This window comes from Ambystoma mexicanum, chromosome 5p, assembly GCF_040938575.1.
Source record: "Ambystoma mexicanum isolate Mex_15411 chromosome 5p, UKY_AmexF1_1, whole genome shotgun sequence".
In the NCBI taxonomy this organism is placed as follows: Eukaryota; Metazoa; Chordata; class Amphibia; order Caudata; family Ambystomatidae; genus Ambystoma; species Ambystoma mexicanum.
Genome location: NC_090930.1, coordinates 1,310,682,363 through 1,311,835,795, shown reverse-complemented (window position 1 = coordinate 1,311,835,795; position 1,153,433 = coordinate 1,310,682,363). Strand labels below are relative to the sequence as shown.

The following is a 1,153,433-nucleotide window of genomic DNA, read 5'->3' as shown; positions in this document are numbered from 1 at the left end:
GGTTCAGGGAGATAGGACATGAAGCTACCTCACCACCTAATTAGCCTTGCATCTCTCATCACCCATGCCTTCTGCCATGAAATTGTCTTTGTACTTGGCCTTGTAGAGTATTCTCGTCTTTGGGGATGCACAGGAGTGAGGGCACTCATTATCGTGTCTGGAACTGAAAGTTCAGCTCTTTTTCTATCCCTGGCTCACATGTGTTCTTTCTTGCACCTTAACATGAGAAGGTTCATCCTCTGCATGCTTGTTCTTCTTCAGAGTAGATAGCTGACCTCGATTTCTCGGATCTTGACTTCAGGCCAGGCAGCCTCACCACGCAGCCTCACCACACAGCCCCATCTGTCCAGGGCAGGCGCCCTGCAACAACAGCCGTGCACTGCTACGTGCAGCCGGCTTCGTTCCTGCTGCAGGAGCAGCTAGGATTCCAGAAGCGATCGACGCCACGATACAAGCAAATTGCTCCGATCATCTCTGCCCACCTTCAGGAGGTATACAAGCACACAGGCACCCTGGCCTTTGCCTCTGTTGCCACTTTTGCCCTGCATCACAACTGCAGAGCCACGAGGACGCCCGACTACCTGCACTACAAAATGGCAGCCATAACACGACCATAGCGCCATTCTTGGTTGCTTAGCAACCCTCCGAGGCCGCATACATCTACATCGTGGAAAGCCGGAGGCGGAAGCCGGCCCACCACGACTAAGGCCCACCTAGCATAAGGCCCCTTCCTGTCTGCCCCTCAGTATCACTCTGTCCAGGGCAGGAGCCCTGCAACAACAGCCGCGCACTGCTACGTGCAGCCGGCTTCGTTCCTGCTGCAGGAGCAGCTAGGATTCCAGAAGCGATCGACGCCACGGTGCAAGCAAATTGCTCCGTTCATCTCTGCCCACCTTCAGGAGGTATACAAGCACACAGGCACCCTGGCCTTTGCCTCTGTTGCCACTTTTGCCCCGCATCACAGCTGCAGAGCCACGAGGACGCCCGACTACCTGCACTACAAAATGGCCACCATAACACGACCATAGCATCGTTCTTGGTTGCTTAGCAACCCTCCGAGGCCGCATACATCTACATCGTGGAAAGCCGGAGGCGGAAGCCGGCCCACCACGACTAAGGCCCACCTAGCATAAGGCCCCTTCCTGTCTGCCCCTCAGCATCACTCTGTCCAGGGCAGGAGCCCTGCAACAACAGCCGCGCACTGCTACGTGCAGCCGGCTTCGTTCCTGCTGCAGGATCAACTAGGATTCCAGAAGCGATCAACGCCACGGTGCAAGCAAATTGCTCCGTTCATCTCTGCCCACCTTCAGGAGGTATACAAGCACACAGGCACCCTGGCCTTTGCCTCTGTTGCCACTTTTGCCCCGCATCACAGCTGCAGAACCACGAGGACGCCCGACTACCTGTACTACAAAATGGCCACCATAACACGACCATAGCGTCGTTCTTGGTTGCTTAGCAACCCTCCGAGGCCGCATACATCTACATCGTGGAAAGCCGGAGGCGGAAGCCGGCCCACCACGACTAAGGCCCACCTAGCATAAGGCCCCTTCCTGTCTGCCCCTCAGCATCACTCTGTCCAGGGCAGGAGCCCTGCAACAACAGCCGCGCACTGCTACGTGCAGCCGGCTTCTTTCCTGCTGCAGGATCAGCTAGGATTCCAGAAGCGATCAACGCCACGGTGCAAGCAAATTGCTCCGTTCATCTCTGCCCACCTTCAGGAGGTATACAAGCACACAGGCACCCTGGCCTTTGCCTCTGTTGCCACTTTTGCCCGGCATCACAGCTGCAGAGCCACGAGGACGCCCGACTACCTGCACTACAAAATGGCCGCCATAACACGTCCATAGCATCGTTCTTGGTTGCTTAGCAACCCTCCGAGGCCGCATACATCTACATCGTGGAAAGCCGGAGGCGGAAGCCGGCCCACCATGACTAAGGCCCACCTAGCATAAGGCCCCTTCCTGTCTGCCCCTCAGCATCACTCTGTCCAGGGAAGGAGCCCTGCAACAACAGCCGCGCACTGCTACGTGCAGCCGGCTTCGTTCCTGCTGCAGGAGCAGCTAGGATTCCAGAAGCGATCGACGCCTCGGTGCAAGCAAATTGCTCCGTTCATCTCTGCCCACCTTCAGGAGGTATACAAGCACACAGGCACCCTGGCCTTTGCCTCTGTTGCCACTTTTGCCCCCCCGCATCACAGCTGCAGAGCCACGAGGAAGCCCGACTACCTGCACTACAAAATGGCCACCATAACACGACCATAGCGTCGTTCTTGGTTGCTTAGCAACCCTCCGAGGCCGCATACATCTACATCGTGGAAAGCCGGAGGCGGAAGCCGGCCCACCACGACTAAGGCCCCTTCCTGTCTGCCCCTGTCCGCACCGGTCCGCTACGGCGCTGGACACTGCTCCGCAGCACCTCCCTTCTACACGCTTTCTGGACTACTTCTGCACCCCTGTCCATATAACACACGGAACTTGATCGCATAGAAAGTAACGCAGTAAGACTTTTCGTTGCACTAACACAGCTGCACCCAATTTTGATAGAAGGCACCTTGTCTGACGCCTTTGTCGCCCAGACCGGTTATTGAGAACACTCACCTCTTTTCGCTCGGGAACGCACTCACCAATCCAGTAGCACCTGTTTACTAACACTACGAATCACTGCCTCGTCTAATGGCTCATATTTACGCACACCATCCTCTCTGCTCAGTATTCGCACAGCGCCTGTCGCTAACCTAATTGCTCGCTACTTGCTGTACACACCCAGTCAGACTTACTAAACCCCTGCCTTTGAGTCTTTGATTGCGTTTTGCACATGTACCAACCTTGCCAGATTAGCTAAACCTCTGCCTTTGAGTCATTGATTGCATTTTGCACATGTACCAACCTTGCCAGATTAGCTGAACCTCTGCCTTTGAGTCATTGACTGCGTTTTGCACATGTACTTACCTTGCCAGATTAGCTGAACCTCTGCCTTCGAGTCACTGATTGCACTTTTGCACATGTACTTACCTTGCCAGACTAGCTGAACCTCTGCCTTTGAGTCATTGATTGCATTTTGCATAGGTACCCACCTAGTCAGACTAGCTGAACCTCTGCCTTGAGTCTCTGCTTGCAACCGTGCACATGTACTCACCTAACAAACTGTACTCGGACTGCCATCTCCTGGTGGATCCCACCCCTGCCCAGCGCAGAACCCCTCCACATACCTTCCAGTGCTCCCCCACTCCATCGCACAGATGGTTAGGACACTTGGCTCATGATATGTGGCCACTGCCATCTGCTAGCCACCCCATTCTTGCCACCATCGCAGGGTTCATCATTGCCACATTGCTCTGCCCCACCACTCCTAGCATTGCTAAGACTAACCCCCATCACGCCACCCCATTCTCTCTCACAATGCCCTCTAGCAACCCATACCTTAATGACCCTGCCCTATGGCTCCAACACTTTGCCACCAAACCCACACCCAATCAACCGTGCATGCTCCAAGTCAGGAATCTTAGATTGGGATCCAGATTGCCACGTGCCCCTCGTGCCGCTGGTACTCAGCACACGCACAACACCCCCACTACACAGAAGTCACCACCATCCCTTAGCACCTTCTCTGCCAAAGAACTCAAGGGTGCCCTTATCAACGCTAGATCTATCACGGCCCACACGTTGGACATCTCCGACCTTATCACTACACAAAACCTCGATTTCATAGCCATTACGGAAACTTGGTTACACGCAGCCTCTGGCCCGCTCCTTGCCCTCGCCATCCCTAACGGTTACTCTATCACTAGAGCGGACCGTCAAACAACATCTAAAGGAGGTGGAGTCGCATTTATACACAGAAATAACATTACACTTAGAATCATCCCCAACACTGAGCTCAGTTCCGCAGAATCCCTCTCTGTGAAACTTACCCTATCTCCAACTAACACTGCTACCCTCCACCTTATCTACAGACCTCCAGGACCACTTGGCTCCTTCATAGATGAGATCACGGCCATTCTGACCGTCAATACCAAACCTAACTCTAAGGTATTGCTTCTAGGCGACCTTAACCTTGGCCTTCTCGACACCAAGGATCACTTGGCCTCTGAAGTAGCTACCACATTAGCTAATTTAGGCTTCCAACAATGCATCGACGAACCTACCCATATTATGGGCAGAACGCTCGATTGGATTACTGACCTTAACTGCAACACATCCATAAGCTCCAACCATGCTTGTGCCTGGTCTGACCACCACATTATCATCTTCCACTTACCAGCGACCAACCCTCACACTACTCCCACGATAGCTCCAGCCATTCCCACAAGGAACAATAAAGACATCACTAAGGATAAACTCCTCCCTCTCATCCTTCCTATCCTGAACAAATGCGTGTCCCAACATAACGACCCCACAGTCCTAGTGGATATCTTTAATCAAACACTGCTCAAAGCCATTGACAATATAGCACCGCTCAAATTACGGAAAGCCAAACAACAAGCCCATCTAAACTCTTGGTTCACCCCACAGCTAAGAATTTTACGCAAAGAAAAACGTAAGGCGGAATCACTTTGGAAGAGTCACCCATGTGACCCTAACAAAGATCGCCTCATCATTACTACCCACAGCTACAAGGAAGCGATTATACAAGCCAAAAAGGAGACCTATAACAAACGCATCGTTCAAGCGGAATCTAACACTAAGGAGTTATTTAAAATCCTTAAAGAATTGGAATCCCCATCCCCTGCGCCTGACACATGCACTAAAGACAGTAAATGGTGCAACAACATCCAAAATGCTCTCCTCAACAAAATCACTACCTTGCAATCTAAAATTAACGCCAAACAAACTACCCTACTCACCAACCCCTTCACTAAACCTTCCTTTACTCCGGCGGCCTCATTTACTCACACCCCTTTTAGCTTCACCCCACTCACCATCCCGGAGGTTGAAAACATCATTCGCAATTTAAAACCCTCTAATTGCCAAGGTGACTCCTGCCCAGCTCCCATCATCAAGGAAGCAGCACATGACCTCGCTCCTTTTATAACCGCCTTCATTAACTCCTCATTCCTAACGGGCATGGTACCCAACAACTTAAAGGACGCGTGGGTTATCCCCCTCCTAAAAAAAACGACGCTAGACCCTGAAACACCAACTAACTATAGACCAATTACTACCGTACCGTTCCTACTCAAAATACTTGACAGAGCAGCTTACCTGCAGATTCAGAACTACTTAGAAACCAACAACCTCCTTGGCTCAAGACAATTTGGCTTCAGAACTAAGCATGGGACTGAAACAGCTTTACTTGATCTCAAAACTCAAATTGAGGACCTTAAAGACAACGGTAAACTGGCCCTTCTACTATTACTGGATTTATCAGCTGCCTTTGATTTGGTCAATCACCATATACTATGTCGGCACCTGAAGTCAGTGGCCCACTTCTCTGACAATGCATCCAACTGGATCAGGTGATTCCTTGACAACAGGCACATGAGAGTTTTCTCACCTACTGCATCGGCCGATCCCACACCAGTCCCTTGTGGAGTCCCGCAGGGGTCCTGTGTTTCCCCAACTCTCTACAATGTCTTCACCAAACCTTTATTTGACGTGCTTGACTATCTGGGTGTCAGCTACACTGACTACGCTGATGACACCCAGATACTCATACCCATCACTGGTGACTACATTGCTGACTCTAAAGCCCTTAATGACATTTACCTTGTCATACAAGCATGGATGGCCCAGCATGAACTGTGCCTTAACGATGACAAGACAGAGCTTCTCATTTTAGGCACACAACAGAGACTTAACAAACTGAGTCACCTGTTCGGCTCCTTTAACATTGATGGTAATCTGATCAAAGTATCTAAAGACACCAAAACTCTGGGTATATATCTGGACGCCTCCTTAACACTCACTAGACAAACCAATGCAGTGGCCTCTGCGTCTGCATACACCTGCAAATTGATCTCAGCCTGTCGCCCTTTCCTTACTGCCCAGAACTGCATTACATTGGCCAGGACCTTGGTCATGTCCAAACTGGACTACTGCAATGCATTGTAACAGGGCACTAACCAGGGTAATCTTAACAAACTTCAAACAACCCAAAACAATACCATTAGAGCAGCCCTCAACATCCCCCGATCTGCCCACATCTCAGAAACTAGGAAGAACCTTAACTGGCTCTCAGTCGCCCAAAGGATCTCCCTAAAAGTACTGGCCCTCACATACAAATGTATTAACCACCAGGCTCCCTCATACCTAGCCTCGCGATTCACTCAATATACACCAGCACGAGCACTCAGATCTGCACAAAACCAAGGTCTTGCGATCCCTAGATTCAAGCTACACTCTGCTGGTGGTGCTAGCTTCCCTGTCCTGGCAGCCAAGCTCTGGAACACTGTACCACTCATGATCAGAACGCTACCTTCACTCAACCAATTCAAACACAAAGCCAAGCTCTGGTTAGCTACATCCTACTAACAACCACCCCTCTGTACTGGACGGGCCATCTGGGACCTTGCTTTGTTCTGATGATCGATGCTATGATTTGTAACGTCAACTGTATACTTTGTTTGCAATCTGTTGGGACTATTGTGATGATATGCCCCACCTGTAGTGTAATGCTCCATCATTTGTAATGTAATGTTCTACTAAGATATGCGCCCGGTTGCCCTTGGGCCTGGTCTGTGCTATACAAATAAAACAAATACAAATACAAATAAGCCTGCTATTCTGCTGCGTCACAGCTTTCCATTCTCCCTTCATGGTTTCTGACTTACTTATTTCATGATACCAATATTCAGTTTCTATGCAATGGAGTATTCACCAGCATTCTATTGACAACTCATAGCTAACCTATACAATGACTTGATCTACCTTGCGTTTCAGTGTCTGCACATTTATTGAACGTTTATTTTCTGCAGCACTTCGTGCATGTGTAATCTTCTCCTTTTACACGTTAGAGTTCGCTTGATGTTTTACGTCATCATTAGCCCTATAGGAGCCATACATCATTTTCAGCTAATATCTTGAGACATTGTACACACTTACTTATAATGTCATTAGATCATTTTCTTTTCCCTTTCTCATTTTCCTTCAGGGAGTTCATCCTGAAGGTTGTCATCACTTTGAAGATACATTCGATAGGGTTCTATCAACGGATATGTTCTCCCAAATACTCAAGGCAATATTGGCACGATGCTGGTGTCTGACACGGCACAGTCTCATGTCTCCAATACAGTATAGGTAGGGGGCGGGATCTTCTGCAGAGGTATACAGCTGCTCCTCTACAGTAGGAGGAATCTCCACAAATTCCCCAATGGCCTTGTTAACTCTGTTGGCAATACTTGAGTCAACCAAGGCCACCGGCAATAGAAAGGTTCTGCCCCCTCTTGTCCTCCTTTATTGTCAACCTCATGTACCAGCAATGGATCCTTAGCCCCCTTGGCCGAAAAGGCAGTAGAACGGGTGGCTACATGTGCTGATACCTGAGCATCCCCTATCAACTCTATACTCTCCACTCCACCACCCAACAATACACAATTGGCCTCTGCACCCGGTGCCACTGTCACTTCACTACCCTCACCTGCTTTCCCCGTGTACAACCCTAGGCCACCCTTTCCATGAGATCCATTATCAAACAAACAGTCAATGTCTTGAAAAGATCTTGAATTTCCAAAATGAAAACGTTGACCTTACTAATGGGTTTGAACATTTTGTCTTCTTCTGTTCATCTTCTGGGGTGGAAAGAGTCATTGCCTTCTGCTTTGACATGGCAGAAGGTGGGATTCACTAGTTTCACTAGTTTCCCTATTCAATAGGATCCAGTCGGGGGAGAGGCAATGTACAGCCCAACGTGACATGCAATGCAGCTGCAAGTCTAAACACTCGCAATTAGTTCAATTAAAGGCTCCGACTAGCCATTATGCTTAGCAAGCTCTCTGATGTATGCCTATTCAAGGCTTTCACTGCAGTGGAGAGGGCAGAGAAACCACTCCGCCTTTGCAGCCAGGATGACGGGGCACAAGCCACCACCTGGCTCAGTCGAAATAGACTTTCGTAGGTCTCCGACGGGTGCTACCAGAGAGCAAATATAGGCATGAGGCATGGTAAATAGGGGTCATATCAAACAAAGTCAAGTAATCCCAAGGGGGATAGCAAGCTGAATAAAGATTAAAATAGCTCAAAGTGGTTTGGAAGTAGTAGTCACTTTCTCTGGCTCCTAACAGCCTGCAACCCCCAACAGCTGTACGCCCTTTGCCGAACATATCCTTCAACATTCGAAGACCAAAATTCTCTGCCCGACTTAACGATTTAAATCCTTGCTCAATATCTAATTTATCATATCCATTTAAACTGAATGGGCTTCACCGGCAAGGGCTTTCCCAGGGAGTTTTAAAGAGCTGAGGGCATGCTTTGTCCTCCTTAATGCTCCTTGATGCATGTGGCTTCCAACAGCCATACGCCCTTTGCTGAACAGGCTTTGTCAGCGAGTTTTAACGTGCTGGGGGTGTGTCAATGCAGTGGCAGCTGTGACCTCCGCAGTGTGCCTTGATGTCTGTGGCTGCCAACAGCCATACACCCTTTGCCAAACATATCCTTCAACAGTAGAAGACCAAAATTGTCTGCCTGGTTTAGCCATTTAATTCCTTGCTCAATGTCTAATTTATGATATCCATTTGAAGTGGCATCATTCACACGTCTTATTTTTAAATCAACAGCAATGTTGCAATATGCATTCAGATCCCCACACAAGCTTATATCTCCTTCAATATTATTTCAGAGCCAATCATTTATAAAATGTCTGATATTTAACATGATGGAATTTATCCGCACCCCCCATGGGGGCTCACATACTGTAATGATCAGCACTTTTATTTAAGGATCAAGATTAGTACATAGAGCTGTGTAGAGCATCATTTATCTGTATAATACATTTGGGTGCCTATAGTCAATTTCATATTCATGCAAGGAGAGATGAGCTTTGGCACCCATAATCAGACCTCTCTTTGGGCAACCCAAAAGACCGTTTTGGGCACCTACTATAAACATCCATAATCATTTCATCCATCAGCCACGTTTCTTGCAACATGCAAATATATTGGGTCAAGTATGATGTCCCGCTCTACATTCGCTAAAATGCCTATTGCTGCTTGTATTCCAAGAGAGGACGTTTAACATCTCAGACTGATTGTTAGGAATGTTTCATTTGATCAGTTTGTAATGCTGACAGTAACCATTCTCATTATGTTATATGGTTACGTCAATCGGATTTGGTTTGTTTATTTTATTCATAATACACCTTTCGTTGCATGATATCATAATATTACCAAATGATTTATCATGGGAATACCCTTTTACCATAATATCCTTTTGAATGAGTAACTCGTTTTTTTTTTTTTTTTAAAAAAGGCGAGTTGTAGCTCATTATGAGCTCATTATGAGGCTGGTGTAATGAGTTGATACAAAATGGAACTTGGGACCAATTTCCGGGTTGCACATTCTCATTGGGCAAGATAACTAAATCCATAAAAGCCAAAACACGCAACTGTGGGATTGTGTGCAATACATTCAAAATAAAAGATCTATTTAAAAATTCCTTATTAGCAACCGGAATTAAGGGTCCAACAGTTAAAACCTTTGAATCATATTTGTCAGTTCTATCCTGCACCAGCAATCTGGTCTTTTCCTTTCCAAGACCGGAGTTAGGTATGAGATTTAACATTCATTGTTTTGTACGTTCTGCTTTTTTTTCAGTTTCAGTTTCCAATTCCAAAATATTGTTATAGAAGCACTCTTCATCCATTTCCACTAATGGTACTTGGATATTTACAGGATGATCAGCAACCTGGCAATCAGAAGACATAATAATTATCTCATTTGGCTCGTCCCTGTCTTTGGTCCGAGTAACCCAATCTTCCTGGGTCGACAAAGCTTTATTTCTGGTCTTTACTCTACTTTTCTTTTTCTTTTTTGACTGCTTTTTGTTTTGTAGTTCAAATATCCCTTGGTCGCTACCATTGTCATTTCTTTGCCAGATTTTGCACTGACTGAGCGAGCAGATGACTTTCGATTCTCCAGGCTTTTCTTAGGACGTTTACTGATTTTTTTTTAAATTCCTTTTCCTTTTTATCCTTCTATTATCACACTTTCTTCTTCTCCGCCTGTGGGACTGAACTTGATTGGCCATCAAAATTGCAGTATGGTTCAAGTAATTCTCTCCCTCTATTATACCAGGAGGATTTGGTTGTTTGAATAATTTATCAACACTTAGTTTTTGATCAAGTATTTCTACAATTTAGAAGTAGAGTTGTTTAATGGAGGGGCGTTTTGATCAGAATCCTCTATTACAGTGGAGTCTAACCTCCAGGGCAATCCCTATCCAAGTTTACTTCCACTCTCTCTAGATGTCTTTCTAATCGTACGCGTTGTTTGTTTTGGGTCTCGTGTATTACTGTACATCCGGCCATTAATGATTTTAAGCATATTGAGATTTGGACCGTATGTTGTACACTGAACATTGAAGATGTATCACTTATTGCACTGCATGTTTATGCAGTATTTAAAAATGTGTTAAGATTTGATGTTATTGTTAGATTAGGCTCTTAAGTGTTCAATACACTTCTCTCAATTGTCTCCTTGGCTGTAGAGTTCCTCATAGCATTAACTTACTTCCTTAGCGCTATGATGTCCAACAAGGAATTATTATCAATAAGTATCATTTTATCTTGATGAGCCACTTCAGTGGTAGCTTCCCCAATTCCAAGGACACCATTCATTTTTCTAGAAGATCCTCTGTAAATCGACTGCTGGGAGGATTTTTTTTACTGTGCAAGGTACAAGAAATGCTGTAATTTTCTTGCAAAGCACCATTGAAACACTTCTTATTGAGCTCGAGAAGGGCATATGCAAGTTTAGGGCCTCAATTAAAGTCATGGGATTGCTACTGATCAGGATGGGCTCCATGCCTCTGCCAGCACTACATAAATTGTATCTCATAATCAGGTCATGATTTTCCAACGTATTTAGCTTTCTCTCAGATTAAACAGAATCCTACTGTGGTATAGCTGCTATCTCGTGCAAAGTCTCTTTCAGAGTACATTTCTGCTGAATAACAGCGTGGTGACATAGGCAGCCAGCAGTCACCAGATGACTGAATTTATCTCACACTTGCCCATGTCCGCACTCCATGCAGCGTGAAGTCAATTAGCTGTGATGGGGGCGCAGTGCAATTCCCAGTGTCGCATGTAGCAGCAGAGGGTAGGACTCTGGGCCATGTAGAAACAGCAGTGCAGCCTCCACTGCCGACTGCACTTATATCGCACTTGCACACGCGCACGCCATGAAGTCAATTAACTCTGATGGGGGCAGAGTGCAATTCCCAGCATAGCACATAGCAACAGTGAGCAATTCACAAGGTAAGACTTTGAAGCCATTCGTAAAACAGGATATGATCCTGGTAGTAACACAAAAAAACTCAACGGTGAATGCAGCGCTTGCTTAAGTAATATTTGATAAGTTATCATTTATTAATATATAAAATAGCTGATTAAAAACGGTTACGAAGCAGGATTTCTGTGATTATTGCAGAGAAAACATAAATCTATTGGTCGTCAACTATCAATTGTGAAGCATTTTTTTGTCATGGGACAAAAAGGGAATAGGGGCTACCATCAACAGGTTTAATGGAGACAGAGTACGGCTGGTCTGCAAGTTCGATCCTCAAGAGCCAAATCCACTCCATATTTTTAGACTATCCACACAAAGTACATTTTAATTTAAACACTCTTAATGGGGGGGGGGGGGGGTATGTACAGACACATTGGCCATGCCGAATACTCGTTGTGCTTGGCTTGATTTGGCGACCCCTGGAGTACGGCCTAGTCCAGGTGCCTTTCTGACACAACGGCATGAGGGGGTTTGGTTGGGGGTAAGGTTCACAAACGTGAATACGAGTTGTAATAAACGCACATATCAAATCTGGAGAGTGGAGTCTCATTCTTAGATCTGATGACGCATTTCCCAAAAAAGGACTCTCAACACCATCTCACCCACTTCCAACCGCAAATGGAATTCATGGCTTATTGCTATGGTAGCTTTTGGATTTCTGGTGTGATGGGGAATCTACATGCGTGTGCACAGATGTGCTTGCATGCATTAGTATACGGATATCACTCTGCAATACTGGACAGAAATGAATCACACAGAAAACAACAGATTATTAGCAGCTACACAATGCAGTCTGTACAGCAATGCTATTTGCAGGGTTTGTAATTGGTTATTTTCTATTCATACATGTTCTCATTTAAAATGTTTGGCTAGACCATGGCAGGCTTGGTAAAAGAGATCAGAGTACCACCACATTTCTTGAAACCAAAGGGCTTCCATTAATATGGCGCGAGGTCTCCTTGCATATATTGAAAGGTCACAGCATCATTATGTCACAGAATTGAATGCGGATGTACTAACTAGGTCTAAAACATGAATAGATAACCGCGAATCTCACAGTAATCCTGCTTCAATTCTAAGCACACATTATGGGCCAGAGGAATTGTGGTATTGGGGGAGGGGTCACTTTTGAAGTCACTGGGCCTCATTACGACCCTGGCGGTAATCGCCCGTCATTACCGCCATGGCGTGATGAGCGTTTACGCCGTGGGACGATGGCGTAAAGAGCGCCACATCACGACCCATCGCGCACGAGCATTACGCCATGGCGGTAATGCAATTAACGCCATGGCGGAAAAGGCCCCTACCGGCATCGCTAAGCGAGCAAGGTGCCCTTCCGCCAGCGTAAGTAGCGGCCACCGTAATTTACGGCCACCGTAATTAGCGGCGGCCGTAAAAGGCCAAACCGGAAATAGCGTCATCGCGCCGGAACGGGAAGCAGCCCGTCGGCCATCTTTAAAAACACAATCCATCGCCATCCTACCAAACAACACCAGACCCAACCCTGACACCTGTCCCAACCAAACACCCACCCATCCAAGTTCCCGAAAATGCCAAAATCCGTGAAAAAGGCATGTGACCGCCAGCGCCAAGAGCGATTCAGCCGGGAGGAACTCTGCATGCTAGCGGAGACCCTGCAGGACAACGCAGGTGTTGTTTTCTCCCCTGAAATGACCAGGACAGCAATCGGGAAGAAGAAGGCCATCTGGGCCCTGGTGGCTGAGCGCGTCAGCGCGGTGGGGACCGTACCCCGCACCCCACAGCAGTGCCGGAAGCGCTGGGATGACCTGCGCATACGGGTCAGAGCCGTCATCTCAGCAAACCGCAACCTTGCCCAGGGAACCGGTGGAGGGTCGGAATCCCCCCTGAAACTCCAACCGTGGGAGGAGATCTGTGCAACCACCATCGGCATGGAATCCATCGAAGGCGTTGGAGGGATGGAAAGGGGAGCCCCGACATCAGGCGATGAAGGTAGGTGCCTCATACAAGACATGCCATAGTCACAGCAGTCCAATCATGTGTAGCACAAGGTTGCCCTAGAGTGTAAATGCAACACAAATCAATACTGCCCATAGCCACATGCGAGCACCACCCTGCATACACTGCTGGCACCCGCATACCTGCATCCACATACCACACTAAAAGGAGACAACCTGCATGGCACTGCCTGAAATCTGCCTCATCCACTGGCCAAAATAATGTCAACCATTGTCATTCCAAAGTCCGTAGACCCATCAATAACGCCCTCCCACCTTTGCTCCACCACAGGCACAGAATCACACCCAGAGGACCAGGACACCCCTGCGCCGAAGAGAGCGAAGTCCAACAACAACGTCCCTGCACCCTCAACCTCAGCTGCAGTGAGGCAGACCCCACGACAAGCAGGTCCCACTGCAGGCATACCGGAGGTCCCACCGGCAAGCACCCCTGTTGGCAGCAGGCCAGCAGCAGCTGCTCCACCTCCACCGACATTGCCTGCCACAGAAGGCAGGGGGTCAGCGGCCAGCAGCAACATCGGGGAGACAGCTGCAACAGCTGCATGTTCTGACTCGGACATGGAGCAGGAGGTCAGAAGCCCCACTGACCAACTACATTCCCCCTGTTTCTCAGATGCCAGCCCCCATGAGGGTGACACACAGGGGCACACTGAGGCAGAGGAGTGGCCTTCCACCCCATGCCCTGTCCACACTCCACAGGAGGGGAGCAGCCCCTCCATCACTCCACCTGCACTGGCCATGGGCCAGCACGGCCAGCAGTCCCTCGAGGACATCACTCAACGGCAGCATCAACTGTCCGCAATGCTGGATGAGCATGCCGCGGAATGTGTGGGGGCTAGGTTTAGCATTGAACAGGCCACGGAGACACTAAGGGCCGAAGTGGCGCAGAGCACTGCCACCCTGAGGGATGCCATGCAGGCCATGTCCAGGGACATCTGTGCCGAACTTGCGGGCTTGCGTCGTGCGGTCACTGACCTCACCCACACAGTACAGGAGCTGCATGCACAGGGGCAGCCAGGGACATCCTCCACTGCCAGTTCTGCGCAGAGCAGCCCCGTGCGACGTTCCGGACGCAACCTGCGCTCCACAGCCAGGGGTGCCCCGGGGGCCGGGAGAGGGGGCTTGTGACGGCCTGTGGACACTGTCACAGGCATCTGTTGACACCTACATGGGGTGTGTTGGGGTGTGCAGGGGGGAGGTGGGAGGTGGGAGGGGGTGTGTTGGGGTGTGCAGGGGGGAGGTGGGAGGTGGGAGGGGGTGTGTTGGGGTGTGCAGGGGGGAGGTGGGAGGTGGGAGGGGGTGTGTTGGGGTGTGCAGGGGGGAGGTGGGAGGTGGGAGGGGGTGTGACACGACAGTTCATAGTTCCAATACACTTTTTTCTTTCAAAAAAAGAAATGTGTGGACATTTTCATTGCGTATGTGTGCTTTATTGGTGTACAGTCCACAGTGTGCATGTCCCAGAGACACACAGTGCCCCATGTGCAGTCTCCATGCGATAAACACCAGCCGTGTGTGCTAGAAGCAGTGGTCGATGATACTTTGGCGCATGGCACGCCCCTCCTGTGCATCGCCTCCTCCATGTGGTGGCGCCCCATCTGCACCCTCCTCATCCTCATCGTCAGGTGGTTGCAGTTCTGCGTCAGGGGGCAGGGGCACATTCCGTCTGACGCACATATTGTGCAGCATGACACATGCCATGACGATCTTTGCCACCTTCTCATGGCCATACAGGAGTGCCCCACCAGACCTGCTGAGGCTTCGGAACCGTGCCTTCAGGAGGCCGAATGTCTGCTCTATGACCACACGAGTACGTGTATGTGCACGGTTGAAGTCCTCCTCGTGCTGGTTCTGCGGGTTCCGGACTGGTGTGAGGAGCCACCTCTTCAGGGGATAGGCTGCATCACCTGTATGTAGGCGAGAATGTATGTGTCAGTCATGTTGTCTGATCAGGAACATGATGTTCCACCATGGCTGGCATGGAACTGTTACCTTGGCTCACTTCTACATGCACTAATTGATTCACACAATGCAACCAGTATATGCTCATTGCTGCCATGGCCTGTTTTGCATGCCATCACCCTATGTATGCAGAGGGGTTGTGTGCATTGTGAGTGCCCTTCCTCTGTCTCCGTTCTCTGTGTTACTCACAGCCAGGTGGAGTATGCATCATCCCCCCACCCTTTCTGCCAGGTGGAGTATGCATCATCCCCCCACCCTTTCTGCCAGGTGGAGTATGCATCATCCCCCCCCCCTTTCTGCCAGGTGGAGTATGCACTGGTACGTCATTCCCATGCCCACTTCCATGACATTGCACTCACCGAGTAGCCAGGATCTTGGGCCTGCATGTCGCTCCATGTAGCGTGGTATTGTGGAGTTCCTCAGGACCAGTGAATCATGGGTTGATCCGGGGAATCGGGCACAACAATGTGTGATGATCTTGTTGGAGTCACAGACCATTTGCACGTTGATAGAGTGGAACTGTTTCCGGTTGCGGTACAGTACCTCCATGGCACGTGGAACCACCAATTCCACATGGGTGCAGTCGATGGCACCAATGCAACCGGGTATGTTGGCTAGTGCATGGAAACCCACTTTGGTGTTTGCAATCTCCTGGGCAGTCCGTGGTAATGAGATGTGGTCGTCTGTGTGCTTGAGGAGGGCATCGAGCACTTGGATGAGTGTTCGTGAGAATAATGGTTGTGAAATGCCATGCAGGTGCCCCACTGTGTGCTGGTAGGTGCCTGTGGCCAGGAAGTGGAGTACAGCCACTACCTTCAGTAGGGGGGGGATGGCGGTTGGACTTTCTATCATGCTGACGATGTCGTTGTGTGTCATGTCTACGATGGCGGTGATGGTGTCCCGGTCCAAACGGTACAGGGTGTGGATCTGCTCAGCAGTGAGGTTGTTTGGATTGGCTCTGATGCGTGGGATTGGGGGCTGCCTGCGTGGTGGCACTGGCTGTGCTGGTGGGGCTTGCTGGGCCTGCCTTGCCCTCCTTCTCCTCCTGCGTCTCCTCTGTGCTGCCTGTTGTTGTTGTTGCTGTTGTAGTAGCACATGCATTGCTATCAGGTCCTCCAGCCCCAACATTGCTAGTCGTATTGGCATCATTGTGGAGTGTGACTGGGTGTGGGTAGGGGTGGGGTGTGCTCTTTTTGTACTCCCCTGAGTCTGTATTGCCTTCACCTGTGCTGTTTCTGTGCACCTGTGGCAGCTGCATTCACTTGACATGGCCCTTTACGGTTGGTTCGCGATGGCGTTATTTGCACCATGGCGGTAAGGTACTTAGCGGCCTCGGTGATGGCGTTAGGTGCATGTCCGCTTGGGTCGGCATTTGCGTACCTTTCCGCCATGGCGCTAAGTACGGTGTGAACGGTTGCGTGCGCGCACCCTTAGCGCAGTTAGCGGCAGCGTTAACTACGATGCCGCTATTGGCATCGTAGTTTACGGTCACGAGTCATGATCGGACCTGGCGGAAAACGATGGCGGTAACCATTTACCGCCATCGTTTTTCACTTAGCGCCAGGGTCGTAATGAGGCCCACTGTAAATTGCACTGAGGGGACTGCAAGCGTGTGCACTTCTGTGCATCCAGCCCCCTCAATGTAATTTGGATTGTTTGGACTCTGAGGTGAAAATAATGGATGGGAAACAGTACGGTCCCGGATAAATAATGCCCCAGTCATATTTGCTGGTGTGAGGGATTTACATGGATTCCGATGCAATCCGTAGCATCTGCCTGCGTCAGAATTGCATGCCGGCGCAGATGGTGAGGGATTTGTATGACAGAGCAGATGGATGTGGTGGAATTGGATTACAGAGGAGATCCGGATTTTTTTTTCTTTCGTTCGTTTCTCTTTCATCTTGTCTAATTGCGCTACGATATGATATTGGGATAAAAAAAAACAAAAAAGCGAATTATCATACTAGGATCTTATAGAACTCTATGTACTATTGGTGATCACTTTGCTATTTCCTTGGGTCATCTAACATTCATTGAGAACATGATGCTAGAGTATTGTTGATGCTGTTATGAAAATATAGTGTTTGCTTTATTATCTAATGTGGCAAGAATGTTTTTGTGAAGTATTATAAATAAAAAAGATATTTTCTTTGGAACGATGAAAAATCAATGCATAGAAAGCATGCTTTTGAATGTACTTGTTATCAGGCTCGGACTGGGACAAGAAATAGGCCTGGTCACCCAAAAAAAAAGTGGCCCACCCCTCGTCTCAAAAGAGTGCCCACACCCCTCGCCTCACGACCCTTGACCTCTGATGACATCACCAGAAGTGATATCATTTGACCCCACCTCAAAGTGACATCCCGGGAAGCAATCAAACGCGACCTTTCACCCCTTGACAAAACAAGAAGTGGCATCAAATAGCATTGTCCCTAAGTACACAAAATAATTGTGAATCCAAGCAGACGTCCGAGGACAAATGATAATGTTATTGTATAGCACTTACGTTTAAGCTCCTTTTATAGAACAAATATGCATACAATATCACCCAACGTGTGTTGGTACTCATTTATCGACCTAAGAAGGATGAAGGTTTTTTGAAGGAAAAAAAACGCAAATTTGAAAAAAGAAATGTGTTTCTTTTTTACATTTCTTTTTTCCAAACCGGCCCAAGCATGGCCAAAAACCGGCCCCAACTCCCCAGGGACGATTTCGGCCCAGCCACGGGCCGAAAGGCCGAGGGGCCAATCCGACAGTGCTTGTTCTGCATCGTTTTTACACTACGAATGGTGCAAAATAGCCCCTGTTTTGAAAGTCCAGAGTAATGGGAATCAGCAGGGGCGTTGGCGATACATTGATTCTGGCGACGGGGGAAGCAAGGAAAAGCCTAGGGCATTGCTACTAACATAAACTCTCCAGCCTAACCCATGTTGACACAGGTCTACTTGTTGCCACTATCATGCCCCCATAATCATTAATCTTGTCATATAAATATGTATTTTTTTAAACAGCAAAATGATGCCATTTTTACAGGAGAATCTACGGAGTGCACATCGATCCATGTGAGGGGACGCAGCCGCAACATTCTGTGTGAATTCTCTGGGGCACAGAGAATGAAGGGCGGAGTATGAATGCAGCATTGTAAACATAAAATGCAGCATTGTAAACATAAATGACGGACAGGTGAATCTGCCAAGTTTTAAGATGCCCCCTCGTGTCCCTTTCTCACAGTGAAGTGAATGAATGCTAATTCTATGACAAGACAGGAGGCTCATATTATGCATTACAATCTTTACTCTGAAACCACAGCAGCAAAGAAAAATCTTTTACAAACAAAACAAGTTGTAAAGAACAGAACTAAATAGAGTTCAATGTCAATGTAAGGGAGCTCCCCAATCCATCATGGAGGACAGGTCATGCCCTGCAGGAAACCAATGAGCAGGGACACTTCCTTATATAAGTCCATTACTCTAAACCCAACTCCTCTTTCTTTGCTGCTGACATCAAAGCTAAATCACTCCTTTTCGTTGTGTCTTGCATGTTAGTCAGTAATGGGCCTCAGTAGACAGGTAATAATAATACAGGGTGCCTGGCTAGGTCCTGATATGCCCAGGAGGTTGAACGTATATTCAAACAAAAAATCAGGATGGGAGAACCACACTTTTGAGATTCTGGATAATATTAGTTTAATCTTTGAATTTTGGTGATGATCCATATAATATATCGATTGTTAGCATAATAACAGACAGACGGACAGTTGTACATTTGATATGTAGGTGTACCACTAGGTAGCACCCTCAAGAGTGTGGAGGGTGTTAGCCTTCTGATGGTGCAAGATCTCTTGGATACACAGTTAACAAGGGTTTACAACACAAGAGTGAATGCAGCCCAGGATCTCACCTCAGTTGGTCCATGGGTATTGTCATAGGAAAAAACACAACAGGTCTGTGCAAGTATGCAAGGGGTGAGGTTGTGTCATAGATCGACACTGTAGTGTTTCGGCCAAAGGGTACGAAGACTGGACATAGGTGACTGGGATGGCCTTCTTCAGGATGGAGGTGAAGGGATGAAACACTGTCCGTAGGGTATCTGAGGGATTCAATGACAGATAGTTTAGGAGGTGTGGGATCTCCAGAGTTTACTGGTGATTTACGAAACTTGTTAGTGACTGATTAGTGTCACGACAGGTGCAAGGAGTAAGCACCAGTAAACTGAAGCTTACCGTGAACCGACAAGTGGTGCAGCGGTAATAGCTTCTTCGGGTCTTCGACCATGCGAAACGTCAGGTGAAGGCGGTGGCCCAGTGGCCACTGTTGCTGAGTAGATTAGTCCAAAGAACCGTATCTGGAACCGGGGTTTACAGATGACGGTAGCGTCAATCAATGGCACCAGCAACTGAAAGGAAAAGGCAAGAGCTACTAGTGTTCTTGGGTCAGAAATGAGTGACAGGTAGGGGTGGTACATACCTGATCAGGGGTGAAGGAGCCAGAAGGCCGATTCAACAGAACCAGAACGTGTGTGATGTCCGGTTCGAGTGAAGGCTATAATAGCCTATATATGCCCAAGTTGACTAAAAGGCAGGAGCCTCCGCGAGGTTTAATGTGTAAGAGACGCATGGAGGGAGGCATATATAGTGGTCTATGGTGCCCGTGCGGTTGAACTATGTGGTCAAAGTGATCCAGAGACAATGACTGAGGGAGTGTTGGGTGAGGGTGCCTGTGGGTCCCAGCAATTATCATGGTCACTGTGCAGCAGCAATGAGAGAGCAGTGAAATGCCAAAAAATGAAAGGCACAGGGTAGAAGGCTGTGTAAAATTGTGTGAGGGACATGGAGTGTCCCGGAATAGACTATGGGCTGGCGTGTAGTTGAGAAAACAATTTGTCATTCTCAAAAAAGGCAACTTACTTGCTTACCGGAGCAGGAGCATCTAGCTGTAGCGTCGCGGCGTGTGCTACTGAAAGTGAAACTAAAAAGCTGAAAGACACAGGTAGTGCCCGCCCCCAATTCGGGCGGTCCAATCGGCTGTCAGCAAGTGGGCCAATGACATGCCCTGTCAGTCAACGTTGGCTCTGGGCGGAGGCTGCTGGGAAATGTAGTCCGGGGGTGTAGTCGAAATGGATGCTAGCGGTGTAAAGACACCACAACGCATGGTGTACTGCAAGGAGTCATGTAATGAAATTTCGGTGTAGGTCCAGTAGTAATGTGACTGACTATGTTGATGCCTAGAGTGATGGCTGTATGCCGATCCATGTAGATGACCGTGCAGTGAGTCAATGCTGCACCCGAGCAATGTTATGGAAATTCAGTACAGGTGCAAGTTCATAGTGAATGACTTTGGTAGTGACTCAAGTGACAAATTCAAGCACATAAATGTGGATTAACTTGGCATAGGTTCCACAAGCCATTCAATGTTCATAAAAACAGCATGTACATATTCTTGGTGACTGATTGGGTGACTGTATCAGTCCATTGATGAATAAGCGGAACAATTGGTGTGAATCTGTATTCTATACTACACTCCATGTGCTTATTGCATGGAGTGTGTGGACATTGGGTGACACGACATGGTCTCGGCATAATGTTGGAAAAAACTAGGCACAGTCAAAAAACACACAAAAGGGAAATTCCATTTCATCATAGTAGAATCATTGGGGATTAATAACGTTAGCGTTATCACATGAAGCAGAGCTAACGGTGTACACTTGTTCTACATAGTGCAATGCAATGAAAGAACCTCTATTCGAGAGTACTGGGTGGGATTAAAGAATCACTCAGGATCGAAAGAAGACAGTGGTGGCAATTAAGTCAAGAAATGTTTGCATTCAACTGTAATGTTGAGACCGTTTCTTACCGTATTCAGTCTATGGACCCACTTTTGTTCAAGTCGGATGAGGGCCAAATTGATGTCACCCCCTCGTTTCTGTGGGTTTAGTTGTTGAAGGACCATCCAAGTGAATTGTTCGTTGCTGTGTCCTTTTTTGTGAAAATGGTCAACTAGAGGTTTGCCTGCCACGCAATTTTTAATGAGAAAAACAAGGGCGGGGCCCTCTTTTTTGAAGGGGGCTTGACTCAAGAGGGTAGGAAGTACAGTAAGAGCAAAAGTGAGTTGAAGCTACCGTAACCAAGGGCGTGACATAGGGTCACAATTTTGCAGCGGAGCTAGACAGTTGCTAGCTTTAGAGAAAACACCTTTCGATACAGACATGTTTGAACAATACTTTTAATTTATACTAACAAAAAACAAGACATATTTACAAACTGCGCCGTGGCGCTGAAGATGTACATTTTTAAGTACATTATGGTCTGCATATTTGTGGGTTAGTAAGCAGAGTGACAGAGGTATTTCATGTATTGCTTGAAATGACAATACAATAACATTGTCGATACACAATTAGGTGTTTCTCGTTCGGATTACAGATGGCAACTGGCAGTGGTTGTATCGAGTAAAGCAGCGCTGCTGAGTGGTACCAAACGGTCTTCAGGACAGTCTGTTTGTGGTTGGGTTGAGGTTTAAAGGACGTCCATCTATGGATGACAGGGGACTGAGTTAGTGGCAGGAGGGTGGTTTCTGATAGTTGTAAAGAGAGATGCTGCAAAGTAGTGGACCTACCATGTTCAGGTAAGTAGACGCCTAGGTTCAGGTCTTGATGGTCCAGTGATAGATTTAGACTGGGAGGCTATCTGCGAAAGTCAGAGGCCTAAAGATGAATAAGAAGAATATGAGTCAGGTAAGTTGACCAAGTGCATGAACAACTAAAGTGGCTAATGGTTGTCGTGGTGGAGCCATTATAGTGGTGTTAACCAGAGCCTTAGGTGCAGAGTGTATGCTGCCCGAGATGGTGATGCTGCCCCGAGTTATAGAGTAGCGACGGCATGGCCGCGATGTTTATAATACCATGCTGTTCGAATTATTCTGTGATGGACAGATTATTCATAGTGCTGGATAACACTGGTGGAGACATATTGGAAAAGGCAGTGGGTGGTGGTGCCTCGGTGCAAAATTAGACTAGGGGCCGAATCTGAGTGCGGTCCAAGGCTGCTAGTAGAGCCTGACGGACTGACATTGCAGGAAATTGCAAAAATATTTTTGCTGTGTTAGTTAAAGTGCCTGTGGTTGCCTCCTAAAAAGTAATACAAGTTCGCTGGGCGCCCTGCTTAAGGTGCATAAGAGTCATGCAACAGGTCCCGCGAGGGACGTGGTGCGGACGGAGTTACCTGCTGGAAGGTTATTTAGAGCTGAGCCGGCGGCAGGAGCTCCTCATCGAATGGTGGAATCGAGCTGTGTCATTCATTACGGTGGTGCGCATGTGCGGAGCGCGGGCGCTACTTCAAGGAGACGCGTGGCGAGGGCGGGATGTGCATGTCAATGGGGATAGTGTTATATCTTAGGTAATGCGCAGGGCGGGGGGAGTAGTGTCTCGCCCGGGAGGGGAATTTGGCTCGGAGTAGAGTAGTCAGTTAGAAGGTTGGTTGATGACGTGGCAAAAAGGTTGACCACTGTCATTATGGCCTTTTAGAGACAAGGCATGTGCATATGATTGTCTTGTTGCAATTGGGGAGCTGACAAGTTGCAAAATCGATTATACTGATTGACAATTCAGAAAACAATAAATTGCTTTGTTGATTTAAACAGAGAGATGGTGCATTTGAAAACAATATATATATATACAAAAGCCACATTGGTCACAATTGGTTAGCCAAGGAGGCATGGCAAGAAACCCAGACTAGGGTTCCAGTGATTACAGTGGTATCTCCAAACTGTGAGCAGAGACATGCATTATTTGTTAACGCAACAGGCGTATATGGTTGTATATGGGTATTATAAGCAGTGTGATAATTCAAAAACAATTGTTCATGATATATGGTTTGACAGGAAAAAGGTCCACATTTTGTCAGAAAATATTGATGGCAAAAGGCGGGATTGCGGAAAAACCCATACAGGGGTACAGTGATCACAATGGGGCCACGCGGCTTGTATGCATGTATAAAGAGCCATGGTTGTAACATTACCAAGGACAAAGTCTAGATGGTGTGGACAAATTGTCACATGCGAGTCTATCAGTGGTTTTTGAACAAACTGAGAAGGTTCATAGATGTTTACTTATTGAAAAAAAAGGTTCCATTCTATTGAAATGTTTAGGCCTTGTCTGACAGAGTCTAAGCGGTAAATCCATTTCTGCTCGAGTTTGCGCAGGGCTAGGTCTCTGTGTCCTCCTCAGAAGGGGTTGTCCACTGTTTGTGAGATTGTCCAGAAAATGTCGTTGTGGGTATGGTTCTTGGCCTTGAAATGTGCCACCAATGGTTTGTACTCAACTTGGTTGCATACACAGGAGTGGTGTTCACAGATAAGTTGTTGTAGCTCTCTTTTTGATTTACCTACATAGATGAGGTCGCAGGGGCATTTGATCATATACATGGACCATTTCGTTCTGCAATTCGTGAAGGAGTTGAGGGTCCAGGGATTTCCTTTTAAATCAATGGTTTTGAGATTATTTGTCAGAGAGCAGACAGAGCAAGAGCCGCATTTAAAGTGTCCTTTCACTGCTGGGAGATTCCATAAAGTGGTTTGTTGGTTACTTAAGGGGACGACTTTAGTGTATGGATGAACTAGTCGATCTTTTAGGTTGCGGCTGTGTTTGAACACAAACCGAGGTTTCTCTGGTTTGAAGGAATCAGTCTGGAGTATATTCCAATGTTTTAGGATTACTTTTCTGATGGAGTTGCTTAGTGGAGTGAATGTGGTTACGCAAGTCATCTTGGTGGTCGATTGTTCTCTCCTGCTCGGTGTGAGGCAGGAGTCCCGATTGGTGTTTTTTACGTGCTTGCTGACTTGGCGGACTATGTGTCTTGGGTAGCCTCTTTCTTTTAAATGGATAGCCAGTTCTTTACTTTTTGAATCGTATTCGCATGGTGTGGAACAGTTTCTTCTTATTTGTAGAAATTGACCATATGGGAGGTTCATTTTGAGGCTTGAAGGATGAATACTTGAGTATTCAAGGAGGGTGTTTTTAGACATTGGTTTGCTGTAAAGAGTGGTGCCTAGAGAGTTGTCTTGATTTTTGTAAATTTCTAGGTCCAAAAAAGGTATATGGGTTTTACTGTGGTCGATGGTGAATTGTATGCAATGGTTGCGCGAATTGAGCTATTGTTGAAACAGGAGGATGTCTTCTTCTGTCCCTTTCCAAATCATGAAAACGTCATCTATATACCATAACCAGCATCCAATAGATTGTTTAAAAGTGTTGAGTTTGTTGTAAATTGAGTCTTTTTCAAAAGCATCCATGAATAGATTGGCTACATCCGGGGCAAAAGTAGCCCCCATACTGGTGCCGTGACACTGCTGGTAAAAGGTCTGTTTGTAGATAAAGTAGTTTTCCATGAGAGCTATTCTTGTGCATTCAAGCAGGAATGTTGTAGGTGGTTCTGTTTTTGTTCTTTCTTCTAGGTAAGTTTTAAGAACTTCTAGGCACTCAATTTGGGGAATACTTGTGTACAACGAGTCCACATCTAGGGTTACTAGTAAATCATCTTGTTCCGCTTGTAGGGTATCCAACCTCTTTAGCATGGCCGTTGTATCTTGAATGTAGGAGGGCATTTTGCAGATGAAAGGCCTTAGAAAGTAATCAATGTAGATGGATAGAGGTTTACATGGTTTTTATGGATCTTGGGGAGTAAATAAAAAGCTGGGATGATTGGGTGTTGGTTTACCAAGAATGCTTTCTCATCATCGTCTATCCATCCCTCGTCGTGTGCGTGGCTCATGAGACTTGTGATTTTGGATAGAATCCTCAGAGTTGGATTGGATGGTATCTGTTTGTAGAATCTTGTGTTGGAGAGTTGTCTAATGACTTCTGCGTCGTACAGGGTGTGCCCCCAGAGGGCTATGCCCCCACCTTTGTTGGCTGGTTTGATGAGGAAGGTATTGTTACTTTCGAGTGTCTGCAATGCTATTCGGCTATTCGTTGGACGGCTGAAAGGTTGTTTTTGACATAGATTTTTCTGTTGAAATTCTTGTGTAGTTCAGAGAGGATGCGGTTTTCAAAAGACAAGATTTCAGGGCATACCATGGATGAGAGGGGGGTGAAATTTGAAGGAGGCTTAAGGCCCGTAGATTTAGGTGGCTCCTTTACGGTGCTATCTCTGAAGAAGTATTGACATTTTTTTCATAATTCGACCTCCGTGGTGAATAGATTGGCATTTGCGCTTGGTATGAAGCTGAGGCCTTTACTCAGGACATCAACTTCATTGGAGGACAAAATGTGATCGCTGAGGTTGAAGATCAGGATCACCATGTTTGTTGTGGGGGACCCATTGTCGGGTGCGCATTGGATGTTGGCCTTGGTATCGGGGTCTGCCTCTTTGTCCCCTCCCTTGAAAACTTGACGCCTGTTGCGGGTTCCCCTGTCCACTAGTGGTTGAATCAGAGTCACTGCTGTTGGAACTATTGAAATTGAGAAGTTGACGATCCTGTTACGTAAAAATGGCTAAAAAAAGAGCAGATAACATAGATCGTACCATCTGCCTCACCACAAAAGAGAAGAAACCCATGGAAAGAACCGCCTGTGTAACAACATTCAGTCCCATTAGCAACCTAACCAAATGTGCGATCAACAAACACTGGCACCTGATCAAAAATGAAGGGACATTAGCTAAGAAACCGCTTTCGCTTTTAAGAAAAACAGAAAACTCTGAGACACCTTGGTCCATACCTTTCTCGAGCCTGAAAAGGAGACTTCTACCCTATGGGACCTACAACCCCTGGTCGGCCATTTCTGCTGCAGACATTGTGTAGCCTGTAAATTCACTAAAACCAGCAAACTTTTGACCACAATGACTTCCATTGGAACCTACAGAAACACACCAACTGTGAAAGTAAATATGTGGTCTATTCCATCGTATGCCCTTGCAATTTACTATACATTGGCAAAACGATCAGGCCTATCAAACAACGCATCAGCGAACACAGATCTTGCATTAAAAATTGTGTGGCAGACAAACCTCTAGTTGACCATTTTCACAAAAAAGGACACAGCAAAGAACAATTCACTTGGATGGTCCTTCAACAACTAAACCCACAGAAACGAGGGGGTGACATCAATTTTGCCCTCACCCTACTTGAACAAAAGTGAGTCCATAGACTGAATACAGTAAAAACGGTCTCAACATTACCATTGAATGGAAACATTTCTGGACTCAATTGCCACCACTGTCTCCTTTCGACCCTGAGTGATTCTTTAATCCCACCCAGTACTCTTGAATAGAGGTCCTTTCATTGCATTGCACTATGTAGAACAAGTGTACACCATTAGCTCTGCTTCATGTGATAATGCTAAAGTTATTAATCCCCAACGAGTCTACCATGATCAAATGGAATTGCCCTTTTGTGTGTTTTTTGACTGTGCCTAGTTTTTTTCAACATTATGCCGAGACCATGTCGTGTTACCCAATGTCCACACACTCCATGCAATAAGCACATGGAGTATAGTATAGAATACAGATTCACACCAATTGTTCCGCTTATTCATCAACGGACTGATACAGTCACCAAATCAGTCACCAGGAATATACACATGCGGTTTTTTGAACATTGAATTGCAAACTGTCACCAAGAATATGTACATGCTAATTTTGTGAACACTGAATGGCTTGTAGAACGTATGCCACGTTCATCCGCATTTATGTGCTTGAAGTTGTCACTCGAGTCACTACCCAAGTCAGTCTCTATGAACTTGCACCTGTACTGAATTTCCATAACATTGCTCGGGTGCAGCATTGAATCGCTGCAAGGTGCTCTACATGGATCGGCATACAGTCATCACTCTAGGCATCAATATAGTCAGTCACGTTACTATTGGACCTGCACCGAACTTTCATTACATGGCACCTTGCAGTACACCATGCGTTCTGGTGTCTTTACACCGCTAGGATCCATTTCGACTACACCCCCGGGCTACATTTCCCAGCAACCTCTGCCCGGAGCCAACGTTGACTGACAGGGCTTGTCCCTCTCCAACCCATTGGCCTACTTGCTGACAGCCGATTGGACCGCCCGATTTTGGGGCGGGCACTACCTGTGTCTTTCAGCTTTTTAGTTTCACTTTCAGTAGCCCATGCCGCGACGCTACAGCTAGACGCTCCTACTCCGGTAAACAAGTAACTTGCCTTTTTTTGAGAATGACAAATTGTTTTCTCAACTACACGCCGACCTATAGTCTATTCCGGGACACTCCACATCCCTCACACGATTTTACTCAGCCTTCTACCCTGTGCCTTTCATTGTTTGGCATTTCACTGCTCTCTCATTGCTGCTGCACAGTGACCATGATAATTGCTGGGACCCACAGGCACCTTCACCCAGCACTCCCTCAGTTAGTCATTGTCTCTGGATCACACAGTTCAACCGCACGGGCACCATAGACCACTATATATGCCTCCCTCCATGCATCTCCTACGCATTACACCTCGCGGAGGCTCCTGCCTTTTAGTCAACTTGGGCGCATATAGGCTATTATAGCCTTCACTCGAACCGGACATCACACACGTTCTGGTTCTGTTGAATCGACCTTCTGGCCCCTTCACCCCTGATCAGGTATGTACCACCCCTGAGCGGTCACTCATTTCTGACCCAGGACCAAGACCACTAGTAGCTCTTGCCTTTTCCTTTCAGTTGCTGGCACCATTGATTGACTCTACCGCCATCTGTAAACCCCGGTTCCAGATATGGTTCTTTGGACTAATCTCCTCAGCAACAGTGGCCACTGGGACATGACCTTCACCTGACTTTTCGCATGGTCGAAGACCCGCAGAAGCTATTACCGCCGCACTGCTTTTCGGTTCACGATAAGCTTCTGTTTACTGGAGCTTACTCCTTGCACCTTTCCTGACACTAATCGGTCACTAACAAGTTTCGTAAAATCACCAATAAACGCAGGAGATCCCACACCTTTAAACTATCTGTCATTGAATCCCACAGATACCCTACGGACAGTGTTTCAGCCCTTCACCTCCATCCTGAAGAAGGCCATCCCAGTCACCTACGTCCAGTCGTCATACCCTGTGGCCGAAACACTACAGTTTCGATCTATGACACAACCTCACCCATGCATACTTGTACACACCTGTTGTGTTTTTTCCTATGACAATACCCATGGACCAACTGAGGTCCTGGGCTGCATTCACTCTTGTGTTGTAAACCCTTGTTAACTGTGTATCCAAGAGATCTTGCACCATCAGAAGGCTAACACCCTCCGCACTCTTGAGGGTGGTACCTAGTGGTACACCTACATATCAAATGTACAACTGTCCGTCTGTCTATTATTATGCTAACAATCGATATATTATATGGATCATCGCCAAAATTCAGAGATTAATCTAATATTATCCTGAATCTCAAAAGTGTGGTTCTCCCATCCTGATTTTTTGTTTGAATATACGTGGGCCTTAGTAGTACATTAGGCCTTAAAAATGTGTAAATATAATATATTTCTTAATTTTTATTGGGTTCCTCTATCATGTGAGGAATATTTATGGTTTTGTCATTGTATCTGAAAAGGCAGTGTGCGGCCGTTACTTTTGCTAATGTGTTTTCTTTTCACAATGTAGCGCTCGCGCTGGTATGACTCTGGCTATTAAGCCTGTTTTGATTATGTTTTCTAGTGTTTATTTAGCCAGCACGCGCTGGGCTAATGGAAGCTTCTGCTTCTTTCCAGGCGCGCGCAGGGTCTTTGATGAATTACTGTCCTGGGAATTCCAGGTGCTGAAGGCTGGGCCTGCCTGCCCTGTGTGGTCTCATAGGAAGCTACTTTTTCAGACACGGTGCACACAGGCCTTTGTTGTTGTTTCAGGAAGCCTCCTTGTTTTTGGAGACACTGGGGAATACTAGGTCTGGTCTATGAGAAGCTTCTGCTTCAGTCCCGGGGCGTGGCCCCATTTCATTTCATTCGTTTTCATTTCTTTGAGCATATTTACAAAGCCAGTGTCCGTGACACAGCCATTAAGCTTTGTGACTTGTACCTGAAAGATTGGGGGTTTGAGCCAATCCTCATACATCAAAATTCGGAAAGTGTTATGAAATAAAAATTATAATTTTAAAAGAGGCGTGCAACCCTCTTTTTGTTGGTAAAGCTCTTTCAGCGAGCATATCTACAGCGTGCAGCTGTAACCTCCTTTTAAGTTGAAACGCCTCTATGTTTTTTAAACATCTATTTACAAGAAAAAATGTACAACATGCCAACAACTTGAAAATCAACAACCTGAAAATCAACCCAGGAAACACAGAAATCATGATCGTATCCAAAGACCAAGAGAACAAAACCACCATCCCATGGCCTACGGAAATGGGAAACGCACCAACACCATTGAAGGTAGTAAAAAATCTGGGAATCCTAGAAATGTTTTTTCCTATTGCACATGGCAAGAAGAATTCTACCTTTCCTCTCCTTCACGCACAAAACACTCACTATCATCGCACTAATCATGTCAAAAATCGACTATGCAAACAGCCTCTACCTCGGAATACCAGAATACCTCCTGAAGAAACTACAACAGATCCAAAAGGCAGCAGCAAGACTACTCCTCGAACTATCCAGAAGAGACAACATCACTCCAGCCCTAAAAACACTACACTGGATCCCAATAAAACATTGCATCACCTTAAAAACAATGTGCATAACGCACAGGGCAATCAGCGGACAAGGAGCAGAATTTCTACTAAAGAAAATAACAGTCTACAAACCAACGAGACCCCTCCGATCAAGCAATGAAATCCACCTGGACCTCAAACCATACCATAAGAAAAAACTTGGAGGCACCTCCTTCTACCACTTAGCCGCAAAAACCTGGAACAACATCCCAAAAGAAATAAGAAACACTGAAGATCACCTAAAATTCAGGAAATCACTAAAAACCTGGCTCTTCAACACCACAGACTAAATCTGGAAACCAAAACTGAAAAAGGATGACTAAACCGGAAAGGACACGGACATCCCCGACCCGAGAAGGTAACTCCCGCGACACCTGGACAGGTGACACCGGATAGAATGGAACACAGGTGGCACGCACAGAGACTGAGTCCACTACCCCAGACAATCCCACCAACACTTTCACCCGCCCTAGTTACCGCCAGGTACCACAGTGGTGTGGAATTGTCGAGATATTGGCAATCACCACACTACCTGAGAGGTTGACATTAGCAGGTGCATTGGCCACAAGAGTATGAAGGGAGGATAAGGGGAGCTATGAGAACACTTGTTAGAGGTGGGGGCCAGAGGAGTAAGGAACCTTGTATGCCAGTCGGACCCAGATCAGGACAGAGCCGCATCAGGGGAGACTACGCAAGCCATGCGCCTTAATTCAGGATAGAGACGCAAACTAACCAACCCTACTAACAATTTCCCTTTCTGCATACACCTCTCAAACTCCAAACCAGACACAACCAAAACCTACAGCACAACAAACCACACAAACTTCACTACATTGCAACAACAAAACAAAAACACACATAGTCTTGCACAACAGTACATGACGACTACTGGCCGCAAACAGCCCAGGCCCAGCCAACGGACCCACCGGGCTGAGGCCGCCAACAGCACATCACTGCTCTCTTGCACTTTTCCTGCTTCCTCCCACTAACTCAACCTCCCCTCCTCTTTCAGAGCCACCAGAGCACCAGGGGACCACTCCGGTGGTGATAGTGTGCGGTACAAATGTCATTTAACATTAACATAATTAACATAACATTAACATATATATATATATATATATATATATATATAGATGTATTGTTTCAGCTTTAACCTGGCGCACGTGGCCCTTAATTGTTGGGAAGTATACGGAAGGCTTCTGTTTCTGCACACAAGCGATATGGCTCAATTAGAAGGCTGCAGGTTTACAATGCAGAGGGACCTGGGTTTGCTTCCCGCCATTTCCAGTGTACACATATGGATGTGTATGTGTATATATATTTATGTATATGTATTTACATGTGTGTGTATATATATATTCAGTGAAAAAACTTTGTTAAAGGGACGTTATGGTTAAGTTGCGCTACTAAAAACCTATGAAATTCAGTGAAAAAACGTTGTAAGCTAAGCAACCATAACTCGCGCCACCACTGTGCACTGCTAAGACTAACACCCAGGACATCAAAGATGACATCACAAATGTCACTGATGATATCACATGTGTATGTACTTTTCATGAAATATGTGTACAAGGGATTCTTATTATAATGTTGCGAAACAAGTGTCAAGGATCATTGCAATAAATATCATACCCTAATTAGTGCATCGAATGATGCATTGATACACATAGCATTTTATTATGGGGTTCTATCTAGTATACTGAGCTACTCATACAGAAACATAACATTGTGTGCAGCGTACAAGATGAAGGTGTAATATTCGTAATGTTAATATGTTGAATAATGAAATATGTAATAAGTAGCTAATAATACACATGTATTATATAATTGCATTACTATAGACAAAACACAAGAACACATACCAATATGGGTATATACAGGGAAAGTGAAGTTAGCAAAAAAGCACAAGTAGTAGCAGAAACAATTCATAACTTAACTGATTATTTTCATGCAAATAAATGATTGCTCTGTTTCAAAGCTGCTATTTACCCTATGTATATGTATCACTTGATGTGATTGCGCCCTAAGGAAAGTAGTGTGAGTACAATGTATACAAATATGACCATATACAGGGAAAGTACAGCCATAAAAAAAAACAGAACTATCAGAAAGTTCTCATATTATCTTTATGCACAAAAAGGATTGCTGTCTTTCAAGCTTGTGTCTTCCCGTATGTATATGTTTCATATGATTTGACTGGACTGAAGGGAATTACTGTAAGAATCTACTTGAAGGATACGTCTACAAATAAAATAGTTTTTTTTAGTTTCTGACTGTTACTGAAGAAAACCATGTGGCCTAGATATGTCAGCAAAAGAAAAAAGAGTGAACCAGACATTTGATGTCATCAGTGATGTCATCAATGACATTTGTGATGTCATCTTTGATGTCCTGGGTGTTAGTCTTAGCAGTGCACAGTGGTGGCGCGAGTTATGGTTGCTTAGCTTACCATAACTGGCAAATTTGAAGGGTTTTTCGGTTTTACTTGGAACCATAACGTCCCTTCGACAAAGTTTTTTCACTGAATTTCATAGGTTTTTAGTAGCGCAACTTAACCATAACGTCCCTTTAACAAAGTTTTTTCACTGAATTTCATAGGTTTTTATTAGTGCAACTCAACCATAACGTCCCTGTAACACTTTCTTTTACTGAATTTTATAGGTTTTTATTAGTGCAACGTCACCATAACATCCTTTTCAATAGATGAAGACCACTAGCATCTTAGGTCCTGAAAGTGGGAACCCCGGGTGGTAAAAAAAAAAAAAGATTTTCCTTCCTACACCGGGACGCCTGCGGGAGAGGGAACAGGGCACAAACGGGGCATGAGCAGGGGGTGGGGGGGAAAAGGAAGGAAACACGGGGCATTAGCGGGGGTGGGGGGAACACAAGAGAGACACGGGGCATGAGCAGCGGTTGGGGGGAACAGGGGAGACACGGGGCATGAGCGGGGGTGGGGAGGAACACGAGGGAGACAAGGGGCATGAGCGGGGGTGGGGGCAACTGGAGACACACGGGGCATCAGCGGGGGGTGATGGGGGACACGATGGAGACACAGAGCATGAGCGGGGGGTGGGGGGAACACGAGGGAGACACAGGGCATGAGCGGGGGGTGGGGCAGCAGGAGACACATGGGGCATGAGCGGGGGGTGAGGGGGTACACAAGGGAGACACGGGGCATGAGCGTGGGGTGGGGGGAACAGGGCACATGGGGCATGAGCGGGGGTGGGGGGAACAGTGCGCACATGGGGCATGAGCGGGGATGGGGGAACAGGGCACACACACAGGGCATGAGCAGGGGGTGGGGGGAAGGAGAGAGACATGGGGCATGAGCGGGTGATGGGGGGAACATGAGGGGGACAACGGGGCATGAGCGGGAGGGGGTGGGGGTAACACGAGGCATGAGCGGGGGAACACGAGGGAGACACGGGGCATGAGCGGGGGGTGGGGGCAACAGGAGACATGGGGCAATGCAGGGTGTGGGGGGAACACGAGGGAGACACGGGGCATGAGCGGGGGAGGGGGGGAACACGAGGGAGACACGGGGCATGAGCTGGGGTGGGGGTAACATGAGAGAGACACGGGGCATGAGCAGGGGGTGGGGGGGTAACACGGGGCATGAGCGGGGGGTGCGGTGAACACGAGGGAAACACGGAGCATGAGCGGGTGGGTGGAGGTAGAGGAGGGAGACACGGGACATGACCGGAGGGTGGGGGGGCAACAGGAGACATGGGGCATGAGCGGGGGGTACACGAAGGAAACACGGGGCTTGAGCGGGGGGTGGGGGGAACAGGGGAGACACGGGGCATGAGGGGGGGTGGGGGGTAACACAAGGGAGACACGGGGCATGAGCGGGGGCTGGGGGGTAACAGGGGAGACAGCGCATGAGCGAGGGTGGGGGGTAACACAAGGGAGACACGGGGCATGAGCGGGGGTGGGGGTAACATGAGGGAGACACGGGGCATGAGCGGGGGGTGGGGGGTAACAGGGGAGACAGCGCATGAGCGGGGGTGGGGGGTAACACAAGGGAGACACGGGGCATGAGCGGGGGGTGGGGGTAACATGAGGGAGACACGGGGCATGAGCGGGGCGGGGGGTGGGGGGTAACACAAGGGAGACACGGGGCATGAGCTGGGGTGGGGGAACAGGACACACGGGGCATGAGCAGGTGGTGGGGGGAACAGGGGAGACACACAGGGCATGAGCGGGGGGTGGGGGAAGGGGAGAGACACACGGGGCATGAGTGGGGGGTGGGGGAAGGGGAAAGAGACATGGGGCATGAGCAGGGGTGTGGGGGGAACAATAGGGAATCACAGGGCATGAGCGGGGGGTGGGGGGAAGGGGAGAGGCACACAGGCCATGTGCGGGGGGTGGGGGAAGGGAAGAGACACACGGGGCATGAGCAGGGGTTGGGGGAAAGGAGGGAGACACGGGGCATGAGCGGGGGGAAGGGGAGAGAAACACGGGGCATGAGCGGGTGGGAAAGGGAGAGACACGGGGCATGAGCGGGGGTGTGGGGGGGAAGGGGAGGGACACACGAGGCATCAGCAGGGGTTGGGGAGAACAGGGGAGACACACGGGGCATGAGCGAGGGGTGGGGGAAAGGGGAGAGAGACACGGGGCATGAGCGGGGGGTGGGGGGAGGGGAGAGAGACACTGGCATGAGCGGGGGGTGGGGGGAAGGGGAGAGAGACACGGGGCATGAGCGGGGGTGGGGGGAGAGAGACACAGGGCATGAGCGGGGGGTGGGGGGAAAAGGGGAGAGACACACGGGGCATGAGCGGGGGTGGGGGGAACAGTAGGGAGACATGGGGCGTGAGCGGGGGGTGGTGGGGAGGAGAGAGACACGGGGCATGAGCGGGGGTGGAGGGAGGGGAGAGACACACGGGGCATGAGCCGGGGTGGGGGGAAGGGGTGAGATACACGGGGCATGGGCAGGTGTGGGGGGAGGGGAGAGACACACGGGGCATGAGCGGGGGGTGGGGCAAGGGGAGAGACAGATGGGGCATGAGCGGAGGGGAACGGGAAAGAGAAACGGAGCATGAGCGGGGGTGGGAGGAACACACGGAGAATCAGCGAGGGGGTGAACATGGGAGACACGGGTCATGAGCGGGGGCTGGGGGGAACAAGAGAGAGACACGAGGGCCTGTGCCTCACCGCCTTTTCGTGGCCGATGCAGCCCGCATCTACACTGTGCAGGCAGCAGATCCCGCTCCGATAAACAAAGATGGCGGGCGTCTCTGAAAATAGACGCACTGCACACTTCACGGCAGCCAATAGAAAAGCACGTCAGATGTCCGCGGACATCACGCAAGCTGCTTGTCCAATCACCGTCCATGACCTACTTTTTGGTCATTTAAAAAATAACTACTGGACGGATTTTCACCAAATTTGCAAAAGCACGCTTTCGGGACCAAGCCGCTGCTCATGGTCCACATTTGGTGAAAATCCGTTCAGCGGTTTGGGCTGTAGGCACAAGCAAAAAAATGTTCCCATTCAGTCTAGGGGAAAAAAAAAAGTTTTGGGACCCCCCCTATAACTTTGTCCCCCCGGACGAATCCTCACCAAACTTTGCAAAAAAATTCAGAGTGGGCCATATACTTTTTTTGCAAAGTCTGGTGAGGATTCGTCCAGGGGGAGCGAAGTTATAAGCTGCCCAAAAAGTGCTCTTCCAATGGAAACAGCAAGTTAACCATAACTACATGGCCACTACCGTGGCCATGTATATGTATTTATAAATATATATATATATTTAAAAACTTGCCTTTTAATTTTGTTTTTAAATTGGTATTTTCAGCTTATATTTGACACTAAATTGCCTACTAAAGAGCCTCATACACTGCCAATCTGCAGTTTTATTTATTTAAGCGCTGCGCAGGACATAGGTGATTTGCCTTCACTGTAGGTGCCATAACCTGCTCGGTTTCAGGTTCTGCCTGAGTTCTAATGCGAGGTTACCTCTTTGTGTACTAATGGTTACCACACCCTGCTGGGCTGAGCAGTTTGAGGTGCACTTGCTCGGTGTATTCCTCCCTTAAACTTGGCAGCTTTGTTTAGGTGCTGCATGTGGCAGATAAGGGTGCTGTAACCTGCTCGTTTGAAGTCTTTGCCTGTGTTCTAGTGTGAGGTGTCCCCTTGTGTACTGTGGGTTGCCACACCCTGGTAGGGGGAGCATTTTGAGGTACACTTGCTCAGTGTATTCCTTGCTTAAAGTCAGCAACTTTGTTTGTGTGCTGCATATGGCATTGGTGATTACCTTAACTATTTGTGTGCCATAACCTGCTCGATTTCAGGTTCTGCCTGAGTTCTAATGCGAGGTTACCCCCTTGTGAACTGCTGGTTATCACGCCCTGCTAGGGTGAGCAGTTTGAGGTGCACTTGCTCAGTGTATTCCTCCCTTAAAGTCGGCTGCTTTGTTTAGGTGCTGCATGTGGCAGTTGTCATTTTCTTCCCTGTAGGTGTGCTCGGTGGCAGGCTTTGCCTGTGTTCTTCTGCGAGGTGAACCTCTCGTATACTGCTGGTTCCACACCCTGCTAGGGTGAGCAGTGGAGGTGCACTTGCTCAGTGTACTCTTTGGCTAAACAATATATTTGAGCAGTGCGTGGAACACATTCGCGTTTTCAGGTTTGTCAGTAGCTGGATAGCTCAGTATGCATCAGCTTCTATAAGCGCCGGAGTTTCGGACCCCTGTGGGGGCGTAACCCATCTTCCTTGGGCATTTTTATATTTTATATTCTTTTATTTATTTATTCATTAAGTACTTTAAAGAAAAGAGTGTGTGGAGGTGGTTGTAAAGAGAACAATGTGGGGGTTTGTACCTTCCCCTCTAGCCATCACTCAGGTGTTAACCTTCATCTTTTAGTTAAATTCTGTCGCCCTTTACCTTGGTTAGTTTCAGGACAACTCAGTCTGTTCCTTAGGTTTTTCTTTCCCAATAACAATTGCTCCACTCAGTACCCGTGCTGATTAAGTTGCATAATTTTCTCTCGACATGAGGAAGAAAAAATTACATGTTATGTCCCTATTGAGGTCTGCAGGGCTTGATGCTCTCTTTAGAGGGTGGCGTGTTTCCCTTACTATTTGTCCCATTATGACATTCATTATACTATTTGGACTATTGGTGGAGACAAGGTCAGCTCGAGGGTATCTGTTTAGTTTTGTTGCAAGGCAAGTTGAGCAACGATGTTCTAATTGCATGGAATGTTTGGAAACACTTGCTGGGATGAGAGGGACGAGTTACCAAATAAGAACTTTCTGGGGCCCGCCCCATGGTTTTCCTCCCAAGGCATGGCCTGTTTTCAGCTAACCGTCTAGCAGTGTGTGACAATTTCGCCTCTGGTCGAAGAGTACAAGCAAGCTATTCTTTCACAACATTTCATTTTCGGGGCATGATAATTATCCCAAAGTACTTTCCCCCCTCATTCCCTTTCCCGCCATCCTTGGGGGAGATTGCATCATAATATTACACCTCTTAGAGTAACACCTGATGGTTTCCGTTTTGCTTTTACAGGAGTTCTGGCTCATGACCAGTGCAGACTCGCACTGAGCATTTCCCTCCCGTCAGTTTACTTTCCTTTGCGCCAATTTCCTGGTAAGTTAAGCGGAGCCCCCTTCCACGGTCAGGGGGCTGGTTAGAAGTGCAAGAGTGTATTTATTTTAAGGGTGTGAAGTGGGGCTTTAGTCTGGTAATCAGGGTAGCCTTCTTCGGGGTTGCATGGTTTTCCTTAGATAAGCGGGGGAGGTTTCTCCTCCTTTGGGAAGGCACAATATCCCTTGGTGGGATTGAGGGGTCTGGGAGTGCTACTCATCTTCCATCCAAGTTATTACGGCCCTCTATCACAATGCGTTCCAACGTCTCTACAATAACTATCTCAGAAGGTGTCTGTCCAGAGGGCTGGGATATATTTAGTTAATGACTTGGTTCTCCTAGTCACCTGCATGGCAGGTAGACCTTTTGGGTTTTCACAGGAGATTGTTTTGCAATAAGGTGCCAGCACAGGGTGCTGGGGGCTTCAAGGTTCTTCAGATTGGCTAAAATAGAGGTTAGTCCTCTTCTGGTGAGCAACTTCATTTTAACTGTTTAGTGATCAGTTCTTTGCAGTTTAGAGTATTTGCTAAGACTATGGAATTTAGTGGTCCTCCTTCGGTTAGTTTATGATCCTCTAGGGGATTTATCAACCATGGAGGAGGGACCAAGGTCCAAGCACCTGGCACATCTACAAGGGGGTTCAGATATCACTATAATGGTAGCGATTGGATGTAAGATACATCTTTTCTCCTTGCCAAGTTCGGTCTCTTAAGGGTCACGTTTTTGTAAATATCTTCCTTTTGTCATGGTAGCAGAGTCCTTCTTCAAGAGCTCGGGAGGTCTCAAGGTCTGTCTTGGTGGTTTGGCAGGTTTAACTTTTCAGGTGGGGTTGGGGCCTCTCTCTTCCATTCTGCTTCTGCCTCCAGAAGACATGCCTTTCGTAATATACACATATGTCTGGGGACAATTGTGTGTTAAGTCTATTGCTTTTCAGCTCCGCTCAGGATAGGTCGTCCTATTATAGTTTAATAAAATTATCTTTTACTCCCATTTTACCTTTTATGAAGATTTGTCTTTCCCACTTGGTTCCCCAGTGTAGTTATGTGACATGTCCTGTTTCTAATACGATATCTTCCTTTAACGCATGGGATGGAACCTACAAAGCTTTCACCCCCTAAGGGGTATTTTTCTTTATCTCCAAGATAGCTAAGTGTTTATCTTCTTTTGTTTGCTATCTAGGTTCCCAAAGATGGTATGAATTTAAGTGTTTTAAATGTTTGATTGGACAACAGAGGAGTTTATTACTCTGATGGGTTTTTTCCTAACCTATTAGTATAGGAAAACTTTGTTCAGTGTTTTCCCCCCCTCTTTTTAACCAGTTGGTTTTGGTGGCCTGTAAGGAACTCTGGAATTGGCACATCTTCCAGTTGTTTTTCTTGCAGTGGGTTTGGCTATGGCTTATAAGACAGTTATTCGGGCAGCCTAGCCTTGGGCAATTCTCTTGCGGTCAGCTGATTGATCAAATGAAAACATTTAAAACATTTTCTTCTCCTATCATTTTTATGATATTGTCACTATTGTATTGATCATGTTGTACTAATGGGATGCAACGGCTTCAAACTTGCACAATATGAGCCTCCTGTCTTGTCATAGAATGGCTAATCACACACACTAACGTGAGATGGGGGTTTAGATTCTATTAAAGACATGAAGGCGAGTATTATGATATGATATATGGCATGGCAGTTATGACACACATATACACAGGTGTTTCAAGAGAGAACACCCCCGCACAACCAAGGATGCCAAGAAGAGGTGGGATAATATCAAACAGAGGATCCGCTCGATCATCTCAGACCACCAGCAGGAGTGCCTGGCAAGTAGAGGGGGAACAGTGTTAGACACATACCTATGAGCATCGCAGGCAGCGGCAGCCACTGTGGTGGACAGCAGTGGCATCACTGAATATGGTGATGCATAGTTCAGGGCAGCCGCACATGTAGCAGCTGGTAAGTACACAATACATGATCCCACAATAAAGTATATAAAGTGCATCGAAGAGAACCCCACAGCATGCCCGTGGGCCCCACCATCCACTGAAAAGGGAGGAGGGAAGGTGCCAACTATGCACCTCACACCACCCCACATGCTATTCAGTATCAAAGTGACTGCCACTGAACCATAGATGCTGGTTAGGTATAAGAACCAAGGAATGCCAGCACGTGTGTCTGCCCCATATGTACCACAGATGCAAGCGACACTCTCACATGCAAACCAACTAGAGAGGCATGCCTGCAAAGCAGTTGGCCATGGCTATGGCAGCTGAGCATGTATGCATCACTGGCCCCCTCATCAGCAGAGTAACTTTCCACATGTTTCTTATGTGTTTCCACAGAGGACACCTGCAAGGGACCAAGATGGCCCGTCCATCACCCAATCACCTGCCTCAGCATGCTCCACAACCATACAACTGTGAAAACAGGGATGCTAATCTATCCCAGAAACCTGCTGCCACTCCTGCTGTACAATCCGCAGCAGCAAAGGGCCAGACAGCAACCAAGCCATGCCATGTCCCTACAGCCGAGCAGTCAGCACAGAGTGAACCACAGGCACCACACATACAAACCAAAGGGCCGCATTTCCCAGAAGCACCCAAGATGCCACCTTCAACACATGTAATGCCTGTAGAGGTTGGCCAGGATGGATTTGCACTCATCTCTCAATCCAAATTCTTGGCTCCAGACCTTAGGAATGACCATGAAGGGGAAGGCATAGACACTCCACTGGGCACAACTACAGGAGTAGCCACAGATGATCCCGAGGATGGGCATGGTCACATAGGATTGTGGTCACCTGATTCACATGGGCCCACAAATATTGGATGGCAAGTGCCTCAAGCAAAATTGTCTGCACTTGCTCACCCTGTACCCGACCTGCCAGCTGTGAGGAGTGAAGGCGCAGCCCGACAAGATGTAAAGGAGGCCCAAAACCAGGCAGTCATCCAGTGTCTTTGAGAGAGAACTTTTCTAATGAACATCTCCATGTCCTCCAAGAAATCAGAAACCCCATTACATGTCTTCAGAGGAAGACAGGCCAGCACATATGTTAAACTGGGCTTCTTTGATAAGTAATTAAAATAAAGTACAAAAATGTAATCCAAAGATGAGTATACACTGTGCAAGAACAACGCAGATTTATTTAACCCCCAGCAGTTGGGAGAATACTTTGAGACAGTTCTGTAACTGAACTGGGTGAAGGAGTTATACACTCTACCTACTGCTGAGATACTATTTATGCAAAAAAACATGAACTACATTTTGGGGCAGTTCAAATAAATGATTGGTGAAACATTACCAGGCCCCTATAGTGCCCCATACATTAGGGTAAATCTATTGGATAAAACATTTCCTGGAACAAAATCCTCTAACACCCCTTCCATGCCTTCATGGTACTAAAACATCCCACTCCTCAATACATCACCAAGCTGGCCAACAGAAAAATGCTTAGCTGTCACCGGCTGACACATGTCAAAACACAAATAAATAATTGCTGCAAGCTAATTGGACCCTGTGTCTGACCAATTAAATCACGAGGGAACAGTAACAAGGTCAGAGACACTGCTACGACAATGGAACACCATATGCCAGTCCGCTGATTGGTTCTCCTCCTCCTTCGCCTTATGCACTTGCCAGCCCTCCCCATCTCTTCCCTTGTATCATGCCAGCTTTAGTTAGAAAGAACTTTGCAAGACACCTTTAATTCTATTTTGCTATTATTTTCACTGCCAGGGCCTTTGGTGCCCTTGAGAGTTATCGCTTGGCTGCACCTGGGGTCTTACTGGAGATTCTTTCCCATGAGAAACCTTTCCTATGGCAACAATTGATTAGCTAATGTGGGGTTCTCTGTCTCTCGATGGTGAGCTGATCCACTGTTTCATCATGTCAGCAGAAATTCAATTTTACTGTGCTGTGGCCTTTCAAATACTTAATATTAATGGCTTCTATCAAGTCTGCCTTGGACCTGCTAAACATGACTGAACTGTGGTTCATTAATGCCCCTAACCTAACCCATTTTATACTCCTATTTTACTCCTAATACTACCTCTAGCTATTTTAATATAATATAAATGTGCATCATCCATGTGTCAAAAACAGTAATAGATATATATAGTTAATATAACCTAGTAGCAACAGTTCTGCTCCACCTATGCTAATAAAATGAAAGACAAACAAAAAGACGTATGTGCTCATATATCAAAAACTTGCAGAAGTGTGCTCTAAAGATATGCAGATGTTACTTTTGCTACACATGTGCTTTGCCACTAAGGGCCCAATTCATGCAAAAGTGTGCATTTATCCCGCAAAGGCTGTGCGCCGAGAAGGACACAGCGTGAGCCTGCCCACAAAATAAAAAAAAATGCACATTCACATATTCATGGAATTATCTGCGCAAAGTAACCGTATATGCAATTCGCAGCCAGAAACACCACCACACAAAGCAAAAACAGCCAGAACAGCTACCTTTGTGTGCTCCCTCAGGTGTGAATAAATGCACCTTTCAAACAGTGCGTGGGGTACCCCGCAAGTGGGCCTGCATCTGAGGGACCCTGCACAGGGTCCCCCGTAACTGTTACTGGCACCCTGACAACATGCATACGATTTCTCGTAACTCATGTTAAACTGAGCACGAACCCCGTAAACCGTTCCTACACCACAATACAATGTGTACGTGCACCCCTAAGTCAGATCGGATCCCCGGCCTGCATAAAAGCACCCTTAAATCCGACATGCAAACCCACCTCCAGGCTGCAATTCATATTTGCAAGTGTCTTTGCGCATCCCTGGGGTGGCGGAGAGATTGAGGGATTTGCGTAGGCATTTTCACAGGCGAGAAGTTGCATGGTCACATCCATGAATACACTTTGTCGTGCACATTTGTGGGTGTGCTATGGAATGCCTTCAGCCCGTCCCTCGTAATGCCCACTTTTCCCCTTCTTTTTCCTCATTTTCCGAGTTCCGTCCCCTAGTCAGCCCTCTGCATAGGCCGCTCTGCATGGTATCTCGCACAAGGCCCTCAACCCCTCACAGAGAGACGTGCCGAGAATGTGCAAAGTCCACACATATTACAAAAAAGTACTCTAGTGAGAGTGCCTTCAAATAAAGGGTGTTGAGATTCAAACTGCAAATGTGTGTTGGCATTATTTCACACTTTATTCATGTGTAGTGATTACAGTATTTACTTCATACTTCTTCACATTGCCTGATAATACACTATTCATGCACATTACTGTCCCCGTTTGATTGGTGGCCACTCATGCATTCACTCAGACAAATAAGACCATTAAATAGGGTCTTGTGATCTTCCTTTCCCACACATTGCATGCTGGCTGTATGGCTGGGGCTTCACCTTCATCATCATCATTGTCACTGTTTTCTGGAATGGTGCTCTTTGACATTGGAACATACGCTGTAAGTAGAGATTGTGGAGCATCCAAAAAGCTATGACATTGTGGCCAACCTTGTTGGGGGCCATGCATCAGAGCACCACGCGTACTCTGTAGACAAAAGAACAAGGCTTTCAGTAGTCTGAAGGAGCACTCTAGGATGCAGCGTGTTTGGATATGCGTTGCATTATAGTGCCTCTCTGGAGGCCTCTGGGGGTTTTGGCATGGGGTCATTAGCCATGGTAGGAGTGGATAGCCAACGTCACCTTTAAGGATGTGGGCCGAACATTACTAAATGCATGCATTTTGTTTGTATAACCAGCCACATAAAGGGATGGTCTATATCCCTAACTGGGTGTATGGAGCATGGGTGTGGGATGTGTCAGATGATGTGGTTGTACATTTGTGGTTTTGGTGGCTGCTTTAATCCCTCTATTCACACATTACTCCTTTGGAGTGAGACACAACACCCCCGTTGTGCTTACCAAGGAGCCATGTCTTGTCCTCTTTGTGTTGCCATATACGCAGGGAAGGTACTGTTCCGCAGTACCATTGAGTCATGTGTTGAACCAGGGAACCTTGTGCACCAGTGTATGATGGTCATGTCGGCATCACATGTCATTTGCACATTCAGTGTATACTGCTGCTTCCTGTTCCTGTACACTTGATCTGTCACATGGGTGTGGGGGGGGGGGGCAAAAGTGTCACATGTGTGCAATTCAAGGCTCCAGGTATGCTTGGAAATGGGCAACATAATAGAAGTGTCCCATTATTGCATTAATGCCTTCTTGGGTTGTTGGTTGTGGGAGTTTGTGCTGCTGCATGGTGTAGTAGAGCAGTCAACACCCGCGTCAGTATGCTGGAAAATACGGGCTGGGGTATGCCATGCCCACAGTGTACTAATAGCAGCCTGGAGCAAGAAAATGTAGTACAGCCACTAATTTCAGTAGAAGGGGGTTGGCAGTTTGTATGTCAATTTGGCTCTTAAGGTCATTCTGAGTGAGCTGAAGTTAATGGATTATGATTGTTCTGTCCAACCGAAAAGTCCTTAGCATTTGTATTTCTGTTAGTGTCCACTGGGTTTTCCTAAACCTGGGCATTGGGAGGGCGGGGTGGGGGGGCTCTGCCCAGGGACGTCATTTGGGGGTCGCCAGAGGTCGCAACTGCGACCTCTGAGGTCTCCCTTGCGACCTCTGTGGTCTCCCTTGCGACCTCTGTAAAAAAAAAAAAAAAAAAATATCGTATTTCTTTTTTTTTCTTCCATTTTTTGTAATGCAAGGTCCTGGAGTGGCGGGCTCTCATGTACAGGCCCTTTAAAAAAAAAAAAATAAGAAAAATAAGAACAGGAGTGCCACAAGTTTAACACTTTCAGCACTGACCCTAAATAAGAAAGAATAGGAAACCAAATAATGTGTCTTTCTGGAATTCTGTACAATAATTGCTAGACTCATTAAAGGTTTATTTCAGGCACACTTCAGGGGGTGAGTCACTGATTTAGTCTGTTCTTAAACGCCTCAACTCAGCCTTTCATCCTTCTGAGGTCGATAAATGAGTACCAAGACAGGTTGGGTGATATTGGGTGTATATTTTTTCTATATAAAGCGCTGAAGCGTAAGTGCTATATAATAACACATCATTATCATTTGGTCATGGACGTCTGCTTGCATTCACAGTAATTTGGTAATATGGGCCTATACACACTGATCTTAACGCTACATATGGCGATCCATTCTTGCATGAAATGTACATCACATTATAGTGATATCGTAACCATATTTTTCGTAGTGTACAATGCTGTGATGTCACTTCCTGTTTTGGCAACGGGTGAAAGGTCGTGTTCCATCGCTTCCCGCGATATCTCTTCGGGGTGGGGTCAAATGACATCACTTCCTGTGATGTCATCAGGGGTCAAGGGTCGTGTGATGTCACTTCCGCTACCCCTGGCATTTTGGTGAAATGACGTCCCTGGCTCTGCCTCGTCCTCTGTCCTTGTTGGCCCATTTTCTGCATTATTGCTGCATTCCTCCGCCCATCAAAAGGCAGGTACGGCTCCCCTAAGTATATTGGCTGTGCTCCACTGGGCTGCATGTTGCTGGTGGTCTTCTGAGTGGTCTGGTGTGGGCTTTTTATGTTGGGAGGGATGATTATGTGCACCTGTGATTGATTTTGCTACACATTCTCTTCATTTGCGCCAGCTTTTTCATGCCATTATTTTCTTGTGGTGTTTTAGGTGTTATTTTGGCAATTCTCTGCATCCGGTATTGTGCAGCTGCGTTAAGGCATGCTTACTGCATCCTGTGTTTTCAGAGGCTTTTTCTCTGGTATTTTCAGATGCAATAACTGACTCGTAATTTGGCGGTGCAGTAAATCATATGGCATTTGCCAACACTGCATGGCTTACCTTTACAGCCACACTCGTAATGAGGCCCCAAATATTAAAAAATACTGAATGTTGTACCATTGCCGCCAAACTCTTAAGCTCTAAAAGAAACTCCAAAGGAGTCTGAGTGATAGCACCTGGAGTTGCTTTTAGTCAATTTTAGACACAGCTGTATGATATGATTAATACATCTTTGGAGTTACAAAACAAATGAGTGTTTGGGGTGTCAAACACGCTGCCTACATGCAGTGGTGTCGCCAGGAATCCAATTTAGGTGGGTCACAGAGGGAGCCACCGACAAAACTAAGTGGGCCACAGACAAAAGTAGGGGGGGCTGCCCATAAAAGGGCAATGTGTGACGACAGAAGCACTCCTGAAGTTAATCTTTTGTGTACACCAACTACCACACCCCACTGCACCTCCCCTCCCATCAGAATGTGGGCACTAAACCATTAAGGGCCTGATTCATGGAAGTGTTTTATAATGGTGCAAATCCCATAGGTAAACGTTGCATGAATCAGGCCCTTAGTCATTAATCACCCATCATTAGCGGTTTCGTGTGCTACATTCTTATTGGAAGGACTGCTCTTGGCTGCACAGGGAACTTAGCAGCTCTTCATTGTTGCGAGGCATCAATGAGTGTGGCCCAGTGTGTGTGCTGTGCGGGCAGACACAACACTGTAGACAGAACAGAGAAAGTAGCCAAGCTGAGGTGGGGGAGGGATAGAAAGGGGGGGCAAGATTTCAGAGGAGGGGCACGCCCCCCCCAACCACCCCTACCTATATGGGCATGGGATATCAGCAGCTTGCTAGCTTTCCATTGTGTTTAGGCTTTGGGCTGATGAGGATTAGGTCCGCACTAGCGGCAGCACGTCCAAAACAAACACTGGTTCAGGGCGTAGGGCTCATGAGAAACACCAGCCAACCAAGCTCTGTGTGCCATGTTTTAAGTTGTGACATAGGTGCGGTAGTTTCGAGGGAGGCGCGGGGCAGGGGGTGGGGGAGGTTGAAGGCCTGTGTGTATTTATGGGGTATTGGTTTGGTATGAGCTGAAAGCAAACACTGGCATACATGCAGGCTGATAGTACAGTGCAGCTGAGCCCGGCAGCGTGTGGTGTTTTACTTTGTGATTTATGACACTGATGCCAGTACACTTGTTAGGGAGAATTCTCTGTTAAGGCTAATTTCCCAAACCTAGTGAGTCCCCCAGCAGCTTTGCTGGATTTTTGGGGTTTATTTTTTTTCTCCTGCTAAGAGTGAGACTCTTTTTCTCCCACTCTTAGGCATGATTTGAGGTGTTCCTGTGACTTTGTATGTGTTTTATGGGCTATGGGGTCCTTTACCCCATAGGGCTTCATGTGTTTTTGGTATGTGGGTTACACAGCACCCTCCGTGCAGTAACCCAGGGGTCTCGTAGCGACCCCCAAACATAGACTCCATACCCTGGGACTGACTACTGTCTCCAGGGTATGTAAAGTCACCATTGTCTTTACTAGTCTTAAATTGTGAACAGAACCAGTACAAACCATTAAATTGCCCCGGGGTCTGTTGTTCGAGGGGGCACTGTCCAGTCCCCCCAACCGAGTTTTGGCTTGTGGCAGTGGATACTACTTTTTCGCCCGCAAATATATTCCAATGGGATTTTCCCATTGTTCAAGGTTACCACTTTTTAATATAGCCTCGAACATACCGCCGGTTTATTAAATTAATATAAATTCACCGGTTGGTATTTTTTGCCGAAACTCGGTTCCAAAATGGCATTTGTGTTCACTTCTGTGACTCCAACCCAAGTCGAGCCCTTTGTACCCCATTTTGGCAGGCTTCTCCACAGAAGCCTCCAAAAGTGGTGCCACTCTGTCTGGGTAGCACAGGGGGTGTGGGCGGGGGTTTAGGCACCCTGGACTGAGTTGCCTCGGCAACACAAGTCGCACTCTTGTGTGATTGGCCCAGTGGTGAGCCGCCCGGCTCACCACTTGGCATATTTGAGTGACAGCTAGGACTGACGAATGGGGGTTTTCTGCATAAAAGCAGGGCTTTGGGGACTGGGACTTCAGACGTCGCCACAGGACCAAAGAATCCAAAGAGGGAGAAGCTGAGCCGACCTGCAACGACGACACCACCGGTGGAGCCCTGCTGAACCCTCTCACCACTTTTCCCGACGACAGAGGAGATCTTCAATCCGAAGAGTCTTCTTCCTTTGACTGGTGGGGATAACCAGTTTGCCCGCCTTTTCGCCTTCCCGGATCATCTCGTGGCCGCCTTGCCTGTGCCAAGCACCCCGGCAACCGGGATACCATGTTTTCTCCACTACCGCGAATAAAAGGGTAGTACCTTTTAACCGGAGAACTCCGCGGATGGTTTCTTCCCTGGCAGTGCAACGACCTCCAGCCTTCCTCCACGTCGAGATCATCTCTTCCTCTGGACGACGCCGTGACTTCCAACCACTGCCAGGAACAACTGCCCCCGCTGGAGGATCCTCTCCACTTTAAAGGTACTGTTTCCGCCTGGCCTCCGTCGCAACGGTCTGTGTGAGATGACTCTTAAAGCCTCAATTTACCACTTAGGTTGGCCCTAGGCTGGCTAATTGAACTTTTCTAAACTGAACTGAATCCTTCCTGAACTCTCTGCAAGACTCTCCAAGCCTTTTAAACTGTGTGATCTTGGGCGCATTGGTGTTACTCTCTCCAAGAGGGAGCCTGGCCTCTGAACTTTTCGCTCACAAGTAGACTTTGACTTTCCTGCTTTTCTGAGTGCTTCTGAAGGATTGTGTTGTGTGCTGTTCCTAATTTCTGCCTTTTCCCTCCCTTTTTCTTAAACTTATTGGAGTGCCATCTTTAGTTAAGCGCTCACCTCTGTCTGGAAATAAGTGGTGTTAACTAAGACTTGTCTAATAAGGAATAAGGGATGTACATATGATAATAGTGACTGCGTTTCTTTGAACTTACTTACAATAATAGTGCTAGAGTGTTTCTAAGTGTGTCTTTAAATAAATAATTATATACTTGATACCAAAGCTCTGGTCAATGTTTGCTTGTGCTACTATATTTTGGTACCTATCTTGTATACTCAATTATACTGTCTAACTCTTCTTGAGAGAAGTCTGGCTGCTCAGCCACAGCTACCAGGTAAGTCTGGGTGGTACAGACTGCTACCAATTGGGTTTACTGCCAACACCTGTAGTCTTAAGCCTTTTGCAGTGGTCCCTAAGGGAACTGCACATGTTTCTGCCTAACACTGGTGTATAGCGGTGGGGTTTGTATTGAGTATACATTTTAGTGTGCTTATGGATCCCTTAGTTCAACTAACCACAAAGCTTAGCACTAAAAAAGTTATTTTCTAAACCTGTCAACTATGGACAGTTATAGTCAAGAATCCCTTGCTACAAAAACTGCTGATTGTTTAAGAGTTCTCTGTAAGCATAAGAATCTCCTGACTAAAGGCAAGAAAATGGAGCTAATTGAAAGGTTGTTAGCAAACCAAAGTCTGGATGGTGGTTCAAAGGAACCTACCACTCCGGAAAATGTAGATAACAGCAATGATATTCATATTGATGCTAGTATTGATAACTTTGAGTCAGAAGAGGAGGGTGAAGAGGATATAGTTGTCTCCCCTGGGCCTCTACCTGCCCTGCCAGCTGTACCTACTGGACCTTTACCAGTTCCCACACTTAATCCCCAATATATGGAACTATAAAAAATGAAGCTTGAATTAGAATTCAAAAGAATTAGTGCTCAAACAGAACAACGGCACCAAGAACTCAGGCTCAGAGAAATGGAGCTCAACCATGAGCTAGAAATGAAAAAAGTGTCTGTGGAAAGTGCTTCACTCTCTGAATCCTCTAGGAGTTCCAGTCCCAAAAGACCCCGGATGCCTAAAGAGTTGGTGGGTATGTATGAACCTAAGTTGGATGTGTTAGATTGGTTGAGTTTGTTTGAGTATAATCATGGGCTCCAGAACATTACAGGAAATGATTTACTTTCCTGGTTGTTCTCTAGACTCCCCCCTGTTGCAACTGATGTGGTAATGGAGTTGGGGGAGGAGGATAAGAAGGATTATGAATGTGTGAAGCTAGCTTTGATAGCTAGATTTGGGAACACCCCTTCCCAGTACCTTAAGAGGTTTAGGACCCTCAAAAAGCATGATGGTATCCCTTGGGCTACCTGGGTGAGTGAAGGTTTGAAGAACTTAGATGGATGGATTAAGGGTTACAAAGTGAACACTTATGAGGGAATGAAGAATCTTGTGATGCTGGAGTCAATTTATGATGCCTGCTCTCCTGAGCTCAGACAGCACTTGGCTGATTCAAAGGAATTAGATTCCAGAAAACTAGCTAAGGCTGCTGACTTGTGGGTTGCCAACAGGGCTACTCACAAGGACTCTGGGGTAACTCAGAAAAAGGATGAGGGGAAACAGCCAAAAAAGGACTCCAACGAGAATTCTAATAATTCCAATCCCAAAGAGGGCCCCAAACAGAACAATAAGGGTAAACCACAAGGGAAACCAAATCAGAGTAGTGTACCCTCTGGTGGTAAACCAGAAGGAGGTCAGAGCAAGCCACCATTCCAGAAAGCATTTGGTAAATGCTATGTTTGTAGCTCGCCTGACCATGTGAAAGGAGATCCCAGATGTAAGGGTAAACCTTCAGGGGTCCAGCTTGTCTCCTTAGCCTTCGCTCCAAAGGAGGAAGTACAAATGGCAAGTGGAAACTTTCTACTACTGGCTGATGAACCCATTGGAGTCTCAGCCAGTGTTTCCTTAGTGTCTCTGGGTCTGTGGATCTATAACTCTATCCCAGATAATACTAAAGAGTATTATAAGGACAGTGTCCAGGTGAATGGTCAGGAGACTCCTGCCATTAGGGACACTGGGGCCAGCATAACTGTGGTGGATAAATCTTTTTTTCAGGCTGAGGATGTTGCTAAGGCACCCAAACCCCTCACCAAGTTAGCTGGAGGGCCTGTGCAGATGCTTCCCCAATTACCAGTTCTCATCCAGTGTAATGACATGACTGTGAAGATACCTGTCAGCATACAAAGCGAGGTACCAGGAAGGGTTCTGTTGGGTAATGACCTGAAGACTCTTGGAGTAGTGTCACATACCCCCAGACCTCCTAGTAAAAGGTTACAGGAGCTCACCAGACCTGCAAGGGAGAGAACCATGAGAGGTACTCCCAAGGAGATGATGAAGAAAGATATCACTCCTACTCCACAGGAGTTACAACTTGCTATCTCGGAACAACAAGAAGCAAAGGGGAAACCCAAGACTTCTAGGAAACAGCCAGCAACAAACACTCCAGTGCTTCCAACAAGGACTTCCCCTAGGTTGTCCAAAGTTACACCTGTAACTCCACCTCCAGCTGAGGCTGAGAGGGAGGTACAACCTGTATGGTTGAGCTAGACTCTGAAGAAGAGCTAGTGGAAGGCCACAAACTCATTGGAGATCTGGATCCTGTTGACCATCCTGAGCTGCAGTCTTTACTGGCAGAAGGTGGACCCAACAGGGCAGACTTAAGTAAGGGACAGAGAGAATGACTAACTCTGGAAGGTCTTCGCCAACAGGCAGCTTCTCAGGTTGATGGGCAAGAGCCTGGAAAGTATAGGTTACACTGGGAAGATGGCCTCTTCTACAGTGAACCAACTGAGTCTGCACCTGGAGACTACAAGTGGCTTGTAGTACCTCAAGAAAACAGACAACAGTTCTTGCAACTGGCCCATGAGATTCCTTTGGCTGGTCACTTGAGTTTCAAGAACACCAAGGAAAGGCTCTCACTCTACTTTTATTGGCCAAAGATGGGGGCTGAGGTAGATAAGTTTTGCAAGAGCTGCCATACCTGCCAGACTTCTGGTAAGGTTGGGTCCAAGAATGTGGCACCTTTAGTGCCTCTCCCAGTTGTGGGAGTCCCATTTGAGAGGGTAGGGATTGACATTGTTGGTCCCCTTGATCCCACAACCTCCTCAGGCAACAGATTTATCCCTGTTGTAGTAGACCATGCTACTAGGTACCCTGAGGCAATTCCTATGAGGACTGTTACAGCTCAGGCTGTGGCTAAGGCCCTCCTTGGTATCTTTACCAGGGTTGGGTTTCCTAAGGAAGTAATCTCTGACAGGGGGTCAAATTGTATGTCCCACTACATGAAAGCCATGTGGAAAACCTGTGGAGTTACTTACAAGTTCTCTACCGCCTACCACCTTCAGACCAACGGGTTGGTAGAAAGGTTCAACAGAACCATGAAGAACATGATAGGTGCTCTAGAAGATCCCCTTAAAAGAAAGTGGGACCTTCTATTGCCATGCCTTCTCTTTGCTTATAGAGAAGTCCCTCAGGAGGGAGTAGGTTATTCTCCCTTTGAACTTCTTTATGGCCATCCAGTCAGAGGTCCATTGGCCCTGATTAAGGAGGGGTTGGAGAATGCTCCTTCCCCCAAGCCAGTCAGAGTGACTGACTATGTGATAGGTCTCCGGAGGAGAATATCACAAATGATGGCAGAAGCTAGTGATAACCTGAAAGCTGGACAAGCTTTGGTCAAGCATTGGCATGACCAAAAGGCTAACATGGTTGAGTTCACTCAAGACCAGCTAGTTCTAGTTATGATCCCAACAAGGCAGAGGGCCTTGCAAGATAAATGGAAGGGACCCTTCAAGGTTGTGGGTAAACTTGGAGAGGTGAATTATCTGGTGGACTTGGGCAATCCCAAGGAGGCTCCCAGAGTCTTCCACACCAACAGACTAAAGGTGTATGTCTCCAGGCCTGAAGTAGGAGCCTTGCTTCTAGCTTCAACAGAAGAGGAAGAAGAGCGTGAAGCTCTCCCTGATCTCCTCAGAGGCTTACCCTTGGACGAAAAGATTGAAGGAGTAAATCTCTCTTCAAATCTGACACCTGAGCAACAAGAAGAGTGCAAAGCCATGTTAAATCAGTTTGCCTCTCTGTTTTCACTTTCACCAGGCTTGACCCCTTGGGGACAGCATGATATACTCACTGGTGACTGTATGCCAGTCAAAAGCAGAGGATATAGAATGTCAGAAAATGTAAGCCCCAAATCAAAGGGGAAGTCAAGAAGATGCTTGATCTCGGGGTAATAGAGCCCTCTACTAGTCCATGGTCTAGCCCAGTTGTGTTAGTACCAAAGACAGGATCCACAGAATTGAGATTCTGTGTGGATTATAGAGCTCTTAATGCAGTCACCAAGACTGATGCCCACACTTTGCCAAGGACAGATGAGTTGGTGGATAGACTTGGTTCAGCCAAGTTCCTCAGCACATTTGACCTTACGTCAGCCTATTGGCAAATAGCCCTGACAGACCATGCCAAGGAGAAATCTGCATTTTCTACCCCAGTTGGCTTATTCCAATTTAAGGTTATGCCTTTTGGATTGAAGAATGCACCTGCAACATTCCAAAGGATGGTAAATCAGGTTCTGGCTGGGATGGAGGACTTCTGCATGGCATACTTGGATGACATTGCAGTATTCAGCCAATCCTGGGAAGTGCATGTTAACCGCCTGGGACATGTTTTGCAGGCTCTTGGACAGGCCAATCTGACCATAAAGGTAAGCAAATGCCAGATTGGTCAGAGTAAGGTGGTCTACCTTGGGCATGAGGTAGGAGGTGGAGAAATAAGGCCTTTGCTCAGTAAGATTGAAGCTGTGCAAAATTGGACAACACCTACTACTCAAACCCAGGTGAGAGCCTTCCTAGGCCTCACTGGGTATTACAGGAATTTCATAGAGAACTATGGGACCATAGCTTCTCCACTGAATGTAATCTCCTCTCCAAAATTCCCTAAGAAGGTCAAATGGAATGAGGAATGCAATCAGGCCTTTGAAAACCTGTAGAAGGCTCTTTGCCAAGCACCAGTATTGAGAGCTCCTGACTATCACCAAACTTTAATTGTGCAGACAGATGCTTCTAATGTAGGTATAGGTGCAGTCCTTAGCCAACTGGATGAGAAAGGTAGGGAGAACCCCATTTGCTTCATCAGCAGAAAGCTGAAGGATCCTGAGACAAGGTGGGCAACTATTGAAAGAGAATGTTTTGCTATTGTGTGGGCACTGAAGAAGTTTAGGCCATACTTATGTGTGTTCTGATCTTGATGGTTGTGCCGATTATTGAATACCTCTGTCCCCAAGTACCACACAGACAGAATGAGAAAATACTGTCTGTGCAATCTTTGAGGCCACAGGTGTGGTGAGCCGTCAACTGGAACCAGGAAACGTCGGAAGAACCCCTTTGACCGCAGTAAGGCAATAGACGGTTATCAACTAATGCAATATGGACACAGCAATAAGGAACTGATTGTAGCAAGGCTTACCGAGATGAGCTGTGGGCCAGGTCGTAATGCACTAGGGGCAACCAGCTGTGACAGTGGGCCGGGTTTCAGAGAGGCTTGGGTAGTAGTTCCACACCTGGGCAAGTTGGCACAAGAGGAGTCCAAAAGAGGAGTCCAAAAACACGTAATGGGGTCAAAACCAGTTCAAAGCACAAGGTCCAAGCAAAGGGATAGTCCTTTTAAGCAATCCGTTGAGGAGGTGGAGGGTTGAATATCTTTAGAAGCAAGCAGGAAGAGTTCCAGGGCAAAGGTAACAGATGAAGCCAAGAAGAAGTAGAGTATCCAAAAAACAGTCCGTGGTCGTAGAGCCAATGAATCTTTGATGAAAACAATAACGCCAAACAGTCCTTACGGGAAGCAGCTGAGAAGCGCTGCCACCGTGGTTTCTGGCGCTTTTGACTGTTAGTTGTAGTCACATGATGCAAAAACGCGGCAGCATGGGAAAATCACGTGATGGCAGAGGATGAACGTGATTGGCAGCAGTTCACCTCACGTGATGCATGAATCGCTGTGTTCCTCGGCGGTGCTGCAAGGCATACGAGAGTTTCCACGGGAGTTGCCAGGACAATGAAGGTCGGAAAACACCTGTAAAACCAGTCATCTTTCTCCAGTGTCGAGCAGAAGGTCGTGTTCTTGTGCCCCGATGTGCAGCGAAAGATGTGCCAGGTAAATGCGGGCTGATCGTGGGTTGCCTAGTGGGTTGCCTAGTAGTGGGCACACTGGGAGATGTGACAATATGGTTCTACTTTTGTCATTCAGACTGACCACCAACCCTTGAGATGGTTGATGCAAATGAAAGGGGAAAATCCAAAACTATTGAGATGGTCAATCTGCCTGCAAGGGTTTGATTTCACCATTGAGCACAGGTCAGGGTGTCACCACCAAAATGCTGATGGTCTCTCTAGGATGTATGTCATTGACTAGAGGTATGAGATTCATCCAGGAGTGGATTAAATCCTCCTGTCCCTTAGTCTGGGGGGGCGAGTGTTGGGGAGAATTCTCTGTTAAGGCTAATTTCCCAAACCTAGTAAGTCCCCCAGCAGCGTTGCTGGATTTTTGGGGTTTGTTTTTTTTCTCCTGCTAAGAGTGAGACTCTTTTTGTCCCACTCTTAGACATGATTTGAGGTATTCCTTTGACTTTGTATGTGTTTTATGGGCTATGGGGTCCTTTACCCCATAGGGCTTCATGTGTTTTTGGTATGTGGGTTACACAGCACCCTCCGTGCAGTAACCCAGGAGTGTCGTAGCGACCCCCAAACATAGACTCCATACCCTGGGACTGACTACTGTCTCCCAGGGCATGTAAAGTCACCATTGGCTTTACTAGTCTTAAATTGTGAACAGAACCAGTACAAACCATCATATTGTGGACGTACTGGTCGGGGCAATTCGATTGCCCCGGGGTCTGTTGTTCGAGGGGGCACTGTCCAGTCCCCCCCGACCGAGTTTTGGCTGGTGGCAGTGGATACTACTTTTTATATTCGACCGCTAATAAATTCCAATGGGATTTTCCCATTGTTCGAGGCTACCACTTTTTAATATAGCCTCGAACATACCGCCGGTTTATTAAATTAATATAAATTCACCGGTTGGTATTTTTTGCCGAAACTCGGTTCCAAAATGGCGTTTGTGTTCGCTTCTGTGACTCCAACCCAAGTCGAGCCCTTTGTTCTACTTTTTGGCGGGCTTCTCCACAGAAGCCTCCAAAAGTGGTGCCACTCTGTCTGGGTACCACAGGGGATGTGGGAGGGGGTTTAGGCACCCTGGACTGAGTTGCCTCGGCAACTCAAGTTGCACTCTTGTGTGATTGGCACAGTGGTGAGCCGCCCGGCTCACCACTTAGCATGTTTGAGTGACAGCTAGGACTGATGAATGGGGGTTTTCTGACTGTGACTTCAGACGTCACCACAGGACCAAAGCATCCGAAGAGGGAGAAGCTGAGCCGACCTGCAACGACGACACCACCAGTGGAGCCCTGCTGAACCATCTCACCACTTTTCCCGACGACATAGGAGATCTTCATCCCGAAGAGTCTTCTTCCTTTGACTGGTGGGGATAACCAGTTTGCCTGCCTTTTTGCCTTCCCGGATCATCTCGTGGCCGCCTTGCCTGTGCCAAGCACCCCGGCAACCGGAATACCACGTTTTCTCCACTACCGTGAATAAAAGGGTAGTAGCTTTTAACCGGAGAACTCCGCTGCTGGTTTCTTCCCTGGCAGTGCAACGACCTTCAGCCTTCCTCCACGTTGAGATCATCTCTTCCTCTGGATGACGCCATGACTTGCAACCACTGCCAGGAACAACTGCCCCCGCTGGAGGATCCTCTCCACTTTAAAGGTACTGTTTCCGCCTGGCCTCCGTCGCAACGGTCTGTGTGGGGTGACTCTTAAAGCTTCAATTTACCACTTGGGTTTGCCCTAGGCTGGCTAACTGAACTTTTCTAAACTGAACTGATTCCTTCCTGAACTCTCTGCAAGACTCTCCAAGCCTTTTGTGATCTTGGGCGCATTGGTGTTCTACTCTCTCCAAGAGGGAGCCTGGCCTCTGAACTTTTTGCTCACAAGTAGACTTTGACGTTCCTGCCTTGCTGAGTGCTTCTGAAGGATTGTGTTGTGTGCTGTTCCTAATTTCTGCCTTTTCCCTCCCTTTTTCTTAAACTTATTGGAGTGCCATCTTTAGTTAAGTGCTCACCTCTGTCTGAAAATAAGTGGTGTTAACTAAGACTTGTCTAATAAGGAATAAGGGATGTACATATGATAATAGTGACTGCGTTTTTTTTTTAACTTACCTATAATAAATAATAGTACTAGAGTGTTTCTAAGTGTGTCTTTAAATAAATAATTATACACTTGATACCAAAGCTCTGGTCAGTGTTTCCTTGTGCTACTGTATTTTGGTACCTATCTTGTATACTCTATATACTGTCTAACTCTTCTTGAGAGAAGTCTGGCTGCTCAGCCACAGCTACCAGGTAAATCTAGGTGGTACAGACTGCTACCAATTGGGTTTACTGCCAACACCTGTAGTCTTAAGCCTTTTGCAGTGGTCCAATAGGGAACCGCACAGGTTTCTGCCTAACAACACTTCCCCGCAGAGTGTCGCACTTTTCCTCAGAACGTGTCACGCTCTAGCAAATCCCTCTTACCCCCTCGCCAGAACCTGTCATCCCTATTCCCATAACATGTTTCCAACTGTCTGCTTATCAATATATTCCTAGTATTTGCATTTCCATTTTAGAATGTGGCACCTGTCCGCCGAAAATTCGAGCTCTGGCTGCCGCCACACGGTCATCCTGAAATCCATTTCCTTCACGGATCACCAGCTCCACCCTGTAGTCCTGGCACGGAAGACAATCGGCCTTTAAAGGCAAAACACAGCAGCACTATTTTAACTCTACCATCGTCATGGTCTTTGTTATGACTGCAAAGGACGATATTTCCGGCCAGCGTGAGTCAACCGTTGAATAATTGTAGGCAAAATGACATTTCTCGAGTTAAGTGCCATAAAGTTGTTTCCTTGATTTAGCTTATGGCGCATGAAGTCATTGTACTGTGTATGAGTAAAGATTACTATTCTGATCACTGTTTAAAAAGTAATGGTACAGTGGGCATTGCATTTACCCACATAGAAAGTCCTCCAGCGTACTGCTGATCACGACAGTTCAGAGGAACACATCACAACTTATCAACTTCCATAAAAGGAGGCAGTGCAACCTAGGGTGGCCAACTTTTTGAGATCCTTTTGCTGGACACTTGCCCACAGGGCAGTGATGACGTCACAGTGTCATTCACATTTGGCCCGCCCTATTTGTAATTTAAACAATGTGTTAATGGCTCTTAGCACCTGGCTTAATTGCAATGCAAATTGCTTGTCCTTGGGAGGTGATGGTCATGTTTTACATGACCATCACTACCCCAGGAACAAAGCTTTAGCATTGGAATCAAGACAGGAACAGTGGTGGTAGCAGCTCGACCTGCAGGCTCAAAAAAGGAGCCGGGGCCGCAGAGCCGCCCAGAGAAAGAAAACTGCAGATGGCAGCGCCGTGGTGTGTAGACGGCCACTTCAGTTTGTAGAGTGGCTGTGCGGGACGCAGGTTGTCCCGACTTGCTGTCTCCCGAGAGTCACACTCCAGGGAACAAAGCAAGTCGGGACAACCTGCGTCCCGCACAGCAACTCTGCAAACTGCGGGACAGAGTCCCCAAATACGGGATGATCTAGCAAAATACGGGACAGATGGCCACCCTTGTGCAACCAGAGCAGTTTCTAGTCCATTTGGTGCCCAGGACGAAAACACTAAAATGCCCACCCCCCCTTGCCGACACACACGCCACTCCCAAACTACACTACACAGTTAAGTAACTCCTACCCAACGTCAATAAATCACTGCTATACAAATGAAACAGGTTTTATCACATTGTGATTCAAGAACTTTGCAGTAATTCCTCAGACAAAGCCGAGTACACAAACAATACATACTACTAGTCTTGATTTTTAAAGTTTTGTGTCCATTTTTAGTCTATGTTAAGGGCAGTCCCCTTGACTTTGCTGCTGTGAAAGCATATATTGCACCCCACTCTCCACAAGCCCCTGCTCCTTATTGATTTCCCCATGCCCTGACTCCTGTCCCAGCAATCTCCTTATTTTGATAACATTTAAAAATGTACTTGGTCGGACAATTTGCAACTGCAGGACATGTACCAAAACATTGACCCCAATCCCATTCCTAGAATGCAAAAAGAAATTTGATCTAGGGGAAAATGAAAGGTTCAGGTACACGCAAGTACGACACTGGATCTCCCATCCCTCAGTGAAAAGAGCGGGAACGAGAAACCTAACAGGCTTGGAACTAACAATGCAAGAAGGTGAACCAAAGAAGGGGATATCTAGAATCTACAGACTGCTCGATGGAGCACAACCAACGGACAACCTAAAATATAAAGAGAATTGGGAAAAAGACATAGGAGAACCAATAACGGAAAAAGAGTGGGACCAAATATGGACAAGAGCTCACAGATCCTCCAAATGTACAGCAATTAAAGAAGCTGCATATACAGTATGCTACAGATGGTACATGTCCCCCCACAGACTACACAAAATAAATCCAGAATATCCCCCAAACTGTTGGAGACAATGTGGAGGGAGAGGAGATCTATTCCACATGTGATGGACATGCCCCAAAGTAATTACCTACTGGAAGGAGATACTGGGACACATCAAAGACATTACTGGCAGAGACTTACCACTATCACCTAAGTTGGTCCTGCTGGGAGTAGAGGCAAAAGGAATATATGCAGCATCGGGGCATATATCCACGCTAATAACACACTTACTATCAACAGCACGAATAACATTAGCGCAAAGGTGGAAAACACTAGAAGGACCGACAACACCATGGTGGTGGATGAAACTATGGGGAGTAATGGCAATGGAGAAGGTAACTGCCATAAGAACAGAAACATATCAGAGATACCTATCTATATGGTCCCCCTTCAGAGACTTTGTTGGAGACAGGGAAGCCTACTTCTATAAACCACGAACCCTCAGAAATATGTCGATCACTTAACATCAGAACAGAGAAAGATATTAGACACTGCAGAGACGCTTATCCACTTGGCCCCCCTTCCAAGAGAAGTAGCGGGGAAAGGAATGGGGAAAGAAAGTAAGAATGAAACGATAAAACTGGGAGATACCTATTGTATAATAACAGACAACGAAATTATAATGTGGACTCATAATATCAAAAGTTATACTCTTGCACATTTATTGAAAGTTAAAATATTTTTTACCTCTTCAAAACTGTTACGAAAGTTGTAAAGGGAAAATGGGGAGGAGGGAGGAATGATAAATGACAGATGAAGAAATTGGAGACAATCTACGCAGCAACGGGTAATGTTAAACCTGAATTGAAAGTTGGCCTATGCTTTATAACAACAAGTTGTGACGATCAAATGTTGTAATTGATTATGTCTCCATTGGAAGAAAAAAATGAAAAATAAAAATGGTTAAAAAAAAATGTACTTGGTACTAACAAGAAAATGTGTTTCTCTGAGGCTTGATGGCTGCTGCTTTGTTGACTAATGTTCCATGCGCACCTGTTGTGCACTTGCACTGTTCCGGAAGATCACTTTAATTAAATGAACATTGTTTACTTGCGCATTCCACGTGGCCAGTCCCTCATTTTGATCACATCTCCATCACGGTTGTTGCCTATTTCTGTCACCTCTTCTTCTCCTCCTTCATCGCTTTATCTTCATTGCAGGCAAATGGGAGTGTGATATTGTACCTTAAGGCATCTGAGCTTACTCTTCGAGAGACCATATACTCTATAGTATTCCAGGTCTTTAAGTGGGCCTCATTGTATCTGACCTCTGCTGCGCTAGCTGGGTTGAGTATGGGTATCAACAGACCTGGTTTGAGTTGAGAGACATGCAGCATTCTAAGTGAAGGACACGCATAGATCATCACATGCAAACTCTCTCTACTGCTCCACATACCTAACAGCCACCCTCCTTCCTGTGGGAGGCATCTTATTATTACAGGTAGGGTATGGCTCTGGTATATGTAGCAGTCATGGGTTGAGCTAGGGTAATTCGCAGAACAGAGCGACATGTTCATGCTTGCTGCACAAACCACATTTATAGAGTATGTCATGCTATGTTTGCACAGTATCGCTTCATCATGCCCTCGTGGCAGTAGAAGACGGACCTGTCTGGAATCCAACACATTCACCACTTTAGGAAAACAAGCAATTTCATAAAAGCACCACCCCCCTCCCCCTTTTTTTTCATGCAGTTCAATTTTACTCCCAGGAAACATTATGTCCCCATGTCTGGAGATGGGCATTTTGAGCTGGAGCAGCACCCCAACAGCACGTGTGTCTTAATGCTCAGCCATAGGGTTCCTTGCTGACGGTGGACCCGAGCAAAAGCAGTGAATTGCAGCAGGACCCCTGAAGTGGCACCTTAAACTGTAACAGGGCCTGTAGAGGGGCACCCAGAACAGCAGTAGGATCACAGTGAAGGCTATCTGACTGGCAACAAGGCCCCAGAAGAAGCACCGGGAAGGGCAGCATTGCAAGACGGAATGCAGAAACAGCCAAAACTTCACATCCTTTTCAGAAGGTGTCCAAATTGGTATGTACGATTTGCAATTTATAGAAATGTTTTAATTAGGGTGAGTATTGTGACCAAAAAAAAGAACAGAGTTCAACATCTGTTACTCGCTTAAAAGGGTTTCCTGCTGAATCACTATCACAGACAGGTTTCCAATTTAAAATTGTGGCCTTTCTTATGTTCCCAATATGCTCCTTGCTTTTATGGTCAGGCTACTTGTCGCCACCCTCTCCTCTCCCTATCCTTTCCTCCTCAGGAGGAAAGTTTCCCAGAGTAAATGTTTCCATTTCCAACACTGTTTGCCAGGCACTGCCATAACGTTACTACCTGGACATAAGATGATAACAGCTGGAAGATGTGTACATGCGCAAATTCCTATCTAATGCCTATACCCAAGCCCAGATTTTAGTGCAAAGAACAGATGCAAGGACACACCTCCTGTATATACGTCAAGTGGCTGATGGCACAGCTTGTTAAGACTTTTTTTTATTACACCAGCAGAGCATTTACAACTAAGCCATTAACGTTCAGAAGAGTACCCCAAAATAACACTAGCAGGCCCTAAACCACACAGTTGATGGTATGGCAAATAGATTCCAGGAAGACTTATTTTGGGCAGGGAGGAGCAGGTAGTGGGTGGGAATGGTTGCAGAGATTAGCATGGCAATGGGGAGACAATGGGTGGGTGAATAACCAAACCCCACCCACATTCTGTGTATTCCTCCTCACAACCAATCGTCCTCCTAGCGCTACGTCAATGCAATAGTTTCAGCTTATAAGTAGCACTAAGTGCCACCTAACACCAAAAAAAGAAATCCGAAAGGTGGATATGGGAAACGATGGAGATCTGCAAGAGTGACTGAAATAATAAGCCCCACGTTCCCCTTCGTCCTGGAGAAATACTGCCTCCTTTGCGATCGTGACAAAGTGGGCTGCATGGAAAAAAGATTTTGAAAAGACAGAAAAGAACAGCACCCATAATATAAAACTATTTGCAGTGGTCTCTGAAGTTCGAAAAAGTGCTGATTACCATCAAATCAAATCAGTTATGTCTTTGCTGCAGTGGAATGTAAACACACATTCAAACCAACGCGCAGCCCTTCCCACCCCGCTCTTAAACTTTAATATTATTTATAAAGCATGAACTTACTTCCTATCAAAAGAACATCATGGTGCTGGAGAACTGATCAATATGGCTGATGTGGCGGATGCCAGAAACCATTACAACTGATTTTGGTGCAGCACAACACTTTAAAAAAATGTTGGCCCAGGCTGAGAGAGTCTCTCTGACTCACGTAACATCACGTGGGTTAGAAGAGGCGAGGCAGCACCTGCTGCAGCTACTCGCCCCAAGGCAATGGCACCCGACAGTGAAATGTCGCCTCCCAGGGAAATTTCACCTCCCTGGGCAAATGCGCCCCCTGGGTCAATTGCATCCCGGGCAGCCGCCTCTTCGCCAAGACGAAGAAACGGGCCGGAGGTCAACCGCAGGCTCTAACAAATAGCTCAAACCCCTCCAAACTACAGGCATCAGTTACTGTTACAGCTCCTGAATGTGTGTCTATGTGGAGACCGGTCAGGAAGGGGAAGATGCATAGCGCTCAACTGACACGATTTTAACGGGTGCCACCCACCTTGTAAACAGCAGACTCACCCAAGTCTCCCGTACTCCCATTCACTTCAATCGACTCTCACCCATCAAAAACAAAATGAGGTCTTTTCACCCACCTTGGCGACACAAAAGGTTGAGATCTATGAAAACGTATGGGCTGGCTATCAAATACATGGATGGGTTAAGCCACAAATGGCATCTGCAAAAGCACACTAATTCGAAAACACTAATGAAAACAAGCATTTGAAAAGCCAATAGTTGTGGTATTTCAATAGACACTATGGGCCCGATTCATGGAATAGTGCGCAGAGATCCTGCAAAGCCCACACGCCGAGAATGACCCTGTGCGAGCCTGTGTGTATTCATGGAATTGTCTGCACAAAGTAGCCGTATACGCAAGTTGCGGCCAGAACACCCCCGTCACGCCCCCACACAAAGCAGACAGAAACAGCTACCTTTGCATGCTCCCCGGTCGCGAATACATGCACCCTTAAAACAGTGCGTGGGGCCCCCCGCAAACAGGCCTGCATCTCAGGGACCCTGTGCGCGGTCCCCTGTAACTGTTACCGGCACCCCAGCAACATGCATATGATTTTTCGTAGCTCAGGTAAAACACTGAAAATCAGCATGTGAACCGCCATAAACCGATCCTGCACCCTGCTACACTGTGTACACGCACACCTAAGTTAGATTTTACATGCACCCCTAAATCCGACACCGAATCTTACCTCTGTGCGGTGAGTCCTATCTGCAAGAGTCTGGGCACTGCCCTCGGTTGGCAGATAGAATGAGTGCTTTGTGCAGCCTTTTCCCTGCCAAGAGGTTCGCATGGTCGGATCCATGAATTTGTATCTGTTAGGCAGAATTATATGCAGTACCCTTTGGGAACACCACACACAATTAAGACTACAAGTGACAGTACAAATTCACCTTTGGTACAAGCCTGTACTACACAGTTAAAGTGGTAGCAGTGGCTGAGCAGCCAGACTTATCTCAAGAGTAAGTGAGCAGTATCAAATAGTTACACAAAGGACATCAATTACTATGATTCAGGCAAACACTGACTCAAGGTTTTCAAGTAAACAAATATACATTTATTTCACTCTTCAGTTGTATAACATTACATTATTATAAGCTGTTTAAAAATCACACTATTAATACACCACACAACTCCCAATAAGTTCCAGACAAGTTAAGCTCACAAAATGAAGTGGGAGCAAAATGGCACTCCAGCAATTTAAAAGGGAGGGAAAGACAAAGTTAATAGAAATTGAACCACACCAACAGTTAAGTACTCAGGGCAATTGAACAAGAGGAACTAGAGTGATAGAGTCGGGTAGAAAAGGCTTAGGGCCAAAGTCAATGGGTCAAAAGTCTTTTGCTCAAGATCACACAGTTCAGGGTAGTTTGTGGTAAAGTTCGTGCCACGGATTCCGGACGAGGTTGGTTGGCAGAAAAGTTAGTTCAAAGAGAAGAGAAGGACAAGCCCTCAGTTTGGAGAAAGATTTCAAACACTTTCACCGCGGCTGAACGGAACGAACAACCGGATTTGCACAGTACTTTAAAACGGAGAGGAAGCTGTAGCTGAGGCGGACATTCCTGGTAGTTCCTGCAGGCTCACGGTTCCTGAAGCGACTGTCGGACTGACAAGAAGTAGGAAGACTGGAGGGTCCTGCACTACCCAGGGAAGAAACCAGCAACAGAGCAAAGCAACGTATAAAAGGAGCGCTCCTTAAAACCCAAGCAGGGTCCGACCTTCCTGGCTATCCGGCCCACTGTAGCTCTGTACAGCGAATTCGACCAATGGATGGGTCCTGGCTTGCAGTTTGAGTGAAATGGTTGGTCCCACCAGCTCAAGGGAAGAGGTTTCCTGGAGGATCCTCTCTGTCGTCGGATTCTGAAGATTCGGACCTGCAGCAGGGATTCACCGGGCAGTTCATTCGTTGTAGGGGTCCTCTTCCATCAGTTCCTCGTTGGTTCTTTCATTCCAGTGGCGACTCTGCCTTTCCAGTCACAGAGACCTGCTTTTTATGCAGTTTCCCCAATTCATACAGCCTGGCTGTCAATCACACAACAGGGTGGATGTCCTGGCAAGGACAGTCACCCAGCTAATCAAACAGGAGTGCAACTTGGGTTACCAAGGGAACCCATGGCAGGGGTCCTAAGACCCCTCCCTCACATCCTGCCTACCCAGACGTTCAGGCGCCTTAAGGAGGGCATCTGTGCAAAAGCCTGCGAAAAGACGATGAACAAAGGGACCAAACCTGGTTTGGCGCGCAGAGTAAGACACGAGAAAGACATTTACAAAAAGAAATGGTGAATAAACCCAGCTGGAACCGTAATAAAATATATATGGTCAAGCGGGTTCATGTTTGAGGCTAATATAATAGCCTAAAACAATACCATGGTTATTTAAGATAACAGCGGTATAAAAAATAGGGTAGTTACCACTGCCACCAGCCAAGTCTTAGTGTAAAGGGAGCAAAACAATGCTCCAAGAGACACAGACAAAAAGGGATAAGAGTTAACCCTTTCCAATACTCTATGTAAAATGGGGTGTACTGGGTCTGTGGTTTAAAGTGACTAAAATAAAGTTAATGGCAACTTTATCTTTGCTGGGGGACAGTAGTTAGCCCCAGAAAAATTGAGTCAGTGGGAAGTCTCAAAGACAACCCTGTGTCACTGTACTGAAGGTGCTGTGTAACACACATGATAAATGATGATATGGAGTAGGTGAGGCTCCATTGTCCAAGATCACACAAAAAGTAGAAATACGCACAGCAAAACCCATGTAAGAGTGGAAAAAAGCCTCACACTTTTACCAGGTGAAAAAAATAAACCCTAGGAATCCAGCAAAGCTGCTGAGGAACTCATTAGGTAAGGGAAATTAGCTATTTATGAGAATTTTCCCTAACAGTATCATTCCCTGCAATAGTGGGCGTACAATGGACTGCCTACAGGGCATCAATCGTAACGCCAACATTTTCCCTTGTTCTTTCTCATTGTACGAGTTCAGCCCCCTTCCCTGCCCTCTGCGCAAATCAGGCCCGCACTCTGCGAAGAGTCTCGCGCAAGGCACTCGGCCATTCACAGAGATGTGCCGAGTCTGCACGAAGTCCCTGCAAAGTATGAAAAAGTGCTGCGCAGTTGATTCCATGAATCGACAAACAGGATTTTGCACGCAGTTTGGTGCACAAAGTCCCTATTTACTGGGCAAATAATTCCATGAATCAGGCCCTTGTCTTGAAAAGGGGTATCTCTTCCCAGGGACCAGCCCTTATTAGCATAAATTACCCAATTCCACCCAATTACAGGTTCGCTCGTGCCAAGCAATGACCTCATGGTAGAGAAATGACACCTTCATATAAATTTAGCATTTATTAGACATATAGCATAATATAACATAACAGTAAATTTAGCAATGGAACTTGGGAAACAATAATAATAGTTAGAGAAATCACAAAACTTAGAGAAACACAGTCTTACGCCCCTTTAGATGGTATCTTCAGTGCTAGGAGACCCTGGTTGCCTCAAGCGAGTTGCTGCCAGTCTTACAACCTCTTACAACTGTGGTACTCAGACGGGGTACTCACGGCTCTTCGGATTCCAAGATCTGACGTGAAGAGCTAAGAAGCGTCCCCCCGGAGGTCCAGAGGCCAGATAATCTGTGCTCTGTGCTCCCCAGGGGGCCGCCCCCTGGGAGACCCTCTCGGGGAAGAAAACCCAGACTGTGCAGATGTAGAGGAGGATCAGATGCACAAGCTCCGTAGTGTCCGATAGAAGGATGAAGAAGATTCCAATCCAATCGGTGCAAATTGACTGAAGGTTCTTGACTGCAGTTGATCACTTAGACGGCTGTAGCCAGAAGGAAAGGAATGGGGCAGCAGAATAAAGAAACAGAGAAAGAGAGAAAGACAGAAGAATTAAAGGAGAGAGAGAAGGAAAGCCGGAGTCGTGAAGAAGAATGTTTAGGTAAGTCAAAGCGGGGATAGAGGAAAGGTAAGTGCAGAATAAAGCCGCGAGCGGCTGAAAACAGAAGCTGCAAGCGGAGGCTACCGAAGCCGAGGACAAGAAATGCCGAGGGCGGCAGGAAAGGTAAGCGGTGGAAATAGCCGTGTACGGCTGGAAAAAACAGAGGCCACAAGCGACGGCGAAAAAAGGAAACAGAAGGAAAGGATGCCAAGGGCGGCGGATAGGACAGAAAGCAGAAAACAGTGCCGAGGACGGCTAGTCGGGAGCAGGAGGAAAGGAAATTTGAGAAAACCCGAAGTAACGGTCAAAACGAAGGAAGGGTAAAAGGAGGAGGAAAGAGGGAGGACTCAGAAGGTCTGAGTGGGAGCCGGTACCAAAAGATACGAGCGAGCAAAAGCAAGGGAGCAATGCGAATAGAGTAGTAACGCAGTTACCAGTTTGTTCGCGGGGAATAAGTACGAACAATTGGTAGAAAGAGAGGACAGACAAAGTGAAAGAAAAAGACTAGACCTGTATTGTTAGTGGATAGAGATGTTATCAAGGAGCCGCCATCTTGGATTCCACTGAGTATATCGTGGTTGATGCAACTTCCAGTGTCTCCATAGGCTTCTAGGAGTTCTTCTAACAGTATGCCCTCCCCGTGGGGGGAAAGGACCGGGTTTCCAAGGATGGAATCGATGGAATTTCTGCACCAAAGCAGGTGCATGAACTGCGGATGCTGGTTCCCAAGTTCTATCAGATGGACCGTACCCCTTCCAATCAACCAGGTATTGTAGGGTACCTCTGTGATACCTGGAATCAGCTATGGCGGAAACTTCATATTCCGGTCCTTCTGGTGTATCAATAGGAGGGGGTGCTATCACTCCTTGTCTGCAGAATCTGTCAGATACATGAGTCTTTAATTGGGAGACATGTAATACATTGTGTATCCGCGACCAAGAAGGTGGTAATTGTATCTGATATGAGACCTGTCCAATAGCCTTGAGTACCTGAAAAGGACCAAAGAATTTGGGAGATAGTTTGGAGGGTATCAATCTTTTAGGTAAATAACGAGATGACAACCATACGAGATGCCCATGTTTGTACGTTGGTTCTTGGGATCTTCTTTTATCAGCTTGGACCTTGGTTCTCTGTTGAGTGTCTTTCAGGATGGTACGAGCGATGTTATGTCCAGATTGAATGTGTGCCACCCACTCCTCTACAGAAGGGGAGTTTGTTATCCGAGAGGCTGTGATGGGTACAACCACAGGATGGAACCCATAGTTACAGTAGAATGGGGACATCTTGATGGCGGAATGTTGAGAGTTGTTGTAAGCAATTTCAGCATATGGTAACAGCTCATTCCAGTTATCCTGTGTAGCGGATACAAAGCATCTGAGATATTGGTCAAATGATTGATTTAATCTTTCGGTTTGACCATTGGCTTGTGGATGGTAACCTGAGGTAAGATTCCGGTGTATGCCTAAAGCTTGGCAAAGATTCTTCCAAAAGGCGGAAATGTATTGTGGCCCTCTGTCCGAGATGATGTTCTTTGGTAGGCCATGTAAACGAAAGATAGTCTGTAGGAAGCATGATGCCATCTGTGCCGCCGTTGGAAGTTTAACCATGGGAATGAAATGTGCCATTTTAGTCAGTGAATCAATGGTCACCATATTGGTGGTGTTGCGATTGGAAGGAGGCAATTCCACAATAAAGTCAGTCGAAATCCTTTCCCAAGGTTGATTAGGAATGGGAGGTTGAACTAACTTCCCTATCGGTAGTCTTCTTGGTGTCTTTTCTTGAAGACATACAGGACATGCTGTAACGTAGTCTCTTACGTCCAAAGAAACAGATGGCCACCAGAAATGTCGATTTACTAGTTCGAGGGTTTTGGCTATTCCCCTATGTCCTGCGATCTTGTGGTCGTGACACATGTATAATACCTGTTTTCTGAGGGACTCAGTAGGCACGTAAAGCTCTGTGTTGTGGTAGTACAATCCTTTTTCTTTTTGGAGTTGGTACTTTTGGATATCCATTTCATTGATTCCATGGAGCTGTTTTCGGATGTCCTGAAAAAAGGTGGATACCAAAAAGATAAAAGTGGCTTGAGGTAATATCTTCTCTTGAATGTGGTTCTCTTCTGTTTGTAGACTCCGGGATAAGGCATCCGCCAATTGATTGTTGGTTCCAGGAATGTGAGTAATGATGAAGTCAAAGGAGGAAAAGAAGTAGGCCCAGCGGGCTTGGCGACTGTTCTGACATTCATAGTTTTGGAGTACCTTCAGATTACTATGGTCAGTTCTGATGGTGATAGGATGTCTTGCTCCTATTAAGAGATGTCTCCACTCTTGGCATGCCTTCTTAATAGCGAGTAGTTCCTTTTCAAGGACTGTGAAGTTGTGTTCCGAAGGGAGTAAGGTCTTTGACATGTATGCTATGGGGTGTTCGAAGCCCGACAAGGAGGCCTGTTTTAACACTCCCCCAATAGCTGAATGTGAGGCATCAGTTTCGAGAACAAATGGTCTTGTTTGATCTGGTAATCTCAGGATAGGTGCAGTGGAAAAGGCAGTCTTAAGTTTGTCGAAGGCTTGTTGTGTCTCGTAGTCCATATATATTTCTTGCCCTTTTGAAGAAGAGTGGTCAAGGGTTTGATGGTTTTTGAGAAGTTAGGGATATATCTGCGATAAAAGTTTGAGAATCCCAGAAATCTTTGGAGTTCTTTTACCCCTTGAGGAGCCTTCCATTGCAGTATGGCATGTACTTTTCGTGGATCCATGGAAGCCCCTTCAGCAGAGAGGATAAAACCCAAATAGGGGATACTAGTTTGATGAAACGAACATTTCTCCAATTTAGCAAACAGGTGATTGTCCTGTAAACGGTGGAGTACCTCGGACACATGGCCTACATGTTCTTGTAGAGTTTTGGAAAATATCAATATATCGTCTAAGTAGACGATTAAGGAATGGAGGAGTAGTTCAGAAAACAAATGGTCAACGAACCTCTGAAACACAGAAGGAGCGTTCGCTAATCCAAATGGCATCACACGATACTCGTAGTGGCCAAATGGTGTGCGGAACGCGGTTTTCCATTCGTCTCCGCTTCTTATCCGAATCAAATGGTACACACCACGTAAATCCAGTTTCGAAAAGACTGAAGCACCCCTGACTGCTTCGAGGATGTCTTGGATAAGAGGCAAGGGGTATCTGTCTCTGTAAGTGACCTTGTTTAAACCTCTATAGTCTATACAGGGTCGAAGTTCTTTGCCATCCTTCTTTGGTATAAAGAATAGGGAAGCCCCTGCTGGACTCTTGGATTCGGTTATCAATCCATTGCATACATTAGTTTGTAAATATTCCCTTAAGGCTTCCTTTTCTGGGTTAGAAAGAGTATACATTCTTCCAAATGGAATTTGAGCATCTGGTAACAACTCAATGGCGCAGTCATCTCGTCTGTGGGGAGGCAACTCCTTGAATTCCTCGTTGGTAAAGACTCTGTGAAATTTATGATAGCTCTCAGGCAGCAGATTTAGATTCAGTACTACAGAAGAGGAATTCTGTGGTGCCACTTGAGCTTGGGAGATATGTAGGCCAGTGTCACAGTGGGGTAAGCAGGTTGCAATGCAGTACTCAGATCCCAAAAACATAGTTCCGGCCTTCCAGTTGATATAGGGGTTATGTTTTGATAACCAAGGAATTCCTAGGATAATAGGATAATGTGCGGCCTTGATAAGGTCAAAGATCACCTCTTCTTGATGTGTGTTTATCTTCATAGTAAGGACCGAAGTATTTTCTTTGATGAACCCTGAGGACAGTGGTTCTCCGTCTACTCCTTCCACTGGTATAGCGGTGGTCTTGTATAGATGGGGTATCTTATGTTTGTATGCCCAATCAATGTCCATAAAAAGACCTGCTGCTCCACAATCCACCAGTGCTGGTACCTTTTCGATTATAGTGTCCTGGAATTGGATGGTTAACGGTAACACTACCATTTGCGGGGTATTAGTTACGAAGTTGAGGGAACGCTTCAAAATGGACCCGTTCACGGTTCCCCTTATGAACGGGTGGGTGCGTTTCCCGAGTGCCGTGGAGGAACAAGGTTACAGTCTTTAAGTACATGTTTGTCGGATCCGCAATACATGCACAACCCCAGAGTACGTCTCCTGTTCCTCTCTTCTGTTGTAAGAGGGCCTCGAGTAGTGCCTATTTGCATAGGTTCATCTTCTGTGGAACGGGATGTCTTGAGTGTATCGCTTCTAAGAGAAGATGGCATTCCTTTTGCCTTTCCTTTCCTTCTCTCCGTATTTCGTTCTTGGATGCGATAATCCATTTGAAGAACAAGAGTGATCATCTCTGCAAGATTATGTGGGCGGGGAACACGAGATAACTCGTCCTTTAATTCCTCGTTAACATTTCTTCTGAATATGGTTAAGAGGGCATCATCGGACCATGCTGTCTCGTTAGCCAAGTGCTTGAATTGTGTTATAAAAGACATTAGTTCCAAGGTTCCTTGTTTTAAATCAAGGAGTTTTTCCTGGGCTGTAACCACTAATTCTCTGTGACCAAACATGGCGTGTAGACTATTGAGAAAGCCTGCCAAAGAGTCTAAGAGTTGATTGTTAGTGGTGACTAAGGGAGTAGCCCAAGCTAGAGCACTACCAGAGAGGTTAGATATAATAAAACTAACCTTGGACCGTTCTGTAGGAAAAAATCCCGGTTCCGGCGTAAATTGTACTGTACAAGAATCTATAAATTCTTTAAGCTTCCTGGGGTTGCCTTCATATTTTCCCATAGGTAAGGGTCCTGGAGGTAATTCAGTCCTTGTAACCATTTGGCGGAGCAGGGTGTTTTCATTCCGTAATCCCTGCATTTCTGTATTCAAAGTCTGCACCGCAGTCATCAACTGCTGGATTTGTTGATCCATGCTTCTATTTTTTAAGGCGTTGCTATCTCTTACAACCTCTTACAACTGTGGTACTGAGACGGGTACTCACGGCTCTTCGGATTCCAAGATCTGACGTGAAGAGGTAAGAAGCATCCCCCCGGAGATCCAGAGGCCAGATAATCTGTGCTCTGTGCTCCCCAGGGGGCCGCCCCCTGGGAAACCCTCTCGGGGAAGAAAACCCAGACTGTGCAGATGTAGAGGAGGATCAGATGCACAAGCTCTGTAGTGTCCGATAGAAGGATGAAGAAGATTCCAATCCAATCGGTGCAAATTGAGTGAAGGTTCTTGACTGCAGTTGATCACTTAGACGGCTGTAGCCAGAAGGAAAGGAATGGGGCAGCAGAATAAAGAAACAGAGAAAGACAGAAGAATTAAAGGAGAGAGAGAAGGAAAGCCGGAGTCGTGAAGAAGAATGTTTAGGTAAGTCAAAGCGGGGATAGAGGAAAGGTAAGTGCAGAATAAAGCCGCGAGCGGCTGAAAACAGAAGCTGCAAGCGGAGGCTACCGAAGCCGAGGACAAGAAATGCCGAGGGCGGCAGGAAAGGTAAGCGGTGGAAATAGCCGTGTACGGCTGGAGAAAACAGAGGCCACAAGCGACGGCGAAAAAAGGAAACAGAAGGAAAGGATGCCAAGGGCGGCGGATAGGACAGAAAGCAGAAAACAGTGCCGAGGACGGCTAGTCGGGAGCAGGAGGAAAGGAAATTTGAGAAAACCCGAAGTAACGGTCAAAACGAAGGAAGGGAAAAAGGAGGAGGAAAGAGGGAGGACTCAGAAGGAGGTCTGAGTGGGAGCCGGTACCAAAAGATACGAGTGAGCAAAAGCAAGGGAGCAATGCGAATAGAGTAGCAAGTGAAAGAAAAAGACTAGACCTGTATTGTTAGTGGATAGTGGATAGAGATGTTATCAAGGAGCCGCCATCTTGGATTCCACTGAGTATATCGTGGTTGATGTAACTTCCAGTGTCTCCATAGGCTTCTAGGAGTTCTTCTAACAGCCAGCCCCTTCAGATAACAGCGCTGCAATGTGCCGCACAAGGCCTCATCAGGTTCCGGGCACTCGCTCTTGCTTGAAGCAAGTCTGCGGATGAATCTCCCACCTGGGTCATGTGGGCATGCATTTTTGTAATCTCGTGCTGTCAGTCAACGTGACGCACTATCCCCGCACATTTCATCATGTAGAAAACAAGTTTACTTATGGAAAAAAACCAGCTCAGTAAATTTCCACCGCGCTCCCTTCTCTGCCCCTCCCTAATTGGAGCCCATCTGTGAAAGCTCAGGAATGTTTGTTATCAGTGAGTACGCGGTAGTACCAGGCCTTCTCAGGGAAAGAGGATTTGTTTACAACACACAGCAGAGCCACGGTTGCAAAGATAGAATATTCTAGGAGAAGCTGAAATCAATTAACCCCTAGTGAGCAAGCTTTACCAGGCCTGCACTCTGCTAGCTAGTGTCTATAGCACTTCAAAGATTGGTTATCTAAGCGCTATATAGGTGCCATAATGCTCCAAACACTCAAATACAGGTCTCTATTAGCTACCAAACTGGGGCCTCTGCCCTGCCTTTCTATGCACAATGCATAATGTAACCTTCCACCCCTCCTAGGCCTGCACATTCCTTGTAGCTCACTAATGCTTAATGTGGGCGCTATCAACACATTACTTTCAGCATTTAGCACATACTTTGAATACGCTATTGGTGTTAGCTGTTAATGCAGTCATCTAAGGCCCTAATATACAAATATGGTACTTTGTATCTCACGACAGCCCTATATACATATTTGTTAGGTTTTGCCATCATATGATCTGCTACTCACACCTTTTGGAAGCTATTGGCCAAATATGTCCAAGCACTTGCATTATCGCCAATGGTTGTCTTCAAATGTCCAGGTATACAAACCATTGGCAAGAATTTCCCTGAGCTGCCTAGGTACACACATCTTTGGTGTATGTGTGTGTGTGTGTTTGTGTGTCCGCGTGGGCAGTGTCTGTGTGTGTGTGTGTCTGTGAGGGTGTGTGCTATTTGTGGACTGTGTGTGTCAGATCAGTATTATGTGTTTGTGGATGTGTGTGTGTACTCAGCCAATGTATGTTCATCCTGGGCATGGCACAGAGAGTGTCCTGGTTTACGTAGCTGATGATCTGGCCAGGCTGGTTGACAGCGGTGGAGTTGGAGCCTTGATATTTTCAGATCGTTCGGCTGCTTTCAATACTGTCGACCACTCCATCCTGTTGTCCCATCTGGCCTTGGCGGGTCTCTCTGGGCCCGTTCTGGCACAGTTTACATCTTTGCTGACTGACATGGACCAATCACTTTTTCTTTCTCCTTTTTCCTCTCCTACTAATGTGCTTTCTTGTGGTGTCCCTCAAAGCTATGCTGTGTCCCCCATGCTATTTAACATCTACATTTAGCCTCTTGTCTGTCTCATCTGCTCCTACAGCCTCTGATGCTAATCATATGCCACGACACCCAGATTCTGGTTCGTTTAGATCTCAACCATGCTGAGGTGTTGTTGTGCTTGTGTGAGTGCTTGGCGGCCATGAGGGAGTGGATGAACAGTAACTGGCTCAAGCTTAATGCGGACACGGCAGAGGTTCTGGTGGTGGGCTCTCCTCCGACTCCCGCTCTTTGGACTCCTTCTTTTTGGCCTTCTGCTTTTGGTGACTTTCCTCTGCCAGTGCCAGTGGTTAAGAATCTGGCGGTCTACCTCTCCTCTTCACTCTCAATGGCCTATTGTCTACCTCTACTCATCAATCTCGATGGCCTATAAGGTTAATGCAGGCTGCAAAAAAGGCCATTTTTATCTTAAAGTGTTGCGCAAAGTGTCGCCATTATTGCCTAGTCATTTATGACCCTTTGTAGTTGCCTCGCTAGTCTTGAGCCATACAGACTACTGCAACGCCTTGTTTTCAGTCCAGCACCTTGGCCTTATTCACTGGTTGCAGCTTTTGCAAAATCTGGCTGCCCGGGTGGCCACTAATACCCCCTATGGATCACATATTACTCCACTTCTTCGCTCCCTCCACTGGCTCCTTCTGGCCAAGAGGATTGAGTTTAAATCTCTCTGCTTGGTCCACTGGGCTTACTATCGCCAGGGGGCTGATTACCTTCAAGACAAGTTTGTTCCCTATCTTCCTGTGCAGACTCTTCCCTCAAGCAGTGCTTTCTTAGTATTGGTTCCCAAATGTTGACTTTTCCAGGGTGGCGGGCTGTGCATTCTCAATTGCCACTGGCAAGTTGTGGAATGCCCTGCCGCTTTCTCTTAGTCTACCCAGAACCATCTTGAATTCAGGCGCTCTCTGAAGACACTCCTATTTTATGTTATTGTTATGTCTCATTCCGGCTGTGTGTTTCCTAGCGCCAAGATGCCATTCGGTGAACGTGCGCTATATAAATGTAGCTAACATAACATAACATGTGTGTGGGGACAGTGTGTATGGGGACAGGGTGTGGGAGGACGTGTGGAAGGGGGCTGTGTCTTGTGTGCGTGAGGGAAGTACATATGTGTGGGCAGTGTTTGTGCAGGGAGTGCAGTTTATGTGTTGGGGCAGTGTCTTTGTGTGGGAATGTATCTGTGGGGGACAGTGTGCCTGGTGTGGGGGCAATGTCTGTGGGCATGTGTGTGTTATGTGTAGGGGGGGCAGTGTGGTTTACCCAATTTGACTGAAAAAAAATGTTTGAATGGGAGATTTGATCACAGATTTGATCAAATACGAACATTACCATCAAATCTCCCATTTGAACGGCATTATAGTGAACAAGGGGAGTGGGGCTGCGGGGTACCCACGCACCCTTGTGCACTATAATGTCAGCGGGGGTTGCAGTGCATCCCCCGCGCACAACCGCTTAACGATTTTAAAAAAATTAAAAGGAAAGGACCCAGCGGTGCCGGTTCCCGATCACAGAAGTGAAAGGGAACAGACTTTGCAGGGACACAGTGAGTTGGGGGCACACAGTGCAGTGTGCCACTGCAGGGTAAATATGGGGGACGGAGGGGAAGCAGGCTGTCCAAAATGGCCGTTGGAGGGAAAACACAAAGTTGTTTGCAAACAAATAACTTTCGGTTTCTTCTCCCTCTGTCATTTTGGATTCAAACAAACAACAGTAATCAGGGCAGGTTATGTATCTGAGGGTTGAGCACATTTTGAGTGAGCTGACAGTGTGTGGGTGTGCAGGAGGCAGTATGTGTAAGTGGGCAGTGTGTTTTTGTACAGTGTGTTGGTGGGGGTAGTGCGTGGTGTCAGTGTTAGTGTGTGTAGGCAGTGAGTTTGTGTGTAGAGTGTGTGCATGGGACTGTGTGTGGGTGTGTAGGGGCAGTTTTAGTATGCGGACAATTAATGTGTGATGCTGGCAAATGTGTGAGAGGAGAAGTCTGCAGGGGAGGAAATGTGTGGGGACAGTGTGGGGGTTGTGTATGTGGGGCTGTGTGGGGGCAGAGGTAGTGTCTGTGAGCAGTAGGTGTGCAATGGGAGTGTTTAGCAAAGTGTGTGCAGAATGTTTGTGTGGGTTTGTGTGTGAGTGTGGGGAGACAGTGTACAGGTGTGTGGACATTGTGTGGGGGGGGCAGTGTGCATGCCTGGGACTCTGTGTGGGGGCAGTGCGTGTGGGGTAGTGTACATAGGGCAGTGTGGGTGTGAGTTGTTGGACAATGTGGAAGGTAGTGTGTGAGGTCAGTATGTTTGGGGCAGTGTGTGGGGCAGAACAGTGTGTAGGGGGGAATTTGGGTTGAATGTTCAGTCTTCCTGCTATTGGACAGTGATTGCATGTGTGTTTGGTCAGTGTGTGTGTGAGGGGGTAGTTTACAGTGAGCATGTGTGAGCAATGTATGTGGAGGCAGTGTGGGACCGTCAGTGTGTGTAGGTGCCAATGCGAGTAGTGCTAGTGTGTGGGGCAATTGGCTGTGGAAGGGAGTGTTGGTGGGCAGTGTTTGGGGCAGTGCATGTTTGGGATGGGTGTGGAGGGGCTGTGTGCGAGTGTGTAGAAGCAAGATGTCCGGGTGTGTGAAAACGGTCAGTGTTTGAAGGCCCTTGTGTGTGAGTGTTGAGTGTGTATGTGACGGGCAGTATGCATGTGGGAGGCAGTGTATATGTGAGTGGGTGGTGCAATTTGTGGGCAGTGTTAGTGTGTGTGGGCAGTAGGTGTGTGTGTGGTTAGTGGGTGTGTGAGTGTTTGCATGTGGCCAGTCTGTGTGTGGAAAGCGTGTGCAGGCAGTGTGTGATGGAAGTGTGTGGTGGTCAGTGTGTGTGGTGGTCTGTGTGTGTGGTGGGGCAGTGCATGTGTGTGGGCTGTGTGCGTGTATGGGGAGTGGCAGTGTTAGTGTGTGTTGGAAGCAGTGTTAGTGTGTGTGGGCAGCAGTGTAACGTGGGGGTATTGTTAATGGGGGCATTGTGTGCCAGTGTGTGCGGGGGTGGTGTGTGTGTGTGTGAGCAGTGTGGGGGCAGCCAGTGTGGGTGGGGTAAGTGTGCGAAAAGGCACTGTGTGAGTGTGAGTGGGCCCGTGGATGTTTGCAGGCTGTTTGTGTGCGTGTGTGTGTGCGAACGCGCGCGTGTGTGAATGGGAGAGAGAGCATTGTGTGTATGTATATGATAAAAAAAAATCCAGTCAGCTCACAGGAGCTCTCCATATTTCCTTGATCTTCTACACAGTCCCCAGACGTTCTTTAAAAAAAAAATCTTTATCAGTTTAGAAAAGAACTCAGATTCATCCAGCACCACAAAACGAAGCAAATACCCCTCTTGCCCCCAAGAAAAAACAAAGGAACAACAGTTTGCCTGACAGTGCGGGCTTTCAGGGATGGCTGGTGATATACAGGGGGTTGGGGGGCTCAGAGAGGGGGCAACGTTGACCCCCTGTGGGGTCGTGCTTCATTTTCCCGTTTCCCTTAAAGTCAATCGACTGGACATCAAAGGCTTGCTGGTGAGCCTAGGAGTCGTGCAGCTGTTTTATAACATGGGTGTGGTTTGGGCAGAGAGGTGCAGGCATGGGAAGGTAAGTTAAGTAGGCCATATCATGGCCATGGGTGTTGACTGGGAAGCCAATCAAACATCTGCAGGCTGTGTTTCCCTCCTCAAATGCCATCTCCCCTATAGCTTTTATCCCCATAGCAATAGTTTCGGCTTTATAGATGGCTAGCACCACCTAGTAGCCAAAACCTAAACAATAATCAACAAGCTGGAGAAGAAAGGGTTGTGATAGACATTACAATTCCTAAAGTGAAAAATAGGAAATAAGGTCCGCATGCACTGCTAGAATTAGGAGGTTCTTGACACGAACATTGCAAGTTGTTTTTTAAAAAAATGTTTTATAACGCAGGTATGCTCGGTACAACGGCAAACCAATTGGAGAAGATGCAAGGCACATTGGAAAACAAGTGTGCTGCGAAAAGCATGGTAAATCTGGCGGCGCTAAGTGGTTGGCTAAAATGCATGCACTGATAAACATCAACAAGATAACATGTGATGATCCATGTGTGACCTCTGAATGTGACATTTCTTTACAAGACCAAACATTTGACATTTCTATGCTAGCAATAGTTTAGGAAGCTAAGCACTCGTCTAAGCCCCCCATGCGCAAACTGCTGCAGTCACTGGTTCGAATCACGGCCGGAACGCCCCTGCCCTAAATTCCTTTCAGGTCTTACGATGATGACTATTAAATTGTATAATAATAATTGGTATTATGACATCACTTAGCATTGGAAGGAATGCCGCCTGAAACACTATTTAAGCAAAAGCAGCACTAGTGCCAGATGAGAAAAACTTGCTTCAGCAAAGCTTTTTCGAAATTCTGATCCAATGGAATTAGTACAGCTACGCCTCATCCTGTGATTCAGGCCTACATCAGATTCACTGCAGCCCACTGGTGACAAGGCTGTGACATATAAACCGCGGGGCATACGCTACCTTTGCGCTTTGTCGCAGTTTATTAGGTGGTCACACTCTCCTCAGGGATTCTGCTCCCGCCCAAGCAAGGTGGCGCACAATAAAATGCTTTACAGATTCAAATTACCCGCCTCGCACCCACACCAACAAATACCCTGTGTCACCAATGGACTAGGAACCAGGCCAGTCTATAGTAAGAATATTTATTTATTTATTTATTTAAGGTTTGAGAAAGAAGACTAGCAGCCAATATCAGCCACCAATGATGTGGCAACACCCATTATCAGAACTCTAACTACTTTCGGTTATTAAAACAACACAGGTAAAATTTTGAAACATGCAGTCACAACTTACAACAGATTTAATTTCATTTTCACCAATAGAAAACATTAACAATACAATGGAAACATCTTTTGACTTCTTATTTAAAAAGATACTGGACCTCATTACGAGGCTGGTGGTAAGGGGTTAACGGCACTGCGGATCCACCTCCGCCGGGCTCAGCTCCATTTTGACACATCTTCAATCAGTTGTCTTCTGCTTGGTTCAGACTACTTTAACACAAACTTGCTTTAACACAAAGCTTTCAAATGATCTCCCTCTGCTGGGCTCCGACCAACTTTATCTACTTTGACATCAACCTTCTTTACTGTATCAACATCGAAGACTGTCGATTGTGCACAGGATTTTCAGGGCTGGTGCTCAGTCAGAGTGCCAGCCCTGTGGGAGCCTAGGGGGTGCACTGGGCACAAGGGGAGAGCCAGAAGGGGTGGCCGTCCCCCTGCCCTCCCCTCTGTCTCCGTCACTGGTTAAAACCAACCAGTAGGATAAGACATGAATATTAGTGCACAGTAATTGATCTGGTGGTGTAAAGGTACGTAAGAAACAACATTGATTATGTTGAAGGAGGCAAGATGATGACAACCAGAACACAGCTACTGGCACTAGTCAAGCAGGCACTTTCTCTACAAACCACCCACCCTACTCCTGCTCACTCTACCAAAAATCCACCCACACACCCTATCTCCACTCTCTCTACCCCCACCTACCCACCCTACCTCCAATGTCTCTACCCCCACCCACCCTATCCCCACCCCCTGTACCCCCAACTACCCATCTGATCCCCATCCACTCTACCACCAACTGCCCCCCTAGCCCCATTCTCTCTACACCAACCCACACTAACCCCCACACTCGGTGCCCACCAACCCTACCCCCACCCTCTGTTCCCACCCTACCCCCACCCTCTGTTCCCACCCACCATACCTCCCCTATCGCTACCCCATTCCTCCAACACTGCCTCCTCTCTCTCTTGCCCCACCCATCCATCCTAGCTCCACTTTCTACCTGCACCCACCATACCACCACTCTCTAGCCCCACCCACCTTACCCCCACTCTCTACCCTCACCCACCCTACCCTCACTCTCTCTTTCCCCAGCCACCTATCCTTCCCCCACTCTACCTACACCCACCAGTCCTACCCCCACTCTCGCTACCCCATCCACTCTACCCCAACACACTCTACACCCACTTTCTATACTCCAACCCACCCCATCCCCACTCTCTCTACACCTACCCTACCCCACTCAATCGCACCCAAACCAGCCACCCTACTCCCACTACCTCTACCATAACCCACCCACTCTACCTCTACTCTTTCTACCATACTGCGAGTCTATCTACACCCTCCCACTATACCCCCACTCTCTCTACCCCCACCCACCCTAACCCCACCCTCTACAACCACCAACCCAACTCTCTCGACAACCCACCCACCCTAACCCACTCTATACCTCCTCTCACCCTTCCTCTGACACTTCCACTTTATTTATTACCCTCTCACTCTCAACCTTTGTTGCTCATATTTTCTCTTGCTCATCATCAATGGCACCCTTTCTCAATCATTTCCTCCCTTGCTCTATTTGGCTTCCTTCTCATTATCTTACACACACCCACCCCTTACCATATCCTCCTTTAAAACCTTACACTCTCCTCCTTGCAATCTGGTACTTATGAATCTATAATGCAAAGAACAACATTAAACACCAAAACTATTGGATTTGCCAATTTTTTTTTTACATCAGGGCTGGTGCACAATCAGAGTGCCAGACCTGCAGGAGAATACTGGCATATAGTGGGCAAAGACATTATGAAAATGCATTGGAAAATGCTGCTGTGCATTGTTGCTGACGTGGCAATCCCTTGGATTTCTCTTCTTGATTTACTCTACAAAACTGATTGTAAACTGTGTAGCTTTTTAACTAATTTGTCACAAAAAGCATACTGTAAAATGCACCATATTAACCCATTATTTAAAACTAGTAGAAAGCCTGTGTACACAGGCTAATTTGCATAAAGGAAGGGATTTTCAGAGTGTAAATATATTATGTGGTGTATTTTAACGTGATGTATGTTAATAGAAAAAAAAACTGTAAAGGATCTTGCTCCTTTTACGTGGATGAATAGTACATGCAACCAATTGTTGTATCTGCTCCTCATTTTCTTGGATTCCACTGACAGGTTTTGGACTCAAATATATAATGTTGAGGGATGTCAGAGTAATACAATTCACGTGCAGCGTGATTCAAAGTAGACATGAGATCACAACATAAAGTTATTGAAGTTCAATAAAGTTTAAAATGTAAATTAAGAATATTATTGATACAATAATACATACCAAGCAATAGTATAATTAATAATTACATAATACATAAGTACATTGAAAAGAAAAAGTTCTTTATTTTGTTAGCGAAATAGTGCTTAAACAAATGAATTTCAGTTTATATGTTTTTTTTTGTTGAATGTGTATATTTTATTAGTGTATGCAACTTGAAGTATGCTGTTGAAGTGGTTTACCTGTCTTGGGCCTTTTCTGCAGCTAGTTGTATGTTATCATTGTTGAAATAAACATTTTGTTCGCCTGGAAGATGAACTTGAAGTCTATTTGTTGTATGCCTGAAGCAACAGCTCCCTCTAGCAGTGATATTGTTGAAATACACATTTTGCTCTCCTGGAAGATGAACTTGAAGTCTTATTGTTGTATGTGTAAGGCAACAGCTCCCTCTAGTTGTGATAACAGGCAAAGCATTCACAACGGCTTTGGGATAACATACATCTGGCCTTTTATAACATAGTATGATAATTTCTCTGGAGGAGAATCCCCTCGAATCCGCCTTGATTGGTTTGGGCTCCCTCACTGCGTTAGGTCACTATTGTGCACTTGGCTGCGGCCAGAACAAACCCTCTTCCCTCTGCAGGCTCTCCTTGTGGTGACCCTACTACATTAGCTCCAGATGCCTCTCGTGCTCAGCATTGGCGCAGCAGGGGCCCGCACAGACCCCGGAGTGCAGGGGGCCCCAACTGAGTGCATTGGATTAAAAAAAGATATCTGTTTAAAAAAGAAAAAAGAGCAAGCTCCTCGGTAGCCCCCTGCCTTCTTTGAAAATTCTGACTTCAAAGTCAGCACAGCGTTTGCTACATATTTTGTATGGCTGCTAGGCAACCAATACCTTGCCCTGTGCACGCTTCTGGAGATACACAAAGCAGAGAACATGCAGCTGAAGTTGCCTGCCCAGACCATGAGATTATTGAAGCAGCACCAAGGGAACTGAGGTAAATTAAAACAAAAAAAGTGTTTGTATTTTTTTTTATTTATATTTATATAGCGCGCAAACAGCCCAGGGGCATTGAGGCGCTGAATATATGTGTGCGTGTATGTATCACTGTGTTTTCAGTGTGTTGAAAGGTTTGTAGTGTGTGTCGGTGTGTATGTATATATGTTTGTGTGAGTGTCCATCGTATATGCGTTTGTTTATGTTTGAATGTTTTCAGTGTGTTGCAAGACTTGTATTGTGTGCATGTGTGGTTGCGCAAACAGTGGCTCCACACCATTGGCCAGATTGGGCTTTAGCCCCTCCCTCGGGACCGACATTTTGGCTTATGTTGAAATTACCTGGCTGACCTAGAGAGCTGCGGAAGGCACAGTGCCTGTGCTGTTAACAAAGGCCCGGCAATTATTTATGTAAAGCATTTAGGGGTCGATTCATGGAACAAACGTGCGCCGAAAATCCCAGCGCAAGCAGGCGCAAGGAGGCGCAACCGTGAGAAAGCACGTGCACGCGTGCGATTCAAGGAAGGCGGTGCGCTACTTTCCCACTGGGTGTGCGCCAAATCCGTGCATGGCACACGCGGGCACACACATCATCAAACGGCGTGCGCTTCGGGCACAGTGAAAGCACACATAGCGCAGCGCACACCACAAAAGTGGGCGGGACAGTGGGCATAACATGCGGAATGGGGAATAACACATGAAAAAGAAGGCGTAACTGGGGAAGTACTGCAGGGAACTACACAGAACGCCCACACGCACGCGAACAACCCGTATTCATGGATTCGAATACGGGAAACCGCGCACGGCAAAAGACGCACACAGAGGTCAACGCGTCCGCCACACAAAGGCAGGTGGAAGCGTCCCCACGCACAGCATAAAAGTGCGCACAAACAACAAACACGTATATACAGCTACAGGAGAATAGCCAGGGCACGAATTTTTTCACCACGGACAAGCCTTTTTGGGATGCCTGACGACCAGGTCTATGGCAGGTATAGGTTTCCACCCCATATCATCCTAGACCTGGAAAGGGAGTTGGAAGATGACCTGACATCCCCCACCCTCTACTCCCAAGCATTGAACACCTTGAAAAAAGGTGGTCAATGTCCTGCATTTAGCGGACTACTGCCATAGTGGGTGAGGTCTCACAGGCCACGCAGTCACGCTGCCTACACCAGGTATTGGCAATCATGACAGCGCGCCCCTCAGTCCGCAGGCACATATACATGCCCAGAACACCCGCAGAAAGGCAAGCCGTTGTCCAGGACTTTTACAGGGTGGCACACTTACCCAAAGTGCTTGGTGCCATAGATTGCACCCATGTGGCCCTACGTCCACCTAGGGCCACTGAGCATATCTACCGAAACCGCAAGCACTGGCATTCCATCAATGTACAGGTGGTATGCGATGCAAAGGGAATCATCACCTCTGTCTATGCAAACTACCCTGGCTCCACCCTTGACAGTTTCATATACAGAATGTCCGCCCTGTGCCGGGCCCTGGAAGCTGGGCAGCATGGCGACACATGGCTCCTAGGTGAGTACAAATGCCTGTGCACATGCATGCATGTCACACACACACACAAATACACAAACCTCAATAATCACAACCATTATCACCTCTCCAGGGGACAGTGCCTACCCTCTGAGCAACCACATGATGACGCCAGTCCCTAACACCACCACACCACCCCAGGTAAGATACAACGCGGCCCATATTGCAACCAGGGCCATAGTGGAACGCACATTCGGAGTGCTCAAGTCACGTTTCCGCTCCCTTGACCGCTCTGGCGGGCAGCTATTCTTTGCACCCCCAGTAGTGTGCAGGATCATTGTGGCAGCATGTGTCCTGCACAATGTTGCAACACGACAGGGCGTACCGGTGGACATGGTGGTGCACCCACATTCCCAACCACAGGCACAGGCGCTGCCCATGGGAGGGGATAGGGCACATGCTGAGGAAGCCCGGTCCCAGCTTGTGGACAGATTTGTCACCTAAACTCCCAACCCTGAGGAGTGCACACAGGCCTGGCACATACCAGGTGACAATCGATGATGACAAAGAGACAGTCAACTGTCACAACCTTACCACCCTGAGATTGTTGCCATGGAATTGCCACATTGTGTGCATCCCTAGCTACTTAAACACAAGTAATCCTGTGTGACCAAAAGGCACACATGCAAGGTGTGAATCACACAGACCTGCAAAACAGGCCATGACTATCACTGGTATGTCACTCAAACCCTCCCAAACCACAACATGGCATGGCAAGCAATAGCCATACACCAACACAGTACCAATAAGGTACAGATTGCCATATGAAAAATGTGAATGGGCATCAGACAATGATGCCTGACATGGAATCAGATGAAATGACTAACCAACAACCTCCCACCCAAAATAAGTCATACCCAAATGCATTCCAAAAGTTGTATTTGAAATATAACAATGATTTCCTGTCCACATGCACAATGTGCATTGCATAATCAACACTGCAGCTACTGTGTGCCGTGTCCACCTCCTGCAACACACTGCTCAGCGCACAGCACAGTGAACAGCCATTGTGTGTGATGCACAACCTGAGCATCACATCTAAGCGACAAACTACATAAAATAACAAAATTAGGCATGTACAGGATCCATAAATATGTCATAGAACATTTGCTGCAGGGACACAGTGGGCACCAGAAGGCAAACAGAGTGTACACGTGGACATGGAAGGGTGGTTGTACATGTAGCGGATCAGAGTGCGAGTGTGTGGGTCAGTAGGGACATGCACTCAACATATGCATGTGAAATCAAGTAACCATCACTGTCCTCTACACAACACATGTGCACATTCACCATGTGTATACCCCAGCATGTCAAACCACAACTATCCCCTCACACCTGAAAGGTAAACACAACACATGAACAGGCATTGATGAGCAGAATACATCATGTACATAGGAAAGCACAATTACAATTTCAGGGTGCCCATCACACTGCAGGGCAAGGCAACTATCAACAACAAAACACCCCCCCTCACAAATCACCACAACCCACTGAACAACTGCATCTGGGTTATTCATCCGACATCCTTGGATTCCACCTGGCCACAGGATCACCCTTCCCCTTTGTCACCATCTCCCACCTTGTGTGTAAAAAGTTGCCAGCACCCTCAGAGTCCACCTAGATTTGCAAAAGCACAAAATCCAAGATAACTCAAAGCAGGACAACACAGAAGCCAGGCAAATACCCTGCAGGCAGTAAAACAAACCAGAACAGCCTCCAGTAGATGACTTCAAGTAGCAGTATGCCACAAAGGCCAAGTACTACCACAATGATGTTAACAACCAAGGTAGCACAGTAAAACAATGTCACAACGGGATCTGAACCATGTGTGGTACATAACATAGAATGATGCAACACGAACGGATGTCTACTGTCACAGCTCCCATGTACAGGCGCAGGAGTGGCACAAAACAACCACCCCCACCGTGGTCTGGGTGCCTGCAAGGTCTAACTCACACAGGCCTCTGAGATCCTGGTGGGGAAGGAGGGTCAGGGATATGCAGTCGGCACAGGCATTGGCATACTGGATAACCAGAATGAGGTGCAGGAGAGGGGAGTAGGAGTGACACAGGAAAGTAGGGAATGCACCAAAATGTAGTACACACGTTAACACATACACAAATAGACCAAACTTGTTCACATGCACATAGCAGCAAATTACTCAAATGGAAGTCAAAGAGAAACTTATCTCTGGGGTGAGTGCTAGCCTCCTGCCTGCGCACTCTCCGGTCCGGTAACAGGAGCAGTTCAATGCTGCAAAGAGAGCCACAGTTAATAATCTGTGCGTGCCCAAAACACACAAACACACCACCCATGCCCCAAAATAACAAAATACTCTACAAACATACAATCTTGAGTGGATGCTTCATACCCATACGTAACATTACCCCTGTGATGGTTCATACACAGTCAATGCATTAAGTCAGGCACTGGTGGGTGCGTGGCAAATGGAACACCAATGTGTCACGATTCACACAACATGCAATGTTCCCTGGGTAAGCAGACAGACGCATATAGCAAGGTCTGACTTCAGAAAAAGTCCTGTACCACCATGACCAAAATAAAGTAGCCAGTGCATGTATCAAATTCTACTTGGAAATGAAATGCACTGCACCCGAGTCTGTCCCTTGCTGTCTGTCCCTGCGAGCTGCTTCATTCCATGTTTTGCAACGCTACATGGCTAATACAAGTGCCTCAATGGACCATGGTGGAACAGAAGGGTATGTGCCACTGCCCATGCAGGTGCCCCAGACAACTTTCCCATCAACTAGCCATCAGTCCATCAACACATCTGAGCTGTATTGTGCGCTTCAACACCAATATTTGTCCAAGCTCACCGTCAGTGCTGCTACTAAGCATGCATGTTCAACTGGCCAGGTGGAAGGTTTGCTGTGTTGTGACCCCTCTGTGCTGCTCACCTTGCCTGGAGTCCCTTGAAACATGTCACCATTTATTGGATGTATGATCGCAATCCCTGTGCCTCTGCTTGCGCACACATGCGCATGTCGGCACCACCAAACGTGTCCAGATTCCAGACGTCCAATGGCCCATGTCTGCTGGCAAAGGTGGTCTTGAGGCTCATCCCCCTGCAGAAAGTCCATGAAACACATGATTAATGCTTAATATTCATCTGTGTGTGTGTCTCTTCAGGCATTACATGAGTGGACCATGTCAGAGACGTACATCAGAAATCACGCCATCAGTCAGTCTTTCACAGCAACAGTGTGGAACACACTATCTACGGCATGATTTTCAACAAGCACATGTTCATTAAAGATAAGAAACATACTACACAATGCATAGCAATGAATGTACACATGAATCATTAAACACCCCATCTAGCAAAAGAAGAACAGTGGTCAATTACACCCCAATCATCCCCACTAGGGGTGTTAACACAAGTTCCACAGCAGCAGACATGCCACAGATATGACAGTCCATTGCCCTTGTGTAATCGGCTGTTACACCAAACCATCCTTGCGAGCCCATGGATAAGGGAAGCAGGAGTGGCATATGTGAGTCAAGGACCCCAAGCAGCAAACACATACACAAGACAAGCTTGAAGGGCCCAGCTGGAACAGACAGTGGATGCTTTCAAAAGCCACAAAGCACCACACCGTCACATGAAAGCACAATAGACTAGCAATTTTAAACTATATTAACTAATTACACTAACTATGAAAAACTTACTTTACCTATTTAAACTAACTATCAAACAGAAACCTAACTAACTAAACTAAAAGAAAAATCAAAAATGGCCACATACGACCCGGGGGGGGAGGCACCCAGGAGGGGGGAGGTACAGGGTGCTGCTCAACACCCACATGCGATGATGCTGAGGAAAAAAAAAACCTCCATGGGCTCAACGCATGCACAGCCCGACCTATGTGGGAGATAGATTGTCGTCCGAGTCTGGCTCTTCCTGGAAAGGAGGACGTGGCACAGGAGCATGACCACGCCTAGCCACAGCTTGCCCCTCGTCGGCAGCAGGTCTGCCGGACGGGTGAGCCTGATTCTGTGTGGCGATGACATGTAGGTCTGCATGCAGAACCTCCCGTGATACACGTGCTTCCTCTTGCAAGGTAGCACGTGTAACACAGAGTTCCTCCTGCAAGGCCTGGCTGGACAACCGCTGCACCTCCCTGCAAGCATGTAGCTCGGCCGAGATGGTACGCTCAAGCTGTGCAAACCTCTCCTCTGCCTGCTCCCTCTGGGACATCAGAAGGACACCCAGAGTGGATCTGAGGGAAGCATGCTCTTCCCTCAGGGTCTTCATGTGTGCCTCTGCGTGAGCAGCAATTGCTTGATGCAGAAATGACATTTCAGCCTGTCGTGCCCTGTCTGAGGCCGCCATGCCCAGCCTGAGCGAGCGGGCCGTGGACCATGCCGCCTGCTGCTGGAGAAGCACCTGCCTAGCAGGGGGGAGCACAGATTGGGCCACACGCTCCATGCTCTCAGCGATGTTCTCCATTGCTGCCCCCTGCCGGACAGAATTGGCAGTCATGTCTTGCTCCCACTCAGTATACTGTGGTTGCGCGCGGCGACCACGTTGCTGGGCTTGACCCTTGCGGGACCCAAGGACCCTGTGTCCTCGTTGTGTTTGCACCGCCCACGGCTGCACGACTACATGCCCCCGTCGACGTGATGTCCCAGGCACATCAGTGACTGGTGTGGAGGGTGACCCTGCGTCCCGATCCACCACAGGCGGAGGTTCCAAGACTGTCTGACCCCTCAATGCAGGTGTCGCGGAGGAGTGTCCACATCAGAATCACTCATCCCTGACATATGGACCTGATGCTCATCCAACTCGACATGGTCGTCAGAGTGTTCATCAGGGCTGGATTCATAGGCAGCCAGAGAAAAGATGGACTGTAGCACTTGGGGGTTTTCGTGGCCTACCACCCCACTACCCCCACTTGTGCTGGGTTGATGTAGTGATAACAACCTTGTGCCTGGCATGACAACACCATCCTCCGGCTCCATTGCGTCATCATCTGAAAAATAGAGAGAAAAAAGGTCACTACACATGTTAGAAGCACACAACACACACACACACCGACAACAAACACATCAGGCAGACATGTGACACACAAAATAGAACCTGGCATGCATGCTGGGTCAACTTGGAATTGCTTCTGTGATCAGACCTGTTGAAAGGTGGCAGTCTGCATTGAAGTGGGTCTATGCAGTGCAGCAAATATGTATGTTACTCACTACCTACATGTACAAGGACTTCATGGTGTGTGTCAGAAAATGTGAAGGCAGTGCAAGGTCAACTTCAGGCATCACGTGCAATGTGCATTCAATGGGTGGCATATCTACAAGCAAAGCACCCCTCCACCGAAGTGCAAAAGCAGGGATGCCTAGCATGGTATCAAAAGGCTGACCATAGACCTGTGTATTGACAGACAGTGTTGACTAGCATCAACAGCTTCATGTGAGTTAAGTGACAACACTGGAAATGATGATGGGTCAGTAAGCAGGACACATGATGAAACCTCTGGAGTCCACCCATGTGTGAAGAAGACACTACACCAGTTGGACAAAGTCATTGGCCATTAAACAGGCTGAGGCCTGTGACCCTCACAGATTGTCAGACCCTGAACATGTGTGCAATGCAGTACTGAGCCACAGTTGACATGGGAAGGCAGATGAAATGCCATGCAATTTGGGTCATCATGGACTTGTGTAACAGTGATCATCCAGTCATGGACACATATGGGCATGCGTGGAATGCACATGGAGCATGAATGGGCACTCATGTCCCTGCGGGGCATCTGACCTCTGCACAGTCCAAGTGAGACGCCCTGCATCAAGTACTAAGGATGTACCACAATGGATATGTCTGGCAGATTGGCCGCTGGCTGTTAGAATGTACACAGGAGGCATGACCAGGGAAGTAATATTGTAGCAGACCAGTGCTAAAATGGAATTGGGGTGCAGAGCAGGGGGTTGAGGGGCAAGGGAGCATGCCTACATTGGCTGCCCCCTTGCAGGCAGAGGACACATGCACGTCAGTCATGCTATGCATAGTTCCTGGGCTGAGAGGAAGCTCACCCCACGCTACATGCAGAAGTGCCAGTGAGCTGGAACATGGACCGGAGGGGCATACTGGTAACCAGCATGTGACTACGGTGCAAAAGTTGTGATGTGGACAGTCCCCGTCTGCTCCACATGTCCACCATCCAGCAGAGTAGACATGCATCATGGAAGCATTGCATTACTCACACATCATAACCATGTACACGTGACATGTAGTGGCAGTCATGCACAACACATCACACAAGTAAAACACACACGTCCTCGACAAACACGCATCAACACTCACTGGACTGGGCATCAAAGTCCAGCATCTCTCCACTCCTTCGACCGATTCAGATGGTATGAACTCGAGTGACTCATGCGGAGTGAGGTCTTCCTCCTCTGGTGCAGGCCCACCGCCAGTCACCAGAGTCAAGTTGTAATTTGAGGCATGCTTAGCCTTAGCGCTGCGTTTGAGGTCATTCCAATGCTTTTTGCACCCTTACGCCGTGCGCACCTCATGGCCGAATGCACTCACATGTTCCGTAACTTGCTTCCAGTGGGTATCACGGTGGGCAGCCGTAGTCTGACAATTAGCACCTACTAGCATGTCACGGCTGTGTTTCCGCATGTAGCCCATGAGGAAGTCCAGTTCCTGGTTGCAGAAAGGCTTCTTCCTCGATGTGCAGGAGGTTGTGGCTGTGTGTGGGGTCCCAGCCTGTGCTGCAGGTGCATCCTTCCTCCTCTTGGATTGTGGCACAGACCCTGGCTGGCTGATGCCGCCCTGATCAGTATGGCCAGTGGGACTGGTGGATTGAGCCAAGGGAGTGGCAGGTGGAGGGACTACCAAAGGGCTGACTTGTGTCAGTGGAAGCTGGGTGCCCTCTAATGGACCCTGCGCATCAACATCCGCCGTGGCAGGGTCATTGATCGCAACTGTCCTGGTTGGCAGACTCACAACCGGGGTGTTGTTGGCTGCATCTGCCCCTGCACTTGCCAACACCCGGCTGTTCGGGGCAGCAGATGACATTACTGCCCCAGGGACACGTGTCTTGGTCAGGGCAGCCCTGCGTGCCCCTACGGTTTCCCTCCGGTCCTGTTGGAAATCTTCCAAGGGCTCTTCAATTGCCAACGCAGCCTGCGCTGGCAGACCCTGAGCCTGGGTGGTGGTGTCCACAGCTGCACCTGCAGCTACCACTACCCTTGGGCACGTGGCAGTTGATGAAACGGACTGCCGGGTCACACGGGCGCCAATGCCAGATGCAGAAGCTGCATCTCCCAGAACCACAGGGGGTGGTGGCATGACTGCACCGACACATGGCACAACATTGTGCTCAAGTGGCGCACCCCTGCCTCTTCCCCCTCAGCGGCCACCCTGGACACCCTGGAGTCCCCCGACTCCCTGGTCACCCGGCCACGTCCCTGACCATGCCCGCCACGAGGAGTATGCCCAGCTGAGGCGCCCCTCACCTTTGGTGGCCTCCCAACCATGGCACAGATGGAGTAGTGCCAGTACAGATGGAGTAGTGCCAATGGGAGGTGTACACCACAATTGACCTGGGCAATTGGGGTGAAGGGGGTGGGATGCAAGATGTTAACAGCCCCCCTGCACCTGCAAGGCTGTATGTGACCCCAGTGATGTAGTGATGGGTCACGCTATGCTCAGGCACCCCAAAACTGCAGTAAAACCGTGCACGCAACCCTGCAGCCTACGTGCGTGGAATCAACCTCTCGCAGTATGTGGTGGCACCCAGTAACACGAAAAACACATACGCGTGGGACACGCAGGCTACTATGACCTCGAAAATGGGTGCGATACACAGGGGCACCCGCAGTGGGAAAAATAGCGTGGCGACTCACCGTCTGACTAGCGTGATAATGAAAAACACACGTGGCCAATACCCCCGCCAAAAGAAGAGATACGTCCTCCATCGCTGTGAAGATGTGATGGCGCGCGAAACAACACGAAGCAGCTAAACACGTCGGTATCCACGAAAGGCACATACAGTGAACTGCTGGCCCCGCTCACCTTTAACCCATGCTGAGGGAAACGCCCACGCGCATCACGTCACTTACACACGTAGGCCCTTTCCTCGGATTTCACGCATTCACACGCGGACGTGCAGTTTTTTCACGCGCGCTGACCCACTATGCCCACGTCACGAGGGAAACTCCCGCGCGCGTAACGTCAGAGAAGCGCTTATGCGCTAAGAACCTTTGGTCTGATGAAAATGCGTACGTGTGCTGACGCGCTTACGCGCTAAGGGCCTTTCCTCCAATTACACGCTGATGTGCAATTTTTTCACGTGCCAAATCACTCCGTATCAAGCTGGCCACACGAAAACACACGGAAGACCACGCTCCTGCCCAGAAGGCCGAATTACTGCTCCCCAGAGCACCGAGCACGCTCCCACCTGCAATCTGCTGCTGCCTGACTGCCTGCTGCCCACGTGCCCTGCCATTTGCTGCCTGCACGTCAGCCAGGGGTGCAGTTGCTGTGACCACCCCTGCTGGAACCGAAGACTCCCGACTGGGATTCCATCGCTCAACAGCCCAGCCCCAGGACCCAATTGCCCACCCACTCCTGCCTTTGGGGTTGCCATGTCCAGCACAACACCATCTGGCAGCACTGGCAACCCCCAGCCAGAGAGGTAGAGGGCCACCAGCTTCAGTGCCAGGGAAGTTGGTGTCCTGGTGGAGCAAGTCCTGGGGCAGTATGATGCCCTCTTTGGAAGTTTGCGCGCCGACAATGAAGGACGGACCAGGATCTGGATGGACATCGTGACTGCCATCAACGCAGAGGGGGTGGCAGTCCGCAACTTACATCATGTCAAGAAGCGCTGGGAGGACTTCAGGTCCAGGACCCTCAACAAGGCCCGGCGCCTCGCAAAGGCAGCGGATGCCAAGGGGCGCCGGGGCCAGCTGTTGGACCACCAAATGAGGGTCCTGGAATGCATATGCCCAGTGCTCTACGTCCAGATCCTTGAGAGGCAGACCCGTCTGGAGTCGAGCGGTAAGTGTACATGCAGGGTTATTGGACACTGTGCGTGTGGTGGTGTGCCAGTAGTGTGCAGGTTGCACATGTGCTTTTGAAGGGCCATGTAGGGATGTGTATGAACATGGGCGTGAGGCTGCCACATGTGTGTCCTCTCAGGTGTGAGACACATTGATGGTGTATGTGTTGGTAAGCATGCTGGACAAATGCAGGTGTGGGAGCACACATGTTTGAATTTCTGTGTATGTACATTGGCATGGTTGTGGCATGGATGGTGGTTCCTAATGCATGTATCTGCACTGTGTACATGTGCATGTATGTGTATTTGACAAGTGTGCAACTGTAATGCAACATGGATGCATGTGACACTGATACGTAGAAGGCTGAATGGCAGATCTGACATGTATGGCGATCTCATCACTGCAACAGTTGGAGGAGATGTAGGCATGCATGTAAGTGTGGTGGCGTGTGTGCATGTCTACTGCACTCCCTGTGTTTCATGTGATGTCTGGCTCACCTTTGGATGCTCATGATGTTGTATGTGTATGGATGGTGCTGGCTGTTGTGATATGGCTGTGGAATTGCTCATGTGTGTAAGTTGAAATGACATGTGTGTTGGGGATTGTGATGCCATGTCTGAAGTTTGACACATGTGCAACTGTCATGTGTGTATCAGTCCATTGTACAGTGCCCTGATGCCTGTGTCCTATCTCTCCCTGTCTGCAGCGTCAACTGATGAAGAGGGCAGAGAGGGTGCTGTGGAGCACAGCGGCAGGGATCGCACCACCAGCCGGAGACGCAAGGCCCGGCTCCCCTCCCAGGTTGTCATCTCGTCAGGGAGTGAGGCGTCCGGTGCCGCGTCCCAGGCCGCAGCTGCCGAGGGTATGTCCAAGAGGCGGAGGTCGGAGTTGGACTCCTCGGCAGCAGAATGGGCAGCTGAGACCCCACAGGGTCTGACGGAGGAAGATGGCACGGAGTCATCCAGTTTGGTGGGGAGTTTGGTGGAGGAGGAGGCCGTGCAAGGGACAGACATGGGGTCTGGAGGTGGGAATTCCACTGGTGCTAGTGGTGCAGTGCAGGGACAGGAGGCAGCACAGGCCACCGCGGAGGTGCCTGTGTGTAATCCTGTCCCCGATCCTGTGACTGCATCATCCCGCACCAGCAGGGATGCCTACGTCCAGACCCGTTTTCAGGGAGGGGATACGCTTACAACAACTGGCCTTCCTCTCCCGGCGGATGTGGCTATCCGGGGCCAGGTTGAGCCTGTCCTGGGTGGGGTGGCGTTGCGTCAACGGGCCATGCGAGGTGACCTGCAGTCTTTTCATGAGGAGACTGCACGTCATCTCGAATGGCTCGTTGACCGCGTTGACCTACTGGGACAGGTCACCAGGGCCGGATTCCTCCATTTGCTGGACCTTGTTCTGACCCCCTCCTCACCTGAACCCCTTATGCGCCAGTCGTCCTCCATGCCATCTTCCCACCCATGTATCACCTGGGTACCCTGTGGAGCTGCCTCTGACCGTGCGGCCAGGCTGGTGGAGGACACATCCCTGCCACAGTCGGGAGTCGGACGTCCAGCAGGGGTGGCCACCTCAACAACTGCACCCCAGCCGGAGGAGGATGTGCAGGCAGCAAGAGCCAGGGCACAGGCAGAGGCACAGCAGCAGCAGCAACAAGGTGGGAGCCATGATGGCTCGAGGCCTTCAACATCGGAGGGGCAGGCATCGGCCAGAGGACCCAGGACTGGAAGTGTCTTCCGTGTGGCAGCGGTTAGGCCATTCTATAGATGCAGAGCGGCAGCGGGCAGAAGAGGCACGGCTCACAATGGTCAGGGCGGAGAACTCAATGCGTAGGGCTTTGAGGTGGGCCGAGTGCCTCGAAGCAATTCGCAGGGACCTGGAGGTCCACATGTCATCGTCCCTGCAAACCCTCAGGCCATGGAAGAGGACCGCCTACGGGACATTGAGCAGAAGTTTGATGGCCCGCTGCCATTGTAAATAGTTTTTGGAGTTAGGTTTCCTTTTCCTTTTCCTTTTATTTGTGGTCAATGGACAATGCCACACACATTTGTATATAGTTTTATTTTTATGTAGTTTCTTAGGTAGATTTCATTTGCTTGGTTGGGCTCATGGACCCTTTACATAGTTGGACAATGGATTCATTTGATTTATTTTTTGGATTTTGCACATGGATTCATGGATTTTTCTTTTGGACAATGGATTGTGAATAGTTTGATCATGGATTAATTCGAATATATTTTTTTTTCATTATGGACATGGAGTAATGGTTTTCTTTTTGGGTCAATGTATTGTAAATAGTTGGACTATGGAATAATTTGATTTTTTTTTTCATTATGAACATGAAGCAATGGATTTTTTTTTTTACCTTTCCTTTGGATTTGCGTTGGTGGAGGGAGAGTTTGGACGGTTTTTCTTTCAAATTTTTTTGGATTGGTTATAATTTTCATTCACTCATCTTTTGCACGTGCTTTTCATTTCATGTTTGCTATTTTTGTATGATTTCATTTCATTTATTTATTTTTGTACATAATACATATTCATATTTTATTTCCATGTGTGGGATTCGCTCATTGGGTTGATGCATGTGAAAATGTGGGTTTACACAATCAATGCCAACCAGTGTATCTGTGTGACGGACATGTGTTGATGTACATAGTTGACTTATGGTTTGTGTCTTGAGATAGGCATGTCAGTGTGGGGTGGATTGGGAAATCATTGCGTCTCAAGAATGGGGTGGCGTGATGTGGTTTTTTGGTGTAGAAGTGGCCCATGATTGTGCTTCTTTATTTTGTGTAGGGGGGGACATGAGTGGGGGCCTGCTGGCAGGTGCCCCTCACTGCTGGGGGGTGGGGGTGCAGGGGGACATGAGTGGGGGCCTGCTGGCAGGTGCCCCTCACTGCTGGGGGGTGGGGGTGCAGGGGACATGAGTGGGGGCCTGCTGGCAGGTGCATGTCACTGCTGGGAGGTGGGGGTGCAGGGGGTCATGAGTGGGACATGAGTGGGGGCCTGCTGGCAGGTGCCTCTCACTGCTGGGGGGGTGGGGGTGCAGAGGGACATGTGTGGGGGCCTGCTGGCAGGTGCCCCTCACTGCTGGGGGGTGGGGGTGCAGGGGGACATGAGTGGGACATGAGTGGGGGCCTGCTGGCAGGTGCCTGTCACTGCTGGGGGGTGGGGGTGCAGGGGGACATGAGTGGGACATGAGTGGGGGCCTGCTGGCAGGTGCCCCTCACTGCTGGGGGGTGGGGGTGCAGGGGGACATGAGTGGGGGCCTGCTGGCAGGAGCCTGTCACTGCTGGGGGGTGGGGTGCTGGGGGACATGAGTTGGTGATCACTAGTGGAAGGTGACATGTGTGCTGGCTGGGGGGCATGCCCAGGGGTGCAGGGTAGTCCCCTGTGTTGTGGGTTGCCTGCAGGGGCCGTGGATGGGGTGGAGGGCACACCTGGGAGTACCCACACTGCCAATTCAGGTGTGGGACTCCCCGTGCACCCACTAGATACACGTACCCGCTCTGACAGCGAAATCACGTGTGAAACTTCCCACGAACCCCAGTAATACACGTACCCCACTCGCACAGGGCCAATCGCGTGTGAAACTTCCCACGAACCCCAGTAATACACGTACCCACCTCGCACAGGGCCAATCGCGTGTGAAACTTCCTGCGAACCCCAGTAATACACGTACCTCACTCGCACAGGCCCTTTCGCGTGTGAAACTTCCTGCGAACCCCAGTAATACACGTACACCACTCGCACAGGGCCAATCGCGTGTGAAACTTCCCGCGAACCCCAGTAATACATGTACCCCACTCGCACAGGGCCAATCGTGTGTGAAACTTCCTGCGAACCCCAGTAATACACGTACCGCACTCGCACAGGGCCAATCGCGTGTGAAACTTCCCATCAACCCCAGTAATACACGTACCCCACTCGCACAGGCCCTTTCCCATGTGAAACTTCCCACGAACCCCAGTAATACACGTACCCCACTCGCACAGGGCCAATCGCGTGTGAAACTTCCCGCGAACCCCAGTAATACATGTACCCCACTCGCACAGGACCAATCGCGTGTGAAACTTCCAGCGAATTTCAGTAATACACGTACCCCACTCGCACAGGCCCTTTCGCGTGTGAAACTTCCCGCGAACCCCAGTAATACACGTACCCCACTCGCACAGGGCCAATCGCGTGTGAAACTTCCCGTGAATCCCAGTAATACACGTACCCCACTCGCACAGGGCCAATTGGGTGTGAAACTTCCCGCGAATCCCAGTAATACACGTACCCCACTTGCACAGGCCCTTTCGCATGTGAAACTTCCCACGAACCCCAGTAATACATGTACCCCACTCGCACAGGGCCAATCGCGTGTGAAACTTCCAGCGAATTTCAGTAATACACGTACCCCACTCGCACAGGCCCTTTCGCATGTGAAACTTCCCGCAAACCCCAGTAATACACGTGCACCACTCGCACAGGGCCAATCGCTTGTGAAACTTCCCGCGAACCCCAGTAATACACGTACCCCACTCGCACAGGGCCAATTGCGTGTGAAACTTCCCGCGAATCCCAGTAATACACGTACCCCACTCGCACAGGGCCAATCGGGTGTGAAACTTCCCGTGAATCCCAGTAATACACGTACCCCACTTGCACAGGCCCTTTCGCGTGTGAAACTTCCCACGAACCCCAGTAATACATGTACCCCACTCGCACAGGGCCAATCGCGTGTGAAACTTCCAGCGAATTTCAGTAATACACGTGCCCCACTCGCACAGGCCCTTTCGCGTGTGAAACTTCCCGCGAACCCCAGTAATACACGTGCACCACTGGCACAGGGCCAATCGCTTGTGAAACTTCCTGCGAACCCCAGTAATACACGTACCCCACTCGCACAGGGCCAATCACGTGTGAAACTTCCCGCAAATCCCAGTAATACACGTACCCCACTCGCACAGGGCCAATCGGGTGTGAAACTTCCCGCGAATCCCAGTAATACACGTACCCCACTTGCACAGGCCCTTTCGCATGTGAAACTTCCCATGAACTCCAGTAATACACCTACCCCACTCGCACAAGGCCAATCGCGTGCGAAACTTCCTGCGAATCCCAGTAATACACGTACCCCACTCGCACAGGCCCTTTCGCGTGGAAACTGAAACTTCCCGTGAACCCCAGTAATACACTTACACCACTCGCACAGGGCCTATCGTGTGTGAAACTTCCCGAAAACCCCAGTAATACACGTACCCCACTCGCACAGGGCCGATCACGTGTGAAACTTCCCGCGCACCCCAGTAATACACGTTCCCCGCTTGCCGTGTGCTGTGTGGTGGCCATGTATACTGGTACAGGGTTAGCGCAGCCCTTTGCGCTGGATTGGGGATTTTGATGTCTTTTCCTTGTGAGAGGGGTGTTCTTGGGGGCGTAACTGGCGTTGCTGCGGGGTTGCTGTGCCACTGTGCGCCACGGCTGGTTTTGGTAGCTAAAATCCATGAATACGCTGTGTGCGAAAATCGATTTTAGCTCACGCGGCTGGCGCAGAGATTCACACGCGCACACTGTGCGCCAGCCACGTGCGCCACTTGTGCGCTAAATTCTATGAATTACCCCCTTAATTGTTTGCCACTGCATTCTGTGCATACATTTTTAGGTAATTCATATCGTGATTTGGGGGTTATACTTGCATGTCAGGGGACTGATTGGAAGGGTAGGGAAATTGTGATGGGGTGTTAGTACCTGCTTGTCAGGGAAGGGATTGGAAGGAGGTGAGGGGGCAAGAGACAGCTCATTCTCACAGCAGTTCTTAAGTGTGTGGTTTAGACTGAATGAGAGAGTTAACTGCGTGTAACATTGAAGCAGCACCAGAATAGCGTTGTTAGAATGTGTAAAGAAGTTAGATGCCCCCACAGAATAAGTTCATCCCTACCCCCACAATCTCTGAAGTTAGCCCTTGTCCTGACATTTGAAGGGTTAACACCCCCCTCCCCAAGATTGTAGCTTAGGTGCACCCCTGTGTTCAGGTAAATATGTTTTTGTGAGTGTCCACCACTGGTGAAAGCCCTAGGCAGAGTGTCACTATTGAGGGGGTTGATCTGGATTATGACCCTATGTTTTATTAAACTTCACATCCCAGGTTGACTTTAGTGCAGTTATATATTCTGCTTTTTCAGTTTAAACCAATGTTCAACGGCAACATTTTTGTTTTCTTTGCAATAAATGTTCTGTTTGAACCCTCCTCACTAGACCAATATCTCCTGTAGTTTTCAGTATGAACCACACCCACCCATCCAAAGTCTTTTCCTTACATGAAATGCTGCCCTTCTGCATAGCATCATATGCTATTCAATGCATGGGACGCAAGGGCGGGCTTCTGATAGCAACTACAAACTCATGCAAAACTCTATTGTTTGGTTCCAGTCAGAATCAACTTGTGCAGTGACCCAAGGGTAAAAAATAAATTGGTGAATTAAGCATTGGCACTCTAGTTTTTAATTGAGCCAGACAAGACCTAAAGCATCCTCTTGTTGGCATTTTGCATTAAAGATCATAGCTTCCGATCATGGGTGGCAACTTTAGATTTTCGCTATAGGGACAGACCAAATTTGGATTTTTTCACGACAGGCAAGGGACAAAGTACACATTTTACAACACTTTTAGCAACAGGAGTAGGAAAAAAGCCAAAGGGCCTCATCACAAGTGGGTGTTATCCCAGCAGTAAATCCGCTGTGATACCGGCCAACACAAATAGTGTTACCGCAACTCGGGCTGGTGCTATTAGCGCCAGATTCTGAGTTGCGGTGGGCGGTAAGTCCCCATTCATATTGTGTCCATTGGATCCAATGGGGCATTTTCAGCACTATTACCACATTGCTAATAGTGCAGCGGTAATAGCGCCGAAAATGAGCAGAAAGTGGCCAGATTTACCTGCAGCTAAAAGCTGGAGGTAAATCTCCAACTTTCCGCCCAACTCATAGTTGGGCAGAGCGGTAATGTGGTGATAATAGCGTTACCACCGTTGTTTACCACTCTGTCCAACTTGTGATGACCCCCAAAGTATTTACAGGCTGGTCTCAACATCTAACATCTCAGCAACAGTCGCCTAACCTGCTGAGCTGCCTTTGCATCATCCAACTTTAGGAATCCCTTCTTCTGCCATGTCTGCCAACAGCTTTGGCCTGCCCTCCCCACCTCCCCAACCCTACCCCCAAACAAAGCTGAAGTGACAATGAGGCTGATTTCCCACTTTGAGGTGAGCAGCACTTGTAATTTTCACAAACCCTCAGCCCAACAAGAGATGAGCCAGAAGCCTTGCCAGCCCCCAGTGACTTAGAAGAGCAGGTCACTGAATTCAGTTTTTATTTCAGATGGTTCCACACTCTACTAGGGGCAAAATGACGTTCCTGCTCCTGTTGTACTAGCAGAGTCAGGGCATGTGCACCTATGCCTCCAATCATACTATAGTGGGCCTCATTACACGGAAGGCGGTAATCCAGGGTGCTATTAGCACCCTGGACCATGCCGGTAAATTACCGGCACCGCCTTGGCGGAAAGGGGATTTACCGCCCCATTCCAAGGTTGGAGGGGCGGTAAATCCCCTTTCCGCCATTGCCCTTCCCCATTCCCATTTCTGCCCCATAGGGCTCTATGGGAATGGGGAAGGCGCTAATTACGGCACCGCAATTTTGCGGTGCCGTAATTAGCTCCGAGGTCCCTTAGCGGGTTGGTACTTAACGCCTGCAAGAAGCAGGCGTTAATTCCTCCAACCCGCAAAGGGACCTCGTAGTACGGCGGTAAGGGTTAACGGTCACCGTTGCCATTAACGGTGACCGTTAACCCTTACCGCCGTCCGTGTAATGAGGCCCAATGTCTCAGAGAGCAAGGGGCCCGCTCCGGAGAGCTGTGTGCAGCCTGCAGGCCACACAAAGGCTCTAGCCCCACTCAACAGCTCAGGGAGTTATTTTCCACTGCAGAGACCTCTGTTCTGTTTGTAGACTGTTGGGTACATGTTCTAAGCTAAGACATCTTAGCAGGTTAATGTCCCTGCTGTGAAGATCTGAATGTGACATGCAAATCACAGCTTGCAATTAAATGCTTAGAGGGAACTGGGCGCACATGGATCAGAGATTGGTACATGGCTGACAGATCACAGGTCTGCATCCATCTATGGTAGATTTGTTGAGTACATTTAAGATAGGCAGCTCTTAATATAGGGCTTGGATGGCTCTTTATGAAATATAGAAATATAAGGAGGGTATTGTTATGCTATCTTTTGGCCGCTATTAAAACAGAGGAACAATGCTTGCTACCCAACTCTTATTGTCATCTTTTTCATTCTTAAAATTGAATGCGTTTTCATACCATTGCCACTTGTTCAAAATGGGAAATGTACTTTGAAATTCATTAGAGAGGAGGAAGTCTTTTAAGGGTCACAGTAGGTGGGATTGCACCCTTTGAAAGAGAGTCCCTTACATTTTATGGAAGGGAAAATGCAGTACTTTATAACAGTGCACAGTGCAGGCTTGAAGGAGACAGGAGTGTCGAAACGTCAGTTTGCCTAGGGTGGCAAAATTCCTTGCATCGGCCAGTGAGTGTCTGAGTCAGTCCCTGAGTGACTGACCGATAGACCGTGCAAGCATATGCATGTTGTAAGAGATCTCAAGTCAAGTGTATGTGTTTGGCTGTAGAAAAAGGGGAACTGATTGTTATTGCAGCTTAATGACAGGGATTTACAGTGATCTTTTCTTGCATAGCATAATTGGCAACTTTGCTCAGTAGGACCAATGGTCACTTGTGTGTTAGGCTCTCCCATTGATCCTCTCCAAAAATGTGCATATTTGGGAACTTTGCAGTGCTACACGCATCACCTTAAAAGGACATAGTGATAACAAAGTAATAAAGAAGAATAAAACTACATTGATGGGCAAAAGAGGATTGGAATGTGAATGTGAAAGCTATATATGCTATCAAAGTTTAAATGACAAGCACTATGTGGAGAATCTTTATATGTTCACTGTGTCCAAAATGCTTAAGGATTGTTGGACTCCTGTGCACGCAATACTGGAAGTGTATGAAAACACAGAATCGCTGTGTGCACATGTTTGAACAAAGAGCCTGGGAGTGCTTCATGTGTGGACATTGACGAGAGAAGTCAGACAGAGAAGACAGACAATTGAAAAGAGTTGCTCATTTAATAAGAGTGTGTGGGTGTTTTTAAAAGGGGAGATGTGTTAACATCTTTTTTTTAAGTGTGTATGTGTGTTAGCCGTGTGGCCTAACACGTATTTTTTAATGAAGTCAGTCAAATATGGGGATAGAAGCCTGAGGGCCTGGGGCGTTAATACTGTTATTTAAATGTAGTCCTCTCTTTGAACTTTGCATCAGCAGCTTTGCTACAGAAGCCCTGCAGAGCCATAAAAAACACAGCAGTCTTTCTTCCCTTCCAAATGATCACTGAACCCCCTCTGTGCCCGCAGATTCTCCCAGCAGGACTATAAAACAGTTTGTGCAAATGACATTTTTTGTTTTCATGCCTTTCAGCAGCTCAGCACTTGCATAGTTCTACCTGTCAATGCTACATGAAAAAACGCCTTGTGCCCTGCTAAATTCATGCTGGCATTGGAACTGGCTGAGCTGATTTATTAAAGCTGCATTCGCTTATTTTGCTTCACAGGCAAAACAACTTGATAAACAGTTGCCCTTTCTGAATGCAAATGAATAGGTTGGTAATTTTTGCCCACGTCTCATTGGATTTAGAGCTCTGACGTTCTTTTGATGAGTTTGAGTAAAAAGCAGATTCGGGGCTCTATCAGGAGCTGGGCGGTACCGGAGATAAATACTGCGCAATGCAATTAGTGTTACCACAACTTGGTCCTGCGCTATTAGCGCCGGATCATAGGTTGTGCTGGCGGTGTAAGTCCAAATTTATTTCTGAGTCCATGGGACTCAATGGGCCTCATTGCGACCCTGGCTGCAGTGCCGTTAACCCATTAGCGCCTGATTACGAGGTCCCTTTGCGGGATCCGACCTTAACGGCTGGTCTACACCAGCCGTTAAAGTAGGGACCCGCAAAGGGACCTTGGTGCTAAGTACGGTACCGCAATTTGCGGTACCGTACTTAGCGCCTTCCCCATTCCCATTGAGCCCTATGGGGCAAAAATGGGAATGGGGAAGGGCCATGGAGGAAGGGGGAATTACCGCCCCGCCAACCTTGTAATGTGGTGGTAATTCCCCCTTTCTCCAGAGTCGGTAAGTTACTGGCATGGACCATGGTGCTATTAGCCTGGGTCGTAATGAGGCCCAATGGGTCGCTTTCAATGCAATTACCGCAGCAGTAATTGCAACAAGATAATTGCACCAAAAATAGGTGGAAAGTCGGCGCATTCATCTCTGAGTTTCCTCCAAACTCAGGATTGGGCAGAGCGGTAATGAGGCGGTAATAGCGTTACCATTGCATTTTTACCGATCCACCCAACTCCTGGTGACACCCCAGTGCAACCATTTTAAGTGGAAGCAGCGCTTGCGAAAGATAACTTTCAAGTCTTTACATTCTATATAGAAAGTTATCTTGTGTGTGTGTGTCCATGCAGGGAAAGCACTGTAGGAACATAGTTCAAAATCATTTTTTTCAAATTTCTGCATGAACAAATGAACCTGCAGGTGCATTTTGTGTACTATATTAATCAATAAATATGAAGGGTCTCCGTCACCCTCCAGATCTCTCCTAAGTCTTCTGTCGTAGAACTTTGCCCTTCACTTCCCATCCCCTTTTGCGTTCATGCACACTACACATACATCACTCAAAAGCCTCATTTTGTCCCTGGACTATTGTCTTGTGAACTGCCCTCATTTATTAATTTTATTTATTTATTGGTCATTTGGATGGCGCCTAGACACAAGTGTTTCCAGGCACCACAAGACAAAGGGTGCGGTCGGGGAAGGTGGGAAAATAAAACAATAAACGCTCCTACTAGGCTTTGTGGCATTCGGACCGTGCAAGTGCAGCGAACAATAAATGCAGGGGCAGGGGAAAGGGGAAAGGACAGGGTGGAAAGGTTTGGGTAAGGGGGAGGGGATAAGTGCAGTAAGGAGGGGCCCCAGGGGCTGGGCAAGTGCTGAGGGGAGCCCAAGGAGGGCGAGTGCAAGGGGAAGCCAGGGGTAGGGGACAGCTAGTGCAGGGGTGGGGTGGACCAGGATCAGGTTAGTCTGGGCAGGGGGCCTGAGGGCAAGTGCTGAAATTGGTGTGCTGGGGTGGATTGTTCGAGGAGGGCCTGGCCCCAGTAAGGCTCATAAGGGACCAGGCAATAGTCGCATCTACACGGGGAATATTAGCATGGGTGGGGGAGAGGGAAGGAGGAGAAAAGGAAAGTCTTGAGAAGTTTTCAGAGCTTAAGGAGATCCGGCTCAAGTCTGAGAGGGGCAGCGAGGCCGAGACACCTGCCGAGGAAAGAGATCTACCCCCACGCTCTGCTTGGCAAACCGTCTGAATAGAAGAGAGTTGGAGCTAGAGGACCGAAGGACTCTAGCATTGAGGTATTTAGGGAGAGAAAATTGGATGTAGCGGGGTCCTCATGCCAGAAAGCCTTGTGGATGATGCAGAGGACCTTGAATTTGATCCTTGCAGTCACCGGAAGCCAGTGGTGGGATTTTAGGGCTTGAGAGATGTGGTCCCTGGGCTTGAGGCCAAGGATAAGTTTCAAAGCCCTATTCAGGATTAGTTGAAGAGGGCAAAGGGAGAAAAGAGACAGGTTGAGGAAGAGGATGTTGCAGTAGTCCAGCCCAGAGAGAACCAGAGCTCTGGAGACATTGAGCTTCTCGGGAAAGGTGAGAAAAGGTAGAATGGCTCTGAGGAGCTGGAGCTGAAAGTTCATTTCTACCCTACCCTTTCAATCCAGATTCAAATGCGACTTTTGTCCCATCCAAATCCTTCCATCTTTATTCTTGTTTGTTTTATGACTTTCGGGAAGTCGCCCAGTGTAGCACTCATACAATGACTTAAGAACACTTGCCAGTTAGTTGCAGAGAGGCATCTGGGTAACAGATTTCCTCATTCAGGAGGGGCACACAACCTGCATTCCTTCATGTTACACTCATTCAGTGTGCAAGGTCACACTGATCACATGGTAATTAAACAAAAGTGTTATGATCTGTGCAACGTTCTAGCCGTCAGGGACTCATGACGCCACTTTTCTATGTTAATTCATTGTTGTTTCCTGCCAGGTTATGATGATGTAACCAGCGAATAAAGACAGAGGTACTTGGCACAGAGCCTAATAATGCCTGTTCATTGAATGGCGCCCTGAGATGGTAAGTCCCGGAGCGGGCCTTCTCATGCACACATAAGAATAAATACAACACTGGCAATGAGAATCATAGCGGGTCCGTGCCCGCTGATGCAGGTCCCCTGGATGCATAAGAGGTGACCGTCCTCTCTTGAGCTTCGCCACTGCATAAGCAACGCGGACCCTCAGGAACATTGCCGACCGCCTGCCAGTACTGCAGTTCACTCAGCCCCCTCATCTCACCTACATCCAGTGCACAGAACGTCTCTGCTCGCCCGGGAGTGCACTGCAGGACACAAAGATGTGTGCCTTCCCAGGCATGCCTCACAGCGGGCCGCAAGGTCTGACACCACCCCTGCAGGCCCACCAGAGTATATGGGCTGGGATCAAGTGAAGCTGTGCCCAAAGTGCCAACATCATCACATTACAGCGGCTAAACTTTGCTTCACTGAAAAGGACATCAGCACATGGTAACCTCTCCACTTTAACCATTCAGGTGTGGAAGTGGTTGTTCCCCAGTGAGGTACAAATCGGTTCTAGGTGAGTAGAAGCCCCAAAATGTCGGAGCCCTCTGCATCCACGCTAGCCACCCCTCCCTTTTCTCGTCCATTACGCCAAGTCATCATGAACCTCAGCAGGAGAGCATTCAGCTGCAAGGCATGCTGACACAAACATTCTGGGGCCCAAGTCGTCCAGATGGTTACTGGATTTGTACATATATGTAGAAGCCCTTGAGGTATGAGACCAATGAAGGCTACAAGGTCTCCTGATGCACCTGTTGGGGCCCACTGTACGTCACATGGTTTATGAGTTGCCGTCACAGACCACTTTCTCCTACACAGACGTCATTGATGCTTTTAAAGTGTACTTCGCTCCACATCAAAACATTCACAACGAGAGGCATTTTTTCCACACAATCAATCAGGACAAGTGCAAAACCTTGTATTTATTTGTCATGGGGCTGAGGGAGAGGGTGACGTATTGTGACTTCGACAATTACTCCACCGAAGAGGCTCACTGGTCCCAAGTAATAGCCGGTTGTGTGTCCCTGGAGTATCGCAAGAAGCTACTCCAGAAGAGGAGATCCTTAGAGGAAATTCTCATGGCGACAAGGGCCAACATGGCCATCAACAGAAAGGCCAAATCGATGTCCAAGGTCACAATCCTTCTGTGTCAAATACAGGCAACCGACAAAGCACACAAGAAGGACACGCTGAGATGCTTCCAAGTGCGGCTGTGATTTCCCTCATGACAGGACATGTCTGCCCATGGGCCATCACTGTTATGCTTGCGGAGAGGAAAATCACTTAAAGTCGCATCAGACGGAGCTCCACAGATCAGCGATGCACATCACCTCGGAGTCCCAAGCGCACCACAGTGCGTTGATATGAAAGGCCCAGACCGAACACGCTAGATGAACAGAAGCGAACATCATCAAGATGGCAGTTGCGCTATATTGAGGTGTCTCCCAGGTGTTCGTCAGGATCCGAGTCATGGTCAAGCTGTGACAGGAAAAGAGGATGTGTGTATGCCAATGGCATCAGTACAGTGACAGAATCTGCCCAACATTGCCCCTACATCTACAAGGCAGCACCCAAGAGTTTCTCATCAACACTGGCACCACAGTAAACATCATGAACAAAACCACCCATGCTACCCAAAAGCACGGCACCAGATTGAGGCCTGCAGATATCGACATCTATGCATATGGGGCACATAAGCCGCTTCTGTGCTTCAGAATGTTCAAGTGCATTTGTTCCTACAAGGACAAAGCAGAGAAAGTGAGAATTTATGTGATTAAAGGTGATGTCCCCGGGGGCAGCATATTGAGCTTCAAATCAGCAATCAAGATTGCCCCAGTACATATCATGTACAGCATAATGTCGGCATATACCTCATACCCGAAAGACATGGTCATTCGAATGTTCCCTTAACTGTTCCAGGGTCTGGGTAAACTAAAAGGGAAACAAATAAAACTCCATATTGAGAAGCAGGTAAAGTCGACAAGTCAGCACTATAGAGGGATCCCTCTGAACATTCAAGTACAGGTGGAACAAGAGTTGAAATCCCTCCTTGATCAGGGCATTATGGAATATGTCAACGGCCCAACGCCATGGGTTTCCCCCATTGTGCTCATGCGCAAAAGAGAATACAGCAAAAAGATTGGTTATGCATCAACATGAGAATGCCAAATCAAGCGATAGAAAGAGAGAGGCACCTCTTACCCTGCATGACCAATGTGATGAATCTGCTGCATGGAGCCAAGGTGTTTTCTAAATTAGACCTCAACAAAGGGTATCATCAGCTAGAGTTACACCCGGACAGCAGATATATCATCACATTCACAACGCACGTATAACTGTTTAGATACAAAGTTTAAGCTTTGGTGTGTCATCAGACGCTGACATTTTTCAAAACGAGATTCACCAGATCATCAAGCACCTTCCCCAGTGCTTAAATTACAGCGATCATATTTTGATTTTTGGTGCCACACAAGATGCTCATGATGACACCCTACGCAAGGTCTGCATGACTCTACAACAAGAAAATGTGACCCTAAGTGTTAACAAGTGTGAGTTTAGCAAGTCCACTTTAAAGTTATTTGGAAACTTCTTCTCAGGTGGTGGCCTACGGCCAGATCTGGCGAAAGTACAGACGTTGGTCGATACACCCACTCCATCTTCCATTTCAGTGGTGAAATCCATTTTAAAAATGGCCAGCTACTTCTCAAGGTACATCCAAGACTTTGCATCTGTCAGCATTCCGTTATGGCAAAGGGACAGGAGTTCTTGTGGTCCAGCGAGTGTGAGGCCCCGTTCCAGGTGATCGTCTTGCATCTCTTCGGCAGCATGCATGTCATACTACAACCCAGAACTGGAGACAGATGTTACGGTTGACGCAGGTCCTGTGGGTCCAGGAGCCATACTAGCATAATACAAAAGAGGATCAGGCTCTCCGAAGCACATCGTCTCCTATGCCAGCAGGAGCCTCCCCAGTGCCGAGCATGTCTACTCACAGCCAGAAAGCTTGACCATTCTGTGGCTATCATCTCTTCTTATACAGAAAACATTTCACCAAGCGACACATGAGAACGTAGGTGTGGTTTCCCAGGATGGACTCCAAAATACAGGCGGCACTGGAAGACTGCCTGGTGTGCAAGGCTGTGGCGCCACACACATTTCCTCAACCACTGCAAATTACACCCATGCCACTAAACGTGTGGGATGAGGTAGCAGTCAACCTGTTTGGTCCTTCAGCAAATGGAAAACTTGTGTTGGTGACCATGCACAAAATGTCCTTCTACCCTCAAATCCACATGGTATCGTCCACGAGTGTGCACGCCATCATCCCTGCCCTCGACAAAACATTTGCAGACTACGGTATCCCCACCATGGTAAAGACTGATAACGAGCCTCCATTCAGTGAACAGGAATTTGCCATGTTCGCCGAACATTTGGCATTCCAACACAGAAAAATCACACCAGTATAGCCCCAGGCCAATGGAACTGTAGATCGATTCATGGCCATCATTGAGCGTACCCTACAAGTCTGCACCATCACCAATGGGTCTTTCATGCAAGCCATATGTGCGCTATTAAGAGACTACCGGAATACTCCACATAGTTCCACGGGGTATGCCCCTCAGAGCTCATGTTCAACCGCAAGAGTCACACATGTTTGCCTCAGGTGCCAGGCATGGAAATGAGATGTTATGACAGGCCAGGGACACAGATAAAGTCAGCAAGCAGAAAATGAAAAGGTATGCAGACACGAGAAGAGGTGCAAGGGAACATGATATTCATGTAGGAGATACAGTGCTGGTGCAACAGAGACAGACCCAGAAACACATGCCAGCATTCCATCCCAGGCCGCTGTGAGTGACGGATGTCAAAGAGTCAGTGGTCTCAGTGGAGAATGATGTTCACACATCACCCGGAACTCATTGTTTTTTAGAAAAGGTTAGCCAGTCCTGCACCAGGATGTCAGCAGAAGAAGACTTCAGCGACAACAATCTGTCTGATAGCTGTCCTGACTTCATGGACCATGATGTGGACACTACTGACGGTAATGACAGTGAGGTAACTGTGCATCCACCTGGATGAAGTCGTCTGTGGGCAGTTTCATGTGCAGTAGCACAACACACTGTTATCGCAGTTTTATATAGTGCCGAAAATACCCGAAGATGTCAAGGCGGTGTAGAGTCGAAATAAGCATCACAATTTCTGCAGGCAACATGAAAGAGAAAAATAGCAAGAGATTGTGGGAGGGACGATGGGGGTCGGGTATTAAGTTTTGTTAAAATGAAAGGTTTTAAGATGTTTCCAACAATGCATTAAATGTGTCTCTCTTCAAATGGCGATGGGAAGGCAGTTCCAAAGCCTAGAAGCTTGGAACGCAAAGGTGCATATGCCCTGTCTTTCCTTTCGATACCTGGGAATGGTCAGCTTCCTGTTGTAAGGGAGGCATGGTATCATAAGTATGACACTGCCAATAGAAATACAAGTTTCAAAACCTTTATTCAATTTTCAATGTTTGGAAAAAGTCCTGCTTTGCCGTATAGCTATGATGGGAGTAGTCTCTACCACCAAATAATAAAGAAAACACAATCCTAGTCACTCTATGTCAAATCAAAATGGCCTATACTAACAAAACCTAATGCCTGCCCTATCTCTTATACAAAAGTGTGTAAAGGGGAATATGTATGCAAAGGAAAGTCAGTGTTATAACATAAAGGATCAAGATGGCTGAGTCAGCTCTCGTCCCCAGGTTGGACAGCCTTGAATAAGGCAGCTGCCGTAAACAGGATGACACACTCTAGCTCAGGTTCTCAAAACAAGGCAGTTCAAAATGTGGGTCGAGGCCAGGCACGGACCTCGCAATCACAGCACTTGCAGGGATTCCCTTCCACAATCTTTATTCACATTAGTTAGGGGTTCCCTTCCCCTAATTTATCAGACTTCCAGTCTACCTGAGTCAGGCTCAGACCTTTCACTGACTTTGAAAACTTTCTAATGTGTGAGACTTTTTCTATAGACCTCCGCAGGACCACTTTTACTTTCTTCAGCTCACACTCTTGTGTTATTTATCCCAGTGGCTCTTGGTCTTGGTGGTTCAGTACCATAAGCACAAATGTTCATACAAATCTTTCTCTTACAGTAATCACCTTTTGTCATGGGCCATACCCCCAAACATCAGGTACGGACCACCCTGCCCAAGGCGTTGGGTCCCATGGGGGCCTTGAAGGCCCCAAGGAATCTTGCAGGGGCTTCCTGGACTCAGTCCTGGTGCCGTTGGCGCCAGGCTCATACTGCCATCACCAACCTGGCACGTTTCAGACCCAGAGAGGCACGTGCAGACCAATATGAGGCAGGGTGAAGGGATTATTTGCCGTGGGACTATTTGCTTGGGTGTGGTTGCTGGAACTACTTTCAGAAGACTATATAAGCCACACCCTTCATACAGAACATGCTTTGCGTTATTCTGCACTCCTGCAGCGTAACGTTCACCGCCTCTGCAGCTCCAGGCCAGCCATCAGCCACGCCCGTCCGTCCAGTGGTCTCGAGCTACCTGCAAAAAAGAGTGAGAAAGAAGAGCAGAACAAGATACTTACCAGTCTCTTCATCGTGGCCGCTCGGGAGTCCACGCTTCTTCAGAACTGAAAAGGAAAGAACATCAGATTAACCTTGCAGACCACACGCTCTTCATTGCAGTTCAGCGCAGCACTAATACTTACCAGTGAATCATCGGAACGTCATCACTTGATCTTCACTTCATCTTCCGATCGCCGCTCCGGGACTGCCACATCTGTAAAACAGAAAGAAGACATCAGGTTAGCAGAGCAGTGGGAAGGCCTCATTCTGACTTATAATCCTGCACGAGGCAGCTATCACCTGTAGGCAGCAATCCTCACGGGCTCACAATTCTTCATCACGCAGCCTTTGTTCAGGAGATTCCGCACCTGCAGAATACAAAAGCAGCAGGTTAGTTGTGCAGAAAAACAGTATCGGGTGGAAAGACTTTTGCATAGCACTGGCGAAAATCTTACCTTGGGAAGCCAGCTACCAAGAACCTCGCTCCATCGTATGCACGAAGAGGGAATCTGTAAAGAAAGGTACAGAGTGAACTTTTGCAACTTGAATACTTAGCTATCCATATCTTTGGAATAAGACTTACCATAGAGTCACAGTTGTCTGGAACTTTCAATAGGATCAGTGAAGTAACTAGATCCTAGAACTACGATGCACCCTGCGAACAGTGGCAGGACGGAGAGCCCGCTATTCGTAACTCAAAGGTGAGATATAGCGGGGGGGTTGCAAGAGGACGCCACGTGAGACGGGAGCTGCCCTCATACACATGAATGGGTAACCTGTATTTACCTTTCTAGGCAAGCCTGCTTTCGTATCGGAGAGGAGTACAAGACACCACACACCACCAGATCATCCAGCTCCGTTCGGCGCCCCTGTGGAGATCAGGTGAGCATAACACCTTTTACTTCCCCTTTCACCGGGGTTAATCTTGACTATTGCATATTTCAGAGTTTGTTCACTTTGCTGCTTTATAACAAGCTAACAAGCTATCACATATTTCGTGGAGACCTTCGAATGGGATATTTCCTGTCGCTGGAACACTCTGGTACTCTGTATCAGTGGCTTCACAGTTATCAGTAATTTAAAGTTTATTACAGGTCTGCCTTCTTTCATGTCTCATCAGCACATGCGCAGCATTCAATTGTGTGATACACTGTTGCAACTTCAATCTTTCCTTAACACACGCCGGCCTTTCATGCCGTTGGTTAACTCACCGGCTGTGTGCATTTCTTTCTTGTCTTTTTGGCTTTAAATCACGAGTGAAGGGTAATACCACAGGCTTGGCCTCGCCTCCCCAACTCCGTTGTTCGCCCGGGAGGGTCGCTGGCATCCTTCCAACACAATGCAGTCTTCTTGTCTGGGATTTGGCCTTCTACGCGCATCCTTCACGTTCTTCGCAGGCAAGGAATTCCTGCAGGGATATCCTGGGTTTCTCTACCCTTTGCTCTTGTCCCTCTGTCAGTCGTTCTGCTCCAGTAGGTTTCCCCTTCGCCCCAGAGGTTCTTGATCTTCTCGTGTTCCTCCTTGCTTAGAGAGTGTCTCTATGTTCTGCCTTTTATCCGTGTGGGGTAAGCTAATGGCTATCAGATGTATGTGATTAAAGTCAAGTGCCTGACTTTGCCTGACCCAATTAGAAGGACATGCCCAAGGAGATATGTAAGGGTTAGCCACTTTACTCTCAGCCGCCCTCTCCCTCGGCCCAGTCTTTGTGTAGAAGGGGGAGGGGGGAGTTGGGACATTGGAGAATCCTATAAAATAGGATGGGGCATGGGTACGGGAAAAGGAGGAATACTGCATCTCACAATCGGCTGCCTCACCCCCACCCCCCGAAGACCCATTACCTAGGTGATCCTCCCGCACTGGTCCACCCCAGGGTCTGGATCGAAAGGCAACACCCATGCCCTGGCCACCTGAGAGAGAGAACCCATGGGACTAGTAGGTGAGACACCCTTTGGTTTCTCCCACTGTGCATGTAGGATCGTAGACAGCAGGGGGGAGGGGGAAGTATGCAAGCTGATTTTAGGTGTAAGAGGGTTAGAACCAGGATGTTGCAGACTTTTGAACACAAGGCACTTGCATTTGAATATGATCCGGTTTCAGACGGAGAGCTAGTGCAGGGAGTGTAAAGCTGGGTTCTGGCCGCAGCATTTTGTACTCTCTGAATATGTTTAATCAGATAGGGACTCCCAAGTATGTTCTATTGTTGAAGTCCAATCTGCATGTGTCAGGGATTTCATTACAGTGATCTAGTGAGGAAAGGCAAGAAGGAGAATGATATGCTTTAATTTTCTGATCATGAAAAAGCATGATTTTATTACAGATGAGACTTGTCTATTTTACGGTTAATTTGCTGTCTTCTAGGATACCCAGGTTTTTAACTTCTGACTTTGGTTCTGGACATTGCCCGCAGGAGTCTGGCCAAAAACAGGGGGACCAAGAATTAGGGTTTTCATTCACTATAAGGATTTCAGTTTTGACTGGATTAATCTGTAAGTGTTTTTGAACTATCCAATGTTTAATAGAGAGCAGGCAGTCGCTAACCCTTTAGGCCAAAAGGTCACATTCTTCATTAAAGTCCACCAGGATCTGGGTATCATCTGCATAGCTAAACATTTTCACTCCTGACTGATATAAATGTCCATTAAAGAGCAAAGGTAGAAATTACAAATGATTGCTGGCAGAGCCGAACCCTGGGGAACCCTACATACCAGTGTTGTGGTGTGGGAATAAGGTGGTCCAAGATGTACTTGTTAGTCTCTGTCAGAAATGAATCTAACAATGTTATAGAGTCTGTTGAGCGTTATTGCATGGTTAACCATATCAAATGCACCCGACAGGTCAAGTAGGATCAATGCACCTGAGCCATCCATATCAGACCGTTCACGTGAGTAATCCAGAATGGAGATAATAACTAGGTCTGTACTCTTTGAAATATTATGATGCCAGCATCTCTGACCTTCACCCATGTACATTATAACAACCTCACCTTAGTGTGACTTTGACTTAGACTTTGTCCCCATTACATGCACATGATTATCAATTGTGTGGGTGGGGGGCGGGTGTGTGTGTATCGTTGATTTTCCAACTCTTTCATGTATGCCCTGTTCTTTCTGGTAATAAATATACTGCTTCTGCCCAAATAAAGTAATGTCAAACATTATTTCACTGTCATCAGTTGGTTTATTTCCTTTATGCTTTATCACACTGTCTTATTTTATAGAACACTCAACTCATCCAACTTTGCAGTACATAAACACGCAGTTCCATTCCAGTGAAAGCGCATATGATAGATATCAAAAACCTGCACAGTGGGGGTGTGGCTAGGCACGTGATTGGTCAATATGGCTCCATAAGAGTCTTAAATATGGAGAAGACGAAGAAAGCGCAATCCCCCTTTCCTGGCAGCCGGATGCAGTGGAAAACAGCAGATGCGAGCAGCTCACACCATTTATGCAGTTGGTCCGTGCTTTCCCGATGACTGAAGGTGCCCACACAATGAAGATTGAAGCAGATGAGGGACGGCCGTTCGCCCGCAAAATGGCATCTCCTGGCCTGGTCCCAATGATGAGTAGTGAGCCGTGAGCGCAGCGCAGCTCAGATCGCTACAGGTGCCTGACCAACTGCTTGGCGTGATCTGGTTCGCCATGGCGTAGCTGGCAGACAGCTCTGTGTCGGTGGCCTCCTGCTGATGCACAAAATAACTATCAGCAAGCAGCTGTGCAGTGTGGGCTGTTGTTGCTGGCTCCTCCGCTCCAATGGAGTCAGCGGGCATCGCAGTGGCCCTGTTGTTGAGCACGTAGGCTCCCCCTGCTGAAGCTTCCAGGCCACCAACGGAGAGGTGAAGGTGGGTTGCTGACGAATGTGAAGGGGGATGCTCCAGTGTGCCGTGGCCTCCCTCTGTGTTGCACTTATAAAATCCAGCATGACTCTGGCCCCAGGGAAGGCATGGCAATCTCCCTTAACTCACCTACAATCTCCTGGGCACACGCCTGCACTTAACGGAGCTGATCGTCTCAAGGCTCATATTAAGCAGACTCTCTCACCACAAATAGGGTTCCTAATGCAGTGCTATTGACTGCAACATATGGAGCATACAGGGCTGTCATGGCCGCCTAAGTGATGCACCCACATTACCCCTACTGGCACTGGGACCGCCCTGTTTGTGGTCACTCCTTGATAACTGTGAAATACACACCCTGTGCACGATTTCTGCCAGAGTGCCATCTTCAATCCTGCATTCCACAGCAATACCATCTAGTGGACCAGCGTCAGGTCAAGAATCTTTAGTCCTTCTATCTCACAGTATTGTCCGAACATTTGTTGTCAACAGCCGCTTTATGTGGGTAGCTGCGCATATTGGCAACCTGCGCTTCCCATCAGTCTGGTGGGGGAACATCTCAACTTGTGCCTTGTGTGTGTCCTGCACTGCGGGCAGCGGCGACCATGCAGTGTAGTGGCTTTGGTGGGGACTACCTTGGGGGCACAGGAGTGGGTGCACTTCACTGTGGGGCGTTCTACAAGGTCTAGCCCCCAGGATCTTCCAATTCTCGCATCCAGGATGGCTAAAACACCAAGGCTAGGGAAGCAAGGTGATATCTCTGCAATGCTAGCCTGCTGACAGGTACAAGCGCAGCAAGATGGTGACTGCCCAGGTCAATGGGGCTGAACACCTTCCAGCGATGCTCACACAATTGTCTACTAGGGTAGATCTGCAAGACCTATTAGCGGAAATCCAAAAGGAAAGCCACAAAAATCATGTAGGAACTCTCCCACAACATTCTGGCACTGGATAAAAGGGTCTCGGAAGCTGAACAGTGGGTTTCGGGGATGGAGGGCACACTTTTCGGTTAGTCCTACGAAGTGGGCGACTGCTCTAACAGAATGGATGCCTTGGAAGATAAGCAGGAGGATGGAGAGAACCGCTCCCTCAGAAATAATATCTGGATCCGGGGCATCTCCTCAGGTGGGCGGGATGAGCAACTTCTGGACTTTGTGGCAGATCTCTTCCATTTAATTCTGAACCTGCCTGAGGATTCTGCTATCGAATTGGACAGGAATCACTGTGCCAGGACCCAACTGCCTCCACCCAGGACAGACCTCCAGACGTATTGTCCCGTGTACACTTCTTTAAACTGAAGGAACGCATAATGAATGCACCCAGACCCTTGCCAGGCTGCTTTGAAAATAAATGTTTACTGTGGAATTGGCGTTGGAGCACCACTTCTTTGGGAGGTACATTTTGAGATGCGATGGGGCAGTGTGAGGGCTCGAACATAAGGAGTGTTCTGGCTAATGTAGCAATTGATGGGGTGGGGAGGACCTGATCATGATGGGCACGTGGAATGTGCAGGGCTGAATTCCCCGATGAAAAGGAAATGTGTCTTAACTAAACTGAGGAATATGTCCTTTTCTATGGTTTTCTTGCAAGAGACTCGCTTACTCATGCAGGACGAGAAACAAATTAAATCCAGAGCGTTCACAAGACAATCTTTTTCCTCCAGGTGTGAGAAAAAGCGGGGGGGGGTGGCTATACTGATTGGTGAGCAGATACCGCTATCTAAGGTCCGGGCCTTCAGGATCCCCAGAGGTGATAAATATGTGTTAAGGGCCTGCTTTGAGAACACATGTTTACACTGGTCTCTTTCTATGTACCTAATGTTGGCCAAGATGTATTCCTGGAGAATGTTCTATCACAGGTGCTTCCCTTTGCAGAGGGACAGATTTTTAGAGGGGGTGACTTCAATTTGGTGCGCAACCCCCTGGTGGACATGACTCTGCCCCCTACCAAAATATATTTCAAACATGCCATCGCCTTTGGGTTGCTCCTTTAGGAATTGGGGCTTGTTGATACTTGGAGACGGTCTCATGGGGAGGAGAAATATTTTTCATTTCATTCACATGTTCGGGGGCTTCTGTAGACTAGATCTCATGATTGGATCCAGCGCGTTGTATCCATGTGTGCGTAGGGTGGAAATAGCCATGAATACACTATCGGACCATGCCCAGTGTCACTGACTTTGTCAATTGCAGGTAGACCTGAGAGACTTCGACACCCATGGAAACTATACACTCCAGTACTCAGAGACCTGGTCGTATCTCGAGAGCTAGGAGAGGTCATAACCAATGACTTCCATGAAAATAGTAACTCAGGTCCTCCACTGTGGATTGTTTGGGATGCCATGAAGGCAGTTGTTCGGATTGAGTTAATAAGTACGTCTGCAGCATATACCAGAGAGCGACAACTAATTAGACTAAATCTGGATGCAGAGGTAAGACAAGCATAGCAGGAGCACAAGAGGTTGGCGTCCCATAAGACGCTACGTGTGCTGAGAAAGGTATGTAAGAAGCTTGAAGAGCCTCTTGCTGATAGGATGGCCCAAGCAATTTTTAAGACCAAGCAATGCTACTATGCAAATGGGAATCGAGGCAACTGCCTCCTGGTAGCTAAATTGCAAAAACTCAAAAACTGAAATACATTCCTGGCCCTACGTGATAGGGTGTAATTCAGCAGGGTGAGGCTAATAAACTGGGGATATTTGAGGCCTACTTTGGAGTGATGTTTTGGGGGAACTTGCTCGATACTTGCGGGATGCAGACCTGCTAAGGCTATCATCTGAGGAGCGTGAGTCTTTGGAGGGCCCAATTCCGCCTGGGGGAGTAGAATGGGTGATTAAGTGATGAAGAATAAGGCCCCTGGCCCTAATGTATTCATGTCTCTTTTCTATAAAAGGTTTCGTACTCTCCTGGTTCCCCCTCTGGTGGATCTCTTTAATACATTTTTGATAACTGGTAGGGTCACCCCCTCTATGGGTATCTCAACAACTGTCCTAATCCCCAAGCCAGGGAAGGACCCTGCACTTTGCGATTCTTTTTGCCCCATCACCCTTACTAATATAGACTCAAAACTCTTTTCCAAGATCCTGGCCAGCAGGAGGATGGATATTCTCCCCAGAATTATAGATAATGATCAGACAGGTTTTATTGTGGGGCGCAGTACCCACGATAATGTGAGGCGGGTCCTGGGTCTGTTGGAGGTGAGTCTGTGTTCAAGGGGCAGAGATGGGGATAATTGCGCTGGATGCCCATAAGGCCTTTGACAGGGTGGACTGGGGGTATCTCTGTGGGGTCTTAGAGCAGTTTGGGTTTGGTCTGAGATTCCTTAAGTGGATTGTGGCCATTTATCAGAATTAGTTTACTCTGTGTTAATGGGGGTCTGTCTTCTAGTCTACCAATAACCAGGGGCACGAGACAGGGCTGCCCGCTGTCCCGGATGAGTTTTGCCTTGTGCATAGAACCACTTGCCTGCCATATCAGAAATAATGCAACCATAGAGGGGATTCCAGTGGGTGTGGTAAAGTACAAGGCCTCGCTCTATGCGGATGATATCCTGCTCACCCTGCATAAACCCTGCACTTAATTGCCTGAGGTGTTGCAGGAGTTGACTGGCTATGTCCGGGTTTCTTGGTTTAAAGTGAACTATGATAAGTTGCACGGTTTGGATGTTTCCTTGAGTCCCCAGGACAGGGTTTCGATCAGCACTTTAGCCCCAATACAATGGTCTAGGGGGGACTATCTCCAACTTAGGTGTGTGCATCCCCAGTAGTGTTTGAAATGTTTTTTAATGTATATTCCTGCCACTGTTGCAAGAGTTGTCTGAGGACCTAATCAGGTGGGTACGGCAGGAAATATCATGGTTTGGAAGGATTGCTGTGGTCTCATTCCTCAGTTACTTTACCTTTTTGCAGCGCTGCCTCTGAGGATCCCTGACTTGGATCTTTGCACACTTAAGGGAAGGATTCTCAAATTCATACGGGGCAATAAGTAGACTTGGATCTCTATTACAGAGGCCAGTGGGTGTGGGTGGCCTGGGAGTCCCTAATGTATTCCGCTATAATCTGGCTGTGCAGATTTCCTATGTGTTCACCTATCCCCATCTCTGCCCCTTGAACACAGACTCACCTCCAATCAGACCCAGGACCCGCCTCACATTATTGTGGGTACTGCGCCCCACAATAAAACCTGTCTGATCACTATCTATAATTCTGGGGAGAATATCCATCCTCCTGCTGGCCAGGATCTTGGAAAAGAGTTTTGAGTCTATATTAGTAAGGGTGATGGGGCAAAAAGAATCGCAAAGTGCATGGTCCTTCCCTGGCTTGGGGATTAGGACAGTTGTTGAGATACCCATAGAGGGGGTGACACTAATCTGCAGCCGATTTGAAAAGTTATTGAACAAGCCCACTCAGCGGTGTGTTTAAGTCAGTTTCTGTATGTGGAAAGGAGGTTTTAAGTGCAGGATGTGGGATTTTCTCTTTTGGCTACATCTAGAGAAACACTTTATTACATGGGGAGGGTGCTCCGCAGATGGGGTGCGACACCAGTGGTAGGGCCGGCCACACCTAACTGGAACAACCCAGGCTTCCAATCAGAATGCGATCACAGGAGATTTGGGGCATGGGTGGCTGGTGGATTGGTGAATCTGCAGCAGTTTTACAAAGAGAGTTTCCCAATGACATTTAATGAGTGCAAGGAAGCTTTTGTTCTACCTGAAAACGAGTGATTTCGCTACGTACAGCTGCAACACTGGGATTCTCATCCACTCACGAAATGGAGGGCCCCTAGGCCACTGAATGCACTTGAATTGGCAGTTAAGGGGGGGTTCTCCTGGGGTCGAGTGTCACAACGATATAAGCTACCGGACACTGGGGACCAGTCATGCCCCTGCCATACATGAGAGGGTGTGAGGTCGACGTGAGTGAGCCAATAGAGGGCGATGCTTAGTTGAGGACATGGGCACGGATGCTTAAGTCCTCTAGGTGTGTTACAGATAGGGAATGCGCCTACAAATTCTGCTACAGATGGTACCTCACGCAAGAGAGACAACATTGCATGTCAGACAACTATTCAGCGAATTACTGGCATGGTTGTGATGCAGTGGGTTCTCTCTTTCATGGCAGTATGCTATGAATTTGCCCATTAGCTTGAACTCTTGATGTCTATGTATGCGTAAATAGTCTATAACAGCGCTTTGATGTCGCGGGTTTAGCGCACTTTAAAAATGAAAAAATAAATAAATAACTATGGTGCGACATGTGGAATAGTGGGTCTCTTTTGGAAGGAGGTGCTATCCAAAATCAAAGGCATCACAGGTTTGTCTCTCCCAATGGATCCCCGGGTGGTAGTGCTGGGCAACACGGGTTGTGGGCTATTCCCCTTGAATGGGGCTTCCCAATGGCTGCTCTGATTGGGCACGTTCTCTTGGCAGCAAAGCTGACTGTTGCCCGAAATTGGAAAACCTTGGATGGCCCAGTGGTTCGGATTTGGTGGGTAAAAATAACTGCATTGTGTGAAGGATTATAAGGCAAATATGTGGCTGTATAAAAGCCCTTCATTGATTTCACAGAACTACCCTGCGATGGTGGATAAACCCCCGCTTATGCAACACGTCTCAATGTTGATAAAGTTTGGGTGGAGGGCGGCGAAAGGGTTGAAGGTGTTGTGCACATACTTTGAGCAATGCAATGTTGAATTGCTGAGCCATCCTTGTTACACAGAATGTATATCACTTGTAACATTCCACCATCATGTCTCTTTAAAATGTGATCACTATGTTTATGCGTTCATCATTTCCCACGGTATTTAAATAAAAGTTTTTTAAAGCAAAAAAACCTGCAAAGTTAACTGTCTCTGGGCGTAGGAAGTTAATATTTATTGGCTGGCCTACAATAACTTGTGTATTCAACCATTACATACTTGGATTCCTCCAATGCCGGCTGTGGAAGAATCAAAGTACAGCAGTATAAAATCTGTGCATATTAAAATGGTCCCCTTCAAGATGATCAATGCCTGAGGACCGGCACATGGACCCATATGCACTGTGTAAGTGGAGGGGGTTATGTGTGCTGGGGAGTTGGTGGTGGGAGGGGGGTATGTGTGCTGGGGAGTTGGTGGTGGGAGGGGGTATGTGTGCTGGGGAGTTGGTGGGGGAGGAGCTATGTGTGTTGGGGAGTTGGTGGGGCTAGGGGGTTAGTTCCACTTTAATTAAAGCCTGTACAAACATGACAGAAAGCTCAGACATTCATGATTGTTTTGTATTATTTATTTTACAAGTGCTCTTGGTGACATGTGCCCATCCATCAAATCAGAAAACATTCTCAATCAGCGCCTGTATGGCCAACCTCCCCTCCCTCGCCCCATCCCTTTGTGCATTAGCCCCGGAAATTGGCACATGGCCATCATCACTCCCATCTCCTGGGTGTTGCACGTCTGCATCAGGGGAAAGTGGCACATTCCTACGGCAGCAGATGCTGTGCAGTATGGCACAACTGAGTACAATCTTGCCAACTTTTTATGGTGCATACATCTGGTACGGTCCAGGCACCGGAACCATGCCTTCAACAAACCAAATGTCCTTTCTACATATGTGCGGGTCCTACTGTGGGCATTGTTGTATGCCAGCTCTGCCGGAGTTTGTAGATTCTGTAAAGGGGTTACCAACCAGGTGAGCTGCTGATTAAATGTGTACATGAGGCCTAGGTTGCTTCACTGGGTGTGCAAGGAATAAGCATCAATACATTATGCACTGTGTTCACGTGTGTGCAACAGGGACATGCAATGTGATTGGCTGATTGGTATACATCCATCATCTTTCAGGACATGCACCATAAACCCGTACATTCACCCTGTGTGATTGAGTGGGCTGTCCTGTGGCAGATTACATTTGCCTGCACATGGGATTACTGGACTTGCACCGGTGGATGAGGACCTATATGTATGGGATTGTGTGGGACACTCATTCTCAACAAGTACTGTAACCACTTGTCCTTTGAATATGGTGTATTCATGTTCCACGGGTTTGCTCTGCAATGTGCGCCATGTCCCTTGCAGCCCACTTTTCTCACTGAAATTGTTGGGTTGCAATACGAGGGGCTCCAGTTCATTTAAAAACACAGTAATAAGGGAATATGTTTTAACCAGTTTAAATAATTGTATTTAAGGAGCCTCGGTTAAAATCGAGTTTCAAGGTGGATGAGTTTTCAGTGGTCAATGGGTGAGGGGATGGGAAGACCTTCTGAAGGCCTGGTGATTGCATACAGAAATTCTCTCTTTAGATCCTCAGAGCTATTATGCAATGCAACACCGGGAATCCTTGCAGTAAAAACTGGCATGATGGTTGGCACATTATGTAAAGTGTGGATAGTGATCAATCTATGCTGAAACGCCTCATGTTCTTCCCTGTCTGATTTTCAGCAGTCTCGCTCTCTCTCTGACTTACTTTTGAGCATTCAAGATCAGTTCCCATCCGCCAGTATAATTTTATTGGGGGATTTGAACTCCCAATGTATCCATACTGGTGGTCCGGGGGGGGGGGGGGGAACAAACTAAAGAACCCACATTAAATCGGAAGAGTTGGTTTCGCTTCTTGACAGAGTGGAACTTATTTATGGCCAATGGGAACATTGAGGGAGACGTCCTGCCTGCAGCTACCTGGACGAGAGGTGTCTGGCATTCAACCAGAGATTATCTCTTTCTCTCATAGGACTTGTTTGAGCAATGTAAGCATTTCCATGTGGAAAAGGGTGGACCAAGTGATCATGAAATGCTTGAAGGTACTCTCTCCCGCTCTAAGGATATTTGGGAGGACTACTATTCGGATGAATTATGTTCAAATAATGGGAAGAATCAAGTTTTTAAATTTAACAGAGGGATTGATCTATGATCATAAGCACCATGTGTGATTATGACCTGGCCCTATTTTGTAACCCAAAAGGCTTTAGGCATTTCCTATGGGACCTTAACCCACCGGATAGGGTGGGCAAACAAACTATATGCAACATCACTTTGATGATAGGACTTGGGAAAAGAAAAGAGAATTGAGGAAAGTACTGCGGTTGTTAAAATCGAAGAAAGAGGATGTTAGGAAGAATTCTCTGTTTAGGCTGAATTTCCTAACCTAGTGAGTCCCCCAGCAGCTTTGCTGGATTTTTGGGGTTTATTTTTTTCTCCTGCCAAGAGTGAGACTCTTTTACCCTCACTCTTGGACATGACTTGAGAGTGTTTCTGTGACTTGCTATGTGCTTATGGGCTAGGGGGTAATTTTCCCCATAGGCCATCATTGGTTTTTTAATGTGTGTTACACAGCACCCTCAGTGCAGTAGCACAGGGGTGTCCTAGAGACCCCCAAACATAGACTCCACACCCTGGGACTGACTACTGTCTCCCTGGGTCTGTAAAGTTACCATTGACTTTACTAGTCTTAACTTAGGAACTTAACCAGTACAAACCATCTTACTGTGGAAGTACTGGTAGGGGCAATTAGATTGCCCCTGGGTCTGTTGTCGAGGGGGTACTGTCCCGTCCCCCCTCGCCGAGTTCTGGCTGGTGGCAGTGGATACCACGGAAATATTCCACCAGAATATTTCCCAATGGGATTTCCCATTGTTTTTAATGCATCACTTTTTGGTGCAATGTTAAAGATACCGCCGGGTTATTTATTTAATATAAATTCACCGGTTGGGATTTTTTGCCAGAACTCGCCGCCAAAATGGCGTCTAGGTTCACTTCAGTAACCCTGAACCCGAGTCGAGCCTTTGTTCCACTTTTGGCGGGCTTCTGCACAGAAGCCCTCCAAAGTGGTGCCATTCTGTCTGGGTACCACAGGGGGTGTGGGAGGGGGTTTAGGCACCCTGGACTGAGTTGCCTTGCCAACTCATGTCGCACTCTAGTCTGATTGGCCCAAGTGGTGAGCCACCCCACTCACCACTTGGCATGTTTGAGTGACAGCTAGGCTGTATGAATGGGGGTTTGCTGCATAAAAGCAGGGTTTTTGGGACTGGTTCTTCAGAAGTCGCCACAGGAGCTAAGAAGCCGAAGAGGGAGAAGCCGAGCCGACCTGCCAAGACGACACCACCGGTGAAGCCCTGCAGAACCGTCTCACCACTTTTCCCGACGACAGAGGAGATCTCCCGCCGGAGAGTCTTCTTCCCTTAACTGGTGGGGACAACCAGTTGCTGCCTTCTTTTCGCCGTCCCGAAGCATCTCGTGGCCGCCTTGCCTGTGCCAAGCACCCTGGCAACCGGGATACCACTTTTTACCTCAACCGCGAAAGAGGGGTAAAAATCCTTTGTGACCGGAAAACTCCACGGCTGGTCTCTTCCCTGGTAGTGCAACGATCTGCAGCTTTCCTCCACGTCGGGATCACCTCTTCCCCTGGACGACGCCGTGACTTACTCCCACTACCAGGAACAACTACCACCGCTGGAGGATCCTTTCCACTTTTTAAGGTACTGTGTTCCGCCCGGCCTCCCTTGCCACTGATTTTACGGGGTAGATTTAGCCCTCGGCTCTCGAACCTGGGTAGGTCTGGGACACCCTAACTAAACTTTTCAGAACCGTAGTAAAACCTTTTTCTCCCACCTGCAAAGACTGATGACATTGTGTGATCTTGGGCACATTTTTTGCCTGGCTCCCTCTAAAGCGGGCCCCGAACTAATTCTCCTTGTGCCACCATTGACTGTCTTTGCTAACCTTATGTGAAAAGTGTTTTACCTTACTGCTCTCTTTATTCCTGCCTTTTCCCTCCCTTTTGGTAATACTTGTTGGAGTTCATCTAACGTTAAGCGCTCACCTCTGTTTGGAAATAAGTGGGGTTAACTCAGAATTGTCCAACAAATGATTAGGGATGTACATATGAGTAATAGTAACTGTGTTTGACTTTCTTATCTTTTCTATCGTGCTAGTGTAATTTAGGAGTGTACCTTTAATAAATAAGTCTATACTTTTACACCTAGCTCTGGTCAGTGTTTGCTTGTGCTACTGTGTCTCTGTACCTATTGTGTATCCTCTGTATACTGCCTAACTCTTCTTGAGGGAAGTCTGACTGCTCAGCCACAGCTACCACAGTGAATCTGTGTGGTGCAGACTGCTACCAAGTGGGTTTACTGCCAACACCTGTAGACTTAAATCTTTTGCAGTGGTCCCAGAGGGAACTGCACAGGTTTCTGCCTAACAGAGGACAAGGAAGTGCACCTGAAAGACGTCAAATCATTGAGAACTAGGTATGGTCGAGATCGAATAAATATCTACACATGGAGCGGGATGGCAATTTGATTCTGAGGGCGGTGGGTCAGACAAATTCAAGAAACTTCTGGTCCTTGATTAATTCATCTGTGGCAGAACAGAGTAATCCACAAAGTGGTATTATACAGGATAATGTATAGCGGGACCATTTCTTAAAACTCTAGGGGGCAGTTTTGGGACGCAAGCTTATTTACTCAGAGGGAGTAACTTGGGAACTGAACATCACGAAAAGGGGAATAGAAGAGCTGATTAAAAAATCCTCAGCCTCCCGAGCTGCAGGCCCCAATGGTTTGAGCAATCATATCTTGAAATATGATGTTGGTCTCTGGTCACGCGTATTGACAGTGCTATAACTGTGCGATCTCTCTTTTAGATGCAGATGGGAAGATTTTGCGGGTTTGGTATTAAAAGAGTTCAAAATGTGGGCCGAACGGAAAGGTAATCTTATAAAAACATCAAGTGGGTTTTCAAAGGGGTCTCTCCACTTCTCTGAATGGTCTAGTAATGAGTACAGTCTGCAGCGGGTCCTTTCAAAAGGGTGGCCCAACACTGTATGGTGCTTGGATTGATTTATCCCAAGCTTTTGACACTGTTAACAGAGAGCATTTGTGGGGTAAATTGAGGATCTGGGGCTTACCTGAAACCTTGCTAGCTATAATAGTTGAGTTGCATAAGGATTCACAACTGCAGGTAACGCTTGATAAAAAAGGAAGACTGTCTAGTGTTATCAAAATGGAAAGGAGGATAAGCCAGGGATGTAGTGTGACTCCTTTTCTTTTTAACCTCTGCCTATCGGATGTGGCAAAGAGAGTAGATGGGTCTGCATTGGCTAGTCTGAAGATTGGAAGGAGAGAATTAATTGGATGGCCTACGCAGATGACATTGTGCTTCTGGACTACACTCCGATAGGTCTTCAACATTTGTTGAATGCACTACAAGAGTATGCGAGGATAAATGACCTGAAGATAATCCCTCAGCAGTCAAAAATTGGAATATTCAAGCATCCACTTAAGGCTGTTCACCCATTTGTTTGGCGTTTAGATAATCAAATTATCCCAGTTAGTAAAGAAGTAACATATTTGGGGTCAATAGTGAGATCCTTTCCAAAATAAATTCCTCTAGCAACATCCTTGGAGGGGAAAGTATTGCAATTTGTCTCCCAAATGAAAAGAATTATAAATATGTACTGTAAATTCTCCTTGTCCGCGATCATAAAATACTACACCAGTGAAGTCATACCGTCGCTGCTATTTGGTTTGGATGCAAACCCACAGTCGAGACTAATGGACTGGGACAGATTAGAGAGTAAACTGTGTAATAATAATAATAATAATAATAATAATAATAATAATAATAATATGTATTAAATCTGACAAATTGTACCCCAAAATGCTAGTCTGAGGTACGGATTTGGTCTTCAGTCTATGAGACAATTGATGGAGTAGAGGTGGATACCTTTGTATAGGCTGACCCTGGTTCTCTCAAATTCCTCATTATATGAGGTTATAGGGTGTGCATTAGAGGGGTCTTCCAATTGTTATCTGACTGACTTGAAGGCCGTAGTTGTTAAAATTCCCATGACCTGTGAACCCTCAGAAATGGATCTGATTCACAATCCTATGAAAGTAAAAGAGGCAATAAAAAGAGCTGATTGGATCAGGACAATTGCATCAATGCGGTCCCCGATTGTGGATCCGTCACTGTCAAGTGTGGATAAACCGTGAGCATGGTTAGCTACGTACCTGAGGAGATTTCCGGATCCTCATAACAGGTCGGAATTTCTGAGACTCCGCCTCAATTTGTTTCCCACACAAGAAATCTTACACATTAGGGTCAAGGATGAGTATGGGGACAAGCTTTGCCCACTATTTGATGGCACTAGTGCACAGACCCTAAAACACCCTTTGAGTGTCTGTGTTGGGACATTAGGAAAGAGAGTGATGAAATTGTTAAGATTTGTTGATAAAATCTGGTGGTTAACAACAGTCTCCTTTTGGGAGAGACTGGTGTCAGAGCATGAAGTACTCCTAACAATGGAAATAGTAAAACTGGTAAGAGCCAAATCTTATTGCTGTTTAACTATGAGTTTTCGGAAAGAGTGAAATTGTAAAAAATGTATTATAGTCCTTGTGCTTTTGATTGTGCTTACTGTCAGCAAAGGCTTGATATTCTTGCCAAATATGCGTAGGTCAGTCTTGGCAGTTGAACCCGTCGTGTAGCCGACAAGTTCTTTCTGCCAATATACCTTTCAGAGGGACTCAGAAATACCCCCTGAAGGATCTATTAACCAAAAGATGATTGGACGCCATAGGAACCACCAGCCTGCAAAGGAAGTCACAATTAATAACAGCCAAATGACAGTAATCACCCAGTATATGAAATCACAACAAGGTACTACCTGCAAGACTAGAAGGAAGTCGTAATAAGTAGAACCGCGAGACGTCTAACCTAGAAAAACACCAAGACTATTAAACACTAATTGAATTGAATTGAATTGAGATATTTATAACGCGCACCGAACAAATTAAATCGTAACTGGGCGCAGATGTGTCAATTACCATTTGTCTATGCACACGGTCCAACTAGATCACATGAGAGTTGCTTAGCACCAGCAATCATAAACATACACAAGAGAAAACCTAGCAGAACAGATGGGTCTTCACAGCCCCCGGAAGGCCGAGAGGGTTTGAATCTCGCGAATTTCTCTGGGCAGATTGTTCCACGCTCTAGGACCGTAGACTACGAATCTGCGGTCCCCTTTATTCACAGACCTAGTACCTGGTATGCAAAGCAGATTCTGGTCTGCAGAGCGCAGTTGTCAGGTAGGAGCATACCTCCTGATTTTGTCTGATAGGTATGTTGGTCCTATCTTATTCACGCCCTTGTATACCAGACAAAGGACTTTAAACTCTATTCTCTCCTTTACTGGCAACCAATGTAGGGCTTTTCTCAGAAGGGAGATTGGGGCTGATTTTTTTGCCCTAAGCGCCAGTCTACCTGCTGCATTTTGGGCCAACTGCAATCTTCACAGTTGGTAGGCTGGGATACCCGACAGTAGTGCATTGCCATAATCTAGCTTCGAGTTGACCAGAGAACCAATAACTACTGCTCTATCCTCATTCGCAATGAAAGGTAAGATGTGTCCCAATATGCGCAATGAGTGATATGCTGCCTGCACCTTCGTGCTCACCTGACCTCCACTTCCCATATTGTCCTCCCAAATGCAGCCCAAATTTTTTATTTTCTTAGAGAAGTTCAACTGTTTCCCCAATAGGCAAGGGGGATGCAATTTCTCCTTCTGTAGATGGTATTTTGAGGCAAATACGGTTACTTCAGTTTTGCTGGCATTCAGCAATAACTGATTCGCACATATCCAGCCCTGTATTTCTTGTAGGCATCGTTCCACTATCTCGTATGTTTCCTCTTGATTCTGTATCCTCAGGAACACCTGAGTGTCATCTGCATATGAGTGAAACTGTATGCCATGCTTTCTCAGGATGTCCATAAGTAATTTAACATATAAATTAAAAAGTAATGGGGAAAGGGAAGATCCCTGGGGAACTTCACAACTTTGTAGTACCGAGTCCGACAAGAAATCTCCAAGTCACACTCGTTGTTCTCTACTACAAAGAAAAGATCTGAACCATTGCAGGGCATTTACCCCCACCCCTCCTACTTCTGTCAAGCGTCTCAACATAGTCCCATGGTCCACCGTATCAAAAGCGGCAGACAAGTCCAGCATAACCAACAGGGACTTGCCCCCCTGATCTGCTATTTCTAGTAAATCATCCCACACTGTCACCAACGCTGTCTCTGTCCCAAAACCTGGGCGAAAACCAGATTGTAGTGGGTCTAGCAGATTCTCCTGGTCAACATGATTCTGCAATTGAGTGGTCACAATTTTTTCCAGGATCTTAGATGGCTATGACAATCCTGCCACTAGCCTGTAGTTCTGAAATTTTTGGGGTATAAGTTTGCTTTTTTTAACAACAATGTAACCACCGAATTTTTCAAAATTGTTGGGCCTACCCCTGATATAAGTGATTTGTTAACAAATTTCATAATAAATGGGGTGATATCTGGGGCTATACGTTTAGCTACTGATGATGGGATGGCAAAGAGCGTATCATTAGTTGGCTTCAGAGCGGAGAGCAAAGAGCAAATCTTTTCCTCCGAGACTTCCGTAAATATGAATACATTATGGCACACTCCACTATCATCGAGTACTCTATGTTCTAGACTAGTCTCCTCTAATATTTCCAGCTCCTCTTCGGGATTTGATAGATTAATACCCCTGATTTTCTCTTTTATTAACTCTATTTCTATAATCAAGGATATAACTAGACTACTGAATAAAGAGTCAACATAGAACGCTCTTACGATCTGTATGTTTCTTGCAGGTTCATGAAGAAGAGGAATCCGGTAATCCAAGGTAAGTCTGGAAGACCCTATGACACGCCAGCATGAGGACGTCTAATAGTCTACAATCCCAGTGTCTGTGTAGAAAAGAGTTCAGTGATCCACCTACCCACCGCCGGCACGAGGACGCCTAATCAGCAGCACGAAGCGTCTCTAGTTTGATGCGCCGGGAGGAAAAGGGCGTAGAAGAAGTCCGCAGTAAGAAGGGCTCCAATGTCACAATTATGGGTCACGGATCCAAGGAAAGTCGAGGAAGCGATCCGGGTCAGCAACACTGCAGGTAAGGAATAGGCAAGGGTTAGGCAGCAGCAGGTCAAAAAGTAGTCCGAGGGTCAGAACCTAGTAGACGAACAGGAATCAGAATCACAAAGCAGAGGAAGGTCGATAAGCGGTATGAGGAAACAATGGGTGGAACAAGTCTCGCTACTTGGCACTGGGTTCCGAACTTGCCCGGATACCAGACCCCTTTACGTTTCCTGACACTTACATGTAAAGTCCTAATTCTGGGTATGGATGATTTTTAGGTTAGGCTAAATTGATAATAATGGAAATCTGTGAGAGCGACACAGCTAAATTGTTTTTTTGTATCATTTGAAAATGTAATTTCTCTTTGTGAAAAGTCTTAATTTTTTACTATGACACAATAGAAAAAGCAATTGGCTGCGCCTGCTGTGCATTCGCTGTAAGCATTTCTTTTCTACTTGTCAATATGGCTCCCTCCATTGAAAACTTTGATAATTTTTTCTGAACTTGTTTTGCTTCCTCCAGCTTTCTTTCCTCGAGTTTCTTCCTGGCATTCTCTTGCATTAATCTACAATGGTGGACTATGTTTAAGTGAATCTCTGGCCATGGGTTTACTTCCATTCCCATCAATTTCTTTAGTTGCCTTTGCACTGGCTCGGGTAACACCTGACATAATATATGATAGAAAATAGCTTAAGTCTTGTCCCACTGCCCCCTCGTCTCAAGACGTCATCGTTCTTGAATCTCTTGGATATAAGCAACAGGATCTTCATCATATGTCTGGAGTATCTGGGTATTGCACTCTGAGCACTCTCTACACAACTGCTTTACAATATTAAAGGGTGTTCCATCATGAGCTGTATTCTGAGCTGTCATCCTGGGATACCCCGATCATTTCCAAATGTCGTCTGCTCTCTCCTCAGTGGTGGCAGCAAGCAAGCTTGTTATGTCACCCAGCATTAACGTCATTGATGCTGTCAGTCTCTCCAATTCATAAATCCATTTGCTCTCTCCCGATGTTAAAGTTGGCAATTTACATCCCAAATTATCCTTTTCGATTTGTGGCCAGGCTATATATTGCTGCCATCCTCCCCCCTTTTAAAGCAATGGGAATTGCATCAATTCTGCACTATAACCAAATACTGTTGCGCCGTTCTTTTTTGCAGCAGCATCTGTCATGCTAGTTTTTTTCCACCCTGGCAGAGTTCTCAATCTGCTTATATATGGGGTTGTTTCTTCAAAACTACGTGATTGCCCCTTTGGACGGTTAGGGTATGCTACAGGTTCTGGCCTTCTCCCTTCTGTTTCATCCAAGTCAGACCATGTTATCTCGTTCTCTGGTCTCAAACTTGGGGAAAGGCATAGTGTGGCACTTCCCCTTCCTCAATTCTACTTTCATGCCTGTTCTCATCCAAACACATTACCCTACAACTTTCATCACTTCCTTCGTCTTCTCTCGTTTCAACGTTTAATTTGATCAGGGGGCTCATTTTGTAAAATCCCTTCAATGCCCTCTCTAGTATACTCCCTTCTCCTCTCTGTGGGGATCCTATTATACTCCTCTTTATTCTTTTGGACTGCAGCAGTATCACTTCTGCTTCTGCACAAATTACCAATCCTTCTTTGTACTGCTGCTCCTTCCTCTTCATTTGGAGGAGAATAGTCTCTTAATATCTCCTCCACTTCCCTATCACATCTCTCACATCTCTCCAAATTCTCATCTCTTTCCTGTTCCTGCTCCTTATTTCTCTCCCTTTCCCAGAGCATGAGTTCTCTGACTATTTTGTTAGCTTCTTTCTACTGTTGTTCTTGCCTTAGCTCAATCTCTCTTTCTGCTTACTCTCTGTTCTCTCTTCCTCTCCCCTCTCCCTTTTCCTACCTCCTCCCCTTACTTTCTTCTATGCACTTACTCTATCAAAACTGTCCCTCGACCTAGTATGATAGCAACCTCGTCTGTCACTCGCCCATCCCCTTACTGTTCCCCCTCCCTCCAGCACTATCTGAAACGTTGTCAGGCCTAGTACGATAGTCGCTTGTTTTGTTCCTCCCCTCCCTGCACCCCTCTCCCTCACCTTGTGTTTTTCTCCGGCTCTACCATAAATGTCATCAGGCCTAGTACGGTAGTTGCCTGTCTTTTTCCATTTCCTGCCCACTCTCCCCCTCCCTTCCTTATCTATGTCTTAGCTCTTGCACTATCTGAAATGTCGCCAGGCCAAGTACGATAGTTAACTTCACATCCTTACTGTTCATGGCCTGTAAGAATGTCATTGTATTTTCCCTTGCTCACTCCCTTGCCTTGATGCGCTTTGAAACACTATGTGTATAGGTGCTATATAAATAAACTATCATATCATATCATACTTCCTCTTCTTTTTCTTTCTTTGCTTTTCACTTTCTTCTCTGCACTTCTTCATCCTTTCTTTCTCTTCCCTTTGCTACTTCACTCTTTCCCTTTCTTCTCTCTCTTGCTCCTTCTCTTCCTGTTGTTTTCTCATTATTTCACTCTCTCTCTTTTCTTTCTCTTTCCTCTAATTCCCTTCTCGTTTCTTCTTTCAGTTTCCTCCACTCTCTATCTGCTTAATGTTACCTCTGCCTTTCCTTCTCTTCCTCAATTAGTCTGTCACATTCCTTTTCTTCCTCATCCTACTTCTGTCTCTGTCATATCTTTTCCTCCTGTTTTTTTTCTCTTCTTCGTCTTTGTCCTGTCTTTCTTTAACATCCCTTTCTTTATCTTTAGAATCGTCCATATTCCTTGCATCCAATTTAAGTAATTTCTTCACTCCCACTCACTCATTTGGAGTGATCGCTGTTCCTTGTTGCTCTGCCTGCCTCTCTGTTCTGTATCTCTTCCTCGCTGCGCTCACTATATTCATTGCGCATGTACACTGGCTTCCATTCGTTCAATTTAGCTCCACTTATAACATCTTCACTACTGTACGTGTGGGGCGCATATATGTGATTAGTATAGGTGGCTGCTGCTTTTAGTTCTTTCAATGTGTAGAATCCCTGACCTTCATCTGGCGGATCGATGCTGTGGGGAAGAGGAGGAGGAGCAGAGAAGCTGTTTCCCCTTCATGCTGATTAAGCACCCACTCCCTCTGGGGTGGCTCGTCCACACCATACCAGAACAGTTTCTCTTCTGTAACCTTTTGCCTTTATACACAGCATGTAAATATGTCGTCATGTGTTGCAGTACTGATTTCAAGAGTGTACCTTCTCTGGGCCAAGACAGAAACATTTTGCCTGCTATGCCACCAGCCTACTCGGAGTGGTATTTACAAATCTTATCCTTATACCGCGGCAGAGACTTGCATAAAAACTTAAGGGGAGTGTCTCCTCCCATGATGGCATGTCACGCTCTTGACGGCCGATGCTTACCGTACCTCAAAAAACCCTTTAAACCCAATATCCCTTCACTCCTTCACAATCTCTTATCACTGATATTTTCCTCTATTTCTGACACTTTCTTCACCTCTTTCACAGCCTTTTGGCTGCAACACCAACTGTTTGGGCACTCACCGCAAGCGACGCCCATGCTCAAGACTCCGCCCTTTGAGTCCAATCCACAGTTCCATGTGCTCTACAATGTAAACCAATATCCCCAAAGCCTTATTTTCCTAAGTTAAAACCACTTCTCACCCTCCCACTGGTGCCAACAATTATTTCACATATGGGTACACCCTTAATATACCACAAGACAAAAACCTTACAGCTGTCTTCCTGTCCTTTCCGACATATCCTGTTATCTCTTAAACTGCCCCAATACGTTGTGTTGCCCTCTTCCTTGACCTCGTCGCAGGAAATCTCTTTACTTTTAATACCGTGTCTAGAGGTTAAGTGCGCCACCTTCAATAACCCAGATTACAGTTATCCTCTCAAAAATGAATCCTTTATCACTCTTCACCAATATCATACAAACAAACCCCTCCCACCTTCATTTGTCAATTCGATGCTCTATACTTACATCCGTGGATCGGCCGAGGCCTTCTGTATCGATCCTCCCTCAATCGGCCACTCGACTTCACCCTGCAGGGCGCCCGTGGGGACTGGGCATGATTTTCTCCAAGGGGGTGCTTGTTGACCATCTCAAGTACACGCGTGATTCGCCGTTCTCCACAGGTCACCTCCGCAGTCCTCAGGCTTGCAGAGGGGGGCATCAGAAATCTGAGGGCCTGGACTTTAACCATCCAAACTGCAACCATATGTAGGGTTGGGGCTGAAAATCCCCAGTCCTAAGTGGAACGGCCAGGCCAGAGAATCCTGTGCCCAATAACGGAAGTCAAGGTAATTGACAAAGCTCTGTTTTATTAACAATCAGCATAAAACAGGGACCGCAGTAAACAACAAATGTCTCCCCGCTCTCAAGGATTTTCATATCAAACAACAGTTTATATCCCAAATATATGTCATAATTGAACATGCATTTACAAAATCCTGCGGGAAGGTGGAATTGGCTAAGGGATTTGTCTACATATGGAATATATACTGGTCAGTGTTTTCATTGGATATAGAACTCTAGTGGCGCCACTTCAAACCACCCATAAAGTGATAAGGTAAGAAATACATAATCGTAATAATAATTAATTGGTTCCTGCAACAGTTGCAAGACAGCATTATTGGAGAGCAATGATTAGTTGGCACAGACTTCACCAGCCTTGGACATTTGGCAGGTCATCAGCACCTGAGCAATAAATAGTGATAGGGTGAGAGACAACAAGGAGACACTTCTTCCATTCAACTGAGGTACAATCCCTGATTTCCTAGGCCAGAATTCGGGGCTTCTAACTTTGTACTTGACCTTGTCCTGCATCGTTCTGAGAACTTTTGTATAGGTGCCGGTGTCTGGCGCTAATGAAAGGACACTGTTCTTGAGTTATGATTCACGTGTGAGGAGATCACGTTTTGAATTATTCTGCTCAGCTTTTATCATGATTTTAGCTCTTATTAATATGGATGCTATTACTCTCTTCGGCCTCTAGAGGCTTGGTCGAGCTAGTCTTCATGCAATTTCAAGCTTTTAATCAGCCGGCACCTGGCATTCAAAGGTTGTTTGCTCTTTTACTTAATCTAAGAGAAATATGTCTTGCACTTGAGAATTGTTATCTTCTGTTCTAATTTATAGCTAGTCGACACCCTCCCTTTTCTGCAATAACCTTGGAAGGGGGCCACTAGCCCCTGTCTGGTCTGTACAGGTCTGTGTTTCAGCTAATTCAGCAAACCGAATTTCTCTGTTGCTTCGGGGTGTCCTTGGATTCTCCATTCACTCTAACGTGACTGAGCCATCCATTTTGTCCAAAATGGCTTCTCGTTACTTCTGCACTTCTGCGTTGAGCAAGATTTATATATATTCGTATGTGTCTTCCATTTCAGCATATTATTACAATTGTTATGGCATTTATTGAGCGCGGACCTACCTTCGAATAGCAAACAAAACATTACAGATGCATAACAGAATGCTTTTCAGTGGTAACAACAGAACAGATATACAGCAGGGTGTAGGATACAGCGGGGCACAGAGGAGGGGTACAGCTGCACTGGGTGGCGGGGAGGGGAGAAGCGAGCAGTGTTTAGTGAGCCAGGTGGCATAAGGGACGACGTGATGGGCTAGGTGTTGAGGAGGAGAGACTCCTTGAAGGGTTGGGTCTTGAGTTCTGTTCTGAATTGTAAGAGCATGGGGGTGAGTCTGATGCAAACAGGGAGGAGGTTCCATAGTCTTGGGGCATGGGCAGAGAAGGCTGGTTTTCTGGTCCTTTCCTTGTTGCAGAAGTGGATTTCAGGCCTGCATGTGTCCTGGCTTCTGATGGTGCCCTCTGTACCAGAGATGCAGAGTTTCTCTGCGTGGTAGCTAAGTGACTTGAGGGAGACTGCCTAATAGATGATGCAGTAAGACTTGAAGGTGATTTGTGCATGCATTGGGAGCCAGTGTAGGTCGATGAGGGCCGAGGTGATGAGTTCATATCTGCGTAGACCCTTGATGAGGCGTGCGGCCATGTGTTGGACACTTCTGAGGGGCACAAGAGAGGATGACGGGAGGCCTTCGAGGAGTGTCTATACATTGATTATCTTATGGTTCTAGTGTCTATTGAGTGCAGGCAACCATCTTCATGTCTAAATGCGAGTTTGTCCTAGTGTTCATGTATATTCATTGTGAGTGCATATCTACGTTGTGTCTCGTGCATCTACATGTGTCAGTTTGGCAATGCGGTCACTCGCTATTGTCATCTTCAATTATAGCATGTGCATTTCTTCCAGTGTTCATCTCTTCTTCGATCGTTCGCAGATAAGTTTGGAAGGGGTGCCCTAGTGAATAGAGTCTCTTGTGCTTGCGATATTTAGGTGGGGAGAGGGCTGATGCCATGAATGATGTTCTCCTATTGTTTCTATGGTATGGAGGCAGGTGAGGGGAAGATGCGATGAATGATGTATTCATCTGCCTCTCTATGGCAGTGCAGGATTTGAGAGATTGTGTGTCAGCCTGTGCTGCATGCAGCCACTTGTACACACACCTTATCCTTCCACCCCTCCCCACCGCACCTGTGTGCATTTTCAATGGAGGCATCTTGGCTTCTGATATGTCGCAACAGGGGAAAGTAGTGTTTGATGGTTCTACAGCGCTCTGTACACTGTGGATTGAATGTATGATTGTAGCACTTTGTTGTTTGGGTAAGTTGCGAAACAGCCAGATGGGCGCTATGAAGCTGTTTTCTCATCATATTTTAAAAGGGTGCTATCAAGTATTTTTTTAAAAACAATTAGTGAAAAAAGGCCACATTTGTTGGACTTGACCATAAATCAATGCTTATCAAAGATGCCTCATGGCTGTGGAAGAGGTTAAGAGGGTAACTCGGCTTAAGTAAATGTTCATTCGACCAGCTGACATTTCCACAAAAAATGACTTTCCATTCATACATGCTTAAAGAGATTAACTCTGCTTCGTATATAACAGGAAATGATGTCATTACTGTATGCAGTTGCTTTAGGTTTATTTGGCACTATCGATAACACCTCGGAAGAAGTGACACTATGTTGCTGATGAAGTTTGCAGTGTCTTTCTTGGACTCAGAGCATTTGACTTCCGAAGGAAAGAAGAACATATATATTTGATTTCTCACATTGGTATGTCTGTGTGTTTGCTTTGCAAAGGGAGGGATTTAATTGCAGTGGGATTGCGGAATTGCACTTGTGGCTTCCCTCACTCCGCACCCAGATTTTCAGGCATGCACCACTGCCTGACATATGACTGATTCCTCTTCCCATTGGACAGTTCAGGGGCAGGCATGGCATGTGGCTGATTTTTATCAAGACCTCTCTGGGCACAGAGGGGTGTGTGATGTATGTATGTATATATGTATTTGATGGTCTCCCTGCCCCTCTCAAACTTGAGCCAGACCACCTGAAGTTCCGGAAACAGGTCAAGACCTTCCTTTTCTCCTCTGCTTTCCCTCTCTCCGTCCCCTGCTGACCACCTGTCTGTGGCGCCAACTGGTTGTTTGGCTACCCACAGAGTCTCACTGGGCACCAGTCTCCTCTATGATCAGTCTCCCCTGCACTGCTTCCAGGCCTACCACTCACTTATGGGCTGTAACTGTAACCTCTACAGTCCCCTTCCACCTTGCACTTACCCAGAGCTGTGCTGCACTGTCTGCACTTACTCAGAGCAATGTTGCCCTGATTGCACTTCTTCCTTCCATGTCCCTGACACTTCCCCAGCTCCCTTCCCCCTGCACTTGGCATTGTTGCACTTGCATGATCTGAATGACACAAGGCGTAGTAAGATTGTTTGTCTTCCTTCACTTGTGTTCAGGCGCTTTATAAATGACTTATCATATCATATCGTATGAATGGCACTCTACCACAAAGTGTGCAGAATCACGCAGTGGCAAGTAGGGATTATGTTTGTATATTGCTCTGGCGGACCAGGGTTGCATCTAACTTGCTGAAAAAGAATCATATGCAAGTCATATATGGGATGGAACTATGCGAGCCTGCATATGACACCACACCAAACATGCCGTTTAGAAAGAGACGGAAATACAGTAGTGCCATACGGGGTGCTGACAAATGCTTTCACAATGTTTCCGATGTATTGGTTACTGGCTCTGTAGGTTTGCCATTCCCTTTACATAGTGTACATTATTTCCTGAACTGTTTAAAAGATGTAGATATCATATATATTATCAGAGCCTCTCCACAGTTTCAATGATCATAGATTAGGCAAGTAACAACACTTAACTTTTAGCAGAGTGCCTGTTAGGCAGAATTATATGCAGTACCCTTTTGGAACACCACACACAATTAAGACTACAAGCAGGGGTCAAGTCCTAAAAAAAGAAGTGAGGGGACTCATTAGCATAGCTAACGGGAAGTGACCTCGCCGGATGTGACCTCGCCGGAAGTGACATCCATTGCAATGCCTGCTTGTTACGGGCTACTGAGCACATCTGGCCACAGTAGACTGCATTTCCTGTGGTGCATCCAAGCCAGAGAAAACATCAGTTGACTCAGACATGTTTTGTTTCACCCAAATCAAAAAAAGGCTTTAAGCAGAAATTGGAACAATAGCATCTATTAGAGTTCAGCAGACCAAAACAATCACGCAAGAGAAAAAAAATACCTATTGCATTATTTTTTTCTTTTGTATTTTTATTGAACTTCTATTGTGCTTAATGCCCAAGCGCTGTACAGAGTAACCAATGGTACAATTTACGTGAACAGATAAACAGAAAACCAAAGATCAACAAGGAGAAATAAAATAAAATATAAAATAAGTGATTTTGAAAGGAAAGCCAATGCAAGGAGTCGAGAGCAAAAGTGATTGAATGTCGAGGAGCAAGAGTACAAAGAACTTGAATAGAAGAATGATAAATGGAGTGAATTGGAGCAAGATGAGATGCAGCAAGACCAAAAAGAAGAGAACAGCAGTAGAAAAGATGAGAAAATGCTGAAAAAGAGATGAGAAGCTTAGCACAGGGAAAGGTAAGAAAGCAATGAGCTTTTACAGTAATACAGAATTGGTAGCGAAAGGAACGAGAAACAGTGGATATGAGTAGAGAAAGATAGTGAAGAATCAAAAATAACATCAAGATTACAAGCTGTATTATTCACTATTAAAAGAGTTACATATTTTCCTGCTGAGTGGGCATTTACAGATTTTGGGCGGGCCAGAGGTGGTATTGAGCAATCTGTAGGGCGTACCACGTCAACATTAGCGGGGTGCCCTCATCCCAAAGTAACCCCAAATTTAAAAAAAAAAAACAATACGAAAGGCATTCCGTTAGCACCCATTTCAAAAAGTGTGACTGCTTGTGGAGATGAAACGAACAAACTACTTCGTTATAAAACGGTTGGACCCCTGGATGGAGTATCTAAACGTATCCAGCGTCATTGTACAGGCTGCAGAAGATCCCCTCAGCTGCCAAGCCCAGAGACTAATTGCATAAGCTTCAACCCCCAGGTGGTCTTTTTTGCTTTTTCTTTGTTTTTTACTTATCTTATTGAAAGAGCCATACAATCTGCTAAGCAAAAGTGCTCACTGGTTAGTTATCAATGGGTTCTAACAAAAGAAAAGAAGAAATATTGAGGTCAATTAAAACAAAATCATTGAGGAAAATGGGATTCGATATTCCCCAGAAGGTGCTCACTGAAAAAAGGGGTCTCGTATCAGGTAAGGGGTGCCGAGCAAAGAGGCCCTAGGGGGCTTGGCAGGCTGACCCCGGAGATCTGGCCGCATTACTTATGTGGATGCCTTTGTGCGCATGGGAGGCGCTGTCATCTTAAACTAAACTCTTATTGGTTGGGTTGGACTGGTCAACGGATGTACCAGCGCCTAATTTGTGGTTTATTTATGGTTGGGGGGGGGGGGGGGGAGAGAGAAGAGAGAGAGAGAGAAATGAGAAATCACATTCCTCTCAAAGGAGGAGTGTAAGAAAAGCGGACGATCCATCGTCTGGGGAGAAAGGGGGAGGCAATGTACAGGCGCTGAAAAATCCATGCAATGGGAATGGTGAATTCCTGGGCGCCTTCATTATTTATGGCATACACAAGGTGCAGGTCTAGCATACTAGGATGTGTAGACGTTCATGGACCCACCAGCAGCACCTCGCATTTAGGCAGAGGCAGATTACGGTGAGCCAGGAAAGTTAACTGATGATTAGGAAAAAGCATTTCACTGACTAACCTGTCCGGTGTACCTCACCTCATGTCAGCACAGGTCCACTTTGCTGCTTTCTTTCTTGGCTCTAGGCCAACTCCCTGCATTACCAGCCACACCCTGGCTCAGTGGCACTGCCGGACAGTGGTCGCAAATCACATCATCTGCACGCCCAGCCCAGGCTGCGCCAAAATGAAAGTGGCTCCAGTGCTCCACACGGCTCTCGTGCCCACTGACTGTACCCACCCACACTCAGTAGTGTTGACAAATTCCATTGGCTGATAAACAGCCCATGAAATTAAAGTACTCTTTTGGTGATTGTGCAGATCCTGGCCTGTCTGCTTTAAGACTGTGATTGTGTGCAACCATTTCATCAGGTACAGGAATAGTGCAGTGGTGAAGATCCCAGCCTGTTAACCTGGAGACTGCGGTTCAATCCCATGACGACGGATGATTAAAAAAAAATACATGTTTTTGATTATTATGTACATCCATCCATAGCCTCTAAAATTACCTGGGGGACAGCGTCCACCCTCTGAAAATAGTGGGTGGACGCCATCCACCAGCGTGTACCCTCGACTTGAGCCCTGACTACAAGTGCCAGTACAAATTCACCTTTGCTACAAGCCTGTACTACACAGAAAAAGTGGTAGCGATGGCTGAGCAGCCAGACGTATCTCAAGAGTAAGTGAGCAGTATCAAATAGTTACACAAAGGACAGCAATTACTATGATTCAAACAAACACTGACTCAAGGTTCCTGAGTAAAAGAATATACATTTATTTACACATCAGTTGTATAACATTTCACTAAAGTTAGGCAGTTGGAAAATCACATTAATAATACACCACACCACTCCCAATAGTTTCTAGACAAGTTAAGCTCACAAAATTAAGTGGGAGCAAAATGGCACTCTAGCAATTAAAAAGAGAGGGAAAAACAAAGTTAGGCAGAAATTGAGTAGCACCAACAGGTAGGTAAGCAGGGCAATCTAGAAAGAGGGACTACAGTGATGCAACCAAATCAAATAGGCTTAGGGCCAAAGTCAATAGGACAAAAGTCTTTTGCTCAAGATCACACAGTTCAGGGTAGTTCGCGGTTAAGTCTTTGCCAAGAGTTCGGGACGAAGTTGGTCAGCAGAAAAGTTAGTTTAAAGAGAAGGACAAGCCCTTGAGTTGGCGAAAGGTTTCACACACCTTCACTGCGGCTGAACGAAACGCACAACTGGATTTGCAAAGTACCTGGTAGTTCCTGCAGGCTCACGGTTCCTGAAGCAACTGTCAGACTGACACGAAGTAGGAAGACTGGAGGGTCCTGCACTACCCAGGGAAGAAACCAGCAGCAGAACAACGCAACAAATAAAAGGTGCGCTCCTTAAAACCCAAGCAGGGTCCGACCTTCCTGGCTATTCGGCCCACTGTAGCTCTGTACAGCGAATTCAACCAGAGGAGGGAGTCCTGACTTGCAGTTTCGGTGAACTGGTAGGTCTCACCAGCTCAGGGGAAGAAGATTGCTGGAGGATCTTCTCTGTCGTCGGAGTTCGAGGATTCAGACCTGTAGCAGGGCTTCACCGGGTGGTTCACTTGTGGTAGGGGTCCTCTTCCATCAGCTCCTCATCAGTTCTTTCATTCCAGTGGCGACTCTGCCTTTCCAGCCCCAGAGAACTGCTTTTTATGCAGTTTTCCCCCATTCAGATAGCCTGGCTGTCAATCACACAGCAGGATGGTTGTCCCGCCGGGACAGTCACCACAGCCAATCAGAGTGCGACATGGGTCTCCAAGGAGACCCTGTGCAGGGAGTCCTAAACCCCTCCCTCATATCCTGCCCCCCCCAGACATGCAGGCGCCTAAGGAGGGCTTCTGCATAGAAACCCGCGAAAAGACGGCGAACAAAGGAATCAAACCTGGTTTGGCGCGCAGAGTAAAACACGAGAAAGACTTTAAAAAAAAGAAATGACGAATAAACCCAGCCGGAACCGTAATAAAACATATATGGTCTAGCGGGTTTAAGTTCGAGGCTACCAAGATAGCCTAAAACTATACCAAGGTTATTTAAGATAACCGCGGTAGGAAAAATAGGGTAGTTACCACTGCCACCAGCGAAGTCTTGATGAAAAGGGAGTGAAACAATGCTCCAAGAGAAACAGACAAAAAGGGATAAGTATTAACCCTTTCCAGTACTCCATGTAAGATGGTTTGTACTGCGTCTCTGGTTTTACCGTGGCTAATAAAGTTAATGGCAACTTGATGTGCTCTGGGAGACGGTAGTCAGTCCCAGAAAATGGAGTCTGAGTTGGGAAGTCTAAAAGACAACCCTGTGTCACTGCACTGAAGGTGCTGTGTGACACACAGTAAAAAGATGATACCTGTGGAGTGGGTGAGGCTCCACAGTCTATGAACACAAAAATGTTGAAACACACACAGCAAAACACATGTAAGAGTGGGAAAAAACGCTCACACTCTTACCAGGTGAAAAAAATAAATCCTAGAAATCCAGCAAAGCTGCTGAGGGACTCAGTAGGTAAGTGAAATTAGCCATTCTGGAGAAGTCTCCCTAACACTCGCCCCCCCCCGCTCCCCTCCAGACTAAGAGACAGGAGGATGTTATCCACTCCTGGATGTATCTCTACCTCTAGTCGGTTAAAAACATCCTAGAGAGACCATCAGCATTTTAGCGGTGACATCCTGCTCTGTGCTCAATGGTGAAATCAAACTCTTGCAGGCAGATTGACCATCTCAGAAGTTTTGGGTTTTTTCCTTTCATTTGTATTAACCATGTCAAGGGTTGGTGGTCTGTCTGAATCACAAAAGTAGATCCATACAACTATGGCCTGAACTTCTTCAGAGACCACACAATGGCAAAACACTCACGCTCGATGGTTGCCCACCTTGTTTCTGGTTCCTTCAGTTTCCTACTGATGAAGCAAAAGGGGTGCTCCTTACCTTTCTCATCCAGTTGACTAAGGACTGCACCTATAACTGTATTGGAGGTATCTGTCTGCACAATGAAGGATTGGTGATAACCAGGAGCTCTTGGGACTGGAGCTTGACAAAGGACTTTCTTCAGGTTTTCAAAGGCTTGAGTGCACTCCTCATTCCACCTAACGTTTTTAGGGAATTTTGGAAAGGAGATCACATTCAAGGGAGAAGCTATGGTCCCATAGTTATGGTCAGATGGGCCTGCTCAAGAGCCTGCAAACATATCCTAAGTGGTCAACATGTTATTTCCATGTAGGGCTGAACAGTCAAATGTCATCCAAGTATGCCATGCTGTCATGGAGCCCAGGCCTGCTGCTGCTTCTGCCCCCATGCTAGGCACTCAGGGGAACTCAGTGTAGGTACATGGGGGCCCAAAGGGTTAAGATCCAGCACAAAAGGGTCAGGAAGGCGCCTGGTAGGACAATACATACCCCTTCAGTAGATATTAGTTCTTAAGTTTCCCCCCAACATGGCGCTCCTTTGGTACAAGGCACTGTATGCAGTGCATTCTAGTCCTTGGGCGTGGTAGGCTATTTAAGCCACGCCCAAGCACTGTTCCGTGCTCTGTGTGTAGAACTGTGCACACGCTCACCTCGTCCCTAGAAGCTCTCTGATTTTGTGGCGTTACAAGGCCTTCCTCTGCTTCCTGCGATCCCGGCTTTTCTCCTCGACGATCCAAGATTCCCTGCATTTGGAAGGAAGGACATTAGAACCAACTCATCTGTACAAGCGTGCTCCTGGCTCGTGTCTCAAACTCCTGAACCTTCCAGCTTCTGCTACGAGTTCCGCGTTCATCGGAGCCCACTCTCCTGTGCGAGCGCTCTACCGGCTCGTGTCGCGAACTCCTGAAATTCTTCAGTTTCAGCTCCGGACTCCGCGCCCTGGATCCTGTATTCGATGCGACCGCAGCTCGCATCGCACTTGGCAGCGGCACCTGTAAGAAGAGAAAGAGATAGAGTTTAGGACCTTTGGCGATTCTGCATCAGCACCATAGTCAGTAAAGACACTTACCTGCTTTCTCACCTCCCCGTGAAAATATAGAGACTCTTACCTGGGGAGAGTACCAGTACAGCTTACCAGGACCCAGTGAAGTAACTGGGGATTTGGGCACCTGTACCTGCATATCAAGACCCAGTGACGTAACTGGACACAGAGACTGGCATAACCACAGCAAACCAAGATCCAGTGAGGTAACTGGACTCAGAGACTGGTGTTTATAGACTGGCATTGAGAATTCTTGAACTTAAAAGCCTTGCAATACCCGTAACTGAGTAGTTTTCAGGCTACTCTCAAGACTCAGCGCCCCTGCCTGAAGCAGGACGGAGAGCCCCCCATTTACATCTGAAAGGTACGCCAAGGGTTAAGCAAGGGGATTCATTGTATAGGAAGGGGAGGGGAGGAAGTCCCTAAAACGCTAGGGTAGTTTTCAACCCTTTGGTTTGTGTTTACTTGACAGATCCGCATCACCTGGTCGGAGTGGGAAGAGGTTTCCGGTGCCACCCCTGGAGGGATTCATCGCTCCCGCAGAGTACCAGATGAGTGTGACACATGCAGAAGTCCTCCATCCAATTCAGAACTTGATTGAGCATCCTCTTGAATGTAGCAGGTGCATTCTTTAGTCCAAAAGGCATAACCTTAAACTGGTAGAGACCTGTGGGGGTTGAGAATGCAGTTTTCTCCTTGGCATGGCCTGTCAGGGCTATTTGCCAATAGCCTGACGTCAGATCAAATGTACTGAGGTACTTGGCTGAAGCAGGTCTATCCACCAGTTCATCTGTCCATGTCAAAGGATGGGCATCAGTCTTAGTGACTGCAATTATTATAGTCCACACAGAATCTCAACTCCTTGGATCCTGCCTTTCGTACGAGAACAACTGGACTAGACCATGGACTTGTAGAGGGCTCTATAACCTCTAGATCAAGCATCCTGTTGACTTCTCCTTTGATGTGGGATCTCACATGTTCTGACATTCTGTAACCTCTGCTTTTCACAGGTAAACAGTCACCAGTCAGAATATCATGCTGGCCCCAAGGGGTCAAGCCTGGTGAAAGTGAAAACAGGGAGGAAACTGATTTAATAGAACTTTGCACTCCTCCTGTTGCTCAGAGGTCAGTTGAGAAGAGAGATTGACTCCTTATATTTTCTCATCCAAAGGTTGGCCTCTGAGGAGGTCAGGTAGAGGTTCACTCTCCTCCTCCTCTTGAGCTGAAGCAAGAAGCAAAGCTCCCACTTCTGGTCTCGAGACATATGCCTTCAAACGGTTGGTGTGAAAGACTCTGGGAGCCTCCTTAGGTCTGCCTAAGTCCACCAAATAGTTCACCTCTCCAAGTTTACCCACAACCTTGAAGGGTCCTATCCATTTGTCCTGCAAGGCCCTCAGCCTTGTTGGCACCATAACTAATACAAGCTAGTCTTGAGTAAACACAACCATGGTGGCCTTCTGGTCATGCCAATGTTTGACCAGTGCCTGACCTGCTTTCAAATTATCACTAGCTTCTGTCATCATGTGTGACATTCTCCTCCGAGACCTATCACATAGTCAGTCACTCTGACTGGCGTGGCGGAAGGAGCACTCTCCAACCCCTCCTTAATCAGGGCCAATGGACCTCTGACTGGATGGCCATAGAGAAGCTCAAAGGGACTGTAACCAACTCCCTCCTGAGGGGCTTCTCTATACGCAAAGAGAAGGCATCGCAGTAGAAGGTCCCATTTTCTTTTAAGGGGTTCCTCTAAAGCACCTATCATGCTCTTCATAGTACAATTAAACCTCTCTACCAGTCCATCTGTCTGTGGATGGTAGGCTGCAGAGAACTTGTAAGTGACACCACAGTTTTTCCACATGGCTTGCATGTAGTGGGATCTAAAATTGGATCCCCTGTCAGATATCACTTCCTTAGGAAACCCTACTCTGGTAAAAATACCAAGTAGAGCCTTAGCCACAGCCTGAGCCGTAACAGTTCTCATAGGTATAGCTTCTGGGTATCTTGTAGCATGGTCTACTACAACAAGGATACACCTGTTCCCTGATGATGTGGGAGTGTCAAGGGGACCAACAATGTCGATGCCCACCCTCTCAAAAGGAACTCCCACCACTGGGAGCGGCACCAGGGGTGCCACATTCTTGGCTCCACTCTTGCCAGAGGTTTGGCAAGTGTGACAGCTCCTACATAATTTGTCAACTTCTGAACCCATTTTAGGCCAGTAGAAGTATAAGGAGAGCCTTTCCTTGGTCTTTTTGAAAACACAAATGACCAGCCAAAGGTATCTCATGGGCCAACTCTAGGAACTGGAGTCTGTTGGCAAGGGGCACTACAATTCTTTTGCAGTCCCCATGTCAGTCCAAAAACGTAGACACCCCTCAATGATGGAGGGAATGTATTCTGTTGGCCGAAGACCAACCGCCTCATGTGTTTAGTATTAGAAATACATAGCCATAAGCTTGACTAAAGTGTGGCCATTTTGAAGTGATTGAAATCGCCATTTTGTTTTCTAACGTTTGCCTCTTGCTTTCTGTTAAAACTGCTTTGCTGAAAACTTATTCTGCTCCACTAGTATATTATTGTTCATGCATAGAGCAAGGCCGCGAGAGACTTGTTGAAACATAAAGCAGCGACCCAGACAGAAATGCCTGGTCTCCTCCCTCACAAGTCCTTGGAAGTAAGCAGCAAGGCATGTAATCAGTACACAGGTGCCAGCTAGTCTCGCTAGTACAGTAGAAATGTTAGAAACGAACATTTAATGGCTTGAATTATGCTCTCCTTTACAGCCCTCCTTTCCTGAGCCCTGTAGAGCCCTGGAGAGTGAGTTGACCCCCAGTACACAAATAGAAACTAGGAGATAGCGAGGCCTGGAATGTGTCTCTCCCCTGCACGCAGCTTGCTTGCAGAGAACAGAATCAGTGTGTTCTTATAACAAAGAATTGTGTCTGCCGGCTCATGAAATTGCAAACTGTTGCTAAATAAATGTCTGAAGGTGTCATACTCGTCACAATTGTCAATCATCGAACCCAATTCAAAGGAAATACATTATGGGCGGTATTGAATGTGTCACCACTGATCGTAAGATGCTTGCTTTGTATATATGTAACTGTTGTACGATTCTCACTCTCTTCCGTCTCCCGGGGTCTGGAAACACACGTCGCGGGGCGTGGGACCCAGTAGGCCAACTGAGACTATTTGCTTTGCAATAAACCCTAGCTTTTGGGAATACAACCTCGTGTCTGTCGTATCAGTTCGTGTGTGGTGATTGTGCCTTGTTTCCATACGCGAGGGTCCCCTAGCGGCCCCTCCACCCAGGGATAGACTCAGTCGGTTCACTGTAGAAGAGGCCATCTTCCCAGCTTAACCTGTGCTTTCCAACTTCTTGCACATCAAGTTGGTTAGCAGCCTGTTGTTGAAGACCTTCAAGAGCAGGACACTGTCTTTGTCCTCTGCTGAAGTCTGCCCTGTTGGTTCCACCTTCTGCCAGTAAAGACTGCAGCTCAGGATGGTCAACAGGGTCAAGATTTCCAACCAAAACAGTGTCTTCTTCCAGATCTGATTCTTCAGAAACTGAATCAGCCACACAAGGTTGCACCTCACACTCAGCAGGTGGAGGGATCACAGGTGTGATCTTGGACAATTGTGGGGATGTCCTTGTTGGTAGCACAGGGGTGCTGTCTGACTTTTTCTTTAAGGTCTTGGGTTTACCCTTTGCCTCTTTCTTCCTAGAAATCGCAGTGAGCAACTCCTGTGGAGTGGGAGTGATAGTTTCCTCTATCAATTCCTCTGGAGAGCCTCTTAAGGTCCTCTCCCTAGCAGGCCTAGTAAGCTCCTGTCTCCTCTTACTGGGAGGCTTTGGGGTGCTGGACACAAAGAGTTTTCAGGTCATTATCCAACATGACTCTCCCAGGCACTTCACTCTGCACACTAACAGGTATTTTGACAGTCATATTATTACACTGGATGAGAGCTGGTAACTGGGGAAGCATTTGCACAGGGCCTCCAGCTAACTTGATGAGGCGTTTGGGTGCCTTAGCAACATCCTCCACCTTGAAAAATGATTCATCCACCACGGTTTTGCTGGCTCAAGTGTCTCTGATGACAGGGGTCTCCTGTCCATTCACAAGAACACTATCTTTATAATACTCTTTAGTATTATCTGAGATGGAATTATAGACATCTAAATTATTTTGTTCCTACAAGCCCAGGGACACTAAAGAAACACTAGCTGAGACTCTCATGGGTTCATCAGCCAGTAGGTGAAAGTTTCCACTTGCCATAGGTACTTCTTCCTCTGGAGAGAAGGCTAGTGTGGACCCCTAAATGTTTACCATTACATCTGGGATCCCCTTTCACATGGTCAGTTGACCCACAAACATAACATTTCCCAAATGTCTTGATGAATGGGGGTTTGTTCTGACCTCCATCTGGTTTGGGTCCAGATGGTGCACTAGCCTGATTTGGTTTTCCCTGTGGTTTACCCTTATGTTGCTGTTTGTGGCCCTCTTTTGGATTGGAGGCATTAGAATTCTCCTTGTTATCCTTCTTTGGCTGCTTTCCCTCAACCTTCTTCTGAGTTGCCCCAGAATCCTTGTGAGTAGCCCTGTTGGCAAACCACAAGTCAACAGCCTTAGCTAATTTCTTTGTATCTATCTCCTTAGAATCAGCCAAGTGCTGTCTGAGCTCAGGAGAGCAGGCATCATAAATTGACTCCAACATAACAAGATTTCTCATACCTTCATAAGTGTTCACTCTGTATCCCTTAACCCAACCATCTAAGTTTTTCAAACATTCACATACCCAGGTAGCCCAAGGGGTACCATCAGCTAGCTTCACACACTCATAATCCATCCTATCCACCTCCCCCAACTCCATTACAACATCAGATGCAACAGTGGGTAGCCTAGAGAAGACCCAGGGAAGCAACTGATTCTCTGTAAGACCTTGAATACCATGGTTATATTCAAACATTGCCAACCAATCGAGAATACCAAGGCTTAACCTCATACATAGCCACAATTTGTTTAGGCATACAGGGTATCTTAGGACTGGAAGACCTAGAAGACTCTGGGAGAGAAGAATTTTGAAGAGCTAACCTTTTCAATTCAAGCCTCATCTTTTCTAGAGCAATGAATTCAGGACTGAGTGTAGGACCTGTAGGGGTCCCAGTGGACAAAGGTTGAGGTTGCTGAGCAGATAAGGGAGTAGTGAGACCTACATTTGGAGACATATCTACATCCTCTAACTCATCAATAATAGACACATTATCATCCTCATTATTTTTCACATTTGCTGGAGAGTCAGGCATTTCACACCCACTCCCCAGACTTTGGTTCTTCAACAACTGTTCAATCAATTCAGACTTTTTTGCCTTTGGCAGAGAGATTCCTTTCTCTACACAGATTTCTTAAATAATCCACAGTGTAACAAAGGAGGGTCTCCTGACTGCACCTTTCCATATCAGACATGATTAATATTGCTTTTTAGTGATGTTAGCCTTGTGGTTAGTTGATCCAAGGTAATAGCAGCACTACTATACTTGATCCTCATCGATGTACACCAGTGATAGGCAGAATTATATGCAGTACCCTTTGGGAGGGAACACCACACACAATTAAGACTACAAGTGACAGTACAAATTCACCTTTGGTGCAAGCCTGTACTACACAGAAAAAGTGGTGGCAATGGCTGAGCAGCCAGACTTATCTCAAGAGTAAGTGAGCAGTATCAAATAGTTACACCAAGGACAGCAATTACTATGATTCAAACAAACACTGGGGGTCATTACGAGTTAGGAGGTAGCCATGCCGCTATTTGCGGCATCACTACCCCCTTACCCGGTACTGGGTCCGGGTTCCTTAAATGAGGATTTACCGGGCCATTCAAGGAACCCGGACCCGGTACATCCCCATTCCCATTAGAGCCCCCATAGGTCGTCCAGGAGTTGCAGCAGTCCTCTTCCTTCAGCTCGTCTACAGTTCTTTTGTTCCAGTGGTCGACTCTGCTTTCCAAGTCCCAGAGACCTGCTTTTAAACAGTTTTCCTCCATTCATTCAGCCTGGCTGTTACTCACCACGCAGGGTGGCTGTCCTTACCGGACAGTCAGCCAGCCAATCACACCAGAGTGCATTCAGGTCTCCTAGGAGACTAAGCACAGGGAGTTTTGGGCACCTCCCTCAAATCCTGTCCACCCCAGACACTCTGGCACCAGAGGAGGGCTTCAGCACAGAAGCCCACCAAAGGACAGGAAGAAAGGGACCAAAGCTGGTTTGGCCCGCGGAGTTAAACACAAGAATGACTTATCCTAAAAGAAATGGCGAAAAAAATTGAACGGAGTCCGTTTTTACAGATAGGTCTGGGGCGCTATATTGAAAAACATGGCTGCCCTTGATTTTGGGCTACCATTGTTAGTGGTCGCGAAAAATCACGGTAGTTGATCTAAACCACTGCCATCAGCCATTTAAAAGAGGAAAAGGTAACATTTTACTGTTACATGAGTGTTTTGATTCGGGAAGCTAAGCAACCCCTCCAGCACTCTATTGGAAGATAGTGTGTGCTGGGTCAGTAAATTTAAAAAGACTAGTATAGCCAATTTAATTTTACATGCTCTGGGAGACGGAAGTCAGTCCCAGAGAAGGTATTTAAACCTTGGGGAGTCTGAAAGACACCCCTGTGCCACTGCACTGAAGGTGTTGTGTGACACACAGAAAAAGATGATGCCACTGGAGTTGTTTTAAAACTCCATAACCAAAGAACACAAAAGTAAAACACATTGAAAATGAAAAGTTCAAAGACCCAAAATATAGCAAATGAGCTGGAGGGCTCTAAGGTAGAGGGAATTTAGCACTTGTGTGAGAAATCTCCCTAACAGTGGGGGTGAGTTAGAGAGGGATGGGAGAACACACCATTAAAAAAAATGCTACAGAACAATGAAGAGCTGTTAAGTAAACCTGCAGCCAACAGCAGCCCCTTAAATCAGAATGTAGCCCACTAAACCGCTAATGATGGGTCATTAGTGACTTAATGGTTTAGTGCCTGCATTCTGATGGGAGGGGTGGTGCACAAAAGGGGTGTGATAGTTGGTGTGTGCAAAAGATTGTTTGTAGGAGTGCTTCTGACGTCACACATTGCCCTTTTATAGGCAGCCCCCCTCCACTTTTGTCTGGGCCCCTCTCTGTGGTTTTTCTCCCAAAACGTAGGGTTCAAATATATTTTCTTTGCCCTCTTTTGCGCGAAATCCTGGTGATCGCAAAAATAACAGTTTCCCCTTCATTGTATTGCAGTGTTTTATGCGTATGGCAATGAACTACGCTAAAAATAAACTGCTCGACAAATCTATATAAAAAAATGTGTTCCTCAGAAAGAAAGAAAAACAAAAACAGCCATGGGTCATGGTTCCAGGAAAAAGAAAGCAATTACAAAGTCAATAAATCAGGCTTTAATAAAACAGACTGGAAAGACAGCCGCCATTATGTGACAGCCTGAGGCACTGCAGGGTCAAAGAAACACAATCTCGTCAGACGAATCAATTTGCGCGGCAAAAACACTGAACATATTGTTGGTATGTCACACTGCGAATAATAAAAAAATAATGCACATATTCAAATGAAACAGATTAATAATACACCATGCTTTGCAGTATTATGCAATTCAGCCTGGATTCCTAATGTTGCAAACAAGAAGAATCTGTTACTACACGTGAGCTGTGTTAAATGCGCATGCGCAAAAACATTTAAAAGGTTGTCGAATCCCGAAAAGGACAAACGGACAAAATAAACAAGCGATCTACCGCATTCCTATATCAGATCCTAGAAAAAATCGTTAGAAAAAGAAATGTAGAAGTTAGGAGGCAAGCAGGGCATCTTAAACTGAAGCAAGCACCATGCCACATCGTGCGAGAAAATACTGAGGAATGCACCATTTCCTCGAAGTGAGCTAAAATGGGAAAATGCACAAACAGAAAATTCAAGATGCGGACATATTTTTGAAGATTACAATACTAGAAATTCTTTAAAAGGCATTACAAATTCATATTGGTGGAGATGTTAACAGAGGAAAAGGAAAAACTGATATTTTGAAAAGGTGCTAACCTCGACTATCTCCGAACCTCACACAATTCTCAGGTCGACTGTATATTAAAGTATGCCCAAAACCTTTCCAGCAACTGCACACCCTTTATTGGTTTTGCCACATAGCCAAGACGCATGCCAAGACCACAGATCACAAGTCGCATGTTTTATTTTGAGATTATGTGTAGCATGCCACCTGAAACCAAACGGGATAATTAATAATAAAAAATAATTTGGCACTTATATAGCGCTACGAACCCTCAGGTATCTGAGCGCTGCTTATTATTACCCACGGTGTGTGGTGCTCATTTATCGACCTCGGAAGGATGAAAGGCTGAGTTTGGCCCTGCCGGGATTCGAACCTGCGTTAGGAGGCTCTGCACGGATGTCAAAGCGAGCGCTCTACTCGCTGTGATCAAGGTAAAGTATCGGATGATCTTTAAAAAAACAAGAGTGTGCGGGTGGTATTCTTCCAGAACAAAACAAGGTCTAATATTGGTTCTCGTCCAAATAAAAGCAAAGGGTTGCACAGTCGTAAAAGGACCTTTCTGAGTGCTCAAAATCTAAGAGACTTCCCGCTGTTGCCTTTGGAAAGTCTCAACTGGTTGTTGAGTTTTAGAGCTCCCTCACCCTGCTTTGATGACTGACTTGGTGCTTGGCTTTCCGGGAACACACATCTCAAGCCTGTCTAGGGCAAAGTCTCTCCAGCATCCAGCCAGCAAGTAGTGCCTCTATTTAGAAAGCCAGGGAGAGAGATGGAGCTGTATTCCTCCAGGCTTGCTCTTTTCTGCACCATTCCCGATTTGTCCCCTCTCACCTCTCTGACCCTGTCCTGTCTTTCCTGACCCTATTTGCATTAGGAGTGCTAAGAATCAAGGTGCTCCTGGTTGGTAGGAAACAAAGGAGCAAATTGTTGGTATACAGTGTTTATATCGAATCCTATATATTGAATCCCCATATATCGAATCTTTTATCTTGAAAACCTTTACAGTGAATGTATTTAGGGTGGGGTAAAGGGTTACATTTTTTTGGGAAACGGTCGGGATGGGTTTATAGCGGTGGGAAACAGGTGTTTGGGGGGGGCCTCCAAAAAAATGCATTCACTATAAAGGTTTTGAAGATAAAATATTTGATATATGGGCTATGTTATATATTACCTTGATATAAAGACATTTAACCGAAATTGTTGTGCTTTATAGAAGAGGAATATCAACTTGGTGGAGAGAGCAAGGGGTACCGCCTGGAATGGGAGGAGACTCTGGTACAGGAGAGTGACAGTTTTAGGGAAGGAGACAGTAGAGGATATTATGGGGCTGAGGGGGGGGGGATATTTGACTGGAGAGGAAGGGGAACAATAAGTCTAGAGACAGGATGGGAGGAGATAACATCCAGGAGAAGGACAAGAGAGACATTGGTTGGGAGAGACAAGCAGAAGAGGCTATTTGGAAGCCAATAGAGGAACAGGAAAGGGGGGTGGAGGTTAAAACTATGGAAGCAGACATTCATTATGGCACAGAAGAGAAATATCATCTGGAAAGAGTTGGAAAGGTTGGGCCGCTAGGGAGGGGATAGGGCTAGACCATTTTAGGTGGGAGAGAGAAAATGCTATTTACCTATTTAATGGGCAAAAAAAGATTCCAGAGGACCAGGTTGGTCCAGGAGACTTCATACAGGTGGGTGGGGGAACCAGATGGCAATGCTATGCTGGGTGAGTAGGGAGGCGTGCATTGGCTCAGGCAGAAAGTAGAACACAACTAGGAAGAAGATAACCAAAATGAGAGGTGGGTGAAAGTCAAGAGTAGGGCCCACTTCTCTGCTGAACCCCAACAGGGTGAACAGAGCCAGCTGACAAGTGTTGTTTGTGTTCCCCTTCCTGGCTGAAAGAGGGCAACTCTTCTTTACCAAACCACATCCAAGCTCACCAAACCGTCTCTCAAATAGCAACTTTGGTCTACATTTGGTGAGAAGGGGCTACTACTTTGGCAGGAGAGTACCCAGAGTAAAAGGGTTTTTGGGCAGTGTCCCGGGCGGACTTCTGAAAAAGCTATCTGCCCAGGAGATGTGGATCTGGGATCTGAGGAAACCCACAGCCCAAGGAGGGGATTGAGGGCTCCAATAAATAGTTCCCTTGAAGCAAGAGGGGAATTGATGCCTTCCTAAAGGAGGAAACACTTTGAGGAACATTTCATTGGGAGTGAAACACAGTATGAATTGTTGGGACATTTGTGTTGGCACCAACCGGATTTGTTTTTAACAGGACTTTGGAACACTGAGTATCTGGCCGAAGATCCCCTTTGAAGCAATTCGGGACGGGGGAAGGGGTGGGGAACTGTTCTTTCTGACATTTGAGCACACTTTTAGCCTCTGCCTCACAGTATGTCCAGACCATCACAACAATTATACTGGCCCCTTCTTTTGTTGAATTAGCAAGCATCCTGACACCTTACGTTACTTTGAGTATTTTCTTTAATCAACCATTTAAACTTCAATTTCTGTGCCTGACTCTCAGTTCTGAGAACATGGTAATGGGCAGTCATTTAAGCGGCCAGTCACACTGAGCATTTATGTGACTTCTGTATAGGCGTGGGATAGGCAATTTGCAAGCACTGCCATAATGGCACTACCTGCTCCTAAAATGATAACATCTGGCAAATGTTGCCAGCACCTGGGCATATTATGGCAGTGCATGAAAAATGCCTATCCAATTCCTATACAAGAGCCAAAACTGTTGGCTTTGTCAATGCTTGTTTTTAAAAGGAAATCAGTATGAGAAACAGATGACGCATGGACGCATATATTGATTATAAATCAAGTGGTAAAGGCACACTAGGTTAAGACTGGCCATATGGTCAAGAATTGCCCTGGGTGCTCAAAGAGTTGGTAAAAAACCAAACATCCATAAGCTGTGTGTTTCTCTCACATCTCATCTCTCTACTATATTCATTTCCCATGCCAATAGGAATATCAGCGAATTGGCAGTATTTTAGTGCCACCTGCTAGCCAAAACTAATACATGCGGGACGAACCAAGTTGGTTCCCAATAAGTGAAATTTCAAAGTGTGAAAAGAAGGTTTGGTTTTCCAGTGTAGGTGTAAAATTACAGTTTGTGCGCAACTTGACAGCATACCTGATACTGTATGGTGACATTTTGCACTGTGGAAGAGCGCAAATCCCACGCAGATTCAAAGAAGTATAATAAACATATAATGATACTCTGAACCCAGGGATAAAAGAGATCATGATTCAGGAGCCGGTGGGTCTGGGAGGACTTCCTTGACAAAAGAAAACAAGGAAGATGAAACAAAATGTGAACACCTTGCCATTACATCATCTCCGAGCCCCCTAGTGTTTATTATTTTTCTGTAAAATCTTAGCAGACTTTGAATAAGGCACCCTGTTGATATTGGCACTAGGTAGTGTTGGTTGCCGCCACATTGAACTGCTCAGATGCACTGAAAGTGCTGACTTTGTACATTCAGCCAGTGTCAGGTTACTGGAGCAAGGCCATCAGTTCAATGCCAATGGATAGCACTGGTGTAAACTGGTTCGCACAATAAGTGGTTCGCTCATCTGCAGCAGATGCTGTCATAAGGGTGGAGACCTACCCCCATCAGCTGAAGATGATGTAACCAGAAAGACGCAAGTGCCACAATATTTTACCAAGACCTGGTTGTCATGTGATACTCTATGGGCATGGATATTAAAGAAGGACTATTCCTTGTAGGGAAAGTAACTTATTGCCCTAGATAAGGCAGGATTAGTGTTCTGGAAGTCCTGGTAAATGCCATTCGATGTTGTGGATTGATTGACTGGAGCACATTTAAGGGGCGTATCTGCAGGGCAGATTACTTTAGTGGGTTTAGTGAGTTAATGCTAGGATGCTGTCCATTGATTTGCAAGACTGACTATTGTAAACCTTTTTGCTCATCGCATTGCCTGAAATAAAGACAAATATTTTTCACGTACACAGCAACAATACCATGTGAAAGTACTGTGATGGAAATAGATCACTCTACCAATTATATATAGTTCACCTCACTGATTTACAAAACACTACAGTATATGACCAGAAGTTTTCGGGTGCACAATTGACTTCTGCAGAAGTTATCTCCAGCAGAGAGCCTTTGACTCAATAAAGATGTAGAGCCTTCTCCAAAATACAATTGCCCCAAGTTTAAGTCACATCTATTGCACTTTGCTTTCTCATTAAACTCCCCAAAGAATAATAGGGTTTCTAATTGATTTCTCTGGTATAACATTCCATCCGGTCATGGCAAGTCTGTAAGCGAGAGCAAGTCTGCAATGTAGATAATAAAATAGTACAAATGCACAGATTAAACAAATGGGACCTTTTAAGATCCTATGGTCCTCACAACCAGGTGATGTCATTCGGTTGAATCCGGCCTTTACATTGTTACTAGACTTCCATAAATCCCACTTCACGCCTCACTTAGTGTGGGAATCCAGTGCTAAGGTAATGACTTCAGATAGAAGAGGTGTACTATAGAATGCAGTTCGATCAAGTGCAAACAAGTGGTGTAACATCTTTCTAAAGAATCCATGACGATTCACCTGGTCACAAGAGACCCGAGATCATAATGAACACTGCAAGTTGAACACAGTTTTCCAACATCAAAGCATGTGTTTGAAACAATCGAAGGTGCCAAACAAACGCAAGTCTTAATTGATCAGCAAACAACACATAGCTGAATGTCCCCAGAGGTAACCAGTGCTTCCCAGTGGTGGCAGTTAGCCTCTGGAAACATTTACCACTTCCCCTGCAATCTGAACCTTCCTATCATCTGTTCATTAAAAATCTTAAAACACACCTGTTCAACTAACTAAGACTGTATGAACCTACTGTTCTGAATGCACCATGTCTGTAACTAGCACCCAAATGCCCAAGGGCTATGCACGCTCCTACAAATGAAATTATATATTAAAAAAAAGTATTTGCATGCATGTCTCCATCATCCCCTGTGAAGAAATTGGCCAAATTGTTTTCCTAAAACCCTTGACACTTAATAAGGCTATAAAGGACTTGTCCTACAAGGTAAAGTTTGTGTTCATGCAGAGTTTACATGCTACCTAACATCATGTTCTCCTGGCGCATTACCATTCAACATTTTGTAGTCTAGTGGATGACTAGAGTACGGAAATGCCAAAAACCCTCGTGAAAACTAATCCTGCACCATTTTCTCCAGGTAGTGTAACTGGAAGTTGATGAAGTACTTCAACCAAGAAAATGAAGTAAGTAAACAGAAGTGAAGACAGGAGCAAATTCAAGGCGATCAAAGGTCGCATTTCTTCAGTAATAATTCAGCCCTGCTCTGCACTAAATATGTCACTGCAAGCATGGCCTCTGCACTCTTGCCATTCCTTCCCACCAGTCTTTCTTCTCCTCTGTACTCCCAGCAGACCTCTCCTCTGAAAAAAGCATTTTCAAAGCTAACAGATTTGTCTTGTGTCTTGGTATTAAATAGGCACTTGCCAGTCACTGCGATCATATGCCCAGGTACTCACACCATGTTCTCAGAGTGGAGAGTAACATTTCATTCACAGATTGTGTCATTTTGAAGTAAAGGCAGCTATATGCGTAAAAAGCAGAGCATAAAATCTGCACTATTTGTGCACTATTTTAACTTCCCCTCCTTGCAGTTGGCTCTCAAAGGTGGCATAGTTACATGGTCCACAATTGAAGTCGAAGATATCCTGCTCTAGCGTAAAATCCTGAACTTAATTGATGCTGGGAGCGAAGGTACTCACACTCAGCAAGCTCTGCATAGGGAATGTGTTCTCTGAGGAGAATGGGCTGTCACTGGGATTGAGCAGCTTGTGAGAGTGTGGGTTTCTGTGGTGAGGGAGGTTTACTGCTGGGGTTTGGTGAATATTTCTTTGCACCATTCACTGAAGGGGCCCGACATTTACATTAGTGGTTTGGGTAGGCAGAGTCAGGTACTACAGGAAGGATGTCAGGTGTGTGCAATTCAATAAGAACGGGCCTCAGGGAGAATTTGGTGGATTTAAATATCGCTTCATTTGCAAGTACTTTGTTTGAACATGAATATGCCAATGTGTTGATCATCTGGGAGCTGTGTTAGGACATATTGTTGGCAATGGGAAAAAAACACAGTTGGGACACTCCCTTTCTAAGCATTACAGCTGGAGTGGGGGTAAGAGCAAACATGGGGGATTAGGAGGGTAGAGAGGAACCCCTCTGTTAAATGAAAGGAGCAGGGAAGCTGTCAGTGTTTTACCAGCAGCATTCTGCTGTCCTCAGTATTACCTGGAACTCTTAGGGAGCCTGTGAGCTGATACTGTGTCTGCTATCAGACTGGCCCTAACTATGGATGTTGATGGCAGCACAACATCATTTTAGTGCATTTCCTCCAGTCGTTTATTAATGCAGTGCTTTTAATTGATTCATCTTTAACACTAGCAGTATTTTGATGGGGTGGTTTTACATGTATAGTGCAAGGATAGTAGGCTAGTGGCAAAGGATTGAGGTTCAGGTGGGAGGGTAAGGTTGAGAGGCAGTCTGTAGTGCGAGCGAAGTATGTGCTAGGAGCAAAGAGTTAGGTGAAACTGATTAGGAGTGAAGGGTAAGGTGAAAAGTGGTTAAGACTAATAGGGGAGCTTGGAATAAAAGGTTAGTGGGCAAAGGTTTAGAGCCAACAGGTTATAAAAAAATCCAACTCTTGTTGGGGGTTGGCAAATGGGAAGTAATTTTCAGGTAAATTATTTAATACATTTAACGTAAAACAACTAGAGAAGAATGCACTCACTGAAAACAGTACTTTATGAAAAACCCATGACGAAGTGGGGAGGATAACCAGCAAGGATCCTCCTATCCCCAGTCACACCTCTCAAACATTTGATTTTGCTCGCTTGGTCCTTCATTGATCCAAAGACTGTGCATCCCAGATTAAACCAATTGGAATATGGTAACCTTAAAGATTGAAGAGGAAAATAACATTGCCTGCCAAAAAAAGTTCTGTGATCGGGGTGGGGTTCGGTGGAGGGGGGGGGAGGAGAGAAATACATATTTTACGGAAGTGAATACTGAGAAAAGCTAAGGTCTTGGAGCAACCCCAAATGAATGCTGAGAAACCCAAGGTGTGCAAGAGGCAATGCACGAGTGCTATGATATGATATGATATGGCATTTGTAACGCGCCTATACACAAGTGTTTCAAGGCGCGACGAGACAGGGGGGAACAAGGGGAGACAGACAACGATCCTACTAGGCCAGGTGTCATTCAGATCGCGCAAGTGCAAAGGGTAGAGGGAAAGGGAAAAGTGCAAGGGGGAAAGGGAGAGGGGAAGTGCAGTACAGGGTTAATAGCATACAGCAAACAGGATAAATAACAAGGGCCAGCTGGTGGCAAGTGCGAAGTAAGTGCAGACAAGTGCTGGGAAGGGGGGCTGTAGGGATACAGACACAGTCCCGTAGTGCAGGGGTTGCCATGGAGGCAGTGCAGGGGAGAGTGGCTGGGCCAAGGACCGAGAACGGTGAGTGGCCCAGTTGCAGATTCAGTGCAGTTTCAGTAGTATTAGCAGGGGAGAGGGGGAGAGAAAGCGGAGGCAAAGAGGAAGGTTTTGAGGTGCTTCCGGAACCGAAGATGGTTCTCCTCAAGTTTCAGGGAGGCAGGAAGGCTGTTCCAGAGGGAGGCCCCTGCAGCGGAGAGAGATCTGCCCCCAACTCGTTGTTTGGAGAAGCGGCTGACTCTGAGGGAGTTGGAGGCAGATGAGCGAAGAGCTTGAGAAGGAAGATATTTAGGAAGAGCGAGTTGAAGGTATTTTGGCCCAAGGCCCCAGACGGCCTTGTGGACAATGCAGATGGTTTTGAACTTGATCCTCGCAGTCACTGGGAGCCAGTGCAGTGATTTCAGTCCTGGAGAGATACGGTCCCTGGGCTTGAGCCAAGGACAAGTCTCGCAGTCCTGTTCTGGATGAGTTGCAAAAGGCGGAGAGTAGAGGCGGGCAGATTTAGATAGAGGCTGTTACAGTAGTCCAGCTTCGAGAGAACCAGGGCTCTAGAGACAGTGAGCTTCTGGGGGAATGAGAGGAAAGGAAGGATACCTCTGAGGAGGTGTAGCTGGTAGTGTGACTTCTTAGAGACGTCGGATATGTGAGGAGAGAAGGAGAGTGTGGAGTCGAATAGATGACCCCAAGCTGTTTTGCCTTGCAGGTAGGAGCAGGAAGAGGGCCAAGAGAGGCCGGCCAGAGAGCAGCAGGGAAGGAGGGAGTGGGTGTGCCGATGAGTAGAATCTCAGTCTTACTGGCATTAAGTCAGAGGTCGTTGGCAGCACACCATTCCTGGATAGCAGAAAGACAGTCAGAGATGAGGGAAGGAGAAGAGGAGGTCGAGGGTAGCCTGAAAATGAGCTGGGTATCATCTGCATAGCAGTGAAAGTTGGGGCAGAGAGCAGCGATGCAGTGGACGAGAAGTGCCAGATACTGGTTGAACAGCCAGGGAGAGAGGTTAAATCCCTGGGGGACACCACAGGTAGAGAAAAAGATGTCAGAGAGGAAAGACCCCAGTTGGACCTGAGATAGGCAACACTTTCTTCTGCATGAGATGTATGCGGTCACCGCGACCCATCTGTACAGGGATCCTTCACTTACAGGACAGCTCCACGGACTGAGGGTGACCTGTTTTTTCTTAAATTAACTGTCACTTGAAGCACTGCATTTATTGGTGACAATATATTTAAGGAAAAAATATATCCAGGCGTGTATAGGTCCAGGGCCGGTGCTATCACTAGGCAAGGTTAGGCGCTTGCCTATATGTTGGAAATGTTACAGTGGCAAAATGCTGCGTTAACACCGCCACACCAATTACTGACTTGCCTGTAATGATAGCATCAACCCTGCACTGTTACACTGTCTGCAGGCTGACTGCAGCAGCAGCAGACCAGGTGACGCCATGAAGGTTGGGGGGTTTGGGGTTGGGTCAGGAGTGGCATGGACGATGCACCGCTGGCACCTGCGCATTATCACACCACAAAGCAGGGCACCTGCCCCCTCGACCGATCGTCGACCCAATGGTATGAGTCAGTGAATGCAGTAGTGCACTATGCAGCCTGGCCGTGCCCCCTGAGTCTGTTAACTGGAATTGGTCTGGACCATCCGACGAGGTGGCCGCCTGTGCAATCTGTACACGCTGCAGGCCTGCAACAGCCAGGCCAGTGCCCGTAATAGGCCACCAAATCTATCCTGGTGGCGGCGGCCCCTACTGTACCTGTGAGAGCGGCCCAGGGCTGTAACAGTAACAGTAACAATAACTATAACAGTAACAGTAACAGCCACTCAGGGGCGGGCTCGAGCCTGCTGCTGCAGCTTACAGCCATATTATGAAAAAATCATGGAATCAGTTTACTGATAATTTGTTATTGTTTTAGCGCTTTCGCTGTATGTGTTGCTCACATCATTAGCATAGACTGTATAATCTTTGTGCCCTGATGCAAGTGTGTACCTGGATACGACTCTAGCCCTTGTCCCGCCAGGAGACTCGAGCCCTGCTTTCCTCTCACTTGCACACTGCATGGCCCTCGCTGCTGGCCGACCATATTCTTGCATGTAGCATGCCGACTTTCCTGTCACTGCCTGGCTGCCCCCTCTGTGCCCTGCTCCTGTGTTTTCGTCCCAGTCGCCTCCACTCTTCTGTCACTGTTCCACTCCTCTCCCGTTCTCTGCCGCCTGTGCATTTCCTTCTTTACTCACATCCTCCCTTGCCCTTAGAACTCACTGCTTTCCCCTATTTAGTCTTTCTATCCACGTGCCTTTGCTCTGTCTCTGCCTAACATCCTCCGTTCTTCTGCCATGCTCCCTGGCCCTATCTTCGTGTCCACAACACCGTGGTTGGGGTGCCATCTCCCTTTCTCTAATCTATAAGCCCTTCTGTCTCCACTCTTCATCCCTGTGTCCTTTAGTCCACCCCTTTGTCCGGCCCCTTCCTTCTGCCCCCACTCACCTGCCCCTATGCCCTAGCCACATATTACCATCACTCTATCCTGGATGGGTTAATGTGTCCCTGGCTGATCCCCTCGTGTTTTCAATTCCCCATTTTCTCTTTCTCTTGTTTCCTGTTCTTGTCCTCCTGTCCCATTCCCACTGTTTTCTTCCCACACCTCCCAGCAATGAGCCCCCCCCTTGACTCATTTCCCTCTCACCTATTAATCCGATAATAAAATGCCTGGTAAATCTAGTCTCCTCCGCAATGGTGATGCTGGGCACACCGAGTTGCCCAATCTGCCTGTGTGGGAAATGTGTGCCCATTTGAGCTTCCAGTGTCCCGTCTAACTGCTGCCCGGCTACAAGGAAGGAGAGAGGTGGCTTAGCAATAAGCAAATCTTAGGGTTACCAATGTCCACGGCAACCCACAAGATCCCGTGCAGCGGGGATGCTGAGAAGATACCCACATCTACAACCCCCCGTGTGCCACCATGCAACAAGCCTGCCATGCCCGTTTGCCCTTCTTTTCAAGCTCTGGGCTTTCAGTCAACTGATACGTTCCGGTAAATAAAGATTTGGTTAGAATTTATTTAAGAAAGAAATACAGTCTGGCACAAGCCTGACACAATGGTGATGGAGGTGGTGGGCAGAAGGGGCAGTTGTTCTGCTATCCTGGACTTCACGCATACCATGTGATGAGAGCATTTATTTCTTGTTTTGGAAAACACCACCAAACTATTGCATCTATGTGGGGAGCAATGGCGCATGAGGAGGGACACAAAGGTTGTTGGTGTTGTTTGCTTATAGACCCACCTGTTGACTACACAATGCCATGCTAATCCCTATGACCATTCCAACCCACTCCCTGCACAATACGCATCCACTCCTGGGATGTCTTTGAGCTAGCTTTACTCAAGCCTTACCATACAACTTTGCACTTGTAGTGCCTGCCAATGTTTTTTCAAATCAGTCTTCTGAGAGTTACTCACTTAATTTGAGCTGTAGATGCAATACTGATATAATAAAAATGCCTTACCAGGCCTGCCTACAGCCACTTGATTCATAAGTACTATGCTGTCCTTCACTGAAGTCCTGTTAACCCAAGCATTGGCAAAGCCATTAGTTTTGACTTGTGTATAGGCATTAGGCATTTGCCAGGTCTGCAGTTAAATGACCAGGTACTCAACATTTGCACCTGCTACCATTAATGACCAGTTACTATCAGTATGGTAGTGCCTGGAAAATACCTTCCCCATGTCTACAAAGAGGCCCAAACCATTGGCTTTGCCAGTGCTTGTTTCCTTTGTTGTGGTGGTGATGGCGCCAAATCTGGCATGGCACCTGGAGCTGCTGTTTTGAGCTTCCTCACATTCTTTTTGTTGATTTATTTTCATGCATTCTGGCCTGGAAGTCATCCCCTCCTGCAGGGCAATTCACACCTTGTGAAATTAAGGCTGTGGGTGGTGTGGTTGGTGAGAGCGGGGCAATTCAATGAGAGTGAACTGTGCCAACAGCTGTCTGCAGCCCTTTAGCCTGGGGGCATGCTTTTACATGAATCAGCTCTTTAAGAAAAAAAGAAAAATGAACAGTTCATCTTTTTTTAAATGTGGAAGGGGAGTTTGTTTCATTAAGTTTGTCTACTTCTCAAATTTTAAATCTCAGATGTGGCCTTCCTCGTTTTTGAGATGCCACTTGGTGGAGTTACACAGACGCGTTTCTAATGTTTTGAGCAACCTATTTTATAGCGTTAACATTTGAAGATATACAATATCTTCTGTAGTCATTTCTCCTCTAAAAGCAAACTGGACATGTTTTGCATAACATGTTTCCATAACCTTCTATATTGTATGTGGTGTCACGCTGTCTACCCCGGCCTCGTTCCAGCCCACTTACCTGATGCGGCGTGCCACGCCTTGGAGGTTTTACCCCCGCTTTTCGCCTGGGAGGTACGGGGCGGTCTTGGGCATCAGTTACTCCCGGCCCTTCAGGACGCGTGGTCTCGCTCGTGCGCGGCTGACCGCTTCCCGCTTTCCGCGCATGCGCGGTGTACAAAGCCCTTGGCTCTGGCGGGTCTGTGGTCCCAGCCTCGTTTTGGGCCTCCCAGCACCTGGGAAACAACACGGCTTGCGTTCCAAGCCTCCCAGGTGTGGGAAGCCCTACTTAAGGAGACTGGCGGTTCGGTCAAATCGCGTCTCAACGCGGTTTGATCCGGATCATCGTTTTTCGCTCCTTGTTCTTGCCATTGCTCTGATTCCTGCTCTGCCTTGCCTGTTCCCTATTCCTTCCCCTGGTACCTGGTCCTGTCCTTCCCAGTCCGGGTAGGGGGTCTCCCTGTTCCTTGCTCTTGGCTCCCTCCTTCTGCCTGGGGTGGTTCCCCCCTTCTCTGTTGTTCTCTGGTTCGCCTGGGTTCCTTGGTCCTCCCTGGTTCCCCTGCCTCTTGCCTACCTCCCTTGCCTGTTACTCCTTCCTGGACTCCTGCCACTGGATTCGGCTTGCATCTTCATCTTTACCCAGCTGTCTTCAGAGAACTTCAAGCCAAAGACTATCAGGCTCCCCCTGCCAGTGCTTGCACTGTCCTGACGCCACGCTAATCAGGGGTGAGCGAACCCGTGGCGTTGGGAGCTGGTTCACCTCCAGTCCAGTACCTATTTGGACAGGAGTTGGGCTGGTTCCTTGCGTCATACATTACTTCACCACAGAACTCCTGGCATTCTGGCATCATCTACAAGGCCGACTACTGGACGAACAGGTACGCTGCGCCCAAGTGACGCCATCTTTATCAGATTGAGACGCCAGGCTTCAGGCTCTTCGGAATCAGAGATGGATGAGGACACTAGTCTTCATGATGAGATGCAAGCCTTACGTACGGAGATGATTGCACTCCTCCAGGAGAATTTAACTCCACGCCAGATGGTAACCCAGAGCGCAAGTGTTGTTCCTCCACCCGAGAGCGCTATGGCAACCACCGCTCCCATAAAGTTCGATGGAGACCCCAGACATGTGGGGGAATTCTGCAACCATTGCCGGATACATTTCCTGTACCGTCCAGCTCACTTCAATAATGATAAAGCCAAGATTGGATATATTTTGGGCAATTTGTCTGGAAACGCTCTTGCTTGGGCGACTCCTCTCGTGGTTACTAACAGCCCCATTCTCTGTGATTTTGTGGCCTTTGAAAAGGCATTTCTGGAAGTATTTCAGTCTCCCAATTTGGCCTCAGCAGCTCAGAACCAGTTAAGGGATATAAAACAAGCCAATGCTGACATAATCACCTATATTGGTCATTTCCGTCAACTCACAACTGTTTCCCAATGGCCTGAAATAACACAGAAGACTCTATTTCGCCGTGGGTTAAGAGAGGAATACAAAGACGAGCTGTTACATATCCCTGAACCTGAAGATCTACAGAGACTCATTGAACAGGTGCTAAAGATCAACCAGAGACTGGCTGAGAGAAGAGGCGAAAGGCGTCGTTTTGAGAAATCGTTCCTCAGACCTCCAATCCCGCCTACTGGAACACCATTGACTTCGGACACCACTCAAGAACCTATGCAGCTAGGCGCCTTCAGGGGTCCCTTGTCCGAGGAAGAAAAGAAGCGGAGGAGGAGCCAACGCCTATGTCTGTACTGCGGAGCCGCTGGTCATTTTCTGGGTACTTGTCCCCTACGACCAATCAAGAAAGGGGGAAACTAGGTGACCTGTCGTGCTCCGGAAAGGCCCCGACAGGTCCGATTAAACCACCAGTCCTTTCCGTTCTGAATCTGTGTTTCCACCCATGCAGCCTGCAGTCCTTATGATCCTGAAGATCAGTCTCAAATGGCTGAATAAGACTGTCGAGATCCATGGGTTGTTGGATTGTGGAGCCTCTGGGAACTACATCGATGAGCGCTTTGCCATCAACAACGGCATACCGTTGCTTACCAAGGAAGAAGCAATCCCAGTGGAAGTCATTGATGGAACCCCATTGGCTTCTGGCCCCATACGATTGCATACTATGGGTATGCTGCTACGTATCAAGGGACATGAGGAAAAGATTGCGCTAGATGTCATAAGGACACCTTCATATCCAGTGGTGCTGGGGCTGCCTTGGCTTCAACGACACAACCCCACAATCAACTGGGAGACACGCACTCTTGTGTTCACTTCCTCTTCTTGCCGTCAAGACTGCTGTAACCCCAACACGTCCTCATGACATTCGTCTCGACAGCCCTAGTCCCGGGTAGAGGATCGTCTGGTTTTTGTTCCTTGTCTCTGATAACTTCTGAATATGCTGACTTGATGCCTGTATTCTCCGAACCAAGGGACATTGCACTTCCACCTCACAGGTCCTTTGACTGCTCTATAGACTTGGTTTCCGGAGCCGTGATGACACATGGTAAGGTGTATGCCCTCACCCAGTCAGAAAAACAGGTCCTCCGGGATTTTCTTGATGACTGCATCAAGAAAAGATACATCGTTCCTTCTAAGTCACCTGCGGGTTCCCCATTATTTTTTGTAAAGAAAAAGGAAGGCTCCTTACGGCGTTGTACTATCGCCAACTGAACAACATCACCCTTAAGAACAGGTACCCGTTACCATTGATTCGGAATATCATGGAGTCCTTACTTTCAGCCAAGATCTTTACTAAATTGGACCTCCGCGGAGCCTATCATCTCGTCAGAATCAGGAAGGGAGATGAATGGAAGACGGCTTTCAAAACACCATTCGGGCACTATGAATACAAGGTAATGCCCTTTGGGCTGTGTAACACCCCGGCTGTCTTCCAACGATTCATGGACTACGTTTTCAGTGATCCAATTGGCATCTCTGTTTGGGTGTACTTAGACGACATCTTGATCTACTCAAACAACCTGGAGGAACACGTCTCCCACGTTCGTGTAGTTCTTCAACGATTGTTACAGCATCATCTGTTTGCCAAGGCTGAAAAATGTTCCTTTCACCGGAATGAGATGGAATTCTTGGGATATGTGATCAATAGCACAGGAATTCACATGGATACCGATAAGGTCTGGGCTATTCAAAACTGGAAACAAACTCAGGACGTGAAATGACTTCAGCGGTTCTTGGGATTCGCAAACTTTTATCGGTGTTTCATTCCGCAGTTTTCACGTCTCACAGCTCCATTGACGCGTCTGACCAGTGTGAAGATACCCTACCTCTGGGATGCTGAGGCATCAGCGGCATTCGATGCTTTGAAGTCAGCATTCAGTACTGCACCTGTTCTTCGTCATCCCAACAACGAGATGCCTTACATCGTCGAAGCCGATGCTTCCAACTACGCTGTTGGCGCAGTCCTGTTGCAGAAACACCCTACTACTGGCGATGAGCATCCTGTGGCCTATTATTCACGCAAACTCTCTTCTAGTGAACAAAACTACTCTGTCATCGAAAGAGAGCTATTGGCAATCAAGACAGCGTTTGAAGAATGGAGACATCATTTGCTTGGTGGTCGCTTTTCTGTAGAGGTCCGCACAGACCACCGCAACCTGCAGTACTTGCGATCTCTGCAGTGTCATACCGCTCGTCAAGCTCGATGGGCCTTTTTCTTCTCTCACTACGATTTCAACATCACGTACATTCCTAGTGCCCAGAATCTAAAGGCCGATGCTTTATCCCGCTCTTTGGAAAGAGAGGTGGAGGACGTCAATCAAGCCATTCCATTGATATTCCCCAAGCACTTTCTTCTCACAATATCTCCTCATTTGCAGAAGATCCTCCAGGAGACTCAGTTAGACCCAGATCGCGCCAACCTACTGCTGTGTCCACAAATCACGGTGCGTGAGGGTTTCCTGTTCTTCTTAAACCGGTTGTACATACCCTCGAGATCTCTTCGCTTGGACATACTCCATGGGTTCCATGATTCGCAAGTAGGAGGTCATCGAGGCATCAAGGCGACCCAGGAGTTGATTGCCAGGCAGTTCTGGTGGCCGGGTTGGGCTAAGGTGATCAAACAATATGTGGAGAGTTGTCCAGTTTGCGCCCAGACCATGACGCCCAGGAGAAAACCCTTGGGATTGCTTAAACCCACTGAACTACTGCCTTATCCCTGGCATACCATAGTCGCAGACTTTATCGTCGAGCTTCCACCTTCAGACACACTTGCATCATGGTTGTGGTTGATTGTTTCACAAAGTCTGCACATTTCATTCCTTTTTCCAAGGTTCCAACTTCCTCTCAAATGGCTTTGGCATGCCTACACCATATCTACCGCTTACAATGGGTTACCGGAGAAGATCATCTCGGATTGTGGATCTCAGTTCCTCTCTTCCTTTTGGCATCAGTTGTGCAGTCACCTTGGAATTTGCAGAGCTCTGCGTTCAGGTTATCACCCGCAGACTGAAAGAACGAATCAGACTTTGGAACAGTACTTACGTTGCTGTGCTAACGCCACCCAATCCAACTGGATGAAGTATTTGGATTTGGCAGAAGTTTCCTACAACAATGCCACCCACGCTGCCACTGGTGCCAGCCCATATTTTTGCTCTACAGGACAACATCACAAGCTGTTTCCTTTTCGTCCAGTGCCACCCAGTGCCGTTCCATCGGCTGATCAGTTGATCCACGTTATCCAGAAGCAACATGACTTGGCTCGGAGTGCCCTGGCAGAGGCACAACAGCGCATGAGGGTGCAGGCTAACTGGGGTCGGACCATTAAACCTAGCTTTCAGGTGGGAGATTTTGTTTGGCTGTCGTCCAAGAACTTACCTGTACGCAATCTGCCCACTAAACTGGCACCTCGGTTTTTTGGGCCTTTTAAGATCTCCAAGTGCATCTCTGCAGTGGCTTTTTGGTTGGTGTTGCCCCAATCCTAGCGGGTACACCCTGTCTTTCATGTTTCCCTGTTGAAGCCCTTTGTGAAAGACAAGTCCAGGGGGTTCCTGAATTTGAGGCGCAGGAGATATGTGATTCCCGGATTCGTCGAGATGTGCTCCAGTTTCTGGTTGATTGGAAGAGCTACCCTGCTTGTGATCGTACTTGGGAGCCGCACAGCTTCGTGAACGCACCTCGCCTTGTCCGTGACTTTTTTCTCCGATTTCCCTGGAAGCCTGGGGCCCCGGGTCTTTCTGGGAGGGGGCATGGTGTCACGCCGTCTACCCCGGCCTCGTTCCAGCCCACTTACCTGATGTGGCGTGCCACACCTTGGAGGGTTTACCCCCACTTTCGCCTGGGAGGTACTGGGCGGTCTTGGGCATCGGTTACTCCCGGCCCTTCAGGATGTGTGGTCTTGCGCGTGTGCGGCCGACCGCTTTCCGCGCATGCGTGGTGTACAAAGCCCTCGGCTCTGGCGGGTCTGCGGTCCAAGCCTCATTTTGGGCCTCCCAGCACCTGGGAAACAACACGGCTTACGTTCCAAGCCTCCCAGGTGTGGGAGGCCCTACTTAAGGAGACCGGTGGTTCGGTCAAATTGCGTCTCAACGCGGTTTGATCCGGATCGTCATTTTTCGCTCCTTGTTCTTGCCATTGCTCTGATTCCTGCTCTGCCTTGCCTATTCCCTATTCCTTCAACTGGTTCCTGGTCCTGTCCTTCCCAGTCCAGGTAGGGGGTCTCCCTGTTCCTTGCTCTTGGCTCCCTCCTTCTGCCTGGGGTGGTTCCCCCCTTCTCTGTTGTTCTCTGGTTCGCCTGGGTTCCTTCGTCCTCCCTGGTTCCCCTGCCTCTTGCCTACCTCCCTTGCTGATTACTCCTTCCTGGACTCCTGCCACTGGATTCGGCTTGCATCTTCATCTTTACCCAGCTGTCTTCAGAGAACTTCAAGCCAAAGACTATCAGGCTCCCCCTGCCAGTGCTTGCACTGTCCTGACGCCACGCTAATTAGGGGTGAGCGAACCCGTGACGTTGGGAGCTGGTTCACCTCCAGTCTAGTACCTATTTGGACGGGAGTTGGGCTGGTTCCTTGCGTCATACATTACTTCACCACAGAACGCCTGGCATTCTGGCATCATCTACAAGGCCGACTACTGGACGAACAGGTACGCTGCGCCCAAGTGACGCCATCTTTAACATGTTGCCAGATTCACATATGAGGCTCAGATGTTTCTCAGAAAAGGCAACCAAATGTTTTGCTATGTTTGTTGGGGGAGATTTTCTGTAAGGTGGGTCTTCGAAAGACAACTTCTCCTATTTGGATGGATCTAGGGCATATTTGTGTCAAACTGTTGAAGGTGCATGCATGTAATTTGACAACAGGAAAACTGGATCTGAAAACGGGATGATCCACTTTACCAAAATGGTGTGATCCTGAGCAAATCACAGTTGGTCTGTCACTCAGTCCACTTAGTGTCTAAATTGTGAGTGCATAAACCTGAAACCTACATGAAACATATTTAGATACAATTATCACCCAACCAAAGCAGGTACTCATTAATGGTCCGCGGAAGGATGAAAGGCTGAATTAGCAATGCCGGATTCCAACATGTACTTGCAGATCGCAGCAGTGAGCGCTCAACCCACCATCTATTTTATGGCTTACTTTCCTATGTTTTAGTTGCATTTCTAGAAGGTTCTGTAAATGATTATCCAATCCTGTTCCCAAATGCCTATTCCCCAACAGCCTTCAGGATGAAACTAGGGGGGATTTCAATAGCCTTCTGAGGAAATGTGGTAAGGTAACTTTTAAAACGTATTTATAAAATTGGTAAATAGCAGCCACAAATCTTGTCTTTCTACAGTTCATCACATTGGATGGAAGAGGACTTTGCAGCACTATTTCATCGAACCAAGCACTCATGCACAAGTACATGATGTAGTAGAAGGGGGTTTGCGGCAATCAGTAACAAAATGAGGATGGTTGGTTGAGAACGGTTAGGATCTGGAGTGGAGGCGCAGGGGGGTGCCAATCTGACAGTTTGCCTATGGTGGCAAAATTCCTTGCACCAGCCCTGTGTAGGTCCCTGTGCCCTGCTTGTTGTGACCAACCGGGTGTGCCTATAAGGGACCTGCGTACAATGTGCCAGACCAAAACATCTGGTGCACTCTTGTTTTACTCCTTCCTTCGTGGGTATCAGGTTTTTTGTCCTGCCAGACTCATCAAGTCTCACTTTGACACTTATATTTGTATATAACTGTTGTATCATATACAGGAAACCCCCTGGAATCTACCACATCTGTAATTTATTCCACAGCCTGTCCCGTATCACTGTGTCAAAAGCTACACTCAGATCTACAAAAGCAGCATAGACTGGCAATGTTCTCCTATATCGAGACTATAGAATTAATTCAACAAATGTCAACACTTTGGACAACGTTCTAGTTCCTTTTACGGAACCAAATTTAATTGAAGGGAATCTCTTGGCTTCTATCACAGAATTCCGTTGGTTGCAACAACAGTACTCTTGCGAAACCTTCACAGGGATACTCAACAGGGCCAGTAATCTGTAATTGCCAGGATAATTTATTTTGCGTTTTTTATATACAGGTATTATAATTCCCTCCCTCCATGTGTCCGGGATCCTTCCAGTAGTGCTAATGACTTTCAACACCGTACACAAGGTCCTATCCCATATTAGAGGCTAAATTATAAGCAGGGCATTGCATGTTCCATCTGGCCCCACTGCCCAAGAGCAAGTGAGCTTTTGAATGATCTTTATCAATCCATCGATTGTTAAATCACAATCCCATCTCTCATATGCAGGTTGCGGGTACACTAGGATCTTATTCCTATAATCCAAGATAGTTACTATATGTCATTCCTGATCAATCCCTGCAATGCCATTAATAAATACGGTGGGGCCATTTCTATTATTAATAGTCCTCCAGAAAGCTCCATCATCCTTCTCTCAGGCGTGGCTCACTAGCTCCAGCCAGGCCCACTTCGTTTTCTCCTTGAGATACCACCGCAATTACCTTTTGTATTTCACCTTCCATTCTCTTAACTCTTTTCCCAAAGTAATATTATTCTTGTGCAGAGGCCTATTTTCATGGCTGTCAATTAAGATTTTAATGTGTCTCCTTAGCATTTGTTTTTCTTGCTGGATTTATATATCATACGGACACTTTCTTCTTTTCTCCATAACATATCGATTACCCTTTTCCCTCACTCATTCCTGTTCAAAACCCCCTTCAGTATATTCCTCTAAAAAGACTCAACATATCCTCCTCTAACTGTCCCAGATTTTCCTCACCCATACCATGGAATTTTTCTAATGCAGTTCTTACCACTTAATTTACCTGTTCCAGTTGTATTGGGTTCCATACTATCCTATTCATACCTGCATTCATATTTCCACCAACCACATCAACTTTTTTAGTTCCTACTGTTTTATATTCAAAAGGACATACAGTGGCATGTGGTCACTTTCTTCTTGCAATTCTATTGCCATATCTATTAACCAATTTTAACGCTACTCGCTTTTATGAAAAGATAGTCAATCGTAGTGCCACTTTTCTTCCCTGTCCGAGTGTGTCCATGGTGCTCGTCATCCAAGCAAGACTCATTTAGCATGTTCAATCCATGATAGTAAAACAGTCGGCCCATGCAGCTCCCCTCTTGTCGTACTCCTTCCCCGCCTTGGGTGCTGATCTTATATTAACCAAATCCAACTCACTTACCTTTCCTTTGGTTCTTCCAAATGTATCAACAGGCTTCATCAAAACCAACAGAATCTATTGCCATCAAGTTCCTGATGTTAAAATCTGTCTTTTAGTAGCGATTACCTTCACGTATAGTCCTGTGGAACGGGGAGCCTGAGTGTGTAAAGCTCCTATTTTAACAGTGCAATCAGCCACTTTATTTCTCAGGTGTGATCTGGCATTTTGCTCACGTTGCATCCAAGTTCCATCTGTTCCTAGGTTCTACCGGTTTTCTTTCAAAGCTCGGCCCCTCTAGATGAGCCACAGTGGAGCAATCCGATGTCAAAAGTGCCGTCTTGGTTTACCTGGACAGGACAGCTACCCTCAGGCGGTGTGATATCATGTTTGTAACTGTCTACGGGACGCTTCCACATACGAAGGCTTCAGCCCTGGTGATCAGTAGATGGATTCATCAGACTATCAAGATAGCTTATAGCACTTCCAACACTGTTCAGCCCCCTTCTGTGCAGGTAGATCAACAAGGGCAGTGTCAGCGTCATGGGCAGAGGTCCAGGGTGTGCGTAGCCAGGATATGTTTAGGGGGACCACAGGATCATAACCTAATGCATTCATCAGATACTGCCACCTAAATATGCAAGGTTAGTTTCCTTGTACATTAGGCACACGTGTGTTAGGTGTGGGTCTATACTGATGTGTGCCTGGATTTAGCAAATCAGGAAAGAAATGGTGATTGTGCAAATAATATACATACTGGTCTCAGTGATTTTCTTAGGCCCATTTCATCACTGGATTTTATATTCCTAGTAAGTACTGGGACGAGGAAGAGACACATGGAGCTAAAGATCCGATTACACATGGGTAATCTTGATTACTCCTAGACCTACCCTTCCTCATCACAGTACTTACAACTCACCGCTCGTTCCCTCACAAGGAGGGAATGGTCCACGATATAAAGGTTAAAAGTAACTAAGGCATGCTGGGATACTGGAGATATTGTAAAAGGGGACAGGGCATACAAAAATGGGTCCCGTCATGGAGGTTGGTGCCTTAGAAGTAAGCACTGTGATGAGGAAGAGTAGAAGTAATGAAGCATACTGGCAAGTAATCCGACCACTAATGGCTGCTGCTGGATTGTACTTCCTATGCAGTGCGCAAGCTGCTACTAGTGTATCAGAGATCTGAGGGAGTCATAGCTGTAAACTGGGAGTTACAAACACATCTCTGTAGTGTTCTATTTTAGAAGATGCAAAATGAAATGTTCTCCTTTAATAAAAAAATAAAAAAACCTTGATCTATCATTTGTAATTTTAAAGTTTTCCCATGGCTTCACAACTCATTCCACTACATAAACTTGTCAAAAAAAAAAGCAAGGCTATATAATTTCCATCCCCAAGAACACAATTGGTAAAGTGTGAGAATTGATGATGTTCCATTGTAAGACATTTTATTCTGCTGTGATGTGCTCAAGGGAATCAACATAAACAAAGGCAAGCGTGGATCTAGCATAGTAAGTGACAGCCAGGTATCACCTGCGACCCTGCGCTCTCTTCTGAGAAGCGTATGGGGGACTTTTCTATCTCATTTATTTCTAAATCGTTTGCAACGACAAAAATGATGGGGCTGCTTCGCAGGTTGTCAGTGAATTCTTGCCTCCTGGGAATTCGTCTTGACCCAAAACGTAGTGGAGCTGTCGCCTCTGCTGTGAAACCGCAAGCAGATCGGAATTGATTTTACCTTTTAAAGAAACTCATGTCTTGTGGCATTTAAGAAACAAGCATTGGTATTGCCAACAGTTTGGATCTTCGAGTAGGCTTGAAAGGCACTTGATAGGCACAGCCGTAGTAGTATTGGCCATTGGTGGTAGCAGGTGCAAAATAGTAAGAGTACCTGGGCATCTAATAGCAGTGCCTGGCAAATGCCTAATACTTACACACAAGCCAAAACGGTTGGTTTTGCCAATGCTTGTATTTAACAGGACTTCAGTGAAGGACAAGCATAGGGCCTATAAATGGAGTGGCTCAAGGCACACCTGGTTAATATTTTTGTATTACATCAGTAGCGGGTTTACAACTTCAATTAAGTCAACGCCCAGAAGACTGCTTTAAAAAACAGTGTCAGGCACTTCAAGCACTCAGTGTGATGGAAAGGCTTGATTAAAGCAAGCTGAAATAGTACCCATGAGGAGGCGTTTTGGGTGGGTGCGGGCAGGAATTAGGCAGGAATGGTCATAGGGATTTGCATGGCCATGGGCAGTCAATGGGTGGGCAAATAACCAAAGCAACACTTGCAAGCTGTGTGTCCCTCCTCATATGCCATTTCTTCCTATCTGTCGCCTAATGCATAGGTTTCTGCTTACAGGTGTCGCAAGCAACACCTAATAGTCCAAACTAAAAATGAAGACAATGGCCCTCATTACAACCCCGGCATTAAACCATGGCGCTATTAGCACCATGGTTGGTGCCGGTGTTGTAACGAGTCCGCCATGGTGGAATGGGGAAATACCGCCCCATTCCAAGGTTGGCGGGCGGTATTTCCCCATTTCACCATGGCCCTTCCCCATTCCCATTTTCGCCCCATAGGGCTCAATGGGACTGGGGAAGGCGCTAAGTACGGTACCGCAAATTGCGGTACCGTAATTAGCACCGAGGTCCCTTTGCAGCACCCTACTTTAACAGCTGGAAAAACCAGCCGTTAAGGTCAGGTCGGGTCCCGCAAAGTGACCTCGTAATCAGGCGTTAAGGGTTTAACGGCGCTGACACCTTTTACGGCGCCGTTAAACTCTTAACGCCAGTGTCGTAATGACCCCAATGACGGGTATGGATTCAATGGCCCTCATTACGACCCAGACGGTAATGGTTTAACGGCGCCGTAAAAGGCGGCGGCGCTGTTAAACCATTATCGCCTGATTACAAGGTCCCTTTGCGGGACCCGTACTTAACGGCTGGTGTAGACCAGCCGTTAAAGTGGGCGCCGCAAAGGGACCTTGGCGATAATTACGGCAACCGCTATTAGCGGTGCCGTAATTATCGCCTTCCCCATTCCCATTATGCCCTATGGGGCAAAATGGGAATGGGGATGGGCAAATGGTGAATGGGGAATTACCGCCCCTGCCAACCTTGTGATGGGGGCGGTAATTCCGCCATCCACCATGGCGGAGACCGGCATGGACCATGGTGCTAACAGCACCATGGTCCAACGCCAGGGTCGTAATGAGGGCCAATGAGCTTTTCTTTCTTGCTGCTAAGAAGATGGGGTTTGGCATTCAGAAGGGCAGCCCCGGGAAGCTCGCATCAGTCAGTGTTAACACATTACACTTGCTAATGAGTCAGAGTGCCGCCACCAGCAGGGACAGCACATCTCACAATGATTCGATTTGGAAGGAGCCTAATGAATCATTCCATGGGCTTAGTGATGGCAAGCGAACAGGGGGATTTGATTGTTAAAGATTATGCCAGCATTGTATTTTGATTCTGTTGTGTGTTCTTTCTCTTTATAATAGATTGGGAAACGGATCACGTGCAAGCAAGAAAAATACAGATGTGTAGATAATAATGTTACAAGACAGCGTGAAGCCTGCACATAATATCCTTGTTGCTGTATAGTAGTGACACCATTACTAACCATCGTTAAAAAAGCGACATAACTTCTGTAATAAATGAGTACAGTCGTGGTATCATGTCACACTGCCTGCTGCTTAAGCCAGCACAGAGCAGAATTCCAGCTGGCACCCCATCTCTTACTTTACTTTATATTATCTATTAGGTGCTACCAAAGTGGCCCGCAGGCATACGGGCGCCTATTAATTAAAGCCAACTTACTTTCAGATTCCGTTATTCGTAAATAGCTTCCCTTGAGATCTTACAGCCATTAACTAATGATATTCTACTGTTTTAGGTGGTATATTTATTGTGTGCACTGTTGGGGTTTAACCCCAAAAAGCATAAACCAATCAGCATGTTATCAATAATTTTAAACAACCAAACAAGTTTTAAATTCACTGTATTAAACTGCTTAGAATATATATTTTTGCAACAGATTACACGCTTCATATTAGTCTTTTTTCCATCCAGATTCTTATTTTATGTATCATCAACTGGAACTAGAGTAAGCAAGAGGACAGGTAAAAACGGGCATGCACGTGCGACTTTGTAATAAAATAAATAAAATACCCTCTGCCCTATGTAAAAAGGACAATGCAAATAACCTTGGAGCTCCATGCCCATATAAAGGAACACAGCCTTCAGCATCATTCCTCTATTAGGGTACGAAACTCCTCAGTTAGGTGTAATGCCCTTCTAAAGTATGATGGGGGAAACTTTATTCCTTTATAAGCTGGAACGACTCCAAAATTGCAGCCCTAAAACGAAAGTACAGAGCTGCAAAAGAGAAATGGCAAACCTCAGGCTCACCCTCTGACAAACTGGCATGCCGACTGCTTCAAAGGCAATGTAGACTCTCTATCCATGCAAAGAAAAGAGCCCACATTCAAGCACAGGTATTTGGAGCATCCAACAACACGGCTGAAGTTTTCAAAATCTGCAGGGAATTAGCCAACCCTTCCGCAGTATCCTCCTCCCCTATTCCTTCTCAGGCCCTCTGCAACGCACTCGCCACTCACTTCACCACCAAAACTCTGGATATACTGAACAGCCCTGTTACTCCCTCTCCCAACCAATCACTCACCCCCTTTCCTTCCATGGCCACTCACCCTCCTCCTCCCTCCTTCTCCTCTTTCACCCTTGTCTCTCCTGAGGAAGTCTTCAGAGTTGTCAGCTCCATGAAGGTCTGTTCCAAAGAGGTTTCCCCTTGTTCATCCAGAACCATCAAGGACAACATTGGCTCTCTTGCCCCTGCACTTGCTGATCTCTGTAACCACCCCTTTGCTACTGGTTGTTTCTCTTCCTCCCTCAAGCACTCCCTTGTGTGCCCCCTCCTTAAAAACCCCTAGCAGACCCTACCTGTCCAGCCAACTACCACCCTATTTCCATCACCGCCTTCCTGGGAAAACTGTTGGAGAAGTTGGCCCTGTCCCAACTCAACTGTCACACTGAATTTGTTGGTGGTCTCCACTACCATCAATCTGGATTCGGAGTATCCAGAGGCACGGGAACTGCTCTTATGAACACTTGTGAAGAACTGCTTGCATCCCTTGATTCCAACTGCCGAGGTGTCCTAATTCTGCTTTATTTGTCCTCTGCATTTGACATGGTCAACCACCCCATCCTCATACAATGGCTCCATGACACCCTTGGTATCTCGGAGCGGGTAGTGGACTGGTTGACCTCTTTCCTAATTGACCGCTTCTCCCAAGTTATCCTGGGCACCTTCTCCACTCCAACTTCCTTCTCCACTTGTAGTGTCGCCCAGGGCTCTATCCTCTCGCCTTGGCTCTTTAACATCTACCTTAATCAGCTGGCACTTCTCATCTCCTCCTTCTCCCCCAACTCCCAGAGTTATGCTGATGACACACAACTCTTCTTCAAACTTCCTGCTGACCATCGTGCCTTTCTGCCATCCAGGCCTGTTGCACTTCCAATGATCTCTGCCTCCAGCAAAAGGGAGATCCTACCCATCGGGTCCCCTGCTCCCCCCTTCTCCCCTTCACTCTGGCCTTCCTCCATGGGCTCTCTCCCGGCTCCATCTTCTGAAGCCAGAAACCTTGGAGTCATTTTGGATTTCTCTCTCTCATTCCTCCCTCACACCCAGGACATTGCCAAGAAGACCCACTTTCAGCTCTTCCTTCTCAAAAGAATTCTACCCTTTCTTACCTTCCCCCAGAAGCTCAATGTTACCCAAGCATTGGTTCTCTCTAAGCTTGACTATTTCAATAGCCTCCTCCTGAATCTACCCTCTTCAACTCTGCAACCCCTCCAGCTAATTCAGAATAGGGCAGCGAGACTTATCCTTGGCTCAAGCCCAGGTACTGCATCTCTCCTGCCCTAAAAAGTATTCACTGGCTCCCGGTTTCTTCACGGATTACATTCAAATCCCTCTTTATCATCCACAAGGCTGTTCGGTGCCGGGGACCACACTATCTGCAACTCCCTCTTACTAAATATTCCCCCTCTAGACCTCTGGCACCAACTCGTTGTGTGTAAAGCATTTAGCTAAACAGAGGGCAGGTGGCTGATTGCTTTCCTCAGCTTGCTCCCTTCTTTGGAACAGCTTCCCCCTCCCTCTTCGTCTTGAGCAGCACTTTCGTAAATACCAGAAGCTCCTCAAGACTTTCCTCTTTACCTCCTCCTTCCCCACCTTTCTCCTCTGCTATTCTCACAGTTGCTTGTTTGGTGTGTGTGGCCCTTGTGCATCCTTGTGGCCCTGATCTCCCACACCAAATCGCCCCAGCTTCTGTCTATCCTCAGCCCTTGCCTCGGCTAACCCTCCACCTTGGAGGCTCGCACTTACCTTCATTGCACTTACCTGTTGCTCACCCATGAGCACCCCAGCACCTATTCCATTCCCCCTGCCTTCTGCACTTGCACGTTCTGAACACTCACAAGGCATAGTAGGTTGGTCCTTCCCCTGCCTCCACTGTATTTAATGTGTTCTGTTTTCCATTGTCTCTCATCCCCTGTCCCCTCCCTGTTGCCCTGTGGGCACTTTGAAACAGTATTTACTTCCTGTATACGTGTCTAACAAGTGAACAATAAATAAATAAATTAATTAATACATTTTAGTTTTTGGCATATACAAAATGTCATTGAAATTTGATGATATGAACCATAATTTTTTGGGTGCAGACTCCTTTCACCAACCAGATCCATTATTTGCTGAAGAGGTAGCCTTGATTTTAGGCATCCTAATCTGTAACCATTAATATATATCCTTAAGTGAATTCACTTTCCTGGTGGTTTTTTGACTTTGCTATGGAGATATCAGGCCTCATTACAAGTTTGGCGGTCTGGAAATAAGGGTGCTGGTAGCAACGTACCGGCACCCTTTCCTGACTTCCAAACTAAGAGTCTGCTGGTAGGGGCACGGATCTCCCAGCAGGCCTGACCTGCTGGGAGGTTAGGTCCCTACCGGCAGGCTTTTCACTAAAGCACTGGCACCGTTACTAATGGTGCTGGTGCTTCAGTTTTCCCATTCCGATGGAGTCCTATGGGACTCCATCGGAATGGGAAATAACTGTTCGGCTGCTGCCTATGATATCCCGGTTGCACCGGGATGTCAGCTGGCGGAAACAGTGTTAAGGGGTTGGTGGCAACCCACCAGCTACCAGTGGGTGTACCGCCAACCTCGTAATGAGGCCTATTTTGTGCTTACCACTATGTGATGTTCATTTACAAGCAACTCCCCTTCCTCATCACCTTCCTTACTCAATGGGGTATCCTTCCCCTCCCACAGAACCTTACCACTTTTCTCTGCTTTCTACCGATCCTGGAGCCTCTCCTCCTGGATATTTAATGAGGTGCCAGGCTTTAGCGACTCCTGTTTTTCTTTTCTCAACATGAGCCAGAGGACACGACTGGCTGCAGTACTGTCAGGTGGGGCAAAGATTCCAGCCCCAATGGTTTTTCCCTGTAGAATTCAGGAGCAGGAGAATTTGGGAGGAGGCTCTAAAGCAGCTAGGAAAAAGCTATCATCACTGGTGCGCTTCCCACCTTATAGAGAATAGACCGTTCACTGTGCAAGCCACGCAGTTCATGGTCTGGTCTCTGTAAAGCGGGAAGCGCACCAGTGATGTTAGCGAAATTGATGTGGTGGCCGATGGAGCTACACAACAACTTTATGCACACAGCAGGGAGGCGTAAGTATGATCTCCCATTTTGTTTGCTACAGCTGTGGTAAAACCAACATATTCCATGTCTAACATGGAGAAATGCTCCTGCAAACCAGACTTGGGATGTTGCAGGTCCAGATCCAGCAATGCTTGAAGATCAAACTCCTGTAAACGAAAAAAGGGGGAAACACTGTGTCCAAAGTCGTGACTCTCCAGTACCAGGGAGCGTATTTAGGGTGGGAGAGCAGAGGAATATCAGTTTCCCCTAAAAACAACCCAGCGAAGCATCAGCTAGTCTTCCCACCATGAAGACAAGTTAAAATTACTGACAGATGATAAAAAGAAACTGAAACTAAAGGACTACACAGGACAGGGTGGAGACGGATCCTGATGCCAAAAGCTACATCATCTCAAAGGAGGCAAGACCAGATTTATTTCCGTATGTGTTGGAGATTTTGGCGTTCCCAGGCAGTTTGGAGCAAGAGGAAGAGTCAGACTTCCTAGTCAACATGACTTCATGGGGAGGGCTGTACAGATACCTGTAATTAAAACCATTGGGAAGGCCATAAATAGGTAGTGGCAGGACCCAGAAAAATGTGTGGTACCAAAATTAATTTCCAAGATGTATCCCGTCAAAGGCACTGTGCATAATCTACCAGAGCACATTCAAATTGAGCTCATCTTCTCTAACCTGACTACGAAACCAGTTTGGAGGTAGCCTTGCTGGTAAAACTGGCAGGCTGCCGCTGAACTTGCAAATTTTCCTGGCCCCTGACAATGGGGAAATATAGGGCCATTACAACCCTTGCGGACCCTGTATTTCCCCATTGGCAGGGGCCGGAAACTTTTACTGCCCATTCCCATTGAGCTATATAGGGCTCAATGGGAATGTGGAGGCCGGATGCACCGGCACCATTCAGAATGGTGCCGGTGCAACCAAAATGCTCTGTTCGCGGGTGCCAATCCGCCCGCCAGGTCCGACCTGGCAGGTGAAAAGGCACCCGTGAGCATAACTCGTAGTTTGCCGGTCCGGCAAACTTACCGGTACCGTAGTTACCGGACTGGCAAACTTGTAATGCGGCCCCATCTCGGGTGGGTGAAGATATGGTTCTGAGAAAACAACTCAGACCCGAAAGTAGGCACAACTTTGAAAAAAGTATATGCTGGATAAAATCTCTATCTATCGGCAGGAACTATCAGGTCTATGCAGCACAAGCTCTCATCAATGATCTGTAGAACAGGAACACACTTATGGAGGAAGAGAAGGATTGTAGTGACATACAGGTCAGCATTGAGATTTTGATTCCGCTTATGTCTGACATGGCCAAGGACGCAACCATCTACTGTCTTGCAGGTTTTGCTGTAACAGCAGTATGTTAAAAAATGACATATCTCTATACAGGATTGGAAAGCAGGGGTTAATCAAAGGAGATTTGGTCTTCATATGCAGTTTCAGGGCCCATTTTGGTATGGAGACATCCCAGTGGATTCTTCCCTTGATGAGGTCTCAAGTATTTCTTCTGTCTCTGGATCTCCAGGATACCTACCACCACATTCCCGATCTGACACACTCAGCGGAGATGGCTCAGGTTCTCTGTGTCAGGGGTAAATTATCAATACACCATGTTACCTTTTGGCATCAAGTCAGCAAACAGATTTATAACACACATCTAGGCTCCGGTACTGTCAGTATTCCACAAGGGAGGGATACAGATACAATGATAGCTGGATGACTGGTTGATTGCTAACCAGTCAGAGGCTCGGTCCATTAAGGACACTCAGAGGCTGTGTCTGCTATTGAGTCAATTGGGGTTCCTGGTGAACAACAGGAAGTCACAGCTTTCTCCAATACAGTAACTAGAATTCTTTGGATCCCTCTTTTACACCAATGAGGGGATTGTGCTCCTGCCCCCACACTGTGGAGAGAAATTCATGAAAGATAAGAATTGCTTCTCTCAAAAGATCAAGCTTTGGCCAGTCAATGGTTCAGGATACAGGGTCAGATGGTGACAATATTCTTCGAGGAGCCATGGGCCACATTCTATCTGATGCATCGGTCAACTCCATATTTATGCAATGGGCACCAGGCACATCAGTTTTCAAGGGGATTATCCCAGTCAGTCCTCTCCTATGGAGCCAGTCACTCCTCTTCTACAGCAGTGGTGCTTGGATCATCTGAAATTAGTCAGAGGAATTCTGTTGGACCCATCAGAATCACTCATTCTGCAGCAGATGCCAGTCCCTAGGGTTGGGGTGAAACAATGGGGTCTCACACAGCTTATAAATAGAGGAAGCCTCCAACAGAAGCAGCTCAATCTTACAAATGGAGACAACTGGCAGTAGTATGAGAAGCACTTCGACCAATCTCACTGGCTGTGCAAGGACAGACAGAACTGTTAAGGAGAGGCAACATGGTCAACATATCCTACATCAACCATCAGTGGCTATTAGGGTTTTCCCGCTCATTCAACTGACAGAAGACATTTTTGCTTGGGCAAAGCAGAACACTCTTTCTCTCCAGACAATACACAATCAAGGGGTCCAGAACGTTAGAGCTTAACCGTCGAGTAGGACGTTTTCCTCTTGCCTAGAGTTGGGTTCTCTCGCATGGAATGCTCTTTGCAGGACTATCAGAGTGTTGACACTGAATATATTTGCCGCCAGGTGGAATTCTTTAGCCCCTTTGTTCTGTTCTGGATACCCAGAGAATGGGGCACGATTACAGACATTTCTGAAGATAACATGCCCATGGCACTTCTGTATGCATTTCCGCTGGTGTTAAGAAAAATCAGACGGGGGAGGCAGAGATTAATCTAGTTGCCCCTCTCTAGCCCAGCCACATCCCTCTTCTACTGGAGCTGTGCTTCACTCCGGGAATGATCTTGTCTCTGAATCCTCATCCAGTGGTAAACAATGCACTGACAGGTTCAGTGGGTTTCCACCTCAGACTGCTGGTCTGGAGATTGAGCAGCAGGGGTAGTACAGCTGGGGCTATGCAGAAAGGCAGAAGGAGTGGTTCGGGATGCCTGGAGGGCCCCAACTAACAGGGATTATGCTCACCGCTGGTTATCCTTTCAGGTGAGGTACAAGGAGTTCATCCACTGTACTGTGAGCCCACCAAGATGTGTGATGTTTTACTACAGCATTTTCAAATGGGGCTTCCAGTGGCATCACTCATGGTCCAGTGGGTAGCACTCAAAGTGTTTTTTGTAAACCTTAGGGTGGCATGGTGGCAATAGAAGATATGGTCGCTAGTCTTTTCAAGGGTTTTCTTTTGCTCACTTCTCCTCAGAGGGAGATCATTCCAACTTGGGATCTGATGAGGGCTTTGGAAGCTTTACTGAAACCTCCATATGAGCAATGGGATCAGGCAGCTCTTGAGCCCCTGTCTCTTAAATGAGTGTTCTTGGTTGCCATTCACCTGTCAGTATATTGGAAGATATAGGGGCATTGTCCCGTAGACCTCTTTATCTGCGGGAGCTGCCAGAAGCATTAATACCAAGACTGGGACGAGGGTTTCTCCCAAAGACCTGTTCTGTTTTTACATTGAACAGGATGCCATTTTGCCACCAATGTGGGCCCAATGGGCTATGAATCTAAGAGATGGTGGTCATTATTGGATGTGAGAATGGTGGTGCTCCTTTACATTGACAGAACAAAGGAATTCACTACGTAATTGTCTCGTTTGGGGTCCAAGAAGGGCTCTCAGCTAGCAGTGTCCACTTTAAATAGAGGGTTGCCAGCAGTAATCACCAGGATCTATAGGGGGTGGAATTGCTTCCCATTAAACAGGGAGGAGCCACAAGAGGGGTGGCAGCATCATGAGCGGAGGCCTTGGGATTCCCTGACATTTGTAGATCAGCCACATGGGCGACTGCAACAACCTACATGACTCATAACAAATTGTCAATCCAGATCTCCGAGGATGTAAAAGCTGGAACAGTGCTGGAATAATGTTTACTTTACTCAAGAACATGTGTTGCATTTTCTGATGTTTGTGGGGGTCACTGGGCATGCAACCTATCATGATTTGCCTTTAGTATGTCTACATTGAATAAGATAAGGAAGGTAATGCCCAGATTACATCTGGTAATCCACATTACTGCGACTCCCCTCCCTTGTCACCTTTCTTATGTCCCATGCTTCCATCCTTGGGGTGGACAACACTCTCTAGGTTCTAGGAGAATATTCAGGAGGAGCTATAGCGCAGCAGCCATATTATAGCTCTAGGAGGAGGCGCTCCAGGAACTGTATAGAGGAGGGCAAAGTCAAAAGTCTTATGGTATTTTTCTGTGGAGGAAAATGATACCTTGTTGAGTAAGGAACGTTACGAGGGAGAGGGGTGGCAGTGGGTGTAATATGGGCACTCAACGTTGAGCAAAATAACTGGGCCATAGCCTATCTCTAGGATAAGGCAAACTTCTCCATGCTATTTCTAGATATGTTCTAACGTTATAAACTCTGACACTTGGCCATTACCTCATTTAAGTGCTCAAAAATATCAATCATACTGAAAGAAGTGAAAAACAGACCTAATGGAGGAAATGCTGCTGCAGGTTTTGGACATTTTATAATTATAAACAAACATCAGGATAAACGGCCAGCAGACCAAGCAAGTCACCTTGGTAACCCAACATGAAAATTGCAGGCTGGCCCCGCCTTTTCATGATGGACTTTCTTCCAAACTTTCCCAGCTCCTTGGGGATCTGCACTGTTGTGCGCAGTCTTTGTAATGCAGCTCCTCTCCCTGAGCTGGAAAGAATGTTGCCATAGTTCGGAGGAGGATGGCCACTGGCAACTTGTTCTTCCTGCCAATCAGCATCTCACTGGAAAAGAGGCACTACCCCTGGATGTCAGCTGTTATTTGTTCCACTCAATCGTTGTGTGACTGCACATACTCCGTTCTTGCGATAAAAAAGACAGTTATCACATCTCTATTGGTAACTCTGACCTTTTGGGCCTCCATCCAGTCGCCCCGTGGGTTGGTGGTTTAGAGGCTGGATTATGCTGAAACTGTTTGTCCATCGAGACTGGTTGACATGTTTAACTATGGCTCCGGATGGACTGCCTCCATTGTCCTATTTTAGCACCCTCTTTTTGTAATCCTGTTTCTTATTGTTTCTTATGGCCAATAAATTGCAAACTGATATTTTAAAATTTACAATTTAAAAATTTAAAATTTAAAATGTTAGTATTTATTTCCATCCAATTTTGTGTGGGAAACAAACATGTCTTTCTTTTAAAAAGATTGATTAAACAATCTTTTACCATTTGGTTCAGGGTATTCACTTTTCGTTCCGTTCTTGTTTTTACTAGTATGGTTGATGGAATTATCTCAAACCGCCAAAATAAAGCTTTATTCGATTTGATAGTTCAAGTTCACTTCCATTGTGATCACATATTAGAACATAGCAACTTCATGTTTAATTACAGGATTCTACCTAAAACTATCATGTCCTTTCCATTGGCTTGTTACAATCAAATTCTCTATGAAAAAAGAAAAAACGACACAAGAGAAGAAGAGAGTAGGAAAAAACAGAAGAAGGTTGGGATTGGATGGCAAAGTGGGCATCTTTTGATGTAAACTGAAGCATTGCTCTATCATGCACTGCTCAGGGCCCCACCTTCATATTTGCCCCTGGGCTGGTGGCTTTCGGCAGCATCTGTGTGCATGAGTGGTGTCTTACTCTATGTGCTCCATGCGTTCCTAGGTCTCCAGCCATCTGCTGGACAGGTTCCTGCCTGAGCCTTCCTCCTGAGCGTTCAAATGCCTTGGGCCTTTCCTTACACAAGGCTTCTGCTTACCAAATGACAGACGTGTCCTTCTTGATGCAGCAGGCCGCCTGGATCTACTACCCCTCCATGTATGTGCAGCCTCTTTGAGGCACCAGCCCACTCTTGCAAACTTTTTTTTACCATGGCCTTTTGAGGCACATACGCTTCTCCTTGTGTTTCCTGTTCAAAAGGCAGGAGGGTTGCATATGACGATTTGATCATTATTTTTTATTTATATAGCACTTTAGCCAGAGTGCTGCACATAGAATATTTTACATAGATTATTATCACCCAACTGGAGTTTGTACTCATGTATTGAGTTTAGAAAGATGAAAGGCTGAGTTGGCCTTGCTGGGATGCAAATCTGTGTCCTGCAGATGTCACACAGATCACAGCCTCAAACGCTCAACACACTTATCTATCATAGCAGCTTAATAGACCAGTCATATATATGTCCTAAGCTCTCAGTCAGTCACGGCTCTGCAATTTAGCTGACTTCTCTGACCTCCCGTTCTGGGAAAACGTTTTAGTTCTTAACATTAGTTTCAGTTACTTTGATCTAATACTTTGAAAGTCTCTCAGAAAGGTATTTGAGTAGCATTGAGTAGCTCCTAATCCTTTTCAGGGGCATTATATTTGGCTGAGTAGTTCGCTGCATTGGTAAACACAGTCCACTGCCTGACCTTGTTTGTCGAGAGTGGATTTCAAATGGTGCCGCCACAAGCCATGTGATGCTCGGCCTGGAGGCAGTGTAGGGAGGACTCTCAGACTTCACCCACAATACCACGAAAAGAGTCAGGGGATCCTTGCATGAAAGCATCAAGTCCCACTAGCTCTTAGCAGTTAGCAGGAAATCCTGCGTTAGTGTTGTTATCCACCGATAACACCCCATTCCCAAACTCAGCAGGAAATTACCAGAAAGGCTGGAGATAGGAGCCACTGATGTAGGTCCCAGGAAACCCCATTCTGGACACAATCAGGACCGCTTCAGAGAAAACCCTTCAGTATCGGCTCACAGACACATTAGGAGGGGAGGCGGAAGTCCAGTGGAACCACCAGTTCCTGTCCGATTGTCTCCTCACATGGATCAGGGAATCAAATACAAAATGACGCTATGAGAATTCATCAGCTCGACCCACAGAACCACACAGGAAAGGGGCAGGACTTGATCTGGAAGCATGAGCGGTTAGCCAATCGCCTTATAAACTGTAAGAACACACTCACACTTACAGTCCTTGTGCTAAGGGAGACTTCCAAGAGGGCGGCTGGGCCAATATGTGGCAATCCGAGTGAGGACCGTCCATAGGGAAGGATGAACCAACTCAAAGTGCAACATCAAAACTACAAGCCATCCCTAGGGGTAGGGTGATTGGAGTCATGGGCAGGTGACATAGTCGACCAATCACCATCCCACATACATAGAGAGATACACCTAAGTCCCTTTAGTCCAGAGCAATGCTGGACGGTGAGGTTAGGTTCATATAAAAGAAAGGCTCTTTGGCACAAAATGGTAGGAGTTTGGAGATGGAGTTCACTTGAAGACGGCTGGAGAGAAGATCAGAAACAACTGGAGACAGGGGGTTGCAGAAGAACCCGGGAGGCTGGGGAGAAAAGGACCCAGGATATTGGGGTTAGAGGAGACAGGAGGCTGGCAGGGAGACTCAGGGGACTATTGGAGAAGGACCCAGGTGGCTAAATAGAGAAAGAGGATATTGTAAAGCTGGCCCTGGCTAAAGCAGTGTCTAAGGGCTGGTGGTTACAGAAGCTGATGATGAGAGGGAAGGGGGAGTTAAGCGGATGTGGTGAGAAAAGCTTAGGAAGAGGAGGTGAGAGGAAAGGAGCCAAGAGAGCAGTGGTGAAAAAGACCTGAGACAAAAAGACATGAGATGGAGGGGGGAATAGGGAGTAAAAGGTGGTGAATAAAAGGCGGATTGAGGAACAGATGGTGAACACATAGCAGTTGGTTAATGGATGGAGAAGAACAGAGAAGAGATGAAGAGGAGAAATACTAAGATGCAGGTAAAGAAGGGGATTAAGAAGAGATCAGAGGGGGGTTTAGCCAGAGCAGAGAAAATCAGAATACCTTATACCCCGAAAGGGTGAAAACGTAATTTGGAGTGGGGTGCCCCCTAACTGTAGAAAGAGGTGTCTGGGATATGGATGAAGGAAAATTCATGCAATGAAGCATTGAGGAGGTGTGGCTGAAGAGGAATCCCGAAAGATAAAAGCCTGTGGGGAGACACAAAGTATTAGACAAAGGTTCAGTTTGGGAGGATTTAGAACCAGGACCCAGAAAGAAGGAGATGGTGAGGATCCTAGCCAGTATGCAGAAAGAGCTAAAGGTGGCCTCTGCTCATAACCCCCGCCTGGTAACAAAGCCCAATAATGTTATAGAAGCTAGCATGGCCATTGTTTAGTGGCCAGCCTAACCTATTCTGTGGTCAGCTCCTGTTGTGTGCAGCAACAGCCATCTTTTAAGTGAGTACATGTTTTCTATGGTGTCTAGTAACCAGAATAGGTATTTCATAAGGATACAGGTAGCTAATGCAGTTGGTTAGCTGAGCTTAATTGACTTTAAAACACCAATACATCTAACGAACCATTGGAATATTTGGGGAATACTGTATCTTTTTGTGTTCATATCATTGACTTGCAACAATAATATACACTTCTAAAATGAGCTGCTGCGCTTACGGATTTGGCCGGCAATGCCTAGATGAGTTACATTTTATAAAATCCTTTTTTATTCTATTTCGAAACCTGAAATTTAAGTAGTTAAGGGGGGGCCCCTTTTCCCAATGCAAAATGTTTGACAAGTGGCAACGCCCCCCATTTTTTATATCAAAAGGTTGTGATATCAAATTTTATATCAATTTGATATCTGTTTTATACAAACAGATATATAAAGTGAATGTGTGTACTTGGGTACAGATTGATATAAAGTTTGCATCAAAACGATATAAAGTGTATATCAAAATGTTTTTAATATGTGTGAGCACGTGTGCGCCGTTAGTTAGTTATTGAGGAGTTAGATGGCGAGTGCTAGGGTTTGGTGACACGGTGATGATGCAGGAGTGGGTTGGACCTTACTGACATCATCATTTTATATAGATTTGATATTATTGCCCAACAGATTTTATATAAACTTTATATTATTATATATATCAAAAATACAAAAACATTTAAAAGTTGAATATTAAAATTATATCGGATATTTTTTAATATCATACTTGTTTCGATATCAACATTTTCTGATAGCAAAAATATCATTTGTATATAATAAAAAAAGATTTGATATAAAAATTATATTGGTCATTTTTTATATCGTAATACATTTTTTAAATCAAAATGTTTTGAAATCAAAATGATACCAGATTTTTATATCCCAAATATTTTTATATCACATTTTTTTATATCAACATTTCTGGATATCAATTTCTTTTATAGCAAAATATCGGAATTTTTATATTGCAATTATTTTTTTATATCAGAATGTCTCGATATCAAAATAATACCTTATATATAAACTTTATAAAATGTTAATATAACATTTGATTGAAAGGACCGGTTTAAGACCATGATGGTGACATGGGGGTGTGTCGGACAACCTTGATAAATACCGCTCAGCGATTTGCTGGAAAATACAGTGCTTTTTGAGCTTTTCAGGGATTATTCCAGAAACAGCTATTATGAACAGCTATAGTTATGGCAAGGGGCGAACACACCCAGAAAGTCCTGTGGATTTGCTGGTGTACGATGGGATGGAGGTTGCTCAGGACCTAATGGCCGGCTATGAACCCGGAGAGATTTAGGAAAATGACGAAGCAGTTTTGGAGCAGTCATTGGCTGTCGACGCAAACCCTGAAGATGAGGACTGCGAAGCCATGGTGCTGTCGGCGGAAGCGGCAATGATGATGGAGACCATTTCTGGCCCCCGGAGCACTGATGAAAAACTGGGCCAAGTGTGCGGGGGTGGGGCGAACCAGACCAGAGCAGAGACTATTAATATTTATTGCGCTTGCTGTTCCAACCGGTTTGAAACTCCTGGGTATTTTGAAAGTAGCCTGTGTAAGGCCTGTCTTTCGCTGCTGGAGACCGACAGCCTTAAAAACAAAGCCAATATTCAATGCGTTTCTTTTTCAAAACAAATTGAAAGCCTGGCCGATATCAATCTGTGTAAGGATTGTATTGTGCTAATGAAAATCAACATGGACATGCAGGCTCCTCTTCGTGCTGATATTTGTGCCACCAAGGGGATTACGGCCATCGTAACAGGGACGTGTTTAAAACAACACTTTTACAGGTGGTGCTACAGACATAAAATTAATGATCCACAGCAGGATGCTCAGGACTGTTTGGAAAAAGCTTACACTGATAATTTGCAGCGTAAGATATGTTTTGTGTTGAGCCCAAAACGCGTTTGTGATGCTGGAAATGCATCTGAGGGACAGGGCCTCTGAATCCTTGTCCTTTTTCTGTTTTTACCGTGTGTTCTGTTATGTTTTCTGCCCCGGAGTCCATGTGGGACTCCTGGCAGTGCAGCTCTCTCTTTTGGTTTGGTGAACAGACCCCTGGGATACCCTTCTGGCACCCATGGGTAGGGGTGCAACCCTGTGCCCCTAGTGTATCTTTTGGGCACCTGTGGGTGGCCCCAGAGCAGGGTATGGGCTGGTGGCAGCTCCGTGCTGAAATTGACAGGTGCTCTGGGTGTCCTCCATTTTGGGATACCCAGGCCCTGCCATTGGGATCTGTTGATTCCTGATAGGAAACAAGATGGCCCCTGTGGCCTCTTGCTTTCTATTGCCTGTTATCTTGTTTTCCCAAAGTCCTGGGAAGCCCTGTCTCTGTCCCTTCCCCCTGACTGGCTGTTGGGTGGAAGTTCCATATATGGTGTTGTTGTGAAGGCCCAGCTAGACTGGCTGGAGCCTTCCCAGTGACTGTATGTTGTGGGTACCTCCTGTGGGTGGGACCTGGGTGAATGGAGTGTGTGACCAATAGACACTTCTTGTTGTGGTTGTCTGGTTTCTGGCATGAGAGACAAAGACTGAGACAGCCCTGCCCGAAACTGGCCTGAATGCAGTGTGTAGTGTTGAATGGCTGGGTACTTGTCCCAATCCACATTTCTTGTTGTGAGTGTCTGGAAGGGAGGAGTGTGGCCCGAATGCACTGTGTGCCTGATTGGCTGACTGACTGCATGAATGCCCTGCAGTATGATTGGCTGCTGAGTGTGTGCCAGCAGCGTGGATGAGAGTGAGGATAGTATATCTGGGGACCTCTCACCACTGGAAAGTGTTCAGTGTTCAGAAGGAACCATTGGTTCAGAAGGGACCTTTGTGCTCCTAAAGCAGCCAGGGAGCTGAGTCTCCACTCTACGAGTAACTGGAACTGCTGATCCTCGACGTCCAGCTGGAAGAAGAAGACTTGCTGTGGCATTGGCTTCGACCGATCTGAAGGCTGACGAGATCGTCGAGGGCTGACCCGAGAGAGGACCTGGTAAGGCGCCCTCTTCCCGTGCTCCGAGTGACCATCGAGCACCGCTCCATCTTCGCCGAAGCGCCCTGGAAGGCAGGCCCTCGAAAGGCTGTCGACCCGAGACGGGACCGTTGAGGAGATCGAAGTGAAGCACCCGGACATCGACGCCGTCGAAGTCCATTGCCGTCGACCAGGGTTCGCAGGTTTGTGAAACCGCTGGAGGCCCGTCGAAGTTGTGTTGCCCAGCCGTGGGAACCACTTGACGTCGTGCCGCCGACGACCGGAGCCGTCCGCTCCTTTGCCTAAGAACATTCAATCGAAGGACTCTCTCGACCGCTTCGTCGACCGCTTATCCTGCCGGGGAAAGTCGAGGACGACCAACGCGCCGAGGAGTAACCTGCCGGTGGGTTTCCCGCCACCCAACGACCTCAAAGACTTGGACGATTCGACGCCCTTGCTGGGTTTCCGTCTCTACAATCTTTGCGGTCCAGAACTATTGTCATCGAGGTGCCCCGCACACCTCCGCCTTGCAGGACGCCGACGTCTCGACGCCGACGAGCACCGCTCGGACGAAGCTGCCGCCACTTCGACATCGTTCTACCTCGTTCGTCGACGGACGTTCGACGCCCCGTGCCTCCCGCTTGAAAGGGAAGGCATTCAAGAAGGGCCGTCGATTCCCCGTCGCCGAACAGCGAGTCCCTCGACGTTTGTCGACGCCTCTTCGAGGAACTCGACTCCACCAGGTACATTGGGGGGGTAAAAACATTATAATAGAGAATAAGACTTACAGAGCAATATATGGACTGGGCTTGTGCTATATCTTTCTTTACAGGTTGCCCAGGTGGGGGGATCTCCACACAGAACTGTGCCTAGTGGTAGGGGTCAGTATTCTGCCTATTGCTCAACCATCTTATTTTCTCTCCTCTCTCTATTGCTGGTTTCACTCTATTGGTCTGTGTGATATTGTACAGTACTGTTCATGCACTTCAATGAGATCTAGGGTGGTACCACTTTAGGATTGTAAATATTTGTCATTGTAGATTTTGCCGGAGTACAAAGTGAGTTATCATGATGAATGTACATAACCTTAACTTTTGATTATATAAAGACTGTGTTCTAACCAATTCAGAGTGTGGATATTCCTTTGTGGGGGCTTGGGGATACACTGTACTTAAGAACCAGCCTGCATCACCTCCTGAGAAGCTAGGCCTTGATTGCTCGACCATTGCTACCAAATAGAGAATCTTGGCTGGGGTCTCCTGTGCCTCTCCTCCACCATATAGGGAGTGGGAGTACAGACACCCCCCACCGGTCGTTGAGATCCGTTCTCTCACACTGGTGGCAGCGGTGGGATGCTTATGGTTTTAAGAATCAGTGTATAACCGTGCCACTTACAAAGGATATTTGCCCTTTATTGAATTAAGGTTTAGTTGTGTACAAGGTAACTGCATTACAAACAATGGAGTCTATTGCGAATGGCAAATTAACTCGGATGAGCTTGGAGGCTCTCCAGAGTGCTTGTGAAGCTAGGGAGTTAGACTTTGTGGATAAGTCTAGGGCTGAGCTGATAGCTGCCCTGGTGGACTACCAGACTGATAGTGAAACTCTTGATGAGGGGGGGAATGCAACCAATGAGGACTCTGCCCCTGGGGTTTCAGCTGAATCTGTTTCTGGGAATGCCGCCATTCCTGCTGCCTCTGTTCCAAACTCCAGCAATTCCTTAGAACTTGAGTTATTAAGGATGAAATTGGCCTTTGAATACCACAAGTTGGAAATAGATGCTGAGCTTAAGAAAGAGGAATTGGCTCAACAAGTGGAGCTCAAGAATAGGGATCTTGAACTCAAAAATAAGGACCTTGAACTCAAGAGCCAGGACACTGAATGTCAGAGGATCCGGCTAGAGAAAGCTAGAGTGGAGACTTCAGCTAGATCCAGTGAGAGTGTCAGGTCCCCAGCCACCAAGTTTATGAAAGATTTGGTTGGTGTATTTGTGGAGGGTTCGGATATCCTCCAATGGATTGAAGCGTTTGAAATGGCTTGTGAGATTCATGATGTGGATAAAAGAGATTGGGCGAAGTGTTTGTTAAGCAGAGTGCCTCAAACCAGGTATGACTGTATTCTGAAGCTGAGTGTGGAAGAAAGGGGTCAGTACGAGTGTATGAAGTCTGCTTTAATTGCCAAGTTCGGCAAGACACCTACCCAATACCTTAGAAGGTTCAGGGATTTTAAGAAAAAGGAGAATATGTCTTGGGTTGACTGGGTGAGTGCTGCGCACATGAACATGATGGGATGGATCGATGGATACAAGGTTAAGACTTTTGTTGAATTGTCCCACCTCTTGTTTTTTGAGCATTTCTCTGAAGCCTGTTCACTGGAGCTGTGTCAGTATGTGGCTGACCAGAACATTTTGGACCCCTTTAAGCTGGCTAGGTTGGCTGACAAGTGGGTCTCCCACCGGGTGTCCCCTAAGGACTCCAGTGGGAAGGACAAGGATAAAGAGAAGGGGGCCTCTCAGAAAGCTGAGGAGTCCCCCAAGCAATCACAGTCGGGTAAACCAAAACCTTCCTCTCCTAAGACCCAAAAATCTAGTGGGGATAAGTCATCTGGGGGTGGGAATAAGAGTAGTGGTCCACCTGCTGCAAAGCAGGCTCCCAGTGGTTCCAGTACCGTACCCCGCACTCCTGGCGCTTGTTGGGACTGTGGGGCTCTGGATCACAAAAGGGGTGACCCCAAGTGTAAAGGTAAGGCACTTGGAGTACAGGCTGTCAGCCTGACCTACCCTTCCCCCGTGTCTGAGGTGGAGGCCACCGTCCTCCCCTCCTCTGCCGGTATCACATTTGGTGCTCCGGTGGAGATTTCCTTAGTGTCCCTTGGGGCCTGGGACCAGTACGCGGAAGTACTGGCGACTATCCCACAGAACACCCGTAGGTTTTTGAGGAGTGTCCTCTTGAATGGCCAGCCTTCTACTGGTTTGAGAGACAACGGGGCAAGCATGACAGTGGTGGACAGGACCCTGCTCAGGCCAGAGGACTATGAAGGTGCTCCTCTGCAAACCACCAGGTTAGCTGGTGGGCCTCCCAAATTATCACCTGTAGCCTTCGTCACACTCATGATTGGCGACAAGACAGCGAAGCTTCCTGTCCTGGTTCAGGACAATGTCCCTGCTAACATTTTGTTAGGGAATGATCTAGTAGAGTTGGGGTTGATCTCGGATGGTCTTCCCATGACTGCTGCTGCCGTCACTAGATCACAGGTGACACCGGGTCTGGCTGTGGGTCAGATACCCAAGCCAAAGGCGAGGCATAAGGCAAGAAGGAGGAAGACCAAGAAGGCCACCCCTGTGGAGGGAGCACCTTCTCTTCCTGCTGCACCCATTGGGATCCATGCTCCGGACGGGCTGGGTCCAATGGAAAACCCCAACTCAACTCCTTTGGGAGAAGAGGCAGAAGACTCTCCTGTGGGAGAGGTTCTTAACCCGGAGGATCATCCCGACCTTCAATGCTTGTTAGCTGAAGGGGGACCCTTCCGGGCAGACTTCTGTAAGGGACAGAGAGAGTGCCACTCTCTCAAGGGACTGAGGAAACAGGCCCTGGCCCAGGCACAAGGAGAGGTGCCTAGGAACTTCCGGATTTATTGGGAGGGTGAGCTCCTTGTTAGTGAGCCCACTAAGCCTGAACCTGGTGCCCGCAAGAGGTTGGTGGTACCCCAGGTTTACAGGCCCTTCCTACTGAAGTTGGCGCATGAGGTGCCCTTGGCTGGTCATCTTGGGACCAAGAAGACTAAGCAGAGGCTCTCTGCCCATTTCTACTGGCCACGGATGGGAGTAGAGGTGGAGTCCCACTGCAGGACCTGCCCAACTTGTCAGTTGTCTGGCAAGACTGGAGGCAGTGTCATTGCTCCACTGCAGCCGTTGCCAGTGGTTGGCACCCCATTTGAGAGGGTGGGCATCGACATCGTCGGTCCCCTTGACCCTCCCACTTCAGGTGGACATCGGTTCATCCTGGTCTTGGTAGATCATGCCACCAGGTACCCTGAGGCGATACCCCTTCGGACTGTTACTGCCAAGGTGGTTGCCCGGGCTCTCCTGGGCATTTTCACCCGTGTTGGATTCCCCAAGGAGGTTGTCTCTGACAGAGGATCCAACTTCATGTCTAGTTACATGAAAACCATGTGGAAAGAGTACGGGGTAACCTACAAGTTCTCCACCTCTTACCACCCCCTGACCAATGGTTTGGTTGAGAGATTTAATAAAACTCTCAAGGGCATGCTAGGGGCTTTGGAAGAACCCCTAAGGAGGAAATGGGATCTCCTCCTGCCATTCCTGCTGTTTGCTTACAAAGAGGTACCTCAAGAGGGTGTTGGTTTCAGCCCCTTTGAGTTACTCTTTGGACATCCCGTGAGGGGGCCCCTCGCCTTGATCAGAGTAGGCTTGGAAGCCACCCCTCCGGGTCCCGCCAAGCAAGTGGGGGACTATGTGTTAGGCCTCAGACGGAGGATGACACAGATGATGGGCCAGGCAACAGCAAATCTCAAGGCCAGCCAGGAATTGAATAAGTACTGGCATGACCTTAAAGCCTCGCAAGTGGATTGGACTCCGGGATAGGAAATCCTTGTGATGGAGCCTACCAAGCCTAGAGCTTTGGCAGACAAGTGGACTGGACCCTTCCGGATCATCTCCAAGATGGGCGAAGTCAATTATCTGGTTGACATGGGAGCCTCTGGGGTAGCCCCTCAGATATTCCATGTCAACAGGCTCAAGCCTTTCCACCGGCGAGCAGAAGTCTCATGTCTCTTGCTAGCTTCTGGGCAAGAAGAGGATGAGAGTGAGCCCCTTCCTGATTTGCTGCATAGCAACCCTCAGGATGGCTCAGTGGAGGGAGTACATCTCTCTCCAGATTTGACAACCGAGCAACAGAGGGCCTGTAGGGCTTTGCTCCAACAGTACGCCTCTCTGTTTTCACTGAAGCCAGGCCTTACCCCGTGGTGTAAGCACGAAATTGACACTGGTGACAGTGTGCCTGTCAAAAGCAGGTGCTACCGTATGTCAGATACCGTTAAGAACCACATCCAGGCTGAGGTCGCCAAGATGTTGGATCTGGGTGTTATTGAACCCTCAACCAGTCCCTGGTCCAGTCCAGTGGTCCTTGTCCCCAAGGCAAGTTCCCAGGCGGGCACCAAGGATTGGAGGTTCTGTGTGGACTACCGAGGAGTCAATGCCGTCACCAAGACTGATGCGCACCCATTGCCCAGGGCTGATGAGCTCGTGGACACCATCGGTGCTGCCAAGTTTGTGAGCACCTTTGACCTCACTTCAGGCTATTGGCAAATAGCTCTGACGGACCATGCCAAGGAAAAGACGGCCTTCTCAACACCTGAGGGACTCTACCAGTTTAGAGTCATGCCTTTTGGGTTGAAGAATGCCCCTGCCACCTTCCAGAGATTGGTCAACCATGCGCTCAGTGGGCTGGAAGCCTTTTGTGTGGCTTACTTAGACGACATTGCCGTCTACAGTTCCACCTGGGAAGAGCATTTGACACATCTGGATAAGGTGTCGCAGGCCTTAAAAAGGGCTAACCTCACTATCAAGGCCACCAAGTGCCAGATAGCTCAGGGGAAAGTTACCTATCTTGGTCATGAGGTAGGAGGGGGTCAAATCCAGCCTCTCAGCAGTAAAGTACAGGATGTACAGAACTGGGAGACTCCCACTACTCAAACCCAGGTGAGAGCCTTTTTGGGCCTCACTGGGTACTATCGCAATTTCATGGCAGACTATGGGACCATAGCTGCACCTCTGACAGCTCTAACGTCACCCAAGCAGTCTAGGAAGGTTACTTGGACCGAAGACTGTCAGAGGGCCTTTGATGGCTTGAAAGAAAGTCTGTGTAGGGCACCTGTGTTGAGTGCGCCTGACTACAGCCGACCCTTTATCGTCCAGACGGATGCCTGCGACACCGGAATTGGAGCTGTCTTGTCCCAGTTAGATGACAAAGGGAGAGAACACCCTATCATATTCATCAGTAGACAACTCAAGGGTAGAGAACTTAGGTGGGCTACTGTTGAAAAGGAGTGTTTTAGTATAGTTTGGAGCCTTAGGCGTTTTAGGCCCTACCTTACGGGGTCTACCTTCAAGGTCCAAACAGATCATAAGCCCCTGAAGTGGCTTATGCAGATGAAGGGTGAGAACCCGAAATTGCTCAGGTGGTCCATTAGCCTGCAAGGGCTAGACTTCACCATAGAGCACCGACCAGGGAAGAGTCACGATAATGCAGATGGCCTTTCCAGAAGGTATGTTGACCGTCTGGATGAGGGTGTCTATCCCGTGGGAGATTAGACACCCTCCACCTCAGTCTGGGGGGGGCGACTGTGATGCTGGAAATGCATCTGAGGGACAGGGCCTCTGAATCCTTGTCCTTTTTCTGTTTTTACCGTGTGTTCTGTTATGTTTTCTGTCCCGGAGTCCATGTGGGACTCCTGGCAGTGCAGCTCTCTCTTTTGGTTTGGTGAACAGACCCATGGGATACCCTTCTGGCACCCATGGGTAGGGGTGCAACCCTGTGCCCCTAGTGTATGTTTTGGGCACCTGTGGGTGGCCCCAGAGCAGGGTATGGGCTGGTGGCAGCTCCGTGCTGAAATTGACAGGTGCTCTGGGTGTCCTCCATTTTGGGATACCCAGGCCCTGCCATTGGGATCTGTTGATTCCTGATAGGAAACAAGATGGCCCCTGTGGCCTCTTGCTTTCTATTGCCTGTTATCTTGTTTTCCCAAAGTCCTGGGAAGCCCTGTCTCTGTCCCTTCCCCCTGACTGGCTGTTGGGTGGAAGTTCCATATATGGTGTTGTTGTGAAGGCCCAGCTAGACTGGCTGGAGCCTTCCCAGTGACTGTATGTTGTGGGTACCTCCTGTGGGTGGGACCTGGGTGAATGGAGTGTGTGACCAATATACACTTCTTGTTGTGGTTGACTGGTTTCTGGCATGAGAGACAAAGACTGAGACAGCCCTGCCCGAAACTGGCCTGAATGCAATGTGTAGTGTTGAATGGCTGGGTACTTGTCCCAATCCACATTTCTTGTTGTGAGTGTCTGGAAGGGAGGAGTGTGGCCCGAATGCACTGTGTGCCTGATTGGCTGACTGACTGCATGAATGCCCTGCAGTATGATTGGCTGCTGAGTGTGTGCCAGCAGCGTGGATGAGAGTGAGGATAGTATATCTGGGGACCTCTCACCACTGGAAAGTGTTCAGTGTTCAGAAGGAACCATTGGTTCAGAAGGGACCTTTGTGCTCCTAAAGCATCCAGGGAGCTGAGTCTCCACTCTACGAGTAACTGGAACTGCTGATCCTCGACGTCCAGCTGGAAGAAGAAGACTTGCTGTGGCATTGGCTTCGACCGATCTGAAGGCTGACGAGATCGTCGAGGGCTGACCCGAGAGAGGACCTGGTAAGGCGCCCTCTTCCCGTGCTCCGAGGGACCATCGAGCACCGCTCCATCTTCGCCGAAGCGCCCTGGAAGGCAGGCCCTCGAAAGGCTGTCGACCCGAGACGGGACCGTTGAGGAGATCGAAGTGAAGCACCGGGACATCGACGCCGTCGAAGTCCATTGCCGTCGACCAGGGTTCGCAGGTTTGTGAAACAGCTGGAGGCCCGTCGAAGTTGTGTTGCCCAGCCGTGGGAACCACTTGACGTCGTGCCGCCGACGACCGGAGCCGTCCGCTCCTTTGCCTAAGAACATTCAATCGAAGGACTCTCTCGACCGCTTCGTCGACCGCTTATCCTGCCGGGGAAAGTCGAGGACGACCAACGCGCCGAGGAGTAACCTGCCGGTGGGTTTCCCGCCACCCAACGACCTCAAAGACTTGGACGATTCGACGCCCTTGCTGGGTTTCCGTCTCTACAATCTTTGCGGTCCAGAACTATTGTCATCGAGGTGCCCTGCACACCTCCGCCTTGCAGGACGCCGACGTCTCGACGCCGATGAGCACCGCTCGGACGAAGCTGCCGCCACTTCGACATCGTTCTACCTCGTTCGTCGACGGACGTTCGACGCCCTGTGCCTCCCGCTTGAAAGGGAAGGCATTCAAGAAGGGCCGTCGATTCCCCGTCGCCGAACAGCGAGTCCCTCGACGTTTGTCGACGCCTCTTCGAGGAACTCGACTCCACCAGGTACATTGGGGGGGGTAAAAACATTATAAGAGAGAATAAGACTTACAGAGCAATATATGGACTGGGCTTGTGCTATATCTTTCTTTACAGGTTGCCCAGGTGGGGGGATCTCCACACAGAACTGTGCCTAGTGGTAGGGGTCAGTATTCTGCCTATTGCTCAACCATCTTATTTTCTCTCCTCTCTCTATTGCTGGTTTCACTCTATTGGTCTGTGTGATATTGTACAGTACTGTTCATGCACTTCAATGAGATCTAGGGTGGCACCACTTTAGGATTGTAAATATTTGTCATTGTAGATTTTGCCGGAGTACAAAGTGAGTTATCATGATGAATGTACATAACCTTAACTTTTGATTATATAAAGACTGTGTTCTAACCAATTCAGAGTGTGGATATTCCTTTGTGGGGGCTTGGGGATACACTGTACTTAAGAACCAGCCTGCATCACCTCCTGAGAAGCTAGGCCTTGATTGCTCGACCATTGCTACCGAATAGAGAATCTTGGCTGGGGTCTCCTGTGCCTCTCCTCCACCATATAGGGAGTGGGAGTACAGACACCCCCCACCGGTCGTTGAGATCCGTTCTCTCACAGCGTTATAGACTTGTTGCACCTGACACAACCGCTGACACAAATAAGGATCGGACCGGGGACTGAACGATGGTATCTGAAACATTATGGGCTATAGAATCAGCGAATAACCCGCTTTTCAAAATGAAGCAGTTTATTTGCATGTGTTCGATGGGTGCTAGATGCATACATAATTGAAAAAACTGTTCCCAATTGGGTGGGGATAAAATATATGTAAACAGAGTATAACACAAGTGCTAAACGAAGCAGCTGCATACAATGTGGTTGTGCGGTATTCACAGGTGTTATTTTAATGTGAATGTTTTAATGTGAATATATTTTGAATAAAATATTAATTTCTAAATGCAAATAAAAACAGTTGTTTATAAAAACAGACTGTGTCTTTATTGTGGAGTTGTTACGGGCAGACATGTCCGGCCTGAAGCTGTCAAAAATATATTATGATGAAGGAGGTGTCGGCAGTTATGGTGGGGTTGACAGCCTGTATTGTAAACTGCGAATTGAGGTCAAGAAGGTGTCACGGGGAGCTGTTAAGACGTGGCTTTCAGGGGAGGAGGCCTTCACGTTGCATAAACCAGCCTGGAAAAATTTTAACCGGTGAATGACCGTGATATGTGATGTCCATCAATAATGGCATGTAGATATTAGATTTCAGCCAGTTCCTTGAAGATAATGATGGTCTCCACTGTATTCTAACCATCATCGACATTCTATCAAAATACGTAGCATGGTGCACACCACTTTGTAACACACTCTGAAGTTAAAGGCCCTATTGTAGAATGTTTTATCCGCACCTTTAGAGCACGACTCTGGAGATTGTTTAGCTAAAAATACATGCAGATATGTTGAGGTGCTATCCGCATTTATAAATGTGTATAACAACACGCATCATAGATCTATTAAAACCACACCAGCGGGTGTAACGTCACAGAATTCGCTGGCTGTCTGGAAAAAACTATACGTCGAAAGACTTTTTAAAAAGACAAAACATATAACCCTGAAAAAGTGGGATCATGTGCAATTCTCAAAACACAAGGCCGTCGACACAGAGGGAGAACTACATGATGAGATCTTTATTTTAGATAGCGTGGTTCAAAGGGAGGGTGTTAATATATAAAGATAAAATGATTATTTGGGGTAGGGTATTCAGGGTGTTTTTTTATAAGGATGAGATCCAGAAAGTCAGTAAAAACCAGCAGCGCATTTATAGGATTAAAAGAAAACATAACAAGTAAAGGTCGTGGAGTGAAAAAACAATATTTAGTTAAATGGCTGGGATGGCCTAACAAAATCATGCTTCCCAGCAACGCTTCAGCTGCGTCATTTCCAGGGACCTAATATCCAACTTCACCGTGAAGCTGGCCAAACCCGTAAATCTGGAGTGGCAGTGGAAGGTGGCGCTCACTGAAGTTCAGTACATCTGATCGTGGGACACTTTAGCAACTTTTATTATAAAACGATCAAACCCTGTGAGGCTCTGGCCGGAGGGATTTCCGAAGGGGTATTAATCAAATATACCAGAACTTGTGAGAGTCATCAACAAAGCTGTATCAAACATAACCGAATATGAGGACACAATGCTACAAAATACACCCCAAGCAGGGTAACATTTTTCTACAGGGCCCAGACCCGTCTGTTAGGTTTTCAACAGGGGGAGACTGCGCAACATACTGGGGACTCTGCAACGCATTGGATGTAAAGAAACGTGGGATAATACCTGCACCAACATTAAAAGGGGTTGTCATAGCTTATTGCTCTGTAGTGATGTTGTGGCGTATCAACGTTGTGGGAGATAGCTAGGCCCCGCCAGGGTCGGACTGGGACAAGAAATAGGCCCGGACACCCAAAAAAAAGTGGCCCATCCCTCACCTCAAAAAAGTGGCCCACCCCTCGCTTCAAAAAAGTAGCCCACCCCATGCCTTAAAAAAAGTGGCCCTCAAACCATCATTTGACCGTGAATTGTGTCAATTCATGACTTTACAGAAAATCCTACTTATGGAGGGTTTGTGTGTCTGTTACATTACAACACAACTCATAAAATAACATAACGCTGCATACAGTTCTGTGACAGGGTACACAGCTCCGAGACGCAGGAGTGGCATGAACACGACCCTTCACCCCTTGATAAAACAGGAAGTGGCATCAAATAGCATTGTTCCTAAGTACACTACGAAAAATAAGTTATGATTTCACTAATGTGATATACATTTTATACAAGAATGGATCACCATATGTAGCATTAATATCTGTGTGTATAGATCCATATTGTCAAATTACTGTGAATGCAAGCAGATGTCCAAGGCCAAATGATAATATGTTATTGTATAGCACTTACGCTTAACTCTTTTTTTATAGAACAAATATACATGCAATATCACCCAACCTGTGTTGGTACTCATTTATCGACCTCAGAAGGATGGAAGGCTGAGATGGTTCGAACCTGCAATCTGCAGATCTCACACTCGTCACAGCAGCGAGTGCTCAACCCAATGAGCTATCATAACGGATATAGTAAAATGAGCAAAGGTCTTGATATTCTGAGGCACCAACAGGCAGAATTAGCCCAAGACTAATCTATACACAATTCGTTCCATTGATAAGAGAAATGGAGTGGTGGATTGAGACTTCAGGAGCAATGTCATTGTCCTGCTTAACAATGGATCTGACCAATGTCCTGTAGAAAGGGCAACCCAACCCCCAATTGCAAGCCTGTGTCACCACAGATACAGCACACAACAGGTGTAACTATACACACGGAAATGGCCCCGGTTTCCATATCGTATCTGCATCCAATAACAAAACAAACGGTAAATGTGCTTGCAAGAAATGTGAATAGCAGGTGGCATTGATAAACGTACTTATGGAATATGCCTCTTTTTTCATGTACAAAAAACAAACAAGTGGGTATTCAGTTGTGACTCGAGCATCACCACCAGCAATAAAATCCATGAAGGCTGAAATGCATGCGAATTTGCTGCACAGAGGATTTGGAGACAGATGCATACTTTACCACTGCACCCAGCTCCATGCTGAAAAGGCACGAAAGTCCCCCGATTCATAAAGTACCCCTCCGCCTGGATCAAAATAAGCGGCTGTAAGCCTATATATGAGCTGCCCTTCTGACAACAGCATTAAGCAAATAAGCACACATTATTTGTGATGCCAACTATCGCTTAAGAACAGTTATTAAATGCAATCATTTTCAACAATATCCAACAGAAAGCACTGCAGTGGAGGTAGGCCTGGCGCATTGCATATATTTTTGTGGTGTGAATGTGAATGGTCATAAAATCAGTGTAAATCAGAATATGTGGGCATAGCATAAGTACTGGTACCAACACACATTTCTGCCAATGCCCTACATTCTGACTTAGAGCACTATCAGGAGGGCCCACGTACAGCTTCTGAAATTCACTGCACTCCTGAACTGAACCTATGCTATTTCAGCACTAAAAATTACACACAATTCTCAGAACAATGACACATCAAATATGTATGTGAATAAGCGCAATACAAAACGCTGCAAATGCATCCCAATACTGCTGGCATTACGTCATGTTATTCCAATACTAGGACCTGCACAGAGCTCTGTGAATACACCTCAGCCATGATCTACAGGCTACAGCACTCCCACTAATCCAGTACTGGGACCCAGATAACACAAACATCTGTCAGTGCACCTCCATCCCGACCTTTAGCACATGTGTCATCAGGCTCTATTCCACTCACGATGTATAATACACCAGTCCACTCCACTATTGTCTTTACTTTGCATTCTGGTATTTGCAGTCGTTGATTTTAGGGTGACTACAAGTTCCAAATTGCAAAGTAAAAACATGCATGCCAACATTATCCATTACATGTGGTCATTCATAGCCTGGTCTGGTTTTAACCTTGATTCTGGGATTTGTAAGGGGGGGGGGGCCCGCCGCCCTGACTACAAGTCCACGAATGCAAAGTTAAAACCGAGCGGACTAGCATCTCCTGAAGGGAATAGATAATGTTTGCACATATGGAAACACTTGCAATAGAATTACAACTTCTGCATGGAATGGGACATATTGTCATGTATGCTTGTATACATCTATTCTAGGACAAAGACTACACACAGCACTGCCAGTGCCCCTCAATCCAAACCTGCAACAGGCCTTGCAATTCCAATTAGGAAAACAACCTCCAATTGAATGAGAAGGTAACAGGAATTGGATGTGAAAGCAGCAGAAACAAACAGGACTCGAAAATATGCTTTTTCCTCTTGTTCCCTGCTGTTAGATTTTTTTGTTTGAATGTATGTTAGCAACAGTCCCTCTCCAATGTACGGCTCCATGGTCCCGCCCCTCCCACAACAACACACGCATACACACGCGCTTAGGCCGCTACCTCCCACACTGCGCTGCTCCTTACCTGGCTGTCACGGAAGGAGGGCTGTAATGGGGATAAGACCCTCAGACCTCCTGCACTCACATACCCCCATGGTCCATGTCGGAGGTCTTCTCAGAAGCAGAGACCCTCATCTAGTACGTTCTCTAGGGGAGAGAAGTGTGAGGGGATTCATGCTGTGGAGCACAGGGAAAGGGAGGGGGGTTTACACTGAGGGACTTGGCAGTTGCGAGCAGTTCCAGGATGTGTTACTTTTTTGCCAAAAACTGGGAGCGGGCGGGCTGACCTCGGCCCGGCCCGCTCCCAGTGTTTTGTAAAAAAAGTAACACTTCCTTCACTTGCAAAGTGGCGACTGGCGCCATGGTGTCTCTCGTGCCGACTCACTGCCTGCAGGCCCTGCTCATGCAGAGCAGATCAGAGTAGGCAGGGCCTGCAGGCAGCCCTGAGCCGGCGAGTGACTGGCCCAGGCGTAGGCTGGAAACTGGCCCCTCACCCGACGCCCGCCTCCAAATAATTTCAACCCAGCCACGGGCTGATGGGCCTATCCAACCCTGTCATGCCAAATGATTATAATGATTATTTTTTTTTTTTAAACAGCCCATAATTAAAAACAAAACGGCCCCTCGGGAAAAAACTGGCCCCCAGTTCCCAAAGGTCATCGGCCAGTGGCCGATGGACCGATACGGCCAGTCCAGCCCTGGGCCCCGCTACTTAAAACCGTGGAAATTAAAGGGAACAACACCAATATTGTGAATATTCAATACAACAAACCCGACTATGTTCCCGTGTGTAAAAACCATTTTGACACCATCAACATACAGATAAGGGACGACTAAGTGCAGTTTGTATCATTTAAATATGGAAAAATCTGGCTGTGGTTGCACTTAAGACCGCTTCAGCTGAAAGATTAATAAAACAGCGTTATAATGGCCGCTGGTAAAGAACTATGGAGACTCTGGCCACTATATGGAATATTATATGAACCAGGCTGATTACGGCAATCAGCCATATTTTAGCAGAACTCCCGTCATGTATTGGGCGGGGCTCAGCGGTATGTTTAAAAGTCTTTTTAGATGCGCAATGCCCTTTCTACGTCACGGTTTTGAATTAGTTAAACTGCATGTGAAAACGCTTCCGGCAATATTGCAAAAGACGTTGTGGGAAGCGTGACAGCTGCATTTGTTGAGCGGCTCGGCCAACAGAAAAAAGCAGGTGCAGGATGGATCCAGCCTTATTCATATACCATATAGGAGCATTAAGAGGAAGAGGTTGGCGTCTCTGCTGCACGGCCCACCGAAACCCACCAGGAAAAGCAGATCAAAAGCCCCAAGCGCACAGACGAATAGGAAGAAGAAACATGCCATTTCTAAAAGACACAAGAGCAGCAATATTTTTTAAAGAACAATGGCCTTCTTACATCGATCCATGGGGGAATGTGTAAAATCTTTTTACAGTGCCCCTGACACAGACAAGCATCGACAACAGTTTCTTTATCGAGGTCTCGCCTCTGGCTTCTCTATCACCATTAGCCCCCATAGATTTTTTTGTATAGGCTCGACCGGCATGTATCTAGATTTGAAGGATACGATTCTGCATCTAACCTGTAAAATAACAAAGGTGGAAGGAACCAACACAGCAGCTACAGCACGAGTGGGTACGATCGCTTATCCGATAGCCAGTATGGTTAATCAGGTGAATGCCACTTTGGGTGATCGAATGATAACACATAGTGATAATATGTACGCCTACAGGGCCTACATAGAGAGTCTGTGAAATTATGGCCATGATGTCCTGATAAACAGCTCTCGGCTGGGCTTTTTTACCGCGATAACGCAGGGCATTTTGACAACACCGCTTTGGATGGCGATAACAAGGGATTCGTGAAAAGAGCCCATCACGCCAGGACCAGTAGAGTATTTGATTTACTGGGCCGCCTACACGCTGACCTTTTCTTTCAGGATAAACTATTGATCAACGGTGTTGATCTTCAAGTGAAACACAGACGCTTTTTGCCTCATGAGCTGGGATGCTGAACAGTATAAACTAGTCATCGTATCGGCCACTTTATTCATTAAACGTGTAAGTGCCTCTCTGACTATTAGACTGGCGCATGAAGAGGCGCTGCAGATATCTAACATTAAATATCCTGTGAAGCGAGTCACTCTTAACGTCCTCAGCATTCCTACCGGTAGCCGCAGCACCAGTCAAGACAACCTGTTTCTGGGCTCCCAAAGATAATCATCATGGGAATTGTTGAAACAACAGTGCCTCCCGGTCATATGATAAAAACCCCTTTGACTTCAAACACTGTAACATGAACTATGCTGCTCTGCACAAGGGCAGTGTTCTAATTTGTGCCAAATTATATACACCCAATGTTGGACTGCAGAACATAATCAGATAGTACATGGGGTTTGTGGCTGTCACTGGAAAGCACATGTGTGATGTAACAGTTTCATACACGTGCAATGAGTATGCACTCGTCTATACCTTGCTGGCCTTTGATCCAAGACCAGCGGGTCATCTCAACCTCATGAGGAGCGGAAACCTATGCGCTGAAATAAAGTTTGAAAGAATCCTAACTGCCACACATTCCCTGCTAGTGTGGAGCATTTTCCATAGCGTTCTTGAGGTCCATGCGTAAAGAAACACACCTTTTGATATTTAATGGATACTATACAGATTAAAGGATTTTTGCGTAAACATAGACACGCTAGAAGAAATTTTCATGGTCTGTATGCCAGCAATAAATGTCCCAAACGCCTGCCCAGAAATCGTCTGGCTAGCGTGGTGGTGAACACCGATCCTTAGGCCCGGGCTGGAACACACTGCATAGCTTTGTGGGAGGAGGGAGATGTGCTAACAGTGTTTTACAGTTTGCCGCACTTCCCACAACACCACATATATGCCAGAGTTTAAATGGACTATGTAAAAAGCATTGCAAAATATTTACGTTATATTACTGTACTGGTTCAAGACTCTAAAGCTGTGACCTGTGGTCAGCACTGTATATTCTTTATCAGCCAAATGTCAGAATGTAAATCGCTGGCAGCTGTTTTGAAAATGTATTCGAGCAATTGCATGCAAAACGACCAAATAGTGAGCAGATTTGTTAATAAGATGTTATATAATGAGCATAGATCTCGCAAAATGTTTACAGTGTAGCAAAAATGTAAATGTGGATTGTCTGCACACTGATACATGAATCAATAAAATAGTTTTAAAAATCACATGCATTGTACGTTATTATACATACTAAAAAATATGAGATAACAAACAACCAGTCATGTTTATGAATTGAAAACTTTTATTAATAAAAAGACACATTTAATACTGAAAGAAAAGAAAGGTTATAGCAGAACATAACGGAGAGGAACCATACACATTCAGCAAGGGACGCCTAGCATTATTCAAATAGCTATCTAGGCCTGCCACGGCCCTGGCGTGGTCTAGATGTTTCAGAGCAACCCGTGCCAGAGGCGGATAAAGAATCCGTAAGCCAGCTGGTATTGATATAAAAAAAGCCGATCTGATTTTAATATAAAAAATCATATATAATTTTGATACACAAAATCCGATTTGAAATAAAACATGTTTGATATTAAAAATATATTTCTGATATCACATTTTAAACATTTTTATATCATTTTCTTTATATCAAACATTTTTGATTTCAAACCAAATTTTTTGATAGCAATTTTATTTGTTGATAAATATAAATAATATAAAGTTTATACAAAACCTGTTGTACAATTATATAAAATCTATATAAAATGATGACATCAGTAAAGTCCAACCCACTCTTGCATCATCGCTGCATCACCAAACCCCAACACTCGCCGGCTAACTCCTTGCAACTCACTATGCCCTCGACCAAGTAACGGCGCACGTGCGCTCTCCCATATTAAAAACATTTTGATATACACTTTATATTGTCTTAATATAAACTTTATATCAAACGGATTAATGTACACAAACACACTTTATATATCCATTTATATAAAACGGATATCAAATCGATATACAATTTGATATTGAAACATTTTGATATAAAACTTTAATTGATATCAAGTGCCATATAAAAAAGAAATCAAACCCATATCAAAAGGGGGCAGGGATAAGGACAACCAGGGGGCGTTCCCACCCGTCAAAAATGTTACATTGGAAAAAAGGCCATCCCCCCCTTAACTACTAATATGATATCATGTTTAAAGTTTCAAAACAACAGAAAGCTGTACAATGGGCCTGATTACGAGGGAGCCGGTCTGGTAACAATGCTGGAAAGAATGCCGGTACCAGCTCCGGCATCGTTACCAGACTGGTTCACTCTGAGTCCGCAGTAACGGGCAGTGAACTACCAGCAGGCCTGACCTGCCAGGAGTTCAGGCCCTTACTGGCCGACAAATCACTGAAGCACCGGCACCGTTAAAACGTGGAGCATGAGGGCTTGTGAGCAGCTTGCAGAGGTGCAGGTGAGTCTTGTTTTTTTAGTCATACATTAAGTAATGTGTTCCTTTGAGCTACGACTAATGTGACAAGGTATCTATGATTAACAGCGATGAAGTAGGAGATTGGAAATCAGCAGTATATTTGTTATGAATAATGATGGGTTTGCAGCAAAAGCACAAACGATTCCACAGGACGAAGCTGTCCATGGTCCTGGAGGACATTTTAAATGCTAAAGAGACAAGGAAAAATCGGTTGATTGTACAATTTAACATTCATTGATCCTATTAGCTACTGATGCCAAAAAGAAAAGTGACAACAAAATACTGCATCCATGATGGCCAAAACTCCAAAAGCCAATTAAATATCTTAAAACGAAATGTTTTGAAAACCAGAAAGTGCATCAATAGTGGCTGAAATTTTAAAACCAATTACATTTCTGCAAAGTAATGGTTCTACTGTAACAAAAGATTCTGAAAGGTTGCCATCATAATGAAACGACAAAACAATGGAAAGAAGGGGGAGAGTGGAGAATAGAAAAGAAGGGATGGGGCGAAGTAAGAGAATCAGACAAAAGGAGAGAAAACAAAATTGCATAATGAATGTACTGTATTGTGTAAAAGAAAAAGGTTAGCCACACAATGTAAAGATACTCACAAAGCCAAAGAGTGGACCTACACAGATCTTTATTGAATTACAGCAGGCCCTAACAGATATTGGGGTCACCAGGCACCCAGGAGCAGTGAAGTATCCCCTGTAGTAAGTCAGAACCAGGAAATGGACAACGTATTGTATTTTGTAAGGTAATTGTTTTATTTAAGTGCCAAAACCCTACACTAACCCTAGGCTTCTGCTCCCTACTCTGAAGGAAAGAAAAGAGTTCAGAATGGTGCATGTCAAGATGTCATACCAATTAAAATATGTCTGCCGTCTAGAAACCTATGCTAGCCTAACCCCTGGCCCTAACACTAAAAAAGAAAACATGTACTGTAAACACAAAAATATACAAAGGACTTAAACCCCAAATGATATACTCGTGGCTGGGTTCTGGCCCTAGCTGTACTGTCTCTGGATTATACAAGGCTTCTCGCCCTCAGCAACGTTCCAATGTGATCACCAGCAAAGGTCTCTGGACTTTTCACCGTATTTACAGTTCAGGTTAGAATGTTCAATAACTCTCCTCAGGGCTCCCACACCATGTACAATGGAGTAGTGTGTGTCTCTAGGCCTTGTAGCCCCCTACATAGATCAAGTCGTGTACGAAAGACAAATTTCTTCAAATGTCTCTAGATAACCGAGCCTCTTCTGCTCAGTTCAGAACCCCTTGGTTCCTACCCCTCTGTGGGGTCTCGGGTGTCACACCTCCTTTTGCGGTCTGTTTGATTGTGGCCCACTCTGCACTCTGGCCCTGATGGAATCTCACCCTCCCCTGTGGTCTTGGGTTTTGCAACCCATTTGGTGTATGTGGCCTTGCAGCTCCTTTTGGGCTATTTGGGTTATCTGCCCCTGTTGCGATCTTTGCTTTGTCACCCCTTCTTAGGCTCTTGGGTTTCTCAACCCCTCTTGGGCTCTTTAATGTTTCAGCACCTCTTGGGCTATTTGGTTTCTCACCCCTCCTTGGGGTATAGCTGGGCAAGTACACCCTCCTCATGGTTTCCAAGAAGAACTGCTTATCTAGTTTGCTGCAGCAGCATTCCTCGGGGGAGGAGGTCTCCTCAGCAGATGTGGAAGTGTGGTTCCAGCTTGTCCATGGTCTTCCGTGTCACTTCGCAGGCGTCTATGTTTCCAGTCGGCCCCTGATGGAATGTCGGCATCGGTTCCAGCAGGAGCTGCTCGACTAATTTCTGCCTTGTCACGTCCTGCGGGGCTAAGCTTCTCCAGCCCCTAGCCTTCACATAGAAGGCAGAGCTCTGCTGGCTTTCTTGCTCCCCCGCACTCCACACTATCTGCATTGGACTGCTTGCTGGTAAGGCCTTGAAGGCAAACGTACCCTACTCTGCATTACTCTGCAGGGTTCCATCTCTCTCCCCTGCTCTTCTGCTCCTATTTGTCAGTCTCCCTTGACCTTTATATTCCTCAATGCAAGGAGATGTAACACTCCATTGGTCTAGCACCTCATGCAAGAATGGAAACAGGAAAGTGTCAGAAACCACACCTGCTACTTTTCTATGAATATTCACACAGTTGTCTCATGCAATCCCCATGTAGCCAATAAAGATATTAGCTTCCTGAGACAATGAAGGGTAACACATATCCTTGTTAAGTGATGGCATGTCCTCTAGGGGGTTTCTCACTTGAAAAGGAGCGTGGGAGCCCCTCTACTGAGAACGAGCATGGGTCAAATACCATGTTCTGTGGAATTTCTTCCACTCAGGAGGGTCTACAACCACGTTTTAGCTCACTGCACCCTTCACAGAGGAGAAATATCCATTTGCATATCAGTCTATGTCCCACCCACAAGGGCAGTCCAGCACCAAAATTCTAGGCAATTCTTCACTGAACAAGAGCACCATCAGCAACCCCAGACACGTGCCCTGTCCCCTTGCGGCTGTTAAGATTTGTTTAGTTTAGTTTAGTTTCTTACAAAGCGTGCCTAACCCACAGGTATTAGCAGACTCACCAGGAGAGGAGACGAATTTCCTGGATGCGTCACACCCTACTTCAAGTACTCAGGCTCAAGTGCCTCCACTGAAACACCTCCACCCACAGCGCTGTAGAATCCTCCGATTTCCAGGCACCCACACTCTGAATCAAAATGGACCAGAACAGGCACCTTGAGGATAGTCTCCTTGATGGGCTTGAACGTTGCTTTGCAATCCTCACTCCACCTGCGCTCTATTTATTCCTTGCAAAGACTCTGTATAACCCTGGTCTGGTCAGCAAAATGAGATCTACTTGTTACAAAACTCTGTATTTTGGAATGACTCAAAGTAGAAAATCCAATGCAGGGACCATTGGGCTCATTACTAAATATTGTAGCTAAAGTAAAATATATATATTTATTTATTTATTGTGCATTTGTGAGGCGTTTATACATTAAGTAAATTGTGTTTCGGAGCGCCCACAGGGCACCATGGAGGGAACATGGGGGAACATGGGAGTGAAAGGCAAATATAACAATATAGTAATGACAGAGAGAGGCAGTCCTTCTAGGACATGTGAGCGTTTAGAACATGTAAGTGCAGGATAACTGCCCTATGCAATAAATGCACAACTGACAGCCACAACTACCAGGCTTCTTCAAATGACCCATTAAACTAGCTTGCCAGACGTCCCGTTTCCTGTACATATTTGTGGTTAGTGGTGTCTTTTTGTTGCGCCCTGATGCCTGTGGTTGATTGGCCCAATACAAATGAATAAATAAATGAACAAGAGGCAAAAGGTTCCAATCAGGCCTCAACAAACAAATGCATTTATGTAGTCCATCACAAGAATGTACATATTTAAATCATTTATAGATTATCAAACCACTTATGTTGTCTATGCAACTTTGCTCATGCCAAATAATGTTTGTAGGGAGAGCTATCAGACCTTTATGGGTCAGAATCAGTGAACATTTATTATGGGCGGTGCCTCTTGGAATTTATTAATACAGTGGAGCCATTCTTTTTAGAAGATTTAGTTGGTGCAAAAAGGGTCTGACACTATCGAAGAACTAATTGGTTACCAATCATTTTTATTTCAGGAGATTTAGGGCCCAATTCATAGAATCCAGCGCAGAAGTAGCGCAAGTATTCATGGATTTTCCAAAGCATCAGTAGATGTTGGGCAATGAACACCAAGCAGCGTCAGTAACACCCCCAACATGCCCCCGTTCTCAGGAAAAAGCCAGTGAAATGCCCAAAATGGCACAAGGCCCCGCTCCATCCGTGGCCCAGCACACAGCCCCTGTATCATAATCGTGTGAAAAATCAGAGCGTACCACACTCGCATCAGCCAAATCGCATGGAAAGGACTGCGCGTACCTGGTCCACACCCCAGCATAATCGCATACCCCGGTCGCACCAGCCAAATCACATGGAAAGGGCCACGCGAACTCTGTCCGCACCCCAGTGCAATTGCGTATCCCGGTCGCACAAGCCAAATTGAGTGTAAAGGCCTGTGCGTGCCCCGTTTGCACCCCATCGTAATCGCGTACCCTGGTCGCACCAGCCAAATCTCATGGAAAGGCCCGCGCAAACCCCGTTTGCACTCCAGCGTAATCGCGTACCACACTCGCACCAGTCAAATCATGTGTAAAGGGCCGCGCGGACCCCGTTTGCACCCCAGTGCAATCGCGTACCCTGCTCGCACCAGCCAAATTGCATGGAAAGGCCCACACGTACCCCGTCTGCACCCCAGCGCAATCGTGTACCCCGCTCGCACCAGCCAAATCACGTGGAAAGGCCCACGTGAACCCCGTCCGCACCCCAGCGCAATCGCGTACACTACTCATGCCAGCCAAATCACGTGGAAAGGCCCGCAGTACCCAGTCCGCACCCCAGCACAATCACGTACCCCGCTCGCACCAGCCAACTTCCGTGGAAAGGCCTGCACGAACCCCATCTGCACCCCAGCATAATCGCGTTACCGGTCGCACCAGCCAAATCGCGTGGAAAGACCTGCGCGTACCCCGTCCGCACCCCAGTTTAATTGTGTACCCCGCTCGCACAAGCCAAATTGCATGGAAAGGCCTGCGCGAACCCCGTCTGCACCCCAGCATAATCGTGTACCCCGATCGCACCAGCCAAATTGCATGGAAAGGCCTGTGCGTACCCCATCCGCACCCTAGTGTAATTGCGTACCCCAGCAGCCATCACCCGTGAACATACCCCACAGGCAGCCCACACCACATGGCCCCCCATCACCCGTGTCCATACCCTGTAGGCAGCCCACACCACATGGAACCCCCACCATCACCCGTGACCAAACCCCGCAGGCAGCCCACACCACATGGGACCCCCACCATCACCTGTGACCATACCCCGCAGACAGCCCACACCACATGGCCCCCCATCACCCGTGACCATACCCTGCAGGCAGCCCACACCACATGGGACCCCCACCGTCACCTGTGACCATACCCCACAGGCAGCCCACACCACATGGCCCCCCCATCACCCGTGACCATACGCTGCAGGCAGGCCCTGCCTCATGTTGTCCCCCCCACCTGTGACGGCAACCTGCAGGCAGGCCCCCCCTCATGTTGTCCCCACCCACCTGTGACGGCAACCTGCAGGCAGGCCCTGCCTCATGTTGTCCCCCCCCCACTTGTGACGGCAACCTGCAGGCAGGCCCAGCCTCATGTTGTCCCCCCCACCTGTGACGGCAACCTGCATGCAGGCCCCACCTCATGTTGTCCCCCCCCACCTGTGACGGCAACCTGCAGGCAGGCCCCGTCACATGTCCGCACCACCACCCCCAACACACTGTGGACCGATAGACATAAATGCAGCATATGTGAAATGAAATGCCACCACACGCTGCACACTCATAGTGCACCTTAAGACACATCCATTGGTCATGCACACCACAACATGCCACAAGCCATTTGGAGTGAAACAAAAGTCCAAATACTTCAAAGAAAGAAAAAACAAAATGAAACTTACACCTAAACAACTATGTACAATGGCAGTGGTCTAGTCCTTTGACTCACCATTACCCCCAAGGTCTCGGCCAGGGCATCATCGAACTCTATGTCGATTTCCAATAGGCGGGCCTGTGCTCTCCCCTCGAGGGCTTGCAGGGACTCCAACATGCTCCTCACAAACTCCCTGCAAGACTCCTTCAGTAACTCGGCCCACCTCTCTGCCCGACGCAGGGTATTCTCCGCCTTGGCCATGGTGAGCCCTGCCCCCTGTGCCCGCTGCTGCTCTGCTCCGATCTGCTGGCCAAATCGCTCCAGCACAGAAGACATCCTTGTTGAAAGGTCCACGTGTGCCTGCTGCCCGATGGCCGATACCTGCCTCCCCTCCATTGGCAGCCCTTAGTCCTGTCGCCTCCTACGCCGAGCATGCTGCCACCGAATAGCCTGGTGCCTGCACCTCCGGGACAGCCTCTGGGATGATGATAACCTATTGTGCATGTGCCCTGCTGCTTGGTCCCTGCTCTTCCACCATTGCCACATGTCCTGTCACAGGGTGGATCTCTGTGGTGACCACCTCTGCTGATCCTCCTTCGACACCCGATCCTGGCAGGGATGTGGTCTATACCAGACTGGATGCCGGGGTTAGGACGGGTACACAGGGGTCCTGGTGGTATGTGGGCCGGAAGATGGCAGGGAGGATGACTGGCGCACAGAGGAGGCAGACGAGGAAGGGGTCACATAAGTGGCCAGCCCATGCACCCATTGCGATACCAGGAAATGTGCTAGCCAGTTCACGAGACGGCAGATCTCCTAGTGATGAGGTGCAAGCCCCCAATTGGAAGCCTGCACATCATCATGTATGGAGTCTGCCCGCCTCATGATACCGGCTAGCACAGGTTCCACCCTGTACCGAATGGCGACATCTACAGGCATTGGTGTTTCCGTCTGGTGGAAACATCCGCCACCAGTGGATGGGTCTGGCCTGGGGCATGCCCACAGGTGCATACTGTTGCAGTCGCAGTACCAGGGACAGGATTAGGCATAGGCCCCTCCACAGTGACCTGCACTGCCTCCGGCTCCTGACCCTGGACTGCACCAGTCACACCTACGTCATCAGCCCTGCCAGGCCGAATGGGCTGGGCTGATGTGGCCTCCACCTCCTCTCTCTCCCCCGCCAACCTGGATGCCTCCCCACTTTCTTCTGCAGTGTCTTGCCCCTGTGCGAGCTCACCTGTCCCTCCCACTGCTGAGGAGTCCTCCACCCTCTTGGACGTACCCTCAGCAACTGCAGCCGTTGACTTGACGTGGCACCAGTCTCCTCGCTCCCATCATCGCTGCAGCACACCACGGAGGAGGGCAGGAGCCCCAGCCCCTCGAGCCCAGGAGCGGCTCCGACTACACACGGATCAGCCGTGCACCGGATTGCCCTGCCACAAAGAAATCCTCAAGGGTGAGGTCTGTTCATCTATATCATATAGGTATGCACCTTGAGCACACCTACATCAGCCGCACGCCGTAATTTCCACCCGAAAACAAAGCGCACTGCATTGAGTGAACCGCCTGACCCTGGCAGATTCTTCCGCCTGACTCTGTAATGGCGGGCGCATCGCGGCACCAGAGTGAGGCTCTGACCGCGTGGCTTCGCTGCTGAGCAACCGAAGCCTCCTTTTACCGATCCTCTTCCGCCGGCAGGCGGAAACACCGGCCTCACAACTAAGGCCCATACAAAGGCCCCTCTTTGCCCCCTGTTCGCGCGCTGTAGCGCGCTACTCTGCCCGTGTTCATACTTGAAGTATGTTCTCTGTGCCAACGTCTCAACTGAAGTCCAGAGGAGCAGGAGATCCCGCCATCCACTGCAGCAGTAGCAGGCTTTAGGATCGATGGCTACGAGCCCTGCCAGATGCAAGGTAGGCCATATGCCTCCCCTAGTTGTACTCCAGATTTCGGCCGCATGCCTTTTTCTTCTCACTTCTATAGTGCATGGGCACCCACATGGGCCCTCACTAGCATACGGCATCTAGCCTGTTTATTACTGCCACATGTAGAAACAGTAATTGTACCCCAACTTGCCAGCTCGTGCCCTACAGACTCGCTCTCTGACACACTACTACTGGTCTCACACATAACACCCTAGATCTATAGCTTTAGCACGACTCGGAACCCTTGAACGCTACCCCACTACATTATGAACTCAAGTGTCCTACCCGAACCTAGGCATCCCAATTCCATCTCAGCTCATGTCTACTCTGAACCAGATGTTGCCTCACTGCACCTTGAATTGCACCTTAGGGTACTAATAGACTCCATTGATGTGCATTGTATCCTATGGTCGCTAATAGACCACACCTGACTTGTATTGTGCCCTTTGGTCGCTAATAGACCACACCTGATTTGTATTGTGCCCTATGGTCGCTAATAGACCACACCTGATTTGTATTGTGCCCTATGGTCGCTAATAGACCACAACTGATTTGTATTGTGCCCTATGGTTGCTAATAGTCCACACCTGATTTGCATTGTGCCCTATGGTTGCTAATAGACCACATTGATTTGTATTGTGCCCTATGGTCGCTAATAGACCACATTTGATTTGTATTGTGCCCTATGGTCGCTAATAGACCACACCTGATTTGTATTGTGCCCTATGGTCGCTAATAGACCACATTTGATCTGTATTGTGCCCTATGGTCGCTAAGATACCACATTGATTTGTGTTGTGCCCTATGGTCGCAACACATAGACCTAATAGACCACTCTGATTTGTGTTGTGCCCTATGGTCACTAATAGACTACATGGATGGTGTTGTCACTCGCTCGCCTTTACTGTGAAGTTTGCACATGGCAACTTTTAGCCTGAGTGTGATTTATGATTTTAAGTGAACCCCTTGTCTAACTGCATCTGTTCGCACATGCCACTTTTAGCCTGAGCGTGATTTCTAATTTAGGTGAACCCCTTCCACTGAGAACTCTCCAAGGTCTTAAGCCTCTGATACAAAACACTGCCGGCATTATACCAATTGTTGGGCCTTACCTGATATTGCCTTATACTACTTTGCACCTAACTACCATTGCTGCTGCCATAATTTGTCCTGCATCTTTAGCCCTAGTGTGAATTCGGTATCTGGGTGTACCCGTTTGCGTCTGTATATGCATTTTGCATTTTTGCCACTAACTAGCATTCCTCCCGTGTTCAGTAATTGCCTTGCCTGCCCCCTGCTCCTCTTAATCACCATAATAACATCCAACTACCATGTGCGCGACCTTACCTAACTCCAACTCATCCAACAGCTCACCGCTAATGACAACTGAGGCACCTCCAGTGCTACCGATTAGCCTCCCTTGCCCCACTATAGATAGGAATACAAGACTCAGAGCTAGATTAGCCAAAATCCACGAGCCACTCGCCCGTTCCATGCCCACCACTAAGAAATCCAGCTCCACTCTCACCAGCCCAAACAACTACAAACCTAAATTATCTCTGAACCACTATATTATATATCCAACTCATCCCAACAACCAGAGAAGTACTAAACCCTCACAGAAATCGTCGGCCTCTATGACCACTACACCCATAGTGAGACCCCAAATCAAAGGAGCTCTAATCAACGCTAGATCACTTGTAGCTCACGTAACTGAAATTGCAGACCTAATTATCAATGAAGACCTGGACCTCCTTGCTATCACAGAGACCTGACTCCACCCGGCAGCAGGCCCTATGCTTATGCTAGCAGTCCCAGATAATTACACCATCCTGAGACAAGACCGACCTAACTCTAGAGGAGGCGGTGTTGCCATCATTCATAAATGTAGCCTTCCCATAAGAGCAGCTACCTCCATCAGTGTCCCTTCTTGCGAACTACTCTCAGCCAAAGTCCCTATTACTAATACCCAAACCCTCAACATCCATGTGATCTATCGCCCTACAGGCCCATTAGGCACCTTTGATGAGGATCTTCACACTATCCTATCCACTACCATAAAAAATGCCACACAGGTGCTCACCCTTGGAGACTTCAACATGGGCTTCAACGACCCCGAAGACCAAGCTGCCATCACCACGTTGAACACCCTCACCGAATTAGGATTTACTCAAAGAAGCAAAAAACCTACCCATGACAAGGGTAGAATACTTGACTGGGTAGCTGACTACAACTGCCTAGCTAACATTACTGACATCTCACCACTAGCCTGGACTGACCACCACCTGGTATCATTCCTGCTGTCCGCCACTAGACCTCCTCCTATGCAGCCCAGTAGGGCCCCACCCACTCTTACAAGAAACAAAAAGAGCATCACGGTCGAGAGACTTATCCCCAACCTACTCCCCACACTCAACTCACTCCCTGACAACTTGGACCCTGAGAGCCTGGTTGAGGAATACAATAAAATTATGTCCCCTTCCCTGGACTTAATTGCCCCTCTCAAACTCAGGCCAAGCAAGCCCAAAACACACCTGAACAATTGGTACACACCTTTCCTCAACAATTTAAGACAACAAAAAAGAAATTGTGAAACCATCTGGAAAAGAGACCCATCAGTAGCCAATAAAACGTACCTCCTTTGACTCCCGCATCTCCCAAGCCAGTTCAAACATGAAGGAACTATTTTCTATTCTAAAAGAAGTAGAAACCCCCATAGCTCCACCAGACACCAGCATTAAAGATAAGAATTGGTGCACCGACATCCAAAATGCCTTAGCCAACAAAATCGCTACGTTACAAAATAAAATATCCTGTAAAAAAGCATCCTTGAACAACCCTGCCTTGTCCAAGCCACCCGAGAAGCAGACTACAAGTGAATATACACGATTCAACTTTACCAAAGTGACCATACTCGAAGTTGAAAAAATAATCTTGTCATTAAAGCCCTCTAACTGCCAGGGAGACCTATGTCCAGCACAGCTTATAAAAGACTCTGCCGGCGACCTCTCCCCATTTATCACAAAGCTAATCAATCCTCCTTCTCCACTGGGTCCATCCCAACCAACCTAAAACAATCCTGGGTACTACCTCTACTAAAAAAAAACTACTCTTGACCCAGCCACACCTACTAATTACAGACCCATAACAACGGTACCATTCCTCCTGAAAATCCTGGACAAAGTCGCCTATGTTCAAATACAGAAGCACTTGGAAGAACACCACTTGTTAGGAGCCAGACAATCAGGCTTCCGACCCCAAGATGGGACTGAGACAGCTCTCATCGACCTTAAAACACAGATCGATCTGCTCAAAGACAGTGACCAAGCAGCATTACTCTTCCTCCTCGACCTCTCTGCAGCATTCGACCTGGTCGACCACTCGGTCCTTTGCACTCATCTACACACGGCTGCCCACTTCTCCCCCGAGGCCATTACATGGATTAGATCTTTCCTCGACGGCAGAACCATGAGGGTTTTCTCGCCTACAGATGCTGCAGACCCCATACCCATCATTTGTGGTGTACCTCAGGGCTCCTGTGTTTCCCCTACACTGTATAACATATTTACCAAGCCCCTTTTCGATGACCTGGATCATCTCGGTATCACCTACACTAACTATGCAGATGATACCCAGATCCTCCTTCCACTTTCTGGAGATTATGGAAGGGATTTGGCCTTGGTGAATAGGGTTTACATCATCATCCAGGCATGGATGGCCACTCACGGTCTATGCCTGAATGATGATAAAACTGAACTCATCACCTTGGGCACCACTGCCAGCCTAAAGAAATTAAGCCCAGCCTACTCATCCTTCATAATTGATGGCAATACTATCAGAGTGGGACACGAAGTCAAAACATTGGGCTTATACCTGGATTCCAATTTCACCTTTAACAGACAGGTGAACTCACTAGCCTCCTCCACGGCTTACACGTGTAAATTGATCCGTACAGCCAAACCTTTACTATCCGACACCAGCTGCCTGACCCTGGCCAGAGCCCTCATACTATCCCGCTTAGACTACTGCAACGCCCTTTATCTTGGGTCCTCCAAAGCCACTACTAGCAAGTTACAAACTCTCCAGAACAATGCACTCAGAGCGGCCTTGGGCATCTCAAGAAGAGACCACATTGCAGCACATAGCCAGCAGAACAATTGGACCCCCATTATAGACAAAATTTCCCTAAAAACTGCCTCACTTACCCACAAGTCCCTCAATAACGCGGCCCCCATTTACCTGATCAACAGATTTCACAGACTGACATCCTTGAGACCGACAAGGACAGCATACAGAGACTGCCTCTCTATCCCTAACTACAAACACTCTACCATAGGAGGTAATAGCTTCCCAGTGAAAGTGGCTAAACTGTGGAACTCCCTACCACCCACTCTTAGAATGGACTTACCCTACCAAAACTTCCGTTCCAAGATGATGTCTTGGCTGAAAACAGCCATTGTCTAAACATACTGTGCCAGGTTTCCACGTCTCCCACTTGTCACTTGGACACACTGGATACACAACTGTTAACTGTATATATGTATAATATGTATATATTCCTGCTTACTTTCATTATTATTGTGTTCATGCCTTGTATATATTTTATTGTCTGTAACTAAGTTTCACAAATTCCTGTATCTGCTGCGCCCTGTTACCCTAGGGTATTTCGGCGCATTACAAATAATAAACAAACAAATAAACAAACAGAAGATGACAGTACCTGTGAGGCAGATTGGCCCTGGAGTCTACACCTCGTGGAGGCATCCCTGCTGCCATGCTCCACAGCTCATTCTCCGCCCTCTTCTCCCATTGTCGCTGTGGATAGGGAAGCATACAACAAATACATTAGGGTACCGAACACATGTGTGTTTGTCACAATGCAAATGTACATCAGTGGCACTGTGAAAGGTCACAACCATCATCACTGTCCACTACACACAGGGAAGTGCCATTCACACATATGCACAATCATGTCTGTCATTCACAACAGACATTCACATCCTTGAACAAGGCACTGCCAGCTAATCAGATTTGTTCATTCAGCTCACACGCATCATGGGAAATACACATCTCATTCACACACATCACCTGACAGTCATGAGGCAGGCCATGGAGCTATCACGTCAGAGTGCACTCAAGGTCAAATTGGCAGCATGAGGCAATCACACAATCAAAAGCTCAAGTAACATACATCACAGAGTGTTATCCAGTCACACACTCACTACTCAGACACATGTACACCATGCATGTCTATGATGTCGGCCAAAGCATCCAGGTGTCACACCTCTGGCATGCCACAGTCCAGACTCAGGGATGCAAACATGTGCACATCGTTACACGCTGACGCGCATCACGCATTTCAACACAGACACCATTGATGTCGCACACACTTGAATGGACTCACATGCAGCAGTGTCTGGGACATGCACAGACATCTGTACAATAGGCATGCCAGACATAAGGCCAAGGTGCACACTCCAGCCACACGTCAACATGCACATGCACTATGGTGGACAAGAAAACATGGACACTTACCAGTCGTCTCCAGACGGAGCACCAACTCCAAGACCTGGGCGTACAGTGCTGGGTAGAAGCGCTCCAGGACCCGCATCTCATCGGTGGTCAACCAGCCCCGGCGCCCCCTCCGGTCATCACCAGCTTTGTGGAAGGGCTGGGCCTTGTTGTGGGTCCTGGACTTGAAGTCTTCTCAGCACTTGGTGTGTGGTTGCGAGGTGCCACCCCCTCCGCGTTGACGGCACCCACGATGTCCGCCCAGATCTTCTTCCGTCCATCATTGCTGACTTGCGATGATCCAGGGAAGAGGGCATCATAATGCCCCAGGACTTGCTCCACCAGGATGCCAACTTCCCTGGGTGGGAAGCTGACAGCCCTCTGCCTATCTGCCGGGGGGTTGCCACTTGCCTCAGATGGTGCTGTGTCATACTTGGCAACCCCCGAGGCAGGTGTGGGTGGGCAAGGTGGTCCTGGGGCTGGGCTGTGGAGCAGTGGTATGGCAGTCAGGAGTCTTCAGGATCCGCAGAGGTGGTCCCAACGACAGGATCACTGGCAATGGCTGATGAGCATGCACAGAAATGCAGGGCACGTGGGCAGCAGGCACACAGAGTGGGCAGGCAGCAGCAGATGGCTCGTAGGAGGCAGCTTGGGGCAGTTGGAGGCAAGTAAATTGGCTGGTAAGCAGGAGTGTGGGTCTTCTGTGTTACTCACTTGGCCAGCTGGAAACAGAGTGACAGCACATGTGCAGAAACAGCACGTTAGTGAGGAATCAGAGGAAAGGCCCTAAGCGCATAAGTTACGTGACGCACGCTGGACGTTGGGCATTAGCATACAGTATCGGGATAAATCAGTGCATAGTAGACCATCACACGCTTGTGCTAGTGATAGCAGATGGACGTGTGGACTTCTGCAATTCTAGCGATTCTACACAATCTCTACCCTACAACAAGAGTGCGAGAGATTCTAGCGATTCAACACGATCTCTACCCTAAAGCGAGAGTGCGAGAGATTCTAGCATTTCCACGCGATCTCTACCGTACAGTGAGAGTGCGAGAGATTCTAGCGTTTCCACGCAATCTCTACCCTACAGCTGGAGTGCAAGTTTTTTCTTTTGGTGGGGGATTTGCCTCTGCGCACACACGTGATTTTTGTTTTTTAGGCTGACGGTGAGTCGCGTATGCATTTTGCAGACTGTGGGTTCCCCCGTGTCTCGCGTACCCCCATTTTCAAGGTTATACTACCTTACGTGTCCTTCGCGTATGCCATTTTCTTGTGTTACTGGGTGCCAGAGCATACGGTGTTAGGTTTTTACTTTACATGTGGATTGACGAGGGGTCGCATACACAATCTTTGTTTTTGGGGTGCTTCTGCATTACGCAGGCCATTTGTTTTCCCCCAGGGTTTACATTGAGCCTTGCAGGAGCAAACTGGTACGTTTAACATCACGTACACTACCACCCCTCACTGAAATTGCCCAGGACAATTCATATCTGCGCCTCATTGCACAATTCCATCAGTGCCATGAGTGGGAGGGCAACAAGTGGGAAGGATGGCCGAGGTGGACGTGGCCAACATGGCCAACATGGCCAGGGACATGGAGGGAGAGCTGTGCCCCCCACCCAACAGGGTCAGGGAAATGGAGCTGATGCTGACGTCCCCAGCACCCAGGGTCCCAAAGAAGCAGTGTCATTTGCTGTCCCTACCAGCCTGGCTCAGGAAGCTAGAGGGGCAGCTGTAGCACCTGCTGGCCAGGTTCAGGGTCACACAGCCAGTCCTATTGTGGTCCAGGTGTTAGGGAGAATTCTCCTTCTAGGGCTAATTTCCCTCACCTAGTGAGTCCCCCAGCAGCTTTGCTGGATTTCTGGAGTTTATTTTTTCCACCTGGTAAGAGTGTACATCCTTTTTCCACTCTTACATGTGTTTTGGCCTATGCGTTTTTACTCATTGTGTGATCTTGGGCACTGGAGCACACCACTCCAGGTGCCCCTGTTCTTGTATGGGTTACACAGTAGCTTCAGTGTAGTAACCCAGGGTTGTCTTTAACACTGCCCTCTGACTCCATTTCGCTGGGGCTGACTACTGTCCCCGAGAGAAAGGTAAAGTTGCCATTTACTTTACCTAGTCACTTTTGCCACATACCCAGTACACCCCATCTTACATGGAGTACTGGAAAGGGCTAATCTGTACCCCTTTTCTGTCTGTACCTCCCTGAGCATTGTTTCGCTCTTTTAACATTTAGACTTGGCTGGTGGCAGTGGTATCTACCCTAACTTTTCTACTGCGATTATATTAGATAAACGTGGTAATGCTTTTGGCTATTTTAGCAGCCTTACACTTAAACCTGCTGCTTGACCAAATCGTCTTTCTTATGGCTCCGGTTGGGTTTATTCGCCATTTCTTTTTGTTAAAGTCCTTCTTGTGTTTTTCTTTGCGCGGCAAACTAGGTTCGCCTTCTTTGTTCACCGTCTTTTGGCGGGCTCCTGCAGAAGCCCTCCTCTTGGCGCCTAGGTGTCTAGATAGACTGAATGTGGGGAAGGGGTGTAGTCACCCCCTGCACAGGGTATCCTAGGAAACCCAAGTCGCACTTTGCAATGATTGTCTGAGGTGGTTGTCCCGGCTGGACAACCCCCCTGCTGCGTGATTGACAGCCAGGCTGGGTAAATGGGGTTTTTGCACATGAAAGGCAGGTCTCTTGGGCTAGAAGTCCGAGTCGCCACTGGAACTAGAAGGAACCGAAGAGAAGCGGAGAGAACGACGCCTGCTGCAACTACCCCGTCCCGGTGAAGCCCTGCTGCAGTCCTGAGCTATCTACCCTTCAACGACTAAGAGGAGATCCAGTCCGGAGTCTTCTTCCCTTGAGCCTGGTGGGGATAACCAGTTCATCTTTTTCAGCCAGAGGTCTCCTTCGTGGTCGAAATCGCTGCACACTGCTGTAGTGGTCCGGATAGCCACCTGACGAGCCTCTCCTGTTTTTAAGGAGCGCATCTTTTATTTGTTGTCGCTGCTGCCGGCTTCATCCCTGTGTGGTGCAGACCCCTTTCACATGCCCTCCTTCACAACGAAGCTCCAGGAATCGTGCGTCTGCGGGAAACCAACAGGAACAACTGCCTGGGCACCAGCTGCACCATTGGAATAAGGTACTGTGTTCTGCTTGAGGAAACTGGGTGAATCCCTTTTCTTCATCTTCAAGGCTTGCCCTTGTCTTCCCTCCTTCTTATAACTTTAGCTTCCGAACATTGACAATATCAAAGTACTCTTGGCTACGCTGAATCGTGAACTGTCTAACGGCGTGATCTTCGGCAACAGGTCTCCGGTGTCACTCGAACCTGGCTCCGGCCCTTTGACTTTTGAACTCCTGTTTCCGAGTGTTTCTCGATTCTGCCTGCCTAACCAAAATATTGCCTGTGATTTTTGCCTCCAACTCCCTCTGGGTATCTCAGGTGCTAAGTGTGTTTTTGCCCCGGTAGCGTTTTATGTCACAGATACGCGTTTATTTAGTAGACCGAACTGTCAAAAAGTGATCACAACTATATCTGCGGTATCGTGTTTTGTTCATAACACCGGTTCATTCAAACACAGGGTACTTACCTTGAGACATACTGTACAAAGTGAATTTGTTAGTTGTAGTACATTTAACGTGTGGTTTTGTTTAAAGTTTAATAGAAGTGTTGTGTTTATAACCGATGGTTTAAAAATAAATGTACTTATGTTTTTCTACCTGAAACCTTGAGTCAGTGTTTGCTTGAGTCACAGTAATTGTGGTCCCTTTGTGTAATCTCTGCTACTGCTCATATACTCTTGAGATAAGCCTGGCTGCTCCACCACTGGTACCACTCTGACATAGTAGTACAGGCTTGTACCAAAGGTAAACTTGTATTGCCACCTGTAGTCTTAATTGTGTGTAGTGGTCCCTAAGGGCACTGCACAGGATTCTGCCTAACACCAGGCACAGGTCCAGAGGGACCCAGGTGCCGTAGTCCCTGTCTCAAAGCAGAAGGGACGTGTTGGGGAAGTGGCGGCCACCTGCACACAGGTACGGATACCTGCAAGGCAACCTCCTATCCAGACATCAGTGGGTGATGCCATGGCCCAGTCCACTAGTGCTCCAGCCACTACTGACCCAAGTGGTCCCAGCCACTCAGGGTCTGCACCATCTCGCAAGAAGGCAAATCGTGCAGTAGTGGGACAGGCTCCAACCCAGCGTATGGCACAGGATACCCAAACATCGAGGAAGAGGAGCTTCAGTGATGAGGAGCTTAAGATCCTCATGGACTACGTGCGGGAACACAGACGTGACATGCTAGTGCGGGCACGGAGCACACATACGCATACTCAGTGTATGGCCCACTGGCAGCACGTCATTGATCTGATCAATGCCTTGGGAAATGAGAGGCGCACAGCTTCTGAGGGATTGAAGCGTTATAATGACCTGCGACGCCGAGCCAAAGAGAAGCTGGGTAGCACCTACGCCTCTACTCTGGTGACTGGAGGAGGCCCAGCACAAGAGGACAATGAGCTCACTAAACATGAAGAACAAGTCAGTGACATGATTGATGTAGAGCAGATCGAAGGCATGGGAGATCTGCCAAATTATGAGGACATGTCCAGTGAGTGGTGATGTATGTGTGTCCATGACGTGTATCTTGCTTGGATGGATTGTTGCGATTGTCGGCAGTTCTGCCTGTATTTACATGACTGACATGGGTGGGCATGTTATGGTGGACTGACACGTGCTTGTTGTCCTGAAGAATGCATGCATAAGATGGACTGCACACCGTGACACTCATCCTCACCACACATTATCATCCCTTCCATGTCACTCTCTGTGCAGCCTCTCGTGGCACTGTTCCTGTTCCAAGCTGTGATGGCAGGTAGTCTGTGTTGATCTTCCACTCCACACTCTCCTTCTGTACTTACATCTGTGACTTCTCTGAGAGGTCACCCTACAAGATGCACCTCCTCTGAGGTATTCTGCCTTTCCTCTCATTACCCCTGCAGCTCACTGTCTACAGAGGACTGGTCTTACCTATGGTGGGCTACTGCAACAGACTCTTACTGGATTTTGGTGGTTGAACTCTCTTGCCTCTGCTACTCATCCAGACCAGGACGGTGGGAAGTGTCCTTTTGGGTTGGGGCCATGAATTGTGTCTCCTCGGACTGTGATGATGCCACTGTCTCCCAGTGGCTACAACTGTTATTTCCTGAACCCTCTGCATTGTCCACAAGTCCTTAGGTGTCCTGGGTCCAATATTACTTCAACTCCATCTTAAAAATGTGCTTAACTGTCATAGTCTGGTCATGGGGGTTGATGTCTATCTTTGGCTGGGTCCTCCCTCTGGTACAGCCTCTCTGGCTAAATGGAACTGGAGGTGTACGTTTTCCAGGTATGTAGGCACATCTGATGCTACCTCATGTGTTGTACTTACTCTCCTCCTCTCCCCTGCTGGAGTGCATGATGACTGTGATGATGCACTAGTGATCTGGCTACAATCTGATGTCCGACACGGTTCTCTGAGCCTACGTTTTCACACATGCACTGCACTACATGTGTTGTTGAGCCCTTCATCACACATCCATGGCTGCATTTATAGTTTCCTTCACTTCCATCTACACTGTGTATGTGCATGGTTTTTTGTGACATGGCAGGTTAATGTATTGCATGTGAACATTGTGGTAGCTGTGTGAGTGGGCTATGCAATTAACATGGGTTTTCATTTCCTTTTCTGTCAATGTGCAAGTGATGAGGCACTTGATGCAGAGGAGGAGGGGGAGGTGGTACAGGGTACTGATCCGCTACCAACCATCAGTGGAGGATGTGGTGTGTTAGCCCATGAAGATCCATTGGTGCTACAGTCCATCCGGGCCCTGATTCAGTGTGACTCCACCTCTGATGATTACTTTGGATTTGGTGATGAACCAGATATGGCTTCCTCAACACTGTCACAGGTGAGTGTATCAACTGTGGGTGCTGTTGTGTCCCAAACGTCTGCAGGGGGGTGAAGACCCCTCACAGGGCCAGTCAGTGTTGGTACGTCAGTCTGTGGTGGTTACGGATGCAGGGTCATGCTCCACAGAATTGGCTCCTGGTCCTGGGACAGCTGATCAAGGGATGGATGCAGTCCTGCAGCCACAGACAGGCACATCACATCAAGGACCAGGTTCCCTTGGGCCTGCCAGGCATGGGGTCCGCCAGCGCAGTGGCTGTGTGTCAGCTGGCGATACTGTGTGGGAGCAGTCCATGTATGGTGTTGTACGGCAAGAGGGGGCTTCCTATGAGATGTTGGTTCAGGGCATGGAAAGGGTGGCCAATTCCATGATGCCCCCAGAAAGACAGGTGGAGCTCCACTTGCAGGCAATGCGGTCCACATGCCGCTCACACAGGCTGCACACATGGTGGCCAGAAACAGGAGCCTACGGGCGGAACTCCGGGCTCTGCGCCAAGGGGTGGCCAGGGGGGCCACAGCCACCCTTATAGAAATGCTGGCCCCCCCATCGGCCACCCTGCGAAAAAGCAAGCAACAATTTTTTTAAAACATTTTTTTTTTCGCACTGGATTGTGCATGGACAATAACATGCACAGTTCAGTGTAGGGTAGGGTTGTAACAGCATACCGTTATAAATGTAATTCTCATGAAATAACCGTTATCTCGTTTGCAACGGTATATCGATTGAAGTTGTGCACTTGTGCAGTGCACAAACAATGCTTGCAGGGCTGTAGCAGTTGCTTCTGTTTTGCATTCTCCGCTGAGCCTGGGACTGGAGGCGGAGTTTGCCTGGGGCTGCTTAGATGTGCCCAACGCATAGAAAGTCAGAAAGAGAGAGTTACAGGTGTCAGCAGCGCAGTCCTCCATGTAGGGCTACTGCTACACACATAATAAAACCTCTAATTTAATTAAAGCGTCCAGCCAGCCTGAGCCATCACGGCCCAGTGCGGACTCCTGAGTGCAGAACATTATTACTGAAGATCTTTCTATGAGGAAGAACAGAAAGCTGAAGACAGGAGGGTGTTGTCGGCTCAGAGGATCGGGCTAATTACATGTGTAGTGTTGTCACACTGGCCATGTCTGGTGCTGTTGTGATGCAGCACAGCACAGAAAGAAAGGTATGTGTTTATTTTTGTTTTTTTTTACCCGACCAAGTTAGAAGCTAATTTATTTACATAGCTTCCCATGGGCAGCCTGCATAAGTGCCTGGGTGCCTCTCCTAACGTTTTATCCTACTGAAAAAAATGCTGGTGTTCAGTATTCTTTCAGTAGAACAAAACATGGGCTTGCCTTGCAGCAGTCCTCTCCAGTCCAGTGACTGCCTGGAGGCCTTAAGCAACTGCTATTGGAAAACGAACTGATCTGATCTTATCTCTATAGATCAGATCAATACACAGCTCTTTTTCCGATTTGCAAAATGCCGATCATATGTACCCATGCAATTGCTTGCAAGGCCGCTGGACCATCATCACGAGGGGATGGCGGTCACAGGGCTTGAGAGGAGCTCTGCTGCAAGGAAGGCAAGCCCCACGTTTCATTTAATTAAAAGCATAAAATTAAAGCAAAGTTTGTGTTAATGTCCTTAGTTGAATGTTCTTAAAACCATACATAACACGCTGGAGGTTTGTGACGAATCTCCAAACCTAAGTGAGTTTACTACACAACGTATTTTATTGTGCGTCTTAAAGCACTGAAAATAAAATAGGTAATTAATAGATAGTTTGCCTTTTGCATCTTATAGTTTAACATTCAGGATGTGGAAAATAAAGGTACTCTGATATTATTTTATCTCAACATGCTGCTATAAGGATAATAATAATAATTTGCCATTTATATAGCTAAGAACTTCCTCGGAAGGATGAAAGGCTGAGTTTGGCCCTGCCAAGCAGGCTCTGCACAGATGTCAAAGCGAGAGCTCTACTCACTGTGCCACTTCACCAGTTATAGAGGATATACATGTTGTCATGATGCTTTATTATGCAATTTGTGTATGTTGCAAGTAAACTCTAAGACAGTATTATTGTAGGCCTCAACTCCCAAAACTTTATTATTTCTTCCAAGAAAAGCATGGAAGAAGGTGGTTGTGCCTGAATTGGAGAGTGGGTTAAAATCCCTGCTTTGCTGTTTAGCATAAGCGTGTGATCCTGGGCAAATAATGCAATCTTACCCTGACTTCAACTGCAAAAACTGGAGTGCTTATCAGTGATTTTGTTTCGCCCTTACAATAGAACAGTTTTAATAAGTGTAGGGACACATGGGTGTACCCTGGTGCTCCTCTGCTAGTGCTCCAATACTGTCATGTATCATTGCATGATTGCTGCACTGGCCTACCCCCAGTCTCCAATCACTTGATTTTACAGGCAGACAGTGGGCCTCATTACGAGGTTGGCGGTAGCTACCGCCAACCTCGCTACCTGCACCGCCACCCGCGAATGGACACTTTCCGGCCCATTATGAGTTGAATGGGCTGGTAATTGCCCATTCGCAGGTGGCGGTATTACCAGGCTCCTCAATCCCATTCTGCCCCATAGGGCAGAGTGGGGATGAGGAGCATGGATGCACCGGCACTCTTTACAACGGTGCCGGTGCATCCGCAAGTTTGACTCGCGGGTGCCGCACAGCCCGCCAGGTCAAACCTGACGGGCTGTCTGGCACCCGCGAGTAAAACTCGTAATTTGGTGGTACGGTATGGACAGTGCCGGTGTAACGCTCACCTGATTCCCGCAGAGGCGCCGGTCTTGACTGGGTGAATGCCGTATCTTCAAAGGTGATGTGTAACACACGGTTGGCTCTTTGGGCTGGACCTCTGTGCACTGTATGTCTGACTCGAAGAGTAAGATGTCTGCAGATAGAAAATATGGGATTAATGAACTGGGGTTATTGGGTGCCTCTCTCCTCTTCCCTTTCTCTTCTCCTGTAGAACCCCAAAGGTTAACGCCCTCACCTTAGGTAAGTGAACGCCGAGCTCTCCATCTGCCTCGGGGCAGGGTGCCGTAACCAGTTTCTTCACTGGATAAGGGTGCTGGCCTCTTGACCTCAGAGGACTGCTGTCCGTCGTTAACTGCACGAACGGTAAGTTCTGGGCACTTCAAATGTCTTAAAAGTCTTTTGTAATGATATCTCTTGTTTTGCAGGGTTCCGGTGATGGCGGATGGCGGGCTGAAGAGAATTGAGGATCGAACCCGCGTGAGGAATAGAAGCGCCTGGAAGCACGTAAGTAAGCGCTTGTAGCCTGCTTCACGATGCGCACTAACTGTCCCTTTTATCTTGCAGGTACAAGTTCGGAGCTTTAGAGAAGCTGAAGGGTGCTGGAATACCCACTGGATTCGGCGTGGGAAGGAGTAATGGCACGTGAGTAATAAAGTTGCCCAATGTCTTTAAACGCACCTTCTTTTGTCTTTCAGATGCGGGATGCAGCGCCGAAGGCCTCCGGAGCGTGCGAAGAGCTGGTAAGCTTTTGTCTTTCAGATGCCGGAATGCAGCGCGAGGCATTGGTGACAGCCGATGGACCAGGTAAGAGATGCGCTGCCACTGAAGACCGTAGTGCTAACCTGTTCTTTCTTTGTCTTTACAGGTGCTGCTGAAGACTGGATTCCAGGATGATAAGCCTTTGTTCCCTTAGGCCCAGGATCAGAAGCTGAAGACACAATGAGCGTTCTGCTGCAGAGAATGCAGAATAACGCAAAGCAAGATTCATCCATCGGGTGTGGTTTAAATAGCCTCCTGTAGTGCTTAGATGTCTCCTTCCACAGCCTCGCCTAGGTAAGAAAAGAGTTCCTGCTTTCCAGAAGAGTTCCAGTGTTCTGAACCTAGGGAGTGGCTCCTGCCCCACCCAACAGGAAAAGTAGTCCCAAACAGAAGAGGATCAGTGGCTCAACTGGCAGGTAAGTAAGCAGCATGGTCTGCTGCAGGTAAGTCCACCCAAGCATTATGAGCCCGGCGCTTCCAGCGCTGGGACTGGGCATCTTTATGAGCCTGGTGCCACTGGCGCCAGGACAGGGTCCAAAAGGTCCCAACCTTGCCTGGCACTCGGAACCGGGGTTATGGGTCTGCTTCCAAGGGAGTTGGGCAAGTCCTGATCTTTTGGAAGCAGAGATCATGACAGCACCCCCCCTCAAGGCCCCTCCCAAACCGGGCTTCTCCGGGGGTTTTGGCTTGTTAGGAAATGTTCGATGAAATCTTTTGATTAGCCGAGGCGCGTGGACATATTCTGCAGGTTCCCAGGATCTTTCTTGGGGACCGTAGCCTTTCCAGTCAATCAGGTAAAATAGTTTAGATTTGGAGATCTTGGAATCCAGGATGCTTTTGACTTCAAACTCGAGTTCTCCGTCAACTAGAATAGGTTTTGGAGATTTAGTTAGTCGGGTTTGAGGTTGCATGGGTTTTAATAGAGAGACGTGGAAGACCGGATGTATCTTCATGTGAGGGGGCAAGTCCAACTTGACCGCTACTGGATTTACTATGGTAGTGATGGAATAGGGACCAAGGTATCTTGGGTTGAATGTGCGTGGTCCTTTTAGAGGTAGATATTTGGTGGATAACCAGACTTGATCTCCTACTTGATACTGGGGGGCTTCCTTCCGATGTTGGTCTGCTCCTTTCTTGTATTGTTCTTTAGCGCTTTGAAGGTGAGAAACGGCTTCCTTAAAGGCTTGGGTGATTGTAGGATGCAGGTGGTCTACTGCTGGTGTTCCAAGATCTTGGAGTGGATCCAACTCCGAGGTTCGAGGGTGACTACCGTATAAAAGAAAAAACGGGGTCTTCCCAGTTCCCGAGTGGACAGAATTATTGTAGCCATATTCGGCTATCCAAAGGATATCTTTCCAAGTTTTTTCAGTTTGTTGTAGCATGCAGCGCAAATACTGTTCCAGAGTTTGATTGGTCCTCTCGGTTTGTCCGTCGGTTTGAGGGTGGTGGCTGGTCGAAAGTCTCACATCAATTTGAGCCGACCGACAGCAACTTCGCCAAAAATGAGAAATAAATTGACTCCCTCGATCCGAAATTAGAACTGAAGGAAAACCATGCAGTCGGACGATGTTTTCGAGGAATTCTCGGGCCAGAGTTGCTGCTGTTGGTAAGCCTTTGAGTGGAATGAAATGCGCCATCTTGGAGAATAGGTCCACGATTACTAGGATCGTATTGTATCCGGAGCATGGAGGTAGATCGGTGATGAAGTCCATAGAAAGCGTATGCCAAGGGCGAGGTGGGATGTCAATAGGGCGTAAGAGGCCGGCTGGTTTTTCCCTTTGACTCTTGTTTTGGGCGCATACTCCACAGGACATTATAAAGTCTCTGTTATCTTTTTTCCAAGACGGCCACCAGAAGTAGCGCTTGATCTTTTCCGAGGTTTCGGCCATACCGGGATGTCCTTCCATTAAAGAATCGTGATAACAAGAGATTACCCTTTTCTGTAAATCTGTGCTGGGCAGGTATAACCGTTCTTGGAAATATAATAGGTTGTCCTTCACAGTAAAGTCCTTTCCCTGCAGATGCCAATTCTGTATGTCTGCTGGAGTTACCAGTAGCCTGGCTTTATCCTTAACTTCCTCTATGGATTGTGTGGCGATTACACCCAGAATTCTTTGTTCGGGAATGATAGGTACAGGTTTAGGATTGATCAAATGTTCTTCCACTCCCATCCGAGAAAGGGCATCAGCTTTACCGTTTTTTGTACCAGGTCGATAGGTAATTATGAAGTCAAACTCGGCAAAGAATAGTGCCCAACAGAGTTGCCTAGAGGATTGAGCTTTTGCGGTTTTCAAATATTGCAGGTTTCGGTGATCTGTAATCACAGTAACGGTGTGTCGGGCCCCCAGAAGATAATGCCGCCAAGCCTTAAAGGCGGACTTGATAGCTAGAAGTTCCTTATCAGTAATAGTGTAATTGATTTCAGGAGGCGAGAATTTGCGGGACCAAAATGCCACGGGATGCAACTGATTGGTTACTGGGTCCTTTTGTGATAGAACTGCCCCCATGGCAAGGCTCGAAGCATCAGTTTCAACAATGTAGGGGAGTTCTGGGCGAGGATGTTTTAAGATTGGTGCAGAGATAAATCTAGTCTTCAAATTCTGGAAAGCTTGTTCCGCCTCGGTAGACCATTCAAAACGTTTGTTTTTCTTTAACAAGGCGGTGATGGGCTGGACTATTCGAGAGAATTCAGGGATAAACCTGCGGTAAAAGTTAGCGAAGCCTAACATGCTTTGAACACCTTTTACGGAGGATGGCGATGGCCATTTGAGAATTGCATCGACCTTCTTTGAATCCATACGCACCCCGCTAGGTGATAATATGAATCCCAGGAATTCAACTTCAGTCACGTTGAAAACACATTTTTCCAACTTAGCGAAAAGTTTGTGTTGACGCAATCTCTTGAGGACCATTTTCACGTGTTTCCGATGTTCAGTTTCCGATGAAGAATAAACGAGGATGTCGTCAATGTAAACAACAACACACACATCTATGAGCTCTCTGAGGACATCGTTCATAAAATATTGAAAGGCGGCCGGGGCATTGCAAAGTCCGAAGGGCATGACCTGATATTCAAATAGCCCATACTTGGTGCGGAAGGCCGTCTTCCATTCATCGCCCTCTTTTACTCGTACCAAGTGATAGGCTCCTCTAAGATCCAGCTTTGTATATATGCATGCTTTTCTGACTTGGTCCAGGAGTTCAGGGATCAAAGGTAACGGATATCTATTCTTAACGGTGATCTGGTTCAGGGTGCAATAATCTATACAAGTTCTAAGGTCCCCTTCTTTTTTTGGAACGAAGAACAAAGCTGAGGAAGCAGGGGACTTGGAAGGACGAATAAACCCATTCGCTAGATATTGATCCAGGTATTGTCGGAGGTGAAGATTCTCAGGCTCGGTGAGGGCATCAATTCTACTACAAGGAGGAGTAGATCCAGGTATCAGGTCTATCTGGCAGTCATAAGAGCTATGAGGAGGTAGAGAGTTAGCCTGATCCTTCCGGAAAACATCTTGGAATTCTAGGTATTCATGAGGTAACTGGGGAGCCTCAGAGGAAATTGCTGCCAGTGCAACACCAGGTCAAGGGTGACAAGTAGAGACACATTCTGGAAACTGAACCGTTCTTGCTCGCCAATCGATCTGAGGATTGTGCTATTCTAACCAAGGAATTCCTAGAATAATCTGGAACTGAGGGGCCTTGATCACATCGAACACGATCGTCTCATGGTGTCCATCTTGACTTATTAGCGTCACTTCTTGGGTGGTATGCGTTACTGGTCCGGAGGCTATCTCCGTACCATCCACCGTAGTAATGACGTCCTTTACAGCCTTTGGACAAAGAGTCAGATTCATCCTCAAAACCATTTCATGATCCACATAATTGCCGATGGCACCGCTGTCGACGTAAGCTTAAATCGCATGTAATCGATCCGGATGTTCAGGGCTAATGAGGACCATAGGTATCACGAAATGCGAGGTCACGGAACTGGTTTAAACGCTCGGCAAGAGGACCTCTATTCTTGTCGGGCGAGGCTGTTTCCCTGCTCAGAGTTTGTGACCCTGGTAACTGCAGCTCCTACTGCCTTCTTGGCTGGTTTCACCGGACAGTCTCGAAGAAAGTGCCCCGAGTTTCCGCAATAGAGGCATAATTGCAGCTGTTTTCTCCTTTCCCGCTCCTTTCGTGTTAGTGGTCCTTTCAGGCCCCCTATTTGCATGGGTTCCCCGGAGTCTACTCCTTTGGTAGGAGTTGGTGATTTGGAAAATACTCGAGCATCAAACTTGGAACGATCGGCCTTCCTGTTCTGCGGTCTGTGGTCAATTTGAACGACTAAGTCAATATAGTCCGAACAGTCTTGCGGGGGATTCACTACTTGGGCTAACACATCTTTGAGCTCTCCACGTAAACCTCTATAAAACAGCGTAATCCTTTTGTCCTCAGGCCATCGAGTTTCCACTATCAGTCTGTTGAAAGACGCAATATAAGCCAAAAGGTCTTGATTACCCTGTCGCAATGAAAGGAGCTCATTGTCCAAGGCCTGCCCCTGTGAATGTCTTGCAAACAGTTTTTCCATACTGAGCTGAAAAGCTTGAAAATCATGGAGAACAGGATCATCTTGATTAACTAGAGGGATCGACCAGTCTGCCGCATTGCCACTAAGGGACGAAAGCACGAAAGCTACCTTAGCTTGATCAGTTGGAAAGGCTGCTGGCCGGCATAAGAAGTGCAACCGGCACTGATTAATAAATACTGCAAACCTCTTTGGGTCACCAGAAAATCGTTCGGGCGGAGCCAGAGGTACATTCCCAGGTAGGTTGATCTGCACTGGGTTCGTAGAGGATGTTGAAGGAAGATTTGCCCCTGATGCGGGTAACGGAGTTTGTCCGGCTTGTGACTGTAGCAATTGTCTAGTGAGAACGTCTGTTCGCTCCTTGGAAATAATCAGTTCCCTTCTTAGAGCATTCCTTTCCTGACGGGCTGCATGCACTTCTGCTCTTAGTTCCCCAAGTAACTGGGCTAGCTGGTCGGTATCCAAGGTTTCCATAGCGCCTGGGTGGCAGTTTTGCGGTCGGCTTTGCGTTCTGTAACGCTCACCTGATTCCCGCAGAGGCGCCGGTCTTGACTGGGTGAATGCCGTATCTTCAAAGGGGATGTGTAACACACGGTTGGCTCTTTGGGCTGGACCTCTGTGCACTGTATGTCTGACTCGAAGAGTAAGATGTCTGCAGATAGAAAATATGGGATTAATGAACTGGGGTTATTGGGTGCCTCTCTCCTCTTCCCTTTCTCTTCTCCTGTAGAACCCCAAAGGTTAACGCCCTCACCTTAAGAAAGTGAACGCCGAGCTCTCCATCTGCCTCGGGGCAGGGTGCCGTAACCAGTTTCTTCACTGGATAAGGGTGCAGGCCTCTTGACCTCAGAGGACTGCTGTCCGTCGTTAACTGCACGAACGGTAAGTTCTGGGCACTTCAAATGTCTTAAAAGTCTTTTGTAATGATATCTCTTGTTTTGCAGGGTTCCGGCGATGGCGGATGGCGGGCTGAAGAGAATTGAGGATCGAACCCGCGTGAGGAATAGAAGCGCCTGGAAGCACGTAAGTAAGCGCTTGTAGCCTGCTTCACGATGCGCACTAACTGTCCCTTTTATCATGCAGGTACAAGTTCGGAGCTTTAGAGAAGCTGAAGGGTGCTGGAATACCCACTGGATTCGGAGTGGGAAGGAGTAATGGCACGTGAGTAATGAAGTTGCCCAATGTCTTTAAACGCACCTTCTTTTGTCTTTCAGATGCGGGATGCAGCGCCGAAGGCCTCCGGAGCGTGCGAAGAGCTGGTAAGCTTTTGTCTTTCAGATGCCGGAATGCAGCGCGAGGCGTTGGTGACAGCCGATGGACCAGGTAAGAGATGCGCTGCCACTGAAGACCGTAGTGCTAACCTGTTCTTTCTTTGTCTTTACAGGTGCTGCTGAAGACTGGATTCCAGGATGATAAGCCTTTGTTCCCTTAGGCCCAGGATCAGAAGCTGAAGACACGATGAGCGTTCTGCTGCAGAGAATGCAGAATAACGCAAAGCAAGATTCATCCATCGGGTGTGGTTTAAATAGCCTCCTGTAGTGCTTAAGTGTCTCCTTCCACAGCCTCGCCTAGGTAAGAAAAGAGTTCCTGCTTTCCAGAAGAGTTCCAGTGTTCTGAACCTAGGGAGTGGCTCCTGCCCCAACCAACAGGAAAAGTAGTCCCAAACAGAAGAGGATCAGTGGCTCAACTGGCAGGTAAGTAAGCAGCATGGTCTGCTGCAGGTAAGTCCACCCAAGCATTATGAGCCCGGCGCTTCCAGCGCTGGGACTGGGCATCTTTATGAGCCTGGTGCCACTGGTGCCAGGACAGGGTCCAAAAGGTCCCAATTGGGACTGGCTGGCACTCGGAACCGGGGTTATGGGTCTGCTTCCAAGGGAGTTGGGCAAGTCCTGATCTTTTGGAAGTAGAGATCATGACAGCCGGTGACTTACTGGCACCGTCCCCATACCGTACTGCCAAAGTCGTAACGAGGACCAGTCTCACCAGCCAGTTAGTGCACCAGAGTTTCTAGTATAGCAGACTAACTTTGGTTAAACCAACATTACATTTTCTCCCCTGTTGCTCCCAACCACTGAATTTGCTTGTGCTGTCCAGAGTACTGCCTCACACTCTGCAATGTCCTGTTCAGCTATGGTGTTGAGTCTTTCATTGCACACCATCTGCCATTTTCACACTTTCTAGGAGCTTCAGAATCTGCAAGTAATAGGGTTGGTGGACGAATGCAGTAGCAGAGGGATCAGGCCAAAATTGCTCTGTTACAACATTGATGTTTGCACATCTTAAAAGATATGGCTCTGTACGGTGAAAGTTTTAGATATTTTGTCAGCTGTGGGGAGCAGTGGTTATGAGCGCTTCAGGTAGCTAAGGTAGTTGTTTGTGTGATTGACAGAAAATAGAAGCGTTTTGCTTCTTGTTTTTGCCACCAACTCACAGAGAGCCAAAGAACAAAATGCGGGATGGACCAAAGGTTCACCTGCAAGGGAGCCAAGGACCAGAGGAGAGTTCAACAGAGCAGCCAAGGACCAGAGGGCCAACTGACCAGAGAGGTTCACTTTTACCTTAGTTTTACTTCAGTCTAGTTTACATTTTTGCTGTAAGCAGAAACTATTGAACTGGAGTAAAATTAGGAAGGACAGGACTTGTGAGGAGGGACTCTTGAGGGTGTTTTATTTACCAGCCCACTGACTGCCCATGGCCATGCTAATTCCTATGACCAATCCCACACACTACCTGAAGAGTAAGAGTATTCCTAAGAAAGTCTAACTTTTGAACTGCCTGGGTTTTTTTATACGCACTCGCAGGTGGTGACTTTACCTGGGTTGTGTTCTCAGCAAAACAGAAAATAGTAAAGGAAAGGTGTGTTGCTCAAACTTACAAGTAACATTCTGAAACTAAATTGGGGATAGCAGAAGTGCTGCCATTTCAGAAACTGAAAATAAGCCTTTTGATAGACCCTCATCTTACCATCAACCTGACTTCCCTAAGATTCTTTTCTGGAGACCAATGCATAAAATGTACCACTGGGTGCATTTGCATTGTAAATGCAGTCCAATGGCAAGATACATCTAGTATTCTAGTCCTACATAAGTCAAACCCCGCTGATTGCACCATATTCGATAGACATGTTGGCAATTAAAAACTGAGTGTGGATTTGGAGGATTCTCTCGCTATAATATGATATAATATTTATTTGTATCATGCTCAAACACAAATGTTTCAAAGCGCGACGAGGCAAGGGAGAGGAATAAGGGAAGACAAAACAACGATCTTACTAGGCCCAGTGACATTGAGAACGTGCAAGTGCAGGGGGGAGGGAAGGCTGGAAAGTGCAAGGGAGAGGGGAAAAGTGGAAAGTGCTAAGCAAGGGGTACAACACAACAAAATGTAGTGCAGCCAGCAAGGTGGCAAGTGCAGGTCTTGAGCGCAGACAAGGGGTTTCTCGTAAGTGCAGGTAAGGGGACTGTAAGGCAACAGATACAGACCCAAGTGCAGGTGCTGCCAGGTGCAGTGCGGGTGAGTGGCTGGAAGAGAATGGACATGGGCCCGAAAGCAGTGGGAAAACCAGGTGCATTGTGCCAAAGTAGACAGATCTGCAGGGGAGAGGGGGAGCAAAGGTAGAAGCAAAGAGGAAGGTCTTGAGGTGCTTCCGGAACCGGAGATGGTTCTCCTCAAGTTTCAGAGTGGCAGGGAGGCTGTTCCAGAGGGAGGCCCCTGCTGAGGAAAGAGATCTGCCACCAACTCGTTGCTTGGAGAAGCAACAGACCATAAGGGAGTTGGAGGCGGAGGAGCAAAGAGCTTGAGTGGGAAGGTATTTACGGAGGGAAAGTTGAAGGTATTTTGGACCCAGTCCCCAGAAATTCAGTTATTTTTTGTTTTGGTGTGCCCCCCCAAGATTTCCTGTGGCCTCATCAGGCCACACCTATAAAAAATGTCTGGGGGCGCCACTGCTCTGCGGGCATCCCTGGATGCAGAGGGTTGTGCACACAGGAACGCACTGAGGGAAGAGTATAGGTCCCTCAGAACTACACTGGCTGCACTTGAGGTAGCCCGCAGTAGATGGTCTGAACAGCAGATGTAACAGTTGACTCATACCATCACAGAGGAACTCCATGCATCTTGTGAGGTGTTGCATGGGGATCTCAGAGCCATCATGTTGCAGATGCAAGCATATCAGTCCCGCATGGCCGATACCATGGAGGAACAGGCCAGGGCTATGCGTGGTGATCCTCCCTTAACACTACCACCTTCTAATGCTACACCAGAGGGTGGTGATAACAGCGACAACTCTCCCAATCTATCATAGCCATGCGTCCCATGAACCTATGGAGGGGTTTTGTTTTTTACTTCTCAACACCTGCACATGTGGGCATTGACGTGCACCCTGCACCTCCACCCTCCTGGGTTGGAAGACCCACCCCCCGGCCACCATGGCCTTCTTTTTTTTTCTTTTTTTGTCTATTGTGCATTTATGTGAAAGTATGTTGCTTTGTGTGGCATCCAAGGGCATCCACTGTAGGTTCCAGCTGGACCCATAGAGGCTTGTTTCGTGTTGGTGTTTGTGCCCTGGGTCCAGATACATATGCCACCCCCGCTTCTCATTTCCATGGGCTTGCAAGAGGGTAGCGTGTGACAGTAATTTACACAGACGCATTGGGATTCCTTTTTATCTGCCCTGTGTATACACCCCTAGTGTAATTCATGATTGTATGTCCAGTGCATGGTTTCCATCCCTTTTTGTGTGTACACTGGGATCCATCCTTTGATCATGTTCCATCTTCATGTATTGGATTGCCTATCTGTTTTATTGTTGTCCTTCGGTCTGTATGTGCTTCCCTGCCCACTTTAGTTATCAGGGGCACCTAAAATGATGGAAGGGTGACATATGCAAGTTACGACATGTTGAGGCACTTGTGCAATTATGATTGGTCACTGTCAGACATATTCACTATTCTGGCCTGTGTATCTGGTATGTAGTACTGGCCAATTGATGTCCCTGTGTGAAAGTTACTTGTTTATGAACTGGTTCCGTTGATTGTTGAGCACTTTGTGACAGTGGAGTTGAGTGAGGGTCTTTGATTTACACCTGTGCATGTCCTGGCAAGGTGTGGTGACCAGGTGACATGGAGTGTGGGATGGTTTAGGTGACATATCGGCATTTGGAGGTGTACTTTGCCATGGTGTTAGTGACATGCCACATCTTCCATGTGCTACTTTTGTGCACACCAGATTGAGTTGGTGTAAATTCTAAGGGATGCACACAGTGTGGCACTTCCAAGGACAGTTTCTCAGGGTGTTAAGGTTGGGACAGATGATTGTCCCTTTGTCATAATCGATTGTCACCTGGAATGTGCCAGGGCTCTGTGCACTCCGCAGGGGTTGGATTTTAGGTGAAATATTGTGCCACAAGCTGGATATGGGCAGCCTCACCACGTGCCCTTTCCCCTCCCATGCGCAGCTGCCGTGAATGTGGTTGGGGATGTGGGGGCACCACCATGTCCACCGGTACGCCACGCTGTGTTGCAACATTGTGCAGGACACAAGATGCCACAATGATCTTGCACACTACTGGTGGCGCATATAGTAGCTCACCACCAGAGTGGTCAAGGGTGTGGAAGGGTGACTTTAGCACTCAGAATGCGGGCTCCACTATGGCCCTAGTTGCAATATGGGCTGTGTTGTATCTTACCTGGGGTGGTGTGGTGGGGTTCTGTATTGGTGTCATCATGTAGGTGCTCATAGGGTAGGTACTGTCTCCTGTAGAGGTGAGATGGGTTGTCAGTGGTGTGGTTTTGTCTGTGTGAGACATGCATGCATTTACAGGGCCATTTGTACTCACCAATGAGCCATGTGTTGCCATGCGTCTGAGCTTCCAGGGCCCTTTGTAGGGTTGACATTTTGTATATGAAACCATCATGGGTGGACCCTGGATAGTTTGCATATACCGAGGTAATGATTCCCTTGGCATCACATACAACCTGTCCATTGATGGAATGCCAGTGCTTGCGATTGTGATTTATGTGCTCTGTGGCCCTAGGTGGACGTACGGCCACATGGATGCAATCGATGGCACCAAGCACCTTAGGGAAGTGCGCCACCCCGTAAAAGTCCTGGACCACGGATTGCCTTTCTGTGGGTGTTCTGGGCATGTATGTGTGCCTGCGGACTGAGGGGCGTGCAGTCATGATTGCCAACACTTGGTGTAGGCAGCGTGACTGCGTGGCCTGTGAAATGCACCCGACTATGGCAGTTCTCTGCTAAAATGACCCTGTGGCCAGAAATTGCAGTACATTGACCACCTTTTCCAAGGGACTCAGTGCTTGGGAGCACAGGGTGGGTGATGTGAGGTCATCTTCCCACTCCGTGACCAGGTCTAATATGATATGAGGTGGAAACCTATACCTGCCATAGACCTGGTCATCAGGCATCCCAAAAAGGCTGGTCCTGGGTAAAAGAAATGCATGCCCTGGCTATCCTCCTCCTCCTGCGGTGTCCCACAATCACTGCTGCGAAAAATGGTACGTTCATCGTAGCTGTATGAGTGTGTTGGCTTTTGCGTGCACTTTTTAGGCATTGTTTTTAGTGCACAGTGACGCTTATGCCTGCTTTCGCTTGGCAGACGTGTTTCCGGATTAGTGCGTCTTTTTCCGCGTGTCGGGGAGCTCTGTTCAATTCCATGAATACGTGTTGTTTACTGTGGTACTTCCCACGTAACGCCCACATTTACGCTTGTTGTTGCCCATTCCACGTGTTCCTCCCCCTTTTTAGGTGACTGCGCTAGACGGTATGCGCCTTCGCTGGGCGTCTCGCACAAGGCATTTGTGGTGTTGCAGTGACGTGTTGGACCAGCGCAGATTCGCACAAGTCTCTGGTAAGTCACGCGCGATGTGTTCCATGAATCAACAAACTGGCGCTTGCATGCGTTTTGCTCGCAAGCGCCCGTTTTTCAGCGCTATTTTATTCTATGAATCGGCCACATAATTGGCTTTTAGAGTTTCAGTCACTACAGCTGCCAAATTGTTGTCATTGTACTTTTGTGGATCTGGCTCAAAGAATTGTAAACTGTATTATACAGTGATTTTTCCTGGTCTTTTCAGCATTTAAACTTTCTTTCTTCTCACTAAGAGAATATGTGTTGCAATATTATCTTTGCCATTCCAGTTTAACTTCACCAGCCTAATATATTTGAAAAGCAGAATATTTCTTCTCTGTTGATTACTCTGAATTTGTTTATTCAGAAGCATTGTGGCATGGGGGGGTGCTGTTGCGTGAATTTGAAGATGGCGGCCGCCTGAGAAGCTCCGGCTTCTGCGACAATATCCTGTGTGAATATCCTCGGCACTGGGCCCTTTCCTGATTCCTGGAGCCACCCTAAAGATGTGCTAAGTAAGGGGGCATATTTTGGAGCCGGTATATTGTGCATCCGTGTAGCCCCGTTGCCTGCTGAAACCCTGAGCTGAGAGGCGGGAGGACGGTGTGGGGGAGGGGGAGAGCCGAGCTGTTAACAGGAGAGCATCGCTGCAGGGCCACCTGGCGGAGACCCTGTGCGGATCACTCGCGCGGGGAATGGCGGTGGTCCCCCTTCGCGCTTGGCTGACCCGACACCTAGTGTTCCCCAGAGTTCTGTGGCGGCCAGCTGTGGAGACCAGCCCAGATGTGTGCCGTAAGGTGCTGTGCCAGCGGGGGAGATTGAGATGGACCACTGCCTTGGCTGTAGCTAAGGAGCCTTAACGGTGTTACAACGCTCTGTATGCCTGTCCCGCAGCCACCCATTACCTGCATGCGGGCTCCTTCATGATCCGGTGAGGGACCGCTATTCAACTGCACGCAGGTGAGCCTGCTTCCCCTTGCTAGGTGGGGGGTCCTGCTCTCCGGGCACTATTCTCGTCCTGCTTCCCTTTGAAGATGTGAGACCTGCAGCACTATACTAACGAAGACTGGCTGCCGCCAAGTCCGCATTCATTGTTTTATTCACCCCACTCATGTGTGAAGATTGTCTTTGGGGCCATCTGGCCGCCTTTGGAACACTGCTGCACTACTAGGACATGGTGGGGTGATCACCGGCTTTCCTCACCCTGTGAGCGGTGCCTTTGCGCCGGTGAGCCTAATCACTCTCACCTGGAAGGACTTTTGACAGTACTTTGTTGCGCCTCTGACGCTAGAGAGCGACATTGCGGTGGAGGCACAGCCTGACGTGGTATAAGGGTTACTGTGGTGAAGCGCTCCCCTTTTGTGGAATTGGCCCCAGGCACAGTCACCTGGGTGTCAATTTGGACTCATTGTGCAGCACTGGAGGGCGGACAGTATCAAGCAATAACTATGCCTGCATTATTCATGGGATAACCTCTGCCTGGCCAAGACTCTCGATGTAGATCAGCATTACACTACTGGCTCTCTCCCCACTGAAGCGGGTGGCTGAGGCCTGGAAGACTGCACCCTGAAAGCATATCTGGTGTCACTAACTTTTGCTGGCTGAGTTTTGGGGCCCATATCATCCCTCCCAAGCAACCTGCTGTTTATATCAGGAGCCTCATCAGTGGTACAGCAACCTCCGCACGGCACTCTTTTGGGTAAATTCCAAGAAACAAGTAAGGATGGACCAATTTGCACGTGTGGACCTGTCCCAGCATCCACCGCCCATAAGCCAGGACCAGACGCCAGCTCAGTTTGATGTGGCAGCTTTAAATCAAACGCTGCTGGCTCTAAATACTAGTACCAACGCTCTGGGGCAAAGATTAATGCCTTATCCTCTAAGGTGGATACCTCTGCCTTTCAAATAGATAAACTCTGTGGCCGCATGGCTGAAGCGGAACGGCGGATAGGGGATGAAGAGGAGAAGGTTGCTACGTTGCAACGAGAGATGGCAGTGATGCAGCAAACGGTGAAAAAGGTGCTTGCTAAGAACGAAGATTTGGAGGGGCGCTCGAGGCGCAATAACATTTGCATACTGGGGGTTCCGGAGTCCACCTCAATTGATAACATGGAGAAGTTTGTGGAAACCTGACTGGGTGAAATACTCGATAATCCTCCTATCACGTCATTGTTTATGGTTGGTTGAGGGCGCACTGTTCGATGGCTGCTAGACCGCCTCGCGAGGCCCCTGAGCGCCCGATCATCGCCAGGATCTTCTGTTATAGAGACCGTGATGCCCTCCTTCGAGCTGCCAGGGAAAAAGGGGAACTGCGGTGGGGCTCCTCAACGATCCGACTGTTCCCTGATTTTAGCCCAAATGTCCAGGATCAACGTAAGACATTCCAGAACGTAAAAGGCATCCTTCCTGCAAAGGGAGTGAAATATGCTATGCTGTATCTGGCTAAACTCTGCATCCAGCATGGAGGATCCACTGTCTTCTTCACCTCAGCAGAGCCAGCGGAACAATTTCCAAGGAATATTCCTGATCGGGTTGGATCACCAGGGCGATCTCCTCAGCGTTCATGACCTCTCTCTGAACGGAGGCAGGTGGAGTCAGCCCTTGGTCTCCCCTTTCAATAGTTGATATCTCCCGATCCGGGGGGCTGGTTGGCCGTAAGTGCCATAATATTTGCTGTGGCCGCTTGGAGCATGTAATTCGCCCCTAGCGCCCCAGTTTCCGCAGTCACTGCAGTGTGTTGATCAGTGTTAGATGTGTTGGGGTAGTCTTTTTGGGGAGGGAACGGGTGCCGGTAGGTTCAAGTTTCTGGCGTGGGAGGGGGTGGGAGGATTGTTATCAGTTTCTAGTTTTCAATCAAGCCCTAATTGCCCTTCACGGCGCACTCAATCATGCCGTATTCAAGTGATACAGATAACCCGCTATAGTTCCAATCTGACCACACCACTCGGGTCGCTGCCATATTCAGAATGGCCAAATAATTGCAACTGCGTTACATGATAAGCCCGGGTTGACCTTCTCGGTGCTGTCTTGGAATATTTGGGGGCTGACCAACCAGAAAAAGACACGGCTGATAGCTAATTACTTATTTGGCTAGGGGTGCTCCTCTCCCGGCTCTGACAGGGTGGGGCTCCCATAGATATAACTCCTTGTACTCCTAGAGGTGTGGCCATTTATATTAATAAAACTCTGCAGTATAGGCTGCAAGAACAGATTTGGGACGAAGAGGGGAGATTCCTACTCTGGGCAGGCGAAACGTTTGTTCTCCAGCTACTAATTATAAATGTCTATTCACCCAACATGGACTCACCTGAGTTCATCCGTCAGTGCGCTAGGCATCTCTACAAATTCACTGGCTATGAGATAGTATGGGTTGGCGATTTCAACCTGGCCTTCACCCTAGATATGGATAGGTCTGTTACAACACAATCCACCCCCCCTCAGGCAGTCAAAGCGTAGGCAAATATCTCACAGGATTTTGGTTTTCACAATGTGTGGCGCAGACTGCATCCCAATGACAGGGAATATACCTTCTTCTCGAGAGTTCATAGCAGCTCGTCTAGAATTTACTACGTGATGTCAACATCCTCTATTCTTTGAGCGGCTACGGAGGCCACCATACTCCCTAGGACCCTGCCTGATCATTCCCTGGTGTTAGTTTGGTTTGTTTCGGTGGAATGCCCCCCTAGCCTGCTTTGCTGGCGGTTCAGAGCTACTGCCCTTAGAGACCCAGTGTTTCTAGCCGACATAGAAAAGGACATAGACACATATTTTCAAACTAATGTGGGCTTGGTCCCGGACCCCGATACAATTTGGGAAGCCCTTAAGGTATATATACGGGGCTGCTGTATGTCAAGGGAAGGAGGGATACTGAAGGCGCTAAGGCGGTCTATGAAAGGCTTAGAGGATATTATACGGGAGGGAGAAAGACGGTAGAGTATTCGGGATACCCCCAAACTTCGCAGAGAGCTAAAAGCACATAGGGAGGAGCTTCAGGAATTAGCGGACAGTGAAGATAGATATATGGGTGATCCAATCTTGGCGACCAGATATGGAGGGGGGATAGACTGAGTAAGACCTTAGCTTGGACCATTAGGAAGGAACGTCTCTCTACCAATATAGATGAAATTGAGGGCCGGGATGGGGATCAAATAAGGGATCCCAAAGGGATCAATGATGCATTCATGGAATTCTATGATCGCTTATATACTGCACCCCCTACCCCCGGGTGCGATGCGTTGCACAGTTATCTAGATGAGGTGGCATTGGGATGGCTAGACCCTGAACAAGGCAGTGCTCTCAACGCCCCAATCAGCGACGAGGAGGTTTGTAGTGCCATCAAATCTCTCCCTAATGGCAAAGCCCCGGGTGTAGATGGTATTACAGCTGAATTTTATAAAATTACATTTATCTGGTTATCCCTCATCTGCTGGTGGTGCGCTGGCCAAGGGCGTCCTTCCGGACTCTACAAGGTCTACGTTAATTACTGTGTTGTTGAACCCTAGGTAAAATCCCCTTCACTTATCCTCTTACAGGCCACTGTCGCTAATTAATACCATAATATTCTCGCCAAAATCCTCACGGACCGTCTACACCCACACATGTCTGGCCTGGTGTTACCAGACCAAGCTGGATTCATTCATGGGCGCTCTACTCAGAATAACTTGTGCCGACTCTTTACCCTTATGCATAATATCAACCCAGAAGTTCCAATGGCTGTGGTTGCCCTGGATGCCGAGAAGGCATTCGATTCTGTTGAATGGTCCTTCCTTTTTGAGGTGCTTCGACGATCGGACCGGGGTTTAACCTATATCAGGTGGGTCGAGCTTTTGTATGCAGCGCCAAAGGTGGCTATATATATGAATGGCTTTATGTCAGCTCATATATATCCTACACATGGCACTAGGCAGGGTTGTCCCTTCTCCCTGGTCCTATTCGCCCTTGCAATGGAACCCCTAGCCTGTCATATCCGGGAGCGGCATGCACAGCGAGTGATTCGTACATGCACGCACCTGTCTATTATATCGTTATATGCAGACGATATCCTTCTTTATGTTAAAAATCCCTGCCAAAATCTCCCACCATTAGTGCAGGAAGTGAATAGGTTTGGGGAGCTGTCTGGGCTCAGGATCAACTGGGAGAAATCAGAGGTCCTCCCCCTAACATCAGCTGTCCAGAGAACCGATATAGGCAACAAGTTCAAGTGGTCTCCGTATGGCTTTCGATACTTGGGCGTTAACGATTTCCACCATCAGTGAGCATGTGTATAAAACCAATTATGCAATGCAGCTAGATGACCTGGAACAAAAGGTAGAGGCCTGGATCCTGCTTCCGATATCCCAGGCCACCCGTATAGCACTGGCCAAATGGTAATGCTTCCCAAGTTGTTATATGTACATAATAATGTCCCAGTGTGGCCCCCCATCCGTGTTAGGAAATTGATGACATGATTAGTATGGGTGGGCAGACAGCCTAGATTAGCGTATGATACTCTGGCTCGACCGTATGAAATGGGAGACCTGGAGTACCCCGATCTTTATTTTTACTTCTTAGCTGCTCAAGCACAATATATATCAGAATGGAATGTGGCGGACACCAGGTCCAGATAGCTGGGGCAGTCTGCCATCCGGACTCTCTAATGGGTATGTTGTGGGGAGACAGAAATCCGGTCCCACAGAGTGAGATCCAACCTGTTGCAATAACATGCCGGGCATGGGCAGAGATATGTCGGATACTGCGAGCCTCTCCTTCTTTCTCCCCTGAGCTGCCAATATATAATATATCAGAATCCCGCTCACGCACGAGAGGTCCTTCAGGGATCAGTTTCAGTCCCTGGGCGTTTATACTCTGTGGGATTTAGTGCGGGACGGTCGCTTTGTAACATGGGAGGAGTTAAGTTCTGGGGGCGTGCATGATTCTGTAACTCTATAAGATTACTTCAGACTACGATGTACCTTTAGAGCCAAATGGCCCGATTTCCCACTTGCACCGGCCCTCCACACAGCGCAAAGCTCAATTATTCGCCCCACATCGAGTAGGAAGGTGGTATCTAATATTTATAAGCTGATAAGGGGGGGGAAGAATAGTACAGAATCTTGGGTATAGAATTAAGTGGGAAGATGCTCTGGGGAAGGAGTTGAGTGAGGAACAGTGGAAGTCTGTATGTATGCAAACATGATATATATCATTAAACTCTCCATACAGACTGATTCATCATAAGTATGTGCACCAAATATACTGCTCCCCCTACTCTTTAAGTACGTTCTATCCTGAGAGCCCATCTGTATGCAAAAGGTGTAATGCTGATTGTGCAGATTTTTTATCATGTTAGTTGGAGTTGCCCGAACATTCGATCCTTCTGGGACAATATTGAAGCAGCCTTGTCTGAAATGCTCACTTCAACGTGGGCTTATACCCCAAACCATGGCTCCTTGCCCTGGTCAAGGGGGGCACTTGCACCGAAAAGAGGCTCTTGAGCATGGCTTCTGTGATAGCCCAATATCTAATTGCTAGGTCTTGGGTTAAGACCAGCCCCCCCCCCCCGCAACGTTCACGAGATGGCTGGAATGCATGGCTCTTTGCGAGCAGAGGGAAACTAGGTTTGCTGTGACATTGCCAACTACTAGCCGGCCGTTTGACTATTGGTCACTGTTCAGACGGTATCAGCTGGCGCAGGGAGCGCGGACCCCGGACTCTATCCCGGACTGACTAAACTGTGGGTCAATACCCGAGTGTAATGTTGTGCATGGGTGGGAAAATCTCCATAATTGCTGTCATGAGGGAAAATGGTGAATTTTATGCAATATTGCTCACTTGAATGGATGTTATATCAAGTTTATGGATGTACATGGTGGGTCTATTGTGTAGGGTAGTGGGTTGAATTGGGTAATGTTGGGGTGGGAATGTTTGATACCCAATTGGGTATGTGTTTATTGAAAAACAATAAAGAAAGTTTAAAAAAAAATGAAGCATTGTGGCATCGTTCAGTCTGTCTTATCTTTTTACTTTTCGTGTGTTATTGTTCACTTTATTGCATATATAGGTGCACACTGTTATTATAGATTGCCTTGCCAAAGTGCTTTATAGTGTGTAACGCATTTACAATAAAAACAATTGGAACCTGTTTGCTGTGCTGCAGCAGCATTCCAGTTGACAGTAACACTAGATTAAAGTGGCAAATATATTGTACAGTACATTTGCGATTTACACATCCACAAACTTACATAGAACAAGAGGGCAACATGGAGGCTTAATTGAATGAAAACACACTTTTGGATTGAAATATGCAGTAGGGGTTTTACACAGATTGGCACAGTAGTACAAAATACAAGAATAGAACACTTGCCACAGAAGAGCCGCTTCCGGACACTGGACTGGCAGAGTTGTATGAGATGAAATGAGCATTGCCATCTCCAGAGGGACTCGTATATTTAACAAGTGGAAAGAATTTGGTAAATGTTGTGGTCTGTTTATTAGCATTGTTTGTCTAGGAGGGATCAAAGTAGGTAATATACAAGTTTAAACCGATTTTATTTAGTTTAATAATGTTATTTTATTTTGGCATTTATATAGCGCACCGAACCCTGAGGCATCTGCGCTCTTTAAGCTTAATAATGTGATTACAACAGTTACAAAGTGCATTAATGAGCAAGGCGCATGCAATGGATAGATTGACCTTGTATTTCAGGGCGGCTACATCAGAGCATGCTGTTACAAAAGGAAAATCGGTGTACATGAAATGGGAAAGCCTAAACCTCCTGTTGCAAGGCAGCTACATCAGAGTATGCTGTTACAAAAGGAAAATCAGTGTACATGAAATGGGAAAGCCTAAACCTCCTGTTGCAAGGCGACCACATCAGAACATGCTGTTACAAGTGGAAAATCAAGGTACATGACGTGGGAATACCTGACCTCATATTACAAGGCGGCTACATCAGAGCATGCGGTTACAAAAGGAAAATCAACATACATGAAATGGGAAAGCCTAGACCTCATGTTGCAAGGCGGCTACATCAGATCATGTGGTCATAGGATAAATAATGTAAGGCAAGATGTGAGAAGGAGGTGCCATGGGTGGGTGGATCGAGAGGGGATCAGGTTGGAAACAGTATGTTGGTTAGACAGTGTATTCACTAGGTGAGCCCAGTTTGAGAAGATAGGAAAAGGAACAATATGCATTCAGGGTGGCGACAACAATTTACAGCCAGTTAGGTTCAAGATGTAAAGCGATGACTAAGAAGTAGCCTAGATCCGATTTTACGTCAGTAGTTGTGAATAGGCTTAAAAAAGGAAATCGCAACAACCACTGAACGTAGGCTAGGTTTACGTTTGCAACAGTGACTCATGAAGCCCTCACTAAATATATGTATCAGGTTTTAAGCATCCACTGAAAGTAAGCATGTACACTCTGTGACAAAGTCCCCTGGCTGACCCTGGATGTGGATGTAGGGGTAGCCAAAGGTGCCATATTCCTCCACTCATCTTGTGAGATTCTATGTGATTTCCTCAAAAACAATTGGTTGAGGCAGATTTCCCAGAATATTTTTTGGGGGGCATTTCAATGCAAATGTAAGCGGGTGGAGACCCCCGTACTGGCCCTCCCAACCCATGCCTTTTTTATTACCCAAACCCACCTCAACCCCTCACTTACATTTAGGTTGAAATTCATCCAAAAATATTCAACAAATTCTACCTCGACAAATTCTGCTGCAGAAAAACCTCCCTACACCTCATGTGATGCTGGGTCCAGAGGCAGCATGGGGATGATATCCTGGCTATTTGGCCAAGCCTTGGTATGAGGCACCAGATTGTCACTGTCAAATGTCTGCACCGAAGGGTGTCCTTTTAAAGGAACAGTATAGGTTGAGAAACTCCCAAAACATACCGTTGGTCCCCTAGTCAACTCCTTCTCATACTTGACCTGCAATAATTTGGGAACAGGAGAAGGGTGAAATGTCCACCCCTAGTATACCAGGGGACTTATCGCTGCTGCACCAAGCTGTGAGCATTGATCTTGCTGGTTGCCCAAGAATCTGCTCCTTATCAGATCTGTAAAGGTAGCTGCACCAACAACATCAGAAACCCTTAGAGGAGGTCTATCATTCACTTAAGAAAAGCAAGTACAGAGACACCAGGAAGTACAAGAATGAAGACCTAGGACATTTTAACCAACACACTGTGAGTGACTTTTGTTGTGCTGAGCAGCCGGAAAAGAACCAGGAGAACGGGTGTAATTGGAGACCGAGAGCCTCACTTTTATATGAGTGTTATTGCGCTAGATCACCTGGAAGAAACAGGGCCTAGGGCTTTATGAGAGGCGACAAACCTCACTTTTGAATGCCTTTATTTGTGCTAGGTCTCCTGGAAGGAATAAAAGGTCATTGTTCGGCTTTGATTCACCCAGACATCTATCCGCAAGGACTTAGTGCGAAGGAAATCACATCTAATTGTTCAGTTGGTTTCATTAATATACTGTAATAATTATTAGTCTTTGAACTGATTTGGAATTTTGTACAAATACATTTACACAATCTTCAAAGTCGTTTTATCGTAGAAATAAGCTTTTTATTTCATGGACATAGGCATTTTTATGGTGTCCAATGCATTTTGGTCGGGTTGACTGTATTCAGGGACCAATTTCTAAAAAAATACAGATAACTAGGTTTTAAAAGAAAGTAGTATTGAATATAAATGTACAATTCAATTGTTAGATGCAGCTTGGTCAATTACCTGCCTGTGATTTTGTCTCTCCTGTACATGCTTCATTTTCTAGTCTTATCTGTGGCACTGCTGGGCTGGACCCAGGTCCCAAGCAAGGAACTTGGATGGTCTGTAGTAACCTGTAACACAAAAGTGTGTGATGGTCGCTGTCACTGGGAACATTTGGTGCTTTCTAGAGATGCATGCACTCAATGAATAACATACCTTGTACCTACAAGGTGTCCTCCCCATTTAATATTGACTTCCTGTTGTCCTATGGGACAACAAAGTCAGAATAAAGCTAATTAGTGTGTTGTGTAATAGCCCAGAAATGTAATTTTCTAAGGATGAGGTGCGAGTAGGTTTCCCTAGGGGATCTCCCTCACACACTTACCTGGCTGCTCTATCTTTTTCTCCCTCTGGACAACAGTATCCCGATCGAGTGGATCGTAGTGTTCAGAGGAAGTGTATTTATACAAAATGGCATCAACGTTAGCGTGCGCCATGGGTCAGCGACGTCATTGTACGCTGGCCGCCATTTTGTTTGATTTGATGTACTGGTGCGTGAGCATGTAAGCTAATTCAGCACGTGAGATTATCTAAGAATGATACAGGGCCATGTTGAAGGATGCTCGAATAATTAGATCCCCAGTTAGGTGTCATGGTCTTCTAGAATCTGTATGCTGTATATACATCATGATGAGACCTGGTTTTACGTTCTACAATGGAAGATGGGTTTGCATCTATAAGTTCTTGTCTAATTTCCCAACTTGATTTCAATATTGATGATATGATATACCAAATAAAACACATATGTTGATAGTGATAAAGTTATATACAAAGTGGTGTGCTCTGTATGCCTCTAGGTGTATACCTGGTGACACAATCACTGCGTGGAGGCATAATGTCTTAACATAGTGGCCTCATATGTTGGATAAAGCACAAACCTGAATAATATGCATTGTTTAGAGCTAGTTGGGATCTCCAGATGGGTACAAGAAGCTGAGGGGGTTCCCTTGGCATACTAGAGTTTACAGTACATTTCTTAGGCATAGAGGTAAATTTACAGTAGGAGTTTGTTGTTGCACTTTCATCAATTTAGGAACAAAGGTGTGCATATATTGTGAGAAACTAGAGGGTGTCTCAACCGCTAGTTCCCAGGGATCTCTCTCTCAGGTGGCCAGGGCACGGCCATCGCCTTTGGATTCAGACCCTGAGGATGGACCAGTGAGGGAGGATCACCTGGGTGAGAGTGGGGGTGAGGCAGCCTATGGTGAGACGCGGTCAGGGCGGGTGCTATCACTAGGCAAGGTTAGGTGCTTGCCTATATGTTGGAAATGTTAGAGTGGCAAAATGCTATTTTAACACCTCCACACTACTGCCTTGCCTAGTGATAGCACCGGCCCTGTTGTTAGTTACTGTCTGCAGTCAGGCTGGCTACAGCAGCAGACCAGGTGGCGCTGTGAAGGTTGGGATTTGGGGTCGGGTCAGGGCCACGATGAGTGAATGGGCGTGGTGGCAGCATTGCCACCTGCGCAATGTGCATTAGCACGCCACACACGTGCCCCCTCAACCAATTTGATCGTCTACTCGATGGTATGAATGCTGCAGTGCAGTGGGACGACGCAGGAGTCAGGACAGGTGAGGAGGACCCCTGGACCGAGGTGCCATGCCGACTACACTGCTGACCAAGTAAGTAGCGGTACCAGTGCGCAAACCCACATTAAACATGCTTACTTGCAGAGCACACATGCTGAAAAGCTGCATTGAAGGGCTATATGGTGGCTCAGGAATGGCCGCCACATCATGCCCCAAGCAGACTATTCAAATCAACAAGGCCAGAGTCAGTGCCTGCGAGATATCTCAGCAAGATTGGGGGTGGGGGACTGGGGTGTGGTTGGTGAACATGGTGGTGTGTCAGTAACAAGAACCGCCGCCGCCAGTGAGACTAGGCCCAGCACCAGGCTCAGCGCCGTCGCCAGTCCCCGGGGCTCCATGCCTGGGGGTGCGGGGGCATCAGGGGCTGAGAGCGGGACTACTGTGGGAGGCAGTGGCCAGCGTGGAGCCTATGCCCCCCCACCCCTTGCAGACTGCAGTCCTCACTCAGTGTGGCTCAGTGGCTCTGCTGCATGCTTCCCAGGAGCCAGCACTCGGGGGCCACCTAAACCACAGAACTTACATATGTGTCTCAAAGGCTCTGTCAACCTGTGGTAGCATAATATTTCCTGAGCTTTACAAAATATCATGAAGACTTTCTCAACAGCTCCAAGTCTCTTGAGTGCAGGGAGAATCTGAGGTCTCCATCGTGTGACCCATAAAACTATCACGCTGAGATACAGGTAGTCATAAACCTGCTCAAGGGGTATGTATCCCATCCAGAAAAACTACTTATTCCTACCAAGGGTCATTATTTTAGATGTATTGTTATTTATTTTGAGATTATTTCATTCACAGAATTGGTCAACAGCCGATAATTGAGAAAGTAAGGCCCCTGACCAACAGCACAGACTACCACACATAGCACCAGTTCCCTTGAGAAGCATTGAGCCTCTAGTGGTGCAAGCGGGACTGGCAGACTCGGAGTGAACAGAGACTGAATGTTAACTATCTGACTTCACTGATAGTGTCCAATTAGGACTAATCCATTCAGATAGGTGAAGAGTTTGGCATCAGTGCGGGGCACTTTTCTTAGACATTAGAATGGTGGGCTTTATCTTGCCCTTGTGCTGAGGGCAATGGCAGAAGCAGGCTGTAATGCCAGGTGGCACGGATCCCGTCATGGGGCACAGGATCCAGGGAGTACACTTTAATGGTTTGTGAAACTATATGACAAAATTAACACTAGTCTGAACCCTACAGCCGCTGTCAGTGCTGGGGCTGCAGCGGCTCGGTCACCCACTATCACTTGCGGTGCAAACGTGCTCTCCTTTCTGGAGCTGCCTCGGTTTCCTGTCTGTTTCTGTTTCTCCATCCTCGCTGCACACTGCATGTTCCTGACCACCGCCGCCGTCCAAGTCTGACCATATTCTTGTATGCAGCATGCCGACTTTCGTGTCACTGCCTGGCTGCCAGTGCCCCCTCTGTGCCCTGCTCAGTGCTCCTGTGTTGTCCTCCCAGTTGCCTCTGCTCTTCTGTCCCACTCATCTCCCGTTCTCTCTGCTGCCTTTGCAGTGCATTTCCTTCTTTACTCACACCCTCCCTTGCCCTTAGTACTCACTGCATCATTCCCCTAACATGTGCCTTTGTGGCTTTGCCTTGTGTCTGCCTAACACCCTCTGTCCTTCTGCCATGGTCCCAATCTGAACTATCACATCTGAGTGTGGAGCAATTGCGTATGAGGAGGGAAACAAAGGTTGTCGGTGTTGTTTGCTTATTTACCCACTCATTGATTACCCAAGACGATGATAAACCTTATGGCCATTCCAACCCACTTCCTGCCCAAAACGCATACACTCCTGGGATGTGTTCCCATCTGGGAATGGCTCCACGCACACCACGTGCCACACTTTGGATGCTCTCATCTCTACTGACATCCCTCTCGATCCCTCTCACTACCTCTCTCTCCTGGACTGCCAACTCTCTTCTCTCAACTAACCTGTAGCTCTCCTCCTCTCTAGCAGCGCCATACCCGTACAGCCACTCAGCTTCAAAGTCACCAGACCCATGAGAAAAATGACAGTGGCTGCCTTTGCCTCCACCTACTCACCTTCTCCCACTCCCGTGGCTGATTCCCACCCTGACACAGCCCTCGCTAACCTCAATCTCTCTATCTCCAACACTCTTGATACTTTCCCCCGTCATGAGGGTCCGTCTGAAGTTTCCCAAAAAGTCTCCCAAAAAGTGCAACTCTTGGTACGACTCCGATCTGGCTGCCCTAAAATGCAAGTGTAGGGCAGCTGAGCAGAAATGGAATTCAAGGATGGGGCTTCCCCCTCTGTCAGAAAACGACAACTGAGAAGGTCACCACTATCAATGGCACGGAGATGGATTCTGGTCCTGTAACTCAACGCACAGCAGAATTTACCCTTCTGTGCCAGGACAGACATCGGGAAGCCATTGCCTCCGACCTTATCAAGGCCCCTCATTTCCGGGTGATTCTAGGGATGCCGTGGTTGGTGGCTCACAATCCTAACATCGACTGGCGAGCCACAAAATGTGCCTTCTCCAATGAGTGTGCTCATGCGTGCTACCAAGTGGAAATGCCATTGTCTGACCCACAGACACCTGTCCAAGATAAAGAGGTGTTGGTACTAGGTGTAACAAGTACACTACCAAGCGAATACCACAATTTCCAAGACGTTTTCCAAAAAGAACAGGCTAATACGTTACCCCCTCACAGGCCACATGACTGTCAGATCGACCTTGTACCTGGTGCACAAATCCTGTGTAGCCGAATTTATGCACTCATTGAACCTGAAAATCTCCACTTGAAATCGTATCTGGACCAATACCTGGAAAACCGTTTTATCCGCCCGTCCAAATCCCCGGCAGCCTCGCCCCTATTCTTCGTACCCAAGAAGGAGGTGGACTTGAGAACGTGCATCGGCTACCGCGCACTAAACCAGGTAACAGTTAAAAACCGTTATCCTCTACCCCTTATCCCAGAACTGCTGGACCAAGTCAAGGATGCCCAAATTTACACCAAATTGGACCTCAGGGGGCATACCATTTTGTGCGTGTAAAGAAAGGAGACGAATGGTGATACTACATCAATTTCTCTACCGATTCCTCAACCTCCCTAAGTGGCCCGGCAGAGAGTTTTTTCAATCCGTATCCCGCATTGTCAACGCATTCCTTTGGCACTTTGGGGCGGTTAGTCTTAAACTTACCACGCTTACTGCTCCCATGTATGCGGGTGGGTTCAGGGCCCCCGACTTTGAGCGGTATTGGCTGGTATCTCAAGCACTGCTTGTATCTCATTGGTTCAACATGGAGAGTCCTCCTCCACATGTCCGGTTGGAGCGGAGGGCGGTGGACAACCCTGATATTCACTCCTTGGTTCTCTACCTGCCTCATCTCGGAAACGGTGCCCTGGATCCAGTTGGCACCACGCTCCTGGCAATATCCAAGATATGGGCGCTGATTAAAGTTCCTTTTCCATTTCACGGATCGCTGCCTATATGAAATTTCCTCCTGGGTGCCCCCTCTGTCCCTGCATTGGTAGCACTCGCCTGGGCAGACTCCGGTCTTGCGACCATGCGAGACATCTTTGACCAGAACAGCTTTAGGGAGTGGGCTGACCTGCCTCTAGCGGTACGCTCGGGGTCTCCTGTTAGGCTTCAGTACTCTGGGCTTCGTCGGTTCCTCAAAACCCGGCTTGCAGGCTTCCCCAGTATGCCCCCCCCCAACGACCCTGTGCATAACGAACTCATAGATCCAGGCAACCTCAGAGGGAAGATTTCCAGGTTATACGCTCTGTTGCAGTCCAGGTCCGCTCCTTCATTTGATAAACTTAAGCGCTCTTGGGCTGCGGACCTCCACGTTGACATAACAGACAGGCTCTCGGAGAGAATGTGTTCTGGTTTTCACAGGGTATCCTTCAATTCTCATTCCAGACTCATACAATTTAAGATACTACACAGGTTCCATTATACCCCACTTAGGTTACATCGTATATTTCCAGATCGTTCTCCCAGGTGCCCTCGCTGTGGTTACGATAACGCGGATTACATTCACATGCTTTGGTCTTGCCCGTCGCTTGCTCAGTTCTGGGAGGAGGTGTGCTCCACAATGTCTGGTGTCTTGGGATATACAATCGCCCCTTCTCCACTGGGATGCCTGTTTCACGATTTCCCCAGTCTTGGCCGTGATTCAAGTAAGTTGGCGGGGCTGTGTATGCTTCTGGCTGCACGCTGCATTCTGTGCTCCCACATATGTGCAATGGCTGGCTGCTGTGACCTGGGCCTCGTATACAGAGGTGGTTTGTGCTGCACAATTGCCCACTAGATCTAGGCCCCGAAATGTGTGGTCCCTGTTTAGAGCTTACATCTCATCTACCTCTGCTGATGATGGCACTGGCTTGTCGGGCCCTGCCTCCCCCACGAACGGTTCTGCTCAGCCCCTGTCCTAATGTGTACTTATCCCCTGACTGCCTGGAATGTTTATTTGTAATGTATGCACTGATATATCTATATTGCTATGGTCTATATGTATGCCTGTTCAATGTAAGTCTCTGGTTTTGCTATCGTTTGCTCTACTCTGTTCTGTCAAGCACCTTAAATAAAGTTTTTAAAAAAACAAAAGAAAGGAGACAAATGGAAGACCACCTTTCGTTCTAAGTATGGGCTGTACGAATATCAGGTGATGCCCTTTGGGCTATGCAACGCTCCCCCCACATTCCATTACTTCATGAACAATGTACTACGGGAATTGATCGACGTATGTGCCCTAGTTTACATCGATGACATCTTGGTGTACTCCTCTTCTAACCAGGACCATGTCAGGCACGTTCACTTCATCCTTGTAAAACTCTGACAGCACCAGCTATACGCCAAACTTGAAAAATGCTCCTTCCATGTCACTGAAGTCGAGTTCCTTGATTGTGTCCTCACTCCCAGAGTAGTCCGGATGGATATGCACAAAGTAGATGCCATCCTTAGCTGGCCATCACCGTCTTCAGTCAAAGGTGTCCAAAGTATGCTCGGCTTTGCAAACTTTTATCGCCGATTCATCCAGGGTTTCTCCCAGATTGTGCACACGATCACTTCTTTATTATGAAAAAACAACAAACTGTTCCAATGGACAGAAGAAGTGGAGAAGGCGTTGCAGGAACTCAAGAAAAGATTTACCTCAGCCCCAGTGCTACCACACTCCTGCCCAGATCTCCCATATGTAGTGGAAACAGATGCCTCCAGAATGGCAATGGGGGCTGTTCTTTCCCAAAGGGATCGCGACACAGGCCAGTTACATCCTGTGGCCTTTTGATCGTGAACATTTATTACACCTGAACTTAACTATGCAATAACAGACAAGGAACTCCTAGCGATCAAGGCAGCCTTTAAGGCTTGATGGCATTACCTCCTAGGCACCAGACATACCATCACAGTAATCACTCACCATCGCAACCTGCAATACCTCAAGACGGCAAAGGCTCAGTCATCCCGTCAACTCTGATGGGCTTTATTCTTCGCAGAATATGATTACATAATCACGTACCGACCTGGAGTCCAGAACGGAAAAGCCAACGCCCTATCCCGTATGGGTATTGATGAGAACGCATATTCAGCCCTAGACCCGGTTACCATTATTCCAGGTGACAAACTACTAGGACTTACAACAACGTTATCTCTGGACAAACTCCAAAAGGAAATTCGGCTCCTAATGAACGCCAAGGCTCTACAAGACTGGACCACTCAAGGTGAATATTACACAACAAAGAACCAACTCCCGTATTTCAGAGGGCGTTTATATCTACCGAATAAGGCACTACAAGAACAAGTAATTTCTGGTTATCACGACCCCCTGATAGAAGGACAATTGCCAAGACAGTAGCCAAGGTGAAAAGAAATTATTGGTGGCCGACCTGGCGAAAGGACATTACGCAGTTTATTCTGTCATGTGGCATTTGTGCACAGAATAAATCCCAGAAACAAATACCTGTGGCCCTTCTTCAACCCCTGGATATTCCACCTGCACCTTGGCACGCACTCTCTCTCGATTTCATCACAGATCTGCCTCCCTGTCAAGGGTTCAACACTATCCTAGTGGTTGTTGTTAAGATGGATTTCTGAACTCTGTCCTGGGGGGGCAGAGGTTCAGAAGGCCAGCCTAGTTTCTTGGAACAGGGTAACCTCTGGACAAGCCAGACCAATCAGGGTAGCAATCGCAGCGGTCAAGACTAGGTCTCAAGAGGGGTGAGGGTGACTGAAAGGCCGCAATGAGCACACAAAGCAAGGACACTTACAAATTACTCCAAGCAGGTGTTATATTAAAAATATAGACACATTTATTACAAGGCCTTTGTAACATTGACCGTAGCGAGAAATCACAATAAAACTCAAGTAAACCAACACATCACAATCAAATACAATATATATACAATTACCAACGAGTCTAACGAGTTAGACGCACGAAATGTGAAGACCACCTAGATGGGGAGGAAAACAGGCAGTGCGAATAATAGTTAGACGCAGTCCGCCTTCAGAGGCACCTAACTAAAAGGAAGTCCGAGCCTTACGAAGAGTGGAGCCTTGTGCTCAAAAGTACCTGCACACCCTGGTGCCAACGGGCAAAGGGGAGTCTCTTCAAGGGAATCCGGCAGATTAGTTTGATGAACAAATGAAGATGAACAGAGCTCCACGACTCAAGCGCAGCCTCCACTGTGGGCAGAAGCAGAGCGCGAGTACGGAAAGGCGTGCTGTTAGACACAGTGGGGAAAAGCTATGGGCTACTGCAGGAGGGCGACCAGATCCTAGCGATGCTACTCACCGGTCCCCGATGCAGGCAGACCCAGGCTTCTCTGCGTCAGTTTCAGTGCTGGCAGGTTCAGATACGAGCAGGGGACGTCTCGGCGTCGTGTAGATTCCGCAGCAGCAGAAGTTAGAGTTGAGGATGTCCCAAACGCAGTGAACCCGCACAGTTTGTTACCACAGCAGGGCAACGGAGCGGCCGTGTGTATTTCAGCCCAATGTACACTACTCACTTCAGACCTGGGAATGCCAAGTGTACGAATCGTGTGAGAGTGACAAGGACTCGTAATACAAGACAACCTGACGGCGGTTACAGAGCAAGACTCCTGGGTAGGATGGTCAGTCCACTGGATGGCCCAGAGACACTTCCGAAGGCTTACGTGCAGGAGATGGTGAAGATGCCGAGAATAGTTGTTCCCACTATTCCAAGGGGTCGAAGTACCGGTACAGGGCTTCTCGTTCGATCAGAGGTAGAAAGAGTTTCACAAAGAGACAGCAGTGCAGAGGAGCAGTCCTACAGCGGGTCACCAGCGATTCCTCGGTTCAGCCTCGAAGTTGCAGGATACTTGGCTCCTGTATTCCTTCGTTCGTGAGAACTCAGGAGATCGACACGGTAGTGGTGTTTCCAGCCTCCTCTTATCCACGGTTCCCTTCACGCCAAAACGGAGGGGACCCAACGGGAGATCTGCTCACAAAACACTCACACCATACGTGGACATATCACGGACCACGGTGGTCCCAGGCATTCACCCAGGATGTGTATTGGGACCAGATATTCCAGCCCACATCCTGGAGGCACACACAAGGCCTGTAGAAGCCTGCGAAAGCATCTGTGTTTCGCGGGAAAGTACATGCCCAAATAAGGAAGGCCCCGGGTCGGATCGACCAGGGGAAGGTGAAGGGGGCAAGACGGTCAGCGGACAGGACAAAGAGCCTTGTGGTCTGGCCATTTTGGAAGCCAGGCCACCATTTTGGGCTAAGCGTGAGAAATGCGCTTAAACAGCCAAAAGGAGCTCAAAACACAAAGAAACGATCGCTGCCACCAGTCCCGTCCGTGATTCACTTGCACCGTTCGTTAACAATCCAAAGAGATTGTCTAGGGCCTGTAGAAGACTAGAGACCCAAGAGAGCAGTACCTTAGCTTACAGTGCCCTCTTGTGCCATGTTGCGCGAAAGCTGAAACATGATAAAACAACTACGTAAAACAACGTTTCCCGGTACTGACTGTCTTAAGGGCATGTCAGTTTCCCCGTAAGAATGGAGCAAAAGCCCAGAGGAGTGCGGTAGAAGGCTGCACTTCTCTGGCAAAGTCTAGATCATGGTGAAAACAACAGCAACAAGCTTAGGGGTTGCCACATGGAAGGAAAATTACCCACAATTAAGAAATCTTTCCTAACAGTTGTTGACCTATACTCTAACATGGCCCATTTCTTTCCACTTAAGGGTCTACCAAACGCATCCAGTCTGGCAAAGGTGTTTTTAGAGCAAATCGTACGATTACATGGTTTCCCCTCCGTCCTGATTTCGTACTGATGGAGTCAGTTTGTGTCTAACTTCTGGAGGAAGAGTTGTGCAATTGCCCAAATTGATATTCGTCTGTCCACTAGTCATCATCCCCAAACTGATGGCCAAACGGAGCGGACGAATCAGACACTAGAGCAATACCTACGGTGTATATTACATCAAGTGGAAGAAAGCTGGAAGGAGGTGCTGTGGATAGCCGAATATGCCTACAACAACTCGCTACACACCAGTACCGGACAGAGTCCATTCTATACCGTATATGGAAGGCACCTACGTACTTCCGAATTAGATACCCCTATGGCCTTGGAAATTCCTGCGGTAAAGACTTTACATATATGACCATCACTCAAGCCTTCAAAAAGACAGCAGTTCACTTGATTCAAGCCAAAGAAAGACAGAAAGATTCTCTAAGCAACACCGAAGAAAATCGCCAGACTACCAAGTCGGAGATGAAGTCTGGTTGGTGTCTCGGAACGTGCCCATAAGAGGAACTCGAACATTTCGTCCCAGATATCCAGGGCCCTATACCATCAAGGCTATTATAAATCCTGTGGCAGTAAAACTAGCTTTACCACCAAATATGCAGATCCATCTCGTATTCCACGTGTCACTCTTAAAACCTGTTCAGCCTGGAACTCGGGTCAAAACACCACCAAATCGGGTACAGGTTAACAGAGAACCCGAATTTGAAGTCAAGGACATCCTAGATTCTAAACCCACCAGGTCCGAGTTATATTACTTAGTGGACTGAATGGGATACGGCCCTCAGGACAGGACATGGGAGCTTAGCGAGCACGTCCATGCGCCACGCCTGGTAAGACGATTTCATCGGAACCATCTGACCAAACCAGGACCGGATGGAGGAAATACCTTGAGAGGGGCCTTAGAGGGGAGTGCTGTCACGATCCATGCCCCTGACCCCCTCAGGTATAATAGCCCCCTGACAGCAGTGGGGCTAAAGCCCTTCAAACTTGCCCCAAGGGCCTTAAAACTCCATCAGAAACATACATGGAGTCAGTCCTGGCGCCTTTGGCACCAGGCTCGTTACCAGGAATAAAGCAATACCAGTTTTGGACCTTAATCCAACATGGAGGCCTATTACACAGCTCAGTTCTTTAGACCCTGGCCATGCGGTCTAGTATTTTGGGTGTGGCTGGGCATGGAACTACTTGGCCTGGAACTACTTTACCTGCGCTATTTAAACCACACCCAAACAGCAGAACGTGTTTCGCGTTATTCTGCTTCCCTGCAGTGCAATGCTCACCGTGTCCAGCTCCTGCTCATCTGCTTCTCCTGCAGCCCGATCCTGAAGCCCCTAGATCTGGATTCCATTAATAACCTGGAAGAACAAGAACAGCATTAGCAAGCAAGAACACTTACCTGTGAAGTAACCGGTCTTGAATCTATCCTGCGCTTCGCTTACCTCGCCCATCTCCAGAGTTCGTTGCAAGCTGAAAAGGTAAAGAAACAAGGACAGCATTAATAACAATTCTTACCTGGGCAAGCAGCGAGTCCTGGCAGCACCCTGCGCTTCTCTTACCTCGCCTATGTCTGGGTTTCACCGCAACCTGCAAGGGAGAAGGAACATGGTCAGCATTAACAAAGCACTTACCTGGGCAAGCAGCGCTTTGATCACTCATCACTCTGGAACATCATCGCAACCTGTACAAAGAAGGGAAGAGAACACAGGTTATCAATTAACACCAATAAACAGCGCAGCGCTCCACGCATCAATAACTCACTGTGGTCTTCGCCATCGGCGCTGCACTCCGAGATCGCAACCATCCCTGTGAAAACAAAAATAGACATTGTTTGGGAACAGCATAATGGAGCAAGACGCAGAGAAGACAGAGAAAACGGAGGGAAAGAGACAGAATAAAGACAGAAAAGACATTATAACTCACCTGGAAGACAGCAAGCAGAGTCGGAGTCACAGCTGGTCTGGACCCGACATAAAGGCACATGGACCAGTGAAGCAACTAGGTCCACGGAACGCCCGCACCAAAACGCGCCCCTGAACAGAGACGCAGGGCGGAGAGTTCAACGCACAAAAACCTAAGGTGAGCAGTAACCCCAAGGGAGGGGATTTGGACCAGAGGGAGGTGGGAGTCCACCCATCAAAGGAAACAGAATCTTAACCCTCCATTCTCCTGTTATAGGCATAACCAAGTAGAGATGGGTCAGGGGTAGCGCTTAGACCTCTATCCAGTATCGTGTGGTGCCCCCGTGGATACCAGGTGAGCGTAACAAGCCTTACCATTCAACGTTGTACTTGTAGTGCCTACAAATGTTTTTTCAAAGCAGTCTTCTGAGAGTTATTCACTTAATTTGAGCTGTACTTGCGCTACTGATTGTCTTACCAGACCAGCCCACAGCCACTAGATTTATCAGCACTATGCTGTCCTTCACTGAAGTCCTGCTAAAAAAAGCCTTGGCAAAGCCAACAGTTTTGACTTGCATATAGGTATTAGGCATTTGCCAAGCACTGCAGTTACATGCCAGGTACCCGGACCATTTGCACCTGCTACCATCAATGGGCAGTTAATACCACTACAGCAGTGCCTGGCAAATGCCTTTCCCATGTCTACAAAAAGGCCCAAACCATTAGCATTGCCAATGTTTGTTTCTTTTGTTTTGGTGGTATCTGACAAATCTGGCAGGGCACCTGGAGCTGCTATTTTGAGCTGCCCCACATTTGTTTGTTGATTTCTTTTTATGCATGCTGGCCTAGAAGTCAGCCCCTCCTGCAGGGCAATACACACCTCATGAACACAAGGCTGTGGGGGACGGGGTTGGTGAGAGGACGGTTGATTGAGAACGTTTAGGATCTAGAGTGGGGGGCGGCAATCTGACAGCCCTGGACGCTGTATTCCCTCCTTTTTTGTTTTTCTAATCCATCCTTTTTTTATGATCATTAGGGGTCCCAACCTCCCTTCTTACACAAACACTGGGCCAAGGAAGAGGGTGACTGAAAGTAACAAGTTTAAATCTCACACATCGTACTGGACATGTCCCGCTAATCGAGTCAGGCAAAGTCAGGCACTTAACTTTAAGTGCATACACCTGATACCAATTAGCTCTCCTCACATGGATAAAAGGCAGAACCTAGAAACACACTCTGAGCAAGGCAGAACACAAGTACGAGCAGAACTTCTGCAGTGAATGCAAACCTACTGGAGCAGAGAGATGGACCGAGGGACGAGAGCAGCAGGTCAAAAACCCCAAGGGTTCCCTACTGGAGGTTGTTGCCTCCAACAGGCCGCAAAAGGTTCATGGAGAAGGCCAGATCCCACATCAGAAGGCAGCATTGCTTTCCAGGGACGTCAACGACCCTCCTGGGTGAACACCAGAGTTGGGGAGGCGAGGCCAAGCCTGTGGCATTAACCTTGACTTGTGAATGGGAAAACGTAAAATCAAGAAAGAAACGCACACAGCCGGTCAGTTGGCAAGCGACCTGAGAGACCGGTTTGTGTTAAAGAGAGTTTGAAGTGGCAACATTATATCACAAGTGAAGGCTACACGTGTGTGGATGAGACGTAAAGAAAGGCACACGTGTCAATGAACTTTGAAGTAAGGACAGCTGTGGAATCAGCGCTACTGAGTAACGGAGCAGTCCAGCAAAAGGAAGTAGCTCACTCGAAAGTCTCTGTGAAACATGCATTGTTTGTAACGATTAAGTGAATGAACAGCAAAAGCAAAGTAAAGAAAACTAACTTCTAGAGAAGGGGAGAGGTAAAGTTGAACCTTGAACTTTGAGTTGAAGTGGTCCTGTGGAGGTCTGTAAAGAAAGCCACGCACATTCGAAAGTCTTCAACATCCGAAAGCAGTCTTAACCTAACTGAGGGAGGTCCGAAGCTTAATAAGCTTGGGGAAGGGTGCCCCCATGCAAGTTTTGTTGAACGTTGTTCTGAAGAGGTCTGAGTCCAACAGCGGGGGACCTATGTGAACTTTGTTGTGAAAGGGTCTGAGCCCGACAGAGGGGGACCCACGTTAACTGTGTTTTGAAGAGGTCTGAGCCCAACAGAGGGGGACCTAGATGAACCTTTTGTTAAAACACGATTTGGAAGTGAAAGAGAGACATGAAGAATGGGAAACATGAAGAATCCCCTGAAGAACCTGAATTCACTGAATTTAAGCTGAAAAGCACTTTCATCCCTCCTACTGAACACCCCATCATTGATTTATTCTCAAGAATGGTCACTGCCGACCTACATAAATTATCCTATCCATACCCCAAACATAGCATCTTGAGTCGTAGAGATCTCAGTATCATTCAAACTTTTTTTTCAGATACAATCATTAAATTCAAACCAGCAGACAAAGGTGGAAGTCGTGTTGTCCATGACACTGATGACTACAACAAAGAATGTGAGATACAATTAATGGACAGGAATATATATGCCCCAATTGACCAAGACCCTACACCAGAGATAAGAACTAATCTCAAAACACTATTAGTCAAAGCAGAATAAAGTGATTGGATTTCAGACAGAACCAGGAGTTATTTATCTGCCACCAACCCATAGACACCCATCTTCTATACATTACCCAAGATCCACAAAAACCCAAACAAACCACCCAGTCGCCCCATAGTCTTGGCTGTCGGCAGTATACTACAACCACTTTGTACATACCTTGACTTATTTATCCAACCCCTCATACAATCTACTAGTACATACATCAAAGATACTACACATTTTTTTTAATATGCTCAACACTGAAGATAGGAGAACAGGATACCCTATTAACAGCTGATGTAAAGAGCCTCTACACCTCCATACCACATGACCAAGGACAGGACGGCATTGATGGGCTACTTCTCAATGCCAACTATCTGAAAGCATCCAAAGAATTTTTTAAGCTGCTATTAGATTTCATGTTGCAAAATTCGTATCTACGGTAGAAGAAACAACATGATATCCAGGTGTTTGGCACATCCAAGGGTGCCACTATGGCACCAAGTTATGTAAAAACGTTCATGTTTAAATACAAAACTGATCATATCCTTGAACACCCCATATGGCGGAACTATGTGGAATATTGGGGAACGTACATCGATGATGTCTTCTGACTATGGTCAGGCACCAAAGAAGAATTCGTACTCTTCAGAAGTTATCTAAATAATATAGATGAAAGAATACAGTTTACCACAGTACACAGTAAAGAGACAGTAGACTTCTTAGATGGCAGTGTTATTCACAAGGAAGAGAAACTAGAAACCACCCTATTCCACAAACCAACAGACCGGAACAATATCCTTCATAGACTCAGCTTTCACCCACCAAATACAATAAAGAGCCTACTGTATAGCCAATTTCTTAAAGTAAAAAAGATTGTGCAAGATGAGACAGATTGCAAAAGGCACTTGAAAGAAATGGCTGAAAGACTTAAAGCAATAGGCTACCAAGATGTGGAGATCACAAACTCCCTAGACAAACTGGAAAACATCTCAAGAGAAACAATCCTAACTAAAAATGACACAAAGTCCCAACCTCTGCTCATATATGTTACAATGTTTTCACTACAGAACAATAAAATAAAGAAGATCATGAATAAACATTGCCACTCCCTTTCACAAAACAGAACCCTTGGAGAATTGTATGAGTCATCGTCTGTATTTGCATACACAAGGAGTAGGAATATCAAGTGTCACACTCACCTGTGTCTCTGCAGGAGCGATGGACGAGCCTCCCTTGACCCGGAGTCTTCACTTCCCCTGTTGCACCTGGAGGAATACCTGTGAAATACAAGGTGTACACTCGGACCTGAATTCACCCAATTCTACTGTGCCTTCCCTTCTCTTTACTGTGCTGTGATGTCCCCCTATGGGTTTACCTTGATCTTTAGTAGGGTGTGCACTTCATCCTGCATTTGCAGGGGCGCGATTCACTCATGTGATTGGTGCCAATGTCTGTAGGCTGAGTTCAGATGGCAAACACTGTTTTATGCCTTCACAGCAAGGCCGAGAGTTCAAGTTTCCAGTTTCTTCACTGGCTAGAAAGTCCTTCCCACAAGTGAACATTGCGCGGATAATGTTGAGTGTTCAAAATTGTCCGTATTGTCTTTGTTTGCCGGTATTTTTGTGGGTGAGTAGCGCTGTGTGTAGAAGCTAGCTGCTGGTAAGTTTGCACAGTGCCTTCAAGTCAAGCGCGCCTGGTAATGTCTCTCCCTTTCCCTTGCAGGAGAAAGTATGTGGTATTAGCACCTCGAGTCCAGGTTCTGCGCTACTGGAGACTTGGTAGTTAGGTAAGTTTGCACGAAGGCTTTTGGTAAGTATGGTCCGCGTAGAGAGAGAGAGAGCGCAGTGAAATAAGTGTCCGCATTATTGGAGCGGGTGCAATGAATAATGTCTCTTCTTTCTTACAGGAGTTTGTGCGCTTGTGCAACTAACCTGGATTCCAACGTCGCGGGAAGATTCGGCGAGTATGCGCAGCGTTACTGATGTGCGCGTGTTAACGCTGTTCTTCTTTGTTCTTACAGGTGCCGGTGTAGAAGTCCCCTCTTGACTGGATATAGCTGCGGCGTGGAGTAAGAACCAGGTAAACTGAAGCTGAATGATCCGGAGTGGGTAAGCAGAAGTAGGATGATCCGGAGCAGATAAGCAGAAGCAGGATGATCCGGAGCAGGTAAGCAGAAGCAGGATGATCCGGAGCAGGTAAGCAGAAACAGGATGATCCGGAGCAGGTAAGCAGAAACAGGATTATCCAGAGCAGGTAAGCAAATGCTGACTGATCCAGAGCACAGCAAGTATGTTGCTGATACAGCTCACAGTAAGCAACACGAAGCACTGGAAGAATCGTGGGTGTGGCTTATATAGCCAGCCACACCCAAACACTAGAGAGCTCATGAGGTATCATGCACTTCCTATTTGGCAACAGGAAGTGGTAACCAGGAAGTTACTACAAACACTAGGAATGAATGAAAGGAGGGATTTGTTATGGGTTCTTTGTGTGCCTATGCCATGCCTGCCAAGCCTCCACCCAGCTTGCCCCAACTACCTGCCTGATACCCATGACATGCTAGTCAGAAGCGACAGTGATAGACCACCATAGAAAACAAGAAATGTGGTACCTTCCCGGTCCACCAATGCACTAACTGTAGTCTAGTACATAAAGGTGAGATAGTATTCCACCCCAATACAGGGAAAAGATGCTTTTGAAAGGTCACACCACCTGTGACACTAGTAACATAATCTACAGTCTAAACTGTCAGTGTGCAAAGTGCTATGATGGGCAAACCACAAGGAAAGCCAAACTCTGTTGGAACGAACATCGGTCCAACATCTGGAAAGGATCTCCAATAACCCACCACTTCCTAGAGGCCAGATATCAAATATCTCAAATAAAATGTCAAATACTAGAAATTATTGAGAAAAGACAAGGGGGATGCAGCATCTCAAGATTACTTGACCAGAGGGAAACCTTTTGGATAGAGAAGTTGAATTCATTATACCCGAGGGGTATGAATTAAGAATGCAATTGTACCCGTTACCTGTGAAGACCAAACACAAAAAAGATCTAGACAATATCTTGTATTTGTACCTACTGCAATTGAATCAATTACCCTATATATATATATATGCACACCTTTGTTCCTAAGTCGATGAAAGTGCAACAACAAACTCCTACTGTGAATGTACTTCCATGCCTAAGAAATGTACTGTAAACTGTAATATGCTATGTGAACCCCCTCAGGTACTTGCACCCATCTGGAGATCCCAACTAGCTCTGAACAATGTATGTTAGTTAGGTTTGTGCTTTATCCAACATATGGGGCCACTATGTTAAGACACTATGCCTCTACGCAGTAATTGTGTCACCAGGTATATACCAAGAGGCATACTGACCACACCACTGTGTATATAACTTTATCACCATCAACATCTATTTTTTATTTGGTATATCATATCATCAATATTGAAAGCAAGTTGGGAAATTAGACAAGAATGTATAGGTGCAAACCCATCTTCCATTGTAGAACGTGAACCAGGCCTCATCATGATGTATACACAGCATACAGATTCTAGAAGACTATGACACCTAACTGTGGATCTAACTATTTGAGCATCCTTCAACATGGCCCTGTATCATTCTTAGACAATCTCACGTGTTGAATTAGCTTACACGCTCACGCACCAGTACATCAAAACAAACAAAATGGCAGCATTGTGCAATGAGGTCACCGACCATGACGTTATGGCGCACGCTAACGCCGGTGCCATTTTGTATAAATACACTTCCTCTGAATACAGCAATCCACCCGATCGGGATACTGTTTTACAGAGGGAGAAAACGATAGAGCAGCCACGTAAGTGTGCTAGGGGGATCCCAGTCGGTTTAGGTTGTGTCTTCAGGAGGTCGGGGAATGGATGTCATCTAATTGGCTCAAATTAAATGGTAGCAAGACAGAGGTATTGGTGGTTGGACCACCTCGCCTCTTCTTTATTGGACCAATGATTGCTGCCCGGCCTCTCTTGGCCCCCTCCCAGTCCCTGTGGCGTCCATAAAGAACTTGGGAGTTATTATTTCCTCCTCTCTTGCGATGGATGCCCAGGTAGTGGCATTTTAAACTGTGCATATTCAAGAAAGTCCTCCCTTTTGCACTGGAAGAATGTTGTGCTCCGGTTGTAGCAGCACTCATCTTGAGTGGTCTAGACTATTGCAACTCACTGAATCTCGCCCAGCCCCACTATGTGATTCATCGATTACAGTTAATGCAGAACGCTGCTGTCAGAGCTATCCGGTGGCCTCCTACTGGAGCCCACATTACCCCTCTGCTGAGGCAGCTTCACTGGCTCCCGGTGGATAAGAGGATACTGTTTAATTCCTTGTGCATGGTACATCAGGCTTTCAACAGCCTTGGGCCGGAACATATTCAAGAAAAGTTCCCCTACTATGTACCAACACAGTGTCTCCGCTCACACTATGCCTGCCTGGTCAAAGTCCCCCGTTTTAGATTGACCCGTACTGGTGGTCGTGCTTTTTCGGTGGCTGCTGCCAAGGCCTGGAATGCCACTCCCCTTGCATTGCGGATGACAGCTGACCACCTTACCTTTCGCCGTTTGCTCAAAACTTTGGTGTTTTAATTTGTTGTTGGCAGCTTTGTATTCATTCCAGTGCCAGTGTGCCTTCGGGTGTTTGTGCGCTCTATAAATTTGTCTAACATAACATAACATACTCACACATCATCCTTAGAAAATTACATTTTTGGGCTATTACACAACACACCAACTAGCTTTTTTCAGAATTTGTCGTCTCGTAGGACAACAGGAAGTCAACATTGAATGGGGAGGACATCTTTTAGCAACAAGGTATGTTATTCATTGTGTACATACATCCTTAGAAAGCACCAACTGTTCCCAGTGACAGCAACCATCACACACATTTGTGTTACAGGTTACTAGAGCCCAACAAAGGTTCTTGCTTAGGACCTGGGTCCAGCCCAACAATGCCAAAGATAAGACTGGAAAATTAAGCACGTACGGGAGAGACAAAAGAGCAGTAGTTGACCCAGCTGTATCTAACAATTGGATTGTACGTTTATATTCAATACTACTTTCTTTTAAACCCTAGTTTTCTGCATTTTTATATAAATCAGTCCCTGAAGACGTTCAACCCGACTGAAATGCATTGGACACCATAAGAATGCCTATGTCCACGGAATAAAAAGCTTCATTACTTCGAAAAAACGATTTTGAAGATTGTGGAAATGTATTTGTACACATTTCTGGAACAGTTTATAGACTAATCATTATTATAGTTTATGAATGAAACCAACTGAACAATTAGATGTGGTTTTCTTCGCACAATGTCCTTCCAGATGTCTGGGTGATTCTAACCCTGACAACGTCCTTTAGTTACTAACTTACCCCACAGTGCAAGTGGGGCTTTTCTGGCAACAGGACTACATAATATACACCACAGAACCTCTACCATAATAGAAGAACCGTACATATCACAGAACACAGCTGTGCCCACTCCTACATAACTATCTAGGTCACTTGAAATGAACCATGACCTGGGGCTTGGACAGAAATAGGGAACCCTTTTTGCCCAGAAACATTTGCTTGATCAGTCTTCTGGCGGGGGATCTGCGAACAATACTGGCCCATTGGAGAAACAACAGTTGCTGGCCCTCTTAACATTTTGTTTTGAAGTGTAATAATCCCCTAATAAAACATCACATTAACGGTACATGTTATTTCATCTGTCCTTTGATTGATCCATGTTTGCAGGGTGACAAATCAGGAAATTGCATTTTAAAGATAGTGCTTCCTGGCAATAGCTCAACTAGAAAAACCATGTAGAAAATGTAAAGGAGCTAATCAGCAATAAGGCTGGCACGCAGCACTCATGGCTGCCGCCTTCCTGGGTGATTGCCCCAACCTCTAATCTACCAGCTTAATGGTGTGCAGAGCACGGGAGAAGCTTTCACTAGACTTATTTATTGCAGGTCACATTACAACCTCTGCGCCAGGGTTGCCGCTTTCTCCCCCGCGCCCTTACCTACTTAACTATTGATACATTAATTGAATTTCTTAACCGTAACTAATTAACAGGTGCACCAACACGTAGCTACTATTGTAGATTTTGGGGGGCAAAACAGTGGAAATTAAGTGTCTGTTTCTGGTGAGAAAATAGAGCAACATATGCAAATGTTGCTCTCAAGTACATGGCAAGACACAAAACTGTTTTACTATCAAAAGCCAAAACTGTTGGTTTGACCAAATCTATTCAAGAAGGACACGACCTACGCATGTGTAGAAACGAATCACAGTCACACAGAGACAGGAAGACCATTCGCATACTTCAAAGTGACATAGTGCTCGATTAAATCAAGCACCCTAATAGGCAAATGTGACATAAGACAGTGTTACTGTTGTGAAAACTGAACTCTGTTAAATGACAAGTTGAATCATAAGTCTTTTGCACTGGCTTTTCTTGCTGAAGTCTATGATGAAACCATTAAAGGAAACTCCCCAAAAGTCCAACACAAAACAGCTCTCCTCACATAGACTTCAACTTTCTTCTTCATCCTGTTAAAATTGGTTGGAACACTTATATCGCTGTTTGATATGCGCATCCAGTTGTCCTTTATTTCAACCTGTTTTGACTTTCCTTTCTCGGTAACATTTCATATTATTGTGTCTTTAGATTCTGTTACATGTACACATTCATTTTGATCGGCAGGTGCTGCCTTCGTATTGTTATACTTGGCTGCCCTCTTCTGGTTGCTTGCCATCTTTATAGCTGCTGGCAAAAGAGTTAAGTTGTTCTGGAAACACACTAGACCTTATTCCAAGTCTGGCGGTCCGGAAATAAGAGTGCCGGTAGCAGTTTACCAGCACCATTTCCGGACCGCCAGACTATAAGTATGCCTGCAGGGGGCGTTGCTCCCAACAGGTCTGACCTGCTGGGGGCACCAGCCCCTGCAGGTATGCTTTTCACGGAAGCAATGACAACGTTAGCAATGGTGGAGGTGCTTCTGTGCTTCCTTTGGAATGGGGACTTAACACTTTCTGCCACCTGACATCCATGGCCGCCGGCACTTGTGCCAATGTGGCACCGGGATATCAGGCAGCGGAACAAGTTCGGCGGCATTACCGACGTACCCGTAATGAGGCCCACTGTCCATATAAGGCTAACAACTACTTGAGGATGTGCCAGGGTGATTCTTGTGTGTTTTTCTACCACAGGTAGAGTGACCAGATTTTCTAAACCGCAACGGCCAAAACATAAAAGGACTACCTGTCATGTCCCCACCCACATTGCTATGTCCACACCCCTCTACCCCCCCAATCCTGCCCATACAATTCCATAGTATTTTCAGCACTGCTCTTGTAGATCATGTGTGCTGTTTTGACTAGGGATGTAATTATTAACAGGCCTTTTATTATTATTATGGTATTTATTGAGCGCAGGCCTGGCTTCAAAAAGCAATGGAGTGCTTTACAGAGGTATACAACAGTACAGATGTATAACCGAGCGCTTTCAGAGGTAACAACAAAACTGATATACAGCGGGGGGGGATACCGAGGGGCTTCTGGTGGTGCACTGTCCGCTGGAGATGCTGAGTTTCTCCGCAAGGTAGCAGGGTAACTTCAGGGCAACTGCTTTAGAGATGATGCAGCAAGGCTCAAAGTTGATTTGTGCCTGGAGTGAAAGCCAGTGAAGGTTGAGAAGGGCCAGGGTGATGTGGTTGTATCTGCGTAGACACTTGATGAGGCATGCAGCCGCGTGTAGGACACTTCTCAGGGGCACAAGAGAGGATGATGGGAGGCCTTCGAGGTGTCCATTGCCCCCATCCAGGTGGGATAGGACCAGTGCTTGAACGGTGGATCTAAAGCTGTCTGGAGGAAGGAAGGGTTTGACTTTTCACAGGAGGAGAGCTGATACCAAACTGTCTGAATTTTCTTAGCTATGCGTGTCTTGAAGGAGAGGTGTGTATCGACGTGGAACCCAAGGGACTTGGCGCAGGGTATGAGCTCAGTTGTGAATGCTTCAGAGTTCATGGTTGATAGCCAGGTCTGTGTGTCTGGGTGTTAGGTGTTGTTGGTGAGGAGTAGGAATTCGGTCTTGGAGGGTTGAGCTTCAATTGTGCACTGGACATCCAAGACTGGATCAGTAAGAGGCAGGTTTTGAGCCTATGGGTGTCCTTGATGGAGTTGATCTTGAGGTATAGCTGTGTGTCGACGTATTGGTGGATGTTGTGTGTGGCTAGGAGGGCTCCCAGCGGCTCCATGTATAGACTGAAGATCACTGGGGAGAGGATGGAACTTTGTGGGACTCCACAGGTGACAGGTAGCATTGTTCAGATGGACTAGAGGAGTCCATCTGAACAAACTGCTGGCGGTTGGCGAGGTAGGGCTTGAACCAGCATAGGAAAAGGTTGCTGATCCCCCATGTGCCGACGTAGGGTGTCCGTAAGCGTCTAGTGGTCTATTGTGTCAAAAACGGCCGAGAGGTCTAGTAGAACCAGGAAGCTGGGATGGCCGTCATCAAGGATATTGAAGGCATCGTTAACCACCTGTATGGTTGCTTTCTCCGTGCTGCATCTGGGTCTGAACCCGGATTGGTAGGTTTGGAGAAAAGTGGTGTTGATGTGTTGCTGCAGTTCTGTGGCTACCTCTTTCTCGATGATCTTACCTAGTAAGGGAAGATGGTTGTTGGGGCAATAGTTACATAGGTTGTCTGGATCCAGAGTGGGTTTCTTTAATAGAGGGAGGATTTTTCCTGTTTTTAGGGTCTATGGTAAGGTGCCTTGAGTTAGGGAGCTGTTGAGGATTTCCAGGTAGAGAAGGAGAGCTTCTGCGGGGAGGGTCTTGAGGATGGATGCTGGGAGGATGTTGTCTATATACAATGTGGCTTTGAGGGGAGGTTTCTACCAGGTCCTCTGTCGAGAGTGTCGTGAATGTTGTCCACGGTGTGGAGATTTCGCAAACAGGGATGTGAGGTGGGTCTGTGGATGCAGAGCTGGTGTCTATGCACTGGCAAATCTTGATGATTTTGTCAATGAAGAAGGTGTCGATGGCAGTGGATTTGTTGATGGAGTGTGGTATGGCAGGGGCGGGTAGGGGGTTGACGCAACACTTGACCGCTTTGAAGAGGACTTTGCTTTTGTTGTTGAATTCTGCTATGGTGTTCTGCTAGAAGCAGGCTTTGGCTCTGTTGATGAGTTTTCGGCGGGTTGCTCAGAGTCCCTTGACGAGTGCCACTTGCACCAGTGGAACCACCCCCACTAGGCCCCATGTGTGGGTCTGATGCGGCCTCCTCCTCCTCCTCACCCACCACCAACCTGGATGGCTCTGCACCATCTTCCGCTGTGGACAGCCTCTATGTGGGCTCACCTGCCCCTACCGCTTCTGAGGGGCCCACTTTCAACCTCTGCCTCTTGGGCATCCCCTCGGAAGGCCCGGCCTTGGACGCGGCACCCGTCCCCTCGCTCCTGGAAGATGACATGTCCTGGGAGGGTGACCAGGTCTTGCATCTCTGTCTGGTGGAGGCACCCCCGCCGCTCTGCTCCACAGTGCCGTCTCCGCCCTCTTCCTCAGTCGCCGCTGTAGATAGGGAGAGATTAAATGCAAGCATCAGGGTACTGAACAAAAGTCTGCTAGACACAAAGCAATTGCACATGAGCGGCACTGTGAAACGTCACTTCCATTATCACCCTCCACCACACATGGGTCAGTGCAAGCAACACACATGCAGAAACATGCATGGCACATGCAACAGACATTTGCATCCATGTCGAAGGCACCATTGCAACATCCGGTGGGGGGCTGAACATCACATGCATCATAGCACATGCTGATCACATGCACACACACCATCGGACAGTCATCCATCTGGCCATGTCTACCTTCCGACACAGTGGATTCATGCATAACTAGGCGGCATCAGTGAATTCGTGATGGTCATGTGTCATGCATCCATGGCGTTTCCCAGTCACACACACCACTCAGACACACGCACATGTACACCATGCATGACCATGATGGTGACATCAGCATCCATCTCTCACACCCCAAACATGGCCAAGTCCAGACACAGGCATGCAAACATTTCTGCATCGTCACATGCTGGTGCACATCATGCATTGCGACAAAGACACCATTGACGTGGAACAGGCTTCAGTGATCTCACATGCAGCACCGTCATGACCCTGCACACAGACATACATACATGGGGCATGCTAGACATGAAGCCAAGGTGCACACTCCTGCCACACCTCAACATGCATAAGAACAAGAACACATGGACACTTACCACTTGACTGGTCGTGACAGGGCACCACCGCAAAGAATTTAGAGGTCCGCAGACTTTCAAAAATGCACAGGGCCTTGCGCATTTCATTGATACTTCTCTTTTTGAACTATGAAAGGCAGCTCTGAAAAGAGCCTTTTTTTTTGGTTTTTGTTGTTTTATATTTTTTTTGGTTTTGTAAACACGACACACAAGGAAAGGAAGGGAAAGGAGGGTAAGAAAGGGACACCAACCACTGGGATAAGAAAGGGCAGGTGGAGAGAGGAAGATGTAGGGTGGGCCTTATTCAGGTAGGTAGCAGTTCTTCTCATGCTCCTTGACAACAGTCTCGAAAGCACTTCGAAGGTTCTCCCGCCGCCAGAGTGCTGCATTGCACTGCATGCACAATACTGTGACCTTCAAAAGGTAAGGATCAACAGCATCATGTATGGCCTGCGAGGCAGCTGGAGGGATGCACTGCCCCACAGGAGTGTCTCTTGTGGTGGCAGGGGGGGGGGAAACGGAGGATGCTGCTGAGGAACTCAACCTACTACGTTTATTGCAAGGTACAACCTTACAAATAGCCCCACCGTGGAATGATTTTAGGTGTCGCTTCATTGAGGTAGTACCATAGCTGTACAAACCCGGTTTCCCACGATTCAGCACCATCTTGCTTTGATTGCAGGTCACCTTGACCTGCTCCTGCTCCCCCCTCCCACTTCCTGGTCTTCCCCTCCCTCCCCGCCTCCCTGCCCGCCCACACCCCCCCTTCCTCTCCCTCTGCCTATAACCTCCCCCCTCCTGGGCAGCCCACTGCCCGGCAGCCCCCGCGGCTAAGGGCCCCAGGCCAAGGGCGACTCCTACAGTGCGGCTCCCTGTGTGTCTGCAGGTGTCCGCAGGGGACGCCAGGTGCCAGTTCCTCCGCTCTCTGGCCGACCCCTCCTCACCTTGCACACCTCATCCGCACGATGCCTCGCCCCCTTATTCCAATTGTTTGGTAAACTAGGGTGCTTTTTCTTCCCTCGCAGGATTCTCAAACTTAGGTGGCCCTGACCTACTAAGCATTACTGTTTGCTCTGCATTGTGTTCAACTAGGGTGCTTTTTTCTCCCCTCGCAGGATTCTCAAACTTAGGTGGCCCTGACCTACTAAGCATTACTGTTTGCTCTGCATTGTGTTCAACTAGGGTGCTTTTTTCTCCCCTCGCAGGATTCTCAAACTTAGGTGGCCCTGACCTACTAAGCATTACTGTTTGCTCTGCATTGTGTTCAACTAGGGTGCTTTTTTCTCCCCTCGCAGGATTCTCAAACTTAGGTGGCCCTGACCTACTAAGCTTTACTGTTTGCTCTGCATTGTGTTCAACTAGGGTGCTTTTTTCTCCCCTCGCAGGATTCTCAAACTTAGGTGGCCCTGACCTACTAAGCATTACTGTTTGCTCTGCATTGTGGTAAACTAGTGCCCTCCACTCACTTCCTGTCTGCATACTCGTGTCGTCCGCCTCCCCTCTTACTCCATGGTGCTCTCTATCTCGCCTATCTACTCTAACTGCTTCTCCATTGACTATCCTGCTCTCCTCACTAAATCCGGTAGGAAAAAGTTTAAAAAGGACATCCTGGTCTCCAACCCAGGCCTCCCTATCGCTGACACCTACACGAGCGCCTGCTCCAAGGAAACTCTCACTGACATTCTCTTTTTCGTGCCTTCACCTGAACTATGGACCCTTCACATGGTCGCTGTGCTCTCTCCTTTCTCCACTTCTCCCATTAATGGTGGCACCCGTTGGGATGTCCTCTTGGCCCCTTTCCACTCCTCTAAAGCCATCATTAATGTCTATGCTAACGGGACCGTCTTGGTCCAAGGCCCTCAGGCCAACCTTCACCTCTTTGATAGACGCTTCCCATGCCTCATCAACTTCCTCTCCGCTCCCGCTGTCCCCCCTCCTCTGTCCTCGGCTACCTTGCCTCTCCCCTCCCTCCCTGCCCCTTCTCTTGCTCCCTCTTCAACTCCTTCTCCAACACCTCCGCAGGGCGTACCTCTGATCTGTACCCCTCCCCGGAAGTTTTTCAAGGGTGGCAACCTTCTCCACATTGCCACTCTAAATTCTCGCTCTGCCATCAAGCACTCCTCTGATATCTGTCGCCTTCTTGAGGAACTGGACCTCGACGTCCTCGGTCTCACTGAGACTTGGTTCACTGCCAGCTCTGCCACCAGCTTCGACACACTCCTACCTGATGGCTACAAGATCCTCTCCGTGCCCAGGCCTAACCGTTCAGGGGGTGGTGTTGCCCTTATCTTCCCTGAGTGGATTCCTGCCACTGTCACTCCTACGCAGACCTACTCCTCTTTTGAATGTCTTGTCTGCCGACTCTCTCTCCTAGCCATTCCCTTACCGTGGCCACTATCTATCGGCCACCTGGTCAAATTTCCTCCTTCCTCTCTGAGTGGGCTGACCTCTCCTCCTCACTCCTGTCCTCAACCACCCAACTCCTCTTTCTCGGTGACTTCAACATCCACCTCGATGCCTCCTGTCCCCCCACTGGTCTCTTTCGCGAACTCTGCAACTCTCTCTCACTCTCTATTCTCCCGTCTGGGCCTACTCACTCTGCAGGGCACACTCTTGATGCTCTGATCTCTTCTGACCTTCCCCTCTCCCTCCCTCTCTCCACTCCTCTCTCCTGGAGCGATCACTTTCTCCTATCCTCCTACCTCTCCCTCCCTAACCCACAGGCAAAGCCACCCTCTTCACTGCCTCCCACCTTCTCGGTCATCCGACCCATGAAGCGCGTGTCAGTTGAGGCTTTCGCTGCTACCTTCTCGCTCCCTTCTCCCCCCTCGGCTGACTCCCACCCTGACACAGCCCTCTCCATGCTCTATTCCTCTATATCTGATACTCTCGATATCCTTGCCCCCGTCATGAGAATCCGCCTGAAGCCCAAAGCCAAATGTAACTCCTGGTATGACTCGGATCTCACCCTAAAACGCAAGTGCAGGGTGGCAGAGAGGAAATGGCGTGCTTCATGTTCATCCTCTGACAAACTGGCCTGCCGCCTGCTCCAAAGGCAATACCGGCTCTCCGTTCTCACCAAGAAGAGAGCCCTTATCCAAGCCCGCATCTCTGAGGCATCTAACAACTCGGCCGAACTCTTTAAAATCTGCAAGGAGCTGGCCAACCCTGCTGCAGTCTCTACCTCTCCTGTCCCCTCCCAGGCCCTTTGCACTGCACTGGCCTCGCACTTCATCTCAAAAACTCAGGACATCCTGTCCTCGCTCTCCTCCTCTCACCTCCCTCCCTCTCTTCCCGGCTCTTCCTCTTGCTCTCTTGCAGCCGCCCCTCCGCCCTCCTTCTCTGCTTTTCCACCTTTTTCTGCTGATGTTGTTTCCAGACAAGTCCGATCTATGAAAGCCTCGTCTAAACAGGTTCACCCCTGTTCCTCCAAAACCATCAAGGACCACATCGACTCCCTGGCTCCTGCCCTGGCTGACTTTTGCAACCACTCATTCGCCTCTGGAGTCTTCCCATCCCCCCTCAAGCACTCCCTTGTGCACCCCCTCCTCAAGAAACCCTCTTCCGACCCCTCCTGCCCGGCCAACTATTGCCCAATCTCCATTACTCCCTTCCTGGGCAAGCTCCTGGAGAAACTGGCCATCTCCCAGCTTAACCTCCATGCTGAATATGTTGGTAACCTTCATGACCATCAATCCGGCTTCAGAGCGGCCAGAAGCACGGAAACTGCTCTCCTGAACATCCGTGAGGACCTGCTCCTGAACCTCGATTCCAACACTCCCTGTGTTCTCATTCTGCTCGATCTCTCCTCTGCCTTTGACACTGTCAACCATTCCATCCTGCTCAACCGTCTCCGTGATAACCTGGGTATCACTGGTCAGGCTCTGGCATGGCTGACCTCTTTCCTTTCCGGTCGACCCTCCCAGGTCCAAATGGGCTCCTTCCTCTCCGACATCTTTTTCTCCACCTGTGGTGTCCCCCAGGGATCCAACCTCTCTCCCTGGCTTTTCAACCAGTATCTGGCACTCCTTGCCCACCGCATCGCCGCTCTCTGCCCCACCTTCCAGTGCTATGCGGACGATACCCAGCTCATTTTCAGGCTACCCTCGGCCTCCTCCTCTTCTTCCCTCATCTCCGACTGTCTGTCTGCTATCCAGGAATGGTGTGCCGCCAATGACCTCTGCCTTAACGCCAGTAAGACTGAGATTCTACTCATCGGCACACCCACTCCCTCCTTCCCTGCAGCTCTCTGGCCGGCCTCCCTTGGCCCCCTTCCTGCCCCTACCTGCAAGGCTAAAAACCTTGGGGTCATCTTCGACTCCACACTCTCCTTCTCTCCTCATATATCTGACGTCTCTAAGAAGTCACACTACCAGCTGCACCTCCTCAGAGGTATTCTTCCCTTCCTCTCCTTCCCCCAGAAGCTCACTGTCTCCCGAGCCCTGGTTCTCTCAAGGCTGGATTACTGTAACAGCCTCTATCTTAATCTGCCTGCCTCCACTCTCCGCCCTCTGCAACTTATCCAGAACAGAACTGCGAGACTTGTCCTTGGCCTCAAGCCCAGGGACCGTATCTCTCCAGGACTGAAATCTCTTCACTGGCTCCCAGTGGCTGCGAGGATTAAGTTCAAAACCCTCTGCATTGTCCACAAGGCCTTCTGGGGCCTGGGGCCTAAATACCTTCAACTCTCTCTTCCTAAATATCTTCCTTCACGAGCCCTTCGCTCATCCGTGTCCAACTCCCTCATGGTCAGCCGCTTCTCGAAGCAACGAGCTGGGGGTAGATCTCTCTCCGCAGCAGGGGCCTCCCTCTGGAACAGCCTTCCTGCCTCCCTGAAACTTGAGGAGAACCATCTCCGGTTCCGGAAGCAGCTCAAAACCTTCCTCTTCGCTTCTGCCTTCTCTCTCCCTCTCCCCTGCTAAACCTGCTTAACTCCCCACTGAAATTCTGCACTAAACCTGCATCTTGGCCACTCTCAGCGACCTCGGTCCAGGGCCCAGCCACTCTCCACTTGCACTGCCTCCCTGGCTCCCCCTGCACTGTGGGACTGTCACTGTATCCCTACAGCCCCCTTCCTAGCACTTGCTCTGCACTTACCTCGCACTTGCCACCAGCTGGCCCTTTTATTTATTATTTATTATTTTATTACACTACTTACCGTGTACTGCACTTTCCCCCCCACCTCCCCCCCTGCACTTTCTCCTTTTCCCCTTACCTCTGCACTTGCCCGATCTGAATGACACCTGGCCTAGTAGGATCGTTTGTCTGTCTTCCCCTTGTTTCCCTCCCTCCCTGCCTCGTCGCGCCTTGAAACACTTGTGTATAGGCGTGTTACAAATACCATATCATATCATATCATATATCACATGCTTTTGGTACTCCGTCAACAGTGGTAAATAACCTCCACGGCCAAGATTCACAGTGAGAACTAGTAGTAGGGACTTTCACTACCTCATCCTCTTCATCCTCTCCTCTGTATCCTGACACCTGTTCCCCTCTGCGGGCCCTCGGGGAGGTGTTGGTGGTGGAGGGGGTGGGGGTGCTGCTGAGACAACAGTAGCACCAGCAGCAGCCATGGATGCCATCAGGACAGCTGTTTCAAAGAGCAAGAGCAATCCAATGAAACAATGAGCAGTTTCTGCCCTGGAAGCCCAAAAACAGAATAAGGAGCAGCTCTGGGATGTGACCTTTTATAGGCGTGCTGGGGCATGCTTCGCGGACACCCGCGCTGTCCTCGAACATTTCGAACACCAAGAAAGGGCTCAAAAAATTCAAAAAAGGATTGAGATTGCCAGATACACAGTGTGGGACATGTGCAAGGGTGAACTTTCCCAGGAAAATACCTTGGATTGCTGAAAAATACACTTTTTAGGTGTCCAGTGGCCTGGACAGTGTTCGTTACGCTTAGCGCGGGTGCGGTCACGTGATGACGTCGAGGACACATTGGTGAATGGCACGGCTGTCCGTAGGACACCAAATGCACGGATGCGTGCGGGTGTTCTACGGAGATAGTGTTCCAGTCCCCGAACTAATTAAAAGTGTGACACAGGTGCGGCGGTCAGTTGCGGACAGGCAGATGTTCGTAGGGGCAAGAGTGTGCTAAGCTTGCGCGTGGGTGTTCTACGGACAGTGTTCAGGTCCCCAAACAAAATAAATTTGCGTCACAACTTTGAGGACAAGCGGACGGCCTATGTGTTCTACGGACATATTCATTCTGGTTACAGACAATGCGAACAGGGGGAATGTTCTTAGGACACTTTCTTTTGCATAGCTACAAACATGCGGACGTCTTTAGTGTTCTGCCGACACCCCCATTTTGACTACAGTAATTTAAACGGGTATAGTGTCCTTAGGACACCCCCATTTTGGTTAACTACGGACAGGCGGACATCTTGTGTGTCCTAAGGACACTTCCATCTTGATTGAGGACAGTGCAAACAGGTATAGTGTCCTTAGGACAGCCCCATTTTGGTTAATTGCGGACAGGCGGACCACTTGTGTGTCCTAAGGACACCTCCATTTTGATTGGCAACAATACGAACAGGTATAGTGTCCTTAGGACACCCCCATTTTGGTTAATTGAGGACATCCTGGACAGCCGTGCTGTCCGCGGACACCCTAACTGCCTTTTTAAAAAAAGATAAGATACAGAGGAATATACTAACAACACACTTAATATTTTATTATTGTATAAAAGTATAAAAATGAAAGAGAGGGGGGACCAGAAACTGAAACAAATACAGGGGAATTAGGGTTTTGGACATGATGGATGATAGGGGAGGAAGGGATTGAAGTCTCATCATAAAGTTTTTCTTGCTGGGGAGGTTTTGGGGATAGTTAGCTGGGACATGGAGAGGGGCAACAGGTACATGTGGGACAGTGATATTTAATGTTTTCTTTTACATAGTCCTCCACAAAGTTTTTAAAAAGAATTACCTTTTTCATTAACAGATCAATTTTTAGCTCCATTCGCTGCAGAAGATTTTCTAACGTCTCCCTTGCTATATTATTTTTTAATGTCTGTATGGTCTGTTAAAAAAAATGGTTAAGTACACATAAAGTAATGATTATTAATTGGTTTATATAGAGAAGTGTATTGTCTACCATTAGTATCAATGTCTTCACTCATTTCATCCCGAGGAAAATGTTCTTCCAACCATTCCAAAGTACTGGACATTTCTGTGTAAAAAAAAATATTATTAGTTTTAGTGTACCTTTAAAGAGAAAGTTTATAAATACATACAATAAATGTAGTGTACTCATTAGTTTCTTGCTAAATGTTGCTGTTAATGCTGCGTAGGTGTCCTGTTGATTTTTACTGTTCAATTCCTGTGAGGTAATTCTGTTGGAGGCATATTTATTGTGTTTTGGTATATTCCATTATGTTGCATATACATACACAGTTTCACTTCTTATTTATTATTCAATGTAATTTATGTGCTTCTTTTTGAACATGTTTAGTGTTTTTTTTGGGATGATATAACAATGTAAGATACCCCCTGATTTTTTGGAAAGTGTTGATGTTTTCCGAGGTCCATCCGCTAACTGGCGCATGGTGCGCAGAAATCAGAACGACTAGCGCAGGTAGGGGATTCAGTATGTTCAATGTTATGTGTATATAAAGTAAGGGCACCCTAGTAAACATTTATCAAATTAACAGTATCTATATATCTATATTCAGTGAAAAAACATTGTTACAAGAACGTTATGGTTAAGTTGTGCTACTAAAAACCTATGAAATTAGTGAAAAAACGTTGTTAAAGGGACGGTATGGTTCCAAGTAAAACCGGAAACCCCTGAAATTCGCCAGTTATGATAAGCTAAGCAACCATAACTCGCACCACCACCGTGCACTGCTAAGACTAACACCCAGGGCATCAAAAATGACATCACAAATGTCATTGATGACATCATATGTCTAGCCCCTTCTTTTTTGTTCACTGCCATATCTAGGCCAGGTGGTTTTATTTACTGCCAGTCAGAAACTTAACATTCAAAAGGTATTACATTTATAGATGTTGCTATTCTCACATGTTCTTACACCACTTTCCTTAGAATTTAATTGCATCTTATGATGTACATATATAGGGGAAGAAGCAGGCCTGAAACACAGCAATCATTTTTGTGCGTGAATACAATCATGTAGATTATACACAGTTGCTAATGATACTGCCTCTTTTTTGCTCACTTTACTCTCCATATTTAAGCCCCATAGTTGTATGATTTGTAGTCTATTTATGTTTTGTGTGTATTAGTCGAAATATGTAGTAACTGATTCATTATGTTATGTTATGTTGTTCTGTTATAACATTTCTATAGCGCCAAAGCCCTAAGGCATCTAAGCGCTCCTTCACAAAGAAAAGGATCAGTGAGGATGACCGAAGATTAGATGAAAAGTGCAGTTTTCAAAGGTTTTCGAAAAGCCAACTGGTTGCTTTCTTTTTGAGCACCAGGGGTAGATTGTTCCATGCCTTTGACACAAGCACTGGGAAAGAGTGTCCGTTTCCACAAGCTCTCTTAGTCCTTGCCACCCATAGGAGTTGGGTGGAGGTAGAGCGAAGATTTTTTGTGGGCTGGTATGTAGTGATGATGTCCTTTAGGTAGCTCTGAGCTGTCCCATAGACGCACTTGTGACACAGGGTCAGCATTTTAAAGGAGATCCTGGCTGATATGGGTAGCCAGTGTAACTCCATTCTGGCAAAAGAGGTGGGTTCTTATCTTTTATTCATTATTAGCTACTTAGTACATGTTTCACAGTACAGAAAAGTCTGATACAGAAACATTTGCCGTTTTCTTATATTACTTTTAAAAATTACAAATATTGCACCTCTATGGTGTATGCTGCAGCCAATACCTACATTTCTGTATGAGTAGGTTCCTGTACTAGAAAGAACACTGCAATGGAATGTTCTTTAGAACACTACATTGCATAATGAAGTATGTAGTTTATTACGCATCTCCCGATAATCCCCAATACTTTTTTGCAAACATTACATTCACAACCCCTTGTATGAAAAGTAAATGCACATGCGATGTCCTCGGTGATGTCATCAATGACATTTGTGATGCCATCTTTGATATTCTGGGTGCTAGTCTTAGCAGTGCAAGGTGGTGGAGCGAGTTATGGTTGCTTAGCTTACCATAACTGGCAAATTTCAGGGGGTCTTCGGCTTTACTTGGAACCATAATGTCTCTTTAACAACGTTTTTTTCACTGAATTTCATAGGTTTTCAGTAGCACAACTTAACCATAACGTCCCTTTAACAACGTTTTTTTACTGAATATACATATATATATTTGTGGTTTGGCATCCCAGAAATAGCCAATATACAGCAAAGATAGCCTTATGGCTACGTTATATTGATTTGTTTGTTATTTGGGAAGGCACCAGTTAGGAATGGTGGGACTTTAAGATACTAAACATTAACAAACCCAATTTGAAATTCACTGAGAGCCACAGCAAGACTGCTATGATATTCTTGGATATTCTTGTTACTGTGGCTCAAGGTGAATTGACTGCCAGTTTGTACAGAAAGCCGACCAGTTCCAACATACCACTCCACGCGAAGAGCAACCACCCCACAGCCCTGAAGTGGAGTATCCCATATGGGGAATTCATTCGCATACGTAGAAACTGTTCGAAAATTGACACCTTTGATAGCGAATGTGCCATGATGGTGCAAAAGTTTAAACATCGGGGCTACCCCAAAAACGTACATGAGAGAGCCTTTTTGAAAGCCAGAGACATTGATCACTCTTTACTATTGGTATCTGACACCATGAAAGAAAAAAAACACAGACACGGGAGAGACACGTCTTATCTTGACCTAGGGTAATGGAGCAAAGAATATTGGTCAGGGTATGCAGAGACACTGGCACATGCTCAAATTAGATGTACATTTGAGTATAATTTTTGGAGACAGAATGAACATCACATTCCGTAGGTCTACTTCGTGTAAAGATATTCTTGTACCAAGCTTTATGAGCCTTTCTAATAATTCATTGGCATGCAGCTGGATGAACATTAAAATGCCAGGCTTTCAAAAATGCTCAAAGTGTAAAGCCTGTACTGAAGCTGCCAGTGCTAATTGTTATCTACATCCAATTTTGTGCAAGAATATGAAGATCACGTCCAGGATTACATGTTAAACTGAGTTTATGGTTTATGTGTTAAATTGCCCATTGTACAAATGGTATGTGGGTAGCACTATAGGAAAACTGAAATTGATAGTGCTCTAACACATTAGGGTGATCAAATATGTTGACCGCACATACCCGATGGCACTCCATTTTAAGACAAAACATGGAGGCAGATTAGAGGGGTTTTCGTTCTTTGGCATTCATACGGTGCCCAAATCACCTAGAGGAGGAAATTGAGAGCTTTTGTTAAGGCAATTGGAAACAAAATGCATTCTGAACCTTGAGACTAAAAAACCCAAGGGCACAACCTCGATGAGGAATTGTACATGTTTTTGGGCACTTTAAGTCATGTGCCCACATTCCTTCTGTACTGTGAGAACATGATTGTGACTCGTAAGACATTAAACAGAGTTTATCACCTTAATTATTGGGGCAATATTTTTTTGTCACAAAACTTTCTCTATATGTTTTCATGTTCTTGAATTTGTATATCTAACCATTTTATCTGATTTTGAATTTATCATTTATATATATGAATTTTGTTTTTTTGTTGCCTTTTATGGAACTGTGAGATTTTTGCTTATTTTTAGTATGATGGAAAGTTTGTCTAGGTTAGGGATCCATTTTGATTAGTTTACACAACACAGAGATTTTTGGACTTCTAACCTTTTTTCCCTACCTCTGTTTGTGTTTGCCGTGGCTTACATTACAGATGTTTAGTGTTGCATGTAGGCTGCATATATTTTCTTGAATTACATTTTTTATAATAGTCCATGTGGACATGTTGGTTGTTAACAACTAAGGGGTATTAGCACTTTAAAGGAGCAATATTTGTATGCATTATGCACTTTAACATTAATAGGTTTTTTAACTTATAGCAGCCCATGGATGCATCCTTTGTTCTGCGAGATATATTTTCGAGGGTTACACCACCTCTAATATTACATTGTGTGGTAATGATAACCTCATTACAGTTTGATTATATGGGTATCAATTAGTATCTCTCAAGGACATGAACTATACTGTTTTTCATTTGTGGTATTGCACACATAGACGGAGAGCACTATGCACTTTACTGTTGCTGCTTTTGGCAATTACTGCTTGTGGGATGTCTCAACCCACTAGTCCAAGCCCTGCAACATTACTGTGCATTGCTGGCAGCAGAAACCTCAGAAATGGCCACTGGAAAGCATGCTGCTCGCTAAAAATCACCCAAAATTGCGCAGTAGAAATCTGAAAAATAGGCCGCCATCCACTTTTGCCTATCTTAGTGAGCACAGGAGATCACCGTCAAAACCCACCATTGGGCTACCCACAAAGTAGCCTGAAATCACATGAGAAAGCAATGCTGATTGCCAAAAAGAAACACAGAGCTGTTTGGAAATCCATTTTCTTGATTGTCAGAAAAGTGCAAAAATCATGGCTCACAAACCACCTAAAAGATCCAACCTCCTTGTTGGGTGTTCCACATTATTCTACTGCAAGAATCCACATAAATACAATGTCAGCAAGAATCATGTGTTATCAGATCAAAATCCTCTTTTAAAGATACTTGATGGAAAGAAAGATGTCAAAAATGGGTGTAGTACCGTTACTCACCTCTGTCAGAAGCCGGCGATTTAAAACCTATTATGTGTAGAGTGAACATTGAACTTCAACTATGCCAAAGAAGAGAGTTCCATCAAAATGCCATATAAGAGTGCCACACATTGATTTTCATGTTGAAAAAGGACTGGAAGTAAATATGGGTTTGCTTATTTTAAATTTATAAATGTATTTTTTTCACAAGGAACTATGTTACAACTGACCAGAAGGTAACCTGATTCAGTTAAAACTTCCAGGAGGCCATCTTCCCCTGGGAAACTCATACCTTGTTCATTCCCACCAAAAGGAGAGCATTTCGCATTGGCATGTTAATCACGAGGGGGAGGCGATTTCCTGTGCTGCCTGGAGAAAGAAACTATGGATTACTTGGGCTGAATAGGAATGCTAATTTGGGTGTGACTGACAACAAACTGCTCTGGCAGGAAGGCAGGCCATGTGACCCTATGACGCAGCCCAGCTCTGGAGGCGGGCCAGACTGAAATTGTTGATTTGATATTGGATTAAACATATGTTTAGAAAAATGCTTATAGCAAAGTGTACTGAACTGACAAAAATATGAAACTTAGAGATTGTTAAAATGAACAATTCGCTCACAGTTTAAGACTAAGCTGGAATCTGTACGATGTTCTGAGACTGAACCCCGGAAATTATTCATATTGTAGCCATGGTGTTTATGTTAGGAACACGAAAAATTATAGGAATGTGCCCAGAGGGGACATGCATGCATGTATAAAAATTGGTGCAGAACTAACATTGAGAAACCCACCAAAAGTGCAAAAAAGTTGTCATTTATGACCCATAGCTCGCAGAAAGATGGGAGTTGAACAGAAATGTACCTTAGGCAATCTGTCATGTAATTATGTATTATGAACAACTTGTGTATCTTGGAAATATGTTTTTGGGGAAAATAGATTTCCTAAGAAAAAGCAAAGGGGAGGGATTTCCTTTGGGCCATAAACACAGCATCACTCTGACACCTGATGACACACTGCTCCTGTCTCAATTCAGGAGAGGGGAAATTCTCTGACCTATCAGATCCTTAGAGGGTTGGGCATAGATAATCACCCTCCCCACACACTTTGGAAATGGATAAATAGGCACAGCTTAGGACAGACAGGACACACACTTTCCACTCCTCAACTGATTTCTTGGTGAAGCACCCTGCAGGAAGATCCAGGCTCCAGACATAGATCCAGAGATCAGAATCTAGAACCAAACTCTAGAACTTTGAAGCAGAGAGGCCTAACCCAAGAAGCTGAACCCTTTTTCAGCAGGCCTCAGAATCTTTTGCAACCTGATTCTAACCCCTAAACTTCCAAGGGTCACCTCACAAAATCCAACAGCCTGGCTGTGCTGTTTTGCTGTTCTAGCTAAGAACCCCGTGCTAGAACCAAGAACCAGACCCGCAGAGCAGAGCTGTAACCCAGAACCCGTCAGATCCAGTCCAAGAGGCCGCGCAGACCAGAGTGCCTTGCTGAGAGCAGAGTCCAGGTGCCCTGACTCCTGTCCGGTGGCGATTGAAGTCCAAACCTTTGACCAGATCTTTGACGGGCCCATTCTAATCCAAAGCCATAGTTGTAAGTATTTAGTGTAGAACTGTCCATAACCAACCTCTTAGTATTAAGTAACCCAATCCAACCATTCCAACCTATCCATAACTGCATTATTGAATCTCTTTTGTCCATCCTAAATTCTTCTCTCCTCCACAGAATCCTTGGTAATTGTAGTGATAATCATCTTGGCGCTAATCTATATTTCTGGAGAAAGGCAATCATCTCGTTCAGACAGAAACCATCCGGAGGCGCCTCTGGATAGGTGGCTGCGCTGTCGTGTAGTTTGCGGCTCCATAGACTCTTTATTGTTAAGAAATCTTTGTTTCAAATCTTCAATAGCGCATCTTTCATTTTGAAATCTTGACTCTGTTTCTAAAAAAAAAAATCGACCTTCACAAAAACCTCTGTAACCTTTGAACCGTACGTCCTAGAAACGAAATTTAAATGTCATTTCGAAGCTAACATCCTCAGCTTACAAGTGAACCCAAACCGAAAAGTTGCCGCAAATTTGCAATTTGGCTCAATTTCACTTCATGTAAAAGTAGCTGTTTCTTGTTTTCAACTTCTGAATTTCGTTTTCCATCTGCTAATCATTCATAAATCATTGCTAGTGTTGACCTGACCCAATCCAAAGCAACTCTCACTAGTTCTGAATCCCATTTAGCGAATTAAAATCATTTTAGCATTTTTCCCATTCATTGCAAATCACATTCAAAAGCATTTTGACCTGTTTTTAAAAGCATTCCTGCAATTGTTGATAGTTATTCCTGATACCTGTGTGCCCTCATTCCATCTCTTCATATTGCATAGTGGGGGGAGTGAGTAGTCACAGGGGAAAGAGTGATTACACTGTCTTTTGATTGAATTCATATCAAGTTGTATTTCTGTGTTTCATTCTTTCCTATTATTGCATTTCCTTGGACCATACAAAGTAGTCTCTGCTACATTATTCTTCCTATTCCTACTCCTAATTGATTAAAGAGATTGTTGATATTGTAATATTACCCATTTCTGATCATTGTTCATATTCATAAGTGTGATATTCAGATATTATTCATATTCATAAAAGTGTAATCTATATATTGTTCAATTCTTCAAATAAATCTTTTAATTTGTAAAACAAACCTATTTCTTGGTTCAGTGAGACCGGGGGGATTCAAAGAGAGGGGTGTAATATAAGGGTACATCATCCAGAATTAAACAAACTTTGACATAAATATATATAAATAAGGGTTTCCATTAGGCATCCCATACTAGGCACTGACTTAGTTGGAGTGCTGGATTGAAATCACTTACAGATTGGGGGCTCGTCTGGGATTTCTGGATTAGAACTACCACTTATGCAGCTTAACACAGTGTACTAACTAATAGGATACATAAATCCTGTTGGGCCCCCACGCTGTGTTACACTGTAAAAGCAGCCCTCAAAAGGGAACGCTCTAAGGAAACGGTCTGTTTTGCAAAGATAAAATAGTAAACTTCTGTAAGTCAGGAAGGAAATTAATATTTCCAGATTGGCGACATTGGTAGACATCAAGATAGCTAGAGAGCACCTTTTACATACGTTATTTGTGAGAGGTGAGTGGACTGAGCAGGACCAGAATGTGTGGTTGCAGGCAATCACACCACAGATCACAGCAACAGGGTCAGATATATGGAAAGACCAGGGTCCCTTACATGTGGCCCTGAGCGAACTATATATGGCCCGGCCAAGGATGAGCACAACAAGATTGCCAAAATAGCGGCATATCTATATTTATCTATTGGAGCCATACAGGATAAATATGCTGAAGGCCAAGATCTGGCAAATAGGCAACTGATGGCATTATAAAGGGCCCAATCTGATCTGGACTCTTCTGAGCAGAGGCTGCAGAAGAGCCAGGAGTCAGACAATGAAAGTAGGCAGTATACAGTTAAGATAAAAGAGGATATGGGTATCCTGCAGCAGGAAAAGGCAGAACAGGATACGAGAATTCTGGCCTTGCAGAAGGAGTAACAAAAAGGTTTGGACTCCCTACTGCAGAGCCAGAAAAAGCTGGAGCAACAACTGGACTCCAACAGGTTATGCGCAGAGCCGGTAGTCACCCTGCAAGGCCACCTAGATAGAGAGATGGCAGAGAGCAATAAATTGATTTTGAAAGACCTGGATACCCAGGCAGAGTTTGATGAAGAGCGCCAGAAAGCTGGCGCCCTTCAAAGACAGAGGGACGACCTGGCGGCGCAGAGGCAGGCTCTTACGCAGGAAAGGGACACCTTAGGCCAGGAAGTCTGTCACTTAAAAGGGAAACTGGAAGAAAATCACCTGGCCCTCCAGGGACTGGGTGGCCTCCAAAAAGAGCATCAAAACTTGTTAGAGCACACCAGGAGGGTGGAAGATGCTCTGGCAAGGAAGGAGCAGGCCAGTATGGACAGGACTCAGAAGGTAACCCTCCTGCAACAAAGACTGGCCCAGTATTCAAAGACAACCCAGGAAGCACAGAGAGAAAATGAGGCTCTCTGTCAGCACAATGATAGGCTCCAGCAACAGTTAGCCATGCAAGAGAGACTGATAAAGACTAGTAAGGCCTTGATTGAGGAACAGAAAGCTCAGGTTCTTGCATGGCAACAGGGGGCAGGGGCTGATAGAGATGAGGTTCGCTGAGAAAGGGGAACACCTGAGCATAACCTCAGGAACACTAGTACCAGAGGCCTTCATCTCTCCCAGTCCCTGGACTCTGGCACCCACATGTCCCCTGGCGCACATGAGCCCAGGGCCACGGGGATGGCAGATTACTATCCAGTTAGAAGTATGGGGCTCATAGATCAGCACCTCCCAGGTATGGATGGGCGGGCATCTGGGTATGGACACCCAAGTACTGTGAAGTTTAGTGGGGTACTCCAGGAGAGTAGGCCCACTAAGGGCATCCTAAAGACCTCTGCCCAGTTAGGACAGTGGGGGGTACCCATCAAATCCTGGGAGCAAGGAGGAAGCAGAAGACTCCTCTGAGTGCCCCAGGACACAGGAGACTAGGTCCCCACATTCTGCCAGCCATTCCCAGGCTCGCAGATTCCGGGAGAACCTGGAAGACCAGACGGGCACCTCTGGCAGCAGAGCCTCTGAGTCAGAGGATGATTGGACCAGGGTTCCCCAAACCAAGAAGGCCAATAAAGCAAAAAGGGCCTTGCTTATGGACCCCTTAAAGCAGATCAAGGCAATAAGGAGCATCATCACGCCTTATCATAAGAACGCTTAGTAGTCTGTTTGGGAACACTTAGAGCTCTTTGAGCAAATGATGGAAACGTTCCATTTGAAAGACAGCAGTAGCTGCATTCAGTATGTGAAATGGACATTCTCCCCGGAATATTCCAGTTTCTTTGCGGGGCTGGAGGACCAAAATCATTCAAGGTGGTCCACATATAGGGCGGCCATCCTAAAGCATTTTTCTGTTCACAGAAATCCCCAAGAGGCTCGCAAGGCAGCCTACAATTTACAATGTGGGGAGGATCAGGTCCCACAAGAATTTGTGCAGGAGTTAAATCGTGCCTTTGTGCAGACTACCAGAAGGGTGCTCACGGACAGTACAGAATTTGTTAATACTTTTTTCCATGCTTTACCAAAATACATCATGACCCAGCTAGTGAGAGATTTTCATGAGAAAAGATCACTAGACTGGGTCATTGAACAGGCCACCCGGATCTATGAGGTGCAAAAGCCAATAGACAACAAGAATACTCTGAAAAGCCCCAAATCAACCAACCCCCCTGCTGCTGCTAAGGTGGCAGAGGTAAAGGTTGCCCCCATTTTGGATTTGGAGATGCGGGGCCTAAAAACTTGCCTGCACAACAGAATAATTCCAAGTCCAGAAGGACCTCGGGCCAGTCACAGACAGGGAACCAAGGAGGTAGTCCCACAAATGGGGTCCCTCACTCCCCTGACTATGTAAGTCGGCCAATACAAGGGGAACAGACCCATCCTGGGTTATGTGTGGACTCCTCCAGTCCCAGGGGGGGATCCAACCAGGCACCTAACCCAGGGAACATCCCTCCTAACTTCCCCCAGGAGGGCAGAAACTCCCCAAATCCTGGACAGAACTTTTCCCCCAGGTATCCACAAAACTTCCAACCCCAGAATAATCCAGCCTTCTTTCCCCACTTTCCTGAACCCAGACAACCTAATCCGGGAGAGGGGAGGCCAAGGGTGGAGGGGTACCCAAATCTTCCCAACTCGGGGTATTACCAGAGAAGGGATAGCTACCCTTCCCGGGATCAGCCCAGTGGAGAAAATAGAACCCTTTATCAGCCTGAGCGGGTTTCACAGCTTGAGTGCCAGGTCCAAAACATGGCACAGGATCTGGGTTGCATGCTGAGGGCTCAGCAGAACCCTCAGATGAGCATGCCGGCGTAGAATGCCCCAAACTCTGGACCTGGTGCTCCAGAACAATGAGGGGGGCAGCACCCCGACAACCCACCAGTTCCCAGGGAGGAGGCACAAGGGGAAGGGGGGTGTAAAGTCTTGGGGGAAGCTTCCTTCCCCACTTGTAAACAGCCCCAGGAAACCCAGGAACCAGAAACAAAATCTCCTGCCCCTGAAAGTCTGCCACCCAAGGAGCAGAGAGGGGGTAGGAGAACCAAAGGACCCAAACAGACCCATATAGTGGAGGAGGTACAGATCTTCCAGTTTGAAGGAGAGGGATCCTCAGAGGATCCTGGGAAAAGAATCTTCTCCTTCAGAGATGGGGGAACTCCTCCCAAGGAAAAATGGGTCACAAAGGATTCAAATCCAGACTGGGTAGATGTGGGGACTGAGCTAGCGCCGCCCATCATCCTATCCCAGAACCAACAGCATAAAAATCCCCTGGTTCAAACCCATCCTGGTGACTGCCTCCAAAAAGGGGGGGGGCCCAGAAACAGAACCAGGGGAACTCAAAACTTCTCCCATCTCTAGTTGCCACTCCCCACAGAATTCTGCCCGAATCTCTTCTCTCTCAATGTCCAAAACTAAAAAACTAGCCCACCAGTTGTCCAAAAATGTACATTATCTGTGCCCCCTTGTGGAGGAGGGACGATACTATGCCCCGGTACAAATACAGGGGCAGGTTACAATTTTGGCACTGGTGGACACTGGATCCCAAGCTACCCTTCTGTCCAAAAAGGCCTTTGATGAACTGAATTCAGGAAGAGGGGAGAATTATCAAATTCCTCTCACCTCTCTTCCTGGACAACTTCAGAACTTTGACTGGAAGGAAATTCCTGTCGAGGGGACTGCGGATTTGGACATTAAAATTGGGCGACACAAGGTGAAGCACCCGGTCATAATTGTGACTCCAGAGGGCACCCCTTGTTTACTAGGGAATGACCTCCTGAGAAGGTTGTAACCCCTAATAGACTGTGTAAACAAGGTCCTCTGGACCCAGACTAGCCGACCAATAAAATGAAAACAGAGTGTCAACCATGTTAGTTTAAATGGCACATGCCACATGGTTGAACAAAAATCTGACCAAGTAGAATTTCACTTCCAGAACAACCAAATTCTGGACGTGACAGTAATAGCAGTAGGACAACAGACTGGTGATGGGGGTCCTCTCTATTTCTGAAAATCAACCTTCCTTCCAGTTTAAGGTGGCATTCCACACTGGAAGGAAACATTCTGAAATTCTTTACCAAACCACAATCAGACATTCCCACTCCTATAGTCCAGAAAGATGAGAAATCAGCTCATAGCCTGGCTGATATTCAGCCAATTGGAGAGCAGTCGTTCATCCCTGTTCAGTTAAATGAAGGGAAGGAATCTGTCCTCACCCGAGTGCGTGTGAACAACGGTAAGAGCTTCATCATCGAAGCCATGTTCCGCCAACTCCCAAAAGATCCAGCCATTCCCACATGCAAACTGATAGACAAATGGGAAATGGATCTGGAAACACACAATTCCAAACATCTCCTGCCAAGCAGGTGTATGCTCAAAATCTCCATTGGCAACAAGAGCATAGTTCATAATTGTTGGGTGTACGAGACGTCACTGCCGCCTTTTACTTAGGCAGTGATTTTCTCAATTGCTTTGCCATTAATTTGGACCTAATAAACTTCAAAGCTTGGTCCCGATTAGCGGATAATCCCATGGGCTTTGATGATCAAGAGAAAGCATTTAGGTCAGCTCAACTGCTGCCTTATGCAGTTGAAATTCAGATTGGAGAGGAAGTCACCATCCCAGAACAGACCTGACAATTCTCCCTGGAAGTGAAAGTTAAGAGGACAGAAATTGAAAAACCCTGATGCTTATATTCATCTAAATGCTTCTCTCCAACAGCAAGGGTTGGGGCTAAACCCAACACCATTAGCCAATGTAGAACATGACACCATTCCAATAGAGGTTGATAACAGCGACTTAAAAAGTATCACTCTAGCCGCAGGGACCATTATTGGAATGGCGGTTGATGACCGACATTTTTCCATTGATTTTAGGAGATGAACTGTTAGGACCAATCCCCAAGGACTGTTGTGATTGTGACAGTGATGACAACACAACACCAGACAGGATCTTTACCCGGCATGGGGGGAACTTCCTGGTGTACACTTCCTGCCCTTATGGTAAGGAAGATGTGAATTGTGACTTCAGGAGGGATGAGGTGATTTTCCAGGTTCATGAGGGCTGCCTTTCCCACCTGAAGCCACCAGTCCAAATCAGCACTCTGACCAGGGACTTCTCCAACAAGATGGAGGAGGCTGCTGAGATAGCGAAACCAGAAGTCTTTCCAGGCTTCGGCAGATGGTTGAAGAGAGAGTCAACCTATCTGATGCCTGTGAGACTCTGGAGCAGAAGCAAAAGTTGAAACAAGTTTTCTTGGATTTTCAGGATCTCTTTGCAGTGGACTCATACGACTGTGGTCGCACTGACATCCACACAACAACAATTCCCACGGACCCTGGCATGACTCCAGTGTTTGTGAAGCAATATCGCTTGCCTCTCGCATCAATGGAGTCCCATACTGAAATAATTAAGAACCTTGAGTCCCGTGGGATAATCCGTCCAGTCCACAGCACCTTCAATAATCCGGTGCTGGGGATATTGAAGCCAAACGGCCAGTGGAGACTCTGCGCCGACCTTAGGGAGCTCAACAAACGGGTCCATACTTCCCGATGGCCTCTTCCCTACATTGACCTAGGGCTGGCCCTGATCCAGGGGTCACAGGTATTCACTGCAATAGACCTTACCAATGGATAATGGACTGTACCTGTCAGTAGGAAGGACCAATACAAGCTGTCTTTTACCTTTGGGGGCCAGCAGTACACATGGACCCGGAATCCCTTCGGATACATCAACTCTGGCAATGAGTTCAACATTTTTCTGCATAAGGCCATGCCCGCCCTGGGTGAGAGGGGTAACCTGGCCTATGTAGATGATGTTCACATCAAAAGCTCAACTGTGGAGGAACACATAGCGGAGATCCGTTATGTTCTGACACAGTTGAGGGCCGCCAGAGCAAAACTTTCCTTTCAAAAGGCGCAGTGGTGTAGAACCTGTGTAAATTTCTTGGGGCATGAGATTACTCCTCAGGGTCTCTATCCCCAGGAAAGGAAAGTGGAAGCACTCCAGAAATTGAAAGACCCCACAACTCTGCGGGAACTAAGGAGCCTCCTTGGACTGACTAATTATAGTAGGAAGTTCATTGAGGGCTATGCAGAGATCACCAGACCCCTGATTCATCTTTTGAAGGGGGGGGTCAAGTGGGAATGGGGTCTAGAACAATCTGAGGCAGTAAGACAACTCAAAAGAAGCCTCTCACAAGCGCCTTGCCTAGCTTACCCTGTCAGAAACAAGGAGTTCTTCTTGGAGACAGGGTTCTCTAATACATGCTTGTCTGCAGTATTATACCAGAAGCATGACAAGGTCAATAAAGTAATCTCCTATGCGAGTAAAACTTTATCCTCTGTGGAGGAAAAATTCAACAATTGTGAGAAGGCACTCCTGGCAACGGTGTGGGCATTGAAGAAGTACCGCCCGTTTATCCAGGGGGCACACATCATAGTGGAGACTCCACACCAGCCTCTGCAATATCTCCAAAGTGACAGAATCCGGGCCGGAAATGTGAGTAATTCCCGAATTACTTCCTGGATTCTGTCAAAGCAAGGCTTTCCTGTGGAGGTCAGATATGGCCAAAACAAGAAGAGTCCCCTCGCGCAAGGTCTGGCTGACTTTCATGATTGTGCTAGAGAAAACTGTCTCGAGGACGAGAGTCTAAAAATCAAGGACAACATGGAGGCATACTTCAATTCGCCACACAAAGTCTTTGAAGAAGACAAGTGTGAGGGAATGCCCACTGTCTATGTGGATGGATGCTCTTATCATGTTGACAACAACAGGGAAAAAGAACTTGTGGCCGGCGTAGAGAATGCATGGGTGAATGAGATCCCATAACCCTCCGTTGGGTACAAGATTGGTCCCCGAAGTAGTCAAGTGGCAGAGTTGATGGCTGTGCATCAAGCCATCCGCACTGCTATCCAACATGAACTCCACAAACTGGTCATAATCGCAGATTCAGATTATGTACGGAACAGGTTTGTGGAGCACCTGGTTAACTGGAAAACCAGAGGCATGCTATGTGCTAATAACAAACCCTTGAAACATGGGAAGTTAATCCAAAATATTGATGATCTGGTCACCTCGAATGGGATGACCATCTACTGAAAAAAGATCAAGGGTCATTCCAAAGTAGAGGGACCAGACAAAGCTGGAAATGACTTAACTGATCAGCTGGCCAAAACCGGGGCCATCCAAGGGGATGTCACAACCCTCACCCCGAAGCCCCCCTGGCCTACCCATGGGCCAGGGGGAGCCTTGACCCCAGACCCCACTAAATCCCAACCTAGGCCTTCATGGCGCCAGGCTCATCATACTTAATAATGAGTTTGTGCTTGGGAACTACTTTTTGTTACTGTCATTCAATGTGGAAGCATCCACAGAATCAGGCTTTCTGGAACTTGGCTTGCAGAAGGATGGTTTGGGTTTGGCACCTTGGAACTCTTTTACCTGGACTTCTTTCTTGAAGCTATTTAAACCATGCCCGACTGGACTGACACGCTTCGCGTTAGTTTGCAATTCTGCAATGTGACTCTCACTGCCATCTGCTTCAGCCACGAACATCGGATGAACAGCATCTGCAGAAAAAGAAAGAAGACATCATTAGAAAAGGTTGCAGCTTACCCGAATTCCATCATTAGCGGTCCTCAGCTCTTCCGACCTGCATCCTGGAACCAGTGCTCCTTCGGATCGACGGACCTGCAGAAAGGGAAAGAAAAGGCATTAGACATTTTGCACAATTAACGAACTCCGCCAAAAGGCTTACCTTGCCACTCGCACTTCATTCAGCAACATCTCTGGAATTCTACACAGCAGCGGAGCACCGCGACCTATGAAGACAAAAGATAACAGGTTAGCAAAGGCAAGGCACCTTAGCGCTGTGTTAAGCGCCTACTCGCCGCGTCTAGGCGCTCCAAAAATGCTAATACTTACCAGCGAACCCCGAATACAATCTTTGCCACGAATTGGACTTCCACGTACCTAAGGAAGAGAAAAAAGACATTTGCTAGGACAGCAAAACACCATAGCAATAAGACCTACCTGAAAGACTCATGTCAGGCCAGCATCAGTGAAGTAACTCGACCGCCATAGCCCGCAAAGCACCACGCGCCCCTGCCAAGACAGCAGGACGGAGAACCCGCCAACACCAAGAACAAGATGAGAGGAAGCCCAGAGGGACCACAGACATACCGGGTGGTGGGAGGCTGTTAATCCCAGTTACCCGGTCCTAAACATTGTTTACCTGTATTTCTGGCAGGATTCTTCCGCTGGTCACTACTGGGCATCGCAGGGAGGGGTACCTGGACACCGATTGCTGGGTGGCGCCACTGTGGAACCAGGTGAGCGTAACAGGGGATCAAATTGAGATCGAGTCCCTGTTAGGGGAAATCCAGGTCACTGCTATCACTAGGTCCCAGACAATTGCTCACAATGATCTTTCAACTGCACAATGGAGTAAGGAGACCCCAGGTGCTGATTTGATTATGGCTCAAAAAGGGGATCTTTCCCCTGACGGATACAGATTACATTGGGAAAGAGGACCTCAGAGTGTTGATGAAATTTCCAAAAAAGTTCAGAATCCAAGACGGTTTGTTGGTAAGGAGATCCCTAGCTGGTCATGACCAGTGGGTGGTCCCTACCTCATTCCGAAGCCTGATGTTAAGTCACACCCATGATGCGGCCACAGCCGGTCATAGGGGGTTTCATGCAACACTTGAAATCTTAGAAGAGGTTGCCTACTGGCCACACATGGGGCAGGACCTCGACCAATACTTGAAGTGGTGTCTTGTGTGTGCACAATTTCAGCCAACATCCCTCACACACCGTGCGCCTCTCCAAAAGAGGGGGATGACACTGCCATGGTCAGATTTGCAAGTAGATTTCATCGGCCCTGTGATTCGCTCCTCTAGGGGGAACAAGTACATGTTGACCATGACATGCTTGTTTACTAAATGGGTGGAATGTCTCCCGGCCCCAAACTGCAAGGCAGAAACAGCACCTGCCCTGATGATTAACCACATCTTTTCGCGTTTTGGTCTACCCCAAAGGATCGAGTCAGACAGAGGTAGCCATTTCACCAGCAAAGTAATGACAAAGATGTGGGAGATCCTTGGGGTCAAAAGGAAGCTACATATTGCTTACCGGCTAGCCTCTTATGGTGCAGTAGAAAGTTACAACAGAACAATTGTGAGCATATTAAAAAGGTTTGTGGCAGATTCTGGGCCAAGTTGGGATATTCAATTAGCTCTTGTCCTAATGGCCATCAGATCTACCCCTTCATCTGTAACTAAAATGTCACTGTTTGAGCTGATGACTGGACGCAGGATGGTGCTTCCACAGCATCTGCTCTATAGAACTCAAGAGCAGACATTGATCAATGCCTCCACAACTCATGAGTATGTTGAAAATCTAAGAAAACACCTTCAACATGCTTTTGCCTATGCTCAGCGAAATCTAGAAAGATCAGCCGACAGCATGAAGACCCACTATGACTTAAAGACTACCAGAAAGGAATACAATGCAGGAAACCGGGTCTACGTATACAATTTCCAAAGGAACCAGGCCAAACAACACATTTTTGCCTACTTGGAGGGGACCTTTTGAAATTGTAGAAAGAATCTCACCAGTCGCCTACAAGATCTGCGTCCCCAAAGGCAGTTTGGCAGAAGGGGAAGATAGGTGGGTCCATATTCATCAACTAAATTGCTGCCATCCTAGGCACACACTGCAGCAACTGGAGGAGTCTTCTGGAACCCCAGAGGGGGCCACTCCAGATCCATATATTCCAACTCTAAATATCCCACATATAGCCTATAAAATACAATAATGCAAATGTCTCCTAATTTATCAAATGTATGTGTCCGCCCCACTACATTAATAGTGGTGGGGAATTGTCTACAAATATGTTTTTGCTTTGTCATCCTAGGAGATAACATATAGTTGATTGAAAACCATGGAGACTTACCAAGGACGACTACCCGGAGACTGGGAGCAAAGATCTGAGGGGCCCGCAGTATCGCTCAATAATCCCATCAGAACTGGCGAGGAGAACTTATCGATCCACCCCTGATGGAGGAAAAGATGCTGAACTTTGCCATTTGCGGAATCAGAAGAGATGAGGCCGACATCCCAGTCTTGCGAGTTTCCATTGATGGACGAACAATGCCAATCGCAAGAGGGGGGCTTGTGGGATGTCTCACCCCACTAGTCCAAGCCCTGCAACATTACTGTGCATTGCTGGCAGCAGAAACCTCAGAAATGGCCACTGGAAAGCATGCCGCTCGCTAAAAATCACCCAATATTGCGCAGTAAAAATCTGAAAAATAGGCCGCCATCCACTTTTGCCTATCTTAGTGTGCACAGAAGATCACTGCCAAAACCCACCATTGGGCTACCCACAAAGTAGCCTAAAATCACTTGAAAAAGCAATGCCGATTACCAAAAAGCTGTTTGGAAATCCATTTTCTTGATTGTCAAAAATGTGCAAAAATCATGGCTCACAAACCACCTAAAAGATCCAACCTCCTTGTTGGGTGTTCCACATTGCTCTACTGCAAGAATCCACATAAATACAATGCCAGCAAGAATCATGTGTTAACAGAACAAAATCCTCTTTTAAAGATACTTGATGGAAAGAAAGCTGTCAAAAATGGTTGCAGTACCGTTACTCACCTCTGTCAGAAGCCGATGATTTAAAACCTATTATGTGTAAAGTGAACATTGAACTCAAACTATGCCAAAGAAGAGAATTCCATCAAAATGCCATATAAGAGTGCCACACATTGATTTTCATGTTGAAAAGGGACTGGAAGTAAAGATGGGTTTGCTTATTTTAAATTTATAAATGTATTTTTTTCACAAGGAATTATGTTACAATTGACCAGAAGGTAACCTGATTCAGTTAAAACTTCCAAGAGGCCTTCTTCCCCTGGGAAACTCACACCTTGTTCATTCCCACCAAAAGGAGAGCATTTCGCATTGGCATGTTAATCATGAGGGGAGGAGATTTCCTGTGCTGCCTGGAGAAAGAAACAATGGACGCCTTGAGCTGAATAGGAATGCTAATTCGTGTGTGACTGACAACAAACTGCTCTGGCAGGAAGGCAGGCCATGTGACCCTCTGACTCAGCCCAGCTCTGGAGGCGGGCCAGACTGAAATTGTTGATTTGACATTGGATTAAATGTATGTTTAGAAAAATGCTTATAGCAAAGTGTACTGAACTGACAAAAATATGAAACTTAGAGATTGTTAAAATGAAAAATTTGCTCACAGTTTAAGACTAAACTGGAATCTGTACAATGTTCTGATACTGAACCCCAGAAATTATTCATATTGTAGCCATGGTGTTTATGCTAGGAACATGAAAAATTACAGGAATGTGCCCAGAGGGGACGTGCATGCATGTATAAAAATTGGTGCAGAACTAACATTGAGAAACCCACCAAAAGCGTGAAAAAGTTGTCATTTATGAACCATAGCTCGCAGGAAGATGGGAGTTGAACAGAAATGTACCTTAGGCAATCTGTCATGTAATTATGTATTATGAACAACTTGTGTATCTTGGAAATATGTTTTTGGGGAAAATAGATTTCCTAAGAAAAAGCAAAGGGGAGGGATTTCCTTTGGGTCATAAATACAGCATCACTCTGACACCTGATGACACACTGCTCCTGTCTCAATTCAGGAGAGGGGAAATTCTCTGACCTATCAGATCCTTAGAGGGTTGGGCATAGATAATCAGCCTACCCACCCACTTTGGAAATGGATAAATAGGGACTGGTGAGGACAGACAGGACACACACTTTCCACTCCTCAAATGATTTCTTGGCGAAGCACCCTGCAGGAAGATCCAGGCTCCAGACATAGATCCAGAGACCAGACTCTAGAACCAAACTCTAGAACTTTGAAGCAGAGAGGCCTAACCCAAGAAGTTGAACCCTTTTTCAGCAGGCCTCAGAATCTTTTGCAACCTGATTCTAACCCCTAAACTTCCAAGGGGCACCCCACAAAATCTAACATCCTGGCTGTGCTGTTTTGCTGTTCTAGCTAAGAACCCCGTGCTAGAACCAAGATCCAGACCCGCAGAGCAGAGCTGTAACCCAGAACCCATCAGATCCAGTCCAAACGGCCGCACAGACCAGAGTGCCTTGCTGAGAGCAGAGTCCAGGTGCCCTGAATCCTGTCCGGTGGCGAGTGAGGTCCAAACCTTTGACCAGATCTTTGACGGGCCCATTCCATTTCAAAGCCATAGTTGTAAATATTTAGTGTAGAACTGTCCATTACCAACCTCTTAGTATTAAGTAACCCAATCCAACCATTCCAACCTATCCATAACTGCATTATTGAATCTCTTTTGTCCATCCTAAATTCTTCTCTCCTCCACAGAATCCTTGGTAATTGTAGTGAAAATCATCTTGGCGCTAATCTATATTTCTGGAGAAAGACAATCATCTCGTTCAGACAGAAACCACCCGGAGGCGCCTCTGGATAGGTGGCTGGGCTGTCATGTAGTTTACGGCTCCATAGAATCTTTATTTATTTTATTTATTTATTTATTGCATTTGTTACTCGCCCAAACCCTTAGGTACCACGGCGATGTTACAGACAGCTTAGTTAAAACATTTCTTGGAAATTGCCAGCCGGGCGCAGTGCATGTGAATACAAAATAATCATACATGAAAACTTTAAATGCAGGGCTTAAATACAGTGATATTTCCTGAAGCATGGAAGAGGCTTTTAGTCTTGGTTAAATAGCCACGTTTTCAGAGATTTCTTGAAGCCTGCGAACGTTTGCTCATTTTTGATGGGGAGGGGAAGAGTGTTCCAATATGTGGGTGCGAGATATTGGAAACTACTGCCTCCTGCCTTGGTAGTCTTGTATCGGGGGATGGCTAGGAGTAGTTGACTGTTAGATCTGAGGGTTCTCTTTGATACATTTTTGGTGATGGCGTGGTTGAGGTAGATGGGGACACATGAGTGGATGCATTTGTATGTGACACACAGGGCTTTGAATGTGACCCTGGCTTTGATGGGGAGCCAGTGATGGTTTCTTCTAATATTTGAGATATGATCTGACTTCCTTATTCCAAGGGCCGCCCGAAGGGCTTTATTCTGAATAAGCTGTAGTTTGTTTAGATTGGCTTTTGAGGTACCCAGGTAGAGTACGTTGCAGTAGTCGAGTCTGGATAAGATTAAAGCTCTTGCCAGCGTGATACAGTTAGTGGGTGTCAAGAATTGGCGACTGTGAGCAATAAGTTTAGCGGTGTAGGAAGTAGAGGAGGAAAGGGCGTTAATGTGCTTGGTCATGGTGAGGTTGGCATCAAGGTAGACACCTAGTGTTTTGACTTGTTTGAGTACTGATATGTTTGTGCCATCAATGTTGATGGATGAGTAATCAGGATGTAAGGCTTCTATTTTGGATTGGGAGCCCACAATGAGAACCTCGGTCTTCTCATCATTGAGGCAGAGGCTATTTAGTGCCATCCAATTTTGGATTATGGCATATATTTTATTGATAGTGTCGGTGTCTTGAGTGTAATCTCCCGATAAAGGGATGAGGATCTGGGTGTCATCTGCAAAGTTGGTGTAGATGACACCCATGTCGTCTAGCGCTGAGAAGAGGAGTTTAGTGTATGCATTGTATAATGTTGGTGAGAGACAGGACCCTTGGGGGACACCAATGGGTACTATGATTGGGTTGGCGGCTTCTTTACCTATGGCGACCCTGGAGGTGCGGTCAGCAAGAAAAGATTTGATCCAGGTAGTAGCTTCGGTGGAGAAGTTAAAGTCTTTCGCTAGTGTGGCACACAGTTTATTATGGTCTACTAAATGAAACGCTGCGGAGAGATCGAGTAGGAGGAGGATGCAGAGTTTTCCTGAGTCTCTGATGGTATCCATCTGGATTTTTAAGTCAAGGAGCGCCGTTTCTGTGCTATGGTTGGGGCGGAAACCTGATTGCCTCGTGCCAAGGAGGTGGTTTTGTTCGAGGTGAGTTTGGACTTGGTTGTATGCTAGTTTGTCCATTATTGGCCTGTAATTAGTGGGCACCGTAGGGTCTAGGGTAGGTTTTTTCAGGAGAGGGGTGACCCAGGCTTCTTTGATGCTAGCTGGTACTAGGTTGGCATTGAAGGAAGCGTTCACGAAGTTGGTGATAATAGGGGTGAGGGTGTGGGCACAGGATTTGACTACTGATGCGGGGACAGAATCACCTTTGCAATTGGAGGCTTTAAGTTTGGTGATGGTGTCAAACACTACGTTTTGGGATACTGGTGTGAACTGGAATGGGGAGCTGGTGAATTCCTGGTATGGTCGATTTAGATTAAGGAGGGCAGGTTTATAGGCTAGTGATTGTTTTTTAGATGTGATTTTTATTTGGAGTAGTTCAATTTTGGCTGTTAGTGCGTCTTGAATAGTGGTGCACCATTCCTTGCTGGGGATGGTTGGGTTTATGGCTGGGGTGGGGTTTTCCAATTCTTTTAAAATGGCAAATAATTCCTTGGTGTCTGAGGTGGCATTGTTGATCCTATTGTTGTACGCATTAGATTTATAAGTAATAGTAGCTGTTTTATAGGTTTTGTTTATTTCTTGGTAGGCTTTTTCTGCCTCTGCAGTAGGATGCTTTCTGTAGGTATGTTCACGCGCGCGTTTGGTTCTTCTGAGGGCGATAAGGTCCTCATTGAACCAGAAGCTAGATCGCTTGTCTGAGCGTTTTGCCTTGGTGGTGAGCGGTGCTATGGCATTAATGGTTTCAGTGAGGCAGTTGTGATATATGTCAGCTAGGAGACAGGGGTTGTCACTAGTGATCGAGGTGGAATCTAGGATTTTTGAAAGAGGAGGTGTGAGGTTTTCTGGCGTGAGTTTGCGGGCGTTTCTAGTTTCATAGGTAATCATGGTTTTAGGTTTCTTTTGTATGGGTTCGGAGGGATTGATAGTAAATACAATATTATGGTGATCGGACCAAGTGAGAGGGGAGATGGCCTCAATGGTTATGGGTGTATTAAGGGAGAGGATCCAGTCAAGGGTCCTGCCTTTGATATGTGTGGGTGCATTAACTAGTTGGCTGAAACCCATGTCCTTCAGGGCGGAATGAAGTGATTCTGCTTTGGCATCTTGGCTATCATTGAAACCTAGGTTGAGGTCACCCAGGATGATGTATTTCGAGCTAGGTTTTATTAGTGGAGCTAATAGCAACGGAATTTCAGTCTCTGGGTGGTTGTTAGGGCTAGGTGCTCTATAAATTACTATTAAATTAATAGTAGTTTTAGCATTTATGGGAAATTTTACGAGTAGTGTTTCATACCCTTCTATACTTTCGATGGGACAAGATCTAAGCTGTAATTTAGTCTTGACTATAATAGGGACACCTCCTCCTTGTGAGTGGGTCCTATCTGTTCTAAATATGGTGTAGTCGGGTGGGATTGCCAGAGTTAGTAGGGGACCTGATGCTTGATGGAGCCAGGACTCTGCGATTACTAGTATGTCGAGCTGTGATTCCATAATGAGGTCGTGCACTTCTATAGCATGTGCCCCTAAGGAGCGGGCATTGATGAGCGCTCCTTTGAAGGTGGATAGTGATTTGTTGGGGGTGTCTGGAGCTGGTTTGGAAGTAGTGTTGGGTTTCTGGCTAGGAGTATGGTTTTGATGAGGGGGAAGAGCTCTGGGCCTAGTTTGTTTGGGAGGTGTGTTTTCATATTTGACTGGGTTGGGGTGGTTGAAGGTACGAGACCTTAATCGGAAGTGTCTTGCTACACCTATCACGGGGTTAGAGAATTTTTCAGTATGGCTGTGGTGAGGTGACTCTGAAATGGGCAGTACGTGTGAGCTTGTATTCTGATAGGTCCTAGGGGTGAGACTTGCGTTATTTGGGAATGGGGGAGTAGAGGGAAGGAATGGTGTAGGACAAGGGATAGGGTGATGCCGGGGGCATGCCGGCTTGCTGAGACCGTTATTATGGGGCCGATAGTAGTGGCCCAAGCAGGGTGTGAGGCTGGGGAGAATGCAAAACGGGAACATGATGAGGGGCAACCAAATTTGCATATTGGATTAGTGTCAGGGCGAGCTGCGATCATAAGGTGCCGCGCTAGCTCCTCAAAGTGGTCTGTAGGCGACCAAGGGGCACAATACAGCAGTCTAATGGTCTGTGGGCGACCAAAGGGCACAATACAGCAGTCTAGATGGTCTGTAGGCGACCAAAGGGCACAATACAGCAGTCTAATATGGTCTGTAGACGACCAAAGCACAATACAGCAGTCTAGATGGTCTGTAGGCGACCAAAGGGCACAATACAGCAGTCTAATATGGTCTGTAGACGACCAAAGCACAATACAGCAGTCTAGATGGTCTGTAGACGACCAAAGGGCACAATACATCAATCTAGAAGGTCTGTAGACGACTAGTGTTAGAGACTGGGAGCACATTTCAATAGAATCGGTTAGGATTATAAGCATACAGTAGTGTCTCCGGTGCTGGCGTGTACTTACAGTACGTTTTCATTGTCCGGGTGGTAGTCTATCGGTTGGAGAGTGGAACAATTGTGAAGGGGGGTGGCCACGCCGCGCTTCCATGCGCATAACAGGCGCAGGAACAGGCCTTTGTGTGGCCTTAGTGCTGGCCACCGGCGGTTCCGCCTACCGGCGGATGGATGCAGGTTTAAACTGCATCAAGCAAGGATCAGCCTCGCTTTCGTGCCGCGCGGCGCCCGGCATGCGGGAGTCAGGCACCTTTAGAGACAGGGTCAGGCAGGCCCTTCGGCGATGGTGCTGCATGCACTCCGTGTGCGTGGGCAGCTTCAGGGATGGGAGGGGGGGCTCCTGCCCCCTACCCTCGGCGAGGCTTACAGGAATGGGGCACAGGCGCAGGAACAGGCCTTTGTGTGGCCTTAGTGCTGGCCACTGGCGGTTCCGCCTACCGGCGGATGGATGCAGGTTTAAACTGCATCAAGCGAGGATCAGCCTCGCTTTCGTGCCGCGCGGCGCCCGGCATGCGGGAGTCAGGCACTTTTAGAGACAGGGTCAGGCAGGCCCTTCGGCGATGGTGCTGCATGCACTCCGTGTGCGTGGGCAGCTTCAGGGATGGGAGGCGGGGCTCCTGCCCTCTACCCTCGGCGAGGCTTACAGGAATGGGGCACAGGCGCAGGAACAGGCCTTTGTGTGGCCTTAGTGCTGGCCACCGGCGGTTCCGCCTACCGGCGGATGGATGCAGGTTTAAACTGCATCAAGCGAGGATCAGCCTCGCTTTCGTGCCGCGCGGCGCCCGGCATGCGGGAGTCAGGCACCTTTAGAGACAGGGTCAGGCAGGCCCTTCGGCGATGGTGCTGCATGCACTCCGTGTGCGTGGGCAGCTTCAGGGATGGGAGGGGGGGCTCCTGCCCTCTACCCTCGGCGAGGCTTACAGGAATGGGGCACAGGCGCAGGAACAGGCCTTTGTGTGGCCTTAGTGCTGGCCACCGGCGGTTCCGCCTACCGGCGGATGGATGCAGGTTTAAACTGCATCAAGCGAGGATCAGCCTCGCTTTCGTGCCGCGCGGCGCCCGGCATGCGGGAGTCAGGCACCTTTAAAGACAGGGTCAGGCAGGCCCTTCGGCGATGGTGCTGCATGCACTCCGTGTGCGTGGGCAGCTTCAGGGATGGGAGGGGGGGCTTACAGGAATGGGGCACGGGCGCAGGAACAGGCCTTTGTGTGGCCTTAGTGCTGGCCACCGGCGGATGGATGCAGGTTTAAACTGCATCAAGCGAGGATCAGCCTCGCTTTCGTGCCGCGCGGCGCCCGGCATGCGGGAGTCAGGATCAGGCAGGCCCTTCGGCGATGGTTTCTTTAGTGTTAAGAAATCTTTGTTTCAAATCTTCAATAGCGCATCTTTCGACCTTCGCAAAAACCTCTGTAACTTTTGAACCGTACGTCCTAGAAATGAAATTTAAATTTCATTTTGAAGCTAACATCCTCAACTTACAAGTGAACCCAAAATATTCCAGTTCCTTATAGCTTTTCCATAATCCCGTTTCCCGCATGCGGAAAAATTTGCTGCAAATTTGCAATTTGGCTCAATTTCACTTCATGTAAAGTAGCTGTTTCTTGTTTTCAACTTCTGAATTTCGTTTTCCATCTGCTAATCATTCATAAATCATTGCTAGTGTTGACCTGACCCAATCCAAAGCAACTCTCACTAGTTCTGAATCCCATTTAGCGAATTAAAATCATTTTAGCATTTTTCCCATTCATTGCAAATCACATTCCTTTTGACCTGTTTTTAAAAACATTCCTGTTCTCTCTAAGCTTGCTGGGGGAATCGGGATGGAAACTGCAATTGTTGATAGTTATTCCTGATACCTGTGTTCCCTCATTTGATATCTTCATATTGCATAGTGGAGGGAGTGAGTAGTCACAGGGGAAAGAGTGATTACATTGTCTTTTGTTTGAATTCATATCAAGTTTTATTTCTGTGTTGCATTCTTTCCTATTATTGCATTTCCTTGAACCATACAAAGTATTCTCTGCTACATTATACTTCCTATTCCTACTCCTAATTGATTAAAGAGATTGTTGATATCGTAATATTACCCATTGCTGATCATTGTTCATATTCATAAGTGTGATATTCAGATATTATTCATATTCATAAAAGTGCAATCTATATATTGTTCAATTTTTCAAATAAATCTTTTAATTTGCAAAACAAACCTATTTCTTGGTTCAGTGAGACCGGGGGGATTCAAAGAGAGGGGCGTTATATAAGGGTACATCATCCAGAATTAAACGAACTTTGACATAAATATATATAAATAAGGGTTTCCATTAGGCATCCCATACTAGGCATTGACTTAGTTGGAGTGCTGGATTGAAATCACTTACATGCTGCTTTGGCATATTTGCAAATGTCTTCATATTGCTGCTCTGAGAATTTGCACTGTCCATTTCTCCTCTTTCTATCATGGGCGATACGTAAATTAGGTAGTAGACTGTGGGAGAATTTAGACTGCCGCATTCCACATGGAGGAATAGAATTGTGGCCATTACGGATTGCACTTGCACATGTTTAGTCTCCCTCTTTTTGTGAGCAAGGAAACAGAGCTGCAAAACCCTGTTTAAGCAGTTCTTTCCCTCTATAAGGTTGTTATTGCCTATTCAGACTTTATAAGCACATAAATAGAGAACATGCTTAATTAGCAGCTCAAATTACATTGTTCATGGCTAAATAATTGTATGCAATGTATTTACGTTGGAAACATTTTATTTATGAATCTAGATGGCCGATTTCCTCCATTTGGTTTGCGATAGTACATGGGGATACTTATTCTAGTTTCAAGAGGAATTATGTTTACTACATGTATTTGTACTGCGCTGTTTTATTATGTTTAAATATGGCCACTTTTCAATACTAAGAACGTGTTGTCATGGGAATGTGGTCACTCTATACACCACTATAGAGTGGCTATGGTTTGAAATAAAGTCCATCATCTGTGTTCACCCTACCTACGTGATCAAGTGGTCAGAACACCACGAAATGTGTCATTTTCTGTCCAGGTTTCTTTTTCTCTGACGCACATGCATTAATAAAGGAATTTTGTGCTGTCTGGAATCAAAGTGATGTCCCTTTATTGCTGAGTGGACATTGGTAATTCTCAGCTGTCCTCAGAAGTGCATTCCACCTGACATGCTTTCTACGAAGGCTCTTCTTTATATAAATTGAGGGAAAAAAAATCGATCAAGGCCTCTTGGCGTCCTCTGTGCCAGGTGTTAGCTGGTGGAATGTCACCTTGCACACCCCTATTTAACATGTGGAACGGACACTCCTTCAATAATAAATTCAACCGCTTGGCAATAGGTGAAGGAACTCTAGAAGGTTGGGCGATGCACGTGATATTAAAATCACCTACCAAAATAACATGATCACAGCGATGGTCTAGAGCAACTAAGTCCAATAAAACTTCCAAATCATTAATACAAGCCTTATCGGCAATACCAGCATGGTTCCAATAAGCGTTGATAATAGCAATAACCTGCCTATTCGATTGAATTTTTACCATTTGCAAAAAGCTATTAGGAGACACCCATGGTACAATGGCAGGGATTAAGGTGACAATATGTTGGTCCCACACTGGCAAAGTGGAGAGCCAAACCTCCTGTAAGGCTATACTATCATAATCCTGTAAGAGATTATTTTTAGAGCTAGTGAGATGCTTAAAGCCCCTGGTGTTCCAGGAGGCCAAAGAACATGGGAAAGATTGCTTGGATTGTTAATGTTGATTTTGTGGCATGTTTCGGGATTTAGCATGCCCAGCATTTATATTTAACTGACTGCCTTGCTGCATTGTTGACTGTGTTTTGGCAGCTGTCAGCTGCTGGAATATATTGTTTCCCCAGAGTGGGCATGTGCTGATGATCAAAGGAAGACTGATTAATCAGGAGAAAACCCAAATGATAAAGCTCAGCCCTACCCTGCCATAAGCCATTTCTTACCAGGCCCGATTTCATCCATAATTTAACGACCGAGAGTTCTTGATCATGAATACATTCTATTTGGTCGATATCATTTGATGATAGATCTTCTAAGGCCAGTATTTCTGCAAAGATATTCATAACAGATTGCCTGTTGAGGTCATACATGCGGAATGGATGCGAGCAACACTGCAAGATTAAGTGGGTTAGTTTATGGTTTGTTGGCAAAGATCTAGGGGGTTGTTTCATATCCTGGCCAGGTTGATACGATTGGGTCTGATGGCTACTATTATTGGGCATTAGAGGCTCTTTATTTATTTGATTGTCCCTAGGGGCAATCACCTCCTGCTTGTTCGTTTGTGAAAAAGAAGTGATGGAGAGATTGCACAATCTCCCCCCTCCAAAGTTAGCAGCTTATCTAATTTTGGGGCAACAGGCTCATTTTGCACCCGTTTCTTTGTCTGGACCACTAGCTGTGAATCTGTCTGGTGGGATGAAGATATGTAGTAAGACTGGCAACCTATCTTATAACCTCCCCATTGACAAGTGGAGACTGCAAGGAGCCACCTTGCTGCCCACTCAGTTGGACTAGGGTAGCCAACGGTTCATAAATCAGGGACTGGGCCCGATTTTGGTCCTGCGAAAGCTGTACTGACCTCAGAGAGGGCCTTACAGTATTTACTAGCAATTGCTACTCTCGCTAGGCAAGCCGCTGTTTTTAGGTAAGGATAAACGTTGTATAAATTGCTGCAAACCAGTAGTTTTATTTCCAGCAGATAGTTTGATGTTTTTTTGATTTTTTTGTTAGTTGGTTAACTGGGGGTGCTTTTACTTTAGTATCATATATGTTATAATTTGGTGCTGGAAATGTATCTCTAACCCCTTTTACTTTAGAAGAACTGCTTCCAACCTCATTCAGAATTGGGTCACCTTTATTGCCATCAAGATGTTCAATATTTTTAACATTAGCCTTTTTTTTTTAATCAAGGCTTGCTGAATTGACAGTTCACAGTCGTTTCATTAATTGAATTACATATAGAGGATCCAGGCAATAATCCCTTCTTCGGGGGTTGATAAGGTTAGGGTTGTTAGGGTCCGATAGTTTTTTCTGTTTTTCTATTTGTGTAAGTCTAATTTGCTGGTCAGGTGAGCAGTCAATAAGTAAAATTTCCCGAGCAATTGAATTCGCCACTGGTTGCATCCAAGCTTTAACAGGTTTTTTATTAGGCTTTAGCAATTTTTGGCAGCTATGGTAATGGGTTGAACCCATTTACTTCCCCTGTGCCATTTGAGTGAACAGCGAGTATTACATATTTAATTTATTTTCAAGAGTCCCGTACAACCTGGTTAACGAGAAGAGGGCCGCATTCATGGACTGCAAGGACATGTCCAGCCCCACTGCATTATTCACAGTAACAGCCCTGGGTATGTCTGACGGTGAGGCTGACTTGTGCCTATGTGTAGGCTGGATATAAGAAATGGATAAAGCAGAGGAATTGAAGGCCGTAGGCAAAAACATCATCAGGGATTGTGAAAGGTTGTGTTATAACCCGACGGAGGTCGGGTGCAGCAATAAAACAATATGTCAGAGCAAATGAAACAAACACAATAATACCCGGGAGCCGGTCAAGTAGCTTCTTATCTCTAATTATCGGCGCAAGAACTGGTGCCTGAGGCAGTGACCCCGCCTCTTCCTTCATACTGTGGGGCACAGCCCACAACAAAAGAACAATAGAAATGGGACTTGGCTCCCATTCAAACAGGGTCATTAACATGGATGAGGACACAACATCTCCCCCTCACTTAAGAGAGAACTTTAGTTCATTTCTTCTATCCACCTGGTTGGTCTGCGTACTGTCCATTTCGAGGGGCTTCGCCTCAGTGTCATTGTTCTAGCAACCTGGGTGTTGCTGTCGCGGTCGTCGGCATCCCGATGTTCCACTCTATATTCAGATTCTGGATCTGAGGATTCGTCTGTGACCGTGGTGGTTGTGTTTTCACGATCTGAGTTTCCTTCGAAGACTTTGAAGAACGATGAGTTTCTCGTGACAGTCCTATGAGGGCTTGCCGCCATTATCATGGACCCGCTGGTGTGGGTCACAGTCAGGGGTTCAGGTCTGAACGCAGGGGTGCCCTTGGTGTTTTGGTCCTGTCGTACCAGTACCACATCACCTACTTGAATCTGGCATGGTTTGGCTTCTCTCCTCTGGTCGAAGTAGGTTTTCATTTTCACCTTGCTCACCTTGTCACTGGCTCGTGCATCTTCAACGATGGTGGTGGGTGGACGGACATGGGGGTTGTGCGGTAGTCTTGTCCGTATGATTCGGCCAAACATTAGGGTGGACGGGCATTCACCGGTGGCGCTGTGTGGCGTGTTCCAATATTCTCTTAGCAGTGTGCAAATGGCTTGCATAAATGATCCGTTGGTGATAGAACAGACTTGTAGAGTCCTCTTGAGATTGCTCATAAATTTCTCAGCCATTCCATTGGCTTGGGGATGTAAGGGTGTTAACTTTCTGTGCTGGAATCACAGATGTTCTGCGAACATTGCAAAACCATGACCACTGAAGGGCGGCCCATTGTCTGATTTTACGTTCGTGGGGATTCCATAGTCTGCAAATGTCTTATCCAGAGCAGGGATGATAGCCTGGGTGCTGGTTGAGTGTACAAGGTGTACTTCTGGGAAACGCGACATTTCATCCACAATGACTAGCACATATTTTCCGTTCACTAGGGGTCCAAACATGTCTACGGCCACCTCATTCCATACCTGTCGGGGCATGTCAGACGGCCTTAACGGTGCAGGGAATGTTCTCGGAGCCACTGCTTGGCATGCGAGGCACTTGCTTAAGAGACTTTCCGCTTTCTCATCCATTTTCGGGAACCAAACTTTGGTCCGGAGATGTCTTTTCGTGGATACCACTCCGCGGTGCCCCGCATGTGCTATGTCTAGAACTTGGTTTTGCAAACTGGATGGGATCACCAGTCTGTTTTCTTTGAGAATCAAACCCTCTGGGCATTGAGACAGGGTGTGGTGTATAAGTTTGAATGTGCGCAATTGAGATTCCTCTTGGGAAGATAGGCCCGCCTTGTCCCGGTCTTTTATGTGCCATCGGCCTGATTGTATGCACTCCTTCACGATTTGTAGGAGTTTGTCTTCGCTGGTAGCTTCCACTAGTTGGGCTGTGGAAATGTGCTTCGGGAGAGCGTTCTCAACGAGATAGTTGACGTATTGATTTGCTTTAACGGAGTGACGCTCTTCTTGAGCGGGCAGAGGGTATCTGGACAGGAAATCCGCTGGATTATTATCTTTGCCTGGCCTGTGAATGATTGTAAATGAGGACTCCTGTAGTCGTAATCCGAGGTGGCATTTTAGCCGTGGGCTTGCCGTAGATCGTGGTGAGCGACTGGTGGTCCGTGACGACGGTGAAAGGGCGTCCATCCAGAAAGAGATGGCAATGTTCGCACGCCCACACGACTGCCAGGCTTTCTTTTTCAGGTTGAGAATAGGCACACTCGGCGGGTGACAGGCTTCGGCTTGCATAAGCCACTATGCATTTTGGTGAAGTTGGTGAAGCTCTGGGTCTGGATTGGGCCAGGATGGCTCCAAGGCCGACTCGCGTACACTGTCAGTTCAGTGTCATATGCAGGATCGTAGTAAGCCATGCACGAGGCTGATGCGATGCGACGCTTGATCTCTTGCAATGCTTCTTCGCATTCTGGGGTCCACTGGTAGTCTCGATCTTTTCCTATGAGGAGCCTTAGTGGTGTGCTCACTGATGCAAAATCTTGAATGCACCGAGTGCAGTAGCTGGCCATCCCTAGGAATGAGCGTATGGCTGATGGAGACGTGAGAGTAGGGGCGTCCACCAGCGCTTGCACCTTCTCAGGATCTAGGCGCATGCCTTTGTTCGAAAATATATGTCCAAAGAATTTCAATGTTGTTTTGCTAATTTCCCATTTTTCAGGGTTAAGAGTGAGGTGGGCGTTTTCTAGTGCCATGCAGACTCTTCTCAAAGTGTCATCGTGACTTTCTTGTGATGCGCCGAAAATGAGAATGTCGTCGCTATAATTTTGACATTGGGGAATATTCTTGATTATTTGATGAACCTCGTTCTGGGAGATTTCAGCAGCCGAAGATACTCAGAAGCTTAATCTTTTATACCTGAACAGTCCTAGGTGTGTTGAGAAAGTTGTGATATATCTTGATGAGGGATGAAGTTCAAGTTCATGGTAACCTTTGTTTAGATCAAGCTTTGAGAACACGGTCACCCCATGTAATAGATGCATCATGTCAGTCATGCACGGGGCTAGGTGTTGTTCCCTTTCAATGGCCACATTTGGGGCACGCATGTCTACACAGCTGCGTATGCTTGATTTGTGGTCTCTTTTGGGTACCGCTACTATCGGAGAGACCCACAGTGTTGAACCGGATGCTGGCTCTATAATGTCCTGTTGTAGCAATGACTATTTCATCCTCAACCTGTCGCTGTATGTTAAGCGGGATGCCGCTATAATGTTGAGCAATCGGTGGTACATGCGGGTTCATGTGTAGCTTGATTTGCCGGTCTTTTAGACGTCCCAGGCCTTTGAAGAGAGATGGGAACATCTTTCGAATCAAATCTGTTGCGCTAGAAGTATAGGCGGACATAATTTGGTACATGATGTTGATTAGCCCCATTTGTATGGCTGTGCGGAAGCTCAGTATGCTTCCACCTGGGACTTCCCCTTTGATCACGTAGATTTGTACTTTTTGGCTTTGATTTTTGTATTGGCAATTTGCAGTGAACATGCTTTTGCAGTCTAGCGGTTTGTTGGAGCCATACGGATATATCAATGTGTCAGCTTTCCGTAGCTCTTTCTTCACCTCAAGTGTTTTGTATACTATGTCGCTTATGACATTGACGGTGGCCCCCGTATCGATTAAGAATTCAAAATTTTGTCCATCGAGTTGCAGCAGCAGTGTTGGGCTATATTCAGCAACCATGTTGTTTCCCATGGCATGTACATATGCACGTTTCCTCTCTCCACTGGAAGATGACGACCTGGCCGTTCCTCTTTCTTGCGGTGATTCATCCAGGTACCTGATTCTTTGTCTTGGCTGGCGGTGCTGAGAGTGGTGTCTACTTTTGCGATGACTGGATGTGTCTCTTCTTCTTCACGCCACCGAGTGGATGGCACGTGCTCCATTGACGAGCTACGTGAGCGCCGCCTGCTGGGCGCAGACGATTGGCTTGCGTGTTTGTGCGGGCTTTCCCGCCGTGGCCTTTGGCCATCTTGTCTGCAAGACTCTCTGTGGGGCTCAGCACTCTGATAGAATATAACATTTTTGCACACCGACTGAAAATGGTGCTCACCCCCACATTTGTCGCACTGGTGACCTATTGCAGGACATGGTCCTGTGTGGGGAAACCGAAAACCGCATCTGTAGCATTTCTTTTGTTCTGATGAGTCGGCGTGAGTGCGAATGGGACATACTTGTGCTGCATTGGCCGATTTCCTGTAGACGACCAAAGGGCACAATATAGCAGTCTAAATGGTCTGTAGACGACCAAAGCACAATACAGCAGTCTAGATGGTCTGTAGACGACCAAAGGGCACAATACATCAATCTAGAAGGTCTGTAGACGACTAGTGTTAGAGACTGGGAGCACATTTCAATAGAATCGGTTAGGATTATAAGCATACAGTAGTGTCTCCGGTGCTGGCGTGTACTTACAGTACGTTTTCATTGTCCGGGTGGTAGTCTATCGGTTGGAGAGTGGAACAATTGTGAAGGGGGGTGGCCACGCCGCGCTTCCATGCGCGTAACAGGCGCAGGAACAGGCCTTTGTGTGGCCTTAGTGCTGGCCACCGGCGGTTCCGCCTACCGGCGGATGGATGCAGGTTTAAACTGCATCAAGCAAGGATCAGCCTCGCTTTCGTGCCGCGCGGCGCCCGGCATGCGGGAGTCAGGCACCTTTAGAGACAGGGTCAGGCAGGCCCTTCGGCGATGGTGCTGCATGCACTCCGTGTGCGTGGGCAGCTTCAGGGATGGGAGGGGGGGCTCCTGCCCCCTACCCTCGGCGAGGCTTACAGGAATGGGGCACAGGCGCAGGAACAGGCCTTTGTGTGGCCTTAGTGCTGGCCACTGGCGGTTCCGCCTACCGGCGGATGGATGCAGGTTTAAACTGCATCAAGCGAGGATCAGCCTCGCTTTCGTGCCGCGCGGCGCCCGGCATGCGGGAGTCAGGCACTTTTAGAGACAGGGTCAGGCAGGCCCTTCGGCGATGGTGCTGCATGCACTCCGTGTGCGTGGGCAGCTTCAGGGATGGGAGGCGGGGCTCCTGCCCTCTACCCTCGGCGAGGCTTACAGGAATGGGGCACAGGCGCAGGAACAGGCCTACTTGAATCTGGCATGGTTTGGCTTCTCTCCTCTGGTCGAAGTAGGTTTTCATTTTCACCTTGCTCACCTTGTCACTGGCTCGTGCATCTTCAACGATGGTGGTGGGTGGACGGACATGGGGGTTGTGCGGTAGTCTTGTCCGTATGATTCGGCCAAACATTAGGGTGGACGGGCATTCACCGGTGGCGCTGTGTGGCGTGTTCCAATATTCTCTTAGCAGTGTGCAAATGGCTTGCATAAATGATCCGTTGGTGATAGAACAGACTTGTAGAGTCCTCTTGAGATTGCTCATAAATTTCTCAGCCATTCCATTGGCTTGGGGATGTAAGGGTGTTAACTTTCTGTGCTGGAATCACAGATGTTCTGCGAACATTGCAAAACCATGACCACTGAAGGGCGGCCCATTGTCTGATTTTACGTTCGTGGGGATTCCATAGTCTGCAAATGTCTTATCCAGAGCAGGGATGATAGCCTGGGTGCTGGTTGAGTGTACAAGGTGTACTTCTGGGAAACGCGACATTTCATCCACAATGACTAGCACATATTTTCCGTTCACTAGGGGTCCAAACATGTCTACGGCCACCTCATTCCATACCTGTCGGGGCATGTCAGACGGCCTTAACGGTGCAGGGAATGTTCTCGGAGCCACTGCTTGGCATGCGAGGCACTTGCTTAAGAGACTTTCCGCTTTCTCATCCATTTTCGGGAACCAAACTTTGGTCCGGAGATGTCTTTTCGTGGATACCACTCCGCGGTGCCCCGCATGTGCTATGTCTAGAACTTGGTTTTGCAAACTGGATGGGATCACCAGTCTGTTTTCTTTGAGAATCAAACCCTCTGGGCATTGAGACAGGGTGTGGTGTATAAGTTTGAATGTGCGCAATTGAGATTCCTCTTGGGAAGATAGGCCCGCCTTGTCCCGGTCTTTTATGTGCCATCGGCCTGATTGTATGCACTCCTTCACGATTTGTAGGAGTTTGTCTTCGCTGGTAGCTTCCACTAGTTGGGCTGTGGAAATGTGCTTCGGGAGAGCGTTCTCAACGAGATAGTTGACGTATTGATTTGCTTTAACGGAGTGACGCTCTTCTTGAGCGGGCAGAGGGTATCTGGACAGGAAATCCGCTGGATTATTATCTTTGCCTGGCCTGTGAATGATTGTAAATGAGGACTCCTGTAGTCGTAATCCGAGGTGGCATTTTAGCCGTGGGCTTGCCGTAGATCGTGGTGAGCGACTGGTGGTCCGTGACGACGGTGAAAGGGCGTCCATCCAGAAAGAGATGGCAATGTTCGCACGCCCACACGACTGCCAGGCTTTCTTTTTCAGGTTGAGAATAGGCACACTCGGCGGGTGACAGGCTTCGGCTTGCATAAGCCACTATGCATTTTGGTGAAGTTGGTGAAGCTCTGGGTCTGGATTGGGCCAGGATGGCTCCAAGGCCGACTCGCGTACACTGTCAGTTCAGTGTCATATGCAGGATCGTAGTAAGCCATGCACGAGGCTGATGCGATGCGACGCTTGATCTCTTGCAATGCTTCTTCGCATTCTGGGGTCCACTGGTAGTCTCGATCTTTTCCTATGAGGAGCCTTAGTGGTGTGCTCACTGATGCAAAATCTTGAATGCACCGAGTGCAGTAGCTGGCCATCCCTAGGAATGAGCGTATGGCTGATGGAGACGTGAGAGTAGGGGCGTCCACCAGCGCTTGCACCTTCTCAGGATCTAGGCGCATGCCTTTGTTCGAAAATATATGTCCAAAGAATTTCAATGTTGTTTTGCTAATTTCCCATTTTTCAGGGTTAAGAGTGAGGTGGGCGTTTTCTAGTGCCATGCAGACTCTTCTCAAAGTGTCATCGTGACTTTCTTGTGATGCGCCGAAAATGAGAATGTCGTCGCTATAATTTTGACATTGGGGAATATTCTTGATTATTTGATGAACCTCGTTCTGGGAGATTTCAGCAGCCGAAGATACTCAGAAGCTTAATCTTTTATACCTGAACAGTCCTAGGTGTGTTGAGAAAGTTGTGATATATCTTGATGAGGGATGAAGTTCAAGTTCATGGTAACCTTTGTTTAGATCAAGCTTTGAGAACACGGTCACCCCATGTAATAGATGCATCATGTCAGTCATGCACGGGGCTAGGTGTTGTTCCCTTTCAATGGCCACATTTGGGGCACGCATGTCTACACAGCTGCGTATGCTTGATTTGTGGTCTCTTTTGGGTACCGCTACTATCGGAGAGACCCACAGTGTTGAACCGGATGCTGGCTCTATAATGTCCTGTTGTAGCAATGACTATTTCATCCTCAACCTGTCGCTGTATGTTAAGCGGGATGCCGCTATAATGTTGAGCAATCGGTGGTACATGCGGGTTCATGTGTAGCTTGATTTGCCGGTCTTTTAGACGTCCCAGGCCTTTGAAGAGAGATGGGAACATCTTTCGAATCAAATCTGTTGCGCTAGAAGTATAGGCGGACATAATTTGGTACATGATGTTGATTAGCCCCATTTGTATGGCTGTGCGGAAGCTCAGTATGCTTCCACCTGGGACTTCCCCTTTGATCACGTAGATTTGTACTTTTTGGCTTTGATTTTTGTATTGGCAATTTGCAGTGAACATGCTTTTGCAGTCTAGCGGTTTGTTGGAGCCATACGGATATATCAATGTGTCAGCTTTCCGTAGCTCTTTCTTCACCTCAAGTGTTTTGTATACTATGTCGCTTATGACATTGACGGTGGCCCCCGTATCGATTAAGAATTCAAAATTTTGTCCATCGAGTTGCAGCAGCAGTGTTGGGCTATATTCAGCAACCATGTTGTTTCCCATGGCATGTACATATGCACGTTTCCTCTCTCCACTGGAAGATGACGACCTGGCCGTTCCTCTTTCTTGCGGTGATTCATCCAGGTACCTGATTCTTTGTCTTGGCTGGCGGTGCTGAGAGTGGTGTCTACTTTTGCGATGACTGGATGTGTCTCTTCTTCTTCACGCCACCGAGTGGATGGCACGTGCTCCATTGACGAGCTACGTGAGCGCCGCCTGCTGGGCGCAGACGATTGGCTTGCGTGTTTGTGCGGGCTTTCCCGCCGTGGCCTTTGGCCATCTTGTCTGCAAGACTCTCTGTGGGGCTCAGCACTCTGATAGAATATAACATTTTTGCACACCGACTGAAAATGGTGCTCACCCCCACATTTGTCGCACTGGTGACCTATTGCAGGACATGGTCCTGTGTGGGGAAACCGAAAACCGCATCTGTAGCATTTCTTTTGTTCTGATGAGTCGGCGTGAGTGCGAATGGGACATACTTGTGCTGCATTGGCCGTTTGCGTGATGGTGATGTTTCCTAGCGACTCAGTTTGTAGTGTTAATGCAGCGTCAGCTCTTGCTATTTGCAGGATTTCTTCTAGTGTCCTACTTTTCTGGAGTAATTTTTTGTGAAATTCGGGGGACCACACCCGGCAATGGCTTGTGATTTGAGGGCCTCGTCTGTGGAGTATTTGTCAAAGTCACAATATTTGGCTCTTTTTCTCAATCTCATGACAAAATTATCCATGCTTTCACATTTATCTTGTATGGTCGTGTGAAATATATGTCTCTCATAGTCAACATTTCTTAAAGGTGCAAAGTAAGTATTCAAGGAGTCGATGATGCCTTGAATGAGTCAGTGCTAGAATCAGGCATTTCAAATACTATGTCACGTACCGTAGGGCCCAATGAAGGCAGCAAAATGGCTCTTAGGCGACGTTCCTCCCTCACTCCAGAGGGGTCGATGTAGATATGCAGTTCTTTTAGCCATCTGGCCCATCTGGGAGCCAGGCTGTTCGTGTCAGACATGTCGAAGTGTGGCTTGGCTTGTAATTGAAGTGACTCAGAGTTACCTTCCTCTTTGTTGCTGGCAGGCCTAGGGGTGGAGCTGGCCTGGGGGCTTTGGATGCAACTATCCGCAGCACCTTCCGACATGGTTGCAGCCACGTGTCGTTGGCTGTGTCGCGATGCTTTCTGGGGCAGGCCTCTCCCTGCAGATCAGCGCGGCCTGTGCTGTCTATGGGAAGTCGAGTCGTCATGGAGTCCATGTGGTTTTACTGGCAGCGTTCGCGGAGGAATTAGCGTTTTCTCCTTGGCGGTGAAATCCTTGAAGTTCACCATGCTATGTGGCTGCGGATGCGGCCCTCGCACCTCGCAGTGGCACGGTTTAGTGGGTTCGACTGAGCGTGACAACTCAGTTGAAGATCCTCGTCGCCATGGTTATATCCCGACGGAGGTCGGGTGCAGCAATAAAACAATATGTCAGAGCAAATGAAACAAACACAATAATACGTGGGAGCCGGTCAAGTAGCTTCTTATCTCTTTAATCATCGGCGCAAGAACTCTTCCTGCATACTGTGGGTCACAGCCCACAACAAAAGAACAACAATAGAAATGGCACTTGGCTCCCATTCAAACAGGGTCATTGACATGGATGAGGACACAACAGGTCGCATCATGGTTTCGAAAAACTACAGAATGTGGCTCCTTGTATACTTCTTTCATCTTGTGCCCTGACCTTTTGTTAATTTCATAGTCTATTATGTTACAAGCTACAGCAGTGGCACTTAATGTTCCGTGCACTTGACGGCCAGATACATCATTAGAAAGGAGATTCCCACCCCGGCCGCTGCATAGGCATTAGGCAATTTTTCAGCACCCGCTAGGTGTCAGGTGGCGCGCAAGTTAAATCAACTCGTTCGCAGCCCACTTTTGTATTCTTGGGAATCTCTGAGGGACATAATTCCTGAGGAGGAGTTTGTAAATCTCGAGGCATGGGGACTCTAGCGCCCGGTGCACAGAATTAACGTATGTCAGCCATTGGTGAAAAAGAACAAGTATTTAAGGCAGCCTTATAGCTGCGAGACAAATGAATAAAGTGCATTGAAGATTTTGGAGTAATCAGCACGGCAGCAGCAGCATAGGCTGCAATTTCATTAGAGGCCAGCATGCCAAGAGTGAGCAAAAATGGCAACAGTGAAGCGTAGCAACAAGGAGCAAATACAACGGATTAGAGACTTAGAATCACCTTCTAACGTTACTGCACCAAATATTAATAAAAAAAGAACACAAGACAATGGGGCACAACGAACAATAAGAGAAACATAACTCACACTCCCACTGCCACCACTTATAAAATACACTTCCAAAATGCGCCCACGCAAAATGTGCGCAGCACAGTGTTCAAGTAGAATTCTGAGAAAGTGGGCGGGGCTTGCAGGCTATTAAGTCTAAAACAGGACAAAAAGCAATAAAACAAGATTAATATATACTAAATTAAACTGTTATAAGAGTAAATAGGTGGCTGGAGGTATCTTGTATAGTCCTTGTTTAAAGTCCATACCAGTAAGGTATATTTCCAAGGAAAAGGACAGGAATCCATGCCAGCATGCCTCCAAAGCCGACAGCACTTATAAAATGCACTTCCAAAATGCGCACGTGCAAAATGCACACGCCCCAGTGTTTAGAATTCTGGGAAGGTGGGCGGGGCAGGTTATTAAATCAATAAGGTATATTTCCAAGGAAAAGAGCAGGAATCCACGCCAGCATGCCTCCACAGCCGACAGCACTTATAAAATGGACTTCAGAAGATATTGAAGCTTGAGTTACAGTGGAACTTTAAAATTAAACAGAAAGGAATATTGATACCAACTTGTGTGAATGCTACAAACTGCAGGAGCAAATACCCCAAAGCATAAATAACTCAACTATGGAAATTAACATGAAGGATACTTTCTTTTGAACTGTGTTGCTTAACCAAACTACATCTTGGGGAAGGGAACCCTTGAGATTTGAGTCATTTGCTGTTGTGAGTACGGAGTCTCAAGGTTCCCTGGTGTTTGAACTGTGTTGAACTTGGGGAAGGGAACCCAGAGTATTGGGTAAGACTATAACACCTTGAATTCAAGGAAGGTAAATTTGAGACTTTGTGGAACTGTTTTGCACTTGGGGAAGGGAGGTGAAAGGAAGCTGTGAGCTGTAAGAAGCAGAGAACTTTATTATGTTGGACATATCCTTTTGGTTGCTGACATCCCTATGCATTGTATAGGTTAGTTGTGAGGGCAAGTATAGGTTTTAGACACAGAAAGGTTCTTAAATTGAACTCTTTTACTCAGACTTTCCCTAGTTTCATTTATGTGGGGAAATCCCAACTTAGCATAGGGAAAGTTAGGCCTTTTTCCATCCTGACATTTAAGTTATGATATGATATGATATTTTATTAATATTGCGCTCATACACAGGTGTTTCAGAGCGCGACCAGGCAAAGGGAGGGGAACAGGGGAGAGAACAAACAACGATCTTACTAGGCCCAGTGACATTGGGAACGTGCAAGTGCATGGGGAATGGAAAAGTGGGGAAAGTGCATGGGAGGGGGAGAAATTGGAAAGTGCAGAGCATAAGAGAGGAAAAGATAAATAATAAGTAAATAAATAAATACAGTGATCCAAAACAGTGATAGTGCAGCCTGTGAGGGCCAAGTGCAAGGTTAGTCAGGTAGGGAGTATCTGATCAGTGCAGACAGAGTGTGGGGGGCTGTATGGGTACAGATACAGGCCCCAGTGCAAGGGGTGGCTAGGTGGCAGTGCAGGAGGGTGGCAGGGTGAGCAGGTACCTGGGCCCAATGGGCAGAGGGTCGCCGAGTGCAGCATTGCTGAGAGAGAAAGCAGATCAGCAGGGGAGAAGAGGGGCAAAGGCAGAGGCTAAAAGGAAGGTCTTGAGGAGCTTCCAGAACCGTATATGGTTCTCCTCAAGTTTCAAGGTGGCAGGTAGGCAGTTCCAGAGGGAGGCCCCCGCAGAAGACAAAGCTCTACCACCAGCTTGTTGCTTTGAAAAACGACTGACCCTGAGGGAGTTGGAGGTAGAGGAGCGAAGGGCTCTAGAGGGGACGTATTTACGGAGGGATAGTTGCAGGTAATTTGGAGCCAGGCCACAGAAAGCCTTGTGGACAATGCAAATGGTTTTAAATGTAATCCTTGCAACCACAGGGAGCCAATGAAGGGATTTCAGAGCTGGAGAGATACGATCCCAGGGCTTGAGGCCAAGGACAAGTCTCGCAGTCCTGTTCTGGATTAATAAAGTGTTTTACTTTAATTCTGAATCTATTGTCTGTGTCTTGCTTCATGATGCATTCACACACTATATTAGTCAGGACTATAGGGCAGAAGAATCAGCACCTGGTTGGATCTTTAAAGGGCTTGGGTGATGAGGATCACTTTGGCCTCCTCCATCGAGGGAGTAATGCGGCCTGAAGAGCGAAACAAGTTGAAATATAAAATGTGGACACATTTGCTCACCTCATCTCCACTTTCTTCCCTCACTTCCAGGTTTACGCAGAGGACACCCAATTTTTCTTAAAACTGCCCCTGTTGCTCTCCTACTTTCTCTACCATTCCTGACTGCATATTTGCTATCCAGTCCTGGTGTGACTCCAATGACCTCTGCCTCAATGCCAGCAAGACTGTGATCCTTCCTATTGGGACTCCCACTCCCATTTTCCTCCCTCCACTCCGGCCACCCTATATGGGCTCTCCCCCTTCGCCTGCTTCTGAAGCCAGAAACCATGGAGTCATCTTCAACTCCTCTCTTTCCTCCCTCACATCTTGGACCTTGCCAAGAAAGCCCATTTTCAACTCCACCTCCTCAGGTGTATCCTTCTTTTCCTTACTTTTCCCCGAGAGCCCAATATCCCTGGAGCTCTGGTACTTTCTAGGCTGGACTACTGCAACAGCCTCTTCCTTAATCTACCCTCTTCCGCCTCCAGCTTGTCCACAATAGGGCTGCAAGACTTACCCTGGGCCACAAGCGCAGGGCCTATCTGTCCAGCCCTAAAATCCATTCGCTGGCTCCCGGTTGCTGCAAGGATCAAATTCGAATCTCTCTGCTCCATCCATAAGGCTGTCTGGGACCCAGGACCAATCTACCTACAACTTGCTCTCACCAAATATCTTGCTTCCAGATCTTTACGGTCCTCCGGCTCCAGCTCCCTGCATGTCAGGTGCTTTTCTAAGCAGTGAGCTGGTGGAAGATTTCGCTCCTCGGGTGGCTCCCTGCTCTGGAACAGCCTCCCTGTTCCTCTCAGTCTTAAGCCGGTCCTCCTCAAATTCTTCCTCTTCACCTCCTCCTTCCCCCTTTCACTCCTGTGCCAATACCCCATAGTCGCTGAGATTGTGGCCTGAGACCCTGTGTGTCCTTCTGGGACCCGGCCTTCCGCCCCATCTCAGCACTTGCCTTTGGGCACCCACTGGCTTGTGTTTTCACAGGCCTGCACTTACTATCGATAGGTGATCACTTTGTACCAAGCGATCTCTGCCAGGCACTTATTGTCGCACACAACTGAATCCTTGGCACTTCCCTCTGTGAAACCCCCAGCACTTACCCCTTCCCTATCCGTTCTCTCTCTCCGTGAACTTGCACATTTGGAAAGCTCACAAGCCCTAGTAGGACCGCCCCTCTCCTGTTCACCAGTTTATTCTATTTGCCTTTGTTCCCATGTTCCCTCCCCTTTGCCCTGTGGGTGCTTTGAAACACAATTTCTTCATGTATGAGCGCTTTACTAATGCACAATAAATAGAATAAATAAAAGAATGGTCAATTTAGGGGCCAAAAGAGACCTACATTTTTTATTTAAAAAAATTGCCTGTTTATCCACCTGGACCTGGGGATTATTAGTTGGTAACTTCTTGATAACCATCCAAACTTCCTCTTCAGTTATTTCTCCCTCAAGACTGTCTCATGTAGCGGGGTTATCATCAATAACTGTACAGTTTTTAGATATTCATCCTGCAAAGTCACTGAGGGGTATCCCGATGTGTATAGGTTTTCATAGAATGTAATAAATTGCCCATTTATGGCCGTTGTGTTGACATTTTTTTACCGTTGTCAGTTAATGCAATTGACTGATCTAGTGCCCCTTTGCTCTGTAAGGGTTGCAGCCAATAACGGGTCCTCTCTGTTGGCTTTAATCTAGTAGGTATCTGGTAATATTATCCCCACACAAATGGTCGCCATACATATAGTCACTGGGAATAGGCAGTGGCTACATTATGTATGGTGACCATTTGTGAGGGGATTGGTGCTGTCCCCTGCTCGCCTTGGAGATAAAAGAAAAAAAAACATTTTAAAAAACAGGTTGCTCTGGTGTCCCCCGCAGGTTCACAGTGATAATGTTGCTGCAAACCACAGCCTTTTTGCAGCGACTTTTTTGCCACAAGACCTTTTTGCTGGGACATTATCACATTGACCCATCTAGTAATGGTGCTTGGTATGCAGTATCGCTTTCTCAGCTCGTCTGGTTCTCAACAGACCCTGTTGACCTGCTGCACCTCGATATGCCTTAGAGTTAGCTCTAGATGGATTGCCTAGCATCGCCTGTTTAAGAATGAGCAATTCCTCCTCCAAGTCTCGCTCCAGAAATCCAAGTTGTGTGTCCCTTTGGGACTTCAGTGCAATTAGTTACCCTCTGGTAACCGCTTTGAAGGCAGCCCACATCATGCCCTCCGAGGTAAGGCAGGATGGGCCATTTGCAAAATATTCCTCCATTACCCCCCTCTTTCTTTTCAGTGATCAAACGATCTTTAAGAAGTTCCGCAGGGAAGCTCCACTTCCACAACTTGCATCTCACTTTCGGGAAGAATAATCCTAGCTTTAATTGGAGCGTGATCATATAAGGACATTGATCTCAACTCCAACTCCTGCAGTCTCGCTAGCTGTGGGGCCGAGATCCATATACAATTTATTCTTGAGAATGACTAGTGAAAGCTTGAATAAAAAGTAAACCCCTTAGTGGGATTTCGTTTCCCTCCATGCATCTCTCAATTTTAGTCTTTCGATAACGCCTCAGACCTACCATGACTTCTATCCAAAGACAGCGACCAGGCCATGTTAAAATCTCCCATAAGGATTATATCCCGTCACCAAATGCTCCAGTTGAGTTAGGATTGATCTGAGAAAATCATCCTGTCGCATATTAGGGGCATATAGTGTAACCAGTGTGAGTCTGAGTGCCATGGCGTAGATTCACAAACAAAAAGTGACCTTCTCCATCCTCCTTTATCTCCCCAATTTGTAAATTCAAGCCATTCCTAAAGCTAGAAGAACCTCGCTTGTCTTGGTCGGGCCTTAGCCTTTACTATTCTTGCGTAGTGTCTAAACCGAATTTTTGACTTGTCAATTTTCCGAACGTGTGCCTCCTTCATGGCAACCATGTCTGCCCCCACCCCTCTAAGATACTGATCCACTTTCTTTCTCTTCAAAGGGGAATTAAGTCCCCTTATGTTCGACGTCAAAAGTAAGAATTATCCACTCATGCAGGACACCTTCACTGGACCCCAGTTTCCCCTTGTCTACCTTAATTCAGTCTTGCCCACTGTTAGGGGCCTTCCCTTTTTAGGTGTATTTATTGCGTGATAGTAGGGAGTTAAACATCCCAGTCCTGAACAAACCCCCCTCCTTCCCTTCCCCAAACAGTACCCCCTGATAAAACAACCTAAAACCCATAACTCGAAACAAACTTGAAATTGTATAGGTCATGGGCAATGCACCCAGAGGCGACGAGTTCCTAACACCCAGTTTTTTACTAAGAAGCCCGTTCTAACCATGAGAGCACTCCCAGGCTCTGCACAGGGATCCGAAAAGAAAGTATGCCTGACCGTTCCATTGGTCTGGCCACCACCCAGTGCTTCAAAAAGATGATTATGGACAGCAGGGGTTGTAAATCTAATACCGATACCCTCCGGAATGCTTGCAAAGATGTCGTATCAGCACAGGGGATTTCTTAGTAAGTGCTTTGTTCTAGGGCCAGCAAGAGTGGACGTAGGAAGAATCATGGCGCATATCATAAGGGGAAGGCAGAGGACTATGTTTCTGTCTTTTCTCTCTTGGCCCCAGTGCAGGTCACAACCAGACCCAGGATTTCTAGCTCACAGTCATTGTCCAAGTCGGAGAGGCATTCCCCCCCACCATTCCCGAGGGGTCTTCAATTTGTAGGAGTTCCAATCCCTTCACCCACCGCAGTGACTCGTTGCTGCGAGCCCTCACAGGTAAAAATAGGACAAAAGGAAAAGTCCAACAGTATTGATCTTCATTCTCGCAAGCTCCAAAACAACAGGCCCCATTTCTTTTCTGTAGGGGGTGCAGCGCTAAGTTCTGAAACAGGTGAACAACTTTGCCATTCACCCGGGGAGTACCTTGACGTCTAGCCGCTAATAAAATAGCCTCTTTCTGTGCGTAAAATGCCAATGCAGTCAGTACCTCTCTTGGTGAGGCATTTGCATCTTTTCTGCGTGGTCCAAGCAGTAGGATTTCTTTTTGTTGCAATTCACTTTTTTTATTGACCACCCCGAATGAAAGCTATAACCTTTGTCAATTAGGTGGGAAGGTCTGCATACATCCAATAATTGGAATTCATCCATCAAAGAGACCAAAACCTTGTGATTCCTGCCTCCCAGACCATGTCTAGACCCACTGCTCCCTTTTAGAATAGGGTTCGTTTCATTGAAATCACTTCCTAAAATGATATTCTGCCCAGTATTCTGTAAGAACTGAACTACGGACCTAAAGAAAAGATCCAACGCCCTCATTATGCCCGTAAACATTACAAATTACAATATCAGAGCCCTACAACTTCAGCTTTGTCGATAAAATGCTTCCCTCCCCATCCTCATCAGAAGAGACTACTATTAAATGGCAGATACTTTATAACTAGAATACAGACGCCACTTGAACATGTAGAAATAGATTAGTAGAAAACCTTGCCCACACATCCCCTCTGTAATTTGTTCACGTCAAATTCAATCACATCCCCTCTGTAATTTGTTCACGTCAAATTCAATCAGGTAGATTTCTTGTAAAAGAGCCACATCTGCCCTCAATTTAAGATCTAACATTCTTTTCCTTTTAGTAGGAGAGTTAATGGCATTAACATTCCAAGAAACCACCCTCAAACATTGCTTACAATGTCCCATCATACCCAGGTCATATCAATCCCAACCTGGAACAAAACTCAAGTGGTCGAGAAGAGAAAAAGAAAGAAAAACAAATGTCCAGTAGGATTAAGCCAGTGGAAACATCCCCCAACAAATCGGCGAAGAGAGCCTGGATTGTAGAGTGTAGGTTTTTGTCGATAATCTCTACAGGTGGATTGCTTACTTAAATGTTAGAACGTTGCAGTCGGCTTTCCAAATCGTCACACTAATTCTAACTTGTGGGATATCCTATTTAAGTACTCAAGTGTCCTTGCGCTGTTTGGGCATCTTCTGAGATATCTTGTAGTGCATTTATGTGTATGTCCGTCCTTTATTCTAACTGTGCCATGGCCCTGATTTTCTCTGTAGTTGGACTGCCTTAAGTCGGCTTGGAGGGATTGAAATTGTTCCTGGAACTTTGTCTTAAAGGTTTCCTGGAACTTTATAAAGCATTGCTGAAGATCCTCGTTAAATTGGACAGGGCCAGGTAGCAGAGACGAATTTCCGGGCAGTGAATGTAAGTGTGCAGAGTTGTTAATGGCTGTCACTTTTATGGCTTGCGTAAGGAAGCCGGCGGTTGAATAGTGCAACGTGCTTCCATTCAGTCAGCCGAAAATTCGGGAACAACACCAAACATAATCAAAGGCCTTTGGCGTGTTGATGCTAAAACACACAACAAGCAGCAGCCACAGCGATGGGGTTACAGCATGGCAGATACAGCACTTAAATCAAGAAGGTTCAAGAGTTTCTTTCTGAATCTAGCGTCCTGACGAAGGTGGTATAAGCAATATAAACCCACTGAAACTGGTAGACTTTAAGGATACGTGTGAACTAAAAAGCACCAGATAAAACAATTGGAAAACGACCTATGGGTGGAGTTTTTCTTTCTCCATCTACATCTCTTTTCTGTTGCCAACGATTCATTTCATTTTCTTTTATTAATTTTTCTCTTTTTCTTTCCTTCTTTCATGAACACAAGAACCCATTTTTGTGTTGAAACTAGAGAGGGAAACCTTCCTGTCATTCACCTAGATAAGTGGGGCTATACACTCAATGCCCCATTGGTGCTGCCCAAAGCCCCCATAACGACGTTGATAGGACACTTAAGGTGTCAACATTTTTTCCATAGCAAACCTACTATATTAAAGTTACCAGGGTTTTCCCAGCCTGACGACGGGAAATATTCACAGCATGTGAATCCATGAAAGATCCAATGCTGGAGAAGTTAGCATCTTTGCAGGGACAGATAGTGATTTGTTGGCATTATCCCATTCAATTAGAGTTCCTCTCTTCACAGTGTTTTCACGCTTTACACTCACCCAGATTAAGGTGCCACAGCTTACTATTGAACCGGCCTCCACCTTGGATGAGCCACCAACAGTGGAAGAGGTTTGTGGTGTGATCTCGTACTTGAAGACAGGGAATCCTCCCAATGGCGGCAGACTCCCATCAGAGTTCTAAAAGGAATTTGGAGATACCCTATCCCCTGTTATACTTAAGGTCTTTGAGGAGGCATATGGCACTGACCGATTGCCGAACAGTATGCAGGAATTCTTGATTGTCGCTGTCCTTAAGCCGGGAAAAGACCAAGATCTATGTGAATCCTATAGACCTCTCTCAATGCTCAACCAGGATGTTAAGATCCTTAGAGCATTGCTGGCAGGGCATCTCACACAAGTTACTAGATGACTAATACATGAAGACCACACTGGCTTTGTTCCCTGGAGGGACACTTCTATGAACATGCGTTGACTGCAACACATTATTGATCAGACCAACTCTCAGGATGTCTGATACGTGGGGGCGTCATTAGACACAATTAAAGCTGTTGATTCGGTTTATTGGGAGTGGATGTAGACGACATTGCAGGGATTTGGGTTTGGAGAGGGTTTTATCAGATGGGTGAAGCTATTGTATTTAGCACCTGTTGCCAGGGTTAGAACTGGAAAACAAGTATCTGTGGCCTGGGACATACAGAGGGGCACCAGGCGAGGTTGCCCACTGTCACCAATGTTATATATACTGGCGCTGGAACAACTGACTGTGTACTCGCGCAGGGAATTTCGGGAGGCATGGATTTGGGCTGTGGATATAGACACCTGATCTCACTTTATGTGGATGATGTTCTTTTATACGTGTGTGAGCCGAAACACAATTTGTCTCTGATCCAAGAGCTGCAGGATAGCTTTGCTGATCTTTTGGGCATATCGTTCAGCAAGGAGAAATCTTGTGAGTTCCCCCTGGCCGGGATGCAGAATGACGACTCCAGAGACTTAGCGGATTTGGGACTAAAATGGGAAGTACAAACTTTTAAATACCTGCATACACACATTTCACACTTGCCGGAGACCATGTATGCATGCAACTGAGTCAGGGCGGTAGACGGAGTGGAGAGATCCATGCGGTTCTGGAACACACTGCTTCAGTCATTGATTGGGCGAGTTGCACTGGTGAAAATGATTTTGCTACCAAGACTACTATACCACTTTGCTAATGCACACTGCTTTATTGCAGCTGGTTCTTTTGGAACTTGGACTCTATGATTAGAAATTTCCTATGGGGTTACAGCACACACAAAATAGGGCTGACCACTTTGCGCATGAAACATGAAGACAGCGGTATGCAGTTACTGTGGTTTGAGCTGTACTACCTGGCGGATCAGCTGCAGCATATAGGTGTATGGTTCGCTGATGACCAGACTGTGGACTCCAGGTTGCTGCTGGAGACTATTAAACCACCAGCAGTGATCACAGAGGCCCTGTGGATCACAAATCAATGCTTGGGGGAAACTGCATATTTTGAGATTGAGTAGGCAAATATGGACTAGAGTGGTGAAAATCCTTAGATTGTAAAACACATACTCTCTGCATGTGCCCTTGGCAGTGGACATGTGCGTAGACACTGATGACCTTAGAGTGGCCAGAAGGTCGGAGGATGTGGGGATTATGCACATGGGGGGATATGTACAAAGATGGTGTATTTAGGGACTTTGAGGATATGGTCAATGACGATGGGTTGCACAAGGGACAATGATTAAGGTATTCAAAGATCGCCAAAATTGCAAAAAAAGTGACCCAATTGGCCAATGGAACCTGAGCCTACCAAACCACTGGCACTATTATACGAGCTTGAAGATGGCTGGGGACCTATATCTAGGATATGTGGTTGTCTGCTGAATGCAGCATGTATTAGGGGGACTAGATTGAGACTCGCATGGGAAGCAGAATTTGGCCAGGAATGAGAGGAGAAGCATTCGGAGTGTGCACTAAATTTTTTCAGTAAGGTCTCCCGGAATGCCAGATTTAGGCTGCTACAGATTAATGTGCTCCACAGGATGTATATGACCCGAGTGGAATTGCTAAAATCGATAAAAATGCACATCCAAATTGCCCATGGTGTGCATGTCTTCCTGTCAATATCCTATATATGTTTTGGAGATGTGTGATTGTGCAGGCGTTTTGGCACAAAATCAAGGTGTCACTGGTGAGGGCAGGTGTGTGCAGATATCAGTGGTCCCCAATGCAATGCTTGTTGGCAATATATCCCCAGTCCAGATACATGTACATATGTAGTTAAGCTTATGATTTGGCCTGCACCATAGCTAAGAGGAGAATAGGGCTGGCTTGTAAGCTGGCAGGAGGACCAAGCTACCAAATATGGTGGAGGGATTTGAAGCTGTGGAGCATGGCCAAAACTTACATAGTAGAGGGCTATGAAGAGAGGCCTTAGAGAACCCAGATAAAATTGAGCCATGGAATGCACTTTTCCTGGTTATGTTTTGCCTGTCGGATGAGAAGCCTCTGTGAACACCTTTCAGGAATAAGCAGATTAGTAACAGATAGGGTTACAGAGTCCCCTTAGATAGCACCTTTAGGCTGGTACTGATGAAAAAATAAATGTTGCGAAGGATGATCACTACCCCCACTGCTGAATGAGATTTATTTTTATGTAAACAACCCTTTACCTCTTCAACAATGTCATATCGAGATAATCAATGATTGATGCCTAGTTTCTGTTGTTCACTCTGTAATTGGTGCTATGATTTGTTATGGCTTACTTTACTGTACTGATGTGCACCTACCAATAAACAGATTTAGATAAAATAAACAGATTCTTTACTTCCTACAGGCATGCAATGCAAGTTGGAGAACAGTTCCATATCATCAAGTGGCAAACATGCTGACCATGCCTCTGTATGCTAAAGTGCGGCTTTTTTATCCAGTACACTACATTTTCGACTGAGCAGGACTTGGGTGGATCGAGCAATGCCATGGTGACCAATAGGTCGTAGGGAGAGAAACCGCTTCTCTTGAAATGTACATCATCCCGTACCCCATTGATACATGACTAACACTTCACATGAAAGATACTCAAGGCTGTCCAGGTGTGCTGTTATCTGGAGAAAATTTCATTGATGTAGCAGACAAACCTGGATAGGATGACTGGTAGGACATTGGATAGAAAGGAACTATGAAACTTGCATCATTTGTGATACGGTATCTACGATCACTCTTCTCTGGTGAGGATTATCAATGGTGATGTTTTTGCAAGCAGGATTGGGGTGACTAAATGCTTGCAACCTAGAGGTGACCATAACTGACCCCTTATCATACAACATATATAGGAAACTGGAGTAAACCATTACATCATTTGACCAACTCTGAACATGAATACATCTTCAAAACCAGAAAAGATCATTAATATCAAACATTTCCACCAAACTGATAATGCGCAGACATACAAAAAACAGATTTATTCAAAGTCCAGATAAAAACTGCATTACATCACACGATCTAAGTTCATATTCATATAAACTACTCCAAGTCATAAGGATTGTCCAAACAGCAGGCTCACTTTTACAGGACCCTGGTGACAACTAGACACATGTAGAAATGCATTTATATTTCGTTCGTTTATGGTAAGGTGTAATTTTCACTACCCTTTCATGGTGGTACAAAGTAATGTCCAGGAAAATAATAATGTCTTGCTCACTATTAAAGAAAGCAAACTGCAAGTGGGTACCTTGAGAATTCAGCCAATTAACAAAATGTTCTCCTCTGTTCTTATGTCCCTTCCAAATCAAAATAATGTCTATAGAACTGTAACATTTCACAATATTGCTTTCCTTTAAAGGATTCCCAGTAAATATAATTCTTTCTTCAAAATTGACACACACATTTGTTGTCATAGGGGCAATTGTGGTGCCCATAGCTGTGCCTTGTATCTGCTGGTATAAGTACTTTGAAATTGAAAAATAAAAAAAGCGTTGAAATGAGAGATGGAAGGAAAACCATCTTGGAAAATATGGAAATGAGATAGTGTATATTAAAGATAAAGATAGTGTTATGTACTGTTTTTTGGGTCTAATAAACATGTTAATAGCATAAGTGATGGTATTTTAAATTGAATGAATTAAATTGATTAAATTGTGAATTTTTGTTATTTTATGAATATGAAATTAGATGTCTGGATATAATACTGTTTTATCTTAACTTTAAATACATAGGTGTTTTGTGTTTATGCATTATCGGTTTGATATTAATGATGTCTTCTAGTTTTAAAGATGGATTTATATTCATGGTTGGTAAAATGATGTAGGGGTTTACTCCACAGTTTCCGATCCATGTTGTCAAGATGTTAGCCGGTTGGAACTCTGGTTTTTAAACTGGCGACAAACAAATTATGGGGGTAATTTGAGACAGTCAGCGTGCAGAATATGGGCACCCTTAGTGAGACTCAAAAAGTGGCTATATGGGAGTGTTTGGGGGACATACCCTGGACAGTAAAAAAAAAAAAAAAAAATTAAAGGAAACACAAAAATCCATAATGGGTACAGACTACATACCCAGCTGCCAAAAGAAAGTACAGCAGGGAGGAGAATCGGTTTAGGGAGCAGCTGAAAGTAGCAAATGTGGACCAAGTTGAAGTATTATAGCAGGCGCTCCCAGGGTAGGGCATACAAGTCTGTGGACAAGGCAGTAAATCTTTCGGCATGGCTACAAAAAAAGCAAGGAGATGGTTTATATGCAGATACGAACCTGAACACACAAGGGGGAAACCCATATAAAAACTTAAGTAGTGGAAGTATTTGCAGAACACTGAGGAACTATCTAGACCATGGGCCGATGTGGCACAGGATAGCCTTGATAAATTTATCAGGGATATCAGTCATAGGGTTTTTGGAAACCATAAGTGCTTGTCACAGCCCACCAATCCCCTCTCCAAAATCAGTATTTTATTTAGTTATAGCAGTACAAAAACAACAATAAGGGAATTCGCTAGACATGAATCAGATACTATTCGAGCTCTGGAGGCTTTGTTCCAAGAGCTGTATTCCAACTATGCTGGAGACTTTCAAAGTGGCTAATCAGAAGGAGAGGCTACCTCCATGGATTACAAGAGTAGTTCCCCAAAAAGGGCCCATTTCCTGATCAACTGGCTTCATGTAGACCAATTTCCCCGATTAATATTGACACAAAGTGTTGGCCAATGTACTGGCAAATAAAATGAACAACCTGATCTCTAAGCTAGTCCACTCAGTCAAAAAAAGGTTTGCGCTAGGAAGGTCGACATGATTGAATCTTAAGACACTACACATTCTGTAATGGAAGTTCATGTTTAGGAGTCCGACCAAAAAGGGGATGGTAAGACTCCTATACTTGTGTCAAAGTGCATGAACAGTTATTGAGAATGTTTCAAGTGCACCGTGAATATGGTTAGGTGGGTTGCCAATTGACTCCCACCCTTTCTACTCCATGGAACACTGGCAGATTGGCTGTGATTGTGAAGCAGTTTCTCAACAAACACTAAATCGAGCATAACGTTTCAAGATATTTTTTTTAATACAAGGTATGACAGATGGTCTGTGTCTCCCAATTTTGCCTCGTCATTGGCAACACTCTTTTTACTCCCAAACTCACACTGATCTGGGAACTTCAGTTTCATGTTCCAGCAGATGCTGGGTTTCTTCATGATCAAGTGGGTCTGGTAACTTGGACTTTGAACGCTTGGCACATGATTTTTTTCTCTCAAACGAGTCTCAAAATGTGTATTTCTATTCAGAGTAAGCCATGCTTATCCTCACCATCTTCTTTGAAATAACAGGGAACTAGTACTCTACACTCACAACTGTCCATCTCTCAAGTTTATACAGGAACTTGGCACTTAAATTCCCAGAATTCAATCTTATAATACCTTAATGCAGTGTTACGTCAGCTCAATGATGTACACAACCAATTATCTGTGGGATCTTGGAATTCAGACTTCAATTCCCATAATGCTCGGATCCTCAGAGAAACAAGACGATGCAGAGCAACACAGGTTCGATCCCAGTGTCTGCGCTTAGAAACCTCTGGGTATTAAGCGTGTCATAAATAACCAATTATAAATTATAAATGCAGTGTTTCTCTGCTGAAGATGCCAGGCATTCGTATTTCCCCCCTAGACTGGCTCGGAGGTTTGAACTCGTCGGCTTCTTTCTCTACTGCAGCTCACAGACTTCTTGCATTGTTAGAATTCTACCTCCACCAGCGGAGGACTAAGTCACAGGACATTCGTCCAGTTTGAATTACCAGAGGAGGTTTGGTCACATGCTTCAATGGGTGGTAAGGCAGTCGAGCACAGTTGAGGAATTTCCCATTATTGTAGGGTTTCTGGCAGTCATGGGAGGCGGGGACTGAGAATACAGGGCATCCATTTATCTGCCCAAACTACTTTAAATGATTGATGTGTGGTTGTGATTAAACGCTGAATAAACAGAAGTCAGTGGTTTTCCCCAAAGGTAGTGTGAAGGACTTAATCACTTGTGAATAACCTGTGAATATTAAGTCAAATTATGTTTAAGACTTGGTTATCCAAACTAGGAGATGCAGGGACAGTTTTATTATAAATAATTATATGATATTTTATTTATATTGCATTCGTACACAAGTGTTTCAGCGCGCGACTAAGCAAAGGAAGGGGAACAAGGGAGAACAAGAACAAAAACAACAATCTTACTAGGCCCAGTGACATTAATAACGTGCAAGTAAAGGGAAAAGGGTAAAGTGTGTGGAAGGGGGAGAAGTGGAAAGCGCAGAACAGAGGAGAGAAAAGAATCAATAAGTGGAATAAATAAATATAGGCAATTAAAAAGTGGTAGTGCAGTCAGCAAGTGTATGATTAGTCAGATAGGTATATCTGATAAGTGCAGAAGAAAAGTGGGGATTGTATCGGTACAGATACAGATCCCAGTGCAAGGGGTGGCCCGGAGGCAGTGCAGGAGGGAGGCAGGGTGAGCAGGTACCTGGGCCCGAAGGACAGAGGGTGGCCAGGTGCACAGTGCCAAGAAAGAAATCAGATTAGCAGGGGAGAAGAGGGGCAAAGGCAGAAGAGAAGAGGCAGGTCTTGAGGTGCTTCTGGAACTGGAGATGGTTCTCCTCAAGTTTCAAGGTGGCCGGGAGGCTGTTCCAAAGGGAGGCCCCAGCCGAAGACCAAGATCTACCCCCAGCTTGTTTCTTTGAAAAACGACTGAGCCTGAGGGAATTTGAAGTAGAGGAGCGAAGGGCTCGGGAGGGGAGGTATTTTTGGAGGGATAGTTGAAGGTATTTTGCACCCAGGCCCCAGAAAGCCTTGTGGACAATGCAGAGAGTTTTAAATATAATCCTTACATCCCCTGGGAGACAATGGAGTGAGTTCAGAGCTTGAGAGATACGATCCCAGGGCTTGAGGCCAAGGACAAGTCTTGCAGTCTGGTTCTGGATTAGTTGTAGAGGGCTGAGAGTGGAGGCAGGTAGATTTAGAAAGATTCTGTTACAGTAGTCCAACCTAGAGAGAACCAGAGCTTGGGAGACAGTGAGCTTCTGAGGGCAGGAGAGGAAAGGCAGAGTACCTCTGAGGAGGTGAAGTACGATGTTTGACTTTTTAGAGATATCAGAGATGTGGGCGGAGAAGGAAAGTTTGGAGTTAAAGATGACCCCAAGGTTCTTAGCCTCACAGCTAGGGGTAGGAGGGCCAAGGGAGGCCGGCCTGAGAGTGAGGGGAAAGGATGGTGAAGGTGTACCCAATGAGGAGGATCTCAGTCTTGTTGGCATTTAGACAAAGATCATTGGCAGTACACACATTTTGAATGGCAATTAGGCAATCAGAGATGAGGGAGGGAGAGGAGGTGTCCGAGGGCAGCCTGAAAATGAGTTGAGTGTCAACAGCATAGCACAGAAAGTTCAAGCAGAAAATGGAAATGCAGTAGGCGAGAGTTGCCAGGTATTGGTTGAAAAGCCAGGGCGAGAGGTGATACACAGGTTGTCATGGAGACGGTTGAGCAGGGTGGTATGGTTGACCATGTCAAAGGCAGAGGAGAGATTGAGTAGGATGAGGACAGAGGGAATGTTAGAGTCAAGGTTAGGGAGCAGATCTTCACGGATGTTCAGGAGAGTAGTTTCCGTGCTTCTGGCAGCTCTGAAGCCAGATTGGTGCCAACAGAATCGGAATGAAGGTTAAGTTAAAAACCCCTAGAGGGGGGAAATTCTCCAAGAATGTTAAACAGTGATCCAGATGTCATCTTGACATAATGGGCAGAGCTTCCATTTGTGAGATTAGTACTTAAGGAGCAGCTAGAGGCATTTCTGAATTCCCAATACTCAATGCCTATGCGGAGTACCACACACTACAATGCTTGTTATGGAGAGAGAACGCCCCAATAACAGCATTGCCAATGCTTTACATGTCTGTTGGGGCTGAGGAGGGCCTTGGTGTCCCACATATCCTTGCAGATACTACAGGCAAAATACCTCCCAGTGGTAAACAATGGGAAACATGCCACAGTCGGAACGTGCCTTACAACTGGACTGCGAGGAGGCAGCGAGTGGTCTGCACCGGGTGTCTACTACTGGTGGCTGATTTGACTGTGCGCAGAATAAGGAGGATGAAACAAGCCAAGATGTGACAGAAAGGGAGCATTATTCAGAATACCCAGTTAGGAATGGATAACCCACTGATATGAAGCCACTAAATGACAATCAACAGGCAAAACATGACAGAGTGCTGACAGAGTTACTTACACCTGAGGCATGCTCCATGTACACGGACTCCATTCACGAGCAAGACCCCCGACCCTTAAAACCAACATTCTGCACAAACTACAATTCAAACTAGCTTCATTGGCTACAGGGCATTTTCGTCCATTACACAAAACGCCTCTTAGTAGGTACGAGATCGGAGAGGCCTGCAAGTGTTTTTGTGGCTGAAGTGTTGGGGAACAATTCCAGAGACCCAAAGGGGTTTCAATTGCCACAAAACAGACTGTCCTAAATCAAATATCTCACGTGGTGTATAACTATTGACAGAACTATAAAACTGGTATAACAGACACCTAATGTGTGCGTGTGATTCACTATGAACGTTGATAACGTTTGTTATACAATATGGAGCTGCCCACAAATTCAAAAATACTGTATGGAGGAATTTGACCATATGCCATACATGAATGCCATCTAGTAGAACAAGAGCAAAGTACTAGTTGCCAGCCAGTTTAATTACAATAACCCTTTTAGTAATCTGGAAATAGATTGAAATGTTAAAACCTTGGCAGAACTAGCTATGATAACAGCTAAGGTAGCTACTGCAAGAAGAACATGGGCTATCCCATCTAGTCCAGATCTTGGACTATAGAGAACATAGGGAGAATGCATGAAACTTGATAAACCAGAAAAAGAGTAATCATGTAGATATTTGAGAAGATATGGGCTCAATGGGTGGACTCGGGCCTGATTGGTGAAAAGTAAAATGAGCATTGGCAAAGCCAACAGTTTTTGCTTTTATATAGGCATAGGAAAGGCATTTCCAGCCACTGCCATAATGGTACCATCTGACCATAAGATGGCAACAGATGGCAAATGGTGTTAGCACCTTAGTAAATTATGAAAGTGCCTGGCAAATGGCTTTGTCAATGCTTGTTACTAACATGAATTCAAAAGAAGAAACAGATGCAGTTACATGCAAAGTAATTATAGATCAAGTGCTTGGAGGCACACTTGGATGAGACAATTTATTACACCTGCAGCTGGTTAAAAGTTACAAGTATGCCATTATCTAATAGAAGACTTCTTAGAAATAACAAAGGCTTCCCCTTCAGTTAAGCTGAACTTTATTTCAGCCATTGAAAATAGCCATACAAATATCATTCAGAACATAATGACAAACCTTCAAAAACCCTAATACACATTTACACAAAATAACAAAATACTTTGTGGCATTGAGGTGCGACTATGTGTACTTGGAGCCCAGAGTACATATTGTAAAACAGCCCTCCCATGACCAGGATTAGCTGCAGACAATAAATAAAAGATGGCTGGACGACATGATCGGAAGTTAAATTCCATGAGAGTTAAAATGTTTTCCCTCTTGAAGAGATTGCGTTTACAAAAAAATGTAAAATGCAAAGCAGATTCAGTACACTAGGAGAAAACAACAATATCCCATCCTATCCTGATCTACAGTCCATTTGTTAGTGAATTAATATGTAAACAGTCAAATCCTAGGTGGGGGATCAAGATTCGATCTCTTGTCGAAGCAGACCAGGTCAGATATTCATGACAACCATTGGTTGTCATTCACTGACCTTCTTTTCCTGCATTTCGAGCACCCTACGAAACTCATTTTTAATTAGCTTTTCAATTTTCTTTGCTTTTTATTTCTCAAAATTTCCTAGTGATATCATATTATAAAAATCAGAGCTCATATTAATGAGTTTTGCAGCCTTTTTCACATAAATTAACCTGCCATATGCTTTGACACTTGACCACATGGTTTTAATAATGTTCGAGTTAGCCCAGCTTGATCATTTCCCACAATGTTTACAAATAAAGTGACAGGAACAAAGCTAATGCGATCCTCCTGGAACTTTAATCCCTCCCACTTCCTCGATTCATGCACCTCCTCCCTCTCCCCTCTTGCTTCTCCTCCCTCTCTGCAGACGTGGCCTTATCCACTCTACCCTCTTCCCTTACCTCCAACCTTGACCAACTCTACTCTCTCACCTCCTTCCGCCCTTCCCATAAACTCGCCCAACCCTGGCTCTCTCCACATCTTTCTTCCACGGGCCGTCTCCTCTGACGCCTTGAAAGATGCTGGCGTAAACACATCTCTTCAGCCAACCAAGCCACCTATTTCTCCTACCACACCCTCTATGACAACTGCATCCTCTGCTAAACAAGCTTACTTCTCAGACTGCCTTCATACTCAATCTTCCCACCCCCGCCGAATCTTTCTATTTATTTTTAAATATTTTTATTGGCATTTAGTTAAAGCAGTTTTGCGTTACACACAGCTAGTGAGGATCATGTAGTAATGCCAGGTTTTGATAGTAACGTCAAACGAACAAAACAGATCAAGTGGTTCTCTACAACAGTCTTAGCGTTGGGGGCATGAGACCGGGCGGACATCCCGACGGCCGGGGTGCAGTTCTGGCCCCTTTTCTTGTGGCATCACCCCCAGCTATGTATTAGGTGTGGACAGTTCACTGCATGGGCGTGGGGGAGCGAATTCCATGATGTATGGTTCGTTCAGGGGGGTCTGTCATCGGATGGGTGAAACATGTCCCACACCAGGGAATTACCAATCACAACCTAAGATAAAACTGAGCGATCTGAGCATTAAGGAAATAGAGGAGATTCACTTACTCAGATCCATTGCAGAGCCTGCTAACTATGATATCAACCAAGTATTAAGAGACCTGAATGTGGAATCAGATATGCTACCGATTAGAGCTTAAACCAGTTTCCAAATTTGTACCACAATTTGCAGCGGATAATATTATAGATACCTTTTACAAGGCGGTATCACAAGAACTGAATCAGACGGATCGGAAAATATATCAGACTAGAACTAAACAGAACCTGACCAAACAAGAACAAGAAGCCCTTTGGACTCGAGACTGGCCGCTCTATTGTGATAAAAGAAGCAGACAAGGGGGGGAACATTGTCATTATGAATAGAGAAGATAACCTGGAAATGTCAAGAAAGCATTTGAGTACCCCAGATTGTTACGAAACACTGCCATCGAATCCAACGAAACAAATAGTACTCAACTTGGACAAACAAATTAAGATCTGGCACCACATGGGCCTACTTACGGACGATGAAAGGAGTTTTCCTACAATTAAAGAACCCACTATACCAATTATGTACTTTTTGCCCAAGATACACAAGAAATACAATGATATACCGGAAGGACGACCAATCCTTAGCAGAATAGACTGGGCAACAGAGAACATTTCCCAATACTTGGACAATATCCTAAGACCAAGAGCAATGAGATTGAAGGCGTATATAAAGGATACTACTGATGTCATCTTAAAGTTGAAAAGCATGAACTGGGAAAGTAACTATCAACTTGCAACCTTGGATGTATGCGCACTCTATACATCGATACAGCATACATGGGCTTTGAAAGCAATTGATCATACCTTTAAGGAGGACTCTGCATCGATGTACCTACAAATTCAAATGGTGAAAGAAATGTTAGAACTGACTTTCAAAAGCAATATCTTCAACTTTGACAACAAATATTTCAGACAAACCAAGGGCGTAGCAATGGGCACCAAATACGCCCCGGTCCTAGCCAATAGCTTTATGGGTCTGTTTGAAGATACAATCATTTATAAAGACAACGCCTACGAGAACGAACTTGTGCACTGGATGAGATACATCGACGATGTATTAATAATATGGAAAGGTACAACCTCGGATTTTGCAGACTTCAAAGACAGGACAGGATTAACCACAATGAAATGGGAATACAATTTACAGGCAACTGCAATGAGACAAGCATAGACTTTCTGGACCTCATGATATATATTGACCACAATCAGATCAGAACCCGTACATACCGGAAACCCACGGAAGTTAATTCGACTCTACATGCAGGGAGCTGCCACTATAGACCAACCATTCTTAACATACCCTCAGGTGAATTCATAAGAGCCAGGAGAAACTGTCAAACAATGGAACACTTTGAGAAAGAATGTACCTTATTAACATCACGGTTTTTGGCAAGAGGCTATACAGAACAATGTGTCAAAAAAGCATTAAAAAAAGCTCAAGACTAACCCAAGAACATCCATTAACACCAAAGATCAGAGGGACGGAGCAACCAACGATTGGCTTTACCACAAATATGGAAGAAACAAAATTGGACGGCTATGGCACACTATTAGTGTAGGTAATCTTGTAATGGATTAGTGTGTAAAGTAGGAAATTGAAAGAAATTAGAGAATGGATGTGAGGTGCAGAGGAGAGATAGGCAAACTTGACACCTAGGTTGCGTAAAGTAATAAGAAACAGAAAAGTTGCCAATTAAGGAACTCACGTCCCCTGCACACTTTCTAATATCTGGATGACCAGACCAACAATTAATTTGTATTTTAAACAGTATTTCTAATAATATCTTTTTAACGAAACGTTTAGCATGAAAACGTGATACCTGATACCTTTTGGCACATATACTGAGCTATCAGAACCACCAAACCCCTGCGCGGGTTTTCTATGAGCAGTGGCATATGACAACAAGCAACTTTATCCTCGGCTATACCTTGATATTATTCCACCTCTCTATTTCTAATCCTTTTAGTGACAGTGGACATCTGTTGAACAACTCTTCCAGTCACTGGCTACAATTTAAGTATTTCCAAGCCACCTTCTTGGTTTCCTGATTACCGTCGGTTTCACACCATGGCTAAAGATGATTTTCCACCACCCAGATAGATCGCTATCAATCGTAAGTGTAGTCCCAAGTTGATTATTGCTCGAGCCTTTCCCAATTACTGCACTTATTTACTAGTCTCTGATACCCACTTCCTTTCTACAGATATGAGTGTGTTGACATTACTAATCTAGTACTGTTTGGTCGGTTACTGGGGATCCCCTTCCTGGATCCACCATCTCTTCGCTTGAAGATATTTTTATATATTCACAAGGTTAGAATTTCCTTTTCTGTTTTTCAGTCCACTTTTGTTATAACCACCATATGACCTTACAATATTTCTTAACACATTGTCCAGTCTTTTACGAAAGCTCATGATGCTGACTCACTTTGTTTTGTAAATTGTAACATTAAGGGAACTATTGAGTTTGAAAATGTTAGCCCTTGGGTGTCGTTGCACCTCGAAATTATGATATTTAGCGCCAATGATGCTCATTTAATTAGCCTATATACTGTTTTCAAGTTGGTTGTACAAGCTGTTTTTGTAAAATTGTTATCAATTGAAAACATTATTCTAATGTAAATTTTGTACTTATCTTTCCTTAGAACTGTTTGATTTGCACCTGAAGAGTGTTGTAGCACTCGAAACGCGTTGGGCCTTCTACAATTTCAATATCAAGAATAAACATGAATTTCGCTTCTTGTGACCTACTCTGACTGAATGTTGATTTCTTCAATAATTGACTTCCCTAAGCTTTTTTCATGCTAAATGTTTCTTTAAAAAGATATTATTAGAAATACTGTTTAAAATACAAATTAATTGTTGGTCTGGTCATCCAGATATTAGAAAGTGTGCAGGGGACGTGAGTTCCTTAATTGGGAACTTTTCTTTACCACAAATATACCAGTGATCACAGGAATCTGTACAAAATTCTAGCCAAACATTGGTATCTTCTCAAACTCGATGAGAATATCACAAATAATGTGGACGATAAACCAAGGATTATATACAAAAAGGCACAAACCATAAAGAACAAACTGAGCCCATCGAACTTACCAGATCTGATTGGGGAGGAACCAACGAACTGGCTAAAAGCGTCTACAAATGGTTTTAGAAAGTGTGGTATATGCACAATGTGCGAATTTGCACACAGCAAAACGGACACATTTACTGGCACCAACAACAGAACACTGAAAATTGTACAACCTATTAATTGCAGATCTAACTATGTAGTTTATGGAACTATATGGGTTTGCAATTTGGTCTACATTGGTAGCACAATCAGAGAACTAAGGACACGGGTCAGAGAACATCTAGCCAAAATTGGCAGCCAGGATCCGAGACTACCACTGGCTTGCCATTGGCAGGAAAAATATCAGATGGCTAATAAAGCAGAACTACGATTTATTGGCCTTGAGAAGATCTCACTAGGCAAAAGAGGTGGAAATAAGGAAAAGAAACTGAGACAAGCTGAAGCGAGAATAATATGCAAACTAAACTCTACAGTTCTCGGATTGAAATGGTGTCCTTTCTTTAGAGGACCCGTTTCCATCTCACAACTAAATCTGTTTAAATGAACTAATATGAATATACTATAATTTATATGTCTGTAATTATCACTCTGGACAGAATACAGGACGTCTTTTTCAATATTGCAAATTCTCTTGAGAATTTTAATGCTCACACTGGCCCTTTTAGAAAGTGACAATTGTCAAAATATTAATATCTGACAGCGCACCCTAGGTATTTATTTGTTTCATTAGTAATCCATCAAACTATAGTACAATACAAGACTATGCTGCATGCAACGCATATAACTTTACAATCATTACATTTCTATTTTATAACATTGTTGAAATAATCCCGGAACGATGTAGCACACGACATAACACTTTTTAGTATTTTATACAACTTCATCAATAGTTATTGAGGACAAAATCGAATCTTTAACACGCTCAAGAAACAACAGTGCAAGGTTAATAACACCATCTCAAAATGGCCGCTTCAATAACATAGGAAAATAGTTGCCACTCAATTAGAAAACGGACTAGTGCTTGGATCCGTTCTCATGGCAACCTGAACACAATAATGAGGGAGAAGGCGCCATTCAACGCTCCCTCTGGATAATCGGCAGTACGCGATTAGACGTGAAAATAGTGTTCGCAGGTAAGAGACCGTCCTTCAAATGCAGCACATGCTGCCTTTATAGAAATGCCTGCCATGAATCCATGTTTAAGATTGGAAACGCTCGGAGGCTTCATTACTTTCTTGCCGTGCGCGGCTCTTACGTGCTTTGAACACCTACAGAAGCTTTAACGCTTTGTCGGCACATACTAATTTGAAAACATGTATGAGCATTTCTGTAAAGCTTATAAGGAATATAAGGGCAATAAAAGGACAATACCTTTTCTGTTACGGATTCAAAAATATTCGTATGAAAATATTAAATGCATATATTTATACTAAAAGTTACAAAACTAATGGATACTTAAAAACACCCTAATTTATGGTTACAAGTCCAAAGAAACAACGTTACCATCAAAACGATCATCCCGCAATATAATGAAACATTTGTGATGACTCTGCACACACAGCTATAGATGACAATATGTTTGATTTACATTTTTTAAAGGGATCTAACTGGAGACTTGATGAGCGACTACTATTTGCTTTAACCGATTAAGGGGCAGTAGGTGAAAATAAGGTAAAACAGTCAAATTAAATTTAATTTTGATTAACAATGTGACAATACATCTAGCAGTGACTAATGGAAATGTGTTCTGGTTTATCTCTTGACCCCTAACATCCCTCCGTATCCTCCACTCCATTTTTGTCTGGCATTTTGGTTTTTTGATGCAATAACTATTATATTTCTTGTTACAAACAACATTTTTCTCATTATATCACTGGTATCCTTTGTTAAATATGTGAATCAACATTTTTATCTTTAATTTAGCTTTTGCTGTGTTTGGAAAATACTTATATGATTTTTCGGTTATATACAAAATTTGCCCTGATTTGAAAAAGGTCCTATAGGGGACCGAAACATGTGTCATCAGAAAGGGCATACATATAATAAATCATGTTCTGAAAAATTGGGCGCAGTCTCAACCTGGGATTTCTTTTTTGCTTTAAACATTTTTCATGTGGTTTTCGCTTGGCTAAACCACTACCCAAGGGGACGCAACCAAAGGTTAAATTCAACGGAGGGAAAATAACATTCTCAATAATTACCAGAAGAAATATGTCGCCATGCTAGACCTGACCAACATAGCCAAGTTCTTGTATGTCCCACACCAGTGCTTACCATGCAACCCATTTGTCGTTGCCATCCAACCCTGATCTGTTGACCGCTTCCATCCACACCTTAGTTTCAGCCTCTGCCCATCTCTCAAATTCCCTGTGCCAGTGTTGGTATTGTGGCCCCCGACCCTCTTCCATGACATAGCGATGGTTCTCTTGGCCAGGATGCATGCGAGGTCCAGGAATCTGAGCACATGTTTATGTTTGCTGATCCTGGGGTAAGTTCCAAGCAGGCACTCCTTTGGTGACCACTCGCACCTGGCAACGCCAGCCGTTCTACAAGCTTGTTCTATTTGTGACCAAAAATCCCTCACCCGCTCACAGCCCCAGAACATGTGCATCCTGTCAGCTTCCTCCCTTCCGCACCATGGGCATCGCGAGCTAGCGTTCTTATTAAAGGTGGCTATCCTGTGTGGGGTCATGTAAGTACAGTACAACACATTTAGCTGTATCAATTTGAAACAGTGGTTTCGTGACACTGCTTTGGGGTAGCTCAGTGCCCTCTCCCAGTCCTGTTCCGTTAGTGTCATGCTCAAGTCTTCCTCCCATTGTTCTTTTAGCGCTGTGCTCTTGGGGTTGGGTGTGTCTATGAGCATGCTATATAGTCTGGAGACTGGGTGCCAGACATCGCCAAGGTTGTACATCAGAGCGAGGATTGGTTCAGCTTGCGGCTCATCTGGCCAGCCCCCCCCCCCAGCCATCTCTGGCCACCTTTCAAACCCGTTGGTACCACAGGAACTGCCCGCCGGGGACCCCTTCCCGTTCCTGTATTGAGCTGAACTCCCTGAAGGCCCCCTCGTCATACATGTCTGCCCATGTGTATATCCCATTCCCCTCCCATCTTCGCAGCACCGCCATGTCTGTGCTATCCTGGCATGTGCCTGCCGCTATTGGTATTTCTGGGGAGTAAGGGTGCGTGACTTTTAGTAAAGCTTGTGTCCTCTTCCATATTTTCCTTCCCAGTGTTACCACCATTGGAGTGTGCCCTGCCGCCCAAAGAGTTATCCAGAGTGCTTCTTTCAGCGTGGTGGGTGCCACTAACTGTTGTAGCAAGATAGTCTCCGAGGTGGGGGCATCGGACAGCCATTTAACCACGTGGCTGAGTTGAGCTGCCAAATAGTACTTTTCCAGATTTGGCAGTTTCACGCCCCCCTGGTCATATGGCAGGTGTAGTATTTTTAGTGAGAGTCTGGTGAGCAGCGCCCCACAGGAACCCCCGGATCAGCTTCTCCAGTATGCGGAAGAAGGAAGCTTTGATGTAATAATGCACATTATTAAAGAAGTATAAGAATCTCGGGAGGATGATCATCTTAGTGATAGCCACTCTGCCTAGTAGAGATAACAGTAACTTGGCCCAGAACTTCATGGAGTTCCTCATGCCAGCCGTGTTATGTTCATGTAGTTGTTCAGGTGTGTGTTTGATGGTGACCCCTAGGTATTTCAACAAGTCAGTTTCCCATCTGAGTCCAACCGCAGGCAGCGTGCTGGGGTCTCTCCCTCTCAGCCCGGCTATTGGGAATATGCAGGATTTGGATCTGCTAAAGCTGATCTCGGATACCTTGGCATAATTGTCCAGTATGTCTAGGATAACTGGGACGTTTAGGTGTGGATCCCTAACATATAAAAGCACGTCATCCATGTAGAGTGACAGTAGGTGCCCCGCTCCCCCAACCCAGATACCAGCATCTAGGTACTTTTTCCTAAGATATAGCGCTATTGATTCAAGGCCCAGGACGTACAACATTGGGTAAAGCGGACAACCCTGCCTAGTCCCCATCTTTATGTCCCAGATTGCAGACACCAACCTCCCTGTTTTGACCTTGGCCTTAGGGTTAGTGTACAGGATGCGATCCCAACGAATAAAGACCTCCCCGAATCCAAACACCCTCAGCGCCGCCAGCAACCACTCCCAGTAGATTGAATCAAACGCTTTGACAGCGTTTAAGGAGAGTATAGCGTATTCCTTTTGGGATCCCTCAGTCTGCGCCAGAATGTGTTGCAGTCTGCGCAGGTTTAAAGCAGTGCTAAGCCCGGGTATGAAGCCTGTTTGATCACTATGTACTAAGTCCCCAATTATTCTATTCAGGCGTTTGGCAAGTATTGTGGTGAGGATTTTGACGTCATAGTTTAACATCGCCAGAGGGCGGTAGGAGTCGCAGATTTCCGTTGGTTTCCCAGGCTTGGGTATCGGGACGATTAATGTTTCTCTCATAGACCCAGGTAGTACCCCATTGGTGAATGCTTCTCGATAGACCTCGAGTAGTACCGGTGTGATGACAGCGCCGTATCTTTTGTAGAACTCCGGGGGGAGTCCGTCGCTACCCGGTGTCTTGCCGGAGGCGAGGGACCCAATTGCCTCGGTAATATCTTCTCCCGTTATTTCAGCGTCTAGGGCCTCTCTATGTGTTACCTCGATTTTGGGGAGGCCTATTTCTTCCAGCATGTCTAATATGTCCGAGTGTGCCACTTGATGGTCGTGGCTGTATAGAGGGGAGTAGAAATCCCGGAATGCATCGTTTATGTCATGTTGTGTTTTATGTGGTGTACCTGTTTCGTCCTTAATTTCGGTTATTTGATGTCGTGGGTGTTCCCTTCTGCATAACCATGCTAGCAACCTGCATGGTCTATCACCTTCAGCATGCAATTTGGCAGTCTTTACTGTGTAGTCAAATTTGGAGAGCCTACCCAATGCTTCCAAGCAGTTTCCTTGCAGCAATGCTAGTCGTTCCTCCTCCCCGTGTCCCTTTGGTGTTAGCTTCCTTATGTTTTATCTCCTCTTCCGTTTTTTCCAATTCTGCCATTAAATGTTTTCCGTATGCCTCCTGCTCCCATGATGGCCTCCCCTCTAACGACTACTTTCATTGCTTCCCATACTGTTCCCCATTGTTCAACACTGCCCACGTTTATTTCCATGTACTCTTCCAGTTTGTCCCGTAACCCCTCTGCAAAGGCCTGATCCGTCAGGTGCCATAGTGGTATGGGTGGTCTGGGGCCCCTCACTTTCCACATCACCTGCAGCGGGGAGTGGTCCGAGATTGACCTGCCCAAGTATTGAGCAGAGTCTATTTGTGGCTGTTAATGTTTGGGTACAAATAAATAGTCTATTCTGGTGTGCAGGGCGTGGGGGACGGAGAAGTAAGAGTACCCTCTGTCCATTGGGTACGAGTTCTCGCCACACGTTGACCAGGTCTAAGGCTTCTATCGGCGCGTTTAGCGCACCGGTCGCCGCGTCGTTCCTGGTTACTGATGATTTAGATCTGTCCAGTTCCCAGTCCCTGACGCAGTTAAAATCCCCCCCACCCACAGGTGCAAAGGCTGTCTTGGCAGCTAGCTAGTTTGGCTCCCAGTGTGTCCAAGTGTTTTGGAATTCCATAGTTGGGGAAATAAAAGTGTATTATGCTGACTTCAGTCTGTTCAATCCAGCCCCTCACCACCAGATATCGTCCCTCCTGGTCTGCCTCCCAGCTCGATACTTTGAATGGGACCATTGGGCTTATCCAGATGAGCACTCCCCGAGCGTATTTGGAATAGGGAGCCCCGTAGCACTGCCCATCCCAGTGGTCTCTCAACACCCCCAGGGTTTGTTGTGTCAGGTGGGTCTCTTGAAGCAGAGCAATGGACACCCTCTTCCTATTGAGGAAGGACTTAATTCTATTCCTGCGCATATAGGTGCCCAAACCCCGGACGTTCCATGTTAGGATTTTAATGTTGTTGGCAATTTCGGTGTGTGTGTCCCCACTGGCCGACTCTGGGGTCATCCAGCCACTGTTCTCGTCCCAGCTGACGAGCTGGTCCACCACTCCAGTTGGCCCTTCCCCCCACCCAGTAACATTCCGCAACACACCCGCTCTTCATATTGCATGTCCCATTCTGTGTAGAGATCTAACCGCTTGCAAATTCAGAACAAACAAAAACCCAACAAACTTTTAACCACACCAGAATTAGGTAACTGCGCTCAGCAGCCCCCTTATGTCCGTGGCGCTCGAGTGCCCCCGCAACTGCCAAGCCCTCCAGGGTCAAGGCGTGCGGGCTGTGATGTGTCAGCAACCGGCTGACACTGAACGATTTGTGGGGTGTGTTCTTTCGCTCCGTCGAAGGCTCCCGCCTCGCTCCTGCCTCATAAGAAACTATGGTGACCTTCTTAGTTCTTTACTTGCGCCCGTGGGGCTTCCCTTTATAGAGGACCTTGAGCCGGGACGGGTACATCAGCATGTACTTGAGGTTCAATTTCCTAAGTTTCAGCTTGACCGGTAAGAAAGAGTTCCGGGCCCTCTGCACCGCTGGGGTATAATCTGGGTATATGGCTATGTTGCCGTGATCCCGGCGGATCACCCCTCCTTCTCTAGAGAATTTCAGAATAGTTTCCCTGTCGCGAAAGTTCAATATTTTAGCTATCATGGGCCGGGGATGTGAGCCCAGGGGTGGCCTTTTTTTGCAATGATCTATGGGCCCGTTCCACTGTGAACCCCTGCTACAGTGCCCCAGCTCCGATCTCCTGCAGTATCATGTTTTCAACGGAGTCTGTTGGGTTGGGCCCTTCCATTCCCTCTGGGACCCCAACACGTGTATATTGTTGCGTCGGGCGCGCCCTTCCGCATCTTCTGCTCAGGTTTCCAGCATTGCGTTCTTCCTTTCGAGCTCCGCCAGTCGCCTCCCCAGGTCGCTAGTGGTTTCTGCTGTCTCCTTCAGGGTCTTTTCGGCCGTTGTGACTCTTTCCGTGAGGTTTCTCATGTCTTACCTCATCAGTTGTACATCTGACTTGACCTCCTCGATCTTTGTATCAATGAAAGTTTGCAGGGCTGCGATTACTTCAAGCACCTGGTTATCCTTGCTAGCAGTGTTCTCTACAGGCTTTGCAGCCTGTGTTTCTGGGGCGGTTTGTGGTTGCCACTTTTGTCTGGCGACGTTAAAGGAGTCCATGATCGTTGGGTCCTTTTTCTGTTTCATGGAAGGAATGTCCCCAGTGGTGGTTGGTATTGCAGGGGGTACCGGTTGTTCTCTGCAGGCGTACACTTTGCTGTTTGTGCGCTGACGTGTCGCTCATGGGGAGGTTCCCGGATTGGTTCCGTCAGGTGGTTTCCCTTGTCGCAGTTTGTGTTTTGGGTTTCAAGTTTCCTACTGGCCGCGCGGCCGGCAAAGGGTGCGATGATATTGTTTAGTGCCCTGGTGCTATGTTGACGGCGCTGCGTTCTCTACTGCCGCACAGGCCGTGGGCCCCTCAATTAAGCCAGTGCAGTGCTCTGGGTCTGCCCAGCACTGCCTGTGTTGTGGCCTCCACGTCGGGTCCTGCAGATCAGCACCGCCGTTTGCCTTCTCAGGGTCGTGGCCATGCACCTGGCAGATATCGTTGTGTCGGGCGCCCCCTGGTGGATTCCGTCGCTGACGTGTGTTGGTGATCCGTCTCCAAATCTGGATGTGATGTTCCCCCCAGGGGGCAGGGGACCGCGTCGCCAGCCACAGGTACTGCGGTGGATTCAGAGTGCTCCGCGTCATTTGTGTGCCGCCAACCCTTGTTTGTGGGGGTCCCTCTGAGTGTTGAGCCGCACGCCACTCCTTGTTGTGGCATGCTTTGTTGCAGATCCCAGCTCACACAGCCCTCTGTGGTTTTTGGAGGCTGTGGCCTATTGCCCCAGGGTCCTAGCTTTGGTGCCCCTAGTCAGGCACAGGATGAGTTGCCCCCAGCATGGTATGGCAGGCACTGGCCTTCAGCACCCTGTCCAGCGCCTTGTCCCCGGCCCACCTGGCACTTCCGCAACAAGTGCATGGTCCCGGGGATGGCGCCCACACTATGGCCAGCTTCCCTCTGCGATCTGTGGGGGACTGCAGGAGGTTGTGTCCAGGTTTCTCGGGGTCCCAGCCTCCGCACTTGCTGTGTGTTCAGCTTTATGTTCAGTGTACACCCAGGTGCACCACGTACCTTTCTGTCATCCGCAGTGTTCCCCTGCTCACAGGTGTGGGGGGTGCCAATTCTCCCCCAGCCCGCACTTACCGATCTTTGACCAGGGCGGGTCGCTCCATTTTCACCTGCTGCTGGGGGGGTCGCGTTGCTGTGCCTCAGGACAGCAGACGTGTGTCATAGGCAGCCCAGGCCGCCCGTAGCTGGAGATGGTCCTCCTCCACACGCTGGTCTGCAGTTCCGCCTTGGCGCGCGTGGAGGTCCAGGTAGGCACAACAGCCGCTCTTTGTGTCCCCCGGCGTCTTCCTCAGCACCTTCTTAGTGTGCCAGAGCGCACAGTGCCGCCTCACTACCAAGCCGGTGTCGCGCCGGCCATCTTGGAACCCGGGGGTTCCCAACTTTGCCGTAGTTTTTCCACCTGCCCGCACTCCGTTTTTCTTATCCGTGCGGTCCGGGGGCTGGGGGGAAGCTTGTTGTGTCCGCTGGTGCGGGCAAAGCCGCAGGGTTAAGGCTTTTAATTGAAGAACGCAGGATCATTCCAGGATCTGGGCAGTAGCCGCGGGTGAATGCGTCCTCACAGCATGAGCTTAGGCCACGCCCCCTCCACCGAATCTTTCAAACCTTGACTCGCCTTCTCTCTCCTCCTACCCCGGACCACTCTATTGCCTCTCCTCGCCCAGCCACTGACCTCTCCATCTTCTCCTCCAAGGTACACACTTTACATCAAGACATCTCACGATCCCCCTCTTACACTCCTCTTTCTGCATCTCACTACCCCAACCTCCACCATTTCCAACTTCACTCCAATCTCTACCTCTGAGGTTTCCATTCTCCTGTCAAAAACCCACCTTACCACTGCTCCCTCTGACCCTCTTCCTACCTCTTTCATCCCCAAAATCTACCCTCATTATCCCTTACCATACCTCCCTTTTCAACATCTGTCTAACCACCGCTACCTTTCCTTCTGCCTTCAAGCACAATACCATCATCCCTATCTTGAAAAAGCCCTCAGCCAACCCTCTCCTGACTTCCAGCTTTCGCCCCATCTCTCTTACCCTTCCTATCCAAACTCCTCAAATGCCTTATCTACTCACAACTCTCAACCTACGTCTCCAACCTCTCCTCGCCCACTCAATCAGGGTTTCGCCCCAACCACTCTACTGAAACTGCTCTCACCTCTTCTTAATACCCTCCTCACTGCCCGATATTCTAAACTCGCTTCTGTCCTAATTCTCCTGGACCTCTCAGCCACCTTTGACACTGTAGATCACCCTCTACTCCTTAACTCTCTCTCCTCCTTTGGCTTCAGCGTCTCCGTCCTGAATTGGTTCTCCTCATATCTATCCAAACGCACTGTTGCAGTTTCCTGGGGCAGCTGCACCTCTCCCTCCCTCGACTACGGTGTCCCCCAAGGATCCGTGCTTGGCCCTTTTCTCTTCTCACTGTATACCTCCTATTATCTCCTCCTTTGGGGTATCTCACCACTTTTATGCCAACGACACCCAGCTTTTCCTATCCTTCTCATCTTTTACTCCCGACATACATTATAAACTCATCCTTTCACTCTGCCATAAAATTCTGGATGTCCTCGCACTTCCTCACGCTGAACACTGACAAAACCGAAGTCCTATTCTTCCCTGCCAATGCCCTCCCTCCCCCTCTCCTCCCTCTATCCTCTTTCGCCCCTCCCAAATCCCCATCTCCTTCACCCGCAACCTTGGTATCCATGTCGACTCTAACCTCTCCTTTACTCACCACATCTCTCTCACCTCCCATGCCTGTCACTTTCACCTCTATAACATGTCACAAAATCCGACCCTTCCTTCCCTTTCACACCACTAAACTCCTAATATCTTCTCTAATCTTTTCTCGACTTTTCTACTGCTCTGCTCTCCTCTTCGGCCTTCCTTCCTCACATTTAGCCCCCCTCAAATCCATCTACCATCCACTCTGTCTTCTCTCCCTTCAAAATTCTATCTCTTCTTCACTCTCCTCCCTAGGCTGGCTCTCCTTCCATTCTCATCTCAAATTCAACTTCCTCTGCCTTGTCTTCAAATCTCTCTATGGTCCTGCTCCACCCTACCTTTCCTCCCTCCTCTCATTCTACTCTCCCTCTCGCCCGCTCTGTTCTGCTGACTACTTCCTACTTACTGTTCCACCCGCTCCTTGTGCACCATCCCTTCTCTGTTCCTTCCAGCTTCTTGCTCCACTCCACTGGTACTCCCTCGCTCCTTCTATCCGCTCCATCACCTCATACTGCCCCTTCCGCTCTTCTCTAAAATCCCACCTACTCAAACCTCCTTCCTGACAGTTCTCTTTGATCTTTTGTCAGCTGTCCTACCCAACACAAGCTTATTCTGATGGTCTCGCTGTAAATTGTTCCGTATATTGTTATAAGTTATTTGATTCATGAGTTAATTCAACTTGCTCGTAATGTAATATAATGTTTCTCCTGTTTCATGTAAGGCACTTTGGCAAAAAGCGCTATATAAAATGTAATAAATACAAATACAAAAATACAAAATTAAAGACCCAGGGTCATATGTGTTGCATAGTTTGGTGCCAAGTACTATATGCAACGGCTCACGTTTTGAGTTCTTTGGGGAGTCTGACCATTAGAAACCCCCCAAATAGCTGCACCATAATGCCCTATAGCACACGCCTTGGTGTCATACATTTTTAGCAAAATACATGTGTTGGTTGAGCCTTCAGTTTTTCTTGCTAAAGCAAATAACCCCCCTATAGCTTGCTGCATTCTGATACGCTATTTGGTTAAATGGCCGGTATTCGACAAGTTCTATGTAGAATAAAATCCCAACTAAAAATTCTCAACGTACAGGATGAGTGACACACTCCTTTTAAAAATTCTTGGCTACTTACAAACCCTCTTGTTTAAAAATATTATTGCACATTTACAGCCGCTGAGCTTTAAACCCTGCTTATTCATGTATTCTGTCCAATTGTCCAAAAGTGTGTGTAGTGCATTTGGTGTCCTTGCCAATAATGAACAGTCTGCATATGTTAAAAGGGGATAAAAGTGTGCCTGACTCTAGGCACCTCAGCCTCAGTTTCACATATAATGTTAAAAATATTATTAACAAAGGTTAAAAAGTGCTGGGGCCGACGCACAACCCTGTTTGACTCCACAGCGAACTGCAAAATAAATCTGTCTGCAAGCCCCTACTGTTGTAGAGAACAGCCGCCTTATTATCTTCGTGGATTTTGATCAACCTTTTTCAAAATCGCCTATGTACCAATTAGTCAATTTTGTACCAGAGCTTTTTTCGGTCCACTGTGTCAAAGGCAGTTGCCAAATCCATAAATACTACAAAGCGGTTTTTATTTGTCAAATATGGACGTTGCCGTCACCAGTATGTTAAAACCTAAATGGACCGGATTACAGGTATTTTCTGTTTCCCCAATCAATACTATTTAAAAGTAGTTCACAAAAAGTTTTAAAAGAAAAAGCTAGAAGTGATATTAGCCGGTAGCTTCCTGGCAACGACCTGTCACCCCTTATATATATGGGCATTAGAAGAACAAGTTACTTACCTTATCTGGTAACGTTCTTTCGATGGGATGTTCCTCCGACGTATTCCACATCTATGACAGGTAATAACCACAGCTGTGCTGCTTGGGAAAAATGTTGGCAAAGGGCATCCTGCGTCGATACGTTGTTCCTCGAGGGTCGACGTCACCGGATGTTATATATAGGACGCACGGCGCCCGTAGCCTCAGTTGTAGTTTTTTTCCAGAACGTGTGGCACCAATCTCCTGCCAGTATGACTGCAGAAAACCTTACGGAAACGTAAGCTGCAATCACATAAGAAATTCTGCAGAGGGGCAGGCTGGGAGGGTGCGATGTGGAATACATCGGAGGAACATGCCATCGAAAGAACATCACCAGATAAGGTAAGTAACTTGTTCTTCAAGGGGATTGTGTCCTCCGACGTATTCCACATATACGACACACTCCCAAAGCAGTACCAATGCATGGAGGTGGGAAAAGAATTTACAAATTTAGAATTTTAGAATGCCCAATCAAATGGCTAAATAGAGGACTGCCTTACCAAAGGCCAAATCCTGCCCATGGATGGAGTCCAAGGAATAGTGACGAACAAAAGTATGGATAGAGGCCCATTTGGCTGCTTCGCAAATATTGCAAATCGGAACACCCCTCTGTAGAGCAGTGGAGGCAGCCACTCACCTAGTAGAGTGAGCCCTTAAGCCTACTGGAGGGTCCTTTCCCGCCAAACGGTAACACTCCGAGATCGTCAAAATGATCCATCTAGACAAGGTCTGTTTGGAAACAGCCTGACCAAAGCGCCTTCCAGCATAACCAGCAAAGAGCTGATCGTCCACTCTGACCAGGGACATCCGTGAGAGATAGAAACTCAAAGCTCTTCTAGGATCAAACCTATGGAGCCTCTCCTCTTCCTTACCAGCATGTGGAGGAGGATAAAACGCCAGAAGAATCACCTTCTGGCTCAAATGAAATTCCGACACAACCTTCGGGAGAAAAGAAGGCCATACCCGCAGGACAACCCTGTCCTTATGGAAAACAGTAAAGGGTGGCTTGGCGGAAAGTGCCTGCAACTCACTCACCGCAACTAAAAATACAGTTTTAAAGGACAACAGTCAAGAATGTAAGGGCTCAAACGGAGCGCACATTAGGAACTTTAAAACCAAATTCAAATCTCATCCCGGCACCTGGAAAGGCGACGGTGGAAACACATTAGTTAGCCCTTTTAGAAACTGAAAAATCAAAAGGGATCTTAAAATAAGAACATTCCTCAGACGAGCCCTTAAATATGGACAGCGCCGCCAGGTAACCCTTAATGGTACCCACTTGCAGGCCCCTGTGGGCTAAAGAAAGCAAAAAAGACAAAACCAAAGGAATGTAACATTGGAAAGGATCCACATTCTGTACCCTGCACCAGTCGCAGAACTTTCTCCAACGGCAACGGTACAGGGATTTCGTTGCGGGCCTTCTTGCCGAAAGCAACACCTCCATCACGTCTTCGGGGAGGTCCCAATCCTTATACCTCAACCTTTCAGATACCAAGCATGAAGGCTGAGAGACTTGACCTCGTCTCGGTAGGGAAGACGGCGTGGAGGGCAGATGGACATGTCTAGAAGGTCTGGGTACCACGCTCTCCTGGCCCATGCTGGAGTAATGAGGATCATCCGGGAACCAAACCTCCATAACCTCCGCAACACTTGCGGAATGACGGGGACTGGAGGAAACGCGTACAGCAGTGGGAAGGACCACTCCACTATGAACACGTCCCGCAACGCTCCTCTTGGAGGAAATTCCCGCAAGCAGAATCTTTCGCACTTCCGGTTGACACTGGTGGCAAAGAGATCCACTTGTGGGATTCGCCAAAGGGCGAAGATCTCCAACAGAACTTCCTGAGCCAACTCCCACTCGTGAGAGACCGTGCTCCGCCTGCTCAGAGCGTCCGCCGCCACGTTTTCGTCTCCAGCCAGATGAACTGCCGAGATATAAAATTTCCTGCTGTATGGCCCAGAACCAGAGCTGCATCGCCTCCCTGCACAGCGGGAGTGACCCAGCCCCCCCCTTTTTTGTTGAGGTAGTGCTATGTTGCCGTTATCCCGGCGGATCACCCCTCCTTCTCTAGAGAATTTCAGAATAGTTTCCCTGTCGCAAAAGTTCAATATTTTAGCTATCATGGGCCGGGGATGTGAGCCCAGGGGTGGCCTTTTTTGCAATGATCTATGGGCCCGTTCCACTGTGAACCCCTGCTACCGGGCCCCAGCTCCGATCTCCTGCAGTATCATGTTTTCAACGAAGTCTGTTGGGTTGGGCCCTTCCATTCCCTCTGGGACCCCCAACACGTGTATATTGTTGCGTCGGGCGCGCCCTTCCGCATCTTCTGCTCAGGCTTCCAGCATTGCGTTCTTCCTTTCGAGCTCCGCCAGTCGCCTCCCCAGGTCGCTAGTGGTTTCTGCTGTCTCCTTCAGGGTCTTTTCGGCCGTTGTGACTCTTTCCGTGAGGTTTCTCATGTCTTACCTCATCAGTTGTACATCTGACTCGATGTTTGTATCAATGAAAGTTTGCAGGGCTGCGATTACTTCAAGCACCTGGTTATCCTTGCTAGCAGTGTTCTCTACAGGCTTTGCAGCCTGTGTTTCTGGGGCGGTTTGTGGTTGCCCCTTTTGTCTGGCGACGTTAAAGGAGTCCATGATCATTGGGTCCTTTTTCTGTTTCGTGGAAGGAATGTCCCCAGTGGTGGTTGGTATTGCAGGGGGTACCGGTTCTTCTCTGCAGGCATGCACTTTGCTGTTTGTGCGCTGAAGTGTCACTCATGGGGAGGTTCCCGGATTGGTTCCGTCAGGTGGTTTCCCTTGTCGCAGTTTGTGTTTTGGGTTTCAAGTTTCCTACTGGCCGCGCGGCCGGCAAAGGGTGCGATGATATTGTTTAGTGCCCTGGTGCTATGTTGACGACGCTTCGTTCTCTACTGCCGCACAGGCCGTGGGCCCCTCAATTAAGCCAGTGCAGTGCTCTGGGTCTGCCCAGCACTGCCTGTGTTGTGGCCTCCACGTGGGGTCCTGCAGATCAGCCCCGCCGTTTGCCTTCTCAGGGTCGTGGCCATGCACCTGGCAGATATCGTTGTGTCGGGCGCCCCCTGGTGGATTCCGTCGCTGTCGTGTGTTGGTGATCCGTCTCCAAATCTGGATGTGATGTTCCCCCCAGGGGGCAGGGGACCGTGTCGCCAGCCACAGGTACTGCAGTGGATTCAGAGTGCTCCGCGTCATTTGTGTGCCGCCAACCCTTGTTTGTGGGGGTCCCTCAGAGTGTTGAGCCGCACGCCACTCCTTGTTGTGGCATGCTTTGTTGCAGATCCCAGCTCACACAGCCCTCCGTGGTTTTTGGAGGCTGTGGCCTATTGCCCCAGGGTCCTAGCTTTGGTGCCCCTAGTCAGGCACAGGATGAGTTGCCCCCAGCATGGTATGGCAGGCACTGGCCTTCAGCACCCTGTCCAGCGCCTTGTCCCCGGCCCGACTGGCACTTCCGCAACAAGTGCGTGGTCCCGGTGATGGCGCCCACACTATGGCCAGCTTCGCTCTGCAATCTGTGGGGGACTGCAGGAGGTTGTGTCCAGGTTTCTCGGGGTCCCAGCCTCCGCACTCGCTGTGTGTTCAGCTTTATGTTCAATGTACACCCAGGTGCACCACGTACCTTTCTGTCATCCGCAGTGTTCCCCTGCTCACAGGTGTGAGGGGTGCCAGTTCTCCCCCAGCCCACACTTACCGATCTTTGACCAGGGTGGGTCGCTCCATTTTCACCTGCTGCTGGCGGGGTCGCGTTGCTGTGCCTCAGGACAGCAGACGTGTGTCATAGGCAGCCCAGGCCGCCCGTAGCTGGAGATGGTCCTCCTCCACGCGCTGGTCCGCAGTTCCGCCTTGGCGCGCATGGAGGTCCAGGCAGCCACAACAGCCGGTCTTTGTGTTCCCCAGCGTCTTCCTCAGCACCTTCTTAGTGTGCCAGAGCGCACAGTGCCGCCTCCTCACTGCCAAGCCGGTGTCGCGCCGGCCATCTTGGAACCCGGGGGTTCCCAACTTTGCCGTAGTTTTTCCACCTGCCCGCACTCCGTTTTTCTTATCCGTGCGGTCCGGGGACTGCGGGGAAGCTGCTTGTGTCCGCTGGTGCGGGCAAAGCCACAGGGTTGAGGCTTTTAATTGAAGAACGCAGGATCATTCCAGGATCTGGGCAGTAGCCGCGGGTGAATACGTCCTCACAGCATGAGCTTAGGCCACGCCCCCTCCACCGAATCTTTCAAACCTTGACTCGCCTTCTCTCTCCTCCTACCCCGGACCACTCTACTGCCTCTTCTCGCCCAGCCACTGACCTCTCCATCTTCTCCTCCAAGGTACACACTTTACGTCAAGACATCTCACGATCCCCCTCTTAGAATCCCCTTTCTCCATCTCACTACCCCAACCCTCCACCATTTCCAACTTCACTCTAATCTCTACCTCTGAGGTTTCCATTCTCCTGTCAAAAACCCACCCTACCACTGCTCCCTCTGACCCTCTTCCTACCTCTTTCATCCCCAAAATCTACCCTCATTATCCCTTACCATACCTCCCTTTTCAACATCTGTCTAACCACCGCTACCTTTCCTTCTGCCTTCAAGCACGCTACCATCATCCCTATCTTGAAATAGCCCTCAGCCAACCCTCTCCTGATTTCCAGCTTTCGCCCCATCTCTCTTACCCTTCCTATCCAAACTCCTCAAATGCCTTATCTACTTATAACTCCCAACCTACGTCTCCAACCTCTCCTCCCCCACTCAATCAGGGTTTCGCCCCAACCACTCTACTGAAACTGCTCTCACCTCTATTCTCAATACCCTCCTCACTGCCCGATATTCTAAACTCGCTTCTGTCCTATTCTCCTGGACCTCTCAGCCACCTTTGACACTGTAGATCACCCTCTACTCCTTAACTCTCTCTCCTCCTTTGGCTTCAGCGTCTCCGTCCTCAATTGGTTCCCCTCATATCTATCCAAACGCACTGTTGCAGTTTCCTGGGGCAGCTGCACCTCTCCCTCCCTCGACTACGGTGTCCCCCAAGGATCCGTGCTTGGCCCTTTTCTCTTCTCACTGTATACCTCCTATTATCTCCTCCTTTGGGGTATCTCACCACTTTTATGCCAACGACACCCAGCTTTTCCTATCCTTCTCATCTTTTACTCCCGACATACATTATAAACTCATCCTTCCACTCTGCCATAAAATTCTGGATGTCCTCGCACTTCCTCACCCTGAACACTGACAAAACCGAAGTCCTATTCTTCCCTGCCAATGCCCTCCCTCCCCCCCTCTCCTCCCTCTATTCTCTTTCGCCCCTCCCAAATCCCCATCTCCTTCACCCGCAACCTTGGTATCCATGTCGACTCTAACCTCTCCTTTACTCACCACATCTCTCTCACCTCCCATGCCTGTCACTTTCACCTCTATAACATGTCACAAAATCCGACCCTTCCTTACCTTTCACACCACTAAACTCCTAATATCTTCTCTAATCTTTTTTCGACTTTTCTACTGCTTTGCTCTCCTCTTCGGCCTTCCTTCCTCACATTTAGCCCCCCTCAAATCCATCTACCATCCACTCTGTCTTCTCTCCCTTCAAAATTCTATCTCTTCTTCACTCTCCTCCCTAGGCTGGCTCTCCTTCCATTCTCATCTCAAATTCAACTTCCTCTGCCTTGTCTTCAAATCTCTCTATGGTCCTGCCCCACCCTACCTTTCCTCCCTCGTCTCATTCTACTCTCCCTCTCGCCCGCTCTGTTCTGCTGACTACTTCCTACTTACTGTTCCACCCGCTCCTTGTGCACCATCCCTTCTCTGTTCCTTCCAGCTTCTTGCTCCACTCCACTGGTACTCCCTCGCTCCTTCTATCCGCTCCATCACCTCATACTCCCCCTTCCGCTCTTCTCTAAAATCCCACCTACTCAAACCTCCTTCCTGACAGTTCTCTTTGATCTTTTGTCAGCTGTCCTACCCAACACAAGCTTATTCTGATGGTCTCGCTGTAAATTGTTCCGTATATTGTTATAAGTTATTTGATTCATGAGTTAATTCAACTTGCTCGTAATGTAATATAATGTTTCTCCTGTTTCATGTAAGGCACTTTGGCAAAAAGCGCTATATAAAATGTAATAAATACAAATACAAAAATACAAAATTAAAGACCCAGGGTTATATGTGTTGCATAGTTTGGTGCCAAGTACTATATGCAACGGCTCACGTTTTGAGTTCTTTGGGGAGTCTGACCATTAGAAACCCCCCAAATAGCTGCACCATAATGCCCTATAGCACACGCCTTGGTGTCATACATTTTTAGCAAAAGACATGTATTGGTTGAGCCTTCAGTTTTTCTTGCTAAAGCAAATAACCCCCCTATAGCTTGCTGCATTCTGATACGCTATTTGGTTAAATGGCCGGTATTCGACAAGTTCTATATAGAATTAAATCCCAAATAAAAATTCTCAACGTACAGGATAAGTGACACTCCTTTTAAAAATTCTTGGCTACTTACAAACCCTCTTGTTTAAAAATATTATTGCACATTTACAGCCGCTGAGCTTTAAACCCTGCTTATTCATGTATTCTGTCCAATTGTCCAAAAGTGTGTGTAGTGCATTTGGTGTCCTTGCCAATAATGCACAGTCTGCATATGTTAAAAGGGGATAAAAGTGTGCCTGACTCTAGGCACCTCAGCCTCAGTTTCACATATAATGTTAAAAATATTATTAACAAAGGTTAAAAAGTGCTGGGGCCGACGCACAACCCTGTTTGACTCCACAGCGAACTGCAAAATAAATCTGTCTGCAAGCCCCTACTGTTGTAGAGAACAGCCGCCTTATTATCTTCGTGAATTTTTATCAACCTTTTTCAAAATCGCCTATGTACCAATTAGTCAATTTTGTACCAGAGCTTTTTTTGGTCCATTGTGTCAAAGGCAGTTGCCAAATCCATAAATACTACAAAGTGGTTTTTATTTGTCAAATATGGACGTTGCCGCCACCAGTATGTTAAAACCTAAATGGACCGGATTACAGGTATTTTCTGTTTCCCCAATCGATACTATTTAAAAGTAGTTCACAAAAAGTTTTAAAAGAAAAAGCTAGAAGTGATATTAGCCGGTAGCTTCCTGGCAACGACCTGTCACCCCTTATATATATGGGCATTAGAAGAACAAGTTACTTACCTTATCTGGTAACGTTCTTTCGATGGGATGTTCCTCCGACGTATTACACATCTATGACAGGTAATAACCACAGCTGTGCTGCTTGGGAAAAATGTTGGCAAAGGGCATCCTGCGTCGATACGTTGTTCCTCGATGGTCGACGTCACCGGATGTTATATATAGGACGCACGGCGCCCGTAGCCTCAGTTGTAGTTTTTTTCCAGAACGTGTGGCACCAATCTCCTGCCAGTATGACTGCAGAAAACCTTACGGAAACGTAAGCTGCAATCACATAAGAAATTCTGTAGAGGGGCAGGCTGGGAGGGTGCGATGTGGAATACATCGGAGGAACATGCCATCGAAAGAACATACCAAATAAGGTAAGTAACTTGTTCTTCGAGGGGATTGTGACCTCCGACGTATTCCACATATACGACACACTCCCAAAGCAGTACCAATGCATGGATGTGGGAAAAGAATTTACAAATTTAGAATTTTAGAATGCCCAATCAAATGGCTAAATAGAGGACTGCCTTACCAAAGGCCAAATCCTGCCCATGGATGGAGTCCAAGGAATAGTGACAAACAAAAGTATGGACAGAGGCCCATTTGGCTGCTTCGCAAATATTGCAAATCGGAACACCCCTCTGTAGAGCAGTGGAGGCAGCCACTCACCTAGTAGAGTGAGCCCTTAAGCCTACTGGAGGGTCCTTTCCCGCCAAACGGTAACACTCCGAGATCGTCAAAATGATCCATCTAGACAAGGTCTGTTTGGAAACAGCCTGACCCAAGCGCCTTCCAGCATAACCAACAAAGAGCTGATCGTCCACTCTGACCAGGGACATCCGTGAGAGATAGAAACTCAAGCTCTTCTAGGATCCAACCTATGGAGCCTCTCCTCTTCCTTACCAGCATGTGGAGGAGGATAAAACGCCAGAAGAATCACCTTCTGGCTCAAATGAAATTCCGACACAACCTTCGGGAGAAAAGAAGGCCATACCCGCAGGACAACCCTGTCCTTATGGAAAACAGTAAAGGGTGGCTTGGCGGAAAGTGCCTGCAACTCACTCACTGCAACTAAAAATACAGTTTTAAAGGACAACAGTCAAGAATGTAAGGGTTCAAACGGAGCGCACATTAGGAAATTTAAAACCAAATTCAAATCTCATCCCGGCACCTGGAAAGGCGACGGTGGAAACACATTAGTTAGCCCTTTTAGAAACTGAAAAATCAAAGGGATCTTAAAATAAGAACATCCCTCAGACGAGCCCTTAAATATGGACAGCGCCGCCAGGTAACCCTTAATGGTACCCACTTGCAGGCCCCTGTGGGCTAAAGAAAGGAAAAAAGACAAAACCAAAGGAATGTAACATTGGAAAGGATCCACATTCTGTACCCTGCACCAGTCGCAGAACTTTCTCCAACGGCAACGGTACAGGGATTTCGTTGCGGGACTTCTTGCCGAAAGCAACACCTCCATCACGTCTTCGGGGAGGTCCCAATCCTTATACCTCAACCTTTCAGATACCAAGCATGAAGGCTGAGAGACTTGACCTCATCTTGGTAGGGAAGACGGCGTGGAGGGCAGATGGACATGTCTAGAAGGTCCGAGTACCACGCTCTCCTGGCCCATGCCGGAGTAATGAGGATCATCCGGGAACCAAACCTCCATAACCTCCGCAACACTTGCGGAATGACGGGGACTGGAGGAAACGCGTACAGCAGTGGGAAGGACCACTCCACTATGAACACGTCCCCCAACGCTCCTCTTGGAGGAAATTTCCGCAAGCAGAATCTTTTGCACTTCCGGTTGACACTGGTGGCAAAGAGATCCACTTGTGGGATTCGCCAAAGGGCGAAGATCTCCAACAGAACTTCCTGAGCCAACTCCCACTCGTGAGAGACCGTGCTCTGCCTGCTCAGAGCGCCCGCCGCCGCGTTTTCGTCTCCAGCCAGATGAACTGCCGAGATATAAAATTTCCTGCTGTATGGCCCAGAACCAGAGCTGCATCGCCTCCCTGCACAGCGGGAGTGACCCAGCACCCCCCTTTTTTGTTGAGGTAGTGCATGGCCACCGTATTGTCCGTCATAATCAGGACATTCTCCCCCCGCACAGATGGCAGAAAAGCCTTCAGGGCCAGCCCGACGGCCCACAGCTCTAACAGAATGATGTGGAGTCTGGACTCCAACGGAGACCAACGGCCGCTAGCTGTCAACTCGTTGGGATGAGCTCCCTAACCCGTGAGGGATGCATCCGTCACGATCGTCACCTCCGGCCAAGGTTGCCAAAATGGCGCTCCCTTCATCAGATTGCCTTCGACAGCCCACCACAGAAGATCCTGTGCGACCGAGGGCGGAATCAGAACGGGATCCGACATCCTGCCGGAGAACTGCGACCACTGCATCTTGAGAGCCCACTGTAGAGATCTCATCCACAGCCTGGCCTCTGGCACCAGGAAAATGCAGGATGCCATGAGGCTGAGCAACCTCAAGAACTCAAATCCCGGGAGACTCTGGCACGTTGAAACTTGTCCACCATCTGCAGAATGTGATGAGTCCAAACATGGGGAGGCGAACACTGCCTCAGGGATGTGTCGAGCACTGCTCCGATGTATTGGAGCCGCTGGGTAGGTGTCAAATGGGACTTCTTTAAATTGCGCGAGAAGGCCAGCTTGTGAAGGGAGTGGCAAGTGACGGACAGATGATCTAGGGCTTGCTCGTAAGAGCACGCCCAGATCAACCAATCATCCAGGTAGGGGTAGACGTGAATCCCCCCTTTCCTGAGATACGCTGCCACCACCACCATCAGCTTGAAGACCCTTGGGGCGGAGGTCAATCCGTACGGCAGGACCCAAAACTGAAAATGCGAGTCGCCAACCGCGAACCTCAGGTACTTCCTGTATGAATCGGCACATGGAAGTAAGCATCCTTGAGGTCGAGAGATACCAACCACTCCTGAAGTTGAAGGGTCTGGAGGACTTGAGAAAGTTACCATCTTGAACTTGTCCTTCCTGAGGAGCTTGTTCAGCCAACGCAAGTCCATGATGGGTCTCAATCCCCAGTCTTTTCGGGATCAAAAAAATAAGGGGAATACCATCCCTTGTTCCTCTCCACTACAGGCACCAGTTCTATGGCGCCTTTCTCCACCAGGGATAGGATTTCCTGAGCAAGGAGCGGATCCAGATGCTTCTAAGAGAGCTTCCCCGGTGGATTGTCGTGAGGCCTCTGCCTGAAGGGAAGACAGTAACCGTGGGCTATGATCTCCAGAACCCACACATCTGCAGTAATGATGCGCTATTCTCCAAGATGCTGCGCAATTCTGCCCCAACCGGCGAACCATGGGACATGGCCTCATGACTGAGTGGATGCGGCTGCGACGGTGCCTGAGGGCAAAGAGGCAACTGCCCGAGCGGCTTTGGCACCTCAAGTACCTTGCTTTCCACCTCTGGTACTCCTACGGTGGCCCCTTTGACTGGCAGCTCCTCTCGATCTACTAAAGGTAGAGTAATACCGAAAGGAACCTCCCCTCCATTGCTGTCCCATAGGACGAAAAGGCGGAGGTTGATGTACTGCAGCGCCCAAAGACTTTGCTGCAGCTTTGGAGGTCTGCAACCTCTCAAGGCTCTCGTCAGCCTTGCTGCCAAACAGATGGACACCATCAAAGGGCATGTTGAGAAGCCGGGATTGCACATCAGGAGCAAACCCCGGCTTCCGCAACCACGCAAACCTGAGTATCCATGGACACAGTCTGCCATGTCCAAACCCGACTGAACGGATTCACACATGGCATCCTTGCCATCTTGCAGGAGGGCTAGAAAACCATCCTGTTCTTCCCCTTCGGGAATATGCTCAGCCGCCAAAGATGCACAATTCCACAGAGTGTGAGTGAATCTTGCCAAGGCACAAACGGAGTTGGCTGCCTTCAAAGCCATACCCCCAGATGAAAATACCTTCTTCGCCCAACCATCAAAGCGCTTATCGTCCCTATCAGGAGGGATGGTAGGGTACGCAGCCTGCTTCGTGGGGGCCGTAGCCACCTGCACCAAACTCTCCCGAGTAAGGTGCGTTGACAAAGAGCAGGGGTCACTCTTGGCTGGGCGGTATTTTTTCCAAAGCGACTTATTCACTGCCGGGAGACTCTCCGGAGCAGTCCAAGCCGCCGCCACCCTTCTTTGCAAAGCCATATGAAATGGCAACACCGGGTCAGTGGGTGGACCTTGGTCCAGGATGGCCGTCAGATCACCCTGATCAAAAATCAACAGTGGAGCCGACCACCCCAAGTATTCAGTCACCCTTGACATGAGACGCCTATAGGAGGATTCGGCATGCGTCCCAGGCTCAGGCCTGCCAAACTCCACCTCCGGAGATGTGTCAAGACCACTGGCATCATGCAAGGACTGACAGAGTTCCTCCATTTGACTGTGCCCAGACAAAAGGTAATCAGGGACATCAGGAGGCACAACCATCTCCTCATCGGACCCTTCCTTCACCTCTGAAATATACTCCAAAGGTTGGCACAAATCCAATCTGGGAGGAGGAACAGAGTAGGGCTCAAAAACAGGCCTCACAGACTTACTGAGAGCCTTCCTCTGAGTTTCCACAGCCCTCCGGGGCACCTCCGGTAAATCCTCCACAAACGGCATCGAGGGAATCGGCGTCGACGTCTTTAGAGGCGCCTATGACTTAAACAACTGCTTCGAGGCCGGAGCCCCGAGAGCGTCCTTTGACGGCCACAGCGCCGACGACTTCTTCGAGGGTGGAGCCTCAAGAGCCCGTCGACGGACACTGCGCCGATGGCGTTGACGCCTTCCTCGAAGGCTTTACAGGCTCCGATGGTCTCAATGGCGTCGAGGACCGGGACTTGGATCTGGCACGGCTATGGCGATCTGCCTTGTCTGAGCGGGACCTCGACAGCTCCCGATGATCGCACCGACCGCCCGAGCCCAAAGGTTTGCGGGTGGTGGACCGAGCCCGTTCCTTTCCAACTTCTTTCGAAGGCGCGGACGGAACAGTGGCTTGCGATTCGAAAATCGCCATCATCTGCTGGTGGAATGCATCCCATTCGGCCGGCAATGAAGACTTGGTACGACAGGTCAACCATCTGGCGGAGTCCCCCTCCGACGAGGATGACGAAGGCGACCGGTGACGGCGCTTCCTAGAATGCCTCGAAGAGGTAGAGGAATGGCGGGAACCACTCTGAGACCGAGACCCCCTGAATTTTCACCGACACGGAGAGTCGCCCCTCGAGTCATCGGTCGAAAGCCCAGCGGACTTCGATTTATGGGACTTAGACACCCTACCTACTTTTAATTTCAAGGCCTTAGACGTCAGGGACTGGCAATCATCGCAGTCATTGGTGGCGTGGCTTTCGCCGAGGCGCCAGAGGCAGATGTCATGCAGGTCCGTGATGGACATTTTCGAACCGCAGTCCTGACATTTTTTAAAGCCCGACTTCAGGGTAGTAGAAGAAGAAGACATTGCTATCGAAGAGAAGAATCGAGCGCGCCGAGATTCCGAAGCAAACACGTTTGCAGAAAAAACTGAACTGAGGCTACAGGCGGCGTGCGTCCTATATAAAACATCCGGTGACGTCGACCCTCGACGGCGGCCCTCGATGAACACCCCCGCAATCCCCGGATAATGGGGCACACCTTGAACGGGTCAAACCACAGCATTTTTGCCACGATTTTTTGTACAGGCGACAATTTTGCTGCGATTTTATCACTGCATACCATTCATCAGACGGAATCTGGTTCAAGAATTAGGTAAAGCAGCCATTCTTGCAATATCATCCCAGCATTCCTTAGTCTGTACAGCCTTCCTTGTAGCGATCTGGGTTTAACACGGTTTCCTCTCTTCTCGTTTATGTCTGGTCTTACCAGGTTATTTGCTTTCAACAATAATAATAATAGCTCCCTTTTGGTTCTTTTGCAATCGTCGTTTAGGATTGCTTATATCATGATTTTTAGACTTTCATTTGTACGCTCAGAGCTTCTCCAATATTTTTTTAAAATCAAATCTGGATGTAATCTCCCATTGTGTGTGACCTCCATGGGTACAATAGAGCAAAGATTCCGCTAGATCCCACTCTACAACATAGTCCCATTTTTTTCTCAATTTGCAGTATATTTCTCGTTTGTCTTCTGGTATCCTAGTCGCCCTGGGTGATTACAAGACATGGCTCTGTTTGGCGACAGTGCATGCTCACTTTCCCATAATGGTGTTGTAATAACATTTACAACAACAACAAAAAAATTCCCCTAAGGAAATAGAAGTCTACAATGGACTATCACAAAAAGTTAGATTTTTCTACCGAGGCGGATGGCGCTCCACTATTAATCAACTTCATTTTTCTTCTTTGCAAGTCGGTGCAGTGTTTATGGCCTTTGACAACATGTGAGCCATCCGTGAGCACCACGGGTGGGGGGGGGGGGGGGGGGTGGGGGGGGCTAGTCCACAGGATAGATCTAACTGATCTTGCATCTCTAATTTATTGGCACCGCTTATCTTAGCGTTAAAATGATCATATATTAGAACTGCATTTGATTGCATAACAAATAATGGCCTGAATGTCTGCAATGCTCTGGTTGCAGCTCTTAAAGATTCAGCAGATGTTTAAGCCTCTCTCCAGCTCCTTCCCATGCGCACTGTACCCTCAGCCCGCTGGTATTCTTCAGATTTGAGGTCACAAACAGAAATGTCGTCGCATGGAGCGGAAATGCCACTTACTATCCAATCCCGAATCTAAGCTGGCATACAAACAAGCAAGGAATTGTTATCAATATTCCGTTAAAACAGCTAAACCCAGCATTATGCTGATCGTATCATTAATGCCTCATGCTCTTCTAAGGAGCTTTTCGGGGTAGCCAAGGAGCTCACTACTCCTGTTCAATCTCCCTCTTTGGCCACTCGCTCTCAATTGCAGTGCGATCTTATTGCTTCCTTCTTCCAAAATAAAACGTGTACTATAAGAGATAAAATACGTGCTGAGAGAATCATTTATCCTAATATTGCTATATCTCTTAACTGCCCGGTTGTCGAATGCTCTAGCACGTTCAGTTTTACTACCATTACGGAAAGCTTGGTATCAGATGTGCTTCTTAAACTTAAGTCTGCCTCACATATGTATCCTATTGCTTTCTATATTTTGCAGGACCCGTCCTTGAATTTGGTTCCACTACTTACTGAGGCGCTCCAACAATCATGTACTACCAGATTCATTGACCCCTCCCATAAGCATGCAGTGGTTTCCCCGCTGCTTAAGAAGCCCCATTTAGACCATTTAGTAGCAGAAATCTCGCTTCTTCCCACTATGACCAAATTGCTGGAATGAATTGTTACTCCTCAGCTTTCAACCTATTTTGAGGCCAACAATATCCTCCACCCTTTCCAGGCGGGTTTTTGTCCTGGGATGGGTACAGAGTCAGTTATGGTTGCACTCCATGACAACATTGCATTGGCACTATATCACGGAAAGACGAGTGTTCTGATCATACTCTATCTCTCAGCGGCCTTTGATACGGTCGACCATCTCAGACTGTTAGTGTATCAGACGCTGGTGTTTTGGGAATGCCCCTGAAATGGTTCTCCGCTTTTTTATTTGGTCGTACCCAAGTGGTGTCTCTCCCCCCTTTTACATCTCTGCTCAAGGTGGTAAACTGCAGAGTCCCTCAGGGGTCTTCACTCTCCCTCTGCTTTTCAACTTATACATGGCTGCCCTGGCCAGGCTTTTAGGCAGCGTCAGTGTGCATTTCTTCATGTATGCGGACGATACCCAAATCTTTTTTTGCCTCAACTCCCCTAAGGAAAGCCCTTCTGTACTCCTGAGAGATTGCCTCTCAGGTGTCTGCCATTGGATGTCCAAAAAAATGGCTTAAGTTGAACAGTGAAAAGGCTGAGATACTATTGATCGGCCAGACATCCAATGGGTGGACTCCTGACTATTTGCCCATCTGTTGGGACCTTGTCCCAAACCCACTACTGCAGTTAAAAGTCTTGGAATCAAGATTATGACATCAGGCTCTAGAGAGGCGCAGATCTCTTCGGTCTGCCGGAGTGGCTTTGCGAAACTCAGGCTACTGAAGAAAGTGCTTCAGTTTCTTCCCAACAAGGCAAGGAGCAAAATTGTTGCCACCACCATTATGGGCGCCATTGATTACTGGAACGGCATCTATCTGGGCCAGCCAGAGGTTCTGCTCCACCAACTTCAGATCCTCCAGAATGCGGCAGATAGGCTGGCTCTCTGCGCCCCTAGATTTGCCCACTCTCGGGACCTACTTCGGCATCTCCGTTGGCTTCCTGTCAGGACTCGGGTGAAGTTTAAGGGCCTCTGTAAGGTCCATCGCGCCATCCTCTCCATGGACGCTATGTTCCTCCAGTCGAAGCTGTCTCTTTAAAAAAAGAAAAATGTAGAACAAGATTTTATTAACCGATTCACATCATCAAGTTATCCGAACACGTTGGTACAGTCGCCTGGTATCCAGACATCATATGCAGAACTCCAGAACATACACAATCACATAGGAACACAAGGGAGCAGTTGTTAGCCCAGTACAGTTGCCTTGTATTCATACCAGAAACCCCACAGATGCAGGTGATGATGTATTCCCTCCTCCATTGAGTCCACTTCAGGTTGGAGCCGTATTCAGGGTCAACAAATAAGCCGTGGGGGGCCTCATATATCCCTGGGTTTACTCTGTGCCCCACATAGGGCTACATAGTCTGTCCATGTTACTCAGCCAGATTAAGTCCGCCAGCCATCTGGAGGCCCCAGGCGGGTTTGCATTAGTCCACCTCGTCAGGATACACTGCCTGGCCACTATCATACAGGTCACCAGCAGCCTACGATATCGCTTCAGCACCGTGGGCGCCGATCCAAACATACCACACATTAGTGTACATGGAACAGCATGACCCAGCATATCTAACATAGTTTTCATTGCCTCCTCCCAGAAGGGTCCTAACTGAACACATCCCCCACAGCATGTGCGTGAATTCTGCTGGCTCAGTGGGGCATCTAGGGCACCTGGCCGACCTGAACTTGTCAGATTTATGGACCCGAGCTGGTGTGATATATGCTCTGTCAAGTGTTTTGAGTTGTAGTAATTGCAACCTGGAGCTAAGTGCCCCTGTATGTGTAACCCCGCACAGCACCCTCCATTGTTTAGCACTATATGACTCCCCTGTGTCCTCCTCCCACCTCCGCCTGTATTTGGGGGGGCTCACGCTGCGTATCAGCCAGGATGAGCTTGTATATAGAGGATAGCACCCCACAACAACTGGAGGAGTTCCTAATGTAATGTAGGAGCAGGGTGGTGTCTGTCGTGGCAGGGAAACTCGGGTACTATTCTCTGAACACAGCTTTCATTCTAAGATACTGGAGTCTCTGCCGGAGGCCACACACCATCCTGTTGATAAATATCTCTTGTGACATAAGCACCCCATCGGGGTACAAATCCTCCAATCGTTCAACCCCCGCGCCTCCCCAGTCCCGAGCTAGGGCAACATCGCACGTCAGCTTTAGGAACTCTATGTGCCAAAGTGAAATACCCAGATCGAGGGATGCCCAAGTCTTTTCAGGGCTCTCCTCCATGCGTGCATCGTGCATGCCACCGGGTCGATCCTGCACCTGTCCGCAACTTTACCTGAGATCAATACCACCTATGGGGAATATGGTCTAACCGACCTCCGCTCTATATGTACATGGGGCACATGTGGCGCACCCGGCATCCAGTATTGGGTAAACTGGAATTGAGCCGCCAGGTTCTACGCTTAAATATCCAGCGCACATATCCCCCCCCACCCTCCTCCCAAGGCAATGTCAACCCGTCCCATCCCATACACAGGATTTTGGGTGCCAGGCCAGCTTGACCAGCTGGGTACACACCTTGCAAAAGAAGTCTACCCCCAGCCAAACCGGGATGTTTTGAAATATGTAAAGGAGCTTGGGCACCACCACCATTTTGGCAAGAGCTACCCTACACATAAGCAATAGCGGGAGCCTACACCATTTGTCTACATTCCTCATCAGGGTCTGCAAGTAATCCATATGGTTATCCCCAAGTAGTGATTGGGCCCCTCTGCTAACCTTAATTCCCAGATATGTAACGGCCGATTGCTCCCATCCAAACCCTTCGGTATTACTCGGGCGTGTGGTAGCTAGAGTGAGAGGGAATAGCGTAGACTTGGACCGATTCAGCAAGAGTCCGGAGGGCACTCCAAAGTCTGCAATTTCTTGCGTCAATAGGCCCAGGTTAATCTTTGGGTTTCTCAGGAACAGAATGGCATCGTCGGCATACAATTAAATTAGTTCTTGCACCCCCCCCCCCATGGCTATGCCCCTATGGCCGCGATACCTCATAAGCCTACATGCCAGGACTTCGATTGCTATAGCAAATAACAAGGGGGAAAGGGGACACCCTTGCCTTGTGCACCTTCCAAGTCTGAATATGTGCTTCCAATGCTGATCCTGGCCCTCGAGCTCGCGTATAGCAATTTTACGGCTCTTAGGAAATACTCTGGGACCCCCACCTGGGACAGGACTTCAAATAGATAATACCATTCAACTGAATCAAATGCCTTCTCCATGTCCAACAACGCCGCAACCGCTTCCCTGGACGGATACATTTGGGCAAGAATCGCAAAGAGCCTCCTAAGATTCAGCGCAGCCGACCGCCCTGGAATGAATGCGGATTGGTCTCCATGAATTATTTGCGTGATGTACAGGAGTAGACGGTCTGCCAATACCTTGGCGAAGATTTTTGTGTCTAAGTTTAGCAAAGATATCGGCCGATAGGACGAGCACTCCAGCTGGTCCTTGCCCAGTTTAAGGATTAAGGTGATCACCGCTTCCCTCATAGTAGGGGGGAGTTGTCCCAATGCCAAGCCCTCCTCCCATACTTCCAGCATCTGACGTGCCACCCCAGGGCCCAACTCTTTATAGAACTCTGCCGTTATGCCGTCTGATCCAGGCGCCTTGGATGATGGGAGATCCCGCACTGCCGGCAAAATGTCCTCCACCACAATGGGAGCCGCCAGTGCCTCGGACACCTCTCGAACATACTCTGTGAGAGCCACTCCCAAAACAGTGCCCCTCGACAAGTACAAGGCTTCATAGTAACCACGGTACTGATTGCGCGATTTTGCAGGGTTTCATGACTACCCCCCCCCCCCAGGTGTCCTCATAGCCGTGATTTCCCTATGCCATGCTCAAACCGCACTAGCGCCACCAGGTGTCTACCAGGTCTCCCCTCCTCCCCGTACTTGCGCACCATTGCCGGCCTTGCAAATTATCTCACCTCCTGCTCCGCAAGTTTGTGGAACCTGTCCAGTACCTCCTTCAATTTAGAAAGCACACTTTGAGTGCTCGACCTCCCCACCACCTCCTCCCAGCGCTTGATCTCAAGCTCCGTTTCAGTCGGCCTTCTTCAAATCAGCTTCAGAACCCCCAACTCTAAACAGGCATCTACCCCTTAACACCACCTTAAAATCCTCCCACAATGTTCCTCTCCCGGCCACTGAGCCCTGATTCTCTTTATAAAAAAAAAATTAAAAAAAAAAAAAAAAAGGAGTAATCAAGCTATGTATCTCACTTTTAAAGGCAATGTCAAGCAGTGCCGCCGATTTAAACCTCCAACGGGGGCGAGGGGGCGCCTCCCCCAAACACAGGGACCATAACACAGGCGCATGATCCGAGCGTGTCCTTGGGAGATGTATACAGTCCTCGGTGCAGTGCACCAAGTGCTGACATAACAGAATGTAGTCCAACCTGGACGAGGTATTAGGAGCTGATGTGTGGTGTGTGAATCCCTCCACCCCCGGATGTAGCCCCTCCATACATCCTTTAGTTCAAGCAGCTCCATAGCTCTGAGTACAGCCTCAGCAGCCCTTGATCCCCTCCTCCCCCCCTCCCGATCCATTAATCTGGGGGTCCAGTATAACATTCAAGTCACCCGCCCACAGGATATTGGTGTGCATGAACTACATACACAGCCCACTATCGTATTAAAGAATTCTGGGTCGTCAACATTCAGCCTGTATATATTAACAAGGGTTAGTGATGTGGAACCTATCGCACCAGATACCAACACATACCTCCCTCCTTGATCTCTTATTGTGCCACTCACCCGAAACCCCAGTGACTTATGAATCAGTGTCATTACACCTGCTGAGAAGGACAAATATGTTGTGTAAAACTTTGTCTCCCCAGCTCTTGGCCACTCCCTTATTCGATTTACCTTTGAGGTGGGTCTCCTGGAGCATAACTATACGTGCCCCATGCCTCTCATTATTCCAGCACCTTCGGTGGATAGTTTAACCCCCCTCACGTTCCAGCTGATTGCCTTATACGTCATTGCCGGTGGGCAGGTAAAACAGAGGAATCAGGCTGCACCCCATGACAACCCTTACCGCTAGCAAGCGCTCGTACCAACTAAGATGATGTGAACCATTTTGAATTAACACAAAAATGCCGAACCGGCACTGCATTCCCACAACTCACCCCCCCACCCCTCCCAAACCGATCCCATGGCCCCCTCCCCCCACACTGCCCACCCCCAACTGACAGTGACCCCTTCCCCTCCCAAAAAACACCCGCACAACAACATCAGCATGAGCAACAGCCCAGGGGTGCTGGATACTGCCACTCACGTGGCCCCTTGCTGTCTCATTGCCGAAGGGAGGTGAGCTACTCTTTTCCTTTCCAAGTTTGCCGCTGGGCTGACTCATTACATGTTTTGACAACTAATACTGCGGCCCACGAGCCCAAGAAGCCTTCAAGCCGTGTCAGTAACTTGCAGGCAGATGTAACCTTCCATTTTGCAGGCCTCCCAAAGTCGAGTCACTGTCCTTGTTAGTACACCCGCGCTATATCCTATTTTGGGAGAGATTCAACAAACTCATGCACAGCCTCCGGGCTCGTGAAAAAGTGTGCCCTCCCATTATGCTGCACCCGTAGCTTGGAGGGGGTATTGCATTGATTATTGCAGCTGCTTATCCCGGAGTGCCCGTTCAGCTGCAGCGAACAACATCCGGGCCTTCTGGATCGCGGGGGTGAAATCCGGATAGGAGGACACTCTACAATTATCACAGGTCAGGTCTCCGAGCTCCCGCGCCCTCCTCAGAATGGTGTCCTGGTCCCGGTAATTAAGTAGCCTGGCTATCACCGGCCTTGGGTTTTGTCCCGGCCTCAGCACCTGTTGTGTAATCCTGTGTGCCCTTTCAACCAGAAACTGGGACGACAGCGCCGCCCCCTGCAGGACCCTCCTTGACATTTTCCATGAAGAGCTCCATGTTCTGCTGCAGAATCGTTTCCGGGATCCCCAATAGCCGGATGTTATTCCTGCGAGATCTTGCTTCAAGGTCTTCATTCTTATCCTTTATTGCCTTCATCTCCCGCTGCATGTCTTGGACCGCACGGACTGTGCCATTACATGTGTCTTCAAACGCCGCTGACCCTGGTCTCTACCTCAGAGGTTCTGCTTCTCTCCTTGTCTATGCGTGCTTGCATCCTAGCCCTAGCAACCTTATAGATTAGTCCGTCAAGCTTGGAGTTAATGGCAGCGAATCCACTCCGCATTTCAGCCAGGACTACACTCAATTCAGACACGGGAGTATCGGGTCAGACACTCTCCACTGCCCCATCTAACGTCTGGGAAGCCGCCATGTCCTGAGACCGCTGGTGAGCCGGCTGGTTAATGCTGCGCTGCCTCTTGTCTTCCCTTTGTGTATAAGGAAGGCGAGTCTGTCTCTTATTGCACATTGCCTGATGGGAACTGTATGGCTGGGGAATTACTGATGCTCACTGTCCTACCCACTGTATGCCGGCACAGTCCCATCAACCTTTAAAACAGGTGAGGCTCCCTGTAGTTAATTGACTCGGTGGACTGAGCAGGTCTTTCATCCACCTCAAGCTCCCAAATTACAGCACTCCCCATACTCCTTCCAAATCAAGTCTGCATGAGGGGGCGCCTTGCAGATTTATGTCTCTACCTTGCTGGATGCCCGTGCCATGGGGGCAGGAGGAAACTGGTCTTTAATGCTGCAACTGTCCACAGACCACACGTCTCAGTTGCTGCCCCCCTGCATGCCATGCTTGTTTGTAACAGCCAGGTGACAAAGTCTGCCGTGCTCCCAGCAATCTCTTACTTATACTGTGCACCAACTTGCCACTGCGGGTCCCTCAAAGGGGACCGCCCTCCAATTCGGCCCACGGGTTCGCCCGCTCCTCTTCTCCAGTCAGTACCACCGGAGGACCGCCCAGCCACATCGGAGACACCGGGCTGGCCGACCTCGCCTCGTACCAGAGTCCTGGGGCACCGGCAGCACCACCTCCTCCTCGTCCGTCCCCCAGCCAGCGCAGGCCAACTCAGCTATGCCAACAAGTTGCCCGCGCAGCTCCTCTCAGGGGCGGGGGTCCCTGCAGGTTGTTCCGTTGCAGGATCGCGGCTGGTCTCCCCCACTATGCCAGAGCCAACAAGCTGCCCACGCAGCTCCTCTCGGGGGCGGGTGTCCCTGCAGGTTGTTCCGTTGCAGGGTCGCGGCTGGTCTCTCCCACAATGCCGGCGCCAACAAGCGGCCCACGCAGCTCCTCTTAGGGGCGGGGGACTGGGCACGCACAGGCACTCGAGCAGGACCTTCTCGAGCTGCACTCACAGCCATCCAGTCCCACTAAGCACTCCTGCTGCAGGTAAGCTCACAAGCTCCGATTCTCCCCCAGTTTCGGCCGTCCGCCGCTGCAGCCTCTCCCCAGTACCTCACTGATTTCAAGGGGCCACTGTAGGTACGATGAGAGCAGATTAGACCTCCCCTCGCTTCAGGTCTGACAGGGGCTCACAAAGAAGCAGCCATCATGGCGACGGGCTCTCTAGCACCCCCAAAGCTATCAACCTAAGAGAGTCCTTTGTTCGACCGACCAGCTTCTGTTGACTGTTCTCCACTAAGACGCTCTCGTGCGGGAGGGAGATCTTTTTCTGTGTTGGCTCCGACGTTGTGGAATGCTCTCCCTTTGCACGTTAGGAGCATTCAGGCACTACCTATTTTCCATAAGCAGCTAAAAACATGTCTGTTCTGATCCTGGCCGCCTGCTTCTCCCTCTCTGGTAGTTCACTGCCCCAGCGCCTTGATGCCTTCAGGTCTTTGCCACACTTTATAAACCTTTATACATACATACATAGCTGGGGTACTTTTCCATTTACTTTACACAGCTCTGTGTCTAAGGATTTAAGAAATGGTTCCATTGTGTTAGGTCCGAATCTAACAAAGGAGTTACATAGAAGAAGCCTATGATTATTAGTAAATACAAGTTTGACTATTAAGTATTCAGGGGTATTTGCCAAACAAACACATTAGGTAAAACAAATCCTGTGAGGCTGCCAAGCAGCGACCATCTGAAAAACTACTGCTTCTGTTCAGTATGGCCATTCCACAAATCGAGTAGCCATCTAAAATTAAAAGCACATTTGTACCAGGTTTATTGTAGGTAAATAGTATCATGATAATTTATGAAACCCAATGTTTCCTACTCCGTCGGTTTAGTACCAAGAGCAGCAATGCTCGAGGAAAGCACCTTACAGCTCATATCAGGCAATATAAGTATCCACCGTAGAATTGGCTGAAGTCTCAGGGAAAAAAGGTATAGAAGTTGCCTTTTCCGTTGGAGGATATATGCTGTGAATCAGTCTATTGCCCCTAAACTGGGTAGAGGTTCAAAACAGTTTGAGCTTCAGCAGAATTATTCCAATGCTTCCTGTGTTAGTACAAGTGGTCTTGGTGACTGTCCTTCAGAGTTAGGAGTTCAGGTTCCGTTGTGTACACTTATTTTATTGGGAAAAGAAAGATCAGTTCCAGTGGTTTTTCCATTGCAATAGTCAAGATCTTGCTGAGGTCCTGTGGGTTTTATATTTGGTAAGGCTCTGGGTCTATTTCTTAGGTGTCTTGCTCGGAGTGGGCATGGTCTGTGATGCATTGGACTCCCTAATAATACACTTTTTTGTATGTAAGGTATGTTACTTGCATTTAATTGTTGTCCTTTGTTGCTTAGCTTAGGGTTTTTAGAATTATTTTGACTAGAACTCTTCTTTGTCGAGTTTATCACCTTCTTGGGGGAGTTCAGTCTCCTAGATCTTTTTGCTCCTCTCGTTTGCTCGCAAGTCATTGTCACTGCTTTGGCTGCCTGGGCCTTTTGAGAAAGAGAGAGAGAAAGCGATTACAAAAGCAATAGGGGTAGCAGGTTTCCCATTAAATGTGCAGCGCTTGCTCAAAGAGATCATGGGGAAGAATTTGTTTTATGGGTAGGGGCAGGTACAGGAGACTGGTCATAAGGGACTAGCATGGCCATTGGCGGCCAATGGGCAGACAAATCCAAACACTACCCGCATCATCTTTGCCTCACCCTCCCACATCCCATCTCTCCGAGCTTCATTTTCCATGTCAATAGTTGCAGATTATAGGCAGTGCTTAAAGTGCTACTTAATTGCCAAAACTTTAAAACCTTGAGAAAAATTATACCTAGAGTCCTATTTTCTCATTATTGTGCTTCTTTTTAAACTTGTGATTGCAAAGCTCTCAAATTTGTCAAAGTCATCATGCTTGAGAAGACCATACAGTCCTGATTTCTTTCCTCCCTTTGGATTCTGGTACTTGTAGCATTTCCTTTCCCATTTGGAATTTACGAACAACGACAAGTCCCAGAATTCCAATAAAAAAAATCGGTATGGATGGCCTCACACATTGCCACGGGAAACTTAAGATCTCTGTGTCTCCTTCTTCCTGCCACATCAGAACATTTGAGCTTGGACTACAATGTTATCAGTGAGCTCAAACATACTTGATGAAAGCATTTTGATTTGCCTCCACCTGAAAATCAAAGGTTATGGTGGTATATTGTGATTTGGTCCTACCCACTCTCCCCAACCGTCTCCCCCAGCAGCCCTCCCCAGTCTCTAAAAAAAGGGCAAATGGAAAATAAAAGGAGTCAATTTAAATGTTTCAGGAAAGGTCACGGGAAATGCAAGGTTATAACATGTGGCCACTTAAAAAGCAGTCACAGAGAAAGTGTGTAGGCTTGGACAAACTAAGAATGGAAGGCACAGCACACAGAAAAAACATTTGCATTAAAGTATGTGGAAGTATTTACCTTTTGAAAGCTGCCACTGTGAAAATGTCCCAGTCAGCACAGTTACAACCCCAGTTACAAATAATTAGCTTTTGAAAATCGATATCATGGCTTTTCTTACCCATTGTCCATAAAACATTTGGACCAATTGCCAATGATGTTCATGAAATGAAGGTCATGCATGAATAAGACATTTTGATATTTCAATAGATAAAGCTTATTTTCTGAGACACAAATTGAAGGCTGCTTAATAAATACATGGTTACTCAATACAATGTAATAATGGTATGCAACTGGCACAGCTGGTTTAAAGCTGCTCATGAGCGATCACAAATCAGAACATGTTCTTGGTACCAAGACAACATGCCTGGAACAGCACATTTAAGGCATGGAATCTGCCATTCATAATAGTTAAATCCCATTACTTTACAGCTCCCATACGGTTTGGGTATGTCTGACCGAATTCAAACTGACTGTAAATCAATTCGGTCGGTGCCCAATTTAAACGCATATGCATTTAAAACGTTTTTTTTTTGTCCCCCACCTCCAATTTTAAGGAGGTGGGGGACACCCCGGCACTCCCAATATTGCTAAATACCAACCCTGGAGCGCGAGGGACACCCCCGCTCTCCAGGGTTGTTATGTAGCAATATATGCGACCAAATTGGCCCTAAGGCCAAATAACCCACATCATATTCGACCCAATTGGTCATTCGGTCAGTTTGCCACAGTCAGATAGGCTAATACCCTACCATACTGACCCATGTCAGGCGTGAGTAGTCTGAGAAAATCAGATAAAACGGTTGGCTTGATCAATGCTTGTTTTTAACAGGACGGCAGTGCAAGGAATAGATTTAAATCAGGGGGCTTAAGGCACACTTGATTAAGACATTTCTATAAAACCTGTAGCACATTTTACAGCTGCAATTAAGCCATTAACTCTGCAGACAGCTTAGAAATAATACTGATGGGCCAACATTGCTGCAACTGCTTGATAAAGATAGCTCAGAGATCCCAGGGGGATTTATTTGTAGTGGGTAGGTGCAGGCACTGGGTGGAGATGGCCATAGGAATTAGTGTGGCCATGGGCAGTCAATGGTTGAGTAAATAACCAAACACCTACAAGCTGTGTGTCATTCCTTACTTTCCATGTCCAACCTAGTTGTACTCCAATGCAATCATTTTGGCTTATAGATGCAGCTGTCTAATTTTACTGTGAGCTGTTTTTAGCTATCTAACCGGCTTCTCCATGTGCTCGCCCACAGAGTACTACCCGTGGGTCCTTCCCACACATACCGCGGCAATTCTTTTTATGCCCTGCTATACGAGTGAAGGGTGGATTTATGCACCTCTGCCACTTTTCTGAAGATCGTCTTGAATCCCGTTTTGCCTTAAGGCTTATGGTAAGCGCATCCCCGCAGCCATTAGGTCACATTTGTATGTACCACAAATGCTTAAATGTAGACTCCAACATCATAGTTTACTAGTATCATGTTTCACAGAAGTCTCTATTCGAGCTAGAACCACCAGACCATCCTTAGTGAGGAATGACGAATTACAATACCCAATTCAGTTTCGGCTTCACTGTTCCCTTTTCCATTTGCTCTCTACTTAGGCATACTCGATGGGCAATTAGGTTGCCCCTATCTAGCACCATCCTGAATCAATAGCCAGTTCAGGTGAACATATTGTTGATTTTTGAACATATGATCAAAAGACAAATGGACATTGACCTCATTGTCTTTTCTATTGCATGTAATAAGCCAGGCTACCAGTTGGTGCTTTGTGGATGCACCCTCAACCTTTCCTTTGCTTACAAGGTGTATGAAGTGTTTTCTGAGCACTTTTCAAGTGCCCTATGCAATTTACATTGTTTATCCATTAGTTGGATACACTTTGTTAGTACTCTTTGTTTTGTACTTTGCATTTACAGTGCCTAGCTTTTATGACAGACAGACCCTGATGAATTTCCTTGCACTTTTTTTTATGGAAAGAAACATGTTGGATGTATATTGTTGATAGCATGTGGATGAGTGAGTGAAGGTGAGAATGAATGGAGTGTTGTATGTAGTTTACATTGCGTATTTGCACAGCACATGACACTTTGACACCACAGACATTATAGAGCTGGCGATCTAAAGCCCATAAATCAAATTAAATTGCTGTCTGACACATTTTTGCACTGTTTCATTGTTGTTAAGCAGATACTCAAGTCGGATGACTACAGATTGTCATTTTATCATATCCGTACTGCTATGCCAAAGTCTACCGCAACCCTTTAACATTTGTGACCATTGTGTGGCTTTTTTTTGTACTTGAATAAAATTGTGTATTTTTTTATATATTTGAATTTGCTTCATAATTTAATGTACTAGAAGCATCTGCTCTTATGCATCACTGGTTCTGCTTTGGCAATTACTTGGTAACACTAGAGATTGTTGCCCTTCTAACCTTGTCTGTTTCTAAAGGTGATGTACCTTAATGAAGGTTGGTTAGAAGTGGAATCTCCACTCCCTCAACCTCTTTTGTTTGTTGGCAGCTGAAGCATCACCTTATAGACAAAACCCAATATAGGGAAGCAAAGGTTACCACAGCCTCAGGGAAAAAGGAGCATAAGGGTAGTTTGAGGCATAAGGGGCCCCAAAGAGTATAGTGTCTGCATCAAGTCAGTCCAGAAAATCACATCCTGTTGACATGCTTACTACCTCTAGAACAGTGGTCTGCAACCTTTAGCTCTCCAGATGTTTTGAGTATAGCTCCCATCAGCTCTAGCCAGCATTAGTCGCTGGTGAGGAATCATGTGAGCTGTAGTCCAAAACATCTGGAGAGCCGCAGAGACCTGCTATAGAACATCTTGAGCAAAACACCGACTCAAGGGGTGGTCAGCGATAATCACACAGGAATGCAACATTTTCTATTCATAAAGCTCCTTCTGTGGTGGGTTGGAATTGGCTAAAAGGTTTACTAACGCTGTACTTTTGCCCTGCAAGATGTCAATTTCTGGTTCTTTATGAAAATAAAAATCTAACAAAAAGTGAAGGTTTAACAGGATGTTCCATTGAGTTGACAAACTATTAAACAACCTTTGGACTTCTTTCGTAAGCTATATACAATGAAGTGAATTGGGCCCACAAACTCAAAATCTGTATTTAACTCTCTGTAATAGGCCAAACTCCCTCTGAGACTGACAACGTTTACTCACTATAGACCTTTATGCATATTCCTTAAAAATGATCTATGTGAACAGACCATTTTTTGAATATTTATATTGCCCTGTAGACTTGACTGTAATAAGCACTTCTTATGCATCATTCTTTGACTTACCAAAAAAATAAAACTCTCTCACCCTGAACAGTTTTTTCATATAGTCTTCTCACTCCAACCTTTTTAGTGGTATTTAGCAAACACATGATTAAATTATTTTATATCAAACCATGTCTGGACATCAAGTTTTTGTTAACTCGTGAGTGTTTTCATTTTTCTTGGCTTCACAGATAGCACCATAAGGATAAGGCTTTGAGCTTGGCCTAAAACCAATGAAGGAGGAGCCAATGGTAACCCATGGTGCCTAGAATTTAGATAGAAGTTAATAGAGAAGGGATTCAGAAAGTACAGTACGGTGTATCAAGTTTAAACCTGGCATTCCACTCTGCTGTGGGTGTCAAAGATGGGGATACACAGGCTTTTGCTGGAGTAAATGAAGCTGAGAAACCAAACATTTAAGATTCAATGTCATTAACAATCGAGTTTACCAATGGTAGCATCTCTATTTTCCTTCGACAAGTGACATTGCTTAATTAGAGAGAAGAGCTTAAATTCAATTTAGACAACCACCAAATTCAAGTGCACCTTATTACCACATACACACATTCAAATAGCTTGATTTTCATTTTTATTATAAAAAACAATGCACATTTTTAGTTCTATGACATATGAATACAGAGAAAACTAAAAATATTCACTTTTTTAGAAGTTTAAACATTTTCTATGTAGAAACACTAACATTCCCAAATTGGAATAACGTTAAATGTGAAACACATTATTTGATAATACTATATATATAAACTTTCACAGAGATCGCTAGGTTCTCTCTATGAGCCTTACTTTAATTACTGTACACTTTATTGTTGGCCATGGTTTCAGTTAATATATTGCTAAAATACAGCCAACGAGGCAATCAAGAATATCATAATTTAAATGGATTTTTGCATTAAAAAAAGGCAGTGAACATTACCACCTAACCAGGCCTTACGTTGTCTGGTAACTAAATACAGCAAGCGCACCCACACACTGATTGGTCAAAAATATCTAACGAAGCAAACCTATCAAGTCAAAACTCTAATTCAGAAGGTCTTTACGGTTTGCAAATATACTTTTTATTCCTCCATTGAGGCTGTCACTTTCTTATTTAGATTACACAAGCACAGCATCTTTTAAAATGAACAGTAAAATGTACAGCACAACCTTCTTTATAATTTGTATAAATTTACAGATGCCTATGTACAATCTCACTTGAGAATAAAAAAATAACTGTACATAAACTGGTTCACTACATACAAAACTCAACAAGAAAAATGTGTTTCTCTTGTCCACATCTCCCTCCTTATATTAATGTGCAAAAAATCCCTCTTCTTAAATAAAAAGGCACTTAAAAGGCGGGATGTCAGCTTCATTGTTTATTTTAGGTCTGCAGCGCAGAGTAAAGTGATTTCTGCTATATAGCTACTGATGGCTGGTGGGATGTCATTCGTGCTATTGGTTCTCCAATTTTGCAGCGTCGCAAGCACTCCTGTTGGATCACTTGCAGCTAAGTCACAAAGGGTATACACAGATGCCAACTGGACACCCCAAGGCATATCTGAAACATAGAAAAGATTGATGAATACACAATGTACTGAAACACTACATTTTTTGATGCAAATTCTTCTAGCTTTAAAATGCAACAATATTTATAGAAGAGATTATGAAAATACATTTTGCACAGTGACAAAAACGCCACTTCGTAACACTTTCTAATAAAACTGGGATCTCAAATATCAATGGGGGTAGGTAGATAAATTAAGGCAAAACAAGTATGGCAGAATTTATTTACCTTAGTTCCTGTTAAAAAAGGAACAAGTTACTTACCTATAACTGTTCTCCAGCTTGGGTTTGGCATGGATTCACATGCTCATGAATACTCCCTGTCAGGCCTGGAATCCTCAGTAAAAGAAAAACCAGTTTCACTTTCACTTACAAACTGTCTTTCTTCTATAAACCAATCACTGAGCTCTGGGTCATACTGCCCCCAGCCAATGACTGCCCTCTCCCTAAGCCCCTACTCTGGCAGCCATCATCAGATTTGGTAGCACAAAGTGGCAGTATGACCAAGAAGAGCAACAGAGGTGCATGAGTGAGGGTTCGCATGGGAATCCATGCCAGACCCATGCTGGAGAACAACAGTTACAGGTAAGTAACTTGTTCCTTTTCCACCATGGGGTCTAGCATGGATTCACATGCTCATGAATAAAGAATACATAGCAGTACATACATACACAACCACAGGAGGTGGCAAGGCTCAAAAGGAGCAATTACTCTTACCTTCGGAACAGGCTCACTTTCAAGCAAACAGGTTGGGCAGCACTGCTTGGCCGACCCTGGACTCTCTCTGGAATCCCTGTCCACGCAGTAGAATCTCGTGAAGGTGTGCATGGACCTGCACGTAGCAGCCCTGCAGATGTCCAGCAGGGTCACACCAGACAGGAATGCCGTTGTCGCAGTGATCGCTCTGGTGGAATGGGGGCTCTGATGGCTGGGCAGCAGTCGGTTTGCCAACCGGTGACAGCGAGTGATACAGCCGGAGAGCCACTTGGAGATGGAAGCCCTGGACAAAGTTGTGATGTCTTCCGGAAAAACTGTGTGTGCCACATAGAACTTCAGCGCTCAAGCCACATCCAGCGAGTGCAAAGTCCTTTCAGCCGGAGATGAAGGTGTCGGAAAAAACACAGGAAACACCAAAGGTTAGTTGAGATGTAATTCCGACGGGACCTTCGGCATGAAAGAGGGGTGCGCACCCCTACACCACCATTGTCTAGTGAAAAGTCAGATAAGGCTGCTTGCAGGACAGGGCTTGGATCTCGCCTACACTCCTGGCAGAGGTGATGGCCGTGGGAAAAGCTGTTTTCCACGAAAGGAACTTGAGAGGAGCTTGATGCATGAGTTCCCATGCCAGGGCAGGCGCCTTCACCGGCGGGAATGATCAATACAGTCCTTTGAGGAACTACTTCTGACTAGACGGTGTGACCAAAGAGAAGACCGTTCCGGAGAACTGTTGTAGCGGTAGATTGCCGCTAGATGCACTTTGATGAAGGTGTACGCAAGTTCCGCACTAGCCAACAATAACAAATTCGGAAGGATCTGAGAGGCCGTGGCTCTCAGAGGGTTGATCTTCTGCGACCGGCACCAAGTCGCGAACCACTTCCACTTGTGCCCATAACACTTAAGAGTCGATGATGCCCTGGTATGGACTGCCCTGCAGTCCGCCGGTAGCTCGTAACCACCAAACTCTAATGCTGCAGGAGCCAGGCCTTCAGGTTCAGCGATCCTGGGTCGTGGTGCAGGATTGCACCTCCTTCTCTGGCAAGCAGATCTGCGACCACTGGCAGCTTGACTGCAGGTGACGCCGACAGGCTGAGAAGGTCCGGGTACCAAATTTGTTTCGGCCACGATGGGGCGACGAGGATCATCCTGCACCGGCACCATAGAGGCAATAGCGGGAACACGTACAGGAACTGGCCTTCCCATTGGAAGGAAAACGTGTCCCCACAAGCTCCCCGGCTGGTGCAACCTGCTAGCGAACCTCTGGCACTTGGTGTTTGTCGCTGTCACAAACAGATCGATCTGGGGTCTGCCCCACCTCAGGAAGAGATTGTCCACTTGATCCTGCTGAAGCTCCCACTCGTGGCAAGAACGCAGCTCCCTGCTGAGAGAGTCAGTGACTGTGTTCTTGACTCCCGTCAGGTGAAAAGGAATGAGAAACATCCCCTGGGTGCCGGCCCAGTGCCACTAGTCCTGTGCCTCACTGGGGAGAATGGGGGATCTGGTGCCCTCCTGCTTCCTGATGTAGAACATCGTAGCGGTATTGTCCGTGAAGACCCTCACCACTTTGCCCTTGAAGGACGGAAGGAACAACTTGAGGGCCCAGAACACTGCTCGCAGTTACAGGACATTGATGTCGAGATCCCTCTCCTCCGGTAGCCACAGGCCTCTGATGTGGAGATATCTGGTGTGGGCTCCCCAGCCCTCCAGGGAAGCATCAGTGGTGACCGTCTCCTGGTACGGGGGGCTCTGGAAATCTGTGCACCCAGCGATGTTGGAGCGTACGCCCCAGCACCTTATCACCCGACGGAACTCCTCGTTGAAAACAATCCTGTCCGTGAAGCTTCCGGACACCTGGCATCCAGGAATTCCTGGAAGGGTCGCATCCGCGACCTGCAAAGCCTGATCAGGTAGACACAACGACATCATGCCGAGCAATGACTTGATGGCTCGCACTGTGGTGATCTTCAGTGCCAATAGCCGTTGTACCTTGTCCAAAATGGCAGTGATCCTTTCTTCTGAGGGGGTCACCAGGCAGGAGACCTTTTTGAGCCTGGCCCTCAGGAACAGAGCGTCCTGTGATGGAATCAAGCAGGACTTCGGATAATTCACTGAGAATCCCAGATCCGCCAGCAGCCTGATGGTCCTGTCCGTGTGGTCGACAGCGATTTTCCTTGACTTGGGCCAGATGAGCCAGTCGTCGAGGTACAGGTACACATGTATCCCTTGCAGACGTAGATGGGCCGCCACTGGTGCCAGGAACTTCGTAAACACCCTGGGTGCCGACTTCAGTCTGAAGGGAAGGGCATTGAATTGGTAATGCTTTCCCTGTACGACGAAGCACATGAACTGCTGATGTGAATGGGCACGTGGAAGTAGGCGTCCTCCAGATCCAGCGACGTTAGGAAGTCCCCTTCCTCTAGTTGGCCAAGCACGTGTTGCAACGTGACCATCCTGAATTTTTGGGACTTGAGGAACTTTAGTCAGAAGTCGAGAATGGTCCACAAGCCCCCGGTCGTCTTTTTTACCAAGCAGTATCTGGAGTAACTCTAGAGCCCGGGAGTCGCTTTGGAATGTGCTCCATCGCTCCTTTTCTTGGCCCGTACCTCCCGCAGGAGCTGAGGGATGTGCTGCTCCTGACGGGCCACGAGTGGTGCCCGCGGACACTTCTGCTGGAACACTTAGAGTGTGTCCGAGAGCGTCCAGCACCCATCGGTCGATGGATATCTTCCACTTGCTGATGAAGCCCGCCAGCCGGCCTCCCACCGGGGTGCATGGGTGGGGGCCCAACATCCTGGCCGATACAGTCCTGCTTTGGGGCCTGCATGCCGCCTTGGGAGCGACGACGGCAGCCACCTCTGAAAGTCTTGGAACAACCCCTGTAGGCCTCCTGGGCTGTGGAATGGTGGGTTGACGATAAGAGGACAATCAGCTGCTGAAACCCTTTGACGATCTTCCGGATTTGCCTCCCGAGGCACAAAAGGAAGGGCGGTGTTGCTGAAGCATGCCTAGGGCCCGGGCCGTCTGTCAGTCTTGATGGCTTGCAGTGAGTCATCGACAGCCTTCCCAAAGAGATTGTCCTTGTCCAACAGCATGTTCAGGACCCTCGTCTGAACTTCCTGCAGAAAGTTGGTGGCTTCCAAGTAGAAACGAAGATGGAGGCAGACCCCGTTCCCCATCTGACAGAACCCTGTGTCCAGGATGTCGAGGGCCACGGTGATCGAATAGTCTGATGCCACTTCGCCCTCCTGGAGGATCGCCAGCGCCTCAACCCGCTTGTCGTAGGGGAGGAATTCCAGCAACGGGGCATCTTGTACCAGAGCTCCCTGTCGTAGCTGGCCAGGATCGCAAGCACATTTGCTGCCTTGACCATCATTGCCACCGAGTATATCACCTTTTGGCCCATTGCGCCCAACTTCTTCCCCTCGCTGTCCGGGGGAAGAGGCCGACGATGATGAATTTGAGGACGACTTCCTTGCAGCCGCCGAGACAACCGAGTTTGGAGAGGCTGCAATCGCAGGCACTTGGGTGCGAACTCCGGCACCAGGTACTTCTCCAGCCGGTCTCTTCACCGGGGCTGAGGCGGGATTCTTCATCAGCGCCAGGCCCTCATCCCAAATGTTGTCTAGGAGAGGCACTGCCATAATGGTCTTCCTGTTTGCCTCTTGGTCTTCTGGCATCAGCTGGAAGAGCCTTGACACGCGGGTAACCATGGAGTGGAATGATCGCCCTTCATCTGGTGGAGATGCTCTCGGTGGCTGGGACATACCGCCGTCCTCGTCCATATCTGGCGTCGCCGTATCCCTAGGGCGGTGGGTATGTGAGGCAGCTGATGAAGCAGCGTGGGGTGCTGCTTCCTCTTCTTCGCCAGCAGTCGGCCGAGTGGCACCGGGGTTGGGGGCGCCGTCTGCATCCTCTTCTGTATCTCTGACACCAACATGTGGAGAGTGGACAGGATGTCCAGCAACATGTCTCTGGCTGGTGCAGAGGGAGTAGGCTTGCTGGGCCCAGCGCCTACGTCTTCATCATCGACCCCCTCGACGATTTCACTGTGTCCTCCTCAGCATTTCCGTCGTCATCGTTCCACATGTCCTCCATGACCGTGTGAACTGACTCCATGTCCTCGTCGTCCGAACGAAGAAATATGTGCGCTTTGGAGCACAGTAGAGGCCTTCACTCCCCCCTCCCCCGACCCCCCCTTTGCATCCTAAAGGGTCAGAGCCGGGCTGGCATCTTCTCTGGTGTTTTCACCACTGGCTTGGCTCAAGACTCCCACCTGGGAGGAAGGGCCACTCTGGGCGTAGCCGTGTTCCCCTGGACCGGGTTAGCCCATTTCACCTTCGAGAGGGCGGCCGCCACCATCTCGATCGACAAGGACGACTTCTCATGGACCATCTGGGCCTTCAGGGGCAGGTCGGTCACCCTACTCTGTGCCTTGGCCTTCTCCAGTATCTCCCGCAGCTTCCCGGGTTAAACGACTTCCTCTTCGAGGAGGCGGTGCAGCGATGGCTTGAGATATGATATGGCATTTATAACGCGCCTATACACAAGTGTTTCAAGGATGCAGATGGTGATATTGATCGCGCCCTGCTCGTCGCCGAACCTGCTTGCACAGCGACCCCGACGTAAAAGCAATCGCAGTGCTTGGCCTTGTTTTGGGCCCCCACGGACGGAGTGCCCTCAAAGGACTTAGAAGCCTGCTCCTCGGACAGGCCGGTCCTGGGTGAGGCATGCCCCTGCTTGCCACACGGGGTAGAGGCCTTGGCGTTGAGCCACGCTGCCAATCCGCTGTGCCGATCCTTCATGGTGCGTTTGGTGAATCCCAGGTAAATTTCGCAATCCGCCTCCTTGTGATCCGGATGGAGACAGTCACTGGGAGTGTTTGTCTTCCACAAACACATTCCTCAATCTGCAGCTGGAGCAGAGCTTGAAGAGAGAACCTCTGTCGTCGCCCTCCTCTGACATGGTCTGGCGTGCGGTGAAGGCCCAATGGCCTTCTGGAATCTTTGATGAAAACTTAACGATTCTTGCCCTTGAGGTGCGACAAAAGACTCTGACAAATGGATCCCCGCTTGCCGGTCAAAAGAACAAAAGAGTACACGGGCTCCATTTGACAAAAATGTGTCATTTTTTACTGAAAAAGTCAAAAACGCAGAAAAGCTCTCGGAGCAAAACACAAGGACTCCCAACACTTGAACGTGCAGTAAAAATCTGAAGATCTCTGCCAGAGCAGGGGCTTAGGGAGAGGGCAGTCATTGGCTGGGGGCAGTATGAACCAGAGATCAGTGATTGGTTTAAAGGAGAGAGACAGTTTGTAAGTGAAACTGTTTTTTCTTTTACCGAGGATTCCCAGCCTGACGGGGAATATTCATGAGCATGTGAATCTATGCCAGAACCGATGCTGCAGAACTAAAATGTATATGTCCGCTGAATAAAGATTTCTAGTAAGTAACATGTTACTCACCATAATGAAGCTTTACCGACATTGGATGTCCAGCCTTCGTGACTGATGGAATCGAAGCAAGTACTTCGCACTAAAATGAGGACAGAAACACACATGTGGCCCATTTGGCAGTTCGGTTGAGCACAACCAGACAACGGCTGAGAAGATTGACTTGTTTTTCTATGGCACACAAGAGAGGTGTAGGCCAAACACATGGAGCAGATGGGATGGTGGGCAGGTTGTATGATAGACGGGGGGACTCAAAATCAATAGTACATGTTGCATAACAGAAGGATGTCTCCAGCATTGGTATCTTTCATAGATACACATGCTTGAATATTCCCCTTCGTCAGACTGGGAATCCTCTATAAATAATAAACATAATAAAATAAAACTTCTTCCTTAGGAAGAAAATCTACACCCATAGAGCCCCATAAGGCCTGTTAAGTCCCTTAAGCTCCTTTGGTCCTTTTAGGCCCCAACCAATAAGGGGGCACGGCTTAGGCTCCACCCCAGTCAGCCCTATTCAGATTTTGTACCGTGAAGGCTAGTAACTGATGACTAATTGGAGAGGGAGCAGCCTCTCCCCAGTGGAGGAGGGCAGGCGCATGTGAATCTATGAACAACAACAATGCTGGAGAAATCCAGTAACAGGTAAGTAAGACTTCTCCAGCATTGGATCTTTCATAGATTCACGTGCTTGAATAGAATACCAAGCTGTAGCGTACAAAGTAAGGCTACCAGAAAATACATGCAATGGGACAGTGGGAACAAACAAGAGTAAAAGTTAAGGAACAGAAGGCTGCTCCTACCTTAAGTGAATAAGTGCTGAAGTACTGCTTATCCTACCGCTGATTCCCTTCTGCTGTCTTCTTCCAAGCAGTAATGCTGGGCAAACGTGTGGAGAGTGCTCCAGGTGGCTTCAAAGACACTCCTGCCTAGAACGTAGCTGAGGCTGCTCTCGCTCTGGTGGAGTGTGCCTTGGACATGGCTGGCAAAGGGTTATTTCTGATTTTGTGACAGTGAGTAATGCAGCTGGAGACCCAACATGCCAGACTTTGTTTTGATGTGCATTGACCCTTGGTTCGTCCTGCAAAGGCGATAGAAAAATATAGTTGAAGTCCTGAAATCTTTTGTTCTTTCAATGTAGAACTTAAGTATCCTCACCACATCTAGTGAATGTAGCGTCCGTTCCACTGCAGTTGTGTGGTTGCCAAAGAAAGTGGACAAAACAATTCTTTCTGCTAAAATATTCAGATATGACCTTTGGAATGAATTTAGGTTGAGGCTGAGGAATGACCCTGTCCCTGTGAAAATGTGTGAACGTTGGTTCGGTGGACAGTGCTTGTAGTTCCCCAATGTGCCTGGCTGAGCTAATAGCCACCAAGAAGGCTGGTTTCCACAATAAGAACTGGCACACCTGGGAATTGGTTCATAGGGCGCTCTCATTAGCGTGACTAAGACTGTGTTAAAACTGAAGGCAGGAGCAATTTTCCATTGTCTGGGAAAAGAAGGCACAAGCCCTTTAATGAAACGTTGACCGCCGGGTGTGCCACTAGAGAGAGTTGATCAGGCCTGGTGGTATAAGCAGAGATGGACCTTGATGGAAGAAATTGCCAAACTGCTCCTTGTTAGATGTAGAAGGTAAGCAAAAATGTGTTCTGCAGATGCCAAGAGGGGATCTGTGCCAGCTTCTGAACACCAGGATCTGAACAGTTTCCATTTTTTAGTATATTTCCGTCTGGTGTACGGAGCCCTGCCGGCTCTCAGTATGCCCAAGCATTCGGGATCTAGAACCATGTCGCAGAATTTTCGATGCTGAGGAGCCAGCCCTGGACGGATAAGCTCGCTGGGTTGTGGTGAAGTAGCTCGCCCCTGTGCTTTGACCACAGGTGCGGGTGAGGTTTGGGGGCAAGGTGGCTTCTCCAGTCCTAGTTGAAGGAGTGCAATGTCCCAAATCTGGCGTGCCCACATTGGTGCCATCAATATCATTGTGCAGGGTTGATCGTTCATCCTGCACAGCACCTGCGGGACTAAAGGTGTTGGAGGGAACCCGTAAAGGAATTTCCCCCTTCATTGTATGGTGAATGCGTGCCCTAGGGAGTATCTCTCCGGGTACCTGGAAGCAAACTGATTGCACTTGTTTACGTGGATTGCAAACATGTCTATGCTGTGTTTTAACCACTTGAGGTATATGTTCAGGTTGTGGTCGTTGATTTCCCATTCGTAGGATTGAAGGAATTGCCGGCTGAGTTTGTCTGCCAACACATTGTCCTTGCCGGGGAGATGTTCTGCCCTCATGTGCATCTTATGGTGCATTGCCCAGTTCCAGAGTTGTTGAGCCTCCATCGAGAGGATGTTGGACCTGGTGCTGCCCTGTTTGTGTAGTGCATTGACGTAGTGTTGTCCGTCTGCACGGTCACCATTTGTCTGAATGGCCCCAAATTCCAGCCCATTTTTGTGCAGATTTGATTCTGCTGATGACGATATCCCGCTGGTTTGTAGATTGCCCAGATTGGGCCCCCCCAGCCCAAGAGCGAAGCGTCCGTTCTCTTAGAGTAGAGTGGACATGGGTAGCTGGAAGGGTAACCCCAGTAGAACATTTGATTGTTTGGCCCACCATTTGAGGGCCTTGTGGACATTTGGACTGAGATGCACAATGTCCTCCCACGATCCGCTCTGTTGAACCCGTTGGCTGCCCAGCTCCTCCTGAAGCGGTCTCACCTTCAGTCTGCAATTTGGTACGAGGAAAATACAGGACGACATCATGCCCAGAAGGGACTTGTATTGTCTGACAGTGGAGCTTGTTCTCCCTTTAAACCATAAAATGAGATTTTGCATTGTGGCCACTCTGTCCGGAGAGGGATGAATGCTGGGAACTAGAGTGTCCAGATCTGCTCCTAGAAAGATTGCGGTCTGTGTGGGCAGCGGCGATGGTTTTTCCTCGTTGACCGAGAACCCGTGTCTTGGAATAGGGTGGTTGTTCTTCCCATTGCCTCCAACGCTGTTTCCAGGGGGCTTACTTTCACTAGTCAGTCGTCTAGGTATGGAAAAACCTGTACCCCAGAGCGCCCGAGTTGATTCGGCCACTGGGGCCAGATATTTCGTAAACACCCTTTCTTGGTGGGGACTTAAGCCCGAAACGAAACACTTTGAACTGGAAATGTTGGTCACCAACAGTGAACCGGAGGTACTGTTTTTGGGATGGATGGGTATATGGAAGTAGGCGTCCTCCAAGTCTAGGGTAGCAAGGAAATCGCCCTTCTTGAGCCATGGAAGGACACACTGAAGAGATGTCATCTTTAATTTTAGATGACAAAGAAACTTCTTGAGGGCCCGTAGATCTAGTATTGGGTGCCACTGAGCATTTTTCTTTTTGACTAGAAAAAAGTGGGAATAGAATCCCTTCACCGTTGTAGAGGTGGTACCCGCTCTATGGCAGCCTTTAGCAAAAGCTTGGCGGCTTCTACCCTTGGCTGTAGCAGTGGGCGAGGTGGTGGTTGTTAAAGCCAGTCTATGGTAGGTCCCCCTTTTATTACCTGAAGCACCCATTTGTCTGATGATATGGTGTACCAATGATAGATGTGCAGGGAGGCGCCTCCTCCCAGTGGGGTGTGATGTGGAAGGCACGCCGTGTACAAGTCAGTTCTTCTTGGTCTGGTTCCTCCCCTGGATTGAACCCCTTTTGCCAAGTTGGTTCTGGCACCTGGTGGAACCTTGTTGGTATCCACCTCTCGATTGGAATGCGGTTGAAGAGGACGCTTGACTCTTGAACGACCTGCTGTATGACCGGTACTTGGAGCTGGCACCTCGAAAGGAACGAAAAAGACGGCAGTCCTTGTCCTTTAAAGAGCTAATCGTCCTAGGGGTGTCTATGTCGGCTTTGATGCCATTCAAATGATCATCTATTTTCTAGCCAAATAGGTCTTGCCCATCAAATGGCATATCTAGGATCTGAGCTAGTACCTCTGGCCTGAAACTTGTTGCCTACTACATCCAGGCTTGGCATCTCAATACTGTGCTGTGTGCCATCTGTCTGAAACAACAGTGGGAAGTGGCCACAGAGATGTCGATGTGGTCCGAGACCTCTTCCATGTCTGTGATAATGGCTTTGGCCTCTTCTTGAAACTCCTCTCAGAGGTGTTTAGTGAGACGGGACATACAGAGCCATAATTCTCTACCCAGCCTTGCAATCATGGCCATGGCGTTACTGGCCTGCACCGTCAAGGATGCTGCCGTTGACAGCTTATGCCCCATCGCTTCTAGTCTATGTCCCTCATTATCGGGCGAAGCTGTGAGAGGAGAGGCTGGGTTTTGCAGTCTTTTTCTTGCCGCCACTGTGTTGACAGTCCGGTTTAGGATGGCCTCAGACATAATAGAGCAGAGTTCGGGGCTTTGTACGTTTTCTCCGGTCTAGCTACCAGAACCAGAGTAGAAAGAGGAGTGGCCAGGATTTTATCACCTGCGTTCCAAATAGTCTTTAGTATTGGTACCCTTGTGATCGTGCAGCGTATTTTGTCTGTGCTCATAGAGGACTGATGCTTTCTCCTCTGTGGTGACTTGTATTTTGAAGATCTCTGCTGACTTTGCCATGAAGGAGTGAAAAGATACAATATCGTCAGTGTCTGAGGTGTCCTGAGGCAGTTTATCCTCTTACGGCTTGTCTTCATGACCTCTGGGGTCGGAAAACTCCCTAAATGGATCATCAGGTTCCCCCGGAGTCGTCTACGATGTTGCCCGGACATTGAAGCTGTAGCAATTGAATGCACATTACACGCTTTGGATCTTTGAGGTGAAAACCTTGGAGGAGATGTAGAGCATCATCTTTTGTGAGACCTGGGTGATCCGCCATAGTGTGAGCATGTGCTAATTCCCTCTACCTTAGAGACCCCCAGCAACTTTGCTGGATTTTGAGGACTTTTTTTTAACCTGGAGAGAGTGAGACCCTTTTTCCCCACTCTCTCATGTATTTTAATGTGATTTTGTACACTGCGTTTCTTTTGGTTGGGGAGTCTGACAAACTCCATAGGCATCATCTTTTACATTGTGTCACACAGCACCTTCAGTGCAGTGACACAGGGAAGTCGTTCACATTTCCAAAGGTTTAAATACCTTCTCTGGGATAAACTAATGTTTCCCAGAGCAGTAAAGTGAAATTGACTTTACTTACATATGTAACTTTCTAGACCCAGCACACACTACCTTACAATAGGATGCTGAAGGGGTTACCTAGTATCCCCTTTGTCTAGCTTCTCATGTAACATATTAATGTTAGCCTTTCCTCGATGAATGGCTGGTGGCAGTGGTTTACTTTTTACTACCATTATGGGATTTTACCGCGGGCTGCGTTAGCAGCCACGGTGTCAGAATTCTCGTTCTGTTGCCCTCGTAGTGTAGAAGACAAATTCTTCCCACTAATGTACCCCTCTGAATGTGTAAATATTCATGCAGAGGTGTCAATTCATTGAAAGATTGGAAGAGTGGACCCCAGTGACAGCCCAATGGCTGTAAAGGAAGGCAAGGTACAATTAGGATTTGACTCAAGAAATGACTGGTATACAATATCAAAACTAAGCTACACTGACTTGTGCCAAAACAAGAGAAGGGCTATTGTAGGGCAGGAATTCAAGAGGGTACGGGAGCGAACAATACCAGTAAACAGCCCGTAAAACACGCAGTATGGTAAGTATGGCAGAATAGAGAAAAACAGAAGAAAAAACACACAAAAGAAAGGACCAGGTGCCTTACCGTATTGAGTTCTAATGAGTTTGCCGATTAGAGTCTTGACAGCAAAGGTGCAATGTCCCAATTCCTGATCCGACGGCACGAGGACGCCTAAAAGGCAGACACACATAGGAAGTCTCTAGTCCATGTGTCTGTGCCGTGATGCGACAATAAGCAGCGTCTAGAGTTCCCACAAATGAGTAGTCGGAGGAAGGTGTGCAACGTCAAAAAAAAGTAGCTGTTGATCCGGTATGCTGGGCTGGGATCTGTTTCCACAGGTTGCGCAGCGCGGGGGACAAATGATATCCAAGCAGCCGTCCCGTGAGGTAAACAGTTTATATACACGAGGCAAACAGTGCTAAAGCAATCCAGTAGACGGTCCTGGTTAGAATGTGGCGTGCGATCTGGGTACAGAGGTAGTGGCAAAACAATCCAGGTAACGTTCCGAGTCGAGAGGTGGCAAGCAATCAAGGTACAAAATCACAAAAATCAGAGCAGGTCCAGTAAGAATGCAGAGTCAGAGAGATCGCCGGAGCAGACAAGGACTAGACAAGAGCAAAGCCAAAACACAAGAAAAAGGGTCCTAGTCAGAGAAACAAGACGAAATACTTTACAAAATAAATTCAGAAACAGAGAGCCCAAGCAGGAGGGGCTTGATAAACGCTAGGTCACATGACCCCAACCTCTGTCTCCCTCACGGAAGAAGCATCCTACGTCGATAGAGTGCGCCGGCGTTTCCATGTTAACTTCCAGCTGCCATGAAACGGAGGGTTCATGATGTTGGATCTCACATTGGAACACATTGTTCTTTGTCGGTGTGTTTCTACATGACAGTGTCAGCCCCAGTCTGCCTTTTGTATCTGGGTAAGAGGCGTCTCCCCACCTTGAATCCTGACACATGGTAAAGCACCCATGGGTGCCATTTTTGCCAATATGGCCACATTTCTTTGTGGAAAGGTCCTTCTTGAGATGTACGCGGTGTGCCGAGTTTGGTCCCTTTGTTCGCTTTGCCTTTGGCAGGATTCACGAGTGAAGCCCGCCTCTGGCTTCAGGGTGTCTGGGGTGAGCGGGAAGTAAGCAAGGTGCCCGAAACTCCCTGTGCTTAGTCTCCTAGGAGACCCGAATGCACTCTGTAGTGATTGGCTGGCTGACTGACTGACTGACTCTCCGGCAAGGACTGCCACCCTGCTGGGTGACTGACAGCTAGGTTGGAATGAACGGGAGAGAACTGAATAAAAGGCAAGGCTTTTGGCCTGAAAGGCAGATTCGACCACTGGACGAAGGAACCAAAGAAGAACTTGAAGAGGACGCCAGCTGCAACTCCTGGACTGTTGGTTTGCCCGGTGAAGCCCTGCTGCTGTGCTGAAACTCTAAATTCATATCGACAGAGAAGCACCTGCAAGGACGACTTCTCCACTTGAGTTGGTGGGACCAATCAACTCCAAAGTAAGCCACCACGACATTCTCTCAGAGCTGGTTGAATTTCCACAGAGTTGCTTCTGGAAACCGAAACGCCAGGGAGAGGAACACCAGATTGTGTGTGGTGACCGACCCATTGCAGTGCAGGAGTCCCCATAAATCCTCCCTCTTGTCCCTGAGGCTGAGGAACAGTGAGATCTGCAGTCATATGCTGCACTTATTATTCAATACAAAGGTACTGTAAAAGTCTGAGAGAACTTACCTCTTAATGTAGAGTTGCTTGCATCTTCTACTACTCACAAGTCACATTGATTCTTCTTTTTCATCAAAGACTTCTAAAACATTGTGCAAAGACTTTTCTTACTTACCTGCAAAGACGTGCTTCAGCTCATATAGACTTTTGCCCATCGACTTTGGCTTAGTCTTTTCCACTGAAAGACTCTTATTGGGGGATCTGAAAATATTTGCCTGCTTAAGAATATTTGTGTTATCTTGTATGTTCTAATAACCTTTTTATTTGACTTACTCTTAAGTGATTCTAAATGCAACAGTGATATATTAATGTCCCCAACACCCTAGCTATTGAAGTCCCTTGAGGGTGTAGGTTGTGTTCGCGGGCCATCCCAAAAGGGTACTTACTGATTTAGAGATATTAAGAGTGTGTATTTTATTAAGTATATTTGAGTGTTACTGTTATATTGCTCCCTTCTAAAGAAGGCTTAATCTAACTGGCTGATACATTAATAATTGTTTATTCAAGAAACCTTGTGTGTAAGAGTTTATTTGAATACTTGTCACTGTGAATCTCTGTGTAACTCCCCTAGAGCTCACATTGACCCCTCTTGAGATAAGCCTTACTGCTCAATCATGCTACCAACCTGTGTAGTACAAACTTATACCAAAGGTTGGGTTCCTATTGCCAAGAGGTCAGGGTTGTTGTAGTACACTCAAAGGGTACTGCATACAATCTTGCCTAACAGAGTAGATGGGCAGAGCCTTCTTTTTTCAGACCTGGGTCGCCATATCTTGAGAATAGTGAAGATCGCTGAGGTGGCGGTGATAGATGTGGAGTACGATCTGTAGGAGACCTGCTTCCAGTGCGGTGCACCAATGATGTGCTTCACGAAGGTTTGCTTACAAGAGCCTTGCCCTTTGTCTCCTTTGCAATTTGTCCATAATTCTGCACATCGACTGCAGTAAAGTAGGGTCGAAAGGGTCTGCCACGTCTTCCATTACCGGTTGCCAGTGTGGACTAGCTGCTGTTCCTCCCCCTTTGAGAACTCATCCTGCAGTATGTTGTCAGGCAGTTCGTTCATTAGGGTGATAGCACCTTCTAACCCATCTATCTGTGGTGTATGCACGGTTGCAGCTTCCTCTGGCTGTGGATGACGTCTGGCAGTGTTGGATGAATCGACAATGTTTTGCCCTGCTCTTGGCGAGTCGTTGACATTTCCCATAGACGATGACTGGTCCTTCGATGACTAATGTTTGGATGTCGATGGGTCCTTCGCCAACAAGTGCTTCGTCAACGAGTGCTTTTCGCCAGTGGCCTTTTTTGACGGTTCTTTTGTCGACTGTTTTGGTCAACAACGTGGTTGGTTTGATGGTGGGCGAAGGTTCATCCATCGACGACGGGACAGTTTTAGTGCACAGCAAGGTTAGTTTAGTCATGGACAGCCGTTTCGCCGACGAAGGGGAACAAATTGATTAACTTTTATCTTTGTGTGGTTCTCCTTCCAGCAGACCTTCAGATCCAGGCTCAGTACACTATTTCCGACTCCTCTTTTTTACCCTTGGATGGCGGAGAGTCTGCTCTGTTCACTGAAGAAGCTCTCCTCTTTGGAGCTTGCTTCTCAAGGTGCCTGGAGGAAGATGAAGGCGCAGTCTTGCTGGATTCCTCATCAGACATTTGTCTGCTTTCCAAGTGAAGTAGTAGTCTCCTTCGCTTTAACTGAACCAGTGCTTGAAAACAATTGTATAAGTTTGTAATAAACTATATACAATTAAAAAAATTAAAAAGTAGTCTCATATGCCTGTCCTCCAGTCTTTTCTTGGAAAAGGTTTGACACATTTTACATGACTGGATATCATGTTGATAAAGACAACAGATGCAGAGTTTGTGGGATTTTCTGATGAAGATGACCTTTTTACCACACCTGGAGCAGTCCCTGAAAAGGGAGGTCTTCTCTTTGACAGCTTTTACTTGAGTCTCAGCCACGAGGTGAGAGTAGGCAGCCTAAAAACACAACATTTTTAGATGAAAAAGGGTGGAAACCTGAGCTCAAAAGGTTGAACCAGGAAGCCCCAGTGGGCAAAGCTTAAAGTATGACAAAAATGTCTAGAGTTAGCATGGAAAAAACGAATTTGCTCAGAGAGCTGAAGGATTCCCCTGTCCCGTAGACAGTGACAAATCTGAAGATGGCTGACTGGGGTGGAGCCTAAGCCCTGCTACCTCATTGGTTGGGGCCTAAAATGACCAAAGGAGGTGGAGGGACTCCACAAGTGAAGGGCTCTATGGGTTTAGCTTTTCTTCTTAAGGAAGAGGTTTTGCATGTAAATTACTGAGGATTCCAAGTCGGACGACAGGTAATATTCAAGCATGTGAATCTATGAAAGATCCAATGCTGGAGCATTCAGCATGCTCCTACGTCACTGGCCAATTCAGCTGCAGGAATCTTAGGTATAAAATCGCTGTGGGGACAGGTGGCAGTGTTATGAATTGCATCAATCGAACAATAGTTTTTAATAGGCTCCGACTTCTTATATTGTTTGAGTCTGGAAGGAAGGCTTGGCATCAAAGTAAGACAGACAAGTGATCACAGTTCAAGGGCGTTTATTAAACTGCAAGAATGGGTGAGATAAACACCTAATCTAAACCTAAATCTAAGGTGGGAGCAGGCTATGACCATCAAACAATAATACAGTCCTAGTGGAGCCTAGTCAAATATAAAGGGCCTATACTAAAGAAAAAAAGAACAAATATTGCCATCCTTACCGCTATGCTACAAAATAGTGTGGGACAATCTTCATAAGAAAAGAGTGTTAACAAAAATGATAACTCAGGATGGTATAGTGAAGTCTCCCTTACCCACAATTTTAGCACTGGACAAGGCGGGCCTCTTGAGCACAGCACAAAACTGGCCTTTTCCAGCACAATGCTATTATTCTTCTAAGTGATATCAGAATCTGCGGTAGTCAAGTCTCTTTACTCAAAGTCTATTGCCTCTGAGGGCTTGATGTGTTCAAAATAACAAAATAAAAGTTCCTTGCCGTATGTAGGTTGGGTGATGACTTTCCACACCTGGATCCTCCTCTTCCGGGCTCAGACCCTTCTCGAATGTTAGCTTCCCTCCGTCAGGTTCACTATGGCTTTTTACTCAAAAGATTCACAAACCTCAATATCCTTTAAAACAATCTTTCACTGCGGGCTTCCCTCAACTGGGTTCCCTCTTGTCAATACAGTGTTCACAGGGTTACGGTTCTCCACCCCGCCTTGCAGGCATCCCTCTGCCGGGTTCACATTTGTCTTAGCTTTTTCACTTTACTCAAGTTCAGATTTTAGCCCCCAGGCTTTCCTTTTGGTTGTGGGTCAAAGACTTTAACTCAACACTTGTACGACCACAACGTGCTTTACTACGGTCCTCTAGTAGTTCTAGTTTTAACAAAAAGAGCACCCCCTAGTATGCCCCCCCACTACAAAGTAACAGTAATGCATAATATCTCATACTATGTTCACACCCAATAATATGAGACAGAGACCTTCAGAAAGTTGGAAACATATTACACTTTGTTGGCAACATATGGTTGCTTTATTAGAGTCATCCTATCGGGCGGACCGAGCCCTGCTCAGATCTTATGACTGCCTGGCCCAACAACATCGTCCTTTCCCGGGTTGCTCTGCCAATCCCGGCTTACGAAGTCCAATGTCCAAAACCTGTGAGCCTTCTCACTTCCATTTCCGCTCTTGCGAGAACGGCCTGCCCTGGTATCCGACTGCCAGTTCAGTCACTCCCATTTAGACAATAGAGCAAACAAGGCCACTGCATCAGTTGTTGAGGAGTCCCAACCGTCACTAGTGGTATCAGTGCCTGTGCCACCCCATCCTGGCTGATGCAGCCAGTGGTTCTATCTTGCAGAAAAGACTGCAGCCTGTCTCCTTCTCTGGGACCGCCCTTGTAACTGCCATGTTTTGGGGGTGTGTTAGGGAGATTTCTCACCCAAGTGTTAAATTCCCTCTACTTTAGAGGACTCCAGCTCTTTTGCTATATTTTGGGGTTTTGAACTTTTCATTTTCAGTGTGTTTTACTTTTGTGTTCTTTTGTTATGGAGTTTTAAAACATCTCCAAAGGCATCACGTTTTCTTGTGTGTCACACAGCACCTTCAGTGCAGTGGCACAGGGATGTCTTTTAGACTTTCCAAAGTTTAAATACCTTCTCTAGGACGGACTACTGTCTCCCAGAGCAGGTAAAGTTAAATTGACTTTACTAGTCTTTTAAATTCACAGACCCAGCACACACCATATAACTATAGAGTGCTGAAGGGGTTGCCTAGCATCCCCTGAGTGTAAACACTCATGTAACAGTCAAATGTTACCCTTTCCTACTTAAATGGCTGGTGGCAGTGGTTTTAAACAAAGTACCATGATTTTTCCCTACCGCGAACACCGGTAGCTAAAAATCAGGTAAGCCATGTTTTCCAATATGGCGCCCAAGACCGATCTGTAAAAACAGACTCCGGTCGACTTTTTTCGCCGTTTCTTTTAGGAAAGGTTCTTCTAGTGTCCAACTCTGCGCACCAAACCAGGTTTGGTCCCTTTGGTCACTGGCCTTTGGCGAGCTTCAGTGCTGAAGCCCTCCTCTGGCGCCTGAGTGTCTGGGGTGGACAGGATGTGAGGGAGGCGCCCGAAACCCTCTGTGCTTAGTCTCCTAGGAGACCTGAATGCACTATGGCGTGATTGGCCGGCTGGCTGTCCGGCAAGGACAGCCACCCTTCTGTGTGTGTGTGAGTGACAGCCAGGCTGGAATTAATGCGGGAAAGCTGTTTAAAAGCAGGCTTTTGGGACTTAGAAAGCAGAGTCGACCACTGGAACGAGAGAATCGAAGACGAGCTGAAGGAAGACTGCTGCAACTCCTGGACGACCGGTGAAGCCCTGCTGCAGGTCCGAATTGCCTGAAACTCCATTGACCAAGAAGCCCTTCAATGTTAACTTCTTCCCTTGAGTTCGGTGGGAACAACCAACTTGTAAGCCGCCTGGACACCGTCCCCATCCTGGTCGAATTTTCTGCAGAGTGCTGTGGAAAACCGGATAGCCAGTGAGAAGGATACCAGTTTGTGGTCTTTAAGGCACTCCCACCTTAAACCGACGTTTTGCCAAGCTTGTGGCCTCTTTCCCTGTGCAGTGCAGGAACCTCCTGACATTGTCCTTGTCCCCACGACTAAAGCTCAGGAACAGCAGGACCAGCTCAAACTGCCAGGAACAACTGCCTCAGCTACAGCTCTTCTTCACTTTAAAAAAGGTACTGTGGAAATGCGGTCAGGAAATCTTTTCAGCCGCGGTAAAAGTTTCTGAAACTTTCCCAACTTTGAAGGCTTGTCCTTCCCTAAACCTACATCTAACTTTTCGTCTGACCAAATCCTTCTAAAATCTGTGGCAAAGACTTAACCATTTACTACCAGAACTGGGCTATCCTATACAAGACTCTGATCCATTGACTTTGGCCCAGGCCTATTGAATTGAATTAATGATAATGATTTGCTATTTATATAGCGCCTTAATCCAAAGCGATTTACAGAGCGCATATTTACATACAATATCACCCAACCGAAACTGGTACTCATTTATCGACCTCAGAAGGACGAAAGGCTGAGTTGGCCTTGCCAGGATTCGGACCTTCAGATCACGCTCAGATCACAGCAGCAAGCGCTCAACCCGCTGAGCTATCTTACCGGCTATTTTGCTGGTTGTAGTGAACTGAAAACCTTTGCCCTGCCTATGAAAGTATTTCTGCCTTGATTTCTTTTGACGTTGTCTTTTTACCCCTTTTAAAAGTAACTGAAGTACCATTTTGCTCCCACTTCAGGGGAGCTGAACTTGTTCATTAACTGATTGGTTGTGTATTTGTAGTATAGTATATGATACTGAGCTGCTCTTGCTAGTGTAATGTTTTCCAAATTACTGTAAATAAATGTATATTATTTTATCAAGAAACCTTGGGTAACTGGTTATTTGAATCACTGTGATTGCTGATCCTTTGTGTAAACCCTTGTACTGCTCACTTTACTCTTGAGATAAGTCTGGCTGCTCAGCCACTGCTACCACAATACTGTGTAGTACAGGCTTGTACCAAAGGTGAAATTGTACTGACACGTGTAGTCTTAATTGCATGTAGTGTTCCCAAAGGGTAATGCATTTGATACTGCCTAACAGGGTGGCCCCGCCATGACCCTCACTGCCCCCACTAAGTAGCAACCGTCGTCCTACTCCCTTAGGCATCATGACCCTTCCTGCCTTTTCAGTGCTCCGAACCTACCCCTCAGAAACCCCAAATTGTCCTTGTCATACTGGTGAAACACCCACCTTAGCGAGATCTAAGGGATCTTCCTTGCCTAATCTCCTATTCCTGAAGCAAACCAACGCTCCAAGCGTGTCAACCTCTCCATCCCACAGCCAGGGACCAACTGGGTGGCTCACTGATATTTCCGGGAAGTAACTCTCAAACCCTGCGTTGACCCTAGCCCCAGACTTCTTGCCCTTTGATGAGTGGCCCGCCGTACTTAAATATTCTCCCATACTTACTTCCAGGTGACCCACAGCCTTCCCCGGGAATCCATTTGCCGTAACCGCTCATCCGCACAAGCGGCTCATTGCTGGTCGCTACCAGCCATTTGCCTTTAGGCACCTCTTCACAGAACATCAGTTATCTCCAGCTGCCACCTGGACCCGCTCCGGGCACACGTGTCTGCTTGCGGTAGACCTAGAGCGTTCAGGCACCACAACTGCTTCCCTGTCTCGCCGACACTACGGACCGCCTTAGCGGGAGGACCCCTTGCAAACCGTGTGTCTCACCCCACATGTGCGAGTCCATCCTACCATTGCGGCTCTCACCAAACACTCAGATGTTGCCACACTGAAACAGTTTCTGGCCACCTTCCACCACGTCCTTTGATCCTGCGACACAAATCTCAAAATTAGTTTAGACATGCCTACCCCCACAGAATCGCAGGACGCCTGGCACCCGGGAGCAGTAAAGCGTCAGTAAATGCTGCTCCCATGTTATTTATTTCTTCTACAGCACCCTCCGGATGTACTAGCCCATGTTCACATATAATTATCCAAATCCAACCTCCACATATGACGCCAACAGCCTACTTTGTCCACCATTCATAACCTCTTGCCCTTTAAAATAGTGTGGATCTATGCATATTGTAAACTGTAATTACCTCTGTGTACCCTTTTCAACCGTACTGACGTCCCTTGGGTCCCCCATATAAAATGTGCATCAATGTCGGTGTGTTATTCATCAAAGCTAATCCGATTTCACTTACCAGCCCTCCAGTGACAGGGGAGACTCCCGGGGAACTTGGCGGTAGTGCATAGCATTCCGTACCTCCAACTTTCACATAGGACACAAACCTATCAACGTGTCCACCATTTCTTATAGTTCCCTGTTTAAATGTTGTATAGCGCAGTCCTGACGTTCTGTTTGACACCCACTGGTGTAGGGAGACCAAAGCGGCTCATGGTCGCTATTGTCATGAAGTAAACCAGGCTCATCTTCTCCCTGCAAGAGCCAACTGCTCCCATCTACCTATAATTCCGCAACCCGCCCACTCATATCTGCAGATACTTTTAGGGTGAATCCTCATTTTATGGTCCAACCCGAGCAACAGTGAGCCAGGTAGTGTGGGATATTTTGACCCACTCAGATGTGCCTCACTACATCACTTTATTGCAATGGTGAAAGTAACAGCCCAAAATGACCGCGCTGACTCCTGTGCACGCCAAGATCTTTAAAACTGCGTTTTCATCACAACTAGAAAAAGGCTGCACACCCCTGCCACACACATTTCAGGTGGGGTGAAAACAGAGTCCTTCCTCACTGCAGGAGCATGCCAGTGGGCTCTGCAACATTTTACATGGAGCAAAAGGAAGAGGCAGCATCAATGTGCTGAAAACCCAAAATGCCTCTTAAAATATCATCCTTTCAACCTTCAAAGTGCTGTTTTGGCGCTAATACTTGAATGACAGCTCCTGGCACAGTATCTTTGGAAAAGCAAACCAGGCACTGCGTTTTCATTTTTCCATGGGAAACATGGCTATTTCTTTGCAACAAGTATCAAGAATCACCTGTGCAGAGAGACTATAAACCAGTGTCTGATACATGTATCCATACTGCTAACAATTCCAGCACTCAAGGCAAGGACTAGAGCTGACTAAAGGGTGTATTTGCTGAAGAGGAAAACCGAATTTAAAAGAAACAAGTTAAATGTGCTTTTTCCTGAATGAAGGGGAAAATCGCCTATTTTAAAAGTATATTCTTGTGTAAAGGCTTGATTATTTAAAAAATGTAAAAGGATTTGCCATTGTTAGAAATACACCTATAAACTGTTTTGATTCCTAGGTTTCAGGCAAGATTTAACATGAGAAAATAAAAGCTCAACCCAGGATAAGTTGGTAAACTTTATATAAGAAAAAAAGAACCTTCGCTGCAAGTTTCTAACCGTGAGAAAGGGTGACACCTCAAACTACTGGCACAGGAAAGGCTAATTGCTGGCTTGGGGCCTTTCAAGTCACATTAGACATTCTTCTTTGCCCCAAGTCAAGACAATAACAGACTAAGACACTCACCCTTCCAGTCGGAGGGGCAGGAAGCTTCACTCACCAGGGAGAGGCCCCTCACTCTACATCAAAGGAATTGACAGTTGCTTACACTTGAAGAAAAGAAAAATAAAACTGACAAAGACAGTTGGTGTTTAAAAGGCCTATTTGCAACTGAACTTTAAAGACATTTAACTTTGCCACCAGAACGAGAAAAAATGTGAAAAGTGCATAATTCTAAATTTAATTTTATGCTCTTTCTTTGAAGACATGATTGAACCCAGTACTATATAAGGAACAATTGTGGGGAAAGTATTGATCTTGTGCACTTGACATTGTGTACACAAAGCCCAAGCGTAATTGCGCATCTATGTACAAAATTGGGAAATTTTAGGCCAAACCTTTCATGGTTAAAATTGCCAAAATGTAGCAGAAAGGCAAAACCAGGTCTCACAGATTTGGGACTTGGATTGAAATGTGACCAACAAGGTAAGTAACATGTGCATCTGATTTTCTTAGAGGTCATAACTACATAAATATGTATTTGTGGGAAAGTTAGATTTTGGTCCCAATAGCTATGGGAGGTTTCCAGACATTGTAAAGATCATTTCATAAAACATGACATCCCTTTCTGTCATCCAATCAGCGAAAAGCAAGGCAGAGATTATGCTTTTGCCCAATCCTAGCAGTAGGGGTATGAACAGTAGGCTTGCCCCTGCCATATAATTTTGTGATGTCATTTGGCATGATAAATAAGGGAACCTCACAATACACACACCGATTCCTGACTTCATGTCACGACCCACCTCTTAAAACCCCCCAGGCAGGCCCATAAACCAGGAGGGGTCCCGACTCGGGCCCCCACCAAGCTGAAGCATCCTTTGCCCCGGCCCTCTTGGGGCCAGTCCCGGCGCCTTTGGCACCAGGCTCATACATAATGAGGACTGTGCTTGGGAACTACCTTACTTGATGCCAGTCAACATGGAGGCATCCACATAGCTTGGTTCCTTGGAACCAAGCTATGCTGTATAGTGTTTTGGGTGTGGTAGCCTAGGGACTACTTTACCTGGACTACTTTTCCTGAGGCTATTTAAAGCACGCCCGATTTAGAGAACATGCTTCGCGTTACTCTGCAGTCCTGCAACATGACGCTCGTGTCCAGCAGCATCTGCGAACCAGGAAAGAACCGCACCTGAAAGACAAAGGAACATCGTTATTCGCAGCAGTTTACCTGTGATTCCACCGCTAGCTGCCCTCTGCTCCTGCAAACAACTTCCAAGGAACAGCGAGCCTCCCGAATCGTCGGACCTGCAAACAGAGGAAAAACAAGACATTAGACTTTTACAATTGCACCGGCGGCTTACCTCTCGAGTTGCCCATCGGCCAGCACCGCCTTGGAACTTCTTGCTCTGGTAAGCGCTGCAACCTACGGGAACAAAGGACAAACAGGTTAGCAAAGGCAAGGCATTTGAGCGCTGCGCATAGCGCTTACCTACCGCCTCAAGGCGCTCTCACCATAATCACCCGTCGGTGATCCCGAATTCAACAAACGTCCCAACACGAACTCCCGTGAAGCTGAGAGAGAAAAGACATTATTAGAAAAGGCAAGGCATTTTAGCACCGCGCATAAGCACCTACTTACGGCATCAAGGCGCTCGCAAACACCATCATCACCTGCCGGCGATTCCAAACTCAGCCCACGGCCCACCGCAAACGTTCGCGCATCCAAGGAGAGAGAAAAGACATTCGTACAAGAAAGGCTTACAGTATACCAGTAATAAGACCTACCTGAAAAACTTCAAGGGGAGCATCAGTGAAGTAACTAGATCGCTCACCCCCACAAGGACAAAGCGCCCCTGCCAAGAAGGCAGGACTGAGAGCACGCCAAAACAGATAAGGTGAGGAAAGGTCCGGGGAGGGGGCTGCGGGCATACCGGGTGTTGGGAGGCTCTCACCCCAGTTGCCCAGTATTGAACATTGCCCACCTGTTTTCCAGGCAGAACTCCCCCGCTGATAATACCAGGGAGCGGCTGAGAAGGGTACCAGAGTCCCTGCAAGTGAGTGGCGTCCCCGTGGATACCAGGTGAGTGTAACACTTCATCCTGATTTTCTGTGTGGCGCCCTGTTCCTGAATCCTCCATCCTTGTTCCTGATTTCATTACAAAGCCAACGCCTCAGCATTGCTGAACTCCTTTTCAGCTAGGCCTCGAATTCTAAACAAATCCCAAAACCTAAGGGAAGCATTTCTGGTCCAGCCTGGCTTGCTACTAAATGCATGCCTGCTCCACACTCGCCATCACACTGATCTCCCATCTCCAGTGCAGTAACCCGAGGTGCCAGTCCAGGACCAGAACCGCCCAGCTGACCCTATTCCGCCAGACGTGCCCTGCTCTCCTTGGTTAGACCTGATCCGTGTGATGACCAGAACCCTTGACGATCCAAAATCTTAAAAGTGGACTCTAAGTATTAATAGGAAGCATAGAAAATCATAGCATACCTTGCCTTGTTTTGTTCCATCCCAATCTCGAAGTCATCCTATCCTTACCTTAACTTGTAACATTGTCCGAATCCTAACTGCTATCCTATTATTGATTTATCTTGCTAAGCGCCATTTCTTTAGTCATTTTCATCTTGTGTAAATCTTAAGTTATCCATCCTACTTCGAGTGATCCAACTGGTTCCGCCAGGAGACGACACTGGGGATTTGGTGTTGAAGTCATGAATCAACTCCAGAGCTTAATTTGTCCCTCCTTGGTATTCTAGCCGGAATGCTCTAGTCAGAGTAAAACTATAGTAAATATTTTCCTGTCCAAACAGTTTTTCTGTTTTCACTGCCCGATTTTTCTAAAAATGCCTCTCATTCAACGTTGCATAACTCACTCAATGTAATAGCTAGAGACTTCATTTCAACTCTGGAGTATACCTAAGACCCATAGCTACATCCCAACCTAAAAACTGCACTCAGAATCTGTTTTTTCTTAAAAAACCGTTTGGTCATTTTTAGGTGAGAATCCACATTTCTGCAAAGTTTTACACGTGTATTTCATTTGTGTGCTGCATACTAGGCTGAGACCAGGGTGTATCGCCTGATTGAAATACTTAACAGTAGCTTTAAACACACACGCAGTGTATACACCCTCTTTCCACACATTACCTGTAAACTATCCCCTTCTCCCTTTCAAGGCCCATTCCTATTCCTGCAAATTTGCGTTGCACTCATTTCGCCTCAGCGTGCAAGCCCATAAATCCTTATGCTATGCCAAAGAACATCCATGTATCTTAGTTCAAAACCACCTGGGGGAACACCGCACTCCCAACTCTAAGGCGTAATAAAGCCATGTCATAATTAATAAATTAGTACCATTAAACCAAGTAGTGTAATACTGCCAATACAATCCTCTTAAGTCTTTCCTCCACACATACATACTGTGACACACCCTCCTAGCTCTTGGAAGCGGGTTGGGCCAGCCCATTCGGGCAATTGGCCGTCACATAGAATCAACAGTACCGCAAATAGGCAAACTCCAACATGGACACCCCTAATATCCGTGCAATGTAGTATACTACCCTGCCCTCAACGGTCGATATGAACTGCTATAATGGAGGCTGATCTTCCCATCGAACTGCCCCACAACACCTGAGCAAGTTTACACATGCCCCTTAGCAAAGCAAAGTTATCACTGTATTCTTTTGTTCTAGCATTCAAGTGTTGGGAGTACCTTTTTCAAAGTACAATGGTACTGCATCGGGCTTGCATAATTATCTACATTTCTTTCCCTTTTCACCCTTCTCTCCACATATGTATGTTGCCGTTTAGTTGTACGGAAAGGTTGGCTACACCACGCTACTTTCTGTAGGCCCCCCAAGCCTATTAGCAATACTGTACTCCTAATTACTGAACATAAACACGAGCACCTGCCCGTACCTCTCAAAGGAAATGCAGTTAAATACCTAAGTTGCAAAATGGTCCCCAATCTCCTGTACAATACCATAATCGTAGCTGTTTTAACCTAGTCAAAAGGACTGCTCTTATCCCGACCTCCATGCCCTTCTCCACAGAACCGTAGTCCGTGTTTTATTTAATAAACCTGCCACGCTCAACTGCACTGTTAAATGATCTGCCAACTGGAGTTAGAGCTCATCTATTGCCACAGAAGTAGTGAAGGCTGAGTCGGCCTTGCCCCACTGCCGATCACTTTCAGCCAGCCCCTGCCAGTGGTCAACCCGCTGGACGTGTTTATAGGCGCATTATAAATACCCATTATTCAACCCGGTACCCATCGTGAAAGGGGTGCATGGTATAATTGCCAGTAGGTCTGCCGTTACCATAGTAAACTGAAATGATCACAGTTAAATGCCATGTTATGCTAAACTAGCATCAGTGTATCCCAGTTTTAGACACCCCGAGAGGACACTATGCCCTTCGACTCAAAGTAATACAGCAATACCACACTAATGAGAGAATGCTGTCAAACCAAAAATGTGATACTGTGTCCTCCAAAGCAAACTTATCTTATCCTTTGTTCTTCGTGCAGCGAAACAAACTCCTTTAGGTGTTGGGGGTTCATTTGTAACCGAGATACTGTCTTAGGCTTGCATTACTTTTGGGTATGGAAGTTCTATACTTCCCATTGGGATCCTCCAGGGAAATAAGCTATCCTTCTATTGCTTTCCCCTGGCTTAGCCCGGGAATGAACCCTATCCTCACACCTCTGCAACGGGACACTTAACCACAATCCCTGACACTATGCAACCTTGTCGTGATCCAAACCCACAACCTCCGTGTGACTTAGGCAACTCACCTAGAAGCCTGCTGCGCTGAAAGGTTGGCTACAGTAGAGTACATTCATGAGCCACCAAGTCAGTTCTGTAATAGAGTATTCCTCACTGACAAAAATACATACAAGTTCCCCACCCATCCACTTAAAACGATATGTCGTTAAATGCGCAAGTTGTACCATGGTCTCAAATCAGCACTTCATTAATAACCTAATTCTGGCTCTGATTTAAAACATCCTAGCCAAAAGGAAACTACGCTTCTCATAATGCAACATTAATGCACACCGATACGTTTATAAACACACCTGCACTTATCTCTATCCGATAAGCACATATGCGGGCATTGTAACTAATGTCAACTTATTCCATTCATGTTGTGTTGTGGCATGGAACATTCCCATCAATAAGACATTTGACATACAATTCACACCAAACACAGCGCACTTAGTTCATCTCCATAAAAGGAGGGGAAGCAATGTGACACATCCTTGACATTGTGCCCTTCACTTGCATTTCGTTTAAACACTCCCATCCAACTATTCAAAAGCCAAAGTTACGCTAATGCTACATTTCACCTTTCATATCTGCTGCCACCCTTTTACTACGTTTCTGTGCGTGTGATATTACTTGCCACAGCTAAATATTACCTAAACATTCTTCAAATCTCATATTTATAATTCTAGCCACTCCTAACGCACAGAGGGCCGCGAGTGGCTCCAGCTGCTGCAGACCTTAAGAGCCCTGTCTGTAACGCGAACCTTTCATTCAAGTGCCATATTTTGCAGTCAACTGAAGTCTCGCGCTGTAAGACAACTGAAGATACGAAACGCTGCCAACTTATCATCCTGTGCCATAAAACCCTAGAGTTCATATCTGGGTTTCATGCTGCCCCAGTTGATCAGGCACAGGCTCACTGCCCAATGGTAGAGTTAATGGCAATACGCATTATGGGGAGCACGTAGACGTTACCGTAGCCCCTAGACTTCTTTCGCCGGAGTGCCACTCTGCCCCCCAGACCCTGCTCACCCACAACTCCAGCAGGGCTACATCCTCGCAATTCTTGCAAACGTGTAACACACATGCACCAATAAAAGGACCCTGCATACATCCATTCATTGAATGTGTTCAGCAATCCCACATGGCGGTACGGCGACCGCCCATGACACGCAAAACATATTGCAAAATACTGCAGCAAAAGAACATTGAAATTGCCGTCAGAAAACCACCAGGGGGCGCCGAGATGCACTGACGCATCCGCACTGGTCTCCTCCAAAGGGCGCCGTAAGAGGGACTTGAGCCCCCCCCAGACCCCCAGGAGTACAGTGCCGACCCCCCCCACGGATTGCTGTCGCAGCGGAGCCCCCGCGGACCCCAACCCCGATCTTCCGACGTGGAGAACTCGTCGAGTTCGGGCCCTTGGAGAGAGAAGGGAGAGGGAGCTCCGCCTTCCCCCGCGCCGCGGCTCCGTAGGAACTAACGGAGAGCCGCGTAGGGGTTGAGGCCTGCGGCTTCCTGGAATCCCGGAATTCCGACGGCTGCTAGGGGCCCAAAGAATAGCCCGGAGGAGTGAAACGACCGGGGCCTGTACCCTACGACATCTCCAGCCAGGAAGGTGGCCTGCGCAGTTGACTCCGTCGAGCGTGCAAATCTCATTGCCTGCACCTCGGCCTGGAGATCGCAGGGGAAGCAGAGTCTGTGGAGAGACGTGGGAACCCCCGACACAGCGAGAGCCCGGGCAAGACAGGCTGCGACCCCGGCGGCGTACGCGACCCGACAGGAAGAGCATTTTTACCGGGGCTGCGCTGGCATAGAGGGCCGAAAATACCCGAGAAGTTTCAGCCGTCCACGGATAGTAACCCTCAATCCGCAGGTCTCCATCTTCCTCGGCACAGTACTTTGCAGCTGAAAACAACAGAAAGCAAGAGGGGCCCGCAGTGGTCCCTTAGTCCTCTCCGCGTTCGGCCTTCCCCGGACTCTGCTTTTCACAGGTGGGGTGAGACGAAAGTCCGGTGAGTTCCACGTGGCATGAGAGCGCCCCAAGTCAACCCTCACGTTTTGCTTCGAGTAACCCCCCGCCTCAACGGAGAGTGTAAAGTTAAGGCCGTATACAGAGATATCCCCCCGGTGCGCGCACCCCAGTCCTGTGGGGGGGCCCCAACGGCGCAGCCCGCCTGGTCTGTGGAGCCCGGGGGGAGCCCTTGTGGAGATGATCGGGGAGAGCCTATGACCTGGAAAGAGGACCTACAGAAATTTCGGCGCCTGCCCCCAAGATCAACAACCTGCCCTGAGATGGCGGCCCCGGCACACCTGGATATGTCTGATACTAGCACAGTCACCAAAGGTATGGCTGCCCTCCTGGAGGAAATAAGAGGCTTCAGAGCAGACATAACGCTATGGCTGGATACCCTGGATAAAAAAGTGGACAATATAGACGACAGGGTCCAAGCGCTTGAAAACAACACAGCCTTGAATGACATATTCGAGACGCAATTCGACATGCGCCTATCGGAACTCGAGAGGAGAGAAGAGAAATGCTCCCTAAAGCTTGATGACTTAGAGAATAGAGAACGACGCTGTAATCTTCGCTTTTTGGGGTTCCCGGAGCGGGAAGGTGAAACGCAAATGGACATAATCAAAGCTGTAAACGCGGTGGTGGGATCACTCTTTGAGGGGGCGAACACGAATGAACCCACTATTGATGGAGCTCACAGGGCGGGAGCGGTCAACAGAGGCCCCAGGTCCATTCTCGTACGTTTCCACTACTTCGCGGAGAAGAACAAAATACTGGAACTGGCACGTAAGAAGGGCCCGGTGGACTGGGAGGGGGCCCGGATTTCGGTGTACCAGGATCTGTCCGCCTTCACCCTGGCAAGACGTCGACTCTGCTCCCCGCTGACGAAAATGCTCCAAACCAAGGGGGTCCGGTACAGGTGGGGATACCCTTTTTCACTTTCCTTTGAACTGGAAGGGTACAAATATGCCCTGGTCACTGAGGATGACATTCGTAGGGTGTCGGGCAAACTTCTCGGAGAACCAAACATGGAAGAGGAAGAGCAAGAGCGCGGAAGAGAGCCTGTTGGACCCGGGAGAATTAAAGCTTCACAGGAGAGACGTAAAGTCCGAGGCCACAGGAAGTTCAGAAGAGTGGCTCCGACATCCCCTGGTCAACCTGACACTTGAGGAACCCCAAGAAGCTTCAGGGTCTAGTTTGATTTTCATGCCATTGGGGGAAGCACTGTAATTATTTGTAATCTGAACATGACAGGGGGGACTCAAGTTGTTGTTATTGAAGAGCTCAAGAGCCCGGAGGAGGGAGACAATGGTGGCCTGGCTCAGCGACAGGATGAAGCCGCTGGTCCACCAGGCGTTCAGGAGGGAGGGGGAGGGAAAAGTTGAGGTTTGTTCAAGAGGGTTTTAGTTGGGTCAAGCCAAGTTTTCTGGTCTGTTTTGTAACTGCAGGTTTGTTATTTGACTATAGCGGGGGGCGGAAGTACTGCGGGAGCACTGGAATTAGCCGTTCCGAGAAGGGAGACATAAGCTTTTACCATCGCTATGATGGATGATTCCTTGCAATATTTGACAGTGGGTTCGTTAAATGTGCGGGGGCTCAACTCTCCCACTAAAAGGTCGTTGCTGGTGAGGGAATTTTCAAGGCTCCGGCTCCAATTCTTATTTGTACAAGAAAGACATTGGGTTAGGGACAAGGAACCAAAGCTGAGAGCTAAAGCTATTGAACAGTGTATGCAGCGTCCTTCCAGGCCAAGAAACGAGGAGTTGCCCTATTGGTCTCTCCCGGAGCACACTTCGTTCTCAAAGCCCAGAGGTCAGACCCGGAAGGACGATATATCATGGTTAAAGGGGAGGTGAGGGGTCGGCTGTTCACCCTGGTCTGTATTTATGCTCCAAATGAGGCGCAAGATGGCTTCTGGATGGGGATGAGAGAGAAAATTGTAGCATTTTCTGAGGGTACTTTACTGGTCAGAGGGGATTTTAACATGGTTCTTTGCCCTGACAGAGACAGGAGCTCGCCCAACCCATGCCCTAATCAACGCCTCCAAAAAAAACTGGCTGAGGCATTTCAAACAGTTAACGAAGATCTGGGCTTGAGCGACACACACCACACAAAACAAGATCGAGACCCCGACTTCACATTTTTCTCGAAACCCCTTGCTACTTTTTCCCGTATTGATTATATCTTGGTTGACGCCACGCTCCGGGGCGAGGTCACGGAATCAGGGGTAGAGGTGGTTCCCTGGACAGACCATGACATGGTTAAAATAAAAATGGGTGTGCCTCTGGCCCCGCCACCTGGGTCCTTATGGAGGTGTAACGACCTCCTTCTGCACGACAAAGAGGTACGGCAATCCCTCCTTACAGCTATCACAGAATACTTCTCTATCAACGACAATGGGGAGGTCGGAGTTATGGGTGTCTGGGAGGCATTCAAGACGACCATTAGAGGCATTCTCATCGAGACAGGTTCAAGAAAAAAGAGGGAGAGGAGCCAAGAGGAGAAATTATTGAGGAAAAAGATAGAGGCTATCCAACCGGGTGGGAAACTAAAAACACAAATGTTCCCCGGAAAGTGGGAGGAACTCCAAAGGTTGCGCTCAAGCCTGGCAGACCTTCAGGTGGGACAAACAGAAAAAAAGCTGTCCTTCCTGAAACAGAAGTACATGGAAAAAGGGGAAAAGACAGATAAAATATTAGCTTGGAGGCTCCGGGAGCTCAGAAATAGTAGGAGGGTTAATTCCATCCGGCCACTGGGAGGGGAGTCAACTGTAAGAGATAATAAAATAGCTGAACACTTTCGGCACTATTATGAACGCCTGTACTGCTCGGAATACGCAGGGGACGGAACCGAGATCGACAACTTTTTGGACTCCCTCCCGATTCCCGGCCTCTCACCCGAAAAGGCAGATATACTGGATCTCCCCATATCCCCAGAGGAGATAATAGATACCATATCCTCCCTGAAGAGTGGAACAGCCCCAGGCGACGATGGGTTCACAGTCAAGTTTTATAAGACCTATCGGTCAACGCTAGCCCCGTTTATGGCCAAAATGTTTAACTCAGCACTTGATCAGGGCACCCTCCCACCCTCGAAGATGTCAGCATTGATAGTAGTAATCCCCAAAGAGGGGAAGGACCCTTCCCAGTGTCAATCATATCGCCCCATTTCCCTTCTTAACGTGGATGTTAAGATCCTGGCCAAACTTCTGGCGAACAGACTGGCGAAGCTCCTCCACTCACTAATACATGGAGACCAGGTAGGGTTCATTCCGGGACGCCAGGGTTCCGATAACAAACGGAAGACCGAGGCAGGGGGTAGAGGGCTACTTGCTTGCTTTAGAGTCTGAAAAGGCCTTCGACCGAGTCGAGTGGCCTTATATGGGCAGAGTTCTCCAGAAAATGGGCCTCGGGGAGAATTTTTGTAGGTGGGTCTCGACACTATATAATAGCCCCACGGCAAGAGTCTTGGTCAATGGTGACACGTCGGAACCCCTGGCCTTATCTAGAGGAACCCGGCAAGGCTGTCCTCTTTCCCCCCTTCTATACGCTCTGGCAATGGAGCCCCTGGCCATAGCGATCAGAGCGGACCGGGAAATTACAGGGATACGTTGTGGCGATTGCGACTTTAAACTCTCCCTATTTGCCGACGATATTTTGGGGTATCTAACCAACCTCCAGGTCTCACTACCTAGATTATTCGATCTTATAAACCTCTATGGGGCCTTCTCGGGGCTTAAGATAAACGCCTCCAAGTCTAGTATTATGCCTATGGGTCCCAGAGACCAAGACATTGGGGATCGCTCGGAGTTATTGGGAGTGAGAATAGAATGAGTGTCCACTAGGTATCTAGGCACCTGCGTTCCTAGGAACCTTTCGCTACTATATCAGTGTAACTTCCCGGAGATTTTGGCCAAGATTAGCAGCGATCTCAAACGCTGGGCGCCTCTTACACTCTCTTGGTTTGGGCGTATGGTAACGGTTAAAATGAATATCCTACCTCGCTTATTGTATCTTTTTGCAGCCCTCCCTGTGGTCATTCCTGAATCCTTCTTCGAGGTTTTACATGCCCGAGTCCTCCAGTTTATATGGGACGGGAGGAGAGCAAGAGTCAAATTCTCCACCTTGACCCTTCCGAAGTCTCACGGTGGATTCGCCCTTCCCGACTTCAGACTATACTTTAAAGCAGCTCAGCTCCGGCTGATGATGGAGCACATGAGAGAGGATATGAGGACATATTGGACATACATTGAGGATATCCATACCCACCCGAAAAAAGTTAGAGATCTACTATGGGCCTCCCCTAAAACCATCCCCTCCCATTTTAGAGAGCACCCCACACTAGCAGTCTTATGGGCAGTCTGGAAACCGAATAAAGATAACAAGATGTTGTCATCCTGGCCGTCCCCTTTAACATCATTATGGTGTCACCCTATCAATCTAGACACCAGAGGCTTCCGCGACACTCAAGCTTGGTCAGACATGGGTTTGGAGAGGGTTTCCCAACTCTCCCGCGAGGAGGGCTTCATAGATTACGTACAATTGACCGAAGCACTGGGTGACAAACCACCCTCGATCTTTGAGTATTTGCATTTGAAGGGAATTCTGACTCACCCTCGGTGGGCTGACAACCTAAATCGCCCCCTCACCCCCTTTGAAGAAGTAATAGCTAAAAGTGTCTCTCGAAAGGGCTCTCTGTCCAAGTTTTATAGTACTCTGATAACGGCTAATTTGGAGGGTAGGCAACCTTTCAAACGAATATGGGAAGAAAGTCTGGGCATGATGTTGGATGACCACACATGGAGGGCAATTTTCAAAACTATATTTACCGGTACTCTGTACACCGCAGCCATGGAGCACAGCTTCAAGATTCTCCACTCCTGGCATCGCCCCCCAGCCACCCTCTCCAAAATGTTCGCAGAAGTATCCCCCTACTGTCCTAGGTTATGTCACCAAAGGGGCACATGGTTCCATATGTGGTGGGGATGTCCGGTTATTCAGGTGTACTGGTCGGAGCTTCTCAGCTGGATTAAGGATATAGAGGGGTTCAGTCCATCGCTACTCCCCTTAGAAATCCTCCTGGGTACCCCCATGCCGGAAACGGAACAGAGTGCATTCCCGAGGGTCATCGGGGCCATGCTGAGGGCGGGGAGGCTAGCATTGGCCCAAAAATGGAAAAGCGCCTTAGCACCAACCAAGGAGGAATGGCTTTGTAAACTAAGGGTGATTTTTACGTATGAAAAACTTACAGCAGTGAAAAATGACAAACTCTCGGACTTCACACAGGAATGGACCGCAGTTCTTCTCCATGACGAATGTGTTTCAATGCGACTGTAAAGATATGTCTTATTATGTATCCTCTGGGCTTATCCCAGCACCGGCCCTAGAAATGGAGATTGACCCTCATTTTGCTCTGAACCACGCTGTTCCCACGATGTCAAATTGTATAACAAATGCATACAACGATGTTCGAAAGTTCTCTCTGCAGCTTCTATAACCTGTAAAAACCTCAAAACTTGGTATGTTGCAAAGTTGGTGGGGAGGGCGGGGGGTGGGGGAATGGGATTAAAAGATAAAAACGTTGACATCCTTGTCTGTAAGCCTATTGTATGGTCGGTGGGGATTGCCGTTGCACCCTACCTTGTATGTACTATGTCAATAAAAATATAGTTAAAAAAAAAAAAGAAATTGCTGGACCGGAGCACTGAAGCCTGGGCACATTCAAACTAAACCTATTGATGGCGCGCGACAACCAACCTTTGGGGACATAACCCGATAACCAGTGCTTATGTTGACACAAAACAAAAGTAGATCTCCAATCCATTTGCGTGACCCATTTAGGACATAATCCCTTTGTAACTCATGCCAAAAGGACATTCATAGCCATTACGCCCCATTTGAATTGCATCCAAAGCGGGTATTCTGAGCCTCCAGTTATTGGCTGTATCACGTGCATCGTAATCACATAGCCCCAACACGTTCAAGCTTTTAAAAGCTCACTGCCAATTATACAGTAGGGCCGCCCGGACATGAGCATAAACGCATCTAGCATTGGCACACCTCTAAAGCCACCTTTGCCCCATGCTTGGCAATACACCCTTTCTAAAAGGTACACCACACAGTGCCGAGACCCCCTAAAAATGCCCATTGCGTGCTGCGCTCACACAAACGATCCTTGCACCTCAGAAACTGTCCTACAAACATTTTAGTGGGGGAAATGAGGCGCGGTGACCGCTAAACCAAAGGCAACGTGCAATATTACTTAAATTAACAGACGGCTAAAAACATTACCCATACACCAAATCACACCCTCAAACCCTACACTGTGTACCAATCCGAAAGGATGCACCTTACTTACTACCTCAAACTTCATCCCGCCGCAGAAAATGCCCGTGCCACAACCGCCATGCTGTGCCACTGAGTGCGTACAGAGGACCTCTTTTAGGCCTTTCTAGTTTAACACGGAGACCCCACACAGATTACGATTTTAAGATACTTGCTGAAAGGCACCACCCCACTTCGTTATAGCCACACAGTGCTCAGCCAATGTGCATCAGTCATGCACTGCAAAGTCGTGACCAAAATCACAATGAATGCAACTTTACTTAACGTGCAGGCACCTCTGCTACCCAGAGTTGCTGCTGACCGACCTGTATTTAGTTTGTATTGGCACTGGCTGGTATGTCGGGTGAAGCCCCCAAACCCCTGGCAAATCCTCATTTCCTCTACTCTTGTTTAAGCGCCCTGTGCGTGGAGAAAGCCCCTACAACTCTCCCAAGGCAAAAAAGATTAACGAGTGCTCGCGCGGGCCACCACCTGGCCCTAATGCATTACTCATTTCAAAAAGGATATAAGCGCTCCTCTGCTCGGGAAAGCCCAGCAGCCTGCAACAATAAATGTTAAGCTTGCTAACCGAGTCCATGGAAGCATGCGAGCCCTTGAGCAGAGCAACCCTCTTGCTACTTCGCAATGGCAGTCCCTCTTCACATGCCCATACGCACAGGCAGTCCTGCGAGAAAAGAAAGTGTACACACAGTTTCAAACCTAAACAAACCCCCACCACATGTGTTGCGCCGAGTTGCATTTCCCTTTTCTGTGCATCACCCTCTGCCGCTTCAGAAATGCTCTCCATCCTGTAACAAAACGGCATCCGCTGGCCCGGCTTATTCTTGAACATGTCCTGAATCTAAAAGCTTGGAAACAAATCGCCTCAACACTGCAGTACGTCCCTGTGGCACCGCCGCCTCTCCGGGAGCAACAAAGTGAAAATTAACCTTAAAACAAACCCCAGCGGTATGGTGGCTGCACCAACAAAGTGAGAATAAACATTAAACCAAATCCCTGCGGCACGGCGGGCCGCCCCGAGCCCATAAGTAAAATTCCACAATATTACACCCATGTGGCACTGCGGCCGCCCCAGGAAAATAACAAATCGAAAAAGCTTTAAACATTAAACACACGGCACGTTAACCAACCAGGGCAGACACCACAAAGAAACCAATTGCCCCTAGGCATCTCACCCGTCTACCAATACAAAAAAGTGTGACCAGACCCCAGTCCAGATCCCTAGGATCACCCAAGCTGGAACGCAACACCAGCATATTACCTTTGCCTGACGGGTACCCTCGTAACTCCAGCCCGCCCTGCAGGAACCGCTGCATTTTTACCTGCGTTGTTAAGCAAAAGCCTTTGTTAACACCTTACTTTAACACTTAACCATCGAGGAATAAGCAAAAGCGGGCACCAGTGCACCGCCGTGGGAGGGGAGGGGGGAGCGCCGGCGGCCCTTTGAGGGCAGCCTGGTGAAGGCTGACCCCATCACCCCAGCAGTCAAGCATAGTTTTACCAAAACCACTGCTCCTCAAAGTCATGCTGTAATACACCTTCTTGTAGTTATCTGCTGCTGCCTGGGTATGGAACAGGGACTTGGCGTTCTCAGCCCAGGTGATTTATGCGCCCCCGAGGGGCCAGCCATTTCCGGCCAGACCCAAGGGGGAACGCACACTCTGCCCCCCTCAGAGGAGAGGTGAGTCCACGGAGGGGGTGGCCCGTTATGTCAGCTGCCCCTCTAGCGCCCCCTGGCTTCCCTCAACTGGGTTCCCTCTTGTCAAGACAGTGTTCACAGGGTTACGGTTCTCCACCCCACCTTGCAGGCATCCCTCTGCTGGGTTCACATTTGCCTTAGCTTTTTCACTTTACTCAAGTTCGGATTTTAGCCCCCTTGCTTTCCTTTTGATTGTGCGTCAAAGACTTGAGACTGTACAAGGGGTTTTACTCGACCCTTGTATGACCACTTTGGCCTCTTACGACGGGGTCTACTATGGCCCTCTGGTACTTGCAGTTTTAACAAAAAGGGGATCCAGCAGAGTCTTTCGATTGAGTGCCTACATGGTGCCGGACCACTCTGCACCTGCTCTTTCCCTGCTGTTAACAGTTCAGTAACACACACAGTCTTTGTTCTTTAATTAATCTTATGTTGCCATTCGCAGCCTTCGCTCAACATAGTTCACTTTACCATCGGTTCTCCCTCCGACAGACCGGCTGTGATGAACCGCTTGGCGTTTCTCGTCTCTGGAGTCAAGGAGGATACCACGGTAGCGAACGTCTCTCCCGGCTTTGGTTATCAGTGTAGGAGGGCTTTGTGCAGCGCTGACATCTGCTACTCCACACGCTGGCTGTTATTCCCGGTCTTATGATTTCTTTCACAGAGGCTTCGTGGGTCGGAAAGGGCACAACACTTCTTGTCCTTTTGGTTTTAGCTGCCTTTCTGTTACTCTTGAACTGCCGTCCCGGAATAGCCGACTAGTCGTGCTGTCAGCCTTGCTTGTAGTGTGCCCTCGTGCTCCACCTTTATCCTGGTGGGGAAGGCAAAGGGTAGTCAGGTGTGTGTATAGTTATCGGCAATTGCCAGACTTTGCCGGACCCTTGTGTTGGGACATGTCAGTCCACTTTCGCTCACATAATGAGAACGTGTTTGCATCTGAAAGGGGAGTGGTGGGGGGTAAGAGTTTCTATGTACCCTGCTGGACAGGATGGGGAAAAGGTGCCATAAGAAAGAGGGTAATGCGTCTCAGCCGTCAGCGTCCCACTTCCACTCCCTGAGGAATCCCCCCCATCTATGTGATCATCCCGCATTGGTCCACCCCGAGGAACTGGATCCAATAGCGATGGCAGTGTCCTGGCAAGTGAGACACCTTCAGGTTTCTCACAAGTCCCACTGCGCAAGCAAAGCAGTTTTTCATACCTTACCTATGTAACTTCTTGCCGCCGCCGCCGCCCCTCCCAATCCCTCACTATTCCCCTCTTTCTACTACCATGTTGCCTATGCAATTTCCCCTACTATAGCCATACCTAACTTTCCAACCAACCTTTAGTAGTTATGTCATCTTTGACCTGTGGCTGCAAGTGTCAAAGGGCAATTTACTTTGCGGTGTGCACGATATTGTTGGGATGAACGTCCAACAGAGAAAATACAAACTAAGAAAGCCCATAAAACGCGAGTCTGAAACCACAGCAAAGGCCAGTCCAGACGTCAGGCATGATACTCTGGCACTCCCGCCACCCCCCTCCCCTCGATGTAAGATAGATAGCCAGCAAGACGCACACACATACATTTAGAATATGGCTCATGTAGAATGATGGCAGAGACAATTTGTGAGTGAGCACACATTAGGATTAACCACAGGCACACACAAAACATGTAGGCCCAAGAGACGAGGAGTATTTCAAGCAGCAACGAGAGCACTCATTAGAAGCATGAGGAGGTAGAAGATATAAAAACGCAACAAACGTAACTAACATCTTTTAGGCGAGAACACAGTAGGCCTCAGAATAAAAGGTAGTTTGTAGGCCATATAGGTATTAGTAGGCCTCAAAACCTCATGGATTATTCCACAAAGTAAAATGTATTCGGTTTTAACCCATACCACAGAGACGCATAGACCAGGTCAGCAGCCTCAAACAGGGTTTAAAGTTGTGCTGCGATTGGTCAGAATTATGATGTCAAGACCATTCGCAGGCATAGAATGAGAAAGCATGATTTATTCAGATGTTGCAACTATGAGTAGACCCTGTGAGGGGAAGCTGTAAATGCCGCGCAGGGATTGGTTACGAACAGGAAGGTGCAGCAAGGTCACACACACATCTAACAAATAAAACATACAATTAATGAAGCTCTGGACCATGTTCTTAGAAACTAACAAATACAAGGCCATAGTTTGGTGGGAATGAGGTGAGGTGCAGAGAAGTGCAGAAGACAAAGTGACTCAGACAGAAGACTCACATTGCCACCTTTAGGAAAATATCCACTTAGAAGTAGAAGCAAAGCACCAGAAAAAGTGAGCACCTTTACCAAGAATACACAGACACGGTTCGAAATTGAGGGCAGCTGGGAGCTATTTAGCACCTGCTTCTAGCATTGTAGACGCTGGTTAGCTTGAAACCAACAGCTACCAGGAGATACTTTTGGCTCCTAGGGCCAACTGGTGCCTTTTAAACATGTAAATGTGACATTAATTTTGAGTATTTGAGAATGTTAATAAAGACGAATTAGAACACATCTAATACAGATTTAAACACAATGGTTCATACAAAATGGACAGTAAAGTGAAGGAGCGTTTCTGGTAGCTCCTGGTTCCCCTGTGGTAGCACCTACCTACATGGTGATGCCCAACACCCAGGAGCTGGTTTTAGCTCCTGCTCATCAAATCTCAATTTCGAACTCTGCACAGTGATAGGCAAACAAGATTGTATAAAGCAAGATCTATATTAAGTGATGTAGGAACATAACACAAGTGTCTTGGCACTTATTAAAACACCTGCATTTAGGTATTCAGACCACGCACACACACCTAGTCATTAAATACACTATTTAGTTGTGCACATGGTCCTAGAGCAAGCGGCCAAGAAGCATGCTCCATGAAGTCATGTAGGCACATCATGAGAAAGGAAGTAAAGGTTCCATTTTTTCCAACGAGAAGACGCAATATTAATTGTCCATTGAACAAGGGCCAGAACGGCAAGTTAGTGCCAACCTTTTGAGTCTTATGGGAAAGGATGCGAGGTATTCTTTTATGTTGCCACACTGTTCAAACCTCACATTTCTATTGGTCACTCATGACAGAAGCGGCCCACCCTAGGCCAAGCAAATCAGCAATCAAGTTGTATATGTAACATTTTAACATGTCAACTGTCCAATCAAATTTGTGTGCCACTAGATGGTCCCACCATGAGATCATCACCCTGAGGTAGTCATCAGAATGGTCACGAGGGATATGCTAGGCCAATAGGGCTAGGCATTGTATATAATCACCTATGGAGAAACCAAGACAGCGCAAATGGATATGGATTTAAAATGCATCTTGAAACATTGTGTAAAACTTCACTTCTCATTATAAAAATTATAAAAGCAACCATTTTATGATGAAACATTAAATGATTCGTGGATTGTTCCCAGCTGCGGTTGCATGTAATAAACTTGTGTTTTTCTTGCTTCCATGCACTTTTATTGGCACATTGGATTACTTTTATAATATTTGGGTCCTACTCCACAATATAAAGAAAACATTTACATAAAATGGGTATTAGTGATACAACAGACCTCTCACTTCGTGTTTACAGAATAGAAAAGCCTTATTAGATGCCCTGCAGATGAAACTGATAAAGTGTTAAAAACAAAACAATTCAGTCTAAGGGCACGAAAAGCAACAATGTATCTACTAGATGGAATAACCCAGTCCCATCTAGACAGAATACAAGAGAACTCCAAGTCCAGATACTGGATGGTCCACCTTGTCTCCTGAAAATGTACGTGATTAGTCATCCCCAACTTTAAGGAGTGTCTAGGAAAGATTATTGGATGACAATATTTGGTTTACACGGAAACCATACAAAAAGGTTTAAGTACAGAGGCAGCACCACTGTCTTTTTAAAACCAACTGGCAAAAAAAAGTCTATACAATGCGGGCTGTCGATTTGTGTATGGATACAGCAGTAGTTTGGTTTGCGGTTTTCCTTCCTGTAAAGCACTTATCGGAGGAGGTTGTTGCCTAGCTGTTACAGGGCAGCATCACGTACACCAGATTGTTGGATATTCCTGGCACTCCATTCAAAACACTTCCTCTGGGTCCCTCCTCCACCTTCAAGCCCCATAATTGGGAAGGGGGGGGGGGGTCACATTAATGCTAAGAAAATGCAGAGTAAAATGAAGGAGGCAAGGATGGGAAGTTTAAAAACATTTTAAGATGTTATATTTCACTCCTAATCATACTTTAAGGGTAGCCACTGACCAATTTTGAGGACATTGCATTTCTTACAGGTCAATGTCCCCAAAATTAGCTTGTGCACCATTTGGACCGTTGAGAAATTGTAGAACAATGGGCATCTTAAAATAAGAGCCCTGTTCTGGTATACGTCTGAAGATGGACAACCCTGACAGATAACCTTTGGCATTAGTCACCTGCAGTCCCTGATGGGTCAGGTGCAACAGAAAAGACAGTACTGTAAGTGTGTCACAAGGGAAAGGGATCACTATATTTAGCTCTACACCAGTTGCAAATCTTGTTCCAATGGCAGCGATATGAAACTTTTGTTGCTGGCATCCTAGCTGAAAGCAACACCTTCAGAAGGTCTTCCTGGAGATCCCATTCTTTGCATCTTAACCTCTCAGAAACCAGGCGTGAAGATTCAGGGTTTTGAGTTCTGGCTGGAGAAGATGGCCTCGCCGCCCCTTGTAAAAATAGGTCTGCTCTGAGGAAGATGAACTGGAGGGAAGATTGGCATATCCAAAAGGCCGAGGTGCCACATCCTCCTGGTCCAATCCAAAGCAATTGCGATCATGGATTTCCAGAACTCCCTCAACCTCTTGATAACATGAGGAATGACTGGGACTGAGGGAACACAAATAGCAGTGAAAATTAGCAGTCCACTATGAACGCATCCCCTCGAGCTCCTCTCTGAGGAAATTGCCTGGAGCATAATAGGTCTCATTTCCTGTTGATACTGTATGTGAACAGATCCACTTGAGGGGTTTCCCAAAGTGCAAAGATCTCTAAAAGGACTTCTGAGCTAACTCCCACTCTTAGGAGATTGCTCTGTCTGCTCAGAGCGTTCGCTGTTGGGTTCTCTTCTCCGGCAAGGTGAATGGCTGATAGATCCTGTTTTGCATTGCCTAAAACTGGAGTTCATAGCCTCCCAGCACAGTGGTAGTGACCTTACGCCCTCTTCCCTGGCTGAGGTAATGCATGGCCACTGTTATGATATGGCACTTGTAAAGTTCCAATACACAAGTGTTTCAAGGCGTGATGAGGCAAGGAAGGGAACCGGAGATGGTTCTACTCAAGTTTCAGAGAGGCAGGGAGGCTGTTCCAGAGGGAGGCCCCAGCCGAAGAAAGATCTACCAGTAACCCGTTGCTTAGAGAAGTTACTGACCCTGAGGGAGTTGGAGGAGCAAAGAGCTCGAGTAGGAAGGTATTTGTGAAGAGAGAGTTGGAGGTATTGAGGACCCAGGCCCCAGTAGGCCTTGTGGACAATGCAGAGGGTCTTTAACTTAATCCCTGCAGCCACTGGGAGCCAATGCAGAGATTGCAGTGCTGGAGAGATAAGATCCCAGGGCTTGAGGCCAAGGACAAGACTCGCAGTCCTGTTCTGTATGAGTTGCAGAGGGCTGAGAGTAGAAGCAGGCAGATTTAGAAAGAAGCTGTTGCAGCAGTTTAGCCTAGAGAGAACCAGAGCTCTAGAGACAGTGAGCTACTGGGGGAAGGAGAGGAAAGGAAGAATACCTCTGAGGAGGTGCAGTTGGTATTTTGACTTCTTAGAGATGTGAGGAGAAAAGGAGAGTGTGGAGTCGAAGAAGAACTACAAGGTTCTTAGCTTCACAGGTGGGAGCAGGAAGAGGGCCAAGGGAGGCCCGCCAGAGAGTAACAGGAAAGGAGGGTGCAGGTGTGACAATAAGGAGAATCTCTCTTACTGGCATTAAGGCAGAGATTGTTGGCAGCACACCACTCCAGGATAGTAGACAGTCCGAGATAAGAGGAGAAGAGGTGGCAGAGGGGAGCTGAAAACAAGCCGAGTGTCATCCGCATAGCACTGAAAGTTGGAGCAGAGAGCGGCAATGTGGTGGTCGAGAGGTGCCAGGTATTGGGGTTAGACCCCTGGGGAACACCACTGTGTGGTCATCATTATCAGGAGATTCTTCCTATGTATGGATGGCAAAAAGGTAATCACCGTCAGTGAGATTGCCCTCAGCTCTAAAAGGTTCATGTGTAGTCTGGATTCTGATGGAGACCAATGACCACTGATTGTGAAATTGTTCAAGTGCGCGCCCCATCCCGTGAGCGCGGAATCCATTACTATTATCATCTCTGGCCAGAGTTGTCAAAAAGCTTCCCCTATCATCGCATTCTTCTTGCAGGCCCACTACATGAGATCCTGTGCAACCCTACTCGGAACCTGAAGATCTGTCATCCTGCCAGAGAATTGTGACCATTGAGAGCTGAGGGCCCAATGGAAGTACCTCATCCTTAGGCGGGCTTCTGACACCAAGAAAATGCAGGATGCCAAGAGGCCCAGCAATCTTAGAAAATCAAAGGTCGGTAGAAGTTGGGCATTTTGAAACTTTCACCATCTGCGAAATATGAGCCCTCAACACAGGAGGCGAAGTCTTCCATGAGGAAGAGTCACAGACTGCTCCAATGAATTGCAGCTTTTGGGAAGGAAGCACCTGAGACTTCCTGAAGTTGAGGCAGAAGCCCAGTTTGTGGAGAGTGTGGCAGGTGCTGTTGAGAGGTTCCCGAGCCTGCATGGGTGAACGAGCTCTGATCAACCAGATGCTAGGTAGTGAAACATGTGAATCCCTCCCCTCCTTAGATACAGTGCCACCAGTGCTATCAACCTACTGAAGACCCTGTGAGAAACCTGAAGGGGTCTCACTGACTAGTCTGCGGGGACCTGTCAGGTGGACAGGGCACGGCCATCGCTATTGGATCCAGTTCCTGGGGGTGGACCAGTGCAGGAGGATAATCTGAATGAGGAGTCCTAGGGGAGTGGAAGTGGGACACCAACTGGTGAGACACGGTATCCCCTTCCTTATAACACCTTTTCCCCATCCGACCCGATAGGATATTGAGAAACTCTACCCCCACCCCTATTCCGACGCAAACACTTTCTTACATCACGAAAGACAACGGACTAAAACCAGGGGCGTTTGCCTGACATGTCCCAACATGAAGGCCAGGTAGAGTCAGGCAAATGACAATAACTACATTCACCTGATGGACATTTTCCTTCACCACAGGGATAAAAGGTGGAGCACGAGAGCACAATGGGAGCAAGGCCAACCGCATGAGGAAGCAGTTATTTCAGGATGGCAGTTCAAACGGATGAGAAAGGCGGCGAGAGCTGAAAGGACGTCAAGGAGGTGATTGCCCTTACCCTTTTCAACCCAGACCCACGGAGCCTCTGACAAAGGAAACAAAACCGGGAATCGCAGCTGGCAAATGGTGACCGATGTCAGAGGTACGTGGAACCCTCCTGCACGGGGAGACATGGTTGCCATTGTGATACCGTCCTTGACTCCAGCGGCAAGAGAAACACCAACAAGTTCAGCACAGCCGGTGAGTTGGAAGGAACCAGACTGTTAAACCCAAGGTTGCAGTGGCATATAAGAAGATTTACGACACAGAGGTCTTTTTGTGCATATATTTGGTATCAGTGTTAGAGTGGTCCAGCGCCATACAGGCGCTCATTCGAATGACTCTGACTGATGCCCTGCTCCTGAACAAGGAGAATGTCTTAAACTGGGAAATCAAAGTGGTCCTGCAGCGGGTTATGTTAAATCCTGTGCATAGTCAAAAGACTTCGGTTCTTGTATAAACTACTAAGTACTGAGAGGCCGGTGTGAAGTGTCAAAGTGGTCATACAAGGGTCAAGTCAAACCCTCTTGTACAGTCGAAAGTCTTTGGCATGTAGTGGAGGTAAATGTGAACCCAAAGGAGGGATGCCAAGAGAATACTTAAAGTGAACTGTGTAAATGAGGCAAGTGTGAACCAGACTGAGGGATGCCTGCAAATTAGTAACCCATCTCAGAACACTGATGCTAGAACTGTGTGGAGCATGACTGGAGGCTTTAGGGAAAACCTGACTGGGGGCTTAAGAGAAGTCCGACTGGGGGCTAAGACCCGAGCATAGGTAGAAGAAAAAAAAGGGGGGGGGGGGGGGCAGCAGGACTTTGTTGAATTATGCTAAAATGGCGATGTGAACCCGACAGAGGGATGCCTGGAGAAAGCTAAGGGAAGTGAACTCCGTATTGAAGTGAACTGTATTATAGTGGCAAATGTGAAACTGACTGAGGGATGCCTGCGAATTGGGGTGCATAGTAACGTATCCCTGAACACTGTTGACAAGAGTGAACCCGGCTGAGGGATGTCCACAGTGAGAGGTTGTTTAAAAAGACATTGAGACTTGTGAATACGACAGGTGAAATTATTCTAAGTGAAAGGCCGTAGTGAACTTGACGGAGGGAGGCTAACGCAGTGAGAGGATCGGAGCCCGGTTGAGGGGGATCAAGGGGTGAAGAGTCCTCACCTCTACAGAAGAAAACAGAAAGGAACTTTTGGGTTGTTATTTGGACATACCAGGCCCTCCAAGGCAAGAGACTCTTTACAAAAGAGACTTGGCCACCCTTATATCGCTGCAAGGAACTCTAGCCTTGTGCTGAAGAAGCCCGGGAGTGTGCTGTGCTCAAGAGCCCCACCTTGTCCCGTGCTAAAAAAACATGGGTAAGGGAGAGCCCGCCATAGCATGACATGCATTACTTACCGTAAAAGCATTTCTGATTATTGTATCTTAGATTCATATGCTGTGCATATGGTCCGACATCCAGTGGTAACCGCGGATTATTGCATCTTGTCTTTTGGGGACCGAAAGGGGACGTCGGCATAGGCTTGTCTGTAACACTATCCCTATCGTGACGTGTGTTTTACCCAAAATCCCTCACGCGCCGAGGTCCCTCCGATTGTATTTTTTCTGCCATGAGGGAGCCCCAGGCTATAGTGAGTGAGTACATAAGAGAGAAGTAGTAAGTAGTCTATGTTCCTTCCAACCCGAGCGGGGAGGCAGGGAGGGCGCATGTGAATCTAAGCAGATACAATTATCAGAAATGCTATTACGGTAAGTAATGCATGTCTTCTGATGCTTGTTAATCTGCTTAGAATCACATGCTGTGCATAGATTAGCGAGCAGTACCCGGAGTTGGAGGTGGGTTGTGAGAAGGAACAGTAGAGAACAGATGTCTTGGTACGGCTTGTTCCACCTGAGAATCAGACCTAGAATGAGTGTCTAGGCAATAGTTTTTTGTAAAAGTGTGTACAGAACTCCAGGTTGCCACTTTGCAAATGGACTCTAGGGGAACATTTGCAATGAATGCTATGGATGCCCCTGTGCTTTGAGCAGAGTGTGCTCTAGGCTTGAAGGGCAGTTCTCTCTTTGCAAGAGTAACAGAGTGATGCATTTGACAATCCACCTTGAGATTGCGGATTTAGAGACAGGATCCCCTTCTCTACCAGCTGCCACTGAAACAAAGAATTGTTTAGTCTTTCTAGTAGTTTAGTTCTTTCCATGTAAAACATGACTGCCCTGCACAAGTCTAGTGTGAAGGCTTCTTTCGGCCATGTTAGTAGGTTTCTGGAAGAACGTGGGTAGTTTGATTGGCTGGTTCACAAGGAACTTTGAAATAAATTTCGGCGCAAACCTGGGATGAGTGCGCAGAACTACCTTATCTTTGTGGACTGTAACAAAGGGGTCTAAAACAGAAAGAGCCTGTAGTTCGCTAACCCTTCTGATAAGTGATAGCCACTAGGAAGGCTGTCTTATAAGTCAGATCTTTCAGACTTGCTTTATGCATAGGCTTAAAGGGAGCTCCGATGAGCCTAGTCAAAACCACATTCAGATCCCACCCAGGGGCTGGATGAGAGATGGGAGGATAAATCCTCTTAACCCCTTCCATAAAGGCTTTAATTACTGGTATCTTCCATCACAATACCTTTTGCTGTGATGTGTAGGCTGACAGCGCAGCCAGATTAACCTTTAAAGAATTGAAGACTAACCCAGTGTCCAACAGATGGGTTAGATACAACACAATGTGTGAGAGTGAGCTATCGATGGGATTGACACCCTTGGAATTGCACCAGATGACAAACCGTTTCCATTTGCGGGCATAGCAATAACGTGTATTAGGCTTTCTCGCTTCCCTGAGTATGTCCATGCATCTCTGAGGAAGTTGCAGGTGTCCAAACTCTATGATTCCAGGAGCCAGGCTGCTAACTTCAGAGTTTGTGGGCATGGGTGGAGGGTCTCCCCTCTGTCCTGAGACAACATTTTGCACGGGCAGGGCAGTTTGAATGGTGGGGAGAGGGACATCTCCATCAGGTGAGTGAACCAGGGTTGGCGGGCCCACATGGGGGCCACCAGTATCATGGTAACTGGTTCCTGGTGCATCTTGTGCACTATCTTGTTGAGAAGGGGAGTGGGGGGGGGGGGGGAGCATAGACAAATTTCCCCGACCAAGTTATCCAGAGACCGTTCCCCTTGGATCGGTTCTGGGGGTACCTGGAGGCATAGTCTTGGCATTGGGCGTTCTTCTGAGTAGCGAATATATCGATTTTGGGAAACCCCATTCTGCGAAGATGTTGGACACAATGTCTTCGTGCAGCTGCCATTCGTATTCTTCTGGAAGAGGAAAATCTCCACTGAGTACGTCTGCCAGAAGATTGAGTTCCCCTGGAAAATGTTGGGACAACAAAAACATCTTGGCCCTCATTACAACCCAGGCGTTAAGGGGTTAACGGCGCCGTAAAAGGTGGCGGCGCCGTTAAACCCTCAACGCCTGATTACGAGGTCCCTTTGCGGGTTGCAGACTTTAACGCCTGCTTTTTGCAGGCGTTAAAAACCAACCCGCAAAGGGACCTTGGTGCTAAGTACGGTGCCGCAATTTGCGGACCCGTACTTAACGCCTTCCCCATTTCCATTGAGCCCTATGGGGCAAAAATGGGAATGGGGAAGGGCCATGGCGGCATGGGGAATTACCGCCCCGCCAACCTCGGAATGGGGCGGTAATTCCCCATTCCGCCATGGCGGAGTCGGTAAGTTACCGGCATGGACCATGGTGCTATTAGCACCATGGTCCAACGCCAGGGTCGTAATGAGGGCCCTTGTGTTTGAGAGCCCATAACCAAATTTTCTGGGACAGCTTGGATAGCCCTTGAGAGTGAGTGCCCCCGTTTGTTCAGGTAATACATTGCTGTAGTGCTGTCGGTTAGGATCAGCACTGTCTTCCCTTGCAGTTGCCCCTGAAAGGCTTTCAATGCTTTGAACACCGCTAGTAGCTCCAGTAAGTTTATATGATTGGACGCTACCTGAGGGGACACACTCAGTGTGCTGTCTGCTGTAGCAGGTGAGCCACCCACCCCGTGAGAGATGTGTCTGTCGTAAGTGTGGCTTCCACTGCAGGGGTGGTGAAGGTCTTCCCCTTCAAGAGGTTTTCTCTTGACCACCACTGCAGAGAGATTTCAAGGGCTGGCGAGACAACTAACAGATCTTCGCATTGTCCACTGGCCTGACACCACTGGCTGTTGAGCCACTCTTGCATGGGACGCACGCGCAGCCACACGTGGGGAACCAAGTATATGCATGACGCCATCATCCCTAGCAACCACATGACTTTGCGTACCGTCACCTCCCGAATGGCTACATATTGAGGAACCTGAGTGAGCATGTTCTGAACCCTCTCGCTGGAAGGGAAGACAAGGCCGTCTTACGTCTGAATTAGCGCTCTCAGAAATTGTTTTACTTGGCTGGGGACTAAGCTGGATTTCTTTTCGTTGATTGAAAAACCCAGGCTGAAGAGGAGATCATCTGTTTTTTGGGTGTTCGAAAAACAAGCGTCGAACGAGTCCCCCGTGATGAGCCAGTCGTCGAGGTATGGCTAAACTGGGACTGATAGTCTGCGCAGGTGTGCTGCTGCCACTGCCAGGACTTTGGTAAACACCCTTGGTGCTGAGGCGATGCCGAAGGGGAGTACTTTGAACTGGTAGTGTTTGTCCTGAATCATGAACCTTAGGTATTTTCTGTGCGCTGGCAACATTGAAATATGAAAGTATGCATCTTTCACATCCAATGTTGCCATGAAGTCCCCCTGTTTCAGCAATGGAATCTCCTGTAGTGTTACCATGCAAAACCTCTGGGGCTTTATGAACTTGTTTGCTGGGCGCAGGTCTAGAACAGGACGCATGGTGAGATCCTTTTTGGGTACAAGGAAGTGCACTGAATAGATACTCTTGTTTACCTGAAGAATCGGGACGGCTTCTATGGCGTCCTTTCCCAGCAGAGATTCCACCTCTTGGATCAGAATCTGCAGATGGTCCTGTGAAAGGAGTCGTGATCGCGGCGGTCTGAACTGTGGAGGTCAGGCGAATTCCACACAATAACCGCGGGCGACCGTCTTTAAGACCCACTGGTCTGAAGTTATCCCCTCCCATGCCTTGAGGAAAGATGATGATCGCCCCCCAACCGGGGAGACATGGGAGGGGACCTGGACTTGGTGGCCATTTCTGACCAGAGGCTGAGGCTCCTCTGGGATTGGGGCCTCTGCCTCTACCTTTGTTGCGTTTTTGACCCATTGGGGGGGTAGTAGGTAGGGCTTCCGGATGCTTGATTCGTGTTGAAGTTACCCGTGCCGTAGTTGTTCTGACCGGCACAGGCTTGTCCTCGAAAGGACCGCCGAGAATTATTACCCCCTCTGGGAGGAGGGTTTCTGTGTAATCTGGAGCAAAGACCTTATAGTCTTGTGCTCCCTCTTGGCCGTCTCCAACGCTTCATCCACTGCTTTCCCAAAGAGGTTAGTCTCCTCAATGGATTTGTAAATGAGAGAGGCCTGGGTCTCAGGTCTGAAGCCCGACATGCGCAGCCATGAGTGTCTTTTAAGAAGAGTACCTTGTGCAAGAGACCTGCATGCTGTTTCTGCAGTGTCCAGGGTGTTCTTCACCACATACTGATTAACCAGTTTCCCCTCCGAAACAATGGCAAGAAGCTTTGTTCTGGCTGATTCAGGAACCTCCTGGAGGCCTTCTTGGAGCAAGTTCCATTGGGCATCAGCATAGCTTGCTAATAGCGTAGTATTATTAGCAACCCGAATGGTGTATGCAGCTGCTGACGTGACACGTTTGCCCAGGGCATACAACCTTTTAGACTCCTTGTCCGTTGGTGATTCTCCCGTGGCAAGGGGTACCCCTGCCCTCTTTCGAGTGGTAGTACCAGTGAGTCTGGGATGGTGTGCCCCTTGAAATACAGAGGGTCGGTAGGGGAAAGCCAAAATAGTTTTTCGACTCTCAGGTTCACCGCCTGTGTCTGAGCAGGTGTGACCAAAGATGGAGCTACCCATCTCCGGACAGAGTTAAGGAGGGGGATGGATTGACTCGCTGGAGGTTTTTCTTTAATAATATTCTCCACGAAATCCTGCTCTGGTACCGCCTCTTGAGTGGCAATTTTGAAGAATTGTGCCGCTTTTCTCATGGAGTTGAAAGCCATTTGGTCATCAACAGGGGAGGCCTGGTGAGCCAGAGTGGACGGAGGAGAATCCAGGACCAAAATATCAGAGTCCTGATCTTGTAGTGTCCAAGGGTTTTCACCTTCCTGCTGGGTCTCCTCCCAGTTGTCTGTCATGTCCTGTTGATCCTCCTCATAGCTTGAGAAAGGACGCTTCTTCTTCCTCATTATAGATATCTCTATAAGTATCCATATGGATCAAGTCTTCTTGTTGGAAAACCTGAGACTGATCTACTTGAACTTGAGGGTTAGGGTCTACCCGTGCTTTTTTCGGGGGCGGATGATCTGAAGAGGCGATGATCCGCTCCAGTCGATCCATACAACCTTTGAACTTTTCAGTAGTCCATTTAGAGGACAGCTGCACCTGAAGATTTAGCAGCCGCCTTGAAAGCTTGAAGCCTTAGTACAAAAAAAAGTGTGAACCATTGAAATGCCTGTCTAATAATCTAGACTGCACATCCAGAGCAAATCCCGACTTACGCAGCCACGCAAATCATCTTGCTACTTTGCTAGCCACCATAGAATGACCCACACAGTCAGACGCATCCGAACCAGATTGCAAAGATTGGCACGCCGCTTCCTTGCCACCCTGGATGATATTGAGAAAACCTTCTCTCATTTACCCTTCGGGGAGATTCTCAGCTGCCTGTACAACCACATCCCACAAGGTGTAGGTACATTTAGCTAAAGTATAAGAGGCATGTATGGCCTTTAGCGCATACTTCCGGCAGAGAACACACGCTTCCCTAAAGCTTCAAACTTGTGATCCCCGTCAGGTAGGATTGTAGAGCAGGCAGCTGCCTTTGATGTAGAGGTTGGTCTAGATTTTCTAAGCAGATCCATGCATAAAGAAGGTGTGGTATCTGGTTTCTGACAGTTGTCAAGAATTTTGTTTTTCAAGGCTGTGTGAAAATGCAGAACAGGATCCTTGGGAGGTGTTGGGGTGGGGGGTCTCTTGTCCAGGATGTCTGGAAGATCATTCTGCACTATGTCCCTGGCAGGATGACCCCACCCCAAGTACTCTGTAACCAAGTTCCTTACAGACCTATACACCCCACTAGGATGAGCAGTAGGGTCTGAGGGGCCAAAGTCCACTTCTGGAAAAGTTGTCAAGCCCACTAGCCTCTTTAATGCGTAGACAAATCCTCCAACCTGGAATCCTGAGATAGAAGTTCCTCAAGAACATTAGGCGTGCCAAACGAATAAAGGAAACCAGAAATCAGTATCATCCGCTTCCTCCTCCCCAAAAATAGACCCCATAGACTTGAAAAAGTATTTTTCAACAAAGGCTTAAAAAGTTGTCGATGGGACTGAGGTATAAGTCGATGGCTGCAAGGACGAAGGACCCGAAGTGGAGACCTTCGACGCTGAGGAAAAGGGAACCAGGGGCTTTGATTTTCCTCGAGACAAAGACAGGGTTGACGGCTCTCGAGAAAGTTCTACTGGCATATAGCCCAGGCCCTTAGGCGCACGGGAGGTAGCTTTTGACTCCCCCCTGTCAGACTCATGAGGCGCAATGGGGTTCAGAAGCTTCTTTGGCTTTTTTAAGGGACCAGAAGATGCGGCCTTCAAACTTCCCGCTCTGCTTTAGAGGCAGATATATGAGGAAACTATACCTTCCTCTTGTCGGGCGAGGATTCTGATGATGACCAATGATGCCTCTTCTTTGATTTCTGTTGAGAAGACGAAGCGTGTTGAGAATCGCTCCTGGACCTCGAGGGCTTAGAACGTTTTGAGCGCTTCTTAAATTTCTGAGGAGATGTATGTCCAAGTCTTCAAACTACCTTCTTTTCAACAAGTAGATGTGGGAGATAAGCCGACTGACCTAGGGTGACTTGACTTCGTCTCCTTCAAGGCCTTGCTGGTCATGGATTGACATGACCCACATCAGTCGACCTTCTACTCCACATCAAGACACCAGAGGCAAATTCTGTGCAGATCTATGATCAACATTTTCTAATCACAGTCTGCATACCTCTTAAATCCAGTCTTCAGAGTTGACATACTCCTAAAATGGAACTACGCAATTGAAAAAAATTGCTGAGCCGATTGAACTGTTTAAAGCGAGCTGTGCATGCGGAAAAACAGAACTGGGGCAACAGGCACAGTGCATGCTATTTATATCAACGTCACGTCCAAGTGCAGGGATGGAAGCCACCGAGGGACTTCAACTTGATGACATGCAAGGCACCATGTGAGGTTTAAAAGTTTCCAAAGCTGCAAGCAGTATATCGGTATATCAAGATGAGGAATCCGTGCGAGGACACAATCCATAAGAGATACTTTTCTCCATATTAATGGAAAAGAAAATGGAGATGAACTAATTACTTGCTGCTTTCTGATGAACGTTCCTCTGATTCCTCATCTATGTTAACGTCCAGCGCAACTGATTTTTGGAAACCATTCCCCCCCCATACCCTGGGAGCACACATGGCTCCGCTCGACCCTCAAAAAGCAGTGTCCCCTGACCCCAGCTCTGCCTTTACCTATAGCATTCTGTTGCCAAGGGACTGAAGAAATTATAGCTGTCTGCCAAGAGGGGCAGGTTGGGAGGGCAATGAGTAATGTGTGGGAGGAACATCCTTCAAAAACAACATTGAGTGTAAAGTAATTTGTTCTTCTAATAGATTCCTTCAGCATCAATAACTGCCTTCCCCAGATCTACTTCTATGACAGTCTAAGCAAGAGAACACCAGCTAAACCAGAAAACTCTGGAGCACTGCTCTGCCAAAAGGATCATTCTGCCACAAAAGGGAATCCAAGCGTGTGCAGAGAAGCCCACAGAGCTGTGTGGCAAATGTCTAAGACACGGACACCCCCCTATGAAGGGTAGAGGTGAAAGCCAGACCTCTTGCAGAATTTATTTTATTTATTGTTTGCTTGTTAGGTGCTTATATAGCAAGTAAAATACTGTTTCAAAGTGCCCACAGGGCGAGGGGAAGGAACAAGGGAGTGAAATACATTACAAAACACAATAATTAATAAGCGGAGGGGAAAAGTTGGAAGGAACAAACCTACTATGCCTTGTGAGTATTCAACGTGCAAGTGCAGCAAGGAAAAGGGCGGAGGGCGTGGGTGAGCACAGAAAGTGCTTGGGTTGTTGAGTGCTTCTTGGCCAGGGGCCACGTTAGGAGTAAGTGCGTACCTCCAAGGCAGAGGGTGTGCCAAGGCAAGTGCTGAGGGTAGACGAGAGCTGGGCAGATTGGGTTTGGGAGGTCAGGGACCCTGAGGATGCATAAGGGCCCTGAACACCAATCCCAGCAACTGTGTGACTAGCAGAGAAGAGAAGAAGGGGAGGAGAGGAAGGTCTTGAGGAGCTTCCGCAATTTAAGAAAGTCCTGCTCAAGGCGCAGAGGCAGGGACATGATGTTCCATAGGAGGGAGCCAGTTGAGGAAAGCGATCGACCACCTACCCCCTGTTTAGCATAGCGCTTTACACAAAGAGTTGGTGCCAGAGGAACAAAGTGGTCTAGTAGGAGAGTATTTAGTAAGATAAAGTTGAAGATAGTGTGGTTCCCGGGCCCAGGCAGCCTTGTGGAGGATGCAGAGGGATTCAAATTTCATCTGTGTAACAACCGGGAGCCAATGAAGACTTTTTAAAAGGAAGGAGAGATGCGGTCCATGGGCTTAAGGCCAAGGATAAGTCTTGCTGCACTATTCTGGATTAGCTGAAGGGGTCGCAGAGTGGAAGAAGGTAGATTCAGGAGGAGGCTATTGCAATTATCAAGCCTAGAGAGAACCAGGGCTCGGGTACAGTTCAGCCTCTGGGGGGGAGGGAGGGGGAGGGAAGAAAAGGGAGAATTCCTTTGAGAAGGAAGATCACAAAGTGCGACTTTCTGGCTATGTCCAGAGTGTGAGGGAGGAGTCGTCGAAGACGACCACAAGGTTTCTGGCTTCAGAAGGAGTAGGGGGGAGAGCCCCAAGGAGGAAGGCCAGAGTGAAGGGAAGAAGGAGGAGCAGGGGTCCCAATGGGGAGGATCTCAGTTTTACAGGTGTTGAGGAAGAGATCGTTGGAGGTGCACCAGGACTGGATGACTGATAGGCAGTCAAGGATGATGGAGGGTGCAAGAGGGTCAGCAGGAAGTTTGAAAAAGAGCTGTGTGTCATCTGCATAACACTGCAAGTTGGAAGAGAAGGAGGAGATGAGGCGTGCAAGCAGAGCAGGGTAGATGTTAAAGAGCCAAGGAAGAGGATAGAACCCCGGGGAACACCACAGGTGGAGAAGGAAGTAGGAGAGGAAAAGGTGCCCAAGATGACTTGGGAAGAGCGGTCAGCACGGAAGGATATCAGACAGTCCAGAGCCTGTTCCGAGATACCAAGAGAATCCTGGAGCCTTTGTGTGAGGATGGAATGGTTGGCTGTGTCAAAGGCAGAGGAGAGATCAAGAAGGATGAGGACAGCGGGGGAGTTGGAGTCCACAGGTGCGAGCAGTTCTTCACGGGTGTTCAGAAGAGCCACATTTTACGCTACCAGATTGTAGCATTTTGAGATGCAGAGAATAATCCACCTTGACAGGTTCTGTTGGATCACAGCCCTGCCAGCATGGGCAGCAGTATAAACCACATCTTTCCTAACTTCCCTCGTACAAGCAATGTAGTAGCTCAGAGACTGCACCAGGTCTAGTCTATGGAATCACACCTCTACCTTGGAAGGGTGAGGTGGAATTAAAAAAAAAACATTGGAAGACGAATCTGTTGAGACAGACTGAAGTCAGAGACCACCTTCGGGAGGAACCTCAACGTCACCACCTCTTTGGAGAAAACCAAATAGGGTGGCTTAACAGAGAAAGCCTAAAGCTCACTTACCCACCTCAAAATCGCTCAAACTGGAACCACAAATTAGCATGCTGGGAACTGATTACACCATCCCAACAAAATCTGCTTAACTGGAAATTGTGAAAAAAAGCCTTGCTCGGGGGTCCTTTTGAAAATTGAGATAGCAGTTTATGCACCCCTTTGCAGTCCCGATCTGCAGGCTGATCTCGGCCAAGGAAAGCAAAAATATCAAAAACAGAGGATATGGGACAAGTGACGAGGTTCAGATTCCTTTCCAGCACCAAGCAGAGAATGTACGCCATCTACAGGCATCAACAGTCTTAATGGCAAGTCTCTGAGCTGAGAACAGCACATGTAGAATGTTGTCCGACAAACTCAACTTTTTATATCTCAGCCTCTTAGCTGCCAAGCATGAAGGTTAAGGCTGTTGGGGTTCAGGTGGAGGACCTGTTCTCCGAGCATAGTCCAGAGTGATCAAAAGCAATGTGGACCCTAACAGGAGTATCTTCCTGAGAAACAGCACAATGAGAAGGATCGGTGGGAATGCACAGTGGAGGTTTGTTAGGCAGAATCCTGTGCAGTGCCCTTAGGGACCAATACACACAATTAAGACTACAGGTGGCAATACAAGTTTTACCTTTGGTACAAGCCTGTACTACTATGTTAAAGTAGTAGCGGAGCAGCCAGGCTTATCTCAACAGTATATGAGCAGTAGCAGAGATTACACAAAGGGACCACAATTACTGTGACTCCAGCAAACACTGACTCAAGATTTTGGGTAAAAAAAATATAAGTACATTTATTTTTTTAAACCAGTTGTTATAAACACGACACTACTAATTCGAAAACCACACGTAAAATACACTACAACTAACCAATTCACTTTGTACGGTATACTTCAATGTAAGTACCCTGTGTTTTAGCGGACCGGTGTTATGGAACAAAAGACGTTACCGGGAATACACTTAGGATCACTTTTTGACAGTAATGACAGTTCGGTCTTACTAAAGAAGCGCGTATCCGCGGCAAGAACTGTTACCGGGGCAGAAACACACTTAGCACCTGAGATACCCAGAGAAAGTTGGGGGCAAAAATCATAGGCAATACTTTTGTCAAGGCAGACAGAATCAGAGAACACTCTTGGGCAGAAATTCAAAAGTCAATAGGCCGGAGCCAGTGTCAAGTGGAACTGGGTTCCTGTTGTCGAGGATCACACAGTCAGATAGTTCACGATTCGGTGGAGCCAGGAGTACTTGGATATTGTCAACAGAGGAAGCAAAAGTTATAAGAAGGAGGGAAGACAAGGGCAAGCCTTGGAGAAGAAGAAAAAGGGATTCGCCCAAATTCCTTGAGCAGAACACAGTACCTTATTCAAGGAAGAGCTGGTGCCACGGCAGTTGTTCCTGGTAGTTTCCTGCAGACCCTCGGTTTCTGGAGCTTCGATCAGAAGAACGTCTGGAGGGGTCTGCACCACACAGGGCTGAAGCTGGCAGCAGCGACGGTGAATAAAAGGTGCGCTCCTTAAAAACAGGAGAGGCTCTTCAGATGGCTATCCGGACCACTACAGCAGTGTGCAGCGATTTCGACCACGAAGAGGATACTCTGGCTGTAGAAGATGAGCTGGTTATCCCCACCAAGCTCAAGGGAAGAAGACTCCAGACTGGATCTTCTCTGGTCGTCGAAGGGTAGATAGCTCAGGACTGCAGCAGGGCTTCACCGGGACGGGATAGTTGCAGCAGTCGACTTCTTCTCAACTTCTTCTTCGATTCCTTGTAGTTCCAGTGGCGACTCTGATTTCCAGACCAAGAGACCTGCCTTTTATGCGAAAATGCCCCATTCACACAGCCTGGCTGTCAATCACGCAGCAGGGGGGTTGTCCAGCCCGGACAACCACCTCAGCCAATCATGGAAAAGTGCGACCTGGGTTTCCTAGGATACCCTGTGCAGCGGGTGACTACACCCTTCCCTCACCTTCAGCCCACCTAGACACCCAGGCGCCTAGAGGAGGGCTTCTGGGCAGAAGCCTGCCAAAAGGTAGTGAACAAAGTAGACAAACTTGGTTTGCCGCGCAAAGGACTTTAACAAAAATAAATGGCGAATAAACCCAAACAGAGCCAAAAGAAAAAGCATTTGGTCAAACGGGTTTAAGTTCGAGGCTAATATAATAGCCTAAAACAATACCACGTTTATATAGTATAATCGCGGTAGAAAAGTTAAGGTAGATACCACTGCCACCAGCCAAGTCTAAATGTTAAAAGAGCGAAACAATGCTCTAGGAGGTACAGATAACCAGGGCTAACAATTAACCCTTTTCTAGTACTCCATGCAAGATGGGGTGTACTGGATCTGTGATTAATTGACCAAGTAAAGTTAATGGCAACTTTACCCTTTTCTGGGGGACAGTAGTCAGCCCCAGAAATGGAGTCGGCGGGGGAAGTCTAAAAGACAACCCTGTGTCACTGCACTGAAGGTGCTGTGTAACACACAAAAGAAGGGGGCTACTGAAGTGGTGTACTCCAGAGTCCACAATCACAAAAACAGATGAAATACACATGGCAAAACACATGTAAGAGTGGAAAGAAAGGGGTACACTCTTACCAAGTGGAAAAATAAACTCCAGAGATCCAGAAAAGCTGCTGGGGGACTCACTAGGTAAGGGAAATTAGCCATTGAATGAGAATTCTCCCTAACAAGGTTGAACGTCCAGTTGATCATCAGTGCATCCCCAGAGCTCCTTTTCGAGGAAACCTCTGGAGAGGGTCAACTTGCACTTCCTGGTCACTGGAGGCTAAAGCAGGCACAGGTTCTTGTGATTGGAGGACCTGCACCATCCGGAATATGTTCGCCACTTGAACCTTGGTCAGAAAAACTTGGGAGTCAAAATAATTCTTGTGCAATTCAGTCAAGCATTATCTCCAAATTTGAATGCATCAACATCCATCATGTGGTCTAAATTCTCCAATGTTGCTACTCCAAGTCTCTAAACATCCAAGTGCCCTACCTCCCCATCTCCCGAAGTTGGATTGATGGAAATTGAGATGCTGTGCTGGAGTCAGGTGGCATTGTCACGACACATATCTAGTGGGCATAGTGACAGGATGCTTGGTTGCCTGTCAGTGTGTGGTATACTGGGAGATTTTTTGTGGGCATCTCGGCCACATAGATATCATGTGTTGGGCATGTTCCCGTCCATGTGCAGTCTATATTATTCTAGAAATGGTAAGCATTCTGCATTGATGCATGCTTGTGATTCCAACAGTATTGCAGTTAGGCTTTCCATCTCGTATATTTCATGTGATTTGGCCAGCCATTCCCATTGTATCGGAAGGTGGTTTTCTCTTCCACTGAAGGTTAATACAGACTCTAGCCGCTAAGAGTAGGGTTCTCTGCATGTGTGGGAATAGCGAGTAGCTGCCATCTTGCTCTTCAATGCTGAACAGTACCAGTAATGGAGATAGTTCTCTGCTTGTGTTAGCTATGCTCTTGATCCAAGCTAACACTTACTGCCAATAGCTTAGTGTTGACGGGCATTCCGTCCACATAGCCAGTAAGTGCTGGTCGCGCCATTGTTTCTCCAACACAGAGGACTGACAGTAGGGTACATCTTAGAGAGCCTCTGGGGAGATAGATGCCCTCTAAAAAGAAGCAACTATAGATAGTCTGCCAAATATTTGTATCCTCTGGGAGATGCAGGTCAGCAGTCCACTGCTTTTGAGTGCTCAGGATGGCTATGTGGCCCCTGGTTAAGAGGGAATCCTAATGCTGAAATTAGACCTTTCATGTCAGTGGACGAGTTTTTAGTTTCCATGGCCTTGGCAACTTGCCATTTGGAATGCTGGAATGGCTGCCGGCTGCACACGTTTGAATTTACATGTCTGCGGGAACGCGGATTACATTTTTTGGATTTGCGGTTAACCAAATGTAAAAGGTATGAGGCTAGTCCTTTTACAGCATTTTAAACGCTTTTGTCTATACATGAGCACAACTGAGCAACTACACACATTTCCCAGCACAGGTGCTAACACTAGGTCCTGGGCTTGTCATTACAGGCTAACATGAATAAGCTGTAAGCTTTATATTTGTTACAGTGCTTGATGGAAAGCTGGTCTGAATTTTTGCATGCCAGGCAAGCGCACTAAGTAAGGTATGAGACTTGATTTTATGTTTGTGTACAAGATAAGCGAAAATCAGCGCTCCTTGTATTTTTACACATGTGCACTAAAATTAGGTTTTGGATATGTCTTTATAGGCTCATATGGAAAAGTTGTGAGCTGCATGATATATTATGATGTTGAAAAGATTGAATAGTTAAGCAGATGTTTCCATTCCCTCTGATGCAGGTACTGAGCCTAGTACTGCCCTTTGATGAATAGGGTTCCTCTGTGTACCTTTGTGTTCTGTTCAGTAGTGTGTGGAGATTATCTGTGCAGGAATGGTTTCTTGATGATTTGATTCTGCGCGTTTTCAGATTTTGGATTTAGGCATGAGCAGAACAAGAAGGAAATTAATGTTCTTGCGCCTACTCAGTAAATGAGAGGTAGGCACAATGTGCCTGTGGGATAGGTGTCACACAGGTTGGCTGCATGGGATAGACGATTGATCAGTGTTTCATATATATTCTAGATGGATTTCTTTGGGCCCTGAGGAAGTCTCACTTATTGTCTGTCTGTCGAAACTAATGGGACTGTCCCATGGGAGTTTTTTGGGATTTTTTCACTAATTTGACCTGTCAGTTCAGCCCTAGTTACACAAATAATGTGATGAATGAACACTAGTTGGCCACAGTGACTAGATGAGGGGCGCCACCCATGCAATTGCACCTTCATCATAACCATTATGTCCATTGTTTTAACAGTGCAAAAACACATTAGAGTGATGCGTTTATGCATATGCACCTTTTGAGAAACAATGCCATGTTTACAAACTATAGCACTTTGGAGCACGTGAAGCACATTTATATTGTGAATACTGTATCTGTGATGTCACTCTTCACCAGGGCTGGAACCCTGCAACATCCAGCAGCTGCCTGTCCAGGCCCGCGAAGTATGCACGCTGCAGGTTCTGCTAGACCTCACATCACCTGAGGCACAACAAGCCTACAGCTACGGCTACTGTTTCCAGACCAAGTAGCCATCTCAAATGTAAAGCCCCACCGCCCTAAAACAAAGTACCACCGAACTACGATCCTGACCCCCCTCCACATGGAGCCGTTGCTCCATGGCCGACTGGATCCCCAAGATGTCCGACGGGATCCACAAGATGGTCGCTTCCTGCACAGCTGATTTTGTGTACACTGGTTGCCTAGGAACACCTCATCCAGAATGAGCTTAACGCCACAGGGTGAGCCGGAGGCAGAAGCCGGCCCCCCTTGCCTAAGGCCCACTGAGCCAAAGGCCCCTTCCTGTCTGTGCCTGTCTTGGCCGTACGCGGCCGCCAGCCAGTTACACTACCAAGAACCTCGCTCCTTCACTATCCTTCACACCCGGCCATCTCCCTTGCCCTTCCCTCCCTACCTCCGCAGATGACTTCTCTTTGCACTCGTCTCTGCCAGACCCTCACCTGCACTCCAAAGAACGAAGAACTGTTACATAATACTGGCACTGAACGATATGGAGCGAAATGAGCATGTAAGTCGCACCACCTCCTTTTTATGTCAACACGCGCTCAAAATCTGAACTGTAAAATATGCTTTCTGCAAGTAGCCACATATATTGTTAGTCAGAGCCGTGCCTGCCGTACTCTGCTACTTATCCACTGATTCCTTAACGATGCCAACTATGTTATATTGCATAAATAACGGTCTAAATGTTGCACTCTTCACATTTTTAGATGCTGCACTGTTGTAAGCTTCTCTCCACATGCAACGTTAGTCATATAGTCTTTCTAAATGCACAGTGTATTATGCTAGACGTCTGGTCTTATGTTTAGCACTCATATGCTACTCTGCGCTATACTACTTGCCTAGCATAAGCTCTATGACAAAACCATAATCAAATAACGGTCCGTTTCTAACCATTGAACATATGGCAATATGCCTTAGTAGACGGAACCACGTTTTACATATTGTCTCTCAGATTTCTGTCCCAGCTACATATTGAGTGTGTGACTGACTGCTGACCTCACCGTAGGTGCATGCTTGCTATAGTCAGTCCACCCAGCCCTTCCATTATGGCACACAAGCTGCCTTGCCCGGACCTGATCCCACCCCTACACCCTTCCTCCCTCCCCTGTCCAAAGGCTCACCGGCCCCACTAGTAAGTACAACTACCACAGCCCCTATCACAACATCTATCGCTAGCCCGCTTAAGCCACTAGCTGGCTCGAATTCCCCCCAGCCACCCGTCCTATGCCCCTCCGGCCTTGGAACCAACAGCTAGGAACCCGCACTGGACGCATTCCTTCTGTCCCCAAAAGGCTCCTACGAAGGCAAACACACCTTTTGTCTGCACCTTCAACCACCTCTAGCTCAAAGCGTACTGGTGCAATCTACAAAGATGTAAGTGCCCACAAAATAACAAAAAGCAGAAACACTATCAAACCCACTACCAGCCAAATCCAATGTGCCCTTATCAATGCCCTCTCAATCCCAGCAAACGCCACAGAGATTCATGATTTGATCTCAGACTTGGATCTTGATGCTTTAACCATCACTGAAACCTGGCTGCACGAAGCATCCAGCCAAGCCATTTGACAATCCCTCCCACCGGGATAGACCATAGTCCAAGATTGAACTCCCAACAAGGAAGGAGGTGTTGCCCTTATTGTCAAGGAATCACTTAACGTCAGGCAAATAAAATCTGCTACTGCAGTAAACTTTGACAAAATATCCCTCTCACAATAACTCTGCACATGGTCTCCGGGACCCCTTCTTGACTTCCAAGACAAGCTCTTACACCTCTCCTAGGTGACAACTTAAACACTAGAACAATGGTCTTAGGTGACTTCAATCTTGGATTCAATGACCCAAAAGATAAAAACGGTAAAACATTTGCCAGAGCTCTCCTAGACATGGGCTTTATCCAAAAAGTTATTAACTCAACCCACACTAAAGGTTGCATATTGGACTGGATAGCTGATCAAAACTGTGGAGCGGACATCAGCTCCAACACACCATTACCTTGGACTGATCACCATCTCTTACACTTCCATTTACCACCCAGAGTCACAGTTAAACTTAGCCCACCACTGCCATCTACCATGGCCAGATCCAAATGACTACTCACCAAAGATCTCTTGCCCTACCAAGAATCCTCAGCTTTTAAAATCCCCTTTCTCTAAAAACCCTGCAGAGCTTGTTGAGCTCTACAACACCTCCATCAAAATAGCAATAGATGCTATTGCCCCACTGCAGAATAAAAAAGCTAAGACTGTCACACATGTCAACTCCTGGTTCACCCAAGAACTACTTGACACAAGAGCCATTAAACGTGCAGCACTCACCAAATGGCAGTCCTGCCCCTCGGACGACACACCACAAGAAGCATATAAAACAATTGCCAAACAATACAGAAAGGCCATCTCAGTAGCTAAAGCCTCCTCATACTACCTTAGGATTAACAATGCTAAATCACAGTCCAAAGAGTTGTTTGCTATCATACCTCCAATCTCTACACAGCAAACAGTGAAAGACAAGGCGGGGTGTAACAACATTCAACATGCCATGCTAGACAAAATAAGTACCCCCCAGAAAAAAATAAATCAAGGGCCACCTAAACGCCCTGCCTAACATCACCGATCCCGTGTCCATGCCTGCAGGCATGGAGCCAATACCAAAAGACACTCCGCAGAATAATAACCTGAAGCCCTTTGTCTTCAAAGATATAACCGAATCAGAAGTCCTTCTCATCATGAGACATATTAAGCCATCCCTCTGCAAGGGTGACATCTGCCCAGCCAGCCTGATCAAAGACTGTGTGGAGACTATAGCTCGGTTTCTCACAGCTTTAAACAACAACTCATTTGCTTCTGGAATCGTCCCGCCTTCCCTCAAGGAATCATGGGTCAGACCGCTGCTAAAAAATCCAACCCTCGATCCAGACTCCCCTAAGAACTATAGGCCAATAACCATTGTGCCTTTCTTGCTAAAATCTTTAGATAAAGTGGCATATCTGCAAATTCAAGAAGATTTGTCTTTAGGGAGGAAGAAATTTTATCAGAGCATCTTTGGGAAAGAATGATTTCAGGATGCAAAGTTTTGCTAACAGCAGCAGTGGTAAAGGTGCTGAATTTCCTTACCTAATCTCACTGGAAAGCGGTTAGCAGTTGGTTAATTTCCCAGTGTTGGATGAAAAAGAATGCAACACCTTTCTGAGACTGAGGGAAATTGGTACTAGCTCGAAAAGAAGGGATAGCATGATGCCAACAGGGGGCCGTTTTTGGAGGGAAATTAAAAACTCAGGATGGTCTTGAGTGGAAGCTGATATAACCTTTTTTTTAGTGTTTATGAATACAATGCATTGTTTATACTGAAAGTTTTTATTTGGAAAGTCGTCCTTTTTAAGTGCATACTTGTGATTGTTGAAAGATTTTGTAGAAGTTTAAATCTCTTCTTTCTTTAAACCATATACAATAAAAAAAAAAATATCTGCAAATTCAGTCCTACCTGGATTCACACAACATTCTTGGGGAAAAAGCTATCTGGCTTCCGTCCAAGTCATGGTACAGAGTCAGCCTTGCTAGACCTAAAGAATCAGCTATTGGAAACAATGGATAAAAGGCAAGTCTGAGCTATTCCTTCTCCTTTATTTGTCAGCCGCTTTCGACCTGGTCGGCCACAAGATCCTATGCAAACATCTCATGGAGACTGCTCATTTCTTCCGGAAGCTACAGCCTGGATCACGTCCATCTTGAAAGGTCGAGCCATGCAGGGCTTTTCTGATCAGGCCTCGGCCACTCCCTCCCCCACTGACTGCGGAGTCCCCCAAGGCTCATGTACCTCCCCCACCCTCTACGATCTCTTCACCCTACCTCTCTTTAATGACTTAGACGTGAAAGGCATTGCGTTTACAAACTATGCCGATGATGCGCAAATTCTCCTCCCCCTCTCCGGCTCCTACGAGCAAGACCTCAACACTCTTAAGGAGATGTATGCTTTCATCCAGGCTTGGATGGCGGCTAACTGTTTATGACTCAATGGGGACAAGACAGAAATCCTATTGGTAGGCCCCAAGGAAATTCTGAACAAACCTGACAGCCAATATAGCACCTTCAGCATTGAGAATACTGTAATCACGGTCTCTGCTGCAGTTAAAACTTTGGGTGTGTACCTTGACTCCACGCTATCAATGAAACGTCAAGTCAGCCCCATTTCATCATCATCAGCTCTCAATCAAAATCATCAATGCAGTAAAACCCTACCTCTTGCCCAATAACTGCCTTAACATAGCCAGAGCCAACATAGGTGCCAGGTTGGATTATTGCAATGTCCTGCTTCTAGTCATCTCATTCAAAAACCTAAACAAACTGCAAACACAAAACAATGCGCTCAGAGCGGCTGTAAGCATTCCTAGGAGGGAGCCCATCTCTCAGGCCAGGCGTGATGCTCATGGCTCCCAGTCAAAGAGCGCATACTGTTCAAGACCTGCACCATCACCCACAGATACCTCTCCCATTCCGCACCCCCCTGCCTGTCAGAACGAATTCACCAGTTGCCTGGAAACAGACCTTAACGCGCCCAATACTCACACCAACTATTGGTACCCGCCTTCAAAAGAGCCAAAGCTGCGGGTGTCAGCTTCTCGGTGCTAGCAACAAGAAACTGGAATGCACTATCACTCAACCTTAGAAATGAAACTTCCTTCACTGTGTTTAGAAAAGCATTGAAAACTAAGCTATTCAATTAGAATATACATCATGTAGTTCCTCTGTAACCATGGAACGTACCCACTTGTATTACTGCATTGAACCTTGTAATGTTTCTTACCCTCAGCATTCCCATGTGTAATCTCTAATCAAGGGAATCTTCTGTAACAGCGCCACAATGCCTTAGGACCGCGGAGCGCTCTATACATTCAAATAAATAAATGACTTATGTGATTTTACCTTTTGTACTATGTGAATTATGTGTTTTATATTGAATTGTCGCATTTATGTATTTGATAGTTATAAGGCTCCTAACAACAAGAGTGTTTCAAAGCGCCACAAGGCAAAAGGGAAGGGGAACAAGGGAGAAAAACAATGGAAATAACAATGAATGAACGTGCAAGTGCAGAGAAAAAGAAAAGCAGGGGATGATTTGGGGGGGGGGGTTGGAGTAGGTGCTAATAAGGTCCCCCATGGGTAGGGGGGTGAGAGTGCCAGAGGTGCCTGTTGGGGAGGCAACAGGTAAGTGCATGGGCGGAGACATCCCAAGAGAAGAGGAAGGGTACAGCCCAACAGGTAATTGCTAGGCAGACAATCCACCCGTATGTGGGCCCGGGGGTGGAGGGGGGTTTCCTGGGGGGCGGAGGTGTGCTGGTGGCGACTGGGCAGATGGCTGGGACCAGGCCGGAAGTCTCAGCAACAGTGGGGAGGGTTAGCATGGGAGGGAGAGAGGGAAGCAGAAGGATAAAAGAAAAGTCTTGAATTGCTTGCAAGACAGAGAGAGAGGGGGACTGTTCCAGTGGAGGGAGCCAGCTGAGGGAAGGGATCTGCCCCCAGCTCTCTGCTTGAAGAAACATTTGATCACCAGAGAGCTAAAGCAGGAAGATTGAAGGCATATGGAAGGAGAGTATTTAGTGAGAAAGAGCTGCATATAGCATGGCCCCAGGCCCAAGACAGCCTTGTGGATGATGCAAAGAGTCTTGAATTTGATCCTTGCATCCACTAGGAGCCAGAGAAGAGATTTTAGAGTTGGAGAGATATGGTCCCTGGGCTTGATGCCAAGGATACGTCTTGCAGTTCTATTCTGGATTAGTTGAGGGCGGCGGAAGGAGGAAAGGCTGTTGCAGTAATCCAGCCTGGAGAGGACGAGAGCTCTAGAGACATTGGGCTTCAGGGGGAAGGTGAGGAAGGGAGAATGCCTCTGAGGAGGTGAAGTTGAAAGGGGGCCTTCTTGGCAAAGTCCAAGATATGAGGAGTAAAATAAAGAGGATTGTAAGACGACCCCAAGGTTTCTGGCTTTAGTGGAAGGAGAGGGAGGAGAGCACATAGAGGGCGGCCAGAGTGCAGGAGGGAAACAGGGAACAGGTGTCCCGATGGGAAGAATCTCTGTCTTATTGGCATTAAAACAGAGATGGTTGGGGGTGCACCAAGACTGAATAGTAGAAAGTCAGTCAGGGATGATAGAGGAGTAAGAGGGGAGCTTGAAGAAGAGTTGTGGGCCATCTGCACAACAGTGAAAATGAGGAGAAAAGGCATAGATCAGGTGAGCAAGAGGTGCAAAGTAGAGTTGAAAAGCAAAGGCGAGAGGATAGAGCCCTGGGAAGCACCACATGTAGAGAGAGTGGTGGTGGGGGGGGGGGGGGGGGGGAGAAGGAACCCAGGAGCACCTGGGAAGGATGGTCAGTGAGGCAGGAGCACCACCAATCCAGTTCCCAGTCTGAGATACCAAGGGTATCATGGAGCAGTTTTGTGAGGATAGAGTGGTTCACCGTGTCAAAGTCGGGAAAGAGATCAAGGCGAATGAGAACAGCAGAAGAGGCAAGAGTCAAGATTCACAAGCAGTTTTTCACGGGTGCTCAGGAGAGCATTTTCTGTGCCTCTGGATGCTCGGAATCTAGATTGATGCTCATGTTAACGACCAACAAGCTCAGTGTGTTGGGTCAGTTGGGGGAGGACCAACTTCACCAGGAGTTTCCCAAGGAAGGATGTAGTAGAGATAGGGCGATAGTTGGCCGGACCGAGGGGGTCGGCTGAAGGCTTTATAAGGAGGGGGTGCACAAGAAAGTGCTTGAGAGAAGAGGGGAAGAGCCAGAGGCTAAGGAGTGGTTGCAGAGGTCGGCAAGAGCCTTAGTGAGAGAGGAGATGTTGTTCTTAATGGTTCTGGAAGAACAGAAGACATCTGTTTGGATGAGACCTTCGTAGAGCGGACTACTCTAGAGACTTCATCCGTTGTGATAGGTGAGAAGGAGGAGAGTGGGTGGGGGTGGAAGAGAAGCCAAGGGGGCAGGGAGAGGAGTAGAGGAGGGAGATCTTCATAGAGTGGACTACTCTAGAGACCTCATCCATTAATTGAACAATAAATATTAATGTGTTTCACCTGCATGTCAATCATGGATGGTCCCTATTAAGAATAATTACCTCTTGCATAATGTGTAAGAGTATAAATACATTTCTCTTGGAAGATGTGTGTTTACTGTAATGGATGAGTTGAGGACACGTTTGAATCCGGGTCAGAGGGCAAAGTTAGTTATGAGTCCAGCACTGATCAGTTCAAGACCCCCTTTAACTGAAGAGAAGTTAAGGGAGGAATGTTGGATCTCCGGAGAGCATTTTGTGTTTTGAGTAGGAAACAACCCTCTTCCCATATTTGGCCTGCTCTAATCAGACCTGCTTCATTGTACGGTTGGAATCTCAAAGAGTCCATGATTTTTTCCATAATGGGAGGACCATATACAACTGAGGGGAGACGGCCAAGATGTGAGCCTTCATTTCATTGGAGTGTTTCCAAAGATGCCAGAGCACTGGGTGCAAACATTTTGTTCGGTAAGCCCCTAGGTGGGACCCATAGCCATTCCCCCAAAGTGAAATGTGAAAGGATGATTATCCATGGAAACCCACTGCCTCTCTCCATTTTCCCGTACGTTGTCTACCAGGACCCAAAGCTGGGGCGCTGTATAATATTCGTAAAGATCTGGGATCTTGCAGATGTTGCCTGCCCCCTGCCTACCTCTGATGAAGTCCACCTGGTAGTTCTGAATGAGTATTGGGAGAATTAGGTTTAGTCTTTTGGCCAAGACACGACATATATTTTGTCATCAACATTTATTAACGATATGGGTCTATAGGACCTGTAGTTCAGTTTATCTCTTCCCTCCTTTGCAAGAACCAAGATCTGTGCTTGTGTGAACCAGTAAGGGTCAGCGTCTTGTATAGAAGGCCGGTGAGTATCCATCGTGCCCGGGTGCCGAACCCGCTCTTAATTTAGAAATGGCTTTGAGGATTTCTTTATCACTTATGGGAGACTGGAGGGTTTCTAATGCCACTAAGTTTAATGTGGGGAGGGTGAATCTATCGAGATAATCTCGGGATTCTCTCTCGACACCTGGGCACTTTGCTCTGTACAGTCGGGTGTAGTATTCGCCAAAGTGCTGTGCTAGGTCCTTGGGTTTATAATATATTGTTTCCCTTTCATCTCTAATTTTGTAGACCGCTGTTTGGCCCCAAAGACAGGCTTGCTAGTATAGTGTGGGCTTTGTCCCCCCTTCTCATTGTATTTTTGTTTCACATAATGTAATTGTGCAATTGCTTGACTCTTTCAGATGTCCCCTAGTTCTTTTCTTAGTTCTCAGATGTCCATTAAGCACTCCTCTGAGCCCTTCTCTGTTCACTTCAGTGCCTTCTCCTTGCTCCTAATCTTTTGTTTTCGATTGGTCGCACGTAATGTTTTCTCCCTTTTTTTACTGAGCCCTCAGAAATCAAGAGACAGCAAAGGGTGGTTTTAGCTGCTTTGTAAATTGAGCCTACAATGTTCTGTTGGAAGAGTTTTTTGATCCTTTTTTGAAGGGCCTCCCTGAAGACCAGGTCCCTGTAAAGTGTATTATCACAAACCCATCATCTATTGAGTGGTGCACGAGGTCCGATCTCCAAGGTTAATTTACACATGTCGTGGTCTGACCACCCAACAACTTGTATGTCCACGTCAATCACAGTGTATTCCTGGGCAGCGTCCAGCAGTATGTAATGAATTCTTGTGAATGTCTTGTTCCGCCGGGAATAGAAAGTGAATGCACCATGTGCATGGTTCTCCACGAGTCCATTATGAAGTGTTCAAGCATGAGGGACTTTGAAGCATCGCCATCCTGGAGGGCCTGGGAGCAGCGCCGGGTCTCGGGGACAACAAATCTTTCAAGGGATCTACAATTTGGTTCAGATCACCCCCACAGATGAGGCGGTCTGTCTTTCACACGCTATGGGTTACCAATGCTATGGTACAGAACGGAATTTGCTGCTTGTTAGGGGCGTACAATGAGCACAGCATGACTGCTGTGTGGCCTATATTGCAATTCACTGCAAATAGTCTTTCCTCCATTCCCCTTTCAACTTGCAATATTTCAAGGCCAAGAGACTTTCTAATCAGGATACAGACTCCTGCTTTTTTTTTTTTTTTTTTTTTTAAGGTCCTGAAGCCGATAGTGCCATCCCTAGTTCCCTCCCTTGCATTCCTCTCTCGCCTTAAATTTAGTCTCCTGCAGGAAGAGAATGTCCAGACCAGGGATCTCAAATTCAGGCATCAGCAATGAGCGTTTCAGAGGCGAATTTAACCTCTACACGTTCAGGGACCCAACCCTAGTGCTGTCATGGTGCATAATCAAGTATATCCCTCCACCCCGATCTATGGGACTATTACCAAATTCCGGTTAGCATACCGCTTTCCAATTTTCATTTTTGTAATGAAGGTGACACTCCGTGTTGCCCACACCATGCGATTAACTCCTTGAAACATTCAAACGTTACAATGTTTCCATTTAAACCCGAAATTCCCCAAAACGCTGTCGTGCCTCACCATTATGTCAGATGAGAATGCGTCTCTCCCGATCAGGAGACGCCCCGAAATGTGAGGGTCAGCCAATTGAGGCCCCTCACCCTTTATCAAACAACCATAACATCGTAAAAAATAAACGAACAATTGCTCAAATATGGCCATATGACAGCCACAGTAATCGGTTGGCATTAATTTGCGGGTCCTGGCGTCCCGAGCCATCTTCCACGTGTTGTCTGTCATCGTTGCAATGCTGGGCAGGGAAGGTTGGAGTCCCATGATAATGAGTGGACACAGACTTTCACAGAGTGTTCAATCTGCGGTACTTCCTAGTGCCTGCGGGTCGGCCTCTTCTGAGGCGAGAGTTGGTTTTCCATTGTCTGCACCCTAGACTTTCGAGCTGCAGACTTCTGACATTAGCTTCTTCAGGGCCCATTCTGCATCTTCCTGCATATTAACTCTATATTCCTCTCCTCGATGCTGAAAGGTCAACATAAACGGGAATCCCCATTGGTAGCATATGTCTCTTTCTTACAGCCATTGAGTCAGTGGACGGCATTCCCGACACTTATTCAGAGTCAAAGTTGACCAATCTTGATACATTCAGATTTGCAAACCCTCAAAGATTATGCCCCCCAAACCCCTTCGCTCTTGCGAGTATGTCTGTCTTCTGTTTAAAGTAATGGCACTTTGTCAGGACAGGCTGCGGGCCGTTTGGTGGGCCCCCCTTCCCGAACTCTATCAAACAATCTCTGGGCAGGAGGGGGGCATCAGAGTGCATTACTGAGCAACTTCACTCATCTGAGGACAAGAACGGATTCGACCTGTGATTCATTAAGGCCCATGATTCGGATATTGGAGTGCCGCTCTCTCGATTCTCAACATCATCGACCTTCAGTGCAAGGTCTCTCTCTTTCTGCTCCATTTCCTGCATGCAATCTTTTGTGCTCATCAGGTCTGTTGACATTTGGTTGTTTTGGATTGACTTTGGCCTTGCCAACCCTCCCTTTCAGTTCTGAAATTGACCCGAAAGTCCACTCTTTATGGACCTAATCTTCTCTAGGAGCATGCGTATGTCCGCCTTTGTTGATCCTTCTTCGTCGTCGCCAGTGGCGGGCTGGGTATCGTCCACTTGAGTCATTGGTCTTGTCCGTGTCTCTGTGGAAGCTGTTCAATAGTGTAGACTAACGCCACGAGCTGGATCAACTCCTTCCTGAGTGATCACACATCCAGAGTCTTCAGCGACTCTGCAGCAGCTGATCCCATCCTTGTCCCCTATGGCATCCAACAAGGCTCCTGCCTGTCACCTACTACAATCTACAACATGTACACCAAGACCCTCTTCGACCGCCTTGATGAACTGAATATGCCCTACACAAATTTCGCCATTGACACACAAGTCCTAATCACGCTATCGGGCAATTACAGTCATGACTCCCAATATCAATTCTGTCTATAGCATCAGGCGTGGATGGTGGAGCACCATCTCTGTCTGAATGATGACAAAACGGAACTCCTCATTGTCGGCTCCCCACATTGTCTCAAAGCTTGGACCCTTCCTACTCCTCATTCACTATTAATGGAAAAAAAATACCTGTCTCCAAACACATAAAAACCTTAAGTGTATACCTCAATGATGAACTACAAAAACACATCAAAGCCATTGCCTCCTCTATCTCCTACTCCACTAAATTAACAAGTTACTTACCAACTGGTAACGTTCTTTCGATTGGATGTTCCTCCAACGTATTCCACATCTTTGACATGCAAGGTCCACAGCTGTGTATTTCGGAAACCTTCGATAGAGGGCGTCCTGCGTCGAGTCAATGTCCCTCAAAGGTCTCCGTTAAGGGCATTATCACCGGATGTTATAAATAGGACGCACAGCGCCCGTAGCCTCAGTTTAGGTTTTTCCTCCATAACATGTGGCACCTAACCAATGCCTGCTTGACTACACATAGCCTTGTGGAAACGTAAGCTGCAATCACATAGGAAATTCTCCAGAGGGGCAGGCTGGGAGGGCGATGCGGAATACGTTGGAGGAACATTCAATCGAAAGAATGTTAGCAGTTGGTAAGTAACTTTTTCTTCAATGTATGTGTCCTCCAACGTATTCCACATCTTTTACAGACTCCCAAAGCAGTGTTTGGTAACAGCCTGGCCCAATCGGTTTCCAGCATACCCCACAAAGAGCTGATCGTCCACTCTGACCCTGGCCACCCTAGAAATATAAAAGCCTGGAGGTCTCCTAGGATCCAACCTATGGAGTTGCTCCTCTTCCTTACCAGGATGAGGAGGAGGATAGAAAGACGTAAGAACCACTTTCTGGCTTAAATGAAAGTCATACATTACCTTAGGTAGAAAGGAAGGACGTACCCTCAGTACAACCCTACCCTTGTGAAACACACTAAAGGGTGGTTTAGATGAAAGTGCCTGCAATTCACTCACTCTCTGAGCGGAAGTAACCGCAACCAAGAACACCGCCTTGAAAGACAATCTCAAAGGGCAAGAGTGCAAAGGTTCAAACGGAGCACCCATCAGGAATTTCAAAACCAAATTCAGATTCCAAACCGGCACCTGGAAAGGGGATGGTGGGAACACATTAGTGAGCCCTTTAAGAAATTGGGAAATCAAAGGAACCTTAAAGTAAGCACATTCTTCAGACAGGCGCTTAAAGATAGACAGCGCTGCCAGGTAACCTTTAATGGTACCCACTTGAAGGCCCCTGTGGGCCAAGGAAAGCAAGAAAGACAAAACCACAGAAATGGAACACTGAAAAAGGATCAACATTTTGTCCCCTGCACCAGTCGCAAAACTTACACCAACGGTACAGGGATGTTGTTGCTGGCCTCCTAGTCGAAAGCAACACCTCCATCACATCATCCGGGAGGTCCCAATCCTAATACCTCAACCTTTCAGATACCAAGCGTAAAGGTTGAGAGTCCTGACCTCTCGGTAGGGAAGACGGGTTGAGGGCAGATGGACATTTCTAGGTCTGGGTACCACACTCTCTTGGCCCAATGCTGAGCAATGAGGATCATAGGGGATCCGAATCTCCGTAACCTCCTTTACACTTGAGGACTGACAGGGACTGGAGGAAACGCGTACAGCAGTGGGAAAGACCAATCCACTACGAATGCGTCTCCTAAGGCTCCTCTCGGAGGAAATTCCCTTGAGCAGAATCTCTTGCACTTCCAGTTGGCACTTGTGGCGAAGAGATCCACTTGTGGGGTTCCCCAAAGGGCGAGGATCTCCAGAAGGACTTCCTGAGCCAACTCCCACTCGTGTGAGACCGTGCTCTGCCTGCTCAGAGCGTTAGCTGCCGCATTTTCCTCTCCGGCCAGATGAACTGCAGAGAGCGAAATTTCCTGCTGGATTGCCCAGAACCAGAGCTGCATTGCCTCTCTGCACAACGGGAGCGACCCTACCCCCCTTTTTTTGTTGAGGTAATGCATGGCCACTGTGTTGTCCGTCATGATAAGGACACTCTTCCCCAGCACAGACGGCAGAAAAGCCTTCAAAGCTAGCCTGATGGCCCTCAGCTCTAACAGGTTGTTGTGGAGTTTGGACTCCAATAGAGAGCAATGATCGCTGGCTGTCAAGTCCGAGACATGAGCTCCCCATCCTGTGAGGGAAGCGTCCGTCACTACAGTCACCTCCGGCCACGGTTGCCAAAACGGCTCCCCCTTCATCAGGTTCCCCTCGCTGGCCCATCACAAAAGATCCTGGGAGACCGAGAGTGGAATCTGAACGGGATCTGACATCTTGCCTGAGAACTGCGACCACTGCATCCTGAGAACCCATTGCAGGGATCTCATCCTCAGCCTGGACTCTGGCACCAGAAAAATGCAGGATGCCATGCGGCCGAGCAACCTTAAGACTGAAAGCCGGGAGAGACTGGGCATGTTGAAACTTGTCCACCATCTGCACAATGTGATGAGCCCTCACCTTGGGAGACGAGCACTTCCCCAAGGTGGTGTTCAACACAGCCCGATGTACTGAGCTGTTGAGAAGGTGTCAGATGAGACTTCTTGAAATTGAGGGAGGAGCCCAGCCTGTGGAGGGAGCGGCAGGTGAGACCGAGGTGATCCAATGCTTGCTCGGGAGAACGCGCACGGATCAGCCAGTCATCCAGGTAGGGGTAGACGTGAATCCCCCCCTCACCCGAGATACGCTGCCACCACCACCATTAGCTTGGTGAAGACCCTCGGGCAGAGGTCAATCCAAATGGCAGGACCCGAAACTGAAAGTGCGAGTGACCAGCCGCAAACCTCAGGTACTTTCTGTGCTTGGGATGAATCGGCACATGTAAGTAAGCATCCTGTAGGTCCAGAGACACCAACCAATCCTGAAGTCGAAGGGCCTGGAGGACTTGAGAAAGAGCGACCATCTTGATTGTGTCCTTCCTGAGAAGTTTGTTCAACCAACGCAAGTCCATGATGGGTCTCAATCCCCCAGTCTTTCTTTGGAATCAAAAAATGAGGGGAATACCATCCCTTGTTCCTCTCCGCTACAGGCACCAGTTCTATAGCGCCTTTCTCTGGCAGGGTCAAGATTTCCTGCACAAGGAGCGGATCTGGAAGCTTCAAAGAGAGATTGCCTGGTGGATTGCTGTGAGGCCGCTTTAGGAAGGGAAGGCAGTAGCCGTGGGCTATGGTATCCAGAACCCACGCATCCAAAGTAATAGCTCGCCATTCTTCGAGATGCTGAGACAGTCTGTCCCCAACCGGCGATCCATGGGTCATGGCCTCATGACTGTTTTGGAGCGGCTGCCCCCTAGGACGAAAAGGCAGAGGTTGACGCACAGCTTCGCTTAAAGATTTAGCCGCAGCGTAGGGTTCTGCAATCTCTCAAGGCTCTTGTCAGACTTGCTGCCAAACAAATGCGCGCCATCAAAGAGCATGTTAGAAAAAGACGGGCTTGCACATCCGGGGCAAAACCCGGTTTCCGCAACCACTCAAATCTCATAACGGTGCTCGCAGCCATGGACCAGCTAACACCGTCGGCCGTGTCCAAACCCGACTGAAGGGATTCACACAGGGCATCCTTGTCATCTTGCACAAGAGCAAGGAACCCATCCCTCACTTCCCCTTCAGGAATATGCTCAGCCGCAAGAGAAACAGTTCCACAGAGTGTGTGAAAATCTTGCCAAGGCACAAGTGGAGTTGGCTGATTTTAGTGCCATACTTACCTCAGAAAACACCTTTTGTGCCCAACCGTCTAAGCGTTTGTCGTCCCAATCAGGACGGATGGTAGGGTACGCCGCCTGCCTCGAGGTGGCTGTAGCCGCTTGAACCACCAAACTCTCGGGAGTGGGGTGAGATGAAAGGTAGCTGGGGTCGCTACTGGAAGGGCAGTATTTTTTAGTTAACGATTTGTTAACTGCCGGAAGAGATTCCAGGGCCTGCCAAGCAGCCGCCACCCTTTTCTGCAAGGTCAAATGAAATGGAAACACCGGGTCAGAGGACGGACCTTGATCCAAGATGTCCGTTAAGTCATACTGAATAAAAGCTTCAGGAGGACTGGACCAACCAAGGTATTCAGTAACTCTAGCCATAAGTCTCCTGTATGACGACTCAGCATGAGCCCCAGGCTCAGGCCTGCCAAATTCCACCTCAGGCGAAGTGTCCAGGCCACTAGCGTCATGAAGAGTTTGTCTCAAGTCTTTCAATTGGCAATCCCCTGAAAAGACAGGAGCCACATCAGGCTCAAGACAGGGTCAAGATCAAAATCTGACCTCTCCTCCTCCTCATATATGTCATCCAGAGGGAGGTAAAAGTCCTGTCTCGGAACAGTCGAGGGCCTGGAGTCCATAACAGGACTTGGAAGTAGCCTTCCTAGGAGGATCCACAGTAGCAGCGATCTCCGACGGTAAATTCTGGCCAAAAGGCCACGAAGGCGTTGACGGCTTTGGCACGGGCGCCGACTGCGCCAAGGGCTGATACTGAGGCAAAGCTTTGACGTCCGTATGTGACGGACACAGCGCCAACGGAGTCGACGCAACCTCGAGCCCTTCACAGGTTTCTGTGGTTTCGCTGGGGACGAGGATCGAGGCCTGGAAGCACGTCTCTGGCGACCATCCTGAGCCTTGTCAGAACGGGACCTCGAAGGTTCCCGATGAGGATCGCACTGAGGACCCGAGCCCAAAGGCGTGCGAGCTACGGATTGAGACTGTTCCTTGCCGGCTTCGTTAGAAGGCGCGGACGGAACTGTGCCCTGCGATTGGAAAATCGCCAACATCTGCTCCCTGAAGGCAGCCCATTCCTCCGGAGTCGAAGACTTAGTTGGACAAGCCACTTTCCTCGCTGCGCTTTCCTCCGAGGAGGACGGGGAAGGTGACCGATGACGGCGCTTTCTAGAATGCTGAGACGAGGAGGACGAATGGTGGGAACCACACTAGGATCGAGACCCCTGGGACTCCTTCCGACGCAGAGAGTCACCCCTCGAATCGTCGGTGGACATACCCTTGGACTTGAATTTACGGGACTTACTGGGTTTCGAACCCCTACCTACCTGAAGCTTTCTCTTACGCTCCCGCAAGGCCTTAGCAGTCATTGGCTGGCATTTGGAACAGTCGTCGGTTTCGTGGCTCTCACCCAAGCACCACAAACAAATGCGATGCAGGTCGGTAATCGACATTTTCGACTTGCAGTCCCGGCAAGTCTTGAAGCCAAACCGCGGAGTCGGAGGGGTTGAAGAAGACATTCACGAGGAATACACGATGCGCGCTGAGTCTCCGAAGCAAACACGTTTGCGGAAAAAACAGAACGGAGGCTACGGGCACCGTGCGTCCTATTTATAACATCCGGTGACGTCACCCTCGACGGAGGCCTTCGAGGGACATCGACCGGACGTCATCGACGCAGGACGCACTCTGCCGAAAAACTTTCTGAAGTACACAGCTGTGGACATTACATGTCAAAGATGTGGAATACGTTGGAGGACACAATCCATTCAAATAATCAATTCTAGCAGGAAATTCCTGTCCCCCGAAAACCGCCTCACGCTAGCCAGAGCCATCATCGGAAGCAAACTCGATTATTGCAATGCCATCCTAGCAAGTACATCAGTCAAAAGTCTAACCCAACTCCAACGGGTGCAGAACAATACGCTCTGAGCAGCCCAGGGCCTAAAAACATTCAGAACACATTTCACAAACCAGAAGACTAGCCCACTGGCTACACATCAAAGCCTGCATCGGTTTCAAGATCCTCTCCACATCGCTGCATCTACAACAGAGCACCTTCCTACCGCAACCAGCGGCCCACAAGGAGTGCCAAACCACACCCCCTACGTCGTCCTCCACATTCTCACTGACCATACCCAGATTCACCAGGAAAAGAGCAGGTGGAGTATGCTTCACTGCCACAGCCACCTTTGTGTGGAATTCTCTGCCACCTGTCCTCTAAGATGAACCCGCCTATTGCACCTTTCGTAAGAAATTGAAAACAGCCCTATTCAACAAATATGCATAAACTGACATATATATATATATATATATATGGGATACATTACTCACCGTAATCGTATTTCTGATGCTTGTATCTGCTTAGATTCACATGCTGTGCATAGGCCGACATCTAGTGGAAGCTGCGGAGTATTACAGTTTGTTTTTCGAAACTCGAAAATGGGCGTCGACACAGGCGTGCCAGTAATACTATCCCTAGTGTGACGTCCACTGTACCCAAGATCCCTCACGCGTCTAGGATCCTCAGATTGTATTTTTTCCTGACATGAGGAAGCATGAGGAGTAGCGTGAGTACTGATAATCCAAGCAGATAGAAAGAAAGGTAAGACTACAAGTAATCATGCGCCTTCTCTCGGAGGGGAGGAAGGGTGGGTCGCATGTGAATCTAAACAGATACAAGCATCAGAAATACGATTACGGTGAGTAATGTATCCCTTCTGAGGCTTGTGGAATCTGCTTAGATCACATGCTGTGCATAGATTAGCGAGCAGTACCAGAAGAAGGAGGTGGGATGTGAGAAGAGTCATGAGCAAACAGGTGTCTCAGAACCGCTTGTCCCACTTGTGTATCTGTCTTGGAATGAGTGTCAATGCAGTAATGCTGAGTAAAAGTGTGAATAGAGCTCCAAGTAGCTGCTTTGCAAATGGTGTCGAGGGGAACATTTGCAATGAAAGCCAGAGTGGCCCCAATGCCTCTAGTAGAGTGGGCTCTTGGCGTAAAAGGCAGAGTTTTTTCAGAAAGAGAGTAACACAGCTGTATACAGTTGATAATCCACTTCGAGATAGCGCCTTTAGAGACGCGATCTCCCTCTCTGCCTGTAGCTACGGAGACAAACAGTTGATCTGTTTTCCTTAGCGGTCTGGTTTTGTTTACATAGTAGAGGACCGCCCTACGCACATCTAGGGTGTGTAGTTTCACCTCAGCCGAGCTTTGCGGGTTCTGGAAGAAAGCCGGAAGCTCGATGGACTGGTTTACATGGAATTTAGATATAAATTTAGGTGAGAACCTAGGGTGTGTGCGTAAAACCAGTTTGTCTTTGTGGATAGTAAAGAAAGGATCCTGCACTGACAGAGCCTGAATTTCACTGACCCTTCTTATAGAGGTAATGGCTACTAAGAAGGCCGTTTTATAAGTCAGGTTTTTGAGACTACTTTTATGCATGGGTTCGAAAGGGGGGCCCATGAGCTTAGCTAGCACCACATTGAGGTCCCATCCTGGCGGTGGGTTCGAAATAGGAGGGTGAAGTCTCTTTACTCCTTCCATGAAGGCTTTAACTACTGGTACTTTCCACCACGATACCTTGTTATGGGATGTGGTGTACGCCGAGAGGGCAGCCAGGTGTACTTTCAGAGAGTTAAAAACCAAACCTGCGTCCAGCAGGTGGAGCATGTATGTTACAACGTTGGAAGGAGTGCAATCAACTGGGTTGATTTGTTTATTCTGGCACCAAATAACGAATCTCTTCCACTTGTCAAAGTAACAGTGCCTTGTGTTTGGTTTCCTGGATTCTTTTAGGATGTCCATGCACCTCTGTGGTAAATTGAGATGCCCAAACTCTATGACTTCAGGAGCCATGCTGCCAGGTTCATTGAGTTGGGTTCCTGGTGCACTGTTTGACCTTGTTGCTGGGACAGTAGGTTGTACCAGGCTGGGAGTTTGATGGGCTCGCACACCGCCATCCTGCGTAGGTGTGGAAACCATGGTTGTCTCGCCCACATGGGAGCAACTAGGATGAGCGTCATCGATTCCTTGTTCATCTTGTACACCACCTTCCTGATGAGGAGTTGGTGGAAAAGCGTACGCAAACATCCCTGACCAGTTCATCCACAGGGCGTTCCCTTGGGAGTCTGGCTGGGGGAACCTGGATGCAAATCCTGGGCATTGTTTGTTTTCGCTTGTGGCGAATAGGTCTATAGTGGGGAAACCCCACTGAGAGAAGAGATCTTCTACGATATCTCTGAAGGACCCATTCGTGTTCTTCTGGGAGGGAGTCTCTGCTTAGGGCATCCGCTAGGGAATTGAGCTCCCCTGGAACATGTTGTGATGACAGGAAGATGTTCCGTCTGAGTGCCCATATCCAGATTTTCTGGGCAAGCTTGGACAGATTTGGCGAACGAGTCCCTCCTTGTTTGTTCAGATAGAACATGGCCGTCGTGCTGTCCGTCCGGATCTGCACCGACAAGTTTAGCAGATGGGGCTCGAACGCCCGAAGCGCTCGGAATACTGCCAGAAGCTCCAGCAGGTTGATGTGGTTCTTGGCTACTGAGTGAGACCAGAGACCCTGAGCTGTGTGGTGGAGATGGTGAGCTCCCCACCCAGTCAGGCATGCATCTGTAGTCACCACTGCTTGTACTTCGGGATCGTAAAAGGGTTTTCCCCTTGCGAGATTCTCTCTTGTCCACCAGTGTAAGCTCTGTACGAGTGTTGGCGAAACGACCACTAGATCGTCCCACTGACCACTTGCCTGAGACCACTGTTTCGCCAACCATTCCTGCATGGGACGCATGCGCAGACGCGCGTGGGGGACCAGGTAAATGCATGACGCCATCATGCCCAGTAACCGCATTGCTTTGCGTACCGTTATTTGTTGACCTGACTGATAATGTGGAATCTGCAGTAGTATATTCCGAATTCTCTCTTCCGAAGGGAAGGTCAACCCTTTCTGAGTATCTAGGATTGCTCCTAGGAACTGTTTTGAGGTGCTTGGCACCAGACTTGACTTCTTCTCGTTGATAGAGAAGCCTAATTCGTGGAGGAGGTCGATAGTCCTCTGAATGTTTGACCTGCAAATTCCTGGGGTTTCCCCCGTTATGAGCCAGTCGTCCAGATAAGGGTACACTGGGATTGCCTCCCTGCGTAGGTGTGCAGCTGCCACCGCCAGTACCTTGGTGAATACCCTTGGTGCTGAAGCTATCCCGAAGGGCAGTACCTTGAATTGGTAGTGGCGACTGTTTACCTTGAAGCGCAAGTATTTTCTGTGGGCTGGGAGCATGGAAATATGAAAATAAGCATCTTTCATGTCCAAGGTTGCCATGTACTCCCCCTTTTTTAGGAGGGGGATTACCTCTTGTAGCGTGGTCATACGGAATTTTTGGGGCTTGACATACTTGTTGGCAGGCCGTAAGTCCAATACTGGGCGCATTGTCAAATCTTTCTTTGGCACAAGGAAGTAAGTTGAATAGATACCCTTGTTTACCTGGTGTCCTGGGACGAGTTCTATCGCGTCCTTTTCTAGCAGAATGGCGATCTCCTCGAGAAGGATCTTCTGATGTTCTAAGGAGTGTATTCTTTGTCGTGGAGGGTGGTTCCGGGGACGCTGCAGTAATTCTATACAATATCCTGTGGACACTGTTGACAGCACCCATCTGTCTGAGGTGATCCCTTCCCAAGCCTGGGTGAAGTTGGAAATGCGTCCCCCTACTGGGGTTGCATGAGAAGGGACCCTGAACTGAGCGTCACTGCTTTGGTGGAGGCGTGCCCCCTCCCTTGTTGGGGCTGCCTCTGCCTCTTCCACGACCTCTCTTGTTACCCCTGCCGTAACTTTGGGTAGACTGCTGGTTGTTGTTCCATTGTGTACCCTGTCCTTGGGCATAGTTGCCTCTTTGTGAATTTTGGCCGCGTGGGCGACGAAAATTACTGTTCCCCCTCTGGTTAGGGGGTTTGTTGGTAAGCTGGCCAAGGGATTTGAGAGTCTCGTACTCGTCCTTGGCATTCTTAAGTGCGTCTTCGACCGCTTTCCCAAACAATAGATCGGGTTCCACCGGCTTGTCTATTAATGAAGCCTGGGTTTCTGTTTTGAACCCCGACTGCCGTAACCACGCATGTCTCTTGATAACAGTACCTTCTGCTATCAATCTTCCTGCGTTGTCCGCGGCGTCGAAAGTTGCTTTTAATATGCAACCAGACACGGCTCTCCCTTCTGCCGAGATCCGAGCCAACTGGCCCTTTAACGGTTCAGGAGCAGAGGCTATGAGCGCCGCGACCTCTTCCCATTGATGGCAGTTGTAACTTGCCAACAGGGTGGTGGAGTTTGCGATCCTTGCTTGGTAGGCGGACGTTGAGGCTACCTTCCTGCCAAACCCGTACAGTATTTTGCTCTCCTTGTCGGGAGGAGCTTCTGACGACGATAAGGGTGTCCCAGCCCTCTTCCGAGTGTTGGTAACCACTAGGGAGTCTGGTTTAAGATGTCCTCTTATATAAAGAGGGTCAGACTGGGCTGCCCGAAAAAGTTTTTCGACTCTGGGGTTGACGGCTCTGGTGAGGTTAGGATTCACCAGGGATGGATCTATTCTACGTTGGATGGATTTAAGGATAGGGATGGTCTGAGCGACCGGCCTCCTCTCTCCCACCAACTCTTCTGCGAAGTCCCTTTCCTCCTGTACACCGTGGGTGTCGATGTGAAAATGTTCTGCTGCGCGAGCGAGAACTTCATTAAGGAGGGGCTGGTTATCAACTGGCGAGTCGGTAACTGGGGCTTCGCTCTCTACCGGGGAATCTACTCTGTAAATTTCCTGCTCATCTTCTACCTCCTCTAGGTCCTCATCATCCGCATAGTATTCAGTCCCGGTTTGTTCCTCCATAATTGTAAACTCCTGGTCCCCTTCAGGGAAAGGCTGTCCTTGGTATCTGGGGTGTGGAGTAGAGTATGGAGTAGAGTAAGGCTGCACCTCGAAGGGTTCAGGTCTTTCGAACCGGGCCTTTTTACTTAGGGGGATAGGATCAGAGGAGCCTGAGGGTGTGGCCCCTTGAGGGTCATATGAAAGGAAATGTTCTGGGTTTTTGTCATAAAAATCAGCTAAGGAAGACATCCTTGACATGACCCTGTCTATGTCTTCACTGGACCATTCTTTGGAACAGGGTATGACTTTAGTAGGCAACTTAGAGGACTTATCAAGGGTACCCTTGCTGGATGTTGATGTCCCAGTAGATTTATGTGTGTCTGTCTGCTTGGGGTGGAAGGATGGTCTTACAGGAGTGGAAGGCTGTGCTTTCCGCTGTTTCCCCCCCTCCCCGTGCGTGGAAAAATGTTTTCCCTGCCCCTTGGAGGCCCCAGAGACTTTCGACGCCTGGCGTCGAGGGTCGGGAGAGGTATCTTGTTTCGAGCGTGGGGCCTCGCTGGTGTTAACTGCGGCCTCGGTCTCCTGGAGCGCGGCCTGGGGGTGGAAGTCGTCTTTGTCTTCCGACGATCGAACTTCCGTTAATCTAGGGAGCGAGGCACTCTTGGCAAGAGTGGATGATTGCCTTGCGTCATGAGGCGATCTCGATCGAGAGCGCCCAGAGGACACCGAGTCGGACCGTTCTATCTGTGCCTCTTTCCGAGAAGTCGACGTCGTCGAGGTTCGGTTGGGCTTAGTGTGTTTAGTGTGTGTAGGGTGTGTAGCGCTTGCGTCGCCGGGGGTCTTCCCCATAGCCGCCCTGCCGGACAACCTTCCGAGGTCGGGGACCTGCGCTCGGCAGTCTTTCGACGCCGTAATGCCCTCGCCGTCCGAAAGTACGGCGTCGCTGCCATCGCTGAAGGCGCCCTCCGCTGCCATGGCCGCCTGCCTGGCGTGGTGGGCCCAACGCTTTGTCGAACGGTCCTTAAGTGTCTTAGGCTTAAACCTACTACACGCTCTGCAGTTTGCTTCGGGGTGGTCCCTCGGCAAGCAGAGATTACACGTGGCGTGCCTGTCGACCCAAGGGTATTTGCGGTTGCACTTGGGGCAGAATTGGAAAGGGGTACCCTCCGTACGCACCTTGAGGCAGCGGGCTGGTAAGTGTAGGAAATATATAAGGTGTACCTATATACCAAGAGTGAAGAGTATGTACCACCCCCCACTCTCCCTACTTGCAGGGCCGAGGCCGGCGGCCTACTAGGCCCGGGCCGAGGCCAGCGGCTTTCCGAGGCCCAGATCCGTCGTGCAGCAGCCGACGGTCGATGTCTTCTCCAGCCGTCGTCGAGTGTCGAGGGTCGACGTTGGGGTGGGGAAGGATGTCAATAAATAATTTTAAACTTCAATAATTAGCAAAAGTATGGCTAAGGCCAGGGGACTCCGCAAGATGCTTCCGACCAGTATGGCGGAAAAAAACAATCTGAGGATCCTAGACGCGTGAGGGATCTTGGGTACAGTGGACGTCACACTAGGGATAGTATTACTGGCACGCCTGTGTCGACGCCCATTTTCGAGTTTCGAAAAACAAACTGTAATACTCCGCAGCTTCCACTAGATGTCGGCCTATGCACAGCATGTGATCTAAGCAGATTCCACAAGCCTCAGAAATATATATATATATGATACATTACTCACCGTAATCGTATTTCTGATGCTTGTATCTGCTTAGATTCACATGCTGTGCATAGGCCGACATCTAGTGGAAGCTGCGGAGTATTACAGTTTGTTTTTCGAAACTCGAAAATGGGCGTCGACACAGGGCGTGCCAGTAATACTATCCCTAGTGTGTCGTCCACTGTACCCAAGATCCCTCACGCGTCTAGGATCCTCAGATTGTATTTTTTCTGACATGAGGTAGCATGAGGAGTAGCGCGAGTACAGATAATCCAAGCAGATAGAAAGAAAGGTAAGACTACAAGTAATCATGCGCCTTCTCTCGGAGGGGAGGAAGGGTGGGTCGCATGTGAATCTAAACAGATACAAGCATCAGAAATACGATTACGGTGAGTAATGTATCCCTTCTGAGGCTTGTGGAATCTGCTTAGATCACATGCTGTGCATAGATTAGCGAGCAGTACCAGAAGAAGGAGGTGGGATGTGAGAAGGGTCATGAGCAAATAAATGTCTTAGAACCGCTTGTCCCACTTGTGTATCTGTCTTGGAATGGGTGTCAATGCAGTAATGCTGAGTAAAAGTGTGAATAGAGCTCCAAGTAGCTGCTTTGCAAATGGTGTCGAGGGGAACATTTGCAATGAAAGCCAGAGTGGCCCCAATGCCTCTAGTAGAGTGGGCCCTTGGCGTAAAAGGCAGAGTCTTTTCAGAGAGTGAGTAACACAGCTGGATACAGTTAATAATCCACTTCGAGATGGCACCTTTAGAGACGCGATCCCCCTCTCTGCCTGTAGCTACGGAGACAAACAGTTGATCTGTTTTCCTTAGCGGTCTTGTTTTATTTACATAGTAGAGGACCGCCCTACGCACATCTAGGGTGTGTAGTTTCACCTCAGCCGAGCTTTGCGGGTCCTGGAAGAAAGCCGGAAGCTCGATGGACTGGTTTACATGGAATTTAGATATAAATTTAGGTGAGAACCTAGGGTGTGTGCGTAAAACCAGTTTGTCTTTATGGATAGTAAAGAAAGGATCCTGCTTTGACAGAGCCTGAATTTCACTGACCCTTCTTATAGAGGTAATAGCTACTAAGAAGGCCGTTTTATAAGTCAGGTGTTTGAGACTGCTTTTATGCATGGGTTTGAAAGGGGGGCCCATGAGCTTGGCTAGCACCACATTAAGGTCCCACCCTCGCGGTGGGTTTGAAATAGGAGGGTGAAGTCTCTTTACTCCTTCCATGAAGGCTTTAACTACTGGTACTTTCCACCACGACACCTTGCTATGGGAAGTGGTGTAAGCCGAGAGAGCTGCCAGGTGTACTTTCAGTGAGTTAAAAACCAATCCTGCATCTAGCAGGTGGAGCATGTATGTAACAATAGTGGAAGGAGTGCAATCAACTGGGTTGATTTGTCTACTCTGGCACCAGATAACGAACCTCTTCCACTTGTCAAAGTAACAGTGCCTTGTGTTTGGCTTCCTAGATTCCTTTAGGATGTCCATACACCTCTGCGGTAATTTGAGGTGTCCAAACTCTATGACCTCAGGAGCCATGCTGCCAGGTTCATTGAGTTGGGTTGCTGGTGCACTGTTTGCCCTTGGTGCTGGGACAGTAGGTTGTCCCAGGCTGGAAGTTTGATGGGCTCGCACACCGCCATCCTGCGTAGGTGTGGGAACCACGGTTGTCTTGCCCACATGGGAGCAACTAGGACGAGCGTCATTGATTCCCTGTTCATCTTGTTCACCACTTTCCTGATGAGGAGTTGGTGGAAAAGCGTACGGAAACATCCCTGACCAGTTCATCCACAGGGCGTTCCCCTGGGAGTCTGGTTGGGGGAACCTGGATGCAAATCCTGGGCATTGTTTGTTTTCGCTTGTGGCGAATAAGTCTATAGTGGGGAAACCCCACTGAGAGAAGAGATCTTCTACGACCTCTCTGTGAAGAACCCATTTGTGTTTCTCTGGGAGGGAGTCTCTGCTCAGAGCATCCGCTAGGGAATTGAGCTCCCCTGGAACATGTTGTGATGACAGGAAGATGTTCCGTCTGAGTGCCCATATCCAGATTTTCTGGGCAAGCTTGGACAGATTTGGCGAGCGAGTCCCTCCTTGCTTGTTCAGATAGAACATGGCTGTAGTGCTGTCCGTCCGGATTTGCACTGACAGATTTAGTAGATGGGGCACGAACGCCTGAAGCGCTCTGAATACTGCCAGAAGCTCTAGCAGGTTGCTGTGGTTCTTGGCCACTGAGTGAGACCAGAGACTCTGAGCTGTGTGGTGGAGATGGTGAGCTCCCCACCCCGTCAGACATGCATCTGTAGTGACTACTGCCTGTACTTCGGGATCGTAAAAGGGTTTCCCCTTTGCGAGATTCTCTCTTGTCCACCAGTGAAGGCTTTGTACCAGTGTTGGCGAAACGACCACTAGATCGTCCCACTGACCACTTGCCTGAGACCACTGTTTCGCCAGCCATTCCTGCATGGGACGCGTGCGCAGGCGCGCGTGGGGGACCAGGTAAATGCATGACGCCATCATGCCCAGTAAACGCATTGCTTTGCGTACCGTTATTTGTTGACCGGACTGATAATGCGGAATTTGCAGAAGTATATTCCGAATTCTTTCCTCTGAAGGAAAGGTCAACCCCTCCTGGGTATCCAGGATTGCTCCTAGGAATTGTTTTGAGGTGCTTGGCACCAGGCTTGACTTCTTCTCGTTGATTGAGAAGCCTAATTCGTGGAGGAGGTCGATAGTCCTTTGAATGTTTGTCCTGCAAATTCCTGGGGTTTCCCCCGTTATGAGCCAGTCGTCCAGATAAGGGTACACTGGGATTGCCTCCCTGCGTAGGTGTGCAGCCGCCACCGCCAGTGCCTTGGTGAATACCCTTGGTGCTGAAGCTATCCCGAAGGGCAGTACCTTGAATTGGTAGTGGCGACTGTCTACCTTGAAGCGCAAGTACTTTCTGTGCGCTGGGAACATGGAAATGTGAAAATAAGCATCTTTCATATCCAAGGTTGCCATGTAATCCCCCTTTTTTAGGAGGGGGATTACCTCTTGTAGCGTGGTCATACGAAATTATTGGGGCTCGACATACTTGTTGGCAGGCCGTAAATCCAATACTGGGCGCATTGTCAAGTCTTTCTTTGGCACAAGGAAGTAAGTTGAATAAATACCCTTGTTTACCTGGTATCCCGGGACGAGTTCTATCGCGTCCTTTTGTAGAAGAATGGCGATCTCCTCGAGGAGAATCTTCTGATGTTCTAAGGAGTGTACTCTTTGTCGTGGAGGATGGTTCCGGGGACGCTGCAGTAGCTCTATACAATATCCTGTGGATACTGTTGACAGCACCCATCTGTCTGATGTGATCCCTTCCCAAGCCTGGGTGAAGTTTGAAATGCGTCCCCCTACTGGGGTTGCGTGAGAAGGGACCCTGAACTGAGCGTCACTGCTTTGGTGGAGGCGTGCCGCCTCCCTTGCTGGGGCTGCCTCTGCCTTTACCACGACCTCTCCCATTACCTCTGCCGTAACCCTGGGTAGACTGTTGGTTGTTGTTCCACTGTGTACCCTGCCCCTGGGAATAGTTAGATCCTCTCTGAGAATTTTGGCCGCGCGGGCGACGAAAATTACTATTCCATCTCTGGTTAGGGGGTTTATAGGTTAACTGGCCAAGGGATTTGAGTGTCTCGTATTCGTCCTTGGCATTTTTCAGTGCGTCCTCGACCGCCTTACCAAACAGATCGGCTTCCACCGGTTTGTCTAACAATGATGCCTGAGTTTCTGCCTTAAACCCAGACTGCCGTAACCACGCATGTCTCTTGATAACAGTACCCTCTGCTATCAATGTGCCTGCGTTATCCGCGGCGTCGAAGGTTGCTTTCAAAATGCAACCAGACACGGCTCTACCCTCTGCTGAAATCCGAGCTAATTGGCCCTTTAACGGTTCAGGAGCAGAGGCTATGAGAGCCGCAACTTCTTCCCACTGATGGCAGTTGTAGCTGGCCAACAGGGTGGTGGAGTTAGCAATCCTTGCTTGATAGGCGGACGTTGAGGCTACTTTCCTGCCGAAACCGTATAGTTTTTTGCTCTCCTTGTCGGGAGGAGCTTCTGACGAAGACAAGGGTGTTCCAGCCCTCTTACGAGTGTTGGTAACTAGGGAGTCTGGCTTTAGTTGCCCTCTTATATAGAGAGGGTCAGACTGAGCTGCCCTGAAAAGTTTTTCAACCCTGGGATTGACTGCTCTGGTGAGGTTTGGGTTCACCAGGGACGGATCTATTCTCCGCTGAATGGATTTAAGGATAGGGATGGTCTGGGCAACCGGCCTCCTTTCTCCCACTAACTCTTCTGCGAAGTCCCTTTCCTCCTGTACACTGTGGGTGTCAATGTGGAAATGTTCTGCTGCGCAAGCGAGAACCTCATTTAGGAGGGGCTGATTATCGACCGGGGAGTCGGTAACTGGGGCTTCGTTCTCTACCGGGGAATCTACTCTGTATGTTTCCGGGTTATCCTCTTCTTCTTCCGGTTCCTCATCATCCCCATAGTAGCCCATCCCGGTTTGCTCTTCTATCATACCAAATTCTAGGTCTCCACAAAAGGAAGCCTCTTCTCGATACCGTGAGTACGGTGTTTGCTAAGGTTGTACCTCGAAGGGTTCAAACCGGGCCTTCTTACTCGGGGGGAATAGGATCAGTAGAGCCTGAGGGTGTGGCCCCTTGTGGATCATACGGGAGGAAATGTTCTGGATTTTTATCATAAAAATCAGCCAAAGAAGACATTCTTGACATGACCCTATCTATGCCTTCACTGGACCATTTTTTGGAACTGGGAATGACTCTCAGCAAGTCTATGGGATTTGTCTTGAGTAGCTTTGCTGGTTGTGGACCTATCCGCAGACCTGGGCTTGTCTGTCTGTTTAGGGGGGGTGGAGTGTTTTACAGGTGTGGAAGAAAGTACAGGTAGTTTCTTCTGCTGTTTTCCCCCCTCCCCGTGCGTAGAAAAATGTATTCCCTGTCCCTTAGTGGCTCTGGAGTTTTTCGACGCCTGGCGTCGAGGATCGGGAGAGGTGTCCCTGTCCTTCGAGCGTGGGGCCTCGCTGGCTTTAGTTGCGGGCTCTGTCTCCTGGAGCGCGGCCTGGGGGTGGAAGTCGTCTTCGTCTTCCGACGATCGAACTTCTGTTAGTCTAGGGAGCGAGGCACTCTTGGCAAGAGTGGATGATTGCCTGGAGTCATGCGGCGATCTCGATCGAGAGCGCCCAGAGGACACCGAATCGGACCGTTCTGTCTGTGCCTCTTTCGGAGAACTCGACGTCGTCGAGACTCGGTTGGACTTAGTGTATTTAGTGTGTGTAGTATGTGAAGCGCTTGCGTCGCCGGGGGTCTTCCCCATAGCCCCCTGCCGGACGAACTTCCGAGGTCGGGGACCTGCGCTCGGCTGTCTTTCGACGCCGTAATGCCCTCGCCGTCCGAAAGTACGGCGTCGCTGCCATCGCTGAAGGCGCCCTCCGCTGCCATGGCCACCTGCATGGCGTGGTGGGCCCAACGCTTCGTCGAACGGTCCTTAAGTGTCTTAGGTTTAAACCTACTACACGCTCTGCAGTTCGCTTCGGGGTGGTCCCTCGGCAAGCAGAGATTGCACGTGGCGTGCCTGTCGACCCAAGGGTATTTGCGGTTGCACTTGGGGCAGAATTGAAAAGGGGTACCCTCCATACGCACCTTGAGGCAGCGGGCTGTTAAGTGTAGGAAATGTATAGGGTGTACCTATATACCAAGAGTGTAGAGTATGTACCACCCCCCACTCTCCCTACTTGCAGGGCCGAGGCCAGCGGCCTACCAGGCCCGGGCCGAGGCCAGCGGCCTTCCGAGGCCCAAATCCGTCGTGCAGCAGCCGACGGTCGATTTCTTCTCCAGCCGGCGTCGAGTGTCAAAGTTCGACGTTGGGGTGGGGAAGGATGTCAATAGATTAATAATTTTAAATTTTAGCAAAAGTATGGCTAAGGCCAGGGGACTCCGCAAGATGCTTCCGACCAGTATGGCGGAAAAAAACAATCTGAGGATCCTAGACGCGTGAGGGATCTTGGGTACAGTGGACGTCACACTAGGGATAGTATTACTGGCACGCCCTGTGTCGACGCCCATTTTCGAGTTTCGAAAAACAAACTAATACTCCACAGCTTCCACTAGATGTCGGCCTATGCACAGCATGTGATCTAAGCAGATTCCACAAGCCTCAAATATATATATATATATACCTCCCAATTGCTCTGCAAAAATACTGTAATCTGAATGCATGTATAAATTACACCACCCGATACCACACCTTATGGTATCTATTTTTGTACCCGACACCTCATTCCATACACCCATTTTTTCATACTGTAACCTCAACAATGTCAACAAATTATACTGTACCCTTTTCTGTAATCCTACTAGCGCCGTGATACCTCCGGGTCTAGGGCGCTATCAACAAATGCAATACATAAACGGTGAACATGCTGTTTGCGGTGCACACAGACCTCACTCTGGTGTGCCTCTGCACCACCGTCTTCCGTCCCAGGCTTTTAAAAAAAAACGAGGGTGATTGTTTTGCTAGACGTCATGTGTTGGGAGCAAGTGCGACACTAAGCTCAATGTTGACAGCATGCTACTTTATGCTCAATGGTGGCTTTGCTGTTCTCGTCTCCCAATCATAATCCCTCCCTGTGTCCTGGTGTATTGCTCCTTCTCAATCACATGTATTACATGGGCTAAAATACCCCAAACAGAGCATTAAAATCATATCGCAAATCCTCTTGGTGTTATGTGATTTTATAAAACATTTCACTAGAGACCCTATCTCCAGGGCCATAACGTATACCGACTGTCGTATTACTTGGATTTATACTACACACTGTTGCCTTTTGTATGGTCTCCAGACGCTCTGGGTTTTTGATTGTTGCTTCTATTTCTATGGCATACACAAAAGTTGAGTAGCTAGGAGTCTGCACACTTTGGCTCTTACATGTTTTGGACTATTACTCCCATCAGCCCTAACCACCATAGTCAATGGTGATGGATCACGTGTGTTGTATTCCAAAAGAAATTAAAAGCCACAGGTTGTAGACCCTAAAGTGGCCTGAGAGATTCACATTGCCTGTTGAGGTAGTAGTTGAGGACAGACCAGGTCTGCAGACACGTGTCGCAAAGAAGAGTTTGAGGCGCATTTGGAGGAATCATTCACAAGTTCTACTTCCCACCAGGTGCCTTCCTGGTTGCCGCACCTTTTCACCACTTAGCAAGCCCCGCCCGCCTGGTGCCTTCCTGCTTGCCACTCTTTTCCCTACTTAAGGAGCCCTCCAGCCTCTTTTCCTTTGCAGCTGGGGAGCAGGTGTAAGTGGATCTAGGTCACCTGGCCTAAGCACTACCCACCTTCTTAGCCCTGCCCCTTCCTTCCTGCTCTTAACTCTTAGATCAAGGGCATGTCTCGCCCGGGTGTCAAACTCTTAGATCAAGGGCATGTCTCGCGAAGGGCAGTCAAAGAAAAGGGCAATTCCTGTTTGGGCCTGTTCGGACCAGGAGGATCCAGTTTCCGACCCCCTGCTAAGACAGCAGGTAAGCATGCACCAACATGTGTTTACACCCTCTGTCCCCACAGGCCATCCCCACCCTCTCTGGTCCCCTTGTGTTGTTCCCTTGTGCCCCCCCCTTCCTGCACACAGGAGTCTGTCCTGATACATTCTGGTTTCACCATCACTGTGTTGTGGCCATTGCTGGATTTTACTTTTATGGACTTCATTGATTCATGGTGCCTCACCCTTTCTCAACTCTCATGCTGGACTTACTTTGCATCTTGTACTCATGGTGACCCTGAATCATGCTGTTCCAATCTTCATCTTGTAGCCAGACCTGCAACATTATGTGTTACTACCGACTTCTGCAATTGTATTCGCTCTCCCCTCTTGCTTCTCCTCTATTTTTGACTGCTTACTCTGTTCAGTCCTCCCCTCCCCTCTCCCTTTTCCTATCTCCTCCCCTTACTTTCTTCTATGCACTTACTCTATCAGAATTGTCCCTGGACCGAGTATGATAGCAACCTCGTCTATCGCTCCCCCATCCCCTTACTGTTCCCCTCCCTCCAGCACTATCTGAAACAATGTCAGGCCTAGTACGATAGTCGCTTGTTTTGTTCCTCTCCTCACTTTCTGCACCCCTCTCACTCTCCTTTTGTTTTCCTCCGGCTCTACCAGAAATGTCGTCAGGCCTAGTACGGTAGTCGCCTGTCTGTTTCCATTTCCTTCCCACTTTCCCGCTCCCTTCCTTATCTATGTTTTAGCACTTGCACTATCTGAAATGTCGTCAGGCCGAGTACGATAGTTAATTTCACATCCTTACTGTTCATGGCCTGTAAGAATGGCGTATTTTCCCTTGTTCCCTCCCTTGCCTTGAAGCGCTTTGAAACACATTGTGTATAGGCGCTATATAAATAAACGATCATATCATATACTTGTAAAGATCGGAGTATATGCAGCATACATTATTTATCATAATTGTATTTCTGATGCTTTTATCTGCTTGGATGCACATGCTTTGCATAGGCCAACATCTAGTGGTAGCTGCAGAGTATTGCACATGAAGTTTTTGAATTTCGAAAAGGGACGTCGACTGGGTGTGTTTATAATTCTATCCCTAGTGTGACGTTGACTGTACCCATGATCCCTCGTGTGTCGAGGTCCCTCAGATTATTTGTTTCTGACAAGAGGGAGTGTAAGCCTGAAGGGTAGGCAGAGATCATGAGGTGCAAAAAATCTACGTCTTCCCAAGAACCTTCAACTCTAACAAGGGGGGGGGGGGTGCATGTGAATCTAAGCAGATACAAGCATCAAAATAAGATTATGGTAAGTAATGTATGCCTTCTGTGGCTTCTGGATGTGCTTAGAATCACAAGCTTTCCATAGATTAGCGAACAGTACTTGGAGAAGGAGGTGGGTTGTTTGAAAGTAACGCTGCAAGTAGATGTTTTAACACAGATGTTAAACGTCAGAATACAAAATGTTGAATCAGGCTCTAAAGAACTCTTCACTTTCCTCAGAGAGCTGGAGACGCTGATTCCACCCACAGAATCCTGCATCAGAGATGCTTCTTGGTGTGCCAATATCCGAAAAGTCCTTTTGGACAAAATAGCTGTGTTGCAAACCAAAATAGAAGCAAAAAAACAAAGTCTGGCTGAGCACTAAACTCAAAAAGCCTCTTGATCCACATCCCATATCACGTCACCCATTCCAACTTTCCCCCGTCACTGCAAAAGAGGTAGAAGACATTATAGCCAGTCTAAAACCCTCTAGATGTCAGGGGGCTATCTGCCCAGTCACGATCATAAAAGAAGGAGCAAACTAATGTGCTCCGCTCATCACATCCCTCATCAACGCATCCTTCGAAACTTGCATAGTCCCAAACAACCTCAAGGAGGCATGGGTCATGCATCTTCTGAAAAAACCTAATCTTGATCCAAACACCCCGACCAACTACAGACCCATAACTACAGTACCGTTGCTCCTGAAAAATCCTTGATGGAGCGGTATACCTTCAAATTCAAAAACACCTAGAAAACAACCTCTTAGGCCGACACCAATCAGGATTCAAGCCAAGACATGGCACTGAAACGGCCCTCCTCAATCTGAAAATCCAAATGGATGAATTAAAATATAAAAGGAAAACTTGCCATCTTCCTTCTGCTGGACCCATCAGCAGCTTTTGATTTAGTTGATCATAATATCCTCACCAAACATTTGACCACAGCAACCTCTTTCTCCCAGAACGACCCGCCCCCTCCCCCCACCTCCCTGGATTCAATCCTACTTAGCAAACAGGACCATGAGGATCTTCGCACCCACGGCATCTGCTATACCTGTACCAATCACCCGCGGAGTCCCACAGGGCTCCTGTGTCTCTCCTACTCTATACTTTACGAAGCTCCTGTTCAACCACCTTGAAAACTTGTGTGTCATCTACACTAACTATGCGGATGACAACCAGGTCCCCCATCACTCTCAGGCTGCTACGCCAGACTCAAAAATGTTAAATGAAATCTATCATCAAATTCAGGCATGGATGGCTACCCATAGCCTCTACCTGAATGATACGACTGAATTACTTCCCATAGGCTCTCAGTCTTTTCTAAACAAATTAGATACCCTTTATAAATCTTTTAACATCGATGGAAATATCAAAGTCTCTAGTGAGGTTGAAACACTAGGCATCTCCCTAGACTCAACCGTTGCCCCCTCACCAGGCACTTCAATGCTACTGCCTCAGCAACAGCTTATAATAATAAGCTGATCAATGCCTGAAAACCTTACCTTTCTACCTAGCTGCATTACATTAGTGAGAGTGCTGATATTATCCAAGTTGGACTACTGTAACACTTTATATCTAGGTTCCAGTAAACGAAACCTGAACAAACTACAAGTGCTTCAGAACAATGCACTCAGATCTGCCCTAAACATTCACGTACCACCCACATCTCAGCAATATAACGTGACACACAATGGCTTCGAGTGCAAGACAGAATTACACTTCGAACATTAGTAATTACGCACAAATGCCTCTCCAATATGGCTCTAAATACCTGGTTGACAAATTCACTGGGAATCAATCTAGCAGACCTACCAGATCTAATTACCTACAATATCTCAACATTCCTAAATACAGACTACAAAAAGCTGCAGGTCTAGCTTCCCAGTGCTTGCATACAAGCTCTGGAACTCCCCGACTACAGTACTTAGAGCTGAACCATCTTTCTTGACTTTCAGAAATAAAGTAAAAGCGTGGCTCTTCGCCCAAAAAATCTAATACCTATAAATCCACACAGCTCAGTTTTTCCGCACCGCTTGATTAAACGCTCAGATGCAACTTTTGCATAGGCCAGTAGTATCACTTCAACTATTTCATCAGATCATATTGCATTCTCTGCTTCTGCTTGGCATGTTTACTTGATACATAAAACAAGTCAATGGCCATATGCATCTTCTCCGTAACCTCGTTACTCAGTAACTTTGTAACCTACTGCTCTTACCACTTATGTCTCTTCATTGGTATTATTCGCTCATATTGTATACGTTGCACCCGACAGGCATGTTTACTTGGTATGTAACAAGATTACTGCTATATGTATCATCTTTGTAACCAATGATTCCTGCTCAAGTATAAGCGCCCAGATACCCCAGGGTTAGGTGCGCTATATAAACTAAACTGCTTGTCCCACCTGTGTATCACCCTTGGAATGTGTGTCTAGACAGTAATGATGGGTGAAAGTGTGAACTGAACTCCAAGTGGCATCTTTGCAAATGCATCTAATGGCACATTTGCTATTAAAGTGGCCCCTGCACCTCGAGTTGAGTGTGCTCTAGGCTTGAATGGCAAGGTTCTCTTAGCAAGAGAATAGCAAAGTTGGAAGCAGTTGACAACACATTTTAAATTAGTTGATTTAGAGATGGGGTCACCTTCTCTTCCTGTGGCTATGGACACAAAAAAAGGGTCTGTTTTTCTGATAGTTTTTGCCTTTTGTAGGTAGTACATAACAGTTCTTCGTACATCTAGTGTATGAAGGCTGTTTTCTGCTGCGCTTGTGGGGTGTTGGAAAAACGCAGGAAGCTCTATGGACTGGTTTACATGAAATTTAGATATACATTTTGGTGAAAACCGTGGGTGAGTGCTTAGTACCATGTCTTTATAGATAACAACAAAGGGGTCTTGTACTGATAGTGCTAGTAGTTCACGGACCCTTCTGATAGATGTAATAGCTATAATAAAAGATGTCTTACATGTGAGATGTTTAAGACTGGCTTTGTGGATAGGCTCGAATGGGCACCCATGAGCCTTGTAAGTACAATGTTTAGGTGCCAGCCGGGTGTAGGATTAGAAATTGGAGGGAATCATTTCTTAACACCTTCCATGAAGGCTTTAACTACCGAGACTCTCCACCGTGAAACTTCGCTCTGTGAAGTGATGTATGCTGAGAGAGCAGCTCGGTGTAGTTTTAGTGAGTTAAAGACTAAGCTTCAGTCTAATAGTCATAGTAGATCGTGAACCGTATTTAACATCGAACATTCAATTGTATGGAGTGAACGGGTTTTGCTCCATAACACAAACCGCTTCCATTTGTTAAAATAGCAATGTTGTGTGTTTGGTTTACGTGCCTCTGAGGATTTCCATGCATCATTGGTCTAGGTTTAAGTGACCAAATTCTGTGACCTCAGGAGCCAGGCTGTTAAGTTCAATGTCTGAGGGAACGGTGGAGTGCAGTCCCTTGATCCTGTGTCAACATGTTGGCTGGACACGGTAGTTTCATGGGAGGACACAGGGACATCATCTGTAGGTGTCAGAACCATGTTTCTCATTCCCACATTGGAGCTATCAGGATAAGTGTTACTGGTTTGCGGTGAAGCATGTGGACCATCTCTTTGAGAAGGTGTTGGGGGGGGGGGCGGCCTACGCAAATCCCCCTGACCAATTCATTAGTACTGTGTTCCCCTTGGAACATTTCTGGGGAAACCTGGACGCATAATGTAGACATTGTGCATTCTTCTGAGTAGCAAAGAGGTCTATTTCTGGGAACCACCAGTTTGAGAAGTTAGTATCACATCTGTGTTTAGTTGCCACTTGTGTTCTGAGGGCAGCACCACACTTCTGCTTAGTAAGACTGCCAGTGAATGGAGTTCCCCTGGAACATGTTCTTCTAGGAGAAACATGTTTTAGTGCCCACAGCCAAATGTTCCTGGCTAGTTGGGACAGCCCTGGAGAATGAGCCCCCCCCCTTGTTTGTTTATGCAAAACATAGCTGTGGTACTGCCTGTCGGGATGAGGACCCGTGTACCAACCGAGTCCTGAATGTTTAAAGTGCCTTGAAGACTGCTAGAAGTTTTATATGCTTCTTGGTTAATGCGTGTGTCCACACACTATGTTCAGTGTAATGGAGGAAGTGACCTCTAAACCCAGTCCGGGATGCGTCTGTTGTAAGAGTGCCTTCGAGTGCTGGTGTGTTGAAAGGCTTTTCCTTTAACATGTTTTCCTTGGACCACCACTGCAGCGTTTGACCTAGAGGTTGCGAAACTACCACTAAATCATCCCACGTACTGCTTGCTTGAGACCATTTCTTAGCTAACCACTCTTACAGTGGACACAATTGCAGCCGGGCGTGTGGCACTAGATAAATGCAGAAAGCCATCATTCTCAGGAGGCACATTGCCTTTCGCACTGTTACTTGACAAGCTACACAACTAATATGTTTGGAACAGTATATTTTGGACCCTCTAGTTGGAGGGTAAAACTAGTCTGTAGTTTGTTTTGATAAGTGCCCCAAGGAATTGTTTTACTTGACTGGGCACTAGACTTGACTTTCTCGTTTATGGAGAAGCCCAATTGGAACATCTGGTATACTATTAGTTGGGTGTTTTGTAGGCACCTCTGAGGTGAGTCCTGTTATTAGCCAGTCGTCTAAGTAAGGGTACACTGGAATGGACTGCCTTCGTAAGTGGGCGGCCACTACTGCAAGGGCCTTTGTAAACACCATGGGGCTGAGGTTATGCGGATAGTAGCACCTTCCATTGGTAGTGCTCATCACCCATTTTGAATCCTAGATATTTTTCCTGCGCTGGTAACATTGAAATATGAAAGTATGCATCTTTCATGTGCAATGTTTCCATGTAATCCCCTTGTTTTAGGGGATGACCTCCTGTAACATAGTCATCCTGAATTTTTGAAGCTTGACATAGGTGTTTGCATTGTGCAGGTCCAGTACCGGGCACATTGTTCGATTTTTCTTTGGAACAAGGAAGGAACAAGTTACTTACCTGTAACTGTTGTTCTCCAGCATGGGTCTGGCATGGATTCACATGCTCATGAATATTCCCTGTCGTCAGGCTGGGAATCCTCGGTAAAGAAAAAATCAGTATCAGTTTCGTTTCTGATCTGTCTTTCTCAGTAGTAACCAATCACTGATCTCTGGGTCATACTGCCCCCAGCCAATGACTGCCCTCTCCCTAAGCCCCGCCTCTGGCAGCCAGCCTCAGATTTGGTAGCACGCAAAGTGGCAGTATGACCAAGTGAAGAGGGTTAGGTCGGAGGGTTCGCATGTGAATCCATGCCAGACCCATGCTGGAGAACAACAGTTACAGGTAAGTAACTTGTTCCTTCTCCAGCATGGGGTCTGGCATGGATTCACATGCTCATGAAGAAAAGAATACATAGCAGTATACACATGCACAACCACGGGAGGTGGCAAAGGCTCAACATTAAGCATTACATCCAAAACTCAACATTAAGCAATTCTTACCTCCTCACCAGGCTCACCTTAGGCGAACAGGTTGCGCAGCACTGCTTGGCCGACCCTGGACTCCTCCCTGGAGTCCCGATCGACGCAGTAGAATCTTGTGAAGGTGTGCGTAGACCTCCACGTAGCAGCCCTGCAGATGTCTAGCAGGGGCACACCCGACAGGAACGCTGTGGTAGCAGCGATCGCTCTGGTCGAATGGGCTCTCGGACGGCCGGGCAGCGGTCGGTTTGCCAACCGGTGACAGTGCGTGATGCAGCCGGAGAGCCATCTGGAAATGGAAGTCTTAGAGAGAGCCTTCCCTTGATTCACAGACCCAAAGTTCACAAACAGTTGTGACGTCTTCCGAAAACTCTTCGCGCGGTCCACGTAGAACTTCAGTGCTCTAGCTACATCCAGCGAGTGCAAAGTCCTCTCGGCCGGCGTCGTAGGCGACGGGAAGAAAACTGGTAACACCAAGGGCTCGTTGAGGTTGAAGTCCGATGGCACCCTTGGGCATGAAGGAGGGGTGCGTCCTCAGCACCACCCTCGTGTCATGAAAAGTCAAGTATGGGGGCTTGCAAGATAGGGCCTGGATCTCTCCCACTCGTCGTGCAGAGGTGATGGCCACGAGGAACGCCGTCTTCCATGACAGGAACTTCAAAGGCGCCGAATGCATAGGCTCGAATTGGGCCCCCATGAGCCTGGTCAGCACCACATTAAGCTCCCACACCGGGGCAGGAGCCTTCACCGGCGGGAACGATCGGAATAGTCCCTTCATAAATTCCTTCACCAGGCGATGAGACCACAAGGACGCCCGTCCCGTAGTCCTGGTATATCGGCAGATGGCAGGCAGATGTATTTTGATGGAGGCGTGAGTCAGTCCAGCTTTGGCCAGCGACAGTAGGTACGGCAGTACTTGAGGGGCCATAATCCGCAGAGGGTTAATCTTCTGTGCACGGCCCCAGACAGAGAACTTCTTCCACTTATGACCGTAACACGAGAGTGGAGGACGCCCTGGCTTTTGCAAGAACCTCTCTGCAGTCAGCCGGGATACCGTACTCTCCAAACTCTAGTGTTGCAGGAGCCAGGCCTGCAAGTTCAGCGACTGTGGGTCGTGATGGAGAATGGCGCCTCCTTCTCTGGAGAGAAGATCCGCGTCCGCCGGCAGCTTGACTGGTGGGGACGTTGACAAGTCCAGAAGGTCCGGGAACCAGATCTGCCTCGACAACACCGGTGCGATGAGGATCATTTTGCACCTGGACTTCTTGAGCTGGCTGATTAAGCGGAGTCGCAACGGCAACGGAGGGAACGCGTATAGAAACAGGCCGTCCCACGGGAACGAGAAAGCATCGCCCATGCTCCTCGGCTGCGGGAACCTGCTGGCGAACCTCTGGCACTTGGAGTTCGTCGCCGTCGCGAACAGGTCGATCTGGGGTTTGCCCCATCGTTGGAAGAGCCGATCCACTTGATCCTGGCGTAGTTCCCACTCGTGGCACGAGCGCAGCTCCCGGCTGAGTGAGTCGGCAATGGTGTTTTTTATTCCTGCCAAGTGGAAGGGAACCAGAAATATCCCCTGGGCGACGGCCCAGTGCCACAGATCCTGTGCCTCCTTGGATAGGACCGGGGATCTGGTGCCCCCCTTGCTTACGTATGTAGAACATCGTGGTGGTGTTGTCGGTGAAGATCTTTACCACTTTGTCCTTGAGGGACGGAAGGAACGACTTGAGCGCCCAGAACACTGCTCGGAGCTCCAGAATGTTGATGTGGAGAGACCTCTCCTCCGGGAGCCAAAGGCCTCTTGCGTGGAGATCTCCGGTGTGGGCCCCCCAACCCTCCAGAGAGGCGTCTGTCATCACCGTCTCCTGAAACGCTCGGGTTTGAAAGTCTGCCTGTAGTGAGGTGAGCACGGGTACCCCACCATAGGATCGCCCGACGGAACTTCTCGTTGAGAGGGATCCTGTCCTCGAAGCAGCCCGTCGCCTGAAACCAGCGGGCGTCAAGGAACTCCTGTAGCGGACGCATCCGAAGTCTGCAAAGGGGTAGCAGATAGATGCATGAGGACATCATCCCGAGAAGGGACTTTATGGACCTCACCCTGGCCACGTCCGTGGCCATCAGGCGCCTCACCTTGCCCAGGATGGTCCTGGTCCTCTCCTCCGACGGGGAGGCCAATTGTCCCACTGTATCGAGCTTCGCTCCCAGAAACAGTGCTACTTGAGATGGAACTAGGTGGGATTTGGGGTAGTTGATGGCGAACCCCAGTTTGCTGTATGTTCGACGGCGAGTTCCCTTATCCTTGCCCGGATTAGCCAGTCGTCCAGGTAGGGGTAGACGTGGATCCCCTGCAGGCGCAGCCGCGCCGCCACTAGCGCCAGGCACTTGGTGAATACCCTGGGTGCCGACTTTAATCCGAACGGTAGGGCTCTGAATTGGTAGTGGCGTCCCTGAACCACGAACCTGAGAAACTTCCTGTGCCCTTTTAGAATGGGGATGTGGAAGTAAGCATCCTCCAGGTCCAACGACGATAGGAAGTCCAATACAAAAAAGGTAGCAGGCGCCCCTCTCTCGAAAGAACAAGGCATGATAACCTGTTCAGTGGTTATTAACCACATTGAGAGTTCGCAGCCATTGCTTTTTGCTCACTGTACATTCACAGATGGGAAATATCCATTTGCATATCAGTCTTTGTCCCGCCCACAAGGGCAGTCCAGCACCGAAATGCTATGGCAATTCCTCTCTGAACAAGAGTACCATCAGCAACCCCATACACGTGTTTCAGCCTTGTTGGGCATCATCAGTGAGGTGAAGCTGAGCCTCTCTAAGCACAGTGAGCAGGGAGTCCACGTCTGGTTGCCCCCAGGTAACCTAGGGTGACCAACCCCAAGTTCCTTTCATAAATACAAAAAAGGTAGCAGGCGCCCCTCTCTCGAAAGAACAAGGCATGATAACCTGTTCAGTGGTTATTAACCACATTGAGAGTTCGCAGCCATTGCTTTTTGCTCACTGTACATTCACAGATGGGAAATATCCATTTGCATATCAGTCTTTGTCCCGCCCACAAGGGCAGTCCAGCACCGAAATGCTATGGCAATTCCTCTCTGAACAAGAGTACCATCAGCAACCCCATACACGTGTTTCAGCCTTGTTGGGCATCATCAGTGAGGTGAAGCTGAGCCTCTCTAAGCACAGTGAGCAGGGAGTCCACGTCTGGTTGCCCCCAGGTAACCTAGGGTGACCAACCCCAAGTTCCTTTCATAAATACAAAAAAGGTAGCAGGCGCCCCTCTCTCGAAAGAACAAGGCATGATAACCTGTTCAGTGGTTATTAACCACATTGAGAGTTCGCAGCCATTGCTTTTTGCTCACTGTACATTCACAGATGGGAAATATCCATTTGCATATCAGTCTTTGTCCCGCCCACAAGGGCAGTCCAGCACCGAAATGCTATGGCAATTCCTCTCTGAACAAGAGTACCATCAGCAACCCCATACACGTGTTTCAGCCTTGTTGGGCATCATCAGTGAGGTGAAGCTGAGCCTCTCTAAGCACAGTGAGCAGGGAGTCCACGTCTGGTTGCCCCCAGGTAACCTAGGGTGACCAACCCCAAGTTCCTTTCAAAAATACAAAAAAGGTAGCAGGCGCCCCTCTCTCGAAAGAACAAGGCATGATAACCTGTTCAGTGGTTATTAACCACATTGAGAATTCGCAGCCATTGATGATCCCCAAACAAGGGTGAAACACGTGTATGGGGTTGCTGGTGGTACTCTCGTTCAGATTGGAATTGCCATTGTATTTCGGTGCTGGATTGCCCCTGGGCAGGACAAAGACTGATATGCAAATGGATATTTCCCATCTGTGAAAGGCACAGTGAGTAAAAGCAGTGGCTGCGAACTCTCAAGTGGTTAATAACCACTGAACAGGTTATCATGTCTGTTCTTGCGAGAGAGGGGCGCCCGCTACCTTTGTAAGACGATAGGAAGTCGCCTTCCTCCACCTGTCCCAGCACGTGCTGGAGGGCGACCATCCTGAACTTCTGCGCCTTGATGTATTTGTTTAACCGACGCAGGTCCAGGATCGGGCGCCAACCGCCTGTCTTCTTTCTGACGAGGAAGTACCTGGAGTACACTCCGGAGCCCCGGAGCCTCCTGGGGACGAGCTCGATGGCACCTTTCCTGAGCATCGCCCTTACTTCCAACAGCAGTTGAGGGACGCGATTCTCCTTCCTGGCCACGGGAGGAATGCAAGGGCACTTCTTTTGGAATTCCAGCGAGTGCCCGTTGGCCAGGGTGTCCAACACCCAACGGTCGGTGGAGATGGACTCCCACACGCTGACGAACTTCGTCAGCTGGCCTCCCACCGGGCTGCTTTGGTGGGGGCCCAACAACACGGCCGGGTCAGTCTTGCTTGGAGGCGGCCTTGCCGCCTCGGCCTCCTTGGCGACAACGGCGGGATCCCCCTTGCTTGCCGCGACCTCTGTAGGCCTCCTGGGTAGAGGAGCGGGCCGCCTGGCGGTAAGTGGAGGAGCCACCGCTGGACCCTTTGGAGGCACTCTGTCTGCCTCCGGAGCTCCGAAAGTGGCGTCGCTGTTGAAGCACCCCTACGGCCCGGGCCGTCTCTGAGTTGGTCTTGATGGCCTGTAGAGACTCGTCCACCGCCTTACCAAAAAGGTTGTTGCCGCCGAACGGCATGTCCAACACTCTGGTCTGGACGTCCTGGTGAAAGTCTGTCGCCTTGAGCCATCCTCATCGTCGGAGGCAAACTCTGTTGCCCAGTTGGCGAAATCCGGTATCAGCAATGTCCGTTGCCACCGTTATGGCGTGATCCGACGCCGCCTGGCCTTCCTGCAGAATTTCTAGGGCCTCCGCCCTCTTGTCAGGCAGATAGTCTAGCAGGGGAGCTAACTTGAACCAGAGCTCCCTGACGTAGCGGGCCACGATCGCTAAGGCATTGGCCGCCTTAATCGTTGTCGCCGCCAACGAGATGACTCGTCGTCCCATGGAGTCCAACTTCTTGCCCTCGCTGTCCGGCGGGGAAGTGGAAGTTGAAGCTGCCGCACCCGCTGCTTTCTTCTTAGTCGCTGCCGAGACGACAGAGTCCGGCGTGGGCTGGACCCTGAGGCACAAGGAGGCGGCATCAGGGACTCGGTACTTCTTCTCGTACCTGTCCCTCTTGGCGGGTGCCGTGGAAGGGTTCTTGAGGACAGCGAGCCCCTCGTCCCAGATGTCGTCGAGCAAAGGCACCGCGAGGACAGTCTTCCTCTTGGCCTCTCGTCGTTGGTAAAGAAACCCTTCCTTTTTCTGCTCTTCAGGGCAGAGCTGGAAGAGCTTGGATGCCCTGGTTATGGCGTGGAAGGAGCCAATTTCGTCGGCTGGAGAAGCCCGCGGGTGGGGCGATGACGGGATGTCCGCTGTGTCATCACCGCCGTCGTCGTCCGTCGCTGTATCTGTTGCCGTATCCTCTCTAGGGTCCGGCGAGGGGGATGAGGGGTCCACCGGCCTCGCGGGCATGAAGGGCGGAGAGGGGTGGACTCTCCTCCGCTTGTTCGGAGGGTTTCCCGACGGGCCTGGTTCTGGAGCCTCCGTCGGGGTTCGTGGTAATCTCGTCCGTATCTCGGTACATAAGGATTGGATCGGCAACCAAATGGCCGCCAAGCTATCCTGGGGCTCTGGCAATGGCTGCGACGGACGGGATGGCCGCTCCACTGGGCCCTCTTCGTCGTCATTGTCGATATCTTCAATCACGTCAGCGGGGACCACCCCCTGGGATCAAACCTTCTCGAACCTCTCGTTGAGGCCTATGAACCTCTCATTGAGGCCCTTCTCGGTTTCCACCAGCTCCTCCTCAGAGGCTGATTCCGAGTCTGTAATGGCCACCGCCCCCCCCCCCCCCCTCTTTTTCCGCCGGGGACTTCACGGGGGTCTTAACGATGGGCTGGAAAGAGGATTCCCTCCGCGGTGACAGGGATACTCTGGGCCCAGGGGCCATTACCACTGGCTTAGTCTCAGCCGGCTTCGCCAGGGTCGCAGCGACCACTTCGACAGAGGCCTTTGCCGGCTGGATCAAAGCCCTCACCACCTTAGGTGCGTCCTGGGCCTTTGCCTTGGGGGGAGGGTCAACGCCTCGCTCCCCCTTTGAGATCGACCGGGTCCGCTCCAGCAGCTTAGCCGGGTTCTCGGACTTCCTCTTCCCCGAACCAGAGCGCTGGCTCGTGGTTGAACGTGCCGGCGAAGTCGCGCCCTGCCTGGCAGCCGAAGAGCCCGACCTTTCGGCGCTCCCTGTGCCCGCAGACTCGCAGTGCATGGCCTTCTGTTGGGCCCCCGTCGCTGGGGCGCCCTCACAGGACTTCGAAGCCCGCTCAGACTTTTTCTTCACCTTTTCACCTGCTATGCCCTTCTCTAGCCAGGCGACGAGACGGGAACGACGATCTTGTTTGGTCCGTTCCGAAAGGTTCTTGCAGAACGCACAGTCCTTCTCCACGTGCGTCTTGTCCTCATGAAGGCAGTAGAGACATTGCGAATGCGCATCCTCCTTGAAAACGTTTTGTAATCCGCATCCAGGGCAGCACCTGAACAGCTTGGATCCGGGCGTCGAGCTTCCCTTGTCCTGGGCCATGTCCGTTGAGGTAGGCCGCAGATCTTCCGGAATCCTCCAACAAGCCTAAACTCGACGAAAGTTTCACCCTTGAGGGGCCTAGAAGAATTGCGAAACGGGTCCCCGTTATCGGAAGTAGAAACGGTGGAGCTTGAGGCTCGATTAACCGAAAAAATGAGAAAATCTCCTGAAAAAAGCGCGAAAACGCAGCAAAAACTCGAGAGCTAAAGCACGAGGACTCCCAACACTTGAGCGTGCGGTAAAAATCTGAGGATGGCTGCCAGAGGCGGGGCTTGGGGAGAGGGCAGTCATTGGCTGGGGGCAGTATGACCAAGAGATCAGTGATTGGTTACTACTGAGAAAGACAGATCAGAAACGAAACTGATTTTTTCTTTACCGAGGATTCCCAGCCTGACGACGGGGAATATTCATGAGCATGTGAATCCATGCCAGACCCCATGCTGGAGAAGTACACTAAATACCCTGATCATCCTCTAGAGATGGCACCCGTTCTATTGCTCCTTTTTCTGATTTCCTGTTGTAGGATTTGAAAACGTTCAGCAGACATCTTTCTTACACGAGGCAGGTGGTGAGTGGGGTCGACGAACTCTATGGAGTACCCTTTTTTAACTGTCCTGAGCACCCAGTGATCGGTCGTTATTCCCTCCCATTCCTGGGTGAAAAGTGTTATGCAACCCCCGACTGGGGATGCATGGGAGGGAACATGAACCGGCCTGTCATTTGTTGGTAGGGGCTGCTGCGCCTTTAAGGGCTGCAACCCAGTCTCAACCTTTCCCTCTGTGAAACCCCCTCTGCTGATAGGATTGATAGGAGGCAGATAGAGACTGGGGACTGTAAAGAGAGGAGCTAGATGCTGCAGATCCAAGCTGATTGGACTTGTCGAAGCCTTGGGTACGGAAAGTGCGTTGTGTGTTAACGACTCCTCTTTGGACATATGGCTTGTTCGTAATCTGTCCCAGCCTTTTTAGGGTCTTGTGCTCCTTTTTGGCTGTTTAGAGTTGTTCATCGACAGCCTTCCCAAACAGAACTGCCTCAATAGGCATATTGATTAGTTTCACCTGAGTCTCAGGCTTAAATCCCGAGTCACGGAACCACGGGTGTCTCTTGAGAAGTGTACCTTCAGTGATGACTCTCCCCGAGGTGTCGTCTGATTCCAGGACATTTTAAAGGATAATGTGCGCTACTTGCTTGCGCTCTGTAGAGATTTTAAGCAGATGTAACCTCGCAGATTCTGATACAGAGTCCAAGGTCTTGAGTACTTTATCCCATTGAGAGTTGTAGCTTGCAAGCAGAGTTGTGTTGTTTTGCAATCCTGGTTTTGTAGGTGCCTGAGATGGTAATACGCTTGCCTAAAGTGTATAGGTGTTGACATTCCTTGTTAGGGTTGCTTCCGAGGTACAGAGTGCAACACCAGCTCTCTTTCGGGTGGTGGTGACCACAACAGAATCAGGTTTGTGTGTGCGCAGTGTGTTTCCTGTGTTTCCTGTGTTTGAACGAGAAGCTTGTGCCCGGAGAAGCAGTCTGTCTTCGCTATTCATTGAACTCCAGGAGAGGTCCCCATTAATCGGAAAGTTGAGCGATGGAGCACACAGGCTCAATTGAACTGAAAACAGTTTTCCTACCAAAAAATGCAAAGAGCGAAACGCGTGGACTCCCAACACTTGAACATGCTGTAAAGATCTGAAGATGGCTGCCTGAGGAGAGGCTTAGGTAGAGGGCAATCATTGGCTGGGGGGGCAGTATGAGCCAGAGCTCAGTGATTGGTTTATAGGAGGAAGAGTTTAGAAACATTGAAACTTTTTTCTTTTACCGAGGATTCCCAGCCCGACGATGGGGAATATTCATGAGCATGTGAATCCATGCCAGGCCCCCAATGCTGGACAACTGCAAACACGCAGTTTCTCAACTTGAAGAACTAAACAGTCCCTTCTCCATTTCTATGGCAGCCATTTTCCTGATGGGGATGCGCCGTGAACACTAGTGTTCCTGGTACCAGCGAAGGAAAAAACTGAGTGCCAGGTAAGTGGGGTGAGGTTTAAATATGTGGAAAAGGGGGCTGGGGAAAGGGGATGCAGGGGAGTGAGGGGAGTGGAGTGTTGCACTTACCTCAGTCCCGGTGGAGGAAGATGGTGGCCTCCCGCTCCGAGGAGGCTTGGAACTGGGGCTTTACTGTGTGGTAAAGACACCGTTCTGAATGAACCGATTGAATAGGAGGCCGTCACACACCCCTCCCTGGGCGCAAATAAAATGGTTGTCCAAATGCAGTTTAAGGCAGAGAGAAACAAGTGAGACAAAAACAGGTTGAACTTTAGGGGATGGGGTCATTGACACCATTCAATTTAAAAAGAGATGCATATAAAAAGCTTGAGGATTCCAATCAAACGCTTATAAGAAGATCATTCATGTAGTGATGACGCATGCTCACAGACATTAGCTTTGTCAATGTAGGCACCAGTTCAAATCATATGAGGCAGATTAATGCTCACTTACCTTCTTCCTTTGCATGCTGAATAAAAGTACTGATAACAGTGCTTATATTTTTTACAGCAGACATAAACCCCTCCTTCAAACCAATTTGGCTCAAACGACCTAAAAGAAAAACAATGTGGTGTTGGGTAAAATAAACAATTAGTTTTATACAAGGCTTCCTACTACAGTCCTGTATGGAACAGATGTTAAGCAACAGTACGCATTTGTGATAAGAGATCTGCACATACTGGTGCATTAGGGTACCTATAGAAGGGATCCAGCCCCCTCATTAAGCCTGTAAAATCCATGCATGGATTCTAAAAACCAAGAAAAATGAGTATTAGTAAGAGGTCTGGGCTGCTCTCCTTACTGCAATAAAGAATTGAGATATTAGTTATTTTGGGAATTGGTGAGGTGATTTGGGTAACCCATTTTGAAAGCCTGTATAAGGAGAATAGGTACCGGGGCGTGATTGGCCAATTCGATTTAACACCAAACCAAGCCCCAATATTTACTGAGGCAGAGGTCAAATTGGCATGGAGCAGCTTATATAAGGGAAAATCCCCAGGTCCTGATATGATTCTGGCAGATTTCTTTGCAGATGAACCAAGAATCTGGGTATCATACCGGACTAGACTTTTTAAGAATTACCTTCCTGGAATGAGGCATTTATACCAATCTAGAAAAAGGGGGACAGAAATTCCCCGAACAATTATAGGCCGTTTTCCCTCCTTGATGCCGGGGGCAAGATTTTTGCCAAGGTAGTAGGGGCCCATTTGAAATCATGGGTTGGGGAGGTTGGTGCTTTGAGCCATCTCTAGGCGGGGTTTCAAAGGGGTTTTCTAAGGAAAATGCCAGTCTTTGCAGTCTTTATAGACCTCAAGACTGTATTTGACAAAGTTCCTAGTGTAAGACTATGGATAATACTGCCGAATCTGGGTATCCCTCCTGTTTTACTTAAAGCGGTTATGATACTGTACCAGGGAATCAAGGAAAACTAACACAGATAGCGGTGCGCCAGGGCTGCGTCCTGGCCTCCCTATTTCGCCTATTCATAAATGGCGTAATGTGTGAACTCTTGTCATCCCCTACTGACGCCCCTACATTGGCACAAGACAGGATCCCAGTACTGATGTTCGCAGACAATGCTGTCCTGTCTGACCCCGGGATGACTAGGTCATTAGCTTGATATTTTCTCAAGCTTTTGTAGTGCAAATGGCTTGATAATAAATACTCAAAAGACTAAGGCCATGGTTTACAAAGGACCCATGGGAACAAGCTCTGCAGGCTCGATTTGACACTCTGAGGAGCATGAATTGAGCTAGTCAAGAAATATGACTACTTGGGCATAAGTGCACGAAAATTGTACCTGGGGCGAACAAACTAAAAGCGTGGCTGACGGTATCTAGGTACAGTGGCTCAATAGCCAAGTTTGCAAAGTCACATGGGGGCGGGGCCATGTGTGTGGCTCTGGAGACCTAGAAAGCCCAGGCTAGGCAAGCTGCTGTCTAGGGTGCTGAACTTTGGGGGTGGTGCCATGCAACACATCTGTCTGCTATTGAAAATGGTTTTCTAAAACATTTTTTGGGGCGTGCCGTCTATTGGCCCTAAATCTCAAATTCTTCTTCAGCTGCATCTTCAGTCTATTGAACAAGTGTTCTGGGAAAAACGACTTATCTTGGCTGTGGAATAGTGAAAGTCTTGTTAGATATCGGCGGGGGGCCCTAGAGGAAGTAATGGCACATGAGGGTGGGTTGGCCCTTACTTGGCTAGTGCATTTAAAGAGGGAATTTCTGGCTTTGGATCTCATGAATCTTTAGATTTATCCAGTGACTACAAATGCAAGTTCAAAGGTCCTGCTACGTTTTGCTCTTAGGTCGCAAAGGTCAGTGCAAATAGACAGGAGGTTGGGCATGTCCACCCTTTTTAGCACTTATGGGGCTCTACAGCCGGACCAGGGCTATGAAGAGTATTTAAACTGTATGAATCCTAAACTGATGCGTTCTTTGTATGTCAATCTACGTCTTGGCATATTATCCTTGGCAGCAGTGAAGTCGAAATGGAACACTAATTTCAGTCCCTACTGTCCATTTTGTCCAGATGTTAGGGAAAATATAATACATTTCTTGTTTTTCTTTCCCATGTATGCAGACCTTAGGAAAAGATCACTGGAGCGCTTTATTCTGCAAAAGCAGGTTTCAACTGTTGCTGAGGCTAGCAACATCTGCCTGGCAGCCAAAGACAACCTTGCTATGTCCACCAGTGGGTGGTTCTTGTTAAGGGCCTGGTGAAAGAGGATGAAGTGGGTAATCTCGTCCCTTAAACAATTACTATCTGAGCCTGTTTCAACAGGCTCTATGCAAAAAAAAAATAATCCAATAATGCTTGAATCATTGTGGGGTTTCCCACAGAGGAATGGTAAACCTTAAGTGATATACGTCAATCAAAACAACTATGTACATAATGCACATGAGTACTTTTGCATACTTTTTGCTTGTTTTGAGTAATTGTTCTTATTGGACTCATGAATATGTATTTTATTAATGTCAACAGTTAAGATGCTGGGTTGTGGTGATTGGGTGTTGCGTTGGTATATGTGGTTTTATCTATGTTGGCTTTTATGATACATTTATCAAAATAAAGCTGAAATGAAATGATTATTTGTAATGCATTTATCCTGGACAAATCCTGTGTAGCGCATTTCAACCAGGGCATGTACCAGCCTGGTCACTTGCGCTCAACTCTGTTAAAATGCAGTGCACTAAACCAGTTTTCAAATCTAAGAACACTGTCACAAATTACCAATAGTTAACATCTGATCGTCTAGGTTTCTGATGGACAATCCTGTACAAGCAGAGTTATTTTGGTCCAAATTGAGAAGCACCAACAATGGTTTGTAAAATTGATTTGTACTTTCTGCAGGACATCAGCATCTTTCACTCCCCATAAACCAATCCCATATGTATCAACAGATGTAACAGTTTCCTCAAACTTGAAGCATATAGGTAATTGGCAGGGCTCTTAACGTCTTAGCAAGCCTAAAATTTCCAAATATAAGCTGCCTCATCTTTCTGGCTTGCATTTCTATATGGCTTCTGCTAGTAAGCTGTGTGACAAATATTCCACATATTAAGCAAATCTATACTCTTTCAATTTCTATTCAGTCAGAGTAAAAAGCGTATGTAGAAACAATATGCCTTTTAGAGAAGGCTAACCCTTCTAACTTTTGACCTTTCATTGTTAAGCCTAAAACCTTCACACACAGACTTCAGCAACGCTGTTCTTGCCAGTAATAGATTATATCCTGCAGATTATAAACAGTTTTTCTACCCCAAACATCCATGGATTACCTTAATTTGACCTACAAAGTGACACAAAGGGGATTTGTAAACAAATTAAATGGAAGAGGGGCCATTACACAGCCCTGCCTAATTGCTTATTAATTTGGATAGGAGACCGACTGCTCTCCTGCTAAACTGCAACATTATTTGTATGAGTAGCAATTCTTACTCTCAGAAGATCTAACGGCAGCCCCATATACTGCGATGTAGCCTATATCTTTGAATGGCCAACAGACTCAAAAGCTGCCGCCAAGTCCACAAGGCTTACATAGATATTCCTATTCTTTAGAATCCCTTCATAAGACTTGTATAGAATTATATAGCAACAAACCTATCAGACTTCTCCAAAAGAGATCTTTTTGGAGATCTAGCCATCATAAGAGGGTTAACTGCCTCAACAATATGCTCCCTCTGTTTTGGAGAATTCTCAGAAATGTGCCAATTCCTCTCTACCTTTAGAGACCCCCAGCAACTTTGCTGGATTTTGAGGACTTTAATTTTTAACCTGGAGAGAGTGAGACCCTTTTTTCCCACTCTCTCGTGTATTTTAAATGTGATTTTGAACTCCGTTTCTTTTGGTTGCTGAGTCTGACAAACTCCATAGGCATCATCTTTTACATTGTGTCACACAGCACCTTCAGTGCAGTAGCACAGGGAAGTCTTTCAGATTCCCAAGGTTTAAATACCTTCTCTTGGATAAACTACCGTTTCCAAGATCAGTGAAGTCAAATTGAATTTACTTACACGTGTAACTTTCTAGACCCAGCAAACACTATCTTACAATAGGGGGCTGGAGGGGTTACTTCGTATCCCCTTTGTCTAGCTTCTCATGTAACAATTTTATGTTACCCTTTCCTCGAATGAATGGCTGGTGGCAGTGGTTTACTTTTAACTACCGTAGTGTGCATTTAATGCGGACTGCCTTCGCAGCTGCAGTAAAGCAGCCAAGGGTGCCATTTTTGTCAAAATGGCCCTGGTCGTCTTTTTTTTGCCATTTCTTTTTGGAAAGGTCCTTCTTGAGATTTACTCTGTCCGCCAAACCAGGTTTGGTCCCTTTGTTCGTTTTTCCTTTGGCGGGATTCACAAGTGAAGGCCGTCTCTGGTTCCAGGGTATCTGGCGGGGGCAGAAAGCAAGGGAGGTGCCAGAAACTCCCTGTGCTTAGTCTCCTAGGAGACAAGAATGCACTCTTAGGTGATTGGCAGGCTGGCTGTCCGAAAAGGACAGCCACCCTGATGGGTGACTGACAGCTAGGCTGGAACGAATGGGAGAACCCTGCATAAAAGGCGAGGCTTTTTGGCTTGGAAGGCAGGGTCGACCACTGGAGGAAGGAATCTGAAGAACTTCAAGAAGACGCCTGCTGCAACTCCTGAACCGCTGGTTTGCCCGGTGAAGCCCTGCTGCTGAGCTGAAACTCCAAATTCGTATCAACAGAGAAGCCTCCGCAAGGACGACTTCTACCTTTGAGTTGGTGGGACCAATCAACTCCAAAGTAAGCCACCTCCTTCTTCTAATTATCGACAGCGTGGGCGGACCCACGCAGGCGCTTCCCCATCCAAAAGGATGATGTGCACCTCCCCACCAATCTTACCCACAACCCTCACTTTCTCATAACTCCTCCCACCGCCCGCTCCACAAAATCTAACAGCACACTGCTCCTTTCGCGGTCTCTCACCCCGACTCCTCCCAGCAAAGCCTTCCCACTCAGTTCAGCCACTCCCAGCGCAGACATCCGAACCTTCATCAACTCTCTCCTGGACATGCCTCTCACACGCAAGCAGAAAATGTCCCAGTCTCAGGCACCCCACACACTACACAGTCCCTCGACTCATGCTTCCCCACTCGAAACAGACCGTCATTCAGCCCCACGTGCCCTATCCTCAACCGATTCAGCATCACCTCCTCCCTCCTCCTCCATTCCAGTTTCCCTGCAGCCACCTGGACATCCTCTCGGAGCGGGTTGAAATACCACTGCAGTTGCTGCTGGAACCGAATAGCCAGGGAGAGGAACACCAGATCGGGTGCGTTGCTTTTAAGCTGGCCAAGAGCTCCAGGAAGATCCTCCGGATTTCCAGGAAGCAGGACTGACCGAGCCCGAACCCCATCAGAGTGCGGGACCCCAGATGCAAGGAGAGTCCATCTCGACAGCCAGAAACCGCTGTGTTGCTATTTGCGGCAGACGCGAGGAGCTGAAACACCGAAGTGCCACTTGTTTGAAGATTGCCGGTTGCGGTCAGTGACCATTGCAGTGCAGGAGTCCCCAGAAGTCCTCCCTCTTGTCCCCACGACTGAGGCCCAGGAACACCAGGTTCTGCAGAGCTGCACAGGCACAGAAGTCATCTGCTGCACTGTTCTTCGATCTAAAGGTACTGTAAAGTCTAAGAGAACTTGCCTCTTGTGCCACCTTGCTTGTCCTCGTTGGAGACTTGTCTTGGTTGCATCTGTAGAGTTGCCAACAGCTTCTTTACCTCACAAGCCTAATCAGCTTGTGGCCCTACTTTGATTTTCTTCTTATTCTACAAAGACTTCTAAAACATTGTGCAAGACTTTTTACTTACCTGCAAGAAGTGCTTCAGTTCACCTTGACTTTTGCTAACTTAACATTGGTTAGCCTGGCTCCCTGAATGCCTCTTCTCTCCTCTGCTTAATGGTTGTGTCTCCCTTCCAGGAAGGGGTTAATTAACTTTGCAGTGGGGGTTACAAAAAGTACTTGCTTCAGAACATTTGTGTGACCTCTTGTTTTGCTCTAATAACCTTTTCCTTTGACCTAATCCTAAGAAAATTCTAAATGCAACAGTGATCTATTAATGTCCCCAGCACCCTAACTATTAAAGTCACCCGAGGGTGTAGGTTGTGTCTGTGGGCCATCCCAAAAGGGTACTTACTGATTTAGAAACTTAGGAGGGTGTATTTTGAAGTGTGTGTGTGTGTTTTATATTGCTCCCTTCTGAAGAAGGCTTACTCTGACTGATAATAAATTAATAATTGTTTACTCAAGAAACCGTGTGTGTAAGAGTTTATTTGAATACTTGTCACTGTGAATCTCTGTGCAACTCCGTACAGCTCACATTGTCCCCTCTTGAGATAAGCCTGGCTGCACAACACTACCAACCTGTGTAGTACAGACCTCTACCAAAGGTTGGGTTCCTATTGCCAGGTGGTCAGGGTTGTTGTAGTGCACCCAAAGGGTACTGCATTTAATCTTGCCTTACACCCCTGATAACACATTCTGAGCAATATCTAGTGGCTCAACATCAAAAAAATGTGTACGCTGTATAAAGTAGAGAGATCTGTAAGCCAACATCCAAACGAGACACTGGCACCTATATCTCTATTAGCTAGAAATGTTTGTGCAGCTAGCCATCTCAAAAAATATTCTTTTCCTAGAGGATACGAAAGGAAGAGTACAACCAATTTTTCCAAGTAGCACATCAAACAACAATAAGGGTCAGGGACCACTCAACCTGGGGCAGGAGGGTGCTTGCCAGAGCCAGCCCTGCCGCAGATGCAGGCTGAGGGAGTTTGGCGAGCAGGAGTGGAGCAGAGAGGGGGCGAGCAGTGAAGGAAAGAGGAGAGTAGAAGGAAGAGCAAGAAAGGATAACAAATCAGGGGCAGAAGTACAAGAGCATTAGAGGATAGGTCTAGGAGACCTGGGTGATTGAAATGCACTATCTCTTAAGATCATTTTGTCTGTGGGACCCCCAGGTTAAGATCCACCTAGAAATTCCCTGGGGGAGCAAGAGTGATAAGGTGATTGTCTTTAGGCACGCAGTTAGCCAGCCAGATCTAATATAGTAGGGGTTACCGATCTTTAGTGACCACCTTGGGATTCAGGGATGCCTGGTTAGGGAGGGAAAAACCCACAGAAGACGAGTGAGAGACAAAAAGGGACAGCCTAATTGAGACCCTTTTCAAACCGGTTAGTAAAAACCTTGGAACCTTTTTTGGTAGTTGATGTGTTTTTGAGGCCATCTGTGACATACACCTTTCAATACCTCCACGTTACTCGTCCCAGTACTTGTGAGGCGTCCTACATGACCAGGAATAGTTTTCCCATTTCTTTGATCCTTGTCTCACCTCTTTGGCAGCAATAAGTGCTCCAACCCGAAAAGGACCCAATTGAAAAATGCTCCTGTCACTGGCAGGGACTTACCTTCCACAGAATCTTACCCTCAGCCATAGACTTGGAGGATGGGTTAGCAGATTGCTTGCCTGCTGCGACTGTCACCACGGAATACGGTGATGGCTATGATCTTAGACCCTTGAGAGCTGTTTCTGGCACCCTGTTTTTTTTCTGTAGCCTGTCCCGTTTCGCTGGTGCAGAGCTTTAGATCTTCATCGGTGCGAGCCCTTCATCTCATACCTCGTCAAGCAAAGGGACAGACAATATCATCTTCCAGGCCGATGTGCACCTCTGGTAAAGGAAACCCTCCTTTCTCCTTTCCTCGGGTGTTAAGTTGAAGAGGGTAGATGCCCTTGCCATCATGGAATGGAACAACCCCACCTCACCTGGGGGAGAAGCCGTGGGGGTATCATCGACACCGATCGGGTCCCCACCCGCAGGAACAAAGTCATCCCAACTGATCCGTGTATGTGCTGCCGGTCCCAGTGCCTGTTGCAGTATGCCTCTACGGTGCGTCCCTTGCTGGTGCCGCTGGGACAGGAGGTGACGGTGGTGGTCGCCTTGGGGTAGCCGAGCAATGCCTGTGCGGAGGTCTTGGAGGGCTGTACCTGGGGTTGTTCTCCGACGGGGCTGCTATTGGAAGCAGCCACTGTTGTATTCCCGAGACCAGAGAATTCAGCACAGTGAAAATATCTTGAGACACGTCTCTAGAGGCTTGTGAGGAAGGTGGGGGGGCACAGACAGGAGCACTGGCGGAGGGCTAAAACGTCTCACTGGGCTAGTATGCCTTGGTGATGGCATGCCTATCGGGCTGTTCACACCGTGTCCAGGCATTCCTTTAAGGTTTCTCCTCAGAACACGTGTAGATCTCCATGATCAGGCTGCTCACGACCTCCTGACCCCCCCCCACTTCCTGGTCTGGGAAGAAAATCTGTGGATGGCAACAGATCCTTTGGTCTTGCTGCCTCCTTCAAAGCACAACACACCATCAGAGCCTTTATCGACATCCTGGATTTTCCCTTGTTCGTAAACAGGGTAACAGTTGACCGGGGAAACCGCCAACGGGGGCCTGGTCGTCGAGGTCAAAGGCATTGTCGATGGGGGCCTGTTGTGCGGAATCGTAGATGTCTGGGACCCTGACGTGGCCTCCTTACAGAAATGTTTTTAGTGTTTATCCTTCGAAGAAGGTCCATGCTTCGAAGGTGGACGGGCATGTAGACAGAGCGTGTCTGCCCCGAACTACGACTCTGCAGCCTCTGCATCTCTAGACGGCTCATCAGCTTGACGCTTGGCCTTATGGACACCCTGCAGGGATACATCCTCAGCCGATCTCAACCTCTTACCCGAGGGAGAGCGCTCCAGAGGCTGACTGGATCTGGGACAAGCCTGAGCATGCCCAGAGGCCACGCCAGGGGCCCAGTCTTCTTTCAGTCATGGCACCAATCGTCGGTAACGGTCTTAGTCTTGGCTGGCAAACTTCAGCAGATGTCGCATCGGTCTTCCTCATGGTCGGGATGCATACAATAGAGGCACCTCGTGTGTCTGTCTTCCATGTAGATGTTCCTAAAACCACACCGGGAGCAGAGCCTGAACAGCATCCCCTTGCCTTCCTCAGACATGGTGGAGCATGAAGTAGGCCTCACTAGGCTTCCCACCAAGATCCGAAGGTGTAGATGTCGATCGTCACCGGCACAAACTACGAGTCAGTGGACGAGAGATTTGGGACAAAAATAGTATTTTTTCCAGTCAGAAAAAAAATGTACTAAAAATAGCTCGAACAGCAACTCACGAGGACTCCCTACACTGAAACGTGTAGTAAAAATCAGAAGATTTTTATTACTGAGGATTCCCCGCATGATGGCAGGGAATATTCATGAACATCTGAATCCATGCCAGACCCCATGCAGGAGAACATAAGACGTAAACAGTGTTCGCCAGGACATGCTGGCAGTTTAAAGTGTCTCTTTCAAGTTTTAATACTATCTCCCAAAGGTCATGAGCCTTCCTTTGAATTTCTTTCAAACGTGCAGTTTCTTTACACTACTCCAGTGTAATCACTTTCCAACGCTGGTGCACTCTCCTGCCACAGTATTTAGGACTCTTCAATCCTTACAAGGGGTACACGTCTTCCCTTTTATTTCCACAACTTCTAGTTTACTTTGCATTGGCACTCCATGGTTACTCCCTTGCCAGGATGTTACTTTACTTCCCTTCTCAGTACTGGGTGGTTCCCTTTCCAGAACATTGTTTCACTCCTGGTTTACTCTCCAACTAGGATATTGCATCCTTTCTCACCCTGGTTTACTTCCTGGCCAGGGTATCACTTTACTTTCCACTCCTGGTTTACTCTCCGTCCAGGCTATGGCTTCACTTCTTATTCCTGGTATACTCTCCCGCCAAGATATTGCTTCACTCCTTACTTCTGGTATACTCTCCTGTCAGGGTACTGCTTCACTTCCTACTCCTGCTCTAGTCTCTTGCCAGGATATCATTATGCTTCTCATCTCCCTCTCCTTGGTATCAGTCTCACATTTTGTCTGCCTGGTGCACTAACCTGCCAGGGCTTACTCTTTCTTCCAACCACTTCATAACAGCATTCCACAGTTGGGTCACTTACGCCTTTTCAACAGAGTTCATTATTTACTTTATCTCCCCTTTCCCGGGTGTTAGGTAAGATTTTCATAGTTTCATATGGTAGATTATTTTTCCCTATACCTCAGTGAATGGGAACCTTTTTCCACACTCAGAATCATTTACTCTTTTGATGGGTGTCATTTTGAAGACACTCCATAGTATTTTACAAGGTATCCTCTTTGACAACGTTTTGACAATAATTGCCTATTGTTGCTGAGTTGGCCCATGGGCTCCTGTTTTAACTTTCTCTGACTAACCTTGTGAGAACTATCGTTCCCAAGGGTAGAAAGGATCTTTGGACCCCTTTTACATTTTATTAGGGGAGACCAGCACCCTCCATTTTATGTGGAGTGCTGGGGAGATACGGAGTATCCCCTTTCTCGTGTTAAATGTAACATTTATGTTACAAGGACAAACCTACCTTTAATGGCTGGTGTCAGTGAACCTTTTTATTAATTCGGTGCACCTTTACCGCGGCCCATTTGCAAAGCCCCGGTAAAGGCACCCATGGGTGATCATTTTACCAAAATGGCCCGTCATCTTTTTTCACCATTTCAGTGTTCCGGGTCCTTTCTTGTTCCTTCTCCTGACATCCAGGATGGGAAATTCCTTTGTGTTAACTTTTATCTTCGGCAGGAATCCTGTGGATTCCCAGCCCAGGTTCTCTATCTGTGAAGGGAGGGAGGAGTCAAAAACTCTGCAGCCCTTTGTCCAGTTCAAACTGGAAGGCTGGCTTTCCTGAAAGACTGCCAACCCCCTCCCCACCCACCCAAGTGTCAATGTTGCACGGCTGTTTGATTGGCTGGGTTCCTGCATAAAAGTCAGATCCTGAAAGCTGAAGAGGTAGTCGACCACTGGAACCAAAACCGAAGAGGAAGATGGAGAAACCACAGCGTAGACCATTTCCAGCGACTGGAGAGCAGGCTGTGTAACCCGCGCCTGCTGTAGCCCTTCCTTCAAATCGATCTGGGGACTCTGAAAACGAAGACCCCAACCCAGAGCCTTGTGAGACCCACTAGGTTTAAGACCACCTGCATTTTGAGCCATCCCACATCATGCTGCCACCTTGCGGGGCTGCAATACTCAAATACTCTGACCTCGAGCAATCTGGCGGTGCACAGTCTTCCGAATTTCCGAATCTCACTGAACTTTGTGGGCATCCTGCTGGATCTCCAGAGGCATGATTCAGGTCTGAAAAGCCCCCTAACCAGAGTGCTGGACCTGGCAAACAACAAGAATAGGACCAGCAATATGGTCTTCTGTGCTCCTGAAAAGGTGCCAAATCCACAGACGCATCCAGCTGCAAGGCAACTCTTGCCTGGCGCCTTCTCCTGTGACCCCTGCAGCAAAGGTCCTTCCAAAGTCCTGTCTTCAGTCTTCTTGACAAAGGAATCCTTCGACCAGGTTTTTGGCTGCATATCCTGAAGTCTTCCTGCTGCAACCCTTCTTCTGTGCTGAGTTACTGTGTTGGCTGGGGTATTGTACCTACCTTAAGCCTTTGTGATTTTGTATAGCTTTGGGATGTTTTCTGTGATTGGGAGGCCACTCATCCAATTCACCCTGGACCACTGCCGAAACCACCTAGGGTGTCTCCTCTGAAGTCTCTGGACCCTCAACTAACTCACCTAGACAACTAGGGTTCCTCTACTGCCCCAGAGTGAACTTGCGCTATAGAATAAGGGAAGGACTGGATAAGAAAAGGATCTGCATTGAAAAGAACAACAAGTGTGCAAAAGTTAGTTGTAAAAAAAGTTGGTAACTAACTCTGACACAGCATAGTTACAAACGTTCTTACTTACCTTGAATGTGTTTTGCATTATTCCAAAAAGTATATACAAGGTAAAGTTAACCACCTGTGAATTGGTGGTGCCTCTTCCCCAAAAGTAACGCTGTTGGCTTCACTTTACTATTCCTGTTAGGATAGATGTAGGAGTGTCCCCAATTGGGTCTTACTTCCCCTGACTTGCCGTTAGCCTGTCCAGAATAAGTCTGTCAAAGGTTATACTTACCTTTAAGTTGCTGATAGCCCCTTTAAAAAGCATATGTTTTACTTACCTTGTGTTAGTTGTGTGCCATCCTAAAACAAGTTAGAGTTATTGCTTACCTTAATCTGTGTTGAACTGATCTGAAAAGCAAACTGTAATAGAATATTACAACATTAGGTCTTACCTGCCTAGAATAGCTGTGTGCCGTTCCAGAAAAGAGTTCCTTTAGGTGTAGCTGACCTTAGTCTGCCTGGTGCATACAAAATTAGCGTAAAGAGTGCTTGCTTATCTTAGTCGGTGTTCCAATGAGCTGAAAAGCAGCTGTAACTGTATAAGACACCAAAAAGGTATTACTAACCGAGTATAACTGTGATCACAAAAGTAGTAGAGGTATATACTGTTCTTTGAATCTGTGTTCCACTATTCAGGAAAGTATATTTGCAAGTTGGTTGACTATGTGATATACTTGTTGAATGTCACTGCCTAAGTGACAGGGTCTACTACTACTGTTGGGTGTTCTAAATAAAGTCTGTGCTTTGATCTGTATATTTAAAGCATAGAGTTGTGTTTTCATAATGTGTTTATATGCGTTATGATAGTACGTACTTACCCAAGAAACTCTTGGTCTGTTTGTATATAAAATAAACCCTTTATTTTTACAATATATAGTGTGCCAGTGTTTCTTTGGACCACAAGTATAATACAATTTCTTTGTACTGATTTTACAGACCTCCCTCCCTTCTAAAATAAGCCTGGCTGCTCCGTCTATGCTACCCTGAACTCCGGTGGTACAACCTTATACTAAGAGTGAAGTCTTGTACTGCCTCAGGTGAAGGGATTTACTAAGTCTTTGCTGGACTTCAGAAACACTGTCCTAACGCCGGGTAGGCTCTCCAACATCTTTTTCACCCTGTTCTTAAGTATCACAGCTACTCTTTTACGGTTTTGGCGTCCCGTTTCACTTTTAACAATGTTCATATATACATCACTCCTTCCTTTGGAATGTTGGGTCTCCAACACGCTTTCACCAATGTTCTTGTTTATATCAATTATGTTGCTACTTTCAGTGACGTTCTCTCGCATACTCTCTGACGCGACATTCACTGCTAGGTGCCCAGGTAAAACATTCTGTCTCTTAGGCTTACTAGCGTCTTTGGCGGTCCTTGCGCCTCTTCTAGGTCTTCTCATTCAGTCCACTCACTAGGCGTCCGTCCTGCAAGCTCTGGTTTCTCTTGCTCCGGGTAGCTCCTGCTGCTCCCGGTCACCAGGCGGCAGGCTATTTTTGGTTTGTTTCTTCCTCACACTGTCCGATTGAGCCTTCGCGCTGCGATTTACATGCTTCTCGTTTCTGGCTTCCTAGTCGGGCATTCGCACATGTTGCCGGCAATCTCTGGCCCTGTCACACACTCACCCCGTTGATGTCAGCTGTGGCTGTTTTAAAATTCCCGACATTAGTCAAAAGCTTCCGAAGGCTAGAATGCAGCCTTGTCTTACTGCTTCTAGGCATCGCCAATGCTCCATCTCTCTTCCTCGTTTCAATACTTAAATGCGGGAGACAAGGCCTTTGGCTGTTAAAGCCTGGGTGTTTCTTCCTCTACATTACAATAGGGCATGCAAGTGGGTTGTAAAGGCGCATGTGTATCGTAGGGATTTACGGTTGCCAGATTATGTTGATCTATGATGTTCCTATCTCTCTGGAGTTTGGCTTCCCCCATGTGATCTTCCCGCAGACAGCCACATCCAGGGTCGGTGTCGGGTAGCTTCTGCCCTTCCATCGCCACATAAGAGAAGCTTCCCTCCAGAGAGTCTGTAGCAATATCGCTAGATTCATCACACTCCCCTCTCTGGGACAAGGACTTCCAGTCCAATAAGTACCTGCCTAAGCAGACTATATTGTCCGCCTACATGGGACTGGAAATAACTTTTTGTTCTCAGATTTTAACTACACGTATGAGCACTACTCCTTCGAACCAGTTGGCAGCAGATAATGCTGTCATCTGAAGGCCGCTATACAGGAAGGAGGACACACCTTTTTGCTTGCGATGACGTACGTACACACAATAAGAACTGTGAATGGAGAGAGACCAGGGAAGTCATGTGCAAATCCTACAGAGGGAGGAGAATCCCTGGTATGCAGTGGGGAGAACACAAACACGTCTTCGAGGGGTAGTGCTGGCGTAGCAAGAGTGAGATCCGCTAGCTGGAGGCTACGGTCATGAAAAGAGCCTAGACGGAAAGCAAACCATCTTTCCTGGTGGCACGAACACTAGAGCGCAGGGGTGTGCTAGGCGTCCAGCAAGCGATGCAGAGACCAGAACAAAGCAAGGAGCCCAAGCCCCTGAGCTCCAACACACTGAATGCCGATACCAACAAGACTAACAAAAAGGGAGGCAAATGTTCCCATTGTGAGGTTGTCAGTGAGGGCAGTATTCTGTGGGGTCAATGCTATGGTGGATTTCTAAAATCTGGCCTGGCGGACAGATTTCAGGTCACCCTAGTTAGAATGAACAGGGGAACTCAGAGGTTAGCCAAACCTAATCAAGGTAAGCGTGGAGAGTGGTTAAGGCTTAGTCTCGGGAGAGGTGAGTGGGGGTCAGGTGTCCACAATGAGTCCACACAGTGAAATACTGATTCTGCTTAGACAGGCAAGTACAAAAATGCTATATTTATTATAGACACAAAAACACTCGAAAAATGAAACAAGCGGGTAATAAAACACAATACAGTCACCTTTGGTTATAAAAATGCAAACAATTCACCTAAACACCTGAAAGGAAGTTAAGTAGTTCTACAACAGAAAAACCAGTTCACAAGAATAGACGCCCTAACTTTAGAAGTCCAACCCCCTAAGTTGAGCAGGGACTTGTGCCCAAAAGTCACAATGTTTCTTTAGGAGAAGGGACAATGTTGGGAAATGTTCCTGTGGTTGTGAACATTTTTCCAGAAGACTTTACAGTTAAGTGAGGTACTGGTTTCATCTTTTAGGACCGTGTTTTAAGAAAACAGTTAAAAAGCGAAGGAATGGAATGAATCAAAGTTCTTCACAAACCTTTAGAGTAGAGGAGATGTGGCAGCTGTAAGTATTGCAATTACTCACCGCCCTAACTCTGATTTTCCCAAGGCACTTGGCAGGTGGACTGCGATTGGCTGCAGGTAGGTTTGACCCGCCGTTGGATTCAGTAGAAGCAGCCCAGCAGCTGCAGTGTAAGGAAGATTCCGGTCAGGTCCAGGAGCTGAGTGCAACCCTTTTGACAAAGAAATGCAGCAGCCACCCATGCAGGCTTTTTCAGGACACTACCAGACGAGCGGAGACGGTTCCAGCAGCAGTCAACACACACAGACGACAGCAGGCATCTCTCCAATCACGAAGACGGCCTTCCAGGGTAGGATCCCTTAATGCTGGGAAGCTGAAACGTGGCAGGAAGGCAACTTTTAAAACTAGCTGGCGACCACTGAAGTCCCGTATGAAAACACAGAACGACAACGCTTAAGGCGCGGTAGCCCAATTCAAAGCTGGTGGGTCCACTGGGTGGTCCAGGGACAATTTCGAAGGCTCAAAGCTACAGGACTGCAAATAAATGTCGCAACTGGTTGGTTCACCAGTCTAAGGGATGAAGCACCAGTGAGGGCCTTCTCAGATCAGGTAGTCCAGCGGGGCTTCACAGGTACAGATGCAGGAAAGGTCGCCAGGCCACTTCAGGAGTCGTCCATGTGTCTTCAGTCAGCTGCACGGCTACACAGGGCACCTGGCTCTGTTGCTGATCGACTGGAACGGTTGCAGGACTCCTCTTTCATCCTACAATCCTAAATATAGGCGAGTGATCAAACTCAGCCCTCCAATAGCAAGAATCTGCACCACTCACCCAGCCAGCAGTGGTCCAATCAGGGACCACTGTGGGTTTTACTCATGCATGCACACCAGCATTTTTTTGTTTGCATTCATAAAGCGCACAAACAGCCCAGAGGCATTGTGGCACTGCTACAAGGAAACCATTTAGTTACAGTAAAAAGATGTGTGGGTGTAAAAGCTTGGGTGCATGATGTATTAAATAGGACGATGTGGCTGCACTATGGCATTTCGTGGCAAATAAAATAATACATATGTATTACTATATCGGGGTAAGGGGCCCTCTTTTTTGTTTCGGGGGGCCCAAGTCATGAGGGGGTATAACAGTACTGAAACAAGGACTAAGGTTACCCCACCTTGCGGACACCGGCCATAGAAGGAACCACCACACTATTGACAGATCACTGCTACTGGTCTGTATTTAGAGAACACCCCGAACAACATTTAACACATATACACATTTTATTCATATGATATAAAAACCAAAACATTTTTTTTGTACTAGCATAACATAGCTAGTGTTAACATAACTTTTTTTGCTTGCCCTTAAGGCATTTCAAGTGAAAGTCAAACATTCATTTGTACATTTAGTTTCTTTTCAGTGTGAGTTAGTACATATTGGTGACTGAGAATGTGGTCAAAGTGACCTAACATCTATCTAGTCGACACTGATTGGTGTTTCTGGCATAGAATAGGTGGCTCATGTTCTGGTGCCGTCTTCAGGACAGTTCTAGTGGACTGGATGATGTCACCGATTTCCACTGATGTGGGACATCTAAAAGTAAGGGAGGAGTGATTAAAGCTCGGGGTGTCTCTACAGGGACTACAAGGTGCCTGGTAGGGTGCTGGGTGGTATCCTACCTGGGCTGGTTGATTTCGGTGTCACAGGTTTTGCGACAAAACTGAGCTTCTCGCTCCAGGCGCCTTCTGTGCGCTTGGTGTGATTCAATCTTGCAATGGCTAGATCAGGTTTCCAGTTCAATAACTGAACGAAGATAATAATTATCTCATTAGATAAGGGCAGGTGCGCACTTACTGGTGTGCCACTACCACCCTTTCTGGCTGTGGTATCTCTAAAAACTGCCTGAGCATGCTATTGGCAGTGGTGGTAGTTTATAAATCTACTCTATTTTGAGGGTGTGCTTTGTGTGGGTGATCGAGTGACCCGCTACAATAACATCATCTCACCCAGCACTGTACTAAGGGATCTGGTGAGCGTGCCTAGAAAGGATACCCTAACGTGACCACCGTGCGTCATCCTTGATTAGAGCAAAAGAGCAAGGCGTGCAGTGTCAGGTGGGCCGCCGAGGGTCCGTCTGCTTCTTACCTCTGGATGCGCGTAGCTGCAGATCGCCGTGAAGTTGGCGGTGTCTGCAGCTACGCGCATGCATACTGCCTTTATACTGCAGTTCCAACGTGTGGATGCGCGCCTTGAAATCAAGGGCGTGTGCGCGTTAGAGCAGTGTCTCCTTGTATGATAGGGAGATAGTGTCTCTTACCAGGGCCTGCGCACTAGGGACGTGGTATGCCTTCGGACTCTGAACTATTACGTTTTATCATGTGTGTGTCTGAATGACACCTAACGGGCCCCTATGGACGCATATATTTAGAAAAAACGTGCGCAAATGGGCATTGTCTTCTTTACTGTGTAACTATTGAAGGGGTGTATGTCAGGTACTCGCCTACCCTGAGGGCATACACCTTCTGCTGTATGTGCCAGTAGTTCTGGTAAAGTATTTATGTATGCAAGAACACGAGTACATCTATTTATGGTACATCTGTATTACAGAGCTTTCATGGTTGTCTATTAATAGTAACACGGCACATAGCCACAGGTTGGCACATAGTATACTTTCTGGAAAAATCATATATTGGCACATGTTGTTGACAGAGATCTCATGCCATAATTGAGAATGGACCTTTACTGGACATGCACATGTATCCAATTCAATAACTCAAGTTCAAGCCTCCATAGTTGCTATAGCTTAGTGGATGTTACATACAGACATATCACTGGAGACACATAGTAAGTAGTTTGGAACCCATGTATTGGATCCAATAACTCAAGTTCAACTTCCATAGTTTCTTTCGCTTAGTGTTGCATACAGACAGATCATTGGAAAAACATAGTAAGGGATTTGGAACACTTATATTGAACCCAATAGCTCAAGTGCAACATCCATAGTTTCTTTAGCTTAGTGGATGTTGCTGGCAAACAGATCATAGAACACACATAGTAAGTAGTTTGGAACGGAGATTTTAGAAAAACAGGTTCCACTCAATGGCTACATTTAACCCGTGCTTCACCGTATCTAAACGGTGTATCCATTTTTGTTCTAGTTTTCTTAATGTTAAATCTCGGTCTCCCCCTCTCGCTTTGGCTTCTATAGTTTGGATCACACACCATCTTAGTTCTGTATGTTTATGTTGTTTTTTTCTCAAAATGGGCCACAATTGGCTTATCCTCTACCTTGTTTTTCAGGCAGGATCTGTGCTCACATATTCTTTGCCTCACTTCACGTTTGCTCTTTCCTATGTATAGCAAATTGCATGGGCATCGGATCATGTAAATGCTCCATTTGGTCATGCAGTTGGAGAAAGTCCTCCATTTCCATATGGTGCCATTTAGGGATACCTCTTTTTGGTTTTGTGTGAGGTGGCAAACCGAGCACTTACCACAGCGGTAATGTCCTATCACGGGTGGAAGGTTCCAGAGTGTCGTTTGAGCAGGTTTAGGGAGCCTTTCTGTGGAGTACCTGTGTACCAGATGGGTCCTTAATGTTTTCACTTCTTTTGAAAGCGAACCTTGGTGTCGTTGGTGCAAAGGTATCTGTTTGCAGCAGGTGCCAGTTTGACAGGATTGTCTTTCTAAGTGCGTTGCTCACTGGTGAAAAGGTGGTTACGCACGTCATCTTGTCTTTGTGCTCTGTCCTTGTCTGTTTTGTCAAGCAGTCTGTTCTACCACGGTTTCTTGGCGTTGTTCGTGCTTTCCTTATGATCGCCCCCGGGTATCCTCGGTTTCTTAGACGGTCTTCGAGGTCTTTAACATGATGGTCATATTCAGGCAGGGAGGAGCAGTTCCTTCTTATTCTTAAAAACTGTCCGAACTGTACATTTTCTTGAGGGCTTGCTAGAGAAAGCGGGAAAATTGTAATAACGTGTTCTTATCTGTTGGCTTACGATATAGTGTTGTCGTGATTGTCCCGTCTTCTGCTCTGATGATATTAAGGTCCAGGAAGGCCAAGTTGTTAGTGTCATGGTGCATAGTGAATTTGATACATGGGACTACAGTGTTCAACCATGCGTGAAATTGTTGCAATTCCACCAAGGTGCCCTTCCAAAGGGTAAAAATATCGTCAATGTACCTTACCCATCCGACTAGTTTGTTCTTATACTGGTTGATATCATTGTATATGAACAAGTTTTCTAGATTGTTCATATACAAGTTTGCGATGTCTGGCGCAAACGTTGAGCCCATGCTGGTGCCTCTTATCTGCTGGTAGAATTGTCCTTTGTATAGGAAGTAATTTTCCATCAGGGCCAGGCGGATACACTCTTGAATAAATGAGGTGGGTGTCGAGAGGTCTATGCGTTTGTCCAGGTACTCTTTAAGGATGTCGATGCATTCCCTTTGTGGTATGCTGGTATATAAAGCTTCGACGTCGAAGGTGACCAGTATGTCTTGTTGCAAGGTCTGGATTTTATACAGGTGGAGAATCATGGCTGTAGTATCTTGAATGAAAGATTGCATTTTTCTCACACATGGTCTTAAGAAAACATCTGTATATATTGACGGGGGTTCTAAGATGGACCATATGGCTGAAACTATAGGTCTCCCTGGTGGTCTGGTGGCATTTTTGTGGATCTAAGGGATACAGTAAAAGGCTGGTATTACTGGGTGGTCTTTGGTGAGGAAAGCCTTTTCAACCTCATCTATCCATCCTTGTGCTCACTGGTGAACTCCTTGAATTTTTTAGCGTAGAGCATCAGGCTTTTAATCTCTTCCGCTATGCGAGACCTAGGGTTATTGTCCAATTTCTTGTAAAAACGTATGTCACTGAGTTGTTTTTGGGTTTCTTCCTCATATAGTTCTTTGCCCCAAAGGACTATGCCGCCTCCCTTATCAGAAGGTTTGACCAGGAAAAGATTGTTAATTTATAGGTTTTTCAAGGCTTTTCTTTCAGTGCTTGTTATGTTAGCTCTGTAGTGTTTTTTGTTTTGAAAATGTTGTCCACTTCCCTTAGAATCCTGTTCTCAAAGGCTTGGATTTCTGGACATATCATTGAAGTTAAAGGTGTAAAGGTTGATCTTGGTTTTAGGCCTGTCGTCGTGGGGTCTATATCTTGTTCTTTAGTCGAATCTCAGAAGAAATATCGTAGTCGAATTAGGCGGAAAAATCTTCTGATTTCTACTTAGTTTTGTATGTCCTTTTTAAGTTTCCAAATCTTTTTGTCCAGTGTGAACTATTTCTTCCTCTATTTGTTGCAGCTGTTTTTTGATGTCAGGGATCACAGAATCTGTTCTAATTTTATCTTCTAGTCTCTTTAGGTCCTCTGTTTGTTGCTTGCTTTCTTCCTCCGCTGTTTCTATTATAAGAAGAACCCAACAATCTCTAGAGCATTTATTGCCCACTCCACTGAATTTGGCTTGAAATCTCGGGTTATCGATGAACACCCGTGGTATATTTTTCACCTGGAGGCCTTCTGGGATGACCCCTGCCTTTAGGTACTCTAGCATAAGGCGCCCATGCGACTCCGTACGCACTAATTTATTTTTCTTTTGCAGCAGTGTATCTAATTCTGTTGAGGTATTTGTAGCCTCAGCTGCTGTGGGCGGTGTCTGTCCCAGCAGCGATGGTTTGTCTAAATATAGACGATATTGATCGTCGGAAAATGATACCACGTTTACATTCTCCATGGATTCTTTGTATACGTTAGTGGAACCCACTAACCGTACGGTTGTCCTAAGACGTATTACTATATCGGGGTAAGGGGCCCTCTTTTTTGTTTCGGGGGGCCTAAGTCATGAGGGGGTATGACAGTACTGAAACAAGGACTAAGGCTACCCCACCTTGCGGACACCGGCCATAGAAGGAACCAGCACACTATTGACAGATCACTGCTAGTGGTCTGTATTTAGAGAACACCCCGAACAACATTTAACACATATACATGATTTTTCCAGAAAGTATACTATGTGCCGACTTGTGGGTATGTGCCTGTGTTACTCTTAATAAGCGACCATGACAGCTGTGTAATACAGATGTACCATAAATAGATGTACTCGTGTTCTTGCATACATAAATACTTCGCCAGAAATACTGGCACATACAGCAGAAGGTGTATGCCTTCAGGGTAGGCGAGTAACTGACAGACACCCCTTCAATATTTACACAGTAAAGAAGACAATGCCCATTTGCGCACGTTTTTTCTAAATATATGCGTCCGTAAGGGCCCGTTAGGTGTCATTCAGACGCACACATGATAAAACTTAATAGTTCAGAGTCCGAAGGCATACCACGTCCCTAGTGCGCAGGCCCCGGTAAGAGACACTATCTCCCTATCATACAAGGAGACACTGCTAACGCGCATGCGCCCTTGATTTCAAGGCGCGCATCCACATGTTGGAACTGCAGTATAAAGGCAGTCCGCATGCGCGTAGCTGCAGACACCGCTAACTTCACGGCGATCTGCAGCTACGCGCATCCAGAGGTAAGAAGCACACCGACCCTCGGCGGCCCACCTGACACTGCACGCCTTGCTCTAATCAAGGAGCGTTAGGGTATCCATTCTAGGCACGCTCACCAGATCCCTTAGTACAGTACTGGGTGAGATGATGTTATTGTAGCGGGGCACTCGATCACCCACACAAAGCACAGCCTCAAAATAGAGTAGATTTATAAACTACCACCACTGCCAATAGCATGCTCAGGCAGTTTTTAGAGATACCACAGCCAGAAAGGGTGGTAGTGGCACGCCAGTAAGTGCGCACCTGCCCTTATCTAATGAGATAATTATTATCTTTGTTCACAGTTATTGAACTGGAATCCTGATCTATCCATTGCAAGATTGAATCACACCAAGCGCATAGAAGGCGCCTGGAGCGAGAAGCTCAGTTTTGTCGCAAAACCTGTGACACCGAAATCAACCAGCCCAGGTAGGATACCACCCAGCACCCTACCAGGCACCTTGTAGTCCCTGTAGAGACACCCCGTGTTTTAATCACTCCTCCCTTACTTTTAGATGTCCCTCATCAGTGGAAATCGGTGATATCATCCAGTCCATTAGAACTGTCCTGAAGACGGCACCAGAACATGAGCCACCTATTCTATGCCAGAAACACCAATCAGTGTCGACTAGATAGATGTTAGGTCACTTTGACCACATTCTCAGTCACCAATATGTACTAACTCACACTGAAAAGAAACTAAATGTACAAATGATTGTTTGACTTTCACTTGAAATGCCTTAAGGGCAAGCAAAAAAAGTTATGTTAACACTAGCTATGTTATGCTAGTACAAAAATGTTTTGGGGGGTTTTTTGTAACGCTCACCTGACTCCCACGGAGGCGCTGGCCTGGTTCGCGCTGCTGTGACCTCTTCTAAGGTGATGCGCAGGGTTCGGAAGACGGACTGGACCGGGCCCCCAAATCTGGCTTGTCTGGCTCGCAGAAGTATCCTTCTGTAGGCGAAAATAGGGGATTAACTGTCTGCGGGGTAATGCAATCAGCCTCCCACTTTCCCCTCTCACCCTCCTCGAAACCCTTCTGTGATTCCTCTTAGCGTCTCACCTTAGGGTCTGGAAGGACGAGCTCTCCATCCTGCTTCTGATGCAGGGGCGCGTTGGTATCCAGTTACTTCACTGGATTTTCGGATTGGTGAGAACCAAACTTGCTTGGCTTCCAGGTAAGTTTTTTGATAAGAGGTTCCCCTTGTGTCCATGCATTAATGTACTAATGCTAGTGTCTTTTTCCCCTTAGGGGCCGGGGTACGGAATGCCGGGGAACAGGCACCGACCCGAGATGAGAGGTGAAATCCTTGTAGAAATCAGGTAAGTCTTTAATGAGCGTTTTTTGGTAATGTCTTTTCATTCGCTCATTAACGCTGATGTCTTTTTTTCTCCTTAGGGGCCGGGGTCCGGAAATGCCAGGATGCGGCACGGACCCGAAATGAAGAGGGAATGAATCAACAGGTAAGTCTTAACATGGAGATTTAGCTTTCCTTATTCCCTTCTCTCTCTCACCTTTTGTTCTTGTCTTTTGCTCCCTAGGCGCTGGGGCGTGACTGCGAATCCGGATGATCGCTGCTGAACAAGGAGGCGCCCAGTAAAGGTGAGTGGAATGCGGCGCTGCAGCGATCGACGCGATGAGCTTTTAAATAAAAGTCTTCCTTTTCAGGATTGTCGGCGAGATGCGGTTTTTAGCAGGTAAGGACTTTTCCTTCTTCTGTTCTCTTCTTCTCTTCCTTTGCAGGTGATCCAGGATGCTGGCAGGCGTGGCAGAAGTCAGGATGCAGGAGCAGACACGGTGAGCGTCCAGCTGCTAGATGCAGAACAACGCGAAGCACGTGTGGCTGTTCGGGTGGGGTTTAAATAGCCTTGGAAGAAGTTCCAGGTATGTATCCTTCCTCCAATCAGGTATGTATCCTTCCCCGACCACGCCCGGATGGTAAATTAGTCCCACAGGTAAAGTAGTTCCTTTCAGGCCTCAAGGAGGCCGGGATCCTGCAGCATGGTCTGCATCAGGTAAGTGCACCCAAGCACATCCATAATGAGCCTGGCGCCATAGGCGCCAGGACACTGTACAAAGGGCCCCTATATGGGGTTGCTGGGTCCTTCCTTGGGGACTGGATGTCCGCTTTCGGGGACGCAGGGCTTGAACCGGCTCCCCGGGAGCGGGCATCATGACATTTTTATATCATATGATAAAATGTGTATGTGTTAAATGTTGTTCGGGGTGTTCTCTAAATACAGAACACTAGCAATGATATGTCAATAGTATGCTGGTTCCTTCAAATAAAATAATACAGATACATATTACAGATAGTTTGATATTCAAATTGTGGACACAAATACCTCACCTGGAGGCACTGCTGGGTACATAAGAGATTAGGTGAAGAGCCTAGTTTTCATAGCTTTGTAGAACGCCAGGTCTGAGGGTTCAGATCTGAGGGTGAGTGGAAGAGAATTCTATTGCCTAGCAGCTATGAAGGGGAAACTGCACCAGTTTGTGGATTGAGACCAGACAGTTCCTGGGTCCATACACAAATGTCATGCACTAGCATGCGAAAGCTGCAGCTTTCCCATGCAAATGCATGACCATATTTGGGATTTCCTGACCTCAGAGGGCAGGAAGACGACCAAGAAATAATATGGCCAAAGGACAGGTGAAAACCCTTGTGGTATTTTAGGGCACTAGCCATGTTTAGTAGCCAGACGCGGTTAATGCAAATGTGTACACTAAAAGTACTGCAAAAATGATATAAATGTAACTGCTGCCACCAGCTTGTCTTTAGTCACATATAAAAAGCTAAAATCCACAGTCTAACAGTCTAGGGTGATACAAAAGTATCCCCATGCACTGCATTCTAAGATGCTGTGTGCATTGTAAGAAAAGTTCCCAAAATGGATAAAAAGTAAAAGACAAAAAGGGAAACAGTTTCCCAGTACGGATAGTCTGAAGGACTAGTCAGTTTCCCCGTGACAAATTAGCAAAAAGGATAGGAAGGAAAGCTGAAGGCTTCACTTCTCTGTAAAAAGTCAGGACAGGTCAAAAACAAAAGCAAAGGGTTTGGGGGTCCATAGAATATGGAGGGAAAGTTGCCTAAAGAGAAATCTTTCCTAATATTGAAAGACTGGCAAAGCCAATACGGGTACTGGAACCTGGGAAACCAGAACGGGCACAAGAACCAGGTAATCTGGAATCAGAGAGATGTGAATATTGTATATCAGGGCTGGAGAAGTAACGGAGCCTGAAAGCTTGATCAAGTGGAACGGGGATGCAACCCAATGCAAAGTGTGAAAGCAACACAAACACTGTCTATGAAGGCTAGTGAAGCCGATTACATTATCAGAAAGTGAGAGAATTATATGGACACACTTCCTGTGAACTAGAGAGTGAAAAGAGTGTGCGCTTCCCATCAAGGCTGGGAAAGCCAACAAGTGTATGAAAGTAATTGGACTGAGAACCAATAATCCCACCAAAGAGTCAGAGGACCTTTGGGGAGTACCTGTGCCACAGATGTGGGAGAAAGAAAAGTACGTGCAAAGTAATCTTGGATGGACTTTACTACTGCCAAAAGCTGAAGTGATCTCAGAGGGATTTCATAACTGGTAAAAAGCAAATAATATAAAGGAACAGTAGTTGGTCTGCCTCATGCCTCCCCCTGCACCCCCTGGCGACGAGAAAGCGAGAACTATCTAAAAACATGTATACTTTTAATCGACTAACTACCCACAAGGACAGGACACTATGATGAGACTTATAAGTTCTCTAAGAGCCGGGCCAAGCAGAAGCCCATTCCGAGGCTGTTGTGCAAGACTCCTATTCCTTTTAGTTAGGTTTTCTAATGTGGCAGGGCCAGCTAGCAACTAGGAATTTAGACTCAGGATTCTTTATTTTGGACTACGCCGAGCACTCTTAGTTTCAGAAGACAGAATTTCCCTCTTAGCGATAGGGCCACATAGGCATTTTCTTTTCCTTTTACTTGAAAAAAAAACATCTATACCATTATTATTTCTATTATTGAGCGCAGACCTAGCTTAGAGAAGCAACGGAGCACTTTACAGAGGTAACATAACAGATAGAACAGTTCCTTTGTTTCTTCAGTGGACTCACAAAAATTCTTGTTTAAATCACAAGTTTTTCAACAGTCTTTCTGTATGATTTCCTTTAACTCTGCAGATTGCCTTGTGTACTCACCTGCTAGGAATATTTACTCAATCTCATCCACCTGTTACACTTGCCTGCCAGGATTTCTATTATAGTTCTGTTCAGATTCCCTAGTATACTCTCCCGACAGGAATCTTTACGTAACTTCTGCTGCCTGGTGCACTTACCTGCTAGGACCCAGATAAATTGATTCACAGATCCTTGGTTATACACAAATGGCCTATACCGTGAGGTACTTGGTATAGTGAAGTAAAAGTACCGAGAAGTAACCTACTTGGTATAGTGGCCTATGGTAGCACTTGCTCAAACTTCTCCCCCATACTGGCATCTCATGCACCACTTGCATTGCAGTTTTTCTTGTTACTGTGTCTTGGCCTGCATACAGTATTCTTATTGGATGTTGCGTTAATACTTTGTCTTGACTGCATTTACATTTTCTTAGGCTCTTTTCAACATTAACAATTTTTTTTTTATCAAATGCGGGCTGGCACGCTTGTCAGAACGCCCCAGGGTCTCCAGCTGCTTTGGGCAGACTCACCGGTCTCTTTCAGCGTCTCATACTCTGAGCGCGCCTTTGTGGAAATGCGGATTCATTTGCTTTCCACCCATGAGTCAGCAGAAGTCTCTACAACGTTCTGTGCTACTCCATGGTCACACGCTGACTTCCTCCTTCACTCTGGACTGAAACGCTGCTTGCACAAGTGGCCTGACACTCGGGAGCTTCTGGACAGCACCTCGTGTCTCCACGGCTTTTCCCGCTTGTCTGCGGCATCCCCCTGTTTACGGTAATGTATTTCGCATTTGTGAGCCTCTGCCTGGAGTTTAGCATCCTCTCCTGCACTGCTCCTGTTGAGAGGCTCAGGTCTCTCACAAAAGCAAAGTCCTTTAGGCTTCACCCCACTTGGGCATGGTATTTTCCCTTTAGTGAGGGAGACTGCAATCTCTTCTGGGTTGTATTACACTGTTGGTGCCCAGGGGTTTCCCTTCCTCCGGGGGGGGGGGGGCAGATTGGTCTACTTGGCACCAATACTGCATTCCCCCTCTTCTCTTGGCACAGCAGTATTCAGCCCTTCCTTCTACACCATGAGCTTCCTGCAGCAGTCCTCCAGGGACCTCTCTCACACTTGCCGAGTCTTTCTACCTTTTTATTGTGGCACTGGCCAATAGGATTTGACGACGGACTGACAGTAGGAAGTGATCATCATCACTCCTCTTCTTCGTCCCACTGTTGTCAGAACTGTGGGAACAGTAGTCCCTGTTTGAGAAAATTGTATAAATGTTTTAGAGTCAAACTATGTTCGGAAGATGAGTATGAGGAGCTAGAAAAAGTGTCTTTCATAATTTTACAAGGCCGGTTAGGCAAGATTTGGTGCAGTACCCTTTGGGTGCACTACAACAACCCTGACCTCCTGGCAATAGGAACCCAACGTTTGGTATAAGTCTGTACTACACAGGTTGGTAGTGTGGCCGAGCAGCCAGGCCTATCGCAAGAGGGGTCAATGTGAGCTGTACGGTGGTTACACAGAGATTCATAGTGACAACTATCCAAATAAACTCTTACACACAAGGTTTCTTGATTAAACAATTATTAATTTAGCAGTTTGAATTAGCCTTCTTCAGAAGGGGCAATGTAATAGTAACACACAATTACACTCCAAAATACACACACTTAATTTCTCTAAATCAGCAAGTACCCATTTGGGATGGCACACACACTTCCTACACCCTCAGGTGACTTACATAGCTAGGCCACTGTGGACATTAATGCATCACTGGTACATTTAGATCAATTCTGAGATGTGTGTCAAAGTAAAGAGGTTTTAGAATAAGACCAGAGATCACACAAATATTCTTAAGCAGGTAAGTACTTTTGAAACCCCCTCCCCCCCAAATGCAAAGTAAGTTAACTCTTTCCTGGAAGGAAGGCACCAACACACAATCCGAGGAGGAGTCATTCAGGGAGCCAGACCAGCCAATGTCAACTGGGCAAAAGTCTAGGTGAGTTGAAGCACTTCTTGCAGGTAAGTAAAAGTCTTGCACAATGTTTTAGAAGTCTTTGTAGAAAAAGTAGAATCAATGTAGGGCCACAAGCTGGGAGGCTTGTGAGGGGTAGAAGATGCAAGCAACTCTACAGGAGCAACCAAGACAAGTCTCACTTAGACTGTACAGTACCTTTGGTTAGAAGAAATGGTTCCAGCCGGCTTCTGTTCCTGTGTGGCTCTGCAGATCCTTTTATTCCTGTGCCTCAGTCGTGGGGACAAGAGGGAGGACTTCTGGGGACTCCTGCAACACAACGATCAGAGACAGCAAAGGGCAAGCTTCAATTCAGTGGCAGTTCTGCGTTTCAGCTCCTTGTGTCTAACAGCAAATAGCAACACTGTGGTTCTCGGATACCACTTCAGACTTTCCTTGCCTCTGGGGTCCAGCACTCTGTTGAGGTGGCTCATGCTTAGTTAGACCTGCTTCAGGGAAGTCCAGAGGATCTTCCTGGTGCTCGGGTCTGACTTAAAAGCGATCCACTCAATTTTGTGTTCCTCTCCCTGGCACTTCGGTTCCAGCAGCAGCAGCAGTGGAAATTCAGCCAGCTTCGAGAGGATGTCCAAACGAGTTCACTTTGGAGTTGATTGGTCCCACCAACTGAAGTGGAGAAGTCGTCCTTGCAGGGCTTCTCTAGTCGAGGCGAATTCGGAGCTTCAGCACAGCAGCAAGGCTTCACCGAGCAAACCAATGGTCCATGAGTTGCAGCAGGCTTCTCTTCCAAGTTCTTCTTCGGATTCCTTTGTCCATTGGTCAACTCTGCCTTCCAAGAAAAAAAGCCTTGCCTTTTATGCATGTTTCTCCCATTCATTCCAGCCTAGCCGTCAATCACACAGCAGAGTGGCTGTCCTTGCCGGACAGCCAGCCGGCCAATCACCTTTGGGGGCATTCCGGTAACCAAGGCGATTAAGCACAGGGAGTGTCGGGCACCTCCCTCACTTCCTGCCCCTGCCAGACATGCTGGAGCCAGAGGCGGGATTCACTCATGAATCCCACCAAAGACAAAACTAACAAAAGGGACCAAACCTGGTTTGGCGCGCAGAGTAAATCTCAAGAAGGACCTTTCCAAAAAGAAATGTCGAAAAAAGAAGACCAGGCCATTTTGACAAAATGGGCACCCATGGGTGCTTTACTGCAGATGCGAACGCAGCTCGTGGTAAAAACTCCCAATGGTAGTTAAAAGTACACCACTACCACCAGCCATTAATTGTAGAAAGGGTAACATAAAATTGTTACATGAGAAACTAGACAAAGGGATTACTAAGTGACCCCTCCAGCACCCTATTTTAAGATAGTTTGTGCTGGGTCTAGAAAGTTACTAATGTAAGTAAAGTCATTGTCACTTTACTGCTCTTGGAAGCAGTAGTTTATCCAAGGGAAGTTATTTAAACCTTGGGCAAATTTGTAAGACTTCCCTGTGCCACTGCACTGAAGGTGCTATGTGTCACATTGTAAAATGATTATGCCTATGGAGTTTGTCGGACTCCATAACCAAAAGAAACAGTGTTTAAATCACAGTAAAATACATGAGAGCGGGAAAAAGGTCTCTCTCTCTACAGGTTAAAAATGAAGAAGTCCTAGAGTCCAGCAAAAGTGCTGGGGGTCACTAAATTAGAGAGGAATTAGCACATTTCTGAGAATTCTCCCTAACACCGGTTAGTTGAGAGTTGCCTTTGGGATGCGACCAAAGCTTTCCCCTATTCTCGATGGGTGAAAGAGGGAATATATCACAATGGGCTACTAGATTGTTACAAATGGCGGATTCATCCTGAAAGGGGGAAACCGCATCTCACCCAAAAGGATTCAGGCCATCTCCTGGAGGTTGTTCCACCCCCCACACCCATGTGATCCTCCCTTATACAGCCGCCCCCAAGGTCAGGAAGCAGCTGTCGTCCCCATGACACATGGGAGTAGGTCCCCGTCAGGAAAACAGTGTTGAGTCCATCCGATTCATCACAGGGCGCATGTAGCCTATCTGAGCAAAGGCACATGTTTGCACCATCATTTTTTGATTAATAATTAATTAAAGGAGGTCGGGGGGGAGGGGTCTGATTAGCACACCTTCAGAAACAGAATTACTTGCATCATTTAAGTTTTTTAGAAATCTAGTGTTGAGGCTATCCTGCCCTCTGCGGGTGGTCATTCAGTCACAACATGCAAGTGTCACACAGACGCTGTAAAATCTAAAATGCACACACAATGCATTTCTTTCAATTTGAAAAAAAGAAAACCGTATACACTGTGGAATCAAAATAGTTTTAGGGCTCATTTTGTCTCGCTGGCTGGTTTTCAGTACAGTGGAGCCCCTCTTGACTGGTGACCCTAAATGTTGCTAGTTGCTGAAATGGATTTTCAGATCTGAGTCCCGTGGTAGAGTATCAAGAGGCCAGCCTAGTTGATGAACAGGGTAATTGACACTTGGATCTAGCCAAACACTATCAAGGTAGTGGAGCTGACCAATAAGGCAAGACTTGAGTAGATATGGGGTGATGTAATGGTATTAATGAGAGACACAGAGCCCTTAAATCAAATTTAAAAGAAGTACAGACATACTGTATTAGGCCTTTAAAACAGACAGGTGAAATCCAAGGTAACTGTTCTGAAAACAATCCTATACACTAAGAGATCACCCACACTTTATACTTGTAAATAGTGAAACAGTTTACCAATGATAAACGGTACACAGTAGTCATTTGATTGAGAAAACACAATGATAAGCAATAAAACATACACTTCCTTATGAATGCAAGTATCGCATTCGCACCACAGGATGACGACCACCACATGTACCATGACAGGAGGACCTCATGAACAGACATGCAGCAATGAAGAACACCCCGACCAGAGGGCGGTAGGCGACATTCATAGCGATGAAGACAGCTTCAGGAAGGCCATTGTGTTTCAGAGCAACAGCTCTAGGACAAAAGTGTTGGGCCACACCTGCTACTCTAAATCGAGACTGATGCACCAGTGATGCCTTGGATGAAGCTCGTCAGCCCACAGGATGTTCCTGGGACACTTCAGAAGAAGTCTGATGGCAGGATCTTTGTACAATAGTCCAGAATGGTTGGTCCCACAAGCAATGCAGAGAGGCAGGGCTTTGCTGGGACTTGAGTGGAGACAATGCTGGTTGTCTTAAATGGCAGTCTTTTGGTCTTCAGCTAACTGTTCTTACTCATGTGGGTTTTGGTTCCAAACAACACGGCTGCAGGACTCCCCCCTTTAGCCCAAATTTGAGATGGGGCCTGCCCCAGCTCACCAATGGCGAGGATCTGCACCATTCAAACTGGCAAGCTCTATCCAATCTTGGACAGTCTCTTGCTCCACATCTGTCCAGCAACAGACACCCCTGGCTAGAATGTGAATTGGTACTAGACAGTCCCAACCCAGCGCTTACATCCAGCCAGGATGCATGCACCACCGCTTTGCTCTTGAAAATCAAGGTTTTGCCCAGGAAAGGGCTACCCATATATGGCATTTCCAGAAGGACAAAAAGGCCAGAGGACAGGGTGAAAAACATGCAGCACAGACGTTTTTAGTATATGGTACTCAAAACGGCATGTGATAAAACAAAAATTCACACAGCAAAAACAAAAAACAAAATCACAGTAGAAAAATCTTTCCTGCCAACAGCCAGTTTTAGGCACATCGAGACGGATAAAAAATAAAGTAGTGTTAAAAGAATAAATAAAAGGGACACAAAGTACCCCTGCATCACTTCAAGGCTTTTCTTGCCACCAAAAGTCAGGACAGCGGTCAAATCCAAAGCAAAATGTTGGTGGATATTGGGGTGGGGGTGGACGAGATGCAAAAAGAACATCTTCCCTAAAACTAATCAAGGTGGTTAAAGACGACAAGCTGGTGGAGGGGCATCACTGGAGTGATTTTTGGATACTAAATTGGCGGTCAAGGCTTGTAGGTTGAAACCTTCCAATTTAACCAATGCATTTCTAGCACAACTTAATAAATGAAGGTCTAAACCTAATGCAATAAAATGTCACAACTCTGCTTTTGTATTAAAAACTCAAACAGTGAAAAGGGTACCGTATTGAATTATATAGCAAAGAAGCACTACTCACCAACCAACCGGAGTGCTGTTGCCACAATAATATCTGAAATGACCACCACTTTCATGTGTCCCTTTCTATGTTTCACCCACTTATCCATAACCGGCCAGAGCTCTTTGCTAGAAAAGAAAAAAAAAAGGTAGATGTAAATATAGTAGGGTATCATTAATTCATAACTAATACATAGATTTTCTGTATAACTGCAGTACATCCGTCCATCAAACTTTCAGCATAACACCATCCTATTCTTATATTTGTATAATTTGCATATAGGACAAACTTGCAAACTAGGACAGCAGAGTGATCATCTACAATGGCAAAACAGATCTCACATTTTTACTAAATAGAATGTTAAATAGCGCAAACAATACATTCATGGCGATTCCAGTACTCTTAGTCCTTGCTATTCCTCCTTCACAAATGGCTGGGTATGCCTGCCCCTCAAATTAGACGGGAAAAGCTTCTGCAGAAGAGGATGCATAATTTAAGAGCATGGAAAGGTGTCGGTATGCACCAGCATCCCATCACACACCAGACCCTGCCCCCCCACCCATGTATTACCCATCATCACTTTCGGGTTCTGCCCGTTTTGCCATTGTACAACATATTAACACACAAGCACTGATCATCCTTAATTAGTTAACACATGAGGAGCATTTGAACAACCAAAGTACAAAACCATAATCCCCCATATTTCCACCTCCCCCTGCAACACATATCCAAATGAGTGGGGTGCCCCCCTGAACCCACTTCCCATCCTGCACCATCTTGTGTTAGTCACCCCCGATAGCAGAAGTTGCTCACTGATGTCGAGAATCTTCCATATATTTTTTTTACAAGGCCTGCATTGTAATCCCTTCAAGGCGGTCTTAAATCAGGGGATTCCAATACTTGATCTGCGTATGTATCCCAAATCATGCAATTCCCCTTCCTGTTCCTCCATTGCAATTTCCTTCACCTTCAACTCCCTCTCTGCCGCTGCCCATCTTAACATGTCTTTAGTACACCTCTTAACTGACTACTGGGCTCTACCCTCCGTTGCTATGGTCCCGTACTGCTCCAGCCCAATTAATTTATCATTTTCTTTTAATAGTCCCCACTGCATATTATCCTGTTCCAGGCCTTGGCTCCCCCTCTTCCACCCCAAAAGCAGTACCGGTCATAGCGCCTCATATGCATCTGCCCTTCCATTTTAGTGCAATTGCTCCAGACGGCATGCATCACTAACTTTGGATGCTAGCTTTATTTGTTTGCCTCATTTGCGTAAAATGTCTATCAATTTATGGTGCCAGATGATCGCTTCTAACAGCTTTCTCACAAAGTCTTTGCCTTTGTTCTTCAACTTCCCCCTCCTTGCACTTTGCCCCTCTACCTCCCCATGCACTTGCACGTTCTCAATGTCACTAGTAAGATCATAGTTTTTGTTCTCCCGTTTCCCCTCCCTTGCCTTGTCGCGTTCTAAAACACTTGTGTATGAGTGCGATAGAAATAAAATATCAATTGAACGAGGGGACTATATACTGCAGCAATGCTGCCACAACTTCTGAAGTCAGGTGCTCTTAATGTGCCAAGTTCCATCCTTGGTCTTGTATTGTCCCAATATAAAAAGTAGCTTCAATTTGACCAGCCTCTGAAATTCCCTGTCCAATATTCTCACAGGTACCCCCCTGAAAAACACAGTAAATCTGGGTGTTGGGGGAGTTTTCCTGAAGTCCTGTAAGCTTTCCCAGTGGTTTGTAGATCCCCCAACTCTTAGTATCCATCTGTACTACTTGGATACCTTGGTGGAGTGGCAGAGCAGTCAGGTTTATCTTAAGAGGAAGATGTGAGCTGTAGGCAAGTACACTGAACCAAAAGCACATCAAAGAAACACTTACACATACATTTATTTTAAAATCTAGATTTATTATATTTACCCAAGAGTCACTGTTAAATACTTGGCACAATAAACCAACACAGATATGTATACTTTAACTAGGAGGATTTTCAAAAGGCCACTTCCTAGTTGCTGAATGGGCACAATTGTTACAGAAGTTTGACAGGTCTACTCTATTATCAGTATTAACACGCACCCACAGAATAATATGTTAAGTGCATTTAGTCAGCATACACGAATAAAATAGTGATTTTTGGGAAGGAACTCAGTTGGTTATAGTTATCCTATCAGAGCATCAGGTTTTAGAGGAAGTTTCCCAGCAGAGCAAATCTTTTAAAGTTCAAAACGCAACCCTAGCTAAAAAGGCAGTTCGGAGAGGCTTTGATAAGCAGCAGAAGTCAAAAGTTCCTGTGGATACGTTCTAATCTCTAGGAAAGCAGATAGAAGGCGGCTTAACCAACGTTGGAGACCATGTTAAAAAACTTGCTAAAGGGACACAAGCAGCGGCTTAAGTCGTAGGTAGGAAGGGGTTGCCCTGGACACCTCTACGTGCACTCCAACGCTCTGGAGAGACTTTCTGGAATAAGGTAAGCAATACCCTTTTCCCCACAATACCTTAGGTTTGAAGAAAACATTTCTGGTGGATGCTCCACGATGTTGCAGCTCTGGACCCCGACCTCTGGATTCCTTGGTCTGACGAAAGGCAGGACAATGGACAGGATCTCAGCAGCAGTCCTGAAGGAGGACCTCTGGCAAGGTCACTTTGCAGTTTCGGCACCTTTTCTGCCGCACCAACAAAGAACGAGATTCACCCCCGGTCAATCTTCTGTTCCTGCAGTCCCACCCTCTGATGAGGGTCTGGACGAGATGGATTGGTTCTCTGGAGTGTCCTTGAGGGCTCAGCAAAGACTTGGACAGATTCGGCCTTTCCATGACAATGCATTCGAAATGAGCAGCAGGTCTCCTGGTATTGGGGTTCTGCAGCTGTGGAAAATCACAGGACCACGGGAAATGGCTCAAATCAAAGTTAGTCTTGGGACGGCTTGTTCCCACCAGTGAAAGGGAAGGAGGAGTCCTCTTTGGAGTTCCTCTGTCGCACAGAAAACTGGGTCAGGGCAGCAACGCTCGCTACGCAGTGTTGCAAAAGATCTGCAAGCGTCTCTGGTTATCTTTGGTTATTTCAGCTTCCAGTGGTCTACTTGCTTTTCACTCCAGGAGCCTCAACTTTTATACAGTTCCAGCACTCACTCATCTGCAATCTCTCGCAGCAATCTACAGAAAGGGACGTATGGCTGTCAAATCAGGACAGCCAGACCCCCAGTGGGAGCTGGCTCTAATCAAGCACTCTGGCAGACAAAGGACAGGGGGGTGGAAAACCCCTCCCTCATTTCGTGCCTGCCTAGATTCACTGTAGCCTAGGCGGGGGACACCCAAGGGTTCCCACCAAAGGCAACATACACCCCCCCCCCCCCCGAATGGTAGAAGGGCTGACCGAACAACCATGCTAGTAATGACGAAAAAAGAAGCAAGTCCCCCAAGTTGGTACTTGGGTGCCACAATTGGTAGAACACATCCACTGCCACCAGCCATACCTAGGAGATTGCTTATGTGACTAAAAAGTTACTCGAGCTGAGAGAATGGAGATACTAGGTATCCCTTTGGCACTCCACATAAGGTGGTGTATGCCAATCTCTCAGACTATACCATTTTATGAGCGATACTAAGCATCTCTCTAGCCTTAAGAACTGTAGTTACTCTAGAATAAAGAAAATAATCTCTAAGGAGGACCCTAAGGGTCCAAAGAGCTGTGTGCTGCAATAGTAGAATACAGATGCCTTTAAGAGTTTTAGAGGAAAATAGACTCCATAGGCTAGGTACAATATAAAGAATAGAGTTCCAAAAGACAGAGCCATAAGAATGAATGAGTGGAAAAAGGCTCCACTCATTCAGGATGCCAGAAAAAGGTCCAGAAGTACAGCATAAAGTGCTGGGGGGTCTCACTAGGAGAGGGGAAAAGGATAGAAAGGAACAAGTTACTTACCTGAACTGTTGTTCTCCAGCATGGGTCTGCCACGGATTCACATGCTCTTGAATATTCCCCGTCGTCAGGCCGGGAATCCTCGGTAAAGAAAAAAATCAGTATCAGTTTAGTTTCTGATCTGTCTTTCTCAGTAGTAACCAATCACTGGTCTCTTGGTCATACTGCCCCCAGCCAATGACTGCCCTCTCCCTAAGCCCCGCCTCTGGCAGCCATCCTCAGATTTGGTAGCACGTAAAGTGGCAGTATGACCAAGTGAAGAGCCGCAGAGGGGTAGGAGGGAGGGTTCGCATGTGAATCCATGCCAGACCCATGCTGGAGAACAACAGTTACAGGTAAGTAACTTGTTCCTTCTCCAGCATGGGGTCTGGCATGGATTCACATGCTCATGAATAAAAGAATACATAGCAGTACACATGCACAACCACGGGAGGTGGCAAAGGCTCAACATTAAGCATTACATCAAAACTCAACATTAAGCATTTCTTACCTCCTCACCAGGCTCACCTTAGGCGAACAGGTTGCGCAGCACTGCTTGGCCGACCCTGGACTCCTCCCTGGAATCCCGGTCGACGCAGTAGAATCTAGTGAAGGTGTCCGTCGACCTCCACGTAGCAGGCCTGCAGATGTCCAGCAGGGGCACACCAGACAAGAACGCTGTGGTAGCAGCGATTGCTCTGGTCGAATGGGCTCTCGGACGGCCGGGCAACGGTCGGTTTGCCAACCGATGACAGTGCATGATACAGCCGGAGAGCCACCTGGAAATGGAAGCCTTCGAGAGAGCCTTCCCTTGGTTCACAGGTCCAAAGTTCACAAACAGCTGTGATGTCCTCCGAAAACTCTTCATTCGGTCCACGTAGAACTTCAGCGCTCTAGCTACATCCAGCGAGTGTAAAGTCCTCTCGGCCGGCGACGAAGGCGATGGGAAAGACTGGTAACACCAAGGGCTCATTGAGATGGAAGTCCGACGGCACCTTGGGCATGAAGGAGGGGTGCTTCCTCAGCACCACCCTTGTGTCATGAAAAGTCAAGAATGGAGGCTTGCAAGATAGGGCCTGGATCGCTCCCACTCGTCGTGCGGAGGTGATGGCCACAAGGAACACTGTCTTACATGACAGGACCTTCAAAGGCGCCGAATGCATAGGCTCGAATGGGGCCCCCCCATGAGCCTGGTCAGCACCACATTAAGCTCCCACGCAGGGGCAGGAGCCTTCACCGGCGGGAATGATCGGAATAGTCCCTTCATAAATTCCTTCACCAGGCGATGAGACCACAAGGATGCCCGTCCCGTAGTCCTGGTATATCGGGAGATGGCAGCCAGATGTATTTTGATGGAGGCGTGAGCCAGTCCAGCCTTGGCCAGCGACAGTAGGGGGCCGTTATCCGCAGAGGGTTAATCTTCTGTGCACGGCACCAGACAGAGAACCTCTTCCATTTATGACCGTAACACTTGAGAGTTGAGGATGCCATGGTCTTAGCAAGAACCTCTCTGCAATCAGCCGGTATATCGTACCCTCCAAACACTAGTGCTGCAGGAGCCAGGCCTGCAAGTTCAGCGACTGTGGGTCGTGATGGAGAATGACGCCTCCTTCTCTGGAGAGAAGATCCACATCCGCCGGCAGCTTGACTGGTGGGGACGTTGACAAGTCCAGAAGGTCCGGGAACCAGATCTGCCTCGGCCACGCCGGTGCGACGAGGATCTTCCTTAACCTGGACTTCTTGAGCTGGTTGATGAGGTGGAGCAGCAAATGCAACGGAGGGAACGCGTATAGAAACAGGCCGTCCCAGGGGAACGAGAAAGCATCGCCCATGCTCCTCGGCTGTGGGAACCTGCTGGCGAACCTCTGGCACTTGGAGTTTGTCGCCGTCGCGAACAGGTCGATCTGGGGTTTGCCCCATCGTTGGAAGAGCCGATCCACTTGATCCTGGCGCAGTTCCCACTCGTGGCACGAGTGCAGCTCCCTGCTGAGTGAGTCGGCGATGGTGTTTTTTATTCCTGCCAAGTGGAAGGGAACCAGAAACATCCCCTGGGCGACGGCCCAGTGCCACAGATCCTGGGCCTCCTTGGATAGGGGCTGGGGATCTGGTGCCCCCTTGCTTCCATATGTAGAACATCGTGGTGGTGTTGTCGGTGAAGATCCTCAGCACCTTGTCCTTGAGGGATGGAAGGAAAGACTTGAGCCCAGAACACTGCTCGGAGCTCCAGAATGTTGATGTGAAGAGACCTCTCCTCCGGGAGCCAAAGGCCTCTTGCGTGGAGATCTTCGGTGTGGGTCCCCCAACCCTCCAGAGGCGCGTCCGTCGTCACCGTCTCCTGAAACGCCGGGGTTTGAAAGTCCGTGCCTGTAGTGAGGCGAGCACGGGTGCCCCACCATAGGATCGCCCGACGGAACTCCTCGTCAAGAGGGATCCTGTCCTCGAAGCAGCCCCTCGCCTGAAACCAGCGGGCGTCGAAGAACTCCTGTAGCGGACGCATCCGAAGTCTGCAAAGGGGTACAAGATAGATGCATGAGGACATCATCCCGAGAAGGGACTTGATGGACCTCACCCTGGCCACGTCCGTGGCTAACAGGCGCCGCACCTTGCCCAGGATGGTCTTGGTCCTCTCCTCTGAAGGGGAGGTCAATTGCCCCAATGTATCGAGCTTCCCTCCCAGAAACAGTGCTACATGCGATGGAACCAGGTGGGATTTGGGGTAGTTGAAGGCGAACCCCAGCTCCGTGAGCAACCGGAAGGTGCTCGCTGTGTGTTCGACGGCGAGTTCCCTTGTCCTTGCCCGGATTAGCCAGTCGTCCAGGTAGGGGTAGACGTGGATCCCCTGCAGGCGCAGCCGCGCCGCCACTGGTGCCAGGCACTTGGTGAAAACCCTGGGTGCCGACTTTAATCCGAACGGTAGGGCTCTGAACTGGTAGTGGCGTCCCTGAACCACGAACCTGAGGAACTTCCTGTGCCGTTTTAGAATGGGGATGTGGAAGTACGTATCCTCTAGGTCCAACGACGATAGGAAGTCGCCTTCCTCCAGCTGTCCCAGCACGTGCTGGAGGGTGACCATCCTGAATTTCTGTGCCTTGATGTATATGTTTAACCGATGCAGGTCCAGGATGGGGCGCCAACCGCCTGTCTTCTTTCTGACGAGGAAGTACCTTGGGTACACTCCGGAGCCCCGGGGCCTCCTGGGGACGAGCTCGATGGCACCTTTGAGCATCGCCCTTACCTCCAACCTCAGTTGAGGGACGTGATTCTCCTTCCTGGCCATGGGAGGAATGCGAGGGCACTTCTTTTGGAATTCCAGCGAGTGCCCGTTGGCTAGGGTGTCCAACACCCAACGGTCGGTGGAGATTGACTCCCACACGCTGACGAACTTCGTCAGCTGGCCTCCCACCGGGCTGCTTTGGTGGGGGCCCAACAACACGGCCGGGTCAGTCTTGCTTGGAGGCGGCCTTGCCGCCTTGGCCTCCCTGGCGACGACAGCGGGATCCCCCTTGCTTGCCGCGACCTCTGTAGGCCTCCTGGGAAGAGGAGCGGGCCGCCTCGCGGTAAGTGGAGGAGCCACCGCTGGATCCTTTGGAGGCACCCTGTCTGCCTCCGGAGCTCCGAAAGGGCCGTCGCTGTTAAAGCACCCCTAGGGCCCGGGCCGTCTCTGAGTCGGTCTTGAGGGCCTGTAGAGACTCGTCCACCGCCTTAACAAAAAGGTTGTTGCCGTCGAACGGCATGTCCAACACTCTGGTCTGGACATCCTGGTGAAAGTCTGTCGCCTTGAGCCATCCTCGTCGTCGGAGGCAAACTCCGTTGCCCAGTTGGCGAAATCCGGTATCGGCAATGTCCGGTGCCACCGTTATGGCGTGATCCGACGCGACCTCGCCTTCCTGCAGAATTTCTAGGGCCTCCGCCCTCTTGTCGTCAGGTAGGAAGTCTAGCAGGGGAGCTATCTTGAACCAGAGCTCCCTGTCGTAGCGGGCCACGATCGCTAAGGCATTGGCCGCCTTAATCGTCGTCGCCGCCGACGAGATGACTTGTCGTCCCATGGAGTCCAACTTCTTGCCCTCGCTGTCCGGCGGGGAAGTGGAAGCCGCCGCACCCGCTGCCTTCTTAGCCGCTGGCGAGACGACAGAGTCCGGTGTGGGCTGGGCCCTGAGGCACAAGGGAGCGGCATCGGGGACTCGGTACTTCTTCTCGTACCTGTCCCTCTTGGCAGGTGCCGTGGAAGGGTTCTTGAGGACAGCAAGCCCCTCGTCCCAGATGTCGTCGAGCAAAGGCACCGCGAGGACCGTCTGCCTCTCGTCGTTGGTACAGAAACCCTTCCTTTTTTTGTTCAGGGCAGAGCTGGAAGAGCTCGGATGCCCTGGTTATCATGGCGTGGAAAGAGCCAATTTCGTCGGCTGGAGAATCCCGCGGGGGAGGGGGGGTTTGGGGGCAGTGATGACGGTGTGTCATCGCCGCCGTCATCGTCCGTCCCCGTCGCTGTATCCGTCGCGGGGGATGCGGGATCCACTGGTATTGCAGGCACGAAGGGCGGAGCGGGGTGGACTCTCCTGTTCGGAGGGCTTCTCGACGGGCCTGGTTCTGGATCCTCCGTCGGGGTCCGTGGTAATCTCGTCCTTATCTCGGTACATAAGGCTTGGATTGCCAACAAAATGGCCGGCGAGCTATCCTGGGGCTCGGGTAATGGCTGCGACAGACGGGATGGCCGCTCCACTGGGCCCTCTTCGTCGTCGTTGCTATCTTCGATCACGTCAGCAGGGACCGCCCCCTGGGATCGAACCTCTCGTTGAGGCCTATGAGCCTCTCGTTGAGGCCCTTCTCGGTTTCCACCAGCTCCTCCTCAGAGGCTGATTCCGAGTCTGTAATGGCCACCGACCCCCCCCCCCCCTCTTTTTCTGCCGGGGACTTCATGGGGGTCTTAACGATGGGCTGGAAAGAGTATTCCCTCCGCGGTGGCAGGGATACTCTGGGCCTAGAGGCCGTTTCCACTGGCGTAGTCTCAGCCGGCTTCGCCAGGGTCGCAGCGACCACTTCGATAGAGGCCTTTGCCGGCTGGATCAAAGCCCTTACCACCTTAGGTGCGTCCTGGGCCTTTCCCTTGGGAGGAGGGTCAGCGCCTCGCTCCCCCTTCGAGATCGACTGGGTCCGCTCCAGCGGCTTACCCGGGTTCTCAGACTTCCTCTTCCCCGAACCAGAGCACTGGTTCGTGGCCGAACGTGCCGGGGAAGTAGTGCCCTGCCTGGCAGCCGAAGAGCCCGACCTTTCGGCGCTCCCGGTGCTTGGCCTTTTGTTGGGCCCCCGTCGCCGGGGCGCCCTCACAGGACTTAGAAGCCCGCTCAGACTTTTTCTTCGCCTTCTCACCTGCTGTGCCCTTCTCCAGCCAGGCGGCGAGGCGGGAACGATGATCTTGTTTGGTCCATTCCGAAAGGTTCTTGCAGAACGCACAGTCCTTCTCCACGTGCGTCTTGTCCTCATGAAGGCAGTAGAGACATCGCAAATGCTCGTCGTCCTTGAAAACGTTTTGCAATCCGCATCCAGGGCAGCACCTGAACAGCTTGGATCCGGGCGTCGAGCTTCCCCTGTCCTGGGCCATGTCCGTTGAGGTAGGCCGCAGATCTTCCGAATCCTCCAAGAAGTGTAAACTCGACGAAAACTTCACCCTTGAGGGGCGTAGAAGAATTCCGAAACGGGTCCCCGTTGTCGGAAGTAGAAACGATGGAGCTTGAGGCTCGATTAAACTGAAAAAAATGAGAAAATCTCCTGAAAAATCATGAAAACGCAGCAAAAAACTTGTGAGCTAAAGCACGAGGACTCCCAACACTTGAGCGTGCGGTAAAAATCTGAGGATGGCTGCCAGGGGCGGGGTTTAGGGAGAGGGCAGTCATTGGCTGGGGGCAGTATGACCCAGAGATCAGTGATTGGTTACTACTAAGAAAGACAGATCAGAAACGAAACCGATACTGATTTTTTCTTTACCGAGGATTCCCAGCCTGACGGGGAACATTCATGAGCATGTGAATCCATGCCAGACCCCATGCTGGAGAAGTAGCCCACAATCTCAGGCACTTCCTGTGCTTGATGTGAATTGGCACATAGAAGTAGGCATCCTGAAGATCCAGTGAAGCCAACCAGTTCTGTCGATCCAGGGCTTGGAGGATCTAGGCCAGAGTCACCATCCTGAATGTGTCATTGTTTAGGTACAAAGTAGCCTCAGTTCCAAGATGGGTCGAAAGCCTCCATCCTCCGTCAGAACCAGAAAGTAAACTGAATACCTGCCTCTGCGTCGTTCCAAAAACGGTACCCGCTCTATCACACCCATCGCCAGAAGATGATGAACCTCCTTCAATAGGAGGGTCTGCACACTAAAGAGGGTTTCTTAGGAGGATGGTCTGGAGGGCGCTGAATGGAGGGAAAGGCAATGTTCCTGCTGAACTGCCTGCAAGGTTTAAACGATGGATGTGGTGCAACACCATTCCAAACTGAACAGAACAATTCTCTCCCACACTGCAAACTGATGTATGGAATTGTCTTCACAGAGGCTTGGAACCTGGGGTGGTACACAGCACTGTGGAAGTGGAGCCACCACATGTGGAAGCTCCTCTGACTTTTCTCCTGCACAAACTGTGTGGTTCCTGCTTTCCTGAGGGTACCCAAGCTCTGCCACAGTTGGTATGGAAGGTGGTGGGCCAAAACTCACTGACTGCCAGCGGGAGACTAATGCTGTTTGACCACCAGGCCCAAAGACTCAGCTATGGCCTTCCGTAGAAGACTGGAACATTTGTAAGGAGTTGTCAGCCTTAGCCCCAAAAAGGCATATCCAGGGGATTTGCCTGTACGTCTTGTGCAAACCCAGAGGTCCTCATCCAGGAGTGTCTCCTCACCATTAAGCCTGTAGCCATCGCCCATCACCCATCACCCATCCCATACCGTCAGCCGCGTCCTGTCCCTACTGTACTATCGGCCACAAGGCTACTTTACCATCCTGGACTAGGACCTCAAAGCCCCACCTCATCTATCCGTTCCGTAGGTGCATGGCCACACCAAAGACAGCCAACCAGAAGCCAAAAATCCAATCTGGCCAGGGAACATGAAGCCTTTACCACTCCAAGGGCAAGACTACCCGAGGTGAAAACCTTGTTCCTCATAGGCCCAACCCTCTTTCTGTCTTGAGGTAGGGAAAGAAATGTGGATGTCTCCAGGTTGGCAGTCGAAGCCAGCACTACCAACCTCTCAGGAGAAGTGCAGGTGGACAGAAATGCTTGATCGGACGGTGCTGGATGGAGCTTCTTCTCCAGATGCCGGTAAACAGCTTGCACGGAGGCAAGTTTTTCCCAGGATTCCAGTACTGAAGCCTCTATTGCCTGTTTAAAAAGACATCGGTGGACCTTCGTCTAGAATTTCGAAGTTTGAACTGAGCTTTTACCCTAGAAGGGCCTGGCAAACCCAGCATTTTCATCAGCTTGCCCACCAGTCGCTAGAGAGTTGGTGCAGGTAAAATATCCAACTCTGGAGACGTGTCCAGATCACTCTACTCCTGAAAGTAGAAGCCAGTTCCAACAGCCCTTCTGCATAAAAGGGAAAGCACTCCTTTCTTAATTGAAGACTTCCCCCATCTTTGACATGACAGCTGCCCCACACACATAGGAAAAGGAGTGTACTTCAAAATGAGATTCAATACCGATGCCAAGATGGAGGGAACCAGAGCCAACTATTTGACAACAAAGGACAGAGCGTGCGGGTGCAGGGACGGGACCTCACCCGTAGTAACTGGGGCTGAGCCCTTAGGTGCGCAGTTGCAGCCCTTCGCAGGATCCATGCCAGCTTGTACAAATGCAGAGGGTCTTTTTGGCAGCATTAGGGCCTTGGTGAAGATGTCAAGGGTCTTCAACCAAAAAGCTCTCCATTCCTCCAGACTGGAGGATTGGGTGAGAAGCTGTACCTGCAGAGCCGACTTTGGGCAGACCCTCGAGTGGTGACTATTCTTTTTTGATGAGGAGCAGAGAGGAACTGCTTGGTGAAGGGGACCTTTTGCAGTGCTTCACTTGCTTCTCCTTTCGAGCCTGGGACCAGTCTTCAGGCCTCTGCACTGAGGCCCAGATACCTCAAATGAGATCTTGTGAATTTTTGCCACCCACTTTGACTGAGCCTTGTCAGCCGACTGCACGGACTGAAAGGCTCACAGTCCTGGGGATTGCATTTCTCCACCAAATAGTAAAGACCAACTCTGATGGGCTTGCACATTGACATTTGCCGACTGCAGTACGCACAGGGCTTGAAGCCGGAGGTCTTTGCAGGATTTAGCACATACTCAGAGTAGCAGTGTTCCTAAAACTTACAGAGTGTGCAGAAAAAAGAGATCATGGGGCACACTTACTCGATATAAATTGGCCCAGACATGAAATCCAGTATGGGCCATGTAGGAGCGTCAAGCTGAGCCAAGACTGAGCCGTTCTGCACCCCCCTGATGGTAGAAAACATTCTGAAGATCAGCTGTGCTGGAGAGAAGATCATAGTTGAGGAATCCATTAAAAGGAACAATGGTATGGGTATTAAAGTGAAGTTAAGCAGGCATAGTTATTTCTGAGAAGAAAAGCTAAGGTGTCTGTTTAGAGTAGTGCAAGACCAATATACTTGCCTTGTGATTCTGTAATGCAACTAATTCCCCGAAAAAACAATGGCGTCTGATACCCAAGATTACTGTGAGCTGATGAAGTGACCTAAAGATAAGCATTTCACATGGGACAGTGGGAGTGCAGATCAGATCCCGAGAATTAAGGCAGACAAAATATGCATTGCTTGAACTTGAACATTGGGAGTCATCTTCCAAGTGCCACAATCGAAGTGTGGAAGAAGGTTGAAGCAGCAACGACACCAAATTAGAACCCAAAAACTGCAGGACTGTTAGGCAAGATTAGGCACACAGCCACGGTTATCAGGGCAGCGAGGTTTCAAGAATCTGCTCGCTTTTCCATTTGAAGATTAACTAGCTCTAACCTCAGACAGAGGAAGGAGAAATCGGCTCATACTAAAGGGACAGAATTTCGCCTATTGACCAATAAACAACCCCATCAAGTCAAATTGAAAGTTTTGGCAAGTGGCTGAACTGCCATCACATCACTATAAGCATTGACTCATTAAGAAACTGATAGTAAACTTTTGATATCCAAAATGTATAACGCTCCCTCCTGAGGAACCAAACGACTTAATTTGGAGAAACACGCGTCAAGGGTTCGCCTAAATTTAATGTGGTCAATTGAAGTATCCAAGGACATATTAGATCCAGACTTTGATGTGTAAAAATAATACAAATCAAGTTTGGACTCCAATCAAGAGGCCTTTCTCACACATTGATGTGAATTAACATTCAACGAAGGTTTACTTTGAATTAAATTAAAAGTTAATTTCTTTAACGCACACCAAGCTGAAGTTTGTTATTGAATCTGAACCAACAATGTACTATTTGAGGGCGTAGATACTTCAAAGGCGTATTCATACAAGTCAGTGTTAGGCAAGATTGTATGCAGTACCCTCTGGGTGTACTACAATAACCTTGACCTTCTGGCAAAAGGGCCCCAACCTTTGGTAGAAGTCTGAACTACACAGGTTGGTAGTGTGCCTTAGTAGCCAGGCTCATCTCAAGAGGGGTCAATGTGAGCAGTAATGTTGTGACAGAGTTTCACTGTAGCAGTTATTCCTATAAACACTTATACTCAAGGTTTCTTAATACAACAATTATTAATTTATTTCAGTCAGGTACATAAGCCTTCTTCACAAGGGAGCAATATATGTAACACTTATAATACACTTCAAAACACACTTAGTTTCTCTCAATCAGATTATACCCTTTGGGGATGACAGACACTTCCTAAACCCTCAGGTGACTTAAATAGCTAGGCCACTGTGGACATTGATTTATCACTGGTACATTTAGAGAAATACTGAGTTTGGTGTAAAAGATAACAGAGAGGAATAAAACAAAGGTTAACAAATAATTCATGAACAGGTAAGTACTTTTAAAACCCTTCCATTGTCAAATAAATAACCCTTTCCTGAGGAAAAGATAAAGCAGAGAGTCAGAGGGAAGAAGAGGGTATCAGGGAGCCAGGACAGCCAATGTTAATTGCACAATGTCTAGCGGAGCTGAAGATCTTCTTTGCAGGTAGATAAAAAGTATTGCACAATGTTTTTAGAAATGTTTGTAGAAAATAGAACACTTGAAGGGCCACAAGCTGGGAGGCTTGTTAGGGGCAAAGCTATAGCAACTCTGCCCAGTAACCAAGACAGATCTCAACTGAGAGCAAGTAAGGCTACACAACAAGAGGTAAGTTCTCCTAGACTTTACAGTACCTCTGGTTAGAAGAACAAGTTACTTACCTTATCTGGTAACGTTCTTTCGATGGGATGTTCCTCCGACGTATTCCACATCTATGACAGGTAATGACCACAGCTGTGCTGCTTCAGAAAATCTTTCGGCGTAGGCGTCCTGCGTCAATGACGTCGATATGTTGTCCCTCGAGGGCCTCCGTTGAGGGTCGATGTCACCGGATGTTGTATATAGGACGCACGGCTCGCGTAGCATCAGTGGTAGTTTTTTCCCAGAACGTGTGGCACCAATCTCCTGCCAGTATGACTGCAGAAAGCCTTGCGGAAACGTAAGCTGCAATCGCATAAGAAATTCTGTAGAGGGGCAGGCTGGGAGGGTTCGATGTGGAATACGTCGGAGGAACATCCCATCGAAAGAACATACCAAATAAGGTAAGTAACTTGTTCTTCGAGGGGATTGTGTCCTCCGACGTATTCCACATCTATGACAGACTCCCAAAGCAGTACCAACGTATGGAGGTGGGAAAAGAATTTACAAATTTAGAATTTTAGAATGCCCAATCAAATTGCTGAATAGAGGACTGCCTTACCAAAGGCCAAATCCTGCCCATGGATGGAGTCCAAGGAATAGTGTCTCACAAAAGTATGGACAGAGGCCCATGTGGCTGCTTCACAAATATTGTGAATCGGAACGCCCCTCTGTAGAGCCGTGGAGGCAGCTACACCCCTAGTAGAGTGAGCCCGTAAGACTACTGCAGGGTCCTTTCCCACCAAACGGTAACACTCGGAGATCGTCAAAATTATCCACATGGACAAGGTCTGCTTGGAAACAGCCTGACCTAAACGCCTTCCAGCATAACCAACAAAGAGCTGATCGTCCACTCTGACCCGGGACATCCGTGAGAGATAAAAACTCAAAGCTCTCCTAGGATCCAACCTATGGAGCCTCTCCTCTTCCTTACCAGGATGTGGAGGAGGATAAAACGCCGGAAGAATTACCTTCGGACTCAAATGGAATTCCGACACAAGCAGATCGTCTCAGTAGTGAAGACGTTGTGGAGGGCAGATGGACATGTCTAGAATGTCTGGGTACCACGCTCTCTGGTCCATGCCGGAGCAATGAGGATCATTCGGGAACCGAACCTCTGTAACCTCCGCAACACTTGCGGAATGACGGGGACTGGAGGAAACGCATACAGCAGTGGGAAGGACCACTCCACTACAAACGCATCCCCTAAGGCTCCTCTTGGAGGAAATTCCTGCAAGCAGAATCTTTTGCACTTCCGGATGACACTGATGGCGAAGATCTCCAACAGAACTTCCTGAGACAGCTCCGCCTCGTGAGAGACCGTGCCCTGCCTGCTCAGAGATTACACATCCGCCTTCCTCTCCGGCCAGATGAACTGCTGAGATCGAAATTTCCTGCTGGATGGCCCAGAACCAGGGCTGCATCACCTCCCTGCATAACGGGAGTAACCCTGCCCCCCTTTTTTGTTGAGGTAGAGCATGGCCACTGTATTGTTCGTCATAATCAGGACATTCTTCCCCCGCACAGACGGCAGAAAAGCCTTCAGGGCTAGCCTGACAGCCCGCAGCTCTAACAGATTGATGTGGAGTCTGGACTCCGACAGATACCAACGGCCACTGGCTGTCAACTCGTTGGCATGAGCTCCCCAACCCGTGAGGGATGCGTCCGTCATGATCGTCACCTCCGGCCACGGTTGCCAAAATGGAGCTCCCTTCATCAGATTGCCTTCGACGGCCCACCACAGAAGATCCTGGGCGACCAAGGACGGCACCTGAACGGGATCCGACATCCTGCCTGAGGACTGCAACCACTGCATCTTGAGAGCCCACTGCAGAGATCTCATCCACAGCCTGGCCTATGGCACCAGTAGAATGCAGGATGCCATGAGGCTGAGCAACCTCAAGAACTCGAATGCCGGGAGACTCTGGGCATGTTGAAACTTGTCCACCATCTGCAGAATGTGATGAGCCCTCACCTGGGGAGGCCAACACTGCCCCAGGGATGTGTCGAGCACTGCTCCGAGGTAGGTGTCAAATGAGACTTCTTTAAGTTGAGGGAGAAGCCCAGCTTGTGAAGGGTGTGGCAGGTGACGGACAGATGATCCAGGGCTTGCTCAGGAAAGAGAGCGTGCCCTGATCAAACAATCGTCCAGGTAGGGGTAGACGTGAATCCCCCTTTCCTGAGATACGCTGCCACCACCACCATCAGCTTGGTGAAGAAACTCGGGGCAGAGGTCAATCCGAACAGCAGGACCCAAAACTGAAAATGAGTCGCCAACCGCGAACCTCAGGTACTTCCTGTGCTTTGGGTGAATCGGCACATGAAAGTAAGCATCCTTGAGGTCTAGAGACACCAACCAATCCTGAAGTTGAAGGGCCTGGAGGACTTGAGAAAGAGTTACCATCTTGAACTTGTCCTTCCTGAGGAGCTTGTTCAACCAACGCAAGTCAATGATGGGTCTCAATCCTCGTCTTTTTTCGGGATAAAAAAATAAGGGGAATACCATCCCTTGTTCCTCTCCGCTACAGGTACCAGTTCTATGGCGCCTTTCCCAGCAGGGATAGGATTTCCTGCGCAAGGAGCGGATCCGGACGCTTCAAAGAGCTTGCCCGGTGGATTGTCGTGAGGCCTTTGCCGGAAGGGAAGACAGTAGCCGTGGGCTATGATCTCCAGAACCCACACATCTGAAGTAATGGCCCCGCCCTTCTTCAAGATGCTGCGCAAGTCTGCCCACAACCAGCGAACCATGGGACATGGCCTCATGACTGAGCGGACGTGGCTGCGGCAGTGCCTGAGGGCAAAGAGGCGACTGCCCGAGCGGCTTTGGCACCTCGAGTACTTTGCTTTCCACCTTTGGTACTCCTACGTTGGCCCCTTTGACTGGCAGCTCCCCTCGATCTACCAAAAGTAGAGTAGTATCGAAAGGAACCTCCCCTCCATTGCAGTCTGTTAGGCAAAATCCAGTGCAGTTCCCTTAGGGAGCACTACACTAGATTAGGACTACAGGTGAGAGCAATAAATCCACTTTGGTATCAGTCTGTACCACAAAGATTTAGTTGGTAGCTGTGGCTGAGCAGTCAGACTTATCTCAAGAGGGAGAGAAGCAGTATTCAGGTTTTACACAATAGGCCCACTAGACTATCGCACAAGGAAACACTGACCAAAGCTTGTAGTTAAAAAGTAAATATATATTTATTTTATACACCTCTAATCAAACACATCTATCACAAGTATCAAGCAAGATAAATTAGGTCAAGGAAAAATATACACACTCCCTATATAAATTGCAGACCAAGTGAACCAGAGTGAAAACTGAGCAAAACGGCACAGTGAAAACTACACACAAGGTAGGTTCTTACAATTTCTCACAAGGGAGGGAAAACACAAGTTATTCAGAAATAGCTTCTTATACACCCCAGCAACACTTCCCATTAGCTTGTGACCCAGTTGGGGCAAGACAGTGCATCAGTATAAGCCGTACTTAAATGAAAACTGAGCAAAATGGCACTGTTCAACAGTGGAAAGGAAAGGGTAGTTATAAGAAAAGGGGTGCACCACACAGTTCGAATGGAGAATCAATCTCGAGAAAGCAGAACTAACAAATGTGTCCAAAGTCAATAGGCCTGTGCCAAAGTTAGTTGTACAGGGCAAGGGCCCAGGAGCAAAATGTTCTCGTAGCTGCAGTCAAGTCTTTGGTTAACAATATTTGAAATGGTGGTTGCAAGAGTTGAAAAGACAATGTTAAGGGAGGTAGGTAAAGGATTTAAAACACCTTTAGCACTACCGCGATGAAAGGGCGGCCTGGCGGAACAATGTACCTTTAAAGTGAAGAAGTGGCTCCTGCGGTGGTGGTTGTTCCTGGTAGTTCCTGCAGTTCGAGGGGTCCAGCAGAGGAAGAGAGGCCCTCGTCGTAGAGGAAGATTCGAGGTACTGCACTACCCAGGGATGAAACCAGCCGCGGTGCTGCCAAACAAAGTTTAAAAGGTACGCTCCTTTTAATCGCGGTCCGGGTCGGTAGCTGCTTGGCTATCCGGTCTCCAAGTGCAGGGCACTGGCGATTCGAACACAGCAGGTTCGGGAAGGCAATTGGCAAACTGGTTGGCCCCACCAGCTCAAGGGAAGAAGGCTCTTTCAGATGAAGATCTCCTCTCGTCGTGTGGAGAAAAGTGGTGAGACGCTGCAGCAGGGCTTCACCGGTGGTTCAGTCGTTGCAGGTGTCTTTGGCTTCTCTCCTCTTCAGCTTCTTAGTTCCAGTGGTGACGTCTTGCTCTTCCAGTCCTCAGGACTCTGCTTTTATGCAAAAAGAGCCCCATTTATACAGCCTAGCTGTCACTCACACAGTGGAGTGGTCATCTTGGCGGGAGACCCTCCAGCCTATCAGGATAGAGTGCGACATGGGTTGCGTAGGCAACCCTGTCCAGGGGTCCTACTCCCCCTCCCACACAATGGACCCACTCCAGACTCAGTGGCGCCGGAAAGAGGGCTTCTGGGCAGAAGCCTGCTAAACGGACGAACAAAGGATCCCCGACCTGTGTTAGGTTTGTAGAGAAAGACACGAGAAAGAAGTTATATTAAACTTCTGGCAAATAAAACCCACCGGAGCAAAGTTAATATTAAAATGCACCGGCGGTATGTTAGAGGCTGTCAGAAAAAGTGGTGGCCTCGAACAACGGGAAAATCCCATAGAGAAATATTTGCGGTCGAATATTTATGGTAGTAACCACTGCCACCAGCCAGAAACTTTTGAGAGGGGTAAAAACTATTAACCCCTTCCAGTACCTCCATAGTAAGATGGGTTGTACTGGTTTAGTTCATAGAAAATGACCAGTAAAGTCAATGGGGACTTTACATGCTCTGGGAGACAGTAGTCAGTCCCAGGGTTTGGAGTCTATGTTTGGAGGTCGCTACAACACCCCAGTGTCACTGCACTGGGGGTGCTGTGTAACAGAAGTGAATAAAGATGGTTCCTATGGGGGAGAGAAAATCCCATAGGCATTAAACACAAATAGCCTAGAGCACACAGCAAAAATGCCTAAGAGTGGGAAAAAGAGTCTCACTCTTAGCAGGTAAAAAGAAACAAACCCTTAAAATCCAGCAAAGCTGCTGGGGGACTCTATAAATAAGGGAAATTAGCCATAAAGTGAGAATTCTCCCTAACAGTCCCCTTGGACGAAAAGGCAGAGGTTGACGCACTGCAGCGCCCAAAGACTTTGCTGCAGCTTTGGAGGTCTGCAACCTCTCAAGGCTCTCGTCAGCCTTGCTGCCAAACAGATGGACACCATCAAAGGGCATGTTGAGAAGCCGGGATTGCACATCAGGAGCAAACCCCGACTTCCGCAACTACGCAAACCTGCGTATCACGGTGCTTGCAGCCATGGACCGGCTGACAGTTGCTGTGTCCAAACCCGACTGAACGGCTTCACACATGGCATCCTTGCCGTCTTGCACGAGGACTAGAAAACCATCCTGTTCTTCCCCTTCGGGCATATGCTCAGCCGCCAAAGAAACACAATTCCACAGAGTGTGAGTGAATCTTGCCAAGGCACAGACAGTTGGCTGCCTTCAAAGCCATAGCCCCAGATGAAAATACCTTCTTCGCCCAACTATCAAAGCGCTTATCGTCTCTATCAGGAGGGATGGTATGGTACGCAGCCTCCTTCGTGGGGGCCGTAGCCGCCTGCACCACCAAACTCTCCGGAGTAGGGTGCGTCTACAAGTAGCAGGGGTCACTACTGGCTGGGTGGTATCTTTTCGGAAGCGACTTAACTGCCGGGAGACTCTCCGGAGCAGTCCAAGCCGCCACCACCCTTCTTTGCAAAGCCATGTGAAATGGCAACACCGAGTCAGTGGGTGGACCAAGGTGCCGATGACTTCGACAACTGCTTCGAGGGCGGAGCCCCGAGAGTGTCCTTCGACGGCCATGGCGTGGATGGCGTCGACAACGTCTTCGAGGGCGGAGCCTCGAGAGAGCCCCTCGACGGACACAGCGCTGATGGCGTCGACGCCTTCTTTTAAGGCTTCACAGGTTCCGACGGTCTCAATGGCATCGAGGACAGGGACCTGGCACAGCCGTGGCGATCAACCTTGCTCCCGATGATCGTGCCGACCGCCCGAGCCCGAAGGCGTGCGAGTGGTGGACCGAGCCCGTTCCTTGCCGGCTTCTTTTGAAGGCATGGACGGAACAGTGCCTTGCGATTCGAAAATCGCCATCATCTGCTGGCAGAATGCATCCCATTCGGCCGGCGACGAAGACTTGGTGGGACAAGTCAACCGCCTCCTGGCGGAGTCCTCCGACGTGGACAGGAAAGGTGACCGGTGACGGCGCTTCCGAGAATGCCTAGAAGAGGCAGAGGAATGGCGGGAACCACTCCGAGACCGAGACCCCCTGGACTTCGCCAAAGCGGAGAGTCGCCCCTCGAGTCATCTGTCGAAAGCCCAGCGGATTTCGACTTATGGGGCTTAGACACCCTACCTACCTTTAATTTCCTCTTCCATTCCTGCAAGGCCTTCCATGTCAGGGACTGGCAGTCATCGCAGTCGTCGGTGGCGTGGCTTTTGCCGAGGCACCGGAGGCAGATGTCATGCAGGTCCGTAATGGACATTTTCGAAACCGCAGTTCCAACATTTTTTAAAGCCCGACTTCGGGGTAGAAGACGACGAAGACATAGCTTTCGAAGCGAAGAATCGAGTGCGCCGAGCTCCAAAGCAAACACGTTTGCAGAAAAAACTGAACTGATGCTACGGGCGCTGTGCGTCCTATATATAACATCCGGTGACTTTGACCCTCGATGGAGGCCCTACGTATCGACGTCATTGACGCAGGACGCCGAAAGATTTTCCGAAGCAGCACAGCTGTGGTCATTACCTGTCATAGATGTGGAATATATCGGAGGACACAATCCCCTCGAAGAAATGGTTCCAGCTGGCTTCTGTTCCTGTGCAGATCCTGTTCTTCCTGATCCTCAGTCGTGGGGACAAGAGGGAGGACGTCTGGGGACTCCTGCTCTGCAATGGGAAGGTCAACGGCAGTAATGAGCAAACTTCAATTCAGCGTACTTCAGTGTTTCAGCTCCTTGCGCCTGACAGCAAATAGCAACATTGCAGTGCTCAGATACCACTCTGGAATTTCATTGCATCTGGGGTCCAGCACTCTGTTGAGGTGGCTCAGGCATGTTAAGTCCTGCTTCAGGAAGTCCAGAAGATCTTCCTGGCGCTCGGTTCCGACTTAAAAGCAACGCACACAATCTGGTGTTCCTCTCCCTGGCACTTTGGTTCCAGGAGCAGTGGGAGTATAGCCAGCTCCCAGAGGATGTCCAGACGGGCTTACTTTGGAGTTGATTGGTCCCACCAACTCAAGGGGAGAAGTCGTCCTAGCAGGGCGTTAGGGAGAATTCTCTTATAAGGCTAATTTCCAAAACCTAGTGAGTCCCCCAGCAGCTTTGCTACATTTTTTGGGTTTTTGTTTTTTTCTCCTGCTAAGAGTGAGACTCTTTTCCTCCCACTCTTGGGCATGATTTGAGGTATGTCTTTGACTTTGTATGTGCTATGGGCTAAGGGGTCTTTTACTCCATAGGGTATCATCTGTTTTTCATTTGTGTTACACAGCACCCTCAGTGCAGTAACACAGGGTTGTCATAGTGACCCCCAAACAGACTCCATACCCTGGGACTGACCACTGTCTCCCAGGGCATGTAAAGTCACCATTGACTTTACTAGTCCAAAATTGTGAACAGAACCAGTACAAACCATCATATTGTGGAAGTACTGGAAGGGGTTAATTCGATTGCCCCTGGGTCAGTTTCCAAGGGAGCACTGTCCAGTCCCCCCCTTGTCGAGTTTCTGGCTGGTGGCAGTGGTTACCACGGAAAATATTCCACCGGAATATTTCCTATGGGATTTTCCCATCGATTTTAAACCCACCACTTTTTGGTGCAATGTTAAAGATACTGCCGGTTTATTTATTTAATATTAAATCAACGGTTGGGTCTTTTTGCCAGAACTCTTTTCTAAAATGGCATGTGTGTCCGTCTCTGTAACTTCAACCAAGCTTGGGGCCTTTGTTCCACTTTTCGGGAGGCTTCTCCACAGAAGCCCTCCAAATGGTGCCACTCTGTCTGGGTTCCACAGGATGTGTGGGGAGGGGAGTTGGCAACTTGGACTGCGTTGCCTTAGCAACTCAAGTCGCACTCTGTTCTGATTGGCCCAGTGGTGAGCCGCCCGGCTCACCACTTAGCATGTTTGGGTGACAGCTAGGCTGTTGAATGGGGGATTTTCTGCATAAAAGCAGGGCTTTTGGGACTGGAACTTCAGAAGTCGCCACAGGACCTAAGAATCCGAAGAGGGAAGAAGCTGAGCCATCTGCAACGACACCACCGGTGGAGCCCTGCTGCAACAAACTCACCACTTTCCCAACGGCAAGAGAAGATCTTCTGCTGGACGAGTCTTCTTCCTTTGAGCTGGTGGGATCAACCAGTCTGCCCCCTTCATCTTCCAAAGACGTCTCTTGGTTGAATCGCCCGTGCCAAGCACCCCGGCGGCCGGATAGCCAAGCTTCACCACTTTGACCGTGAATAAAAGGAACGCACATTTTAACCGACGAACTCCGCAGCTGGTTTCATCCCTGTGCAGTGCATCGACTCCAAGTTTTCTCCTCGACGAGATCCTCTCTTCCCCTTTGTCGAAACAAACTGCAACCACTGCCAGGAACAACTGCCACTGCTGGAGCTTCCTCTCTCTTTAAGGTACTGTGTTCTGCCTGGCCTCCCTTTCCACGGATTGCTAAAGATGACCCTTAAATCCTTGGCTTTCCAACTGGGTTGGCCCCAGCCCTTCTAACTTTAGTTCTTGAATCACCCCAACCTCTTATGAACATTCTGCAAAGACTTTTAGTGCATTTTAAATTGTGTGATCTTGGACACATTTCGCTTTGCTCCATTTAAAGTGGGCCTGGCCTATGAACTTTGGCTCTACAGTGTATACTGCCTTTACTCCCTTGCTTTGAACTTCTAAAAGTGTTGGGAACTGTTTTATTTCTATGCCCTGCCTTTTTCTCTCCCTTTAACTTAACTATTGGAGTGCCATCTAGGTTACGCGCTCACATCTGTTTTGACAAACAGTGTTGTTTTAACTCTAATAGTTATCAAGGGAGGTGTTTATACTTTACCTGACTGTGTTTTAACTTGCTTTTGATTTAGAGTGCTAGTGTATTACCTAAAGTGTGGTTTAAATAAATAATTATATACTTTTGATACAAAGCTCTGGTCAGTGTTTGTTTGCTCTGTGTTTTTAGCCCTATTACGTATACTCTATATACTGCCCTACTCTACTTGAGACAAGTCTGACTGCTCAGCCACACCTACCAGGTAAATCTGGGTGGTGCAGACGGCTACCAATTTGGTTTACTGCTTACTCCTGTAGTCTTAATCTTTTTGCAGTGTTCCCCAAGGGGAACTGCAAAGGATTCTGCCTAACACAGGGCTTCTCTAGTCGAGGCGAATTCGGAGCTTCAGCACAGCAGCAGGGCTTTACCAGGCAAACCAACGGTCCAGGAGTTGCAGCAGGCATCGCTTCCAAGTTCTTCTTCGGATTCCTTCGTCCAGTGGTCGACTGCCTTCCAAGCCAAAAACCCTCGCCTTTTATGCAGGCTTAGCCCATTAATTCCAGCCTAGCTGTCCATCACACAGCAGGGTAGCTGTCCTTGTCGGACAGCCAGCTGGCCAATCACCTTTGGGTGAATTCCTGTAACCAAGGGGATTAAGCACAGGGAGTTTCAGAGGCACCTCCCTCACTTCCTGCCCCTGTCAGACATACTGGAGCCAGAGGCCGGCTTCACGTGGAATCCCGTCAAAGACAAAACGAACAAAGGGATCAACCCTGGTTTGGGGCGCAGAGTAAATCTCAAAAAGGACCTTTCCAACAAAAAATGGCAAAGAAAGACGACCAGGGCCATTTTGACGAAATGGGCACCCATGGGTGCTTTACTGTGGCTGCAAACGAAGCCCACGGTAAAAACACACACTGGTAGCAAAAAGTAAGCCACTGCCATCAGCCATTTATTGTAGAAAGGGCAACATAAAAATTTTACATGAGAAACTAGACAAAGGAGATATAAGTGACCCCTCCAGCACCCTATGGTAAAATAGTGTGTGCTGGGTCTAGAAAGTTACACAAAATGTAAGTAAAGTCAATTTCACTTCACTGCTCTTGGAAACAGTAGTTTCACCAAGAGAAGGTATTTAAACCGCTGGGAAATCTAAGAGACTTCCCTCTGCCACTGCACTGAAGGTGCTGTGTATCACAATGTAAATATGATGCCTATGGAGTTTGTCAGACTCCAAAGTTAAAAAGAAACACAGGGTCAAAATCACATCAAAAATACATGAGAGAGTGAGAAAAAGGGCTCACTCTCCAGGTTTAGAAATTAAAAGTCCAGCAAAAGAGCTGGGGGTCGCCAAGGTAGAAGGGAATTTGCAAATTTCTGAGAATTCTCCCTAACAAGCACCCATGACCGTATCAAAAAAAAGCCTTGCAAGACCACGTACAAGCTACAATAAACACATCCAGTGCCCTTGATGGGAGGAAGGAGACCGGGAAATTAAGCCAATTGACATGAGCAGGACCCCACATGCACCAGCATTTCGCTCATTCCTTTGCCAAAAATTTTGGCTGCTGTGGAAATAATGATTTTCTGCAACAAAAGTGAAAGCTCTTGCTAACGCTCTGCTGCCCGAGCGTTTCTGATATACAAATTGTTTTCCCAAAGGAGCCGACATCCGACAAACGCTGGCCACACCCACCCCGGAAGTGGTCCTTTAAATTCCTGCGCGGTTGCCCTTGTGGCGTTAAGCCCGGCTGGAGTAAAGGGCGGTGACTGCTGTTAGGCTGTTGGACGTGGTTGGCGGGACGTAAATCAGTCACAGAGCTTTGGCGTGCTCAGATACTCCTGGAGTACTTATTGCAGTAAGCTGAGGATTGGAAGTAAGAGCTCTACTGACCATATTCATAAAGGATCGCCTGGTTGGGGGTGGGGGGGGGTAATCGGTCGAAGGCAGCTTCTCAAGCTGTCGGGCGTACCCAACCCAGGCTACTCATTCTTGAGTCACGTTTGGCGTTGCTCTCCTCCCTTAACATGGCAAATATAGGCCATTTTTTATGATGTTTGCAACTCTAATTATATGATTAATTTTATTTGTAATTTGATTATGATTGTTTAAGTTTATACCCTTTTGCATACAGTGCTTTCGATTCTTTTTATACGGCAATACTGTTTAAATTTTTTTTTATTTTTATTGGGGCTGGGAAGATTTCCTAACCTTTTGTTATCTACTGTAGTGTATGGCACTTACCACTGTAAATTTTGAGGTCCCCCCCCGGTTTGTAGTAAGCTCTCTTAGGCTTACCTTTTGTGAAAATACCCTGATCCCTAAGCATTGGAGGCTGCGAGGTTCTTCCTCTCCTCTGGTGATTCCTAGGGAAGTCCACCCCCCCCCCTGTACATAAACTGAGTAGTTGGATTGTTCTGAGATTAGTAATTTGGGCCCTATCTCGTGCTCACATAATCTTAGATCCGAGAAGGGTAAGAAGAATACGCCTATTCTAAATGCCAAACAAGGAACTTTAGTGTTAGGCAAAGAGAAAAGCAAAAAGAAAAGAGGTAATAAAGATGTCAGTCATACAAGTTTAGATAAACGTTTATTAGATCAACCTAAGATATTGAGCTTTTTAAACATAAAAGAAAAGGTGATTGAACCTGAGATAGGAGACCCCCAACCCCTATTAATAGCTCGATAATCGACAATTCATTGTTGAAATTAGTACAGAACCTCAGACGTCAATCTATGGGAACACGTATGGATCTGGATATCTCTGCTGTGGATGAAACTAACATGAATAATGTTATTGGAATTAATTTGTCAGCCACACCTGACATGGGTAAATTTGCACAGATTGATATTGAATGTAATGAGGGGGATGGGTCCTGGAATGAAACTGGGAACTCTATTGAAAATACACCTAATCGGGGAATGGGGAGTAGAAGTGAAAATTCCCTTAAAGTTGGGGAGAAATTTGATGCCCTGAATACCATGATGGATGTCCTTTTGACCATCTGCACCAAGCTGCTAAAGGAACAAAAATCAAATCAATGGTACAAGAGACCATTGATAATACCAAAGCTCTTGGTATTATGATAGAGGAAAATAGGGGAAAATGACCAGAATAGTAATAATGACTACAAAGATGGAAAAGTTGTTTTAGGTGACTTGAGCAAATTGTGTTTGGCTGCTGAGAAAGAGAATGAGAAAGGTAAGATACAGATACATGAACATCCCAGTGAGATTTCCTCCTCAAAGGAGACTTCGGAAGAGGAAATTAAAGCCTGTGAAAGCGTTATTGAAATAACTGTGTCCCAGGCTTCAAATAGACGAACCAGACGTAAAATGAAAAATAAAAGAATAGAGTGGCCATGACTAAGGTTAACACACATAAGTGTGCCAAAAGGAATACCTTGGCTCTGGCCACAACCGCTCCACTAGACTCTGAATGTGTTGAAGTTGGAAACCGCTTTGAAATTATTGAACGCCAGAGGAAACTGGATGAAGGTAAAATGGCTGCGAACAAAGGGAGGGATATAGATGACTGGTTGAGGGGCAAAGAACAGGCCCCAGATGCAAGGGAAACTGATGGAGAAGAACTATTGGGAAATGAAATTAAATATGTAAATATCCCCATTAATGAAATGGCTCTGTCTCTTACCAATAAGGAAAGGGAGATATATATTAAGGAGATGGAACGATTAGCAATGAATGGAAATTCAAAAATAATAATGAACAACTATGTTGGTAACAAAGAGGAATCCAAATTCAATGTGGGGAAAAGTCTAAAAATCATTGAAAAGGTTACCACTGACAAAAGCCCTTTTTAAAATATGGCTTGGATATTGAATAAACTGTCACAAATCCCACAGTTACACAACATCAATTCAGTGGACATTGACACAATTATTCTGCCAAAAATTGGGATTGGGGGAAAACTGGGTAATTGTACAATTTAGATCTGCTGTTCTGGTGGATCTGATTAGTGAACATTCTAAAGGGGTATGGGATAAAGAATTTGAAATTGTTTTGTCACACCACAACAAAGATCAGAGTGATAAAAATACTGAACCGGGGGAGTATCTAAAAACAAGAATGGATACAGGGTGTAAACAAAAGGAAGTGCAATTCTTTGAGGGTAACTCACCTATAGAAAACTGAGATGAAGTATGTAAAAAGGAAATTACCCTATTATCTTGGAATAGTAGGGGTTTTAATTCTAAACTTCATATGGATGGATTACAACTTTGGTTGGACAGTGATATTTGCCCTCCAAGAAACATGGGTGTGTGGGGAAATGTAATTGGAAGGATACAATATATGGCGCAAAGCTGCTACTAAAGGGGACAAAGGCTGACTGGTTGGAGGTCTATGTATAGGGGTGAAAAATCACATCTCATACAGGTCATATGAGTATGGGTACTCCCCATTTGTTATGTGTGCAGTTATCAATAATGGAAGCCAATTTGGAAAATTGCTTCTTATTAACATTTATTCCCACCCAGGGGCAAAAATATGTCTGAGATAGGAGAAATTATAAATAATACCATTGAAGGATGGTTATTGGAATCCCCGATTCAGAAATCTGTATAGTAAGGGATTTTAATGCCTACTGTGACACGGCTAAAAAAAGAGATGGATAGGTGTCATGAATTATGGGATGAATCACTACATATGGAGGACGATGGCTAAAATTGTTTTCAAATTGGGGGTTGAAGTATCTGGAACTTAATAAAGGGATATGTACTGGTGAAACCTGGACAAATGGGAAGGTTGGGTATCTACTGGATTACATGTTTGTTAATGAAAGACTAAGTAAATCTATTATCTCGTTTGAACGTGTATCTACTCCATTGAGTGACCACAAAGCTCTGAAGGGGAAATTTGCTAAATGTCAAACACAGTGCTGGGAGTTAAGAAAGATGACAAATATACAATTTACGGCGGGAAGAACAGGATTATGTGGTCTGATAAAAACCTAGATACATTTAACAGACTGTTCGATCAGATCATTATCGATGGCCAGGAAATTGACCTTAATGGGTTCAATATACGATTATAAACTTGTTGGGGTTCATACAAAAAATGAACAGCAAGATGGTTTTGAAAAACAAACAAGGTAAAAATCATACACATAAATTTGAGCATCAGATACAGGAGAGGAAAAGAGAAATGAAGTGGGAAATCAAGAAGCTTAAGGAGTCATGTGATTTAGATGAAGAAGAGAGGAGAATTAGATCTAGTAATATTATGACATTACAAAAATTGTCTTAAAGATTACAAATACAATAATAATGCTAACTGGAGATGCATATATAAGTTATGTAAAACCCACAATTCAAAAAAATGTTGCCATTTATATTGTCAATTCCTGATGGAGGATGAAAATAAAGAAAACAATGACATGGGACAGGATGCAGGAATGCACTATATTGTGAATCTCTTCAAGCTAAATCATATTAGTGAACCTCCTATTAGTAGTGGAGCTTAAGGTACACAAACTTTCCCTTATGATATTTCGGATATCCTTCAAGTTATTACCAAAATGAAATCGAGAGCCCCTGGTCCGGATGGGCTGGCCAATATTGCAATCAAACAAAACCCAAAAAAATGGGGAATGCTTTTTCTCCAACTATTTACTGGAATATGGGAAAACTGAATTATTCCAGACAGCTGGAGGAAAGCTATAGGCATCCCTATCTTCAAAAAAGGGGATAGGAAAATACCCGATAATTATCGATTGCTAGCTAGGGCTGATAGTAGCTGCAAGATTTTCTGCTCTCCGTTAGTGGGTACTATGAATAAATGGATTAAGGAGAAGGGACTGTTATCTGCCCAACAAACAGGTTTTAGAAAAGACCATAGCACCTTGGACAACTTGACAATGCTGAACCATATTATTGCCGACACAAGTGATAAAAAAAGGGGAAAGATTATATGTGTACTTTATTGTATTATTCGAAAGCATTTGATTGTGTCCATAGGGATTTATTGTGGGAAAAATTAAGTGGGAAGAAAATCTGTCCAAGAATTCTACACTTCTTAAAAGAAATGTATAGGGATACAATGGTATCTATCTGTTTGGGTAAAGGGGGAATGATATCCCCAGCGATTAGAACAAACACTGGTCTTAAGCAGGGATGTGTTACCTCGCCGATTCTATATAATTTGTATGCATCGGACATGTGGGATAGATTTTTTACTATAAATAGCTTTCCCCCCAAAGTGGGAGGTAAAGCTATATGTGGCCTTATGTATGCAGATGATAATATCTTGATGGATAAAACCCCAGTGGGATTACAAAAGTTGCTGGACGAACTGTACCTCTATTCAGAGGGAAATAACTTAAATATCAATATTAACAAGACTAAGATTATGATATTTGGAGCAACCAAGAAAGAGAAAAGCAAAAACTGGCCTCCAGATGGCATATAAACTCCGTAACTCTGGAGGTTGTTGTGGCTTACCCATAATTTGGGGATACCAATTCGAAGTAATCCCAGTACACATTTCTTCCAGGAAATGGTAGAAACCAAAATAGTAAAGGAGGGGACACTATAGAAGGTTTCCTAGAGGTCTATAAGAGTTGCATTATACCTGGTGTATTGTACACCTTAAAAACAGTGCAGGAAAAATACCTGAGTAAACTAGGCAAATTGGAAGGGAAACTTTGGAGAGCTGTATTAGGATTACCTAGTGCTGTACCAATAGAGGAAATAAGATGTGAGCTGGGGCTTATTTCCCTGATGACCTTGTGGAAAACACGATGTTGCAAACTGTACCTTAGAATGATGGCGGAGGGGGAGGAAGGAAACCTATTGAATCTTATTGGTAAACATAGAAGTGAGGATAGGATTAAGAATACTTCTATACTAAGCCTACAAAACACTATTGTCCTTCCTTGAAGATTTAAGCTTGAAAGCACCAAAGGAGAAAGAAGATGTTATTAAAAATTTAAAAAATCTAAAGAAAAAAGCAATCATTTGGGATCTATGTGAAAACCAGTCCCATCTCTATACTAAGATACGCTATGCTGACTATGCTCTCCAAGTATTAAACCGGCCACACCAAGAGAATATTTCAATTACGCATGAACACCCTTCCATGTAATGAATATATTGGTGTTTGGACAAATATTCCCTGAACAGAAAGTCTTTGCAGGCATTGTAAAATAGAGGTGGAGACCGCAAGGCACATTCTTACGATGTGCACTGAATTAAAAGAATGGTACCATAAAGGATATGGTAATCTAGTTAGGGACCTGACAATGATTGAATCAGACCAATTTTGGGTAACTATCTATGAAGGGGAGATCAAGGTTAACATTGGGGCAGCTTTTTATATTTGGAAAAGAGCCATTTGTTAGGGAAACATTCTGAATTTTTTAAAGTATTTTATGATACAATCTACATTGATGATTTGTTTTATTAGAATTCAATTGTAATTGACCTGTAAAAAGGTGATGAAATGTTAATCAAAGTAATCTTTTATCTCACTGTATTCTTGCTTTATTTAATATTGTGTAATTAAGGATATGTATACATATTTATTTTTGTTTGCTTATAGTGTATAAGGTTATTAACCAAATTGCACTAAACTAATAAAAAAAAAATGCTTGTGCCCCCATTGTGGGTTATGTACAGGCTATGCGCCAGAAGCAAGGGGGGCTGCAAGTGGATGCCCTTGATATACTAGCACAGCAGAAACAATGACAAGTTTGTTGGTTCACAGAACATTTTCATAAAAGAAAAAAGCGTTAAAGCACACATTGTACAATGAGGGGTGTGTAGTGCAGCAGTGACATAAATTTTACCTGATGACATTGTCATGCGTCCATACCCATTTTCGATGGCAGCACAGCAAGTCAATAGCAAACACATATTCCCAAATCCCATCACATAAATCTTCACCATATTGTTCACTTGACTGAAACTTCATATTAGGACACATCTGAACTGCCATGAGGACACTGGAGAGTACGATTCCAACATTAAGTGGCGAGCCCTGAAAATAAAACATTTAAACATGGTTACTAATAGGATAAACAGTAAATGAGTAATTACATAAGGCCATTGAATGTTTTGTGTTTTATATAATTTCCTGAGGAATTAGTTATACTTTTAAGGAATCAACAGAACAAATGATTTATCTTCAATAATGTACTATGACTGAAAAAATCAACCTCCCACAGATTCAGCACATTTTGAAACCGATAGAGGTGTAGACTGGTGCTCAAAATCCATAAGCATCTGTCAGATGGAAAATCCTATTGTAGCTCATTGGTAGAAAAGCCTGAGGAATTCTGAAGTAACTTCGGATGGTTCATAACACAAGCAGGATACTCAGGAACCACTCCAGAGACAGGGTTATCAAAAGGTAAGTCTTCTTTATTGGTTACAGTATCAGTAGGAAAGGTGAGACAGGATATCAGATGATATACTGCTGCTACCCTTGGCTCTCTCCGTGCAAGTCCCCAACCGTCATCTCTGGAACCCTCTCACTCACCCCATTCCATGCCTCACACGAACACTCCAAGCTCCACTCATCCAAACACAGCTCACTCACATAGCAGATGAAAACCAACCAGTGGCACTAGGTTACAACAAATTCCTTGGGTGTGGCTACAGCGAACTGCTCTAAAAAAACAAAACAGTGTCCAATGGTCAGACATTGTTTCAATTGGCGAGTGGATAACATGCAGATGCGGTTTGAAATGAAAGATTTTCTTTTTGCTGCCTTCCTCCCATAGGCTTCTATGGGACCCCCTTTCTTTTTGCTTAGTTTTGACTGACGACATGGTGAGCTCATGGCAGCAGATCTGTTTCTACCGTGTTTTGAACTTTTTGCAAGTTGCTATTTGCATTTCCTGCAGTTGGCTAAGAGCGGGCAGCACACTAAAATGCCTGTGCCACAAGATTTTCAGCTGTAGTTTGGCCATATTGTTCTTTGGCCTTATTCCGTCCCTCTCGGGTCCGGAATTGCCATATATGGAATTCCCTTTCCAGGAAAAGCTGCTTTCATGGGCAAAGGGATAGTGTGTGTCTATGGCCATGATTGGATAGCCACTGCCAGTTTGAATGGTGCAGATCCTTACCATTAGTGGACCTGGGCAAGCTTTCATTCCAAACCATGGATAAAAGGATGAATCCTGCAGCCATTTCACAGATCATCATTGGAGCCAAATCCTCTACGAAGAAGAGAAGCCATTGACGATTGAAGGAGGACCCTTGTTACGGATCAGCACCAACTCCAGTGAAGTCCTTGTAAAGCCTTACTACTCTGCCTGATCTCAAGAAGACCCTTGTCGGTACTTGCCTCCCGAGCCTTCGGAAGTGTCCCTGGACCAAACAGTGGACTACAAAGCACTCCTGGGCTACCTCGTTGCAGCCGTCGCTGTTCCAAGTGCATCCTTGTAACTTGGAGGATCGCCAAGTTGCGTAAAAAGACGTCTGCTCGTGCATTTAACCTTCTTGCATCAATGGAAGCAGTGCTGGCCTTGGTTTGTCCCCTGAAGATTGCCTGACGCTTCCCAACGTGGTGACTGCCGTTGTAAACAGTCTTCTTCACATCCTAGAGGTGTTCTGTGGCACACTGCATCACAGAGGTCTTCATCTTTTCCTTAGCTGGGTGCTGGAAGCAGTCTGGAACAGATTCCCAAGTAACGTAACCAATGAAAACTAAATCCCACACTGAAAAGGGACCTCTGCACCACAACTCCTGAGCATTCCTTGACCGTATCAAGCACAGAAGATTGGTCCCCAACAGATTCCGGAACATCAGCAGAGGTCTGGAGAAATGTGAGTCAGGTGGGTAAAGTTACCATACCAGTTGCAGTCCCCTCCCCTCTATAGGGTTCATTGGCACAAAGTCCTGTCCCTAAATCACTCTTCCCTGATTTTGGTCAGTGGATGCCTGTTAAAGGATCCCCAACTATACCTATACTTGTGTCTGGGATTGATTGAATTTACTTACATGAACTTTCACTTTTGGACTCTTAATCATAACCAATGCCATTGCCAATCTCTACACAAATCTACCTGTGAAATACATACATTCGAACTGGTGACGGTTGGGAACAAAGCCCCCAAACCACCTTAGGGATGGACGTTATAAGAGCTAGGGAAGATGATCTAAGATTATCCCATAGTGTCTCTCACATTCTAATTAATTTGAGTACTTGACCTGTGTTGCACTGGTTATTGAATCACATGCTTTCCTATATCTCATCTGTTTTATAAGGGTTGGTGCGACAATATTCAACGAGATGTTTTTTACAGGCTAATAATGGCATTTTTGCATTTGCCTGTACTGGAACTAATGGTTTTGCGGTTTGTGGACTCATTATAGCCCCAGACCACTCTCGCACACCTACTGAGACTAAGGGGGTAATTCATAGAATTTAGCGCACCGCCAAGTACAACTCAAGTACTGTTTGCTGGGTTTGCTGCCTGCCTTTTTGGATTTACTGTGGGTCGTTTTGCGTGGAATACGAGGGAGCACATTGAAGACTCGAACGTGTGGAAGGATCCTGCCGACTGGAGGACGTCTTAGGCTGATACACCAGATCCTGCCTGACTTCCTAAGAACTAGGTGACTTTCTTAAAAACACATCCTATTCCGGAGACATGGCACCTACCACCCCGGCTTAGTAAAAGGGTGACATAGAGTGTAGGTGTGCACAGTGCACACAGTGGGCACAGTGCGCACAGGGAGCACACTGCTTAACAACCTGTGGAGTTGTGTTATTTGTATAGAGTGTGGACCTGCACGGACTTGAAGTGTGTTGTTCGTATTAACCTGACAAAGTTGTTTGCTTTTTACTTAGGTTTCTTCCGGAGCGGAGGCTCCGCCTCCTGCAAGGGAACGCCCCTCTCTGCCTCTACAAGTGGACTGCTCCCAGCGCACCGCGCGCGCACCGCCAAGTACAACTCAAGTACTGTTTGCTGTTCGCGGTGCGCTGGGAGTGGGGAACTGGGAGGCTACGTCCCAGAGTTTTGTGGGTCGAACACCCCTCCTTAAATGACTTGTGCCTGTAGGTGTGGGGGTCGCGCGATTATGAGAAAACCGTGAGACTTAATCATTATCGCACGTGGCACTAATCTGCCTGGTTTGGGAGGTTAACCCATTCACTCAGAGGTTAACACTCCTGAATTGCTATAAAATAGATTAAGGCTAATACTCTGGCTTGTGATCTATCATTACTTTGAATAAGATTTGTGATCCTTGCTGCATGCAAAACTATGTCTTCTCGACTACGGAGTGGGCTAAAGGAAACGATTATCACTCCGAAAATACGTACCAATGAGGCCACTATGAAAAAATTGGATGATATATATGGAAATAAAAAGCTTATTGTACCGAATAGTGATAATACGAATGACAATCTAATGCATGAAATCAGTGTTAATAATAAGCATGGGAACCTTATCAATCCAAATACAACAATGAGAAGTTTAAGTGTTCCAGAGTTAGAAACTGTGAACAATCACGCCTTGGGTAGTATGGAAGACACTAATATAGGGCCACCATCCGACATTTCGATCCTGGCTCCTGCTGTACTAATGGAATTGGAGAAGTGGATCGTAATGTCTGATGGCCCGTCAACACCAGTGACAGCACGGCTGATTGGCAAACACCAAGTACATCTTCATTGTGATATCCCATGTAACTTGGTATCAGAATCTGTCAACTCTTATAATCTTGAAAACTCTGCCTCTGATCAGGTCCCTATAGATCTGCATAATGATGGCCCTTCCCAATTAAAAAGGGGAGTGGTATGTTCTTCACCTGATATGCGAGAATCCACTCACAATAAACCACTGAAGACTGAAATACATGAGAATTTTCAACCTAAATCTACTTCTGATGTGGAGGATCTCCTGAGCTTTGAAGCCTCCTATCCCGTAATGTCAAGGATTCTTAACTTACTTGACAAGGGTCACGAGTATACGCATTACGAACTCCGCGATATAAAAACAGCGTTGCTCAGCATATCCTCCAAACTCAACAAATTGGAGGGTTATATCTTTGCTGAGAATTACAAAAAGGAGAAAGGCTGTTACTCACCTAGTATTCCGTGTAGATGCACTGTTACAACGGCATCTCAAACAGAGAATTATAGTAGACAACCACAGGATCTTTCCAAAGAGAATGGGGGGGAACCAGTTTATAGCTTTCCCTCGACTTTTGCCCAGATAGTGAATGTACCAAAAAACACGGATACGATACAAATTTATTCACACGCGCAGCTTTGCCAAATGGTAAAGCTGAACTCAGAGAAAATTGATCAACTAATTTTCTTCAATCAGCCTAACGATGTGATAAAAGAACCAAATGGATTGAACCAGCTGATTGAATCGAATAATGTCTCTGAGCAATCACCTGACAGTCCATCCGACCTAATAGAACTAATAAAAGAGGAAAAGGTGCAGGAGGGCGAGAAATTGGTACCCCCCCCCCACAAGAGGCACACACTGAGCCGCAAGGGTTAAAACAATTCCTATCACGTAAACAAAAAAGATTGCATATTCGTGCAATAAATAGATTAAATGCAAGAAATAAGAAAATATTGGATAAACAAAACCTTAATCAAAAACAAAAAAAAGTAAAAAATTTTGATCAAAATGCTAACCTGGATCCAAAATTGAATGTTAAGGGGAAAGGAATTGAGGAGAACATTGATGCCTCTGCTGGCAATATAGATCTAGATGCAACGATTGATGTAGATGAACTTACCATTGCAAGTCGTCTTGCATTGCAACTTCAATTGAATGCTGCTCCCAACAATGAATTAAACCAAGTATCTGTGACTGATAAATCTATCTCAGCCAAACAGAAGGAATTTGCGGCTTCACTGTCCTCCTCCCAACAATCGCTGCTATCAGCATTCTACAAACCCATTCCCAATAAGAAAACAACCGAACGGACTACTACGGGAGTAGACTCATTAGAAGACAATAGGGTACCATTGGGAAAGCACAATGACAAAGTCATACCCCCACAAATGCAAGCTGACCAAAACTGCATACCGTACTTGGAGGGATTGACATCAAATACAATAAAAAATGTATCCCCAGTGCAATTGGAGGAAGACAGAACAACAAAGCAGTGGAAGCCACAGCTCCTGACTGGGCCGGGAAAAAAAAACATAACTCAAAGTTACCCATTGGCTAATCAAGTTGAGGAAGAGGTGGTGCGGAAAAAATCTGTCATTACGGAGATCTCTATCGAGGAAGATATATCTGTAAAGCCGATATCAACTATTTTGGGCTGGATTAGTACTCCTGAAATTAATGGTGACCAAGATCTGAACAGATCATTTATATTACACACCTTTAAAAAAATCCCCGCACTAAGAACGCTGGTGTCAAATGACATTATATGGATTACTCTTCCATCCATAAAAAAATCATAGGATGGTCTTAGAACTTCAATCCCCAATAATTGCTGAATTAATTTGGAATCATAGACGAGAGCTAAAAATGTTGGGACTGGCAGTATTCCAAATTCCTACCATTGATGAAGCTAAAATCTTTAATGAGGTAATTCCTTTAACCATTATAAGTAAAAACAATCATGCATCTATGGGCAAGGTTGATAATTTAACGGATAAGGCAGTTTTGGAACAGTTGGTTGCTATTTCCGCTGTATCTAAAGATTGGTCCTGGCTACCGACAATATTGGGGAATTGAAAGGAGGAAACAACTATAGAACACTCGTAGTAGCAAAAAGCTCCTTCGAGTGATATCATGGAACTCATGTGGCCTGAAAAACTTAAAAATTTGGGCAACCAGATATGCCCCGCATGAGCTTGTTGATATTGTGTTATGCCAGGAAACCATGGCTCTTAAACCATTCGAAATCAGAGGCTTTACAGCATACTCAAAACCTGCAACACAAGTACATAGAGGGAGACCATCAGGGGGGATCTCCATTTTGGTAAACACTGCTCTGATGTACTCCCTGTTATCAACCGTTATAACTACATCCTATATTGCAATTGTAATTAAGACAGGACTATCTTCTATGGACTATGTTTTAATAGTATCAGTATACTTTAACCCATTAGGTACCGCAATGGACTCTTTACTGAAAGATCTGGATACCCTGCTTGACGAAGTTTTTTGTAAGTGGTCTAATGTAAAAATAATCATAGGAGGAGATTTCAACTCAAAGTGTATTGAAACTCCTCTAAATGAAACTCAAATGAATGTACAAAGTCAACCCCTGACCTCAAGGAGACGGGGAATATGCTTAAACCAATTCTTTAAACGTTGGAATATAGACATCTTACCCTTTATTACAAAAGGAAAGGCGACCACATGGTCCTGAAACAACAGAGCCTCATGTATTGATTACATTGCGGTATCTGGGGAACTATCATCTGATTGCAAGGGGGTAGAGATCGCGACGATTGAATTGAGTGACCATTGTATTTTATATGTAGCTTTTCAATTAACGATTCCAAAATTGCCACTAGACCCATTTAGCATATTTATATTTGAAGATCGACCAGGTGCTTCCCTACGATGGAATACTAAAACCTGTAAAAACTTAAATGTAACCATCAAGATGTTAATATATAGCGCCAGAAATAATCATGATCTACAAACAATTGTTTTAACGATCAGACAAAGCCGCGGGTAGTCGACTTAATGGCTACCAGAATTGCAATTCTAAAGAAACAAAAGAAAAATGAAATCTTGCAATTAAATAGAATGTGTCTAGCTAACAGTGAATATCACAAACAGAAACGAAAAGTACTTAATAAATATGGCAATCGTATAAAAAATTATAGGATTTACCTTCATAACTCAATGAACCAAACAACGATAACCGCATTATGCAAAAATGACAGGCGTTCTATATGGGCACTCCTAAGGAGTAATGACTTGCATCAAACGGTGAATCAAAGCTCTACTATAAGTGCCGAAATATGGATACAATATTACAAAAAAAAATTTGCTTTACCGGAAAGATTTAAAGCACTTGCTGACAATTTTACCAACAAATTGCTGAATGAATTTGAGGGTTGGTCACTTGAGGATATCACATGGGCACTTGGAAAATTGAACAAATCAAGAGCGCCTGGTCCAGATTGCATTCCACCTTGTGCCTTGAAAGAAAACATCCAGTTATGGGCTCCGATATTAAAAATTCAATTTGACGAGATTATTCGCTCTTCTATTATTCCTCCATCCTGGCTTCAATCGATTATAGTTCCAATTCACAAGAAAGGTGATAAAACAAATCCAAGCAATTTCCGCCTGATTGCTTTGATGGATGCAAGTGCCAAGACCTTAGCTATCTTGTTACAACAGCTGAAGGCGGTTATTAAACAACGGGACATTTTATCGATATTTCAGATTGGTTTTCGCGCCGGAATGGGAACTGCTTTAAATGCAACTGTTTTGGCGCACCTAATTGCACAAACGAATTCTCCGAACACGGGTCCATTATATATGGCATCCGTGGATTTAACAGCAGCTTTCGACTGTGTAATTAGGACTCTTCTCTGGGCAAAGATGGATGAAATGGGGTTTCCGCCTCATTTAATTGCAATGTTGGCCAAATTGCATTATAACACCTCATATTTGGTCCGTATTAATAGTTCTGGTTCAACAACAGTCCCGATTACTACCGAAGTGGGGGTCAAGCAGGGGTGCAACTTGGCAGCTACCCTGTTTAACCTATACATCTCTGATATTGAGACAATATGGAATTCGGAATTAAGCTATCCAGCAAGACTGGCACACTTACGTATCCAATGGATTGCATTTGCAGATGATGTCCTAATTTTTGATCGAACCCCTTATGGCCTACAAAGGAAACTGGAAATATTTGAAGCATATCTTTTTAAAAACAACCTTACATGTAACGTCGAGAAGTCAAGTATCTTCATACTAAAAAATCTAAAAAAGAAATATCCCAAAATGCAATGGTCAATAAATACTATCCATATGCCCATTGCACTAAATATGAGATATCTGGGGTATGATGTTATTGACTCACCTTCTAGAAAAACGTGGTTCGCAAACTTAAATGCAAAAAAAAATGTTCTAGCGACTCAAATGCGGATGGTATTTGTAAAGCATTGTAAATTTTCAATGGAACCACTTTTTCAATTCTATATGCTGAAAGTGGAAGCAATTCTACTTTATGGATTGGATTTATGTCTTTGTAACATAGACTCAATATTAGATCAAATCCAAGGGCAATTGTGGAAAGCGACTTTGAGATTGCCAAAATCACTCCCAAATTGTATCTTACGACAGGAGTTAGGAATCTCTGCTCTATCAACCAGGTTCCATTGGCGACAGCTAACAAATTACGGAAAGATGATCTTTCCACAGCAACAGTCATTGTATGGGGAATTTCTAATCATGATTGGGAATCGAGTACCTAAATCGTTGTTGAAGTTCTCGGAATGTATGATAAAAAAGCTGGCCGAATGTGGTTTGAAACCAATAGATTTAGAATTTCGTATGGGACATGTAAAGAAACGCTTATACGAGCAGGATTGGTTACTAACAATAGAAGCTATGCAAGAAAAAAAATTATATTCTGAAGCGGCAAAATTTGCAACATCAAGACTGCCTCGCAAATCTTATTTGATTAAATTCCCGGCGAACAAACAGAGACACTTCTATCTGAGATTTAAACTCAATCTGTTTCACACCTTTGAGAAAACCATTAAATGGGAAAAAAACTCTAATGTTGGACTCAAACCATGGTGTAGATTTTGTGAGGGTAAAAACTGGATAGAAAATCTGAAACACCTTACAGTATACTGTGAACATTTTGAAACCTTGCGATATGGAACAAGTTACTTACCTGTAACTGTTGTTCTCCAGCATGGGTCTGGCATGGATTCACATGCTCATGAATATTCCCCGTCGTCAGGCTGGGAATCCTCGGTAAAGAAAAAAACCAGTATCAGTTTCGTTTCTGATCTGTCTTTCGTAGTAATAACCAATCACTGGTCTCTGCGTCATACTGACCACAGCCAATGACTGCCCTCTACCTAAGCACCGCCTCTGGCAGCCATCTTCAGATTTGGAAGCACGTGAAGTGGCAGTATGACCAAGTGAAGAGCCGCAGAGGGGTAGGCGGGAGGGTTCGCATGTGAATCCATGCCAGACCCATGCTGGAGAACAACAGTTACAGGTAAGTAACTTGTTCCTTCTCCAGCATGGGGTCTGGCATGGATTCACATGCTCATGAATAAAGAATACATAGCAGTACACACATGCACAACCACGGGAGGTGGCAAAGGCTCAACATTAAGCATTACATCAAACTCAACATTAAGCATCTTACCTCCTCACCAGGCTCACCTCAGGCGAACAGGTTGCGCAGCACTGCTTGGCCGACCCTGGACTCCTCCCTGGAATCCCGATCGACGCAGTAGAATTTCGTGAAGGTGTGCGTCGACCTCCACGTAGCAGCCCTACATATGTCCAGCAGGGGCACACCAGAAAGGAACGCCGTGGTAGCTGCGATCGCTCTGGTGGAATGGGCTCTCGGACGACCAGGCAGCGGTCGGTTTGCCAACCGATGATAGTACATGATACAGCCGGAGAGCCATCTGGAAATGGAAGCCTTCGAGAGAGCCTTCCCCTGATTGACAGGTCCAAAGTTCACAAAGAGTTGTGACGTCTTCCGAAAATACTTCGTGCGGTCCACGTAGAACTTCAGCGCTCTAGCCACATCCAGCGAGTGCAAAGTCCTCTCAGCCGGCGACGAAGGCGACGGGAAGAACACAGGCAACACCAAGGGTTCGTTGAGATGGAAGTCCGACGGTACCTTGGGCATGAAGGAGGGGTGCGTCCTGAGCACTACCCTCGTGTCGTGAAAAGTCAAGTACGGGGCCTTGCAGGAAAGGGCCTGGATCTCTCCCACCCGTCGTGCGGAGGTGATGGCCACAAGAAACGCTGTTTTCCACGACAGAAACTTCAACGGGGCCGAGTGCAGAGGCTCGAACGGAGGTCCCATGAGCTTGGTCAGCACCACGTTGAGCTCCCACGCCGGGGCCGGAGCCTTCACCGGCGCGAACGATCTGAACAGTCCCTTCATGAACTCTTTCACCAGACGATGAGACCACAAGGACGTCCGGCCCGTGCTTCTGGTGTATCGGGAGATCGCAGCAAGATGAATCTTGATGGACGCGTGTGCCAGTCCAGCTTTGGCCAGCGTCAGCAGGTACGGCAGTACCTGGGGAGCCGTAATCCGTAGAGGGTTAATCTTCTGTGCGTGGCACCAGACAGAGAACCTCTTCCATTTGTGTCCGTAGCATTTAAGAGTCGAGGACGCCCTGGCCTTTGCAAGAACCTCTCTGCAGTCGGCCGGTATGTCGTATCCTCCAAACTCTAGCGCTGCAGGAGCCAGGCCTGCAAGTTCAGCGATTTCGGGTCGTGGTGGAGGATGGCGCCTCCTTCCCTGGAGAGTAGATCCGCGTCCACCGGCAGCTTGATTGGCGGGGACGCTGACAAGTCCAGAAGGTCCGGGAACCATATCTGCCTCGGCCACGCAGGTGCGACGAGGATCATCCTGCACCGTGACCTCTTGAGCTGGTTGACGAGCCGGATTAGCAGTGGCAAAGGAGGGAACGCGTAGAGGAACAGGCCCTCCCAGGGGAACGAGAAAGCATCGCCCATGCTCCTCGCCTGGGGAAACCTGCTGGCGAACCTCCGGCACTTGGAGTTCGTCGCCGTCGCGAACAAGTCGATCTGGGGTGTGCCCCACCGTCGGAAGAGGCGATCCACTAGATCCTGCCGTAGTTCCCACTCGTGGCACGAGCGCAGCTCCCTGCTGAGTGAGTCGGCGATGGTGTTTTTTATCCCTGCCAGATGAAACGGCACCAGAAACATCCTTTGGGCGACGGCCCAATGCCACAGGTCCTGCGCCTCCTTGGACAGCGCTGGGGACCTGGTTCCGCCCTGTTTCCTGATGTAAAACATGGTGGTGGTGTTGTCGGTGAAGATCCTCACCACCTTGCCCTTGAGGGACGGAAGGAAGGACCTGAGGGCCCAGAACACTGCACGGAGCTCCAGGACGTTGATATGGAGGGACTTCTCTGTCGGGAGCCAAAGGCCTCTGGCGTGCAGATTTTCGGTGTGCGCTCCCCACCCTTCCAGGGAGGCATCCGTGGTCACCGTCTCCTGATGGTCTGGGGTCTGGAAGTCCATGCCCGCCGTCAGATGCGCGCGGTTGCCCCACCACCGGACCGCTCGGCGGAAACTCTCGTCGAGTGTGATCCTCTCCTCGAAGCCGCCCGTCGTTTGGATCCAGCGCGCGTCCAGGAACTCCTGCAACGGGCGCATCCGGAGCCTGCACATGGGAATGAGGTAGATGCAAGAAGACATTCCGAGGAGGGACTTGATGGACCTCACCATGGCCGCGTCGGAAACTAACATCCGCTGTACCTTGCCCAGGATGGACCTGGTCCTTTCCTCCGACGGGGAGGCCAGAAGGGACACTGTGTCGAGCTTCGCTCCCAGAAACAGTGCGTTTTGCGCGGGTACCAGGTGGGACTTGGCGTAGTTCACAGAGAATCCCAGGTCCGTGAGAAGTTGGACGGTCCTTGCCGTGTGCTCCACGGCGAGCTCCCTCGTCTTGGCTCGGATGAGCCAGTCGTCCAGGTAGGGGTAGACGTGGATCCCCTCGCGGCGCAGCTGCGCCGCCACCGGTGCAAGGCACTTGGTGAATACCCTGGGTGCCGACCGTAGTCCGAAGGGGAGGGCTTTGAACTGGTAGTGACGCCCTTGGACCACAAACCTGAGGAATTTTCGGTGCCCCTTTAGGATGGGAATATGGAAGTAGGCATCCTCCAAATCCAACGACGACAGGAAGTCTCCTTCCTCCAGCTGCCCCAGGACGTGCTGGAGGGTGACCATCCGGAACTTCTGCGCCTTGATGAACTTGTTCAGACGTCGCAGGTCTAGGATGGGGCGCCATCCTCCCGTCTTCTTCTTCACGAGGAAGTATCTCGAGTAAACTCCGGAGCCCCGAAGCCTCTTTGGGACGAGTTCGATGGCACCCTTCCTGAGCATCGCCTTTACCTCCAGGAGAAGCTGAGGGACGTGAAGCTCCTTCCTGGCCACGGGGGGGACGCGCGGGCACCTTCTTTGAAACTCGAGCGCGTGGCCCCGGGCTAAGGCGTCCAGCACCCAACGGTCGGTGGAGATGGACTCCCACACGCTGACGAAGCTCGCCAGCCGGCCTCCCACCGGGGTGCTTCGGTGGGGGCCCGACCCCACGGCCGGTTCAATCCTGTTTCGACGAGGCTTTGCCGCCTTGACCTCCTTGGCGACGACGGCGGGGTCCGCCAGACTTGCCTCGTCCTCTGTAGGCCTCCTGAGACGACGAGCGGGCCGCTTGACGGTAGGTGGAGAAACCGCCGCCGGAACCTTTGGAGGCGCCCTTGCCTCCGCTGCTCCGAAAGGGCGTCCGTCGTTGCTGCAGAACCCCAAGGGCCCGGGCCGTCTCAGTGTCCGCTTTAATGGCCTGAAGGGAATCGTCCACTGTTTTCCCAAACAGGTTGTTCCCATCGAACGGCATGTCCAGGACTCTGGTCTGTACGTCTTGACGGAAGTCCGTAGCCTTGAGCCATCCACGCCGCCCAAGGCATACGCCGTTGCCCAACTGGCGAAACCCAGTGTCGGCGATGTCCGTCGCAATAGTGATGGCGTGGTCCGACGCCACCTCACCTTCCTGTAGGATCTCCAGGGCATCCGCCCTCTTGTCGTCCGGTAGGAAGTCCAGCAGGGGAGCCAGTTTGTACCATAGCTCCCTGTCGTAGCGGGCCACGATAGCCAAGGCGTTGGCCGCTTTAATCGTCGTCGCTGCAGACGAGATGACCCTGCGTCCCATAGCGTCCAATTTCTTTCCCTCGCCGTCCGGTGGGGAAGTCGATGTGGAGGCCGCATCCCCCTCGCTTTCTTCCTGGCCGCCGCGGAGACGACGGAGTCCGGGGTAGGCTGCGCCCGGAGGCACAGGGGGGCCGCGTCCGGCACCCGGTACTTCTTCTCGTACCGGTCTCTTCTAGCTGGCGTCGTGGAAGGGTTCTTGAGGAGGGCGAGGCCCTCATCCCAAATGTCGTCCAGTATAGGCACCGCGAGGACCGTCTTCCTCTTGGCCTGGTGGGAGGTGACGACGGTAGATCCTCGTCGTATACCTCGTCGTCCGTGCCCGTCGCTGCCGTGTCAGTCCCCGTATCATCCCCTCGGGTGGACGGGGAGGAGGGCTGGACGGGGCGCGACGGCTGAAAAGGAGGTGGAGGGTGAATCCTTCTTTTCTTGGGCGGGGGAACACCAGAAGGTCCCGGTTCAGGATCCCCCCGACGGGAGAGGTTCCTCCGTCGGCAACGGTAGTCTCGTCCTTATCTCTGAGCATAAGGACTGTATAGCCAACAAAATGGCCGCCGAGTTGTCTTGCGGCGCTGGCAGAGGGGAATCCGACGGGCGATCAGGGGCCCCGTCGGCACCCTCGACGATGTCGTCGTCACCTGCGTCGGGATCCATCCCGACGGGCCGGTCTTCTTCCACGCCAAGGCCGTGGCTTAAGACCTCGATCAGCTCTTCCTCTGAGGCCGAATCTACGACGACGCCCTGCCCCCCCTTTTTCTTCCCCGCCGGGGATTTCACGGGGGTCCTATCGATGGGCACAAAAGAGGACTCCCTCCGAGGTGGCAGGGAGACTCTGAGCCCCGAGGTCGCCACCACTGGTGTAGCCTCCACAGGCTGAGCCAGGGCCGCCGCGACAGTATCGATAGAGGGCTTGGCCGGATGGATTAAGGCCTTCACCACCTTAGGTGCGCTCATTGCCTTATCCTTGAGGGGGGGGACACTGCCTCGCTCCCCCTCCGATGGGGCCTTCGAGCTCGACCGGGGCCTCTCCAGGAGCTTCGCCGGGTGCTCGCCTTTCCTCTTACCCGACCCAGAGCGTTGGCTCGTGGCTGATGGTGCCGGGGAGGGTGCGCCCTGCCTGGCGCCCGTAGAGCCCGACCGTTCGGCGCTCCCGGTGCCAGCGGACTCGCGGTGCTTGGCCTTGTGTTGGACCCCCGTCGCCGGGGCGTCCTCAAAGGTCTTAGAAGACCGCTCGGATTTCTTCCTCTTCTTCTCGCCTGACGGGCTCTTCCCTTCCAGCCAGTTGGCAAGACGTTGATGGCGGTCCTTCATGGTCCGCTCCGACATATTGCCGCAAAACGCACAGTCCTTCTCCACGTGCGTCTTGTCCTCATGTAAGCAGTAGAGACAAAAGGAGTGTTCGTCCTCCTTAAAGACGTTCTGCAGCTGGCATCCAGGGCAGATCCTGAACAGCTTTCCGGGCGTCGAGCTTCCCTTCTCCTGGGCCATGTCCGGGTTTGAGAAGCTTCTGGAGTCCTCCAAAAGCGTAGCTCGACGAACTCTTCACCCTTGAGGGGCGCAGACGAATCCGACACGGGTCCCCGTTGATCGGATGGAGAGTCGGTGGAGCTTGAGGCTCTTTTGACCGAAAAAAAACTAAGTTTTTGAGAAAAAACGTGAAAAAATAGCACTAACGCTCGAGAGCAATAGCACGAGGATCCCAACACATGAACGTGCGGTAAAAATCTGAAGATGGCTGCCAGAGGCGGTGCTTAGGTAGAGGGCAGTCATTGGCTGTGGTCAGTATGACGCAGAGACCAGTGATTGGTTATTACTACGAAAGACAGATCAGAAACGAAACTGATACTGGTTTTTTCTTTACCGAGGATTCCCAGCCTGACGACGGGGAATATTCATGAGCATGTGAATCCATGCCAGACCCCATGCTGGAGAATACAGATGCACAATCATGGCCCACTTCTACACCAAAATACCACAGCACGCCACCCCATTCTTGAGACACATTGATTTCCCAATCCACCCCACACTGACATGCCTATCTCCAGACACAAACCAATAGTCAACTATGTACATCAACACATGTCCGTCACACACACTGGTTGGCATTGATTGTGTAAACCCACATTTTCACATGCATCAACCCAATGAGCGAATCCCACACATGGAACTAAAATATGAAAATGTATTATGTACAAAAAAAAAAGCAATGACATGAAAGCATAAAAAAATAGCAAACATGAAATGAAAAGCATGTGCAAAAGATGAGTAAATTAAAAGTATAACCAATCCAAAAAAATCCGAAAGAAAAATAGTCCAAACTCTCCCTCCAACAACGCAAATCCAAAGGAAACAAAAAGAAAAATCCTTTGATCCATGGTGAAATCAAATGAAAAAGGTCAAAATAATCCATTGTCCAACTATGTACAATCCATTGTCAAGGGTCCATGAGCCCAACAAAAGAAATGAAACCTACCTAATAAAAAAATGATATACAAATGTGTGTGGCATAGTCCATTCACCACAAATCAAAGAAAAAGGAAAAGGAAACCTAACTCTAAAAACTATTTACAATGGCAGCGGGCTAGTCTGACAGCTCACTTTTTGATGTCTCGGGCCAGGGCATCATCGAACTCTCGCTTAATGTCCTGGAGGCGGTCCTCTTTCATGGCCCGAGGGTTCGCAGGGACGACGACATGTTCACCTCCAACTCCCTGCGAATTGCCTCGAGGCACTCGGCCCACCTCAGTGCCCTCCGCATGGAGTTCACCGCCCTGACCATTGTGAGCCGTGCCTCTTCCGCCCGCTGCCACTCCGCATCTATGGCATGGCCCAACCGCTGCCACACGGAAGACACTTGAAATCCTGGGTCCTCCTGCCCTCTGGCCGATGCCTGCCCCTCCGATGTTGAAGGCCCCGAGCCATCATTGCTCCCACCATGTTGCTGCTGCTGTGCCTGTGCCTGCGCCCTGGCTCTTGCTGCCTGCACGTCCTCCTCCGGCTGGGGTGCAGTTGTCATGGTGGCCACCCCTGCTGGGGGTCCGACTCCCGACTGTGGCAGGGATGTGTCCTCCACCAGCCCGGCCGCTGGGTCAGAGGCAGCTCCACAGTGAACCCAGGTGATACATGGGTGGGAAGATGGCATGGAGGACGACTGGCGCATAGGGGGTTCAGGTGAGAAGGGGGGGGTCGCAAGAAGGTCCAGCACACAGAGGAATCCAGCACTGGTGACCCGTCCCAGCAGGTCAACGTGGTCAAAGAGGTATCCGAGATGACGTGCAGTCTCTTCACGAAAAGACCGCAGGTCACCTCGCATGCCCCGTTGACGCAACACTATCCCGGCCAGGACAGTGCTCAACACGGTCCCGGATAGCCACGTCCGCAGGGAGAGGAAGGCCAGTTGTGCGCTCATCCCCTCCCTGAAAACGGGTCTAGACGTAGGCATCCCTGCTGGTGCCAGATGATGCAGTGACAGGATCAGGGACAGGATTGCACAACAGGCACCTCCGCTGCCTCCTGTCCCTGCACTGCACCACTAGCACCAGTGGAATCCCCCACCTCCAGACCCTGTGTGTGTCCCTTCCGCGGCCTCCTCCTCCACCAAACCCCCCACCAACCTAGATGACTCTGTCATCTTCCTCCGTTGGACCCTGTGGGGTCTCAGCTGCCCCTTCTGCTGCCGAGGAGTCCACCTCAGACCTCCGCCTCTTGGACCTACCTTCTGCAGCTGCGGCCTGGGACGCGGAACCAGACTCCTCACTCCCCAAAGAGATGACAATCTAGGAGGGGAGCCGGGCCTTGCTTCTCCGGCTGGTGGTGCGATCCCTGCGCTCCACAGCAACCTCTCCGCCCTCTTCATCAGTTGACGCTGCAGACAGGGAGAGATATAACACAGACATCAGGGCACTGTACAATGGACTGATACACACATGACAGTTGCACATGAGTGGCAGTGTTAAACTTGAGACATGGCATCACACTCCACGACACACATGTCATTTCAACTCACACACATGAGCATTTCCACAGCAATATTGCTCCAGGCAGCACCATCCATACACATACAACAGCATTAACAGCCGAAGGTGAGCCTGACATCACATGAAACACAGGGAGTGCACTAGACATGCACACACTCCACCACACTTACATGCATGTCTACATCTCCTCCAACTGTCGCAGTGATGAGATCGCCATACATGTCACATCTGGCATTCAGCCTTCTACATATCAGTGTCACGTGCATCCATGTTGCATCACAGTTGCACACTTGTCAAATACACACACATGTACACGGTGCAGATACATGCAGCAGGAACCACTATCCATGTGTTACACCACAACCATGCCAACGTACATACACAGAAATTCAAACATGTGTGCTCCCACACCTGCATTTGCCCAGCATGCTTACCAACACATACACCATCGATGTGTCTCACACCTGAGAGGACTCACATGTGGCAGCCTCACGCCCCTGTTCATACACATCCCTACATGGCTCTACGAAAATACATGAGCAACCTGCACACTACTGGCACACCACCACACGCACAGCGTCCAATCAGTATGCATGTACACTTACCGTTCGACTCCAGACGGGTCTGCCTCAAGGACCTGGACGTGGAGCGCTGGGCATATGTGTTCCAGGACCCTCATTTGGTGGTCGGACAGGTGGCCCCGGCGCCCCTTGGCTTCCGCTGCCTTCAAGAGGCGCCGGGCCTTGTTGAGGGTCCTGGACCTGAAGTCCTCCCAGCGCTTCTTGACATGTAAGTCGCGAACTGCCATCCCCTCCGCGTTGATGGCAGTCACGATGTCCATCCAGATCCTGGTCCGTCCTTCATTGTCGGCGCGCGAACCTCCAAAGAGGGCATCATACTGCCCCAGGACTTGCTCCACCAGGACACCAACTTCCCTGGCACTGAAGCTGGTGGCCCTCTACCTCTCTGGCTGGGGGTTGCCAGTGGTGCCAGATGGTGTTGTGCCCGACATGGCAACCCCAGAGGCAGGAGTGGGTGGGCAATTGATCCTGGGGCTGGGCTGTGGAGCGATTGTATCCCAGTCTTCGGGAGTCTTCGGTTCCAGCAGGGGTGGTCACAGCAACTGCACCCCTGGCTGACGTGCAGGCAGCAAATAGCAGGGCACGTGGGCAGCAGGCAGTCAGGCAGCAGCAGATGGCAGGTGGGAGAGTGCTCGGGGCTCTGGGGGGGCAGTAATTCGGCCTTCTAAGCAGGAGCGCTTGATACGGAGTGATTTGGCACATGAAAATCTTGCAGGTCTGCGTGTAATTCGAGGAAAGGCCCTTAGCGCGTAAGCACGTCAGCACACGTACGCGGTTTCATTGGACCAAAGGCCCTTAGCGCGTAAGCGCGTCTGACGTGACGCGCAAGGGCGTTTCCCACAACATGGATGCACGTTCATTGTACACGTGCAAAAACTGCACATCCGAGTGTCAGCTCGTGTAATTGGAGGAAAGGGCCTGTTGTACGTATGGGCCGTTTTAAAAGGTACGTGTAGGAAGCGATTTCCTTGTACGTGCTTTTCGTGGAGAGCGAGTGGGTGAATTCTGTACTTCTTGTCGGTTCACACGCGATTACTTCACAGCGTTTCAAGTTCGTACTCCCGGTTACCTCTGACAGCGTTCATTTTTTTGGTTGGGCCCGTTTCCACAAACAGCGTTCCCTTCTTCTTTTGTCCTGTCTCCTCACACAGCGTACAATTCTTCTTTTGGCGGGGGTGTTGCCAACGCGCACACGCGTCTTTTTCACGTTCTTTTTCCAGGCAGACGGTGAGTCGTGCACGTATTTACCAACTGTGCTTGCCCCATGTGTCGCGTACCCCTTCAGAGGTCATTGTAGGCTGCGTGTAACAAGCGTACGCTTATTTGTGTGTTTCTGGGTGCCACAGCGTAGTGCAGGTTTATTTTTCCACGCACGTGGTCTACGAGGGGTTGCGTGCACGTTATTTTTTGTTTTCAGGGTGCCTGTGCGCTGCGTGACCCGTCATCTTCCCCCAGGGGTCACAGACAGCCTTGCTAGAGCACTAGGGTACGAATACCATCTAGTACCCTACCCCTTTCACCCCCAATTGCCCAGGACAATCATTTACTGCTACTCCCATACGCACAACAACATCAGTGCCATGGTTGGGAGGCGACCAAGCGGTAAGGGAGGCAAAGGTGGCTGACCTCCAAAAGGTGGGCGTGGTAGGGGACGTGGCCAGGATTTGCCGGGTGCCCCTAGACCCCCATGTGTGGAGGACCAATCAGGGACACCCCTGCTCCCCCTCCCCATGGTTGAGAGAAACGTGGCCGACACCATCCCTGCTCAGCCCTTGTTGGACCAGCCCATTGTGGCACCTGACCCGGCACAGGATGACTCCCAGGCTGACTTCCAGGTCAGCAAGTCTAAGCCACGTGTGGCGGTACAAGTTGGTGTCACCAGGCCACGTGGATCTGGGGCAGCAATGTCATCTGCTGCCCCAAGGAGGCAGGGTGGGGAGGCTGCAGGGGCAGCTGCAGCTCTATCCACCCCAGCTCTGAGTCTCCCAGCCGGGACAGTGTCGGTCCAGGTCCATCAAAGCGACATTGCCCCTGCCAACATCACACTTCAGCCAATGCCTGCACCAAGACCTATGGTCATTGTGCATTCGCACACTCCTAGTACCCAGTCCACCGGCGCTTCTGCCCCTACTGACCAGAGGGGCGTAAGCCACTCAGGCTCCGCTCCACCTTTGAAAAAGAGGAAGAAGGGTGCTCTGGCACTACAGGCTGAGACCCCAGACACGGCTACACACTCCGGCACATCAAGGAAGCCTAGCTTTAATGACGCCGAACTAAATGCACTTGTGGCCTATGTGTCGGCACATAGCCGCGAAATGGTGGTGACTGCAGGGTGCAAGACCACACCTGGTCAACGTAGGGCACACTGGCAGACCATCGCGGACCACATAAGTGCCCTTGTATTTGTGAGGCGCACAGCTGATGATTGCTACAAGCGGTGCAATGATCTGAAACGCAGAGCAAAGACCAAGCTGGTCTCAAATCATGCCGCTACTCTGGTGACTGGCGGTGGGTCTCCACCAGAGGACAACAAACTCACTGAACAGGAGTCTGTTGCTGGGACCTTCGTCACAGAGGAACAGATCCAAGGTGTGGGAGAGCTACCTGATTACGACGCCCATGCATGTGTGTGTAATCCATGTGTATGTTGTTTGGGCGACGGGTTCTGATGGAGTGCCAGGTGAGGGTGTGTACTCCTGAGTGTTATGGGTCACCCATTTGCTTCCTCCAATACATTCACGTGCCTTGGATTTGGGTATGACAGTATCCCTTCTGCCCACAGTAGCCAATTAGTCCCACATTACTACAGTTGACCTTGAACTGTCATCTTGCAACAACATTGTTCAGATTTTTTAAGTGTTCATTCAGGCTGATTGTTTCCACTCTCCCATTTTTGCTATGCATTTTTCAGCCCTAATGCCACATATGTGACATGCTTCGGTCATTGTTTACAGCCCATATTGGCCCACTAATTTTCACAGGGCTATGTGAATGATTAGACCATTCAGGGCGATAGAGTATTGGCCTGCTGAAATTCATTTTTAGGGCCTGTTGGCATGTGGAACATGACAGTTGTTTCCTGTCATGTTAAAGGGACCAACCATTGATGTGTACACTGGCCTACTATCACTATATTATTGGACACTGGATGTGTTGCACATGCATATTTTGCAACACTATTGTGCATTAATCTTCGCATTATGTCCATGTGACATGGATGTGTGACAGTACTCATTCACTGACATATCGCTGTAGTTGTGTAATTTACCATGGCTATGCTACATGACATCTGTGTGCTGGCATGTGTCATGTATGTGTATTGGACATGCCACTCACAGCCTGATGTGTGATGCCAGTGCTACCCAACATGCAGCGAATGTGGTGCTTTTCCATCTTGGTCTACTTGGTGGTTGCCTTTTTGACTCACCTTCCAAATCATTGACAGTGCATGCATGGCAGGCTTATAGTCATGTGGGACATGTGTAAACCATGTACAGGATTTCTGTCTTGTCAGGCCTATGTGTGTGCTATGTTGCTCATGCCTGTTTCCATTTGTTGTATTTCATGTATTTGCAGGTGACGACGCACTTGATGGTGGTGAGGTTCAGGAGATGGTGCAGACCCAGGAGGATTCCCAGCCACGACCAGGCACCAGTGGGGGACGTGGTGTGGTGGTGGATGAAGACCATTTGGACATACTGTCGAGGGGTGTCTCTGGGTGCAGCTCCCCAGACCTCTATTCAGGTGCTGAGTTGGATGATGAGACTTATGTGCTGTCGCAGGCGAGTGCTTCTGGCAGGGATTCTGTTCTGTCCAACCCACCTGCACCAGGGGTAGAACCCTCTATGGGGATGCCAGTGTTGGTAGGTCTGCCTTTGGCAGTTACGGATGCAGGGTCACACTCCACAGCATCTGATTCTGTTCCTGGGCCAGCAGATCAGAGGGGGAATGAAGTCCTGCAGCCTCAGGCAGTGCCAGCACAGCAAGGTGCAGATCGCCTTGCCCCAAACAGGTGTGGTGCCCGTCGACGCGGTGGCCATGTGCCACCAGGCAATACTGTATGGAAAAACTCCATGTACGGTGTGGCAACCCAACAGGCAGCATCAGTAGAAATGATGGCTCAGAAGAGGGTGGCCACTTCCATTATCCCCCCCTGAAAGGAAGATGGAGCAACAAAAGCAGGCAACAGACTCCATTTGACAATTACACAGGGAAGACATGTTGGCGTCCAACAGGGACCGACGGACGGCACTGGAGACTCTGCGCCAGTCCATATCAATATAGTCCCAGGGCCACAGGGGAGCCCTGAGGGTAGAACTCCATAATCTCAGGGAGACTCTGCTTGAACTTGAGGCTTCCCGAAATGTTAGGGCAGAACAGCAGCTGGAGCAGCTCACACGTTCGCTCTCAGCTGAGCTGCAGGCAACATGTGAGGAGATCCGGGCATCACGCAAGGCCATGCGTGCAGAAATGCAGGCAACCCGTGAGGTGCTGCATGGGGATCTCCACACTTTAATCCTCCAGAATCAGACCTTCCAGACCCGCATGCTTGCTGCCATGGAGGACCATACCAGGGCTTTGCGTGGGCTGCCTCCCATAGTGCCACCACCTCCTGATGCAGCAGCAGAGGGTCAAGAGAGCGAAAGCAGTTCTCCCACAATGGCATAGCTGTGCAGGCCATGAGCCCAAGGAGGTTTTTTTTTTTTTCGCAACATCCACGCAGGTGGGTGTTGGTGTGCACCATGTCCTCGAACCTCCTGGGTGGCCTCCCCTATCCCCCATGGCACCCACATGGCCATTTTTTATTTTTTTTATTTTTTTGACAGTGTGTTGCCTTGTGTGGCTCCCGTGGGCATCCACTGTATTCCGGCTGGGCACATGCAGGCTTGTCCTGAGTTTGGGTTAGATGCTTGGTTTCGTAAGACACACACCCCTCCTGCTTCCCGTTTCCATGGGCTTGCAAAGGGTGTGACCAAGTGACAGTGATTTACACAGTGACATTGGGCTCCCATGAGCTGTGTGGGCAGTCTGTAGTCAATATTGTGTAGACATCCCTAGTGGATATTGTTGTTGTATTGTACACTGCATGGTATATTGATATGTGCTTGTGCACCCATGTCTTCCTCCTAATTTGCAGGTTCCTTCCTCATGTCTTCACAAGGCCGTCTACTTTGCAGATGGAGTTCAGGTGGTATGCAGTACACGGACACATTTGCGTGGCACCAACACTCTACAGTTGGAAGGGGTCGATGTGCTGGCGTAGTCAGGTTGTAAGACTACCACTACTTAAACTTAGTACTGTCATGTTTTTTCAATTTTTCATGGCGTGTTGCTGCATTGTGTTGCTGGTAATTATTTGGTCATGTGTGCTGTTATACATTACTGGGAGCATATTGTCTGTGGGCAGTTTCCATTGGGGACAGTGCACTTTGTGACACTTGTGTCAGGTCTTGTGCATCGCTTTGTTTGCTTTCACATTGCATGACATGCCATGGTGTGTTGGGTGGAGGAGCTGGGGAGGGGTTGGGTGACAATGCGATGTTCTCATGTAGTATTTTGCAAGGGGGTAATCAATTTAGCAGCATAGATGTATGTCTTTTGATGACACAGCATTGGTGGTGTTTGGGTAGGTAGGGATGCACACAATGTAACACTTCTAGGTGACCAATCTCAGGCTGGTATGGTTGTGACAGTTGACTGTCCCTTATGTCATCATCATTGATTGTCAGCTGGTATGTGCCAGGGCTGTGTGCACTCCGCAAGGTTGTGATTTTATGTGACGTAATTAGCCACCAGCTGCGTACGGGCTGCCTCACCACATGCCCTTTCCCCTCCCATGCGCAGCGGGCGTGCATGTGGTTGGGGATGTGGGGGCACCACCATGTCCACCGGCAGGCCCCGGCGTGTTGCACGTTGTGCAGGACACATGCTGCCACTATGATCCTGCACACTACTGGGGGAGCATATAGCAGCTGCTCACCAGAGCGGTCAAGGGAGCGAAAGCGTGACTTGAGCACTCCGAATGTGTGCTCCACTATGCCCCGGGTGGCAATATGGGCTGTGTTGTATCTTACCTCGGGGGGTGTGGTGGGGTTCCGAATTGGCATCATCATGTAGGTGCTCAGAGGGTAGGCACTGTCCCCTGGGGAGGTGGTGATGGGTATCATTAGTGGGGTTGTGACATTACTCAGTATCTGACATGCATGCATGTGCAGTGGCATATATACTCACCAAGCAGCCATGTATCTCCATGCGGCCCAGCTTCTAGGTCCCGGTTTAGGGTTGACATTCTGTAAATGAAACTGTCATGGGTGGACCCTGGATAGTTGGCATATACTGAGGTGATGATTCCCTTGGCATCACATACTACCTGCACGTTGGTGGAATGCCAGTGCTTGCGGTTTCTATAGATGTGCTCAGATGCCCTGGGGGGAACATAGACCCAAATGGGTGCAATCAATGGCACCTAGCACTTTGGGGAATTGTGCCACCCCGTAAAAATCCTGGACGGCAGCCTGCCTTTCTGCAGGTGTTCTGGGCAGGTATATGTGCCTGCGGACTAATGGGAGTGCAGTCATGATGGCCAACACCTGGTGTAGGCAGCGTGACTGCGTGGCCTGTGACCACCCCCCCCCCCCACTATGGCACTTGTCCGCTGAAATGATCCAGTGGCCAAGAAGTGCAGTACATTAAGCACCTTCTCCAGGGGGCTCAGTGCTTGGGTGATGCGAGGTCATCCTCCCACTCACCAGTGGGAGTATTATGTGAGGTGGAAACCTGTACCCCCCATACACCTTGTCATCCGGCATCCCAAAAAGGCTGATTCTGGGCCCGACTATCTCCTCCTCCTCCTCCTCCTCCTCCTCCTCCTCCTCCTCCTCCTCCTCCTCCTCCTCCTCCTGTATCCCACGACCACTGCTGCTAGGAACGGTATATTCATATTGGCGTCTGTGCTTGTTTGTTTGAGCGCACTTTTATGCTGCGCGGGTCCATGTACGTCTGCTTCCTGCTGGCGTACTTGTTTCCGGATTAGCGCGTCTTTTTTGGTGCACGCATTGGCCCTGTTCGATTCCATGAATACGTGTTGTAGATGCGCGTGTGGGCGTTCCGCGCATTTGGCTCCTGTACTTCCCCCGTGACGCCCACATGTTCACGCGTTGTTCCCCATTCCGCGTGTTACGCCCCCTGTTCCGCCTACTTTAGTTGTGTGTGCTGCGCTATGTGCGCTTTCGCTGTCCGCGTAGCGCACGCAGTGTGGAAACGTGTGCACCAGCGTGCGCCACGCAGGATTTTAGCGCACATCCAGGGATTGACACGCGCACTGACTTCCATGAATCGCGGTGCGCAGGTTTTGCTGCGATTTTCGCACTTGCGCTGCGATTCGCATGCTTTCGCACACTTGTGCGGTAATTTTCAGCGCACATTAATTCCATGAATCGGCCTGTGAGCCTTGCCGTTCTGCTCCGTTACCTTGATTGGGTTTGGCTAAAATCTCATTGTCACCCTGTTCACCATAAAAGGGCGGCCGTCCAAAATCTACCCCCATGGTTGGCTTTGAAAATCCACATTAACAGATTGGAATTAATGTGAAAGGTTACAGGGCCATTCCGCTTCAATGGAGACATGTCTGATCTGCACCACAGGTGAAGATTCTGCAAAGATCAACCCCAGGGAAGCCTGGAGAAGGATGCTAGAAAGGGTTGCAGAGGTAAGAAGATAGAACAAGGACCCCAAGAAGAAGAAGAAGTAGCAGAATAGTACACCTAATTGAAGTCTATGTGAAAGGCAGTGAAGACTTTCCTCCAAGAAACCGCTACCATTGACCAAGGGGACATCTGAGGGTGGGTATGGCGAATAATATCCCACCCCAGAACACCAACGTAAGTACTCACGTCGGTAGCTTTAACGAAAGCGGCACTAGAAACCTGAAACAAGCCGGTGAGAAAACCGCCCTTTCACAGGTGTCGTTTTCAGGATTCAGTTGCCAGGGATTTGAACCCTGGGCCAACTACGATTCCAGCAACCCAGAAAAGGAACAAAGGCTCTTCCCAGGACCTGGACTCTCAAGCCTGAATTGAAGATTTGGGCGAGGACGATACCAGAAAGATTTCAGGAAACCATGCACATGGCACAGAAGCAACTACGAGACAACAGCTGGTGGCACCATTGGACATCCTAAAAAGATCTGGTGGGCAGTTAAGTCTGTAACCACCTTCTGGGCACAGGCAGTGACCTACAGCCAATTGGTGGATTCTGGAGGCAAACAGAAGGTGGTGGCAGTAAAATTATAAGACTTCATTTCCAGAGTGGAGGGCTTGACCCACCAGATGTGGAGTGTCATCAGGAGTTTAAGAAGCCCAGAGTGGACCTCTTATGGCAAAAAAAAAACAACAAAAAAAAAAAACAAGATTGCCCAAGCAACTGCACTTCACAAGTATAGTGACGTGAGAGCTTTAAAAATGGCAAAACATCTGCATTCGGCAGGAAAGCTGTCAGCCGGTCAGCAGACCTGCCACCTCCAGGTTAGAGGAACAAGAAAGAAAAAGTGTGTTAGGCAAGATTGTGTTTAGTATCCTTTGCAAGACTACAGCAACCTTGACCTCCTAGCAATAGGAACCCAACCTTTGGTAAAAGTCTGTACTACACAGGTTGGTAGTGTGGCTGAGCAGCCAGGGTTATCTCAGGAGAGGTCAATGTGAGCAGTAGGGTGGTAACAGTTTCACAGTGACAGTTATTCAAATAAACACTTACACTAAAGGTTTCTTGATTAAACAATTATTAGTTTAACAGTTACTTAAGCCTTCTTTAGAAGGGAGCAAAACATGTAAATTATAATATACTTCAAAACACACTCTTAGTTTCTCTAAATCAGATGATACCCATTGGGGATGGCACACAGACACTTCCTATACCTCTAGGTGACTTAAATAGCTAGGACACTGTGGACATTGATTTATCACTGGTACATTTAGAGCAATATTGAGTTTGGTGCAAAGGTTAGATATGGGAATAAAACAAAAGGTTAACAAATAATTCATTAACAGCTAAGTACTTTTTGAACCTTCCAATGTCATGTAAATGTAACCCTTTCCTGGGGGAAAGGTAAAGGCACAGAGTCAAAGATAAGAAAAGTCGCTCAGGGAGCCAGGACAGCCAATGTTAGTTGAACAAAGTCTAGGGGAGCTGACATCTTTGTAGGTAAGTAATCGTCTCGCACAATGTTTTTAGAAGGGTTTGTAAAAATAAGATTCACTTGAGGGGCTACAAGCTGGGAGGCTTGTGAGGGGCGAAGCTGTAAGCAACTCTGTAAGGGCAAACAAGACAGGTTGCAACTGAGAGTAAGGCTACACAACAAGAGGTAAGTTCTTAGACTTTACAGTACCTATGGTTAGAAGAAAGGGTTCCAGCAGGCTTCTGTTCCTGTACAGCTCTGCAGATCCTGGTGTTCCTGGGCCTCAGTCGTGGGGACAAGAGGGAGGACGTCTGGGGACTCCTGCACTGCAATGGAAAAGTGGGCGGCAGCAATGAGCAAACTTTAATTCAGCGGCACTTCAGTGTTTCAGCTCCTCTCATCTGACAGCAAATAGCAACACTGCGGTTCTCGGATACTACAGACTTTCTTTGCATCTGGGATCCAGCAATCTGTTGAGGTGGCTCAGGCTTGGCAAGTGCTGCTTTAGGTAAGTCTGGAGGATCTTCCTGGCGCTCGGGTCCGACTTAAAAGCGATCCACTCGATTTGGTGTTCCGCTCCCTGGCACTTCGGTTCCAGCAGCAGCAATCCAGCCAGCTCCAAGAGGATGTCCAAACAAGTTCAATTTGGAGTTGATTGGTCCCACCAACTCAAGGGGAGAAGTCGTTCTTGCAGGGCTTCTCTAGTCGAAACGAATTCGGATCTTCAGCACAGCAGCAGGGCTTCACCGGTCAAACCAGCAGTCCAGGAGTTGCAGCAGGAGTCTCTTCCAAGTTCTTCTTCGGAGTCCTTCCTCCAGTGGTCAACTGCCTTCCAAGCCAAAAGTCTTGCTTTTTATGCAGGTTTCTCCCATTCATTCCAGCCTAGCTGTCAATCACACAGCAGGGTGGCTGTCCTTGCCCGACAGCCAGCCGGCCAATCACCCTTGGGTGCATTCCTGTAACCAAGGGGATTAAGCACAGGGAGTTTCGGACACCTTCCTCACTTCCTGCCCCTGCCAGACATACTGGAGCCAGAGCCTGTGGTAAAAACACACAATGGTAGTAAAAAGTAAACCACTGCCAACAGCCATTAATTGTAGAAAGGGTAACAAAAATGTTACATGAGAAACTAGCCAAAGGGGACACTAAGTAACACCTCCAGCAACCTATGGTAAGATAGTGTGTGCTGGGTCTAGAAAGTTACAAAAAGTAAGTAAAGTCAATTTTACTTCACTGTTCTTGGAAACAGTACTTTCACCAAGAGAAGGTATGTAAACCTTTGGGAAACTAAGACTTCCATGTGCCACTGCACTGAAGGTGCTGTGTGTCACAATGCAACAATTATGCCTATTGAGTATGTCAGACTCCAAAGGTCAACAGAAACACAGAGTCCAAATCACAGAAAAACACCTGAGTGGGAAAAAGGTCTCACTCTCTCCAGGTTAGAAATCAAAAGTTCTAAAGTCCAGCAAAAGCTGGCGGTCTCTAAGGTAAAGGGGAATTAGCACATTTCTGAGAATTCTCCTTAACAAGTGCAACGGGGACAGGGCAATTATTAAAAGTGGCTGAGGGTCAGAAGACTGTTAGGAAAGACTTACCTTTTAGCAACTTTTCCTCCATATTCTATGGACCCCCTTTCTGCTCCCCTCCCAAATATTTTGCTTTTGAACCTGTCCTGTTCCCTTTTTACAGGTAAGTGAAGTTTTCAGTTTCACTCCCGTGGCCATTTTGCTCATGTTGTCATGGGGAAACTGACCATCAGTACTGGGAAACTTGTTTCCCTCTTGTCTTTTTTTCCTTTTTGGTAACATTTTGACAGTGCACACTGCATCTTAAAAAGCAGCACAGTGGGGATGCTTTTGTATCACCTTAGTTTTTAACACTTGGGATTTTTGGTTACTTTTATTAGCGTCTAAATATAAGCTGGTGGCAGCAGAAGCCTTACCATTTTTATATTATTTTTAGTGTGCACGTTAGAGTTTACAATGTATGGCTACTAAACGTGGCTAGTGCCCAAAAATTGCCATGCTACAAGATTTTTCGCACGTTCTTTCGGCATTATTGTTGTTTGTCCTTCCTGCCTTGATATGATATAAGATATGATATGGCATTTGTAACGAGCCTATACACAAGTCTTTCAAGGCGCGACGAGGCAGGGAGGGGGGTACAAAGGGAAGACAGACAACGATCCTACTAGGCCAGGTGTCTTCGGGTCGCGCAAGTGCATGGGTAGAAGGGAAGGGAAAAGTGCAAGGGGAAAGGGAGAGGGGAAAGTGCAGTACAGGGTTAGAATACAAGATAAATAATAAGGGCCAGCTGGTGGCAAGTGCAAGTTAAGTGCAAACAAGTGCTGGGAAGGGGGGCTGTAGGGAATACAAAGACAGTCCCGCAGTGCAGGGGTTGCCAGGGAGGCAGTGCAAGGGGAGAGTGGCTGGCCCAAGGACCGAGATCGGTGAGTGGTCCAGGTGCCGATTCAGTGCAGTTTCAGTAATTTAGCAGGAGAGAGGGGGAGAGAAAGAAGCAAAGAGGAAGGTTTTGAGGTGCTTCCGGAACCGGAGATGGTTCTCCTCAAGTTTCAGGGATGCAGGAAGGCTGTTCCAGAGGGAGGCCCCAGCCTCGGAGAGGGATCTACCCCCAACTCCTTGCTTGGAGAAGCGGCTGACCCTGAGGGAGTTGGAGGCGGATGAGCGAAGAGCTCGAGAGGGAAGATATTTAGGAAGAGAGAGTTGAAGATATTTTGGCCCCAGGCCCCAGAAGGCCTTGTGGACAATGCAGAGGGTTTTGAACTTAATCCTCGAAACCACTGGGAGCCAGTGTAGAGATTTCAGTCCTGGAGAGATACGGTCCCTGGGCTTGAGGCCAAGGATAAGTCTCGCAGTCCTGTTCTGGATGAGTTGCAGAGGGCGGAGAGTAGAGGCAGGCAGATTTAGATAGAGGCTGTTACAGTAGTCCAGCTTCGAGAGAACCAGGGCTTTGGAGACAGTGAGCTTCTGGGGGAAGGGGAGGAAAGGAAGGATACCTCTGAGGAGGTACAGCTGGTAGTGTGACTTCTTAGAGACGTTAGATATGTGAGGAGAGAAGGAGAGTGTGGAGTCGAAGATGACCAAGGTTTTTCTCCTTGCAGGTAGGAGCAGGAAGAGGGCCAAGAGAGGCCGGCCAGAGAGCTGCAGGGAAGGAGGGAGTGGGTGTGCCGATGAGTACAATCTCAGTCTTACTGGCATTAAAGCAGAGGTCATTGGCGGCACACCATTCCTGGATAGCAGACAGACATTCAGAGATGAGGGAAGGAGAAGAGGAGGCAGAGGGTAGCCTGAAAATGAGCTGGGAATCATCCGTATAGCACTGAAAGTTGAGGCAGAGAGCGGCGATGCGGTGGGCAAGGAGTGCCAGATACTGGTTGAACAGCCAGGGAGCGAGGTTAGATCCCTGGGGGACACCACAGGTAGAGAAAAAGATGTCAGAGAGGAAGGACCCCAGTTGGACCTGGGAGGGTCGATTGGAGAGGAAAGAGGTCAGCCACGCCAGAGCCTGACCAGTGATACCCAGGTTATCGCGGAGACGGTTGAGCAGGATGGCATGGTTGACAGTATCAAAGGCGGTGTTCGAGTCAAGGTTCGAGAGCAGGTCCTCACTGATGTTCAGGAGAGCAGTTTCCGTGCTTCTGGCAGCTCTGAAGCCAGACTGATGGTCATGAAGACTACCGACAGATTCAGCACGGAGATTAAGCTGGGAGATGGCCAGTTTCTCCAGGAGCCTGCCCAGGAAGGGAGTGATCGAGATTGGGCGATAGTTAGGAGGGGTTGGAAGAGGGTTTAAGAAGAGGGTGCACAAGGGAGTGCTTAAGGGGGGATGGGAAGACACCAGAGGCGAAGGAGTGATTGCAGAAGTCAGCAAGGGCAGGAGCCAAGGATTCAATGTGGTCCTTGATAGTTTGAGGAACAGGGGTGAACCTGTTTTGACGAGACTTTCATAGATCGGATTTGTCTAGAAACCTTGTCAGCAGGGGAAAGGCAGAGAAGGAGGGAGGAGGGGTGGCTGCAGAAGGGCCAGAGGAAGAGAAGGGAATAGAGGGAGGGAGGTGATAGGAGGAGAGTGAGGACAGGATGTCCTGAGTTTTTTAAATGAAGTGAGAGGCCAGTGCCGTGCAGAGGGCCTGGGAGGGGACAGGAGAGGTAGAGACTGCAGCAGGGTTGGCCAGCTCCTTGTAGATTTTAAAGAGTTCGGCCGAATTGTTAGATGCCGCAGAGATGTGGGCTTGGATAAGGGCTCTCTTCTTGGTGAGAACGGAGACCCGGTATTGCCTTTGGAGCAGGCGGCAGGCCAGTTTGTCAGAGGATGAACATGAAGCACGCCATTTCCTCTCTGCCACCCTGCACTTGCGTTTTAGGGTGACGAGATCCGAGTCATACCAGGAGTTACATTTGGCTTTGGGCTTCAGGCGGATTCTCATGACAGGGGCAAGGATGTCAAGAGTATCAGATATAGCAGAGTGGAGAGGGCTGTGTCAGGGTGGGAGTCAGCCGAAGGGGGAGGGGGGGCCAGAAGGTTGCGGCGAAAGCCTCAACTGACACGCGCTTCATGGGTCGGATGACCGAGAAGGAGGGTGGCAGTGATGAAGGTGGCTTTGCCTGAGGGATAGGGAAGGTGAGGTGGGAGGATAGGAAAAAGTGATCACTCCAGGACAGAGGAGTGGAGAGAGGGACAGAGAGGGGAAGGTCAGAAGAGATCAGCGCATCAAGAGTGTGCCCTGCAGAATGAGTCGGCCCAGACGGAAGAATAGAGAGTGAGAGAGAGTCGCAGAGGTCGCAAAAGTGTCCAGAGGGGGGACAGGAGGCATCCAGGTGGATGTTGAAGTCTCCAAGAAAGAGGATACCTTCTCAGGTAAGGTCAATTCCTTACATTGTCATGCATTCACTTGGGAAAGCTGCCGCTTTTGTGGGTTACTGCTGGCTTAGTGTGTGTGGACTCAGGATGGGGGTGGGACTGTCTGGTCCCACTCCACATCTGGGGCATCAGAGAGACTAGGTGTGGGGCATGAGTGAAACAGTGGTCCCTGATTGGGCCACTGCTAGCTGTTTGAATGGTGTAGGTCCTTACCGTTGGTGGACCTGTACTTGCTTCCGGCCAGGATTTAGGATAAGGCCTTTTTCCTCTGGGTTGTTGCTGTTGGGTTCACCCTGCCGGTATTGACCTTGCCTAAAGCTGTACCCTACAGGGTGGCTTATTTCTGCTAATGCCCCTACCTCTTCTGCAAACAAACACCTAACTCAAGACAAGGTGGTAAGTGGGAAACGGTGTTAGATCATTCACTCGACATTGGCCTACAAGTGCTGACAGATTGTGATACTCAGATAAAACAAAAATTATGGCTCAAATGCAATACCTAATGAATGCTGTCCAGGCCTTTTATCATGAGTTTCAATCTTTCAAAGCAAAACATGCATTCTTAAACCAGCTAGTGGCACAAGTCCATTGAAAAATGTGAAGATAACCCTAAAAAGTTACATGAATTTCTCGATGCCTGCACATCGTACTTTGCCTTTGGATCATTATCTTTTTCCTCGAACTGAGCCAAGATTGGTTTTATAGTGTCTAATTTGACCAGAAATGCTCTTGCCTGAGCGACCACACTAAATACAGTGGACAGTCAACAATTGACTATGCAGCATTCTTCAAGTCATTTAAAGAAATGTTTTATCGGCCCGAGTTGTCCTACACCACATAGGAAAATCTACTCTATCGCAAGGATCCATAGATGTGATTTCATTTATCACCAAGTTCAAATAATTAGCGGGAGAGACTGGATGACCTGAGACTGCATAGTTCGCCTTATTCAGACACGGAATCAATGATGACAAAAGATGAATTAGCTTGCATACCTCGTCCCTGCACTTAATCTTAACTTCTTACAGTGGTCATGCAAATTAACTTCAGGTTACAAAAAGAAAAGAAAAAAAACACAGAAAGGAAACAGTCTTTTCAAAGGAGTTCTCCATCTCACCCTTTCCACCCCATCTGTCCCCCGACACAAGACCAACAGAAACAGAACCAATGCAGATCGGTAGCACCTGTTAAGAAATTTTTTATAAAGTCCATCAAAGAGCTTCATAAAACCACACACCTGAGGCAGTACATAAGCTCCACTCTTATTATAAGGTTGTACCACCTGAGAATGTGGTAGCATGGAGATAGCAGCCAGGCTTATTTTAGGAAGCAGTGAGGGCTGTAGCTTGGTACAAAGAAATTGCAGCAAAAATATGGTCCTAAGAAACACTATGTATTGTAAAAATAAAGGGCTTATATAAATACCAGTAGACCAAGATAATTCTTGAGTAAGTAAGTACTAGAATATCATATAAACACAATCAGAAAAACCAACTCAATACCCATGGTATGCAAACCAAGGTACAACCTTATTTTGAGGAGCCAGAAGCAAGTCAAGGCGAGTCAAACCTAAGGTTATACATTCAGGATAGTAATCTACTATTCTTGGTGAATAAGGTCTACATTACTTACCTGTAACTATTCTCCAGCATGGTCTGCCATGAACTAATTTGCTCATGAATATTCCTGGTCAGGCTGGGAATACTCAGTAAAAGAAAAAAACGTTCATTTTCACTTAAAAACTGCATTTCTTCTCTGAACCAAAGACTGTCCTCTGGCTCATACTGCCCCCCCATCCAATGACAGTCCTCTCCCCAAGATCCTCCTCTGTCAGCCATCTTCAGATTTGGTAAGCACATAAAGTGGCAGTATGACCAAGAAGAGCCGCAGAGGGTTCGGAGGGAGGGTTCGCCAGTGGATCCATGCCAGACCCATGCTGGAGAACAATAGTTACAGGTAAGTAACTTAAGCCTTCTCCAGCATGGGGTCTGGCATGTATTCACATGTTCAAAAGAACAAATACATAGCAGTACAACAAAATGACAACCATGGTAGGTGGCAAGGCTCAACAGAAATAATTAACACTTACCTCTGGAATAGGCTCACCTCAAGCAAACAGGTTGCGTAGCACTGTTTGGCCGACTCTGGACTCCTCCCTTGAATCCCTGTCGACGCAGTAGAACTTCGCGAATTTGTGTGTGGACCTCCATGTAGCAGCCCTGCAGATGCCAAGCAGGGGCACACCAGACAGGAATGCCATCGTCGCAGCGACTGCTCAGGTGGAGTGGGCTCTCGGATGGCCGGGCAGCGGTCGGTTCGCCAGCCGATGACACTGCGTGATGCAGCCTGAGAGCCACCTTGAAATGGAAGCCTTGGACCAGGCTTTCCCCATGGTTCAAAGGACCAAAGTTCACGAACATTTGTGAAGTCTTCCGAAAATACTGTGCCTCACGTAGAACTTTAGGGCATGAGCAACTTCCAGCCAATGCAAGGTACTTTCTGCCGGTGACGAAGGTTTCAGGAAAAAAACATTTAACACCAAAGGCTTGTTGATATGGAACCTTCGACCTGAAAGAAGGGTGCGTACGCACCACCAACCTCGATTCGTGTAAAGTCAGGTATGGTTGCTTGCATTATAGGGCCTGGATCTCACCTACCCTTGTGGCAGAGGGGATGGCCACAAGTTAAGCTGTTTTCCACGAGAGGGGCCTGATGCATAGGTTCAAAGGGGGCTCCCCATGAGCCTCGTCAGAACCACATTGAATTCCCAAGCAGGAGCCTTCACCAGCAGGAAAAATCTAAACAGTCCTTTGTGCAATTCCGTGACGAGTCAGTGAGACCAAACTGAAGATCTTTCTGGAGACCTGGTGTAGCCAGAAATGGCCGCCAGATGTACCTTGATAGAGGCATGCGCTGTTAGGAAAAGTTTGTATGTAGTACCCTCTGGGAACACTACAAACAACTCTGACTACAGGCATAGGAAACCCAACCTTTGGTTTTAGATTGTACTACACAGTTTTGGTAGCGTGTTGAGCAGCCAGGCTTATCTCAAGAGGGGTCAATGAGAGCTGTAGTGCAGTTAGAGATTTACAGTTACAAGTATTCAAATAAACTCTTACACTCAAGGTTTCTTGAATAAACAATTATTAATTTATTTAAATAAGCCTTCTTCAGAAGGGAGCAATATAATAGTAACACTCAAATACACTTCAGGAAATACACACTTAATATCTCTAAATCAGTAGATACCCTTTTGGGATGGTCCACAGACGCTACCTACAACCTCAGGTGACTTCAATTGCTAGGGTGCTGGGGACATTAATATATCACTGTTGCATTAAGGATTATATAGTAAGTCAAAGGAAAAGATTATTTAGAACAAACAAGAGACCACAAATATTCTTAAGCAGGCAAATAATTTTAGACCCCCCCCCACCAATAAGAGTCTTTCAGTGGAAGACGTCAAAGTCAATAGGCAAAAGTCTATGTAAGCTGAAGCACTTCTTTGTAGGTAAGTAACAAGTCTTTGCACAATGTTTTTAGAAGTCTTTAAAGAAAGGAAGAATCAAATGTAGGGCCACAAGCGGACTAGACTTGCGAGTAGTAGAAGATGCATGCAACTCTACAGTAAGAGGTAAGTTCTCTCAGACTTTTTTACAGTACCTCTAAAATGAAGAAAAGATGCAGTAGAGGACTCCTGTTCCTGTGCAGCTCTGCAGATCTCACTGTTCCTGGGCCTCAGTCGTGGGGACAAGTGGAAGGACGTCGGGGGACTCCTGCAATGCACTGGGACAGTGAAAACTCGCAACCAGCAAACTTCACTTTCAGTGGATGTTCAGTGTTTCATCTCCTCGTGTCTACCGCAAATAGCAACACTGCGGTTCCTGGCTGTAGAGATGTACTTTTCTTGCTTCTGGGGTCCCGCACTCTGTTGAGGGGGCTCAGGCTCGGTCAGTCCTGCTTCCTGGGAGTCCAGAGGATCTTCCTGGAGTTCTAGGCCAGCTTAAAAGCAATGCATACAATCTGGTGTTCCTCTCCCTGGCTATACGGTTTCCAGCAGTAACTCTGTGGAAATTCAACCAGCTCCGAGATGGACGTCCAGGTGGCTTACTTTGGAGTTGATTGGTCCCACCAACAAAGGAGAGAAGACGTCCTTGCAGGGGCTTCTCTGTCAATGCGAACTTGGCGTTTCGGCACTGCAGCAGGGCATCACTGGGCGAGTTGTAGCAGGCGTCCTCCTCAAGTTCTTCAGTTCCTTCGTCCAGTGGTCGACTCTGCCTTCCAAGCCAAAAGACTCGCCTTTTATTCAGTCCTCTCCCATTCATTCCAGCCTAACTGTCAGTCACCCAGCAGGGTGGCTGTCCTTGCCGGACAGTCAGCCGGCCAATCACCAGAGTGCATTTGGGTCTCCTAGGAGACTAAGCACAGGGAGTTTCGGGCACTTCCCTCACTTCCTGCCTACCCCAGACACCCTGGAGCCAGAGGGGGGTTTCACTCGTGAATCCCGCTAAAGGCAAAACTAACAATGGGACCAAGCCTGGTTTGGCACGCAGACTAAATCTCAAGAAGGACCATTCCACAAAGAAATGGCATAAAAAGACGACTGGGACATTTTGACAAAAATGGCACCCTTGGGTGCTTTACTGCAGCTGCGGATGCAGCCCGTGGTAAATGCACACCATGGTAGTTACAACGAAACCACTGCCACCAGCCATTCAGTGGGGAAAGGTAACAAAAAATGTTACATGAGAAGCTAGACAAAGGGGATACTAGGTAACCCCTCCAGCACCCTATTGTACGATAGTGTGTTCTGGGTCTAGAAAGTTACAAATGCAAGTAAAGTCAATTTCACTTTACTGCTCTGGGAAACAGTAGTTTTTCCCAGAGGAGGTATTCAAACCTTTGGGAAATCTGAAAGACTTGCCTGTGCCACTGCACTGAAGGTGCTCTGTGACACAATGTAAAAGATGATGCCTATGGAGTTTGTCAGACTCCATAACCAAAAGAAACAGTGTACAAAATCACATTTAAATACATGAGTGGGGAAAAAAAAAGGGTCTCACTCTCTCCAGGTTAAAAAAATAAAGTCCTCAAAATACAGCAACGTTGCTGGGGGTCTCTAGGGTGGAGGGAATTAGCACATTTCTGAGAATTCTCCCCAACATGCGCCAGTCTGGCCTTGGCCAAGGATAGCAAGTATGGAAGGATCTGTGGGTCAGTGACCCTCAGAGAGGTAATCTTCTGAGACCGGCAACACGTAGCAAAACGCTTCCACTTGTGACCATAGCACTTCAAAGTCGATGACGCTGTGGCATTGGCGAGGACCTCCTTGCAGTCCGCAGGGAACTCATATCCTCCAAACTCTAGGGCTGCAGGAGCCAAGCCCCCAGGTTCAGCGATCCTGGGTCATGATGAAGGATCGTGCCACCTCCTCTGGTGAGAATATCAGGAACCGCTGGCAGCTTGACCGGAGGCGATGCGGACAGGCTGAGAAGGTCCGTATACCAAACCGGTCTCGGCCACGCCGGGGCGATGAGTATCATCTTGCATGGACACGGAGTGTGTTGATGACTCGTAGCAGGAGAGGGAACATGTACAGGAACAGTACTTCCCACAGGAAGGTGAACATGTCCCCCAGACTCCTCGGTTGGTGGAATCGGCTGGCTAACTTCTGGCACTTGGAGTTCGCGGTCGTCGCAAACAGATCGCTCTGGGGCCTGACCCATTTGACGAACAGGTGGTCCACCTGATCCTGACGAAGCTCCCACTCGAGGCAGGAGCGCAGTTCCCTGCTGTGGGAGTTTGCGATGGTGTTTTTGACTCTCACCAGGTGGAGAGGGACAAGGAATATCCCCTGTCCGATGGCCCAGTGCCACAAGTCCTGCGCTTCCTTGGAGAGCGCCGGGGATCGAGTCCCCCCGCTTCCTGATGTAGAAAATGGTGGTGGTGTTGTCTGTGGATATCCTCACCACCTTGCCCTTCAGTGACGGTAGGAACGACTTGAGGGCCCAGAACACTGCCAGTAGCTCCAGGATGTTTATATGAAGATCCTTCTCCTACGGCAGCCACAGGCCTCTGGCGTGCACACGTCCAGCGGGCGCTCCCCAGCCTTCCAGGGAGGCGCCCGTGGTGAGAGTCTCCTGGCATATGGGGGGGGGGATGAAATCCAGTGCTTTGGGCGATGTTGAAGCAGACTCACCATTTTATCGACCGACGGAACTTGTTGAGAGAGATCTTGTGTGTGAAGCTTCGGGACACCTGTATCCAGCGGGCATCAGGGAATTCCTGTAGGGGTCGCAAGTGAAACCTGCAGAGCTGGACAAGGTAGATGCAGGACGACATCACGCCTAGTAACGACTTGATGGCCCGCACCGTGGCCGTCTTAGTCGACAGCCGTTGCACCTTTCCTTGAATGGCTGCTTCCTATCCTCAGAGTCTGGTGCCTAGGAACAGCACGTTCTGTGATGGCATGGCATTAAGCAGGACTTTGGATAGTTGGGGAAGAATCCCAGATTCGCCAGTAGCCGGATAGTCACCTCTGTGTGTCCGTTGGCCAGCTCCCGTGAGCGGGTGCAAATCAGCCCGTCGTCCAGGTACGGTTATAAGTGTATGCCCTGTAGATGGGCTGCCACTTGTTCCAGGCATTTCATGAACACCCTGGGGGCCGACTAAGTTGAAATGTAGAGCCCTGAATTGGTTGTTCTGTCCCTGCACCATGAAACATAGAAACTTCCAATGTTTCTTGTGAATGGGGACGTGGAAGTAGGAGTCCTCCAGTTCCAACAACGTCAAGCAGTCTCCTTTTTCCAGTTGGCCCAGCACGTGTTGCAACGTGACCATCCTGAACTTTTGGGACGTTCGGTATTTGTTCAGACACTGTAGGTCTAGGATGGGCTTCCAGTTCCCCGTCTTCTTTCTGACCAGAAAGTATCTGGAAAAGATTCTGCAGCCCCGGAGCCATTGGGGAACTAGCTCCATCGCCCCTTTTCGCAGCATCGCCCGTACCTCTTCCAGGAGCTGAGGGATGTGCTGCTCCTGATGGGTAACTGGAGGGATCCATGGACACCTGTGTTGAAACTCCAGGGTGAGTCCCTGGGAGAGAACTTCCAGCACCCCTTTGTCAATGGTGATCTTTCTCCACTGGCTGACGAACCTAGTCAGCTGGCCTCCCACTGGGGTGCACAAGTGGGGGCCCGAAGTCCCAGCCGGTTTAGGCTTGCTTCAGCGACGGCGATGCTGTCCTCTGCTACCAGAGGCCTGGGAACGGCCTCTGTAGGCTTCCTGCGTTGAGAATTGGGAAGGCTGGCAGTACAATGTGGAGAAACCTTTTGAAGACCCGCTTGACTTTCCCCTGGAGGAGCGAAAAGACGAGCAGTGCTGCTGGAGAGTGCCCAGGGAATGGCCCATATCCATTTTGATGGCCTGGAGGGACTCTTCGACGACCTTCCCAAACAGATTCTCTCAGTCGAAGGGCACGTCCAGCACCTTCACTTGGACCTCCTGATGGAAATTCGTGGCTTTCATCCAACCTTGTCGACAAAGGCAGACACCATTCCCCATCTGCGGAAGCTTGTGTCGGCGACATCCAATGCCACTTCCCCTTCCTGGAAGAGAGCGATAGCCTCCATCATCTTATCGGGGAAAAACTTCAGCATCGGCCCCAGCTTGTACCACAACTTCCTGTCGTACCTGGCCAGGATCGCTAGTGTGTTGGACGCCTTGATAGTGGAAGCCGCAGTGTAAATCATCTTCCCCCATGGCGTCCATCCTTTTCCTCTCGTTGTCCAGAGGGACCGAAGACGAGGACGGGTTGGCAGACCGTTTCCTCGCGGCTGCCAATACCACCAAATCCATCAATGGCTGTGACCTCAGGCACTTGGGTGCAGAGTCGGGACCCCTATATTTCTTCTTCAGCCTATCCTGCTTGGCTGGAGCCATGCAAGGGTTCTTCATGACCTCCTCCAAAAGCATCATCCAGAAAGGGCACAACCATGACAGTCTTCCTCTTGGCCTCGCGCCTTTGATACAAGAAGCCCTCCTTGGTTTCCTCTGGGACCAGCTAGAATAGGTCAGAGGCCCTGGTGATCCGGGAGTGGAACGATCCCAACTCATCCAGTGAGGACCCCGTGTGGAGCATCCAAATGTGGCGATTCACTGTCCGCTGCGACAATGTCTTAATCATTGTGGCCGTACCCGTTTATGGGTCTGCTGGGGGAGAAGAGACCAGATGTGATGGAGGTTGAAACGTGGGTGCTGGAGGATGCTCCCTATTCTTCGCTGGATGCTGATCGGGGACCAGGGGGAACACAGGTGCCGGAGCCATCAGCATCCTCATCTGGATCTCTTACACCAAGGTGTGTAGAGTCAACAGAATATCCAAGGAAATGTTCCTCGGCTGAGAACGAAGAACAGGAAAATTAGGCCCTCTTCATCGTCCTTGTGGACCATATGCAAGGACTCCTGATCTTCGTCCGTGGACGAGACCTCCATAGTTTGGCCGACGGCCTGGGAGGGCCGGTTCGGGTCCTCCACGCCCCTCCTGACCCCTGAGGGTCTTGAACCAGGGCCTGAGCTGGTTTCACCCCTTCTGGCATGCCTGCAGACTTTGCCAAAGTCACTGCAGCAGTGTTGCGCCTTGAGGGTAGGGACACTTTCTAAGCTGTGGGGGCTACCCTTGCAGGATCAGCGCTCTTAGCTGTCGTGGCCGTAGCAGGTGACGGAATCGCCGACAAGGTTTTAGCATGTGCCGGTTGAGCCTGCTTGGGCTGTTCGCCCGCCTTCTCCTCCCACCGCGGCTTCTCAGATCTCATAGTTTAAACGGGATCGATGACTTCCTCTTTGAAGGGGAGCTTGACTGTCGGCTGGCAAAGCAGACAGAAGGTGATGCTGGTCGTGCCCTACCCACTTTGGGACCCGCTTCCGCAGCTAACCCTTTTGACCTGGCCTTGCAGCTCTTGGCCTTATCTTGGGCCCCCGCAGAAGAGGCACCCTCAAAGGACTTAGATCTCTCTACGGACCAGCCGGTCCTGGGTGGGGCATGACCCTACTCGGAGCACGGGTCAGAGGCCTTGCCATTAAGCTATGCCCCCAGCCTACTACGCCTGTCCTTCGTTGTTAACTTGGAGAAACTAAGGCATATCTCGCACTCTACCTCCTTGTGGTCCGGGTGCAGTAAGTAGAGGCATTGAAGGTCCTTGTCCACCACAAACACATTCCGTAGCCTCATTTGGTGCAGGACCTGAAGACAGACCTTCACTCTGTCATGGCCGGAGGGCCCAAAGTAGGCTCAAAGGCCGTGTAGGATCTTCGCTCTCGAGGTGCACGGAACTTCACCGACAATGGGTCCCCACTGTCGGCAGATGAAGAAAGGAGCCCATGGACTTCTTTGAAGCTAAAATAGAACTTTTTCTGTCAAAAACATAAAAAAACGTACAAATAGTTTGCAGAGCAAACTCGAGGACTCCCAACAATAAAGCGTGCGGTAAAAATCTGAAGATGGCTGCCAGAGGAGGGGCTTAGGGTGAGGACTGTCATTGGATGGGGCAGTGTGCCCCAGAGGACAGTGACTGGTTTAGAGGAGAAATACACTTTTTCAGTGAAAGTGAAAAGTTTTTTTCTTTTATCGAGGATTCCCAGCCCGACAGGGAATATTCATGAGCATGTGAATCCATGCCAGACCCCATGGTGGAGAAGACCAGGTTAGATATACTTTTTGAATACAATCAGTATTTCAAGGGTAATAGACCCTGTCAGTCATGCAGTGACACTCAATTATGAAGTCACATAATAAACCAACCCTGTTACAAGTATACTCCTTGCAGCTAGTAAATCAACTCATATACTTTCTGGAGAGGACTCGAGCTACTCAATAAGTATGAACACTCAACTTTTCTAGAATTCACTAAGCACATCAGGGAAAGCAAACACCTATTACACTTTAAGAAAGGCACAATGTATTTCAAGGAAAGTAATTGACCACATGGCTATTCTGGAAATGCTCTAAGCAGTTTCAGGGAAGCACAACCCAGGGTTACAAGTTTAGAAGTGCAGCAGCTATTCACGGGGAGTAAGGCCTATATACCTTTAAGAGGGGCTTAAAGCAACACAAAGACAATTATTAACTCATACTACTGCAGATCTGTATAAAGCAGACCAGGGAAAGAAACACTCAATGATACACTTTAAGAATGACAAGGTTATTCAAGGCATGTAAACCCTATTGGTAATCTTTTACACTCATTCAGTTAAGCAATGATAAAACAGTACCCACACGCATTACTTTCCAGAAGAGGGCAGGGGGGACCATTCAATACTTTTTAGAGGGCACAATGCAACTCAAAAGGTAAGTATTACTTAAGGACACTTTGTCATTTCTTTCACAGAGATGCAGTTACCACACTAATTCTTTCAGCAAGTATGTACTTTTACACTGGTTATACTTCAAGACAGAAGCCTTTTCTTATCCAATAATTTCCTAGTCTATTGCATGAGTTCTCTCAGAGGCAGAAGAGGGACCCTAGTGGTCTAGGTGCCAGCTGTAGGCAGGTTTAGATAGGTTTCAGTTGCAGGAAAGTCAAAGTTACATAGGAGATCTTCTTACCCAAGTATTCACTTTAGGAATTCGTTAAAGTGTTCAGGGACTTCTGAGAAGGCTCCCTCTACGTGTTCCAGCATTAGGTCTGGGCAAGTGGTATGGGCAAACGCCCAACCACACAAATCACCCACTCAGACTCACAGGATGCACACCAGACTTAAGTTAACTATTACCCAAGTCCACACAGTACCTTAGGAGAAAAGAACAGCTTCTAGGTGGATGCCATCAGGATAAAGCAGCACAGGACCCCGTACCTGTTCTCTGTCTGGAGACGAAAGAACTGGGCATTGGATGGGAACTTGCAACAAAGGTTTCTTCACAAATTCTGGCAGCTATGTGGATTTGGTGCCTTTTTACAGCAGCCAGATGAACAAATATAGCCGGTCGGATTCTCTTCACTCTCTCGGTCCTGCACACTTGTGAGGGGACTTTAGGGATTACAATCGTGTCTCAGGAGGTCTAGCAGGAGTCCACCAAAGTTTCAGTTGGATTTGGACTTCGGAAGACCATGCACTGCACTTAGGCTCGAGGTCCCAGGGTATTTGAGTTTTGCAGCCCAGCGAGGTCACAGCACTTTATGGGGTGGCTCAAACTGCAGGTCTTCTTGAGACTGGTGGATCTCACCAGCCTCTGTGTAGGAGTCGTTGCATTGAGGACCTCCAGGTCGCTTGGAATAAGGGTTACATCAGGCTCTGGTTACACAGCTGGCTCTTCGGTTGCTGGAAATCGCTACAGATGTCCTTTCTTCATTCTTCTCTTCGGTCTCAGCTCCAGTGGTCGACTTGTCAGCAGATTCCAGGTTTCAGAGTATTTATCAGGAACTACAGCACAACTTCTGCAATCTCTCCATGCAGTTTTATTTATTTTATTGAGCATTTCTAAGGTGCTTTATAGAACAGAATTGTGTTACAAAGCGCCACAAGGCTAAATGGGAATGGAACAGGGGAAATAACAGTGGCAGAAACAATAAATATACAGTTGTGGTCCTACTAGGCCTTGTGGTATTCGGCTGTGCAAGTGCACAGAGGTAGAAGGGCAGGGGATGGAGATGGAAGGTAGAGCAGGGCCGTGGGCAAGCGCTAGAAGGGGGCCCGGGATGGAAGAGCTAAGGGGAGGAGAATCACCCCAGGGTCAGTGCTAGTGCAGGCGACTAAAGGGTGGGATGTGGAGCCACCAAGCAGGAGGGGCGGGAGGTGCTGGTATAGACAGGGAGGAAGGGCCTTGGGTCCTGTGGGATTAATGAGGATCAAGCCACCCCTCACAACCGCAGTGTGTTGATTAGCAGGGAATGGGAAAGAGGTAGAAAAGAGCCACGTTTTGAGCAGTTTCTGGAACTTAAAGAGGTACGGCTCAAGTCTGAGAGGGGCATGGAGACTGTTCCAAAGGGAGGCACCAGCCAAGGAGAGAGACCTGCCCTCCTTGGAGAAGCGTTCGACAGTCGTTGGAGTTAGAGGAGCGCAGGGCTCTAGCAGGTGAGTATTTAGGGAGGGAAAGTAGGAGATAGCGTGGTCCCAGGCCACAGAAGCATTGTGCTTGATGCAGAGGGTCTTGAATTTGATCCTTGCAGCCACCAGGAGTGGAGGGATTTTAGGGCTGGAGAGATGGAGTCCCTGGGCTTGAGGCCAGGGATTAAGTATTGCAGCCCTATTCTGGATTAGCTTGATGGGGTGAAGGGAGGAAAGAGGGAGATTGAGAAAGAGGCTGTTGCAGTAGTCCAGCCTGGAGAGGACCAGCTCTATTGAACTTCTGGGGGGAAGGTGAGAAAAGGAAGAATGCCTCTGAGGAAGTGGAGCTGGAAGTGGGATTCTTAGTAAGGTCCATTATGTGAGGGATGAAGGAGAGGGCGGAGTTGAAGATGATCCCAAGGTTTTTGGCCTCACACAATGGTGGGGGATAGAGGGCCCAAAGAGGGTGGCCAGAGGGTGGGAGGGAAAGAGGGCACAGGTGTCTCGATGAGGAGGATCTCTGTCTTACTGGCATTGAGACAGAGATCACTCGCTGCAAACCATGCCTGAATGGTGGACAGTCGAGATGAGCGGGAAGGAACAAGAGGGGGCAGTAGAGACCGAAAGCTGTGGGTCATCGGCATAACACTGGAAATGAGGAGAGGAGGATATCAGGTGAGCAAGAGGGGCGAGGTAGATATCGAAGAGCCATGGCGAAAAAAAAGATAGAGCCCTAGGGAGCACCACAAGTAGAGGGTGGTGGAGGAGAAATTGTCCAGTTGTAGCTGGGAAGGGTGGTTGAGGAAAGAGGTCAGTCAATCCAGTGCCCGGTCAGTGATGCCGAGGGTGTCACAGTCGTTTCATGAGGATTGAATGGTTGACTGTCAAAGGCAGAGGAGAGATCGAGGAGAATGAGAACCGCAGGAGGGTTGGGATAGAGATTTGGGACCGTTGTTTCACGGGTATTCTGGAGAGCAGTCTCCGTGCCTCTGGATGCCCGGAATCCAGATTGATCGTCATAAAGGCAACCAACAGGATCAGTCTGGAGGGTCAGTTGGGGGTGTGCTAACTTCTGCAAGAGTTTACCCAGGAAGGAGGTAGTAGAGAGCGGGCGACAGTTAGCCGGGCAGGAGGGAGTCAGAAGACAGCTTTTTTTTTTTTTTTTTTTTAAAGAGAGGCTGCACAAGGGAGACCTTGAGGGATAGAGGGTAACAGCCAGTGGTCACAGAAAGTAGCAAGAGCCGGGTGGCGAGAGAGTAGATGTTGTCCTGAATGGTTCTGGAGGGGCAGAGGGCACCTGTTTGGAGGAGGCCTTCATAGAGCGGATCACTTGAGAGACCTCATCTGCTGCTATGGGCAGGAGGGAGGAGAGTGTGGGGGTGCCAGGAGGGGGGCCAAGGGAGGCTGAGGAGTACGCATGGGAGAGGAGATGGGGGTGGAGGAGACTGAGGACAGGATGTCAAATGGGAGGCAAAGGCAGGGCAGAGAGCCTGGAAAGGAAGGAGAGAGGTGGAAACTGCAAGTGGATTGGCAAGTTCCTTGCAGATTTTGAAAAGTTTGGCCGTGTTGTTAGTAGCTCCAGAGATGCAGGCTTGGATGTTGCCCTGTTTCTTGGAGCAGATAAAGAAGTGATATTCCCTTTGGAGCAGGCGGCAGGCCAGTTTGTAAGAGGGTAAGTCCAAGGTCTGTCACTTCCGTTCAGCAACTCTGCAATTGCATTTCAGAGATGCTAGATCAGAGTCGTACCAGCTGTTCTTGGTTGCAGGTTCTAGGTGGATCCTCATGGCAGGGACAAGGATGTCAAGGGTATTGGAGATGGCAAGGTGCAGGTTAGCAAGGACAGAGTCAGGGAGCAGGATTGCAGGTGGATGCAATAGCAGCAACTTGCACTTGCTTCAATCGGATTAACGACAGCAAAGGAAGCTGGCAGTTTACAGAAAGGGACGGTCTGGCTGTCCATCAGGACAGCCAGCCCCCCATTGGAGTTGGTTCCTTTCAGGCAAGGTGAAAGAAAGGGTTGCAGAGTGTTGGACTCCTCCCTCGCTTCCTGCCTTCTCAGACAACCTCGAGCCTAGGCAGGGAATACAAAGGATTCCTGCCAAAGACAAAATTTCCATTGAGGACGTTCCCGCCTAGAATGGCAGGGGAAGACCTCAGAAACAGTGGAAAAGTGCATTTGGAAAAGCATTTACTAAAACGCTGTGGATGAAAGCATTTTTTTTATTGCTGCTTGGTGATTGCAGCCTCTCTCTTTGAAGACTTGTCTCCGCCCACAGCTGATAGCTAACTATAAAAGCAGAACTCGTATGCCCTTGCGGCGTTAAGCCTGTGTGGCGTAAATGGCAATTTCCTGCTGTTGGGAGTGTTGCCGTGTCAGCAGTGAACTTCTGTGCTTGGCATCCTCCATTCCAGAGGGGCTTGGGAAGATCGCAAAAGGTACAACATTGCACCTGTAACTGAGCTCTGCCTTGTGTTGCATATTGGGCTCCTTGTTGTACTGATCTGCCTCCTTCGTGGCTTGACTGCTGCCGTTTTAGTATAATCTTTGCCAGCGGAGGAAATTTAACGTCTACTGTGACTCCTTCGTTTCCCCAGAGACTGCGGGGTTCCCATTAGGCGGACCCTTTGATTTGGGTAACAAGATCTGTACAATATAGAATATAGAGTTGGCTGAATCCACTCTTGGTCAGATTTCTTTCTTTTCTTTTTTTTCCATTTACATTTTTTATCTTATTACTTCGAATTAATTACACAGAGACTGCGGGTTTTCCACTAGGTGGCTGACCCTTTGATCTGGGAAGTCTGAGTGCACATTTTATTTTATTCTACTTTAGATTTCATTTTGGTACTTTATGCAAACAATGCGCTCTGCGAAGCCAAACAGGGATGAATCTCCAACCGGGCAATGCTGTGGACATAACTTCCACTAATGTTGAGGCACTGAGTGGTCAAGTGAAGGTGAATATTACTCAACATGCCCAGCCAATCATCTCCACTTCATTGTGTAAGTTAACTACCTCACCCTCCTTACTAACCCAAACAGGGAAAACTGCTGATGAAGGGATGGGGGGACAAATTGGAGAGGAACAAGTCCCACAGTTGATTTTCAACCTGGATGATCAATTCAACCAGGCCCCCACCCATAAAGCAATTATCCATGCTGTCCAGGATTTAGATCTACCTTACAAAGCATTGGCTTTTCCCGGGAGAACTAAACCTAGGAAACCCAAGGGTACAAAAGTCATTAAACCCATAGCTGGCCAACGATACATGGACCATTACGTCGTAAAGTCAGCCTCCACTAGTACAGAAGTTAAACTATCCAAAGCAATCAGAGGGAATGCCATGTTAGATCGCTCTGCCATGACGACTCAAGATTTATTCAGAAGGCAAAGAGACATTACAGACATTAGCATCATTGAGTGTGCCGACAAAGCAATGGAAGGCATCAACTGATGGAAACATGGAAAGTGCGATTCAACAGACTTCTGATGCATCAATCTGTGACTAGCCTACTGCACTTACGAATATAATTGATGTCCTTGATGAGGAAAAAACCCTAGTGAACAAGGATTGTGGGCCGTCTGTTAGTGGAAGAACCTCAGGACAGAAGTGGGTCCCTGAAAATGCATAACACACTGCAAGAAATAGATAAAAGAATAAGACTGACCCATCCAACCGTATCCGCATTGAATGTGGTGCTCAGATCATTTGTTGAACTATATGATAACATCTGGGCTGAATTTAAAGACTCACAGATGCTGATGGCAGAGGTTAATGGCAAATTGGACTACATTGGCACCAAACCTTTGGCTGAAATGAACAGCAAGTTAGACCACATTGGCTCCCAAATAAGCGAGAGATCATTAGCTACAGGATCTACTCTGGAGAGATGGGAGGAGCATAGAGCCCAAATAAATCCGGTGGTTAATGTTAGCTCTACTGAGATAGTTGAAATCTGACTCTGTAGATGTTAATAGTTTATGGGCCGCTGGGCCTAAGGATGATTCGCATAATGTGGAGGTACATGTACGGGGTGCGACTACTCATTTGAGGAACACCCCGACATCTAACCCTGTTAATAATGTAGTGTGTAATCAACCGGTATGCTGTGATGACGACATGGTTTTATTGGAGGGGGATCTAGGTGGTGGATGGTAACTCTATAGTATCCCCATTAGCTAAAGTACTGCCCCAAAGTAAAATGAGAAGCATTAAGCGGAAACCCATGATGAAAAGGTTGCGTTGTCATTGTCCTAAAGCTGCGCAATAGACCCTGTTCAGGTCGAAATTGTTAGCAATCCCAGAAACAGGGAACAGTTTGATAAGAGTTACCCCTGAAAACACTATCTGTTGATCCGACTGATACCATGTGCCCCCAGGCATGTGTAAAAGGGAGCATTATGGTTGGGTGTGATGGCTCCTCATCTGTACGGGCCCACGTTAAACAGAAATTGGTTGGGAATGCAGACCCGGGGCAACCGAGATTGGGATGGGGCTGTGGCCCTGGGAAATCTAGGACAAAAGCGGACTACACTGTGCCATTCACAGTGTCTAATCTCGATCTGGACATGAGCTGTTACTTGATAACAACCCTGTAAATGGCATGGGTATACCGGAGTCCATCTGGGGATCTGTAGTGGGGTCCTCCTGCCCAGCCTCTAAATCCCCTCTGGCAGATGTTGTGAATAAAAACTGTGCGAGTAGTGTGGGTATGGGCAAGTTCTGAGTAGAAGATATCCGCCCCAGCCCCTCTCTATCCCACGTTGTCCGATGGAATAAGGGAACTGGTAAACAGGCTCCACAAACCTTCCGATAGCTTCGGACAGAGATACAAAGTTTGTACAACATGAGCGGTTACCTGTTAACAACCCTGCAAATGGTATGGCTATACCAGAGTCCGTCTGAGGATCTGTAGTGGGGTCCTCCTGTTCAGCCTCTAAACCCCTTTTGGCAGACGTGAATAAATCCTGTGTGAGTGGTGTGGGGATGGGCAAGTCTAAAGTAGAAGTTATCCCCCCAGCCTCTCTCTACCCCACATTGTCTGATCGAATAAGGGACCTGGTAAACAGGTTCCACAAACCTATCGATACCTTCAGACAGAGACACACAAAGTCTGTACAACATGTGTTGGCTGGAGAGCCAGAGAAAAATAAACTGAAAGGGTCACAGGGGAATATGTGGAATAAGAATATTCCTAGCAAAACCCCTCATTTAATAAGAATAAAAAGCCTACTGGCGCCGGAGGAATCAATCTGCTTAAATAGAACAAACATCTTGACAATATTTGCAGAGATCCCAGCACTGGCGCTAATTGGCTCAAGGGACATATCCAGAGTTGCCTTCCCGGATAGAGATCGAGATATAAGTCTGTTATTCCTTGACTCTCAATTGGTTAAGGAATTGATCCTGACCCAACATTAGGCCCTGAGGAATCTGGGTTTCGAAGTTGAACCTAGAACCTCAATGGAGATGGCTGAATTAGAACTTAAAAGTAACCAGCCAAATAAAGATCTACCATTAGGTATCCTGTTGGGTAAAGATAAGATGGCAGGGCTCTCCAACTTAGAGAAGGTGCCAGGAAAAGATATTGATTGGGCCACAGTAATCTCAACTCTTTGGCAGAAAATTGTGCCGTAAGCTCTTGCCTTCCCATGTAGGGGAATATAAAAACATTGATCTCTGTCTTAAATCATGGAATACCAGGGAGAATCAACATCTGTACACTAATCCCAGTTGCCCGATTAGCCTCAGAGAGGCTAATATTGTCTGTCTAAAAGAGACATGGATGACCATTACTCCCATCCTGTATGGTTACCGCATCTATGACCAACTGGCTAAAAAGAATGTGGGGGGGTGGGGGGACACCCTCAGGGGGCCTGCTTACCAGCGTAGGAAATAATTTGGGCTTGTTTGGAACAGCTTTAGTGGATCTTCCCTTTGTGGCACTTGGGGTAGACCTTATTTCTGGCGATGGCTCCCTAAGATTTTTGGTTATAAACATTTACTGGCACATAGGAATTTCACCAGTGGAGGTATTTGTTTTGTATGTGTGCCGGGTAATACACAAATGGGCAGTGGAGAAAGAATGGACGAATTGTTCAGGTTGGGGACTTAAATGCTGATTGTAATTTTGAAGATCCACCTTGGGAGATCTGCGAGGTGGATTTGGAACAAAGGGGAAGAACACAAAAAACGGAAAAGGGTAAATGTTGGTATGTGGGTTTAGGCAATGTTGGTTTGCTACCATTGATGGGTCTACATAAGATAGATGATGGGCAAACCGCCTGACATACATGGTACTGAGGAAATAGCTCCTCACTTCTTGACTACATCCACCTCGATGACTACCTGATGAATAAATGCATTTCCTTCATGGTCACCCCTAACCCATGGAGTGATCATTCTATACTAACTGCGGTCTTTGAGCTGACAGTCATTTCCATATACTACAGACCGCACACTAACTTGTTCGCTAGTGGTTCTGCTAATGCGGTCAGATGGACGCCTACCAATACCTATGCCCTGAACCAAAGTCTGTGGGCTTCCATTAACAATACTACCTTTGAATTGAAGTTGTTTTAATGCACAGGAATTTGAGTCTGCGCTCTCGGATATAGGTCAAAGAGTAAATAAAGTAGGGTTGTCAGGCAACCATTGCTTTGACCAAGATGTAGCATTAGCTAAAACTGCTATGAGGAAAGAGGTGCACTCAATTAGGAACTTAATGCCTGATGAGGAGAACCAGAAATCCAGCATTAAGCCGACTAAGCAAAAATATAGAAATTACACCAAAGCTATAAAAAGTAGTCTTCTACAACATGACGCTGAAGCTATGCTGGGGATCCTTATTCAGGCTAAGGTGGGTACATTCTGGTCACTTTGTAAATGGACAATATCCTAATTGTGCCATCTCTTAATTGAATCCAATTTTCGGAAAAATGGAGGTGGAGGGAATTATTTGGTAAAAGATTTGGGTCTAAAGCCATTTGGAAGGGGAAGAGCAAAAAGTGAACCTTGTTAAGTAAATGTGAGTGATGATATATGGGTGCCCTTTTTGAGATTAACACGATCATAGCCCTAATATCTAAATATAAGGGTCATGTGCTGCAAAACCTAATGGCCTCACAAATAACACATTTAAATCGGATCCGAGCCTCTGGCCAGATCTGCTTTACTATGAATTCCAAGATATCTTCAGGACAGGTATTACTCCACCATCCTGGAGCACAGCCCATGTCATTCCAATTTACAAGTGCAGGAGTAGGTTGGATCCTAAAAATTACCGGCCGTTCTCCGATAGATGCTGAATGTAAAATCTTCTCAGCCCTATTAACGCACTTGGAGAAAAGGGAAAAGCAATACCATCCGCTTAGTATATACCAAACAGGCTTTTCTAAGGGCCACTCTACAAATATTAATGGGATCACTGTCAAATGCATTCAAGATGACACATGGAGTAAACAGAAGGGTTGTACATTTATTGCATCTGTCGACCTCTCTGCCGCATTTGATTTCATTGATCGTAATAAATTATGGAATAAATTGGCTTCATGGGGTCTACCAATGGGCCTTTTGAGACTTGTTGAGGGTGTTTATAAGAACGCAGGCATCCAGGTGCGATTAAGCCAGAAAGGTGAAATGTCAGAAAGAGTTCAAACATATTGTGGGGTTAGACAGGGCTGCGTTTTAGCGCCCTGGATTTTCCTTCAATACCTCTCAGATGTGGTGGAGCCCCTGATGAAGGAGGGGCTGTTAGCTCCGAGACTAGGCTAATCTAAAATCATATGGTTGGCCTATGCCGATGACTTTCTTTTTTTCGACTGCACCAGGGTGGGCCTGCAGCGACTCCTTGACATATTTCCTAAATATGCCAGGGAAAATGGCCTCATCAACCCATGTAAAACTAAAATTCTCAGGTTCTCAAAGTCCCAACGTAAGAGCATGCGACCTACCTGGTGCCTAGAAGGTAGTATTGTTTGTACCTCCACTAGTGTTACATACCTGGGTTACCATGTCGGTGCACATAGGGGCAATAAATCCCAGTTGGAGATCCTCTTGCAGAAAGCTAAGCTTTTGGAAAGCCACATTTTGAAAATCGACTGAAAATATCTCAATAAAACCTGCCCTTATGTTTTTTGAGGGGAAGATAGTACCTTAGCTCGTATATGGTTTCGAACTGCGCTGCGGTATGATATCGAAAAACAGAATGAAACTGAAGGTAAAATTTGGAGACGGATCCTTGGTCTCCCCAATGTGGTTTCCTTAGCTGCTATTCGATTTGAAATGAGATATTCCTCACTCTGGGTGCTAAAATATTGGCTCCCTTCACTAAAACGCTATATGATCTGGGATGTAATAATATAAGCTATTTTATATTTCTAACTAACTTTAAAAACAACTGTGAGACTATATTAAAAAATAGATTCTAATCTGGAAATCTTGGTTGGCAATCCTATGTTAACTAAAAAAGGATTGCTAGATCATGATTGGATTCTGACAACAGCTCATTGAGTCAACTTGCGAATGAACATAAGAAACGAGGATCCCTCTCAAAAATATTCCTTTTCCCGAATAGGTATCATCGTGGCTTGTTGCCGAGGTTGCGTTTCTCCTGGCTAAAGATATCCTTTTAAGAAGGAATCAAATCTCTGTTAAAGAAACTGATTGCAGGTTCTGCCACTCAGAACCTGAATCTGTCAAACACCTCATTCTGGAATGTCCTCAGTTAAATGGATCAGGAATTACCTTTCTAGGAACATTGAGGGATCTCTTCCAATTCTGCTCTAAAGATACAGTGTGGAATCACAGTTTAAATATACAAAACATATGGGAAGGTTTGGCCCTCATGTTTTCTGAAGGGCATTAATATCATTTAGTGTTCGATTAGGGAAATCAGCCAAGAAAGTTGTACTTGCCTTGGATTTAGTCCTCTTGGCAGGTAAGTGACACTATTTTCTACTATTATCATAAGTACACATTTTAAGTGAACTGTTTTTCTTTTACTGTATTTTTTTTTTTTCTTTATTTTTTTTTTCTTTGTTTTTTTCTTTTTTTTTTAATTTTTTTTTTTTTTTCTTTATTTTTTTTTTTTATTTTTTTTTTTTTTTTTTAATTTTTTTTAATTTTTTCTTTTTTTTTTTCTTATTTTTTTTATTTTTTTTTTATTTTTTTTTATTTTTTATTTTTTTTAATTTTTTTTCTTTTACTGTATTAATGTAAGACTTTGTTTCCTATTTGACGTTTCTCTTTAACTTAGTTTTATTTTTCCTGTATTTTCTTCTTGTTTATCCTTTTTGTTGATATGTTCTATATGGAAAGGTTGGATTATGTATTAAAGGAATTGCAAAGGTTTGAATAAACCAAATGCAATAAAACAAATTAAAAAAAAGACCTCAAACAACAAGGATACTAAAAAATGGTGAAAAAGAAGGAACCCACCATTCTAGCAGAATGGTGGCCCTTCAGTGCATTACTGGGGCTGAATTAACAGCCTGTGAGTAATAAGACTAAAAAGTCACTAAGGTAAAACCACTGCACCTAGCCATTCAAGTAAATGTGTAATTGTAACAAAAATGCTACAGGTAAGTAGGGAAGGGGATGGAATAAGTTGCTTACCGGTAACCCAGGTCTCCAGCATTGGTATCTTTGAAAGATTCACATCTTGTGACTATTCCTTGTGGTCAGGCTAGATCTCCTCGGTAACAGAGCAGTTTAAACTTAAACTGAACATTTTCGGTCACTTTTGTGCTCTAGTACAGTCATTTTGGGTCATACTGCTCACAGCCAAATGGAACACCTCCTTTAATTCCTACCCTGTCGGTCATCTTCAGATTTGGTAAGCGCATGTGAGTGGCAGTAAGAGCCAAAAGACATGCCATGCAGGGTAGGTGGGAGGGCCGCATGTGAATCTATGAAAGATAACAGTCTCGGGAGGATAGCTTGGCGGCAATGTGCTCGCCTTGGCAGCAAGACGACACGGAACACACGTTTGATCCCCGGGTCCGCGCTTAGAAACCTCTGGGTATTAAGCGCGTTATAAACCACCAATCATATCTTACCATACCAATGCTAGAGAAGAACAAGTTACTCTCTTACCATGTTCTTTCGATGGGATGGTCCGACGACGTATTGCATATCTATGACAGTAATCACCACAGCTGTGCTGCTTCGGAAAATATTTTGGCGTCTGCGTCCTGCATCGATGATGTCGATACGCCGCCCACGAGGACCTCCTCCGACGTCACTGGATTTTATAAGTAGGACGCACGCCGCCCGTAACCTCAGTTGTAGTTTTTTCCCCAGAACGTGTGGCACCAGTCTTCTGCCAGTCTGACCACACAAAGCCTTGCGGAAACGTAAGCTGCAATCGCATGAGAAATTCTGTAGCGGGTAAGGCAGGGAGGGAGCGATATGGAATACGTCGTCGGACCATCCCATCGAAAGAACGATACCAGGTAAGAGAGTAACTTGTTCTTCGAGGGGATTGGGTCCTCTGACATATTCGATATCTATGACAGACTCCCAAAGCAGTACCAATGAAAGGAGGTGGGAAAAGAATTTAGAATACAGAAATTTAGAATGCCCAATCAAATTGCGGAGCAAAGGACCGCCTTGCCAAAGGCCAGATCCTGCCCACGGATGGAATCGAGGCAGTAGTGACGTACAAAAGTATGGACCGAAGCCCAGGTGGCTGCATCACAGATGTTACGAATAGGAACACCCCTCTGTAGGGCAGTAGAGAGGCAGCCATACCGCTGGTAGAATGGGCCCGCAAGCCGACCGGTGGGTCCTTACCCCGCCAAGCGGTACCATTCAGAAATTGCGAGAATCATCCAGCGAGGTAAAGTCTGCTTAGTCACAGCTTGTCCCAAACGCTTTCCAGCATAACCAATGAATAGTTAATCGTCCACTTTGACCCGGGACATGCGTGAAATATAAAAGCTTAAAGCTCTCCTAGGATCGAGCCTATGGGGCCTCTCCTCTTCCTTAATAGGATGCGCAGGAGGATAAAATGCCGGAAGAATAACCTTCTGGACTAAATGAAATTCCGACACCACCTTTGGAAGAAAGGAAGGACGAACTCTAAGGACAACCCTGTCCTTATGAAATACAGTGAAGTGTGGCCTAACTGAATGTGCCTGTAACTCACTCACTCTGCGAGTGGAAGTGACCGCAACCAAAAATACAGTTTTAAGAGTTAACAGTCTCAAAGGGCACAAATGCAAAGGCTCAAACGGAGCACCCATCAGATACTTGAGGACAAGGTTCAAATCGCAACCGCCCATGCCGGAGCAATGAGGATCATCCGGGAACCGAACCTTCGTAACCTCTGCAGCACTTGCGGGATGACAGAGACTGGAGGCAACGCGTACAGCAGTGGGAATGATTACTCCACCACGAACGCGTCTCCCAAGGCTTCTTTTGGAGGAAATTCCTGCGAGCACAACCTTTCGCACTTCCGGTTGACACTGGAGGCAAAGAGATCCACTTGAGGGGTCCAGGAGAATCTCCTGAGCCAACTCCCACTCGTGAGTGAGGTACTTCTTGTGCTTTGGATGGATCGGCACATGAAAATAAGCGTCCTTGAGGTCGGGAGACACCAACCAGTCCTGAAGTTGAAGGGCCTGGAGGACTTGAGAAAGAGTAACCACCTTCAACTTGTCCTTCCTGAGGAGTTTGTTCAAACCGCGCAAGTCCATGATGGGTCTCAATCCCCCGTCTTTCTTGGAAATCAAAAAATAAGGGGAATACTATCCCTTGTTCCTCTCCGCTACAGGCACCAGTTCTAGGGCGCCTTTCTCCAGCAGGGCTTGAACCTCCTTCACAAGGAGCGGATCCGGACTCTGCAACGAGAGATTCCCCGGTGGATTGTCGCGAGGTCTCTGCCGAAAGGAAAGACAGTAGCCGTGGGCTATGATCTCCAGAACCCACACATCTGAAGTAATGGCACGCCATTCGAAAAGATGCTGCGCCAGCCTTCCCCCAACTGGCGAACCATGGGACATGGCCTCATGACTGACCTGAAGCGGCTGCGGCGTTGCCCGAGGGCAAAGAGGCAGCGGCACGAGCGGCCTTGGCACCTCGAGTACCCTGCTTTCCACCTCTGGCACTCCAACGGTGGCCCTTTTGACTGGCAGCTCCTCTTGCTTTACCAAAGAATGAGTAATAACGAAAGGAACTTCCCCTCCATTGCTGTCCCCTAGGACGAAAAGGCGGAGGTTGGCGAACTGCAGCGCCCAACGACTTCGCTGCAGCTTTGGAGGTCTGCAACCTCTCAAGGCTCTCGTCAGCCTTGCTGCCAAAAGATGTAAACCGTCAAAGGGCATGTTGAGGAGCCGGCCTGCACATCAGGAGCAAACCCCGACTTCCGTAACCACACAAACCTGCGTATTACGGTGCTCGCCGCCATGGACCGGCTGACGCAATCTGCCATGTCCAAACCCGACTGAACAGCCTCACACATGGCATCCTTGCCATCCTGCACCATAGCAAGAAAACCAGCCCGTTCGTCCCCTTCGGGAATATGTTCAGCCGCTAAGGAAACAGTTCCACAGAGTGTGCGTGAAACGTGACAAGGCACATACAGAGTTGGCCGCCTGAAGAGCCATACGTTCTGAAGAAAACACTTTCTTCGCCCAACCATCAAAACGCTTGTCGTCCCTATCAGGAGGGATGGTAGGATAAGACGCCTGCTTTGCTGGGGCCGTAGCCGCCTGCACCACCAAACTCTACGGAGTGGGGTGCTTGGACAAGTAGCAGGGGTCGCTACTGGCTGGGCAGTATTTTCGTGGCAAAGACTTGCCCACTGCCGGGAGACTCTCTGGAGCAGTCCAAGCCGCCGCCACCCTCCTCTCTAGAGCCATATGGAACGGCAGTACCGGGTCAGTTGGTGGACCTTGGTCGAGGATATCAGTGAGGTCATCCTGAAGAAAAGCCCCTGGGGGAGCAGACCACCCCAAGTACTCAGTGACCCTAGACATAAGGCGCCGGTACGAGGAGTCAGCATGGGTGCCAGGCTCAGGCCTACAAAACTCCACCTCCGGAGAGGTGTCCAGACCACTGACATCATGCAGGGACTGACGCAGGTCCTCAATCTGGCTAAGGCCCGAGAGAATCTCATCTGGCACCGTATCAGGAACCATACCATCATCAGAGCCCTCATCCACCTCCGAAATGTACTCAAGATGGCGGAAAGTGGGCACAGAATGGGGAACAAAGCCATGCTTTACTATGGCCAGAGCCTTTCTAGGGGGTTTCACCGTGCCCCGGGGTACCCCCGTCGAAACAGCCTTGAAAGGCGTTGAGCGAATCGGCGTTGACGCCGAACGCGGCGCTGACAGCATCGACAATGTCGACACAGGCCTCGAGGGCGGAGCCCTGAGCGTGTCCCTCGACAACCTGGGCGGCGATGGCGTCGACGACTTCCTCAAAGACATCACAGGCTCACACGGTCTCGAGCCCGTCGAGGACCGGGAACGGGCATGATTAGAACGATTCCCCTTGTCCGAGCAGGACCGCTCCCGCGAATCGTGCCGCCCAACCGAGCCCGAAGGCGTACGAGCGGGGTCTCTAGTCAGATCACGACCGACCCCACTTGGACGAGCGGACGGACCAGTGCCCTGCGATTCGAGAATCGCTAGCATTTTCTTACTGAAGGAAGCCCTTTCCTCCGGCGTCGCATGCTTGGTGGGATAACCGACCCGCCGACGAGCGGAGTCCTTGGATGAGGACGGGGAAGGCGACAGATTACGGCGCTTCCGGGAGTGCCTCGAAGAGGCAGAGGAGTGGCGGGACCCACTCCGAGACCCACTGGACTTCCGACGACGATGCAGAGAGTCGCCCCTCGAATCATCTGTCGAAAACCCTGCGGACCTCGACTTCCGGGGCTTGGACACCTTACCGACCGACAGTTTCTTCTTGCGCTCCCGCAAGGCTTTGGACGTAAGCGCCTGGCAGTCGACACAATCATCCGTGTCATGGGCCTCCCCGAGGCACCAGAGGCAGGCGTCGTGCGAGTCCGTCACCGACATCTTTGACCAACAGTCCCTGCACTTCTTGAAGCCCGGACGCGGGGTGGAAGAAGAGGGAGACATCTCAAAGAACTTTTACTTCACAAACGAACAGGTTCGAAGAACCGATAAAGAACAAACTCCAGAGAGTCGAGGCGTGCCGAGATCTCCGAAGCGAACACGTTCGCAGAAAAAACGGAACTGAGGCTATGGGCGTCGTGCGTCCTACTTATAACATCCAGTGACGTCGGTCGTCGGAGGAGGTCCTCGAGGGCGGCGTATCAATGTCATCGACGCAGGACGCAGATGCCGAAAGATTTTCCGAAGCAGCACAGCTGTGGTGATTACCGTCATAGATATGGAAAACGTCGGAGGACCCAATCCCCTCGAACCAGAGTTACAGGTAACTTATTCCTTCTCCAGCATTGGATCTTTCATAGATTCACATGCTGTGAATAGTTTATAAAGCAGTATTACAACACTACATATGGGCGGAGGCAAGCTCCCAGCATAACTTGCCATTGGAGACTTACCTCACACAAAAAGGCTCTGGAGAACAGACTCTAGACTCTTCTACGGAATCTCTGTTGAAACAGTAGAACATGGTGAATGTATGCACCGATCTCCAGGTGGCTGCACAGCAGAGGTCAGGCAGCTGAATCCCAGAGAGAAAAGAAGCAGTTTCAGCCACTGCTCTGGTGGAGTGAGTCCAGGGCCTGCCGGGAAGCGGCCTGCTGGCCCTGTTGATGGCAGAAAGAAATACAGGCTGCAATCCATCTTCCAATGGAGGACTTCAAAAAAGCCTTCCAGGGCCCAGAAGGTCCAAATGACAAACAGTGAACCCGTAGGACGGAACGACTTAGTACGTGCCACGTAGTACTTGAGGGTGCGCACTACATCCAGCGTGTGCAGTGTTCGCTCCGCTGGAGATGTCTGTGTGCCAAAGGATACAGGCAAAACCACTTGCTGATCGAGAAAGGACGGTACCTTAGGCATAAAGGTGGGGTTAGTACGTAGAATAGCCTTGTCCTTGTGAGACGTTAAATAAGGCGGTCTGGAGGAAAACACCTGAATTTCTCCCACTCGCCTGGCCGATGTTATGGCCACCAAGAACGCTGTTTTACAGGAAAGATGCTTAATGGATGCTTGGTACATAGTCGAAAGGCGGCCGCATGAGCCTTGCGAGTAGCAGATTTAGCTCCCACGCTGGCGCTGGGCGACAGACAGGTGGAAAAGACCCCAACAGCGTACAAAGGAGCTACTTCATCAGCCGGTGGAACCACAGGAATAGCACCCCTGCAGAGCGATTGTATCTGGAGATCGCCGCCAGGTGCACCTTAATCAAAGAATGGGTCAAGCCAGACTGAACCAGGGACAACGGATAACGTAACAGATCCTCTGCCCAGATGGTCTGTGGTCGCAGATGTTGGTTCCATTCAACACACTTGAAAACCTTTCCATTTGCTATTGTAGCACTTCAAAGTGGACGGAGCTCTTGGCAGGCTTGTGGAAGGGACAGAGCTCTGAATTATAAGAAAACAGGAACCAGGCCGGTCGATTGAGCGAGGCCGGGTCGTGGTGCAGCAAAGACCCCTGGTTCTTGGACAGGACCGTCTGATGTAGGCGAAGCTTGATCGGCCCCACCGACGAGTGGGTGAGGAGGCCGGAGTAACAAAACTGTCTCGGTATTGCAGGGGCTACTAATACCAGTTTGCACCGATACAGTCTGAAGGTGTATAGGACTCGAGGCACCAGAGGAATTGGGGGAACTGCCTACAGAAACTTCCTCCCCTCCCATGGAAACGCAAAGGCATCCCCCAAGCTCTCCAGATCGGGGGAAGTGGCTGGCAAATGTTTTGCAGTGACTTGTCGTAGGTAGCAAAGAGGTTAATCTCTGGAGTGCCCCACGTATGAAATAACAGGTCAAGTTGATCCTTGTGCAGCTCCAACTTGTGGCAAGAGAGCAACTCCCTGCTGAAGGAATCCGCCAGAGTGTTCTGAATTCCGGGCCGATGAGGGGGAATGAGAAACATGTGCTGCAGAGCCCAATGACAGAGGACTTCAGCCTCCCTGGAAAGCTGTGGGGACCTCGCTACTCCTTGCTTGCGGTCATAAAACATTTATGTCATGTTGCCTGTGTAAATTCAAACTACTTTCCCCACCAGGAGGGGGAGGAAAGACCTTCAGGGCCTAGAAGACTGCCCGCAGCCCCAGCAGGTTGATGTGCTGGCTCCTCTGTCTCTGGTGTGTTGGTCTTGACAGTGGGCACCCTATCCTTCCAGTGCTGCCCTCTTGTCCGAGAGCACTGTTGGGTGTCAAGTCTTGCCCTGAGATAGAGTGCCTGTTGTGATCGAACCAGACACGTCCGACGCGCTTCTCGAGAACCCCGTCTTAGAAACTCAGGCCGAACTCGGCACCGTCTGGCTATCCAGCCAGCCTGACGCCCTTACCTGGGAGGATCAGCCATCAACTTTTCGGAATTCACCTTCAAACTTAATTTGGCCTTGAAAAAGACTAAGGTTGAAACGCGCATCGGCTGTGTTTTTTCACCATGTCAAAAAATTGTCATTCATTAATACAATGATGTTCTTTTTGGTGCCAACCAACCAAGAAATAAATATTGCTTGTAATGACATAACAATAAGACGTGATCATTGATTTTACCAACTCGCACAAACTGTGACACTATGGACTAACATATCCAACCAGCGCCTAACCGATCCATGGATTTGTCATCCACACAAAACGTCTGAGAAATGTTATGGCGAAAACCCAGTTGCTAAAGACACTGGATGGTGGCTGCAGTGTTTACTTCTGCCAGCGGGTAGGAGGGGGCTCTCACCCAGCAGTTGTCAAGATACGGGTACACGTGACTGCCCCTCCACCGCAGGTGTGCCAGCACTGGCGCAAGGCACTTGGGAAACACTTGTGGAGCAGAGTACGGGCCAAAGGGAAGGGCCTTGAACTGATGATGCACTCTTGCCACCACGAAGCATAGGTAGCGTCGGTGTAAGTAGAAAATAGGGATGTGAAAGTAGGCGTCCTCGAGGAACACCATGAAATCTCTTTGCTGCAGCTGGGACAGCACCTGCTGCAGTGTGACCATACGGAATGTCTGTGCCTTTAGGAATTTGGCGAGTACCCTTTGATCTAATCTGGGCCTCCAACCCCCTGACTTGTTGTGCAGTGACTTTTTCCTTAAACAGAAGTAGCAGGAGTAGACTCCTGTGCCCATTTCGTCGTTGGGAACCTTCTCCACCACCCTTTCTGTAGCAGCTCTTGTACTTCCTGCAGTAGGAGATGTTGCAACATTTCTGGTTTGTGTACGGGAGGGATGTCCGGTGGATAGTCTACAAACTCCAGCAAATGGCCCTGCTGGAGGAGGGATAGCACCCATTTGTCTCCCCATTCTTTGACGAACCGTGAGGTTCGTGCCCTGGGCTGGTCATGGATGTTTGCCAGACTGGCCCCTAGATTGGAAGGAGCCATGGCAGCGCTGCCAACCCCTGTAGGATTGGGACTTTTTTCTATACTGGTCCCTGAGGAGTACGGGGTCTTGTAGGAGGAGGAAGACTGGTATGTGGAGCAGTTATCCAGCGAAGTCCTACCATAACACCCTTTCCCAAAGCAAAAGGATTGGTGCCTTTGATGCAGCGTGCCCAGGGAGCGGTCAGTTTCAGTGTCTGCATTGATTGACTGTAAAGCCTCATCCACCTTCTTCCCAAATAGGACAGTTCCATCGAAGGGCATATCAATGACCCTGGACTGGACATCGGGTCGGAAATCTGTGGCCTTGAGCCAACCTTGCCTGCGCAGAACCGCTCCGTTTCCAAGCTGGCGAAATCCAGTATTGGCGATGTCCACTGAGACTGATGGCATGGTTTGACTCCAATCCGCCCTCATGGAAGATGTGCATGGCCTCCTGTTTCTTGTTATCTGGCAGAAACTCTATAAGGAGACACATCTTGCACCACAGCTCGCGATCGTAACGTGCAAGTATGGACATTACATTTGCTGCCTTGATAGTCGTGGCTGCAGTGGTAATAACCTTCTTCCTGTAATTTGTTTGCTAAATGGTTTTTATGATTAATATGTTATTGTCTTTTTTTGCTGATATAATATTCTTGTAGTGTATAAGGTTTTAATAAACCAAAATGCACTTAAAATAAAATAAAAAAAAAATAACCTTCTTCCTGAAGGAGTCGAGGCGTTTGCCCTCCTTAAGTAGAGGGACGGAGCAAGAACAATGGATTAGTTGACCTGGTTCTGGCCGCAGCAGAGATCGGAGTCTGGCGTGGGTTGGGTGCAGAGGCATGCAGGGGCCTCTCCCGGGCCCTGTACTTTTTGCTGAACCAGTGCTTTTTTGCTGCGGCAGTAGCGGGATGCGCTAAGGTGACCAAGCCATCCTCCCAGATGTCTTCGAACAGTGGGATGGACATAACAGATTTCCTGCGCTGCTCTAGCACACTGTCTTTGCACTACTCCTCCAGCCTAAGGCCAAACATCTTGGACGGCCTGGACTTAAGTACGTGGAAAACCCCTACCTCATCTGGTACCCCATCACCAGTGTGAGATGAATGTGTGGAAACCACGTCCTCCAACTGGTCGAGATCTGTGTCCGACCCTGTATCCGACAGCTGCTGTGGCCTTGACAGGTGTTCACTCCTACTGGGGGGCGGAGGGGTGTGGGATGTCAGTGTTCCCTGGAGGGCCCGAGGGCATCTGCGTGGTGCCATCTAGGAGACACAGGAACCGGGCTGGTGCAGGTATCCTTTGTTGCAAGGTTGCTACCACAGTGGTCAAAGTAGATAAAATGTCCAGCGACAAGTCTCTTTGAGGATGCAGCAAATGGAGCTGGCTGCATTAAAGGGAAATTTGTCCTGTGCTTAAGCTGAATGCAGATGAGACAAAGGTGGCAGTCTGATCAGGCTTGCCTCACTCCACAGGGAACTAGATTGCCTTCTGCGAGGCGACGTCCTGTGTGATGGTGAAGAAAGCAGTGACATAATGGCCTCTTCCTCTGGTTCCTCTACACCCTGCGATAAGGAAAGACTTGCCTCTGGTACAATAGTACTCCCTGGTAGCACAGTCACCCCAAGGTTAGGGCACGATGCCCGTGGACGGTGTGTCAATGCGGACACAGTGCTGGTCTAGGTGTTGCAAGGTTTGTCACGATGGGCGTGGTAACAATCCTTTTTGAAAATCTACTTTTTCCCCGCCGAAGGGGTAATTGACGGGGCTGTCCAAGAGGGTATCACAGCCGTCAATGTGGGTGCTGGTGATGATTCTCGTTGACGTAGCAGACGTGGTAGTTGCCGGGGTGCCGGTGGACGGCGTTGACAGCTTTGGCACAAGACGACCTGGAGGGAGGCTTGGTCGCTGACGTACTCGCCACCAATTTGGAAGATGACGTCTATGGGGTAGCTTCCGCACCAAAGACAAAGAGTGGCCACTAGATTTAGATGTCGTTTTTGCGGATAGAATGGCTTCCTTTGGGTGATGGAAAAGGCCTTTGCTCCCCTTCCCTGTCGATACCCCCTGGGCAGTCACCTTTGTTGAAGACCTGTCCTTGTGCAAGGATCTGGGCTCTTCAGAGGTTTCTTTATGCTTCCTCTTGCTGGTGGCATAGACCTTATGCGATCTGGACTTCTTACTAGAGGTGGTTCGCTGGGCCGTCCTGCCCTGCCGCAATGAGGCATGGCTCTGTACAGACCCGAAGTCGGAGACCCCACCATAGTCCTTGAGCCACGCAACAGGACGATGTAAGGGCCCAATGGCTAAATTCAGAAGTGGTGGCTTGGCACGTCATCAAGCAATTGAGTCTGACAATATACCCCTCAAGAGTACAAAAGGACAGATTGAGCAGAGTATCGCCCGAAAATATTTGGTACACCCTGGTACCCACACAGCTGGCTCCAAAAGAAAATAGCCAAGTATTAATATACAGCTCAAGACAATGAGATAACTAGGCAAGATTATTAGCTGTTACTCACAAGTAAGAAGGATGAATTGGACTGAGAATTCCAAGCTAGACTGGCGAGTATCCTGGAACAAGAGAGGTAGCTATGTGATGATTCCAAATGTGTTTCTCATCCTCCACCCGACATCCAACATGGCCGCCGATTCTGTAGCCAGAAATCGCCCACTCCGTGATCCTGAGGAAACCAATTCCAAGATGGCCGCCGCAGCGGTAACCATCGCAAACGCACAGCACAGGCTAGTTGTTCTCTCCCAGGAAGCCTCTCAATCTTCCACCTTAACTTCCTGTTTACCTCCTTATAACCCAGCAACTTCAGAAGGAAGAGGCGTTGCTACTCTCACAGGAGCCGGCACACGCTTCGTAAGTCCGCTTGCTAGAATTACGAAAAGCTCTCTCTTCCAAACAATTCCTCTACTCCATACTCACGTTCTTGTTTTCCTCTCCTCCCTTTGATTTCAGAAGGTATTACGGAACCCTTCTTTTTCATTTCCGGGATCGGATTTTCATCTAAGCACGCTTAGAACCGGAATCCTCTTCATACCTCCTTCTAGTGAGTTCCTAGGTACAATCTGTGGTCCATCTTGTTTTCGGTGATCAGACTTCGGATCTTCATTCTTCATCCTTCCTTTCTAGCGATATCCTGTTGGAATTCTTTGGACGCTTCTTTTCTACTCAGGCTGGCTCAAAAAAGACTTGAAAGAGAAAGGGTAGGGTTACCTCCTTATCCATCCCGCTATTTCAGGACTATATTCATTTATCCTAATCTTATGGGTTCTCTCTTTCTACCATTATAGAATCACTTACCTTTTACTTTCCAACGGAGATCCTTTACCTCTCCGCACTCTTCCTGTTAGACGCATGGTAAGCTTCTAAAACCTTTCTATAGGTATTCCTTTTTTCACCAGACTATCAGGATTAACTGTGTTTCTTTTACTTACTACATGTAGCCCAGTAACTAAAACAACTCGCCTAAATCAGCAGGAAATCAGCCAGAAGAATACCCAGATCAACTTTCCTCGCCTGGTCTTCACAGGGAAACAACGTACCCCAGCAGCTCTTCAAGGGTTTTATTCCCCACGAGGGTTTCCCTCAGGGTTTCACTGAGGACAAGCTCTTGCAGGTCCTTTGAGAAATCCTCAGGAGAATTTCTCTTATTCTTCAAAGGATCACACCTATTCGTAGAAACACCAGGGGTTCTTCGGGTACCTGTTCATCCTGCAAGATCCCAGGTAGGTGGTCTTTGCTTCTTTTCCAGAGTATTTTGGAACAAATTTGTTGTCGATTCTTAAACAACCATAATAGTCATAACAGTTAGCAACGCCCGAGTGTACATTTGTTCCTTTTACGCTGGGCAAGAGGCATAAGAATCACAAATCATGGATTCACAACAGCAGCAACAGCAACAGCAAATCCAACAGCTGATTGCTGCCGTTCAATCCTTAACTACTGAAGTACAGCAGTTAAAACATGAGAATAATTCCTTAAGACAACTCCAACAGCAAACGGCCCAACAGGCTGCAGCCCCTCGTACCCCACACTGCTCAGAAGTTCCTCCAGGACCCTTACCTGGAGGACAGTTTGATGGTAACCCGCATAAGGTTAAGGAGTTCTTAGACTCCTGTACTGTGCAATTTGCCTTTAAAGCAGCGTATTTTCATACCGATAGAGATCGTGTGGGATATATGGTCGCACAAATGACTGGACCAGCACTGGCTTGGGCCACACCATTAATCACTAACAATAATCCCATTTTAGATTCTCATACTGCATTTTGCAATAGCATCCGTACCATGTTTGGCCGTCAAGAGATTCGTGTGGCTTCACAGGAACACCTCCTAGATCTAAAACAAGGAAGTTTAGACATTTTGGCTTATATAACCAAATTCAAGCAGATGGCAAGTGAAACCACATGGTCAGATGACGCTCAAGTCACACTCTTCAGAAGGGGATTATCTGAAGACCTCAAAGACGAGGTGTCTCGGGTCCCACGCCCCACTACACTATCTGAATTCATTGCATTGGTAATGCAAATTGATTACCGCATGAAGGAAAGAGTACTAGAGAGAAAGAAGGGAAGGAATACACGAATTACGTTCGCTCCTTCTTCCCGTTCACAGTCTAACGATGAACCTATGCAATTGGGTACAACAGCTCGAGGTCCTTTGACTCCCGAAGAAAGAAACCGTAGGAGGACCTTGGGTTTATGTATGTACTGCGGTTCGAATAACCACATGGTACAGGATTGCCCAATTACACCACCTAGGCGTTCGGGAAACGCCAGCTCCCGGCCGTAAGAGGAACCACGGTACGGGAACCAGCATGTAAACAAGGTTCCTCTCCAACATCCTTCTCATCCTTCTGTACCAGTCAGAGTAATTCTCAGATGGTGGTACTCATGGTATCCTTCTCTTTTGGTAATCGTCTGCTTCAAAACATACCAGCTCTAGTGGACAGTGGAGCAGCCGGAAATTTTATTGATGATCAATGGGCCATTTCACACGGTATTCCTAGGTCCTCAAAGGTAGAGCCCATTCCAGTGGAAAGTGTGGATGGTAGTCCCTTGATTTCCGGGCCCATCAAGGATCATACCAACCCCTTCATGATGATCATCTCAACTCATCAAGAGATTCTTACATTGGACATTATTCGAACAGCCCATCATCCGGTAATTCTAGGATTACCGTGGTTAAAGAAACATAACCCGTTTATTAACTGGACAGCTGGATCTTTCTTTCTGGGATCTGAATACTGTATCACCCATTGTGTCAAGAATCAGCAAACGGTGAGGGTTGATTCGGCTCCAGTACCCTTGAACAACCAATGGGTAACCTCTCTTAACCAGGTTTCTGGTCTTCCAGAATGTTATCATAAATTCCAGGAAGTTTTCTCTGTCTCAGAATACACTCAACTACCCCCTCACCGTAGGGATGACTGTTCAATTGAGCTGGTTCCTGACCAGCCATTACCTTTTGGACGAATGTACATCTTGTCTGAGAACGAAAAGGAGGTTCTTCGTGAATATCTCAGAACCCATCTAAAAAATGGACTGATTACCGAATCCACTTCACCTGCTGCTGCCTCTCTGTTTTTCGTTTCTAAAAGAAACTCCAAGGAACTCCGTCCGTGCATAGATTTCCGTGGACTGAACAAAATCACAGTTCCAGATAAATACCCTATGCCATTAATACCCGACATCCTTGAAGCAGTCAAAGGGGCCAACATCTATACCAAATTAGATCTCAAGGGTGCATATCATCTCATCCGGATAAAACCGGGTGACGAATGGAAGACGGCATTTCGAACTCCGTTTGGACATTTTCAATACAGAGTAATGCCTTTTGGTTTGTCCAACGCCCCGGCTATTTTCCAGAGGTTTATGGATCATATCTTTGCAGACCTGTTACTCCACAATATGGTCGTCTATCTAGATGATATCTTGATATTCTCTTTCAATGTCCAAGAACATCAGAAACATGTTGAAGAGGTGTTACGGCGGCTCCAACAAAATCATTTGTATTGCAAGATAGAGAAATGCTCCTTCCATCAAACTCAGGTTACCTACCTAGGATATGTTCTTTCGGCCAGAGGAATGGAAATGGACCCTGAAAAGGTTTCTGCAGTTCAAAACTGGCCCACTCCCTCTTCCGGCAAAGACATCCAACGCTTTGTTGGATTCGCAAATTTTTATCGAAGGTTTATTCCCGAATTTTCAAGGCTCACCCAACCTTTGACAAATCTGCTCAAAAAGGGAATAAAGTTTTCATGGTCCCCTACTACAGATCAAGCATTCAACAAACTTAAGGAGTTGTTTACTTCAGCCCCTATCCTGTTGACACCGGATCAATCCCGCAGGTTCATTGTTGAAACTGATGCCTCTCAGTACGCCCTAGGTGCTGTTCTGCTTCAACTTGATAATTCTAATCAAGAACGCCCTGTAGCGTATTTATCCAAGACACTTGCCCCTGCTGAACTGAACTATACAGTTCTGGAAAAAGAACTCCTTGCCATCAAGCGAGCCTTTGAAGAATGGCGCCATTTACTCTTAGGGGCCAAACATCCAGTTGAAGTCAGGACGGATCATCATAACCTTCGGATCCTTCAATATGCACAAACCTGCAATAGCCGCCAGGCTCGTTGGGCTCATTTCTTTTCTCCATACAGAATTACTTTTTCATTTATCCCTGGAAGGGACAATTCAAAAGCTGATGCTCTTTCACGCAAGGAACACCTTCCCAACGAACCATTTAAAGCAGAACCCATCTTTCCCCTTACGGCTTCAGGGCTACAAACCACATCAGATTTTTTGTCACGACTCAAGATTCAATCTAGACACATTACCAAGGACCAATTATCACGTGCCAATAGAATGACCTTGACCAAGGTTGATGATTGCTATTTTCATGGAAATAAAGCTTTCATCCCCACTCGACCCCTCCAAAAAGAAGTCTTGGACATGTGTCACTCTTCATTGACAGCGGGACACCGTGGGTTCCTATCAACTCTGGAATTGATGTCACGTTATTTCTGGTGGCCGACATTCCGGAAGGATGTCAAAGAATATGTTGGATCCTGCCCTGTCTGCTTACAAACCAAGGTTCCTCGAAAAGCACCTCTTGGAGAATTGGTAAAGATGCCATTACCCTCTCGCCCTTGGCAGATAATATCAACGGATTTTATCGTTGACCTCCCACCTTCCGGGGGTTGCTCCACTATAATGGTAACCATCGATACCCTGACTAAGATGGCTCACTTCACTCCACTTGTAGGATTACCATCGGCAGCACGGATGGCTCGCATCTTTATCAGTAACATCTTCACGTTACATGGTTTACCCGAAACTATCATCTCTGACAGAGGGTCACAGTATACCTCACGATATTGGAAGCTTATCTGTTCCCATCTTGGTATTTCTCGGGCTCTCAGTTCCGGCTATCACCCCCAATCCAATGGCCAGACCGAGAGACTTAATCAAACACTGGAAGGATATCTCCGAAGTTATGTATCAGCAGCTCAAGACAACTGGAAAGAACTTCTACCCATGGCCGAGTTCACATATAATAACTCATACCATTCTGCCATTAAAACAACTCCTTTTAATTGTACTTATGGATTCAACCCCACATCTTTCCCCACTATGAAGAAATCTGAAACCAAATTTCCAGATGTGGACTCTCTAATGCTTCAGATACGTCACGGGCATAGTTCAGCCTTGACAGCACTACAAAATTCTCAAAACAAAAGAAAGTATTTTGCAGATCGACACAGAACCCCAGCTCCAGTGATTAAAAAAGGAGATTGGGTATGGCTATCCTCTAGGTTCCTTCCTCGCCATCTAGTACCATCCAAACTCTCTCCACGATTCTTTGGTCCATTTCGGGTCATTTCAACTATTGGTACAGCTGCCTTTAAACTCCGACTTCCGGTCTCCTGGTTCCGGATTCATCCGGTCTTTCACGTCTCACAATTAAAACCTGACAATCGAAGTACTTTTCATCCTGTGGTCTCGGTTCGCCCTCCCCCAGAAATGTGTAAAACCGGACCAGAATATGAAGTTAAAGAAATTTGTGACTCCAGATATCATCGGGGTCGGCTACAGTACCTTGTGGACTGGAAGGGATATTCTCCTGCCGACCGCACATGGGAACCTGAAGCTGCAATTCATGCTCCTCGCCTCGTTAAGAAATTTCACCTCAAACACCCGTCTAAACCGGGAGGAAGCAGGTCTAAAAAGGGGCATACTGTGATGATTCCAAATGTGTTTCTCATCCTCCACCCGACATCCAACATGGCCGCCGATTCTGTAGCCAGAAATCGCCCACTCCGTGATCCTGAGGAAACCAATTCCAAGATGGCCGCCGCAGCGGTAACCATCGCAAACGCACAGCACAGGCTAGTTGTTCTCTCCCAGGAAGCCTCTCAATCTTCCACCTTAACTTCCTGTTTACCTCCTTATAACCCAGCAACTTCAGAAGGAAGAGGCGTTGCTACTCTCACAGGAGCCGGCACACGCTTCGTAAGTCCGCTTGCTAGAATTACGAAAAGCTCTCTCTTCCAAACAATTCCTCTACTCCATACTCACGTTCTTGTTTTCCTCTCCTCCCTTTGATTTCAGAAGGTATTACGGAACCCTTCTTTTTCATTTCCGGGATCGGATTTTCATCTAAGCACGCTTAGAACCGGAATCCTCTTCATACCTCCTTCTAGTGAGTTCCTAGGTACAATCTGTGGTCCATCTTGTTTTCGGTGATCAGACTTCGGATCTTCATTCTTCATCCTTCCTTTCTAGCGATATCCTGTTGGAATTCTTTGGACGCTTCTTTTCTACTCAGGCTGGCTCAAAAAAGACTTGAAAGAGAAAGGGTAGGGTTACCTCCTTATCCATCCCGCTATTTCAGGACTATATTCATTTATCCTAATCTTATGGGTTCTCTCTTTCTACCATTATAGAATCACTTACCTTTTACTTTCCAACGGAGATCCTTTACCTCTCCGCACTCTTCCTGTTAGACGCATGGTAAGCTTCTAAAACCTTTCTATAGGTATTCCTTTTTTCACCAGACTATCAGGATTAACTGTGTTTCTTTTACTTACTACATGTAGCCCAGTAACTAAAACAACTCGCCTAAATCAGCAGGAAATCAGCCAGAAGAATACCCAGATCAACTTTCCTCGCCTGGTCTTCACAGGGAAACAACGTACCCCAGCAGCTCTTCAAGGGTTTTATTCCCCACGAGGGTTTCCCTCAGGGTTTCACTGAGGACAAGCTCTTGCAGGTCCTTTGAGAAATCCTCAGGAGAATTTCTCTTATTCTTCAAAGGATCACACCTATTCGTAGAAACACCAGGGGTTCTTCGGGTACCTGTTCATCCTGCAAGATCCCAGGTAGGTGGTCTTTGCTTCTTTTCCAGAGTATTTTGGAACAAATTTGTTGTCGATTCTTAAACAACCATAATAGTCATAACAAGCTATTACTGAGGGTAACAAGGTAGGGAAGAGGAAGAATCAGACAGTTTTCTTACCAATAGGAGGGTGTTGAGTGTTCTGGAGTATTTCTGAAGAAGGGATTGCTGGAATTTAGGTGTAATCCCGGGAACACAAAGTCTTGTTCCCTATTCCCGCCGACACGAGGACGCCTAAACAAGTCTTTGATCCTTGCGCCATTGCGCTAATGTCCCTCAAGTTCTTTAGAGTCTTCGGACAGGAGAAGAAGGGAAGACATGACGAACAATTGGTTTCCGGATTCGGGATGATCCAGCAAAGCTAAGCAGTCCGACCAGCTTTCCGAGATGTTTCCGGATTCGGGATGATCAGCAGAGGTAAGCAGTCTGACCAGCATTCCGAGATGGCAAGAGATAAACTAGGTGCAGCTGGTTGAGGCGAGGGCAGTTCCATAGACGTTCCGGTTTGGCAACAGGTAGGCAAATGATGAAGGGCTTAGGCAGGTGCAGTCCGTAAGCGTTCAGAGTCGGCAACAGGCAGGCCAGGTGTAGAGGGCTCAAGCGGGTGCAGTCCAGTAAGCGTTTTGAGTCGACAACAGGTAACCAGTTAAGCAATATCAGGAGACGAGGCAAGGAAAGTCAAAAGAACGGACCAGGGGATCAAAAACCAGGACAACAAGGTAACAAGATACGATGCTTTGAGAATACAAATTCAGAAGCAGCAGCATGCAGTGTGGGCGGGGTTTAAATTACGAATCAGCTGACTGCAGGTACAACGCGCCGCCCTAACCTTGAATGCATACGTGTATGCAATGGGAGCTAGCGTTTCCAGGGCAACCCATAGCGTTCTCTGAAGGAACGCCTACTTCTGGATGAACAAGTGTTCTGGGGGCTTAGTTTGAGTCCCGAATTCATAGGTATACTGGTGAATCTATTGGAGGAGTGGGAATGTTTCCTAATGTGTGTACCTGGTTTAAGAGATGATAAAGAGGAATCCAACGGAACCATGACAGACGATGACGATCCCCCAGCGTCTTGTTGGAAAACGACTGGCACGTGATGAGCATGAAGGTAGTAGAGGCAGTCTTCCTGCTGATCTTCCAAGTAGACATTTTTCAATCAACAGCAGGCCCAGGCCTTGAACAGGCTCTTCCTCATGGATTCGGCCATGAGGTGTGCCCAACTGCGCAGATGAAACTTCGAAGATAACCAGCGGTAGGGAACGGATCACAGATCTAACACCTTCGCTGCTAATGCAGGTCATTGAGAAGACGTTGAAAGAGATTAATCTTTCGTCTAAATGATGTTAAAAGTCAAAGGTTTAAGAAGATAAGTTGAAGAGATAATATCTGAGTATTCTTACACGAACGTGCAGTAAGAAAACTGAAGTTGGCCGAAAGGGGAGGAGTTAAGGGAGGTGTTCCTATTGGCTATGGGCAGTATGACCCAAAATGACTGTACTAGAGCACAAAAGTGACAAAGTTTTCAGTTTAAGTTTAAACGATTCAATGTTACCAAGGATTCCAAGCCCGACGACAGGGAATATTCACAGCATGTGAATCTAAGACAGATCCAAAGCTGGAGGACATTGGACCCCCCAAAACTCCACATAAGGGGTGGTGTGCTGGCGTACCATGTAAAATGTAAAGAGGATATAAATCCCTCTTTACCCCTTGAGAACAGTAGTTCACCCAAGAACATTAAAAAGAAATTAACAGAGAAGACCAAACGGTCAACGTAGCCTAAGCCCAAAGGTTATCGGAAACTATAACTCCAACTATACTCTATGGAGAGGCATAAAAAGAGTAAAAGACTAGGTGAGAGGGGAAAAAGATACCCCTTCACCTAGGGACAAGGGAAAATAATTACCACGCCAAAACAAAGTTCTGGAGTTGTGTGAGAAACCTGAAGGTGTCTCCCACTAGTCCCCTGGGGGTCTGTAATCCAGGTGGCCAGGACACAGCCATCGCTATTGGATCCAGTTCCTGGGGTGGACCAGTGAGGGAGGATCACCTGGATTGGGGGGGGTCCCTCAGGGAGTGGAAGTGGGACACCGATTGGGTGAGACGCGGTATCCCCCTTCTTTCAACACCTTTTGCCCATCCTACCACTAGGATATTCAAAAACACTGCCAACCCCCCCTTTTCCGACATGAACACTTTCGCACACCACAGACAACAGACTAACACCGAGCCTTTCACCTGACATGTCCCAATGCAAGGGTCAGGCAAAGTCAGGCAATTGACCAGAACCACACACAATTGACGGCTCTTTCCTTTCTCCAAAGGGATAAAAGGTGGAGCACAAGAAAACAGGACGAGCAAGGCAGACCGCATGACGAGAGCTAACAGCAGTTCAAGAGGAGGAGAAAGACGGTACGAACCAAGAGGGTAACAAGGAGAGACGCAACCTTGACCTTTTCGACCCAGGCCCGTGAGACCGCCGTAGAAGGAATCGTAAGACCGCGAACAATGGATCAAGTGTGTTGCAGCAGATGCCAACGGTACACGGAGCATGCCTACCCTGATATGCAGGACCGAGGGAGACTTGTGGTACCAGCTCCTGCGGTACCATCCTTGACTCCAGATACGAAGAAGGCCAAGTGGTTCCTTACAGCCGTTGAGTCAAGGGGGGGGGAACCAAAAAAGATACCGAACTGTGTTGAATGAAAGTGGCAAAGTTCCAAGTACGGTGAATTGTTAAGGGAAGAGAGGGGAGAGGCACCACGTGGGTGCTCACTCAGACTCTGGTTGATCCTGTGTTGAACGAAACTGCTAATATCAGAAGGCCGTGGGAGAGCCGCTAAGACAGGTCAAAGTGGTCATAAAGGGGATCAAGCCAAATCACCATACTGTCGAAAATCTTTGACCGACAAAGCAGTGAAATGCAAACGAAGTGAATCCCGCATTAAGAGAAAGCAGAAAGAAATATGAAGTGGCAAGAGTGAACCCGAAGGAGGGATGCCAATGAAGAGGGGCAAAGTCTAAAGTCCCAAGAAACTGTTGACAAAAATGAACCCTGCAGAGGAAGGTCCATATTGAACTGTTTAAAGATTTGTGAACGGCATGGAAAAAAATAACTTTAAAAAAGCCAGAGTGAACCCCACAGGAGGGAGGCTGATATTCGAGATGGGTCTGCACCCGGAAGAGGGCGACCCAGGGGTTAAGAATCACATGAAGGGCAAAACTGAAGAACAAGTTACTTACCCGTGGTAACGTTCTTTCGACTGGATGTTCCTCCAACGTATTCCTTATCTTTTAAAACCCAGCTTGCTGCCTCAGAAATTATGTTTTCAGTAGAGGGCGCTGTGCGTTGATGACTGGTCAAGTCGATGTCCCTCGGAGGCCTCTGTCTTGACATCACAGGTTAAGTAGCTCACGCAGCATCTGTTGCTCAGTTCCGTTTTGAAGAGCGAAGCACTGTCTTGAGTTAGAATGTTACTCCCCTTGAGAGAGAGAGCGCAGATTGTAACCACAAAGAAGGCTTTACTGCGGGGTAGGATGGGAGGGGCGATAAGGACTACGTGGGAGGAACCTCAAGTCGAAAGAATATTACCATGGGTAAGTAACTTGTTCTTCGAATGGATTGTGTCCTCCCACGTATTCCTCATCTTTGATACACTCCAAAGCAGTTACATTAGTCGGGGGAGTGGTGCAGAATTGCGCCTCCTTCCCTGGCGAGGAGCTCTGCGACCAGCGGAAGCTTGTCTGGAGGGGACACAATATTAACAAAAAGGGAACCTGGCTAGGCCCCGATAAACCCAGGTGGGCATATATTTTTAAATTATCTCAATAATCAGGGTGAGAGATCACACAAACATTACTCGGTGTACTCCTACACAGGAACAAAAATCTTCAAATTTCATCAAGGTCAACAGAATTCTTGAGCCTAAGTATTTTAATATACAAATATTTTATACAGATGAGAAAACACCACCCAAGGACACTTAACTAAATACAGTTTTGTATAAAATACAGGTAAATACAACCTAGTCAATTAGGCTGGAGTTTGGTGGGCATACAACATGTGTTGCTTTTGTTGATCGACATACTTGGATTTACAAATAACATGTTGAACACAGAACAGTACATTTTCTGGTGAACAGAAATCAGTGTAAAAAGTGGACACTGAGTTCATGGAGAAGTCATCGACACTATTGTGTTTCGGCCAAATCGGTAAAGCTGCTTGATGGAGCTTGTGTGTGGTTGGCCTTCATCAGGACTTGATGGAGATGGTGTAACCGTGTCCAGGGGGTCTCTGTCAGAAAATGATGACAGGGGATGTGTGGATTAGAAATGGTATGATCTTGGGTATTTTAGTGCATGATTGACATTAACCTCAATAGATGCTTTAATTAAAAAGAAAGACAATGTTAGGATCACATATTGTGTGCCTTAACGTAAGCTATTCTTTGCTACGGTAAATTCTCATGTGGGAACCTCTCTCGTGTGGTAGGAGGAAAACATGGTATAAACTATCACCAGAAACTTGATGATCATGATGAATCCTGGCTGCCTACAAGAGACAAAAGACAGGGGTGGACCCAGTGAGGTTGGCCGTGAACCGTGGGTCCTAAAACGGATTTGATTTCCATTAGTCTGGTTATGTTCTTACCTTATTGGGCTATGGCCTGTGTTGCCAAGCGAGTGGTCATGGTGCTGGCAGGCGGGCAGCGTCCTAGATGGTAATTTAAGTACCAGGGAACACGTTCAGGCTATGAAAGACTGCAGGTTGTTGGCATGTAATTCATATTTCTCTTTTTCAGAACAGTTCCTTCTGATCCTGAGAAACTGTCCGTATGGCAGATTGTACTTCAGGCCTTGGGGGTGATAGCTTGAGAAGTGCAATAAGCTATCTCTGTTGGTGGGTTTTCTGAACAATTCTGTTTTTAGACTGTTGCTGGATCTGTAAAAATGCAGGTCTAGGAAGTCCACAGCATGATAGTCCCATTCGAAGGTGAATCGGATGTGGTCATTGCGTTTGTTGAGCCACTGGTGGACGGTTCCAAGGGCTTCTTTGGTGCCTGTCGAGATCAACAAAACCTTGTCTATGTAGCGCCGCCATAGTCTGATGTTGGCCTTAAAGGGGTTGTTGTCGTTCACGTGGTCCTCTTCATATTGTGCCATATAAAGGTTTTCCACACCAGGGGCAAATGTAGCCCCCATGCTGACTCCATTCACTTGTTGGTATAATTGTTCTTGGAATAAAAAGTTTTGACATAACAAGCTGGACGCATTCTAAAATGAAATTTGTCGGAGTGGTGATTGTATCCAGCCTTTTTTCGAGGCTTATCTTCAATGCCTCCAATCCTTCCAATTGGGGGATAGAGGTGTACAGTGATTCCACATCCATGGTTGCCAGGATGCAGTTTGGTGTTAGCTCTACTTCTTGTAGCACCTGTATCGCATATGTGGTGTCCTTGATGTACAATATCATTTTTCCTATGAAGGGTTTTAGGAAGTGGTCAGTGTATAGAGAGAGTGGCTCTAATAATCATACTGGTGGTACCTCGCATTCTTATGTATCTTTGGTCAAATGTAGAATGCAGGTGTCCTGGGATGCGCTTTGTTCAGGAATTGGCATTCGCCTTCACATATCCACCCTTCGTCTTCTGCAAGTTTGGGTAGATTGACGATTTCCTCTTGTAATCTTTTTGTAGGGTCTCTATCGAGTTTTTTGTATGCTGTATTGTCTGCTAGAAGTAGTTGGCATTCTATGTTGTAGTTAGTCGTAGCCATGACGACAATGCTGCCACCCTGGTCTGCTGGTTTGATTGTGATGGATAGGTCTTGGTTCAAGTCTACTACTGCTCTTCTTTCTTCCGGGTTCAGACATCGCGACCTCTGCAACTTCAACCCTACTCTCTTCCTCGACTGCTGTTCTCCCCCCGGCCCCCACACACTCTGACTTCGCTTCCCTCTCGGTGGTTGACACCCTCTCCTCACTGTCCTCCTCTATAACCTCTAGTCTTAACCAACTATCCTCTTACTTCCTTCTCCCCCTCTCGCAAACCTTCCCAACCCTGGCTCTCTTCTCACCTTCTCTCCATGCGCCACCTCCTCTGACGCCTCGAACGACGCTGGATCAAATCCCCTTCTCTGACTAATCAATCCTCTTATTTCTCATATCACTCTCTATGACTCTTGCCTCATCTGCCAAGCGATCCTACTACTCTTCCCTCCTCCATTCACAAGCCTCTCATCCCCACCATATCTTCCAGACCCTTTCCTGCCTTCTTTCCCCTCCTACTCTTGACCCTTCCACAAACTCCCCTCTCTGCCTCTGCTAACTTCTTCTCATCCAAAATTCTCTCTTCGTCAGAACATCCTCTCCTTCCTTCTCCCCCCACTTCCAGTTCTGCCAACTTGTCCACCTTCGCTCCCATCACCCCTGCATGCGTCTTCCATCTCCTGTCCAAAACTCACCCTACTGCTGCCCCCTCTGATCCCATTCCCACTTCACTCATCCCCAAAATGTACCCTCTCCTTATTCCCTACCTAACTACCTTCTTTAACACCTGTTTCTCCTCCTTTCCCTCAGCTTTCAAAATGCCACAATAATCCCTATCCTGAAGAAACCTTCTGCTAGTCCTCTTCTTGTCTCTAGCTTCAGACCAATCCCCCTTCTCCCCTTCATCTCAAAGCTCCTCGAGCACCTAGCTTACTCTCAACTTTCTGCATTCGTCTCATCCCACTCCCTCCTCCCCACCTCTCAATCTTGTTTTTGCCCTAAACACTCCACTGAGACTGCCCTCACCTACGTCCTCAACTCTCTCCTCGCTATGCTAAGCAATCGTCGATTCTAATCCTCCTTGATCTTTCAGCAGCTTTTGACACCGTAGATCACCCCTTACTTCTTAGCACTCTGTCCTCCTTTGGCTTCAAAGGCTCTGTTCTCTCCTGGCTCTCCTCTTACCTCTCCAATCAAGCCTTCACTGTCTCCCGGGGTGGCCGTACCTCCTCCAGCCAACACACTCTCCCCCCCCATCCGCTTTCCCCCCCCCCCATCCGCTTTCCACCTTCCAACCTCCCCATATCTACCCATGCCCGCAATCTCGGCCTCCATCTAGACTCCTCTCTCTCTCTCCTCCTCCAGCCACATCTCTCTAACCTCGCGAGCCCGTTGTCGCCACCTCTTCAACATCTGCAAGATCTGCTCCCCTCTCACATTCCATGCTTCCAAACTCCTAATCTCCTCCCTTATTTTCTCCCGCCTCTTCTACTGCTCCTCTCTGCCCTTTGGATGCCCTGTCTCTCACCTAACTCCCCTAAAATCCATCTACCACTCCTCTATTCATATTCTGTCTCCTCGGCCCTCGAGACTCCATTTCTTCCTCTCTCTCTCTCTCCCTCTCTACTTAATTGGCTTTCCTTTCTCGCACAACTGAAATTTCAATTCCTCTGTCCTGTCTACAAATCTCTCCATGACCTGCCCCTCCCCCTACCTTTCTTCCCTCCTCTCTTTTTACTCCCCTCCCGCTCTCTCCGTTCAGCAGACCTCTACCTCCTCACAGTACCCCCAGCCCCCTGTGCCTCCTCACGGTTCCGCTCCTTCCAACTCTTGGTCCCCCTACACTGGAACTCCCTCCCGGTCGCCATCCGCTCCACCCCCACCTATTCATCCTTCCGCTCCTCCCTGAAAGCCCTTCACTCTCCCCCTGACTCCACTTCCCTACCCCTCTCTCCTTCTAACCCCCCCCTTCCCCCTCTATATTGACCTTAAATTCATCACTGATACCACTCAAGGCCATTGAGCACACCAGATCACTCCCCCTCCCCCCCTTCTTCCCACTCCCTGACCTCAAAACAGACACTGTTACCCCCATCACCTTCCCCCACTCTCCCCCCTCCTCCTTGTAAATTGTTCTACATATTGTTCTAACGACTTGTTTCATGTTTGTAAATATGCTTCTCTCACTTTTGTACCTGTTATATGTAAAGCGCTTTGGTTTAAAGCGCTATATAAACTCAATAAACACTCACGTTCATTCCCCACCTTGCAAGACTCTCCAGTCATGAGCATGGGGTTCACGTTTCTTGAACCACACCAAATATTGTAGAGACATTAACTCCCACAAATATGTCCTTGTCAGCTATCTCGATAGCACGGCGCAGCATTCCCCAGCCGGCATTCCAAATGAGCCGTAGGGTCTGTCACGCCGCGAGAATTACACTTAAGGGGGTTTTGGCCCTTCCAGTATAAAATGGACCTCATGCATTTTACAATAGACAAGGGGGCTCTGCGAGAAATAGACTTTGGCAGCCCACTTTGCACTATAAAGGCATGACACATACCCACAAAGCACACTAGGGTGAACACGCTGTATAGATTTACCAACTCAGCACCTGATCTGTTTTCTAGCAGCTTTTGCACCTTTGGCCATGCATGCACAGTGCACCGCGGGTGTGTTTTTTTTTCGTACTTATGGCGACTAGAGAAAAACCGACTCCTGGCGTGTTTGTCTCCCCTTTCTTTTATAGCCCGAAAACGTTGTTCCCTGGTACTTAAATTACTATCTAGGACGCTGCCTGCCAGCACCATGACCACACGCATGGTACCACAGGCCATAGCCCAATGAGGTAAGAAGATAACCAGACTGGGTCCACCCCCGTCTTTTGTCTCTTGTCGGTAGCCAGGTTTCATCACGTTTATCAAGTTTCTGGTAATTATTTATGCCATGTTTTCCTCCTACCACTCGAGAGATGTTTCCACATGAGAAGTTACTGTAGCAAATAGCAGCTTACGGTAAAACACACAATATGTGATCCTAACATGATAGTTTCTTTTTAATTAAAGCATCTATTGAGCTTAATGTCAATCATGCACTAAAATACCCAAGATTATACCATTTCTAATCCACACATCCCATGTCATTTTCTGACAGAGACCGACTGGACACGGTTACACCATCTACTCCATGTCCTGATGAAGGCCAACCATACACGCTCCAGCAAGCAGCTTTACCGATTTGGCCGAAACACAATAGTGTCGACGACTTCTCCATGAACTCAGCGTCCACTTTTTACACTGATTTCTGTTCACCGGAAAATGTTCTGATCTGTGTTCCACATGTTATTTGTAAAGCTAAGTATGTCGATCAACAAAAGCAAAACATGTATGTCCACCAAAATCCAGCCTAATTGACTGAGTTGTACTTAACTGTATTGTATGCAAAACTGTTAATAGTTAAGTGTCCTTGGGTGTTTTCTCATCTGTATAAAATATTTGTATATTAAAATACTCAGGGTCAAAAATTCTGTTGACCTTGATGGATTTTGAAGATTTTTTGTTGTTCCTGTGTAGGATTACACCTGGAGGGGACACTGACATGACTAGAAGGTCTGGGTACCAGATCTGCCTCGGCCACGCCGGTGCGAAGAGGATCATCCTGCACCGGGACCGCCTAAGTTGATTGACTAGTCGAAGAAGCAACGGCAACGGAGGGAACGCATACAGAAACAGGCCGTCCCATGGAAACTATAATGCATCCCCCATGCTCCCGACTGGGGAAACCTGCTGGTGAACCTCCGGCACTTGGTGTTCATCGCCGTCGCAAATAGATCGATCTGGGGATTGCCCCCATCTGCAGAAAAGGTGATCCACTTGGTCCTGCCGAAGCACCTACTCGTGGCAAGAGCGTAGCTCCCTGAGGGAATCGGCATGCTGAGGGAATCGGCAACAGTGTTCTTCACTCCTGCCAGATGAAACAGGATGAGGAACATCCCTTGGGTGACAGCCCAGTGACATAGGTCCTGTGCTTCCTTGGAGAGACCGGGGGTCTGGTGCCCCCTGCTTCCTGATGTAAAACATTGTGGTGGTTTGGTCTGTGAAGACCCGCACCACCTTGCCGTTGAGGGACGAAGGAAAGATTTCAGGGCCCAAAACACTGCCCGCAGCTCCAATACATTGATGTGCAACGTTTTCTCCTCCGGTAGCCACAGGTCTCTTGCGCGAAGACTTCCGGTGTGAGCTCTCCATCCTTCCAGGGCGGAGTCCGTCGTGACCGTCTCCTGGTGCGGTGGGGTGGGGTCTGGAAATCCACACCTCTGGACAGATGTGCATGAATTCCCCACCGCCTTATCGCTCGACAATCTCTCGTCGAGCGCAGTCGTGTCTTGGAAGCTTCCCGACACTTGTATCCAATGGGCGTCGAGGACATCCTGTAGCAGTAGCATCCGTAGCCTGCATAGCCGGATGAGGTAGATGCATGACATGCCGAGCAGAGACTTGATGGTCCTCACCGTGTCGACCTACAGTGCCAACAGCCGTTGTACCTTGCCCAAGATGGCTGCCATCCTTTCTTCCAACAGTGACGCCAGGCACAACACCGTGTTGAGCCGGGATCCCAGAAACAGCGCGTCCTGTGATGGAGTCAAGCAGGACTTTGCATAGTTCACCGAGAACCCCAGATCCGTAAGTAGGCAGATGATCCTCACCGTGTGGTCGACAGCAATGTCCTTCGAACTGGCCCCCGATGAGCCAGTCGGCCAAGTAAGGATAGACGTGAATCCCTTGCAGTCGCAGATGCGCCGCAACCGGTGCCAGGCACTTGTTGAAGACCTTTGGCACAGACTACAATCCGAAGGGAATGGCTTTGAATTGGTAGTGCTTCCCTTGTACCACGAAGAGCAGACATTTACGGTGCCCCTTGTGAATGGGGATGTGAAAGTACGCATTCTCCAAGTCCAGAGACGACAGAAAGTCTCCCTCTTCTAGCTGTCCAGGCACATGTTGAAGAGTGACCATTCAGAACTTCTGGGACTTGATGTATTTGTTTAGTCGTCGGAGGTCGAGAATGGGCCTCCAAAAACCCGGTCTTCTTTCTCAAGAGGAAGTACCTTGAGTACACTCCGGAGACCCCGAGTCGCTTTGGGGCGAGCTCTACCGCCCCTTTCTTTAGCATGGCCGAACCTCCAGTAGCAGCTGAGGGACGTGGTTTTCCCGATAGGCCACTGGTGGTATTTGGGGACACTTCCCCTGAAACTCCAGAGTGTGCCCGTGGGCGAGAGCGTCCAGAACCCATGCGTCAGTGGAGATGGTCTTCCACACGCTGACTAAGTTCGTCAGCCGGCCTCCCACCGGGGTGCACAGGTTGGGGCCCGACGTCATGGCTGGTTCATTCTTGCTTGGACATCGACGGGCCGCCTTTGGGTCCCTGGCAACAACGTCCTCCTCTGAAAGCCTTGGAACGGCCACTGTTGGTCTCTTAGCTGAGGAGCGGGAGGGTTGGCGGTACAAAGAGGAGCTCCCGCCAAAACCCTTGGAAGAACGGGGAGACTTGCCCCCCCTGAGGATCAAAAGGACGGCAGTCGCTGCTGCAGCGAATACAGGGCATGTGCTGTCTCCGTGTCCGCCTTGATGGCCTGCAGAGACTCATCTACAGCCTTCCGGAAAAGATTGTCCCTAGCAAAGGACAAGTCCAAAACCCTCATCTAGACGTCCTGTCGGAAGTTGGTGGCCTTGAGCCAGCTACGACTACGAAGGCAAACTCTGTTCCCCATCTGGAGGAACCCCGCGGAGGCGATTTCCATGGCCACCGTGATACTGTTGTCCGACGCCACCTCGCCTTCTTGCAGAATCTCCAACGCCTCCGACCTCTTGTCGTTGGGGAGGAAGTCCAGAAGGGAAGTGAGATTGAACCACAGCTCTCAGTCGCAGCACGCTACGATAGCGAGGGCGTTGGCGGCCTCGATGGTCGTCGCTGCAGAGTAGATAACACGTCGACCCATTACATCCAACTTCTTCCCCTCGCTGTCTGGAAGGGTGGCCGTTGCCAAGGATGAAGCGCCTGACGATGACTTCTTAGAGTACGGTGACGGTTGGGACTCATTCAGCTGCTTACGCTGATCCTTCAACGTGAGTGTCGAGAGTTCACAACAAAATGCACTATCTTCCTCCTTGCGCGTCGGGTACAGGCAGCAGAGGCACTGGGAATGTTTATTGTCCATAAAAACATTCTGTAGACCGCAGTCGGTACAGAGCTTGAAAAGAGAGGGGGATTCCTCCTCCTCGTCCGCCATGATCCACGCGGTCTACGCCTTGAAGAATCTTCTGGAAGCCTCCACGAAGAAACGTGATGAAATTTGCCCTTGAGGGGCGCTGAAGAATCAGAAAAACGGGTCCCAGTTAATCGGAAGGTTGATCGATGGAGCACAAGTGCTTGATTGACCAAAAAATAGAGTAAAACTCTACCAAAAAACGAGAAAAAAAACGCAGTAAAAGCTTGAGAGCTAAGTACGAGGCCTCCCAACACTTGAACTTGTGGTAAAAATCTGAAGACGGTTGCCAGAGGAGGGTCTTAGGTAGAGGGCAGTCATTGGCTAGGGGGCAGTATGACCCAGAGCTCAGTGGTTGGTTGTTAGGGGAAAGACAGTTCAGAAATGAAACTGATTTTATTTTTTACCGAGGATTCCCACCCTGACAGGGAATATTCATGAGCATGTGAATCAATGCCAGACCCCATGCTGGAGAACCAACACCTTTCCAGATCACACCAGCTTCCAAAGCAAAGGCAACAAACCCTAGCAGGAAAAAGCAGTACCATGCAGTAGAATGGCCTAGAAAACAGTCCAAGGATGCAATGCCTGCCCCCAGCAGATCAGGACCACCAGTAGCAGGATGCAGAAAACTTGGTAGGCTACCAAACAGCCAAAAACCCAAACAGAAGATAAGCCATATCCCTCTATCCAGCCAGTATGGTCAGTGGAGGACCTGCAAGTGCAGCAACAGCAGGAAATCCTCAAGCAACCAAGACCTGCTCACTTTCCAAAAATCCAGCAGCACTCTGCTCAGGAACAGGGATTCCCCTATACATACCTTCAATCACAAGAGCAGACCTCGGTAAGGCCAGCACACCAATCCCACTGGGAAATGTAAAACCAAAGTTATGGCAGCCAGCCAATCAGGCAGGTCTAAAGAAAATGACATACACCCAGGTCCACCCCCCAAAGGAAGTGTAGTGGCCTTGCTAGGAACTGGTCTAAATCAGCCCAAACCACTAAGGAGGCTGTCATCTTGGGTAGAATGGCCATTTTAAGGCTGGCATCTTGGTTTTCCAGAACAAGAGATGCCTAAAGAAAACCATCAGTACCCCAATGGCTACCATAAAGGTACATTGGGATTCTCATGTCAAGCACCCACCCTCTGGAAGGTGGTCCATGTATCGGCTCGGAATGCCCACGCAATTATCCAATTCTGCAAAGCTCTCAAAACATAGGTTTTTCAATACCTGACCAGGGACAAATCCTGATGGACGCAGACTGAAGCACAGACTGCCACTCAAAGTACTTCACTACTGTAAAGAGAAGACAGTCCAAATGCTGATTACCCACATCCAGTACATTGCCCCAGTGTTCGAGCTAGTGCTTAAAACAATACAAACTGGGCAACTAAAGCAGTTAATCGGCTTGCACCGCTGGTGATGCTATAAATATTAGCTGCCAACAGCCAACCAATAGAAAACTAATGTAGGGTGAGAAAATCATTGTAGGGCAAAAATGGGCTGCCTGAAAGGCCCTGCAGGGGATTCGGCACCTAATGGGTGACTCAGCACCATATATACCTTAAGGTAAAAAGAGATTACAGTAATCGGAAGACTTGAGCAGAAGTACATCTGACCACTAAAATTATGTACTAAGCCCTTCAGACTTTTAAGGTCTATACATTGAATATCTTCAAATGGGGTAATTGAGAACATCTATTAAAAGCGTTAGAATGGATTTCTATACTCTGGCATGCTGGACAGATGCTTAGGAGGCCACCCTTGCTCTTGGAACAGGAGTACACTTCTGGGAAGATAGCCAGACCAATTCACGGTAGCTGGGAAAGCGGCCCAGGCTAAGTCTCAGGAGGGGCCAGACTGATAAGCGGTCGCTAACGAGCAAACACAGTGGAACACCAAGAATTAAAGTTAGTAGTACACTGAAAATATACTATTTATTATAGGCCCAATAACAAAAGAAATGAATCATGAAATGCAATAGTAAACTGACACATAAGCAACACACTATGCAACATTTATACAATAAGCGAGCAAAGACAACCTTCAGAGACGAGAAGACTAACTTTATAAGTTCAGCCCCAAGATGAATGGAGCCTTGAGCCCAATGTTCGATGCACGCGTAAAACACACCCTCCAGGATTTTGCGGCATGAAATGGCAATTTTTGCGGCACAAACCTTTATTTATGGCGGCATTTTTGCAGCACAATTTTTATTGACTGGAGGGTGCAAGATTGGTACATTAAAGGAAAGAGGCTGTGTGAAAGGCTACAAGAGAGCCAGGGCGTCAATATATGTATCTTTATATCAAATGGAAAGAGTCCTAGATGTCTCTGGCTTGGCAGAACAGTGTTTGTTTTGGCTATGTTTTTTGGTTTAATTTGCACGCTATTTAATATTATTAACGTTATTAATCATTATAAGTTGTAATGCTGAAAATATTCCCCTTCTATGTTCCCCAATCCCGCAAACACCCACACACCTCTCTCACCCAACACACCTCACACGTCTCACCAATTCCCCAATCACAACTTGTATTTTTTAACCTCACGCTCAGTCATACACATACTCACATGCTGTCACACTGCCAAGTCACAATTTGCGCTTTCTAGTCCCTGCCAAACTCCAAATCATACTCCCAACTCACACCGTACGCACCCCAATTCCTCCCGCAGTATACAGTCCTTCATTCTTGCATGCTACTTCTGCATCTTTCATCCTTTCCCCCATTCTATCACACTCTTCCCTCATCCTTTCTCCCAATCTGAAGCTCACTACTACCCGAGCCCACGTTCCTTCCACTTTCTGTACCTCCGCTCTCCCCGATTTCTGGCCCACCACCCCACTGCTTCCGCTCTGCTCTCTTGCCCACTGCTTCCCCCTCTGACCCACTGCTCTCCCTCTGATCTCCCTTCGCTTTCTTGCCTACCACGCCACAGCTCACGCATCACTCCCCTCCAACTCCTTTCTATCAGATATTGTGTCCATTTTTCAATTTTTGTAGAAAACTGTAGATTTTGTTCTAAAAAAATGGGGCATCTAAAAATAGAGCAGAAGATTTGCTGTTTTTAGATGAGCCATTTTTTGGAAATGAGCAGGCCACCTTAATCTCAAAGGTGACCTGCGCATTTCCACGGTTCTGAGCTGTAGCGCAAATGATGCACTGGCCAGCCGCCTTGAATACGTTTGTGTTAGAAACGCTCTCCCGACAATGGTCTACAGGCTCCCCGTGCATTTCACCGTAACTGGCCCTTAAGGTTCCTGTCACTGTAAAATGCAACCCAAAAAAAAAAAAAAAAAAAAAAAAAAAAACACATTTCTACCCCATTTGGTGAACGGACATGCAAGTGAGACAGCAGCTGTCACACTTTTTTTTTTTTTTTTAAGTATTGCACGAGTCAGTAGGGTCATTTAAGACCCTGTAAAGCAGTGGCACCCCCTCGTGCACATATTTAAAGTGGGCACATAGAGAAGCCTACAATTTCTGTACATTTAAAAGCGCCTCTTGCTCGTCAATTTGGGATGCACTTTTAAATGCGCAGAAATGCCCCAGATTTGCGCAAAGGGGTGAAAAAGGACATCTGAATGGGCGCATGTAACAAGCGTCCATTCAGATGTCCTTTGTGGATCGGACTCCTTTTTTTTGCTCAAGTGATGAAATGTGCTTGCGCATTTCATTTCTTGAGTCGAAAAATATAAGAGTTGAGCCCCTTGGTCCCTTGAGTAAGTAAGTAAATAAATAATTCAAAAATTCACATTTTTGATTTTGTGAGTGTTTTTCACGGCATTTTGCGGGATCGCAAAATCGCTATAAGCTGGAGGGTCTGGTAAAAGCACCGAATTGTGCGTAACGTTCACAAAAGTACTTCTTAGGATGCAGGGAAAATTTAGGAGATGAATTCTAAAGTGGCAAAACGGGTTCCAAAACGTAGGTGGGTCCGGGGGGGGGGGGGGGGGGGGGGGAGGAGGAATCTGCTATGGCGAACATAGTGGGTCCCAATTTTCAGAGGGATTTAGGGAGAGGATACAACCCAAGCCAAAGAGCCAAAGAGCAGGCAAAAATACCCTTCAATATGTAAATGCGTTTGGATGAACAAAGGGCCACCAGTAAGCGGCTTCACTACTCACTGCCCATAGCTCGATTTTGGTCCAGACTGGGCAGGTCTAGAGGTGGTTGTCGGAGGTTCGATTTTCCACCATAGGTTCAGCTTATAGATGCAGAGGTCCGGTATAGTACAGGAGCTGTTACTCTTGATTCAGATGAAGAACAAAGAAAACACTGATGCAGCAGGTCTCAGGGCATAGGAAGGAACACAGGAAAATCGCCTTAAGCGACCGTCGCACAATGACGCAGGGACACCCAACTCTCGTGTGTACGAAGCAGCCTTCCATCACCTCACGGACCAAAGGTGCTGGGACAGTGAAATTCAGTAAAAGGGTGCTTTGTAGGCTAATGAAGAATTAAAGTTATAGGATCGATCTCTATAGGTTCGCTAGTCACCACTCCAAAAAATGTTTTGTACGTTGAAGGTCGGAGTCTATTCCTCAGTCCCAAACGTTTGGCAGCGAGAAAAAACAACTCCCTCAAACTTCCCACAGAGTTTGTGACTAAATGTACACAAAGATTAAACTTCAGGAGAGTATCTCACGCTCAAAACCAGTCTTTTTGTAAATTGAGTAAGTAGTCCATCCAGATGTTTTAGCACTCCAAAAAAAATATCTTTTTTTTTTAAGGTGTATTATATTTATTCTTCAATGATGAAAAAACAGCTGACACCTGTTTCAACCCCTGGTCGTTATCACGGCCTGGAGCGTCTCCAAGATCATAAACCCTTTCGGGAAAGTTTGGTCTCCATTTGCGTCACCATTAGTTCCAATCCGGGTCCGAGTCCTTATGGACAATAGTTTGTGTCATAAAGGCTTAGGTCGCTTTGTCTAAAGTAAAGAAGCATCACTTGTGAAGACACCATTTCTGGCTATAACTTTGGTGGAGATCCTTCATATTTGGGTTCAATCCCAGAGCATGATGGCCAAAGTCCCTTCCGGCTTTGTAGGATAAACTAGGAATCCCCAAAATCTCATGTTGAAAAAAATCGAAACTGCGACGCTCCTGTGCGATACCCAAGGTTTCAGCTGGTCAGTCCACTGGATGGATCAGGCACACTTCCGAGATGGCTTACTTGGAGGGTTACCAGGAGTAGTCAAGAGTGATTGGTCAGGCCTTCTGGGATCAAGCGCAAAGCAGGGCTCGACCCGGACAACAAGGGTATTCGGGTGCCAGCCCTCTTCAGTGCGTCTCAGGATCGTCCATTGTTCTGCTCGGCTCTTCACGATAGCTGGTTCCTTCTGCAGACCAGTTTGAATCGGTTGCTGATCTCCCTTATCTCTGCGGCAACAAATGTAGGGCCCCTTCGTCATATCCACCAATGAGAATATCTACCCCATGCATGCAACCAGCAGTGGTTGCTGCGGTCTTCATGCTCTCATGCAAACTATACACCCAGGCACCAGTAATGTGGATTGGGACCCGACAGACCCAGCCTACTTCCTGGGTGCCTACAAACGTGACCTGCAGGGACCCACGAAAGAAGAAGATTTCGCAGGCAACTGCATACCCAAATAAGGAAGTCCCGCACCTGCAAGGGCAGGGGGAACGAAAATGGACAAAGGAACAGACAAAAGACCTTGTGGCACGGCCATATTGGATACTAGCCACAGTCTTGAGCCAAACGCTTTAGGACTCCGTAAAAAGTTATTAAAATACCAGAAAAAGCTACTGCGGTCACCAGTCTGTTCAAAGGCAAAACACCAAAAATTACTTAAAAAGGGGCCTACGGGTGTTGGGGAGGGGGGGGGGGGGAATTCCAAGATGGCCGCAGAGGGGAAAGCTGCGTGTTGAGAGGTTGAGAGCACTCTCGCACTCAGGGCCTACAACAATCAAAGAGCATTCCACAGGCAGGGATTCCCAAACGGGAACAGTGAAAGAGGTCGGGAAGAAGTGAGGCAGTGGGGATCAGGAGGCATTCCGCATAGCTCCCATCACGCCCCAGAGCTGGGAGTAGTGGGAACTGCCTGTCTGCGGTGTGCAGTGGGCACGGGGCGGGAGGAGCTTCCCGTCAGGCTCCGGCAAGCACAGGGGACTCCCCGCTGGTGAACCGCACGGCTGGCAGACAGACGCCAGTATACTGCCGTTGATCCGGTGGGAAGGAGGCAAGCCTGGGAGGCGCGGTTGGGCGAGTGGCGAGGAAGGCCTGGGAAGAAGGAGGAAGCACTACTGCGGCTGGCCGCGAGCCGTGCAGCCAGGGCACAGAGTGCTGGAAAAGGTGACCAGGGCGAGCGGAGGAGCAAAGCGCTGAGACTGCCAACCCCAATGGGGGTCACCGGTCTTGGGAAGAGGGGGATGCTGTACTCCCTTCCCCCTGCATCCAAAGACAACCGCGGAAATTGTGAGAGGACCCGCCGGTGCCTCCCGAGCAAGGTGAGCTAGGGGGTCGGTGGGGGTGTGAAGCCTGCCTACACCTCCCCCCCCCCCCCCGAGGCAAGGAATTTGAGATGGGTAGGGATGCCCCCCCGCTCTGAGACAAGGCTTGGAGGGGGGAACAGAAGAGGAAACGCCATGAAGAGAAGGTGAGGAGGGGCACCAGTCAGGCAGAGCTGCCAGGGGGGAGCAAGGCTGAAGCCCCTGAACCCGCCCAAACAAATAAAGGCGAAGAACAATGGGGGGGGCGCCCTCACCCACAGCTGCTACCACAGCATCCCAGAAGAAGTAAGGAGAACAGGGGGGGGCAACTAAGAAGGGGCCTGGCAACCAGCAGCGGGACTCCCCACTGCGGAAGGGGAACCATGTGAGGAGAAAGAAATCTCGCGGCTAGAGACAGGGCGCATATCAACGGGTCCCTGATGGAAAAGAACGAGCGAGAACCTTGAGGTGGGGGCCCAGCAGTGGAGGAGACTACAGCTAGAGGAGGGGGGCCTGGAGGAGCCCCATGTCCCCCTCGACAAATCGACGCCGTGCAGTATGTCGGAAAATAAGGGGTAGGACCGGCTGACTGCTCCTAAATCAGGAAAAAAAAAAGACAAGAAGAACATTTACAGAGACTCTGGCACAGGAAAGAGGACGCCATGTCCGGTTGTCACCAGGGGCCCTCAATCCAGGGGGGAATAACGTGAAACTAGGGGCCCCTGAAGGATAAGGAAAAGGTGGTAACAGAGGAGGCTCTCTGCCAGTATTTTCAGGAGAAATGATTGTGGATACCATTCAGTCACAGCTGAGCCTGATGCTGGGGGAACTCTCCCCCGCCCTGCAGGAGGTGGAAGGGGAAATGTCAAAGCTGGAGGAACGGGTAGATGCAACGGAAAACACTTTGCAGGAGGTGGTGTACAGCCGAAAAATAGACAAACTGGTGGAACAACTTGCTAGGGCCATGCAAGCTCTGGAGACCCAGAGTGAGGACCTTGAAAACTGCTTCAGGAAGCCAATATAAGAATCAAAGGCCTAGGAGAGGAGGAGGCGGACAAGGACCTTCAACTGATGGCACAGCAGGTGTTTGCAGATATTCTCGGAGAGGAAGATTGGTCCGCTATAGAACTGGACCCCATCCATAGAGTGGACCCTAGGAGGGGGAAGCCAGGGGCAAGACCCAGGGACGTTGTAGTTGCCTTGCACCAGTGTGGTCAGAAGGAGAGAGTCCTGGTGGCAGCTAGGAAGGCTAAAGTGATAAAATACAATGGGTCAGAGATCCAGTTATACCAGGACTTGGCCCAAACCACCCTGACAAAGAGTAGACTGATGGCGCGAGTGGTGTGGGTTCTGACCAGAGCAGATCTACAATACAAGTGGACCTTTCCCTTCGGCCTGCTCTTCGAATGGGAAGGGAAGCAGCACCACAATACCACGTGTGAGCAGGGTTTGAAGATCCTACGGATGGAAGAGGAGGGACCTCCAAGGAGCAAGCAAAGAATGAGGGGTGACTATCAAAAGGAAGAACTGGAATGGACAACATTTCCAAGGAAAGGGGTGAAATAGCGGGCTCTGCGAGGCCCGGGGGTGCCTTCACCCAGGGAAAGCGGGAATGGAGGGATATCCTGGCTAGAGAATGAGCAGGCGACCCCGCCACTCTGAGACTAGGGGAGGGTGTTATGTGTGGGCACAGGGGGCGTGGGGGATGGGTCTTATCTTGTTTCTGTTATGGGTTTAGGGAGACCAGCAAGTTTTCACTCTGGGATATTAAAGGGTTACAGTTCCGTTCCTGGATGGGAAGACCGGGGGGGTGGGGGGGGGCTAGAGGATGGCTGAGCCCCTCCAGAGTGGGGGGTTTGGGGTGGAGTAGTGGGGAGGGGTTGGGGGGAAGACAGCTGTTCAACTGAGATCGTAGGATCCGAATTACCACAGATTAAATGCATAACTAAGATAATCACTCAATATCGGGGGTCTTAACTCACTGGGGAAAAGGAAAATGGTGGAACAATTCTTGGGAAGGGAAAATGCGGACTTGGTAGCGCTTCAAGAGACAAGTTCAGAACGTGGATAGACCAACTCCAGTTGGGAGGGTATACCCATTTGCTTCAGGCCAATGATAAGGGGGAAACTAGGTGGAGTACTCCTGGCTCTCTGGGCCGAACCAGAGACGAAGGTAGATCCAGAAGGCTGATACTTTATGGCCAATGTCAATTGGGATGGGGAGAGGTACACTTTGCAACAATTTATGCCCCCAATGCTGGGCAGGAGGGGTTCCTGAAGATGGTACTGGGAGAACTTGAGAAGTTTGCGAAGGGAAGTATAGTGCTCACGGGCCTATTAACTTGGCGTGGGGGCCCTGACAAAGATAGGAGAGCAAGAATGTATCACAATCTGAGGGCCCCATCTAAGAAAACAAAAGAGGAAATAGAAAGGCTGGGCCTGGTGGACACATGGAGGGAACTGAAGGAGGGGGAGAGCAGATATATGTTCTATTCCCACTGCCATAGGTAATTTTCAAGAATAGACTGTGGGTGGCTCGTGCCCTCTTGGGACAGGTGGGTAAGATTGAGCTGGGGGAAATGGCACTGTCAGACCATGCACCTATTGGCATTTCACTGCAAAGGAAGAAAGGGGACCTGGGACTATGGAGATGGAAATTCCCAGAACACCTTCTCAATGACCTGGTGATCTGCGACGAATTGAGGGTATGGATTAATGACTTTATGACAAAACGTTTGCAGGAGACTGAAGCACATACCATGTGGGATGCATTTAAAACCACCATTGGGTGGGGGGGGGGGCGATAGAAAGGTGGAGAGAGAAGATCTTCAAGAACAATTAAAGGAGGCAATGTCGAGAATGGAGAAAGATGTAGGTAATGCTGCCAGGAAGGAATATAGGGTGATTAGGGGCCAGCTGGATGTCCTCCAAACTAAGAGGGAGGAGCAATCACTTCTATACCTCCAGCAGATATGTTACATTAAAGCGAAGAAGGCGGATAGGTTACTGGCTAGACAGTTAAGGAATAAAGGGGGGGCTGGGGGGGTCAGGATTATAGCCAAGATCAGGTCTGGGCGAAAAAGGGAGTGCACCCTGAATGAGGACATGCTGGACACCTTCAGGGAATTTTACTCAAGCCTGTATGCAACAGATTTGCCCGAGTTATGGGGCTTAAAGAGAGTATTTGGTGAGGACCTCCTTTAAAAAAAAAAATCCCTGAGAGAAAAGGGAGGAGTTAGAGGGGGGCAATTACTCCAGAGACGGTAAGGGCCACAATCCGGGCGCTGCCGAACGGGAAAGCCCCTGGGCCGGACGGACGGTTACTTGGCTGTTTTTTTATACAACATTTCAGATTCTGGTTCCCTTATTTAATTCTTTCAGGAAGTACAGGAAAATTGTTCGCTCTACAGAGGAGGGCAAAGTGGTTCTGCTATTGAAGCCCAATAAAGACCCGGAGATATGCAATCAATTTGGACACGAAAATATACTCCCAGATATTGGCGTCCCGACTTGAAAGGCTACTCACGCAGTTGATCAGGGTGGACCTATCGGGATTAATTAAAAATAGGCAGGCTTCGGACAATACGCATAGGGTGTCACCTCAGAGAAAGCTACCTTGACTAAACACCCCGGCAGCGGTCCTGGCTCTACACACAGAGAAAGTCTTCGACCGTGTAGAGTGGACATTCTCTTCCACACTATGGAGGCAATGGGGATGGGGGAAGGGTTCATAAACATGGTGGGGGCTAACTATAGGCACCCGACTCTCTGCCTTGCAATAAACGGCCAGCTCTTGGAGACTATAATTTCATCCCGGGGCATGAAATAAGGGTGCCCACTCTCCTCGTTCCTATACACAATCCATCTAGAACCCCTACTTGCACGTATTAGGGAATCTCCAAAGCTCACAGGGATTGGGTTTGGCAGGGGCTCCCCCTTTGCGGACAACATGTTGCTAACAGTTCCTAAGCCGGAGACCACGTTGCTGGCGGTAGGGAAGGAGTCGGAGGAGTTTGTGGGGTGTGTGTGGAAGGGGTAGGCTTAAAAATGTATGATAACAAATCGGAAATGCTTAACCCGATTATGACAGGGGAGAGGGTAGCAGCACTGAAGGAGAGGTGCCCCTATGTTTGGGCTACCGGGAGTATCCGCTATTTGGGAATCCAGCTCACGGAGTCACTGGGAGAGGTATATAAAGCAAACTATCCATTCCCCTAGAGAAAAGTAAGCAGCTATTGAGGGAATGGTGCCCCTGTCGATCTCATGGTTGGGGAGAATTAACGTCTTGAAGATCCTCTATTAATTTCAGGCTCTTCCTTCTTTAAGGAACTCCAGGGGCTGACAACCAAGTTTTTATTGGAATAATAAAATGCCACAATTGTTTATGGGGCTGTTAATGACGCCCACCCACAAGGGAGGCCTGGGTGCTCCAAATGTTTATCTTTACTATTTGCCTGCGCATGCTAGAGTGATACAGAAGTGGTTTAGGGATGACCCGGAAAAGGTGTGGGTGAACATGGATAGGGCGGTTGTGGGTCGGCCATTGGACGGTGTGTCAGGGTGTCCTAAGGCAGACAGAACAGAAAATATGTACAGGAGTCGGATCACGGCCCTAGTGGGTGAGGTTTGGGATGTCCTAGACGAGAAAGTGGGGTTGAAGACTTTTCCATCCCTGTTGACAACTATTTAGCAATCCACAATTCACCTAAGGAAGCAAGGAAGGTGGGGGCCTCTGAGAGATAGGAAAAGGAGGGGTGCCGGGTGTTAAAGGACATGACGGATAGAGCAGAGGTAAAAGCGTATGAACAATGTAAAAAGGATTTTAGGTTGTGAGGAGAGATTTAGATATTTCCAAATAAGGCATTGCGTGAAAAGCCCCGGGGTGTTAAGGCAACAACAAGGGGCCTCACAAGCTTTGAGAAATGCCGAACAAGCATCACTGGGGAAGCTCATATCATTGTGGACCTTTTTGGGATATTTTCGTCCCGCGAAGAAACTGAGAAATGACCCTACATGAAACACTGGGCGGATACAGTGGGGCAGGAAATAGAAAGGGAACAGTGGGAGAAGTTGTGGACAGATATCCCCCGCTTGACTATGGCAGTGCAAATTACGGAAATGTGAATCATGGTCATGGTTCAGTGGCACCTCGCCCCGATAGAGCTTCATAAATGCTACCCAGCAGTTTCAGACAGATGTTGGAGAGGGTGCAACTCATTTATTTAATTTTATTGTTCATTTATAGCACGCTTAATATCAGCGAGTGGTTACTAAGCGCAGGATTGGGATTCAAACCTGTGTTGTGCTGCGTTGTCTTGCTTCCAAGACAAACGCTTTGCCCCTGAGCCATCCTTCCTCCCCTGGCGATTGGGGTTACATTTTGGTGGTCTTGTGGGAGGCTGACACGGTTTTGGGAATATAAAAAAGACTGTTGGACATGTTCGGGATACAGGCCAAAGGGGACATTATGGAGGCCATGCTGGTGATGGGGGGGGGGGGGGGGCATATTGGAGTCCTTGCCAACTAGAACTCAGAAGAAGGCCTATGTGATCCTCAGCATAGCAGCACTACTACTGGTGGCCCAAAAGTGGAAATCCAGATCAGTCCCTAATGAACAAGAATGGTTAACCAAGGTCTTGCAAGTTGTGGCCTTGGAGCGTGTGACTTACTCTTTGCAAGGAAATTTACAGAAATTTGTGGCCGATTGGGACATGGTCCATCATTCCTCCGCAGTGACTGAAGACTGGGGCTATGCCCGAAGAGGTGGAAGATATTTGAACTAGTGTGAGAACACAAAAAGTAAAAGTTCAAGGGGAGGAACAGCTGTCAGGGGGATGTTTGGGGAGCGGGAGGGAGTTGGGGCGAAATGTTTGAGTTTAAAAATGCCAATACACATTTTTTGAAAAAAAAAAGGGGTCTAGGGTCATAAAACACATTGGCCCATTGCGCTGTACTATAATGTACTTTGCGCAATAACATTTGACCAACAACAACAAAGTCAAAAGACTAAGAGAAACCGTGTTTCTCAGTACTGACAGTCTGAAGGACATGTCAGTTTCGCCATAATAATGAGCAAAAGCCAGGGAAGCAGAAGATTTCACTGCACTGCCTAAAGTTCAGGTCAGATTAAAAAAAAAAATCAAAAGCAAAAATTTTGGGGGTCCACAGAAATGGAGGGAAAGTTGCTATAAAGGGAAATCTTTCCTAACACTAGCGTTCCAAAAAGGAGGATTCTGTAATGACTTACTACATAAAAATCATGCAATTTGAAAAATAGTGTTTCGCACACTGATCTCTAGAACAATGTGGTGGAAATCTCACACAGAAGAGATTATGCAGTTTTGGAAACCTGCTAGTGACACACTGACACCACTGCACCACGGTCTCACCTATACTTGTAAGAAAACAAATGAAGGCTGTACATACCTTGTCCCATTTAAGATATGACGTCAAGCATGCCAAAACATCTCCTTTTGCTCGGTGCTTCATAAGTGATTGCATAGCTTTGTTAATCACTCCAGGCAGAGAGAACATTTCTTTCCAAACACTTATAATGAACAGCGATAATTTCTCAGATTCAGGAAAGTCTAAGAGGATGAATAAAAGAAAACTTTCAAACATTAAAAACTGATGCCTTTACACATTTTGTATGCATTATCTATTTGAGGTAATGACCACACTGTTTTATGCATACTGTTATTTCTGTCCATTGTTCAAGAAGCACCAAACTTGCCAGTAAACAAATCTTCCCTATGTGTCGTAATTCATTTCAATTTACCTCTAGAAAAAGGAAAAATGACTTACTGATAATGTTCTTTCTATGGATTCGACATCAGCATCCATACACATAGTATGCACTACTCCCCCCTTCCTCAGTTCCACCCCCCACCCATCAGCGTCAGCAGCCCAGGGAATTGTTCCCCATACAAAGGAAAACCACTTTGTAAAAGTTTTCATTTATTTTGTGAAGAGCCAAACAAGAATGTCAGCAAACCTTTAATTTTGGCTAGTTTTGAGTTTTCTAGGCTGTGTTTTTTTTGGTAAACTCCTCTGTAAACTGGCAGACAAGAAAACTTTCAAAAGCGGGGTAGGCTGGGAGGGTGATGAGAATTCTGTAGGAGGATCATCCATAGAAAGGTTACCGGACAATCATTTTTTCCTCAATGGATTGCATTCGCCCACAAATTCCTCATCAGGATAGATTACTGAAGTAGTATTACAGAAGGTGTGCTTAAAGCATTAGACAATACAAAAATTGTAAAACACTGCCAAGCTGGGCATCCCTGCCCCTCAAATTATTTAAGCTGTAATGCTTTGCAAATGTATGAAGATACATGCAGATGGCACCTTGCCAGATATCTTTCAAAATGTACCACCTCTTTGCAGAGCCGAGAAGGCATCCACCCCTTCAGAACAGTGGGGTCGGAGTGCCACAGGGACAGACTCTTCCATCTTTTCGGAGCACTGTGCTATGCAAAAAACTATTGGGCAAGATAAGTTTGGTAACCGCACGTCCCAACTGCACCTGCGGGAATACAACTCGTCGCCCTCGCGAAAGGACACCATTCTAGCTAAGTGGTAGCTCAGTGCCCTTTTTGGATCCAACCTATGGAGCTTCGCCTCCTCCTTCGTTGGGTGAGGCAGCAGAAACAAACAATTTGCTGTTTTGGTTAAAAGGAGAGGTTCTCGCAAAAGTTTTATTGTAATCTACTTATGTACTACAGTTGTATTTTTTTTACAATGTATTGAAGGATTACATTTTTTCTTTCAATGCAATTTACGGTACAATGCAAGACAATAATATCTAAGAAACATACAAGACCACAACTGCCGTGTATGATAATCTAATAAATTGATGGATCGCCCTAAATTCAAGTGCCCTCGAGGCAATAAATCATAATACACACCCCTCGAATTGACATGAGCATACCAGAATGCTATGCCACGCCCCTTGTCACGACGTCTGTGCACGACGTAGAAAAACATCCTCCATACTCAATGTATTGACGTGTCGCCATGGAAATCGCTAAACACCTCTGCGCTCAACATAAACAAACCCTTTCTCCATGATAACATTTTAGTTTCACCTGCCTTTAGGTCCACCAATTTTATTTCTGGCCTTCAAACTTGTTCAGCTACTAACTAGAAAGCATACATCAAAAAGTACTTCCACTATTCTCTACATTTGATTTGCATTTCCATAATTTACAAATGTGTTTGCTGAAAGAAAGTTACTTGTTGTAGTGACTTCTGTACTCCCAGTCATACTCCCCTTTCCTCCATACCTACGAGTGTCCATCCTCTGGGGATAGGACCGGAACACTTAGAGCATAAGAGTAGCTTTCCCTTTTAAAAAATGTATGTGTTGCTCTGTAAGTGCTGGAGCGTGGATAGACCCACTGACTCTGCTTACTGGCATCACCCATCAGTCATTGATCCGCTAGACGGACACCTAACCAACAGCTTATTATATTGAGGCAGGCGAGGCATATGGAGGAAAGAAGACTATGAACTTGGAGTAAAGTCGTCACTTCGGTGAGTAGCTTTTGTACTCCTACGTCCTGTCCTTTCCTCCATACTTATGGTAGATTTAAAAGCATTAATCTAAGAGGGTGGTTGGAAGCCAACCTAAAAAACAGGTTCTGTAGAACCGCCTGACCAAATCTATCATCTGACCATATCTGGGAGGCATTCAGATAACCAATCCGTCTCGATAGAGTGGCCTTAGATGTCTGAAGGCTCGCCTGAGGACCGTCAAAGGAGACAGGCTGTCAGACTTTCTGAATGGGCTAGACCTGTCCAGGTAGAATTTAAGTGTCAGCCGAACCACCAGCGGGTGCAGGACTCTTTCCTAGTCTTTCTGAAAGTTAAGAAAAAACGTAGGCAATACCATTTATTGATTTAAGTTAAAAAATGACACCACCATAAGCAAAATCTGAGGGTGTATTCCAAGAACCACCTTGTCTCTGAAAAACCATATAGGGCTCCAACGCTGAAAGTGCTTGATTTTCGCTAATCCTCCAAGAGGAAGTAATGGTGACTTAAAAAGGGACCCCTCCATGAAACCGATTTTATGTCAGCCAATGAGATGGGTTCTCATGGCTTATGAGATGTGGCAGGTAGGACTACATGGAGGTCCCAAACTGGATGAAGCTTCATCACTGGAGGATAGAAACAAAGCAGGTCATCAAAGTGTCTTCTAATGACAGGATTTAACGTAGATATATTCAAGCTCGGGAACAGACGTAAGCTCCGATCGCGGATAAATATGTGCGACATGAGTGACCCTTTACACCTTTAGATGCCAGATAAGAGACAAAAAAAGGAAGCTGCCCAGTAACGGCTGAAAAAGATTCAAGGGACGCTCTTGCATCCGCAAAATGAAAAACATGTCCACTTGCTCTTGTATTGTTACCTTGTGGATTGCTTTCTGGCTGCCAGCATAATAACCATGTTGTGGTTTCATAGACCTAGCCAAGAGAGAAAATTGCTTAGGTACCATGCTGACCAGTTCATTGATGTCGGGGAGGGTTGCAGAAGCCGACTCCCCTGCTGAGACAGAAGATCCTGTAAAACTGGGCGTTGCCATGAGCTGAGAGAACTGAGGAACAGCAGTTCCGAGTACCAGATCAGAGTTGGAAAGTTTGGGACTATTAGAATTAGAGAACAATGACTTGATTTTCAGAATTTTGAGAGAACTCTTAACAAGCGGCAGTGGGGAAAAGGCATAACACTTTTTGCTGTCCCATGAAATCTGAAGAGCGTCTCCTAGGGAATGCAGATCCTGCCCTAATAGGGCTACACACACAGCATTTGAGAATTTTGGGATGTTGCAAAGAGATCCACTTGAGGAAAGCCCCATTTGACATATATCGCCTGCAGAACTGAGTTTTTGAGCTCCCATTCATGGTTGCAATGAGACAGACAGCTTATTGTGTCTGTTTTGATGTTGAGATCCCGCCCCCCGGTAAATGAACTGCTTGTAGAGTTAACTGATGTTGAATTGCCAACTTCCAGATCTGTAGGGCCAGGTGACGCAGCAGAAGAGATCTTGTCCCTCCCTGCTTGTTTATATAGAACATGGCTGTGGTGCCGTCGGTTTTTATCAGCTCCTTTGAATTTCAAATCAATAATAGAAACAATCTGGGGAGGTGGATCTTGAATCGAAACTACTTGTTACTTTTTTTTTGATTGGTGGTCCCTTTCCTGGTCCCATGAAACTGATAGATGCTGGCTGAATCTTTCATCTTTAGACAAGCTAGCGGGAGGTCTAGAATTGAAGCAGCTAGGAAACCAAGGAGGTGCTAAAACCAACAACACACTGAGGTTGTCTTCCAGACTGGGGGAGTTTGCAACCGACAGCTTTATGTTGTGCATCGTTTGTTCCGTTAGGAATTCTCTGCCTACTGTGAAGTCCCATCTGAACCCAATAAAGGTAATGTTCTGAGTTGCGATGCAAAAAGATTTCTTGTGATTGACCGAAAGCGCGAGGGTTAAGTTGACACTGCAACTGCTGAAGCCTGTTGGCACAAATCCGCCTTCACTAACCAGTCGTCTAAGTAGGGATAAACGTGAATCCTCAGTGACCTGTGAATAAACCCTATAGCACTCATACATTTTGTGAAAACTCTGGGGGTGACATTTAGTCCAAATGGAAGGATTCTGCGCTGATAATGGCGTTGGCAAAGCGCAAATCTGAGAAACTTCTTGTGCGCAGCAAAGATTGGAACATGAAGATAAGCATCCTTGAGATGCACAACGCACCAGCAATCCCATTAGTTCAGAGCAATCCAAATGTGGGCAAGCGCGACCATCTTGCTTTTTTCTAATGGGAGTTGCAGCTTTTAAGTCTGGTCTAGCAGAGACTAAACCCATCGCACAGGATCTGAGGTAATCAGCAGATCACCAAATTGATACAGCATCTAGGGCTATCGGCATTCGAGTGAATTTACGGCGCACAGCTTTCAACGAAGAAAGCAGCAGAGAACCTCAGAGGTTTATTTTCTTCCCTCTCCTCTGCAGCTGCAGAGGTCAAGAAATAATGAAATTGGTGTACGGGTCCACTCCTCCCTAGGGGTGTCACAGTATTAGTTTTATGATGGTACGATAACCTTCTTGCCAAATGACGGTATATCATGGTTATCGCGGTATAGCAGGTGTAGTTAACCAATCTTAGCAAATATTTTCTAAAAGGTCATACATTGTCGGATTTATCATCACAAACAAAACCAGGCACCCAGGGCCAGAATTGGGCTTTTCAACATACTTTCCACTGAAATGCCATCCCTTGCTTCCACCAAACACAAACGCACGTGTGGAGAGGGGGGGGGGGGGCTGCTGCAACTGGCAAAGCAAACTGAATAGCTTTTCTTAAGTGGTCATTTTGGATTTTAGCTCCCCCACTGGCTACTGGTGAAGATGAACATGTTGCCATCTTTATAACCTGCATGCCACAGATCAATGGAGGCTGATGGTCGCATAAGCTTGTGCGCATACACACACATGCACACGCATGCTCTCTTTACGTTACAGCCTTTAGTTTACTTGCGGGCCAAAAGAAGATGTTCATGTAATCACAGAGATATTACGCTTTGGTATGGCAGCAGGGAATACCCACAGAGATGAGTGAATTCCGCAGTGTGACTTGTTGTATGTAAATTCAATGATAGAACCAGGCAAATACCCCATTGTCTTATGTTTAGCAAACATTATCCATTATAAATATATATACCCCAAAGCCGCCAACCCAAAGTAAACCCTTTCCCTTCTTGGCACTGTATTTATTCTTCCTATTGCTAACATATTGATTTTGTCAGGCACATGTGGTTTATGGAATGGCATTAAAAACTGCTCCAACTGAAACTACTTGGCAGATGGCACATCCAACAGTGCAAGACCAAGACTGTGCAGCACTTGCTTACCTTTCCAAATTAGACAGAAAAGCGCACTTAACGGTATGAACGGTATACCGGTATAAACAATGTGACGGTTATTACTGTTCAATTGAGTGGTTCACGGTATCTTTAACGGTATACCATTATACCGTTACATCTCTACTCCTCCCATATAGGAGGCGGAATTTACAATTTCCATCTCAACTGGCATGCCATTTCTCAGAATTTGTGGATCCTATCAGAAGCAACCAAGGGGTACAGGTTACCCATTTCCCCATGATCTCCCTCATCACTGCCACTCACTCAGTTCTCAGCGACTCTGTTGCCCACCTTCTGGACATCAAGGCTGTCAAGGAAGTCCCTTTCAGGAAAAAGGAGATGACTTGTACTCTTGCCTTTTCACTATTCCCAAGAAAAAATAGGTGGGCCAGCAGACAGTGTTGGGTCTATCCCTTCTAAACCTAAGTAGCTCTTGGACCAATGCATTAGTTATTATAACATCTCTGGGCTAGGTACTGCCCTTAAGTACATCCTGAGCATGTTATAATCTTGTGATCACAGGTGATTAGGAGACATTATGGGAAGTGCCTGTAACATGGTTCAATGTTGTGGTTTGAATTGTTGCGCCAGAAAGCATTTGAATACATTAGAGCAGCACGTCCCCGCGCCCCCAGAGAGCACACCAGGTTAGGCATTCATAATTAAAAGGGACTGGGTGCAGTCCTGTTTTTGCGTGATTGGTAGAAGTATACAGCCAATGATTCTAACCTCCAATTTCCTTTACATGGCTCTTTTGATTTACAGAAAATAGGGTACCTTAGAGAAACATTATCAGCTAAAGGAGAAAAACTGGTAAGATCACTACACTGGGAGACAAATAAGCAATGGAAATATTATGCCAGGCAGAAATGAATGAGAGAAGCACGGTTAAGGAACAAAAAGCCCCAGTCAGAAAAAGATAAAGCTAGAGCACACAAGCTCCAAAAATTGAAAGCAGGGTGGGAACAGGATGGCCGGAAATGTTTAATACAGGCAGTGGGAGCATGTGTATCCAAGTCCTGTACTAATGCTACAGCACCCATTACGCACGCTGATGAAGAGGATGACCCCTTATTGGAATGCCTCCTCACTAAAAGACCTTCCCTGCCTCCCTACAATCAACCAAAATTACATGAAGAATCAAAAACATCCTATGCTCCACCAGATAGCCCTAGGTGCCAGACTGGCAGTGTAACTGCTTCCCAAATGGAGAAAGCTATACTTTTTGCAAAAGCTTGGATAGAAAGAGGGGATTCAGATAGCTAGTGATAACGCGCCTCAATTAGAAGAACCTGTGGCAAATGAGATTGTACAATACCTATGCACCAGAGTATGGTTAGCCTAGAGAGGTTAACGGTAATCAGGAAGGGCAAAAAGTATATGGTCTTCCAGAGTGCTACAAAGAAATAGATAAAAATAGCCAAAAAGGGGTTAATCCTATAGACCGCTGCTCAGATATTTTGATACTACTGCAGTGGCTTTTTTAACATTCCCTCTTCCCACTCTGCATCACACCACCTTCCCATGAGAGAAGTGCCAGGACTTCACAATAGTAACCCCGCACATCACGTGCATGTACCCCGGAACCGCATGGAACTATTGCCCTTTGCCAAAGATTTCCCAGATATTAGACAGAATCGGGACAGTGGTACAGCCAGACTAACCGAGTCTTAAAAACTGTCCTGCTAACACCAAGTGATATTGACCAGCTGTTTTAGTACATATTACCCGCAGACATCTGGAGACAGTGCAGAAAACAGGACAGGGAAGAACCACCCATTGTTTGGAACAGAAGAAGGTAACAAAATTCAGAGATGGGCACGGTTGCTTAGCCAAATCCATCCTTGCCTTGCCAGAACACATAATGGGGAGAATAGAACAAATAGTACCCAGAAAACAAATGTATTGGGGCAAGTTAACCTCCTGTAGGCAGCAGAAAGGGAATCAGTCAAGAAATATTTTGTAGGAAAGGAGCAGGATTTCAACTCCTTCAGCGGGATGGACCCGAGCACCACAGAAGGACAAAAAGCCTTCTGTTCACATTTTGTAGAAGGACTGCTCCCTTACTTTAACAATGATATTCAAACATACGAATCCACCTGGCCAACCCAAAACGCTGCTTAGATCATAATAATGGCCAGGTCTTGTGCGGATAGACACAAAGAAAACACTAAGAAGGAAAGGAAGCTGAATAGTTTGAAAACAAAGGCTTTGATGCAGCAGGCATTTCCAGATATAGGGCGAGGAGCAGGTATAGAGTGGGGGAGAGGTATGCATACAGGGAAAAGAAGAGGTGCAGGTGAGCCACCTTTCAAAGGAAGGGTTGGTTCAGGTGATGGTTACCATTATTGCAAGAGGCCGGATCATTTGATCTGCGACTGTCCGGTGAGGACTAGAGGTAAGTCAGTAGGGCGAGGTTTTGCCAGAGGTCAGATGAGACAGAGCAATGTTGAAGAAGTTAAAACTGCCCAAGAGCAGCATAATTATTTTGATGCCAGACAAGGCCAGCAATACTCTGCACAGGATTACTATGAAGATGATACCTATTCAGATGATTATGTAGAATAGGGATGCCCAAGAGAGGGAAAAGGGGGAGTAAAGATACCAGTAGATCCTCAGGGACTGTATGTGGAACTATCACTTAAAGATGTGACACCAGGAAAAATAAAGTGCTTACTTGAAACCAGGGCTACCCACACATCCATCTCCAATAAATTGGTACCTACCTGTGTCACTCTCTAGGAAGGTAAACATCAGTAGGTTTCTCTAACACCCATGTTCATAGCCCTATTTCAGAGCCTGCCCAGTTCTCTATAGGACCAATTTCATGTCTTGCTCCTTTTGTGCTGACTGACAAATGTGCTTTGATTCTATTGGGAATGGATCTATTAAAGAAATAGCATGCTAATATTGACTGTATGCCCGATGGTGGCTACCTGACGTGCATGTCTGATTACAGACAAAAAGGCTGTGCATACATTACTAATACTACGGATGTCCTTCCAAATGAATTACAAGAGGTTGATGAGAGTGCGAGCCAGAGGTAAACGATGTAGGATGTCTCCAGGTAGAACCTGTCCGCATAACACTGAGGAACGGTCCCATTTTCCCCAGAATACCCCAATACAAAATGACAACAGGCATTGGAAGGGATACGCCCAGTGATAAAGGACTTCCTAGCAGTCCCTGTAACAGTCCCATACTTCTGGTCCAAAAGAAGGTTAATGAAGATGCACCACCAGAACGGAGACTAGTGATTGATCTGTGTGCTATTAACAAGATAGTACTGCCTCAGTTTCCTGTAGTACCAGGCAAGGTTTCTTTCTTTACCATGCTCCCACCTACGCCCAGCATTTTATGATCACTGACCTTAAGAATGCATGTTTCAGTGTCCCAATCCATGATAGCCAGTATCTGTTTGCTTTCAACATAGAAGGAAGATCCTATACATTCTGTCGAGCTACACAGGGTTACACAGAAAGCCCCAGTATTTACAGTCCGGCTTAAAAGGCACAGCTAGATTGTTTCCTTCTCCCTAGTGGTACAGTCCTTTTGCAATATGTAGATGATTTGATAGCTGCTGACACCAAGGAGCAAAGTATAAACTGTACAGTCCAACTACTGAACTTCCTAGCGCCCTTGGGTCATAAGGCTTCACAGAATAAACTACAGTTTTGCCAGCAAGTCACCTATTTAGGCCATCTCCTGTCAAAAGGTGAGAGACGGCTACACCAAAAAGAATACAAGCAGTACTCAGTAATGTAGCCCCAACTACCCATCAAGAAGTGAGGTGTTTCCTGGGTGCGACTTCTTTCTGCTGTCAATGGATCCCAAATTTCTCTTTTAGCAAAGCCCTTACTTCAACTTACCACTAAAAAGACTGACCCCAATGTCATGGCTGCCAGAACACCAAGAAAGCTTTGATCTGCTGCAACAGGCTTTGTGTTATTCAACTGCCCTGAGCACCCCCAATTAGGCCAAGCTATTTTCTTTCTTTGTGCATGAAAAATCGGCGTTTGCTTTGTCTGTACTAACAGAAATGCAAAGAGATAAAAACAGGACCTGTGCCTATTTTTCCTCCACCTCAGATTCAGTGGCAAAAGGGTTACCAAGATGACTCAGGGCAGTGGCGACAGCTGCCTTTTCTGCCAAACAATCTGAAAGTACAGTTCTGGGACTTCCACCGTTTGTCATTGTCCCTCATGCCATCGATATTCTGATGAATAAGACTCAAACACAGCATATGACAAATGCCCGGTTGACTAGATACAAATTAACTGTGCTCGCACCACACTATGATGAAAAGATGTAATTTGCTGAAGTCTGCCATGGTGCTACCGCTCCCTTCTAATGACCTCAATGTAATGCATGACTATCTTAACAACAGACGGGAAAGCAAAGGGCTGGATAGACTTGACTGATATACCTTTGATTGACCCTGACGGAACTCTGTACGTGGATGGGTCGTGTTTTAAATTGCCATGTGTTACCTCCATGGCTGCCCATGCTACAATCAAGCTGAAAACTGGTTGAAAGTTGATTCCACAGCACTCTGCCCAAGAGGTGGCGATCATTGCATTAACACGAGCATGCAAGTTCAGCTCTGGTCTGAGAGTTAATATCTACACTGATAGCCAGTACGTGTTTGGCGTAGCACAATTTTGGAAGGCTATGGTCTGAGAGGGATTTCCCTACTTCTCACATCACCAGAATATAGCATAGAATGTTAATCACCAGGTTACTGAATTCATTGACAGTGCCAAAGGAGCTGCCTATCATAAAATGTAGCACCCACAGAAAAGTGACAAATGAGGTGGGAATTGACAGCCCAGACACCTGCGACTTTACTTATGAATTAGTGAGTCCCCCATCAGGCCAGTCACGTCCTCTACTTCTCAGTACAAAACTCGGACCAAGTGCCTCCAGTAGTGGGCTCGCTCCTTGCCCTTATGCGATGTAAACTTTGGTTGACTTTCGCGTAGATGGGACCACTGAGCAGGACACGGGGCATCCATTTTTGTACCCCCTTTCGACTTCATCTTGGTGACTAGGCCTCACTGCGATAGTACAAAAAAGCTTCTCCGCCCCCTTCTCGCAGCAGCGCGGCCAGGCGCGCAGGGCACATGGCCCCACCCTCGTTCTCACTCTGACTGGAAAACTCTGTGGTTCCATTCTCACGCTGAAGCCGGAGGTGCTTGCAACACATAATAAATGTAGCATCACTGTCCTGCATGTGAACCAGCATGAGATAAGCACATAGCTCGTCCATCTCCACAAACGTGTCCTTGCCCCCACACCCTCGCCAGTGGAAACTTGCTAGCGTGACCCTGTGTCCCTGCAAGATATTCCTTTCCTGTGCTAGACCACTGACCACGCCATGATGCCCACCCAGCAGATCTCCAACTAACATTAGACCCCTGCTGCAGTATATCGTTGCCTACCACTAACAAATGCCACATACGAGATTCTTATGAGTGCAGACCTGAACTTCAACCAGTGTATTATAGTGGTCAAGACCCATAATCAAAGACCTATATAATCCAATGTTATTGAAAGTATAGATATATGTGTGACTTTTATAGAGACATGATAAACTACTGAAAGACTTTGAACAATTGTTATTTAGTGCATGCATTTTTGAGAATCTATTATGTTAGCTTAGATAGTGACCACCCTGCCTCCCAGCGACCTGACCGTCACCCATTCGGAGCACAGATGACTGACGTCAATCACCCGCCAACCAAGCAACCAACCCGGAGGAAAAGATGCCACCAACACCTGAGGCATCGTGTGGACTGACCAATCCGGGACCAACGTAGTATCCTATGTTAGTTGCGTCATTTACCCTATAAAATGTAATGTAAGGAACAAGTTACTTACCTGTAACTGTTGTTCTCCAACATGGGTCTGGCATGGATTCACATGCTCATGAATATTCCCCGTCGTCAGTCTGGGAATCCTCGGTAAAGAAAAATCAATATCAGTTTAGTTTCTGATCTGTCTTTCGTAGTAGTAACCAATCACTGATCTCTGCGTCATACTGACCACAGCCAATGACTGCCCTCTACCTAAGCCCCGCCTCTGGCAGCCATCTTCAGATTTGGTAGCACGTGAAGTGGCAGTATGACCAAGTGAAGAGCCGCAGAGGGGTAGGCGGGAGGGTTCGCATGTGAATCCATGCCAGACCCATGCTGGAGAACAACAGTTACAGGTAAGTAACTTGTTCCTTCTCCAGCATGGGGTCTGGCATGGATTCACATGCTCATGAATATAAGAATAAACAGCAGTACACACATGCACAACCACGGGGGGTGGCAAAAGGCTCAACATTAAGCAATACCAAAAAAAACTCAACATTAAGCATCTCTTACCTCCTCACCAGGCTCACCTTAAGCGAACAGGTTGCGCAGCACTGCTTGGCCGACCCTGGACTCCTCCTTGGAATCCAGATCGACGCAGTAGAATCTCGTGAAGGTGTGCGTTGACCTCCACGTAGCAGCCCTGCAGATGTCCAGCAGGGGCACACCAGATAGGAACGCTGTAGTAGCAGCGATCGCTCTGGTCGAATGGGCTCTCGGACGGCCTGGCAGCGGTCCGTTAGCCAACCGGTGGCAGTGCATGATGCAGCCGGAGAGCCATCTGGAAATAGAAGACTTCGAGAGAGCCTTCCCCTGATTCACCAGTCCAAAGTTCACGAACAGCTGTGATGTCCTCCGGAAACTCTTCGTGCGGTCCACGTAGAACTTCAGCGCTCGAGCCAAATCCAGCGAGTGCAAAGTCCTCTCGGCCGGCGACGAAGGAGACGGGAAGAAAACAGGTAACACCAAGGGCTCGTTAAGATGGAAGTCCGACGGCACCTTGGGCATAAAGGAGGGGTGCGTCCTAAGCACCACCCTCGAGGCATGGAAAGTCAAGTACGGTGCTTTGCAGGATAGGGCCTGGATCTCTCCCACTCGTGCAGAGTTAATGGCCACCAGGAATGCAGTCTTCCACGACACAAACTTCATCGGTGCGGAGTGCATCGGCTCGAATGGGGGCCCCATGAGCCTGGTCAGCACCACGTTAAGTTCCCACGCCGGGGCCTTCACCGGCAGGAACGACCAGAACAGTCCTTTCATAAACTCTTTTACCAGTCGATGGGACCACAGGGACGTCCGTCCTGTGGTTCTGGTATATCTGGAGATCGCCGCCAGATGAATCTTAATGGAGGCATGGGCTAGCCCAGCCTTTGCCAGCGATAGCAGGTACGGCAGCACCTGAGGGGCCGTAATCCGTAGGGGGTTGATCTTCTGTGCTCGGCACCAGATAGAGAACCTCTTCCACTTATGACCGTAGCATTTGAGAGTCGAGGACGCCCTGGCCTTTGCAAGAACACCTCTGCAATCGTCCGGTATATCGTAGCCTCCAAACTCTAGCGCTGCAGGAGCCAAGCCTGCAGGTTCAGCGACGCCGGGTCGTGGTGGAAGATGGCGCCTCCTTCTCTGGAGAGAAGGTCCGCGTCCGCCGACAGCTTGATAGGAGGGGACGTTGACAAGTCCAGAAGGTCCGGAAACCAGATCTGCCTCGGCCACGCCGGTGCGACGAGGATCATCCTGCACCGGGACCTCTTGAGCTGGCTGATGAGTCGAAGCAGCAACGGCAACGGAGGGAACGCATACAGGTATAGGCCGTCCCAGGGGAACGAGAACGCATCGCCCATGCTTCTCGGCTGGGGGAACCTGCTGGCGAACCTCTTGCACTTCGAGTTCGTCGCTGTTGCAAACAGGTCGATTTGGGGTTTGCCCCATCGTCGGAAGAGTTGATCCACCTGATCCTGGCGCAGTTCCCACTCGTGACACGCGCGCAGCTCCCTGCTGAGCGAGTCGGCAATGGTGTTGCTTTCTCCTGCCAGGTGGAAGGGAACCAGGAACATCCCCTGGGCGACCGCCCAGTGCCACAGATCCTGTGCCTCCTTGGATAGGGCTGGGGATCTGGTGCCTCCCTGCTTCCGTATGTAAAAAATTGTCGTGGTGTTGTCCGTGAAGATCCGCACCACCTTGCCCTTGAGCGACGGGAGGAACGATTTGAGAGCCCAGAACATGGCTCGGAGTTCCAGGACGTTTATGTGCAGGAGCCTCTCCTCCCGGGGCCAGAGGCCTCTTGTGTGGAGATCTCCGGTGTGGGCGCCCCAACCTTCCAGGGAGGCATCCGTCGTCACCGTCTCCTGGTACGCCGGCGTCTGAAAGTCCTTGCCCGCCGTGAGGTGCGCTCGAACGCCCCACCACTGAATCGCCCGCCGGAACACCTCGTTGAGGGGGACCCTGTCTTCGAAGGTGCCCGACGCCTGCATCCAACGGGCGTCGAGAAATTCTTGAAGAGGGCGCATCCATAGTCTGCAGAGGCGCACCAGGTAGATGCAAGAGGACATCATCCCCAGGAGGGACTTGATGGACCTCACCCTGGCCACGTCCGTGGCTAACAGGCGCTGCACTTTGTCTAGAATGGTCTTCGTCCATTCTTCCGACGGGGTCGCCAGGCGCCTCACTGTATCGAGCTTCGCTCCCAGAAACAGGGCCACCTGCGACGACACCAGGTGGGACTTTGGGTAGTTTATGGCGAATCCCAGGTCTGAGTAGCTGGAGGTCCTCGCAGTGTGTTCGACGGCGAGTTCCCTCGTCCTTGAGCGGATGAGCCAGTCGTCCAGGTAGGGGTAGATGTGAATCCGCTGCAGGCGCAGCCGCGCTGCCACTGGTGCTAGGCACTTGGTAAAGACCCTGGGGGCCGACTTCAATCCGAACGGCAGTGCTCTGAATTGGTAGTGGCATCCCTGGACGACGAACCTGAGGAACTTTCGGTGACTTTTGAGGATGGGAACATGGAAGTATGCATCCTCCAGGTCCAACGACGATAGAAAGTCGCCTTCCTCCAGCTGTCCCAGCACGTGCTGGAGGGTGACCATCCTGAACTTTTGTGATCTGATGTATTTGTTCAAAGGACGAAGGTCCAGGATGGGGCGCCAGCCACCCGTCTTCTTCCTGACAAGGAAGTACCTTGAGTACACCCCAGAGCCTCTTCGGGACAAGCTCGATGGCGCATTCCCCGAGCATCGCCCGTACTTCCAACAGCAGTTGCGGGACGTGATTTTCCTTCCTGGCCACAGGTGGAACGTGAGGGCACTTCTTCAGGAATTCGATAGAGTGTCCTCTTGCCAGGGTATCCAGCACCCAACGGTCGGTGGAGATGGACTTCCACACGCCGACGAAATTCGTCAGCCGGCCTCCCACTGGGGTGCTTCGGTGGGGGCCCCGAGACCACGGCCGGTTCAGTCCTGCTTGGAGGTGGTGGCCTTGCCGCCCTGGCCACCTTGCCGACGGCGGCGAGGCGCTCCCTGCTTGCCACGACCCCTGTAGGCCTCCTGAGACTAGGAGCGTGCCGGCTGGCGGTAGGACGAGCCACCGCTGGATCCCTTGGAGGCACCTTGTCTGCCTCCGGAGCTCCGAAAGGGCCGTCGTTGCTGAAGGGCTCCTAGGGCGTGGGCCGTCTCCGTGTCAGTTTTTATGGCTTGGAGGGATTCGTCCGCCGCCTTCCCGAACAAGTTGCTGCCGTCGAACGGCATGTCCAACACCCTGGTCTGGACGTCCTGACGGAAGTCGGTCGCCCGGAGCCAACCCTGTCGTCGTAGGCAAACACCGTTGCCCAGCTGGCGGAACCCGGTATCGGCGATATCGGTTGCCACCGTTATGGCGTGGTCCGACGCCACCTCGCCCTCTTGCAGTATTTCCAGGGCCTCGGACCTCTCGTCTTCCGGCAGGAAGTCCAATATGGGGGCCAGCTTAAACCAGAGCTCCCTGTCGTAACGGGCCATGATCGCCAGGCCGTTGGCCGCTTTGATCGTCGTCGCCGCCGACGAAATGACCCGCCGCCCCATGGCGTCCAACTTCCTTCCCTCGCCGTCCAGCGGGGAATTCGACGTCGAGGCTCCTGACCCCGCCGCTTTCTTCTTCGCCGCTGAGACGGCCGAGACGACCGAGTCTGGCGTTGGCTGGGCCCTGAGGCACAGGGGAGCGGTTTCGGGGACCCGGTACTTCTTCTCGTACCGGTCCCGTTTGGCTGGTGCCGTGGAGGGGTTTTTGAGAACCGACAGGCCCTCCTCCCAGATGTCATCGATTAGAGGCACCGCGATGACAGTCTTCCTCTTGGCCTCCCGGCGCTAATAGAGGAAACCTTCCTTGTTCTGCTCCTCCGGGCAGAGCTGGAACAATTCGGACGCCCTGGCGATCATGGCGTGAAATGAGGCAATCTCGTCGGGCGGCGAGGCCCGTGCGACGAGAGACCCGTTCCGTCGTCGTCGCCCTCAGAACCCGTCGTCGAGCCCAACGCGCCGTCATCTCCCGACTCGTGGGAGGATGAGGAGGGAACTGTAGGCCTTACGGGTGCGAGCGGAGGAGAGGGTTGGGTCCTCCGTCGTTTGTTCTGAGTGCTTCCCGACGGGCCAGGTTGCGGGTCCTCCGGCCTGGGCCGTGGGAATCTCGTCCTTATCTCAGAGCATAAGGACTGGATCGCAGACAAAATGGCCGCCGAGCCATCCTGAGGCCTAGGTTCCAGCTGTGCCGGAAAGGAAGGCTGCTGTTCCTCGCCATCGTCGTCTTCCTCGGTTATCTCCCGAGGATCTTCCTTACGGGATCGAACCTTCTCGAATTGGACTTCGAGGTTCCTCACGGCCTCGGTCAGTTCCTCTTCCGAGGCTGACTCCGAGCTCGAGGAGGCTACCGTGCCCCCCCTCGCTTCTTCCATCATGGCGGCCACGACGATGGGCTGAAAAGAGGATTCCCTCCTTGGCAGCAGGGAAACTCTAGTCCCGGAGGCAGTCTCCGCTGGCGGGGTATCTGCCGGCTTGGCCAGAGTCGCCGCGATCGCCTCGATAGAGGCCTTTGCCTGCTGGGCAGGGGCCTTCACCACCTTAGGTGCGTCCCGGGCCTTCTCCTTCGGGGGAGGGGTGACGCCTCGCTCCCCCTCTTCCGAGATCGGACGAGGCTTCTCCCGAAACTTATCCGGGGTCTCGGACTTCCTCTTCCCCGAACCGGAGCGCTGGCTCGTGGTTGACTGTGCCGGGGAAGGTGCGCCCTGCCTGGCGACCGAAGAGCCCGACCTTTCGGCGCTCCCGGAGCCAGCGGACTCGCAGCGCTTGGCCTGGTGTTGGGCCCCGTCGCCGGGGCGCCCGCACAGGACTTCGAAGCCCGCTCGGACCCTTTCTTCTTCTCACCCGTTGAGCCCTTCACCAACCAGCTGGCGAGACGGGATCGACGGTCCCTCATGGTCCGCTCCGACAAGTTCTTGCAGAACTGGCAGTCCTTCTCTACATGAGTCTTGTCCCCATGAAGACAGTAGAGGCATCGCGAATGTTCGTCTTCCTTAAACACATTCTGCAGCCCGCATCCAGGGCAGCTGCGAAACAGCTTGGGTCCGGGCGACAAACTCGCATCCTGGGCCATCTCGAAGTAGGCCGCGAATCTTCTGGAATCCTCCAAGAAGTTGATTTGATGAAATCTTCACCCTTGAGGGGCGTAGGAAAATCCTGCAACGGGTAGCCGTTAACGGGAGTAGAAACGGTGGAGCTTGAGGCTCGATTAACCGAGAAATTGTGAAAATTCACCTGAAAAAGCGCGAAACACGCAGTAAAAGCTCGAGAGCTAAGCAAGAGGACTCCCAACACTTGAACGTGCGTAGTTGTGCATGTGTGTACTGCTGTTTATTCTTATATTCATGAGCATGTGAATCCATGCCAGACCCCATGCTGGAGAAGAAACAAGTTACTTACCTGTAACTGTTGTTCTCCAGCATGGGTCTGGCATGGATTCACATGCGAACCCTCCCGCCTACCCCTCTGCGGCTCTTCACTTGGTCATACTGCCACTTCAGGTGCTACCAAATCTGAAGATGGCTGCCAGAGGCGGGGCTTAGGTAGAGGGCAGTCATTGGCTGTGGTCAGTATGACGCAGAGATCAGTGATTGGTTACTACTATGAAAGACAGATCAGAAACGAAACTGATACTGATTTTTCTTTACCGAGGATTCCCAGCCTGACGACGGGGAATATTCATGAGCATGTGAATCCATGCCAGACCCCATGCTGGAGAATGATAACCTGTGTCAGAGCGCGCTCAGATCTTTTGAATGCCATTCATTAGATAAACCTTGCCTTGAAATCTCACAGCCTGCTCCCTTTGCCTTATTCCCCGTCAGGGGTGTGTCTGTTTTATTCTTTTGCACGTGTAAGACGGGGAGGGCACAAACATTTGGTGACCCCATGCAACATGATTTGGCGAGGTGCCTCGAGGCCCACACCGTGCAGCGAAATCTGGGACACCCCCCAGCAAAACCATCGCCTCCGCGGCCGACCAGCCTGTGCGCACTACAAGAAAGAGTCAAGGGTTCCTAGTTGACGAATACCCGACTGAAAAGCTGTGGGCCACGGCTTGGTTGTGGTGCGGACCTGACTGGGGTCAGACCGAGAACGGTGACCCTCTGATTACCTGACCGACCACGTGAGTGCCGGTTGCGAAGTTTTCCAAGGAAAGGTAAGGGGGAAACAGTAAGGGAACAAGGGAACAGGTGAAAGTGGGTTAAAGCTTAGAATAGGTACTGTGTGAGTGATGTCGAGGCTTTTCTGATCTGTCCTTTATATGGCCATTAGGTTTTGTGAAAGTGAGAAGAAGAGAAGAGGTATCCTAGCCCGAACGGGGTAGAAGGCGGCGCCGCGTAGCATTGTCTCGTCCAGTGCAGATAAATAAGTGAAGATAAGAGAAAAAAGTAGGGGTCTTGTATATTGAGTAGACTCCGAGTAGTTATTTAGAATATTCTTTTTCCGCGCAAGCAAGAATTCTTGGGAACGAGTAAGAGGGTGTAAGAGGTGGGGAGTGAATGAGAAGAGCAGGTAAAACGGGGAAAGGGAAAAAGTGTTCAGTAACGGGAGCAAAGGAGAAGTAAAAGCACGCAGGTAGTGCATGTGCATGTTATGTGTTATATGTTTTTGATTTTTGTCCATTTTGTGTCACATATGTCGAAACATTGCAAGTGAGTTGTTGGAAGGAGGTCATACATGCTAAACGTGAACTATTGAAGCTAAAATGCAATAAGTACAAAGGCAACATTGAATATTGATACACAATAATTGCCAATAATTGAGAAACGCAGGACATATTGTTGATCTATACAAGGGGACAGGTGTTAGGAGGGTGTGATTAGAAGGGAGGCTCAGGTTTAAGCGCACATACAAGCGAAGGGAGGAATATAGTCATGGGGGAATAACACCGTTAGCTCATATTTGCCAGCACCTCCCACTATATAGTGATAGAATACAAAAATACCACAATCAGTGGGTGACAGAGATAAAAGGGGACAGCGCGACACCAATTTGGCCAGAGGGAGGGTCGTTCGACAAACAGGTGTTAAGATTTAGTGTCCACCCACTTATTGGCGAGGTATAAGGGGAAACAGTTGCAGAACAGAAGGGAAGTATTGGACCTGTGGCGAATGTTTGAGTAAATTGCCCCCACAGCAGAGGTAAGTACAGAAAAAACAATCAAAAAACAGAAAACACAGGAAGAACGCTGAAGGGTGAATGCACAACGACCACAGCTGAGTGACACAACCAAAATATACCCCTTAATGACAAGACCAGCAGTTGGATACAGTGAGCTTCTGTACATACCAGCATGCACCACCCCCACCCCCTCAAACGGAGCAGTAGCCACGGCGCCACCACCAATCCGATAAGGGAGGCCTTTATGGCCCAACGAGTGCACCCCCAGTGCATTTAGCACGGCTAACGGAGAGTTAGACCGACAATTAGCGCATGCACAAATAGAAATAACACGATTGCGAGCACTGTGTGACAGGGGCCAAATGCTACCGGGAGGAGGGGGAAGTACCACCCTTGACTATGACAGATCTTACACCCCCGCTAAGTGCAACAGGGGAGTTAGCCCCAATTACGCCAGAGCCAGGGCAGTCAGTATTGTCCCAAGGAACGCCCACATCACAAGGACGAGAAAAAGAATGGCGATCAGGAGAGTTCCGGTTCCATCTGAATGATAAACCAGTGAGAATTATAAGCCCAGCCACCCCAGAAAGCCAGCGCGGAAAAGGACAAGAGGAGGATGGTGAGCAAGACGAGGAAGTAGAGGAGGTGTGGAGCGAGTTAGACGAATACGAGGAAGGAGTGGCAGCTGTAGGATCCCCACTGCCACATCATTTCGATGACATGGATCCACGATCACCCCCACGATGGCAGGGTAGACTAAGGCAGCGAGTAGGGAATATTTGGCGAGTAAGATAAAGGGACGGTAAGTAAAACAGGAAAGAAACACAAGCTGCAGATGCCGTTGATACATAAGGGAGCAGGTAGGCCATACTATTCCGTTGGCCCAGATGGATAAAAACAACTTGTTGAAACTCCTCCCCCCCACTTGCGGGAGGGGCAGGGAAATGGATACATGCGTTTGAGAAGAACACGGCAGGAGTAGCGTTAGCAATAGGCGATGTAAAAAGCTTGCTAGTGTCCGCTGTTGGTGATCAGGCAGACGCAGTGTGGTAGAAGGCAGGGTTCCCAGGAGTGACAATGAGTTGTGACCGCCACGACGGATCGCCCTTTAACAATGTTCGAGCACAAGTATGGGACGCATTGCGGCGCACATTTCCAGACATTCCAGATTTACATTTAGTAATGCAATGTACGATGGAGGAGAACGAGGATCCCACGCAATTCATACTGCGGGTGCAAGACTTGTGGAGAAGCGAAACTGGTACGGCGTGGAACCAATCAACCGCCTTGTTCTATTTTATCATCAAAAAAGGGCTCCCGAAGGAGGTACAGAAGGCCTTGGATAAAATAGCTGGGATAGAAGCCAAGGGTTGGCCTGAAATTCAGAGTATAATTGTACACCACTGTAGGAGGATCAAAGATAGAGAAAAGGAGATAGCACAAAAAAGGTTGGCAGGCGAAGCGAAACTAGTGCAAAACAAATTGGTGAAGGAAGCCGCCATAAACGCCAGCGTAACTGCTGATATAGAGAATGAGGGGGATGAAAGTGCGGGAAACAGACCAGTTGGAATAGCAGCGCTGTGGGCCGCAGGAGAGCAAGGACCGTGGAACGGAGAGGAGCAACAGAGGACCGCAGTGGCAAAAAAGACCGGTGAGAGGAAGAGGTGGGTACCGTGGCCAGAGAGGGGGGGTTCGGAGGTATGGGAAATAGAGGATTCGGTGGGCAAGGGATGAGAGGGGGACAGCAAGGGTCATGTTGGAATTGTGGAAGATGGGGACACTATTCAAGAGATTGCAGAATGCGGCCTTCATGGTACTTTCAGGGGCAACCACCCATGGACAATGAACAGGTATGGGGTTACCCACAACCAGGTAGCCCCTATGGATTACCAATGGGAGGCAGGAGACCACAGAACCAGTGTTATAATGAACCGAAAGTACAACAAAGACAGCCACCCCCACAACCACATCACAGTGCATCACAGCCCATGGCAAGACAAACCACTGTAGGGACCGTCAGCAATAACAGTTTCGCAACAGCCGGTGCACCGGCACCATTCCGTGGCGTAACAGTAGTTGGAGATGTCTTTTCAGTGCCAGGACAAGAGAGGTATGCAGATTAGGGCAGCCCACAGAGAGCACTTGCGTGTCCAGTCCTATCCACCACCCTACGTGCAGAAGAGGAACCAGTAGTGGGGGCAGAGATAGGAAATCAGCAGTTTATCTTTATGGTAGACTCCAGGAGCGGAAAAATCATGTCTTATAGAAGGGCGGTTTCCGCTCTCATGCAGGAATTTGGAAACGCAGGGGTTCTCTGGGGCTATTTTAAAAGTTCCGTACACCAAATATCTTGATATAACAGTGGGGGGAAAAAAAGTGCGCGCACCCTTACTGTACCACGAAGACGCGCCAATCAACTTGCTGGGAAGAGATTTGCTAAGTAAATTGAACATGACCATTTCATTTACAGAGCGGGGAATAGTGTGTTCCACCCCAGGAGTAAGCCCAGTACGAGCGATGTTGATGATCAGCACAATGACGAATGAAGTTGTAGTGCGAGGGATACCCATTGACGTAGACATTCATCTATGGTATCAAGGTGTTAGCCTGAGTAGTGCCTGAAATAACGAGAAAAGAATGGAGAACACCATCAGACTTTATATTCCGCCCAATCGCAAGTGTAGATGTCGTGCCAGGCACGATAATGTCCATAGACATTGAGGCAGTTCAGGTATCAAGTAAACGTATTGTGGTCATAGGCTTGGACACGCAAGGGTGCGAGTGGAGAACTGTTATGCATAGATCCCAACATAATGCTAAGAGACATAACTGATGAAGAATTATTCACTGATAACGAAGACGATTGAGAAATAATAATGGAAATAAGCATACCGTGTGACATTATGATCCAGTACAGAGAGGTACACAACCCACTTTACACAACCCACTTATGATAGTGTTAGTGCCCCGCCGACAATATTTGAGGAAGACATGGCAAAGGTGGCACCAGAAATTTGGACTACAGGCCCCCATGATGTAGGGTTACTACATGAAGTGACACCAATAAAGATAAAACTCAAACCAGGTGCAATACCGCCAAGAGTGAAACAATACCCAATATCCAGAGAAGCAGAGGAAGGAATTAGGGAAACCATAAATGCACTCCTGAGCCAAGGTATCATAGTGCCATCAAACTCTCCGTGTAACACGGCTATCTTCCCGATCAAAAAAGCAAAAGGAGGGGCATGGAGGATGATCCAAGATCTCCGCCCACTCAATGACATCCAAAAAGAATTCCCGTTAGTGCCTAACCCAGCATCAATACGGTGCAGTATACCCAAAGAATCTACATGTTTTACCGTGGTTGACTTGAAGAATGCTTTCTTCTCTATACCACTTGATCCAGGATCACAGTACCTTACAGCAGTCACACTGGGAAATAACAGATGAGCATCGCAGACTCCCACAGTGGTATTGCGAAAGCCCCAGCATTTTTAACAGAGTAGTACGTGAATATATTGGAAACATAGATGTAGAGAGCACCATTATACAATACGTAGACGATTACCTCGTCTGCAGCAAAACAGAAGAAAAATGCAGAGAAGACTCCACAACACTATTAAACGTGTTAGCCACTAAGGGGTACAAGGTGGATGAAGGTAAACTACAATACTGCCTTGCCGAAATTGTATACCTCGGACAGTTAATATAAAAAGATGGGAAACGAGGAAACGAATACTCCCAGACAGGGCAGCTGCTATACGTAACAATCATACCAAAAACAGTGAAGGACATGCAAAAATTCCTTGGCATATGTAACTATTGGCAAGCATGGATCCTTGATTACGCAGCATATACACGTCCATTACTGCAAACATTAAAAGAAGCACAGAAGAAAAGAGCCCCAATAAAATGGACACATGACATGACTCAGTACTTCTGACTAAAAGACCTTATTGCAGATGCCCCAGTCCTCGCGAACCCATATTATGCGAGGGAATTTTTCCTGTTCACACTGCAATGGAACATTGATGACAGCAGTGCCGACACACAAAACATCATTAGGCCACAAGCCATTGGCCTATTACAGCGGAACACTAGACACGGTGATGCAAGGTCACTTTGCGTGCAAACAGGCCCTCGCAGCTGCGGCCTTCGCCATTGAAAAGAGTGCCACAATTGTGATGGGGTGTTCAGTAACACTATATGCAGAGCATTCATTATTTGCGATTCTCGAGCGGTCAAAATCAACACTGACAACACAAAGAGCAACCGCATATAAAAATAATTTCAAGCCCAAATGTACATGTAGTAAGGTGTAAAACGGTAAACCCAGCAACATTCATAACAGGGCCATGCACAATGGAGGACATGCAAGAACATGACTGTGCAACGTAAGGGGGAGAGGGTGATGATATTCCCAAAGCCAGTGAAAATGCCCTGAAGGAAGGAGAAACATATTTCATCGTTGGGTCAGCATCAATAAATCCAGAAACGGGAAAAACATGTAGGGATGGCCGTAGTAAGCATGGAAGAAGATTGCTATGAAACAATCGTCCAAAAGGGCCTCCCTTCCCATTACTCCGCACAAGCAGCGGAACTAACTGCATTAATTGAAGCATTACGCACATCCAAAGGATGCACAGCGACGATATATTCAGATTCAGCATATGCAACTACCACTGTTCATTCAGGACTATCGCGCGCTGGCGTAGGAGGGGGTTCAGACGAGCGGATGGCTCGCCAGTACAGCACGCTGCACTATTGAATGAATTGATAGATGCATTATCGGAGCCATCGGTAGTGGCAGTGGTGAAATGCCAAGCCCATACCAATAAGGAACAAGTTACTTACCTGTAACTGTTGTTCTCCAGCACGGGTCTAGCATGGATTCACATGCTCATGAATATTCCCCGTCGTCAGGCTGGCAATCCTCGGTATAGAAAAAATCAGTATCAGTTTCGTTTCTGATCTGTCTTTCTCAGTAGTAACCAATCACTGGTCTCTGGGTCATACTGCCCCCAGCCAATGACTGCCCTCTCCCTAAACCCCGCCCCTGGCAGCCATCCTCAGATTTGGTAGCACGTGAAGTGGCAGTATGACCAAGTGAAGAGCCGCAGAGGGGTAGGCGGGAGGGTTCGCATGTGAATCCATGCCAGACCCATGCTGGAGAACAACAGTTACAGGTAAGTAACTTGTTCCTTCTCCAGCATGGGGTCTGGCATGGATTCACATGCTCATGAATATAAGCATACATAGCAGTATACACATGCAACCACGGGAGGTGGCAAAAGGCTCAATATCAAGCAATACAACAACTCAACATTAAGCAACTCTTACCTCCTCACCAGGCTCACCTTAGGCGAACAGGTTGCGCAGCACTGCCTGGCCGACTCTGGACTCCTCCCTGGAATCCCGGTGGACGCAGTAGAATCTCGTGAAGGTGTGAGTCGACCTCCACGTAGCAGCCCTGCAGATGTCGAGCAGGGGCATACCAGACAGGAACGCCGTAGTATCGCTCTGGTCGAATGGGCCCTCGGACGGCCTGCCAACGGTCGGTTTGCCAACCGGTGACAGTGCATGATGCAGCCGGAGAGCCATCTGGAGATGGAAGTCTTCTAGAGAGCCTTCCCTTGATTCACAGGTCCAAAGTTCACAAACAGCCGTGATGTCCTCCGAAAACTCTTCGTGCGGTCCACGTAGAACTTCCGCGCTCTAGCTACTTTCAGCGAGTGCAGAGTCCTTTCAGCCGGCGACGAAAAGAAAACTGGCAACACCAAGGGCTTGTTGTGGTGGAAGTCCGACGGCACCTTGGGCATGAAGGAGGGGTGCGTCCTCAGCACCACCCTCGTGTCGTGAAAAGTCAAGTATGGAGGCTTGCAAGACAGGGCCTGGATCTCTCCCACTCGTCGTGCAGAGGTGATGGCCACGAGGAATGCTGTCTTCCACGACAGAAACTTCAACGGCACTGAATGCACAGGCTCGAATGGGGCCCCCATGAGCCTAGTCAGCACCACGTTGAGCTCCCACGCCGGGGCAGGGGCCTTCACCGGCAGGATTGATCGGAACAGTCCTTTCATAAAATCCTTCACCAGTCGATGAGACCACAAGTAGGCCCGTCCTGTAGTTCTGGTGTAATGTGAGACGGCAGCTGTTACGCTCACCTGACTCCCACGGAGGCGCTGGCCTGGTTCGCGCTGCTGTGACCTCTTCTAAGGTGATGCGCAGGGTGCGGAAGACGGACTGGACCGGGCCCCCAAATCTGGCTTGTCTGGCTCGCAGAAGTATCCTTCTGTAGGCGAAAATAGGGGATTAACTGTCTGCGGGGTAATGCAATCGGCCTCCCACTTTCCCCTCTCACCCTCCTTGAAACCCTTCTGTGATTTCTCGTAGCGTCTCACTTTAGGGTCTGGAAGGACGAGCTCTCCATCCTGCTTCTGATGCAGGGGCGCGTTGGTATCCAGTTACTTCACTGGATTTTCGGATTGGTGAGAACCAAACTTGCTTGGCTTCCAGGTAAGTTTTTTGAGAAGAGGTTCCCCTTGTGTCCATGCATTAATGTACTAATGCTAGTGTCTTTTTCCCCATAGGGGCCGGGGTACGGAATGCCGGGGAACAGGCACTGACCCGAGATGAGAGGTGAAATCCTTGTAGAAATCAGGTAAGTCTTTAATGAGCGTTTTTTGGTAATGTCTTTTCATTCGCTCATTAAGGCTGATGTCTCTTTTTCCCCTTAGGGGCCGGGGTCCGGAAATGCCAGGATGCGGCGCGGACCCGAAATGAAGAGGGAATGAATCAACAGGTAAGTCTTAACATGGAGATTTAGCTTTCCTTATTCCCTTCTCTCTCTCACCTTTTTTTCTGGTCTTTTTCTCCCTGGGCGCTGGGGCGTGACTGCGAATCCGGATGATCGCTGCTGAACATGGAGGCGCCCTGTAAAGGTGAGTGGAATGCGGTGCTGCAGCGATCGACGCGATGAGCTTTTAAATTAAAGTCTTCCTTTTCAGGATTGTCGGCGAGATGTCTCCGGGATGCGGATTTAGCAGGTAAGGACTTTTCCTTCTTCTGTTCTCTTCTTCTCTTCCTTTGCAGGTGATCCAGGATGCTGGCAGGCGTGGCAGAAGTCAGGATGCAGGAGCAGACACGGTGAGCGTCCAGCTGCTAGATGACAACGCGAAGCACGTGTGGCTGTTGGGGTTGCTGGGTCCTTCCTTGGGGACTGGATGTCCGCTTTCGGGGACGCCGGGCTTGAACCGGCTCCCCGGGAGCGGCCATCATGACAGCAGCCAGATGTACCTTGATGGAAGCGTGAGATAGGACAGCCTTGGCCAAAGACAATAGGTACGGCAATACTTGAGGGGCCGCAATCCGCAGAGTGTTAATCTTCTCTGCACGGCACCAGACAGAGAACCTCTTCCATTTGTGTCCGTAGCACTTGAGAGTTGAGGATGCCCTGGCCTTCGCAAGAACCTCTCTGCAGTTGGCCGGGATGTCATATCCTCCAAACTCTAGTGCTGCAGGAGCCAGGCCTGCAAGTTCAGCGACTCTGGTTCGTGATGAAGAATGGCGCCTCCTTCTCTGGAGAGAAGATCCGCGTCCGTCGGCAGCTTGACTGGTGTGGATGCTGACAAGTCCAGAAGGTCCGGGAACCAGATCTGCCTCGGCCACGCCGGTGCGACGAGGATCATCCTGCACCGGGACCTCTTGAGCTGGTTGACGAGCCGGAGTAGCAACGGCAACGGCGGGAACGCATAAAGGAACAGGCCGTCCCAGGGGAACGAGAAAGCATCGGCCATGGTCCTCGGTTGGGGAAACCTGCTGGCGAACCTCCGGCACTTGGAGTTCGCCGCCGTCGCGAAGAGATCGATCTGGGGTTCGCCCCATCGTCGGAAGAGTCGGTCCACTTGATCCTGGCGCAGTTCCCACTCGTGGCACGAGCGCAGCTCTCTGCTGAGTGAGTCGGCGATGGTGTTTTTTATCCCTGCCAGATGAAAGGGTACCAGAAACATCCCTTGGGCGACGGCCCAATGCCACAGATCCTGGGCTTCCTTGGATAGGGCAGGGGATCTGGTTCCACCCTGCTTCCGAATGTAAAACATTATGGTGGTGTTGTCGGTGAAGATCCTCACCACTTTTCCCTTGAGGGACGGAAGGAAGGACCGGAGGGCCCAGAACACTGCACGGAGCTCCAAGATGTTGATGTGGAGAGTCTTCTCCTCTGGGAGCCAAAGGCCTCTTGCGTGGAGACCCCCGGTGTGCGCTCCCCAACTTTCCAGGGAGGCATCCGTCGTCACCGTCACCTGGTGGGCCGGGGCTAGGAAACCTGTTCCCGCCGTCAGATGAGAGCGGACACCCCACCATCGTATCGCCTGACGGAACGCTTCGTTGAGCGGGATCCTGTCCTCGAAGCTGCCCGTCGTCTGGATCCAGTGGGTGTCGAGAAATTCTTGCAAGGGCCGCATCCGAAGTCTGCAGTGGCGCACCAGATAAATGCAGGAGGACATTCCGAGGAGGGACCCGATAGACCTCACTCTGGCCACGTCCGTGGCCAGCAGACTTGCACCTTTCCCAGGATGGTCCTTATCCTTTCCTCCGACGGTGAGGCCCGCCGCGCCACTGTGTCGAGCTGTGCTCCCAGAAACAGGGCGACGGGACCAGGTTGGATTTTGGAAAGTTGATGGAGAACCCCAGGTCCGTGAGCAGCTGGACGGTCTTCGCAGTGTGTTCCACGGCGAGCTCCCTTGTCCTTGCCCGTATGAGCCAGTCGTCCAGGTAGGGGTAGACGCGGATCCCCCTGCAAGAGCAGCCGCGCCGCCACCGGTGCTAGGCACTTGGTGAACACCCTGGGCGCCGATTTTAATCCGAACGGGAGGGCCTTGAACTGATAGTGCCGCCCTTTGACCACGAACCTGAGGAACTTTCGGTGTCTCTTTAGAATAGGGATGTGGAAGTATGCACCCTCCAAGTCCAACGGCGACAGGAAATCGCCCTCCTCCAGCTGTCCCAGCACGTGCTGGAGGGTGACCATCCGGAACTTCTGTGCCTTGATGTATTTGTTCAGTCGTCGCAGGTCCAGGATGGGACGCCATCCTCCTGTCTTCTTCTTTACGAGGAAGTATCTTGAGTAAACTCCGGAGCCCCGAAGCCTCTTTGGAACGAGCTTGATGGCACCTTTCCTGAGCATCGCCCTTACTTCCAACAGCAGTTGAGGGATGCGATTTTCCTTCCTGGCCACGGGAGGAATGCCGGGGCACTTCTTCTGGAACTCGAAGGCGTGCCCCAGGGCCAGGGCGTCCAGCACCCAACGGTCGGTGGAGATGGACTCCCACACGCCGACGAACTTCGTCAGCCGGCCTCCCACCGGGGTGCTTCGGCGGGGGCCCGACCCGACGGTCGGTTCAATCTTGCTTGGAGGCCGCTTTGCCTGCTTGACCACCTTGGCGACGATGGCGGGATCCACCTGACTTGCCGAGTCCCCTGTAGGCCTCCTGCGACGAAGATCTGGCCACTTGACGGTACGTAGAGGAGCTGCTGCCGGCTCCCTTGGAGGCACCCCTGTCTGCCTCCAGAGCTCCGAAAGGACGGCCGTCGCTGTTGGAGCACACCCAGTGCACGGGCCGTCTCCATGTCCGTCTTGATCGCCTGAAGGGACTCATCAACCGCCTTGCCAAAAAGGTTGTTCCCATCGAAGGGCATGTCCAAAACCTTGGTCTGTATGTCCTGGCGGAAATCCGTCGCCTTGAGCCATCCTCGTCGTCTCAGGCAAACGCCGTTGCCCAACTGACGGAAACCGGTGTCAGCGATGTCCGTAGCCACCGTAATGGCGTGGTCCGAGGCAATCTCACCTTCCTGTAAGATTTCCAGGGCCTCAGCCCTCTTGGCGTCCGGAAGGAAGTCCAACAGAGGGGCGATATTGAACCACAACTCCCTGTCGTAGCGGGCTACGATGGCCAGGGCGTTGGCCGCCTTGATGGTCGTCGCTGCAGATGAGATGACCCGTCGTCCCATCGCATCCAGCTTCCTACCCTCGCCGTCCGGTGGGGAGGTTGAAGTCGAGGCCGATGCCCCCCCCTGCTTTCTTTTTGGCCGCCGCCGAAACGACCGAATCCGGGGTAGGTTGCGCCCTAAGGCACAAAGGGGCAGCGTCGGGGACCCGGTACTTCTCGTACCGGTCCCTCTTCGCAGGAGCCGTGGCAGGGTTCTTGAGGAGGGCGAGCCCCTCATCCCAGATGTCATCAAGAAGCGGTACGGCGAGGACCGTCTTCCTTTTAGCCTTGCGCTGTTGGTAAAGGAACCCTTCCTTCTTTTCTTCGGGGCAGAGCTGGAAGAGCTCGGATGCCCTGGAAATCATAGCATGGAAGGATCCAATCTCGTCGGGCGCCTCCGTCGTCATCCATACCACTCGTAGTCGTGTCCATGCCTGTATCATCCCCGTGGGTAGTGGACTAGGGGGGAAGGTAGAGAAGGCCCCAGAGGCGGGAGAGGAGGTCTAGGATGCGTCCTCCTCCTCTTAGGTGGTGGGCTCTCCGAAGGTTCTGGCTCCAGTTCCCCCGTCGGGTCTGGCTCAGGTACCTCCGTCGGGGGAAGGGGCAACCTAGTCCTTATCTCCGAGCATAAGGACTCGATGGCTGACAAAATGGCCGCCGAGGTGTCCTGCGGCGCCGGAAACAACGGAACCGAGGGCCCTTGAGGAGCCTCGTCTGCGACGTCGTCGCCATCGTCGGGATCCCTCTCGATGGGCTGGGCCTCCTCCACGACTTGGATGAGCTCCTCTTCAGAGGTTGTGTCCGTATCCACGATGGCCACCAGCCCCTCCCCCACCCTTTCCAACGAGGACTTCGTGGGGGTCTTCTCGATGGGCCTGAAAGACTACTCCCTCCGCGGTGGCAGGGAGACTCTGGTACCTCAGGGCGCCTCCACTGGTGTAGCCTCCACAGGCTGAGCCAGGGCCGCGGCGACATCCACAATCGAGGTCTTAGCAGGGTGAATTAAGGCCAACGTCACCTTCTGTACGCCTGGGGCCTTCACCTTGGGGGGAGGGTCCGAGCCTCGCTCCCCCTCTGCCGGAATCTTCGAGATCGACCGGGGCCTCTCCAGAAGCTTCGCCGGGTTCTCGGTCTTCCTCTTACCCGAGCCAGAGCGTTGGCTCGTGGTTGATGGCGCCGGGGAGGATGCGCCCTGCCTGGCAGCCAAGGAGCCCGACCGTTCGGCGCTCCCGGTGCCCGCGGACTCGCAGTGCTTAGCCTTTTGTTGGGCCCCCGTCGCCGGGGCACCCTCACAGGACTTAGAAGACCGCTCGGACTTCTTTTTCTTCTTCTCGCCTGGCGGGCTCTTACCTTCCAGCCAGTTGGCGAGACGGAGGTGGCGATCCTTCATGGTCCGCTCCGACATGTTCCCACAAAACGCGCAGTCCTTTTCCTTGTGCGTCTTGTCCTCAAGGAGACAGTAGAGGCATAACGAATGCTCGTCCTCCTTGAAAACGTTCTGAAGCTGGCATCCAGGGCAGGTCCTGAAGAGCTCCCTTTCTCCTGGGCCATGTCCGGGGTAGGCCTCGGAACTTCTGGAATCCTCCAAAAGCGTAACTCGACGAAATCTTCACCCTTGAGGGGCGTAGAAACTCCGAAACGGATCCCCGTTGATCGGATGCAGAAACGGTGGAGCTTGAGGCTCTATTTAACCGAAAAAATGAGAAAATCTCCTGAAAAAAGCGCAAAAACGCAGCAAAAGCTCGAGAGCTACAGCATGAGGACTCCCAACACTTGAACGTGCGGTAAAAATCTGAGGATGGCTGCCAGGGGCGGGGGTTAGGGAGAGGGCAGTCATTGGCTGGGGGCAGTATGACCCAGAGACCAGTGATTGGTTACTAATGAGAAAGACAGATCAGAAACGAAACTGATACTGATTTTTTCTATACCGAGGATTCCCGGTCTGACGACGGGTAATATTCATGAGCATGTGAATCCATGCCAGACCCCATGCTGGAGAATATAGATGCGATCTCATTGGGAAACGCAGCAGCAGACGCAGCAGCGAAGGAAGCCTCGTATTTCAATATAACACCAGTAACGGAATGCATTGTAAAGGCAAATACTGTACAGCCACTAGAAGAAGCTTATAGTAACACACCCATAGCACAGCTAATAGAGCTACAGTGGAGAGCACCACCAGAAGAGCAAGAGTTGTGGGGCAAGCGAGGGTGTAAACAGTCCGCTACAGATCTCATTTGGAGGCAGGAGACAACGGGAAAGGTAGTGATGCCAGTAGAACTACTAGAAGTAGCATTCCAACAGCTGCACTTCCCCAGCCCATGTAGCTAAACACCACATCGCCGCAGACATCCAGGAACATTGGTTTGGCCCTAACCTACAGGAACAGTTGTCAAAATGTATCATAGAATGTACAACATGTCAAACATACAATTCAGGGATGACATTGAGGGCACTGCGAGGCACGTTGCCACGACCAGTAGGGCCATTCAGAGAACTCCACATAGACTACGCCGACATGGGAGAGAGATGTAATGGAGCAAGATATCTAATTGTGGTGGTAAATCCTTTTTCAAGGTGGGTGGAGGCGGGTCCATGTCCCCACCCAGACGCGAAGTGTGCAGCGAAATTTCTAGTACGAGAAGTGTTTTCCCTGTGGGGGATATGTGATGTGATACGGTCAGACAACGGCACACACTTTGTTAATGACCTCTTCAAGGAAGTAACGACACTCTTGGGGGTAAAGCACAAACTGTGTTCCAGTTATCATACGATGGCCAATGGGGTGGTAGAAAAGATCAACGTCCTGCTCAAGAGTAAATTATCGAAGTTGTGTAACACACTAAAGAAAAACTGTGTATATTGCCTGCCCCTAGCACTGTTCCAACTCAGAACGCAACCATGCAAGGACCACCATCTGAGCCCCCATGAAATTGTGACTGGGCGGCGAATACACACACCACTCTCCCCGATTAGGAGAGCATCAGACGCACACAGGGCTGTCACAGTGCTGGGTGAGGAATTTAAGGAATATTTGACCCAGTTGACCCGCGCGGTCCGAAGCATAGCACGACAAATAGCACCAACCTTTACTGAAATTGTGGCAACTGACACCACAACACCAGCAGAAGACAACCCAAGTTGGCCACTGATGCCAGGGGCACAGGTGTACGTCCGAAGCTTTGTGAGAAGATGGAATTCACCTAGGTTCCATGGCCCCTACGAGATCATATACAGTATACCCACTGCAGTTAAGGTTAGGGGACTGAAATAGTGGGTGCACCTCTCAGATGTGAGGAGGGCACACGATAGTACACTCCCGCAGATCGAACAGGAATGTGCAACTGGTACTACAAACGATGTTGAGAAACAATGACAATGTGATTTAATGAAAAAGGAAAATGAAAGGATGGTATGCCCTCTGATTTGTTCTGCCCTATGTTCGTATCCCTCTTCCTTTCACTCTCTTGTCATCACTGTCTCTCTCTCTCTCTCTCTCTCTCTTACTATAAACATGCATAAAACAGAGGACCTAAGTGAAACAAAGGCCTGGGAAGAACAAGTTACTCTCTTACCTGGTAACGTTCTTTCAATGGGATGGTCCGACGACGTATTCCATATCTATGACAGTAATCACCACAGTTGTGCTGCTTCGGAAAATCTTTCGGCGTCTGTGTCGATGACCTCAATACGCCACCCTCGAGGACCTCCTCCGACGGCCGACATCACTGGATGTTATAAGTAGGACGCACAACGCCCGTAGTCTCAGTTGTAGTTTTTTCCCCCAGAACGTGTGGCACCAGTCTTCTGCCACTCTGCCACACAAAGCCTTGCGGAAACTTAAGCTGCAATCGCATAAGAAATTCTGTAGCAGGGAAGGCAGGGAGGGAGCGATATGGAATACGTTGTCGGACCATCCCATCGAAAGAACGTTACCAGGTAAGAGAGTAACTTGTTCTTCGTGGGGATTGGGTCCTCCGACATATTCCGTATCTATGACAGACTCCCCAAGCAGTACCAATACAAGGAGATGGGAAAAGAATTTAGCAAAAGAAATTTAGAATGCCCAATCAAATTGCGGCGCAAAGGACCGCCTTGCCAAAGGCCAGATCCTGCCCACGGATGGAATCGAGGGAGTAGTGACGTACAAAAGTATGGACCGAAGCCCAGGTGGCTGCGTCACAGATGTTACGAATAGGAACACCCCTCTGTAGGGCAGTAGAGGCAGCCATATCCCTGGTAGAATGGGCCCACAAGCCGACCGGTGGGTCCTTACCCGCCAAGCGGTAACACTCAGAAATAGCCAGAATAATCCAGCGAGACAAAGTCTGCTTAGTCACAGCTTGTCCCAAACGCTTACCAGCGTAACCAATGAAGAGTTGATCGTCCACTCTGACCCGGGACATGCGTGAAATATAAAAGCTTAACCTCTTAAGTGCCATTGAGGTTCCCCCCCAGTGCCAATGGTTTTTTTTTAAAATCGCGGTATTCACCGCCCAAACCCGCCAACATTTCCCCCCTCATTAACCCCTTAAGTGCCACCGACGAGCCGGCTTGTCGGTGGCAACCTGGAGCGGTTTTTACCGGCGAGCCGGCTCGTCGCTGGCATTTAAAGGGTTAAAGCTCTCCTAGGATCAAGCCTATGGAGCCTCTTACTCTTCCTTACCAAGATGTGGAGGAGGATGAAATGCTGGAAGAACAACCTTCTGGTCTAAATGAAATTCCGACACCACCTTCGGAAGAAAGGAAGGACGAACTCTAAGGACAACCCTGTCCTTATGAAATACAGTGAAGGGTGGCTTAACTGAAAGTGCCTGTAACTCACTCTGCGAGCAGAAGTGACCGCAACCAAAAATACAGTTTTAAGAGTTAACAGTCTCAAAGGGCAAGAATGCAAAGGCTCAAATGGAGCACCCATCAGAAACTTGAGGACAAGGTTCAAATCCCAACCGGGCACCTGGAAAGGTGATGGAGGGAACACATTAGTGAGCCCTTTTAGGAACTGAGAAATTAAAAGGGATTTTAAAATGAGAACACTTCAGACAAGCGCTTAAATATGGACAGTGCCACCAGGTAACCTTTAACCGTACCCACTTGCAAGCCCCTGTGGGCTAAAGAAAGCAAAAAAGACAGAATCACAGGAATGTCGCATGCAAAAGGATCCACATTCTTAACCCTGCACCAGTCGCAGAACTTTCGCCAACAGCAACGGTACAGTGACTTAGGCGCGGGCCTTCTGGCCGAAAGCAACACCTCCATCACGTCTTCAGGGAGGTCCCAATCCTTATACCTCAACCTTTCAGAAACCAAGCGTGAAGGTTAAGGGATCTGACCTCTGGATGGAGAACCTGACCCCCCCCTCCCGTGAGAGCAGATCGTCTCGGTAGGGAAGACGACGTGGAGGGCAGATGGAAAAGTCGAGAAGGTCCGAGTACCACGTCCTCCGGGCCCATGCCAGAGCAATGAGGATCATCCGGGAACCGAACATTCGTAAACTCCGCAGCACTTGCGGGATGACGGGGACTGGAGAAAACACGTACAGCACTGGGTAAGACCACTCCACCACAAACGCATCTCCTAAGGCTCCTTTTGGAGGAAATTCCCGCGAGCAGAACTTTTGCACTTCCAGTTGACACTGGAGGCGAAGAGATCCACTTGAGGGCTTCCCCAAAGGGCGAAGATCTCTAGGAGAATCTCCTGAGCCAACTCCCACTGGTGAGAGATGGCGCTCTGCCTGCTCAGACCGTCCGCCGTCTCGTTTTCGTCTCCGGCCAGATGAACAGCCGAGATCGAAACTTCCTGCTGGATTGCCCAGAACCAGAGCTACATCACCTCCCTGCAAAGAGGAAGTGACCCTGCCCCCCCCCTTTTTGTTGAGGTAGTGCATGGCCACTGTGTTGTCCGTCAGGATCAGGACATTCTTTCCTCGCACAGTCGGCAGAAAAGCCTTCAGGGCAAGCCTGACGGCCCTCAGCTCCAACAGATTGATATGGAGTCTGGACTCCGACGGAGACCAACGACCGCTGACAGTCAACTCGTTGGCATAAGCTCCCCATCCTGTGAGGGATGCGTCCGTCACGATCGTCACCTCTGGCCAGGGTAGCCAAAAAGGAGCTCCCTTCTTCAGATTGCCTTCGACGGCCCACCACAGAAGGTCCTAGGCGACCGAGGACGGCACTGAACAGGGTCCGACATCCTGCCGGAGGACTGAGACCACTGGAGCTTGAGTGCCCATTGCAAAGATCTCATCCGCAACCTGGCCTCTGGCACCAGAAGAATGCAGGATGGCATGAGGCCGAACAATCTCAAGAACTCGAACGCTGGGAGACTCTGGGCAAGCTGAAACTTGTGCACCATCTGCTGAATGTGATGAGCCCTCACCTGGAGAGGAAAACACTGCCCCAGTGACGTGTCGAGCACTGCTCCAATGTACTGGAGCCTCTGTGTTGGTGTCAAATGGGACTTCTTTAAGTTGAGGGAGAAGCCCAGCTTGTGGAGGGAGTGGCAGGTGACTGACAAATGATCCAGGACTTGCTCGGGAGAGCGCGCCCTGATCAACCAATCGTCCAGGTAGGGTTAGACGTGAATCCCCCCTTTCCTGAGATGCGCTGCCACCACTACCATGAGCTTGGTGAAGACCCTCAGGGCAGAGGTCAATCCGAACGGCAGGACCCGAAACTGAAAGTGCGAGTCGCCAACCGCGAACCTCGGGTACTTTTTGTGCTTTGGATGGATCGGCACATGAAAATAAGCGTCCTTGAGGTCGAGAGACACCAACCAGTCCTGAAGTTGAAGGGCCTGGAGGACTTGAGAGAGAGTAATCATCTTGAACTTGTCCTTCCTGAGGAGTTTGGTCAAACCGCGCAAGTCCATGATGGGTCTCAATCCCCCGTCTTTCTTGGAAATCAAAAAATAAGGGCAATACCATCCCTTGTTCCTCTCCGCTACAGGCCCCAGTTCTATGGCACCTTTCTCCAGCAGGGATTGAATCTCCTGCGCAAGGAGCGGATCCGGACTCTTTAAAGAGATTACCCGGTGGATTGTCGTGAGGCCTCTCCCGGAAAGGAAGACAGTAGCCGTGGGCTACGATCTCCAGAACCCACACATCTGAAGTAATGGCACGCCACTCTACAAGATGCTGCGCCAGCCTTCCCCCAACCGGCAATCCATGGGACATGGCCTCATGACTGAGCTGAAGCGGCTGCGGCGTTGCCGGAGGTCAAAGAGGCAACGGCACGAGCGGCCTTGGCACCTCGAGTACCTTGTTTTCCACCTCCGGCACTCCTACTGTGGCCCCTTTGACTGGCAGCTCCTCTCGCTTTACCAAAGGATGAGTAATAACAAAAAGAACCTACCCTCCATTGTTGTCCCCTAGGACGAAAAGGCGGAGGTTGTCGAACTGCAGCAACAAACGACTTTGCTGCAGCTTTGGAGGTCTGCAACCTCTCAAGGCTCTCGTCAGCCTTGCTGCCAAAAAGATGTTCCCCGTCAAAGGGCATGTTGAGGAGCCGGGCCTGCACATCAGGAGCAAACCCCGACTTCTGCAACCACGCAAACCTGCGTATTACGGTGCTCGCCGCCATGGACCGGCTGACGCAATCTGTCATGTCCAAACCCGACTGAACGGCCTCACACATGGCATCCTTGCCATCCTGGACCATATCAAGGAAACCATCCCGTTCGCCCCCTTCGGGAATATGTTCAGCCGCTAAGGAAACAGTTCCACAGAGTGTGCGTGAAACGAGACAAGGCACATACGGAGTTGGCCGCCTGAAGTGCCATACCCCCTGAAGAAAACACTTTCTTCACCCAACCATCAAAACGCTTGTCGTTCCCATCAGGAGGGATGGTAGGATACGACGCCTGCTTTGCCGGGGCCGTAGCCGCCTGCACCACCAAACTCTCCGGAGTGGGGTGCTTGGTCAAGTAGCAGGGGACGCTACTGGCTGGGCGGTATTTTCGCAGCAAAGACTTGCCCACTGCCGGGAGACTCTCCGGAGCTGTCCAAGCCGCTGTCACCCTCCTCTGTAGAGCCATATGGAACGGCAGTACCGGGTCAGTTGGTGGACCGTGGTCAAGGATATCCGTAAGGTCATCCTGAAGAAAATCCCCTGGGGGAGCAGACCACCCCAAGTACTCGGTGACCCTAGACATAAGGCGCCGGTACGAGGAGTCGGCATGAGTGCCAGGCTCAGGCCTACAAAACTCCACCTCCGGATAGGTGTCCAGACCACTGGCGTCGTGCAGGGACTGACGCAGGTCCTCAATTTGGCTATGGCCCGAGAGAATCTCATCTGGCACTGTATCAGGAACCATGCCATCATCAGAGCCCTCCTACACCTCTGAAATGTATTCAAGATGACGGTAAGAGGGCACAGAATGGGGAACAAAGCCATGCTTGACCTTGGCCAGAGCCTTTCTAGGGGGTTCCACCGTGCCCCGGGGTACCCCTGTCGAAACAGCCTCGAAAGGCGGCGAGTGAATTGGCGTTGACGCCGAACGCGGCGCCGACAGCATCGATGGCGTCGACACAGGCCTCGAGGGCGGAGCCCCGAGCGTGTCCCTAGACAGCCTGGGCCCCAATGGCGTCGACGACTTCTTCGGAGGCGGAGCCTCAAAAGAGTCCGTCGATGACCTCGGCACCACAGGCGTCGACGTCTTCCTCGAAGACACCACAGGTGCACACGGTCTCAAGCGCGTCAATGACCGGGACCTGGAACGGGCATGACGAGAACAATTCCCCTTGTCCGAGCGGGACCTTTCCCGCAAATCGTGCCGACCACCCGAGCCCGAAGGCGTACGAGCGGTGTCTCGACTGACCCCACTCGGAGGCGCGGACAGACCAGTGCCCTGCGATTCGAGAATCGCTAGCATTTTCTTACCGAAGGAAGCCCATTCCTCTGGCGTCGCATGCTTGGTGGGATAAGCGACCCGCCGACCGGCAGAGTCCTCGGATGAGGACGGGGAAGGCAACCGATGACGGCGCTTCCGGGAGTGCAGAGGAGTGGCGGGACCTACTCTGGGACCGAGACCCACTGGACTTCCGACGATGCAGAGAGTCGCCCCTCGAATCGTCCGTTCGAAAGCCCCGCAGACCTCGACTTCCGTGGCATGGACACCTTACCTACCGACAGTTTCTTCTTGCTCTCCCGCAAGGCTTTGGACATAAGCGACTGGCAGTTGACACAATCATCCGTGTCATGGGCCTCCCCGAGGCACCAGAGGCAGGCGTTGTGCGAGTCCGTCACCGACATCTTGGACCCACAGTTCCCGCACTTCTTAAAGCCCGGACGCGGGGTGGAAGACGAGGTAGACATCACGAAGGATATACTTCACAAACGAACATGTTTGAAGAACCGATAAAGAACAGAAACTCCAAAGAGTCGAGGCGCGCCGAGATCTCCGAAGCGAACACGTTCGTGGAAAAAATGGAACTGAGGCTACGGGCGTTGTGCGTCCTACTTATAACATCCAGTGACGTCGGCCGTTGGAGGAGGTCCTTGAGGGTGGCGTATCGACATCATCGATGCAGGATGCAGACGCCGAAAGATTTACCGAAGCAGCACAGTTGTGGTGATTACTGTCAGATATGGAATACGTCGGAGGACCCAATCCCCTCGAAATGTATATTAAAAAGCAATCGTAAATAGAATTAATGAGTAAATATGAAATGTAAATATACAAATAAATGTACATTTTCTGGTGACTTAACTTTATATCGCCCATCTAGGTGACAAATGGCCCAACGAAGTACAATCGCGGAGAAAGAAATAATGTTAGATAGTAATAGGGACGCCATTAGGGCAAAAAGGTTTAGCAACGTTGAATGTGTTTTGAAATGTGCTGCAGTTTTGTTTTCAGTGATGTTTTTCATGGCCTGGTACTATACTCTCTTATCTCTGGTTAATGATTTGCACAAAGGGGGGAGCGGGGCTAATATACAGGAAGGTTTCAACTTAATATGGACTGGAGTAAAGACAATGGGGAAAAACTTATAATATTGGTATTAACGATACGAATGTAAAGCAAACTACAGAACATGCTGCTGCAGGCCCAACAATTGTCTCTTCGTCACATCCTGGCATAAATATGAGTAAGAATCATGAATTGAATGAGTATGATGGGGACTATTATTGGCCGAGCAACCTACCAAACACAAGCACACATGCACAAATAGCCATAGAACCTACCTCATATTATGCTGCTACCAATGAGTACACACATGCCATATTCAACAGCAATGACACTGGCTGGGCTGGAATGTTCCCAATACATTACCAAAAGGTGGGAAGCTACAAGGAGGGAGGAGGAAGGAGAAGGAAAATGGGGGCGGGAGGGAAAAGATACGACATTTATCATGACCTGGGGTTAGATGAAATAGAAGACCCCCGCCACCCTGATCAATCTAACAAATGTTATTCAGAAATGAGTGCCACGGCAAAGCAAGCAAAAAATGAAAGCTGCTATGTCTGTTCACTCATATCTCATGCATCAGGGACACCAAAAATGTTGGTACCACAGGAAGTGCCCTTGTCGGAGGCCCAATGTTTAATTCATTTAGTTCTGTGTATGATAAAAAGCACCTTCCAGGCACACACCGTCAGCCTAGAAAGACTGGAGAGTGAGAGAACATGCACGAGCCGGAGTCAAGAAGTGATATGCCTCAGAGAGCCATTTCTTGTCATAAAAGGGACGAGGGATGCAGAAAACAAATGGCACGATGAAACTATAGAATGCAAAGCAGAAGCACTACGGGGGCTAGCTGAGGACGCGTTCCAATGGATAAAAGGAGTGTGCACCCCTATCTGGTCACAGCATGTTGCTAAGCTAACATGGATTACAGCGCTGGAAAAGCCTATAAAAACACAAAGAAATACCGCACGAACTGTGCTGCCGTGGGGAAGGAAAAGTGAACATGGAGGAAGCAAGAAAATGCAACAAGACAGTAATAATGCCAGACATGAAAAAAGGCACCGCAGCCCTCATGGACATGTACTGGGTTTGTGGCAAACAAGCCTACCTGCATCCTGGAAAGGTACTTGCGCCTTAGCCACTCTCCATACAGCCCTCATGGTAATACCAGAAAGCCATATCCAAGGAGCGGCAGGAGAATCGGCTGGCAGATCGGCAGCAGGGAAATCGGCTAATCCATCGACAGCGCCCCAACAAGAAAACACAGAACTTCCATCTTATGAACTGTCGTCAGAATACGAGTTGAAAACAAAGTTGTTACGAAGCAAAAGATCATCCAACTATATTTCGCCTGAATCGTCAAAACTCCTTGCTGAGATCCCACAAAAATACAAGCTGTTCTCATCTGCAGACATATTTTTAGCATCACAACTAGCACCAGGGCGCCAAGCACGAGCAAACGCCAAATGGTTACAAATAGTGTGCTGGGAGCTCATCCAACTGGCCAATGACAGAAGGATTCAACGTTATAAAAATAGAGCTCCGCGCCCTGCGCCTAATGACCATGCAAAATAGATATGTTCTAGATCTCCTCACGGCGATGGACGGTGGTGTTTACCGAAAAATCGGGGTGGGGAGGCCGTCTGCACATTCGTGCCATTCGAAGATGCAGATAACGGGACACTCACATGTGATAACAGCAGTCCACAATCTAGGAGAGAAGATGAGAACAGAAGTCGGAGCAGAAGAAAGTACATGGTTTGACAACTTGTTCAGCTGGATACCATCATGGGTAAATGTGATTATGAAAATACTCGTCCCCATCATCGTCTTTGTGTTACTATTCTTCTGGGAGTGCCAACTGGGACTCCGGTGTTGTGCAAAAAGCATGCCTACCTCGACTATGATGATGGTAACAATGCGCCGACCGACAACGGTAGCAACTATGATAGATGCACAAATACAAACAGGGGAACATAACCCTCCAAAGTACAGGATAACTGCCATCTACAGGCAATATGGTGACAGGGTCGATAATTTATACCACACCACAATCAAGGAACCAACAGAATTGCAATGGTATAACGAGGTATGGGTAGACTTGGACGGGGATGGTGGGATATACTTAACATGCACTCCAGATGAATATGCAAGAAGAGGGAATAGCTTGATAAGTGTATGCAGAGCATGGATGCCAATAAAGGGTACCCCAGCCTGGGAAGAGGCAGTTGTTGAAGCTGAGTACTACCGAAGGGAGAATTAAAAGAATAAAGTGTCATAATTCGTTACTTTAGATGTAACGAAAGGGGGGGAATGTGTGGGAGCGAGGGGCCCCTCTCATTCTTTACTTCTCAGTACAAAACTCAGACCAAGTGCCTCCAGTAGTGGGTTCGCCCATTGCCCTTATGCGATGTTAACTTTGGTTGACTTTCGCGTAGATGGGACCACTGAGCAGGACAAAATCTGTGCTAGTAGCACTCTCAAGTGGGTGGATGCCCTGCCTCCAGCCCCAATGTCCATACATACTGTCCGCACTCAGGAGTAGGATTGTCCCCATATGACATTTTAATGGGACGACCTGACAACATATGGGGGATCCCTAGCCGAAGAAAACTGTCAAATGTACCTTATGTTGAGTGAACACTGTTTGGAGCTTAATAAGAGACTGTCTATTATCCATAAACAAGTCAAAGACTCTTTGCTCAGTCCTCTGGAAGGGCTGTGCCACTCCATCCAGCCTGGCGATTGGGTTTTTACTAAGAATTTCCAACGATCATCCAGCCTACATCCAAGGTGGAAGTGGCCAGTGAAAGTTTTACTGGCCACTCAGACTGCCGTCAGGTGTGAAGGACACCGTAACAGGATACATGCAAGCCACATAAAGCGGGCTGCTCCATTTCTGTCAGGGAATACGTCTACTGAGTTACCATGGGAAGCGTGTGTCGAAAAGGGACTGATCACTCCCAAAGACTATCTCCATGTAACGTTTCCCCGGGTATCGTGCCTCCCAAAGACATCACAGGAATGATCACATTATAACCTCAGGCTATGAAAGCCGAAGTGACTGTGCTGATTAACATTGCATTCTTCTCTGTAACGATCGTCCAGGGCAGTGAATACCAACATCTTTAACCAACTGTCTTTGGGGTAAGGTACATGAACATTCTTGAAACCCCTATAACCCTTCATCTACCTTATTCTATTAAGTCCTTTCCTGCGAAGAGTTGCATCGTCATGACAAACCGTACATATTCCTCGTTTGTTGCTGAAAACAAACCTGATCGCTCCAAATCCAAGTGCTTGTTGCTTCTCCTACACCCGAGTGCCTTGCTATTTGGTTTACTTTATGTCCTAGACAGAGTCCTTGCACCTTACTCTTGCAGATTAGGGTATAGCTCAGATTGCAATATGACCCATCACATGCCTGTTTTGCATCCTTCTGCTGACTCCCCCCACGTGCATAGGGGACTCTGTTTACTTTATCTGTGGTGGCAGAACACACACGGCTCCCCAAGGACTGGATAGGTCGTCACCTAGGAGTCATGTTTCCTGCAATATGTATTAAATACAACACTACTGTTCAGTGCCCCACTAGTAACCCCCGGTGAAGCTCCCGAAGGGGTGTGGTGAACCAAGGGGACTCTGCTTCCGATATTGCAGGTGACTTACTAAAAGCATTTTTGCCCTGGTATGGCCCCTCTAGGAACTCCCTCAGCATTAGGCAATTAGCTTGGCTGATGGAAGCAACGATTGCCGAGACAGCAAAAGCTTTGGAGAACATAACAGCTGAAATGCAAGCCATGTTAGTGGCCCTTCAGAATAGGATGGTGCTAGACCTGATGCTAGCTGACCATAGTGGGGTCTGCAAAATCACAGGGTCATCATGTTGCTCTTATGTAACCAATGCTTCTACCTCCGTGTGTGAGTATTAAAAGGCTCCAGGGCATTGGCTCGCAAATACACAAGGACACTGGTTCATGGGACATTTTGCATTCCATTTGTTGTTTCCTTAGCCTATGTGGCTGGAAAACAGGAATGTTGCTGCTTACGGTGTTCCTACTAATCTTGTGTTGCTGCCTTTTTGTTAATTGCCTGCCAGTCTGCTGCCAATAGCGAACTCAATTGTGTGCCCTTTACCCAACCTATGTTGCCAGGACCAAAGCATTCATGATGCAAAACATTGCTATACAGAACATGATGCGAATAGACATCACTGATGCTACTATTCAACCTACACCTTCCTCTCTCACCATTAGCGTGGATACGGACTATGTTTCACAAGTGTTTGTCCTGGAAGATCAAATGTATGAGATTGTTCTGTGAAACTGGTCTGTTATGTAGAACTAATGTTCATAAGGACTGTTTGTGGAAAAGTGAATTTGTACTGCTGACGTGCAATATATTTTCCATAACTTAGACCTTGACATGAGGAATATTTGTGCCAACTTCGCAATATAAGACCAACACTCAATGTGTACAACTTTGTACGCAGTGTCTGGAAATTAAGGAATAAATATGAGACCATCTGTGCATTGGGAGAGACTTCCCACTTAAGTGAAATAAATGACGTTTGCAGTATGCAACTTTTGCCTCTGTGTTGGACCCTCATCATTCTTTCCAGACAGGGTAGAACCTGGAGTGTATTTGTAATTTGTTTACAAACAAAATAGATGTCTTGACTGCAGGCAGGACTGTCTGTGCAGGAGGGCTTGGAGGAGCAGGAGCGTGCGGAAGGGATGAACTACTTGATAAGATCAAGTAACCGTTAAGAGTCTTAAAGCATAATGCATGGCAATTTTTTTAAAAACATGTCCTCAGAGGAGATAGATTGAGCACAGACGGTAGGGGTCCATGATGAAGCTGCTGAGGGGTCCATGAAGGCTGAGCTGGATACCAGGTAGGGTGTCTGGCTGGAGGAGGCACCACACATCCAATAGAGGAAGACGGAATAGGGTGCGTCAGTCACAAAGACATCAGGGATGACTCCACCCTTACAAAATCCTCATTGATCAAAGTCTGTGGAAGGGGAATTTGAGAGAAGAAATCTCAATTCTTCTCTGCTGCTTGGGATACCTTCGGCGTCCAGCTGTAACATTGAATCCCAGCCCACCTACAAGCCTGTTCAACACGAGACCAAAACTTGTGCACCTGTGTGTACCCCCAAAACAAATGCGTCAGCCCAGCTCCCTCAACACTGCACCAGGGACACAGCGATTGCACATTGGAGATAAATCCGGCTATCCGAAGTTGTGTCATGTAGGTGCGATACAGTATGTTAAACTGGATTAATCTAAAGCAAAAAATTCTGAGACACCTCACGTGGATACTGCAACACTCATTTCCATTCTCTCTCCGTAAAGGCCACTCCCAAATCCGCCTCCCACCATTCTTTCAGCACTGCGCTTCTGCAATTAGGTCCACCTGTCAATAGTCTTGACACCGGTTTCCAACAATCACACAGACTGTACATTAGGGACATGAGGGGGTTGCTTGCCGGTTCTTCTGGCCATTCTGTCCACCTCTCTGTCGCCATCCTCACTCTTTGGGAACACAAAAATTGCCCCTTGGGCAGCCCTTCCTTCTCAGTCAACATTGCAAAGTCCCTGAAAACACCCTCCATGTAATAGTCGCCTCAGGTGTAGATACCCCATCTCTCCCAGTATCTCACTGTTACCAGGTCTACTTTATCCCTGCAGACATCCACCGCAGTTGGGATTTCAGGGAAATAGGGGCGTTTAAGTTGCAACAACATCAAGGCCCTGTGCCAGACCTTCCTCCCCAATGTCACAATCATGGGCGTCCTTCGCAAGCACTGCAGTGGCAGCCATAGAACCTCTCAAGCGTGCCTGCGCCACCAATTGTCGCAGTAGCTCTCTTTCCGAGTTGGCCTCACCTGAAAGCCATTTAGTTCCAAAACTAAGCTGAGCTGCCAAATAGTATCTCCCCAAGAAATTGTGCACCCCCCCTCCTTGTATGGTAAGCACAGTGTTCTAAGTGATAGCTTATGTCTGGTAGTGCCCCGCAGAAATTCTCGTAAAAGGGCTTAAAGTAGTCGGAAGAAAGAGGATTTAATATAGTAATGTACATTAGTGAAATAATATAAGATTCTCTGCAGTATTATCATTTTTCCTACGGCAACCCTCCCAGTAGGGACAACGGTAATTTGGACCAGAACACAATGGACTTCCTTAACCCTTTCACCACAGCTCCGTGTTTTCGTGCATTTTCTCCGGTGTATGTAAAATGTTTACCCCCAAATACCGAAATGTTTCCAGTAACCATCCTACATCCGGCAGCTCAGCTACACTTTTCGCTCTCAGTCTGGCCAACGGGAATATGCATGACTGATCTGCTAAAGCAGATCCCAGTTACTTTCGCATAGTTATCTAGTACCTCTAGTATCGTTGGTACATTTAGGTGCGGATCTCATGTATAATACATTGTCCGCATAAAGCGACACAATGTGATTAACTCCCCCCACCCATATGCCTGCCTCTGGGAATTGCTTCCTCAAGTAAATCGCTATAGGCTCTAGTCCAAGCACATATAGCATAGGGGACAGTGGACATCTCTGCCTGGTGCCCCCCTCTATATCCCAGCCCGGTGACACCTGCCGCCCAGTTTTGATCCTCGCCACAGGGGCCGTGTACAATATCCTGACCCACTTGATAAATTGTTCTCCGAGCCACAGTTCTCTCAGAGCTGCTAGGAGCCATGCCCAATATATGGAGTCAAACGCTTTTATCGCGTCTAGCGTCACTAGTACATATTGTGCTTGTGAATCAGCCGTTTGCACCATAACGTGTTGTAGCCGGCGCAAGTTCATGTCTGTGCTGCGGCCCGGTATAAAACTGTTCTGGTCCCCGTGTATTAATTCCCTGATCACTTTGGAGAGCCGTTTGGCTAGTATAGTCGTCAATATCTTAACGTCGTAGTTGAGCATTGCCAGCGGCCAATATGAATCACATTTATCAGTGTATTTCCTTGGATTGGGAATTGGGATCACTAGGGTCTCCCTCATGCTTGCCGGGAGTACCCCTGTCTCATAAGCTTCCCTAAAAACGTCATGCAGCACTGGGGTCAAAACTGACGCGTATGTTTTATAAAACTCTGGGGGAAGCCCATCACTCCCGGGGGTCTTGCTGGTAGCTAGTGACTTAATCGCTGTGCCTATCTCTTCTATAGTTATGGGCAGTTCCAACTCATCTCGTCGTACCTCGCCTAACTTGGGCAAACCCATCTCTTGCAGGGTGCCTAGTATATCCTCCTGGGTCACTACTTCATGTTCATACAAATTGATGTAGAATTCAGCAAAAGTGTCATTAATACCGTGTTTTGTATTGTGTACCTTGCCCCTTTCGTCTATGAGTTCAGTGGTTAATTGCTGCGGATGCTCTCTTTTGCATAGCCACAATAGAAATCTACTCGGTTTATCACCCTCTGCATGTACTCTGGCGGTTTTAACTGCATAATCAAATTTCAATAATCTCGCCCAGGCCTCTTGGCAATCATGTCTAGCTTCGGCTAGGCGCAGCTCCCCCTCCCGACTACCCAGTGTCCTAGCTTCCAGTCGCCCAATCTCTTCCTCCCTCCTTTCCAGCTCCACCCTCAGCATCTTCCGCATTCCACCCGCGCTAGCAATGACCTCCCCTCTCACCACGACCTTCATTGCCTCTCAGACCGTACTCCAGTGTGCCACACTGCCAACGTTGTGCTCCAGATATTCTTCCAGTCTTTTTTTGAGCCCGTCTCTGAAGGCCTGGTCCGTCAAGGGGTCTGTGGGACATACGCCACATCGGTATAGGGGAACTCGGTCTTAACTTCCTCCATTCCACCAGAAGCGGTGAGTGGTCAGAGAGTGACCTTGCCCAAATATTTCGCTGAATCCATCTCCACCCGGTTGTCCCTGCCCACAAATATGTAGTCAAGCCTAGTGTATAGGGAGTGGGGCGTAGAGAAATAAGAGTAGCACCTTGCACTAGGGTATATCTCAGTCCACACCTCAACTAGGTCTAGATTCCGCAGTAGTGCATTCAGCGCCTCAGAGGCTGACCTAGTACTGCTCACAGGAGGGAGCGATCTGTCTAAAACGGGATCCCTGACACAGTTGAAGTCCCCATCCCAGATAAAGAAACAGTCTCGATGTGGGGTTAACTAAGCGCATAACATTTTGAGGTGTGCCTGGATACCATGGTTGGGGGAAGTAGGAGTTAACAATGCACACTTCTGTCTGTTCGATTTAGCCTCCTATTATCAAATACCTCCCGTATGCACCAGCCTCAGTCCACAGCAACCGGAAGGGCATTTCAGGGTTTATCCACATGAAAACCCCACGAGCATAAGTATGTTACTCCATAGCCATGGCCTCCCCAGCGTTCCTTCACCTTTGCCAACTCTCCCGCAGAGGTGCGTCTCCTGTAACAGTGCAATGGACACCTTTATCCTACTAAGGTAGGACTTAATTCGGCTCCTGCGGAAATATGAGACCATCCCACGTACATTCCATGTCAATACCTTGATGTCAGCCGCCATGATCTGTGGCCTCTTCGCCCCGCCATTTCCCCATTTCCTCACCCGTATCAGGTGACCCCACTGTGACAATGCCATGTACCTGCCAGTGCACACCAAGCCCCCGTTGCCGGGCCAATATCCAGAGTGACCATTTCCCTTCAGTTACCCTGCAACATGGAGTATACATAACAATCCAAACAACCACCAAAAACAAACATACGCGCCCAGCAGCTGCCACACACTCGCAGCGCTCAGGCGCCCCTGCATCTCCCTGACCTATCCAGGTCATTGCATGAGGGATAAATTGTGTCAGCAACTGGTCGACACTTGCTTCTGCGTGGGTTGGTTCCATGAGCCCTGGGCAGGTGGGTGAACACTGCCCCCGTCTATCGTAACACATTAAGGGGGGCACCCCTAGTGAACTCTGCATTTCAGCATACCGCAGTAAATATAGTAGAACACTCCAGTTTTCCCTCCACACCCTACATCTTAGCTCTCACGTAACAGCCTCTTCCCCCTTGTCCAAGTGTTTGTGTTCCAGCCACATGGTGGTCGCCGCTGGGGTCTCCAGGAAGACCGGACGGCCTTTATATATCACTTTGAGCCGAGAAGTGTACATCAGCATATATTTTAGGTTTAGCTGCCAGAGCCTAGCTTTGATTGGCTCAAATGAGTTCCTAGCCCTCTGGACAGCTTGCGAATAATCTGGGTATATGGCTATTGTAGCATTATCTCGCTGTATCTCTCCTCCTTCTCGTGAATATTTTAGTATGACTTCCCTGTCCTGAAAATTTAGGATCTTTGCAATGATTGGGAAGGGATGTGATCCAGGCTGTGGTAGTTTCTGTAAGGACCTGTGGGCCCTCTCCACCGCGAACCGCGTGAGTGTTTGCTGGCGCCAATTTCCTGCAGTAACAAGGTTTCCACAAATTCTGTGGGGTTGGGGCCCTCCAGCCCTTGAGGAATTCCCAGTAGTCGAATGTTATTTCTCGGGGCCCGTCCCTCTGCTTCTTCCGAGTGCGATTCCAGGACAGCGTTCTCCGTTCCAACTCCTGCAGTCTTGTCTCAAGCTCTTTCGTGGTCGCACTGGTCTCCTTTAGACCGGTCTCCATCATCGATACTCTCTGCCAGATTGCGCATGTCTTGCCGCATCAATTGCATATCAACTTTGACCTAGTCTATTTTTTTTGTCAATAAATGATCTCAGCACTGCTATCGCAGCTAGAACATGATCTTCCCTGCCTCCCGCATCCATTGCCTGTGCTGCACACTGTAGTTCGGCACCTCCTTGTGTGGAATCACAAGCTTTGGATGCATTATTGGAGGAGTCCATGATTGTATATTTTCTTTTCCCTTTGGATGGGGACATGTGGTTGCAGTTGTGACCTTGCGTCACTCAGGCCCGGTACTTCTAACGCTGCTTGTTGAACTGATTGCAGTGAAGCTTGCAGTCCGCAGGTACTGCCGAGTCTCTGCTGATCCTGGTTCTGCCAACTGTAGGGTAGCCTTTGTGTTAGGTCTAGTGTTTCGGCAGTTCAGCGACCCAGTCGTCGGTCTGCCAGTCAATGCGTAGCCACCAGCATTGTGTCAGCAGCCTCCCCTGCCTGGGTGTTGGTCCATCTTCAAATTGCCCGCTCCCGTCTTTCTCCTGCCTCTTATTGGGGCGGCCACCTCACGGTGCCTTCCGGCTGTCCGTTGCCCCACTGCAACTACTCGTGCCACTACCCACTTAGTGCATCCAGCGCCATGCAACACTAAGTCAGCCTGGTAAGAGTGTGTTTCTAGGGGCAGATGGGCGGTGCCTTACGTAGTTGCAGGGCGGGAATCGCCTACCACTACCCCGTTAGCCACATTCTTGCTGGTCGTGCTGACTGGGGTGTGATCATTATTCAAGGGTGTGCCCGCCAAGCTTTGTTGTTTATGTGGGGCAGCGTCTGTGCTATAGGTTCGTAGTGGAGAGGTTCCCCACTTTAGCAGGCTGGGTCCTTGGCCACTGCGCCCAGCACTCACCTTGGTTCACGATTGTGGGAGGCGTTCCGTGGTCTTCAGTAGAGCGCAGTACGCAGCATGCGACCGCATGTTCAATGCTGCGTGGCCTTGGCTTCTTGACCCTGTCTTTGGCTCGCGGCGACGCTGCCCGGACCGCAGCTGCGCCTGTTTGCCCAGCCAAGATGGCTCTGGGCTACTGGGCAGGTTGCACCTCCACTGAACGGGGCCTAGCCCTTGCGCTCCCCGCTGGGGACACAACCCCCGCTCCTCACAATGCCTCAATCCACGGTCTTGCACACTGCTGCGGTCACCAGCAGACCCGACCCAACAGGGTGCACACGTCTCTTTCGACTCAAGCATCAGTATTCGGCATCCACGAAAAGCTGCCTCTGCCACACAAGTCTCGCTGCAGGATCCTCCTTCCCGCGGGCTGCCCAGTCGGCACTCCAGGCAGCAGAGCCTCACTGGCCGTCCCAGGTAGCTCACGGGTCCGCTGTCAGTGCCCCCTTCATTCAGCCTTCACACACAGTTTTGCAGGAGCGGAGCGGCTTGCCCCACCGTAGCAACAACCAGCTCGGCCAGCCTTCGCGTCAGCCCCTCCTCCACCTCATAACAGGGGCTAGGCGGCATCCGCCATCCTGCCTGCCTGCCCCCGGCCACTGTTCGCAGCTTGAATACGTGGCGGCAACACTCCGATTCTCGTCAGTGTTGGTTGGGAGGGCTGGGGAAACGCTTCCCACAGGCGTGGGTGCAGCGGTGTCTCGGGTTTTACAGTTTGTCACCAGGTACCAGGATCATCCGCAGGATCTAGACGGGAGCAGCAACTAGGCGCAACCTAAGCCAGGGGCTCAGGCCATGCCCCCCCCTAACAGCGCTTATAATGGCAACACACCTCTCCAAGCTTTTTGCTTTTTTTTTTATTTTACCTGTCCTGACATTTTGCTGTGCAGTGAAGCTTTCAGCCTTCAGCTTCACTTTCTTGGGCTTTTGCTCATTTTATCATGGGGAAATGGATCAGTCCTTCAGACCATCACTACTGGGAAACGACATTTTTTTTTTTTGCCTTACTTTTTACCTGTTTTGGTAACTTTTCTAACAGTGCACACAGCATCTTACAATTCAGTGCATAGGGATACTTTTCCATCACCCTAGACTTTTACACTAAGGATTTTTTGGTTACTTTTTAATGTGACTAAGGAAGAGCTGGTAGCAGCAATTACATTTTTACAATTTTTTTCATTTTAGTGTGCACGTTTGCGTTTACTGGGCCTGGCTACTAAACGTAGCTAGCGCCCTAAAATGAACGTGCCACAAGGTTTTACACTTGTCCTTTGGCCATTCTGTTTGGCCTTCTTCCTGCCCTCCCAGGTCAAGAAATCCCTGATATGGTCATACATTTGCCCGTGAAAGCTGCTGTTTTTGCGGGCTAGTGGATGCCATTTGTATGTGGACAGAGAAAGTGGATGGGACTGTCTGGTCACAGTCCACAACTGTGGTGCCTCAAAGTCTAGTGCGCATGCATGACTAAGACTCACAGTGGTCCCTGGTCGGACCACTGCTGGCTGAGTGAGTGGTGCAGATCCTAGCTAATGTAGTGCTGGGTTTGATCACTCCCTTGAATTCAGGATAAGGAAGCGATAAGTATGTGAAAATAAGCGCCCTGAAGGTCAAGTGATACCCGTTTGTATTGGAACTGTAGAGCCTGGAGAATTTCTCTCAACATCACTATCCCAAATTCGTCCTCCCTCAGGAATTTAACATTTCCAAGGTCCAGGATGGGACTGAGTCGTCTCCCTTGCTTGGGATCTAGGAAGTACTGGGAGTACTAGCTCAAGCCTACTTCCTCGGCTGGCACTGCCTCTACTGCTCCCCTCAAAAGAAGGGCTAGCAGCTCTTCCTGTAGTTCACGTTTCGGCTGTCGGGAAGGAGATGGTGATCCATTCGGTGGTCTCTTCAAAAACAGGAGGCCTTAATCCCACTCGATCAGCTGAAGAACCCAGGCATTGGAAGTAGCTTCTTTCCATTTGCCAAAGAACCCAGAGACTGAGGCACCATCAACACTACAGCAGAAGCCGACTGTCGCAACCCTCCTCCGACTAGCCATAGGAACCTGCATTGCTTGTTCGGTCTGGGGCGCTTGTGGCCTTCTGGGAAAGATGGAGTACCTCCTGTAACCCCGTCCTCTGGACCCCAAAACCAAACTGTTGCCGTGGAGGATGTTAGGCAAAGTTTGAATGCAGTACCCTCTGGGAACACTACAAGCAACTAGGACTACAGGTATAGGCAACCTAACCTTTGGTATAAGCTTGTACTACACAGTTTTGGTAGAGTGTTGAGCAGACAGGCTCATCTCAAGAGGTGAAGTGTGAGCAGTAGTAGAGCTACACAGAGATTCACAGTTACGGGTATTCAAAGAAACTCTTACAAAGTTTCTTGCATAAACAATTATTAATTTATTTATCAATTAGTTATAGAGCCTTCTTTAGAAGGGAGCAATACACCAGTAAAACACAAATACACTTCAATAAAGCACACTCAGTTTCTGGATAAGACAAGACCCTTTTGGGATGGCCCACAGACACAACCTACACCCACAAGTGACTTCGGTAACAAGGGTGCAGGGGACATTAATACCTTACTGTTAGCATACAGAATACGCTCAATAGTTTGTAAAAGGCAAAGGTTATTATAACACAAGAACTCACAAATATTCTTAAGCAGGGCAAATACTTTCAAATAGCAAGGGAAGAGTCATTCAATTCAACAGGCTAAGCCAAAGTCAATAGGCAAAAGTCTTTGTATAGGATGCAGCACTTCAGGTAGGTAAATGGAAAAGTCTTTGCACAGGTTCTTAGGAGTCTTTGATAAAAAGGGGCCACAAGCTGATTAGACTTGTGAGTTGCAGAAGTTACAAGCACTTCCACAGAAAGAGGCAAGTTCTCTTAGACTTGTTTTACAGTACCTTGGTAAAGAAGAAAAGATACAGCTGAAGACTGTGCAGCTCTGCAGATCTCACTGTTCCTGAGCCTCAGTCGTGGGGACAAGAGGGAGGACGTCGGGGGACTCCTGCACCGCACTGGCAAAACTGGCACCGTCAAAACTGGCAACCGGCAAACTTTACTTTCAGTGGCGTTTCAGCTCCTTGCGGTACAACAAATAGCAATAAGCGTAAATTCCTGGCTGTCAAGGTGGACTTTACTCACATCTGAGGTCCCGCACAAAACTAAACAGGGGGGCCCGGGGGGTCCAGGCTTGGTCAGTCCTGCTTCATGGGAGTCCAGATGATCTTCCAAAAGCTTTAGGCCAGCTTACAAGCAACGTACACAATCTGGTGTCCCTCTCCCTGGCTCTATGGTTTCCTGCAGCAAATGAGGAACTACAACCATCTCTGAGATGGGTGTCCAGGTGGCTTACTTGGGAGTTGATTGGTCCTACCAACTGAAAGCGAGAAGTTGTCCCTGCAGGGCTTCTCTGTCGATGCAAACTTGGCGATTCGGACCTGCAGCAGGGCTTTACCGGGCAAACCAACGGTCCAGAAGTTGCAGCAGGCGTCCTCTTCAAGCTCTTCTTCGGTTCCTTCGTCCAGTGGTCGACTCTGCCTTCCAAGCCAAGAGACTCGACTTTTATTCATTTCTCTCCCATTCATTCCAGCCTAGCTGTCACTCACCCAGCAGAGTGGCTGCCCTTGCCAAACAGTCAGCCAATCACCACAGTGTGCATTTGGGTCTCCTAGGAGACCAAGTACAGGGAGTTTCGGGCACCTCCCTCACATCCTGCCTACCCCAGAGACTCTGGAGCCAGAGGCGGGTTTCTCTCAGAAACCCCGCCATAGGCAAGATGAAGAGACCAAACCTGGTTAGGCGTGCAGAGAAAAACTCGAGAAGGATCTTTCCACAAAGAAATGGCAATAATAGAAGACCGGGGACCATTTTAACAAAGGAGGCTCGGGGCCATTTTGAAAAACATGGCTCCCGCGATTTAACGTTACCGGATCTGCAAACAGTTCACGGTCGTGGTAAATCATGGTAGGTCTTTGCAAAACCACTGCCACCAACCATTCTGAGAGGAAAGGGTAACATATGAATGCTACATGAGTAACTAGAGACAGGGGATACTAAGTTACCCCTCCGGCACTCTATTTTAAGATAGGGTGTACTGCGTCTAGAATTTTACAGGACTAAGTGAAGTCAATTTCACTCCACTGTTCTCGGAAACAGTAGTTGATCCCAGAGAAGGTATTTAAACCTTGGGAAATCTGGAAGATTTCCCTGTGGCACTGCACTGAAGGTGCCTTGTTACACAATTGTAGATGATGCCTATGGAGTTGGTTAGACTCCATAATCCAAAGAAACAAACACGGAAACCGCATTGAATTGAAAAGTTCAAAGTCCCAAAGTTTAGCAAAAGAGCTGGAGGGCTCTGAGGTCGGAGGAATTGGCACATTTTTGAGAATTCTCCCCAACAGAGGCTGCTGCTGCATTGCTAATCCTAATGATTTAGCCGCCAGCTTTGAGTCCTTGAATTTTTCTAGGGACTCGTCAGCTTTGGGGCCATAAAGATGTCCACCATCGAAGGCAAGGTGCAGCAGCTTTGATTGAAAGTTTGGGGAAAAACCTGAGCCCCTCAAATAAGCAGACCCGAGCAAGACAGGTGCTCATAGCACGACCCATACAGTCTGCTACGTCCAACCCAGCATGGAGCACTTGAAAGGACTTTCTTTGCCACCAGCCGCTACGTCTAAGAAGCCATTCTTGCCCTCTCTCCTCTTGGAGGTTAACAGCTGCTTCTGAAATGGTGCTCCGGAGGAGATGGGAGAATTAGAAAAAGCACAAAGGGCATTTTCAGCTTTAAAGGGGAAGTTCGCTCAAAGTTCACTCAGAAATGTTATTGGCACAATCCATCGGGCATGTATTTTTAAACATACATCGATAGTAAAAAAAATTCTGATGCATCTTACCTTAGTTTTTCTCCCATTTACACATTTGAAACTGACAGGTCGGTACGGCCATCTTGCGCTAAACGTATCCGTTGATCCATCGCTCTAAGTCCAAGTTCCCTTGCAGCAGTAATTCCGATCACCCGCACCTAAAGCCGACATCACTAGACGCTTAAGACCCTTTTCACAATGCCAATGCACGTCTCAGGTTAACGTCCTCTCTGCACAATCTATTGACGTCTCTCAATGGAAATGTCAAGACACCTCTTTCCTTCGAGAAGTATAAACAAACCCTTTCTGATCAGACACCAGAGTAGTTTTTTCTTTCTTTTGTGTCAGTCTATTTCATTTCAAGCCTCCCTGATTTGTTTTTGCTCTGTTCTGCTATATGCTAAGTACGACATATTGAGAACAGGCACTTACACTACCTAAAATGAATGAACTCCGTAGTCGCTTTTTATTTAAAATTTCTTATATAATGTACAAATATCTTTACCAAATCATATTTAAATTCTACTTTTACATGGCTTATTTTTTTACATGTGTCAATGCAAAATTCAAAAGTTGTGGCTAATATACTTATCTTTGCACTATGGTTTTTTGTAACATGGCTGTTTCTTCCCTTTTTTTTCTTTTACTTTGAATTTTAAGGTAAAACCTAATTTCGTTACTGTATACAAACAAAACCATTTTTATTTTTCTCACTGTTTATTGTATACTTCAATATTCAGGAACTATAGCAATAATTCAGCCCAACCTGTATGAGCCCGAATATTCAGAAGAGGAAATGCATTAACGAGAAAGAAGCCGAAATGATGGGGAATCAGATGGAAGTCGTGATAATCATAAGAGCCAGAACCCAGTCGCATGGAAGACGTTTCCACCTGGTGTACCTGCAATCGCTGTGAAGTTATGCCAACTGTTATGGTGAACTGCTGTTGCAGAGAAAACTGGCTGCTTGACCTACATAGTCGAAGAAGGCACACCACTGCTATGAGTTATCAAGCTGCATGACTTCAGGGCAGCTTGCCTTACAAGAGCCATATTGCGAATGATCATGGTCCTTATGCACGAACTTCAAGCTACAGTTTGCCCTAAGTAAAGTAAGTTTAGCAATCGTCCCGGCTAACATTTTATGTTGTTCTCCTACACCATTATAACTTCGATGGATCACTGATGAAAGATGTTTTTCCTCTAAATTGAATACATTACTCGTTCTAATCTCAAAAGTATTCATCATAAGATTTAACATCCAAACAATTTTTATTTCACCTTAAAGTCAAAACCAATATTCCACACTATTCCAAACAGTTTTTTGCTGGAATGGGTGTTCCCATTTCTAATTCATCCCTACTGTCAGTACTTTGCTCAGAAATGTAATTTAAGCATAACAAAGCCTTTCATTTTAGAAGAACAGTGCAAACAAAATAAATGCAATTATTGGGTTCATTCAAGTAAACTATTTCTGTATCTCTTACACAGATGGTAGAGGCTTGTGGCCTATCAAAGCATTTACATGGTGGATTCATGGAAGACAGGGATTTGATGAGCAATTCCGGTCTGTGGGGTTCGAGCCATTCGTGAGGAATTCCCCAGTGACTCTGGACAATGCAAGGGATTTATATAGACAGCACCGCAACCACAGCAGTACAATTTGTAGTGTGTCAATGCTATCAACCTTAAACTAAATAATAAAATTATTTAATAAGAAAAGTTGTTAGACATTTTTTCTAAGTCTCCAACACGTCCAAATATCTAATATTTATAAATGTTTCTATACCAAGAGGATCATGTAAGATTGGGGTTAACAAGTTTACTGGCATATTGCACTTGCCTCATCCACATCCATCCCCCTCCGGTCACTTCGCACCCGAGGCTGTGAGCTTGCAAGGGGACTGGCTGGTTGTGAAATAAGATGCCAAATAACATGTACAATTGGTTATTTCGCATGGGGACCATTGTCCACATGGACCCCCAAAAACTCAGTGTCTCGAGTCCCCTTTGCAGACCCCGTCCCCCGCAATCAACATTTGTCTGTGTCCTTTGACTATGTTGCGGGCCTATTACGCTCCCCATATCCACATCCATCCCCCTCCTGTCTCAATGGCACTTGGCACCTGTGACTGTGCGCTCGCAGGGGGCTGGGTGGATGAGAACGCTCAAGGTGCCGAATACCATCTACACCTCAAAGGGTTCTTTTACATGGAGACCATTGTCCACACGGGCACCCCAGACTCGCTGTCTCTAGTCTCCCCTTTGAAGACCCTGTCCCCGCAATCAAAATATGTATGTGTCCTTTAGCTATAATCCGGGCCAATTGGGCTAGGTGGGTGGGTTCGAACATGTCAAACATTCACATACACACCCACTTTTCTAAGTGTTTATAAACACCTTGAAACTTAGCAAGAAAACATCTATGCAATCGACAACGGATATTCGTCATCTTGCCACTTTTTTTCTTGCTTGCTGAATTGGCTGAGGTTTTTCCAAGTAATGGTTAGTCAACTATTGGTTTCTAAGTTATCATTGTTTTCAGACCAGCAATTTCATATTGCTTTTTACTCCATGTACATTCTATTCTCATTTTATTTATCTCAAAGACTTCACCATTATCAACCTTTCTATGTATTTTTATCTCTGGAATTAGCACGACAGTATTGTTTGCAAATGTAAGGTTTCATAATTCATGTTTTCAATGCATGTTTTCTTTAGGAGGCTCAAAGGGTGTTCGATGTATGAGTAATACATTTCTGCTTGTGGTAGACCAATGATTTTTGACTAATTTGAACACTGATTGTTAGACCCGGTTACAGGGCATTTATTTTTATTTTTTTTAAATCTAAAGAAAGTTTAGTTTCCAATCGACATGCTTGGTGATTTACTCACTGATACTTTATTAATTATAATATTTATTTGTATAACAGATCTTCTGGACAATCTAAGAATGCCTTCATGCATCGTTTACGGTTGCCCTAATATGAGCCATGTCAAAACTCTTGGTACAGTGTTGCATTATTCCCCCCACAAGGATATGATAAGAACATTGCTGTTGAACTGCGGATTTCCAGTGTGCGAGATTGAAAGCAGAAACAAGGATACCTTGGAGGACATGAGGGGCAATCGATTTCGCGTCTGCAGCATGCACTTCTCAGAAGGTATGTACGAACTATCAAAGTACACTAAAAAGCATCGCCCTCAGACTCCATCGCAAATTACTTCCCAATGCAGTTCCAAATGAATTTCAACGCATGCAGACTCCGGTGAGTAGTGGACTTTGAAATATTTATGTATGTTCATATGTTCTAAATTGGTCTGCATTCAAAGGTCTCCTAAACAATCACACAATCTATAGGAATAGTGTGTCAAACGCTAACATGATGAAAGGCTGAGTTTTTGGGGAATATTTAAATCAATATGTTATTACACAATTTTCCTTTGTGGCACAATGTGCAGTAGTTTATATATTTTTCACTGTAGACTACTTTGTGCATCGCTTCTTTAGGGATATAGAAACAGTTCAGTTCAATGGGAACCTTTAGAAAAATGTATATTGCGTCCCCCGAAAATTGATCATTTTCGTAAATGTGTTAATTACCATGGGTAAAGATGGGCCAAAGACAACGTTGTGCTCGCAATGTTTGTCAAGGCTCTCCTGTGTTTTAGTTTCAATAATGTGGAAATTGTGTCTCGGTTAGAACTGTCCTTGTGACAGGTTGCTGCTACAATCATCGAAAAAATATAAAGCAATGTTTGAGTGACAGAACAGCCAACACGTGTTTTAACCAAAAAGGTCTTTATAAAGGCAAAATGGCATGACTTGTGAAGTCAACTGCTTAGGCATGGTACCGGGGAATCGGGGGGGACCACGTATTACATAGATTATCAGTGCACAATGATCAGTCGGGTTACTGATCGCTAAGTGGTTCAAAGTTTGTAATTTCCTGCGTTATCACTTCGAGTATGGTGCAGCTAAACGTGTATAGTTACTGGAATCCTAGCATTCAAGTGTCCAGGTGCAGCTGTTTATCAGGCAGACTAGTGTCTTAAATTCCCGATGAATGGACGACAGAGCAGGTTCTCTGTGCGTCTCCAAGCAGATTGTTTGTGAGCGCAAAGTTGTCTTTGGTCCATCTTTACCTAATCATTCCCCCTTGGGTGCGGCCCCTAACCAAGGCACATGCAGTATGTACGTTAAACACAAAATCACCAGTCCTGGCATGCCCAGCGTAAGTGATAAAGGTTTATTGCCCACGCCCTCTTGCTGCACAACACACATTCAAAGTAAGAAAGAACTTTTGTAATTGGGCACTCTGAGTTACAGTTACCAACCAATTCTTTCACAAGTACCTTTCAAAGCTCGTTATACTTTTCAAGACATAATCCTCTACTTATCCAATCCTTCCCTAGTCTATTGCACGAGGCAGAAGAGGGACCCTAGTGGTCTAGGAGCCAGCTGTAGGCAGGGTGAGATAGGGTTCTGTTGCAGCAAAAAGTTAGTGTTCCTGTGGAAGACTGTTCAAACAATTAAGTAGTTCACTTTAAAGTTAGTTAGGGTCCAAGAACTTCTGCGAAGACACCCTACGAGGATTCCAGCAGTGGGCTTGGGTGAACTGGATGAGAGGACTCCCAATCACAAGAAACACCCCAAAGCTTTACAGAAATCACAAAGGCTTAAGTTAAGTAAATACCCTAGCCAACACAGTGCCTCGGCATGAAAGAAGAGTTGCAGCAGGGGAGACTTCAGAATCAGCAGCCAAAAACACAGTCGATGGATTCCTTTGTCATGAAGACAGAACTCTGGAAGGGATTTTGCAGCAGGGATCCACTGAGAAGGCTCCAGTTTCTTCGTGGCTGGATGCGGCTCTGTGGTTTTGGTGCCTTTTTCAGGAGCCAGAAGATGGCTGAATATCGCCGATTGGATTCTTGCCATTTGTAAGGTCCAGCAGTCTGGTAAGGTGACTTTTTTGGACACTAATCACAACTCTGGAGGTCCAGGAGGATACCACCAAAGTTTCAGCTCAATTTGGAATTTGCACAATGGCTCGAGGTCTCAGGGTATTGCAGGCTACCCTAGACTTTGCTCAATTGACATTGGCTGTCCTGGCTCCCTGAAGAATCTTCTTAACCCTCTGACTTTGTGTTCATCTGTCCCTCAAAAAGTCGTACATAAGTTACTTATGTAGCTGGGAAAGGATTTCATTGGGGGATTGAAAAGTGCTTACCTGTTTTCAGAAACCTGTTAACCTTTGTTTCCTTCCCTAACCTATTCCTTTTTCCACTACCACAGTACTGCCTTAAGTGTTAGTGATCTATCAATTTCCACAGTGTCCTAGTAATTGAAGTCACCTTAGGGTGTAAGAAGTGTGTGTGACATCCCAAAAGGGTATCAACTTAACTGAAACTGAAGGAGTGCATTTTTGAAGTGTATTTTATTGTTGCATATTGCCCTTTCTAAAGAAGGCTCATTTTAAAACTGACTGTTAAATTAATAAATAATTATTTTAATAAGAAACCTTGAATATAAGTGTTATTTGAATCCCTGTCACTGTGATTCTCTATGTTACACCTCTACAGCTCACATTGACCCATCTTGTGATGAGCCTGGCAGCTCAGTCACTCTACCAACTTGTGTAGTACAGGCCTATACCAAAGGTTGGGTAACCTATTGACAAGAGGACAAGGCTGGTATAGTCTCCCATAGGGTTACATATACAATCTTGCCCAACAGTCTGTACCTCAGGAACTGTCTTAGAGGGACACGGTCAATGGTCCGTTGGGGATGGAAACTTTTGGCCAATAACAAACTGTTCCTATCCGTCGGTTTCATAAAGATTCTTGTGTTGAGGCAATCACCTTGATGGTAGATCTCCACATCTAGGAAATGAATCATAGTGTCACACATTAGGCAATCAGGGAATTTTCTACCTACAGACAATTTTTACAGTCTGTGGCGAACATGAGTGGGCGTGGGGTACCAGGCTGGATCTTTCAGCTGGATGCCCAACGGCCTGCTCCCCCAATCTTGGACTCGACTATGAAGGTTCACTGCAGTCCTCCATAACGTATCGAGAAAGATCTACAAATGATTTGGCAGCAGCGTTAGCTGCATTAATAAGAAGATGCATTGGCAGCGACTCAATGCACAGGTTGAGTCAGGAGCCTATAAACTTACATTTATACACTTAGGTACCATGGCAACAGAGTACAGATTGTACGCCTTGCCAATGCCACTGCATTACTAGGGTCGGAGACAGTGACTGCTTTCTCTCCATGGTAGTGCTCTCCATTGGAGCTACACACACACAATTGGATGGTTCAACAAGTGATTTACTCGCTTTTTCCACTCGAGATTTTAGGTTTTAAGATCTGCGCCCAGTAACATAGCCGACGGATTTCTCGCCTCATCAGTGCACATGTGCCCGAGAACCATAGTAACAGCATATACACAGAGAAATCGGGGCACTCTCCCTGCAAACGGTCGGCTCTGGCACTGTGGGCAGAAGGATCAGGTAAGGACATGGGGTTGACTACTGCTTCCCTAGGGGATATGCGAGCTACAAATTTTACGTTACCATGACATAGAACATTGTATGGAAGAGACTACCGAGTCCAGCCACATTATTAGGGTGGACACTCTGAGTTGGCGGCATATTTTGCGATGCAGTTCAGCATACATAATGGCTGCATTCATCGCATAGACCCTACAAGGCATTTGAATTTATTTGGATTACGGGATAGCCGTTCTACTGCCACCTCGAATGCCTGACTTCACGCGTTAGATGTGCATATATATATATTTCTTGGGATCCCGAGTCACGTGGATCTGACTTGCACCTACTGAACCATTAAATCTATAGCTGTAGACTGAACAACGTGTGACCTATTTCATATAATTTTTGTTGCCCATAGTGACTGATCTAACGCGCTCGTAGCCACCCCACAGCTGACTGTCCACACGACTTCCCAGCCTTGCCGATTCGACACAGTGAGCCGGGCGAGTAGGGACTGAGTTTGTTTTAGATACCCACCTTTAATTGTGTCCAATTACACTATTTCCCTATTACACAGTGTAGGGGAGGATTGGTCCAAAAGACCCCCCCCTTGCCTACATCCCGTCCCCAGGTGAGGGCCATGGCTCATCGGGTGTCCCCTCATTACCACCAGGGCCCAGGTGGTGGAGGGCTCACCTGCTGAAGACATTGTCCAAACGTATTGAATTTAGCTAGGCCTCAGAAACCATTTTGTCTAATAAAGATGGTGCGAGCTCGGCGCACTGTAGCGCGGCCCCCACCTTCGGAGAGTTTCAATTATCCCTGTGGCCACAGCTCCCTGGCAGATCCGCTGTGAGCCCGTTCCCACGAACAAGACGGACATGAGCTAGTGTAAGATACCAACACTAACATTTTACCTTCCGCAGTGTATCACTGCTTCCAGCATGACCCAGCCAGCGAAGCCTGGGTGAAAAAGAGAACTGTAAAATGGTCCTCATATAAAAGCAAAAGTTCCCAAATATTAATGCCAAAACTACTTGCAATGCGTGCATTTTCTCCACAAAACTTCGTCTATTAAGGAAACCTGTAAAATGTATAAACATGGTGGAATGCATGTTTACATGACATAAGCAATGAAGAACCCACACCACTGCAGTTGTGTGCAAATAATAAAAAGCGTTCCGGGGGACTATTCGTTATGTGTATCATTGAAAAGCTTACACCCCACGGTCCCGCGCCATAACCAAACTAATGCTGCTAGAGTGCAAGGAAAGACGAATGTAACCATACAGAGGGCTCATGTGAAGGACGCGCGAGAATGCACCTGTCATGTGTGCATGTCTAAGCCCCTCATGTGCCACTACCGTCACGTACGGTGGCGAGTCATTTTCTATGTGCTCCACCAACCTCACTACTACCTCACTTACTGCAAAAGTATATGCATATAACTAAATGTTGTAGTTGTTAAAACATAGTGTACGAATAATGTGCTCAGACTGGCTATATTTGAGAGACATTTAGCAAAGTTAAAATGTAGGTTTTCGAATGATTCAAATGAGTATTGTATAGTGTTCGAATGTTTATGATGCTTTCACCTAAAATCGGCAACACACGAGGAAGATACCTTTGTGAATATGTGCAAGGCCATTCCCCCTCCCACCCTGCGAAGACTGCCAAACAAGAGAGCAGAGGCCCGCGCCACGCTGCTCCACCTCCCCCAACTAGGCTGGAGCCGCTTCAAAGATTTGTAGTCCCCTCTGCAGCACCCAAGGCCATGGCCCGCCACCTGCATTATTTACAGCCCAGCAGTAAACCTTCGCCTGAATACACAAATCCAAAGGCGCCCCCTCTTAAACCCCACAACCCACCGGATCACCTTAGACTTATGGCCCCTGTACAATTAGGACACCCAATACTATGGCAACATACAGCAGCACATTCATAACGACTTCTAACAAGACAGAAAAACATGTACCGCCTGTCCCATGCCCTGAGACCTAGCCCCTCGACCTATGGTACCGGTCAACAGGACACTGGTAACCATGCACTGATGAATCACCATCAAACCCCTCTCAAGGTGCATTCCTCCTGTGTTGCATTAACCTGTAGAATAACCTATTGAAAGATTTACTAAAGAAGATAATATTGCAATAACTGAATGACTGCGGTGTCCATGGCCTAGGGCAAATAAGTCAGGAAAAGACATTCATCTCCGACTCTGGCCACAATGGCACAACAACACCGCCCAGATGAACTCAGCTGACCTGCCAGGCCCAGCCCAACCCACGAGGCTGACCAGTGACGTCCTCCAGCCAAGGCCAACCACATCGCAGCAGCGCCTATAGCTAGTCATCGCCACCCAATCCCATTGAACTTGTGCCCCTTATAGTATGTAGGTTCTGATGACTTGTTTTGTAAATATATACGCCTGTCTTTGCTATTGTCAGACAGAGCGCTCTCGGAGTTTGCAGAGTTCTTTGCATGCCCTATTCTGATTGATAAACTCCCATTTACGCTCACCCGCACTCTGTCTTGGCCTTATTCCCATCCTGGGAAAGTCCTTGATTGTCTCTCATTGCGGGGAGGATCGTGCTGGTTGGGGACGCTTGCCTTCAACAGGGTAAACCTACTACGGAACACTACAAAGGATAAAGGTCAGTGCACTTCTACACCTTACATGCATTAAACCTTACACTAATCTAGCTTACCCGTTGGAAAAAGCCCTTACTGCCCCACCTTTTTGTTGCTTGCGCCGATGTTGGGTCGGTGAGCGGTCCGGTAGCCTGGGCCTCTGCTCTTGGAAGTCGCGGAACCCTCCGTATGTACGCCCCTTGTTCGAACGCTGCTGTGACTTGGTGTACATTTTTGGCATGGTCTTTGTAAGGATGGATAAAGACTTTGCTGTTTGTGAGCTGTTTTTCTTTTTATCCAGCTCCTCGTCCGTCGTGGAGTGGAAGAGGTCACCCCCTTCGAACGGCAGGTCGAAGATGCGTTCCTGGACATCCGGGTTGAATTTTGTAGCACAGAGCCAGTCGGTTCTTCTCATGTCCGTGGGAATGCAGATGGCCCGGCCAAAGTTCGCCATGTGGGCCACGGTGGACTCCATGATGTCTTGTGCCACCACCTTGGCCGCTGCCAGTCCTGCCTTGAATCGCGATTGGCTCTACGCCAAAAGCTCTGGAAGGAAATCCGCAATTTCCCACCAAAGCCTCAGGTTAACGGCTGCCAGCATGGCATCTGCATTGGCTTGAAGCTGCAGGGATGCGTTGGAATACAGCTTCTTCCCGTACGCCTCCAAGATCTTCTCCTCCTTGCCTAGCAGCGCCGTAGACGAGGAGGCAGAGGAAGACTGAGGCTTGGAGTATAGTGATGCCGCAGCGATCACTGAGGTGTGTGACTGAGGGTGGGCAGATGGCAAGGGTGTATCCCCCTCCATCTGCCTGTACTTGGCGTCCAGGCATCGATTGACCAGCTGGGACGAGTGGGGCTTGAGCCAGCCCTTTTGGCCAAGTCGACCACATCCTTCTGCATCGGGATGCCCATTCTCGCTGAGAAGCATAGCGCGAGGACTTTGGCAAGGACCCCCTCTGATGGTTTCTCGACCTCCTGCACAGGGGCCAAGGGTGCCTGTACTGGGACCTGCAGCACTGCAGCCATTCGCCGGAGCACGTCCCCGAGGATGACCCCCAACTGAGGAGATTTCATAAGCCAGAGGGACCTTTCAAAAAATCTATCCTCACAGGCCAGAGGGGTGGAAGGTGATATTGACGGGGTAGTGGGCGGCGGCTGCTGGAGCCGTTGCATGCCCTGCCCATACAGAAGCAGCGGGAGCTTGCCCTGTGCAAACACTAGTCTCACCTTGATACTCATTCCTCCACCTGCTCCCTTCCTTGGTGCGGTATCGGGCGGGTGCCTAATGTCTGGCACGGCAGCCATCTTGTCAAGCTGCCTTCAAATGCCTGCGTCAATTTGCTTGGCTCACTGGGCCCAGCCCCGTCCAGGACTCTTTAGTGTGGATCAAGAGGCGTACCCTGCTCTTCAGGCCAAGACCTGGTAGGCGTTTTGCCATCGACGGATCTGCATGTAGTACTGCGTATAGGGGCCCCCTCGGACATGTTGCCGGTACTAGGGTGTGGCCCCTTGGGTGAAGACCCGGTAAAAGAACCTTCCAGCCCCTCAGCACCATCACCGGGAGGAGCAACTGTCCCCTCGGCCTGCCGGCCGGTAGCTAATTTAGCCTCGGTGCTCGGGCTGTTATGAGAACCTGAGCCGTTCCTTTAGCGCTGGCGAGTCCCTGGAAAGGAGTCTCCCTTGCGGGGTGCGCTGGAAAAGAGTGGCCCTACATTGGGCCTGGATCGATGACTGACAAAGTCTTTCAGGTCCTCTGGAGGCAATCTGTGGAAGAGCTCCCTCCACCTGGCTAGTCTGTTCTTCAGAGACCTCGAGGAAAGCACGTTGCACGCGGAGCAATCTTGCCAGCCGTGGTCTGGGCCAAGGCAATATAGGCAGAGGACGTGGGGGGTCTGAAGTTTGAAAGAGCTTGTTGCATGATGGACACCTGCTGAACCCTGTAGAAGTCGACATGTGCCGGGGAGGAGCGCGACGCCCGAGGACCAAGTACCTGAATGAAAAAAAGACAGACAGAAGAAGTATCTGCGCGTGGAATTACATGTCCGAAGCCAAACCCAGGAGCGCTGGTGAATTCGACCCGTCAACGCAGAAAAGGGGACTGAGGTGTGGCGCCGGAGGGTGGAGTTAAGGCAGCGCATGCTCCCAGGCGTCTCTAAATTTAAAGGGGAACAAGGTTTTTTTCTGGTGAAAAAGGTTCCGTAAGAGTATTGGTGTTGAAAGGCTTGCAAGGCTTTGAACACCGCCAACAACTCTAGGATGTTGATATGTTGGTTTTCCAGTGTGTGCAGTCTGTTGGAGATAACAAGCTCTCCAACCTAAAAGTTGTGTGTATTAGTTAAGAATTGGTGCAGTCACAATGTGTGAGACTACACAACACTTATCTGCTGGGTATTAGGTAACCCACCTTTTGGTATAGGTCTGTACTACACAAGTTGATAGTGTAACAGAGCAGCCAGGCCTATCTCAAGAGGGGTAAATGTGAGCTGTAGAGCTGTAGCAATGAAATTCGTAAATACAAGTAACCCAGTACACTGAAGGTTTCTGTTATAAATATTTAATTAACATCAGTTTTTAAATAAGCATTCTTTAAAAAGGCAATTTGTTTTAACAATGAAAATATACATTAAAATCACTTTTCAGAATCAAAACAAGTTCGTGGATAATCTTTGGAGATGCTTCTTACACAATTCCCACACCGAGGTGACTTCAATCATAAGGACAGTAATGGCATTTATATATCACAGTAGTAAACTTTGCAGATTGAGGTTGCAGAAAGGAACGGTTAGGGAAGGAAAACGGTTAGACAGTTTCTCAGTAAATGTGAGGACAACAATCTTCCAATGAAACCTAAATAAGCCTTTCCCAGCAGTAACAGTATACAACAAGCTACTACCTATGAGGGACAAACATTATCAAAGTCAATGGACTAGAAGAGTCTTCATGGAACCAGGACCGCCAAAGTCATTTGGGACACAGTCCATGGATATGATGTACTTCTTAGATCAAAGTCTTGCACAAAGTTAGATAGTTTTTAGAAACATCACTTGTAGGGTCACAAGCTGTTAAGCCTGTGAGAAGAGAGTTGCAATCAACTCGAAAAGGTAAACCAATGCAATTCCCAAATGAGAAGAGCGCGGCTAAAGGCAGTAAGTTAAGTACCTTAAGCCTAAACAGTACCTCTGGTTTGAAGAAGAGTGGTCCAGCTGGATTCGATCTTGCTACAGCAGTGCAGACCCTTGTTGCGGAGCCTCAGTCGTGGGGACAAGAGGGAGGACGTCTTGAGGGCTCCTGCGGCGGTACTTGGGACGTTGTCAGCAGCTACGGGCTCTTTTCGGTTCAGAGCTTAGCAAACAGCACCGTTGCGGATCTCGGGCACCAGTTGGACTGTCTGCTCCCTCGGCTCTGCACTCTGGTGAGGGGACTCTGGAAGTCCTGCTTCTGGATGGTCATTAGGATTCTTCTGGAGCTTCTTGCCAGATTTGTTTCACGGCAGACGATGCACTCTACTACGCACTCTCGACCCCTGGCATTACGCTCTCAGCAACGAAGAAGCACAGCCAGTCGGGGATGGTGGTCCAACGAAATTCGTGTCAGGGTTAGTTGGTCCCACTAACCCAAGCGGAGAAGTCGTTCCGTCCGGAGCTTCTCTGTCAAGGTGAAAAAGGAGTTCAGAACAGCAGCAATGCTTCAACGGGCAATTCAAATGTCCAGGTGGTTGCAGCAAGCTTCGTTCACAGTTTCTCCATCGGGTGTTTATCCCAGTGGTCGACTCTGCCTGTAGAGTCCCAAAACCCTTGACTTATAAGCACGTTTCCCCCATTCATGCACAGCCTAGGCTGTCAATCACAGCAGGGTGGCTGTCCTAAAAGGACAGCCAGCCAGCCAATCAGGACTAGTTGCATTCAGGCATTCCTAGAGACAAAGGACAGGAGAGTCTTGGGACCATACCTCACATGCTGTCCTTCCAGACACTGGAGCCAGGGACGGGCTTCAGGGCTGAAGGCCGCCTAAGACAAGACAAACAAAGGGCTCAAACCTGTCAACGCACAGAGTATAAACCCAAGACCGACCTCACAAACAGATAATGGCGAAAAAAAGCCATCATGGGCCATTTTGACAAAATTGCCACCCATGATGGTGTACTGCAGCTGAGGGTTCAGCCTGCGGTAGGAAAGCACAATGGTAGGAAAAATTAAACCACTGCCGCCAGCCGTTTAAAGTAGTGAGGGTAACACAAATGTTATAAGAATGTAGGATAAGGGGCTACTAGGTAACCCCCCCAGCACTCCACATAAGTTGGTGTGTGCTGGACCAACAAAGAGAAAAAGTAAAGTCAATTTGCCTTTACTATTCTTGGGAACTGTAGTTTACATAAGCAAAGATATTTAAACCTTATGAGAAATCTAAAGGGATTTCTCTAGGACACTGTGTGTCACTATACAAAAAGCAGATGCCTTTGGAGTTTGTCAGACTCCAAAAACAATGAACACAAAATCCAAATCAGGTAACCATGCATGAGAGAGTGAGAAAAAGGTCTCACTCACTCCAGGGTGAAAATGAAAAAGTCCTAAGTCCAGCAAAAAAGCTGGGGGTCTCTAAGGTTGAAGGGAATTAGCACAGAAATGAAACTTTTCCCAGAAGAAAGGACTTGAGGGCCCAAAAAACAGCCCATAGTTCCAGTATGTTGATGAGTAGCATCTTCTCCTGTGGCAGACACAGGCCTCTGGTGTGGAGACATCCGGTGTGTGCTCCCCACCCTTCCAGGGAAGCGTCCGTCATTACTGTCTCCTGGTATGGAGGGCTCTGGAAGTGTACGCCCCCGGTGATGTTGGAGCGCACGCCCCACCACCTTATCGCTCGACAGAACTCCTCGTCAAGCATGATCCTGTCTTAAGTTTCCAGACACCTGGATCCAATGGGCGCCCAGGAACTCCTAGAGCGGTCACATCGACAACATGCTGTGACGGACCAGGTAGATGCATGACTACATCATGCTGAGCAGCGACTTGATGATCGTCACCTTGGTGATCTTTAGTGCTAACAACCGTTGCACTTTGCCCAAAATGGCCGTTACCCTCTCATCCGACAGGAGCCTCCAGACATGACACTGTTGAGCCTGGTACCTAGGAACAGCACGTTCTGCGATGGAGTCAAGCAGGATCTTGCAAAGTTCACAGAGAACCCCAGATACGTCAGCAGCCGGGCGGTACTCTGCGTGTGATCGACGGCAATGTACTTCGACTTGGCCCGGATGAGCCAGTCGTTGAGGTAGGGGTACACATGAATTCATTGTAGTTGCAGATTGGCCGCCACCGGAGCCAGGCACTTCGTAAAGACTCTGGGCGCCAGCTTCAGTCCGAAGGGGAGAGCCTTGAACTGGTAGTGCTTTCCAAGTATGACAAAGAGCAGCTACTTGCAATGATTGACGTGAATGGGGACGTGGAAGTACGCATCCTCCAGATCCAACAACGACAAAGTCTCCCTGCTCCAGTTGGCCGAGCACGTGCTGCAACGTGACCATCCTGAATTTCTGGTACTTGATGAACTTGTTGAGTGGTCATAGTTCAGGATTGGGCCTCCAGCTCCCGGTGGTCTTTCTTACCAGAAAATATCTTGAGTAAACTCCGGAGCCCCAGGAGTCGCTCCGAAACCAGCTCCATCGCCCCTTTTCTTAACATGGCCCGAACCTCCAGCAGCTGCGGAGGGATGTATTGTTCCTGCCGGGCCACCGGTGGTATTCGCGGACACATCTCGCTGAAACTCCAAAGTGTGTACGTGGGCGAGAGCGTCCAGCAACCATCGATCAGTGGAGATGTTTTCCCCACACGCTGATGAAGTTCGCCAGCCAGCCTCCCACTGGGGTGGAGGGGTGGGGGCCCTACGTCCTGGCCGGTTCATTCCTGCTTGGGGGCAGGCGCGCTGCCCTGGGAGCCTTGACGATGGTGGCCACCTCCGAAGGCTTTCGAACGACCCCTGTAGGTTTCCTGGGTTGTGGACCAGGAAGGTTGGCTGTCAAAGGACAATCCACCGCCGAAACTCTTCCAAGACCACTCAGACTTCCCTCCTGAGGGATGAAAGGACGGACGATGCTGTTGCAGAGTGCACAGAACACTGGCTGTCTCCGTGTCGGCATTGATAGCATGAAGAGCTTTGTCGACTGCCTTGCCGAAAAGATAGTCTCAGTCGAATGGCATATCCAGGACCCTCGTCTGGACCAATTGTCTGAAGTTGGTGGTCTTCAGCCAGCCAAGACAGAGGCAAACTCTGTTTCCCATCTGGCGGAACCCCATTTCTGCCATGTCCAGGGCCACGGTGATGGCGTGGTCTGACGCCATCTCACCTTCCTGAAGGATCTCCATTGCCTTTACCCCGCTTGTCCTCAGGGAGGAAATCCAGGATTGGAGCCATCTTGTACCATAGCTCACGGTCGTACCTGGCCAGGATCGCTAAGGCGTTGGCCGCCTTGACCGTCATCGTTGCCAAGTAAATTACCTTCCGTCCCACAGCGTCCAATTTCTTCCCCTCGCCGTCCGGGGGAACAGAGGTTACCGACGACAGGTTGGACGACTTCCTCCTTGCGGCAGCCGAGACCGGCGATGGTTGCAACCGTCGACATTTGGGCGCAGACTCTGGCACTCAATATTTCTTTTCTAGCCGGTCCCTCTTCGCCGGGGATGAGGAGGGGTTCTTCAGCAGTGCCAGACCCAGACGTCCTCCAGGAGCGGTACCGACAGAATGGTCTTCCTTTTCGCCTGCAGGCATTGGTACAGGAAGCCTTCCTTTTTCTTCTCTTCTGGGGTGAGCTGGAAAAGTTCTGACACGGGTGATCATGGAGTGGAAGGATCCCACTTCGTCCAGAGGAGAAGCCCTTGGTGGCAGAGAGTCAATCATCATCGGTGTCCATCGTAGCTGTGTCCGTCTCTGTGTCCCTAGGCGGGGTGGGGCAGTGACGGTTGGAGTGGAGGCATAGGGTGCTTCCTCCTTTTCTTTGGCGGTGGTGATGGCCCCGGTGTAAACAGAGTCATCGCTGGTGGACTCGCTGGTGGTGCCGTCGGCATCCTCTTCTGAATCTCGACACCAGTGTTGGGAGGGTCGAGAGAATATCCTGCGACAGGTCGGTAGGAGGTGCCTGGTGGACAGGGTCCCTGGGCCCAGCTCCTATGTCGTCACCCCCTACCTAGTCAGTGGCATTGCCGCCGCCTTCGGTGGGCGAATCATCGCAGTTACCAATTCCTCTGGGATAGTGTGGATGGAAACAATGTCTTCCTCATCGGACTAAGAAATAACCGTGCCCTGTAGCTCTTCCACGCCCCCCCCCCCTCCTCCACTGCTTTGGGTCCTGAGGGGTCAGCTTCTGGCCGAGGTCTGGCATCCTCCTCTCCAGGGTCTTCTCCACTAGTTTGGCCGCAGCCTCCCACCTGGGAGGGAGAGCCAACTTGACTGCCACCGGGGTACCCTGGACTGGGTCAGCCTCTTTCGCCTTCAAGAGGGCGGCAGCACCCATCTCAATAGAAGAGGACGTCTTGACCTAGATCACCTGGGCCTTAGCCGGCAGGACAGACACCTTCTCCTGCTTGGCCTTCTCCGCTTTCTCTCGCAGCTTCCACGGGGTAGCTGACTTTCTCTTCGACAAAGAGCTGGAGCGATGCCTGGAGATTGAGGCTGATGGAGACGAACGTGCCCCGACTTTCGCGGGACTTGCTTGCGCAGCGACCCCAGCGGAAATGGACTTGCGGTGCTTGACTTTATCTTGGGCCCCCACGGATGGAGTGCCCTCAAGGGACTTAGAAGCCCGCTCTGGCTGGCTGGACCAGGATGAGGCATGCCCCTGTGGAACACACGGTAGAGGCCCTGGCCTTGAGCCACGTCGCCAATCAGACGTGCCGGCTCTTTATCGAACGCTTGGAAAAGCCACAGTAGATCTCACAATCTTGTGCGTCGGGTGTAGACAATACAGGCACTGGGAATGCTCGTCATCCATGAACACCTTTCTGCAAGCCGCAGCAGGTGCAGAGCTTGAAGAGGAAGGAACAAGTTACTTGCCTGTAACTGTTATCCAGCATAGGTCTGGCATGGATTCACATGCTCATGAATATTCCCCGTCGTCAGGCTGGGAATCCTCGTTAAAGAAAATAAATCAATCAGTTTCATTTCTGAACTGTCTTTCTCCTAACAACCAATCACTGGTCTCTGGGTCATACTGCCCCCCAGCCAATGACTGCCATCTACCCAAGCACCGCCTCAGGCAGCCATCTTCAGATTTGGTAGCACATAAAGTGGCAGTAGGACCAAGAGAAGAGCCGCAGAGGTGTAGGCGCAGGGGTCGCATGTGAATCTATGCCAGACCCATGCTGGAGAACAACAGTTACAGGTATATAACTTGTTCCTTCTCCAGCACGGGGTCTGGCATGGATTCACATGCTCATGAATCCAGAATACATAGCAGTACGCACATGCACAACCACGGGAGGCGGCAAGGCTCAACATTAAGCATCTCAGCATCTCAACATTAAGCATCGCTTACCTCCTCACCAGGCTCACCTTCAAGAGAACAGGTTGCGCAGCACTGCCTGGCCGACACTGGACTCCTCCCTGGGATCCCCGTTGATGCAGTAGAACTTAGTGAAGGTGTGCATCGACCTCCACGTTAGCAGCCCTACAGATGTCAAGCAGGGGCACACCAGACAGGAATGCCGTAGTTGCAGTGATGGCTCTGGTCGAATGGGCTCTCGGATGGCCAGGCAATGGTCGGTTTGCCAACCGGTGACAATGGGCGATGCAGCCCGAGAGCCACCTGGAAACGGAAGCTTTGGAGAGGGCCTTCCCATAGTTCACAGGCCCAAAAAGTTCACAAAAAGTTGCGACGTCTTCCGGAAACTCTTTGTGTGGTCCATGTAGAACTTCAGCACTCTAGCCACATCCAGCGAGTGCAAAGTCCTCTCAGCCGGCGATGAAGGCGTCGGGAAGAATACAGGTAACACCAAGGGCTTGTTTAGATGAAAGTCTGACGGCACCTTGGGCATGAAGGAGGGGTGCGTCCGCAGCACTACCCTCGTCTCGTGGAATGTCAAGGGGAATGAGAAGGGGAATGAGAATGCAATACCCACGCTCCCCGGCTGGGGAAACCTGCTGGCAAATCTCTGTACTTGGTGTTTGTCGCTGTCGCAAATAGATCAATCTGGGGATTGCTCCATATGCGGAACAGGAGATCCACTTGGTCCTGCCGAAGCTCCCACTCGTGGCAAGTGCGCAGCTCCTTGCTGAGGGAGTCTGAGACTGTGTTCTTCACTCCTGCCAAGTAAAACAGGATGAGGAACATCCACTGGGCAATGGCCCAGTGGCACAGTTCCTCTGCTTCTTTGGAGAGCGCCGGGGACCTGGTGCCCCCCTGCTTCTTATGCAGAACATGGTGGTGGGGTTGTCCCTGAAGACACGCACCACCTTGCCCTTGAGGGATGGAAGGAAAGACTTCAGGGCCCAAAACACTGCCCGCAGCTCCAGCACGTTGATGTGCAACTGTTAGGCAGAATCCTGTGCAGTTCACTTAGGGAGCACTACAGAAGATTAGGACTACAGTTGAGAGCAATAAATCCCCTTTGGTATCAGTATGTACCACAAAGATTTAGTTGGTAGCTGTGGCTGAGCAGTCAGACTTATCTCAAGAGGGAGATGAGCAGTATTCAGGGTTTGCAGAAGGAAACACTGACCAAAGCTTTGTATTAAAAAGTAGATATATATTTATTTTATACACTTCAAGTAAAACACATTTATCACAGTCATCAAGCAAGTTAAAATAAGTCAAAGAAAAATAGACACTCCTCAGTTAAATTGTAGACCAAGTGAACCAAAGTGAAAAGTGAGCAAAATGGCACAGTGAAAACCACACACAAGGGGTACTCTAGCAATTTCTCACAAGGGAGGGAAAGCACAAGTTATTCAGAAATATCTAACACCCTAGCAACACTTCGCATAAGTTTGTGAACAAGTTTAGGCAAGGCAGTACTTTAGTATAAAGAATACTTAAATGAAAACCGAGCAAAATGGCACTTCACAAGTTTTAAAAAGGGGAAGAAAAAGGTGGTTATAAGAAGTAGGTGCATCAACACAGTTCGAGTTGAGAAGCAATCTAAAGAAGGCAGTTCTAACAAATTTAGCCGGAGTCAAAAGGCCTGTGCCAGAGTCAGTGGTACAGGGCAAGGGCCCAGGAGCAAAATGTTCTTGTAGCTGCAGTCAAGTCTTTGGTTAACTATCTGAAAAGGCGGATGCAGAAGATGAAAAGACAATGTTAAAAGAGAGGGGCGGCCAACCCAACAGGTAGGTAAAGAATTTAAAACACTTCGCACTACCACACAGAAAGGGTGGCCTGGCGGAACAATGTACCTTTAAAATGAAGAAGTGGCTCCTGCGGTGGCGGTTGTTCCTGGTAGTTCCTGCAGTTCGGGGGATCCAGCAGAGGAAGAGAGGCTCTCGTCGTGGAGGAAGGTTCGAGTTACTGCACAACCCAGGGATGAAACCAGCCGCAGTGCTGCCCGACAAAAGGTACGCTCCTTTAAATCGCGGTCTGGGCAGACGGGTGCCTGGCTATCCGGTCTCCGAGTACAGGGTACTGGCGGTTCGACAAGAGCAGGTCCAGGAAGGCGATTGGCAAACTGCTTGGCCCCACCAGCTAAAGGGAAGAAGGCTCTTGCAGATGAAGATCTTCTCTCGTCGTGTGGAGTAAAGTGGTGAGACGCTGCAGCAGGGCTTCACCGGTGGTTCAGTCGTTGCAGATGTATGGCTTCTCTCCTCTTCGGCTTCTTAGTTCCAGTGGCGACGTCTTGCTCTTCCAGTCCTCAGGACCCTGCTTTTATGCAAAAAGAGCCCCATTCATACAGCCTAGCTGTCACTCGCACAGTGGAATGGTCACTTTGGCGAAAGACCCTCCAGCCTGTCAGAATAGAGTACGACATGGGTTGCTGAGACAACCCTGTCCAGGGGTCCTACTCCCCCTCCCTCACAGTGGACCCACCCCAGACTCAGTGGCGCCAAGAGGAGGCCTTCTTGGCAGAAGCCCGCCAAAAGGACGAACAAAGGAACCCCAACCTGGGTCAGGAGTGTAGAGAAAGACACGAGAAAGAAGTTGTATTAAAGTTCTGGCAAATAAAACCTACCAGAGTAAAGTTAATATAAAAACAAACCGGCGGTATGTTAGAGGCTGTCCGAAAATGTGGTAGCCTCGAACAATGGGAAAATCCCATAGGGAAATATTCGCGGTCGAATATTTACAGTAGTAACCACTGCCACCAGCCAGAAACTTGAGAGGACTGTACGGTACCCTCTCGAAAATGAACATGGGGGGAAAAATCATTAACCCCTTCCAGTACCTCCATAGTAAGATGGGTTGTACTGGTTTTGTTCAATTAGATTGACTAGTAAAGTCAATGGGGACTTTACATGCCCTGGGAGACAGTAGTCAGTCCCAGGGTATAGAGTTTATGTTTGGGGGTCACTACGACACCCGTGTCACTGCATGGAGGGTGTTGTGTAACATGTGAATAAAGATGGTCCCTATGGGGTTGAGAAAATCCCATAGACATTAAACACAAAAAATAGCCTAGAACACACATAGCAAATATGCCTAAGAGTGGGAAAAAGTCTCACTCTTAGCAGGAGAAAAAAACAAACCCTTCAAATCCAGCAAAGCTGCTGCTGGACTCTATAGGTAAAGGAAATTAGCCATACAATGAGAATTCTCCCTAACAGCAACGGCTTCTCCTCCGGCAGCCACAGGCCTCTTGCGTGAAGGCTTCCAGTGCGAGCTCCCCATCCTTCCAGGGAGGAGTCTGTTGTAACAGTCTCTTGGTATGGTGGGGTCTGGAAATCTGCACTGCCAAACAGATGTGCGCGATCTCCCCACCACTGTATTGCTCAACGGAAACTCTCGTCGAGTATGGTCTTGTCCTCAAAGCTTCCAGACACTTTTATGCAGCGGGCGTCGAGGAACTCCTGTAGTTATGTTATGTTATGTTATTTTGCACTTATATAGCGCCTTATATACCATTGGTATGGTCTGAAGGCGCTGGTAGGTTGAACGCCCTTGGGAACCGAAGTTCATATCAGTAGAGAGAGTAGAGAGAGTCAAAAAGGTGCGTGTGAGCACCGGGTATGTGTACAGCTCGTGCAGTATCGGTGTAATAGCTGCTTTCTAGCGGTAGGTGTGGTGGTTGAGAGGTCAGGGGTATGTGTTCGTTCTGGCAGGATTTATCCAGATCGGATGTGGCTGCGTTAGGCCTGAGGAGAACGCCTCGCTGGGGGGTGCGTAACCAGCAGTGATTACTTAGAGTGATGTGGGGTGAGCGGCAAATGTTGATATGAGAACAGTTATACCGAATGGTGTCATAGTATCTCTGTGTTCTATTTGAGTGGTGATGTAAGGAGAGAGTAAGCGTGTTGGTGAGATATGATGGGTTACATGGGGTACACTTCTATATTCAACTTTCCACGGGAGGCTCTTGGGCGTACTTCTTAATTCACAGAGAGGCTACAGGGCACACTTCTAAATTCAGCGGGGTTGTTGGGCACATTTCTAGAATCACAGAGAGACTATTGGACACACATCTAAATTCAACTTTCTAAATGTACTTCTAAAATTAAACTTTCCACAGACAGGCTATTGGGCACACTTTTAAATGCAATTCTATATTCAACTTACCACAGAGTGGGTACACTTCTAAATTCAACTTTTCACAGAGAGGCTGTTGGGTACACTTCTAAATTCACTTTCACGGAGAGGATATTCGGTATGCTTCTAAATTCACTTTCCACAGCGAGGCTATTGGGTACACTTCTAAATTCACTTTCACATAGAGGATATTCGGTACACTTCTAAATTCATTTTCACAGAGAGGCTGTTGGGTACACTTCTAAATGCAACTTATAAATGCAATTCTAAATTCAACTTTCACAGAGTGGGTACACGTCTAAATTTAACTTTCACAGAGAGGCTGTTGGGTACACTTCTAATTCCCTTTTCACAGGGAGGCAATTGGGTATACTTCTAAATTCACTATTGACAGTTCTATCTAAGTGTGGGCATGCTGATATTCATAATTCCATCTAAGAGTGGACATGCTATCTTTCACAATTCCATCTAAGAGTGGACATGCTAATTTTCACAGTTCTACCTAAGTGTGGGCATGCTAATATTCACAATTCCATCTAGGAGTGGACATGCTAATATTCACAATTCCATCTAAGAGTGGACATGCTAACTTTCACAGTTCTAACCAAGTGTGGGCATGCTAATATTCACAATTCCATCTAAGAGTGGACATGCTAATATTCACAATTCCATCTAAGAGTGGACATGCTAACTTTCAAAGTTTTAACTAAGTGTGGGCATGATAATATTCACAATTCCATCTAAGAGTGGGCATGCTAACTTTCACAGTTCCATCTAAGTGTGGGCATGCGAATATTCACAATTCCATCCAAGTGTGGACATGCTAACTTTCACAATTCCATCCAAGTGTTGGCATGCGAATATTCACAATTCCATCTAAGGGTGGATATGCTAATATTCACAATTCCATCCAAGAGTGGACATGCTAACTTTCACAATTCCATCTAAGTGTGGGCATGCTAACTTTCACAATTCCATCTAAGTGTGGGCATGCGAATATTCACAATTCCATCCAAGTGTGGGCATGCTGACTTTCGCAATTCCATCTAAGTGTGGGCATGCGAATATTCACAATTCCATCTAAGTGTGGGCATGCTAACTTTCGCAATTCCATCTAAGTGTGGACATGCTAACTTTCACAATTCCATCTAAGTGTGGACATGCTAACTTTCACAATTCCATCTAAGTGTGGACATGCTAACTTTCACAATTCCATCCAAGTGTGGACATGCTAACTTTCACAATTCCATCTAAGGGTGGACATGCTAATATTCACAATTCCATCCAAGAGTGGACATGCTAACTTTCACAATTCCATCTAAGTGTGGGCATGCGAATATTCACAATTCCATCCAAGTGTGGACATGCTAACTTTCACGATTCCATCTAAGTGTGGACATGCTAATATTCACAATTCCATCTAAGAGTGGACATGCTAACTTTCACGATTCCATCTAAGTGTGGACATGCTAACTTTCACAATTCCATCTAAGTGTGGACATGCTAACTTTCACAATTCCATCTAAGTGTGGACATGCGACATGCTAACTTTCACAATTCCATCTAAGTGTGGACATGCTAACTTTCACAATTCCATCTAGGAGTGGACATGCAAACATTATGGCAGTCTATGTTATTTGGATGTAAGATAGAGTGGCATGGGCTTTCAGGAGTGGAGTGATTGCTCTACTCCCCACCCACACCACACTCACGGTTTTTGGTGGTGTCTGTTAGTTGCTGGCTTCATTGGATTCCCCTGCGGACACCTGCAGACACATCTTGGAGCCGCCTCTGTTGGAGCCGCCCTTGGCCTTGGGGCCCTTAGCCGCTGGGGGCTGCCGGGCAGAGGGCTGCCCTGGGAGGACCAGTGATAAAGGTCGAGGGGCCTAGGGGGGGTGGGCGGGAGGGATGGGATCAGGAAGAGGTTTTAGATGAGGGGAAGTGGGGATTGACTCACTTGCTCCTAGGATGGGAAATAGGTGCAGGAAGCGGGATGTGAGGCGGGAGGAAGGGGAGAGACCAGGAAATGGTGGCTGGGCCACGAGAGGCACACAGGGAAACTAAACACTTTTACAGTGTTTTCTTACAAAATGGGATTGCGCGCTGCTGCTCCACTCACCTTCCTTCTTGATAAGGAAATGAAGTGGGCTGCAGCGCTCGAAACGCTAGGCCTAGGAGCTGCTGGCTGTGCAGCCAATCACTTGCCAGTGGGCGGGATGGGAGGCGGGAGGAAGGGGAGAGACCAGGAAATGGTGGCTGGGCCACGAGAGGCACACGGGGAAACTAAACACTTTTACAGGGTTTTCTTACAAAATGGGATTGCGCGCTGCTGCTCCACTCACCTTCCTTCTTGATAAGGAAATGAAGTGGGCTGCAGCGCTCGAAACGCTAGGCCTAGGAGCTGCTGGCTGTGCAGCCAATCACTTGCCAGTGGGCGGGATGGGAGGCGGGAGGAAGGGGAGAGACCAGGAAATGGTGGCTGGGCCACGAGAGGCACACGGGGAAACTAAACACTTTTACAGGGTTTTCTTACAAAATGGGATTGCGCGCTGCTGCTCCACTCACCTTCCTTCTTGATAAGGAAATGAAGTGGGCTGCAGCGCTCGAAACGCTAGGCCTAGGAGCTGCTGGCTGTGCAGCCAATCACTTGCCAGTGGGCGGGATGGGAGGCGGGAGGAAGGGGAGAGACCAGGAAATGGTGGCTGGGCCACGAGAGGCACACGGGGAAACTAAACACACAGTGTTTTCTTACAAAATGGGATTGCGCGCTGCTGCTCCACTCACCTTCCTTCTTGATAAGGAAATGAAGTGGGCTGCAGCGCTCGAAACGCTAGGCCTAGGAGCTGCTGGCTGTGCAGCCAATCACTTGCCAGTGGGCGGGATGGGAGGCGGGAGGAAGGGGAGAGACCAGGAAATGGTGGCTGGGCCACGAGAGGCACACGGGGAAACTAAACACTTTTACAGGGTTTTCTTACAAAATGGGATTGCGCGCTGCTGCTCCACTCACCTTCCTTCTTGATAAGGAAATGAAGTGGGCTGCAGCGCTCGAAACGCTAGGCCTAGGAGCTGCTGGCTGTGCAGCCAATCACTTGCCAGTGGGCGGGATGGGAGGCGGGAGGAAGGGGAGAGACCAGGAAATGGTGGCTGGGCCACGAGAGGCACACGGGGAAACTAAACACTTTTACAGTGTTTTCTTACAAAATGGGATTGCGCGCTGCTGCTCCACTCACCTTCCTTCTTGATAAGGAAATGAAGTGGGCTGCAGCGCTCGAAACGCTAGGCCTAGGAGCTGCTGGCTGTGCAGCCAATCACTTGCCAGTGGGCGGGATGGGAGGCGGGAGGAAGGGGAGAGACCAGGAAATGGTGGCTGGGCCACGAGAGGCACACGGGGAAACTAAACACTTTTACAGTGTTTTCTTACAAAATGGGATTGCGCGCTGCTGCTCCACTCACCTTCCTTCTTGATAAGGAAATGAAGTGGGCTGCAGCGCTCGAAACGCTAGGCCTAGGAGCTGCTGGCTGTGCAGCCAATCACTTGCCAGTGGGCGGGATGGGAGGCGGGAGGAAGGGGAGAGACCAGGAAATGGTGGCTGGGCCACGAGAGGCACACGGGGAAACTAAACACTTTTACAGTGTTTTCTTACAAAATGGGATTGCGCGCTGCTGCTCCACTCACCTTCCTTCTTGATAAGGAAATGACACATAGTGGACACATCCGCAGCCTGTACAATCGAATGAGATATGCATGACAACATCATGCCGAGCAGAGACTTGATGGACCTCACCCTTGCGATCTTCAGGGCTAACAGCAGTTGTACCTTGCCTAAGATGGTCGCTATCCTCTCCTCAACACCACAACACCGGGTTGAGTCGGGCTCCCAGAAACAGCGCGTCCTGCGATGGAGTCGAGCAGGACTTTGCATAGTTTATCGAGAACTCCAGATCAGTCAGGAGCTGGACGGTCCTCGCCGTGTGGTCGATGTCCTTTGAGCTTGCCCGGATGAACCAGTTGTCCAGATAAGGGTATATGTGGATCCCTCGTAGATACAGCTGTGCCGCCACCGGCGCCAGACACTTGGTGAAAACCCTTGGCGCCGACTTCAATCCAAAGGGAAGGGCCTTGAACTGGTAATGTAGCCCTTGAACCGGTAATGTAGCCCTTGAACCACGAAGCAAATAAACGTGCGCTGCCCATTGTGGATGGGGAGGTGAAAGTAAGCATCCTCAAGACGACAGGAAATACCCCCCCTCTTCTAGCTGTCCTAGAACGTGCTGAATAGTCATCATCCGGAACTTTTGGGACCTGGTGTACTTGTTCAGATGACGGAGGTCTAGGATGGGCCTCCATCTGCAGGTCTTTTTGACGAAGTAACGAGAGTACACTCCGTAGCCCCGGAGCCTCTGTGACAAGCTCTATAGCGCCCTTCCTTGTCATGGCCCACACCTCCAGCAGCAGATGTGGGATGTGGTTTTCCTGCCGGGACACTGTTGGTATTCCTGGACACTTTTGTTGAAATTCCAGGGTGTGTCCGTGGGCGAGAGTGTCCAGCACCCAACGGTGAGTGGAGATGGTCTTCCACACGCTGACGAAGTTCCCCAGCCGGCCTCCCACCGCGGTGCACGGGTGGGGTCCCAGATGCCATGGCCGGTTCAATCCTGTTTTGACGTCAAAGCGCCGCCTTGGTGACCTTGGTGATGACGTCCTCCTCCAGATTTGGCACGGCCCCTGTAGGTCTCCTGGGTTGACGAGCGGGAGTGTTGACAGTAGGACGAAGTATCTCCATAGAATCCTTTGGAAGAAGCTTGGCAGTTTCTGCCGGATGTCCGAAAGGACGGCCGTTGTCGTAGCGTGCCCAAGGCATGAGCAGTCTCGGTGTCCGCCTTGATGGCCTGAAGAGACTCGTCCACGGTCTTTCTGAACAAATTGTCTATCGAAGGGCATGTCCAACACCTTTGACTGAACATCCTAGCAAAAATGAGTGGCCCTCAGCCAGCCCCGCCGACGAAGGCAAACGCTGTTGCCCATTTGGCAGAACCCCATGTCGGCGATGTCCTTGGCCACTGTAATGGCGTGGTCCGATGCCACCTCGCCTTCCTGTATGATCTCCAAAGCTTCCGCCCTCTTGTCGTCGGGAAGGAAGTCTAGGAAGTGAGAGATTTTGAACCAGAGCTCCCGGTTGTAACGTGCCACAACGGCGAGGGCTTTTGCAGCCTTGATGGTAGTCGCTGCCGACGTGATAACTCGTCGCCCCATGGCATCCAACTACTTCCCCTCACTGTCCGGGGGGAGAAGGCCGCTGACGAGGAGGAGCCGGAAGATTTCTTCTCGGCTGCCGTCGAAACCAGAGTCCGAAGACGGTTGTGACCGTAAGCACTTGGGCGCCGAGTCTGGCACCTTGTATTTCTTCTCATAACGGTTACTCTTTGCCGAGGAAGGGTTCTTCATGAGGAACAACCCCCCCAATCGCAAATGTAATCCAAGATCTGTCTTCCTCTTCGCCTTGCGGTGCTGGTAAAGGAAACCCTCTTCTCAGAGGACCTTGAGATCATAGCGTGGAACAAGCCTATCTCGTTGGGCGGTGAAGATCTGGGAGGCGGAGACGGGAGATCCCCCAAACCGCTGTCATCCGTGCCAGTGCCCGTCATCACAGTGTCCAGAACCATCTCATCCATTAGGGGGGAGAGGGAGGCGAACTCTACTTCTTGGATGATGGTTCCCCTGATGGTCCTGGTGCCGTGGGTGGGGCCGTCGGCGCAAGAGGCATCCTCGTCCGGGTCTCGGAGCATAGGGTATGCAGAGCAGTGAGAATGTCCACTGAGATATCCCCAGGTGGTTGCTGAGGTGGCTGTGGCGACGGAGGCGTTTGCGGCTTAGACTGGTCCTCCAGGCCCTGAACGCCCTGCTGCTTCTCGTCAGTCTCCTCGTCATCAGCTTCATCGCCTTTGTCGGGATCCTTCCTGTAAGGCGTGCTCTCGACGCACTGTTCCTCCTGGAAGGTCTGGCGGTTGGTATGCTCCTCCTCTGAGGAGATAATCATGTCCTGGAGGGCTACTGTGGCCAACCCTTCTCTGTGACCAAAGGAGACGGTTTTGGTGAAATGATGGTCTTCTCCAGTGTCTTCCCGATGGGCTGAAAAGAGGACCCCCTCTTGCCTTCGGGGTCGTGCCCTGCGGATCCGCCTCAGTGGCCTTCGCGAGGGACACCACCACTCCTTCGATGGAAGTGGCCTTCGTCAGATGTACCTGGGACTTCACGGCCTTGGTCGAGCCCGAGGCCTTCACCTTAGGGGGAAGGTCTGAGCCCCGCTCCCCCTAGGTCTTTTCTGTAGGGCCTGTCTGGGTCTTCTCCAAGAGCTCTCCCGGATGGTCCGACTTCCTCTTCTTTGAAGATCCTGAGCGTTGGCTCATGGTCGAAGGTGCTGGAGACTCTGTACACGCCCTGGCCACCATGGAGCCCGTCGCAACGGTGCTCCCGGTGGCAGTGGACTTGCAGTGCTTAGCCTTATGCAGAGCCCCAGCAGGAGGGGCGCCCTCAAAGGTCTTAGAAGACCGCTCAACTTACTTCTTCTGGGCAGGGGAGGCATGCTGTCGAGCTCACCCAGAGCAGGGGCCTTGGCCTGCAGCCACTCGTTGAGACACCTGCGCTGACCGTTCAGCGTGCGGCGTACCTTCTCCTGACAAGACGCACAGTCATCACAGCGTGCGTCGGGACCGAGTGTCGGCAGTAAAGGCACAGGGAATGTCTGTCGTCCGAAAAGACATTCCGTAGGTTGCAGCCAGGGCAAACCTTGAAAAAAGAGGCGCAGGGTCCTTCTCATCTGCCATGTCCACGCGGCGTAGGCCTTGAAGAAGCTTCTGGAATCCTCCAAGAAGAAACCCAACGAAATTCACCTTTGAGGGGCGCTGAAGAATCTGAAAACGGGTCCTCATTAATCGGAAGGTGGATCAACGAAGCTTGAGGCTTGAGTGACAAAAAAAAATAGAGCAAAACTTTTAGAAAGAAAAAAAAAAAACGCATTAAAAGCTCTAGAGCTATAGCACAAAGACTCAACACTTGAACGTGCAATAAAAAGCTGAAGATGGCTGCCAGAGGAGGGGCTTAGGTAGAGGGCAGTCAATGGCTGGGGGAAGTATGACTCAGAGACCAGTGGTTGGTGGTTAGGAGAAAGGTAGTTCAGAAATTAAAAACTGATTTTTTCTTTACCAAGGATTCCCAGCCCGACGACTGGGAATATTCTTGAGCATGTGAATCCATGCCAGACCCCATGCTGGATAAAGTACGGTCCTTCTCCTCCGACATGATCCAGCGCGGTGTAGGCCCGATGGACTTCTAGAAACTTCCAAGAAAAAAAACACCCAATGATTTTTGCCCTTGAGGGACGATGAAAGATGCTGAAAAATGCATCTCTGTTAATCAGATGTATAAATGATGGAGCACACGGGATTGAACAAAAATAGGGTTTTCCTACCCAGAAAAGCGTGATAACGCAGAAAGCTTGAAGAGCGAAACGCAAGGACTTCAACGTACGGTAAAAATCTGAAGAGGTTTAGGGAGAGGACAGTCATTGGCTGGGGCAGTAGGAGCCAGAGCTCAGCGACTGGTCTATAGGAGAAAGACAGTTTAAACAAAAGTGAAACCGTTTCTTCTTTTATTGAGGACTCCCGGCCTGACGGGGAATATTCATGAGCATGTGAATCCATGCCAGAGCGCATATTGGAGAACTGACATTAGTGTCAAACTCTAATAAAAGGTAACAATGAGCAACTTCCATTGCTTCAATGGCCTTTGAAAATTAAGAAATCCTATGTGTATTGGTTAGTGAATTGTATTCGTCTACCTTACCTTGTATTTTTAATAGAACATTTGAAGCCTAAGTTTCTTTGGACTGCTGTACTTACTGGGTTCAGTATACTTACCTGCAGCTCCGATCTTCCTCCAATAAGCCTGGCTACCCTGCCATTCTAACAATGATCCTTTGGGTAGTATACTAAGAGTTGCGGATCTGTATGCCAAGGAATAGTTTTATGAAATCTTAGCTCAAGAGGACTTTAGGAAAACTTGCCTAACAAGCGTAGAGGGACATTCCTTCCAACGGGAATGAGAACACATCTCCTAGGCTCCCAGTCTGGGGAAACATGCTTGCAAACTTCAAGCATTTGTTGTTGGTCGCTATTGCGAACTGATCAATCTCTGGATGCCCATACCTGGAGAAGAGACGGAATCTGGTCTTGGTGAAGATCTCATTTGTGGCAGAATCTCAGTTCCCTGCTGAGGTAGTTCGCTATCATATAGTGGATCTGTGGTAGATGCAAGGGAATCAGGAACATGTGCGCCAGCACCCATGACCATAAAGCTTGGGCTTCTGGGTAGAATTGGCGAACGGGTCCCCTCTGCTTGCGAATATAGAATACAGTGGCAGTGTTTTCCGGGAAGAGACAAACCACTTGGTTTTGCAGCTGAGGCTTGAAGGACTTAAGGGAACAGAACACTGCTCGTAGCTCTAGGAAATTGATGTGCAGACTTCCTCATACGACCACAGACCTCTGGTGTGGAATTCGACATGTTAGCTTCCCAATCCTCCAGCAACTCTTCCTTCACCATATATGCCACCTTTAGACATGCAGTTGCTCCTCGGCTGCCATATATCTTGTGTTTTCCAGACAAAGTGGCAAGAAGGTACTATATGCGTTTCCGCATGGACCTTATTCAGACGGGGGCTCGTATTAGGAATTGGGATGGTTATAGGGCCTTGGCAAAATGGGAGGGATGCAGATTTTGCCTAAATACATCTGAGCCTGAAACCCTGGAACATCTCTTCATGTACTGTAACTTCTTTCTCAGGCACAGACAACGTTGCCTGGTTGCATATCTCACTTCGCTCTCTCTGTTTGAATGTCATCTTGTATGGCTGAGATGTATGCAGGGAAACTCCAATTCCATCATACTAGCAACTGTGAGACTTGTTGCAATAATAGAGGAGCAATTGTTGTCACTCAATCGGACCTTCTGGAGTGGGTAAATTTTGGATGTCTGAGATTTAGTTTTCTTTATGACCAATGGTATTTGCCAACTGTTTGTGGGAATATTTAAGTTGGTGGAGGGCTTCGATGCGACTTTATCACTGTCATGTTAGGTAGGTCAGGTTAGGTTTGATATTTGGCATTGTAGATCTCCACCTGTGACTTTTGTGATTCTTCTTGATGTATTAAGAAATGTTTTAATGTTTAATGTTTTTATTATCTTTATTATCTTTTGGCTGTGCAAGTATTGATTAATTATGCTGTTTTATGATATTTTTACATGATTTATATGTGCCATGTATTATTTGTCAAGGTGTAAATTAGTTTTTGCTACCAAAACAAATAAATAAAAAAAATAAAAAATAAAAAAAAATCCTCCAGCAAAGCATCTGTGGTGACCGTGATCTGATGATCTGTGAGGCGAAAGGGCGCACTCCGAGTGAGGTTGAGACGACTACACAATTGGTGGGCGTCGCAAAAGGGCTGCTTGAAATGCATTTTGTCCTCCCAAGACCATGACATCTGCTGCAATGCGCATACAGGAACTCCTGAAGTGGTCTCATTCGGAGCCTGTAGCCTGGAATCAATGGGTTGCAGGAGGACATCATTCCCAGGAGGGACTCGAGAGAGCGGAGCAGACTGAAGCAATTGACAGGAGGGACATCTGGAAGAACTTTGTCAGGATTGGAACCACCCTCTCCTCTGAAGGCGTGGCGACACACGCTAGCATGCTGAGGCATGAGCCGCAGAACAGAGTTCGAGATGGATTTAAGCAAAAGACTTTGCGAAGTTCACTGAGAAACTCAGTAACGTCAAGCATAGAATCATGTGCTTGGTGTGCTGAGCTGCTAATGGAAGCGATGGAGCCTGCATCAACCAGCCGTCCAGATACGGGTAAACGTGAATTCTTGAACGCCAGATGATGGCCACGACTGGAACAGGGCATTTGGTGAACACTCGTGGTACTGATAGGCTAAAGGGTAAGGCCTTGAACTGGTAATCTTTTCCGGCTATCCGGAAGCAAAGAAGACGTCTGTGCCCCTGATGAATGGGGATAGAGAAGTGCACATCCTCTAGGTCTAGAGAGGAGAGAAAATCCCTTTTTTGCAGCTGGTCCCAAGATGTGTTGGAGCGTGACCAATGAGAAAGGTATGAGAATAGAGGAATTTGTTAAGTCTTCTCAGGCTTCCAGCCTCCCGACATCTTCCTTACCAGAACTTATCTGGAGTACACTTCGGTGCACCACTGGTACGATTTCGATTGCTCCCTTTCCTAGGAGGGACTGCCCCTCCTGTAGGAGCAGGTGTTTTTCCACCTTTGGAATGGGAGGAATTGAGGGAAGAGCCCCAATGACCTCCAGGGTATGACCGTGTTGAATGATGGATAACACCCATTAGTCGATGCTGATGGACTTCCACAGCCCAATGAAGTTGGTAAGCTGCCGCCCTACTGGGGTGTTTAAGTGGGGGGAGGACCGAAGGCTGGTCACGCTTGATTTGGCACTTGGCTTGTGGAGGAAACGCGTTGTCACCGGTTTCCACGATACACTTGCAATCTCCCCTTGTAATCCTGTTGGGGGTGGTGCTGGAGCAGGATGTCTGCAGGGGTAAGAGGGTATATAATTCCTTGAAGTCTTAAGTGTTTGGGAGAATTCTAAATGCGCTAATTCCCTCTACATTAGAGCCCTCCAGCACTTTTGCTAAAATTTGGGGCTTTGAACTTTTTTAATCTGTTTGTTTTCTGTGTTTATTTCTTTTGTTTATGGCGTTTTAGACAACTCCATAGGCATCATCTTTTTTAGGTGCGTCACACAGCACCCTCAATGCAGTGACACAGGGATGTCTTTCAGACTTCCAAAAGGTTTAAATATCTTCTCTGGGATAAACTACTGTTTCCCAGAGAATGTAAGGTTAAATTGAGTTTACTAGTATTTTTAAATTCCTAGACCCAGCACACACTATCTTCCTAAAGAGTGCTGGAGGGGTTACCTAGTATCCTCTGTGTCTAGACACTCATGTAGCAGTGAAATGCTACCCTTTGCCATCGAAATGGCTAGTGGCAGTGGTTTTACAACAAACTACCATGATTTTTCCCGACCGCAAACACTGGTAGCTAAAAATCACGGGAGCCATGTTTTTCAAGATGGCGCTTTAAGCCCCTTTGTTTAAATAGGTCCCTGTCTTCTATTTGTTGCAGTTTCTTTTCGGAAAGTTCCTTCTAGAGTTTGTCTCTGCACGCCAAACCAGGTTTGGTCCCTTTGTTTGTAACCCTTTGGCGGGCTTCAGGACTGAAGACCGCCTCTGGTGCCAGAGTGTCTGGGGTGGCCAGGAAGTGAGGAAGGTGCCCGAAACTCCCTGTGTTTAGTTTCCTAGGAGACCCAAATGAACTCTGGCGTGATGGGCTGGCTGACTGTCCGGCAAGGACAGCCACCTTGCTGGGAGTAGTAACAGCTATACCGGAATGAAAGGGAGGAAACTGTTTAAAGGGCGAGTCTCTTGGACTGGAAAGCAGAGTCGACCACTGGAACGAAAGAACTGAAGACGAGCTGGAAGAGGATGGCTGCTGCAACTCCTGGACCGTTGGTTTGCCCGATGATGCCCTGCTGCAGGTCTGAATTGCCAAGTTCATCTCGACAGAGAAGTTCCTTCAAGGAAGACTTCTTCCTTTGAGTTGGTGGGACCAATCAACTCGTAAGCCACCTGGATACCATTCTCGGAGCTGGTTAGGTTTAATCACGGGGAAGGACACCAGCTTGTGTGCATGAAAACAGCTACTCGAACCGAAGATCTTCCATTTGCCAGCTTGCTTGACCAGTCCCCGCGCAGTGCAGGAGTCCCCCCCAGCGTCCTCCCTCTTGTCCCCACGACTGATGCTCAGGAACAGCGAGATCTGCAGGAACTGCCAGGAACCAACGTCTTCAGCTGCATCTTTTTCTTCATATTTAGGTACTGTGCCAACCTGTTGAGAGAACTTACCTCTCGCAGTGAAAGTTTGTGGAACTTTCCAAACTTGCAGGCCTAACCAGCTTGTGACCCAACATATGATTCTTTTTTTGTACAAACTACTTCTGAGAACATTGGCAAAGACTTTACCGTTTACTACAAGAACTGCTCAAGATGGCGCTTTAAGCTCCTTTGTTTAAACAGGTCCCGGTCTTCTATTTTTTGCTGTTTCTTTTTCGGAAAGTTCCTTCTAGAGTTTGTCTCTGCGCGCCAAACTAGGTTTGGTCCCTTTGTTCGTATGCCTTTGGCGGGCTTCAGGACTGAAGACCGCCTCTGGTGCACAAGACACTAGCCCATTGACTTTGGCTTAGGCCTATTGAACTGAATTGAGTACTCTAGTGAACTGAAAATATTTGTGATCTATTCTCCTAACTTGTGCCTTTTACTCCCATTCAAAGTAACAAATGCCATTTTGCTCCTATTTCAGGGGAGCCTAATTTACTCAGAAATGTATTGGTTTGTTATTGAAGTGCGTTTGTGTATAATATTAAGTTGCCTCCTTCTAGTGAATGTTTACTAAATGACTGTGTAATAAATTAATAAGTGTTTTACGAAGAAACCTCGAGTATAAGTGTCTACTTGAACCACTCAGATTGTAAGACCTCTGTGTAACATCCTTGTACTGCTCACATTCCCTCTTGAGATAAGCCTGGCTGCTCAGCTCGCTACCAAAAACTGTAGTACAGACTTATACCAAAGGTTGGTTTTGCTTACACCTGTAGTCCTAATTGTATGTGGTGGTCCCAGAGGGTACTGCATGCAATTCTGCCTAACACTAGGAAATCTCGATTTCCCTGAACGAAAGGACAGGTGTCATTGATGCAGAGTACCCAACAAACAAGCAATATCCGTATCAACCTTTGTGGCTTGTAGGGGCTCATCCACCTTCTTGCCAAATAAATCCATGTCTTTGAACATTAGGTCCACCAACTTGGACTGAACTTCCAGCCGGATGTTGGTGACTTTGAGCCAACCCTGACGGTGTAACAGTCCCATTATCCATCTGGTGGAATCCTGCAATGTCCACAGCAATGGAGATGGCATGATCGGAGGCAGCTTCCCCCCTTATGCAGAACTGCAAGCGCCTCCTCTCGCTTATTGTCAGGTAAAGTCAAGTATAGAACCCGGACTCCCAATCATAGCGGGAGAGAATTGCCATAGATTTCAACGCTTTAATGGTTTGGCAAGCAGTTAATGTCTACGGCTGCTACAAGTGTCCAGTTGCTTGCCTTCCTTGTCTGCGGGCACCCTACTAGGGGATGAAGGTGTTGCAGGGAGCTTTTGGGTGGCTACGGAAATGACAGTCAGGACTGGGCTGTGTGCAGACACATTCTGGTGTAGAATCCGGGTACGTGTACTTCTTCTCGAAGCAATTTTTCTTGTACAGCACTGAGAACTGATTTCTCATCACCAGAAGACCATCCTCCCAAGTATCGTCTATCACTGGGATGACTACCACTGACTTTCTGGTAGGCTCCAGCCTTTGATAAAATGAACCCCTCCTTTTTTTTGCACCTCTGGGAGAAGATCAAATTATTTTACGACCCGCAACATGAGAGCAGGAAAAGAGCCAATCTCGTCATGGCACCAAATCTTCAAACTTGTCAGAGTTAGTGCATGGAGAACCGTCCGACGGATAGTCATAGGCATCACTGTCTATGAGGACGGCTGATGGCAGAAGCTGTGGAGAGGGCCAGGAAGGTGGAGGAACCAAACCAACTGTGACAGAGAGACTCTAGGGTAATTAAAGAAAGTCACCCCTAGTAAACAGACCAACAAAACAGAGACCTTCCCCCAAAAAATAATGAGTGTCTACCGACAAACGTAAACTGCTAAACTGATTACAAAAGTACAAATCTTTGATTAAATAATTATAGTCTAAAATGACATCCAACTATAAAAACATTACCACAAACAATGTATGTAACCACGACCAAAACAGAGCATAATACTATATCACAAATTGCCATATCGGCATTGCTCAACACACTCATGAAGCGTTAGGAGTGTGGAAAGGCATATGCATAAACAAAATTCTGATATAGTATTATGCCCTGTTCTGGTCGTAGTTACATAAATTGTCACTGGTGGTGATGTTTGTATAGTTGTATGTGTCATTTTAGACTAATTATTTAAAGATCTGTACTTTCGGATTCAGTTTAGCAGTGTACTTTTGGTAGACACTCCTTTTTGGGGGAATGTCTGTTTTGTTGGAGGAACCAAACCACCTTCCACAAGGAAAAGCAGGGGGCCTGCGAGGAAAGAGGCAATGGTGGTGCTGGCAGCCGTTGCTGAAGCTTTGAAACCAGAGTTTGTAGTGTTGACAAAATAGCCAGACACGTAGGCACCTGGACAGGTCTGGAAGGTGTGTCAATGTGGACAGGCGTCTGCTTAGTATCTGTACTAGAAGATTCTAGTTGAGCAGGCAATTGTTCAGGCGCAACTGGTGGTGGCGGCATATTGACAGGTGGAAGTACAGTTCCTTCATCTTCAGAAAACACCCTGTCCTGCATGTTCATGTCAGAGTCAGCTCCCTATTGTAACAGCTGTTCACAGGGCCCATAGCAGGGCAGGGATCATCAAGGGTTGCAAATGGGGCCAGTAAAAACAGCTGAGCATGAATTGGCCTCGGAATGTTTGACAGTGCCGATGGAGCCTCTCGATCCACTGCAAATCCTCTTGGAAAACGCAAAACCAAGGGTATGTGAGCAGACATGGTCGTCGACGAGGATGTGCTCATCGACAGCGAGTCTAGATGACGAGGTGGGTTTGTATAGAGGAAATCGACTTAAATGTCAACTAGGTGACCAGGATTTACTTGGTCGTCGACAACGTGGTTGATGGAGCAGATGCAGTCGTTGAGGAGATGGTCAAAGAGGACATTGGTCATCCGTGGCACGTTGACTGGGCCCTCGATGAGGATGGTGTAGACGGAGGAGACAGTCGTGGATGAGTGGCGCTTCTCTGAAGTGGAGTGTTTAGATGAGGGCATTCTTGTCAGCATAGTAGTCACAGAGGGGACAGTAGGCGTGGACGAATTAGCAATTTGAGCATGCCTCCCATGTCCCTTTTTGCCCTCTTCCCCTGGGAAGATTCTTCATGGGACCTTAAACCTGATTTAGTGCACTCAAGGTGTCTGCTGTTCCTGGCAGAAGCGTAACTGTGGACAGAGGCCCCAGCACTGTTGTCCAACCATGCCACTAACCTCCTGTGGCGGTCCTTGGGGTTCTTGGACAAGAACGACTGGCAGATGGGATGGTTGTTCAAATCGTGGGCCGAATAGAGACAATAGATGCATTCCCTATGAAGATCCTCGATGTACATGTTCTTGAGGTGACAAGTCGAGCAGGCCTTGAACAGACTTTTCTTCCTTGTGTCTGTCATTATGACCCTGGACACTTGAAGGCCTCAAATAGATGGAAGCAGGACAGCAACCCCAGAGGCGACGGAATAGGCTGACTTTACACACCAGGCGAGAAAATGATGTAGCACCAATGATGGAGGTTTAAAAAAAAAAAAAAAAACACTACTCCAAAGCAGACAAAATCATCAAATATCTTGAGATTGCTCGAGGACTTCCACAACTTAATGTGTGCTACAAATATGGAGCGAAGGGGACCCGTCTAACTGGCTGTAGGTAATATGACCCCAAAAATGACAGCCACTAAAGTAACAAGCAGTTTAACATTTAAAGGTAAACTGCTTCATGTTGCTGAAGATTCCCAGCCTGACAACGGGAACATTCAAACTGAACGTGAATCTATGAAAGATCCAATGCTGGAGAATAACATTAACCATCTACCATAATTCACACCAGGCTTCTCATTTACTAGGAGAAGACTTTCAAAACATAATTCCAAAAAGATTCTTCTCCCATCCGCATCACCCTTGCATGCAATAGTCCTGTTCTCCCCATCTTCTCGGCATTCCCCTGATTTTTATTTTCCCTTCTAGCAGACTACGGTCTGCACACCCCAGGAGGAGGCACAGCATGACACCTAACTGACAAGGCTAGGTTCTTTCTCAGTCAATGTCATCCATCACCTCACACACTCCCTCTCCATTATTCAAATATTGATGTCAAGCACATACCCTCATACTAAACCAAACTGAAACAGAGGTCTTTTTCCTTGGATGAGAAGCCAATAAAAAGGGTATCGGAAGAATAAAAAAAGGAATTCAAACAGAGTTGGCATGGTCATACATGCAAAAATAAACCTTCAGATTATTCACTCATGATTATTCACTCATCCTGATAGAAGAGGAAGTTCCACAAGGCAACTGAATCCATGTAGGATCACATGCTGGAAAATAATTTGAACACCACATTACTAGAGCTTCAACTATTTTGAAATAAAATAACAATCTTGATATATTCATAGTAAAGTACCAAATGTAGCCCATACATTAAAACTAAAACCAATCCATTAAGGAATGAACATCTAAACGACATTGTATACCTTCTTTTAGAATATAGTAACAAAACAGCCGTGCTCTTTCCAAGTCTCCAAGCTGTCGACAAACACCTACATAGACTCGACAGAGAGACTGAAGATAGTTCTTGTGCATGAACGACATTTCATCTTTTAATTTCTTCACTATTCCATGGAGCAGAGGTTCTGCTAAATCCTGTAAATTAAAATAAGAATCATCAAAAATTGGCAATCTTAGATGTTCACGTATTAAACAAATGTTATAGAAGAGTTTACTTCTTGTACTAATTGCACAGTGAGCACTCTACTTTTGAGCCGGCAATATCATTTTCTTTTAAATGAAGATGTCAGACTGCTGAATTTGCTAAAGGAAAACTGCATTATAATTGTGGGGTCCCCTGCATGCAGTCGCCGGTCCACACGTGTCCATGTGCCAATCTGTTTACTCTGCAAAACCTGTACTCCTCAGGCAGCAAGCACCTTTATTCCAAATGATTTTATTTTTGGACTCAAGCGTTGTTTTCAAGGAATGCAGGATTTTACAGCTCTTGCATATTCAAATGCAAATTTCACAAGCATTTCCTTCAGTGCCAGAGACAGAACCTCCTTGTACACATTTGCAACTTTTAAGATTCCTTTCGGGCAGGGTACCTAAAATTCTTATCAGTTACTGCCAATCTAAAGCAAGGCTGCTCAGCCATTTCTAGCATGCATCTCCCTAAACAATAACAATATTTGTAAAATCGATAGTTCACCCCAAAACAGCTGGTAAAACTCTAAACACGTAGAGAGCAAAACCCAATCCCTATAGCATGGATGAGAGATTGTAGCTAACATGCACAACGCTTTTCACAGGGACTTTGAAGGAGAGCACTACACAAAAACATTTCTTTTTAAAAAGAAGCCAAATGGTGCCTTATACAGCAATATTTTGGTTAAAAAAAAGCAATACATTTCATGGGTAGTTTTGAAAAAAAAAAAATCAAAAAGCACTAGACTTCTTAATGACTTGCACACGTATGCACAGAAATTATCAATCTAAAAACTTTTTTTTTTTAGTCAGTTTATTCTCAGTTAACTTCGGATATATTTTTCTTTCATTATGTAATTTTACATAATGTCTCTTTTTTCTGTCCAATGTCAGATTGGCAATCCTATGCTTCCCACACAACCTGTTTTGGGTGCAACTCTTCAGTTGTGATCCTAAAGATAAATCTAAATCTTCCTCCTCTGGTTCGCGAAATTATGTGCCATGAGGCAGTTCCTGAAATGACAAAACCTCCAGTCACGTGGATTTTCTGGCCTGTAGTCCCACACCCAGTCGCTCTGTGGTTGCTTTACATGTGTGGTGTATTAAACCGGTGTGTTGAAGGCACTCGCTTATGTAAAGTTTTGTACATATGCTCATGAATAAAGAATACATAGCAGTACACACATGCACAACCACACCACGAATCGCTCGACGGAAACTCTCATCGAGGGTGAGCTTGTCCTCAAAGCTTTCCGATACCTGGATCCAAAGGGCGTCGAGGAATTCCTGCAGCGATCGCATTCGCAGCCTGCACAGGCACACAAGGTATATGCATAACGACATCATGCCGAGGAGGGACTTGATGGACCTCACCCTTGCGACCTTCAGGGTCAAGAGTCGTCGTACCTTGCCCAGGATGGCCGCTATTCTCTCCTTCGAAGGGGACGCCAGGAACGACACTGTTGAGCCGGGACCCCAGAAACAGCACATTCTGCGTTGGTACCAAGCAGGACTTCGCAAAGTTTATCGAGAACCCCAGTTCCGCTGTGGGCTCGACGGCGGTCTCTCTCGACTTCGCCCGGATGAGCCAATCGTCCAGGTAGGGGTAGACGTGAATGCCCTGCAGGTGCAACCGTGCCGCTGCTGGCACCAGACACTTGGTGAAAACCTTTGGTGCCGACTTCAATAAGAGCCTTGAATTGGTAATGCGGCCCTTGGACCACAAAGCGCAGAAACTTGCGGTGCCCCTTGTGAATGGGGATGTGAAAATAAGCATCCTCCAGGTCCAGAGACGATAGGAAATCCCCTTCTTCCAGCTGCCCCAGCACGTGCTGAAGGGTGGCCATTCAAAACTTCTGAGACTTGATGTATTTGTTGAGGCGGCGGAGATCCAAGATGGGCCGCCAGCCGCTGCTCTTTCTTACGAGGAAATACCGCGAGTAAACTCGAGCCCCGGAACCTCTTCGGGACGAATTCCATCGCTCCCTTTCTCAGCATAGCTCGCACTTCTAGAAGAAGCTAGGGGGGGGGGGTGGTTTTCCTGCCTGGCCATTGGTGGAAAGCGGGGACACTTCGGTTGAAACTCCAGTGTGTGCCCGTGGGCCAGGGCGTCCTGCACCCAACGGTCAGTGGAGATGGACTTCCACACGTCGACGAAGTTCGCCAGCCGGCCTCCCACCGGGGTGCTCTCGTGGGGGCCCGACATCACGGCCGGTTCAGTCCTGCTTTGCGGGGACGTGCCGCCCTGGGGGCCATGGCGACGAGGACGATTTCCTCTGGCTTTTCTGTGGCCCCTATATGCTTCCTGGGTTGAAGAACGGGAAAGTTGCCGGTAGGAAGAGAATACGCCCCCAAATCCTTTGGAGGCTCCTTGGGATTTGCCTCCTGAGGTCCTAAAGGACGGGCGTCGCTGTTGGAGTGTGCCCAAGGCACAAGCGGTCTCGGTGTCTGCCTTGATGGCCTGCAGAGACTCATCCACCGTCTTGCCAAACAGGTTATCCCTGTCAAAGGGCATGTGCAGTACCCTCAACTCGACGTCTGGACGGAAATTCATGGCTTTCAGCCATCCTAGTCGACGAAGGCAAACTATTGCCCAACTGTCAGAATCTAGTATTGGCGATGTCCGTGGCCACCGTGATGGCATGGTCCGATGCCACCTCGCCTTCCTGTAGAATCTCTAGGGCCTCAGCCCTCTTGCCGTTCGGTAGGAAGTCCAGTAGCGGGGCCATCTTAAACCAAAGCTCCCCGTCATAGCGGGCCACAACGGCGAGGGAATTGGCCACTTTAATGGTCGTCGCCGCCGACGCGATGGCCCGTCGTCCCATGGTGTCCAGTTTCTTTCTCTCGCCGTCTGGAGGGGATGTGTAAGACTTCTTCCTGGCAGCCGCCGTGACAAACGAATCCGGGGAAGGCTGAGAGCTGAGGCACTTCGGTGCAGAGTCGGGCCCCCTGTACTTCTTCTCATGCCTGTCTCTTTGACGGGGCCGAGGACGGGTTCTTCAGCAGGGATAGTCCTTCGTCCCACATGTCGTCCAACAGAGGGATCGAGAGCACGGTCCTCCTCTTGGCCTCTCGCTGCTGATAAAGGAATCCCTCCTACTACTTCTCCTCGGGGTTGAGCTGAAATAACTGAGGCCCTAGAGATCATGGCGTGGAAGGATCCGATCTCGTCGGGGGGAGAAGCCCTGGATACTGGCAACAGGAGATCCGTTCCATCGTCCATACCCGTCTCCAGCTCCATCTCATCCCTCGGTGGAGGGGATGGCAGTGAAGGAAGGATGGACGCGTCTCCTCTTAGTAGGCGGGTCCCCCGATGGCCCAGGCGAAGGATCGGCCGCTGGGGGCGTGGGCAACCTTGTCTGTATCTCAGTGCACAGGGTGTGCAGAGCTTGAAGGTCCGTCGGTGGTGGCGGCTGCGACGCGAGAATTGGCAGTGGCGTGGTGTCCTCCGGTTCCTCACCGCCCTGCTGTTCTTAGTCGGTCCCCTCGTCGCTCTCCACATCTGCCGCATCGGGGTCCTTCCCGTAGGACCTGGCCTCGACAAATTTCTTGTCCAGCACCGTCTTCAGGCCAGAGAGCTCCTCCCCAGAGATTTCCTAGTCCAGCTGGACCACTGCACCCCCCCCCCCTTCTTCTCAGCCGGGGCAACGGCCCGGGGAGATGATCGGCATCGTCTTCACAGGAGATTTCTCAATGGGCACAAAGGACGATTCCCGGGGAAGGCAGGGAAACTCTCGCCTTGGTGGATGTCTCCTGGGAACCCGCATCCGCGCCCTTCGCTAGGGACACCATCACTCACTCAATCGACGTCTTTGCCTGGTGAACCTGGGCCTTCACGACCTTTGAGGCCTTCACGACCTTTGAGGCCTTCACTGTGGGGGGGGGGGAGAGGGTGAGCACCTCGCTCCCCCTTGGCTTTCTCCGTCAGAGTCGGTCAGGCCTTCTCCAGAAGCTTACCCGTGTGCTCCGACTTCCTTTTCTTCGCTGAGCTGGAGCGTTGGCTCGTGGTTGACTGCGTCGGCGATGCTGCGCCCAGCCTGGCTGCCGCGGAGCCCGTACCAACAGCGCTCCCGGTGCCTGCGGTGCTCCTTTTGTTGGGCCCTCGTCGCCGGAGCGCCAACAAAGGTCTTAAAAGACCGCTCAGATTTCCTCTTGGGAGAGGAATGTTGCCGGGGCTCACCTGCCGCCGGGTTCTTTGTCTCCAGCCACTCGGAGAGCCGCTTGCGACGATCCATCATGGTGCGCGAGGACATGTCCTTGCACAACGCACAGGTCTCCTCCACATGCGTTTGGTCCGAATGAAGGCAGTAAAGGCACAAGGAGTACCCATCATCCAAGAAAATGTTCTAGAGTCCACATCATGGGCAGATCTTGAACAGAGGCTTCGAGTCTCCCTTTTCTTCGGCCATGTCCACACGGGGTAGGCCTCAAGAATGTTCTGGAATCCTCCAAGAAGTGAAAGTGGACGAAAATTCGCCCATGAGGGGCGTAGAGGCTTCCGAAAACGGGTCCCCGTTAATCGGATGAAGAATCGGTGGAGCTGGAGGCTCAATTGACCAAAAAAATAAACTCTTCGAAGAAAAAAAAAACGTAAACCGGAGTAAAAAAACGTAAACCGGAATTAAAGCTTGTGAGCTAAAGCACGAGGACTCCCACCACTCGAACGAGCGGTACAAATCTGAAGATCGCTGCCAGAGGAGGGGCTTAGGTAGAGGGCAGTATGACCCAGAGACCAGTGATTGGGGGTTAGAAGAAAGACAGTTCAGAAACAAAACTGTCTGATTTTTTCCTTTACCGAGGATTCCCAGCCTGACAACTGGGAATATTCATGAGCATGTGACTCCATGCCAGACCCCATGCTGGAGAATTGTGCAGATCCTTTCCATTGGAGGGTTGACTTTGATGACTCACCTGAATTTAGGATAAGGAGTCTTGAAGCCATAGCAGCAGATCAGAAGAGGTGTACAGTATCCTGTGTAGCTGTGCAGACGACGGAGGACCCGAGGACGAATCCTGAAGAGGCCTGGTGACCATTCTTGCTGCAGACCCTGTGAAGCCCTGCTGGACTACCTGATCTCGAAAGACTCTTGCTGGTGCTTCGACCCTTTGGACTGGTGGGAGCAACCAGTCTCGATGCCTTCTCACGATCGTCTGGAGCCTTCAGAAGTGTCTCTGGACCACCAGGTGGACTGACCAGCTCAGTTTTGGGCTACCGTGCCAGAAGAGTTGCTGTGCCATGATTTTGCACTGAACTTCGGTGGTGTCCAGGCGCTCCAAGTCTCGTTCCTGCAAGGTCTGTGTCCTAGCATCGATGGGTATCCGTAGCTGAAGGCTTCTTTTGTTAACAACTGGTGAGAACGTCTGCTGTCGCCCATGTCCATCAACTGTCACTGGAACCCCATCTGGTAGAGTCTGCTGAAGAGTCCTGCATCAGTGCCTGCAGCCTTTCTTTGTTGGAAAGAGTTGCACTCAGCTGCTAGACCCGACTAGAAATGTAATTTCATCTGCACCGCCTGAGCATCTTCTAATGGATCCAACAGCGGGGAAAACTACCTCCAGCAACCGACATACGACTGTTAACTTTTTTTAAAGTCCAAATGGTGTGGGACTTCATAAGACTTATCTGATGGTATTAGGGACCCAACTCTTAATATATGCCTGTGCTATACAAGTTGGTAGAGTGGCTGAGCAGCCAGGTTTATTTTAGGAGGGAGTTATGTGAGCTGCAGAGCAGTACAATGAAATCAGTTCACACAGGTATGCAAGTAAAAAAACCAAAGAGATTGTAAAATATATTTATATATTAACAAGGCACACAAGCAAATCATAAATGCAGCAACTACTAATAACATTCAATGTGAAATGGAATCAACTAATATAAGGAACAATAATGCAGGTGAGTAACTTTCTATGCTTTACATATCCAGCACAAAGAGTGACGTCAATAAAGGTCAGTATCAGCACTTACATATAACACCTTTGCAAAACTGAGGTGGGAGGGAAAGTTTCAGAGTTAGGCAGAACACCATTAGCAACTGTAAATAACAAGTACACTCTCCCACAGGTATACAGGCAGTCTGTGTTCTGGCAAAAAAAAGTGTTCATAGTTAAAACCTATAGAGGAACCAGAACTGCCAAAGCCAATAGGATCAGAAGATGGGCCTTTGGGAAACCAGGACAGCTATAGTCAAATGGACAGTTCCAGTTCTCATGAAGTTCTTCAGAGGAAAGGTTAGTTTACCAGTCAGTTGGGCTTGAAGAAACACAGGCTGTTAGGCAAAGTTTGTATGTAGTACCCTCTGGGAAGACTACAAACAACTGAATACAGGTATAGGAAACCCAACCTTTGGTATAAGCTTGTACTACGCAGTTTTGGTAGCATGTTGAGCAGCCAGGCTTATCTCAAGAGGACTCAATGTGAGCTGTAGTGGAGTTACACAGGGATTTACAGTTAAAAATATTCAAATAAACTCTTACACTGAAGGTTTCTTGAATAAATTATTAATGTATTTAAATGAGCCTTCTTCAGAAGGGAGCAATATAATAGTAACACTCAAATACACCTCAGGAAATACACACTCGTAATATCTCTAAATCAGTAGATACCCTTTTGGGATGGCCCACAGACAATACCTATACCCTCAGATGACTTTAATTGCTAGGTTGCTGGGGACATTAATATATCACTGTTGCATTTAGAATCATGGAGTAAGATGTCAAAGGAAAAGATTATTTAGAACATACAAGAGACCACAAATATTCTTAAGCAAGCAAATACTATTGGATCCCGCCAGAAAGTCATTCAATACAATAGGCTAAGCCAAAGTCAATGGACCAAAGTCTTAAATGGGATGAAACACCTTTGGTAGGTAAATGGAAAAGCCTTTGCACAATGTTTTAGAAGTCTGAAGAAAAGAAGAATCAAATGCTGGGTCACAAGCTGATTAGACTTGTGAGTAGTAGAAGACGCAAGCAACTCTATAGCAAGAGGTACGTTCCCTCAGACTTTGTACAGTACCTTTAAAGATGTTCCTGTGCAGCTCTGCAGGTCTCACTGTTCCTGGGCCTCAGTCGTGGGGACAAGAGGGAGGACGTCGGGGGACTCCTGCAATGCACTGAGACGGTCAAAACTCACAACCGGCAAATTTCACTTTCAGTGGCTGTTCAGTGTTTCAGCTCCTCCCGTCTACCGCAAATCACAACACCGAAGTTCCTGGCTGTCGAGATGGACTTTCCTTGCTTCTGGGGTTCTGCACTCTGTTGAGGGGGCTCAGGCTCGGTCAGTCCTGCTTCCTGGGAGTCCAGAGGATCTTCCTGGAGCTCTTGGCCAGCTTCAAAGCAATGCACACAATCTGGTGTTCCTCTCCCTGGCTCTACGGTTTCCAGCAGCAACTCTGTGCAAATTCAACCAGCTCCGAGATGGAGGTCCAGGTGGCTTACTTTGGAGTTAATTGGTCCCACCAACTCAAGGGGAGAAGTTGTCCTTGCAGGGGCTTCTGTGTCGATGTGAACTTGGCGGTTCGGCACTGCAGCAGGGCTTCACCAGGCAAACCAACTGTCCAGGAGTTGCAGCAAGCGTCCTCTTCAAGTTCTTCTTTGGTTCCTTAGTCCAGTGGTCGCCTCTGCATTCCAAGCCAAAAGGCTCGCCTTTTATTCAGTTCTCTCCCATTCATTCCAGCCTAGCTGTCACTCTCCCAGCAGTGTGGCTGTCCTTGCCGGACAGTCAGGCGGCCAATCACCACAGAGTACATTTGGGTCTCCTTGGAGACTAAGCACAGGGAGTTTTGGGCAACTCCCGCACTTCCTGCCTACCCCAGACACCCTGGAGCCAGAGGCGGGCTTCACTCGTGAATCCCGCCAAAGGCAAAGTGAACAATGGGACCAAACCTGGTTTGGCGCGCAAAGTAAATCTCAAGAAGTACCTTTCCACAAAGAAATTGCGAAAAAAAGAAGACTGGGGCCATTTTGACTAAAATGGCATCCTTGGGTGCTTTACTGCAGCTGTGAACGCAGCTCGCGATAATTGCACACCATGGTAGTTAAAACGAAACCACTGCCACCAGTCATTCAGTGAGAAAAGGGTAACATAAAAAATGTTACATGAGAAGCTAGACAAAGGGGATACTTGGTAACCCCTCCAGCACCCTATTGAAAGAGCTGGGTCTAGAAAGTTACAAAGGTAAGTCAAGTCAATTTCACTTTACTGCTCTTGGAAACGGTAGTTTAACCAAGAGAAGGTATTTAAACCTTTGGGAAATCTGAAAGACTTCCCTGGGCCACTGCGCTGAGGGTGCTGTGTGACCCAATGTAAAAGATGATGCCTATGGAGTTTGTCAGACTCCATAACAAAAAGAAACTGTGTACAAAATCACATTAAAATACGAGAGTGGGAAAAAAGGTCACTCTCCAGCTTGTAAGAATCAAGTCCTCAAAATCCAGCAACATTGCTGGGGTCTCTAAGGTGGAGGGAATTGGCACATTTCTGAGAATTCGCCCTACCACTGGCGCTCAAGGGTAGACTTCCTGAGAGTGCACAAGCTGCAAGTCCAGCACAAATGAGTTGAGGTCAACTCTCAATTGGTGAAAACAGCACTTCCCAAGCCAGGAAGTACCGAAAATGGCACAAGATAATTACAACCCAAGCACCACAGTACCTTGAAAGTGAAGAAATTGTAGCTGGCTTCCTTCTAGGTGCACTGTTGCAGACCCCGATTCCCGATACGTGGTTGAGGTAACAAAAAGGGGGGGGGGGGGGACACCTCTGTCGGGCTTCTGTGGCAGCACTCGGCAGAAGGGGTCGGCAGCAATGGATTCAGCTCACTCTAGCAGCTCTTAGTGGTTTTGGTGCCTTTCTCTTAGCGACAAGAATAAAATAATATTGCGGGTCGGAGTCTCTTCCATTACTTGTTCCTGAACTCTAGTATGGGGACTTTTGGTGAAGAATTTCTGCCTCTGGAGGTCCACACGGATACCTGCAAAGTTTCAGCTGGATTCGATCTTCAGAAGACGATGCACTCAATAATGGTCCAGATACCCCGGTTATTGGGATTCTGCAGCTCAGGAAAGTCACAGCAAGTCGGGGGATGGCCCAAAATGAAGATGTTGTCGCTAGTTGGTACCACCAGATTAAGGGAGAAGTCGTCACTGGCGGGTCTTCCCTGTTGATGTGAAAACAGGGTCAGCACAGCTGCAAGGCTTCACCTGTGCTTTTCCGGTCCTGCTGGTATCTCTGCTGGTCTTCTGCTTCAGAATCTTTGATCCAGTGGTTGACTGACTGTAGTCCAAAAATCCTCGCTTTTATACTGGATCGCAGTCACACACACTCAAGAGTTGTCAATCCCCTAGGGTTGGCTGTCCTGCAGGACAGCCAGTTGCCCAGTTAGAACTGATTTCATCCAGGCATACCTACAGACAATAGGACATTGAAGTTTCGTGCTCCTGCCTCACTTCCCGCCTTCCCTAACACACTGGAGCCTGGGCGGGCTTCAGGGCTGAAACCCGCCAAAGGCAACACAGACAAAGCACTCAGATCTATTCTAGGATAGGTTAAAAGCCCAGACAGAACTGACAAACGAGAAATGGCAAAAGAAGAAAACAGAGTCCATTTTGAGAAAATGGTCACCCATGGGTGCTGTACTACAGCTGAGAAATCAGCCTGCTAGTAACCTGCACAAAAAGGTAGTAAAAAGTAACCACTGCTACCAACCATTTAAGTTAGTCAGTAGTAACAGTTACATGAGGAGTTGGAGAAGGAGTAGCAGTGTAACCCCCCCTCCCCACCCCCAGCACTCCACCTGGGGTGGTGTGTGCTGGACACAAAAGAAAAGGTAAGCAGCCCTGCAGATGTCGAGCAGGTGCACACCAGACAGGAACGCTGTAGTAGCAGCGATTGCTCTGGTCGAATGGGCTCTCGGACGGCCAGGCAACGGTCGGTTTGCCAACCGATGACAATGGGTGATGCTGCCGGAGAGCCACCTGGAAAAGCCTTGGATAGGGCCTTCCCTTGGTTTACAGGGCCAAAGTTCACAAACAGCTGTGAGGTCTTCCGAAAACACTTTGTGCTGTCCACGTAGAACTTCAGCGCTCTAGCCACATCCAGCAAGTGCAAAGTCCTCTCAGCCGGCGACGAAGGTGACGGGAAGAAAACAGGTAACACCAAGGGCTCATTGAGATGGAAGTCCGACGGCACCTTGGGCATGAACGAGGGGTGCGTCCGCAGAACCACCCTCATCTAGTGGAATGTCAAGTAAGGCGGTTTACAAGAGAGGGCCTGGATCTCTCCCACTCGTCGTGCGGAGGGATGGCCACAAGAAACACGGTCTCCCACGATAAAAACTTCAGGCCTGCAGGTCCACCGGAAGCTGGATTGGAGGGGACGTTGACATGTCCAGAAGGTCCAGGTAACATATCAGACGCGGCCACGCCGGTGCAACGAGGATCAACCTGCACCGGGACCGTCTGAGTTGACTGATGAGTCGCACAAGCAACGGCAACGGTGGTAACGCATAGCGAAACAGGCCGTCCCAGGGAAAGGAAAATGCCCCCCATGCTTCTCGTCTGGGGAAAACTGCTGGCGAACCTCCGACACTTGGTATTCGTCACCTTTGCAAATAGATCGATCTGGGGATTGCCCCATGTTAGGGAGAATTCTCTCTTTGGGCTGAATTTCCTAACCTAGTGAGTCCCCCAGCAGCTTTGCTGGATTTCTGGAGTTTGTTTTTTTCTCCTGCCAAGAGTGAGACTCTTTTTCCCACTCTTGGACATGATTTATGGTGTTCCTTTGACTGTTAATGTGTTTTATGGGCTATGGGGTCCTTTACTCCATAGGGTCTCATGTGTTTTTACTATGTGTGTTACACAGCACCCTCCGTGCAGTGACACAGGGGTGTCATAGTGACACCCCACCATAGACTCCATACCCTGGGACTGACTACTGTCTCCCAGGGCATGTAAAGTCACCATTGGCTTTACTAGTCCCAAATTATTAAAAGAAACCAGTACAAACCATCATATTGTGGACATACTGGTCGGGGCAATTCGATTGCTCCGGGGTCTGTTAGTCAAGGGGGCACATCTCCGTCCCCCCCCCTGATCGAGTTTTGGCTGGTGGTAGTGGATACTACTTTTTATATTCGACCGCAAATATATCCCTATGGGATTTTCCCATTGTTCGAGGCTACCAACTTTAATTATTTAATTCTCATAGCCTCGAACATACCGCCGGTTTATTTAATTAATATTAATTCGCCGGTTGGTATTTTTTGCCAGGACTCGATTCTAAAATGGCGTTTTTGTTCTCTTCTGTGACTCCAACCCAAGTCGAGCCCTTTGTTCCACTTTTTGGTGGGCTTCTCCACAGAAGCCTCCAAAAGTGGTGCCACTATGTCTGGGTTCCACAGTGGGTGTGGGAGGGGGTTTAGGCACCCTGGACTGAGTTACCTTGGTAACTCAAGTCGCACTCTTGTGTGATTGGCCCAAGTGGTGAGCCGGCCGGCTCACCACTTAGCATGTTTGATTGACAGCTAGGCTGAGTGAATGGGGGTATGCTGCATAAAAGCAGGGCTTTGGGGACTGGAACTTCAGAAGTCGCCACAGGACCTGAGAATCCGATGAGGGAGAAGCTGAGCCGACCTACAACGACACCACCGGTGGAGCCCTGCGGAACCGACTCACCACTTCCCGACGACAGAGAAGAACTCCCGGCTGGAGAGGCTTCTTCCCCTGACTGGTGGGCACAACCAATTTACCTTCTTCTCTTCGCACCCCAGACCGGCTTGTGGTCGAATTGCCCGTGCCAAGCACCCCGGCAAACGGATTTCCACTTACCACTGGACCGCAAATCAACGGACCGCTCCTTTTACCTGAGAAACTCTGCGACTGGTTTCTGCCCTGGCAGTGCAACGGACTCCTGTCTTCCTCCCCGACGAGATCTTCTCTTCCCCCGGACGAAGCACCAACTTGCATCCGCTGCCAGGAACAACTGCCCCCGCTGGAGTATTCTCACCACTTTAAGGTACCGTGTCCGCCAGGCCTCCCTTTCTAAAGATTGCAACAAGGTAATAATAACCCCTTAACCCTTCTGGACTGGACTGGCCGCCTTGACCTAACTGGTCCCTTTCTTTGGTCCAACTCCTTTTTGACCCTTTAAGACTTTTGTGCACTGCAACCGTGTGACCTTGGACACATTTCGTTTGATCCTCTTAAAGTGGATCCAGCCTATTGAACTCTAACTTCACGGTTTTACTTTGCCTTCCTCTCTTGTTGTGTTCTTGTAAAAGTGTTGGGACCGTTTCAATTTTATTCTCCGTTTTTCTCTCCTTTTTAAAAACGAATTATTAGAGTGCCATCTACGTTAAGCGCTCACCGCTGTCTGAAAATAAGTGGGGCTTTACTTAAGACTCGTCTAATATTTTTCTAAGGGAGTGTATATCTTTTAGTGACTTTGTTTTTGAATTGCTTACTATTAGTGCCTGTGTGTTTTTCTAGATGTGGTTTTAAATAAATAATTGTATCTCTTTTACACCAAGCCCTGGTCAGTGTTTACTTGTTCTATTGTGTTCTCCTGACCCATTGTGAATACTCTGTATACTGCCCAACTCTTCTTGAGGGAAGTCTGACTGCTCAGCCACAGCTACCAAGTGAATCTGTGTGGTACAGACTGCTACCAAGTGGGTTTACTGGCAAACACCTGTAGTCCTAAATCTTTTGCAGTGGTCCCAGAGGGAACTGCACAGGTTTCTGCCTAACACCCCATCGTTGAAACAGTAGGTCCACCTGATCCTGCTGAAGTTCCCACTTGTGGCAAGTGCGCAGCTCCCTGCTGAGTGAGTCGGCGATCATGTTCTTCACTCCTGCCAGATGAAAGGGGACGAGGAACATTCCCTGGGCGACGGCACAGTGCCATAGGTCCTGTGCTTCCTTGGAGAGGGCCAGTGACCTGGTGCCCCCGTCTTCCGGATGTAGAACATTGTGGTGGTGTGGTCTGTGAAGATCTGTACCACCTTGCCCTTGAGGGATGGAAGGAAGGACTTGAGGGTCCAAAATACATCCCGAAGTTCCAGGACGTTGATATGGAACGACTTCTCATCCGGCAACCAAAGGCCTCTTGCGTAGAGAAGTCCGGTGTGCGCGCCCCATCCCTCCAGGGAGGCGTCTATCATCAGCGTCTTGATGCGTCGGGGGTCTGAAAGTCTGTGCCCGCCGCTAGATGCACGCAGAAGCCCCACCACCGAATAACTTGACGGAATGTCTCGTTGAGCACGATCTTGTCCTCGAAGTTTACCGATACCTGGATCCAACAGGTGTCGACAAACTCCTGCAGCGGGCGCATCCACAGCTTGCACATCCAAACAAGGTAAATGCTTGATGACATCATGCCGAGCAGGGACTTGATGGACCTCACCCTGGCGATCTTCAAGGTCAACAGCTGTTGCACCTTGCCCAGGATGGCATTTATCCTGTCTTCCGACGGGGCGGCCAGGCACGACACTGTCGAGTCTGGCCCCCAGGAACAGAGCGTACTGCGATGGCACCAAACAGGACTTCGCATAGTTGATAGAGAACCCCAGGTCCGTGAACAGGCGAACGGTCCTCGCTGTGTGCTCAACGGCGGTTTCCCTGGACTTCGCTCGGATGAGCCAATCGTCCAGTTAGGGGCAGACGTGGACCTCCTGCAGACACAGCCCCGCCGCCACCGGGGCTAGACATTTGTTGAAGACCATTGGCGCCAACTTCAACATGAAGGGAAGGGCCTTGAATTGATGTCCCTGGACCACGAATCGCAGAAATTTCTGAGGAAATACCACGAGTACACTCCGGAGCCTCTTCGGGGCAAGTTCTATTTGCGCCCTTTCTCAGCATAGCTCGCACTTCTGTAAGAAGCTGTGGGACGCGAATTTCCTGCCTGGCCAATGGTCAGTGGAGATGGACTTCCACACACCGAAGTTCGCCAGCCAGCCTCCCACCGGGGGGCCCGACGTCATGGCCGGTTCAGTCCTGCTTCATCGTGGACGTGCGGCCTTCGGGGCCTTGACAACTATTTCCTTCGGCTTTGCTGCGCCCCCTGTATGCTTCCTGGGCCGAAGAATGGGAAGGTTGACGGTAAGAAGAAAATCTGCACCCAAATCCTTTGGAGGCTCCTTGGCGTCATCGTCGCTGTTGTCCGTACCAGTCGTTGCCGTCTCCGTCTCGTCCCTCGGCGGTGGGGATGGCGGTGAAGGATGATGGACTCCTCTCCTCTTAGCCGGCAGGTCCCCCGATGGTCCAGGCTAAGGATCGCCCGCCAGGGGCATGGGCAACCTTGTCCGTATCTCAGTGCACAGAGTGTGCAGAGCTTGAAGGATGTCCGCCGACATGTCAGTCGGAGGTGGAGACGGTTGCGACGGAAGCGTTGGCAGTGGCGGGGAACAGTGGCGTGGCGTCCTCTGGCTTCTCCCCGCCATGCCGTTCCTAGTCTGTACCCTCGTCGCTCTCCACATCTGCCTCATCCGGGTCCTTCCCGTAGGAGCTGGCCTCGATGCGCTTCTTCTCAGGTACTGCCTCTAGGCCCGAAAGTTCCTCCTTAAGAGATATCAGAGTCCAGCTGGACCACTGCGCCACCCCTCCCCCCCCCCTTCTCGGCCAGGGTCGACAGTCTTGGTGGATGTCTCCTGGGAACCCACATCCACGGCCTTCGATAGGGATGCCACCATTCCCTGAATAGATGTCTTCACCTGGTGAACCTGGGCCTTCATGACCTTGGGTGCGTCAGAGGCCTTCACCATGGGGGAGGGGGTCAGCGCCTCACTCCCCCTTGGCTTTCTCCATCGGAGTCGATCAGGCATTCTCCAGAAGCTTACCCGGGTGCTCAGACTTCCTTCCTTTTCTTGCTGCACTTGGCCTGGCTGCTGCGGAGCCCATACCAACGGCGCTCCCGGTGCCTGCAGACACGCAGTGCTTTGCCTTTTGTTGGGCCCCCGTCGCCGGAGCGCCCTCAAAGGTCTTAGAAGACCGCTCAGATTTCCTCTTGGGAGAGGAATGTTGCCGGGGCTCACCTGCCGCCGGGTTCTTAGTCTCCAATCGGAGAGCCGCTTGCGACCGTCCTTCATGGTGCACGAGGATATGTCCTTGCACAACACACAGGTCTCCTCCACTTTCACTCGATCTGAGTGTAAGCAGTAAAGGCACAAAGAGTGCCCTTCCGAAACAGGTCCACGTTAATCAGATGATGAATTGGTGGAACTTGAGGCTCAATTTGACGGAAAAAATAGAGAAATCTCTTTGAAAAAACGCAATACGCAGTAAAAGCTTGAAAGCTATAGCACGAGGACTCCCAACACTTAAACGTGCGGTAAAAAACTGAAGATGGCTGCCAGAGGAGGGGCTTCGGTGGAGGGCAGTCATTGGCTGGGGGCAGTATGACCCAAAGGCCAGTGAATGGTTGTTAGGAGAAAGACAGTTCAGAAACGAAACAAACTGTTTTCTTTCTTTACTGAGGATTCCCGGCCTGACGGGGAATATTCATGAGCATGTGAATCCATGCCAGACCCCATGCTTGAGAACATTTGTGAAGCGATTCGCTTTATATTTTATTCCGTTGCTTTTTAAACTATTGTTGAAAAAGCTGCTCTAAAAGCTAGGAAACATGTTTAACTTAACTGTAAATCCCAGTGAAAGACTTCTGGAACAAACTTTACATTGTGATGAATACTATGGCGTCATCACTAATTTCCTGACCAAGATCTCCTCCCATGTGGCCAGGAGACATCAGCCGCTACCTGATCCTGCACCAAGGGATGCTATTATGTGGGAGGATCATGTGGGAGGAGATGGTTGTCGGGGAAAGGTGATAACCCCATCAGGAGACGCGCAGTATTCTTCCCTTCACATAAAAGAGGGCTGCATCATTCCTTAAGTTTTGATGGCTTGTTATCATTACACAAGCCCTTCCCTTTTATAAAACCCAAAAATATCTTCTTGAAAAGCACTCTAGGCAAAAAATCATTCATATCTCATACTCATAACACTCCTTTAACATCTCTTTGGTCTCTAATGATTCTTTGAACAGAAGTTCTGAACAACATCTGAAGTCCCAGAAACTCTTATGAACTTCAACTCCCAGAAAGCCTGAGGTACTGATAGGAAGAAGAGGAAGGTGTTAATGCGGATCAAGAGAAGACCAAATTACTGACCCCTGGTAATGTTCTTTCAACTGGATGTTCCTCCCACGTATTTCTCATCTTTGATATACTGAGATATCCTGCTTGAAGCCCCAAAACTTTTGTCAGCAGAGGGCACTGTACGTAGTCAACCTAGTGTCCCTCAAGAGCCGCAGTCCTCCTGGAATATGACGTTGACGCTGGTGTATATGGCAAGCACCGCACCCGTTGCCTCAGTTCGTGTTTTCCCTCTCATCAGCGCAGCAGTCTTGAAGATGAGAATACTTGAGCATTAATGGAGAGGGCGGTGTAAACCACAAACTACTTGACAGAGGGGAAGGATGGGAGGGTGATGAGGAATAACGTGCAGTCGAAAGAACATGACCAGTAATTTGTTCTTCGAAAAGGTTTTCTCCCACATATTCCTCATCTTTGATATTCCCCATAGAAGTATGTTGCAGGAGGGGGAAAAGAAGCATTTTTATTGCCTTTTAATTTTGGTTTATGGTGTGTAATACAGCCTTTCCAAATCTGGATTCCCAGCCCGAAAGGGAATCTAAAGAGTAATATTTTGCAAGAGTATGCACAGAAGACCAGGTGGCAGCATTGCAGAGGTCTTGTAGCTGTACCCCTGTCTGGAGGGCTGAAGAAGTGGCTACACCTCTGGTCGAGTGGCCCTTCGATCTTCCGGAACCTCTTTCCCAGCAAACATTTGGACATACAAAGTATGATCCACTGAGACAGCGTTTGTTTAGTGACGGCTTGTCCCATTCTGTGGCCCGTATAGCCAACAAATAATTGGTCGTCTACTCATATCTTAGAAACCCTGTTGATGTAAAAGCTCAAGCTCTTCTAGGGTCAAGTCTGTGTAATATCTCTGCCTCTTTAGATGGATGAGGAGAATGGTAGAAGGCTGGTGAGACAATCTTTTACGTCAGATGCAATTCGGAAACTATTTTTGGCAGAAAAGAGGGATAAGCCCTCAAAACTACTGTGTCCTTATTAAAGACTGAATTGTGGTTTTGAACACAAGGCCTGAAGATCGTTCACTTTGCAAGAAGTAATGGCTGTTAAGAATACAGTTTTTAAACACAACATCCTAAGCGGGCAAGAATGTAATGGTTCAAATGGAGACCCCATCAGGAAGCTGAAAACTAGGTTGAGGTCCCAGAACGGAACAATAAAAGGAGCTGGTGGGAAGATGTTGGTCTATCCTTTCAGAAATTGGATTACTATGGGAACCTTGTTCCAGAGAGCGTGGGAAAATTGACAGTGCAGCCAGATAGCCCTTGGCTGCATCAACCTGTAGCCCCTGATGGGTTAAATGTAGTAGAAAACACAAAACCGATTGTGTGTCACAAGCAAATTGATCAATTCCTTTATCTCTATACCAGCTGCAAAATTTGTTCCAACAGCAGCGGTATAAAGATTTTGTTGCTGGCCTTCTGGCCGAAAGCAACACCTCCATGACATCTTCCGGAATGTCCCAATCTTTGTACCTCAACCTCTCAGAAACTATGCATGGAGATTGAGGATCCTGATCTCTGGATGAAGAATGCGACCCCTCTCTTGCGAGAGAAGGCCCTCTCTTTGCGGAAGATGAATTAGAGGGCAGATGGATATTTCCAGAAGTCTGGGTACCACGTCCTCCAGGCCCAGACCGAAGCAATGAGGATCATAGATTTTCGAAATTCCTTAGCCTCCCGAGAACATGAGGAATGGCGGGGATAGGTGGAAACGCGTACAAAAGTGAACATCCCCAGTCCACTACGAATGCGTCCCCTAGAGCTCCTCTCGGTGGAAATCCCCTGGAGCAGAACTGTTCGAACTTTCGGTTGACAATGGTCGCAAACAGACCAACTTGTGGGGTTCCCCAAAGGGTGAAGATCTCTTGAAGGACTTCCTGAGCTAACTCCCACTCGTAGGAGACTGTGCTCTGCCTGCTCAGAGTGTCCGACGTTGTGTTTTCTTCTTCGAATAAATGAACTGGCAACGGAGAGATTCCTTATTGGAGTGCCCAAAATCAGAGCTGCATTGCCTCTCTGCACAGAGGCAGTGACCCCACACCTCCTCACTTGTTGAGGTAATTCATGGCCACTGTGTTGTCCATCATTAGAGGGCAGGCAGGCCATCAGCGCTAGTCTGATTGACCTCAGCTCCAAAAGGTTGATATGCAGTTTGGACTCAACAGACCAGCGTCTGCCGATTGTTAGATCGTTGGTGTGACCTCCTGTTAGGGAGAATTCTCAGAAATGTGCTAATTCCTCTCTACCTTAGAGACCCCAGCTCTTTTGCTGGCCTTATGGATTTTAAAGAGAGGCCTACACTTGGGGAAGGGAACCCCGAGAGGCCTGACCAAAAAGGTGTTTTTTGTTTGGAACTGGAAGAGTCCAAGCTTGGGGAAAGAAACCCCAAGAGACCCAAGGATATTGTCAACTTTGTTGATTTACTGCAAGAGCTATGCGTGGAATGTTCAAAGGGCTCCCCTTTTGGACAGAACTATGTTGCACTGGCAGAACTACATCCATTGATAAGACTATCTGAAACCAGCTTTGGTTTACATTTCCTTTTCGTTAAACCACTAATCACATTTATCAAAGAGTGAGGCCGAGCATAGGGTTAGACCGATTTTGGTTTTGGACTTTTAGACATAGACGGTCCTTTTTAATATCAGTTGACTGAACAATCCCTTTAGAGTTAGGGCCAGTTAGGCATTCCACCAACCCAACCAAGCTGATAAAGGTTTTTGAACTGTTGCCTTTGAGTCTGTGTCTCTCTTGATACAATGCCGGTCTCACAATACCCAACAAAAGGTTGGCCGTCTTGACGTAACTTAACCATCCTAGAGATGTAAGAGCTAAGAGCTTCATCTTCGATCAAGTCTATGCAACCTTTCCTCATCCTTGCCAGGATGTGGAGGCAGATAAAAAGATGGAAACAATTTTCTGGGATAAATGAAAATTGTTAGGAAAGATTTCGTTATTGTAGGGAATTTTCCTTCCATGTGGCAACCCCTAAACTTTTTGCTATTGTTTTTAACCTTGTTCTTGACTTTGCCAGAGAAGTACAGCCTTCTGCCGCACTTCTCTGGGCTTTCGCTCCTTTCTTACGGGGAAACTGACATGCCCTTAAGACAGTCAGTACCGGGGAACGTGGTTTCCCGTAGTTTCTTCTATCGTGTCGCAGCTTTAGTGCAACACGACACAAGAGGGCACTGTAAGCTAAGTTACAGCTCTCTTGGGTCTCTAGCCTTCTACAGGCCCTAGATACTCTTTTAGGAATGTATTTGATCGGTGCAAGTCATTCAGGGACTCGAATGGTGGCAGCGATCGTATTGTTTATTTTGAGCTCCTTTTGGCGTTCTGAGCACGTTTTTGCACTGAACCCAAAATGGTGGCCTGGCTCCCAAAATGGCCAGGCCGCGAGGCTCCTTTGTCTTGTCCACTGACCGTCTTGCTCCCTTCACCTTCCCCAGGTCCGGCGACCCGGGGCCTTCCTTATTTGGGCATGTACTTTCCCGCGAAACGTGGTTGCTTTCGCGGGCTTCTACATGTCGTTTGTGTGCCTCCAGGGTGTGGGCTGGGATGTCTGGTCCCAATACACATCCTGGGTGCCAGAGAGTCTAGGGTGGTGTGAATGCCTGGGACCACCGTGGTCCGTGATTGGTCCACGTATGGTATGTGTTTTGATGAGCAGATCTCCCATTGGCTCCCCTCCGTTTTGGCGCGAAGGGAACCGTGGATAAGAGGGGGCTGGAAACACCACTACCATGTCGATCTCCTGAGTTCTCACGAACGAAGGAATACAGGAGCCAAGTATCCTGCAACTACGAGGCTGGACCGAGGAATCGCTGGTGACCCGCTGAAGGAATCCTCCTTTGCACTGCTGTCGTCCGGAGAGCCCCTGTCCTCCTTTGATCGAACCAGAAGGCCTGTACTGGTGCTTCGACCTTTGGAATAGCAGGAACAGCTATTCCCGGCATCTTCAACCATCTCCTGCCAAGTAAGCCTTCGGAAGCGTCTCTGGGCCATCCAGTTGACTGACCAGCTTACCAAGGAGTTTGGCTCTGCAACCGCCGCCAGGTTGTGTTGTATTGCGAGTCCTTGACCCTCTCCCACGCTTCGTACGCTTGGCGTTCCCAGGTCTGAAGGGAGGAGGGTTCATTTGGCTCGAATACACACGGCCGCTCCGTTGTCCTGTGCGGCAACAAAACTGTGCTGGTTTCGTCGATTGGGACGTCTTTTTGCTCTACACGACTACAAAGCGTCTCCTGCTCTTCTGAACCTGCCAGCTGCTGAAACTATCGTGGAGAAGCCTGGGTCTGCTTGCTTCGGGGACCGGTGAGTAGTATATCTAGGATCTGGTCGCCCTCCTGCAGTATCCCATTGCTTTTCCCTGCTGTGTAAAAACAGCACCCTTTTGCCGCGCTCGCGCTCTGCTTCTGCCCGCTGTGGAGGCTGCGCTTGAGTTGCGGAACCTGTTCTTCTTCTGCTGTGCACTAACGTGAACCGCCTGACTTCCTCCGAAGAGCTTCCCCTTGTGCCCGTCGGCACCGGCGTGGCAGGTACTTTGAGCGCAAGGCTCCACTCTTCGTAGGGCTCGGACTTCCATCTAGTTAGGTGCCTATGAAGGCGAACTAAGTCGAAAGCATTATCGCACTGCCTGTTTTCCTTCCCTGGCAGGTGGACTACATATTTCGTGCTTTAAACGCTTGCGACTGTGTATTTGTATATATATTGTGTTGATATGGTATGTGTTGGTTTAATATTGTGATATTGTGATTTTCTCGCTACGGTCATTATTTTAAAGGCCTTAAAATAAATGTGTATCTATTTTTGATATAACAACTGTTTGGAGTAGTTTGTCAGCGCTCTTGCTTTGTGTGCTCATTGCGGGCTTTCAGTCACCCTCACCCCTCTTGAGACCTAGTCTTGACCGCCGCGATCGCTACCTTGATTGGTCTGGCTTGTCCAGAGGTTACCCTGTTCCAAGTAATTAGGTTGGCCTTCTGAACTTCTGCGCCACCAGGACAGAGTTCAGAAATCCGTCTTAGCAAAAATCGATATAATTTTCAGCAGAAAAGTGGATTTGACTTTAAGAACTACCCTATCCTTAAAGGCCTTAAGTGCACTCACCCTGCAGGCTTACGTTAATGCAATTAAAAGGATGGCCTTAAAGATCAGCAATCTTAATGGACACAAATGGAGTGGCTCAAAGGAGCGCACATGAGGAATTTTAGAACAAGATTAAGGTCCCACATCAGAACCTGAAATGGAGATGGAGGGAACAAGTTAGTAAGACCTTTTAGAAATTGTAGGACTACCGTTATCTGGAAGTAAGATACCTCCTTTGACGTGCACTTGAAGATTGAAAGCGCTGCCAAGTATCCTTTAATGGTCCCAATCTGGAGCCCCAGATTTGCCAAAAGTAACAGAAAGGGCAACACCATAGGTGTACTGCACATACAAAGGGTCCACATCCTTTTCCCTACACCAGCTGCAAAATGTGTTCCAACAGCAGCGGTACAAGGATTTTGTTGCTGGCCTTCTGGCCGAAAGCAAAATCATTACGTCATCCGGAAGGTCTCAATCCTTCTAACTTAACATCTCAGAAACCATGCGTGAAGGCTGGGTGGTTTGACCTATGGATGGAGAACCCAACCTTCCTCTTGCGAGAGAAGGTCCTCTCTTTGCGGTAGACGCATTGGAGGGCAGATGGACATGTCCAGAAGGTCTGGGTACCACGTTCTCCTTGCCCAATCCGCAGCAATTAGGATCATGGATTTCCCAAACTTTCTCAACCTCCTGATCACGTGAGGAATGACAGGGAGTGCAGGAAATGTGTACAGGAGTGGAAACTCCCAGCCCACTACGAACGTGTCTCCTAGAGCTCTTCTTGGGGGAAATTCCCAGAAGCAGAACAGTTTGCACTTCCGGTTAACACTGGTAGCGAACAGATCCACTTGTGAATGGGTGAATGTTAGGGAGAATTCTCAGAAATTTGCTAATTCCTCTCTACCTTAGAGGCCCCCAGCACTTTTGCTGAACTCTAGGACCTTTTAATTTTCAACCTGGAGAGAGACCCTTTTCCTACTCTCTCAAGTAATTTACTGTGATTTGAACTCGGTTTCTTTTGGTGTTTGGAGTCTGACAAACTCCATAGGCATCATATTTTTATATTGTGACACATAGCACCTTCAGTGCAGTTGCACATGGAAGTCTTTCAGATTTAAATACCTTCTCTTGGATAAGACAATGCATTACTTACCGTAAAAGCATTTCTGATGGTTGTATCTGCTTAGATTCACATGCTGTGCATAGGTCCGACATCCAGTGGTCACTGCGGAGTATTGCATTTTGTTTTTCGTAGTCGAAAAGGGGACGTCGACAAGGCGTGTCTGTAACACTATCCCTATAGTAACGTGCGTTGTACCCACAATCCCTCACGCGTCGAGGTCCCACTGTTTGTATTTTTTCTGCCCTGAGGGAGCCTTCTATTCGTGAGTGAGTACAGAAAAGAGAGAGAGATGTAGAAAGATGTCCATGTTCCTTCCATCCGAGCGGGGAGGAAGGGTGGGCGCATGTGAATCTAAGCAGATACAACCATCAGAAATGCTTTTACGGTAAGTAATGCATTGTCTTCTGATGTTTGTTAATCTGCTTAGAATCACATGCTGTGCATAGACTAGCGAGCAGTACCCGGAGTTGGCGGTGGGTTATGAGAAGGAACAGTAGAGAAAAGATGTCTTAATACTGCCTGTCCCACCTGGAAGTCAGATCTAGAGTGTGCATCTAGACAGTAGTGTTTTGTAAAGGTGTGCACAGAACTCCAGGTAGCCGCTTTGCAGATGGACTAAAGGGGAACATTTGCAATGAAAGCTATGGAAGCCCCAGTGCCTCGAGTAGAATGTGCTCTTGGCTTGAAGGGTAGTTCTCTCTTAGCAAGAGTGTAACAGAGAGTGATGCATTGAACAATCCATCTAGATATAGTGGACTTTGAGACTGCATCTCCTTCTCTTCCTGCTGCCACCGAGACAAAGAACTGATTAGTCTTTCTCAGTGGCCTGGTTCTTTCCATGTAGAACATGACAGCTCTGCGTACATCCAGTATATGCAGACTTTTTTCTCCCAAGTTGGAAGGGTTTTGAAAGTACGTTGGTAGTTCTATTGACTGGTTTACATGGAATTTCGAGATGAATTTCGGTGCAAACCTGGGGTGTGTGCGTAGAACCACCTTATCTTTGTGAACTGTTACGAAGGGGTCTGGGACAGAAAGAGCCTGTAGTTCACTTACTCTCCTAATGGAGGTGATAGCTATTAGGAAAGCAGTCTTAAGAGTGAGGTCTTTAAGAGTTGCCTTGTGCATGGGTTCAAATGGCGAGCCCATGAGTCTGGAAAGTACCACATTTAAGTCCCATCCGGGAGCTGGGTTAGCTATCGGAGGGTGTTTTCTCTTTACCCCCTCCATGAAGGCCTTGATAACTGGTATCTTCCACCACGACACCAAGTTGGGAAGTGGTGTATGCAGAAAGTGCCGCCAGGTGGACTTTAATGGAATTGAACACGAGACCTGAATCCAGTAAATGGGTCAAGTACAGAACAATATGTGTGGGAGAGCAGTCAACCGGGTTGATGCTCTTACCTCTACACCAGATGACAAATCTTCTCCACTTGCTAGAATAGCAGTGGCGAGTATTAGGTTTTCTGGCTTCCCCGAGGATGTCCATACATCTCTGCGGAAGTTGTAGATGTCCAAATTCTATGATCTCAGGAGCCAGGCTGCTAAGTTCATGGTCTGAGGGCATGGATGCAGTGTCCTGCCCTTGTCCTGTGACAGCATGTTGTACGGGCAGGGAAGTTTCACTGGGGGGTTAGGGACATCTCCATCAAGTGAGCGAACCATGGCTGCCGGGCCCACATTGGGGCCACTAGTATCATGGTAACTTGTTCCTGGTGCATCTTGTGCACCACTTTGTTGAGAAGGGGAGTCGGGGGAAGGCGTAAACAAATTTCCCTGACCATTGAATCGACAGACCGTTCCCCTTGGACTGGTTCTGGGGGTACCTGGAGGCGTAACTTTGGCATTGTGAGTTCTCCAGAGTTGCGAACAGGTCTATTTCCGGGAATCCCCACTGCGTGAAGACGTCTAAGACGATGTCTTCGTGCAATCGCCATTCGTACTCTTCGGGCAAGGGGAAGTCTCTGCTGAGTTTGTCTGCTAGCAGATTGCATTCCCCTGGTACGTGTTGTGACAGTAGGACCATGTTGTGTCTGAGAGCCCACTTCCATATATTCTGGGACAGCTTGGACAGTCCTGGAGAGTGGGTGCCTCCCTGCTTGTTGATGTAGTACATGGCTGTGGTGCTGTCTGTAAGGACCATCACTGTCTTCCCTTGTAGGTGTTCCTGGAAGGCTTTTAGTGCTTTGAACACCGCCAGTAGCTCCAGTAGGTTTATGTGCTTGGATGCTACGCTCGGAGTCCACACTCCGTGAGCAGTCTGATGGGATAGGTGAGCTCCCCATCCTGTGAGGGATGCGTCCGTGGTTAGAGTGGCCTCCACCGCGGGTGTGGCAAAGGGTTTTCCTATTATCAGGTTTTCCTTTGTCCACCACCGTAGCGAGAGAACCAAGGCCTGCGAGACCACCACTAGATCGTCCCATTGTCCGCTGGCCTGACACCACTGGCTGTTGAGCCACTCTTGCATTGGGCGCATGCGCTGGCGCGCGTGAGGTACCAAATAAATACACGACGCCATCATTCCTAGCAAGCGCATCGCTTTGCGCACCGTCACCTCTCGACCTGCCACATATTGGGGGATCTGAAACAGCATGTTTTGGACCCTCTCTTTGGAGGGGAAGACGAGGCCATCCTTTGTTCGAATTAGAGCCCCTAGGAATTGTTTGACTTGGCTGGGGTCTAAGCTGGACTTCTTCTCGTTGATGGAGAAGCCCAGTTGGAACAAAAGGTCTACAGTCTTTTGGGTGTTTGAGAAGCATGTCTCGTAAGAATCCCCTGTTATGAGCCAGTCGTCGAGGTAAGGGTATACTGGGATGGATAACCTGCACAGGTGGGCCGCTGCCAGTACTTTCGTGAATACCCTTGGTGCAGATGCTATGCCGAAGGGTAGCACTCTGAACTGGTAGTGTTTGCCCTCTATCATGAACCTGAGGTATTTTCTGTGCGCTGGCAACATTAAAATATGAAAGTATGTATCTTTCATGTCCAGTGTTGTCATGTAATCTCCCTGAGATAGCAGTGGGATCACTTTCTGTAAGGTCACCATACGAAACTTTTGGGGTTTGACAAACTTGTTCGCTGGGCGCAGATCTAATACAGGGCGCATAGTTAGATCCTTTTTGGGTACAAGGAAGTACACTGAATAAATACCTTCCATTACCTTAGATAGAGGCACGACCTCTATGGCTCCTTTTTCCAGCAGTTGATCCACTTCTTGGAGAAGGATGGCGAGGTGTTCTGGTGTCATGCGGCGTCCCCTCGGGGGTCTGTATGTTGGGGAACTGTTGAACTCTATACAGTAGCCGCGGGCTACGGTGGAAAGTACCCAGCGGTCTGATGTTATTCCCTCCCATGCTGGAAGAAAGGATGTTAACCGGCCCCCGACCGGCGTTGCAAGGGAGGGGACGCGAATCTTCACGTCACTTGGTGGTGTTGGTGGCTTGGGAGCCTCTGGGGGTGGAACCCCGGCCTCTCCCTTTGCCACGGCGTTGACCCCTCTGATTGTACTGGCCACTATTACCCTGGTAGTTGCTGGCAGAATACTGTTGGTTTTGTTGTTGGCGTTGTCCACGAAAAAAATCGCTTATTACCAAATCCCCGCCTGTTAGGGGGTTTTGAAATTTGGTCTAAGGTCTTTATTGTGTCAAATTCTTTCTTCGCGTTCTCCAGCGCGTCATCCACTGCTCTCCCAAAGAGGTTGGGCTCCTCTATGGGTTTATTAATAAGGGACGCTTGTGTTTCCGCCTTAAATCCGGAATTGCGAAGCCAGACGTGACGCTTTAGCAAAATTCCTTGTACCAAAGTGCGGCCGGCCGTCTCTGCTGCATCGAGGGTATTCTTGACGATGCTTTGGTTGACCAGAGAGCCCTCGTTAACTGTAGCCAGCAAACGAGTCCTTAGGGGTTCGGGAACTTCTTCGATGTCCTGTTTGAGCTTAGCCCATTGAGCATCGGCGTAGCTTGCCAATAGGGTATTGTTATTGGCAATTCTGGTAGAGAATGCTGCAGAGGTGGTGATTCTCTTGGCTAGGGCATACAGCTTCTTCCCCTCTTTATCTGGGGGTGCCTCGCTGGTAGATAGTGGGACTCCTGCCCTTTTCCTGGTGTTGGTCACGACCAGGGAGTCCGGGATTGAGTGACCCTTAATATATAATGGGTCTGCTTGAGAGGGAGAGAACAGTTTCTCAATCCTCGGATTGACCCCTCTCACCAATGCAGGAGTGGAAAGAGAAGGTGTAATACGTCTCTTAACTGAGGCAAGGATGGGTATAATTTGGCTAGTGGGGGGTTTTTCCTTGATAATCCTCTCCACAAAATCGGTGTCTGGGGTGACTTCCCCAGTTTCAATTTCGAAATGTGCTGCTGCCTTCTTCAGCAGTGCATTGAAGGTGGGTTGATCATCAACAGGCGAAGGGTTCCTGACTGGTGTAGTTTCAGGAGACCTGATGACTATACTGCTACTGCCTGTGTCTGTCGACCTAGCCGGTGACTGCCAGGGATTTGGGTCGCCCTCGCCTGTGTCCTCCTGGAATCCCTCCTCACATAGGTTAGTTTCATTGTGAAAACCTTCCTCTTCCTGTTGGTCTTCAACATAGGTGAACTCATCTTCCTTCCTGGAAGAAGGTGTCTTCCTCAGTGGGATTGTAAGAGTCTATGTCCTCCTGTATGGGGTTATAAAACTTTTGGTATTTAGCCCTTGGACTCTCCAGGGGTGCCTCCCTTGGTCTCTTGGGTGCCCTGTCTTCTGGGATGGACATGAACCGGTCTAGTTTATCCATACAGGTCTGGAACCTTTCAAAGGTCCACTGAGGTCGGCCAGGACGGTCTGGGAATGAAAAAGGAGTTTCTTCCTCCTGTAATTGTCTGGTTCTGTCCCATAACATCGAAGAAAGTGAGCCTTCGCCTTCTGAGTAGCCTTCTCGCTGGCTAGGGCCTTCTGTCGGCGTCGGGAACTGGCCTGATCTGTTCTCCGGCGCTTTCGGTGTATCTTTGGCCTTGTGCGCGGTTTTCGGCGTCTCACTCGCCGTACGTCTCTAGTCGTCCTTAGATGCTATGCGCGCGAGGCTTTCGGTGATCATTCTCTCTTCCGAGGGAATCGGTCGCCGTCGTGCTATGCAACGTCGAGTATCTGCCCGTCGAGTCCTTGCCCGTCGAGTCCTTGCCCGTCGAGTCCTTGCTGGCAACGTGAGTGCTCTTGCGATGCACGTCGCCGGAGGTTTTGGTGGTAGCGCCCTTATTTTTAGAATGCCCAGTCGCCTGTCGCAGAAGCAGTGGCGGGGAGGGCTGACGACCCTTACGGTCGGCGGAAGATGCCAGTGGGCCCGGCGTCCCCGTTGGCGCTATGGCTGCCTTCGTCTTCGACGAATGCGTGCCGGGGGGTATGTGCTTTGTTGTTTTTCCGTGTGCGTTCTTGTCGCCGGGGTGTTCATCCCCATAAACTGGGCGTGAGCCGGGCTTGTCGGGGCCGGGGACGGACGACGAGGAGCGTGAACGCTCCTTTGAGAGGTCTACAGCCTCCGTTACGGGGGCCGTGTAGCCACTGTCCTCGTCACACTCGGCGGCGGCAGCGGGCGAGGAGTCAGGCCTAGACATGGCGTAGGCCGCCCACCTTTTGACCCTGCGGTCTTTTAGAGTTTTGGCCTTTAGCAATTTACAGGCCGCACAGCCGTCCTCCTGGTGATCGAGGGGTAAGCAACGGTTGCACCGTTTGTGCTTATCCTTCCAGGTATATTTACCCTTGCAAAGCGGGCAAAACCTAAATGGCGTCCTCTCCATAGCTGAGGGCAATAAGTGTGACTACGACCTCGAAAGAGAGGGAGGGGAAAGAGAAAGGCATTCTTAAAGAGAAGAAAGAAAGAAAGACCACAAAACCCCACTCTCCCTACTGTGTATGGCCGGCGAGGCCTGGCCACGTGTTCGGCAGCGCCGAAGGATCCCCTCCGCTTGTCCTTCCGTCGAAGATCTTGCTCGGCGGAGAAACAGCTCTGCGTCGAGAGGGGGGGGGGGATCTACGTTATTGATATTAATGACAAACGACCAAAGGTCGAAGAAACTATTTTGCAATGTCTCTCTAGGAGCTCCGCATAAAGGCGACCAGTAGCTGGGCGGAAAAAAACAATCTGAGGGACCTCGACGCGTGAGGGATTGTGGGTACAACGCACGTCACTATAGGGATAGTGTTACAGACACGCCTTGTCGACGTCCCCTTTTCGACTACGAAAAACAAAATGCAATACTCCGCAGTGACCACTGGATGTCGGACCTATGCACAGCATCTGATTCTAAGCAGATTAACAAACATCAGAAACTACTGTTTCCAAGAGCAGGAAAGTGAAATTGATACTTACAATTGTAACTTTCTATACCCAGCACACACTATCTTATAATAGGGTGCTGGAGGGGTTACTTAGTATCTCCTCTGTCTAGTTTCTCATGTATCAACTTTATGTTACCCTTTTTACAATTAATGGCTGGTGGCAGTGGTTTGCTTTTAACTACCATTGGGAGTTTTTACCGCGGGCTGCATTTGCAGCTGCAGTAAAGCACCCATGGGTGCCCATTTTGTCAAAATGGCGCTGGTTCTTTTTTTGCCTTTTCTTGCTGGCAAGGTCCTTCTTCAGATTTACTCTGCGCGCTAAACCTGGTTTGGTCCCTTTGTTCGTTTTGTCTTTGGCGGGATTCACGAGTGAACCCGCCTCCGGCTCCAGTATAACCCCTTGGTTATAGGAATGCACCCAAAGCTGATTGGCCGGCTGGCTGTCTGGAAAGGACAACCACCCTGCTGTGTAATTGACAGCTAGGCTGGAATGAATGGGAGAAACCTGCATAAAAGGAGAGGCTTTTTGGCTTGGAAGGTAGAGTTGATCACTGGACGGAGGAATCCGAAGAAGAACTTGGAAGAGAACCCTGCTGCAACTCCTGGACCGTTGGTTTGCCCGGTGAAGCCCTGCTGCTGTGCTGAAGCTCTGAATTCTCCTTGACTAGAGAAGCCCTGCCAGCATGACTACTCCCCTTGAGTTGGCGGGACCAATCAACTCCAAAGTGAACTTGCTTGGACATTCTCTATACGCTGGCTGTACTTCCACCTCTGCTGCTGGAACCGAAGTGCCAGGGAGAGGAACACCAAATCGAGTGGATAGCTTTTAAGTCAGACCCGAGCACTAGGAAGATCCTTCGGACTTCCCTGATGCAGGAATTACCAAGCCTAAGCGGGGTTGATGGTGTCGATAACTAAGCCATCGTTTTAGAGTATGTAGCAGTTTATGACTGGAACCGAAGCGCGCCTTAATTCTCAAAGCAGTAGCTATTGCGGAAAAATGGAACTGAAACGAACTGGCACAGTGCAGGCTATCTATACCAATGATGACATTGACATCGAGACAGAGGCTCTCAAGGGGCACAGCGCCTTCTGATGAAAATAAATTCCAAAGCAGCTGGAGACAAATATATCAAAAGATGAGGAATATGTGGGAGGACACAATCCTGACAAATTTTATTTACTTGTTACAAGTCTTCTTCTGGAACTCTCGATAGGGATGGACTTTTAAAGCCTAAGGCTCCAGGGAAACTATTCAAGTCTTAGCCGCTCTGTGTTACTTCAGGATTCATTCATTCATTCTTCTAGAAACAGTTGCCGAATTTAATTGCCAATTTTCTTTTATTTACCTTGAATTACTTACAACTGGTCCACAAGTGTGTTTACAGTTATTTTAGCTACCAGTAATATCCTTCTGTGATTGATGAATACTTTCGCTAACCTGAAGAAACGCTTTCCTTAACCTGAATTCTTACTTAAGGTTTTACCATTGAAGTGAGTTACAACGGTAACAGTGTATAAAGATGCAATACTCTGAGATAGCAACTAGATGTCGGACTATTTGCACAGCATATCAATCTATTCTAAGCAGATACAAGCACCAGAAATATTATTACGGTGAGTAATGTATGTCTTAATCAACTATGCAATGTTAAATTCACTTTTCAATTCAGTTAAGTAACAGAATCATATATATACACAGAAAGATTCTGTTACCTGAATTGAAAAGTGAATTTAACATTGCATAGTTGATTAAGAAATACATTACTCACCGTGATCATATTTCTGGTGCTTGTATCTGCTTAGATTGATATGCTGTGCAAATAGTCCGACATCTAGTTGCTATCTCAGAGTATTGCATCTTTTTTTCGCAGATCGAAAAGGGAGGTCTGTAACACTTTCCCATATGTGTAGTGTACCCATGATCCCTCACGCATCGAGGTCCCGATTGTTATTGTTTTGCCATGAGGGAGCCTGAAGAGAATGCGTGAGTGAGTAAAGAAGAAAAGAAAGTGTAAGATGTCTATGTTCCTTCAACTCCAAGTAGCGGAGGAAGGGTGCGCGCATGTGAATCTAAGCAGATGAATTCACCAGAAATACAATTACGGTGAGTGATTCATGTCTTCTGATGCTTGTGAATCTGCTTAGACTCCTATGCTGTGCATAAACTAGCGAGCACTACAAGGAGACTGTGGTGGGATGTTTGAAGGAACAGCAGCAAAGAGAAGTCTCAACACTGCCTGCCCCACCCGATAATCAGTCTTAGAATGTGTATCTAAGCAGTGATGTTGTGTAAAGATGTAAAAAGAACTCCAGATAGTTGCTTTGCAAATAGCATCTAGAGGAATATTTGCAATGAAAGCTATAGTAGCCCCTGTGCCTCGAGTAGAATGTGCTCCAGGTGTAAAATGTGACCATCTCTTTGACAGAGTAACACATCTGGATACATTTAACAGGATTCCACACTCTATCAGTGGCAATGGAGACAAATAATTAATCTGTCTTTCAAAGTGGTTTTGTCTTATTGAGGTAATACATCACTGCCCTCCTAACATCTAACATATGGAGGCTTCTTTCAGCTGAGTCAGTGGGATTCTGAAAGAAAGATGGAAGTTCAATGGACTGGTTTACATAGAACTTCCGAGATGAATTTAGGTGCAAAGCAAGGATGTGTGCGTGCAATACCACTTTGTCCTTATGCATATTAACAAATGGGTCTTGAACAGAGCAGTTCACTAACTCTCCTAATGGAGGCAATAGCCACTAAAAATGCAGTCATATAGGTGAGAGCTTTAGGATTAGCTTTGTGCATTTGCTCAAAAATAGGGCCCATAGGTTTAGTAAGGGCAACATTCAAGTCCCATCCGGGAGTTGGAGCAGAAAACGTTGGGTGAAGTCTTTTCACCCCTTCCATAAAAGGCCCGATTACCAGGATTTTCAAACAGGAAACCTTGTTCTCAGAGGTTGTGTAAGCAGAGAGGGCAGCAAGGCAGACCTTCAGTGAGTTATAAACTAGCCCCGAGTCTAAGAGGCGAGTTGAATAAAGGACTATGTGAGTAGGTGATCAATCAACAGGATTGATGTTACAAGTACCACACCAAATTTATTTGATTTTTATTTGATTGTTAATTTCTAAAGCGCTTAATACCAGCAGGTGGTTTTTAGAGCGTGGGATCGGGAATCAAACATGTGTTTCGTGGAGATGTCTTGCTTACAAGACAAAAGCATTGCCCCTGAACTATCCTTCTGTCAAACCATCTCTATTTACTGGAAAAACACGATCTGGTATTTGGTTTCTGTGCCTCTTTAAGAATGTCCATACATCTGTGAGGCAGTTGGATATGGCCAAACTATGACTTCAGGAGCCATGCTGCTAAGTTGAGAGTTTGAGGGCATGGGTGCAGTATTGTCCCCTGGTTCTGGGATAGCATGTTGTAGCGGCAAGGCAGTTTCACCAGATGGTAAAGTGAAATTCTTATGAGAAGCATGAACCACGTTTGACGAGCCCTCATCGGTGCGATCAGGATCAGCGTAACTTGATCCTGGTGCATCTTGTGAATTATCCTATAGGGAGGGAAAAGCACAAGTAAATCTCTCTGACCATTTGATCCAGAAACCGTTCCCCTTGGACATCTTTTGAGGATATCGGGAGGTGTAGACTGGGCATTGTACAATCACCAGTGTTGCAAAGATGTTTATGTCTGGATGCCCCCATTCTGCAAAAGACATTGTGCAAAATGTGTTTGTTAACACCACTCGTGCTCTACGGGTAGCGGAACATCTCTTAGAACGTCTGTGTAAAGCAACCAGAAGAGGGGGGAAGGGGTGTCTGTATGCTTGCTCTCTATATGAGCAATCAAGGACTAGCTTCTCGGGAGGTGATGCGGGCTGGTTCTTCAGTACGGTGTAATCCCCAAGCACCCACAAAGGAATGGCTACACACTTTATTAGTTAAAACACAGTCTTTAAGGTTATATACACAATCACGATAATACACTGTGCTCCAACAATTCTAAAATGTTAAATATATACAGTTCTAGGTGGTACCCAGATTACTTTATTACATTAAAATGCATCAACTGTCCTCAGTTCAAATAGCACACGAATCAACACAGCAAAACGATATCAACCATAGATTTAGGAGGAAGATAAATTGGTTAGACAAATTTGCAGAATACTGGCACTGTTACCTACACAGTTCCGTATGAGGCTTCACCCCCCACCTGGGCAACCTGTAAATGAAGATGCACTACAAGCCCAGTCCATATATTGTCTCACTCGTATCTTCTTCTATAGTTCTGCACCCCAAATGTACCTTGTGTTGTAGAGTTCTTCGTCTGGGAATAAACGGGCCCTTCTTGAGTGCACTCCCTTTCAGGCAGGAGCCATGGTTCGTAGAACTTCTGAGATGAAGAAAGGGGTGAACGTTGTCATTGAGGCAGAAGCTTCGGTCCTTGGCAGGGCTCGTTGACGAGTAATCGAAAACGTCCTGCAACAGGGGAGGCATGCGGTGCACCTCAACGACGATGGTTCGTTGACACAGAGTTAGTGAAGAACTTTGGCCCAGCAAGGGCGTTGAGATGTCGGCAAACGGGGCGCGACTACGGCTGGCTTCATTAGCTTCGTCAGCGTCTGAGGTCTTCGAGTGGCAGGAAACCCACCGGCGGATTCTCCCCAGTCGTCGGGCGCCTTGACTTTCTCCGGCATGACGAAAGCGGTCGACGAGGGTGAACAAGGGAGTCCTTGGATCAAATGTTCTTAGGCAAAGGGAGTACAGCGGCGGCGGTCGGCAACGGCTGTCCGGTGCTTCTTAGTTTTCCTCATCGGTCCCCTTCTCTGGTTAGCAGCCTTTCGTAGGTCTGTCTACCAGGGACTTTGGCAAAGATCAGCTGGTGCACGAAGGTCCCTCGTAGCTCAGGGAGAGGTCTCCTAGCCAGGTCTTCTTGGATCAGTTCTTGAAGGCACAGCAGCTTTCAGATTACAAGGAAGGGAACAGCGGTTCACCACCTTCTTCCAGCTCGGCTTTGAGAGTAAGCATCAGTTTCGACTTCAGCTTCTGAACGATTTCTAGCAGTGATGGGTCCCCAGATATACAGTTGATCTCCCATTCACTCTGCTGGGTCACACTCAGGCAACCAATCACTCAGGAGGGCATTGGGGGCGTGGCCTGGAGCGCCACTGATGAGGCTGCTCTGTTAATGGCCTCCGTAGGGACCCGCGGCCTCATCTGAAATTTAGCCGGCTCCAGCGTCGCTGCTGTTGTCCCCTGGCGGGAGAAGCTGGCGGAACCACTTGCGCATCCACCGCTCCAATTTTGAAAGCGAACGCGGTAGGAACCCTGAAAACACGGCGGAAGAACTTGACGCGGGTGCCTCTCCGTGCCGAGCCAAGATGGCGGCCGCGACCCAGGCCCCTCTCCTCCGCCGGCGCCCAGTGATGAGACACCCATAGGACCTCCTGCCCTCGCCCTCCACTCTGATCCTGAGCCTCGCTATCGGAGGCCGCTGGAGAGACGGCCGCTCCGGTCCCCGGGGCCCTTCCACCTGAGGCCTCGGCTCGGGTTCGGGTGCTCCTTCCACCCGCCACCCCCCCTCCACTGGAGCGGAGTACGGGGTTGGCGTCAGCCCCCACCACCATCTGGACCCCCCCTGCGGAGCCACTACGTCCGGCCGACTCTCCGGCCCTCCAGACCTGATAAACAGATCTCAGAGAGAGGCCCTCCTGGAGGAGGGCCTCCGGAGCTCCCCGACCCTCGCCCGTGCGGCAGACCGGCTCTCTGGAGAGACGACCAAGCCCCCGGAGCCCTCCGGCTTCTGGACCAGCTGTGGGGGCGAGGGCCCTTCATCCGCCCCCCCCCCCCACCTCCTTCACTGGCAACGATCACCCCGGAGAGCGGGCGAGACGGCGGCTCCCTCCCGCCCCCCAGGACTTCGCATCGGCCCGCAGCCCAGCACCCCGGAGGCGGTATCGGAGGCCTGACCAGGTGAGTGTCCACCGCCCCCCACAATCTCCCCGGCGCTGAATCCGGAGCCCCCTCTAGCTTCCTGGGGCGCCCCTGCCCACCAGATACCTCGCCGGCTGGGGAGAGTGGTCACGTTGTGCTCCTGCCCCCCCCCCCTGGCCGCACAACAGCTTTCCCCGACCTCATTCTGAAGGCACCTCCACGTCTCCGGCCGACATAATATCCTGGGGCGCTCCTGCCCACTTCACCCACCAGGCCTATCATCCTGGATAGCTGCAGCCCCCTGGAAGGGTGGACATCTACCTCAAGCTGAATCAACCCCCTCCACGACATCCAAGAGTGGCAAGACCCAGATATAACCACTACAACTCTGACGACAAATACGGCTGGCGGATCACTCGCCCTCCACAGCAGACTCGTCCGAAACCAATCATCCCCCCCCCAAAGCGCCCCCCCAGGGGCCCCCAGCTAGAAGAGGATCCCCAGAGTCCCAGCCCCGGCAAAATGTCGAGACTCACCAAACCAGCCAAAACCGCGGACATTTCCACCATGCTCCTAGTAACAGACAAGACTAGAAAACCGGACCCCTCGCTTAAACTTACCCCGCAAAAGCCCCCAGAAGAACAAGGTAACCTCGCCACCAGAGATGACTTAATGGCCTTCATGAGGGACCTCAAAGCCGAAATCCGGTCCTGCATGACCGAGCTCACCACACGACTAGAACAGACGGACCAACGACTCACGGAAGCGGAACAGAGAATAGGAGAGGTCGAAGACTTGACCCAGAACCACGATGCAGCAATAATAGAAATGCGACGCGAGATCCGAGTGCTTCAGTCCAGTAATGAGATTCTCGCATTCAAGCAAGAGGACTTACAAAACAGGGCCCGACGGAATAATCTGCGCATCCGTGGGGTCCCAGCAACGATCCAAGATAAAGAGCTCCCGGAGTATATAGGCAACTTCTTCCAGGCTCTCCTCCCGCTTACGGACAAAACCCAACTCGTCCTGGACCGAACCCACAGACTACGCCCGAGACGAGGGGTAGATTCAGACGGCCCGCCGGATGTGATCACTAGAGTACACTTCTACGCTACCAAAGAAGCCATCTCGGCGATAAGCCGCTCCAAAGATGAACTGTGATTCATGAGCACCCCCCTGCAGATATACCAAAATCTCTCCCCGATCACCATACAGAAAAGGAGAGCTCTCAAGCCCTTGACCCTGTTCCTCCAGAGCCAGCAGATTCGCTACCGTTGGCTTTTCCCCGCTACGTTACAATTCTCGTACCAGGGAACTCTGCGCAAAATTAGCCACCTGGAGGACGCGAAATCGATTCTGCACCCGAACTCTCCAGAGTCCTCAACCACCCCCAGTCCACTCCTCCCGCCAGAGGAACCAGATCAATCACCTCAAAGACAGCAACAACCCTGGTCTAAATCGCAAAGAAGCCGAAAGATGAAATGATTCAGAGGTTTGCGCCCATGGTACTAAGACCGACGCTGAAGCCAAAACGAAGCATGGCAATGCCGCGGGCCCCGAACGGCCCAGTCCCCCTCTCCAAGGAGTATGTCACCTACCCACCCTTGGAGCCGAGCCGATCTCAATGGTTCGACCCTCGCCCCGTTGGCGAGGAAAACTGTTTGGGCCACGTTGGCCGTGATGGTGGCTGCACAGAAAATTCCGGCCCCCCACACAGTCGGGAGTTTTCCCACCCGTTTAAGTTTGCCCACCCGTTGGTGGACCCACTCAGATAAAATGTTACCCTCCCGTTGGAGGATGCAGAAAACCCGACTGCAGGAGGACCTAGCTAACTCGGAATCTCGAAATGAAGACTGAATTCCCCCAACCCACCCACGAGGAACAGTATCCCACCCCAGAAGGCACCCAAGAGGCCCCCCCGCCGATCCAGAAACTAACGTTCCTAACGCTGAACGTTAGAGGCCTCAACGCCCCACAGAAGAGGAAAGCGATCTTAAAACGCATCCAGAATGACAAAGCCTCCGTGGTCTTCCTACAGGAGACACACCTGATCCCAGCGGACTTCACAAGGCTCAGAGATCGGCAATTCCCAACGCAGTTCCTAGCTTCGAATGGAGCGAAGAAGGGTGGCACAGCTATTTTAATCGCCAAAGATTTGAAGCCGCAAATCCTGGACTCTAAACGGGACCCAGATGGCCGCTTCGTGGCGGTGAAATGCCGAATTCTCGGCCAACTATACACGTTGATCTCAGTATATGCGCCAAATCAAGAACAAGAGGCATTCTACTCGACCCTGGAAAACACCCTTCTTCCATTTGCTGAGGGTCAGACCATCATCGGGGGAGATTTCAACGGAGTCCCCAACCCACTAGTAGATAGATCACACCCCCCTGCCCGCGGAGACTTTGGCTTGGCGATCGCTCTGCTTAAATTGTTCCAAACCTTCGAAGTGGTAGATACCTGGAGGATCCTCCATCCAGAGGAGCGAGACTACTCATGCTACTCTTATGTGCATAGAACTTATTCACAGATCGACCTCTTGCTTGCATCCCCGCAGATCCTGTCGTACACGGACAATGTCCTCATAGGCCCCAGAATCCATTCAGATCATGCACCCGTAATGCTGACGCTAAGAGCCTATAACCCGGACCCGCCCCCAAGACGCAGATGGTCTCTTTATGACCCGATCCTAAATAACATGTCGACGAGAGACGTAGTAGCTAAAACCATCAAACAGTACTTCGAAGACAATAAAAACGAAGATACCTCCCCAGCGACTACATGGGACGCAATGAAGGCCGTAGTGCGAGGGGTGCTGATCTCTCGAGGAGCGGCCTACCATAAGCAAAAGCAACAGACCCGCCGCATCCTAGAAGACGAGGTCCTTGAGGCAGAGACGACATGTAAAGCCAGAAACTGGTCCCCGAGAACCTACCGAGTCTTGCAGACGGCACGGAGGAAACTAGAGGCTCATTATGCGGAGGACACAGCCCAGCTGCTAACCAAGACGAAACAGAGCTACTACGCCAGGGGAAACAAAGCAAATAAATTCCTGGTGGAAAAACTCGCAAGAATCAAGAGAAGGAACACTATACTAAGCCTCCGGGACCCTCAGGGTGCAGCCCAATTCGCAGATCGGGATAAGCTGAGAATTGCAGAAGCTCACGTAACCGAAACTATGTCAGCTACCCAAAAACCCCAGGAAGAGCAGCAGTCCTACCTGCGGGAAGCCGCCTTGCCCAAGCTCTCAACTACGAGTAGGGAAGAGTTGGAGGCCCCGATCACCAGCGAGGAGATCCACGAAGCCGTTAAAAGCTTAAGAACCAGAGCCCCGGGCCCAGATGGTTTCTCGTCCCGATTCTACAAACTCTTCCGGCCCCAACTACTAGCCCCAATGACGACCCTCTTCAACTCCTTCGCCACTTCTGGATCAACAACCCCATCAATGAAAGAGTCAATAACAGTATTAGCGCTGAAACCAGGAAAAGACCCCAGCGATATAGCAGCTTATCGACCCATCTCCTTACTAAACCTGGATGCGAATATCTACTCGAAGGTCTTGGCAAACCGATTAGCGAGGCTTCTTCCGGACATCATAAACCCAGACCAGACGGGATTTATTTTAAACAGAGCCACCATAGATAATACGCGCAGAGTCCTCAACCTGATCGAGATAGCCAGACAAGACTCGAAGAAACTCGCCCTGCTAGCCTTAGACGCGACCAAGGCTTTCGACAAAGTGGACTGGTCGTTCCTCCGCCTCACTCTGGAGTCGTTCAGCGTTGGGCCCACTTTCTTAAAGCTCACCCTAGCGAACTACAAATCCCCGACCACCCTGCTCCGAGTGAACGGCCTCCTGACTAACCCGATCTCCCTAACATGCGGCACCAGACAGGGCTGCCCCCTCTCCCCCTTACTGTTCGCTATGGTTATGGAATCGTTGGCCCAGCGGATTCGTCTGAACCCCAGAATCAAAGGCCTCCAAGTGGGCTCTACCCAGCACAAGATGGCGCTCTACGCCGACAACGTGATGTTAACCATCACAGACACCTCGCAATCCTTAAGAGCCGCCCTAGCGGAAATCCACAGATTCGGGAAGGTGTCCGGATTTGCCATTAACTTGACGAAATCGACAGCTCTGGGGATAGGATTGAATCAGAGAGATAAGGCATCCTTCAGTGCCCAGTGCGCGGTCCCGCTAAATGACACATCCATCCCCTACCTCGGGGTGCAGATCCCCGCTAACCCGGGAGACATCTATCGAATAAACTTCCCGCCCCTGATGAAAACTTTGGAAAAAGACCTAGACTCTTGGCACAAGCAGGAAATATCCCTAATAGGTCGTATCACAGCCTGTAAGATGAATCTGTTGCCACGATTCCTATTCGCCTGCTCAGCTCTCCCCATCATAGTCCCTCGCCCCCAACTACAGAGACTTCAAAGGAAGATTTTTGGATTCATATGGAGGAGGAAGAAGGCCCGCATTCCACGGAAGACAATGCTATGTGCTCCGGACCAGGGAGGCCTAGGGGTCCCTGACCTCCAAAAATACCAAATGGCGGCGCAGATAGCGCATACCAGGGCTTGGACTATAACGTCAGGACGCCCCAAATGGATGGACATAGAGCAATCCCGATTACCCCTCCCATTACGCTTTCTTCTACACCTCCCAACCGCGCTGCGCCGGACATGGCCAGCTATTCTATCCTCAACCAAGCAAACGCTGAAGGCGTGGGATTGGGCCCGCAAATCCAGAGGTATCCCGAGAGCTCTGGGCCCCTCAGCCCCAGTCTTCCACAATCCGGCGTTCTCTCCGGGAGCTCACCCCTCAAACTTCAAGAACTGGATCGCCGGAGGCCTCACCTCCCTAAGCCAACTATTTGAGGGAACACAGCCGCTGACATTCGCCCAATGCAAAAGTACGTTCAACCTAGCAGAGTCAGACAGGTTCTCATACTGCCAAATCAGACACTGGTGCACACACCCCCAGACGCGAGAGGCGGCCACCCGGACCCTGGATGCCTTGGAATTAACAGTAGCGGACCCTCCCTCCCGAGGGCGGATTTCGACGCTGCATCGACTATTCCAGGAGAACCTCCTGTCCAATAGAGCGACATATATGGCGCAGTGGGAAAAGGACCTAGGGCACTCAATTCAGGATCAAGATTGGGCCGATATCTGGGCCCGCACACACTCATCGTCCTTCTGCATCACCAACCGAGAATGTGCATATAAACTGCTCACGAGATGGTATTTCCCACCGCTACAACTACACCACTTCAACCAGTCGCTAGACCCACAGTGCTGGCGTCGGTGCGGCTCGCCAGGCTCCTACTTACACATGTGGTGGTCATGCCCGGTGGTGAAGGTCTTCTGGTCCCAATGTATAGCTACCATCACTGACATAACCCAAATCTCGCTGCCACTGGAACTGGAGCCGCTACTACTGGGGACCCCGATCCCAGACACCTACCCGAAAGCGGGCGCATCCGCGGCCCTCATTACACAATTACTCCTAGCCGCTAAAATCACAATAGCCCGGACATGGAAAACTCCGGAGGGCCCCCTAACGGTGCTATGGTGGTTGAAAATCTGGGACATCTTCATCGCGGAGAAAGTTATGGCAGCAAACGGAGGCCGCCTCCATCGTTTCACGAACATTTGGTCGCCGGTGATAGACTATGACTTACGCTTCCCGGCCCTGACATACAAACCGCGCCTGGTGCAACAGGCCCAGCAGGCGGCGGACAGAGAACAGTCTCAGCCGATGGAGGAGCAGGCCCCGGAGGATAGCCAAACCCAGGATTGGAGGACGTAAGCCGGGAGAAGAAGGAGGAAGGCGAGTCGAGGAAGGAGGAAACAGGAGCGAGTGAGTCAGGTATCGGACCTTATTGGAAAAGAGACAGTCCACGGTAGACGGCCGAGACTAAGATGTGGGGTTGGGTGTTGGGGTATAAATAAGTGTATAAAAATGCTGAGATAAAGTGTGGATCTGACATGCTAATGCATTCTCCTGTATGCCAACCGAAAAATAAACAAGTTAAAAAAAAAAAAAGAAGGGCATTAAGGCATTCAGGCAGCCAATCAGGCAAACAGTGCATTCAGGCCATTCTTCTCCATCCAGACACTCACAACACAGAATGTGGTTTCGGACAAGCACTCTGCCATTCAGCACTACACACTGCAGTCATACCAGTTTCGGGCAGGGCTGTCTCAGACTTTGTGTCAACCACCAGACACCCATATCAAAATGCGTATTTGTCACACACTCCATTCAACCAGGTCCCACCACATGGGAGTACCCACAACATACAGTCATTGGGAAGGCTCCAGCCAGTCTGGCCTAGACTTCCGCACAACACCATAAATGGAAATTCCACCCAACAGCCAGTCAGGGGGAAGGGACAGAGTGAGGGCTTCCCAGGACTTCGGGAAAAGTAAGGTAACAATCGATAGAAAGCAAGAGGCCGCAGGGGCCCATCTAGTTTCCCCATCAGGAATCCACTGATTCCAATGACACGGCTTAGGCATCCCAAAAAGGAGGACGCTCAGGGCACCTGTCAGTTCAGCACAGAGCTGCCACCAGCCCGTACCCTGTTCTGTGGGCTACACACAGGTGCCCATAAACATGCACTAAGAGTACAGGGTCGTACTCCCACCCATGGGTGCCATTAGGGTATCCCAAGGGTCTGTTCACCAAACCAAATACAGGCAGAGCTGCACCACCAGGAGTCCCACGTGAACTCTTGCATGGAAAACAAGTCAGAACACATGATAAAAAGCAATAAAGGACAAGGATTCAGAAACCCTGTCCCTCTGATGCATTTCCAGCATCACAGTCTGCAAGAGGATGGTGTTCCCCTGGAACATTTGGTGACAGGAGAAACTTTGTGTTTTGAGTGCCCACTTACTAATGCTTTGTGACGGTTTGGACAAATCTGGAGAGTAAGTGCCCCCTGCTTATTTATGTAAAACATGGCCGTGGTGCTTTCAGGACTAGAACGGTCTTCCTTTGTAGATGATAATGTGAAAAGCTTTCAGGGTTTTGAACACTGCTAGTACCTCTAATAGATTGATGTGTTTGGTCGGTACAGATTGTGACCATGCAACCTTGTGCTGTCTGATACAGAAGGTGAGCTCTCCACCCTGACAAGGATGCATCTGTGGTGAGAGTGGCCTCTACTGCGTGGCTGGTGAATGATTTCCCTTTCAGAAGGTTGCTCTTCTGTTAGGTAAGAATTGATGCAGTCACACTGTGTGGGACTACACAAGACTTAACTGCTTGGTATTAGGTAACCCACCGTTTGGTACAAGTCTGTACTACAAAAGTTGGTAGTGTGACTGAGCAGTCAGGCCTATCTCAAGAGGGGTAAATGTGAGCTGTACAATTGAAATCCATAAATACAAGTAGCCAAGTAACACTTACACTCAAGGTTTCAGTTATAAATAGTAATTTAACGTCAGTTTTAAATAAGCATACTTTAGAAAGGTAAAAGATTGTAACAATATGAATAAACTTTGAAATTACTTTTCAGAACCAAACAAGCCAGTGAATAATCTTCGGATATGCTTCATACACTTCTACACCGGTAGCTGACTTCAATCACAAGGATTGTATTTGCATTGATATATTACACTAGCATACTTTGCAGATTCAGAGTTGCAGAAAGGAAAGGATAAGGGAAGCAAAAAGGTTAGAAAAGATTCTCAGAATACGTGGGGACTACTGAATCCTCCAATGAAGTCTAGAGAAGCCTTTGCCAGCAGTAACAGGGTTTAACAAGCCGCAACTTATGGGGGGTGCGGGGGAGAAGCAACATTAAAGTCAATGGACTAAGAAGGGTGCAATTATGGAGCCAGAACTGCCAAAGTCATTTGGATACAGTCTATGGATCTGATGCCCTTCTTGGATAAGTAACAAGTTACTTACCTGTAGCTGTTGTTCTCCAGCATGGGTCTGGCATTGATTCAGATGCACATGAATATTCCACGTCGTCAGGCTGGGAATCCTCGGTAAAGAAAAAATCAGTTTCAGTTTCAATTCTGAACTGTCTTTCTCCTAACAACCAATCATTGTTCTCTGGGTCATAGTGCCCCCAGCCAATGACTACCCTCTACCCAAGCCCCTCCTCTGGCAGCCATCTTCAGATTTGATAGCTCGTAAAGTGGCAGTAGGACCAAAAGAAGAGCCGCAGAGGGGAAGGCGGGAGGGTTTGGAAATGGAAGCCTTGGAGAGGGCCTTTACATGACAGGGCCAAAGTTCACAAAAAGTGGCGACATCCTCCGAAAACACTGTGGGATCCACATAGAACTTCAGCGTTCTAGCCACATCCAGCAAGTGCAAAGTCCTCTCATCAGGTGGCGAAGGCGTCGGGAAGAATACAGGTAACATTAGATGAAAGTCCGACGGCACCTTGGGAATGAAGAAGGGGTGCATCCGTAGCATCACCCTCGTCTCGTGGAATGTCAAGTAAGGTGGCTTACAAGAGAGGGCCTGGATCTCACCCACTGGTCGTATGGAGGTGATGGCCACAAGAAATGCAGTTTTCCACGACAAAAATTGCAGTGGCGCAGAATGCAAAGGCTCGAACGGTGGACCCATGAGCCTAGTCAGCACAACATTGAGTTCCCACGCCGGGGCCGGAGCCTTCACCGGCGGCAACAAACAGAAAAGTCCTTTGATGAACTCCTTGACCAGGCGGTGTGACCATAACGATGACCGTCCCGGAGTCCTGGTGTAGCGGGAGATAGCCGCCAGATGAACCTTGATTAAGGCATGAGCCAGACCTGCTTTGGCCAGCGACAGTAAATATGGTAGCATCTGCAGAGCCGTAATCCGTAGAGGGTCAATCTTCCGTGCACAGGACCAGACAGCGAACCTCTTCCACTTATGTCCGTAGCATTTTAGTGTAGCCGAAGCCCTGGCTTTGGCAAGCACCTCCTTGCAGTCTACCGGGCTATCGTATCCTCCAAACTCTAGCACTGCAGGAGCCAGGCCTGCAAGTTCAGCGAACCTGAGTCGTGGTGCAGGATCGCGCCTCCTTCTCTGGCGAAAAGATCTGCGGCCGGAGGAAGCTTGACTGGAGGGGACGCCGACAAGTCCAAAAAGTCCGGGTACCATATCTGTCTCGGCCACGCCGGTGCGACAATGATCATCCTACACCGGAACCGTCCGAGTTGATTGACTAGTCGAAGAATCAACGGCAACAGCTAGAACGCATACAGAAACAGGCCATCCCAGGGGAATGAGAATGCGTCCCCCCATGCTCCTCGGCTGGGGAAAACTGCTGGCGAACCTCTGGCACTTGGTGTTCATCGCCGTCACAAACAGATCGATCTGGTGATTGCCCCATCGATGGAACAGAAGATCCACTTGGTCCTGCCAAAGCTCCCACTCGTGGCAAGAGCGCAGCTCCCTGCTGAGGGAGTCGGCGACTGGTCTTCACTCCTGCCAGATGAAACGGGACAAGCACCATCCCCTGGGCACCCGCCCAGTGCCATAGAACCTGCTCCTCGCTGGAGAGCACTGGGGATCTGGTGCCCCCTGCTTCCGGATGTAGAACATTTTGGTGGTGTTGTCCGTGAAGACCCGTATCATCTTGCCCTTGGGGGACGGTAAGAAAGACTTAAGGGCCCAAAACACTGCCCGCAGCTCCAGAACATTGATATGCAACGACTTCTCCTCCGGTAGCCACAGGCCTCTTGCGTGGAGACTTCCGGTGTGCGTGCCTCAACCTTCCAGGGAGGCGTCCGCCGTGACCGCCGCCTGATGTGTCTGGAAGGCTGTGCCCGCCGCCAAATGCAAGTGGACTCCCCACCACTGTATTGCTCGACGGAAACTCTTGTCGAGAGAGATCTTGTCCTCGAAGCTTCCCGATACCTGAATTCAACGGGCATCGAGGAACTCTTGCAGTGGCCGCATCCACAGCCTGAACAGCCGAATAAGGTATATGGCATGACATCATGCCGAGAAGGGACATGATGGACCTCACCCTTGCGATCTTCAGGGTCAACAGCCGTTGTACCTTGACCAGGATGGCCGCTATCCTCTCCTTCGACGGAGATGCCAGGCATGACACCGTGTTGAGTCGAGAAACAGTGCGTCTTGCGATGGCACCAAGCAAGATTTCGCATAATTCACCGAGAACCCCAGCCCCGTCAGTAGCTGGACGGTTTTCACCGCGTGTGCGACAGCGATCTCCCTCGATTTCGCTCGGATGAGCCAATCATCCAGGTAGGGGTAAAAGTGGATCCATCGCAGACGCGCTGCCACTGGCACCAGGCACTTGGTGAAGACCCTTGGAGCCGACTTCAATCCGAAGGGAAAGGCCTTGAACTGGTAATGTTTCCCTTGAACCAGAAAGCGCAGAAATTTGCGGCGTCCCTTGTGAATGGGGAAGTGAAAGTAGGCATCCTCCAAGTCCAGCGACGATCGGAAATCCCCTTCTTCCAGCTGTCCTAGCACGTGCTGAAGGGTGATCATCCGAAACTTCTGTGATCGGATGTACTTGTTAAGACGGCAGAGGTCTAGGATGGGCCTCCAACTGCCCATCTTCTTGACGAGGAAGTACCAAGAGTACACTCCGGAGCCCCGTAGTCTCTTTGGAACAAGCTCTATTGCGCCCTTCTTCAGCATGGCCTGCACCTCCAGCAGAAGCTGAGGGATGTGGTTTTCCTGCCTGGCCACTGGTGGTATGCGACGACACTTTAGTTGGAATTCCAGTGTGTGTCCGTGGGCCAGAGCGTCCAGCACCCAACGGTAGATGGAGATGGACTTCCACGCGCTGATGAAGTTCGCCAGCCGGCCTCCCATCGGGGTGCGTGGGTGGGGTCCCGATGTCACGGCCGGTTCAATCTTGCATCGCAGCGTAGGCGCCGCCTTGGGGACCTTGGCAACAACAGCGCCCTCCTCCGGACTTGCTGCGGACCCTGTAGGCCTCCTGGTCTGAAGAGCGGGACGGTTGACGGTAGGACGAAGAGCTACTGCTGCAGCCCTTGAAGGAGCCTTGGGATTTGCCTCCGGAAGTCCGTTGAAGCGTACCCAAGGCACGAGCTGTCTCGGTGTCCGCCTTGATGGCCTGAAGGGACTCGTCCACGGTCTTCCCAAACACATTATCCCCAAAGAGCATGTCCAACACCCTCGACTGTACCTCCTGGTGAAAGTTGGTGGCCTTCAACCATCCTCGCCGACTAAGGCAAACGCTGTTGCCCATTTGGTGGAAGCCTGTCTCGGCAATGCCCGTAGCCACTGTAATGGCATGGTCCGATGCAACCTCGCCCTCCTGCAGGATCTCCAATGCTTACGCTCTCTTGTCATTGGCAAGGAAGTCTAGGAGGGGAGCTATCTTAAACCAGAGCTCCCGTTCATAAGGCGCCGCGAGGGCGTTGGCCGCCTTGATGGTCGGCACTGCATGGCGTCCAGCTTCTCCCCCACCCTGCTGTCCGGGCGCGGTGAGTGTCGGGGGTGTTGACAAGGAAGAGCCAGAAGATTTCTTCCTTGCCGCCCCTGAGACCACCGGATCCAGGGAAGGCTGGGACCTCAAGCACTTGGGTGCAGAGTCCGGCACCCTGTACTTCTTTTTGTACCAGTCCCTCTTTGCAGGGCCTGATGACCGATTCTTCATAAGGGACCATCCCTCAAACCAGATGTCGTCCAACAGAAGAAATGACAGTACGGTCTTCCTCTTCGCGTTGCGGCGTTGGTACAGGAACCCCTCTTTCTTCTTTTCCTCTGGAGCCAGTTGAAAGAGGTCCGAGGCCCTCGAGATCATGGCATGGAACAAGTCTAGCTCGTCGGGTCGTGAGGCTCAAATCCTCCCTCGGTGGAGGGGAGGAGGGCTAAGGGTGACAAGGCGGTGGAGGATTAACTCTCCTCTTCTTGGTAGTGGGCGCACCAGAGGGCCCTGGTGCCGCAGGATAGTCTGGTGCTGCGGGGTCTTCCGTCGGCAGGAGAGGCATCCTGTTACTCACCGAACCGGAAGGAGTACTTGATTCCGACCTGGATCGAGATGTGAGGCGAGCCGAGGAAGTCTTCAGAAAACCCAGATCCCCTGATTTCAAAAGAATCAGGCTTCCTCTTAGAGAGGGGCTCTTTTTCACGATGTACCACTCTGCTATTATGTAAAACAAGACAGTAGTCTATAATGCAAAAGAGCGGAATTGAGCGCACCACAAAGCAATGCTGCAAAAAATACAAAAGTTGTTTTGAGTATAACGCCAACCTGGTGTGATAGGTATATACAATTATTGAACACAATAGAATCGCTGGTACCTGAAGTAGTGGAAATGAAGGCCTTGAGAGGAAGTCCCGTATCAGTTCAGTAAAGTGTTCAGAGTTCCAAAATGAAGGATGAAAACGAAAGGATAAAATAACAAATGGGAAGGTTAGTATAGGTAGGACAACCCGAACGGCATGAGGGACGCACTAGGACCGGGTTGGTGCAAATCTGGAAAGCGTTCGTACTGCACTTTAGTGGAAAATACACATCTTCACAGGATGTTACACAGTCCAAAGTAGGTGAGGTAGAAGTAAATCCTTAATTAGGCAAGGCTGGAAATAGGACTAAACTGATAGAAGACTGAATTCCGCTGGAAGCAAGGGCGCTTGCTGTAAGAAGAAAACTGAAGACTGGAATTCTGTTCTCAGCAGGGAATAGCGTGCTGAAAACCCGGCAGAAGGACAGGCTGAGGGGGGAGCTCAACAGGAGCACGGCAGTGTAAAGGAGACTGCGAGCAGATTCAAAACCAAGGCAACCGATATCGAAGGACAAATCCAGGAAGCAAAACAGGAGACAGAAGCCAAGGTCTGGTAACGGTAGATCAAATACAAAGCAGGATACACGGAGGGTAATTCGAATAGAACAAGCCGTAGGAAGGCTATGAAAAGGAATGCCGTAACGATCAATTAGCAGCAACGAAGCTCCCGCGGCTAACCGCTTTTAAGGAACAAGGAGGCGTGGCTTCCGTGAAAGCGAGGCACGTCTGATCAGCTGACTAGCAGATCTACGTGACCCAAACAGTTTCCAAGGCAACTTGTAACGCTGCCAGAGCGAATTCCCTGATTGCGAGATAGATACTCCGTGGGAACGATCTATTCGGTAATGTCCTTTGTTGCTGCCGTAGCGTAACACATCCTCGTCCGAATCTCCGAGCACAAAGTGTGAAGCGCCTGGAAAATGTCCACTGAGATGTCCGCTGGGGTTTGTGGTGGTTGCTGAGGTAGAAGCGACGGAGGCAGCGTAGTCCTCAACGCCCTGCTCCACGTCGGTCTCGTCACCACTCTCGACGTCTCCCTCGTCGGGGTCCCTCCCATAGGCCTTGGCTTCGAAAAATGTATTCTCCAAAATGGTCTGGAGAGTAGAGAGCTCCTCCTCAGAGGAGATGTCTGTGCCCTGCAGGACTACTGTGCCCCCCCCCTTTTCGACCAGTGGAGACTGTTTCAGGGAGATGGTGGGCATCGCCTTCTCCGGCATCTTCTTTATGGGCTGAAATGACGATACCCTCCTGGCAGGCAGGGAAGGGGACCGTACCCTGCAAACCCGCGTCCGCAGGCTTTGCTAGGGATGCCACCATGCCTTCAATGGAAGGCTTTGCTGGTGAATCTGGTCCTGCATGACCTTGGTCGAGCTAGGGGCCTTCAACTTGCGGGAGGGTCAATGCCCCGCTCCCCCTTGGCCTTCTCCGACTGGCCAGTCCCGGGCTTCTCCAGAAGCTTACCCGGGTGGACCGACTTCCTCTTATTCGCCGAACCGGAGCCTTGGCTTGTGGTCAAAAGGCATACAAAGTATAGGTGGGCACCACAGTAATTTATACTGTAATCAGTTTCATCTGTTAATAGTTCAGCGTTACTTTGTCCTGGAGCCATCAGTCTGGAAAAGGTCCTTTGGCATCCGGACCTCACAAACAAGAAAAATAAGGTCCCTTCACCTTATTTAAGACTGATGCTAACAGTTGGCCCTTGTCAGGGCTGTACAGGTAAATAGGATGCTTTTCAAAGTATTTTTTTTTTCAAAAATACACAAAATCAGTAAAAGGTTTCACGAGGGAAATGTTTAATTCACATTTCTAATTTTTTGTTTCTCGTATTTTACTTTTATATAGTGAGGCAACCAGTAAATACGTAGGTCAGTTTGTTAATAAGTACATGTGCCAATGCCAGCCCTGCAGCTAACGTGCGTATCGAGGCTTTTTACGCATGAGATTATGACAAATACACATGATTTCATTTTCTACTGCGTACCGTGTACGCTCTCGGTCTCCTCCATAATTCACGGCAACAGGGTGGAATTTGCATAGCTGCAAGCATTCTGGCATGGGAGTTCCAGTGTTCCAGCGAAGGGGTTTTCGTTTCCAGTCGGGTCGCGGTAAAGAGACAGTGAGTGAAGGTACTGCGGTAGGGAGGTAGGGATAGATCTGAACAGGGAATAGTTGGGGGGGGGGGGGCAGGGGGAGGGAATGACCCGGGCACCAGTAGTCCCTATATAATAGTCTTGCCGTGGATAGAGGGTGTAGTCATGTGTTGGGTAACATGTATAGACACAAGAGGCCGGCAGGTTGCCCGCTGACGTGGAGTATGCAGAATGTACTTTATTGGCCCCGCTTCAATGTTTCAAATAAGGCTAAAAACAGTCCAAGCACGTATGCCAAAGCGAGCCTGGACATAATTTCTAACTTGCGCCTTCGTAGTGCGCTTGCAAGCATTTAGCGGCCTCGGTGCCACGTGAATTTTCGTTGGGGGGCTGGGGGGGTGGTAGGTGGCCGTCGGGTAGAGTAGCCTTAAGTATTTTAATGGGCAGCTTGAGGGACATGGGTCATTCGGTTGGGCGACTACGGGAACGCAGGGATGCTATGCTGCATGGTGAATCTTGGGGCAATTTAAATGGTGTGTTCTTGGACAAGTTAAAAGTTACTGTTAAGTGCCTGTCACGGGAACTTAAAAGCACATGTATATTGAAGCTGTACGTATTTAAGGGTATGGATTTAAGGGTAGAGTATGTTGTGTAATACAGGTTTTGTCCGATTGAACAGTTCAATAGCGGAAAGCAGGATTACGGGGCATTTAGGAGCCGATTATTGGAGGGGTGCATAAAGGGGGGTGAGGTTGACACACATGGTTTAATTTGTCTCAGTTGGGGCTGAGGCAGTGCCTCGTGGCCAATGGCGGCCATTGCTGTGGGACAGATCATGGCCCAAATAACGCTGCTCCGGGCATTAAAAATAAATAAAGTATGAGATGTATGTTGACAACGTTCGGTGGGAGGACCGCCAGGAGCAATATGCAACACCTTACTTTTATCTATGGGTTAAGGGTTAGGCGGGGTGCTCCAGGCGAAAGGGAAACGCGTTTCCCGTATATTCCGGCCCGGTGATTTTAAACTGCAGCAGGCACACTACTTAACTGAGTTGCCTTTAAGATCCGAGCAATTTCTGTCAGGGTCTTCTTTTAAAGTAATAGGCGGGTTTGTTAATGGCGGGAATATACGATTATGCCAGGTTTGAGGAGGTTCTCATCTCGTGAAGTGATTGCTGGTGGTGAACGCAGAAGCGGCGCATGTTTCCTGTGACTGGTTCCTCGGAGGCAGAGCTGAGAGCACAAACATACTTGAAAGTCGGAGGGAAGGGGAGTGGGAAAGCATCGTGGCGGTCCGGCACACGGCGGCTGGGCCAGCCAATTCATGGTTGTGCATGTTTATTACGTGAATATTGTTCCTGGCGGGATCAGCATGCAACATGGGCCGCGTCCTTAAAACGCCATTTTGTGGGGTTCAATTTGTAAATGCATATGGTGGGTTCCTCAATGGGACGATTAGGCTGTGGTGCCGGATATGTAGGAAATTGCCATGAGAGAATGGTTAATCAGGTTATAGGTTGGGTGGTGGTTCACATGCGGACCGGTGCGATGGAGCTGGGGTTGAAGAGTAGGTGGGAAGGTCACAAGAGGCCAGGAAAGACAGTATTGGAGTCAGGTGTGCGACGAGGGGGAGCAGGCAGCGGAGTTAGAGCAGATGGTTGGCGCAGGGTCCCAACTCTTGCCTCAAGGCACCGGGGTAGGGGGCATTGCCTCCATCAAAACAGCGGCAGGCGAAATGGAAAACTTTGGAAGGGGGGGCTCTAAAGGGCGCCTTGTGTAATTTTATAGGCGATGAAGTATTTATAGCGCCGGTCATCAAATATTGGTGCTTTGTTAAAGAGTATAGACCTGGCCGATAAACAAGTATTTCTTGTGTCCGACGGGGTGCCGTTAGAATGCAAGTTCCCAGTATGTGGGAGTGAGAAAGTTATAACGATGAGCACGGCTAATGCCGACCAGTGGGTTCCAACAGTACGAGTTTATTACACGCCCAAGCACAAGTTCCCTGTCACTGCTACAAAGCTTTTATAACGAGGCGGTGAGCAAATGCCGTTATTGATTGGGAATTGTAAAGCAAAGACATGAGACCTCCCCTTGGTGGGAAGGGCATGTACGGGTACAGCTGGTTGTCATTTGTGTTAGTTGGAACGTGGAATTAAGACCTTGATCCTGACTCAGCAGGTTGCGGCTCATGGTGACTACAGCCTTTGGCCTTGGAGGCACAGATGCATCACGTTTAATGGTTGCCAATAGAGCGCGCACATACTTCTTCTGGGGGTATTACCACATTAGCAGTTTACTGAACTCATGAAAACATATCTTGCCATATGGAGGTCAAACCAAAGCGCACTGCTCCAGAAGTCGGTGACGTTTTGTTCTTCACTGTTAATAGGCGGGGTTCCCACCCCTCCAATTGGAAGGAAGACACAGCTACATTCTGTTTCTGTTGCCCACGCAGCCTAAACATGCACTGCACCCATTCTTGTCACAATGTGTTTGCCGTGGGGCATCCTTTGTTGCAGGGAAAACGCATCTCTCATACATCGTGTCCCCTCAGGAGGAACCATCATTGTCAACAGGGCGCAGAAATGTGCAGTTGCCATGCAGGAGAATGCACGTAACGGTGGTTTAAGTGTTATGGTTTCGGCATAGTCTTTTAATGAGGTAGAAACGTTCGTGATAGAACGAGAGCATAAAGGACTGGCCTTGCATCTAGGGTAATTCAACAATTACTTATGTAACTCGGCTGTATCTACAGCATCGACTTCTGCTGATTCGCAGAGGGAGAAACAGGGTGTCTTAAAGGACGGCCATGGGCAGGGAAGAGTACTTTGCTTACTAGGGTAAGGCGTGGCTGGCGTCCACAGGACATGTCATGGAGCAAGTTGCAAAATTGCGTTATGGGGCAGGGAGTTGTTAGGTTGATTAGATGCCGCACCAGGGGATGTATGTGTTGGATAAGTTTTACTCTCTTGCAGAGGAGAAAACTCATGTTTACACTCTTGAAATTGCATTTCCTCTCTAATTTGAAAAATCAGGCGTAAAATACTACAACATCAAAATATTATCTGGAGCACTGGCCAATGCATTTCGGTCTATGACCATCTTCAGGGCTGTACTTTAAATCATATTAAATATTTTTGAACCGTTGTACCAAGTAGGACAATACATCATATTACCATAAAAAATGTAAAACACATACCCCAAGTATATCCGGATGGTAGTAGTCAAAAAGGAGAAACAAGAAACACAAATAATGTCAGCCGCGCTATATATTGTGATAGACAAATATTTCTACCGTGTGAATCTGAACAATCTGTACCTTCTGTGCTGTTATCCTCACTTCTACATGTGCATAATTTTCGTTGAGTCCAACGTTTCTGTTAAACATGAGAAAAGACTGTCAAAGCCCTTCTATGTGATGGGTGTCTCTTCTGTGTGCATGGAGGTCTCTTACCTGCTTGTTCGTGCTCACGTTCTGGACCTGGCGCATTCACAGTGAAAGCGAAAGCAAAATGCGCGCGAGTGCAGACGCTATGTTACATTCCCATGGAAACGGGGGCGAGGTGACAGGCAGCAGCACGAACGCCGCTGCACGTATGCCTCGGGCCCCACCTCTCCGTGAGGTCATGGAAGGGCGGGGTTGTCGTCTAGGGAACACACAATGTTTTGGTAACTACGTATGTGTGTGTGCGCGTAGATGCTTTCTAAAACTAATGAAATGATAGTAATGAAGCATACAGTGGCGGTTTGAAAGCTCCTGTCTTAATGAAGGGGTGAGTGGATGCGTAACAGAGGGGATAATGATGCTTATCATCAATGCCCTCTAACTCTTCAAAGTCGAATGACCAAGGTTCCCACTATAATGTCCTACAGTTAACATGGATACTGAAGCTATATATTCATAACTCGATTGGAAAATCTACATAAGGATGAATGAAGTCTCGTATTTCTTTGAATAAAACCTAAACACTACATTTGAATATCATAGAATCAACAATACATAATGAAAGTTCTCAATGTTCAGGTTTAGAAAATACTTCTGGCTCAGAGGAAGCACATATAGTTGATCTCCTCATTGATTCCTTTAGGTGTCAGAGAGCTCAGTCTGTCGATCCAAAACGTCTCACGTTGATCAAGTCTTTTTTGTAAATCTTCATGCTTCTCTCTTCTTTGGACTCTTTCTAAAATTACAAATTTAATTTGGGCCAAGCTGTGCTGTTTGTTCTGCCAATGTCTGGCCACCGCTGAGCTGCTCAAGCAAACACCATGTCCATACCAAGATTCAAACTCCACAACTCGGGAGGAGCTAGCTTCCCAGTACAGGCTTCTAAGCTATGGAACACTCTCCCTGCTCCCCTCAGATCAGAACATTCCTTCCACTTATTCAAGAATAACACTAAGAGCTGGCTTCAGAACTTGGATACATTATCAGCTTAATCTCCAGGATCTTAGACTTGCTACCTGCCCCACTGTTCTTACTGTAAATACCATACTTTATTATTTAACTGCATTGAACTGTATCATCCATTGTTTTTGCCTGCAACTGCAATATGTATGTATCTGTAACACTATTCTGTATGTAACTAACGTTCTGTAACCTGACCTAAACTGACGCGCCTGTATGCCCCAGGGCCTGGCTGCGATTTATAAATAAATACAAATACAAGGGCCAACTGTTAGCATCTGTCTTGAATAAGGTGAAGACACCTTATTTTTCCTTTTTTTCGTGGTCAAAAGGCACCAGAGATGCTGTGCTCGCCCTGGCCGCCGGGGAGCCCATTGCAACAGAACTCCCGGTGCCCTCCGACTCACGGTGCTTGGCCTTATGTTGGGCCCCCGTCACTGGGGCGCCCTCAAAGGTCTAAGAAGACCACTCAGATCTCTTCTTGTGGTTGGGGGAGGCACGCTGCCGGGACTCGCCCATAGCAGGGGCCTTGGCCTGTAGCCACTCGGTGAGGTGTCTGCGCCGGTCCTTCATGGTGTGGGGGACCATCTCCTTGCAAAACGCACAGTCATCCTCCATATGCGTTTGGTCTGAATGCAGGCACTAGAGGCGCACGGAATGCCCATTGTCCAAGTAGGTGTTCCGTAGTCCGTATCCTGGACAAATCTTGAACAGAGGCGTCAAGTCTTCCTTCTCCTCTGCCATCTCCATGCGGGGTAGGCCTTGAAGAAGCTTCTGGAATCCTCCAAGAAGAAACTCAACGAAAAAGCAACCTTGAAGGACGCTGAAGAATCCAAAAATGGGTCCCTGTTAATCAGAAGATGGATCGATGGAGCTTGAGGCTCGATTGACTGGAAAAATAGAGTAGAACTCTAGGAAAAAAAAACACCAAAACGCAGTAAAAGCTCGAGAGCTATAGCATGAGGAGTAGACACTTGAACGTGCGGTAAAAATCTGAAGATGGCTGCCAGAGGAGGAGCTTAGGTAGAGGGCAGTCATTGGCTGGGGCAGTATGACACAGAGACCAGTGATTGGTTGTTAGGAGAAAGACAGTTCAGAAGTGAAACAAACTGATTTTTTCTTTTACTGATGATTCCCAGTCTGACGACAGGGGATATTCATGAGCATGTGAATCCATGCCCGACCCCATGCTGGAGAAGAGTGCATTTAGGGAGCCAGGACTACCAAAGTCATTTGGATACAGTCTATAGATCTGATGCACTCCTTGGATAGAAGACTTGCACAAAGTTAGAGAGTTCATAAAAATCACTTGCAGGGCCACAAGCTGTGAAAAGGGAGTTGAAATCGACTCAGAAAGTAAGTAGGTGCAAGTCTCAAGTGAGACAGCACGACTCAAAGCAAGAAGGTTAAGTACCCCAAGCCCAAACAGTACCTCTGGTTAGAAGAAAAGGTGGTCAAGCTGGATTCCGTCTTGCTACAGCCAAGCAGACCCTGGTTCCCGAGCCTTAGTCGTGGGGACAAGACGGAGGACGTCTGCAGGGCTCCTGCGGCATTACTCAGGAAGGTCGTCGGCAGCTATCTGCTCTTTTCGTTTCAGCGGCACTTCGCGCTTTCAGTGCTTAGTAAACCGCACTGATGCGGATCGCTGGACACCAGTTGTGCATTTTGTGCTCCCTCAGTCCGGCACTCTGGTGAGGGGACTCTGGATCGAGAGGTCCTGCTTCTGGAGGGTCCTTAGGAGGCTCCTGGAGCTTTTAGCCAGATGCGTTCCGTGGCAGACGTTGCACACTTATGGTCCCTCGACACCAGGCATTGGGCTTCTGCAGCAACTGAGAAGCAAAGCAGGTCGGGAAGGGCGCCAAGTGCAGTTCGTCTTGGGGTTAGTTCGTCCCACTAACAAGGGGAGAAGTCGTTCCAGAGGAGCTTCTCCGTCGAGTTGAAAAAGGCTGTCAGGGTTGGCCGCCAGTGGGCACACGGATGCAGATCCTCTCCGTGAGAGCTCTGCTCCTGGGATCCCTAAAAGTGCTTTGTGCCCCGACTTTTGCCCCCCCCCCACCCGCGCAACAACGACGGTCGGAGGTTTATGAACCTGTCCCCCACTCAACAGACGAAGACCCGGAGAAAATCGGAGCTGCCCTTCCCTAACAATCGCTCCGGCCCGAGCCTCTCCCCCTGGGCCCTCGACGCAGCATCCTGACGAGCACCGCAGTTGCGGGAGATCCGGGACGACCGGCCCCCGCCTACTATCCCCCCCGTGGACTTGCCGAGCCGCGGTTCCCTTTACCTGCTGTTCGCTCCCCGCTCTGTCCTGTGATCGCCGTGGACCGGGAGCACACCGAATGCGAGGTGGGTACTCCCACCCCCCGCGCCGATGCAGACGTGCGGCCCAGGACGCAGCACGCACCGGAGCACAAGACCATCCGGGTGAGTGCCCGCAACACGTGTGGACTCCCCATTGCCCCGGTGACACGGCCCCGTGGGGGCACTCCCGGCCCTGACACCACCCGCGGGCAGTGTTTCCCAGCCCGCAGAGACGAGACCTCCCCTTCTCCCTGCTGACTAACGGGCTCGCTTGCAGCGGGCCCGACATTCTGCTACCACCCGTGCCCACGTAAAATCCGCGGGCGTCGGCTTGGAAGGCTCAGCCCCCCTTGTCTCTCTCCACCAGTAGACCACAGCGATCCACAGTGGCTACGACCCCGCGGCCCAGAGAATCGGCCCACCACTGCGTGGCGACCGTTGCAACACCACAGAACGGCCAATTCTAGCACCGTGGGCCCACCCCTGGGCCCACGTCCCCCATACGAATTTCACCCATGGGCTCAGGGTGGCCCACCTGACTCAAAACCACCTACCAATCCACGAACACGGCCCGCGACACTGCGCAGGAGGCCTATTGATTTCCCCTTGAGGCCACACACGGTGACATAGGCCCCCGCTGCACCTAAAATACTGGATACAGAGTCTACCCCCTACCCAACCGCCCCACGCCAGGCACCCTTGGACGGTGTGGTGGTGTCGGGGGGCGGCTCCACCCCTCTACCTGAACCACTTCAACGGGTCTCCAGTGACTGCGACAAAGAACTCGCCCCCCGCACTGAGGCCAACATAGAGGGTTGGGCCCCCACTCTTGGGGCGTGTGCCCTCCTTTATAAGCTCCCTCCGAGCCCCCGCCAAGACCCAGGCTGCCCGCTCCTGAGCCTCCACCTATGCAGCCCTACCGGGACATATGTATTGACCCACAGCACTGCAGAGACGCCTTTGACGCGCGAGACCAAAGACTGAGGGCCATCACGAAGAGGGTGCGACGCGAACGGAGGATAGGGCCCCTGACCCCAGGGCGTGTGCCTCCTCCCAACGTAACACTCCAGCCCCACGGGACACCTGAGCTAGTGCTTCGTAACCCATACCGGAAATGGTTTGAGACCCCTGTGCAGAGGGTAGGGCCCCCACTCCTGAGGCGTGTGCCTCCTCGCACCCACACATCGCATGAGCACCAACAGCAGACTCGCCAGATTCGCCTACATTCCTCCACACCCGGACGCAGATACCAACTGTGAAATGTCGACAGAGCCCAAGGAGGCAGGTGCGGCCGCCACCAAGGGAGACATAGCCACCCTCCTGAGTGAAATCAGAAATATGGGCACTAAACTGGGAGGGAAGATCGACAAAATGACCCAGAGAGTCGATGGCATAGAGCAGAGACTAGAAGGGGTTGAAAACAATCAAGCCTCGATCGACATATAGGAAACCCAACTAGACCTCAGAATGCGCAACATAGAGAAAAGGGAGGAGGACATTCGATTGAAAATTGATGATTTACAAAATAGGGAAAGTCGTAACAACCTCCGATTTTTCGGGATCCCGGAATGTGAGGGCGAAACAGAAGACCTCAAACAAACCATACGTGACATCATCAGGATTCTAGTTGCAGACGAGAATGTAGACGAACCCACAATTGAACGGATACATAGGGCTGGCGGCCCGTCGGGATGTCCGAGATCTGTCCTGGCCAGGTTTCACAGATATCAAGATAGAGCAAGAATTCTCACGAAGGCCAGGTCAGCTGACACCCACACTCTCGGCGGAGCCCAAATAACCATTTTCCAGGACCTCTCATCGCTAACTCTGGCCCTACGACGTCTCTGCAGCCCCCTAACAAAATGGCTTAAGGACCAAGGCACGAGATACAGGTGGGGATATCCCTTTTCCCTCACCTTTGAACATGGAAGCAGGCGAATAACGCTCCGCTCCGAAGACTAAATCCGGAATTGCATTTCAGACCTCCTGGCCACTGACCCACGAGAGGGACCACATGATGAATCCGCTCAGGACAGAGCGAAAAGGGGCCTCGGGGCCCGGAAAGATATAAGGTCAAGGGATCCAGAAAATACAGACGTCCCAATGATTCCCCGGACAGCAATAAGTGAGACAGTACACACCGGACCCTCACCCTTGGGAGAGCCAGCCGGGACCTACGGGCTGGAGGTTTTGCACCTCGCGGTGAGACACTACCTCAGTACTGCCGGACATTGCCCACTATGAGCTCACCACCTGAATAACAATGAATAGCCGGCTGGCATACAATGGACCAGGAGACCGCACGTATCGTAACAAAGTTCTTTTTTTTTCATGAAAACAGCAGTTGTTTGTTATATTGTAATTGATGTTGATTTCTAAAAAGTGGGGGGGAGGGGGCTCAAAATCCTAGTTTGGTGACATGGGAGATGGGGGTCGCGTAGCTATGACCCTCACAGGCGGTCCAACGGCGGGCTGGCTGCGTGCACCTGGTCCAACGCGGACGCCATCGACACTTGGACTCAGTTCTTCATGGAAGGGAAAATCATCGACCACAGCTTAGAACTGAGGACAATGGGTATTACATTCAATACCCCAAAGGGGAGGGAGGGGGGGGTGGAACGCGAAAAATTTCGTGGCCTCACGCGGCACAAAACACTCATCAGTATACTTCCACAGTGGCAACTAAACGCAGAAGACGAGGCGACGTGCATACCGAACTCACAGAACTCAGCGATGTTCAACGGTCGTAACAAATCATGTGACAGGCACGGCACCCTCAAAATTGGCCCACTCAATGTCAAAGGTCTCAATTACCCGACTAAGAGGTCGCTAGTATCCCGAGAATTCAAGAGGGCAGGCTTAGAAGTTCTCTTCTTGCAAGAAACCCGATACTGCAAAGGCGAGGAACGGAGGGTCATATACCCCAAACTAGGCACTGAGCATTGGGGTTCCGGTCCGTTGAAGAAGGCTGGAGTGGGCATTCTGACCAACAAGGCCCTACAGTTCGAGTTATTGAGATCCTGGTCAGACGTGAGCGGCAGAGCAATCGTGCTGGTAGGCAAGATACAAGGCACCATTATCACACTAGCATCTATATATGCACCCAACACTGGCCAATCCCAGTTTCTCCAACGAATGATCCACAAAGTTATGACCAAGGCGGAGGGCGAAGTGATCCTAGGAGGAGACATCAATACTTGGATGGACCCGGAGGTGGATAGGCAAGCAGGCAACCCTTCTGCAATCCCACCTCCTCCCCCTCCCCCACCCCCCCCATCTAGTGGTGCCCGCTCCCGAGTTGCAGGCATGATAGAGGTCTACAACCTCACAGATGCATGGAGACATATGAACCCGACCCGAACAGGCTTCACCTTTTACTCGATGCCACATGCCACGTACGCCAGGATTGATTATATATACCCAACGGCCGCACTCACCACGGCGATGATAGAATCCAGCATATTTCCGGTCACGTGGTCAGACCACGACATGGTGATGGTCACTCTCGACCAAATGGCCCTTCCTCGGAAGTGCTCCAAATGGCGTTGCAATGAATCGCTCTTTAAAGATTCCGATTTCCGGGACCAACTGGAACAAGATATCACCCACTACTTTGAACTAAACAATATGGGGGATATCTCCACGAACACAGTTTGGGAGGCGGGCAAAGCCACCTGGAGAGGAGTCCTCATTAGGGAAGGAGCGGCGAAGAAAAGAGAACGCCAACTCATAGAAAGTAGGCTTAGAAGCAAAATCACCCAACTAGACCACATGGCCCAATCTGCGACTTCCGACAGACTACACAAGATTGAACAAGCTAATGCCAAAAGGGAAGAACTACAGCAATTGGAAACAGGGGACATTGTGCATAAACTCCAATACTTGAAACAGAAACACTGTGAACACGGAAATAAGGCCGGGGCCCTACTCGCTGCAAGACTCCGCGGTCAGCGCCGCGAGAGATGGGTGCCTACTATATATGAAGAAGAAACACCCCACGACCATCGCCCCCCCAATATCTCTGAAACCTTCGCCAATTTCTACGAGAAACTCTATGCCTCACAGGCTACACCGCACAAAGAAGCGATCACAGACTATCTGTCCAAAGTATCCATGCTGTCTCTCCCATCAGACATCACACAAGCCATGGATACCCCCATTACGGCGGAAGAAGTAGAGGAGGCAATCAAACTACTCCCAGCCAGGAAGGCTCCCGGGAATGATGGATACACAGCAGGATTCTACAAGACCTTCCAGAATGTTCTACTCCCATTCATGGTTGACCTCTTCAACAACATTCTCCTCTCCGGTGTGGCCCCCGAATCCTTCTCGGAGGCTCTAATAACAGTAATTCCCAAAGAGGGAAAGGACCCGAAGCACTGTGCATCATATCGTCCGATATCTCTCTTGAATATCGATGCCAAAATATACACAAGAATCCTCACTGCACGCCTAGAGTCGCAAATGCCCTCGATAATACATAATGACCAAGTAGGCTTTATTCTGGGTAGACCAGGTGCAGACTCCACACGCAAGACCTTCCACCTAATACATGAAACCAAAACATCACCAGAGATGCCAGCATTGTTATCAATTAACGCCGAGAAGGCATTCGATAGAGTCGAATGGCACTTCCTCGAGGCCACGTTGAAGCAAATAGGTTTGGACCCCACCCTCTGCCGAGCGATAAAAGCCGTCTACACGACCCCGAAAGCTTCTGTAATGGTGCTCTCAGTTCTCATGCTGGTTCCCGCTCACTAGGGGAACGAGACAAGGCTGCCCCCTTTCGGCAATACTTTTTGCACTATACCTGGAACCACTTGCCCGAGCTCTCCGCACGGATACCGCCGTGGAAGCAATTCGAGTAAATGGCAGAGAATATAAACTGGCCTTGTATGCAGATGATATTCTGCTCCATGTACTAAACCTGCTGTCGTCAATCCACCTCATAGAAGAATACGGGATACTCTTTGGCTTTAAAATCAATAGAACCAAATCCATCCTCTTCCCACTCCGTGAACCCTCCCCAGAGCAGCGAATAGAGCTTGAACGCCTTGGCCTGACCATAGAGGACTCCACGTTGCGCTACCTTGGGATTAACATAACAAGAGACCTGGCTCAGCTCTACGAGGCAAACTTCCCTCAACTCTTCATTGCCCTCAAGGCTGATCTCCTAAAATGGAAACCACTTACAATCTACTGGATGGGACGCCTAAACGCGATCAAGATGGTGACCCTCCCACGTTTCCTATATCCATTCCAGGTCCTCCCTATCACGATCCCAGAACACTTCTTTAGACAGGTCAAGAAAGCCATACTCTAATTCCTCTGGGACGGAAAGAAACCCCGAATACCTTATGATATCCTGATACTTCCGAAGTAACTGGGAGGAGTTGGCCTTCCTGATATAGAAAAATACTATCAGGCAACCCAACTGAGAATTCTGGTGCCACACCTACGGGACAGAAAAGACCTCCAATGGGTCCAGCTGGACAATGACATCCTGATCCACGTGACCCTCGCAGAGTGGCTATGGTTCCCTAGATTGAAGCTTACAAGACGCCTGCGTGACCACCCGATACTGACCACTATGTGGAACATCTGGAAGAAGGGAAAGGGCATGACTGGAGTCACAACATGGCCCTCCCCCCTGAGCCACCTCTGGTCTCCGGGGATCCGCGAGAAAATCCCCGAACATGCCAGGTATCAAACCTGGTTTGATGCCGGCTTAGAGAGAGTTGGCCAGCTGTGGAGAAAAGAGAAATTTATATCAATCTTGCAGTTGGAGGAAGCCCTCCAAACCCACCCGATTCCAATCTTCCTATACCTACGACTGAAAGGGGTGTTATCGAGAGAAGAATGGAAGACCACTACACGCAGAGAACGGACACCCTTCGAAACAATCCTTGATACGACCAACACGACCAAGGGGCTAATATCCCACATGTACACAGCCTTATTCACCAAAGTTCAATCTCCGAGCATCCGCCTCAAAGGAAAATGGGAAAAAGATTGACAGAGAATGTGACCAGCAGGCTTGGGACAGAATCTGAAACGCCGGCCAAAATATTTATTGCCACCCAATACAAATTACATGCCGTGAAACTACTCCACCGGTGGCAGCATGACCCGCATAGATGTTTCAAAACTCCAGCCCAGGATGCTGGCGACATTGTTGTACGGACGCCGACTACTGGCATATGTGGTGGAAGTGCCCCAATGTGCGCATTTACTGGCAGGAGGTCCTGGGGTGGATCAAGCGACTAGATGGCATAGAAAGGGAACCTTCCCCCCTTCTGATGTTGTTTGGCCTCGAGGAAGAGGACGACAAATTGGTGCGAATGAAAGGACTAGCGTCCCCCCCTCCTACTGGCAGCCAGAGCAGCCCTAGTCATAAAATGGAAATCCCCACGACTGCCAAATGAGAAGGACTGGCTGAAAGTCGCCACCAATATTTACACGATGGAGAAAATAACGGCGGCCCTCCATGACAAGGCCGCGAGACATGAAGAAACCTGGATCGACTTCATAAGCCATTACATTTCGGGACCGGCCACTGACCCACCATCTAGTCAGTAACAGCTTTAACCAACTGACCCCAGCGAGAAATGGAAACCGAGAACCACATCACCTGATGCCTGTGCCTGTCACACACCTAATCTGTAACATCTGACAATAACTATGACCATCGAATCACGTCACATCGCCCGTTTTAGCACATTACAACAAGCACCACGCCCTGAAAGTTTTATGAGCAAAGACAAGGGGGAGGGAGGGAACAGGAGTTATACTGTTCATCTATCAGAGTGGACACGTATTTTATTGTATTTTTGATGCCTAAATGTTTCACTTCGGATGTTTAAAATTAATAAAATTGAATTTGAAAAGAAAAAAAAAAAGGCTGTTAGTACAGCAGCAGGGCTTAACCGGGCAATTGAAGGTACAGGAGGTTGCAGCGAGCTTCGTTCACAGTTTATTCTTTGGATATTCTTCCAGTGGTCCCAAAAACCTCGCCTTTTAAGCAGATTTCTCCCATTCATGCACTGCCTAGGCTGTCAATCACATAGCAGGGTGGCGTCGGACAGCCAACCAATCAGGACTAGTTTCAGGACCCTCCCTCACAGCCTGTCCTTCAAGACACACTGGAGCCAGGGGCAGGCTTCAGGGCTAATGCCCACCAAAGCCAAGACAAACAAAGGCAAGACAAACAAAGGACTCAAAACTGTCTTCAAGCACACAGCAAATGCCAAGAAAGACCTCAAACAGAAAATGGCGAAAAAAGAAGACAGGGGCCCTTTTGATAAAATGGTCACCATGGGTGCGGTATTGCAGCCGAGGGTTCAGCCTGCGGTAGAAAAGCACAATGGTAGGAAAAATTAAACCACTGCCACCAGCCATTTAAAGTAGTGAGGGTAACATAAAAATGTGAGAAAGTAGGACAAGGGGCTAAGTAACCACCCAACACTCCACATAAGATGGCGTGTGCTGGACCTACAAAGAGAAAAGGTAAGTAAAGTCAATTTCACTTTACCATTCTTGGGAACTGTAGTTCACCCAAGAAAAAGGCAATTAAACCTTAAGAGAAATCTAAAGGATTTCTCGGTGACACTGCACTGGAGGTACTGTGTGTCACTATATAAAAAGCAGATACCTATGGAGTTTGTCGGACTCCAAAAACAGTGAAAACAAAATCCAAATCAGGAAAGAACACACGAGAGGGAGAAAAAGGTCCCATTCACCCAGGGATTAAAATTAAAAAGTCCTAACTCCAGAAAAAGAGCTGGGGGTCTTTAAAGTGGGAGGATTTTTGCACAGAAATTAAAATTCTCCCCAACACCTTCGTCCAGCACTGCAGTGATAGAACAAGGGTTTTTGAGACAACCACTAGATCGTCCCACTGACCGCTTGCTTGACACCATTGGCTTGAGAGCCACTCTTGCATAAGACATGTGCAGGCTGGTATGTGGAGCCAGGGAAATGCAGGATGCCATCAATCCTCATAGCTGCATGGCTCTCAGTAATGTCGTCCGATGACCGGCTAGATATTGAGGGATCTGGAACAACATGTGTTGGACCCTCTTGTTGGAAGGGAAGACCAGTTTGTCTTCTGTCCGAATCAGCACCTCCAGAAATAGTTTCACTTGGCAGGACAAGACTTGATTTCTTTTCGTTGATAAAGAACACCAATTGAAAGAGGAGGTCTACAGTCTTTTGGGTGTTCGCTAAACACGCTTGATTGGAGTCTCCCGTTATGAGCCAGTCTGGATAAGGGTATACTGTAATGGACAGTCTGCGCAAGTGAGCTGCTGCTGCTGCTACTACTACTGCTACTACTGCTGCTACCACCACCACCACCAGAACCTTGGTAGAAATCCTCAGGGCTGAGGCAATGCTGAAGGGGAGTACTTCAAATTGATAGTGTCTTCCATCTTGAACGTTTAGTACTTCCAGTGCGCTGGAAACATTGAAATATGAAAGTATGCATCTTCATATCCAAGGTGACCATGTAATCCCTGTGCTTTAGCAGTGGAATCACATTCTGCAAAGTTATCCTGAACCTTTGAGGCTCGACATACTTGTTTGCAAGGCGCATGTCTAATACAGGGCGCATGGTCAGATCCTTTTTGTGTACAATTAAGTATATGGAACAAGTTACTTACCTGTAACAATTGTTCTCCAGCATGGGTCTGGCATGGATTCACAAACTCATGAATATTCCCAGTCAGGCAGGGAATCCTCGGTAAAAGAAAAAGTTTCACTTACAAACTGTATTTCTCCTCTAAACCAATCACTGTACTGTGGGTCACACGGCCCCCAGCCAATGACTGCCCTCTCCCAAGCTCCTCCTCTGGCAGCCATCTTCGGATTTGGTAAGCACGGAAAGGGGCAGTATGACCAAGAAGAGCAGCAGAGGGGTAGGAGGGAGGGTTTGCATGTGAATCCATGCCAGTCTCATGCTGGAGAACAATAGTTACAGGTAAGTAACCTGTTCCTTTTCCAGCATGGGGTCCGACATGGATTCACATGCTCATGAATAAAGAATACATAGCAGTACAACATTAGTCAACCATGGGAGGTGGCAAAGCTCAACAGAACAATCAGCTCTTGCCTCTGGAACAGAATAACCTCAAACAAACCAGTTGCTTAGTACTGCTTGCCTGACTCTGGACTCCTCCTTGGAATCCCTGTCGACGCAGTAGAATCTCGTGAAGGTATGCGTGAACCTCCACGTAGCAGTCATGCAGATGTCCATCAGGGGCACACCAGATAGGCACGCCGTCGTTGCAGCGATCGCTCCGGTGGAATGGGCTCTCGGACGGCCGGGCAGCAGTCGGTTGGCCAACTGATGAGTGTGTGATACAGCCGGAGAGCCACCAGGAGATGGAAGCCTTGGGCAAGGCCTTCCCATGGTTCACAGGACCAAAGTTCACGAACACTTGAGACGTTTTCCGAAAACACTTTGTGCGTGCCATATAGAACTTCAGAGCACTAGCAACATCCAGCGAGTGCAAGGCCCTTTCAGCCGGTGACGAAGGCGTCAGAAAAAACACAGGTAACACCAAAGACTTGTTGAGGCGGAATTCCGACAGAACCTTTGGCATGAAGGAGGGATGCGTCTGCAGCACCACCCTCGATTTGTGGAAAGTCAGATACTGCTGTTTGCAGGATAGGGCCTGGAGCTCACCCCCCCTCCTGGCAGAGGTGATGGCCACAAGGAAAGCCTTCTTCCAAGAGAGGAATTTGAGAGGGGCCTGATGCATAGGGTCAAAGGGGGCTCCCATGAGCCTTGTCAGCACCACGCTGTGCTCCCACGCCAGTGCAGGAGCCTTCACCAGCGGGAAAGATCAAAACAGTCCTTTGAGGAATTCCTTGATGAGATGGTGGGACTAAAGAGAAGATCTTCCTGGAGTCCTGGTGAAGCAGGAGCTAGCTGCCAGATGCACCTTGATAAAGGTGTGGCCAGCCCCACCTTGGCCAAGTATGGCAGAATCTATGGGGCCGTGACCCTCTGATGAGTGATCTTCTGCCACGTAGCGAGACGCTTCCACTTGTGACCGTAGCACTTGAGAGTTGACGATCCTCTGGCCTTGGCAAGCACTTCCCTGCAGTCTTCCGGCAACTCGTATCCTCCAAACTCTAGGGCACCAGGAGCCAAGCCCTCAGGTTCAGCGATCCTGGGTCATAATGCAGTTGCGCCTCCTCCTGGTGAGCAGATCTGCGACCACTAGCAGTTTGACCGGAGGGGATGTCGACAGGCTGAGAAGGTCTGGGTACCAAATCTGCTGCGGTCACGCCAGGGCAACAAGGATCATCCTGCATCGGCACTGTTTGAAGTCGACTGATGACTCGCAGCAGGAGAGGCAACAGAGAGGAAAGTGTACAGAAACAGCCCTTCCAACAGAAAGGAGAACCTATCCCCCCCCCCCATGTTGCTCAGCTGGTGGAACCCGCTGGCATATTTCTGGCATTTGGAGTTCGCCACCGTCGCAAACAGATCGATCTGGTACCTGCCCCACTTGATGAAGAGGCAGTCCACCTGGTCCTGCCGAAGTTCCCACTCGCGGCAGGAGCGCAACTCCCTTCTGAGGGAGTCGGCAATGGTGTAATTTACTCCCGCCACGTGAAAGGGGATGAGGAATGCCACAAGGTCTGAGCCTTTCTGGAGAGCGCTGGGGATCGGGTGCCTCCCTGCTTCCTGATTTAGAACATTGTGGTGGTATTGTCCATGAAGATCCTCACCACCTTGCCTTTTAGGGACGGAAGGAATTAATTGAGGGCCCAGAACACTACACGGAGCTACCCAACATTGATGTGGAGATCCTTCTCCTCCGGGCAGGCGTGCAGACTTCCGATATGGCCTCCCCAGCCCTCCAGGAAAGGGAAAGTATCTGTGGTGACCGTCTCCTGGTATGAAGGGGGGTGGGGGGTTTGGAACCCTGTGCCCCGGGTGATGTTTGAGTATACGCCACACTTCCTCATCACCCGACTGAATTCCTGGTTGAGAGGGATCTCGTCTGTGAAGCTTCCGGACACTTGTATCCAGCGAGCATCCAGGAACTCCTGAAGAGGTCGCATCCGCAACCTGCATAGCCGGATAAGGTAGATGCAAGACAACATCATGCCGAGCAGCAACTTGATGGTCCTCACTGTGGCGGTCTGCAGTGACAGCCATTGTACCTTTCCCAGCAAAGCCGCTACCCTCTTCTCCGAGGAGAATGCCAGGCAGGAGACCTTGTTGAGCTTGGCTCCTAGAAACAGTGCGACCTGCAATGGAGTCAAGCAGGACTTCGGATAATTGAATGAAAATCCCATATCCGTCAGCAGCTGGACGGTCGTCTGTGAATCCCCTGTAGACGTAGATGGGGGCGCCACTGGTGCCAGGCACTTCGTAAACACCGTAGGAGCTGACTTTAGGCCGAAGGGAAGGGCCTTGAATTGGTAGTGCCTTCCTTGTACCACAAAGCGCAGGAACTTCTGATGTTTCCTGTGAATGGGGACGTGGAATTTGGAGTCTTCTAGATCCAGCAACGACAAGAAGTCTCCTTCCTCCAGTTGGCTAAGCATGGGCTGCAACGTGACCATCCTGAATTTGTGCGACTTGAGGAACTCGAGACGCTGCAGGTCTAGGATGGGCCTCCAGCCCCCTCCAGCCCCCCCCATGTCTTCTTTTTGACTAAGAAGTATCTGGAGTAGACTCTGGAGCCCCAGAGTTGTCTTGGAAGTAGCTCCATCGCCCCTTTTTGCAGCATGTCCCATACCTCCTGCAGGAGCTGAGGGATGTGCTGCTGCTGCCGGGTCACCAGGGTGAAACTCCTGGGTTTTTTCGTGGGCAATAGCATCCAGCACCCATCTGTCAGTGGAGATCTTCTCCCACTCGACGAATCCAGTCAGCCGGCCGCCCACCGGGATACATGGGTGGGGGCCCGACGTCCTTTCTGGTTGTGTCCTGGGGCGGCGATGGCGCGGACCACTTCACCCGAGAGCCTTGGCCTCTGTAGGTCTCCTGGGTCGTGGACCGGGCAGGCTGACAGTACGAAGAGGAGCACCCAACAAAACCTTTCGGCGATCTGCCTGACTTAACTCCACATGCGCAAAAGCAAGAGCGGTGCTGTTGGGAGTACCCAGGGCCTGAGCAGTATCTGTATCCACCTTGATGGCCTGCAAGGACTCGTCGACGGCCTTCCCGAATAGGTTATCCCCGTCAAAAGGCATGTCCAGCACCTTCGTCTAGCAAACAATTTTGGTAATTGATCATCTATCTGAAAATCACCTTGTGTAAGCAGCTAGACAAAATAGATTGTGGCCAGACAATTCGGTATTGTCAAGGAAACCCATTCACCACTTATCTCCTGAACACCATTTCATTGTAGAGGATTATGTGGTTAAGTAACTGGAGAGTAACCATGTATTCCAAAACAAGTCCATAATGCACACAACCTAGATTTAAAAAGGGAAAAAAAAACATCCTGCTGGTATATCTTTTTAATTTCCAGGTAGCAACAATCCACTCCTTCCATCCAATGTGTAGCCCCCACTAGTCTCTCATCCTGAAATATGCTGCCTCTAGAATCTATATTATGCAGATATAACGAGAAACAGTGCTTCTATGTTGGCAGTAGCATTATGCTTAATCAGGTACCACTAGCGAGTCAGTAGAAAAGACCAGAGAAAAGTGAATGGTTCAGAAATGGTAGCAGGGCTGTAAGCAGGGTGCTGTAGGTGAAGAGTATGTAATTCAGTTGGTTCCTAGACACCTTTTAAAGTATCTCTTTCACAGTACTAAAAATAAAGGTTGAGAGGCCAAATGGCATGCTACTGTGTCAGACTTATTCATGACAGATTATTCCAGGTGACTGGAACGTAGGCTCTCTAGATGTTTTGCATTAGAATGTCCATGATAACTCACAATTGCCTATTCTGACCATGGCTGTTGGTGGTCCTAGCGCAAAACATCTAGATAGTAAAATGTTACAGACCACTGGCCTTTTAAAACCTTCCATAAACAAAGAGATTGAATGATACACAAAAATGTGACTCACCTGCTTCCTTACGGTGCATTCAAAGACCACTTCTTTCTCTTCATCTCGCATTACTGGAACAATGGAAATATTTCCCACATTCACATGACCACGAATAACTGGCAACAAATCGAAACAATTTTCTTTAATCTTCTTAAGTGCATTATTTACAGCTTCTTCATTAGGATCAGACACGTTTTGTACAGTAGAAGGCAATGTTGAGCTATTTTCATTCTGTTTTGTTTGGCCATCAAGGATACAAATGGACTTGCTTACTTCAATTTCTTTGTTGGAGCAAGTTGCCATGTCATCTTTGAGATCCAGATTTGGCGAATCATTGCCTAAACAAAGTCTTTTTGCACTCCTTGGCATATTCCCTGCTGCAGGGGCCCTTTTTCCATTAGCACCAATCAAACTGTCAGGGGGTTGATGGTGCTGTATATCTCTTTGTACAGCACTGCTATCATCACTCTTAGAGTTTTTTCCTGTTTTAACAAATGCAGTTGAAGTAGATGTTATTGCTTTGAACCCTGTGATTTGACTGACTGGACCAGGTAAAAGCTTACACTCTGCAGGCGAACACCTATTCAGCTGTATATTTCCTTTCAGTATATTAAGTGTTCTTGCTTGAGCAGAGAGTTCAGGATACATTGAATCCAATATTCTGACTGAATTCTCTTGTGGCATTCTTGGTGTAGCATTTCCACCTGCCGATGGTGGAAGTCTCCCAGGCACCGGAAGCGCATGCTTGGGTGTAGCAGCACAGAACTGCAAAGGTGATGATACAATTCTCTTACTCGACAAGTCACAGGGGGAAGGGGTTGTAAACACATTTTTATACCGTTGATCATCTGGCAATGGAGACATAAGAGGTGCAACTGGAGTTTCACGCAATGGAGAAATTAGGTCATCAAGGGGTGATGGAAGAGAGGACCTACTGGAAGTTGACATAATTGGGGATAAAGGACGAAGGGTTCTTGGAGGAGTAGCTATCAAAGGTTGCAGTAAAGGAGGTAATGGTGGACCCATCTCAGATCTAACTTTGCTTATAGTTTCAGGAGAATGTTTTGTTGTAGTAGAGGTATCAGCATTTGCCAGTATAGGCTGGTTTTCTGCAGTGGGTGTAGTTTTTGTTTTACCTCTTACTCGAGCAATCCTCATAGGTGGCCCCCTGTTGCAAACTTTAGAGACAGTCATCGCAGAATCACTGGGCAACACATTTGATGACTCTTGGGCCTGATTTGGTGAGCTATTTATATCAACTGTAGATGCACCCAATGATTGTTTTCCCAGACCCTTGTTTGAGCTTTTAAGAGCCAAGATGTGCCTCGATTTAGCTGCCCTAGGGTCGGAGCATTCCATCGGGAATTTCCATGGATGTACGCTAGGACCAGCATTTTCCCCAGTTAGTGGAACAGCCCGTTTTGTTTCAAGATTTGTTTCTGCATCAGAAGAGGAGGAACTCTTTTCCATTTTTGTAGGAGATGAATCACAAACATTTTCATCACTTGGTTTAGAAGATGGTAGCGGCGCAGTGAACGACTCTGAAGACAACTTTGGGTCGTCTACACTGTGTGATATGCTTGAAACAGTCTTGGTTCCACTTTTGATGTTTGACTCCTTGTTTGGATCTGTCAAATTAACAGCTGACCGACTGTTTTTTGTTGCAATACCAATTACTAGATCCATGTCCTTTTTGGAAAACAAATGATCCTTCGTTGAATCACTTTCTAAAGTACTCTTATCAGTTGATCTTTCAGATTCATGCTCTTCTGGTGAAGGACTCAAAGTAGGGGTTTTCTGACCCACAAGCTCCATGACAGTGATCCTTTCCTCTTGGTGTGCATCTAGATTACGCTCTGTGAGATTACGTGGTACAACAGATTTTGACTCCAAAAGACAGGCAGCTTGCGACAGAATATTCAGGTTTGTATGGTTTATCTCACATAAACCAAGGTTGGTTTGATTAACTGCTTCCAAATATGGAGCTGTAACAGGTTCCCGAGTGCTTTGCGGGGAAGTGTTTTGATAGTCTTCATCGGTGCTTGAGGTTTTAATCCTCTTCATCATTTCTGTTAGTTTCACTAAATCCTGCAGATACTTTTTCTTAGTAGGCTTTCTGCCATTCCGACGATTAGTATTGAGGACCTCTCTTTCAGGAATATTATCGTCCGGTTCAGAGTCGCCTAGCTCACTGATGATTTTACTTGTGCTGCAACTCTGAGTACTTTCAGGTTTCTGGCTTTCCGCAGGCCCACGAGCCCTTCTAAAACTAGAAGCATTAGTGCATATTGGATTTTCTCCATGTCCCTCAGCACTTACCCCTTTACTCACATTGTTCACTTCATCTGAACCTTCAACTGCACTTTGCTTCGAAAGCACACTAAAATCCAAGTTTAGTTCTGTTTTGAAATACTGCTTTAGATTTCCTGGTATCAGCATAGACTCGTTTCCAAATTGTATGGCACTTGCTAAATCGACACCAGTGTGGATTTGACTTGCAAGCTTCTTCTGTTTTTCTTTGATGGTTCTGGAAAGTCCAGTAGCATCAACACTTATACCGTCATCCTCATTCTGCACAGAGGTGTCAGAGCAACAGGAGTAGTTGCTTTTAGCAGAATTCTTCAGACCAGCATCTTCCAGCTCTTGCTCGAGAGGAGGATTACTTTGTGTTCCACTTACTTTGTATTCCACATCTCGCAGGGTAGTTTCTGGCATTGTACAAGCATCAGCCATCGAATCCTCCAGGGAACATGGCACATGGATTTCAACATTTACGTTTTCATCTACTTCAGTGGCTTTTTCTGTAACCGATTTTGAATGAGACACAAAAGGTTTACCTGAGCAACAAACTCCAATGGAGTTAACATCACTTTTGGTAGTCTGTGAAGCATTAGAACTAATTTCAGACAAACATTCATTTTTAGGCTGCATTGGTTTATCAATTTGTGCACCATTATGTTCTGGCTCACACATTGTTTTTGTTACAACTGCTTCCGGTAGTGGTGTAAGCTCTTGTTTCATATTTTGGTTACCTCGAGATGATTTCAATATTGGTATAATTGTTGCCTCTTCTTCCAAAGTGTTGCAGAAATTAGGCATTTCTACTTTAGAAGATAAAACTGTGTTTTGTGGCAACTGTAGTAACTGCTTAGCACAAATCAGAGTGTGAGGATCTACAAGATCACACACTTTTAGATTATTCACACCAACCACAGATTTTGCATCAACATGTTGATGTTCCGCTTCTACGGATTTAATAATTTTGCTATTTGTGGCCCCACCTTGCAGCACTTCAATATCTACATTTGCAACATCTGCAATCACAGTTTCTGTGAAATTAATTGTGAAAGCAGGCTTGAAATTCATTGTAAAATCTTGCACTGCATTGGTTTGCAAAATGTTTAAATCCTGTACACCTGGAGTATGTTGTATTTTACTAGAGGGATAATCAGTGAGATTTTCCTTGTGCAGCGTACTAGTAACATGTGTAATAGAAACAGTTGGTGCATCTGCGTTTCTTGTATGTGGCCCATTAGTTTCCATGTGATTGTCAGGAAAGGTTTCCAAAGTTGGTAAATTAGTTACAGTTATTTCGGCTGATTCCGTTTCCATGTCATCCTTCTGGTATGCATTCCCATTCACAGCCTCTTTTTCGGTAATCCTACATTGAAAATTGTCCCCCTCAGTCACATTTTTGGAATCCTGAGCTAAGGAGTAGGAATGCTCAGAGAGGTACCTCTGATCTTTTTCTTGTGAATTTTTTGAGAGACTTGTTTCTGTATGTACAACAGGTTCTGTACCATGAACTACAGCAACTGCAGCTGTAGAATATTTTTCTGTGTCCACTGATGAATTATCCATGTACAGTTCCATTCCGGTCTCTTTAGCCGCTTGTGAATGAACAGAATTTCCTTGTGAAAACATTGCTTTTTCAGTTGAAAGTAGTTCACTTTTAACAGTCCCCAGCTTTTTGGACTGCAAGGAAAGACCAGTTACAACAGTATCCACTAACTCTGAATGTTTAAAGGCAATCAAACTGTTGACTGTAAAAGCTCCCACATCACGCAGTATTGTATTGCCAGACGTAGCCGATAAATCCTTCTCAACATGAGAGTGAGTTTTTATTGTAAATATAGGCTGGTCTGAGTTTGTTCTAGAACAATCTAATGCAGTTAGACTTTCCTCAGTTACAGAGGTTCTCTCATGTGACGCGTTTAAAGGTGTATTAAATGGTCCTGAAAAATGTTTCCCGTTTGCAGTCGTCTCTTCACTTGTACAAGTCATCTCATTCGACTTTATTACTTTACTGGATCGACAATCAACATTGTCACTGGCAGTTAAAGTATTTTCAGCTGCACTTACATTTTCCTGAGAGGTCAGTAGTTCATTTGCAATTATTTGGCAATGTTCTGAATTCAGAAACTTATTTTCTGTTGTCTCGGTTTGCATCAGTTCATTATGAGATGCTGCGGTACATGCTGGTATAATTGTCTCAGGTTGCACTAAAGGGAGCTCTGACTGGTTGTTTTCACAATCTATGGTTTCTAAAGACACACTTTTCAAATTATCCAAAAGGGATCCACTTAATCTTCCTGTCTTTGCAGTGTGCATACTCTTGGCATCTACAAAAACATTTGCTGCAATGTGGCTTTCTGTTGTGGTTTCTAAATAAAAGTGTTCATCATGTAATGTCTTTGTTCTTCTCCGTTTATAAGGTTTCCCTTTTCGACCAGAAAAAGTACAATTTATCTGGCATTCCAATGCACCATCATCGGACAAGGGCTCTGGCCTTGGTGTGCTGCAACCAATTTCTCCATCACTGGAATCTGTGACCTCTCCAAACAATGCATTCTACAATTAAACAAAAAGTAAGGATCATTTTAAGAGGGGTGGCACTCAAAAAAATGAATACTACATTTATGCCAATAGTGGTTTTAACTCTTTACTAAGTTAACCTACATCTTTGTATTAAATGAAGGACATGGGCATCACAATTCAAAATTAACTTTAAAAAATTAAATACATTACTGTTAGTTAACGTACCAAGCATAACAATTAAAAAAGGCTTGTACATCCAATAGAGAAATAATATTTTCTATCAAACATTTCTTGCTCCGTTTTAATTTTATTGAAACAAAACAATGTTTTCATTTCAATTTAATCAAAAAGGTGGACAACAAACAAAAAAAATGTGTTTCAAAGTGGGAGGGTGGATCATGGTAAGAGGGTTTTTCAGAACCACTACTAGGGAAGGGTTCTGAGAAGCCAAACAATGGACCTGCAAGGTTTGCATAAAGTCCAACCAAACTCACTTGGTACAGTGGCTAGGCATTAAGGCTTAGACCGAGGAGATCAGGAGCTTGGTGTAAAGTACACTTAAAATACAAAAGATTGACAACTATTAGATTGCCCATGAAGACAAGCAGCAGAAGAGATTATTTCGGATTAGAAATCCATAAAAAGTGCATCAATTTATCATACAAAATCACAATATAAAAATTAACCAATCATTTAAAACGAGGGTTTTAATATATATACACACAAGGATTTCATACAAAGTTGATTTTCAACAACCCTAAAAATGTACAATGCATGAAACCAACTCTGCACATAAAAGTACATAATTCTACACTCTTTGATGGTATCCAGGCCAATGATTAGATCATTACAAAATCATTATATAAAGGGATTATTATAATTAATAACACTTATCTAAACACTCATGCAATTGAAATTGATTGCTGAATTACATAGAGGAGGAAGCTTTAGAATGTGTGCATCCGTCCCACCAATACCTCTCCATCTTGTTTTCCTTTTCACATAGACTCCAAGTTTTTCTAATAAATCAGGTTATATTCTAGGTGATAGCAGGCGAGGCAACATTCAATAGATAATGCAGAATAGGGTGCTGCTGACTAAAGCCTCTTTCCACAAACAGAGGTACTAAATATTTCTTCCTCAAGAGACGATATGTTGGGCAAAAAAGCAGGAAGTGTGCTAGGTCCTCAAGTCCCGTTTGACACTTACAAAATTGTAAATTCAGATTCCTACCCAATCTCATCGCTAAAACCTCACCCAGTGCAATGCACCTAAAACGGGCTCTAGTAATTGGTGCCCTTTGATACTTGCAATTAGAGCAAACAAGATACACCTTAATTGAATTTGTTGAAATAATCAATTGTTCATTCATTGGTTTTAGCAATTCCCGCATCTCTCTTATATCAGTTTTCCACTCCGTGATTGTTCCCTTTATAAAGCGACACATACTATTATCTATTAGGGATGATTAATCATCAGATTACTTACACTAATTTGCCCCAGCATTTTCCTTATATTTGATAACCATCCAATATAGTCATGACCTCTTTTACACAACAAATCCATCGTGTTCTATGCGAGCCCAGCCATTGGGTTTCACCAGACACGCAACCATAACATGGTAGGTTCCAATGCCAATTGGTCTTCAAGGAAACAGACCTAACTCTCTGTATGGCAAAATTCAGGGATGGTAGTGGCAAACCCCAAATCTTTAAGAAACAATGTTCTTCTTTTTGCAATACTCCATTTCCCTCATACTCCCAAATAGCTGTCCCATATTTTACAGCTCCTACAGTACGTGCATTGTAAATCTTTTTTACAATGCAGAGGGGTTGCTGATTATGCGATTGCTTCATGCGTAAGGCCAGTGTCCAAATATGTGCATTACCATTGAATCTTTCATCGAGATGAAGCACTCAAATAATCAAACTGGGTAACTCTTGGAATTGCTAGCCCATTGCACCACATTTTTGGGAATTTATAAGATTGTTTTTTCCCATATTACGCCATTACTACTGCCTGCAAGTCCAGGTCCCTCATATAAACGGAAAATGTATTAACCAGGGCCTGCAGTGCCCTTGATAAGGACTGTATTGTCAGCATAAATTAATACTGGTATTAGCATATCTCCCAGCATTGGAACATCTGTGCTACACTCCATTAACTTTTCCAATAGATTGTTGATATGTAAGGAGAGGAGCAGGGGTGCCAACACACACTCCTGTCTAACCTCCGAATTAATCGGAAACTATGCTGTGCATCGCCCTTCACTACCAGATCGAATGTAGGATTCGTTATCTCTATGCAGGATGTCAAAAATAACAGCTAGGCAATTATAGGACCTGAGCACGGGCCATCATTTGATCAGAGTTACTTTATCGAAGGCTGTGCTCGGGTCAAGGAATAGAAGGAAAATGAGTTCTTGTTTCATGTTCAAGGACTGAGTAATTATCAAATATAGATTTAAACATTGTTCCATTGTGCTCACTTTGAGCCTAAATCCAAGTTGAATGGGGTACAAAATCTGATTAGTAGCCCACTCTTCCAATTTACTAAGTAAACATTTCCTTAACATCTTGAAGCTAGTATTCAACAAGGATATCGTCCGGTATGACTGGGGCTATTTCGACATCCTTTTTTTAAAAATGGGACAATATTCGCTCCGTGGTACAATTTATGAGCTCATTATGGCATTAAACAAGATCGCCAGATTTCATTATTATCCTGATAGTATTCCACCGACATTCCATCACTAGCAGCTGCTCCATATGTTTTGCACTTTTAATGGCTTTAGATACTTCAAATGGAGAAAAACAAACTGCCAGGTGTATTATCCAAGAGAAACTTACGAGTCCTTTGTTGCGCTCATACCTTAAGAAAAATTCTTACGTGGTCAGTGAACAAGTTACTCTTACCTGGTAACGTTCTTTCGATGGTATGGTCCGACGACGTATTCCATATCTATGACAGTAATCACCACAGTTGTGCTGCATCCGAAAATCTTTCGGTGTCTGCGTCCTGCGTCGATGCCGTCGATACGCCGCCCTCGAGGACCTCCTCCGACGGCCGACGTCACTGGATGTTATAAGTAGGACGCACAACGCCAATAGCCCCAGGTGTAGTTTTTTCCCCAGAACGTGTGGCACCAGTCTACTGCCAGTCTGACCACACAAAGCCTTGCGGAAACGTAAGCTGCAATTGCATAAGAAATTCTGTAGCGGGGAAGGCAGGGAGGGAGCGATATGGAATACGTCGGACCATCCGTTCGAAAGAACGTTACCAGGTAAGAGAGTAACTGGTTCTTCGAGGGGATTGGGTCCTCCGACGTATTCCATATCTATGACAGACTCCCAAAGCAGTACCAATGCAAGGAGGTGGGAAAAGAATTTAAAAAAAGAAATTTAGAATGCCCAATCAAATTGCAGAGCAAATAATCGCCTTGCCAAAGGCCAGATCCTGCCCACGGATAGAATCGAGGGAGTATTGACGTACAAAACTATGGACCGAAGCCCAGGTGGTGCATCACAGATGTTACGAATAGGAACACCCCTCTGTAGGGCAGTAGAGGCAGCCATACCCCTGGTAGAATGGGCCCGCAAGCCGACCGGTGGGTCCTTACCCGCCAAGCGGTAACACTCAGAAATAGCCAGAATAATCCAGCGAGACAAAGACTGCTTAGTCACAGCTTGTCCCAAACGCTTTCCAGCGTAACCAATGAAGAGTTGATCGTCCACTCTGACCCGGAACATGCGTGAAATATAAAAGCTTAAAGCTCTCCTAGGATCGAGCCTATGGAGCCTCTCCTCTTCCTTACCAGGATGTGGAGGAGGATGAAATGCCGGAAGAACAACCTTCTGGCCTAAATGAAATTCCGACACCACCTTCGAAAGAAAGGAAGGAAGAACTCTAAGGACAACCCTGTCCTTATGAAATACAGTGAAGGGTGGCTTAACTGAAAGTGCCTGTAACTCACTCACTCTGCGAGCGGAAGTGACCGCAACCAAAAATACAGTTTTAAGAGTTAACAGTCTCAAAGGGCATGAATGCAAAGGCTTAAATGGGAGCACCCATCAGAAACTTGACAAGGTTCAAATTCCAACAGGGCACCTGGAAAGGTGACGAAGGGAACACATTAGTGAGCCCTTTTAAAAACTGAGAAATTAAAGGAATTTTAAAATAAGAACACTCTTGAGACGAGCGCTTAAATATGGACAGCACCGCTAGGATACCTTTAACCGTACCCACTTGCAAGCCCCTGTGGGCTAAAGAAAGCAAAAAAAGACAGAACCACAGGAATGTCACATGCAAAAGGATCCACATTCTTAACCCTGCACCAGTCGTAGAACTTTCGCCAACGGTACAGGGACTTCGTTGCGGGCCTTCTGGCCGAAAGCGACACCTCCATCACGTCTTCAGGGAGGTCCCAATCCTTATACCTCAACCTTTCAGAAACCAAGCGTGAAGGTTGAGGTATCTGACCTCTGGATGGAGAACCTGACCCCACCCTCCCGTGAGAGCAGATCGTCTCGGTAGGGAAGACGACGTGGAGGGCAGATGGACAAATAGAGAAGGTCCGGGTACCACGGCCTCCGGGCCCACGCCGGAGCAATGAGGATCATCCGGGAACCAAACCTTTGCAACCTCTGCAGCACTTGCGGGATGACGGGGACTGGAGGAAACGCGTACAGCAGTGGGAATGACCACTCCACCAAGAACGCGGCCCCTAAGGCTCCTTTTGGAGAAAATTCCTGCAAGCAGAACCTTTCGCACTTCTGGTTGACACTGGAGGTGAAGAGTTCCACTTGAGGGGTCCCCCAAAGGGTGAAGATGCCTGCTCAGAGCGTCCGCCGTCTCGTTGTAGTCTCCGGCCAGACGAACTGCCGAGATCGAAACTTCCTCCTGGATTGCCCAGAACCAGAGCTGCATCGCCTCCCTGCACAGAGGAAGTGACCCTGCCCCCCTCCCCCCTTTTTGTTGAGGTAGTGCATGGCCACTGTGTTGTCTGTCAGGATCAGGACATTCTTTCCTCGCACAGTCTGATGGCCCTCAGCTCCAACAGATTGATATGGAGTCTGGACTCCGATGGAGACCAACGACCGCTGACTGTCAACTCGTTGGCATGAGCTCCCCATCCCGTGAGTGATGCGTCCGTCATGATCGTCGCTTCCGGCCTGGGTAGCCAAAAGGAGCCCCCTTCATCAGATTGCCTTCGATGGCCCACCACAGAAGGTCCTGGGCGACCGAGGACGGCACCTGAACCGGGTCCGACATCCTGCCGGAGGACTGAGACCACTGGAGCTTGAGTGCCCATTGCAAAGATCTCATCCGCAACCTGGCCTCTGGCACCAGAAGAATACAGGATGCCAGGAGGCCGAGCAATCTCAAGAACGCGAACGCTGGGAGACTCTGGGCAAGCTGAAACTTGTGCACCATCTGCTGAATGTGACGAGCCCTCACCCGGGGTGGAAAACACAGCCCCAGGGACGTGTCGAGCACTGCTCCGATGTACTGGAGCCTCTGAGTTGGTGTCAAATGGGACTTCAAGTTGAGGGAGAAGCCCAGCTTGTGGAGGGAGAGGCAGGTGACTGACAGATCTAGGACTTGCTCGGGAGAGCGCGCCCGGATCAACCAATCGTCCAGGTAGGGGTAGACGTGAATCCCCCTTTCCTGAGATGCGCTGCCACCACTACCATGAGCTTCGTGAAGACCCTCGGGGGCGGAGGTCAATCCGAACGGCAGGACCCGAAACTGAAAGTGCGAGTCGCCAACCGCGAACCTCAGGTACTTCTTGTGCTTTGGCTGGATCGGCACATGCGAATAAGCATCCTTGAGGTTGAGACACACCAACCAGTCCTGAAGTTGAAGGGCCTGGAGGACTTGAGAAAGAGTTACCACCTTGAACTTGTCCTTCCTGAGGAGTTTGATCAAACCGCGCAAGACCATGATGGGTCTCAATCCCCCGTCTTTCTTGGAAATCAAAAAATAAGGGGCATACCATCCCTTGTTCCTCTCCGCTACAGGCACCAGTTCTATGGTGCCTTTCTCCAGCAGGGATTCCATTTCCTGCGCAAGGAGCGGATCCGGACTCTTCAAAGAGAGATTCCACAGTGGATTGTCATGAGGCATCTGCCGGAAAGGAAGAAAGTAGCCGTGGGCTATGATCTCCAGAACCCACACATCTGAAATAATGGCACGCCACTCTACAAGATGCTGCGCCAGCCTTCCCCCCCAACCGGCGAGCCATGGGACATGGCCTCATGACTGAGCTGAAGCGGCTGCGGCGTTGCCTGAGGGCAAAGAGGCAACTGCCCGAGCTGCCTTGACACCTCGAGTACCTTGTTTTCCACCTCTGGCACTCCTACGGTGGCCCCTTTGACTGGCAGCTCCTCTCGCTTTACCAAAGGATGAGTAATAACGAAAGGAACCTCCCCTCCATTGCTGTCCCCTAGGACAAAAAGGTGGAGGTTGTCGAACTGCAGCACCCAACGACTTCGCTGCAGCTTTGGAGGTCTGCAACCTCAAGGCTCTCGTCAGCCTTGCTGCCAAAAAGATGTTCACCGTCAAAGGGCATGTTGAGGAGCTGGGCCTGCACATCAGGAGCATACCCAGACTTCCGCAACCACGCAAACCTGCGTATTACGGTGCTCGCCGACATGGAACGGCTGACGCAATCTGCCATGTCCAAACCCGACTGAACGGCCTCACACATGGCATCCTTGCCATCCTGGACCATAGCAAGGAAACCATCTCGTTCGTCCCCTTCGGGAATATGTTCAGCCGCTAAGGAAAAACCGTTCCACAGAGTGTGCGTGAAACGTGACAAGGCACATACAGAGTTGGCCGCCTGAAGCACCATACCTCCTGAAGAAAACACTTTCTTCGCCCAACCATCAAAACGCTTGTCGTCCCTATCAGGAGGGATGGTAGGATACGACGCCTGCTTTGCTGGGGCTGTAGCCGCCTGCACCACCAAACTCGCCGGAGTGGGGTGCTTGGTGAAGTGGCAGGGGTCGCTACTGGCTGGGCGGTATTTTCGCGGAAAAGACTTGCCCACTGCCGGGAGACTCTCCGGAGCAGTCCAAGCTGCCGCCACCCTCCTCTGTAGAGCCATATGGAACGGCAGTACCGGGTCAGTTGGTGGACCTTAGTCGAGGATATCTGTAAGGTCATCCTGAAGAAAATCCCCTGGGGGAGCAGACCAACCCAAGTACTCAGTAACCCTAGACATACGGCGCCGGTACGAGGAGTCAGCATGAGTGCCAGGCTCAGGTCTACAAAACTCCACCTCCGGAGAGGTGTCCAGACCACTGGCGGCGTGCAGGGACTGTCGCAGGTCCTCAATGTGGCTATGGCCCGAGAGAATCTCATCTGGCACCGTATCAGGAACCATGCCATCATCAGAGCCCTCATCCACCTCTGAAATGTACTCAAGATGGTGGAAAGAGGGTACAGAATGGGGAACAAAGCCATGCTTGACCTTGGCCAGAGCCTTTCTAGGGGGTTCCACCGTGCCCCGGGGTACCCCCGTTGAAACAGCCTCGAAAGGCGTCGATTGAATCAGCGTCGAACGCGGCGCCGACAGCATCGACACAGGCATCGAGGTCGGAGCCCCGAGCGTGTCCCTCGACAGCCTCGGCGCCGATGGCGTCGACGACTTCTTCGGAGGCGGAGCCTCGAAAGAGCCCGTAGACGACCTCAGCGCCACAGGCGTCAACATCTTCCTCGAAGACATCACAGGTGCACACGGTCTCGAGCGCGTCGAGGACTGGGACCTGGAACTGTCATGACGAGTACGATTCCCCTTGTCCAAGCAGGACCTTTCCCGCGAATCGTGCCGACCACCCGAGCCCAAAGGCGTACGAGCGGTGTCTCTCGACCGATCACAAACGACCCCACTTGGAGGCGCGGACGGACCAGTGCCCTGCGATTCAAGAATCGCTAGCATTTTCCTACCGAAGGAAGCCTATTCCTCCGGCGTCGTATGCTTGGTGGGATAAGCAACCCGCCGGCGGGCGGAGTCCTCGGATGAGGAGGGGAAAGGCGACCGATGACGGCGCTTCCGGGAGTGCCTCGAAGAGGCAGAGGATTGGCGGGACCTACTCTGGGACTGAGACCCACTGGACTTCGACGACGATGCGGAGAGTCGCCCCTCGAATCGTCCGTTGAAAGCCCCGCAGACCTCGACTTCCGTGGCTTGGAAACCTTACCTACCGACAGTTTCTTCTTGCGCTCCCGCAAGGCTTTGGACGTAAACGACTGGCAGTCGACACAATCATCCGTGTCATGGGCCTCCCCGAGGCACCAGAGACAGGCGTCGTGCGAGTCTGTCACCGACATCTTGGACCCACAGTCCCCGCACTTCTTAAAGCCCGGACGCCGGGTGGAAGACGAGGTAGACATCACGAAGGATATACACTTCAAAAACAAACAGGTTCAAAGAACCGATAAAGAACAGAAACTCCAAAGAGTTGAGGCGCGCCGAGATCTCCGAAGCGAACACGTTCGCGGAAAAAATGGAACTGAAGCTACGGGCGTCGTGCGTCCTACTTATAACATCCAGTGACGTCGGCCGTCAGAAGAGGTCCTCGAGGGCGGTGTATCGACGTCATCAACGCAGGACGCAGAAAGATTTTCCGAAGCAGCACAGCTGTGGTGATTACTGTCATAGATATGGAATACGTCGGAGGACCCAATCCCTTCGAAATTTTGTTACAATGTGTCTTTTAATTAGTAAATCATAGGTTGCTGAAACAAATGGTATGCATAAATTGAACACACAATAACTATTTAACTACAGAGACTTTACAAACTGAAATTGGGCAAGTTCTTTAATACAACATCCCTATTCAATACTAAAGGCTCAAATACAGTTTCAGAATAGCGCAATTTTTGAAGGTCAATTGAAGAAGCAACTTTGTTATTTGTGACACGTTCGTTTCTTTAATCAAAGTACTCCAATTATTGGAAAAACTAACAGTGAAGTAACTGCCATATCGATTTATGTTTCTTTTTGATGTAAGCAACCTATGATTTACTAATTAAAAAGACACATTGCAACTAAATACTGACCACGTAAGAATTTTTCTTAAATTATGAGCGCAACGAAGGACTTCTAAGTTTCTCTCAGTTATTCATGGTCCTGACCAGTCACAGGACATAGCCCTAGTTAGCAGCTCACCAGTAGATCTCACACTACTAATATGATAGCGCCATAGCTGTTGAAGAATGGACACATAATTCTTCCATGTGTATTATCCACATGCTTTATCTCTGGCTGCAAAGCCAGCTTCCCGTTCTCCCGTGGATAAGCCTGATCCACTTTGCTAAAGTGACCTAACTATTTTTGATCTGGGGTGCTCGACTCCAGCCCTGTTCGTTGTTCAAGATACATCGGGCCACAATGAACTACTGTCTAAAAACATTTTGAATCGCTGTTATGACTTGCTAACTCCAAACTATCCCATGATTGGTCCAAGGTTGTCTTCCTTTTTCTGATCTGGTCTTTATAAATGGCCTTGGCACGAATAATCTCATTCTTAGGTGTCGTTATGTTTTTGAGTAGGCATATTAAATTAGCCTTAACCAGTTGACAGTCCTCATTAAACAAACCCTTCTTGACTCCTTTTTTACTTTTATTCAAACGCTCCCCCCACCCCCGGAAAATCCATTTTGAATATTTCCCATTACTTTATTAAAGTTTGAACTATTATCGCTGGATTGTTTACAGGATTAAATTATACTTGAAATTGAGGCATGTTTTCCTTTATAATATTTTGTCCCAGGACAAATTTTGTAGACTCATTCCATCTCAATCCTTTAATAAAGATACCATTACAGGAGATTTCTGTGTTAGGTACAAAATAATTCCAAATTGATTTCATACCTAGCCATTTTAAAGCTAAATCAAGAGCAAAACTATTGTTAACAGCTGTTAGGCAAGATTGTATGCAGTACCCTGTGGGAGGCTGCACCAGCCTTGTCCTCTTGGCAATAGCTAACCCAACCTTGGGTATAAGCATGTACTACACAAGTCTGTAGAGTGACCGAGCAGCCAGGCTCATCTCAAGAGGGGTCAATGTGAGCTGCAAGGTTGTGACAGTTTCACAATGACAGTTATTCAAATAAACACTTATACACAAGGTTTCTTGATTAAACAATTATTAATTTAATAATTAGTTGAATAAGCCTTCTTTCGAAGGGAGCAATCCTAACAAAACATATACTTCAATAAATACACACTCAGTTTCACTAAATCAGTTGATACCCATTGGGGATGGCACACCGACACTTCCTACACCCTCGGGCAGGGTCGGGCCTAGGACAAGAAATAGGCCTGGTCACCCAAATAAAAGTGGCACGCTCGCCTCAAAAAAGTGGCCCACCCCTCGCTTCATGACCCTTGACATCTGATGACATCACCAGAAGTGATGTTATTTGACACCACCCCCAAAGTGACATCCTGGGAAGTGATGAAACACGACCTTTCACCCTTGACAAAACAGGAAGTGGCATCAAATGGCATTGTTCCTAAGTACACTACGAAAAATATAGTTATGATTTCACTAATGTGATATACATTTCATACAAGAATGATCACCATATGTATCCATATCTGTGTGTATAGATCCATATTGTCAAATTACTGTGAACCCAAGCAGATGTCCAAGGCCAAATGATATGTTATTCTATAGAACTTACGCTTAAGCTCTTTTTTATAGAACAAATATGCATACAATATGACCCAACCTGTGTTGGTCCTCATTTATCGACCTAAGAATGATGAAAGGCTTTTTGAAAAGAAAAGAAAAAGTGGGGGGAAAGGTTTTCTTCAATTTCCTTTTTTCAAAACCGGCCCAGGCATGGCCAGAAACCGGCCCCCTCTCCCCAGGGACGATTTCGGCCCGGCCACAGGCCAATCCGACCCTGCCCTCATGTGACTTAAATAACTAGGACACTGTGGACATTGATTTATCACTGGCATATTTAGAGCAATACCGGGTGGGCGATCAAAGGAAAAGTTTGAGAGGGAGAAAACAATGGTTGGCCAATATTCTTTAGCAGGTAAGTACTTTATTAAAACCCTCCAATGCAAAGTAAGACATGCATTACTCACCGTAACAGCATTTCTGATGATTGTATCTGCTTAGATTCACATGCTGTGCATATAGTCCGACATCCAGTGGTAACCGCAGAGTATTGCATCTCGTCTTTCGGGGACCGAAAGGGGACGTCGGCATAGGCTTGTCTGTAACACTATCCCTATCGTGATGTGTAGTGGACCCAAAATCCCTCACGTGCCGAGGTCCCTCCGATTGTATTTTTTCTGCCATGAGGGAGCCCAAGGCTATAGTGAGTGAGTACATAAACCTTCCACCCTGAGCGGGGAGGTAGGGAGGGCCCATGTTAAGCAGATACAATTATCAGAAATGCTATTACGGTGAGGAATGCATGTCTTCTGATGCTTGTTAATCTGCTTAGAATCACATGCTGTGCATAGACTAGCGAGCAGTACCCGGAGTTGGAGGTGGGTTGTGAGAAGGAAAAGTAGAGAAAAGATGTCTTCGTACTGCTTGTCCCACCCGAGAATCAAACCTAGAATGAGTGTCTAGGCAATAGTGTTTTGTAAAGGTGTGTACACAACTCCAGGTTGCCGCTTTGCAAATTGACTCGAGGGGAACATTTGCAATTAATGCTATGGATGCCCCAGTGCCTCCAGTAGAATGTGCTCTAGGCTTGAAGGGCAGTTCTCTCCTAGCAAGAGTGTAACATAGTGTGATGCATTTGACAATCCACCTTGAGATAGCTGATTTAGAGACAGGATCCCCTTCTCTACCAGCTGCCACTGAAACGAAAAATTGGTTTGTTTTCCTCAGTGGTTTAGTTCTTTCCAGGTAGAACATGACTGCCCTGCGCACATCCAGTGTGTGTAGGCTTCTTTCGGCCATGCTAGTGGGTTTCTGGAAAAAGGTAGGTAGTTCAATGGACTGGTTCACATGGAACTTCGATATAAATTTAGGTGCAAATCTGGGGTGCGTGCGCAGAACTACCTTATGCCGGTGGACTGTAATAACGGGGTCTAGAACAGAAAGTGCCTGTAGTTCGCTAACTCTTCTGATAGAAGGCCTTTTTATAAATCAGGTCTTTTAGTCTTGCTTTATGCATAGGCTCAAAGGGAGCTCCCATGAGCCTGGTCAAAACCAGCTGGGTGAGAAATGGGAGGATAAATCCTCTTAACCCCTTCCATAAAGGCCTTAAACACCGGTATCTTCCACCACGACACCTTTTGTTGTGATGTGGGGTAGGCTGACAGAGCAGCCAGATGAACCTTTAGGGAATTGAAGACTAATCCAGTGTCCAATAGATGGGTTAGGTACAGTACAATGTGTGTGGGTGAGCAATTGATGGGATCGACACCCTTGGAATTACACCAAATGACAAAACGTTTCCATTTGCTGGCATAGCAATAACGTGTGTTTGGTTTCCTAGCTTCCCTGAGTATGTCCATGCACCTCTGAGGGAGCTGTAGATGTCCAAACTCTATGACCTCAGGATCCAGGCTGCTAAGTTCAGAGTTTGTGGGCATGGGTGTAGGGTCTCCCGCCTGTCCTGAGACAACATGTTGAACGGGCAGGGTAGTTTCACTGGTGGGCAAAGGGACATTGCCATCAGATGAGCAAACCAGGGTTGGCGGGCCCACATGGGGGCCACCAGTATCATGGTAACTGGTTCCTGGGGCATTTTGAGAAGGGGAGTTGGGAGGAAAGCGTAGACAAATTTCCCGGACCATGTTATCCAGAGACGTTCCCCTTGGAGCGGTTCTAGTGGTACCTGGAGGCGTAGTCTTGGCATTGGGCGTTCTCCTGAGTTGTGAACAGGTTGATCTTTGGGAAGCCCCATTCTGTTATGACGTTGGCCACAATGTCTTTGTGCAGTAGAAAGTCTCTGCTGAGCACGTCTGCCAGAAGATGGAGTTCCCCTGGAACATGTTGGGACAACAGACACATCTTGTGTTTGAGAGCCCATATCCAAATGTTTTGTGACAGCTTGGATAGCCCTGGAGAGTGAGTGCCCCCCCTGTTTGTTCAGGTAATACATAGCTGTAGTGCTGTCTATAAGAATCAGCAATGTCTTCCCTTGTAGTTGCACCTGAAAGGCTTTCAATGCCTTGAACACCGCTAATAGCTCCAGTAAGTTTATATGGTTGGACGCTACTTGAGGGGACCACACTCTGTGCGCTGTATGCTGAAGCAGGTGAGATCCCCCCCCCCCCCCCACCCCACCCCGTGAGAGAAGAGTCTGTCGTGAGAGTGGCTTCCACTGCAGGGGTGGTGAAGGTCTTCCCCTTCAAGAGGTTTTCTCTTGACCACCACTACAGAGAGAGAACGAGGGCTGAAGAGACAATTACCAGATCTTCCCATTGTCCGCTGGCCTGACACCACTGGCTGTTGAGCTACTCTTGCATGGGATGCATGCGCAGCCGCGCGTGGGGAACCAAGTATATGCACGACGCCATCATTCCTAGCAAGCGCATGGCTTTGCGCACCGTCACCTCCCAACTGGCTACATAGAGGAATCTGAAAAAACATGTTCTGAACCCTCTCATTGAGGGGAAGACGAGACCGTCTTCCGTCCGAATTAGAGCTCCCAGAAATTGTTTTGTTTGACTGGGGACTAGACTGGATTTCTTCTCGTTGATTGAGAAACCCAGACTGAAGAGAAGATCTATTGTTTTTTGGGTGTTCGAGAAACATGTGTTGAATGAGTCCCCCGTGATGAGCCAGTCATCGAGGTAAGGGTAAACTGGGACGGATAGTCTGCGCAGGTGTGCTGCAGCCAATGCCAGGACCTTGGTAATCACCCTTAGCGCCGAGATGATGCCGAAGGGGAGTACCTTGAATTGGTAATGCCTGTCCTCTACCATGAACCTTAGATATTTCCTGTGCGCTGGCAACATTGAAATATGAAAGTATGCATCTTTTAATGTCCAATGTTGCCATGTAGTCCCCTTGTTTCAGCAATGGGATCACCTCCTGTAGTGTTACCATGCAAAACTCCTGGGGTTTTATGAACTTGTTCGCTGGGCGCAGGTCTAGAACAGGGCGCATGGTGAGGTCCTTTTTGGGTACAGGGAAGTACAATAAATAAATACCCTTGTTTACCTGAAGAATTGGGACGGCTTCTATGGCGTCCTTTCCCAGCAGTGCTTCCATCTCTTGCTTCAGGGTCTCCAGAGGGTCCGGTGAAAGGCGCCGTGAGCGCGGCGGTCTGAATTGTGGAGGTCGGGCGAATTCCACACAGTACCCGTGGGCGACAGTGTTTATGACTTACTGGTCTGAAGTTATCCCCTCCCATGCCGTGAGGAAAGATGTTAATCGCCCCCCCGACCGGGGTGACATGGGAGGGGACCTGGATTTGGTGGTCATTTCTGACCAGAGGCTGCGGCTCCTCTGGGATTGGGGCCTCTACCTTTGCTGCGTCGCTGACCCCGTAAAGGGTAGTATGCGGGGCTTCCTGAAGTTTGTCCTGTGTTGAAAGTCCCCGTGCCATAGTGGTTTTGACCAGCACGGGTTTGCCCTCTAAAGGACCGCCGAGAGTTATTACGTCTCTGGGTGGAAGGTTTGTGTGATCTGTTGCAGAGACTTAAGCGTCTCATGCGCTTTTTTAGCTGTTTCCAAGGCCTCATCAACCGCTTTCCCGAAGAGGTTAGATTCCTCACTAGGCTTATTAATGAGAGAGGCTTGAGTCTCTGGTTTAAACCCTGAAGTATGCAGCCAAGCATGTCTTGAGTAGGGTCCCTTGGGCCAGAGACCTGCCTGCTGTTTCAGCCGTGTCCAGGGTGTTTTTAATCACATTCTGGTATTCTGGTTAACTTGTCTTCCCTCGATTACAATAGAGAGAAGCTTGGATTTGACAGGTTCAGGAACCTCTTGGAGGCCTTCCTGGAGCAGGTTCCACTGAGCGTCAGCATAGCTTGCCAATAGTGTAGTATTAGCAATCCGCATAGTGTATGCAGCAGCCAATGTGACTCGTTTGCCTAGAGCATACAGTCTTTTGGATTCCTTGTCCGGGGTGCTCCCCAGTGGCAAGGGTATCCCCGCCCTTTTCCGGGTGGTAGTCACTACCAACGAGTCTGGGATGGCGTGCCCTCTAATATATAGAGGGTCAGAGGGAGAAGGGCGAAACAATTTTTCCACTCTTGGGTTCACTGCCCGAGTTTGACCTGGTGATACCAAGGAGGGGGCCAACCTTCTCTTGATGGAATTAAGGAGGGAGGTGGCTTGGCTAGATGGAGGCTTCTCCTTAAGGATGTCCTCTACAAAATCCTGCTCAGGCACAGCCTCTTGAGTGAAGATTTGAAAGTGTTCAGCTGCTTTTATTTTATTTTTTCAATAGAGTTGAAGGCCTTTGGTCATCTACAGGTGAGGCCTGGCGAGCAGCGGTGGATGGAGGAGAATCTAGGCACAAAACATTGTGTCCTGATCTTGATGTGCCCATGGGTCTGTTCCTTCCTGCTGGGTTTCTTCCCAGTTGTCTGTGGTACACTGCTGTTCCTCCTCATAATTCTGCAGAAATGAAGCTTCTTCATTGTAAATGTCCCTATATGTGTCCATGTGGACAATGTCTTCCTGCTGGACGGGGACAGAAGGCTGATCGTCTTGAAAATGAGAAGAAAAATTGAGGTTAGGCTCTACACGAGACCTTTTCGGGGATGGATGATCAGAAACACTGATCATCTTCTCCAGCCGATCCATACACCGTTCGAATTTCTCTCTAGTCCATTTGGAGGACCCAGGCGGACCTACGGGTGGAAAAACTTCATTTTCCACCCTACGGCGCCGAAAAGAGTCTTAGGGTATCGGAAAGAGGCTCTTGGCTATCTTCATATGTATCGTGAGAATCGGGGTCCCAAACCGCATCCAAACATTTTTCCGCGGCTTGTCCTATGATCTTAGGCGGAACCGGGGTAAGACCCACCGCTGCCGTAATTCTCTCGATGCGGTCTTCGATAGTCGCCGAATCGGCGTGAGATAGTTGCTCCGATGGTCTATCGGTAGGTGTATTAACTTCCGCGGCGCTAGAGGGCCTAGCGGTCGGTTTTTTGACTAGAGGCCTAGTAGTAGTTTTTGGGCCTACCGTGACCTTCGGGACCGTCGCAGCGTCGGATTTCCACGTGTGAAGTTTTTGGAGTAGGGCCCTTACTTGATTTTGATTGCCCAGTCACAAGACGCTACTGCGGATGCAGGGAAGGCTTTGGATCTGAGCGATCCGAGGAAACCGTCGAAATTTTCGGCAGCCCTGTTGGCGGTTTCATCTTTTTCAACGAAGACGTTGAAAACGGTGTAGGGGTTGTCTTCTTCGTGTAATGCGTTTGTATGCCCCTGTCGCCGGGTGTTGTCCCTGAAGCGAGACCAGAGTCAGGCCTTAAAGGGTTGGGGACGGGCGTGGCGGACCTAGAAGTGTCCGCCTCGAGGTCTATGACATCTGCAACGGATGTTTGGTCATCTGAGGTGGCTCTGTCACTCAGCGGATGTGGCAGTGGGGGTTCACCCCATGACATACCATAAGCGGCTCACCGCTTTACACGGCGCTCCTTAAGGGTCTTTGGCCGAACGAGTTTGCAGGCCGTACACCGCTTTTCGTCGTGCTCTAGGGGGAGACAGGCGTTGCACGTCCTGTGTTTGTCCTTCCAAGGATATTTGACCATACTCTTAGGGCAGAATCTAAAAGGAGTCCTTTCCATAGCCAAAGGGGAAGATGACCAGACAAAATGGGTAAAGAGGGGAAAGGAGGAAAGACATACCGAAAAGATGGCCACCCCGACCCCACTCTCCCTAGTGTAAAGGTCAGCCAGAGGGCCCGACCACATGGAAAATCCGGCTGCCGGATCTTGGGTACCGAAATCCACCGCCGTAGACGAATCCCCCGCAGTCTTCGAAGATGTTCTTGTGACCGAAGTGACTTAACGGAGAATAACCGACAAGTCGGTATAAGAAACAATGTCTCTTCTGTAAGAGCTCCGCTATAGTGCGACCAGTTATCTGGGCAGAAAAAAAACAATCTGAGGGACCTTGGCCCGTGAGGGATTTTGGGTACACTACACGTCACGATAGGGATAGTGTTACAGACACGCCTATGCCGACGTCCCCTTTCGGTCCCCGAAAGATAAGATGCAACACTCCGCGGTTACCACTGGATGTCGGACTATATGCACAGCATGAAATTCTAAGCAGATTAACAAGCACCAGAAATTAACCCTTTCCTCGGGGAAAGGCAAAGAAAGTCAGATCAGAAGAGTCTTTCAGGGAGCCAGGACAGCCAATGTTAGTTGAGCAAAAGTCTAGGTGAGCTGTAGCACTTCTTGCAAGTAGGTAAAAAGTCTTGCACAATGTTTTAGAAATATTTGTAGGAAATGAAAGCACTGTAGGGCTACAAGCAGGGAGGCTTGTGATGGGTAAAGCTGCAAACAACTCTGCAAGGGCAACCAAGACAAGTCTCAACTGAGAGCTAGCAAGGCTGCATGAAAAGCAGTAAGTCCTCTTAGTTTTACAGTACCTTTGGTTAGAAGAAAACTGCTTCCAGCTGGCTTCTGTTCCTGTGTAGGTCTGCAGATCATGTGTTCCTGGGCCTCAGTTGTGGGGACAAGGGGGAGGTTGTCTGGGGACTCCTGCACTATGAATGGAAGGTTGGTGGCAGCAATGGGCAAACTTCAGATCAGCAGCACTTTGCGGTTTCAGCTCCTCGCGGCTCTCGCAACAGCACCACATCGGTTCTCAGATACCTTAATGGACCTCGCATCTGGGGTCCAGCACTCTGTTGATGTGGCTCAGGCTTGGTCAGTCCTGCTTCATGGGAGTCAGGAGGATCTTCCAGGAGCTCAGGGTTATGATATATTATTTATATCGTGCTCATACAAGGTGTTTCAGAGCGCGACCAGGCAAAGGGAGGGGAACAGTGGAGAGAACACACACACACACAAACGATCTTGCTAGGCCCAGTGACGTTGAGACTTAAAAGCAATGCACTCAATCTGGTGTTCCTCTCCCTAGCAATTCGGTTCCTGCAGCAGCAATGGAAGTACAGCCAGCACTGAGAGGATGTCCAGACAAGTTCACTTTGGGGTTCATTGGTCCCACCAACCCAAGGGGAGAAGTCATCCGTTGCAGGGCTTCTCTAGTCGAGGCGAATTTGGAGCTTCAGCAATGCAGCAGGGCTTTACCGGGCAAACCAACGGTCCAGGAGTTTCAGCAAGCGTCTCTTCCAATTTCTTCTTCGGATTCCTTCGTCCAGGGGGCAACTGCCTTCCAAGCAAAAAGCCTTGCTTTTTATGCATATTCCTCCCATTCATTTGCAGCCTAGCTGTCACTCACACAGCAGGGTGGCTATCCTCCAAGGACAGCCAGCCGGCCAATCACCTTTGGGTGCATTTCTGTAACCAAGGGGATTAAGCACAGGGAGTTTCAGGCATGTCCCTCACTTCCTGTCCCTACCAGACACGCTGGAGCCAGAGGCGGCCTTCACCAGTGAATCCCCCCAAAGACAAAACAAACAAAGGGACCAAACCTGGTTTGGCGCGCAGAGTAAATCTCAAGAAGGACATTTCTAACAAGAAATGGGGAAAAAAGAAGACCGGGGCCATTGTAACAAAATGGGCACCCATGGGTGTCTTACTGCAGCTGCAATTGCAGCCCGCAGTAAAAAACACACAAAGGTAGGGAAAAGTAAACCACTGCCACCAGCCATTAATTGTAGAAGGTGTAACAAAAATGTTACATGAGGAACTAGACAAAGGGGATACTAAGTAACCTCTCCAGCACCCTATTGTAAGATGTGTACTGGGTCTAGAAAGTTACAAACCCATAGGCATCATATTTGCATTGTGCCACACAGCACCTTCAGTGCAGTGGCACAGGGAAGTCTTAGATTTCCCAAAGGTTTAAATACCTTCTCTTGGTGAAACTGTTTCCCAGAGCAGTGAAGTGAAGTAAAGTCAATTTCACTTCACTGCTCTGGGAAACAGTTTCACCAAGAGAAGGTATTTAAACCTTTGGGAAATCTAAGACTTCCCTGTGCCACTGCACTGAAGGTGCTGTGTGGCACAATGCAAATATGATGCCTATGGAGCTTGTCAGACTCCAAAGTCAAAAGAAACAGTCCAAATCACAGAAAAATACAGAGAGTGGGAAAAAGGTCTCGCTCTCTCCAGGTTCAAAATTTAAAAAGTCCTAAAGTCCAGCAAAAAGAGCCGAGGTAGAAGGGAATTCGCACATTTCTGAGAATTCTCCCCAACAGCTAACTCAGAAGTCCTCAAACATATGCCACATATTACCAGACAAAAAAATCATCTATGGTTGAGCTTCCTCTCTTACTTCTGAATGTAATACCGTCTTGAGTATCACCCCCAAATCTGCCATTTATAGTTCTAAAGCCCACTTCTATCATCGAATGCCACAACTGAAGCCCTGCGCCACACATCCTTGTGTCTACCATGTGGCGTGAAGGGTGACCCAAAATCCCCATCTTCTTCCTGATCAAATAAACCTTGCATTGGCCCATTACCCAAGCTCAGGCTAAGATCACCACACACAATCATTGGATCCTTGCCACATTGGGTGTTACGAAGTCTAATGATCGCCGCTTTTAAAGCTGCGACGGGACCCAAAACAGACAAGCATCAAACCTGTATTTATCAACAAAGGTGCATTAATCTGAATACTGCAAGCAAGTAAAACATTTTTTTTTAAAACACACACACAACAAACACAACCTTCCAATAATCGTCTTTCTGTTGTTCGTCATCTACTTATATTCACATGCTTTACATAGGCCGACATCTAGCGGTTGGTATGGAGTACTACATTATTTCTTTTCAAAGTAGAAAATAGGACAGCATTCCTGTATCACTATCCCTAATGTGACGTGTACAGTACCCATGATCCTTCATGCGTCAAGGTCCTCCGATTATTTTTCCTGTCTTGAGGATGCATGAAGTTGAGATGGATTTCGAGAACCTGGCCTGGTGGACAGATTTTAGTAGGCCGCCGTAATTATAGTGAACAGGGTAACTCTGAGGTCAGCCAACCCCAATGAATGTAAGCTTGGAGAATGGTCCAGGCTTAGTCTCAGGAGAAAGTGAGTGGGGTCAAGGGTCCACAATGAGTCAACACAGTAAAGCACATAATTCAATTCAGACAGGCAAGTACAAAAACACTATTTATTATAGGCCCAAAATCACACTAAGAAATGAAGCAGGTAGAAATATCACACAATTTAGTTATTAAACATATATACAGTCACCTTTCGTAGTTAGAAATGCATTCAATAACTTAGACAACTAAAAGTAAGGTAAGTAGTGATGCAGTAGAATGAAACCAGTTCACAAGAAGGTTACCCTAACTTTATAAATCCGATCCCTATGATGAATGGGGCTTTTAGGTAGACTTCCATGCATAATTTCCATCTGTGAGCCCCGGCCCCAGGACTTTTTCCTGGACTACTGGATTTTTTGCCAGTTCTCCTGTGCGAGTGGGAACCTTTTTCCCCACTTGCTATTTTATGCTATCTTTGGGATCTTCTTGTATTTCTTTTTATACTTTGTTTTGGAGTCATACGGTCATCCAAGTTTCGGAACATCTGTAATGTACATTTGCAGCACAGAGCACTCTGTGCAGTGTGGCTGGGTGCCTCTTGGGCTTCCCTTCTTATTTTCAGTTATTTTCCTTATGGGAACACATGTTCCCATGGGCAGGACGATAGTTCTATTGTTCCTATATTTTGCTATTATGAGATCAGCACACCCCACCTTCTGTGGAGTGCTGAGGGGCTATACTGTATCCCCTTTCTCACTGCTCCTGTAACCTTTTAATTACAGTGCCAAGCTAAGCTGATTGGCTGGTAGCAGTGGTTTTATCCTACCTACTTTTGTGCACTTTTTACTCCCAGGCTGCACTTACAGGCGCGGCAGTGCACAGGAGGGTTACCATTGACCCAAAATGATGACAGTATTCTATTTTTGCCAATTCAAGGTGGCTTGTCCTTTCTTTGCCCTCCTGCCGCGCAGGGTGTGGTAGGCCTCTGACGTTTGCCTCCGGCGGGTTGCCAAGGGGTAGCACGCCCAGATGCCAGTGTATCTGTGAGGACAAGAAGCAGGGAAGGACTCAGAAAATCTGCTGGTATTAGTCTTCTGCTGTGCCTGCCTGGAGCCAGTTCCAACTGGGAGGCTGGCTGCCCTAAAAGGACAGCCACCACACAGAATTTGAATGGTGCATGGGTGCGGATTAGCTTGGTTCCTGGATAAAAGGCTTGGTTCTGGAGGCTAAAGCTAAGCAGACCACTTGAACAGAAGAATTGACGAAGAAGTAAAGATGTCTGCAGATGCTGTTAGTGAGAATTCTCAAAAAAATTGCCAATTCCTCCCACCTTTAGAGCCCTCCAGTTCTTTTGCTAAACTTTGGAACTTTGAACTTTTCTGTGTTTGTTTCTTTTGGTTATGGAGTCCAACCAAGTCCATCATAGGCATCATCTTTTGCAATTGTGTCACAGCACCCTCAGTGCAGTGACACAGGGAAGCCTTTCAAGCTTTCCCAAGGTTTAACTACCTTCTCTGGGATAAACTACTGTTTCCCAGAGTAAGTAAAGTGAAATTGACTTTACTAGTCTTAAATTCCTAGACCCAGCACACCCTATCTTACAATAGAGTGCTGGAGGTGTTACTTAGTATCCCCTTTGTCTAGATGCTCGTGTAGTAGTCAAATGCTACCCTTTCGTGTCAGAATGGCTTGTGGCAGTGGTTTACAACGAACTACCATGATTTTTCCCGACCGCGAACTATTCGTAGCTCCGGTAACGTTACATCGCGGGAGCCTTTTTTTTCAAGATGGCGTCCGATTCCCCCCTTTGTTAAAACAGGTCCTGGTCTTTTTTCGCGATCTCTTTTTGGAAAGGTCCTTCGAGTTTTTCTCTGCACGCCACACCATGTTTGGTCCCTTTGTTTCATCGCCTTTGGCGGGCTTCAGGAGTGAAGACCGCCTCTGGCGCCCGAGTGTCTGGGGTGAGGAGAAAGTGAAGGAGGTGCCCGAAACTCCGTGCTTAGTCTTCTAGGAGACCCATATGCACTCTGGCTTGATTGGCTGGCTGTCTGGCAAGGACAGCCACCCTGATAGGTGAGTGACAGCTAGGCTGGAATGAATGGGAGAGGACTGAATAAAAGGTAAGTCTCTTGGCTTGGAAGGCAGAGTCGACCACTGGATGAAGGAACCTAAAAAGAGCTTGAAGAGAACGGCTGCTGGACCTTTGGTTTGCCTGGTGAAGCCTTGCTGCAGGTCCGAATCGCCAAAGCTCTAATCGACAGAGAAGCCCTGCAAGGACGACTACTCCCTTTGGGTTGGTGGGACCAATCAACTCCAAAGTAAGCCACCTGGATACCTATCTCCGAGCGGGTTGAATTTCCTCAGAGTTGCTGCAGGAAACCGTGGAACCAGGGCGAGGGACACCAGTTTGTGTACGTTGCTTACAGCCACCGGAATTTAAGTTTTGCCAGATTGCCAGCTTTTTGACCAGTCCCAGTGCAGGAGTCCCCCGATGTCCTCCCTCTTGTCCCCACAACTGAGACTCAGGAACAGCGAGATCTGCAGGAACAGAAGTCGCCAGCTGCCTCTTTCTTCATTGTAAGGTACTGTGAAATAAGACAGAGAACTTACCTCTCGCGATGAAAGTGCTTGAAACTTCTGCAATTTGCAGGCCTAATCAGCTTGTGACCCAAAATATGGTTGGTCTTTTTACAAACTACTTCTGAGAACGTTTGCAGAGACTTTACTGTTTACTTACCAGAACCACTTTATCCTATCCAAGACTTTAGCCCATTCACTTTGGCCTAACCTATTGAATTGACTCTTCTATTGGACTTCAAGTATTTGCACTGCTTAAAGAATAATTGTAGTCTTATGTTCCGATAACTTTTCCCTTTTACTCATCCTCTTTTAAGAGTGTACAGTACTGAAGTATATTTGTGTTATATTTGATTGCCTCCTTCTAATGAATGTTTTATAACTGACTGATAAATTAATAAGTAATTATCCAAGAAACCTTGAGTGTAAGAGTTTATTTCAACACCTGTGATTGTAGACCTCTGTGTAACATCATTACTGCTCACATTCCCCTCTTGAGAGAAGCCTGGCTGCTCAGCCCTGCTACCAAAACGGTGTAGTACAGACTTCTACCAAAGGTTAGTTTGCTTACTCCTTTAGTCTTAGTTGTGTGTAGTGTTTCCAAAAGGGAACTGCATACAAACTCTGCCCAACAGAGGCCTTCTGTATAACCGCTGCTGTCCGAGCCCTTCTTACAAGCGTCAGGAGATCCCCGAAGAGGACGGCTCTCCCACTTAGACTGGCGGATCCAATCCATCTGAAGATTACCTGCATTTCAAGCCATCCCACAATGTGCTGTGACCTTCCACTGCCAATACCCTAGGACTTGTGCCACTGTGCAGTGCATCTCCTTCCAAAGAACAAATCCGCCTAAAAAAAGGTACTCCTTCTGGACCTCCAAAGGCACGATTGCACTACCTGAAGTTCTCTCATCCGAGTGCTGGACCGAGAAAGCGAGACTTATCGACCGAGCAGTAACCATTCTTAACTGGTGCCTCAGAAAAGGCACCAAAACTGCAGTGCAGCGAAGCATCCTTTGCTGGTCATAACTCCACTCGACTTCTACTGTGAGATCCACTGAAGAGTCCCTCCTTTTGTCTCCAATACAAAGAATCCAGTGACCGGGTCTGTTGCATCACAAGGGTGTCCTGCTGCATCAGTGATTTTGCACCAAAAGGTACTGTGAGACTTGAGGTCGAATTTACCTAGAGTTGCTTTGCTGCTCCTGTATTGCTGGAGTGCTGATTTGTGTTTGGGAGTTCGGCCACACACGTTTGTCCAGGCCTAATGCTTTTGCGCCATCAGGCAGCCTTCTCTGAAGTCCCTGAACCATTTTACCCACACAAACTCTTACTTACCTGCTACTGAAGATTTCTACAGAAACTCGACTTTCTACAGCTTGTGCCTTGCCTTTTTGACCTCCAATCTGACCCTGAAAAACATAATTAAATAGAGATGGACTACTAAAGCCTAGGACCTCTGTAAAAGAAATGCAAAATAACAGACCTTGTGTCGGTGTTGTTTCACAATCTTCTTTCATGAAACAAAGTACAAAAGTGGTTTTACTTACCTGTGAATTGCTGATTGCCATTCTGAAAAGGTTTTTCAATGTATTATTGAATATAGAGTACTTGCCTTACTGAAGAAATATGTTTGCCTTGGTGTATATGACCAACATTACTTACCGTAATCTTATTTCTGATGATTGTATTTGCTTAGATTCATATGCTATGCATATAGTCCGCCATCTAGTGTTAATCACAGAGTATTGCATCTTTCTTTCAAAGATCGAAAAGGGACATCGACATGGAGGTGACCAACACTAATCCAAAATGTGACGTGTGGTGTACCGAAAACCCGTCACATGGCGGGGTCCCACCGGTTGTTTTTGTTCTGCCATGAGGGAGCCGTACAAAGTGCGTGAGTGAGCACAGAAAAAAAGACTGTAAGAAGTCAATGTTCCTTCTATTCCAAGAGGGGATGAAGGGTGGGCACATGCAAGTCTAAGCAGATACAATCATCAGAAATACGATTATGGTGAGTAATGTATGTCTTCTGATGGTTGTGAATCTGCTTAGAATCCCATGCTGTGCACAGACTAGCAAGCAGTACCAGGAGATGGTAGTGGTACGCGTGAAGGAACAGTAGCAAAGATTTCTTAGCACTGCTTGTCCCACCTGAGAATCAGACTTGGAATGTGTGTCTAAGCAGTAGTGTTGAGTGAAGGTGTGAACAGAACTACAGGTAGCTGCCTCGCAAATAGAATCAAGGGGAACATTTGCAATTAAGGCTATAGTAGATCCTGTGACTCGAGTACAGTGAGCTCTAGGTGTAAAGGGTAAGTCTCTTTAGGAAAGAGAGCAACACAGTGTGATGCATTTAACATCCCATATATTTGGAAATATCTGACCTAGAGACAAGGTCCCAGCTGCCATAGAGACGTAGAATTGGCTTGTCTTTCTTAGTGGCTTAGTCTTTTCAAGGTAGTAGTACACTACTGCTCTCCTAACATCTAGTGTATCAGCAGAGTTAGTTGGATTCTGAAAGAAAGGAGGAAGTTCAAATGACTGGTTCACATGGAACTTAGAAATGAATTTAGGCGCAAAATGTGGGTGTGTGCGCAGTAACACCTTATCTTTGTGAATAGTCACAAATGGGTACTAAACTGAAAGGGCCTGCAGTTCACCAACCCTCCTTAAGGAAGGAATGGCCTTTAAAAAGGCAGTATTATAGGTGAGAGCTTTAAGACTACCCTTATGCATTGGGGAAAAGGAGGTTCCATTAATCTCGTGAGAACAACATTCAAGTCCCATCCAGGTGGTGAGTTAGAAATAGGTGGTCAAAGCCTTTTTACCCCTTCCATGAACGCCTTCATTACATGAATTTTCCACCATTAAATCTTGCTCTGAGACGTGGTATACGCAGAGAGGGCAGCGACGTGGACCTTGAGAGAGGGGAAAACAAGCCCTGAATCGAATAGCTGTATTAGATAAAGGACTATATCTTTAAGTGAACAGTCAATAGGATTGATGTTTTTAGAGCTGCACCAAATGACAAAAAGAACAAGTTACATAACTGTAACTTCGGTTCTCCAGCATTGGTAACTTTCATAATTTCACATGCTGTGAACATTCCCCATCAGGCTGGGAATCTTGTGTAACAGAGCAGTTTAAACTTAAACTGAAAACTTTCAGTCCCTTTTGTGCTCCAGTACATCATTTTGCCCACAGCCAATAGGAACACCTCCGTTCACTCCAGCCCTGTCGGCCATCTACATATTTGGGAGGCGCACACGAGTGGAAGTAAGAGCCAAAAGATGAACCATGTGGGATAGGTGGGAGGGTCGCATGTGAATCTATATAAGATACCAATGCTGGAGAACCGGAGTTACAGGTAAGTAACCTATTCAGTCTCCAGCATTGGAGACTTCATAGAATCACATGCTGTGAATAGATCACATCACAAAGCAGTATTACAACACTACATACGGGCGGAGGCAAGCTCCCAGCACAACTTACCACTGGCGACTTACTAACCTCACGCAAAAAGGTTCTGCAGAACCAACTGGCCGACTCTAGAATCTGTCGACACAGTAGAACCTGGTGAATGCATGCACCGATCTCCTGGTGGCTGCACAGCAAGTGTAAAACAGCAGGATCCCAGAGTGGAAAGCAGTGGTTGCAGCCACTGCTCTGGCGGAGTGAGTCTGGGGCCTGCTGGGAAGCGGCCTGTCGGCCTCTTGATTGCAGAAGGAAATGCATCTTGAAATGAGGCCTTCGACAGAGCCTTCACCGGCTCAGAAGGTCTTAATGACACAAACAAATGATCCATAGAACGGAATGACTTTGTACGCACCACATAGTACTTGAGGGCGCACACCACATCCAGCGTGTGCAGTGTTGGCTCTGCTGGAGACGGTGTGCCAAAGAATACAGGTGGAACCACTTGCTGATTGAGATGGAAAGAGGACGGCACCTTAGGCATAAAAGTTGGGCTAGTACACAGAATAGCCTTGTTGTCCTTGTGAAACATCAAATAAGGTGGTTTGCAGGAAAATGCTTGGATTTCACCCATTCGCCTAGCTAAAGTAATGGCCACCAAGAAAGTGGTTTTCTAGGAAAGATGATTGATGGATGTCTGGTGGATAGGCTCGAAAGGCGGCTTCTTGAGCTTTGCGAGTAGCACATTTAGTTCCCACGCTGGAGCTGGGCAACAGACAGGTGGAAAAGACCGAACAGCCCATGTAAGAATTCCTTCACCAGCCCATTGGCCACATGGACAGCACCCCTGAGGAGCGGTTGTGATTTTAGATTGCAGCCAGGTGTACTTTGATTCGAGAAAGCATCAAGCCCGACTGAGCCAGAGACAACAAATAAGGCAAGATATCTTGTGGCCAGACGGCCCGAGGCTGCAACTGATGATTCCTGCTCCACACCTGAAAACGTTTCCACTTGCTTTTGTAGCCCTTCAAATTGGACGGGGCAGGACCTCCTGGAAGTCTTGTGGAAGGGGTAAGGATCCAAACTAGGAACACAGGAGCCAGGCTGCCCCATTGAGTGAGGCCGGTCGTGGTGCAGCACTGCCCCCTGGTTCCTGGACAGGAGAGACTGGTGTGAATGCAGCTTGAGAGGAGCAGCTGAAGAGAGGCTGGAGTACCAAAACTGTCGCGGCCATGCAGGGGCCACTAATATTGTTTGTACCGATACAGTTTGAAGGTGTGGATGACTCGGAGCACCAGCGGGATCGGGGAAAGCATACAGGAACTTCCCCTCCCATGGAAAGGCAAAGGTGTCTCCCAAGCTCTCCGGATGGTGAAGAAGCTGGTAAGAGTCTTGCACCGACTGGTGTCGTAGGTGGCTGGTGTCGTAGGTGGCAAAAAGGCTGATATCTGCCATGCCCCATGTCTGGGACAGGTGAAGTTGATCCTCATGCAGCTCCCACTCGTGGCAAGAGCGCAACTAATTTCTGAGGGAGTCCGCTAGGGTATTCTGAACCCATGGCAGATGTACGGGAATGAGAAACATGTTATGCTGCTATGCCCAATGCCAGATAGACTGAGGCTCCTTGGATAGCTGTGGGGACCCCCCCGTGCTTGCAGACATAAAACATTGATGTCTTATTGTCTGTGTAGATCCGTACCACTTTGCCCACCAGCAGGGGGAGGAAGGAATTCAGGGCCCAGAAAATCACTGAAACTAGCAGCTGGATGTGCAGGCTCTTTTCCTCCTTGGACCATAGGCCTCTTGTGTGCTGTCCTGGAAGTGGGCAACCCAGCTCTCCAACGAGGCATCCGTCGTAATGGTGGCCTGATGGTTCGACAACCGGATAAGAACACCCTTCACCAAATGCTCCCTCACCAACCACCAGTGAAGGCTCTGCCTGAAAGCCTGAGTGAGAATGATAAGGTCATCCCAGGAACCTGAAGCTTGTATCTACGGGGTACACAGGAATTCTTGCGTTGGTCACATGCGTAGCCTGCAGTGAGTGATCAAAGGGAAGCACGATGTTAGGGAGAATTCTCATAAATGTGCCAATTACCTTCACCTTAGAAACCCCCAGCAACATTGCTGAATTTTGAGGACTTGATTTTTTTACCCGGAAAGAGTGAGCCTTTTTGCAGAGGGTTCCATGTGGAAAGAGAGGGGCTACCCCGAAGACGCTCTACCCTAATCTTGGGAGAGGAATATGGTGGGATAAACTTCTGGTGAACTGGGATTTGGGACTTTTAGATCACTTCTCTGACTGGAATTTATCCAAACATACTTGGAAGAGGGGAACCAATAGCTCTAGGATTTATTTGTTTAATGTTTCTAATGGCTGGAAGCAAGCGTGCGGTAAATTGACACTTATGGATGTAGATTTGGGTGATGATATTCCTCCACTTTTTACTTTGACGTTGGCATGTCCTGACATTCATATAAGACCAGAGTTTATGGGCCTTAAGGTGGCGAATCATGGGAGAACGGTTAGTTGGAACAAGAAAACAGTTATGAAATTCAAATCCCTCATTCTAGAAAATTTGACTCTTGCCTCCTACCGAAAAGCGAGGGAGGAAGACCTCCCGTTGGGTGGGGGGGCACTATTACAACAACATTATGATGTGTGCCTATAAAATTAGAAAGGCGGGTGATACCGTTGTACATAAACCTATAAGTATCGGCTGGGACTCTAGAATCCACAGTTCCAAGTTAAATAAAAGCAGGGACTTGAGGATTCTGAAGAAACTGCCCATTACTTTTGTTGAATTGCAGGCTAGGAAAAAAAAGATCATCCTGAAACACAAACTTGGTTAAGTCATTGAAAATGAATCAATACCTTGTAGCCCATCAACAGATGATGGGAAATGGATGTAAGGGCAGGAATGTTAAATTTTGGGTGACTGTTAATAGTACCCTTACCCCTGTTAAGGATAGACTTGAGTGCCCAATTCAAGCAGAGGTGTGGTGCACTTACTATAAGAAAACATTTGAATAGAATGTTCTTGGGATCTTGGGGATATCACTTGGGCCATTAATAAACTTAAGCCGTCTAGAGCGCAGGGCCCTGATGGCATATCGCCTTTTGTTATAAAGGCTGCGCCGGAAATATGGGCTAAGTTACTTAAACCTATATTTGATGACATCTTTGTGACCCATATTATTCCCGAATCCTGGGTTCAAAGTATCATAGTTCCCATATTCAAAAAGGGTGATGTTCTCAATCCCACAAACTATAGACCCATAGGACTTTTGGATGAGGCTAGTAAGGTCTTCGGCATTTTGCTTCTAAGAGACCTTAATAAAGTGATAAGGAAGAATGCCTGTTTCAGTAAATTTCAGGTCGGTTTTAGAGAGGGTTTGGGAACTAATTTGAATGGGAACATTCTGGCCCACCTTAGAGACACGGTTCATCAATCCAATATAGGAGAGATTTCTTTTGGCATCTTTGGACCTTTCTAATGCCTTCGATGGAGTTGTTAGAGCAAGACTATGGACTAAAATCTTAGCCATGAGTATTCCTTGTAAGATTGTTCAACTCTTGGCTTTGCTTCATTGGAATACCTCGGCCAGGGTTAGTTTGACCAGGGAAGGTGTTCTCTCAGAGGCCATAGCTACTAACGTAGGGGTCAAGCAGGGCTGTTCGCTCGCGCCAACACTCTTCAATCTATATGTGTGCGATGTGGAGGGCATGTGGCAGGGGCCTTCCATCGCACCAGCTAGGTTGGGGAGTTTGGCTATCGAGGGGATGGCGTTTGGCCACCCGTGGCCTTTGAAGAAAGATGGACTTTTTTTTTATTATGCAATAGCAAATAATCTTTCACCGAATGCATCCAAATCCCGGACGATCGTGTTAACAAAAAAAAAAGAACTATTGAATCCTATAGTTGGAGGATGGGCGAGGACCCGGTGAAACAGGTTCAGGCTATCACATATTTAGGCTATAATTTTACTAACAGGTCTAGCCTGACGATGTGGAAACTGAGCCTGGAGGAGAAGGCAGCAAAACTCAAAGTGCAAATGAAATTCTTGAAAGTCAGGGTGTGTAAATTCTCATTGTACCCCTAAGGCGATTTTATCTTGCAAAATGTGAGCCAGTCCTCTTGTATGGCCTAGACATCTGTACCCATGATATGAGTCTGAGCCTCAATATTGTTCAGGGGAAAATGTGGAAAGAACTTCTTGGTCTATCGATGGCAATCCCCAATGCAATTATTCGTCATGAGTTATGCCTCATCACTTAAAGCTAGATACCTTTGGGGGCAATTATCTTTGTTTAGGAAAATGAATGATCCACCTATTAACACATTGAATGAATAGTTAAGTGAGGTTGTAAAATCTGGGTCAGTGGCATCTATCAGAAAGTTTTGTGATAAAATGATTCTGTTATTAGGTACATTGGGTTTATGTTTAGAGGATCTTATCCAGCGTCCAGGGCTGGTAAAGAGGCTTCTATTCAAGGCCGATTGGGTAGATATGGTAAATGGGGTGGATTCATATTCCACTTATAAGGAGTACGCAAGTTATGGTCACGCTAGGGATTGTCTGCCCCTTTATTTACAAACTTTCCCCTGTGACAGGGCCAGATCTATATACATGCGCTTTAGGCTCAATCAGACACCGACCTAAGAAAGGACACGGTATTGGCTGTACAATGATGCGGTACATGAACTGGATCAAATAGATTTTACATGTCGATTTTGTGGAGAAACCGGATTGCCAGAGACACTTAAGCACCTTGTATTATCTTGTAAGTATTTTGAGCCTAAACGCGCGGTTTACCTGAAAGAGATTCAATAAGGATCTTGAAATGGCTAGGCATCTGTTTTGGAGCCGTTGTATGTGGGGTGTAAACATTTCTTTAATTTTATCTTTGAATTTAATACTCCAGGATATTACGGAGGAACTGGAAAATATGAATTTATTACGCAATGATTCTTAAAAAAACAAAGGGTTGTGATAGTTTTTAATGTAAGATGAACTGACATTGGGGAGTTAAGGATTTATTTATATGTATGTTGCTGATTTTTTGTATTTGTACAATGTATTGTGTTTTAGAATGAACTGTATATTTTTTGAATATGTATTATGCTGTGAAAGGTTTCTTGTAAACTAACAATGCAACAATAAAAAAAAGTACGCCTTTTTCCCCCCACTCATGTATTATGATGTGTGTTTTACTCTTGCGTTCTTTGAATATGGAGTTTTAGATAACTCCATAGGCACCATCTTTTCATGTGTGTTACACAGCACCCTCAGTGCAGTGACACAGGGAAGTTTTTCAGGCTGTCCCAAGGTTTAAATACCTTCTCTGGGATAAACTATTGTTTCCCAGAGAATGTAAGGTTAAACTGACTTTACTAGTCTTTTTAAATTCCTAGCCCCAGCACACACTATCTTCCTATAGAGTACTGGAGGGGTTACCTAGTATCCTCCCCCCCTCATGTCTAAAAACTCATGTAGCAGTCAAATGTTACCCTTCCCTATCGTAATGGCTGGTGCCAGTGGTTTTACAACAAACTACCATGATTTTTCCCGAAGGCAAAAGCCGGTAGCTAAAAATCGCAGGAGCCATGTTTTTCAAGATGGTGCCTAAAGCCCCTTTGTTTAAAAAGGTCCCGGCCTTTTTGCACCATTTCTTTTTGGAAAGGTCCTTCTAGAGTTTGCCTCTACGTGCCAAACCAGGTTTGGTCCCTTTGTTTCTATGCCTTTGGCGGGCTTCAGGACGGAAGACCGACTCTGGCGCCGGAGTGTCTGGGGTGGGCAGGAAGTGAGGGAGGTGCCCGAAACTCCCAGTGCTTAGTCTCCTAGGAGACCCAAATGCACTCGTGTGATTGGCTGGCTGACTGTACGGTGGGACCATTCAACTCGTAAGCCACCTGGATACCATTCTCGGAGCTGGTTAGGATTAACCAGGGGGGAAGGACACCAGCTTGTGTGCTTGAAGAAACAGCAACCGAAGAATTGCCGATTTGCCAGATTTGTGACCAGTTCCCGTGCAGGAGTCCCCTGACGTCCTCCCTCTTGTCCCCACGACGGAGGCTCAGGCACAGTGAGATCTGCAGGAGCTGCCAGGAACAGAAGTCTTCAGCTGCATCTTTTTCTTCAAAATAAGGTACTGTGAAAACCCGACCGAGAGAACTTAGCTCTCACTGCGAAAGTGCGTACAACTTTGGCAACTTGAAGGACTAGTCATCTTGTGACCCGACATACGAACATTTCTTCTGTGAACTACTTCTAAGAACAGTGGCAAACACTTTTCCGTTTTAAATACCAGAACCGTTTTTACCTATAAAAGACATTAGTCCATTCACTTTGACCTACCTACTGCATTGAATCAACTCCTCTCGTGAACTCAAACTATTTGCACTGTTTCAGAGTATCTGCAATGTTTGTTTTATTAACTTATGCCTTTTTGCTCCTACTTCAATGCTATTTGGCTCCTACTTCAAGGGAGCTCAACTGCTTAGTATTCAGTATTGTAGTATAACTTGTGTAATATTGGTTGCCTCATTTAGTGAATGCTTTATAAATGATAGTCTAATAAATTAAGAAGTGTTTTTTCCAAGAAACATTGAGTCTAAGTGTCCATCTGAATACTTGTCATTGTAGACCTTTGTGTAACACCCTTACAAGCTCACATTCCCGCTTGAGATAAGCCTGGCTGCTTAGCTCACTACCAGAAACGGTGTGGTACAGACTTCTACCAAAGGTTGGTTTTGCTTACACCTGTAGTCATAGTTGTATGTAGTGGTCCCAGAGGGTACTGCATGCAAACTCTGCCTAACAAGGATTTGAATTTTTAATCTGGAGAGAACAAGACCCTTTCCCCCACTCTTTCATGTATATTAAATGGGATTTTGAACACTTTCTTTTCGTTGTGGAGTCTGACAAACTCCATAAGCATTATCTTTTACATTGTGTCACACAGCACCTTCAGTGCAGTGGCACAGGGAAGATTTCCCAGGGTTTAAATACCTTTTTCTTGGATAAACTACTGGTTCCAAAAGCAGTGAAGTGAAATTGACCTTACTTACACATGTAACTTTCTAGACCCAGCACACACTATTTTACAATAGGGTGCTGGAGGGGTTACTTAGTATCCCCTTTGTCTAGTTTCTCATGTAACAAATTTATGTTACCCCTTCCTCGATGAATGGCTGGTGGCAGTGGTTTACTTTTAACTACCGTGGTGTGCATTTACTGCGGGCTCCGTTGCAGCTGCAGTAAAAGCACCCAAGGGTGCTATTTTTGTTAAAATGGCCCAGGCTTCTTTTTTCGCCATTTCTTTGTGGAAAGGTCCCTTCTTGAGATTTACTCTGCACGACAAACCAGGTTTGGTCCATTTGTTTTGCCTCTGGCAGGATTGATGAGTGAAGCCCACCTCTCGCTCCAGGGTGTCGGGGGGTGGGGGCAGGAAGCAAGGGAGGTACCCGAAACTCCCTGTGCTTAGTCTCCTAGGAGACAAGAATGCACTCTTAGGTGATAGGCCAGCTGGCTGTCCGGCAAGGACAGCCACCCTGCTGGGTGAATGACAGCTAGGCTGGAATGAAAGGTAGAATCCTGCATAAAAGGCAAGGCCTTTTGGCTTGGAAGGCAGAGTCAACCACTGGACGAAGGAATCCGAAGAAGGACGCCTGCTACAACTCCTGGACTGTTGGTTTGCCCGGTGAAGCCATCAAGGACGACTTCTTCCTTTGAGTTGGTGGGACCAATAAACTCCAAAGTAAGCCACCTGGACATACTCTCGGAGCCGGTTGAAATTCCACTGCAGTTGCTGCTCGAACCGAATAGCCAGGGAGAGGAACATCAGATCGTGTGAGTTGCTTTTAAGCTGGCCAAGAGCTCCAGGAAGAGCCTCCGGACTCCCAACAAGCAGGACTGACCGAGCCCCCTCAATAGAGGGGGGGGACCCCAGATGCAAGGAAAGCTTATCTTGACAGACAGGGACCGTAGTGTTGCTATTTGCGATAGACGCAAGTAGCTGAAACACCGAAGTGCCACTTGTTTGAAGATTGCCGGTTGCGGTCGGTGACCGTCCCATTGCAGTGCAGGAGTCCCCAGAAGACCTCCCTCTTGTCCCCACGACTGAGGCCCAGGAACACCAGGATCTGCAGAGCTGCAAAGTAACAGAAGTCATCTGCTGCACTTGAATCTAAAGGTACTGTAAAGTTTAAGAGAACTTGGCTCTTGCTGTGCCACCTTGCTTGTCCTTGTTGGAGACTTGTCTTGGTTGCATCTGTAGAGTTGCCAACATCTTCTTTACCTCACAAGCCTAACCAGCTTGTGGCCCTTCTTTAATTTTCTTATTCTACAAAGACTTCTAAAACATTGTGCAAGATTTTTACTTACCTGCAAGAAGTGCTTCAGTTCACCTTGACTTTTGTTAACTTGGCTGGCCTGGCACCCTGAATGACTCTTCTCTCCTCTGCTTAATTGTTGTGTCTTCCTTCCAGGAAGGGATAAACTAACAAAAGTACTTAAATGCTTCAGAATATTTGTGTGATCTCATGTTTTGCTCTAATAACCTTTACCTTTGACCTACTCCTAAGAAAATTCTAAAAGCAACAGTGATATATTAATGTCCCCGGCACCCTAACTACTGAGGTCACCTGAGGGTGTAGGTTGTGTCTGTGGTCCATCCCAAAAGGGTACTTTCTGATTTAGAAACTTAGGCGTGTGTCTTTTGAAGTATATTTGTGTGTTTTATATTGCTCGCTTCTGAAGAAGGCTTACACTGACTGATAAATTAAGAATGGTTTAATCAAAAAACTTTGTGTGTAAGAGTTTATTTGAATACTGTGTCACTGTGAAACTCTAACTCCCCTACAGCTCATATTGACCCCTTTTGAGATAAGCTTGGCTGCTCAACACGCTACCAACCTATGAAGTATAGACTTCTACCAAAGGTTGGGTTTCTATTGCCAGGCGGTCAGGGTTGTTGTAGTGCACCCTAAGGGTACTGCATAAAATCTTGCCTAACACACAACATCCCCAGCAAAGACTTGTACTTGTGGACCGGAGTCAGCTAGGCACTGCTGAGGCAGCGCACCTTCACCAGAAGAGCCCCAAGCCTCTCATCCAGAGGTGTGGCGGTGCAAGGAGGAGCACGCAACTTCACTGTTCTTTGTAGGTATGCCTGGCTGAAACCAGTTCTAACTGGGCAGCTGGCTATCCTGGAGGATAGCCAACCCCCAGGTGATTGACGGCTCTGTGTGTGTGAATGACTGGGATCCAGCATAAAATCTGAGGAGTTTTGGATTACAGACAAGAGTTGACCACTGAAACAAGGAATCCGAAGCAGAAGACTAGTAGAGACGCAAGCAGAGCCTTCCAGGACCGTGAAAGCACTGGTGAAGCCTTGCAGCTGTGCTAGCCACGTTTTCACATTGACATGGAAGATTTGCCAAGAACGACTTGCTCCCTTAGTCATCCTCAAACAGCCTTAGTTCAGAGTGGACCAGGCGAGTGATTGGAAATTTACAAATATAATGATTCTGTCACTAGGTTGGTGCTGCCTACGTCTGTGTTTGGTAGCTCCCAAGACTGAAGAGAGCTTGAAACGAAGTATCGAAGAAAAATTCCAAAACACTGGTTGACTGGCGCTCCAATGAAAGGTTTATTGTATCATGTTATTGCAGAATTTATATAAATGAATAGTTTCAAATTGTGTAGAGGACAACAACTTAAGGACAACAATTTGAAACTATTCATTTATATAAATTCTGCAATAACATGATACAATATACCTTTAATTGGAGCGCCAGTCAACCAGTGTTTTGGAATTTTTCTTTGCGACTTCCTCCAGGCTGGTGGGACCAACTAGCCTCAAGACCTTCATTTTGGGCCATCCCCCAGCTTGCTGCGACTTTCCTGGGCTGCAGAATCCCAATACCTGGGGTACCTGGACGGTTATCGAATGCATTGTCTCACAAAGACCAAATCCGGCTGAAATTTTGCAGGCATCCGTGTGGACCTCCAGAGACAGGAATCCTTCATCCAAAAGTCCCCTCACCAGAGTTCATGACCAAGAGAATCAGAATCAAAGAGAATCCGACCAACGATATTTGTTTCTTCTTGGTGCTAAGAAAAAGGCGCCAAAACCACAGTCGCTGGAGTGAGCTGAATCCATTGCTGCTGACCCCTTATCCCACCGCTGCCACCAGTGTTGGATACGTTTTTATAAAGTCCAACTGGTGGGGGGCTTCATAAGACTGATCTCTTGGTATTAGGGGCCCAACTCTTAATATAGGGCTAATCAACCACTCTACCGACTTGTGCAGTACAGGCCTATATTAAGAGTTGGGTCCTTAATACCAAGAGATAAGTCTTATGAAGTCCAACACCAGTTGGACATTAGAAAAACGTACATAACGGAGTCCCATCGCGGAGAGCAAGGCATAGATTGGCTTTTGGGCTCACCTGGTTCCCGGACCAACAAATATGGAGGAGAAGGATAAAAGTGACAGGCCAGAAAAGCGGAATCTGGTTGTTTGGGTGAGATCAAGGGACGAGAAGGCAGACCAACAATCCAGGCAGTGGAAAGGCGGTGCAGCAGAACATGCAGGAGACTACCAGAGTGCACTGAAGGCGAGTAAATGGTTGGCAAGAAAAAGTGGTACTGGTTTGGAGAGTACATGCGTGGTGGATGGGGGGAGTCAGAATTGAAAGGGAGAATAGGGGATTGAAAGCGAGTGAGGCGAGTTGGGGAATAGAAGGGCAACTGTGAGCGGGAGTAGTGGTGAAGGGGCACAGAGTAGATGGGAGGGTGAAAGAAAGAGGCAACAACATTAGAGGGGCAGAAGAGAGGGAGATGAGTGAAAGGAAGAGAACGGGGAAGAGTAGAAGAAAGGGAAAGGCAGGAAGGAGCATCATGGTAAGGAATACAAGGGTGTGAGATGGAAAAGAGCAGGTGAGATCAGGGTGGTTGGAGGGCACCCATTGCTGGTTCTAAGACCATTATAGTTCTTGAGACTACAGGCCAACAATACTCTGGAGGGAGCTGTATAGATAAGACTGATAGGCAGATAGACTTTAGATATAAGCGGTTACCCGTTAGGGAGGTTTACACAAGGTTTGTGACTGACCTTGGAAAAGACCACCTTAGATGACGGGGTTGTAACCACTTAGGCTTAGCCTGAACTACGAAAAGCTTTGGTAGCAATGGCTGAGCAGATAGGCTTAGACCAGGAAGGAGAAGGGCTGTAGTGAGGCACACAGTACTTGAATACAATCAGTTCAAGGAAACACTGACACACTAGTAGTTATACAAAAATAGTTATTTATTGTATATACACTAAGGCCTTAGAAACAAGTTATGCGAGTACTATTCACACAGTAATATCGCAGTACAATAAAAAGGTAACACTTTAAATCAAACGTAAAGTAATAAAAGAGCTATAACTACTGAAACAGGAAACTTTAGATAAACTCTTGCAAATTCAATTAACCACTGCCTAGCCAATCTTAAAAAGTCCAAACCTCTACTAGGTGATTCTCACAGAGTCCAGGGGGGCGCTGGGGCTCGAGTGACTAAGGGCTGAGGAGGATGGAGGCAGGGGCCAGGTAAGCAACAAGCAGAGTAGAGGCTATGAGGGTTTTCAGGTAGGTAACGGTTAGTTTAGCACTTTAGAGCCCAATGGGTTGTTCACCCCAATGGGACTGGGGTGCCCTGGAAGGGGTAAAGCTTAACTGCAGCCCCCCAGGAACACCAGAACAATGCAGCAAGACCAAGATAAGTACCAAGGCTTGATATCGTACCTTTTCAATTAAGAACTTGATGCTGCAGAATGGTCCCCAAGGTGAAGAGGCAGTTATCCCCGGTTCGGGTTTCTTGGCCTGGGTGGCTGAAGAAGGTACTTTGGTGGGAAAAGTTGGATGCACTCTAGCAGGGGGATACCCAGCAGCGAATCTTTGTGGCACTGGTGCATTGGAACCCGTAACAGGCTTCGGGTCAGCGACGGTTGTCATCCAGCAGACCTTTCTTCGGTTCTCGGTCCACGACTCAGCTGAGGTGACTTCTAAAAGCGGATAAGTGTAATTACAGGTCCAGAAGGATGCCTACAAGGTTTCAGCCAGATCTGCGCTTCACATGAGGTTACACCACAAAATTGCACAGGTCCCAGTGTATTATGAGTTTGCAGCCCGGGAGGGTCTTCATGAGGTGGTGCAAAAAGCAGGTGGTTTTGAGACTGGTTAGGCCCACTAGTCCAGGGGAGAAAGTAGTCTTCAAGTTATCTTCCCTGTTGCTCAGAATTCAGCGTCAGGTCTTCAGCAGTCACTCAACGGCTCTAGCGGTGGTTTGGAAGTTGCTGGGACGTCCTACAACTTCCTCTTCAGATCTTCAGTCCAGTGGTCAACTGAGGTTCAGCTCCAGGATCCTTGCCTTTTATGCAAGAAAACTGCCTGAGCTCAAAAAATGTCTGAAACATATATATATTCTTTATTGCAGAATATGCCACGACCATATAGAAACAGCAAACTGGAGGATTGTAAAAGTGTGTGGGATTTAGATGAAGCACTGCTCTGGACACTTCTTTTGCTATTTAGCTAAAGTGTGGAGCAGCAAATGCTGGTGGTAAAAAGATACTAAAAACCCACAGCAATGACATTTACACACATTCTTTCTGCAGGGGAGGTATGGTATTGTAGCAACGCCATTATAATTGCATATTTATCTGTGTGTTTTAGTTCACATGTGTACTTTTCACAAATTAAATACTGCACATACAGTACGTACATAATTACATAAAACTTAATTCATATGATTATTAAAAATCCAACACAATTGCCAAAAAATCCAAAACCTTTAACAGTATTGAAATTTCATTTGTATTTAAAATCCTGATCCAAATGTCTCCAAAACCCTGCCGAAGTGAATATAAAGCAGGGCATAATATACACAGATGTTTTAGAGATTCATCCTCAGTCAGACAATAGCGGCACAGACAAGATCCCCTTGGTACATTCCCCCTTGTATCCAAGACCTTCCTCGTGGGAGAAGATTTCATTTTAGTCTCAAGATCTTTTTTAAACTAAACTCCCTAGACGGATGTTTCTTTAAAAATGACGATAGTAAGTTAAAACGTTTGATTGCCCAAGTAAAGTGGTCATTAAAACAGCTATACTCCAGTAGCTCTGCCCTCAATTCAATCCATACATACATATCTGAACAGCTTCATTTTTACTTTGTTTGGATTACCCAGCAACTCAACAGTCGCATGAAAACTTTAGAAGCAACATGTTACAGTTGCTTCCCCACTGCTCTAGGACTCTACATGTGCCCTTTTACCCACATGGAGTTTAAATGAAGAAGAAAAAAAAAATGCAGTAAGGGGCGTCAAACCTTTGCATACAATTGCAATTACCAGCACTGAAGTCTGGATTGGAAGTGCTCCAAGCAATGGCACAGCATTAGGGAGTGCAAAAACCTTCCTCCACATTATAGCCTCCAATTTTGCCCATGGGATTCCTAGCTCCTGCGCTTCCACAAAAAATAAAATAAATAAATCAATCAGACGAGATCAGACGAGGTCTTAGCTGGGAGGCTGCTGCCACAAATTGTGGTTTCAAATTATTCATGGGTCCTACCCTCCCTCTGGAGGCATATATCATAGTGCCCAAATACTTTTGAATGCCCTATATTGGATACCAGAATTTTTGACTTATCTGCATTGATTGAGGGGTCAAGAGTCCCCAGGTACGCCAGAATGCTATTAAGAGCCCTTTGCAGGCCAATTGGAGTCATATCCAGGATAATCATGTCATTAACATAGTTAAAATATTGTAATTTTAAACACCCCAAAACTGGGGGGTTAGTCCTTGGCTTTTCCCAACACAACACTTATATAGTAATTAAAAAGGAAAGGTGCAAGCACACACCTCTGGCACAAACCACGGTTGGTGTCAATCCAGACCGAGGATGACCCGTAAGAATCTAATCTCGTTTTTATTTTGGTCCCTAGATGGAGAGCTTCAAGCATGTCGATTAATGGACGAGGAAAGCCCTCCTTATTAAGCTTTGCACAGAGGGCTGCCCTGTTGACATGTTTGAATGCCTTAGAGACCCAGGAAGGCCAGAAACACAGGCCTCCCACCCTTCTTTGCCCGTTTCGCCAACAGGGTCAGCACAAAGCTATTTAGTGACAACCCTACTCCTTTCTTAAAACCTGACTGACACCAATCCAGAGAATCTGACCCTGCAGCCCATATCTTGAGTTCATTTAGCAGTAATTTGGCGAATATTTTGTTCGAAGCATCCAACAAAGAAATTTGCCGGTACTGCAGAGGTGACATATAATCACCTCCTTTAAAGATTAGCTAAATCAGGGCTTCACTCCATAAGCCAGGGAATCTCTGATGTTCCAAGATATTTCCAAACAATTTAGACAATATAGTTGTCCAGAGCCTGGGTTAGACTTTAAACTCCCATTTGACAGACCGTACAGGCCTGGGGCATTAGACTTCTTACTGGTCTTAATCAACAAGAGGATATCCTCATCATCCCATGTCAATACTCCTACCCAGTTCATACATTGATGGAGCTGCTGCCCCCAACAAACCATCCTGAAAATAGAGATCTTTAAAGTGCTGTGCCCATACCTTCTCCAAGATGGCTTGTATCTGGAGCTAATAGTCCAAACCTATGGGTTTGATCATTTTCGAAAAGGCACCCGAAGAATATCCACTTATACAAGCCAGCATGTTCTCAGCTTCATTAATAGCCATAAGGAATGAATGCCCCCTCAACCAGTTTTGATATTCCTTTTTCGCCTTTCGAATTCAATTATTCGCCGCCCCCGGTTTTCCCAAGCGGATGTTTTGATAATGGCCCTCATTTATTTTGTACGAGCCTGGACCTCAGGATAAAAAATGCGAGTATGCCCACCCAGCCGTTTACCTCCCCATTCTAGCTGCCTTATCGTTAGGAGCGAACCCAGCGTGGCAATGGGCGAAACACGATATCCCCCTTTCTCTCATGACAGTCAAGCTAACCCGCCTCTGACTTTTATGGGCTATTACAAACCAGTTTCTCCCATTCTTTCACATACAACACTTGACAGTACTGAGACGAATAAGAGGCAACTGAAAGTGACAACGATTACCTCTTTTCACCACTTTGGTACTGGAACGAAGAAAATGCCTGCAAGGAGCTGTAAGAGTCGTCAGGCAGGGCCAAACAGGTTTTCAACCCTGCAGCTAGCCAAGAGGAGGCTGCAGGTATATAAAGAGAAGGAGCAACATAGATAGCAACAGGGAGACCTGAGAGTGGAGGGGCAGCAGGAGACCCATGTGAGGAGGTAGCCGTGGTGGTCTAGGAGAAAGTAACACGATGCCACCAATAGACGCAGAGGACTTGTGGGACCCGAGGTGAATGGGGTTTGTAATTATTCCGAGTCTGGGAGCCTCCAAAGCTCGGCACAAGCAGCAGTAGCTGCTGGAGAGCGCGGACCCCGAGGAAGCGGGCTGCATCTGAGAACAAGCATCTGAGGTGCCAGCGTGAAGGAGAAACTATGCGGCGAGCGAGTGAAGCTTGCACCAGTGGGGTTCCCGGCTTCTGGAGCCGAAAGGAAGCTGTAGGAGCCATCGGATGAACCCAAAGGAGGCTGGTGAGTGGTGGAGGGATGCTCCAGTGTCTGGAAGCTGCTAGCAGACCTCCAATGAGCAACGGTCCGTGAACTTTAACACTTGAGCACATATTGAATACCGAACTATATGGAAACATTAAGCAAACAAGTGTACGGTTCAAACCGAATACAACTAAGCAATAAAACCACTTTTTAACTCTGAACTGAAACTCAACCATAATGAATTTATGTTGCACAACGACCAACCTGAAAGCTGTATATGTTAAACACTGACGGAAGCCTAAACAATTAACTAATGACTGAGTGTAGTGTGGCAAAACTACAAATTGACAAGGGGTGTGTGATAAATGGTGTCAGAGCTATGAGACAACCAAGGAGAAGCCAGAGGAATAAGTACACCCTAAAGCCAAGAGGCCAATAAAAGGAGTCAAGTGATAGTGACTTGGTGCACTGGAACAAGTGCCAAAAAACCTGCGTGTGGGCTAAGGAACCCAGGGATCCTGATGCGCAACCTGTGATGGGTGGGCCGTGCGGTCTGACAATGCACCTAGACCAGACAGCCCTAAATGGCGATAACTGAAGGACACCACGAAGCAAGCCCAATAAAACCATTGCAACGCTTTTCAAAAGACCGAAGTAAGTGAAGTGTTGGGGAAGGGAATCGGGAGGCTCGAGGTATTACAATTGTTCTTTTGGGAACAAAGTCCAAGACACTTTTTGTTTTGGATTGTGCAACTTAAAGTTTGGGGAAAGGAACCCCAAGGATTGGCTTTAAACTATATCACCTTGAACTGGAGAAGGTAAACTTTGTGACTTTTTGTTAATGGAACTTTCATATGCTCGTAGAGAATTCATTTTTGGGGAAGGGAAGCTGGAAGAAGCTCAAAACTTTGCATTAAATACGGTTTCTTTTGACTTTGATATCCCTACACATTTATTGGTTTTAATTGCGAGGGCAAGGATAGGTTTTGGAGAGTTAAAATCTTTGATGCAGACTTTTAGATATATTCAGCGAGGGAATCCAACGACAGCATAGGGCAAGTTAGGCTTTCAACCATCGTGACATTTGAGTTAATAAATATCTTTTGTTTGAATTTTACATCTGTTGTCTTCATGATGCCTTCACTGCAACAAAACCAAACACACACAGCCTCGCACAACAGAACATGACGGCTAACAAACGAAAAGCACAACTAAGCTCAGCGAACTGTATTAACAGAACTGAAGCTGCCAACCGCACATCACAGCTCACTTGCACTTTTCCCCCTCAATCCTGCCAACACATAACACCCTCTCCATTCAGATCCGCCAGGTGACCACTTCACTGGTCATAGTGTGCAGTATAAATATCCTTTAACAAGCAATGCTCACTTTTCATTTTCTAGTTCCCCAGTATTTTTAGACAACCTGGTAGAGTCATGAATAAATTACTAGGGTAATACATACATGGATCCCTTGCTCACTTGTCTTAGAGAGGCAAAGCTCCACCCTACTGATAAGGCCCAACAAGGCCTAAATACGTGTCTGGGGTTGCTGTCGGTACTCTTGATCAGAGGAGAGTTGCCTGGCATTTTGGTGCTGGACTGCCCAAGAGCAGGAAAAAGACCGATATGTTATGAATATTTCTCCTCTGTGAAAGAGATAGTGAGCTTAAGAATCTGGTTAAGATTCTGGAAAGACAGTCAAAACCGGGTCTTATTGGCCAGCAGAGGGACTCCCAGAACACCCCCCCCCGCCCTTGTTTTTGCGGGTTTATTATATATACTATTGATCTACTTGATGGATTAATAACAGTCTCATTTGAAGTGCTAGGGTGAGCATTATTGCTGTTCCTGGTCCTAGATAGGTGGTGCATTACCAGAGACTAGGGTAACACACCTCACTAAGGGTCAGCAAATGTTCCTGTATGGTGAGACAGCAACTCATTTGGAGTACATGTTTAAGTAAGAAAGATAATTTCTCCAATTTGTGATAATTCTATATAGTGTACTGGGAGGAATCACAAAACCCTGTTTGTGGCCTTTCAGTTGACTCTATAGCCCGCCAATTTCCATTCAAGTCTCCCAGTTCAAATTGGTTCCAGGCAGTCACACTGGAGGACAAACAGCAAGGGAGTTTTGGTTACCACCCCCACTTACCGTCCTTTCAGGCAGTCAGAGCCTTGGAGGGCTTTCCAAGGGAAGCCCGCCAGAGACAAAAGAACCATCAAGACATCCCCCACCCAGGCAGGTAGAAAAGGACTCAAGTAAGGACAAGTCATGAATAGGGCTTAAAAAAGTACAACCAACATTTTAGGCAAACAGTGACCACTGTGTCCTTTACTGCAGCTGCGAAGACAGCATGCAGCAGACGTCCACAGAACGTCCTGCAGCAAAAAGGTACACTGCCACCAGTCTGTCAAATGTCTGTAATTAAAAGTTACTGGAACAGTGAGAAAACTGACAATGTTTCCCCTCAGTACTCTGCATTAGGTGGGGTGTGCCAATACCACAAAATAAAATACAGGAGGGACAACGGGTGTCCCCCTGCCCTGGTGACAGTTAACCCAGGTAAACATCAAAAGGAAAGCTCAAGGAGCTTCCAACAAAACTGCACAGAAAGTGCTGCAATAGTAAAAGGTAGAAGGCAGAAAAGATGGAGCAAAGTATAACTCCATTAAAAGGTATCAAAAAGACAAAAAAGGGTCCACAATTACAGAGTAAAAGAATGAATGCGTATGTAAAAAGGGTACTCACTCAGGAGAATTAGAATAAAGAACCAAGTGGCCAGAAAAAGGTGCTGGGGACTCAGTAGATTTTCTTTTTAAGTGAAATTCTCTAACAGTTACCAATCTATAGTGACCATCTTGGGATTTGGGATGCCTGGTCCAAGGTGGAGGAAGCCAACAGGAAGACGAGAGGGACGGCCCTTCAGTGGACCCCCTTTAATTTCAGAATAAAACCTCTTGAACCTTTTCTGAGAGTTGGTGTATTTTTGAGGCCATCTGTGAAAGAAGCCATCACCTTCTTAAGGTAGTATGATGGAGGAGTCACGCTTAACCCCAGGAAAGGGAAGTAGGCTGACACAAAAGGTACAGTTAGTCCATGCAAATACACATAGGAACCAACACACAGGTATACTAACAAGTAAACCTTTCATTTTTAAGCCCACAGGCATTAATTGTGTAAGTATTTAACAGCCCAGATGACCTACTTAAGCAGCCACCTGTATACACAGGAGACCAGGTTCTCCTTAGAAACGTTAGCCGACGTTGGGATGCACCCAGGTTCACAGGTCCTCACACTGTTGAGAAAGTGGCTGAGCAAGTATGTTGGTATGAAAAATGGTCTGGGATCATATCGGCAACATCAAGCCCTACAAAGCTGTGGCCTCACCTGGCAAGGAGATCGACAGGGCCAACAATCATCAACAAGAAGAGAAAAGAGATCATTTCGAACCAGCACTGCCAAGCAAAGGACACCCAATGGTTACTTGCTCACGGGCAGCAGAGTTGGGGCAAGGACTTCCTACACATCCAGAGTGAGGGAACACTTATTTGATTTGTTTCTCTACACACATTCATCGTGAAAGTGAGACTTTTATTGCATATTTTTTTAATGCTGCCAACTGATTCACACCTTGATACCTTCCCAAAGCCAATTTGTCCACCTCCTCAGAAGGACCCACAGATTATGAGCACATACTCCTAGTGTGTATTACCATGTTTTCATAGCATATTTGACCCCAAGCTTACCCACATCTCGAACGCGGAAACCCATCTGTCCTTGTTAGAACTGATATAATATTGTTTCGTCCTCATTGTATATGTTGGCCTATGCCCAGTCGCTTTGCGAGGAAATCCGTATTACAAGGTCGTGACCTCAAGTGAATCAAGCCTCCATTTTAGGTTAGAGCCGCCATTTTAGTTTATTGTACAAAGTCACCATGTAGTCTAAAATGGCTGTCTCGTGTGCTCTTGTTCTTGCCTTAACCTCTTCAACCTCTGTAGGAGAGTTAACGTCCAACCTGCCTTCAGGCTACATGTTAGGGTCATGTATACCTTGTCCTTTGTTGACCTCGGGATCAGGGGATTACTTGAATCAGCGATGTTAACCTACAAGTATACAAGAACAATAACGCTATCCAAATACGACATGCGAAACACTTGTATGATCTGTATTAAAGCAATGTGTAAAGAGTGTAACGTTAAACTAGAGGATAATAATGTTTGTTAGTGAATGTATTAAAAAAGTAAACCGCATGCACGAGATATGTAAATTAGGAACGAACCTGGCGTGCCCCTAGCCCAGTACATGATTAACTTGAAAGAGGCTGGACATCGTTATAACGAAAATGTATAAATACGCCGATGTCCAGCTAGCAAGTCCTGCTCACATTGAACCCTGCTGGTGGTCTCTGTGATGTATTGACGGCCAAAGCTATTTGTGTACTTTGTTTTATAACTGTTCAGTTTTGTAATAAAGATTATGGGAATCTTTAAAAGCCCGTGTCGGTGTATTTTCCTTTGCATGGTGTAAAAGCCTTAATATTCTATTTTTCTGATTCCACAGATGGCGCCCGAATAGGGACCCTCAAGATCGACTTCGTCTCGTTGAAGGTTGGCTCGGCTATCGGACCGGGATCGGACGGTGCCTACAGAAACGGCCACTCTGGACGAGAAGTGAATTCGACAAAACTGCACGATCCGATCCCTGAACGGTGAGCTGTAGCCCGAGACGATGTCTTGACGAGGGTCCATATATGTGGGTAAATTTGCCGAAAATCACCAGACACGTGGGTCCTTAGCATTGTTCTTTGTAACCCGATCGGGCCTCCTAGTCCTTTGCTCAGGTGAATCGTGACCAGATTCTTAATTTAACCCTGACAATTTGAATTTGGCGCATTGTACTGGCAAGCACAATTACTAGACCAGGTAACACCAGAACTTTGATATGCCTGGGAAATTGTCTGCCTGCTTTAGGGCATTATTCCGCAGCGACAGACAATCTTTGGAAGATAGCCGTCCCGCACCACAGGAGGGGTCGCCGGCATGTACTATGTACTGTAAGAAAGGCTTTGGTAGTGTAGCATTTAATGACATTTGGCACAGACAGACCAGACATAATTCTAATCTTCGGTGGCCAACCAATGGTAGTTTTGAAATCCCTCGTATAGAATATTTAGAGTCTGTATTAGTAAAGAGAAAGGCTAGACCTGCAGCATTTGACGCATTGCATAGTTGGAAAACAGAAGCTTTGCAGCAACAAAAGAGTAGAGAGAAACATATGCGTAGACATATGACAAGTGTCGAAAAGGCACGGTTATATGATCAAAATAAACAATTGGAGTCAGTTAGGAACACGGACAGGGCGTTTCAATTAGGCATTCAGAAAATTTACCCTTCAAAAGATTTTCATACGTCAGATGAATTGATTAATAAACTTTTTCATGAACGAAGGCCGGTGCCTCCGCGCCACCTCCGTACGTCCCTCCTCCTGGTGCTTTGCCCCTTCCCATCGTTATTACCCTTCCCATCGTTATTCCCCCTCCTATAGTTCCTCCGGTCCTCCCTGCTGTTCTTCCTGTTCTTCCAGCCGTCGCTCCTTTGCCTGCCCCCTTGCCTCCACCTGTTGATATTCAGAATGTGCCTACTCTTCCTCTTCCAAGTGATTTTGCATCGCTTGTAGTAGACCAGGGAGCAAGACCCAGGGTTGTGACTCGTAATACTGTGTCCCCAGAGAAAAAGAATGAATTGATCGCTTGGGCTAAACATTGTATGGAGAAGGGTGAACAAGCTGATGTTGTTTTTTCCACACTCGAAAATTTAAAAGATATTCCTGAGAAAAATGTTTTTATTGAAGGATTAGGGACTCATTTGAGTATAATGTGGAGTAGATTAAACGATGTAGATTTCCCACAAGGGTTACGGGATTTGAACGCCTCAGCGTTGTCCAGAGATACTGCGGAGAAGGTATATGAGCACGTTGAGAGGATTTTTGAGCATAGGAAGGAGTTGGAAGGGTTACAGAATGAGGAAGCAGATGGCGGTAGTTTAGGTATTATGTACTTACAGAAACGGTTTTCTCCTCGCCGTGAATTAAAAGGTGAGGAAGTGCGAATTTGTATAAAGGATGCGATAAGCTGGATTTCGGATATGTCGAACTCCAGATGAAGTATATGACACATATAGTCAGTATACGTTAGAAATGCAAAAGAAGGTGATACAGGTGATGGTAGAATACCTGCAGAACGAGTGTGTAAAAAGAAAGATGTGTTGTCCCGCAGAATTGTTGAGTGTTTATAAGAGAGCCTTTTCGATTGATACTTCTTCGACTGCCTTAGCGCTTGATTTGGCTCTGTTGCTCAGTAAGCGTTCGGAGCTACCTACTTCTCAGTTGCCTATGAGAGAGGTCCCTCCGACATTTGTCCCGAAAGTTGAGATTGCGGCCGATGCTGCGCGAGGAAAACTCACGGGGGAAATTCCTGCACATTACATATCGCAGTTTGTTCACGTCCTGTTTTCAAGACAGGAAGTGAACACCATAAAGCAATCTATTCCCGATGTAAGAAAGAATCCGACCGGGTTCTAGAAGGAAATAGAGTCGGTCTTACAGTCATCGGTATTCACCTTAAGTGATATTGATTTATTATTTCCCGTACTCCTGCCAGTTGATTTATGGAAACCGATTAGGACTGTAGATGATGTACCTGGGTTAGGAGATACATGGGATAACATGGTTAGGATAGATAGAGAAAGACCAGCTGGCGAGCGACCGCCTCAAGTAATATTAACTTTGCCCGATAGGATTATTGTAAAATTGAAAACCAGAGTTCCTGAAAAAAAGAATCATTTGGGACAAGCTTACGGCCTGTGTCCAAGGAAAGTTTGAGGGTGCTACCGATTTCTTCAATCGGTTTGAACAGGTATTTTCAGATTTCAGTGGACAAGACTTAGGCACAGAGTCAGGGAAAAGGCGGTTTGTCGACAAATTTGTACGTGGATTGCTGCCTGACATCCAGTTACAGATTATGTCTTCCGAAAGCGCTTGGCAGGCAAAGTCTCAATCAGAAGTACTGCATATGGCTCAGTACTACGAAAATCGTGTGAATAATGAAAAGGAAAAACTTGAGGAAAAAAAAAGGGTGACCTGAAAACAAAAGTCCTATTACAACAGATTGTTAGAAACCCTAGAGGGGGTAATCAATTTAGAGGTCAGTACTTTCCACAGGGAAGTACGCCCCTGGCTCCGGTAACCATTAACCAGTGTGCCTATTGTCGACAGGAAGGCCACTGGCGCGCACAATGTCCGACCTTGCAGCAAAGGTCATTTGGGAACATGGGTAGACGATCCAGAGGTCGCCCAGGTGCAGGGGGCCCTGGCAGAGGTCAGTTTGCACCAGAATCACCGCAACTTCCTTCACAAGATAAGCAAGTTTCGAATGTGGATAATAGAAACATTTTTTATCACCCTTCTGCCGCGTACCTCTCTGAAGAGCTTCCTTTTGATAATATTCTGTTTCGCTAGGATTGCCCGAAGCAGGATTTGGAACAGACGCCTATTCCCGTTCATCAGAAAGGCCCCTACGTTGAGATGGCGGTGGGAAATAAGAAGCATCTATTTTTAGTAGATACGGGAGCACAGAAATGTTCCATTGACCATTTACGGGTTCCAAATATTCCCTGTCGGGGCAGTCCAACGTTTCCGTAGGGTTTTCAGGCACACCTGTAGTTTGTCCGGTCTCTTTGCCGGTACCGATAACACTGGGTCCCTTCACGGAACAGTGTCCATTTCTACTTACCACAAACTGTGGGGAGAACTTGCTGGGGTTAAATTTGTTGAAGGCATTGCATGCAGTAATGCATTGTTCTCCGGACGGAGTTCGGTTAACAATTTCACCTCAGCAATCACTCGCCTCTCAGTTTTTGACTCGACCTTTACCGCCAGAATTCAGTAATGTTCCGGAATGCTTATGGGCAATTGATGACAATGATGTGGGCATTCTTCAAATTGAACCTGTTAAAATTATTCTGAAACATGGAGTAAAATTGCCTCGCATCCCGCAATATAAGATCTCAGTTGAAGGCGAGCAGACTTTGAAATGTATAGTTTCCGATTTTGTACATCGTGGAGTAATTGAGGAAATTACGGGTAGCCTATGTAACAGCCCCATTTTGCCAGTATACAAAAAAGGTGATAATGCGATTCCCTTTCGGTTTATAATTGATTTACGCGCTATTAACAAAATTGTGGCCTCTCAATTTCCTATTGTACCTGATGTTACAATGATACTAACCATGATTCCGGCTTCTGCCACTCATTTTAGCGTTGTTGATTTTAAAAACGCGTTTTTCAGTATTCCTATAGACAAGGATAGCAGGTATTTGTTCGCGTTTGCCCTAGGTGGACGCTTGTTCACATTCACTCGTGCACCACAAGGGTACACTGAGAGCCCAAGTATTTATAGTAGGGCATTAAAAGAGCAGCTCGTTACGCTCGAGTTGCCTACTACTTGCACGTTACTACAGTATGTAGATGATCCTGCCCGGCCAACTATCGCCCAATCTCCATTACTCCCTTCCTGGGCAAGCTCCTGGAGAAACTGGCCATCTCCCAGCTTAACCTCCATGCTGAATCTGTTGGTAATCTTCATGACCATCAATCCGGCTTCAGAGCGGCCAGAAGCACGGAAACTGCTCTCCTGAATATCCGTGAGGACCTGCTCCTGAACCTCGATTCCAACACTCCCTGTGTTCTCATTCTGCTCGATCTCTCCTCTGCCTTTGACACTGTCAACCATGCCATCCTGCTCAACCGTCTCCGTGATAACCTGGGTATCACTGGTCAGGCTCTGGCATGGCTGACCTCTTTCCTTTCCGGTCGACCCTCCCAGGTCCAAATGGGCTCCTTCCTCTCTGACATCTTTTTCTCCACCTGTGGTGTCCCCCAGGGATCCAACCTCTCTCCCTGGCTTTTCAACCAGTATCTGGCACTCCTTGCCCACCGCATCGCCGCTCTCTGCCCCCACTTCCAGTGCTATGCGGACGATACCCAGCTCATTTTCAGGCTACCCTCGGCCTCCTCCTCTCCTTCCCTCATCTCCGACTGTCTGTCTGCTATCCAGGAATGGTGTGCCGCCAATGACCTCTGCCTTAACGCCAGTAAGACCGAGATTCTACTCATCGGCACACCCACTCCCTCCTTCCCTGCAGCTCTCTGGCCGGCCTCCCTTGGCCCCCTTCCTGCCCCTACCTGCAAGGCTAAAAACCTCGGGGTCATCTTCGACTCCACACTCTCCTTCTCTCCTCAAATATCTGACGTCTCTAAGAAGTCACACTACCAGCTGCACCTCCTCAGAGGTATTCTTCCCTTCCTCTCCTTCCCCCAGAAGCTCACTGTCTCCCGAGCCCTGGTTCTCTCAAGGCTGGACTACTGCAACAGCCTATCTTAATCTGCCTGCCTCCACTCTCCGCCCTCTGCAACTTATCCAGAACAGAACTGCGAGACTTGTCCTTGGCCTCAAGCCCAGGGACCGTATCTCTCCAGGACTGAAATCCCTTCACTGGCTCCCAGTGGCTGCGAGGATTAAGTTCAAAACCCTCTGTATTGTCCACAAGGCCTTCTGGGGCCTGGGGCCTAAATACCTTCAACTCTCTCTTCCTAAATATCTTCCTTCACGAGCCCTCCGCTCATCCGTCTCCAACTCCCTCATGGTCAGCCGCTTCTCTAAGCAACGAGCTGGGGTAGATCTCTCTCCGCAGCAGGGGCCTCCCTCTGGAACAGCCTTCCTGCCTCCCTGAAACTTGAGGAGAACCATCTCCGGTTCCGGAAGCACCTCAAAATCTTCCTCTTCGCTTCTGCCTTCTCTCTCCCTCTCCCCTGCTAAACCTGCCTAACTCCCCACTGAATTCTGCATTAAACCTGCATCTGGGCCACTCTCAGTGACCTCGGTCCAGGGCCCAGCCACTCTCCACTTGCACTGCCTCCCTGGCTCCCCCTGCACTGTGGGACTGTCACTGTATCCCTACAGCCCCCTTCCCAGCACTTGCTCTGCACTTACCTCGCACTTGCCACCAGCTGGCCCTTTTTATTTATTATTTATTATTTTATTACGCTACTTACCTTGTACTGCACTTTCCCCCCCACCTCCTCCCCCTGCACTTTCTCCTTTTCCCTTTACCCCTGCACTTGCGCGATCTGAATGACACCTGGCCTAGTAGGATCGTTTGTCTGTCTTCCCCTTGTTTTCCCTCCCTCCCTGCCTCGTCGCGCCTTGAAACACTTGTGTATAGGCGCGTTACAAATACCATATCATATCATATCTCCTCTTGGCGGCTGATTCTGAGAGCGCCTGTAAAGAAGGCACCGTGTTGTTGCTTTGTCATCTAGCGAAACATGGCCACAAAGCTTCACTAAAAAAATTCCAATATTGTTGTCAGGAGGTCGCCTATTTAGGCTATCTCCTGTCAAAGGAGGGAAGACGGTTGACACCTGAACGAATAGAGACTATTTTTGGCATGTCTGTCCCAAATACGCAGAAGGAAGTTAGAGCCCTGATAGGCATGGCTTCTTACTGTAGATTGTGGATCCCTAACTTTTCGTTAACGATTAAACCAATGCTGGCTTTGACAAAGAAGGGCATTTCTTTGCCATTGCCATGTACTTTGGAACACCAGAGAGCATTTGATTTGCTCAAATCCGCGCTGTGTTCAGCGCCGGTTTTAGGAACTCCGAATTATGACAAGGCCTTTGTGTTGTATGTGCATGAACGTGATGGATGTGCTTTGGCTGTGTTAACGCAGGAACATGGAGGGAAGAATAGGCCGTGCGGCTATTTCTCATCCGCCCTTGATCCTGTTGCATGCGCTTTGCCGAGATGTTTGAGAGCTGTTGCTGCGTCTGTAAAACAGAGTGAGGGGATGGTCCTGGTCATGCGTTAACCCTGATAGTACCTCACTCTGTAGATATTTTATTGAATAGAACTCAAACGCAACACCTCACTTCTGCGCGATTGACAAGATATGAACTAATCTTGTTTGCCCCCCCCACATTCAAATTCAGGTGTTGTGTATTAAATCCGGCTGAACTTTTACCTGTCCCGCAAGATACTGTTGAAAGTGACGAAACGTCACACGATTGCCTTTATGTGACAGAACAAGAGACTAAAGGCAGAATCGATCTGAAAGACACGCCTTTCAATAGCCCACAAGGAGAGCTATTTTGTGATGGCTCTTGTTTTAAACTTCTGAATGGTACATCCACGGCTGCTTATGCCGTTACTACTTTGAGCACGATTGTGGAAACCAAAAGAATTATGCATAATTCCGCGCAGGCCGCAGAAATTATAGCGTTAACTCGAGCTTGTGAACTTTCTGAAGGGCTTACAGTAAATATATATACCGATAGTCAGTATGCTTTTGGGGTGGTCCACAACTTCGGTAGACTTTGGAAAGAACGAGGTTTCTTGACCTCGCATGGCACGAAAATTCAGCATGGCACTTTAATAGTGCGATTACTTTCGGCACTCGCACTCCCTGTTCAGCTAGCTATCATAAAATGTGCAGCACATCAAAAGGTTACAGATGATGTAGGAAAAAGGAATGCTTTCGCTGATCAGATAGCTAAACAAACTGCCACTGATTTTAGTTCAGAAATGTATGCTGTAAGAGAAACTGTAAATATTTGCACTTTGGGTGAAAGTATCGATTCTGTAAAAGACATTCAAGCAGATGCTACCATAGAGGAAACTAAGAGATGGGTCGAGGGTGCAGGGACACTGGACGATGATGGGTGTTGGGTGGACAATGTTGAAGGAAAATGGTTACTCCCCGACGCCTACATTACAATGATGGTTATTATGGCTCATGGTCCGACACATGTTTGTGCGCATAAATGGACTAAAATGTACACAGTGTATGGGCCAATGATAAGATTTTCAAAACTGCGGAGCGCTTTGTCCAAGGGTGCATGGTCTGCTTGCAGCATAATGTAGGAAAAGGTACCTCGACTCCTAGAGGAAGTTTCGCTCCACCTTCTGTTCCGTTTGAGGTTATTCACTTTGATTTTATTGAAATAAAACGTTGCAACAATCTTAAATATGTGTTGGTTGTCATTTGTGCATTTAGTAAGTGTGTTGAGGCCTTCCCGGTTAGAGATGCAACGGCCATAACCACGGCAAAAACTCTGTTGAGAGTTTTTTCCTAGGTTCGGGCTGCCGAGAGTCATCTGGTCGGATAATGGGCCACACTTTATCGCTGATGTAATCCTACAAATATGCAAAGGATTACAGATTGATGGAGGGGTCCCTACCAAGTCCTGCTAGTCACTCAGACTGCTGTGCGGGTCGTAAGAACTGGATCCATGCGACGCACACCAAACGGATCCCGCAGCCCGTGCCATACGATACAGAAGACACAGAATCCCTTCCCACTGCTGTAACTAACGTGCCTGAAACAGCAACAACCGACAAGAGAGTATCGGAGACCGTTCCAGAATTCGCAAGGCCAGACAAAACGGCCACCTTGTCTCCGCACTCTCCAACAGTGGAACTTCCGGATCAATCCTTTTCTGATCCCATTTCCGTTCACTCGCCACCTCCAGGAGGAAGTGACAACACTTTGTTCTCACCAGAAACTGTGAAATATAATTTACGTCTAAGGAAATAGATGTACAGCACGGTCTGACTGTGCGATTGAGAAAATTATTTGAGGGCTTGCCTTTTGGCCCGACTGGACGGGAGGATTCTGTTGGCTAAGGGTTGTGGGAAAGACATTAAGAAGACGCGCGACTGGAGTCGCCAGCAAACGAACAATTGGTGTTTTTTCGATTGAAGACTACAATGCCTGCACCCGCTACCGCTCGTACCGAACTTTTAGATAAATATGTGACTAGCAGAGAATGATCAAGCATGCAAAGGGACCCCCAAAGTGTATTGTTGCCTTTTTGTAATAACCGGTTTTTTAGTAACTATTGGTTTTGGGTTATGGTATCTGGAGGAAGCATATCCGTTAGAGGACTTTTTACCTATTGAAAATGTATCTGTTATCCCCATTCCTTCCATGCAATCACCTAGAGATTCTTCGCATAGACGGAACTATCAGAATAATACCCTTTTGTTAATTATGAATGCCACTCATGCAATTTTAAATAGAACCAATTGCTGGATCTGTTCACATCTACCGCAACATGGGGATAAGGGGCTAGGTTGGTATATTCATCCCTACCTTTGACAACTGCCTGTTACGCTTCTCTTAGAGCACTATTCTTTGGCCGATGGAATGACAGCATCTCAGGGAACATTGATGGTACCAATTTGAAAAGTTTTGAAAAACGTGTTTTGATGCCCCTGGGATGCTCGCTGTTTGCAAATAGGAGTAAACGGAACGTTGCTTCTGTTAAACCCTCTGATAGAGTGTCTCGTCCTTTTCAGTCTTTGATCCCTTTCAAAAGGGCTCCTATAGGCAAAAAGGATGCCACGCCTCCATCTTATTCTGTTAATCATAGCCCCGATTCAGTATCCTTCTGCATACAGAGGAATGGAACACGGTCAATGGGTAATTTTAGAAAGTGCGCCAACTTTGCGAATTTGACTAGTGAGAACAGACCTCTGTACGTAGGCGAACCGGTCTATTTTGTTTGCGGTAATGTGGCATTTCCATGGTTGCCCAGGGATTGGCAAGGAACCTGTTATTTAGGGATTCTATTACCTGGGGTATTTATTGCCAGTACTGCAGAAATTTTGAAAACTCCTCCACAACGAGGTGTGAAAGGGGATACTCCAGCGCAAACTCTAGGGGACATTATGAAATCCTTTGTGCCATTTTTTGGGCAAATTACGAATTCAGAAGATATCAGGGGACTAGCGAGAGCATTGGAGAGAACCATCAACTGGACCACTGACATACTCTATAATATGACGTTAGAACAGAAGGCGATAAGATTAGTGGCTCTTCAGAACCGGATGGCATTAGATGTCATTCTGGCTGAGCGTGGAGGAGTATGTAAATTAGTGGGGTCCGCTTGCTGCGTTTACGTACCAGACTCCTCTCCAACGATCTTTAGGGCTATCCAAAATCTACATGTTCTTAGTTCAGAAGTGCATGTTCCTGAGGGAAACTGGGAACTTAGTGCATGGTTTTGGGACCTCCTACGGTCGTGGGGATGGAAGTTGTTTTCGGCCCTGCTGATTATCTTGGGAAGTTTTCTATTCCTTTGTTGTTGTATACAGTGTCTCCCTGGTATATTTTCAGTATTAGGGGGGGTGTTGCGCGCAAGCAACAAGTGTATTAGGGCATAAAATATACGCCCCAGATAAGGTTTCCAAAGAGTATGTGTTGAAAGAAACTCTAGTGTCTGATCTAATGGCAATAGATATGTCCGACAATGATTCGGGATGTATAGACGTTGAAATGTGGAGTTAATGGCAAAATAATTGAAGGTAGTTTAGCGCTTGGCATAGGCCAAAAGGAGGGTTTGTTAGAACTGATATAATATTGTTTCGTCCTCGTATATGTTGGCCTATGCCCAGTCGCTTTGTGAGGAAATTCGTATTACAAGGTTGTGACCTCAAGTGAATCAAGCCTCCATTTTAGGTTAGAGCCGCCATTTTAGTTTATTGTACAAAGTCACCATGTAGTCTAAAATGGCCGTCTCGTGTGCTCTTGTTCTTGCCTCAACCTCTGTAGGAGAGTTAATGTCCAACCTGCCTTCAGGCTACATGTTAGGGTCATGTAGACCTTGTCCTTTGTTGACCTCGGGATAAGGGGATTACTTGAATCAGCGATGTTAACCTACAAGTATACAAGACCAATAACGCTATCCAAATACGACATGCAAAACACTGGTTTGATCTGTATTAAAGCAATGTGTAAAGAGTGTAAAGTTAAACTAGAGGATAATAATGTTTGTTAGTGAATGTATTAAAGTAAACCGCATGTACGAGATATGTAAATTAGGAACGAACCTGGCGTGACCCTAGCCCAGTACATGATTAACTTGAAAGAGGCTGGACATCGTTATAACGAAAATGTATAAATATGCCGATGTCCAGCTAGCAAATCCTGCTCACTGCTCACATTGAACCCTGCTGGTGGTCTCTGTGATGCATTGACGGCCAAATAGCTATTTGTGTACTTTGTTTTATAACTGCTCAGTTTTGTAATAAAGATTCTGGAAATCTTTACAAGCCCGTGTCGGTGTATTTTCGATTGCATGGTGTAAAAGCCTTAATATTGTATTTTTCTGATTCCACATCCTTGCAGTACTCTGATACCCTAGAATTAGAACTGTGTGGGAGCGGGTATTCATTTTTGCCATAACAGATTATATGATCCACAGGGCTAGAACTAATACAATACTAATCCAGTAATGCACAGTTTTTGCCCATTTCAGGCAAGCAAATGATATCTTCAAGAGTCACACCGATCCAAGCTGCATGGGAAAATGGAAAGGGTTATTACAAACATGCTCACCTTGTCATTTCTCTTATTTCCAAGTGTTTTCTTTTTCATTTCTCTTTTGGTGAATATCTCTTGTTTCTAGTGAAACTGCTGTATCCTCTACTAACATTACCACAACTCCAGCAGGTGTAACAACCGTGTCAGGTGGACAGGAGGGCACTGTTAGCACAAAAAGGAGAGGTAAGTGCAGTGCTGACACAGACATGGGGGCGGGGTCTTTATCTCACCAACACTGCTTGAGTGTCTAACAATATGTGCTACAAACACATGACCAAAGTAGGCAAAGAAACCACTGGGTAGAGCTGCTATGTCTGCTCACTAATCCCCTATGCCATGAGTGCCTCCACAATGTTCATAGCAACTGAAATACCAGCAGCACGAGAACAATGCCTCATGTACCTATCCATGTTTACAACCCAGGGAAGATTCCAAGGGAAAACAGCAACATTGAGATGGATGTTGTAGACAACATTCCCTTATGAAGACAGTTACATAAAGACTCTTGATATGATGAACAATTATTGGTAGTTAGACCAAGCTATACAATAGACACCTGATGGTCGACAGAAAGGAGAGACTAAAACACTGAAGAAATTACCATTCCCGAAAAAGGGGGTGAGGGGGGGCGTCAAGGAAATAGGAGGAGAACCAGGATGTTGGGAAAGACCACAGATGCTTGTGGATGGCCAAATATACACGGAAGAAGAATGGAAAGATGGAGTAGTAGGAAGCAAGGCACACACTCTAGTACATCCCCAGTGAACACAGTGCAAGGAGAAAATGACAAGTGCCTAAAAGAATGGGGTGCAAGTACTAAGCTGCTCACCTGGGTAGACAACGATGCTGGACCAATGGCCATAATACCACTGAAGAAACCAGCATTGTGTTACCAGAATGATGGTGCAGTAAAGGTTGGAGATAACCCAGAGTGTAGCTACATAGAAAACCATCCAGCAATAAAGGTTGGCACAGCAGTATTAATGATCCAATATTGGGCGTGTGGATCCAAAGCATACGAGAAGGTACCACACAACTGGGGAGGAGTTTGCTCGTTGGTACACATCAATATGCCAGCACTGGTAGTGTCACAGAAAGACGTAAAGATGGACTACTTCCCTAAGATGGATACTAACACGAGAAGGAAAAGGTCAGTGGGAGTAGAAGAAAAGGGATGGAAGAAACGGTCTGTGGAAGGGAGTAGAGTGAAGAAAGACAACTATTTCCCAGAGTCCGAAGCCTCACTAGACGATGTACCACCTTAGCATTGGTTATTCACCAGGACAGAAATATTTTTCGTGTCACAGTTCAGACTTATGCAAACACGAAATGGTTTCAGATAACCAGATGGGAGCTGATGCAGACAAACTCTACAGTGAATGGCTTCAATGCAACAAAGTAAGAGATCCGGGCAAGGTTAATGGCACTCCAGAACAGATATGTTCTAGACCATCTCACAGCAATGGAAGGAGTTTGCACCAAGATCAGGAGTTCCTGTTGCACATTTGTGCCTGCCATTGATGGAGAGAATGGCACACTGACAAGTGACAAGATTATAGAAGATGCATGCCAAAATGGAGGAAGACGACAAAGGGACCTGAAAAGACCAGAGCTAGTTGGCATACCTATGGTCCTGGATGCAGTCGGACTGAAGGCATTACCAGGAGCACAAATATTAGTACTAGTGGGACTGTGTGTGGTGAAGATCTGAATTACACAATGCCGCAAAACTAAGGAGAAGACAATAGGGATGAAAGTGATGGTGGATTTGAACACGGGAGAATAAAGAGACAAAGTAGTGGAAGAACGAAATAACCTGAGGGCCAGGATAAAGTTATGCCCAATGTTCCCGACTGAGTTAATAAAATTCGATAACTCAACCGACAATAACAGATACTGGGGGAAGTGGGTGTGGTGCAACCCAGAAGGAGAATGTACCTTTATGACCTGGAGTTTCGATGATCATGCACATTTCTATGGACAACTTGGAGGGTTGACAAAGATAAGGCTACCAAAAGCAAGAGTGACGAAGTATGGAGGATTGGTCAACAAGTCGACCAGAGGGGTGTGTTAGGCAAAGTTTGTATGCAGTACCCTTTGGGACCACTACACACAACTAGGACTACAGGTGTAAGCAAACCAACCTTTGGTATAAGTCTGTACTACACAGTTTTGGTAGCAGAGCCGAGCAGCCAGGCTTATCTCAAGAGGGGAATGTGAGCAGTAATGATGTTACACAGAGGTCTACAATTACAAGTGTTCAAATAAACTCTTATACTCAAGGTTTCTTTGATAAATACTTATTAATGTATTTATCTGTCAGTTACAAAACAGTCATTAGAAGTAAGCGGTATAATCACACACAAATATACTTCAATATTTTTTCAGAATACTTTTCAAGAAGAGTAAAAGGCAAAGATAATTAGAAAATGAAAGGTTACAATTATTCTTAGTCAGTGCAAATACTTTGAGTTCACCAGAAGAGTCTCTTCAATTCAATAGGCTAGGCCAAAGTCAATGGGCTAAAGTCTTGGATAGGATAAAGCGGTTCTGGTAAGTAAACGGTGAAGTTTCTGCCAATGTTCCAGAAGTAATTTGTAAAAAAGAAGAATCATATGTTGGGTCACAAGCTGATTAGGCCTGTGAGTTGCAAAAGTTTTAAGCACTTTCACTGCGAGAGGCAAGTACGCTCAGTTTTATTTCACAGTACCTTGCAATGACGACTTCTGTTCCTGGCAGTTCCTGCAGATCTCGCTGTTCCTGTGCCACAGTCGTGGGGACAAGAGGGAGGACGTCAGGGGACTCCTGCACTGCACTGGGACTGGTCAAAAAGCTTACACTTGGCAAACTTCCATTTCGGTGGCTGTGTGTAAAGCACACACACTGGTGTCCCTCTCCCTGGTCCTACGGTTAACAGCAACTCTGAGGAAATTCAACCAGCTCCAAGATAAGTGTCCAGGTGGCTTACTTGTGAGTTGATTGGTCCCACCAACTCAAAAGGGAGAAGTTGTCCTTGCAGGGGCTTCTATGTCGATGTGAACTTGGCGATTTGGACCTGCAGCAGGGCTTCACCGGGCAAACCAACAGTCCAGGAGTTGCAGCAGCAGTCCTCTACCAGCTCTTCTTCGGTTCCAGTGGTCGACTCTGCCTTCCAAGCCAAGAGACTCCTTTTATTCAGTTCTCTCCCATTCATTCTAGCCTAGCTGTCACTCACTCAGCAGGGTGGCTGTCCTTGCTGACAGTCAGCCAGCCAATCACCACAGAGTGCATTTGAGTCTCCTAGGAGACTAAGCACAGGGAGTTTCGGGCACCTCCCTCACTTCCTGCCCACCCCAGACACTCAGGCGCCAGAGGCAGTTTTCACTCCTGAAGCCCGCCAAAGGCGAATGAACAAGGAGACCAAACCTGGTTTGGCGCGCAGAGAGAAACTAAGGACCTTTCCACAAATAAATGGCAAAAAAGGACCTGTTTAAACAAAGGGCGCTCTGATGCCATCTTGAAAAACATGGCTCCCGCGATTTAACGTTACCGGAGCTACGAATAGTTTGAGGTCGGGAAAAATCATAGTTCGTTGTAAAACCACTGCCACCAGCCCTTCTGAGAGGAAAGGGCAGCATTTGACTGCTACATGAGTATCTAGAAACAAGGGATACTAAGTAACCCCTCCAGCACTCTATTGTAAGATAGGGTGGGCTGGGTCTAGGAATTTAAAAGACTAGTAAAGTCAATTTCACAGTAGTTTATAGCAAAGAAGCTATTTAAACCTGGGGAAAGTCTGAAAAGGCTTCCCTGTGCGCCACTGCACTGAGGGTGCTGTGCGACACAAATGAAAAGATGCCTATGGAGTTGGTTAGACTCCATAACCAAAGAAAACACAAGAGTAAAACACATATCAAAACACACGAGAGAGTGGGAAAAAAGGTTCACACTCACCAGGTAAACAAATCAAGTCCTCAAAATCCAGCAAAGTTGCTGGGGGTCTCCAAGGTGAAGGGAATTAGTACACTTATGAGAATTATTCCTAACAGGGGGACTGAAGAGTGTCCCGGGAATGCCCCTTCTCATCCCAATGAACAGGACAGCCTGAAGAGTCAAGAACGCACGCCCAAAGTCACTCGCTATTCGGACATCCCCGAAGTGCACAACTAACTGGCACGTATGCAGAGAGGTATTCTCTCAGACAGCCATTCCAACCTTATACAGTGAAAGTCCTTATGTATACAGGTTACTCAACGGTGATCATGGATCCAAACACCATAATGGACTGCATCGACTAAATGGCGAGAAACCACTGTGCGGACGTCATTGGTGACACTATGTTGTAGCTGCTTTAGTCATTAAGTACACTCGCAACCATGCACAGCTTACACAAACGCTCACTGATCTATATGAAGAACATGTTTACACAGTTCTGTAGATAGAGAACAGATACATATTGTCAAAGCTTATTATTTCCTCATTTGCCAAGTTCAGAAATGCTAAACGCAAGGCAACAATGGGGTCCAGAGCAAGCTTACAGATGCTAATGGCAATTAACCTTATGCAACTACAGAAGTATACAAGGAGCCTGATAAGACCATGTACGACTAACCTATAGGAAGCATAGCACAATCTAACTGTAGACTCATTATGAGTCTAATGAAAATCCCAGAAGGCCTCAAGCTACATGACACAAGATGAAGGAGGCAGACTCAGGCTGCACAAAGCGGGAAGGCTGAGCTCACAGCCAAGGTCAAAGATAAACAAGGGCATTCCAAACTTCAAACAACAAGAGTTCAGCTGCAGAAAAACAGAAAAAATCCTTGTGATTGCAGACCCGAAGAGCTCGATTGTGTGGTCCACAGCCACGTGATGCGGCCGAACTAGACAATGGGTATTCACCCGCAGTGGGAAGACAAACAGTTGGGACACAGGCAATTCACATCACCTTGAAGAGGTGCACAGAGGGCTGAGAATCAAACTGGGTCCAAGGCCTCGGGAGACCAGATCTAGCCAATCAGGGCACAGAAATTGAGGGGTGGACCGCAGAGGGCAAGGGCCAATGGTAAGTCTGCAATCCTGCAACAATGTAATAGATCGTTTCTTGGGGACAGGGCAGGTCAGCCACCTGAAACGGAAGGTCCAGTAGAATTAGACATATACTGACCCTCTATAGGTTTTACCACTCCGAGCACCCAATAGAAGTGAAAGGTTTTTGGGGGAGGGTCCAGGTGATGACACAATCTGTTATCAAAACTGGGAGACACGTCTTGGGGAATTGGAACTTCTGCAGAATTGCAATTGTCCTGTATGATCCTGGTCGGTTTTTGCAACAAACAATTCTAACTTGCCCTTGGTCGAGTCCTCAGTTTATTTTGGGGAAAGGGCTGTTGGGCCCTTGGGATCTGGACGGGTAAGTTTGTAGCAATCCCCAGACCTCTGGCATAAAAAAGCCCAATGGTAAAGGAAAGAGGCAGAGACAATTAACCCAAATGTGAACGCTGAATTGCCAGTGAATCCTGCTACCCACATTGTTAACCCCCACACGCCACCATGCTGAGTCGGACCCAGTGTTGGATTTGGTCAGTACGTCTCATTGAACCCTGGAATGGTGATGTGGGAGCGTAATGAGGGAGTTGAAAAACTGGTTCAGAGCACGCTTAACTTTAAATTTACGCAGACAACAGTGTCAGCTACCCCCTGTTCACATTTACAGGCAAGTGTGTTGGTTGAGGTTTTAGTTCATGAAGCTGCGGAAAGAACTTTATAACACGCAGTAGAGTTGCTTGGCACAGATGAACAAGTTACTTACCCATGTTAACGCTCTTTCGACTGGATGTTCCTCCCACGTATTCCTCATTTTATGATATTTCCATATCCAGCTTTAGATGCTTCTGAAATGTATTCTAGCAAAGGGCGCTGCACGACTATGCCTGTCGACTCGATGTCCCTCGGAGGCCCTCGTCTCGATGTCGACATAATTGATGGTATAAAGCGCGTGCAGCGACCATTGGCTTCAGTTCCGTTTTATCTTACACCCAACAGTTACTCTTCCTGAAAGAGTGAAGACTGCAATCATATGGAAAATTGTTCTTTGAATGGATTGTGTCCTCTCACTACTTCCTCATCTTATGATAAAGTCCCAAAGCAGTGTATTTATTTCTGGAGGAGGGAATCAGAATTTTCAGACTCCTGATAATTTAGGAGTTCCTTTATAGGTCTGAGTGCACAGAATGTTGCACTGCCTTTCCAAATAAACCTTCACGGCTTAAGGAAGAGTCCAGATTATAGTGTTTCATAAAGGTGTGTACGGATGACCATGTGGCTGCCGCACAAATCTTTAATTGGGACACCCCTCTGTAATGCAGAGGAGGGAGCCATGTCTCTGGTCGATTGAACTTCAAAACCCTCCAGAGGGTCCTTTTCCCGCTAGTCTGTAGCATTCAGATATTCCTAAAATGATCCATCTTGTTAAAGTCTGTTTGGAAATTGCCATACCAAACTTGTGGCCCGTATAGCCTACAAAGAGTTGGTCCTTTAGAGCTTGGTTGGTCATTGCTTGACAGGAACCGTACTGGTCAACCCGATGGTCCGGACCCAAGCACCAGAGGCAAACTCGATGGGGGTCGGAGATCGACATCTTCCCGCATTTCTGCGCACCTGATGGCCCCGGTCCGGTGAGATCTTCCGGAGCCGCGGGGTCCTCAGTCGGCAGAAGGGGCATCATCGTCCAAATCTCCGAACACAAGGTGTGGAGTGCCTGGAGGATGTCCACTGAAATGTCAGCTGGTGGTTGCGGTGGTTGCTGAGGTGGTGGAAGTGGGAGCGACGGAGGCAGTGTTGTAGGGTTCTCCAACTCCTCCACGGCCTGCTCCTCCTGGTAGGTCCTGTCGCCACTCTCAACGTCTCCGTCGGGTCCCTCCCATAGGCCTTGGCCTCCAATTTCTTCTCCAAAATGGTTTGGAGAGCAGAGCGCTCCTCCTCAGAGGAGATGTCCGTGCCCTGCATGGCAACCATGCCCCCCCTCTTCTTCTCGACCAGGGGAGACCGGTTCGGGGAAATGGTGGGCATAGCATCCTCCGGTGTGTATTCTCAATCGGCTGAAACAACAATTCCCTCCCGGCAGGCAGGGAAACTCTCCCCTTAGGGATCGTACCCTGCAAACCTGCGACCTTCGCTAAGGATGCCACCACACCTTCAATGGAAAGGTGAATCTGGGCCTGCACGACCTTGGTCGAGCTAGGGGCCTTCACCTTGGGGGGAGGGTCAGCGTTCCGCTCCCCCTTGGCCTTCTCCAACTGGTCTGTCCGGGGCATCTCCAGAAGCTTACCTAGGTGGTCCGACTTCCTCTTTGCCGAACCGGAGCACTGGCTCATGGTCGAAGGTGCCGGGGACGCTGTGATCGCTCTGGCTGCCGGAGAGCCCGTCACAACAGCGCTCCCGGTGCCCGCAGACTCGCGGTGCTTGGCCTTATGTATGGCCCCTGTCACAGGGGCGCCCTCAAAGGTCTTAGAAGACCGCACAGATTTCTTCTTGTGGCTGGGGGAGGCATGCTGCCGGGACACACCTGTAGCAGGGGCCTTGGCCTGGAGCCACTCAGTGAGGCGGCGGTCCCTCGTGGTGCAGGGAACCATCTCCTGGCAAAACGCACAGCCACACTCCACGTGCGTTTGGTCTGAATGCAGGCAGTAGAGGCTGACAGAGTGCCCATCGTCCAAGTAGATGTTCCGTAGGACGCATCCTGGCCAAATCCTGAACAAAGGCGTTGAGTCTTCCTTCTCCTCTGCCATCTCCACGCAGCGTAGGCCTTGAAGCTTCTGGAATCCTCCAAGAAGAAACTCGATGAAAAATCGCCCTTGAGGGGCACTGAAGAATCCGAAAAAACGGGTCCCCGTTAAACAGAAGATAGATTGATGGAGCTTGAGGCTCGATTGACTGGAAAAAGAGTAGAACTCTTAGAAAAATAAATAAATAAAGAAAATCACGTAGTAAAAGCTCGATAGCTATAGCACGAGGAGTTGCAACACTTGAACGTGCAGTAAAAATCTAAAGATGGCTGCCAGAGGAGGGGCTTAGTTAGAGGGCAGTCATTGGCTGGGGGTAGTATGACCCAGAGACCAATTGGTCATTAGGAGAAAGACAGTTCAGAAGTGAAACTGATGTTTTCTTTACCAAGGATTCCCAGACTGACGACGGGGAATATTCATGAGCATGTGAATCCATGCCAGACCCCATGCTGGAGAAGTGTGTTTACATAGAGATGGCTTCGCCCATCATGCAGCGATATCTGGCACATTAATGTAGACCTAAAATATACACTGCCTGCATGTATGTATTGAAAGACGTACATAGATTGCCTCCGTTGTTAAAAATACTACATGCTAATCCACCACAACCAACTTAAAATTACAGTTGGAGTAGGTATACTATGGGTGTTAAATGTCACTTTATTCCAAGGTGTTGATAGATTACACCAGCAAGTAGGCTTACTGCGGGCTACTAAATCCCCAACCTGCTTAAAAATATAACTCGAGTTAGTATAAAGGTACATGCCACGTACCAAAAAAACCTCAAGGGCCATCATCAATACCCTCTCTGATGTCAACGATTCGATCAGGTATATGTAAATACAATGATGGAGAAAGAGTACTCTTTTTCAGAAGGTGGATAGTGTCAAGTGTTGGTGGAGAGAGACTTACTAAGTGGATTAGGCGCGAGGTCTGTCAGGTTCCAACATGACGCTCACTGCTCACCATGGCTATCATGCAGCTAATGATATCCAAGGTTATAATGGATATTTCAATAGATGGAGGGAAGATAGTTTAAATTTAAGTGATAAATACACTCCAATCTATGCCCTCATTAAGTCCAGATGGATAGCTTTTTGTTAGGAAGATCATTTTCTGTCCTTGTACGCTCAATGCGTGCTTAACATTTGTCGAGTTATTAGAGAAACCAATTTTCATTATGACAGTCCATCTAAGGTCTTTGGGTTTGTGGCCCAAGCTATTAAAATGGCCTACCAGTCGTGCATTGCGTGCATTATTCCTTATACAACACTTTTGTTCGCCAATTCTGATCAGTTTTGCCAATGTATAGCCATTTGCAGGGGCACCATATAGCGTAAATCACTGTGGTTGAGTTGGAGTTGGTTACGACTCTGTCGCCACATCTTGCTAAATCCCAAGTCAATTTCTTTTGTTCTTATATTTTGTGGTCAACAACTGCATTGTCCACAAGGACTATGTCCTGTTGGTTTGGTCATATCCCATTTTCCTGGAAGGGTAGTTTGAGAATCAGGTTGCATAAAAACATCATTCCTTGTGGTTAATTCTGTGAGATTTTTGCTTCTCCTGAACGCACACCTGGGTTGTGTCAGTACACAGTCTCCACCCTCTAAAATGTGCCAATTATTTTTAATGATCTTGGTGATCTCATTAGTTGGGGAGCTAAGTGAACTCAAGAAGACTATGCCATTGTCTTTTTCCTTTCTCTGTCTATACTCTAGCAATGCCTCCGTTATTAGAAGCTCTCTTATAGGCTTTTCTTACTATTTTCTTGGGGTACCTCCGTCGAAGAGATTTCCTTTACATTTTTCAGATTCTTATACAAAGTCCATCTTTGTGGTACTGTTTCAACCTCAGGAACTGTCCAAAAGGAAAGTTCTGTCTAGTGTGTTTAGGGTGAAAACTAGAATATAACAATAGTGAATTTTTGTCAGTAGCCTTATGGTGTGGTTTAACAGAGTACAGACTCATCTTTATTGACATTAAATCCAAAAAGTTAATAATTTCTTTGCTCCTGGTATTTGTAAACTTCAAAAATTGATTCTGTACGTTCAGCCATAGAATGAATAACTCAAATGTTGCAATATCACCAGACCACAGCATGATGATATCACAGATAAATCTTTTCCATAGCTTGATGTGTTGTCTGTATGGATTTGTGTTTAATATAACCTGTGTTTCAATAGTTCCTACATACAGATTAGCCAATGTAGGTGCCACTGCAGAGCACATGGCGGTACAATATATTTGCTTGAAGAGTTGGTTATTAAACACAAAATAATTCTCACACAAGGACATTTCAGTGCACTACAATATAAACAAGTTCAGTGTTTTCCCCGCTTTTCTTGATTCGAACAACTTGTCTTCAACCATATTTAATGTTGCCATTTGTGGGATTTTCGTGTACAAAGACACTATGTCTAGACTGTCTAGGAGGTCGTCTGTATCTATATGGAAACCCTCAATAAGTCTAATGACTTCTGTAGTATCTTGAATGTAAGACCATTTGTTTAACATAGTGGCTCAAAAAATGATGTGCAAATTTAGATGGTTCCAGTAGGGAGCCTGAGCCCGACACTATAGGTCTGCCAGGAGGATTCACCATTGCAGTGACCTTTGGGCAAGACATAACATTTGGGAGTGCTAGGAAAAGGTGGCATGAGATAGTCTGCTTCCTGTTTTCGGAATCCAATGTCTTTCGAGAGCCTTGGTGACCTTGCAATTAAATGAAGAGTTGTAATTTTTTGGTGGGATCAACCTTGAGAGGTTCACAGAATGAATTGTCGCTCAATTGACGATTGCACTAGCGATGTAATCCGGTCAGTCAAGAATAACAATAGCTCCTCCTCTATCGGCTTTTCTGAGGACTATCTTACGATTGTTCTTAAGGGCATGGACAGCTTCCCGCTCACATCGAGGTATTCTGCAATACTTGCAATCCGCGGATCTGTCTTCAGACCTTTATATGCATGTTCCGCCCTCCACGTACGCTTTTAGTTTCAACTTTCAATAAACTTGGGTGATGCACTTTACAATTATGAGATAGAGATATGTCAAACATGGGACAGATCGAGCTGGTGCACCTTAGCGTGATCGCTCTACAAGTCGGACTTGAGCCTAACGTTACACCTCCCACTATGGAGGGTGACAATTATCCAACCCACTTGATACCAGCCCTATAGTACAACAGATCTGAAATACACTTGCAGGACACTGTATGTTTGCATGACGTCTACTTGCATCAACCTTGAATATGCAGGCTACATTGCCATTGATTGCTCAAATTCCTAGAAGACACAAAAATGCACCTGAAGTGACACGTGCACACAGATTAGCAATGTTATGACGAGGTGCTTTTTCTAGCTCAATTATTTGAAGAGTGTTGACAAGACTTTTATATGTATGTCATCAGGGATAGGTCGACTGATACACTGAGAATCACTGCAGTCACCATGGATGCACTACTGATACTGAGATACGGTAAGCATCCTTTGTACCCTAGATATAATAATAAATATGGCTTAAAAGTAGGGCTGTGCCGAAGAGCATATTTAGCATTCGGCCGAATAGTTTGTGAACTATTCGGCCGAAGCCGAAATTAATAAATCATGTTCCAAACTTGAAAAAATACACTTCTAAAAGAAGGAACAAGTTAGTTACCTGTAACTGTTGTTCTCCAGTATGGGTCTAGCATGGATTCACATGCTCATGAGTATTCCCAGTCGTCAGGCTGGGAATCCTCGGTAAAGAAAATAAAAATCAGACAGTTTTGTTTCTGAACTGTCTTTCTCCTAACAACCAATCACTGGTCTCTGGGTCATACTGCCCCCAGCCAATGACTGCCTCCTACCTAAGTCCCTCCTCTGGCAGCCATCTTCAGATTTGGTAGCACGTAAAGTGGCAGTAAGACCAAGAGAAGAGCCGCAGAGGGGTAGGCGGGAGGGTTCACACGTGAATCCATGCCAGAACCATGCCGGAGAACAGTTACAGGTAAGTAACGTGTTCCTTCTCCAGCATGTGGTCGGCATGGATTCACATGCTCATGAATAAAGAATACATAGCAGTACACACATGCACAACCACGGGAGGTGGCAAGGCTCAACATTAAGCATCTCTTACCTCCTCACCAGGCTCACCTTCAAGCGAACAATTTGCGCAGCACTGCTTGGCCGACTGCACTCCTCCCTGGAATCCCGGTCGACGCAGTAGAATTTCGTCAAGGTGTGTGTCGACCTCCACGTAGCAGCCCTGCAGATGTCCAGCAGGGGCACACCAGACAGGAACGGCGTAGTTGCAGCGATCGCTCTGGTCGAATGGGCTCTCGGACACCCAGGCAACGGTCGGTTTTCCAACCAATGCCAATGTATGATGCAGCCGGAGAGCCACCTGGAAATGGAAGCCTTGGAGAGGGCCTTCCCTTGGTTCACAGGGCCAAAGTTCACAAACAGCTGTGTTGTCTTCCGAAAACACTTTGTACAGACCACGTAGAACTTCAGCGCTCTAGCCACATCCAGTGAGTGCAACATCCTCTCAGCCGGCGATGAAGGCGATGGGAAGAAAACATGTTTGTTGAGATGGAAGTCCGATGGCACCTTCGGTATTAACAAGGGGTGCGTCCGTAGCACCACTCTCGTCTCGTGGAGTGTCAAGTAAGGCGGTTTACAAGAGAGGGCCTGGATTTCTCCCACTGGTCGTGCGGAGGTGATGGCCACAAGAAACGCTGTCTTGCACGATAAAAACTTCAGCAGTGCATAGGCTTGAACAGAGGACCCATGAGCCTAGTCGGCACCACATTGAGCTCCTACGCCAGGGCCGGAGAACGATCTAGTCCTTTAATGAATTCCTTGACCAGGCGGTGTGACCACAACGATGACCGCCCCGGAGTTCTGGTGTAGTGGGAGATAGCCGCCAGATGAACCTTGATGGAAGCATGGGCCAATCCTGCCTTGGCCAGCAACAGTAAATACAGCAGCACCTCCGGGCCGTAATCCATAGAGGATCGAGCTTCTGTGCACGGCACCAGATGGCGAACCTCTTCCACTTATGGCCGTAGCATTTCAGAGTAGTCTAAGCCCTGGCTTTGGCCAGCACCCCCTTGCAGTCTGCCGGGAGATCGTATCCACCAAAATCTAGCACTGCAGGAGCCAGGCCTGCAAGTTCAGCGACCTTGAGTCGTGGTGCAGAATGGCGCCTCCTTCCCTGGCGAGAAGATCTGACTGGAGGGGACGCTGACATGTCCAGAAGGTCCGGGTACCATATCTGCCTCGGCCACGCCGGTGCGACAAGGGTCATCCTGCACCGGGACCATCTGAGTTGACTGATGAGTCGCAGAAGCAACAGAGGAAACACAGAGGAACAGGCCGTCCCAGGGGAAGGATGATGCATCCCATGCTCCCCGGCTGGGGAAACCTGCTGGCAAACCTCCGGCACTTGGTGTTCGTCACTGTCGTAAAAAGGTCGATCTGGGGATTGCCCCATCGTTGAAACAGTAGATCCACTTGATCCTGCCGCAGCTCCCACTCGTGGCAAGAGCGCAGCTCCCTGCCGAGTGAGTCAGCAACAGTGTTCTTCACTCCTGCCAGATGAAAGGGTACGAGGAACATCCCCTGGGCGACGGCCCAGTGCCACAGATCCTGCGCTTCCTTGGAGAGGGCTGGGAATATGGTGCCCCGCTGCTTCCCAATGTAGAACATCGTGGTGGTGGTGTTGTCGGTGAAGACCCGCACCACCTTGTCCTTGAGGGACGGGAGGAAAGATCCGAGTCCAAAACACAGCCCTGAGTTCCAGAACGTTGATGTGCAACAACTTCGATGGTAGCCAAAGGCCTCTTCCGTGGGGATCTCCGGTGTGCGTACCCCATCCCTCCAGGGAGGCGTCCGTCGTCACAGTCTGATGGGCTGGGGTCTGAAAGTCTGTGCCTGCCGCTAGATGCGCGTGGACGTCCCATCACCGAATCGCTCGACGGAATGTCTCGTTGAGGGCGATCTGGTCATCGAAGCTTCCCGATACTTATATCCAACAGGCGTCGAGAAACTCCTGCAGTGGCTGCATCCGCAGCCTGCACAGCCGAACTAGGTAGATGCATGATAACATGCCGAGCAGGGACTTGATGGACCGCACCCTGGCATCTTCCATGGTCAACAGCCGTTGTACCTTGCCCTGGATGGCTTTTATCCTGTCCTCCGACAGCGAGGCCAGGCACGCCACCATGTTTAGCCTGGACCCCAGGAACTGAGCGTCCTGCGATGGCACCAAGCAGGACTTCATAGTTTATCGAGAACCCCAGTTCCGTGAGCAGGCGGACAGTCCTCGCTGTGTGTTCGACAGCGAGTTCCCTTGACTTTGCTCAGATGAGCCAATTGTTGAGATAGGAGTAGACGTGGACCCCCTGCAGGTGCAGCTGTGCCGCCACCAGTGCCAGGCACTTGGTGAAGACACTTGGAGCAGACTTCAAACCGAAGGGAAGGGCCTTGAATTGAAAGTGCTGTCCTTGGTCCACGAAGCGCAGAAACTTGCGATGCCCCTTGCGGATGGGGATGTGGAAATAAGCATCCTCCAAGTCCAGCGATGACAGGAAATCTCCTTCCTCCAGCTGTCCCAGCACATGCTGAAGGGTGACCATCCGGAACTTCTGGGACTTGATGTATTTGTTGAAGCGACAGAGATCCAGAATGGGTCGCCAACCGCCGGCCTTTTTTCGGACGAGGAAGTACCGCGAGTATACTCCGGAGCCCCGGAGCCTCTTCCGGATGAGTTCTATCGCACCCTTTTTCAGCATCGCTTGTACCTCTAGAAGCAGTTGCAGAACGTGGTTTTTGTTTCCTGGTCACTGGTGGAAAAAAGGGACACTTCCTTTGGAACTCCAGGGTGTGTCCGTGGTTCAGAGCATCCAGTACCCAACTGTTGGTGGAGATGGACTTCCAAACGCCGACGAACTTCGCCAGCCGGCCTCCCACCGGGGTGAACGTGTGTGGGCCCGACATCACAGCGGGTTCAGTCCTGTTTCACCGAGACCGTACCACCTTGGGTCCCTTGGCGACAACCATTTCCTCTGGCCTTGCTGCGGCCCCTATAGGCTTCCCGGGACAAGGAATGGGCAGCTTGATGGTACAAAGAAAAGTTGTCACTGAATCCTTTGGTGGCACCCGGGGACCTGCCTTCGGAAGCCCAAAAGGACGGCCGTCGCTGTTGGAGTGTGCCCCAGGCATGGGCCGTCTCGGTATCTGCCTCGATGGCCTGCAGCGATTCTTCCACCGTCTTGCCGAACAAGTTGTCCCCGAAGGGCATGTCCAATACCTTCGTCTAGACGTCCTCACGGAAGATGGTGGCCTAGAGCCAACGCTGAAGGCAAATGCCGTTGCCCATCTGGCAGAACACGGTGTCAGCGATGTCCAGGGCCACCGTCATGGCATGATCCGATGCCACCTCGCCTTCTTGTAGGATTTCAAGGGCCTCTGCACTCTTGTCTGGGAGGAAGTCCAGGAGAGGGGCGATTTTAAACCAAAGCTCTCTGTCGTAGCGGGCCACAATGGTGAGAGCGTGGGCCGCCTTAATGGTCGTTGCCGCCGACGAGATGACCCGTCGTCCCATGGCGTCTAGCTTCTTTCCCTCGCTGTCCGGTGGGGAAGTGGCAGTCGATGCCGCCGACCCTGCCGATTTCTTCCTGGCCGCCGCCGAGACCACCGAGTCCAGGGACGGCTGCGATCTGAGACACTTCGGTGCAGAGTCTGGAACCCGGTATTTCTTCTCGTACCAGTCGCTCTTCACCGGGGCCGAGGACGGGGTTTTCAGGAGAGACAGCGCTTCATCCCATATGTCGTCCAACAGCGGGACCGAGAGCACTGTCTTTCTCTTGGCCTCTCGTCGTTCATAAAGGAATCCCTCCTTTTCCTCGGGGTTGAGCTGAAAAAGCTCAGTGGCCCTAGAGATCATGGCGTGGAAGGAGCCGATCTCGTTGGGGGGGGTGGGGGGGTGGGGGAAGAGAAGCCCTGGGTACCGGAAGATCTGTTCCATCGTCGTACCCGTCGTCGCCTTATCCGGCTCAGTCTCGTCCCTCGGCGGAGGGGATCGGAGAGAGGGATGGTACAGTGGAGGAGGTTGGAGGTGTCTCCTCTTAGCTGGTGGATCCTCTGAAGGTACAGGCGCCGGATCGTCCGTCGGAGGCGTGGGCAACCTTGTCCATATCTCAGTGCACAGGGTGTGCAGAGCTTGTAGGATGTCCGCCGACATGTCCATCGGTGGTGGAGGCGGTTTCGATGGGAGCGTTGGAAGTGGCATGTTGTCCAGTTCTTCACCGCCCTGCCGTTCCTCGTCAGTTCCCTCGTCGCTCTGCAAATCTGCCTCGTCGGGGTCCTTTCCGTAGGACCTTGTCTCGACGCCCTTCTTCTCAGGCACTGTTTTCAAGCTTGTAAGCTCCTCCTCGGTAGAGATTTCCGAGTCCAGCTGGACTACTGCACCCTCCCTCTTCTCGGCCAGGGGCGACGGTCTCGGGGAGATGATCAGCATCGTCTTCATAAGAGTCTTCTCAATGGGCAGAAAGGACGATTCCCTCTGGGCGGGCAGGGAAACTCTCACCTTGGTGGATGTCTCCTGGGAACCCGCATCCACAGCCTTCGCTAGGGACGGCATCACTCCCTCAATAGACGTCTTCGCCTGGTGAACCTGGGCCTTCGCGACCTTGGGCGCGTCGGACACCTTCACCGTGGGGGAGGGTCAGCGCCTCGCTCCCCCTTGCCTCTCTCCATCAGTGTCGATTGGGACTTCTCCAGAAGCTTACCCGGGTGCTCAGACTTCCTTTTCTTCGCTGAGCCGGAGCATTGGCTCGTGGTTGACTGCGTTGGCGATGCTGTGCCCGGCCTGGCTGCTGCGGAGCCCGCACCAACGGCGCTCCCGGTGCCTGCAGTACTTTGCCTTCTATTGGGCCCCCATCGCCGGAGTGCCCTCAAACATCTTAGATGACCGCTCAGATTTCCTCTTGGAAGAAGTATGTTGCCGGGGCTCACCTGCCGCCGGGTTCTTATTCTCCAGCCACTCGGAGAGCCGCTTGCAACAGTCCTTCATGGTGCGGGAGGACATGTCCTTGCAGAACGCACAGTCCTCCTCCACGTGCGATTTGTCTGAGTGTAGGCAGTCAAGGCACAAGGAGTGCCCATCGTCCAGGAAAATGTTCCGTAGTCCTTATCCTGGGCAGATCCTGAACAGAGGCGTTGAGTCTGCCTTATCTCCGGCCATGTCCACGCGGGGTAGGCCTCAAGAATCTTCTTGAATCCTCCAAGAAGTGAAGTTCAACGAAAAATCGTCCTTGAGGGGTGTAGAAGCTTCCGAAAACGGGTCCCCGTTAATCGGATGATGAATCGGTGGAGCTTGAGGCTCAATTGACTGAAAAAAGTCTTTGGAAAAAACGCAATTGCAGTAAAAGCTCGAGAGCTAAAGCATGAGGACTCCCACCACTCGAACGTGTGGTCAAAATCTGAAGATGGCTGCCAGAGGAGGGGCTTAGGTAGAGGGCAGTCATTGGCTGGGGGCAGTACGACCCAGAGACCAGTGATTGGTTGTTAGGAGAAAGACAGTTCAGAAGCGAGACTGAAACTGATTTTCTCTTTACAAAGGATTCCCAGCCTGACGACGGGGAATATTCAGGAGCATGTGAATCCATTCCAGACCCCATGCTGGAGAAATAAAGCACCATTTTAAATGCATTCTATACTTTTATTTCTCTTCGTTGTAATCAATGCAGGATCTTTATTATTTAAAGTATAAAAGCCAGAAAAAAAGCAGGTTTAACCTTCATTGTCTAGGTGTAGTGTGTTATGCCTTTGCGTGTTCTGAGGAGGTGGGAGGCCATGCAAGCATCTATGTTTCATAGGGATGGGCAAGCAGAATTCCAGGTAGGGGATTTGTGTTAGGGTGGGAGGTGGAATGCCATGTATGGTATTTGTGTAAGGGGTTCGCAGGACCCAAGTAGGAAGTCTGTGCAGGTATTGGGGAGGCACTGTATGCCGGCAGAGTGTCAGCAATGGTGTCTTTGGTTCCCAAGACTTACATTATAATTTTGCCAGTTCAGCCCACGTTTACCACTTGGAGCCAAGACGGACTCCAAGGCTCGGACCAGACTTCCACCAACAGAGCATAGCTCTGATTGTCTCACACAGAGTAGTCACACCTATCTTCACCCGCTGTCGCACACTGGCCCACTTCAGAACTGGAGAGATTAACCAACACATTTCTCTGAGAGGGCTGTTAAGTAGGGGCATATTACTCTGCCTGACATTTCTTTTTGGAAAGGTCCTTCTAGAGTTTGTCTCTGCTGCGCCAAACTAGGTTTGGTCCCTTTGTTTCTGTGCCTTTGGCGAGCTTCCGAACTGAAGACCGCCTCTGGCGCCCGAGTGTCTGGGGTGGGCAGGAAGTGAGGGAGGTGCCCGAAACTCCCTGTGCTTAGTCTCCTAGTAGAGCCAAATGCAGTCTGGCGTGATTGGCTGGCTGACTGTCCGGTAACGACAGCCACCCTTCTGGGTGAGTGGCAGCTAGGCTGGAATGAATGGGAGAGAACTGAATAAAAGGAGAGTCTCTTGGCTTGGAAGGCAGAGCCGACCACTGGAACGAAAGAACCGAAGACGAGCTGTAAGAGGACGGCTGCCGAAACTTCTGGACCGTTGGTTTGCCCGGTGAAGCCCTGCTGCAGGTCCGAATCGGCAAGTTCACATCGACAGAAAAGCCCTTCAAGGACAACTTCTCCCTTTGAGTTAGTGGGACCAATCAACTCGTAAGCCACCTGGACACCATTCTCGGAGCTGGTTGCATTTTCCTGAGAGTGCTGCAGGAAACCGAATAACCAGGGCGAAGGACACCAGTTTGTGTGTTTGAAAACAGCTACCGGAATCGAAGATTTGCCAGCTTTGTGACCAGTCCCCGTGCAGTGCAGGAGTCCCCCGAGGTCCTCCCTCTTGTCCCCACAACTGAGGCTCAGGAACAGCGAGATCTGCAGGAACTGCCAGGAACAGAAGTCTTCAGCTGCATCTTTTTCTTCGATATAAGGTATTGTGCTCACTGAGAAAGTGCGGGAAACGTTGGCAACTTGCAGGCCTAGTCAGCTTGTGACCCGACATATGAACCTTTCTTCCATTAACTACTTCTGAGAACTGTGGCAAAGACTTCTCCTTTTAACTACCAGAACCGTTTTTACCTATTCAAGACACTAGTACATTGACTTTGGCCTATCTATTGTATTGAATCAACTCCTCTGGTGAACTCAAACTAATTGCACTGTTTAAGAATAACTGTAATATTTGTTTTATTAACTTATGTCTTTTTGCTCCTACTTCAAATGCTCTGAATACCATTTTGCTCCTCCTTCAAAGAAGTGTAAATGTTTCAGAACCGGTTAGTGTGAAGTATTGTAGTATATTTTTATGTGATATTGATTGCCTCCTTTTAGTGAATGTTTTCTAACGGGCTGCGTAATAAATTAAGAAGTGTTTTACCAATAAACCTTGAGTATAAGTGTCTATCTGAATACTTGTGATTGTAGACATCTGATTAACATTACAAGCTCACATTCACTCTTGAGATCAGCCTGGTTGCTCAGCTCGCTACCAAAAATTGTGTGTTACAGACTTACACCAAAGGTTGGTTTTGCTTACACCTGTAGTCCTAGTTGTGTCTAGTGGTCCCAAAGGGTACTGCATACAAACTTTGCCTAACACGAAGTATAAAAGGTGAGCACCTTTCATCTCTAAGAATATGAAACAAAACATGCCCTAAAGAGCAAATTACAATCCAAGTTATTTTACAGCGGTGTGATAGCCATTTGTCTGGTTTGGTGGCTAAGTGTCTGGTCTAATTCTATTCAGTTTTGCAAACAGAAGTCTGTATTTGCCTTTCCGAGCTCTTGTTGCATTGTATTCAAATGAGAATGACAAAGTATTCAGCAAGAGCCGAAGAGCAAGAAACTATTCGACCGGAGCTGAATAGCTTTTTTCCAGCCGGAATTCAGCCGAATACTTGCTCGAAGCCAAAGTTCGGTACACCCCTACTTACAAGAAAGGTCTCCAATGCTAATTAGGCCCCTTTGTGTTTGTTTTTAAGGTTTGGTCTAGACTCCCACATTTCAGTAAATGAAAAGAAAGAGGGAATACATCTGCATTTCGCCTTGGGAAACTACGAGACACCACGCTATAACTTTTGTTGTACACCTAGAACTACGAGCGTTGTGTTGTAACCACATGTTAGACCCATTCTGGGTTAACGAAATTGGCATTCTGCCCCTGAAGAAGTTCCTGAAGCAATTCATAATGTTCAGAGTAATGAAACATGTTGGGTTTTATTACAGTACTAGGCCAAGCGTTGTGATGGACATGGATCCCACACCATATGTAATGTAGACATTGTTGCCATTACATTAACTACAGAGTAACACATGAACTAAGAACTCTCGTTTAGCGTCACATTTGTGGTTTTGTACTAATTGTATGCTCTTGAATACCCCAAAAACTTTTTGTATATGCATATTTGCACTATGAAGAGTGCAGAAAGGTTCTGTACTGCATTTGCACTTGTAATCACCAATACGGTGATAGGCACGGGACACTTTAATAGGCACCTGTCACTTTTTGCAATGGATTTCATGTGAATGTTTTTAATCTGTATTTTTTATGTATTATAGATGTTACATTTTAGAGTCATGTTTACAACGTCTGGTTGAATACTCCATGCACTATGTTATTAAACATTTGGTGGAACCTTAGTCGTGGTATATTTCCCACAGTCTAGTTAATGCAAACGCCAAACCTAAAGAGTCTTGGAGCTCCTTTTGTAGTTTTTAATTATCTTGCAAAGCAAACCCAAGGATGCAGCCTTCATCATGCTATCCACATTTTATCCCGGGGGTGTGACGTAGTGTTTCCCCCATTGTCCAATTTCCGGCCCTTATGGGATTTCAGAGCCATATCTGCTCGTATAGCACAGGAATTGCCCAATACGGGGATACCAAGCCAATTCACCAGGGGGGTGTGCGCTGCCAGCAGGGCTCTTGTCATGGAGCTGGGAGCGCTGCTCTGACAGCCCTCCTGCCAACACATTACCCCCTCAGGGTCCTCTGCGCTGAAACCCCCTCATCACAGTAGCGGCATGCTGAGAGCCCTGTGGCCAGCGCTGCTACCCTCCTCCTAGTCAGACGTGGCCAGGGAACCCAAATGCCCCTCCAAGACCATGCTCTAAACATTAAATTGGGGGATGTCTGCACCCTTCCTATATACAGTCTTCATCAGGCCCCACCTGGAAGACATGGCCCAGCTTGTTTGTATACACCCGATCCTCTATCCATCGGTTCCATGTGATATCCCTGCAAAAATGCTCTTAACATATGGTACCTGTGGGGGGACACCCTCTAAACCCCGCTCCCATTTACTCCATAAATTATCCCCATAAATAATGTCACTTATGCCGTTTCCGGGCGACTATATGAATGGCGACATTTATGGGGATAATATTACCCGATACCCCTCCATCATATTGTGTATTTGGTTGCTGGGAACTAGCCAGTCACCAGCAATCACGCGGAGGCAGATGGCATTTTTGTTTTAACCCACCCCAAAGCTGGGAGGGTCATAATGGCTTTATAGACTACGCCTTCAGTCATAACTAAAGTTATGGGCCCATAGACCGCAGTAAATGCCCTTGTGGTGCTCTGGCCTTCAACTGGGTCTGCAGGGCCCATAACACGCGGTAAGGTCCTCTGGCTAGGTCTGTAAAGCTTAATTAAAACTTGTGCTATCAGACCGATGTTCCCCCCCCAGCCCCCCAGTGTCCCAGAAAACACTTAAACCTTTGTCATGCTATCCACATTTTATCCCAGGGGTGTTACGTGAGCAGGGAGATAGATTTTATTTACGAGGAAGAGAATTATGAGGAAGTAGAGCAACAGGAGAGTAACACCCTACAGAGAGGGAAAATCCATCATGGCAGAAGCAGGGTTTAACATGTTAATGTGAGGTATTCTTTTTGTATGACCTGTCACGGCCCACATCAGCAAGCTCAGGAATGTGTCGAATTGCCCTTCATGCCAGCTATAAGGCATCACGACTGTCAATGTTCTTGTTTTCCAAGATTGCCCCAAGACCGCCATACTGTAGCATTTAGAAGGCTTTAAAGGGATGGAGCTGCAACAGTATGTAGAGGTAGTAATGTGCAGAACAAACCAGAAAATCTTAAAAACATACCTGAGTACATGAAGGCGATAACTGTACTGGAGACAGAAGAGGGGGCAAGGGTCGAGCCCAGTTTAGAACATAATGCAACTTTTCTCCAGAATCTTCATTATCATCATCTGAAGACGGAAAGTCTTTCTGTACAAAAGTGTCTGTGGTACGATCCTCATAAAAAGCACTGTCACCATCCTGGGCTCCAACTTCAAAGCTTGTATTCCTCTTACCTCGAGAGATTTCTTTATATTTATCGTTTACTTCATTAATTGTCTGGGGATGAAGCAATTCGGAGGCTTCCAGTAGACTGCTATGACTTGGTGGTGAAACATGATCAGAAGACATCCTAGATTTTCTGCGTTTTTTTGCAACATTTTCTGTAAGTGTATTTGCAGCTGAAATTAATTTTTAATATTAGATTTAGGATTCCTTTCAAAATATTTCCACAAGATTTCTGATTTGCAAGTTAATTTTATAGTGTAACAATGCCAAACATTTTAATATTATTTCTGAGCAGTTACCTATGTATTAAACATGAAACTAAATCATTACAACCTGCAATACCTTATGTCATAATATGTATGTTCTCATGGGCTTTGCAACGGGAGCGCGCAGAAATAAGCTGGTCATGACTTCCCACATATCGCTGAATTTCAATAGTTTTGTAAGACTAAATCTGCTCAATTTAACTGCACCTTAACTAAGGTTTTTTTTCAGTGAATTTCAAGGGTTTTGTTATACATTACTGTTTTTTATGGATGTTAGGCAGAAACCTGTGCAGTTCCCTTGGGGATCACTGCAAAAAGTTTAAAACCACAGGTGTTAGCAGTAAACCCAATTGGTAGCAGTCTGCACCACCCAGATTTACCTGGTAGCTGTGGCTGAGCAGTCAGACGTCTCTCAAGAAGATTTAGGCAGTATATAGAGTAAACACATTAGGTACAAAAATACAGTAGCACAAGCAAACACTGACCAGAGCTTTGGTATAAAAGTATATAATTATTTATTTAAAAACACACTTGTAAAAACACACTGGCACTAATATATCAAGCAAGTTCAAACACAGTCACTAGAAGTATATACACCTCCCTGATTAATTATTCGACAAGTCTTAGGAAAAGAACACCACTTATTATCAACAAACACAGAGGTGAGAGCTTAACCAAGATGGCACTCCAATAATTATTTAATAAGGGAGAGAAAAGGCAGAAATAGGAAAACGCACAATACCAACACTTTTACAGAACCACAGCAAGTCAAGAAAGGCAGGGTCTACTGTAGAGCAAAAAGTTCATAGGCCAGGCCCCACTCTTGGAGACAGCAAGGCGGAATGTGCCCAAGATCACACAGTTGAAGTAAACTTTAAAAGTCTTTGCAGATAGTTCCAAAAGGAGTTAGATCAGTTCAGAAAAGTTAGTTAACAAGTCCGAGGTCACCCCAGGATAGAGAGTCAAGGATTTACGGGACACCTTGAACAGTCTGTTGCAAGGGAGACCAGGCAGGACACAGTACCTGAAATGGTGAGAAAGCTCCAGTGGGGGCAGTTGTTCCTGGCAGCGGGTGCAAGTCGGCGCTTCGTCCAGGGGAAGAGAAGATCGACATGGAGGAAAGCTGGAGGTCGTTGCACTGCCAGGGAAGAAACCAGCCGCTGAGTTTCCCGGTTAAAAGGTACCACTCTTATTCACGGTAGTGGTGAAGCGTGGCTATCCGGCCGCCGGGGTGCTTGGCACGGGCGATTCGACCACGAGACGATCCAGCAAGGCGAAAAGAGGGCGAACTGGTTAACCCCACCAGTTCAAAGGAAGAAGACTCTCCTGGAGTAAGATCTTCTCTGTCGTTGGGAAGTGGTGAGTTGGTTCAGCAGGGCTCCACCGGTGGTGTCGTTGCAGGTCGGCTCAGCTTCTCCCTCTTCGGATTCTTTAGGTCCTGTGGCGACTTCTGAAGTTCCAGTCCCCAAAGCCCTGCTTTTATGCAGAAAACCCCCATTCATCAGTCCTAGATGTCACTCAAACATGCTAAGTGGTGAGCCGGGCGGCTCACCACTGGGCCAATCACACAAGAGTGCGACTTGAGTTGCCTCGGCAACTCAGTCCAGGGTGCCTACTCCACCCTCCCACACATCCTCTAGACCCACACAGAGTGGCACCACTTTTGGAGGCTTCTGTGCAAAAGCCCGCCATAAGTGGAACAAAGGGCTCGACTTGGGTTGGAGTTACAGAGGCGAACACAAACACCATTTTAAAACCGAGTCCTGGCAAAAAGACCCAACCGGGGAATAAATATTAAATAAATAACCCGGCGGTATCTTTAACATTGCACCAAAAAAGTGGTGCGTTTAAAATGAATGGGAAAATCCCATAGAAAATATTCCGGTGGAATATTTTGCGTGGTAACCACTGCCACCAGCCAGAAACTCGACAAGGGGGGACTGGACAGTGCCCCCTTGGGAAACAGACCCAGGGGCAATCTAATTACCCCTACCAATACTTCCACAATATGATGGTTTGTACTGGTTCTGTTCACAATTTAAGACTAGAAAAGTCAATGGTGACTTTACGTGCCCTGGGAGACAGTAGTCAGTCCCAGGGTATTGAGTCTATGTTTGGGGGTCAATACGACACCCCTGTGTTACTGCACTGAGGGTGCTGTGTAACACATACCAAAAACACATGAAGCCCTATGGAGTAAAAGACCCCATAGCCCATAAAACACATTACAAAGTCAAAGGACATTCTCAAAGCATGCCTAAGAGTGGGAGAAAAGAGTCTCACTCTTAGCAGGAGAAAGAAAATAAACCCCAAAAATCCAGCAAAGCTGCTGGGGGACTAGCTAGGTTTGGGAAATTAGCCTTAACAGGGAATTCTCCCTAACAATGGACCAATAGCTATGCCCTTCGGTCGTGTCCACTGTACATGTTCCCGCAATATGTTTCTTTTGGACCCCCTAGGTGGTCACGGGTGAAGGCCATGGCCAATCCACATGTCATTCGCGCCAACTAGCCAGGCCACGCCCACTGTATCTTTTAAAACACTACCTTTCTTTCCCGCTCACTAGCCATGGCCTTTACCCACGACCATTGGCCATGCCCCCCCCCCCAATAGTTTTCTTCCGGTCCCACTAGCCATGGCCTTAGTCATGACAAGTGCCCATGCACTATCCATGTCCTCCGGGCGTGGCCACACCACTTAGTTTTCATTTGGGCACACCAACAATGGCCTTCGGCCGGGGCCCATTGACATGTTGCCCCAATAGGTTTTGTTGGGGCCCACTAGCCATAGCCTTGGATTACACCTATTACACCCCCGCCTCAATGTCATTGTAAACTGTCCTAATCACTTTTTTTTAGTTAAAAAAACATTTTTCTTGATAACCGTTATACGTAAACGCACACAAATAACCACGGTTATCGAAAAAAAAAATGCACCACAATATGTACCCAGAAGCAGTGTTAGGCAAAGTTTGTATGCAGTACCCTCCGGGAACACTACAAACAACTATGACTACAGGTGGGCAACCCAACCTTTGGTATAAGCTTGTACTACACAGTTTTGGTAGCGTGTTGAGCAGCCAGGCTTATCTCAAGGTGGGAAAACGTGAGCTGTAATGGAGTTACAAAGATTCACAGTTACAGGTATTCAAATAAACTCTTATTCGAGGTTTCTTGCATAAACAATTATTAATGTATTTATCAGTCAGTTATAAAGACTTCTTTAGAAGGGAGCAATATACTAGTAACACACAAATACACTTTAATAATGTACTCTTCAAGATTCTGAACCAGTTAAGACCCTTTTGGGATGGCACAGACACCCAACCTACACCCACAGGTGACTTCAATAAGTAGGGTGCTGGGGACATTAATACCTTACTGTTGGCATTCAGAATGCTTTTAGAAATTGGTTAAAGGCAAAGGTTATTAGAACACAAGAGATCACAAATATTCTTAAGAGGCAAATACTTTCAGATCCCTAAAGAAGAGTCATACAATGCAATAGGCTAAGCAAAAGTCAATGGGCAAAAATCTTGAATAGGATGAAGCACTTCTGGTAAGTAAATGGAAAAGTCTTTGCACAAGTTCTTAGGAGTCTTTGATGAAAATAATCAAATGTAGGGCCACGAGCTGATTAGGCTTGCGAGTTGTAGAAGTTTCAAAGCAACTCTACAGCAAGAAGAAAGTTCTCTTTAGCTTGTTTTACAGTACCTTGGAAATGAAGAAAAGATGCAGCTAATGACTTCTGTTCCTGTGCAGCTCTGCAGATCTCTCTGTTCCTGGGCCTCAGTCGTGGGGACAAGAGGGAGGACGTCAGGGGACTCCTGCAATGCACTGGGACTGTCAAAACTAGCAACTGGCAAACTTCACTTTCAGTGGCTGTTTCACGTTTTAGCTCCTTGCGACTACAGCAAATAGCAACACAGTGGTTCCTGGCTGAGGTGGACCTTCCTTGCTTCTGGGGTCCCGCACTCTGTTGAGGGGGCTCAGGCTCGGTCAGTCCCGCTTCCTGTGAGTCCAAAGGATCTCCCGAAAGATCTAGGCCAGCTTAAAAGCAACACACAATCTGGTGTTCCTCTCCCTAGCTATACGGTTTCCAGCAGCACTCTGTGTAAATTCAACCAGCACTGAGATGGATTTACAGGTGGCTTACCTTGGAGTTGATTGGTCCCGCCAACTCAAGGGGAGAAGTCCTCCTTGCATGGGCTTTTCGGTCGATGCGATTGGGCACAGCAGCAGGGCTTCACCGGGCAACTCAACGGTCATGGAGTTGCAGCAGGCGTCCTCTTAAAGCGCTTCTTTGGTTCCTTTGTCCAGTAGTCACCTCTGTCTTCCAAACCAAAAGACTAGCCTTTTATTAAGTTCTCTCCCGTTCATTCCAGCCTAGCTGTTACTCACTCAGCAGGGGGGCTGTCCTTGCCGGACTGTCAGCCAATCATCACAGAGTGCATTCAGGTCTCCTAGGAGACTAACCACAGGGAGCTCCGGGCGCCTCCCTCACTTCCTGCCTACAGACACTCTGGAGCCAGAGGCGGGTTTCACTCGTGATGCCCGCCAAAGGCGAAATGAATGAAGAGAGCAAACCTTCTTTGGCGCGCAGAGAAAGTCTCTAGAAGGACCCTTCCACAAAGAACTGGCGAAAAAAGATCAGGGACCATTTTGTCAAAGATGGCTCTGCGCCATTTCGAAAAAGATGGCTCCCGCGGTGGCTTTACCATAGCCGCGAACGCAGCCCGTGGTAAAGATATACCATATTAGTTCAAACGAAACCACTGCCACCAGCCATTCAGTGAGGAAAGGGTAATGTTACGCAAAGTTTGTATGCAGTACCCTTTGGGACCACTATACACAACTAGGACTATAGGTGTAAGCAAACCAACCTTTGGTATAAGTCTGCACTACACAGTTTTGGTAGCAGGGCTGAGCAACCAGGCTTCTCTCAAGAGGGGAATGTGAGCAGTAATGATGTTACACAGAGGTCTACAATCACAAGTGTTCAAATAAACTCATACTCAATGTTTCTTTGATAAATACTTATTAATTTATTTATCTGTCAGTTATAAAACATTTACTAGAAGGAGGCAATATATCTCACACACAAATATACTTCAGTACTTTACACTGTACGTTCCTGAGGCATTTAAACTACTTTGGAGGAGCAAAAATGGCAGAGTACTTTGAAGTAGGAGCAAAAAGGCATAGGTTAATAAAAAGAAGCTTACAGTTATTCCTAGACAGTACAAAAACTTGGGAGTTCACCAGAGGAGTCGATTAAATGCAATAGGTTAGGCCAAAGTCAATGGGCTAAAGTCTTGTATAGGATAAAGCAGTCCTGATAGTTAAACAGATAAGTATTTGCCAAAGTTCTCAGAAGTAGTTTGTAAAAGAAAGATTCATATGTTGGGTCACAAGCTGACTAGGCCTGCAAGTTACCAAAGTTTCAAGCACTTCGCAGCGAAAGGCAAGTTCTCTCGGTCAGGTTTTCACAGTACCTTCCAATGAATTCTGTACCTAGCAGTTCCCGCAGAGCTCGCTGTTCCTGAGCTTCAGTCACAGGGACAAGAGGGAGGACGTCGGGGGACTACACTGCACTGGGACTGGTCAAAAAGCTGGCAACTGGCAAATCTTCAATTCCTGTAGCTGTAGACAAGCAACCAAACTGGTGTCCCTCTGCCTGGTTTCCTGCAGCACTCTGAGGAAAATACAACCAGCTCCAAGAATGGTATCCAGGTGGCTTAGTGTCGAGTTGATTGGTCCCACCAACTCAAAGGAAGAAGTCGTCCTTGAAGGGCTTCTCTGTCGAGATGAATTTGGCATTTTGGACCTGCAGCAGGGCTTCACCGGCAAACCAACATTCCAGGAGTTGCAGCAGCAGTCCTTCCAGCTCGTCTTCGGTTCTTTTCTTCCAGTGGTCAACTCTGCCTTCCAAGCCAAGAAACTCGCCTTTTATTCAGTTTTCTCCCATTCATTCCAGCCTTGCTGTCACTCACCCAGCAGGGTGGCTGTCCTTGCCGGACAGTCAGCCAGCCAATCACGCCAGAGTGCATTTGGGTCTCCTAGGAGATTAAGTACAGGGAGTTTCGGGCACCTCCCTCACTTCCTGCCCACTCCCAGACACTCGGGCGCCAGAGGCGGTCTTCAGTCCTGAAGCCCGCCAAAGGCATAGGAACAAAGGGACCAAACCTGGTTTGGAGCGCAGAGACAAACTCTAGAAGGCCCTTTCCAAATAGAAACAGCGAAAAAGACGACCAGGACCTGTTTAAACAAAGGGGGCTCAGACGCCATCTTGAAAAACATGGCTCGTTACCGGTGTTCGCGGTTGGGAAAAATCATGGTAGTTCGTTGTAAAACCACTGCCACCAGCCATTTCGAGAGGAAAGGCTAGCATTCGACTGTTACATGAGTGTTTAGACACAGGGAATACTAAGTAACCCCTCCAGCACTCTATTGTAAGATAGGGTGTGCTGGGTCTAGGAATTTAAAAGACTAGTAAAGTCAATTTCACTCCACTGTCCTGGGAAACAGTAGTTGATCCCAGAGAAGGTATTTAAACCTTGGGAAAGCCTGAACAAGGCTTCCCTGTGTCACTGCACTGAGGGTGCTGTGTGACAAACGAAAAGCCTATGGAGTTGGTTAGACTCCATAACCAAAAAGGAACAAACACAGAAACCACATTGATTTGAAAAGTTCAAAGTCCCAAAGTTTAGCAAAAGAGCTGGAGGGCTCTAAGGTGGGAGGAATTGGCACATTTATGAGAATTCTTCCTAACACCTAACAAGCAGACTTTACTATACGATTTGTGAACAAGATTTGCCAAAGTCAATTGTTGCGGGTAAATGTTCCAGAAGTAGAATAAAAATGATCGGTTACTCACCGTAGTGACGAATGTACTCTTAGTCCATAGTCCCCTTTCCTCCATACTGTACGGGCGTCCCTTCCAAGAGACAGAACCTTTTTCACCAGAAAAAAACCTCCTTCCCCTTTAAATTTAGAGGCACAGGGGTGGGGCCCAGGGAGCATGCGCTGCTCTGACTCTGGTGCCACACCTCAGTCCCCATTGAAGTGTCAAGATTTACCATTGCCTAATGACATCAGTATTATTAGAGGGGAGGTTGGTGGGACGTATGGAGGAAAGGGGACTATGGACTAAGAGTATGTTAGTCACTACGGTGAGTAACTTATAATTACTCTTACGTCCCGTCCCCTTTCCTCCATACTGTATGGGCGATTACAACTGAATGTAGCCCCAGGGTGGAGAGGAGACCCTCCTTAAGCAAATAGGTTCCTGAGAACCGCCTGCCCAAAGGCTGCATCAGATCTAGAGCCGCCATCCAAACAGTAATGCTTACAGAAAGCTGAGGGAGAGGCCCAAGTGGCCGTCCTGCTTATGACTTGCCAAGGGACATGGTGCTGGAATGCGATGAGACCATCCAGCGGGATATGGAAGCCTTAGAGGCCCGATGGACTGGTCTTGAGCCCCCGAAAAAGAGACAAACGGAGACGTCCAATTTGTGGAAGCCCTGGGTCTTGTCCAAGTAGAATTTCAGGGCACGCCTGACATCCAGGCAGTGCAGCACCCTCTGTGCTTCGTCCTTTGGATCGGGAAAACACGTTGGATGGACCATTTTCTCGTTCAAATGGAACGCAGACAGAACCTTGGGCAGAAATGCTGGGTGTGTCCGCATGACTACCTTGTCCTTGTTAAAGGTGGTATATGGTTCCGAGGCAACCAGAGCCTAGATCTCGCTGACTATGAGTCGAGGCAAGGCCGACTAGTAAGGCTGTCTAGATGGTGACCAGCCTGATGTCCACGGACGCCATTGGCTTGAATGGTTTGTGCGCCAGGGCACCCAAGACTAGGTTAAGGTCCCACACAGGGTACGGTCTCTTGACGGGCGGGTAGAGGCTAGCCAGACCAGTCAGATGTTTCTTGACAATAGGGTTGGAGGAGGTGAAAATGCCCTCCTCCGAGTTCCTATGAGCCCAAATGGCTGCAAGGTATGTGCGGCAGGTGTCCACCTGCACACCTGAATGAGCGAGGTGCGCCGAAAAGGAGAGCACGTCATCCTAAGTTCAAGCCAAGGGGTCGATACCCCTGTAGTCTCTGCAGTGGCAGAATCTGGTCCATTTGCTTTTGTACTGGGCCCTGGTGGCTTTGCTCCTTGCGCCCTGTATGATCTCCAGATTGGCCTGTGAGAGGCTAAGGTGCCGAAGCGTTACCTGCTCAGGTACCATGCTGTGGGCTAGTTTCCCTGGGGCAGGGTGGATGACTCTGCCCCCCTGCTGTGCCAGATGATGTGCTGGGCCGTCCGAAAGGTGAATCGGGGGCACCTCCGAGAGGCTGATTAGCTCTGAAATTCATGGTCTGGCTGGCCACCATGGAGCTATCAGAATTATGAGGAGTCGGAGAGACTCCTTGATTTTGCAAATTACCCTGTAGATCAGGGGAGTGGGCGGAAAGGCGGAGGCTTTCATGCCGGTCCACTGGAGGTGAAATGAGTCGCCCAGAGAGCCTGGGCCCTGACCTTGCCAGGATGCTAACTGGGGACACTTCTTGTTGTGCCAGGAGGCAAAGAGGGGGGGACGGGGGGGGACACCACCTGTCTAAGATCTCCTGAATAACGAGGATGTTTAGCTGCCACTCAATTGTCCGCTCCCAGCCTGCTGAGCCTGTCCGCTTCCAGGTTGGATTCCCCCAGGAGGTGGACTGCCGTGAGGTAAATGTGGTCTTCCAGGGCTCACTCCCACATGCTGATCGCCAGTCTGCACAGAGGAGGGAACCTGGTGCCTCCCTGCTTGTTGACGTAGTACATGCTGGTTGAGCTGTCCGTCTGGATGAGGACAATCTTGCCCCTGAGGAGTGGTAGGAATGCTCCGAGTGCTAGCCAGATCGCGTTCAGCTCCAACCAATTGATGTGGTATTCCTGCTCCGGTCTAGTCCAGGTGCCGTGGACCGAGAGGCCCTCCAGGGCGGCGCCCCAGCCCTCGATCAAGGAGTCTGGTGATGGTGGCCTGCAGGGAGGGCGGCCGAAAGGGCTTGCCCGTCTGTAGGTTGCAGTCCTTGGACCGCCATGTTAGGTCCGGGTGGAGAGATGGAGGGACGTTTATCATCTCGGATTGAGAGCCCCGCTCCTGGTTCCATCAGGCCGTGCAGTGCAGCTGAATCCTCCTCATCCATAGTCTTGTGTGCAGCTCGGCTAATAGGACCGCTGCAAGTAGACCCAGGAGATGTTGGTACCACCATGCCAGGGTCACTTCTCTGCTGAGGAAGTGGGCAGAGGCTCTCCTGATGGCCGAGATTTTGGCCTCCGACGGGAAGACCTTCTCGGAGCACGTGTCCCAGATGAGGCCTAGGAATGTCAATCTGCGTAGGCTGCAGCTTTCTTGAGATTGAGCAAGAAGCCCAGATCGTGATGAGTGTTCATAAGGGCCCGGGAAGAGTGGAGAACCGCTACCGGAGATGTAGCCCTGACGAGACAGTCGTCGAGGTATGGGTAGATGTGGAGACCCTGTGCTCTGAGGAGGGCCGCCACAGCATTCATGAGCCTGGTAAAGACCCTGGGGGCAGAGTTGAGGCCAAAAGGAAGGACCTTGTATTGAAAATGGTAGCCCATGATCCTGAACCGTAGGAAAGAACGATGGACTGCCAAATCGGGACGTGTAGGTATGTGTCCTTCAGATCCAGGGAGCACATCCAATCTCCCTTGTGCAATGTCTCTGCTATAAAGCTGGCTTAACCATCTTGAATTTTTGCAGGGGTAAGGAGAGGTTGAGGGTGGAAAGGGAGGCTGGGAATTCCTACACTGCCTGGCTCTCTACGAGCGACCGGATCTCTGCCAAAAGAGTTGCTGTCCCAACCTGTGGGAGCGGAGGGGAGGAGGGAGGAGAGGCTGGGATAGGAAGGCAGTACCCCGTGGACACTACGGATAGGATGCAGGGGTCCGGGTCCGCAAAATTCTGGTGTGAGAAATGTGCATGGAGAGCAAGCCTGCCCCCCCCCCACCGGAGACACGTGGACCCGAAGGGGGGTGTCATGCCTTCTTTCCCTCGGAGGCTGTTGCTGAGGAGGGGGACTGAAAAAGCCCTTACCCCCCCCGCCCCCCTTTTGTTGCGTGCGCCGGCTCTGAAACAGCGAGCAGGCCGGCTAACTGGATCTGCATTCCTGGAAGCCGCGGAACCCTCCATATGTACGACCCCTTTCGGAGCACTGTTGAGATTGGGTGTACGATTACGGCGTGGTCTTTGTAAGGATGGATAAAGACTTTGCAGTTTATGAGCTGTTTTTCTTTTTGTCCAGCTCCTCGTCCGTAGGGGAGTGGAAGAGGTTACCGCCCTCGAACAATAGATCTAAAATGCTCTCCTGGACATCCGGGTTGAATTTCATTGCCCGATGCCAGGCTGTTTTTCTCATGTACGTGGCAATACAGATGGCACCGCCTGAGGTGTCGATATGAGCCACTGTGGATTCATGCGGCACCAGCTTGGCTTCAGCTAGCCCTGCCTTAAAGCACGATTGGCTCTGGGTGGGGAGTTCCGGGAGGAAGTCTGCAATTTCCCGTCAATCTCTGGTTGGCGGCAGCCAGCATGGCATTGGCCTGACGTAGATTTAAAGAGGCAATGGAATAGAGTCTCTTGCCATATGCCTCCACGATCTTTTCCTCCTTGCCTAGCAGCGCTGCAGAGGAAGAGGCCAACTGAGCTTTGGAGTATAGTGATGCCGCAGTGATCACCAAAGAGTGTGGCTGAGGATGGGCCGAAAGCAAGAGTGTATCCCCCTCCACCTGCCTGTACTTGCCATCCAGGCGTCAATTGACCGGCTGGGCCAAGTGGGGTTTGAGCCAGCCCTTCTTGGCCAGGGAGACTACATCGGTCCGCATAGGAATCCCCGATTTGGCAGAAGGGCGTTGAGTGAGGACTACAGCCAGAACCACCTCTGCCGGCTGCTCGACCTCGGGTTGGGGGAAGGCCCAGGTACTCCATCAAACCAGCAAGACGTTTGTGGAAGGCCATGGCTGAGGATGGCGTGTCCTGATCCTCCTCCTCATCCGTATCCTGCGTATCTGGAGAATCTTGTGGATGAGGTGGAGTAGTTGGCGCCGGAGGCTGGGGTATAGAGACCGCAGTCGGAGGCTGAGGAGGAGGCAGAGGTTGCGGAAATGGCTCTGGAGCCAGAGGAGGCGGCTGCACCAGGGTCCGGGGGCCCGATGGAGGCTATCATGGCGGGAATAACTTATCTGATGGCGTCTTTGATGATAACCCCCATCTGAGGTGACTTCATGAGGCAGAGGAACTTCTCGAAGAGCGCCTCCCACTGCCAAAGAGGTGGCAGGGGGTGCCGACGGGGTAACAGGGAGCTGCTGGAGCCGCTGCGTACCCTGTCCATATGGACGCCAAGGAAAGCTGCCCTGTGCAACTGAGGAGTAGACTGTAGGCCACCTACCTGGTTGAGGTCAGTCCCACCTTGACACTCGTTCTTCACCGAATTCCTGGAATGGCGTTGGACGGGTACCTCTTTCTGGCGCGGCAGCAATATTGTCGATCTGCCTGCCACGTGGTGCTCAGCCCGCTGGGCCCGGCCTCGTCCAAGACTCTTGCGTGTGGATCACGAGGCCTACCCTGCTCCTCGGGCCTAGGCCCCGTACGTGCGATATTCTCGACCCGGGGGTCAATAGATCTGCGTTTAGGTGCCCCCTCAGACGTATTGCCAGTATTAGGGCATAGCCTCTCGGCCATTTTGCCGGTAAAAGGGCAGAGCCCCTCGGGTGTAGACCCGGTAAAACCCTTCGGGCCCCTCAACATTGCACCCGGGAGGATCCAAGGATCCCTCGACCTGAAGGCTGGTAGCTGAAGCAGCCTCGGTGCACGTGCCGGTAGAAGGACCGGCCCGGTACATCCCACGTGGGAGTCTCCCTGGGAAAGAGTCTCCCTTGCGGGGTGCGATGGAGAATATCGGCCCTAGCTTGGGCCTGGTTTGATGCTTCACGAAGTTCTTGAGATCCTCTGGAGGTGACCTCTGGAAGTGCTCCCCCCACCTGGTGAGTCTGTTCTTCAGCGCCTTAGAGGCAGCGAGTCACACGCCGAACATGATTGCCAACCGTGGTCTGGTCCAAGGCAACGTAGGCAGAGGGTGTGGGAGTCCGAAGCTGGGAAGAGCCCATTGCAGAATGGACACCTGCTGAACCCTGCAGAAATCAACATGCGCCGTGGAGGAGCATGACGCCCGAGGACCGAGTAGCTGAATGATAGATAAGACAAAAAGAAAGAAAGAAGAATTATCTGCGTGTGGAATTACATGGCCGCAGCCAAACCCAGGAACGCTGGTGACTTCGGCCCTTTCCCGTTGATGCGGAAAAGCGGACTGAGGTGTGGCGCCGGAGGGCGGAGTCAGGGCAGCGCATGCTTCCTGGGCCGCACCCCGTGCGCCTCTAAATTTAAAGGGGAAGAAGGTTTTTCTGGTGAAAAAGGTTCAGTCTCCCGTCCCTTGGAAGGAATGCCCATACATTATGGAGGCAATGGGACAGGACGTAAGAGTAAGGCAAGCAAAGTTCATAAACGTTTTCTTCCAATCCCACCACACTAGGGGAATCCCAGGAGAGGATCCTTGATCAGCCCACCACAATCTTAGTCAGGCAAGGGAGAGACAGATTTAGGACGTCATGTCCATAATACCCTATGGCCGGAGGGCAGGCTAGGAAATGGTATGCAAACTCACCCACCATTTCTTCAGCAACCACTTAGGGGTTCCTGAATGCAGTGGGCCCACATGCTTCCAGGGTTTTCCCAGTCAAACGAGGTACTGGGTCTGGAAAGTCAGCGGTTCTGTATGCTGACAGTTTGGAAGAGTGGGCAGCTGGACATCCTTGGCACGACCAGATGAAGACCTCCATAGAGCAACCGACCTCCAGGACCGAAGAAGGCTAGTTTCAGTGGGTGCCACCAAGATCTGGCAATCCTTGTGGTGAGAACAAAGGAGCAGGCCTTGCCCGGCTTCCAGTCAGGAAGGCTAGCATTACAGGGATAGGAGTCTTGTTGAAGATCTGCAGAGTTCCAAGGCTGAACTCGGAACAATGACTGCTGAAGAGAGGAAGCCCAGGAGAGAGCTGGTCATTCCATCAGAGTCCATGGAAGGCTCAACATTCACAGATCCTCGGGTAGTCGGTCAGAACAGGCGGTTCACACGAGTCCAGGGCTCGAAGCACCGACTGGGGCCTTCTGAAGATCTGTAGAGAAAAACGGGGTATTGAGATGAAGGTCTAAAATCAGCTCCTGGAGGGAGCGGGAGGGGGGTCTTTAGGAGGCCATCCCATTTTATGGTAAACCGGGAAGAGACAGAGGTTACTGTTGAGACAGATTTCTAGAATCTGTTCTGGTGGACAGATTTTAGGAGGCCACACTAGTTATGAATATTAGAGAGAATTCTCAGAAATGTGCTAATTCCCTCTATCTTAGAGACCCCCAGCAACTTTGCTGAATTTTGAGGACTTAAACACCGAAGTGCCACTTGTTTGAAGTTTGCCGGTTGCGAGCAGTGACAGTCCCATTGCAGTGCAGGAGTCCCCAGAAGTCCTCCCTCTTGTCCCCACGACTGAGGCCCAGGAACAGTGCAATCTGCAGAGCTGCACTTTTCTTCAATCCAAAGGTACTGTAAAGTCTGAGAGAATTTATGTCTTATTCTAGAGTTGCTTGCATCTTGCTCCCATTCATTCCAGCCTAGCTGCCACTCACCCAGCATGATGGCTGTCCTTGCCGGACAGCCAGCCAGCCAATCACCTAGTAGCGCATTCCTGTCTCCTAGGAGACTAAGCACAAGGAGTTTCGGGCACCTCCCTTGCTTCCTGCACCCGCCAGACACCCTGGAGCCAGAGGCAGGCTTCACTCGTGAATCCCGCCAAAGGCAAAACGAACAAAGGGACCAAACCCGGTTTGGCGCGCAGAGGAAATCTCAAGAAGGACCTTCCCACAAAAGAATGGTGAAAAAAGAAGACCAAGGCATTTTGACAAAAATTGCACTTTTGGGTGCTTTACTGCAGCTGCCAACGCAGCCCGTGGTAAATGCACACCACGTAGTTAAAAGTACACCATTGCCACCAGCCATTCAGTGAGGGAAGGGTAACATAAAATTGTTACATGAGAAGCTAGACAAAGGGGATACTAGGTAACCCTTCAAGCACTATTGTAAGATTGTGTGCTGGGTCTAGACAGTTACACGTGAAAGTAATGTCAATTGCACCATACTGTTCTTGGAAACAGTTTATCCAAGAGAAGGTATTTAATCCTTGGCAAATTAAAGACTTCCCTGTGCCACTGCACTGAAGGTGCTGTGTGACAATGTAAAAAGATGACACCTATGGAGTTCGTCAGACTCCACAACCAAAAGAAACAGTGTTCAAAATCACATTAAAATACAAGAGAGTGGGGAAAGAGTCTCACTCTCTCCAGGTAAAAAAAATCAAGTCCTCAAAATCCAGCAAAGTTGCTGGGGTCTCTAAGGTAGAGGGAATTATCACATTTCTGAGAATTCTCAGAAAGAAGACGCCTGCTGCAACTCCTGGACCGTTCATTTGACCGGTGAAACTCTGCTGCCGTGCTGAAACTCCAAATTCATATCAACAGAGAAGCCCCTCCAAGGACGACTTCTCCAATCAACTCAAAAGTAATCCACCTGGACATCCTCTCGGTGCTGTTGAATTTCCACAGAGTTGCTGCAGGAAACCGAATAGCCAGGCAGAGGAGCACCAGTTTGTGTGTGTTGCTTTTAAGCCGGCCAAGGAGCTCCAGGAAGATCCTCCGGACTCCCAGGAAGCAGGACTGACCGAGCCCCCTCAATACAGTGCAGGACCCCAGAAGCAAGGAAAGCCCATCTCGACAGCCAGGAACCGCGGTGTTGCTATTTGCGGTAGTGGCGAGGAGCTGAAACACCGAAGTGGCACTCGTTTGAAGATTGCCGGTTGCGAGCGGTGACTGTTCTATTGCAGTGCAGGAGTCCCAAGAAGTCCTCCCTCTTTTACCCATGACTGAGGCCCAGGAACAGTGAGATCTGCAGAGGTGCACAGGAACAGAATTCATCTGCTGCACTTTGTCTTCAATACAAAAGATACAGTAAAGTCAGAGAACTTGCCTCTTATTGTAGAGTTGCTTGCATCTTCTACTACTCACAAGTCTAACAGCCTGTGGCCCTACATTAATTCTTCTTTTTCTTCAAAGACATCTAAAATATTGTGTGAAGACTGTTCTTACTTACATGCAAAGAAGTGCTTCAGCCCATATAGACTTTTGCCCATTGACTTTGGCTTAGCCTGTTACACTGAAAGACTCTTATTGGAGGATCCAAAAGGATTTGCCTGCTTGAGAATATTTGAGGACTCTTATGTTTTAATCTTTTCCTTTGGCATCCCAATAATATTCTAAATGCAACAGTGATATATTAATGTCCCCAGCACCCTAGCTATTAAAGTCACCTGAGGGTGTAGCTTGTGTCTCTGGGACATCCCAAAAGGGTACTTACTGATTTAGAAATATTAAGAGTGCGTATTTTGTGAAGAATATCTGAGTGTTACTATTATATTGGCCCCTTCTGAAGAAGGCTTACCCTAACTGACTGATAAATTAATAACTGTTTATTCAAGAAACCTTGTGTGTAAGAGTTTATTTGCATACTTGTCACTGTGAATCTCTATGCAACTCCCCTACAGCTCATATTGACCCCTCTTGAGATAGGCCTGGCTGCTCAATCACGCTACCAACCTGTGCAGTACAGACTTATACCAAAGATTGGGCTCCTATTGCCAGGAGGTCAGGGTTTCTGTAGTACACCCAAAGGGTACTGCATACAATCTTGCCTAACACCCCGTTAGGGAGAATTTTCATTTTAGTGCTTAATTCCTCCCACCTTAGAGACCCCCAGCTCTTTTGCTGGACTTTACGACTTAAGTTTGACCCTGGAGTGAGTGAGCCTTTTTCTCACTCATGTGTTTTGATATGATTTGGATTATGTGTTTCCTTTAGTTTTTGGAGTCTCACAAACTCCATAGGTATCTACATGTTGTATGGTCACACAGCACCCTTAGTGCAGTGCCACAGAGAAATCCTTTCGATTTCTCATAAGATTTAAATACCTTTTCTTCGGTGAAGTATAGTTCCCAAGAATAGTAAAGTGAAATTGACTTTACTTACCTTTTCTCGGTGTGTCCAGCACACACCACCTTAGGTAGTACCACTTAGTAGCCCCTTTTCCTACTTACTCATGTAAACATGTTTATGTTACCCTCACTACTTTAAATGGCTGTGCCAGTGGTTTAATTGTCCTACCATTGTGCTTTTCTACCGCAGGCTGAATCCTCAGCTGCAGTATAGCACCGATGGGTGACCATAGTGTCAAAATTACCCCAGTCTTGTTCTCGCCATTTCTTGTTTGCGAGTTCTTTCTTGGGTTTTACTCTGCGTGGCAAACCAGGTTTGAGCCCTTTCTTCATTTTGCCTTTGGCGGCCTTCATTACTGAAAACCGCCTCTGGCTCCAGTGTGTCTGGAAGGACAGGAAGTGAGGGCAGTGCCGGAAACTCCCCTGTCCTTTGCCCCCTTGGTTACCTAAAGGCACCCAGTCGTGATTGGCTGGCTGACTGTCATTGCAGGACAGCCACCCTTCTGTGTGAGTGACAGCTAGGCTGTGCATGAATGGGAGAAACCTGCTTAAAAGTCGAGGCTTCTTGAACTGAAGACCGAGTTGACCACTGGGAAGAACAACCCGATGAAGAATCTGAACAAAACTTGCTGCATCCTCCTGGACCGTTGAACTGCCCGGTGAAACCCTGCTGCTGTGCTGAAACTCCTTGTTCTGATCAAGAAGAGACGCTCTGGACGGAACAACTTCTTCCCATGGGTTAGTGGGACCAACTAACCCCGAGATTAACTTTGCTGGAAGACATTCCCAAACTGGCTGTACTTCTTTGCCGCTGCTGGCACCAAGTGCCAGGGGTCGAGAAATCTGTATTTGACTGAAACGTCTGTAAGCCGGCCAAAAACTCCAGGAGTCTTCTGAGGACCCTCTGTTAGGACAGTTTTTCTGAAGTCCAACTAAGGGCTTAGTAAAACCATTCATCTGAGGGAGTACAAGACTCCACTCTTAGTATAAGGCTGTACCACCTGAGTATATTGTTGCGTAGACAGAGCAGCCAGGCCTATCTTAGGAGGGAGAGAGGGCTGTAGAATCAGTACAAGTGAAATTGTCATACAAATGATCCAAAGAAACACTGAAACACTATGTATTGTAAAAATAAAGGATGTATTTAAATACAGGTAGGCCCAGATAAATCTAGGGGTAAGTAAGTACTAACACATTATATGAAATAATATATAAACACTATACTTGAAATTACAGAGACCCAAGTATAGACTTTATTTGAAGTACCGAACAGTAGTTCTAGGGAAGTCAAAACATTTTCATACACATTAAGTATAGGTCAAGCCTATTCTTGGGGAGTAAAAACCAATGGTTACCTTATACAATAACATTCAGTAATGCAAGGGCAGTAGACCCTTCCAGTTGTATAATGATTCTTAACACAAATCACTTAGTCAACTGGACAATATACATTTGGTGAAGAGTGAAACACTTATTCTAGGTGCAGTAAAAACCTATAACTACTTTTGTCATAACACAGTTCTACTAGGTGAGTAAAACCTAAGGATGTAATATACAATTACAGGTGCTTTTGAAATCAGGGAACCTCAGATTGAGGCCAGCAGTAACTCTTGTAACTTATTTTGGATGGCACACAGCTAACACAAGCTAAGTAAAACCCACATACTTTGTTTAACCTCACAATGGAGGGGGGGGGGGCGGAGAAAAACCCAATGGTACACTTTACTGAACAGTTATTCTAGGTAGGCAACAACCTAATGCAGACCTATTAAGGACAGGCTAGCATCAAGTCAGGGGAAGCAAGTTCCAGTTGGGGGACACTCATACAATTATCCTCTAGGGACTAATCTGGTGATACCAACACTTTACTTTTGGGAAGAGGCACAAGCTAATCACAAGAGTAAAATACCTTCACATCTACTTTCTGTTAGACTGGAAAAACAGTGGATAAGGAATAAAAGATGTTAACCATACTTTTAAGAACAGTACAAACACTTTCAAGATCAGTAAGAACTTTTGTAACTGTTCACTCTTGGAGTTACAGTTACCAAACAACTCTTCATAAGTAAGTACTTTGAAACACTTATTTTCTTTTCTAGGCAAGTCCCAATCCCTTGACAGTCTTTCCCTTATTCTTGAAGCACAAGTGTTCTCAGTAGCAGAAGGGGGGTCACTAGGACTAGTGACCAACAGGCAGTGTCAGAATAGGTTCTTTAGTAGCAAAAGTCAGAGTTCCTTACGAAAACTGGGCAAACAGGTGAGTACTTTACTTCCGAGTTAGAAGAGGGTCCAGGGGCTTCACAGAAGACACCCTAGCAGGATTCTAGCAGTGGGACGGGTGCACTGGACGAGGGACCTCCTAATCACAGAAAGCACCACTTAACTACACAGAAATCCTAACAGGCTTAAAGCAAGTACGTACCCAAGCCAACACAGTACATCAGCATTGAAGCTTTCGCAGCAGGAGAACTTCAGGGTCTGCAGCCAAATACCCAGACAATGGCTCCCTTGTCGTGGAGACTGAAAACAAGACCTCAGAAGAGACTTTGCAGCAGGGATCGATGAAGGCTCTAGGCAAGGTTTCCCCTCGCGGCTGAATGCAGTTCTGAGGATTTGGTGCCTTTTCAAGGAGCACAGATGACAGAAAATCGCGGTTGAATTCTCATCGATTTAAAGGTCCAGCACTCAGGTGAGGGGACTACTTAGACTCGATTCATATCTCTGGAGATCCACCACAATGCCCACTAAGTTTCCGCAAGATTCGGAATACCATGCACCGCACAATGGCTTGAGGTCCCAGGTTATTGGGGTATTGCAACATTGTAAGGTCGCAGCAACGAGTGGCATGGCTCAAAATGCAGGTCTTCGAGTCTAGTGGCTCTCACCAGGCTCTGGGTCAGGGTTGTCGTTTTCAGAGTGACCAGGTCGATTGGAAGGAAGGGCTCCAGCAGGCTCCGGTTACACAGCAGACTCTCTGGTCGCTGGAAATCGTTTCCGACACTTTTCCTTCGTCATCCTCTTAGGTTTAAGTTCCAGTGGTCGATATATCGTCACTTTCCAGGTTCGCAGTATTCATCAGAATTACAGCACAACCTCTGCATTCTCTCCCCGCATTTTACAAGAAGGGGCGGTCTGGTTGTCCAATCAGGACAGCCAGCCCCCCACTAGGATTTTTTCCCCATTCAAGCAAGGCGTAAGACAAAGGACTGGGGAGTTTTGGAATCCTCCCTCACTTCCTGCTCTTACAGACAGACTGCAGCCTGGGCGGGGAGCCCAGGGGACTCCTGCCGAATACAAAAATTACACAAAGGATTTTCCTGCCCTGGATGTCAGGGGAAGGAACAAGAAACAAACACCAAAATGACAAAAAAAGAAGACAGGGGCCATTTTGGCAAAATGGACACCCTTAGGTGCCTTTACTGCGATCATAGTCCACGGTAAAGGTGCACCAAATTAATAAAAGGTATCACTGCCACCAGCCATTGAAGGTAAGCTTGTCACTAACATAATTGTTACAGTTTTGTGTGAAAGGGGATAGGTTGCATCTCCCCAGCAGTCCACATGAGGTTTCAGCCGCTTTTCCTTCATTATCCTCTTCAGTTTCCGTTCCAGTGGTCGACCTCTCTTCAGCTTCCAGGTTCGCAGTATTTATCAGGAACTACAGCACAACCTCTGCATTTTCTCCCTGCATTTTTCAAGAAGGAGCGATCTGGTTGTCCAATCAGGACAGCCAGCCCTCCTACTGGGATTTGTCCCCATTCAGGCAAGGAGGAAGACAAAGAGCTAGGGAGTTTTGGACTCCTCCCTCACTTCTTGCCCTCAAAGACAGACTGGAGCCTGGGCGGGGAGTCCAGGGGACTCCCGCTGAAGATAAAAATCACACAAAGGAATTTTCCTGCCCTGGATGTCAGGGGAAGGAACAAGAAAGGACAAGAAACACTAAAATGGCGAAAAAAGAAGACGGGGGCCATTTTGGTAAAATGAGCACACTTAGGTGCCTGTACTGCAGCTGTGAACACAGCCCACCGTAAAGGTGCACCAAATGAATACAAGGTATCACTGCCACCAGCCATTGAAGTTAAGCTTGTCCCTGTAACAGAATTGTTACAATTTTAGTGTGAAAGGGAATACATTGTATCTCCCCAGCACACTACATAAGGTGGGGTGTGCTGGTTTCACCTAACAAAATGTAAAAGGGATCCAAAGATCCTTTCTTCCCTTGGGAAGGGAATAGTTTCTTACCTGTAACTCCATTTCTCCAGCATTGGTATCTTTCATGGATTCACATGCTTAGAATATTCCCCGTCGTCAGACTGGGACCCCTCGGTACACATATATAGCCTTTTCCAATAGGAAAACTTCCGACACTTTTGTGTCCTATCTACGTCCTTTTAGGACCCGCCTATGCATGCTCCATAGGCCGTCCCCGTATAAGATGCCCGCCCCCGCGGTTCCCCTTCAGATTTCGGCCCCTCCAAAGTAGGAAGGGTTAAATTTATCAATTAAATACATTACATTCCGGGGAGGTTGGCGAGCGCATGTGAATCCATGAAAGATACCAATGCTGGAGAAATGGAGTTACAGGTAAGAAACTATTCCCTTCTCCAGCATTGGATCTTTCATGGATTCACATGCTTAGAATAGATTGTATAGCAGTAACACTTGAGACGGCGGTGAGAATGTAATGTAATATACCCTCAACATACTACACAATGCATATGTACAGTAGGAATAAGTTACCTCATATAACCTTACCCACATAAAATAAACTGTCATTAAAAAGGTAGACAACAGATTCTCCACAGTGTGGAGCTTACCTTACTGAAACAGATGGCACAGGACAGCTCTTCCCATCTGCACCTCGTCCGCATGCTGCCTGGCAAGGCAGTAGTGGCGGGTAAACGTGTGGGGCACTGACCATGCCGCAGCTTGGCATATGTCCGTCAACGGAATTCCTGCCCATAAAGCTGTTGAGGAGGCCATCGATCTTGTAGAATGGGCTCTAGGATGTCCTTGCAGTGGCCTTCCGGCCTTAGAGTGACAAAACGCAATCGTCGATGAGATCCATCGAGCCAATCCTTGTTTAGAGATTGCTTTTCCTCTCGTCGACGGACCATACGCGACGAACAGTTGTCTAGTAGACCTGAATTCCTGTGTACGATGTAGGTAAAATTACAGAGCCCTCTTAACGTCCAGGGTATGAAGAGCTTTTTCTGCTGCCGATGATGGTGTGGCGAAGAAAGTAGGGAGAACAATGGACGAGTGTTTGTGATACTGTCGGAACTTTTGGGACGAACATAGGATTAGTTGCCAGGACTACTTTGTCCTTAAAGAATCTTAGGTATGGCGGGTCTACGACCAGCGCTTGCAGTTCCGAGATTCTTCTAGCTGATGTGATGGCAATCAAGAATGCCAACTTCCACGAAATGAATTTTATGTCGGACGTGGCCATAGGCTCAAAAGGCGGTTTCATTAAGCCTGCCAACACTGTGTTGAGACTCCAAGTCGGGGGGGAAACGTTTTTCCGGGGGAAAAACTCGAAATAAACCCCTCATGAAGTGTTTTACAATTCTGTCGCTAAATAGAGGAGACGACTGCCTTTTCCTTGTGAATCTCGAGATGGCCGCCAGGTGCACCTTTATCGATGTGAAGGATAATCCCCTCTCTGCTAAGAGGAGCAGGTAAGGTAGAACTTGTTCCGGCGTCACCGACAACGGTTGTAGGCCCCGTTGTCCCCTACACCATTCACAGAACCTCCGCCACTTATAGGAGGATTTGTTTGTAGAAGGGGCTCTAGCCGCTTGCAGAATATTTTGACAATCCTCCGAAACGTCTACTCCGAAAAGTCAGGAGCCAGGCTGTAAGGTTGAGACTGTCCGGGTCGTGATGCCACACCGTGCCTTTTTCCCCAGGATAGTAGGTTCGGGGCTTTGGGAAACCCTATGGGATGTTCCAGCGACAGGTGAAGCAGGTCGGAGAACCACAGTTGCCTTGGCCAGTATGGTGTCACTAGAATTACCCGGCAATTGTATCTGCGTATCCACTGTATTGTCCTCCGTATGAGGGGGAACGGGGGAAAAGCATAGAGGAACATGTCCGTCCATGGGAAGGAGAATGCCTCAACCCTGGAGCCCTCTTGAGGCCATCTGCTTGCGAATTGCTCGCATTTCTTGTTGTCTTTGGTCGCAAAGGCGTCCAGAGGGGGGTGACCCCATTTCTCGAACACTCATCAGGTGAACTGTGTCCATTTCCCACTCGTGTATCTGGGCCATGCTTCTGCTGAGGGAGTCTGCTTTGGAGTTCCTCACTCCTGGAAGGTGATGAGCCACGATGGAAATTTCGTGCTTTAATGCCCAATGCCATGTTTTCTGGGCTTCTATGGAAAGAGTTCTTGATCGCGTCCCTCCTTGTTTCCTCAGATAAAACATGGCCGTTGTATTGTCGGTCAGTATTCGTACTCGCGAGCCCTTGATGTGTGGTAGGAATGCCTTCAAGGCCCATCGTACTGCTCTGAGCTCTAACACGTTTATGTGTAGGAGTGACTCCGTTGGAGAGCAGCGACCTTGCGTTTGTAGAGCACCCAAGTGAGCTCCCCATCCGGTTAGGGACGCATCCGTGACTATGGTTCGCTGAAACTCCGGCTCCTGTAGGGGTACGCCGTTGTTCAGATTGTGGAAACTCTGCCACCACTGAAGGGTCCGAAGCAGCTTGTCGTCGTCGATGGTTATCTTGTCTGACCACGATCCTTGAGCCTGCGTCCATCGGTCCGCGAGGAATTCCTGGACTGGCCTCATGAATAGGCGACAGTTTTCCACCAGATGGATGCAGGATGCCATGGCCCCTAGGATCGAAACGTATTTTCTCACTGAGATCTTGTTGTTTCGCCGTAGTCGGCATGCTTGTTGATTGAGTCTTGAGGTTCTGTCGAGAGAAGGTTTCACTAGCCCTAACTGGGTCTCGAACTGTGCCCCCAGGAATACCAGCAATCTCGATGGCTGCAGAGAGGATTTTTCGAAGTTTATGGCAAAGCCCAGCTGTTGTAGAAGCTGCATGGTGGCTTGTAAACTTGTGTTGGTCGACGCAGGGGAGGATCCCCTTACCAGCCAGTCGTCGAGGTATGGGTATACATGGTGGCCTTGCTTCCTTAGCCAGGCCGCTACTGGAGCCAGGCATTTCGTGAACGTTCTGCGGGAGGTCTTGAGCCCAAAAGGAAGAACCGTGAATTGGTAGTGAGTCCGCCCTATTACAAATCTTAGGAATTTCCTGTGTTTCCGACACATTGGAATATGGAAATACGCGTCCTGTAAATCCAGGGACGCTAGAAAATCCCCCTCTTGAACGGCGCGGATCACTTCCTGCAGAGTGAGCATCTTGAATTTTAGGCTCTTTAAAGACTTGTTGAGATCGCGTAAGTCTAAAATGGGACGCCATTTGCCGTTCAGCTTTTTTACGACGAAATATCTTGATTAGACTCCTTGACCTCTCTGTGATGTTGGAACTAATTCTATCACGCCCTTTGCTAACATGAGTGTTACCTCTTGTTGAAGTATCTTCAGATGGGAATGAGCGGTGAACGCAGGTGGAATTTGCGGAGGGCTGTGTTTGAATTGTAGAGAGTGTCCTTTTCTTATAGTATCCAGCACCCATTGATCCGTCGTTATTCGTTCCCATTCGTCGACATATGCTGAAACTCTTCCCACCAGAACGGTGTGTTGTATGTCACTGCTGATCTTTATTTTGCTAGTCTCTCGACGACGACGGATATGATGGTCTTTTCCTGGAAGTCTGGAAGTTCCGGCGACGGTTTGCCGTTTGGGAGGCACGTCTGTATCCCTGGGAGGGGTAAGCTGATCTGCCAAAGGATCTGTCTCCAGATGCAGAGAATCTTGAATTACCTGAAGCCTCTCTAAAGGGACGAAAAGACTTGTAGTTTCTGCCACTCTAGAGGGCACCCAATGAACGTGCCGTGTCCGAGTCCTCTTTCATTCCCTTTAGGGCTTCGTCCACCTTCTCACCGAAAAGAAGGTCTCCCTCAAAGGGCATATCTAAAACTTTGTATTGTACTTCTGGCCTGAAGTAGGTCCACTTAAGCCATGACTGTCGACGTAATACGACCCCATTATTGACTTGCTTGAAGCCTGACTCAGCGAGGTCCACCGCGATGTTTATTGCGTGATTTGAGGCTTCCTCACCTTCTCGGACGAGTAACATCGCTGCCTTCCTATGCTCTTCCGGAAGATGATCAAGCAACGGAGCTAGCCTGTGCCACATCTCCCTATCGTATCTGGCAACAATTGCCAGAGAGTTTGCGGCCTTTACTGTGGTCGCTCCCACGGATAGCACTTTTTTGCAAAAGGCATCTTGGCGTCTCGCTTCGTTCTCAGGAGTCGTCGTGCACTTGTGCTGGGCCTTCGCCTTCCTCGCCGCTGCCGCCGACACCACCAAGTCTGGCGTTGGTTGGGAGGATAAACACTTGGGGGTAGACTCTGGAGCCTTAAACTTTTTTTCCAGGCGTCCTTTCACTGCCGGCTCTGAAAACGGGTGACGCATTGTCTGCAACCCCTCCTTCCATACATGGTCTAGTACTGGTATCAAGAACACAGACCTCCTTCTCTTACCCATGTGGTCGAACAAAAAACAGTCCTTTTTCTGTTCTTCCTGGGACACAGGGTATGGGTGAACCTGGCCAGGGTACAAGTGAAATTAGTTGACTTTAAAGCCATGCTACCCGAAGTAAAAACTTTATGGGCCCAAGCATCTACCTTCTTATCCTCTCTATCCGGAGGGATAGATGGATGGATATGCAGTCTGTCTTGACATTGTTGCAGTTTGAATGACCAGACTTTCTGGAGTGGGATGCCTGTTTAAATACTCAGGATCATAACTAGAAGTTCTATACTTCTTAGGAAAATTACTGTTTACTGCAGCAATGTTGTCAGGAGCTTCCCAGTTCTTTTCTACCGTTCTCTGAAGTGCCCTATGGAAAGGGAGAACTGGATCCTTCTGGGGGCCCCGATCTAGTATGTCAGTTATGTCATCCTGATCAAAAGTTGGGTGAGGCTCTACCCCAACCCATGTATTCCACCACACTATTCATTAAACTCCTGTACCCTGAATCTGCATGTTCTGCAGGGTCAGGTTTTGCAAATTCGAGCACAGGTGATGTATCAATGCCACTAGCAGAGTGAAGAGTCACACAGGTCTCTCATTTTCGATTCTGGATCTGTTAATTCTTCTAGGACCTCTCTGGTACCATTTAGTACTCCAAAAGGAGAAACCTCCTCATCTTCAGAGCCACTTTCTTCAAATATAGAAGACAGACTTTAAAAAGTCTGATTTTGGTAAGGGAGTAAATCTCCTGTCTTGTTCATAAGTTTTGGTCGAAGGAATCGAAGGAACCTTCGATAGTATCGAAGGAGACTTGGAGGACACCGATGGTGTCTTCGACAAAGGCGTTGTAGACGCTTTAGGCTTCAATGTCCGTCGACAAAGTCGCGGATGTTTGACGACTTCTGTTTTTTTATACAGTGTCGGGGAAACACTTGATTCTCGAGGATTCCTCGACGACTTGGCATCGACTTGAGTTTTACGAGTTTCACCCATACAACTGGGTTTTACCACAGTAGTTCCTGACTTGCCTGTGTCGTCCGATGGAGCGACCGGGGTCTGGCTCTTTTGAGGCTTCTTTGAGGGGGTCGAGGCCGCATTCTCTCAAAGACCTCCATCATCCTTCTAAAATCTTTCCATTTTCTTGGGGAATCCGACTTAGTCGGGCATCGTCCCAATCCGGTAGATGTATCAGATGATGAAGAGGGAGATCTATGTCTCCTGTTAACTCTTTTTGAAGAGCAAGATGAAGAGTGCCTCGATCTACTACAAGATCAACGCCGGGGCAGGGGCCTTCACTGGCAGGAACGATCGAAACAGACCTTTGAGGAACTCCTTGAGTAGGCAGTGGGGCCAAAGAGAAGACCGTCCTAGAGACCTGTTGTAGTGGGAGATAGCCGCCAGATGCACCTTGATAGAGGCGTGCGCCAGCCCCGCCTTGACCAAGAACAACAAGTATGGAAGAATCTGCAGAGCAGAGACCCACAGGGGGGGTTGATCTTCTGCATCTGGCACCACGTAGCAACATTTTTCCACTTGTTCTCGTAGCACTGAAGAGTCGACGAGGCTGCAGCCCTAGCAAGAACCTCCCTGCAGTCCACCGGCAGCTTGTACGCTCCGAACTCTAAGGCTGCAGGAGCCAAGCCTTCAGAATCAGCGATCCTGGGTCGTGATGTATGATTGCGCTTCCTTCTCTGGCAAGCAAATCCGCGACAACCGGCAGCTTGACTGGGGGAGATTTGCCTCGGCCATGCCAGGGCAACGAGGATCATCCTGCAGCGGCACCGGAGTTGATTGATGGCTCGCAGCAAGAGAGGGGGGGGGGGTGGAACGCGTACAGGAACAGGCCTTCCCACAGGAAAGAAAACGCGTCCCCCATGCTCCTCGGCTGGTGGAACCTGCTGGTGAATCTCTGGCACTTGGAATTCGTCACCATCGCAAACAGATCTATCTGGGGTCTGTCCCATTTGAGGAAGAGGCTGTCCACTTGATCCTGTCAAAGCTCCCACTCGCGGCAAGAGCGCAGTTCCCTGCTGAGGGGGGAGTCGATGGTGTTCTCGACTCCTGCTGGGTGACAAGGAATGAGAAACACGTTAAGGAGAAATCTCATTTCTGTGTGATTTACCTTCTACCTTAGAGACCCCCAGGTCTTTTGCTGGACTTTAGGCCTTTTGATTTTTACCCTGGAGTGAGTGAGACTTTTGCTCACTCTCTCAAGTATTTTTCTCCGATTTGAACCCTGTGTTTCTTTTGGTTTTGGAGTCTGACAAACTCCATAGGCATCATCTTTTTGTACGGTGACACACAGCACCTTCAGTGCAAGGTCAGAGAAATCCATTGGATTCCTGCTAAGGTTTAAATACCTTCTCTTGGATTGTTAGGGAGAATTCTCATGAATGTGCTAATTCCCTTCACCTTAGAACCCCCAGCAACTTTGCTGGATTTTGAGGACTTGATTTATTTACCTGCAGTGTGACCCTTTTTTCCCCACTCTCTCATGTATTTTGATGTGTGTTTTACTCTTGTGTTCTTTGATTATGGGGTTTTAGATAACTCCATAAGGCATCATCTTTTCATGTGCATCACACAGCACCCTCAGTGCAGTGACACAGGGAAGCCTTACAGGCTGTCCCCAGGTTTAAATACCTTCTCTGGGATAAACTACCGTTTCCCAGAGAAAGTAAAGTTACATTGACTTTACTAGTCTTTTTAAATTCCTATACCAAGCACACATTATCTTCCCATAGAGTGCTGGAGGGGTTACCTAGTACCCCGTGTCTAGAAATGCATGTAGCAGTCAAATGCTACCCTTTCCTATCGAAATGGCTGGGGGCAGTGGTTTTACAACGAACTACCATGATTTTTCCTGACCGCGAACACCGGTAGCTAAAAATCGCAGGAGCCATGTTTTTCAAGATGGCGTCTGAGCCCCCTTTGTTTAAACAGGTCCCGGTCTTCTTTTTTCCCTGTTTCTTTTTGGAAAGGTCCTTCTAGAGTTTGTCTCTGCGCGCCAAACCAGGTTTGGTCTCTTTGTTCCTATGCCTTTGGTGGGCTTCGGGACTGAAGACCACCTCTGGCGCCTGAGTCTCCGAGGTGGGCAGGAAGTGAGGGAGGTGCCGAAACTCCCTGTGCTTAGTCTCCTAGGAGACCCAAATGCACTCTGGCGTGATTGGCTGACTGTCCAGCAAGGACAGCCACCCTGCTGGGTGAGTGCCAGCTAGGCTGGAATGAAAGGGAGAAAACTGTTTAAAAGGCAAGTCTCTTGGCTTGGAAGGCAGAGTCGACCACTGGAACGAAAGAACCGAATATTAGCTGGCATCGTAAAGTGATTGTTAAGTGACTGGCTGTTGGGCTGCACGCTGCTACGCTGCTCTTCACTTTGTGTGCCCGACCTGACTTCGTTTCATTTGGCCGGCATTGTCGCCAAGAGGAAGCGACACAACTCGTAACTTGGACTCATACTGCTGCTAATGACACACGATTGAAACTCCTACTTGAGCCACCCACTGCCACGCCCCCATCTCAGCCACAAATTCTGCCGGCTTCTTTAAAAACCGTGTGCACGTGCATCGCACGCGCATTGTAAAGTGATTGTGAAGTGACTGGCTGTTGGGCTGTTTGAATGGTGGGTGGTGGTAAGAAATCTTTAGTATTATATTTGATTTATTGTTCAAGCGTATGTACAAAATTAGAAAATATTCTATTGAAACCTGTTATTGCACTTACTAACTCCTTTTCTTGGTTTGAATACACATATTTTACAAAATGGTGGAAAGTCTACATGAGACAAATCCTCGTGTCATACTTAATATCACAGCCCCGATCTTATTGCATGATTCTGTCGGCAACTCGGAGTCTATGCCACCATATGTTAATCCTCCTTTAGCGTTCGTGTAGAAACGCACACAATTCCTTACAGTCAATAATCCTTGGCCAACGACAGTATGATTCCATTCTTACTGCAAACGCCTGTAAGGAAGGCAGTTTTGTCTAAAGTGCATAATGACTAATGAAATTTCCTTATCTACCAACCAATTAAAAGCGTAAACTAGTGTCACTGAAAACGAAGACACTGACAAGTGGGCTGTGGCACTTGGAAATTCAAATACTGATGTATCTATGCTGGCGCCAACCTTACTTGATTGAGAGAAGCGTTATCGCATTGCATTAAATCCCAGTTCTCCAATAGTTTTTCTCCCCTCTGAAAATTGAACGAATTTCTCGCCATAACTTGCAGGATAAGGAGGAAATGTTTGGGGCTGCAGCTCAATTTATACCTCGAGCTGGTTTGCCCTCTACTAACTCGCCTACCAATCTGCCAAAAGATACAAATGTAAGCATTGAATATCTGCATTATTTACATCCAGGTGGGACTACATATGGGGAGCATAACGAGGAAATTAAAATACAACTAAATGACGGCCCTCATTTTAATCATTCAGACATGCATAATTTGCCCCGTGAGATTTGTAAAGACCCCTCTTCTTTTGCTGTTACTTCTAGCCTGCTTAACTTGCTAGACAGAGGATATGACTTAACTCATGCCTCTTTAGAAAATGTTAAACTACTGTTGGCTGAGCTCACGGCTAAAGTGAGCAAAATAGAGAGCTTTATGTCTGCTCAGGCATACTATCACTCTGAAAAAGGTAAACTAACAGACTTAGACTTATTAAAATTGCTGAATCAGCCAGTGTTGTGAGCAATCAATCCAGCCAAATATATTATGGTAATTTGTGCGAGTCCATATGGGGGCACTCTTATGCAAAAGCTGTCATGAAGGAAAATGACACAAATCAAACTCTTAAAGAGGATACTTCAAATCCTATTATTGATGCCATCCAAGTAAATTCACTTAAACTTGATGTTTTCCGCTTCTTAATTTCTGAAAGGCATGCCGTGGTGAATAATTATGTCCTCACAAATGAGCGTGTGGCGACTAAACCCGATAAGACAAAGCATGCCCGACAGTCCATCACCACTGGTGACTATCATTGAACAAACTGCATGCAAGGTTGACTATCCTGGTGCTCCAAATTTAGAATCTGAGAATGCACTCTGAGATCCCACTCTAGACAATTACACTTCAGACATACATGAAGACAAAACAAAAAAAATTACTTTTTCCCGCAAAATGCGGTGTGCACATTTGAGGGCACTTAAACAAAACAAAAAAACCCAACAAAAAACAAGGTGGAGATACTAGTGACCAAGTCACAAAAAACAAAAAAACAAAAAAAAAATCTAAACACACGAAAGCAACTGATGAGATAGCACACATTTCTAAATCACTTAAGGGTGAACCTCAAATAGATCTTACTCAGTTAAATAGAGAATCAAAGACGGCTCTCAATTTGGACACCAGCAAGGCAAAAGAAAACCGTACTCAATCCAAATCTGCAAGTCTTACTAACTCAGTTAAGTTATTAAAACCTCCCTCAGATGCAATCAAATAGTTCAAGTGGTCAATTATTCTATTACTATCCTGTAATCAGTAAAAAGAAAACCAAAAATTTCAAAACTGTACAGGATTGTCAGAGTGTAGTTGCCACAACCAGCAAACTACCACTTCAAATTCATTCTGTGCGACATCTATTCCTATTAAGACAGTGGTGTGTGCAACATCAATGCCGGCACAAGTTAAAGTACTTGACCATCCGACTCATTCATCTCCAAGTCACTTGAGCTCAGCAATATCGGCTATGTAGCAGCACAAGGACGCTGTTCAGCAGATGCGAGGGTCGATTTTGGTCAACTCAGACTCAGAAGTTACTCGATCATATACAGAAGTAATGGCTGAGGAAGAGCTTGATAAAAACCTTATGTATGTAATAGAATGGTCTAGTGATCTGAAAATCATTGGACGGTAGCGTTTAAACAGATCTTTTTTGTTTAACAAACGTAGGGGTTGCCCACAATTGCTCACCCTGGTATCGGAAGATATACAGTGGCTTTGCTTGGCTAACCACAACAACTGCAGGATATGTGCCCCTTTTCCGCCAATCATACTTAAGCTGTTGTGTGACCATAGAGGAATTTGAAACGCAGGGGCTTGCTATTTGTCTTTTTCGATCTAATGAAGAAGCAACCTTGTTTCTTGAGGAACAAATTGAGATTCCTTCGCAGTCAAATAAACAAGGGGATTCAAACTCAAACCCTGAACAGGAGGTTGAGCTGGTCAATCATATTTCTACACTTAAGTGGTTAGCTCCTTTGTTATCAACACTAATTGAGATGACCAAGAACTCAAAACAATCCTACCCGTCTGGCATTTTGGTTGGTGTCTTGTAATTGCTGTGGGTTACAAAATGTTGAAGCATGGCTGGCAGTACTGCCATGTGACGATTATCCTGCTGCAATTATGCTGCAAGAAACAATCTGTTCTCACGTTTTTACTTTGATGATTTTACCTGTTATTCTGTATTTGCAACAAAAGGCTTCTCTCGGGCGTCTGACTGGTGGTATAGCAATATTATTGAATAATGCTTACAAATATAAGCCCTCTGTGTTTTGCTCCTCAGCTTCGTTGTTGGCAATTGAATACAGTTGGATAGGTGATCCTTCACGCGAGTTGCTCATAGTTTGTATATACGTTAATCCAGCAAAACAAAAGTTTTCACACTCTTCTTGATGACACACAGGGTTTTAGAATATGCCTACTTAAAAAATCCCGACTTGCATCTGCTAGATGTTCATTGCGCCAACAAGCTGCTAAAAGAGGTAATTTATGGCAGAAGCATTTAATTCAGTGGAACATTTATGTAGTACTTTTTGACGAAGATGTAATACCAGGTACTTGGTCGAGGGGAAACCAAGATTCATATATTGATTATTTTTTTATGATTTGTTATCTATGACTGACAAGGTAAAGGCACGCAAATGTACTTTGAGTGATCATGTACCCCTCATGCTTTCTATAATTCAGAAAAGTTCATTGTTGCAAAAAGATTCTACCTTATGCCTGATAGAAAATGATCAGGTCCATCATTCTGTAAAATGGAATTCGCACACATTTAGTGAATTTACTTTCATAATAAATAAGCTAATTTGGAAAGAGCACTCAAAAGTAAACTCGAATATCACCATTAGGGAGGAATGGAATAATACTTTCATTCAAGATACTTTGCGTGCCTTATCTTCTCGTGATCAAATTTCAAGTAATTCTTCCTTGTGTTCCCTGGATCACACATTAGCAGCAATAATAAAAAATAAAAACTGTGACCTCAGAGCGTTCAAGCGTTGCGCCGTAGATTTTTGTAATTATAAGCACCTAAACAAAAATTGGATACAAGCAAAGTATCACAGTTTGATTAAAGCGACTAAACATCACTTTCACATTATACAAAATCAAGTTAGTGTGTCATTTTTATGTAAAAGGGACTCTGGTAAAATATGGTCTATTTTGAATGACAAACAAAAGGTTAACCAAAACGCTCTGGCATCTTTTATTTCAGCTGATACTTGGAATGGCTACATTGGCGACAGATTTAAACTGCCCAAGTTTTTTCAAGCATATGACCCTGGGATCTTAAACTCAACTTGTGAGGTTTCATTAAGATTCACGAGAGACGAGATATTGCTTGCTATTAAAAACTATCATCCAAAGCACCCGGTCCGGATGGGATTCCGCAATGCTAATTCAAATCAGACCCAATGTTTTGGTCCATGTCCTATAAAATAAGTTTAACAATATTTTATCAACCAACCAAATTCCAAAATCTTGGTGTAATGCAATAATCATCCCTATTTTTAAAAAGGGTGATCTGAAAAATCCGGCAAATTTTCGCCCCATCACTTTGATGGACGCGTCAGTCAAAGTCTCTACGATTTTGTTACCATCTCATCTGTAAGCTTTCATCACTGTTCACGATATATATTCTAAATACCATGTTGGATTCCGCAAGGAAATGGGTATCTCGCTGAATGCCACAATTTTAGCACATATTTAACTAAATCTAAAGAACCAAATTCTGGCCCCCATCTATATGGCTGCCTGTGTTCTCTCGATTGCATTTGACACTATTATTAGAGAGCTCTTGAGGGCTAAACTTCTGGCCCTTAGATTCGCTCCAAGATTGATTCAACTTATAGCCATGTTGCACTGTGACATCACGTTCCAAGTCTGAATTACTAACTCGGGCACCCCTACAATGCCAATAGTCACTATGACTGGCGTAAAGCAAGGATGCAATTTGGTAGCTACCATCTTTAATTGTTTTAAAAGTGATATGGATCAACTTTGGCAGGATTCAGCTATGTATCCAATCTGCCTGGAAGATATGAAAATAAACTGGATACGTTTTGCTGATGATATTCTTCTTATGGATCGCACTCCATCTGGGCTGCAGTGTATTAATCATTTTGAGAAATATGCTAACCAACACAATCTAGTGGTAAATTCGGAAAAATCTAAAATGATCATTCTCAAATAGGAAAAAGATCAAATCTTGTATTTGGTCTATTGGACAAGCACAAATTGATCGGGCAATAGCCATGCGTTATCATGGCTATACTCTTTCTGATGTCAACTCGCTTTCATCATGGACTGCTTCCCTCAACATCAAAGTTCGTACCCTTGATTCCATGATGAAGATTATTTTGTGTAAATACTGTAAATAGTATCTACTTCCCCTAATCGATTTTTACTTATTAAAAGTAGAGCCAATACTACTATTTGGCCTCGAGATTTGTTTGTTAGAAATCGAGCCTCTTCTTAACCGGATTCAAGGCAAACATTGGAAAGAAGTATTGGGATTGGCTCTTTATACGACACAAACTGGCATTATCTCCCTAAGTGCTAGGTGGACTTGGCGGCGACTTACCATCTACTCTAAAATATTGTCGCCAACACGTAACTCTCGCTTTCAGGATCTACATCTACTAATGTTGGGAAATGAGGTTTCCTCAACGAGGTCCTTATTACAAAAAATGAACATCATGCTAGACAACAAACTCGTCTATTGAAGACTTGAAATTACTTTTACCTAAAGTCAAGAAGAAATTGTACAACTATGACTGGATCCAGACTATCGATTCCATTAAAACTTACAAAACGTACCTTGAATATTCCCATTTTTCTAGAAATAAGGAATGACGTTCATTGTATCTAATAAAAAGTCCATATGACAAGTTCCGCTGTATGTATCTAAGATTTAAGTTAAATCAATTTATACTTTGGAGCAAATAGCCCTATGGAAAACCTCCATAAATCTTAGTGAGGAACTGAGTTGTCGCCAATGTAAGAATTCTTTATTTACATCTTATTTTCGATTCTAGAAGACGTAAGAAAAAATAAGTTAGGTGTTTTGCACCCTTGGATCTTGAATTCTCTCGTGAAACCTTTTGGAACGATGTATGGTGGGGCATAATAGAGTGTTGAGGACTTTGCACAGTTTTTTACTGAAGATCGAAGAGCTTTTAGTTTTGTGTAACGAGACTTTAACGTATTAGTCGCTTAATACTTGCTTGTTTATAGCTCCAAAATTGGAAATTGTTTTTAGCTTTCCTTTCACGAGTCGAAGAAATATACTTTATCGTATAAGCAAATGATTGTTTAGTTTTATAATCATTTGTACGAAAATTGAGCAAAACTGTAGAAATTTTGTAACATGAAGGTTCTTTTAGCGATTTGTTTTACAATTTTTGAAAAAAAATCTTTTCGTATACATTTTGTTTTTAAAAAGATGACAAGCTGGAAGAGGACGGCTGCTCCAACTCCTGGACAGTTGGTTTGCCCGGTGAAGTCCTGCTGCAGGTCCGACTCGCCAAGTTCATCTCCAGAGATGCCCTTCAAGGACGACTTCTTCCTTTGAGTTGGTGGGACCAAGCAACTCGTAAGCCGCCTGGACACCATTCTCGGAGCTGGTAGTATTTTCCTCAGAGTGCTGCAGGAAACCGAATAACCAGGGAAAAGGACACCAGTTTGTGTGCTTGATGACAGCTACCGGAATCAAAGATTTGCCAGCTTTGCGACCCGCCCCCGTGCAGTGCAGGAGTCCCCCGACGTCCTCCCTCTTGTCCCCATGACTGGGGCTCAGGAACAGCGAGATCTGCAGGAACTGCCAGGAACAGAAGTCTTCAGCTGCATCTTTTTCTTCAAGGTACTGTGAAAACCCGACCGAGAGAACTTACCTCTCACTGCGAAAGTGCGTGAAACTTTGGCAATTTGCAGGCCTTGTCAGATTGTGACCTGACATATGAACCTTTATTCTAAGAACTACTCCTTAAAACTGTGGCAAAGACTTTTCCATTTAAACTACCAGAACCGTTTTTACCTATACAAGACTCTAGTCCACTGAATTTGGCCTACCTATTGCATTGAACTAACTCCTCTGGTGAACTCATATTTGCACTGTTTCAGAGTATCTGCAATATTCGTTTTATTATCTTATCCCTTTTTGCTCCTACTTCAAATACTCTGAATGCCATTTTGCTCCTCCTTCAAAGTAGTTTAAATGCCTCGGAAACTGATAGTGTGAAGTACTGTAGTATATTTTTGTGTGATATTGATTGCCTCCTTTTACTGAATGTTTTCTAACTGGCTGTGTAATAAATTAAGACGCGTTTCACCAAGAACCCTTGAGTATAAGAGTCTCTTTGAATACTGGTAATTATAGACCCCTGTGTAACACCCTTACAGTTCACATTCCCTCTTCAGATAAGCCCGGCGGCTCAGATTGCTACCAAAAACTGTGTGGTACAGACTTATGCCAAAGGTTGGTTTTGCTTACACCTGTAGACATAGTTGTGGGTAGTGGTGCCAGAGGGTACTGCATGCAAACTTTGCCCAACATGGATAAACTACTGTTTCCATGAGTAGTAAAGTGAAATTGACTTTACTTACCTTTTTCTCTTTGTAGACCCAGCACACACCATTTTATGTGGAGTGCTGGGGGGGGGGGGGGTGTTACTTAGTATCGCCTTTGTCTACCTTCTCATTTAACATTATGTTACCCTTGGCTGGTGGCAGTGATTTAATTTTCATACCATTGTGCATTTTTATCGCAGGCTGAAACCTCAGCTTTAGTATTGCACGCATGGGTGCCCATTTTGTCAAAATGGCCCTGGTCTTCTTTTATCGCCATTTCTTGTTTATAAGGTCCTTCTTGGGATTTACTCTGCGCACCAACCCAGGTTTGGTCCCTTTGTTAATTTTGTCTTTGGTGGGATTCATGGGTGAAGCCTGTCTCTGGTTCCAGCGTATCTGGCAGGGTAGGAAGCGCAGGAGGTTCCCGAAACTCCCTGTGCTTAGTCTCCTGTCGCCTTGGTTTCAGGAATTCACCCAAAGGTGATTCGCTGGCTGGCTCTACTTGCAGGACAGCCAACCTGCCGTGTCAGTGACAGCTAGGCTGCAAATGAATAGGAGAAACTTACACAAAAGGTGAGGTCTTTTGCAAGTAAGGCAGAGTCGACCACTGGACAAAGGAACCGAAGACGAAACTGGAAGAGAAGCTTGATGCACCCTCCTGGACCGTTGGTTTGCCCGGTGAAGCCCTGCTGCAGTGCTGCAGCTCCATATTTCTAATCGACTAGAGAAGCCCGGAAAGGACAACATCTTCCCTTGGGTTGGTGGGTCTTGGATAGGATAAATCGGTTCTGGTAATTAAACGGTAAAGTCTCCGCACAAGTTCTCACCCATCAACCAAAGGGAAGATGTTGTCTTTTCCGGGCTTCTCTAGTCGATTAGAAATGTGGAGCTTCAGCACTGAAGCAGGGCTTCACCGGGTAAACCAACGGTCCAGGCAAAGTTTGTATGCAGTACCCTTTGGGAACACTACACACAACTATGACTACAGGTGTAAGCAAACGAACCTTTGGTAGAAGTCTGTACTACACAATTTTGGTAGCAGGGCTGAGCAGCCAGGCTTATCTCAAGAGGGGAATGTGAGCAGTAATGATGTTACACAGAGGTCTACAATCACAGGTGTTCAAATAAACGTGCACTCAAATTAATAAGTAATTATCCAAGAAATCTTATCAGTCAGTTATAAAACATTCATTAGAAGGAGGCAATCAAATATAACACAAATATACTTCAGTACTGTACACGCTTAAAAAAAAAAGGTAGGTAAAAGTTATCAGAACATAAAAGACTACAATTATTCTTAGACAGTGCAAGTACTTTGAGTTCACCAGAAGAGTCAATTCAATAGGCTAGGCCAAAGTCAATGGGCTAAAGTCTTGGATAGGATAAAGCGGTTCTGGTAAGTAAACGGTAAAGTCTCTGCACAAGTTCTCAGAAGTAGTTTGTAAAAAGAAGAATCAAATGTGGGGTCACAAGCTGATTAGGCCTGCGAGTTGCAAACGTTTCAAGCACTTTCACCGCGAGAGGCAAGTTCTCCCAGTCTTCTTTTCACAGGACCTTAGAATGAAGAACAAGAGGCAGCTGATGACTTCTGTTCCTGGCAGTTCTGGTAGATCTCGCTGTTCCTGTGCCTCAGTCATGCGGACAAGAGGGAGGACGCCGGGAGACTCCTGCACTGCCAAAAGCTCGCAACTGGCAAACTCCGGCTGTAAGTAACGCACACAAACTGGTGTCCCTCTACGTGGTCCTACGGTTTCCTGCAGCTACTCTGAAGAAATTCAACCAGCTCCGAGATAGGTGTCCAGGTGGCTTACTTTTGGAGTTGATTGGTCCCACCAACTCAAAGGGAGAAGTCGTCCTTGCCGGGGCTTCTCTGTCGATAAGAACTTCGGAAGTAGGCACTGCAGCAGAGCCGGGCAAACCAACGGTCCAGGAGTTGCAGCAGGCGTCCTCTTCAAGCTCTTCTTCGGTTCCTTCGTCCAGTGGTCGATTCTGCATTCCAAGCCAAGATACACGCCTTTTATTCAGTTCTCTCCCATTCATTCCAGTCTAGCTGTCACTCACCCGCAGGGTGGCTGTCCTTGCCGGGCAGTCAACAAGCCAATCACCACAGAATGCATTTGGGTCTCCTAGGAGACTAAGCACAGGGATTTTGGGCACCTCCCTCACTTCCTGCCCACCCCAGACACTCAGGCGCCAGAGGCGGGTTTCAATCCTGAAGCCCGCCAAAGGCGAATGAACAAAGACCAAACCTTGTTTGCCGTGCAGAGAAAAACTCGAGAAGGACCTTTACAAAAAGAAATGGTGAAAAAAGAAGACCGGGACCGGTTTTAACAAAGGAGGCTCAGACGCCATCTTGAAAAACATGGCTCCCACGATTTAACATTATCGGAGCTGCGGACAGTTCGTGGTCGGGAAAAGTCATGGTAGTTTGTTGTAAAACCACTGACACCAGCCATTCTGAGAGGAAATGGTAGCATTTGACTGCTAGATGAGTAACTAGACACAGGGGATACTAGGTAACTCCTCCAGCACTCTATTGTAAGATAGGGTGTGCTTGGTCTAGGAATTTAAAAGACTAGTAAAGCTAATTTCACTTTACTCACTCTGGGAAACAGTAGTTTATCCCAGAGAAGGTAGTTAAACCTTGGGAAAGCCTGAAAGGCTTCCTGTGTCACTGCACTGAGGGTTGTGTGTCAATTGCAAAAGATTATGCCTATGGTGTTGGTTAGACTACATAAAGAAAACACAAGTGTAAAACACATATCAAAATACGAGAGGGGTAAAAAAGGGTCACACACTCCAGGAAAAAAAAAACCAAGTCCCCAAAATCCAGCAAACTGTAACAGAGTGCCGGGGGACAGGAACACCAGGAACGAGTGCATTGTATTTAAGCCAGACCCGAGCTCCAGGACGATCGTAAAGGCTCCCTCGAAGCAGGACTACCGAAGCCTGAACCACCTCAACAGAGTGCTGGACCCCAGAAGCAAAGGGGAGCCCAGAAGGTGTACAAGAACCGCAGTGGTGCTATTTGTGAGTAGCTGAAACTGCACAGTGCTGCTGATCTGGAGTGTGCCCATTGCTTCTGCAGACCTTCAAACCCTAGTGCAGGAGTCCCCAGAAGTCCTCCCTCTTGTCCCCACGACTGAGGCCCAGGAACAACAGGATCTGCAGGACTACAACAGGAACAGAAGCCAGCTGGACCTTTTTCTTCAGACTCAAGGTACTGTGTAACTAGGGGTACTTAGCTCTTGTGTGTAGCTTGCTTGCTCTAACCCGAGACTTGCATTGGCTGCCCTTTGCAGAGTTGCTTGGAGCTTTGCTTTTCACAAGCCTCCCAGCTTGTGGCCCAACAGTGATTCTTTTTACAACAAAACTCTTTAACATTGTGCAAAACTTTTGTGCCCTCTTCAAGGACTGCCTCAGCTCCCCTAGACTTTGCTCAATTGACATTGGCTGTCCTGGCTCCTGGCAGACTCTTCTTACCCTCGGACTTTGTGTTTATCTGTCCCTCCAAAAAGTCATACCTAGGTTACTTGTATAGCTGGGAAAGGGTTAACCTGCATTTCATTGCGGGATTGTAAAGTACTTACCTGTTTGGAGAAACTTGTTTACCTTTGTTTCCTTCCCTAAGCTATTCCTTTTTCCACAACCTCAGTATTGCATTAAGTGTTTAAATGATATATCAATGTCCACAGTGTCCTAGCAATTGAAGTCACCTCAGGGTGTAGGAAGTGTTGTGTGACATCCCAAAAGGGTATCTACTTAACTGAAACTGGGAGTGTATTTTTGAAGTGTATTTTATTGTTGCATATTGCCTTTTCGAAAGAAGGCTTATTTTAAAACCCTGAGTAGAAGTGTTATTTGAATACCTGTCACTGTGAATCTCTATATTGCAACTCTACAACGCACATTGACCCCTCTTTAGATACGCCTGGCTACTCAGTCACTCTACCAACTTGTGTGGTACAGGCCTATACCAAAGGGTGGTTTACCTATTTCCAAGAGGACAAGGCTGGTGTAATCTCCCACAGGTTTACTACATACAATCTTGCCTAACAGAACATCTCTTGGGCGATGGCCCAGTGCCACAAGTCATGCACCTCTCTGGAGAACGCTGGGGATCTGTTACCCCCTTGTTTCCTGATGTAGAACATTGTGGTGGTATTGTCTGTGAAGACCCTCACCACCTTGCCCTTGAGGGACAGAAGGAACGACTTGAGGGCCCAGAACACTACCCACAGCTCCAGGACATTGATGTGGCAATCCCTCTCCTCCTGTAGCCACTGGCCTCTGGCGTGGATATGTCTGGTGTGGGATCCTAGCCTTCCAGGGAAGCGCCCGTGGTGAACGTCTCCTGGTATGAGGGTGCTGGAAATTCTACCCCCCGGCGTTGTTGGAGCGCACGCTCCACCACCTTAACACTCGATGGAACTCCTCGTCGAGAACAATCTTGTCTGCAAAGCCTCCGGATACCTGGATCCACCGAGCATCCAGTCATTCCTGAAGGGGTTGCATCCGCATCCTGTAGAGTCAGATCAGGTAAATGCATGACAGCATAGAAACTTTTTATCGAAAAAGCACGAAAACTTAGAAAAGCTCTCAGACCAAAACATGAGGGCTCCCAACACTTGAACGTGCAGTAAAAATCTGATGTTGGTTGCCAGAGGAGGGGCTTAGGGAGAGGGCAGTCATTGGCTGGGGGAAGTATGACCCAGAGTTCAGTGATTGGTTTATAGGAGAAAGACAGTTTGTAAGTGAAAGTGAAACAATGTTTTCTTTTAACAAGGATTCCCAGCCTGACAGTGGGGAATATTCATGAGCATGTGAATCAATGCCAGACCCCATGCTGAAAAAATTGAAAATTCTCCCTAACACTCACACCCCATCTCACCCCAAACTAAGGTACAGGAGGATTTAATCTACTCCTGGATGAATTTCTTGATCCAGTCAGTCATGCTACCTGACCGATGCTCAATGGTGAAGTCACAGCCCTGAAGGCTAATCATCACCTGAGCAGTTTTTGATTATACCCCTTCATCTGCATTAACAACCTCAAGAGTTGGTGGTCAGTTTGAACATGGAAAGTAGATCCATGCAGGTATGGTCTAAACCTCAATGCCCACACAATGGCAAAGCACTCACGCTCAATGTTTGCCCACCTTGTTTATCCTTACATTTTCCACTAATAAAGCAGATTGCATGCTCCCTGCCATGCTCTTCCATTTGGCTCAAGACAGCTCCAAGTCCTGCATTCTATTAATCAGTCTGTACTCTAAAGATCAAAGTAAAATCTGGAGCTCTCAGCACTGGAGCTTTACAGAGGGCATCTTTGAGCCCCTGAAAGTCTTTATCACAACCTTCAATCTACTTCACCCTTTTCGGATATTTTGGAGAAGATCTGACATTCAGCAGAGAGGCTATGGACCCACAGTTCTCTATGAAATTCTGGTAGTAACCTGTGAGGCCAAAGAAGGCTCTCACATGGGTTTGAATAGTGGGGATGTCCCAGTTTTGTACAGCCCGTACTTGCTGGGTAAGGGCTTGATCTCACCACCTCCTACCTCATGCCCAAGGGAAACCACTTTACTCTGACCAACTTGACATTTGCTAGCCTTGATTGTCAGGTGGGTCTGTTGTATAGCCTGCAACACTTGTCCAAGGGGACAACAAGGTTCTTCTCAATAGGGGATGAATACTGCAACATCATCCAAGCATGCAATGCAGATGTCCTCTAGCCCTTTCAGAACATTTACCACCCTTTGAAAGTGGCATGGTCTTACACTGGTAGACGATTTTTTTTTCTTGGCCCGTCATGGATATTTGCCAATAGCCTGCCATCAAGTCAAATGTGCTGAGGAACTTGGCAGATCCAAGTTTGTCCACCAGCTCATATGTCCTAGGTAAAGGATGGGCATCGGTCTTGGTGACTGCATTCAAGGCCCTGTAGTCGTTGCAGAATATTCATGATTTGGTTCCTGCCTTTGGTACTAGTACAACTGTACTAGCCCATGGCCATGGAGTGTTCAATAACTCAAAAGGTCAAGCATTTTGTTGACCTGCTTGACGCAATTTCTCACTTAGTCTGGCATCCTGTAGCCCCTGCTTTTGACAGGGACACCGTCACCAGTATCAATATCATGCTGACCCTAAGGTGTCAAGTCTGGTGTCAGTGAGAACAGAGGGTGCAAACTGAGTTAACAAGGCTATACACTCATTGTGCTGCAGTATCCGGTTAGAAGAGGGTTAAACTCATTCTACAGACCCATCTGAAGAATCCCCCCCTCCCCCTTAGAAGATCAGGGAGAGGTTCACACTCCTCCTCTTGTTCTTCAGATGTTAGAAGCAAAGCTCCCATCTCTGCTCTGGAAACATAAGCTTTCAGGCGGTTGGTGTGGAAAACCTTTGGTGTTGCCCAAGTCCACCAAAAAATTGACCTTTCCAAACTTCCCTACAACCTTGAAGGGAACAGTCCGTTTATCCTACAAAACTCTGTTTTGTTGGGACCAGAACTAGAACTAGCTGGTCTTGAGTAACCTCCACGATGTTAGCTTTCTGGTCACGCCAATGCTTGACCAGGGTTTGACCAGTGTTAGGGAGAATTCTCAGAAATATGTTAATTCCCTTCTACCTTAGAGACCCCCAGCTCTTTTGCTGGATTTTAGAACTTTTTATCTCATGTCATTTTAATGTGATTTATTCTCTGTGTTTCTTTTGACTTTGGACTCTGACAAACTTCATTAGGCATCATCTTTACGCTGTGACACAGCACCTTCAGTGCAGTGGCACAGGCAAGTGTCCTAGATTTTCCAAAGGTTAAATACCTTCTCTTGGTGAAACTGCTGTTTCCAAGAGCAGTGAAGTGAAATTGACTTTACTTACGCTTGGTAACTTTCTAGACCCAGCACACACTATCTTACCATAGGGTGCTGGAGGGGTTACTTAGTTTCCCCTTTGTCTAGTTTCTCATGTAACAGTTTTATGTTACCCTTTCTACAATTAATGGCAGGTGGCAGTGGTTTACATTTTACTACCATTGTGTGTTTTTACCGCGAGCTGCGTCCGCAGTCACGGTAAGGCACCCATGGGTGCCCATTTCGTCAAAAAGGCCCTGTTCTTTTTTCGCCATTTCTTGTCAGAAAGGTCCTTCCTGAGATTTACTCTGCGTGCCAAACCAGGTTTGGTCCCTTTGTTCATTTTGTCTTTGGCAGGATTCACAAGTGAAGTCTGCCTCTGGATCCAGTATGTCTGGCAGGGGCAGGAAGTGAGGCAGGTTGCCGAAACTCCCTGTCCTTAATCCCCTTGGTTACAGGAATGCGCCCAAAGGTGACTGGCCGGCTGGCTGTCCTGCCAGGACAGCCACCCTCTTGTGCGATTTACAGCTAGCCTGGAATGAATGGGAGAAACCTGCATAAAAAGGCAAGGCTTTTTGGCTTGGAAGGCAGAGTCGACCACTGGACGAAGGAATCAGAAGAACTTGGAAGAGACGCCTGCTGCAACTTCTGGACGGTTGGTTTGCCCGGTGAAGCCCTGCTGCTGTGCTGAAGCTCTGAATTCGCCTAAACTAGAGAAGCCCTGCAAGGACGAATTCTCCCTTTGAGTTGGTGGGACCAATCAACTTCAAAGTAAGCCCGTCTGGACATTCCCTCGAAGCTGGTTGTATTTCCACTGCTGCTGGAACCTAAGTGCCAGGGAGAGGAACACCAGATTGTGTGCATTGCTTTTAAGTCGGACCCGAGCGCTAGGAAGATCCTCCGGACTATCCAGATGCAGGACTGACCAAGCCTGAGCCACCTCAACAGAGTGCTGGACCCCAAAAGCAAGGAAAGTCTGAAGTGGTATCTGAGAACCGCAGTGTTGCCATTTGTTAGGCAAAGTTTGAATGCAGTACCTTCTGGGAACACCACAAGCAACTAGGACTACAGGTATAGGCAACCCAACCTTTGGTATAAGCTTGTACTACACAGTTTTGGTAGCGTGTTCAGCAGCCAGGCTGATCTCAAGAGGGGAAATGTGAGCAGTAGTGGAGTTGCACAAAGATTCACAGTTACAGGTATTCAAATAAACTTACACTCAAGGTTTCTTGCATAACAATTATTTATCAGTCAGTTGTAAAGCCTTCTTTAGAAGGGAGCAATATACTAGTAACACACAAACACTTAAATACTGTACACTGAGTTTCTGAATCAGACAAGACCCTTTTGGGATGGCACACAGACACAACCTATACCCACAGGTGACTTCAGTAACAAGGGTCCTGGGGACATTAATATCTTACTGTTGGCATTCAGAATACTCTTAAAAGTTGGTAAAAGGCAAAGGTTATAGGACACAAGAGATCATCAATGTTCTTAAGCAGGGCAAATACTTTTTGATTGCAAAAGAAGAGTCATTTAATTCAGTAGGCTAAGCCAAAGTCAATGGGCAAAAGTCTTTGTATAGGATGCAGCACTTCAGGTAAGTAAATGGAAAAGTCTTCGCACAAGTTCTTAGAATTCTTTGATAAAAGGAAGAATCAAATGTAGGGCCACAAGCTTATTAGACTTGTGAGTTGCAGAAGAGACAAGCACTTTCACAGTAAGAGGTAAGTTCTTAGACTTGTTTTACAGTACCTTGATAAAGAAGAAAAGATGCAGCTGATTACCTCTGTTCCTGTGCAGCCCTGCAGATCTCACTGTTCCTGGGCCTCAGTCGTGTAAATGCCCACCACGGTAGTAAAAATGAAATCACTGCCACCAGCCACTCAGTGAGGAAAGGGTAACATAAAAATGTTATCTGAGAAGCTAGACAAAGGGGACACTAGTTAACCCCTCCAGCACCCTATTGTAAGACAGTGTGTGCTGGGTCTAGAAAGCTAGAAATGCAAGTAAAGTCAATTTCATTTTACTGCTCTGGGAAACAATTCATCCCAGAGAAGGTACTTAAACCTTGGGAAATCTTGAGACTTCCCTGTGTCACTGCACTAAAGGTGCTGTGTGACACAATGTAAAAGATGCCTAGGAGTTTGTCAAGACTCCACCAGAGTAAAACAAAATAAATAAATAAATTAAAAAAGAAATCACATTAAAATACACGAGAGTGTGGGAAGTTGCTTGGGGTCTCTAAGGTAGAGGGAATTGGCACATTTCTGAGACTTCTCCCCATCCTCATTTATCCAGCAGCCCACCCAATCAGCACTCATGCTACTTTCAAACTTTGGGGTGTAGCTATCCCTTTAGAACAGCCAGCCTCCCAGTTGGAAATGGCTGCAGGTAGGCATGGCAGAAGACAAAGCGCTACAGAATTTCGGACTCCTCCCTCGTTTCTTGTCCTCACACTCTAGAGCCTCAGCAGGCTACGCAAAGGTTTCCCGCCAAAGACAAAAATCAAACCAGGACCTCCCTCTCCCAGGTCAGCAGAAGAGGGACCAAGAAATGACAATCACACCAAAAATATCACACCAAAAATGTCGAAAAGATAATACAGCCACCATTGTTAGAGGAATGGTAACCCTTCTGTGCATTACTGCTGCTGGGTTAACAGCCTGCAAGTAAAAATCCCACACAAGTCGGTAGAACACGTCCACTGCCACCAGCCATATAGGTATACTTGTCATTGTAACAAAAATGTTACAGGAGCCGTGAGAAAGGGGATACCATGTAAGGTGGTGTGTGCTGATCTCGCAAGATAAAAAGAAGGATAAAAAAGTATACCTTAACCGGTCCCATAAGGAAAATAAAAGAAAATACAAAGGGTATCCCAAAGGCTACCAGCAACACTGCACAAAAGGTGCAGTGTGTTGCAAAAGGAAATCACAGATGCCCTAGACAATTGGAGGCAAACAGGACTCCAATGCAAAAGTATAAAAATAGATACATAAAGTTCCCACAAACGGAGGAAAAGAAGGAGTGGAGAAAATAATTCCCACTCATTCAGAAGGAGGACCAAACAATCCAGGAAAAAAGTGCTGGGGGTGTCACTGGTAAAGGGAATTTGGCATATAAATAACTTGTACAGCGCTTCATACCGTAAAGTAAGTCCAGCTCACAGGACTGAGGAGCAGGGAGGAAATAGTTTAGGCAGCAAGTCAACAATGTAAACACCAGTGTGCCCAAAGATCAGCAATGAAGAGTCAGCCAGCCAGCCCTGAAGAGAATGTGACAGCAGTACCTGGGCTTCTGAGACAAGAGCATGCCTTATTAGCAGTTCTGGCTAGTAGGATTAGACCTTGAAATAAACCAAGTTAAAGACTTGGTCTTGGACACAAGAAGCTCCCTGGGGTTTTCCCTCATCAAAAGAAGCAGGTCTAGTAACAAACATTTGCAGGACGAATTGTACTAAGATCAAAATGACTCAGTGAATTGCCTGTTCAAATAAAGATGCAATCCCATGGGGCTTTAGTGTCTCTCTCTGCCTCTAAGCTGTAAATCCTGATTTGTTTTTCCAGTGCAGCAGAGCTAAAAAGAGGGCTACCATAAGTGTCTTTTAAAAGACTGGAAGAAGACATTTGCAAAGTATGCCATCAGGTCAGTGGTGATCGACGCAAAAACAGAGCAGCCCAGCATCTGACAACTGTAAATGGCATGAATGGCATCAGTTAAAACAGATTGCAATTGGTGTAGGTGGGATCCAGAAGTCTGTATATGCTGTGTGCTCCGGTTCAGGGACTCATAGCATGCAGGGACCAAACAATGGAGAAAAAGGAATGCTGTGCATTAAGTGGGCGGGGGGGGGGGGATACATGGCCAACCCTGTGGCCTTTATTAAACAAGCAGAACCATGTACAAAAACAATTATTTTTGAACGGAATCAATTATAATTATTGATTCTGGTCGAGCAATGTTATGTGTTATGGTAGTGTATCCTTTGGCCAGAATATCACATCAGTCTGGAGAAAGAGGCGCTGAACGTATAGGCCTGAAGGATGAACTCAGTATTGAACAGGAAATTGAGAAAGCATCCGTAGCTGAATAGAGAAATGTGTGGAGTTTTAAGAAGGCACTTAAAATGCAACTTAATGTCAGCCCCTTTTGGTAAAAGGCTATTACACAGATACACCCCCGCCCTCTTCTAGGTGCTTATGGCATTTGATTAATGCTGGTAAGGCAATATATACAAGAGTGCAAGCGACAGTACAAATTAAAACAAAAAAAACTTTAATATTTGCTCACCAAGCATGGATTGTACATCTTTATTTTTCTGTTCCTGGGTTGCAGAATCAAAGCACACCCAGAGCTCCTCCAACAAACGTTTTATTTTTCCTGTGAAAAAAAGCAAATATTTTAAGTAATACATTCTAACACATGAACTAACATTTCTATTTTTAGGTGACTTAATGCCTTATTGTAATGGTAGTTTTGTCAGTGAAATGAAAGTAGTTACATAAGGTAATAAAAGGTGCAAGGAATTTGTTGGGGAGATTTATTTCGCAGCCCTCCAATGAGGGGTGTGAAACCATCTATCCTAAAATTAAAAGATTCAAATAAACAGATAGACGAAATTCACTTAAAGATAGCTGTTCGGGAGAATTACATTTTTGGGTTTCTGAAGTCTCTTTATGCTTCACTCGCTGTTAGGACAGTTTTTATAAAGCCTTACTAAGGGGCCACATGAAACCATGTCTGAGGAAATACAGAAGCTCCACTCTTAGTAAAAGTCTGCACCACCTGAGAATGTTGGTAGCATTGACAGAGTAGGGTTAGGGACATTTTGGAGGCAAGACTTTAGAAGGCTATCCCAATGGTTTGTAGATTCCTTCTCCCCCCAAACTCTTAGTATCAGTCTGTAATACTCAGTGACCTTGGTAGAGTGACAGAGCAGTCAGGCTTATCTTAACAGGAAGATGTGCGCTGTAGGTAGGTACACTGAAGTTAGCTAATAATGCAAATCAAAGAAACATGCTTATATAAATATATAGATGTATTATATTTACATTAGTCACTGTTAATACTTAACACAATCAACCAACACACAGGTATACTTTACAATACTTTCAAAAAGCCACTTCTTAGTTGGTAATTGCTGGTACGCCTACAATTGTTAAATGAGTTTCAGGTCTACCGTACTATCGGTAATACCACACACCCACAAAGTAATACATTAATTGCATTTAGTCAGCATACACAAATAAAATTGTGATTTTTGGAAAGGAAAACAGTTGGTTAGTGTTGTCCTAGTAGAGCTTCAGGTTCTAGAGCAGAGGTGTAAAAAAAATATTTATTTTTTAAATGGAGGAAAGGGGTAGGGGCAGGACAGGGGCAGGACAAGGGCAGGGGCGGCTCACATGAGCTGATTGGAGCATAAAACTGCCCTAGGCACCAATGAAAAAGTGTCCCACAGTTGCAGATGGATATTCATTCCTTCAGTCACACACTGTGAACCGTGCCCTAAGGGGGTGTTTTTGGTAAAATGTAAGCATACTGTGATATGTAAAAAATATTCACCAACAATGGTCAAAACTACTAGGTGCATAGTGAAGTAACTCAAAGTGGCCCATATTGGCCAAGAAAGTGGCCCATTTTTACTGTCCCACAGTAGCATTTCCTATTTTTGGTACGGGAATGCCCCATTGCCGTATAGGCAAGTTCGAGCCTGGCGCCTCCTCCATAATGGGCGAAGGGGCGTCCACCCAGTGGCCCCCTCCATTATGGAGGAGCCGAGGAGCCAGCCCAGTGAAACACTGAGCACTCCCTCAGCTGCTTTTTCCAGCTGAGGGAGTGCTCCAGGGCTGGCTGAACTTCAAAGAGAAGCACCGTTTCCCTTTGACATTTCAGTTTAGTTCCCCAGCCGCACATGCTCACTGAGCCAAGCAAGGGTGGGGGCGTTTTGCTTCACCAGCCTTGCATAATTTATTGGAAATGCTGGCTGGGGCACTGCATGTCTGTATGTGCAAAAGGGAGCTTGGGCACCTCCTCGCCCATACGGACAGAGCAACCTGTAGTGGGGCGTTTCAGCACCCAAGCGCAGGCCCCTGCAGAAGGTAAGTTTATGTTACTTTATTTTTTACTTAAATGTGGATGGGTGCGAGTGCGAGTGATGGGTGCGAGTGCGAGTGATGGGTGCGAGTGCGAGTGAAGGGTGCGAGTGCGAGTGAAGGGTGCGAGTGCGAGTGAAGGGTGCGAGTGCGAGTGATGGGTGCGAGTGCGAGTGATGGGTGCGAGTGCGAGTGATGGGTGCGAGTGCGAGTGATGGGTGCGAGTGCGAGTGAAGGGTGCGAGTGCGAGTGATGGGTGCGAGTGCGAGTGATGGGTGCGAGTGCGAGTGATGGGTGCGAGTGCGAGTGATGGGTGCGAGTGCGAGTGATGGGTGCGAGTGCGAGTGATGGGTGCGAGTGCGAGTGATGGGTGCGAGTGCGAGTGATGGGTGCGAGTGCGAGTGATGGGTGCGAGTGCGAGTGATGGGTGCGAGTGCGAGTGATGGGTGCGAGTGCGAGTGATGGGTGCGAGTGCGAGTGATGGGTGCGAGTGCGAGTGATGGGTGCGAGTGCGAGTGATGGGTGCGAGTGCGAGTGATGGGTGCGAGTGCGAGTGATGGGTGCGAGTGCGAGTGATGGGTGCGAGTGCGAGTGATGGGTGCGAGTGCGAGTGATGGGTGCGAGTGCGAGTGATGGGTGCGAGTGCGAGTGATGGGTGCGAGTGCGAGTGATGGGTGCGAGTGCGAGTGATGGGTGCGAGTGCGAGTGATGGGTGCGAGTGCGAGTGATGGGTGCGAGTGCGAGTGATGGGTGCGAGTGCGAGTGATGGGTGCGAGTGCGAGTGATGGGTGCGAGTGCGAGTGATGGGTGCGAGTGCGAGTGATGGGTGCGAGTGCGAGTGATGGGTGCGAGTGCGAGTGATGGGTGCGAGTGATGAGTGCGAGTGATGGGTGCGAGTGCGAGTGATGGGTGCGAGTGTGAGTGATGGGTGCGAGTGTGTGAGTGTGTGAGAGTGTGAGAGTGTGTGTGAGAGTGTGTGTGAGAGTGTGTGTGCGTGCGCGCGCGCTTGTCTGTTGAACTGATTTTGGCGAGTGGGGGAAGGAGAGATGTACAACAAAAGCATTTTAAAAATGCCTTTGTTGCACAATTCCCTACCCACTGTCAGGCTTCCATATAGTGGTACACACCTTAAAGACCCATTTAGGTTTTCATTTAAATGTACACGACAAACACTTTAATTGTAGTTACAGGAGGGGTGACCAGTAGCATGATCTAGTTAGAGTATGGAAGTGTGACCAGTAGGATGAGTATGAAAGTGGATTTAAATGCTGGAGGTTATTGATTGGGATTATGAAATGTTTCCTTAACATGGCCTTCAGGAAGCCTTTGTTCCCCCAGGGAAAGATGGAGGTTCAGCTCTGCAGCAGTGATTGGAGGAACCTGGTTGTGAGGTGTTATGCAGAATTGCATGCAGTACCCTCTGGGAACACCACATAAAATTAGGACTACAGGTGTAAGCAAAACCAACCTTTAGTATTAGTCTGTACTACACAGTTTTTTGGTAGCGAGCTCAGCAGCCTGGCTTATCTCAAGAGGGAATGCGAGCAGTAAAAGATGTTACACAGTGGTCTTACAATCACAGTGGTTCAAGTAGACACTTACACTCAAGGTTTACTGGTAACACACTTAATTTATTACACAGTCATTTAGAAAACATTCACTAGAAGGAGGCAACTTAATATCATACACAAACACTTCAGTACCAAACCAATACTTTTCTGAGTAGATTAGGGTCCCCTGAAATAGGAACAAAATGGCATTTCAGTCACTTTAAATAGGAGTACAAAGGCACAAGTTATTAAAAAAGATCAAATACTTTCTTAGGCAGTGCAAATAGTTTCAGTTCACTAGAGGACTCGATTCAGTTCAATAGGCCTAGCCCAAAGTCAATGGTCTAGTGTCTTGGATAGGAAAGAGCAGTTCTTGTAGTAAACGGTAAAGTCATTGCCAAAGTTCTCAGAAGTAGTTTGTACGAAAAAAGAATCATATGTTGGGTCACAAGCTAATTAGGCCTGCAAGTTGGGAAAGTTTCACAAACTTTTAAAGCGAGAAGTAAGTATTCTCAATCGGGTAGGCACAGTACCTTAATATGAAGAAAAGACGCACCTGAAGACGTTGGTTCCTGGCAGTTCCAGCAGAACTCACTGTTCCTGAGCCTCAGTCGTGGGGACAAGAGGGAGGACGTCAGGAGACTCCTGCACTGCACAGGGACTGGTCAAACAAGCTGGCAAATGGAAGATCTTCGGTTTGAGTAGCTGTAGTCAAGCATACAAGCTGGTGTCCTTTCCCCTGATTAAACCCAACCTGCTCCGAGAATGGCATCCAGGTAGCCTACGAGTTGATTGGTCCCACCAACTCAAAGGAAGAAGTTGTCCTTGAAGGGGCTTCTCCGTCGAGATGAACTTGGCAATTCGGACGTGCAGCAGGGCTTCACCGGGCAAACCAAAAGTCCAGGAGTTGCAGCAGCCGTCCTCTTCCAGCTCGTCTTCAGTTCTTTCGTTCCAGTGGTCGACTTTGCCTTCCAAGCCAAGAGACTCACCTTTTAAACAGTTTTCTCCCTTTCATTCCAGCCTAGCTGTCACTCACCCAGCACAGGGAGTTTCGGGCACCTCCCTCACTTCCTGCCCACCCCAGACACTCAGGCGCAATAGGCGGTCTCCAGTCCAAATGGACCAAACCTAGTTTGGCGCGCAGAGAAAAACTCTAGGAGGACCTTTCCAAAAATAAACGGCGAAAAAAGAAGACCGGGACCTGTTTAAATATAGGCGCTTAAGGCACCATCTTGAAAAACATGGCTCCCGCGATTTTTAGCTGCCGGTGTTCGCGGTCGGGGAAAAATCATGGTAGTTCGTTGTAAAACCACTGCCACCAGCCATTTCGATAGGAAAGGGTGGCATTTGACTGCTACACGAGTTTCTAGATACAGGGGATACTAGGTAACCCCTCCAGCACTCTATAGGAAGAAGCTGTGTGCTGGGTCTAGGAATTTAAAAGACTAGTCAAGTCAATGTAACCTTACATTCTTTGGGAAACAGTGGTTTATCCCAGAGAAGGTATTTAAATTTTTGAAAGTCTAAAAGACATCCCTGTGTCACTGCACTGAGAGGGCTGTGTGACACACAAAAAAGATGATGCCTATGGAGTTGTCTAAAATGCAATAACCAAAAGAAATAAACACAGAAAACAAACAGAATTAAACAGTTCAAAGCCCCAAAGTCTAGCAAAAGAGCTGGAGGGCTCTAAGGTAGAGGGAATTAGCACATTTATGAGAATTCTCCCTAACATGAGGTAGTTTGGAATTCCACTAGGAGTTCTAAACTGCCTTTCATTCTAGTTTCCTAAGGGGCAGGTCACAGTTTCCATAGTCCCGTAAAATAAGTTAAATAGGTAACTACTACACCTCCCCAAGAACACCAAGAATACCATCCAGCCAGATGATGTGTCAAGAAGATTACAGCAGCTACTGAAGCAGATGTTTACTGAAGAATTTGAAACAGATAAAGCAGGCTAAGTGCAATCCATGCAGGTTATAGAATATGATGTTAAAAGTCTGAAGTAAATGAAAAAGGTTTTCTTTTGAACTCTTTTCTAAAGTGAATTGCATGGGGCACGTTCCGGACTGTAAATAAATTGATGTTTAAAAGTTAAAAGCAGTAGCAGTTTGCTGGCGATGCTATGCACGCAGAGAAAGTAACCTTTGTGTCCGGATCGCGTTAACTTTCACTAACTGACAGAGGTCTGCGTCGGTAGCGCGAGGAGTACTAATCCTTAGTTAATCCTGTTGCCTCCCAGGCTCTTTGCACTGCCCTTGCCTCTCACTTTATTTCTAAAACCCAGGACATCCTGTCCACCATCCCCTCCTCTCCTCTCCTCGTTGAACCTCCCTCAGCCACCCCCCCCACCCTCCTTCTCAGCCTTTCCTTTTTTCTCCAACAAGGAGGTTGCTAGACAAGTCCGATCTATGAAAGCCTCGTCAAAACAGGACCATCCCTGTTCCTCCAAAACCATCAAGGATCACATTGACACCCTCGCTTCGGCCCTTGTCGATTTCTGCAACCACTCCTTTGCCTCAGGATCCTTCTCCTCCCCTCTAAAACACTCCCTTGTGTATCCTTGTCTGAAGAAACCCACAGCTGATCCTTCTTGTCCTGCCAACTATCGCCCAATTTCCATTACTCTCTTTCTGGGCAAACTCCTTGAAAAGCTGGCCATCTCCCAGCTTAACCTTCATTCTGATTCTGTTGGTTGTCTCCACTACCAACAGTCTGGCTTCAGAGCTGCCAGAAGCATGGAAACTGCTCTCCTGAACATCCGTGAAGACCTGCTCTCCAACCGTGACTCTAGCATTCCCTCTGTCCTCACCCTACTCGATCTCTCTTCTGCCTTGGACACGGTCAACCATACCATCCTGCTCAACCATCTCCGTGATAACCTGGGTATCACTGATCAGACTCTGGCCTGGCCAACCTCTTTCCTCTCTGATCGACCCTCCTAGGTCATACTGGGGTCCTTCCTATCATCCATCTCCCTCTCTACCTGTGGTGTTCCCCAGGGGTCTAACCTCTCCCCCTGGCTTTTCAACCAATACCCGACAACTCTCGCCCGCTGCATTGCCATTTTCTGCTCAAGTTTCCAATGTTATGTGGACAACACAACTCATTTTCAGGCTGCCCTCTGCCACCTCCTCTCCCTCTCTCATCTCCGACTGCCTTACTGCCATTCAAGATTGGTGTTCCGCCAATGATTTTTGTCTGAACGCCAGCAAGACTGAGATCCTCCTCATCGGCACACCTTCTCCATCCTTTCCCCTCACTCTCTGGCTGGCCTCCGTTGGCCCACCTCTTACACCCACCTACAAGGCTAAGAATCTCGGGGTCATCTTTTATTCCACACTCTCCTTCTCCGCCCACATCTATGATGTCTAAAAAAAAAAATAACAAAAAAAAAACACAAACTTCCTACTGCACCTCCTCCGAGGTCCTCTACCCTTCCTCTCCTTCCCCCCCAGAAGCTCACTGTCTGCCAAGCACTGATTCTCTCTAGGTTGGACTATTATAACAGCCTCTTTCTAAACTTACCTGCCTTTACCCTCCGCCCACTGCAACTAATCCAGAACAGAACTGCGAGACTTGTCCTTGGCCTCAAGCCCTGGGATCGTATCTCTCCAGCTCTGAAATCTCTCCATTGGCTCCCAGTGGATGCAAGGATTAAATTCAAAACCCTCTGCGTTGTACACAAGGCCTTCTGGGCCCTGGGTCCAAAATACCTTCAGCTATCCCTCCGCAAATAACTCCCCTCCCGAGCTCTTCGCTCCTCTACCTCTACCTCCCTCAGGGTCAGTCATTTGTCAAAGAAACAAGCTGGGGGTAGATCTCTGTCTTCGGCTAGTGCCTCCCTCTGGAACAGCCTCCCTGCCACTCTAAAACTTGAGGATAACAATCATCGGTTCTGCAAACACCTCAAGACCTTCCTCTTTGCTTCTGCCTTCGCCCACCCTCTCCCCTGCTGATCTGTTCTCTTCTGGCACCGTGCACCTGGCCACCCTCTGTCCGCGGGGCCCAGGAACCTGCTCACCCTGCCACCCTCCTGCACTGCCTCCAGGCAACCCCTTGCACTGGGGTCTGTATCTGTACCCATACAGTCCCCCCTCCCCCTTTTTTCTTCCTGCACTTATCAGACCTACCCTGCCTGCTGCCTTAAACCCAGCACTTGCTGGCTGCACTACCATGGTTTGTTGCCTTTATTATTTATTTTTCCATTATTATTTATCGGTCTATCCTTTGCTCCGCACTTTCCACTTCTCCTCTCCCATGCACTTGCGCGTTCTCAGTCACTGGGCCTAGTAACATTGTTGTTTTGTTCTCCCCTGTCCCCTCCGTTGCTGCGCTCTGAAACACTTAGTGTACGAGCGCGATAGAGATAAAATATCAATCAATGTGATCTTAATATTATTAACTAAGTGTGCCTTCGTTCGCGTCATACGCGTACCACAAAGGACTTCATAGAGTAAAGAACGTTATGACATTGCATGCGTGCCGCGAGCACGTCGTAGTACAACTGCGCCGCAATTCACATCAGCTGTTCAACAGCTGTTCCAGTTACGCGGCGAGAGACAGCTAAATAGTTTACCCGGTGTTCATCTTTTCTCAGAAATTAACGCAGAAAAAGTTCTACGCGCGCCAGTGTGAAAAGCACTTCTTCAGATCTGAAGGAACACATAGTACGCAAGGCAAGTTTAGTTTCCGTGCGTAGTACACACGTTTCGTTTGGAATTTCAAGTTTCCAATTCAAAAAAGCTGAAAGTAGGCGCACGGTTTCCCTCATAAAAGACACTGAAAGACTTCAAAAAGAGACCGCGTGTGCCACACAGTCATGAGCAAACTCAATTTTTGTAATTGAAGAAATTGAGTTCCTGCAGACTGGGAAGGTGTCAATTGCCAAAGTTCAAGTGCAGAAAAGGACTGATTATTCCTCAGTAAAAGCTATTGATTACCTTTAGTTTAATGGAAGAAATCACAGAGAAGTTAAAGGAAATCCCAGACCTTCATGAAAAAACAGTGACAATATAAAGTGTAGCCTATCAGCAAGGAAGCATAGGCAGTAGGTATTTTAAGGAATTGGGTGTCAAAAACAGTTTTAGTTCATTTAGAGTAAGAGATAGCGCAAATTGTAACTTGTTATTACCTTTTAGATCAGCACAGAACCATCCATCCGAGTTCAAGAAGGAGAAGGTGGCATAAGGTGCAAGAAAAGAGCTGCGTTTTTTATTTTCTCCAATTACCCTTTTCCCCTTGGGTTTGCCAGCTTGGTACTCAGACTGTTGGGCAGGCAGACGTGGGGGGTCTGGAGGGCCAGCATCACTCCTGCAGGAAGTTTCAAGCTTGACCTGACAGAATGAAAGGCCCACGTACTTAATCCTGCCTGAGTGAGGATGGAACCAGAGTCGGGTTTGGGTGCGTTAGGGAAAATGTTGATGGAGATTAAGGAGGATTTAATGGTGGCTAGAAGTGAGACCTTAACTTTGGGAGTTAAAATAGAGGAATTGAGTCGTTTGGTACATAGGTGTGAGGTCCCAGGTCCATCTAAAGTTAGTAAAGCAATAGACCGGGAACCACCATTTTTGTATCCGGAGCATAGCGTAAGGTGGCAGACGCCAGAGTTAGAAGAGAGTAAAAGTATACATTTAATTCCAGGAATCTCCTTGGTTTCCACTGCCTTCGCACCTCCAGAAAGGTTTGGTGGTGATTGTAAGAAACTAAAGACTTTCTTAATGCAGTGTGAATTACACTTTGTGCAGACCAGAGGGGCTTTTCCCACTGAAACCGCTAAGGTGACATTTCTTATAAAGATGAGGTGCAGATAAAGACGACGAACTTGACGACTTTCCTGGTGGCTGCCGAGACCACTCTCTCCGGCGACGGTTGATACTGTTGGTGCAGACTCTGGCACCCGGTACTTTTTTTCAAGCCCGTCTCCCTTCGCTGGGGCTGAGGAGGAGTTCCTCAGCAGCGCCAGCCCCTCATCTGAGAAGTCATCCAGGAGCTTTACCGACAGGATAGTCTTCCTCTTCACCTCCCTGCATTGGTACAGGAAGCCCTCCTCCAGGGTGAGCTGGAAAAGGTCAGACGCCAGGGGCTATCATTGAATCAAAGGATCCCACTTTGTCTGGAGGAGAAGTTCTTGGCCGCGGTGATTCAGGATCTTGCATTCCTGCGTCGTCTGCATCCGTTGTCACCCCCTGGGGGGAGGGGGGGGGGGGGGCCAGGACAGCGACGGTTGGAATGGAGGTGTAGGATGTAGTCTCCTCTTCTTCGCCGGTGGTTGCCCTGGTGTCAACAGGGTTACCAGTGGGGCCGCTGTCGGCAACTTCCTCTGAATCTCTGACACCAGCATGTGGAGGGTCAAGTGGATATCCTGCAATATTTCTCTAGGAGGCACCGGGGGGACAGGGTCGCTGGACCCAGCGGCCATGTCGTCATCCCAGTCGATGGTGTGCTCGTCGACACCGCCTCTGGTGGGCATCTTCCCGACATTCCGATCGTCGTCACCACCGTGGATGGTGTGGGAGCAAAGTATCTCCTCCTCATCGGACAAAGAAATGTCTGTACCCTGGAGTTCAGGTTCTCAGGGGTTGGTCGTGGGCTAACGTCCGGCATCCTCCAGAGTCTTTTCTAGTGGCTTGGACGAATCCACCCGCCTGGGAGGAAGAGCTACTCTGACCGCCAACAGGGCACCCTGGAATGGGTCTGCCCCTTTTGCCTTCGAAAGGGAGGTCACCACTAACTAGATTGAGGATGACGATCTGGCTTTGATCACCTGGGCCTTCACAGACAGGTTGGACACCTTGTCCTGCTTGGCCTTCTCGTTCACGGGCATTTTGGACACCTTGCCCTGCTTGGCCTTCGGCCGGTGTCTCCCGCAGCTTCCCCGGGGTAGCGGACTTCCTCTTGGACGAAGAGCTGGAGCTCAATGCTGACAGACGAATGCGCCCTCACCGCCGCCAGACCTGCTTGCGCGGCGACCCCGACGGAAGCGGACTTGGAGTGCTTGGCCTTGTTTTGGGCCCCCACGGATGAAGCACCCTCAAAAGGACTTAGAAGCCTGCTCAGGTTTGCTGGATTCGGTAGAGGCATGCCCCTGTGAATCACCTGGGGAAGAGGCCCTTGTCTTGAGCCACGCCGCCAACCGTACTTGTCGATTACTCATTGTGCACTTGAAGCCACGGCAGATCTCACAATCGTCTTCTTTATGGTAGACAATACAGGCACTTGGAATGATTGTCGTCCTTGAAAACATTCCGCAAACCGCAGCTGGTGCACAGCTTGAAGAGGGAAGCTACGTCCTTCTACTCTGACATGATCCGGAGCAGTATAGCCCTGAAGATCTTCTGGAAGGCTTCCAAGAATAACACTTGATAATCAGAAGGATAAGTGATGGAGCACACGGGCTCAATTGAACCGAAAACAGATTTCCTACCAAAAAACGCGGAAAAAACGCAGAAAGCTCAAAGAGTGAAACGCAAGCACTCAACACTTGAACAGGTGGTAAAAATCTAAAGATGGATGGCTGAGGAGGGGCTTAGGTAGAGGGCAGTCATTGGCTGGAGGCAGTATGGCCCAGAGCTCAGTAAATGGTTTATAGGAGAAAGGCAGTTTAGAAACTAAACAAACTGTTTTTTCTTTTACCGAAGATGCCCAGCCTGACTAACAGGAATATTCATGAGCATGTGAATCCATGCCAGACCCCATGTCGGAGAACAGTTATACTCAAGGTAAGTAACACCTATATACTTTGTAAGGAGCTACCAGCAACTTAAAGGTCAAGCATGACCTAGGCAGACTTATTATGGACAGGCTAACAGCAAGTCAGGGGAAGCAAGACCCAATTGGGGACACTCATACAATGATCTTAACAGGAATAATAAAGTGTAACCAAAATCATTACTTTTGGCGAAGAGGCACAACCAATTCACAGGTGAGTAACTTAACCTTCTATATATACTTTTCAGAATAGTGCAACACACATTCAAGGTAAGTAGGAACTTCTGTAACTGTGCACTCTCAGAGTTACAGTTACTGTTAGGACCGTTTTTCTGAAGTCCAACTAAGGGCTTAGTAAAACCATTCAACTGAGGCAGTACAAGACTCCACTCTTACTATAAGGCTGTACCACCTGAGTACATGGTAGCGCAGAAAGAGCAGCCAGACTCATTTTAAGAGGGAAACAGGGCTGTAGAATCAGTACAAATGAAATTGTAATACAAATGGTATAAAGAAGTCCTGAAAAACTTTGTATTGTAAAAATAAAGGATTTATTTAAATACAGGTAGGCCCAGATAAATCTAGGGGTAAATAAGCACCAACACATTATATGAAATCACAACACAACACTATATTTGAAGGTGCACAGACCCAAGTATAAACCTTTTCGGAACACCCGACAGTATTTCTAGGGAAGTCAAAACCTTTTCATACACATTCAGTATAGGTCACACCTATTCTTGGGGAGTAAAAACCAATGGTTACTTTCACAATTACATTCAGTGATGCAAGGGCAGTAGACCCTACCAGTTGTACTCTCAGTACAAATCGCTTAATCAGTAAACTGGCCAATATACTTTGTGAATAGTGGAACACTTGTTCCAGGTACAGTAAAGACCTATAACTACTTTTGTGATAACACAGTTATACTACATGAGTAAAACCTAAGGATGTAATATTCAAGTACAGATGATTTTGAGATCAGTGAACCACAGATTTGAGATAAGCAATAACTCTGGTAACTTATTTTTGGGAGGGCACACAGCTAACTCAAGGTAAGTAAAACCCATATACTTTTTATATCTCACAAGCAGTCCAGGTTAGATCTTTCCCAGCTATAAGGATAAAGGAAGTATGACCTATCAAGGACAGTTAGAACCACATAATCCAAGTTAGATAGCACATGGACAGCAAAAACCCAATGTTGCACTATACTGAATGACTGTTATTCTAGGTAGGCAGCAATCTAATGCAGACTTATTCTGGACAGGCTAACAGTAAGTAAGGGGAAGCAAGACCCAGTTGGGGGACACTCATAATTATCCTCAAAGGACTAATCTGGTGATACCAACAGTTGGAGCACACTCGTACAATTACGCTGCAGGAATAATCTGGTGAAACCATTACTTTACCTTTGGGAAGAGGCACAATCTAATCTCAGGAGACCAATATACCTTCACATCTACTTTCTATTAGACTGACAAAACAGTTTCTAAAGAAGAAAAGATGTTAACCATACTTTTACGAATAGTGCATCACACATCCAAGGTAAGTAAGAACTTTAGTAACTGTTCGCTCTTAGAGTTAAAGTTACCAACTCTTTACAAGCAAGTTACTTTTAAACACTTATTTTCTTTTCTAGGCAAAAGTCCCAATACCTTAAAAGTCTTTCCCTTATTCTTGGAGCAGGAGTGTTCTCAGTGGCAGAATAAGTTCTTTAGTAGCAAAAGTCAGAGTTCCTTAGGAAGACTGGCCAAACAGGCGAGTACTTTACTTCTGAGAAGACAGAAGACACCCTAGCAGGATTCTAGCACTGGGACTGGGTGCACTGGATGAGAGGCCTCCCCATCACAGAAAAGCCCCCCATAGGTACACAAAAATCCTAAGAGACTCAAGGTAAGTACATACCCAAGCCAACAGTACCTCAGCATTGAAGATTTAGCAGCAGGATGACTTCAGGGTCTGCAGCCAAATACCTGGTCAGTGGATTCCTTGTCGTGGTGACTGAAAACAAGACCTCAGAGGGAACTTTGCAGCAGGGATCAATGAAGGCTCTAGGCAAGGTTTGCCTTGCGGCTGAATGCGGTTCTGGCGCCTTTTCCAGGCGCACAGAAGAATGCAGAAAATCGCGGTTGAATTCTCATCGTTACAAAGGTCCAGCACACTGTTGAGGGGACTTTTCGGACTCGATTCGTGTCTCTGGAGATCCACCAGGATGCCCAAAGTTTAACGAGATTCAGAATTCTGAAGACTGTGCACCGCACGATGGCTCGAGGTCCCAGGGTATTGCAGCAACGCAAGGTTACAGAAACGCGTGGGATGGCTAAAAAATGCAGGTCTTCTTGAGTCTAGTGGGTCTCACCAGGCTCTAGGTCAGGGCTGTTTTCAGAGTCCCCCAGATCGATTGGAAGGAAGGGCTACAGCAGGCTCCGGTTACACAGCAGGCTCACCGGTCGCTGGAAATCGTTTGAGCCGCTTCTCCATCCTCCTCTTCGGTTTCGGTTACAGAGGTCAACTTTTCTTCCGTTTCCAGGTTCGCAGTATTTATCAGGAACTACAACACAATCTCTGCATTCTCTCCCCGCATTTTACAAGAAGGGTGGTCTGGTTGTCCAATCAGGACAGCCAGCCCCCCCCCTGTCACTGGGGTTTGTCCCCATTCAAGCAAGTTGGAAGACAAGGGCTAGGGAGTTTTGGACTCCTCCCTAGCTTCCTGCCCTCACAGACAGACTGTAGCCTGGGTGGGGAGTCCAGGGGACTCCTGCCGAAGATAAAAATCACACAAAGGAATTCCCGCCCTGGATGTCAGGGAAAGGAACAAGAAACGGCAAACACTAAAATGGCGATAAAAGAAGACTGGGACTATTTTGGTAAAATGAGCACCCTTCGGTGCCTTTACTGCAGCTGTGAACAGCCTGCAGTAAAGGTGCACCAAATTAATACAAGGTATCACGGACACCAGCCATTGAAGGTAAGCTTGTCCCTATAATAGAATTGTTACAGTTTTAGTGTGAAAGGGCATACATTGCATCTCCCCAGCACTCCATATAAGGTGGGGTGTGTTGGTTTCACCTAACAAAATGTAAAAGGGATCCAAAGAGGGGAGACCACCAGGGGGCGCAGACGTAATGGACGCCTGAACCGGCATCTCCCTCTCCGGGTCGGAAAGATTGCAAGATTAATGTCCGTTACATACGAGACACCAGCATAAAAAAGTGCTCGACTGAAGGAGGAACCGCCCTAGCAGCTTCGAGCTCACTCTCCCCTGAAACGGTGCAGGATAAACGCGAGAATTTGTCCGCGCCCGACGGCCCCCCTGCACCCGACTGAAAGTGCGGCGTTGGAAAATGGCGGCGCCCGCTTCCTCCTTGCTGATGCAGTGGTGAGATCGGTGGCCGCAGTGAGAAGAGGCAGTACGCAGGCGGGGACATTGCACGCTGCAGAGCTGTCGTTGATCTCCTGGGGCCTCGCGTGGTGAGCCCCCATTGATACTGCCTTGAAGTGCTGCAGCGGTACGCGGAGGGAGCCGCTCCGCGACCGCCGAGACTCCGCAGGAGACGGAGCGGAGCATCGAGGGAGGCAGAGCGGTCGGGACCCGGCCCTCCAAGTCAGTCAGGGGAGCGGGCGCTCCGTATAGCATTGAGCGACCACAGATCGAGAGGCGGTGCCCCTCCCTGCTAGCAGTCCGCGCTGAGGATCCTGGGGCCCCGGTGTGCCGGGGTAATTTTTCTTCTCTGGAGGCTGTCAGCTTGACACTGTGCTCCCCACCCAGGGAGTCCGGGGCCGTAGGGGTCCCGGTTCGGAGAGAGGGGCACTGCAAACCAGCGAGTGTTGCCCCGCGCTGGTTGACTACTTTATCACCCGTGGGGGGTGCACCTCAAAAGCCCAGGTTACTACAGTCCTGCGGGTTTCTTTCTGAACACACGCATTCCTCTGGCTGGCACTGCGGGAATCTCTTGACACTCGGTCCCAACCGCACTGGAACCTAACTATTCGACCTGCGCAACACATCTCACTGGCCTCCTCCGCCGCATGATGTGAATACTGCTTTCCACCATCTGAAAGTAGTGTAGTGTCGTCCGTGCTCCAGCCCTAGCTCCCAACCCTCTATTCCTCGCTGCCCGACGGGGCACACAATCCAGAGCCTGCCACACACCGCTGGCTACAGGCCCTCAAGCCACGGAGCCCGTGTCCCGATTGTTTCTGCCCGCCTGTGCAGGCGAACTGCCAAATACGCAGTCGGCTCCACCGCCTGGCAGGTGTCCTCCGCCTCTTGGACCATTGGTTAGCAACAGAGCCGTTGCGGGGCAGTGAGGGGGGTATATTTGGCAAGAATAGCCACTGGGGCTAGTGTGACAGCAGAGGCAACACACAAAGCAGGAGGTGGTCTCCCTCCTCACGATACCCTGCGGACCTAAAGACACTGAATGTAGGAGGCCCGGGCCCACTGTCCATTAACCCACACAGCAGCAGAGCGAACCTGGACTCCCCACTCCGTCCAAAACTGAACCCACGCACCCTAGCCGCACTGCGAAAGTTTAGTCGCACGGATTCACCCATGGAGATAGAGGAAGTCCAGAGTTCTTCAGACATCCCGGGTAATGACAGCGACAGCGCAACCAAATCAGACATCCGCAAACAGTCTTACTGAAACGGTCTCCGTTCTGCAGGCAAAGGTGGAGGAACACCAGCATAGTCTTTGGGTCCCTTAACGTCAAGGATCTGAACTCCCCGCAGAAGAGGTCAATGTTTGCAAGGCAGTTCGCCCAGTCCAAATTAGATGACCTCTTCATCCAGGAATCAAAGTACATTAGTGGCAAAGAGAGAACAATCTATGGTAGAGACATAGGGGACACAATCTGGGCATCTGGCTCACAAAAGAAGGGTGGCGCGGGCATTCTGTTACGCAAATCTCTGGGACTGCAGGTTGACCGCACACATAAGGACACGCATGGGAGATTTGTTGCACTCAAAGGTAGATTAAGAACGCGCACTGTCACACTGTGTGCCGCCTATGCTCCAAACCAAGGTCAATCGAGCTTTATTCAGCCCCTGCTTGACTTTCTTGAAACATGGAGGGAGGGTACGTTGATTTGTGGAGGCGATTTTAATGTAGTAATTTTCGCTCCAGTCACGCTGGCAGAGTGGTTGTGGGTCCCATTGTAAGCAATGACGCGAAGGATCAGGGAACACCCTATACTTAAGGTGCTGTGGTCTGTGGTGCCCCTCTCGGGCCATGCAGGGGGTAACCACCTGGCCCTCCCCCTGAGTTGTATCTGGGCTCAACCAATCAAAAACTTGTGTTCTGTCCAGCGATTTCAGCCATGGTACGAGGCAGGTCTTAGCTGGGTGGGACAGTTATGGAAAGATGAGCTGTTTGCCACCAGGGATGAGCTGAAGACAGACTTGCAGGGCGTAGATGTACCCCCCCATGCTCTACCTCCAGAGAAGAAGCGCCATGAGCGACTCTAGATGGGGTGACTCCCTAAAGCGCTCCCTGACACGGTTTGAACACATTTTGAGTACTCCCCGGGCATCAAGAGGCCTCGTATCAAAAATGTATAAAACACTCATTACGAGGGGTCTTAGTCTGCGCCCACAGTCAGAAGTAAAGTGGGAGGCTGATTTAGCCATAGAAGCCAATCCAGAGTTGTGGAAGAGCATATATAGAGCGGTGTGGTCATCGTCTGTTTCCATGCAGTACAAGATGCACAATGTTCGACTACTAATGAGGTGGCATTACACTCCCCTTAGGCTGTCTAAAATGTTCCCCGGGACATCTCCCTACTGCTGGAGGGGATGCCAAGAATGTTGCGACTACTGGCATCAATGGTGGAAATGCGACAAGGTTCAGGTGTATTGGCGGGAGGTGCTGGGTTGGATCCGAGCAGTGGATGGTGTTCACAGGGACATGTCGGCCATTCTGGTGTTGTTTGGGGTGGACTCAGAGGACGAGGAAACATACGAAGCGTTGACGTATTTGCCACGCAATCTCTTACTAGCAGCAAGAGGGTGCCTAACTGTTAAATGGAAATCAGCAGTTCTCCCCTCAAAGAGGGAATGGTTACTGAAGGCACACGCCATATACGAAATGGAAAGCCTTACGGCGGCTGTCAACGAACTGCGAAGAAACGTTGATGCGATATGGTTGCCCTTTCCAGATTACTTCACCGCGTATTGGGAGTCCATGGACTAATTGGTACTAATCGAAATAACAGCCAACGAATGGAGCTAGGGGCAGTGCCCCTCACTGCCGTTCGCTAGTCTACCCTCAAGGTTTTGAATTGCGTTTTGATGTTGTCACCTGTGGTGAGGAAACTGAGACACTATCATTAATGCTCGACGCGAGGACAATGTGTAGGAGTTCATTGCTAATTCAAGCATTATGCCTGTTTTTTTTTTTCAGCCTAATGGTCTGTCATGAGTGGTTGGTGCGGTGGGGGGAGGTTGGGAGGGTGAAACGGGAGGCCGAATAGCAAGACTCCAGTCAGACTATGTTCCGCATTTCTTCTTCCTTTTACAACATGAATGTTTCAAGATAACACTGTTGGAGAATACTGTGATGGTAACATGTATTGAAAATGTCTTGGTTCTGTTATAAAATAAGAAACGGTTAATAAAAACATTTAAAAAATAAATAAAGGATCCAAAGATCCTTTCTACCCTTGGGAACTGTAGTTCTCTCAAAATTAGCCAGAGAAAGTTAAAAGGGGAGCCCCTAGGGAAACCCAGCAACAACAGGGACTTATTGCCAATAAGTTGTCAAAGAGGATAACTTTAAAAAGACACTATGGAGAGTCGAGAAAATGACACCCAGAAAAAGAGTTAAAGATTCTGTGAGTGTGGAAAAAGATTCCCACTCACTGAGGTATTAAGGAAAAATATCCCACTAGTAAAGTTCTGGGGTTGACCCAGGTCAGGAAGATTTATCAGTTCTGTGAACATCTTACCTAACAGTTAGCAATCAGCTTTCTTTACAAGTAAGTAACTTTTTCACACTAGTTATTCTTTTCAAGACGGAACCCTTTTCTTATCCAGTCCTTCCCTTATTCTATAGCAGGAGTTCACTCAGAGGCAGTAGAGGGATCCTAGTGGTCTAGATGCCAGCTGTAGGCAGGGTGAGATAGGGTTCAGTTGCAGGCGAAGTCAGAGATCCAGAAGGGAACTGTTCAAACAAGTAAGTATTTCACTTTAAAGTTAGTTGAGGGACCAGGGACTTCATAGAAGACACCCTAGGAGAATTTGGCAGGGGCCTGGGTGAACTGGATGAGTGGCTCCCAATTACAGAAAACACCCCAAAGCTATACAGACATCACAAAGGCTTAAGGTAGGTAAAATACCCCAGCCAACACAGTACCTCAGCACAGTAGAAGTGTTGCAGCAGGAAGACTTCAGGATCTGCAGCCAAAAACCTGGCCGATAGATTCCTTTGTCAAGAAGACGAAAGACGGGAAGGAATTTTGCAGCAAGGATCACAGGGAAGGCTCTAGGCAAGGTTTTCCCCACAGCTGGATTTGTGTGGAATTGCCACCTTTTTCAGGAGCACAGAAAAAGACAGAGTATCGCTGTTCAGATTCTCATTTGCAAGGTCCAGCGCCCTGTTGAGGGGATGTTTCGGACTGGAATTATGCTTCTGGAGATCAAGCAGGATGTCCACAAAGTTTCAGCGAGATTCAGAATTTGGAAGACCGTACACCGCACAATGGCTCGAGGACCTAGGGTATTGCAGCCCCACAAGGTCTCAGCACTACGTGGGATGGCTCAAAATGCAGGTCTTCTTGAGTCTAGTGGGTCTCACTAAGCTCTGGGTCATCATTTTCAGTGTCCCCAGGTCGATGGGAAGGCAGGGCTGCAGCAGGCTCTGGTTACACAGCAGGCTCTCCGATTGCTGGAAATTGTCTCAGTCGTGAATTAGTCACATTCTTCTTTAGTTCTAGTGGTCAACTACTACTTCAGCTTCCAGGATCAGACTTTTATGCAGGCACCCAGCCAATCAAATAGCCTTGCAACATTCAAACTTGGGGGGGGTTGGCAATCCTTTCAGGACTGCCAGCCTCCCACTTTGAACGGGAATCTTTGCACTCAGGCTGGAAGACAAAGGGCTGCTGGGGTTTAGAGTCCTCCCTCGTTTCCTGCCTTAACAGACACCCTGGACCCTGGGCGGGGAGTCCGTAGGCCTCCTGTCGCAGATAAAAATCACAAAAAGGATTTTCCCACCCTGGATGTCAGGAGAAGACACAAGAAAGGACAAGGGATACTAAAAGGGCGAAAAAACACCACAGTGGTCATTTCAGTGAAATGAGCACCCAGGGTGCCTTTACCGTGGCTGTGAAAACTATTAAAGTGAGCGCAAGCCTCATCAACACTTTGTGAAGTGCATGCTACCTTCTTTACCAGATATGCATTGCTATCCTTCAGTGGTGTAACTCGTAACCTTAGAAGACTTTGCAGTTCTAAAATTATTTTCACAATATACAAACGTGTTTAAACTTGTAGTTAATTATATTAAAAGTTTTGACATTTTGTAGGCTACAAAACATTAAATTAAACATACCTTTGTCAACCTTTACTACTGGCTCTACGCTTGTGAATTGTGTCACGGCATGTTTCATTTCTGGAATTAAATGACATACAAATGTCAACAAGGATACAAAAAGAAACTCCTAAAAAACCTTGAAACGTACACTCACTTTTTTTGATGTTCTCCTTTTGAAATTCTTCAAGTTTATCCTGTTAAAAAATGCAGGTTACTTTGTTACACAGTAAAAACAAAAACAAGTTTTAAAATACTGCATAATTTGTTAATCAATGCTACACACATTTATCCAGGCCACTTAGATTGTACTGAGTGGGGAGAGAGGGGTGAGGGGCTATTAACTAATGTCCTACTTGATAGTAAGAATCTAGTAAGCTTTAACACTGGTTTGTGGATTCCCCCCCCCCTACTCTTAGTATCAGTTTCTACTAGCTCAGGACCTTGGTAGAGTGGCAGAGCAGGAAGGCTCATCTTAAAAGGAAGATGTGAGCAGTATCCCAGTGTTAGGGAGAATTCTCATAAATGTGGTAATTCCCTTCACCTTAGAGACCCTCAACAACTTTGCTGGATTTTGAGGACTTGATTTTTTTACCTGGAGGGAGTCTGACCTTTTTTCGCACTCATGTATTTTGATGTGTGTTTTACTCTTGTGTTTTCTTTGGTTATGGAATCTAACCAACTCCATAGGCATCATTTTTTCATTTGTGTGACACAGCAACCTCAGTGCAGTGACACAGGGAAGCCTTTTCAGGCCTTCCCAAGGTTTAAATACCTTCTCTGGGATAAACTACTGTTTCCCAGAGTAAGTAAAGTGAAATTGACTTTACTAGTCTCTTTAAATTCCTAGACCCAGCACACCCCATCTTACAATAGAGTGCAGGAGGGGTTACTTAGTATCCCCTGTGTTTAGATACTCATGTAGCAGTCAAATGCGACCTTTTCCTCTCAGAATGGCTTGTGGCAGTGGTTTTACAACAAACTACCATGATTTTTCCCGACCGCGAGTGCCGGTAGCGTTAAATCGCGGGAGCCATGTTTTTCAAGATGGCGTAGGTCCTGGTCTTTTTTCGCCATTTCTTTTTGGAAAGGTCCTTCTAGAGTTTTGCTCTGCACGCCGAACCAGGTTTGGTCGCTTGGTTCATTCGCCTTTGGCGGGCTTCAGGACTGAAGACCGCCTCTGGCGCCCGAGTTTCTGGGGTGGGCAGGAAGTGAGGGAGGTGCCCGAAACTCCCTGGGCTTAGTCTCCTAGGAGACCCAAATGCAATCTGGTGTGATTGGCTGACTGACTGTCCGGCAAGGACAGCCACCCTGCTCGGTGTGTGACAGCTAGGCTGAAATGAATGGGAGTGAACTGAATAAAAGGCGAGTCGCTTGGCTTGGAAGGCAGAGTCGACCACTGGTCTATTGTATGGTGAAACTTAGTGTATTGTGAGACCTGGGACCCTGCCCCACCATACAGGATTCTTAACCCTAGGCATTTAGCCAAACTGCAAAGGTCAGCTGCGAGACATGTAACTCACTAACCAAAAAAGCTAAAAAATTCTTCATACCCAACTCATACAAAAACCTACACAACCACTTCTCCCACAGCAAGCCGGACACTGTAACAAACGCACACATAAGCCGCACCAACAGCACACAAGGCGAGACATCAGCTCCAAAGGCAATACCAACTCTGTCCTCACCAAGAAGAGAGTCCACATTCAAGCCTGTATCTCGGCGTCATCCAACAACTCTGCCGAACTCTAAAATCTGCAAGGGGCTGGCCAACCCTGCTGCAGTCTCTACCCCTCCTGCTGCCTCCCAGGCTCTCTGCAATGCCCTTGCCTCTCACCTGATCTCAAAATCCTAGGACATCTGTCCACGGTCTCCTCTCCTTCCCCTCTGCTCCCCTCTCCATCTGTGCTTGCTGACCCTCCTTCAGCCACCCCCAAGCACCCTTCTTGTCCTTTCCTCTTTTCTCCCCCAATGAGGTCGCTAGACAAGTCCAATATATGAAAGCCTTGTCAAAACAGGTGCATCCCTGTTCCCCTAAAACCATCAAGGACAACATCGACACCCTCGCGCCGGCTCGTGCTGATTTTGGAAACCACTCCTTTGCATCAGGATCTTTCCCCTCCCCTCTGAAGCAGTCCCTTCTGCATCCTCTTCTCAAGAAACCCACAGCTGATCCTTCCTGTTCAGCTAACTATCGCCCCATCTCCATTACTCGCTTTCTGGGCAAACTCCTGGAAAAGCTGGCCATCTCCCAGCTTAACCTTCATTCCGATTCTGTTGGCTGTCTCCATGAAAACCAGTCTGGCTTCAGAGCTGCCAGAAGCACCGAAACTGCTCTCCTGAACATCCGTGACAATCTGCTCCCCAACCTTGACTCCAACATTCCCTCTGTACTCATCCTACTCAATCTCTCCTCTGCCTTTGACACGGTCAACCATACCATCCTGCTCAACCATCTCCGTGATAACCTGGTTATTACCGATCAGTCTCTGGCCTGGCAGACCTCTTTTCTCTCTGATCGACCCTCCCAGGTCATTCTGGGGTCCTTTCGGTCATCCATCTCCTTCTCTACCTGTGGTGTTCCCCAGGGGTCTAACCTCTCACCCTGGCTTTTCAACCAATACCTGGCAACTCTCACCCACTGCAATGCCATTTTCTGCTCAAATTTCCAGTGCTACGCTGACGACACTACTCATTTTCAGGCTTCCCTTGGCCACCTCCTCTCCCTCTCTCATCTCCGATTGCCTTGCTGCCATTCAAGATTGGTGTTCTGCCAATGATCTTTGTCTGAATGCCAGCAAGACTGAGATCCTCGTCGGCACAACTTCTCCATCCTTTCCCCTCACTCTCTGGCCACCCTCGGCCTCCCTTGGCCCCCCCCTCCTACCCTCACCTGCGAGGCTAAGAACCTCAGGGTCATCTTCGATTCCACACTTTCCTTCTCCCCCCCCCACATCTCTGATGTCTCTAAAAAGTCAAACTTCCTAATGCACCGCCTCAGAAGTACTCTGCCTTTCCTCTCCTTCGCCCAGAAGCTCATGATCTCACAAGCCCGTGTTCTCTCTAGGTTGGACTATTTTAACAGCCTCTTTCTAAATCTACCTGCCTCTACTAACCGCCCTCTGCAACTAATCCAGAGCAGGACTGCAAGACTTGTCCTTGGCCTCAAGCCCTGGGAACGTATCTCTCCAGCTCTAAAGTCTCTCCATTGGCTCCCAGTGGATGCAAGGATTACATTCAAAACCCTCTGCATTGTCCACAAGGCATTCTAGGGCCTGGGTCCAAAATACTTTCAGCCATCCCTCTGCAAATACCGGCCCTCTCAAGCTCTTCGCTCCTCTACCTCCAACTCCGTCAGGGTCAGTTTTTCATAGAAACGGGCTGGGGTAGATCTCAGTCTTCGGCTGGGGCCTCCCTCTTGAACAGCCTCCCTGCCACTCTAAAACTTGAGAACCATCTCCGGTTCCGGAAGCACCTCAAGACCTTCCTCTTTGCTTCTTCCTTCACCCCCCCTCCCCGACTCCCCTGCTGATCTGGTCTCTCTTGGCACCGTGCACCTGGCCACCCTCTGTCCTCCGGGCCAAGGTTCCTGCTCACCTTGTCACGCTTCAACACTGCCTTGCACTGGGGTCTCTATCTGTACCAACACAGCACCCCCCCTTTTTCCTTCCTGTAGTTATCTGATCTACCCGGTCTGCTGCCTTAAACTCAGCACTTGCCAATTGCTGGCTGCACTACCACTTTTGTTGCATTTATTATTCATTTATAATTATTTATTCTGTTCTCCTTTTGCTCTGCATTTTCCACTTCTCCCCCCTTGCTTGCACTTTTCCCCTCCTCTCCCATGCACTTGCGCGTTCTCAAAGTCACTGGGCTTAGTAAGATTATTATTTTGTTCTCCCTTGTTCCCCTCCCTTGCCTTATCGCGCTCTGAACCACTTGTGTATGAGCATGATAGAAATAAAATATCAATTCAATTAAATCGATCCGACACTCGCACCAAAGCTCAGCGCACAGTGTATACTGAACTAAAGCTGCCAACAGAACCACCACCTCTCTCACTAGCCTACTCCCCCTCCACCTTACTAACCCACACCGCCTTCTCGTTTGTAGATCCACCTGAGCGCCTGCGGACCAACTCCGTTGGTGACGGTGCGCTACACAAATACCTTTAACATTTAACAAAGCCTGTAGCTCACTGACTTGTCTTATGGAAGTGACAGCTACCAGGAATGCAGTTTTAGAGGTAAGATGCTTTAGGCTGGCATTGTGCATAGGCTCAAAGGGTGGCTCCATGAGCTTGGAGAGCACAACATTGAGATCCCAACCCGGGGGACGGTTGGAAATGGGGGGGGGAGGGGGCAGATAGCCACATTACCCCTTCCATGAATGCATCATTGACAGGGACTTTCCACCAGGACACCTTGTTCTGGCATAAGCCGATGGGGCCGCCAGATGCACCTTTAGGGAATTAAATACTAGGCTGGAGCATAGTAAGTAAAGCATGCAGTGTAGAAAGATAGCTGGAGAACATATTAAAAAGGGGTCAGTGATTGTGATGTGCACCATAGAACATTTTCTACTTATCAAAGTAGCAGTGTCTGGTGTTGGGTTTCCGTGCCTCCTTGAGGATATCCATACACCTTTGTGGAAGGTTCAAGTGGCCAAACTCTGACTTCAGGAGCCAAGCTACCAAGTTCATTGATTGTGGGTGGAGGATGCCCCTTTGTGTTGAGTCAACTTGTTGTAGGGGCACGGGCGCTTGATTGGGTCGCCAATCACCAGCTTGAGCAGATATGGAAACCAAGGCTGTCTCGCCCACATAGGCGCAATCAGGATCGGGGTTACTTGTTCCTGGTGCATCTTATGTACTATCCTGCTCAGGAGTGGTGTCGGTGTCGTGGTGGCGGAGGGGGCAGCATAAGCAAATTTCCCTGACCAGTTCGTCCACAGGGCGTTGCCCTTGGACCCTGGCTGGGGAAACCTGGACTCGAAGTCTGGGCATTGTGCGTTTAGCCTTGTGGCGAACAGGTCTAGTGGCGGGGGGGGGGGGGGGGGGGGGGGTTTGACCCCATAGTGACAATATTTTGTCGGTTATCTGTCGAGTTGCCACTCGTGTTCTTTTTGTAGAGGGTGTCTGCTAAGAGCGTCTGCCAAAGAATTGAGTTCCCCTGGAACGTGTTGAGATGTTACGCTTGAGGGCCCGTTCAGGAGAATTCTAATTTCTGTGTTAATTCTGTTCTACCTTAGCTCTTTTGCTGGACTTTAGGACTTTCAATTTTCTATCCTGGAGAGAGAGACCTTTTTCCCAATCCCTCATGTGTTTTATCTGATTTGGACTCGGTTTCTTTTGGTTTGCGAGTCTGACAAACTCGATAGGCATCTTTTGTATTGTGACACAGCACCCTGAGTGCAGTTTCACAGAGAAGTCCTTTGGATTTCTCAAAGGTTTAAATACCTTGTCTTGGATAAATGACCGTTTCCAAGAGTAGTAAAGTGAAATTGCCCTTACTTACCTTTTTCCCTATGTCGACCTAGCACACACTATCTTACATAGAGTGCTGGAGGGGTTACTTAGTATCCCCTTTGTCTACCTTCTCATTTAGCATTTTTTATATTGCCCTTTCTACAATTAATGGCTGGTGGCAGTGGTTTATTTTTCCTACCAATGTGCGTTTTTACCGCAGGCTGAATCCTCAGCTACACTATTGTACCCATGGGTGCCCATTTTGTCAAAATGGCCCTGGTCCTCTTTTTTCGCCATTTCTTGGTGGAAAGGTCCTTCTAGATATTGACTCCACGCGTCAAACCAGGTTTGGCCCTTTGTTCGTTTTGACTTTGGCGGGATTCACTTGTGAAGCCCGCCTCTGGCTCCAGCGTGTCTGGCAGGGCAGGAAGCGAGGGAGGATCCCGAAACTCCCTGTGCTTAGTCTCCTAGGTTACAGGAATGCACCCAAAGGTGACTGGCTGGCTGTCCTTAGAAGACAGCCACCCTGCTGCGTGAGCGAAAGCTAGGCTGCGAATGAATGGGAGAAACAAACAGCGAGGTCTTGGTCTTTTGAAAGGAAGGCAGAGTCGACCACTGGACGAAGGAACCGAAGAAGAAACTGGAAGAGAAGCTTTCTGCACCCTCCTGGACCGTTGGTTTGCCCGGTGAAGCCCTGCTCCATTGCTAAAGCTCTGAATTTCTAAGCGACTAGAGAAGCCAGGAAAGGACGACTTCTTCCCTTGGCTTGGTGGGACCAATCAGCTCCAAGACGAACTTGCCTGGAACCCTTTTCTCTGCTGGCTGTACTTCTTTGCTACTGCAGGAACCGAGTGCCAGGGGACAGGAACACCAGAACGAGTGCATCGCCTTTAATCTGCACCCGAGCTCCAGGAAGATCCTCCGGACTCCCTCGAAGCCGGACTAACAAAGCCTGAGCCACCTCAGAGTGCTGGACCCCAGAAGCAAAGAAAGTACACCAGGTGTCCAAGAACCGCAGTGGTGTTATTTGCGAGTAGCTGAAAACACAAAGTGCCGCTGATTTGGAGCATGCCCATTGCTGCCGCCGACCTTCAAACCATAGTGCAGGAGTCCCCAGACGTCATCCCTCTTGTCCCCATGACTGAGGCCCAGGAACAACAGGATATGCAGGACTACAACAGGAACAGAAGCAAGCTGGAACCTTTTCTTCAGACTCAAGGTAATGTGTAACGAGGGTACTTACCTCTTGCTGTGTGTAGCTTACTTGCCCTCACTGGAGACTTGCCTTTGCTGCCTTTTGCAGAGTTGCTTGCATCTTTGCTCTTCACAAGCCTCCCAGCTTGTGGCCCAACAGTGATTTATTTTTACAACAAAACTAACATTGTGCAAGACTTTTGTGCTATCTTCAAGAAGTGCCTCAGACTTTGTTTTGATCCGTCCCTCCAAAAGGTCATACATAAGTTATTTGTATAGCTGTGAAAGGGTTAACCTATATTGCATTGGGGGATTGGAAAGTGCTCACCCGTGTTGAGAAACTTGTTAACCTACATTTCCTTCCCTAACCTATTCCTTTTTCCACAAACCTCAGTATTGCATTAAGTGTTAAAGTGATGTATCAATGTCCACAGTGTCCTAGCAACTGAAGTCACCTCAGGGTTTAGGAAGTGCTTGTGTCATCCAAAAAGGATATCTACTGGCTTACTGAAACTGAGGGAGTGTATTTTTTAAGTGTATTTTTATTGTTACATGACGCCCCTTTCTAAAGAAGGCTCGTTTTAAAACAAACAAATTAATAAATAATTATTTGAATACGAGACCTTCTGTTAACCTCTACAGTTCACAACTACTCCTCTTGAGATAGGTCTGGCTGCTCAGTCACTCTTCCAACTTGAGTAGTTCAAACCTATACCAAATGTAATGTTGGGTTGCCTATTGCCAAGAGGACAATGCTGGTGTCTCCCACAGGGTTACTACATACAATCTTGCCTAACAATCCTGGAGTGAGTGAGAAATGTTTCTCACACATGTATTTTTGATTTGGACTCTGTCAGACTCCAAAAACAAAGAAACACAAACTCCATAGGCATCTACTTTTGTATTGTGACACACAGTCTTCAGTGCAGTGTCACAGAGAAGTCCTTTGAATTTCTCTTAAGGTTTAACTACCTTCCCTTGGGTGAACTACTGTTCCCAAGAGTAGTAAAGTGAAATTTACTTTACTTAACTGTTCTTCCTATGTAGGTCCAGCACACCCCATTTTATGTGGAAGTAATGGGGTGCTTGACAGGGGGTTGGGGGGGATTACTAAGTAGCCCCTTTTCCTACTTACTTGTGTAACATTTTTTATGTTACCCTCATGACTTTTTATGGCTGGTGGTAGTGGTTTAATTTTCCTACCATTGTGTGTTTTTACAGCAGGCTGAATCCTTAGCTGCATTAATGTACCCATGGGTGCAGATTTTTTCAAAATGGCCCGGTCTTTTTTTGGCATTTCTTGCTTATGAGGTCTTTCTTGGGTTTTACTCTGCACGGAAAGCCAGATTTAACCCTTTTGTTAGTTTTGTCTTTGGCAGACTTCCGTGCTGAAACCGCCTCTGGCTCCAGAGTGTCTGGCAGGTCAGGAAGCGAGGGAGGTGCCCGAAACTCCCTGTCCTTAGTCTCCTTGGTTACCTGAATGCACCTAGTGCCGATTGGCTGGCTGTCCTTGCAGGACAGCCACACTGCTGTGCATGAATGGGAGAAACCTGCATAAGAGTTGAGGTCTCTTGAATAGAAGAGAGAGTCGACCACTAGACTAAACATCCAACGAAGGAAACTGGAAGAGAAGCTTGCTGCACCCTCCTGGACCGTTGAACTGTCCGGTGAAGCCCTGCTGCAGTGCTGAAACTCCAATTTCGTATCGACTAGAGAAGCACGGACCGGACGACTTCTTCCCTAGCGTTGGTGGGACCAACTACGAGACAAACTTTGATGAAAAACCTCTCCCTGCTGGCTGTACTTCTTTGCTGCTGCTTGAACAGAGTGCCAGGGTTCAGGAAACCCAGAATCGAGTGCATCATCTTTCAGCCGGACCGGAGCTCCAGGAAGATCCTGAGGACCGTCCCAAAGCAAGGGAAGCCCATCAAGTGTCCAAGAACCACTTGGTGCTATTGACCGGTAGCTGAAACCGCAAACTGCTGCTGAATTGGAAAGAGCCCGTAGGCGCCAACGACCTTCAAACTGCAGTGCAGGAGTCCGCCCTCTTGTCCCCACGACTGAGCAAGTCTTGTGCAAGACTTTTGTGCCATCTAAAGAAATGCCTCAGCTCCATAGACAGTGTTCAAATTGACTGTCAGTCCTGGCTCCCTACAGACTCTTCTGACCCATTGACTTTGGTTCTAACTGTGCCTCATAGGTGGTACATAATTCTAACTTGTATTGCTGGGAAAAGATCTAATCTAGAATTCATCAGGAGATTGAAAATTATTCCCATGTTCTGAGAATCTATTAACCTTTTCCTTCCCTAACCTTTTCCACAACATCAGTATTGCATTAAGTACAAAAAGTGATATATCAATGCAAAACATTGTCCTAATAATTGAAGTCACCTCAGGGTGTAGGAAGTGTGTGTGGGGCATCCCAAAAGGGTATCTACTTGCGTATCTTAAATCTGAGGAAGTGTATTTTTACTGTTGCATATTGCCATTTTTAAAGGCATATTTAAAACTGACAATTATTTTACTAGAAAACCTTGAGTGTAAGTGTTATTTGTATACTTGTCATTGTGACTCTCAGTGTTATCTCCCTACAGCTCACATTTACCCATCTTGAGATAAGTCTGGCTGCTCAGTCACTCTACCAACTTGTGTAGTACAGACATGTACCAATAGGTGGGTTACCCATTACCAAGAGGACAAGGTTGGTGTAGTCTCCCACAGAGTTACTGCATCCAATCTTGCCCAACAGTGCCAACTTCTGTATTTTTTGGGATAGCTTGGACAGAGTTAGTGCGTCTGTGCGTGCGTGCGTCTGTGCGTGCGTCTGTGCGTGCGTCTGTGCGTGCGTCTGTGCGTGCGTCTGTGCGTGCGTCTGTGCGTGCGTCTGTGCGTGCGTCTGTGCGTGCGTCTGTGCGTGCGTCTGTGCGTGCGTCTGTGCGTGCGTCTGTCTGTCTGTGTCTCCCTGCTTGTTCAGATAGAACATGTCAGTGGTGCTGTCTGTGATGACCTGCACTGTTTGATCCTTGAGATGTTGTTGAAAGGCTTAAGAGCCGTGAGGACCACCAACAATTCCAGGACATTGACAGGTCTTTGGGCGGTAGCGTGCGTCCACTATCTGTGGGCCATGTGGTGGAGGAAATGTGCCCCTCATCCGGCGAGTGAGGCGTCTTTAGTTTGGATCGCTTGTGCTGGTGGAGCACAAAAAGGTTTTCCTTTTAACAGGTGGTCCTTGGACCACAAGCGAAGCGCTTGAACCAGGGTTAGTGAAACCACCACTAGATTGTCCCACTGTCCGCTTGCCTGAGAACACTGTTTTGCCAACCATTCCTACATTGGACGCACGCACAGGCACGCATGAGAACTAAAAGAATGCAAGAGGCCATCATCCCGAGCAAACGCATTGCTTTGCGTACAGTTATCTGGCAACCGACCTTGTACTGAGGTACCTGCAACAGCATATTTTGTACTCTCTCGTTTGAGGGAAATGCAAGCTCCTCCCTTGTGTTAGACTAGCCCCTAGGAATTATTTTATTTGGTTGGGGACTAGACTTGATTTTTTCTCATTGATGGAGAAACCCAGATTGAAGAAAAGGTTTTGTCTTGTGCGTATTTAACTTGCAGATTTGGGGAGATTCCCTGGTGATTAGCCAGTCGTCCAGATAAGAGTATAATGGGATGGACTTTCTTCCCAGGTGTGCCGCTACTTCTGCAAGCACCTTGGTGAATAATCTTGGTGCTGAGGCGATACCGAATGGGAGTACTTTGAACTGATAATGTACTCCCGCCATCCTGAAAGGCAGGTATTTTCTGTGCGCAGGGTGCATAGAAATATCAAAGTATGCATCTTTCATGTGCAATGTTGCCATGTAGGCTCCCCATTTCAGGAGTGGAATCACCTCCTGGTGCGTGGTCATGCAAAACTTGTGTCTTGACATTTGTTTGCAAGGTGCAGATCTAGTACTTGCCGCACGGTAAGGTCTTTAATTGGCACAAGGAAAATACGTTGAATAAATACCCTTGTTAACCTTGTTTGACGGGATAATCTCTCTGGCGTCCTTGTCGAGGAGCACCTTTATTTCCTCCAGGAGTATTGTTTGTTCTCTGTTAGGGAGAATTCTCTGTATAGGCTAATTTCCCAAACCTAGTGAGTCCCCCAGCAGCTTTGCTGGATTTTTGGGGTTTATTTTTTTCTCCTGCTAAGAGTGAGACTCTTTTTCTCCCACTCTTAGACATGATTTGACATATCCTTTGACTTTGTAATGTGTTTTATGGGCTATGGAGTCTTTTACTCCATAGGGCTTCATGTGTTTTTGGTATGTGTGTTACACAGCACACTCCGTGCAGTAACACAGGGGTGTCAGAGTGACCCCCAAAGATAGACTCTGCACCCTGGGACTGACTACTGTCTCCCAGGCCATGTAAAGTCACCATTGGCGTTACTAGTCCTAAATTGTGAACAGAACCAGTACAAACCATCATATTGTGGACGTACTGGTAGGGGCAATTCGATTGCCCCTGGGTCTGTTATAGGGGGCACTGTCCAGTCCCCCCGATCGAGTTTTGGCTGGTGGCAGTGGATTCTACTTTTTATATTCGACCGCGAATATATTCCTATGGGATTTTCCCATTGTTCGAGGCTACCACTTTTTAGCATAGCCTCAGACATACCGCCGGTTTATTAAATTAATATTAATTCACCGGTTGGGATTTTTTGCCAGAACTCTGTGCCAAAATGGCGTCTGTTCGCTTTTGTAACTCTTACCCAAGTCGAGCCCTTTGTTCCACTTTTTGGCGGGCTTCTGCACAGAAGCCTCCAAAAGTGGTGCCACTCTGTCTGGGTCTACAGGATGTGTGGGAGGGGGGTTTAGGCACCCTGGACTGAGTTGCCTCGGCAACTCAAGTCGCACTCTTGTGTGATTGCATGTTTGAGTGACAGCTAGGATTGATGAATGGGGGTTTTCTGCATAAAAGCAGTGCTTTGGGGACTGGAACTTCAGAAGTCGCCACAGGACCAAAGAATCCGAAGAGGGAGAAGCTGAGCCGACCTGCAACGACGACACCACCGGTGGAGCCCTGCTGAACCGCCTCACCACTTCCCGACGACAGAGAAGATCTTCATCCCGGAGAGTCGTCTTCCTTTGAACTGGTTGGGATAACCAGTTGGCCCTCCTTTTTCGCCTTCCTGGATCGTCTCGTGATCGAATCGCCCGTGCCAGGCACCCCGGCGGCCGGATAGCCACGCTTCACCACTTCCGCGAATAAAAGGGTAGTACCTTTTAACCGGGAAACTCCACGGCTGGTTTCTTCCCTGGCAGTGCAACGACCTCCAGCTTTCCTCCACGTCGAGATCTTCTCTTCCCCTGGACGAAGCACCGACTTTCACCCGCTGCCAGGAACAACTGCCCCCGCTGGAGCTTTCTCACCATTTCAGGTCCTATGTCCCGCCTGGTCTCCCTTGCAACAGATGTTCAAGGTGTCCCGTAAATCCTTGACTCTCTATCCTGGGGTGGCCTGAGACCTGTTAACTAACTTTCTCTGCACTGCTCCAACTCATTTTTAAACTATCTGCAAAGAATTTTAAAGTATCATTCAACTGTGTGATCTTGGACACATTACGCCTTGCTCTCTCGAAGAGTGGGCCTGGCCTATGAACTTTCTTGCTCTACAGTAGACTCTGCCTTTTCTGACTTGCTGGGGTTCTTTTAAAAGTGTTTTTATTGTGTGCTTTCCTAATTCTGCCTTTTCCCTCCCTCTTTAATTAACTTATTGGAGTGCCATCTTAGGTTAAGCGCTCACCTCTGTCTGCAAATAAGTGGTGCTTTAACTAAGACTTGTTCAATAAGTAATCAGCGATGTATATATATATATTGATAGTGACTGTTTGAACTTGCTTGCCATATTAGTGTTAGTGTATTTTTATAAGTGTGTTTTTAAATAAATAATTATATACTTTTATACCAAAGCTCTGGTTGGTGTTTGCTTGTGCTACTGTATTTTGGTACCTATCTTGTATACGCTATATACTGTCTAACTCTTCTTGAGAGAAGTCTGACTGCTCAGCCACAGCTACCAGGTAAATCTGGGTGGTACAGACTGCTACCAATTTGGTTTACTGCCAACACCTGTAGTCCTAAGCCTTTTGCAGTGGTCTCTATGGGAACTGCACAGGTTTCTGGCTAACAGTCTCGGCGGGCAGTAGGGTGGTCTTTGTACCAGCTTGATACAGTAACCGCCTGCCACGGTGGACAACACCCAATGGTCTCATGTTATCCCCTCCCATGTGTGGGTGAATTGAGGGATTTTGCCTCCTACTGGAGTGGCATGGGAGGGGACCTGAAACAGCATGTCATAGTTTGCGTGGGGCTGAGCCTCTCTACCCAGTGAGGTTTTCATTCTGCCTCTTTCATTCCCTCTTTGAAAGTTGGAGGAGGAACCTTGGCCTTGCGACTGGCCCCAAGACGAAGACTGTCTTTCCTGTGAGTAGCCCGAGGAGCGTTGCGCACCCGGGTGCCAGACTCTGTTTGGGGAACCCTGTTGGTTAGTTAACTGCCAAGGGATTGAAGAGTGTCATACTCGTCCTTCGCACTCTTGAGGGCGTCCTCTACAGCGTTCACAAATACATTTGGCTCTATTGGCATATTTAAGAGGGTTGCTCGAGTCTCTTGCTTAAATCCTGACTGCCTAAACCAGGTATGCCGCTTAATGAGCATTCCCTCCGCTATGATGCATCTGTGTTGGGTGCCTAATACCAAGGTCTAGTGAAGTCCCACAGTTGGACTTTCCAAAATCTTACCCAACACAGACTCTTACCACCTCAACTAGACCCTGTACTCAACCATCAATGGAACCTCATGGCCTCTGCTGTGCTATATGTATACCTCAGCTGTGAATGACTTAGCCCTCTGCATTGCCTGACTCTGGAATAATCCAAATCCACAACATCATTCCACACCCCTTTTTTCCCTTTAAAAGAGTTCAAAAACCAGGCTTTGTCCCGAGAATGTATTCCATAATATGGCACTCAAGGAGATCACATGGTTCACTTAGCACATAAGGCAACAACATGAAACCTGTTCCTATATCCAATGAAGGGCATAGTGTAGGGTATAACTATTTTAAATAAAGTACATACATTTTGCTGTCCGCTAAATAGCAGGTTCTCAAAATATCACAGAATGTGTATTGGAAGGGGTACTAAACAAATGATGCACCTGTGCCTTCTTTAATTCCTTCTGGATAACTTTCTTTTCCATCTTCAACTGTTTCATGTCAGACATGTGTTTTGCCGCTGCATCTACAAGAATATTAAAAAGCATGAAACATCTGATTTCCAAAAATACATTCATCTTATAATTTATAGTTTGCCACCTGAGAACATTTATTTTCCATGTGCTATGTTTCTAATACAATAAAGCATTTAAATAAAATGGATGAGGTGATTTTATAGTAGTGCACTACTGTGTTTAAACATATTACAATTAAAATGCAAGCGCTTTATGAAGTCAGAATGTTTTCAAGCAAATGCACAACTACAGTCCTTGAAAAGAAAAGCAAATAACCCAAACACGTTATAGTAAGGCTTGAGGTGTCACATATGGCTCAAAGTACACATACTGCCAGAGATGGTTCAAGGGTTTTATTGGCTGATTCAGCAGTGTGCTAGAGACAGCCCTCTCACTCTAGTGCAGTAACAGCATTTTCCACCCCAACACAGGCATCCCTAAGCCCCGTTTAGTATCTGGAAAATAATCCCCCCCCCCTCTCCCTCCTCCTTACTGCCTAACTCTTGAGGCTAGCTTATTGGGCTAACCTAAAATCACCTTATCTATCTGGACTCCCTGAAGACTTTGTTAGTGTAGGTCAATCTTACAAATTGCTAGTATCTACGAGGATCTGTCTTTTAGACACTCTGCCCAACAGTCTCCTTCTCACGCACGATGTTCCTTTCCTGCGTCCTCTAGCCACTCTTCTGTTCCCAACTCCACACTTCTTCACTCATACTACCAGTGTCTTACTCTTTCCCTCCAACCTTCACCCTTCAATGTTACTTCTCCTTCACAACAGATCTTCCTCTACACTGTCACCCCCCTACCCACCTGCACCCCCATCCCGAGTTACACATCTTTCACCTTCACAACCATTTCACATTCACTCTTTGGACTCATGACAATCTCACTCACTAGTCCTCACACGTATACCCACAAGGCAGTACCACTTGAACTCACCAAACAATACCTCACCTTTTCTATAATTCGCCTCCATGCTCTTGTCCACCATCCGTCATCTTGGTGGTCTCGGTCTGCCGCCTCAGACTTCACCTGAACAACCCACAACTTCCTGTTTTCTGAGTGTTAGGCAGGATTATGTGCAGTATCCTGTGGAAGACTACAGCAACCTTGACCTCCTGGCAATAGGAACCCAACCTTTGGTACAAGTCTGTACTACACAGGTTGGTAGTGTGGCTGAGCAGCCGGGCTTATCTTAAATGGGTCAATGTGAGCAGTAGGGTTGTAACAGTTTCACAGTGACAGTTGTTCAAAGAAACACTTATACTCACGGTTTCTTGATTAAACAATTATTAATTTGCCAGTTATATAAGCCTTCTTCAGAAGGGAGAAAAACATGTAACAACTATAATATACTTCAAAACACTCAGTTTCTCCAAATCAGATGATACCCATTGGGGGTGGCGATTAGGGAGACTTCTCAGAAATGTGCTAATTCCTCTCTACCTTACAGAACCCCCTCCCACCCCCCCACACTTTTGCTGGACTCTTCTTTTTAATTTTCAACCTGAGAGAGCGAGACCTTTTTCCCACTCATGTATTTTACTGTGATTTAAACACCTTCTCTTTTGGTTATGGAGTCTCAAACTCTATAGGCATCATCTTTTTACATTGTGACACATAGCACCTTCAGTGCAGTGGCACAGGGAAGTCTTACAGATTTGCCCAAGGTTTAAATACCTTCTCTTGGTGAAACTATGGTTTCCAAGAGCAGTGAAGTGAACTTGACTTGACTTACATTTTGTAACTTTCTAGATCCAGCACACTATCTTACCATAGGGTGCTGGAGGGGTAACTTAGTATCCCCTTTGTCTAGTTTCTCATGCAACATTTTTATGTTGCCCATTCTACAATTAATGGCTGGCAGTAGCGGTAAAGCACGTCAAAATGCCATTTCTTGTCTGAAAGCTCCTTCTTGAGATTTACTCTGCGCGCCAAACCAGGTTTGGTCAGTTTGTTTCTTTGTTTTATTATTTATAATGCGCAGCATACCCTAAGGTAACAGGGCGCAGCAGTTACATGTATATGCAAAGCTTAGTTACACAACAAAGTCAAATTTACATACAGGTATTAAAGACATCGGGTATATACAAATGGTGCCTATTTACAAGTGGATGGTACAAGAGCAAATATACAAATGAAACAGACAGCTTACATCACCAATATATGCAGCTATAGGTGTTTGTGGAGTACAAGTATACAGATGATGGGAGGGGTAGTAGTAACTACCAACAGCAGTGAATCCTGGCTACTTGCTGCATTTAATGATCACTCGATTTCAGCCACAGGATAGTGTTGGTCCTGAAATTTTGGTAGGATTGGTCGGTTCTCAGTGTGGGAGGTAGGGAGTTCCACAATTTGGCTGCTTTCACAGGGAAACTGTTACCTCCAATTTTGGATCGATTGAAGCTAGGAATGGAGAGGCAATCTCTGTAAACTGTTCTAGATGGTCTCAGGGAGATCGGTTTGTGGAATCTGTCGACCTGGTAAATGGGGGCAGCATTGTTGAGGGATTTGTGGGTGAGTGACAAAGTTTTTAGGAGGATTTTGTCATTGGTTGGGAGCCAGTTAGTTATTCTGTCGGCTACTCTCAGAGATGTGGTCTCTTCCAGAAATACCTAATGCCGCTTTAAGGGCATTGTTTTGTAGAGTTTGGATTTTTCGGATAGTGGCTTTGGTTGACCCTAGATAGAGGGCGTTGCAATAGTCCAAGACGAGACATGATGAGGGCTCTGGCCAAGATGGTGCAACTAGTGTCCGAGAGAAACGGCTTAGCGGTGCGGATGAGATGGCATGTGTAAGCCGTGGTGGACACTAAAGAGTTGATTTGTTTGGCGAATGACAGGTTTGAGTCAAGGTAAAAGCCTAGTGTTTTTACCTCCTGTTCTGCTTTGATACGGTTACCATCAATTATAAATGCGGAATAGTCAGAACCTAGTTTTTTTTAGGCTAGAAGGGGTACCCAGGATGATGAGTTTGGTTTTATCATCATTCAGGCATAGTCCATGCATGGCCATCCATGTCTGGATGATTATGTACACTCTATTCACCAAGGCCAATGTTCGTTTTGTCTTTGGCAGGATTCACAAGTGAAGTCTGCCTCTGGCTCCAGTATGTCTGGCAGGGGGCAGGAAGTGAGGGAGGTGCCCGAAACTCCATGTGCTTAATCCCCTTGGTTACAGGAATGCACCCAAAGATGATTAGCCGGCTGGCTGTCCGGCAAGGACAGCCATCCTGCTGTAGAAGTGACAGCTATGCTGGAATGAATGGGAGAAACCTGCATAAAAGGAGAGGCTTTTTGGCTTGGAAGGCAGAGTTGACCACTGGACGAAGGAATCCGAAGAAGAACTTGGAAGAGACGCCTGCTGCAACTCCTGGACCGTTGGTTTGTCCGGTGAAGCCCTGCTGCTGTGCGGACGCTCGAAATTCGCCTCGACTAGTGAAGCCCTGTAAGGAAGACTTCTCCCTTTGAGTTGGTGGGACCAGTCAACTCCAAAGTAAGCCCATCTGGACATCCTCTCAAAGCTGGTTGTATTTCCACTGTTGCTGGAACCAAAGAGGCAGGGAGAGGAACACCAGATTGTGTGCATTGCTTTTAAGTCAGACCCTAGCGCTAGGAAGATCCTCTGGATATCCCTGATGCAGGACTAACCAAGCCTGAGCCACTGCAACAGAGTGCTGCACCCCAGAAGCAAGGAAAGTCTGAAGTAGTATCCGAGAACCGCGGTGTTGCTATTTGCTGTCAGACGCGAGGAGCTGAAACACTGAAGAACCGCTGAATTGTTGGCACTGACCTTCCCATTGCAAAGCAGGAGTCCCCAGGCGTCCTCCCTCTTGTCCCCATGAGTGAGGCTCAGTAACAGGATCTGCAGAGCAATACAGGAACAGAAGCAGCAGGAACCATTTCTTCTAACCAGAGGTACTGTAAAGTCTAAGAGAACTTACTTCTTGTTGTGTAGCCTTACTTGCTCTCTGTTGAGACCTGTCTTGGTTACCTTGCACAGTTGCTGAAACTTTGGCCTTCACAAGCCTCCCAGCTTGTGGCCTTTCAAGTCTTCCATTTACTACAAACATTTCTAAAAACATTGTGCAAGACTTTATCTACCTGCAAAGAAGATCTTCAGCTCACCTTGACATTGTGCAATTAACATTGGCTGGCATGGCTCCCTGAGAGACTCCTCTTTACCTTTGACTCTGTGATTTATCCTTTCCCCAGGAAAAGGTTAAACTTGTTTGCCACTGGAAGGTTTTCAAAAGTACTTACCTATTCATGAATTATTTGTTAACCTTTGTGTTATTCCTCTAATCTATCTTTTGCACCAAACTGAGTATTACTCTAAAATGTACTACTGATAAATCAATGTCCACAGTGTCCTTGCTATTTAAGTCACCTGAGGGTGTAGGAAGTGTGTCTGCCACCCCAAATGGGTATCAGATAATTTAGAGAAACTAAGTGTTTTCTTAAGTGTATTTTAATTGTTACACATATTGCTCCCTTCTGAAGAAGGCTTTACAACTGACTGAAATACATAATTGTTTTATCAAGAAACCTTGAGTGCAAGTGTTTATTTGAATAACTGCTACTGTGAAACGGTGTTACATTACTGCTCACATTGACCCCTCTTGAGATAAGCCTGGCTGCTCGACCATACTACCAATCTGTGTAGTTCAGACTTATACCAAAGGTTGGGTCCCTATTGCCAGGAGGTCAAGGTTATTGTAGTGCACCCAAAGGGTACTGCATACAATCTTGCCTAACAGTCTCCTTGGTTACTTGAATGCACCCAGTGATGATTGGCTGGCTGGCTGTCCTTGAAGGACAGCCAACCTGCAGTGTGAGTGACAGCTAGGCTGTGTATGAATGGATGGGAGAAACCTGCATACAAGGCGAGGTCTCTAGAACAGAAGGCAGAGTCGACCACTGGACGAAACGTCCGACAAAAGAAGCTGCAAGAGAAGCTTGCTGCACCCTCCTGGACCACGGAACTGCCTGGTGAAGAAGTGCTGAAGCTCCAATTTCCTATCGACTATAGAAGCCCAGAACGGACGACTTCTTCCCTTGGGTTGGAGGGACCAACTGACCCCAAGACAAACTTTGCTGGAAAACCTCTCCCTGCAGGCTGTACTTCTTTGCTACTGGAACAGAGCGCCAGGCGTCAGGAAAACCATAATCAAGTGCATGGTCTTTAAGCCGGACCAGAGCTGCAGGAAGATCCTGAGGATTCTCCTGAACCAGGCTACTCAAGCCCGAGTCACCTCACCAGAGTGGTGGACTCCAGAAACAAGGGAAGACCAAGTGTCTAAGAACCGCAGTGGTGCCATTGACCAGTAGCTAAAACCGCAAAGAGCTGCTGAATTGGAAAGAGCCAGTAGCCGTCGACGACCTTCCAACTGCAGTGCAGGAGTCCTCCAGATGTGCTCGCTCTTGTCCCCACGACTGAGGCCCAAGAACCCAGGATCTGCAAGACTGCAACCAGAACAGAAGCCAGCTGGATCCTCTTCTTCAAACCTAAAGTAATGTCTTGAATAAGGGGTACTTACCTCTTTGGTCTGTAACTTGCTTGGTCTCACTGACTACTCGCAGTAGCTGCTTTTCTGTAGAGTTGATTGCAACTATGCCCTTCACAAGCTTTACAGCTTGTGGCCCAACAGTGATTCTTTTTACTATAGACTATTCACTTTGTGCAAAACTTTTTGTGCTATCTAAAGAAGTGCCCCAGCTCCATAGACATTACTCAAATTGGCTTTGGCTGTCCTGCATCCCTACAGACTGTTCTAACCCATTGACTTTGGGTCCAACTGTTCCTCATAGGTGGTACACAAGTTTAAATTGTATTGCTGGGTTAGATCTAATCTAGACTTCAGTGGGGGATTGAACAGTATTCACATGCTCTGAGAATCTGTTAACCTTTTCCTTCCCTAACCTTTTTCCACAACCTCAGTTTTGCAAAAAGTGATATATCAATGCCAAACAGTGTCCTAATAATTGAAGTCACCTCAAGGTGTAGGAAGTGTGTGTAAGGCATCCCAAAAGGGCATCTACTTACTTATGTTAAATATGAGGAAGTGTGTATTTTTATTGTTGCATATTGCCCTTTCTAAAGAAGGCTCATTTAAAACTGACCGGTAAATAAATATACTAAAGGTTTTCTACTAAAATAATGATTTAAGTGTTATTTGGAAACATGTAATTGTGTTACATCTCTACAGCTCACATTTACCCCTCTTGAGACAAGTCTGGCTGCTCAGTAACTCTACCAATTTGTGTAATACAGATAAGTGGGTTTCCCATTACCAAGAGGACAAGGCCGGTGTAGTCTCCCACAGGGTTACTGCATCCAATCTTGCCCAACACTGTCTTCAGTCCCAAAACCCTCGCCTTTTAAGCAGGTTTTGCCCATGCATGCACAGCCTAGCCGTCACTCAAACAGCAGGGTGGCTGTCCTGCAAGGACAGCCAGCCTGCCAATCAGGACTGGGTGCATTCAGGCATTCCTAAAGACAAAGGACAGGGGAGTTTCGGGGACCTCCCTCACTTCCTGCCCTTCCAGACACTGGAGCTACAGGCAGGTTTCAGTATTGAAGCCCGCCAAAGGCCAACGAACAAAGGGCTCAAACCTGGTTTGGCGTGCAGAGTAAAACCCAAGAAAGACCTCACAAACAGAAAATGGCAAAACAAGATAACAGGGGCCATTTTGACAAAATGGTCACCCATGGGCGTTATACTGCAGCTGAGGATTCAGACTGCGGTAGAAAAGCACAATGGTAGGAAAATTAAACCACTGCCACCAGCTATTTAAAGTAGTGAGGGCAACATAAAAATTGTTGCATGAGTAGGTAGGAAAGGGGGCTACTAAGTAACCCCCCAGCACTCCACATAAGATGGGGCGTGCTTAACCTACAAAGATAAGAAGGTAAGTAAAGTCACTTTCACTTTACTATTTTTGGGAACAGTAGTTCTCACAAGAAAAGGTATTTAAATCTTAAGAGAAATGTAAAGGATTTCACTGCGACACTGCACTGAAGGTGCTGTGCGTCACCATACAAAATGTAGATACCTATGGAGTTCATCAGACTCCAAAAACAAAGAAAACAATCCAAATCAGGTCAAAACACATGAGAGTGAGAAAAAGGGCTCACTCCAGGGTTAAAAATGGAAAGTCCTAAAGTCCAGCAAAGAGCTGGTAGTCTCCAAGGTTGAAGGGAATTAGCAGAAATGAGAATTCTAGACACTGAGTTTTCCTCCCACAGAATCTGACTATAATGGTAAAGAGGATCTCCAGGTGTTGGTTTTCCAAAATGTTCTGAATCCAAGATGGCGTTTATTGGTAAAGAGATCCCTATCTGGATGTGGCCAGTGGCCGATACATACCTCATTCTGGAGCCTGGTGTTGACTCATGCCCATGATACGGCCACTGCCGGTCATAGGGGGTTTCATACGAATTTGGAAATCTTGCGTGAGGTTGCATACTGGTCACACATGGGCCAGGACCTCAACATGTATTTAAAGGGGTACCGCCTCGTTTGTGCTCAATTTCAACAGAGTGCTCTCACACAGAGCTCCCCGATAGAAAAGGGGCATGGCACTGCTGTGGTCGATTTCATCGGCCCAGTGATTCGCTCCTCTAGAGGAAACAAGTACATGTTCACCAACATGCTCTTTACAAAGTGGGTAGAATGTCTTCCTGCCCCGAACTGAAAGGCTGAGACATCTGCCACGATAACGATCAACCTCAACTTCTCTTTTTTCAGGCCTCCCACAAAGGATTGAGTCAGACCGAGGAAGTCATTTTACCAGTGAAGTGATGACGAAGATGTGGCAGATTCTAGGGGTAAAAAGAAAACTCCACATTGCCTACCCGTACTTGTATATTTCAGTGACAAGTCCTCTGAATAGGTCCAGAAAGTGATAACCCAATAAAGACAGATCTTGTGCCATGAAGCAGGGGCTCCCCTCCAAATCCCCGACAACGATCCTGGAGAGAAGGGCTGGGTCAAGTTGTGCCAGACAATGCAATACTGATATTGTCACACTATATCCAAATATGTAAGCAAGAATGCATTGTTTTGCCCTATTGGTCTGAAGTGTTCCGATGGTATGCATTGCGGCTTCCAAAGAGGGCCAATATGTGCAGAGATGATGGGTGTCCGACTGATATTAATGGTTCTTCATTCATATTTTAGTGAATTAACTTTTCATGCAGACATGTGCTTCATGAACTATGAGTTTTAAAAATGGGGTTATTGTACAAGTCTTACCTTTAAGAAAAAACACAATTGGCATGCCACACCTGGCTGGCATGCTTCGGCTCTCCGTGGAACGGCACTCGGGCACGAATTATTCAGAAATGCCTATCCAGTCCTGTTCCTATACTATATCTGAATGCTTTATAAATTCACCAGATGCATGAATGTACCGTTATGCCTTGCTAAACAACATTTGCAAAACAATTAATTGAATATGTAAAAAAAAACAAAAAAAAAAAAAACACTTCATGCACGCCTGCTAGACATTACATTGTTTATGTTTTAACTCTGGATCATTTGCTTGCAGAGCAAATTTATCGGAAAGTTGTTTTTAGAAGCAGCAAATTACCTTCCAATTTCTTCACTCTGGATTCCAATTTCTTCTTCCTAAAAGACACCCATCAAATATCATCAAATATCAATTCAGCATATCGAGTAACTACACATTTCTAACATTATAATCAAACAATAAAATCTGCAAGTCAAAAGTTGCTTTCTGTGACTGGTTATTAGAGAGTAATTAACTTTTAAGTATCTATGAGTCTAGGGTTCCTTTGATTAGAGTTGAACACTCTTAGGAACTTCTACCATGTTTACCTGGACCCTTACAATATACCAAAAACATTACTGCCCCCAGCCATTGACTGCCCTCAACCTAAGCCCCTCCTCTGGCAGCCATCTTCAGATTTGGTAGCACGTAAGGTGGCAGTAGGACCAAGAGAAGAGCCGCTCAGGGGTAGGCGGGAGGGTTTGCATGTGAATCCATGCCAGACACATGCTGTAGAACAACAGTTACAGGTAAGTAACTTGTTCCTTCTCCAGCATGGGGTCTGGCATGGATTCACATGCTCATGAATAAACACACAGCAGTACACACATGCACAACCACGGGAGGTGGCAAGCCTCAACATTAAGCATCTCTTACCTCCTCACCAGGCTCACCTTCAAGCGAACAGGTGGTGCAGCACTGCTTGGCTGATTCTGGCCTCCTCCCTGGAATCCCTGTCGAAGTAGTAGAACTTTGTGAAGGTGTGCGTCGACCTCCACGTAGCAGCCCTGCAGATGTCCAGCAGGGGCACACCAGACAGGAACGCCGTAGTTGCAGCGATCGCTCTGGTCGAGTGGGCTCTCGGACGGCCAGGCAAGAGTTGGTTTGCCAACCGGTGACAATGGGTGATGCAGCCGGAGAGCCACATGGAAATGCAAGCCTTGGAGGGGGCCTTCCCTTGGTTCACAGGGCCACGTAGAACTTCAGCGCGTTAGCCACAGCCAGCGAGTGCAAAGTCCTCTCAGCCGGCGACGAAGGCGATGGGAAGAAAAAAGGTAATACCCAGGGCTCGTTGAGATGGAAGTCCGACGGCACCTTGGGCATGAACGAAGGGTGCATCCGCAGCACCACCCTCGTCTCGTGGAAAGTCAAGTAAGGCGGTTTACAAGAGAGGGCCTGGATCTCTCCCACTCGTCGTGCGGAGGTGATGGCCACAAGAAACGCTGTCTTCCACGATAAAAACTTCAGCGGTGCCGAATGCATAGGCTCGAACGGGGGACTCATGACCCTAGTCAGCACCACATTGAGCTCCCACGCCGGGGCCGGAGCTTTCACCGGCGGGAACTAACAGAAAAGTCCTTTAATGAATTCCTTGACCAGGCAGTGCGACCACGACGACCGCCCCAGAGTTCTGGTGTAGCGGGAGATAGCCGCCAGATGGACCTTGATGGAAGCATGGGCCAATCCTGCCTTGGCCAGCGACAGTAAATAAGGCAGCACCTGCGGGGCAGTAATCCGTAGAGGATGAAGCTTCTGTGCACGGCACCAGACGGCGAACCTCTTCCACTTATGGCCGTAGCATTTCAGTGTCGACGAAGCCCTGGCTTTGGCCAGTACCTCCTTGCAGTCCGCTGGGAGATCGTATCCACCAAACTCTAGCGCTGCAGGAGCCAGGCCTGCAAGTTCAGCGACCTTGGGTCGTGGGGCAGAATGGCGCCTCCTTCCCTGGCGAGAAGATGTGCGTCCACCGGAAACTTGACTTGAGGGGACGCCGACATGTCCAGAAGGTCTGGGTACCATATCTGCCTCGGCCACGCCGGTGGGACGAGGGTCGTCCTGTACCGGGACCGTCTGAGTTGACAGATGAGTCGCAGACGCAACGGAGGAAACGTATAGAGAAACAGGCCGTCCCAGGGGAAGGAGAACGCATCCCCCCATGCTCCCCGGCTGGGGAAGCCTGCTGGCGAACCTCCGGCACTTGATGTTCGCTGCCGTCGAAAAAAGATCAATCTGGGGATAGCCCCATCGTCGAAACAGTAGATCTGGTGGCCCCCTGCTTCCGAAAGTAGAACATTGTGGTGGTGTTGTCAGTGAAGACCCGCACCACCTTGCCTTTGAGGGATGGAAGGAATGACTTGAGGGCCCAAAAGACTGCCCGGAGTTCCAGGACATTGATGTGCAACGACTTCTCCTCCGGTAGCCAAAAGCCTCTTGCGTGGAGCTCTCCGGTGTGCGTGCCCCATCCCTCCAGGGAGGCATACGTCGTCACTGTCTCCTGATGTGCTAGGGTCTGAAAGTCTGTGGCCGCCAGATGCGTGCGGATACCCCACCATCGAATCGCTCGATGGAATGTCTCGTTGAGGTCTATCTTGTCCTCGAAGCTTCCCGATACTTGGATCCAACGGGTTTCGAGGAACTCTTGCAGCGGCCACATCCGCAGCCTGCACAGCCGAACGAGGTAGATGCATGACGACATCATGCCGAGCAGGGACTTGATGGGCCTCACCCTCGGTTGGACTTTTGTAACAGCCTCTGTCTAAATCTACCTGCCTCTACTCTCCGCCCTCTGCAACATATCCAGAACAGTACTGTGAGACTTGTCCTTGGCCTCAAGCCCTGGGATCGTATCTCTCCAGCTTTGAAATCTCTCCATTGGCTCCCAGTGGATGCAAGGATTAAATTCAAAACCCTCTGCATTATCTACAAGGCTTTCTGGGCCTGGGTCCAAAATACCTTCAGCTATCACTCCGCAAATACCTCCCCTCTCGAGCTCTTCGCTGCTCTAACTCCCTCAGGGTCAGTCGTTTTTCAAAGAAACGAGCTGGGGTAGATCTCTATCTTCGGCTGGGGCCTCCCTCTGGAACAGCCTCCCTGCCACTCTAAAACTTGAGGAGAACCATCTCCGGTTCCGGAAGCACCTCAAAACCTTCCTCTTTGCTTCTGCCTTCGCTCCCCTACTCCTCTGCTGATCTGCTCTCTTGGCACTGTGCACCTGGCCACCCTCTGTCCCCTGGGCCCAGGTACCTGCTCACCCTGCCACCTTCCTGCACTGCCTCCTGGCCACCCATTGCACTGGGGACTGTATCTGTACCCATACAGCCCTCCCCACCCATTTTTCTTCTTTTTCTGCACTTATTCAGACTTACCCAGTCTGCTGCCTTAAACACAGAACTTGACACTTGCTGGCTGCTCTACCACAGTTTGCCTCAATTTTCTATTCATTTTATTTATCTGCGCTCCTCTGCTTCTGCACTTTCCACTCTTCCCCTTCCATGCGCTTTTCCCTTTTCCCATGCACTTGCACGTTCTCAATGTCACTGGGCCTAGTAAGATCATTTTTATGTTGTGCTGTGTTCTCCCTTGTTCCTCTCCCTTGCCCAGTCGCGCTCTGAAACACTTGTGTACGAGTGCGATACAAATAAAATATCTCAACATATCATACCCTGTCAACTTCCATGGTCAACAGCCATTGTATCTTGCCCAGGATGGCCTTTATCCTGTCCTCCGACGGCGAGGCCAGGCGCAACACCGTGTTGAGCCTGGACCCCAGGTACCGAGCGTCCTGCGATGGCACCAAGCTGGACTTCGCATAGTTTATCGAGAACCCCAGTTGCGTGAGCAGGCAGACTGTCCTCGCTGTGTGTTCGACGGCGAGTTCCCTTGACTTCGCTCGAATGAGCCAATTGTCCAGATAGGGGTAGACGTGGATCCCCCGCAGGCACAGCCGCGCCACCACCGGTGCCAGGCACTTGGTGAAGACGCTTGGCGCAGACTTCAAACCGAAGTGCAGGGCCCTAAATTGATAGTGCTGTCTCTGGACCACAAAGCACAGAAACGTGCAATGCCTTGTGGATGGGGATGTGGAAATAAGCATCCTCCAAATCCAGCGACGACAGGAAATCTTCCTCTAGTTGTCCCAGCACGTGATTAAGGGCGACCATCCAGAACCTCTGGGACTTGATGTATTTGTTGAGGCGGCGAAGATCCAGAATGGGTTGCCAACCGCCGGTCTTCTTTCTTTCTTCTTCCTTTTCTTCGCTGAGCTGGAGCATTGGCTCATGGTTGACGGCGTCAGCGATGCTGTGCCCAGCCTGGCTGCCGCGGAGCCCGTACCAACGGTGCTCTCGATGCCTGTGAACTCACGGTGCTTTGTCTTCTGTCGGGCCCCAGTCACCGTAGCGCCCTCAAAGGGCTTAGAAGACCGCTCAGATTTCCTCTTGGGAGAAGTAGGTTGCCGGGGCTCACCTGCCACCAGGTTCTTAGTCTCCAGCCCTTCGCGAGCCACTTGCGGCAGTCCTTCATGGTGCGGGAGAACATGTCCTTGCAGAACACACAGGCCTCGTCCACGTGTGCTTGGTCAGAGTGTAGGCAGTAAAGGCACAAGAAGTGCCCATCGTCCATGAAAATGTTCTGTAGTCCACATCCTGGACAGATCATGAACAGGGGTGTCGAGTCGCCCTTATCTTCGGCCCTGTCCACGCAGGGTAGGCCTCAAGAATCTTCTTGAATCCTCCAAGAAGCGGAACAATGAAAAATCACCGTTCAGGAGCGTAGAAGCTTCAGAAACTGGTCTCCGTTAATCGGATGATGAACCTGCGGAGCTTGAGGCTCAATTGACTGAAAAAATAAGAGTAAACTCTTTGAAGAAAAAAAAACAATACGCAGTAAAAGCTCGAGAGCTAAAGCACGAGAATGCCCAACACTTGAAAGTGCTGTAAAAATCTGAAGATGGCTGCCAGAGGAGGGGCTTAGGTAGAGGGCAGTCATTGGCTGGAGGCAGTATGACCCAGAGTCCAGTGATTGGTTGTTAGGAGAAAGACAGTTCAGAAATGAAACTGATTTTTTCTTTACCGAGGATTTCCAGCCTGACAACGGGGAATATTCATGAGCATGTGAATCCATGCCAGACCCCATGCTGGAGAACAGGCAAGAGAAAAAAAAATATTGATATTGCTTGATGCTGCACATTACACCACAGTAGTCGGAGCTCAAAGAATTTTTTTTAAAGAAGTGTACTGACCCCCGGGCTGGGGCTAAAAGGGGGGTATGAGGAAAGAAAAGGTGGGTAGTATGATCAGTGACAGAAACTAGTAAGTAAAATGGAGAGAGAAAAGGTTTGTGAAAGTTTGGGTGAACGATTTTTCAATAAGCCTGGAATGTAAAAGAATTGTGCAGAAAGTTCACAGTAAGTTCAAATGAGTCTGCAGAAGGGAAAATTTACTTGAGGGCAGGTTTAATATAGAATATTACAAATTGCAGTGTAAGGCTGCGTGATCGATTCAAGACATGCTCAAATGACCTCTTAAAAGGGATTTGGCTTTTATTGCCCAGAAGTATGCCTAATTATTTTCACAACAACTCCAGAAAAACAATTGAGATAGCCAACCCTATTGACCAAGAGTGGTAAAGTCAAGAATAGACTGTGTGAAAGGCAAATGTGGATAGCGAGAAACGGGGTAAGTAGGATAGATTAGTTAGATATACGGCCTTCTGTATGCCTCAATGGCACCATATGTATGCAACTTTTGAAAGCCACGAGTAGGCCTTTGGGTGAGCAACAATCAGATTTTCAACACCTCCACAATGCCAGGTTGTCCTTGAGAGCCTGGGCATGCAGAATTGGTAGGGAGAATTCTCTGAAATGTGCCAATTCCCTGCTACCTTTGAGACCCCCAGCGCTTATGATGGAATTTAGGACTTTTAATTTTAATCCTGAAAAGAGACTTTTTCCCCCACCCTCTCATGTATTTCTATTTGATTTGAACCCTGTGTTTCTTTTAGTTTTTGAAGTCTAACAATCTCCATAGGCATCTTTTTACATTGTGACACACAGCACCCGCAGCGGAGTGGCACAGAGAAATCCTTTGGATTTCTGCTAAGGTTTAAATACCATGTCTGGGATAAACTACTGTTTCCAAGAGTAGTGAAGTGAAATTGACTTTACTTTTTATCTTTGTAGACCCAGCACACACTATCTTACATAGCATGCTGGAGGGGTTACTTAGTATCCCCTGTGTCTACCTTCTCATATGACATTTTTATGTTACCCTTTCTACAATTAATGGCTGGTCGCAGTGTTAGGCAAGATTGTATGCAGTACCCTTTGGGTGCACTACAACAACCCTGACATCCTGGCAATAGGAACCCAACCTTTGGTATAAGTCTTAACTACACAGGTTGGTAGCGTGTTGAGCAGCCAGGCTCATCTCAAGAGGGGTCAATGTGAGCTGTAGGGGAGTTAGACAGATTCACAGTGACAAGTTTTCAAATAAACTTACACACAAGGTTTCTGGATTAAACAATTATTAATTTATTTAACAGAGTAAGCCTTCTTCAGAAGGGGGCAATATAATAGTAACACAAATACACTCGAAAATCCACACTCTTAATATTTCTAAATCAGTAGAACAAGTTTACTTACTAACTGGTAACGTTCTTTCGACTGGATGTTCCTCCAACGTATTCCACATATTTGACATGTAATGTCCACAGCTGTGTACTTCGGAAACTTTTTTGGCAGAGGGCGTCCTGTGTCGAGTCGATGTCCCTCGAATGCCTCCGTCGAGGGTGACGTCACAGGATGTTATAAATAGGAAACACGGCGCCCGTAGCCTCAGTTTATGTTTTTTCCTCCATAACGTGTGACATGCACATATCCAATGCCTGCTTGACTGCACATAGACTTGCGGGAACGTAAGCTGCAAGAGCATAGGAAATTCTCCAGAGGGGCAGGCTGGGAGGGCGATGTGGAATACGTGGAGGAACATCCAGTCGAAAGAACGTTACCAGTTGGTAAGTAACTTGTTCTTCGAATGGATTGTGTCCTCCAACGTATTCCACATCTTTGACAGACTCCCAAAGCAGTACCAGAAAATGGAGGAGAAAAGAATTTAGAATACCCAATCAGATGGCAGAATAAAGAACGTCTTACCAAAGGCCATATCTTGACCATGGAGTAATGTCTGACAAAGGTGTGGATAGAAGCCCATGTGGCTGCGTCACAAATATTCCTAATAGGAACTCCCCACTGCAGGGCTGTGGAAGTAGCCACTCCCCCAGTGGATTGAGCTCTCAACCCTTCCGTAGGGTCCATGCCCGCCAGTCAGTAACATTCAGTAATGGTGAGGATAATCCACCTGGACAAGGTGTGGTAACAGTCTGGAAGAATCCAATATTTGTTTGCCTAGCGCACACCTAGGTTTAAGGTTTTTTTACAGGATTTGTTGAAAATTTACGGGGTGCCGGGGAGAATAACAACCTTGACACTGGGTTGTTTTAACCTATGTAAATCCAACAGATTGTCCACAAGATTGTGGAACTCTCCCGTCCCCTGCACACCCTTTATACTGTAGAAACAGTCAATATTTCTATACAATGGTAATATTCAGTTTCTTTCAGAAAAAAGAAGAAATTAATGAGAGAAGCTAATTCATGACACTATTATAATAAAACAGAATGATGGGGACCATCGGTTTTAATTGAATTTTAAATTAATTGTTATAGATATGAATTTCAATTCATTCATCATCCAGTCTTTGTAAACATAATAACATAAATGTGTTCATTTTGAGGTTACATTCAATATAATAATACAAGGGCATACAAGGTACTCATCACACTTTCTATACAATAGGCTTTTCACATGGTATATCCACAGAAAGTAATGATGAATATTTTCTCGACGCGTTTCGGGGTGTCCCCTTCTTCAGGAATTGATAGCCCTCTTCATTGCCGTTAATCTTTGTTTCGTCTATAATGTATGATACAATGATCAAATTTTAGATTCTCACTGATAACTGTCATTTAACTCTTGGGAGAAATTTTTAATAATAATCACCTGGATGTTCAATGTGGAATATCCTAACTGGATTTATTATCAATAGCAATAACAGCCCAATAATGGTTATTCAACCTGTAGATGTGATAAAAAGACAATAGGGAAAGCTCAATTAAAAACGGGATCTTAATTCATGAAGGAAAATCTAGTCATGTAATATCTAAGAAAAAATATTACCTTTCGGTATTTCTGTAAAAAGCTACTACATCCATGGAATGGGTCGCTGTGGTATGTAGAGAGTCCTCAGGTACGGAGGTAGTGCAGTAATGGGCGATTCCTCCACTCGTGTCTGTAAAAACACGTATATATACTATATTAGATACACGAAAACAATGGGGTGGGATCATTCTGTGGAGAGTATTCTGTGAAGGCCTCTAGGCTCATGATATGCAATTGGGGAGCTGTTTACAAAGGATTCTCTTACCTCCTTCCTGAGAAGATGGCCGGTGCTGTAGCTCGAAACGTCTGTTTTCCCGTCACACGCTGACGTTCTAAACATAGTGACGTCGTCACGCTTCGACGTGATGACGTCATAATGTAAATAGTGGCCATCTTTAGCGAAAACCGTGTAGAACGGTTCGAGCTACAGCACCGGCCATCTTCTCAGGAAGGAGGTAAGAGAATCCTTTGTAAACAGCTCCCCAATTGCATATCATGAGCCTAGAGGCCTTCACAGAATACTCTCCACAGAATGATCCCACCCCATTGTTTTCGTGTATCTAATATAGTATATATACGTGTTTTTACAGACACGAGTGGAGGAATCGCCCATTACTGCACTACCTCCGTACCTGAGGACTCTCTACATACCACAGCGACCCATTCCATGGATGTAGTAGCTTTTTACAGAAATACCGAAAGGTAATATTTTTTCTTAGATATTACATGACTAGATTTTCCTTCATGAATTAAGATCCCGTTTTTAATTGAGCTTTCCCTATTGTCTTTTTATCACATCTACAGGTTGAATAACCATTATTGGGCTGTTATTGCTATTGATAATAAATCCAGTTAGGATATTCCACATTGAACATCCAGGTGATTATTATTAAAAATTTCTCCCAAGAGTTAAATGACAGTTATCAGTGAGAATCTAAAATTTGATCATTGTATCATACATTATAGACGAAACAAAGATTAACGGCAATGAAGAGGGCTATCAATTCCTGAAGAAGGGGACACCCCGAAACGCGTCGAGAAAATATTCATCATTACTTTCTGTGGATATACCATGTGAAAAGCCTATTGTATAGAAAGTGTGATGAGTACCTTGTATGCCCTTGTATTATTATATTGAATGTAACCTCAAAATGAACACATTTATGTTATTATGTTTACAAAGACTGGATGATGAATGAATTGAAATTCATATCTATAACAATTAATTTAAAATTCAATTAAAACCGATGGTCCCCATCATTCTGTTTTATTATAATAGTGTCATGAATTAGCTTCTCTCATTAATTTCTTCTTTTTTCTGAAAGAAACTGAATATTACCATTGTATAGAAATATTGACTGTTTCTACAGTATAAAGGGTGTGCAGGGGACGGGAGAGTTCCACAATCTTGTGGTAACAGTCTGGCCCAATCTGTGGCCAGCATACCCCACAAAGAGTTGATCGTCCACTCTGACCCTGGACATCCTATAAATATAAAAGCTCAGAGCTCTCCTAGGGTCCAACCTATGCATTCGCTCCTCTTCCTTACCAGGATGAGGAGGATAGAAAGACAGAAGAACCGCTTTCTGGCTTAAATGAAATTCAGATACTACCTTAGGTAGAAAGGAAGGACGTACCCTCAGTACACCCATGTCCTTGTGGAACACAGTAAAGAGCGGCTTAGTAACACCGTCGCCTTCAGATACCACGGCGTTGCAGCCGTCGCTGAAGGCACCCTCTACTTCCATGGCCTCGAGCTGCCTGGCGTAGCGGGCCCAGCATTTAGTAGATCGGACCTTCAAAGTCTTGGGCGTCAAGAGCCTGCACACTCGGCAAGAACCCTCGACGTCGTCTCGCAGTAGACAGAGCTTACACACAAGGTGTTTATCAACCCACGGAACTTTCCTATTGCACGTGGGGTAAAATTTAAAGGTGATCTTGTCCATAACGGATTGACACAGCAGCTCGGCGAATGTAGTGTACGAAAAGGGGTATATACATTCTAAAATGGCCTCCCCCTCTCTTCCTGTGTGGGCGAAGCCCGTAGCGGCCTTCCGTCGTGGGAGTCTTTCAAAGGCTGTTTCTTCTTCACCGGCGTCTGGTATTTCGATAGTCGGTGATATAAAGGATGGCAAGAAGAAACTATCGGTAATTTGATGATAGTAAATGGCTATAAGCCGAAAGGAGAACTGCGCTATAAGCGTCCATCTAGAATGGCGGAAAAACACAATCTGAGGGACCTCGACGCGTGAGGGATCATGAGTGCAGTGGACATCACACTAGGGATAGTATTACTGGCACGCCCTGTCGACATCCCTTTTTGAGTTTCGAAAACAACTAATACTCTGCAGCTTCCACTAGATGTCGGCCTATGCACAGCATGTGATCTAAGCAGATTCCACAAGCCTCAGAAATTATATATTCTATTATTAGTGATGTGTGATAAGTAGTAATTTTTCACAGTGTTTGGCCATAAATAAATAACTATTTATATACATATTATCCAAGTGTCATTTTTGACTCCCATTGCGTGTACACATTGTGGACCCTTTACAAGCTCACCACCTCTTGAGACTTAGCCTAGACCACATGTCCCTGCTACCTTGAACTGTTTGACTACAGCTATCAGTTGTCCCGGTCACAATATAGGTGTCAGGGTTTCCCATAATTTCAGGGCCGTCAGGGGTCCATGTTACAGTCTGCGCTTTAAGCATTCTCTCTGGAAGTGTACAAAGGGAGAATGGTAGAATGGTTTAGGTAGAAACTGAGTGTCTGTGTTCGTTTGGAAAAAGTTTCCTTAACGTTTCTTCTCAGGAAGCTCTTGCTGTCCCAAGCCAAGATGGAGGAGCGAATGTTCAGCAGCTCTTTATGATGTAACTTAGAATTCTTAGTGAAGTTCTAAATTGCCTTTCATTAAAGTTTTTAACCAAGTAGGTCATAGTCTTTGTACTTCCTGTAAATTATATTAAACCCCATAGTGCAGGGAATATTATCGGTGAAGTGTTAATTTCATTTCTACGTGAAGAAGAGTCATGTGTGAATTCTGGGCGAGATTTCTCTGAACTGAAATCTAGAGAAGAAAAGTCCAGTCTGCTGAGAGAAGAGAAGTTGAACGAAAGACGGAACTAAGTGCTTGAATGTTTTCAACCTGAAAGAGTTCAATGTTAAATTCAATTGAACTAATGTGCCAGTTTAAAGCCGATGGATATTTAAAGCAACTTTTGAGAAGATATCTTTTTCTGCTCGTAGCGCGTGTATAAATATTTTTTTTTCAGTTTTGTTGCACATGCATTTACCCTTAAATTAACATTCATGCGCGGACACTGGTTACTAATATAACAAATAGTAATTTTAGGCTCTGATTGATTTTTCGTTTCGATCCTACACGTTACGGAGTGCAGCGTTCCGTGCACATTAGAGGAAGGCACCCGCGGATGTCGCGTGCGCATCTCTCCTGAAGACATCACTCGTTTGTAAGTGCGTACTGGTAACGTAAGCATTCCTCAACGTACTTTTCCGGGGGTTCGCATGAAAGACTATTAGTGTTCGTTTGAACTGGCAGCCAGCCGCAGACGAATTTCGGGCATATTTTCACGTCAATCTTACCAGTGAAAGAAGTGAAGCAGTTAATCTGTTAATTAAGACATTGTTGTTAATTTTAAAAAGAAAAGTAAAGACTCAAGGAAAATACAACTGCAAGAAGCAGAATTATAGAGCAGTCTCAGAATCTAACGCTTTTCCAGAGATGTAGCGGTTTAAAGAACATTTACAAGCCTAACAGCTATATAAACTTAGGCATCAGGTACTGAGGGGGTACAGATTATAAAATAGATTAAATAAGAAATTGGAACAATAAGTTAGTAATCAGTTATAATTTTTCTATAGGTCTTCTACTGAAGATTCCAGGCGTTAAGAGAACAAGGAGGGACAAGCAGTAGAAGATTTCTGCATTTGTTATTTTCTCCACATCCCCTTAGGTTTTCCAGCTTGATCATTGTTTGTAGAGGAATTGTGGGGCAGGCAGACTTGGGTGCGGGGGGGTCTGGTGGGGCGGGGGGGGGGGTCTGGTGGGCCAGCGTCACTCCTGCAGAAGAAATGTCAGCTTTGACAATAGGCTGGCCTATATCTGTCCCTCAGGCCAGAGTATAGAAAATCAGTCCTAACAGAGTGGATTTAAAAGGTTTGATCCAGATGGTCTCAGTTCTATCTGTTGGGAATGATTTGATGCAGAGTAGTGCCAGGTTGGTGATTCCTATTTCTTCCAGTCTTTCGATGAGGATGTCATGATTGGCTGTGTGAAATGTTGTGGAGAGGTCCAGAATTATCAGAGCCAAGTTTGTGTCGGAGTCTGCATTTGTCTTTAGATTGTCCCAGATTGAGAGAAGCTCCGTTTCCGTTTCTCTCATAGGTCTGAAGCAGACTTCTGGTCCAGTCGCTGGTGTTTTTCTTTGCATTCTGGTGTTATTCCATAGACTTATGTTTCAAGCAGTTTTGCTGGGTAGTCTTCTACATTGCCTGCTGTTTCCTTGAAGAGTGGTTTGGTGTATGCTGATTTGAAAGATCGCTGTATTTTCCCTGGAGAGTGATAAGTGGAAGAGGGTTGTGTAGTATTCCAGGAGGTGTGCACATGTTGAAGTGCTTCATTGGGTCTATGTACATTCTGGTTTCTTTCTACTCTTAAGATGAGTCTGACTGCTCCGACACTCTACCAACCTTGGTTACTACAGGGCTTTATTAGAAGTTTGGTCCCTAAAAACAAGGGATAAAGCTTGTAGAGTCCAATACCAATTCGACTGTAGAAAAACGTACCCAACATCCAGGACTACAGTGGAATTCCATTACCATATATGGCAAATTACTGAAAGGTCAGGAAGATCGCCAATAAAGGCTATGTAACAAAGAACAGTGTTTCAACCAAAAAGAGGGCATTCTGAGTATATGCTACTCAAAAAGGCATTATCACATAAAATAATGATGCACTTTAGTGCACTCGAAAAAAAAATGAATCTGTTCACTGCCACAGGCCCGTTCAGCGCGTCCCAAAAGTAATTACAATGTTACTTACCGAAAAGAAATGGGGACACAATTTGCCCCCTCCACCAATCCATTTTAGATGGCTTGTGTTGCAATATAAAAACAAAGGTGATAAGAAAATGGTTGAGATTCTTCCTGACTGGTAAACATTGGTGATGACCAATGCACTTCAAAACAAACAAGTTGAATAGGTGAGGGAGGCAAAATAATACCACTCAAAAGAAAAATCTGTTAGGATCCAGCCTATTAGAGATATTCTTGGGGACTCCATTGATGTCAGAAGAAAGTTCCAAAAAATAAAAACATTCCCAATAGCAAGAGTGATACAGACAAGCCTAGATTGGTCCCAGAATGAGTCCCCTCATCCTGACAATGAGAAAGAGTTGCAGACAGGTGGCAGTTTCATACCTTGTATATGGCCACACATCAGTGCAAAGCATTTGTATCATATTGCCGTCAATTACATGTTGGATAGGAGCAGAATGAATGACATTTTGTATGTAAATATTCTTTGTGTGTTCTACCCACGGGAACAGCCATTTTGGCAGTTCTTCCAAACGTGTCCTCTTTCCCCAGCTCAGAAAAGGTTGCCGTGTGTGAATTTCATCCGGCTCCGATTGGAGAAGGGCCTACCAGACCACTAATGCCACATTCCTGCGTGTGTATCCATTAAAGTGAAGTATGGCTGAACAACCCAAATCGACTGCTGCCAAAGCTTTGAATGGTGCCACACAAGTTGAAGTATATGTACCTGGAACAGCATCTGCACTGTTGACACAGACATCTGCACCCTCTGGTCACCTGCAAGGTCACAATGAACAGCTTGATCCCCGGGGTACAGCTTGGAGTGAGATGAGGGCTTTACCTAGTTTTGGCAGTGTGAAAACAAAAGTCCTAAACTAGGGCTCTTAGCAAGGGCCTGCCATTTCTTGTTTTTTAACCTCATGGTTCAGAGTCTAAACTCGGGTCCTCGCTTGTGATGTAAGTCAGTGCACACAACCTTAGGAGTCACTAAGAACCCCAGGCCAAAGTCACCAAAAGGTGACCCGGTGAATAGCTTACCCAAACTGCTCTGCTCGGCTCCTTCCTTGTCCAACTCATTGGCTGGAGCAAGCAGCTTGTATTACGAGAAGGCTGTATGCTGTTCCAGGCATTTTGCGATCACGGGTGGGCAGGATTTATTTCTCCAGCGTCAGATCTTACGGTTCTTAGATATTTTCAAAATTCGATAAGATATGTTAGATTAAAGCTCCTGAAATGAGGTTAAAAACTATTCTAACGTGGATTGTATGATCATAATATGGCAATGTTCATGCACCATGATCTTGAGAGCAACGTTTACTGAGGAGAGGCAGTGTGCAATGTACATTTAAGGAGTCATGCAGATGAGCAGAGTTTGGAATTCGTAGAGGGTGAAATCCTGCTGAAGTACCGGGCTCTACCCGACAAGGAAAATAAGAATAGATAAAAAGGACATCCATAACATTCTGCAAAAATAGTTTTCCTTCAGTAAAAAGTAGCCTTGGTGGACAGAAAAAGAAAAAATATATGATAATAATGTCCGGACCCTGAAATGAACACTGGCTAAGTGTGTTCCAGGTCACAATGGCCGGTAAACTGAGTTACGGTAGAAGCACTTTGAAAAGGAGGGGGCAGCAGCAGGACACGTGATAAAGACCTGTATGCAAGCAAATAGCCTTGGACCATTTATAAATGAACAGCTTTTGAGAAGGAGTTCCTTGACTATTAGAGGGGACATCATTTCGCAGGAGTTGGAAATAGGAGCCAGACCAAACAGAACAAAGGGTTTAGCAACTGTGATACATACCCAATATCGGATTGCTCCCATTCTTCTTTTACACGAATGTATTCCTGTTGAATGTGTTGAAATATTTTGAGGGAAGACTAACAAAGGTAGGAAAGAAAAAGAAAATATATATATTTTTAATCTTAAGCTTGTAGCTCTTATAAAAACGTTTTTGAATATTCACAAATAATCAAAAGCTTTTAAAATGAAAAATAAGTGTCTGGTCATTTTAAGAGTAGCAAACCCAAACATGTTACTCCCGCTCCTGCAATGTCCATTGAACCTTAGGATTCTGCAGACTGCACTGCTTCTAAACTAGTTATTCTACAGCAGTTTATCAATGCATACTTCAGAACTGAAACGGCTTCTTCTCAACCTGCCAGCATTCTCTAGCACTGCCCCCATTATTTTTCAAACGTCGGGTAAGTAAAATTAGATGCTGCAACTGATGCCATAATACAAGTACCTTACCATATATCGAACAGACCATCAGTTCATGAGGGCTACAATATACATTTTACTTACCTTTTACACTGGTTCCCGTTAAGGTTAACTACTATTCATAATATTTTGAATGGTATACAATGACAAGTTGATACTGGTACTTTACTTAAATAAGTTAAACTTATTTAATCAATTTCAAGCAGTGATTCATCCCTGTTGGGGAGAATTCTCAAAAATGGGTTAATTCCCTCCACCTTAGAGACCCCCAGCAACTTTGAGGACTCGATTTTTGTTTTTTTTACCTGAGAGAGTGTGACCCTTTTCCCCCACTCTCTCACGTATTTTAATGCGATTTTAAGAACTTTCTTTTGGTTATGGAGTCTAACCAACTCCATAGGCATCTTTTACAAATGTGTCACAAAGCACCTTCAGAGCAGTGCAACTGGGAATACTTCCCAGAGAAGGTATTTAAACCTTGGGAAATATGGATCAACTATTGTTTCCCAGAGCTGTAAAGTGAAATTGACTTTACATAGCATTGTAACCATCTAGACCCAGCACACACTATCTTACAACAGAGTGCTGGAGGGGTTACTTAGTATCCACTTTTCTCTAGCTTCTTATGTGCATATTATATGTTAGCCTTTGCTCAATTGAACGGCTGGTGGCAGTGGTTTTGTTTTGAACTACCCTGGTTTGCATTTATCGCGACCGTTCGCAGTTCCGGTAAAGCAACCGCTGGAGCCATCTTTTTCAAAATGGCATACAACCATCTTTGCTAAAATGGTGCCCGATCTTTTTTCGCCAGGTCTTTGTGGGAAGGTCCTTCTAGAGTTTCTCTGCACGCCAAACCAGGTTTGGTCTCTTTGTTTGTTCGCCTTTGGCGGGCTTCTGGAGTCAAACCCGCCTCTGGCTCCAGAGTGTCTGGGGTAGGCAGGAAGTGAGGGAGGTGCCCGAAACTCCCTGTGCTTAGTCTCCTAGGAGACCCAAATGTACTATGTGCTGACTGACTGGCTGACTGACTGGCTGACTGTCTGGCAAGGACAGCCACCCTGCTGGGTGAGTGACAGCTAGGCTGGAATGAATGTGAGAGAACTAAATAAAAGGCGAGTTTTTTGGCTTAGAAGGCCGAGTCGACCACTGGACGAAGGAACCGAACAAGAGCTTGAAGAGGATGCCTGCTGCAACTCCTGGACAGTTGGTTTGCCCGGTGAAGCCCTGCTGCAGTGACTACTTGCCAAGTTCGCAGCGACAGAGAAGACGCTGCAAGGACGACTTCTCCCTTTGAGTTGGTGGGACGACCAATCAACTCCAAAGTAAGCCACCTGGACATCCATCTCGGAGCTGGTTGATTTTCCTCAGAGTTGCTGCAGGAAACCGAATAGCCAGGGAGAGGAACACCAGATTGTGTGCGCTACTTTTAAGCTGGCCTAAAGCTTTTGGAAGATCCTCCGGACTCCAAAGAAGCATGAATGACCGAGCCTTACCATCCCCTCAGCCGAGTGCAGGACCCCAGAAGCCAGGAAAGAACACCTTGACAGCCAGGAACCGCACTTGTTGCTATTTGCTGTACCGCAAGGAGCTGATACGCAAAACAGCCACTTAAAGTGAAGTTTGCCGGTTGCCAGTTTTGACAGTCCCAGTGCCCTCTAGTGAACTCAAACTATTTGCACTGCCTAAGAAAGTATTTGTGATCTATTTTATTAACTTGTGGCTTTTTACTCCTATTTAAAGTGACTGAAATGCCATTTTGCTCCATTTCAGGGGAACCTAATCTACTCAGAAACGTATTGGTTTGGTACCAAAGTGTGTTTGTGTATGATATTAAGTTGCCTCCTTCTAGTGAATGTTTTCTAAATGACTGTGTAATATATTAATAAGTGTTTTACCAAGAAACCTTGAGTGTAAGTGTCCACTTGAACCACTGTGATTGTAAGACCACCCTTTACTGCTCACATTCCCTCTTGAGATAAGCCTGGCTGCTCAGCTCGCTAACAAAAACTGTGTAGTACAGACTTATACCAAAGGTTGGTTTTGCTTACACCTGTAGTCCTAATTGTATGTGGTGGTCCGAGAGGTGACTGCATGCAATTCTGCCCAACAAGCTTGAAGAGGACGGCTGCTGCAACTCCTGGAACGTTGGTTTGCCCGGTGAATCCCTGCTGCAGTGACTACTTGCCAAGCTCACATCGACAGAGAAGCCCCTGCAAGGACCACTTCTCCCTTTGAGTTTGTGGGACCAATCAACTCCAAAGTAAGCCAAGGAGAGGGACACCAGGTTGTGTGCGTTACTTTTAAGCTGGCCTAAAGCTTTGGAGCGAAGGCTAAGGAGACAAGCTGGACCCCTGAAGGTTTACCCTTACATCTGGGATCTCCTTTCACGTGATCAGTCGAGCCACAAACAAAGCATTTACCGAATGCTTTCTGGAATGATGGCTTGTTCTGACCTCCTTCCGGTTTGGCACCAGAAGACACACTATTCTGCTGTGGTTTTCCCGGTGGCTTACCCTTCTGGTTTTGTTTGGGGCCCTCTTTGGAATGTGAGTTATTCGAATTCTCTTTTGAGTCTTTTTTAGGCTGTTTTCCCTCATCCTTTTTCTGAGTTGCCCCAGAATACTTATGAGTAGCCCTGTTGGCAACCCACAAGTCAGCAGCCTTAGCTAGCTCCTTGGAATCCAATTCCTTCGAATCAGCCAAGTGCTGTCTGAGCTCAGGAGAACAGGCATCATAAATAGACTCCAACATAAAAAGATTTCTCATACCCTCATAAGTGTTCACTTTGTAACCCTTAATCCATCCCTCAGTTTTTCAACCCTTCACTCACCCAGGTAGCCCAAGGGGTACCATCATGCTTTTTGAGGGTTCTAAACCTCTTAAGATACTGGGAAGGGGTCTTCCCGAATCTAGCTATCAAAGCTAGTTTCACTCTTTCGTAATCCGTCTTATCCGCCTCCCCCAACTCCATTACCACATCAGTCGCAACAGGAGGCAGCCTAGAGAACAACCAGGAGAGCAACACATTCCCTGTGATGTCCTGGAGCCCATGATTGTATTCAAACAGTTTCAACCAATCCAACACATCCAATCTCGGTTCATACATAACCACTAATTCCTTCGGCATCCAGAGTCTTTTGGGACTGGAGCTCCTAGAGGAACCAGAGGGGAGAGAAGTATTTTCCATAGACAACTTTTTCATCTCTAATTCGTGATTAAGTTCTATTTCTCCGAGTCTTAACTCAGCTTGCTTTTGCTCAGCCTGGGCATTCATCCGTCTGAACTCGAGCTCTTGGTTTCGTTCAGATTGAGCCAAGAACCGTTTATATTCTAGTTCGAGCTTCATTTTTTCTAGTTCAAAATAAGCAGGGTTACTTGTGGGACCTGGTATGGGCCCCGTAGGCACAGCTGGTAAGGCAGGTAGAAGAACAGGTGAGACAGTTTCGTTAGCCTCTCCGTCCTCGTCAGCCTCTTCATCGCTATCATCAGAATCACGATTCAGATCAACACCATTACTGTTTTCTACAGTTGCTGGAGAGATTGGTTCCTCTGAACCAGTACCCAGACTTTGGTTCGCCAGCAATCTCTCGATTAGTTCTAACTTCTTGCCTCTTACAGGAAGAATCTCTTGCCTACAGAGAGCTTGCAAACTCTTAGTATTTTCACTTGACAAAGACTCTTTACTGTAAGTTTCCATCGTAGACATGTTTTTTGAAAGTTGCTTTTTGTGCAAAGTTTTGTGGTTAGTTATCCTACAGTGTCGAAAAGCACTCTAAACTGTATACTCGATACAAATCCCACCGCTGCCACCAGTGTTAGGCGGAAACCTGTGCAGTTCCCTCTGGGACCACTGCAAAAGATTTAGGACTACAGGCGTTGGCGGTGAACCCACTTGGTAGCAGTCTGCACCACACAGATTCACATGGTAGCTGTGGCTGAGCAGTCAGACTTCTCTCAAGAAAAGTTGAGCAGTATGTGGAGTATACAAAATAGGGCAATTCTTCACAGCAAGACAAGTAAACACGCAACGAGGCTTAGTGTAAAGTATTTATTTATAACAAAATGTCTATGAAAAACACTATGGCAAATCACGGCAAACAAATCAAACACAATTACTCTACGGAATAGATAATCAATCCCCCTAGCAATATCGACAACTCTAGGTTCTACTGGTACCACTTATTTTCAGACAGAGGTGTATACCTCAACCTAGATGACACTCGAATATTAGTTAGGAAGGGAGAGAAAAAGATAGGCAGGTTACGAAATCAACACAGTTCGCTCCCATCGGATAAAATGCAAGGCAGGAAGGCAAGAATCACAATAGATCGTAAAGTTCAGAGGCCAGGCCCCCTCGGAGAGAGGCAAGGCGCGATGTCCCAAAAAAGTCTCTAGAGGAGATGCATTCAAGTCTGTATTGCAAATTGTTATCGGTGGATTCAACCAGTTCAGAACAACGAATGATAAAAGCTTAGAGGCGACCCAACGGAACAGAGAGGATTAAGACACCTCACTCGAACCGATCGAAAGGGAAGCCAGGCGGACACGGTACCTTGTTGTGGAGGGCAGCTCCGGCGGCGGCAGTTGTTCCTGGTGGTGGATGCACGTCGGGTCTTTGCTAAGAGTAGAGATGATCTCGTCGTCGAAGGAAATGAAGTCCAGTGCACCACCAGGGAAGAGACCAGCCGTGGAGTGCTCCGTCACAAGGAACCACCTTTTGGTCGCGGTTCAGGGGTAGTGGCTATCCGGTTGCCGAGGTGCTTCTGCACGGGCAATTCGACCACCGCGTCCTGAGGCGAATAAAAAGCAAAGGGGACTGGTTGTTCCCACCAGTCAGGGGAAGAGACTCTCCGGCAGGGAGATCTCCTCTGTCGTCGGGAAGTGGTGAGTCGGTTCCGCAGGGCTCCACCGGAGGTGTCGTCGTGCAGGTCGGCTCAGCGTTACCCTCGTCGGATTCTTAGGTCCTGTGGCGACTTCTGAAGATCCAGTCCCAAAAGCCCTGCTTTTATGCAGAAAACCCCCATTCATTCAGCCTAGCTGTCAATCAACACATGCTAAGTGGTGCGCGGGAACGCTCACCACTTGGGCCAATCACTCCAGAGTGCGACCTGAGTTGGCAAGGCAACTCGGTCCAGGGTGCCTAAACCCCCTCCCACAACCTGAGGTAACCCAGACAAAATGGCACCACCTTGGAGGGTCTCTGTACAGAGGCCCGCCAAAAGTGGAACAAAGGGCTCAACCTTTGGTTTAGGAGTCACAGAGACGAACACAGACGCCATTTTACAAACCGAGTTCTGGCAGAAAATACCACTCGATAAACTTATTTAAGATAAGTAGATCGGTGGTACGTTAGAGATTAACGAGAAAAAGGGCCAATCTCCAACAATGGGATGAATCCCATAGGGTTGTGCTCGGGGTCGAACACAACAAGTAGTTTCCACTGCCACCAGCCAAAACTCGACGAGGGAGGACGGGACAGTGCCCCCTCGAGTAACAGATCCAGGAGTAATCGAATTACCCCTACTAGTACGTCCACAATAAGATGGTTTGTACTAGTTCTGTTAGTAAATTTAGGTCTAGTAAAGCCAATGGTGACTTTACATGCCCGGGGAGACAGTAGTCAGTCCCCGGGTATGGAGTCTATGGTGGGGGTCCGCTAGGACGCCCCAGTGTTACGGCACGTAGGGTGCGGTGTAACACACATAGAAAAACATATGAGACCCTATGGAGTAAAAGACTCCATAGCACATCCAACACATTGACATTTCAAAGGAATTACACACACATACATGTCCAAGAGTGGGAGAAAAGAGTCTCACTCTTGGCAGGATGGAAAAAAACAAACTCCAGCAATCCAGCAAAGCTGCTGGGGGACTCACTAGGTTAGGAAATTCAGCCTAAACAGAGAATTCTCCCTAACAGGTACATTCTCCTCATCAGATTACTCCTGCTCCTCAAAGATTGAGGTCAGGGACTTGAAGAATTTATAGGAAGAAGTTTAAAAACCTTTTCTGGGATAGGTAGAGGTGGAGTATTAATGGGTCCTGAAGGTATTACAGGTCTTGTAGCCTTCTCTTTCCCTTTTTCTGGCTGACTTGGCCGGACTGGAGCCTTTGGTGCCGAGGGCTTTGGGGGTCGACAAAGGCGTTGACATAATACCCGTCGACTGCGCCGGCTTTGAGGATGTTGAGGCGCTCTTCGAAGACTTGCCCTTTTCGGTCTCGGACGGCGTCGGTGACCTGTAGCGGTCGACTCGACCGGCTTTTCTGGCTCGGCGTCCTAGAAGGTTCTCCATCCTTCCTCTTTCGATCAACCGGGATCGAGGGCGCGCAAGTGTCGGGGCGATGACGCTCCCGGCCGGCTTCCGAAGAAGGCGAGGACCGAGGCTTCGCTTTTTCGAATACCTCCATCATTTTGACCCTGAATGCTTCCCATTCTTCGGATGACGAATGTTTAGTTGGACATTTCATCCTTTTGGGGGGATTCGTCCGAGGACGAAGTGGAGGGGGACCTGTGGCATCGTTTCTTCGATTTGTATCGCTTCGGGATCTGGTCTGATGCCTTTCGTGTTGAGGAGACTTCTCTTCACAGGACCTCGATTCAACGCTAGAGGCTTTACGGTAAGATTTACGACGTACCTGTAGTTTTTCCCTCCTCTCTCGCAAGGCCTTCCCCGTCATCGCCTGACACTTCATACAGGCCTCCATGTCGTGGCCTTCCCTGAGGCACCAAAAACACTCTGTGCGGGTCTGTGATAGACATTTTTGAACCGCACGCTTTGCACTTCTTGAAACCCGATCTCGGGGGTCGTAGTCGGCGTCGATGACGAGGACATATTTGTTATATTTACTATTCTCACAGAACTCGAGACGCGCAGAATCTCTGAAGCAACGTATAATGGGGAAAAAACAGAACTAAGGCCAACGGGCGCCGCGCGTGCTACTTATACACCCGATGACGTCACCCTCGACAGAGGCCTTCGAGGGACCATCAACTCTACATCGACGCACAGCGCCCTCTGCTGAATTTTTTTTCCAAAGCAGCTAAAGCTTGATGGGAATAGATCTAAGACGAGGAATACGTTGGAGGACACAATCCACTCAAAATGCAGATTTGAAGTTAAAGTTAATCTTTTCTTTTACAGAGGATTCCCAGCCTGACTGGGAATATTCATGAGCAGGTGAATCCATGCCAGACCCCATGCTAGAGAAATGTGTTTGACTCTATAACCAGTACTTACCCCAAGACTTAACTTGGCATACTTGTATTGATAATATACCTTTATTTTTTATAATAGTTCTAGTTGTAAGTGTTTCTATTGAATCCTTGATATACTACAGGTACTTTGTACTTTCCTGCAGCCCTCTCTCCCACCTAAGATACGCCTAGCTGCTCTGTCTATGCTACCATAAACTCAGGTGGTACAGCCTCATACTAAGAGTTGACTCTTGTACTGTCTCAGTTGAATGGTTTTAACTAAGCTGTTAGGTGGACTATAGAAACACTGTTTTAACACATATCCTTCCCTGTACAGCGCTGTGTTGCTAATCAGCTAGGTTTGTGAAGAAAATCGGGATACATACAGGTGTTCACTTTTTCTATTGCTTTTCAGTAATACTCTGTAGGACATACTTGTTAATATTTATTTAAATTCAATGGCATCAGTAAGCAATTTTGCAGCAAAAAACAAATATTAGCAATATTTGATTCACATTCTCAATCCTCTTCATCAGTACCTTTTTTTCTTCTAGCTCTGCTTGTACGGAATCCAGTTGTCCCTGGCAATGGTCATGTGTAGCAATTTTTTGGAGCATTTGTTCCAACTGGTGACGAAGAGTGCTATTTTCCCTGAAATAGAACAGACTGATTATGAAGTGAAACGTTTTCTAAGAGAACAGAAATAAAGCGAGGTAGAAATAGACCCAAAACAATTGTTTTCCTAGGTACAAAATATGAAGTTATCGAATTCCAAGATAGAAATACTGGTAGCAACATCAAGGCCAAATTAGCTAATGGTGAGAAGTTCACTCGTCACCTTTAGGGACTGAATAAACATTTTAAATTTTGGAGGGCTGTTGCTTAGGTTGTAGTCTGTACGTTGGTAGGGGACATGCTGCAGTTTTTTTTACTACATTGCAAAGTAAACTATCGGTGCCTTGCTACTCTTCAAAATTGTATTAATGAGCTCAGTTTATATTCTTCCTTATGCAAAATTTGGCATGAGTGTTTGGATTCGGTCATATCAGTTGGATGCCTCATTTGTTAAACTTTTATGGACGATAACAAATACTGTAAATTGCAAGGAACCATAAGTATCTATCTGCTACTACCGCTGCAGAAGATCAGAAAAAATTGCTTACCCCTGGTAATGTTTTTTTGATTGATGTTCCTCCCACGTATTTCTCTTGATCTCAGTAGAGCGCGCCAGGTGTAGGCTCGATGCCTCTCGACGGCCTCTGTTGGCTCTTGAGCACAACTGTATATATAGCATGCACTGTGCCCGTACTTTAGTTCTAGTTTTTCCCTCTCTTCAAAAGCACAGACATTCGTGAAGTCAAAACGACCAAACGGCAAATGAGAGGTAGGTGTAATACACAGAAATGCTTCCGATGGGCAGGCTGGTAGGGGCAATGAGGAATACGTAGGAGGATCAATCGAAAGAATATTACCAGTAACAAGTAATTTGTTCTTCAATTAGATTGTGTCCTCCCATGTAGGGCTCATCTTTGATACACTCTGAAAGCAGTATGAGGTGGCGGTGGGAACAAGAATGTATTTGTCATTAATACTGTGCTAACAGCTTTCCGAAATGTTGCCTCCTGTCCCTATGCAGAGTCCAAGCAATAATATTTTGTAAATGTATGCAGAGAGGTCCAAGTGGCACTAGCACAGATGTCCTGTACTGGTACTCCACTCTGGAAGGCAGAGGAAGTGGGCACACCCCTATTTGAGCGCACCCGTAAACCAACAGGAACGGCTTTACCCGCTAAACAGTAACACTCAGATATGCAAAGTACAATCCAGTGGGACAAGGTTTGCTTGGTCACATCCAGTCCTAGCTTATAACATGTGTAACCCACAAAAAATGGTTGTCTTGCCTAAGCTTCACCAGCCTGGAGATGTAAAAGGTCAAGGCCCCCTTAGGATCAAGACAATGAAGTCTCTCCTCTTCCTTGGAGGGATGCAATGGCGGGTAAAAAGGTAGGAAGCACAATTTTTTGAGTTAGACGAAATTCTGAAACTACCTTAGGTAGAAAGTTAAGACTGATACAGAAAACAACCTGCTCCTTGTAAAAGGTGGTAAAAAGGAGGCTTACACGAAAGCGCCTGTAATTCACTGACTCTACGCACGGATGTAACGGCCTTAACAAAAACAGTTTTGAGGGTCAACATCCTTAAAGGACATGAATGAGTGGCTTGAAAAGAGCACTCATGAGGACTTTCAACACAAGGTTCAGTTGCCACACTGGTACAATGAAAGGGACCGGTGAGAACACATTAATATGCCCCTTCAAAAATGGGACTACAATAGGGATCTTAAAATAGGATTCCTGCTCTGGCGAGTGCTTAAAAAAAAATAGACTGTGCTGCTAGATATCATTTTACAGTGGCAACCTGCAGTACCTGATGGGCCAATTCAAGCAAAAAAGGACACCACCACAGGTGTCACAAGCAAAAGAATCTACATTCTTCACTCGACAATAGCAGCAAAACCTATTCCAATGGCAGCGGTACAGAGACTATGTTGGTGGTCTTCCAGCTGAAAGTAACACTTCCTTACATCACAATCTTTGTATTTCAACCTCTCAGAAACCAGACGTGAAGGTTGAGAGTCCTGATCTCTGGATGAAGAATGCAACCTCCCTCTTGTGAGAGCAGGTCCTCTTTGGGGAAGACTGGAGGGCAGATGGGACATGTCCAGAAGATCCGGGTACCACGTCCTCCTGGCCCAATCCGGAGCAATCAGGACCATGGATTTCCCCAACTACCTCAACTTCCTGATGACGTGAGGAATGATGGTGACTGGAAGAAATGCATATAGTAGTGGAAAGTCCCAGTCCACTACAAACACGTCTGCCAGAGCTCCTCTATGAGGAAATTCCCTGGAGCAGAACACGTCGCACGTCCTGTTGACACTGGATGCGAACAGATCCACTTGAGGGGTTCCTGAAAGGGCGAAGAACTCTTGAAGGACTTCCTGAGCTAGCTCCCACTCTCAAGAGACTCTGCTCTGCATGCTCAGATCGTCTGCCGTAATGCTCTCTACGGCTAGGTGAACGGCCTCGAGAGAGATTCCTTCTTACAGTGCCCAAAACCAGACCAGAGCTGCATTGGCTGCAAAGTGGTAGTGACCCTACATCGCCTTTTGTTCAGGTAATACATTGTCCATCATTATCAGGACATTCTTTCCACGTACAGAGGACAGAAAGGCCATCAGCACCAGTCTGATTGCCCCCAATGCCATAAAGTTGATGTGTAGTTTGGACTCCGCTGGAGACCAATGGCTGCTGATCGTCAGATCGTTGGTGTGGGCTCCCAACCTCTAAGGGAGGCGTCCGTAACTACTGTAATCTCCGGCTATGGTTGCCAAAAGGGTTCCCCCTTCAACACGTTCTCCTCGCAGGCCCACCACAGGAGATGCTGCACAACCTTGTTTGTGACCTGAAGGTCAGTCATCCTGTCGGACAACAGAGCATTCGGATCCGAGGGCCCATTGAAAGGATCTCTTCTTCAGATGGGCCTCTGTCACCGGGAAAATGCAGGATGCCATGAGACTGAGCAACCTCAGAAAATCGAAGGCCAGTAGAAACTTCATGACCATCTGCTGAATGTGCTGAACGCCCCCTCCCCGCCCCCCTTCCGAGTGGCAAGGCTTTTCCTGAGGAAGCATCCAAGACAGCTCCAATGAACTGCAGCTTCTTAGAAGGTATTATCTGGGACTTCCTGAAATTGATGGAGAAGCCCAGTCTGTGGAGAAAGTGGCAGGTGCTGCCGAGATGTTCCAGGACCTGTTCAGGGGAATTGGCCATGATCAGCCAATCGTCCAGGTAGGGGTCGATGTGAATCCCTCCCCTCCTGAGACTTGCTGCTACTATCGCCATTAACTTGGTGAAAACCCTCAGGGTGGAGGTGAGCCCAAATGCAGAACCCAAAACTGAAAATGAGAAACTCCAATGTGGAACCTCTGGTACTTCCTGTGCTTGTGATGGAAAGATACATGAAAGCATCCAGAAGGTCCAATGATACCATCCAATACTGGAGGGAGTGTCTCCCTGGTGGATGATCTGGAGGCCTTCTTAAGAAAGGGAGGCAGTAACCCTGGGTTACGGTTTGCAATGCGCCAGCATTGGAAGTAATTACCTGCTTTTCTTCCATATGCCGATTGAGACTGGCCCCTGCCCCCCACACACAACAGTCCTGTGCAGCAAGGCTTCAGAGGTTTTGGTGTAGTTGTGGTAGTGACTGAGGGCAAGGAGGCTCCCGCCTTAGACGATTGGAGTGTTTCTAAGCATTCATCTGCTTTACTTCCAAATAGATGGGAACCATCGAAAAGGCATATTCAATAATTTAGATTGAACATCAGGCGCAAAGCCAGATTTCCACAGCCATGCGAACCTGCGCGAAACAATACTGGCTGCCATAGCCCTGCTAACACTGTCTGCATAATCAAGCCAGAATGTAGAAACTCACAAGACCTCGATTCCATCTTTAAAGAGGTTTAAAGATCCATCCCTTTCTTCCCCTTCAGGGGTGGTGACCGCAGCCACAGCTGTGACATCCCATAGCGTGAAGGAAAACATGGCCAAGACACACAGCGTTAATGGATTTTAACGCTATTTTACTGGCAGAGAAAACCCTCTTAGCCAATGCGCCAAATATTTTATCATCCCTGTCAGGAAGTATAGTTGGGTAGGCGGTAGCAGTAGATGATCAGGTAGCAGACTGCACAACCAAACTTTCGGGAGTTGGATGTTTGGATAAAAAAAATCCAGATCCATACTTTAAGCTTTGCATTTTCTAGAGAGGTTTTTACTCACTGCATGGTTGGCATCTGGGGCTTCCCAATTGGCCATTACACTTCTCCTTAGGGCAGTAAAGAGTGGCACAATAGGATCCTTTTGAGGACCTTTATCTAAAATATTGGTACGGTCATCCTGCTGGTAAACTGTGGCAGGGCTTCCACATCCCACATACTCCATAACCCTATTCTTAAGTGGCATGCAAATGGCCTCTGCATGATCAGAAGGTTCTGATGTAGCAAACTCCACCTCAGGGAAAGGCATCACGGCCACTTGCATCTCTCAGTGTTCCATTCTAGAGTCTTCTGAAATCAGAGCCTCAGGAATATTTGGCGTCCCAAACAAGCAGAAAGTTAGAAGTGACTTGGTCAGAATGCTCACCCTCCAAATCAATGTCTTCCATTTTTGAAAAGTCTTTCTTCGTAAAACAAAAACCTGCACTGGCTCCATCGCCAACAGCTTCGTCGTTTAAGAACCCAGCCTGTGACTCAATTTAATGACAGAGGAGTGATAACTAGACCTTTCCTTGTCCTGAGGCTTTGAGTCTACTTGAGGGGGTCAAAGGCTTTGAGCCCGGCTGAAGGGCGTGCAAGCTGAAACCTTGACAGAAACCCCTCTCGGCCTTATGAGGCGCAATGGGTTCATGGGACTTCTTCAGCTCTTTGGAAGGGGCAGGAGAAGCCGCATTCTCAAAAAAACTATTATATCTGGAGGCAAAAATGCTCCCACTCTGCCTTAGAGGCCGACCGACCTGGGCAAGAGACTTTGCGTTCGGGAGGAGTCAAAAGACGTCGAGCTGGACCTATGACATTTTCTTGGCCTTCTTTCGAGACGCCAAGGACGAGTGGTACGAACCACTTAGAGACTGCAAGCGCTTCTTGGAGAGCTTCCGGGGTGGGGACCCCCCCCCCCGATTTCCTTTCATCTTAAAATCTCCTCTTCAGAGTCATCAATGGGATTTTGATAAGGGCCTACCATAGTTTCCCCTTCCTCTCTTTCAGTGCCTTCCCAGTCATGGACTGACAGGAACCGCAATCTTCCGGCATGTGCTCGAGCCCGAAAACGCGGTGTGGGTCAGTGATGAACAATTTGGCCCCACAAACTGTGCAAATTCTTAAAGCCGGTCTTTGAAGTCGACATTTCAAAAAATAAAAGTTGATACGACAATGAACTGATCCGAAGCAAACTGTGCAGCGGAAAAGTAACCGGCGCAGTGCATGCTCTATATACAGTCTGTGATGCCGTGCTCGAGAGCAGACTGAGGCCGTTGAGGGGCATCGAGCGGACGATGCATGGTGCCCTCTACTGAGGGAAAAACAAATCTGAAGCAGCTGACGCTGGAAGGAGATTTCAAAGAGGAGGAATACGTGGGAGGACAATTCATTCAAATATGACATACACTACTCACCATAATCCCATTTCTGATGTATCTGCTTAGATTCACATGCTATGCATAGGCTGCCATCTAGTGGTAGTCGCAGAGAATTACAGGATTTGTTTTTGAACCTCGAAAAGGGACATCGACTGGGTGTCTTAGTAATACTATCCCAGTACTGTACTCCTGGTTCTTCACATGTCGAGGTCCCTCAGATCGTTTTGTTTCTGACATGAGGTTGCATGAAGTGTAGCGCAAGTAAAGAATAGGTAAGCAGAAAAGGTAGATGGAGAAACATCTATGCACCTTCAATTAGAGGAGGGGAGGAAGGGTGGGCACATGTTAATCTAAGCAGATAGAAGCAGCAGAAATACGATTACGGTGAGTAATGTATGCCTTCTGAGGCTTGTGGATCTGCTTAGATCACATGCTATGTATAGATTAGCAAGCAGTACCTGGAGAAGGAGGTGGGTTGTAGGAAGGTACAGCAGCAAATCGATTATTTAGCACTGCTTGTCCCACCTGTTTATCTGCTTTAGAGTGTGTGTCAATGCAGTAATGCTGAGTAAATATATGTATGGAGCTCCAAGTAGTTGCCTTGCAAACTGCTTCGAAGGGACCATTTACAATAAAATGCTAAAGTAGCTCCTGTACTCCCTGTAGAGTGAACTCAGTGTAAATCGCATTGGTCTTCTTTGATAGTGAGTAGCAAAGCTGTATACATTAGACTATCCATCTGGAAATAGCATTCTTTGAAATATGATCTCCTTCCCTGCCGGGTGCTATAGAAACAGAGTTGATCCGTTTTCCTTAGAGGTTTAGTTTTGTTTATGTAGTACAAGACGTCCCTTCCTTACATCTAGTGTATGGAGGCTCTCAGCTGAGTTTGATGGTTTTTGGAAAATGTAGGTAGTTCAATGATGTGGTTAACATGGAACTTTGAAATGAATTTAGGTGAGAACCTAGGGTGTGTTGTAAGAACCACCTCGTCTTTGTGGATGATAATGAAAGGGTCTCGTAGAAGTGATGGCTACTAGAAAAGCAGTATTAAGTTAAATGTTTTAGGCCGACTTTGTGCATAGGCTCAAAGGGGGAACCCATGAGCTTTGTGAGGACAACATTAAGGTCCCAACCTTACAGGGGATTTGAATTGGGAGGGTATAGTCTTGTTACTCCTTCCATTAATGCTTTGATAACTGGTAGCTTGCACCACAACACCCTGCTTTGGCATGTAGCGCAAGCAGAGAGCCGCTAGGTGTACTTTGATGGGATTAAATACTAAACCAGAGTCTAGAAGGTAAGGCATATAGTGAAGAATGTTAGATAGTGAACATTCAATTGGATTTATGATTTGTGATCTGCACCAAGCAACAAACCTTTTCCACTTGTTAAAGTAGCAATGTCTGGTGTTGGGTTCCTGTGCTTCTTTGAGGATATCCATACACCTTTGTGGAAGATTTAAGTGCCCAAACTCTAGGACTTCAGGAGCCAAGGTGCCAAGTTCATAGTTTGAAGGTATGAATGGAGTGTTGTCCCCTCGTGCTGGAACAGCATGTTGAAGGGGCACAGAAGTTTGATTGGCTTGCACATTGATAGTTAGAGTAGGTGTGGAAACCATGGTTGTCGTGCCCACATTGGAGTGATTAGGATTAGAGTGACTTGTTCCTGGTGCAACTTGTGCACCAGCTTGTGGAGGAGTGGCATCAGTGGAAAAGCTAAGGCAAATTTCCCTGACCAACTCATCCACAGGGCATTGCCCTTGGATCTTGGTTGGGGAAACCTGGATGCGAAGTTCGGGCATTGTGCGTTTAGGTTTGTTGCAAACAAATGTAGTGGTGGATAAACCCACTGGGTGAGGATATTGTTTAAAATATCTTTGTGAATTTGCCACTAGTGTTCCTCAGGTAGAGGACTTCTGCTTAGAGTGTCTGCTAGAGCACAGAGTTCCCCTGGAACGTGGCGAGACTAGGAACATATTCCTCCCGAGTGCCCACTTCCAAATCGTTTGGGATAACCTGCAGAGATTTAGAGTGTGTACCCCACCCCTTGCTTGTTTAGATAAAACATGACCGTGGTGCTGTCTGTGAGAACTTGCACTATCTGACCTACTAGATGTTGCTTAAAAACTTGCAGTGCCTGGAATACTGCTAAGAGCTGTAGAAGGTTTATGCGTTTCCGGGCTGTAGTTTGGCTCCCTGCCCTGAAAGTGAAGCGTCTGATAGAATTGCTTGTACTGGTAGAGTGCGAAAGGGTTTTCCTTTTGGCAAGTTGTCTTTGGACCACCAGCGCAGAGCTTGTACTAAGGTTAGTGAAACAACCACTAGATCGTCCCACTGACCGCTTACCTGAGACCATTATTTTGCTAACCACTCCTGCATTGGACATATGCGCCGCCACGCCTAGGGAACCAGGTAGATGCGTGAGGCAATCATCCCAAGCAAGCGCATTGCCTTGCGCATAGTTATCTGGTGACCGGCTAGATAATGAGATAGTTTAAACAGATTTTGTACCCTTTCGTTTGAGGGGAATACCAGCTCTACTTGAGTCTTTACAATTGTTCCCAGAAATTGTTTTGCTTGACTGGGGACGAGACTTTACTTTCTCGTTGATGGAGAATCCCAATTGGAACAAAAGATTGATTATTCCTTGGGTGTTGAGTTTGCATATTTGTGGAGTCTCCCCTGTTATTAGCCAGTTGTCCAGAAAAAGAGTACACTAGAATCGATTCTCTGGTAGGCGCGCTGCCACCACTGCTAGTACCTTTGAGCAGATTCTTTGAGCTGAGGCTATGCCGAAGCAGAGTACCTTGAATTGGTCATCTTTTCCCACTATTTTAAGTGCAGATACTTTCTGCGCGCTGGGAACATTGAAATATCAAAGTATGCATCTTTCATATTCAATGTTGCTATGAAATCCCCTGTTTTAACTGCGGGATTACTTCCTGCAGTGTTGTCATGCAAAACTGAGGTTTGACACGAGTTTGCTGGGCGCAAGTCTAGTACAGGGCGCGTAGTTGAGTCTTTCTTTGGCACAAGGAAGTAAGTCGATTTTTCTCCAGCAGGGTCTTTACTTCTTCTAGTAGTAAGAGTCTTACTATTGGCATAATTTTTGTGTGTCTTGGCGGATGGTTGAGTGGCTCCTGTAGAAGTTCTATGCAGTACCCGTCTGCCATCGTGGACAACACCGAAGTGATTCCCTCCCATGCATGGGTGAATTGAGAGATGTGACCGCCTACTGGAGTAACATGGGAGGGGACCTGAATCTGGGCGTAATTATATTGAGGTAGTGGAGCCTCTAGTGGCGGAGGCCCTTCCTCTACTTCTGGATCTTTTGTATCCTCTTTGAAAACCGCCAGATGACTGTCCCTGCGAGTTACCCCACGATGGTGACTGTGCTCCCGGACTGTAATTTGAGGAGCTTTGTGGATGCGGTCCACGAAAAAAATCTTCTGGTGTTAAATGCCCCTCTCTGGACAAAAGGCTAATTAGACCGCTTGTCCTAATGGTTTTAAAGGGGTCATTCTTCCATGGCACTTTTTAGTGCATCCTCAACTGCTTTGCCAAACAAAGCGTAGGGTTTGATGGGCATGTTAAGGAGTGTGGCCTGCACCTCCAGCTTTAAGCCAGACTGCCTTAACCGGGCATGGCGCTTGATTAAAGGTGCCATCAGCTATAATGCAGCCTGCATTGTCTGCAGCATCCAAATTACTCTTTAGAATGCAATTAGCAATTTGTTTGCCTTCTGTAATAGTTTTTGTGAACTGCGATTTATGTGGCTTGGGGACAGCTTCAATCTGCTGTTCTAGCGAGTCCCACATATGGCAACCATAACTAGCCAGAGTCGTATTATTTGAAATGCTGGTTTGATAAGCAGCTGAGGATGCCACTTTCCTGCCCGAAAGTGTAATTTACTTACCTTGTCAGGAGGTGTGTCTGCGGATGCCACGGGTATGCCTGTCCTCTTCCTAGTTGTGGTGATGACAAGGGAGTCAGGTTTCAGCTGACCTCTGATGTAAAGTGAGTCAGTTGGAGATGGCCTGAACCGACGGGGTTAACCGCCCTTGTAAGCCTTGAAACACTTGTGTATAGGCGCGTTACAAATACCATATCATATCAAGGTTGGGTGTTAGCAGGGAGGGCTGAATGCACCTTTGTAATTGTTTATTTGTACAGCACTTATACACAAGTGAAGTGCTTCAATGCGGGAAGGGAGCAAGGGAATATAGTAGTAATTTTTAAGCCTTGAGGTTTACGAATGATCTAACAAAAACTAACTAGTATAGTAGGCCTGACAGCATTTCTCCTAGTGCAAGTTCATGAAGTTTTTCAGGCGCAACCAAACTAGGGAAGGGAGACAAAAGTAGGGGGGGGGGGGTGACAGGACAGAAATTACAAGGCATAGTAAATTCAGGTCATGCAAGTGTACAGATGGAAGTGCGCTTTTAACAAGTGCGCCCAGTCCAGCAGGGCCCTGGGTTAAGTGCAGAGTGGTTACCCATCTCATAGAACGTATGCTGAAAATGCGGAGGCCCGGAGGCAAGTGAAAAGACTGGCAGGGGAGCCTGGGACCTGTGAGGCACTGGAGATGAACCAGGCGACCAGTCAGCAAAAGCTGAACAGAGGAAGAGGAAGAGGAGAAGGTCTTGAGGAGTTTCCAAAACTTAAGGAGCTCTGGCTCAAGGCAGAGAGAGGCAGGGAGGCTGTTCCAGAGTTAGGCTCCTGCAGAGGATGAAGATATACCCCCAAATCTCTGCTTGGGAAAATGGCTCACCCGTAAAGAGTTGGAGGACGAGCATAAAGGTTCTAGAAGGAGAGTATTTAGGAAGAGAGCGTTGTAGATAGTGCGTGCCCCGGCCCTGGCCCCAGAAAGCCTTGTGGACTAAGCAGAGGGTCTTGAACTTGATCATAGCAGCCATGGGGAGCCAGTGGAGGGATTTCAGCACCGGAGAGATGCGATCCCTGGGCTTGAGGCCAAGGCGAAGGCTAAGTCCAAGTCTTGCGTTTCTGTTCTGGATGTGTTGCAGCGGACTGAGAGTACACGTAGGAAGATCGAGAAAGAGGCTGTTGCAGTAGTCCACCATAGAGAGAACCAGGGTTCTGGAGACAGTGAGCATTTGGGGGGGAAGGGAGAAAGGGTAGAATACCTGAGGAAGTGCAGCTGGTAGTGGGACCTTTTGGAGAGGTCAGCGATGTGAGAAGAGAAGGAGAGTGGAGTTGACAGAGTAGAGTACTGCCTGAATGATGGGACTTAAATGTGTTGGACTTTTGTCCCCCAAAACGTCTTCCACAAAATCCTTGTCTTGTTAGACCTCTTGAGTCTCGATTTTGAAGTGTTGGGCGGCTTTTATGAGTAGATTGTTATACTGGAGCAGATTATTTATGGGAGAAGTCAGCCACTAACTGGTCTTGGTTGTCTGGGGACTGAATGACGTATATATCTGGGTTGTCATAGTATTGGACCTGGTACCGACTATACTGATCACCCTGAGAGTCTGAAGGGTCCAAAATATACAAGTCCTGTGAGGGGTCATGAATATCTGAGGCGACGGGTGTCTGGGTAGAAGTGCTGGCTAGGGAATTGTCCAATCATAGCACTTTAGGAGATGGTTCACCACTAGGCCCCCTTTCACCCTGTGGGCTTCTAAACTCTTGTGGGTGGTGATCCATGAAATCTACAAAATCAAGATATCCATATCACCCTATCAAAGCTTTCAGGTGTCCATTCAGTGGCCATTGGTAAGGCAGGAGGAGCAGGATCATCTTGAAGAGGGCCTGCTTTTTCTGATGTAGTGCCTCTGATAGAGCGTCCTCAGACTGAGTATAGCCTCTATCCTGTGAACGAGGGGGCATAGAGATTGCGTTTCTGTCGGAATTCTTGTAGTGTTCAACATTTCAGACTTTAAAACAATTTTCGGGACTTTTTTTTACATCAATTCTTGCATTTGACGCGTTAGAAGAGGACGTCAACTGTTTTGGTTTGATGCGTGCCATTCGGCACGCAAAAGGAGGGAGGGCCTTTTTGGGCACAATGACTTAAACGGGCATACTCGGCATCTGTTTGGGAAACCGGTAATGCAGCGATCGTGATAGCCCAGAGGACCGACTATTTGGAATGAGACTTCTCCTTCGAGACAGCGCTGCTGTGAACGGTCGCCAATGTGGTTGGAGTTGGACCGTGGGATAAGTCTTTAGTGTGGCGTGGAACGTGTGTGCTTTTACTGCCAGGCGTTTTCTCCATAACAAAACCGCTGGTGGTCGCACATGGGGTTCTCCCGAACCCTGATCATCTTTGACGTTGCTAAGAACGTGGGCGCTGCCATCACTGCATTCACCCGCCACATCTATGGAGGCCTCGGCCTGAATGGCGTGTGCGGTCCAGTGCTTCGTGAGACAGTCCTTTGAGGTTTTTGGTCGAAAAAGCTTGCAGGATTTGCAGTGCCTCTCGACATGATCCCGTGGTAAACTGTGATTGCACACCCAGTGCGTGTCCTTCCAGGGATATTTCCGATTGCAAGATGGGCAGAATTTAAAGGACATATTTTCCATATTTGATGGGAAAGGCAGCACTGCGATAAAGGGGAATAGAGGGTGTAAAAACAGGCCTTCTCTAAAAGGTAAAGAAGTGTAAGACAACCCCTCACGCTGCCTACTGTAAGCGTCCGAGGCCCGTTGGGGCTTGTGTAGGCCACAGTCACTGTCTATCGAGACGGTCTTGTCGACAATGGGTGCATCCGTCGAGAGCCTCTGAAGACGTTCTTGGAATCGATCAGGCGATGAGCGGTTATACGAAGAATAGATAGTCTAAAGTTAAACTTAATAACCAATGGTTTAGCCTGGAGAACTATGCAACTAGCGACCGACTACAATGCTGGAAAAAAAAACAATCTGAAGGACCTTCACGTGTGAAGGACCATGGGAACAGTAGAGCTCACACGAGATAGTATTACTAACACGCTCATTAGACATCCCTTTGAGTTTTGAAAACTAATCAGGTAATACTCAGCGACTAACACTAGATGTCAGCCTATACACAGCATGTGATTTAAGAAGATCCACAAGCCTCAGAAATATGTATATGTACATATCTATGTATGCAAATACGAACAATTTTATCAAACCAAAACAGATCATACTCTAGTTGGCATTTTTGAGCATGTTTACTTTAGTTAAAGGGGGATGTTACAGGACACATTAGCATTGTTGGAAACAACATAACTGTAAAGCATTCAATGAAGCACAATAATCCTAATTGCAAACTAAAACACCATAACTTGAGATATTTGACACAACAGTGCCACAGGATGTTTTCCTATGGGATTGGAACAACTCTGTAGTAGTAGTAGTGAAGCTTTGTTGGAGCAAAACAGGTCGAAAAAAGTGAGAGGGTGGGAGATGAGCGTTTAGATACAGCAAAGTCGGTCTGCAACATTCATCTGTAAATCGGCAACCATTAATTGTAGCGTTGTATTGCTTACCTTTCTGTGCACTGAAGCTGTATGGTTTTGTTAAAGAAAACTTGAAAAATTAGTAGTGGCAATAGTTTCCTTTTAGAAAACAAAAGGCAAAAAACGTAAAAAGCTAAATGAATAATCTTTTCAAGTAAATTGTGCACTGTTTCAAAACCTGAAATCATGGAAATTCGAGTGGCAAGAAAGAGTGACAAGCAAAGGCTAACTTTACAAGGATGTATACAACTGAAATAAAGAGCTTTCTTCAGAAGATCCTGGAGACAGCAGCTGTGTGCTGTACGAATACCAAGAATACAGCATACCTATTTTCTGCTGCAACATCTCCCACCCAAACCAACTTTAGATACTATTCTGATTAAGAACCGAGTACCACCCCCCACTCCCATTTGATTCCCACAAAATGCTGATTTCATGGTAACAGCACATTTTCTGTACATCAGGCAGGCATGTGCGAGTGTCACAGGGAATTCATAGTTTGTGAATAAGAATCAAAGAAATATATAATCACATTCACTTTACAAAGAAAAAAACATGGGAGCTTTCAAATGAAACAGCATCATTACACAGTAGAAAAAGTTACTTCCCTGTAAGAGTAGTTCTCCATGAAGAGCACCCTGGCCAAAATCAAAATCTTTAAAATACTGCTGCTTGGCAGCACTTGAACACCAACAATCTAGGCGCACTTAAAACCAGGACACTAGTCAAGCATACATGCAGGTAAAGGGTCTACCCACTTTTTTCAGACACCGGTCTCTCCCCCTCCGCCGCCCCCCCCTTTGCCATTTGAGGTATTTAAAATAACATGCATTTGCTGCAGTCAATTGGACCAACGGCTTAAGGTGAACAGTTCTGCCACTGGAACCCGGATTGCCATGCTTCAGGGTCAGACCTTTGTGTTCTTGTGGGGAACATGTATAATGTTGTATATTTGCAATGTGCTATACAGGACAGGTTTAATACAGATTCTTAGATTTAAAAAAGGTGTAAGCACCTATTATACTTTGCCAGCAAAGTTTAGGAAACCTCTGCTCCCGTGGCTTATTAAATGGAAATAGTTTTGCAAAGGTAGCGGGCGCCCCTCTCTCGAAAGAACAGACTTGATAACCTGTTCAGTGGTTATTAACCACTTGAGAGTTTGCAGCCACTGCTTTTACTCACTGTGCCTTTCACAGATGGGAAATATCCATTTGCATATCAGTCTTTGTCCTGCCCAGGGGCAGTCCAGCACCGAAATGCAATGGCAATTCCAACCTGAACGAGAGTACCACCAGCAACCCCATGCACGTGTTTCACCCTTGTTGGGGATCATCAGTGAGGTGAAGCTGATGCCTCTCTAAGCACAGTGAGAGGGAGACCACGTCTGGTTGCCCCCAGGAGACCCAGGGTTACCAATCCCAGGTTCCTTGAAAATTAGTTTTGCAAAGGTAGCAGGCGCCCCTCTCTCGAAAGAACAGACTTGATAACCTGTTCAGTGGTTATTAACCACTTGAGAGTTTGCAGCCACTGCTTTTACTCACTGTGCCTTTCACAGATGGGAAATATCCATTTCCATTGGGGGCAACCAGACGTGGACTCCCTGCTCACTGTGCATAGAGAGGCTCAGCTTCACCTCACTGATGATGCCCAACAAGGCTGAAACACGTGTATGGGGTTGCTGATAGTACTCTTGTTCAGAGAGGAATTGCCATAGCATTTCGGTGCTGGACTGCCCTTGTGGGCGGGACAAAGACTGATATGCAAATGGATATTTCCCATCTGTGAAGGTACAGTGAGCAAAAAGCAATGGCTGCGAACTCTCAATGTGGTTAATAACCACTGAACAGGTTATCATGCCTTGTTCTTTCGAGAGAGGGGCGCCTGCTACCTTTTTTGTATTATTAAATGGAAATGCATTTTTGACTGTGCTGCGAATACTCGATTTCAGCTCACATGCAACTTGCCTCAAATATAATAGGAAGGGAAGGGCGAGTTACCTCTGAGTATAGAGGGAAATTAAACAAACGCCACAGATTAGAACAAAAGAGCAATTGGTCTCCGATAGTATCCGTGAACTTACTTGTGTGTAGTTGGCCACTGCGTCCAAACCAATCACAAGCATCTTTGCCTGTCCATGACATCCTGAACCTAAGGTACACTATGCACAATCTTTTTCAACCATACCTACTAGCAACAAAGATTTCAGAAAATATTTGTCATTTCCTGTTTCCAAAATCCACAAGTCCCTGCACAGTTAACTGACAGATAAGCCATGTTTAAAGCCTCTATTTCCACCAAAACTCCACTCACTGCTCACCTGGTAAATGCTCAATCGACCATAAAAGAATAAAAAACGATCCACAATCTTATGTGGACTTTGATTCATACAGAGAATGTCCTGCCAAGATATGGCTTTTTCGGTGAGTACCCGCAGGACATAATATCCTTCTAGAACTGTTACATACGAGCAGCCGACTTTTTTCAAGCAAGAGTTACTATACAAGATGGCTTTCCTTGCCTTCCCAGAACTATACAGACCACATACTTTACATTTTAGAACTCTAGTTTAGACCTTGCTATTTTATCAAACTCCAATCTATGACACCAATTTTACCCAACTCCAATCTATGACACCAAGTTCACTGCAACAATCATTTACTGTATTGTTTCTTTATCCCTTCCAATATGTGTTTCGGTGATTTCAATCTATGACTTGAGTACATGAACAACCCCATAGCCAAGTGATCCTTACAACATTTTTTGATATTCTGTAGGCCGTTTGTAAGTCGGTAAGAAGAACGAAATTGAGCAAGGACAGAAGTGTCTCACTGCTGAGTGCTTAGATGAACACAATCCTCAGAGATAGCCACCTGTAGGTGGTGGAGTTTATACTAAGATGAATAGTTGTAACAAATATTTTGATGAGACGATTCAGTGAGCTGCAACACGGTTTTAATTAGATTGCAGCGGGTGTTTTCAATACACGTAATCATAAGCAAAAGATACATCAGCCGGTGTACATTTTTGAGGTTAATTAACCAGTTAGTCGGGTATAAATGCTGGATGTTTGTGGTCTCAATCAGTTGCTTCTACGTCTACTAGGGTGTCCTTGGGAAGGAAACCAGCAGACTTAGTGATGTGATAGCATATGAGTAATATGAGTAATCAGAACAATGTAAGGTTGAACAACAAAAACATATAACAATACAGAAGGTCAACACAACAGTGTTTCGGCCAGGAAGTGAGCTTAAGTGAGCTCTGGTGGGACAGCCTTCATCAGGACAAGATGATTCCAAAGACGGATGTATCTTAAGGGGTCTGTTGAGGTAAACAGACAGGGATGTTTTAGGAGTGTGCCAAAAAAGGCAAATCTAGCAGTAAAAGAGTGACATAAATCACAGAGGAGAAGAGCCGGTGCTTACCGGGTCTGGGAAGCGCAGTGGCTTGGAAGAAAACAGTGTCCAAATACACTGTTTAGAATTAACAAGGTCTTTTGATCCTGTGGACAAGACAAAAGGCATTTAGTTGTCCGTCTGTCTTAGAATAGTATCGCCAGATGGGTAGGGACTTACCTATAGGAACCCCGATGTAGGGTGTTTCATCAGGTTGGCGTCGGGTGACGCTGTGTCAATCCGCCAAGGGATGACTGTGGATAAAATGAACATAAGGTTCGGGTCAGGACATGTGTCAGGGTCTCGTGAAGGTCTAGGTGCCCGTGTGACACAGAGTGGTGAGATAGGCGTGACATGCGTTAGTGTGGAGAGGCCTGCATACAACCATGTTCTCCCATCAGTAGCAGATATGCGACAATGATGCGTGTACCTGTGCGGATTGGAGTGCTGTTGAGTGCGGGGTGCAGTGTAGCCCAATGATGTTGTGTGGACTAGGTCGTGAGAATTAAGTCAAAGACAGAACGTTTGTGCATCAACACACTTAGTTGTTGTGGGATGTGCTGTAATATACGGTATAAGGACAAATCTAATGCTAGGAGCATTAGGCCCTGGGCGTGGCAGATTCACCAGTGGTAGCCAAAATACACGAAGTGATCGCATAATGCGGCACAAAGCGGTCGCATGTGGTAACTTGTGGCACCTAAAGGCGACTAGATAGGCTCTATCACAATGTGTGTGTTTAAAAGCACAAAGGAGTGCTGTACGTGGCCATGCGTGCGGTCGGGTGAGAGCGAACATAATCGTTGGTCTAACGTGAAAAAACACGACTCACCTCGAGGTAGGAGACTGGATGTCTGCAGCGGAGTGTGTAGACGAACACGAGACCCGTGGATGGTGCACTGTCGGTTCACCGTTCGTTACTGAGAACAAGTTAGGTGGCCATTTTAAGATGTTCACTAATGGGGTGTTCGCCGGAGTGCCTGATGCACATTAACTAAAATCGAAAAATTAAATTCGAAAAATTAAATTAAAGCGGCAGCCCATGGATAGGGCCGGCACGATGTCATGAGCTATTGTAATGAATACCATAACATTCCCAGTGGCGAGCGCGTGTGAGCAGGCAAAATGTTGGGCGACTAAGACATGGGGTGCACGTAGAGAAGGTCATAGCTGGTGAAAGTTGCACACTTGTGAAGCATAATAGCACGGAAACATATACTCGTTATGCTCAGTGTCATATGCACATTCATTTTTGTTACATATGATTGGCCGTGGAGTATGTACATCAGCAAGCATTGCATTACATATTGTCGCCAGTGTCATTGGTTGGTGCATAGTCAACGCATGGTTAGTCCAACTTGGGGCTACAGAACAATATTTACATGGTGGTTTTTTAGTTCAAAGGTCAATACACATTCTTTGTGGTACACTTGGTCGGCCGCGGAGAATGTCCATCAGCAGGCTTTGTTCCAGGGCAGCTATATTACATGTTACTGCAAGTGTCTTTGGTTGGTGCATGATCATTACATACTTTGTCTAACTGGAGGGTGAGGTACAGCCTTTACGTGGTGGTCAAAAGGTGGTATAAAAGCATGGTACACAACACATGGTGTAAAAAACAGATGGTATAAAAAATTGTATAAAAAACAGAGTACAAAAAACAGAGTATAAAAAACAGATCACTCAGGGTGTTCGGTGTTAGGACAAAAGAGGGGTCATAGGAAATGCTTCCATTCCACAGTGACATTTAACCTCTTGACAGTACCTCACCCTCAAGTTGGACAAAGTATGCAATGATCATGCACCAACCAAAGACACTTGCAGTAATATGTAATATAGCTTCCCTGGAACCACGCCTGCTGATGGACATTCTCCGCGGCCGACCAAGTGTACCACAAAGAATGTGTATTGACCTTTGAACTAAAAAACCACCATGTAAATATTGTTCTGTAGCCCCAAGTTGGACTAACCATGCGTTGACTATGCACCAACCAATGACACTGGCGACAATATGTAATGCAATGCTTGCTGATGTACATACTCCACGGCCAATCATATCTAACAAAAATGAATGTGCATATGACACTGAACACAACGAGTATATGTTTCCGTGCTATTATGCTTCACAAGTGTGCAATTTTCACCAGCTATGACCTTCTCTACGTGCACCTCATGTCTTAGTCGCCCAACATTTTGCCTGCTCACACGCGCTCCGCACTGGGCATGTCATGGTATTCATTACAATAGCTCATGACATCGTGCCGGCCCTATCCATGGGCCGCCGCTTTGATTAATTTTTCGAATTTAATTTTTCGATTTTATTTAATGTGCATCAGGCACTCCCGCGAACACCCCATTAGTGAACATCTTAAAATGGCCGCCTAACTTGTTCTCAGTAACGAACGGTGAACCGACACGGTGCACCATCCACGGGTCTCGTGTTCGTCTACAGACACTCCGCTGCTGACATCCAGTCTCCTACCTCGAGGTGAGTCGTGTTTTTTCACGTTAGACCAACGATTATGATCGCTCTCACCCGACCGCACGCATGGCCACGTACAACACTCCTTTGTGCTTTTAAACACACACATTGTGATAGAGCCAATCTAGTCGCCTTTAGGTGCCACAAGTTACCACATGCAACCGCTTTGTACCGCAATATGCGATCACTTCGTGTATTTTGGCTACCACTGGTGAATCTGCCACGCCCAGGGCCTAATGCTCCTAGCATTAGATTTGTCCTTATACCGTATATTACAGCACATCCCACAACAACTAAGCGTGTTGATGCACAAACGTTCTGTCTTTGACTTAATTCTCACGACCTAGTCCACGCAACATCATTGGGTTACACTGCACCCCGCACACAACAGCACTTCAATCCGCACAGGTACACGCATCATTGTAGCATATCTGCTACTAATGGGAGAACATGGTTGTATGCAGGCCTCTCCACACTAATGCATGTCACGCCTATCTCACCACTCTGTCACACAGGCACCTAGACCATCACGAGACCCTAACACATATCCTGACCCGAACCTTTTGTTCATTTTATCCACAGTCATCCCTTGGCGGATTGACACAGCGTCACCCGACGCAACCTGATGAAACACCCTACATCGGGGTTCCTATAGGTAAGTCCCTACCCATCTGGCGATACTTACTCTATTCTAAGAGAGACAGACAACTAAATGCCTTTTGTCTTGTCCACAGGATCAAAAGACCTTGTAAATTCTAAACAGTGTATTTGGACACTGTTTTCTTCCAAGCCACTGCGCTCCCCAGACCCAGTAAGCACCGGCTCTTCTCCTCTGTGATGTCACTCTTTTACTGCTAGTTTTGCCTTTTTTGACACGCTCCTAAAACATCCCTGTCTGTTTGCCTCAACAGACCCCTTAAGATACCTCCGCCTTTGGAATCATCTTGTCCTGATGAAGGCCGTCCCACCAGAGCTCACTTAAGCTCACTTCCTGGTCGAAAAACACTGTTGTGTTGACCTTCTGTATTGTTATGTGTTGTTGTTGTTGTTGTTCAACCTTACATTGTTCTGATTACTCATATTACTCATATGCTATCACATCACTAAGTCTGCTGGTTTCCTTCCCAAGGACACCCTAGTAGACGTAGAAGCAACTGATTGAGACCACAAATATCCAGCATTTGTACCCGACTAACTGGTTAATTAACCTAAAAAATGTACACCGGCTGATGTAATCATAAGCAAAAGATACGTGTATTGAAAACACCCACTGCAATCTAATTAAAACCCTGTTGCAGCTCACTGAATCGTCTCATCAAAATATTTGTTACAACTATTCATCTTAGTATAAACTCCACCACCTACAGGTGGCTATCTCTGAGGATTGTGTTCATCTAAGCACTCAGCAGTGAGACACTTATGTCCTTGCTCAATTTTGTTCTTCTTACCATGTTACCCACCTGGGCAGAGTAAGGCATCAACCAGGTGCCCTTTTTGATAAATCGGCCGTTTGTAACTCGTCAAATGGTATGCTGGAAAGGGCATACTCTAGGTGTCAGCTTTGCCAATCCAGTTATCGGATCGGCTTATTCGCCAATGTTTATTACATGCCAACCATTAATGAATACCATTTAAACAATCAAATCTTGAAATTGTCCACAAAACCTTTAGCCACCTCCTAAAAAAGGCAGAACATGTTCACTAAACCTCAGATTCATTTTATCCTCGTTACAGCACATGGATCATTCTAAACAAAAGGCCCCCCCCATAGCTTAAACTCTTGCACAAGGTTAGAAAGGTTTTTCTAAACCAACACTTGTGGGATTTAGAGAGACAATTGTATGATGTTACATTTCTTTTTTAAAGACCATATAAGAAACATGAACTATGCAAACTGTACAAATGTAATCCCATGAAGAAACCAGCAGCACAATAGACCTTTTTCAATTGGCTTTTTTAAGCCTGGCAGGGAAACGGGGACTGGCTGCCTGCAGGAGGGGGCTGGAGGAGGGGGGGGGGGGGAGGGTGTGTGCGCGGGGAGGTCATGGGTATGAGATTCGTCAAAGGCAGCAGTTTCAGGCCAACTACCCAGATCATTTTACCACAGCGCAAAATATCAAGCTGTGGGTTACTAGCCACACATAAAAAAGTCACTTGCCAATGAAGAGCGGTACATGACGAGAAAGGTAATTGCATACCAAACTTCAATAACAATATACAGGTGTAGCCCTAGCACCACCTATGAAAAGTTGGAAAAGCCAACAGTTTTGGATGTTGCTATATGGTTGGAGATGTGGCCCGTCACTAACCGGGTCATATTCCTTCAGATTTATCAAATGGATATTAACCCCGGGAAGATACCTCAGTGAGTTAAATGCTGGTATACGACACAAGGACAACCTGCGCGTTACAAGTTCAGATCTTGTAAGGCCGATCTCAGTCCTTTGTCCTACCAAGGTCAAGAAAGGAACAAGTTACTTACCTGTAACTGTTGTTCTCCAGCATGGGTCTGGCGTGGATTCACATGCTCATGAATATTCCCCGTCGTCAGGCTGGGAATCCTCGGTAAAGAAAAATCAGCATCAGTTTAGTTTCTGATCTGTCTTTCGTAGTAGTAACCAATCACTGATCTCTGCGTCATACGGACCACAGCCAATGACTGCCCTCTACCTAAGCCCCGCCTCTGGCAGCCATCTTCAGATTTGGTAGCACGTGAAGTGGCAGTATGACCAAGTGAAGAGCCGCAGAGGGGTTGGCGGGAGTGTTCCCATGTGAAACCATGCCAGACCCATGCTGGAGAACAACAGTTACAGGTAAGTAACTTGTTCCTTCTCCAGCATGGGGTCTGGCATGGATTCACATGCTCATGAATATAAGAATAAACAGCAGTACACACATGCACAACCACGGGGGGTGGCAAAAGGCTCAACATTAAGCAATACCAAAAAAAAACTCAACATTAAGCATCTCTTACCTCCTCACCAGGCTCACCTTACGCGAACAGGTTGCGTAGCACTGCTTGGCCGACCCTGGACTCCTCCCTGGAATCCCGATCGACGCAGTAGAATCTCGTGAAGGTGTGCGTCGACCTCCACGTAGCAGCCCTGCAGATGTCCAGCAGGGGCACACCAGATAGGAACGCCGTAGTAGCAGCGATCGCTCTGGTCGAATGAGCTCTCGGACGGCCTGGCAGCGGTCGGTTAGCCCACCGGTGGCAGTGCATGATGCAGCCGGAGAGCCATCTGGAAATAGACTTCGAGAGAGCCTTCCCCTGATTCACCGGTCCAAAGTTCACGAACAGCTGTGATGTCCTCCGGAAACTCTTTCGTGCGGTCCAAGTAGAACTTCAGCGCTCTAGCCACATCCAGCGAGTGCAAAGTCCTCTCAGCCGGCGACGAAGGAGACGGGAAGAAAACAGGTAACACCAAGGGCTCGTTAAGATGGAAGTCCGACGGCACCTTGGGCATAAAGGAGGGGTGCGTCCTAAGCACCACCCTCGAGGCATGGAAAGTCAAGTACGGTGCTTTGCAGGATAGGGCCTGGATCTCTCCCACTCGTAGTGCGGAGGTAATGGCCACCAGGAATGCAGTCTTCCACGACAAAAACTTCATCGGTGCGGAGTGCATCGGCTCAAATGGGGGCCCCATGAGCCTGGTCAGCACCACGTTAAGTTCCCACGCCGGGGCCGGGGCCTTCACCGGCGGGAACGACCGGAACAGTCCTTTCATAAACTCTTTTACCAGTCGATGGGACCACAGGGACGTCTGTCCTGTGGTTCTGGTATATCTGGAGATCGCCGCCAGATGAATCTTAATGGAGGCATGGGCTAGCCCAGCCTTTGCCAGCGATAGCAGGTACGGCAGCACCTGAGGGGCCGTAATCCGTAGGGGGTTGATCTTCTGTGCTCGGCACCAGATAGAGAACCTCTTCCACTTATGACCGTAGCATTTGAGAGTAAAGGACGCCCTGGTCTTTGCAAGAACCTCTCTGCAATCGGCCGGTATATCGTAGCCTCCAAACTCTAGCGCTGCAGGAGCCAAGCCTGCAGGTTCAGCGACGCTGGGTCGTGGTGGAAGATGGCGCCTCCTTCTCTGGAGAGAAGGTCCGCGTCCGCCGACAGCTTGATAGGAGGGGACGTTGACAAGTCCAGAAGGTCCGGAAACCAGATCTGCCTCGGCCACGCCGGTGCGACGAGGATCATCCTGCACCGGGACCTCTTGAGCTGGCTGAGTCGAAGCAGCAACGGCAAAGGAGGGAACGCATACAGGTATAGGCCGTCCCAGGGGAACGAGAACCCATCGCCCATGCTTCTCGGCTGGGGAAACCTGCTGGCGAACCTCTTGCACTTCGAGTTCGTCGCTGTTGCGAACAGGTCGATTTAGGGTTTGCCCCATCGTCGGAAGAGTTGATCCACCTGATCCTGGCGCAGTTCCCACTCGTGACACGCGCGCAGCTCCCTGCTGAGCAAGTCGGCGATGGTGTTGCTTTCTCCTGCCAGGTGGAAGGGAACCAGGAACATCCCCTGGGCGACCGCCAAGTGCCACAGATCCTGTGCCTCCTTGGATAGGGCTGGGGATCTGGTGCCTCCCTGCTTCCTTATGTAAAACATTGTCGTGGTGTTGTCCGTGAAGATCCGCACCACCTTGCCCTTGAGCGACGGGAGGAACGATTTGAGAGCCCAGAACACGGCTCGGAGTTCCAGGACGTTGATGTGCAGGAGCCTCTCCTCCGGGGGCAAGAGGCCTCTTGCGTGGAGATCTCCGGTGTGGGCGCCCCAACCTTCCAGGGAGGCGTCCGTTGTCACTGTCTCCTGGTACGCCGGCGCCTGAAAGTCCTTGCCCGCCGTGAGGTGCGCTCGAACGCCCCACCACTGAATCGCCCGCCGGAACACCTCGTTGAGGGGGACCCTGTCTTCGAAGGTGCCCGACACCTGCATCCAACGGGCGTCGAGAAATTCTTGAAGAGGGCGCATCCGTTGTCTGCAGAGGCGCACCAGGTAGATGCAAGAGGACATCATCCCCAGGAGGGACTTGATGGACCTCACCCTGGCCACGTCCGTGGCTAGCAGGCGCTGCACTTTGCCTAGAATGGTCTTCGTCCGTTCTTCCGACGGGGCCGCCAGGCGCCTCACTGTATCGAGCTTCGCTCCCAGAAACAGGGCCACCTGCGACGGCACCAGGTGGGACTTTGGGTAGTTTATGGCGAATCCCAGGTCTGTGAGTAGCTGGACGGTCCTCACAGTGTGTTCGACGGACTCGTCCTTGAGCGGATGAGCCAGTCGTCCAGGTAGGGGTAGACGTGAATTCCCTGCAGGCGCAGCCGCGCCGCCACTGGTGCTAGGCACTTGGTAAAGACCCTGTGGGCCGACTTCAATCCGAACGGCAGTGCTCTGAATTGGTAGTGGCGTCCCTGGACGACGAACCTGAGGAACTTTCGGTGACTTCTGAGGATGGGAACATGGAAGTATGCATCCTCCAGGTCCAACGACGCTAGAAAGTCGCCTTCCTCCAGCTGTCCCAGCACGTGCTGGAGGGTGACCATCCTGAACTTTTGTGATCTGATGTATTTGTTCAAACGACGAAGGTCCAGGATGGGGCGCCAGCCGCCCGTCTTCTTCCTGATGAGGAAGTACCTTGAGTACACCCCGGAGCCCCTTCGGGACAAGCTCGATGGCGCCTTTCCTGAGCATCGCCCGTACTTCCAACAGCAGTTGCGGGACGTGATTTTCCTTCCTGGCCACAGGTGGAACGTGAGGGCACTTCTTCAGGAATTCGATAGAGTGTCCTCTTGCCAGGGTATCCAGCACCCAACGGTCGGTGGAGATGGACTTCCACACGCCAACGAAATTTGTCAGCCGGCCTCCCACCGGGGTGCTTCGGTGGGGGCCCGAGACCACGGCCGGTTCAGTCCTGTGTGGAGGTGGTGGCCTTGCCGCCCTGGCCACCTTGCCGACGGCGGCGAGGCGCTCCCTGCTTGCCGCGACCCCTGTAGGCCTCCTGAGACTAGGAGCGTGCCGCCTGGCGGTAGGACGACGAGCCACCGCTGGATCCCTTGGAGGCACCTTGTCTGCCTCCGGAGCTCCGAAAGGGCCGTCGTTGCTGAAGGGCTCCTAGGGCGCGGGCCGTCTCCGTGTCAGTTTTTATGGCTTGGAGGGATTCGTCCACCGCCTTCCCGAACAAGTTGCTGCCGTCGAACGGCATGTCCAACACCCTGGTCTGGACGTCCTGACGGAAGTCGGTCGCCCGGAGCCAACCCCGTCGTCGTAGGCAAACACCGTTGCCCAGCTGGCGGAACCCGGTGTCGGCGATATCGGTTGCCACCGTTATGGCGTGGTCCGACGCCACCTCGCCCTCTTGCAGTATTTCCAGGGCCTTGGACCTCTTGTCGTCCGGCAGGAAGTCCAATATGGGGGCCAGCTTAAACCAGAGCTCCCTGTCGTAACGGGCCACGATCGCCAGGGCGTTGGCCGCTTTTATCATCGTCGTCGCCGCCGACGAAATGACCCGCCGCCCCATGGCGTCCAACTTCCTTCCCTCGCCGTCCGGCGGGGAATTCGACGTCGAGGCTCCTGACCCCGCCGCTTTCTTCTTCGCCGCCGCCGAGACGACCGAGTCTGCCGTTGGCTGGGCCCTGAGGCACAGGGGAGCGGTTTCGAGGACCCGGTACTTCTTCTCGTACCGGTCCCGTTTGGCTGGTGCCATGGAGGGGTTTTTGAGAACCGACAGGCCCTCCTCCCAGATGTCATCGATTAGAGGCACCGCAATGACAGTCTTCCTCTTGGCCTCCCGGCGCTGATAGAGGAAACCTTCCTTTTTCTGCTCCTCCAGGCAGAGCTGGAACAATTCGGACGCCCTGGCGATCATGGCGTGAAATGAGCCAATCTCGTCGGGTGGCGAGGCCCGTGCGACGGGAGACCTGTTCCGTCGCCCTCAGAACCCGTCGTCGTGCCCAACGCGCCGTCATCTCCCGACTCGTGGGAGGATGAGGAGGGAACTGTAGGCCTTACGGGTGAGAGCGGAGGAGAGGGTTGGGTCCTCCGTCGTTTGTTCTGAGGGCTTCCCGACGGGCCAGATTGCGGGTCCTCCGGCCTGGGCCGTGGGAATCTCGTCCTTATCTCAGAGCATAAGGACTGGATCGCAGACAAAATGGCCGCCGAGCCATCCTGAGGCCTAGGTTCCGGCTGCGCCGGAAGGGAAGGCTGCTCTTCCTCGCCATCGTCGTCTTCCTCGGTTATCTCCCGAGGATCTTCCTTACGGGATCGAACCTTCTCGAATTGGACTTCGAGGTTCCTCACGGCCTCGGTCAGTCCCTCCTCCGAGGCTGACTCCGAGCTCGAGGAGGCTACCGTGCCCCCCCTCGCTTCTTCCATCATGGCGGCCACGACGATGAGCTGAAAAGAGGATTCCCTCCTTGGCGGCAGGGAAACTCTAGTCCCGGAGGCAGTCTACGCTGGCGGGGTCTCTGCCGGCTTGGCCAGAGTCGCCGCGATCGCCTCGATAGAGGCCTTTGCCTGCTGGGCAGGGGCTTTCACCACCTTCGGTGCGTCCTGGGCCTTCTCCTTCGGGGGAGGGGCGACGCCTCGCTCCCCCTCTTCCGAGATCGGACGGGGCTTCTCCTGAAGCTTACCCGGGGTCTCGGACTTCCTCTTCCCCGAACCGGAGCGCTGGCTCGTGGTTGACGGTGCCGGGGAAGGTGCGCCCTGCCTGGCGACCGAAGAGCCCGACCTTTCGGCGCTCCCGGAGCCAGCGGACTCGCGTCGCTTGGCCTGGTGTTGGGCCCCCGTCGCCGGGGCGTCCGCACAGGACTTAGCCCGCTCGGACCCTTTCTTCTTCTTCTCACCCGTTGAGCCCTTCTCCAACCAACTGGCGAGACGGGATCGACGGTCCCTCATGGTCCGCTCTGACAAGTTCTTGCAGAACTGGCAGTCCTTCTCTACATGAGTCTTGTCCCCATGAAGACAGTAGAGGCATCGCGAATGTTCGTCTTCCTTAAACACATTCTGCAGCCCGCATCCAGGGCAGCTGCGAAACAGCTTGGGTCCGGGCGACGAACTCGCATCCTGGGCCATCTCGAAGTAGGCCGCGAATCTTCTGGAATCCTCCAAGAAGTTGATTCGACGAAATCTTCACCCTTGAGGGGCATAGGAAAATCCTGCAACGGGTAGCCGTTAACGGGAGTAGAAACGGTGGAGCTTGAGGCTCGATTAACCGAAAAAATGTGAAAATTCACCTGAAAAAGCGCGAAACACGCAGTAAAAGCTCGAGAGCTAAGCACGAGGACTCCCAACACTTGAACATGCGGTAAAAATCTGAAGATGGCTGCCAGAGGCGGGGTTTAGGTAGAGGGCAGTCATTGGCTGTGGTCAGTATGACGCAGAGATCAGTGATTGGTTACTACTACGAAAGACAGATCAGAAACAAAACTGATACTGATTTTTCTTTACCGAGGATTCCCAGCCTGACGACGGGGAATATTCACGAGCATGTGAATCCATGCCAGACCCCATGCTGGAGAAACAAGTGTGCTCCTTGCACTAAGTCCCCCTTGCAGGCTACAGTCTTTCAGAGTGGGGGCTAACTGGCTTAGGTACCTGCTTCCAATGTTTTATCTCACCATCTCCGTTACACCACCATATCCCTGGAATCTTGTCCAAAGTTCCTCACTGATGGCCTACTTCTGCTTCCTTTAATATTGTCTCTACATAATTATCTTAACACGCTTACGTTGGTGGGACTATCTGATTGGGATCTTAACAAGCTGCATATGAAAGTAATCCATTGTTTACCAAAACAGCCCACACTCAATCAATGAAATGATCCAAAGCTGTAAACATGTCTCATGCTTTGAAAACATTTTACTTTCATGGTGAATATTCTGACAAATTAAATAATTATATTAAGTGTACATTGCATGCTGAGAAGGAATGCACATTTGAATTATGTCCCAAAATGTACTTTGTTTTTATGCAAAGCATGCAGCATCTGATATTTTTGTCATCCACATTCAACACCTACCTCCGCCCCTCAGTCCCACTCACACCACTGACATCCCCCCACTACCCTTTTCCCCCACACACAAAGGGAGGTGGTGGTGGTGGTGGTGGTGGGGCACCTCCCGCCCCCATTTTGTCAATTGTGAGCACTGTATCAAAAGGGGGACTCAAAATGTACGGTGATGCTAATAAGATTAAGTGCTGGTCTATCAAGCTAAGCACAAAACACAGTCAACTAAGGAACGGAGGCAGGGAACAAGTTACTTACCTGTAACTTGTTCTCCAGCATGGGTCTGGCATGGAATCACATGCTCATAAATATTCCCGATAGTTAGGCTGGGAATTCTCAGTTGAGAAAAAGAAAGCAGTATTGTTTTAAAACCTTGAATACTACCTTTTGCCTGGTTATCCAATCACTGCAGACCAGGTTATTCTGCACCCATTCAATGACAATCATCTCCATGAGTCCCGCCCCGAGCGGCCATCTTCAGATTGGAAGCATGTGAGGTGCCAGTATGAACACAGAAGAGCCACAGCGGGGAGGGAGGGTTCACATGTGACTCCATGCTGCAGAACAACAGTTATAGGTAAGTAGCTTGTTCCTTCTCCAGCATGGGGTCTGGCATGGATTCACATACTCATGGATACGATTGTACAGCAGTAGCACACGCACAACCACGGGAGCTTGCAAGGCTCAACAGAAGTACAACACTTACCCCTGGAACAGACTCACCTCAAACAAACAGTTTGCGCAGCACCGCTTGGCCGAGGCGGGACTCCTCCCTGGAATCCCTGTTAACACAGTAGAATCACGAAGATGTGCGTCAACCTCCACACAGCAGCCCTGCAAATGTCCAGCAGGAGAACACCAGGGAGAAACAGTCGTTGAAGGGATGGCTCTGGTGAAGTGGTCCCTCAGCTGGCCTGGAATGATCCCATGACTCCCATCCTGGAAGTGCACCAGTCGATTTGCTGCGAAGGAAGCACCAGCCGATGGTTGTCAACATGAACCCTCCCCCCCTCAGTTGCATCTGGGCGCCACCCACACAAAATCACATCACAGACCCTGTGAGGTTTCAATTATGGTACGAGGCCAGATTATAGAGGTTGGGACAGCTGTCGGGGGGGGGGGGGGGGAGGAGAATTCATGCCAGCGGCTCAATTAGAAGAATGTCTAAAGGCTGAGAGCCCCTTCATCTCCAAATACCTACAGTTGAAGGGAGTCCTGATGAAGCCTAGTTGGGGAAACAACTTATGCCGGGAGCTCAACCCCTTCCAGAAAGTACTGCTAGGGAAACACAAAGGGGCGAATATCCAGGCTATAATGAAATATCAGCACGGGGAAAGTGGCAGGGGAGCTGGGAATCGAACTGACCAACCAGCTGTGGGGTAAAATGTGTAGGGGGGTGAAAAGGTCCAGGTTGTCCCTTGAATACAGAATGCAAGCATTTAAACTGTTACACGGATGGCACTACTAACTTGCAAATTTATCGAAAATGTACCCTGAGGTAGATGTGCGCTGCTGGCGCTGTAGGAGGGAACAAGGTGACTATTACCACATGTGGTGGAAATGTACACTCATTCAGACAGACTGGAAAGTGGTCCTGGGATAGCTAAAAGTTTGGATGGGATACATAGGCCCATGGAGGCCAGCTTGCCTTTTGGTGTATATGAGAAGGAGGACCACGGGGGAAGGGGGTGCCACATAGTCCACACTGTACTGGTGGCGGCAAGGAACTGTGGCAAAAGATTGGAAGAGGGGGAGTGTACCCACAGAGAGGGAACGGGTTCAGAAAGCCAAGTCCAAATATGACATGGAATACCTGACTCACCTTTTGGATGAGACACAAATGGACAGAGGGAATTTGGCTGCCCCTCTTTAATAAATATGGAAGACAACCTGCCCTGGGGGATAAAGATTGAGTCAAATAGGGATTTCCCGGTTGCGACAATGTAATAAGAGTTTTGTTGGACTGCATACAGGGGGGGGAGGAGGGTAATCACAGAATCTTTATGTTGTAAATGTTGGTGACATTGTTGATGCTTTGAAAAAATGACAACACTTGATTTTCAACAAAAATAAAAACGTTGAAAGGATCCAAGTTAAGAGACTTCGCTAAACAGCATCTTTCCTTTTCCGAATTCATGACCAGTATGATGGATATTTTACACGGCCACAAAAATCATTTCAATTAAATGCATTTCCTATTAAAAAATGTCTGTGCTAAAAATCGACAAAACACATCACCATCCACAAATCAAATGCATATTGAAACATATTGAAAGATTAACCTTAAAGTGAATTGCATGTGTACAAAATGTTGCACTGTTCAGTATTTTCAGTAGGAACTTACTATTAATGTTCACACTTGCAACTTTAGTCTGAGCTTAATTCTGAAACAGTTTGTGGTACTAGATCTTATTTTTATAACAATGGCGTTTCACACAAACTGCTCACCAGTATGGTAATGCTATATTCAAACCATTAAACCAGAAACGAACGAACATAAGAACAATCATAAAGGATATCATCACATTTCTGTTGATATTTAGATAGCAAATGGCTGCAGGAAAAAGAAAACCAAACAATTAGCATCTTGAACAATGTGTCAAAACTTCAAACACCACAAGATCAGTTTAATAACTTTTGCACCGATCGCCATTTGTCTCCTTTGTTCCAGACCAACGGTATGTCAACTGTGGACTCGTAGTTTACCAAAATATTAACTGCAGAGCAAAGAATTATAGCATGCTTTGACTGAGGCAGCAAATAGATTTGGCCTTTGTATACAGAAAATGTTTTCTGCACATTCACACATGGGTAAACGTAGGCTGAGGGAGGATACCTAGAGGGGGCTGGTGGAGGGTGTGCGACAGGGGCACTACAGTAAGGGGTTAAAGGATAGAAGGAACAGAGTTGAAGTTTGGTAAGTAGGCATTTTTAATATTAGTACCCGGCAAAGGGGGCACGGGGGTTAGCATCTCAGCCAATGAGGAGGCTCGGAACGGCAGCATTACCAGCGGTAAACCCACCACTCCGAGCAGCCACACAGCTGGAGGTCGCCATCTTCCCCCGGGTTATGAGGCAAGAAGTGTCCGTCTTCCCCCCCCCCCTCTTACCCATCCACGGAATTCCCTCCCAGCCCCCCATCTGCCCCCCATTGAAGTCAATTTCAGGAGCAGGCGCGCTGGGAACACTTCTGTCCCAAGCACGTCTGCACCCGATCTGCGACATGCCATCATGGAAAGGAAGAGGGGACAACAGGTCCCTTCTCTCCTTTCCATGGCAGCCATTTTATTTTTTTACTTTCTTAATGGGCGCAATGGAAGAGAAGGGACTACATGTAGTCCCTTCAGCTGTTTGCTATGGCGGAAATTTCTTTTGTTTACATTTTTTCAATGGCTGCCATGGAAAGGGAAAATGGACCTGGTTTTCCCTTCCGCAGTGGCCATTTTTGTAGCTTTTTTTTCTGTCCAGAAACGCTGGAGCATTTCAGAACAGAAACAAAATACTTTTATTACCACAGTCTTTATGGGCCGGGGTACTAATAGCAATAGGCCCCTCGCATCGGGGGGCATTACCACTTCAGGTAATGCCCAGGGACCTTGTAACTATGGGCCCCGGGGCATTACCCGAAGTGGTACTACACCCCCTGCGAGGGGCCTATTGCTTAGTTATTGATTTGGGTTGATTTTCCTAACAAATAAATACAATTGAAATGCTGTGCTGTCGGAGATCCATGAGCCATTTGTCGTTCTGAGGGCATAAAAAGGCTAATTGTGAAAAATATATTAAGATTTAATAATACAAGCAAATACAATACTACATCAACTCTGGTAGAGCTGGGGCCGAATTGGTTACATTTCGGAAATTCCTCACTCAAAACGTGCATCGTTCTGAGGACGGTGATCAATCGATTACCATTCAATTGCATACTAGTTAATGGGGAGATTTCATGAAAAGCAGGACTTGAAATGCTCTGCTCTGGCAGAATCAGTCCCCTCAGGAAGATAATAAATGGGCAATATTAAAATGCAGAACATTTGTAAGAGGATGTACTGCTAAATAGCAGTCAGGTGCCCCTTGTTCAACTTTTTATTTTTTTAAAGGCAATAACTGGAGTACAATTAATCGGGTGGTTAATATTAAGTAGGTCAACTTAACATTGAGCGGGGGTGGCTTAGTCTGAGCTGGAGGGGGAATCAGTCACGTGTGCAGGACTAAAAGTCAATGCAAGCCATTAGGAAAAACATTTAAAATATTCTGCACAAAATAAATTCAAGAAACGCTACAATAAATCTTGGTTCTAACATCGCAAAAAAGTGATCACCTAATGCTTAAGGGACTGCTTCTTCATGCCTCCACAAAGACATAACAAATACAAGCAATTACTTAGTAGCATAACCACCCATGACGAGCATTAAACAAATGCATAGTCAAACTAGCACAAAAACAAGATGTACTTACTCAGTCTCGATTATCTTTTGCTTCAGGGCAATTAATGCACCGACATACTCATTTAGGTTCTGAAAGGCAGTTATAAACAGATTATCAATAAAATGTTTGCTAGATATTAATTGCAAGAAAGAATAAAACAAAGCAGTACGCGGATAAAGAAATATGGGTTTATTTAATTTATTCAATGCATGTGGTATGTTTCAGAGCAGGACTCACAGCGAACGTTCATTGATCATACTTGACATAATATAAAACAACCGGAGATTAAACCTCATTCACACAGGGGGGTGGGAGGTGTGGCTGCTGTAGCACGATTGGTGGAGAGTGTGTGGTGTGTGTGGGTGTGTGTGTGTATAGAGTTCACCGACGTAGAAACAACAGTAAATGGCGAGAGCTTGCTGTGTAACGAGCTGAGAGGAGTTACAAAGGCGGCGGGCACAACCTGCAAAGAAAGAAGACGAATAGCTGCAGGGTCGGCGGAGATATTGCTCCCGAGGCTCGGCGGGCTCACGCAAGGAGTGTCTGTGTAGCGGGCTGCCGAGGCAGGAGAGACTTCCTGACAGGGACAAATCAGATGGCTGCTGTCCAAGGTGGAGCCCAACAAACGAGAAGATTAGGTGATGGGAACGCATGCATGTAGGCGAACCATCGGCTAGACCACTGCCTGGTCCCCCGAAATCCACAATGGGCTGTACCAACGCCCGCTGCGTCCCTTCACACCGGTGCGAGGAAGAGGTCTGCCGAGCGGTGCCGACCCCGGTCATCACCAGAGGCTATGGTTCACACAAGATCTTGGCAGTGTTGAGATGAAGTGAGAAGACTTGAAGGCGAGGTCGCAACGGAACAATGATCGCATCAGAGATGCCGGAAGAACGCCTGAAGGGCCCCATGGAGACAGCGGTGGAGTTACTGAAAGATCTGTTGTGGGACCCTGGTTGATCGCAAATATTTGTAGTGGAGCGCGCGCACAGAGCACTGTCAGCAAAACCTAAACCGGGTGTGTTCCCCCGGGCAATAATCTCATAACAGCACGCCTAATGAACTAGAGAGACAGATTTGGTTTTGAAAGACGCGAGAGACAAACAAGAGTTGAGAATGGGGTCCAGTGTGGTTCGCATTTTCCCAGACTATACGTGGACGGTACAGCAGGAGACGCGCACATTTGTTGGGGTAAAAAAGCTACTCAGAGCGTAAAATACCCTACGCTATGCTATACCCGGCAAGGCTGCACATACAATTCAAGAACAAGACTTACTTTAATCACATTCCTAGAGGAAGCAGCATCAATTGTGGATGCTAATATTCCCCTAGCGGAGAAGCAGACATCGGAGGATACCTAGCATTTGAAAGGGTTGTGTAGTGCACCTGTAATTGTACTTAATGCGTGGAATGTTTCTGACATGCACCAGTAATAATGTAGCTTATAATGTGTTCTTGGCAACGTTTGTTAAAATTTAAGTTATGGTTCAAGCCCAGCTATGGTTAAAATATTACATGAGCTGGAATCTCAAGTCCCCACGGTAGCAGTCGCCCCCATGCAAGTGCATATTTTTGTTGGTCTGGGTGGGAGGGGGGTTTAGGAGGGGGGGGTAAGGGTATCGGGTGGAACATAGTCGCAGTTCGGGGTACTATGGGGCAGGGGTTATGGGGGGAGTTAGGGTGACATTGTTAAAAAAAAAATGCACAAGCTGAGCATGGTAAATTATGGTACAGTTGAGAGATGGCACACACTAGCAGGGAATGCTAGAATGCATATGAGGATGATGGCTAGAAGCGGGCGGACTGATGTGAAGCTGCTGCGTTGCAGTGAGGGGCTTGGGTAACTCCATGAAGTTGTGTAACGTGATGGCATAAGTTAGACAGGGGACCAAGGTTCTGTTTCTGCAAGAAACACATTTGCTTGAACACCAGGCACGCAAGGTTTCCCCAGGTTGGGGGTGGGGGGGGGCACAGCCCTATTAATAAAGTTACTCACCGCAGTGACTACCTTACTCCTAGTCCATAGTGCCCTTTTCTTCATACTTGTGGGACATTCTGTCATTCGGGACAGGACCGTAACACTTTTGTAAAAAGCATCAAAAATAAAAATTTAAATTTTTGTCCTTTTATTTTTACGTGGGGTACCGCACATAGCTGTAACCACGCCCTCCTGAGCTCTGCCCCATGCATCGCCCTTCAGTCCTTTTCTATCGCCAGGTCCGAGACCATTTAAGCAATAATAGAGGATACTTTTTAGAGGGGACGGCGGGCGGGCGTATGGAGGAAAGGGGACTTGTTATACTCCTACGTCCCGTCCCCTTTCCTCCATACTTGTCGGAGATTCCCAAGCACACACCACAGAGTTCGGGTGGAGTGAAAAAAAAATAATAATAAATAACTGACTGGAATAACTCAGTAAGGACAGTCTGACCAAACTGGGCATCAGCCCTGGTACTCAATTCCAAGCAATAATGCTTGCATAAAGCTGATGGGGAAGCCCATGTAGCCACCTTGGAGATGGTTTCCCCAAGGAACATACTTTGGAAGGCAATAGCAGCCGCTTTGCCACATACAAGAGGAGCATGAATGCCCGTGGGGGCTGAATTCCTTGGTATAGGCTTCTGAAATGCAGGAGGCAATCCATCGGGGAGATAGTTGCCTTGGAAGCTGGTTTTCCCTTGGGGTCCCTGAAGGTGACAAAGGGTGGAGAGGAGCCCTCGAGTCCACCTGTTCTGTCGAGATAAAACTTCAGGGCTCGTCTGACGTCCAAGCTGTGCAAGACTCTCAGCATCAGATGCCGGGTTAGGAAAAAAAGACAGGTAAGGAAATTGATTGGTTCAAATGAAAAATCGGTAAACCACCTTAGGCAGGAAAAAGGGTGAGCGCGGAGCGCAACCTTATCCTTCTGGAAAGTGAGGAACGGATGTTGCACAGAAAGAGCTTGAAGCTCACTTACACGCCTCGCCGATGTCACTGCGATCAGAAAAGCGACCTTCCAGAAAGGTATTTGAGATCGTTAGTGGCCATAGGTTCGAATGGTTTATGGCATAACGCAGTGAGGACCATCGTCAAATACCATTTGGGATGAGGAGTGCGCACCGGCAGAAAAAGATGTGCGGAAAAAGGTGCAGAAGACCTGCAAAATGCCTTTTAATGACCGGATTCGTCAAGGAAAAGCTGTCAGTGGACAGGTAGGCCGCAAACACAGATAAGTATGACTGCAAGACAAGACTTGAATGCCCGAAGCTGCGAGGCGAGACACGAATAGGACAGTGTCAACCGTAGCGTGCCTCGGATCAAGCCGTTTAGCTAAGCACCAGTGGCAAAAACAGGCATTTTATCCAGTATGGAGGCCTCATAGAAGGTTTGCTGACTGCTTGGATAATGCACATGTTGTCTTTGGACAAATTAAACTGCGCTAAAGATCTGCATTCAGGCACAAGGCCCCCAAGATGAATGATTGTGGGGAGGGGTGCCGCATCTGATGGTCACACTGGTGAAGCAGGTCAGGAATCAACAGCAATCTGATTTGGAGGAAGAAAAGACGGATGCTGAAGTTTCCGAAAAACAGAATCTGGTTGGCCAATAAGGAGCTATGAGGAGGAGAGTGCAGTTCGATGCATTCCTAAGTTTGCAGAGTGACCGATGAATCAAAGGCAGTGGAAGAAAAACATAAGCCTTCATTTTGTGCCATGGAATGTCGAGAGCGTCTCCCTGCGAGGACACCCCGAGACCGTCTCTGGATGCATAAAGAGGAAGTTTCCGGTTTGTAAACACTGCAAAGATGTCCACTTCTGTAGTGCCCTATTGGCGAAAAATGGTGGAGAGAACATCTGTGTTCAATTCCCACTCGTAACTGGCTGCTGACTGGCGGCTGAGTGAGTCTGCAGTTACATTGATGTGACCCGGAATGTGTACAGCCAGGAGCCAAATCTGGATCGCCCATTCCCAAATCTGTATGGCTAGGTCCACAAGGAGAGGTGACTTGGTGCCACCTTGCTTGCTGATGTAAAACATCGCCACAGAATTGTCCATGCGAATACGGACTACCTTGTTTGTGATGGACTGTTGAAAAGCTTTGAGCGCCAGAAAAGCAGCCAGGAGTTCCAGATACTTAATCTGAAACTGCCTGTCCTGATTGGTGAAGGGAGGAGTCTGTGGAAACCATCACTTGTGGGCAGAGCTCCTGGAAGGAGGCCCCCACTGAAAGGTTGTCGGTCGAAGACCACCATAGTAGATCAGCCACCATGAACTGGGATTATCTTGGAATCCGGGTCCAAAGCCTGAGACCAAGAGCTCTGAAGAGCCAGTGGAGTATGCCTCATCTTCAGACATGCAAGAGGAAGGGCTAGCATGCGAGAAGCCATGAGGCCCAGAAGTCTCTGGAACCAAGCCACCATGTGCGAAGACTGGAGGAAGAGCTGACACATGGCTGATAGGTCTGCAATCCTGTACGTCATTAGAAACACCCTTGGTACTGACCATATTCCAACGGAAACCGAGGAAAATCAGGTCTTGAGACCCTCAAGGAAGATTTCCACCAGTTCACAGACAGCCCAAGGTGGAACAGGAGCTGGAGGAGAGACTAGAGATTGATCAATGCCATTTGTGGACAAGGACGGTGTAGGAGCCAATAGTCCAAATATGGGTATACATGAACGCCCTGCAGCCTGAGGAAAGCTGCGATGACTGACGTCTTCGTAAAGACACGCAGCGCCGAGCTAAGACCAAAGGGGAGTACGCAGAACTGGATATGTTCCTCTCCCAGGGAGAACCGCAGGTATTTCCGATGCAGCCTCCATATCAGGATGTACATGCATGCGTCCTGAAGGTCCACCACACGGAGCCAATCGCCCTTCCGAAGAGAGTTTATTTGGCAAGGCATGATCATCTTGAATTCAACTGGAAAAGATTGAGGATAGTGCGCAGGCCAGCCCGGTTGGGTTTGGGCACTGAACAGACGGGAGTAGAAGCCCTACCCTTGCTCTCTGTGGGGAACAGACTCTGCCGCTCTGAGGTCTAGAAGTTTCTGTACCTCGGCTCTGAGGGAGGGTGACCCGATCTGCTGTAAGGGGGGGGGGTTGGAGGGGCAAGCAAAAGTCCACCTGAGCGATGGACAAAACCCACCAGTCTTCGGTAATGGTCTGCCACACCTCCAGATGAGACGAGATTCATCCTCCCACTGGAGTCTCGTGCGACCGACCACTTATATCATTTGGATGACTTGTCAGCAGGAAGACTACCTGTCCCTGGAGAGGAGGCTTATGGGTGAGAGAAAAACCGGCCACCTTGACGTTGTTGCTTTCGACGGGGCCCATCAACCGGAGCTTCAGTACGGCGTGCACGGCGATCCTAAAACCCCCTGAATCCAGAGACGGACCGAGTCTAGGACCCTGACCTCCGTGTATAAGGGGCCTTAGCTGGAGCTTTCGCCAGGACCGATAAATATTTGGCGGTTTGGGTACTCTTTTGTCTTTGTGAGTTCCTCGTCTGTAAAAGAATTAAATAATTCCTTGCCAACAAAAGGAAGGTCCAGTACTTTGTCTTGCACTTCCTTCGAGAGGCTTCGTAGCATAGGACCATAAGGCCTCGAGCTGAGATACCTACATGGTGTGCCGCAGCTTCCCGTAGATCTTGTGCCAACACTCTGGCGTCCGACAAACCGGCTTTAAAGTCGTCTAGCCTATCCGCAGGAATACACTCCTGTAAATCGGCTAGCTCTTTCCACAGCCTCAGATTGGCTGCCGCCAGGATGAGCTCGGTGTTCGCTTGACAAAGTTGGAACGCCGAATTGGTGAAGATCGGTGAAGACTTTCTTGCCCAAAGCGTCCAGGAGCTTATCCTCTTTGGAAAGGATTTGGGCACAGCCGTTGAAGATGCAGAGGCCGGCTTGGACTGGAGGGTGGCCGCTGCCACCACCATTGAGGAAGGGATAAGGCTATCTCAGAGGCGTGAAGCTTGAGGCACAGTCTGGTATGGTGTTTATCCCAGACCTTACAGGCCTTAGCCAAGACGTCCTTCTGGAGGAACAGGCCGGTGCACTCCTGAGGTGACAGGGTACCTCACCGACAAGACCTTCAAAGGGGATCTCTCGGTTCTTTCGGTGCCGACTTTAGCCCCAAGAAGAGGAACCTCAGGTTTTAACCTGGGATGTATAGCTCCCTGAAGAGGGCCTCGAGCTGTGACAGTATGAAAAGCTCCAGAAAAGGAGACCTCAGGGCATACCCCGGTAAAAGTGTGGAAATGGAGACCTTAGGGCAAACGCCGGTATCCAGAGCCACAGAAGAACTGGGCTGAATCTTACCTTAGCACCCAAATGGTGAAACTTGTTTGTTTGTTTATTTGGTATTGCGCGCCAAACCCATTAGGTAGCCGGGCGCAGTAGAGGTCAAGACAACTTAAGCTTAGTTACAGAATGTGTACAGAGAAGCATATAATATACAAAACAGTTGGAACATAGGTGCTGCCGGGATAGTTTCAGTGGCAGATGGAAGGAATCACAGTAAACGGCATGCAGCAGAGACAGGAGTGTAAGGTACCGACAAGGTAATCTAACAGTCATTCGTTCGTAGCCATTTACCAGCCTTGGAACGGTGTCTGGTTTTGGCAGGTCCGCTGCAGGAACCCTTGCAGAACACTTGGTGCGCCTATTAGGCCTTTGAGGCACCGCAGGGGAAACCCTGGTGACAGAGCTACGCAAGCTCCTTCCAGACCTGGAAGACCCCGGGAAGGAGTCCCCTGGCCGGGGCACCCTAAAAAGTAAAGAACTTTCCGGGCGCTTCTTCTTTTCGCCGATGGAAAGCTAGAAATAAGGGGGAGAAACGTGCGGAACACTTCCTCCCACCGAAGATGACATTGAAGTGCCCGGACGGAGAGGGAGTCGCAGTAGAAGCACGAATCCCAGTGATGCTCTGGGCCTAGACACTCAAGAAAAGAGTGGGGATCCGCGCTCGCGAAGCGACGTTAGCATGAAGTACAGGACACAAATCCGCATAGATGGAGAACCCGTGGAACCGGAGCAGGAAGAAAGGCCAAAAGGGAATAAAAATACAAATTCCCAATGATGCTAGTGCATCCAGCCCAGACTGTGCGGAGAAAAGGACTGAAGGTCGATGCGGAGCTCAGGAGGGTGGGGACCGCCACATGCGGTATCTCGTTTAAAAATAAAAATTACACACCGTCACCCCCTTCTCTTTGCGCCAACTATGGAACCCTTCGCCCAGAGAATCAGACGGAACGAGCTCATTAGAGGCCCTCAAGTAGGGCCATACCAACACAAGATTGCGTTGTACGCCGATGACGTACTTCTGTCGCTCGCAGATCCCATCATATCGGCAGAACAAGCCCTGGACGAATTGGCAAACTTTGTGAAGGTCACAGGCTTTGTAGTTAACTTCGCTAAATCGGTGGCCCTGGGCGTCGGCCCCCAGCGGGAGGAGCAAGAAGCCATGTCTAGGCTGTGCCCAATTGCTTGGAAGGAACGATCTATTCCCTATTTGGGAGTCCACATCACGGCGGTCCCGTGAGACACATACCAGGCCAACTTCCCCAGTCTGTTCCGGGAACTGGAGGGGGACCTAAAACGCTGGGCCACTCAGGAAATTTCGCTAATGGGCCGGATCACGGCTGCCAAGATGAACATACTCCCAAGATTCCTCTACGCGTGCTCCTCCCTTGCAGTGGCGATCCCGAACTCAGCACTCCAGGAGCTGCAGAGGAAAATGTTGAAGTCCATATGGAAAGTCAGAAAAGCCAGAATCTCCCATAAAACGCTTACTGGCAGCTCCAGACTAGGGGGAACGGGGGTCCCCGACCTGCGGGCTCATAGGGCAGCAGCACAGCTGGCTCACGTTCGGGCCCGGCAGATAATCTCAGACCGCCCTAGATGGGTAGAACCGAGCAAGCGCAGCTTCCGCTCCCCCTCAGATTCCTCCCAGACATTCAGCCTGCCCGGAGAGAGCACTGGCCCAACCTCCTACTGACCACCAAGCACACCCTAACCTCCTGGGACTGGGCTCTGAAACAAAAAGGGAATCCCGAGAGGCCAAAACCCTGGAGCAACTATACGTGGGGAACACCCCCCGCACCTTTGAACAATGCAAAGCCGAGTTCCGGCTCTAGGAAGAGGACAGGTTTACCTATTGCCAACTCTGCCACTGGTGCTCACAGCCCCAGACCCTCCAGGCCGCCCTAGAACTGACGCTAAAGGACCTCCCAGCCCGGGGCAGGATCTCCTCCCTATATAGATGCTTCCTAGGGGACTTCCTAATCTCCAGAATCTGTTGCATGGCCCAATGGGAGGCCGATCTGGGCCACCCGATTAACGACCAGACCTGGGTGGACATCTGGACACGCACCCACGCCACAGAGGGCACTGCTGTGTCCTTAGATATGCAGAAAGCATTCTATACAGTGTATTGGCCTTTTTTGTTTAGGGTTCTGCATAATTATGGGTTTGGTCCAAATTTTATAAGTGGGAGCAAATTCTATATACAAAACTGTATGTTAAGGTGTGCCTAAATGGGGTGCCCTCAGCAATATTAACGCTAGCGGGGGCACCAGGCAAGGATGTCCGCTTTCACCTTTGCTGTTCGCACTAGTGATAGAACCCCTGGGCGATCTCATAAGGGCTCAACACTCCTACGCCGGTATTAACATCGCTGGCCAGATAGAATTAATAACGCTATACGCAGACGATATCATGATGTATGTAAGGAATCCAGGGAAATATCTACAGAGGATATTGGCTGCAGTTGAAAATACTCTGGTCTCTGTTTGAACAGCAATAAGTCAGAGATTTTCCCATTGACGGACAATATGCTATCTTGGAGTCGAGATTGCTCGATTGGCGATCCGTGTGCGCTCCCTCAATTATGAGCCTGTGGTCAATGCAATGATGCGCTAAACTGGAACGGAGGAATATGCTTCCCATTTCATTGATGGGATGAGTGGCGCTCATAAAGATGATTATTTTGCCCAAGCTATTCTATCTCTTCAGCAATCAACTGGTGTGGCCCGGCAGAGCCTTTTTTACCAAAATAACTGGAGCATGCTACGCATTTGTATGGAAGGGGCAGGTGAGGGTGAATTGGAAGCACCTCACGCTACCGTATGAGCATGGGGGGCTGGCAGCCCCTGACTGAGCTATATTTTCTGGCTGCACAGGCATACTATGCGGTAAACTGGTTGGTGGGTCAACCACAAACGTATGTGGAATTGGAAAGGCAGGTGCAGGAACAGGCAACCTTGCTACATGGGGTGGCTGTAGGAAAGCAAGGGAACGGGAACCAGTTGGATCCTGTGGTTGTCACTCAGCAAGCGTGGTTGAGGTTAGTCATCCACCCCAAGAAAACTATATTGTACAATCCATATATGCCAATTTGGAGCACGCCCTCCCTGGACCCTTAAAGGGATGCAATGCTGGCAGCACACTGGGGTGGGTATATTGAACTTGTGTGACTTTTCTTAAGTCCATTCGACCCGGTTTGCACATGGATGCGCATTCTGAATCCACCAGAGTCTTAACTGTTTCCACCCTCTGCGTCTCGCCATCCCAATACCGCCTTGCAGCTAAAAACTGAGGACCTAGCCCATCTTGCGACACTCACATCCAGCTCTACAGCCATCAGGATCATTCTGTAAATAACATGTATGTCATGCATCACAAATAAGTCGCCCACCCTCTGTTCATGATTGATGGCCCTCGTACATGCTTTACTATGGACTGCCCTCTGAAACTGACACAAATTAGTTGCGCTGAACGGGCCTGCTGCTGCCCACCGTTCACTGTGAAATAATCCTAGCCAACTGTAAACCACTGCGATCATTTTGCACTAGCCTGCTGCCGTTCCTCAGCAACCTTAGCACTCAAGATGATACTCTATGTACCCCAAGGCACCTGTAACTATCTGAACTTTCTACCATTATTTACATACATAGCCCATTTGTGCCCTGCCAATTGATTATTGCATTTAGCCCATTTGTGCCCTGCCAATTGATTATTGCATTTAGCCCATTTGTGCCCTGCCAATTGATTATTGCATTTAGCCCATATGTGCCCTGCCATTTGACTGTTGCATTTAGCCCATACTTGCCCTGCCACTTGATTATTGCATTTAGCCCATACGTGCCCTGCCATTTGATTGTGCCATTGAGCCCAGCAACTGACTACTGCATCTAGCCCACACGTGCACCTGAGCACATATGCCCAACGACCTATCCTATATGTGACCCACCACGTCACTCCTGACCCAAAGTGACCCAGTCTGCTGTATTTAGATTAGCATCCAGGGTACTCACCCTCTGCACATACGCCTCAGTGCTGACAAAAGACAAGTATATACCTCCCTAATAGTGATACACCATGAGCATCATAACACTTTGTCTTTGGTCTATCACCTACCTACTATTCCTAACCTGCCTTACTTCCAGTACTATCCTCCACCTCACTACCAAGACTCTCCAACTAAACTCTACCCATATAGCCACCGTCCTCTGCACCACTATGGAGCAAGTCAATCTCACTAATGGTCCCAGGACTGGATCTACTAGCGAACCACTAAGCTTACATGTCATCCACCCACCAGAAACTCCAGACGTAGAGCCAGACTCACGAGACTACACGAGCGGTTGACCAGATCCCTCCCCGTCACTAACAAAAGAACCATTACACAACATACCAGTACCAGTTGCACAACTAGGTCATCGCCAACCTCCTCTATCAAAATCAAACAAACTAAAACCACCACTGCAGCCCTTCCACTTAAAGGCGGATTTATAAATACCAGATCCCTAGCGGCGCACGCTACTGTCATCTGTGAACTCATACCATCTAATGAGTTGGACTTCCTCGCCATTACAGAGACCTGGTTGCATGAGTCAGCCGGAGCCCTATTATCTCTAGCCATCCAAGACGGCTAAACGATTCTGAGACGAGATAGAAATAATAATAATATTCGAGGTGGTGGCATTGCCATCACTGCCAAAATCAGCCTACACATGAGAACTACCTCCATTCCAGACAAACTCCTGCAAAGTGTGCTCGATCAAACTCACACTTCACAACTCCCAGACCCTGACTATCTACCTTATTTATAGGCCCCCCGGTACCGTGGGCACATTTGAAGAAGACATTCATTGTCTACTATCTACCAATCTCAAAACCTCCACTCACCTACTTATTCTTGGAGACTTTAATCTAGGTTACAATGACCCTTCAGACAAACCGGCCGTCAATGAGGCCAATACCCTCACTGAACTAGGACTTACCCAAAAAATTGTTGAACCCACCCATAATAGAGGGTGAACCCTCGACTGGTTAGCAGCCGATAACTGTTCCTCCTCCACAACCTCCATCTCCCCACAACTATGGACAGACCATTACTTGATAGCCTATGACTTATTTACCAATAGGCCAATCCCTCCTGCAGCCAATATGGCACCTTCATGCCCTACCAGGAACAAAAAAAGTATCACCAAGGATAAAGTAATTCCTGCAATTCTACCCATCCTAAACCAACTCGAACATCTAGACCCAAAGATGCTTGTAGAAGAGTATAACAAAATTATACAAATCTCTCTTGACGTCGTCACCCCTCTAAAACTTAGACCAAGTAAACCCAAAGCCCCCCCCTCAATAAATGGTTCACCCCTGAACTGAAAGATCTCCGTCAACTCAAAAGAAGGTCCGAATCCACCTGGAGACTTACCCCATCAAATGACCATAAAAACAAACTCACAGAAATCTCATCACAATACAAGAAGGAAATTATCTTGGCCAAACGCAACTCATAAAAACGTATCTCCTCTGCGAACTCAAGCATGAGGGAGCTGTTTGCTATCTTAAAGGAACTAGAGTCACCTACTCCCAACCTAGATACATGTACAAAAGACAAAGTATGGTGCACAGAGATACAACAAGCTCTAGCCAACAAAGTTACCATGCTCCAAAAATAAATAGCGGCTAAGAAAGCAGCCCTTAATCAACCGCCTTAACCAACACCAACCCTTCCTCTATGGAGCATAACACCACTACCCAATTTAGATTTGCAAAAACATCTATCCGAGAGGTAGAGAAAGTCATCCTCTCTCTTAAGCCTTCCAATTGCCAAGGTGATTTGTGCACCGCACAACTTATAAAAGATGCTGCGAGAGAACTCTTCCTCCTTCATAACTAAACTTGTAAATGCCTCTTTCACCTCAGGCACTGTGCCGGCCAACTTGAAACAATCTTGGGTACTGCCATTGCTAAAAAAACAATTAGACCCCCTCATTCCTACCAACTACCGCCCCATCACGACAGTCCCCTTTCTGTAAAAAATTCTGGACAAGATCGCATACACACAAATCCAACAATTCCTAGAATACCACAAGCTCTTAGGAGTAAGACAGTCTGGATTCCGCCCGCAACATGGGAACGAGACCGCTCTCATTGATCTGAAAGCTCAAATTGATGAGCTAAGAGACAATGGTCAAATAGCCCTCCTCTTACTCTTGGATCTCTCAGCAGCATTCGACCTTGTAGATCACAAAGTCCTTTGTAACCACCTTAACGTACGTGATACTGCATTTAGCCCACTACTGTCTCCCCTTAATGTTACCAGTATCAGTTATTGCCTCCTACTTTGGGGCCGAGTTACCATTCTGGTCATTGTTACTGCGCGTTACCATAGTGCCTGTGTTACTGTGACCTGTGTCGGATTTGCTCCAGCCTTTCGAGGGCCAATATCATACTTAGTATGAACATTACACTTTGACTACATTGAGCCCCTCTTGCCTTCCACTAAAGCAGAAGTATGTCCTGCTCCAGGGATCTCCTGCTGCACATATTTCATTATTCCTACCTTGTGCCATGCATGCTATCTAATCTTGGCCTGTTATTGCTCTTACACCTATCCCTCACAGATAGATTGTCCACCTTCTTATTACCTATCCATTTCACCAGCATTACTACACCTACTGTCACACCAGCATACCTTGCTCACTACCTGCCACTGCACTTACCCAAATACACCATGGGTTGTCTCCTGCCAGTAGACAATGTGCACAATCAGAATGATCCCCCCCCTCTAACCAGTACCTAACTGCCCCTGCTCTCCGGTTAGAACATTTCGCTAAGAAACCCACACCTAATCAACCGTGTGCCACCTCTATGAGAAATAAGAAATTAGGATCCAGGCTCTGTCATGTGAAGAAACGCTATTATGCTCACACCCCTCCGCCCAAACCATCCCCACCATGTCTAAGCCGCCATGCCATATGTACTATCGCCACTAGCAATAACCTTACTAGTGTAACCACTGCAGCCAAACATACTCAAATCAAAGGCGCACTCATTAACGCTAGATCGATCACAGCCCATGCTCTAGACATTGCTGATCTGATCACAACTCAAGAGCTTGATTTCATTGCCATTTCGGAGACATGGTTACATGAAGCTTCTGGCCTCACGCTATCGCTTGCCATTCCTCCAGACTTCAGCATTACGCGATGCAATCGCAACACTTCCCAATCTAGAGGGGGTGGAGTTGCCTTTATTCACAAAAACTCGCTCAGTATTAAAGTGATACCCAATGTCATCTTGAAATCAGCAGAGCTAATCTCAGTCACACTACCCCTAACACCCAACCATACAGCCACCATACACCTGGTCTATAAGCCACCTGGCCCAGCCACTTCCTTTGTTGATGACATCTCTAACTTACTACTCGACAAAACCAAAACCAACTCGCAAATCATTCTCCTAGGAGACCTCAATCTGGGATTCCGTGACCCAAATGACCCTACTGCCTCTGACTTGGCCAATACTCTAACCGACATTGGACTTCCTCAGCATATCCTCGAACCCACCCACATCAAAGGCAGGACACTTGATTGGCTTGCAGATTCTAATTGCAACATCAATGTTATATCCAACTCACTGTGCCTTTGGTCCGACCACCATATAATCACCTTTACCATTGAATCTGCCACACGCTCCACATCCACGCTGGCGCCGGCCATCCCCACTAGAAACAAAAAAGACATAACGAAAGAGAAACTACTCCCCCTCTTAATCCCTTTCCTAAACAAGGTCACATACTCATGCTCCGATCCTACCATCCTTGCTGATACCTACAATCAAGCTATGCACTCTGCCTCAAACTCCATTGCCCCCATTAAACTGAGAAAGCCTAAACAACGCGCGCACCACAACACCTGGGTTACACCGTAGCTAAGAGTGCTCCGCAAAACGAAACGTCGCGCGGAAAACCATTGGAGAAGCCATCAATCAGATGCCCATAAGGATGGATTGATCCTAGCCACCCTTAACTATGAAGAAGCCATCTACCTTGCCCCAAAAAAAAAAAAATACAAAAAAAAAAAATGAGTCCTTCAATACTCGCATTATGCAAGCAGATTCGAATACCAGAGAACTATTCAAGATCCTAAAGGAACTGGAATCTCCGGCCACACCACCTGACACGTGTATCAAAGACAGCACCTGGTGCACTAATATTCAGTCTGCCCTTCTCAATAAAATTGCCTCACTCCAATCCAAAATCAAAGAAACAGAATGGATTGAAGCTGGATAACCGCCAGCCTTCTCCCACCAGGACTCCTCCGCCAGTAGCACCTAATATCAAACCATTTGCATTCTCTCCACTCACCATTGCAGAAGTGGAAAGCATCAATAGAATTAAACCGTCGAATTGTCAATGAGACTCCTGCCCTGCCTCCATTATCAAGGACTCGGCCCATGACCTTGCTCCTTCCTTAACAGCATTTATAAACTCATCCTTCAAAACTGGTATTGTTCCAGACAATCTTAAGGACGCTTGGGTGATCCCTCTCTTAAAAAAACCTTCATTAGACCCGAGTATACCTTAAAACTACAGGCCCATTACAACGGTCCCTTTTATGCTCAAAATCCTTGATCGCGCGGCCTGCCTGCAGATTCAAGAATACCTAGAACTCAACAACCTCCGGGGTTTAAGACAATCCGGCTTCCGCCCCAGGCACGGGACGGAAACAGCCCTGTTAGACTTGAAAACTCAAATCGAAGTCCTGAAAGATAATGGGAAACTGCCCTTGCTTCTACTCCTTGACCTTTCTGCGGCCTTCGATTTGGTCAATCACAAAATCCTGTGTCAGCACCTCCGCTCCGCTGCCCACTTTTCTGACTCAGCCACTACATGGATCAGCTCCTTTCTTAGCAACAGACATATGAGGGTCTTCTCCCCTTCAGTGGCTGCTGACCCAGCCCCCATCCATTGTGGGGTCCCACAAGGTTTGTGCGCGTCTCCCACACTTTATAATGTGTTCACCAAACCACTCTTTGATGTTCTTGATTATCTGGGTGTCTCTTACACCAACTATGCTGAAGACACCCAGATCTCATCCCAATCAGGGGTGACCACATTAAAGACACCAAGGCTCTGAATTAAATATACTTGGTAATCCAGGCTTGGATGGCCCAACATGAACTTTGTCTTAACGATGATAAGACAGAGCTCCTCATCCTAGGCTCCGCTCAATGGCTTGATAAACTAGACCACCTGTACCAGTCCTTCACCATTGATGGCAATGTGATTAAAGTGTCCAAGGATACTAAAACCTTGGGCTTCTATCTGGACTCCACCTTATTCCTGTCAAGACAATATACCTGCAAACTTATTGCAGCTCGCAGACCTTTTCTGACCACCCCTAACAGCATCATCCTTGCTAGAACGCTTGTCATGGCTAAGATCGACTACTGCAGTGCCCTCTACTTGGGCACCAGTCTAACCTGAACAAATTGCAAATTACTCAGAATAACGCCATTAGAGCGGTGTTAAATATCCCAAGAAACCAACACATTTCGGAGGCAAGGACCAACTTGCACTGGCTCCCTGTTAAACAAAGAATTGCACTGAAACCACTTGCCCTCACTCACAAATGCCTGACTAACAAGGCCCCTGTTGAATAAACAGCCACTGCTCATTCAAAGTTAATGGGTTTATTGAAGTGAAAACACAACAGGCAGCAGACACAACCCTGTGGCACAGCTGATGCTCTCAAACTGCCTGCCTCAAACGAAAACACTCTAAATGGAACATACCCGACAGAATTCTTCATACAGACTAATGAGTGGGTGAAGTTCCATACTCATAACATAGCATATATAAAAACTTAACACACCTTCCCCCCTTGCATGTTACACAGGACAAAGTACCAGGCACTTTACTCCAAATAAAAATCCTTATATCAATCCGGAAATTTCTTTTTTCTCCTAACTTGTCTATCAATGCTGAGATTCAGATCTTTCGAGTGTCCTTCATTTGATTTAGTTATATCTCTCATGTTGTTTTCCTCTGAATGTAATGTCCTTTGCGAATTTCCTTCCTCTTGTTTATCAGTTGACTCACCACCCTCGTCAACACCCTCCATGTTGCCTTCGTCGACTATAGAATCTAAAGTGCTTTTGACAAGCCTAGAAATAGACCAACATTCACCACCATCGAGTATAGCCACATTGCCTCGAATGGTTACTATTTTTCTTGGACCCAAGAACTTGCTTTCAGAACATTTTACACCAAAGCGAGGATTCTTTATGAGAACTATGTCTCCTTCCACCAATCCCACTTCTTTAACATGAAATGTGGAGTCAAACCTTTGTTTATATACATCTTGGGCCTCACATATCAAAGTCATTATCTTCTTCCTATCTACTTTCACACATCCAGCCAATCCTAACCATCCTGGGCATAATTTGGAGGCAGGTTGTCTCCCTTTAAGTGAGACAAATGGTGAAACCTTAGTGGTGGAATGTGGTGTGATACAATAACTCCACACCATTTCCCTCAACAACCTAGACCAATCAATACCCGAATTTAGTGCCAATTGAATGCCACCTTTAATGAATCTATTGGCCCTTTCAACCATGCCATTTGCCCTAGGACGATATAGAGCAGTCCTGGAATGCTTGATCTCATAGCACTGTAAGAACTCCTTCATTCTTTGTGAACAGAACTGCACTCCGTTATCTGTTATAATTTCTGTGGGAAACCCTTCTTTGTAAAATAGCTCCTCAAAAAACATGATCAATTCGTTGGTGGTAGCCTCTCTTAATGCCTTACACTCTAACCACTTGGTGTGGTAGTCCATTAGTACCACCATGAATCTGAAACCATCTCCCAGACCTTGGATAGGGCCAATAATGTTCACTGCGAGTTTTTTCCAGGGTTCACTAGGAACTTTAACTGGACTGAGTGGAACTTCTCGGACAAATTTACTTTTATCAGCATTTCTACATTCCCTACAGTCTCTAACTTTCTTCTCAACCATGCTGTCCATCCCTGGCCCCCAATATGACTGTCGCACCAACCTCTTGGTACCACTTATGCCCAGATGGCCCTGATGAGCTAGGTCAACCAAGCGAGCTCCAATACTTACAGGGGGAATAATCGTGCATCCTCTTCTCAATATCTCACCATTCTCAGAAAAATTTAATTGTAACCTAATTTCATAGAATCGATCAAAGTTTCTATCTAGAGACTCCTTCCTAGGCCATCCCAACCTAGTCCACTCCTTCACTCTGGAAAGACACGAATCTTCTAGATCAGCTTCACTCCACTCTCCTTTCCCCACAGCATTCTCTGTGATATTCGAGATACACAAATCCTCCTCATTCTCCATGCTGGGGACTAGTCCCACCTGATCCAAAGGAAGCCTGGACAGACAGTCAGCAACTACATTGTCTTTGCCTGGAATGTAACGGAGTGTAAAATTGTAACCTTGCAGCCCAATCATCCATCTCGCAATCCTGGGCAAGCAATTTGCCCAATCACAACTACCTAGTAGCTGTACCAGTGGTTTATGGTCTGATTTAATCAGGAACTCCTGTCCCCATAGAAAATACTTAAAGTGTAAAATGGCCCAATAAACGGCCAAAGCTTCTCTTTCAATTACCGAATAATTGCACTCAGCTCCCTTTAATGGTCTGGAAGCGAATGCAATCGTATGAACCTCCTTACCTGAATCTACTTGACACAATGTGGCACCCAACCCAGTCAGGCTCGCATCAACTGAGAGAACTGTCTTCCTACCACTAATGAAACTGCCTAGGGAGGGTGCTTTCGATATACTCTCTTTTATGGTGGAAAATGCTTCCCGACATGCTGTTGACCAATTAAAAGACACCCCTTTCTTTAGCAAATTCCTCAATGGTGAGGAAATGGTTGCAAACTTTTCCACAAACTTGTGGTAATATTCGGCCATGCCCATAAAGGATCTAAGTTGATCTTTGTCTGTCGGAGCTGGAACACCACAAATATTCTCTACTAGCTTAACTTTTGGAGATATTCCTTGACTTGAAACCTTATGACCTAAGTATTCAACTTCTCTAAGAGAAATGCGACACTTTTCCCTCTGCACTGTGAGACCAGTTGACTTTAACCTTTGCAGTACATTTCTCAATATACAATCATGCTCAACCTCAGACTCAGCATACACTAGGATATCATCTTGAAAAACTGCCACATTCTTGAGCCCCTTTAATACTTCTTCCATCACCCTTTGGAAAACTGATGCGGCAGATGCCAACCCAAAAGGCATCCGTAAGTACTTAAAGGTGCCCAGAGGTGTTACAAATGCTGTAACATGTTGGCATTGTTCTGACAGTGGAACTTGATGGTATGCAGCAGATAAGTCAATCACTGAGAACCAACTGGGTTCTCCCAATGTGGCTAGAGTCTCTGAGATGATGGGTAGTGGATGCCTCTCAATGAAGATGTTCTTATTCAAGTCCCTCAGATCGACACACAGCCTTAAGTTTCCATTGCTTTTTGCCACTAGAACAGGAGAAAGCCATTCTGTCCCTTCGATGCGTTCTATCACCCCTTTCTGCATCAGATTATCAAGTTCTTCACTCAGTTGTTGTCGTAGTTTGAGTGGAACTGGTCTCACCTTGTGAACAACGGGTCTGGAATTTGGTTTTAGCTTTATATCATGTTCAAAGTTGGATAACTTTCCTAGATTGGATGTGAAAACTTCCGGGAATTCCTTTTTCCACTTGTCTTCAATCTCAGCAACTGTCACTGGTTCACTGGCATTAGCTTGAATGCGGACACCAAGTTCTCTTTGCTCATCCCACCCCAATAACGATGCGCCCTTTTTCGCTACCAAGATCTTGGCCATACATGCTCTCCCTTTGTATGCTACTCTTGCTTGGAATTCTCCAACCATGGCAATAGATGACTCTCCATATCCACATGGTTTTACTCCTGTTTGGGATAATATGCTGCATTTCTTCGCTAGAACGGTCTTGAACGTATCCAGGGATATTATTGTCCAAGGGGAGGTCGAGTCTACTTTCATTTCAATGTTGCAGCCATCTATTTCGAATTGATCAATAGGACCCTTACTGTCGTCGGATACTGCATAAATGTGGAATATGTGGCGAGTACTGTTTTCCTGAATGGGAGCTTCATTAATTGTTCTGCCCGATGTGTGACTATAACTAACAGATGCAGGATCTCTTTGCTCAATAGCATTAATGGAGGATTCCCTGCACACATTTGCGAAGTGCCCTCTCTTCTTGCATTTGTAGCACTCTGCGAATCTCGCTGGGCATGTGGGACAATTTGCCATGTGTCTTGAATTGCCGCACCTTGTGCACTTCTGAATCCACCACTCTTTTTTGTTGGGTGTTCTCTTCTTTTGTTGAACAGCACAACACTCCTTGTGCCAAGCCTTGTGATTGTTGCTTGTCAATTTTCATCTCTCTCATGTACTGGGACGTCTGTTCAATACTACGTGTTAATTCTACAGCTTGCTCCAGCAAGACATCCTTGGCCAGTAGTTTCTCTTGTACTCTGGAGCTATTCGTGCAACGCACTAGTTGGCCTCTAATGAGAGAATCAGTGAGTTCTCCAAACTCGCATGTGTAACTCAGTGTCCTGAGTGAAGCCACGTAAGATTCGACCGACTCCGCACTATCCTGGGTACGTTGAAAGAACGTATGCCTTTCAAAAGTAATGTTCTTTTTTGGCTCAAAGTGTCCTGCAATTTTTTGGATGGCTATAAGGTATTCATCGCCGTCACCAATACCTTCCTCGTGGGTTCGTGTGAGGCCATCAAACACTATGCGACCCTCTGTTCCAAGATTGTGAAAAAGGAGTGCCTTTTTTCTCCCGGAGCTATACCTGTCACCACCTATGGCCACCAAAAAGTTTTCAAAGGTTTCGATCCATCTATCCCATCTCAGCGGAGGGCGACCGGGTTCGGAGAGAAATGGAGCTGGCGGCGGTATTGCTGCTGCCATTTCGTCTGTTCCAGGTGAGGGGTGCAGGTAGGACAGTTTGCAGGTGAGCAGAGGGCCGGGAATATGCTGTGTGCTTGCAGAATGGATTTATCTGAAGTTTGATTAGCTGCCCTGAGGTTACTGTGAATGAATTTGTGAAATGGAATGTTCCAAGTTTCTAATATTATTATGTGTCACAGTGGCGAGTCTTGTGACATCACAATGGGCCTCTCCAGCAGTCCGGGCTTCTTCCTTAGAGTATAGAGTGTTCAGGAAAGCATTCATTGTTTAGTGGTACATGGAGATTCAGGCTCAGTTCAAAATTAAACAAGAGTCTAGTACTATATATGCACAGACTCTTGATTACTGAAATACAATGTATAAGTCCAGTCTGTGAAAGTACATCCCCTAGATACTCTGCGCACACGGATAAGATTCCCTTCCCCTCCCAATCTGACCTGAAGGGCTCGCAGCCCTGCGCCTGCTGCCTGTGATGCTGTCAGCTGTGCTGGGAAAAGGGCGCCGCTCAAACTCCCATCACTGTGAGGAGCAGCAAGACGGGGAGCCGTTTGTTTGATCAGCCGTGTGCTGTTTTCATGTTCTGGTGTCCAGCTGCTGGGAGGGAGGCGCTGTGTCCAGGAAACTAATGTGATACGGTCGGAGAAGCAGTGGGTTGATCCTCGTCGCCAATGTTGAATAAACAGCCACTGCTCATTCAAAGTTAATGGGTTTATTGAAGTGAAAACACAACAGGCAGCAGACAAAACCCTGTGGCACAGCTGATGCTCTCAAACTGCCTGCCTCAAACGAAAACACTCTAAATGGAACATACCTGACAGAATTCTTCATACAGAATAATGAGTGGGTGAAGTTCCATACTCATAACATAGCATATATAAACTTAACAGCCCCCACCTACCTTTCTAACCGCCTCTCTCTGCATACTTCTTTGGGGACGAGATGAACTGCCCAGCTACACTGCCTATCCTTACCAAGATTCAAACTCCAAAAAGCTGGAGGCTCAAGCTTCCCTGTTCTGGCCACCAAGCTATGGAATTCACTTCCTTCAGATTTCAGGACTGAGCCTTCCTTCGACTCCTTCAAATTAAAAAACAAATCGTGGCTTCACTCCCAAATCTGAGTGAGCCTTGCCTATGGCACTCACATTATCTGACTATCTCTATTTTAGCCTGCCTAACTATGCTCACATGACAACTACTCACTGTTATCACTACCATACCTTTCTGTAAATTACAAATTCTAATGCTTTTTTGTACTTGATGTAAATATATGTAAAAATGTAAATATGTAAACAGGATGAACAAGTAAGATGTATATGCTTTGGTAGATATGTTACATTGTAAACATGCTTACCAAGTTTTTGCACCCGGATGCCCCTGGGCCTGGCGCCCGGTACAAATAAAATACAAATACACTTCTCTAAATAAGCATGGGTTGAATCCTTCCTCATCGAAAGGACTACGAGGGTGTTCTCCCCTCAGATGCAGCAGACCCAATCCCTATCTCATGCGGCATCCCCCAGGGCTCCTGTGTATCTCCAACACTATACAACATATTTACTAAGCCCCTTTTTGATGATCTGGACCTTCTTGGTATCACCTATACTAATTATGCAGATTATACCCAGATTCTCCTTCCGCTTTCAGGGAATTAGAATGAGGATTTGGCCTTGGTAAATAGGGTGTATCTCATCATCCAGGCATGGATGGCCACTCACGGTCTATGCCTGAATGATGAAACAGAGTTAATCATTTTGGGCAACCACTCCAATCTCAAAAAACGAGTCCAGAACTACTATGCATTTGAGATCGATGGGAATACTATTAAGGTAGCCAGGGAAGTGAAGACTCTAGGTTTCCATCTAGATGCTACCCTCTCCTTCAACAAACAGGTGAACTCTCTGGCTTCAGCCACAGCTTACACTTGTAAGCTCATCAGAGCAGGTAAACACTATCTCTAATGACAATTGCATGATTCTAGCTACAGCTCTTGTTCTACTAGACTCGATTACTGCAACACCCTATATATCGGGGCCAACAAACATCCTACATAGAATTCAAACTCTACAAAATAACACCTTGAGAGCAGCTCTTGGTATCTCTAGACGGGCACACATTTCTAAGATAAGGCGCAATAACAACTGGCTGTCAACCCAAGATAAAATCCTACTGAAAGTTGCCTCCCTCATACACAAAGCCCTGAACAACGTGGCTCCTCCCTATCTAACTGATAGATTTGTAGAAAGAAGATCCTCCAGACCCGCAAGAATCTCCAATGCAAAACACACTCATCATTCCTAGATTTAAATTGACCAAGGCTGGAGGCGCCAGCTTCCTGTCCGGGCGACCCAAGTATTGAACTCACTGCCCCACACTATACGTGAGGAGAAATCCTACCCCAAATTCAGATCCAATTACATCAACCATCTGAAACAATTGGGCATCTAGCCAGTACTACCTCTCCCCCCTCTACCCTGTTGATATACTACCTGCAAACTGTATAATATCCTGTATATAATTCACTGTATTACTGATACAGCCTGTATATATATATATCTCTAATTATTTGTGTAATTATGCAACTATGTAACCTATGCCTTGCATATCCTGTACTGCTGCGTCCTCTTACTCTCGGGTCTGGTGCGCATTATAAATGAATAAAACAAACAAACTTGTTCCATGAAGGCCTATTTGTAACCTGGGATGTGATTAAGGTACATGTGGGGGGACACCCCACTTTGGAAACTCCAATACCTCCGACTCTGCTCAGCTGTGGCATCAGCGTGGGCTGGATTCCCACAAGAGCCGGTATCTCAGAGTCCTAACTATATAATATCCCCCGTTACAACAAAGAAGTCTGCTTCAGCATTATATAAACTAGCCCAGACAACGAGGGTGGGGGGTCAAAACACTGACATCAAAAGGGACTGGGAGAAGGACCTGGGTGTCATTTTTACTGAGGCACACTGGCTGCAACTATGTGCACTGTCGAAGCAGATATCATTCAACTCTAGGTACAGGCTGATCCACTTCAAGATTTTAAACAGAGTGCACCTTACCCCAGTCCGCCTTAAGAGAATGCATATTGCTACCGATGGGCAGTGTCCTAGATGTGGGGCAGAAGATGCTGATATAATGCATATGTTGTGGTCATGTGGGGCACTGTCAGAGTATTGGGGAAAGGTATGTGGTGCACTGGAGGAGATGGTGGACCAACCTGTGCTATAGGAATACGTGATATGTATATTGGGCTATGCGCACAAAATAAATCCACTTAAACTGATGAACATTGGTCTGTTGGCAAAAAGGCTTATATTAATGAGGTGGAAGAGTAAAGTAGCCCCCAAAATTGAGGACTGGCTAAGTGATATCACCTGGATGAACGATAAAGAAGAATGGTATACCAGTTTGATGCCCTTGTCGGGACGACCGAGAAGAATATGGGTAGGCTTCCGACAGTACTTGATGAATAAAAGGTGAGTGGGAGGATGGTGAAGTAACTGAACAATGAATAATGTGTATATCAAGTTGTCCTGGATAATGAGGTTGGAAATAATTCTCTGTGTGATGTAATCTTTAGAATTGAAGGGCTGTACGGTGCTGTGCTCTTGTGCAAGTTAAATAAAGTTTTTTTTTTTTTTAAAACAGCATTCACACAGCTTTCAGAAGTGAGGTGTGGTGTGCCCCAGGGTTTTGCCCAGTTTCTATCAAACTGCCCCCTCCCACAAACTTTCAAGCACATTTCTGTAGTACCAATGGATGTCCTTTCCTTCTACTCCCTCAGGGATGCCCTTCACCAGTTCATGATCTCACTTGGAGTGTGGTTCCCCATGTTCTTGCACTGAGCATGGTTTTCAATGTTCTCATATGTTTGTCGGCAAGCAACAGTGCGAGAACTGTTGCAGCTGAATGATAGGGGAGTCTATGGCATCTTGGTTCCTCCATTGATTTGGACATCGCAATTTAAGTTAGTGACCCGCCTGCCTAGATATGTCACTTCTCGCTGTGTTCAACTAGTGATTTTGCTTCCTCATCAGAAGGTTATTGGCACATTGATTTGCTTACAATATGATTTAACTTTACAACATTGTTCATCCCTCATGCTCCAAATGAAAAAGGATGTGCAACAAACCTATGAAAAGCTTCCTCTCACATGCAGCTTCCATGTTGGGTATTTTATTTTTAAAATAGTAACGATTACTGTATCTAGGGTTTGGAATCGCTGGGATCCAAGGGCCATTTGGTTTCTGCTTGTAGCCTAAAAGAGCCAAGTTATCTTGACACAAACATCTACGACTACACAGGCAAACTGATGCCATACAAACATACCTATGTCACAGGAAGTGTGAATGTGTGTGAGATAGCGTTAAGACAAATTTAGAAGGCATTGAAAGACTAATGAAAAAAAAGTTCGAATTTGCACATCAAGTGAAGTTACATTTGCAGCATGTTCTATACAAATGTCTCCTTCCCAAGAGCTAGCTCCTGCAAACAATGATGTTTTTTCCACAGGTGTGGCTTATTAGTGGTGCTCAAACATTGGTATTCCGTTTTGTATGTGTTTTTTTTCTTAGACCAAGGCTGTATGTCCGCCCAACTGCAGATGTAGAGCAACCGATCAAGACCAAGTTTGCATCCAAAATGTGTACAGCGTTTGCGCAGCACACCGGGCGTAACTTAACTGGTTGCAAACTGCAAAACCCAGAAGTAGACAATAAAACATTATGCAAATTGGGCTTTGGGGTGGAGGGATAGGTTGTGCAGCGACAAACCAACGACCTACACTTAAAACATCTAACTTGCTCAGCTGGTGGTGGTACTCTCCTTCTCCTCCAACTTCCAGTGTTACGCAGAAAACACTCCACTCCTTTTCAAACTTCCTTCCGACATTCTTGCACCTTCAATCATCCCTGACTGCCTATCTGCCATCCACTCCTGGTGCACTTCCAACAATCTATGCTTCAATGCCAGCAAAACGGAGATCCGTCCCATTAGGACTCCTGCTCCCACCTTCCTCCCTTCACTCTGGCCTGCCTCCATGGGCTCTAACCCTGCTCCCTCTTCTGAAGTCAGAATCCTTGGAGTCATCTTCAACTCCTCGCACTCCTTCCTCCCTCACATTCAGCACATTGCCAAAAGTCCCACTTTCAACTCTTCCTTCTCAAAGGAATTTTCCCTTTTCTCACTTTCCCCCAGAAACTCAATGTTACCCGAGCCCTGGTTCTCTCTAGGCTTGACTATTGCAATAGAGTCCTCCTGAACCGACCAACCTTCCACTCTGCGACCCCCTCCAGCTAATCCAGAATAGGACAACAAGACTTACCCTTGGCCTTAAGCCAAGCCCTAAAAAGTCTTCACTGGCTCCCGTTTGCTGCACAGATTAAATTCAAATCCCTTTGCATCATCCACAAGACTGTCTCCCTCTAGACCTCGCCGTTCCACTGGCACCAACTCTGTGTGCAAATCGTTCGCTAAGCAGAGGGCCAGAGGTCGATCTCTTTCCTCAACTGGCTGCCTCCTATGGAACAGTCCCCCCCCCTCCCTCTGCGTCTTGAACAGAACTTTCTTAAATTCCAGGATCTCCTCAAGACTTTCTGCTTTACCCCCTTCTTCCCTGCTCTCCTCTGCTAACCTCACAGTTGCTGCAATTGGTGTACAGGGCCCTTTACCTCTCACTCCCAATCGCCTGGCTTAGGTCTGCCTCCAGCACTTACTTGGGCACATCCGGCGCCCTGGAGGCTCGCATTTTGCCAACCAACGCAGCTCCATGCCGTGTACCACTTTCCATACCTGGCAATTCTGAGTCTCACCCATGAGCATGGACACCCCAGCACTTACCTCCAATGCCCTCATCCTTGCTCCACTTTAATGTTCTGAATACCCACAAGGCATAGCAGGTTCATCCATTGTTCCTCCCTCACTGTACTTTATATTTCTTTGTACAGTATTGTGTTGAATTCCCATGTTCCCTCCCTGTTGCCCTTTGGGCGCTTTAAAACAGTATTCACTACCTGTATAGGCGCCTAACAAGCGACCAATGAATACAAATAAATTATGTGGACCTGCAATAATGTTTTCGGAAAGGACCAGAGAGTGGCAAGCTCTTTCCTATATGAACAGTTGTCAGAACGCAAGTGTGGGCTAGCACCTTATCCCAGACTTTTTCAATCTGAACCGTGACTGCGTAGATTTTGGCAGCAATATTGTGGAGATGAATGTTAAACCATTCAAATGTGCACTATGCATCTGCCAAAGTGACAATTCATATCAGCTTTTGGAAATTCTTTAAAAATTATATTTCATTCAAAGATTTATTTCCTCTGCATTTTAATCAAACATGCTTCATAACCTTTACATTTCCACCATTGGTACTCACAATGTTCCAGGTCAGAGACCCTTTCTCATCTCAGCTGGGTTGTAATGAAAACGAACACAAAACCTTTCCGCAACTGTGGAGAATCAAAAGGACGCGATGCTGTAAAGACCGTTTTGCTATATATTTTATTAAGAAAAATGAGGCCTATTCCTACAGTGTGTTCTAGCTATTTTTCCAACTAAAAAGGTGCTCAGTCAGTTTAAATGGCCAAAACAATTCTGTCCAAATCTAACATATCGGAGCCTACCACTAATAGAACTAAGGCCAGGAGAATGACTCCCTTCTCCTGGTTGCTGTGGTTTGTCACAGTTGCAAACGGTCTATGCTTTGCGCATTAGGTACTTTCTTATATATGGGTGTTGTATAAGAGTTTAGGACGAAAGAGGTAAAGGCTAACCAGTTTATAAATGGACTCACTTATCGATCACGCACAGATGATCTATGCATCTCTTTGGTCATGTGATTCGAACAAATGAATGTGCAGGACAAGCACGAAATGTGGGGTGCTTCATATTTCCTTACTGTATATGTGTATATATGTTTTTGATAATGGAGTAAGACAAACTATAAAAAGGCACAAAGTGGTTGTAGATCATGGTTACAACTCAATTACAAAATTACAGTGAATATAAAGAAAAAATTGGGTGACGAATAGACTCACCAAGAAAATGTTAGAGTTATGATTATCACTAGGAATGATGCAAAGACTTTTTGAAACAAGTGGACATTAATTGCCACATAGATACATGAATAACACAAGTCAGTGCAGTTGAATTACATTAGGACATCTTTTGTTATGTTTGTATTTTTGCCATAAGTCCTAGTAGAAAAGGGTTTCTCTTCAGTTATATATGCACTCACAACTAGCCACAGGCAAGGGATAATATACTCTTGCCAAGAAATAAATGGTGTGCTGCATGTTAACTGAGGTGGCGAGCAACATTTATAGCTGGCTAGCAGCTTGTAACTTTACATTTTTTATACATGCTTTCGTCATGCTGATGTTGACGACCCTGCAGTTTACCGAGACCTTTCCACAAAGGCAGCCCATGGTTAAGCAAATTCCAAATTAATTTCCTACCACCATACAGCAGCAGCCATTTGACAAGCTCCAATATAGCGGGTTAAGCTGGTGAGATATTTGCTTAGTGTTAGTTTAAAGAGCTTAAGGTTTGTTTTCATGCTGACTGTTAAAAGGGATGTTTGTATCACTTATGTGTTTCTAGTGGGCTCTCTGTTCTGAAGATATATGTTGATGTGTTGCATTATCCTTTTAAGTGATTTGTGCATTTACATGCGATTTATACAGTCCAGTACCACATGGGGGTAACTGGTGGAGCTGTGCAATCTGGCAAAAGTAAAGCATGGCTAAACACTAATAAATAGGAACCACAAAAAGCTTAAAACTTTGTACTTCCTTTATCCCATTCTAAAACAGCTGATAAGGTTAAAGGAGGGTGATGTGCACTACAAAGAAGCTTGCACCTCCCTGACAAATGAACCAAAACATACTTCATGCATAGGATCTGCCATTTTGTAAATGCTTGAGCTACTCTGTATGTTGTGGAAGCGACTGTGGAAGATGTACAACCTAGCCTAGTTCATGAATATTCTTTCTACCTATATATTGTTATTCTTTGTAAAAGGTGCTGAATGTTGCTTTAAAAAAGGGATTAAGTTTTATGTTCATGCTCCCTGGAAAAGTGATTTTTTTGGTTGACTCGTGTGCTACTAGTGGAACTATCTACACTAGCGAGAGAGGGGTTGAATTAGACCTTCATTATGCTTCTTTTATGTGCATTTTTTGATTTCCATGTTGCATGAACAGTCCAGTAACACATATGGTTGAATGAGTAGTACTGTGCAATCTGGCACAAGTAATGTATGGCTAATTACGGACAAATATTTGCTGACACCACAAAAACAATGCAATAAAACCATTCCTCGATTCCATGTTTAAACAGCCAATAAGGTTTGACGAGGAGTGTGGAATGGATAAAACGGCAGTGTCAGATTGTCTCCAGGGAGGGGCTATTGTGAACCAAGAGGCGCTATGCCATTGTAGGTCCATGTATAAGAGCATCACCCGTGGGGAAAAGGATGAAAGGTAGAAGCTTCAATGGGATAAACTTTTAGAGGCGGTTTCTAGGAATGACGTTAAGTCATTCTGGGATTTGATTGCTGGTAGGAAGAGGAGCAACGATAACGGATTCACTGTTTTATCCCCCCATTCCCTAGGCCGCCCCCCACCGCCTCCGCCCGAGAACTGGTTTGACCACTTTCATGGGTTGTATGAAGATGTAGCGGAGGGACTCCAATGAATAGAACGCTGTCAGTAGTGTCATTTTTTATTCCAAATGTCAGAAAGCACCAGGTCCAAACACAATACCCCCATCGACTTGCTAAAGGTGTAAGTGACTCCAATCAAGCAATCCCACTAAGTCAGTGCCTTGTCTGGGATGCCCAAGGGAATCCCTTATTTATGTATTTTTATGGCAAGTTATAATCTGGATTATGAACCCTTGTATAACACCCCTCTCTTAGAATCTCCCTTGACCCCACTGAGCCAAGAAGTAGGCTTGTTTTGCAAATTTAAAAGGTTTATTTGAAAAATTAAACTATATATATATATATATATATATATATATATATATATATATATATATATATATATATATATATATATATATATATGGGATACATTACTCACCGTAATCGTATTTCTGATGCTTGTATCTGCTTAGATTCACATGCTGTGCATAGGCCGACATCTAGTGGAAGCTGCGGAGTATTACAGTTTGTTTTTCGAAAGTCGAAAATGGGCGTCGACACAGGCGTGCCAGTAATACTATCCCTAGTGTGACGTCCACTGTACCCAAGATCCCTCACGCGTGTAGGATCCTCAGATTGTATTTTTTCTGACATGAGGAAGCATGAGGAGTAGCGTGAGTACAGATAATCCAAGCAGATAGACAGAAAAGGTAAGACTACAAGCAATCATGCGCCTTCTCTCGGAGGGGAGGAAGGGTGGGTCGCATGTGAATCTAAGCAGATACAAGCATCAGAAATACGATTACGGTGAGTAATGTATCCCTTCTGAGGCTTGTGGAATCTGCTTAGATCGCATGCTGTGCATAGATTAGCGAGCAGTACCAGAAGAAGGAGGTGGGATGTGAGAAGGGTCATGAGCAAACAGGTGTCTTAGAACCGCTTGTCCCACTTGTGTATCTGTCTTGGAATGAGTGTCAATGCAGTAATGCTGAGTAAAAGTGTGAATAGAGCTCCAAGTAGCCGCTTTGCAAATGGTGTCGAGGGGAACATTTGCAATGAAAGCCAGAGTGGCACCAATGCCTCTAGTAGAGTGGGCCCTTGGCGTAAAAGGCAGAGTCTTGTCAGAAAGAGAGTAACACAGCTGTATACAGTTGATAATCCACTTCGAGATAGCGCCCTTAGAGACGCGATCCCCCTCTCTGCCTGTAGCTACGGAGACAAACAGTTGATCTGTTTTCCTTAGCGGTCTGGTTTTATTTACATAGTATAGGACCGCCCTACGCACATCTAGGGTGTGTAGTTTCACCTCAGCCGAGCTTTGCGGGTTCTGGAAGAAAGCCGGAAGCTCGATGGACTGGTTTACATGGAACTTGGATATGAATTTAGGTGAGAACCTAGGGTGTGTGCGTAAAACCAGTTTGTCCTTGTGGATAGTAAAGAAAGGATCCTGCACTGACAGAGCCTGAATTTCACTGACCCTTCTTATGGAGGTAATGGCTACTAAGAAGGCCGTTTTATAAGTCAGGTGTTTGAGACTACTTTTATGCATGGGTTCGAATGGGGGTCCCATGAGCTTAGCTAGCACCACGTTGAGGTCCCATCCTGGCGGTGGGTTCGAAATAGGAGGGTGAAGTCTCTTTACTCCTTCCATGAAGGCTTTAACCACTGGTACTTTCCACCACGAGACCTTGTTATGGGATGTGGTGTAAGCCGAGAGGGCTGCCAGGTGTACTTTCAGCGAGTTAAAAACCAACCCTGCATCCAGCAGGTGGAGCATGTATGTCACAACGTTGGAAGGAGTGCAATCAACCGGGTTGATTTGTTTATTCTGGCACCAGATAACGAATCTTTTCCACTTATCAAAGTAACAGTGCCTTGTATTTGGTTTCCTGGACTCCTTTAGAATGTCCATACACCTCTGTGGTAATTTGAGATGTCCAAACTCTATGACTTCAGGAGCCATGCTGCTAGGTTCATAGAGTTGGGTTCCTGATGCACTGTTTGACCCTGTTGCTGGGACAGTAGGTTGTACCAGGCTGGGAGTCTGATGGGTTCGCACACCGCCATCCTGCGTAGGTGTGGAAACCATGGTTGTCTCGCCCACATGGGAGCAACTAGGATGAGCGTCATAGATTCCTTGTTCATCTTGTACACCACCTTCCTGATGAGAGGAGTTGGTGGAAAAGCGTACGCAAACATCCCTGACCAGTTCATCCACAGGGCATTCCCTTGGGAGTCCGGCTGGGGGAACCTGGATGCAAATCCTGGGCATTGTTTGTTTTCGCTTGTGGCGAATAGGTCTATAGTGGGGAAACCCCACTGAGAGAAGAGATCTTCTACTACGTCTCTGTGAAGGACCCATTCGTGTTCTTCCGGGAGGGAGTTTCTGCTTAGAGCATCCGCTAGGGAATTGAGCTCCCCTGGAACATGTTGCGATGACAGGAAGATGTTCCGTCTGAGTGCCCATATCCATATTTTCTGGGCAAGCTTGGACAGATTTGGCGAACGAGTCCCCCCTTGCTTGTTCAGATAGAACATGGCTGTCGTGCTGTCCGTCCTGATCTGCACCGACAAGTTCAGTAGATGGGGCTCGAACGCCCTTAGCGCTCGGAATACTGCCAGAAGCTCTAGCAGATTGATGTGGTTCTTGGCTACTGAGTGAGACCAGAGACCCTGAGCTGTGTGGTGGAGATGGTGAGCTCCCCACCCAGTCAGGCATGCATCTGTAGTCACCACGGCTTGTACTTCGGGATCGTAAAAGGGTTTCCCCTTTGCGAGATTCTCTCTTGTCCACCAGTGTAGGCTCTGTACGAGTGTTGGCGAAACGACCACTAGATCGTCCCAATGACCACTTGCCTGAGACCACTGTTTCGCCAACCATTCCTGCATGGGACGCATGCGCAGACGCGCGTGGGGGACCAGGTAAATGCATGACGCCATCATGCCCAGTAACCGCATAGCTTTGCGTACTGTTATCTGTTGACCTGACTGATAATGCGGAATTTGCAGAAGTATATTCCGAATTCTCTCTTCCGAAGGGAAGGTCAATCCTTTCTGAGTATCTAGGATAGCTCCTAGAAACTGTTTTGAGGTGCTTGGCACCAGACTTGACTTTTTCTCGTTGATGGAGAAGCCTAATTCGTGGAGGAGGTCGATAGTCCTCTGAATGTTTGACCTGCAAATTCCTGGGGTTTCCCCCGTTATGAGCCAGTCGTCCAGATAAGGGTACACCGGGATTGCTTCCCTGCGTAGGTGTGCAGCCGCCACCGCCAGTACCTTGGTGAATACCCTTGGTGCTGAAGCTATCCCGAAGGGCAGTACCTTGAATTGGTAGTGGCGACTGTCCACCTTGAAGCGCAAGTACTTCTTGTGCGCTGGGAGCATGGAAATATGAAAATAAGCATCTTTCATATCCAAGGTTGCCATGTAATCCCCCTTTTTTAGGAGGGGGATTACCTCTTGTAGCGTGGTCATACGGAATTTTTGGGGCTTGACATATTTGTTGGCAGGCCGTAAGTCCAATACTGGGCGCATTGTCAAATCTTTCTTTGGCACAAGGAAGTAAGTTGAATAGATACCCTTGTTTACCTGGTGTCCTGGGACGAGTTCTATCGCGTCCTTTTCTAGCAGAATGGCGATCTCCTCGAGAAGGATCCTTTGATGCTCTAGGGAGTGCACTCTTTGTCGTGGAGGATGATTCCGGGGACGCTGCAGTAGTTCTATACAATATCCTGCGGATACTGTTGACAGCACCCATCTGTCTGAGGTGATCCCTTCCCAAGCCTGGGTGAAGGTGGAAATGCGTCCCCCTACTGGGGTTGCGTGGCAAGGGACCCTGAACTGAGCGTCACTGTTTTGGTGGAGGCGTGCCCCCGCCCTTGTTGGGGCTGCCTCTGCCTCTTCCACGACCTCTCTTGTTACCCCTGCCGTAACTCTGGGTAGACTGCTGGTTGTTATTCCATTGTGTACCTTGTCCCTGGGCATAGTTGCCTCTTTGTGAATTTTGGCCGCGTGGGCGACGAAAATTATTGTTCCCCCTCTGGTTAGGGGGTTTGTTGGTAAGCTGGCCAAGGGATTTGAGAGTCTCATATTCATCTTTGGCATTTTTAAGTGCGTCTTCGACCGCTTTCCCAAACAATAGGTCGGGTTCCACTGGCTTGTCTATTAAAGAAGCCTGGGTTTCTGTCTTGAATCCCGACTGCCGTAACCACGCATGTCTCTTGATAACAGTACCTTCTGCTATCAATCTCCCTGCGTTGTCAGCGGCGTCGAAAGTTGCTTTTAAAATGCAACCAGACACGGCTCTCCCCTCTGCCGAGATCCGAGCCAGCTGGCCCTTTAACGGTTCTGGAGCAGAGGCAATGAGCGCCGCGACTTCTTCCCATTGATGGCAATTGTAACTAGCCAACAGGGTGGTGGAATTCGCAATCCTTGCTTGGTAGGCGGACGTTGAGGCTACCTTTCTGCCAAACCCGTAAAGTTTTTTGCTCTCCTTGTCGGGAGGAGCTTCTGATGAAGATAAGGGCGTGCCAGCCCTCTTTCTAGTGTTGGTCACCACTAGGGAATCTGGTTTAAGATGTCCCTTTATATACAGAGGGTCAGACTGGGCTGCCCGGAAAATCTTTTCAATTCTGGGGTTGACAGCTCTGGTGAGGTTAGGATTCACCAGGGAAGGATCTATTCTTCGTTGGATGGATTTGAGGATAGGGATGGTCTGAGCGACCGGTCTTCTCTCTCCTACAAACTCCTCCGCGAAGTCCCTTTCCTCCTGTACACCGTGGGTGTCGATGTGGAAGTGTTCCGCTGCTCGAGCGAGAACCTCGTTAAGGAGGGGCTGGTTATCAACTGGAGAGTCAGTAACTGGGGCTTCGCTTTGTACTGGGGAATCTACTCTGTAAATTTCCTGCTCATCTTCTCCCTCCTCCAGGTCCTCATCCTCTGCATAGTAATCTGTCCCGGTTTGTTCTTCCATAAATGCAAACTCCTGGTCCTCTTCAGGGAAAACTTGTCCCTGATAACTGGGGAGTGGAGTAGAATATGGAGTGGAGTAAGGCTGAACCTTGAAGGGTTCAGGTCTTTCGACCCGGGGCTCTTTACTTAGCGGGATAGGATCGGAGGAGCCTGAGGGTGTGGCCCCTTGAGGGTTATATGAAAGAAAGTGTTCTGGGTTCTTATCATAAAAATCAGCCAAGGAAGACATCCTAGACATAACCCTGTCTATGTCTTCACTGGACCATTCCCTGGAACAGGGTATTACTTTAGCAGGTGATTTATTTTCAAGGGTAGACTTGTGTTTGCTTGTCTGCTTAGGCTTTACAGGGGTGGAAGGCTGTGCTTTCCGCTGTTTCCCCCCTTCTCCGTGCGTGGAAAAATGTTTTCCCTGTCCCTTGGGGGCCCCAGAGACTTTCGACGCCTGGCGTCGAGGGTCTGGAGAGGTATCTGTGTGCTTCGGGCGTGGGGCCTCACTGATGTTAACCGCGGTCTCGGTATCTTGGAGCGCGGCCTGGGGGTGGAAGTCGTCTTCGTCTCCCGACGATCGAACTTCCGTTAGTGTGTGTAGCGAGGCACTCTTGGCAAGAGTGGATGATTGCCTTGCGTCGTGAGGCGATCTCGATCGAGAGCGCCCAGAGGACACCGAGTCGGACCGTTCTTTTTGTGCCTCTTTCCGGGAAGTCGACGTCGTCGAGGTCCGGTTGGTCTTAGTGTGTTTAGTGTGTGTTAGGTGTGTAGCGCTTGCGTCGCCGGGGGTCTTCCCCATAGCCGCCTTGCCGGACGACCTTCCGAGGTCGGGGACCTGCGCTCGTCGGCTGTCTTTCGACGCCGTAATGCCCTCGCCGTCCGAAAGTACGGCGTCGCTGCCATCGCTGAAGGCGCCCTCCGCTGCCATGGCCTCCTGCCTGGCGTGGTGGGCCCAACGCTTTGTCGAACGGTCCTTAAGTGTCTTAGGTTTAAACCTACTACACGCTCTGCAGTTCGCTTCGGGGTGATCCCTCGGCAAGCAGAGATTGCACGTGGCGTGCCTGTCGACCCAAGGGTATTTGCGATTGCACTTGGGGCAGAATTGAAAAGGGGTACCCTCCATACGCACCTTAAGGCAGCGGGCTGCTAAGTGTAGGAATATATATAAATGTAACTATATATCAAGAGTGAAGAGTATGTACCACCCCCCACTCTCCCTACTTGTAAGGGCCGAGGCCAGCGGCCTACTAGGCCCGGGCCGAGGCCAGCGGCCTACCGAGGCCCAGATCCGTCGTGCAGCAGTCGACGGTCGATGACTTCTCCAGCCGTCGTCGAGGTTGAGGGTCGACGTTGGGGTGGGGAAGGGAATGAATAAGAATTAAAATTATAATAACAGCAAAAGTATGGCTAAGGCCAGGGAACTCCGCAAGATGCTTCCGACCAGTATGGCGGAAAAAAACAATCTGAGGATCCTACACGCGTGAGGGATCTTGGGTACAGTGGACGTCACACTAGGGATAGTATTACTGGCACGCCTGTGTCGACGCCCATTTTCGACTTTCGAAAAACAAACTGTAATACTCCGCAGCTTCCACTAGATGTCGGCCTATGCACAGCATGTGATCTAAGCAGATTCCACAAGCCTCAGAAATATATATATATATATATATATATATATATATCACTTCTATAAATAAATTGATAATGGATAGTACACTTGTGAATATGAGCAGTAATCAGCAAGAGGTAATCCTACAGTAGCACAGTTCTTGGTTACTTATGAATAGGAACAGAAGAATGAGGTGGGAAAGAATGCTTTATATGGTTCAAGGAAACGCAATGATGAATGAAATGCAGTACAGAAAATAACTTGATAGGTCTTCAACAAAAGACAATGTAATCACTTTTCCTTGACAATTCACCCCCCCCCCTTCATGCAATAGAAGGAGATGCAAAGAAGACGCACAGTTCTCAGGAATGCAATCAAATATAATTCAGTTCCCCCCCTAGCAAGCTTAGAGGAAAACAGGTATGAGTTTTAACACAGGCAAGATACTTTGATGTGGTTGCAATTAAGTGAAAAATATGCTAAAAAGGCTTTTAATTCCCTATAGGGGGTTCATGGTGGGTGATATCTAGTTTATATTAGTTCAGGCTCACTTTAGCAATGCTCTATGAGTAACTAGCAGGTTAAAACGAATTTTAGCAAAGGAAAGCAAGGAGCTGCTGATTTTTACACGTGGCTGAAATTGTGCAAAATGTCAAATCGCGGCAAATTTAATCGCGTGCGTGGAGCGTAATTACGGAGGCCCTTCGTTGGAAAGCCTAGAATCTTAGCTTTAGGATGACAGTTAAAACTCGCTCCTAGCACAAACGGCTCCAGAGATACCGCCGATTTAGTCAAGGTAGTTTTTCGGATTTGAAATTTTAAAGCTCAGAATGACAAATGACAGTTTTCATTTTTTTTTTTAAACTTTATTTAACGATTGTGGTACATGACATTGCAACAACAGCAAGTAATGCATATATTGAAACACATCAACTTTCAGTATTGGTTACCGTACAGCAGAAGCAATGTTTACTAATTTGATGAAGCTGTTGGCCCTACCGGGCTGTCACTGTCCGAATTGGCTTCACTCAGATATATTCTAAACCGGGCCCATATGTCTTTCGGTTTACTTGGATTCGGGATAGTCAATATGTAGTATTCTTCACATTCATTAATTCCTTAAGAAAGTGATTCACTCTCGGTGCCTGTGCACTCTTCCATTTTTGCAGTATGCACCGTTTCGCCACTGCGCATGTGATATTTAAAAGTCTCCTTGTCACCTCTGATTGTTTACCAATGTCCTCAAAAGAGTATTTTCGCAGAAACTATAACCTCTAAGTATCTGATCTTGTCCGGGGACCACTTTAGACCGAGTGTGTCGTTTGGGCGGTTGGTGGCTTAGATCGATTAGTCTTGTACCCCGAGTATGATGCGAATTTGTGCATTTCGTCCATTAGCGGGCCCATGTGTGTTAGGCTCCCTAATGTACAATAGGGTGTCATCGGCATATAGGGATATCGATTGAGTGAGGCCCGCCATCCGTATACCTCTCTGTTTCTGATGTTCTCTTATTGCCGCCGCTGGTTCCATAGTCAGAGCGAACAGTATGGGGGAGAATGGGCAGCCCCGTCTAGTGCCCCTCTTCAACTCAAACCAATCAGACATAGTGTGGTTAGTCAATACCCTGGCCCCCAGGTTAGTGTACAGCACTTTGACATAGTTCAAGAAGTTGGGGCCCTGCCCGAATTTACCAAGCACCATGAACAGGTATGCCCATGACACAGAGTCAAACGCCTTTTCGGCATCTAGGGATACCGCTACAGCCTGGGCCTCCGGTTTGATTTGGGCCATTACGCCGAACAGCCAATGTAGATTAAGCGCTGTAGATCTAGTGGGAATGAACCCGCATTGATCAGGGTGCACTAGCATTGGCATGTGCGGCAGGAGTCTATTGGCCAGGATCTTCGCAAATATTTTGGCATCACAATTTATAAGCGATAAGGGTGTATATGAGGACATCTCATTGGAGGGACGTCTGGGCTTAGGGAGCACTGTAAATATAGCCTCTCTCATGGATGGTGGCAGTGTTCCTACCTCTGTGGCCTCCTCCCACATGGACAACAATATCAGGGCCAGTTCTTCGCTTAGCTCCTTGTACAATTCGATTCCCAAACCGTCTGAACCAGGAGCTTTTCCGTTAGCCAATGATTTAATTGCTTCCTTAAGTTCCTTCAGTTCCTCGATCGTAATGGGTTGGTCTAGCTGGAGTTTATTCTCATCGACCAATTTTGGAAGCGTTATATTATCTAAATAAAGTTGGATATCCCTGGGGCTTTTTAAGTCGTGATTAGCATAGAGTTCTTTATAGAAAAGGGCAAATTCCCCATTGATATTGTCCTCATTTGTCTGTACTGTGCCGTCGCTCCCTATTATGCTGGAGATCAGGGTGCGGCCGCTGTCAACTTTCAACAGGTTAGCCAGTGTGCGCCCGCCTTGTTTCCTTCGCCATATCAGCGTGCTCTGACCGGAGTGGCCATGTACAGCAACTCCCTATTTGCTGGTTTATTAAACTCTTGTAAGTTGCTATTAATTTCTGCAAGGGTGTTATCCTCATGCGAGGATGTGTATTGTTGCTCTAGGTCCCCCAGTCGCTTCTCAACCTCCTCCAGTTCTTTCCTGACCGCTTTCAATAGCCCCGTAGACTTGGAGATCAGGATAACCCTCACCCACACTTTGAATGTTTCCCATAGCATCGAGGGGCTATCCACCGAACCCTGATTGGTCTAAAAAAAGAATTCAACTTCAGTATGTAGTTCCTCCACCACCCCAGGGTCCTTAAAAATGTCGGAAGGCATTCTCGATCTCCTGACCGGGGGTTTAAGACTTTTCAATGTCATGTCTAACTCTATGGGGGAGTGATCGGACAGGGTGCGGGGAAATATTTCACTCCCATTAATTTGGTGTACTAGGGACGCCGACACCAGCCAATAGTCAATGCGGGATTCAGTGTCATGTACCGAGGAGTGGAGTGTCATTTTAGGAGGTGGAGTGTTATCCAGGCGTCTACCAGCTGTAGCTGTAAGATGATTTGATGCATAGTGTTGGCTGCTCTCGAGGGGTTCCTATGTGTAGAGGTAGAACGATACAGCACTGTATCTAAAATAGTGTTAAAGTCTCCTCCCCACACTATTTGCTCGCCCCCACAGGCGCCAATCTCATGTAGTACATTTATGTAGAATTCAGGGTCATCTATATTTGGACCATATGTATTAATGAAAATCATTGCTTCCTCCTTGATGGCGCCCCAAAGTAGAACATAGCGACCCATCGGGTCTATTTTGCTCCTCTCAAACTGGAACCCAACGGATGGATGTATCAGAGTTAGTACCCCTCTTGCCTGTGAGGAGTATTCCGTACAATACCTGTGAGAACCCCACCCTTTCAAGAACTCTGCATTGACCTTCTGGAGCGCATGAGTTTCCTGAAGCATGACAATGTGGGGTTGGTGCCGGGTAATATAGGCTCCCACTTTCCTCAATTTGATTCGGTTGTTCAGACCCCTGACATTCCAAGTAAGCAGTTTCAATCGGAGCCCTCGGGTTGCCCTACCAGAGTTAGCCATATTTGTATTCACAGTTTATATATTTGGCCTGCTATTAATGAGATTTCTGTGCGTTGCAATGTCACCACATTTTTTAACGTGAGACTTCTTGAACTGAGTCCCATTCCCCAACTTTTCCCCCCTCCCTCCCGTCCCGTACGACATGACATTTTAGACCCCCACCCTCATCATCAACCCCAACATGACAATGCTGCCCCGCAATAAACAATCCCTTAAGCATGTGGAACTTTCCTGAGGGTCACTAATAGCAGCCATCTGGCGTGCTCTAAGCTGAGGTTCACAGCCCAGAAAAACAACATTTTAGTTCAGTTCGTCACCCTGACATGTCTTTCCAATGTCAATGTCTCACCATTTGTTGGGCGATCAAATCCTAGCCTGGTCCGGTCTCACTGCTCACCTCTCTGTTATGTATTCGCATTTTGGTTTGCCACTCGATCTCCGGTGGGTATTGGAATGGAAGACTCTACATAGGACATGGCGTCTGTGGGATTCTCAAAGAAATGAGCACGTCCCCCATGCTGCATTCTCATTTTTGCCGGGAAGATGAGGGCATAAGGCACATTTCGCAGTCGCAGCTGTTTTTTCACTCCTTCATATGATCTTCTTTGCATTTGCACGTTGGTCGAGAAATCCGGATATATGTGAATCGTGTTTTCTTCATAGCGTAGGGTACCTTTTTCTCTCGACAGTCGGAGCATAGTGTCCCTGTCTCGGTAGTTCAGGAGGCGCGCAATTATGGTTCGAGGGGGGGCCCCTGGCTTCGGGAGCAGTGCTAGGGTACGATGGGCCCTTTCAATCAGAAAGTGATTCGAGAAGGAGTCAGCGCCTAGGATGTCTTTCAGTAAGGCCTCAACTTGCCTTTCCATGGGGCCTTTTCCGAACTTTTCCAACACCCCAACAATCCGGATGTTGTTCCTCCGGGATCTCGATTCGAGGTCCTCGCACTTGGTTTGAGTCTTATGTAGTTCTGTTTGGAGGTGGGCTATGTCTCGACTGTGTTTTAGTATCGTGTCCTTGTTCACACTTATCCTGTTTTCTGTTTCCGTAATACGTGCGCTCTCCTTTTCCACACGAGCTTTTAGGGATCCTATCGTCGCCACGATATCATCTAGTTTAACGTTCACCGCCATAAAACCATTCTGCACCAGTGTTGCCAGGCGATCTATCGGGTCGTTTTCCTGCCCATCGGCTGTGGATGGTTCCCCCCCAGTCGCCCCTTGTGGCTGCGAACTGGTGAAGGTATCCATCGGGCTGATCTTTTTCCCTCCTATCCCCTTTCTCTCGTTACGGCCCATAAATTGTGATTGTCCGTTGGGAGTGGACTGTGTTCTCCCACGTGTTATCGCCCAATGTACCTCCGTACAGTTCAGGATGTGGAGGGAACGTTATATGAGTGAATTTGTGGGGGCCGCAGGTCACCACTCCGGATTGTATTCAATGAAGCCTCAATGGGGTGCCGAGCAGTGCACCCGGACAATGAGGGCGGTCTGCAATGTTGCCCCACTGTTCCAGTACTTGCCAGGATTTGAGACCGCTGACAGTTACACTGCGTTTGGGGGTATGAGTCTATCGTCCCCTTCCTTCTAACGGAGGTGGCCCGAGACCTCTCCACTCCCGGGGGTAAATGGTCAATCCCCCGACTGCGTGGGGTTGCTGCTAGCTGTACAGGCCAGGTGCTGCGGGGCACGATATCAGTCCTTCCACCCGCCGCGGCTGCGTATTGTGAAAGCCCGCCTCACGGGCTTCAGTAATAGGGCCTCCGTCCCTGCCCAGTCCCACTTACTTGGCGTGTGCGTGTGGGGGGGAGCACCCCCAGGCGATGCCCGCTCTCCCAGGCCACCGTGCCGTGTGCCCAATGCGTTTTCTCCGGTCGGGAGCAGCCCGCGTCCACCGGGCCGCCCCTGTTCCACCTTCCTGCTGCCTCCCCTCACGGGTTGTGTTGAGCGGTCGCTGGAACCTCCACGGTCGTGTCGGGGGCGGGCGGCCACTCCGCTCTCCCCGTGTCGCAGGATGGTGTTAGCCGCGCAGTGCCCCTCCCCCACCGCGGCTCGCGGTCCAGGTGTTCGTGGAGCCTCCAGGCGGCCACACGGGACTCTCTCTGCCGCCGAGACTGCCAGCTGTAATATCTCGGCAGCACGGTCCCGGTTTTCCACTGCTCTTCGCCAGGATATGCTTTGCGTTTCTTGCCCCCAGATACCTGCTTTTGTCAGGGTTGGGACGAGCTCTCGCACTAGGCGGCCATGTTTGATGTGCGCAACAGCGCCCCCCTCAGTTTTCAGTTTTAAAGATGACAGAATGACACGATTCTAGGAGGCAGTTCTAATAGTTTAAAATAATCTAATCCAAACTATTTTAGCTTAAGAGATTGGTTTTGGCACAGTGAGTACTCACACTATATTACTCGCACTATATTTTTGAAATAAGCCGTCAAGGTCTGGTCAGGTTGGACGGGACTTCCGGCGGGTGGTTCTGAAGTCCCGGCTATCTGGGTCAGCTCTGCTCTCTGGGTCTGTCAAGCACCGGTTCTGCTCACAACGGTCTGGTTTGTGGTTCTCTCTGGTTCCGGATACAGCACTGCTTTCTGGATACTGTTTACAGGTTCTTGCAAAAGTTCTTGGCAAAAAATTCAAACAGCTCGCCCCCGGCTGTTGAATAGTTTGGTTGGTTTTGAGGCCTGGTGAAGAGGATTCAGCTTGTGGATTCAGGCCTCTCTGCTACAAATTCTGGAGTTAATTTCTGCTACAGGTTCTGGAGATTGATGGATTTGAAGTCTGGATCTCTGGATGTGAAGTCTGAAGTCTCCCGGCAAAGCGCCCCGCAAGAAAGTGGAAAGTGAATGTCCCTACCTGTCCTGCAGTGTCTGCTTTTATGTGTTTAGAAAGTGGGTGTGTGCGTGGCATAACTGAGCCTGCCCCCCTCTACTGGTCATTGGCCCAATTCTCCCTTCTCCCATGATTGGGGGAAGGAAATGGATTGTCATCATGATGAGGTCTGTTTATGGGTCAGAGGATCCTCCCCTGGTCAATTTGCCCACAAATCTATATTTGATTCAAATACATATTTCCCAGATACACAAGTGGTTGACATTACATGTACATATTACAGATGAATTAAGACAGGTCTCTGTTCAAGCCCCATGTTCCTACGAGCTGGGATTCAGAAATGACAACATTTTGCGCTTTTTGGTCGGTTTACCAATATCGGACATTTACCAAAAATTACACAAATGTGCGCAAGGAGTATGGATATTAATTGATGAAGTGTCCGATTTTTAACATGCAGACATTTGGAGTAAGACCCTATTTTCTGCTAGCAACCCCCCAGAATACACCACAGGGTCCCAACACCTCTTAAAACGTGCACAGAAAAATCACAAGAATACTTATATAATTCCGACAAGTCCGTACTAGGAATTATCCATCTTTTTTTTAAATTATGCTCTGGCCCAAATGGGTGTGGTTTCCCCCAAGCACATGGTGGAGTTTCTGGTTTGTCCACTTCCCCAAGCTCAGCTTGCTAGCAGAGGCACTGCCCCTCCCAGTTTCTCCCAAGAGGAAGCCATTTTACAACCCCCCCAATATAACGTTGGCCTGAGTCCAGGACAGGGCTTTGTTCAACTTCCTGCAGTCCCCAGGTGCTCCTCCCATAACCCAATCAGAGAGGTGTCATCTCCTTTTGGCAGGGGCAGCAGGATGCAGCTAGGCCTAGGAAGAGTGGCTGAGCAGGTTTCCCCTGTCGGGGGTAGTTGTCAGGCAGAATTCAGCTAAATGTCACTTTAGTTCCCAGTTTTCTACATTCAAATCCAACTTACATACAGCTATTTTTTATATATACATTAAATAATTACTTCCTTCAAGTCATTTTAGAATATAGTTTTACATTGTATCCACCTCTTAGCAAGTCTTTCCTTGGCCTGGTTTGGGTTCATTTGTTCAGTTTTACACAAAAGTCTGGTGGTTTTAAAACGCCGGCTTTCTGATAGTGGTGAGCACCAGTACTGCATCCATTTTTGACATTAAGAAAATGAATTCCCCACAGTTCTGGGTTGCTTTTGGCAATCAGCATTGCCATTCCCAATGGTTTCAGGCTACTGTGTGTGTAGCCCAATGGTGGTATTAGGCAGTGCCCTCCTGTGCTCACAACATAGGCAAAAATGGGTGGCAGCCTATTCTTCATTTTTTCCCCTTGCACTCTGGGGAGTTCTGGCCATCATGATGTTTTCAATGCCAGTAATGCACAGTTTTATGGTAGGGCTTGAATGCATGGGTAAAAACATCCCACAAAGGATGAGTTAGATGTATGGTCACCTGTTTTAACAAAACTTTTTCAATCTGTGGCCCAACTTCATAAAGTTCCTGATTCATGGAGAACTGCCGAAATAGTCCCGGTATACATAAAAGAGTGCAAGAAGATTCCTGGTAATTACAGGCCAATCTCCCTGCTTGATGCTACCAGGTCATTTTGCTAAAGTGGTTTTAAAGCAACTCCAGGATAGTGCGAATTCAGGGAACCTCATCTCTTGTCTTCAAGCAGGGTTTCAGAGTGGGGTCAGCACTATTGATCAATGTTTCAGCTTGTCGCTGATTTTACATAAATATACTTTGCTGAAGGGGATGAAAGTGTATGCAGTCTTTGTTGATCTCCAGACCACTTGACTCAGTACCTAAGGCCCAATTGTGGCAGGTAATATCTGAACGGGTGCTTCCAGCAGAACTGGTAAAAATAACAGGAGAACTGTTTTCAAGTAACTCTACAGTGGTAAGATGGGGTCTTGGAAGAGAACCCACATGCCAGTTCTAGGTGGATAGGGTCGTGCAGCAGTGCTGTCTCTTTGCCCTGCTCCCGTTCAGCCTGTACATTAATGAGATTAGAGAGTTTCTGAAGAGATGCAAAGTAGACAGGTTTGATCCCCCGAAGTTGGGTTGCGATGTGTTCCTGGCATTCTTCACGCATGATGCTGTTCTGCTAGCTACATCTCCCATGGGGTTCAGGCTTTGTCTTGAGTGAGTGTTAACCAATGCATGGCACTGGGGCCGACACTAAAGTGCAAGACAAAGCTTCTTGTTTTTAGGCCAAGGATATCCTGGTATTGTGCAACCTCTATGAAGGTTGATAGGTCATTCCTCTAACAGGTTCGTTATTACGATTACCTTGGTGTCAGATTTTGACAAAGTTACTCACTGTAGTGACTACCTCACTCGTAGCACATAGTCCCCTTTCCACCATACTTGTAGGGGCCATTCCGTCCATCGGGACGGGACCAGAGATCTTTTTAAGCATTACGAAATTCACTTTTTTGTCCTTTTATTTTTACGCTGGGCACCGCAAGTGACCGCAGCCCGCCTTCCTGATCTCCGCCACGCGCATCGCCCTTCAGACCTTTTCTATCACCAGGTCCACAGTGCAAACGCGCGCTAGACAGACAGGAGTGAAGCAGCATTGTTACGTGGGAGGGCACAACCCACTCCGGTAGCTAATCATTGGCTCCCAGACACCCCTTGCGCAGCACGCCTGGGCCCCAGCGACAACAGCAGTTTCATCTCGCAGGGACTGGTGAGAGGAGAGGTTCGCCCACAATTCCTTGGCACGCCATGTCCAGCAAACCACTAAGAACAAAGAGTAAGCAGCCCACGCTGGAAGAGGACGCCAGGACACCGCCGGGCCCTGAAGGAACCAAGAGCAAGGAGAAAATCCCCGCCCGGAGCGCAGTCACCATGGGCACCAACCAGGAGGTCCTGGCGGCTATTGCAGATCTGAAAGTAGCCTGGGAGACCAAACTGGGTCTGGCTATGACTGAATTGAAAGCAGCATTGGAGCTGAAAGTAGGGGCAGTGCAGGAGGAAGTGAACCTTCTACGACAAGATGTCAGGTCGCTGGCAGAACGCACGGAGAACCTGGAAAAGGAAGTGGGCCCGAACACAGCGGACTGTGCAACACAAAGCAGACCTTGGAAAGAGAGGTGTGTTGGGGTTCGTTGTTGGGAAAAGGGGGGGGGGGGAAGTTTGTTGTGGGTGTGTGGGTAATGAGCCAATATGGGAATCTGAACAGGCGGGAGGGTGGAGAGGGAGGGCAGGATATTGTATACATGGCGTTGGGGTGCCTTAGAGTGGTTACCTGGAACGTTCGGGGCCTCCATAGTTATCTGAAGCGCAATAAAGTTATGATGCATTTGAAAAGGATGAGGGTGGACATAGCATTATTGCAGGAGACCCACCTCACGGGTGAGAAACTGGAGGTGGTTAAAAGAAAGTGGAGGGGGGAGCATAGCGGGTGCCACATATTCGGCTTACGCAAGAGGAGTCATCACCTGGGTAGCACCCCACGTGCCATTCCAATTGCTTCAGTCCACGGGAGACCCAGAAGGCAGACTGATTGTTATGAGGGGGATGCTGGAAAACCGGGAAGTGAGTATTGTAAACTTATAAGCCCCCAATCAGGACACAGCAGCCTACTTTCGGACCCTGTGTGGTAAGATCAGCCCCCTACTGGGTGGCGGGATCCTATGGGGAGGAGACTTTAACTGTGTACTGAATCCTAAGCTGGACAGATAACAATAAGCTAGACAAGCCCACCCCGGCTGCAAAGGTGCCAATGGCCCTCTTCAGAGATTTTCATCTTGTGGATGTCTTGAGGCAATTGCACCCAGCAGATAGGCAATACTCGCACTATGCGGCACCACATGACTTGCACACGAGACTGGACTACGTGTTCGTCGCTGACGATCTGGTAAGCGGGATGATAGGTGCGGAATATAAAGCCAGAGTGCTCTCAGACCACTCCCCTCTGGTCCTGGAGTGGCAACACCAACCCCTTAGGGTGCGCATTCCGACGTGGAAGTTCAGAGTTGAGGCTCTGCAGGACACGGGATTCCGGGAGGATTTAAGGGAGGAGATCAAAGAGTACCTTGAGATCAATACTGGCAGTGTTTGATCGATGGGTACGGTGTGGGAGGCATTCAAAGTGCTGGTGCGGGGGGCGGCTATGTCAAAATCCAGAGGGCTCCAGGGAGATATAGAACGAGAGCTGCAGGGGAACGGAGGAAGAGTTGGAAGACATTATGGGTAGGGGAGGCACCTCTGGGGAGGACGGGGTCAGGATGAGACAGATTCAACAAGCTAGTTGTGAACACTGGGACAGGCTATGTAAATGAAGCTATAAGAAATACGCGTAGAAGCAGCATGCGGGGGGACAAACCTGGAAGGTTGCTGGCCTGGCTATATAAGAGCGAGGCACCAAGGCCCGCGATCAGGGAAATCAGAGAGGAGGGAGGTCGAATCCTGGACACCCAGGAGGGCGTGAATGACGAGTTCCTTAGATACTACAAATGGCTCTATGGGGACCCAGAAATCCGGGACACGACATGGACCTACCCACCTTAGACGATTTAGAACGGGCAGACCTGGACACCCCAATCACGATAGAAGAGCTAGAGTTAGCGATTCGACACCTGCCCACTTGTAAGGCCCCAGGGTCAGACAAGCTCCCGAGCAAATTCTACAAAAGCTACAAACAGGAGCTGCTACCCCCGTTGCTGGCTGTGTTTAATGAGTCGTATGAGCAAGGCAGGTTGCCAGAGTCCTTACGTGAGGCGGTGATTATTGCGCTCTTAATGCCAGGTAAGCCGAGCACAGACTGTGGGCCATACAGACCCCTGTCGATGCTTAACCAAGACAGTAAAATCCTCATGGCAGTGCTGGCAAACAGGCTTAAGCGTGTCATTAGCAAACTGATACACCCTGACCAAACAGGCTATGTCCCTGGTAGGAATATAACTAATAACCATAGGAGACTGCATCACATTATCGATCAGACAGAGGCAGACCCAGGTGAGCTGGCGATCGCCTCTCTAGACGCGGTGAAGGCATTCGACTCAGTAAAATGGCCCTGGTTGTTGGCAACTGTAGAAGCCTTTGGAATGGGTCCAGGGTATCTTAGGTGGGTTAAAATGGTATACAGCTCCCCAATTGCCAGGGTTAAAACGGGTGCCATGATCTCAGACAAATGGCAACTTAGCAGGGGCACCAGACAAGGCTGCCCCTGGTCACCCATGTTGTACATATTAGCGTTAGAGCCACTGGCTGGCTGTCTTAGATAACAATATGGAGAAGAACAAGTTACTCTCTTACCTGGTAACGTTCTTTCGATAGGATGGTCAGACGACGTATTCCATATCTATGACAGGTAATGTCCACAGCTGTGCTGCTTCAGAACATTTTTGGCGTCTGCGTCCTGCGTCGATGACGTCGATGCGCCGTCCCCGAGGACCTCGGACTGCCGACATCACCCGATGTGATAAGTAGGACGCCCGTAGACTCAGTTGTAGTTTTTTTCCCCAGAACGTGCGACACCAGTTTTCTGCCAGTCAGACGCAAGCTGCAATCGCATAAGAAATTCTGCAGCGGAGAAGGTAGAGAGGGAGCGATATGGAATACGTCGTCGGACCATCCCATCGAAAGAACGTTACCAGGTAAGAGAGTAACTTGTTCTTCGAGGGGATTGGGTCTTCCAACGTATTCCATATCTTTGACAGACTCCCAAAGCAGTACCAAGCAAGGAGGGGGGAAAAGAATTTAGAACACAAATTTAGCATGCCCAATCAAATTGCGGAATAAAGGACTGTCTTGCCAAAGGCCAGATCCTGCCCTCGGATGGAATCGAGGGAGTAGTGACGTACAAAAGTATGTACCGAAGCCCAGGTGGCTGCATCACAGACGTGACGAATAGGAACACCCCTCTGCAGGGCAGTAGACGCAACCACTCCCCTGGTAGAATGGGCCCGCAAGCCAGCCGGAGGGTCCTTACCCGCCAAGCGGTAACACTCGGAGATAGCTAAAATAATCCAACGAGACAAAGTCTGTTTCGTCACAGCTTGTCCCAAACATTTCCAGCGTAACCAATGAAAAGTTGATCGTCCACTCTCACCCGGGACATGCGCGAAATATAAAAGCTCAACGCTCTCCTAGGATCAAGCCTATGGAGCCTCTCCTCTTCCTTACCAGGATGTGGAGGAGGATAGAACGCCGGAAGAACAACCTTCTGGCCCAAATGAAATTCCGAAACCACCTTCGCAAGAAAGGAAGGATGAACTCGAAGGACAACCCTGTCCTCATGAAACACAGTGAAGGGTGGCTTAACTGAAAGTGCCTGTAACTCACTCTGCGAGCGGAAGTAACCGCAACCAAACACACAGTTTTCAGAGTTAACAGTCTCAAAGGGCAAGAATGCAAAGGCTCAAACGGAGCACCCATAAGAAACTTAACAAGGTTCAAATCCCAACCTGGCACCAAAAAAGGTGACGGAGGGAACACTTAGTGAGCCCTTTTAATTAAATTAAAGGAATCTTAAAATAGGAACATTCTTCAGACGAGTGCTTAAATATGCACAGCGCCGCCAGGTAACCATTAATGGTCCCCACTTGCAAGCCCGTGGGCCAAGGAAAGCAAAAAAGACAGAATCATGGGAATGTCGCACTCAAAAGGATCCACATTCTTAACTCTGCACCAGTCGCAGAACTTACAACGGCAACGGTACAGAGACTTTGTTGCCGGCCGCCTGGCCGAGAGCAACACCTCTAACACGTCTTCAGGGAGGTCCCAATCCTTATACCTCAACCTTTCAGAAGCCAAGCGTGAAGGTTGAGGGATCTGACCTCTGGATGGAGAACCTGCCCCCCCCCCTCCCGTGAGAGCAGATCGTCTTGGTAGGGAAGACGACGTGGAGGGCAGATGGACAGGTCGAGAAGGTCCGGGTACCACGTCCTCCGGGCCCACGCCGGAGCAATAAGGATCATCCGGGAACCGAACCTCCGCAGTACTTGTGGGATGACGGGGACTGGAGGAAACGCGTACAGCAGTGGGAATGACCACTCACCACGAACGCATTTCCTAAGGCTCCTTTTGGAGGAAATTCCTGCGAGCAGAACCTTTCGCACTTCCGGTTGACACTGGAGGCGAAGAGATCTACTTGAGGGGTCCCCCAAAGGGCGAAGATCTCCAAGAGAATCTCCTGAGCCAGCTCCCACTTGTGAGAGATTGTGCTCTGCCTGCTCAGAGCGTCCGCCGTCTCGTTGTCGTCTCCGGCCAGATGAACAGCCGAGATCGAAACTCCCAGAACTCGAGCTGCATCGCCTCCCTGAACAGAGGAAGTGACCCTGCCCCCCCCCACTTTTTGTTGAGGGATCAGGAGACTCTTTCCTCGCACAGTCGGCAGAAAAGCCTTCAGGGCTAACCTGACGGCCCACAGTTCCAACAGATTGATATGGAGTCTGGACTCCGACGGAGACCAACGACCGCTGACTGTCAACTCGTTGGCATGAGCTCCCCATCATGTGAGGGATGCGTCCGTCACGATCGTTACCTCTGGCCAGGGAAGCCCCCCCCCCCTTCATCAGATTGCCTTCGACGGCCCACCACAGAAGGTCCTGGGCGACCGAGGGCGGCACCTGAACAGGGTCCGACATCCTGCCGGAGGACTGAGACCACTGGAGCTTGAGTGCCCATTGCAAAGATCTCATCCGCAACCTGGCCTCTGGCACCAGAAGAATGCAGGATGCCATGAGGCCGAGCAGTCTCAAGAACTCTGACGCTGGGAGAGTCTGGGCAAGCTGAAACTTGTGCACCATCTGCTGAATGTGAAGAGCCCTCACCTGCGGAGGAAAACACAGCCCCAGGGATGTGTCAAGCACTGCTCCGATGTACTGGAGCCACTTAGTTGGCGTCAAATGGGACTTCTTTAAATTGAGGGAGAAGCCCAGCCTGTGAAGGGAGTGGCAGGTGACGGACAGATCCAGGACTTGCTCGGGAGAGCTCCCCCTGATCAACCAATCGTCCAGGTAGGGGTAGACGTGAATACCCCCTTTCCTGAGATGCGCAGCTTGGTGAAAACCCTCAGGGCGGAGGTCAATCCGAATTGCAGGACTGAAAGTGCGAGTCGCCAACCGCGAACCTCAGGTACTTCTTGTGCTTGGGATGGATCGGCACATGAAAGTAAGCGTCCTTGAGGTCGAGAGACACCAACCAGTCCTGAAGTTGAAGGGCCTGGAGGACTTGAGAGAGAGTAACCATCTTGAACTTGTCCTTCCTGAGGAGTTTGTTCAAACCGCGCAAGTCCATGATGGGTCTCAATCCCCAGTCTTTCTTCAAAATCAAAAAATAAGGGGGAATACCATTCCTTGTTCCTCTCCGCCACAGGCACCAGTTCTATGGCGCCTTTCTCCAGCAGGGCTTGAATTTCCTCGGCAAGGAGAGGATCCGGACTCTTCAAAGAGAGGTTCCCAGGTGGATTGTCGCGAGGCCTCTGCCGAAAAGGAAGACAGCCGTAGGTTATGATCTCCAGAAGCCACACATCTGAAGTAATGGCACGCCACTCTACAAGATGCTGCGCCAGCCTTCCCCCAACCGGCGAACAATGGGGCCTGGCCTCATGAATGAGTGGTAGCGGCTGCGGCGTTGCCTGAGGGCAAAGAGGCAACTGCCCGAGCGGCCTTGGCACCTCGAGTACCCCGTTTTCCACCTCTGGCACTCTTACGGTGGCCTCTTTGACTGACAGTTCCTCTCGCTTTACTGAAGGACGAGTAATAGCGAAAGGAACCACCCCTCCATTGTTGTCCCTACGACAAAAAGGCGGAGGTTGTCGAACTGCAGCGCCCAACGACTTCGCTGCAGCTTTGGAGGTCTGCAACCTCTCAAGGCTCTTGTCAGCCTTGCTGCCAAAAAGATGTTCACCGTCAAAGGGCATGTTAAGGAGCCGGGACTGCACATCGGGAGCGAACCCCGACTTCCGCAACCACGCAAACCTGCGTATTACGGTGCTCGCCGCCATGGACCGGCTGACACAATCTGCCATGTCCAAACCAGACTGAACGGCCTCACACATGGCATCCTTGCCATCCTGAACCATAGCAAGGAAACCATCCCATTCGTCCCCTTCGGGAATATGTTCAGCCGCTAATGCAACACAGTTCCACAGAGTGTGTGTGTAAAACGAGACAAGGCACATACGGAGTTGGCCGCCTGAAGCGCCATACCCCCTGAAGAATACACTTTCTTTGCCCAGCCATCAAAACGTTTGTCGCCCCTATCCGGAGGGATGGTAGGATACGACGCCTGCTTTGCCGGGGCCGTAGCCGCCTGCACCACCAAACTCTCCAGAGTGGGGTGCCTGGACAAGTAGCAGGGGTCGCTACTGGCTGGACGGTATTTTGGCGACTAAGACTTAACAACTGCCGGGAGACTCTCCGGAGCAGTCCAAGCCGCCGCCACCCTTCTCTGCAGAGCCATATGAAACGGCAGTACCGGGTCAGTGGGGGGACCAAGATCAAGGATGTCCGTGAGAGCATCCTGAAAAAACTCCCCTTGGGGTGCCGACCATCCCAAGTACTCGGTGACCCGAGACATAAGGCGCCGGTACGAAGAATCGGCATGAGTGCCAGGCTCCGGCCTACAAAACTCCACCTCCGGAGAGGTGTCCAGTCCACTGGCATCATGCAGTGACTGCCTCAGGTCATCAAATTGGCTATGGCCCACCGGAACCGGAACCAAGCCCTCATCGGAGCCCTCATCACCCTCTGAAATGTACTCCAGGCGGTGAGAGGAAGACCTCTGGGGACCAAAGCTATGCCTGACCTTAGCCAGAGCCTTTCTAGGGGCTACCCCCGTGCCACGGGGCCCCTCCGACACCACTGCCTCGAAAGGCGTCGAGGACGCCGAACGAGTCAGCGGCGAGAGAATCGGCGCCGGGAGATCGGTGTCGAGCGAATCGGCGTCAGCCGCAGCGCCTCCAGCACCGGCGGCGGCAACACAGGCCTCGATGCCAGAGCTCTGAGCGTGTCCTTCTACGACCTAGGCATCGACGACCCCCTCGAAAGCGGAGCCTCGAAGACGGCACAGGATCATGCAGTCACGAGCGCGTCGAGGACCGGGACCTGGAACGGGCATGGTGAGAACGGTTACCCTTGTCCGAGCGGGACCTCTCCCGCGAACCATGCTGACCACCCGAGCCCGAAGGCATGCGAGCGGTGTCTCTTCACCGATCACGACCGACCCCACTCAGAGACGCGGACGGACCGGTGCCCTGTGATTCAAGAATCGCCAACATCTTCCCAAAGGAAGCCCACTCCTCCGGTGTCACTTGCATGGTGGGATAAGCGACCCACCGACGGGCGGAGTCCTCGGAAGAGGACGGGGAAGGTGACCGATGCCGGCGCTTCCGGGAATGCCTTGAAGAGGCAGAGGAGTGGCGAGACAGACTCCTGGAAGGAGACCCACTGGACCTCCGACGATGACGCGGAGAGTCGCCTCTCGAATCATCCGTCGAAAGCCCCGCAGACCTCGACTTCCTGGGCTTAGACACCCTACCTACTGACAACTTCTTGCGCTCCCGCAAGGCCTTGGCCGTGAGCGACTGGCAGTCAACACAGTCGTCCGTGTTGGGGGCCTCCCCGAGGCAAGCGTCGTGCGAGTCCGTTACTGACAACTTGCACCCACAGTCCCCGTATTTCTTGAAGCCCGGACGCGGGGTTGAAGACGAGGTAGACATCGTCACAAACAGGTTTTCACAAAAACCGAACAGGCTCAAAGAACCGAGAAGAATACAACAAACTCCAAAGAGTAGAGGTGTACTGAGATTCACGAAGCGAACACGTTCGCGGAAAAAACGGAACTGAGGCTACAGGCGTCGGGCGTCCTACTTATCACATCGGGTGACGTCGGCCGTCTGAGGAGGTCTTCGTGGATGGCGCATCGACGCAGGACGCAGACGCCGAAAATGTTTTGAAGCAGCACAGCTGTGGACATTACCTGTCAGAGATATGGAATACGTCGGAGGACCCAATCCCCTCGAAATTGGGATACGTACCGCAGGTGGTCCACATCTCATTTCATTATATGCTGACAACATACTCTTGTACCTGCGCTTCCCAGAAGAGAATACACAATACATCCTAGAGATGATGGAACGATATGCCGCCCTCTCCGGCATAGCGATAAAACCCAAGAAATCTAGCATGTATCCCTTAGGGCGATATAGATTTGTCCCGCCAAGGGGTTTGCCGGTATTGCCAATACCCAGGAAAACCAAGTCGTTCAGATATCTTGGAATTGACATACCATACGACAAGAGAAGAACAAACAACACGGTGAAGGCAATGGAAAGTATCAAGAATAGCATGGGTTTTTGGTCCAGGTTGCCCCTGGCCATGATGGGGAGAGCAGCTCTAATCAAGATGGTAGTCCTGCCCAGACTGTTACACATTTTCGTAAACATCCCGCATGTAATCCCCAGGCATTTCTTCGCTAGTCTCCACAGCTTGTGCCGAGGCTTCATATGGCATAACTCCAGGAACAGGGTGGCTCTTTGGAAACTGCAGAATTCGTGTGACAGGGGTGGAATAAACCTGCCGAACCTTGAGTTATATTATCTAGCGCGACAATTGCAATACGTGGCCAGATGGCTGGCTGAGGAAGAAACTGCGGAAACTAGGCTGTTGTGCATGGAACCGGCTCCCTATTTCTTTAGAGAGGTGGTGTGGCTGCCTAGGCTTAGGGTGCTGGAGATGGCGCGGCTGTTGGTGCTTGACTGGGAGGTGTGGCATAGAGCATGGCGGTTGGTAGGATACCCGGCTCAGTTTTCCATGCAGGTGCCGTTGGCGGCGCTATGTAGAGAGGACCCCCAATTGATACAAGGTGTCCGTAGATACCGGGAACCCATGGGCTTGGTCACTTTGGGAGACATATGGCAGGATGGAGTAGCTTTATAATTCCAGAAACTGATGGAGGATACCGGGGTACATAATGGCCAAGATATAACCCACTCCAGAATTGTTAAGCGGGTGCGAGAAAAATGGCCGGCGGGGGTGCTCACGGAACAACCGGATGCCACTATGGAGATGATATATGACGTCTCGGAGGGTGGGCACAAGATATCCCGCATATACAAGCTACTGGAGTCCAAGGTGGGGAAGGAATTGTCCCTATGGAGACAGGTCTGGGAGGAGTAGGTGGGAGAGCCTATGACAGATGGGTCATGGGATAGAGCCCAGAGATATCATAAGAAAGTGTCCCGAAACGCGAGGCTCCAACAGATCCAATTATGTCACACGGGGCATATCTGACCCCCAGTAAGAATTCTAGGTTTGGGGGCCAGACGATCCAGAGATGCCCCAGGTGCATAGAGGAGGAAGCCGGGATGTTACACATGTTCTGGGCTTGTCCGGAGGTGAGTAGATTTTGGGCTGAACAGAAAATATGCCTGGCTGATGAAGGTATTAAGCTAGAGGTGGAGTCGGCCTGGGCATGCATGCTAGGAGGTTTCCCTAGGCCACGTCATCTGAGGCACATTAGCAAGATGAAGGATTTGGCATACATCCTGGCCAAAAGGAGGATTGCAATGTGCTGGAAGGCAGCTCACAGGGCCAGGATGGAGTTGTGGTGGGCTGACCCTCTTGAAATGGGCCTAGGCTCAACGGCTGTTTGGTTTGAAGCAGTCAGCAGGGGAGGTGAGGAGGAGGTAGGACCCCTAATCGAATGGAGGCAGTTGGTGGCCACCATGGTGGGCCCCCCCAGCCCGATCACAGCGAGGATGATACGGATGAGAAGAGGACAAATTGACCCGCCTGAGGATGTACAGGCTGATGATACAGACTTTATGGCCCAAGTTGGGGGGCAGGGGGGAGCGGGAGTGAAGAATATAGCTTGTAATGTTACCTTGTTAGACATGAAGTCCTAATTATTGTAATGTTTGGTGTGTTATAAAATAAATTTAAAAAAAAAATAAAAAAAAAAAAACTTAAAACCTTTACAACTTTAAAACTTATCCATTATATACCTTTACAAGGCAACTTAATTTTGCACATTGACACTAGGTACACAAATTCATTCAGTATATACCCCAATTCCAGATTTGGATAGGTAGGCCCTGGTGCCCCCCTGCTTGTTGATGTAGAACATCGCTACGGAATTGTCCGAGCAAATTCGAACCACACTGTTGGTGATAGACGGTTGAAAAGCCTTGAGCGCGAGAAAAACTGCTAGTTGCTCTAGGTAATTGATATGGGACCGCCTGTCCTGGGGCGACCACAAATCGTACACCTCGAGGTAACGCAGTGTCGCTCCCCACCCTAGAAGGGAGGAGTCTGTAATAACTTACTTTTGGGCAGGGCTCCTGAAAGGAGGTCCCCCACTGCGATTGCTGGCGGATGACCACCATTGAAGATCCGCCATCATGGAGGATGGAATCATCTTGGAGTCTGGATCCGAAGCCAGAGATCAGCAGCTTTGAAGAGCAAGCGGAGTGTGCCTCATCTTCAGTCGCGCAAGAGGCCAGAAGGCCCAGGAGTCTCTGGAACCACCAGGCCGACATGTGGGAGTACTGCAGGAAGAGCAGACACGTGGTTGAAAGGTCTGCAATCCTTTCCTCCATCAGGAACACTGTGGTACTGACAGTATCCCAATGGAAACCTAGAAAGATCAGGTTTTGAGCAACAGTCATCATCGATTTCCACCAGTTCACAGACAGCCCGAGATGGAACAGGAGCTGGAGGAGTGACTGAAGATTGGCCGTTGCCGCTTGTGTGCAAGGACTGCGCCGGAGCCAATCGTCCAAGTATGGATATACATGAACTCCCTGCAGTCTGAGGAATGCTGCGAAGACCGCCATCATCTACGGAAAGACACACTGTGCCGAGCTGAGACCAAACGGTAGCACTCGATACTGGAAGGGTTTCCTTCCTACGGAGAACCGCAGATATTTCCGATGCAAGCTTCAGATCAGGATGTGCATGCAAGCGCCCTGAAGGTCTAGCATGCTGAGCCAATCGCCCTTTCGGAGAGAGAACTTTATCTGGCTGGGCGTAATCATCTTAATTTTCTCTTGGGGTAGAAAGAGATTGAAATTGGAGAGGCAGAGGATAGTGCACAGGCTAGCCTGGTTGGGTTTGGACACTGTAAACAGACAGGAGTAATAGCCTTTCCTTTGCTCCCGCAAGGGAACAGGCTTTACTGCTGTGAGGTCTAGAAGTTTCTGTACCTCGGCTCTGAGCAGGGCGACCCAGTCTGCTGAAGAGGAGGGTGAGAGAGCGGGGAAGGGACAAGCGGAAGCCCGCCTGGGTGACAGACAAAACCAGTCGGTCTTCTGTGGTCTGCCATGCCTCCAGGAATGCTAGGAGAATGATTGTAATGTTTGTGTGTGAATGGGATTCCACCTATGGCAGTTAGAAGATGTAGCCTGGGTGGTGGGAGCCAGTGGATTCCCCTCTGTACTTCCCTAGCTCTTAAATATACCCGATGAGACCTGCGACCAAAGTAACCTGAAGTATACCTGCAATATCCCAGCGTATCCTTTGTGAGTAACCCCGACTCCCAGACATAACCCATTAAGGCTGCACTGGTTAATGCCAGATCAATGTCCGCTCATGCCCTAGACATTGCAGACCTGATAATCTCAAAGATTTCCTAGCCATAACTGAGACTTGGCAGCACGCCACAGCAGGACCTACTATATCACTAGCCATACCTGCAGACTACACCTTCTTTAGGCTAGAGAGAAACCTCCAGAGGTGGCAGTATCACCTTTATTGCCAGAAGCAAACTGGGACTAAGGGTCCTACCCAATCTACCGTTCCTTTCAGGAGAACTCTTGTCAATCAAATTACCATTCACACCATCATGCACGATATCCATGCATCTCATATACAGACTTCGAGGCCCATTTATCAACCTTCGAGGAAGACATCACCTCTTTACTAACCACCAACACTAAACTTGGTTCACAAAATCATACTACTAGGAGACTTCAATCTAGGCCTACACAACAAGAAGGATGACATTGCTTCTTCACTCGCCAACAATATCACAGAATTAGGCTTTTCCCACCGTATCAACTCACCCACACATAACAAGGGAGAACCTTAGACTGGCTGGTTGATCTCAATTGTGACATCAAGAACCTTTCCAATGAACCCTGTTCCTGGACCGACCATCACATCTCCTTCAGCATTCAAGACATCATACAAAACACTCGAACAATGTCACCTGCCCCTACTGCACTCACTAGGGACAATCCAACATAACATTGGACAATCTATTACATTTACTCCAACCAATTACTAATCTCACCCACACCAGTACAGACCCTTCAGCACTAGTAGAACTTTACAACCACACGATACAACTAGCCATTGATAAAATAGCACCACTAAAAGTGCGCAAAGCAAAACCCTGAGCACCCTTTAATTCCTGTTTTACCCCCAATCTTAAAGCCTTATGAACGAAAAAAAGAAGTGCTGAGACCTTATAGAAAAACAGTCCTACAGCAATGTCTCTACAAGATATAAATCTGAGATACTACAAACCAACAAAGATACACACAATGACAGAATCAACAGGATATGACCCTCAGATTATACCAAGGCGAGGCAAACAATCGCTCACAAGCAGCACTAAGTTTACAACCTGTGTGCTAGTACAGGTAAATAGGAGAATACTGTGAAAAGAAGCATTCTTTGTTAATCATACAAGATTGTCCACAAATTATCCATGTAAATATAGTCCAGTAACATGGACTAACTCACCCAAATTACGGATCCACTGAAGTTCTCCCATTCTCCTCTGTTCACATAGGTCTCTGAGAACTGGGCCTACATACAGAATCCCAAGTCATATCGACGAGTATGTGCAGCATTAAGATCCCTTCGTCCTATGGTTAACCTATTCATACTGCACTAAATTGATAACTGGACCACCAGATCTGACATGTGTTGCTCCCGAAGTGTCCTGGCACTCAACAATTGGGATTGAGCACTAGGGATGTAACGGTATAACGGTATACCGTTAAAGATACCGTGAACCACTTAATTGAACAATAATAACCGTCACATTGTTTATACCGTTAAGTGTGCTTTTCAATCTGATTTGGAATGGCTGCAGTAAGCAATTGCTGCGCAGTCTTGGTTTTGCACTGTTGGATGTGCCGTCTGCCAAGTAGTTTCAGTTGGAGCAGTTTTGAATGCCATTCCATAAACCACACGTGCCTTACACAAAATCAATATGTTAGCAATAAGAAGAATAGATACAGTGCCAAGAAGGAAAAGGGTTTACTTTGGGGTGGCGGCTTTGGGGTTTATATATTTATAATGGATAATGTTCTCTAAACATATGGCAATGGGAGATGTCCCTGGTTCTATCATTGAATTTACATATAATAAGTCACACTGCGAAAGTCACTCATCTCTGTGGGTATTCCCTGCTGCCATACCAAAGGGTAACATGTCAGTGATTACGGAACACCTTTTGGCCTGCAAGTAAACTAAAGGCTGTAACGTAAAGAGTATGTATGTATGTATGTATGTATGTATGTATGTATGTATGTATGTATGTGTGCGTGTGTGCGTGTGTGTGCGTGTGTGCGTGTGTGCGTGTACGTGTGCGTGTGTGTACAAGCGTATACTACCATCAGCCTCCATTGATCTGTGGCATGCAGGTTATCAAGATGGCAACATGTTCATCTTCACCAGTAGCCAGTGGGGAAGCAAAAAGCCTAAATGACCACTTAAGAAAAGCTATTCAGTTTGCTTTGCCAGTTGCAGCAGGCCTCCACCCCACCCCCTCCTCTCCACACGTGTGTGTTTGGTGGAAGCAAGGCATTTCAGTGGAAAGTATGTTGAAAAGCCCAATTCTGGCCCTGGGTGCCTGGTTTTGTTTGTGATGATACATCTGTTAATTTATGACCTTTTAGAAAATATTTGTTAAGATCAGTTAACTCCACCTGCTATACCGCGAGAACCATGATATACCGTCATTTGGCAAGAAGGTTATCGTACCGTCATAAAACGAATACTGTGACACCCCTATTGAGCACCGGGAGGTAAGAGCACCACCGGCGCTATGAGTTTCCGTCTAATTGGAATTGTAAATATATATGTTTCCAGAAGTGTAGGATCATTCTGGACTATATGCCACTTACGCACCTTAGGTTTTTTGCACAGGGTCCCCGACATGGAGCCCTGATGAAGGCGGCATTTGAATAACCTGAGACCGCCGTAACATGAAGCCCAATAAGGGATAGATGAAAAATCTATTCACTCTTACCCTTTGAGATTTAGGTCCACTAGATACTTCCACGTTGGCCAATATTGAAACGAAACCCTGACACAGTACATTAACGGGTACTAATTAGACCCATCAATTCCCAAATGTTAACTATGAACATTGGACATAAGAATTGATTTGGTTGAACATACCAGAGTCTCCGAAAATAACATTTATCTTTTTTTAAAAGCTTTCTTTCAATTAATCTCATGGTTTAATTAGCTCTATTCATGAATTGTTTGAGTTCAGCATGAATTGATGTAATGTGCCCCTTTTGAAAGGATTTTGCTTTCATATTGTTCATTTCTATAGAATAGAAATTGGTTTACCGCAAGAATTTTGGATTGGTTTTTGGCTAAAGGAATCGTCACTAAACAACAATTTTTGTTCCAACTGTACTAAACAAAACAAGCGACTTTTTTCCTGTAGAATTGTTGTTTTTTATGCGAGTTTAAAAATTAATCAATTGTGATGTATTTTACAGTAACTGTTTAGCTTATATTATTTAGTGTGAAAAAATACACTGCCTGAAATATTGTTCTCTTTTTTTCTTTATTTCACTACCAGACTGATTTATGGATTACTTTAAGTGGCTGATTGCCTAGAGCCCGCGCAACGATCTCCAACTAGAGACTTGCATCTATAACTCAAATAGTTCAAAGTAAGATCTATTTTTTGAATTTTTCTTTTTTGCCTTTGGAGCACTACACAGAGATACAACTTCTAGTTGACATGACATCAACAATGCCAACTCAGGCACCAGAGAATTATTTATCATCCTAAGAGAGTTATAATCGCCAATACCTCCAGTGGAAACCTGCACTAAAGACCTGACTTGGTGCTCGAATATTCAAACTGCGCTCCTAAACCCAACTTCACTCTTACAAGAAAAAATTGAAAGAAAAAAAAAACGTAGCCTCTCTGGACACACTCATGCAGGAGCCCTATGCGACTTCTGTAAAACATTGCAACTGCTTTAAATTGTCCCCAGTATCCATCCATGAAGTAACAGATGATAGCCTGTCTGAAACCGTCCAAATGCCAGGGGGACACCTGCCCGGCTCCAATCATCAAAGAGGCCGCCAGGGAACTAGCCCCTTTCATCGCAAGTATTATAGATGCATCCTTTTAAACCTGCACAGTCCCCACCAACCTAAAAGATGCATGGGTCCTCCCACTGTTAAAGAAAAAAATAAACAGCCTCAACCCCCAGCATCCCTACTAACTACAGGCCTATAACTACCGCTCCGTTCCACCTGAAAATCCTAGATAGGGCTGCCTACTTACAAATTCAGGTTCACCTCGAATCCAACAATCTCCTTGGTCTGTGACAGTCAGGCTTTAGACCCAAACATGCTATTGAATCAGCCCTAATTGATTTAAAAAAACAAATGGACGACTTACAGGATAAAGGCAAACTCTCTCGCCTTCTTCTGGACTGCACGGCCTCATTTGATTTAGTCAATCACAAAATTCTATGCCATCATCTGATAACAGCGGCCCACTTCTCCCCCTGAAGCCACTGCCTGGATACAATCCTTCTTGGAAAACAGAACCATGAGGGCTTTTGTACCAACCGCATCAGCTAAGCCGGCAACAGTCACCTGCTGAGTACCTCGGGGATCATGCGTCTCCTCAACGATGTACAATATCTTCACCAAGCCACTCTTTGATGATCTTGATAATCTGAGTGTCACCTACACTAATTATGCGGATGACATGCAGATTCTCATCCCCATCACAGGTGACTACGGCACTGACTCCACCCTGCTGAACAAAATCTCTCATTATCCAAGCGTGGATGGCCACTCACGGTCTGTCTCAATGACGAAAATACAGTTACTTCTCATCGGTCCCATGGCAAAACTAAACAAACTCAGCAGCCAATTTAAATCCTTCACCATAGACGGCATCCATATAAAAAGTATCAAGTGGGGTAAAGACCCTAGATTTTTATCTCGACTCAGCCTTAACCCTGTGCAGACAAGTCAATGCCACAGCCTCGGCTACAGCATACACATGCAAATTAACCAATACCCGCAGGCCTTTTCTCTCAACAGCAAGCTGCATTACATGGCAAGAGCTCTAAAACTGTCCAAATTATACTATTGCAACACCTTATATCCATCTAGGGACAGGTAAGCATAATCTTAATAAACTAAAAATATTGCAAAACAAAGCGTTAAAATCAACGCTCAACATTCCCAGAACTCAGCACATATCAGCTGCTAGATGCAACACTGGATGGGTCTTAGTAAAGAATAGAATTGCACTCAAAACCTTGACGCTGACCCACAAAAGGCCTAGCCAAGATGGCTCCCAAATACTTAGCCTGCAAATGTGACAAACACATCCGACCGACCTACTGGGACCATACCAGTCCTTTAGCACAGCAAGTAGAGCGCTCACTTTCACATCTGTGCAGAGTCTGCTGACGCAGATTTGAATCCCGGCAAGGCCAAACTCAGCCTTTCATCCTTCAGAGGTCGATAAATGAGCACCACACACCGTGGGTAATAATGAGCAGTGCTCAGATACCTGAGGGTTCGTAGCACTATACAAATGCTTTATTATTATTATTATATACTCACATTGCCTCAAAGTTCCAAGAAACAAGCCTCAGAAAGAAGGCGGAAGCAGCTTCCCCATGCTTGCAGCTAAACTTTGGAATACCCTGCCGGTTGACCTAAGATCTGAAGCATCCTACTATGGCTTCAGAAATACTAAAACCTGGCTCTTCACCCTAGAAGCATAATCATTGCATTATCTGCCATAATGTATATATCTGTAATGTTACTATAACCTAGCTCCTGTATATCCCTATCCAGGCCCTTGCATTTCTAATGTAATATTGAAATCTAACTGCTGTATTGTATATATTTGTGACATTGTCATCACCCAGATTCTGTATATCCCTATCCATGCCCATACATTTCTCATGTAAATATTGTGTAAACTAGCTTTTATATATGTTAACTATGCCTAAGTACTTCTTGTAACGTTGTAATGCGCAACACTGTAATGCGCCCGGATACCCGAGGGTGCGGCACGCTATATAAATAAACAAACCGCAGTAACACCAGGCATCGCAAAACAGCTGCCCGGGAAGCGGATGCGAACCCCAGTTGAAACCTTTGGACGTCAGTTTTGAGACGTCAAGCTGCTGCATGTGGCCCGATGGAGGAGAGACGGGAGCAACAGAAGCAGCTAGGCCTAAGCAAGAACATGAGCACTGGGCCATTGTTTGTTTTGGCACTGTTTTGGGGAGTTACCAGTGAAATAGTGTGGTGGAAGGGGGGGGAAGGAGAGAGAGGCACACAGGGGAAGGTATCGGGGGTCGGTGCAGGGGTTTGGTTATTAGACAAGTGGAACCATAAACAAGGAGAAACAGACGGAAGAATGTAAAGGTGCAGAATGTAAGAGTGAATGGGACCATCAAGGGGAGACGATTAGAGGAGAAATCAGAGCATGCCATGATAAAAATAAGCACACACTATGGCCCAGATCAGAGATGGGTATAAATATGCATGAAGTGACACTTGTGGAACTGATGGAGCAGTGGAGTCAAAAGGCCTGGATATAACCCAGTATGCCGATATCTGGAGGGGTTAATATAATCACCTGGAACGTGAGGGGCCTGAAAAATTATATTAAGAGGCTGTAAATACACACCCACCTGTTCGCTAAGGGCATCCAAGTAGCACTGCTACAAGAAACACCCAACGGCAGAGAGGCAGGCCGGACTAGCTAAGAAATGGGGGGGCCAGACTATGGTTCATACTTCTGTGTGTGTGCGCAAGAGGAGTCCTCATTTGGATCGCACCAACAGCCCCTTTCCAGCTGCTGGAGTTCAAATAGGACGAGGGGAGAATGGCTGTCGTACATGGATGGTGGGAAAATAGGGAGGTCTGCTTTGTAAATTCATACGCTCCAAACCATGATCCCACGGTCTTCTTTAGGTCATTATATACAAGGCTATCCATGTACAGGGAGGCAATATGGGTGTGCGGGGTGGGGGTCGGGGAAGGGTCTAACTGTACACTAAATCCGGTGCTGGACAGGTAAGGCACCAAATACAAAAAGCTGGAGCCACCGGCCAAAGCCCTCAGGGGCCCGTTACGAGATTTAGGACTGGTGGACATATAGAGGGAATGACATGAGGCAGATCGAGCCTACTCACACTTCTCAGCCCCTCATGAGGTGCATACACAAATAGATTCTATGATCATGGGAGAGGAAACATTGGGAAATTATGAGCACATAGAATACAAGGCTAGGATGCTCTCAGATCATGCGCCACTGATAGCGACATGGCAGGGCTAGGCCCAGAGGCCTCGGATACCCACCTGGCGCCTAGAGCAAAAGCTCTGCAGGAATATACGTTCAATGACTACCTGAGAGAGAGGAATACTTTACCATCAAACAAAATAGTGTAGCACAAAGGGGCACGGTTGGATGCATTCAAAGTGGTCATGCGAGGGAAAGCTATTGGGAAAATGGGAGGCCTCGGAAAAGAAACCCTGAAGGATATCAAAAATGAAACCGCAAAAGTAAAGGCATGAGAAAAAGAAACATCAGTTGAATCAGGGCGGCTGATGAAATTAAGACAGGAATACATGGGATAATGTGAAAAGCTGGGACGCCTGGACTTTGCAAAATACAGTCCAAAACTACATGCGGAGGGAGACAAGCTGGGGCGACTCCTGGCGTGGCTATGCAGATGCGGGGAACAGAGAGAGGGGGATCAACGCCATTACTGATGAACAAGGGAAATTGTTTAGGACTCAAGTAGAGATCAAGGAGGTGTTTTCAGACTTCTATGAATCCATGTACACAGATGAGGCAAAAGGGGGTAGGAGCGATGTGAATGAGGCATTGTCCCATATAGTCTTGCAGAGACTATGGGAGGACCACACAGACTAACTGGACGAACCACTGATGCTAGAGGAAATAAGTGAAGTTAGAAGAGAACTGCCCAATTCCAAAACCCCAGGACCAGATGGACTCCCAGGAGAGTTCTACAAAACATATATAGACATATGGCGCCCAAATTGCTAAGTGTTTTCACAGAAGCATATGAACTAGGAGTACTACCCAACAGCCTGAGAGAAGCCACCATTATACGGATCCTCAAACCTGGCAAAGCACCACAGGGCTGTGAATCATATAGGCCCTTCTCCATGGTTTACCAAGATTGCAAGATCCTGATGGCGGTCCTAGGAAATAGATTAAAGAGGGTGATAGGAGACTTAATACACTGACCAAACGGGGTATGTCCCAGGGCGAAACCCCACGTGGAACCTGCAAAGGCTACACTGTGTAATAAATAGCACTAACCATGCACCGGATGAATGCACAGTCGCATCATTGGATGCAGTCAAGGCCTTTGACTCAGTTTATTGGGACTGGCAGCTACCGGCCCTGGCACATTATGGCATAAGGAAGAACTTATGTTGGGTTAAACCGGTCTACACAGCGCCCAGAGCCAGGGTGAAGACAAGCAAGCAGATCTCCGAAGCATGGGAGGTGCAAAAGGGAACCAGCCAGGGCTGCCTACTACCACCAATGCTGTATATCCTAGCTATAGAACCGCTGGCCTTGTTTCTCAGAAAGGAATATACAGAGGGAGGAATAGCCTTGGATGGAGTGGTGCAACCGATTTCCCTGTATTCGGGTGACATGCTACTGTATGTAAAGAGGCCGGAGGACAACCTACCACACTTGCTGGATGTCAGACTAGTATGCCAGGGTGTCGGGGATCAAAGTGAACAGAGAATAATCCTGCGCTTCCACTCAAAGGGCTTGGAGTCCTTGGAGAGCAAACCGTGCCCCTAGTGGTCCTCCAATGGTAGACGCAGACCTTTCACTACTTGGGCATTGCAATACGACAGAAAGATGCGGATGGAGTGGGCAGCTCCATGAATTTCTGGAGAAGGCTGCCCCTCCGAGTCACTGGGAGAATGGCTCTGCTGAAGATGGTTTTACACCCCAGGCTCCTATAACGCTTCATTAACGTGCCGTACAATATATCGGCACTTCTTCCGAAAACAGAACGAGCAGGTCAGGGGAATCCCAAGATCTTTCAGTGTACTTCATTACTAGAGGTTTATTAGGTGTGCCAATTACTAAAGGTCCTTTGTTGGCCAACCCTCTATATCTGAAGGAGGGCTAGATTCATCGTCCAAAGCCTCATTCACCCCCCTCCAAAAGATCTGCATCAGACATTTCAAGGGGCGAGTCCATCAATGTCTGTCCTCCTATCTTTGGCTTTAGAAAATAGTTTTGCAAATTTTCCGGAAAAAAGAAACAGACCCTTGGTTGAATTTTTCAGCATACGCTATTCATTTATGGACGAGTTTGTTTTTGTGGCACAAAGGACAGGTGTTGCTGGTCAATTTTGTCTACTGGGGTTACCCGATTTGCAGATCGGCACCCTTTTGGTTTCCTTGGTCCTTTGGAAGCCCCACCTTCATATTTGGTTTGAGCAATTTCCTCTTTTTTTTTTTTTACTCAATTGCAGCGGGGGTCCTGGGCGTATAGTTGGTGCCAGTTTTCTCAATGGCACTCAGAGGCTTCAGCTACAGAAGCAGGGTGGTCATCTTCCAAGACTTAAATCTGCTCCGTGGACAATGCTTTAGAATTGGGCATTTGTTTTTCCTTGGGTGATAATAAGTTGCTAAATGCAGGTAGAGAGGCATGAATCTGAGTCGTCACTCTCACTGTAGGATTCATGGCAGGATTAGTCACAGTAGTTGTGGCAATTTCGCTGTTTGTCAAAGGAAGACTTTCTTCAAGATATGGGCTGAGCCCTCCACTCACACACGGTATTACAGGGGGGAATGACAGGCTTAATGCCCTCTGAGACGGGACTCTTAACTAAAGACCCTCTCGTCAGGTCTTTCCCCTCATCCAATCCAAGCCATGTACCTTCTGAACTTTTAGTTCTAACGGAACGTGCTCCTCCCCTACCACCCTCTTCTGCCTCTCCCTCACAGCACCTGGGGTCTGTTTGTGCGAGGGTCAAGGCTACCAATACGCCACTTTCCTCATCGCCGCCCGAAGGCCCCTCAAAGCACATGGCACGCGGTAACAATGTAGGAGGTGAACTTAGTTGCAAATTAGAGGGCAAGGGTGAACAGTATTTCTCAACGTCTGGAGGCAGCTCACGTTCCTTCGCCGTCTTCCCAGCCATGGCGGCTGATAACAGTTCGTTCAGATCGATTCTGCGCCCTCCTTCCTCTGGTCCGGGCACCCTGGACGGTCTTTGACCGTGCACTGAGATTGTAAAAGTTCACTTCCTATGACCTGGTGCGGGAGCAGTGTGCTGCCTCTTGCTTTCTCTGGCTCCTGCATCTTCTTGCTGCGTAGCGCTCAGCCTTCTTCCATCTTTGGAACCAATTGAGTCCTGTGACTTAAATTGAAACCAAGTCCAAGACAGAGTGCTACAGCCCACGTCCACGCAGCCCAAGCAGGACGGTCACTCTCCATCACTCCGCATTATGAATATTTTCCTAGCATTTTAGGATTGTAAAATTAATAAGAAGGAAAACTAAGTTGCAATGGAGAATTCATATTTTGTAACAAATTATGCTTTTTTGCCCATTGAACGCAAACCATTTGAATTTTTCAGAGTTCCTGTGCTGTGTGCATGATCGTGCTAAGGCAGATCACTTTTACACTAATAATTTAATTTACACTAATTATAAAAACAGTGTAAATAGAAACAGTGTAAAATGATGACTATCCACGATCTAGTTGACATCCATTCAACCTTGCGGTCAATGGGGTACATTACTATAAATGGTCAGTGGCAGCAGAGTCTCCAAGGACTCCAAGCCCCGCGAGTGAAAGCACAGGATTCTCTGTTCACTTTGATCCCCGACACCCTGGCATACTAGTCTGACATCCAGCAAGTGTGGTAGGTTGTCCTATGGCCTGTTTACATACAGTAGCATGTCACCCGAATACAGGGAAATCGGTTGCACCACTCCATCCAAGGCTATTCCTCCCTCCGTATATGCCTTTCTGAGAAACACGGCCAGTGGTCCTATAGCTACGATATACAGCATTGGTGGTAGTAGGCAGCCCTGGCTGGTTCCCTTTCACACCTCCCATGCTTCGGAGATCTGCTTGACTGTCTTCACCCTAGCTCATGGCGCTGCTTAGACCAGTTTAACCGAACATAAGAAGATCTTCCCTATGCCATAATGTGCCAGGGCCGGTAGCTGCCAGTCCCAATAAACTGAGTCAAAGGCCTTGACTGCATCCAATGATGCAACTGTGCTTTCATCCGCTGCGTGGTTAGTGCTATTTATTACACAGTGTAGCCTTTGCAGGTTCCACGTGGGGTTTCGCCCTGGGACATAATACACTGACCAAATGGGGTAAGTCTCCCATCACCCTCTTTAATCTATTTCCTAGGACCGCCATCAGGATCTTGCAATCTTGGTAAACCATAGAGAAGGGCCTATATGATTCACAGCTCTGTGGTGCTTTTCCAGGTTTGAGGATAGGTATAATGGTGGCTTCTCTCAGGCTGTTGGGTAGTACTCCTAGTACATATGCTTCTGTGAAAACACTCAGAAATGTGGGCGCCATATGTCTATATATGTTTTGTAGAACTCTCCTGGGAGTCCATCTGGTCCTGGGGTTTTGAAATTGGCAGTTCTCTTCTAACTTCACTTATTTCCTCTAACATCAGTGGTGCGTCCAGCTAGTCTATGTGGTCCTCCCTGAGTGTTCTAGACTCAAATCTTCAATGCTACAATTAAAACATCCAAAACCTGACTCTTCAGGAAGTGCAAGCGCTGTTCAAAAACAAACAGTTACATTTGTGATTATTATACCTCAGTTGATAATCAGTTAACCGACCTCTGAAGGATGTTGGCCAATAAGATGGCTCAGCTGGTTGAGCACTCGTTGCGATATGTGCGTCATCTGTAGGTTCAAGGTTCGAATACCGACAAGGCCAACTCAGCCTTTCATCCTTTCAAGGTCGATAAAGGAGTTCTGACTTCGATTTGGTGATAATTGTGATAAATATGTTCTATGTACAGCACTTTGCCAAAAGTGCTATATAAATGACCATTTGGCCATGAGATTAGATATAGAATTTAACATGGAGTCCTTACCTCTCTGCACTGTTGTATCATAACATCGGCATACCATTAGGTAGTAATAGCTCCAGGAAATGAGGACTTTCATTAAACATCAAAAGACAATTCTGCTATCGAACCTCAAAAACACACAATACAATTCATGCTTGCTTTACTATGTAATTGGCTAGGTTTTTGTGTTTTCAACATTTGCAAATATACAGGAGAGATCAAATGGCCAGGACTTGTAGAAATAATGAAAGGTGTAGTCTGTCACAATATAGAAAGCTGCTGCACAGTAATGATTTCCATACAGTTTTTGCACACGTCGGTTGGATGTCGCATACATTTTACTTTTGCAAAGGAGAAAATCATTTTCACTCCCTTAAAAAAAAAAGAAAAAAATCACATTAACTCTCAAAGTTTAAAAATAGGAGTAAAATACTCCCACCTCTAAATCTTATCTGGAGCACTGGGTTTAAACATTATTTGTGATACATTTTACATAGAACTTCCATTAAAAAGATGTTTTTTTTTTTGCCCATCTTTTAAGCCCATAAACTTTTTGCGTGCACTATTCCTTTAAGGCATTCTGGATATTGGTGCGCCAGAGTTTATCCTTCAAGCACGAATCTGTTGGCTGTATGGGGGTTTCCATTTCTTTTAAAATAAAGAGTTCCTTGGTACTGGAAGTCTTTGTTGATCCTATTGTTGTAGGTTTCCTGTTTAGAGCGTATTATTTCTTTTTTGTAATTGGTAGAGATATTGAGCTGGTTAGTTTTATTCTCATTAGTGGATAAATGTCTCCATTGGACTTCCGTGTTCCTCTTTTCCGCTCAAGGTTTTTAGTTCAGGAGTAAACCACGAGTTCAAATGGGCTCTCAGTTTACTTTTCTTCATTTTCAGTGGGGCAATTAGGTCTAAGGCTTTAGTCATCGTGGCATTGTACAAGCCTACTAACGTGTCAGGATCAGTAGTATCTGACAAAGTTAAGGGTAGGGATTAGTCGAGGTTGTCTAAGGTTGCAAATCCAGCCTTTGCTCTTCGATCCGGCTATCAGGTGCTGCAGGACAGAACGATCGTCCGTGACAGGACAGTAGCCACAACTCCGCCCACGAAGGGAGAAAGAAGAAGCACGACGCAGGGCACAGCAGAGAAGGCTGGAAAGCCAAACACAGCGACCGTCACCACAATGCAGTGACAGGGCGACCGCAAGGGCTTGCAGCGTGACGCACTCTCCTTGTTTGCGACACAGAGGAGTTAGGCCTGGTCAAGAGAGCGTCAAGAACCACAGGCTAGGGATTCCCAAAGTTTCAAACCTCAACTCGAAACGGGAGCGCTGCTATGCGATGTCCCCGTACAGGGTTGGTCGGTTCACTGGACAATCCCAGGAACACTTCAGAGAAGGCTCTTTTGGCAGGACATCAGGAGATGCCAAGAGTAGTTGTTCCCACTACTCAAAAGGGTCGAAGTGCCCTTGCAGGCCTTCTAAGGTCGAGAACTAAACTGGGGTTTGAAGGGACAACAGCGGGATCAGTGTGCCAAACCTTCCAGCTCGTCTCTGGTGGGTCCACTTCAGCTCACACGATACTTGGTTCCTTCGGTAGTTCAAGATGAACCACTGTAGATAGACCTGGAATGGATGCAAGGCCTCTTCTCCTATTCAAAGTTTGATGTGTGATTGAATCTGGACCACAAATAGAAGTTCTTCTCCCTTGCATCCACGCCAGTCGTGGTCCAAACATGGTCAAAGGTGATCCCGATGCATTCATGTACACCAGACATCCTGGCACCAGTAGTGTGAATTGGGACTAGACAGTCCCAAACCTCTTCCTGGGCGCTAGCACACGTGACATGCAGGAGCCAGCGCAAGATACAGTTTTTGCGGGAGGCTGCATGCCCATATAATGAATTCCTGGGTCAGCTCGACCTGGGGGAAAGCAAAGGGACAAAATGGCCAAAGGACAGAACACAAGACTATGTGGCACTGCCATTTTCGGCACTAGCCACAGTTATGAGCCATCTGCGGTAAAAGCAGTATGGCTCGCTAAAAAGTAGTTCAAATACCAGAAGTGTAAACTGCTGCCACCAGTTTTGTCATGATTTATGAATAATGGTACGAACAAGCTAAGACAGTTAAGCCACAGATCTGACGATTTAAGCAAAAGACCACTACTGTGCGGTGAATACAAAGTACACGGTTGCACATAAGGCAAGAGCTAGTGGCAACAGACAAGTGTAGGAACTTGCGGTAGGAAAATATAATGCCTTGAAATACACGCGAGTTTAGCACCATCACAGTAAGAAGCTACCGATGTTCATTAAGCAGAAGGTCCGCACTCACACACAATGCAAAAGTGGCGTTCAAAAGACAGGAACAGACACTAGCCTCCGATAACATGAGTTCCTTAACTAAACAGGACTAAAAAAAAAAAATGTAAAATTAAATAAAATCACACGTGCCGGCAAGCTGTAAACTCACAGACACTTGCCGTTTAAGGTCAGCTAAAGGCGATCAGCTTCCCCTTTCCAATAGAAGAAAGCCAACCACAAGTGGCAACTTCCTGTTGTAGATGAGCTCGTAGCAGAGTCAAGAGATGCTTCTTCGCTGATAAGCAGCCATGGACAGGAAGCATGATACCAGAACACGCATATACGGTTAAAGTGTCCAAAAGCAAATGTCGCGCTTAACCTCTTTAGAAACGCCTTTAATATAATGGGGTTTTAAAGTGGGCTAAGAGAGAACAACACGCTGTGCTTGTTCGCCAAGCGGAAGCCCATTTATTCTAATGGGAACAAACCAACGGTCAAGAGCAGCACATGTCGCTTATTTCTGCACACAGCTACACCATGGTACCAACACGAAGCAAGCGCAGGAGCATGTCCAAGCTCTAGACTAGCTTTGCATGCCAAGGAAATGACGCACACATTTTCAGGCGTATAGGGTCCCACTTTTTAATATAAAAAGGACAACAGGCTGATGGCACAGACACAGCCGCAGACAAAGGGATCGTGGGGCTGGGAAGACGCATCGATTGCAGGTCACCAAGAAGTCATGGTAACTTTGCATGCAGCCCGGCAAGGCATGACAAACGTGAGTTTGAATGTGATGGTTGAACTGTTTGCATAAATGGGACTGAAGGCGTGCTTTATTATGTCACTCCTGATCATAACATAGCTTAGTATAGACCACCATAACATACACCCCATGTAGCTCAAGGTGGTTTCTTGAAATGATGATTTGTACTTATCTTTGTTAAATGTGAATTATGCTTTTAGCTTATACAAAAGCGCTCTCTCTGTGTATGACAATATGTTAGGTTATAGTTGCTGCTACCATAGCAGGCTTAATGAGGATTATAACTGGTAGAAAACAGAAGTGATATTAAATATATTTACTTGCTACCTTCAAGTGTCAGCTTCATATTTTTGAGTAATGCTTCATAACGAGGTCTCCGAGTCACAACGAACTACAGAACATTTTCTGGCTGTATTGTTGTCATTATGTCGAGGGGTGCAAACACTCAGGGAACTGTCAAAGCGCTAGGCCAAACATCTGAGGCACCTCTCATCACAATTTAGGACGGTTGATTATGTGCCCACTCCACACAGCCCTACCTAGGGTCGAGGGGGGCGGGCAGGGAATCACGCCCCAAGGGGCAATCAAGTCAGATGGCACCCCAAAAGATGCAACGTCTTAAGTATTACTAATTACTAATATTTAAATAAACTCATGTCCCAGTCACGGGAGGACAAGGCAGAATTTTTTTTTTCTAAAAAGCTTTTTTTTTTAAAAAAATAAGAGGTTAGATGGAGTGTGTACAGAAGATGGCGCACAATGAAGTCAATATTCCCACCCATTGCAGAATGGCGGTACATGATTGGCTAAGAGTGGCACACTGTCATGCAATGAACACGAATTTCACAGTAGCAGTGGTGCAAATTGGTGGCCTACCAGCAGAATCACTCTTTACTTAAAGCCCCCAGGACAAATAATTTATAAGCAACTCTCCTAGTGAGATGAGACTTAGACACCATTCATTATCGCCCATAGCAGTATCCTGAATTGGCTCCAAAACATACAAATCATGTCAACTGGTTAGGAGGTAATCTAGTTTACCCACAAACAGGTGCAAGGCATGGCCCTTTAGCTACACCCAATCTGTCACTAGAATTCTTGGCCCCGGTTTCATAAATAAATAAATATCAATCAATCAATCCAAACCGTGGAGGTCCGTATCTTCAGGCTGACTACAATTGTTAGCCACCCACTTTGACACAGTGTCAAACATTGCGCTGCAATATGCAGCTCGGCAGGGTATAGCACCTGCACAGCAACTTCAAGGACAGATGGATGCAGGTGGAGTACAACTACAGACGTTGAGAATAATATTGGGATCCTGTCCATCCAAGAATGAAGACATTCCCATGTGGTATTCAGAAACGCTAGGACAATTGCAAGCTGCCTATCCACAAGTAACTCCCCAGCACAGACATAGGGCCCTGGCTAGGTTTCTTCCATCTGGCTGCACACCGCCTCTAGCGAGCTGTGACAGCTGGATCTCAATCTATAGCTGGCTTTTACAGCCGATAGGCACACCGCCCATCACATCACTAGCACTGATACTAGCTGACATCATGGGAACACAAGGTGCGGCCGCAGCCATGAATCTAGGCCCGTCTATAGCATCTAACAATTATCAAATGGTGGAGAGCATAATCCTACCCTTATTAAAAAGGAGAGCATGCAAGGTTAGAAGTCCATAGAAAAATGTCCCAATTAAATGAGCAAGAAAAAAAAGAAAAATGGAGCAATTTGGAGACATAGTGACATCCACATATCAATCTTTGCACAGGGATCACTTGGGCAGAAGACTTGCAGAGAACGGGTAACAAAGATCTTAAGCCAGATAAAGAAAACACACCATGAAGGGAGGCCATCGAAAGGACGAGTATCATTCCAGGGTAAAAAGGGCAACAAGCCACAGAAGCTGCAATTGTCGCCCATAGAGGAAGAAAAATATCCCGAGCATGGCCATAAAAATGAGAAATTTGCAGGAGATGGGCAGAGCCCGCAGTGGAAAGGTAACCACAGGGGTAGACGGTCATGGGGTAAGCCCGGGGGCCAGCCCCATTTTAGACCTACTGACTAAGATTTTAGAGACAGGAAACACATGAAGTCCCCAGAAGTAAGGCACTGATGAGACTTCGTCTCCCTCCCAGCAGGCACGAACACCAGACCATTCTAAGGCGAAGGGAAAGAAAGTGAAGGTCGAAAAGAAACACGGCAGCCCTACAGGTTTCACAGAAAGAGTCCTCGCACTCATTGCATCGTCCGCAAGACTAAGACACACGGATTGGATTGAGGTCCTATTAGACTCTGGGTCTGACATTTCCATATTTGAAGGCAGTCAGAAGGCACTATTGGAGCCGTTAGGCAGAATCCTCTGCAGTACCCTTAGGGAACACTACAGGTGATTAAGTCTACAAGTGGCAGTACAATTTCACCTTTGGTACTAGCCTGTACTACACAGTTATAGTGGTAGCAGTAGCGCAGCAGCCAGGCTTATTTCAAGAGCAAATGAGCAGTAATAGGAATTACACAAAGGACTACAATTACTGTGACTCAAACAAACACTGACTCAAGGTTTCTGGTTAAAAAATATAAGTACATTTATTTCTAAACCATCTGTTCACAAAACGCTTCACTTCTGTTAAATAAAACCACACTCTAAAATATACTACACACAACCAATTCCTTTGGTTCAGGTCAATTCAAGGTAAGTACATTAGGATTTGACAGACCGGTGTTATAAAACAAAAGACGTTACCGGGGGTTAAGCAACGATCACTTTTTGACAGTAATGACAGTTCGGTCTTACGAAAGAAAAGCGTACCCGCGGGAAGACATGCGACCGTAGTCAAACACACTTAGCACACCGAATAAACACCAAGGCAAAGGGGATAAAAATCACAGGCAATACTTTTGTCAGGGCACTAGAATCAGAGGACAGGTTCTAACATACAGAAAAAGTCAATAGGCCTGCGCCAGTGTCAAATGAAGCAGCACTCTGTTGTCGAGGCTAATACGTTCAGAATAGTTTGAGATCAACGTTGCCAGGAGTACTTATAACTTTTGCCTGCCTTTGACAATATCTAAGAGGGAAGAAAGAAAGGACAAGCCTTGTTGGAGGAAAAGGGTTCACCCCGATTCCGCACGGTCGGACGGAGAGAACGACCAAATGGACACAGTCCCTTATTCGTCCAGAGAAGAGCTGGTGCCACGGCAGTTGTTCCTGGTAGTTCCTGCAGACTCACGGTTCCTGAAGCTTCAGTCGTGGGGGACAAGAAGGAGGAAGCGATCTGCACTACCCAGGGATGAAGCCAGCAGCAGCAAAAGCAACAGTGAATAAAAGGTACGCTCCTTAAAAACAGGAGAGGATTCTTCTGATGGCCCACTACAGCACTGTGCAGTGATTTCGACCCAGAAGAGGATTCTCTGGCTGTAGAAAGGTGAGCTGGTTGATCCCACCAGGCTCAAGGGAAGAAGACTCCGGGCTGGATCTTCTCCGTCGTTGAAGGGTAGATAGCTCAGGACTGCAAAAGGGCTTCACCGGGATCCAATAGTTGCAGCAGCCGTCTTCTCTTCGGTTCTTTGTAGTTCCAGTGGCGACTGACTTCCAGCCCAAGAGTCCTGCCTTTCATGCGAAAATCCCCCATTCACACAGCCTGGCTGTCAATCACACAGCAGGGGGGTTGTCCAGACCGGACAACCACCCCACCCAATGGACACAAAGTGCAACTTGGGTCTCCAAGGAGACCAGGTGCAGGGGGTTACTAAACCCCTCCCTCACATTCAGCCCACCTAGACACCCAGACGCCAAAGGAGGGCTTCTGGACATAAGCCCACCAAAGGTCAGTGAACAAAGAAGGCAAACCTGGTTTGCCACGCAAATTAAAACACAAGAAGAATATTAACACAAAGAAATGGCGACTAAACCCAACCGGAGCCAAAACAAAAAGTATTTGGTCAAGTGGGTTTATGTTCGAGGCTAATATAGTAGCCGAAAACAATACCACGTTTATATAGTATAATCGCGGTAGAAAAGTTAGGGTAGATACCACTGCCACCAGCCAAGTCTGAGTGTTAATGGAGCGAAACAAAGCTCCAAGAGATGCACACAGAAAGGAGTAGAAGTTAACCCCTTCCAATACTCTGTGTAAGATGGGGTGTATTGGGTCTGCAGTAAAAATGACTACATAAAGTAAAGGGTAACTTTACCTGTTTCTGGGGGACAGTAGTCAGCCCTAGAAACAATGGAGTCAGTGGGAAGTCTTAAAGACAACCCTGTGCTACTGCACTGAAGGTGCTGTGTAACAGACAAGAAATTGGGTTCAGGGAGTGGTGAGTCTCCAAAGCCCAAGATCACACAATAAGTAGAAATACACATGGAAGAAAAAAAAAAGGAAGAGTGGGAAATCCACTCCAGCAAAGCTGCCGAGGGACTCACTAGGTAACGGAAATTAGCCATAATTGAGAATTCTTCCTAACAGGAGCACACAAATCACTACTCCCACTGGGCAGACATTGGCACATAATGAAGTGTATTTTGTAACAATTCAGCTGGAAGGCGAACACCCCAAAAAGATTGAAGCACTATTGTGGCCACAGCTACACAATCAATATAAAGGGCTGTTAGCATTTCAAGATTGGCCACCATTGTATGTACGGCAAACACCAAGGGGTGAAGAGGTGGTAATGCCAGTGGAGAACTAATGCAAAAATATGCAAGAAAATGGTCAGCACTGGCAGCGGTGCAGCTGTTTAAAAATCATGTAGGGCATGATGAGGAATGTCCAACACATGTGATTCCACTACTGAAACCACCCCCGCCACAAAGGCAGTATCCAGTTAAACCACAGGCAGTTCCCCACATGCAAACCATAGTAGACCAGCTAATGTACCAGGGGGTAATCATAAAGCAAGCTAGCCCACATAACAGTCTGGTGCTCCCAGTTTTAAAACCTGATGGTTCCTATCGTTTTAGAGTAGATTTTAGAATTTTGAATGCACATTGTAAAACAGAGGTAGTCCAGAACCAACACAGTTCTGGATTGCTAGCCAATTTACACAGATGTAAATATAAAACAAACCTCGATATGGGCAATGGGTATTTCACACAACCTTTAAGTGCAGAAAGCCAGAGGTAAACTGCATTCACGTTTGAGGGAACACATTTCCAGTTCCCTAGAATAATGCAGGGGTACACAAATTCACCTAGCTCATTCTCAAGCAGATTACAGAGCTTGCTTGCAGACATAACTGTTGGCAGTATGTAGATGATAGTTACATCACCCATGATAATCTCAGGGAACACTTGCAACAAGTAGACCGAGTCATTCACACATTGGCTGCAAAAGGATAGCAGATTAATTTTTTTTTTTAAAAATCAAGAATAGCTCACCGTGAGGTTACCTTTCTAGTATTCACTCTTTCAGATGAGGGCAGAGGGTTGCCACAGATTTTCTTGAGAAGTGTGTGAATATAAGACCACCCACTACGCTTAGACAGTTACAGGCCATTCTAGGGCTGTTAAATGTTGGTATATATTACGTTTCTAATTTTGCTGAGTTAGTGAAACCATTCTATGCTTTGATAAAACCGAATTTCAAGGCAGCTCACTGGCTGTCAGAACACACACATATGCCGCACCAGGTATATTCATTAATGACTCACACTGGTCCTTTGCAGGACAGGAATACAGATAAAGGTTGAGAGATAAACCTTGTGGTGGGAGACAATGCTTTCACATACACAGTGTGCAATCTAGGGGAGACTAAACCAATTGCATGTAAGTCACATGTATATTCCACACCCGAGTTAAAATTTACACCTGAGGAGAACAGAAAGAGACCGCTGGCAGCAAATAGAACCATACACAAACACACCTTTAGCTCAACTAGAAGCTGCCACAAAAGCTAGTGTGCCAAATGCGATGGCATTACACACTAGATGGATTTAATGGTCAGCATCACAACATGCTCCAGATGTAAAGTACCATTATAAAGGCAGAATTGCAAAGACTGAGTGGATAAAGTTGGACAATGGACACAGAGCCAGACACCTCACGGCCTGACATATCATGGTTTGATTTTTTCCAGGTAATTTACTCAGATGGGTCTGCTATTCCAGCAGTGGGGACACGGTCTAAGTACGCTGCCGCGTGAGCAGCAGTCATATGATACTTCACACATGAATAAGAATTTATACATACTGATATTGCAACCAAGCATCTGGGAGACATGTCTGCCCAGACTGCTGAATTACACTGGTTACCATTTGCATTGCGCCACGCAGATTCAGAGAAGCCCACTCTAGTAGTCTCAGATTACATTGTCAGGGCTTATAATACTGACTTGCATTTGTGGATGTAAAATGACTTCAAAGACATTAGGCATAAAACTATTGCTTCCAGGCAACTCTGTAAGCAGGTTTGGGATCTTAAACAGGCTTGCCCTTTGTTATGGGTGATGCACACAAGAGCACATACCAAAGGACACATTCATAGCACTGGCAATACATTGGCAGATAAATATGCCAAAGAGCACACACACAGTGAGAAAAACAACAGCAGCCATAACTCGGCTAGTGGCTGCAATGGATGAGGAAATAATAGAGGCTTGTTTACGTATTGTACCTAGGCCAAAAGGTTTCCCCAGTAATTATGTTTATGACATTGAAAATAACAAAGCAATAGTCACCATTCCTATGAAAAAAAGAGGATCCTATTCAAAGATTAATCCCTAATAAAGCAGACAGGAAAAAGCTGATTGCAGCCACACACGCTGGACTTGCAATCGCCCATTTTAGGGTGAGTGCAACTGCACAGCTACTCCTTGATTGCTTCTGGAGGCCTGGGCTTCGACAGCAGGTGAAAATATATATTGCAAACTGTGACACGTTTACAGACAACTGTGGACCACAGCAAAAACCCTAAGGACGTTCCTTTGAGAAAGGCAGCCTCGCCCTTTGAGATCAATATATGGACCCTATAGGCCCACTACCAGCAGTAAATAAGTACAAGTACACTCTAGTGATAGGGGATTCTTGCACTAGGTTTACCTGGATGATTCCTCAAAAGAAAGCAGACTGCAAATCAGTCATACAGGCCCTTAGGACTGTAGTAGCCATGACGGCGACTCAAACGTTGCATGTTGATAATGGTCCAGCTTTTTCGGGGCAGGCACTGAAGAAGGCATTAGAGGCATGGGGAACAGAGGTGCATTTCTCACACCCATTTTCGCCAGAATCTAACGGAGTTGTGGAGAGGGCAAACCAGTCTGTAAAAATGGGCCCAACTAAAGGAATTCTGTCACTGGGAGGTAACTGGTTAGACCATGTTCCCTTAGTAATCAGGAGTGTGAATAATATACCACGCCAGTCTCTATGCAACGGTAAAACCCCATTTGAACTCTTGTTTGGGAGAAAGATGTATATGCCTGACCTGCATGCTCTTCCCAGCCCCCTACCTAGGAACGAGCAACTTCTGGCGACAACGCTGCTGAGGGAATCCCTCCAGATGGAAGATGCTGAGGCCAGTCCTGAGAACACTCTCAAAGCAGGAGATTGCGTCCTGGAAAAGATCCACAAGACAAGACTCTGTTTGGCCCGTCTTTCAGATCAGCAGTGCAAATAATCAGAGTGAAAGGTTCCAGAACTACCATCCTATCCGCACTACCACCTAAGAGAGGTACTAGGCCCCAGGTAACTGCAGAAGCTGAATGGAAATAAACAGTCCTTTTATTACAGTGTGTGGTTTCTTTTTTTGAAAGCCTTCAGATAAATACATTCTGTTTCAGAGGTTTTTATCCATGGCTGCAATTACATCCATGTAGATAAAAATCAAAAGAAGCCTTCTGGTTTCTGTCAAGTAACCTGACCTTTGCACTGCCCTCTGCTCTAAACTTGTGTGTAAATGTACACAGGAAAATGATAAAGCTGTCGCATTTACAAGATTTTCATGCGTAAAAAGACCTGGTACGCACCTTGTCTGGAAGTCGTGAGGGAGGAGGTAGAGGGGGGTGTTTAAGACCCCCTGAAGGTCCCCCCACTTTAATGAATCCCCCAACTTCCCCCCACATCTATATTTTTGCATATGTTCATTGTAAATGAGGTGCCATTTTCGTATTCGCAGTAATGATGTGCCCAGGAATGGGGAGATACCCTTTTAAAAGTGGAGGAGATAGAGTACAAATGTAATTTTCTCCATTACACCCTTTTAACTTGCAGTGAAGAGAGAAAATAGAGTGGAGAGATCCTTGAGAGGAATGCAGGGTGAGGTGAGCTGAGCTTTCATTGAACTGGGCGATTTAAATAGCTAGCTGTGCCACACACGTGTCAATGTAATTAGCAAGCCTACAGAATTGCATAGCAAATCGCTATGTGACACTGCTTATTTTATGCCTTGCTTTTCTGATAAGTAAATAAACAATGTTTTGTTTCATAAATACCTTCACAATGATATATGATATGGCATTTGTAATGCGCCTATACACAAGTGTTTCAAGTATGGAATGAGTACTTTTGCCATGCTTTGTTTCATAAGTATCTCCATAATTCCTCATCTAACAAGTATCTACTTTGTTTCCCAAAACATTGTTTAGATACGTAACAGACAAGGTACTTTGAGGCAATAATAAACACACAATATAAAGTTTTTTGAATTAGTGATTTAAAATAATCACCACAGCCCAAATGATCTTTATGAAAAAAGGTACACACAACGGCAACCGTAGTTGCTACTGACCTTAAAAATGAAAGTTCACCCTCTGCATATCTGAAGAGAAAGAGGGGGCTGGTGACTTACCAGCCCACCGTTAAAACTGGCCTCTTCTGCCGCAGACTGTCAAAGAATGTACTTGCCTGAAGAACTTCCCATGCAGCGCTCCGCACTATGTCAGTGTATTTGGGAGCTCCTCCCTCACAGTCCACGTTCATTGTGTCTAGCATACAACCAGCACGTCATCAGGATACAATCGCCTCAACAAACCCGAACAGGTTAAGCAAGGAAATGTATGAATGCGACCCTCCTGCCAAGAGCAAGCATCTATCCCACAAACCTATTAGTGCTGTCAAAACATCAGTGATGGCGCAGTATGGCCCTATGCACCACAATTACATGGAAAGAGTGCTCTTTAGAAATCCCCTGTAACATAACTTGCCTTAAAAAATTCTGTACTATAGTTAGCCAGTAGGAATCCGTCAGATTAAGAGTAAAAACGAACATACTTTTGTATACATTTTTTATTATTATTATTCAGGCACAATGGCTTGAATACAAACCTTTCACATTACAATAAAATAAATAAACAGCAAAAGTATAAACGTGCATTTAAAGAAAAGAAGAAAAACAACAAAAAGGTATAAAATTATATTCCATTAGGAAAAATGTGCAATATAAACTTAATAACAGCTAAAACAAGGCAAATCGGATTCCCCACTAACATTTTAGACCATTCATCTTGGCTAAGGTACCTAAAACTGTCAAAGTAGTGTGCAAAGGTCAGTTGTCACCAAAAATGTACAGGCATTATGTGTAATAACTATGTGGTGCTATCATCGTTCTTTTGTTTTGAATGGGCTGAACACACACACACACACACACACAGAATGTTATGTGCTTGCATGGACATGCCCATGTTGAATGCTAAATGTCGCAATATATCGAATATTCACTAATTATAAAATACCCTCCCTACAAAAAATGACCAATTGTCCCCTACATCAAGGTTGAATCAAAGTAACACATGTAAATGGGAATATAAAAAGTGCTTAAAGTCTACAACTCCCCAAAAGGTTTGGTAGGTATTCGTGGTTTGCTTTACACTGGCATATATCACTCATAGAAAAATAAACACTCCTCCAATGCAGATTATAAAACGTGCTATAGATTTGCAATATCCAATTAAATAGTAACAAACAATTTACTAAGAAATCAGACGTGTTGTTAGGCAAATATGCAATTGTAGGTACAACATGAATCAAGGTTCTGCAACCTCCAGCTCCCCAGACATGTTTTTACTAAGTCTCCCATGGTCCCTTACTGCTGATTGTGCAGATTAGGGCTGAGCTGATGGTAGTTCTAATCCACATCTGGACAGCCTAAAACGGCAGACCTCTAACATAAATAATACTCCAACCCAACTAAAGTAACATCGCAGACGACACCCAGCTCATCATCCCTATAACACGAGACCACGACTCAGACACAGCCACCCTCAACGCCATTTACCTCTCTATCCAAGAGTGGATTGCTCAGCACGGGTTATGCTTGACGATAAGACTGAGCTGCCTATTATCGGCTCTCAACACAGAATCACCAAACTTAACAACCTCTTCAAGTCCTTCACCATAGATGGACATACCATTACAGTCACTAAAGAGGTAAAAACGCTGGGCTTCTACTTAAACTCCTCACTCAATCTCAATAAACAAGTTAATGCCACCACTTCAGTCACCTCATACACATGCAAACTCATTACTGCATGCAGAAAATTCCTTTCACATGACAGCTGTCTTACTCTAACCAGATCCTTAGTTAGTCCTTAGGCGCCTTGACTACTGCAACGCTCTGTGTGCCGATTCCAAGCTACAGAACATCCGGAAACTTCAGGTCCTCCAAAACAACGCCCTCAACATCACCAGATCGGCACAAATAACAGAATTTACACTCCAAAAACACTGGCTCTGAGTACAAATCTCTCACCTTACCCCATAAATGCCATCACCAGATGGACCCCGCCTACCTGTCCAACAATGTCACATTGACACAGCGATCTAGACCAACTAGAGCAGTTTATCAGCACCACCTCGCCACTCAGGTTCGAGCTCCAAAATGCAGGAGGCAGAAGCTTCCCTACCATCGCCAGCAAACTCTGGAACTCCCTTCCGCTCCCACTTAGAGCTCAGGAATCATTCTGATTTTTCGGAAACGACTTCACGCAAAGCCCTAATAACCAAGTTCTCCCATCTGCCCAGCCCTTGTATCTGCACTCGCTGTACGTTGCCATGCCCACGTTATCTATATGTACGGTCATTTGATTGCTTTATATCTGTCTTTTACCTGCTCGTGTAAAAATTGTAACATTCATATCCTGTAAGAAAGAGCCCCGATGCCTTTGGGCTTGGCGCGCTATATAAGCGTCAAAATAAATAAAGAAGCTCACTAGAACCGTACTGTTCCTCTTCTAAGTAAGTACACAAAGGGTCATTCAAAACATGACCCCATCTGTACAACTTGCATTCCCTTAAAATGAAACATTAACTGCAATTCTAGATGTCTAAAAAGCAAGCCCATTCTGCAGTTCCACTAGGAAGGTTTTGAACCCTAATCACACTAACAGGGCGAGACATACTTGATAAGTGTGCTTGCGGCAAATAGCAACAAACGGGAAGGCGGAGAAGACTATTGCTGCTTTTAACTTTGTCAACATTCACCAAATGTTAAGTAACGACCTTCTAATTTACCCATCCCCTGTAATTTTTAACAGAGGATAACAACAATCTCAATGTATACTAATGTGGTTTTAAAATAAAAGTTTATTTTAGAGCGTCGCACGTTGGACCACATAGAGCGCAAACTAAGAGCGAGATCCACAGCTCGGCAAACCGACTTTAGCTTCACATGTGCAAGACGCTCTAAGGATCAAACACCACGGTCACACATAGTGACAACCCGTTCAGTGCCTTGAAGCCCTGATGATGGACTGTGTCCGAAATGCATTGGCACGCGCAAATTATGGCACTGAATTGTCAGGCACACTTTATGCCTCATTAATTAAGGTTGAAAATGTGGACATACCACAATTCAGACTAACTGATTAAACATTTAACTTCCAACTCGAATCTACACTCAACTCCGTAAGGAGAGCAGGAAGTGAGCGCACTCGCAATCAGATTACGTTCTGATGCTCTCTTCTGTTTAACATAAATAAACAAATACATTAGGGACAATGATGTTCTGGTGGGTTTGCAAGCAAGATCAAAATAGAAACACAAACCCATTATGTTTATATATGGAACTGTTGGGGAGAGTAAGTCCTAAAATGCCAAGCCTTAAAAAGTGGAAGTCATTCCATGTTTTTGCAAGTCTGTCTACTTCAATGCCTAAAACGGTGGGAATAAATATGTAACATAAAAGGCTGCCTGAGGGAGACCCTGTTAAAGTGCAAAGGCAGCCACAACGATGTCTGTTGGTTATGCATTCTAAATATTCTTTCTGCAGAATCTCAGTTGCCCAGAGGATTGGGGAGTCGCGGTAGTAAAGAACACATGACACCACTGTGTTTACATCCCACTGACAGGCCATGCTGCGCAGCAGCGTTCTCAGTGCCATGAATACGGGGAGCAGGTTCTTCCCTGCATGGTCCCGCTATTAAGGGGTTTGTGCTTTATGAAGTAACCGCAACCCACTCTACGGATCCCTCGGGGGGGGGGGGGGGGGTTGGGAGGGGGAGTCGCATTTAACATTACAATAAAATGCACTGCGAAAAACTGATACTTTGAACGCTCACAGCGTCATATTTGAGGAGAATGTAAAGAAACATACTTGCGTCATACCGTTCGCCAGACATTTCCAGTGAAGGCTACTTAAAGATAGCCTGAATACAAATTCTACATTATGTTGGCTGCCTGGCTGTCCTCCATCCCACCCCCGGGTATACCCATGAACTATAGCTTACCTGCTGCAGTGCGCTACAGTTCTGGCAGCCTAGGCCAGTGCCTTCTGTGGCCAGTCCAGCTGTCTTAGAGTGGGTCTCCCCAGGCATCATTTTTCCGCCGTTGCCACCCTGTTCCACTCCTCCTGCCGAAGGCCGCGAACAGCTCCAGCATCTAACCGCTGTGCCCGGGAGCTGAGGCGGGTCACGCGCTTTGGGATCGCGCGCCCCCGTCGCGCGTACCCTGCGACTGTGTCCCGGAAGTTCCCATCTCTAGCTCTAGTGTACGTTCTGGACGGATGTTGCGCGCATGAGCGTTTGCGCTCGGGCACAAGCGACATATTAGTAACGAGGAAATGCGCTTGCGCGCCCATGCGCACTGGAAAGGGTGGCCTGGCCTGTTCAACAGTAAAGGAAAAGCACAACAAACGTTCTAGTCTGTTAGTTACTTCGCCGTACGTTGCGCCGCTCTTCGCTATTAGTCCTGTGCTGCTTGAAATCGCCCACGCTAACCTGGAAGTACAACAGTGTGACCTCATTTGTTTTGATATTTTATGCCACTGCCCTCACTAGAAAGGTACACCTGTCAAACGCCGTGGCGGGTGAAAAAAGTGGATTTTGTTTTTAGTAGGTTAGTCCATTGAGGTCAATGGGAAGCCAAAGGGATTGCCGGGTGAGTGAACGGATTTTGGCGAGTAACCCGCCAGAAGTGGTTGAGCTGACAGGTGTCTTGCATAGAGGATGCGCTGATGGACAGCAAAGAACAAAAGCGGACTGCGCTCCTCTTCTTGGGTGCAATAAGTTTGAGTTCCAAGTCACTTAGCTTCACCGAAGCCTTACTGTTAATCTGAGAACGTATGTGAATTTCGGGCGTGTCATCTGTCACCCACCCCCACGTGAATTTGGGCGTGTTAGCTGTTTGCCCCAGAGAATTCTCACTTTCTCCATCAGGGAGAGGTGATGCTCTGATTACTTACCGATAATCTTCATTACGCCTAGTCCTACTCTTCCTCGTCACAGTACTTACTTCATGAGGCACCTGCCTCCGACACAGGACCTTCTTCTATTTCTTTAAATCTCTATAACTCCTCCCCCACATCCATGTCACTCAGTTTCATATTACCAAGCCAGAGCATGGGACCTTCCCCGGAGGGAGGGTGAGGAGGGTCGTCAGTACTGTGACGAGGAAGAGTAGGACTAGGAGTAATGAAGATTACCGGTAAGTAATCAGAGCATTACCTCCACGTCCACTCTTCCTCGTCCCAGTACTTACTTCATGAGGTATACCAAAGCAGCAACGGGGAAAAGGTCCCAATGAGACACAGAGCCAAAAACAGTGCAGCAAAACACACCCACAATAACTCTTAGATCACATCCCCACAGACAAAACTCCAACCACGAAGGAACCAACCCCCGAGTGGGAGAAACTCAACCCATAGCGGTTGATGAAAATGCCTAGACCAGCCAAGGCGGCAGCCATACAAATCTCTTGCAGAGAAAAACCCTCCTTGCATCGGCCCAGGAAGCCGCCAAACCCCTGGCAGACCGCCCCTGATTGTGCGCAGGCACAGGCAGGCCAGAAGCCACATAGGCCCTAGAGATCACAAACCGGAACCACCGGAAAATGGAAACCACAGATGCGTTATGCCCAGCCCCAGCCGGACCACAAGCAATCAGAAGACTATCAGATTGGTGGAAAAAGCAAACCAAGCCAAATACTCCAACGCGTCCCGTCGGACATCAATGTTAAGCCGAGCCACCTCCTCAGGCGTTTTTGGATCATGAAAGAAGTCAGGGAGAACCAGACCCTGAGAGGTGTGAAAACCGAGAGACAACTGAAGGGAGAAACATCGGACCACACCCCGGCACCACCGAGTCTGGCAGCACCCTCAGGAAAGGAGCGTGACATAAGAGAGCCCCAATCTCCCCAAGCCTACGGGCAGAAGTGAGGGCAATAAGAAAAGCAGATTTCAGTGTAAGTTGTTTGATATCAATCTCGGAAATGGGCTCAAAAGGAGGCCCGTGAAGGAACCGTAATACAAGAGGGAGATCCCAAGAGGAAAGCCCTTTATCAGCACAAGGACGGGAAGAAGAAAAACCCTGGATCAATTTCCCCACCAACACCTCCCCATCCAAGTGACCGTCAGAGTCCCCCAAAAGTAATTTCATGGAAGCCCACTGAGAGCAAAGCCTGGAAAAACTGCCAGGCCCCTGTCAAAACCCCTCCTGGAGGAACTGAAGGATAGCAGAGGCCAGAACGCAGGGGAGGGATCCCAGACCGCCCATACCAGTCTCGGAAATGGCCCCAGAGTCTGCCTAACACCTTCAGAGAGGAGGGTCTAAGAGCATCCATTTGGACCCAACTACAGGATCTGAGAACCCCTGAGATATCAACCTAGACCGAGCAATAGCCACACCGCCCATTGCATCTGGTGGAATTCCAACCGCAGATCCCCTTGATGGGGACACGGCCACCTCGAAACCAGCCAAGGTTCCTAGGACCGAAGCTCCAACAGAGAGGGGAGCCAACTCCGGCGGGACCAGAACGGAGCTAACAACAACACAGTCACCCTGGACACTCTGATGCGCCAAACCACCCGGGGCAGAAGGGGAATAGGCGGAAAGGCATAAAGGAAAACCCCAAGGCCACTGTACAGAGAGGGCGTCCATCCCCCAATCCCCTCAGCCTGAAACCTAGAGCAGAAGAGGGGAACTTCTGCTGAGGCCGGGGATGCAAACAGGTCTAGAACCAGGGACCCTAATCTGACACAGGTCACCGCGAAGACCTGGGCCAACAGGACCAGTTCCGCAGAGGAGTGAAAACCGGCGTCTGAGAAGATCTGCTTGAACATTGTCCACCCTTCTGATACGTGAGGCCACCAGAGACACCAGATGAGAGTCCTCCCAGGTGCCTATCAGCGCTGCCAGAGCATTCAAGGAGTGGCCAGAACCCCTTTTGCAGTTGACATATGCCAAGGCCGTCGTATTGTCCGATCGGACCAAAAACCGCCGACCGTCCAGCAACTCCTCGAAGTACACCAGAGCTTGGACAATGGCACAACTCTTGCCAATTGGATGATCGCCGGCTCTCCCCAGATCTCACAACCCTTGAGCTGAGAGGACCCCCAATGTAGACCCTTTCTGCTGGTGTTGGTAGTAGGAGAGGCCACAGGAGGAAGGACCAAGCACACCTCAGCCTGTAGACCTGAAACCCCCCGCCACCATAGCAGGGCCACTCGCAGCGCTGGGGACACTGAAAACAAAACTACGAAAGCTGAGATGTCGGGAGCCAGTGGGAGAGAGTATAAGACACCAGGAGACGTAACCGAAGACGGGCTCAAGGAACTGGAAAACATGCAAGACGCCACGTGCCCCGTAACTTCAGCAACAGGCGAGCCGAGACATACTGCCTTCTAAGAACCCAGCCCAGAACAGCCAGCAAGCGCCCCCCCTGCACAACATCCAGAGTACGCTCTCCCCAGACATCCGGACAAGCAGTGCAGGGTCTTGAGACCCATAAGCAGGTGACACATCCTAGAAGGCATAGGGACCAGGAACACCCGCAAGTAGAAAACTTGACCCTGAACAGGGAGAGGAACGGGCAAGACGGTAACCCACAACAACCGTTCGGAGAGAACGGATCCCATGGCCAACTACTTGGACCGTGAGCTGGGTACCAAAGTCCTAACCATGCAAACCTGGACAGGAGGAGACAGGAACGGCAACTGATACCCCCTCCAGAAGGAGCCCATTACCCAGGAAGCCGAACCCCACCGGTCCCATACACCTCCGAGAAGATAGAGACGAGGAGCCAGGGAAAACCGCCAGTCACTGCACTTGCACCAGAGGGAAATCACAGGACGTTGAAACAGGCCTGCGCCACAATATAACAGCATGCTTGTCAGCCCACAAAAAGATCTGACCTATCAAAAGGAAGATACTGGACAGCCCAGAAGTCCAGCAGACTATGGCCCCCTCAGCTGACAGAGGAGCCACCAGGCTGGCGTCAAAAAGGGCAGAGTACTGTCACAAAGCGGGGCAAAGCAATCCATCCTGGATAGCCGACATCAAAGGCAACCCCCTACCTGAGGTATGCCTACACTGGAAAACCCACTGAAGTGACATCCCCCTCCACCGGCACCAGGGGTTCTGAGAACCCCTCTAAGCACAGACATGTGCCACCATGTGCCCTATCACTTCCCACAAGTCTGAGAGGAGGCGTGAAAGCAACACGTCGGCACCGGAGGACCTAGGCCCTAAAAGAAGAGACACTGGGAACCCCCTGCATGGCCGTTACTTCCATGATGCATTTTCCATAATCCCATGCCGGACAAGGGAAAAGCAAATCAACTCCTTCGACTTTCCCTCGCGCAGTTTAGAGGAAGAGGACAGGACAAGGAGTCTGCGTCCATAGCTAGCACAGACCCAAACACACCGCTAACACGCCACATGACTGAGAGGTGGCTTGAGCCCTGTATCCAGTAGCTGGTAGCCCCATGCTCTAGATCGTTCCAATGCGTCGGTCTAGGAAGGTTGAAGGACCGAGTCAGCACCGCTGATACTCGAACCCGAAGTGTAGACTATGCCAGGCCGGTACCCTTCCGGCCGCTTGCAGACGTGTCCAAATCTGCGCCGTATTCACAGGCAGCACGCAAGGAATGCAGCCAACATCCGGTGCATCCTGGGCTGTGTGTGTCTGAGGAGCGGGTGGTATGTGACATGCCTGTGACAGTACAGAGCCCCCACACTTTCAAATACTCTGTCACAGACACCCCACGACAAGAAGCAGAGAGGCTTCACAACAAAAAGGGAAGGCTAGCCCATACTGCCAAGTGCTTGCCATCATTTCCAATAAAGATGTGTACACAGAGCACGAGGTAACGGCCTTTCGAAGGAGCCAAGATGGCCATACCAGCAAGAGAGGGGAAAACATCAAGCACAGTCCTCCCCTCTCCTTACCTTCCCCCAGATAATGCAGCTAACATCCGGTGCATCCTGGGCCGTGTGTCTCTGAGGAGCAGGTGGTATGTGACATGCCTGCGACAGAACAGAGCCCCCGCAGTTTCAAATACTCTGTCATAGTCACCCCACGACAAGAAGCAGAGAGGCCTCACAACAAAAGGGAAGGCTTAGCCCATACTGCCAAGTGCTTGCCATCATTTCCAATAAAGATGTGCACACAAGGCACGAGGAAAACGGCATGTTGAAGGAGTCAAGATGGCCATACCAGCAGGAGAGGGGAAAAATATCAAGCACAATCCTCCCCTCTCCTTACCTTCCCCCAGATAATGCAGCTAACATCCGGTGCATCCTGGGCCGTGTGTCTGAGGAGCAGGTGGTATGTGACATGCCTGCGACAGAACAGAGCCCCCGCACTCCCAAAGACTCTCTGCCACTGTCACCCCACGACAAGAAGCAGAGAGGCCTCACAACAAAAGGGAAGGCTAGCCCATACTGCCAAGTCGAATCAAGACGGCCAAAACAGGAGGAGAGGGGAAAAACATCAAGCCCAGTCCTCCCCTCTCCTTACCTTCCCGGGGCCGTGCAGGACCCGGGACACAATGCTCACGCTGCCGTCCGGAGCCCAGCAAAGAACCGAGCGAGGCAATCCAGCTCAACTGTGACCCCTAGCCCCGCAGGGGGCCCAGGAGCAGCGCCGCACCTGAGGGAGCCGAGGGCCCCGCCACACAGCCCCCCCCAGGGGGCCAGCAATCGGTGCTCCCTGGTGCCCCGCACCGGGAAGAAAAAGTCCAACCTGCCGGAGGCAGGAAAAATTAAAACTGAGTGACATGGATGTGGGGGAGGAGTTATAGAGATTTAAAGAAATAGAAGAAGGTCCTGTGTCGGAGGCAGGTGCCTCATGAAGTAAGTACTGGGACGAGGAAGAGTGGACGTGGAGGTAATGTCTCTTTCTTTGTTACTTCCACGCTCTTGCATTAGTTTTTGATCCTCGATTACGTAGTAGTACGGTTGCATTTCTACTAACCCTTGTAGGATCTTGTTCCTCGCTCTTCATGTAACCTTGTTCGTATGTTACAACCTCATCCCTTCTTTTGAACACTGCCACTCCTTTGACGCCCAATGCTTTCAGTAACTACATGCAGGCCCGTAGATGTGCGGGGGCCCATTGCAGCATGATGGTTGGGGCCCCCCTTTGCTTAGAGCAGAATACAGTCGGGTCCCGTGGGGTGCATACATTTCAGGGAGACAGAGAAAGCTGTGTCTGGTTACCTAATTATCACAGGCCATTTAGGTAAGTATCAGTGTTTTACTGGCACAATACAACACTAGGGGGTGGTAGTGCTCACGACCAAATCCTTAGGAACACAGCGCAGTTAGCTTCACTGGGCTGATGATTTAGTCCCTGCTGAAGTCTCTCAACATATATACCTGAGCACCCTGGTGGCTCCAGCCATGGAATTACACTCTTTCAGTTATCAGACCACACAGGGTTGGTTGTCAGTCTCTGGAGGTCTCGGCCCTCCCCGTAGGAGGCGTGCTGGGGCACGTCTGTAGCCCTCTCTGTCCACTTCTCGTGCAAGGGACGGAAGAACCAACAGACACGATCTCCCAAGGGTCTGGGGCAGATCTCACAGGATCTAGTCCTTGCATACCCCCTTTTGTTGGACCAGCTTTGTCCTACTCCATTATGAAATCTGTATTTTGTTGGTCTTCACTTTTCTCGTTGGGGTTGGTTTTCGCTGGTTGCTGCTTGGGGACTCGGAGCGTTCACACCCGATGCCTCCTCTGAGCCCTGAGCAGCTGGTGTCTTTTCTTGGTATCGTTCACTCGCTGAGGGCGCAGGGCTCATCGTGACTCTCACTTTGGTTCTCTTCTTCTACGTCCCTTGTTCCTGTCAGCTCTGCACCTTCAGTTGATTCCCACAATTCTTTGGTATCTCCCGCTCCCATGGAGGCGCGACTTGCCAGCATTTTCTTCTTGTACATGCCCACCCTTTCTAAATTCCACCTTCTCCCATCACGGGTATAGATGTGGTTAGTGCCTTTCTGGACAACTTCAATGGCCTGGCTATACTTGGAGCCGGTCGTAGTGTCCTTGTGGGGCAGCCGTATTTTTACTAGATCCTCTTCATTGACTTCTGTGCGGTGGGCTGCTCTACACGCATCACTCCGCTTTCATTACGTCCTTGCTCTTCTGTATCCTCCACACTATTTCTCTCACGTCAATGTCCTCATCATGCCTGACTTTGTGTCACCACAGGGGTACCAACAAGGATGCAGCCTTTCTCTATCTTAACATTTTAAACAACGAAACACCCGTGATGGTCTCTTTGACTGTCTTATAGGGGTTCGTCCCTGCTGCACTCGCTAGTTGTAGGGCTCTTTTGACGAAACGGTTAGCTCTTTCCAACAAACCGATGGCTTGGGGTGGTAGAGACTCGCTCTTAATTGCTGAATGTTGTGCTTCTTGAGGAAGCATTCCATGTCTCTCGAAACTAACAGGATGCTGTTGTCTGTCACAATTTCCTTGGGCAAGCCCTTTCTTTGAAATATTGAATTGAGTATGTTGATGGCAGTGGTAATGTCTGGTACAAATTCTACCTCCACCTACTTGGACAGATAATCAACCATGACCACACCATATCTGTTGTTGATCGGCATGCTATCCAACAGGCCTATAAAGCCCAGCCCTAATTTGTGCCACAGCCCTGAGGGAATATCTGTGGGAATCATGGGTGCTTGCTTTACTTTTAGTCTTTTGTCACTGTTGGCACACTCGTGACACCTCTCAATCATGGTCCTGATTCATGCCCGGTCACCAGTAGGCATCCCGCACTCTGCGCCGTGTCATGTTACTGCCCAGGTGACCCTCATGGTCTCAGCATAATATGACTTTACGCGTTCCTCTGGGTGGAATTACGGGATCACCTCATCACCAGACCGTCCATCTCCACAATCTCCTCGATGACCTTTGAGAATGGGCGTAAACCTTCCGGGACTGCCCTCTCGCGTGGCAGCCATTTTGGACCCATTCGAATACTCTTCTCAGGGAATCATCATGTCTCATTTCTTCCTTCCAATGCGATACGCTCATTTCCATAAATTCTCATTTCCTTAAGTCCCTGATGGATGCCACAAAGCACTCTTCCTCGAGGAAAGTGGTGCCTGGGGTTTTGTGATCGAGTAGTCTGGACATACAGTCTGCCTGGTATTTTCTCCAGCCTACGATGTTCGTGATTTCTTATGTGTATTCTTGTAATTTCGCTGCTATTCTTGCCAGTCATGGCGTTGCAGTTTTTGTCCCTACAGGACTCGGCATATGCACTAGGTCTCAGAATCCTCACCTGAAGATGGCGAATCGTCGTCCTTTCTTGCAGTCTTGTCCTTCTTCTTTCCCTTGGCCTTGTCCCGAAGCCGGTCCTTGTAGAGATGGGGCCTAACCTCTCTGGCCGCCACAGCGATCTCCTGAGTTTACAATACGGAAGTCTGCTGTGGCGGTTGGGTGGTCTAGGGGGGAAGCAGTGTCCTAGAAATGAGGGAAAAGCACTGTCCTAGAAATGAGGGGAAAGCACTATGGCATAAAAACCCTTGTGGAAGGATGAGTAGAGTGCAGTTGGATCTTCCGGCTTGCAGCCAGTCCATAATGGCAGTTGATTATCCCTCTGGACTCCTTTCCGACAGAATGAAGGCGCCTGGATGGTAGCAAAGATAACGCGTAAGAGGATACTGGAACCCGATGAGGTAAGTGAACAATAGGAGGGAGTCCACCAGGGAATGATCAATACAGAGTGGAGTAGGAAACAAGTCTCAAGGAAAATGGCCCCTGGGAAGCAGACTTGGAGTCGCAGAAGAGCGGATGGAGCAAGTCAAGAGAGAGAGAGCTCTGAGACCGCTGCTATCGTAATCCGAATCCTTGAGAATGCGGCACCAAGAGTGCAGCACAAAGGGAACCGCCAACGTGAGGACACAGGCAGAACAAGCAGCGGACAGCACACCTGTAAAAGAACGGCTGCTGCTGACGGGCAAGTGGAAAGAGAGGAAGGCGGCGCGAGAGCCGAAAGGAGAAGCGGGACGCTACAGAGTAGCAGGAAAAGGGGCCAGAAACGCTACAAGGTAGCGAGAGAGGAGCGGGAGTGCAAAAAAGCTAAATACGGTAGAAATGTCTTTAGCGTCTAAATCGTGGGTCTGCATAGCAGGAGGGTTGCAATGCACCCGAACCCGGGAGACATCCGGCTTTAAGCCATCTCTCTTTCCCTGCAGTGGCCATCTTGGGAACCACTAGTCCGTTACTGCCAGAAACGTAGTGGCACCTTCGTACATGACTCGTTCTTGAAAAGAACCTGCCGGGTCCTTTGCTCCAGCGCTGCCACAACGACCACTTGGGGGTTGTGACACTAGGGGCTTGTGGTCAGTGACCAGCCGAAACTTGGTGTCCCACACATATGACCTGAAATACTGCACATGCAAGCATATCTTTCTCGACTGTGGAGTAATTCTTCTCAGACCCTGAGAGTGCTTTGGACACAAAGGCAACTATGTTTTCTGTGTCTCCCCTCTTTTGGGTGGGTTTCGCCCGTAGGCACTGGCATCCATCATCATGTACGTTTCCCATTCCAGATTGAAAGGTTTCAAACATGGAGCATGCAGGATCCTTCTCTTGACTTCATTGAATGCTGTCACTTGCTGTGTGCCCCATGTGTACTCCACGCCATTCCTCAGAAGCTCTCTCAACAGGGAAGTTGTTTCGTAGAATCTAGGTACAAATTTGGCGTAGTGTTCCGATAGTCCCAAAAATGATAGCTCATCTTTCGGGGCTGGGGCCTCGACAATGGCTTATAGGAGGTCCTTTTTCGGGCTCACCCCTTCAATCGAGATCCGGTAGCCGAGGTACTCCACTTCATGCACCCCAAATATGCATTTTTCATAGCACAGGCGGACTCCCGCATCCTGGATATCGTCCTGGAAATACAGCACATTATTGATGCCATGGAGCAAAGAGTTCATCATCCTCTGGAACGCTGATGTGGCCGACGACAACCCGAACAGCATGCAGATGTATTGGTAAGTGCCGAACAGCGTGATGAATGCCATGAGGGGACGTAAGATTTATGCAGGTCAATCTGATGGTCAGCGTCTCGAATGTCGAGCTTGGAAAAGATTTTCGCCACTTTAATCATCAGAATAATTTCATTGGTACTTGCCATTGATAGCTGTCAGTAACCACCTCCAAGTTGAGGCTGTGCAGATCTATGCACACCCTTAAGTCATTTGACAATCTTCTTAATGAGAACAACGTGATTTAGCCATTCTGAGGACTCTACTGTATCAACCATGCCTCCTCGACCATCTTGTATAGTTGAGACTGTAACGCTGATCTCGCTGTTGCTGGGACTGGTCTGACCTTGTGCTTGACTGATACGGCATGTGGTTTCAGCCCAATCTTATGAACCTAGTCCTTTATCTTCCCTGGAGCTTCAGAGAACAGCGCGATAAATCATTGCGTAGGTGCGACCCTCCTCCTGCTGAGACTAACGGCACTTGATCGTCGGTGCTGGGGTCCAACCGAATACTCAATTTATGCTGATTGTCCCACCCCAGCACTGCGGGACCTTCAGTTGAAAAGTATACTTTTGTCATGGTGTGTCTGTCCTTGAACTCCAGGTTTGCCTTGATGTAGAGGTCCACTGTGGGCTTGTACCTGGTGCTCTTGATCTCTACCAAGTCATGCCCCACCATATGTTTTTAGGTTTGTTGTATGGGAGGATTGTCAGATCTGACCCTGAGTCGGCCATTACCCTGGTCTCATTGCCGTCCACTTACCCAATGCAATGGGTTTTTTCCCTCGTTGCGCAGGTCGGATTTACCATGACCACTGTTAGTCGGTCTTCTGCTTCCTGCTCGTCACTCGTGCCTCTGTCACCCTCAATATACGCAAGCTTCTTTTCTCTCCATGTGCAGGCCACAGTAATGTTACCAATTCTCCTACACCTGGAGCATTCCTTGTTCCAGGCAGTGCAGTCTTTATCATTTGCTAAGTGCCTGGCACTGGCGCACCAGTAGCATTTCTGGGACTCTCTCCATATGGGGCCTCTTTGGTTGAGCCTCGGGGGCCGTCTCTCCCGACGTCCCTTCCACTGGACCGCTGCCATTTCATGGGCTGGCGTGGATCCCCCCTCATCTCCTTGCGTCTGCTTGACGTCTCTTCCTCAGCTCTTGCTATCTGGATTGCCTTGTCCAGGTCTAGCTCCTTCTCTTGGATGAATTTGTCCTGAACTTTACAGGTATTGGTATGCACTACTGACCTGTCGTATTTGACTTGCTCCACATTGTTTGTTTGTTTATTTATTACATTTATAAAGCGCACCAGACCCGAAAGTAGCAGGGCACCGAAGGATATGCGAAACTTACAAGTGTTACATATTGTACAGGCAGTAAATGAAAAGTCACGTTTTACAGGCAACAATGCAATCCTAAATACAGGGTTAAGTTATACAAAAAAGTAAAATTAAAAAAAAAAAAATCTTAGTTAACAAGTATACAATCTAGCAACAGTCAGGCTAGCGTAGCACAGGTTCAGAAGATATCTAGATATGCGCGTGATTTAGTCGTCAACTGGTTCACTATTTTTTTGTTTCCTCATGTAAAATTTGAGTCTGTGTAGAATCACGTTTTCCTTGTTGGAGAAGCGCTGTATGATGCGACAAGCCGCTTCTTTGCACACTTCGTCACCATCACCTGCTGCATGCTCAGTCATTAGGCACGCTAAGATGAGTTGTCCTTCAACACCTATGATGTTGAGCAGCATAGCTCTCCTCCTGGCAGCTGAATAGCCGTTACCTCCCAAATCCTCCAAGTAGGTGGTAAACACTCCCACTGTTGCCAGCGAATAGCAGGCCTGATGGGGACTGGAGGAAAGCAGGAGGCGGCGTGGCGCATTGCATGGTCGCTGCGTGGGTGGATCTCTGGTCCTTGTCGCCACTTAATGTGGTGGTCTAATGATCACAGGACACTTAGTTAAGTATTGGGTGTTTTATTGGCACCATGCAACACTGTAGGGGATGACCATGCTCACAACCAGGTTCTTAGGAACACAGCACAGTCGGCTTCACTGCGCTGCTGATTTAGTCTCTGCTCAAGTCTCTTAACATATTTACTTGAGCACCCAGGTAGCTCCCGCCATGGAATTGCGCTCTTTCAGTTATCAGACCATACAGGGGTGGTTGTCTTCCTCTGGAGGTCTCGGGCCACCCTGCAGGAGGAGCGCTGGGGCATGTCCTAGCCCTCTGTGTCTGCTACGCGTCTGTTGGTTCTTCTGTCCTTTGCACTCTTCATACGCGTGATCTTGCGAGACTCAGGGGGTTCGAGGGGGGGCAATATCTGGCAGGATCAAGTCCTCACATTGTGCTTCTTAATCTGCGCATCCTCCATGTTGTGCTGTATCTGGTGCTTTTTAGGGAAATTCGAATTTAGAAATGCTCTTAATTCTGAGCACTGATTCTCTTCCATTGCATACCTCCTCCTTCTGTGCCCGCCTGGATGCTAGGCCACTTGGTGAGTTCCTGTGCACTGTGCAACTCCCCAGTCTGTCTCTTCCACTACTCCCATGGCATTCTCTATCCTGTCTATTCTAACTGCTATTCTATCACCTATCCTACCTCTCTCACGAAGTCTGGAACAAGCAAACTGAAAAAAGCTCTCCTGGACTCTAATCCAGCCCTACCTATTGCTTACACCTATGTCAATGCCACTTTGAGGCAGACTATTACAGACATTCTCTTCTCTGTGCCTTCTACTGACCTGTGGAACCCCCATCTTATCTCCACTCCCTCTCCTCCTCCTCACCCTTTAATGGTGGCAGTACGTGGGAAGTACTCCTGGCACACTTTTCAGCCTCTCTGTTTATCAATGTCTATCACAATGTCACTATCATGGGCCAAGGATCTCAACCTACTCTTATCCTTCTTGAACAGCGCTTGCCCTCTCTCATAAACATCCTCCCTTCTCCTGATACTCCTTCACCTCTCCACCACCATGGAAAGGAGTACCATGCTCCATTACCCCCCTCAGTAAACCTTCATAGATGGGAATCTGCATCACTTAGCTACTCTGAATGATCACTTTGCTATCAAACATTCGTCTGACATCTGGATCCTTCTCGAAGACTTTGACCTAGACGTCCTCACTCTTACCAAGACGTGGTTCAATGCCAGCTCAGTCACTGCTCTTGACACTCTCCTTCCTGAAAGCTACAAAATCCTCTCCAAACCCATACCCAACAAGCCTGGAGGTGGAGTGGCCCTGATCTTCCCTAAGTGGGTTCCTGCCTCCATCATACCTACTCAATCCTACTTCTCTTTTGAATGCCTTGTCTGTAGGCTTGGGGTCTTGGGAGAGGTCTCCATTAATGGCTAATCTGAGAGACGGAGATTTATAGTTTACTTTTACCATTTGTAAAAATGTAGGACCGAACCCCATAGCTTCCATTGTCGAAAATAAGGACCATTCAATTCGATCAAACGCCTTTTCGGCATCAAGCGTTATAACCCCTTCTGATAATCTAGTCCTTTTGATTTTCTCTTATAGATGGATCACCCTTCTAATATTATCAAATGTTTGCCTACTCGAAATAAAGCCGGATTGGTTGGGGTACTAACTTTCCTAATCTGGTTGCTAATAATTTCGTATACAACTTGGAATCTATATTGATAAGAGCTATCGTCCTATAGGACCCTCGTTGAGACTTGTCTTTCCCTGACTTTGGAAAAAGCACCAGCTTCGCCTCTTCCTTTGAGAGTGTAATACACCCCCCCTAAAATAATTAAACAATACAGTCAATATAGGGGGACAACTCTTCCATATAGGTCCTATAAAAAAAATTGCTGGTAAACCATCCAGTGCTTTGTTGAGAGGTACAGACTTTATTGCCTCTCGCACTTCATCTCCTTGAATCTCTCGTTCTAGGTCTGCCCTATACCCTGCCTCTAATCTATTTAACCAACATTGTTGTAAATACTCGGTTGTTTTTGAGGATCAGGGCAATCTAAAGAATATAGCTCTGAATAATATTCTGTGAACGCTTCAGTTTTTTCACTAGTAGATGAACTAGTTTTACCCCACGCAGTGACAATCGAACGGATAATCCTAGCTTCCTCTTTTATTCGGACTTGACATGCCAGGAGGCAGTCGGCCTTATTGGCCTTTACACAGTAGGTCTGCCTTAAATACAACAAAGCCTTCTTAGCGCATCTTGTCTGCATTAAGTCTAAGTCTCCTCTGAGGCACCTATGTTTTTTACGGATTAGTACCCCTTTGTTTGTTTGCATCTCCTTCCTTACTATTTTTAATTGCGCTTCTAACCGCAATTGGGCAGCTGCTAGTATCTTCTTCCTGCTGGCTTTTTTTGCTATTAGTTCTCCCCTCATGGTCGCTTGGAAAGCATCCCATACCCATCTTTCTGAAGTACCTTGGGTCCTGTTCAATTCAAAATATTCCTTTATTTTGCCCCTAAATTCTTCCCCATTATCTGATCTTTTAAAATATGTTCTGGAAATGTCCACCGCCATAACCCTGACCCTTCGTGTTCTTGGAAAATGGTTAGCTTTAATGGTGCGTGGTCAGAAAGAGATATTGGGCCCATAACCATCTGTTGGATTCTTCCTAGTAAAGAAGCTGAGACCCAGACATAATCTATCCTAGAAAATGTCCTATGGACCGAGGAATAAAACGTATACCCTTTGTCTTTGTGTTGAGTTTCCTTCCATGCATCTACTAATAACAAATTATTCATGATTGTTTTTAACTTTTGGGTAGGGGGTCGTTGCAATATCTGTCCAACCCGGCTCCTATCACCCGGGGGATTCCAGGCCAGATTAAAATCCCCCGTCAGGACCATTGTACCTTCTGCAAACTGTTCTAACTTACTCAGGACCCCTTTGTAAAACATATCTTGTCCTGAATTACGAGCAAATACTGTAGCTATCGTAAATCGCATTCTCTCCTATTGGAATTTGATAAATGGATATCTGCCCTCTTTGGGCAGTTCTTTGGCTAATATTTTATTTCCAACCCAACCTTTTAGCGCGATCAAGAGCCCTCCCTTCTTACCCTTCTTGTTAGATTGAATGATATGTGGATAACCACGTAGTTGTAATTTATACACATCTTTCCTTGCCACATGTGTCTCCTGAAATGTCACTATATCTGGCTTCTCTCGATTCAAATACGAGCCGACTTTGCATCTTTTAATTGGCGAATTTAAGCCACTAATGTTCAAAGTCAGGACTTGGGTGACACTCCTACTTCTCATCTGGATAAATATAGGCTAATTTTGCCTTAGGTAGTAGAAACTCCTCCCAACCCCCCCTGTTCTTTTCCTTCCCCCGGTCATGCCCAACCTATTCCCCTGCCTTGCACACATCACGCTGTGGTGGTCGAGCCCCACTATCCACCCAGGGATTAATTGTATGCGTCTACCTGTACCCAACAGCCCTTGATTCCATGTGCTGAGCACTACAGACCCCTTCCTCCCACCGCCTCCTCGCTTAATGTTCTTCTCCCCCACTACATGATCATGTTTTACTGCCCTCTTAGCAATTTCATACTTTACTGGTTATTGCACATAATACAATCATTTTCACAATTACCCTCTCTGCGACCTTGGAAGTCATAGTCGGTCACCAGTTCCTTGATATTCGTCTCACAAGGTCTTGTCCCAAGCTGATTTAGTCCATTCCCATTTTCTGAATCTCCCTTTTTCTTGGGCCTTTCAAGGTAACTTCTGAAGGTGCTCTTCATCTTCTCGTTCTTTCTTCAATATCTGAATACCTTCTTCGCACAAAGTAACTCTGTTATTGTCCTTCCCAGATAAAAAAAAGTACAAAAGGGAATGTCCCTTCATAGCGAACCTGATTTTTTTAAATTAAAACTTGTACTACTAGACCCATTAATCTTCGTTTCAACAACGTGGCTTGCGCCAGGTCTTGAAACAATTGGATTTCTAAACTGTTGACCTTAATAGGAGTTGCCTTCCTCGCTGCCACCAAAATTGTCTCCTTCTGATCATACCTTTGTATTGCGGCAATTACATCTTGGGGCCGTGCTGCTGGATCTTTATGCTTCTGGCCTAGACGATGAATTGGGACATCCTCGCCTTTGTCCAACTCTAACAGATCAGCGAACACCTGTTGCATTGTTGATTTTAATTCCCGGTCCTTAATCGTTTCCGACAGTAGTTTCACCCAAATGATGGATCTCTGTGATCTATAATCAAGATCTTCCATTTGTATTTCATTGTGTTGAGTAGCTGCTGCCAACTGATCTGTCAGTAGATCTATTTTGCGTGTATCTCGCGATAAGTCTTGGATCGCAGTCTCGTTTGTTTCTACACGCTCGGCTAAATCGATAACATCGTTTTTCACCTCCTGTAATGATTGTGCTAATTCGATTCTTATGAGGGTGAGTTGTGTTTGCAGCGTTTCTGCCATTTGAACTTTAAACTCGTTAAAAGATTGCTTTATTATTTCGGTGGTTGAGTCCTGCTCTGGTTTCTTCAGCGTTGATACAGGTCCTGATTGTTGGGGCTTTAGCAAGCTTTCATCAGTAAGCACTAGAAATAGCCCCCTCCTGTTGTTTTTTCTTTTGGAGCTTTGGGCTGGGAACCCCCTCGACTGGTTCTTTAGATAAGTTCCGGGGCATTATAAAGGTGATCTGTTATCACTTATTGTTTCAGTTTTTTCAAACCTTGGGCCCTCTCTTTTCCCTTTTGTCATTTCAATAACACCTAATGACGGCTTCTTTTCTTGCGAGTTACTATCACTACCTAGGATCGTCCCATATGCATGAGAGGTGCTTTCCTGGTCCTATGGGTTCCAGTCCCATAATGATTCTGGGGCCAAATTATCTAAAAAAATGTTTTAGCACAATGCAAAACAAATCCACCTGTAAGTTCGCTAGAGACTCCTCTTATGTGACCAGAATGTGATACCAGCTGATATGAGCTTCAGTAGGGGGCTCTGAATAATGAACATGCCCGCCTCAATTGCGGTGACCAGCCTCTAACCGTGGGAGTCTTGGCTAGTAACATGCCAAACTGTTCTTGGGTAATATTGCACACCTTCTCCCTAGCAGTGGAGTCCTTGAGCACGGGAGGTATCCTCTAGCACCTAGCAACATTGACAGCCCCTCATCTGTTGACCAATGCTATTGTGCACTCCACTTCTCCGTCTGCTCTGTCCTAGTATCAGGTCTCTCCCACAAGACAAACAAATGCACATGTGTACATGCTCCTCCTAATCTGCTGTCAACGCCCCCGATCGGGTGGTCGGGCCCTTGTTGATGAAAAGGGCGCACATCTAGTTATGTCCGTGAGACTGGGCCCCGCATCTCCTGACAGGACCGCCTCTTTATCAAAAAGCTCTAATTGTGGGCAGTCATCCCGCATACCACTCTGTCTATACGTCCCATCTGGGTGTGCGGCAGTAACCAATGGTCGTGGGCCTGAAAAGGTGCCAAATCCACAGAGCCATATCCAGCCACAAGGAAACTCTTGCCTGGAGCCTTCTTTCGTGATCCCTCCGCTGCCACCAGTGTTAGGACAGTTTTTTTTTCTGAAGTCCATCTAAGGGCTTAGTAAAACCATTCAACTGAGACAGTACAATACTCCACTCTTAGTATAAGGCTGTGCCACCTGAGTTCAGCATAGACAGAGCAGTCAGGCCTATTTCTGGTGGGAGAGAGGGCTGTAGAATCATTACAAAGAAATTGTATTATAGATATGGTCCAAAGACACACTGACACTCTATGTATAAGAGGTAAGGGTCTCCCGCTGGACTAAACAACGATGCCCGCTGTCTCCGATATTTTATTCAATGCATCTTGAGCCATTGTCAAAAATTAGGGTGGAGGAGAAAATCGAAGGTTGGGGGAGAAGATCATGAAGGAATGGCCTTCGCCGATTACCTATTGCTGACAGTAACTGATATACCCTCTTCTCTTCCGGCCTTAGCATCAGCATTATTTGATCACATTATTTTATCAAAATTTGGTGGGCCTAAAAATGAACGTACAAAAATCAGTAACAATGACATTTCACAAGGGGAAAATAACAGGAAATGGAGAAGGGCATGAAGACCAATTTGTATTGATGGAATGGGGTATGAGTTATTTGGGTGTACAGTTAACCGACTCCTTGGAATCAATGTACCAAGCAAATTATCACCCTCTCCTGGGGTCAGTCAAACAGTGGCATAAGAGGTGTAATTATTTAGCGATATGGTGGATCGGAAGAAAAATGTAATCAAATTGATGATTCTCCCGAAAGTGTTGTATTTCTTCCAGGCATTACCGATAAAGGTTCCTCTGAAATTTTTTAAAACACTCAATAAGGTCATGAGAGATTATATCTAGCAAGGCAAGAAACCCAGAGTCGCATGGAAGATACTAACAGCGCCAGTAGCTAAGGGTGGGATGGGGGGGACCCAGGCTTTAAATTATACAATCAAGCGGCCCAATTGAGAATGATTAGAGAATGGCTTAAAGGGGACAAGGAGAAAATATGGGCGCGAATGGATAGAGCAGTTGTGGGCAAACCCCTCCAAGAAGTACTGTGAAGTCCAAAGCGTGATCGTCCAATTCATATGTATTAAAGTAAAATCTCTGCGCTGGTGGCACAGGTATGGGATGCGGTGGTGAAATGAGTAGGCATCACTACATTACCCTCCCCCTTTACATCTCTTTTTCATAATCCCCAGTTTACCCTGGGAATAGAGCGAAATTCATTGAGTGTGGGAGGAAGCGGGGTGTTTGAAGATGGGCGACATGGTAGAAGGGCAAGAGATCAGAAATGTTCAACAATATAAGTTGGCGTTTTTATTTTAAATTAATGGACGCAGTATGTACAGCTTCGTCATTGGCTGATAGTTAACAAGTGTTTCATAATAAGAGATGTATCCCCCTTTGAAAAATCAATTGCTACAAACTCTGGGGACAGGCGTGTGGTTGGGGCATTGTATAGGATATTTGGAGAGAACACAAGTTGAGTGGAATGGGGATATATGAAGCTATGGGAAAAACCCTAGCTAAAGCCATTACGGAGACCCAATGGTCGACGGTATGGAAGGGAATTCCTAAATTGGCGCGGGCAAATCAAGTACGAGAAATGTGGGTCAAGGTAATGGTGCAATGGCACCTTACACCGGAGAAACTACATATGTTTTATAAGAAGGTGTAGGGGGGAATGTTGGCAGGGTTGCAAAGCAATGGGAACCTGGGTTCATATATGGTGGGAGTGTCCAAAAATTAAAACCTACTGTGAAAATGTCACTCACTCAATGTATGAGAATTTTTGGCCCCCTGATAGGAAGAGATATGCGTGAGGCTAAGATGGGTCTGGATGATAGTCTGGATGCTTTAACAGAGAGAAAACAAAGGAAAGCATATATGATACGATTGCTGCTGTCTCACTTATTGCTAAAAAATGGAAACGGCCTACGCCCCCAACAGAACAGGAGTGGCTAACAAAAATGTGGCATTATGTCTCATTGGAATGGGTTACTTATGTACTACAAGGCAAGCAAAGTAAATTCAAGAATGGGAGTGCTAGAGGGACACCTCCCATCTATCCGGCCAATATCCTGTTGTTTCCTGCTTGCCCGGTCCCTGTGACGCTGCTTGGGGGGGTATGAAACCTCCACCCACACACTAAATCATCTCAGGGTTAATGGAACCCGCATGCTGAGGATTTGGACCGTTGTAACTGGGGCCTACGGATGCTGCGGCCTGCCAGTCGCAGGGGGAGGAGCTGGCCCGGAGCATGCCATACCTCCACTGCAGGGACAAGCTACTTCGGAGAGGGTTAATCAGCCTGCACCGGAGCTTGCTGTGAACCGGAGCAGAGCATTTCGTTAGCTCAGCGGTAGTACCCTGAAATTGCCACTTTTTTAGCCACATCTGCAGAACACTGCCTGAACCGGGCAAGCAGCTGTCTTGCCCCTGCGGCATGCAGCGAGAAGCCCCTGGGGGCTGTTGGTTGCTGGTGCTAACAGATGTGCGGCTCAGGCATTTGCCATGTTGGCTCAGTGCAGCAGCGGAGCCGCTCCTTGGGCTCGCGCACCAGGGATGCGGTGACACCGACACGTCGGAGCACTGACGAGGACAGAGACCACTGCCGCATCCCATATGCGGATCTGCCGGGTGCGGAAGAAGCGCCCGGACGTGTGTAGAAGCGGTGTCATCAATGCCCCTGAGTACTTGCTCTAAATCTGTTCAACGCCAGTGGACCCTTCCGGGAGGCGCAGCAGACAACCTTTGGGCAATCACAGTGGCAGCGGCTGCATACTTGGATGGAGCACTCTCCCCACTGGACTGGAACTTTCCATCCCTCTGGTCTCACCGGCAGGGTGACGTCCCCCGGCGGAGCCAACAAGACAAAGAAGGGTCCCACTGGTGAGACTGCTGGGGCCCAACTATCCTTGCTGCAGCACACCTGTCACCATCCCAACAGGCGTGCCACATTGCAACAAATTTAGAAGACTATCCTGCAGGCACAACATTGGGTGGCATGCAGCATTGATAGTGCCCTTTGGCCCCCTCTGCCCCAACGCACAGTGACCATACGAATCTCCCAGATAAGAGCAAGGAGTGTCCGTCGAAGCTAGGGAAGGCGGGGATCTAGGTGATGCAGCTACCTACTTCATAGGAGCAGGACTTGGAAGCATTGTGAAACCTGTGTCATCAGCCAGGTACACCTGGGGGTCCGGCAGGCCATCCTGGTGCGCTGGGACATTGCGGCACGCACAGAGGAGAGAACACTGGGGAGAAAGCAGGAGAGACACGCAACATAGCCCGTGACCATACCAAGAGAAACAGCGCAATGTTGAAATCTGGTAAAGCAGGCAAGCATTTTGACGCCCCCTCGCATACCACTGGCTCAAAGCCCCTGGACAGCTCCCCGGAGGGATGGCACCACCCAGTGCCTCAGGATTCTACAGTGGCGTTTCAGGACATCAATGAAATGTTCAATCAACTGCAGAACAGCATTCATTTCCTTTGATGGGAAGATGGACACCCTCACCTGCAAGGTCGACCACATGCAGGTCTGCCTTGACAAACATGGGGAGAGGCTTGAGGGGCGGGTTTCCACTGTGGAGGATGAATCCACAGCCAGAGAACTGATGCTTGTGAAAAGGGCCCTCAAAGAACTACCAGGTAAACAGGAGGATTTGGAGTCCAGGTCCCGGAGGAATAACCTGAGAATTGTGGGTGTCCCGCAGTCGGTGGAACAGAGAAACATGGAACCACTTGTGGAGGAGATGCTGCATGAGGCACTGGGAGCGGAGGATGTTTCAGCAATGTTCACAGTGGAACGGGCGCACCATGTCCCCAGCGGGAGGAAACAGATCCCAGCGGACCCACCTCACCCGATCATTGCACGCATGCTGAACTACCAGGATAGAGATCTTGCCCCGGAAAGCCAGAGAAAAAAGGAGAAGTTACCTACAAGGGAGACAAAATTAGGCTCTTCCTGGACTTTACGGACAAGGTACAAGCGTCTACGAGATCATACATGGAAGTCAAGAGACAGATGCGGGAGAGGGGAATCCGGTACGCCATCTTGTTCCCAGCCAAGCTGCGGATTGAACACTAGGGGCGGGCAATGTTCTTCCAGATCCCGGAAGAGGCCAGAGCCTTTCTTGAGCTAGAGCCATGGAACCCCAGACAACGTGGCAACAATGGGGGAAGTGACATCCTGAGCAGCAGACTCTCAGGAGCCAATGTATTGCTGAGACAGTGCAGATAGTTCGACCAGAACAATCGGTTTGCAGTCGCAGATGTAGATGAGGTGTGGGTAATGGCAGGGCTTCGTGCCACCCCCTCATGCGGAAGCTCAAGTTCGATGTTTTTGAGGGGATGGGGAATGATGCTGATAAGTTGGGGTCCTCCTCATACGCAAGAGGGATGTGCATCCTGATTCATAGCTCTGTTGGGTTGCACCATGTCAACACGGTTAAAGATCAAGAGGGCAGGGGTATTCTGGTACAGGGCAAACTACATACCCTGATCAACTACTATGGACCGAACCAAGACAAGGTAGAGACACTGAACTGGATTAATAAGCAACTGGGGACCCTCCCCACCAGGGAGGTGATCTGGGCTGTGGACTTTAATGTGGTCTGACCGTACGAGCAGGGTACACTACCAGGCGCCCAATGGGACCAACAAGTTACAGGGCATGTGCCTAACATGGGATGTTGGAGATATATGGAGGCTAAGGAATCGGGGATCACGTCATCACGGCTGGACTTCTTTCATCATGGGTGGACTTCTTTCTAGTTTCACACACATTCATGGAGAGGGTCCCAGAGGCGACAATTCTAGCTTGGACTTTGTCGGATCATGTTCCAGTGCTGATTGTTGGGAACTTGGTGGGCCGGGGGAAAGAAAGACTGTTTTGGACATTTAAGAGTGAGAGCCTTATGGACACATTGGGGGTCATTACGAGAATCGTGGTAAAAATAAGTTTTTACCAGCATGGAGGCAATATCGGGTCCGGGTAGGACTGATGGCGCTAACAGCGGCCGATTACGAGTATGTGTGCACGTGCGTAGTGGCATGCCAGTATTAAGAGTACCGGCTTGCCGCAAAAGTCCCCAAAACATCCCTTAGCGGCATCATGGAAAGCGCTGACACCCCTTCCGCCTCCGTCTACCCCTAATTAACGGGGTCGGCATTAGCGGGTCTGGCATTAGTAGGCCCGCTAATAGCAGAACCCGGAAGTAACGTCATTGCGCCGGAACGGGAAATGGCACGGCGGCCATCTTGAAAAACACAATCCATTGCCATCCTCGATATACAGAACCTGGAGCCTCAAACCAACACTTAGATCAGCATCTACACCACCAGCACTATGCCAAAGGCCATAAAGAAAGGGGCATCCCGGCAGCAGAAGGCGCGGTTCTCCGAGGATGAACTTAACATGCTCGCTGACACTCTGGCTGAGAATGCAGAGGTGGTCTTTGCCTCAGACCTGAAGAGAGCAGCACAGCTAAAAAAAAAAGATATGGGAGCTAGTGGCCCAGAAAGTCAGTGCGGTTGGCACCACCCCCCGGACTGTAAAGGATATCAAAAAACGCTGGGACGACCTGCACCTCCAAGTGCGCAATATCTTGTCTGCCAATCGGAGCCAGGGCCTGGCTACTGGCAGTGGCTCAAACTCACCGATCAAACTCAGCTGCTGGGAAGAAACCTGCGCCAGCACCATCGGTATGGAGTCCATAGAAGGAGTGGGAGAAATGGAACGTGCAGCCTCGTCATCGGCAGATGGAGGTGAGTGTCCAAAGAAAACACTGTAATACAAAATATGATGATAGTCCAGCAATTTGACCGTGCCATGAGGCATTGCATGGCCCATTACACACACATGGACACATCCCTGCCTAGATGCCGTCCCCAGCACTGACATATCCACATGCATGCAGCATGCCAAAGCCATACCTGAGACACACACCACAAACAGGGAAACCGCATGTGTCACACTGCACGCAGTCCACAACACAAAGGCATGTCACACAGCAGACACCACCTCACACATGTGTGAACCGAACGTATGCCTGAACAACCCCACCATATGGCAGACAACCTGTATGCCACAACAGTAGGACAGCAAGTCATCAAATGTGTACAACTGCACTAATACCATTGAATGCATGATGCATGTACAACCATCACTGATGCTGTCCCTTTTTTAGTCCCCCACAGGCCGTGATACCGACAGCGGTTCAGAGGACTCTGCAGCACAGGCCACCACTTCTACGAAGAGTGCCAGGTCCAGGGAAGACACTAATAGGCCTTCCACCTCCAAGGGCACTGGCAAGGCACATCAGCAACCGAGGACAAAGGCACCCCTGGATGGCAGGGAACAGGGACATCATAGGTCAGCCACTACTCCAACAGTTCCAACACCTGTGGAATCCGCAGCTGTAGAACCAATGGCAGATGGGACCCTGTCTGCAGCTACCAGTTCGGTTGGGGAGGCAGCTGCCACTGCACCACAGAGTGGCGATGAGGTACTTTCCCAAGGCGAGGTCTGTGTCCCTGAGGAGGACAACCGCTCTATGGAATTTGCTGGCACACCCAGCCCCACCCAATCACACCAGTACACACCCATTAGCTCACCCGATGGCACCTCGCATGTCCAGTCTGGAGGAGAGGCAGAAGCAGAGGCCTGGAGCCCCACAAAGGACCACCAGAATTGGGCCCCTTGCCACACGTGCCATCTACCTCCACAGGGGACCGGGACCGGGAGTTCAGTATGTCACAGATGGAGGCGCGCCAGCAGGAGCTGACCGGCCTAGTGAAACAATATGTCTCTGATGTGACGAGGAGGGAGGCCCGAGACAACACTGCAGCCATGAAAGGGGCCATAGAGTCGAGCACCTTAAAGATCTGTGAGGAGCTGTCGGCACTGAGACAGGTCCTTGCCAGGATTGGGGATGCCATGGAGGCTCTGCGTCCTGCCCCGACAGTAGAGCATGCGCCCAGGTGTCTTCGTCAAGCTCCACACAGACGAGCCCCCTGCGCAGGTCTGTGCGCACCATGCAGCGTCCCAACATGCCACCCCCAGAGTTAGAGACAGGACATTAGTAGCAGGCTCAGCCTGCATGTGCAGACCTATGCAGACTCCAGTGGCATAACATCGCACGCCATTTGTGGGGTAGGGGGTGTATGGGGAAGGTGTGGGGGAGGGGCAAGGGATGTGTGGGGGAGTTGTGGGGGGAGGGGGTATGTGGGGGTGTTGTGGGGGAGGTGGGAGGAGGTGTGTGAGGTGGAGGGTCTGAGCACTTTTTATTTTTTCCCACAAGTCCCACAATCATGGCACCCTCTGCATCCATGTGTCTCAGAAGTATTGGCCTATCACAGACTGGCGCACAGCATGTCCCTCCTATGCATCACCACCGGGATGATGTACAACCCCATCTCCTTCATCTTCTTCATCCTCACCTGGTGGTTGCTGTTCAATGTCAGGGGGCAGAGGCACGTTCTGTCGGATGCACATGATGAGCAGCATGACAAATGCTTGATGATCTTGGCCACCTTCTCATGCCTGTACAGAAGTGCCCCACCCGACCGGCTAAGACAGCGAAAATGTGTCTTCAACAGGCCAAAGGTCTGCTAGATCACCACACGGGTACAGTTATGGGCATGATTGTAGTTCTCTTACTCCTACGTCCCGTCCCCTTTCCTCCATACTTATGGGACATCTCTCCGTCCTGTGGGACGGGACCAGAGCACTTTGTAAAAAGCATCCAAATTTTTAAAAGAAATGTGTCCCTCCTCTCTTTCCTGCACGGGGCCCGACACGCGGCCGTAACCCCGCCCACCTTGGCTCCGCCCCACGCATCGCCCATCAGTCCTTTTCTCTGCACGATCGGGGCCAGACGCACTTGCATCCTCAGAAGATTTTCTTCCCTTGTTTCCCTCTCTGGCTCTCGCTAGCATTCGTTTACTAGTCTGTCTATTGCCCTCATTACGACCCTGTCGTTGGACCATGGTGCTAATAGCACCATGGTCCATGCCAGTAACTTACCAACTCCGCCATGGCGGAATGGGGAATTACCGGCCCATTCCGAGGTTGGCGGGGCGGTAATTCCCCATGCCGCCATGGCCCTTCCCCATTCCCATTTTTGCCCCATAGGGCTCAATGGGAATGGGGAAGGCGCTACGTACGGTGCCGCAAATTGCGGCACTGTACTTAGCACCAAGGTCCCTTTGTGGGTTGGTTTTTAACGCCTGCAAAAAGCAGGCGTTAAAATCTCCAACCCGCAAAGGGACCTCGTAATCGGCGTTAAGGGGTTAACTGCGCCGCTACCTTTTACGGCGCCGTTAACCCCTTAACGCCAGGGTTGTAATGAGGGCCTATGTCTTTTAAACTAGATTTTCCAGACTGTTCATCGTGTCACCGTCGCTTCGCGAGGGCGGATCCCCATCCTCTTTGTTTAGAGTGTTTGGGTCCGGAACACCGTTGGGACTCCTGTTTTTACTGTGACTCCCTTTCGGTCCGGGCACTTCAACGTCAGTTGGAGCGGTGGGAGGAGGTGTTCGGACGGACTCCTCCTTCGCATTTTCAGGCGTTCATCGACGAGAAGAAAAAACGCCCGGTAAGTTCTTTACTTTTCAGAGCACCCCGGCCGTGGGATACCTTTACGGGTTCCTCTCGAGCCGGGAAGGGCGTTGATCGCTCTGTTACCGGGGTTCGCCCTGAGGTGCCTGTCGGGCCTAATAATTCTACCGGCGTTTTCTCCAAGGGTCTCCGTAAGTGGCCTGTGTCCACTGGAGTACGCTCCGAGGCTCCTCCTGTGGGGGCTGTTTGTAGACCCAGTTCTACTGAGTCGTGGGGTACCGGAGCTTGCTCTGAAGCCGCTCTTTCGGCTTCCCTCAAAAACAAAACCGGGGTGCGCCCCGAGGTCTTGGCTGGGCTTCAGGTTACTGAAGGGATGTTTGAGGCCCGTGCCAATAAGGCTTCTACCGGGCCTAGGTCCGAGTTCCTTCATACAGAGGCTAAGGATACCAAAAGTTCTGAGGGGCCGGGCAAGGCCCTGTCGGTGACAGCGCACTGCTCCCGCTCTTGTGGTGACACCAGATCTGTTGAGGGGGCAAAGAAGAAAGTTTCTTCTTTTACCGGCAGTGCCGAGGCCCTTCCTTCGAAGGCTCAGTTGGCGGTTGGTATGATGCAGAAACATTCCAGGCCTCATAGTACCGGCTCTGCCGAGGTTCCTTACGTTAAGGCTAAAATTAAGACCCCTGACCCATCGACGGGGACCCCTGCCTCACTTCCTCATGTGCCGCAGTTCCCCTCAGATGAGGACACAATGACGGCCGTTCCCGCCATGACCACGGCGGCCATTTTAGGTACTACCCCTACAACTACGCCATCGGCCCCTGGTGTAGGGATCGGTCCTTCGGGTGAACCTAAGGTCCCTTGTGCGCATCCTTACCGGCCGGTTTATGATTGGAACGCCCGGATGCCTCTTCCGCACAATGTTTCGTTGCCCGGGGGCAGCTCCCTTGATTTATGTGGATTAGTCGGTGGAGGGGCCAG

The 1,153,433-nt window shown here is 47.7% G+C and overlaps 1 protein-coding gene and 2 long non-coding RNA genes across 3 annotated transcripts; 1 reads left to right on the top strand and 2 right to left on the bottom strand.

Annotated features, from left to right (window-relative positions):
* Window positions 1-385,717: 385,717 nt before the first annotated feature.
* Window positions 385,718-1,126,671, bottom strand: ICE1 (interactor of little elongation complex ELL subunit 1). The gene is made up of 19 exons (XM_069613713.1): window positions 1,126,404-1,126,671; window positions 1,042,460-1,042,518; window positions 1,040,521-1,040,555; window positions 1,023,156-1,023,174; window positions 1,010,023-1,010,134; window positions 1,001,870-1,001,946; window positions 987,093-987,130; window positions 978,422-978,504; window positions 964,705-964,744; window positions 964,569-964,628; window positions 944,953-945,042; window positions 897,784-898,160; window positions 813,863-818,695; window positions 744,909-745,077; window positions 652,280-652,440; window positions 556,758-556,948; window positions 525,618-525,724; window positions 493,706-493,804; window positions 385,718-386,700 (listed from the first exon to the last, which is right to left on the bottom strand). The coding sequence occupies exons 1-19, from the start codon at window positions 1,126,491-1,126,493 to the stop codon at window positions 386,519-386,521; spliced, it is 6,822 nt and encodes a 2,273-aa protein (XP_069469814.1). The 5' UTR covers window positions 1,126,494-1,126,671; the 3' UTR covers window positions 385,718-386,518.
* On the bottom strand, window positions 994,452-995,278 carry LOC138481535 (uncharacterized). The gene is made up of 3 exons (XR_011274267.1): window positions 995,026-995,278; window positions 994,849-994,923; window positions 994,452-994,761 (listed from the first exon to the last, which is right to left on the bottom strand). It is a non-coding gene; the product is annotated as an uncharacterized lncRNA (long non-coding RNA).
* LOC138481534 (uncharacterized) lies at window positions 995,322-996,283 on the top strand. Its single transcript, XR_011274266.1, has 3 exons — window positions 995,322-995,709; window positions 995,812-995,886; window positions 995,974-996,283. It is a non-coding gene; the product is annotated as an uncharacterized lncRNA (long non-coding RNA).
* Window positions 1,126,672-1,153,433: the final 26,762 nt, after the last annotated feature.

Coding starts and splice junctions, on each gene's coding strand:
- ICE1 (XM_069613713.1), bottom strand. CDS start 1,126,493: ATGATGCCTGGGGAGACCCACTCTAAGACAGCTGGACTGGCCACAGAA. Junction 1,001,947..1,010,022: donor CAGAGCTAGAAGAAAAAAAG/GTACTGATGAAG, acceptor TACCTTTGTTAG/TCTTCCCTCAAAATATTTCA. Junction 652,441..744,908: donor TTACTATATTCTAAAAGAAG/GTATACAATGTC, acceptor TCATCCTCTTAG/ACTTTCCTGAATCTGAGAAA.